The sequence below is a fragment of the Vicugna pacos genome, chromosome 35 (genome assembly GCF_048564905.1).
Source record: "Vicugna pacos chromosome 35, VicPac4, whole genome shotgun sequence".
In the NCBI taxonomy this organism is placed as follows: domain Eukaryota; kingdom Metazoa; phylum Chordata; class Mammalia; order Artiodactyla; family Camelidae; genus Vicugna; species Vicugna pacos.
The window spans coordinates 14,133,632-15,157,037 of record NC_133021.1 but is presented as its reverse complement, the minus strand read 5'-3'; the positions used below and the strand labels follow the sequence as shown (position 1 = coordinate 15,157,037).

At 47.7% G+C, this 1,023,406-nt stretch overlaps 1 protein-coding gene, 4 long non-coding RNA genes and 2 other non-coding genes across 29 annotated transcripts; 4 read left to right on the top strand and 3 right to left on the bottom strand.

The window, feature by feature from the left end:
• Positions 1-92,196: 92,196 nt before the first annotated feature.
• Positions 92,197-622,651, top strand: LOC102526571 (partitioning defective 3 homolog). 22 transcript variants are annotated; one of them, XM_072955246.1, is made up of 25 exons: positions 92,197-92,634; positions 170,693-170,794; positions 284,171-284,351; positions 308,056-308,234; positions 327,273-327,404; positions 362,525-362,616; positions 364,781-364,864; positions 375,238-375,363; positions 376,404-376,798; positions 381,175-381,314; positions 383,778-383,906; positions 386,203-386,241; positions 395,519-395,707; positions 397,141-397,311; positions 405,993-406,143; positions 412,778-412,967; positions 417,115-417,263; positions 418,332-418,376; positions 423,656-423,883; positions 437,517-437,736; positions 464,822-464,932; positions 479,310-479,552; positions 603,680-603,800; positions 614,934-615,061; positions 620,652-622,651. In XM_072955246.1, exons 1-25 carry the CDS (start codon positions 92,515-92,517, stop codon positions 621,043-621,045), a joined length of 4,059 nt encoding a protein of 1,352 aa, XP_072811347.1. In that variant the 5' UTR covers positions 92,197-92,514; the 3' UTR covers positions 621,046-622,651. The 22 variants fall into 22 exon arrangements, with proteins under 22 accessions (XP_072811347.1, XP_072811346.1, XP_072811353.1 ...); XM_072955245.1 differs by having other exon boundaries at positions 417,115-417,266; XM_072955259.1 differs by lacking the exon at positions 92,197-92,634 and adding an exon at positions 108,503-108,626 and having other exon boundaries at positions 417,115-417,266.
• On the bottom strand, positions 177,617-178,798 carry LOC140691556 (uncharacterized). The gene is made up of 3 exons (XR_012067284.1): positions 178,688-178,798; positions 178,037-178,333; positions 177,617-177,804 (listed from the first exon to the last, which is right to left on the bottom strand). It is a non-coding gene; the product is annotated as an uncharacterized lncRNA (long non-coding RNA).
• On the top strand, positions 251,640-254,081 carry LOC140691586 (uncharacterized). Its single transcript, XR_012067340.1, has 3 exons — positions 251,640-251,742; positions 253,229-253,303; positions 253,698-254,081. It is a non-coding gene; the product is annotated as an uncharacterized lncRNA (long non-coding RNA).
• On the top strand, positions 450,760-450,832 carry TRNAP-AGG (transfer RNA proline (anticodon AGG)). The gene has a single exon. It is a non-coding gene; the product is annotated as a tRNA-Pro (tRNA).
• A 68,877-nt stretch (positions 622,652-691,528) lies between the features above and the next one.
• On the bottom strand, positions 691,529-699,306 carry LOC140691419 (uncharacterized). 2 transcript variants are annotated; one of them, XR_012067031.1, is made up of 3 exons: positions 699,090-699,306; positions 696,052-697,110; positions 691,529-694,109 (listed from the first exon to the last, which is right to left on the bottom strand). It is a non-coding gene; the product is annotated as an uncharacterized lncRNA (long non-coding RNA). The 2 variants fall into 2 exon arrangements; XR_012067032.1 differs by lacking the exon at positions 691,529-694,109 and having other exon boundaries at positions 696,000-697,110.
• A 276,894-nt stretch (positions 699,307-976,200) lies between these two features.
• Positions 976,201-992,930, top strand: LOC140691587 (uncharacterized). The gene is made up of 2 exons (XR_012067341.1): positions 976,201-976,359; positions 992,102-992,930. It is a non-coding gene; the product is annotated as an uncharacterized lncRNA (long non-coding RNA).
• On the bottom strand, positions 983,302-983,374 carry TRNAP-AGG (transfer RNA proline (anticodon AGG)). The gene has a single exon. It is a non-coding gene; the product is annotated as a tRNA-Pro (tRNA).
• Positions 992,931-1,023,406: the final 30,476 nt, after the last annotated feature.

The following is a 1,023,406-nucleotide window of genomic DNA, read 5'->3' as shown; positions in this document are numbered from 1 at the left end:
TTCAATTAAGTCTTATCTTGGTATCTAATTGTCAACAAAATATACTGGAAAATGGACAAAAAGCTTGTGCTGAGGCTGGCAGCAGTGACTGACGAGTTTTGCCCCACCTTTCCCCTCTTCACCTGAAAGGAAACAGGAAGAAGAGGCTGGACACGCTCCCTAACATCCCCTTGCGAGATGATTGGAGCGGAGCGGACACACTTGCTGCTGAGACGCCGGGAGGCTGAGCTGTTGGGCCGGGTCAGGTGACGAGTCTCGGCCCAGAACCCTGCCCGGCCCGCGTTCGGCAGCTGCTGGGGCAGGAGGAGGGGTCGGAGCCCCGGCGGGGAGGGCAGTGCGCTCAGCGCTTACTGCAGAAAGCAGGAATGTGACTGAAACTGTCAGGAGTTTAGAAGAAATGGTTGCAAATACTGAGGTTAACGTCTGTTTCACAGCCAGGCAATGTCCGCTTGGCCCTTTTCCTTTGAAACCAGGTGATTCCACGGCTGCTGTGGGTGCAGGTTTCGTCTTGGGTCTCGTCCAGTGTTTCCTGACAGTTTCCTTTAATATTAACAAATGAGTAGACATTCGGGGGATTGTTGTGTTTTTCTTTATTATTATTTTAATTGAAGTGTAGTCAGTTACAATGTATCGGTTTCTGGTATATCAGTTTCTGGTGTTTAGCATAAATGTTTTACTTTATAACTTACTACCTTGAAAGTATTCAGCTTTCTTACTGTAGATGCTACAGTGCTGTCAAATCTATGACCCTTTAAACCTTTTTTGAATGCAGACTGGAGGTGCTTCCATATGGTAGTTGTTCATCTTCAGAAAATCCTGTTAAATGGGAAACGTTCCTCTCTTTTCACGGATGAGGAAACGAAATACGGAGCTTTTCCCAGGAGTCATCACCAGAAAATGTAGAGCCTGAATTTAAAAGCCAGTCAAAACTGGGGACCTCATAGTCCATTTACATAGTATAGCCGGTAAGTTAGGTGGAAATCACTTCACTTTATACATAAAGAATAGTATTTCCTGACTCTTCAGGATAAAAATCGGGGGTGAAGTTCATGGGTTGCTAATTTTATCCTGTGTGGCCAGATTGATCTGCTCCCTGAAAGAACTTTAGTGCTACAGGAAAAAGATGGGAACGCTCTGTGACTTTGATCATCCGCCCTGTGCAGGAGTCCCCGGCACAGCGTGCGGTGCTCCATGCCGAGCACTGCACTTCTCCAAGCGGCTGGGCTTGCTTTGGTAGTTTGTCTTCTGGGGAAGAAAGGATGGGCAGGGTAGGCAGGGACCCACTTTTAGCAGAAATCGGCTGCTCTGGCGTAAACTGCACCTGACAGGCTGACCCAGGAGATCGCTGGTGCAGCAGCAGCAGGTCTCTCAGGAAACGCAAGATGCTGGGGAGAGAGGGGAAAGAAAGCGGTGTTAGCAATTTAGTTTATATACTGCTGAGATGACTCAGTTCAGATCGGCGCTGTGCACAGAGGAAATTTCTGAGACGCCTTGTTTAAACTGCACGTTTTAAAATAACCATCTCCCCCTCTTGGCAGCTGAGGAAGATGCGGCCCTCCAGCCCTCTGGTTGAATGGTGACCTGCAAATACGCGGTAGAGAAGGACCAGGAGTGCCACGCCCTGTCCACCTGCACACTGTGTGCTCCATCCAGTGGGGCCACCTGGGCACCGTTCCATGAAGCAGGGAGAGGCACTCAGGCTGAGGAACAGGCATCGCAGCCTTGCCCCCACCACCTCTGCCCTCTTCCACATGGGCATCCGTCCACACGGGGGGCCGGTTTGCACCCTCTTGGAGCTGTACCTTCAGGAAGCCAGCTTCGCTCCGGAAAATCAGGCTCTCTTCTGACCTTGTAATTTAAATCCCAGCCGATTTGACCCAGATGGACTGAGACCAAGCGGAAGTCCTGGAAGCGATGCCTTGGGATTCTCTGGGAAGCGGAGGTAAAGGAAGGGAAGGACCAGGCAGTAAAAGTGCGTCTCTGCCACAGCCAGACCATCCGTCTGGGCACGAGAGCCTCGGGGCGAGTGCGGGGCCCACCCAGGAAGCTCGGGGCCTCGGGGCCAGCGCTGCGGTTTCTGAACACAGGGGAGACGGCAGGGTGACGTGAGCTTGGGGCTAGGGTGAGTCCTTTTTTGCCCGAAGGGTTTACTTCAGACCTGCTTTGTCTTGCAGGAGGGGGTGTGTGTTCATTTCCATGCGAATCTCCACTGTCCTGTCTTAGTGAGGTGTTGGTGTTGGCCTCTCTTAATTACTGCACTGCGGTGGAGAGGGTCCCCTCCAGAATCGTGTCCGCCCAGGACCTGTGAGTGTGACTCTGCTTGGATACAGGATCTTTGCCATTGTAGTCAAGTTAAGATGAGGTCATCCTGGGTCAGTGTGGCCCTAATGCAGTGATGGGGTCCTTATAAGAAAAGGGAAATTTGGACACAGACATGGAGGAGAGACGGCCATGTGGAGATGGGTGGAGACAGTGAGTGCGCATCAGAAACAGCCAGCAGGGGCCAGGAAGAGGCAAGGAAGCCTCCTCGAGCCTTAGGAGGGAGTGGGGTCCTGCTGACACTTGGTTCTGGACTTCCAGCGTCCAGAGCTGTGAGAGGCTGCGTTCTGTGGCTTCAAGCCACTAAATTATGGTACCTTGTTACGGGCAGTCCTAAAAAACTAATACAGTTCCCTTTATACATTCTTTTTTGTTGTTGTTGTTCTTTTTTATTGACGTGTAGTTGGCTTACCATGTTGTGTCAGTTACACATTTTTAAAATGGGTGGACTTACAATTTTTGTAGGCTTTTATATATTTTATATTTCAATGAGGCGATTACACTTTGGTATAAAAATCAACTAAACACAAAATTTTCTGATTTTTCCTTAAGAGGAATTTGAGAAATGGTCCGCAAAGAATCACCGTTTACCAGCTGAAGAAGCTTCGTGCGGCTGCGCACCAGCAGGCCCGCACGTCCCTGGAGGAAGTGGGGGAGACATGGAGCAAGGCCGGGTCTGCGGGAGGAACTCCTTGAGAAGCCCTGTGCTGGTGGTGAGTGTCTGCACATGGGGTCAGGACACACGGGACAGAAACTCCCATGGAGGAGGGACTCCATGGCCACGCTTACTGATCATCTGCTGATTCTTCCTCTTCTCCCCAGTCTCTTAACGTACGAGTGTCTAGGACTTTTTTTCCCGTCTACGTCAGCTCCTTGGTGACCTCATACAGTGCGAAGGCGTCAATGCCATCCACATGCCAACAGCATTCAAAGTAACAATGCCCAGCCCAGGCCGCTCCCCACAATGCAGGGGGGCCAGTGGCCCCACGGTCTCCACGCCCGGGTGGCCAGTGGGTATCTGTAACCGGGTGCACCCAAGCCTCCTCCAGCGGCCACAGGTGTGCTGTCACAGCCTTGCCCATCTTGGTTGAGGGCAAGTCCTTCCTTCCCATTTCTCAGGTCAAAACCTTTGCATTTTCTTTACTCACCTGTCTTCCACCTCCCGTATGTATGTTGGCTCTACGTTCAGAACCGGTTCGGAGTCTGGCTGGTGAGCCGCACCAGAGGCGGTGACAGCAGGGCAGTGGGGAGCAGGCTGCATTCCAGTTGCCAGGGTGGCTGAAGGAGGGGACACTCAGCAGAGGGATGATCGGGGTGCCATCAGGAGAGGAGTGAGTGGATGTCCGGGCACAGCCAGCGAGCCAGGCACGGCCAGCGTTCCTCGACAGAGATCAGAGTAGGGCCAAAGCCAGACTCATCACCCCGGGTGGAGCCTGGGAGTCTCAGACAGGAGGATGTTCACTCGCCAGAAGTGGGTGCCAGACATGCGTGGACTGCAGAGCTGGACTAGATACCCTCTTCCCACTGCAGGGCCCTGGCTGGAGGCCAGAATGGGGCCACAAAGGAGGGTGGGAGGCCCCAGTGTGGAGAGACAGCAAGTAAGCGGTGGAGGTCAAGCTGGCTGGGCACCATTCCAACGGGGATGCCGTGGGGCTGTTTCTGAAATGTGGACGAGGACAGATGGTGTCACCGAGGGCCTGGAGACAGCAGTTCCCAGGCCTCTTGCCTTAGGGCCCCGGTAGGATCGGTGGTTGGAGTTGGACCAGGCTCTAAAGGTCACGTGGGTGAACCTCTCACACTAAAAGTGTGGAAGGTCATCACCGTGTCCTCCATCGGCCCCTGCTTTGTCTCCTCCCACCCCCCTCCCGGCTTCCTGAGCCTTCCACGTGCTGTGTTCCATCCCCAGACCCCCCACGGCCGGCCCACCGTGGGCCCCAAGAAGCGGCCTCAAACCGCTGATCCTTTTACCGCTCCTTCCTGGTCCACTGGCGAGGCCATCAGGCTGGGCTTCTACCAAGGGCAGGTTCCCCCCACTTACCCCAAGTTCCCCTAAGACGAGGCCTGGTGCAGAGCCCGGGTGGTGATGAGGTGCTGTGCTCGTCCCCCACCCCCACCCCAGCTCTCATGACCCTCTGGGGGAGGGTCATGGAGACGCTGCCTAGCGTCCCTGGCTGTCGGGGCCCCTGTGGGCTGGAGCACCTTGTCCCGGGCTGCCCGCATGGTGTGGAGTTCCTTACTGAGTGCTCCCTGGGGAGGATCTGCCTCTAAAGACTTCAGGCAAAGGAGGAATTTGCTTAAGAGAAAGGTTTGCTATTGAATCCAGCCCCTAGTTATGTTTTGGGGGTGAGTGTATTTCCTTCACGTGCAGCAGCGATGCCCAAGAGACACCTCAGTTCTCTGGTCAGAGTGTTGACAGTGTTCTAGGTGCTCCCTGAGAGCCAAGGGATAGGAACCTCCCAGCACTGAGGGATGGTGAAGGCCAGCTGCTCTTTTTCTGGAAGGAAGGGGACTGAGGGCATCTTCCCTGGGCATACCCACAGCCTGCGGGCCACCCGGCTGCAGTGAAGGGAGGGGTCTGCAAAACTCTCAGACCAAAACCACCTTCCAAACATAACCCTGACCTCAGTGTCTAAAATGTCTCTATCCAGGGCTCCTTTGGGTTTGGTTGTGCAAACTGGTTTTTACATTCTGCACATTTTCCATAAACAGAATCGTAGGCTTTGTTTTCGTGTGTGACCGGCTCCATTCACTTCGCATAATGTTTTCAGGGTTCATCCATGTGGTATGTAGCACGCGTCAGAATTTCATTCCTTTTTGTGGCTGAATAATACTCATTCAGTAATGAATAAGAGTATACCACTTTTTATTTATCCACGCTTCAGCTGAAGGGTATTTGAGTTGTTGCCCCATTTTTTTGGTGTTGTGACTGATGCAGCTGCAAACCTTTGTGTACAGGTTTTTTTATGAGTGTAAGTTTTCACCTCTCCTGGGTGTACAAGCCAGGAAGGAATTGCTGTGTCTTATGGTAATTCTGTGTTTAAATTTTTGAGGACCTGCACTTTCCAGAGCAGCTGCACCATTTTATTATATTCTCACCAGCAAGGGGTTCCCATTTCTCCACATCCTCACTGACACTTACTCTTACTGCCATCTTGGTGGGAAGGAAGCTCGTCGCAGTTTGATTTGCATTTCCCTGGTGACGAATGATACTGACCATCTTTTCCAGGCACTCATGGGCCGTTTGTATTTCTCCTTTGAAGAAATGTCTGTTCAAATACTTTGCGCATTTTGAAGTTGGGCTGATAGCCTTTGTTACTGAGTTGTAAGAGTTCTTTACATGTTCTGGGTAGTAGACTCTTCTCAGATATGTGATTTGCACATATTTCCCCCTATTCTTCATTTTCTTGATAGTGTCCTTTGACACACAAAAGTTTAACATTTTGATGAAATCTAACTTACCCATTTCAAATAACTCAGGATGGAAAACTCCCTCTGAGCCTGATTACAAGTTGAAAAAGGAGAGAGAATCATGGCCACATAGACAGATAGCAAAATAATTTTAAGAGAACATTGCTTACAGTTTGGTGTCTGGTCTGTATTCTGGAGATCCAAGCACCTAGAAGCAGTGTTTGTGGCGACATCTCCCCCGTGGGCGAGGAGGAGACGAGGTGCACCACTGTCAAGTCTCCTGGAGGGGCTGCGCCGGGAGCATGCGGGCCCTTCTCCGATGGGGGCCTTTCCAGGGATGGTTCCCCTTGGACCGGCCTGGGGGGAGGTGGGGCTGGAGCAGGTCGAAGGGCAGCTGATTGAAGAGGGGAAACGCTGCGAACTCTCAGCTGGAAATCCTTACGTCCCCCTTTCCCACCCAGCTCCCCAGACACAGGCCTGAGTGGCTAAAATGGGTGGGGAGAGCCCCCAACCCATCCCGGAGCCACCCCAGTCCAAGCACAGTGACCACTGACCTGTCACCACCTCCAGTTAAGTCCCCAGTTGTCCCCGGAGAGGGGACCTTTCTTCCTCCATTCTTGTCTGCGAATCTGGAGTGAAGTGTAATTTGACGAATTCCCCAGATTTTAACCAGGTCTTAACCACACATCTGTTTCTAACAATGATCAATGGGTGACTTAAGGTATTTTGATGAAAAAAAGTTACTAATTTTAGGTAGTCAAGTTTATCAATATTTTATCATTAGAGATTCTTGGGTCTTTTTTATTTTTATTTTATTTTTTAAATTTTTTTTTTCAAATTGCTTCGAATATTTTTTCTTCACATTTTCTAGGTGACTTGATTGATTGAGTGATTGATTAGTTTTTTGTGTGTGGAGGGAGGTAATTATGTTTATTTATTTTTAGAGGAGGTCCTGGGGATTGAACTCAGGACCTTGTGCATGCTAGGCATGCACTCTAACCACTTGAGCTATACCCTCGCCCCAGGTCTTATTTATTTTTGAAGTAAAGTTTCTCTTTGGGGATAATTTTAGGTTTATGGCCGAGTTGCAAGGAGGGTAAGTCCTCCCCCCCAGTTTCCTTTCCCCTAAAGCTCCCCTGCATTACCACAGGACATTTTTAGAACTAAGACACCAGCACTGGTGCATTTCTGTTGAGGAAACCCCAGACCCGATTGGATTTTGTCGATTTTCCATTCATGTCCTTTTCTGTTCCAGGACCTCCCGCAGGAAACCGCAGTCCGTCTGCTTGTCAGGTCTCCCTAATCTGTTCCAGGACTGTTTCTCCCTCTTTCTTGGCTTTTCATGCCATGACAGTTTTGAGGAGAACTGGCCAAGTATTCTGTAGATTCGGCCTTATTTTAAAATTATTCCTTACTCTCAAGCTGGAAGTCACCTATGTTTTCTTCTAAAAGGTAAAATTTTTTCTTTTGACATCCAAGTTCTTAATCTATTCAGGATTTACTGTTTTTCTTTCTTTTTTGGAGGGTGGGTAATTAGGTTTATTTATTTATTTATTTAATGGAGGTGCTGGGGATTGAACCCAGGACCTCGGGCATGCTAAGCATGCGTTCTACCACTGAGCTACACCCTCTTCTCACGTTTACTTTTATACCGAGGATCCATGTTCATTTTTTTTCCGTAAGGGTAATAATCTGTTTTTCTCATTGAGCAATTTGTCTTTTCCTCAAGGATTTGCCATGACCCTTGGTCATATATTAATGATCCTCATTTGCATAGTCCTGCCTCTGGGCTGTTTCATTCTGTTGGTCACTTTGTCTGTGAGCCAGTAACACAGCTGCCTTAATCACTCCAGCTTCATCCTGTCTTTGCATCTGGCAGAGCTGGTCTCTTCTCCGTAGTCCTTTTTTTCAAAGTATCTTGGATGTTCTTTGTTCTTCCTCATACACGTCTCATGTTTCACAAAAACAAACACAGAAACGCTGTTGAGAACTTGGATGGGAGTTGCATTCGCTCTGTGGAGCAGCATGTGAACTCTGACACTTTGAGGTGACACCTTCCTACCCATCAGCTTACAATGTCCTTCCCTTCATTTGGGGCTTCTTCAACGCTTTTCGGTGAAGGTTTGCACCTTACTATGTATAGGGCTCACATATCTTTTATTAGCTTTATTTCTAGGTTCATTAAGATTTTTGTTTCTATTAAATGGTGTCTTTTAAAAATAAAATTTTCTAATCAGTTGTTGTTAGTGAATAGGGTGAAACTGTCATTTATGTGTTTCTATCTGGCATCTGGCCAAACTATCTCCTTTTTATATCTAGTCATTTGTCTGTTAATTCCTTTTAGTTTCCTGTGAAGGCAATCATACCATCATAAAATGTTATAATTCTGTTTCCTCCCTTTCAGTCCTGACAGCTCGAGTTTCTTTGTCTTGTGTTGCTGTGCTTACTGGGACGTGCTGTTTGGACGTGGTAACAGGGACACTGTCGTCTTTCTGACTTTAAAGGACAGTGTTCCTGCTGCTCTTTAAAAACCAGAGCTACACTTGCATCCTGAAACGAGCCAAGGGCCGGTGTCTCCTCTTTAGCCTCCAGGAAAGGCTTTATGAGATGAGGGTGCTCTGTTCCTCAGCAGGACCGACTTGCCTGCAAAACAAACTGGACTTGTTGTTCTCTTTCTGGGGAAAGAGCCCATTTCTGACATCCGTCATGCTTAGCAAGTCACTGTTTTTCAAAATGAAAACCTGTTTCTGACAGTTATTTTTCTAGTAGAAAGGGCTCTCCTATTGATCGGTCGATCCATCTCGCGAAGCCGTTGTAGGAGCTGGCTCTGCTGTGCGGCTTCTAGGTCACATACTAGCCGACCGCTCTCGGAAGGCAAGTTTCTGATTAAAGAAACTGACTTCTCAAGTGCATTTTAAATGAACACACACGCGCGCACACACATTTACGTCGTCCTGTCCTCGCCAAAACACTTTTGAGAAGATGGCAGCATTTTACAACAAATTAATTCTGTGTGGATTTTTGAAACTCTGTTTTGGGACCTCAGGCTGACTTCTTGTTGACAGCACTTTCATGTCTCTCCGTCACTTCCTGACTTGCTGGAACATGACTGCCTGGAAAGGAGGTTCTCAGTGGAGCAGAGATCAGCTCCATGAGAACGAGGAAACAGACGGCGAGCCTGGGCACGTTCCTTCAGCCTCTCCTTTAAGACTCAGTCCCTGAAGAACAGATTGAACTCTTGCTCCTAAAGACCCACTTTTCACAGGAAATGTCAAAAATCTAAGAAATCAGAACAAAGCTGTTATTAATCGGACATTGACTTATGCAGCTGTCATTGAATGGACCCCACATGCAGGGTCCCATGGTGGACACTAAACACGGAGCAGTTCTCGCCCTCAGGTGACTCACAGTCTGACAGTATCCAGTCGAAGCTGAATATTTACCAGGTATTGTGGGTGGTGACGGTGGGTGTTCAGAGATGGCTTCCTGGGGGCAGTGGTGCTCCAGGGAAGGAGCGAAGCCTGCACATGGTCCACAGTACGGGGTCAAGGCTGTGCTTTCAGTAAAGAATGAACAGCACCTCCCTTCCACTACCTGAAACCCCGGTCCTCTTGCTGAAGCCAACAAAAAAAATCAGACCATGTGTTTTTGAAAAAGTAGTCTTCCTAAAAGCATCAGAGAACTAAAAAGACAGTGAAGAGTTACAAGAAGACCCAGCGGAGACAGGAATCCAGCGAATGGAGACCAGCATGGGGGCTGCTTTTGCCCAGAAAGCATTTGCTGAGTCAGAAGAGGTGGCTGAGTGGCTGGGCAGCGCGGGGGCAGCCTTCCAGGGGGAGTGCAAACGCTGGCCTCCCCTGGCCTCCCACTTCCACAAAAAGCAAAATGTAGGATGTGGTGAGTGTTTCAGCAGATGGAGAAGCAAAAGTGCTGCTGGAGCCTGGAGGAGGAGATTAGCTCCAAATGAGCAGAGGGAAGAAGGGAAGGCAGGGCTGGGAGGGCTTCTTGGAGGAGGTGGCCTTGAGCTGGGCTTGAGGGATGGGGCACGCTTCAGGAAATCCAGGTGGGTGGAGGAGGACCTTGGGCAAAGGGAGGGTGTGCTTGGGGAATTACCAGCATTCCACTGTGGCCAAGTGCAAGGTGAGAGACACAGAGACAGAGAAAGAGAGACTACAGAGGGAGGTTGAAATGATGTCAGTGAGGGTCTTCCGGTCAAGGCCAGAAGCTTGTAAACTTTTGTAGAAAAAGGGGAACCAAGGGAGAATTTTGAGTCAAGAAATGCCCAGGACTCTACCTGGAAGCCATTCTTCCCCCAGCCAGTCACCAAATCTGTATCCAAAATTACTGCTTTAGAATCCAGTTAAGTCTCCATCCATAGGGCCCCCCACGGCCTGTGTTCAGGTCTCCAACCTCTCTCCCGGCTTCACACAGCACTGCCCTGACCGGTTTTCCAGTCCCCAGACTGCCTCCACCACGTCCACCCTCAGGTGTTTCTCCCCCGCTGCCGACCTGGGTCGCTGTCCAAGTGCAAGTCCGCTGTGTCAGTTTCCTGCCTCGGGACCTGTGAGAGTGTCCCTTCTCAGTGTCGAGCCAGCATTCCTTTCACGTGACTCACCTTCCCTTCCTGCCGCCTTGCTGATCCATCTCTCCTCCTACTGCCCTTTCTGCATGGGAATGCCCCCCACTCATCACCTGGCTTGACCTGCAGGTCACCGGGTCAGGGTTCAACTCCGGTGCCACCCTCCCCGGCAGGCTCTGCCTCCTCTGGCATCTGCCCCCAAGGCTTCCTGTTGTTTTAACTCTCATCACACGGTGTTGAAATGGCCTGTTGGTTTCATTATTTTCCCTGTTTTGATTTATCTTCGAATCTGTGTTCCCACAGAGCAGGTGCTTGGGGCTCAAAAAAGTGTTCTCAGAAGGATGAGTCAGTGCACCTGCTCCCTGGACGGATGGAGCTCTCCCGCCCGAACGCCCCGCACCCTCTGGGGCCCTCCACAAACTGTCTGCTCCTGTTCCTCCTCCTCCACGTCTTCCTGTCCAAGGAGCTGCCTGGCACAGGAGGAAGAGGACACACAAGTTGTTCACAGGCATCATCTGCGGGAAGACTCGGGCTGTGCAGCAGTGGCAGCAGTGGCCTCTGGGGAGCAGGGAGGACGTGACCGCGCATTCTTTCCATTCTCTTTAATTTCTTATAGTGCTGTATTTTGTAGTAAGAAAATACTTTCTTTTCTTTTTTGTTTTTTAGTTAGAGCGCTAGACCAAGGCTGAAAGCGCTTGGTTTCAGGCAGAATAGCAAGATGTCATCTGTCTAGAAGAAAAAGAGCAAGAAAAACATGTATTTGTACAAATCTCTCTCCACGGACATGTAACAAATGGACAGTGTCAGTCACCTCCAGGGAGGGGAGCAAGAGGCTGGGGAAGCAGACTCTTCACCGAATTTCCAAGTATGTTTTGGATTTTGAACCTTGTGCAGAAGAGTAGTGATCCAAAAGAGCCGAGCTTGGGAGGTGGGTGGATATAGCTCAGGGATGGCGTGTGTGCTTAGCAGGCGTGAGGTCCTGGTTCAGTCCTCAGTACTTCCATTAAAAGAAAAAAGCTGAGTTTGACCTCTAGCCCTCCGGAGACTGAGGGAGCCTCACTGCTGTGAAGTGGAGAAAGCAGATCGGATGTCGCGAGGTGGGTGCAGGGGTGGGCGGTGCCACCTGGAGGCAGGCCGCCCCGGCCCGCTGTGGCCCAGCGCTCCGGCCCCCGCTCCCCTGCTCGGCCTCCAGCCGTGGCTGCCAGCGCCCCCCAGCCCCGGCGGCCTTGGGAGCACAGCCAACAGCGTGGAGGGGAAGCCGCACCTGGAGGGCCTGGGCATCGTGAAGCAGCCAGCCCTACAGTTTTCAACCACACAGATTGGTTTTGCTTCATGACTGCTTCCTTAGAACAGCGCTGGGAAAAGCTGCGCTGGGCCCGTCCCAAACCACGTTCCTGGCGTGGCCGGCGACATTCAGGATGGTGTCTCTGGGAAAATCAAAAGTCAAAATCTCCGGCAACTTCCTAGGATTTGGTCTGGAAGAAACAACTGTTTGGGTTGAGTTTCTAAAGGGCTGTCATCACCGCGACCTTCGGGCTGTTTGAGGCAGGAAGAGGAGCGTAATTCAACCATGTATTTGCCCCTTCACATCTGCCTGCGTGTCGCTGTGGCCCTGTGGATCTTGCTCATGGGTGTGCGTGTTGGTGAGAAGTCCGATGCTGAGGGAGACACCTGCAGTGTTGCTGCGGACAGGGCTGTCAGATCTGGCAGATAAAAATACAGCTTAAAAAAAAAGACAGATTTAATACCAGTTAAATCAAAATCCCAGATACACAGTGACTGTTTTTACTATAGTACATCCCATGCAGTATCTGGGACACACATGAAAAGTTACTCATTGTTTTTGTCTAAGTATGTTCCACCGTGGCTGTCCGCCCTCTGTCACCTTTCTGTCTCTAGAGCTGGGGGGCAGTCACTTGATCAACACACCCTTGTTCCAGGGCAGCACTGTAGCTTGAATTCCCCTCCTTCGTTTACTCCCAATTTGGATTTTCCTGGTTCAGAACCATCACTTTCTTAATTTTTGAAAAACTTCCACCACTGACACAGCATTTGGCTTTTTAAAGGGCTATTTTCTACAAAGCTACTAGTCTGTCTGTCTGTCTTCCTTCCTTCCTTCCTTCCTTCCTTCCTTTCATGTTTGTGGTTATGTCTTCTTCATTTTTTTTTAATAGACTTCATTTTAAAAAGCAGTTTTAGGTTCAGCAAAGCTGAGGAGGAGAAGGCACAGAGGTTTCCCAAGTACCCCCGTCCCCACAGATGCACGGCTGTCCCCATTACGAACACCCTCCATGGGGCGGTACATCTGCTCCCAGGGAAGAGCCCACGCTGACACGCCACCATCACCCAGAGCCCGTACTTCACATGGGGTTCACTCTTGATGTTGTACATTCTGTGGGTTTGGACAGATGTTTTGGGGTTTTGTTGTTTTGTTTTTTGGTTTGTTTTGGGGAGGGAGTAACTAGGTTTATTTATTTATTAGTTTATTTTTAATGGAGGTACTGGGGATTGAACCCGGGACCTTGTGCATGCTAGGCAAGCACTCTACCCCTGAGCTGCACCCCACCCTGGACTGATGTTTAATGACATACAGTGTACATCACTGTAGTTTCATACTGAGTATTTTCCCTGCCTGTGCCCTCCCTGCCGCCCTGAAGCCCCTGGCAGCCGCTGATCTTCTTACAAAGCTACTTATCTTTTAAAAGTGATCTAAGTCCCGCACATACTCAGGCTAAAGGTTACTTCCCTCCTGAGTGTCGGGATGAGAAGATTGAGCTGGGTTTCAGCTGCTGGGAGGTCAGCAAGGTGGGGGGGGTGTCACTGGGGGCCCCAAGGTTCTGGGTCTGGGTGTGTGACACGCACCCAGACAGCCCTGCGAGGAGGCCCACAGCGCTGTTGTTCCGGGGCTGGAGAGGGGGCGGCCGGGGCCCAGAGCCCACAGTCACTCAGCTACTGAGGGGCTGAGCAAGACCTGGCAGTCAGGTTTCCGAACAATCCTTCCAGCCTCCTGGTGGGGTGACCCGCTGCCACACACCTCCCCCCTCAGGGGAGTCTGGAAGGAAACTCTCCCATGAGGAAGGGGTGGGCAGGCTGGGGAGGGAGTTAAGAGGACACCCCTTTTGCTTTATTTGTTTGTGTATTATTCGACTGTGGTCCAGGGCCAGTATATTACCTTGGTAATTTAAGAAGCAACAAAATATTAAAATCAATCAATACAAATAAATATCTGAGGCCTAAGAGAAAATCAAAGAAATGGAGGCGCACAGGGGCTCCCTTCTCTCCACGTCTCGCCAGCCTTTGTCACTGCTCTTTTCCATGACGGCCGTTCTGACAGGTGTGAGGTGGGGTCTCACTGTGGCTTTGATGTGTGTTTCCCTGACGTCGGTGATGGGTTGAGCAGCTTTCGTGCTCCTGTTGGCCGTCTGCATTTCCTCTTTTCAAGAGATGTCTGTTCAGTTCTTCTGGCCATATTTTAAATGGGCTGTTTGTTTGCTTTTTAATTGAAGTACAGTTGATTTTAAATGTATTAGTTTCTGGTGTACAGCATGGATGAACTTGGAGGGCGTTATGCTGAGTGAAATAGTCAGACAAATATGGTAAGATATCACTTACATGGGGAGTCTAAAAATACACAACAAACTGGTGACTGTAACGGAAAAGAAACAGACTCAGATGCAGAGGAGGGGCTGGTGGTGACCAGTGGGGAGAGGGAAGGGGGGCAAGATGGAGGTGAAGATTAAGAGGTACAAACTATTAGGTATAAAATAAGCTACAAGGATGAACAACATGGGGAACACAGCCAGTATTTTGTAATAACTATTAATGGAGCATAACCTTTAAAAAAAAAGAAATGGAGGCTTAGCAAAATAGCACTATTCTGTGTCATTGACTTTTATAATCTTTCGAGAGCAGTTGTAAATCAGTAGATGTGGAGAGTCTGTGGTGTTGGCTTAGCTGCAGAACCCAGTTCTAGATGTTGCCTCCTGTGTGTGACTTTGAGGGTATATTATATAAATCCACGTCCACGGAGGAGGACTAGCCCCTTCGGAACACGGGCTGTCTTCTACCCTCTCTCTTCTGGGGCGTCTTGGGCGAAGCGCACGAACATTCTCATCCTGGGTCTGTTGGGACATTTGGAAATCAGACCAGTAGATCTTTTTTGGCTTAGAAAACTGAGCAACTGGAAAACAGTTAAGAAATAAATGTTCCCTGAGAAGAGAAACGCATAGCACACTGCTTAACTCAACAGTAAATATTTACATAGTTAATATAAAATGGACGAAGTATAAATATATTTGGAGGATGAAAAAGGGAAAGTAGAAGTAGGTAGTTGTGTTAAGTTCACAAAATCCTGTTAAAACGTTGGCTCTGGGTTAATACGCACCAGAAGCGTCACCTGCAGTGGTTCCAGGCTCGTCGCTGGGAGCGGGGCTTCGGCCGGGCTGCTGTTTCTCATTATGAACCTGTGAGTCTGTGTTGTCGGGGTTCTTAGTTGAGACAATAGAATCCATTCCAGCCTTTTTCTTTTCTTTTTTTAATATATGTAATTTTTTAAAAATTTATTTTTTATTTTCCTTTTTTTTTGGCAGGGGGGTCATTAGGTCTATTTATTTATTTATGATTGTATTTTTTTTTAACGGAGGTACTGGTGGTTGAACCAAGGACCTCATGCATGCTAAGCATGTGCTCTACCACTTGAGCTACACCCTCCCCTAGCTTTTTTTCTTAAGAAGACGGGCATTTAAGGACTAGCTCGAGCTCCAAGAATTATGGGGAGGTGTGATGAGGCCATGCTTCTACAGTGGCTCCCACACTGGACTGCACCGTCCAGGGGCCACCAGGCCACCCACTGCCCCACCGACAGAGCAAACGCAGACTGGCTGGCCCCACTCCTGAGTGCAGATGGGGAGGTCAGGCGGTAGGCAGAACCCATTCACCCGGCCCTGGGCCTTACTGGCACCAGATGCTTCAACGCTGCCGGGAAGGCGGGTTTTCATGACGCAGAAATGTTGAAATGGATTTTCTTGTTCAAAGCCAAGTGTACATATTCCTTTGACGAAAATAAGAAGAATAAAAAAAGAAAAGGGCTTTGTGATCTGTCTGGAGAGCCAGCTTCAACCCGTCAGGTACTCTTGTTTCAGAGAAGGAGTTGCCATTTTCACGTGGGTGGAGAGTTATTTGAAGGTGGGCTTGTCTCTGACTTCACCTTAAGGGATGCAGTGCAGCCCTCTTGCTGGACGGTCAATGAGCCTTGTCTTTACCCAGGGAAGAAGGGCGCTCATAAAGCCAGTGCCTTCACCCCGGGCCTTGCTACGAGACCCTGACCTCCCCCTCTCCCAGGTCCCTGAAGGTCCATATTTGAAACTTGATTGTCCTGAAAGCCATCATCTGAAATCACGTCATGTCTGCTCAGATGGCTGGCTGAGTCTTGCCAGGGACAGGTGTCGATGAAGGAGGGAAGGAGTGGACATGCTAAGGTGAGCATTTATAGCATTTGGAGTTTAGAAAGAGTGTATCTGTGTGTGTGTTTAACTGAATCACTCTGCTGCACGCCTGAATAACACCACAGTGTATTTCAACTATGCTTCAACTTAAAAGATTCCAACCAGCCTAGTCTTAAAGCTTGGGGCAGATGCAGTGGTTGGGGGACCCCTGGGACGGTACCGAGGAGAAAGGCCCCTCCCCATAGAAAGCCCTGGGGTCTGTTACCAGGAGCACGGACCACGAGAGGAAACCGGCCGCCGCAACCCGGGGTCTGTTCCGGGTCCGGTGTCCTCGGAGGTTGCAGCTCAGATGGCGGAATGTCGCGGGGGACCAGAGGGGCTGCAGGATGGCGTCTGTGAAATCTGCAGGCAGGAGAGGCCCTTCCAGAGCAGCCTCACCTGTCATTGCAGTGTCCACCCCCACCCCCCGCCCAGTTTTACCGAGATGCAGCTGACACAGCGCCTGTCTTGGTTTGGGGTGGGCAGCAAGGGATTCGACATGCATGTACGGACTGCGGGATACGCGCTGTGGTCAGCTAGCCACCAGCCCCTCGTGCCTTTTCTTCGTCTGCACACTGACTCATTGCAACTTTGTCACCAATGTCATTTGTGTTTCATCTGTTGACATGCACTTCTGGAAAGAGGTGGAATGTTGGAGAAAACTGCTTTTGTAGTGAAAACACTGTTGCAAATGATCAAAACCACTTTCTGAAGAAAGAGAAAGGCTGGAGAGACTCAGGGCGAGGCCTCTGCCCGCCTGGGTGGGCCCAGCGCGGAGTGGGCCCCCTGCGAGGCCAGGGACGCAGGTGCAGCCCGTGGGGGCCCCATGGCAAGCCTGGACTCGGGGACGCACGCCAGCTCTGGGTACCGCCCACCTCCACCCACCATCCAGGGATTGGGCCTCACCCCGGAAGGCGGGTGGAACCGAGGAGGGCAGACCGCACAGGGATGAGCGCTGACCAAGGGGCGCCCAGGGCGACCCACATGTGAAATCAAAAGAGAGATCTTTTTTTTCAAGAGAGAAAGAGCTGGAAGGAAGCACAGCAACAGGAGACCTGGGTGTGGGTGGACGTGTGCCTGGTTCCCTGTGTCCTGCACAGGCGGCTCGCTTGGTTACTCACCATGGCAGGGCTGTGTGGTCAGGCTTTGCCCAGGAGTTGGGCAATTGCAATTCTGAGCCTTAAAAAAATACAGAAGCTTGATGCCCATGGGTGCCCGTAGGTGCTCAAAGGAAAGAAGGCAACAGGTGCCCCCCTCAGGCTGACCAGAGACCTGACTGGAGGGGCATTTTGTGTGTCAGACCTCCTGTGTCCTCCCCTCTCCCTACCACCCCACCCTCCCAGGCCCCAAAGCAAAAACCAATACAGGAGTGTCTAACTCACAGACAGAGAGCCTTGTGAAAAAATCCAAACTAGATTTTCAAGTCTGCCTGGGTACCCAGCCCTGTTTATATGCTGCTTTCCAAGTGGTTAAATCACTGATTCCCAGCCCTGGTTTTAGGACACCCCCAGGCGTCTCTATTCCAAGGACGATTGTGAAATTCTCAAAATAAAATGATTTTAAGTCCCTGCCCTTTAAAATAAGCTCCCACATTGTGCTCTCTGAAAGCACACACTTTTAGAGGGAAAGAGATTGTGAAATCCAACAACAGTCGGATTCCAGCAGGCCGGCCACAGCAAGCAAAATACCACTTTGGATTCGAGTAGCACTTTGCGGCTTTGAGAGCACTTTCTGATTCCAGGGTTAGTGACTAAATGTGTGAAATAATACAAAAGATGACTGTTGAAGCCTCCACACTGCACTAGAGGTAGAAACAGACAAGTCCTTCCTCTGGCACAAAGGTATCGCTGTGCAGTAGCTCAGCCGTGAAGCTGCAGTTTGTCAGCTGGTGGGGGTGCTGTTTGGATAGAGCCTGGTGGCCCAGGCCACAGGCGGCAGGAGCATGCTCCAGGGCGGCAGACAGAGCAGTGAGGGGCACCGGGTCACCGTCAAAGAGGAGGAAGAGAATGTCCATTGACAGAGGACTTGATAAGGAAGCTGTGGTATATTTATACAATGGAATACTACTCGGCCATCAAAAAGAATGAAATAAGGTCATTTGCAGCAGCATGGATGGACCTGGAGATTGTTGTTCCAAATGAAGTAAGCCAGAATGAGAAAGAGAAATACCATATGATATCACTCATATGTGGAATCTTTAAAAAAAAAAAAAAAGGACACCAATGAACTCTACAAAACAGAAACAGACTTACAGTGAACAATCTTATGGTTAGCAGGGGGGAAGGGGGTAGGAAGGGTTAAGTTGGAAGTTCAAGATTTGCAGATACTAACTACTATATATAAAATAGATAAACAAGTGTATACTGAACAGCACAGGGGACTATATTCAATATCTTGTAGTAACCTCTAATGAAAAGGAAAATGAAAACAAATACATGTACATATATGAATGACTGAAGCATTGTGCTGCACACCAGAAGTGGACACTCTGTAGCTTCTAGACTTCAATAAAACACTCACACGTAGAAGAAAGGGAAGGCAGCTCCAAGCTGACTTTCCTCCTGGGCCAAGTGCCGCTGGACCGAACCACACTGGCTTCTGCCACTTTTCCAGATCAGGTGGGAAGGCCCCCATTCCCAGAGCTGCTGCACTCACTGCTGACAACAACAGTGAAACTGTGCCTTTGGCTCTGTTTCCTGGAAGTGACAAGTCACCTAGGGGCTGAGAGCAGTTCACCCCGGCGGCTACACATTTCCACCCTCGCCAGCTCTCCTTCCTAAACTAGCTCAGAAGGAGATACTGGGCCTTCTGGGGACCTGACGCATTTGAGCTGCGAAGCACCGCTCCCTGAGTTCTCCTGCAAGGCAGCAGGCAAGACTGGGCAGTGATTACCGCCCAGGGAATTGCACAAGGGCTGCCGGGGGCCTGCAGACCTGGTCTGGAGCGTGCAGGTACATGCAGAATGCAGAGACGACAGGGTGGAATCTGCCACTGCCTGCAGGGCCCCGCCACCCCAAGGGGTGATGGGGAGATAACTGGATGGCCATGCCAGAGTCTTGTTTGGCGAGGACACATGGACACATCCCTCAGAGAGTTAGACCCTAAAGATCTTAAAAGACCTTGACATTCACACATCAAACACTGTTTATGTGTTTGCATCATTTGGAATAAAACCGCAGTGGAGCACCAGATTTCATTGTGCTTCCAGGAGAGGACTTGGATGTTAACTAGGACCATGAAACTGAAAGTCCCCTGACAAAGGCCCGGAGGGGAGGGAGTCGGAGGGGGAGGGGGCAGGGAGAGCAAAGCCCCTGGCTCTTCACCGAGCCTTTGCTCCACTGGAACTTTTTAACCGGATGCACGTAGCACTGTGATCATTTTAAGTAATTTATTAAGAATGTGAAACAAATCATTTAAGTCTCCCCAGCGTCCACGGCAAGGGACGGAAGGCAGTCTGGGCCTTCGGAGTCTGGGGGCCGTATTTCAAGACTTGCCCTGGTGTGGAGGGCTTCGTTTCTGAAGACAGATGCTGCACAGACATCCATCCACTGTGCTTACCTAACCCCTTGCACACTGAAGTCACCAGTAACTACAGCCTGCTTCAGGTTTTAAGGGAGGAGCACAGACAATCAACAGGGGAGGTGCTCTGAGGGGGTGAGCCAGGCCGGTGGGGGCCAAGCTCAGAGCCCCCCTGCCTCCCCCCAACCAGCTCCAGGAACACCCGCTGCTTATCACACCCGCTGCCCTGGGCTTCCCGGCTTCCGAGGAGGATAAATTCCTGCACTGGGGCAACCAGGTGTGGGCAGCCCCAGGCTGAGCCCCCTCTGAAGGGTGGGCAGGCCCTGGCTGCTCCTGACCCTTTGTCAGAGAGAATATTTTTTGTGGCTTTGCATGATCCTTCAGTCTGCTTTGGAGAAGGCTTTTCCTGGAAGGGGAGATTTTGAGGCAAACCGTGTCGGTGATCTCTGCAGGAGCTCTCAGGACGTGCTGTTCCAGCATGTTCCAGGGGCTGCTCGAGTGTCAGCCTTCCTCCCGGGGTCGGAGCAGGCTCGGCAGACGGTGAAGGGCCCGAGGACAGGCTGCCTGGGACGCGCATCCCAGGCCCGGGCTCTCAGCGGGCCTGTAACTAGGGAAGAACAAACCTGACTCCACATGGGATCTGTTTCTTTTACTTTAACCTTTGATTCTGTTGCTTTTGCTGCAAGTTAATCACTGAAGGGATGTTGCCTGTAGCTTAAATGATACATCGTGGCCCATCGCTGGGAACCCTGCCTCCGAGGTGAGGAGCGTTCAGCCAAAACCCCCTCGCGTGCTCACAGGAGGCGTCCTGACCAGGCCTGCCTGTGAGGGGCTGACCGGAAGCAGGCAGTGCTTGACGTTCCTCCCTCCCCTTTCAGCATAAAGGAGCCTGAATTCTGACTCAGGCAGGTTCTTGGGAGCACTGGTTCCCCACTTCTTGGTCGCAGGGCTTTCCGAATAAAGTCACTATTCCATGTCCCAACAACTCATCCTTCAATTTATTGGCCTGTCATGCAGCGAGCAGTATGGACTTGGACTTGGCAAGAGGCCCACATGGACGCTGGCGGGAAATCAGACCCACTGCTTTCCTGGGTAATTTCCCTTTTTCCTACAAGGAGACCACTGGGACTGAGCGAACCCTACGTATTGTTAATCCAAGGGTTATTCCAGCCTTAGAAAAATGGAACCCACCTCACCACGTTCCTAAGGAAGAATTTTCAGGTGAATGGTAGAAAGGTTGAGTCTTTTCCACATGAACTAAGTGCCCTGGGTAATTTGTCTTTAAAAGTATCCTTTAAAGCTCAGCCTTTACATTAAAAACAATTCTGCTAGAACATTGTTTTTCTTTCAGGTTTATAAACACAAGGCACCGCAAGGTTCTCTTCCTTTGCCTGCAGTGAAGCACGTAGTAACACCAGGTGACTTGCGACCCCGGCTGCCTGGACTCCCCCGGCTGTGGCGCTCAGTAGCGGTGGGGTTACTCTTTAAAAAGTACAAAATCAGTTATGTAAACCAATGTTAAAGACCGTTTTATTTCAAAAGATTGTGTTTTCTGGGAAAAAAATGGAAAGAAACAGACACTTATTCATCCATCCATTTATTCCAGGCATCTTTGTAGGGTGGGCGGCACTGCATGGCAGGTATGTTCTCAGTCTGGGGCATAGGAATGAACAACACAGAGAACAATTCCTACTGTCCCGGAGAATATTCTAGTGCTATAAACCGACAGTGACCCAGCAAACAAGCAAACAGCACAGTGTGACATGGTGTCAGTGCTGTGGAGAAAACAGAGCCAGGCAAGGGAGGAGTGTGGGAAGGAGGGCTGCACTCCCAGTGAGGAGGCAGGGAAGGCCTCGTGGAGGGAGGGGGGACACAGGCCTGTGCAGACCCCAGTAAGGAAAGGCTGGGAAGCCCAGGACACCAGAGGAGGGACCCTGAGGTCAGAAAGGAAGTGGGGGAGGGGTATGGCTGCAGGGGGTACCGACCTTGTAAGGGCCTGAAGGCTGGTCTTAAAGAGAAAAGCTTTTCTCGGAGCAAGAGGAGAAGCCAGTGGAAGGTGCTGGAACGCAGAAGTGACACACTGTTTTAGCGATGAAAGCATAGTTCTGGTGATAATGTCGTGTGCAGCAACATGGATGAACCTAAGGATGACCATACTGAGTGCAGTGAGTCAGACAAAGACAAGTAGTATGTGATATCACCTGCATGTGGAATCTGGAAACTGATCCTAGTGCATCTATTTATAGAACAAAAACAAACTCACAGACATAGAAAACAAATTGATGGTTACCAAAGGGGTAGGGTGGGGGAGTTTGAGACCAGTAAACGCTAACTACTACATATGAAATAGATGAACAACAAGGTCTGACAGTAGCTATATTCAGTATCTTGTAATAGCCTATAATGAAAAAGAATCTGAAAAGTATGCATATATATGTATAACTGAATCACTAGGCTGTATACCTGAAACTAATGCTACATTGTAAATCAACTACACTTCAATAATTAATTAATAAAAGCATTGCTCTGTCTGCTTTTTTTTTTTCTGGAGAATAGACCGGGGTGGGGTGTGACAATCCAAGGTAGGAAGATGAGCTAAGAGGTTACTGTGATAATCCAGCAGCCTGACCCCGCTGTGATGGGCAGCAGGTGAAGTCTTGATGCATTCAGCATTCCGAAGACAGGACGTGCTGGCGACGTCCCGTGTCTCCTCCTCTTGTAAGGACAGCGGTTCTGTCAGCTCAGGGCTCCACCTTTTCCACTCATTTAACCTTAATGCACCTAAAGGCCCTCTCTCCAGTACAGGTGCATGCGGGTTTAGGGCTTCAGTATATGAATCTGGGGGACACAGTTCAGTCCAAAGCAGCAACGGAAGCATGAAGTTGTCATTTCCTGAACTGAGAAGCCGTGAGTAGGGAGGTCTCACTCATCCTTAGGGCGGGCCTCCTGCTCGTCTTGCCGCGACTGACCAGGACACACCTAGGAGATGGCAGAATCAGCTAAGAGGAGCCTGAGCCCCCGTCCTTTCCCAGGTGAGAGGTGACTGAGCCGAAGCACGGGCAGGGAGGGCGGCCAGCAGCCCCGCAGGCCTGCCCCAGCGCAGCTGTGTTCTGCTGCCCCATTAGGTAGGCTGGGGCCTGATGCTGATGCCGCTGACAGGTACTTACCAAGCACCACCCGAGGGCTGGGTACCATTCCAGAGTTTGGGGGATGCATCAATGAACAGATCAAAGACCCCTGCCTTCAAGGGATAAATATCCAGTAAATATGGAAGGTACGCCTGCAGCTCCTTAAGGTTACACTTACCTTCATAATTTTCTCCCTGTGCTGCAAATGAGTTCTCCCATTCTTAAAAAGACACTATTAACTATCTGCTGTAATGAAAATATGTTATTTAAACAGCCTTCTGTGTTCTCTGTTAAATGTATTTTCTGGCTAATGGCTGAACACTTCACTGTGTCTCCTTTCTTACCTGTGGTCACTAAGTTCTCTGGGGTGGCCAAACATTTTTACTCTTTGCAGCTCAACAGTTTCTTTCTTTGTTTCTTTAATTAAAAAAATAAATAAGAGGAAGGTATTTGGTTTATTTATTTTTGGAGGAGGTACTGGATGGAACCCAGGACCTCGTGCATGCTAAGCATGTGCTCTAGCGCTTGAGCTATACCCTCCCCACCTTCTTTCTTTTCTTTTCTTTTTAATGTCTTTAAAATTGAAGTAGAGTTGATTTACAGTGCTGTGTTAGTTTCTGGTGCACAGCACAGTGATTCAGTTACATTCTTTCTCATAGTCTTCATCCTTATCAGTTACTACGAGATACTGAGTATAGTTCCCTGTGCTCTACAATAGGACTTTGCTGTTTATTTTATATATAGTAGTTTGTATCTGCTGATCCTAAACTCCTACTTTATCCCTCCCCCAGCTTTCCCCCCTGGTAACCGTAAGTTTGTTTTCTATGTCTGTGAGTCTGTTTCTGTTTTGTAAATAAGTTCATTTGTGTCATTTTTTAAAGATCCTACATATAAGTAATATCAATTGATATTTATCTTTCTCTTTCAGACTTACTTCATTTAGAATGACAACCTCCAGTTCCATCCATGTTGCTGCAAATGGCATTATCTTACTCTTTTTGTGGCTGAACAGTATTCCACTGTATAAATGTACCACAACTTCGTTATCCAGTCGTCTGTAGACAACACTTAGGTTGCTTCCAGGTCCTGGTTGTTGTAACCAGTGTGCAGCTCAACGACCTGAGTGGGGCCAGGTCAGATGGAAGAAGCCACCGGAAGACGACTGGGAGGCGTCCCATGACTGTACTGGCGCCCAGCCAGTTCTGTGGCGGTTTAAGCAGAAAGGGGGTTTGGGCGGGGGATTAGATTAGGTGGCTGAAAGGGGCACCAGGAGGAAAGCAGGCACAGACACCCCCGGTCGGCTCTGGTGCTGCGGGTCTCTCCCCCAGCCTGTCCCCCACGTGGCTCCACCCCATGCCCGTCTTGGCCAGTGCATCCTCCCTCATTCCCTGGCTCTGGCGGAGACCCCCAGGTGCTGGGCAGCTGGGGCAAGACCACAGGCCCAGCCACGGGGTGGCGCGCGGAGCTCAGCCGAGCGTCCGTGTTCCTGCGGTCACTGGGTAGTGGCTTCTTGGGGCCCTGAACTGAGACTTGCCAGGTCCAGGACAGAGGAAAGCTGTGACGTATGAGCGATGCCTGCGCCGGCACAGGCCAGGGTGACGCGTGCAGGATGTTCACCATCTTCTCATGACGGTCTCAGGACATCGCGGTTCCTGCTGTGTCTGAGAAGAAAGCTGGGGGGCCGGGGGTCCAGGACCGGAGAGCCGAGGCAGGTAGCGGCGCCCCGGAGAGAGCAGGACACCGGTGTCAGGTCCTCCGCACCGGGCAGAGAGAGGTGGTGCCTGCAGGGTGGCTGGACACTGGCCAAAAAATCCTGTTTTCACAAAGAGCAACATGAATGTAACTCAAAATAATGTGCAACTATTCATCTGGAGGATGCGATGAAGGATTTTTTTTTTTTGGCACTGGGCTAACTGAACTGTTTATTTAAGTGCACACAAAAAGGGGGAGTGGTGGTAACTGTCTAAAATAATGGGGATACCTATCCTGAGGTGACGCCTGGTCTGCAGTGACGTCAGCAGAGGAGAAGCCACACCCCTCCCCCCTCGGACCCTGGTGGCCCCACGTGGTCCCACAGTGCTCGCCCGCCCTCCTGACGGTGGTTCACGTTCAAGGCAGCCAGAGGTCTGCGCAGGCCCACTGTGCTTTTCAGTTCCCTTAAGCAAAAGAACAGTATGAGCTATAAATTTTTTAGGCATGTGCACAAAATGACTAAAACAAAACTAGCCCAGAAGTGGCTTTTTAGAAATTAACTCTTAAGAAAAAAAGAGAGAGAGAAGACACTACATACTTCAATAAAAGCAGAAATAAATTTAATTTCCTTTTTTTCCCTCTTTTTTTTAAACTCTAAATAATTGCCAAGGACAATTAGCAGCTGAATATTTCCAAATTGTTTTAGGATGCTTGAAACGTTGTTCCAACAACCCACTGTCCACCTTATTTTTGCTCCATATTTTCTCTCTTTTCCTCTCACTTCTCTTCCCATTCTGTCTTCCACTGCTGTATGACCACAGCTGACACGAGAGACACACGATGCCATCATCAAAATACCATTTTAATTTCAAAATATACAATGCCATTTTCAAATACTTGCTTGGGGCAAAAAATTCGAACTATAGAATTGTATGGAGAGCCATATAAAGAAAAACATGGAATTTCCTCCATAACTCATCCCCAGAGGTAACCACTGTTAACACAAGCATATTCTTAAAAAGCCTTGTCTGCAATGAGTAAAACTTTGTGTTCCTTCCTGTGGATATAGAATTTACATTTTTTCTCAAATAAAAATGACCTCAATCTATTGGTTATATTAACTCAGAACAAAGCAGTGAGTGAGAACACGATGTTAAAGATCAGATTTACTTTTGTCTGTTGTCTATCTGTACACACACACACACAGAGACATAGAGAGATTTAACACAACCGTTAAGGTGGTCTAACTTAAACGTCTTCATGAAGAGAGAAGCAATTATGAAATCATAGTGTATTACTACAACTGCTGTTACGAGCAGCAGCCGGTGTCCTTCATGCCCAGGTGACCGTCACAGGTTCACCGTCGCTCGCGGCCCTAAGTAAGCCCTCGTCAGCTCAGCTACAGAGAAGTCTTTCCACATCACACTGTTGTTGCTACCCGCTCAAAACCTCTTCATACAGTGTTTATTACTTAAACAAATAATGGTTTAAATTAGATGAGAAATTACTCTCGAATTACATGTTGATAACGACTCCAGGGTGTGAGGGATGGGAAGTAAGTCACGTTTAATGCGTCATCCAGGACAAACCCTAAAGCCCTGGGGAGGACGCTGGGGGTGAGCTCCCGGCGTGGTCTCCCTTGTCGGCAGGAGTCTTGTCTGCTTTCTATAAAATTCTGAGTGCCTTTCCAAAGCCCTGAAAATGAGTAACAGCACATAGCAAGATCTTCGGCAGTGCCTCGGTAGCTCACAGATCTAACTGGAGTCCAGTCAGCCTCGCCTGTCCCCAGATGCCCCGGGTGTCTGGTGTTTCTCTCCCCACTGACGGGGCCTCTGTGTGGCCGCTGACCACCCGGTGCACTGACCTCCCACATCTGCTCCTGTCCTTCCCCAGGGTCATGGTCACCCCTGTGTCTGAATCAGAGGAAGAGCATGTTGAAAGTTTGAGGCCCAGTTTCTTAGAAATAGAAATTGGTCTGCTCGACCTAGTGTTTTATTAAAACATTTGTTCTTACTCATATGTTTTGTGGCCACTGCAGACAGTTGAAGGGAGCTGTGGGCTTCAGCCTCGGTCAGCTGCTTGACCTCCTTCCCCTGATGCCAGGCACTCAGCGGTCAGTATGACCAGAGCAAAGGGCCACAGGGCCGCCACCATGGGGTCCCCTCTGCTGGCTCTGGCTCCACATTTATTTTAATTTAATTTGTTTTAATGATGTATAGTTGATTTACATGTCATGTTAGTTTCAGGTGTACAGCAAGGTGATTAAGTTATAGAAACAAACGTGTATGTACATTCTTTCTCAGTTTCTTTTCCATTATAGGCTATTACAAGATACTAAATACAGTTCCCTGTGCTCTACAGTAGATCCTTGTTGTTTATCTATTTTATATACAGTAGTGTGTGTCTGTTAATCCCCAACCCCTAAGTTATCCCTCCCTACCCTTTCCCCTTTGGTGACCATAGTTTGTTTTCTATGTTCGTGAGTCTGTTTTTGGTCTGTAAATAGAATTTGTATCATTTAAAAATTATTGTAAAAGGACTTTTGCAGTGAAAGTGCCCATCTTCCTGTGGAGGGTGATGCCCCAGGGCCAGCCCAGCTCAGCACTGTCCTGGCAGCTAGCCCTGGGCTTGCGAGGGCTGAGTGGATCCCCATACGTAGCTCCCAGCGGCCATTTTCTCTCATCCACGTGTGCAGTGTCCAGACATGAAAGGACTGCACAGGTGCGCCAGCGGTGTGTGTTCATGGTGGGTGGTTAGGGTGAGGGTCAAGTCTTCTACCTCCTTGGGTAGATTTACTCCTACATAGTTTGTTCTTTCTGATGCTATTGGAAGTGGAATTGTTTTCTTAAATTTTTTTGATTATTCATTGTTAGTGTATAGAAATGCAACTGATTTTTGTGTTTTGATTTTGTATCCTGAAACTTTGCTGAATTCATTTATTGTTCTAACAGGTTGTGTGTGGGGGGTGGGGGTGGACAGAGATAATTTTATTTCGTCCTTTCCAATTTAGATGCTGTTATCTCTTTCTCCTGCCTGATTGCTCTATGACTTCCAGCACCATATTGAATGGAAGTGGTAAAAGTAGAAATCCATGTCTTGTCTCTGATTTTACAGGAAAAAGTTTTGGTCTCTCACTATTAAGTATGATGTCTGCTATGGGCTCTTCATAAATGGCCTTCATTTTTGTTGAGGTCATTTCCTTTTATTGAGTGTTTTTATCATGGGAGGGTGTTGAATTTTGTCAAAGACTTGTTTTGCATCAATTTAGATGATCACATAGTTTTCTCCCTTCATTCTGTTAATACAGTGATTGTTGAACCATCCTTGCATTCCAGGAACAAATTCCACTGGGTCATGGTGTATGGCCCTTTTAGTGTGCTATTGACTTTATTTGTTCATACCTTGTTGAGGATTTTTGCAACTATATTCATGGGAAATTGGTCTGTGTTTTTCTTTTCTTGTGGTGTGTTTGACTTTCAAGGTAGTGCTGACCTCACCGAAAATTTGGAATTGTCTCTTCCTCTTCAGTTTTTTGGAATTAATAATACTTTCTATAAATTAACTTTCAATAATGTTTATTTTTAGAAATCCATTTGCAAAATTCCTGAATACTTAACAATGGGCTCTCCTGAGCACCTCCCTGGGCCTGATCACACCTGAAGTATCTTAAAATGTTTGCTTTTGTTTTTAACAAGATCCTGCATAGAAAAGGGGAAACAGAGTAATTTTAAGTGAGAGAAAGCTATCTCTTATTTTCTCAGAAGAAATGCCTTTCCCAAAGTGTTAATAGGTACTCACCAAAAGCCATGTACAGGTTATTGCAAATGTATTTACATTTATAATGGTTAGAAAGTGGAAACAACCTAAATCTCCATCTGGAGCAGTCGATAACTAAATTGTGGAATATCTGTACAATGGAGTGCTATCCCAGCCGTAAGAGGAACTCCAGCTGCTTGTGGTGACTTGACAAACCTCACAAACATAATCTCCAGTGAAATGAGTAAGACATACAAATAATTACATACTTTTTGATTCCACTTATATGCAGTTCAAGAACAGATAAAACTAACCCATGGTATTAGAGTCAGTACTAATAGTGGTTACCTTTGGGGAGCTGCTGATTGGGAGATGACATGAGGGACTCTTCTGGTTTACCAGAAATAGTCTATTTTTTGACCTGGGTTACTTGAGTGTGTATATTTGTAAAAATTTATTGAGCTAATGATCCAGCAATCCCACTCCTGGGCACATATCCAGAGAAAAATATAATTCAAAAAGATACATACACCCCAGTGTTCACAGCAGCACTGTTCACAATAGCCAGGACATGGAAACAACCCAAATGTCCATCAACAGATGACTGGATAAAGAAGCTGTGGTACATTTACACAATGGAATACTACTCATCCATAAAAAAGAATAAAATAATGACATTTGCAGCAACATGGATGGACCTGGAGATCATCATTCTAAGTGAAATAATCCAGAAAGAAAAAGAAAAATGCCATATGATATTGCTTATATGTGGAATCTAAAAAAAAAAAGAAAAGAAAAAAAGGACACAAACAAACTTATCTACAAAACAAAAACAGACTTACACACATAGAGAACAAACTTATGGTTACCTGGGGGGAAGGGGGTGGAAAGGGATAAATTGGGAGTTTGAAATCTGCACCTCTTGGGGAGTGATGGAAATGTTAGATGTCTTGATTTTGGTAATGGTTTCATAGGTGTATACAACTATCAAAAATCATCAGGTTGTACATTTGAAGTACAGATGGTTCACTGTACAGGAGTCACACCACAATAAAGGTGTTAGTACGTCACTGATCTGTACTGTACACACACTGAAGATTTGTGCATTTCATTGGAAGTATGTTATACTTCAATAAAAAGCTAACAAGATATCTTTATTTCTTAATTATACTTTCAAATTCCAAAATCTACAGTCTATTCTAAGAAGCTAAAAACTGGAGGAGTTCAAAAAGGAACGTCACCATCCCACTGATCCTTTATCCTCTTTCCAGTGTTTGCAGTTTACTGCCTTCCTTCTTTCTGATGCTCATGAAAACTGTGCAAGCACAATTCCATCTCATTCAACCTTCAGAAAAGAGCCCACGCGCAGCTTCCTCACACTTTCCCGAGTCCGACCACGGTCCAGGCGTGGTCTCCCTCACTTCCTGCTGTGGACTAAATTGTATCCTCCCAAAATGCATGAGCCCCAACCCCGTGGGACTGTATTTGGAGACAGGGCTTTTCAAAAGGTTAACTCAAAGTTAAGAGAGGTCACATGGGCAGGACCCTAATCCAGTGACTGGTGACATGGTAGGAAGAGGAACAGATATCGGACACGTGATCATGCTGGAGAAAAGCCCTGGGGACACAGGAGGCAGCTCTCCGCCCGCCAACAAGAGAGGTTCCGGAGAAACCAGGCTTGCCAATCTGATCTCGGACTTCCAGCCTCCGGAACCGTGAGAAGATCGCTTTCTGCTGTGTGAGCCCCCCAGTCCCTCGCAGCCCGAGAAAATGGAAACCCCTGCTGACTGGTGCCCCTGCCCCTGCCCCAGCGGTCTGCTTGCAGCAGTGAGGGCCTGCTGAGACGTGATCATGGCTTGCCTCTCCTCCGCCGGGCACCCCGTCGGTTTCTCATGTGGCTGGAGCCACCGCCCATGTCCCCACGCTGGCCACAGTCTGGTCTTGTCTGGCCCCTACTCGCTCTTGGACCCCCTCTCCTAAGTCTCCCCTTTCCTCCCGTGACTCTGACCACATGGCCTCTTTGCCCTTCCCAGACCTGCCAAGCACGTTCCTGTCTTAGGACCCTTGTGACCATCCTATTGCCCCAAACGCCCTCCCCTCCAGAGGTCAGTGTGGCTCACGCACGTCTCCTGGGGCTCCTCCACGCCACTCTTCCCAGCAGGCCTCCCCCAAAGTAACATGGAACAGCAGATCCCACCCTCAGTCCAGCAGCCTCCATCCCCTCGTTCAGACCTATCGTCTTCATGCTTTTTGGGGGGGGCGGTGATTAGATTTGTTAACTTATTAATTAACTCATTTATTTTTAAGTGGAGGTTCTGGGGATTGAACCCAGGACCTCGTGCATGCTGAGCATGTGCTCTACCCCTGAGCTGTGTCCTCCCCGCTTCATGACTCTCACTTTCTGACATTCTGCACGTTTGCTTCTTTATTGTTTACTGTCCGATCAAACCAAGGAATGAAATTTCATGATGTGCTTTCTACCTGTAAGTCCCCTGCTGTGGCCTAATTTTATTACAAAGCTGCTGCTGTGAGTCTAAGGAGCCTGTTTAGAAAAACATTAGGACCAAACTCAGGTGATCAGGCTCCAGGAGTTGCCGTGGGCTTTAGGAAACTGTGAGGCTCTCGGGACCTGGGAAGCAGCAAAAGTTAACAGATCATGAGCACTGGGCCCTCCCGGAGTGTAGGTCAGAAGGGCATGGCCACTGCTCACCACGCTCCCGGCTCCAGGTGGGAACAAACGCATGCGAGTTGCGTGTCACTGACAAATGTGGGGGCCGTGGACTGGGGTGGCAGCTGCCGCTGGCCGTGACTTAAGTGGGGCACTGTGGCGTACTAATTCTGTTAATGCAAAACCGTCTTGCAGCGAGTGGAACAAATGAAGGGTGAATCTCATTAAATGCATGTACTTACTCAGACCAGTCCATCAAATGCCGGTCACTGTGCGCAGGGGATGTGCAGGTGGAAGGGCCCCCACTCGGAGGTGTGGTACCCAGGGGCAGCTGCGCCAGGTGAAGGGGAGCTCCCACGCGTCCGTCACGTCCGGGACTGACAGGGCAGCGGGGGTACTCGGAGGACACAGCTGTCCCCCAGGCGAGGACGTTCAGTGACATCTAAGGGGACTTCTTGGCCTTTTAAATTCATTAGTCTCTTGATGAGGCTGATTTGCAGTGATTGCAGGCAGACCTGACTTCTCAGGAAGATGGAGAGAGAAGAAAGTGCCGGGGGGGGCAGCTGTGAAGTCCTCTCGGGGGTGAACAACTGCCTGCACAGAAGGCGAGCAGCTGAAAGGGGGCCTCCGGGGTCCCCGCCCCGGAGATCCCCAACCTGGCCGGTGGGTGACAGCTGCGGCCGCAGCCCAGCAGACCCTGCGGGGCCACCATCCAGGCCGGAAGCCGGAGAAGTGGCGTGGAGGCCCGGGTTCAGCTGTTTGGGGGATTCTGAGCATTTGGCGTCACACCTGGTGTTGGTGATTCGGTTACTGTTTTACTTACTTCATTTCACGTTGGGTGTTGGGGGTGAAGCCAGTCAGTGGGAGCAGGAGCCACGTCTGAGCCAGTCCTTGGGTCACAAGGTTAATTTGCTCCTGTGGCTCCTGTAAAATCTGCCAATTGAAGTGTGGTTCAGGTCTGGGGGCACAGGCACCGTCCTTGCCCTGGGAGTCACATCTCCTCGTGGACAGTCACTCAGTGCCTCCTGGGGGGCCGCCCTCACTGGCCGCCTTTCCATGGATGCTGCTTAGGACCTGGACAGCTTTTTCCAGAAATGGCTGTTGGAACATTGTTTTTAGTGTCACTCGCTCATAACTGAGTCGTGGCTGTGTGAGAAGAGACTCTAATGCATAAGTTGCGTGTAAGTGACAGCTGTGCTCATCCGATGCTGTGGGTGTCACTCCTGGATGACACGTGGGGAAGGGCTGCCCTTAACGCAGTGGCTCTCAGTGCACAGAACACAGCATGTGGGGCTGAACCTGGGCTGTGTCCAGATTCTGCCTCTTGCAAACTGTGTGGTTGTGGATGGCCCCAGGCTCAGTGTCCCCACCTACAGACGGGGACAGCACACACCTCAGATGGTCGCTTGAGGTCGAGTGGAAGGGTATGTGAATGAGGCAGGCAAGGCGGGTGAGCTGTTGGTGCAGCACCAACCACAGGCGTCCAGGTGCTGGGGACGCCGGGCTCCCGGGGCGTCCTGCTCCCACCCAGGCCGGCACTCCCGGGCACTCTCCCACCTCCCCCAGACCTTCCTGCCTTCTCTTCCTCTCCCCTCTCCTGGCCACCTTCCAGAGCCGACTCTCGCTGAGTTTCAGCTGCAGCCGTACCTTGGGTAGAGGTGTTGCTGATTTCCTCTGATTTTTACACTCAGGAGTGACAGTGCCCCCATCTCTAACTGCCTGGTGCATCAGTCCACCCCCCTGAGTGGATAAACCACTCCATCTGCTTGTCTGGTCAAAGCAGCCAGTGGGGAGGCTTGGGGTACCAGAGCACCAGCTCTTCTGGTCACAGCATAGGGAAGACGGTGTTGACATCATGTAACAGTTTTGCGCAGTTTCCCGTTAGTCTTACCCAGGTTGGAATTGAAGTGACTCCCTTTGATAAGGTGGTAGGACTGCTGTCCTCTGGACAGACGGGAGGAGGACCCTAGGCTGGCGGATGCAGGGAGCGGGGAACCAGGGGAGGTGGGTCCTTCCGGCACTGGCCAGCCCAGCGCGCGCTCTGCGGCTGGGTGTCTGCAGAGCCCTTCGGGGCTGGGGAGTGGGGCCAGCAGAAGCCAGAGAGCTCTTGTTTCCAGAAACAAAGGACTTATTATGACTTTTCTTCTAATTCTAAAATAGCTATTAAGCTTTCACAATGAGCCAAGTACTATTTATAGGACATCTAATAAGATGGTTCTTGCGCTCAGAGTGAATTTCACAAGCACAGTAATCACAGTTTTTCAGATGGTAAAGAAATTTGTTTTCCTGACTTGGAACAGCTGAGCCCTGCCCAGGCTGCAGTGGGCTTCCAGCTGGGTGGGCCCACAGGGACCTCAGTTGGAAAAGCAGGGGAGTGGGCAGTGCTGGTCTCTTCCACCGAAATCTGGCTCTCAGATGGCCTCCCCCCGGGAGAGAGTGCCTGCTGCTCACCGGAACCCCCGCTGCTGCATGTGCACAAAGCCCTTCCTTCCCTGGGGAGCTGGGCACAGCCATCTCGCTCCAGATCCCCCGTGGTCATACCCTACATGAAGTAGCTTCTCATTCCTAGGATGAGCGTACAGAATTTAGGGCAGCAGTGGTCAAACACCAGCCATCTCACAGAGTTCCCCTGGTAGATGTCAGACTGAAAGATATAGATAAAGTGTTCTCATTAGCCACGGGAGCTTAGAAGTGCTCAGAACCCGGACGCAGGAGGCGGATAGTCCTGAGGTCAAACCCCGGTGCTGCCCCGCTGACTGACCGGCGTGGGTCACTGTCTCCCTCGGTTGTCAGACGGAGATAATAACACCTGCCCGAGGAGTATGGTGTGGTGACTGACATTCACGGCCCAGAACAATGCTCCTGATGCCTGATGGGTATTTACAGATCGGTCCTGAGAATTGATGTGTTAGTAATGGAGCAGATCTTAGGTGGCGTGCCCTCCTCTGTTTGGAAGGCCTGCTGAATGCTCAGTGCACCCCACATGCCCAGCACTGATCAAAGTGGCTGATGTGTGTTAATGTGCACGGCTCTCATCACAACCCTCCCAGGTAGATGCTGTTATGATTATTTCCATTCTACAGATGAGGAAATGGAGGCACAGAGAGGTGAGGTAACTAGCCCAAAGACACACAGCTAGAAAGGGGCAGATCTGGGTTTCAAATCCATACAGTCTGCCTCCAGAGTCCACACAATCTCCCTGCATCTGGCTTCTCTTGGGGCCTATAATCTACTCAGATAAGAACTGGATTTCAAAAGACTGTCTTAGTGAAAAATGGGCCAAGAGCCTGAACAGACGTCTCACCAAAAAGGAGAATCAGCACAGGAAAATGTGCTGAACATCACACCTCAGAGAATCGCAAATGAAAACAACACCGAGATACCACTACACACTGCTTCAGATGGCTAAAACCCCAAACACCAACAGCATCGCAAGCTGTGAGGGTGTGGAGCAACCGGAACCCCCATCCGTTGCTGGTGGGGGTGCAAAATGGTGCAGCCACTTTGGAAGACAGCTTAGCGGTTTCTTACAACAGTAAGCATACTCTTACCCTACCATCCAGCAAATTGCACCCCTTGATGTTTATCCAGATAAACTGAAAACTGTTGTCCACAAAAACCTGCACAAGAATAGGAGCCTTATTCACAGGTGCCGGCTTGGAAGCAGTCACGTTTGTCTGTAGGTGAAAGGGCGCAGACGCTGTGGTACGTTCCCGAAAATGGGGTGCTATTTGGTGCTGGAGAGAAGTGAGTTCGCAAACTGTGAAAAGACACGGAGGCATCCGAAAGTGAAAGCAGCCGGTCTGAAAGGGCTACACACTGTGTGATCCCAACGACTCGGCGCTCACTACGCAGGCGGTGAAGAGACCCGTGGGCCTCTTCCGCACCCGGATGCCGAGGGCCAAGGGTGAACCCATTTGTGTGCTGCGGACCTCGGGCGATGACGGGGTGTCCGTGCAGGGGCGTCAGCTGTGACAGGCGTGCCATCTGGTGCAGGTGCTGCTGGTGGGGGAGGCAGTGCATGGGGGGACGGGGTAAACGGGGAATCTCTGTTTTCCGTTCAGTTTTGCTGTGAATCTAAAACTGCTCTAAATAATAAAGCCTTTCTTTTTTAAAGCACTGGCTTTGGGGGCCAAAGAAGACTTTGGGCTAACCGTCCCCCTAAGCTCCCCAGGACCTAACCTCAGGCCTCAGTAAGAAAAGCACCCCTAACTTCAACTCAGGTTCACCAGGTCATCACAGCACCTTGCCTGCGCCGCTGGCATGTTTGTGAGGGAGGATTCCGTGGCAGCACACCGTCTGGGACCACGAGCTGAGAGGTGAGGAGATTTCTAGACACCGGAGTTGCCGGAGTAGCTTCCTGGTAGTCCAGGCCCAGGGTTTTCAGGACAAGGCTCCGAGCGCGTTAGGTCTTCGACGTGTCTGTGAGCAAACGGAGTGTGAGCTCGTCAGCGCCACGTGCGTGAGTCAGAAACACTGAAAAAGAATCCAAGCTGTTAGTGAGATCAAGAAATTAAACACATACAGAAACATCAACACGGTGTCACTCAGACACTGTGCCATCTTCAGTCACACAAGACGTGCAGCTCGTGAGCTCAGAAGCTCAGTCCACCCGCCCTTGTTTTCTTTCTTACGGAACCATATCAGCACTCAGAAAATTGATTTTGGCTAAAAATTTCAGGGCCTGAACAGAACTGGGCCAAGCTTAACAGAACTCAGATTTGAAGAAAAATTGAAAACGCCACTAGTTCTGTGGATGCGGTGGCTTCCGGGCGGTACCTCCCCTTGCCATCGGCACTACCTCTGTTCTACCTGGGCTGCACGAGGGAGGAGCTGCCGGGCTGACAAGCTGAAGTTCAGGCTCTGTCTGTGGGAATCCCAGCACAGTTCCCAGTCCGTCTGCTGAGTGGGGGCTCTTCTGCTGTCTGTGGGAAGCCTGGCACTCAGCGGGGGCAGAGGAAACTCACTTCTTCGCCTTCTGAATTTCTGTTTTCTTCAAAAGGTATTTCTTCTGGGTCCTTCTCCCCTTGTAGGGGGTCAAACATGGATGTAGAAATAAACTCACCATCCAGGACCCACCTTCGCTTTTCGCTTAGAGCAGATAGAACAGCCTGGAAATTCTGAGGGTTTTTTCTGGCTTTATAATTGCCTTTCATGTGAGTTACTTGGGGCTCAACTTTTGCCTCCATCATTATCCACGTTTTATTAGACAGTTTTCCATGCTGACCTGTTTAGTATTCCCTATGGACCAGTTATATCCTGTTTCCACGAATAGCAATTTTGGGAATGGAAAGGAATGTATAGTCATAATCTTGACTTCTTCAAAAAGTGCCTATGGTCAGTGAGCTTTGCCTTTCTCTGGGACAGAGTCATCTGCACCTCGGGGTTGATGGCGGCAGGAAGAGGACACTCTGTTAGGGCACGAAGGAAACTCTCCTGCTTGTTCTCCAGCAGGAGCAGTGAAACGAGTTTTCGTCTGCCACAAACAGGCAAGGAGACATCACTCAGGTGACTTTCGGAAAATTCAAGAATTATTTTCCTGTGACTCTACTGTAGAGATGCTCGACGAAGCGGTCACTGTTTGAACTGCTTGGTCGTCTACTCAAAGGATAAACAAAGTTGATTTCTTAGGAGGACAGGTCATGTTTTCCGTGCGTGTCAGAGTAACTGGACATACGGAGGCTCACCTGAAGACACATTAAGACGAAACTCCGAGGTGATCATGTTTCATCAGCACGGGGCATGAGGAGCCCTTCCCCACTTCTGGAGCATCCCATGAGCCAGCCCCTTACGTGGAGGCCAGGGGCTCGGCCGTCGGGAGGAGTCTGCCCTGACGTAGCGGCCCAGAGCGCGGACAGTGGTGAGCCGTGAGAGTGCCTGCCACTGCCCCTCTGAGTCCACTCCGAGGAGTTAGTTCATTGTCAGCCACACCGCCTCAGCTGGGAGCTGGAATGAAACTTGGAAGTTGACCCACCAAGACAGTCTTCTCAATGGTCACCTTCCTGGAAGCACCGTTGTGATGCTTCTCGCCAGAGTTCACCTATAGGAACTGTGTGGATCCTACTACCTGGGGGCAGGGGCAGAGCCTGGAGGGTTCCTTCTGGGCTGGGACCGGCCTGGAGAGGGGCTGGCACCTCTGGCAGTGAGAGCAGGGCTGGAGAGGCTGCTGGGCTGGCAGGAGTGGGGGCCGGGGCAGGGGGCTCCTCGCTCTGCCGGGACCAGGAGAGCAGCTCTCACCCCGACTCCACTGCCTCGGCGGTGGGTCCCCACGCTGCCACTCCCCTCTGAACATTCTGCCCGACCCAGACGTCTTCCTCACATTGCATCGTTTGGTGTTATTTTCGAATTAGGCTGTGAATGCTGAGTCAGCAAATGCTGCTTTTTGTTTCATGGAGACGCTGTAAGCCCTCTTCTCCGCTCACTCGTTTTTTACCTCCAGACACCAGGTGTAGAGAGCAGAGTTGGGCACTTGGCGGATGACTGATTGACTGGTTGACTGATCAGGGCTCCCTGCTCCTGGTTTAGGTCATGGCAATGCACCCCCTAAGGAAGGGGTGCTGGGAACATGCATCTGAGACCTGGGCTGGGCTGCAGCTGGCTTAGTCTTGGAAACCTCTTCCTCCAGGATGTCCAGCTCAGAGGCTCACGTGCGCACAACTAAATCAGAGGCGCATCAAAGCCCCCAGGCCTCAGGCCGGCAAAGTTGTGTGTGGGGGGGTTTATCTGGCTGGCAGGGCTGCTTTCCTCTCTGGCTCAGGGCCCTCGGCAACCAAACAAAAGCAAGTTCTGGAGCCTGATGGCTCCTGGCTGAACAAGCGCATCGGAAACACGGTCAGTTTCCTGCTCTGAGCATCAGGGTCCCAGCTGCAAGGGACCAGCAGCGGAGGCCGTCTGGACGCAGCACAGAGAAAGCCTGGCTCCTCTGGGGATTTTGAGACTGCGATGTTTATCTTTGTCTTTAGGTTTCACGTGGGACACTGAGGCTCTGAATTTCCTTGTAAGTCAGGGACATTTTTAGCTGTCACCTTCACGCTTGGAGCTGACTCCGTAAGTGTACGGTTTTTTGATTTTTGAACTGAACTGTGCCTGGCAAAAATAATTATATAGAGGAATGTTCTTTATTATAAACTCCTCTTATATAGCAAAAGACAATGTGGTCAGACGAATTGCTAAATTAAGCTGGCCCCAGTCAAGCTCAGCTGATTAATTTTAAAGGTTTTAGACAACTGACATTTTAGGAGGGTTTAACCAGGCTAATAAGTATTCTTAAAATAGAAACCTTCTGATAATCACGCTCTAAGCCTGATAAGTGGAAATATGCCATGCAGGCCCAGCCATCAGCCACAGAGGGAGAAGTTACAGCCTATTCATGTACACAGATATATGTACACATCTCCTTTTAGCTGAAATCCTATTATTTCTTGTATATGATATAGATTAGGGACAAATAAGGAGTGGTTTAGGCTCTAATGAAATCTTAGCAGTCAGATGTGTTGGAATGGCCTGTATCGTGTGTAAGTCAGTTTTAGAAGAAGCTCTTCCTTGTCCCGGCACATAAGCAGTGCAGACACACACACTCTGTTTTACTCTGTTTCTTTTTATTTTATTTTTTTATTTTACTCTGTTTCTTAACAAGTAAGATTTAGATGCACAGGGCTCCATCTGTAACAGCCAAGACCTTCTTTAGCTATAAAAATATGGCCCTTTCCAGATTTCAAAGTTCACTTCACATGTACCTTAAAACCACGAATTCCCAGTTGGCTGGTTTTCTCTATGTGACAAAATGATCTGTTCTCTAACCTCTCGTTTTTATCGTTGGCAGGAACATGGCTGCACCGTAACCAAAAAGGCATCTGTTAGCAATTTGCAGTCTCTGAGTGGCCCTCAGCTTTATAGGAGCTCTGTCTGAATCTCTGGTTCATCTGTTGAGACGTTGCCTGACACAGGCGGGGTGGGGGCAGCCATCTGGCCCTGGGGTCCGGGGGGGTCTGGGGAGGGTCTGGGCTCTGCCTGGAAGTATCGGGCTGATGGGCCCCGGGTTTCTGGGCCACCCCAGTGCGGGTGGTGGTGGCAGCAGAGCTGCCCTCAGTGGGCCTGAGGTTTGACGCTGAGAATTCGGTCTCTTGTCTTGTCATCGCCTTCCTTCTGTAATGTTCCCTTCCTTTCTCAAGGGGTGCACTCTGACTTGACACAGAATGTTTCTCAAGTCATGAAATCGGAACACTTACGCTGGGACACTGAAACTAATGGAGAAACCCACCCTTGGATTCACACAGACCCAGCTCCAGGTTCAGTGACCCGTAGGGCTGCAACCTTAGGGAAGTAATGAATTATTTACAAGTTTACAAATAAATTCCAGGAGGAAGGGGCATGTTGGGTTCGAAAGGAAATGGAATTATAGCACACTATACGGCTCAGCAGTGAACAGCATTTAAAAGGTTCATTATTTATACAATGAACATAATAATGCCCACCTTGATGGAGACTCTGTGCTGTATGTCACGTTCCTGGGACAGGAAAGAGCGTTAATGACTACGGCCGGTGCCCCCGCCCTCGCCGTCCTGTTGGTCAGAAGACCTGAGGTGTTTGCACCTGCTATTTGCACAGACCCGCCCACAGGACGGAGCCGGACACAGAGCGCTGAGGGTTTGGGTTGTTTCTCTTTCCTGATGCTAGAAGGAAGGCAGACGAAAAGGCTGTTTTACGTTTTGTTCATCGAGAAGCTTCCTCTCCACCTGGGCGTCTGCGCAGGCGTCCGGGGAGGGAGGTGCTCTGGTTGAAGCCGGTGTCCGCGCGCCGGGTTTGAGCGGCTGCGTTTCTCTGGGCTCCCGGTGGCTCAGCCGTGAACTGGGCGGGCTGACGTCTGACTTGCAGAGTCGTTTAGGCTGATGGGTCGTGTACGCACCTCCGCTGGCCGCCGCGGCGCTCACCTCCGCGCTCTTCCTTCAGAGGATGCCGCCCCCAGGGGAGAGGGGACAAACCGACTGTGTGGAACAGGGACGAGGAAACCCATCCAGCTGGGCACGTGGTGGTTCTCCAGGAACAAATCTTCCCAAATTGTGGCGAGGTCGGCCTTCGTTCCCGCCATCTGCTCGGCGGGGGAAGCGGAACCTGACGTTCTGAGCCTGCTGCCTTCCGCGGGGCGCTGCACCCACAGGAGACACGGGCACGTTTTAAGAAGCAGGTGACACAGCAACCAAAAGCGCGCTCCAAGGCCAGGCGCGCGGTGTCGGGGTCGCGCGAGCTTTGCTGCCCGCGGCTCTACCACCGCGGGGCTGTGAGAGCAGGGTGTCCCTCAGATCACGTCTCTCCTCCGGCAAACTGGAGGCAGTTTTCTCCAGTTTCTGCAATTTCCTTGACTTTTCCATCTGCACGTGACCCTGGTAGGAGGAATCCTAAATCCAGCTCCTGCGGAGGGGGATTCACCGGTTCTTAGCATCACGAGAAGGAAATGGTTTCTCAGACACCTGCGTTGCCCCTTAGGGTAAAGCCACAGAAGTTCCGTGTTGCGAACATTCTCTGTCCTTCTTCTCTGTGCTTTCCTACCCCGCCGCCCCCGCCCCCCGGCAGCATCCTTCTTCTCTTCAGTTTCATTTCCTCGTCTCCTTCTGCTCAAATCTCCTCACACCTTTACGAGATAAGACTGCCGGAAACATCCTCCCAGACCTGCCCGCATGCTGCCACCGCCGCACCCCTGTCCTGGTGGCCCTGGCCCCTGCTGCCCCTTCCCCGGGGCAAACCCTTCAGCCTCTTCCAGCTCTTTCTCCTAGTATTTCCCTTCTCATCTCCCAACAGCGCACATGCTCCACCACTTTTCAGTTCATCAAGTTTAGACATTTTCTGTTGAGTTTTTTAAACTGAGAATTTTTTTTCATTGAAGAATAGTCAGTTTACAGTGTTGTGTCGATCTCTGGTGTGCAGCACAATAGTTCAGCCATACATGTACATATGTTTGCTGTATTCTTTTTCATTACAGTTTGCTAAAGGGCATTAAATAGAATTCCCTGTGCTGGACAGTAGGTCCTTGTTGTTTATCTCTTTTATATACAGTAGTGTCTGCAAATCTCAAACTCTCAATTTATCCCTTCCCAACCCCTTCCCCTCCTGGTAATTATAGGTTAGTTCTCTATGTCTGTGAGTCTGTTTCTGTTTTGTAAATAAGTTCATTTATGTCCATTTTTTAGATTCCACATATGAGTGACATCATGTGGTATTCTCCTTTCTTTTTCTGGCTTACTTCACTTAGAATGACGATCTCCAGGTCCATCCACATTATTGCAAATGGCATTATATTATTCTTTTTTATGACTGAGTAATATTCCATTGTGTAAATATACAACAGCGTCTTTATCCTGTCATCTGTCGTGGACATTTAGGCTGTTCCTGTGTCTTGAGTGTTGTAAGTAGAGCTGCTGTTCTGTCACCTTCTGATTCTACTGGCTGAGCATCTCACTGTAATTAGCCCCTCTCCCTGGGCAGTCTCTGTGTCCTATTGGCTGTATTAACAGTGTCAGCATTATTGAGACCTTTTAAATACTCTTCACTGCTGAGCCATACGCTGTGCTATAATTACGTTTCCTTTCTTACACAGTATTGTCCTTTTTCCTGGAATTAATCATCAATGTTTTGCCTGTTTTTGCTTTTTTGTAAACTTAATTTGATCCACAAGCTTCACCTTAGATACTATAAACATTTTAGTATTATTTTCTGAATGGCGAATAAACCCGTGAGTCAGTTAGCTCCGTGCCCCTGCCCTTCCTGCCCCAGCCCACTGGGCCCCTCCAGTTCCATCTGCGCCACCTGGGGCAGGGCTGTGCTGCTGCCCTCTGCCACCGAGTCTGCTTCCTGAGTGGCTTTTCTTCCCTGCTTATGCCCTTGATTTGGAGGGAAGAGCTTTTATTCTTGAGAAAGCATGAGTGGGAGGTAAACCTGAGTTCGTGCAGAGCTTTCCCCAGGGCCACCTGCCCCTCGCCTGGTGTTCGTGTTCCAGAGGGAGGGCTCGGAACGTCCTTTGGAAGCTCTCTCGCCAGCTCAGGGACTTCTGTCTTGGATGGTCAGGTGGCCTTTTCACTGACCCCGAAGTCGGCATGCTCACTGAGGAGAACCCTGTGATCTCTTCCCAGGGGGCCGAGAGCATCCGACTGGAATTCCGGAAGCGGATTAGGAAGGAAGGGAGTCAACTTGAGGAATTCACTTAATAACCCTGCGTTCAGACCCGGGGCTCACCCAGCTTTCTCTCCATCTCCTTCTGTCTCTTGGCATTTGGGGGGAGTGGACTTCCCCCACCTCCCTGTCCTCAGTTCTGAGCCTTTTAGGGTCCCGTGGAAAGAACCAGTGTTTTCTTCAGCATCGCCTCTGCAAACCAAACTGCTCACCCAAGCGTCTTCTTTCACTCCCCAAATTAGCTGGCCCTCCCCCTGTGAGCTCTCGGAGACATGTTCAGCTCTTCTGTCTTCTGATGTCTCCTCTACCAGTCTTTGCCCTGGTGGGTTTGTGTGTTTTCCACTTTGAAGGGTAACGTGATGCATGCATGTGGCTCACTCACCACCTTTACCCAGGAGTCTTAGACCTGGCACTCTTGCTGAAGAAATTTCACCAGCACTGGTGCCGGGAGGGACCGGGCAGGGGAGCTTCTGCTCCTGGGTTGGGAGTCTGCTCAGCCCGGTGGGTTGGATGGCTTATCCTCCCAACTGAGGCAAGACAAAATTTTGCTTCCAGAATTTCTTTTATCTTTTAGGCCTTCCCTTCTTAGTCAGCCACATTCAGGGGTTTTTGGCAAAGATGACACCACAGAAAGGCAGAGGAAACCTTTGACTGACACTTTCTTCACCTGGGGTCCACAGACCGGCTGGACGTCTGGTCAGAACGTGCATGCAGTTGAATGGGAGAAATGTCTCGTCTTTATTTTCAATAGCGTCTAACTGAAATTTAGCATGTCCTTCAATTGCGAATGCTGCAGCCGCAGTGGTGGCGGCCGTGTCTGTGCCCTCATTACCAGTGGAAACCATGTGTTTTCATGTCGCAGGGCAGCAGCTGCAGATAGCCCTGGTTAGCAGAACACACTGGAAATCGTGTGCTCGCTCATTAGGCCTATTGGTTTGATTTTTTATGGGTTAAAAAAGAAGCGTTATGTAACCACTTGAATATTTTGATAAATATATTTGCATGTATTCGGCTCGTGTTTCCGCAGTCACACCGTTCTCTGAGGAGCAGTCCGCAGGCCTCACCAGACCCCAGAGGGTAAGAATCTTGCTTCGGGGTTTCAAATGCTTAGTATTCAGGGTACAGGAGTTCAGGCTCTGGAGGGACCCAGAGCAGAGAGGGTGTCCGGGGGCCCAGGCAGGAATTCACGTTCTAGAATTAAAGAGGCTTAAAAGTGTAACATGAAAAGTGTTGTGTTTCTCATCTACCTGAGTTATCACACGCAGTCCACACCCAATACACGGGACTGTGATTTGGTTAAAACTACGCTGCCTGAGGGCGTCCTTTGGGTGCAGATTTGCACTTTTTTCTTTTCTCTTGTCTCCTCTTCTCCTTTCCTTTCTCTCCCTCCCTCCCTCCCTCCTTCAGTAATAAATGAACAAGTGCACCACGTTGGCCGCGGAAGACCGGGGTCTGGTTTCAGGACAGGAGTCCTGTGGGAACATCCAGCCTCAGTCGGGAAGCTGGACGGGGTGATTTTCAAGGGCTTCCCGTTTCTCTGGACCTGCAACATTTTAAAACAGTTTTCCTCTCTCAGTTTCAGAATCTCCTGGGACACAGCAAGGTCATGCCCCAGTGAGCTGTGGGAGCTCTGTGGACGGCTAAGTCCCTGACTCTTACAAGGAAATAGGCTGGAGCTTCCTGACACTTTTTCAGAGAGAATAAATCTTGATGCGTTTGATACTGCCCGGCGGGCTGTGTGCTGAGTGCTTGGCTGATGGATGTGAAGTGACTCACTGAGAAACAAAATCTTCTGAGAAGACGTTAATTTTATTTATATTAGCTTAGACTCGTTCCTGTAGGAGAGGTCTACCAGCTGAGTGAGGTGGACACCGGGTTCCCACCTCCCGAATTACTGCAAACACTTGCCTTCAGCCGTGCAGACTCTTACCCACAGATGCAGCAAGTGTATCTGTTTCTGGTCCCACCCCGCCGCTCCCTCTCTCTCTCCCCCTCCCTCCCTTCCTTCCTCATATATCAGTTTAGAATGTTTTTGGATGCAGGTAACAGAAAACCCCTACTTAACTGTCTACAACAATCAGGGAATCTGTCACTCAACATAATGAGAGGTCTAGAGAAGGGTGGCTTTGGCACTGGTTCATTCAGTGGCTCTGCATTGTCACCGGGGTCCCCATCCTTTCCCCACTTCCAACCTCAGTGAGAACGCTGGCCGTTCACCTCATGGTCACAGGAAAACTGTGGGAGGCAGGTCCGAGCCTCCCATCCAGAAATAGCAATGTGGGTGGAGGAAAAATGATTGTTCCTTCACTCATGACTCTTGTTGTAAACAAGAAGACATTCCTTGGAATTCCCTCCCCATCCCCAGAAAACCTCCCCTGATGTCACAAGTGTCCATAAGTGGGCACAGCACAGGGACATCCCTAGAGGAACCAGCGCCGAGGGCAGTGGAAGCGTCAGGACTGACGTGTGTAAGAGTCACAGAGGAGAAGCCTCTGAGCACCCTGAGTCCTGCTTTAGCCATAAAAACATCAACTCTAATGTGCAGGCAATCTATTTTTTATTACTGTCATTTTCTAAAAGTTCTGCAATTTAGGTTTATTTATTATTTTTATCCAAGTGTTGAGGGCTTACTGAAAAATTAAACTTTAAGATACATTTAAAATATTTCCAGGTGGAAAAGAATTTTGTTATCTGATTTTTAAAATTAGCTTATACCTTCATTTCATAGTGATCAGAGAATGTCACCTATGCTGTTTCTACTTTGCAAGAATTGAGGTTTTCTTTGTGGCCTAACAACGTGGGTCAGATATTCTCAATGTTCCGTTCTTGAACCTTCCAGAAAATAAGAGTAGTTTCTGTGTGTGGGGAAGAGTTTGACACATGTATTAATCAGAGCAATCGTGGGTGCCGTCTGTTGTGAGAGTTCTACAGTATTGATGTCGTCCTGTCCCCTTGACTTGTCGTGAACCACGCAGGCAGGGATGAAGCCAGCGTGTTTCTGTTTATTTCTCCTTTTATCTCCTATAATTTCAGGTTTATGGGAGTCGTCGCCTTGTTGTTGGGTGCTTCGCTATTTATAAGTGTTGTATCTTCACTGTGAACCACACCCTTTAGCTTTATAAGGTGCTTTTATTGGTCTTGCTTAATCCCTTTTGTGGCCTGAATTCCAACTCACCTAAAACACCAGGACCCGTGCTATCTCTGGCTGTGTTTTCCCCTCATTTGCCTTTACTTACCCTTTTATTTTCAAGATTCTGATTTGTTTTAGCTATGTCCCAGGTATGTACAATTCATTTCTGTTTTATAATTTAATCTGAAAATAATTGTTCTCTAAGTTGGAGCCCTGACCTCGTTTGCATTTGCTGATGTGACTAACGTATGTTTGGTCTTAGTTCTGTGACACTGTTTTATGTTACCATTTACTTACAGAGTTTCTTTTTAAGTTAACACAATTCATTTGTTTGTCTTTGTTTCTTTGTTTCTTTTTTTTCTTTTTTTTCTTTTTTTTTTTTTTGGTGGGGGAGATAATTAAGTTTATTTATTTAATTTTTATTTTTTAATGCAGGTGCTGGAGACTGAACCCGGGACCTTGTGCAGGCTGAGCACCTGCTCCACCCCTGAGCTCCACCCTCCCCCGGCTTTGTTTCCTATATGCAGTCTTTCTGACATTTAGGAAATTAGGATTTTTCTAGTAGATACCTTCGTAGTGATGACTTTATGTAACACCGTGGACCCTCTATTTATGTAGAAGGCGTCCATTAATTCCCTGAGCTAAGCAACGGTAAAATTAATGTTTTCTATTCCTCATTCTCCTGCCACCTCATTTTGGACAATAATCTAATATTTATTACCATTAATCTTGGTTCTTTGAATAAGTGTACAGTTTTATTACTTGTGTTGTCAGCTCTTATGTCAGTGGGGGTCTAGGAAAACAAAAACAAAGTGCCTTTGACTCAACGAAATGGGGAAGCAGGTGGCAGGGCTGCTAAGAAGCCCAGCTGGACTCTGAAGAAGCCCGGCGATCAGCAGCAGTGGAGAGCTGCCACTTCCCTTAGCCGGGCGGGAGGAGGTGGCATCACCGTGTCGGGGACCAGAGTCACCTGCAGGTGGGACCAGAGATGCTACCCAGGCTTATCTGCTCCCAGCCGCCGGCCTCCCACTGGTTCCTTCTCCGGGCTGACCCGGCCGAGGTCTCGGGCCCGGAACTTCCTGGGAGCAGCCTCGCTGTGGTGTTGACCAGAGTAGCAAGGATGGGCCGTGCGAACAAGCAGGCCAAGGACTTGCGGCGTCAAGTGGATGAGCGGAGGCCTCCGGAGGGCTTGTCCCCTCCCCACCTGCTCCTCCATTTCCTTCTCAGTTCCTGTTACAGCATCATTTGTCCTGGTCCAGCACACGGCTCAGGGCCCCATCACCTCGCCCGCTGGTTGCTGTGGTCTTAGTGCCACAGGTCCACCATTCGGTTCTCACTGGGACTTCTGCCAGTTCCCTCGTAGTTGCTCACTGGCTGGCGGCTAACATGCCACTCTTGGGACTTGCATACGACCTCATCATCGTAACCACAGTCAAGATGTGGCCTGACTGCCTCGTCCTGAAAGTTCTCTCCCGCCCCTCTGTGATGGCACCTCCCCCATCCCTGGCCCCAGGCAGCCTGTGATCTGCTGCCGGCACCATGGTTTTGCCTTCTCTGTACCTTCATACAAATGATCAGCGCCACCCACCCCTAAACATTTATGTTTGAGTTTTTATACCAATAACACACTGTTGAGATGCGTCAGTGCTGCTACACGTGTCAAGGCTGCATCCTTGCTGTGTTACCGAGGAGGGCTCCCCGGAACGCGTGCGCCGCTGTCCGCACCTCTGGCCGCCGTCCGACGGGGTCCGGGCTGCCTCAGTGTGGGGCTGCTGTAAACAGCGCGCTCTGAGTACCCCTGCGCCCACCCATCTCCGTGCGGACACGGATTTTCCCGGCTCCCGGGCGAGCACGCGAGTGGAAGCGCTGGCTCTCCTGAAAGCGCGCGCCGAGCTGCGCGGGCCTCAGCCGCACGGTCCTCCACAGCGGCGCTGCGGGCTGGGCTGCCACCGGCGCCATCCAGGGTCCGGTCGCTCCGCGTCCTCCCTGACCCGCGGTGTCAGACCCTCCAACGTTGGTCGTTGCAGCGGGTGTGCAGTTGTTCCGGCGTCTGCGGCCGCTGTAACAAAGGGCCAGCGTCCGGGTGGCTTCAAGCCGCAGACACGTCCTGTCTCACAGCCCGGGGGCCGCAGGTGTGAGCGCAGGGCGCTGGTGACCCCGGAGGCCCCTCGGCGGGGCAGCGCGGCTCCGCGGCCGCCGCCGTCTCCCCACGGCCCTGCCCTCCGGCCTGTGTCTCCGAGTCTCTTCTCCTCTTGTTTTCTTTTCTTTTACTTTATAATTTTTTTTCTTCTTCTCTTCTTGTGAGGACCCAGTCTCACTGGAATAAGGGTCCATCCCACTCCAGCATGACCTCACCTCATCTAATTATGTCTGCAGCACTGTGTTTCTCAAGGAGGCCAAGTCTGAAGTCCTGAGGGTCAGGCCTTTAACCTGTTTCGGGGGGAACACAATTCAGCCCACACAGTTGCGATGTTTCATCGGGGTGTTAGCTCTCATTTCTCTGATGACTAGCGATGCTCAGTGTCTCTCCACGCGCTTATTCACCCCGTGCTTGGCTTCTTCGGCTGTTTTTTTATTGTGTTGCTGCTCTGAATATGGAGCCACAAGAGAACTTCATACACACTGGTTATTAGCCCTTTGTTGGATATATTTTTGTCAAAAATTTATCCAATCTGTGGCCCTGCATTTTTGTTTTCTTAACTTTATCTTTTGCAAAGCAACCTTTTCATCTTGGAGTCCCTTGAGTCAGTTTTCCCTTTCACGGTCTGTGCGTCTGTGTCTCCCTGAGACCCCTCCCCCTGCCCCAGTGCTGCGAGGTCTTTCTTCCAGATACTTAACAGTTTTGGTCAGAATTCAGTGAGGCTTTAGTTGGGTTTAGTGTTAGTCAGTTTCTCACCCTTGGCACTATTGACATTTTGTGCTGAATAATTCTTTTGCACCTCAGAGGATTCATTCTGTGCGTTGTGGGAGGTTCGGCTGCATCCTGGGCACTTGCTCACTGGGTGCCAGTAACATCTGCCCCACTGGGACAACAAAAGATGCCTCCAGACATTGTAAAATATCCTCTGGGGGAAATGTTTCCTCGATGTGAGACTTCAATTCGACTTAGGTCTGTGGTCCGTTTCAAACACACGTCTGTGTATGGAGTGAGGTAGTGGGTGCAGAGAGCCAGCTGTTTCAGAACCATTTGTTGAAAAGATGACCCACTCCACACTGAGTTACCTTGTCCTCTTTGTCAAAAATAAACAGTCAGTCTGGCATGCGATGAGTTTGGAGGCTGGCGTTTCCAGCCTCATAACAAGGAAAAGTCTGGAGAAACTGAAAATCAGCAGCTTTTCTTAGATCCAGCAGGGAACTGACACCTCCACGGTTTCGGGTGAGAGGTCGGTGGTGATGGAATGGATACTCCTCTGGTTGTGATACATGGCTTTTTCTTGCTGCTCCCAGCATACTACTCTTTATGTTGGGTTTCCAGCAGTTTGGCTTGGATGCACCTCATGGGCTTCTCTGTGTTTATTCTGTGTGGTGTTTGCTTATCATTTTGTGTCTGCAAAGTTCTGTGTTTAATCAAGTTTAGGGAAATTTGGGCCTTTGTTTCGTCAAATATTTCTTTGCCCGCTCTGTCTCTCCTCCCTCTGTGGTATTCCCAGGACATAAATGTTAGACCATGTGACATCCTTGGACTGGTGCTTGAGTTTCTGTTCAAATTCCTTAAAATTTTATTTTCTTTTCGTGTTCTTCATTTTGGATAATTTTAAATGAACTATCTCTGTCTTGCATTTCATTTAGTCTCTCCTCCAGTATGTCTGTTCAGCTAAGTCCACTCCTGTGGAATTTTTATTTCAGAAGTTGTGTTTTTTTGATTCTAGAATTTCCACTTTGTTTTTTTTTAAACTTGTGTCTATATCTGTGATGAGATTTCCTGTTTGTCTGCTGAAAGGAAGAAAGACAGTGAAGTAGAATGTTGACTGCAGTTTTGATACCAGAAGGGATGTGATTTTAATACCCAGAAAATAGACTTCCTGTTATTACCTGAAAGTGACTGTGGGCTCTGTGTGACACTGCTCCCTGGGGTTGGGGACAGTACTGCAACGACAGTGTGTTTGAGAAACGGGCATTTGTTTGACAGAAATGGCATTTCTGTGCCAAGTCATTCAAAACCCCAGCTGCACATGGAAGAAAAGGATTGAGTGATCATCCACACCACACACGCATCCCTTCCCACCCCCACCCCCATCTGATCAGTAGGGTGATGTTACAATTTTTGGTTAAATTCATATTAATTGTTTCTATTTTATAATCATGGGTAACATTATTCATAACAGAGTCACCGGCTGGACTGTGAACACGTCTTCTTCCTTGTGCTGTTTTCCTCTAGTGATAACAATTGACTTGGATTTTGTTTGTTTGTTTGTGCTCCTGAGTTTTTGTTCACCAAACTTTGCATTTACCTGCCCCTAATTCACCTTGGACCTTTCACAATAAGTCTCTCAATACAGTCAGAATCATTAGGTAATCTGTGGATTTCGTGTTTATTTTCCCCCCTTGAAGACACATCTTCTGAAATTGTCCACCCTCAGCCCCTCCTCCTTTCTAGCTGCTCTCTGTGCAGCTGTCCTCCTGCGGCATCCCCTCCTCAGTGTCTCCTCCGTGCGTCCTGGGCTGCCTGTCCTCCTCTCCGGCTCCGTCCCTCATTTGGATGAAGTCCGCCCTCCAGGATGTTCCTGAGGACGTGCATCGAAGCAGGTTGCTCTGAGCCATCACATGTGTACGGATGTCATTATTCTGCTTCACAGGTGGTTGACAGGTAACTGACAGTTCTGGGTAGATCCTTAACCACTGAGCCCCACTGCCTTTGTTATAGTTACAATGAACAAAAACAAATAAACGTGTAAAGAAGTAAAGCTATAGAAATAGGAAAGTTCCAGCAGAGTTCTCTGTCCCTTCAAGCAGTGAACTCAGCTTGCTTTTGTTGAGGTGACGGGAGTGTGGTGTCTGGGAGAACCACCTCTCCTTCACTGGGGGGTCTGGTCATCACAGCATCCTCCTCCATTGGAACAGAGAGATGGACGTGGGATCCAGTAAGGCCCGTCACGTTTCTGTCGTGTGGTTAATACTAGTTCTGAGGGAAAGCCCCCTCTGAGCTGGCTGTCTTCTGTTTGCTTCTCCAGACATGTTCTTGCTCTGAGTGCGCCTGCTCACGGTCCTGGGAGGCGCCCTGACCTGTCATTCCTGCCGGACTGAACCAGCCAGGAGATCAGTGAGGGGGCGGGTGGGGGCCAGACTGCATGGGTTCATCAGCCACCCCCCCCCCCCAGTGCCACAACTCCTGTCAGGAAGCCCTCTCCTCCCACCTCTCCCCAGCTCCCAGTAACGGCTTCTCCATCCTGCCTCCTCAGGGCTGGGGTGATAGCAGCGCCCTTGGCTGGTAGCACCAAGGACAGCGCCGGCTGGGCCTGCATCTGCACTCACCACCGCAAGTGGCCCCTTCGCTGAATCACCCTCACATCACCTCATTTTGGATGTGCTAGTTCCTTCCTGCTGGGACTTTGGATACAACTTTACCCCTAAAAGGAGGTGAGGCCAGATTTGCTAGCAGCCACCAGCCAGGTGAGCAGACACAGAGCTGACACATGAGCCTGGCAACATCCTCTCAGCATTTGGACTCACTCGGTCTGCAGCTGGCTGTGTCCCTGTCCTCCAGACATGTCAACAAATTCTCTTTTTTATTGATCTGATTGTTTTGGGGCCCATGGACTTTGGGGGAGCCTGCTGGCCTCCTGTGAAGCACAGGAAGGCAGTTCTCATCTTGACTCGGTGTTGTGCAGCCAACGCCAAGTTACTCCATTCTTTATTTCATTATCTTTATAACAGCTAAGTGTTCACCTACCTGCCCCTGCTAGCCTCTCATAGGGTATATTTAAAGAAAATCTTCAAAGCACAACATAAATTCTTATTTTGCGCCCAAGATATTGGCAATGCAGTTCAAGGTTTAAAAAAGAAAACATTATTGGAAGAGGTGGGTATCGCATCCCCTCAGGAGGTTCACAACATTTCATAGAAATTTCATGTGTGCTTCCTTGTGCTGGTGAGTCTGACCCTAGGAACAGAGGACTTATTGAAAAAAAAAAAAGGAAAACGCTCTTCATTCGAGTACCTGGGGGGGTCTGGGAAGTCGGTGGGTCTCGGCTGTGTGCCGTGGCAGGCTCTGTGATTTACTCGCTCAGTGTCCATCCCCCACTCCGTCCTGGCTGACAGAGCTCTGGTTTTGTTGAGGAGCCAGCGTGCCCAGCTCCAGGTTACGGGCATCGGAGAGCTCACGTAATCACCATAATCAGTGTCTCTAGTCCTCTGACCTTCCCGGAAGTCATGGTGGCCACAGGCTCAGGTCTGGCCGGTGGCACCCAAGGGGAGGGAGTCTGCAAGGTGGTAGAGAGCAGGGCCCCTCTGCCCTGGCACTTGTGATGTGTGTTGTGGGGAGGCTGTCCTGTGCATTGCAGGAGGCTGAGCAGCATCTCTGGTCCCTGCCCACCAGGCGTCAATAGCGCTCCCTTAGCTGTGACAACCACTGTGTCCCTGGACACTGTGAAATGTCTCCTAGGTAGTGAAGTCGCCTCCGGCTGGGAACTGCTGCTTCTGAGGAGAGACCCTGCGTTGCTGGTCTCTGTCCTTCCTCCTGCCTCGGACAAGGGTGTGGGTCACAAACCGCGAGGAAGAGACCCAACAATTCCCCTGAAACCCTGCTGCTTAACAGCAACCACCTGCTCTGTGTTATGTCACTGCAGCTGGGTTCTCTGCACTTTCCCCTGAATACACTCGTAGCTGGCGGGGCACGCAGTGAGCTGGGGCAGGCACACTCCAGGTGCCTGTCTACCAAGCAGGTGCGCAGCACTGGAGGCGGCAGGATACAAGATCAAGATGTAAAACTTGGTTGTATTCCTGTGTACTGGCAGCAAACAATTAGAAACTGAAATGAAAATGCACCATTTGTAATAGTGTGGAAAACTGTTTAACCCTTAAATATAACCCTGACAAAAGATGTGTAAGGTGTGTGCTCTGGAAACAGCAAAACCTTGCTGAGAAAAGACATCAGTAAATGGAGAGATGAACCATGAGTTCAGAAAACTGAGAAATGGTAAGACATCAGTTCTCCTCAGATGGATCGATACGTTCAATGTAATCCCAGTAAATATGCCAACAGGTGTTTTATAAAATATAAATTGACAGATTGATTCTGAAATGATATAAAAATGTAAAAGAGCTAGAATAAGCAAAACAACATCAAAAGGAAGAAAGGGTTGGAGTTCCTACCTCCGTCGAGGCTTACGATCAGGACACAAGGCAAAGTGGTGTTGGTGCAGAGACAGACACGGAACCCCCGCCACACCATATAGGTTACGCCTGGAAGTAGGTCCACACACATGATTAGTTGATTTTTGACAAAGCTGCCGATCTAATGCAACGTGGGATGGACAGTCTTTTCAACAAATGGTGCAGAACAGCTGGACAGCCGTGCAGCAAAAAAAGAACCTCGACCTTAACTTACACCATACACAGAAAGTAAGTTGAAATCCATCATTGTCTTATGTGTAAAAGCTAGCTCTGTTGAGCTTCTAGAAGAAAACATAGAAAATCTTTGCTTAGTTGGGGTGGGCAGATTCCCTAGGCAGGGAAAAACCACAAACACAAAAGGGAAGAATTGATCAATTGTCCTTCAGCATTAAAATCCTGGAAAGTTCCTTGAAAGATATTATTAGAGAATTAAATGGCAATCCACAAAGAGAAGAAAATATTTGCCAGCCAAACGTGAGAAAAAAACCCAAGTATCCAGAGTGTATGAAAGTCTTACAACTCAGTAATGAGGAGGAAAAACACCCCTAATTTTGAAATGGGCAGGAGACTTGAACTGACACTTCGCAAAAAGACATAAGAATGTCAACAAGTACGTGAGGAGGCTCAGCATCGTCGCCGGTTGTCAGAGGAATGTAAGTTCAGCCACGGCGAGACACTTCTGCCCACCCACGGGGAGGGCTGGCCTCGAAGGAACGGATGAAACCGAGCGCTGACGAGGGCTGGAGCGTCTCAAATACAGTACCGCTTTCTTGGAAAACAGTTCAGCAATTTCTTATAAAGTCAAGAATATATTTATCATACGACCCAGCAATTCCAGTCCCAGGCATTTACCAAGAGAAGTAAAAGCATCCATGGAGACTGTTACATGAGCAGTCCCAGACGTTCTGTTCACAATAGTCAAAAACTGGAAACCCCTCTGGTATCTGTCCACCAGTAAGGGGACACGCAGATGATGGCAAAGCCACACAGTGGGGTGACACTCAGCAGCAGGTGTAAAAGCCCTACTGATGCACACAGCAGCTCGGATCAGTCTCACACACACGCTGAGCAGAAGCAGTGAGGCTCAGGGCTCGTGCTGTACAATCTCACTTAACGAGAAATTCTGGAAGACGCAGAACCAATCTCTGGTTGCCATCTGGGAGTGGGGGCCGGGGGATGTTCTGAAAGGGGCATGAGGAAACTTTTTGGAGTGGTGGAGATATTGCATGTCTTGACTGGGGTGGTGACAGATACAGAGATGTATACGTTTGTCAAAACTGGTCTACGTGCACACTTTGGGTGGGTGTGTTTCGGTGTGGTTGGCTTGGGGCGATGACTGGGACTGGTCTTCTTCCTGCCACGTGGGGAGCTGTGTGGGAGGCTGCTCCCGAAGTGGGGTCAGGGCGGGGGCTGTGGTTTCCAGCTCCGTGACTCTGTGACGAGTAGGTCTCCTCATTGTAGACCGCTGGTCTAACCACATTTTCTCACCATCAGTAATAGAAGGCCCCACGAAAGCACGGTGTAACTCACCAATTTAAATATTTGCTGACTTCTGTCCCCATGTCTCACCCCTTCACCCACGTCAGAACTGGGCTGTCACCTGCTTTCCCCGTGGCACCTGCCACTCCGTAGGGATCCGCAGGAGAGAGCAGACGCCCACCTGCCCTCTTCTGTGTCCCATTTCTCAGTCGGTTCCAGACTAGAGGCGAAAGACGGGCTTGTTATTTATTTGCCTCTGAAAACCCCAACAGCCCTCTCCTCCTATTGAAAATAATAGTAACAGTAGCCCAATAAAAAACCATAAATCAGCCAGCGTGTATCGGGCATTTACTATGTGCCAGGTTTACTACACGTGAAAATGGCTATAAAACGGTCTGTCTTCATCTTAACAGTCCTCATAATAACCCAGTGCAATGTGTGCTATGTTATTTGTATTCTGGAGTTGACAAAACTTTGGCAGAGAGAGATTAAGTAACTCGCCCACAGCCACACAGTTAGTAGGAGGCAGAACCGGGTTTTGGATCCAGAATGATGGCCTCACCCACTGCTGTTTCCATGCATGTCTGGCTCTGGTCCATTCTTTGCACAGCAGCCTGAGCAATTTTTCAAGGTAGATTTTATCAGAAATGGATGCACGTGACCCTTAAGGGAAAAAACAAAAAAACAAAAAACAAAACAAAACAAAAAAAGCCTTGGTATGGCTCGTAGGACCCTGCCATATCCTTTTCAGCCTCATTGGAGCTATTTCAACCTCACTTACTCTTCCAGGGCCTCACTCATCAGACACAGCAAATGGCCTCCTGCCTCAGGACCTTTGCACACACTGTGTTCCTTACTGGAAGGATCTCCCCATATCACTGTTTCTTCAGGCTTTGAGAAAATACCACATTTTTATTTTTAAATTTTTTTTAATTGAAGTAGAGTTGATTTAAAATGTTGTGTTAGTTTCGGTGTACAGCACAGTGATTCAGTTACACACACATATACATTCTTTTTTGTTATAGGATGTTATAAGGTATTGAATATAGTTCCCTGTGCCATACAGTAGGGCCTTGTTCTTTATCTATTTTATATATGGTATTTTGTATTTGTTAATCCTAAACTCCTAATTTATCCCTCTCCTCCTTCCCCTTTGTTAACCATAAGTTTGTTTTCTATGTCTGTGAGTCTCTTTCTGTTTTGTAAATAAGTTCATTTGTGTCATATTTTAGATTTCACATACAAGTGATCTCATATGATATTTGTCTTTCTCTGTCTGACTTACTTCACTTAATATGATAATCTCTACGTCCATCCATGTTGCTATAAATGACATTATTTTATTCTTTTTTATGGCTGAGTAGTATTCCGTTGTATAAATACACCACAACTTCTTTATCCTTTCATCTGTCGATGGACATTTAGATGCTTCTATGTCTTGGCTGTTGTAAATAGTGCTGCTGTGAACACTGAGGTGAAGGTGTCTTTTCGAATTAGAGTTTTCTCCAGATACATGCCCAGAAGTGGGCTTGTAGGAGATGAAATACCATGTTTTTAGAGCGACTTCCCTGGGCCCCTCTTTCTCTGTCATTCTGTCTCATTTTTACCTGTGTTTTATAGCCACGGCACGGATCACAATTTGAAGCTACTTTCCTGTTTCTGTGTGTAACTGGTATGACCAGCTCCACCAGCTTGGGGTGAAAATTATGTCACAGTGCTTGACTCTTCAAGTCAGAACTGGCTGTGGTTTGCACGTGCCAGATTTCCAGGAAGCTTACACCCTCTTGGGACTGTAGGCAGGTTCTTTTCCCATGAAGTGGCCCAAGATCTTCAGGGATTTGCTCCCCTCGAAGGTGCCAGTCCTGATCGCAGACACCTCGAGGAGAGTGAGCTGGAGCTGAAGCCTGACCCGTTCCTTAGGTGGCTGTGCTGCCTTGTTGAGAACTGGCCCGGAGCACCATGAGGGCCCGTGTCCCCTGCTCCTGGTCCCCTGCTCCTGGTCCCCTTTTACTGGCCAAGCTCACACTTTGGGGCTCACTGTGTCAGGGGGTGTGTCCAGTGTGGCTCCTCCTACCTCGCTGGGCCAGGATTAGCCCCCCACACCGCAGACACCCACACCTGCCCAGTGGCCACATGGGTCCTGGCTTCATACCTCTTCCCTTCGTGGTGTTGGAGACGGGGTTCTGCTGAGATCCCTGGGGACTCCGCCCACCATAGTGTAGACAACTTACACTCCAGAGTCCCCTGTGGGATCCGGCTCCAGGTCCCCCTCCTTGTGGTCCTGCCTCCCCACTCCCCAGCTCACACCCCGGAACAACGTGCTGAGAATCCTTGCATCTCAGGGTTGGGGGCTGCAGGAGGGGACCTGAGACCCCCCCTCCCTTGTGATGAGTTCTCAGCCCCCTGGACATTCCATCCGCCAGCTGATTGCTGGAGCATCTCACCATCCAGGCTCTCCACCCTGCACCCACCGTCAGCGTCTCCTTCCCTTTTGTCCCAGGAAAGCCTGGGTCCCAGTGCAGCCGCCCTCCTCCTCGCTTGCCTGGAGGGTCAGGAGAAGCAGCTTCCACCAGGTGCACACAGACACGTGCATTTATCCCCCTGGCTCTACAGTAAGGTAGTCACTCACCTCCCATTACCAAGGGGGACCACTCAAGGGGTGCTTTCCAACAGCAGACAACCTGCTCCCGGAAGAGTGAGGATTTCCCTAGGTGGAAATGGTAAGAAACTTGAATGGAAGCTCCTTTAGATTACAACAAAACAAAACAGAGAAGGGACTCCATCCTGTGGTTTCCTCACTGCATGTCTGTCTCCTGTTGAAGCCTCAGGTTCTCAACCTCTTCTGTGGGCCCAGGGCTTCCCACCCCTCGTGGCACTAGGTGGCCAGCCAGCCAGGGTTGCTGGATGAATGACTGTATCACCAGCTACTGAATAAAACCATGTCTACCAGTCAACCAGACAAGAGTTCGAGCCCAAAAGATGAGCAGAGAATTGTCTAATATCCTTCTTAAAAGCTGGTCGTGGGTGGGTATACACGTGTCTGTGTATGCGTGATTTTATTCAAGTTTTCTTCTCCATAATTTCAAGAAGTGCTGCTTTGTTCAATTTTGAGACTTCCAAGAAAGATTTTCAGACATTCAAGATGGTGTGAAAACGAACACACACACCAGGGACCCCACCGCAGAGTTGAAGAAACAAACCCAAACTAAAGTGGTTGCAGCCAGCCCGATGCCCCCCTTCACACCCCCTCCCCCTGGAGGGCACATTGTCCTAATTTAAGGACACTTCCGCAGTCCTGGGAGCCGGAGCCCAGCGCAGGCGTGGTCCTGCCCCTCCCCCTCCAGCCACAGGTGCTGAAACCAGGCGGCTGCCCCGCATACCTGGCCAATCAGCTGCTGCCTCTCGGGAGCTCAGACTTGAGAGCCTGGGCTCATTTGCTGTGATGAGTAAAGCCAATGGCTCATGCGAGATGTAGGGCTTAGACTTATTTTGGGTGTGGCCAGAACGAGCCCCACTGTTACAGCATAAAGGTGCAGTCATACCTGTATGGACACATATTGTGCTCATTATAGGCCACTGCAAGATACTGGGTACAGTTCCCTGTGCTGGACAATAGGACCTTGTTGTTCATCTATTTTATGTATAGTTGTTAGTATCTGCAAGTCTCCAGCTCCCAGTATTACTTTTAACTAAATAATTCTTAAGATAAGCTTTCCCCACCAAAAAAAAAAGTTATTCACTAAACACACCTACAATCATAGACTCTGACTCATTCATTCAACAGACATTTATTAAGCTCCTATTGTAAATCCGGGCTTTGTGCAAATCTTTGGTCCCAACTTCCAACCAGGGCAACAGCTGGCTTGGCTTCCCAGGGTTTTCCTGGTTCTAGTACTGACAGCCCTATGTCCCGGGAGCTGCCTCAGTCTCGCCCAGCTAGGAGCCCCACCACAGTGTCCCACGTCAGTCTTCAGCTTTTCGTCCTGTGCAAGCACTCGGCTGGACTTGAATGGCTGGAGAGTTCTCTGTGCCGAGTTTATCCCCTCTTCATATAGTTTCTCCTGCTGTGCTCTGCTCTGCTTCTTCTCTGCTAGTACACAGTTTTCCACTGTTAAAATGTGTCCCTCTCCGACCAGGCATGAGCTGTAATTTATGCCTGGATCGGCTGTCCCCCGCCCACCCCAGAGCAGGCACAGATGGGTCCTTCCCAGGCTCTGGCAACCCCCTGTGGCTTTGCCTGAGCCAGCCTCTCCCTTGGGAAGAACTTTCGAGAACCCCTTTCTCTGGCCAAGTGTCCCCAAAGAACTGTCCACACCCATGACCCAACCCTTCATCCATCACCAGACACACCCATCGAACCTCTGGTACTGAAACACAAGAAGCAGATGAGTCCTGGATCCCAATGAACATACAACAAGGTCTGGGACGCTGAATTCTCTGAGAGACATGGATCAAATGCTAATGGTTTTGGGAGGAAGGAGGGAAGATGGATTGAAGCCCTGTCTGAAGGAGCAGCCGCTCAGCTGCAGCCTCCTGAACGAGCCCACTTGGCACGCTGGTGTCCGTTTCAGAGGCGTCCGGCTCTGCCGGGTCACACCACTGGCGAGAACACGGAGAGCACTTTTGTCTCATGTTCGAGCCCCAGCACTTAGAGGCTGCGGCCTGAACTGCACTTGCTTGGGGAGACGTACACCCGAAGCTCTAATTCAGGGGGGTGTCTGCTTAAGTGCCTCCTTCCTGGGAGCCTTCGCAGCCAGCCTGTCCCAGCAGTGCCCCGGCCTGTAAGTCGTGTGTGAAGACTCAGTGTGATCGCTCGATTTTGCCCAGGCTGGCCAGGGCCCCCAGGGCTGTCCAGGTAGAAACATTGCTGGGTATTTGCATGTATCTCTGTTTAAAAGACTCAGTGCCCCCACCTCGAATTTATTTTATATTATTTTACCTTATTTTAATATGGGTTTTTAGCAGAACAAATATACTTTTCCATTATTCTATATTGCATATTACAATTCGTTTAGGGAATGCTGTCTGCTTTTGAAAAAATGCCTGGTTTTTCATTATCCTCATCTTTGCTCATATAACTTCTTTGTCCAGGCTGCTGTTTGTAAATGTATAGTTACTTTGGCTTATTTTGACCCCTGTAATCCTTTACTCACCACTATTTGTTTATTCATTCAATCATTTATTCATTCAACAAACATTCGTAAAGTGCCCACTGTGTGCCTGTTGGACTGAGGATAACACAGCAAGCTGAACAGATTTAAGACTGACAGCTGTGAGGAAAGTAAAGCAGGGGAGGAGGGTAAAAGATTGAACTGTCAGGGGTTTCACAATTGACTTGCGATGGCCGGGACGGCTTACTGAGAAGGTGACACTTTGTAAAGACTTGACGAAGTCAGAGGACAGTCCTAGTATCTTGCAGAGTCACAGTCCAAGAAGCAGGAATGGTAAGTGCAAAGGCCCTGGGGTGCATGTTCAGGCAGAGGATGAGCCGGGAAGCAGAATAAGTAGTAAGACATGGGGTCCCATGTGGGGTGGGGCAGGGCCTCAGGGGCACTGTCAAGACTCGTGGGCAGCTGTGGAGGCTTCTGGGAAGAGGACCCACACAGCAGACATCCGCTGTAATGGGGTCACCCGGCTGCTCCATTGGCAACAGTCTGAAGCAGAGTTATTTTTCAGCCAGCAGGCACCGGACCCCGGAGGGCATCCTAGTGTGAGGGAGGCAAGGATGTAGGCAGGGGCACCATCCAGGTGAGAGGTGCAGGTGGCTTAGACCAGAGAGGTGGCAGCAGAAGAGGTGAGAAGGGGTTGGACTCTGGAAATATGTGAACAGCCCTTTACCTAACAGCCTGTAATGGAAAAGAACCTGAAAAATAGTATATAAATACATACATTCATATATATATAACAGAATTACTTTGTTGTACGCCTGAAACTAACATAATATTGTAAATCAACTATACTTCAACAAAAAAAGAAAGAAAAAAGAATAGCTCTTACCACTGCTTAAAAATTGTCAGTAGTCTATACTGGAAATGTGATTTCATGAGTATTGACATGGTTAGTTTAAATAATTCCTTTTCAAGGGGACCCCCCTACACTGCTGGTGGGAATGTAGTTTGCTGCAGCCACTGTGGAGAACAGTATGGAGGTTCCTTAAAACTGAAAATAGGGTTACCCTATGACCCAGCAGTGCCACTCCTGGGCATATATCTGGAGAAAACTCTAATTCAACAGAATCACCCCACTGTTCATAGCAGCACTATTTACAACAGCCAAGACATGGAAGCAACCTAAATGTACATCGACAGGTGACTGGATAAAGAAGCTGTGGTATATTTAAACAATGGAATACTACTCAGCCATAAAGAAGAATGAAATAATGCCATTTGCATCAACATGGATGGACCTGCAGATTGTCATACTAAGTTAAGTAAGCCAGAAAGAGAAAGAAAAATATCATATGACATCACTTATATGTGGAATCTTACAAAATGATACAAATGAATTTATTTACAAAACAGAAACAGACTCACAGACACAGAAAACAAACTTATGGTTACCAGGGGGAAGGGTTAAATTGGGAGTTTAGGATCAGCAGATACAAACTACTATATATAAAATAAACAGCAAGGTCCTACCATATGGTCCAGGGAACTATATTCAATAGCTTGCAATGGCATATAAAGAAATAGAATATGAAAAGGAATAAATATATACGTATGTATAACTGAATCACTATGCTATCCACCAGATATTAACACAACATTGTAAACCAACTGTATGTCAATAAAAATAAATCATTCCTTTTCAGATGAAGGACCTGGGAGGCCAGTACTCCCCATGGACCCTCTGCTCTGACGTTTCATCCCAAATTCCATCCTCTGTTCCAACCACATCGCTCTCCCTCCCGGCTCCCCGCCGGCTCCCCGTCATGCTCTGTGGGCCCGGGGCCGCGGCAGTGGTGCCGCCATCCCTGGAGGCCAGGCAGGGGTGCTGCTTCCTGGGTGGCAGCCCTCCCAGCGTCCCAGCCTCTGGCCCCCCGATGCAGGACTTCATTACCGCTGTGAATGCCTCTGCTTTACTTGAAATGAAGCACAAATACTCTCTTTTCTCTCCAAAATTTCGACTTGCTCTTGTTGGTCACATTTGAAAATGGCATTTAAAAAAGTCACTGACCTAAGTGTGTCACCTAAATTACAGCCTCTGCTCCATGAAGTGTGGTTTGTGTAACCCCGTGCACAGGGTGGAGCCGGGCCTGGGGTGCTGTCCACCCACGATGCTGCCTCCCAGGGCTGTGGGTCCCTGGACCGCACTGGCACTGTGCGCTCAGGAGCTTCAGCTGCCCTGAGAGACGAGTCCAGCACCCTCCCGCAGGAGTGCTGCCCCCTGTTTCCTTTTGTGGTTCTTAGTAATGGGGGTGCTATTTCCCCTAGCAGCAAGCCCGCAACGTCATCTCGTGTGTGCTTCCTGTATTACATGTCTTGATGTTGATGTGTTTCATGTTCTTCTTTTTTCAAACACTTAAAAACAGAGCAGAGATCTACAGATTGTACATGTGCGGTTCTGAAACCATCCGCTACCCTGCATGTGCGTCACACACATTCTCTGAATTATCACATGGATTACATGACAGTGAACTTCGTCAGCTTTCTGAGGCTCCTTGCATTTCACCTCAGCTTGTTCCCTGAATAGAATCAGGACATTTTGAAAATCCAGACTAAACCACACTCATTTTCAGACCAAAATCAAACCAAGCCCACTTTCCCTTTTCCCCAGAGAATATGGTCCGACTGCTGTAGAGTCTGCTTGGTTTTTAAAAGTTTGGGACAGAAAAGAGCAAGCACCACCTTCTTCCCTTTCCGTTTTGTTTTGCTCTCTTTATTTTCTCGTCTTATTTGTTTTGCTTGTGGCAAACAAAAAACATCCCAGAAAAGACAGCACCCACCAGCCACGTTGTGAGGTGGGCTGTGGGGGGCTGGACACTGAGTGCCCCCTCCTATCCCACCTCATCACTTGATAACTTTGACTTTGGCCAAATAACATAAAGTTCCTGAACCTCAGCTTCCTCTTTCATAATATAGTATTGTTCCTCCTTCGCACCGCAAGCCCAGGGAGACCCATGGCCCCAGCAGAGACGGAGAAGGATTCATGCCCCCGCCGCTCACTGGGACCCTCTTCCAATGCCAGGTTCTACCCTGGTGATCCAGCCTCTGCCGACCTCCCCCTCCTGCTCAGGTGGCTCTGTCTTGTTTCAGTCTCCAAACCGCTGTCCTTGCTTCAGAAATGTCATCTCATGGAGGCTCTGTGCAAACTGCAAAGAGAAATAGCAGTGTCAGAGATAAATAACTCCATACTGTTTTTTTCTTTTACTCATTCCTGAATTATGTTAATTTTGTACCATAATCCGTTTTCCAAAATTCAGAGAAATTTTCAGTATTTCTTGGTAAAGAACAACTGCTTGCTAACTACTATGGACATTTTTCTTTCTATCAAATACCACGTTAGTACCTGCCTCTCTGCTACCACGATCACATTGCAAATCAAATGTAACAACCTGTGCAATATAGATAAATAGCACCTGTATGTTGTCAAGGGTTTTAGCAAATGAAGAAGGGGATCCGATCCTCAGAGGTGGCAGTGCTTAGCGTGGGACTCGCTTTAGCTCCCTGGCACTTTAGTTACTGTGATCCTGGGGGATTTTATAGACAAAAAAAATCCCCCTTTTCAAATTCTTCAATCCATGTCTTATCAGTGGCTGTATTTATTAATTTTATTGTCTGTAAATAAGGAATATGGTAAGGGAAAGCATTTGGGACAAGACATATGCTTGTATAGAAAAATAACCAACTTCAAGCTTTTAATGTGAAATGAGGATTAAACACACTTACCTAACTTTAAAAATGAAGTTTTTATTTTTGACTTTTTTTCCAGTTTTATGTAGAATCATTACAGTTCGACTGCACTATACTTTATACTGCATGTAAATACATATATACAGTATACTGCACTTTATTTTAGTTGACATGTATGTACTAATTATCGTTTCTAAGAACAGGTTAGATCTTTAGCTTTTTAAACTTAGTTATCAAAGGAATAAAGCCAACAACAAAATAAGAATCAACAGAGCACAGTAATCCAGTCGTAAAGGACAGTCGGATGTGCTCACACATATTCAAGAAATCAAAAGAATAACTAGTTCATTTGTGTCCTTATTGTTATTATTTTTTAGATTCTTCATATAAATGATGTCATATGGCATTTTTCTTTCTCCTTCTGGCCCACTTTACTTTGAATGACAATCTTCAGGTCCATCCATGTTGCTGCAAATGACATGATTTTATTCTTTTTTATGGCTGAGTAGTATTCTATTGTATATATGTACCACATCTTCTTTATCCAGTCATCTGTTGATGAGCATTTGGGTTGTCTCCATGTCTTGGCTGTTGTATATAGTGCTGCTGTGAACATTGGGGTGCAAGTGTCTTTTTGACTTTTTTTAAAAAATGGAGGTACTGGGGATTGAACTCAAGGCCTCGTGCATGCTAAGCACACGCTTTACCACTGAGCCATTACTCTCCCCTCATTTTATTTTTAAACGTCTTCCTGTCTTACTGCGAACTGAATGTCCTCCCACGACTACTTGTATGAAGCAGAAAAACAAGACCAGACCTGAGTTAATGCTCTGCTCTGAATACCTCCTCTTTCTCTGATCTCTTCAAAATTCAGGGTGCTTCTGAAGCACATAACATTTAGTTTTTTTTTTTAATGTCCAGAAAATCAGTGAATTCTTTGCCATTTAGAGTTAAGCCTTTTGAAAGCAGGTGCTTCCACCAGGTTTTACTCGGCTGCGTGGGGCTTTGCCTGTTGTGTTATCACTGACACACTTGGACTTGACTTTCATGTATGAGCTGATCCCTGTTTCTAAGTTTTACCAAATGCCATTAATGGAAGGTGAGATTTTCATGATACAGGATGTCGCAGAGCACAAGGTTCCTCCGGGACATCGCGTGAACCGCCACCCTCGGGACCCGCAGGGGCGACTGACGTGCTGGTAGCTCCGCACGGGGTTGGACTCGCTTCCAGGTGCAGAGAGCTTCAGAGTCACAACACTCGGCACTTTCACAAATACTTTTTCAGAGAAGTTACTCATTTAGATGACAGTAAACCAGCCACCTTGTCTTTAGTGCCCAAACCGCCCGGTTACAGCATGAGCTTAGGGAGGGGAAGCCCTCGTGAAGCCTTTACTGTGGCTCCTTGTCGCTCACAGGCCTTCAGCTCTTTCTTCCACCTCCAGACTGTCCCAGACTATTTTTATAGTCTGAACCCATCTGTTCTAACCTGTACTCACTGCTGTTTATAATACTGATGCTAATTATCTCTTCGACATCTCCCCACTCCTTGCTAGAAGCCTCGATGCCCCCAGGCCGCCACTGGTTCTCAGCCCTTCTCGCCCAGGCGGCTTGGGTTGGAAGGACCCGGGTTTGCTCTCCAGAGAGAACTTCATCCTTTCTGCACTCCAGTCCCACTCACAGAGGGAGCTCTTCCTCTGAGTCGAGTGAAATAATCTGAATTCTAAACGTCTTAAGCATCTTGTTAACAGGATGAGTTCAAACAAGTCAAAGAGGTTCCCTCCCATCCCACGTCTGTCCAGTTCTCCGTCTGGAAGTTCCCTCTGGGGTGTGGGCCGGTGGTGGGGCTCACTGTCTGTGCAGGGCCCACTCTCAGTGCGGGGCCGCCCGTCCGTGTTTGTTTATCAGGGTTTGTTTTCATCTGTGGGTCCTGCCATCTCTTCCCTCTGATTAGAAATCCCCTAAGGGGCCTAACATTGATTCTACAATTGTTGATTTATCAAATTCTTTTTCTTTTTTAATCAATTTTTCCCCCTTATTTCTTGTTTAAGGTTCAGGAAGTTGCTACTGTAATGAGTGAAACTGCAGCTTCCAACAGGCCCTAAGAGCAAGTGGAAACCCCACTGAGAGTGGAAACGTCATTTTAAATGATGGTTTAGGATGGATCAGTCCTACCCCTTAGAAAGAATTCATTTCAGTAGAAACTGAGTATTTCTAAATTGACGAGTCTCCTAGAACTTTGTGCTGATGGTGGCGCCTCATGGTATTTCCAAAAGCCGTAGAGGAGGTGCTCCTGACGGTTGCAGAGAGAGGGATTTTTTTCAGGTGAGTGAGGTCTTGACCTTTAGGACTTTACTCACGCCTCGTAGCTGATAGTTGAACTGAGAAGGAAGTAAGTCAGGAAGCAGTGGGGACAGAAGGGAACACAGTGCCGGGCAGTGAGGGGTGCTCTGCAAATGCTTGCTGGATAAATGAGTGAAAAGGAGAAGTAGCCCTGAAAACGTAGAGACAGTTGTGATGGGCAGGATCTCAGAGCTTCTGGGATCAAATCCAATGAAAAACATCCAGACCAGCCCACTGTGAGCATGAGTGTGACCTGTCTTGGGGAAAACATGTGTTCCTTTTAGAATAAAATTCTAGAGAATGAAGGAGGGGGAAGGAAGGCTGAATGTCACAAGAAGTTGAATGAGAGGAACAGAAGATGAAGGCAAAGGGGAGACACGGGTGAGGCTGGTAGAAGGAACTGGAACAGAATTGATGCAAATGAGCTCACGTTTCTGCTTTTCTTTCTTATTCCCTTTCCTTCTTTCTGGTACTTACAATCAGAATTCCAAAGGGAGATTTAAGAGCAATTTGGAAAAATGTTAAGTAAGACAACACCAGGTGGCAAATAGCAATTTAATTTTCATTGCCAACGGGGCTGAAGTCTCGGGGTGCTTTTTATTGGAAGGGCTGGGGGAGGGGGGGAGAACCATTAAGTGTGTTGTGATGAAAGCAGCACGGAGGTTGAGGGGGCTCGGATAAGAAATCCTTCCACGCCTGCATCACTTCCTGCTTTCATCTCCCCACTGCTGCAGAGTCGGTTGTACACTGAAGACGTCCTGTCGGCGCCGGTGCTCACAGGGAGCAGTGAGCTGAGGCTGCGAGGCTCAGACTTCGGGGAGCGGGCGCTGCCTCCCAGCCTGTGCTTGCGGAGGGCGGGTCCGCCACGCAGGAGAAGCTGGCCGGTTCCAGGGGCCCCTCTGCCCTCCAGACCCAGCCAGGGCGGTGCTTGCCTCTCTGAACAGAGGGTAGAGGTCTGCTTCTGAACTCTCTCACGTGCTTATGCCCTCTTTGGGTTTTATCCGATGGGAAAATGGGATTTCTGGAACCCTCTGCTGTTTACACGGTGACACACAGGCATCACTGGGGACACACTGGAAGATCTTGGTGTTGCTACGGTTTAAGCCTCTGTGTCTGTCAGTGTCCCCAGCCACACTCCCATGGGGTCCACTGAAGTTCTGTCCCCTGGGTGGTGGAGAATGAGGAAGACCCCACACCATGGCCCCCAGGCTGAATCAGAAGGAAGGAAGGGCCTTTTTTTTTTAAGTCACACGCTTCTTTTTTGCACAGGTCAGTAGGTGTGAATAGGAGAAGCGGGTGGGAAGTTTTGTTTCCCAAGGGAACCGAATGTGAGGAGAGAAACGTGCAGGTGCACTGGGTGAACTTCATGAGATGTGGGCAACATCCTCGGTGTCCTGCCTGGCCAGTCCCTCCATCGCGGACAGGAGGTGGTCTGCAGAGTGGCCGGACACATCCGGAAAGGCTGGCTGTGTTTTCCTCTCCCTCCTGCCCCGGCAGCCGTTTGGTGGTGGGAGGGCGTCCTGGGCTATAAGGACAGGTGTCCGCGGGCTGCTCATCTCCCCGGGTTTTCCTGGGGAGCAGCCTTGTCTGGCTCTCGGCTCCCTAGACTCTGGGTCTGCAGATCATGCACTATTTAGAATTTCCCTCTTAAAAAAGCAGTGCTGTGGTGGGCAACTGAAGGCTGACGGTAAACGCTGTTCTCAGAAGAGAGCTTGGGAGCTCTTTCCCTTGTTTTGGTATCAGGTTAAGGGCTGGGGCATTAACGGGGATCAGAGTGGGTTGTCAGATCCTACCCCAGTTTGTTCTGTTTGCTGGTCTGTTACTGGGGGTGTCCTGACAGTTGTGAGGGCTGAGTTAATGCATCCAAAGTGCCTAAGGGCTGGTCTCCTCACGAGCATCAAATGCGTCTGGCGTTGGTCTGCTATTATTATTGGTGTCCATTTGCTATGAGGTTTGCGACCTCCTGCTCTGACGGCCTGCCTGCTCTCTGCTGAGGAAGGGCCACAGCTAGAAGTTACTGGATATTTCCAGAGAGATTTGTTTCCCTAAAACTCTAAATTGGCTGGACTTTTCGCATTCTGTTGAGTTGGCCCAGAGGTCTAGATCCACACGTATAACCGCCTTCCAGCCCTCCTCTGTGTAGCAGGCCCTTCCTGTCAGATGCCCGAGAATCTGGTCCCCACAGACAGCGCTGAGCAGAGAACTGAGGTCTGGAGGAGGACGACAGTGGAGGACCTGAGGGGGGTCGTCCAACGCCGGAGCTGCTTCTGGATGGGAGCTGGCAGGCTCCTGCGATGCTGGGTGAAGGTGAGGAGGAGGAACGGTTTTGCTGAGGATGGTGCTCCAGTGAAACCTGGTTGGAGTCGACCTGTTGGTGGCAGGGGTCTGGGTGTGGAGCTGGGAGCAGCTGTCGCAGCAGCACGGGGCCGACACTGTGTGGGTTTGGGCCATCGGCACTTCCTGCAGTCCCCGGGGTGGGGGTTATCCCTACATAAGAGGGAGGGGCCGGGACATAGAAGGAGAGGTGGCTGCCCGCGTTCACACACCTGGAAGAGACCGCACAGCATCTGGTACCACGTCCACCTGTCCCCTGCCCGTCACCCCGTGCACGTTCACTGCTCTCCAGAATGAAGAGCTGTAACCCCACCTTGAAAGCCTGAGCCGTTCCCGGATTCTGGAGGGCAGGCTGGGCAGATCCCCGGTAGGCAGATGGCTCATGGGGGGCACCCCTAGGGGAGAGAATAGGCCCAGACAGGAGGGGACGTGTGTCCAGCCCACGCTGACCCTGGGGCTGGTGCCGGAGCACTGAGTCCAGCAGGTTGTGAAAACGAAAGGCCTATAGCCTGGACGTCTCCTTAAGACGCTGCAGGGAAGAGGGTGAGGGGCAGGACACACCGCAGCCTCAGGAGGACAGGAGCCCGAGGCCCAGGGTGGATACGTGTGTGGTGCAGCCCTTGTCAGAGCATTTGGAGATGGGGGAGTCAGCAGGATGGCTGTGGGGCCAGACGGAGGAAAGGAGGTCTCCTTTGTAGCGGCCGAGAGGGTTCACTTCTCAAACAGACCTTTGACAGTCCTGGGCTTCTCTGAACCACCAGGGAGCGGGCGACAAGAGGTTGGTTCTTAATGTCTGCCGGTGGCTGGGTCGTGGCGGTGGGGCCTCGACACCGTGACCCGATTTCCCCCTCGGGCGAGTGCACACGGTCCAGGCCGGGTGGTGAGTAACAATCCTGACGGCGACACCCCTGGAACGTGGGTCCTGCCCCAGCTGCGCAGTCGGTGTTCACACACACTGTCTCACTGACCTCCAGATAACCCCAGAGGCCGGGGCCCCTCCTGTCCCCTCCCCCTCGTGAGAGAGGGGCCAGGAAGAGCTTGCCCTGCACCTGTCCTGAGTTCAAGTTCATGACCAAGCATCCTGCAGGTTTAGTGTGGTCATCGGCCTTTTCTTACTGAACTAAAAAGCCCCGTCTGAACCCATCTCCACAGATCCTCCGGCCGAAGCGGCCTCCTTTTCGTCTTCCATTTCAAGTGTGTTTTCTCAGCTGACTGGGTCGTGGGTGAAGTGACATCACCATCTGATCCACATCTGAAAACATTCTGGCTCAGTGAAAACAGAGCGATCTGGAACAGGCTCCCTTAATTGCATTTGACCATTTCGGCAGCTGCCTGCACACCCGGGGAGCCGGCCGTTCTGCAATTTGTTTTGAAAACAAGCTTTTCAGTCTCTCGGCTGCGAGGATTCTGTGTGAAGGGTGTACACTGTGAATCACAGTTTCAAAGGAAGACAGCAAACACAGATCACAGCCAAGTGATTTGTAAAACTGGATCGCTGACAGAAATCCGGGAAGCAGCAAAAAAACAAGCAAGCACAAAGACACAGTCAAGCACCCGGTGGGAGTCGGCATGCACCCAGGGAGGGGGCCCAGGGTGAGGGGCTGGGAGCCCGGGGTCTGGGCCCAGGGTGCTGGGCTCGCCCGCGCTGGGGACACGAGCCACCTTCCACTGCTCCTAGCAGGTGTTCAGTTCATCCAGGGAACAGGGAACAGAATGTCTCTTCAATTAGATCCAATTAGACTCACTTAATTTTATTCTCTAATTGAAGTGTAGTTGATTTACAGTGTTGTGTTAGTTTCAGGTGTACAGCAGGGTGACTCGGGTACACACACACACGTATATATTCTTCTTCAGGGTCTTTTTCATTGTAGGCTTTTACCAGCTATTGAATAGAGTTCCCTGAGCTGTATAGTAGGACCTTGTTGTTTATCTCTTGTATATCCTGTAGTTAGTGTCTCTTAATCCCAAACTCCTAATTTGTCCCTCTGCCCAACTGCCATTAGCTCAGTCAGTCTAGATCGCGTTGGCGACTCCTTTCACGGATGCTGTGGTCTCTCTTCAATAATGAGGAGAACAGTAGCTAACACTTGTTGAGCCTTTGACCTGCAACACACAGCGAGTCTCTCGGTTCTCGCCGGCATGTGAGCTTGGCCAGGACAGGCACCTCGATTGGCTCTTCATTGCTCGGTGATGTCGCTACACTTCCTGAAACAGCGCCGGGTGCACAGTAGGTGCACCTGAGGCGTTTGGTGGTTAAATGGACGGACAGACAAACCGACACCTGTTGCGCATCGGCAGGTAGTTCTCTCAGTGCCTCACAGGTCCCGCAGTCCCGGGAAGTAGGCATTTGTTATTGCCCTGTTTTACAGGTGAGCCGACTGAGTCCCAGACAAGGGACTCAGCGCACCTGCGGTCACACGGCTGCCAGCGGCAGAGGCAGGGTCGGGCCCAGACAGCTCGAGCCCGGAGTCCGCTTCTGCACACGGGTGGTCTTCAAGCTTCGCACACGCACTTTGGTTTCCCTCCATCTCCCTACGCTGAATTCCCTTGAATGCTCTGCTAACAGGCCAGGCTAGTCTACACCAAAGCCTTCTTTACATGCAAAAGAAAACCTATATTTTGCTCTTTTTAAAGCATTGAATATTCTTTGCTTATGCCAGAGGGCTTTGAATTTGTTTAGATGTAGGGAAAAAAGTAAGACTAGAAAACAGAAATATTACCTTAAGAAGAACCTTAAATTTATATTTTCTAATAGGTGGTATCAGCTATCACTATCTTTTTCGTAAAAACGTATTTATATTCAATTTTGTCTGTAACACAGAATAAAATATGGTTTCTAAGAAGTAATAGGAGGCAAAGCTACCCAGGCCATAAAAAGTGTGAATCTCAGTCTTTAATCCATAATTTTTACACAGCCTTACTGATTCTTGAGGGCAATTTTCTCTCTTTAAGACAGTCAGGTAGATGTAAGTGGTGCTGTGTTTGAGAGGCACAGGCTTACCACTGAAGAGATGGATAAAAAGATACTATTTAACTACAAATTGAAGCCTGTGCCAAGCTGTATCTTTTTCACAATAGAGACTCCTTATAGCACGGATACGTTTAGGTTTACTTCCTCAGGCAGAGGAAAATCAAGGGCAGTGTCTCTCTCACCCCGATGGTCTCCCCGCTGTGTCCTCACCACGGTGGTCTCCCTGCGCTGTGTTCTGCCAAGCTCACCGATGGAAACGCTTCAGCCTGACTTGGCACTCAGGGTTAATGTCCAACCTGAAAACGCCTTGTGGTGGTGAAGCTCCGCCCCCACCTTCGCCACCATGTCCTGGCCTTTCCCAACCCTGGTGCCCATCCCAGTTAACAAAAGTCATGCTCCAGCTATCACCAGCCCCACAGATGTCCTGTCTTTTGTATTTTGGAAGAGGACGGTAAGAGGAGGTAGGAGAACTTTGCTAAGGGTGTGACTGTCTCCTTAACATTTCTTGGGTTTCTGACTCCAATCCAGCAGAACCTGGAGGTGAGGGAGGACGTTGCATTAAACCCAGCCCTTCGTTGGTGGTGATTTTTGTACGTGACACAAGTTCCTCACAAAAAGCTCACTATTTCAGAGCCATAGACTCTTTTTTGTTTTGTTTTGTTGTGGGGAGGTAATTAGGGTTTTTACTAATTTTTTTAACATGGGCACTGGGGATTGAACCCAGGACCCCATGCTAAGCAATCACTCCACCACTGAGCTGTGCCCTCCTCAGCCACAGACTCTTAAGAGAGACCTTAATAACCATTTTGTACAACCTCTCAGGAAATTCAGAAATTGTACATTTGCTATGTCATTACTGAGTTATAAGAGGGGAAAACTGAAGTTACATTTGCATTCTGAAATTTTTTTAAATATTGTTTTTTCTATTGGAAAATGTTTTATGATTAACATGGAAAAATATGGCTTTATAATTTGGGTCCATCTCAAATTTAGCTGAGTTAGTGGAAATGATCTTCATGGAACTGGACGAAGCCTCTTTTCTTTCAGACAACCTCTCCATTTGACTCGGGTTCTCAGACAAGGCAGATGTGAAATCTGAATCACATTTGAACGTGTGGAAAAAAACACCATGAAACTGTCAGATCCCAAAGGCCACTGCTAGCCTACATACTAAATTAGGAGGATCGGTCCCAGGAGAAAGCAGTTCATCTCCTGATTCAATTTTTCAAACAATGAGCGTGAACCCTGGTTGAATATTTATGCCTAACTTTAAGAGACTCTTCAGCTTTTTTCTTTGTGCAATTGTAGAAGGTTCTTCCTTTGTAAGTGTAGACACTTTGGAAAAAAACAAAAACAAACATTTCCTTACCAGTTTCCATAAGCCTTAGTTCTGTCAAGTTTCCTTGCTAAAACCATTAGCTTTTAATCTTTGATTTATTTTATGCTCCTTGATTGGGTCTAAGGATGTCTAAGTCTATGCAGACCTCCGATTTTCTAGTCCAGGTCTCTACGTCTTTAACTTTTATGGGGAAAAACTGTGTTCCTTTTCTGCGTTTCTCCCGATTAATTCAACAAATCACACTCTGCTCTAAGGCACATTTGCAAATATCTGCTAGGATCTCTTCCCCAAGTCCCCAGGGACCTCCCAAAGGCTGTCCTGCCGCCTCCCAGGAGGGGCGCTTCACTGACCTAAGATGACCCCCTCCCCCGCCCACATTCGTCTTTCAGCTTTTCTTGGGAGGAAGGGGATTTTGGATCACTGGAAACAAATACCTCCAAATACATTGGACCTCAAAGGGGTTATATCACAACACCGCAATGCATGGTTTTTAAGTTGACCGGAGTGACTTAGTAAAGTTCTGAGAGGAGACCCGTGATAATGTGGTGACGCTAATACCGCACATTTATTTCCCCAAGTTCCATGGAGAGTGAACCTCTGTGGTTACATTTGATAGGTGTTGTGCTTTGCCATCACATAATGTGGTCTTGGCTGTATCAACACCGTTCCCAAGCGCCGGTGATGATAAAAGCTAAGGACAGGATGCCATCCCATGCAGGCTAAAACAAGCTTAATTTCCTCGTCTGTGTATATTGTTTGTTTTTGTCTTATTTAAGGTGTCTTTCCTTTCATAGACTTTCAGATAAGGACACCACCTGCCAGCATAGAGAGACTCTGGGTGGAGAGATGTCTCAGTTCTCCTCTCACCCTTTTAACCCCACACTTCTCAAGGTTTCTGATTGTAACTCCAAAATGTTTTTCTTCTTGTTCCCCACATGAAGACTAGAAAGGAAGAAGTAAACCTCTTATTATTTATTGATGACATGCTTGTCTGCATAGAAAACCCAGAAGAATATGTAGAAAAATTATGAAAATCAATAAGAGCTTGGCTAGGTGGCTGAATAAAAAAGGCAAAGCACAGATGCCAGTTGCATTTCTCTGTGCCAGCAGAAGTCGTTAGAAAAGGATAATTTTGAAAAATATACCATTTACAGTAGCAGCAGAAGTATAAAGGAGCAAGGGAGAAATCCTGTAAAATGAGCGAGCTCTCTGTGAACACATTTTAAAGCTTTATGGATTGACATTAAAAGGGGCCAAATGGGTGGAAAGCTATGTTGTGCTCATAGCTGGAAAGATTCAGTATCAGCTGTTCCTACACTGATCAGCTCATTTTAAATCAAGGACCCAAAGGCTCTCCCCATCCCCCCTTGCCTGAACTTGACAGAATGGTCCTAAAATGTGTGGAGAGGAGCAAAGAATGGTCAAGAGGCTCTCGCAGACGTGCCTCGGCTGTTGTATCAGACTCCTTATGTGGCGGTGAGGACTGTTGGTGCTGGCATAAGGTTAGACAGACAAAGGGAACAGACTAATGCAGGTGTGGGAACTGTCTGTGACTGGACAGGCACTGAGGATCAGTGACAAAAGGGTGGACAGTTCAATAAATGCTAGTGATCCAACCAGTTGGCTATGCATACAGAACAAAATGAAATTGGATTGCTCCCTACACATTAAAAATTTAATCTGGGTGAATCAAACACTTAAAATCAAAAGGCAAAAAAAAAAAAAGAAAGAAAAAAGAAAGAAAATAATAAAAGCAAAAGGCAAAACTAAGAAAAAAATTAGAAGACAATTGGAATATATTTATAAACTTGGAATAGCTACAGATTTTCAAAATAAGATGTGAAAAGCAGGAAGAGAGTATGGCTCAGTGGTGGAGTGTGTGCTTAGCATACACGCGGTCCTGGGTTCAATCCCCAGTACCTCCATTAAAATAAATAAATAAACAAACCTAAATACCTCCCTCCACAAACAAAGAAACAAACAAAGCAAAACAGAAGACGTCAAAAGCACAAACTATAAAGGAAAATAATGACAACTTCAACTACATTAAAAATAAAAATGTTTGCTCATTACAAGACAATTTATGAGAGTAAAAAAAGTAACAAACTGGGAGAAGACATTTGTAACACACATCGTTGAGAAAGAATTCATATAAAAAAATATACAAAGTAAAGAAACAAGTAAATACAAAGAAGATGAAGGACCCAGTGGGGTAACAGGCAAAGACATGGACAGGCGCCTCCGGACAAGAAAACACGGATGGTTCATAAGTGTATGAGGCAGGAACAGTCCCACTTAGCAGTCAAGGCAAGGGAGATGAAAGCCACTGATTAGATACTGTCCCACACTCACCCCCAAATTAAAAAGTCTAACAGTACTAAGTGCTGGAGGGAATGTGAAGAAATGGAAGTCTCCACTTTGGAAGCTAACTTAGTGCTAATTTAGTGAAGCCGACATGTGCAGACCTACACCCAAGAAGCTGTGTCCTCAGGAGTAGTTCTAGCACGTGTGCACCAGGAGAGTCGTGCAAGAAGCCCACAGCAGCCTCGTTCCTCACTTGTTCCTAACACTGGAAGCAACCCAGATGGTCATAATTGGTCGGGTAGACAGATGAGAATACAGTGGTCTTACACAACACAGGGCATGAAAACAGACTACAGCAGCACGTGTGAATGGATGTGATCCCACAACATAATGTTCACTGAGGAAACGTGTACACCATGCAATTTCATTTCTATGAGATATGAAACAGGCAAAAACTAAATATATTGCTTCAGGATGTGTACTTACTGGGCAAAGCAAAGGAGAAGCAGAAAGTTGACGTGAACTTGAGGAAAGAGGAGTGGGAGCCGTTGAGAAGGGGCTTACCTAGAAACAGTGTTTCTAAGAAGGACCTGTCTCTTAAAGAAGAGTTACGCAGATGGTTACCATTATCAGTCCTTACACTGTATACACAATCACATAAAAGAAAGAGAAGGAGAGGTGGAAGAAACAGAGAGAGGGAGGGAGACAGAGACTTTCACCTGCTCAGCTGCACTCTTGTCCTGTGACGTCCTGGTGTCTTTATAGTAAAATTTCCTTCTTTATTCTTTGTTTGGGCTGAATAGTGTTTCCCCAAATTCCTATATTTTCCTAAAGCCCAGGACCTGGGCGTGTGACTTTATTTGGAGATAGGGTCTCTAGAGAGGTAATTGATGGGTGGGCCCTAGTCCCGTTTGACTGGCGTCCTCATAAGAAGAAGAGACTGGGACACGGACTCACACAGAGGGAAGACCACGGGAAGACACAGGGAGACGATGGCTGTCTATGAGCCAAAGAGGGAGGCACCCGAAGAAACCAACCCTGTCCACACCGTGACCTCAGAATTCCAGCCTCTGGAACCTCAAGACAATAAATTTCTGTCCTTTAAGCCCCTCAGTCTGTGGTCCTTTGTTCAGCAGCCCTAGCAGACTCACACATGTAGTTTGAGCTGTTTCTGTCATCTGCCAAGCCCTGCCGGTGCACCTGCTCTGCACTTTGATCTCCGTTCCCTGCGGGGCCAGCCCCCCACCCCGCCTCCCCCAGCTCATGCCTCCAGCGGCCTTGCTGATCCCCCTCCAGACGTGCTTCCTTAAATGAGGGCTGGGAATCCCTGCTGGGACTCAGGTGTCCTGTGCATTACAAGGACCACTTTTTAAAAATTATTTATTTATTTATTTATTTATTTAATTGAAGTATTTACAATGTTGTGTTGGTTTCTGGTGTACAGCATAGTGATTCAGTTATATGTATATATTCTTTTTCATTATAGGTTATTACAGGGTATTGAATATAGTTCCCTGTGCTCTACAGTAGGACCTTGTTGTTTATCTCTTTTATATGTGGTAGTTTGTATCTGTTAATCCCAAACTCTTAATTTATTCCTCCTCCCCTTTTCCCCCTCTAGTAAGTTTGTTTTCTATGTCTGTGAGTCTCTTCCTGTTTTGTAAATAAGTTCATTTGTCTCATTTTTTTAGATATTTGAGCAGGACCCTGTCTTGGAGTCCTTCTGCTCCCTGGCGTGAGCTCCTGGAGGGCAGGCAGGCTCGCACTCACCTCTGCCTGCTCTGGAGGTGAGAGCCTGGCGCACAGTGGGCCCTCAGAGCTGCTTGTTACATGCTCACAGTCAGGCAGCTCAGCCCCCCTTCCCCCGAGGAGGCTATTTGGGGAAATACTACTGAGTCATCCAAAGCAGTAAACCCCAGCGTTATTCCTTTTATTTGTGTTTTTAAACTTTTTGCTTTGAAATACTATATACATTCTGAGGAGAGGGAGAGGGGTATCTAACACGAAAGCCACTTTGCGGTTTTCAGTGTATTTTCCCTTAGAGTGAAAAGCAAATGTCACCACCCATAACTGCTACTCCACGTCCAGAAAGAAAGTACAGGATTAAACCCTGCAAGTGACAGTGCGTGTGGAGGGTGTCCTTACCCAGAAACGTGACAACTGGCTGCCAGGTGACACTTCCATTCAACGAATCCTTCCTTGGGCCGACTCTATAACAGGCAGTGCAGAGGGTGGTTAGGATGCTTCCCCGATTCTGTGAGAGGAGACCACGAACCAGAGAATATCCGATGGTGACATGTACGTGTGATGCAAATTCTTGACACAGGTAATGGGATGGGGGGTGTTGGGGCAACGTTGGTTGACAGTCAGGGAAGCCCCGTGTGGGGAGCTCATTCGAGCTGACACCTGGTGACAAGAACCAGACTCGCGCAGGCTGCCGGGACGAGCATTCCAGAGGAAGGGAACAGACAGCACAGAAGGCCAACGAAGAACAGAGGGACAGAGGGGAGGCCCCTTCCAGGGCAGCCGGAGGGAGCTGGTGGGAGGGAAAATGTGCAGGGAGGTGAGAGGCAGGGACCAAATCATCTCCTGAGGCTTAGCCGCTAAGTATGGTGGAAAGTCATTTAAGGGTTTTAAAAAGAGGAGTGGCACAATCTGACTCATGCGTTTGAAAAGATCATCTGGCTTCTGCGTGGGAAATAGGTGGGGGCAGGGTGGGGAGGGCAGGAGTGAAGACAGGCAGGTGGCTAGGGGGCTGCAGTAATCCAGGTATGCGATGGTGGGGCCCTGGAGAGAACTGGGCAGATTCCGGGCAGGAGGGGCGTCTCTGAACTGTGGGGGAAGGGGAGGTGGGTGAGGACTCTGGGTGACGGTCAGGTTGGTAGCTGGAGCACCCGGGCAGATGGTGCCACCACTCATGAGATTCAGAAGCCGGGGATGGAAGCAGGTTGGGGATGAGGGGGTGGGGTATCTGGGGTTCTTTTCAGATTTCAGATGCCTTGGCTGCATCCAGGAGGCAAAGTCTTTGGACAGATGGAAAGAGGTGTCGGGAATCAGAGGTGAGGTGGGGGCTGGATGACCATGCCCACCCCTCCAGCTGCCCATCTGTCTGTCTCCCCGTCAGAGTCATGGGTGCTATTTAAGCCCATGGACCAGCCGGGATTATCTAGGCAGCCAGGAGAGATAGAGAAGGTAGTGGGGCTGCCCCTTGCTGTGCCCCACGACTGAGTGACTCCTCAGAGTTGAGACATCCAGCCAAGGGCCAGGAAGGGAGCAGCCAGAGAGGAGGAGAAAGATTGGAGCGTGTGACGCCGTGGCAGCCCCGGGAAGAGAGGCGTCCAGAGGAGCGGAGAGGAGGGTGCTGCCGCCGGGTCAAGTAGGCAAAGAGCAGCCGCTGGATCTGGAAACAAGGAAGGTGGTGTGACCTTGACCAGAGGGGTTTCCCTGGAACTGTGGAGACAGGACCGTGATTCTAGACGGTTCAAGAGACGATGGGAGGGTGGCTGTACCAAACAGTCCTTCACAAAGTCTTGCTCTAAAAGAGCCACAGAAAAAATGGGGCACTTCCTGGAGGGACACGTGGGGACAAAGGAAGGTGTTGGGGTTTTTGGGTTTTGTTTGAGATATGAGGTTCTGGACCTTTTTTGTATGCTAGTGAGAGTGATGTAATAGAGCAATATTGATGAAAACTGGGGACCCGAGTTCTTGAGACAAGAGGGGATAAGGAACACAGACTTTGGGTTATTGTCAACAGGGTGTCACTAAGGATTTATTTTGGGAAGATCAAAGTCGTTCCTCCAACTCTGGACCACGAGATGTGGATTCATCACAACGACAGTGACCACATTTTTGTGACGCGCCTTCTGTAAGTCAGAGACGGCTGCCGTGTTGGCTTTATCACTCTGACAAACCCCAGATGAAAAATTTATTACCATTTTTTTCCACAAATTTTTACCAGTGAAGACGCTGAGGCTCAGAGATTTCACTGGTTGCGATGAACAGGTGGCAGAGCAGGACCCCCATCTCGTCTTGCGAGCGCCCGGCGCCCCGGATGCGCACGTCCAGGTGTGGCAGGCCCCGCCCCGGCCCGCGCGGCCCTCCGCCCTGCGCTCCCCCGGACCCGCAGAGCACGGCGCGGGGCGTGGCCCCAGGATGCGGGAGCCAGCCTCGCTGTCTGCGGGACGCGGCTCCGCTTCCCCCGCTTTGCTCCCCGTGACTGAGCCGGTTACCCCCGCCAGCGTCGGAGCCCGGCTCACACGCCAGCCGCTGCCCGGGAACAGCCAGTCCTGCGGGCGCAGCGCGGCCTGCTCGGGGCCAGCGCCGGCGGGCCGCGCTGCAGGGCACTCCCGCCCTGCGAAGGCTCGCGGTCCGAGCCCGAGTCAGGCAGTGGCGCCCGCGGGCCTCTGGAGACGAGGAGCTGGGCTCTCGGTGCTTCACGTCTCCCTCGTACCTGGAGAATCTGCCGGCCGTCGTGCGCGGGTGGCCTCGTTGTCTGAGCACAAAAAGCTACTCACGTGGAACCCACTTCCAGGGCGGAACAGAATTTCATAGTAATTAAACTTGTTAGATTTGGGGGGTTGGGATTTATCTGGAAAAATGAAACTAGATCCTGTGAAAAAGTAAACTTCTAACGATTTATATTCAGAAGGTTTAGATTAGACCACATTATAGTGAGAACTGTTAGCGTAAAGCAGTGAGCTGTTCACCTGGGGAGGCGGTGAGCTTTTCTGACACGGCCGTGCAATGTGTTTGCTTCGTGGCTGATCTTACAGTCTGATCACGAAAAGGCCTGTTTTTAGAGAAACACCTCCTAGCTTGGTCGGTTTTCCCCAGGGCCCTTCTTGGCCCTTTGACGTTCAAACCGTTCATTCCTGAAGCCCCGTCTTCACCACCCTCAGAATCTCTCTTCTGTTTTCAGCAGTCTAGCCCGGGCAGACCCCCCTCCCTCCCCGGTCCGTGGCACTGCCTGTGACGAGGGCAAATGTCCAACCCGTTTCCATGAAAACCCACGCATCTCGTGAGACTGCAGTTTCTCTTTGTGCACATCTGCACCGGGTATTCCTCCCTCAGACCGTCAGATCGTTGATGACTGACGACCTTGGCGACTTGCTGGGTGACAAAGACGTGGACGTTGAGCAGAAAGAGATGTCGTAATGGGAGTGCACGGAGCTCCGTCCGTGGCCCGTTTTTGCTGCTGTTTCTCTAAGCTACGTAATTCTGGAGCTATGATGAAAACGTGTACTCATCGCTGTTTGAAGTGGTGGGGGGAGGGAGGGGAGGAAAGAGAGAAAAGAACTAGAGTGATCTCAAGGACTTCCTCTCACTCCCTGTTCCGCGTCACCGCGTCCTGGTCTCTTCCTTATTCCTCCAGAGTGACGTCCTCCCTCCTGCTTTAACCCCGGTGCAATCAACCCCATCACTGGAGGTTCCTACTCACCCACTCCTTCCCCCAACTCGAAGCTTTGGGGGGAAAGAAGCGGAGCCAGGAAGGGCCTGGAGGGTCAAAGTGTCATTTGGCCCATTCAACCAGGAGGAGGTGGACTTAGGCCCTGAGAGAAGGTGGTAGGACTGCGTCTTTTGTCCCCATCCCATAATTTAAATTCTCAGCACAGCCCAGGGACCAAGGCGTAGCTCTGTGGGGCAGCTGCTTTACTACAGCCCTTGAGGGAGTGCAGTCGCCCTACCTGCAGTCTCCTGCTCCGGCTCCCCACCCACTGAAGCCCTCACCTCGCTGGCCCAGTGCTGCCACCTCCCTGCCCCGCCCAGGGCCAGGCCCAGGTGATGACCCTGCTCCAGGGGCACCGTCTTAAACCGCAGTGGAATTCCTGTATGTCCACGGGTCACGTGCTCTCTGGACTGTACCAATCTCTGTTAATGAGGTCAGTCTACTGGGACTGACACGAAAAGAGGCCCGAGATATATTAAGTGGATGAAAGTGTGCAAAACTGGATTCACAACATACCATTTTGTTAAGATATTTGCACTCACATATATGTAAATTCATAGAACTAGATGTTAACATAGAGGATTCCATGGAATCGACAGTGTGGACGAAAGGTATCGGGTACCACGTGGAGTGTGGCCCAGGCTGCTCGGTAGGAGCATTGAAAGGAAGTTCTGAAAACTGGTCCCAGGCCCCTTGAACCCTGCTGCCCACCCTGAGGACCTGAGAGCAGGGATGGAGGCTTCGGGGGTGAGGTGTTTGAAAAGTTCTGTGACTGAGGGCCGGTGGTGGGCAAGCCCCAGAGGGTGGGCTTCTGCAGACGCTCACCGAGCTGGGTGTGTGTCCCTCGGGATGGGGCCCCGGGGTTGGCCCTTGATTCTCGCCTGGTGAGGCAAAGCGGCTGTGGCAGGGCAGAGAGTGGGTGCTGCCTTCGGAAAGTAACTACTGTCTGCTGGACCCATGTGTATGACATGGAATGTGTACTGTCCCTCGAGCTCCCGGGCCAGGAGGGAGAGAGACCCGGCCTGTAGCCACTTTAAGTCCATTTTAAGTCCAGAAGGAGGGCTGGGGAGGGCTGACGCCTCCATCACAGAGAGTCTGGGTGAAGAGTGGATCCTGAGCCCTGAGGGCTGACCTGGGCGGGATCCACTGAGGAAGAGGCCTCGCCCCAGCCTGGGGGCCTAGCAGGGGCCCCACGGTGGCCCCGAAACACCCAGAGAGGAGGTGTCACCTCTAAGCCCTTGTCCACCCAGTGGCAGCCAGCTTCTGAGTGAGGAGGTCAGAGTCTCCCCTCCCCCAGCTCCCCCTCCCCCAACTTGGCCAAGCCAGCATATGTGGAAGAGAAGAAATGAAACCAGACCCGCCCCTGCAGGGAAGGGAGCCTCTCCTTTGAACGAAGGCTGAACGGATGAAGAGCAGCTCTGACTGGATACCCTATTTCTGATTTGATACTATGTTTTATGATTGCACAACAGTCTAGTATCCCAAAAATGAGCAAGAATATTGATGAGCCTGCCGAGTTTTCAGCCAGTGGTACAGGATCATTTCCCCACCGAATGAACTTTGAAGGGCTTGAGGGAAACAGAAATACAGCAGCATTTCTCCTACGCCCTGCATTGTGCTTTGTGGAAAGACTGGGCTTGTGGACAGGGTCAGAGGACGCATCAGCTCTGGTTATCTCTTGGGCGGGGGTGGGGAGTTGTTCCGTTTTCTCTTATCTGTTTCCATTAGGGCTGAATCATGGAAGCTGAGCATGGTTACTTCTGTCATCAGCAAAGCCATGATGATGGACGTGCCCGTCTACGACATCGGGGGAAAATATTCCCCGTGAGTAAAATATTAGGGTGAGAAACGTGGCAAGATGGAAAACGGACTAGCAATCGTCCGAGCCAACACTGGGAGACTGCACTCCACTTTAGGAAATATTTCCATTTTCACGAGCTCATTGGATGGTTACAGCAACCCTGGAGATGCGCGTTTGAATTATTCACGTTGTGCAGATGTTGAGAGAGAAAGCGTTGTGATTGCGGTCCCTTCCCTTGGCCAGCAGCACTGCGAGTGACGAGAAAGCTCACATCAAGCCTTCCGGCTGGAAGTCCCGTGTTTCTCCCATTTCCTAACACCAAGTGCTGCCCTGCAGAGACACCCCCCCGCCAGAAGTGTTCTTCTGGCCTCTCCCCGCGGCCGGCATGTGGTGCCCTGGTGGACGTGACACCACGAAGCCACGTGGACACAGCCCGCACCAACAGTACTTTTCCAAACGATATTCCACTTTCCTCTTCGACACTGGAATCCATGCGTTTAACCCTCCACTTTCCCCGCCTTCGGACTGGTAGTCTGGCAGAACTCCTCCGCTGTCGACGACTCCCTCATTTTCCCAGTATCATGGTCTCCAACTTCAATTTTCTCATTTTATTCCATCCTCGGTCACTTTTAAGTCTCTTTGCTTCTCTCCTGGAGGAACTCAGATCTGTCCATGATCCGTTTCCATGGATTGGACCTCCCCCTGGTTTCAGACATTTCATTTCCTCAGCGGCTCATTGCCAATCATCCATTTTTAAAATTACCCTTTTCTAGAAGCTTTGTCTGACCACCTCTGGCCACCGAGACTCCAGCCTTTGTGGTCCTGCAGTAAACTACACCGCATGATATCATGTCCTGTTTACATCAAGCGCCGGTCCTCCCCTCCCAAGAGGGGGACATCCTTGAGGGCAGAGATGACGTCTTAGCTTTTGCCACCATTTAGCCAAGTGCTTGGACAAATAGTGATTTCCCAATAAAAGTAGAAGGAGTGAGTGAAAAGATTTTTCACAGAAGAACATCTCTGGGGCATGGGATGTCAGAAATGGGAGAAGGGATGTCAGGTGTTGGGAGAGGGAGGGAGATGCCCAAGGGAGGCCCCAGGACCCTGGGCTGTGAACCAGATCTGCTGAAAGAGAGGACGGAGTGATGTATAAGCATTGGGGAAACGGAGCTGCCTCTGGGCCCCAGCCTTCACACTCTACCCATCGGATCTGGGCAGCTTTAGAGGAGGGCGGGAGGGAAAAGCTGCGGGATGCGGGGGAGACACTGCAGACACGGCTGGAGGCGTGACCCTGAGTCATGCAGTGGTCGTGCCTGGGAGAGCAGCAGAGTGAGCCCGGCCAGAGCAGCTGATGGTGGTGCAGCCTTGCCCAGGGGAGACCCTCTGCAGCAGGGTGGGGGGCGCTCTCCTAGGTCCTAGCTACAGGGGAGGGCAGCACCCCCCAGAATCACTCCTGTTACCATCCTGCCAAGATGGTCAGGTGGGGGGGCCAGCCAGCTGATCTGAATCCTTTCCTCACCAGACACTCCCCCATCCCACACATGTACCCCAAATCCTTCAAAGACTCCTCACTGGCCGTGGAATAAAAGGGACATTTTAGTATAAAAGGCCCTCCATGACCAGATCCCCCAACACACCTGTTACCTGTCACCTCCAGCAACCCTCACTCCCACAAGGCTTGTCTGCTCATCACTGATTCCCAGAAAGCCTGTGACCTCCTGCCTCTTGCTCTTACTCAGTGGGACCCCTTCCTGAATTGCCCGGGAACCACCCCCAGGATGCAGGCAGGAATGTCCCCACACCTCTGGGCTGAGCAGAGACCCAAGGCAGCAGAGGGAGCCTGTGTGGGCATGTGCATATTCACACGCACACACAACACGTGCATGCATCTGTACACACGTGCACACACATACACAGACATGCACACCACACACGTACACAAATGCACATTCACACGTGCACACCACGCACGCACACGTACACACACAGATGTAACAGCCTCTAGCATGTTCAAAGCAAGAATCTCAAAGGAAAAGCCGAGGGAATCTGTACACTAATTAGCATCCTAAGTGATTTCTTAGCATCAGGCTAAGATCTTCAGAGGAACCTCAAAATTCCAGGGTACTTTAAAACGCAATCTAAAGACCTCCTGGTGTGGACGTATTAGTTTTCTCTTGTTATGTGACATTTGCCTCATGTTTAAGGGCTTACACCACACGCATGTATCCCCTCACAGTTTCTGTGGGTCCGGGGCCCAGGCACGGCTGGGCTGAGTCCTCGGCTCAGGCTGCTCTCATGGTGCCAAGGGCTGTGGTCTCATCTGGAGGTTTGATTAGGGAAGATGCTGCTTTCAAGCTTATTCCTGGGGGCTGGATGGTGGAGGCCTTGGCTCTGGGGCATCAGCGGCTCTCAGCCACGTGGCCTCTCCACATGCGGTTCATGACGTGGCCAGCCAGAGTCCCCTTCAGTCAGTGGGGGCTGGGGGCAGGGAGTCTTAAAGGATGGAATGTCATCGCCGGAGGGCATCCCAGGACGTTGGCCAGAATCTATTGATCAGAAGCAAGTTACAGGTCCCGCCCATGTGAACGGGGCAAGGGTTACACCACTGGCAGTTCACTGGGGGTGCCTTATGGTGCGTCTGCATGACAGAAAAGGACACAGATGCTCTGAGAGGATAGCGTGTCCAGGTCCCAGGAGAATGAGAGGCAGCGTGGACCAGTCGCATTTCTCGTTTCCAGCCCCTGTTCTTTCTGCTTCACATTGTCTCTCACCTGATCATCACATGCCACTTTCAACCATAGTCAGCACACTTTTCCTATAAATAGCCGGACAGTGAATGGTTCAGATCTTCTGGGCCACGTGGTCTCTGTTGCAACTGCTCACCTCTGTGGATGGGGCCCAGAAGCCGCAGATAATACGCAGTGAGTGAGCGTGCCTGAGTTCCAGGAAATCTTTGTTTATGGGCACTGAAATTTGAATTCCATGGAATTATCATTTGCTGCAAAATATTATTTTGGTTTTGATCTTTTCCCTCAAACATGGGAAAAAAAAAGTAAAAACCATTCTTAGGTCACAGGCCACACAAGCAGGTGGTGAGTCAGATTTGGCCTGTGTTTACGTGAGTTCACACCTGCTGTGTGTGGAGAGGCTGGACCACTCAGCAGGTGCCCCCACCCAGCACAGTGCTGGGGACATGGCTGGTATCTACTCTTCCCTTTTTTGTTATTAAAATATAGTCAGTTTACAATGTTGCTTCAATTTCTGGTACACAGCATGTTTCAGTCATACATACACATAATACATTCCTTTCCATGTTATTTTTCATTATAGGTTACTACAAGATATTGGATAGAATGCCCTGTGCTGTACAGAATAAATTTATTGTTTATCTGTTTTATATATGGTAGTTAGTATCTGCAAATCTCAAACTCCCAATTTATCCCTTCCCACCCTCTTCTCCCCTGGTAATCATAAGTTAGTTCTCTATGTCTGTGAGTCTTTTTCTGTTTTATAAATAAGTTCATTTGTGCCCCTTTTTTTCAGATTCCACATATGAGTGATATCATATTGTGCTTTTCTTTCTCTTTCTGGCTTACTTCGCTTAGAATGTTGATCTCCAGGTCCATTCATGTTGCTACAAATGACATTATTTTATTCTTTTTATGGCTGAGTAGTATTCCACTGTATAAATATACCACAGCTTCTTTATCCAGTTACCTGTCGATGGACATTTAGGTTGCTTCCATGTCTTGGAACTGTAAATAGTGCTACTATGAACACTTCAGTGCTGGTGTCTTCTCAGATTACAGTTCCCTCTGGATACCTGCCCAGGAGTGGGATTGGTGGATCATTATAGTAAGTCTGTTTTTAGTTTTTTAAGGAACTTCCATACTGTTTTCCATAATGGCTGCACCCAACTACATTCCCACCAGCAGAGCTCTTTTCAAAATAACAATAACTTAGGAAACATGGTGACATCCATATGCATCTAAAGGCTGCACTCTGAAGTAAAGATGATGCCGCAGAGCCGATAGGTGACCATGTTTCCCCCAAAGTGACAAGTGTCTTGCTGGCCATTGGTGATGGAGATGTACTTAACAAATCTGTACTGAGCCCCTGTGTGGACTAAGCACCACTGCAGACACCCAGGACATGGTGCTAAACAAAAACAGAGAGGTTTCTGCTTGAATGAAGATGACATTCCTTTGGAAGGGCAGGCGGTTAATTAATAAGCAGGCAGGTATGCAGTGTGTCCGATGGTGATACGTGGTGTGGAGAAAAATAAAGCACAGGAGACAGACAGGGACAGGAGAGAACTATTGTTACTCTGTGTCAGGGGGCCAGGAATTGCAACGGTGACACTGGGCAGAGGCCCGAGGAGCCAGGGAGGTGGCCAGCAGACCCTGGGGGAAGGGCATTCTAGCCAAGGGAACAGCGTTTGCGAAGGTGCCCTGGAAGGGCACCTCCAGCCGGTTACGGATCAGCAGGGCTGCAGGGGCAGACAGGACAGAGAGGGTTGTAGAAAGGTTTGGGGGAGGTGAGGGGGGTCACAGAGACCTTGTAAATCACTGTCAGGACTTCGGTTTTGCATCTGAATGAGATGGAGGCACCGTGGGGCTCCCAGCAGGGACATGATGAGGTCTCCCACATGAGAGAAGGGCTGGGAAGGCAGGACACGTGCTGCTGTTCTGTGGGCACAAGGATTTCCTGCTCCTGTAGGTTCTGGGTCCAGGACGGGGCCCAGTGCATCGTGCTCACCTGAGTGAGCGAGCCCCCCATCGGGAGCAAGCTGGCAGCCTCTGTTCAGCTCAGACACAGCAGATCTCATTCCGAAGCTGCAGGGTGAGCTTTTGAAGTTGGACTCCCCGCTTAACAGAGTAACCTGACAGAGGTGGGGAGGATGAGTCTGCGCCTCAGATCAGGGACAGGGTATCAGGGGAGCTGGGTGTGTCCAGGTTGCGTACACCTGAGTTCCTAAAGAGAACTCCGGGGCCTGAGCACTGGACTTCATCACAGCCAGCCTCACTGTCACTCACCTCCTTCTGAACCAGTAGGGTTAGCCCAGGGGCAGGAGGACTTCCCGCCTTCAGCCGGGCTGGGAGGTGGGGCGGCCGGGGTGCAGGGGCCCTGGGAGGGTCTTGGGCTGCTAACCAGGTGGGCATGCAGGTCCAGAAGCACTCTGAGATGGTCTGCACCCTTGGTTAATTCCACCACAGGGACAGCTCTTAAAGCTTCTCCATCACCAATTCTCATTGTTTCAGGATTTGAGATTCAAACATTTAATCCTGACAAGGTCAAGCAAAGGTGGATTATTCCAATTATCAACCTCAATGTGTTTTTTTTTTTCTTCTCTTTCCTGAATGAGACTCCTAGCCACATTTGTGAAAAAGTCTTTAAAAGTTGATTCCTATCCCCCGACCAGAGGTCCTTGTGAGCTGAGGTTTCTCTGACATTGGTGTGAGGCTTTATGTGAATTCATTTCATCCTTTTCCTCTTAATCATCAAAGCTGAAGTGTCCTCTGGGTGAGGAGAATTCCACTTCTCAGGAAATGATTAAAATCGTTTCCTTGATCTGCTCCCATTCCCACCTCATTTTCTCAGTTTTTTAGAGTGAAAATAGAAAACAAAAAAATGACTTTCGGTACTTCAGGTTTCTGGAAGAGCGTGCCCACCTTGGAGAGAAGGCGGATGGTTTGTGCAGCTGGGGGTCCTGATCAGACTCCGACCCACCACCCACACCCGGGCTTCCCCCAACTGAAAGGCCAGCGCTGAAGGCCTCGCTGGAGACCTTGACCCTGAACTTTGCCCTCAGGGCTTCCGCTGAAAGGACGTCTGGTGGAAAGGCCTGTCCACACCAGTGCACTCGGATCTGCCGAATCCGGTGGCCCCAGGGGGTAGGCGGTGTAGATGGCTCTGCTTGAACCTCCTGCAGATTTGCCTCCAGTAGTTGGGTGTTAGTGTCAGCGGTGGGGCCGCCCCCTCCCAGCTCCACCCTGTTGGGACATGGAGGGCTTCCTTCACAAGCTTGCTTGCTCTTAGGTTTTGGAGCCTGGGAAGGAGACAGGCGTTTGGCTGGGGATCTGGGCTCAGAGTGGTGGATCACAGGGTGGTGGTGGATCACTGAAGGATGCAGGCAATGGATTTCTGCTAGGAATCAGGCCTCTCCCGGCACTCCGTGGTTGGGTGACACGGTGCATCCAGAAGTGGTGACCTCAGCCTGGACTCCAGCAGTTTCTGGGACTCCTTCCAGGCGTTTCTGGAAACTGCGGCAGGACAGTAAGAATGTGGGGGACACTGGTGACTGTAGCTGATGACTGGTGGAGGGTGGGCGGCCTGGAATATCTTCAAGGTGAGAACTTGGATGCACGTGGTCGGGCATGAAATTCAACCCTACCCCACGTGAAATCACGAGCGGGTGAGTCAGGTGCCGCTGGGACTGCACCCGCCTCTCGGGTGAAGACGCGGTGCTGGGTGTGCGAGGTCAGGATCTGGGCCCGCCTGGGCTGGGCGGTTTTCTTCTGTTTGGAACCAAGTCACTCCCTGTGCTTTTCAGGCCCGCCGACAGCTTTCAGAAGGTTGCGGGATCATTCAGGCTCCTCCTCTCTTATTCTTTACTTTTTCTGTTTTTTTTCTTTTTCCGTTTCCTTTTCTTTCATTGGCCATTACTCTCACCCATACAATTCATACCAGCTCAAGCTTCGCTGGGAAAACGTTTTCGGACTTATGTGAAATGTCGCACAGCGGGAAGCTCTGCGGAGCCTCGCGCGGTCCTCATTACGCACATTCTGCGTTTTGTCCGAAGCACAGCTGTGCTACGACACGAGTTGCATCTCTGTCGGGAAGCTGTTGTCCCCCCCACCCCCAACATCCAAGGTCATTCACTCATTCATCAGTTACTGAGTGACCAGTGTGCATCCAGCATTGTGAGGACAATTCTGGGTAAGTGCTGAGACCAATACCACCTCTGACCTCGGGGAGCTCGATCCATCTGTAAGCTCCCTGACGTGGCTTCTGTCAGCAGCAGGCCCCTCCCCTAGAGCTGTGCTGCCCAGCACGGTGGCCACCGGCCACGTGTAGCCACTGAGCTCTCACAAGGCCGCACACGTGCTGGTTACTCGGTAAGTCTGACGAGTAACTGAATGCATGGAGGGCGGGCTCATGTTCATGAGACATGCTGTGTCATAAAGAATTCATGGGCAAAAAAGTATGAAAAATTTGGGTTAGTAGACATTTGGTTCTGTCTGAAACATCTGTGAGACATTTGGTCTACACCAGAAGGTTCTTGAGTTGGTCATATTCGGTCCTGTACAAAGCAGCCATGGAGATATTTGGTCCAAGCCAAAAGGTCCTGGATAGTGGGTCCTGCCCAGAGCCATCTGGCATGGACCACACATGCTCATGGATGTTCTGGACAAGACCAAATGTCCTGTAAGGAAAATATTCTTAGTGTTTTAAAAAAGTTGATTATATGTTGAAATGATAATAGGATATATTGTATTGAATAAAATATATTCTGAAAATTAATTTCATCTGAGGCCACTGGAAGATTTAGCCACACACGTGTTTCCCTGGATGTTTCTCTTGGGCGGCTTCTCTCTAGATGGTCTGCTTCCGCCCTGTCTCTCTCCTCTCTCCCGGGAGGGAGCTCTTCCTCTGGTCACCACCGCCATCCCCGCTGGGTCGCACCAGCTGTACTCTAGTGATTGCCTGCTTGCATCTGAAACCTTTACCAGACTGGGCATCTCTTGAGGGAGGAACTCACTCGCATACCCAGCCTGCAGTGCAGTGCTTGGTATGAAGGAGGTGGGCCGTCATTATGTGGTGGATACTGATCCAGTTCTCCTACTGGATTAAACTTGTGTGGGGTGAGGCACGCAGGGTTGGTAACATGATCTTAAGCATCATGTTGAGTAGGCGTCCATCATGTGTGTGAGATATTTCAGAGATAACTTTGCTTTCCAAGGTATGAATTTTTAAAAGTCCTGTTAACATTTAAAAAATTCCTAATTATTAACTTTCCAAGGGTGAGATGCTAGGTGATACAGTACTGTTCCTACACACACAGGGTGTGTATTTATTTCCTGGTGCACACGAATGCTGCTGGACGTAGTTAAAATTACAGTCCATGTGGTCACACCTGCCCATTTGCAAAATAGGCACAGAGCCCAGCTCGATTCTAATTAATTCTCAGAATTCTCTGGTGTTTTCAAACCAATTTAATCAATCAATGGTAAATGAGAAGTATAGAGATGAGGAACATAATTTTTTTTTATCCTGGAAAATGCAGAATTTAAGACAAAAACACACTAGACAATATTTATGTAACACTTGACCATTGCCTTGAATGATTTTGCTCCCACTGGGACCAGGTTTGCCTTTACGCTCACCTCAGCCCTAGCAATTCGGTCAAGGGAACACTTTAGAGATGTGAAAGCAGCTGGCCCTGATAAATAAGTAAAAATAAAGCATCTTTATGGCTCCATGTCCAATGGGCATATCAGTGAAAGTAGATTATTTGTGAGGAAATTTTATGCATTTGAACCAAGACACCAAAGTGTCTGCTGTCTAAAATTAACACAGCATTAGTTTTTCATCACTGACTAATGTAAAGGGAATCGCTGCCTCTAGATAAACTAGGTAGATTTAAATAAAGCTTTAAGGCTTTCTCTGGTTAGTTAAGATGTTAACACAACGACATAATTGTTAACCCTATGATCATATTTTTGAAAACCTGTCTAAACCCTTATTAACTACTGACTAGTGGAAGGGATTGGTGGAGATAAGTGGTACCTATGTGCTCATAAGCAGGTCTCCCCCCAGCACTGCCATAAACTTGTTGCTGACACTTAATGTTTAATGTCTTGAATTGCAGTTATGGAAGTAGCTGTCTTATTCTAAACTCTATATTTTTCTTCCTCATTTCAAAAATTCTGCAATGCTTAGCCAGTGCTTTCCACGTGGAAGGTCTTCTTCAACTGTGGGTGGAACTGGATTAAAGTGAAATAGCTCAGTGGTGGAGTGAGTGCCTGCATAAGGTCCTGGGTTCATTCCCCAGTACCTCCAATAAATAAATAAATAAGTAAAAATAAAACCTAACTACCCCCCACAAAAAAAAAAAAGAAATTTAAGAAAAGGTGCGGAAGGTTTAGCTCAGTTGTGGAGTGTATGCTGAGCATGCAGGAGGTCCTGGGTTCAGTTCCCAGTACTTGCACTAAAACACACACAACATTAAAGCGATATGAGTATAGATCTGAGAGCCATGAGCTGGGTCCCGGCACTGAATGGTGGTTATCACCAGCCCAGCGATTTCCCTGAGCCTTGGGCTCCTCCTCCTCCCTTCTCCACCCCTCCCGCAGCACCATCCTTTGCCTTCCTGTCTTGACTTTGCTGCCCTTCACCTAACTGGGCTCTACCAACTACACACTCCCATGTGGCAGCACATACTAAGTGTCTTAATACATTATTTTATTTTTTAAATTGAAGTATAGTCAGTTACCACGTGCCAATTTCTAGGGTACGACACAATGTTCCAGTCATGCATAGACATACATTTGACCCTTGCCTTGAAAATATATTCATTTTCATATTCTTTTTCTTAACACATTATTTTGTTTAGTCCTCACCAGTTATGAGCTGGAGAGCGTCAGCCCCACTTTTCAGCAGATACAACTGAGGCCGAGAGGCACTGGGCGCCGCGTCCAAGGCACTCTTCAGTGGTAGACTCGGGAGCTGAACCCGGATCCCCGCGATGTCCAGTGTGCTCTGGCTCTTCCTGAACTTGCCTTTCAGCTAGAACTATTTTGAGAAAGCCCCTCCCCAAACAAAGATTAAAACAGAAACGTCTATAATTATCAGTAATTGTTATCCTGGATCCAAGTTCTAATTCAAGGAGCAAGAAGACCTCAGCAAGAGCTGTCCTCATTGTCACAAACTTAATTATTGGGTAGAAATGTTGAGCGTTGCGGCTCAACAGAAGTATGAGATCCTTTCCCGGGAGTGCGTGCAAGGAAAGTGGGCTCTCTTCTGGGTCTGCCTCAAGTTTCCCCTGGGGCCTTGGGCAAGTGCTTTCAACACTGGTTAGTGTCCTGGGGTAAAAGATGACACAAGGAACCTACTTACGGCACTGCTTTGCCAGGACAACTGATTGTGTTTGTCAAGGGCTGTGGATGAGAGGAAGCACAATGTTTTATATGACAAACTGCACCGCACCTGGGGCAGTGGACTTGCGGGGACCTGGGAGGCAGCTGCATCTCTGTCCTGTCTCCTTATTTTAAGGTGGAAGGTGGGCGGCCACCAGCTCTTCCTGCTCTGGCCAGAGGTTCTCCTGGAGCTCACGGAGCGGTTGGTGCTTTCCCACACCCTAAACACGCGGGCAAACACGACGAGGGCCAGGACTCTGTGGATATCTGCCATTCTCTCAACGCAGAGACACAGTGGTAAGGGACACTGAGTCTGAGCGTCACAACCGAGACACGGGGAGCGCCACTTTTCTTGACTTGATCCCAGTCCCTCTGAACTGTTGCTGTCGGGTCACAGGCAGGTAGCTCCCTGCGGAGCTGGGTTCCTCTACGGGTGAGGTGCCGGCGTTCTCAGCGTATTGTTCACAGCTTTGCGTCAAGATTGCTTGGGTTGCAGAATTTTAAGAAATAAAATGATCTGAGTTGCTGATGCTGGAGTTGTGCCCGTTGAGGCGAGCGGGTCACCAACGGGTCACGGGGCTTCAAGGTAAATAGTGGCCTCGGGAGAAGGGCCTCCCCCCAGCAGACCCCTCATTTCTGCCGGTGACGCGTAGCCGCCTCGACTCCGCCTGGCCGCCGGGGTGGGAGGCCCCAGGCGGGAGCACCAGGCCCTCTGGGGCGCGATTCCGCCCCTGCCCAAGCGCCCGGGGAAGGGGGTGCACAGTGACAAAGGAATGGGGGCTGTAGAGAGCACGCGGCAGGCGGGGGGCGGGGGCGCGCGGCCGCGGAAGGTGGCCGTGCGCCCCGCCCCGCACCCCGGCGCCTCGCGTGCTTAGTGTTGTGGGCCCGCCGCGCCCCTCCCCTCCCCCTCCCCCTCCCCGCCCTCCTATCCCCTCCCCTCCCTGTCTGCTGCGCCCCTCCCCTCCTCTCCCCGCCCCTGGGGCCCCGCCTCTCCCTGCCCCTCCCCGCGCCGCCGTCCCCTCCCCCGCGGCCCGGAGCGAGCGCCGCGCCAGCGCCACACGGCCCCGCCGCCGAGCGCGCCGACACGCCGAACAGGTGGCCGGAGGCTGCGGCGCCGCGCGGGCACAGGCGGGCGAGCCCCGGGCCAGGCCAGGAGAGGCGAGGGCGGCGGGCCGGGCATGCGAGCCGAGCGGGCCCCCGGCCCCGGCCCCTAGCCTCCGCCCGCGCCCGCCCCGCGCCCCGCGTGCAGCCGCCCCGGGCCCGGGCGCTCCGCTGCTCCGGCCGCGGTCACCGAGGGGGCGCGGGCCGGCCCGCGGCGGCCGCGGCGGCGGCATGAAAGTGACCGTGTGCTTCGGAAGGACCCGGGTGGTCGTGCCGTGCGGGGACGGCCACATGAAAGTTTTCAGCCTCATCCAGCAAGCGGTGACCCGCTACCGGAAGGCCATCGCCAAGGTGAGGGGCCGGGGGCGGGCGGCGGAGGGGCGGGCGGCGGAGGAGGGAGCGCCGGGATCAATATGGCGCTTCCTGGAAGGGGAGGAGGCGGGAGGCGGGGAGACGGAGCGCGCGGCGCCTGCCCGGCCTGCGCCCCCCGCCCGCCCCCCACCCGCGCTCTGGCCGCCAACTTCCCCGCGCCGGGCCCCGCGCCGCCGCGCCGCCTCCCCCGGGCCGGGCCACGGCGCCTCGAGCCTCCCAGGAGCCGATCCCGAGCCGCGCCCCGGCGCGCGGAGCCCGGCCGGACGCGCTGCCTCCCGGCCGCCGGCTGCGCTCCCGGCTCCCCGCGCAGGCCCGCGGGCGGAGGCCGGGCCCGGGAACTTTTCTGGCGGAGGAGTTCGCTCCCCGCGCCAGGACTGGCTCGCTGGGGCCCCCGGGCGGGGGGCGCCCCTCGGTGCCGGGCGGGGGTCCCACTCCCACTGGCTCGCAGGCTTTGCTGGAGCCCCGCACCTCGGTGCCCGAAGTCCGTCCCTGGGTGACGAGTTTCCCGGCCAGCACCTCTGCTTGGACCCGTCTTGCTCCATGCGGAGCCCGGGCTGCGGCGCCCGGGTCTGGGGTTGAATAGATTTCTCTCTTTCCTCGCGGAGTGATAACATGGTCTGCTCTTAACTGCGTTCCTCTACAACGTGTCAGAAGTGAAAAAGCGTTTTGTTAAATTGTTTCATCGTCTGTGTCTGTTTGACAACAGCCCACGCCTCCCAGATTTCTCCCAAGCACCTGAGGATATTTCCTTTTCCGCAGAGTAATGTCGGGGTGGAAAGCACATTCACTTTTACAGTTTCCTTTTTGTCCCCGACGTTGGAGTGGTTTGGGTCCTGTGGGTTTTGGGGCCGCAAGTGAGGGGGACGGTGGCTTTGTCCGCCTGATTGAGTGTATACAGGGTGCTGGGTGGCGTTCTCTAAAGTCTCTTTGAAATTTAAGAAGAAAAAAACTTTTTACACTATTGTTTTCAGTACAGAGAAAAAAATAGCATAAATTTGGCCTTTTAAGGATAATCTTAGCGATGTTTAATTACTGACAATGGTGGAAGATGTTGACCTTAATTAACTGTTTTAAAATGATACACTTGGTTAAAGTTTTTTTTAGTGAAAATCAAATAAAATTTGTGGAAATTGGGCACCTGTTTATCTTGAACCTCTGTGGAGAGGGGAAACCCCCTGAACCTACATTTAGCATTTTAAAGGATTGGCAATTTGTGATTTGAATGTTCTGTGTCAATAATCGAGTTGCACATGACTCAGGAAACCAGCAAAATAAATCTTGAAAGAGAAATACAATAATGTATACTCTGCAGTGGCTCAAGTTCCTGAGGGGCGGGAATGATCCACATTTCTTTGCTTACATGCTTAATTTAAACTTTACTTGCTTAAAAATTAGTCATTTACATGCTTAAAATTAGTCATACTTTGTTATGCACCCAATGCATGTTGGTTGAACAGCTTGTTTGGGAGACACAAATGTAGTTGTTTGATTGAGTCGTTTGTCCGTTCCACAGGAATTCTCCAGCACTTACTGTGTCCAAGGCACTTCCCCGGGGTGCTGGGCACCCCCGGGACCGGGAGAGTCTGGGAGAGAGGCTCCCTATGGACCTCCAGGTGAAGGTGGCCGGCCGCGCGGCTGGCGTGTGGCGATGCAGTGGGAGCAGATGGCGCGGGGATGCTGGGCAGACGGAGCAGAGAGGCCTCGGGGATAGGGCCGGACCTTGTTCTTAGGTATCAGCGGTGGGGGTTTCACAGTGACCTGGGAGCGTGGTCGGCTCCCCGGGAGAAGAGCTCAGAGCCGCGTGTGGAAGGGTGGGTGTGAGAGTGATGGCCTGCTGCAGAGGGAGGAAGGAAGGGCGAGTCTCAGAGTGACGGTGTTGTGGGGTTGGATATAAACGATTCAGGGATGATTCAGGGGTTTCTAGAATTATTAAAATTCTCTTGAAGTGCAGCTCACAGGTCAGCAGGTACATTTTAAGATGGGTTTTGTGTTCTGCAGAGTAGTCACCGGCTCACAAGACTGCTGCCTCTCAGACGGTCCTCTTGTAATTTTACCTCTGAAAAGATTAGGGAGTGGCTGAGATTAAACAGGAGTCACTCTGCCTTTTCCCACCCCCTTTAACATGAGTATGGAGCAAACACATAGTAACACTTACTCTAACTTTTATTCTCTTATCTCTTCCTTACCCTTTACTGTTGAGTAGAACAAGATAAATTCTGTGTGAGGACCTGGATAGCTGTGGAGTGGCATTTGGTTGCTAGGTGACAGGTGCCATGACGAGCTCCCATCTGGTGGGGAAGATGGGGGAAGAGCATGCTTGTGGCTTTGTGTAAAAAGCGACCAAGGTGAAAAGAGAAAAGAAAAGAAGGAAAGGGGAAAGAAAGATCCCAGGCATCTAAGCCCTTCTCTGCAGAGAGCATTTTGTGGTGTGGTGGGGCTAATTTTTTGACATTGTATTTGAGTGGTTTTCAGGTTAAACAAGTCAGTTCTTCTGGGCCGTGGAGTGGTGTGACTTAATACCAGAAATGTTCTCAGGAAGTAGATATTTGAAGGCTTACACTTACTTGTAGCATTTTTTTCTTCCTCTAGTGAAAAAGGGTCTTCTGTTTGTGATCACTGATGGGTGCAAATGTTTTGGCTGTTGCTTCCCATCCACCCATCCTTGTCCAGACCGTCTCTAAGGAAGGTGACCTGCTAGACTTCAAGGACCCGGGTACACGGACTTCTCTGTGGATGTGTCTGCGGCCCGGCTCCCCTGTGGTCTCTGGTGGACACAGGTGCAGAGTGCCACCTGCCCCGGCTTTGTGGTTTGGTGCATTGCTTTCTCAGGGCTTTGATGGCCCCTTCTTAATTCTGAGGGGATCAGGGCAGGCCTGAGACTTCCCATTTTTCCTGCTGTGCATCCAAACTCTGGCTAGGAGAAAGATAAGAAAATCTCCATGCTTGGTTTTTGGTTTGTTTTTTAAAAGATTGTTGATTTGTTGAATGGCTGCTGTACAAATCTCATGCTTTATGAAGAAATGTAAGACTGAATTCTTACACTCAAGAATGCAATCTAGGAGGCAGGGTGAGTATATTAGACTGTCAGTCACAGGAGAGCAGCATTGATCGGTAACAGGGTGGTGCAGACGAATAGCAGTTGCTTCTGGATTTCAGAGATGGGAGGGGTCATGGTGGCGTTGGTGGGGGAATCTCATGTAATCACTAGGGTTTGCCTTGTGCTTGGTAAGTGGGAAGACTGGCCTTGGTTTAGGGCAGTGCTTCCTAACTGGATGGTGGGGTGACCTCAAAAGGCGCCTGCCTGGCTGAGGTGTTCTGGTTCTGTGGGTCAGCAGTGGGTCCAGGCGTGTGGATATGGAGTGTTCTGACAGGTGGTGGGGAGGCATTGCAGGAAGGGCAGCAGTCTGAACAAAGGTGGTTGGGCCCCAGGGCTCTTTGGCTCCTGTGGTGCCTTCGAGTCCGATGGTGGGGCAGGACCAAGCAGAGGAGGACAAGGAACACTAGGGCAGAGCTGGGGACTCCTGCAGTGTGCTGGTGCAGGAGTACAGGGCATTTGGGCGGGGCAGCAGGTGGACCAGCGCTCCTGCTCTTCAGTACGAGAGAAGTGAGGGAGGGGTGTGGCTCTTAGCTCACTCCCCATCCCCCACAGCCCTCTTCTGCGGGGGTGGGGTGGGGTGCGACCTTTGGATTGGGTTTGAAGACCTAGGTGTTTTTACCATTTGACCTTGGGCAAACCAGCCCTACAGAGCCACATTGTCTCATCTCCTAACCGGGTCGCTCCCTTGCAGAGTTAACGTGAGTCCTGAATGGGGTGATGAACAGGGTCCCCTCAGTACTGCATGTGGATCCCTAATATGCTTTACTCACCACGCGGTTTTACTGCTTCTGAAACTCTCCAGTGGTCTCCTCTTCCTGTTTGGTCTTTGCTTAAGAAGGCACTGTGTAGCTGAACTAAAGAATGTGTAGAAATGCTAATCTTTGCCTAAGCAGCACCACAACCAGAAGAGCAAGTTGTGTGTGTGTGTGTGTGTGTGTGTGAGTGTGTATGTGTGTGAGTGTGTATGTGTGTGGTGGGGGGCAGGGGACATAAAAGTCATGGATTTTGGCTCTAGGTTGATTTCTGGGCCTCTGTTGGGGCCACTGCTTCTGTCCTTCAAGTGTGGAAACCTTGAGTTATTTACTAGCAATTTGTTGTTATTTGAAAAACTTAAATTTATGGACAGTAACTTTTGAAAACGTGCTTTCCTTTTTGGGAGGGAGGGATGTTGATTACTAAAACCATGTAAGTCATGGTTTTTATGGAAAATCTTGTGGTTGGTGTGAGACTTTCTGTGAGCAGATGGATGACTGCATGTTGTTACACATTTACAAGCTTAACTGAAACTTTTAGGGACATAGTTATATTGTTGCAGAGTTTGAATGACAGTATTTTTGAGTAGTGAAACAAAATAAAATTTATTATTTCATTAACATTTTCCTGCCTTCCCTTTCAAAAAGGAAAAATACACGAAACGTGTTTGAAAGTCTGGCCTTTCTAAAATGCACATCTCCACGAACTCTTCTACACCCGCTTTCCCTCAGCAGGGCCTGCCCTCTGCAGGCCTCCCCCTACCCCCAGCCTGTCCCTCCCCAGACCCCACCCCTGCCCGCCTGGACCGCTGGCACTTGCTGCCTTTGCGCAGCATTTTCGGTTTCTTCCGCCTGGAACACGTGCTCCGTGTCTGCTCGAGCCTAAGCCCAGCGCCGCGTGCCCAGACCGCCCGAGGTGCCCCTGCCTGGGGCTTCCCCAGGACACCTCCCCCCAGCCCCAGCGCCTGTGCGACCCCCGGAAACGGGCTCTGCTGTGGGCGCTTCGGGGCGCTGGATTCCGGACAGAACTGCCTCTAGGCCCGCAGGGGAGGTGCGCTCTTGAAGGCGGCGGCCCTGCCCGGCCTGGCGGGTAGTTGTGGGGTGCGCGCGGCGTGGGGGACACACATCACGCGCCTTCCCACGCGAAAAGCGCACTTTCACTTTGGAGACTGTACAGTTTTAAGGACTTTAAGGTCTGGCATGTTCGGCATATTGGCACAAAGAGATTCCAACTCAAACTAGAATTTCGTGTGATTTTGGAGTCCCTGGAAGTTATTCTTTTGTGTCAGCTATTTTCAGGGAGTTCAGGCTGTTTTTCAGACCAGGCAGAGGGATTGCCTAGTGGTTTGCCTTGGGCCTGGTTCAAGGGCAGGTGGCCAGGGCCGTGCGGGAATCTGGCCCTGAGACACCTGTGCTGGGTCTGGCGCTTCTCATCCTGTCAGTTGGGGCCGGTGGGTAAGTGCCAGGAGTGAACAGAGACGTTTAGGACCTGAGAGTCGCAGAGGGGGTGCTCTGGGCTCGTGCTGAACGTGGAGGAACTGGGCACGGAGGTGACATTCAAAGTCCCACTTGTGCAGACGCTCCATCTGTCCTGGGAGGTCTTTCCCTGACTGTAGAGTTGGACGCAGGTGGGTGACAGTGAATACTTGAAAGGCGAGCAGAGCCCTTTGCATTTTTTTCAAGGATGGAAAGAAATGTGTAAAATTGGTCCAGGAAGGTGCTTCCCACGGGTGGGGGTGCTTTTCTGGGGACGAGGCCCACACTGTGCGCTCTCCTGGGCCACCCACACAGCAGTCCTGGCTGCCACCAGGGTCACCGGCAGCAGAGCAGGGGCTCAATAAATTTATACCTTTTGCCTATTTTTGGTATTTTTTCCTGTTTTGCATGGAGAATGGAAAAACCTTTATGAAAAGAAGTGCAAAGTTCTGTGAACATGGTAGAAAGGTGATTGTCTTTTGTCTTTTAGTCGTTATTTTATCCTGTTAAAATTGTTTTCCATTTGAAAGGACTATGTAAAAATGACTTTCCTCTGTAACTGTGTCTTCCTGTGTGAGGCCTGCCGTCTTTATGAGGTTTGTGCAGCTGAATAGTACTTTTGTTTATTCTTTTTTCCTCCATCAACTAATACTGGAAGTTAGAAATAAAATTTCAAGCTTCATTCTAAATGACTTGAAATGTGAATTACTTATTTTTTCCTCTTAAAAATAGCCCCCCATGCATGAGAAATGAAAACACGTGTCTACACAAAAACATGTGGATAAACGTTTGTAGCAACATTGTTCTTAATAGCCAGAAGACAGAACAACCCAAATGTCCATCAACTGAACAGAGCGTGGCCTATCCATACATTAGCATATTATTCAGCCATCCGAAGGATGAAGGTCTGACCCGAGTGTTACCAAAGATGAACCTTGCAAACGTTGTACTACATGAAGGGAGCCAGTCATGAAGTCCATGTGCATGGAAGGTCCAGAACGGGAATAGTGGTCGCCAGGGCTGAGGGTCGGGGGTAATGGTGAGTGACTGCTTATGGGGATGGGGTTGGTTTTCTGGTGATGAAAATGTTCCAAATTTAGACAGTGGTGATGTATTAAACATAATTGCATTGTACACTTTAAATGGGTAAATGTTATAGTACATCATTGCCTCAAGAAAGATGTTAAAAAGATAAACTACATTAGCTATTGTGAACAAAGCCCCATTTTAAGGTGTTTTATGTGCTGAGAGTCCCATAAATCGTGTTTTTCTGTGTCAGAGATGCTCAAAAACATCAGGTGAAGGCTGGCTACTTCTAGGAGTTTTCCATAGTGTGTGGACCTGCTTTCTTAAGCCGCCTGCCCTACCCTGTGCTGTGCAGTAAGCCTCCGAGTCCCCAGTCCTGGCCCCTGTCAAGGCTTCACCAGCTAACCGTTCACCTGTTCTGCCCTGTTCTCCCTCAGCCGAGAGTCCCGCCCGCCCAGTTACCAGCTGCCTTTGCAGTTGACCTGGATGCCCAGAGATGCCCACGGTGGAAGAGCTTTTCCAGCTTTTGGTTTTGGTCTGTAGTTTCAAGCTTTGGCAGATCCCACAAGCTCTGTGAGCATCACTTTTCCCATCTTCATCTTCCCACATTCAGAGGTTCCGGGCTGGGCTCCCGCTGTCCGTCCCCTGAGCCACAGAAGTCCTGAGTCTGCGTGGTTGGTCTTGGTAGCCTGGACCGAGAGGCCTGGGGGTGTGCAGTGCCTTTGCAGACAGGAGGGCTCCCCCACTGTGGAATGTCTCCCTTCACTCACCTCCTGTGCAGTGACGGGCGTGTCCCCGGGACAGGCACACGCTGTCTGAAAGTTAGGCTGTTGTCCGTCAGCATTCCTCGCTGTCTTTTAGGGTAAATTACATGCTCAGAAGTGACTTGTGGCCATTTCCTTTGTAAAGTGTAGCTAAATGTATGTGTGGCACTGCATGATCCGAGATGCATGGTGTGTGCACACACGCACATTCACACCTCCGTGTTCTTACGGCGGTACACATAAAGGGGTTTTAGAGATGACGGTCAAGTCGGGACGTCCCCGCCTGTAAGGCTCTCAGCGCTCAGACACGGCGAGGCGGCCTTCGGGGCTTATTTTCTTACTGGCGGTGGTTCTTCTGGTGGCTTGTGTTGCTTCCCTGCGGATTAGAGAGCGAATCGGTATGACAGAGTTTATGTTTCTGAAAAGTCCTCTTTGGGAAATTCTGTGATAAAAATCAATGTTTTCTTTTCTATGTTTATTTCAGAAAACAACTCACTATCAGAAACCTAAAATTGCTAAACACTTAAATATGTTATATTAACAGATCAAAACCACTGAAGAGAGTACAGGTTCTGTGCAGCTGGCTGGTACGAGACTGAGTGTTTTGATCTAGTTCTTCTAAGTCTAAAGTAAAAAAACTGGGAAGTTTTTTCATGTTTGTGTTTTAATTTTTTTTCTAAATCTAATATTAAAAACCAGAATTAAAAAATATACCATTTTCCAGGGAACACACGAAGGCATTTAAGGTGTGTAGCTTGTGACTCTGAAGTCCAGTGTGCAGAGTCCTGTGTGAAGAGCGGCTGGTCAGGCTCCTGCCCGGCAGGGCTGCGCCGTGAGCTGGGGTTCTCTCACGACAGCCAGCAGCACCTGCAGAGGAGGGAGGTGGTATGTGCTGACTGCCACACGGCATGCAACTCATCACTGAATCCACTGAAGCTGAATGTAGGATTTGGCACCTTTACCACTTTGTTAGAGAGCTGGAAAAAACCTTTCAGACAAACCAAGAGGATCTCTAAGTGAACGTGCGTCACTTGGATTGATGGCTATTTAAGCAGCTGCATCTGGAAAGTGGTGGTTTTTCAGCGTTTGTTCTGTCTGATGAATAGGAAATGGGTCATATTTTAAATCATAAAGCACATACTACTGGGAAATTTTTTTTTTCAAGGAAACCTGGAAAGCTAATAAAACCCTGAAGTTTTTATGGTGGATTCAGGTTTATCTTTTGTATTTTGTGACCCACTTCTTTGCACATAGATGTTTGCAAACACACATTTAGCTGGAGGTGGAGAGTTTGGTGGTGGATCTCTCTCTCCTAGGAGGCAGGCACATCCTGTGACACATTCTGGGCGGGGACGCAGAGGAGGAGGTTGCATCATTTGTCTGAGAGCAGGATTGGTAACCTCTGGAAGCCCAGGATCCTTGGCTTCTAAAACCACATCCTTCGTGGGATTGTTGAGAGTTTGAGGAGAGAAGGTGAAAAAGCATTGCAGGAGGTGAAACGGAGTAGATGTTAGCTGTACTGCTCCCTTGCTTTTTGCTGAGAATGCTTTTTCCAGTGAAGAAGTGCTTCTAAATTGCTTCTTCTCATCCTACTTAGAACTGCTCTAGATGTGGGAAATTGAATGTCTGGTGAAAAAGTTCTCCCTTCAACAATTCTCAGAAAGTCTCTCACAATGTAAGAAACAAAATCCCACTGATGTTGGTTTAATTGCTCCAAGGATGTCCACAGTGGAAGAACTTTTCCAATGTTTGGTTTTGGACACAGTAGTTTTGAATTTTGGCCCATCCCACCAGCTCTGTGAGCCTCAGTTTTCTTGCCTGTAATTTGGGAATGTTTTTGTTTGTTGACAGTAATGGAGATCAAGGGATTTAATGTAGATAGGTCTTCTGTCATATTATAGACTTTTAGTGAGTTTTAGCTTTTTCTTTCAAGTTTTACACGTAGATAAGGCCACTTTTAATGGCTAATTCTTCAAGGCAACTTGATTTTCATGTAAGATACCAATTGTCATTTTTCAAGATGACTTGTTAAAAGGATTACCACTTTATTCTTAAAAGTACTCTAGAAATCCCAGTATTAGTACTTACTAATAAACCAGTTGGAAATAGGGAAGAAGAATGTTCTGATAAGCCAGTAGTTTGATTCTTCTGCAGATCGGGGGTGTGTCTGTCTTCTTAGCTGTGCGCCTTTCTCTGCTATTAGCCCTTGTGATTTTTATAAAACACTTGCAGGTGCTACACTGTTAGATGAATGGAGATTACGTAAAGTTTCTTTGCTCTATTTACCATATTTTAAAAGGCATTGGTTACACATTTTCCATTAAAATCTTTTGAAACTTGGAAAGAGCAGCACTAGAAGTTGTAAATACGATCGATATTTACACAATGCACAGATGTTTTAATTTAAAGACCCTTGGTGTTTATTAACTAGTGGGAGTTCTGAGAATCCCCTGGAGCTCAAAGAGATAATCTGAGTTATAAAATAAAATGAGAAAGCTGGCATTTTTGTGACCTCTCTAAACCCTTATTATATAAACCTCTATAATTCACGTGCCCGTAACACTTCTTTACACCTCTCTAGATCTTCAAGACGGTGATTTTGAGGCAGATAGTCAGCGGTAAGTGAGCACAGAGCATCTTTTGCCTGGGTAGGTACAGTGATTCGACTTTTAATACCTTAGTTCAGCTAAAGACACCCAGTGCCAGTCAGCTGGAAGCTTCACCCAAGAACTGACCTGTTCATCGTCTGAGTGGGGAGTGGTGTCGGGGAGGCTTGCCCGGCTCTGGGTGTGGCTGGGCTGCGGAGTCAGGCCTGCCAGGTCATCACAGCCCACTGGCTTCGTGCTCCAGACCACCATCTCTTATTCGCCTTTTTCCCACCACAGTATTGAGACTTGTTTTCCTCTCTTGGAGGACTTTAAACATCTTACTAATTAAAGCGGTGCTTCCTCCCTCTCAGCATATGTGTTTAGGGAAGTTGCTAAGTGGTGATTAAAATAATAAAGCTTATCTAGTTGTGCAAGACCCTGTTTGACTTTGATCCCTTCCAGTATTTGTTTGTAAACATTGTCTCACATGAGTGCCTTTGAAATCCAAAGCCTTTGTTTCATACAGGACGTGAGAGACATTCAGCGTGGGAGATTGAAATTTATACCCGACTCTCCCATTTGCAGCTTCCTGTGTTTCGTGGTTTGTAATGAAAGTGGTGAGTGGTGCCTTGCAGAACACTCCAGCATTTCATAACAAAACTGAAGAGAAATAACTCTGGGGGAGTTCCCCCCACCCTCCCTTTACTGAGGTGTAATTGACAAATAAAATTGTGAAATGTGCTCCCCCCATCAAGTTAACACAGTCACCGCCTCCCGTATTTATTTGTTTTTGGTGAGAAGATTTAAGTTTTACCCTTTTACCCGGGAGAGTTTTAGACAGAGCTTAGTCTGTTTTGACGGGTGGTTGGGGTGGGATTTTAGTCCAAAGCAGAGGCGTTTTGGGGACCGGGAGGGAAGCTGCTTCCTGTATTGATCTGGGGGAGTGGTACTTTCAGGTCTGTCTTTGCTTTCGGTGCAGAAAAGGTTTTCAGGTCAGGACAGGTGACCGGAAGCTCTTGCACAAGAGGTGCTGTATCAAGGGCATTACTTACCCGCCCTTCAGGTGGGGGAGTTGTTGAGAAAGTACCCTGCACATTGATACCCGTGGTGTCTTCTCGGCCCCAGCTGACCGAGGAGCTTCCGGTGGGGAGGAGGGGCACTGGAACCAGTGGTGTCGGCAGACGCCCTCTGTATCAAGAGTGAAGCATAGCGCCTTGGGGCGCTTTGTCTCGGGCCCTAAGCGCCGGGCTCAGCGCTCCAGGTGTGTTTGTGACTCCCAGGGAGTTGTTGGTGTGCCTGCAACCCCGAGCTTACAGGGGAGGACGCTCGGGCTGAGGAGGGCTAAGGAAGTGGCAGCAAGTTGTGCGTCTGTTGTGACCTCCGGCTGCGGAGCCGGCACTGGGGCTGCGGGCGACTCGCTGCCGTGGCCCCCGCGCTCTAGGCGGTTGCTGCTCCTCAGCGGAGGGAAACGAGGCCGGCCAGGCTCCCTCGCCGCCGGTGGGCAGGTGCGCGGTGACTCAGCAGTGTTGTCCTGCACGCGCGGCCCCCTGAATGGGGCCCGAGGTCGCGCGCTGCGCACGCGCGCCGGCACCCCGTGGGTGCACGTGGTGGGCCTGGGTGATAAGGGGAGGGGCTTCCCGCCGCCGTGCAGCCCGGGTCTTCCTCCGCGAGGGCACAGCGGAGGTACCCACGGCTCTGCCAGTCTTCTCCGGCCTGCCCGAGCCCGTGAGCCTGCTGGGCCTCGAGCCCCTGCAGTACCCTCGGGGTGAGGTGAACGGTGCCCGTCGGAGGAGAGAGCTGGGTTTCCGACGGGCCCCTGGGCTTAGGGAAGAAGTGCCCCTTCGGAGTCGGAGCTGGCCGGGTCACGGAGGCCTGGCGCCTGTGCGCTTGGCTGGACGTCGAAGCCCCTTGCTACTCAAGTGTGGTCTGAGGACTTGCAGCACTGGCCTCGCTCCTTGGAAGCTTGTTGGAGCCTTGGACCCCGCCCCAGACTCTCAGAAGATGCGTTTTAACCAGGTCCCCAGATGACTCCAGAGCAGTCGCTCTCCGCCCTGGCTGCGAGTAGGGGCACCCGATGCTCGGCCTCCCCTCAGGCGCGGGAAGCAGGTCTCTTGGGCGGGGTCGAGGGGTGGGGGGGTTCTGGGCCTGGTCTCAGTCCCGGTCCCGGTCCTTGTTCCAAGCTCCTTGGGCGCGTCCCCGTGCCGCCAGGGTGGAGGACCGCTGGGTTAGCGCAGCCTCCCTCTCCGTGCTTGGGGTGGTTGTGTTGTGTGACGTGGGACCTGCCGCCTTGGAGCTGTGTGCGGAAATTTCCGGAACACGAGTTGAGAGGATCAGCCAGGGCGCTCACAGGTTGGCCACATTCATGACAGTAGCTCAGTCTTACACTTTCATTTCTGACTTTAAGTCACTCATTCCTCCTGCCTGTTCGGTTTGAGCTTTAGTTGTGGAAACACTTGACGGCGCCTGTGGTAGGTATCCTTGGTCTTAGCCGTTAGATTTTCACAATGCCTGGTCTGAGTTCAGTGATGGAAATGAGTGAAAGGTCCAGGAGGAGCAGTAAAAAGACTGCACGGGGGTGGGGGGTGACCGGGAGGAAAGGTCACACCATTGCATCGCCCCAGTTGTGTGAGTGGGAGGAGGTCCTCTGGTGCCTGTGATGTGGAGAAACAGGAGAGCTCAGACTTGCGTTTGGGTAAGGAGGGCCTGTGGGCGGTGGACCGAATGCTCCTTCGGCTGCAGTTTCTTCCCTGGCTCGCTGGTGGCTCAGCCCTGTGTGCTGGGGAAACCGTGGGAGAGGAGGCGTAGGCACACCCACGGGGCAGGGGCTTCCTCTCCTCGCTGCACACTCTGCTGCCTGGGATATTCCCCTCCGACAGCCCGGTCTGCACAGCCCAGAGCCTGAGGCAGAGGGCAGACACGTGCCCCTCAACCCCAGCATGGTTGGAGGCACTGCCTGCTGCACCCCCCTCCCCCGATCAGCTTTATTAACTTGAACGCAGCCTTGGTTTTGTGTTTCCTGGCGTCCTGGCTCCTGTCTCCCAGGTGTTCATACGTTTCCTTTGTTACTTGAAGTCAGGAAGAGGGGACAGATGCCCGAGCTGTCATTCTTCATGTGGGTCGTCATCTGGACCATCTGCACAAGGGCCGGGCTCTTGGCATCCCTGCAGCCCTGGCCCTCCCCGCTCCCAGAGCCCCTGGGGCCGCTACCGTGAGGCTTGGGCACTCATGGTGTGACCGGCGAGAGGTGATCAAGACGGGAAGCCATTTCCTCAAAGGTGCTTGAGAGCGGTAAAGTGCAGGTCTCTGTGAGGACATTTAAAACATTGTCTTCATGTATTCTGCAGCTCCAAGGACTTGCACTGAATCTTGCAGACCTATTAGGAATTGCTTTAGTTAGAGGCGTGATGTGTCTGGGGACAGTGCTCATGTGAGAATTGTTTCTTATTGAGCAGTTTCAAATAGCACTTAACCGTAAGTTGGTTAGTAACAATGTTGTTTAAAAATCCACGTATATTTAGGTGTTGCTGCATAACAAAGCACCCAGGACTTCATGGCTTCTTCAGTCAACGACTGATCACATCCCTTGATTTGGAGGGTTGGGGATCTGGGCGGGGCTCCACCCGGGGTTTCTTGGGGTCATTCCGCTGGCAGGTGACCTGGGCTGGAGGGTCCTGGTTCGCTCCATCACGTGTCTGGCCCTGGTTGGGGTGGTAGAAGCTGGGGTCTCCTGGGCCTGTTGACTGGAGCACCTGGTTGTCATGTCTCCCGCGTGCAGGGCTCAGGGCCTGGAGAGGATGTCCTAAGAGTCAGGAGAGGAGAGACTTCTCCAGAGACCTAGGCCTGGAGGCCAGCACAGAGTCATTACCCCTGTCTTCTCTGGGCCAGACCAGTCACGGAGCGGCCCAGATTCTGGGGTAGGGGACGCTGGCTCCGCTTGTCAAAGCCAGAGTGTCCAGAGGGGCTTGTGACCATCTTTATTCTGCTCTTGGGATGTGTGTGTGTGTGTGTGTGTGTGTGTGTGTTGCATCTAACATCAAACGTTTAGTCTTTTTATTTTGTGTCATGTTTTAAAATTGTCCTTTTCTTGATCTGGGCACAGCAGTAAAATGTGTGTCCTGAACTTTCAAGGCTGACAGACCTCAGAAGTAGTTTGAGTTCCTAACTCATGGTCTGACAGCTTTCCCAGGCTGTGCTGCAGAAGGAGACTGATGAGAACACGTTAGGTTACACGGCAGCTTCTCTGAGAGATTCAGGGCGGCTGCACCACTGTAGATGCCTTTCCTGGAATGGTGAAGTAGCCGTGTGCCCGCGAGTTCGTGTGCCGACGAGGCAGTGAAGTAATTTCATCCACCTGCTGATGAAGGCTGTGTAGAAGGCAACTCCTCCAGTGATTAGACTCCAGCTGATTAGAACTTGAGTATGAGTCTTACTTTTCTAAGTCAGAATTCTGCAAAATGGATTGAGTTTTGAACATCTGATAATATTTTGGATTATATGCCATTTGCCAAAAAAGTGTCATGTTTAAAGAGGTTATTTTTCTCATGTGGGTTTTGTTTGTTTTTTGGTGGAAGCTTATGGGTATTGCATCAGTAGGGTGTTTCATTTTAATCGGCTAAATTCTTTATGCTCAGCAGAGACAGGCAGACATTAGATGGGGTGATGGTGGCCACCCTCTGTGGCGTGGACTGAGGGTGGCGCTGGAGGTGGGAGACCCCTGTCCCTTGTGTGGTGTCTGTCCATCCCTGAGTGCCCCCATTGCGGGGGCATCTCCTTGTGCTTTTGGGTGATTAAATGAAGTTTTCAAGGGCGGTTTGACCATATGTTAAATTCACTTTACTCATGCGGTTGAGCGCCCAGCCTTTGGCCAGGGTGCAGTTCCACTGTAAGGCTCTAAATGTGGTTCATTCAGTTTCGCTTAAAATGAGATACTTGACGTGTAATTGGTAGGTGTCAGGCTTTGGGAATGAAGCTGTCCAGCCACCGCTTGTCGAGAGTGTCTGCTGCTCACGCCCCCTCCCCCTTGTGTGGTGACCCCCACACGTTCCCTGCGGGGAGGCTCCCCCAGGACAGCTGTCATTACCACACTCTCCAGTCCGTGTGGTCCGCTGGCCCTTCCAGGTAAAAGTAACCTGTGTTGGCCTGAAAACTGGCCCTGCCCCCTTCCCCTTTGTCTCCAGCCTGTCTCTCCAGGTCCTGATGGGTCACCTCTCCAGTCTCCCCAGAGTTGTGCTGTTTCCCGGCCACCTTCACTCCCTGCATGGCGGCCCCGGCCCGGAGTCGCTCTCACCTAGGCCCCTCCGTTCCTCCCTCTGTCCTGTGCCCAGAGCTATATGCCTTTTTGCTCAGAGGCAGAGGCTTGCACTGTCCCAGGACAGACGGTCTCCCTTCTGCCCCCCAAGGTGGCGTTCCCTCTGCCTGGCACCACGTGCTGCTGTGCGGCTCCGGGGACGTCTCTGTCACCACCCTCCCCTCCCCCCACCCACAACCCAGGGAGGGCCAAAAATAGACACGTCCAGTTACTGGGATATGAAGCATCACTGTGCACACATGTGCTTCTTGAAAGGAAGTTTATAATTTCTACTGTTATTACATGTTTATTACTTGTAAATAAAATTGGATGCACTTTTAAGAAACACGGCTTGGTGTGTCCCATCAGGAAGGATTTCTGGCGTGTTCCTTTTGCTCGTGGTGCAGGCCCCAGCCCCCACCTCCAGGAGGACTGCCGTCCCCGCTGACAGCTGTGGCTTGACACTCTGGGCTTACTGCGCTGAGATGTCACCATGAAGATTGCGTGGGACATGCAGGTTGCAGGTGGTGGATGGCTTTTCCGTAAAGTGTACAGAAGAGAGTGAAATTTATCCTTTGTGGAAAAACTGCATGACAACTGTGACTAATACTGGAGTTAATTAAGAAATAGTCCTGGTGGTGAGGAGCCAGACTTCTTTGTCTTTTGTAACTGAACCTGAATGGGTATTCAGGTGTGTGTTTGGCATTTGCTGTCCTCTGGGGCGTGGAGTCTGCCTGGCGTCGGTGATAGGGCAGGCGCTGCCGTGCTAATGACAGTGTCTGGATCGAGTGCGGGAAGCGAGCTGGTGGCTTGAGCTGGGTATGTGGGACACTCCTGTTTCCTTACTTCCTTCTAAGGGTTGGCAAGACTGTTCGGGCTCCGTTCTGTCAGGACTGTCCTCGGCCCTGTGCTGGGCACAGTGGGAGGTGCGTCGGAGTGAGAGCAGCAGGGCGCCTTCCACGTGGCTGAGCCTCTGTCCTGGTGGGTCACCGGGGCGGCTGGACGGTGGGTGAGTTGGGGGCAGTTAGACAGCAGACCCGGGCAGTTAGGTGAAGCTGTCAGGCTGAGGCCTCGGAGCCGTCCACGTGTAGCCCCGGACGGTGTCTTGGATCTACCAGCTCGGTCCTGTCCGTGTGTTGGGTCCTGACGGGTGAAGTGTGCTGACCTGTCCCCGGCGCTGCTCTCTCCCCCAGGAGCTAGAGCGGTTCTCCAGAGGATCGTGTCCTCCCACCACAGCCCCACGGTGGCTCCCAGCACACCTTCTGGAGGGAAGTGCGGCGGGCCGTGGGCCCCGTGGCACCATCAGTGCTCGGGGGCACCGGCTGTGGCGGCAGCAGGCTCAGTGTCTTGGGAGCTTTGCAGGGGGTAGGTTTGGAGGTGGAGTCCAGAGGGGATGTGTCTGCCGGGCTGTCAGGGCTGCCCGGGCTCAGCTCAGGGCGCCCTGAACTGGCAGGTGGTCTCCTGCGTGACAGGTGCTCACTCTGAGTGGCGTAGGACCTCATAAAGTGGGCGTGTCTGGCCAGATTTAGGAATGATCTCACAGGAAAAGAGCTGTTTTGTGTTGACCGACTAAATGGAGGAGCAGCATTTTGAAGGAGAATTAGGCCCCCGGTTCCTTCCAGTAGAATGATTTTCTGTTCTGTGATGCTCTCAAACTGTCAGCCAGAGTGTGTGTTGACTGGGTGGCGTGTGTTCCCCTGCGCACATGTGGGTCCGTGTGCACCACATCTGCGTCTGTGGGAGGTGGGGCGGGGGTGGTTCCTGGACTGGGTGAGCTCTCTAGTGAAGACTTGAGATTTATTTTATAATTAGAGGCTGTCTGTTGGTGTCTCAGGTAATAAATGATTCTCTTATGCAATTCAGTGGATGAAAGAAATGCAGTTTCTGTTTGGCTCATTAAATCTTTAAAAATTCATTTATACTAGAGTATGTTGCTGGAATATTTAGAAAAGAGGTTTATAGTAAAACTTCATTTTTTTCCCATTTTGTTTATATTCACTCAGCTATAACTTGATTTTTCCTGTTTCACATACAGACTTCTCATTTACTTAAACTGCTGCATTGCATGAATGCTGACTCTGCCGCAGGGCAGCTCTGGGGACGTGGGGTGGGGCGGGGCGGGGCGGGGGGGGGGCAGAGCCTCCCAGTCCCCACCGCCACTCAGCTGATCCACGTGGGTGCTCTGCTCTTGCCAGGGAAGTAGTTTCAGCCTCTTACCCTCTTGTTTGTGAATCAGCTCCGTTACTGAGCATGGCTCCTTGGGGATCTGACTGGTAAATTAGCGCTGGCGGAGGAAGTGGGAGACAATGCACCAGTGTTTTATTTAAACAAACACATGCTACAGTGTATTTTATTGGATTTTGTCCTTTGAATGAGAACACCACGAGTAATCCTATTACAGCCTAGAAACTGCTTGCTCCGCCAGATTACAGGCTTCAGGCTGTGCGGCCGAGTCTTCGAGAGCACATAAGTCTTTAATAAACAGGGCCGTTTCCAGGTTCATCAATAATTAACCGGGGATATGACAAGTTTATCCCAGCCCAGCGCTGCGGCGTGTGAGCCGCCTGCCCCCGCAGACGAAATCTGCCTGTCGTTAATGTACGGATGATATTGTAGAACATAAGAAGTCACTGAGAGTCCCGCCAACCAGAATAGTCTAAAATCTGAGTACTTCTTCTCAGTCTGAGTTTCTGTAGGTTTGTGTGTATATAAACGTAGATGCCTTTTAAAAATAGTTGAAATCATGTTGCATGATCATTACTACTTATTTCACGTGATAGATTCATGTTTGCCCATGTCCTTCAAAAAACGGTCATAATGTTAAAGGCCATATGGCGTTTCCCTTTGTGGATATGTACATACTTATCTAGATATCTGCCTGTTGTTGGCAATTTGTTACCCTGTTTTTAACCACTTAAAAATATTGTAACCATTTTAGCACATAAAAGTTAGTCCAGCTTGGATTATTCATTTAAATTAGGTGTGTAGTGACTGGGTGGGGAGCCCTGAGCTTCAGTGTACGCGTTTTGCCATGTGCCGCTGCACGCCTGACTGGCCCGGGAGGGTCTTCCTGCCTCCTCCAGGGAGACCTCCCGGGTCGGTGGGTGCACTTGCATCCACAGCTGTGAGTCCCTGGGCCCAGGAATGAGGGCTGCAGCCTCCTTTTGATAGTCTGTCTGCTGGGCTGTAATACCGGTACCCCCTCTTTGGAGATTAAATGAGAGACGTGTGTGAAGGGCGTGGCGTGCAGGCTGCCCAGCGCAGGCGTTTGGTGCTTGGCAGTTGTGGCGCGGGCGACGGAGCTTACGGCCAGGGTGTTGATTCTCCTGTGTTAATAGAGCCGAGCAGTGGCTTTGGAGATGGACAGTAACCACGTCAACTTGTCACCCACTTTCAGAGAGACACACAAAGTGCTTCCTTGAACTAGGATTCTGTGTAAAACAGTTTGGCAGCCAATGTCTCGTATTAAAAAAAACCAAAAAGACCCAACACAACTCCTTTTTTCCTGAGGACGCTGTGTGGGTGGAATGCACCGGTGTCCTCGTGCCTAGATGATGGTCCACCGCGCCTCACGGACCCTGCAGGCGTCAGTCTGCACAGCAGGTGCCCCTCTGCTCTGTGCTTTGGGTGACATTTTGGGGCCACATTTCCCACAGCGTCCCCTCCCGTCTGACAGGGTTATGATGGTGACATCTGTCTTTTCTCCACTTGAGGACGCACGCATGTCCTCTGCCTCTGTCGTCTCCCAGGGTCCCTTCCGTGTTGACTGAGTGCAGGGGTGCTGAGGTCACGCTGAGGTCTGCACCATGGTTCCTCCCGCTGCCTGCGCGCTCCCAGACCTCACGTGGGCCAGTGATGAGGCCCTCTGGCCCTGGCTGTCCCTGACAGCTCTCCTCTGCCCGCTCCCCTTCTCAGGGAGGTGGCTGTGTGAGCAACACGCTGTCTTTTGTTAAGATTCTGCTGTTGGAATCGTAACTGTTTTGTCCTTTTCTTTTGAGTGTCACGTTCCCGTCGTACGTGAAGGCTGTGTCCTTGTTACCTGCTGCGTTTGGGTGAGTCTGTGCTGGTTTAGCACTGGTCTTAGGAGCTAGGTTTTATCTTTGTGTTCTGGATTTGCGTAATGGATTTATAGGCATTTGCGTTAGGTTTCCAGGATTGAAAGAGTTGTGAGAGACCTAGTGGTTTTCAGGTCCGTGACTCCGGGCTGGGTGTGGTGCTGGTTTTCAGACTGCTTGCTTTCGAGAGCGTTTCCCAAGCCTTGCAGCCCCGTGTCCCGGTTTTGGTGTCTGATCCTTCTGAAGTAGGGATGCACAGTAGTCACTTCTTCACTGAAGTCTCATGACAGTCTCGGACTTTTGGAGACAAATCTGTATGTGCATTTCGGGAAACAAGTGTGCACAGGATCCTAGTGTGTGAAGTGGCAGGGAGTGTGAGCAGTGGGTGGATTCTGGGTGGATGTTGGAGCTGAGGGGCGTGGCTCTCCCGCTGTCCCTCTCTCTGGCCAGCACCTCCATTCCTCTCTAATCCCCGGAGGTAACGAGACACCTCTGTCTGTCATTCCTTCCTGTTGCCCGCCCCCCGGGTGGCAGTGGTGTTGCCTGCTTTCGTAATGTCAGGACTTCACCGCCCCTTGGAGCCACTCGCGTCCCCCTCTGAGGCTCTCACCAGTCGGGGTGGGTGTTTGGGCTCGTCCAGCATCAGATGCTCTGTCGTCACTTGGCCACTTTTCGTGAGTGATGGTGGGTCAGCACTTTGGCCAGAAGAAGTGGTCGACAGACGGAGTCAGTTGGGTTGTCCTTAAGCTGCTACGGAAGAATGGATTTCAAAGTGCAAAGTTAAGGAAATAAGGGGCAGACGATTCAAATCAGGGATTTAGATTTCTGGGGTTTCAGAAGCATAACTGTGTGATGCTTGTGCAAGTTTTTGGAGATTGAGGTTGTTTGCGATTTGAAAAACCATTCATTTTTAAAAGGCTAAAATCATTCCTCATTGCTCACTGTGTGTTTAAGTAAAAATGTTCCCGAACATCCCAGGTGGCTGGACTGGAGGATCAGCCGCTCCCCCAAGAGCACTGGCTGGTACTTTCCCCATAAGAGTCTGTAGAACTGCAGTTCCTTGTCTAGCATGAGACAGTTTAGTATTTGTTCCTATAAATTAATTTAAATTCCAATATCCACTGTAACCATTTCCAGCAGTTATAAGGCAGTGAGGAAGCTTGGTGATTCGATTTCTGTAACCAGCTTTCCAAAGAGGACATGAAGCTGAAGTCTGAGGAGTGGGGACCAGTGAAGCTCCTGTTGTGCTGCGTTTATTAGGAGGGTTTCACGCCCATGAACAGTTACGTTCCTACTCGACAGTGCGGGAAGTTCGGGATGCCTCCCCAGTTCCACAAGAGTACGTAGGGGAGACAGGGAAAGAAAAGGGAGGAGAGTCTTTGAAAAGTACGTTTGGAAACACCAGGAGCCGGTTCTCTCCGCCTAGACCTGCTCTTCTGTTAACACCCAGGTCTCTGTCGGGACGTCCTGCAGCACCTGGGCTCTTTTCTCCCGCCGTTCCGCGGCGGGGCGGAGGGTGGGGTAGGGTTTTCTGTGACTTTTAGGTCTTGCTATTTATGTTGTATGGCTTGGGCTACTATTAACTTTTTGGAATCCTTGCTTTAAATATTAAGAGGGTGGTTATAAGAAGTGTAGTACTCTCAGGAACCACTTATGAGTTGCACATTTTACATTCAGTAAATATGCTTCCAAGTGGTTAAAGAATGCACTGAATGATTGGGAAACATACTAAACCAATAACAATACTTGCTTTAGAGTGATGGAGTATGGTGGCTTTCTTTTTTTCCCTTAGATTTTTATAGTGTGATTGGTTATGTTTTTGTGATATAGTAAAGCTCTTTACTCTTATTTTCAGTGTGCAAAAGGATTTATTATAGTCTTAAATAATATACACCCTGAGGCAATATTCCGCATAAAAATTAAAGTCTGTCAAATATCTAAGAGTTCAAATAAATGTACTTTAGAGAGAATATTTAGAAACCAAAATTTTTAGATGAGACTTACATCAGTTAATTTGTTATACTCCCCAAATTAATTCTTTTTGCCTGTTCTCCCTTGGATTAAAATAAGTTCACCTTGATCCATCAAACCTTAAGGTTTAGCACTCTGACAAAGATGGTATCTTAAAAGGTGTTTTAAGCTAACTAATGTTTAGATGCTTACTTTCAGTCCTTCTTGGAATCAGGCTGACATATGGGGCAAACAAGTTGCCCTTTGTGAGCTGTCGTGTGAAGGGACAGTGCTGCCATGCCCGGGGTGGGGGGGTGACTCCTAGTGCTGCAGGGCTTCCGAGCAGCCGGCTGGAGCGGCCAGCTCTGAAATGGTTTGATGTCTTTGTGAGAATTGCAGTTAATTAAAGGAACCAGTGTGGGGCTCATCTCCCCATCTGAGGTTGTGAAAAATGGAACTCCTCAAGGAGACGTCTGAGCCTGGGGGTGGCTGGGCACGCCTGGCTCCCTCGGGGATGCTGGTCCTCCTTCAGGATGTGCGCAGCCCTCAGAAGCTCCCCAGCTCCCCTGCTCCCCCAGCGCCTCTCAGGCCTGCGGGGACAGCAGGTGCTGGTCTCCACGCTGCTGGGCCACACTGCTTCTGGGTTACACACTGGCCTTAAGTCCGGCTGCCGCGATTTGCTGGGGACTCTGCTGTGATGAAGGGGTGGGAGTCCGGAAGCCAGTTAGGAGGATGATTGAAGGGAAATTGTATCCTAATAGTGGAGGCAAGGTGTGTCCCCTTACTTTTGTCTCCTTACAAGTAAGTCAAAAATAGCTAAAAATTGCAGCAGGCGTCACAGTTTCTCAGTAGGTGCCAGGTATAGGCTGCCTTTTAGAATGCTCAAGCACCGTGAAGAGAGATTCCACTAACTATACAGTTTTGTTTCTCTAAAAAGTTCAAAAAACCCCTCTGCACTGCCGTCCTGTAATCAGGCCTGGGTAGTTGGTGTTTGCTGGGTGCACCCCCTCCCTCCCCGCTCAGGCCTTAGCTCCTGCCCCACAGAGCCGTGCACTCCGGCCCCGGGTGACGCCCCGAGTCCTTTACACTCTGTACGCGTGGACGGTGCCCAGTGGTGGTTCTTGTCTGTCCTGCTCCCCTCCCCCGCTTTCCCTCCCAGAAACCGTCATTTATTGGAGAACAAATAACTGAAGGTAAACGTCTTAGAGGAAAGGGCATTGTGCATGTGCACCATGAGACCCCGCCTTGCTCTGACGTTCTGTCACAGCGTCATGCCAACCTTCTCCTAAAAACACCATCAGAATCTTGGTTTTAAAGGTTTTTGCCTGTTAATTTCCCTTTGGAATCAAGCATTAGCTGTGAGGGAAAGCTGAAATCTGGCCGCCTTTTCTGTTTTCTGAATGTGGAGACCACCAGAATCCAGTACAAAGACTGGGAAGTGTTGAAGCGTGGACAGGAAGCACCAGCTGCCCCAGTGAAGCACCGCGGCTCATCGGAGCCCGAGTCCGGGTGGGAGAGGGAGCGCTGCCACAGCCGCCCCGTGGCCAGCCGGCTCCGGGAAACGCCCGGTGTTGTCCGACTCCTGGATGCCCCGTCCTGTGCACGTGCGGGCGTCTGGGGGGCTGGGGGGCTGCCCCGGGCCCCCGAAGGTGTGGAGCGGCTCTTGGGTGCTGAACTGGAACTGGGAAGCGGGAGAGGGGAGAGTGATCGGCCCCAAGTTCAGGAAAAGGACAAAGTGAACGGAAGTATTTCCCTTCAAGTGTCGGAAATCCCGAGTTGCCTGTATGTTTCCCCTCACGGCTGTGTGAAGTGGCGTCTGGCAACCTAGCCCTGACGCGGAGTTTCAGCTCCCTGGCTGCCTGGCGTCCTGAGTGCTGGTTCTCGGTGTTTCCTTACTGCGGTGCATTGTGTCTTGTGTCTGCGCTGGGCATTGGTCTTTGTTAATGTACCCAGAGAAGCAAAGCAGAAACAACAGTAATTTTGAATTACAGCTCTTCCCCTTTTTATTTTCAAAAATACAGCTTCTGTAGGAGCTGTGGCAGGCGAAAAGAAGGGACGTGCTATGTCCCTGGGGATCAGACAGGCGGGAGACCAAAGATTTCAGTAATGGGTCCCAGTGGAGTCTTCACAGCAGAGTAGGATTTCCTCCTATTGTGATTCTCAGCAACCTCCAAGATACGGTTCCTTAGCACAGCCCTCGTGTGACCTCTTTCTTATTGCAGGTCTGTAATAATTAGATGTTTATCTCCAGAAAAAAATGCCATAAAAATGTATTAATAGTGCAAAGGAAATGCTTGTGCACCTTGTCATGTAAATCACTGTCTTGTAGTCTGCATCATTCCAAAAGTGTTTTTTTCTTTTTCTCAGTGGGGAAGGTAGTTTTTTTTTTTTATTTTCTAATTTTTTAAATTTTTAAATTTTTTCAACAGAAGCACTGGGGATTGAGCCCAGGACCTCGTGCTTGCTAAGCATGCGCTCTACCACTGAGCTATACCTTCCCCTCCAAAAAAGTGCACTGAGAAGGCCGTTGACCAGGAGTTCTCCCAAAACCCAGTGCTTGGGCTTGCGGAGAATTGTTGTCCATGTTGGAAACATTAACATCTCAGGGAAGAAATGGAAAACCAGGGAAATATTTGGTGATTGGTTTTTGAGGTTAGGTTGAGGGCAAAGAAATACAAAATATGTATCACCAACTTTTGAAACTGTTCCTGTAGGAGATGCAGAGTCAAAATAAGTGTGACTGTGTTTTTGTGGGGTGACCGTCAGGTACACAGCATCTCCTGCGCACAGAGGAGGCTGGAGGCAAGAGACAGGGGAGAGGGTGATGGGGGCTGGTGCCATGGTGGCATTCATGTCATTGCTCATTTCTAAGCCTTTGGCTCCTCAGCTGCAAGGGATCAGAGAAGTCGGGGACCCAAGGAGACCACCGAGGAGGTTGCCCCTGTGTACGAGTTCCTCTGAAACGGGCATATCTTCCCGAAAACCCCAAGGGGGAGAGCCATGCTGGATTTTTTTCGCACATGAATCTCCTCTGGATGGTATTGGCAGTTTTACACGATATGTGATTGCAATGTTTGTAAATGTCCGTGTGCCTGTCACTCCAGAGAAGCAGTGAGTCCAGTGGGTTCTTGCAGAAAATTCAGAAAGCGGTGATCTCCGCGTGGCCGCTGTGTGTTACTGGGGCAGTGGCTCTGCCTTCACATGGGTCAGTGCTGACTGACGGCACATACTGTGTGTGCTGTAGGGCGCCGGGTTTTCCTGAGTCTGAGCCTGACAGCTTTGTCCATTAGCTGTAATTTGTCCATCCCCGGTGGGCAAAAATGCTGGTGTACTTGCCTCACTGTAAGGAAACATGATGGGTGAGGAGGAGATGCGTTTTAAAGAGGCTGCACTAGGGAGAAAGTCACACTAGGTCTTTTAAACAGCAAAGTCTTTATTAAAAATAGTTTGTCATTTACATCAGCTCAGCATGCATACAGTTCCCCACATAGCTGACAGCAGGTGGTAGAGCCCGCTGATCCGAGGTCGTGTCTAAGCACGGAGCCTTCTGGGTGGCGTGGATGCACTTTCTTCACCAGACGCTCTGGGGAGGGGGGTGCGTGCACTCTGCTCCGGTCCCAGCAGCCAGTTCTGAGGGGTAAAGACTCTTGGTGGAAAGGCTCTGTCGGCCTGATCCTGCTTCATCTCACCCTGGTGCTTGTCACTCAGCCCGAGGGACCGGGCCTCCTCCCCTCCGTCCGAGGCTCCCAGGTGGTGAGACTGAGGCAGCAGAGACACTGCTGGGCAGGTGGGTTTGAACCCACTGCTGTCTTGTGTCTGTCCTTGGCCAAGGAGTGTAGAATCAGCCAGACTGGTAATCAGAACTGGGGGTCACCTGGTGGCTCCCCTCCAACCTGCCCACTTACAGGGATGCCTCAAGACCCTGCAGGCTGTGTGCGCTGCCCAAAGCTGCATGTGCTGGCTGCGAGCTGAGTGAGTTTGGCTTCAGGTCTGGGTTCAGTAATGAAAAGGTACTTTTATCTCCACATTGAAAAGCTGCTGGTTCTTGTTTCTGAGTGTGGTTTTGACCGGCTTGAACACCCGAGGACATTCACCCGTCCATTCAGTTCCCTATCTAATGTAGAAATATAGTAACAGCAATGTGGAAAGTTACAAGCAGTGCTTTGTAGGCATTTGGCAACTGTATTACAAACATGAGGCTGGTTTCATGGTCCCGGCCCGAGTGGTCCCAGGGTAGGTCATGGCATCCCTGTCTCCTGGTGATGCTCCGAGGCCACTGGAATCTGCCACGCCTCCTCCCCTCCCCCAGCTCTGGAGGCACGTGGACCTGGGGTTCAGAACTGCTTCTTAGCTCTGGGACCTCAGACAAGCTACTCAGCCACTGAGTTGCAGCTTTTTCTTTCTTGAAAGGGCTTGGTGCTGCCGACATCTGGAGGGCGCTGGGCAGCAAGATCTAGCTCTGAGCCTCCTCGCGTGCAGCCTCGGGGAGGCAGCCCCGCTCGGCCTAATTTTCTGATCTCTTTCTTGTTCTCATGATCAGGATCTCAGGGAATCAGCCATTAGGTGATTGATTACGGAATCGGCATCTCTTCCTGGGTTCCTGGTGCTAGGGATGTGAAGATGCCCCCTCGGAGCCCCCGGTCCAGTGAGAAACCTTGGCAGCAGGGGTGGAAAGTGGGGCAGAGATGTAAGCACCATGTGCCCTGGGGCCCAGGGAAGGCCGCCTTCCCTGGGCTGGTGGCAAGTGAGAACCCGTCCAGGGAAGTTGCCGTGGAGGTGGATTGGGGCGCGTCCACCGGGAGGAGAGGGACTGACCCGGGAGGGCAGGGGCTTGAGGGAGGGCTGGCTGTCAGGCAGAGGAGTTTGCACCTGCTCCTGTGACAGCTGAAGGCTCCAAAGTGGGAGAAATTACACAAAACTACTGAAAATGCCTTGGAAATGTCCTGATCTTTTGTTTTTTAATTTTTTTTGGAAGGAGAGGGAAGCTACTAATTCTCTGCTCAGTGTTGTTCCTTTTCTAGCTTGAAGTTGTGCTGTGAAAATAGACCAGCAGGAACAGGACCGGTTGTATCAGCCTCTGCCACCCAGGGTGGCCTGCCTCTCCTTGCTCCAAATACAGCCAGAACCTCACTTTCCTCCTCTGCTGGCTGAAAAAACCATCGTTCCTGCACTTCAGCTAATCTGGGGCTTTGTCTTCCTGACAGAGTTCTTTGCGGTTTGCGCCACATTTTTGTTTCCTTCTTGGCTGTGTGCCTGCCCCTCCGGAGTTCAGAGACACTGTTTTATAAACGGAACTACCCGGTTAGTCAGACTCATGGCTTTGGGTGTGCGGTCTTTCTCAGGCTGTTGTGTTTTATTGTCTTCTGTCTTACAAAAGCAGTGGTCTTTTTAAAGTGTAAAATGCACCTTTTCTTGGACTTTTCAAAGTCAGGCCTCTGAGCCGAGAGATGGTACCTGCTGTGCGTGTTATGTCCTTGTCTTGCTGTCCGTAATTTCAAAACTGGGTGCTTCCAGGTTATTGACTGCCTGACTGACTGGTTCTTGTTTAGTCCAGGTTGTGGGTGAATTTGATTTTCTTCGTACTTTTCCAGCATTCGTCCGATGAGCTACATTACTCTTGTTAAAGAACAAGTTGTGAATTGCAGAGAAGGAAGCCGAGGACGGTAGCGCCTCCTTCTGCTCCTTCAGGGCGGGTCAAGGTTCTTACGACGCACGTGTAATTCTAGAGTGATACCCCGAGGTTTCCCTCACTTCTTGATTCTGCACAGGTTTGTGGTTAGAAATAAGAAAGTTCCACGTGCGCATGTTTGGTTTGTCTGGACAGTGAGTGGGGCACTCTCCTAGCAGTGCTCCATTTTGCTTCCCTCTGATTTGCACCCCAGTTTCTTCCTGCTGCCACCAGTACGTGCATTTCCTCTTGTGATGCATTTTCTGAACAAAGGGTCCCTTTGACTGGCAGCCCACATCCCTCGTGTTTGTCCAGTCGTGGTCCTGCAAAGACATTGGTTCCTCTGGCTGCTCAGTCTTGGTCTCAAGGGGCATAAAGGCTGGAGAACTGCTGTGTTTTAAGCAGCTACTCTGCCCCATGACCATGACCTACTGGGTGCCATGCTCCCTTTTTCTAGGTTGTACAAGTCTTCAGAATAAAGGGATTTTGGAGTTAAAAAAGTTCCTCCTCTTTTCCCTCAAAGTACATTTCCTTTCTCTGGTTGGCACTTGTCTCCAGAGTGGTGATTTTCACAGTGTAATTACTGACGAGCCTTCAAGGCCGACGCAGTTCCTTGGGCTCTTCCATTTCATATGCTTTCATTTAAAAAAAAAAAACTGAACTTTTAGCAGTTACTGAAATTTGGCATCTGTTACTGAAAACTTAGTGTGAGAGTTGAGTTCAGTATTTTAAAGCCCAGGTGTCACTTAGTCCTGGACGAGGCCGCACAGCAGTGACGGGTGTGAGCGTGCAGCTGATTTTCCTTCAGGTGGAACTTCAGAGGGATGTTGTATCAGCACAAGGTCAGCGTGGTCGTGGGTGGACGCGGTTTCCAATGGCTGCATCTGTTTTGCTTCTAAATTGTAAATTCGTCCACTTGGCATCATCCTTACCAGTTTACAGTGCATTGTGTCGTGTGCATTTAACTTATGCTAACTTAATTACAAATGCTTGCTTAAAAATAATGAATAGTATGTGTTTTTTCCACGCAGCGTTCCCTTGTACGAGCCAGGCTTCCGGCGTTCAGCCAAGCAGAGGGCGGTCCCTCCAGCAGCACAGGAGGGCCCAGCAGTGCTGGGCTCTGAGAGAACCTGCACGCAGAGCCACGCGCGCTGTGCCGTCTGCTTAAGTGATTTTCAAGGATAATTTTGTCTTAAACTTAGCCTTGCTCTTGGAAGCCTGTAACAGGTGACTCTGCGCGCTTTGCTGTGACTTCTTCAGCCAGATCTATGGGGGGTTGGGTGTGCTTTGCTATCAACAGGAGGGGATGGTGATTTTCCTTTTTTTGAGGGGGGAGGTAATTAGGTTTATTTTGTTATATTATTATTATTATTACTTTAATGGAGGTGCTGGGAATCGAACCCAGGACCTTGTGCATGCTAGGCAGGTGCTCTACCCCTGAGCTACCCAGCCCCCCGCAATGTTCTAATGAGAATTCAAGTTAGGTCTGCTTTGCTGGCCCTGTTCCGTGGGATGTGTGTTTTCACCCTCTGTTTGTACAGGGACTGTCCAGGCTTGTCACTGAGTGTATTCTCTGTCGGGAAGCACCGGTGGTTGGGGAAGGTGGGCTGGGTTACAGACCCTGAGAGCAAAGCCGTCTTTACCCCCGGAGGTGGGAGTCCCCTGAGTTGTTTACCTCTGAGCGTTCATCCAGCGGAGCAGTGATAGAATTAAGTCTCTATCATTCTTCGTCTGCTGCGAAGGCTTCTCATGGAAAACGCAGGGCACTTCTGGGCACTTTGACTCCGTCAAATTAGTGAGAAGACCGTTGCGAGCCCAGCGGGCGCTTGGCCAGAGGTCTCAAATGGGCAGTTTAGAAAGGGAATTAACGAGTAAAAAGCCATGGAAAAATGTTGAATAAGCCAACTATTTAAAGACCCACAAGTTTAAATATTGCCATTTATCTTATTAAATCGACGAAGCAAAAAGTGCACATAACACACACCCAGGGCTGCAAAGTCATGGTGCCTGTGCGTTTGGGCGTGTTTGGGGGCTGTCGTGCTCCTGTGCAAAGTGTGCGTCACCTTTTGAAAAGCAATTTGGCAGGATCATCAGGGCCTGCAGCGCCTGGGATGTTGCCCCGTGTGGTGTCATTCACCCCTCGGAGAGTGAAGTAACGGGTGGCGGTATCCAGCCGGCATTGTCTACATTCTGAAACTGTCAGAATGACTTCAGAGGACTGACAACAGGAAAACCGTTCCATAAGCCACAGCTTATCCATTAGAAGAGATAGTATGTAGCCAGTAAATGGAAAGGCGATAGATAGCAAAGTGAAAAAAGGTTATGCTAGGTTAAGTGAAGAAAGGTACCAAATTAAACGTACCTGCAATTAGAACGATGTCGCACAGGCTGTAACCAGGTGACACCCGAGTGTTGCTTGTTGGAGGGTGGGGAGTCTATAGACGTACTTTCTGTCTTTTGGTTTGTGGTTAAGAGCTTCATCAAGGAAAAGAAGAAATTAAGGACTTAGATGCAGCTATGGTTGAAAATGAGATGCGAGGGTGACTTCATTTGTAATCCGGGGGACTGCGTCAGCCCCTCTGACGTGCCTCCTGGCTCTGCTCGCGGTTCGTCTGCTGCATAAATGGTGCTGCTCTCCTGGCTGCCTCGGTGTGAATAGGAAGCAATTCTGGTGGTTAAATAACATGTTGAGGCCACGTTTTCAAGCTCACATTCCATCTGCTGAGTGTGTCTGTTTTTGAGAAAGTATTTATTGCAGCTTCCCTGCTCTGTTGAGAACACAAGCCACAGAACCATGGAGAAGTAGATTTTCTAAGTATTTTAGAGTAAACCTTTGACTCATCAGATGTTTTGACTCCTACTCCTCATTGTGGGCCATTTTTATTACTTTGTTTGCAAAGATTCTGTCCTTGGAAGCTGTCAAGTTGATACCCACATTTAACAGCTGATCTGTGATTGAGGTACCAATGACTCACGCTTCTGGGGGGACGTATTTAGCACATTTTCCATAGTACACATCTCAGAGATACTCAAATAACTGAGGCCACACATTTTGGGATGAAGGCTGAAATTTGGATGAATGCTTATTCATGCAGTGTGGGTGGATCTTAGCCAAAAAGAGGCGTATCTACTCCAAAAATTAGTGACCTCCAGGTATGTTTGTTGAATGTGTGTGTTTTCCTTACTGTTCTAGAGGAGACTTGAAGTTGATTTACAGAAAACACACTTTGACAAGCATTTATGGAATCTTTCGATAGCTGTTTGTTTCCTGAAGTGAGGAACCATGGGTGCTGTATTTTCTGCACTTTGTTTGTGGTATGTGTTTGGCAGGGCCTTCTTGAGTCAGCAGACAGTGGTCAGTCACAATTTGAGTTTTTTCAGTTAAATTTACATCTACCGAGGAGCCTCCTCGCTGACTGAAATCTGCGTTTTGCAGGAGGAGCTGAGCTCTGCTTCCGGCAGGTTCTTTCCCGCGTCTCTTCAAATCTTCTCTTTTTATTTGGCCTCTTTGGTTCTTTACTTACTGGAGTCTCTTTATGTAATAAGTGAAAAAAGGAAGCCCCGTCTCTTGATTTCACAGGTGTGTGCTGAGCACTTAGCTGCCACCAGGTATTGTGTAAGGTGCTGGGACAGTGTCCAACACCAGAGTACTTTAGAGGGATTTAGAAAGTAAGATTAATCTCTGCTTTTGGGATATAGTAATTGGCGCATTATAAGGCCTGAGTTTGGAAAATTAGTGAGGGGACTGCTATCCTCATATACATAACACTGTTGTGAGGAAAATCTCAGTGAAGGACCTTTCCCTGCCCCCTGCCTCCTTCATCCAGAAATATACTTAGTTGGGTGGGTTTTGGTACCAACTTGGAAGACATTCCTTTTGCTGCGTTTACTTACTCCCTGGTGTATTTCCCCGTCGGACTTGTCATGTTACAGGGTGGACAGTGCCGTCCTCACCCTGAGGAGCTCGCCCACCTGGCAGGAGAGAGGAAGGCGAGCGAGTGCCCCTGACCGTGAGCCCTCTCAGGGCTCGCAAGGACTCAGAAAGCTGGTACTCACCTTCTGTATCCCTGAGACATCGAAAGCATCTCCCCTGCCCTCCTTTCCAGGGCTGGTGCTGTAGAAATATTGCTATTTAGAAAATGTTTTACCTGTGAAACTTGGCATCTGAGTAGTGATACTTCCTAATGCTGAGGAAACCTATGTGGCCCAGTGGCAGCTGCGAGGTCTCGTGTGTCTGCAGGTGGCATTTCCGAGCCGACCCGGAAGAACCGACAGGGTGTGTTTCACTGGTTTCAAGTAAGACGGCTTCCTTTCATTTTGAATCATGACTACATGGTGGAATAAAATGTCCCGTGAAAATACTGGAATTAGAGTGGTGCAGTTTTAAACATCACTTTGTACCTATCACGTTTTGGTGCCAAATGATTGGAAGCAAAAGTGGCTTTAGCTGATTAAGAAGATAATCATGGAGAGAGAATGAAATGTTCTTTCTTCGGGAGGTTGGCTTCTGATTTTATCTCTTCTCGAGAAATACTGTTAACAGGCATTTTAAATAAAGGGAAATACAGAGAGATCAATTTTAAAAGACAGATTAGGAAATCAGTCCAGTTTCCAGCATCCATTTTCATTGAGTTGTCTGTGTGTTTTGGAAAATTTTATCTGTTTATTGCTTCATTGCCAACATTTAAAGTACTATGTATGTGTTTTTTTACATATATATAAAGTGCCTTAAAAAGGTCGACCTTATTAACTAGATATCTGCTTCTTATTATATTCAGAATTCTGAGGATGTGTGTGTCAACCTGAAGTGTGTCCTTGTGTTGTTTCTGAATAGGAAATAAAACATTTTGAAGTTCTGGTAATAAAACCACTTAAAAGATTTCCCATCCATGTTGTTAGTATAATTGGATCTCTCGGGGAACAACTTGGTTTTTGCCAGCGTCGATGCAGTTCCCCTGCTCACCCCACGTGCGGTGAGTGGAGGTGCATCCGTCTGGCTGTGTTTCAGTGTTGCGGGCCCCGTTGTGAGGGTCACTGGCCCACGGTGGCGGCAGCGGAACCACGCATGTCCATCTCTGACTGTCGGTCGTTGGCGCGGTGAGGGGACCGCCCGCACCCCGGTCCTGGCACCCACCCTGCTGCTGGGCTGGCCTGCCTGCCAGCTGCTCTCGCTGCTGCTTCAGCGGGAAATGTGGGAACTGTCGCCCCGACACAGAGGGTTTCAGAGCGATTGGCTGCCTTAGGAGCATGGGCTTCAAACCTGGTAACACTCACTGTGCAAAGTCTGTTTTTATATTTGCGTCCTGTTTCTATCCTGCCGCATTCGCTTGGTTTATATTCAGCTCGGATGGGCCTGCGGGTCTGTTTAAAGCAGACACTGTGACCTGGTGGGTGCGTTCCTGCCGGGGGCTGACCGGGCAACAGCCATGCTGGACGGAGCAGGGACGCTTAGCGGCGCGTCCTGTGCTTCGCTGGTCGGGGTGGAGGTCAGCGGTCCCACCTTCCCGACTGAAGAACATCCTTTGTGATTGGACCTGTGACGTGGTACCGACGTGGTACCGCTGCCCAGGGCTGCCCTGCGCTTGCTTCCAGGTGTGACCTGCCTTCGTGGGCTTATCCTGTGGGCTGTTAGGAAACACTGTCATTTTAATCTGCCCCGTTTCTGTGAGACCATCAGGCAAGGTCTGGGCTTGCCCTGTGGAAATTTTGCCTCTTTGCTTCTACCTAAGAGGACAGGATGCTGGCATCTGTCAGATAGGGTCTTTTCAAACCCCAGAGCATCTTAATCCAAGGAGTGTGAACTTGAAAAAAAAATTAGGAATTTACTTGTGTGGAGTTTCCTGATGAAAATCGTAAATGCGTGCATGCTTTAAAATGAAAGATTTTGATATCAGGTCTTCCTTCCTCCCTCCCTTCTCCTCCTTCCCCACTTCCCCCTGCCCTGTCCTCTCTCCCCTCTCCTGCTGCTCCTCCTCACCTCCCAGAGGGAGCACCCGAACTTCATTCCATGACAACCTCATAGACTTTAGGTTTTTTTTTTTAGAATAACATTCATTTTCTTTTTAAAAAACATTTTTATTTATTTTTGTTTATTTGGGGAGAGGTAATTAGGTTTGTTATTATTAGTTTTTAATTTTAGTGGAGGTACTGGAGATTGAACCCAGGACCTCCTGCATGGTAGGCATGCATTCTACCACTGAGCTGTGCCCTCCTCCCTAGACTTCAGGGTCTTGAGTCCCCAGAAGAACATTGCAAAACCTCCCCAGACCCAGTGATGTGAGACTTGAAGGTCACAGGGCATGGGCAAACCCATGGCCTCACGTTGCCGCCCAGCTGTCCGGTCTTTGGGGAACCTGGGGATGGCCACATGTTCTCTGCCCAGAGCCCCCACGTGACCGCAGCCGTGGCCGGCGCCACCAGGGCCCTGGAATGGGAACTTGACCTGCAGTTTACTCGTCCCCTCTAATTTACGCTCAGAGCAGACATTCTCGGTTAGGTTCCTCTGGTCCAGGGGTGAGTCATCTGCCCACAGTTACATACCTGGTAAGTGGCCGGCGAGTTTTGACTCCCAGGCTAGTGCTTCCAGTCTGGGAGGCCACCCTTCTCCTCCAAGAGTGGGCCCCTGGCCCATGAGGCAACTGCTCAGAAACATCCACGCGCCCTTTCACCCCTGAGCTGAGGGTGCTTTATCAGACCCAGGTAAAGCCGTTCTGTGCCAGCTGCGTGGCAGGGGCGAGGGGAGGAGTCAGATGTCAGAGCTTTGTCCTCAGGGGGTTTACTGCCGGCTGGAGGCAGGAGCTTGGTTCAGGGACACAGAGTGCCAGGCAGACAGGGATGGTTTGAATCAGGAGGAGAAGGTGCTTTTCAGTTCAGAGGCCTGAGAGATGACCATTGATTGAATAACCAGGAAAGGCTCTGGAGGGGATGGCGCCGAGTAGATGTTAGTGGAAGCACAGACACGTGGGTGTGTTGGCCGGGACGCGTAGCGAGGCACAGGGCGGACTGAACAGCTTGTGTCGGGTGCGGGGAGCACTTGGTGGCTAACGCAGCCGCCGGTGGAAGACCCGTTGGGAAGATGGCTTTGTGTAACAGAGGGTCTGGAATGTGAGACCATCGCTGGTGCTTAATTTAGGAAGTAACTGGAAGCAACTGGACATTTTTGAGCAGGGGAGTTAAGTGTTTGGGGCCGCGTTTTAAGAGGATAAAGCCGGTTTTGGTGGTGAGGGTGGATCAGAGCAGGGGACCCTCCCTTCCTCGTTCTGAGTTAGTGTCCCGGGAGGGGAGCCGCGGAGACTCAGCGGCCGAGGGTTCAGGTACCGGGGCTCGCGGGCCTCACAGCAGCCTCAGACGCAAGCGCTGCCGTCAGTCCGGGACGCGGAGGAGCTGAGAAGACCCGTGCTCTGTGGAGACACGGCAGCGGGGGCGGCGCCGACGAGAGCGTCTCCTGGGTTAATCAGACGGCTCGTCGAGGGAACTGTCCTCTCCAGAGAACGGGCGGGGCGGGTGTTGCGTGTACGCGGGTGTCGCGTGTGGGGTGGGTGTGAGTCTGGCTGGTGAGCTGGGGCCGACTCGCGCGCGGAGAAAGCCGGCGCTGAGGCTTTGTCTGCTGCAGGTCTTTGAAGTTCCCCACAGCCCGTCTGCCAGGGTTGATGGCTGTGCTCGTGTGTAACTTTTTATTTTTTTTTTTAATGACCTTTGAGTTATTTGGAGCATTGTGGTTGATTTTTCATGGTATGTGAAGTATTGCTCTGTTTTCCGAACTGAGGACAGTTGAGGCCGGTTCTTTGGTCTAATTCTCTTGGGGCGGAAGTGGCTTCATGCGGACGAGAGCCACCCTGTGTCCTGTCACGGCTGTTTCCCTGCTAATCTGTGTGATTGTTGGGTTAAGAGGGCAATTTTGACAGACTCATCCTCCCTGCTGGCCCCACCTTGGGCACAGTTCTGTCCTCTTGCTGTTGCACACCCGGCCCTCCTGCCCCTGGCCAGCCCGCCGTGTCTCCCACGTGTCACTGCACGTTTCACGCCCTGTGTGCCCCCGACCGCAGCCTCCCTGAGAGCCAGCTCCTGTGCCCGTGCACCCGGCGTGTGCTCAGTGGACCTCAGAGAGAAGGGTGAGCTGATGGACGCCTGCACAGAGGCCGGAGAGGCTTTAGGGAGTAACGTGAGATCTGTTGTAACTGATGGAATACAGGCAGACAGCCTCAGTGTAGGAGAGGCTGGTACTGTTGTCCCCCACCCATTTTATAGGTTAGAAAAGGAGGCTTGGCGGTCACCCAGAGTGTCAGGACCACGGGAAGGGCACTGGTGACCTCCTCATTTTCACACCTTGGTGCTTGTGTGAGGCCTTTGACAGGGCACGTGTGAGCGCTTGCAGGTGCGTCGGAGGGGCCCGACAGAGGCTGTCACGTGATGGCCCGTTGTGCACGTTTACAGGAGTGCGTCCATGGTCCAGCACAGTCTCACGGCAAAGTTGTTGGTGACACTTGGGAGGGTGGGCAGGAGGCAGGCCAGCCCTTGGTCACTTGTATAAAGGTGTCACCGCAGTACAGTGGGGGTGAGGATGGGTGCCGGCCAGACCGTGTTCTCTGATGCCGAATTTGTCATTCAGAGGCTTTCGATTAAGCCAGCTGAAGGCGATACTTGAGGGGAGAAGTTGGAGGTAGAGGTGGTGGGCTGGAGCTGTGGCCGAGGCTGTGGTGCACGGTGTCACTGGGAGGCTGCGCTGTCCTGAGGGCCACACCTGCCATGTGGCTGCAGACTGCGCCTCAGAGCAGTGTGTGGGCAGCTCGGTTCTTCGGGGAGTTGGGGTTTGTGGGGTAGGGGCTTCATTCAGCTCTGAAGGTGGCAGAGTCAAGGGGTTTGGCTGATGGGGGCCTGGGAGGGGAGGCGGTGAGCGTGAGTGTTAGCACAGGGAGGTCTCCATGGAGGGCCGGGCCCTTCCCTGTTAGGACCTGGGGAGCCGCACCCGGCCGAGCTGGGTGTCCCTGCCTGTGCTGCAGTGGGGGCGTGGGCTCAGGGCCTCAGCCAGGCTGGGAGCTGGGGGTCAGGCTGTTTGCCTGCCTCTGCTGTGCAGTGCTCAGAGAGTAAAGGTGAACAAGGGCCAGGTCAGGCCTCCTTTCCCTTTTCCTTCCGAGGTGACATTCTCAGGGTGATGTCGGAGGCCCGGGTGTGGCACACGTGCACCTCGGGAGAGCCTTAGCGCCCTGACCTCCTGTGGCGCCGTGGAGCTGATGGCAGGTGGAGGCCAGGTTGATAACTGACTCAGGAAAACACTTGTACGGGTGTTTTTTCAAATTTTTCAGTTTTATTAGGTAGAATTGTTAGTTTGACTGCACATACACATTGCATGTAAATACATGTATACAATATACAGCACTTTTTTAGCTTACGTATATGTACTGATCGTTGTTTCTAAGGACAGTTTAGAGCTTTGGTTTTTTAAACTTACATAATTATCAAAGGAATAAATCTAACCACAAAATAAGAATCAACAGAATGCGATAATCCAGTCATTAAAGGACAGTCAGATTGCACAGATGTTTTTAAAAAAACAAATTCATGCTTCTTACAGAGATTGGACTCTCATCACTTACATTTTGTATTTTCACCTTTTATTTCTCTCATATTATGAATTGGGAGGTCACACCAAGATGATCAGTTATTACTTTAAAACCTTGTTAATGTTTTCTTCTAGTAATACTATTTTATACGTTCTCAATGGCTTACGTATTTCTTTGTATGGACATAATATTTACATAACTTTTCACCCTAAATATTTAACTTGTTTTTATAAACAAGCCTGCACTGAGCTTGTTTCTATGTAAAGGCTTACCTACGTATCCAACATTAGGCTCCAGAAGAGGAATTACTGGGTGAAAGGAAACAAGCTGTATGTATGGGCATGGCGTCTTTTTTATTTTAGAAAGGCTGTAGTTTTATAGTCTCCTGCATGCCAACAGTTGTGGACTTAATGCTTCATTTTACCTTTATCTCTTTCATTATATAAGTTTTAAAAATTTGCTAACTTTGTTCAAAAATTGTAATTAAAAGTCTGCAGCTGTCCTCAGCTCCCTGGAACTTAGGGAGGCGGGCGTGCCGGCTGCACGCGCCCAGCAGAGCTTGGATTATAGGGGTAGCAGGAGTGGAAGAGCTCTCCCACCAAACCCCCCAGAGAGCTGGAGGCCGTCTTTCAAGACACTCCTTCACTTGTCCCAAAAGGAAGCCCTTGCTGAAGCCACCTCTCTTTAGCTGGTTAATCCAGGTTCAGTTCAGAAGACTTGGAGTCGGCTGACTGCTCAGGTGTGCAAGGGCGCTGTCTGTCCCCACATCTCCGTGCCTGGAGGAACTGTCCGGCCGCTCCGGCCCAGGGCCCCTTCTCCCTGCCCCTCCATCTCGCTACCCGGGCTCGCTTCTCTCCCCTGAAATGGTCTCATGTCTTTGATTCTGTCTTGGCCCCGGGAACCCCAGCTGTTGCTGCAAGCACTCCCGGGACCTGGCCTGGAAGTGGGGCCCAGTGAGCCTCAAGGCCCTCCTCCCCGTTGCCTGTGGAAACAGGTGCGGACTGTCACCCCTCGTCAGTCTGCCCCAGCTGCTCCCCAAGACTGCCCTCCCGAGAGACCCTGCTGGGACCCCTGGGCTGCCCCCTGGGTGCAGGTGCCTGCGGCCCGGGGCCTCCTTCCTCCCTGAGCCGCCAGAAGGCTTGTGGAGTTCTGAGGGCCCAACGCAGTGTTTGGCTTGTCTCCCCAGCAAAACCCTCCCTCTCGTGCAAACTGGCCCCAGTGCTTGGTTTTCTGCACCTCGGAGAGTTATCCTCTGTCTTAATAGAAAGTGCCTTCTAACCACGTGCCTGGTGTCTAGGTGCCTCTGGGTCAGGGACTCCCTGCTCACTCTGGTCCCTGGTCCACGCTGAGCGCCTGCTGAGCCTTTCGCTCCAAGGTCTTTGTTTCCCAAACTGCTTTTTTTTTTTCTCTGCAAAATTTTCAGCATCTCTCATCTCACCTCTTAAGTTGTGTATTTCTTTGTCAGTTAAATACTTAAAATTTCATGGCTGGTGGGAATCCTGGCCAATTCCAGTCTTATTAGAATACATACCTGCGCTGTGGTTTTCCCATTAACTTTTGCTGCAGGAGTTTCTAATCAGCTTTGGGGCTGGTAGCAAATGTGGATAATTGTTTCCTGATCAGAGTCAGATCTGACACTTCCTGTTGAAACATCTTGCTGTCTGGGATACGAGCAGATGGTCGCTTGCCGCTGAGCAGATGTCTGTTCAATCAGAGCATTTTAATCTGCTCTTGTGCCTTCAAGTGTTTCCCTTGGCAAATACCCGCTTCTGACCTGCTTGTCTCGGCTCTGGGGATTTTCCCTGCCGAGGGGCTCCCATAGACGCTTACAGAGAAGTCTGGTGAAGTATGAGGACTGAGACGTAAATAATTCAGTGCTGCTCAGTCCATGTGTTCATTCAGCGCGGGCACCATGTGTGGACTGACTGGGTGAGCGGCTGTTCATGGATAAGCACGCAGTTAATAGGCCCTCCCGACCGTGGCACTGAAACAGCCAAATGCAGTTTGCTTCTTCAGACTGAGTGCAGGCTGCAGGCAGGCTGCCTGGCTTTGAAACCGAGCTCTGTCACTAGGGCCTCGCCGTGCTGTGCTCGGGTTCCTCATCTGTGAAGTGGGAGTGGGGGGCAGTAATGACGTCACCGTAAGGGCTGAGTGCGGGGCACATGAGTTCATGGTGGAAGGTGCTGAGGATGCCTCCTGGCTCGTCCATCATCACTGGAGAAACGCTGGCTCTGTTGCTAATATCATGAGCGTGTGGTCTCCTTGTCCCACCTGAGGGTCAGAGCTCCCGCTGCCCGTGTACCCAGGGCAGAGGCTGGAGGCGCTCCGGGTCTGAATGAGGAGTGTCCGCTGGGACCTCTGCGCGGTCTGCCTGGCATGGCTTTGTCTGTTTCTAAGGAGCTGGCTGTGCGATGTCTGAGCCAGTTTCTTTGAAGGTGTGGGTTTTGGACATCTCGTTGAGGTGGGAGTGCCTGTTACTCATTTTGAGGGTGGAGACGTTGCATGGAGAGATTAGAAGACAGTGTGTTGAGGTTGAACCATACTTTTGGGGGCAGATGTGACTTTTCTCAATGCTCTGTCTGCTTTTGGCCCAGACAGCACCAACCCAGGGAGGACGTGAAAGTCTCACCATCCGCAGGTGCCGTGGTTCCCAGAGCCTGTGAGGCCGAACCCGCGTCCCAGTGTTCAGCCGCGTGGGAAGGTTGGCAGTGTGGCCCTGTGGGGGCGGAGAGGCCTCTTTACCTGGTTTGCTCGGGTTGAGTGCTGTGTGCTGGGCTGATAAAGGCCCAGGAAGCTCGTCTAGAACCGTCCTGTCCCGGGAAGATGGTGCCGAGCCCTGCGGAGGAGGAGACCCCGCCCGCTCCCTCTCTGCCTCCCCTTCGCTTTGTCTCCAGCAGAAATTCCCACTATTTACGTCTTCACAAGCGGCTGTCCACATGGCCCAGCTGTGTATGTGGTGTCTGTGTGTGTGGAGGGGGCGGGGTAGCTTTGCGTCATGGATTGTTGTCAAGCAGGTGGAGGTGAGAACTGACGGAGCCCTGGGACTGTGCCCTGGCGTCAGCCGCTACCAACATGCGGCCCATCTTGTTTCAGCCGCAACTCCTGTCCCTGCTGCCCCTGCTCCTGCCGGATTATTTCAAGGAAAACCCCAGAAAATGGACCTTCCCCCCATAAATTCTGTATGTATCACGCAAAGATAAGGACTCTTACCAAGTTTTTATGCTAAGCTGCGTTTTCCACCCAGCCCCTCACTTAGGGAGAGAGATTGAGTGCACTGGCTGACGCGGGTAGACTTGCCACAACGTGGCCAGTGGCTGCATACTTTGGAGATCCTGTATTTAATGAGCAATCCAGATTTAGATGACATTCCTTGAGGAGTTTCAAAGGAATCCAACATGGCTTATCCTCCTGAAAGCTTGGTGGACGTTTGACCCCTGTTGATAAATTTTTGTGGGCGTCTTGAAAACTCTAAACCTGCGATGATTATGGCCAAAGACTGGGGACGCTCATCCTTCTAATAAGATGGTGTCTTCAGCTTAGGAAGGGGTTCTGAGTGGGGTGAAGATTGCCGCGGCCTTGGGGGAGGGAGGAAGGGGGCAGAGGTGACAGACTCCCTTGAGGCTGGTGTTCTCAGCCCTGAGGACTCAGCATCTCTCCGTTTTGGGGTAACTGTAGACTCGCAGGAAGTGGCAGTGATGGGGCAGGCAGTGCCCCGCTGCTCTTCGCCTGGCTTTCCCCCGCGGTCACAGGAGTGCGATGGCCGGCTGCCGACTGAGGGCGTGGCTCTGGCCACTCAGGGTCACAAACAGCTTTGCTGCAGCCGCAGACTCTTCCGAAATAGTGACCAGCTCTCCAAGTCGCAGGCTGTCTTCCCTCAGTTTGCATGGTCACTGCATTCCTGGAACCTTGAGTGCTGTTAAAACTGGGCGAAGATACTATATGAAGCAAATTTAAGCTCAAGGCCCCGAAATTGATTAGCAGTTTGTTACTTCCTGAGTGTCTGGTGGGACCTTCAGAACGTGAAGGTGATTTCTTCCCTCTGGGAGACTGTCCCACGTTGCAGGGTGTCTGGCTTGCAGTAAATGCCAGCGTTCCCCCACCGTTTCCGCGGGGCTGCCAGGGAGTGGCACCTCCCCTTGGGGAGCTCCTGAGGCGCAGGCAGAAACACGAGTTCCTGACGGGGTCTGTCCCCGGTGCCGGTGTCAGAGAGGACGTGCTCAGAGTGCAAGTGTTGGTTCGGGCCCGTCTGATAACAGCGACGTTCTGACGTCCAGCCTTCCTTTCCATCGCCTGCGGGGCATGTTGTGTTTGCACAGGACAGAGTGCCCCGCTGGGTGTGGGAGCCCCAGGTCCTGGGCACACTCGTGTTCTCAGAGGTGCAGCGCCCCACCTGTCCCGGCACCAGAAGCTCGATTTCTTTATCACTGACAAAATCCCCTTTCCTGACCCCAGTCTCTAATGTATCCAAGCAGTTTTGTGGAGCGTGAGTTTTTGTCATGCATAGAGAAACCACGCAGAAGTCAAATGTTTTGCGAGATGGGTTGTGAACTGTTCTTGGCTCTTGGGACACAGTCTGCTGGGGCTGGGCCGGGTGACTCTCAGGGTGAGAGGCAGAACCCGGGGTTCTGTTTTTGTGATCTTTTTTCAGGATGGACTTGTTTCAATGTCCTCAAAGGTGTAAGTGTAAACTCAGCACCAAAGTAGCCCTCTCCGGGACGCTGCGCTCGCTTTGGGGGGTGTGATGTGAGTCAGTGTCACAGGCTCTCAGGCGGAGCATTCAAGGCCGGCTACCTGTGTGGAAGCAGTTTTCCGAAGCCCCTCCTTGACCCCCTCCCTCCTCCATCATGAGCCCTGACTCCTTCCGTGGTAGCACCTCGTCCCTCTGGGGAGAAGGGCAGTGCCCCAGAGAGCGTGAAGCACTGCGGGGATCCCGTGGAGGGAAGACACTGATCTCTGCCCCTGATGATCCTCCAGGGCACCCACTCACTCGAGCGCCCCGGGAAGAACGCTGGAGTTGTTTTACAGGACTTGGTTGGAGAAATGTGCCATTTTCTGCCTCTGGAAACCTCCTGGGAGTTTTGTGTGTTTCGCTTGATTATTTCTTAGATAAAAAGTAATAAATCCTAATTGTATAGTTCTAGACCACCCTGGATTCTAGAATGTGTGTGTGACTTTTTTTTAATGTTTGAAAAATAATAAATCCAAATCAGGATTCTTTGTGTTTTCAGTGAGGGTAGGTACTTGAATGCGTATGTTTTTAATAGGTTGGTTGAACCTTATGCCCAAGTACTGCTGTGTCTTCTATGCCAGGCTTGCTATAAAAAGGTGTATTAATTATTGTTACCCAGTTTGCAGGATTTATCTACTGCAGTATAGAAATTATCCCCAAGCCGACTGGCTGAAGGCCCCAGACGCTTGTGGTCTCTGCAGGCAGGACAGCGGTGTGGCTCTGGCCCACCTGCTGTGAGGCTGGGTCACCCGAAGGCGTGAGTGGGGACGGGGACCCGCCTCCCTGGCTGTCAGCAGCAGCCTCGCTCAGCTCCTCACCAGGGAGAGAGGCACCTGAAGCAGAAGCCACCTGCTGGTTAGAACCTGCTCTGGGGGTGACACCTCACCACGTCTGTTGTGCTCTGGGCACCAGAAGCAGGTCGGGGACGTGATGACTCCGTGGAAACCGGGCAAGGAGAGGACAGGGTGCTTCATGGGCACCTTCATGCGCTTAACACGCGGCTCCCTCCTGCTTGGGGTGCCAGGGAGCCTGCTGGAACCTGCGTCCCTTGTGCCAGTGCGAAAGTCTTTGATGGGTAAAGTTATGCTTCTGAAAATGAATAAAGAGATCTCCAAGGAAAATGAAGGATTTTTTAAATTCATAAATGTCCTAAGTGGATCCTGACAGCGGGAAAGCAGGAAACTCAGGGGTGCGTGTGGGGTCTCACTGTATTAACCCGTCAACCGCGAGACAGTTTTCTCTTGTTTCCTACGTGAAGTAAGCGACGTGCGAGCTGCCGTGGGGGTGAGCTCGCTTTCGGTAACCTCTAACGCTGGTTTGACCTCGGCGTTAGCGTGCTGGCTGGAACCCGGCTACGCTTAGCGTCGTCTGCTCGAAAGACTCCTGCCTTGGTTTTGGGAGAGGGGTGTTGGATTGTCTGCCCGAAACCCCTCAGTTCTTTTCATCCTGGTGTTCTTTTCCTTCACCCTCTGTGCTTGCTCTAAGTTGGAATGTTTGATTGCTGAGTGCGTTGTCCTTCAGTGAGAGGCTTGAGGCAGAAAGGTCTCGTTTATTTCCCTTTCTGCTGAGGGTCCTTTTCTTGTGGAAATAATCTGGGCGACTCCAGCCAGTGATGCGATGTTTTCCTTGAGCAAGGCCACTTTCGAAACAGCTGTCAAGTGTGCTAAGTGCAGCACTTAATGTTTACTGGCTACGTTTCACTCGCGCACTTGCGCGGTTTCGGTCCTGCGTTCCGAGGTTCGACTGTGTGCCCGAAGTCAGGCCTGTGCTCGTCTTCTTTTCTGTGCACTTGGGCATTTCCTTGGTTTCTTATGAGAGAAAAGAACAGGTGGATCTTAGATTCAGCGCTCACGGCGGTTTCTGTTCTCAGTGCTGAGTCTCGGTTACTGGAAGCAGCGGTGAAGCGTTTCCTCTTCCTTTATTTCAGCCCTCACTCATCTCCAGCGCCTGCGACTCCAGGGCTTGCTTTCTTTCCTTTCCTGTTCTCGGGCAGCAGTGAGTATGAAAAAGCGCCGTCAGTCTGAGCCCTTGCGTAATCTCGGTCTCACGCCACCTTCTGTCTGACTGAGCGGTTTCGGTCACACCCCTCACCGTTGAGGGATTTCCAGCGTTGTTAGCCCTCCTGGTCACTGAGTCCAAGGTGTGCCTTCCAGGGGGCGGGGCTGCGGCTCTCCAGGTCTTGCATTTTAGGTGGGAGGTTTTTTCCTTCTGTGAATGAGCAACAGTGAAATTAATCCGAACACAGTGCTCCCAGGATTAACACACATTTACGAACTACACTGTAGGTGGAAGGTCCACGGTACCTAAGTGCCCCGACTAGAAAGTGATTCATCGTTAGGTGCGGTTCTGCAGAGAGTGTGACATCAGAGAGGAAGAGGAGACAGTGCAGGTGAGGCAGCCCCTCTGACTTAAACTCCCTTGGCTTCTCTCACGTCCTCCGAGTCAGAGCTCATCTCCTGCAGTCCAGCATGAGATGCCGCGCATTGTGCTGGAGCGGCTTTGGGGGATGTGGGGTCATTCCCAGATGCGTGACCTGGAAAAACTACTTGCTCTCTCTGAACCTGGGTTTCCTCATCTGTGAAACGGGGGGAACGCCAGTTTTCTGGGGAGACTTGCTGAGGTCCCTAAGAATGTGTGCACCATGTGCAGCAGCGAGTGGTCATCACTGGCCGTTCTGAGACGCTGGGTGGGATTGTAAAGCCCTTTTTCTTTATTGAGCTGACGTTCTTGAGCCGAGTTCGTCCTGAATCAGCACAGAGACCTGGGTGAGGGAGACTTGGTAACGTGGCCTCGTGGGTGGCAGTGGTGTCTGCAGCACGTCGTGGTCGTGGCAGCCTTAGAGCTCACAGAGGGGCAGCAGCAGGCGAGATTCATGAGTAAAGATCTAGGTGGGCCTGTAACTGATTAGACAGTCAGGAGTGAGCTTAGGAAATTAGATTTCATGCCTAAAACTTCATGTGTGAAAAGGCGGCTTTGCCTTGAAAGGGAATTTAAGGACACGACTGTGCAGCACCCGCAGCCCCGCTTTCCCCCGAAAGCTCCTGTCTTCTGTCCCCTCCACTTATTTTAGGGACTTGGAAAGTGGCAGTGCCTCCTGGTTGACGTGCTCAGTTTGCGCATGAGCTCGGGGGGTTTCTTGCTCGTGGTTCTGCATCTTTGCAGTCAGCCCCTGTCCTCATCGCTGACGACACTGTGTCGTCGCTGCAGCGTCTCTTCCTGCTGTTCACTGCCCACAAATGCCATTCGTTAAAACGAGGGAGGTTATTTCTCTGAAAATCATTTGTGATGAGATGTCTGTACGTGTGCAGTTCAAGTCAGGGGATTGTCTGCAATCTGACACCATCTAAAGTAGCTTTTGGAAGTTGGTGTGTTTTCAGTTTAACTTGGAATTTATAGAAGATGGAATTTATAGAAGTTGCTTGAAGATGGAAAAGGAAAGTCTGCCTGATTTTTGAATCAGTGACTTTTAACAAGGTATGAGATGAAAAGGGCAGATTCTTTGTAACAAAACGTGGCTTATTGCTAATAAAGTGTTTGAGTATGTCCTGTGCAGCCATGTGCGTGCATAGAAGATAGGTAAATATGAGACACAGTCCTTGCTTTCAAGGAACTTGTTTGAAAGTCAAGGAACAAACACAAGTTGTCTCCTAGGGCGGGGGCTCTGTTATGTAGCTGTTTGACTTGGAAGAGTTTTCGTTGGTGCTGTGAACAGTTGCTTATACATTTCTCAATAAATTGGTGATTCAGCAACATTAAGAAAAAAAGTTATATGTTGTCCGACCTGTGACAAGTATTTTTTTGTTTCTTCCACAGTTTCATAAAAACCACTTACCCTGTGTGATTCAGGGGAAGCCGCTCTTGGACGTTTTCGTTGTAAGCGCGCACTCTGCTTGGTTAGCGGGCTGTAGCCTGAGGTGCCCGCCCCCTTTCTGTCTCCAGCTGCCTCTTCTCCCTGGGCCTGCACTTGCACTCTGGTGTGATTCTGTGCCCCCTTTCCCGCAGCACCGCCTTCTGCCTGTGGTTCTCTGCTTCTCCACGGGCTGGGTTTGCTGGTCTAGAGAAGAGACTTTGAAGCTTTTGTTAAGCAAGCGTTTGAACACCCTGAGTTTGTGCCCGTGGGGCTGGGCTGTGGAGGGTGTTCCCTCTTCGCCGGGAGTTAGCTCTCCCGAGTCGGAGTCTCGGGACCTGGGCTGGGACTCTGGCCTGGAAAGCAAGTGGGGGCGTTTTTGGTGAAGACTTCCACCACGTAAGTCAGCCCAGGTCAGTAGGCAGTTCTTTACGTTGGAAACTAAAAATGCCCACATGCTTTAAAAGAATGCTTTATCCATTTCAGTAGGCTTGAATTTTGTGGTGTGAAGTCACTGGTGTATATGCTGCATTCCGGTGGGTTAGCATTTAAGGGAGGGGGAGGGGAGGAAAACTTATCACTAAATTCATGGGAATAAAGCGTTTCCTTTTACTCTTTCCATCTTGGTCTAAAGCTTTGCTTTCAATCCTCTAATAAAGTTATTCCTGCCCAGACTGGTATTCTGTAGGAGAATTGTAAATAGCTGAATGTTTACTTTCATCCCAGGGGTGTTTTGTTAGGCAGCAGTGAAATACAAAATTGCCTCATTTAACCAGAGTGCGACTTATTGTCTGTTACTCTGCAGGCCACGTGGTGGGGCCTTTGGAGCGTTTGCCTGTGCCTTTGATGTTTTAAGTGGCTGCTCTCCGAGGCTTCCCTGGTTGTGACCTGGTCTCCCCGGCGGGGGGCGGGGGGCGGGGAGGGTGTTGAAGGTGACATGGCTGGTGTGTCACCAGATGTGGCACCGGGGCTCACGTTGGCAGCGACACACCTGTTCTTCCAGCTTTGCCCGGAGCTGGGCTGCCGGCTTCTCCATGGATGCCCGGCGCTCTGGGTTTGCTTTTCCATTTGCCAGTCCAGGTGCCCTTGGGTCGGGGGTCCTGTGTCCAGTTCCACCCTCAGCTGGGCGTGTGCGTGGAGGGGGGCTCTGGTGCTGGGGGCTGGTCAGGGGGATGGACCCCTGGGGGGCTGACTGCTGCTCTGACTCTCGCTCCATCCTGACACATCTCCGGATGGGACATGGGGAAGGGCGGGTGGTGGGAGAGGATGGAGTTTCCGCTCTGACTGAGGCCCCTGCTGCGCTGCTGCTTCGGCTCAGGAAGGATGAGCTTCCTTGGAACCGAAGCTTTGGTGGCGGCCGTGTTCTCAGACGGCCCCTGACCGGGCACCCGGGAGAACAGCCACCAGCTGGCTGCGTCTCCCGGGAGTTCCTGAACCCCAGGCCTTTCAGGTTTCGCTGTGTGACAGGTGATAACACCACCCTTCCGAGTGTGGACGGGTGTCTGCTGTGCGTCGGACCTGCCTCTTGCGTTTTGTTTGGATGTTTTGTGAAGAGATTCTCTTGAGAGACAGGAGTGTTTGAGGTCAGTGATTACACTTGACCCCATAAAACACTCTGAAACGGTCTTCTGACCCGTCAGGTTTGACTTAGCCTCAGTATACATACCATATTTATATTCTCAAGCCTTTCTTAGCTTTTGCTGTGGCTCTGGGGACATCTAAATGACTTTTCTTAAGAGCTTATCCCATAAATGATACAAAGGGCTGCTGCACGTTAGCGCAGCGTGCCCCGCGCTCACTGCCCAGCTGGGAGCGCTGTCTGCGCGGCAGGCTGACGTGATCGAGTTACCTTCGCGTTGCCTCGCTGAGGGTTGAGCCGGGGCTGGAGAGGACATGGGCTCCATCAGACGCTCCTGCTGTGATGAGCAGTTCCCTCCTGGTTCAACTCCTCCTCACTAGGACTTTCTCGTTTACGGGCACCTTAGAAGCTGGGTTTTCTTGTCCCACAGAAAGATCTCCCACAAAAATAAGCTGTTATTCGCTAAGAAAATAGGACTAAATTTTAGTTTACTTGGAAAGCGTTGGATTAGCAAATTAGGAGAACTGTGGATCTCAGACTTGTAGCCAGCTTTGCCCCATCTCACGAGCTGCAGGTTGCACGGAGTTCCTGCCGTGAAGACAGCAGAGAGGGTGCCCCCGCGGGTGTCCCCACTTCGCCTGGGCTCCATCCTGCTCTGGGACTGTGTGCTTAGGTGTCCCTGGTCAGGGAACTGTGAGTCCAAGGTGTGAGCTTGTCTGTGCTCACACCGATTCTGTGACGTAGGTGTGTTCTCCCCACTTTGATAGGAGACAGCACGGAAGCCTGGCGAGGTGGAATAATTTGCAGCACCTGTCAGAGCCTGTGGGTGAGAGAGGCAGGCATGGAGCCCGAGAGCCTCCAACTGCAGAGCTCCCTGCTGGGACGTAGGAGGTCAGGTCCCTGGGCTGGGAGGTGATGTGTGCATTCACTTGCAAGCAGTTTGTCGGGGCGGAGGGAGAGCCTGGAGTTTCTCCCTAGTCTGAGATTTTAAGGTTCCGTTTACCTGTTTTTGTAGAGGAGATGCTGTTTGTTAAAGGTAACACTCACGGGAGTTTCTCAGGAATCAGGGCCGACACACGACCACTCACCCTGCACCATGAAAGCAGCTGCAGCAGAGGCTTCTGTGCTGGGGCTTGCACATCCTTGTAAAGTGGGACTATCTCCTAACTTTTAAAGTGATTTTTGAAAACTAATAATGCATTCTGTAGTTACCTCTTATAGTGGGAAACAAAAGGAAGGCACTTTGGCACTTAGAGAAAAACGTACTGGTCACCTGATGGTCACTTTGGGACGGAGGGAGCACCTGGGGGTGTTGGTGAGAAATACCTGACGTTTGCAAACGCTGGGCATTTTGCTGATGTATTTACAGAACTGTAACCTGCTTTCTAAAAAGATGTGATGTTTGATTTCTTTAGTTTTTGAACTAAAAGCATAATATGGAATGGTCATTAAGCATGACTACCAGTGCGTTAAAATATTAGATATGTTTGAAAAAAGTTAAATTTTAAAAAGTTGCAGGTGTCAGTTCCCAGGACTGTCCCTTCTGGGTCAGGGCGGGTAATTCTGTTGGAAGATCTGTTACACGGAGTGCTAGTTTTGTGGCTGCTAGTTTTGACTTTTGAAGAGCAATAGGCAAATGGGAAGAGCTTTTTGGATGGAAACATGTAAGGGTTAGTAACTGTTGTGCAGTCCACGAGGCCGATTCCCCAGGGCTGTGGCCCTGGGCGGGGCCGGGAGGCGATGCTGGTTCCCCGGGACTTCAGCCTGGGCGGGGCCAGGAGGCGTGGTCTCTTGTCCCAGCCTTCCCACTGGCAGTCCTCGGGCCCAGAGTGTGTGCTCTCCTCTCTGGAGGTTGCCTCTTTGAGTCTTGTTTTCTCTTTTGTGCACTGATGTTTGGTGTCTTGGTTTTCAATGTTGATTTTCAGGATGCAGCAGGTGCCAAGGGGGACACAGAGGTCCTTGTCACCTCTGCCTCTTCCGCTGACCCTCACCTGCCCGGAGGTGGGGGCCGAGGCGGGAGGCTGCCCTGGGCAGAAGGTTGAGGTGAAGAGACCGGTTGCAGGAGGGGCCGAGCACTAGCTGAAGCCCACAGCCTCTGTTCTCATCCCTGGGGGGAGCAGTGTGGCCTGCGATGATGATGAGCACTTGGAGAGAAGTTTTTTGAAATCCCCTCTCATCAGCAGGATCCTCAGATGATCTGTTTTTATTTAAAAATTTGACATTTTACTAATCATGAATTTTTAGCATTAATTTTGATTTTTTTCCCTAAAATTGCTTTTCAATCCCCTCTTAAACTGTCTCCTGGACGAATCCCTCCTGTCTCACCTGGCCCTGCTCCAGCCACTGCCTTGCAAAGACTGTAATTCTTTGTTGTGTGTCATAAAGAGTGATTATCAAAGCCAGGTAATTTGGAGGTTTAGATGAGAGATTCCAGAGATTGCCGGTGAACAGGTGCCCGTTCCTGCTGTAGTCAGCGGCTGGGCAGCCTGCTGGAAAGCAGGCGTAGAGGAGGTGCCAGGCTCTCCCCTGGGGGTGGGAAGAAGCCTTTTTGCCTTTCGTCCTGGAAGGTAGATGTAAACAGCCAAATATTGGACTAACTTAAACACATTTTTACTCCTTTTGAGATGGTGAAGGTGATATCCTTGCTCCTGAATTCCTCTTACTGGTGAACGTTTTTTTTAAACTGGGATCTCTCGTGGTAAATATTTCAGGATTTACATGGATAATGCAGAGCTTCCTCCAGCATGGGTGATGTTAGGGGAAGCAGTCCCGTTGTCTGGCCTGCTGCCTTTTGCTGTAAGACTTAGCTGTTGTGCTCTTCATTCTGGTTTCTGAGTGAGACCTGGAGGGTCCTCAGAGCAGAGTGAGATGCAGGACGGATGTGGCCTGTCCGTCCCCAGGGCTGCCTGGCTACTTCCCCAGGACCCGAGTGTCTGGAGGTCTTGGACCAGCAGAGATCTGCTTCTCTCAGTGGTTCTGCTGCGGGTGGCTGAGCGCTGCTTGTGTGGCAGGGATGGCTCCGTGGGAGGGACACGTGGCTCACCAGCCTGCAGCCCAGCTCTGTTTTCTCTTCCCTCCTCTGACTGTAGCCTTGACTTGGGACCACTGACCTGCAGGGTGCATCTTCATGTTATGTGAGACAAGTCACTTCAACTTCAGATGCTCATCTGCCAGCTGGTGGTGCGTGTGGAACCCCTCTAGGCTGGAGGGGTCTTAGGGAGGGGGGTGCGGCTCTGTGCACTGCATTAATGGGTAGATTTCAGGACCTTAAATTGAGAGTCGATTTCAGTCCACTTTGAAAGGCAGGTGTAAGGTGAGGCCTTCCATGTGGCAGGTGCTGGTTAGGTCGGTGTCCTGTGAGGGCCGGTTTGTCCTGCATTCAGTTGTGTGCTCATCTGATCTGCCGCCTGCCGCCTCCTCTCCCAGGGTGACAGAGCTGTCTGTGTTGGGTCATTGGTCCTGAGCGGTCGCACGAGAGCACTGAGGCTTCTGGCACCATGTGGGTCTGGTTCCTTAGGAAACTGCTCACAGTGGTATCACTGGCAGGCCTGCACCCAGGCCTCTGGTCCTGCCGGTGCACGGGCCCGAGGTCTCCTGCTGGGAGAAAGATGTAATGAGAAGATGCTGCTCACAGAGTGCAGCTGATGTCCACTGAGTCCAATGTGCTCTGCGAGGCCTTCAGCGTGAACTGACAGCCCCGTGAGCTAGGTGTCACTTCGTTTCAGACGAGGGGGGACTTTGGTGTGGTGATGTCTGCATAAACAAACTTGTGAAGTCAGGTTTCACATTTGAGACATTTAAAATCAGAGTTAATTGATTTTTATTATTCTGTGAAGCCTGGATCTAATAAAAAAAGACATATGCCAATTTATGTGTTTTTGGTTCAGAATAAAGATTCCATCTTTGACTCACAGGGAGGAGGGAGGGACCAGAACTTGCTCATAGAACATAATGGAGGCTGGGGGGCACTGAAGCCTGGGAACAGAGTGAAGTGGGGCGGGGACAGGTGGGAGGAGCGGGGTGTGGGATGGCGCAAGAGCCGAGGGAACACTCCAGCTCTGAGCACGCTGTCGCGATGGGGTTCCGTTCTGTTGTCGCCACACAGGTGACTGGCAGAGGAGCTATCTGGTGCCACTGCCACCGGTTCACAAGGCTGGTGACTCTGACCTGCTTGGGTCATGAAAGAGCAGGTTTGTTTACGGGAAGACCAGATCCGCTGATCCTGTTTTTTTGTTTTTTTTTTTTAGCTCAGTTTGCCTTCAGAGCGTCCATGTCTGCTTGGTGTATGTGCGTCTCGGAGTCCAGGAGGGCTCTGATGCCTCCCCTGCTGCTCCGCTTGGAGCCTCTCCAATGACGTGTGCCCGCCTCCCAGCGCAGTGCCCTGGGAAGAGGCTCTGCCCCTCTTCCCTCTCCCTGTGGCTTCCTGTTTCCTTCCTCGTCCTCCTGGGCTGAGTGGGGGGTGTGCTGTCCCCAGCTGCCGGCCTTCCGTTTCCTTGTGTCTTTAGCTGGAGTCTTCTGTCATCTTCCGCCCCTCCTTGGCCTCTCGAGCGTGCATGCTGTGTGCAAGGGGGCCCTGGTGGCCATCTGTGCCCCCTACTCCTTCCGCGGCTTACCATGTTACTTACCTGAACTCCAGATTTTACTGGAAATTGGTTTTCACCATTTTCCTTAATATCGTCTTTCTGTTCCATTACAGCTAGTTGTCAACTGTATATAGATAAAACTTGTATGCATTCCAGGGCGCAGTGATTGTAAGGGGTGGAGGTGGGGATGGGCGCAGTGCCTCCCAGCTGTCACCTGTCCTCTCTGCGGTGGGAGGTGTTTCTTCCAGATGCGTCACTCACAGCCTTTCTCCCGACAGCCCACTTGTCCTTGTGCTGGTTTTAGGTTGTGCGGCGGTGTGCTCCTTGCACACCGTGGAAATAGGATTAGTGAGACTTTGTATGAGGGGCAGTAGGCTTCCCTCCCGTCTTAATGGGGTTTGAACACCCAGCAGTTTTGGGGTGCCTGAAGCTGAGCAAAGGTGGCGTCTGCTTGTCCGACCCCACGGGTCTTGTGCCAGCCTTCCCGGGACCAGCGGTGCTCGTGCAGGTGTGGTCATTCCATCCTGGTATCTGAGGAAGGCATCTCCCTTCGAATTACGGATGCGTGTCACTTAGGGCGGTGAGTCCAGCATGCAGGGAGGGGCTGGGGGAGAGGAGGTCGTGTTTCTTAGTACGTTAAATCCAGCATTAAAAAAAAGAAGAAAAAAGGGAAATGGTGGCGTACATTTCACGGAGCCAGACCCACAGCCGTGCGGGGACATTCAGTCTCTGCTTATGGCACTAGACGCCCGCGCCTGGCCCTGCCTCGTCCAGCCCGTCCCTGGCGCAGGTGCGTCCTCAGCCCCGGGTTCTCTGCCTCAGCGGTGGTGTCACCTGCCCCGGCTTCCTGGCCGCGCACCCCCTGCGCGTGTTCCTGTTGTGGTAACTGTGGGTGCTCGCTGAGCAAGGGGAGTAACTCACTTTCCTGGCCTCGGGGTGAGTGCTGCTCTGGGGTGTTGGTGGCAGACTGGGTTGACTGCAGGACTCGGCCGCCGTCCTTGAAGGCGGACGTACCTAGAAGGGCTTTCCGCCTTTGACTGTTGTGGCTGCAGAAATAGGAAATCCTCCTGGCCTAGCCGCGTAATCACAGAATAAACTTTGGCTCCTGTTAAAAAGTGAAAGGCAGATTGTTTGAGTTTGGTACCTTTGGCCTCACAGCTGTTGGCTCAGCCACCTACACACACGGGGCGCAGTGAGTTCTTGGGCCAGGTAAGCCCCCCGCGCCTCCCCTGCACTCTGGCCGCTCGTGTCACCGTGACTGGACCCCGATCTTGCCTGTGGAGACTTGGCTGTGAAATGGGAGGGGTACGTGTCCAGCCTCCTCAACGTCTGCAGCAGCCAGTATCCAGCCCTTCAAGGTGTTCTTAAACTTTACTGTGTACATGTCCCTTTTTAGTGAGCGTAGACAGCACTGCAGAATTACTTATTTCTGTCCCATTTCTTTCATAACAGTGTGTTAATGAGAAAAACCACTCTAAATTGAGTTTAACCAGACACATATAATAAATGATGGGGGGCCATAAACGGTGAATTTCAGTCTTTCAGAGGAAGCCGTTTCTCTGTTCATTTCTTTCGCAGACATTTACAGACCACGTGCTCTGTGCCGAGCCCCGTGCCAGGTGTGGGGCCTGTGGTGGCCGGGGAACCCCAGGCCCCTGACCTGGCGTAGCTGGCTGTGTGCACACGGTGTCTGTCGCCGAGGTTGAGGTGCAGGGAGCAGCGGGTTTGGAGGGACCTGAGGGAGCTGTGCTTGACTGTGTTGAGTTTCAGATGCCAGCAGTATTTAAAAAATTTTATTTTTGTAAGGGCCAAAATTCAATATTCATTTGTCATTACACTCTCTTAATTCTGTACTTTGTAAGTCTTAAATTTTGTTACTTTCCTGCCGTTACAATGTCGTTCACGCATTAATTGTAAATGAATCTTCCTGCACTGGGGAGGGAGGGAGTCCTACACTGGGGATACGGGCCGACCAAACCCAGGACACCTGACACTGGACAGGTGCGCTGGTCGGCAGGTGGTTTATGTATGCCCCCAGGCCAGGGAGGAGGCCCAGCATGCTTGTCAGGGGTCCGCTTGGGAACAGAGGGAACCAACAGGGAGGTGGGAGGCAGTGGGTTCGAGAGGACGGGGTGACCCCTGGTTCCCCCAAGGGGATATGAGGGGCTGGTGGGGAACTGGAGGCTGTTCCCCAGGGATGAGTGGGAGCTGAGCCTGGCCTCACGTGGGGGACGGTTGGGTGGGGGCCTCTTCTGCGGGATCAGAGTGGGCAGGAGATTAGAGCTAGGGTGTTGGAGACGCTCCTGGTTTTCCAGATGTCAAGGCAGAACATACTGTTGAGCCTCGGTTTTAGACCGTACACCACATATTGGGATTAAAACAATGCTTTTACTTACTGACCGCTCTGGAGAATGGGTGCTGCACTTTAGAAGGCAGTGGCGTGTTTGAGAAGACAGGTGCACAGACAGTTACAGCGCCAGGAATGCACATATCGTGGAACGATGTAAACCAGCCACGAGCGATGTGTGGTCGTCCAGCTGCTTCCATCTTGCAGGCCTTGGGCAGGCCCAGAGGACTGGTTGCTGGCAGCTCCGCGTGGCCACAGGGGAGGTCGGGGCTGAGGTGGCCTCTGGGGAGCAACCCCTCAGTGTGCAGGGCTGACTCTAAGTCTGCTTTGGTTTTCCCCGTAGAGAGGGCTTCCTCCCAGTGCGGTGGTGCTGTGACTGGCCCAAAGGCCTTTCTGCGGGCAGTTTTAACCCGTAATCTGTCTGGCTGAGAGAAGGAAAACATGACTGGATAAATAAGTGTTTCAGATACTGATACTGATTAATGATATGCATGCTGATGTGTTTAAGGGGAAAATGCCTGCAACTTACTTTGAAATGCGTCACTAAGTAAAATGGCAAGTGGGTGGGCAGAGGGGTGGGTGGTGGGTGGGTTTGTGATAAAGCAGTCGTGGCAAACCCTTCATTGTGGAATTGAAGCCGTGGACTCTCAGGAGTTCCCGGTACAATTCTTTCAGCTTTCTGTGGGTTTGAGTAGTTTATAGCGCAACGGTGAGAGAAAAGTGTTTAGAAGTAAATGGAATGTGTTCCATTAGTGGGTAAAACTGGCATTGAAAAAGGGTTGGAAATATTTGAGTGCACATGAGGAGGACTGTTCAACAAGGTTTTTGAGCACGCATGTGTAATGCAGGGTTTTCACGTGAAAAATCCACATTTGAGAGTTTGACAGCACTGGTCTCGGGTTTGTGATGGGAGTGTGGCAGTGGTGGGAGGCCCTAGAGGAGTGCTCCACCTTCTGCAGGTCTCCGCCTGAGCTGGAGTAAGTAAAGGGGATTCCAAGTGTTTGACTTTGCAGTGAATTTTTGTTCAAGGGTTTAATGTTGCTGAAGAATTTAGCGTAAGAATTAGAATGTACCATCAGCACTGGCTATTTTTGTCTTGTTCTGTTTTCAGCTTTAGGCAAAGGAAAGGGAAATCTTTCATTGATGAGTCAAAAGAATTGAATGTGTATATTCAGTTGCAAATATTGCATTTCCTTTGCAGAATGTGTGTGTGTGTGTGTGTGTGTTTTAATGGAAGAAAGGAAAAGAAGATGAAAGCAACTCTTGGATTATTTATTTTTTTAGGACTTTCTCCCTTTCAGAACTACTCATTGTGGGGTATGATTTTAAAAAGTGTTAATTGCTTGTGTTAAATATTTGGGGAAAAACACACATGAAGGAAAAAAAAACCTGTAGTTTTTCTCACTCCAAGAAAAGTGTTTATGACACCAATGGGGTGTGTGCCGTAGATCAGCATTTCTGTTAGAAGCAGTGGGATTATCTACATACACTGCCTTGCTGAAAGGATAGCAGGCAAAGTGTACTGAGATCTGCTGCTGACTTTGAAAAGAATAAAAAGTAAGGTGGACTAATTGTTTCCGTTTTTTCTGTTATAGAGGATGTCATGAGAATCTCCCCGATTAAATGATTGCATCCACGGACTTTGTTTTCTCAGGCAGAATCTTTGAAGCCTGTTTGATAAGGTTGGGTTGTATTTTGACACGCATTGCTGATGAAAGTCAGGGACGTGGAATGCTTGACGGAGAAGCCAGATTTGCAGGTGGGCAGGTGCTTTGAGTCGGCGCGGAGCACTGGAGGAGGGGAGTGGGAGGCGGCAGGGGATTTAGACTGTGGTTGGTCACGTGGGGGTGCAGTGCCTGCCTGAGCCTGGATTTTGGGTCCTGGCGTGATCAGCACCCATCCCATGACAGCTTGCAGCGTGGAGGTGGCGCAGCTCAGGTAACCGTGCCGCGGGTGCTGATTCCTGTTTTCCAGGGTTCTGTTGCAGAGAACCCCGGTCCCGTGTCTTTGCAGATCCGTTCTTGGTGTGGGGCTTTCCCATAGAACCTGAATGTGCTGCTTGGAGCAAAGGAAGTGCACACCTTCTGTTTCCTTAGCTATTTGACAAATGGCGCTGAGAAGGTAATCTATGCTCCCTGCCTCTGGCGAGCACCGTGCTGTCTACTTATCATCACTTTTGGCCACTTTGGTGTCAGAAGTTGGAGTGTGATCGTTTCTTCAGCTTCCCTTAGTGCTGGCAGGTCTCAGTATCTCACATGTTTTTGTCTTTTGCTCACAATTTCCTATTTATCTATTTTTCCTTTGGGTCTTTTTTTTTTTATGAGCCCTTTATAATGGTGACTTTGTGATACATGCTGAAAATATATTTTCCATCTATCATTTAACTTTTAAAAAATGATACGTACCATACTCTACAGAAAATTTTAACTTCCTGGCTTTTGAGTTTTGCATCACGAGTCTTGCTTAAAAAGGCCTTACTCATCCCCAATTGCAAAACTGTTCTCTGTTTTTAAATCTGATACTTTAAGCATGATGAAACAAAACACTTAGAATCTAATCTTAAATTAATCTGGCATTGCTCTCCTGTTTGTTAAGGTAGCAACCTGAATCCCTCCCTGCAGTACCCCTGCCTGCCCCGGGGGGGCCAGGTGCTCTAACACAGTATCTGAAGTTGCTGTTTTCTGTCTGTTTCATGTCTAAGGTGCCCACATACTTCTTACACACGGATCGAGCGAATCTCCACTGGGGGGAATCTCACTGATCTTTAGGTACAGGAATGTGTTGTCCTGGGGCTTTTGTGAGTTCTTAGTTGATGTAATATCCTGTGTTTACTCTTTGTATTGGATAACAACTGATGCATTGCATTGTGACCAAAGTTTTTAAGAGAAATTATTTTTTTGAACCTGAGAAATTGTAACTCTATGTCATAAATTATGAGATTAAGAAATGTTTTATTTTGCAGTTCATTCTTTATGATTTTTAAAAACATAGTTTGCTTACATACTCTGTATACTTTTTTTTTTCTGAATACGTGATGGTTTTGCTATTTATGGGGTTCATTTTGTCAGCAAGAAGTAAGTGGAAAACAGCTTTCATTTCACTTTTGCAGAAGGATGATTTACAGTTTTGTGGCTTGCAGTTGATATTCGGGATTTTGAGAAACATGGTTCATATTAAGCTTGAACCTGCTTTACCAGAACAGATACCTGGTAAAAACCCTGATCATGCTCATCAGCAGTTGTACTTCTTATTTGTGACACCGTGGAAATGTGTTTGCATAAAAATCTTAGACAATTAGTATTAAAGGAAAAATTTTTTTCTCCTTAAATTTTGTATTTGCAGAGTGATTGTAAGGGGCGTGCTCAGCACCGCAGGTTGTGGCAGTGCTGGGGTCGGGTTCAGCGCCGCCGTGCAGGGAGGAAGTCACTGGCTAGTGATGGCCGCTTAGTCAGGCTTTCACGCGTGATTAATGGTGTTGTCTTTGAACTTCAGAATGAAGTCTGAGGGAAGCACATGAGTCATTGTGCTGGTGAGACTCAGGCTTGCAGCTGAGAGATGATTGCCCCTGCGCTGCTCTTCGGACACTTCATGTCTCTGATCCCCGCTGGCTCCTTTCTTGCAGTGCCACCTGACTTCCTCCAGAGGGCAGGAGAGAGGGAGATGCAGAGAACCGGTGGTCGGTGGGGCCGGGGTCTTCAGGGAGGGAGGGGTCGGCGTCTGCGAGCTGCTGAAAAGGGGTGGCTCTCTCCCACGCTGACACTGGGAGTGAGTGCTGCTGGGGTCCCTTTATCCAGTGGCTCAGGTGTGTTTTGTTAACACAAATACAGAGATTCAGGCATAAGATGTACACCTTATTTACTTTAAAGATAAAACCAAGAGCCTCCAGAGGAGGCTGCCCAGACCTTTGTGCTGAGGGGGAGAGGAGGGCTGCGCTGGGTGTCTCTGACCTCCCTGACTCTGCTTCCCTTAATGTCACCGGCACCTGGTCACACGTTTCCAGAAGCTTGTCCTGGTGGTGGCTGCCATGTAATGTGTCCGCTAATAGCTCTTTCATGGGGAGCTTTTGTAAGAGACAGGGACACCTCCCTGCTGCCTGTTTTCCAGGGAAGGATTAATAGCTGTGATTAATTTTGCAAAAATCTATTCTTACCGAGATTTAGTCTTGCAAAAATTCTTCCTCTTTTGTTCTTCACCTGTCAGTTCTGAGAACCTAGGAACATGGGGCCTCAGGCTTACAGCCCATTATGCTTGCCTCGTTGAATTTAGTTGGCTGATTTGCTCTGCTCTTGTAAATATTTGCAAATTCATTACAGTATTTACTTTTCCTGTGGTTTAGCTTAAAAAAAAAAAGGTTTTGGCAAAACATGCTGGCATGCTGAAGGAGCACGGACCAGCCGCTGGGGGCTGGAGGTTTTGGCTCTTGTGCTCCAGTTACCTTTGGTTTTGGGCCTTGACTTTCTCAGTGGTTATCTGTGCCCTCCAGAGTCTTTGTTTTCACTTGAAGTTCAGTGGTTTTAATGACAGATAATTGTTTTATATTCTTTAATGGCCTATAAAGTATTATTTTAGGAAGAACTTTAATTTATAGGACATGTGGCTATAGGATTTTCATGTTGCTTCCAGACAGATTGGGGACAGCTGTTGGGGTAAGCGGTATTTGCTTGGCACCTGCTCTGGTCGGCCCTGGAGCAGTGAGTGTACGGGTCACGACTGTGTCAGCCGTCAGTGGAGAACAGCTCCTCAGGGAGATCTTTAGGGGCACTGAGGCTCTCACGAGAATACATTCTCTGTGCATGCAGCCTCAGACTCAGTCCTGCCCTGTTGAAGAGTTCTTAAAAGATGATCAGTCATAATTTTGTATCTTGACATTTTTCTGAATCAGAAAAAAAAAAGGTGCAGAGAAAACAGTTTACAGAAATAGCTCAAAGCCTATTTGATAGATTTGTGATGGTGACCCACTCACGTACACCTTCATGAAGGTCCAGAGGTCGGTCCAGAGGTCTTTGTAACACAGAGACCTGCCCCCGGGGGTCTGTGGCTGCAGAATTCTCAAGTTCGGGGACCAGATTACGGGCTTCTGCCCCTCCCCATTGCTTTTGGCATGAGGGCATTTCCATTTACTTGGGAGACAATGAAATAAGTATTCCTGTGGAGCTCAAGGCTGGATTTGTTAGAGAATGATGCCTAGGGTTTACTGTGCCTCACACAGCAGTCTCCCTGAGAAGCCACAGAGAAATTTCCTCCCGGGAAGTGTGTGCGCCAGGTGAGAGGGGGTCTGGAGACCTCCTGGGGTGCATTTTGAATATCGCCCTTGGCTTCATCTTAGTTTTCTAAATTTAATTTTGATTTCAGGTTATTAAACAATAATCCTGCTGCATTATGCAGATTTGTAGCTTTGTAGTACGGTATAATGTTGGTGAAAAGTTTTCAGTCTGCAAACTCATTAAGTTGCAGACCCAGTTAATTTAACCTTTGGAAAACAAAGGCAGGTTTGGATTTTGGGGAGGGAGAGGCTCTTGAGAGCTGCGGTTGTGGACAACATGCCGACGGCTGCTTTTATATTTTTCTGGGTTTGATCTGCTCATGTTTTGTTAAGGATTTGTGTGCCTGTGTTCGTGACGGAGGTAACACATACTGTAACGTCTTTGTCTGATTGGGTAGCAGGTTGGTGCTGCCCTTGCAGCATGAGTTGAGAAGTGTTCCCTGCTAGTCCTTAGAAGGGTTTGTGTGAAGTCGGCATTGTCTTCCTTAGACGTTCACGAGAGAGTTCGGTCAGGAGGCCTTCTGAGCTTGGAGTTTTCTTTCTGGGAAGGTGTTAAATTGTGAATCTATATTTAAAAACAGGGTTATTCAGATTTTCTGTATCTTTTGGTGTCAGTTCAAGGAATTGGTCATTTTATCTAAGTTGTCAAATTTATCACCATAACGTTGCTCTTAATGTTCTGTTATTTCCTTTTTAATATGTGTTTGATTGGTGGTGTCGCTCTTGCCTTCCTGGTGTCAGCATGTGTGATTTCTCCTTTTCTTTGATTCCGGTAGCCAGGGATTTACCAGTTTTATTAATTTTCTAGGACCCAACTTTTGGTTTGGTTGATTTTCCATATTTGTCCATTTTCTATTTTGTTGATTTCTTGCTTAGTTTATTTCCTTTCTACTTACTTTGGTTTAATTTGTTTGTCTCCTTTCAAGCTTCGTAAGACAAAAACTTAGATAATTGTTTTTAAGCTTTTTTCTCTTTTGTAATATAAACATTTAGAGCTATAAATTCCCCATCGAGCTTTAGCTGCAAGTCACAAATTGTGATATGTTGAGTTTTTATTATTCAGTTCAAAATCTTTCTAATTTCCCTTATGAGTTCATTTGCCCTTGAGTTATTTAGAAGTATGTCTCTTGATTTTCAAATAGATTTGAATTTTTTTATTCAATTTCAATTTTCTATTCTATTTGAATTTTCAAATAGATTGGTTTATAATTTAATTCTGTGGCTAGGGAACATACACTATATTTCAGTCCTTTGAAATTTACCAAGACTTGCTTTGTGACTCAGCCTGGGGTTGAATCTGGGTGAATGTTCCATATGCACTTGAAACCTTTTTTGTTTCTGTTTTGGCCAGAAAAGGAAAGATAGGTTGAATTGAGAACAGAGCAGCATCTCTGTCCAGGTTGAGGTGTGGGAGTGATGTAGGCTGCTGGGTTCACTGTGACTTTCTTGGTGTATTTCATGTGGGAGGGGATCTGGGGTCCCCTCCCCTGTGACTGACCGCAAAGCTATAGTAATGAAACCGGAGGCAATTGTAGGCTGTAGGAGGAAGATTGCATAACTGGTTACTTCCTCAAATTGCTAATTTGCTCACATTCTTCGGGCAACTCAAAATGATGGAAGTATGATGTGTCCTAAGGAAATTCCATTTTTCAGCAGTAGGTTTTTTATGTAACCTACATACAGTTGTCCCTTGGTATCCATGGGGGCTTGATTCCAGGACCCCCTCGGACACCAAAGTCCATGGATGCTCAGGTCTCTTGTGTAAAGTGCGAGAGCATTTGCATATAACCTACACACACCCTCTTACCACACCTAATACACACCTAATACTTACCACACCTAATACAACTTAAATGTTGTGTAAATAATTACTGGCGTGTCGCAAATTCAATTTTTGCTTTTTGGAACTTTCTGGCAGTTTTTTCTGGAATATTTTCGATCTGGTTGCATGAATCCTTGGGGAACTCGTGGATACAGATGGTCAGCTGTATGTGTTTTAAGAATGATAGTCTCACAGGTGGATGAACTCAAACTGTTCTGTTATAAAATGACAATTTAGCCACTGTGCATTTTCCTGCAGAAATAAATACTAAAATTTGATGCCTTGACCCCTTTCCATGTTGACTTAGAGTTTGGCAGCTGGAGGGAGGCAGATTGAATAAAAGACACTGGGATAGATGGGACAGGTTGAATTACCTTCTCTTTCGGAATTTCGACTTTAAGGGACTCTGTCAAATAAATACGACCATTTGGCAACATAAATTCAATTTAGTTTTCTAGGAATATTGACCTAACTGAATTTCTCTGATTCCTAGATAGTGGTTTTTTAAAAAGCATTTTCCTTGTGCTGGATTTTGACAGTTTTAAAATCACGACAAATCGCAGCTGCAGCCTAAAGTTTTACCTCAATACTAATGCTGCTAATATGTTGCTCAGCTCACATCAGGGTGAGAAAGGGCAGAGGAGGCAATTCTGTGAAAGTCTGATTTCAACCAGTTGGTTTATTATCTTGCTGGAAGTTTCGAAATATTTACTGTGTTTTTTGGAAACCCAGGTGATGTAAAATTCTCATTGTGTCCTGATGTAGTTCAGTGTGTTTTCCAGGCTCAGAATCGCCCTCCCGACAGCCGGCGCTCCAGCCTCCGTCCAGGTACTTGTGCAGAGGGTCTAGTTTCTAACGGGAGCTGAAAGGTTAGCAGCCCAGAGCCCCTCACGTTTGACAGGTGAGCCGCAGTGTTTCTGTGAGGTCGTCAGGTGGCGGGGGCGGGGGGCGACGCTCTGCTCTGGTTAGGGTATCGCCCTTGGGAGGCTGTTTCTGTGAGCACTTTAAGAAGCACACTCAAATTCTTTTTTTTTTAATTTATTTTTAATTTTTACTTTTTTGGGGGAGGTAGTTGTTTATTTAGTTATTTTAATGGAGGTACTGGGGCTTGAACCCAGGATCTCCTGCATGCTAATAAGCACGTGCTGTAAACCACTGAGCTATACCCTCCCCCCTCACAAATTCTTTATGAACTGCTCTTTAGTTTTCTGATTCAGACTGTAAGACGTATTAAAATTCTCCAGTGCACATTGAAAAGCCCTGATTTTGCACGAGCGAGGCAAGGGGGATGTTGGAAGTGGTTTTTATCAGAAGGATCTTTCCTTCTTTTCCATCCTTCTAAATTTAATCCGTCCCCAGGGCTGGAGCACAGGTGCGGGCACGGCAGGCGGCCTGAAGTGCGGGCGAGGTGACCTCTGGGCGCCTCTGGGAGGTTGCTCGTTGCACGGGGTTAATTTGCTGTGTGTAACGTCCGTAGGATATTTTGAATTAAGTGGGATTTTTACGTGCCCACATTTATCAGGTTGGTTTATAGTCACAGACCTTCTGTGTTACATCAAGTCACGCTGTTTGAAGATGTTTAGCGCCCATTTCACAGGTAGAATACTTATAAGTCTCTCAGGGGTGTTTTTATTCATAGCACTGTGTCTTATAAAAAGTAGGCTACTTTCAGCCTTCTAAGGGCTTACGTGTGAGGATAGTTTGATGATATTGCCAAATGGGAGGATTCAGAATACTGCACTAGACGTGACAAACGATTTTGAACACTGACGCACCTCCTGAAAATGTGGAGTCTTTGCTGCTTCCAGGTAATGAGAAAGGAAAGGTGGGTGGAGTAGCGTCTGCGTTCCGCTGGGCAGTGACAGCCTTTGCTCCGGTGCAGTGACACCGTGTGAGGAGCACTTAGAAGTAGGCAGCGGTGCGGTGTGACTGCGAGCCGGTCAGGAGCATCAGGATGGGGGGGTGGGTGCGGAGCGCTTTCAGGCGGGGAGGCACTCTGTGGTGTGTATGTTCCCTGCTTCTATTACTCATCTTTTAGGTGCTGATTCTGGATTGAGGAGAACTCTGTTCCTTTTATTTCTGAAGTGCCCTGTGTCGTCACAGTCTGTGGAAGTATTTAAGATTAGGACTAGCTGGCTAGGAACGTGACTTTCAAACCTGTGAAGATGTTCACAAACGACCCTTATTACCAGAGTCTGTTAAGTTTTATTTGTTGTGTTTAATGCACTCATTTCCTGAAGGATGTCTGTATGTTTGAAGCACTGTATAATTTTGTTCAGTATTTGAGAGCTGGAATGTGAGCGCTTTTCCTGAAACCTGTTTATTAATTATGGTAGATTCTTAACTAGGCTGAGGGAAACGGAGAGTGAAGGGCTTTTGCTGTGCGTGCTTGTCACCTGCGGATCCATCAAACACAACACGCTGCTAAGCCTCAGACCTGGACTCCAATCACACAGACGGAATAAACGTGCTCTTTGACCCAGAATGTGTGCAGGGGCCTGGTGTTAACCTGTCTCGCTGCTGACGCTGAATGTGACATGTCCGATGTCAGGTGCCCCCAGGCTGTGCCCAGGGCGCCGAGTGATCACGCCCGAGGTGGTCAGTGGGGCAGGTGGAGTGGCCTGTGCCCACGTAGGGGGTGGCTATTTCCCACACCCCCAGCAGGAAACCCCCTCTTCTCAAAGAAGAGAGTGTTTAACAACAACAGGACTGTAGGAGTTTCATTCTGGCCACAGTGCTGGCCCAGGGACGGAGAAGAAGACCAGAGGCAGAAAGGAAGTCTGAAGGGCTCCGAGCCCACGAGTCACCAGGCTTGTACCTTGGTTGGCTTCTGACAAGGGGGACACGCACAGCGGCGCTCTGGTTGGTGTGCTCAGGCTTGCTTCAGTTAAGTCAGCTTTGAGTCTTCCGAAGCTCCAGGTGAGAGTGCTTTGTGCTTTCAGACTCACTGCCTGGAAGGCCGTCGTGCCCCCTCATCGGGGTGCGGGGCGTGATCTGGGCAGCATTGCCTCCCCGTTGTCTGGCCCGGCCACCTGCGCAGACGAGAAGCTGCCACGTGGACACCGGGCAGGAGCAAGCCCACCCCTGCAGCTGGCCTCCTCTCCACCCGCTTTGCCTGTTCTCTGGGTCCCCCTAGGCACATGAGCTCGGGGCTCCCGCCCACAGCGTTCAGGCCTGGCTTCTCCGAAGGTGGGCCTCCCTCATGCTGTGTGATGTGGGAGTTGGAGGGCCGGTGTTTGCGGCCCCAAGGGTGGGGGTCCTTAGACCTCAGCTGCCCCTTGGTAACTGCAGAGAGGGAAGCGGCTGGTGCTCCCACCTGCCTGAGCGGGGACCAGCGCCGGTTCCCAGTCCGCAGGGACGTGTGGACATGGCCAGCCCACCAGGGCCCAGGGTGCTGGGAGCAGGAGCCCCCCACCCCGTCACCGGGCCTGGGTTGGGTTCAGATGTGGTGCCAGCCTTCCCTGAGCGTCTGAGGGAGAATAGCTTTTGTTTCAGGAAACCACCGACTCCTGGCTATGAAAATCGTTACAGCTGAGAGCTTTAGGAAGTTACATTCCATCTGGCTCGGAGAAGGTTGACCATTGATGGTTAAATTTAGGCAGAAATCCACAAGGCGCAAATTGATCATCAATACCGACCCTTGGAGCTGGGACCAAATCTCAGTAGGAGAAATTTATGCTTAGACACCACGTGTAGCTGCTGCGTGGCCGAGAGCAGGGCTTGTAAACCACGCGCGTGCTCACCGTGATGGGAGAGTCCGTCCATGCCAGGCAGACGCCGCTCCTGGGGGTCGTTCAGGCACGTGGCCCTTGCGGGAGGCGGGCGGGCACTGGCTTCTCTCGACTTGCCTGGGCTGGGTGGTGGGTAGCTGGTTAAAGACGCTCCCCACGTGTTTCTGGTGTCAGGACTGAGAACCACTGTGTACATCCTGGCTCCCTGTTGAGGGAGAGTGACACTAGGCATTGTGCCCCCAGTGTGCAGCACCAGCCTGCGCTGTGGATGAAGGGACTTTTTGGAAGATCCTGCCCCTAATAATAGTAAGTAACCAACTGAGCAGTGACTAAATGCCGTGAGCTTTAACTGCTTTAAAGATTCCGACTCCTTTAGTCTGTTTAACTAGTCTGTGTTTTGGGGACTCTTGTCACCTACGTTTCTCAGGAGGGGACTGAGGCAGGGGGAGAGGCTCAGGACTCGGCTCCAGCGAGGCGCAGGGCTCCCGCTGCTCCTGCTGTGCGGGCCAGCACGACAGAAGCCCCTCGGCTGGTGACCTGATGGACGGCGCTGGCATTGCTCTTGCCCAGGCACTTGCTCCATGCACAGCCGTCCCTTGAACCACGGCATCTGGACCCTGGTGTGACATGTGGGGCAACGCCCACCCGCCGCAGGGCTGCCTGATCCTGGCGCCTCCTTGACCCGACCCCCGGTGCTTCTCAGGATGGATAACGCGGCGAAGAGGTGAAGGGAGAAACGAAAGTGTCTCGTGGTTTGTTTTCAGGTCAACTGAGAGAGATGTGTTTTCACTTAGTACTTCCTGTGGCTCTGTGTGCTGTGTTTACTGTGATGGTCACCAAATTATTTTAAATGGTTTATTGACATTAGGATTAGAGCAGTTTATTATATCCAGTTTAGTTATTTTACAAGCAAATTTAGAAATGTACTAATACACTTGGAAGCATTTTACTTGCAGATATAGAAAAGTGTAAGCTTAAAAAACACTGTTCCTGTTAGAGATTTGAAGAGGGTAACCATCACCATTGCTCTGTTCCCAGGGGCGACTTGTGTGGGTTTCAGCGTGGGCCTGATCTGGGAGGAGGTTTTAATTGCGTGGCCTCAGACAAATGCAGCTTCCAAACACACTGTGTTGGGTTTTTAAATTTTTTTTTTTTGCCTCCTTAAAAAGTGTTTTATTTAGGAAAATATTCTGAACAGTATAGGATTCGTTTTGCAACATCCACAGACTTCCTGTTCACTTTCTGATGAGCACACAGTTTATTCTGATTTCTGACCGTGTTCTGGATGAAAAGCCGCAGTTACTACACGCGCTTTGCCTCGATGGGGATGAGCTCCCTCCCACGCCTGCCGCGGGGATGGGACCTCTGCTCGTGGGTGTCCTCTGCTGGCGGCTCTTGGTCCTCACGGCGGTCCCAGAGCCACCGCCCTGAGTCAGGGAAGCTGGACTGGACCCAGCATCAGAGGCCCCTGGTCCCGACGCCCCGCTGCGGGCCCCACCCTACGCCTGGAGCCAGCCTCCCACATCCCTGCGGGGTCACTGCGCCCGCCGGGCCTCAGTGCCTCTGCTGTGCCGTTGGGATGCTGACGGGAGTGTATCCGAATCACCGTGTACTAGGGGAACACACAGTGTGCGGTGCTGGGGTCTCCCACCCCAGCCCCTGGCCGGAGCGAGCTGTGAACATGGGGAGTTTAAATGGTTTCTTGACGTGATACAGCTGCGATCAATTCCTCTGATCTGACTGATACCTAATACACTTTGGTTTTTAAAGGATTGTGTGAAATAGTGATCTGAGTGGAAAAAAGTAGAGAGATCAGAGGTGGGGAGTCAGGCACCAGGCTCCTTTGAGGGGGAAACACTGCAGAGAGTCGTAGTGGGCACAAGGCTTTGCTGGTGTGTGTGCGTGCACGTGTGTGTGTGCGTGTGGCTTCAGCTGTCCTTGACGGCTTCTCCTCGAGGTTTTGTTGGTACGTGTGAGTGGGGGCACCTTCTGCCCTTCGGTCCGTACGTGCATTTGGCGGGGGGAGCACTGGACTAGCACACCCTGCTCTTGGCTGTGCTTCGTACAGGCGATTCTTTTTTGGAAGAAAGTTTTAAAAATGCTTTGCGACATCCCAGATGCAGAGGCAAACAGTGTGACGTTAGACGTTTTTGAGGTTGAAGCCTTAAGCCTGTGTCCCGACGGGGTTGGGGTTGGGGGACCACGGGGGTGGCCCGTTGAATCCCACGTGTGAGGCCCCCGTTCCCCCTGATGAGCAGTCCCTCCCAGTCCTGACCCCTCTGTGGACGTGTCCTGTGACCACGGTCGACAGTGACCCTGTGCAGAAGCACTGAGCCAGTTTACTCTTGGAACTGGGGTAGTTGTTACAAAACAAACTGTAACTTGTTTTCTGTGGAGGTGATGTCACTGGAAAGTCCAAGGGTGAATAACAGGGTGGCTGCGCATGAAACCTTACTTATTACCATTTGGAAAATAAAGCCAGTGTTTTTCTAGCATTAGAGTTGATACGTTTGCAATCTAATAGACGCTTAATTGAAGGTGTTGGTGGAACCCCAGTACACATCTTTTTCATCTCACTCAGGTTGGTGGTGATACAAATGCCCATTTATTTTTTCCATCAGATATGGAATCAACCTGCTTGTTAGGTCTGTCACTTTCTTCTTTAATCACGTCCTAAGTCGCAGAAGCGTGACTCCTGACAGCTCCCGGAGATGCCGGTCCAGCAGTGTCTGCGATGTGGGGTGTGGAACCACAGCGCCCGGCTCCCTGCTGTCCCTGCGCGGGTGCGGCCCGTCACCTCCCCGGCCCTTGTGCACACCGGGCACTCGCAGGGAGGCCCCCACACCCCCCCTTCCCATCCAGCCCGGCGTGTCTGCACCAGCGGCGGTGAGGGTCTGGGGGAGGGGTCGGCTCCTTCGCTGCCCTGCCCTGCGGTCCCCAGGGGCCTCCATCACTTTCCTCCTTTTCACGTAGTTTGCACTCGGTTCTTCCCACACTTGTTTGACTCTTTCCAAAGACATTGTGGAGATACAGGACAGAAAGAAACGTGGTCTGGAGATGAGCGTTCTGCTGCCTTTAGAACGCAGTCCCCTCTGCTCTGGAGCTGCCTTCTGGTTGCCGCTGGGCTTTGTGCAGGAAGAGGGGACATTGCTCAGGAGTTACACGCCCCACGTCGGGTCTGCTTCAGTGTCACGTCCCTGTCCTGAAGCCTTGTCGCGGGTGCCAGTGTGTCTGGCGTGGACTGAGGACCAGCGAGTTGCCCTCCGCAGGGTGGGCCCTTTGCCTTCCTGGTGTGAGGCGGGTCACAGTTGTGTCAGATGCCCTCCAGTTTTTAGTTCAGAACGCGTGACTTCTCATTAAATGAGACGGACATCCTTAGGGACAAGTTATTCTATGTAAACGGTGATGGATCTCTCTCCCTAAATGACTTGGAACATATGTAGGACTTCAGTGGTATGTGTTTGTTTATCTGTGGGTTTTATTTTAGGTGAGTCGAGAATTCTTGACAGGGTACAAAACGGAATCTTTCTGTCAGAAGGAAAAAAAGACAGGTGAGTGTCAGTAACCCACGGGCTTTTCAGATTCACCTGTGAAGAAACTGCTTCCTAACACACTCTGCACCATGAACTGAAATTTTGGTTCCAATCCTTTTTTTTTTTTAAAACTAAATCTTTTTTGGGAGGAGATAATTAGGTTTTTATTTATTTAAATGGAAGGACTGGGGATTGAACCCAGGACCTCCTGCACGCTAAGCATGCGCTCTGCCCCTGAGCTGTACCCTCCCCCTTCCAACCCTCTTGGTTGTGGGTCCATCCAAAACACAGACAGGTTTTTGCTGGAGTGTCATGTGACTGGGGACGGGCCCACACAGAAGCTTTGCACCAGAGCAAGTGCACACATAGGCCAGACGGTGTCGCAGACTCAGCACGGGCTCCTGTGTCGCAGCTCAGGTACCTGGATGTGCCGACTTTATGCTAATTAAGCCCAGTGTGTGGTGTTGGCTGCTTGGTGGTGCTGCACCCGGGCCGTGGCTCAGTGGCGGGGAGGCCGGCAGGGCTGTGCTGGGCACACATAGAGCCTGGCAGGTGCCTTGAAGAGTGGCTGTTTCTCTTGCGCTCACAGGGGCACATGTCAGACGGGCTTTCTGTTTTCCTGGTGGAGCCTCATTGACCCGCCGTGAGGTCCTTTGACAAACAGGAAGAGCCCGCGTGTGCCCAGAGGGGAGGCTTGAAGGAACCCTTGACGTTGCACACATCTGAGGGCTGGAGTAACCTCAAACAGAGGTGGGATGAGGGGAGCGCGTGGCCCCAAGACAGTCACTCAGTCTCGAAAATTTTGGAATTCTGAAAAGTTGATCTGGGGTCTTTTGAAGTGCTTGTCAGATCTCAGCTTGTGGGTGGAATTTGCTGCCGCTGTTGGTGACGTTACCTTGTTTTACCAGATGCTGAGCTCAGACATGAGGCTTGAGACAACACTGGGGCTAGGACTTGCTCGGGGTTTGGAAGCCGCCTCTCGGCCCGGCCCCGGCGGGGCCTCGAGCGCACGGCTAGGCTGTGCTCAGCTCACCGCGGTCCCGGGAGGGAGGACGCGTCACGTCCGCCTCTGTCCTAAAGTCCCCCTGACTGAGGTCAGAACGTTCCTTCATGAGGTGCTGTCCTCGGTGTTCTCTGAGCGTAGTTTCGGTCACCAGGCGTTGTTACTAGCGAGCTTCCCGTACCTGTGCTGGCCTCGCGGCGTTGACCCTGAAGTCTCGGAGGGCAGGGTCTTACGCAGACTGGCTCTGCCCCCTTCATTCTGAGATGCGAGCGCTGCTCTCTGTCCGTGCGGGAAGGTCTTCGCTGCCTGGTCATGTGTCGCTGCGGCTGGTAAACGTGTGCAAAGCGTCGAGTGTCTCAGTCGTCCGGGGCCTCCCAGTGCACGTCTCCCGCGTCCTCAGTGGCTCCTGCTGGCGAACCCTCGGGAGTCTGGACGGTCCTTGCTCCCGGACTTCGGGGGACAAGGAGCGGGGGGTCTGGCACCACTCCAGGGCTCTGGGTGAGGAGAGCCGTTCCGGTGGGTGGGCCTGCGGAGCACCGCGCTGTGCTTCTGCAGACACGAGTGTGTGTCATGGAGCGTGTGGGGGGAGGTTCGGGAGGCGTAGCTTTGTCTTTCAAGCTGTTTCCAAGGTCGGATCTGGTGGTTGTGGAAATGCTTGTCTCCTTTCTGCCTGGAGCGGGTTGAGTTTTCATGGCTGTGAGCATCTATGAACCTTAGAGATGACCCCCTTATTTGCACACTCGAGGCCTCGGCGCCATGTTGGGATACGCCCGCTGTCCCCTCCCTGCCCCTTTCTGTGGGGTGGACAGGGCGCCCACTCGGAGCCGCTGTCACCAGAGCTGCGCTCTCATCCCGCTGCTCTGTCCGTGCGTCCTCAGCGCCTCACCAGCCAGCCTGGCTGCTGCCTGCTGCCCCTCACCCGCCCGGGGGCGTAGAGTCACACGTGTGCTTCTTGGTAGCCGGTCCATTTCGCGCTTTAATTACGGGCTTTTGTAAGGAAGTTTTGCCCGGGTTCCGGCGCAGCAAAGTTGTTTACTTGCTTCCGTGCAGGATTTTTATCAGAAACTTCACTCCCAGGTTTGCTGTGGAGGGAGGTGGTCCAGACGGGTGGGGTCTCTGCTGGCTGCTCTCTGTCTTCGTGCTTCGCGTGTGCTGCTTAGTGGCTTTCTTTTTTCCTGAGGTGCTTTGTCCCATGGTTTCCCAGAAGCAATGGACTGAAGGCACAGTGACCTGAATTTCAGTTGCCTTGTCAGGGAAGCTTGGTGAGGGTGATGCACCAGCCGTGGGTGGAAGGGACTAAGGTGCCGCACAGTGGGACCTGCACTGGCCGCTTGGCGTGTTTCAGGGAGCACCTTGGAGCACCCTTCCTTCCAAATTCCCCCATTTGAAATGTATTTGAGGTTCAACAGATGGGCCCAGGTAAGGTCTTGAGTCACATAAGGGATTTTCAGGAGAAATCTAAGTGCCAACAGGCTTTGAGACTCACGGGTTAGTAAGGGGCCGCAGGCTGAGCTTGGCCTCGATGCCTGGCAGCTCGCATTGGTGAGCTGAGGGTGTGGGGCTGTGTTGGAGAGTGAGCCCCTCTGGTGCGTGAGCGGGGCTGGAGGCTCCGGGGGAAGGACCCTGCCCGTGGTCAGTGTCCACCGTGCAGCAGGTGCCCCACGTGGGTGGGGTGACCGGGAGGGTCCATGGCTCGTCAGGGCCACCCCGCACAGCAGCGCATCCTTACAACGTAGGCGCCGTGGGGAGACGGGCAGCAGGTACACCAGGGCTGCAGACCCTGTTGTGAAGAGGTGGGCGGTGGCAGGAATTGAAATTTGGGTCCGCTTTCCAGGGGGACACACAAGCCGGAGGAGGGTGCGCAGCAGGGAGACCCCCAGACTGACTGGCTGGACTTGAGGTGTGTGGCGCCTGTGTGCCCTTTGTCTGTCGCTGCCACTCCCTTCCCGCTGAAAACCTCCCCCAAAGCTGACGTGTGTCCCAGAGAGAGATGTTCTGGTGATAAGATGAGGCTGGCCTCGGGCACGTCCTGTGAAGATACCATCAGGGCTCCCTCCCTGGTCCGGTTCGGGTTCTGGGAGGCGGAGGGAGTCCCGCCGCTGGCACCAGCTGTCCTGAGAGACACACAGGGCAGGCCCTCTGCCTCCCGGGTGCCTGTGGTCTGGGCTGCGCTCCGAGGCCACACTTGTGATGCTGTGTTGCTGTGGGGCTCCGAGCCAGACCCCACTCGAGGGGGGTGGCCCTGGATGTGGGCCTGGGGGCCGCAGGGGGCAGCTGCAGAGCCATTTGCCCAGGCTTCTGAAGAGGAGATCCGAGGTAGGTGCAAGTTCTCTGCCAAAACCCACCGTCTCCTGTGGCCTCTTCTGCGTTAGTTTTGGGGGTGTTTCTTCTGATTCAGGGATGCTTGGCATCGCCAGGTGTATGGAACTGAGGGGTTTTACGCAATTTGAGGTACTTTCTTGAAGAAAAATGGGGAGGTGGTGTTTGGATTAAGTGACACGTTGTGGGGAGGTGGACGCTGCTTTGGGGTCAAGGTTTGTTAGTTTGGTTGAGAATTCTGAGCTGTTTAGAGTTTATCATACCTCAGGGAGGTTTTGTCTCCAGGTCAGAGAAACTGCTTTGGGTCTGAGTCAGCCTCTCTTGTTTGCTGGTTGGAGAGTAAATAGGGGAGGGCAGGGTTTTTTATTTTTGTTTTTTGGGTGATGCTGGATGAGAACCTTAAGGGCCTCTCAGGTTGGTTATTTCTTCTGTAAACACTAGGAAAACGGCCCGCATTTCAGCCAGCTTAGAGAGCGCCCCAAGGTGTGGTCCTCAGTGTCTGAACGGCGGGCGGGCGGTGGCTGCGAGGCCGCAGGGCGGGTCTGGACTGCGAGGCGCCGAGGCCCTGTTCACTGGCTGTGAGCTGCTTTCTTGCCGCTCCGGGCCCAGCACTGCCGGGTGCGCCTGAACGAGGCTCTTCCTCGGTCCCTGTGCTTTGAGGGGTGACGTGGTGCACAGCACTGCCTCCTCGTAGCGAAGTTAGTCATGTTTCCAGCTGGTGGCTGGTATGTTTTCATCATTTTTAAAATCATTTTAAGCAAAAAAATAAAGAGAAAGTGCCCTTTCTTGATCCCTTTTTCCTTCCACATTTGTCCCCCTGACAAATCTCTTTGATTCTCCTGCAAGAGGCAGAGAGTCAGACACGAGCACCATGGCTTTAGACGTTGGAGTGAAGCTGAGCTCACACCACTTCCCTCCTCAGCGGCAGCTGCGGGTGCAATGATGTCGGACCAGGTGGGTGTCCTGCCTCTGGTCCCTCCGTCTGCCCGGGAGCCAGGCGGGCACTGGCCGGGATGTGAGTGCCAGGGCGGGGCTGATAGGGTCGTCCTGTTCTGGGGACCCAGGCTCCCCCACCCTGCCCCCATCCCTTCTCTCATCACGGTGGTCCTGGCCTCCCCGGGACCAGAGAGAGCGGGGCCCTGGGGGGGCCGAGCTGAGCTGCCGCCTGGCCCCCCTTCCTGGTTGTTGGCAGGTCCATCCAGGCGTCAGTTCGCTTCTGTCTGGGTCTCCAGGCCGAGGTGCTGGGGACTCGGCTCTGTGAGTGAGAATGAAGGTGTTTATGCCGGAACTTGGGCTCCTGCCGTGGGAGGGGAGCATCTGAAGGTCTCCCCGCAGATCTCTGGCGTTTGGAGTGTCCGTCCGTCCGCATTGTCTCCTGAGCTGGTTCCGGAGTCGGGGAGGGGGGTGAGGGGGATGGGGCCTGCGTGTCCCCCGAGTTTCTTTTTGCAGTGAGGAGAGTGCCAGCCTGTGTCTGTTGCTTCTAGTTTCTGAGGAAGTTGGGTTTAAATTGTTTTCCTTGCCCCGCAGGGTTATGACTTATTATTATGTATGTTTTACGCCTTATTTATGCAACAACTGGGTGCTTTGTTCTTTGTTTTATGCTAAAAAAGCAGGAGAGGGTCCCTGCCTTGAGGGGGCACTGATCTAGAGACTAGCAGAGCAGGGCGGGTGTGCAGGGAGCTGGGCTTCTAAGTGATGGAGGCGGTCGGGGAGAGCGTCTCCGGGCTGGAGTACGCTTCACCAAGGCAGCTGTTTGGGTCGAGGCTGGGAAGCGGCAGGTGGGGGGGGGGGAGTTGAGCTGTTGGGGGAGGTGTCCGGGTGCGTGGGCAGGGGTGACAGTGTCTGCTGAGCATCTGCGCTGGGCGTGGGGTCTCGGGAGAGCTGAGGGCCTGCGATGGGACCTGGGGAGATCCGGGGCAGCAGGCTTGGAGGGAGTATGAGCGCTCGGCCCGGGGTGCTGAGTTCTGACGTTTGGGAGGTAGTGAGTCACTGGAAATGACTCATCGCGGGACAGGGACGAGTGTTCAGTGACGGTGGAGGTGGCAGCAGGGCTGAGAGGCCGGGGGTCTGGAGGCAGTGGGATGAGTCAGAAGGTGGTTGCGTTACTGAGAACACGAGGAGGAAGGGAAAGGAGGAGACGTGGTCACGGTTATGTAAGGGGACAGAATTGTGAAGCTGTACATACGTGTTCATTATGGAAAACCAGCAGGTGTAACGAGGCCTCCGCGTGCGTGCAGTGGTTCTGGCTCTTGTCTGTGGCTCCTTCTGCCTGGCACTGTTTTCCGACTCCAGGCGAGATGACACTCCGTGGTATTCTGTGCACAGCGCTTGAGTTGCTGTATAGTGTTCCCCTGATTGGATGGACTCAGCCAACTGCTAATTGTTGGACACGTAGCCGGTTTCTTGTTCTGTATTATTGTTTATTGAAACATCTGATTGAATGTGTACATCATGAGCATGTAACTGCGCAGGTAAAGTCCTGGGTTAGTGGGTGTGTTCAGTTTTAAGGATTCTGACGCATGGTACCTGGTTCTCCTTCCCGGCACCCCCACCCCCATCAGGATACGCAGGACAGTTTAGGACTCAGAGCTGCATGTGAAGGCGCCGGCTCCCTTCCTCTAGTGAACCCTGGGTCACTGAGGTTGTTTAAAATTGATCTTTTCCCCAATTTGTCGTGAAAACCTCAAAGTACAGCTGTGTCAGCTGACCTCTTGTTGGATTTGGGGAGTGGGAGGTGGGAGGCCCACGGCAGGAGGCCCTGGAGTAGCTCCCCCTACTCTCTGCTTCGGGCTGTGTCTCTGCTGAGGCGAGGTCTCTGTCCAGGTTCCAGCTCCTGCCCAGAGGCGTCCCCCCGGCTCCTGCCAGCTGCTTCCGGTCACTTCTGTGGCCTTCGGGGTGTCAGCTTCCTGCCTGGCTCCGCTCACCTGTGAGGTGTCCCCAGCCACCTCCATCCTGGCTGGGAGTCCCACCTCTTACAGCTTTGTCACCAGTTTGCCTGTTTAAAGCACATGCACACACACGTGTGCACACACACGTGTGCACACGCACATTCACACACACACAATTTTAAAGTAAAAAGCAGACGCCGTGACATCTTAGCCCACATCGTCTAAGAATGAGGGCATTCTCTTACATGTCGACAAGGCTGGTATCAGACTGAGGAAAACTAAGGATGATTTTCTAGTATCATCTAACACTGAGTCCCTGTGAAGTTCCCCCAGCTGTGTCTGTGATGTCTGCAACAGTGGGTTTTTTTGTTTGTTTGTTTTGACCACAAGGAGGATTCAGTGACCCCTCTACCGTGAATCAGGTCTCTTAGATCAGAACGGTCCCCAGTTTTTCAAAATGACAGACTTTTAACATTTTCTCTTGAAAAGTTTCTAAACTGCAGAAGGGTAGGCTGAACCCTTTACCCAAAGTGACCGATTTTCAATGTTTTGGGACTTTGGCCTTCTTCCTGTCTGTGTGCACGTAAATCTACATTAGCAACAGCACTGATTGTTTTCTGAGCAGAACCATTTGAGACCAAACCACAGATATGATGACTAACCCCTGAATAATTCACACATCGCCTAAACATAGGGCTGTTTTATGTAATTCCTGTACACGGATCCCGTCCCGCCCAGGGGGTTTTCCGGTTATCAGCTCTGTCACATCATGTGACAGATTCTTCAGTTGTCCCAGTGCTGGGCTTTTTCGTAAAGTTTTTCTCCCGTTGCTGGATTCGCTCTGGGATCATATGCTGCACCCAGAGATTAGACAGCATGGATTTTTTTTTTTTTGAAGAGAGATCAGTGTAGTTGTGTTGTTAAAAGTCTCACCTTCTGGATTTGTCTGGTTGTTACCTTTGGTGCCACGGGGCTCGTTCTGTATCCCCTCCATTTCCTGGAACGAGGTTAGGTGTGTGGATTGGTTAGGTTCAGTCAGAGGAGGATGGTGCTGTCAGGAGTGAAGATAAGACGTTGGCTTTAGGGGGAAGATAGCGGATATAAGCTTAATATATTTGAATTAATATAGGACCTGATAAAAATATTGTTCAGTTATCAGTTATTCCCAGATGGATGTCCTTTTATTCATTTTGTTAACATTTCCTGGCAAGCGGTCAGAACAACCTTCCTGGGGTATCGGACGGCTTCCAGCATCACGGGCTGCGTGAGGGCCGCTGTCTGAGACGCGAGTGTCGGGAGGGCTCAGGTCTGGAGACGTGCTGTCTGTCCTTCTCTGCAGAGAGCTTAGAGGTGAGGTGACTCTGAGAGATTTTGTCTCTGACCCTGTCTGTGGAATTTGTCTGTATGGTTATCACAGGAGTGTCAAACGTCTGTGTTTTTAAGATGCAGTAACGAATGTCTGTTTGATTTAAAACGTGTTCGTGAAGGCGTTAATCCATAGATTTATGAGCTAGAACATAACACGTAACAACACGTGGAAGGAACACAAAGCGTTTTAGCCTTGAGGCATCTGGGTTCGGCAGGCCCGGGGTAGACCCCGAGACTAGGGGTTCTCACCAGTTGCGAGGCTGATCTCAGGTGGGCTTCTGCTCGGAGAACCATCACTTCAGTTCATGAGGTTAGGACTGTCATGGAATACTCGGGTGAGTGGTTTGTCAGACTTGATTTTTAAGTAGTCAAAACCTTTTTATTAAAATAAATACTTTATGCACACCCCCATTATGCAAAGTATAAGTAGTGACGCTGTCGGGAAGAGGCTGGGAGAAGACGGGCACCTGTGATGCCAGCTGACACCACCGTGGGCGCGAGAGGGGCCGCGGTGAACCCTGGGGCGTCCTGGCTGACAGCGTTTGTTGGTGGTGACTTCCCGTCAGCACCTTACGCTCAGAGCCTCAGTTTTCTCATCTGAGAGGGAAGAGAGACTTCAGGGACATAACTGGGTTCCTTTAATTGAGATTAAATTTTTGTAAATTTGCATGTGGATTACTACTGTTTGTCATTACTGTATTTTGATTTATATTCTTTCCATTTCTGAGATTTTGTTTTTGGCCTATAGATCTATCTGCCCAATGTTTAAGAAACCTTTAAATGCGGAGGATTAACATGTGAAAGGATAATAGAAGTACTTATCCCTTATACGTACTGGCACTTCTGTCATTAGTAGTAACATTATTTTACTTGTGTTTGAAAGCCTGGAATTGCTAGATGAAACGAATAGATTGAGTATTTACATTTTAACCATTACTGTGCAAGAAAATACGAATTTTAAAATTTATTCATTTTTCATAACTACATTGTAAGTTAACACTTCTTTTTTTTCTTATTGGATATATGTATTTAATTAAAATGTAGTTGATTTACAGTGTTGTGTTAGCTTCAGGTGTACAGCCAAGTGATTCAGTTATAGATACAAGTCTAATTTTTTAGATTCTTTTCTGTTATGGGTTATTACAAGATATTGAATATAGTTCCCTGTGCTACACAGTAGGACTCTGTGGTTTATCTATTTTATATACAGTAGTGTGTGTCTGCTCATCCCAAACTCCTAGTTTAGCCCTCCCCCGCCCCCGTCCCCTTTGGTAACCATGAGTTTGTTTTCTGTGTGAGTCTATTTTTTTTGTAGGTAAGTTTTTATTTGTATTTTTTTTAAAGATTCCACATATAAGTGATATTACATGATATTTGTCTTTTTCTGTCTGACTCACATCACTTAGTATGACGATCTCCAGGTCCATCCACGTTGCTGCAAATGGCATTTTATTTTTTATGGCTGAGTTGTATTCCATTGTATAAATATACCAGATCTTTATCCAGTCATCTGTCAGCATTTAGGTTGCTTCCATGTCTTGGCCATTGTGAATAGTGCTGCTGTGAACATTGGGGTGCAGGTGTTTTTTCGAATTAGAATTTTCATTTTTTCTGGATATATGCCCAGGAGTGGGATTGCTGGATTATATGGTAACCTTGTTTTTAGTTTTTTAAGTTTGCCATAGTGGCTGCACCAGTTTACATCCCACCAGCAGTGAGGGAGGATTCTCTCTTGGAGGCTTCATGAGGGTCCGGATTCCCCAGCCCCAGCCCTGGAAGGTCTGAGTCGGCGGATCTGGGGGAGGGTCCAGATCCTGTGTTTTAACTGTCCTTCACCTTTGCCTCCTCAATCCCAGCCTTCCCTTAAAGAAAGAGCTGTACCAAACACAGCTGATCAGGTGGGGAAAATGGAGTGTTGAAACCTGGCTTGAACTTTTTATCAGTAATTCTGTGCTGTGGACAATTCAGGAGCTCATGGTGAAAGACAGTTCAGGGTGTTCTCATTTGGGTATGAATGGGAGAGGTTGTAGAAGCTTGAAAACAACTATGTTCTCTCCTTAGACAATTTTAGGGCCTGGCTTTATGTTCTAGTGTGTGTGTGCATGTGTGCATATGCACATACGTGAGTGTGCACGCACACCCAGACACCCAAGCAGACGTGTGTGACGTTTAGAATGAAGTCCCTTTGCCTTCCTTCCCCCAGCCCCACTCCCCGTTGGGGATATGGGTGCCGGTTTTGGGGTGTATTTGGGGGTATGTCTGTGGGCATATGTCCTCTTGACAGAAACGGACTCAGCGCACTTGTGCTCTTGTCAGCGCTCTTCTGTGTCTGTGTGCTTAGACGTATTTGTAGCGATGGCTTTGCGCCACCACGGCAGGCAGCCTCCTTTTCTTCAGACGGGCGGGACGTGAGGTTTTCAGATGTATCGTATATGCTGCCTGCTTGTTAGAATGTCTCAATAGATTGGATTGGGAGGATTGAGAAGGATTCCATACTGGACAGTGGGGACCCCTGCACACTTCAGAGAGGTCAGTGTTCCGTGCACAGTGAGGGTGCTGGTTTCTGTGGATCATAGCTGTGGATCAGCGTCTGAGCCAAAGGGACGTGCGAGCACCAGTGACCCCGTCCTACAGAGAGGAAACTGGGCCCAGCCAGAGGGGGCCCCTGCATGTTCAGCCCATCGCGCTGTTGCTGATGGGGTCCGGTCTTGTCTGCGGCAGGAAGTCATCCCAGTTTGCTGTTGCGTGCCCTTTGCTGCTGATGCTGACTTGCTGTGTTCGGCGTTTCTGTTCCTTTCACAGGATCCAAACTACTGGATACAGGTGCACCGGCTGGAACACGGGGATGGAGGGATTCTCGACCTCGACGACATCCTGTGTGACGTGGCCGACGACAAAGACAGAGTGAGTCCCAGGGCAGGCGCTGCCCTGAGTGCATTTTGTGCAGACTGGGGAGGGCGCGCGGTGGGTGGGGCACTCTCCCTCCTGTTTCAGACACACGTAGAAGAGCATGTGGGCCACTCACACCAGCGTGTCTGTTACGAGCCTCGTGAATCTTCAGCACCCTGAACCCAGGGCACAATAATTTTTTTGGTGCCTTGGACTTAATTCTAAGTTTTGGAAAGTTAAAATTGCAACGTTTTAAATGGAAATACCTTTAAGAGGTTTCCATGCCGTTCCCCCTTTATTTTAGCCACAGGTAATATCTTTCTTACAACTCGGGCCGTCACGGTGATGACTGTCTCCACAGGCCACATGCGGGGTCTCTGCTCTGAGCCCAGTGCTGGCCTTGGGGGTGCTGCCCGGCTGTACCCCAGTGTCCTCCCGTGGGCAGGGCTCCAGGAAGCTCCCTTTCCTCCGGGGCGCCTCTCAGGCACTGACACACTGCAGCTCCATCTTCACTGGCCCGTAGCAACCTCTGTCTGTCCTCTTGGACGGGGAGGTGGGGGAGCGACCCAGAGCAGGTGGGGGTCTGGGTCCCGGGCTCTGTGGGGAGAGGTCAGCGAATTAGGAGCCCTGGCTGTTGAGGAGCTGCGGCCCTCGAGTTACTCTTGAAGTGAAATGACGCAGCGGGGGGTGTGGGGCTGGTGGCATGTCCTCATCTGTTCATCGCAGCCAGGTGTAGCCCAGGGTGGGCTTCCACCGTGGGGTTGAGGAAGGTAGATCAGCCGGCAGGCACCGTTCGTCCCCCCGGGGGCTCCCGGACCCCTGGGCCGGGGGCCTGTGTTGCTGGGCTCTGTTCATGCCAGCCCTCCCGACGGTCAGCACAAGGCAAGCCTTAGAACTGGCGGGTGTCTTGTGTTTTCTGGAAATCCTATGGAAAAGGAAGGCTCTCAGGTTGCAAGTATTGCGAAGTTCATGGATGTTTGATTTCCATCCCGCTGCTGTGGCCGGGAGCACACAGGTCAGACGTGGGACTCTTGTGCCCTCTGTCCCCTCTGCTCTTTGTCCCTGGCCCTGCGTCCTTGTCCTGCGGTCCCCGGGGAGAGTACCATCCAGAGACTTGAATGGTAGTTTCGTGCGGTTCGGCTCCAAAGCCTGAGCAGCCTGGGAGGTTTCTGAAGCGCTGAGCCGGGTGTCCTTCCCTGGATGTCCTTCCCCGGGTGTCCTCCCCGGCCCTGGCGCCGGAAGAGGCGGGTGAACGTTGTGCTGCTCTTCCCCCTGCCTCCCCCTTTTCTCTTTTTTGGTTGTTTTTTGCTTCTACAAAAATAGCAGGGCCTCCTTGACAGAGAAGGAGGGGTCACCTGCGGCCCCGCAGCCTCGGCCTCGGGTGTCCTGATGATTTCTTACTTTAGACACACATACTCTTCCTCTTAAACACAACGGCCTGCTCTTTGGAGCCGATTGTAAATCTGCTTTCATGTGTCTTGACGGCGGCTGTGCCGACATGGCTGCCCCGAGTCTCGTTCAGGGCCTGACGTGCCCTCGCTGGCCCTGTTTTGGGTTCTCAGGTTTTGTGGCGGAAGCTGAGAGACCCCGGGAGCGTACCCTGCACTCAGCTGTCTCCCCTCCGGTTTCCTTTCTGAGCACAGACTTAGGGGCTCCCCTCCCTTGGCGCGACCCTGCTGTGCTCTGTCTTCTGTCTGAGTAAGTGGAGTGGTTGTAAATGGGCTCTGAGGTGCCTGTGTGCCGCGCCCCCTCACCTGCGGTGTGGTCCTGGGCCTCAGTCGCCGTGGGAGTGGGGTGTCCCCGGCTTGGGAGCTCTGAGCTGAGCGGACCCCTGTGTCCGGCAGCACGTGGCGGGGTGGCAGGTTTATGTGGCACAGGGAACGCTCCCTCTCTTCCCCCTGTCCGCGCCCCACTCCGGACACTGCTCGTGTGGAGATGCGGGTGCTCAGCGATGGGCGTCAGCAGGGCCTTTGAGGCTGGGCGGAGGCTTCCCGACAGCGCAGGTACAGCTGCCCTGGGGGGCATCACGTGCGCTTTGTGGCTGCCGGTTCTGCGAGCCTGTCGGGTCATGGTGGTCGCTGTCCTTGTTTGGATTTGGGGGTGACTTGTTACTCAGCAACTGAGAATAGCACACCCTTTTCCACCAGGGGGACCGTTAGATCACGTAAAAGCCTAGGATGAGGCAGACTGTGCGACCTCAAACAGCTGCCATTAAAACTGTAGAAAACTTACCAAGGTGTGTTTTAGATTTTATATCCTTAAGTGACTTTTGATGATGGTCATCCACACTTTCTGGAATCTTTTGCTGTGTGTCCTGCACAAGGTAAAACATCTTGTAACCTTAATAATCCTTAAAATCTTTTCCAGGAAGGCTTTAAAGATTAGTAAGTGAAATAGGATTTTAGGCAGTTTTGTATCATGTAAATTAAATTCGGTTAAAAAAAAAAGCCAGAGGGTCCACTGGCCACTGACTGAAGCAGCACAGTCAGCCTGCACCTGCTCTCTCTCCCGGTGGGTGGGTCTGTTTCCTCGGCTGACACTCACCAAGTCACGGAGCCCCGCGGTGTTCCCACGGCGCGTCCAGCCCCGGTCACTGCGGCTGTGCTGCGAGACCCCGAGCGCCGGGCTGGGTCTGGTCTCAGTTTCTCCCTGGCTGGTTCTTCCTGATCTGTCATTTGCCGTCAGGGAGCACCCTCAGCTCCCGGGAACTCCCGGCCCTTCTGGGGCCCCTCTGGGCACCACGGCCGACTTAGAGAAGACAGCAAACGCGGGGCTTCACCTCTCCCCGCGGGCCGGCCCTGGGACTGACGGTGAGGCGGTGACCGGGGGTCTCACGTGCACCTGAGCGGCACGTGGAGTCGGGGGATGGTCAGCAGGAAGGGTCCCTTCCCGCTCTCACCACTACCTTCCCTTCTGCCTCTGGTGCTGCAGGTGACAGGCACTTCCTTTGTCACACTTCAGTGTAATTTTGTTTTGACCAAGAGCAGTGTCATGCGCGTTCTGTTCTGGCGCTGGCCTTGTGAGATGCCTTCTTGTCTGTCCCGCCCTGCAGGGGAGGGGCCGGAGGAGGGCAGTGGGCACCACCCAGGGACACACTGTGTCTAGACCGGGGCTAGGCGCAGAGGGGCTGTGTGGAGACAGGCAGCTGCCGCTTGCTGGGCAGAACCTGGATTCTGTGGGGACCGTCTGGCCCGGGTCCTCACGTAGGAGAAAGTTGAGAAAAAGAAACTTGTAAAATGTACTGGGGTTTGGGCAGGTAGCCACCGGCACGTGTCGGTCAGAGCCCAGCCTTCCCGCTCGCCTTCCCTGTCGCCCTCGTGACCGCCGTTGCTTTGTGCCCCTTCTGCGTTAATGACACCACTGCCCGTCAGATGTTTCCTGTTAGTGTTTCCAAATGTGTTGTTACGAATTTTGCTTTTGAAATGCACGCATGGCGGGACTTTCAGGTAAGAGACTTGCGTTGATTTTAAAAATTCAGTGTGATCCTGTCTCAGGTGTTTTTTATTACCTGTGTGTAAAGTGTAGAGCGTTACCGTGCTTCTTTGGCATCAAGTCCTAAACAGTAACCCGTGTCCAGCAGGGCGGTGCTTCCCTGTTGGTAGAAACCACGCCCGAGTGTGCTGTGTCGGGGCTTCTGCGCCCTGGCTCCGGGTGACGGACGACGGGGGAGAAGCCCCGGGGTGCTGGCGCCCGTATTCTTTGTATCTGGAGTAAGGGCCGTTCAGGTGAGCTTACCTGGTGATAATGAAAGGGGTTCTTAAAGCGTGACTAGACCCTGCTCTGTTAAGAAATGGATTGCTGCTTAAATTACAGTGAGCTTATAAGTGACAGAAATCTAATTTTAATTTCTTTTGAGGCTGTCTGTTTCTCCTTATTTAATACATGATCATGTATGTATGTGCCTGATAAGAGAAAGTTCTGAGATTTGAATTCCTTTGTTATCGAAACAAAAGCAGTAAATTGTAGCATCATTTGAATTGTTTGTAGAAAGTCCACATCCCGGAGGGGATGATACAGGTCCGTGGTAGTGTGTGTGCTTAGCATGCGTGAGGTCCTGGGTTCAGTCCCCAGTACCTCCACTAAAAACAAACAAAAAAGTCCATATTCTGAGGGTAGAGGTGGGGGGAGTTCCTGAATAACTTCTTTTTCATGCCTTCCTCCTTTTTCAGGGGAGGAATTAATTTCTTGCTGAGGAATTGGTTCAGAGACAGAATTTGTTGCTATTCTATTTTTTTTTTAAGAGCGTTCTTACTTATGCCCTTAAATGTGAACAGAATTTTCAAAGATGCCAAATTCCCCTTAATCCTGAATACATAAAATCTTAAAATCAAATTGGGTATGTTGTGGGAAAAAAAACAGGAAAGAACTACAGGAAAATTAATGCACTGGGGCCCATTTTGCATGTCGTCAGGGATACCAGTTTGTTGACATTGCATATTGTGCCTTCCTTAAAATTGTCAAATGTAAAAACACACGCACATGGACGGGGGGGAGACCTCTGATACCAAGTAGGTGACAGTTGTGTTTTGCTCCTGACAAATTCAAGCAAGTTACGTGTTAGTGGAAAGTAGTAATAACTGAGATGACTGTGTCCTGATTTCAAGTGGACTCTTTCAGTTGTTACAAAATATCTAAACATGTAAAATTAATTTGAATTCAGTGTTTTACATGCAAAAAAAGGTATGGATTGCAGGCTGGGGCTTCCAGAAGTGTGTGTGGTAGGGTGCAGCACTGGGTGCTTTTTCCAAATTAAAAGTGGTTGCATAAGGTAAGATGGATCACGACGTTGCTGGGGTTTTCACGGCGACCAGCCTGTTGGTGTGAATTTTGCTCCTCAGGCAGGTTAGTCATGGAATCTCTATTCCTTGCCTTCCCTTGAGGTGAATGGGTGCAGCCGTGGGAACTGAGCTTTTAAAGCGGCCGTCCTCGCCTTTCCGTCTTGGGGAAATATGCCTCTTAAACACCGCTTTCTGAAATTATTCCCCACCTGAAGCCTGTCTGTTTACAGAGAAACGTGACAGTGGAATGCTTGTGAGAAATATTTCTCTTGCCTTAATCCAAAGGAATAAGGTATTTGTGTATAAAGACACCACCCACTGTCTTTTGATGAATATTTGAGGTTGAGATTAACGGGAATAGGTGGGTTAAAGCTGCAGTGTTAACTGGAGCTAAGTGCCCGTCCCCTTATTGAGCAGAGACAAGGTGTTCAAGCCAGGGCCCCGGATAGTAATAATAATTTGTACTACAGCACATGCAATAACTTCCTTTGAAAGACAGCAAGGCTTAAGGTCTTTTCAGAACTTTTAGTTAACTTAGGCAACTTGCTGGGCACCTGTGGTGTGCCAGGCCCTGTATTTAGTTTGCTGAGCTGGAGTGGACTTGGTCCCTGCCTTCTTGGGGCTGATGGTCTATTGTGGGAGTCAGAAAGACTGACAGGTAATGGTTCTGCACGGGGGATGGTCCAGTGAAGGTGACCGAGTCCCCTGCCCAGCACAGCCAGCTGAGGACAGGGGTGCTGGGTGATCAGGGTGACATTTGGGAAGCATCCCCAGCCGAGTGTGAAGCATGAAGGGGTCCCCGGAGGCCAGGGCACGGGCTCCGTGGGAGGTGGGGAGTGGGTCTGAGTGGTCTGACTGTGGGGCCATCCCTCGGACGGGGGTGCTGGGGGTTGGGGGGCTCGGTGACTTGGGACCCGATGGGAGATGAGGATTTAGTCCTGACTCCAGTCAGTTAACTGGGAGCCTTGGAAGTGTCAGCTAGGCAGTTGGATATTTGGAACTGAAGTGCAGATAAATGTGTGAATTTGTTTAAAAAAAATCAGGTTGAAACGACATTCAAAATGTCTAATTTTAGTGGAAAGAATTACATTGTAAATGGTTTAAGGGACAGTCTGAAGCAGTTATCTCAGGGAGGCGCCCGTGAGTGGCTGGGGGTTTTGTTGCTGTCTGGGGTTTTGACTTCTCCATAGTTCTCCTTCTGCCTAATTCCAGCGTGAGGCGAGCCCCGGGCAGCCCTACGTGCAGCTTAGAGCAGGAGCATCCCCTTTGTCGTCAGTGTGGACCTGCACAGGGAGGGAGGGAGTCAGAGAGTTTGCTAACTTGGAGTAGTTCGTGTGGACTTCGCTTAACTGGATGGCTTGATGAATTTCCTCCTAAATGGATTTATTTCAGTTACGTTCTAACGAAGAAAACATCTAAATGCCAAGCAGAGCCCTAAATAGCTAATGAATCCGAAGGGGTTATCTCCCAGCACTTTCGCATCTTACGGGCACTGGTTTGCCCTGGTTTGCCCAAGCGCATCAGTGGGGGGGGGGGCGGGGAGCAGGGCTGAGAGTGTCGCAGAGGTGGGGGTGGGGAGGGGTGTCGGAGGGAACAGAAAAGGGGGCTGGCCCCGCACGGCTGCTCTGAAGCAGCAGAACTTGGATGGTGGGGCAGCCTCTCTGGGGGAGCAGGGAGGGCTTGGCTCCCCGGGGCCACTCGGGGAGCCTGAGGGGGGCAGCTGCCACGTTGGCTATGGGCTGGGGCTGCACGCTGCTTCCCTGTTGCTTCCTCAGCAAGGGGCCTCTGCGGGGGAGCTGAGGGGCCAGGCAGCCTGTGTCTGAGTCTGCAGGACTCCTTGCTCTTCTGAGCTCTGGCTTCTCTCTCTTGCCTCGGTTTTCCCATCTCTAATAGAGCATAGTGACTGTGCCCACCTGACAAGAGCGTGTTAAGTTGAAACCTGAGGATTTGTGTTGAGGCCCCAGAAACGGTCATCACTGTCCTCATCCTTGAATTCGGCTAACCATTCTCTGAATACCATTTTCTGCTGATTTAAAAACAAATAATCCAGGCTATCTTAGGCATTTGTTTTATAAAATAAGTTTCTGTAGGTAATTCACTTTCGTTTGCTCGTTTTCACACTGCTGCCAATTTGAAGACAGCTTGGTGCATAGCAGGTGCTCAGGCATAGCTGATGGAAGAAGCAGGTGATTCTCTGCGTCTTGTGAAGCTGAGGCTCCTGGTGCACCGTCGGACTGTGTATATTTTCTGAACCAGAAAGGAAGCAAAGGCCCCAGTTTTGAGTTTTAGTGTTTGGGAGCCAACAAGAACCATATCATTAAACAACAAGCCAAACCAACGTGAAACTAAGCTCTTGGCATTAAAAGCAAAGGCAACAAAAAGCAAAGATAAACCAGCGGGACCACATCGAATCAGGCGGTTCTGCTCAGCAAAGGAGAAGGCGGCTACGGAGCGGGAGGAAATGTTCGGAACCACATACCTGACAAGGGGTGATGTCCAGAGTGTATGAAGGACTCGGAGACTGAAACAGCCAGACAGTCAGATCAAGTAACGGGCTGAGGAACTGAACAGACACTTTTCCAGAGAAGACATACAGAGTGGCCACACAGAAGCACTGTGCTCAGCATCGCTGACCTTCAGGAAAACACAGGCCACACCCACAGCATCACTTCACACCCGTCAGCCCGGCTGTTGTTGGAAGCCAGACGAGTGTTGGCGAGGACGTGGCGGGAGGGAGCCTTGTGACTGTGGCTGGGGGTGTAAGTTGGTGCAGCCTCTGTGGGGAAGAGTATGTAAGCTTCTTGAAAAGTCAAAGCTAGAGCTACCATCGGGTCCAGCAATCCCACTTCTGGGTGTTTATCCAAAGAAAATAGTCACTGTCTTGAAAAGGTGTCTGCACCCCCACGTTCATTGCAGTGTTGCCCACAACAGCCAAGATACGGACACAAGCCAGGTGTCCATCCACGGTGAACGGATAAAGGACACACACAGACACAGGAACATTCAGCCACAAGGAGGAAGGAAACCCTGTCATCTGTGACAACATGGATGACACCTGGCTTGGTAGACAGCATGCGAAGTGAGGTAGGTCAGACAGGAAGACAAAGACGTACTATGCGATCTCACTTACATGTGGAAACTGGAAACGCCAAGCCCACAGAGACAGACGGTGGTGGTGACCAGGGCTGAGCGGTGGGGGAAAAGGGTGGTGTTGGTTAAAGGGTACAAATTTAAGATGATGAAGTTTTGGGGGTGGGATGGACAGCCTGGAGATTATAGGTAGTGATACTGTGTTACAAGTTTGAAAGTTGCTCACAAGAAACATGGTAATTATGTGATGTGTGCAGTGTTAGCTAATACTAAGGTAGTAATCATTTTGCAATATAATTAGTGCATCAGGTAAATACTTTGTACACCTTTAACTTACACAATGTTGTGTGTCTCAAAGCTGCTGGGAAGGGGAGGCCTTGTTTACAGTTTAAGAGTATTTTTTGGTCAACAATGACAATTCTCCAGAAAAAGAGCATGTCTCAGAGCAGGTGCCCCAGAATGAGTGCTGTGCAAGGCTGTTTGTTTCATCATAGTTTTCATCTTTTAAAATGTTTACCCTACGTTTTCCCTTCTCTCATATCTTGAGTGAAGTGTATGAAATACACTTGTTCACATGTAGAACCGACATCATGACAAAAGGGCAAAGGAGGAAGGTAGAGGAGGGTAGATAGTGTCTTCTGAGTAATTTTGGAGAAGTAATTATAAATGATGGACAAGGACATTCTGTTTATTCACTCACAGCATTACTCATAAAGGGTAGAAGCCACGTAGGAAGCGGCAGGTTTTTATTCTCCTGGATTTTACAGTAAAAGAGTGGAAAGGAGGAGTAGTCTGCACTCCTCTGATTCTCCTGTGTTAAGTCAGCCAGTGAGACTGGAGCCTCACGCACTGCACCTCTGTACCCACGGGTGGATGGGAGGGTCCCCATTTTGAAAAGAGGGAGGATGAATGTGCTGTCTGACCCGCACACCTTCTCATTTCTCCAGGCCCCTGCCGGGCCCCAGGTAACCGACACTGCCTATTGGTGGGGGTTGGAGGAAGAAGTTAGTTTGGCCAATAAGATGTGTCGGTTTTGCCTACTGAGTTTCACTTTATTAGATTACTTGTATGTAATCTTCTTGTATGAATATTTGTTAAGATGCTAAGAACTTAGTGTGAAGTGTAATTGCATCACAACCATGTTTATTGGTGCCCCACGTTCATGCAGACTAAAATTACAGCTTCTGTCTAAGCAGGGGCTAGGCAGGTCTTACAGATGCACTCCTTCCTTCCTTCCTCTCATCCCAGTCAGCGATACCCTGGAGAAGCAGCTGGAGGTGCCCAGGGTATGTGGGGGGGGGGTCCTCATCTCTCAGAGCTCTCCTTGCAGCGAGGGAAGCAGATGTGAAGGCAGCGAGTTTGGGATGCGGTGGAGCATCGGCGCGGGGTGGTACTTCCGTCTGGTTGGGAAGGACAGCTCTCCGGAGGAGACAGGGGGCTGGATTTCAGGGCACGAGAAGGAGCCAGACCTGGGAACAGCTGGAGGCAGAGGGAGCAGCTCGCGCAGCAACTGACGTGGAAAAAAGGCTGAGGCTGAGGTGTTCGTGGACCCACAGAGGGCGGGTGTGGCTGGGCTGCGAGGCAGCTGGGAGAGGGGAGGTGGGGGGGCTGTGGAGGAAGGGGATATTGAAGACTGCATCAAAGCTACTTGAGATTTGCTGCTAAATGCGGTAAAAAGCCATTTCCCTGTCAGACTGAGATGTGCCATGATGAGATGTATCTTTAGAAGACTGCGTGGGGAATAATGCCTCGTAGATGGGCGAGGAGGGGAAGGCTGCTGTCCAGTGACGAGATGACGGCGGCCGAGCCTGCAGCCCATGTGGGGGATGTGACTGGGGTGGAGACATGCTTCGGAGCTGGAGCGTCCAGGGTCTCAGGCCGCGAGGAACGAGGGCAGAGAAGGCACTGAGGGTGACTTGCAGTGTCTGCACTGGAGGAGCTGGGGTGAAATGGAGCCTCCTTCTCGTTTGAGTTGAAGACTTGAGGAGTGGAGTAAGGATGTGGGCTGGGAGTCAGGTCCCCTTCCTGTGGAGACATTGGACTGGCTTTGCAATGCCTTTGAGACATCCGAGCAGGTGACGAGTAGGTCCGTGGCCTGTAATTCTGAAGCTCAAGGGAAAACTTAGAGTCGGACGTAGGAATGTGGAAATCACTATGGTAAAGAATAATAGTGTTTAAAAGCATGTGACAAGTAGTGTTTCCACATGGCAGCGATTTGCAGTCATTCTGACCTAATAGTCCTCTTTATCGCTTCCTCCAGCGGTGCACACCCTCGCCTTAATACTTGCCTTGACTGTGGTGGAAAATGCGAGTGCATTTTAGTTAGGAAATTAGTGTAAAACCTGCCAGAGGAACTCCTTAAGTTCTCCTGAATCAGAGCATTTGAATGAGAGTGACATGAGGTTAGATTCCGAGGAGAACAGCCAGGTATAATAGGCTGTAATGAGCCGACTCAGGGGGACCCCTCCCCGACGCGAGGCGGCCATCGCGTTATTTCAGGATCTGCGCGGACAGTCACCCGGGAGGCCTGAGGAATCCAAGTGTGGTTGGCAGGCCCCCGACTGCCCGGAGAGCGTTCGCTCACATAGAGCAGCGAGGGCACCAGTGTGACGTGGGATGCTCACCTGCACGGGGGGTCCGGCCCCCTGGGGGCGCCCGGTGCTGCTGCTCCCCTGCAGAATGCCAAGCAGCCCTTCATTTTTCGGGGGCAAGTGGTGACTGTCCTCAGGCGGCCTTTGCTTGCAGTCACGTGTGGTGTGAGCAGAGGTTTCTGTTCTGGGAACTTGAGACCCCCTAGTGGCGGTTCCTGTTCTGTGTCAGTGTCATTTTCTTTAGCTTGGCCATGTTTATCGGATCTCTAGGTGGAACTGGAGGTACTGCAGAGAGCAGGGAGCGCTTGGCTTAAGGATCCTCCGTGAACCAGGAAGATGACCGTGCCAGCAGAGTCGTTTCATCTGAAACAGTCTTGTTCCGTGTTCTAAAATTTGGTTATCTCTCTCATTCCTTTTTTTCTTAGTGTAATTTAAAGTAATCCCAAGCAAGCAGCATGCCGTCTGCAGGTGGGGTGCCCAGGCTGGGTGGGTGAGGAGGGTGCCCCCTCCCAGGCCAGACGTGCGTGTCCTCCCTGGCAGGTCTGACGGCCCGTCTCCCGGAAAGGCCGTCTAAGTAAAGACGGTCCCCCTGCAGCCGATGAAGCTGAGCCCTGCCTCGTCCAGCGCTGTCCCCTTTGAGGCCCCCGCGTGCATTACTGATCAGCCAGACACTCTGATGTCGGCTGGCGTTGGGTTATGTAGTTTCTGCAGTTACGTGGTTTCTTTAATGATTTATGTGTGCGTTTTGAAAAAATAACAATGATATGCCACTTGTTAAAAAATGAGCAGGACTGTGAGCTAAATTTAAAAATACTGCCTTGACCGGACTACCTGTCAGTCTTGGGTTGGGCGGGTGTGTCCTAAAGCGGTGGGTCTGGTGGGTCTCGTACTGGAAGTGCCGTGGGTGTTAATCGTGCTGTGAGTGTTCTCAGTGCTCAGTACTCACTGGAAACCTAGTTCTCTGATGTCTCCTGGTCCCTCCTCACGCTCAGCCGCGCGCGGTTAGACCTGAGACAAGGGAAGGGCCACACAGCACCTTCTCCTTTCCCGGGCAGAGGACCAGTGGTGCGGACTCCTTTCATTTTTCTTGTGACTGTCTTGTCCTTCACTTTCCTGAGTGAAAGCATTTGAGCTTTGATCTGTCTACGTCTTACTCACTGGAGGGAGAGAATGTTCACAGAGCTTAGCAAACCATCCTGCTAATAAGTAAGCGGGCTCGGCTTTGCAGGAGGGGCTGTGTCTGATCCTGCCCAGAAGCCGGCTGTCTGTTCTGACAAGGGGTGAGTTAGGCGTCTTTGAACCTGGCGTGTTGACTCTCAGCCCACCGACTCCGCGGCATGTGAGTACCCTGCTCACCCCGACAGCCCCCCGGCTGCTGCGCTGGCGAAGGGCGTTTTCCCTTGGTGCCGAGGGGCTGGCCCCTGGCCTCCCTACGCTGCCCGGCGTGCTTGTGTCCAGGGACAGTTACCTACGTGCAAGGGGCTCTGCCCCCAACTTGCCGCCCATTCCCAGTCTCTTGCCCTTCTCTAGAAGACTGAGCCAGACACGGGCTGTGCAGCCTCGTCTGGGGGGCTCTTGACCCGGGGATCACTTGAGAATGTCGTCCGTTTCGGACCCCGAGTCCCCGTGGATGTTGCCTTTCTCCTGGGTCGTGATGGCAAGACAGATGGACCGGGAAATGTGCAAAGAGGTGTTACTCTTTTCTGGAATTTCTCGGAAGGATTCAGTGAAGGCGCTGAGATTTTCAAGGTCATCGAACCTGAAAAGAGCCACTTCAGGAACCAGCAGAAGGCAGGTTGGTGCAGGGTTCTCTGGTGCCTTCAGGGTTCCTATGATGCTGAAAGTAGTTGACATTTTTGGAAAAGTTTCTTGATTAATTTGAACATTCTTTTGAAGTTTCCAAAGCATATAGATTTTTCTGCGCTGTCATTTGCTTTGTGGATGTTTATTCTTTACTTGTGTGTACATGTGTTCCTTTGTTACGTGGATTTAAATTACTCACTGTCACGACACACAGTTGTGATGTTATCAGGAGATTCCGGCTCCTGTGATGAACTCCTGAGTTCTCGGAAGACGTTGTTGTAATGAGGGCCCTCATGTTACTCGAACATCTCACCGAAGAGACTTCATTGACTTCTGTGCTTAAACAAAATGGTAGAATAAAAGCAAATTAGAGTTTCTCATTTCGTAGGAATGCTGTTCCATAGGACTGTGTGGGATTCAAACTTTTTTTTCTAAAAAATACTTGGAGCCCAGTGTATGGAAATACAGGTGACAGGAAGCCGCTCTGGCTGTGTGCTTTCTTGTTGTTTTGTTTTACTATGTGTTGAGTGTGTAACTTGAGGCTGTTCAAATAACATGTCTTTTAATAGCATTGTCTGTTAGAAATGAAAAGATTCCTTTTCTTAGTGTTAATATTTTTGGAGCTAGTTTTCAGTTACCAAGCAACAATAATAATTGGTAACAAGGAAACATCCCAAATAAAATGTGATTTTTCCCCCTTTTATCATTGATCTTTGGACAAGTGCCATGGGTTGTGTGCGCCCCCCAGTGGTCTTTTGGTGGAATGGCTGTTTGGGCTCCACTGAGAAGTAGCCGTGGTCTCTGAGCCACTGATAGGGGACCGGTTGGGTTTTCTGCATCACAGATACGTGCTTCGGAACTGCTTTCTCCATGTAACTCAGCTCCAGCTCAGATACGTGGTGTTTTTCTGGTAGTTGATGAGCGATGTGTGGGAGGGAACGTCTCTCAGTGGTTTGTAAATTGGACACTGTCATCACTGCTCCGCTGTGGTCCTCACATGTCTGCTAAAGCTTGAGCGATTTTGACTTCACCTTTTCCCCCTTCTTTTCCTTATTATCATGGAGAATGTTGACATATCAGAAAAAATCGAATCACTAATCTGTTTCCTCCGGCAGGAATCGCAACCATAATAGATACTTGTTGGTTAAGAATTCTCAGCAGTCCTGAATTTTTCCAATGTGACGGTGTTTATGTGCAGATCAGTGTAATCTGAATCAAGGGCACAGAGTAAAACCCGTTTTTAAGAAATTAAACCTTCTAGAATACACAGAAAATAATGCCAAAATGAACGAGGAAATTAAGGATGCTGATTCAGCAGGCGGAATCTTTTCTCTTCCCCCTGGAAGAAGCGTGGGGTTTAAAATCCTACTCAGAGCTGAGGGTGGGGGCCCCTGTGTTGGCGGCGAGCTTGAGAATTTGAATGTGAGCGCCTGTGTTGTCATTCCAGATTCCGTGGCTTTGTTTATCGAAGTAGGGTGTGTCCCTGGAGTTCTCTGCCAGAATCCAATTGTTTAATTAGATTCTGCTGAGCATTTCTAACTTCCTGCCCTAAACTGCCTGGAATGGCTTGTGGGTCCAGCGGTGGGGGTAACAGTGAAGGTGCACCGCTCCCCTAAACTTGCCCTTTGGTGGCTAAGCTCCGAGCCGTCGGGTGCAGTGAGGTCACTTTCCGCGTTAAGGGGTAGACGTGGTCTCTGGGGGGGTGTGGGGCACGTTGGCTGTGTAGCTGAAGAGCTCAGTTAGGCTCCTGCCCTCAGGTCCTGGGCCATTTTGTGCATAACTGTGTGTGACACTCTTGGCAAAGAAAGGCACTTTTTTTTTCCTTCAAGGAAGACACATCCCTCCTCAGAGCCTCGTCTCTCTGCTGGGAGCCAGCGTGTCACATGTAAGCAGCCTCATAGTTTCGTTTTTATACATCACTGCTTGAGGAAATGTTCCCATAGGAAATACGTTTCAAAATTAAGGTTTTGTTTGCTTTTGTGGGGTAGGGATGATGGTTGGAATAGGAGTGTAACGTCACCCCTGAGAGTTGTCAGGAGAATTAAGATTGTGTATTAAATGGGAAAAAACCAAGAGAAGCAGAAGTGTCACGTGCTGCACAGTTTGCTGGGCTCATGAGGGAAAGCATTCAGTTAAAGTGTGCAGTTGAAGAATCTGCCTCAGCAAAACAGCAGTCTTGGAAGTAGATGGATGGAATTCGTGCGTCAGGGTGTGTGCAGGGCCCAGCGCGTGCATGTCAGCCATTTACCCCAGTACTGCCGCTGTGTCACCCGTGTGTTCCTGTGTCTGTGCGACGCCTGCGTCTTGATTAGATGGGAAGTCACAGTCTAGCTGTGGAAGTCAGCAGAGTGACAGGCACATCCTGACGGTGAAAGGACAGAGACACTAACTCAGAAAGGTAGGCGGTCTTTTAATTCAACAAAGACAAGCCTTAAGACCTGTAAGTTGCACAGACGTCCACGTGCCTGTTCAGCGGCCTTCCTTTTTAAGTGGAGCACGCACAGCTCAAAATCAAGCTGCCTCGGTCCTGCGGGGCCTGAGGGTACTGGTTTTGAACTCTTGTTAATGGTCCTCAGGTACAAAGTAAAGGAAATCGGGTGGGTTTTGTATTCAAACACTAGGAATTTGTAGTATCTGGTGTGCGTGTGTGTGGGTGTGCGTGGGTGTGTACATGTGGGTCTGCACGTGTGTGTGTGCAGGTGGGATGCTAAGGCATCTGTCTTAGGCTTTTCCACGTTCTGACTGAGCTGCATGTGGAAGGACCACCGTGCAGCGAAGCCCAGCCCTGTGCACACACGTGGGTTTTCACCCCTGGAGCCCCGTGCGTGCACACGTGTGTTTTCACACAAGGCGTCCTCTGTTCCGTGGACGGGGCCAGTTCTCGTCAGCGAGAGCCTGCGGCCACGTCCAGGGTGGTTCCAAGCACAGCACTGTTTGTCGTGAGCCGCTGAAGCGCATGTTCTTGTGAAGTGCTTGTTAGGAAGCACCCGAAGAACATGTGACGAGTTAGGGGCCTGTAACACTTCTCCTGTTTCATAAAGTGTAACCTTTTTTTTTCTTCTTGAGAGAGAACGACTTAGCAGGTAGGATGTGTACGTGTGGACCACTTGGGAAAGTATATTTTCCCTTCGTTACCAGAATGGTTTCCTAATCGCAGCAGAAGAGACAGTGTTGCCGCTGACGTCACCGAGATGGGAGGAGCGTGTTCCTGGCAGGTTCTGTGACTTTGCTTTGCTGCGTCTGTTTCACAAAGCGTCATCACATTGTGTTTCCTCTTACTCTTGTGTTGCCAGAGTTGTACGTTCTTGCTTTTTTCACAACCTCAGTTAATGAGATGCTTCTAAACTTAAAAACACTTCATATTTTCAAGAGTAGCTTCTGTATTTTTTAACTTTGAGCCTAGCTTCTCCCTGTGTCACCAGGTGAGCGTGTGCAGAGTGTAGTCCTCTAAGGATCAGTTTAAAAAGTACAAACCCTCAGTATTTGCTCCCCTCAGGTTATTCTAGGGCAAATACAGGTTTCTTCCAAAAACACACCGTCTGCAGATGGAGGGGTTTCTGACTTGGACTGAAGCAAGCTTTCCTTAGTTATTTCTGGGGACATTTTGTTGGGAATTAGGCGTTAACTGCACTCCTCAGTCTCCTCCGACACTGAGTTATAAGATGGTTTGGTCTGACATGGCAGCCAGGTTAAAGTGGGCTGAGATGGTTTTGGCTCTTAAGAATAGGTCCATCCACGTTTTGCTTTCTGTTTTGTGAGCGGGAGGTATTAGGTTGGGTTGTATTTGGAGGCGGTGCTGGGGATGGAGCCCAGGACCTCGTGCCTGCTAAGCTTGCGCCCCACTGCTTGGCTACACCCTCCCCCCGGAACAGGTGAATCCAGAGCTTTCAGTGGTTACCATCAAAGGGGAGTGGGGTGCATGCAGGTGGAGTGCGTGGCAGGAGTGCTGATGACATTTGCCATCCTCAAGGTGACAGAAAGGCTGCTGAACGATTTTTGAGAAAGAATCAAGCGCGGCCAGGGTCTCTGCCTTTACCCTTGTTCTGCACCTTTACTGGAGTCACGGTCTCCCCGCACCAGAGTGACCCCAGCTACAGGTGCCGGCTGCGGAGTGAGGAGGGAGGACAGGTGCAGGGTGCAAGCGGGAGGGTTGGTGCGCGTCCTTCCGGAAGCGGCCGTGCACGTAGGGGGTGCGGTTCACACCGTGGTGTGTTGGTTGCATCTGTTCCCCGTGGGGAACTGGCTCTTTTAGGTTACAGAGGTTGACTGTTGCCACATGGGGCCACACGGCTGCGTGGCCAGAGTGCCTCGGTGCTCAGCTGGTGGCACATTCCTGGTTTACCTTTTTGGGCTGTGAACTAAATGTGCTGTAGTTTGTGTTAATTTGTGCTGTAAACGCCTTCAGTTTTGTGCTTGATCATAAGGGTGGGTGAGAAAGGACGATCCGTGCGTCAGGAACAGCTCTTCTGGTGGAGGCGCAGAGGAGGACCCTGCGAATCAGACGCACGTGAGTAAACCCAGGCTTCTGCTTTCAGTGACGTGTCCATTTTCAGCTTGTAGCTTTAAAGCCACGGAACGTGTTGTTTCTGAAACCCATGGCCTGCGCCCGCGTCCCCCGGGAGGGCTGCGCCGGCTTTCCTGTGACGGCTGGAGCAGTGGACGTTCGCTCCTGAGGAACCGGTTGTCTCTGACGTGGAAACACACACGGTTGTGTTTCGGCAAGCGTGTTCCTTTTCCGTTTCTTCTGGCCCGCGTTTCAGTGTGTCTTGCAGCATTGTGCGGTGACATCAGCCCTTAGTTTTAAATTTTTTCTTGAGTTTACTTTTCATATGGAGTTTGAACTACATATTACTAAGATTTGTGCGGTAAACAGTTTCATTAGTTTTTTAGCACAGTAGTTTAAGCATCAAGCACCAAGCAAGTTTTTATGTTTTAAGGCATTGTTTGAACCTTGTGGAGGAGGTAAGTGCATCGCTGGAGGAAGCTGGTTTTAAATCCGTCTTCTTCAGAGGTTTGACCTACGTGAATCACTTAATTTTTCCTTGCTGAAATTGGCATTTTTGTACAATTCGGATGTCTGTTTTTACATCTGAGTTCCCTGATTCACAACGCACGAGAAGCAGTGGCCTGGTTTTATCACGTGTCTTACCCTTTCAGGGGAGCCGAGACTGTGAGAAAGGAGGTCTGGAGATGGAGCCCAGGCGGCTGTCTGACGCCTGCGAGATGCAGTCTGAACGCTCCTGGGTTGTCCGGTTTATTGCCATATAGCTGCTCATGACGTTCTCTTACTGTTTCTCTGTGCACACTGGGTGCGTCCAGCAGGACTGGCCCGGAAACGGGAGCCCCGGTCTGTCCCACGTCACCGCGTGTCAGCGCTGTCGTGCTTGCAATCATCTACTGCTAATGTTTCTCAAATACGCCAGACACAAAATCATCTTAAGTCATCGTGCATTTTCAGAGTGCTGGTGACCCGCCGCGGGCCTCCCCACTGCCCTTACTCTCGGTGTTGACCGTTGTGTTCTGGGAAACTGGGCTGACACCCAGGGCGCAGCCCATTCTTGAGGCATTAAATTCTAGCTTCTGACCTGTTGGCATCACGTTGACAGAAAGGTTGCTTCCGCCGGCTGGTTGGCTGGATTTTGCTCTTGGGTTTCCAAAGCAATTTCTCAGCCTGTATGTCGAGAGTCCTGGGCTGGCTGTTTGTAACTCAGTGGGGGGAGTTTCTGAGAGTTTGGGAGCAGACATTTACATTGTTGAGGGCGGGGAGTCTGGATGCACATAAGAGTGTGATTTCAGATTAGGTCCAAGCGAGGTCTGCTTCAGAACTTCTGTCTTTAGTTTCCGGAACCCTCAGTCCCCTGCTACGTGTGCGGGTCTGCCTGCCCCGCGTCCTGCCTCGAGGATGAAGGGAAGGCAGGCAGCACACCCAGGGGCGGAAGAACAGGCAAGGAGGCCTCCGCGCACAGACAGCTGGGGCCAGCGACAGGCTGAGACTCCAATGGTCAGTTGTCCTGCAGCGCCACCTAGAGTCTGGCGCCGACGCTGGACTGGCTCCCGAGCATGGCTCTTAGACACGTTGTGTTGTGCTGGGGAGCTGCGGCTTCTTGCTGCTTGAGTGGCTGCGTGGTCAGCATTTACTGCATGAATACACACGCTAGGGTTTTCAGTGATGCACCTTCTGTGCTTGAGCTTGGCTTTTTTGGAGGATTGGCTTTTATTTAGGCATAAATTAGGTTTGTGAGAATCCTTCTTGCAGTATGACTACTGTCTCGCTTATTTGAGTGGCCGTACCTACACTGATGAGCACATGCTAGAAATCTTTACTATAAACAACGTGCACAGATTGTTCTAACACAGGAGACGTCTCCAGGCAGACTTTCCTTGTTACTTGAAGCTGTGCGTTCGCTCACGTTGTCCCTGTTCGGTCGGATGCTGTTCCAGAAAGGTGCTCATTCCCCCCTTTGGGCTGTCATCCAGCTGAAAATAGGCACAAACACTTACCTAATTTATGAAGCAGTTCTGAACTGTCTGCAGATTTGGCATAAGCCATTACAGAGAGGAGGACAGCGTGTGCCTGAGGACCTGGAATGAGGAGAGAAGGTATTTAGCATTTTGCAGGGAAAGACCTGCTTGGGGTGACCCTCTTCGTAGCCTTGTCTGGAATGACGGATGCCGTGGCCGCTAATTTGACTGAGAAAAAGGTTTTGATTCCATTTGCTCTTGGTACAGACTTGACATGAATATATTAAAAGCACTCTTTCTGGGGAAAAAGGGGAAAGTTTTATAGATGAATGGAATGACACAGCGTCTTTAAAATGTACGCCATGCCTCGCACCCTTCATGCGCAGGGGCGGGTGCGGGGTCACACCCCAGAGCCCAACCCCTGTGCTCCGGGTGCTGTTTGTCACATCAGCTTTTGCCCATGGTCAGTACCTGGAGGTCTGGGGAGCGAGGAAGCTGACCGTGGGGCAGAAGGGCCAGCAGCTCTCTCGACCGCTCTGAGATGTCAGTGAGTGTGGACACGTGGGGACGCCGCGCCCTGCCTACTGGTCCCAGGGGCTGCATCTCACGCCCTCCCACCCCCGGGCTGCAGGATCTTTGGAGCAGGGGTGCCGTGGGGAACCTTCGTGCAGCTCCAATAGCCCCAGATGCCCTCCTCCCCGTGGGAAGGGCTGAGCTGAAGCTCAGGGGCTCCTGTCCGGGTGTCTCCTTGCACCACAGCAAAGGCCCCCGTCCCTGACTCTGCTCCGCTGTGGTGTGACGGCTCTCACTGTGCGGTCCCTCCCTCCTGCCGAGAATGCAGTAGGGGCCTGTGGACCGTAACCCAGGCCCAGTTCGGGCTGCAGATGAGTAAGTAGATGCTTCCAGTTTTTTCGTTCTTCTTGATTCTGTGCGAAGATGAGGCATAACAGCTGTGACTTTCTGTCCGAAGCTCCACAGAACATAGGTTTGCCCCCGAGTCTCCGCTCGGACGTAGCTGACCTGGCGGTCCCCTCCTTCTGCAGACGCGAGCAGTTCGGGAAAAGCGGCAGGACCGTCATCAGGCCTGCTCAGTGCAAAAGCTCCCTCTGGTGCCTTGTGGTGGTCCCCGACCTGCTCGCGGGCTTCAGGGTGTTTGTGGTGGGCTGTGCTTCCTAATGCGCTGTTGCTTTGTTAGTTACAGAAGAGTTAGCCTCGTCAGCGTGTCGGGGGCGTGACGTGCGTCTTTTCTGCCCCTCGTTTCTCAGGTGGAGTAATTTCAGCTTCAATTCAAAAGTAGTTTCTGACTTGAGGTTCCCGGTAGGTCCTGAAGGGCTGCGTTCTGTATAAGGATGAAAAGTTCTGTTCTGCAAAATCCCCGCACTGTTTGCACCAGTCCGTGTGGCTGTCATCGGAGCCCTTCTGCCTCATGTAAAAAGTGGCTCCGGTAGGTAATATAATACGTGAAAGGATGCCTGCTGTGGGTTCAGCTTCTAGAAGTTGCCCTTGTTTGCTTATTTATTTTGAAGTGGAGTTGATTTGCAACGTCCTGTTAGTTTCTGGTGTGCAGCATGGTGATTCAGTCGTGCACACGTATTTCACATTCTTTTCCATTTTAGGTTATTCCAACATAGTGAGTGTAGTTCCCTGTGCAGTACAGTGGGACCTTGCTGGTCATCTGCTTTATATACAGTATGTTTTAATTTTATCTTTCAGTTCGAGTGTAGTTGATGAACAGTGTTGTGTTTCTGGGGCACAGCGTCGTGACTCAGTTACACACGGATACGTGTTCTTCTCCTCTGTAGGTTACTGCAAGGTACTGACTGCAGCTCCCAGGGCTGTACAGCGGGGCCTTGCTGTTTAGTTTATATACAGTGGTGTGTCTGCTAAAAGTCACACTTGTTTACATTCCTCTTTCCTGAGGTCAGCAGGGGCTGCCCTTCAGGCCGGCATGGACTGTGAAGGGCGGACTGGGAGGCAGCACAAGAGCGGCTTAGAACTCCGCAGCGGGACGCAGAGCCTCCGTGTCGTGTTGACAGTTCTTCAGCCTGGACGCGGCCAAGTGCAGCTTGTGTGGGTGACACCCACCGTGTACTGTGGTGGCTACACCGGACCTCTGTCTCAGGCGGGTCTTGGGTGGGCCTCAGAGACGTCTGTCCGTACGTTCACTGCTGTGCGTTTGGGGCAGTGAGGGGACAACAGACCTGATCCTCACAGGCAGTCGTTCTGTGCAGCTGGGCTGTGCCTCTCAGCTGCAGTGCCTGGGTGGGGGGACCCCATAACCCCGGTGCCTGTGTGGCCCTGAGCACGGTCGTGACATCTGACAGCTCCTGTGCCTAAAATGTACTTCATGTTCAAAACCTTTATTCTCAACTTAAAATCATCTCTCTTTAGAGAAAAGTAAACAGTGCAGGCATTTATGCAGATACCGTGTGTGGTTCAGCCGGACTTCTGTCCTGTGATAAGCCTTAATTTAAACAAGGACCGCCAGAAATTAGTTTCAGAGTTGGAATTAAACAGAAAAGTTTTTTATAACAGTATGATTTTTAAGCACTGGAAGGAACTTCAGAAATAATTTTTAGCGGGTTCCCTCCTTGGAGGAGGAAGCACAGGCCGGGGTGATGTGTGGCTTCTTGTTGGCAACGAGCCTGTCCCAGGCGCAGGGTCTCCCCGTCCCGGCTCCCTCACATCCATCTCCTTTTCAGACCAAGCCAGTGCTCATGTGTGCTCTTGTTTTGCGTGAAATCTTTCTATTAGAGTGGATTTTGTGGGTAGAGTCTCGCCATAAGGTAGTACACAACTAGATAACAAATACTTTGAAAATAATATCCTATGTAAATTCAGCACTTACGTGTGCCAGGGACGGCCATGAGGACTCCTTGCGTTTCACCAAACGTGACGGTCCCCTCCGCGAGTGGGTTCTGGTACCTTCTCCATTTCACAGATGAGGGAACCGAGGCGTGGGGATGCATCCAGGACAAGCTGTGTCCGCCCGCCCAGCCCGCCCTTCGCCCCACGTGCACTGCTCCCTGTCCCGGTGCTGGGGGAGCCCGGGAGGGCAGGCCGGGGAGGTGGCACCTGCTTGCTCTTGGTGGCTTGTGCTCCTGCCAGCACTGGCCAGCGGGCCCTTCCACGACGGCTGAGTCTAGTTCTCAGCTGTTTTTCTGGCGGCCCCAGAAGCAGCTTCCCAGGCTCCTGGGAGGTGTCCACAGCCCAGCTCCCGGCCCAGGTTCCAGCACCAGCCCTGCCGAGTGCTTCCTCTGCTCCTAGGGACCAGACCCCCGGCCAGGCCCTGCTGGTGCAGGAGGTCCTTCTGCCAAGTGCCCAGTGCGCGCATCCCAGCCCCTGCACGCAGCGCCCTCTGCTCCCGGGGCTGGGTACCCGCTGCCGGGACCCTCCTCCAAGGCTCTGCTCTACCCCTACCCCACCTCCCGTCCCGTGTCCCCAGCTCCACGCCCTCCTGGTTCCCTGGTTCCCCATGTTCTCTGTGGTGATGTCTGTTTTCCTTACTGGACCCTGACTGTACTTTCAGCATGTATCAAGTAATATTCAAGATTAAGCAAATGAGATAATAAAATAATTTTGGTGAGTTTACTGTAAGTAATACTGTAATTTAAACTAATAATCTGATTATGAATTAGTACTAGTGCATATTTGCACATACTTACCAAAGGGTATAAATCCCAAACAGTCTTTTAAAAAATGGAATGATTTCTTTATTAAGCTCCAAAAAAGTTAAAATGAAGCTGGAAGAAGGCAGGAGTTGGCCCCATGAAGTAATTAGTAAAATTTACAACGGTTGGGAACACTGCTTATCCATTTAGAATAAACAAGTGTCAGCTGATTTTCATGCACTTCAAGTGGACTTTTTTTTTTAATAATTTTTTTATCAAATGAATGCCTAAATTCCTTTCTTCTCACCCCAGGTTAAGGAAGCGTGAAACAGTGCATGGAAGTGTGCATGTTCCTCATTCTGGCTTTTCTTATTTGTGCTTCTGCCAAGGATCCAAAAGACCTGGTCGCTGTTGCACAGGTTTAGGGTCAGAGTTTGCATCAAAGCATAAGTCCTTCCAGAGCGTGGCACGTGCTGCTCCCGCAGGCACAGTTGTGAGTGTTTAATGCGAGGCTGTTTCCTCCCCGCGTGTTGACATCGAGCCCATTGCACGCCTCCGCTCGGTGCTTTTGCAGTTTTTATGTGGCACCTGTTCCCCGACCCCAGAGCACTAGCGAGGCCGGAATCCAGATCACAGTCGGGACAGCAGGGAGCTGCCCCTGTCGGCTTCTGACTCCTCCCGCATTTTGAGTTATCGCTCACAACACAGACTTGCTCCCAGTTCCCAGCGTAGTTAGTGGAAGAGACCATCCCAGGAGGCTCGGCAGCTACAGGTAGGTCACCATCACCAGATGCGTAATCACTGTCACTGGGAAGCATTTGGAAGTACCTGGTGAGCATTCTAACAGCGTAACAGCAAGCAAACCCCTCTGGATTTTGATGATTGGTCCTTTTGTGTTGAACGGTGATTAAAGTGACTGCGGGCACAGCTCTGGAACCTTCCTCTGAATGTCTTTATCCAGAAGAGGTGATGGTCACCCTGCACTCGGTATGAAATGCACGCCACCTTTCTTTTTGTGTGTCCTCCACTCCTTCAGCTGTGCCAAGTTTTAATTAACGTGCGTCAGTAGTATGAAAATGTGAGTCTCTATGATTACATCTCTAGTAGCCACATTTCGGTCTTTACTGACAGTATAATCAGATCCCAGCTCCTGGGATCAAGGTCAGTTATCTGGAAAATACTGGAATGAGATGTGTTCCAGATTTTTTTTAAAAAAATTTGAAGGTTAAAAATAAAACACAAAATAGTGGAGGGAGGCTGAGAGAGCTAATGTTACTGTAGAAGAACGGGTTTACCACCACTCTGTTAACATTACTATTTTTTTTTGGTGACACGTGAAGGTGATTGTAGAAACTAAATTTGACAAAGGAAGGGAATTTTAAAGAAAATGCTCTTTTTCCCCTCTTCTGTCTCAAATTTGTATGTCATAACAATTTCTTTTGACTTTTGACTACTATGTGAAAGGGCTGTTTTCAAGTCATCCTTCTCGAATGTTTTGAGCTCATGCTGAAGACGACACTGAAAATGTCCTTTGGTTTTTGAATTCAGTTCTGAGGAGCAGAGGGGATTTCTGTTCTCTTTTCTGCTTTATTTCACTGCTCCTTCTGCTTCTCTTCATATTTGTTCACTCCCTTCATGGTGGCTTGTCTTCGTGGAATTTAAAGTTGAAGCCGTTTCCCAGCCTCCAGGTACCTCAGAGGTGGGCCCATGGGCTCCCCCTGGTGGGCACTGTCCGCGTTGTATCCCCAAGGCCCTCGGGAAAGCGACTGGTCACGTAATGTCACGGCTGTTTTTAAGACTGAGAATGGCTTCAGAGTTCTCCGTCCTTTATCTGCTCCCCTCTGCGTTCTGCCCTCTTGCGCAGGTTTTGTAGTGATGTCATGCCCCCAGGAGCCCCCCAACCGCGGTTCTGTGTGACCAGGAAAAATGCAATGTGAAAGCGTTAACAGGTGGCCCTGGAAGAGACATTCTCATAAAGGCTTTGTGTTCGGTACAGTTCAGCCTCTACTTTTTAGGGGTTTGTAGGGTTTGATAAGAAGCCAAGCTTGCTTTTCTTCTGAACACTGTAATGGAGGCGGGGCTGGAGAGTGAGCAGGTTGGAGTGCAGAAAAGTCACCTTGTTACACGGGGGAAGCGGCTGTTTTTCTAACAACAGGTCTGAATGGCAAATACCTTTCAAAGTTGTGCTTAACAAATGCTGGGCAGGGTGTTGGGCTCTGAAAAGCATGTGTCCTGTGCTTTTATATTTTCATGGTGGGAAAGAATATATGGTGATTTTTTTAAGTGCTTGATTTCATGGTTCTTACTGGAAGCAGGCATGAGCATTTGGGGGTGGACTGTGATTTTAGAGAGAAGAGGCGAGGGTCATGGTGTTTCAGCGTCAGAGTTAGGGAAGGGCAGGTGCGAAGAAGCTCGCAGTGTGTCCATGTAGCAGTGGACCATCCTCACTGGAGAGCAGCCGGCAAGAGCCTGGAACGGAAAACCCTGAGAGCAGACGTCAGAGCCGAGTTTAGGAAAAAGCAGCATGTGCTGGTCCAGAAGGCGATGGAGAAACGAGAGGTGAACAGATTCTGTGATGGTTTGGTGTGTAGTGGACCTGAGTTAGCAGCATGGCAACCACAATGACCTGTCTTTGTTTTTTATCGGTGAAATGTCTGCTGCTCCGTTGAGGGGCACAGATATTTTTCCACAGAAATGCAGGCTGTGCGTCTTGGGTTCTAGAGTGAGTCAGGATTCAAATGGCCTGAGTTCAAGTCAGCTTTCTGGCTGTGTGACCATGGGCAAGTTACTTAACCTTTCAGTGCATCTGCAAAACGGCGGTGATAAAAATAGTGTGTCTTACAAGGGGGTGGAATCAGTGTGCGGTGGGTGACGTGTAAGTCCTTAAACACGTTTGCTGTCGTTCCTTCATTTTTGTGCGTCTGTGTAGCTGTTCCCAGAGGCCAGCAGTGGAGATATCTTTATGATGCTTCTTTGAACTGTTTTTTTCCATAATTTTATTGGCACCAAATGTGTTTATTTTCACATAATCCCTATTAGAACCATGTAGTCACACTCATATTTTTATAAAGCTTGTCAGTTTACTGTTAGAGCAGTTAATAAAGACAAGGTGTGAATTGCTAACTCGCGCCTCTGTTAACGGGAGGCAGCTGTGAGGATGCTGCCGTCAGTGGGCGTGTGTCTGTTGCACCGGCTCGTTTCTCTTCTGGATTTCTCTCCTCCTGCCCTGTAGTCGCACCTCCAGGTAACGTGTCACAGAGAGCAGCTCTTCCTTCGCAGCCGGTGCCCAGTGGGCACGCCTGGGGCTGCGGCAGGTTCCTCTGGGGTGGCCGGGGTCTGAGGTCCCGTCCGCAGCTGCGTTGTGCATGGAGCTGTTCTGCGGGGTGCAGTCTCCCCACTCCCTTCCAGACCCCTCCTCCTGGGCTCATGGGACACGTGCTGTTGTCGTGTGGGAGCCTTTATTTTCAGAGGAGGCGAAGTTTGTCACAACAGAGGAAAACATGAAAAGATATGATTTTTTTTCAGATCTTAAGTGTGACGAACATCTCTGTGGGGACTGCGGGTGATGTAGTGAGGGCCGCGTGAGGGACAGGCTGGCCGGCAGATCGCAGGAAGGAACCTCGGTTTTCCCAGGTTGTACGTCCGACCGCCAGGCTTGCTTGTCAGGTGGCTCTGCTCCCACACTGTCTCCTTTTTCATGCTTGAATGTAAGTTGTTCCATCCTAGACAACGGAGTCCTGTCACTTGCCCACAATGTTAATTTTTCTGAGTATTATGCCTTACATAAGACCCTCCAGATCTTTCTCTTCCTTAAAAGTGATCCAAGCTAACAGATTTCTCTCTCTCGGATGCGTGCTTCGTCTGTTTTATTTTTTGTCCCTGCCCAGAGCCCTAGGGCTTGTCACTTAAATGAGCACTTCTGTTTTAATACTCCCACCTCTTCACTGTCTCTGCCGGAGCCACCAGCTTTTTATTTGAAATGCAAATCTCTGCATCACAAGCCCAGGTCTGACCCACTTATACAGTCGGTTACCTTCCTCTGGGCTCCTTGTTAACAGTGGAGGAGTTGGCACATTTGTGACGTAGGGTTGCCGGAGTCCGGATGTTAATAGTGTGTTTTATTCTCTAGAATTTGTCTGTCTTTCCATGCACCTGACCTCCTGGTGACACTGTGGGCTCAGGGTGTCCCCGCCAGGCGGTGAGACAGGATGTGTCCCCCAAACTGCAGTACTGGTCCCCGTGCGGCTGCCACGTGGGGGTGCCCGCTCCGTCCTGCTGTGTCTCCGCTTTGTTCCCCATCAGCAGGGGTCCCGGGCTTGGTCATTGGAGAGGACTTGGGCTGCAGGGCACTGAGCCCACCCTCTGGCCTGACATGGCAAGTGCTGAAGCCCCTGGCTGCATCGTCCAGAGCCAAGTGGTTGGCTAGGTCACCACGTGTGGTGGTGGCGCTGGCTCTTCCCTTCTCAGTTTTCACTACCTGTTCCCGGGCTTTTCGGCCGCATCTGCATGGAGTTGATGTTGTGGACATTTCCTGAGCTCTCCCTGAAGGCCCTTGTTTTTCTAGGCTTTCCTGGATACTTAGGCAACTTAAAAAGATGCCTTTTCATCCTTGGGGTCCCTCCCCAGCCCAGGCAGCAGCCCCGCTGTGCTCGAGCGAATCCGTCCCCCGAGACGCATGGCCCTCCCGGCCTCCTGGTCACGCTCGGGGACGCAGTGCCTGGTGTTGCCCTTCCTGTGGCCGCACAGGCGAGGGCAGAGGACTCGGGGGACCAGGAGCCCTGGAGGCCCATCTTGGCCCGTTTAGTTTAATGCTGAGTGTCCCATCGCTCCCCTGCCATGTGCAAAACCCGACGACGGTGTCCCATGTCGGAGGAGTCACGGCCAGTGACTGCACCAAGGTCATCCCCATGGGCAGCCCCGCACGTGCCAGCTGGCCCGTGGGAGCCTGTTAGCAGTTTGGTGGGGCCCCTCGGATCCCCAGTGTCACGGGGTCTCATCATGGCCGCCTCCGCAGCCACCTGCAGGAGAGGGGCACACACAGCTCTCGGCGTTTGTTTTCAGATGAAACACGTCAGCGTTAAAGATAAACGGTAAAGCGCTCATGGAAGCTTCTGGCTCCTTGAAGAGTCGCTTTGAAGCTGTCGTCGTTGCGTTCATTACCGTCACTCTGCGGCTCAGCGTGGCTTTACGGGTTTTTAGTCTTGGGTTCCCACATGTGTTTTACGATGACACAGCATTAGGTGAAGTTTCAGCCTGATTACATGCAGTCCTCGGCCCGGGTGCGCGCCCCCTGGCGGTACCGGGAGGGAGGGCGTGTTTCTGTTCATGTATGAACGCGGGGTGGTGTTTTCGGTGAGCTTTGCGTGTCGAGGGTCCACCCAGGGTGGGTCTCTGTGCCGAGAACACTGACGCGGCGCCTGCTCGGTGCCCCTGTTCTTGGGGTCAGCGTGTGTCCCCCTGGCTGGGATCTCAGACGGTGCAAAGCGCGGGTTCCATAGACGTTCATCATTTCTTGATTGAACGTTTTCAAAAGCTGACTTGTCCTGGGGTTTCTCTGGCAGGATGTTTGCAGCTGCTAATGTTGGTTAGAAGACAGTGAAGTGTGTTCTGCTTGCTTGCATTTTAGCTGGAAAATCAGGAGGCAAGGAGGCTACGGCTGCGTGTCAGCCTGGCGCCCCGACTGCATCCGGGCAGGGCTGACCTGCGGCCAGCAGGCTTCAGGTGTCCTGGATTTGACCGCCATGTCCGGATCTGTTCCCGGGGGTTGGGTGGGGGGTTGCTTTAAACATTCCACTGTCGCTGCTTTGAACTAGTACCAGTGATGTCTTAGGAAACAGAGCAGCTGAAGTCAGTGGATTGCAACGATAGGGCCGCAGATGTTCTGAAGTCGCCATCTTTTTTAACTCAGCCACGCTGCCATCCACGGGTGTGTTTGTGGGTGCTTACACCGTTTCCTCCAGGCCCAGCAGCGAGGTGGGTGGTGAGCGGACAGGGCCCTGTCCCCAGAGCTCACAGTGGCCATCGCTGTGGGGAGGGCTGCGTCTGGGTGCCGGTCCACAAGATTCCGCTGCGTGCGGGCAGAACCCGCGTCCACGGGTGGAGGGCCGTCTGGCTCTGTTTACAGTGACTTACCCAGCTGCCCTTCCTCGTCAAGTGCGTGGCAGTATCCAGGCGAAAGGATAATCAGTGAAGCTCTCTGCTTAAATAAGAGCAAATACTTCCCCATTTCCAAAGAATGAGGGAGGCGTGTGGCCCTGGTGCCAGAGGACCGGGAGAGGAGATGAAGCGGGGAGCTGGGGGCAGCAGTGCCATCAGAGGCCTGGGGGCACTGCGTCGGAGCCGCGGTCAGCATTCCATCGAGTCACGGCCAGAGAACTCCTCCTGGGTTCTTAGTGGGCGGTGATCACGCTTGGTTTTATTACCGAATTACTCTTACGCTCTCTGAGGTATGAAGTGGTATTAATGACCATTTCCAGTGAGAAATAACACTTTATAGCCTTGCCATCATTTGCTCGTATTAAAGTACGTCGTAATGTGGAAGAACACCCCGGGGAGAGATGAAAACATAGGAGTTTAATTTGAAATGCAACTGGGAAATTATTTGGACAGGAGAGAAAGCGTTAGGGCAAAATTTCCATAAAAAGGACATTATTTTCTAAACTATTCATGAGGGGTGGGAGTCTGTTTTTCATCTACCTGGACTTAATTATGGTCCCCCCCCCAAAAAAAAAGTTTGGTTAATTGTAGCCACTCATCTGAACTAATCCAGAAACAAAAATGAGAAGTTACTAATGACAGCTGTTTAGGAAAACCAGTTTATTTTTTTTGACTGTAACCACATGCTCGGTGCTTCTAGCTCTTGTGAGCAGGCGTGTTTCTGCTCCGTGTCTTGGAAGGTCACGTCCTGGTGGCTGTGCCACGTGCTTTCATCAGGCTCCAGTATTGTCCCAGCGACTCTCCAGAGAGCCTATCCGTTAAAGCGATTTTCTTTTCCATTTCAGATTTTAGCCTCCAGTTTTACTCATGGTAGTAAAATATTCTCTGAGTAACGGGAGAATTAGAACGTGTCGGCTATAATAACACGTTTGAATAGTTTGCTCTAAAAAACCGTTAATCAGTTTGTAATCTCTTCTCACAGTATGTCTCCCCCTCCTGCCCCATTTCTTAGGGGAGTTTTCATTCATTCATTGTCCCACTTCCAGGAGCTGGAGAGGCCTGGCTGTGCCTGGCCTGTCAGCCTCCTGGCCCCGTCACTGTGCGCAGGTCCGGGTCACCCTCAGGGCCAGGGGCAGAGTCTGTGGGCTGAGTTTGGGGCCCGAGCCCCAGAGACAGCTCTGGGCCTGCCTTGGCATCAGGCCCCCTGGGAACGTGGCGGCCCTGCCGGCTCCCGGCCTGAGTGCCTGTGAAGGCCGGGAGGCTGAGCGGTGCCAGCTCCCTGCCCCCACGGACAGAGGCCCGGAGCCCCGGGGGGCGGGCTGGAGATGCTCTGAGCCCTAGGCTCTGGGACAAGACCAGGCGCCCAGGGCAGGCCTGTCCCCCGGCCACTATTTCTGATTGGTTCCTTCACGTGCTGCCGAGAACACTTGCCTGCAAGAGATTCTCAGTAGCTTTTGGTGGCTGCGCTGTCTGGAATCCCGTTGCCTGGGACCTGCAGTTACTGGCATTTTCTTTACACCCTCCGCACTGCCTGCTGGTCCGATCGTGACAGACGCCCCCTCCCCACATCCCCCAGCCCCAGGCTTGGACAATGGGGTGAATCCCAGCACCGCGAGGAAACGTGGTGCAAGACACAGGGTTTCTTTTACTCATTTAAAATATGTATTTTCACTCGCGCTTATTCAGGAAATGAATCTCTTAGGTTTCATAAACTACGCGAGACATTGGATTCCAGCTTCCCTGTCCCTGAGGAGGCTGTCAGGGCCCCTCGGGCCCAGGGATGCCACTGCCCATCGGTTGGGGGATTCCACACGAGGACCCGACCTTGAGAAAGGTGTCTTTTTTATCCTCATTCTGTAGATCACTGCCTGGAGTGAGCTGCTGTGAGGAATTCCGGGGCCCTAGGTGCACAGGGATGTGTGTCTGGTCTGGGCTCCTGGAGACGGTCCCTCTGTGGCTGCCCTTGGCCCCGTCGGCAGCACTGGCTGCACCTGTCTCGGTGGGCAGACGGGGTCAGGGTGCAGAGCCGGCCCTGGGGGCCTGCTGGTACCCGTGGGAAGGGCTCCCCCTGAGCTGGTGCAGACCCGGTCCTCTGGGTCCTGGCTTGTGTCAGTCTCTGGCTGCGGGGCCTCGGCCCTGGGCGTGTGGCTGGCAGGTTGGACCCTGGAAACCCCAAAGGCACAGAGAGATGGTGTTGGATTTTGCTTGTTTCTGTTCAATATCAGTCCCTGCGGACGGCTTTGCAAGGTTTTGCAGCCTAAAAATGTTATGTCGGCAGTAAATGGAATAAAAATCTGAGACACATATACACATTCTGTACATGTCTCCCCACAGTGGAGTGTTTTTTTTTTTTTTTAACGCTTTGCAATTCTTTTAGATTTACATGAGAAGTGATACTGTTTCATAATGTGGAGCAGGAAATTCGGTAGTGCTGTGTTTGTAAGTACAGTGCCTTCTCCAGGCTGGTCCCAGCGGCCCGCGGACCCGCTTTACTACAGAAGGGACTCGTGTGTGGGGAGAGGGGGTCTTGCCTTGTTCTGAGGGAATCCGTGAGCTCTCCCTGCACTTCTGGTCTCCCCAGGCAGTCACCAGCACTGCAGTGAGTATTCTGTAAAAGCCATTAAATCTGAATACCTTTGGGCGAACTTCTAGAAAAAAATTATATACATTTGCCGCTTAAAATCTTTCTTAAAGCAGTCTAAGTTAAAAAACAGAATTAGAGAAGGCCTTTGTGCCTCTTTCACTTACCCTGTACGTGTCAGTGAGGCCCATTTTAACGCACGCAGACGGTACAGGGCTTGTCGCACAATCTCGTGTTTACGTGCCGTGTGGGTCCGTGCTCACTGCCTCCACCTTTGTTGAGATGTGATTGACATGTAGTGCTGTGAGTTTAAGGTGAACAATGTGACTTTGCATGTTTTATAACGATGGCCAGACTAAGGTTGGTGAACACATCCATCACCTCACAGGATTACCGTGTGTGTGTGTGTGTGTGTGTGTGTGTGTTAGCATTTCAGATCTACTGACTTTGTGACTTTCTAGCGTACAGTACAGCTTTGTTAATCGCAGTCACCATGCTCTGCACTGTGTGCCAGGACCTAGTCATCGCTTCCTGGAAGTTTTTGCTCTCGGACCAGAATCTCCGCATTCCCTGCCTGCTCCATCCTCTGGTGACCACCAGTCTGCTCCCTGTTTCTGAGTTCAGCTTCTTTAGTTTTCACGTATGAGTCGGTATGTAACACCCCCCCCCCAGGTTTGCCCATATTGTCACGAACGGCAGGGAGCTCTTGCTCCTGGCTGAGTCATATTCCACTGCACATGCACACCACGTTGTCTCCATCCCCGGATCCACCCATGGACACTGGGGTGCCTCCACACGGGGCTGCTGTGAACAGTGCTGCAGTGCATGTGGGGGCAGAGGTGTCTGCAAGACAGTGGTTTCATTGTCTCTGGGTCCCACCCAGGAGTGGCATTGCTGGATCCTGTGGTAGTTCTGTTTTAAATTTTTTTGAGGAACCTCCATACCGTGGAGGCTGCACTAGTTTACCTTCTCACCAGCAGAGTGCATGGCTCCCCTTCCTCCACGTCCTGGCCAGCACTAGTTTTCACTGCCTTCTTGGCGATGGACGTTCTGCAGCTGTGAGGTGACATCTCACCACGGTTTGGATCTGCGTTTCTCTGAGGATTAGGGGTGTTGAGCGCCTTTGCAGGTACCTGTTGGCCCTCTGTGTGTCTTCTTTGGGAAAATGACTATTCAGGTCTTTTGCCCATTTTAAAATCAGATTTTTTTTTTCGGTGGCTGTTGAATTGTATGAATTCCTTATATGTCTTGGCCATTAGCCCCTTACCAGATATGGGTTTGCAAATACTGTCTCTCATCCCTTAGGCTGCCTTTTCATTTTGTTGATAGTTTCCTGTGCTGTGCAGAAGCTTTTCAGTTTGACGCAGTCCCGCTTGTTTATCTTTATCTTGCTGCTTGTAGTGTCATATTCCAAAGAAAATCACTGCCAAGACCCACATCGAGAAGCTTTTTTCCCTATTTTCTTTAAAATAGGTTTTAGGTCTTACATTTGAGTCATGAATCCATTTTGAGTTATTTTTGTGTGTGGTGTAGGGTCGGGGTTCAGTTTCATCCTTTGCCTGTGGGCATCTGCTTTCCCAGCATCTCGTATTGAGGAGGCCACCCTTTCCCCACTGAAAAAGGGGAAAATTCCTTGGTGTCTGTATGTGAGGGTTTACTTTTGAACGTTCAGTCCTGTTCTGTTGGCCTTTGTGTCTGTTTGTTTCACTGCAGCTCTGCAGTAGAGCCTGAAACCAGCACATGATGCCATCAGCTTTGCTCTTGTCTCTCAAGATTGCTCCGGCTCTTGGGGGTCCTTTGTGATTCTGCATGAATTTTTTTTTTTTCCGGTGTCTGTGAAAAATGCCATTGGAATTTTGAAAGGGATTGGGTTGAATCTACAGATGGCTTTGGGGGGGGGAGTGGGCATATCCGCCGTATTAATTCTTCTATTTATTTGTGTCTTCAGTTTTTTCATCAATCTCTCACCTCCTTGGGTAAATTTATTCCTAAGGATTTTGCTGTTTTTGATGCTACTGTAAACGGGGTTATTATCTTCATTTCTGTTTCAGGTAGTTTGTTAATGGTGTACAGAAACGCAGCAGATTTTTGTGTATTGATTTGCAGCCTGCAGCTTGATTGAATTTATTAGTTCTCACAGGTTTTCGGTGGTGCCTTTAGGGTTTTCTGTAACATGTCATCTGTGAACAGAGACAGTTTGCTTTTTCCTTTACAGCTTGGGCGCCTTTTATTTCCTTTCCTGCCCCAGTGTCCCACACTCTTTCTGTATATGAGCTGGTTTGGGGGCACGAGGCCCTGCTGCACGGACCCCACGCGGTGCTAATCGCACAGCCAAATCTCACCATCAGGGAGCCGGGGTCGCACCATCAGGACACGTACATGCACACTCGACTCCATCCTGGGGATTGTCCGGAGGCTGTCCCTGAGATGTGATTTTCAAACCAGGCGAGGGTACGTAAGGGAAGCCTGGGCAGTGTGTGTGGGAGGTCCTGTCTGGGGGGGAGGGAAAACAGAGGTGGAGGCACAGGAGGGAACTTGGTGGGGCAGCAAGGGCAATGGGGCCGTCCGTCCACTCGGCAGACATTGGAGTGGCTGCGGGGCCCAGCGCCTGTGCTGGTCATCTTCCTGTTTGGGGGTGGGCATGGATGGTCGCAGAAGCAGCCATGTTGTAGGTCAGAAGGGCAGAGTGACCAGAGGTGGGGTGCTGGTCTGACAGGCTGGTCGAGTCTGTTTTCTATGATGGGGTCAGTGCCAGGTGTGTTAGTTCCTGGATCTGTTTGAAGAGTGTAGGGGGCAGGGAGCAGTGTGCTGGGGGACCAGACGCGTCTTTTATGAAGGTGGCCTGGCTCCTGTGTGGGTCTTAAAGCAGTTATGAGGTGCTTGCAGAATCTGGGACAGGGGGGAGGGTGGCTCCGGCCACAGAAAGAGGGAAGAATGGTGGATTTGAGGGGCCAGCCAGAAAGTGGGCTGACCGGCTGTGGTCTCTGGCCAGTCCAGCAGAAAAGGGATGGAGTTGTGGGTGGTGGTGGTGGGATGAGGAGGGAAATTTTGGCAGTGAGTGGAGGTGCTGTGTGCATGCAGGTTGCTGTGTTGAGGCTCCTAGGAGAAGTCTGGGCCTGGAGTCATGAACTTGGGTGTGGCTGAGGACCAGATGCGATTGTCCAGGGATGATGGGGTCCTGGGCTGAGCCTTGAGGACCCCACCGAGAAGGGCGGCAGGTGAGGATGAGCCCTACTGTAGCAGGGACCCAGGAGAGTGGATGGCAGGTGGGCTGGGCTGAGGGCCAAGGAGCCGGGGAAGGGGTGGGAGGGGAAGAATGGTTCTGAGGAGGACTGGTGAGAGCTCTGCCAGTTCATGGGGTGGCTGGAAGGACCGGGAACGGGGTGGAGGATGTAGAGATGGGCAGGGTGGTGGACGGTGCGAGGCTCCGAGGAGGCAGGAGGGCCCAGGCTGCGAGCCGGGGCACAGGGGTCCTGTGTGGCCCCCTGGGTGCTGTTTTGCTCTTGTGTCTCTATGGGACCTCGTGCCCACGGTGCCTCCGAATCCTTGTCCCAGCCCCGTGCAAAGGTTGTATGTGTGCTTTGCTCGGGGAAGGGGGTGCCTTCCTCCTAGTGGGTGGGGCCTCAGTGCCTCTGCTGGTCCCTCCAAGCCTGTCACCGTGCCCCCTCCCCGCTCTGGCCACACCGCATCCACACACGTCATGCTACGCAGGACGAGGTTCGCTCGGATCCAGGCACTGGCAGGGCCTCCCCAGGAGGCAGCCCCTCCCTGCTGGTGGGTCATCGCCCCAGTTTCCAGACAAGGAGACTGACGCGGCGAGGAGCTGCGTCCGAGCTCGTCAGGCGCTGTCCATGGCCACGCGCCTGCTGGGTGTAACTGCGGCTGAGACCAGGTCTCACTCTCACCCTCCACCACGCGGGCTGGCCCGGTCCTGCTGGTTAAAGCATGTGTCAGATTCTCCCCGTACTCCCTGGGCCTCTCACAAGGCGCAGAGGTCATTGTATACGCCGCGTTTTCCTGCGCACGACACTCGCAAGAAGAGGTTACGTCATCGTTACGTGTCGGCCGTCATGAGTCATGAGGTCTTGTTTTGTAGATTAGAGTGAATTTGAAGCCAGAGAAAGAAAATGAGGTATTATGCTAATGGCACGAGGACCTTAGGCCTGGTAAGAAATATTCTTTGAAATAACCTCTCCTCGCCATATTTTATGTTTCTCTTTTAAGAATTGTGAAAGGATTTAATTTCATTTTCCCTGGAGGGAGAACTATAAATCATATAAATGCTAACAAAAATGTTTGTGGATGATTGAACTCAATTCATAACTCATTTCCAAATCAAAGCGAGCCCTCTGGAGAAGCCGAAGCTTTTCAAGGGCCTCGTAACAGCCAGGCTGAAGGGGCCGTTGTGAGACTGAGTAGTTGTGCCGCTTGGTGGTATTTTTAGTTCAAAACACGCAGGAAGGTGAGGCATCGCTGCCCTGGTTTTCAGGGTGTGGTTCCCGGGCCTGGCAGCAGGGGTCGCCACCCGCGCGTGGTCGTGCCTTCCTGCCGTGCCTGCCGAGCCCCTTCTGCCGAGCCCTGTCTGCGGTTCTTTCCAGAGAAGGTGGGTCTATGCCGCGCGAGAACAGTTAGATTTTCATTTCAGAGTGTTTCCTTGAGAATTGTTACAGGTGTCGTGATAGCACGGGTGAGGCAGCTCAGAGGAGGTGGCTGTTCTGGCTGCCTGGACGCACTGAACGTTTTCGATTCACAGCCGGGCGAGGTCCCACGTGATGTGGGGGCCGTTGCTGGATGAGGTGGGTTCCCTCCTCAGCCTCCCCGACAAGCGTTTTATGAAGGAGATCTTACTAGTTATGAACCAGAGGACACATGTATTTTTGGTGTGATTTTTAACATGGAGCAAAAAAGAAAGCCTGACAGCCCCTTGCTGGTGGCTTTGTGCTTTCCTGTTGACCTTAAATTGTTCTTGAACCCCCAGTATTGACCAGCTCCAGCCCCGGTGATTGCCTTTGAGTGGAGAGTCACGCAGCCTCGTTAGGTCCAGCGTCTGCTGCCTCCGCCCCATGGTGCCCACGGGATCTTTCTGTGGACGCTGCCCATGTGCCTGGGGACCCCAGCTGTCACTGTTTTCTCAGCACAAGGGTGGTGGGCGCGGTAAACGCCCGTGTGTATGTGTGTTTTGTCTGTACGTGCGCATGTGATTCAGGTACATTTTTGCTTAGTTTTTCAGTATGAGGAACCTGTGTTTGGACACGTCCGTTCCTTTCTGAGGTTTGGGTGTTTTTCGTGCCTGCAGACTTGATCACCGATGCTCACAAAATGCCGGTGGATCTTCAGCAGAGGCCGCTTCGCATTCTCTGGGGTCAGGTTGTGCTTCTGCCTTTTCTCCGACTGCTCCATTCCTAGTTCACAAGGCTTTACCCGGCCCCCTCCATGCCCTGGCCCCCTTTCGCAGTGCTGTGCCAGCGGCGTCCACGGGGGGGCAGCATGACCGCACACCCGCCTGGTCTCTCTTTTCAGTTGGCAGGTGCGAGGGGCACTTGTGAGAACAAAGCACATTATAACCGAGCGCAGAAGCCCCAGTGACAGAGCATCACAGTGAATTCAAATGCGCGATCCGGGAAATTCCTGGGGTCCGGGGACTGGTCCCCCTGGCTTGCCCCAGACACCGACCACTTGTAGTTAAAGCCTCCACGTGGAGGCGGGCGGGCTGGGGTAGGGGGCCAGCTCTTATCCCTGGACACTCGTAAGGCATAAATATGAGTGAGCCATGAGAGGGCTTGCCGTCTGGAGTCATCCTTGTTTGTGAAAAGAATGGAAAATACTCGCAAATCAAACACTGGACGGCTCTCCGCTCTGCGGGAACCTGCTCATGGCTCCTGGGGACCCTTGCTGATGGCCATGGCTTGGTTTCTGGAAACTGGACTGTTTGATCACACACCTCTGCACGGCTTTAACAGTTGTAGTATTGGATTGTTTCCTTGTTGTTTACCTCATGTCTTAGCCTGGCACCTTGATTTTAAGTTCCTTTCTTTAGGTTTCATTCCTTATTCTCAACCTGCTTCATGCCGAGCATTGAGTTTTGAATGTGAGACGGCAGCAGATGCTTGTCTGTAGGTTTTACGATGTGAGCAACTGCACCCTCCCTCCCCCTCTTCCCTCCCCGGCTCAGTTTGCCTGTGAACATCCTTTCTCCCACGTGCCCGTCTTCACGCCTCCTTCCTCCGGCTAGTCCATCCCTGCAGTGGCGCCTGCTGGTCCCTGGGCGCCGGCCTTTTGGCTTGGGGACGCAGCCCGGCGTGGCATCTTCAGTCTGTCCTGCTGGTCCCTGGGCGCTGGCCCATTGGCCTGGGGATGCAGCCCGGCGCCGTGTCTTCAGTCTGTCCTGCTGGTTGGTTGACAGCAGCAGGCTGGGACCTGGCGCGCTGTCCTCAGCATCACTGCTGCTCTGACTCTCGGTGAAGTGACTGCAGGTGCATTTCCGGTTTCCTCTGTCCTTCTCCGGCCTTCCTGCAGAGGTACTGGTGCGGTGCCAGCCCAGGTGTTTGTCCTGGGCTTTTCCGAGCCTCTCCCTGCGGCCTCTGCAGGCGGATGTGAGGTCAGGCACCGCCACCGGTGGACAGGACCAAGGTACTGGCCCGGGCCCGACAGGACAGGTAGGGGCACCATGGCCTGGATGCCGGGGGCTGGAGGGACTCGGCGGCTGGAAACCCGGGAGCTTCCCAGGCTGGGAGTGGGGCACAGCAGGGGACGTGCATGTCCAGGGAGCTGCGGTCCTTGTTGGCTTGGCCTGATGGAGGCTTGACACATGGAAAAGCTGTTTGCCACTTCCGGCTGGGTGAGAAAGGCCGTTGGAGTTCTGGGGTTTTGTTTTTTAAGAACAGTAAGTTAAGACAAGTCATCCTCATGCTCAGTAGACCAGACCCCCACCCTGGAAGGTGATGGGCGCTGCTGGCTTGAGGGTCCTGTTTGCCATCACCTCTTTGACCTGGGTGGTTCCAGAACCTTCTCCAACGTGGTCCACCTGTGTGTGTGCCATCTGCCCACACAGCTCATGTGAAGGTGCCCGACGTGTTCAGACAAGCCCAGCACAGTGTCTGGTGCCTCCCAGCAGGTGCTCACGTATCTGTGTCTCCCCACCTCGTTCTTCACGGCTGAACTAAAAGGACAAGTAAGAGTTAAAACAAGTACATTGAGTGCTTCCTACTTGCGGGTTGACCTCGAGTTTAGTGGCCTTGACTGCCGTGTCCGGGATCCAAGGCGATGGGGCTTCAAGCCTTGACTCTGCAGCAGGTCCGGTTCTGAGTGATTTCTTCCCTCACGCAGTCCTTTTAACCTCCTTGTCCAGCTGTTACCCTCGGTGTACCGCGAGGACACTCAGGACGGGTGGGAAGCCTGGGAAAAGAAGTGGGGACTCAGATACCCCCAGTGCGCCCCCGCCTCCCGCCACAGACACAGCTGGCCCCGGCCTGCAGGTCAGCCCGCTCGGCTCTGCCCCAGCCCCTCCCTGCAGGGCCGCCAGCTCCTATGAGGGGACCTCGTGCTGAGTCCTCGACCCTTCGCTCCTGGGGGCCCGTGTCTTCCTGTGTTTGAAGCCGGGCTGCGTGGGGAAGGGGGCAGCCCTGGTGAGCAGTTAGGGCAGCTGGGGTGCTGGCGCCAGGCTTGCCCCTCTCTCACAGGCAGGGGTCTCCTCTTCGCTTGTTGATGCCTTCTGTTCAGGCAGCTTCAGTCTTTTTTGTTTTGTTTTGTTTTGTTTTAATTTTTATTTTTATTGAAGGATAGTCAGTTTACAATGTTGTGTCAGTTCCTGGTGTCCAGCATGGTGACTCACTTGTACATATATATATATTCTTTTTCATAGTCTTTCCCATTTTAGGTTATTACAAGCTGTTGAGTGTAGTTCCCTGTGCTGCACAGTATGAACTTGTGCATCTATTTTACATGCAGTAGTCAGTGTCTACCAATCTCGAACTCCCAGTTTGTCCCTTTCACCTCCTTCCCAAACCCCCAGTAACCATAAGTTTGTTTTCTGTGTCTGTGAGTCTGTTTCTGTTTTGTAGATAAGTTCGTTTGTCCTTTTTTTAGATTCCACCTATAAGTGATATCATGTGGTATTTTACTGGTTTGATGATTCTCTTTTGTGTTATCTTAGTTTCTTTTTGGTTTTTGTGACTCTGCTGTGTGCTTTTGATTTGTGGTTCCCTTGTTTTTCAAGTGTGTTAACCCCTCCCTGTATCTGTTTGCTTCAGACTGGTAGTCATTTAGGCTCAAACACATCCTAAAGCAGATGCAACGTCACAGGGAGGGAAAAAATGCGTGAGGAGCGATCCGTCGTGCACTGGAAACCACAGCAGTATCAGCTCCATCGGACTCAGCCTGAAGGCCGCGCTTCCCAGCGCGCGCTCCCTCTGTCTCAGCAGAAAGCCGCGCCCCCAGACAGCTTCAGTCTTAACTAGGATTCACGCAGCGGATTGGACAGGCTCCCCATTGTGGAGGTGGCACTTTGCAGCTTTCACTCAATCCATTAGATACTTGGAAACACCCAGGGTGGGGTCTGCAGGACACGGAGCTGTCTGTGTTTCACGGGGAGGGCTGCTGCCGGGCCGGGAAGGGGTGTGGGGGCCACGCTGTCCTGTCTTTTCTTATTAAGCGGAACAGCTCCTCAAAACCTTGCTCCTGCCCTGCTGTCAGACCTCTGTTCCTTTAAACCTGACGTCCCCGCCCCCAGTTGTAAAAGTAGTGCATACTCATGGAAAAAGAAAGTGTGCAAAGTGGAAAATAATAAAAAATACCCCAAATACCACACCCCGCACTGCCCCTGCAGGGAGAACATAGTTTACCCCCCCCCATTTTGGCAGTGTGCTTCCAGAAACTTTGCACGTCCATGAGCATTTAATACACACCCACACTCACATGTTTTCCTGCTATGCATGCTCTCTGCCAGCGTCTCTTGAATGTGTTTCCACATCAGCAGATACAGACTGACTTCATCTGTTAGCAGCTCCTTAGTAATTAGGGGATAATTTCTTACAACTCCCCTACTTTTTTTGGTTCCAGAGCAAGATGCTCTGGACCCGGTCCCGCGTCTCCCCCCAAACCACTTCCTGTTTCCAGCGCTCTTCCAGCTCCGCTTCCTCTCGGGAGAGCTTTATCTCCTGACGCCACCCACTCTTACATTTTGTGTCTGTCAGTTAGTTGCCTGGGTGTGTCACCAGTTAGTTACCCTCTAAATAAGGAAGGAGTAGGTCACAGGCTTGAGCTGGAACCCGAGGCGGATGCGGCTGGACGTGGAATTGGGGAGGGAGCAGCAGGAACCCTTTATTCAGAATGTGGGGTGCGGAGCCTCCATCCCGGGAGAACTCGTGCGGATGAGCGCTCCGCCCAGTTACGGGGCCGGCGAGCTGGGGTTCCCTCCGGGGTCCGCGCCTGCCGCCTGTGTTCTCCCGAGTTGGGCTGTGTTCACCAAAAGACACGCGTTAGAAAAAATCCCGATTAAAACGACAGTTGACGCCTTATGTCTGAGCTGATGTAACGCTGTCAGTGTTTCCACTGCAGTGTAGCGTGCTGGTTTATTTTCTAGAGCTCTATGTGACCAACAATTTGTATGCAATCAGCAGAATTAGCTTTTCACTGCATAACATTCTCATTTAAAAAACAGACACTTTTCAGCTAACTCTTATTTCTCTCTAAAAGCAGCGTTTCTGAGTGTTATCTGTGTGGTGTGAATGCTGCAGAAGCTGGTGTTGGTAGCATTATCTACGATGATCTGTGTCAGACTCTTCAAACCCGTATTTACTTTTGTTTTTTGTCTGTTTTGTGTTAGCCCCTGAGAACCAACGTTAATTCCTTCTTTATAGGTAAGCCTGGAGCTCTGAGGGGAAGGCAGCCCGCTTGGTCCCTCCCTGACGGGGTTGTGAGAGTCCTGGGCGTGGCCGGTGGGGCCAGGCGGAGGCCCAGGGAGTGGGCGGTGGGCCTGGGCCCCTGTCTTCTCACGTCGCCCTGATCTGTCCCCCTTCCTGGAAATCAGGCACCTTTCCAGGCCATACGTGATTGTGGTTTTGTACCGAATGTAGAGAGCACAGGTGGGTGGTGGTGGGAGGGTGGCGGCCGAGCAGTTCCTTTGGAAAGTTGACTGCATGGCTCTTTTGCCTCAGTGGTCCCTCAGCCAGTTTTGATGCCTTGAGGATTTGGGATGTTGGAGAATGAAACACTGTGTGTTTACTCCTCCCAGTGAGTCTAAGAGAGAGAGGCTGAGTGGGGTCTCAGCTGCCTGGGCTCTGGCCATGGTTGGCTGTGTTTGGGGTGCCTTCCTCAGTGGGCCGGGGGACTCTTGCCTGATCCGGGCAGGGGGTGTCACTGCGGCTTAACCCTCCACCAAACCGCACAAGACCTCCAGCGTACACAGAAGGAGCCTGCTTCTCCAGTTTTGGTGACCTGGGGACAGCTCAAGGCCCATAGGGAGCTGAAAGGTTTTAAATTCCCGAAGTCCTGGGTTACCACTGCTGTGTCTCGTTTAGATCCCCACCCGCTCCCCCTACAGTGATGGTCATGCATTTTGTCTTAGCAGGATGATCTTGTTTTCCCCAAAGCTTCTTGTTTTTGTAAAAGAAACCAAAAGCAGTGACTAAAGGTTATCTAATGAATTCTTTCAGCCGTAATGTATTCAGTGTTCTTGTGTAGCCTGATGGGACGATTTGTAATTGATACCTTGCTTACGGATACAAAGTCATCTTTGTCCCTGAAATGCCTCCCTCCCACCCCCATGGAAGGGGGAAAACACCTTCCCTTGTGACAAAATTATCTGTCGTTCTTTTGTAACAATTGAAAGGGCTGGCATTTTAGGTGAAAGCTGTAATACAGAGTTATTTTCACAAATTTCAATAAAGGAAACAATTTCCTTTCAAACATACAATTTTCTTATTTGATATCCCTTTATGATTGGTGATAGTCATAATTATCATTAATTCATGATTTCTGGAGGCTTTGGGTTTTAATTTAAAACAGCGTTGGTCTGCACATCCAAAGTTGATATTTATATAAAACTCAAGCAGAAAGTATAAATCAGAAAAAAATGAAGTTTTTCAGAATAAATGATGATAGTGGATTTTGGTCACTGGAGTTTGTCCCAAATTACGTTCTTTAAGTGTATGTTTCTTCCTGCATGTTTCTGACAGATGGGTGATGCTGCCGTGCTTGGAGGAGTTCTTTGTTTTTAGCAAGGTATGTGGTCAGATGTCGTGTGGGTTTTACTTAGGTTAAGCCAGAGTGTCTAACTGGAAACAAGTTATTGGAATGGCCACCTGTAGAAGAACCTGGTTGTTCTACTGAATTTTAAGAAAGGTGTGACAGTTAAATGATTAAATAAAGGACTGAGATTCACGTGTTGCGTGAGGACTGTTTCTCCTCGACTTGCACAGAATGCTGTGTAGACATGAGCATCATGGTCTGGATACTTACTTCATCAGCATACATTTTAAAGGACAGTATGTGTAGGTACACAGTCTTTTTTTCAGTTTAGGTACCGTGAAGTGGGTTTAATAAGACAAAAATCTGACACACACAAAAAAAGAATCTGTGTACAGTATGACCGCATTGGACTCACTGGTCTAGCCTGCCACGGAACCTTCTAGAAAAGAATGCACTGGCCATGCTTCTTTAGAAAGCGTGTGTTTAAGTACAGAGTTCACGTCATGGTTCTTGTAAGGAGGTGTGAAGGCGAGGTGCTGTCTGTCTCAGGCCTTGGTGTAAATCGGGTGTTTTCCAGGGTGCTCTGGTGCTGCAGGAATGAACAGGTAAGTCGTGGTCTGTTGTTCAGCTTTGGAACTATTAATTCTTTAGCGGGTTCTGCCTCATGAAATGCTATTCTGTGCAGCCTCAGGGGGAGGGGGACCCTGCTGTTGCCTGTTGAGAGGTTTGTGCTCCTGGGTCTCTGCGGAGGCAGGGAGGCTGAGGCTCTGCCAGCCCCCTCGGGGTCGAGGACCCCACCCGCCCGCTGGGAAGTGCCAAGAGCGAGGGGGCCTTTTTACCCTGTTCTGAGAGTTGAGTGCTTCTCACCTCCTGTAGCTTCCATCAGGACGGAGAGCTGGTTCACTGTTAGTGATTTAACTTTGAATCAGAAATTTCCCACTTCTCTTTCACACTTTTGAATTAGTTTAATTAAAGAGTGCCCTGAAATTGCAGGATGAGCTTTTATCTGTTTGTCGGTGAGACTTTTAAGCTGAGGACGTGTCAGCAGAACAGAAATGCAGAAGCAGGTTGGAATCTGAGGTGGATGAGACGTGCAGCCCGGTTCCGACTCATCTGTCGTGTCCACCAGACGGCAGCAACGTGTCCTCACTTGTCTTTCTAGTAAGAAGTGACTTCCTTCTGAAGGAAAAGATAAGTGTACGCTGGTCTGGATTTTAGTGTGTGTGAGGCTCCCCTGGAGGGTCTGGTTTGCACAGTGGTTCTCCTGCTGGTTCAGGCTGTGACCAGAGGGAGACAGGTAGGCCCCTCCACCCCGAGACCTCGTGCTTTCCAGCCACAGTGAGCTTGGAGTAAATGCATCTGGAAAAGAAGCGGGAAGCTGTGGCTGGAACCTGAGAGCGCAAATGGGTGTGAGCCCCGGTGCTTTGGGCTGTTGATGGGCAGAGAGTCACAAGCTCTTGGCTTGACTGCCCAGAACACGGGTAGCTGGCCTGGGCTGAGGGTCATAACAGACTACCCCCTCCTCCCCTTCCCACCCAAAAAAAGGAAGAAGGGTGTGTCCACATTGGAACTCAGTCAGTGCAGCAAGATGCAGAAGGAGCTGCGGCCAAGGGAAGGGCAGACTCCAGCCTCCACTGAAGACCCATCCTCAGTCATATCCACTGAGTGGAATGGCAGGTGCATTGGCAGCCCTTTTGTGGTCACTCTCTCTGGGCACCCCTCCTTGCTCTCTCCTCTCTGGGTGGGAGAGTATCTCCTGTGTCTCCCTTGCTCTCTCTCATCTAAGAAAAAGTTGTCTTTTTTAATCTCTTTCTAGGGAGGACAGGGGCAAGGAGGCAGAAACAAAAGGAACAATACAGTTGGGCATGACTGCGATTAACTCACAGCACCATATCTGGCAGTACAGAGTCTCTGAAACCACTCACAGAGTGCGCGTTATATATGTTATGACTAAAATCTAGAATCAGAAAGGAAATTCTGAAAGTCTGAGGGCTGTAACTCATCTGGACACAAGCATCTGAAAATTAGCAAAGGAAATGACAAAACATGAGAACATGGTTACGATCCTCACGTCTGACGTACGCGTGTGTACTGTCCTCTCAGGGCAAACTTTCAAAAACATCCCTTCCTTCCAACCACATCCAAACATATGAAGGATGGAAACTGCACACCCAGGGCAGGCAACACGTCAACCCATTCGGGGCCAGGCACTGGGGCCACGGTGCCTTCTCTCGGCCATGTTTTCATAAGACATCTCTCTTGAAGCCAAACATCCTTTTGAATGATACTGATCTGAGACACCCATCTGTTAGGCACTGAATTGTGTCCCCCAAAATGATATGCTGAAGACCCAGTCCCCGTGCCTCAGGACGTGACCTTATCTGGAGACAGCACATTTACAGGAATCACTAAATTAAAATGGAGTCGTTGCAGTGGGCCCTGGTGCGGTAGGCTGGTGTCCTTACAGAAAGGGGAAATGCCAATAGAGGCAGACACTGAGGGAGGACAACGAAAGACGAGGAACTGGGGAGATGTGTCCACACCCCAAGCCATACCTGCGGCACCACCAGCCAGGAGAGGCATGGAAACCCCTTCTCTGGAGACGTGAGAGGGAGCAGAACCCACCGACACCCTGACCTCAGACTAGCCTCCAGAGCTGCGGGACAGTAAACGCCTGTTGTGTGAGCCACCCTGCTCTCCACCCTTTCTAGAGGTCCCCTGCAAAACTCAGAGCATCTGTAAGCACTCCAGCTGAAAGTTTTTAAAGTTTCACACGGGAAACAAGACTGATGATTTCCGAGTAAACGAGGGGCGCACAGAAGCAGCTTTATGGCTTTCTGCACTGGCAGGGCCACCACACGCTCGCTGGCCAGTCCCTCTGTGGGTGGGGCCTGCCTCTGCACCTCCTCAGTCTGCGGGACGCGTGGCCAAGGCCGGGGGACAGCCGCCTGTGGGTGTGCCACCTGGGGAGGCTTCCCCCCGGGACGTGCTGCACAGAGGCGCACATGGCATCTGGGCTGAGCGGCGATGAGGGGAGCACACACACTGACTGGACTGGCCCCAGCACAAGCTCGGACTCACCTTTTACCGCAGGGCCAGCAGGGACCCGCGCACTGGGGACCCGCGGCTTTGTTTCTATATTAGGTGAGCCCTGATGGGGGAGCCTTTAACGTGTCCATTCGTGAAGCAGTTACTGAACACCTGCCATGACTTACATCAGGGTCGGCAGTCTCTCCTTGTTAAGGACGAGACAGTAGGTGTTTCAGGCTCTGAGGCAACTGCTCAGCGATGCCCCGCACGGGCAGAGTCTGCGGCCCCCTCACCAACTCAGACCACGGGCTGCAGGTGCCGCCCAGCCCGAGAGACAGGGGCCAGCAAGGACGAGGCTTTGACGGCCGTGCCACCCCCACTGCTGGAGGCGGGTGGCCTCCATATCCTAAACACGTAACATTGGCAAGAAAATTGGAAGTCAACAAAAAGGGAGAAAAAGCATAGAATGAAGAGGAAAAATGATGAACCAAAGAGAAAAAAATGCATTATTCATGGGAGGGGTCACAAGACACCATCCATGTTACAGGTGACACTAGTATGATTGCCTACATCCTTTAGATAGGATTTTTAAAACCCCGGTGAAAAGTCAAATGATGTAAGAATAGGTCCTTAAGCCCTCCCCCAGGAGGAGGAGACAGGGTGTTAAATCCCCCTTCACCCCGGTCTCTACCAGCCCCGCAATATCACAGAGTTACGAGGTGACAGTGATGTCCCGGACAGCGCAGTGATGAAGGTCCCAGGTGGGGACCCGTGGCCTGAGCGCCTGCACCCGCGGACACTAATTTAACAAGCCTGGGTGTGATTTACTGCCCCAATTCTCATATTAAACATTTTCAGTATCTTTCAGCAGTTTGATAAAACTTGTTAAAGTTAAATTCCAGCCACAACGCGCTCATCCACACCTTCGGAGGCAAAGGTTACGCTAATGTGGTCTCTCTTTACAGCTCTCACCAAAAACAGAGGAAGCCTGCAGTCTCCATGTACAAAGGCAGTGGTCCAAAAGCAGAAAGGGGGTGGGGGGGTCCCCTAACTTGCACACCGGAGCATGCACGCTCGTGTGCACACGCACACACAGCTGGGGTCAGTGAGCCCAGGACTCACTGCTACCCTAGACAGAAAACCACGCGCAGCGGTCCTGAGCTGAGTGCACAGCATATGCACACCCCGAGCCATCAGCACTAATGCTGCCCTACTCCATTTGGGACCCACTGAGAAGGGACCACCCAGGAGTGCAAATGCTTGAGACAAAACCCTCACACGGTTGTCGCCACCTGCTTAGCGACTCGCCTAAAACACCAAGCACCAAAGTGCTCAGGACTCTCAGCTTTCACCGTGCGAGTCTGACGTTTTATAATGATAAAGGGTCAGTTCAATAGGAAGACAGAACAGTTCTAAATTGATGTGTCCCTAACAGCTAACTTTAAAATATGTAAAGCTAAAATTGACAGGACAAAAAGGAAAAATAGACAAATCATAGTTGGAGAATTTAACAACCTTCTTTAAACCACTAGTACATCACAGGCAGATTTTCAACAGTCATTAAGGTGATAGAACATTTAAACAGTGCTGTTAACCAAGTTGACTTGTTGCTGTTTATAGAACATTTTCCCAACAACTGCAGAATGTACATTCTTTTCAAGCGTGCATGGAACTTTTACCAAAATAGAACATGTGCTAAGCCAAAAAGCAAAATCTCAACAAATTTTAAAGGATTGATATCATATACTGTATGTTCCACAGTGGAATTAACCTAGAAATATGTAACAAAGATTTGAAAAATTCTCAATACGTGTGGAAAGTAAGCAGCATGCTTTTAAATAATCCCTGGGTCAAAGAAGTACTCTCCCGCTGTCTGTCCTAATTCAGGCTTAAGTGTCGATCCCCAGACTGAAACAGGGCTCTGGTAAACTGGAGCATCTTACTTTGAAACTCCTTGGTACTGCTGTTTCCGAAACTCACAGCGAAACACCCCACCCCCACCCCCAGGTTAAGTCAGTGAAAATAACTAAGCTTGGATTTCTCCTGCTGCCCAGTATCCGCGCGGGCGCTAAACCAGGTCACCTGCGTGTGAGTCTGCACCTGCCACGGGCCTTTCCCTGACTTAGTGGCTGAGCCCGGCCAAGGACTGGGGACTCCACGTGAGGTCACCCTCTGTAACTTTCATGGCCCAGAGCTCAGGGCTACTGACCCACAGCCCCGAGGACTGACGTCCCTCGGATGGTGCCCCTGGCCCTGCCCACCCTGACATCAGGGCGGAGTGAGCAGCCCCCGCCTCCCAGAGGGGCTGTGCGGGCGGGGTTTCGGCTTTACACGTCCTGACCATCGTCCTTTGCGGTGGATGCTGGTGGAGGGGTGTCACAGAGCCCTGCCCCCGGCTCCCGGGCCCCTGGGCTGGCCTCCACTGGGTCCCCCCAGGCTCGGCGCCATCCTCGCAGGGGGCGCCTTGCTGACTTTGTGACCTCGCAGGGACCTCCCCGGGCTGAGATGACGTGGCTTACTTGGTTCAGTTTTGTATATACACACCAAGACTGTTTATTCCCGTTTTGTGGCTTTGAGCAGAGAACTCAGCCCTTAGGCACACCACATCCTTTTCTTTGTGGCTTCTACCCAGTTTCTTTTCAAACAGCCCCTCTTTCCCCACACGAGGGGACAAGGTCCACATGTCACGCTTACTAGGTGGAAGCTGCGTCCTCTACCCCACGGGTTCCTGACTCCGACAGGAGGGCACAGACGTCTGCCGGAGGTGCCAGTAGTCATGGGACAGTTTCTCACCAAAGGACTGTCCGTTTCCTGGGGAGGTGACATGAAGCCTGGCAGTGACAGTGGTGGCCCGCAGGCTGATTCGGGGGCGAGGGGCACGTGAATCCAGCCGGCAGCCTGTCCCCAGGGTGGAGAGCGTGGGTTTGCAGAGTGGACGGGGTGCTTCCTTTTGCTGAGACGTGTCCTGCCGAAATGCGTTCTGCTCCTCTGGTTAACGGTGGAGATGTGGCTCTTGGTTTCCCTTCTCCCAGAGGTTTTAAATTCAAATGCCTTGTTCACAATTAAAGTTGAAGATTTAAGTTATTCAAAACTGAACATAATTGTTCAAAGGATAAAGTCTTAAAGGGTGGCAGAAAACTATCTTGGTTTAGCTGCATGGTTACATAGCATGTGTTCAGTGAACGCGGCCCGGAGCGGTCAGGTCTGCTCTGACGGTCGCCGTCTTATCACGCAAGCACTGCGTTCAGGGGAGCTCTGGACACTGAGCGCACGCAGCACGTGGATGTTGAGACAGACACCTGGTGTGAGCGCGCGCGCTTGGGTCCCCTTGGCTTGATTTTTATTTTCCTCTAATAAGCTGGTGGCATTTGAGAAGGAGAAGCCGCAGTGACAGCGGGAGGCAAGACCATGCACCGTGTGCGTGGTGGGTGAACTGGGGCCGTGTCTCGTGTGTGGTCCTCTGAACATTCTTTTCTGCTGGTTTTTGCCCCACAGGAGGGAGGCCCGTGGTCTCGTTGCGGGGTGGTGGGCGTGTTCTGTCGCCTGGTGCCTGGTGTGGGGGTAGGAGCTCATGGCAGGTAGCTGGGAGGTGTTTGATGAATGAATAAATGAAGGCATAAACCCAGCAGTCAGTTGTCTGGCACGCAGAAACAGAGAAATTAGCTCTGCTCGATGCCAGGGAGGAGCTGGGGTCCTGCGTTAGGAAAGTCGTCCTAAGCCAGAGCCCCTGACATTGCTGTGAGCTGCCTGGGGAGGGAGGGACTTCCAGCTGTGAGTGAGGGGTGGAAATGCAGTGGAAGGCACTCAGAGACTTCTAATGGGCAGTTAAACCAGATGATTCTAAAATGCTATTTGTATTCTGAGACTCCGTTAAATATTTGAGCATCTTCTATTTCCATGACAATGTTCAGGTCACCAGAGAGAGAGGCCCCCCCTCCCCACCGGCCTGGGTATTCCCAGCCTTCTCTTGGTAGTGAGATAAAAATTAAAAAATGAAATTTAGCAAATAACAAATTATAAATGTATACAATGAAATTCAGGAAATTTAAGCCATTCGTTCACTCAGTGAATACCTGAGTGCCAGTAGGCGCTGTGGGTGCCGGGGTCGTCCTTGACCTTCTGGGAGGGGCGGTTGGGCCTAACTGTAAGGGGTCTGCAGAAATATGTTGGCGGACGGGGCACCACGGGGGCTGTGGAGCGCGGGGGTGGGGGGCTGGCCCTGGAAGGCGGAGGTGTGCCTGGGACCATGAGGAAACCTTGGAGAAGCAGGGACAAGGAAGGAGGCTGAGGTCACAGTGTGGTTGACCTCAGATGGCACCCAGCACTGGTGTGGCCGTGTGGCCGAGAGTGGAGGGAGACGTGAGTGTGAGGCACACACGTATTAGGAAGGTGTCCCCGCCGGACAGGGCGTGGGGCCCGCGGGAAGGATGGGATCTCAGACATGAGAATTCCACCTTTTGGAGGCCTGGTTGGACAGAGCCCAGCAGGGAGGTATCAGCCAAAAGACATTGGCAGTCTTGCCTGCAGCTCGTGTGTTTGCTGATTTACACATGCATTTGGCTCGTTTGGGGCCCGTCCTCTCCCATTGGACACAGAGGTTTGCGGGGCCCCGTCCCCCATTGCAGAGCGGTCACGTGCCCCCCCCCCCCGGCTCAGTCATGTCACGGCAGTGTTCTCACACACTGGCTTCACTGCTGTAAGATGTCCCGGGGTGTCACCAAGAGCTGAGAAAAGCTATTTTAAGTGGGGTGGGAAAGGAATGTATTTCAGCTTTTGAAGGAGCTGCTGAACCTTCAGACGAGGCTCAGAATGTCTGGAGAGCCTGGCGCTGTGCGTCCTGGGCTGCTGGGCAGGCTTGTCAAAGGGCGTGGATTTCATACAGGGCTTTGTCTGCAGATCATTCAGGGCAGTGCCATCGGCTGCTTACAGACAGAATTGAGGGTTAAGTCCTTAATATTTTAAAACCAAAATTTAAGATTAGGAAGCCTGAAATTTAGAGGAAATAATAGAGGAATTATGCCCTTTTCCCTTCTTTTCGTTATTTAGACCAGGGCTAGGGTTTAAGAAGGTCCTAGTCTTAAGGATCCTCTGTTGTAATAACAGAATTCTGCACCAGGTGTACAGCTGAGCACCGGTGTTTACAGGGAAGCGGTAGCTGATACTGTCAGATGTTTTCCTTTTTAAAATTTTCAAGCTAAGTTGTGTGTGTGTGTTTTTAAACTTTTACCTCTCACAGTTTTACCTAAACTAAGAAGTTAAAGATAAAAACCTGAAGGTCTAAGGGTAATCTGTTGGGCTTTCAGTCCCTGAGGGGAGCCCCGCACTCTGAAGGTGGCTGTCCGTGCCCTGAGCTCAGCGCAGAGCCAGCCCGGGAGGACTGTCCCCCATGTGCTCTGCCTGGCCCGTGAAGCAGAGAGTTGATATGATACGGTTGTGGGCCTCAGTGCTAGGTTATCTGCAGGCGAATCGAAAGGTGCTTTTTTTAAATTTTTATTTTTTAAACATTTTTTATTGATTTATCCTCATTTTACAATGTGTCAAATTCCAATGTTCAGCGCAATTTTTCAGTCATACATGGACACGAAAGTTGCTTTAAAAAGCTTTGAAAATGTGTGTATGTGTGACTGAACCACGATGCTGTGCAGCAGGCACTGACATAGCACTGTGAACTGACTGTGCTCCACCTCGAAAAAAATGAACTTTCTTTTCAAAAAAGGTAACAATATTAACCAGTATTAACTTTGTTTTCAAAACGCATGTTGGGCATTTAGGGCAGGATTTCAAGAGGCGGTCGGAGCCCGCAGAGGACTGAACAGACGGGCTGTCCCTGTGTGGCTTCCTTCTCCCTCAACAGCACACTTCTGAGCGGGGGGCCTCACCCTGATTTTCCTTGAACTGTGTCGTTTTTGCCTCTTTTCTCTCGGGCTTCTGTCGGGGAACCTCCTGCCTGACTCACATTTGCGGTCCCAGGGCTTCAGCTCCCCTGGCTCTTGGTCAGAGGGTAGCGGTCACAGCTGCAGCGCCACCTGCTGGCCGGCCTCAGGTACCACGAGCGCTGCTTCTGGGAAGAAGGAGAAACATTTTTCGTCCTCTTTCCACACTGAGCTGTCAGCCCGTGAAAGCTGGACCCAGTAGAGCAGCTGTGCTCTACTGGATGAGTGTGTGCACGAGTGTGCGTGTGAGTGTGGGTGTTAACACGCTTCTGTCTTGCACACTTGTCCCAGTACAGAACCTTCTGAGGAGTGTGTTCTCAGTGATGGCCCTGGTTTGTGGTGATTTGTACACGCTGGTTCCTGATTAGCCAAGCATCATAAAATGCAGCTTGGGGTGCAGCGTAATTTTAAAAAGCAAATTTAAAATAAGAGTTAACCAAGGTTTTAGGAAAAGATGAAAGATAATGTTTTGCACAGTGACTGACACTCAGTGGTTTCCTCCATAAACTCAGAAACTTGGAAGCTGATCCCCAGAGAGCACTGGGCAGACAACCATTTTTTAAACCTTCTTTTGTTCTCCAGGAAATGAATTTGTTTGCCCTTTTCCTGCGGTGCCATATTGTCTGAGTTTTCTTTCTGTTTCTGTAATGGGCAGAAGAGGGAAGAAGGCCACACACTGGCTCATCCTCCCGGTGCTGTGGCGCTGGATAATTATGATTAATTGTGAGCTGGACTACGTGCATTTCAGAGAGTGGATTGTAATTAGATAAAACTTAATGATTTTAACATTGGCTACTGGTATGTGCTGACGATACATAGCCCTGTTACTCCTGCAAGATATACTTTGTAATTGCACAGATGTTGCTGAGCTCAAATTTCAAGCCATAAAAATGTTTTGGGACCTCCCTCTAATGAAAATAAGGTTTCCTGCATCTTTGGGTTTCACAGATTAGACCTTGGGAAGGTGAACACTGAGCTGCGTCAGAAAGCAAGCGGGTAGCCGGCAGCACACGAGTGCACACACTAGTCACCATGCATGCCGGCTTCCTCGTGTACTGTTCACTTTGCTGTGCTTCATGTGTTTTTATAAGAGTGGAAAAGTAAGCTTCTGTTAATGACTTAGAACACCTGAAGTGCTTGAGCAGTTGTGGGTGGGTTCTGAGCATGCCTTTGCATTCAGAAAAGAAGTTAATTTGTGAGATGGATTTTCTGTGTGAGTATGTATTAATATTTGTACTGTAAGGACCTTGGTTGAATTGTTGTCACCTGTGTGGATTCAGGTTTGATGGCTGCTTGAAGAGTTATGTACGTTAACTTGAAAGATGAATTACGTTGAATTTTTATCTGGGATTCATTGGCACTGTGTCCTCGGTTGGCTGGCCAGGTATGTGGTCACCTCCCGCCAGCTGGTCTCCAGCCCATGGTTGCTCAGCCATTTTGCGGGTCAGAAACTGAGTGTCTCAGGCCCTCACCTCTCCTGTGGGGAGACCACAGGTGCCCACCTTGCCACGTGGCTGTGATGACTGACAGTAGGTAATAGGTTCCGTTCACCGTGCCCAGGGCTCTGCACCAGAACTAGGAAGCTTTCCGCGTCCACTGTGGCATTAAACCCCACTCCTGGCCTCTGGGGTGGGAGCCGTCGCCCCAGTCTTCCTGATAAGGACATTAATCACCCCCCTTTCCCACGGCTGGTCCAAGGGTGCAGGCGGCTCCCGCGCCACCCCACACCATCGCTCTCGCACCATGGATGCTCTCACAGGTCCACGGGGACCATTTGCAAAAAGTGTATGAGGGGCTGAAAACTGTTTACATGTGATGTTGTCTTAGGCCTTTGTGTTCCTATTTAGAAATCATGCTTGTTCTCTTCCTAAGGGATCATTTCTCTCTGACCGATGGGGGAAGAGTCTGTATGTTTAAGGATTTGAGGGTATTTGGAAAAAGATTTTATATGTTTTTAAATTTTATATTTTTGATGCATTTTAAATATAGCTGTAGAACTCTTGGGTGAGTAACACACTTCAATACACGTATATCAGGCTGGTACCTGTGTTTATGTGTAGCTTACACACTGCTGTTTGGTGTGTACTTTATTTGAAATACTTTATTTGAAACATCAGGCATTGAATTTGTTTCCCATCTTCATACACATGGATTAAAATACACGTATCAGTCTTCAGCTGCTGGCGTCTGATCTCATTGTGCACAGTTGTGTAGGGACCTCAGGAGTGGAATTCTCGTGGCTGGGCCAGGGTCTAAATTTTTTGTCTGGACCTCCTGTGATTTTATTATGATTGCCCTGTTTGAAGTTCATAAGGAAGAATTTCTGGAAATGGCATTAATTTTGTGATTTGCCGAGTTAATTTTTCTGGCCGTACTTGAAATTAAATTAGAAAAGTCATCAGGAAAACCTGGAGTTGCCCCCTTGAGCTTTGCCTCAGCCCCTGCAGGAGGCCCGTGTGCCCGGCGACGGCTGGGGTGTCGTCTGCTCTGCCTTCCGCTTGTTCGGACGACGCCTCGGCAAGGGGGGTGCTTCCTCAGTGGGTGTCTGTGTTCCTGGGGCTGCCTCACGTTCTGGCCGGCGTGTTGAGAACTGCAGCTGTTTAACAGTAAGCTGACTTAGTTGTTAGGCCAAATTATGTTAAAATGTCTGTTACAAGGAACAAAATTGTGATGGAAAACATTCATACTAGTGTTACCTCCTGTTTTACAAGTAACTAGTAAACACAAAATACCTGTAAAAGTTATAAATCATTTTCCCAGCCACTGCAGGGTTTTACTTCCAGGTAAGCATTGAGTAATGAGTGTAAGGATAAACTGGTCCTTGTGCCTAATTCTAGATTGATACGTTTCTTTCGTTTTTTAGAGCAAATGTCATGGAAATAGACTGATTCCAGCTCTCCTAAATTGTTCAGGGGCCAGAGTGTTTTCAGCAAGTAGGCCTTTTTAGAAAAAAAAAGAGAACCACTTCTCCCCCCCACCCCATCTCACATGGATGTGTTTCCCTGGGTGCTTCTGACTTGTTTGAATCATGAAGAGATGAAAAATTTTGAAGTTTGCTATCAACACACACACAGCCGAGCCAGTTGGATTTGCAGATACAAAGAAGCCTTGTATGTTTTCAGTAACCAGAAGCTATGGGGACTTTCTGACCCTTCTGTTGGGCAGAGCACTTTATAAAACCTAGAGTCAATCATATACGGAGCTCAGCCCTTTTCGTTTTATAGTCAGTGAAGGTCATGACGTGAAACAAAATAGACCCCCCACCCCCACCCCCACAGCCAAAAAGCCTCCTTCCTGGCGGCTCTCGAGTGTTCTCAGAGCTCCGTGAGGATTCCTGAGTGAGTGAATGCCGTTCAGCCTGAAAGTTCTAGCTCCTTGGAACTTTCCTCCTGTTTGTTCTTGGTGCTGACAAGCCTCCTTTCCTTAGATTAACACACGTCGTCATGTGGTCCATTTGCTGTCCCCGCTGTCCTGGAAGGTGGGGTCTGCTGGTACTGCCTGCATCCGGAGTCCTGTCCCCACAGCGCTGTGCGCTGCTTCTCTCTGTTGTGTGGAACAGGGACACAGCCTAGCCTGGCTGCCGTGTCTGCACACGGAGGGTCCGGGTGGCAGGCAGAGACGGGAGCACCTTCCTGAGAGCAAACAGACTTGCACCCTGGACTGGGCCGGCACTGGGGCAGGGTGAGCGTGCGGGGCGCCCAGCTCAGAGGCCGCTGCGTCAGGCCGAGCCGGCAGAGCCTACACCCAGCCGGGGCCCCTCGGACCCACCAGGGAGGAGCACCTGCAGCTTTCAGAGTCAGGTGCTCGAGGGCCGAGCAGACGGGGTTGGCCTCGCTCCATCCGTCCTAGGTCTCGCAACCGGGTTCCCCTTACTGGTGACCCCCGGCCCCCTGGCTGCAGAATGAGCTCCGAGGGTGCCAGACACACAGGTTCTGGTCTGACAGGGGCCAAAAGATGAATTTACCTTTCCTCCCCTTTCTCTACACATTCAGAACAGAAAAGGGCTGTAAAGGCAGACGTCACCTCGGACATCCGCCGTCCGGGATTGTGTGGTTGTTGGAGTTTGTGTAAAACACTGAGGGTCCCTTTCTTTCATCTGTTCATTTTCCGTCCATCCTCTCTTCCCTCCTGTTGGTCCCAGGAAGCTACTCAGTTATTCACCTGGTCTTCTGGCTGTTCCGCGTTAAGATTCCTCTTGTCGGCACAGAGCCCCTGCCTGAAGCCTCGTCCTGGAGATGCTTTCACACGTGTATTTCGATGCGGCCGAGATATGCTGGTACCTGGCACACCCGTGTACGCCCTGGAGGGTTGTTTGCAAACATGGATTGCATGTGCTGTGAGTTTATCTGTGCAACGATGGAATATTTTTATGGTTTTAATGTGTCTGGAGTAATGCATTTACGGGTGCGAGAGGGTGAGGCGCTGTCAGTTTCAAAATCTGTAAAACGCAGAAAACTCAGTCCTGCCTTTCGAGGAACTTGGGCTCTAGGCCCCCAAAGGCGGACGTTTGTGCTGACGCACACTTACCACGAAATAAGGCATCTGTGCACGAGTCTGGACAGCGCCTCCCACATCCCAGTGGTGCCGGCCAAGCTGGCCCGAGGGCACCACTGACTTCTTTGCCCCCCAGGCCCTGGAGGCCCACCCACCAGCTGTGAGAAGTCTTGCTGGAGCGTGCGGGACTGGGCGTGTTGTCCGCAGCCCCGGCCTCCCTCCTCCCTGGCTCTTGGTGGCTCTGCCCACGTTTGGGGTTCCCATGCCGCCACCCAGCACATGCCCATGGACGCCTGCCCGCCTGCCTATGGGAACTGGCAGGCCCAGCAAGAAGCTACTTTGTGTGTGGACCGGCTGCTCAAAGTTCCGTAGCTCCCCCAGAGGTGCCGTTCGTGGGGTGTTTGCCCTCTGCTTTGGGGCCTGTTTTGTGAAATGAGGGAATCCACTTCTCTGGTAAGATTTCAAAGAAAACAGGTTCTTTGGGGGGTGGGAGGCTAGGTGTTTTTTCTTTTCTTTTTCTTCTTTTCTTTCTCTCTTTCTTTCTCTCTCTCTCTCTCCCCTCCCCTTTCCTTCCTTCCTTCCTTCCTCCTTCCTTTCTCTCTCTTTCTCTCTCTCTCAGGTGGCTGGGACTGAAGGCGCCTTTGGCCACCTGCCCTCCAGGAGGCGGGCACCATGCAATGGGCGGCCTGTCGGCGGTCTTCTCTGTGCCCTTGACCACTGCCTGGAGCCTGTGTGCTTCCTGGTGCACTTTCCTTTGCGCTCTTTCCGCGCTTTCTCTCCCCTCTGCTCCCCTTCCCCGTCTGCCGAGCTCACACACTGTCCCCACTTCTGGTCTGAAGGGAGCGGTGGGCGCCCCCGCTCTTTGCCGAGTGCTGGTTAGAGGTTCCGTTCGCAGTTCTGAGCTCCGGCTCACTTGGGAGCCGCTGTCCCCAAGCGCAGGGAGACTTGTCAGTCCTGAAGTGCCTGTTTCCGGTGCTCCCTTGCTCTTGCCTGCCTTCTTTTCGGTCGTATTTTGGAGGGAATTAAGCAGAAGGCACCGTCTTTGCTGATCAGACCCAGGCAAGTTCATGTTGTCATCAGGCAAAGAGTGGTAACCCCTGGGGTTCTGGAGATGTCGGGTCTCCCCTGCCAAAGGCACGTTGCCACCGAGGGCAGAGATGAGCGTGGACGGAAGCGAGGATGCAACTTCGTTAGCAGAGCGGCAGAGATGGCAGGCAGGCCTCTCTCACTTACACCGTGCCTGTGGAGGTGGGTGGCCTTGCTCCGGGACACCCTGATGAGCTGCCAGCAGAGTGATTGTCACAGCACAACAGTTATTTCTCAGATGCACTCTCGCAGGTCCTGCCGGTTCTGCTGAGTTCTGACACCCGCTTGCTGCTCCGGTTCCTGACTGTTCTTTTTTCTTTCCACGAGTCTCTTTCTACCCAACTGTCTCATTAAAGGATACAACATTTTGAAATGTAAAAGCTAAGGCATTGTCCGCTGCTTTAAACACTTAACAATTTTTTAAGTACTAAGGATCTTGGCTATACATTTTACATTTTTTTTAACCTTTTCCTGTTAATTGTAGGCATAATGTGGGCAGTAGAAAAGGCCTTTAAGCATTGACGCGTGTGTGTGTAGTGAAGGGCTGAGAACTTGTATGTCTTTACGGACCCGGGTGACTGCCACCCAGATTGGGACCTGGCATGGTTCCCGTGCCCCCGGGCTCCTTGGACCCATTTTGCCAACGGACAGTCCCCTGCCCTCTGCTCTGACCAATCACTGTGCGTGTTTTTTCCTGTTCTTGAGCTTCTCAGAAGTGAGATCAGACCTTCCCCTCTGTTGTCTCTGACTTCACTTGCTTGTTGCTAAGTCCGTGAGGTTTTTCCGCGTTGTTGGCTCGGAGCAGTGGTTCCCTTGGGGCCGCGTCCTGTTGCAGGGTTGGGCCCCGGCTTCTTTTATCCATTCTGCTGCTGAGGACATTTGGAGTTTTCCCAGTTTGGGGGTACTCCCTGTTACGGGGGCACCTAACGTCTTTGACACCAGCATGGGTCTTCTTACAGCACCCTGCTATCCAACAGAATTACTTTCATTAGTTACTATGACTTGAGACACAAAATAATAACCTCCAGAGAAGAAATGCAACGAAAGTTTTCCTTTAGTGAATCTCCAATATTTAATCATGTCAGTCAGGAAAATGAGTATTAGAATCTACACACACGCCCAAAAAGGGAAGAAGAAATGGAGGAGTAGTTTTTACTTATGTTGAAATCTTGTTTTCCCAAAAAGTGAGCCGTGTATACCTGCACGTTGGTCTGTCACGGTCATGAGTAACTGTAGTGTGGCTTCTGGTTGTGAGCCTTCTCCAGTTTGATCAGTTGCCTTGTCAAAGTTTGTCTGTTTGTATATTCACATTCAGTAGATGGGATAGCCAGATTTGTCAGCCTGTCTTTATATTTCAACAAAGAGCAACTTCTTTTTTATAATGTTAATTTTGAAAATTTTCTCTCACATAAAGCAACACCCTCTGTAGAAGTAATTGGTTAGGGTGAGTCTTAAACATAAAGATACATCTGGCAGAGAGTCATAAAAATTCCATTTCACAATAAATTCCGAGAAGTGCAGTGTCTCTGTTTCCCTGGAAATCATCCTAGCGGGTTTCAGAGGAAGGCCCCACAGTTGAAGATGTTCCAGCCCAAAGGAAAAGTCCAAGGGCCCACGGGGACTGACAGACTGCAGCGGCTCTGTTGTGTTTCTCTCTCGTTGCAACCACTTGTCTTAGCGTTGCTGCCTGGCAGCTCCTCAGGGACGGCGAGGCCACCTGGGCCCATGCAAGCACGAGGGGCGTCTAAGGGTTAGGACCTTACCCAGACGAGTCTGGTAGCTGAGTTTGCGGTGGCCGTGGGAGACTCTTTCCTGGGTTCTCTGATTACCCTCTGGATGAAAAACAGTGTTTACTAAGGCGTAAGCCACAGAATATGCTCATTTGAACTTTAAAGTTAAAACTTGATAGTAACCGTAACAGTTGTTTAGAACTTCCGCCAAGGAAAGGATTCTCGCGGAGGCGGCTTTGTCCTCGACCCTGCTGACAGTTGCTGGTCATGTGATCACAGAAGGGGTCTGCCTTCTGGTGCTTTCCAGTTTGTTTGTTTCCAGTTCTTGTCCGTCGGCCTCTTGCTGCCTGGGCGGGGAGTTGGGGGGCAACCACGCAGGCCGCCCTCCGGCCCTGGGCTCACACAGCCCTGAGCGCGGCCGCGGGCACTCTGCGCATGTCTGTGGGTGGAGGTGGGGGTGTTCTTGCTCCACACGCCCCCAGCACTTGACCTGTTCTTTTCAGACGGTCCACGTGTTTTCTGTAGGTAACTTTTACTCCTCCTCTGCAGTCCTTGCACCTTTTATTCTTCATGCCTCGTCCCATGGGTGGACCTCAGCACCAGGCTGAGGGAATGGGGTGATGGCAGCCTTGTCTTGCTCACGAGTTCTGGGGACACTGCCCTGTTTCCCACCATTAAAGGTGAAGGCTTTCTTGTAGGTGACTACTCACCCGATTAGACATCCCAGGTGCCCCATGTCTGAGGGGCCGGGGTGAAAGCCGGGTCTGACTTGTTCTAGGGCCGCGTCCTCTTGCTGTCCCCTCTTGCCTTCAGGGGGGCTCTGCGGCTGGGTGGCCTGTCTTTATTGACTGCTGGGATCACTCACTCCTCCTCGTGAGCTCTTCTGGCCTTGAGCAGAGCCGTGTGCGAGGAGTGCGGAGGCCCAGGCTTCCTTCAGTGACGTGTGTGTTTGTGTAGTAGGTCCCAGAGCCTCCCCACACGTACCTCTTCCTGACAGAGGGGACTGTGCACTGTTTCTGGTGCTGGTTGGAAATAGTGGTTTAAATGTAGTCGTCATTAAGTGTAGGTTGTTCTTCCAAATTGATGGCGCCCACCCTGCGTCCCTCACACCCCGAGCTCCGACCACCCAGCCTTCACTGACAGCCCGTGTCCCCCGGCTCTGCGCTGCCCCCCCCCCCCCCCCCGAGCGGAGACTGACTGTCCGAGGAGTAAACCTCCGCTCTGTTCTCCGTGAGCCGGAGAGGAGGCTGTGGTCTGAGTGCCGGGAGAGAGGCGCGAGTCCTGCCTGCAGGCCCCAGTGAACGTAAACCAGCAAGAGGAGGCTTAGTTTTGAGCAGCGGAGTGGCAGAAGCGCGTCCAGCCACGCTGCGGTGTTCCTGCCCGCGGCCGGGCCCCGGGGTCACTCCCCTTCCTCAGCCGTGAGATTGTCCGGCTTCTCCAACCCGCCGGTCTCCTAGCTTACAGCGAGAAAACCGTATCAAGTCTGAAATGAGAGAAATGAATTCCTAAGTAAGTTACTTTTTCAAGTTTTTACTGATCTGAATAATAATAACGCTCTTATGAGTGATAGCTCCTTCCCTTCCTCGGTGGCACGGAGCTGACGTCCTAAATCCGAGGTGGTGTCCTCTCTGCTCCCGTCTGGGCGATCACTGATAAAACATTAATCATCTCAAGGTTCTGTTCACGTCCGTTGATGGAAATGGTGAAATGTAGTTTAGCTCGAGGAACTGAATTAATGTTTTCTAATAGCTCTGAGGCCTTCGGTGACTTACAGGTTTCAGTGCTGGAAGGTGCGCGTGTGTGTTTACGGGCGTGCGCTGGTTCATGTAAATAGGTGGTCACGAGTGAAATGCGTCCTGTGTTACGAAGGTGTGTGTTAACGCTGCACGTGCACGTTTGCGTGGTTTATTGGTGTCTGTCTTCACAGCGTTTGTTGTGTTACACACCGGGTACAAGGAGGTGCTCAGGTAAGAACTATTTGTTGAATTTTGCAAAACCTTTAACTACAGGTGGGTGGCGTGGACGTGGATCTCTGTATCTAGTGCTTATTTTCAGGGAAGTTCGGAGTTTATTGCTTGGTGAGTTACACGGTGGAGCTGTGTCCTGCAGGCTTAGCCCTCCTTCCTTCCCTTCCCTCCTGTGCAGCTCTTCTGCCCACCCCCCCCCCCCGAATATAACTCACACTCATCACACACGTACAACCTTCTCACTACTCATTTCCTTTTGAAAGAACTCCATCTGCTCATTGTGCACCGATAGTCATGCCTCACCCACCTGCATGTCGGCCACGCGGGGGTCGAGCCCACCACATGCGTTTCCAGACTAGGATCTTGTGCTTTCCTGTCTCCCTGCCGGGAGCTCTGTTTCCCCGTCTTAGAGCAGTGGGCTCCTCCTTGTCTCTGACTTGTCCTCAGTCTTGGTGCTCAGGGCTTCTCCCCCCCGATCAGAGTCGTTCTCTGTCCGTCCTGCTGTCTGAGTCGGTCCCTTACTGCCGGATCCTGCCTGCCTGCGTCGTGTGAGCTTGTGAGAGGAGGGCTTCCTGCTCCTGTTAGATTGGGGTCACTCAGGTGCCGTCCGGATAAGAGGATGAGCCAACGGTGGAAGACAGGCAAGCCTCATCTCCTGCGTCGGCTCCCTCCCTGCCCCGTTTGTATTCACTACAAAGCCAGACAGACCCCGCTCGTTAGTGACGGCTAATGCTGATAGTGAGGTCATGGAGCCCCACCGGGCACACGCAGAGATAAAGTAAGATTTACTTAGTCATTGGGAGGAGGCCCAGGCTCAGAAATGGGGGCTCCACTCCTGGAGGTGGATGAGAGATGTGGCGTGTGGCAGGGGCCTGGGGACAAACCGGTCCCTGGGCTGGAGGCACTGGGGTGGGCAGAGGAGTGGTGCAGGTTTGTCTGTCCCCTGTTCCTCCTGGCCTTGTTTTGCAGCCATCCTGCGGACGCGGGCCAGTCTCTGGGCAGAAGCAGCGGTCTTGGGTTGATTGGGTCTCCAGTGGCAGGAGGGCAGGGTTTAATAAACAGCCACATTAGTGACAGAAAGAGGTTTTTTTCGGCATCTGGGTCCTTGGCCTGAAGCGTCTTCTAGATGCAGGGTTTACAAGGTTCACTCACGCGTCTCCACTGGAGAAGCCCGAAGGGGCAGCTGCAGGCCCTGTGGACTCCCACCCGTGGTACCTGCTCTTGGGGATGATTCTCTGCACACCTGGGAGGGTCTGAGCCCCGTCCTCTCCTGCGATTCATGGGAAGATGAGGGCCCTTCTTCACTGGGTTCACGGCTGCCATGCTCCCCCCACGTGGTTTAACATGGTCAGTGGCAGCACTGCGCTCTGAAGCCATGAAGATGTTGTCAGCTGTGGGTTTTGCACTGTGGGCATCTTCAGCTAAATGTGCCTTGTCTTCCTCCTTTCCCCCAGGGTGGAGCGGGGAGGGGAGCAAAGGGCGCAGTCACCCAGGCAGCACCTCGTGGGCTTTGAAACAAGAAGAGGTGCAGAGAGCCGTCTGATTCGTCCCCGCTTCCGGGGCTATTTGAGTCGACCTTCTGAGCCTGGTTCCTCCTTCAGCTCTGATTTCAAGCATGGTTTGGAGGGTGATTGAGGGACAGCCCCGCTCAGGTGCACGCACGCTGGCGCCCGCTGCCTGCCTGCCTGCCTGCGTGGGAGAGACAAGACTGAGGACGCGCTGAGGACCCCCCGCCCCTCACATCGGGCCCGGGGGAGCGCGGCAGTCGGCTTTGCAGGGAAGATGAGGGTAGAAGTTTCATCGGCATATTCGTACATCTCGTAAGCGCATGAGAGGATGCTGGTTTGCGGGATGTTCACAGTGTTTGCATAAATGGCAGAAACGGAGGTCAGCGCTGGGTCACCTTAAGGTGATGACCAGGTCACTTTCTTTCTTCCATCTGCTTGCAAGTTCCTGTGTGTTTAGTCCTAGGAATTAGGAGCCAACACTGTGCATTACTGATCCGTGTTACTGCGGCGAGGACGCACCTTGGTGTTCTCATGTGGGGCCAGCTGGAGAATTTAAAAAAGAAACATGATACCATGTCTCCCTTAATGGAACTGAATTCATGGTTGACCAGAGACAGTCAGTTCATGGATGTTGTCAGAAAGAGGAAGAAGCTGTTTGACACGCTTCAGTTCTTTTCGAAGTTTGCTTGCGGAAGCTTGCTGGGGTGGCTACCACAGGGGACCGCGGACTGGTGGCTGGTGACTTAGACAGCAGAAGCTTCCGTGCGGTCCTGGAGGCTGGGCGCCCGAGGTCAGGGTGTGGGCAGGGTAGTTTGAGGCCTCTCTTCCTGGCTTGTGGTCGGCCGTCTTCTCCCTGCGTCCCAGTCTCCTTTTCTTAAAAGGACACCTGCCCTATTGAATTAGGGCCGCCTGATGGCCCAGGTCAGTCACCTCTTTGGGGCCCTTTCTTTGGAGACTGAAGATGCAGTGGCCTTGTGAAGCCAGGGCTTCAGCGTACACACCTGGGTGGTCGGGTGGGCGAAATGGATGGCCTTTGACAGTGCTACATGTTTTAAATGTGATTTGAAGCTCTCGCTTTTTTGTCTTTGTTTTGTTTTAATTGAAGTATAGTCAGTTACAGTGTGTACTGGTGTCGAGCACAGTGTCCCAGCCATGCGTGTATGTACATATGTTTGTTTTCATATTCTTTTTTCATTAAAAGTTATTACAAGATATTGAACATAGTTCCCTGTGCTTTGCGGAATAAAATTTTAAATGTATTTTTATATATTGTGGCTAACATTTGCAAATATCAACTCCCAAATTTATCCCTTCTCACCCCCTTTCCCCAGTAACCATATGATTGTTTACTGTGTCTGCGAGTCTGTTTTGTAGATGAGTTCATAGTCTCCTCTTTTTTCTTTTTCTTTCTTTCTTTTTTTTTAAGATTCCACACATGCATGAGATCATATGGTATTTTTCTTTCTCTTTCTGGCTTACTTCACTTAGAATGACAATCCCCAGGTCCATCCATGTTGCTGGATGGCATTTTCTCCTTTTTTATGGCTGAGTGGTATTCTGTTGTGTAAATACACTACAGCTTCTTTACCCAGCCCTCTGTCGATGGGCACTTAGCTCTTGCTGGATGAGTTTAAGGGAAGGACTGACCAGCTCTGTTCAGCCAAGCTCTGTGCGTCGATTTCTGTAACACGCTGCTCTGCCCACTGCTGTTTACTCACAGGAGCTTTGTTGGTGTTGGAAGCGTCTGCGTCTTCTGCCTCATGGCACTTCTGCAGGTGCTTTGGTTTTCGGGCAGCATTACCTCCAGCGGAGCGCCGCCCCTCAGACTGTCACATGCACGTCAGTGTTGGCGGCGTCCTGTCCAGGTGCAGGTCTCAGCTGCAGGCTGAGATGCTGCATCTCTCGGTCCCCAGGGGATGCTCATCCTGCTGGCCCCCAGACCGCAGCTTGAGAGGCAGGGCAGCCTGGGCCGCACCATTGGCAGGCCCCAGTGCAGAGTGAAGGTGTGGGCCCCTTGCTCAACAGTGATTATAAATTTGAAACTGCGACAACAGAGCACTGAACCTGGGGCGAGAGGCCCTGTGTGACTCCGCAAGCAGAGCACCCACCCGCCAGCTCCAAGCTGTGGCCAGAGCGCCGGGCAGCTCATCTCAGGGCACGTGTCCACACTGGTCTGCAGAGTGATCACACGGATCATGTGATGAAGTCCTTGTTCTTCTAATTAATCGTGGTTTTACGTGGTGCTTGCACAAAGCTCCTCTGAGGCAGGAGGTGTAGACACGGGGGTGACCCCATCTCTGTGTCTGAATGGAGTGCTGCACCCTCACCACACTGGTCATGATACGTGACCTGGCCTTCCCCGGGGGAGGTTCAGAGGAACCTGGGCCACAACACACGAGTTCCTCTGCCATCATGGCGGCCATTCCTTTGTCCTTGACGCAGCTCTGTGCCAGCTTTTTACCGATTGGATGCAACTCTGTGAGCAAAATCCATTTTTTTTTGAGGTGAAAATCATTATAATAATGATGTAAAGATTGATTTTTAAATGCTTGGGTTACTCCTGGCCAGGGATTTGTTAGTTTTTCTGTGCAGGAAACACGTCCGCCCCTTCCCGAGTCTTACAGCTCAGACCTCCCCCCGCCCCACCGTCTCCCTGCTTCCTTCTCCCCTCCCCGCTCTTCCGCTGAGGGGGACGGTGCAGGTATAGGATTCTGGGAGCCAAGGAAATGGTCTTCATTTAGGATCAGCCCGAGGAGAAACCTGAGGCCTGCCCCCGCTCGTCCGCCCTGCCGGATTGCCTCTTGGTGCATTCCAGACCCTCGATATACTGAGTTTCTTTAGTCAAGTAATTATTTCAAAGAAAATGAGGAAGTTTCCACAGGTCACCACTTCTTTCACGTCCTTGCTTTGTAATGCCTCCTTCCTGTCTCTCAGTCTCCAGGCATCTTATTTCTGTGTCCTTCGGCTGGGGCTGAGAGCTAACCAGCATTCAGGTAATTGTTGCTTGATGTTACTGATCTGTTTTCTTTCCATAGATATTTGAATTATCATGGGATTTGAGGGAAGATAGTTTCTTCAAGAAAAGTTCTGGTAAGCATCCTGTGGGAGATTCTGATTCTCTGGGTTGCGAATGATAGTGTGTATTTTTTGAATAAGTGATACTTGCATACAGCTCAAGATGCCAGAGTTACGAGTGCCACCACCGTTCCGAAGCTGTCAGGCCCTCCCTTGGGGGCCCTCAGGGCTCTGTGTGTGTGTGTGTGTGTGTGTGTGTCCGTCCTTCTGGAGTTAGTTTAGGCTGAAATGAGCAAAGGCAAGCCCCCCCACCCCCCCGCTTTTTACACAAACAACAGACTAATTTCACAGTTTTGTACCTTTTAGAAAGTACATGAACTATAATGTTGTGGGATTTTACAGGAGGCAGTGACTGACCTTCAGGGCTGTCGGCAACAGAGGCAGAACAGTTCGCAGGGCTGCAGGCGCTGTGCTCAGTGGCTGGAGTCACACCTGCGGCCACGGCCACCTCTGCTCAGTGTCAGAGCTGGTGCTGTCTGCAGGCGTTCAGGGCTGTGCACGCCCCCCCCCCCCATATATATATGGAAAAGTGGTGGGCCTCAGTACTAGAAATAATAAAGAATTAGCAAGGGAAATTAAGTCGATTGTTTTAAAAAGAAAAAATTAGCATCCAGTTAGTTTAATTTCAATTCCTAATAGACTGATGAAATAATATTAACAAGAGTGTGTAAACATCTGTGAGATAATGGAGCAGGACCAGAGACTCTGCAGCAGCAATCACCACACACACCTGATTGCTTTCCTTGACAGCCTTGTGGAACTACTTGATTAAAAAAAAGGCCATGGATGTTAAATATCAGCATTTTGAGAACGCAGTCTTTTGAAATCTTATGCACCAAATTAACTGAATTGGGTAAAGAAATGGTAAATGTGTAATAAACTATCCAAAGAGGTAATGATTACTGAAAATACAGCAAGCCGACGAGGACTTACCTGGAAGAACCAGCTAAGCAGTGTGTCCATGACGTCTAGAGACACTGTTGAATGGGCGCGTCCTTGGTTTGTGTTTTGTGAGTGTTGGAGTGAAGCCATGGTCAGACATGCAAGTTCAGTTTAACAGCAAAAGGTGAAACAGACTTCTTTGCAATAAGCTATTGTGTCTGGGGAGAAGTCATCGAATCCATGGGTCAAGGGAAGGAGGAAACCTCGTGACCAGGTGCCTGTTTCAGGAGGTGGCAGTAAGGTGACAGTTGATAATTGTGTGAAATAGGTATGACCTCGATGTCCCACTGCCCCAACGTTTTTTAGTCCACGTGACGAAAACATACCAAGTGGTAATGGAGGAATAAATCCTGTTCTGTGTTTGTCAGGTCTGTCATCCTCCCATCACAAGACTGTTGTGATTGGGAAACTGAGAACTTCTACTGCAGGGAGGGAGACTTTCAAAAAAGGAGTGTCTCCCAACTGAGAAAACAAAGAAAAGGTGGACGCGCACCATAGGGACGCAGGGAGATCCGCTGAGCTGGATGACACTCGCTTAGTTGTGAATTATTAGGAGGCACAGCTTTTTGAGGAGTTGGGTACCAGGTCCTCAAGGTGCTGCCCACAGCTCTTGAGAAGAGATGAAGTCGGACCAAGGAGCCAGCCTCCGATTGCCCTTTGCCATGGGTGTGGTCCTGTCTTCCACATTTAGGCTTTAGTTAGAGAGGCTGCAGGGTCTTAGCAAGTGTGTTACAGATGGCAAATGGGCCTTAAGCACACGGCTTTCCTCCTTGCTGCACCGGCGAGCGTCTGCACTGGCGTGTCCTGAGTCACTGGTGATGGTTCTTCACGGCGGGAAGCAGTAGGGATGTGATGTCCACGTGGACGAGGAGGGTGAGATTTCAGTCTCTACAGCAGGAATGGTGGGTTGACCTTTTGACTTAGTCCCACTTCAACAAATGTGCGTCTGCTCTGGGCCAGGAAGAACAATACTTTGAAAAATAACAGCTTGAAAAGTCAGTGGGACGTGCCGGGCATCTTCTTCATGTCTTCAGGTTTGTGTATCAAACATGGGTTTTCTAACCTGAGTGATTCTGAGAATTTGTCACACTTACTCTGTGCCTCGTGTATACTAAAGGCTTTCCTAAATAAAATATCTAGAAATGGAAGCGTTACTGATACCTGTTAAACAGGTGGAGATGAAGGAATTAAAATTAGCCCTTAATGTGCATAAATTTTTTTTAAAGACATCAATTTTATAGAAACTTTTGAAGAATTAAAGTGATAGAAAATTGCAAAGCACCTTTTCCTCCTGGTGGGAAAGTGTTACGTTTTCCTTTTTTGGTGAATGTAACATAGAATCAGTACTAATGTTGTTTGTACTGTACTTTCGTGTTTACAGAGTGGATTCACAGATCCTCTCATATTTCATCTGTGCAGTGACCTCTGGAAGATAAGATTTCCTGGTTATGCTTTTCAATGTCTATTTCTTAACTGTGTCTAAAAGCAGACTGATTGAGCTCCATTTCCTCAATTTAGAAGGCTGGACTGATTAACTATGTCAGAACATTCCAGGAGGCAGAGGAAAGGAAGAGACAGGGCTTTTACATGATGGAAGCTGCTCCTGCAATGATCTGACCAGCAGTCTCCTCACTTTTCCCAAGGCTGGAAATAAAACACTACCCAAGATGAGGAAAGCAGGGAGCCCGTGTGGCTCCGACCTTGGTACGCAGAGGCACGGCTGTCCTGCTGTGCTTGGGGAGGAGGGTGCTTTGGGTCTCTGTTCTACAAACTCACTTTTGCTTTTTCTCCTCAGTGCCTGGTGTTACTGGCATATGCTGAAACTTGATTTACATTTTATAGCACTAAAGCAAAAATCAAGATCTCTGTGTAATTTTTTAACTATTTGGTAAATACTTTTTGGTGAATCTTTGACTTTATTATTAGAACTAAGCATGGCAGTATACAACCCCTAGTTCCCCAAATCACAGCCGTGGCTTAAATGTGCTAAAAGTGTATTTCCCTCTTATGTAAAGAAGTCAAGCAGTTGGCATCCCAGGGCTGGTGTGTATGACGGCCCCAGCCCATCAACCTGATGGCCCAAAGTGGCTTCCTGGGCGTCAGCCATCAGGTGCACATTCCAGGCAGCAGAAAGCAGGGAAGAAGAGCGCCTCGCTTCCCTTTTGGGATGGCTCTGTGAAGTCCCAGGTGGCTTTCCTGCTTTTATCCTGCTCTCCTGGGAGGGCTGATGAGAGACAGCTTGCTGTGAGGTAAGCTCAGCTCAAGACCAGCCCTCCCCCCAGAGGGGACGCGAGGGCGGGGGCGGGACCGGGGCAGGTACCACTCGTCCTGCACATGCTGTAAGACACCACGACGAGCCGTGATGGGGCCTCTGCAGTCTGTCAGTTGCTTTGGGCTGCACTGATCAGTTGGTAACGGTGGAGGTTTTCACGTAGAGGTGTGTATATGCTGGAATAATTGCTTGGTTCATTTAAACTGGTGGCTGTGAGAGGACGCTGGAGAGCACGTTTGTTCTCAGCTCCTAACCAGTGACGCTCCCGCCAGGCTTCTGCCTGCTGTTCATTTCCATGTTGCTCCCCAAGGCTTCGGGAGGACATGGAAGCAGCTTGGTGCTCAAATGCTTTCCATGTGACTTTCCCCCATGTTCTTTGAAAGAACTGAAAATTGCCTGGGGAAGAGTGGATGAAACTCCATCCCCTCATTCCTTTAAGGGTCTCAGGTTTGGCGTTAGAGAATAGAAGAAAATTTCAGAAACACCCTTAAGAAAGTTATTATTTCTTCCACGTGTGATTTGGAGCAGCGAAGGACAATATGTTTTATAGTACAACTTTTAAGACGACTGAATTGGCAGTAAATTCACATAATAAAACTTCCAGTGAGCCTTTATATTTCTCCTGGGGACTTCCTTGGTTCTCGGTGTAAATTTTTAAGAGTCGATACCAGCTTTCTGTTCCTTCTCCTCCTTCAGTGTAGAGCTAATGTGAAAGCAGCTCGCGTGTCTCCGAGAACGCCTCCCAGTCAGCCAGCACGTCAGCCCACGCATGCTCGGTGGCAGGCGTGCTGGATAGCGGTTTTTAGGCCCTTGAGGGATGCCCATCGTAACAATGTGGTGTGCGTCTGTTTCTCATCCATGACCAGGCGAGACCCTCCTTTCCCCCGCTGCCTCGCCCAGGCCCCTGCATTCTGGTTCTGTCCCACGAGGTTCAGCCCTGCGCCAGCAGAGCAAGTCTGGTTTCTCAAAGACCTGGGTCTTTTTTTCAGTTCTAGGTTTTCTGTTACAGGACAGTGTATAAAGTCAGGCAAATTGATGCGTCTTTTGAAGCTTCAGTATCCCCACGTTTGAAATAAGAACTGGAGTTACTGTACAGTTCTCTTCCATTCTGAAGCTCCACCCAATGGCTTTTTTCTTCTAATTAGCTAAAATTTTTTCTAGAACGTATTTTCCTAAGATTCGCAAATACCCGTTAATTTATATTTAAAGATGCTATATTTAATAAATGCATTAATTATTCACTTTTTAAAAGGAATTTAAGTCAAGAAATGTTTGATATTGAATGTTTATTATTATAAGTTCAAGTATATAGGCTTATTTTCTGTGATACTGTGCATCATAAAATAAAGCCACACAGCGTGAGAGTTGTGGGTTAAGGTTTATTTGGGGCAAAATGAGGACTCTAGCCCGGGAGGCAGCATCCCAGAGAGCTCTGAGGAGCTGCTCTGAGGAGGTGGGGGGGTCTCAGTGTTACACCCGATTTCCGTGGAGGGGGGATGTGCAATCAGGGGCTTGCTGCTGGTCATCCGGAGCAGGTGTCTCTGTTAATGATGTTAGTGCTTTTCTAGATACGAGGAGACTCAAGAATTGGGCTAAAAAAATCTCCTCCTGAATATATCTAACTATCTGAAGGCCTGTTCAGCCAGTTTTCCCAGAGCACAGAGCGCCCCATTCCTGACCTTCACCCTGAACTCCTTTCAGGGGATGTTGGAGGTCGGTGGCTGCAGTGGCTCGGGACTTAATCCAGGCAGAGGCAGATGGTAAGTGCCAATTTTTAGTCGGCAATACGTGTATGTTGTAGGGAAAAAAGTTGAAACAAAAACGTTACTTTCCAACAGCCTAAATGTCCATCAACAGATGACTAGATAAAGAAGATGTCGTATATTTATACAATGGAATACTACTCAGCCATAAAACCCGACAACATAACGCCGTTTGCAGCAACACGGATGTTCCTGGAGAATGTCATTCTAAATGAAGAAAGCCAGGAAGAGAAAGAAAAATACCATATGAGATCGCTCATATGTGGAATCTTAACAAAAAAACAAAAACCATAAATACAAAACAGAAACAGACTCAGAGACATAGAATACAAACTTGTGTTTGCCAAGGGAGCGGGGATTGGGAAGGGACAGACTGGGATTTCAAAATTTATAGATACTGACAGGCATATGCAGAATAGATAAACAAGATTACACTGTATAGCACAGGGAAATATATACAAGATCTTGTGGTAGCTCACAGAGAAAAAAAGTGACAATGAATATATGTATGTTCATGTATAACTGAAAAATTGTGCTCTACGCTGAAATTTGACATAGCATTGTAAAATGACTATAACTCAATAAAAAAGTTTAAAAAAACAAAAACAAACAGAATTTGTTAATAAATATGTTATTAAAAAAACCCACTACTCTGCAGCCCTACCTGTGTTCTGTAGTTTCAGTTAGAAATAAATAACTGTGTTGGATGACTTAAGGCAGACAAGAGGGTGAAGGCATCACCTCATGAGCCCGCCAGACTCCGTGTCAGCCTCCTTGAGGACATTAGATTTTCTTTCTGGTCACACAGCGTGCCTCATTTTATGACGTTTGGAGCCTGTCCTGAGCACACGGGGTCTGGAGGTGGCCCCGTTCCTGTGGGCTGTTTATTCTGTGAATTATGGTGTGAATCTTTATGCACCCAGGCTTCGTCATGACTTCAAGCTTAAAGGATTTAAATATGGGAGATGCCAAGTTCTGGGAATAGACTTTCAGGATAACAGCCAGGCTTAGGAAAAAGTCGGGGGAATGGCTACAGCCTTTAAAAAAGAAGTATTATTTTACAAGTTTTGGCAGACAAATTAAAGTGCTTGTTGGGATTCTATCAGGAATGTTTAATTGGGAGACTTACCTTCCATTTTCACTAAATAATTTTATTATTTGTTTAGCGCCTACTGTCTGGCAATGAAGTAGCCTCTTTGCTTTTTTTAAAAATTATTATTATTTTTTTATTTAATCTCTACGAAAATGCCCAGAACACAGGTGTCACAGATGAGGGAACCAAGGTCGTCAGGGGGCGTGGCAGGAAGGCTGAGGGGCCAGAGGGCTCTCCTGGCTTCGGGCTGAGACAGAGACCCCAGGGGTCATTGACAAGGGTGTCGCTGAAGCGGTTTATGTAATACTTTGCTTCCTTGATTAAGTGGGTCTCTTGAAATTGTTTATGTCTGGCTGATCTTCCCCCCTCTCCTCTGCCTCAGGGCTTCTCCTCGTAAGCAGTATGGATTCAGCCTGAACTGATTCAGGAGAACCAGAAAATAAAAAATTAGCCCACATAAAAATCTGATCAGTCCCTGAAATTGAGTGTTTCCTCAGACTCTTAGAAGTGCAGGGAAGGCGTGTGCATATGAAGAGTTGGAAATGTGGCTGTGACTTGGTAAAGGCGCAGGCTGTGTAGACAGAGATCCGAGTTTGGATCCTGGCTCCACCAAGTACTTGAAATACAACCACCCAGAGCCTCAGTTTTTTCATGTGTTGGACAGGCCGACAGCTCACCTCCGAGCGGTCAGGTCACAATGAGATGCTGCGATGGCTCTCAGGCAGAGAGCTTGGCCAGGTGCTGGGTGCTCTTGCTGTTCACAGTGTCGTCTTTGGTGATTCTGCTGTCCATTGGCGTGATAACACCTCCTCATTTGATTTAAGAAAAATGGCATGTCTTAAGAATTTTTAGAATAAGGAATGAAGATTTACTGATGAATGCTGGGTGTATTTTTATAGGTTATTTTTTTTTAAACTGTAGGAGTTCTCTAAGTAGAATTTCTTCAGTGTGCCTAGAATATGATTCAGTTAAAAATGATTTTCCTTTAAATTCTTTTCAGAAATTTTCTGTGATATTTTTCTTGAATAGTAGTTGAAGTATTCTGAGGAGGTGTTACATTTTTAAACAGTTTATTCTAGTATCAGTTGGCCCATTAACTAAATGATTCATATCCCTGGACAGCATAAAGCTCTGGTTTGAAAATTTAAAAAAATATATAATTTTTTGGGGTAGTTTTATGGCATTTTTATTGGGAAGAAGTATTTCTCATTTCCATTTTACAGGCAGAGAAGATGAGTCATATACTCATTTTGCAAGAGCAGCAGAGGGTGATAAATGTGGGCAGAGAAGGAAAAGGGTGTGGAGAAAAAATCCTTGATGCTCATTCAAATTGGACTCATCCTGCAGTGCTGTGCACGGAGACGGTTTTGATTTTGCTTCTGGGTTGTCCTAGAGTTTGGCGTGTGTGAATGGAAAGGTCTCTCGGGCAAAGATGCTAATTTAAGAATGTTGTCTGTCTGAATGTTCCTGAGAGGATTAAACAAATTCCACAGCAAATAATGGACATGTTTGCAAGGTTTTCCACCCCCACGTAATTTCCAGAAAACACACATGGACCACTTGCTAAGCCGAACGTGCAGGTACATTGAAGAGCCCGGCTCACACGGCTGGACAGTCGTGGAGGGAAGTGCGTCTGCAGGTGTGCGTTCCGCTGCAGGAGCTGCACCCGAAATTTTAATTAGAATTTATTTCCAGCAAGAGCTGCTCCCGTGTTTCTCCCCCCGAAGTCGGTGCGGAAGTGCCCTCCTTGCCCGGCCGTTAGTGTGCAGAGCCCCGCGGCCCGCTCTCTCCCGGCCTGTCAGGAGGGCGACGCAGCCTGGTTGCTTGGAAACACTTAGCCACGCTCGCAGCGGGAGTCATCAGTCTCTTCCATGCCTTCGCTTCCACATGCGGGGGAGAAAATCGAGTTTTGCTGCTGACGAATGCTAATTGATCGCCAGTTGTTGGAGAGAGAGCAGGATGTCCAAAGCTAGAGTGCCTTTCATTTTTAGGTGTTGGATGCAGACAAACTAGGGCGACACAGCCGCTGTAACCCCACCCATTCAGTGGAGGTCTGAATTTGGGTCTGTGTGTTTTAGTATTCAGGTCCCGACACTGGTCAGCCTGCAGGGTTCTCTCTGGGCTTGGGAGACCTTTTCTGTAGTGATTTCTTTGGTTTCCAATAAATTCACACAGCCGCCTCCTTCACTGGAGTTCTGATGAGTGCAGTCGGGAAGGGCCCGTGAAACTGGGGCGGGCAGAGGGGTGGAATGAAAACCAGCCACCATCCGGTTACCTCTCATTCTTTATGGGGCAAAAATGCTTTTGTCTTACTTTCTTTTCTCCTCCATCCACCCCTTCAGATCAGAGAGTCGTCTTCAAGAATTTCTTGCCCTAAAATGTAAAGTGATGAAGGCATCGTGTTTCTGTGGTTGATTTCATTAGACTTGGACTCATTTTTAAAGATTTTCCGGTGGGGCTCTTACAAGCTCTTAAAAGCTGAAACTGCAGCACAGCCAAGGAGAGAATGTCAGGGAGCTAGTCAGCCGCCCCTGCGGGACGAGGGGCCGTGGGGGCAGAGGCAGCGCAGGGCCCCACCCCCTGCAGCCCGAGGTGGCATGTGTACGCCTTCAATGCCAGTGTCTTTTCTCATCGTGTTCTACTTGAGGATGCCCCTGAACGAAGGTGTGGGGATCTGGGGAGGCCTTACCTTTTAGCCTCTTGTCAGACGTCTCTAGTGCTGACTGTTTTTTCAGGACGACGCGGAGATGACCTGCAGAGCTCGAAGGAGCCCTCACGCCAGTATCGCTCTCTGCAGATTCTGATTCAAGCTTCCCAAGCTCATTCCAGCTCACTCCTCAGGCCCTGATTCTTGCAGGCGCTGCCGTGCTGGGGTGGTGGTGGAGCTCTGCTCCTGGTGGGGGAGGGGGAAGCCCTGCTCCTGGTCGGGGGAGGGGGAGCTCTGCTTCTCTGGGGGGGGGGGAGCTCTGCTCTTGGTCGGTGGTGGGGGGGTCTGCTCCTCGGGGGGCTGGACAGGGGAGATCTCACGTCAGAGCTGGTTGCACCAGTGCTGATCCCACTCTGCGTGGTGAGCCCTTCGTGTAAGGAGTGGAGGTGGGATCCAGAATCTTCCTGTGTCTACCGAGTTCTCCGGTAAAGCCAATTTGGAGGAAAGAAAGAAGACGCCCACTGTTCTGTGACTGTGTCCTAAGGGTTTAAAGTCCACTGGGTGGCACGTGTGAGCTCTCACCCAGTAAACACCCTGGGGTCTTGCCTCTGACCTGTCATGAACTTGGCATTCACAGAACGTTGTTCCTCTTAAAATATGCCTAAGCAGTCTTCTTTGTGTGATGGCTATGTGTGTGTGTAAGAGTCTTGCAGAAACTGTTCTGGATGGAGTGTGGCCGTCAGCGGTACCAGAAGGGCTGGTGGCCCCAGGGGGCTGCCTGGGCCCCACCCGTCTGTTAGCAGCAGTCTTTCAGGGTGCACCTTCAGTCTGTCAGAGCTCACCGGGGCTCCCGCCTCTCCCCATGTGTCTTGAAGGACTAATTGTCCAGAGAGGAGGGGATGGAGTGCTTCTGAGTCTGGGTTCTGGGGTCCCCTGTCTAAAGGTGGCGCTGGCACAAATCCTTTATTCGTGGAGTTAATGAAGCCCCCAGTCTGTGGCTAATTGGGCCTCCCTCTCGCTCATCATGTGAGGAGCCAGAGGGCTTGGGTCAGGCCCCCAAGCCTGTTTTTGGTGAGCTTTCAGCCATGTCGCACCACCTGGGTTGTCCCCGTTTTGGAGTCACATGACTTTGATTTTTGCAGGTAGGTATGAATCCTGGAAAGTGCCCGGGACTTCCAGGCTCCCCCCACAGTAGGGACACTGATGGGGGATCACCCCTCACCGTGTGTTGAGGGGCCCTGAGGACAAGTAGGGACTAACAGACAGATGTCTTGATGGGTGGCGATCAGGCCCGAGTCTTGGAAGAACAGAGATTCTGTTACTGTTGTGACAGTGAGTTTGAGGGAGGAATTCGGGAAGGTCTGATGCAGTTGAGATTATTAACAATATTATATGGTTTTTGTTGTTTGCAGTAGTGGTTTTAACCCTTAGACACCCCCCCCCCCTTTTTATAATAAATATTTTGCAACCTTTCTTGTTTGGTGTCTGGAGGTGAATGCCGTAGAAAATGTAACCTAACTATAAATATGGTAAATAAATAGACGGGTTGCTGGAAGGATGGAGTACCTACATTCTTATGCTATGAGATGTTTTGCGTTCTAGGCTAATTAGTGACCTCTCAGAACAAAAGACACATACAAAGGAAGTCACTTATAGCAAACGATTTTTCCAAGCCTCACCTAACTGGGCAACAGGCGTCTTCACAGTGTCAGAGCGCCCCCCAGGTCCCTGGGGGGACTCCTTGTCAGAGTTACACTTGCTGATGGTGCTCTGTGCAAAGCGCAGGCACTGAGCACATGTGCTGACTTCATGAATTCCTTCTCAGCCACAACTTAAAGGGTCCTTGACATTCCTGACTGCAGCTACAGAGGCAATTTTAAATCTCTGACGGCAGTCATACCAGTGTATGATGATGTATAATGTCACGACCTCCACAAGATACGTTGAATAAAATAGAAAACTTTAAGTGCCTCCTTTAGGATAGAAGTATGATATAAAATAAACCATGGTTTAAAAAGTTCTAGTGCCCAGGTAAATTTTACGTTACATTGCATCATTAGATTGGACAACTTCATGACCACTTTTCATACCACATTTTGTAGTTAGATTTTATTTATCTTTTTTTTCCTGCCTAAAGAAAAAAAATCATTTGGTGAGTTCTTGTGTCAGAGGTGAGGAGCAGAGAGCAAGTGTAAAACCAGGAAGTGATGCTGGTCAGTCTGAGGTCAGCTCCGTCACTGCTCAGTTCATCGTAACTCATCTCCCTGCAGTTTTTCAAATCATCTTCTTCCTTGGAAAAATCCCTGTGTCAGATTTGTTAGTAAAACAATTCTTTTTCTTAACCTAGAGCATCAGTGATGTTTTCAAGATGATAAAAAAATTGTTGATGGCATTTAAACAATTGCTTGTTCTCGTAATTCATGGTTCATGGTCTCATACTTGTCACAGTTGGAGAACTGGGGTTTTTGGTGCAGATTGTCATTGCTTTGCTGACGCAGGGACATGCGTTCTTGCTGGATGGAAGCGTGACAGTATTTGTTTGCATTCTCTCCCTAAATCTGAAGTCCTGTGTTATGTTTCCTGTTAAGTTAAAAAATACAAATATTGTTGTTTCCCTAAATAGCTAACCTCGCACCAGTGATGCACGTCAAGTTGGTCCAAATAGGAACTCCTACACTAAATGAGAGGGTAATTTCACAAGCCAGCGTTCCAAAAAGTTGAGTTGATGGTTCCATTAGGCCAGGGACATTAGCCTTCTTAATTGAATCAGTCTCTGCTTTCTTCAGCAGAAGTTTCCATTCCATCTGCTCTTCTGGTTTATTGTTCTTCCGTGTGTCGTTTGCTTTATTTCCCAAATATATGCATTTTTTGCTTTTGTCATTGAAAATCGTTGCTGCTCTTGCGACCTCCTGCTGTAGAGGAAGCCTTGCGACTGTTACAGTCGCCGGTTTCATGGTTGTGCGAGTGCTTGGTGCCACCTCGTAGGTTTGTGAAGCCCGCGTGCAGCGTGTGCATAAAAGGCTTGGTCTGCACTGAGTGCAGCGTTAGTGTCAGTGGCTCACGCCATCACTGTCCTAATTAATCCGTCACTGTCATCCTCTGTGTCAATCAGTGTTCTCCTTCTGACGTCTCCAGGAGAGGAAGTGCAGTATTCCAGATGCAGATCTTTGCCAAACTTTGAGTCAGTTAAACACCTTGAAAACTTTGTCAGCAGGACTGCGTGTGGTTGGTGTCTCTGCTTCTGCTCCTGACGCAGGGCGTGGGCCACAAGGCAGACGATCCACGAGGCCCTGGATGCTCAGTCCTGTGGTTCTAGGTGTGGTTAGAGACACCTGGGGACTTCAGCGCTGTCCTCGGGGCTTTGGGTCCTGGCTCGTCATAGTTCCACTGAGACGCTGTCTGTGTTCACCCTCGTTCTCGAGTGTCCCGTGTGGTTTTCTGGAACCTGCAAGGGCGCGGCGGCAGCACTGCTTTGACTTCGTGCTGGGACAGTGTGTGCTTGTCTGTTCTTGGATTTAACACTTTCTGTTCTAATTTCTTAAGTGGGGGATATTGACAGATACACCCCCATGTAAACAGAAGCTCTGTGGAGTTTTCAGCAACTTGTAAGAGCATAAACATTGCTGAAGCAGCTGCCTTACCCCCAGCAGGTGGGGAGCCGGCCGGCCAGCCCGCGGCCAAGCCTTGCAGCCCCGCTGCTCCCTGAGGCATGAGGAGGAGGAATTAAAAACCTGCTTCCACGTCGCCTGTCATGGAATCCCAGAACTGAACGTTTTCTTATCTATAAAGAGGGGTGCTGATTTTCATTCACATCCATCTAGGTGTGAGAATAATTATTGTGTGCCTCTCACCATTCGGAACTAAATATCCTGTTGGAGTTTTGGGTGGAAACAAATAGTGCGTCTCATCTGAATTTTCCCTGAATAGTCTCTGTGGCTGCCTTCGCCACCGAGAAGGAGAGCATTGCCAAGCGAGGCTGTGAACCAGCCTAGTTTGCTGGGTTGTGTTTACAAAATAACTCAAACAACAGGTAGACACGTGAATATAGTTTTGCGTATTTTGGCTAAACCTAGGAGAGGAAGCAGCTTTTGAATTTTGAAAAAAATCCAAGACTGGAGATTCTTGGAGGATTAGATGCACGTGTGTTATTTCTCTACTTTTAGAAAATTTCTTCTCAGTCTGTTACTTGTCTCCATTCGAGGAAAGTAAAAGTGTTTGTTGGTGGCCTTGGAATCACCTGTTTGTCTTTATTTTAGCAAGATAAAAACCTTGAATAATGATACGGAAACTATTTACACTCTCACCTGTTGTTTCTAGTCTGGGTAGAAAGGAAAGGCTTGCTTAACCAATGGTCGGTTAATCCTCATTCAAACAGGTATGGATGGAGTTTGTTTCATTTTTTTCCTGATAATACAATTTTCCTACAAGTTTTGGTAGCATTTTGTGATGGTGGTGACTGGTGTTGACTTAAAACATCACTGTCATGTATAACACAGTATTACATAGCATTGCGTATTAACTCGAGTCATTTATCCCTCATAATGTAAACATGAAAACCAGTTTAACGTCTGTCAGTTTTCTGTGGTGGTGGGACCAGCCGCTCCCTGAGCCCCATCCTGCTGTAGGACGGCTTCGCATTTCTCTGCAGTTTAGACCTTCATGCAGCGAAGCTTTTCTCATTCTGCACTTGGCTAACATTTTGTTACTGTCTTTCTTGCTCAGAAGAGCTCTAGGAATGTGTTTCTTCCCCAGAGGGAAATATTGTTATACCTTGGATTATTATTTATAAAAAATGTTAATCTGGCATTTAAAAAGTCTTCCTATTTTTCTAGATACTGTGGAAAGTAGTATGATGAGTTTAGATTTGAATATTAATACCTATTAGGATGGCTTTGTTGACATTTTATTTGGAGATAATAATCCTCACCGTAACTGTAACTGCCTTTGTTGGCTGAAGGGTTTCATGTTCAGTCCTGTCAGAAATGAAAGTTAGAAAGGGGTTCAGGCAGCTGACATTTGAGTGCACCCCTCCTACAGGAGGGAATCGAAGTTCAGGAAGGGTAACTGCCCGAGGTTACCCAGCGAGCAAGTTCTGGAGCTGGATGCTGGCGTCTGTGTGACTCAGTGTCTCTGCTCCCTAACTTGGAATTTGCTGCATCTGGGAACAGAGTGGGGCCCCCACCCCGCTCCGGCCCTGCCAGCCCTTGGCCGTGCAGCTCACTCTGTTGCTGTGTTGTGAATGATCATCATCTTCTTCTTAGACCTCAGTTTTATTATGTATGAAAATAATCTCAAAGGTCTTTTAGGAAATCCTTTTTTATTTCTTTAAAAATTTAAAAATATGATTTATTTTTTTGTGTATCAGTGAGAAGTTTTTTTAATTGTATAAAACACTTTCAAATTGAACACAGTTTGGATTCCTAGCAAAAGTATTTAAAATCATAATAAACTGAGGCCTCGTCCAAGGATGTCTTGTTTGCCAGTGATGGAAGCATTGCGGTGACACTGGTTGACTATGAAAGTGTGATCACCATGGTGCAGAACACGGGTTCGTGTCTGTAGTGGGAACTTCAGTGGGGTGAACTTTGATTTCACTGTTGTGACTGGTCCTAGCCAGGGTGAAACGCACTTCTGTGAAGACGGTTGTGGAAACTCCTTCTATTCACGAGGAACCGTGGGTGACAGACGTGAAGGTGCTGGAGGAGGTTACGATGGACCCTGGCAGGAGGGGCGAGGACCATGCCTACCTGATGGCCCCGCGGGAAGAGGCCGCAGAGCGAGTGAGGACTGTTGGTATCCCTCCCTCTTGATCACCTGTCCACCATTCTTGGCAGGCTGTCGTAAAGGCATCGTGCTTCTAGCCGGCTCCTCCCAGAGCTGCACACATCACGCGGTTCTGAGGACGGGTGGCTGGAGCATAAGCCTGGAAATGCTGAGTCAAGTCTGTTGTGCGAGGCTTCTTGGTGAAATGCGGCTTGCTGCGTCCAGCTGTGACTGCTGGTGTCTGCTCTTCCTGGTTTTATCTGATTGTTTAAATGAATGATGCTACCACTACTTTAAAAGCCACTGGAAATTTTAAAATTAGATTAAATCGTCCAAGTGCATGACTGATGTTTGCATCTCTCTGTGTTTGTGTTAATTAATGACTGGAAGCAGCCTCTGTGGATGAATTTAACCCATGACTGTTTGAAATTTTGACCAGACCAGTTGTTTCATGTTAAGTCAAATCAGGGTAAAAAGAAAATACTGCCCAAGGACACAGGTTTCTTAATGTTTAAACCTGTTTCAGAAATGACTTGATGATTTAAGTTTTTATAATACTGGTAACACACATAACACCAAGCAAGCATCACATACATGTGTACACACGCACAGTTAGTTAATATTTTAATTTAAACTGGTCTCAGCTCTTTACCACTGTTTTTGAAATGAGTGCTTGTCTGTACTGACATAGTTTTTCGCATATTTTTTTAGAATGCACTGATCAGCGCCCAGTGCGACAGGAATCTGTTACAGGGGTGGACGTGCACACTCTGGTGAATATCTTTTTTCTCTGTTGCACATGAACCAGCAGCCCTGCTCTCGCGTGAGCTCTCACTGGCCTCGTGTTTTCTTTGCGTGGGCTCTGTGCTAAGAGTTGTGAACTGCATTTCCTGTTACTAGTTTCCTGTGTGGCAGTCCTCCTTAACTACTCAGTAGTACCCTTGATTTCCAAGCTTTTATAGAGGAAGTGACTATAAATAGTCAGAGAAGTTAAATGTTAGCCTAAAATACATCCTTAAAAAACATCCTGAAAGTATATGAATAGTTCTAGAATTAAAAAAAATGTTTTTTACTCCTTAAAATAGTATAGTCAACAAAAGAGATTAATAGTAACATTGAAGGATATGTTCTTCTCTTGAGGCAACATTGGCTTTCCAGCCGTCAGCATCATGTGTGTTGTTTGGCCAGCTGCACAGATGGACGCGCCAATTGTAAAAATTATTGGATTAATTTGTTTAATTAATACCTAGTCAGAGTATATAAATGAGCTACTGTGGGACATTTATGTGCTATTTTCCCCTGCAACAGCGAAGACGCATTTAGGGAAAAGAAAACTACACAACTCATGTTCAAAATCTGCTTTTTCTTTGGGTGGTTTCTTTTTTCAATGATAACACGCAGGTAAATTTTGCATTTTGCTCCAGTTTGCACCTCTTTCTCTACCGTCTGTGGTCAGGGGTCCTCACTGCGCTTCCTGAGTGATGCATTCACCATATGTCTCACTTGTTACCCCCGAGTCTCCACCTTGTTTCCCTCCAGGACAGCTCTGCACTTGCCTGTCAGAAGGGCCAAGGCAGGACCGCGACCTGGTTTTTAAGGATTTTAATCTGTGTTTGGAATTAGTCACAATCTGTGTTTTGCTATAAGATGAAGCCTCTTTGCAGATGGTCATGACGACCTGCGTAGAAGTGTCCCGCAGGGGCGCTTCATCTTGTTTTCACGTCGCTTTCAGGAACGCACGGTTCTGTCAGTCTCTGAAAAAAAAAAGTTCATAACTTTCTGCAAAGTAGAGAATTTCATTTTGTGCCGTGGTGTTGACAGAGCGGGGCACTGTTCCCAGCCCCGCCGCAGGAGTGTGGATTGAGCCTTGTCTCCACCTGCCTCCCTGCCTTGGAGTAAGAGGAGCCCCTCTCTGCTTTGTCCTTGAGGTGACCCCAGGACTGATGGAACGTGAGTTGGATGGTCAGTGGTCAGTGCATTGGACTGTGTGTTTAATCATTGAAAAATCAAGATGGGTATTTTCTTTTTGATAAATAGAAAAAATAGTTGAATCATGACTTTCGGTTTTGTTTTTTGGCCATTTAGGGAATGGGACAAATTAGGAAAAGCCAGTTTTCATGATAATTTGAATCCTGCATTTTTGAAGGGTGGTGTCCTCTGACCAAAGCTGGCGATCTGGTTAGCGCTGTGAGCTCACACAGGCCCCTGCAGGACAGGACCCCTGCTTGCTCTCATTTGAGGATTGAAGTTGACACAGTTACCTGAGACAGGTCCCAGGTGTGCTGTGCACCCGAGTCACTTTTTAAAAACTCAGATTTGAGGAACTAGGGATAAGTGACTTACAACACAGAGTTGATAGAGAGCAAGTTGTTTACTGCGGTAAGGAAGACGGGATGACATCTTTCAGTATGCAGCCTTCCATCTGGCCATATGGTCTTCAGGGGTGACCAGATGAAGAGCTATCTTGATATAATGAAACTAGCTCTCATAATTGGGTATAATTGGACAATAAATTATCTTAGGTTTCTGGCTAGCAATTAATATCACTGATGGTCTAAATTTGTTTTAATGCTATTCATGTGACAGACAGCATTGCTCAGCCATACTGAGTGGGCTTGGGAGCCAGTTTCCTGAACTTCATCTTGGCTCCCCGAGCTAATGGTTCTGTGTTCTTGGACAAGTTGCTTGGATTTTCTGGAACTCAGTTGCTCTATCTCTGAACTGGGGAGAAGAGATGCACCTGCCCCATAAATTTGTTGTGAGAAATAAGTGAATTACAGTGAACATTTGAGACATTATTTTTATTCCATCAATAAATGAAAAATCATCATGTTAACGGCCTGCAGTTACAGACTGAGATGATGAAATATGTTATCTCTTCTCCCAGAACGTGCGCATCCTGAATGTGGACTCGACCTTGCGCGTGTAATAGACCTGCTCAAGAGAGCTTCGGACAGCAGGGGTCCGTACACTGTGTGGTCACATACCCTGGAGGGGGTGTGAGGTTTTGTTATTGTGTTATGGGGGACCCAGCTCTTGGTCACCCTGAGTCTAGGCTGGTCCTTCTCAGAGTTGCGGGAGGACTGGAGAGGCTCCGTCTCACACGCCCCAGCAGAGGGCGTAGGAAAGCCGCCCCCAGAGCCCTTGGGAGACTTCGCCCTACGACCCGTGGGCTGCATTCCAATCCCTGGCTCATCCCTAAGCAAATCCTGAACATGAAATGGAATTACGAGTCCCATTGCTGAGAGACAAATAGATCCTGAAAAAAATGGGGGTTCAGTTAGTGATGAAGGAGGGTGGAAAGGATGTTGCATAACTAACATTGTGGTAACGTTTGTTTTTATATTTTTAAATAGATAAATACCACTTATGTGTGAATAAAGAGGCTAACCTTCTGGAACAGGCAGCCTACCTGCCAGAGGATGAAGTAACTGATACATAATTTCCCCTCATAACACCCCTCGAGGGGGCAACTGTTAACTCCATTTCGTGGACAGAGGGTCAGTCGTCCAAGGGGCGGAGTCACTGGCTGCTGACAGACATGCGCTCTCAAAATTCCAGCTCTTTCCACCATAAAATGCAATTTCTTATTCCTTTGGGGCCTCAGGACATCAGTGATGCTCTGAATCCTACCTTATTGTGACGCTCACTTGCCTTAGTTACTTTCAAAGGCAGGTATGAGTTTTATGTATAAAATAATGATTGTATGTCCAAGTAATGGTGTCCCATGTTCTCAACTAGCAATGTTTTTTCCTGATGAATAAACTGTTTTATTAAATGTAAATTGGGTGTAGAGTTTATGAAATGCTTTGTAGCATCTTACGGGGTAATACGTAAGTACTTATGTTCATCCCCGTGACTCCAGCAGCTCATTCTAAAACGTGTACTTTAAACCCTAATTTTTAAGATGTTTAAAAAAAACCCCAAAAGTGACTTTTATCTATACGTAACATATTATTAAGTTTATAACCCGGGTAACTGAAAGAATGGAGACACAAAACGTGGTTGTATTTAGAAGGGTAAGTGATCGCAGGGCCACAGTTGGCACGGAAGAGAATTAACTGGTGTTTTGAATAACTGAAATTGCAGGCTTCTGTTCAGGCCACACTGGTCTCTAGGATGCAGATAATTAAGGCACGTGACCTACCTCAGCTTCTCATTCAAACTTTTAAAATCCTTTACTTTGTAAGAGGCATTTTGTTAAATAAGAAAACTCTTTTCCTGGCCCTGTTTGGATGCCTGTTTCTGTGCCAGGCAGACGATCTCCGTTCCGTGCCGGGATCGTCCCGTGCGCCTGCCGCGCCCTGCCTCTCGCGGGCGAGAGGCCCTCCAGGCAGCGGCGGCAGCGGCAGCGGCGGCGGCGGCGGCGGCGGCGGCGGCCTGGTCACTCGGGCTCCCGATGAGCCAGTAGGGTCAGGTCACACTGCTGTCCCCGGGGTCGTCCCTCTGGCCGACTGCCGTGTGTCTGTGTTCAGGCTGCGCCCGTGTCACAGTGCGGGGCAGGGATTTACAGAGCGAGTTGCGCAGACGAGTGGCTTTCACCCAAGGCGTCTGGCTTGCTGCGATGTTAACAAGGTGGCACCCTTTCTGTCACTGCTGTCTGTCCATCCTGACTGGTAACGGTTGCAACTTGGGTAGAACGTATGTCTCAGGGTCTCACTATGTGAACCCCCTAGAGGCTTGCAGCTTAAAGCAACATTGGGCTTGAAAAGCACCTCTGGCTAGTTCTCTGGAGTTTATGACCCTTGCCTAAAAATGCAGGGGTGATTCTAGGTGCTTGGCAGTTATAAATAAGAGGCCCAGACGCCTAAGCCATAGGTTATAGGAAATCATAGCAGTTTTGCACCAATTAACCAGCAAGCCTTTTTATCAGTGAAAAATGCTACTTTGCCAATATGATCAATTCAGTCCAATTGACCCCCTGTAAGACGCGCACAGTGAGCTGAAATGTGGGCGGAGAGCGGCCTCAGTGCAGGAAGGACGTGTGACGGAGGGCCGGGGAGTTTGAAGAGGAGGTGCTTCGGCGTAGGGGCGCCAGAAAACCTAAGACTTTGAAAAGAGTCTTAATTCCAGAGGGGCTGTTTATCCCAGGGGGCAGGAATGGCGAACGTGTGGTTTGGAAGCACGTGTAATTAATCAGTGGTTCCTTGTAGCTGGAAGAGGAGGTGAGCGTGCACATCTGGGGGAAGGGGGCAGCCTGTGAGGGGAGCTGGGCCACAGACACCGTCTTTGCGGTAGGTAGCTTTACCCTCCTGCAAGGTTAGCATTCTAGAGTCAAGGGGACCATCAGAAAGGAGCTGGAACTCATTCCCAAATTACTTAGGACTTGACGTTCTGAGAAAATGAGTTAGCAGGCCTAAGTATTCTATCAGTTGTTCTAAAGATCAAAGCAGCCCTGAGAGTTTACTATGTGCTTCTTGCCTGTAATTCCATATGACTAAGAAAATGAAGCAGAGTTTCTATTAAGAACTACCAAGAACTTTGTAAACGCATGCATTTACATTGGTTTTGGAATAAGCAGGTCATCACTGGGCCCGTGGCATGGCGGTGCTGGCTCCCGGGGCTGCAGCGGTGTGGGGTGTGATGCTCACTCGAGACTTTTGAGCAGAGACGTGCAGCCCACGTGCAGAAGTGAGCAGGAGCTGAGAAGGCTTGGCATCCTCTACGTCCTTGGAAGGTCTTGCTTTATCCGCACCTGTTGTGCACGGCCAGTAACACCACAGCTGTCAGCGTCTTTGATGGAGAAGCAGTCTTGACAGAGTAATAGTAATGACTGTCACGCCTTCTGCATTTTCTGGGTGTTCTGACTGGTAATCATTTTTAACGCGTGTGCTGTGTTCTTCGTGACGTGTTGGGCACTGAGAATACAAAACTGCGTAAAGCACAGTCCCTGTTTTCCAGGTGGCTTAGCAGTGCCGACCTGCTTTCCTCCCCAAACCACTCGGAGACAGAAACACAGCCTGGCGGTAACGGTGACCCGCTGTGGAAAGGCTGCTGCTTGGTGACTCAGCCTCCTCTGCCCCGGCCAGCCCCCGGCTCCCTTGACCTTTGCATTGCTGCCGGCTGAGAGGAAATTAAGTCCGCTGTTCTCCCAGCCCTCACCACCCATGCTCGGCGGAGGGGTGGGGTCAGGGCCATGTGTGTGTTCAGAAAGGTTTTGTGTGAGATATAGACAATCTGTGAACCAGAAATAGCCTCTTATAGATATTTCCAGTGTCTTAGAGAAGCGAAGGGCAGTGGGGTAGTGGGAGGGAAAGGGTGTGATGGGGAGGGTTAGTTACAGCCCCTGAAGGTCATGACTGGAACAGCAGTGGACCGAACAAACTCAGACACTGGAACCTTGTTCATCTGAATTATCTGAGACCGGGGATGGGAGTGGCTGCGCAGCTGTGGATCTCACGTCTGTGCTGCCCTTGGGATGTTAGCGCACAGTCAGTTCAGTTTCTTGATGTTCCAGGTAACATCAACCAAGTCAAGGGCGCTTAGGTGAGAGGGGTGCAGCTGTGCGGGCAACAGAGGGGTCTCCACGCCCTCCCCGCCGAGAGGCTGACGGGACGGGGCATGCCCCACCGCCCCTCTGCTCAGGCCGTGCTTTCTCCCTCGCTTGCGGAAGTTTGCTCTGTTCTTCCTGCCCTAGGGCGGCCTCCTTTGCTGCTCTGTTTCCACATCATACTCTGTCTCACGTCCCTGATTTTGCCTCAGGAGAGTCTCGCCTCTGCTGGTCTCTCAGGCCCACTTGCGGGCCCCTGGGGAGTGATGCGGTTGGTCCGCTTTGGATCAGAGGCCCAGCTCTGCTCTCCTCAGCATGGCTGGCGGGGCCGGGGCCAGGGCAGGGGCGGCAGCCGCGGCGGGCAGGGGGCGCAGCTCCGGGGTGCCTGTGTTTGCCAGGCCCGCCCTTGGATGGGCGGCAGGCAGGTGGGTGTGCGGTGGGTGGAGCTGCTTCTCAGGAAACGGGGGATGGCACTGAACTTGGGAAGCCGGGCCTTCTCAGGGGCACCCGATCACAGGAAACCAAACCTTCTTGAGGACGTTAGACAAATAATGACAGTGAACTGATAACACGGGATGAGAAGCCGGGCAGGAGAGTTTCACGTCCACCTCCCTGGCTCCAGGCTCTCTAACCGTTAAAGCAAAGTTGGACATTTTCATTCGTCTGTGATCCTGTAACTTTGTTTTATTCCATGGTTTTTTTCTGATTTAATTTTTTCCCTAGGAATTCATTTTCCCTTACATACAAGATACAAGAGTTTGCCTTCTAACTGAATTTTAAAATAGAAGTAAAACTTCCCAGCATTTTCTTCAAGTAGAGCAGTGGCAGCCTCATTCTGTTTGAATCGATTGGGCCCATAGTCTGTGTCTTAAAAGCTAACGTTTGAATTGCTGTTCTTGAAAGACTGCATCTGACTGTCCATTTTCAACTGATTAATAGATTCTCAAATACTTCATTCAATGTCATCTAAATTTCTTACTATTGGTTTCCTAGATTTTTCCCCACAAGGAATGATTTGGCCTTTTTTCTCATTGTAAAATGTTGGTGTGGTTTAGATAAACATATGTCAATTCCTACTATTAAACATTTTTTATTCCAGTTTTAAAGCTCAATTCTTATAAGGCCCTAGTACTGTGGGATCCTGAGTCCAATTTATACTAAAATTCTTTTCTAACTTTTGGGATTACTCTGCTTAGAAAGGAAAGTCTTTTAAATTATGAGAAATTTACGTTCCTCTTAGATTACTTAAGAATAAAGCTTCACTGTAAGCCATGTGCTAAGCACTGTTTTCCTATTTAAAAAAAATGCAGACACTGAAAAGCTAGTACAAAGAAAGAGCGTGAGCTACCTTTGTCCAGAAGTTTTCACATCCTTAGCTCACTGGAAGCCTTTGTCGACACTTCATCGCTAACTTGGGGTATAAGGTAATGATGCGTGCAGTTTAAACCCTCTTATGTTCAATTAGAGGACCTATTAACTCTGAAGGCAGTAAATAGTAATTGGCATCTCCTGAATTTTAAATAGATTCTACATGTTTTATTTTTGGTCTGGAGCGTACATAGCGTTCTGTGTTATGCTGTGAAACTTGATGTTCTGAGAAGGCAGTTACCTTTTAGCGTTTGACCTAAAGTTGCTTCCTGGTTTTAATGTGGAATGTTTCCTCCCTTTAATTGCTAACTCGTTTTTCAAATATTTACATATGATTTTTAAGGTGCTAATTGGCACTGAAATAACTGATGGACGGCAAACTGTTGGAGTCAGCATAAACTTAAAGCATGTCCATAATGAATGTTTGTATCCTGGCCTGGAACTGCTGGCGTTTGTGTGTTAAGTGCATCGCTGGCCTGGCAGTAAAATACATACAACAGCAGAACGCAGTCTCTGGCTTTGTCTTTCCAGAGCCCTGGATGCCAGCCGCTGCGGCTGCCTGGGCAGAATTTGATGGAGTGCTCTGCGGACCTGTAAGTGCACGGGGTGGGCCTTGCTCTTCTTTTGAACAGAACGTTGCCTGCTTTTGTGCTTTATAGCTCATTTGGTCCAGTGTGGTTTAGGGGAAAAAACACCCCACCGTCCACAACTCAGATATTTGATTAATGTAATCTTTTGTGTTCCTTTTGCTTTTGCTTTGTGGTTTTATTTCCTCCCACGTTTTCCTCCGTTGCAGTTTGTGTGTTCCAGAAAAGCGGGCGCTCCGCTCCGTCCAGCGTGCTCCCCGGAGCCCCCTGCTGCTCATCCTCCTTTGCCTCTCTGTTGCCTCCCTGAGAATCCGCCTTTCACCCCATATACCACTCTGGCAGTGATGCTACTGTTCAAAGATGTTCAAAGGCCTTTCTCCTCTGAGTGCAGAACCTGGTGGGAACCGCAGCCCCAGGCCATATTCTTGTGTGGCTCCTGGGGACCTGCTCCGGGGACTGGGGTTCAGTGACCTGGAGAGAAGCCTGGGGTTCCCTGTCAACCACGTCTGCGGGGTTCTGTCCTGGGAAGCGTCTTGCGGTCAGTCACTTGCCAGCTCTGACCCTGCTGCTCATGAGGACAGAAGGCTGATTCGTGGTGGCTTTGCTGCGTTTCTCAGCCCTCCCTTCCTGGCTGACGTCTGAGTGGGGGTGCCCCACGCAGTGCGGTGGGTCATTTGGGTGATGCAGCATTGTCTCCGGGAGCACCGTGTGTTTCAGCGGCCGCTTCATCTGAGGGCACAGGGTGACGTCTGTTCACTGGGGCTTTCTGTTACATTCTAGTAATGGTTATTCTGACATTTTCAGTCCATTTACTAAAGTTCCCTTAAAGCTTCAAATCGGTCATATGCAATAGTTAAAATATTTAATTCCTGGAAACTGAACTTAGATTTAAATGATAACTTACTTATTTTTTTTAAGATTTGATTTACTTTTTGAAACGTGGAGTGTGAGACGTGGTTACAGGAGCTTCTAGACGCGCTGCTGCCCAGCACGCTATCTGGGACCTGCGCTCAGACGCAAGGCGTCCTTCTGCAGCTCAGGTCCTGGCCAGCCCTTTGCTGCAGCAGGACCGAGGCAGCGGCAGTCCAGGGCGACGGTGCAGGTGTGATGCCGCCCTGCTGTCCTGAGAGGCTCACCGAGTAGCCCAGCGGCCGTCCCGTGAGGTGGCAGCGCCTGCTGTCCGTGGAGTCACACTCTCCTTGGGGACAGCCTCCACAAGCAGACTGTTTTGGGCGCCTCCTTGTTCACAGCCGATGTCCAGGTGCCCGTCGTCCTTGTCCGAGGATGAGTGCGTGCCAGCCCCTCCCTGTGTGGCCCTCCTGCCCGGACTGATCGGTGCCTGCTGTCCGGGTCTCTGTCTGGAGCTGGTGGACACGGCCTTGCCGCCCAGCTCTTCCCTGATGTTCTGCTTCGATGGGAGCACAGAGGTGGTGGAGGGCACTGCCCTCGTCCCTGAGACCTGCTGCAGGTGCCTGGCCCGGGATTCAGGGGCTCTGTGCCCGGGTGCCTGAGCCCACCTGGTGGGTTAAAAAAAGGACTAGTTATCTGTGATGTGTGTGACTTTTAAGGTATCTGGTTAGTTGGCTGTCAGGTCAGGTAAGTCAGCCAGCTCATCCAGTTAGTCTGTCCCCCGGGAGGGGCTCTGATACTGCGGCAGACCTCTTGTCACCCCGAGGCTAGCTGTGCCTCGGAACGAGAAGGTTCCTTCCTCACCCCCGGAGGTGCATGTGGGCAAACCCCTGTGACCTCACGATGTCTGAGCCGAGGATTATAGCCAAGCACCGCAGGCTTCTCCTCCACGGTTCGGGAGACTTAGGGCGCGGGCTTGCACACGCTGTGGAGAGGATGCGGAGTCCGAATGTGTCTGGATAGCAGACTGCGTGGGCATGAGAGAGCACTCCAGAGCTCCCAGCTTTACCCTGACCTGCAGACGTGGGCCTCGCTCGTGATCCAAAGTGGGGGCACCTGCAAACAGCGATGTCTCAGCTGGGTGTGCAGACACTTGTCTTAAAGGATGAAGAACATGTGAATGATCAGTAAATTAAATCCTAAGAACATTGTTTTGAAGTGAAGCCTTTTCATATCCTACACCTGCTGTTTTATTTTTAAACTTACCGTTAGAGCAACACAGAATTTTCTTTTTTCTGAGTTGGAAGAAAATCCTAACTATCTCCTAATATGGAATGACAGTAAAACACAGAAGCCCCAAGTTGAGGCGTTTCTTTTTCCTCACCCTCTGTGGACATGATGTCCTTGAGTTTTTGTAGGTTGTGCTGTAATTTCTTTTAAAGGAAGGATTCGGTTTCTCTGTGATTGAACGTGTTAGGGATGGTGAGTGTTCGGCGGTGGGGGATCCGCCCGCTCCGTGGGGCACGGGGACCGCAGCTCGCGGGCTGTGCCCCTGTGGGTCCAGCCGGAGTGTGTACAGGTGCTCGGACAGCTTGTTTGCAGGTGGATCACGTCCTATTTCGCACAACTGGTGGGGATTTCTTTTAACAAAGTCGGCTTGGACGTGAGACGTCCAGTAGAGTTCTCACCTTATTGTCGGGTCCGTGGCAGCGCGGATTGAAGACGGGCGATTCTAGCTGCCTGGAGGGCACCTGTGTCTGGCGGATGGTGTGGCCCTCCTCCCACTGCTGGACCAGGTCTTTCAGAGGCAGCGAGTGCGCCCTGGCTCAGACGCTGGTGCCGTCCCATCCCTGTCACAGAGAGGTCAGAGTTCACAGCCTGCTTCCCCCCCGCCAGACGGGGTGAGCAGAAGAGCCTGACCCATCGAAAGATGCACACACAGTGATTTCACTTTTTGGGATAAAATTTCTAACCACTGTGTTTCCATGAAATTTATTCCTGTTTGAGGGTCATGGGATGCCTTTTAAAAGAAGACCCTTCTAAGTCTCTAACCAGTGGGGAAACTCAGCGTATCTTAGGGGATGTTGTGAATGTTCTGTTGCTGACCTGGCAGGCAGTGCAGGGAAGAAGCAGGAGTGCACCAGTGGGAAGCGGAGATCAGCCAGATTCAGCGCGACTTGGAAGGCAGCCCCAGCAGCAGCCGCACGCGCCCCATCCGTGCTGGTCTCACCTCACGTCGTGGATTCAGAACAAGATTCTCACCTCTGTAACGTGAAGACGTGGGGCTGTGCTTTGTTATTTTCAACCTTAGAGTATGAGGTGCATCGTAACTCGTATGACCTGAGGAGAGACGGATTCAGCGTAGCCTTCGTTGTCCGCGGTTTACAGAAGGCTTCGTTGTCAGGTGCTCCAAGCCAGAGGCGCCCAGCGCGGATCTGCTGAGACGAGTCCGCGGCGGGTCCCACCGGGGCGTCTGATTCGGGGTCCCTTGTGTGGGAATCAGTGCTGCCATGAGCACTTTCTAAGATACTGGATTTTGAAAGGTGTCACAATCCACGTGTGGTAAACAGGTTGGGCTGATGTTTTGTTGTTGGAAGACATCCGCTAAAACATTAAGAAATGTGTCTGCTGAGATGTGAGTTGTTTCCCTGCCCCTGGGCATCGTCTTGGTGGTCTGCTTGGCTGGACTCAGCAGAAGCAAGGTCCAAGACTGGATGTGCCTGGACCACTCACCTCCTAGGAGTTGGATGTTGACCACTTCTGAGAGTGGTGAACAGGAAGTAGGACCTGGGATGTGATCAAGACCAAAGGAGAACTTGCAGGAGGGGACAGACATTCTGCTGTATTTGCAAAAGTAAAGCCAGTCCAAGCTGCCTCTTCTGTGGCTCTTTACGTCTTACCGTTGGTCTTGGAATCAAGAATGGAGCTCCCTGTCTGGGAGGCTGGAGTGTCGAGGGCCACTGTTCGTGAACCACAATGTTTAGGGTCAGATTTTAATGCTATTTGGGTAGTGAGTTTCATGCTCTTTTAAAAAAATAGTGGAGAAAATTCCATACGAAGTGAGATTTAGAAATGAAAGAGAGAGAGAGATTGTTTTGACATAAAAAAAAAAAAAGAGTTCCCAGGGTGAATTAGTGTTCCTGCTTTCAGGTGAGTGTCAGGTGCAGGCCGGCTGAGTGGAGCAGCCTGAACGCTCGGCGGGGAAGACCGTGTGCTTGATTGGGGAGACGGGGCCGTCCCAGGACGCCAGCCCCTTTGAGTGCCTGGTCTGTCACCATCTCGTTAGCTTTAGTGCCCAGAGAAGTGCCACGGCGTCCGTCAAGTCACGGGGAGCTCTAGCTGAATGCAGGCTGAGTTTTCGGCAGCTGCCAGAGCCAGCGGCCAAGGTTTACTGGTCAGTCAGCTGTTGCCTGAAGTGTCTTCCTGTCTGCAGAGCACATTTTTTCTCTCATCATTAAACAGTGTTTTAATTTGAGTTGCCCCTTAAGCAACAGACGTCCGGTTATGCAGTGAGAAGAAGAAAGCTCTCAGCAGTAACCCGTCCGATTGCAGACTCACCTGGGGGCTCGGTACCCCCTCCCCAGACTTGACGGTCATTTCTAGGCAACGTTAAGGGCCAAACGTGTGATCTCCTTGCAGAGCTTAAGCACCGCGTGTCTCAGTGTGCTAAGTCTCTAGGAGAGTTCTTGGCAGTGAGGCATGGTCTGTGTGTGCTGTGATTGCAGTCATGATGGTTTAATACATGTGGTGTTTGTAACATTCATCTTCCCAGGAGGAAAGTGATGCGTCGTAATTCTGGCAGATTATTTGTGATGTTTATGCTTAAGAAGTACAGTAAAAAAATGCTCTGTCTCTGTCTTTAAACCCCCACTGTTCTATTTTTAAATGGTGCTGTGAAAATGAAGAAGCTAAGAGAGTAAATCACCTTGTTTCTGCGTGTTTCCTCTTGTAAATTCCTGTGAATCGCTAGTGTTCGCTGAGCTGACCTCCAGGGAACGGGCTGACCGCGGGAGCGTCCCGTCACTTTTTGATGAACAGGCTGGTAGTGTGCCCCATTCCACACATTTGCATGTGGATTTGAACATTTTGTTAGCCCTTGTAGACTAGCAACACTCCTGTGTTCTTATGGTCAACTACTGAATACCTGAATTTCATAAAAATAACTTGTTAGAGTAAGTTAAAAATTTTAAAAACTGTTTCTTGCTTTTGTGTGTTTGAAAACTAGACAGCGGGCTAATGACTTCTTGCCTCTTGAGATGATTTCATTTGTGTTCTGATGGTCATGAGTGTTTGGTCTGTCTCTTGGGGGTCCTTCTGGGGTGGTTTCAAATTCTAATGGGCTCATGTGTTGAACCGAAAGGAAACATTAAATGTCTAAAACAGAAAAAGGGGAACGCTGCTTGGTTAAGGCAGTGAAAATAAAAGCTGTGTATTTATTCCCAGGGGAATCCTGAAACCTGTTAATAAAACGGGTGTTGGTAATCACTCTGATCTGCAAAGTTTTTCTTCTTTGTACAAAAATGCACTAATCTAGTGTATTTGGTGTTTCAGTGAATCATACAAAATATTAACTTGAAAACTTAAAACCATTTTCACTATTACTTTAATATCAACATAACGTGTTGATAATTTGCTAGATTCTAGAAGTATAGAACATGTAATTTATTGTGTTTATTTTAAATTTCATTGTATTATAAATAGACTTTTTATATTAAGCCATGCTTATGAGGGAAAGGAATTGAAAAACAAAGGTGTGCAAAGCAGAAATGGTATCGCCTGTAATTCAACAGCACCAGATGTTTAGTGCAACATTTGAATGCTTTGGAGGGTCATTTACTTTTCTTCCCACGCCTCTGGATATGTATTTCGGTAGCTATGTGGGTTTTAAGTACTATGGATGCTCAGTGATGCATTTAATCTGTCTCCTATCGTGAATACTAAGGGTGTTTCCCAGGCTTTAATAGGACTGTTAGCAGTATCTTTTTCCCTCTTGACATCCATTGCCACTGATTCCCGCTGGCCTCTTGTCTGCATGTTTATTACCTATGACAGGCGCCTTCCGGCCAGGCTGGTGTCCGGCCCACAACATCCCTCGTTTCCGTGGGCTGGAGGGGTGCCGCTGTGCGGGCTCCACTGCCATCGTGCCGGTGAAGCTCTGCCTCTCTCTGTGTCCGTTTTGACTGGGGCAGCCAGGCTTCAGGTTCCAGAGGAGCTGGTTGTGGAGGCTTGGCCTCGACTTAGGGGCAGGTGATTGAATTGCAAGGATGGGGAGGTGGGTGACCCAGAAGTTACCCTTCAGTCCAGCAGCGAAATGAAAGTTTGAACTGATGGCAGAGGACTCGAGTGGCTGTCAGAATGACACGGCTGTTTTACAGCCGGGATGGTCTAGAGTTGTGAGGCTCTTAACAGCAGTTATGTCTATACATACCTACTATATGAGCTCGTGACACTATGTAAGTATGTACTGCCGGCTTAACTCCAGTGAAAGTTGTTAATAAAAGTTGCGTTCCTTTGATGTGGACGCTCTGATGGATCTGGTTCATTTAAACATGGGCTCCCCCCCCCGAATTTTAAAGTAGATGCAGAATTTAGAATAATATTTGACTGTGAACTTTAGTTACCTTTTTTTCTCTAGCTCCTCTGTGAAAAGCCTGCAGGGATAAGCTCCTTTCCAGAGCATTATCTGTAGCAGGTGTTCAGAATGACTGGAGTTGTCTGGACCGCCATGAGCTGCCGGTGGTCACCCGTTACCCGAGTCCAAGTGCCACTTGTGATACGGGGCGGACACTGAGTGTACGCTGTTGACGCACCGAGTCTGGCACTCCTTGCGCAGAGCTGGTGAGCTGGCTGCTGACCGGCCTCCTGGTAGAGCTCCTGCTTCGTGCGGATGACGGGACGGGACGCGTCCTCGGGCGCTGGCCGCTGCTCCTGGAGTCGTCTGCATGCCAGGCCTTCCAGGGGCGGCACACAGCCACTTTTCTTTCTAGTGTAATTAGGATTCTTTTGCATAGAATGATTAAAATGTTTCAGACAGTGATTAAAACATTTTAAACAAAATCCTTAGCAGTTACAGTTGGTTCCATTGCCGCACCCCTTCCAGTGGTTGGAGGAACAAGCGGGCGCTGGTCCGAGTCCAGTCCTTCTCCGGCCTGTGCTGTTCCGGCCGTGGCGCTGCCTCCAGGTGCCAAGCTTGCAGCTTCAAAGCAAAGAAACTCCAAGTTACATTGTGGTGTGAAAAGCATGAGTGGTGCGTGGAGGTAGATTTCCGCTTGGGTTCTCCTGGTTTCGTCTTTTTTCTTCTTTGTTTTTCTCTTTCTGGTCCTCCCTTTCTCACCTGCCACCTTATGTTTTAGGATTTTTAGTCAACTCTGTCTCACTCTGGTGTTTTCTGATGCTGTAAGAGTTGTCTGATTTTTAAAGTTCTTGTGTGAAAAATGGTGACGTTTAAATAAACAAAAAACCCATGAAAGCAGTGCTTTATTCACAATGTGTATAGTGTAGGAATTTATCACTTTCTGAGAAAGGATTTACAAATTATGAGACTGTTCTGCCTTGCTCTGTCTTTTTATTAATTTGTCACAAAATGCTTTGTTCTCTTTGATTTTCTCAACTCTCTACAGTGAGCTGCCATCATTTTTATGATTAGGGGAAAAAATGGGAACCAAGTTTTAACGGTTTCCATTGGAAGGCTGTTACATTTGCTTCTTAAATGTCAGCAGAGTCTGCTTAGGACAGCGCACCTGTGTGTCCTGTGGGAGAGACCGCGGGTGGTGTGAAATACAGGGCCAGTTAGTGGCCCTCAAGCTCATGACTGTCTCTCTAACAGGCTTTTCTTCAGGGTTGGAACAGTGACGTTTGGAGCTGGATTGTTTGCTGTGTGGGGCTGTCCTGTACGTTGCAGGCTGTTTAGTGGTTTTCTGTGACCTGTACCGACCTGAGGTCAGTAGTGCCCTCCCCCAGATGTGACACCCAAAAGTGTCTCCAGACGTGGCCACTGTCCCCGGCACAAATACACTGTAGTCAGAGGTGCGTTTGACTGGGTGGCCCAGGGAACAAATACTGTAAATGCGTGTGTCTGTGTACACCCCCCACAACAAACAGCCTCACTGCCTGAAGTGTTCATTGATACTTTCTACTGTTTTGTTCCGTTTTGTTCATTGCATACCATTTTACTTAAAAATTATTGTAAGGGTGTTTTTCTGGTTGGGTGGGTCCCTGCAGCATTCACCTAAAACCGTACATGGGATAACGACTTACTGCGGGTTTTCTGGTAGTGAGGCACACCGGCCTGAGGGGTGGTCTCTGTCGGGCATCTGGTCTAGGCCACGTGCAGAGAGGGTCCTGGGGCAGCAGGGCCACCGCGTGGCATCCCCTCCCCGCCCCACTGAAATCCGACTCCCGACACACGAGGCTGCCTGTCCTGGTCCAGTCTCCTGGCTCCTCGGTTCAGGACTCAGAGGTTATGCCGTCCACCTGAGAGGGTGTGCTGTCCGGGGCCGTGCGGGGTTTCCACAAGATTCCAACCGCAGGCTGCCAGTGAGGCCGGAAATCATCCATGGAGGCTTCGTAGGACGAGAGTGTTGTCATCCCTTCGGGAGCACAAATTAGATCTCGGGGCAGAAGGCTTTCCGAGGCTCGTGCTGCAGGTTAGAAGACTGAGGTCTCCATTTCTCTAAAGGAAGCGTTTACACTGTCAGGTGCTTACGCCTTGGAAGTCCTTCCCTTCTCTTTGCATTTGTGTTTCTTATGCAAATACCGTGTGTGAAATACCAAATTATGCACGGTCACATGCAGGATGAAGGTTCTCTTAGGCAACAAATAAGAAATCTTCAAGGGCCTGATAAGCAATGTGTTAAGATTAGAAAAGAAACATGAACCGTATCTCCTGAAAAATCAGCTTCTGCATTTTCTGTATTATTTTGAATATGTCGTAATGGAATGTGTTGATTGTTTAATTTTTTTTGAATGTTGTTTTCTTTTTTTCCCTTTAAAATTTTACCTGTATCTCAAATTAAAGCTCTGGGAGCTTGAGAGAACGTTGCCATGGTGACTGTGTTTAGGCTTACACCTCCAATTTGGGAATGGCTTTGTGTTGTAAAACCTCATTTTAAAATCAGTTATTTGAAACTCTGTAATTTTTTCCATAGAAACAATATTTCAGGTCATAGTTAGATTTCAGACTCAAGCAAAAAAACTTATTTAAACCAGAAAATGAAGGACGTAGTGTATACTTCTGTCCTTATGAGTTTAGTGGAGGACCCACTTTTTCCCTCACGCTCGGAGTCTCCTGCTAAAGAGGCTCAGTTAATGGTCTGTTGGACGATTTTTCTTCCCTGTGGGGTTTGAAGCACGGTGTGCTCTGAGCCACGAGGTCCTTTGTAGGACTGCTCCTTGCTCCTTGCTCAGTGAATACTTGCTGTATCCCCACTGTATGTGAGGCGCTGGTGGAGGCACTCCCCTCCCCCACGCAAGCTGGCTGTTGGGAGCATTGAGAACGGGGCGCGGGGGGGGGCAGACAGGAAGGAGGTGCCTGCGGGCTTGTCCTCCAATGGCCAACACAGCCCTGGGGAGGGGGTCCTGGGGCTTCTGCTCTGACGACCTGATTCCTGAGTCTCCCTCTTCACTGTCTCTTGTGCATGAAGCCCCTTCTGACCTCCACAGTCCAGAGGTGGTCCTGGTCATCCTTGTCTTCCTAGTGTCAGGAGAACCTAGAGCTCTGATCTGCTTGTAAGTACCCGACAACCCACTGATTTGTGGCGTCTGCTGGTTTCTGTGGCATGAACCCCCCTCAACCCGTCTTAGGGACCAGTGTGACGGCAGTGAGTGTGGGACTGGAAGCACACCGTGTGTACCCTTACATATATATTCACCCTGTGGACATGCCGGCCCCAGGTGTCATCAGACCACGTGGAGCAGGAAAGCGCAGTTATGTAGTTCGGAAGGGGTGCCTTTTCATTTATATGTTACCCCTTTGATTTTAATGTAATTTATTTAACTGTAAGTTTGCATAGTTGAATTTTCATAATGACTATGTTAACAATGGGTCTGCAAAATTCCTGAACATGTAGCGATCAGCACACCACTGGGGGCACCACAGTACCTTGCCTGAAATCCCAATGGCCAGATGTTAGAATCCAGATTTTTCCCGATTTTAGGAAGGGGATAGGGGAGCTCTGTCATAATATGTAACCTCTCCTGTGACGCTGGAGGCAAAACTCTGTAATCAAGACATCGCTCTCTCTGCAGCAAAACATGTGGATAGTCACCATTGTGAGGAAATGCACGTCATAAGTAATTTTGCATCGGTTCAGGTGAGGTTTTGCCAGCAAACGTGCTTCTCAGGAACTTAGGAACATCACGTTTGTTTCCGGAGCCCTTCGGCTTTGGGACTGTGGGTGAGGCCTTGTGAAGCTGTCACTCGTGTGCACGTCCAGGTCTGGGAGAACCTGCGTGTCTGCTTTCTCAGTGTGAGAGGATGGAACCCTGGCAGCTCTGCTGCGGGGCTCTGAGCCGCCCTGCAGTGGGCCCCCCTGGCCACTGACTCTTCTTCCCTGGAGGCCCCCTGCCCTGGGCTCCCTTCCCCTGCAAGCCTTTTCCTGGGCTTCATTCTTTCTGCCCTGCTTCTTGGCCCCACCTTCCAGGGGCTTCACCCCAGGAGATCTGATTCTCGCTTCTTCTACACAACTTTCTCCCTGAATTTGGTGTTCCCTGCAAGCACTGACGATACAGGGGCCAGCACATCTGGAGTCCAGCCCCGGAGCGCGTGGTCCAAGACACAGGGTCAAGCCGACATCTCCCTCTGAGCAGCAGGTTGCAGGTGGACGCGCGTCCCAGAGCACTTGGAATATTGGTGTTCTGTCTTCACAAAGCTGCTTTTCTTTCACGTCCTGTGACCGGAATGGCTTCGGTTAGAGCCTCATTGGTCAGCAGGCCCTTTGCTTTGCACACCTGTTGTGTCGGGGGTCTCCACCTGGGGGGAGCATCCAGAAGTGAGGCCACGTTCGGGAACAGCAGCCAGTCAGCCCTCCTGGATGCCCTGCAGGCTGGGCGCTGGGACCCCTGACTGCCTGGGAGTGTTGGACACCAGGAACTCTGAATCACCAGTTTCAGGGGTTTTCTGTTAATACTGTTTCATGAGGGGAAGCTAATGAGTGAACCTAACATATTTTAATCACATTATGTGGGAGTTTAATTCAGCCTTACTTTCTTGGTGAAGGTATCAGGTATAAAGATTGACAGTCTTGCCGTGAGATATTCTGCTTCATTCGTTTGTTACACTTGGAAACGTCACCATTGGTGAAGTGACTTTCCCCCTCGTAATCTCCCACTTGCCTGAGTGTGTTTCCTGTCTGACAGGAACTGAATCAGGCCAGTGTTCAGGTGACAGCAATTTATAAATAATGTGCTTTTTCCAAAGAAAAAGCAACAGCCTACTAATGGTTTGTTTACATGAAGTTTGCGTTTACTTCTGGCACTTTGATGTTAATTGTCTAATCAGATTTGTGTTTTCAGTAAACACTCATGTGACCATTTTGCGAGCTTGGATGTCCCTTCCCCTGAGGCTGGTGCGTCAGGAGGTCAGAGTGGTTTTAAGTGTCCCGCCGTGGCCTGTCCCACGTTTGCTCCGTGTTGTTTTCAGGCAGACCGTGAAGTCTGGGGGTCTCGTGGGCACGAGAGTGACTTTATTGTCTGAGCAGCTCCCTGCTTCTGGGTTGCTGAGGCATTGCCAGCACCTTCCGTGGTCTCAGAGATGACGCTGCTGGTGAGGGGCGTGGGCCCACAGCCGCCGGGCTGGGCTGTGCTGTGCTGGACCGTGAGCAGGCCAAGTTTCTGACAACTTCACAGTTAGTAGGTGACGGGAGGCTGAGACCCAGAGGGGAGGTGACTCGCCCAGCACCACCCGGCAGGTCGTCGGTGGTGGAGTTTGGATTGGACCAGTGTCTCCTGGACTCCCAACGACTGCCCACCCTCCGGGGCTGGCCTCGGTGCCCTGGTTTGTTCCCCTCTTTGTGTTTACTTCCCTGTGAGGACATCTGTCTGCACCGCCCCCCATGTTAACACCGAGGAGCTGCCCTCTGAGTGACCACCCTCCGGGGCGGCCCCGTGGCTGTGGGCCCTAAAGTGCAGCCTCGCTGGCATCTGGGGACAGCTGCCCAGTGGTTTTGGAGCTGCGTCCCCGGAGGTGGCACAGGGCAGCCTTGTTCTTCGTGTCGGGGGACAAGTTCGGGGGAGGCCGCGCTCAGCAGGAGGGCCGCCCTCGGGGGGGTCGTGTCTACACAGCAAGTTCCCCGCGAGGATGTTGGCTGGCCCGCCTGCGTCTGGCTGGGCCGAGGCTGCGTGCCGGGCAGCGTCCTGCAAGAATCCGGGGCAAACCCGCTGGCTTCGAGGGCATGTGGGCAGCTGGGCTGCTTCCTGGCGCGGGTGGACCATGGCTGGTCAGCAGCCCAGCTGGGTCCTCTGTGTGTGGCCCTGGGTGTGCGGTGGGTGCGGCTGTGTCCCCGGCGTGTCTGAGGTGAGATGTGCTCGCTGCTGCCGTCAGCGTCCCTTGAGGACTTCGCTGCTCCTGGCACCATCGCCACGTTTCACGGCTGTGGGGGTCAGGGGTCCTGTCGACGATTCTCTCTGATCCACGCAAAGTGGTTCCTTACTCCCGGGTTTAATTTGCACATTTCTGTAGCAAAATGGGAAGAGGGAGCAGAAACAGTAGCAGGGACACTTCAAGGTGAAGGTAAAGAGGATTTGAGTTTGTTCAGAAGAGGTTTATGTTTGGGTAACGCAGGATGCGGTGGTTGCCAGTGCTGTGATGGAAGGTAGGAAGTGTGTACTGACAGTTAATGAACATTAGAAAGTGTGTTCTTGATTCTTTGTCTTGGAGGGGAGGTCTGTGAATCTGCTGAAACTGTATCCAGAATTCAGTGCCTCTGTGCACTTTTTTCTATGGAGCGGGTTCATTCGTACCTTTGTTAAAATTAGCAAAGTGGTCCTTAACCTGTGCTCTGCACGTTGCTTGGCACGTGATAGGCACATGGTATGAGCAATGAATAAATAAAGTGAAGCAGGGATGAACTGGAGCCTCAGAAGCTGGGGAAGCGTTGTATAATCAGTTGTGAAAGTTGTGCCACTTCCTGCAGGAAAGGCGGGCCCCCTGGGCTGGTGGTGGGAGGGCCTGCAGGGGCATCCACTGGCACTTTGGTGGCATCAGTCTCTGCTTTCTCGAGATTCTATGCTCAGCCTATGTCAAATGTACTCAGCTTCGGCTTCAGGGAGTGACAAGGTGTGGGTGTTAGAGTGCCAGACAGTGGGACGATGACGTGGGTAACCGGTGCCGGGATCCTGGAACCACGGTAGGTGCCGTGGTGGTCTCCTCGTGGGCTGTGAAGGGAGCGTGGTCTTCCAGGTGTGTGAGCGAAGGGCGGAGGTGAGTGATGCCCAGAGGCCTTGGAGGGGATGAGCTGCTTTTGTCAGCTTGCCTACCCTTTTCAAAGGGGCTGCAAATTAGATGTGAGAAGTGGTATTAACTCTTCATGTATTTATTGGGGCACCTTTTGGGCAGGAGCAGGGTAGGACTCAGAGATGAAAGAAACAGACCCTTTCACAAGAAAACCAAGGGCCGTTGGCAGTGTCCTCATCTGTTGAGACAAGCACGTTGTGAAGACAAATTTATTTACTCAGTGTTATTTGAACAGATATTGGAGTATATATATTTTACACATTAATGAACTAAAAATTAAGCTTTTTCTTATTCTTTTCATATTCATCCCTTATTATTGGAATTATTTTAACCCTGGTGCTGAAATAACTTCAGGTCCCACTTGTTGAAAATGCGTATTGAAGGGACCTTCTTGAGAAATTGCTCACATGCCTCCCTGTGCTGTTTAAACACTGCTTCCCTCTGTGCCGTGATCCTCTCCCTTTCCAGGTTTTTGTGAAACATTTCCAGGCGTTTACTTACATTGTATAGTCAGCTCTCAAATTTATTCCCAAGGGAGATTGGAGGAAGGGGAGAGAAACCTGCAGTCTCAACCTTACATGGGGTTGGTTCTGCTTCCCATATGTGCCCCGCATTCAGCCTTGGTCCCTGCCTAAGCTCGTGGCTTCGCCCGCTGCGGCACCGTCAGATCCGTGTCTTTAGTCCTGAGAGTGCCCCTCCCGCCGCGACCCCGTCTCCAGGTGTCTCCTGGGCATTGGATGCCGGATCTGGTTCTGCTCAAACTGAGTATATAATCTTTGGTCCCAAACTTCTTCTTTTTTTTTTTTAAAACACTTACTTTAACTTTAAGTGTTTTTTTTAAAACACTTACTTTAACTTACTAATGCTAGGGATTGAACCCAGGGCCCGGTTCATGCTAAGCATGTGCCCTACTGCTGAGTTGTATCCCCTGATCCCCACCCTCCTCCTCAGACTTCACTGTCCTTGGACTTGCCCCCGGCCTGCCCCCGAACCACAGACCTGATGGCAGCTCAGATGCATCTCTCTCCTCCATAGTGCCACCCACCCCCTAAGCACCAAAGCCTTTAATTAATTTATTTTATTTTGAGCATGATTGCAGTACATTAGCAAATGTTGTGGTGTAGCTACTTGCAAAAGCATTAAATGTAAAAGCAGTGTGTCTGCACCCCTTGGCGCCCTGAGGACACCACCAGAGAGAATGAGGGTGTGCAGGGCAAGGACCCCACCGCCCCCGCTCCCGCCACTGCTCCCCGAGTTGTCTGGGGAGATCCTGTGCCCAAAGCCTTTTAAGTAAGTCTCACTTCTGCATTTTATGAATTATTTGTCCTAGTTATCCTTTGCCTCCATTGCCGTCCCACGAGCCTAGGCCCACCTGACTTCTTCCTTGTTGAACTGAGGAGCTGCGAGGGTTTGCCCTCCCGTCCTGTCTCCAAACTCAGAACCTCCTGCAGAACCAGTGCAGATGACACTGATGTGCGTCCAGGGCTGCCCCGGGGCTTCAGGACAAGGTTCACATGGCTTAACTGAGTCCACCTCCTCCTCTGGTGGTACCTCAATCTCTTGACGCTCTCTCACATAACAGCAGCTGACCTGAGCAAGGACTTGTGGGCTGCGGGAGCTCCCCCGAGCACAGGCCCCGGGCAGGGGCAGGGCTGAGACCTGGGAGGCAGGGGGCGGCCGCCCAGGGTCCACACTGGGGGCTGCTCTCCGAGCCATCCTTGGGAACGTCCCCCAGTGACATGGTGGACGGCGCTGCACCTGACGGGTGACCTTGACTCGACCCCCACTGTTCCAGGTCAGCTGGGGAGGCTTTCTGTGAGACGAGAACGGAGGGGAAGCAGAGATGTCGGCCTTCTTCAGATTATGTTCTCCTAAAAATTACGGCTTCCAAACTCTTTGTGCTTGGTTGAATCCATTAGGTGGCACTGGATTTCAAAAGATTTGCGTGAAATTTTAGTACAAAGGGATTTGTGGATTGGGGGAAACATTTAACTTCTAAGATATTTCTTTAATCTGTCAAATATGGGGAGAAAGGATTGACACATAATTAGTATTTATTCTGCATTCACTTTTTAAGAAAAACATTGCTAAGCAGGTTGTACTAATGAAGAGTTGTTATAAAGAATTTTATTATTTAGTTACTTTTTGAATAAACCTGCCAGCTGATTAAAACGAGCCTAATTTAACCAGCATTGTGTTACGTACTGAAGATAATTCCTGATAATGTCAAGGACAGGTTCCCGCTCCTTTGTGGGAGGTGAAATAATGAGCGTAGCAGAAAGGAGTCAGAAGACGTTTGAAGTTTTTCATCTCTGCCTCTGGGTGGATATTTAAAAATCGCACTTTTTCTTTTTGCACGTAAATTAAACTGAAAGGCATTTTGTAATGTAATGTGAGCATTATATTTTACAAAACGAATTTGTTGAACTCTGATCTTCGGCTAATCCCGTCTTGTGGCTGGGGGCAGGAAGAGTGACTTTCTTTTATGTGTCAGAGCAGGCTCGGCTTTCCTTCAGAACTTGGAGTGAGTGGAGGTGGTGGGTTTGGTGCGTCTTCAGTGGAGACAAATCGCCGTGAAGCGGGAACTCCTGGTTCTTCTGCTTTCCTCAGACGCTTTTTCCTCCTGGGTCGCCTCCCACTCCCCCAGGTCAATGCAGTAGCATCTTCTGAACGCCCGTCTGCTTTGAAAGCAGTTAAACTCTCTCTTTTTTTCTGATGATGCTTTTAGATGGAAGCTAAGATGTCAGTGGGAGTCTGGTTCAAATTGTGAAGTCAGCAGTTAAGGGATTACGAACTCCCAAGTGAGTCCCCTGTGCAAGTGGCAAGTTGCCTTGGAAACAAGGCTGGTTCTTCGGCTGGAAGCATGATCTTGTCTGTAAGCGCTGGGGATGGCGACTTCTCCCCTTCATCGCGCTGTCTCTAGGTCTGACCTGAGCCGAGAGGTTTCCTGCTTAACGGCTTCTGAGCACCAGTGGGTTCAGTGGAGCCAGAGCCGTTTTCTTTTCTTGGGCTTTTAATTTTAAACGTAGTTTGCAGAATTTAGAACTGAGGAAGTGGTCCTTCAAATTTCTATTTTAGGATGGGAAATTTTCCACTACTGATTGCCAAATATACATACATGTATATGTATATATATATATATATATATATATATATATATGTATATATACACATATATATATATATACGTAATACACCTCACCAGGTTTCACTGGCAAGAGACTTTAGCGATGAGTCATTTGTCGTGTATTCAGCAGTGGCCTCTGTGATGGGCTGACTAGGGGCCCGTGAACTTGGCCACCTTTTGGGGGGCCTTGCTGGATGAGCCTGGGCTGCTGTCCTTCGGGGCCTGGGACGCCCGCCGGGCCCTCGTCCAGTACGAGTCTCCACGCCGAGCTCCACCCCTGCTTCCCTCGCTAGCAGCAGGGTCGGGGAGGAATTATGAAGGCTTTCAGGTCAGGGAACAGGCCCTGGCCACCTAGGAGGGGAAGAAGCCTAGAGGGGCTTCCCCACCAGCGTCGCAGCTCCGCTTCACGGACTCAGCAAAGGGAGCAGACGTCCAGGAGCCGGAGCTGGCAGGGGTGGGCTCTTCCCTCTGAGACTTAGTGGTCCCGCCCCACTGTGTGACCCCGCCCCCAGTGATCCCACCCCCGGTGACCCTGCTCCTTGATCCCGCCCCGGGGATGGAGGTGCTGTTCCTGGGCTGAGCCGTTGGCTTGCAGCTCTTCCTCTCTGAGGTCCATGGAGGGGGGTGCGGTAGATTTGGAGGTGAAGCTGCAGCAGCGGGTGCTCGTGGGCAGAGGGGAGGTGTCACTCATGCCTGCTTGTTCATGGAGGCCCGAGTCAGTGGTTGGGGCCGTGGACTTGGTAGCGTCTTGTAACCACAGTTCAGAGTCAGGCATTGCAAGACTGCGTGTGTGTGTGGTTTTGTTTGGTCTCATTGCACCCTAATTCCTGTGTGAGGCCGGACCTTTGATTAATAACACGTATATTCTTTACCTTAGATCCCCAGTACCCAGAGTGACATTTGTGGAAGGCGTCACTTTTGCAGCAGGGACTCCCGCTTGGGATTCGTCCATGCTCAGCACTGTTCCAAACACTGTTCCTGGAATCAGTACGTAACACATACTGATAGTGAAGCGGAATGTGTACAGATTCAAACACCTTGCTATTGAATCCTGTTTCCACACCTTGCTTGCTCTGGAATAGATGTGTGTTTGAGGGTTGGCAGCGTGGCAGGGTGGGCGGGGGCACCTGTAGGGGAGGACCTGCTGCCTCTCTCATCTCAGGCCCTGCGGCTGGGGGCTGAGGCGGGATAGGGGTCCAGGGGCCTGGTGCTGTGCTGGGGAGGACTCCTGGCTCTTTGCGGGTCGTGTCTTAGCCGGTAGGAAAGATGGCCAGGCCTTTAGTGTGCTCATGGCATTTTGAGTTCTTTCCTAAGCTTTGGTTTTTTGTTTGTTTGTTTGTTTTTGCACATCAGGCTGGATACACTTAATTCTTAAAATGCTGCCGAAGCAGGGAATTAATCTTGCATATGAAACAGTTAAAGCTCAGCTGCAAGCTCGAGGTACTCCTCCTGCAGTGACTTGGCTTTCTCCTGGTGTAGCTGGTGGTGTTGCTGTTATAAAACACTGTTGGCCCAGATACATTCTTCTCCTGTTGTTTTACTTGCTTGTCCAGTAAGATGGTAGCTCTGTTTAGATGAGCCTTTAATGAGCCACGGTAGAAAGGAGGGCTCAGAGAGTGGCTGAGGGGTCGGTGTTGTCACAGATTGATGTAATAGTTTCCCCGCCATGTCTCTGTAATAATCGGTTACTACTTCATTACGTTTGATTCTGAGGGTCAGACTGCTCCTTTCCCAGTGTCCCCGTCATCTGTTTGAGGGAAAGCTGCCTGTGTTCACGATAGAATCACAACAAATGCCACCTCCTCCGGTCTGGAGCTCACCTGTCTGTGTGTGATCAGCCAGTTTCAGAATTGTTCTGCTCTGTCTTACTGTGCAGTCTTGCTTTTTTTATTACCACTTAAACAACTGTGTAGTGTCGTTGTAACCTCATGGATGGGTACAAATGGGGAGGGGCACTTGGAGACGGGGTGGCAGCCAGCTTATGGCCACAGCATTTGCATATGTTGGTTGTGGTCTGCAGTTGACACACTCAAGGCTATTTGTCGAGCATAACTGTTAAATTGGAAATCTAATTAGTCTGAAGGCTCAGTTGGTGACAGAGTGTGTCACCCTGAGGGACAACAGAATTCAGTCCCCGCTCTGAAATGGAAGCTGCAGAGTGTCACAGGTGAATTTCACTGCGATTCCCGGATGACGTGTAACATCTTCATTAGCGTCTGCGACCAAGGAGTGGTACCTTCTTACAGAATGCTCTTGGCTCTTGTGGGACAATGGCCTGTGATCCTCCACAGGCGGCTTCTGGTGGTGTTGGTCTCCTTGCTTGTTCCGTAGCGAGGTGAATGTCTTGCCCTTGTCTCCGTGGTATCTTGTTGGAAATGGCACTGTTAAATGTTTATCTCATTAGGCCCCCTTCTTGGGAGCAGGTAGCACACTGCACTAATCTGCATGGCCATGCTAGTGTCTGTTGGTTTGGCTGTAGTTTGCGTGCCATAGCTCATCAGGTGTGCCTCGTGGAAGAAACTGCAGGTGACTTTTTTTTTCTTGAAGGAATGGATAAAGGGAAATTCAGGAACCCAAATACTTGGTCTACTTCACCGTGTTTTAAAAAGTGCATCCCTGAGTCAAAGGGCGAAAGGAATGTGAAGGTGCTGATATGCGTGATCCTAATTATGGAAACCTCCGATCAACCTGCGGGAAGAGAAAGTCACCAGGAATGTGATCATTTAGAATGGTATGTGGTGGAGCAGCCTTACTGTGTCACAAGATACATGGAACTCCAGCTGCGTGGTTTTGGTTGTTAACTTTGGGAATGTCGCTCTGTGCCGTGGCTCTCACACGTGCGCAGCGTGCTCTCTGTTGCATTTAGTCTTTATGGGCAGACCTGTCTGGGAGACCTCCCTGCCGTTGTCCAGAGACGTGAGGTTCTACATGACGCATTATTGCTGGGGGTTTAAAAGCACCATCACCGTAGCACAGGGTCAGGAGGAGTACTGAAAAACGGGGCCGAGTCGGAGAGCCCCCCTGCAGCACGGCTGACGCACTTCCTCTTCCGGGCTTCTGGCTGGCTCTGGCCTGACTGCGTGCACCAGATGCTCGCTTGGGAAGACCGCTCGCTCTCCTTGAGTGAGGAAAGGGTCTTAAAGACGTCTTCAAGTTCATTGTGGGTTTTTACTGCTTTTCCACATGCTTTGGACCTTCTCCACGGCCAGAAATATGATGCCTTTCTAAATCATAGGTATTTACTTGAAAGAATGATAGGTGTTTCTTTCAAAGTCAAATTTATTTCAGAGTCAGACAACGCAATATGAATGTTGAGTGTGCAGAAGACATTCACAAAGGCCTTACAAACCACCTTTTTCTGGGCGTGTTCAGCCTGCCTGTGATGCCATCAGTGAAGACACCGAGAGAGACAGGAAGGGGGCGAGCTCCAGGGCTGCGGCATCCGAGGGCGTGTGGTGTCTCTGCGCTGTCACTGGGCTGCTTGCCTTCCATCGCCTGCCGTTCCCTGTGTGAGACAGAATCTGGGAGAGCTGTGATTCCTTTACAGGGCTCTTCTGATGAGCCCGAGTGATGCTGTCATTGGCACGATCACCCTCGTGTGTGTTCAGAAACTTCTCGGTCGTGGTATCAAAATTACGCTGCTTTGGTGAAGCAGGTCATTACCTTTGGTAAATTCAGAAAGAGCAGAATTCTGCCCCAAGACTTGCAGGTGGTCGCAGCCTGGAGGTTCCCAGGCTGTGCTGTTGTGCGTCGGATGGTCCGGGGCTGGGAGGTTGGGAGGGAGAGGACAGCTCTGAAGCCCGATGGGTTTGTTTCCAGCTCCAGATTCATTCTGCACTTACTTACAGCCCAACTCTGGTCGCACGGACCTTCCTGGGCCTCTGTTTTCTTTTCCGTGAAGCAAAGCAGAAAAGGCTGCTCCGTCTGTGTGTGAGGAGCTGGTGGGGGGCCGCCGGGGCACTTCCTTCTGTGCTGGCTTCCCCCTCCCCCATCCTGTTGTGTCCCCTCTGGTCTCTGGTCACTGGTGTAGAGCTTGGCCTCAGGCTCTGGTCACCCCTGAACCTGACCCTCAGATGAACAGAGGTAAACATACCACCGTCATGGTCAGCGAGCGCTGTGCTCTGAAGCGCATGCTCCTTGTTGCCTGCTCCTCCAGGAGGGGAGGTGCTGGCACTGGTGGCTTTCTTGTTCTGTGGTGACGTGACTGTAGACCTGACAACGTCGCGGACTCGCTACTGTCCGGCCCTGTGGGATGGACGTCTGGCGTGGGTAAAGCCAAGCTGTGAGCAGAGCTGCCGTCTTCCCTGGAGGCCTTGGGGAGACTTCATTTCCTCTCTTTCCAGAGGTGCCTCCTTCCTTGGCCCAAGACCTCCTTTCTTCACCCCGAAAGCCAGCCATACTGCGTCCCTAACCACTATCATGTCTCCCTCTGGGCATAGCTGGGAAGGGGTCTCCGCCTTCCCATGCTCGAGGGGTTAGGTGGGGCCCCCTGGACAGTTAAGGGCAGTCTCCCTGTTTTAAGGTCCTTGATCTGAATCACACGTTCAGGTGACCTTTGCCGTGGGAGGGTAGCACCCACAGGTTCTGGGGTTTGGGTCTGGAGATCACGGCCGTCACTCTGAACGGCCTTGACCAGCATGCTCTTTGGAGAAGAGGAAAGTCAGACTTGAAGACGGTGGAGAGGCCTGTGGACCAGGCCCGCGCCTGCCTAAGAGGTGGGGTCAGAGCTGTTTTGAATGTTGTCTCTTTGACGGTGAATCCCGTGCTCTTGGCTTCTTGGCTGCGTGAAGTTCTGGGCTTCCAGCTCGTATTTCTACCCAAGAAAGAGACCCCCTCCATCCAAGAGGTTTGTATGTGCATTTACGTGCGACGTTTATAAAACAGGGTTCCTGTTGCAGGGTTCTGACAGTTCAGGCAGCTGCAGTGTTGTGTCCTGAGGGAGGTGGAAGTGTGCAGCCAGGTGTGGGTTTATTTACTGACGAGCCATCCCGGGTGTAACCCCAACTCAGCCCACCCTTCCCCGTGGAGACTTGACAGGTGGAGGGACCAGAGGAGAGATGGAGTACTAGCCGTTGAAAGTAAAAGTGAACCTTCAAAAACGATCTACTTCAGGGACAGCAGTGAAGACTCCATCTGCTGAAACGTGGATTTGAGTCACGTTTCACAAATTTAAAAGCAAGATGTTCCCTTTATGTTTTGAAGGACATGATGGAGATTCTTAATACGTGGTATTTTTGTGAAGGTCTCGTTCTCTTTTGCTGCGCTCCTGTGTATTCTTACAGGGTGAGTTGTCTAAAATTACATACCCTTCCCAGTTTAACACAGAATTGCTTTCTATCTGCACCTGGCACTTAAATTTTGGTGTAAGAGAAAGTTGTAGAATTGTATGTTACTGGCATCACTGCAGACCAACTGTGGTTCTGCTGCTGAAGTTCAAACAGCATTTGGTCGTGACACAGTCCAGATTTCAAATACTTGTGTTTCTAAAAGTGCTGGAGATAATTATTGAAACTAATATACGTGTGTAAGTTCTTCCCTCGTGTGTGGCATTTAAAGACTCGTTCTTTGTAATTTTCAATCTGCATTTTCAGTTTGCAGAAAGGACTCGATTCTTGAGAGAACACATCTTTGTGAAAAGTTAATAACAAAACTTGAATTTCATTTGCTTCAATTAAGTGCCAAAATGTCAAAACTTAATATGTTCAAAGTGCATATTAAGCCACACACCTTGAGAAAAGCCTGATGATCTTAAAATCAAGTACAGAAAATTAAAAATCCTGATGAAGAGCTTGAAATGAATATTGTTAGCTTCTCAGGGTTTACGAGGTAATTTGGCTTTTAGTTTTATTTCCCAAATTGAAATTTTTAAACTGGATGTTACTAGAGGGATGAGCGAGCGAGTGCAGGATCATCAGGGGCCAGGTTTGGCCCCCTGCCTGCTTTGTAAATAAAGTTTTATTTAAACGTAGTTGCGCTTGTTTATTCATGTGTTGTGTTAAGGCTGTTTCCATGCTACAGTGCAGAGCAGAATAGTTGTGAGAGAGGGTGCATGAATTATGTGGCTCCAGAAATACTTAGTACCTGGACCGTTTTAGAAAAGTGTTCGCTGACCCTCGATCTGGAGGGTGTTACCTGTATGAGGACATGCCTGTCAGCCAGGTGGATGGGCTGGTCGATCGTCTTGCTGTACACGGGAGCTTCAGTGTGTATGTGCAAACCCCTTCCCATCCTTCTGCCTGCGTGGGCTTCCCTTCCCATGATGTAGTTTATTATAAGGTTGAGTGGCCCAACTCCTCACCCTTCTGTAATTTCTTCTTACCACTTAACCTTCCTTCAGGTGGTTTAATCAGCTAATTATATAAGATGCCGCAGCGGGGTTCTGAGCTTCCTGTTTGTCTTCGTGTCTCTGTGACCTTAGAGGGGTTTTCCTTTTTATCTTATGAGCTGTTTGATGTAAGTAGCATTTGTTCAAACTGATGACCTGCAGTTACAAACACTTTCCATATTCTGCACAAACATCTTACTGTCCGTAACTGATGGGCGTGTTGGCATTGCTGAGGCCTGGTTCCTTTTGGGTTCGGGCCTGACTCTTCTTCCCCGGTGTCCTCGGCCTGGCTTGCTGGGCGAGGGTGTGCAGGTGGCTGACCGAGGTGCTCTCTGAGATTTGGAGCTGTACTGCCACAGTTTAGTTATAAGAAGAAATAGGATGAGTTTTAATTTTTATGGTGCTTTGTAAATTTTTTAAATTTTGGAATCATTTTATATGTCAGGAAAGTTGCAGAAATAGCACACACAGAGTGTTCCCACGTACCCCTCATCCGTCCCCAGTGCCAACGCCGAGCACAGCGCTGGCGGAGCCGTCAGTCAGGACACAAAGACGTCTGGGTCAGGTCCACTGACCGAGAGGGGGCCCTCATCTGAGTCTGCCGCTTTTACGCTCATGTCCTTTCTGTGGCTTGGACTCCCGTCAGGGACCTCACACGGTGTGTAGTTCTTCCTTCTCCTCAGCCTCCTCCAGTTTATACGGCTTCTTCAGTCTTTTGCTTTCCTCACCTTGATGTTTTTAAAGAGTAGGAGTTACTTTGTAGAATGTTCCTCAGTTTGGGTTTGTCTGGTGTTTCCTCATGGTTAGACCTAGTCGCACATTTTTGGCAGGAAAACCACGGAGGGGACGTCGTATCCTTCCCCGTGCGTTTTTCAGAGGGTGCGCGCTGTGGACACGTCTTGTTACTGGTGGTGTCAACCTTGGCGAAGAGCTGTCGCCACCTTTCTCTCCTGCAAAGATACTGTTTCCTCTTTAATTGAAAAGAATCTCGAGGTGAGACACTCTGAGATGTGCAGGTGTCCCATTTCCATCATGTTCTCGGCGTTCGAGTTACAGTCCCCTGGTGGAGCTTGCCTGCGACGGTTATGACCGTGGAGGTGGCCTGGGGTGGTTTCTCTTTCTGTTATTTCTTCCACGTTTGTTACTTGGGTGGAAAGCTGTCCGTTCTCCGCCATTTATTTACTTCCTTCTTCAGCTGTGCATTTATGGCATCGTGCATGCACAGGTCCGTGGTTTGTCTTGGGTTCTAACCCAGGGCTATCATTCCTTACCTGCACGGTGGCGTCCAGCTTGGCCACTGGGAGCTCCTTCGGGCTGCTGCCTGATGCCCCTGGCCCTTTGTGTGCGTCCTTGCCCTCTGGCTCACGAGGGGCTCCAGGCCCAGCCTGTGTCTCCACTGCCCCCGGCCCTGGAGGTCACACTTCCTCTAGGTTCGTTTACTGGAGAGCGATACCAGAAACCAAGATCTGGGCATTTGCGTTCACTGGTTCTCGAACCAACCATTTGTCCTTGAAGCAACGTCATTGCTTCCTGGGCCTCCCAGTGGGCAGAGCTGGGGGTGTGTGTTTGCACAACATGATCACACCACCGTCTGTCCACACTGGCCACCTGCTTGTGAAACCCGGGTACGCACGCAAACGCCTCTGGTTCTGACCCAGGACCACCACTTACCTCATTGTGGGTAACTTCTGCTGCTGACAGTGAGACTCCTGGCTCTTACTATCCAACGTATTTTCCGTTTCATCCACCCCTGGTGTGTGTGTTGTGTGTGTGTGGTGTGTGCGTGTGTCGCAGTGGTAGTAATAGGAGTTTCTAAGCCGTGCACTTGTGAGAAGCACGCTTGCTGACGCAGTGTTTCTGTGCGGGGTCTCTTTGCTGCAGCCTCACACTGAGCAGTGAAGAGAGTTCTGCGAGGGCACTTGGTCCTGCCCCTGCCGCCCCTCCTGGGGTGGGGGTAGTTGTCATTTGATAGGTTGGTTGGTTTGTGTCCCCTCCCCCCCACCATTGTTATCTTGGTTGCTCTCAATTCTTTATTTCTATTTTAGGTATTTTAATATTATGATGTTTTCTAAGAGTCAGAGTTACAGAAAATATATTCTTTTAAAAAAGTGTCACCACCCTGTTTTCTCCATCATCTGTTCTCATTCTCTCAACCCTGTTCCCACCACCTCCCTGAAGGCGGCTGGCCTCACCAGCTTCTCTCCCCCTCCCTGTGCTTCTCATGCACCATGCATGTTGTCCGCCTCCCCTTCATCCTGCGTGAGGGGCCTCCCACCTTGTGCTGTGCCGACTGGGCATCATTTGTATCACGTAGGGCACATGTGCATTTCCTTTTGCACTTAACGTATCATTCACAAAAAGCTTTCAGTCTACCCCATCCCCTTTAGCATTCTGTGATATGAAACCATTTCATTATTTCTCACCCACGGAATTTTGGATACGAAATGTACAACTTACGAGTGACATTCGGGGCAAGGCGCTGCCCCTTTGATGCTTTGCTTCCCGAAACACAGCGCTCCTAGGTGCGTAGACGCCGACACTTCCCTCTGCAGGTCTGCGTCGCTGTGGTGTGAGTCTGTGGCCGTCACTTGGAGTGCCTCTGCATGTAACCGCACGTGTCCTTTCCCTCCAGCTGATAGCTGTGTTTGAGGAGCAAGACCCGCACCATGGCGGGGACGGCACCAGCGCCAGCTCCACCGGCACCCAGAGTCCAGAGATGTTCGGCAGCGAGCTCGGCACCAACAGCGTCTCCGCCTTCCAGCCTTACCAAGCCACAAGCGAGATCGAGGTCACCCCTTCCGTGCTTCGTGCCAGTAAGTGCACGTTTCGTCTTCATTTATGGGAAGGCCAGCTTTTGTTAGCAGCCATGCTCCTGTGAATGGAGTTCATTATCTGTTTTTTATCAAAACTGATTAATATTAGGACCTGGGCAAATGTCTTTTGCAAGAGAGATAGGCAAGGTGCTTTACACTTTAATAGACTGGGCTGACTTTAGTTTGGACCGGCAGACTTTAATGGCTCACTGAAGGTAAGTGAGGGTAGTAGTCAAATCTGTGTTGCCTGAATTGCTCTGTCCATGCGTTTTGTCTGAATGCTGGAGCAGGTGGAAATCATGCAAGGCCTGCCATCGGAGCAAGACGTGGATGTTTGATTGACAGTCAGCTTGGTCACAACCATCACTTGACCTTAAACTAGAGACCAGGGGTGCAAAGACCTCAGGACCTTCGTTACCTTCCGGGGTCGGGAAGAGCTGCTGTTAGATACCATCTCAAGGGGGGAAAATGCCGCTGTAGTGAGTTCACGTCAGGAATCCCAGGAGGCAGAGGGCCCAGGTTCCAGCTTGAAGAATTCTGCAGCCATTCCTGCCAAGCTTAGTTGGAAAAGGGAAGAACTTTCGCTAAATATAATTTTTAGCGTTTGTAATTGTATAATCTTATAATTGAGCAGTTGTAAAGACTCAGAGGTCTATTTCCAGAAATTTGTAAGTTAAAAATGACTTATCTTTTGGGCAGATCTATTTAGAAACATTTCCATTTTTCAGGTGGGAAATGTAGTCTGCGTGACGTGACTGGTAGTCTTCAGGAGGTCTTCATATATAGACGGGTGATAATTTATAATGATGTCTATACAAAATATAATTAGATAATATTTAGAACATGTAGCTTATTTTTTTAAATTTTATTTTATTGAGTTATAGTCAGTTTACAATGTTGTGTCAATTTCCAGTGTAGAGCACAGTTTTTTAGTTATACATGAACATACATATATTCATTGTCACATTCCTTTTCACTGTGAGCTACCACAAGATCTTGTATATATTTCCTTGTGCTATATAGTATAAACTGATTTATCTATTCTATATATGCCTGTCAGTATCTATAAATTTCAAACTCCCAGTCTGTCCCTTCCCATCCCCCTCCCCCTGGCAACCACAAGTTTGTATTCTATGTCTATGAGTCTGTTTCTGTTTTATATTTATGTTCATTTGTCTTTTTCTTTTCTTTTCTTTTCTTTTTTAGATCCCACATATGAGCAATCTCATATGGTATTTTTCTTTCTCTTTCTGGCTTACTTCACTTAGAATGACATTCTCCAGGAACATCCATGTTGCTGCAAATGGCATTACGTTGTCAGTTTTTATAGCTGAGTAGTATTCCATTGTATAAATATACTACGTCATCTTTATCCAGTCATCTCTTGATGGATATTTAGGCTGTTTCCATGTCTTGGCTATCGTAAATAGTGCTGCTGTGAACATTGGGGTGCAGGTGTCATTTTGAAGTAGGGTTCCTTCTGGATATAAGCCCAGGAGTGGGATTCCTGGGTCATACAGTAAGTCTATTCCTAGTCTTTTGAGGAATCTCCACACTGTTTTCCATAGTGGCTGCACCAAACTGCATTCCCACCAACAGTGTAGGAGGGTTCCCCTTTCTCCACAGCCTCTCTAGCATTTGTCATTTGTGGACTTTAGAATGATGACCATTCTGACTGGTGTGAGGTGATACCTCATTGTAGTTTTGATTTGCATTTCTCTGATAATTAGCAATATGGAGCATTTTTTCATGTGCCTATTGAATAATCCTCCCAGACTAAAGACAATACTATAGAGCTACAGTCATCAAGACAGCATGGCATTGGTACAAAAACAGACATGTGGAAATGGAACAGAATAGAGAGCCCAGAAATGAACCCACAAACTTTTGGACAACTCATCTTCGACAAAGGAAGCAAGAATATACAGTGGAATAAAGACAGTCTCTTCAGCAAACGGTGTTGGGAAAACTGGACAGCAGTATGTAAATCAGTGAAGCTAGAACACTCCCTTACACCATACACAAAAGTAAACTCAGAATGGATCAAAGACTTAAACATAAGACAAGATACAATAAACCTCCTAGAAGAAAACATAGGCAAAACATTATCTGACATACATCTCAAAAATGTTCTCCTAGGGCAGTCTACCCAAGCAATAGAAATAAAAGCAAGAATAAACAAATGGGACCTAGTTAAACTTATAAGCTTCTGCACAGCAAAGGAAACCGTTAAGTAAAACAAAATGACAACCTACAGAATGGGGGAAAATTTTTGCAAACGATGAAACCGACAATATATAAGCAGCTCATAGGACATAATAACAAAAAACAAACAACCTAATCCAAAACTGGGCAGAAGACCTAAACAAGCAGTTCTCCAAGGAGGACATACGAATGATCAACAGGCACATATGGCTTATTCTTCTGAAGTGCATCCCCGTTCCCACTTTCCACACCGGCAGCAGTCCGCAGCACTTTGGTAACTTGCTTATGGAAAACTTCCTGCTTCCCCTGTCCTAGAAGGGCTACAGGGGGAGAACAAGGAGGGAACACCAGCTGAACAGTTAACACATCTGATGATCCGCCGGGACCACAGGGAAAGCAGCTGTACAGGGGTCTGGGGACTGGGAGGCAGGCCGCACGGTGGGGTGTGTGTGGATGAAGAGCAGTGTCAGCCACTTCCCAGGGTCACTTCTGTGCCCTGGACGGGAGCTGTCGCCGCGAGAGCTGCTCATGGTGAGCCGTGCTTCCAGGGAGGCTGCCCAGGTGGCCGCGACGGGGCGTCTTAACGGGACGCGCCCCGGGGTCCAGGAGGCTTGTGCTTGCTTGTGCACGTGTATGAGCACATGTAGTTTAAGCTCATTTTTGTAGAAATACAAATACCTTTGATAAGTACGTAGATAGATGCTTTCAAAATCTTTGTGGGCTTTGCTTCCGGCGATGTCTTCCTGAAGGTGGGGCGGGCACCGCGTGTGGCATGCTTCTGTTGTGCACTGGCTCGTTAGGTCCATGCGTTAGTGATTATCTGCTTGGAATGAGCTGGTGTATGAAAAATGGATTGCCTGATTTTGATTTAAAGAAAATTTTAATTAAGCAGTAGTACCGGTATTCAGGTGCCTGCTGTTTGGAAAACAGCATCTTTCTGTGAGTAATTACACCTTAACGTATATAATTAAAAGCAGAGCTTTTTGTTATGCTGCTGTTACGGGTTTTTTTTTATTTGTGTGTTTTAAAAGCAAGATGCAGCTTTCATTTAGCTGCGTCTTAAAGTGTTGGAGGAGAGGCCAGTTCTGTCGTGGTGTTAAGAAGGTGGGTGGCATGCTGCCCCTCGGTTTGTGTCCTTTGACTTTTCTGACTCAACTGAATTTCTAAACCACCACCACCCACATGTGGCTGGCTCTTATTAAACCTTAAATGCTGTTTTCAACCCGAAATGTCTCTTCTACCTTGTTTTTACTGAGGAAAGGAAGTTGCATTTGAAGCCTACGTGTTGTCTTGCAGGCACCAGTGGGAGGCCGTGCAGACCCTCGGAGCAGGAAGCCCTGAGTCTTACTTGCTGGGCTTACTTAGGTGTTGCGCCCTGGGCAGGCATTGGGTAGGTGCGTGCTGAGGTTCGGAGACCATGTGAAAGTCACCGTCACACACGAGTCACTTTCTGTGGTATCAACACCACTCGGAAATGAAACGAGACTAGTCTGTGCTGGGTGATCAGAGCCCAGAGCTGAGTGGCAAGGCCTGGTCCTTGCTGTCGAAGAATTCATGTTTAGTGGGCTTCCGTGTTTCGAGGCATGAAAATTAAGAAGCCAACGGTATGTAGGGATTTGCTCGGTCTCATAATGATGGACTCCAATTGGGGGCGTGGTTAATAAAGGGCTTCAGATGAAGAAGCTTCGGTGTTTCTCTTGGAGAAAGAACGTGATCACTTTCCTGTGTCTTCCATATTTTCCTGTGAATGGATTCACTAATCTTCATTCCATAAAGAATTGATGGAAGCTAAGAAAACCTTTAAAGTATCATTTTCCTATGATGCGAGAAAAAAAATAAAAACTTTTTGTTTAACTCCCAAAGTTCATTCCCCCCCCTTCTGATTTAAAAAAAAAAACTGAAACATTTGGGCTTTTCAAGGCACTGGACCTCCTCTGCCTTAGACCGTCCGCAGTGGAGAAATGGGGAGGTTTTCAGCCAGTAGGTCGCTTTAGGGAGTGAGGCCACTTGGCATCAAACTCTTTAAACTCTCGGGCAGTTTCTGCATCCCCTTGGACACTGACAGGCGTATGTCGATGTAAAGATAACCAGATATCAGACAACCTGCAGAAATGTTCTTTTTTTTTTCAACCAGACTTTTGATATGTTTGAATGGGAGCGTATTCTACTTCATGCTTTCGCATGTATTTCCCGTGCTCCTTTCTCAGCCCGCGGTTTCCCGTATCTGTGGTTCAGAAGGAGTCTGGCAGCACCACGTCCGTGTGGATGCTCGGGCGGGACTGTCATCCCTCAGCCCCGGTTCCATCGTCTGGGGTGCCCGGCCCAGGACTGTGAACAGGGAGCGGGATGCTAAGCTCAGGATGCGGGGCGGGACACGTGAGAAGCCCTCGGTTGACGGCTGATTGTGGAAAGGTGGTGACGACGATGAGTCTGGAGTGCAGACCCAGTGCTTATGGACGTCTTAGGGGTTGAGAAGTTACGGAACCCAAGTAACGAGGACGCATCTTCCTGAATAGGACACACTCCCTGTCGTGGGTGGGTGGGTGGGGTGGAGCGGGTTCATACAGAGTCAGACTGGAACCGTGCTCTCTCGGCCTCACACTTCTGTGATTGGTGTCCGACTGCCTCGGTTTCAGATGTTCACAAACCCAGGTTTAGGGAGACCTGCTGTGTTCAGGGCACAGCTTGCTGTGCAAATCCTGAGACCAGATCTAGTGATTTTTTTCACCCTGGTTTTTTTTTTTTTTTTTAAATTCTCAGAGGCTTTAACAGAGGCCAGACATTCTGGAGGTTAGCCTGGCCTTAGAATGGTGGCAGGATTCCTTTTCAACCCCGGGATGCTGATTTAATATTCCCTTTAGAAGAGCCAGAGTGAGGATTAGAGGTTCCTTGGCCGCGGCACATGCCCTAGTGATGGAAAAAGTTGTAGAAATAGAATGGCTGTGGAAATTTTGAGAAACAAAGTATCTGATTAGATTGCCTTTTAACATTTTAACCTGTCTGAGCTGTGTTAATTTTACAGTTAATTTTTATCCATTAGCGGCAAAAATTTTCTGAAGTGGTGCTCTTTAATTGGTAAGATTTTGCTAGTTCCCAAACTTTTAGAACTTAAAGACAGATCGGTAACTGCTATAGGAGGGTTACGTTGTAAAGTTAGCACCCCTGCCATCCTCTTCATCTCTAAATTTTTTTTCTTACCCAAGAACGTACAGATTGGTTTCGTCTTGCCAGAAGATCCGAGATCTTTAGTTGAGAGATCTATCCTCTTAACATTAACCGGTATTCGAATACTGTTTTCCGGATGTGATTTAAATGTATATTGAAAATAGAAATAATATTCCTATTGTATTTCCTTTTAACTTGTGAAGTGGAGCATAGCATACAAATGGCATTCTCAGTATTTCAAATAATTACCTTCTTACTGTGCGAGTCCTATTCAGCATAGAAAACCCGTCCAGTTGTGCTGTAGATGCAGTCTGATTATGGCATGTTGACAAGGTCATATATCTATTAATTGGATTGGAGATGGGATACAAAATTGCTGTAATTATTGTAATTTTCTAGCTAATTGCAGGGTTGGTGCTGAATATTTTACTTCTGCAAAATGAAAAGCAGTGTCCCATCAGAAGTTGTTTTATGGGCTTTCAGACATTTTGTTTTGTATCTTTGGTGCTTTTTGCCCACCACGTATCTCTTTTGTATCTTTTTGTGTATCGATCGGCCTCTGGATGTCAGCGTGCTGGGCGGCAGGGATCAGGGGAAGCTGAGAGGCGGGAGCCCGCGGTACTCGGCCTCGCCTTTGTTCTGGTTGCCGTGTTACCTCTATTGTTTGTTTTTGTTTATATTATAAATCGGAGCACTCCTTTCAGACTTGCAGGAAAGGTCGGGTGGGCCAGACCCAGTTGGAGAGGACTCCTCTGCTCTGTCCTCTTGTCACCTGTGCTGCACGCAGGAGAAATGCTCCCCAAGTGAGCACTTGCATTCACCTCGTTCGCGTGTTCTTCTGCGTGAAGAATTAGGTGTGTTGTCTGCCAGCTCACTTGGCACTGCAGCTTATTCTGTCTCTGCTGTGTGTTTTGCTTTATATAAGCTGAGCTAGTTTCTAAGAGCTGGAGCCGAGGTGACATTTCAAAAATAACGCGCCGCACACGAGGTAAGTGTGCTTGGAGGACTGAGGTGGGTGGAGACTGAGCGATGAGGGGCTGCTGGAAGCTCACAGCCAAAGATGGTGCGAGCAGCCTGGTGTCTTTTCCCTGCCGAAATGGGACCCGGGGCGCAGGTGGGCGTTGCCAGCCCTAATGAGCAGTTTGGCAGCCGAGTCGGGCTGCCAGGCGACAGTGGTTCCCAGCAGACGCACTGTCCGTAGGCCAGGTTGCTGGTTCCAGAGTCAGTGTTTAAACACCACCAGGAAAGCCTTCTCACCGAGACTTGGTGTCGCGAAGATGTGTGTTTTATCCTTCAATTTTCCAACTAAGTAACCAGCAACCAGCATCTGCTGGTTTTGGGTTGCAAACTTATTTTCAAACATGTTTTTCACATCATTTAGTCCATTGAAAAAAGGACAAAAATATATTTTCCCCATATCAGAACACAAGAAATGTTAGGTTTTAAAACACCAATAGAATGTAAGCGATCACTTGTTTCAATGGGCTGAAACATTTTGTCTGTGATCTCTGCATTGGAACCCAGTGCCCCACAAGGTGACGTCATAGTCTTTTCAGCACATCGTGTCATTTATGTCTGCCTGCTTTCCCAAGAATCCTCTCCTTCCACGGAGCACGTGAAAACGGAGACCTGTGCATGGCTCCCCCCCGCAGGCGGTCAGTGTGCCGCATTGCAGGGACAACTGGGGGCAGGTGTCCCCACCTTTGGACAATGGAGCAGTTAGGACACTTGCAGGTCCACCTCCCCTGTGTCTACTGTTGGGAAACTGAGGCTCAGTGGAGTGAATCAGCATAGTCTGTGCTTCAGGCCTCACCCCACCTTCAAGACAAGCGGAGTCACTGGCGAAAATGTGTGGCCACGTCCTGTATGTGGGGGTCCCCTGGGGCATTTCAAACACCCACTCAGAGTCAGAGCATCTTTGCACTTCCTGTCTGACATCATTATTTCCGAGTTTGCATTCGGCAGAATAACCGTTTGCTTCCTACATGGAAGCACTTAATTAAAAATAACCTTCCCGCATATGTCTGCAGTATGTGTGCACGCACTTAACAACGGGCACTGTCGGGCCACTGGGCACAGGAGTGTTTTCTAGAAACTCTGCCCCGCGTGACTGGATGGACTTGGGCCTTCGTAGCAGGTGGTCCTCGGTCACTGGAAAGGTCGGTGCAGGCTCTCAGCACCACCTTGGGGCCTCCACGCCGCAGGCTCTGTGAGGCGCAAAGCCCTCGGGTCCGTCAGGCCTGCTGAGGTCGAGGGAAGAGCAGGTTTGCAGACTCCTTTCCCCGCCGCCCCACCGCTTCTTTCTTTCCCACTTCTTTTTGCCCTTGGCTGGTGTGTTTTCCTTGGCCCTGAGGACTTGCCTTTGTGTGGAAACGTAGCTTATGCACTGAGTTTTACTTCCTGTTTATCAGAGGCAGGAATGGTTACCGACACTGTAAAACTGGTAAAGGTAACACAGCTGGGAACACGTTAAGAACACACAGCGTATGTCCAACAAGAAAGCCCATCTTCAGGCGGCAGGAAGGGGCGTGTCACGCGGAGGAGAGACTGTGTGGGGACGTCTGAGCGACGGGTCGGGCTGTGAACACGCCTCCCTCGTCGCCGGGTGTCCAGGTGCTTCTCCAGGGGCGCCTGTCCCAGGGAGGCCCACTGGGTTCCTCATAGATGCGTCCTTGTTAGATGTAGACTTGATGGGATTCTGGCTTGACTTCTGGACGGCAGAGCCCCCAGGTGGTGTGTGGGTCAGTCAGCAGCTGCGTGAAGCCCGGCCGTGTCTGATCGGTGGCGTTGGCGGCGCTGCTGACGCCTGGTGAGCACTGTGTAGATCCAGTCTTACCTTTTCAGTGTTTGCAGCATGTTGATAATCCAGTTCTTCCATTTACTGACCAGACTATTTCTATTAAGATGCTTCTTTTTAACCACTGGTTTGTTTCCCTACGATGCCCTCTGTCCAGGAAGAACAGGCCAGATGCCTCGTTCTGTCTCTTCTCCGCTGGTTTTCAGAGTAATGAGTTTGTTCTCTTGGCTAACATCCTGCTGGTTTAGTCCTTTCTCTCTCTGAGAAAGTCGTTGAGAACTCGTGAGCATTAATGCAGTTACGGCTTCAGTCTGCTGCATCGTTATCTTATTGACGCTCACGTCGCCCGTGTTGGTGGTAGCGTGACCTCTACATCGGCTCCTGAGAGCAGCGTCCTTGCTTTCTGCCACGTGTGTTCCACGCTCACATGTTCTCCACGTGTGCGGTTGGCCATTTCTCTGAGCAGCCTTGTCCTGTTCACGGGAGAGGGCACTCAGGCTGCTCTTTGGGTGCACTGGTTTTATTTTGCTAAGCCTGAAAGTAAGTTAGAATAATTAAGAGCATCTTGGTCCAATTTCCGTTTTCAGAGTGGTGCCTGTAACTGTAGTGAATCTAGTGTGGGTTATTTGGGACAGAAAGTGCCCTTTCTGAGGGCATTAATCAGCGTGGGCTTTTCAAGCCGACTCCACGTTTCCTTTATTTGGACTCTGATGGACCTTGTAGGTGACTAGAAGACTGGAAGACACGTGTTCCCGTGGGCACCGTGGCCCTGTGTAATGTGGTCTCACCTGGCAGGTGCCCGAGGGCGGGCAGGCGTTCCTCTTGGCCCGCAGGACGAGGCCAGGTCCAGAGCTGCCAATGCGCTGATGTTTGCAGGGGTTCCTCACAACCATCACGGGTGCTCTCACAGGGGCTGGCAGCCAGGGCTTCGAGGTCAGGTCTTCTTGTGATTGTTGAAGTCGTGGTCTCAGTTTGTGAGCTTAGCACTTACACGTGCACCTGGTGAAACTGAATGGCCAGAAAACTGTGCCAGGCCACCGTGCTGTCTTTCCAGCCACCACGAGGGACTTTGGTCCCAGCCAGGGCTGCCGGGGTCTGGGGAGGTCTGACTTCATGGGCTTGGCCCAGCTCCCACAGCCTCACCAGGTCCTCTGACTTCACGGCCTGCGTCTCCTGTTCCACGGCCGGCATCCCTGCTGGTCTCCGCGGTGGGGTCACGATCATGGACGTGTGGAAATAATGTTTGAACTTGGCACACATCTTTAGTTCCTTGTCTCACGTTCTGGAGCTTATCATTTCTTGCTCGTGTTTAATAACGTTTCCAGTGGTAGAGTTGAGTGTGCATTTAATGATTAATGGAGGAAAACGTTCCCTGCTGCAAACTCAGAGTCCCTCTCTTGGTGCCGAGTCACCGGAGCACGTGGCCCCGGGCCTGTCTGGCCGGTCTCCCCACGTCCCCTCAGGCAGCCCTTGGTCCCTTCTGCACGTAACAAGAGTGATGGTGGCGAACCCATGACTCTTCCTTCCACCCCAGGGCTTCAGAACTTTCCGTAGCTTCCCAGTGTCTTAACAGACAGTTAATGTTGGCGTGATTTGTTCAGGTGTGCAAGGGCTGTTCTGTGCCTGCCTTCTCTCCCTGTAACTAGCCCCTTGCTTGAGTGTCCCGGGGGTCTCAGCCTGCGTGGCTCTGAGGCCCCTGTTTCCCCAGGTGGTAGAGCATCGTCTCGGCCCTCCTGACCCACCCAGAGAACCTCAGCTCGTCCCTCAGGGCTCTGCTCCGGGGACTGACCTTCTGCTGAGTCTCTCCTGCTTCCGCAGACTTGTCCTGTGGTCCCCTGGTGCGTTGCTTTTGGGTGACTCCAGGGGAGCAGGGAGCCTGTCCGGGCTCCAGACTGGGATCTGCTGGTGGGCTGGTGACGGTTGAACAGCTGAATCTCTGAAAACCAGAGAAGACCTGGTTTCCATGGTGTGAACACTCTCACCGTGGCCAGTTTCAGGTTAGCAAGGCCACGTCACTGAACATGGATTTGGTAATTTTATAGCAGTGAGACACCAGCACACACGATAACAACATGTCATCAAGAGGCTGGGAAGTGATGTGTTTTAAGTATTTATTATCTCTGCTTTTAATGTAATCTATTGAATTATAGATTTATATAATTTAAATTTTAGTATTTAAACAACCATCTCTCAAACATTTCTGAAGCCTTAATCTTATAAGATGTTTTGAGTCAATGCTGGACGTCCCCTGTGTGATGCACAGACAAGTCACTCGTTTTGAACTGATTAAAAACAGTGGAAGAAGGCAGGTGTGCTGAGTACTCACTGCAGACAGCCCAGGTGTGAGGTCCTGGGCGACCGTGTGACGGGTCAGTGCGGGAGGTGAGTCTGTATCAGCAGACCGCTCTGTCGCCCTCAGTGCTCAGACTCGGGGCCGGGCGGGGGAGCGGGGAGGGTTCTTGGCGTGTGCTTCCGTACCGGTGCCTGTGGCCGTGTGACATGTGGAGGTCAGCCTGGCTTTGACGCTGTCCCCGTGCTGGCCGCTCTTGCTGGGTGACGCTTGTGGCCCTGCACGCCAGCCACCCAGCCCTCTGCCGAGGGGTCAGGTGGGGTCTTTTCCCTGCTGGCTCTTCCCCAGGGACGTAGCTGTCCTCTAAACACACTTCCTGTTTATTTCTGATATTTTAATTCAGTAACCGTGTTTTGCCGTAGAGCCAGCCCTCTGAGAGCCAGTGTGTTCTTAGTCTGTGATTGATCTGTGTAGTGCTGATACTGTTCCTTTTCGGCAGGCATTTTTCTCTTTTTTCAGAAATGCAAGCATCGAAAGATTGTGGTTTGTCAAGCCATTGTTTAATCTCTTGTAAAGATCCCATCCTCAGGTCGTGGTCATTTTTACCCATAATTTGTTTTCGCACATACGAAATTTTTGTGAAAATTGAGGTTTCAAAGGGTTGAAAGATTTGATGTTACTTTCTTTTTCCCCCTTCATAAAGGAAGACCAGAGTTCAGTCCCAGGCCTCTTGTGGAATGTGTGTTGTGTAATTGGAACACTGCTGCTTGGGATAAGTAAATGCCCATTAATTTCTTCGACACACACTTTTTTTTTTTTTAGCACTGTTAAGGTCTAGACGTGTTGTAATAAATCAGCGGTGTGTGTCCTGTTAACTTCGATACATTAAAGCCTCCCTTTGTACAAATGCACAGTTGCCCTGTGCAGACCCAGCCGCGTTACAGACGTGCTCTGACGATCTGGTAGACGTGGATTTATGTTTACCCCTAAGATAACAATAAAAACAGTAATTAGAAGGTTAGAGAAATGTGAAAAAGGAAAATAGTTGGAGTTGAAAACTAAAGACAAAGGAAAAGAAAAATGTATATGTACAGTATTTCTGTACCATCTGTCGCATAGCATTTAGGTCCCCAGAACTTTGAGTTTGCTTCCTGGCAGCTAATGTGAAAAGGGAAACAAGATCAATCTTCGAACATTTCCTTCCTTGTCAGACTCTGTGGCCAGATGCCGACTTTGCTGGAATCCTCACAGACATGCACACGATTTCAGCCCTTTTACCTGTGAGACTCTCCTAGGATTTACTCTTCTCACTTTTCTTTCAGTGGCCACACTGCTTACGTTTTCTTTCAGCTGATTCTGTATGTATCACGTGTGAAAGGGCTTATTCCAGTATCCAGTGCTCTGAACAGTAAACAGTGAGAGAATCTGGAGAGTAAGATGAAAAGCCAAAAGGGAAGAAAATGTAAGGGAATTGAAATTAATTGATAAGAACGTACCTACCTACACATTTGCTGCTGTTTCATGGTATGTGTATTTCTTTGTAAATTATCAACTTTTCCTAACTTGCATTTCTTGTGTTATAATAGCCTTTACATGAGACAAGTGCGTCTGTATAGCACAGAGGGGTGCGGGCCTGGGCACCTGGATGCCCAGTGGGTCCAGAGGAGCACGGGGCTCATGTGGGAGTCAGATGGGGAGCTGATAAAACTCACGGACAGACGATTGGTTGGGGGATGAATTAGAACGTACGAGTCTGGCTTTGCTGGGTCGACGAGATAGGAGGGAAAACAGTGGGCGTGCTCCTGTTAGGACGCCCCATTTTGCTCTTCATTCCTTTAATTTGCCAAATCATTGAGGCGAGTTCTCAGAAAAACACGTGTGTGATATCAGCGTGCAGCTACTAGATTGGTGCTTTTGCCCGAATTACTTGATCAATTCAGCCTAAGTTCCTAAATTGACTGATCGTTTGACTGAAAAGGCCCTTTTGGTGAAAATAGAGACTACTTCACAAGCTTGTAGCGACACGTGTGTGAAAACATAGATCGCGGGTGTCTGGCGCATTCTGTTAGCCCAGGCGTGCTCCCCTGATGCCGGTGCCCCAGAAACGCCATCGTGGTTACATGGGCTGGTGTGCACGCGGGATGTTTTAGTAGCCGCGCAGAAGGACACCTCCAGTATTTCTCGAGGTCAACCATCAGAGCGTAGATCCTGCGAAGAAAAAGTTTTAACTGGTGGAGAATACAGAGTTTGTTTTGTACTCAGTGTTTCTAGACAAAACAGCCCTTCTGTACTTTATTTCTAAACCTCAAAAGCTGTTAGAGCCGGAAGGGCTTGTGAGATGGAATGGAAGCCCTTCTTGTTAGAGACGAAGGTCAGAATCCAGGTGGGAGCACGGCCACACTGGTGCTGCTGCCGTCTGTGTCGGGAAGCGTGCAGTTTGCCGGGAAGGGAGACCCGAGCCGGTGTGAGCACGTCTCCATGACCAAGGACGCCCCAACGTGCGGTGCCCTGGGCCTCCCTGACTCCCCAGGTGACTCGTGTCCTGCGTGCTGAGTCGATGTGTGGTCACATTTGCAGAGAGCACTGAGGAGGCACATTAGAAGTCTGTACTAATGTAGATAAATTTTATAAAATCAAACAAGATTGATTACCATCCCCACTTAATTCAGAGCCAGGGAAGGGAACCTAATTTTTCTGTTTTTCCACACCTCATTTGCTGTAATGAAAATGGCATTCTGCTTTGAATCGTTTTCAGTGAAATGATTTTCAGTGTTGTCGTGTTTGTGGCATTTTGACAATTGAAGTGTGTTTCTCGAGCCCACTGGAAACACCGTGATGCGTTTCCTCCTTTGTGTGTTTCCCACTGGTCCGTCGTATCTGCCTGTTGCCTAGGAAACCGCTGTGGGGTTGCATTCTGCTTGCTCGCTTGTCAGGCTGTCAGTGACGGGTGAAGTTCGTGGCTTTATGGTTGTCAAAGTGCTTCTTAAATATTAGAAATGTTTTATCGATATTCGAGTGCTTTATCTCCTCAGTTAAAAAGCAGCCGAGCAGTTTGGTTTTTTATAAAGTAACGCACAGAGGGTTGTTTCCCTTTGATTATTACGGGAATTTTCCATGTTGTATACAAAACTGCAGTAGGATTTGAATTGTCACAGAGGGTTCATTCCAAATATAGCACTTTAATAAAACTCTTATGTAAATATTTATTTCTTTGGGGAGTCATGAGCTTGTAATATGATTCCCCAAATGTGCAAATATAAACATTAAAATACTACATAAAAATGTCCAATGAGATCTTAGAAAATGCGGGTTATTTGCCCTAGATCTAATACGTTGAAAAATTTTCCTTCTATATATTTTCAAATTAAAGTTAGGAAGAAGCAGGGCTGCCTCAGCTCTCATCCTTTCTTAGTGATTAAAAGTAAATAAAACCGAGTGTAAAATGAATGATTCTTTAACTGTATTTTGTGTAGCTGAATTCAGGGTCTGACAGAATTGTTCAGTACATAAAAGTTTAGAGACGTGGGTTTTGTGCCCTGGGGGAGCCCACACAGCTGTTGAGTCCTTGAAATGAGGCCGGGGTGACTGAGGAACCCAACTTGCGTAGCTGGCAAGGCTGCTTGGCTGGCGCACAGGGAGGGACTTGGGGGCTTGTCAGGAATGTGGACTCCCGGGCCCCACCCAGGACCCGCAGAGTCAGAATCTGTGTGTCTGACGAGCTCTCTGAGGGCAGGCGTGGGGGCTCTCAGTCTAGATGGGAGGTTCCCCCGCTGGCGACAAGTAGCCTTGCCTGCAGAGCCTCGGGAAGTGCTGGTGGCCTCAGCCCGGTTTCCAGCCTTTCTGGGCGGGGCCCAGGAACCAGCATTCCACAGAACGGCCCCGGGGCATGTTAACACCAGTGACGATCTGGAGCCACGGACGTAACTCGAAGTGTGAGGTGGAGCGGGGGGATCTCAGGGGTGACCTGTTTCGGCCAGGTGGGCGGCTGTCCCCGAGAGGAAGGGGGCTTTTTACTCCAGGCTTCACTGCCCCAGACTGCCTGTTCAACAGTGAAAATACAGCCTGTTTCACAGGATTGTAGTGACGTGTTGTGTGACAGTGTAGACTGAACCTGTTAGTCCAAGTAAGTGTTCCCTACGTAGATACGAAGTTTTTGGTTTCACACACATGTATGGGCACACACACTCACAGCACACATGACACACAGCACCCACGTGCACTTACAACACACACAACACACACGCACACACAGCAGACATGCGCACACAGCAACACAGAACACAGCACCCATGTGCACACACACACACTCACACTCCATGGAGCCCCCGTTCCGTGTGCTCTGCCCTCCCTTCCCACACATCCCCTAATGATAAAATAAATTGTGATGAAGTTAAAGTCCTGGTTACTTGCCAGTCTTGGCTGGGGGGGGACTTGTCTCAGTCTTATTTAGGTTTTTTCATGACCTTCCTAAGCCTTGGATGAGTCACTGCGTGGTGACTAGGTCGGTGTGAGCGCGTGCAGCTCAGGGGCGTCTGCGGCCCCCTCCTGTGAGAGCTTGAGGGCCATGCTGGTGAGAAGGCTATGGACCAGTCAGAGCTCCGACCTTTGAGTCCCCAATGTGGCAGGATCCCCGCTTACAGAGGGGCGTGTGCTCTCTGCGGCCTGACATTGGAGACTTGGGTTTTGTGGGCTCCACGTTCTGTTAGGTTGACAGCCCTGGGTATCTTGTCCCTGTAGCACCGGTTCCCTGCCTATGACGTGGGAACAGTGACGTAACCTGTCCTGTAGCCTCGATGCAGCGAGGTTCTTGCCGCACGCGTGGCTCTCAGTGACTGCTTGGCAAGTGTTGGTGCTTGCCGGCTTAATTGGCTTGTTGTAAATGATCAGGTGAAAATCCTTTTACATTACTCTTCCCTTAAGGAGAAGGGCGGGTGATTAGCTGTGAGAGAGCTCTGCACTTGGGAGGTGACACAGAGAGACGCCGTCGGTTTCAGAGCCGCCGGGTCTCGTGGCGGCCGGTGCCCGCCAGCGGTACCGACAGCCGCGTTGACTGGGCTGCGTGGTGAGGAGATAATTCGAATCCGGAACCACACCAGACAGGAAGGCGGGCAGTGAGCTGCGTGAGCGCCCTGAAGCTGCCGTCGCAGCCCACGCCTTCTTCAGCCTCGTCTCCCTGCAGGTGCTGGTCACCTGGTGACATGGTCAGAACCTCCTTGTTTGTCCGTTGTCCCCTTTGTCACCACAATGGAACATCCTTGAAGGGCAGCTTACTGGTTGCGGCTAGAGGAGCGCCCAGCACATTGTCGGCGCTCGGTCGGCATTTGTATTGAATGACTGACTCTGGTATATGCTGACGCAGCTTTTAGTACCGTGGAGATTCAAGTTCAAGGTGGAAGGCCTGCACGTGAGCAGGTTAAGTGTGGGGGCTTGCGGAAGTCTCAGAGCCGAGCCTGGGGGCGTGGTGCCTGTGAGGTTAGCATGCAGGTGAGAGCGTTAGACGGCCCAGCAAAGGCGGGACCTTCGGAGGGACATCCTCACGGGGTAGGAAACTGGCTCATGAAATGAGTGACTGGCTGGTCCCTGGTTAGAAGAAAGATATTACACTTGCGTACAGTGTTGTGAAGTAAAGGTTAAAATAATAAAGGACGGGAGAGTAATGCTGATTAAAAGTTAACCTGACAGTTACCGAGGAACTTGAATCCCTAATAAAATGACAGAAGGCAGACGTCAAAGGAGAAAGGGTGCTGAGCCGTGCAGACTGTCTCCAGGGCAGTCGATAATCAGCATCAGTTCTGAAAGACAGATTACTTGTCAGGTGAAGCTGATAATTTCAGAATTTAACTACGTGATCTTTAAGCTAAATCGGTAAAAGTGAAAGTGATCGGGGTTTTGATACAGTTACACATATAAAATTATGTACGAAGAATTCATTTAGATTTGCTCCGATATTCTCATAGGACGGTAAATACTTCACGAAGAGCGTAAGATTAATAATAAAAAAATAGTAACACGTGGCTGGTGCTCTTGGCCAGAGTTTATCACCAGGGTGTCAATTAGCGATTCGATGAGCCTCTCCCAGCAGGAGAGCCTTTTCTGTCCCCTGACCGTCTGGTATCTGTAACTATTTCTTATTTGCTGAAAAGAGTGCCCTTATGATACTTGAGACGGTCGGTGTGAAAAGGATGGAGACAGACAGATGGTCACAGTCGTCCATCTCTCTTGTTCATACACAACATTTTAATACACATTTGCTGGGCTGGGACCTCGGGATGGAATCTCTTGAGATTAATGAAGGGGACAGACTGGAGCGCACCGCTTCTGATAGGTGACATTAACTCTGGCGTGGTGTGACTTACACTTTCGGAACCTCGGGGACTCCTTAGAGAAGGCACTGCTCCAGGCTGACCTTCGGGTGGTCAAGAGAGGGTGGAATGGGGAGGGAAGGACGGCGGTCTGGAGGGGTCTGGGCTGTCTGGTCACTTCATAGCGTTCCCAGCGTTCCTGCTGGTGGGGAACGTAGCGAGCAGAGGTGCCATTGTGTCACGGGGTACATACCAGGGCTTAGTCTGATGCCTGTGACCCGACCGGACCAACCCTTCTGAGTCATGATATCTGACCTGTGCTTTGGCAAAGGTGTGGTGGGTGAAAGGGGGATGGTCTCCCTGGACGCACGGCTCTCCCTGCTCCTCCGGCTGCCTGGGGGCCCCACTGGCCCAGCAGGGGCTCGGGACTCTGGCAGCTCTGACCCTGTCCCTGTCCCTGAGCTTGGTCTTAGCAAAGGTTTTGGGGACACTGGACTTTTGTCAGGGTTCAGTAGCCAGTGCACATTTTTATAAGCCCCTGATCATTTACATAATAGAAATGTCTTCAACCCAGCCTTCCCAAGAAATCACACGTTACCTCCGGTGAACGGTAAGCCTGTTGTGGATTTGACACGTGTTCTTCTGGACAGCAGTGTTGTCAAATCCAGACTGCACAGGAGGGGAGTCAGTCCACAAGCACTCCTGGGACAGCTGGGTCCCCGAGGAGCAGTGTGTCCTTTGACCCAGCCCTTACGTCCTGTGTCCAGGCCTCAGTGCACTGACCTGTAAATGTGATATTTCGGTTTATCTCTGAGGCACCTTCCAACGCAGTGTTCTTCATTTATTGCTTATATGTATGTAGTTAGTAACAGGGTGATAGCCTCATTTTATATCCCTCTCTCTGAGACAGCCACTGGTCTTTAAAGCTAATTTCCTGACCTGCCTTCCCCACGTTTCTTCCAAGGAAGTTTTCTCAGTAAATGGAATACGGGGAAAGGCCTTTATGCAGGGGCTCTTCTGTTAGAAGGTGGGCTTTGCGTTCCTGATGCGAGGTTTTTCTCTCTGTGGCATGTGTTAATAACTTGGTTCTCACTGTGAGATGTGTCTTTAGGAAAGACATAATTGCTCCGAAGATGGGGAAGACGGTCTTCATTTTGCGTGAAGAGTAATTATGCTGTTTGCATCATAAATTCTAATAGACCATGTGTCACTGCGTATTATTTTTAGATTTGATTAAATACCTTGATGGCTTCTGCCTGTCTTCTTGGGAGAGGCTTGTTCATTGCCTTGTGTGGTTAATAATTTAGAAATTGCTAGATTTCTAAAGAAGAAGAGAAGCATTGGGAGAGCTGATCAGGAGGGAGATGTGTAACTGTTAAAAATGTACACATCTGCCCTTTTAATTCATTGCTCTAATTCATTGTAAGGTGTTCCATTTCCCACTTACTTAAAAGGCACCTAGAGAAGCAAGCCAATATTTACAATGCACCAGTGCCACAGAGAATCTGAAATCTTGTGATGAGGGTTTATGGCTGTTTTATCCCCTCTTCAAAGGAATACACGCATCACACAGCCCCCACCTGCGTCCGGGACCCAGTGACATCGCCCCGGTCTTCATCCGGCAGCTTCATTATTGAAGACCCTCATCTTTGAATTTTCTTGTTAATATTTCAGAGGATGTACTTTGGAAAGCTGTAGATTAAATAAGTCAGAAGATCACAGGGAGAGAAAGCTTTATCATCATGGTTTTAAATGCACTGATCTTCCTAAAACGGGCGGTGAGGGATCGTAATAATAGCACCAAATTACCTTAAGTGAGATGCTCCTATTACTTCTAATGGCTCTGAAGAGCACAAATTACACCGGATTATTAGTGATGCTGGAATAGGCCATGTGCCCCAGAAACCTGGAGCAAACTGTAGGCGAGAAGGCTCTGTCTGTGCTTTTTATTTATTTCTCTGAGTCCAGGGCAAAACTGCGTTCTTGATGTGACGTTACACTTTGCATGACAGTGAGAGGTGGGGACTTGCCGGCTGAGCAGGCAGCTTTGTGTCTCGATGCGTCTTGTTGGGGAGGCAGGCATTTGTAGTAAACTCAGGTCCCGCGTGGCCATGGGCCTCTCACCGGCGTGGCGCTTGTGCCCTGCTACTCTGTGTGTGCTCATCCACGTTCATCCTCCCTCGCTGCTGGTGGTGCTTCCGCCTGCTTGGAGGCGCCTGGCAGTGGCTGTTGATGTGGCCACGCGCTGCCACAAGTTTTCTAGTGCGTCTTCTTAAACTGTTTCATGTTCTGTTGGATGAGGTTGGTGGCTGATTACCAGCACAGGAGTGTGTGACCATAGGCAGAATCACGCTGTTTTTAGCGCTAAGAGGACCTTTGACCCCGTGGGGTTACAGATGGACTGAGGCCCGGGGAGGACAGCGGTCCTTGATGGGTGGTCTGTGGAATCGCTGAGGCTGTGAAGCAAAGCCTCTTTTGTAGCATTACTACCCGTGTCCTTCACGGGGTTGACGTCTGCACCCGTGGCACACGCGCTCTGGTGGGTCAGGTGCAGGCCCCTCACAGGGTGAGAGGGTAGCACCACCAAAGGAGTTCTTCCCCCAGCACACCCACAGTTTAAAGAAAAAAGGCCATTTTACCTACTATTCTTAATGAAACTGCAAAAATGATGACTTTTATGTGAGAGTCCTGCCCCTTGAGGACACAGTTTGATGTTTTATGTGACAAAACAGAGGGCTGGCATGAAGTTCCCGGACATATTGAAGGTCAGTAGTTTCTTGAAAACAACTTTGCATGTGATGGTTTGAGTTATAAGCCTGGGTAACCATTTTTAATGGAACAGTATTTTTATTTGAAAGGACGGGAAGACTGTGGTTTTTCAGACTTTGGTGTCTGGCAGGGTTTCTAGGAAATGATTAAGTGGCCAACGACTGAGAGTGTCTGGTGCCAAGGATAACAGTCAAACCTCCTAGTAGAGTTAAATTTTGGAAAACTTGTATCCCACTGTGAGCATGTCAGCTTCCCAGTCCTTAATGCCTCTTCTGATGGAGTTGGAAGTGATACTCACAGATGTGATTTTCCAGGGTGAAGAAACACATCGATGCTTAGAAGACTGGCATAACCCGGTTACTAATATATTCTAAATAACTGGTGTTACCGAATTTCTCATGGGTAAAAGGTCCATTTTAAAGTGGAAGACGGACGAGTAGATTTTAGGGTAACGAAGAATGAGAAGTTTACATTCCCTGTTGCCTCTGACTTTTGAGAAAATCTCATTTGTCAAGCTTTGATATCAAAGTATCAAAGAAGGAGATTTACAATTGTCTGGAGAGATTATTAAAATTCTATTTCCTCTTCCTGCTAAATGTTTGTGGAGTTCTTTTTCTCTTCGTGTGCTTGGTCGCAGTGCAGAGCAGAAGTGAGAGCAGACGTCATCTGTTAAGCAGAATGTACAACAGCACTGCTCTCCTGCTGTATAAGCTTTGTTTTGTAGAACAGAATTTTCATAAAATTGTTTGTGTTGACATGTGATGGATTTATTATTGTTAACATAAAAGTGAATTAATAAATAGATCTTTTTTTCATTTTCATTTCTAATATGGTAAATATTCCTAGCTGTAACCCACGTAAACAGTCGCTCTTTGGGGTCCTCAGTAACTTTTAAAGCGTGAAAGGGTCTTGAGGTCGCAGTCTGAGAAATGCTGGTCTAGGCTGGTCTGCTCGGGGCGTGCTTTATCGGCTTCTGTGCTGCGCTTTCTCTCCTGAACCAGAGGAGGGTTTTTCTCCTTCTCTTATTTTAACATTTCTGAAACTGGGACTCCTGACATCTCAGTCTCTATGTAATAGTTCTTTAACTCCTCCAAATCTAGTGGTGCTATTAGTGAGAATCAGTGTATGACTTCTCAGTGTATCATTCTACTTTGAAAACAACAAAATTCTTCCCTTTGACAAAATTAAGACGAACATTTATATCTGCAAGTAGCTAGAGATGGGATTTGTTTCCCAGTGGACAGCTGAACACTAGAACTAACTTCCCGATTCGGGTGATGACTGGACACTGACCGGGGAGCCTGAAGGTCTGGCCAGGAGACCGTCCATGTGCTCCATGTCACCTCTCTGATCCTCTTCTTGCTCATCTGGGAAGAGTTGCCTGCTCCTCCACTGGGACCAACATTAGAAACAGAGAAAGATTCGTGTCACTTCAGGTTGTCGTTGGTTCTAACGCTGTTTAACTTATGTGTATATAAACTAGATGGAAACGACTTACAATTTTCATGAAACCTTGAAGCCAAGAAGAAATTATAAACCAATAAAAATGTGAATTTTCACCATCACTGTGAGCCACTGAGTCTGAATCTGGCGTGAGGGTGGGTCCGCACGCTGGGGCTGGGATCTCTGCCCAGTTGTGCGCACCCTGAGGACGGGGTTCTCTCAGCTCACTCACTGCAGGCAAACCTCGGCTTCAGCGTCGTCATGCTGTCTCCTGGCGTTCACGTGGTGGGAACATACTGTTCACGTGTTGACTTGAGTTGGTTTCTCGTTTGTCTGGTGATCAGATCAAAGACACGGTCCTGAGGTTGGCCGTGGCTACAGCTGCAACGGTGGGGCCAGAAACTGCGTGGGTGCTGGGTTCCAGGAGGGAGGGAAGGAAAGGTCCAGACTGTGCTAGTGTCTTTCATTACGCTCACGCACGTGGAAACGGGACCTGGGATGTGAGGACCTCATGCGTGTCTCCTGGGCCCGCCTCCCTGTGTGGTTCCTGGGGGCGGGGGCAGCACCTCCCCGGGGGCACAGCCCGAGGGCCCGCCGTCCTGCTTCAACCCCCTGCTCTTGAATCTTCCTGCTCCCTGCCTCTCTGATTGTGCGAGTTACGAGACAGAGAGGTCAGGTGCTAATTACGTGTGCGTGTTTCAGAGGCGCAGATTGACGGTGCACGTCCCTCCCGAAGACAATGGTCCTACTTGTTTACCTAATCTCAGTCCTGTCTGCAGTGGATTTCTCTGGGGGAGGTTTTCAAAAACAAGCAGAGTAAACTGTTTGTATTGTGTCCACGCGAATCCAGTGACACTTAGGCCCCTGAGTTATTTGGGGGCTGAAGTGTACTTTCATGTGGCCGTTTTATTTTTGTGGGCACTGCTTTTAGTCATTACCTCTGTACCATTTTTAAAGACTTTTTGTGAACAAATGGGGCTTCTTTTAGGTTTAAACACAGACACACACAGAGAAATGGAAGTATAGAGAGTTCCTTAAAAACCAGGTGATCGGCGCCCCTGTAACTGGGAAGCGGCAGAACCCAGACCTAAGGAGCAGCGCTGAGATTTCCTGGAAGTGTTGTCTTCTCCCTCATCCCCACTTGCTGTTTCTCTGCTTATATTTTTGAGTTTTGAACCTGGAAACAATTTTGTTAGTTGGGAGAGAACTTTTCTTTAGTAAGAGCATTGTGCTATCAACACACATGGAGCCTTCGATGGATATTTCTGTGAACTTGTATTGAGAGTGACTGTATCATTCTTTGTTTTATTTTTATTTTTTGGTGCAAAATTCTAAGTAGTGAGGGCTGTCCCAGTTTTTACACACACTTAAAAATTGGAAGTTATTCTCTATAATTTTCATGTGTGTGTTTCAATAAATTAAGATAACGAGCAACAATATTAGATGAAACGTTCACCGTGTTTTCCCCGGTGACAGTCCCCAGGCTCCTGCGTGGTCACCACATCCTCGTGATGGAGAGGCACATATCTAAGGCAGCGTTGTTACGATTTGTACGCTTCTGTTTTCCTCTGGCCGCTCCTAATTTGCTTTAACATATTTGAGACCATTGGATTGACAGTGGCTTAAACACAGATTTCAATGTATATAAATAGTCTGTCTTTAGCTTCGCATCCTCAAGGATGTACGTATCCACACTATTGACCAGGTGCATCAATATTCCAAAAACATCTCCCAGAGACTGAATGACAAGTCTGCTCATTCCCTCTAACGCTATTTTGTTGGAGGCTTTTTAGAAATATTTAACTTGCATCCTAGTTTTTGAAAGCAGATGACGCTGAGCACAATGTAATCCAAATTTTTTGGTCTTACATTTATTGTGCTTCTCTCTCAGTTGACAAGTGGGCTTTTGGTTCTGATTCTCAATGTTCCAGGCTCACACACCTTCGTTCTTCTCTCTGGTTTTGTGGGTCTGTTTCTTTTCCATTGTCACAGTGATCAGATCTACAGGGATGTTCTCAGCGCTCCCATACCAAGGTTAGCCTGGGTCTGTTACTGATTTTGCTGGTGTAATTGCACAACAAACAAAAACAAACAAACACTCTCCACTTTTGTACGAATCCAGTTGCTGAAACACTTGTCTTCTGAGTAATTGTGCGGGTGAGTAGGTGGCAGGTACCACCTGTGCGTCAGTGTCCTACCTTTAAGATTTCCGTCATCTTCAGGACACACAACGTGCTTGTGCTCTGTGCTCTCTGATAGTACTTTGTTGTACAAAAGAAGTATTTTGTTCAGCAGAATTCTTTCATAGACAGCCAAACACACACTGGGGGGATGGCAGCCGTGGTGATGGCTTTTGCTCTGTGCTGAGGGCGTGCCCCGTGTCGGGCTCATTTAGCGCACGCGGTACCCTTAGCAGAGAAACACTGATTTATTGCTGTTGTGCGGGAGGGACCACGGGCAGGGGACAGTGAGGCCACTTCATGAAGCCGCCAGGTAACAAGTGTGAAGGGCAGACGCGAGCCTGCCTGTCTCGCCCGGGGCTGGTCACCCTACAGACACTGAGTTTGTTTGCAGCGAAGTGTTTTAAAGGAGCTCAGGGAACATCTGTTTAGGATGCTGACCTAAATAACACTATAGAGTGTTACTCTATTCTTTAATCTTCAATTAAAGAAAATGTGGGATTTTCAGGCGTTAGGTTATCTTTAAAAGCCGTGATGCTCTCTTGTGTTGTAGACATGCCTCTTCACGTCCGCCGGAGCAGTGACCCAGCGCTCATCGGCCTCTCCACCTCCGTCAGCGATAATAACTTCTCCTCCGAAGAGCCTTCGCGGAAAAACCCCACCCGCTGGTCGACCACCGCAGGCTTCCTCAAGCAGAACACGGCCAGCAGCCCTCCGGCCTGCGACAGGAAGGTAACGGTCCCCAGTCTATGTCTCCCTCCCCTCGGTGACACAGGCCCGCATCACTGTGACCTTTGTGGCCTTCACACCAGCATCCAGATCACTTCCTGTGTTATTTTGCTCTCGAATTTTCTCATAAAATCCATGCTAAGTATCGTGTACATTTATTCATGAATCCATTTTTGGAACAGAGAATGTGTTCCTATGAACACTTTCAACATGAAATAGGTACATACGGTCCCTTTTCTCCAATGAGTCCTGTGACCCCACATGTCTTCCCGGCGGCCTCTCGTTAGCGTGTGTGCGTCCCCGGGGATACTTCACACGTGTGTGGCACGTACTCCTGTTGGCTCCCTCATGTGAAGGGTCTCAGCACGTGGACTGGGGAGGGGAACGTGGGTGCCGTAGCCATTTGCTCTGACTGCTCAACTGGTAATTTTATCTCCCTACCAAATGGAAGTGTACTGTCCAGTCCTAATAATATTTTCTTCTTTGACCTAATTTAATTTAGTCCGTGACCTAATTTATTTAGTCTAAGTAAATAAACCCTAGTCTGTTTGGTCTGTTTTTTTCCAGTTTGTGTTAATGGTCTTTGTCATATGTGCCTGCAGACCCCTTATCATCCCGTCTGTCGTGCCTCCCGCCTTCCCCCGTGAGCCTAAGCGTGCCTGCCTGAGCCCACCCTGTACGGCAGCTTTAGCAGACATCTGCTGAGCGAGCTGATAGGCAGTTTTCAGTGCGGCCACTAATTGAGCGCCGAATACATTGAGAAATGCAGAAATACATTGATCACAGGCTAATGTTGAACGTAGCTTGATATTGGCTTGATTTACCATTTGTATCTGTGCAAAAATACATGTCTTAAATATTTCTTTTAACTTGGTTTCCCATTTCAGCAAACTCTTCTTTGTACTAGTTCAAGTAAAGGAAAGAAAAAAGTTGCAGTGGAGCAGAATCTACCAGGGCAGAGCAGTGGGCTGCAGGCTCTGGTTTCCTGGAAGAGGGGGTCTCACTGTTGGGCTCTCTCTTCTGGTGGGTTTTGTTGTGTGTGTGGTGAGCGTCTCTCACTGAGACGAGCCTGATACTTCGGAGCGCTTCACGATGCGGTCGACTTTGCAGAGGAGCAGGATCTGCTCTGTATTGGCCTCATGACCTTTGCTCTGTGTCAGAACAGACCTCATTTACATGCATATTCACAAGTACATGAACAAGTCAAGTTGGTAGTTTAAAAAATTTATTACCTTTTAAAAGGTGTTCAGTTAGGAAGAGAGTGGGTCAGAAGTCACGCTGTGGTCGGGGTTTTTTCCTCACTCATGCAGTACCTTGGGGTGTGAGCCAGCTCAGCTGTGGCAAACAACCACAGCAGCTGTTTTGAACATAAAAGGACTCAATACCGAGAATTTGCTTTTCAGAAAATCTTGGAAGGGCTTGAAGAGTAGGCTGCAGGTAGGCCCTTGGGTGTTCTGGACAGAGTGCTCTGGCCGGCGGGCCTGGGGAGGGGGCAGCGGTGCGAGACCTGGTCTCCCTGCGCCTGCCTGCCAGACCTTGGCCCTGTCTCCACGTTGCCACCTGTCACCTGTGAGGCTGGACCCTGAACCCAGAGATGCCCCAGAAAATGCCAACACCTCCACGACTTGCCATGAACAACAGCCCAAGAAAGTTTCTTATTTCACAATTATCGTTACAATCTCAGGCTGTTGAATCCAAGTGGGCAGAACGCAGTTTGTCCAGATCCTTATCTGCAGGCGAGTCTGGGGAGTGGACTTGGGCTTTCCTGCCTCTGCAGCCCAGGAGGCTGCCTGGAGAGGACGGGGTGCTTGTGGCCAGCTGATGGCAGCCACCTCTCCCAGCTCTTTGTAAATAACATGTATCTATTGTTGTGAGGAAGTAAACGGGCAACTGGGAGAACAGGACAAGTCACATTATCCATGATTCCCGACTTGGCAACAGCCAGTGTTCACACACACACGTGCACACACAAACACACGTCGAGGTCATACAGTGTCTACGTATTTGCATCCTGATTATTTCTACAATTTTTTCATCTCATAGGGATTTCCCCTGGTGTGAATTTTATTGGAAAATATTTCTGAGAATGCAAAATATTCCACAGTGGAGTCACTTTATTATTCTCTAATTGTTGGACATTTATAGTATTACCATTTTTTTCACATTATAGACATCAGTGCCATAAGTCGAACTTTATGTGTTTTAAAAATGGTCCCTTACTCAGCACGCCTTTTCCCCGTAGGGAGTGGTATTTAATGCAGCCAAATGCATACATGCCCCCGTGGCAACGGCCTTGACTCACATGCACATCTCTGGATGAAACTATTCACATGCAACACACATACAGGGTAATGGGCAATGAATTGCCTTTTGAATTACCTTTGGCTTTATTTTTCAAACACCTCTTTACTGAGTTTCCTGTCTAGATTTTTAAACTGTTTCTATTTTGGTCTGAGTGGTTTTTTTTTTTCCTCTTTAATATGTATATGTGTAATAGATGCTATCTTAGTTTAGTTATAAAACAACTTCCCATGTTTTCAACATTCAGAAAGGATGCTTGTATTAAATTTACGTATTTCTCTTGAGGCTACAAGAGCTTACCTATGCTGGGCAGTTTCAAGATGTTATAAATTCTTATCAGTGTCTAGAAGTCTAGGTTTTCTATATAAAAACAAGGAGATAAATTACGTAAGGGCTCAGAGTCTTGTGATTCACTGATCTCCAATGGTTAAAATACTGTGCCTTCTTGAATAACTCACCTGCTTACTTAAGTGGCACCTGTGCTTCCTAGCTAAACAAGCAGAGCAGGTTTAGAGCAACGTCGTCAGTCAGTCAGAATCTCTCATTCCTGAACCGGCGGTTCCTTTCTGGTGGGTGAGAACACTGCCGTGTGGAGCTGGCCCTTGTGGCTCAGAACCACAGGTGAGGGGGAGTCTTCCCGGGCACCAAGGCCATGGTCGCCCATCCCGCTGTTGAGTTCCGAGGGCCGAGTGTGCAGATTTGATGCTGCTTCGCCAGGTGAGGGCTTGGAGAGGCCAAGGGGGCTGTGGTTTCTGGCTTTCTTAAGTTTTGTCGTGGTTTCACCCGGCTGAGACAGAAGGGGAAGAGGGTCTTGGTGGTCTTCAGGGCCCCGCAGAGCACTGTCTCGGTGCTGTCTCCTGGCCTCGTGGGGCCGACTGCCCTTTCCAGCTCTTCCAGGGACCGTTTTGCTCACACTTTGTGTGGATGTGTCTTCATTTGGGTCTCTGTGCATGCGTATTAACATTTCATCTTGGGAAAGGGTATTTCAATCAGTGTGAGAGCGTGAGAGCCACCTCTTCGGCCGTCCTTGTTAGGTCCGTGTCCTTGCGAATGAGAAGCCACCCACGATTCATTCCAGTGTAAAGACGCACCTACCAGGGCAGCCTGCCGGGACGCTTCAGGGATGAGGCTGATGACTGCTTCGTGGTACGGTGGTTATGAGCTGTGTTTCTTTCCCATAAATAATGAGGTGCTGCTTTTCTAGGTTATTTATACCCCCGCCCCTAACGGACACAGATTTAGCATAAAAACCATCAGGGGAGGGGAGGAAAGTGGTAAGAACTTACTTGGCATCATTGGGTTTAAAAAAGTTCTTTTCCATTTCTTAAAGGCAGACCGTGGCGTGTTTCTGACCACCAGGGTTTATTATTTCTTTTTGATTTAGTTGTTTGGAGCATTTGATATCTTTCCAGCACCCCTGCTACGTGCACTCTCAGAAGAGATGCTGTCTTAATTATCCTTATCATCTCTCCTTTTGTTACATCTGAAGAGTTGTGAGATCTTCCTTCTAACTTTAGAAAATGACTTTTACAAGCCTTTCATGTGGTGTATTTTAAGAGTCCCCAAACATTTTTTTTTCCTGATAATAATACTACTTACTCTTTGCACATATGAAGTAATGAAATGTATACAGAAGCAGGTCAGTAATTCGAGGTCTTGACGATGAGGAGTGTTGACATTGGGGGGATTAACTTGAGGGCTTCTGAGGAGCGGAGTGGGGCTCTGCACAGATGGTGGCTGTCCCTGGTACCGATGGGGAGTCACCCAATGCGCACGGTTTAATTTCCTGCCTTTTGCCGTAATTTGTGTTGTACGGGGAGCATTTTTCTGTCTCATAAATATTGATAGCTCGCACAGTGTTCTATTATGTAACGATTTCTGGAGTTGCCGTTTATTCACTTGATTTGGTGATTTTTCTTATTGCTTGACACATTTATACTTTTGCCTTTTTTTTTTCTCTTATAAGTAACCTTTAGAAGTGCCCTTCAGAGAATATCCTTATATATCAACTCGTGTTGACATCTCTGATAGTTTTAGATTCCTTCAGTAGACTTCCTTGACCAAGGAAGTAAACATTTTTTAGCACTGTTGATAATTGTTTCCCATAAATTCATGAACAGAAAAGTGAGAAGTACTCATGATGTATAAAGGACTGTGAGAAGTCCTGGGCGGGTGGCTGGAGGTGCAGGGCAGGATGAGAACACGAAGGAGCAGCGGCAGGTTTCTGAGCTCCAGCAGCTACTGTCTTACTGAACCGTTTAATGGTTCCGTTTGGCTGTACTTCAGAGTTAACTGTGGGCTTTTAGAAAATGAAACACACACCAGTAAGTTAATTTCCCATTTCAGGACATTTGTGTGTTTTTATTTAGAGCCCCTCTGTTGACTCTGGGGCAGTCTTTTTTTCTTTCTTTTTTTTTTTTTTTTCTATTAAGAACTTGAGTCCAGTGGAAAAGGGAGTGTCTTGGCTGTTTGCCCTCTCCTGATAGGCAGTTTGAGTATAATTGTTATTCTGAGATGTCTCCTTTTGAGGTTAGTTTTTCTATCTTAGCGGAGTAGAATCTGGAACATTTAGCATATTTGGTTTTGTGATATTTCACTTCTTTTCACAGTTAGCTCAAATTTATCATTTTTAAATGAAAAGCTATTTAAATTCTTTTTTTTTTGAGTTTTTTTTTTTAAAGAAGTATTACAGCAGCCCATTGAGATACTGGATCCTGTCTTACCAGTGCAGAACTAGAACAGGAGATGTTATTTCTAGATATAAGCCATGATAAGACAACGTTCATGTTTGTTGTTCCTCTGCATAGCCCCCCAGCCCCCACATCTCAGTTCAGAGTGCACTTAAACACAGAGGATCAAGACACCAGCTTCCCAGGATTGCGGCCCCAATGCCAGTCAGACACAAGGAGCCTCCAGAGAACACCTGCCTCCTGTCGTGGCAGCCGTGAGCGCGAGGAGATTTCGCAGGTGACCCGTGGACCGCGCCGTGGCCGCGACGCCGGCTCCCAGGCCGCGTGCTTGCCGGCCCGCCAGCCATTCGTTAATTCACGGAAAGAGAGATTCTAAACCTACCTGCTCGTCTGCTTCCTCGTTCCCTTCTCACACCTTGGGCTTCTTCGTCTCTGCTTACTTGTTCTTCCTGATGTAGAAGGCCGGCCGTCTTGGTAAATCTGAGACTACTGTTTTATTTTTGAGTTAGCCCCTTGACTCGTTGCCTATTTAAAAAAAGGAGGTTGTCTATATTTTGGTTATTTATGGGCCAACCCCAGCTGCCAGCTAGTTACAGTCACCATCTAAAACCTCAGAGGGTGGGCGAGGAAGCTCTTCAAAACCATGCTTCCTCTGTGTGAGCCCCATGGCTGTGTTTAATTTTCTGGGGCATTAGCTTTGAGGGAAATCCAGCCGAGACCTAGATCCTAGACTGTCCTGCTACAGCATTTGTGCTTCCTGTTAGAGGCCTCTAAAACTGTAAATCTCTCCCTTCTACTTTACATATTAAAAGATCTTAATTTGAATGCGCTGCATTTTTGTGCTCTCAGTAAGTGAAGGTTATACTCATTTCTGCAATAGGCCAGCCTTGCGTGCCAAGCTCGTCTGGTCTGAGCTGTTAATAACCTAGTCTCATCCATTTCTGTGCCACATTTAGGAATGTAATCTGCCTTCACACGCTTTAAATATTATAATTTGTGTTCAAAGTTGTAAAATCCTAAGGTGCTATTGAGAAAATGTTTCAGCCGGGTGTGGTATTTTTAACATTCACAAACCATTCTAGGAATATGAATTCAGAGCCGTGTCAGAATCCTCATTGGGTGGCCTCAGAGTTTCACATCGTACAGAGGGGGTGAAGATGGTACACCTGTGTATCTTGACTTGGGGGAGGAGACCAGGAGCCAGCGCTGATTAAATTATATTGAGCAGAAATTCGGGTCGTCTTTAGACACTTAAAAATATTTTGGCCTCATTTCATCTTTTTAAGTTGGTTTCTATTTTTAATTTTTGATCCTTTAGCTTATAAACCCACCCACTTTGAGTCATGAAGTCATGTCTTGTTGTTAAAGAGAAAAGCCCGCACTGGGGACGGGGGCACCAGGTGCTTGTTTTCTGGTTGCTGGCGTAGCCCGGGTTCTATCTGCATGTGCCCCAGGTGCCATCAGGGGCTGGCTGCCTTTGGGAGTTGCCTTCCAGTCAGGGTTTTTCATAACATGGGGGTAGAAATGGTTTCCAGCTATCCCGTCTCCAAACTGCACTGTCTCTGAGGTCCTGGTGTTTTCATGTAACAGTCGCCAGGGTGTCCCTGAGTGCTTGCTCCCTGTCTTCTCCCGTGTCATTGCCTGTGAAGGGTCAGTCTTGTTGCTGCTCCCGATTTACTGAGGGGGCGGAAGAGAGTTTAAATAATTCACCTAATAGTTCAACCAACTGCTGAAAGACAGAGTCATGCTGTGAACCTAGATTGTCCGGTTTCAAATTCTGTGCTCTTAGCAAGGACACCCCCATGCCCCTAGGTGCTCACAGACTTCATATATTGCCCCCTGTTCATTTAGTTGAATACTTTAAACTGTAAAGTATTTCATGGCAACTTTATCTTTATTGCCTCTAAAACTTTGTTATACAATTAAAATATGAATATAACAATAATCAGCATTTACTGTTAAAACTGGCATAATTTTCAAAACCTCACCAAATCTTGTGTCCCAGCTTTGACCAACGTGCCAAGGTTATGGAAGTTGTTAGCGTTGGAAGAGGTTAGGGGAGAGCACACAGGAGCTGTCTTTGCAGCATGTCTGTATATCTAAACTTTTTCCAAAACAAGGAGGCTTTCACATCCTAGCTTTGCAAGGTGGATCGCACCACCCCTGTTTTGTGCTGAGAACTGGATGACAGTTCGTGCACCAGTAACTGGAATTAGCGGAACCAGGCTTTAGCCACAGGTCTCCAGGAGCCCCCTGACACCCCTGGTGTTTCCCTGAAATGTGTTTTCCACTTTGGAAATGAGTTATATTACAAGTTCTTCAACTGATTTTATTAAACACTGGCTTAAGGCTGGTACCTTTCCCCACGACCAGGCTGACTTTGAAAAATGCCGGCAGGTTTTAAACATGCTGCGTCCCCCTGGCCGGGTGATTGACATTGCCTTCAGTTTTTGTCGGGACATCCTAGTACATCGGCTGTTTTGCTTCCACTTTGTTCAGATTGGAAGGTTTTTTTTTGTTGTTTTTTTTTTAAGGTGTAGGTAGAGGGGGGTCGACAGTAAGCAATCATCACTCAAAAATTTCCTGGAATCACGTTTTCTCAAGTTAAAATTTCCGGTTATAACTTAAGGACCAAGATAATATCCTTGAAAATTAATATTCTTCTCGGAGAACATGCCATTTCTGCTGGTGGGCTTGGAGACAAGGACTTAAGTTCCTCAGAGGCTGAGCCGTTGGTTTCTGCACTGGGTGGAGGTGGTGTCCCATGGATATTTATTTTGGTCTATGGGTGAAAATCCAATTATATCATTATTTATTTTGCTGTTGTTAAGCTGTTTTGAGCAACGCACATAAAATATCAAAAAGAGAGTGGAATGTATTATTTCTCAGTCACAATCATATCAACCACAAGGACTGGAGCGAGTAGACAGAAGTTTCCCCCTAAGAAGGGACAGAAGTGGAAGTCAGCTAACATAGCAGGTTGTTAGCAGTGATATTAATGAAGCTGCGTGTTTTTACTCAAGACTGAAGATGTAAAGATACAATATAAACCTGGTGACGTTTTTGAAATTATGTGTTTTAATAACAAATAAATTGTATTGTTTATTGCAGATTATTTCTTATATTCTTATTTTAATTGCTTAACAAAAAGTTTTACAAGAGATAAAAATGATTTTCTAGAGTTTTAAGAATGTATCTGTGAAGATGGCTTACTTGAGGAGGCAGTTTCACAATTAAGGGGAAAATTTTAAGAAAACTAAATTGTAGATGGGACCTTTCGCAGCAGTGACCCAGTGGTTCTGCTGATCCACCCAGCCCGCTGAAGTTAACAACTGCAAACAGAAGAGGGTCAGAAGGAGCTGCTAATGTGTACATTGCCATGTTAGTTATGTGTGGCGCAAATTTTAGTAATTTCTTTTAATATACATACATTGCTTTAAAATTAAGGCACCTTATTTAGCTAGGTAGGTGTGAAAGATCATGTTGCACGTGCAGCTCATGTGTAAGGCAGTGGATATTTCGGAATTCGGCGGCTGCTGGTAGCACCTGTCTCTCCCTCACCCCGTCGCATCTGCTCCCTTCCTCTCGGTTTGTGCAATTTGCTCCTGATGCAGAATATGATTGTTATTTACAGTTTTTGTTTTGAGATACGAACATTTGGAGTTGTGTGTGTTTGAAAGATAATGAAATGTAGACGGGTGTTTTTCACTTAGAAAATAAGAAATGTGCAGCACTCTCTGAAGTGTTTAGAGTTGTTTCAGATTCACGCTAGTTCTGTGGAGTCAGGCAAGTGCTGCTCTTTGTCTCCATTGTGGTTTTTGGAAACTGAGCCGGGCTCCTCAGCGTGTGACCTGACCGGCAGCATGGCAGCATTTGTACCTCGTTCTTCCTCACGCACGTGCCCGCGTAGAGGGAGCCCCGCCCCTTCCCCTGCTCCTGACCCTGCTGGCTGTGGGTGTAGATGGCTGCAGGGCCATTCAGGGATCGTGCTGGTTCCTGTGAAAGAAGGAAAGTGGGAGCTGGGGTTGGTGCTGCCCCCTTTCAGCTCTGCTCCCTAGTCGCTCGGAACCCAGAAGTGAATGACACTTTGGTAGCTTGAAAAAATATTACACTTCCCTCCCTGTTTACCTTCTCACCACGCCTGTATGCATGCTTTCCTGGGACAAAGATCAGCCCAGTTGCAGCAGGCACGCGATCACTGTATTTAAAACGATTTTAAAGCAGACATTTTGCTCACGATTATTCCTAAGACCGTAGTGTTTATCGGTGAACCAGCCACCTCTAGCGTCAGTATAATTTGTGATGCCAGGTTATGTGATGGCTTTGCACCGCATTACAAGCCAGAGCTTGGGAGACGGTTTCCTGTGGTTGAGGAATCATTGTGTAGGAATGGCTGGGTCTCTGGAATCACATCATCACCCAGGGGAACTGCGCTCCCTGGCTGGAGCGAGCGCAGGAGCTTGGGAGTGGCAATCACTCAGAAGTGGGTATCTCTGACCGCGGGACCTGGTTGGTCATCCTGACCTCCACAGAGCGCTTGTCCTAGCTTCTCTGAAGCCCTGTTTCTTCCTTTAGACACTGAGAGGTTAAGCTGGACATCCCCTAGCTTTTTCCTTCCAGCTTTTAAATTTAGGATCTTAAGTTTTCATGGCACTCTGACCTGCTGAGATGGGGTAGGAACCTCTGGAGAAACTGGTTCCAAGGAGGAGCCTGAGTGAGGCTGGGTTTTGCTCATCTTGCTCCTCTTGGTGGATCTCCTGGTCTGCTCAGGTGCAGGTCTGGGGGCTTCCGAGATGTCTGTGCTCTGAAGGTCACCTCTGCAAACATCATGGCCTCCCGAGTGCACGGACTGCTGTGAGAGCTCTGACCAGCCCCTTCTCACATTGGGTCCCGTGTGTTCATGGCCTGAGGCGGGTGCCTGCTGCAGGGCTTACCTGATATCACAACTGTCGGACTGTAGGGGCCAGTTGCAAGTTGTGAGTTAAAACTACAGTGTTAAGCTTCTGGTTTTGATCAAACTTGAAGGATTTGCTGTGAAGGAAACTTATTTGCAAAACTGATTGTAAGTCTCAGATGTGTACTCCTATACTGGAGAGTTCTGCTGTGAGTTTTCCTTTTCTTTCCTTTTTTTTTGGCATGTTTAGCATCTTGACATCCCATTGATCTAAGTGTAACTTTCTGATCTAGAGCTACTGAGCATGTATCATAAAGGCTGGAAGAGACATGGGTGATAGTTCAGGATTTTTGAAGCCAGAATGAGTTTTAAGAACTGTGTTATGGTGCCTTTAACATTTCAAAGGAAAATACCTAATAAAATTTGGTTTGCTTGCTAGGTAATTTCATACATAAACAAAAAATTTGCTTGACATTAACTACTATATATAAAATTAACAAGTTTCTTCTCTATAACACAGGGAACCATATTCAATATGTTGTAGTGACCTATAATGAAAATAACATGAGAAAGAATGTATGTATGTATATGTATGACTGAAATATGCTGGACACCAGAAATTGACACATGTAACTGACTGTACTTCAATAATAAAATTGCTTGAATAAATTAATTTTTTTTTGCTAACTCCTCTTTAAAACAAACTCAATTTAAAAAAAATTACAATGAAGACTGAAAATTAAATATTTATTACTTATGAAATTTGAGCTAACAAGGTGCTATGATAAATGTTTTGGCATTCAAAATCTTTTTTTTTGCCTTTTTAAAAAATTGAAGTATAGTCAGTTTACAGTGCTGTGTGAATTCTGGTGTACAGCATAGTGATTCAATTATATATACATACACACACATACATATATATATAATATACTTTTTCATTATCGGTTATTACAAGTTATTGAATATAGTTCCCTGTGCTATATTGTAGGACCCTATTGTTTGTCTATTTTATATATAGTAGTTTGTCTCTGCAAATCCCAAACTCCTAATTTGTTTCTCCCCATCCCCTTTTCCCCACGGTAACTGTAAGTTTGTTTTCTATGTCTGTGAGTCTGTCTCTGTTTTGTAAATAAGTTCATCTGTGTCATTTTTTAAGATTCCACATATAAATGATATCGTATGATATTTTTCTTTCTCTGTCTGGCTCACTTCACTTAGTGTGATGGTCTCCAGGTCCATCCATGTTGCTGCATTGTTTTATTCTTTTTTTCATGGCTGAGTAGTATTCCACAGCTGCTTTATCCAGTCACCTGTCATTTAGGTTATTCCCATGTCTTGGCTATTGTAAATAGTGCTACTATGAACATTGGGGTGCATGTAGCTTTTCAAATTAGTTTTCTCCAGATGTATGCCCCAGAGTGGGATTGTTGGATCATATGGTAGGTCTGTTCTTAGTTTTTTAAAGAACCTCCATACTGTTCTCCATAATGGCTGCACCAAACTGCATTCACACCCACAGTGTAGGAGCGTTCCCTTTTCTCCACACCCTCTCCAGCATTTGTTATTTGTGGACTTTTGAATGATGGCCATTCTGACTGGTGTGAGGTGATACCTCGTTGTAGTTTTGTTTTGCATTTCTCTGATAATTAGCAATTTGAGCATTTTCCCATGTGCCTGTTGGCCATTTGTATGTCTTCACTGGAGAAATATTTTCTCCCATCCCATTGATTGTCTTTTTGCTTTATTTATTGTTTCCTTTGCTGTGAAGAGCTTGTAAGTTTAATTAGGTCCCATTTGTTTATGTTTGCTTTTCTGTCTATTGCCTGGGTACCTGCCCCTGGAGAACACTGCTGAGATGTAAGTCAGAGAATGCTTCACTTGTGTTCTCTTCTGGGAGGTTTATGGTGTCTTGTCTTATAAACATAAGACATAAGCCTTTAAGCCATTTTGAGTTTATTTTTGTGTATTTCTGTGGGTGGTGTGTTCTAACTTCAGTGATTTACATGCAGCCGTCCAGCTTTCCCAGCACCACTTGCTGAAGAGACCACTTTTCTCCAATGTGTATTCTTACCTCCTTTGCTGAGGATCAATTGACCATAGGTGTGTGGATTTATCTGAGGGCTCTCTGCTCTGTTCCGCTGGTCCCTGTGTCTCTTTTTGTGCCAGTACCATGCTGTTTTGATTGCTGTAGCTCTGTAGTACTGTCTGAAATCTGGGAGGGCTATGCCTCCAGCTTTGTTCTTTTTCTTCAGTATTGCTTTGACAATTCTGCGTCTTCTGTGAGTCCATCTAAATTTTAGGATTATTTATTCTAGTTCTGTGAAAAACGTCCTGGGTGATTTGATAGGGATCACACTGACTCTGTCATTGCTTTGGGTGGTTTGGCTATTTTAACAATATTAATTCTTCCAATCCAAGAGCATGTGATGTATTTCCATTTCTTTAAATTGTCTTTAATTTCTTCTATCAGTGTTTTATACTTATCAGTGTATAAGTCTTCCATCTCCTTGGTCAGGTTTATTCTCAAGTATTTTATTTTTTTTGATTCGATTTTGAAAGCTTTTTTTTTCTTCTTCACTTTTCTGATATTTCATTGTTAGTGTAGAGAAATGCAGCAGATTTCTGTGTGTTAGTCTTGTATCCTGCTACCTTGCCGAATTTGTATCAGCTCTAGTGGTTTTTGGGTGGCGTCCTTAGTTGACCCTTCCATGTTTTAACTTTCAAAAAGTTAGCAGTGTCAGTGTAATCAGTGCCTCTTGTTTCAAAACTGTGCACACTTTAGTAGACGTTATACCATTTCTGTGTAGATATATAGTCTACTATGAGACAAAATTGTTTTGACAAAAATGTATGAACGTTCAGATCTCTCCTTTGTCTTCTCTACCTCTCTCCTTAATACAATGAAGAATGTGGAAGGAAGCAATTATCAAAGAAGAAAGTAAGGCAGGTGCATACATGAGCCAGTGTTCACAGTCGTGCCGGGGCAGGGGTCCCAGCTCGTGCGGCTGCCTGAGCTGCGGTGAGCAGCACAAGGTGGGGCGCCGCAGGCAGGGTGCTGGCCACCATGCCTTGTGGTTCACTACACCTAGCATGGCCATGGCAGCCCGAAACAAGTGATGATAAATGCTGTGCTTGGAATAAAATCCTGTGTTTCCTTATTTTTTTTTTAATACCTTCATAGGCACACAGTTGGTTTAAACTGAGAGGGAATGCCAAGGTTTCTGACTTCATTTACAATTGAGTTTTGAACCTGTGTTTTTCTGTGCATGACTCAATTTGTTTATTTCTCCCCACTCCTCTCCCCTCCCTAGAGTCTCCCTGCCTCATTCCCTTGGTGTCTGGAGGATGCCTGGAAGGTCAGGGAACGATGCGGACAGTAGTGCTGCTTACAGACCGTTCTGTGGTTGTTACCTTTAAGCTTTGGCCTTCGCATTGCTCCTGAGGTCTCTGTTTAGGGTAGCCGTCAGGAGGCACAGAGGATGAACTCCGGCCCCGGGGGAGGAGTGGGTCTGCCACACTGAATCAGTGGTGTGATTCCTGAAGGTTTTAGCAAGCTTCCGGCAGGTTTTTAAAAAGATACTTATCCTAAGCCGTCATTACTAATTTCCCATCAGCTTCATCACTTCAGGTTAGACGTCCTGAAGATAGTTTCTTTGTTTTTTTTTTAATCTTTTCTTGGGGAAATGACAAAGCAGAAAATGGAATTCTCTTTAACCACAATGGTAGAGTTGAAAAATATTGGAAACTTAAAATCTTAAAACCACACAGGAGTATGTGAAACAGTAGACTTCCTGGAAGGTGCAAAAGTGAAATTTATATGCATTCAGTGTTTAGTATTTCAAAATATGGCATGATTCCTAACGATTTTAAAAAGATTTGGAATTTGGGCATTGAAATATAAAGTGGAGTATAGCTGGGTTTCCTGTGTTAATGTAGAAATACCCACTGAGTCTATAATGTTCGTGAAGTACCCCGTGCTTCTGCAGCAGGGGTGTCGGTCTGCCCGGAGACCTGACCGTTGGCTGAGGTGCTGCTTCTGGGAGATGAGGCCTTGGTGCTGTGGTCGGGGCGCCAGGAGGGAGCCTCTCTCCTAGGATGTCGGGTGGGCTCCATGTGGCTTTTTACTGAATTGTAATTGGCTCAGGGAGGGGGAGAGAGGACAGTTACTTCCCTGCCCTGGAGGAGATTTACTCTGTAACCAGGGCGCTGCTACCAGGGACCCGCAGATTCAGGCCTGGGGGGCTTCCCGACACCTGAGGACGCGGCAGTTCGTTTCGATGATCAGGAGAAGTCCCGATCACAGCAGGAGCGGTTGTGTTTTTCTGGCGAGACGGAGAGTTTCCCACCTCGTGCAGAAGATGGAGAGGTTGTTTGGGCCAGTCTCATAAGTGGAGGATTAAAGTTATAATTAAAAAAAAAAGTAGTATCTTATGGAACTTTTCTTATATAATCTCTTAGATATAAAGTAGTGGCTTTGCTCTAATAATTTTTATTATTAGCAAATTTAATAATTATTAGGGGTTTCTATATTGGTTCTTACTGCTAGATTTTTGAGTCTAAAGAAAAAGATTTTTTTTTGTTTACCAGTATATAGGATAGAGGCATTAATTTGATCATAGAATAAAATAGATTGAAAAATCCCATTTTGTAGTTTATTACAAGTACAGCTCTAACTTGTGAAAATATTAATGACAAAAATTTACTGGTTTATTTTTTTTTTTATTCTTTAGGTTATGAAGTACAAGGTTTGCAAACGCATTTAAGAAACATTGTGACTTTTTTGTAGTTGACTCTTCTTTGGTCCATGAAAAATGTAGATGAACTTGCACAGACATAGTTAAAAATACCATCACTTAAAAATCATTTACACTGGGAAAAGAAAATTTTCAAATTGGAAATAGAATGCACCATGTCCACTTCAGATGGAAACAGTGACGATTCGGGTGCACACGTGCAGTGGAAAGCACATCGTGTGTTGCAGAGTTTATGAATGTGCTCCCCTCGTCGATGCGCATCACAGCTCTGTAGGACTCTGCTCCGAGTGCACACGGTCCAGGCTTCAGACGGGACTGTGAGGGGCAGCGCTGTCAAAATGCTAGGAGCACCCGTGTGATGCTGTCTGCAGAATAATGGATATGTTGCATCATGATTAGTGATATATTTTAGAAATTCTTCACCTGCCTGGAGATGACTAAAATGATCTAAGTCAACTTTTCCTATACCTTAAATATATGAATGAAACTGATATATGAATTCGTTATTGAGTTTATCATAACAGCATTGAATTAGGAAAAAAACTTTGTTATGGACTATCAGTTTTATTTTCCTTACCAACTAAATACTCAAAGTTGATTCTATGAATGTAAAATTACAGAATTTTGGGCGGGTCCAGAAAGACAGATCTTTGGATTCTTAGCCTTTCTCTACCTTAATAGGATCACTGTGTGGTGGCATACGAATTGCGTGTCATTATTGGCATAAACGCAGAAATGCCACACTACATTTTAGATACAATGGGAACTAATTATTTTCCACAGACATTGTGTACTGTAGGTGTGACGTTAAATTGAAATAGTCATATATACAGTAGCCTAAATGTCCATCGACAGGACTGGATAAGGAAGCTGTGTTATGTTTATACAGTGGAATACTACTCAGCCATAAAAAGAATAAAATAATGCCATTTGCAGCAACACGGATGGACCTAGAGATCATCATTCTACGTGAACTAAGCCAGAAAGAGAAAGAAAAATACCATATGATAGCACTCATATGTGGAATCTAAAAAAAAAAAAAGGACACTAATGAACTCATCTACAAAACAGAAACAGATTCTCAGACATAGTAAATAGCCTTATGGTTACCAGGGGGGAGAGGATGGGAAGGGATAAATTTGGGAGTTTGAGATTTGCAAGTGTTAGCCACTGTATGTAAAAATAGATTAAAAAACCAAAATTTCTCCTGTAGAGCACAGGGAACTATATTCAATATCTTGTAATAAATAACCTTTAATGAAAAAGAATATGAAAACGAATATATCTATGTGTATGCATGACTGGGACAAGATGCTGGACCCCAGAAATTGACACATTGTAACTGACTGTAATTAAAAAAAAAGTGATAATCTTTTAGTATGAATTTAAAAGTACAGTCATTCTAATGCATTTTCACTGAAGTTTGTCATGATACCTCTTTTAAAGCATTCCCTGATAGATTTTTAAAACAAATTATAGAAATGTTCCTTTAAAATTCTGGGCTGCTGAAACGGTGGGAAAATAGGAGGCACAGCAAATGTTCCAGCGAAAGCCCTCCACGTGGGTGCAGGCCCCCGAGTTCAGTGCTGGAGTTTAAAGGTGACTAGGGATCGTCTGCCTAGGTGTCCCTGTGTTAGTGGAAATAGCAATTTAAGAAGTTAACTAAATTACAAGTTAGAGCTCTAATGAGAAGCAGAATTGGAATGCAGTGGTAGCAGAAAGCATACCGTGGTCAGTCCTGTTGAGAATCGGGATGCTGCCTGGAGAAAGCCTCTTGCGAGCGGGGCGTTGAGGAGTGGCGCGTCCCTTTACCGAAGAGATGTCACCGGGAGTCCGGGCTCAGGAGGACCCTGAGGCGGGCGAGCAGCCCGTGGCCCCCTGTGCGGCTGTCCCAAGGCCCCTGGTCTCCCCCAGTGCTTGTTCCGTGTGGGATGTGGCCTGAGTTGAGCTAGGGTGTCACCGGAGGATGCGATCTTAGGGGTGATGAACAGGACCTGGATGCTGTGGGGATTGGGCGGGGAAGCGGGTGAAGGGGACTGACTGTTTCTCAGAGGCGCCCAGAGTTGACATGGGAGGCAAGCTTCATTGTCATCTGTTGACTCTGAGGTATCTTTGGGACATCCTGTTGGAACTTTCAATCATGAACTCAGAATAAAAACACTTTAGTGCTGGTGACCTGTGCCTGGAAGCGTCAGGGAGGAGATTTGGAAATGGTCTGCTTTCCAGCTTGTTCGGGGAGATGGGGACTGAGTTCTGAGTAAGGGGCCCCCAGGGTGGGGGTGACGGCGGGGGTTCGGAGGGAATGCCCACCTCCCGCACTCTCACACCAGGAAGGGGGAGCTTCGTGGTGTTTGGCCTCTTCACTCTTAAGACTTATTTTTCCCTTTGCAAGTGGCATTTTGTCCCTTGGCATTCACCCGGCTCATTGTCAGCTTTTCACGCAACGGTTTGTCATCCACGGGTTATCGTTGCCTGAATGAATTATTTCATTAGGAGTTGAGAATGGTGGTTTCTCTAATTTGCTTAATTACCCTGCTTCCACTACTGGGCGTTTTTCTGACAAGACAAGCTTCCCCCATCGGCCGGTTTCTCTGAAATCCAGCCTCCCCCTGAGCATCCCCCTGAAAAAGCAGGACAGAGTTTTCATTCTTTTCTGTTTGATTCTTCATGGTGTTACCACCCTTCATGGTGGAAAGTGGATAGAAAGCCAGACCGCTGCCCCGGGGGAGGAGCCTGACCCTGCACGGGAAGACTCTGCTTGGGTGTCTCCCCGCTTCCCACCCTCCTGTCCCCTTGGACCTGAGGCTCAGCCAGTACTGAGCTCTCCCGCCCCTTAGGGCCTGCTTGGGTTTCTGCTCGGTAGATTTACCGACGTCCCTGTGGAACAGGTAGCTTTGCTTTGCTCTGAAGTTTCTGCTCAGCTGTTAGGGAGGGGCCTTAGTGCTTTGAGGCACAGTGAGCTTTAGTTTCTTCGTTTGCGTCTTTCTTTTCTTTAGAATGTGTCTGCGTCCTCAGCTCATTTTCCTGTTTCCACGTTCCTGTAGGCAAGGTCACTACCTCACCCCTGACCGGGGCGGGGCGAGGGGGGGGTCTTCCCAGCATCTTCCTTGTACCTGTGGTTACTCCCCGTCACAGCCCTCCTGAGCTGCAGTGTCCGGAAAAGCACAGCTTTTCTTGTGAAAAGTACTTGCTGCTAATGGTTAATTTTACCGTTGAAATTTTAAAGTTTATTTTCTGTAGCTTGAGTTAAGAAAAAAAAGACTCACAAAGTTTCTCTTTAAAATTTATACTGGTAAATATTTATAGATTAAAAAAAATTCGTATGTCACAGTATCGCCATAGGTCTGGGATGATCAGTTCATTTTTAGGTTTTATTCTCCGGAACAGAAAGGAGCATTCTGGTCCATCGCTAGGTCTTCACAGTGCAGACCTGTGATCTTGCACTTCTGTTTCCGTGTGTGTGTTCACTGCAGAGTCATGAAGAATGAGAGTCAGCATGTGTGGGCGACATTTACAACCAGACTGCCCTTAACAGAGTTGTTCGGGAGAATATTTGGGTTCTTCTCGTAAAGTGGGGCCCTGGCGTAAAAGCGGGGCGAAGTGAGGGTAACGTTTTACATTTCTTCTTCTAGGAGACACCTGGATTTAGTGATTCAGCTAAGACGTTTGGCTGTCTTTCCTGGCGCACCCCAGCCGTCTCATGTCTTTTCAGAACATTGAAATTAAGTTTTACAGCCCTAAAGCCAAAGCAGGTTGCTAGAAATCTTTATTTGAAGGACGTACCTCGGTTGCTCCGGGGTGTGCTAAATAAATATTTATCCCCCAAGTTGGTTTTTGCGTAAAGACATCACTTGTCCGAAGCATGTCAGGGTGAACAGTTTCGTGTGCGTTGCAGACCACGTATTGGGACAGAATAATTCTTTTTCACTACTTGATGTTTGAAGCGCTGTTTACAGCTAGCTCGTGAAGTAGGTAACAGAGCAGCCCAAAGTCTGAAGTACGAGGGTCTAAATACAGGGCACATTCGTCTTCCTCGGTTTAAACGTTTTTGATGAATTATATAAAATAGCTCACAAAGTTATTCTGAGATTGGGAAGAGGAAGGAGTGAGAAAATGCTGTGATTGGGAGACAGTGCGAGGCTGGTATGGAAGTGTCTTCCGTCCTGTGGGGCGTGCGCCTGGCGGGGAGGTGGCCGTTGGGTCCCTCGCGGGCCTGCGCGTGTGGCTGTCCCCGACAGGCCCTGACCTGGTGGGCTGTCCTCAGTCGGCTGTTTTGCATAGGTTTGGGGAAAATCCTTTAAATACAGGGAATCATTTTTCTGCTACTTTTGAAAAGCCAGATGCATCCTTAATTTGCAAGGTCTGGTTTTTACAAGATGACTTTCTGTTTCTTCTTGAATAGAAAGATGAGAACTACAGGAGCCTCCCGCGGGACACGAGTAACTGGTCTAACCAGTTTCAGAGGGACAACGCTCGCTCATCCCTGAGTGCCAGTCACCCGATGGTGGACAAGTGGCTGGAGAAGCAGGAACAGGTAACACAGCTGAGTCCTTCCACCCACCCTCCCCTGATGTCCCTCTGTCCCCCCTCAAGGACAGGGAGCGATTCTGACGACCTGCGGTTGGGGACCGGGCCCTGTGCCAGCGCGTCTGACATAAACGCGGAGTATTTCCATGGTGGTCCCCAATCAGAGGTGTGTCATCAGCAGTTGCTGTAGATTGTGACGTGGCACCGGCGAGCTTGGCAGGTCACTGAGGCACAGACGCTCGGCGCGCATAACGTGGTTCTGGGGACTGCCCAGCTCCTCTGCTGATGGAGGGGCAGCGAGGTCGCATGGTCTGAAAGGCAGGTGGGATTTTCTGTCCTACTGACTCCGCCGTGGGAGAGAAACACGCTTCCTGTGGCTTCAGAGTTCACACTAATGTGTCAGGCCTGGGGACTGTCCTTCTGTGAGTGTCGGGGCCTGCCGCCGCTGTAGGCATGTTTAGACTCGCTCAGCGGACGCCGCAGGGTGGCCACTTACAGGTCGTGAAATCAGAATTGTTTCCCACTCCGTGTACGAATCGGCTCCCTGTTCGCAACGTGCCTGTTAGAGACACCGTCGTTCTCGTGAAGACTGAGAATTTATCTGGTAAGTTTTGATGTATGAAGAATTCTTCCAGTGTTGGTTTTTGTTTTTTAAGTCTTAATTGTTTATTGTCCATCACAGCGTTTTCTCTGTAGTGGAAATCTCAGTGTTTTCTTGGTAGTTTTAATGGTTTTTATATTAAAAGTCCACTTACTTGGTTCCTTCGTCATTTCTCTTCAGAAAGTCCATATGGGTTGAAATCTAGGTGAGGACTCAGCGAGGGGATGTTTTCCTGTTTATCTATTTCAGTAATTTCTAAAATAATTAAACCGTTCACTGGAATAGCTGTTCTTCAGTTTAGATTAGTGGTATCAGTGGAAAGAAATCCAAAGTGTTTTACCTAATTCATCTCAGTCTCTGTTTTACAGCATAAACCTCGTTCAGCAGTTTTGTGTATGTGGGGTGTTTGAATAGGAAACAATAAAAAAAAGGACAGCTTGCCTTTGACACCTGCGATGGTGTGGAAATGTGCTGATTTTTATCATGTAATAAGTAGCATGGAAACACTGTGTGAGGGAGATAATTTTAAGTGATGAAAAAACCCATGGAAGTTCTACTTACTAGACACAAGTGATAAAAACAGTGGAAAGCCAGTGATAAATAACACCAGTCAGTGTAAAGTCTGTGTTATTTTGAGAACACTGTCACTGTGAGGTTGCTTTTTAAAACTTAGATACTTTTGTGTGGGTTGGGGTCAGACGGGCGGCTACCAGCCCTTCACCACATATGGGGTTTGGGCACCTGCTCAAATCGTCCTCAGGTCAGTTTATTCGCAAATCAAACGGTGTCATCCTAGAACCTGCCTCATCTCCCAATGTGATGCCCGCTGAGGGCTGGGCGTCATGCCTGGGGCCCAGGCACTGATCCAGAAGGCGTAGAGTGCTGGTAAGGAAATCTTCCCTGCTCCTTTGACCGTAAGCCGGAAGGAAGGGAGCTGGGGGTCCCATTTGTAGCTCGGGGGCCTCCCTGAGGGTCCGGGTTCCCCAGCTTCCCCGGAAGCTCTGATGGGGTGGCTGGTCCTTGGCTGCTAGGGTCCTGACTGTCACATCCTTGCAGAGGGAGGGGGCTGCGCCCTTTGTGGCGGCTTTGAGAGCAGGTGAGGCTTTCCCGCCAGGACCCACCCCCACTGTGACGCCCTTTGTGGTCTGTTGTCCAGAACCGCAGGGCCTGCCTGCCCATCTCTAAATCAGAGGTGGCGAAAGGACCTGTCTTGGTTTAGACTCGTGGAGCCTGCGTGAGGCTGGGGTTTACCTTCCCGGAAGGTAACCCAGTCGGGGCTCCTTCAAGCTAAATATGCGGAATCTGACCTTTTTATTGGAAAATGAGGAGAAAAACATTGGTGGCCCAGAGTTTCTGAAACATGATACGTTTCATTGTTTCTAAAATACAGTCTTGTCTTGTTGCGGTTGTAGATCTGTTTTTAAGGAAAGTAATGTAGTTTTTCTTTGTAATTTTGGTATAAAATAGTTTCTTTTTAAGCAAAACAGCTGTATTGAGAAGCCGCTCAAGCACCATATTTTTCCCCCCAGAATGAAGCCGTGGTTTGCTTCTGCTGAAGTCATCTGAAGTATCTGTTCCACGGTGAGCAGGTTTTTTTTCATAAGCACCTCCTCAGGTAGGCCACGTAGGTGACATTAGCTCATTGCTTCTGGGCCTGAGATCTTCCTCCTCGGCTTCAGTTTCAGAAATGACAATCTGCTCATTAATTTTAATGATTTCACATCAGCAGGATAATTAGCCAGGCTGAAATCTATTTATCTGGACAAGAACAGCAAAACCAAAACCAAACCCGTATGAAAACTTTGTCTAAAAGTAAGCACAGTCGTCTGGGCGGAGGGGACCAGCCGGTGATGCCGGCCGCGCTGGACGCCAAGTCTGGCCAGTCTCGCTCAGCTGTGGATTCACCCGTTTCACTGTCCCCATGAGTCATCTGATGTTAATAGCCCAGGTGTCTCTTCTCTGGCTTTTTTTTTCACCTTCGTTTTTGCCATTAATAAAGTAGTCACGGTATGTCATCCTGTGGATGACAGAATGTTTCATGTGGTTAAAAACAACCAGCCCTTGCCTTCGCAGTTTGGGATCCGCAGGGGAGACCCAGGTCTCCTTTGAGCTGTGCCAGCTGGACTGCAGGGTCAAGAGAGTTCCTGGTTGATAGGCCTCCAGCGGCTTTGTCTTCGCTCTGGTTCCTCCTGGAGTGCTAGTCTCTCGTTAGCTCTGCATTTCGAAGGTAATCGTGATCACGTTGGCTTTGCCGGGGGCAGGGAGGTGACAAGGACAGAGGAGGGTGTCAGTGCTGGGCGCCTCGGGAGGTATTTCCTTTCCTGTGGGGCTGAGCCTGCATTAGGGGCTGTGGGACCTTCCCTCCCTCTCTCAGAACGTGGCACCAAACACCTGACCCCAGAGGTGGGCGGTGTCTCTGAACCAGGAAGCGCCTGGAGCCAGACTCAGGGCAGGTCGCCTTGCTCGGGTGCCTGTGGCTGCATGCGGCCGACATCAGGGTCCTCCCAGCAGGTGGAGGGTCTCTCAGAGGCATCCTTTTCTTACGTCCGTCTTGGGACTTCCCTATTCTGAGAGGTCTCAGAGGAAGCACAGAGGAGCTGGAAACTAAATGGATTTTTTGGGGGGGTGTGTTGAAAAAGTTCTCCTGCTTTCGAAACATTGAGATCCAAGAAACAAAAAAAGCAACAAAACCCTTAGTTTTGCTGTTGGGCAGTGCTTTAAGAAATCTGAATTCCTTCTAACGACGGCCCTTTCCCTGACTCTGCAGGGACCATAACTTAACGTCAGCAGGTGATAGATCATACGCTGCCTTTATTCTTACATCCCCGCAGTTTCCGCAACTAGTATATTCCCTGTGAGAGGAGGCAGGACCTCGGCGATTCGTGAAGGGGAGAGCTGGGGCCAGCAAGGGGAATGTGAGCTGAGTGGGAGTCTGCCTTTCCTGGCCTCGCCGTGGTGAGCGGCCCTGAAGCCAGTCAGCAGAAGCAGCGAGGAGGTGGAAGGCATGTTCCAGCCACCAGCACGCTCCGCTCCAGGGATGCCTGCCCTGACCTTTAGAGAAAAGCCCGTGCTTTAAGGTTCTTTCCATCAGGCAAAAACCTCATCTAACTGGCAGATTACGATGAGGGAGCGACTCTGAGGGAAAGACCTTAGGGTGTGGCTCTGACAGGTGCAGGTGTGCCGGGGAAGGTGCCCTCCCTTTTGGAGCCCTGCCTGCCCGTCCCCCGTGGGTGCCTCAGGGCCCCGAGCCACGAGTTTGAAAGGCAGGGAGCTGCCTTCTCCCTCCTTATTCTGTGCACTTCTGTCACCACCTCCAGCCACGGTGCTCGCGGTCCGTGCTTTTTCCTGCAGACAGAACATTTCCGACTTTTGATCAGAAGTGAGGGTGGCTAATACAGGGCAGGCCTGCTTGTACGTCGGCCTACTTTGGTGGCGTCCCAGGGAGTGTGCCTGAGAAGAGCTGAGTGTTCAACAGAAATTGGATTTAATAAAATAGCACCAGGGAATAAATGCTTACCCATTGTCTTATCCTCAAAAAGAGGAGTCCAGTGCTGTCTGCTTATTCTGATACTTTTTAAACTTTTGACAATACTTACGCATTATGACTAATAGTCACATGCTGCATACCATGTGTTCACAAATCATGGAAAGGGGAAGTTACTGTGAAAGTGCTTTATTTTCACTCTTTGTTATAATTTGCTTAAGGCAAATTTTTGAAGACCTAGGGCAGAAGTAAATTTTAAAAATTAGAGCGTTGTTTAGATGTGAGTGAGCAGAACAGTGACCCAGAGTTCATATGGGTACAGTTTTAAAAAAGAAAATGAGTGAGTCCTTGTGGTCCCAGGCCTCGCCCGTGTCACTGCAGGATGGACCGTGGGGCCCGGGGGTCGTCTTCCGTCTGCCTGCGTAGGGGAGAGCCTTATCCTTTCCCAAGTGCTTTAAAAGCCTTTTCTTAATGGGAAAAAAAAATCTCATTTCACTGACACTTAGAACCATCTGGATGACCTCTGTGAGCTGTTTTTGAGAAGATGCCCTGAGCACACTTTCTTAATGACAAGGCGAGGAGGTGGCGTGTGCGGATGTCTCATCGTAGCGGCGGGGCGCTGGCCAGGGAGTGGCGGCAGTGCCCCGCTGGGACTTGGGGGCGCCGTGAAGCCCCTGGCCCGGGAGCAGGCGGGCCCCACGCTCCCTCACCGTGAGGGCACGTCGGGTTCGGGGCCGGGGCTCCGAGGACTGACTGCAGTGTGACTGGTTTGCTTGCTTGTCTGTCCTTTAGCGCATAGACACTGAGTAGCCAGGTGGCTATTTGGATTCTTCGGTTAATAATAACCGAACACCCCTGCCTCCAAATTCTAAAGTTCCACCGATTTTTTTGTTAAAAAGGAAGGGGATTTGTTGATATTATTTCCCGGTTGGCAAAGTTCGGCAGACCTTGTGCAGAAGCAGAGGTAATTGCGCTCACCTCCAGCAGGAGCAAGTGTAGAAACTAAAAACATTGATCATTTTACAATGAAATTTAATTTTCATTATAAAATGCCAGAGATGTTCTTTATCGCAGAAACCTGTTGTGTTCACTATAACACTGAGAGTAAAGCCAGCGCAGCCTTGGAAGGGAGATGTCCGGCACCTGAACGTGCCCAGAGTATTTTCTGGTGCTTTGGTGGGTTGGCTGTGCCTCTAATACGTCTCAAAATGATTTGAGTTGCAAAACATGATTAAAGCGTCTTATGTGTTTGTGACACACATTATTTTTTATAAGTTCTACATACTTTTTAATTTTTATCGTGAAAGTGAGGTGGGAAGCCCCATAAAAAGACGGGCAGGACCCCTAGGCAGGGCCGCTGCTCTCCTCCCAGCACCGTCTGGTTCCCTGGCCCAGAAGCTCTGTCTCGCTTTCTGCCTCTAAAGCGGCTAACTTACACCTAAAATTCTATTGGTTCCCTGAGCTCATTTCTGATTGGTTATTTTCTTCACTCCCTGATTGGGTATTACTCTCACTTCTGATTGGTTGTTTCTCTCATTCCTGATTGGTCTATTTCTACAAAGCTTGTTCCTGGTTGATCAACTTCTGCTAAACTTAATTTGCATAGGATGTTGCAAGTGTAAAACTGGCAGCCTATAAAAGGCCTGTGTAAACCCACAGACTGTGTCCAGAGCCGTAAATGTTAACTTTTCTGGGTCTGTTGGCGCAATAAACCTGCGTTCTTCAACTCTCCAGTGCTGCTTGGTTTCTCTCTCGGATCCAGGTTGCTGTCACAACTGAGCTGTAACACCGAGCTGTAACACATTTTTCGGTAACAAAAGAGCTGTGGTCTCAAAGCCTCAAGTGCAACAACAGGACCGGAGTGTGAGAACTGGTGCACATGCTTCTGAGGAGGACAGCCAGATTTCCCTGGGAGCCTTGCCAGCCCCTGCAGGGCCACTTTATTTGCATGTGTTTTCTCATGGGAGCCACAGTAGCACTCTACCCCGACGTGAAGTCAGTGGCACAGTGAGCCTGGGAATCCTAGGCCAGGCCGTGGACACCTGCCCTCCAGTGCGCTGGCGTGGCCTTGTCCGGGTGCTGTAAACTCTGCAAATCTATTTTCACAGTGTATAAAAATGCAGAAAGTAGCAACCGTTTGGCAGACTGGCTGCGTGTGAAGGTGAAGTCGGGTGACACCGCAAAATGCAGATCCAGTTTTCAGTGTATTGCAGGCATTGTGAGGTTCCACATCCAACTTCATTGCAGGAAAGAGTAGGCTGAATATTCCCACCTCGAGAACTCTCTCCACCTGGGGTCGCTGTCCTCTTCCTGCGTCCTTTTCCCCCGGCGGGTTGGAAATGCCTCCTGGTGTGCTGGGCCATCTCGTTTTCCTCCCTGGTATGTTTTTCCTGCCCTCATCTCATCCTACCAGAATTGGAGTCTTGTTTCTGTGGCATCTTATCAGAATTAGAAGAAAATTTAATCACTTTAAATCATCTCTGCTTCTTTTCTGAAGAACATAATCTGACACAAAAATGACATGAGTGTTAATCTCTGGGTCCGTTTTCTACATTCCCTTTTGATTTTGGCAAGCACGCGTGGTTTGGAAAGGATTAAATCCTAAGATGGTAAGTTTCTTGTGGGGGCTCTTGTCTGGCTACTGCTGAGCAAGCATACGGGCCCCTTTGGGATGTGGGGGAGTCGGGGAGGCTCGGTGCGGCTTCTGAGCTTTGCAGCCGGGCGGGCGGGGTGCGGGGCGCCAGCCAGTCCTCCTTTTCCTTGATGCCTGGCCCTATGTATTGCTTCTTTGGCCTGCGGAGCTAAAAGCCCGCCAGCAGCAGGGAAGTGAGTCAAAAATTGTACCGAGTGACATCTTCGGCGGTGCGTGGATTACCCTCCACGGGGAATCCCTCAGTACCCGGCGATCGTCTTGCCCGTGAATACAGCTGCAGGGACGCGCCGCCTAGAGCCGCGCTGCGAATAAAGGTCCACCTTCTTTTTGAGCCATGACCTCGGGCGCCTTTTCATGTGTTCATCGCAGGCAGTCTTAAAGATTTCTGCGGTGAGCCGTGCGATTAACTATGACCGTGAAGCAAATACAGGCTTTCTCTCTCTTTTTTCCCCACCCTTCTGTATGTCGTTCGCTTTTGAAAGTTTGTTCTTTATCTCTGTGTTTAGTCAGCAATGGGACTGCTGTCCTTTCAAACAGCCCTGGTTAAGGAATCACATTAACGTTTTCAGCTCACTGTGTGTTGTCTTCACTGCCGGCTCTGCAGCCTGCCTGCAGACGTTGAACCTCTCAGAAGCTATTTTTAATTTTGGAACGTTAGGATCTAGGTAGGTGTGCCTTTTCAAAATTTATCCTATGTGGACTTTTTCCATCTGCCTTCAACAGGATTCTGAAATGGTCCTGAAAAAGTTGTCCCTTTAAGCCCTGAAGCATTTTGTCCAGTGGTTTTATGTTCTTCCCCCGCCCCCCCCCCCCCAGAGGCCCGGGTACATGCCCTGTGGTGTTCTCACGAGCTCTGTGTATCTGTGAGCCATTCCCCTCCCCTCATTTTTTCCTTGCTTTTTTTTTTTCTTTCTCTGCTCTTAGGGCTGGAAGGAGGTGGTTGACCACCTCTCTTTCATGTGTGAACAGTGGAGTTTAAAGTACTGAAAATAAACAGGCAGTTTCCACAGCATACCCCTGGTGGCGTGGGGCTGGGATCGGCTTGGGGCGGGCTTGGGGGTTTCCCTTCATGTGTCTGCATTATTTACACTCCTCAAGGGTAAGAACATAAGTTTTGAAATACTTTTGTTTCTAGTAAATCAAACTTCGTAAGATTGGAAGATGGAGCAACTTGTTCTCTTTTTCTATAAATATTGTAATTCTCATATTGCAAGATGCAGCTGCAATACTGGGATTCACTGGAGTCAGGCTAACCCTCTGAGAAGCACCATGTCCCCTCCCCCTGTGGTGACTCCTTCTCAGAAGTGGGTTCTGGGTCCTGGGTCCTGTGTTCCCACCACTGCATCCATACACTGCCCCTCGGCACCTGGGAGGAGCACCCCTGACCCCCAGAGGCTGCCGTCGTCACCTCTGCTCAGCTGCTGTCCCGGCTCCGACTTAGGGCTTGGCGTGTGTATTTAATTCCTCCCAACGCAGTCCTGAGAGTGAGAGTGTGCGTGTGTCTGCATGTATGCACGAGGTCTCTCCCGTCAGCACATAGGTGCTCAGTTACCCCCCCCCCCCCGCCGCCCTTTGAACCCCTGGCTCACTGTCCCTCTGCTGGGCTTACTGCCCCTCCCAGCCCAGGTTTGGTTCCTTCTCACCTTTCGTGTGTCAAGTCAGAGGCCGCCCCCCATGGGACCTCACTAGTCCTCACACTCGAGGGAGGGAACATCCCTGCTGCCTTCTCTGCTGTCTCTGCTCTCACCACCTTTTCTTTCCAACACTCGTGAATTTGAGTCTGTCTTGGTTTCTGTCAGTTTCCATGCCCTTCAAGGCACAGGCATCGTCTTGGTGACTGTAGGTAGCTCCTCGTGGTCCGCCGTGTAGTTCTGAGTAAGTGGTTCAGAGGAATTGAAAAGGAAAAGTCTATGATGACTTGACTTTTTCTGGCACTGTGTGTCACGGGTGGATTCTCCGCGGGGTAGACTAGATGGGCCATGGCTGTGGCGTGTGGCTTGAGGCTGGTATTTATGAGTCACGAGCTGGGACCTGCAGACAGTCGGCAGAGGGGAGATCTGTTTTGTGCGATTACGTGTATGTACATCTGTAAACCGCGGGACCACGGTCAGACTTCTGAGTCATCCAGGCTCGCTTGTGCGGCTGCTGTTTAGAAAGTCCTGGTCTGATGGGGGCACAGCCCCCTGTCCCCTAGCTTACTCAGTCATCTCCGGTCTTTCTCCAAGGGCGCCTTGTAGCGCAACGTGGATTCAGTTGCAGGAGGTGAGCACGATCAGTCTGTTGCCAGCAGTGTCGCTGTGTCCCAGCAATTTCCGCTGTGTCGGCCTTGGTGATGGCAGCCCCGGGGGAGGCTGAGGAGCAGGTGCTGGGAGGAGGGGGACACGTGGCGAACAGGCCCCCAGAGTGTTGTCAGAGGCCTGACAAAGTCATTGATTCTGTTAGCTCCAGAAATGTTCATTACTTGCATACTTAAAGTATTTGATTTTCAGAAACTATTTAATTATTCTTTGTGTTTATAACTAAAGTGACAGATAACTTTCCACTTAATTGGAAAAATAATATTTGAACAAACCATTTGATTCTATTTAATATTTATAAGCAATTGAGTTGAAAATAATGTATTCTCTCCTGATATGTCCTATATTTCATTTGCTTGAGAGCTGGGGTTTTTTTTTTCTGTTTAAAAAGAATTTTTTCCCAAAAGTTGTGAATTTTCTTTATTTCATTAGAATGAATATGAATTATACTATTACTTGAGACTCCAAGCTGGCAATTTTATTTTCTTTTGGAAATGATTATTCCTATTCTAGGAACAGCGGAGTTTGGTATTCATATGCTCAGTATGTAAAATGTGGATATTATAAATTCTGACTTACCATTAGCATTTTATACCTAGTATATAGCTTTTTGATGGTATTTTCTTCAATCATCTCTTTTTCTGTGTGGATATTTGATATAAAATTGAGTTTTAGAAATTATTTTCAAGGAGAGGAGTAATATCCTTTGTTTCTTATGGAATTGCACAAAATGTTTTTAGTGAAAGGAATTGATTCTGGACGGAGGATGACCCCACACAAGCTGAGGGGAATTTTATTTTTTTAAGTTGACGGTGATAGGTGTCCCTGTTTGTTCCTGATTGTCCTCCAGGCTCATTAGACAGCTGTTGAAATGAGCGATTAGAATGATGGGGTCTCCTCTGGTACCTTGGAAGACAGTACACTCACTGCATTCTCTGGGGATTAATTTAATAACATGATTTCTTCTTTTTAAATTAAACAAGTTTAGAATATGTTATTTACTTGACTGTTGCAGAGGTAACGCAGTCATAGTTCCAGAATCCAGCGTGGTTACACGTGGTGTACAAAGTCCTGCCTGCCCGCCACCAGCTCGCCTGCCCCATGAATTCCCCGCTCCAGGTGCTCATGGAAGCTTGCTTTCAGCAGCAGATATGAAAGCATGCTCTTTGCACATTTTTACATAAATAGAATCTATCATCTTCTGGGCTTCGTTTTTTTGCTGACAGTGGTTGGGTGGTCTTTGTATATTGAAGCATAAAAAGTGTACATTTGTGAACCGGTTCAGTCATTTTCCTTTGCATAGACGGGTCACTGTCTGCCGATGGGCGTGTGGATTGTGTACTGGGTTTGCTGTTGCAGACAACACTGCAGTGATAACCCTTGTTCTTAAGCCACTTGGCGTTGAGCACCTCCTGGGAAGACCCCTCTGCTCTCCCCCCCAAATGACACTGTACATGTGTGGGTTTGTACGAGAGGGTGCATGTTGGGTACTTTGGTGGGTGTTTCTAGACCGACCTCAGGAGATGCTGGACCAGGTGACAATCCCACAAGCCACGCCCGGGAGACCTGTTCACACATGCGTCTCATCGCAACACGAGGTTCTGTGAGATCTGTTCAGCTGACGAGATGTGCCTGTGAAACGGGGCCTCCTTGCATGTTCCCCGGGGCAAAAGGAAGGCATGGACACAGCTGGCAGCAGGGGAGCCGAAGGTGGCTCCCTTTCCCTTCGGGGAGAAGGGCCACTCTGTTCCCCATCTTCCCTGAGGAAAGGGCGTGCTTGGGGGTGCAGTGGGGTCCTTGCCACTCCTTCAGGGCTGAGTCCAGGTCTTCAGTGTTTGCTTGGATGGTAGTCACTTGGAAGTTTGTTCTTTCTGGTCTCAGTGTTTTCTTCCTTCCCTAACTTTAATTTCTCTGATTCTTCCCTCAAACCCCGAGTTATTTGGGGGCTGAGCGAACTCTTTGAGAGCTTGAATGCAGAGGAGGGTCCAAACCCTCCAAAAAATCCATTTTTAAGTGGCAAATGTTTGCCCCAATAATATTATGGAAGAAAATTAGTTAAGTTTAAAAGAGATTTTTCTTCAGGTGCCTCCCTTGGAAACTTTTAAATAACATTTTTGTTACTGTTAAATATATAAAATTCAAATGAGATTTTCTTTTTTTTTAACATTTTTTATTGATTTATGATCATTTTACAATGTTGTGTCAAATTCCAGTGTAGAGCACAATTTTTCAGTTATACATGACATATATATATTCATTGTCACATTTTTTTCTGTCTGAGCTACCATAAGTTCTTGTGTATATTTCCCCGTGCTATACAGTATAATCTTGTTTATCTATTCTACAATTTTGAAATCCCAGGCTTTCCCTTCCCACCCCCTGCCCCCTTGGCAACCACAAGTTTGTATTCTATGTCTGTGAGTCTATTTGTTTTGTATTTATGCTTTGTTTGTTTGTTTGTTTGTTTTAGATTCCACATATGAGCGATCTCATATTGTATTTTTCTTTCTCTTTCTGGCTTACTTACTTAGAATGACATTCTCCAGGAGCATCCATGTTGCTGCAATTGGCATTATGTTGTCGGTTTTTATGGCTGAGTAGTATTCCATTGTATAAATATACTACATCATCTTTATCCAGTCATCTCTTGATGGACATTTAGGCAGTTTCCATGTCTTGGGTGCTATGAACATTGGGGTGCAGGTGTCATCCTGAAGTAGGGTTCCTTCTGGATATATGCCCAGGAGTGGAATTCCTGGGTCATATGGTAAGTCTATTCCTAGTCTTTTGAGGAATCTCCATACTGTTTTCCACAGTGGCTGCATCTACTCAAGAAATAGAAATAGAAGCAAGAATAAACAAATGGGACCTAATGAAACTTACAAGCTTCTGCACAGAAAAGGAAACCATAAGTAAAACAAAAAGACAACCTACAGAATGGGAGAACATTTTTGCAAATGAAACCGACAAAAGGCTTGATTTCCAGACTATATAAGCAACTTACACGACTTAATAAGAGAAAAATGAACAACCCAATCCAAAAATGGGCAGAAGACCTAAACAAGCAATTCTCCAAGGAAGAAATACAAATGAAAAATAGGCACATGAAAAAAATGCTCAATGTCAGTGATTATTAGAGAAATGCAAATCAAAACTACAATGAGGTATCACCTCACACCAGTCAGAATGGCCATCATTCAAAAATCCAGAAACGATAAATGCTGGAGAGGCTGTGGAGAAAAGGGAACCCTCCTTCACTGCTGGTGGCAAATGAGGTTTTCTGAACAATTATTTCCCCTTTGAAATAACTTTTGTGTTCTTTTCATGTTTTAAATCTCTGGTATTTGATAAGTATTTTTCTCTCATGAATTAGAATTATAATATGCCCACTGTCCCCCACCCCGTCTTGTCAATAATTGTTCTTTATTTGCATAATTTGCTGAAGGCAAATGAGTTGAATGATGAGACAGGAAAAGGACAAGATTTTTAAAAAACAGTGGCTCATTAAATGATTCTTGAAAGATGCGAGTTTTTTGCTGATTCTCAGCAGTAACCTGTGCACACGGATCCCGCCGGAGCGGGATCAGTGGTTCTTCCTCACCCGGAGGTGCCCAAGGGGAGGTGCTGTGTGGTTTATCTCTGCGTTAACATGGGTTTCCCTGTTATGCCTTAGGCTCTATGTAATAGCCTGAAAACTGCCGCTTTGAAAGTCTTCAGCTTCTTCCCGAATGTGAACGTCCCGTGTTGGCCTTGGCGGCTGGGATTTGCCGCTGAGACTCATTTTCTTGAGATACAAGATTTGTGTTGATGTGATTGGTCTGTTTGGAGTTTGAGGATCGCGGCCAGCAGATGTCTCCTTTGTGACCTTTCTCATTCTGCAAAGGATTGTTGGCAACTGAAATCCTCCTGTTCTCTCGTCCCCTCCCTCTTTCTCCTTGTTCCATCACTGGATGCCTGTGCTGACTAGTTTACTGTGCAAAGCAGCTGGTTTAGATGAATTGTTGTTTGCAAACTTCTCCCTTTCTGGCATTTCGAGAGTTGAGCTGGGAAGGTGCTTGCACCTGCAGTTGCAAAAGAAAGTGTCCAGGAGAGCTACAAATGCAGTGACTTCCTTCTGAAATTATTTTCTGTTCTTCACAGCATCAAAATGTAGATGGGAAATGGTTACACACACACACACACACGCACACACACACACACACAGAGTAAAGATAATATCACGTGAATCATAGATACCAAATGTGACATTTCCCAATTGCATTTACGTGTCTAGAAAGACAGAATGTATGTCCCCATCCCCATTTAAATGTCATTTACCATTCTGTGACCCATGGTTTTGGGCACCTCATGTCAGTTTTTCTGTCTCTTGTGCATAGATAAACTTGTTCTAGTTTACTAAATGGTTGACGAGAACTTGTGTAGATGTGTGGGCATCAGGAAGTGGTGGTGAATGTGTCACTTTGAGGCATTTTCACTGAAGAAGACGCAGCCTGGGATCCTGCTGCTTGCATGTTTGACCAAGCAGTGGTAGTTTTTGAGTATTATTCCTCCTGTTCCCTGTTTCTTTTCCTCTCTACCTCCAGTCCTGGAGGGTCTCTTTCTAAATGTCTCTCAGACCTGCCCAGTGCTCTCCACTCCTGTCCCTTCCTCCCTAGGTCAGGCTGCCGTCAGTGCTCACCTGGGTCACTGCATCAGCATCCCCGCCTCCCCTGTGTCTCCACTGAGGTCAGAGTGATAGGCAGCACAGAGCTGGCCCCCGGTAGTGCCTGGAACACCGTCTGGAGCTGTGGGGAGTGGAGTGGTTGGCGGCAGCAGCTTGAAGTCCGAGTGGGTTGGAATTTCATAGCCTGTGTTATGCTGAGCGAATTCCTGAAGTTTCTAAGCCTCAGGTCAAGTTTCATAACTTTCTAAGACACCTTTCAGGGGATTGTAACGATTAGATGAGACAAATCATCTAAAACTTTTAAAATAGCACCCAACAGGGTTGGGGTGGGGCTCAGCGGTAGAGCACATGCTTAGCACGCACGAGGTCCTGGGTTCAATCCCCGGTGCCGACAGAACCCCAGTACGTAACACATAGTAAGACTCAGTAAGCACCAGCTTGGATGCTGGTGTTCCTGTTGTGTGTGGGGGTCTTCTTGCCGGCCCCTCACTGGCTTCTCCCGCCCTGCCAATCCCCTGGACTCCTCCGGGTTCAGATCCCTCCTGCTCTTGCGCTTCTGGCCTTCCAAGCATTCCGGGCAACTGTCCCCTTCCTCTTCCTCAGTCCTCTCCTCCTGGTCACAGCTCGGAAGTCGCCCCTGCTGGAGACGCCCCCACCTGCTCCTGCCAAAACCGAAGTCAGGAGCACGCGGCAATTTCCCAGTCTCTCTCTTTCAGTCCCAGCACTTACCGTGTTTCTTCTGTACTGAGCATGTGGCCCGTTTCTGTTTCTCAGGGCTTTGTCTGTATTGGCTTTTGAGGGAAGCGTGACTAAACTCCTGGTGGCTTTCGTCTCCCTCACAGCGGTTGCATCTGAGTGGACCTTCTGCACCTTGAATCTGTCCTTGTAAAGGGCCCTCTGCTTGTAATTTGTGTACCTAAAACCGTCCTCTTAAAAACGTTTTTATAGCAAACATTCTGATAAAAATATATATTCTTCCGTAGGTAGTATATCTTTTCTCACATTTAATGTTTAGCTTTTCAAAAATCTCTTCTGGATTAAACTGGAGAAAGTTGGAGGGGAGGGCAAGGAAAGCTAGATTCTATCAGCAGAAATCTAGGCTTTCGGAGTCACTCATACTTTACATCCCTGGAGGGACTAATTTTCCTGAGAACTTTGTATTTTAATCATAAACAGACCCAATTCAGCAATACTTTCATAAACCCTTGGCTGAGATTTTGGCATTAATGTCCTGAACTCATAGAAAGAGAAACATATTTTTGTAGACTGGCCAAGGAAAATAGGTCTCAATTCAAATAAAAATAATGTTTGTTATTTTACAAAGATTTTTTTCCACTGAGTTATGTGTTAAACTTTCTGCTAATTTAGTTGTCTGATATTGGACTTGACTTAGGCAGTGATTTGATGTGTTTTCTGTGGCTCAATGTAATGACTGAATTTTTTAAATTTCGCTTTTGAGTAGGGCTCACGTTGTGTTAGTGCACACATGATTATTTAACTAACTTGTGTTGTTTACTTTGTGGATTTTTATAAATAGACCAACCCCATGTCTTATTAAATATATTGGAAATGGTAAAACATGCAGGGGATTTTTATTGGTGGTGGAGATGTCTTCGTGGTACACGCACATTTCCCCTTCTGCTGTTATTCAGTGTGTTTCAGTCTGTTGCATGCTTGGAAAACCTTCCTCTTGCTTCTCTGACATTCTGTCTCTAAGCTCATTGCTCGTATTATTTGCAGAAATCTCTTTCTTCTGCTCTGCCTGTGTGCTCCTCCCTGCTGTGACTTTAAGTTTCTGTTCCCGTCCCTCCAGCCTCGCGTTGCCCACAAATAAACTAGTTGACTTCTTCTGTGTTGACGTCTTTGAACTATTTTGACGCCTTCTCCCAGGCAGAGGCGAAGTGACCCCTCGTTTAAAGGGCAGTGTGGGTTGAAACCCCTTGTTCTGGACTTGACTCTCCATCCAGCTGCGTAACACCTCGCAGCTCTGTGCGCCAGAATGACCTCACCCCCGTGAAATTGTCTATAGTTAATTTCCAAATGTTTCCTAGACCTAAAAACTCAATAATTGTCAACCATGTTCTTACTCCTTGTAGTTTTGCCCTGAGCCTCCCAGGTTTCAAACTTACTTTGTTTCTTTCTCTTCTTCCTGTTGCTTCGTGTTTGCTCTCTGGCCAGGTGCTACGTGTCCCACATTTCTTTGGCACGTGCACGGAGCTTTCTGCCTTCTTAGCACCTGCCCTCATTCCAGCCGCGCTCCCTGTGACTGGACTGATGTCATGCTTGCTTCCCTCTGCCATCTGTGCCTTCTTTGGTCAACTCTGTGTGTTCCTACCTGCTTAATCTTTCAAATCACCCTTTGTATCGCATCAGCTCCAAGTTGAAAAGCATGAAAAAGACTCCCTCCTGCACTGATTTAAAATTAGACTCATTAACTTGGAATTCTGTATACTCTGTAATCCAAAATCCAATTTAGCTTTTTTAGGCTTCATCTCCTGTGCTCTGTCGGACTTCTGTTTCTTCCTTTTAAATAAGTATTCTATTCCTTTGCCTCAGAGGTCCCCCCGGGCTCTGAGTCAGTGTTGTGTCCATTGATTACTTGGTTCAGTCTTTGATCGTCTGTGTTTGTGAAGCTTGCTGTGAGACGTCCCTGGGCTTGATTGAGACTGGAGCGGCGGGAGCTGGGAGAGGACCAAGACTGGGTCCGAGTCCAGGCCTCTTAACTGGAGTCTTGAATAAGCTGCCTAGTCTCTAACTTCCTGCGGGGGCAGAACCTGGATTGAAGCAGTCACTTAATTTAAACTAATGTTCCAGAAGTCCCTCTGGAAAACCGGGAGTCTGATAAAATTTTGAGGAAACCCAAATCATTGATTGCAGTTCACAGTCTTTCCACAAAATACCAACTCATCTTTTTTAACACATAACTTTAGGTGTTAATGTTTCTTGCTTTTGAGTCGGAGATGTTCTCGTGCTGCCCCTGCGGGGGGGGAGGTGGCACGCCCCCACCGTCTGGAGACGCAGATGTGATCCCCGCCCAAGGGACCTACTAGCCTGAACGCTCTGAGTGGCCGTTTCCTTATCTGGACATTCGGGGAAATTACCTCTTTCTTGCTAATACAGTTGTCCAGAAGCTTTAATGTCCTTACCACGGGGGTTAACAACTTATGCTCTTGACCCAGAAAAAGTTAGATTTCTGGCTTTAGCTCTCTGATGTGATCACATTGATTTGTCTCTTAAAAAATGTCCTTTTTTGTAAAATGGTAGATAGTAGAACTCACCTCATGGACTTTAGTAAAATAATGTAGCTCACTATTCAATGAATGTTTTTTAAATGATGTAAGGTGCTATTTATTCAAAATCTAATATAAAATTGACTGTGGCTCTGCCGCCCGGCCCGCCCCAGTGGTTTCTCTAAAGGTTCAGCAGACGTGTTCTGTCGTTAGGAGCCCACCTTGCTGCTTCTCCTTACTCGTGAGACCTAGTGGGACAGAATTGTAAGCAAATTACATTTAGACAACAGACAACAGTCTATTCTACGTTCAGACATTCTAGATTATTATTTTTATTTGAAACAAATTTACAGTATTTAGTCCACGTTCTCTGTGGTTTTCACATGAGGTAGGTGGCTGTTCTTTCATACACGTATGGTTAAAACCCTTTGATAATTAAAAACACTGTAGCCAGGATATACAGCCAGCCTATCTTTCTGGTTGTACTGAAACTGTAAACACTTCCCGTAAGATGTTTCCTAATATCTTACTAAAAAGTACCACCCCCCCGGCTACACATCTTTCCTGTACGTACAACAGATTTTTATTTACTTGTAAGCATTTTTATTCATTTGCGGCTGTAATGCATCTCATCTGGGTTGATCTTTTATTTAAATTTAAAGAGGTATCCAGATGAAGTAAACATAACCAGAGCCTCATTTCATGAATATATTCCAGTTAGCAGCCCATAAGACATAAAAGTTTGCTCTCCCCACTTCTGAGATTTCCTGTTTCTTTTTCTCCTCATTCAAACTCGTGGTCTTTCTCAGGTTCTGTGCTGTAAATACTTTTGGCTCTGAAACACAAAGGACTTAGTTTTATGGTATTTCCTATTTCAAGTCCGCTTAGAATCTTTACTAATTAGGCTCCCTGTAGAGGCATTTTACTCTATTCCAAGATGGTACCTTCTAAAGTAAAGTTTTCATGTATGCCCATTGGTTTCTAGAGAATTCGTTTACTGTGAGCTCTCTCCCTTACCCCTTCCAGCCCGGGCCACCTCTCTTCGCTTTGGTGCAGCATCCGGCTTTGCTAGCAGATTTTCGTTGGCGTTTGCATGGTTACCGTGTGTGGGAAATCATTTAGTTGCAATGTTTCTGCATGGTTTCCCTTGGCTGATAACGTAGAAGGGACCAATTCTTGCTCCCGCTCCCCGACCAGTGGCTTGGATCAGAGCTGCTGCTCTGTCCCCTTGCCTGGTCCTTCGTCCCTCTGACTGGACTCCGGCTCCTGGGCCTTGGGCCCTTCTGCCTGGCGGTCTCCTTCCTCCATCCCCACCCTGAGGGGTCTCTTCGCCTTCATCTTTATTTTGAAGAATTTATTTGTACACATCTGTCCTTCTCTTCCAGACTTAACTGTTTGAAATGAAGGCAATTGTCTCTCATCTTACTAAGCCCTGAGGGCAGTCTTGTAAGTCACACTGATGTAAACATTTCATGTTAATGGGGGCAGGGGAGTGGGAAGAGGTTCCTCCTTAGTCAGGCTTCTGGGCTTGATGCTGGGGAGCCGTGGAGGTACACAGGGGGTGGTGTTGTTGCCTGAGGTTATGTTAGCGGAGTTGCCCACCTTGCGGGGGCCTTGGTCTCTCTCTCTCTCTCTCTCTCTCTCTCTCTCTCGTTTTCTCTGGTTGCAGTAGCACGTTCCAGCCCTGCCCCCTCTCCCGTCTTCCGTGTGTCACTGTGGGGTATTTCCTTGTTGGGTATCTGTTTCTTCCTTCCCGTGCCGAGCCGTTGCCTCCCCACCTCCTAATCTCTATGAGGCCCGATCACTCTCATCCTGCTCCCCAGCATGGCTATGGCTGGGCCTAACCTAGAACTCACTGGGGGCCTCCCACCTTCTTAATTCTGTGGGCAGGGGGTGCATTTGCAAAGAGGGGCATGCATTTGAACAACAGGAATCTTTAAGCCAGGTTTGTTCTGCAACTGAAAATGTAATTTTGGAGGAGAGGGTAGAGTGCATGCTTAGGCTATCCAAGGCACCGAGTACCCCCATTAAAAGAAATAGATAAATAAACCTAACCACACTCTCCACCCACCAGAATAAAGGGATTGTCTCAGTCCCTTTAAAGAAAAGAAAATACAATGCTAAATTTGCCCCTTTGTTTTAGTTCACTTAAATAATTTTGTAGCATTGACTGTAGGCATCGGTGCTCAGTACTGACCAGAGTAATTCCACCCTTGCTCTCGGACACCTTACGAACTCCTGGGTCGGCAGAGGACTGGAACCATCGTGCACCTAGGCTGCAGTGGCAGAGGTGGGGAAAGGCACCACGTGAGTGTTACCGTGGATGTGACAGTTGCACGGATACTCTGGGACGCAACCCCAGAACGCCACGGCTGCTTTGGATAATTAGATGGTGTTCACTTTGGTCTTGAGAGGTTGTGGTGGTTCCCTGGTGGAGACAGCTCACAGAAACGTGACAATTGGGAGAATTTTTGTTGGTAAGAAATCTGGTGATGGGCGTCTAGTGTCCGTGTGTGGACAAGACGGATGTTAGACTTTACATTGGGTTCAAACACATATTATGCAAAGAAAATGTTGGTGATGGAGAAGAGGGGTCTGGTCTGTCACACTGACTCAAACATACATGTTTCTTTCACCATTAAAGAACATAGAACATGGATTTGAGAAGAGAAAGCCCCATTAATAGGAGGATAGAAGGATTTCCTAAACCCGTGCTGTTGCAGGGAAGATAAGAGTAAATTTAATAAATATTAGGAGGTAGAATCCATTGGTCTTGGTAATAATCAAGATGTGATTTTCTGTGATTGAGGCATTAAAAGTGGCTCACAGCAATTCCAGAAGAACGAAGGGACGGGCCCCCGATTTCCAGGGTGTTGAATAAATGGGAGGGATAAAACATGAAAAACTGAGAGAAACAGGAGGAAGGTGCTTTGTTTTTTTTCTTTTTCTTTTTTTTTTTAACATTTTTTATTGATTTATAATCATTTTACAATGTTGTGTCAAATTCCAGTGTTCAGCACAATTTTTCAGTCATTCATGGACATGTACACACTCGTTGTCACATTTTTTTCTCTGTGATTTATCATAACATTTTGTGTATATTTCCCTGTGCTATACAGTGTAATCTTGTTTATCTATTCTACAATTTTGAAATCCCAGTCTATCCCTTCCCACCCTCCACCCCCCTGGTAACCACAAGTCTGTATTCTCTGTCCATGAGTCTATTTCTGTCCTGTATTTATGCTTTGTTTTTATTTGTTTGTTTTTGTTTTTGTTTTTTAGATTCCACATATGAGCGATCTCATATGGTATTTTTCTTTCTCTTTCTGGCTTACTTACTTAGAATGACATTCTCCAGGAGCATCCATATTGCTGCAAATGGCATTACGTTGTCGGTTTTTATGGCTGAGTAGTATTCCATTGTATAAATATACCACCTATTCTTTATCCAGTCACCTGTTGATGGACATTTAGGCTGTTTCTATGTTTTGGCTATTGTAAATAGTGCTGCTGTGAACATTGGGGTGCAGGTGTCATCCTGAAGTAGATTTCCTTCTGGGTACAAGCCCAGGAGTGGGATTCCTGGGTCATATGGTAAGTCTATTCCTAGTCTTTTGAGGCATCTCCACACTGTTTTCCATAGTGGCTGCACCAAACTGCATTCCCACCAGCAGTGTAGGAGGGTTCCCCTTTCTCCACAGCCTCTCCAGCATTTGTCATTTTGGATTTTTGAATGACGGCCATTCTGACTGGTGTGAGGTGATACCTCATTGTAGTTTTGATTTGCATTTCTCTGATAATTAGTGATATTGAACATTTTTTCATGTGCTTTTTGATCATTTCTATGTCTTCCTTGGAGAATTGCTTGTTTAGGTCTTCTGCTCATTTTTGGATTGGTTGTTTATTTTTTTCTCATTGAGTCGTATGAGCTGCTTATATATTTTGGAGATCAAGCCTTTGTCGGTTTCACTTGCAAAAATTTTCTCCCATTCCGTAGGTTTTCTTGTTTCATTTCTGGTTTCCTTTGCTCTGCAGAAGCTTGTAAGTTTCACTAGGTCCCATTTGTTTATTCTTGCTTTTATTTCTTCTAGGAGAAAATTTTTGAAATGTATGTCAGATAATGTTTTGCCTATGTTTTCCTCTAGGAGGTTTATTGTATCTTGTCTTATGTTTAAGTCTTTAATCCATTTTGAGTTGATTTTTGTATATGGTGTAAGGGTGTGTTCTAGCTTCATTGTTTTACATGCTGCTGTCCAGTTTTCCCAACACCATTTGCTGAAGAGACTGTCTTTATTCCATTGTATATTCTTGCCTCCTTTGTCGAAGATGAGTTGACCAAAGGTTTGTGGGTTCATTTCTGGGCTCTCTATTCTGTTCCATTGGTCCATATGTCTGTTTTGGTACCAATACCATGCTGTCTTGATGACTGTAGCTCTATAGTATTGTCTGAAGTCTGGGAGAGTTATTCCTCCAGCCTCTTTCTTTCTCTTCAGTAATGCTTTAGCAATTCTAGGTCTTTGATGGTTCCATATAAATTTTATTATGATTTGTTCTAGTTCTGTGCTTTGTTTTTTTTTTGAATGATGGGCAGGTTGTTGCCTAGGTGTCTTCTGACATGAGGAAGTCACTGCTCGTTGGGAAAGCGCTATTTGCTTAAAATTTAAAGTTAAAGGGAACCCTGATTACCTCGCGTTAATAAGCCAAATTTCATCATCCTTCATATTTGGTTAGTTCCTTCTGGAGACTTTCAAAAGCCCTTCTGGTTTCTACTGACCTAAATGGGTTTGTGTTACTGGAATATATCTAGTTCTATTTCTTCCAGTAGATGACTGTGAATATATTAAATAACACTGGGCCGGATTCTTATTCCCAGGGATTCTAACTATGAAACTCTCAGTTCATGCTAAGGAACTTGCGATGTTTGGTGGAAAGGATGACGTGGCTATTTGTTGTTTGCCCGGCATGCGTCACTCTGCGTAATGAAGCTCTTTGCCATCAAATGTTAGCTTCCTTCTTGTTGTTTTTCCACTTTTAGGGAAGATGTTAATGTGTACGTCACCGCGTCTGATGGTCTGTAACACTTCAGATACAGAAATACATGTGGGCTTCAGTATAAGAGGTAATTTAAGAGTTAATCTTCAGTGTGTGGTGAGCTGCTTTTTGCTAAAATAATATTGCTTAGGGACTTCTTGTGAATAAGAAAATAAAAACTGGGCCAAGAGTTTCATGGTTCTTTTCAGTTTCTCTTGGGATTATAAATTTGCCAGGTTGTTCATATTTGAACTGTAATAATAATTCTGTGAATTAAAAAAATTCATTGGGATTTTAAGGCAGTCTGGAAAACTGTGGTGATTATTACATAATTTAATGTCTTAATACTTCAGTTCTCATAGAAACAATTTTAATAACAAAAACATAGGCCAGCTTTTTTTTTTCTTTTGACCCCAAGAGTCAGTGTGTGTGTGTGTGTGTGTGTGTGTGTGTGTGTGTGTGTGTGTGTATGCGTCTGTGTTGTATTTAGTTAGGGTAATTTTTGTTTAATAATGATTACAAGATACACCATTTCTTGAATTTTACTATGCTAAACTTTTCTTTTTAAACTTAAGAGCGTGTTCATTTTATTTATTTTTCATTGAGAAATAATTGGCATATGACGCTGCATAAGTTTAACTTGTGCAAAGTGCTGACTTGACACATTTATGTTCGGTGGCACGGTTACCACCGTGGTGTTAGTACCTCCATACGTGTCACGCAGTCACCTTTTCTTTTTTTGTGGTGAGAACAATTAAGATATAATTTCTTAGCAACTTTCATGTTTATAATACAGTATTTTTGACTGTACTCAGTCTGTTTTAACCCCCAGGGCTAAGCTCTTCCTATGTTTTCCTTATACAGGACCAATGAGTTTAGTATTATTATCCCCATTTCCTGGATGAGAAACGAGCCTTGAAAGTCCTGTGACTTGCTGAAAGTCCCACAGGGAGCAGGGCAATTTGCATTCAAGTCTAGGTCCTCCTAGATCTGAAGTCCATGCCATGATCTCGTTTACTATAACCACGTGGACAAAGGAAGCTTCTCCGCAGATGGAGGTTACCAGGGCTGGGGCACGCGGCCCTGGGTGAGTTTTGGGAAGTCTGAGATTTGTTCCTCAACCGCACAGGCTTTCTTAAGTCCTTTCCTCTGGTCCTCTGCCTGGAAGGCTCTCCCAGGCTTGCTTAACTGTCTCGGTCCTTCAAATCCGTGCTCAGCTTTCACCTTTTCACCAAGACCTTCCCTAACCCCAGGGACAGCTCTCGGTTGCTCCTTTCCCCACCTCCTTCATTCCCACTTGCCCTGACTGCAGCCTGGTTTTAATAGCACTTTCTTAAATACATATAATTTGCTTATTTATTACATTTATTGTAAATTTTCGGTTCCTGCCTGTTAGCACGTAAGCTTCAGGAGGGCAGCAGTATTGCCTGCTGTGTTCCCTCATTTGTCCCCAGTGCCTGGGACAGTGCCTGGCCCATCAGAGGCATCCAGTCATTGAACAAGTAAGTGGCCAGACGGGTGAGACCTCCCTGGATTCATAAGGAAGAGACTTTAAAAAATGTATGAGCTTGTCCCCAGGAAAAGGACCCATGGTTTTGTCAGGTTCTCACTTGATTAGATCGCACCCAGCATCCACCCCAAGGCGTGGTGATTCGCATGCTCATTAATTGAATTTAAAAAACACAGAAATGAAAACATTAACTTGAAAAGATATCTGCGCCCCCGTGTTCATTGAAGCATCATTTAGAGCAGCTGAGACCATGAAAACAGATGAAGTGTTCATGATAGGTGACTGTATACAGATGTGTGTGTGCACACCACACACACACACGCCCACACACAATGGAGTATTGTTCAGCCATATAAAGAAGGAAATCTCGACATTTGCAACCACATGAATGTACCTTGTGGGTGTTACGCTAAGTGAAATCTGTCGAACAGAGAAAGACCGATACCACTTTCCGAAAGTGAATTTGACAAAATACGTCTTTGATTTCAAAACTGGACTGATGGGAGTGTTACCTACAGAGCAATGTTTGCACAGGGATAAGTATGTTAATCGTGACGGTTGTAAACAATACTAGAAACAAGCTACTGTTGTCTGTTAATGACGGAGTAGCTTTTTCAGTCATTATGTGTTTGTGCTGTGGGAGCCGCTTCAGCCATTAAACTAATTGAGGTAGAAATATCCATGTAAGTATTGGAACATTCCCAAGACATGTTAAGTTTTACGGAGAAAACATAACATGTTTCAGTGAAAACATACTACATGTTTTATTGAACACACAGTATATTCAATAAAAATTATACCTGAGGATACAGGCACACCCTGGATGCACAGTGACAGAGAGGAAATTGGAGGACTCTTTTCCAAAGTCTAAAGAGGGACTTGGACTGCAGAGATGACAGGGGGCCTCCATGTTTTAGTGTGTGCGCTCCAGCACCAGTGTGGTCCTTTATGAGACGACGTGAGGATGGGGAAACACCCCCTATGATGTTGACAGCGACTAAAGAGACAAGCACGCTCCAGAGCGGAGGTGGGTTGGCTTCCCTTGATTCAGGTGACGTTTCTTTCTGCTCCCTCTTCCCAGTTCTTCCCTCAACACTCGACATCTTCTTTAAAATTTACTTGGTGATCAATTTTAAATTAATGTTTCAATATTTAAAAATTACCCTTTTAAAAATACTCAGGTTTATAAATGTACAGTGTCTTTTATTAAAATGTTCAGGACATTCCCAGAGGACAGGATTGGGACCACCTGCCCTCTGCAAATGGAACAGGACCAGATTAAGTGTCCTTGTGTCCAGGGCCGTGATTCGAGGGTCATCGCTCCGTAAACACTGGTAAATTAAAGATTTCTAAACAGATAAATCATGGATGTTTAAATGGACCGCTGATTTATTTGCTCTCATTTATGAGACAAAAGGTTAAGTCCAGGGGAACAGCAGTCACTTCCCGTTCACCCCAGGAACGTGGAGAATGTCCAAATTAAAGCGTGGGTGATCACCAACCGCGGTGCTTTACTGTCTTGAAGATTTCATGATAAACATCTAAAAATTTACTTGTAAAATCTCAAAATTTATCGCTCATTCCATCCAGCACGTAGAGTTACACTTTTTGGGGGAGGGATTAGTGCATTGAGATCTTTGAAAGTGTGCAGTTGTGACATGGGTTTACTTTCATAGACGTGAGAGACACCTTTGTAAGTATGCGTTTACTATGCAGAGTTATACATTCTCTAAATTTGCTTTTAGTCTCACCTTGCTGCTTTCCCCCGACATTTTTGGAAACCAGACCCTTTCTGGGTTGGTCCCTGGTCCTTTCCCTCTGTGGAAACGTTCATAAAACTGCATTGTGATCTGTCAAACCGAGGGTGTTTTCATTTGTACTACATGGGAAAGCACTGGTGAAATCTCACCGCCTACATTTCTCATCTTTTGTAGTTTTACCTTGAGTTCTCCTTCTCCCTCTCCCCTTTTTCTGGGGGTGGGGGGAGGGGAAGTTGAAAACATCAGCAAAGCTGGACAGAAATAAGTGCATCTGGTAACTGAAAACCGTCAAGGTGTACACTCATCATTTTCTTAGGAAAATTTTCTCCAAATTGAAAGTGAGCCTAGACAATTGGATTCCACTTTCTGTTTTTAAGAATAATTCATTATCCTCAGGTCACCTTAAGAATATCTACGGTAACCTCATGTCAGTGGTTTAAAAATGAGATACACGAGAGAAAACACAATGGTAGCAACTAAGTGACTTTCGGGGGTGGGCACGTTGAGTGTTTATTCAGGTTTCTGGAGGTTGGAAATTTTTCCGAAAAACGTGGGGAAAGGGGAGTTGTGTGTAATCCAGATTCTTGTCATTTTCTCTAAGACAGCGGAGTAAGTTCAGTCTTGTCTGAACGTGGTCATTGTGGCTCGGGAAGTAAAAATCGTTTCACAGCCTCAGCCCAGCCACCTTGACATGAGGAGCATAAGGTCGCAGAGCTCCGGTGCGGGTCACCTGCAGCCACTCCAGTTCGTTCATAGCCGCACACTGTTTGCAGTGAGCCACGCACAGCTTCAGATGAGGAGGGTCCTCTGCTGTTGGCGTCATGGGGGCAGTTGTTAGAAATGTGTTGGTTGTTCCCGACTTACGATGGTTCGATGCGCATCCGTGAGGAACCTCACTTGGAACTTTGAAGTTGGGTCGCTTCCTGGGCTGGTGGTGTGGGTCTGAGTCCTCTCTCGTGACGCTGGGCAGGGAGGGGCCGGGAGTCGCAGCCTGCGGTCAGCCCTGCGATCGCAGGCTGAGCAGCCGGTGTCTGACAGCCTCTCTGCTCTTCACTCCAGCACAGTGGTCAGTAAATAACGTGAGATGTCCCGCACTTTATTATAAAACAGGCTTTGTGTTAGCCCCAACTGTGGGCTAATATGAGTGTTCTGAGCTCACTGAAGGCAAGCCAGGCTGAGCTGTGATGTTCGATAGTTTAGGTGTATTAGATGCGTTTTCGACTTACGTTTTTGACTTTCTGTGGATTTATTGGGACATAACCCCATCGTAAGTTGAGGAGATCACTAATTCATTTGTCAGTTGGAATTCCCACCCTCTTTACCCCGGTAACCATAAGTTTGTTCTCTCTGTCTGTAGTCTGTTTCTGTTCCGTAGATAAGTTCATTTGTGTCTTTTTTTTTTTTTTAAGAAATCTTGAATTCAAATAGAATAGCAGTGTGACTTCCCGCTGGTCAGATTAGCTACGGGGCGTGTGTGGTTGTGAGTGTGTGTGTGAATGTGTGAGTGAGTGTGTGTGTGAGTGTGAGTCAGTGTGTTAGTGTGTTTGAGTGTCTGTGTGTGTGAGAGAGAGTGTGACAGGGCAGCCAGTCAAGGACTGAGAGGGTTTAGGATTTCATCCTAGCTGCAGCTAACAAGCCAGCCTGCCGAGGACCCGTGGACTCTGACGGGAAGACAGGGGACCCCTGGGTCAGAGAGGAAAGACCGTTGCTTTAAGCACCACGTCGGCCCGTTCAGCTGCGCAGTTCAGCCCCCGACCCCTGGGCCATGGCAGCGTTGCCCAGGGGCCCAGATGGAGGCTGCGTGATCTGTGGGTTGTTGTGGGAGAGGAGCACCAGGGTAGGAGACCTGGGTCTTTGTGTTGGGTGGTAAGGGTGCCTGCCCTGTGCTTGAGAGAGATCCTGTCTGTCCTCAAGGCAAGTATGGATGGAAGAATCTGATGGAGAGTGTTTCCCGAGACAGAAAAGGAAAACCGTGAAATGGGTGGTTTGATATGAGGCCAGCAGTGATACCGAGTGGTTTGGTCCTTTTAGAAAGTAATCTGGAACTAAGTACCTTCAAAGTGATCATGTCGGGGGGAGGGTATAACTCAAGTGACAGAGTGCATACTTGGCATGCATGAGGTCCTGGGTTCAATCCCCAGTACCTCCTCTAAAAATAAATACATAAATAAGCCTAATTACCTCCCCTTCCCCCCACAAAAAACCTCAAAAAACAAAAAAAAATAAAATGATCATGTCTTTTGAAACATTTTTGTTCTTTCTTCACAGAAAATAATCCTAAATAATGAAGTGTTTTTATTTAGAAACCCATAATTCTGGAGTTTTAAAATGTCCCATGATAAGTGAGTTGATGAAATACTAAATTATTAAAAATGGTTTCTGAAAAATTTGGAATGATACATTCACTAAAATGCATTTTATTAGTTACTGTGTGAAATTGAAAACTTATATGATTAAAACAAAACTGGAGGAAAATATCAAAAGTAAGGTGAAAAAGATAGAAGTCACCTTGCATCGGTGCTCGGCTGTCTCAGAGAGCACAGCGTATTTCAGTCACTCTCACCGAACTTCTGTTCTATGTAAGGTAGAAGACAGAATTATTTTTAAAACCAAATGACATATCACACGTGAAGTTTTAGTTTTATTTATGTAGTAGGCAGTTTTCCAAGTATTTGATGTTAATTAACTCATTTGGTCCTCACAGAAACTCAGTAGATTCCCAGTGTATAAAATGGGTTCACTAAGATGGAGACGTTACGTAACTGGCCGGAACCATTCTGTGCGGCAATTCTGCTTTTAACCACTAGGCTAAGGCACCGCACCAACTATAACGCGTATTTATTAGTTTGAATTAGTGTGTCTGTTTAATCTCTTAATTTTTGTTTGGCACATGTGTCATGTTCCAGGCTAAGGACAATGCAGAACACGGCTAATTAGCTTTATTAATGTTAGCCTCTACATTTATTATAAACTTTCGAACTGCGATTTAAAATTGAGCACACGGACTGATCGTCACTGCCGTGCGTCTAGTGTCAAATGTACAGCAGGCTTCATTTTGTTTGTGAGAATTCAGTCTCTTGATGCCCAGGATATCTGCCCACTTGCTTTTGCTTCATCAAATTTAACTAGAAAATTGAGTGAAAATGAGATTTTTTTTTTTTTTTGGAAGCTACTTACTCCATCCAAGACGTTTACTGGTTTCAAGTAAGTTAATGACTGCGTTGCATTTGTGAAATTACAGGATTGCCCTGGAAAGTCGTAAACTGACACGGGCTCTAATTGGCGTTTACACGAGTGGGTTCCGTTACAGGACCACGTGCTGCTCTGTGCCTGTTTATTAACCATTTGAATAATGAGGTGTAGAACTTTGGGAACTGTAAAAGGGTTTTTAGTAAGCCCTTCAAAATTAATAATGCTGAAATAGTATTTATCATCAAGGAAAAGGGGTAAAAAAAATCTATCCATCTTGGTTCCCGGGGGGAGCCTCGGGGGTCTTGGTTCTGTTTAACTGAAACATCTTCTTGTTTTGTTTTGTTTTGTTTTTTGGTTTGCTTGTTTTTTGTTTTCGGTGGGGGGTGACTAGTTTTATTTATTCATTTTATTTTTGAGTGGAGACACTGGGGTTTGAACCCAGAACCTTGTGCTTGCTAAGCACGCGCTCTGCCCCTGAGCTGCGTCCTCCCCCTGAGCTGTGCCCTCCCCCAGAAATGTCTTCTCACGTGTGTGGTGTGGCATCTTCCCAGCCTTTTTCTCTTCTTGAACTTTTCTGCCATTCAGGTACGACACCGAAACGCTGACTTAAAGAAAAAAATCTCTGCTGAAGTTCTAGGGCTGATTCAGTACAATGTACATCAGGACCAGTGAACGGTCCCATCTTCTGTCCCTCCGTCTAATGTTTATTTTCTTACTAGTTTCTTGATTCTTCAAAAAGTCACTTTTCAGAGAAATTACAATGTTAGGGGTATTATGCAGTACGAAATTAATGAAAGTGTAAGGTTTAAGGAATAAAAAAACCCTTTATTTCTAAAAGGGTTCATGCTCATTATAAAATACTTAACCCTAGAAAGAGACACGGTAAACACCGCTTGTAATCCTGCCACCCGGATTTCCTGACGTCCGTTGTTTGTTTCTCCTGAAGTGAAAATCCACACACAAAAATCGTTTAATAGTGATTCTCAGTCTGCATGAAAGTACATGTATTATATGTTCTGAATTCCGTATTTTTTTTACAACATAAATTTTACATTTCCTTTTCTCACAGACCCTGGCCCTGGCTGACTAGGGTCACGTCCAGTATTTAACAGTTCTGGGTCGCTCTTTCCTGAGTAAAATAGAGTGAAAACGTGGTGGATCGGAAGAGCCCTGGCCACCGTGCAGTTTGCACACTCCCAGACCTGCTTGCTGCAGAGAGATCCGAAATCTTTTCTAAGCTTCGTTTCCTCATAATAAGAAAGACTGCATATGCAGTTAGTGGCGCATTATGGATGTTCAGTAAGATTGGTTCTTTCTCTTTTTTCTGAAAATTTGCCTGTGGTGCCATCCACGGGTCCACCCTTGCAAACTTATGAGGTAGAGAAGGTTGGTTTCCTTCATTCTGATTAAGAAGCGGGGCCGGGGAGGTGAGTAAGACGTGGCGGTCATGCATGACAGCTCTGCACGTGCTTGGGTAGGTCCAGATGCTTTGAGACGCAACTTTAGGCGGTGTGGTTGGTAAACTTCATCTGCAAATATTTTGCTTCTCCAAACTATGTTGAGCTCAAAGAGTTGGGAACTTGTCATGTGGTTGCATATGGAAAAATGACTTGCACAACCTTAATTCATAGAAAAATTCCCTTATGTTTTGTCTGTTGGTCTGTATTTAAGGGTTGCACTGTTAAGGATTAAGTTGAGGCTGTACTGAGGACCGGAGAAGTGGATTCTTTAGTAATTGGCGCATCACAAGTCCTCTATATTCTAGCAATTATTTTGTCTTTTATTATTTTAAAATAGTAAAATTAAAAAATCTTCAGGTTTCTTGCCTTTTTATGAAGTGATTCGCACTTACCGGTAGCAAGAAATACATGTTTAGATTTTTAATTTTTTTATTGAGTTAAATAAAACTTTGAAAGTATTTTAGTTTCTACACTAACAAATCAGTTATTATTTTGAAATTATTTTAAAGCCAAGGAGAAATTGATTTTTTGAAGGAAAATAGTTATCAATTTTTTTTAATATAGGGTCTTCTAATTTACCACTGAGATAAATGTTGTTTCCTTACCCATGTGTTGCTTATTTCACCCCAAAATAAATCATTTAAAAATGTCACCTCAATAAGGATTGAAGTGTTGTTGTTAGAAAGGCAAGACTGCTCAGATTAGAGAATCAGTACATTTCAATAATCCATAAATCAGACTATTTTTTCAGAAATGTTCCAAAGAAAACCAGTGGGTGTCATTCTGGTGAAGAAGCCACACCTGCAACAGATTGATTACGCTGATTAGAATCCTGTCACCTACTGGGTGCCCTCAGCCATGGTGTGTGGGGGGAGCTGAGCCGTGTAGAGGCAGGTTCTCCATGCAGAACAAGCGGCCTCAGTATTGCTGACGTGTAGAGAGGTACTCACGTGGTCCGGCGTCTGGGACCATGTGGGTAGGAGACGTGGGACGCTGGAGTCGGCTGTCGAGTTCAGTGGTCTCAGGACGTTCTCTGTGTCAGGCTTCCTTCGCGTGTCGTGGAGCCTGGGAGAAAGGGAAGCGGGGAGTGAAGGAGATTCCTGCACATGACTGCACGTTGGACTAGATGTCAGACACGAAGGCTCCCCCGTGCCTGACCCTCGAGTGATCCTGGAGACGCCCACTCACGTCTTGGAACATGACTTCGAGGTTCCACTCGGCGTGTCACAGGTGCACGATACTCGGTGTTTGCTGTTCTCTGTGGTTGGAGAGCTTCATAAATCAGACCAGCTGTTCTTCTGAAGACCCGTCTCCTGCCCGGGGTTGTGTGGCGTCATGGTGTGTATGTTTCAAGACAGGAAATGTTTCATTTCTGTGATAAATGGTAATTTCATGGACTGTGTTCAGTGCAGTGTTTGCCGTTCCATTTGATCAGTATTAGCTTGAGATGAAAATGGCAGACGTTTGGCTCAGGGGACTCAGCTCACGGGCACTGTTCGGTATTGCAGGTCCTGAGTGATTCTTCATTTCATCCGGAATTACTCGGCCCTGGCTCTGGGTTCTGGGGAGCCAGCTTATGTTATAGGGAACTGCATTGCCTTTACAAGTGTAACAGCTGTTAGCTTCCCTCTGTAATACAAGAAGATCTTCATATTTTACAAAGTCTTGTTTATTATCTCATGTTGTCTGTCCTTAAGAATACTTGAATTCTTTTTTTATAAATTTTTTTTTTACCATAGAAGAATATAATGACCTTGAAGTAGAGATATATCACACATCTCCTGATTTTATTTCCTTTGAGGTGGCCACAGATTTATCATTTTCAGCTGCCTCTTCCCAGATGTTCTCAGTTGTTTTCCATACACGACGGGAAATGACTTCTCCCTGGCGATTTGGCCAATTAATCAAGCCGTGGCAGCATTAACACAGAGCCTTCTGGAATCCTATTTGAGATACTTTGGGGACTTGGAAAGAGATTCCCCCTGGGATTATTTCCCACCAAATGTGATACCCCCCAAACATGGCTTAATTCATGCTGTCAACATTCAAATAAATATTTTCTCTGAGATACTTTAGCTCACTAATAGTTAGTGTCTCTCATTAGGGTCAGAAAAACTTGGAGACCCTCTGAAAAGGTGAAAAAGATCATTTAGTTGAGCATCGTGTAGCAATATAATTGAACCAATTACATTATTTTAGTGGTAAGAATAATAATAAAAACACTTGAGGAAAAATATTGTAAATTTCTTGAACAGGGTATCATCGGAACTTTCATTTCCTTTCTCGCTTCCTAACCGTAAAAATCAAAGATAGGGGTGCAGATTTATTAAGTTTTTGATAGAAGTGTTTTAGAATGATTAAACTATTTCTGAAAATTGCCGAGTTTGAATGTAGATTTTTACTGATCGCTTTCTGGGCGAAGTGTTATTATGTTCTGTGAAGCAGACAGTGTGCTTTTATTGTCTCTGTTTTGTAAACAAACCAGTTATAAAGTTTGTCCTCTTATATGATGAGTGAAGGACATAGGATCCAATTCAAATTTTAAGTGTTCTAATTACAAATCCTGTACTGGTTTGCAGCGGCATCCATGTAGCTTTTTGGATATAAAAAAATCTGTGAAGGTAGAGAGTTTTCCCTTTCTGCATGAGAATTTAAAACTTGGGTGTTTTTTTTTTTTTTTGAGGTGGGGGGTGTGCCTTTTTCTGGAAACCTGATAAAAGTTTCCGTAAACTGTCTTTGTGTGGTGATTCAATTATTTTGACTGGCAAATTGCATCTGGGCTTGGACAGCTGTGAACGTCTAGCCCGGTGGTGGTTCAGGAGAGGCACTGGCTGACTGGGGCGGGGCAGGGGCTTGTGCACCGGGGGGCACTGGCGGGCAGCCCCCGTGAGTCTTCTTCCCTGCACCTGAGCTGTCGTCTGGGGGACCCATGAGAAGAGACCCCGGGCAGCTTTGGGGAGACTCAGCGTGTTCAAAAGTTTTTTTCAGTTTTCACACTTGATTTTTTTGTTTGGCTGGGCATATTTTTCTGCATTGAAAATTAATTTTTTCCTTGATGTAGAAGGTATGACTCTCTTATCTTGTAGAATTTAATGCTACTATTCAGAAGACATTGTTACCGCAGAACAGTTGCTCACGATGTTCCTAGTTTTAGTTTGCTAGTGAACATATGGATGCTACCACTTGGCGATGCTCTGATTAAACAGTTCTTGGGAGGCAGTTCTCATGGTTCTGCGGCATTTTTGTGCATTTTGAGAACAAAGGCCTTTGTTCTGGGCTCTCCGTTCAGCGGTGGGTGTGCAGCAGCCTTGGCAGGATGGTGTCTCCCTCCAGAGCAGTGAGGGACCTGCTGGCTGACTGTCTACAAGACTTGAGGTCCCTGCACCCCAGGTTCCTGGTGTGGGCTGGTGTTGCCTGGGCCTCTTCACGTCCCCTGTGGGGGTTTTAGCTTAGGAATCAGTGCACGAAAGGGCGGTGCTCTGGCCAGTGCTGCTGCTGTCCTGAACTGTCCCAAGTCTCTGACCCAGGAGTCTTCCTTCCGCCCCTCATGGAAAACATCACTTTGGGGGTTCTTGTTACCCTCTAAGAGTGAATCTGAGGCAGGTTCAGGACGCTGGTTAACTTTTGAAATACATTACTTGCTTCTGCTTAGAAGAGATAGATGACTGCGAGGTGCAGGGTGGGCACTCTGGACGCAGGACCATCAGTCTTCAGGAGCTGGGCCCGTGTGCTGCGCCACCACCGAGGACACACAAAGCCTGTCTGAACCCACAGGAAAACTGGGCGCCTTAGATTCCCAGTAGGAAGGTCAGTTGGGAATCAGCAGCTGCTCTGCTTTGCCTTCCTGCTGCTTCGATAATTTAAAATACAGTTTGATGTTGTGTGTGGAACCTGTACCCTTTGCTTATCACTTTTTGGATTGATGTCTCTGTTGATGCCATATACGTTTCTACTATGAATCTGTCAAATACATGGTTAAAAATATAAAATTTTTCTCTAACGGTGGACTGTTGTGTTGGTAGTTTAGTAAGTTCGCATGTGAACTCACTGTTATCAAATTTATACAGTAGGAGTGGTAAACCTAACAAGCTGTGTGTGTACATAAATCATACATATGAACTTCCAAGATATAGATTAACTAAATTTTATTTAGTTGTATTTGGAAACATATTACCCCAGAGATTCCTGGGGTGATTTTGTTTCCATTCACAAAATATTTGTGGGGTACCTGCTAGGCACCAGGTACCGAGCTGACACACACGTGAGCCTCTTTGCCACTGTCTCTGGAGATTCTGAGGCTTTTCTGCATATTCTCATTAGATTCCCAAGACCATTGATATCATCAGGCATTCAAATGATCCTGCAAAGCCAGCTTTACTAGTGAAAAGACAGTAGCCAGGACTGTAAGGTCAGGCATACTCTTGGGTGATATTTCAGTGACTTTTGTGAACCATCCCGTCTGTTCCACATGCGCCTTTTGAAGCACCAGCATGCCTACCTGATTTCTGTAAAATGCTGGAATATAATTTTACAAAACACTGGCATTCTACGAGGAAGAGTGCAGTCGGGGCGGTGGGGGCAGGTGCTGTGTTGCTCTTTGTTGCCTTCCCTCTGCTCTGCCCTTTGTGTCAGAGTAGACAGAAGGGGTCTTCACGGCTGAGATCTCAGTGCCTTTACCTCTAAATGGTCAGTCGACTGGTTTAGGGTAACTTTGTGTGAAATTTCACAGGAGGAAGTATTTAAGCCTAGGACTGTACTAACTCATGCTCATTTTGACAAGCTGTGTTTCTAGGAACTGGGGACTGAAGATTTTGCTGCTCCTTAAGGTTTCTAATGGTCACGCCTGTTTGGATTCATAAAAATGTTAAACACGCATCCGTAGTAGTGTGCGTCTGTTAACATGTTACAACATTGTGGTCACTTCCTAAAACGTTCATCAAAAAGAGAAATAAAAATGATAGGCTAAGAAGGTTGACCTAAGTACCAGTTCTAATGTTTTCTTTCCTTACTGCATTGGCATCTTGTTCACCCCGGGAGGCACCAGCTCGGGAGACTGTTGCTTTAAACCTGCAGTTTTTCCCATGCGCTCACCCTCCGTCTCATGCAAGCTTGTTCCCGCGGGGGAGAGACCTAGTTAACATGGCCTTGACCCTGCTAGGCTCCAGTTTTACCCAGTCTCCTTCCCTTCACGTCGGAGAGTGAGACCTGACCCAGCGCGTGTTCTCTTTGTGTTGTGCCATCTCCAGGATGAGGACGGGGCGGAGGAGGACAGCAGCCGTGTGGAGCCTGTGGGACATGCTGACACCGGCGTGGAGAACACACCCAGCTTTTCTCTGGAGTAAGTCCTTATGGTTCCAACTAACTCTGTCACATCCCGGTAGCTTCCCTGATGCCAGCAAATATTCCGGAAGCGCATGGCATGCAGAATGTTTGTGCTTAGTGAAAATGTGCCTTGGTTGCTTCCCAAAGAGCATCCTCCATCTCCTGAGTTAATGATCTCTGAGTAGGTAAGAGCCGCAGCATGGAAGTCCACACGCATCTGCCGTGAGCTTCATGCCTTGACAGATATTATTAAATTACAGCACAAAATAGTATTTGATTGAAAATGTTTGTCATGTTCACAGCACTCTAACTATTTTCATATTGCTTTTGTATGTCAGTATTTTGGTCTTTCATTTGTTCTTCAACTTTGTGAAATTATAGACATACTCTACTTAAAAAATCTAGTTGGATCAGGTAGGCATTAGTCAGTATATTTTTTTTGGTTTGGAGAAATAGAATCTCAAGATCTTTGCTGAAAAATTAGAGGTTAGGGAACTTGAACGTGATTTTTAAGTATGAGAGGTCAAAGAAAGGCTTCCATATATTATCACAGCTTTACACTTATCTTAAATAGTGGCATGTTTGCATGGGAGGTGTTCTCAGAACTTTGTCAAAGTTACCTTAGAGCAGGGAGGGCAGTCATTCTAAATTTTTTTGACTTTGGGTAAAAGTTTGGGGTCCAGATGTTAATATTTAAACTCTTAATTCTATCGTCTCTTGGTCTTCAAGGGAGTGCTCTGAGAACTTTGTCAGGTAAACAGGCTCCTGAATCAGGTTATGTTTGGCATCCAGCTGCCAACACTCTGAAGAATTTACATTTAAGAAATGCTTGCCCCGTCATGGTTCTTATTAGAAAGAATGTGAAATAAAATTAATATATTAAAGTTACCATGCTATTCTGAGTTGACAAACCAGTCATTAAATAGATGTTCAGATGATATTAAATAAAGTATCTAAATTTGGATTTTATGAAATCCTCTGAAAATAAATAAAAATTAAATAGCCATTTAAATAATACAATTTTAGTAAATGTTTTGGCAATGTGACAGAATTTTAATTTTGTCCTAGTGTAAGTGATTAAATCTATACATACATTTTCAAATTTGTTATGACTTGTTTGCTATTCTTGTCTTTAATTTTCGTTAGTCTTTGTTTTACACAGTCAGAGCACTCATGCTGTGTAGGAATACCCCAGGTTTTACTTAAGAACTACAGTTGAAGCACTGGCATTTTCCATTGTATGAAAACTGTACCATGACCTTTATCAAGTCCACTGATAATCACTTCACAGTTGTCCAGGTTGCTTCACCTAGACATGTAATTGAAATAATGTTTCCAAACACTGATTTGTAGGTAAGTACTGCTCAGACTTCTGTGTAGTCCTCACACACACAGAAATATCTGCAAAGAAAGTGGAATCTCTTCTAGGTGGTTTAGAAAACATACACTCTCCAACTTACTCCCACCTTTATTACGACTCAGCTGACTGTGCTAATGTTAAAGCACTGTTCTTATGGGGCAGAAGTGATTTTGTGTCACTTCCCATCAGCAGCTTCATGGCTGGGGCTCCACCGCCAGCACCCTCGGGGTGATCACTGGATTGTCAGTGGGCGTCCTGGGTGCTGCGGCGCCCGACGTGCAGGGAGCACGCTCACGGCAGGGGGGACCGTGGGGCAGTGGACGTGAGGCTGGCTGCATCCCATCTGACTGTCATCTCCAGGGGCAGAGCTTTGACCCAGTTGGCTCATTGGAGGGTCAAGGATGTGACCTGTGTGGGACACTGTGTAGAAGTGTCACACAGCCGGGACAGCCGAATCTCCCCTTCCCTGGCTAGGATGTTGGGATGGGAGTTTTCAGTGGATGCCCAGAGGTTTGGGCTGCACACAAGAGGGTGGTCCGAGAGCCTCGGTTCTCAGTCATTTTAATGTAGCATTTCTGCTGATTGCTCCCCCATGCCGTCAGACTAGCGTGCAGGTACGTAGTGCTCAGTGTGCCCGCATCACCACGCTCCCCTCCAGACGCGTCTGTGTGTGTGTGTTGTGTGTGTGTGTGCGCCCGCTGGCATGTCCCCGTGTCCTGTCTCGTCTGCTGTGTGTCTGTGCCGTTGCGGTCTGTGTGTGGCGTGGCTGCGGTTTGGGTTTGTTTCATCTTCATGCTCCTCATTCATCGTTGTCTCACAGTGACATGGTACAGCTGGTGCACGTCCCCAACGATGGAGGGCCCCTGGGGATCCATGTGGTGCCTTTCAGTGCTCGCGGCGGCAGGTAACGTATCACGCAGGTTTTTCATTGAATCGTAACGTGGAGTGTTTGATCTTCGTTTGTGCTTGGCTATCGGGTGGTGTCACTTTAGCATGTGCTACATAGAAACATCTCCATCTGGGGACTCCTGCTCCTTCATCCTCATGGATATACCATAATCCAGAAAGCACTTATGAAGATGAAGAAATACGGCCTTTAAATTATCCTAATAATTTTATCGTTCACCCCATCCATGCAAACATTTCACTTCTTTGCAAATTGGCGATGAAAGTCAGGACTCCAGCCCGACGGGCAAAGTTAAGGGAGGCTTCAAGCAATTTCCTGAAAACATTAATTCAGTAAGAATTATCCTGATAACTTAGGTAATGATTCACTTTAAATTTGTTTTAAATGTTGATTCGTCCTTTAATTTTGTACTGTTTCTTTGATGATGGTTGAAATGTTGACAAGTTACATAAGCTACGGATTTATTCCCCACCTTGTGGCTCATAACCCCTGTTCAACCTGCACACTTGGAAGTCCAAACGCTGTGACTTCTTTATAGAACGTGGATCCTTCAAAACACCCGATGTTAAAGGAGCTTCTTTGATTCTGCTGCTTTTTTTTCTGTGAGAGAATTATTGTTTTTCTAAATAGATATTTAAATACTCTGAACTGATTCTGCAGCTAACGGTTGAGGAGCGCCCACCATCCACATGTGAAATGTTGCCTCCTTCTAGGGGAGGGGGAAGGAGGATGGGGGATGGGACCCACCCGCCCCTCCCCCAGCCGCTCCTTTCACCCATTTGATGAGGCCCCAGTGAGACACATGTATGAACTATTCAGCCTCTAATTTGAACCACTTCTTTTATTGTTACACTTTCATCTGTTTACCTTTTTGGGGGGAGGTAGTTAGATTTGTTTGTTTCTTTTTCTTTCCTGCTCTGGGGATTGAACCCAGGACCTCGTGTATCCTAAGCAGGCACTCAGCTACTGAGCTATACCCTCCGCCTTCTGTTTACCATTTGTTTTAACTTCCTTTACCCCCGGAGAAGGAAGAGGGGTAGCTGGACAGTAGCCTCAGGCCAGTGGATGAGAACCCAGAACAGTTTCCACTCTTGCCAGGGATTTCAAGCATCTTGTGTGTTGTGAGGGACAGATGGGGCCCCAGCGACAAACCTGTGATTAAATTTTCTATTTAATTTTTAAAGTAAGTATTTCAACAGTTGTACCCCCTTCCTGGTACATGTCCTGACCGTGTGAATCCAGGTCTCCTCTCTTTGATAAAGAGCTTTCTGGAAGGTCTGGAGGCTGAAACCTGGCTTATCAAGCTGAATACGGGGCTCAGATGGCGGCCTTACACAACCAGGTGTGAGATCCACCTGGAACTTGGGGGGATGATATTCAGAATTGTGATTGCTTTCACGTTTCTCCTTCTTCTGTGCTTTTTACTATTTTTTTCAACCTGGAGAAGCATTGAAATTTCTTCAAAGAACTTTCAGCTGAAGAAACTTAGTTGCATTCAAAGTGGCCCTTGCCTTTTAATCCTTTAAAAATGATAGTTTTAAATGATTGCAGAAGTTAAGTCTTTTTCCCATTTATTTCATGAGGAGAAAAATAAGAGAGGAACAGGATGCGTGGATTACACCTTCTCAGCGTTAATGTGCCTTGAGCTGCGTGTGGACGGGACTCAGCACCTATGAGACTCTGTTGTGTGTGGCGCCAGCTTTGAACCAGTGTTTCAGTTACAAACATGTTATTTTCTGTCCTGTATTACACAGTTCCCGCCTCGGTGGGAAAGGATGTTAGGATAAAATAGATAAAAAGCCTAAAGCAAAAAAGACAGTAAGGCAGAAAAATAAATCTACTGTGAGTTGGTTGAGTGGAAGGTGTCGCACAAAATCTAGGATGTAATGGTCACCACAGGGTTTAGTTTTGATACACGGGCCGCGGGCAGGCAGACAGGTACCCTGTCAGAGCTGCGAGTTGTTTTAGAGCTGACTCACGTTTAATCCCTGCTGATCTGGCAAGTAATGAAGGAAATCTTGTATAGCTTTCCAGTACGAGGGACAGAGAGATTAAGAAAGTAAGGTTCTGGCTAAACCCTTTTCAGGCATCACCAGTTCTCAAGCTGGGAAGCAGAGCAGAGTTTTTCCCCCACCCTCTGTTTGCATCTTTGAGCTTCCGCTCGGCCTGTATCGTCACGGACCTTCAGAGAGAGGCTGACGGCGGAGAGGAGCCAGGGGGGCTGTTCGAGGATCTCAGACGCCCGTGACCTGGGCTCAGAAACGCTTCCAAGTGGGCTCTTCCCAGTCCGTGGGAAACCTTCTCAAGTGTCTCCTGTGTGACGGGTCCCATGTGTGGTGTTAGATGACCAGGACGAACAGGATGGAGCCTCTCTCCAGGGATTCACAGTTGAGCTGGAGTGTGAGCTGGAAGTCACACAGTTGTAGTTATGTAACAAATGCCCACAAGGTCGTACCACAGGTGCTCCGTGAGCCGACGGGGGAGGAGTCGTCCGAATCAGGTAGCTGACACTGGCTTGTCAGGCAGGCTGATTTTGGATGTGATGACGGCACATCCAGGAGGCTATCCCAGCCCCACGGTGGCTGCAGCAGCAGGTTAGGTGATGCGCTGAGCCGAAGGGAAGAGGTTAAATGGAACTCGTGAAGCACTTGCATGCAGACCTAGTGGGAACACGGGAATGCAGATTCATGGCACGTAAGCTGAAATTTCCAAGAATAAATTTCTTCGTACAAAATTCCAATCACACTTGGGCCAGCTCAGTTTTGGAGATAAAACTAATTGAATAACACTTACTGAAAACTTACTTTTATAAAAGTGACACATACACGTGAGTGTTGCTTTCCAATTTCAATTTCAAAGTCAGAGAGTGTAAGGAACGAGGCAGAATAGGGGTCACACGTCGCCGAGAGAAGGCACACACAGCAGAACATCTCGGATAGCAAGTATAACTCCAGAAAATAGGAAGAGTGTGCAGTCAATGTTAGAGAAACTCACAAAGCCACTTGGGTGTTAGGCATTACTACGGCCCGAGGTGTAAGGATGTTCTTTGAATAAAGACCTGCCGGGGCCAACTTCAAAAGGCTGTTTTCTGGAGGAGGTCGGATGTCATTCCTTGACTGGGGGCGGCGGCTACAGCTGGCTTGTGCCTGCCCGTCCCCACCCGCTACCCGGGACCCCGAACCTGCAGGCAGACTGACGCTGGGGAGACCTGCTCTGTCCCCTCGGTGCTGCCCCTTGTTGGCTTCCTCTTGTATTTTATTCAAAAATAAAGGTAACTGACCCCCATCCAGACCTCCTCATCCAGTTTCATTACCTTGAAATCAGTTTTCACTTCACACGTATAATTTCATTTCCTCCCGATTTAAATGTCAAACATGACCTTATTTAAGTCACGAGGGCGGCGACTTGAGGAAGGCTGTGCCGAGTGACTGCCGCTTCCTCTGGCAGAAAAGCCACGTCTCATCGTATACACTCTGCACACCTCCAGGACCTGGCCCGTCGGGGCTACTCGGCAGAGCTCGCGGGGCGGTGCTGTCCCAGACGTCAGACGGTCAGGACGCACGCAGGCGTGGTGTTGTGAGTTTTCCTGGGCCTGTCCGGTCACACGGGAGTCTGGTTGGGAGACAGTGTGAAGGACTTGGAGGCAACATGCAGAAGTCTGTCCTGAAGTGGGGGCTGAGCTCACGCAATTATAAGATTTCATATTTAATTTTCACCAACTTAAGGTCTAATTGAGAAGTGTGTCTGTAAAAAGACCCCTGCTGTGTGTCCGCGGCTCTGTAACTGTGCCATGGGGCTCAGACGGGGCAGGGCCATTGACTCTTGGATGCCTTGCAGCAGTGGAGCTTGATCTGTTTCTTAAAGGAAACACCGGACTTACGCTGCCGATGCTCTGAAAAGACACTCTTTCCAACATAGATCATGCAAGGAAGACGCTATGTACGAGGGTGAGGAATAATGTCAGAGATTTGAAAGAGTGTACTGGACGGTATCACAGGAGAGACCGTTAGGAAGGACGGTGTGAGTGGCCCGTGAGACTTCATTCAGTAAACAGAGAAGCTGTCGAAGGTTTTTGAGAATACCATACTCTTGTTCTTCTGCTGGAAGCCCGCGGTCTCACCTGCAGTCCATGTCCTTACCCTTCCCCCGGGGATGCACGTATGGCTGAGCGTGTTATTCTCGGTCAAGCGCAGCTGTTCCCCCTTGGTCTTCTCCGTAGTGGTCGTTCCCCACTCACCTCCATGCTGCTTCATTCTTAGCCCCGTGGCTCTTGGCATTCCCATTTTTTGTCTTATGCAAGTAAGAGTTGTATGTTTGTTTATTTCATTAAGCAAGTTTTTGTTTTTTTTTTAAGACTCTGTACTAGGCACCATCCTTGGTTCTGGGCGAACTCTCTGCAAAGAGTCAGACGTTCAGTATTTTTGGCACGGTGGGCCACCAAGCATCTGTTGCAAGGGTTCATTTCTGTCATTGTGGCGTGAAAGCAGCCCCAGACCATGTGTCACGAGATGAGCGTGGCCGTGTTCCCGTCAAGTTCATTTGCATAAACGGGGGTCAGGTCGAATTCTGGCTCAGGGGCTGTAGTTTGCCAGTCCTGCTCCCGAGAACCAGACAGAAGTGCCTGCTATCCTGGGGTTTACACCCTCGTGTTTTTCATATCTAAAATTCCTTCTCTTCTGTTCCCTATTCATATTGTTTGGGGTGAGGGGCAAGAGCCCAAAACTTCAGTTCCACTTACTGGCTGATAAGAAAGCCTCTTTGTTGTAACTGTACATTCTTTCCCACCAACACACACCACTCATTCTAACCAGTTCCCTGGAGGAAGGGAAATAGAAAACAACCACATTTTTTGACATGGTCTCGTTAGTAACAAGACCCACAGAACTCCTCTTCCCGATGTCCATCGTCAATCATGGGACCTGAGGACAAATGTAAAGTCTTTAGTTAGGAAAACCGCCCATGGTGAGAAGGTGTGTGTGGGAGGTGGGGGGGAGGTCTCCGTGTCTTTCAAGCTTTCTGCTCCTGGCTGGTGCTGGTAGCTCCACCTTCACCCCGAGGGAAGGGACACTCCTTTGACTTTGTACGGTTATAGAACATATACATACTTATAAAATACATGTAAAATATAATTACGAGCTGCTTGGCAGTGGCAGCTAATGAGAATGATATTTTGTCTTCCTACAACGTCCCTTTAAAATTCCCTCCAAATGCTTGATGCGCTGGCTGTCTTGGCAGGTGCCCGCTAGTCTGTGTACTAGTGGAAAAGCATCTCTTCTGTCATGCATGCGAGATGAGAATTTGCTCTTATATCCTGAACTTGAGAATCCCAGTACACACATATTTAGTGAGTTGGGCATATTTGTTAAATGAGGAATTGCAATCAATTTGAATTTCTTGGAAACAGCTCAGGTGCTAGGAGCTTTACTTGAGGCTTGTAGATTTCAGTTCCCTGTAGAATTTTAAAGTTGAGTAGTCACTTACAAAGGAACAAATACGCTCTTGACCTCTGAGTTCTCAATTTTATTTTTATTATTTTCCAAAAAAAAAAAAGCGACAGTTTAACTTTATCTACTGAATCTGTAGCCTTTTGTCTGGAAGTGTTCAGCTCTGCATTCTCAGCCACAGATTTGTTCTGTTCTAAAAGCAGGACGTAATAAATGCATTTGTTTTAGAGAGAAAAGTTGTATTTGCATTTAGGTAAATCTTGCTTTCTTTAAATGTAACTGTATGATGCCTATCATTTCTGCCCTAATCTAAAAGAATTCTCTACTTTTTTTTTGCCATTTTTGGTCCACTTGATCTTATCCAATAAAGATTTTTTAAAAAAATCAAGATTTTATATTAACTTGGAATCCTGGCTGTGGTTCTAGGGCTGGAAGGTGGGTTCTGGCCAGCCCTCCACTCGGGGCTCAGCGAGGGGCGAGGGTCTTGCTGGTGGGACCCCATTCCACTCGCTTCTGCTCTGCTTTCCCCGCAGTCGTGGTGTTTAGACGGTGTCAGCTTTTATTAAGATGAATTATGATCATTTCCATACAGCTGGGTGGCAGTTGTGGGAGTTTACATTATCAAAGCAAAACTCAGACTTGCTCAGCCAATTTAGATGTCAATGAAACATTTGTTACTTATTTTCAGTTTTATCATTGGTTGTAATTTATACTTAGAATTGAAAATGTTAACATGTGTGACTGAGTTTGTTTTAATTAAGTGTATAATTAGGCTAATGAACCTTGTGAAAATGTAGTGGTGCAATCCTTAATATAATCTAAGCAGTTAAATTTCTAATTATGCATCAAAATCATGCAAGAGATGCCGCCTTTCAGCAGCTTGCTTTCTGTGGCTCTTCTTCTTGCCCTTTTTTTGGGGAGGGTAAGAAGCCTTGTTCTGAAGCTGTGACAGGAGGCTTAAAAGAAATGTGTGTGTATCTCCTTGTGTTTTATTTTAGGAAGATTATTCAGGAGTGAGATCTGTACATCGTGGTCATAGTAATTTCCCCCTAAGTTTTGGAAAAGTTAGCAGAAACAGAAAGAGTAGATTTGGGGATGTTTCAGGTTGACCAAGAAGAAAGCCATTTGCTCAAAAAGCATCCGTGCCAAGCTGGGCTCACATGAGACTCACGTGGCGGGGACAGAGGTGCAGGGCCAATTCCCCTGAGCCCTGGCGCCCTGTCTTGGCAGACCCGCCCTCCCTGCGGCGAGGGACCCGCCCCGGTCCTCCTCCTGTGGCTGGTCGGCCCTGCCCTCGCTGTCCCCCCAAGCAGAGCTCGCCCGGCTCCTCCTCCTGCTCCCTCTCTGCTGTTTTTGGCCAAGTGGTTTCCTCCTCTGGTGGAAAATGGTTGCCTCTAATAAGGAATCCTGGTACCAGCGGCCAGGAAGGAAGATCGGTCTCCACCCCAGCGCAGCTGCTCGCCCAGGTGCTCGGAGCTTCCTGGCCTTTGTTGACTTTCCCTGAGGAGTGTGTTCCAGGAACACAGAACCATCGGTCCGCGAGCCTTTGTTTCTTCCCAACAAATTCTAGCTGCTGGTTGAATCTGCAGAACAGGTTCCCAGAGTCTGAGTTGAGTTGTGCCGCGTGAGCTGCTGCTGCCCCGGGAGCGGGGCATGGACATGCACCTGCCCGGCCCCACACGACCCCTGGAAGGTGAGCGGGCCTGGTGTTGAAGTCCTGAAGGGGGACTCTGGATCTCAGCCTGGCTGTGTGCTGTCAGCTCGGTTTTCTTGCCTTTCGTTGGATCATCTCCCTCCTTTTGTTGTCATTTTCACTCAGTGAAGCCGATGAGGTAGTTTTGCAGATTGTACCTCTTCCCTTTTGAGTCAGTCTGTTCGTGTGGAGAGCGTGCTTCTGACAGCGTGGTCGGGTGCCTCCATGCCAGCAGGCTTCTGACTCTCCTGATTCTGTCTGTTCCATTCATTCCCTGGTCACTCGGGTCATGGGGGTGCGATGCACTTTGTCGCTCAGGGTGGCATTCTCTCCTCTCCACTCCTCCAGCCCCCCCGCCCCCTCAGTTCTCTGCTCTCTGGTGCTGAGAAAGAGGGTTCTGGGATTTTTTGCGACGACTTCAACAGCTTTGGATTCTAAAACCTCATTTAATAAGCATCCGTGCCATTTCATGAAAGCGTGATAGTGCATTGACGTATGGTTCGTAACGTTTTTACTTTATGGTAGAATTACTCATGCGTCGGGCCACATGTGAGGGCTTGTTTAGAAAGACAAGCCATTCAATAAATGAAGCATGTCACACTTTTTTACTTTGGATCATTATTCTGGAGTGATTCCCAGGGGATCATTCTTTTTTCCCCAGGGGGAGAAAAAAGTAGATTTAAGAAAAGACAAATGATTATCTAGATGAATAGAAATACAAACCAAAATATTGCTGCCACTTGTAGAATTAAATCACGGCTTTCCAAGTTGTATTATTTAAACTGTCATAAATACTGACAGGATCCTTTGGAGGCAAATTTATACGTGTGAACAAATTACTGGTACTGGTTACCTGCTGAGTGATTTCCATTAAACCTAGTCTGTCTGTCTCTCTAAAAATCTTCTGTGGTCTGTTTTAGAAGGCACAGAATATTCCAGAATACATAAAGACATCACCATGGTCAGTCACTTGAGACCACAGATTTTCCCATCCTGGGAAATCACCCGGGACCTCGCTGATTAAGGGCTACCCGGTGAACTGGGGTGACCCTTGGTGGGGCATGTCTTCCCTCAGGGACGGAGCACATAAACCTCAAAGGAGCGTGCTGGTCCGCAGAGGCAGCTCTGAGCAACAGGCGTGGCACCCAGTCTCTGTGGCTCTGCAGGGACTGCCCGTGGGTGGCCGAGTCACCTGTCCTCTCAGCTGTTGTCCCTCGTGGATGCCAAGTGGCCCGGGGTCCCCTCCTGGTTCCACTGTCAGCAGTGAGAGATTTCATTTGATTTCTCTGATTATTTTGTCCCATTCAGCAAAGTCACAGGCAAATCTTAATGATTTGATTCCTTCGATAGAGCACTTTGTTCAGGTGCCCAGGGAAGCAAACAACCAGGAGGGCAGCTCTGGCGGACAGCTGGCGGGCTTGGGGCATTTTGGTTGTCCCTTAACCCTGGCGTGGCCCATGGGAGATTCATGTCCCGCCAGGTAGGGTCTCGGGCCGCTCATGCTCATGCAGGTGTGTCAGCGTCCAGCTTCTTACCTTTGAGCTGAGAGAGTTTCTATTTATTTAGCTCCAATATGTGGTTGCAAGTAACAAGAAATGACCTACGTGGTGGTTTTTTCATCAGTCACTAAGCTCCTTAGACTCTTACACTAGTAGTTGCTCATCCTCAAATAACAACATGACAAAAGGCGATGTAAATGTTATCTCTGATTCTTACAAGGAGGTATGTTAAACTGCAAAATAACAAGCACACATGTACACACACACACACACACACACACACACACACACAAAATCAATGGACCTTTGCTTCAATTCAGTTCATTTCAGTGAAGTCCTGTATTTGGTATAAATGACACTGTCTTGAAAAAATAGGATCCGAATCTAAATCTTGCCTCACTGATTCTATTTTGCAAAAAGCTTATTATAAATTTGAGACTTGTTTGCTTCAGCTAAACTCAGTCCCCCACTCATGCAGCTGTCACTTGTCAAGACCCCATTGCTTGCTGGGGGCTGGGGCAGGTACTGCTGCTGCCCCCCGACCCCCATCTTCCTGGGGCTTCCAGCAGGGGTAGGGATGAGGGGTCCGAATGAGGAACAGTAACGGGGAGTGAGATCTGAAAGAGGAAGGCAGCTTCCTGTTGGAGCATCTTTCTCCTGCAAAGCCCGTCCAGGGAACGGAGTGTATTTCGCTGCATGGGGTACACAGGCAACTGGGAATCGTGTCTTCAGCTTTAACTTAGGCAGCACTCTAAATTCTAATTCTGTCTATGTGGGCATTTTTGTTGATCTGTAAATATTAGGATTATAAAAGAAAATGCAAGCTTTGGACACGCTCATAAAACTTTTAACGTGATTCAGAATACATGCTAACCAGCGAGGAAGTCAGGGCGTTGGCACTAAGGGAAGATCCCCCCTCCTCAGAACGCTGTCGTCATGCGTGGCGTTGGCTGGCTGTCCCGGGGTGAGAGGAGCTTCCTTCCTGTCCGCCAGGGGGTCAGCGTTCTAGGCCAGGACATTTGTGACGTTTGCTTCTTTGTTCCCTCCATCTTGGTCTCTACAAGTCCATTCAGGCTTTTGTCCCCCACTGAGGTTTGAGTGCGTGTTGAAGAGGTGAGTGGTAACTGGCGGTGCCGGCGCTTGTCACCAGCGTCCTCCAGTTTCTTCAGATGGGAATGATGGCTGGCTTTTGGGGACCTGGCTGGTTCTGAAGTTCAGAGCACGAGTCCCTTTCAGACTCAGATGCCAAGGGTGGAGACTTCTACTTTGGAAGTCTTTCCGGTTTTCCTTCTCCTGTCTACCGTGTGGTCAGGTCGGCTCCTCCTCCTTCCCTGTCCTTGCACGGAAAGACGGGGCTGCCGTCCACAGTGTCCCCGCTGGCTTAGAGCAGGACACCGCCACAGCCATCCACTACGACACACCGTCCGTACTGCAGGCCGCGGCAGGCCAGCTCTGCTCGAAGCAGTCTGAAGCAGAGAGAACCGTGCGTTTGTTCCAGAAGCGTAGCACGACCAGACCAGCCAGAGACGATCGCCCACGTGTACCGGGAGGATCCCCTCCTGCACACCACTTACACTGTCGGGGCTTTTGTGTTGGTGTTGTTTTAAAACGTATGAATAGCGCTCTAAGGCACCCCTTCGTTGGGCAGCCTTTGTAAACGTGACACCTGCATTAGAGCAGGGGGGCCTTGTGCAAATACTCCATGTGTAATGACCTGCCTTCTTACTGTTCCAGGACCCTGGGGCTGTTAGTAAAGCGACTGGAGAAAGGTGGCAAAGCTGAGCAAGAAAACCTTTTCCACGAGAATGACTGCATCGTCAGGATTAATGACGGCGACCTTCGGAACAGACGATTTGAGCAGTAAGTGTGTGCTGTGCGCTGGGGCCTCGGACCCCGCATCTGCCGTCTCGCCTTCGTGCTATGGAGGGGCGTCTCCCGCCATTATCTGGCTTTTGACAGTTTAATCAAACTGCAGGTACTCACGGCCATGAGACTTTTTCCAAATGCCCTCTGACTGATGATACAGCACTTCTTAAAATGCCACGGGCCCAGGTTAGGCCTTACGCTTGGGCCACATCCTCGCCTTTGGGAAAATTCACCGGGTTACTGTTTTTTATTAGACTTTTTACTCCCGTTTTCAACTTTTTTGCATATACTGTCTCTCAGGACAAACAGGCAGACAGAGCTCCTCGGAACCATGTTGTCCAGTCGGATTTTCCTCATCCTGGCTCCAGCCCTTACTCAGTCAAAAAGATAAAAATTGTCCAGTTCGTATAAAGCAAGGCAAGAATGAGCAGAAATGATGAGCACACAGTTTAAGACCCGAGCAGGGACCCAGATGAGACGGAACAGCTCCTCAGCTGCTTGTGGGGTGGCCTGGGGACCAACACCCCTTTATGTTTTGAGTCGCTGAGGCTGCACCTGCGCTCCCGAGATGCTTGCGTGCACAGGCGTGGGTGGGTTTTTCTGATAAATAATGGAGAGTCGCTTTCTATAGTTTTCTATTTTTAAATCTAGTTCTTTGAAAACTCATTTGGTCCCCTGATAGGGAAGTATTGTATGATTCTTAGCAGGTGTAGTGGGCAATGTTGTAGAAAGAAGGCTCGGTTTAATTTCTGTTCACACTGGAGTGATAACACCTCTTGTGCTTAAGGGCACAGTGAGGGTTAATGAGTCACAGGTGAGTCACAGGTGAGGGCCCAGTGTTTTCCGTGTGTTCGTGGAGATCTTGTGACCTTTATTTAGAGAGTGAGAGATTTGTATTTGGAGAGGCTGCCCTGCCACCACCAGACCTCGCAGACTTTTATCAGAATTTGTGTCCGGCCTCAGCAGAGCCTGATTGTTGTTCAGGGAGGCCCACTAGCCTTCAGGTGCTGATTCTGCTTCCCTCGCAAACCCAGGGCCCAGCACATGTTCCGCCAAGCCATGCGCACGTCCATCATCTGGTTCCACGTGGTCCCCGCGGCGAATAAGGAGCAGTACGAGCAGCTGTCCCAGAGCGAGAGGGGCGGCGACGGCTGGAGCCACTGCAGCCCCGACAGCCAACGTGCCGAGCCCCGGGGCACGGCCGGCGCCTGCATGGGGCCCCCGGCGGCTGCGCAGAGGACGCCCCGGCCGCACCCCGCGCCCCCTGAGCTCGCCGGCCCGCACCCCCGGCCGCCCGCGCCCGGCGCGCAACATCCCGGCAGGCCGCCTGCCGCCCCCACCCCGGCCCCCACCTCCTTCGGCTCTGGCCTCGGCGGCGGCTACAACACCAAGAAGGTCGGCAAGAAGCTCAGCATCCAGCTGAAGAAAGGTACCACCGTCCTGTGTGCCCTGTCCTCTGTCCTGTGTCCCCTGTCCCGTGTCCCCTGTCCTCTGTCCTGAGTCCTCATCCTCTGTCCTGTGTCTCCTGTCCTCTATCCTGTATCCCCATCCTCTGTCCTGTGTCCCTCCATCCTGTTCTTTGTCCCGTGTCTTGTGTCCTGTGTCCCCTGTCCTGTGTCCCCTGTCCTATGTCCCCTGTCCTCTGTCCTGTGTCCCCTGTCCTGCGTCCTCTGTCCTGTGTCCCGTCCCATGTCCTCTGTTCTGTGTCCCCTGTCCCCTGTCCTGTGTCCTATGTCCTCAGTGTCCTCTGTCCTGTGTCCTATGTCCTCAATGTCCTCTGTCCTGTGTCCCATGTCCTCTCAGGGAGCTTGTCTCAGATGTCAGCCCGCCCTCCCCAGGCGCCCTCAGTCCTCTCATTGTCACGTGAAGGAACTGATAGAACCCCTTCTTTAAAAAGTATTTAAAACTATTTTTTATGCTTTTCAGACTCATTTTGCTGTATGAAAATTGAAATATAGAAGTTCCAGTATTAAGGCTTCAGGGCCTACTGTCCAGCACAGGGAACGATGTTCAATGACTTGTAGTAACCTGTAATGAAAAAGATTGTATACTATGTATAACTGAGTCACTGGGCTGTGCACTGGAAACTTAACACTACACGGTAAATAAAAAAAATCAGAAAAAGTTCAAAAGTATATAAAGAAACAAATAATTATGTTTCTGTGTAAAAGGCAGCAAGTCCTACTGCAGTCCCACTTCTGATCAGTTTCAGGATGTTACCGTCAAGCCCAGAGCCATAGGGAGGCTTCGACTGTGTGGATCCCCCACCTGCCGTGCACAGGCGGCCCTCAAAGAGGACGCAGAGGCTCCCCCGTCACTGCGTCCCTTGGGGATGGGAAGGGTGGCTTCGTGGTGAGACACAGGGAAGCTGGGCCATGGGCCCCTGGCCTCCTGCTCTCCCCGTTGGGCCTTGCTTCCCCTTCTCCAGGTCGGGGGCGTGGTGGGCCTCGCTGATACTTTATTACGAGCACCTCACATCTGTGGGTCTGTTTAAGGGTCCTCTTCCCATAGCCTGTGCTGCCCACCCCTACCCCCCCGGAAACCCAGCAGACCGCTAGCCTTGACCTTCTGACCTCCAGCCCCTGCCCCCCCCCCCCCACTGAGATACCCTGTGGCCATTAGTCGTCCATTTCAGCTGACCATTTTTATGTGTATTTTAAATCATGTCTTTGAAAATAGCATCATTGTGAAGAGTGCTCCTCCTTTACGCGCTCGCCCAGCCCCTCAGGTAGGTGGGGGTGAACCCAAGAGGGGCTGAGTGAGTCCTCAGGTCAGGGCTGCCGGCCCCAGATTCTCACTGGAGTCCTTTCCATCTCCTGGCTTTGAGACCAGCCTTCCTGCCGTCTGGGGTGCGGTTCATCACATTGTCGACTGTCAGATTCCTGTTTCTTCTCTGAATCCTACTTTTTCGAAACTTTATGTGAACCATAGATTCTTTCTGGTTGCTGGCTGTTTGAGCTCCAAACACTTGGCTGACCTGATCAGGACTGGACAGCCTCAGTCCACCCTGGAAACCCCTTACAAATGTGGTCAGGTCAGCTTCAACCCCTTTTAGCTTTGTTAACGCCTGAATCAGAGGAATAGCAGAGCGTCTTTCTTCCCTTTTCTCCGCTCAAATGACAGGACCTAGGTTTTACGCAAAAGCATATCAAGACAGACAAATAGATGTTGTATAAAAAATAAAATTATGCTCAGGATCTCCAACAAAGAGAATATTTTCCATCGTCATGAAGATATTACTTCGTAAATATCTCTGCCTTTTTACTCTGATACAGGCATATTCACTATTGAATTACAGTTTTCCACACAATCGTTACATTTTAGCACCTTATGATATATGAAATTTTAAAATGAAGTGAAATTTTGCCATTAAAAGAATTACTCTTTTTAATACAGAAATTAGTAGTTTTACTTTAATAGCATTTAAAAAGGCATGATTGTGTTTTATAGCAACTAATTTAGAAAGACTGCGCTCAACCAGCATAAGAAAAGTAGAAGTAATGGTTTTCTTTTAAACATTTTTCTGACCTTGAGTGCTCTAAACAATACCGAGCCTCAGAGGTCTGTCTTGATTTTAATTTATTAACTGTGAGAATGTCTGACAAAAGGCAGGAAACTGCCTGTGTTTTCTGCCAATACTCACACAGATTTTATATTAAAAAAATAGTGTTTACTGTAAACAAGAGGGAGGACGATGCTGACTGCCTTTGACTTGTACCAAATATAGATGTTTTAATAGTAATGACTGTATGAAGTTGAACAAGCTTTCACTATAGTTACCAGATAATATTTTTATCAGTTATTATTGTTACATGTAACAGTTTCAGTGAAGGATGTCAGAAACGCAGGGTTTGTCAGTGTGAAACTTTAAATTCAGTGCAAAGTGAATGACATGAGTTGAGTGACAGGTTCTTCGTAAACTGAGATCTATCCTAAAACCAAAAGGAAGCCTTTGTGGTCATGCTTCTTTGGCATAAGTTTGGAACTACGTCAGGTAACCTGTCGGAAGAGAGTGCCCTTATGTACTTGCTTCCATAATTATGACTTCTTAATATTTATTGTCATCTTGGCATTCCCAAATCCCCTGCTCTTTTGTAGAAATTAACTTTTTAATGAAGTCAGAGGAGAAGGTCGATAATATATTTCAGTCAGTGCAGAATGTTCTGTTGGCTTTGCTAAATGAAAATTGATATCTATTTATCTTCCTTTTAAAGGTCACTGCCTGCACTTTTCGCTTACAGATTTAGGGGCTATTGCTGCTGTTTTAATAGTATTGAGGTTCATAGAACAATCAGTCTTTGTAGTTCGTACAAATTAATATTGCAAAAGGAAAGCAATTTAGAATTCTTCCTTAATAAACGTTATTGCAAGTCATTAGAGTTTCATGAAAGCACAGAGACATATGGGAAAGTCCCAGCAGAATAATTAGGAAAATCTCATATAGACAACATGCCATTCAGGTCTTCACGGAAGACTTCAGACAGTAACAGCCCAGGCGCGTTAAAGTGATTTCAGACTTGAAGTAAACGAACGTTGTGTTTGAACTTGAAAATATTTACAGTAGGTTTTGTTACCAGTATAATTATTGTGTTTTCTTCACTTGTGCTTCATGTTTCTTCTTTAACCCACATTTTTATTCATGTTTATTTGCCCATGTGTGTTTACTGATAGAATCATAGCCTTACAGTTTTTTAACTGAGTGCTGCATCAAATTAATGAATTCTTGTGTAGATTTTTCACCTTTACATGTCTTTTTCTTCTAGTCTTGAGCCAGTGTTTGTCCTGATACCATTTTAACTGGCATGGAACCTAGTGTCTTAGAAAGTAACTTTTTACAAAGCTCTGGTAGAAATTAATCATTATTAGAAGCATTATAAAAATTCTGTGGTTCAGTAGAAATTTGTCATTATTGTTGCATTTTTTTTCCTTGGCTCCTTCTGGCTTAGTGTGCGTTGGTTCTAGTGACATAACCTCTTTTCACTGTATTGAGCCTCATAAGAGCACCTGTCAGGAAAGCTGCTGGTGAACCTGGAACTGAAATCATACCCACCAGCACAGTCTGTAAATGCTCCTTAATTTCAAGACCTTTAAACGTCATGTATGATGACCCTCAGACCGAGATGGGGGTCTTCACTGGGCAGTATGCCTCCAGCTCACCTTTTTTTTTGAGAAATAAACATGGTCAGATTTAGGCGAATTAGAAGAAAACTAGGCAAAGAAAATATGATTTATCCTATCAATTAATCGGTAAATTGCTGTGATAATGAGAGTTTGGGGAGACTCTGTATTCTGCATCTGGAAAGGGTCCTTGTATCTCTGTTTCTGTCCCATCTCCCGGCCCGTGTCCTCGCCCCTGGCCCACCTCCTGCCCTTCAGATGTGGGTCCGTTACTGCACTGTAACACTTGTACAGGAGGTACTATGGGTTTTAACAGAAGGTTTTTTTTTTTTGCATATAGAAATTGTGTATTTTCATAATCAAAGTTTTAGACCAACTTAAAAACATTCACGTTGTCTTTTACTTTCTTCTGCTTTTGTCTAGGTTACCATTTCTTCTTAGGCTAATGAATTTCGATATATATGTATACATATATTTATATATACCATTTAAACCTTCCATAATAATTCAGTCTATTTCAAAAGGTTTATTACAGTTTTTAAAGTATTAAAAGCAACGTAGGCCAGTGTGAAAGTTACAAAGCGTCAGGTTGAGGTAGAGAGTATTCATAAATTCTTGATGTCTGGCGCACCTGTGAAATCCGAGACAGCTCATCTTATTTACCTTTTTTTCCTGTGATTAACTCAGGCACAGAAGGCTTGGGGTTCAGCATCACTTCCCGGGACGTCACAATAGGAGGCTTAGCCCCAGTTTACGTGAAGAACATCCTCCCCAGAGGGGCCGCCATCCAGGACGGCAGACTCAAGGCGGGGGACAGGCTCCTAGAGGTGAGCGGCCGCCCTGCATTGGGCTTCTCCCCTGGTCCCGGGAAGGTTCCGTTCCCAAGGGTCAAATGCATTTTAACCTTTGCAGAAAATACTAAATTAAATGATAGATTTTAACAGAAGGATGCATCTGAAAACAGTGTATTCCTGCTTCTCTTTTCTATGTTTCCAACTTACTTGATGAGAAATGGCTTCTCATTTAGTTTACCCATAAATTTTTAGTTACTCGAACATTTGGTTTATGAGATAACATAACACTCTATCGTGATGTAAGTCCAGTGTCTATTAGATTACATTTCTGGATGGCTTTAAATTCATGTCTGGCAATGGAGAAATGTTATCTGCTGGGGAGTCAGAACAGAGACAAATGAAGTTAAAGGAAAACAGTGTGTCTGGGTGAGGGCATGAGGCGATGTTGAAAGGCCAGCGTGGGGAATGGATTGAGAAATAAAAATCAAATGTCAGGAAAAACAAGAAATAGTTCTCCAAAATTGCCTTACCATGCCTCTGTAGACTGGGTCTCGGTCCGTTGGTCTTTGAGGCTCTCTGCTGTACAGAAAGTCACGTGATTTCTGTTGGCATGAATGTTGTACGTATGGAAATATAGAGGAGAAAGGCTGAGAAGGAGTAGACCTTGTTTGTGGTTTTTCTTAGTGTTTTCTTCAGAAAACACAGTCTGCATTCTTACCAGCAGGGACGGTGTCCCCCGTGGTGAGCAGCGTCGGAGACCAGCGTTCCGACGGCATCGGCCTCTTTCCTTAACTTGCAGTTTCACGTGTGGCTTTGATCTTTCCGCCCCGGCTCTCCTACAGGTTTCTTGGAAAGTAATGGAACAAAGGAGTAGCTTCCAGATTTTCTCCATGTCTACATGTTGGGACCTAGATTCCTTAGTTCTTACTCTTTCCTCTTTGTTTTGTTCGTGTGATACTGTGTTTTAAAGGGAAGCCAACCTGGACTGAATGAAAGGAAAGATTTGAGTGCAAAGTGTATTTAGGGTATTGTTTCCAGAAAGGGCCTCTTGTCCTTGGGTGGTAAATGGGGAGCATTGGTCCCAGTTTTCAGCAGCAGCCTGCTGCTTCAGGGAGAGCTGCAGCTGATATGTGAGCCCAGGCATCTTTGCCTGTAAATCCAGGACAAGTCTGGCCTTTTGTCCCCCTCCTCCCCCCTGCATCGCCCCCCCACTTCCTGCATCGCCCCGCATCACCCCCTCCCTGCATCGCGCCCCCCCCCCCACATCACCCCATCCCTCCGAGGGGAGTCACTGTATCTTTCCTTTCTCTTTCATCACAGAATCACATTCCTTGCAACACGTTGACAACTTCTGCTCTGCTCTTTGAGGAAGGGAAGGCCGGTGGCCTGTCCCTCTTCACAGCTAGGCTTTATTTTCTGTCGCTTTCGGGTGTGTTTTAATCCTCCCTTTCCAGTGTCACCTGTGGCTGTATCTGTGCCATGTTCTGTGGGCAGAAAGCTTTCCTGAGTCTCTGGCTATGTGGAAGCCTACATTATAAAAAGTAACAAGTGACTAGTTTTTTTTTTTAATGATCTAGAAAGTTTTGCTCTCTTTTGAGCCTGTTATTATGAACCTTTTCCCTGCAGTCCCTCATAGTAATACATGAAGGGGCTGTATAAGCGGTTGTTAGGAGGGGAAAGGTTTCAGAATACTTTAACTGCAGGAAGATTTTGCTATTACGATGTAAATAATATACTTAGTTGCCTTAGACAAATGTTATTTTTGTGTCAAGGGAGTGACAGAGAATTCTTTTTTGAAATAAATTTCCACTCTCATTTCTCTTACGTATGTAGTGTTTGCTGATCCTGTTGTTACACTTTCTACAAAAGTGACGAGAATCGGTTGTTTCGGATCTCTCATGTCCTGCTAGAATTCTCTTAAAACTCTAACTCCTTAAAAAATCCTCTTAAAATTGAAAAATATTGAGCTGGAATACTGCTAGCCCTCCAGAAATATTATTATTTTGTAGTGATTCTTCTTCAGTATTTGCTCTTTAGGAATGAAAAATTACAATTTTTAAAATTTCAATGAGAGCTAAAATATTTTTACCAAAATATTTTTAGTGTGTTTTTACCACTCCCCATCAAAGGGGGCACTTTTTTAATTTTGTGTGAGAAAACCTTGCATTCACAAGGCCATCAGTGTATCTGAGCTCACGGCCAGTAGGTTTTGCATGAACTTGGGTTTGAGATGCATCAGTATCACGGGTCACTGGTGAGCACTGGTGGCTGTTGAGCTCACAGACAGGCACGAGGACTTGCTGCCGCCCCGGGTGTCTGCGCACCTGGCCTGCATTTGTTCAGTGGCTCCCACAGCCTGGCGGTGACCAGATCAGGGCTGAATTTACCACAAAGTGAGTTCTGACCTGTAGCAGATGCGATCCGTGCCCAGAGGAGTCTTGTCTTCAGTCACCTGTTCGCGTGGCACTGCAGCTGACAACTTTTTCTGTGTTTTAGGTAAATGGAGTCGATCTAGCAGGCAAGTCCCAGGAGGAAGTGGTTTCCCTGTTGAGAAGCACCAAGATGGAAGGGACTGTGAGCCTTCTGGTCTTCCGCCAAGAAGACGCCTTCCACCCGAGGGAACTGGTGAGTACAGTTAGAGCAGTTGAGAGGTTTCTGATGCACAGAAGCCAGGCACCTGGGCTCGCGACCCGATGGCCAGTGTTTCCTGAGACGTTTTCCAGGCAGTTTCTATATTTCCTATATCTTTCCGCCTTAACATAAGACAAGCATGCTTTTCTCATTTTCCCTCCGTTTTGGAAATAGATGTCCACAATGCTGAGTGCGGGAGGGTTTGAAAACCTGATCGCAGGGGTGTCTTCTGGGACAGCAGGTGTTACTCCGAGCACTTTCAGTTGGGCTGATCGAATACAGAGACGTTGGTTATTTCATAAGTGTCACTTCAAAGGCTAATGTTGAAAGCCTGCCATGTTTATTACATACGACACATTTTCCCGTTTCGAGTTTCCGTAGTACGTGCAGCCAAATAAAGATGCTTGCTTACCGTTGTATGAAAAGGAGGGCCTTAATTAAATAACATCATTGGAAATTAAAAGGCCCGAGATTCAGTAAGCCCCAGGGCCACTGATTACTAATACAGACATTATTTGGAACGACATAAATGAGATGAAAATGAAAAAGCATTTGTTTGCAGCCTGTTTCACCTTCTATACATCTGTCAATATATCTGTTCGATGGGGGATTTACATAGTATTGGTGCGAGTGAAATATGTGTATAAAATAGACATAGTTCTCTTGCACACTCTTCTGCAAAAAGCTGTAAGCTTCATTTATACGTAAAAATAATACAATTGGAGGAATCGCCTTTATCTTTTGTTTTGATGTAAGAAAACGGTTTTCCTTCAAGTACAAGTTGTATTTTAATTAGTTCAAAACAGATCTCTACTTGGGTCATTTTTGAACATTTGATGTGTCTTTCAGATAGCTTTTAGTTTTACCTAAATGACAATTGATCTGTATATACTGGAGTGGGTAGGTTTTTGGGACACAGTTCCCAAATTTGTCCAACAGCCCAGTTCTCTTAGGCTAATACTTCAAGTGTGGATGTGTAATGGTTAATAAAAATTGCCTTTTATTATAAAACAGAGAAATTTTAGTCATAGGACTACCCCATCCCTTGGTTACACGCACATTTACAATTTACTGTGATTTCATGGAAATTTCAGTATAGGGCTGAAAAGTGAACACTAGTGTTTTAAGTAGATTTTGAAGAAATACAAAAACTTCTTTATTTCTTTCTATTTAAAAATGTTTAATGCATTATTTCTTCATTTAAATTCCGTTTTCCATTTTCCCCCCACTGTTATCCAATTTTGTGTTTAAAATGCCACCTGATCCTAAATCTGGAATTGTCTCTATTAAATTGTAAATGAGCACTTAAAAAAAAAAAAACACGCAGCCTTCACTGTGATTCGACGAGGCTCAGCCCCTCCCGCGGTCCGGGGCTGGGTGCTGGCTGGCGTCGCTGGGCTGCCAGCACCAGGACGCTGCAGCCTTTCCCCAGCAGCTCTGTGCCAGCATCAAGCCTGCTTAGGGTTATTCAGGTTCTTCTGGTCCAATTTTGATCTTCCAGGCTTCTGTCTTTCCCTTCTGCTGCCTCCTTTTTTTCCCTCTTGGTTCTTTAATTTATTGCTTGTGAGCTTTTCATTAAGGAGTGAGCCAGTAGGCCGTCACTTTATTATTCACGTTGCAGCTGCTAGTCAAGATTTAAAAGAATAAAATTCTGAGAACTTAAAGGGGGGCATTTAAAATGATCCTTAAATCCAGTTAACAGAACTCTTTCCCTCTGTTTCTGGTGTCTGTTTAAATTCTGTGTCTAAAACAAAATACTTTTATCAATAAGTATCTTTTTCTTATAAGTCAGTCTTAGAACTATCTATGTAACAAAAGCAACTCGATAATACATGAAAAAAAAACCATTTATAACCTGTGTGATATTGTACGGTGTGATGCTTGTGGTTCAGACTGTGGTTCAGACCGTTATTATCCGGTCTAGCTATCAAATTATAATATGCCTTATAATTTAGATTTAGTTGGGAAAATTAGACAACAAAATTAGAAACAGTGCCAGGAATAAAAAAACAGTTTGGTGAGATTTGTTTTTCTCTAGATAATAAATTCAGGATGTACTGTGAATGAGCAAGTAAAAATTTACATCTAGAAAAAAATTTTTTAAACACACACACGAGATAATATAACCACATCAGTGAAAGTGTGGAAGGCAGGGTAATACAATCGCCTTCTGTATATTTTGTGGATTTGAAGAACCAACAATTTTCTCTTTAGAGTAAAGCTTTGTGTCCCTGTGTGTTGAAGATGGCTTTGGTCAGTCTGTATTTATGTTTTTCTTCAATTCTTCTAGAATGCAGAGCCAAGGCAGATGCAGATTCCAAAAGAAACGGTAAGAGCTTTGTCTTTTGCAGAATGCAGAGATGTTGGCAAGACACGTGGAACTAACTTCGTACTAATTAATTGTGAAGTTACTCGTCCTCTCTTTTCCTGGCTCACAGTAGATACTACGCAGATTTATTAAATTCCCAAGTGATCTTACCTTAGGGCGACTTATTACTGCTGCCCCAGAGAATACGTTGTGCTTATTTCTGATCAGACAGGGGTAAGGAAGAGACATGAACAGCTTTCCCCAATCACCTGCATAACGAGAGGGACCAAAGGGGATGCACTTAGTGATTTGACATTAAATAGACAAAGGACATCGTGAATTGTGAAGTGCTACGTTATCAGTGGCAATAAAAATGAAAGTAAAGAAGAAAACTCAATTCAAGCATAGAAAAACTAGGGAAGGCCTAAAAGCACAATAAAAATGTATCACAGACAGGAAAGACAAAATGCAGCAGCGATTTGGCTAAACATATTCATTGTCCTAGTAACTTACATCTAGCAAGGGGTTAAGTCTTACTTAACAGAAGTAAGTTCTCAGAGCTTAGATTAAAATGCAGAAAGAGTTGTGTCCTGTTTGGAAGACAGATCCTAATACCGGCTGAGGATAAAGGAGCAGGCTGAGTTCCAGCAGGCAGCACTGACATGGTGACGTGAGGATTGCATCTCTGAACTCACCTCTGGTGTGGACGCACTGCCTGGGGTGAAAAGGGATGGAGCTTCACGTTGATACCTGATGCCGCCCAGTAGAAATTCTAACAGGGTCTTTTTAGGCATTTAAGCCTTCATTAAGCACAGAAACATACAGGTCTCACACCCTTATGAGCAGAATGAAAATTCAACAAACCACATCCACAGTGGGTGATGCTAATATGTATTTTTCCAAAATTTGTCATATTAGGTAGACAAAGGATATGAAGAATTTCAGTAACATAATTAACACTATTAATAACATAATTTGGTTTTTCATTATACAGTCACACACAGACAACTTTGAACCTAATAAACAAACAAAATGTTATTTTCGAATGTTGCGTAATTAACAAAAATGGATGACTAATCAGACCTCAGAGGAAAATCAGTAAACTGCCTTGAGACTATTACACATTTGTAAGGTTAGGTTGTGGGCAATTCATAGCTTTCAGTTTTTCACGCATCAAATCAATAAGTCTGTAATAGTTAAACAAAGTCACAATGCTGTATGTGTGTGTGTGGTAGGGGAAATTAGACAAAGTGATTCTAAAAAATCAAGTGGGGCACAAGAATGACTTATTCTATTTTAAAGGACAGTAATGATGGCAAAATGTACTGTGAAGCCAAAATACTTAAAATAGCATGATGCTGTCACAGGAATAGACAAATAGGTCATTTCAGCACATCGGCAGTGGTGGAAGCAGTCCTGGTGTGTGCGCATGTATGTGCGCGTGTGTTCAGGACGGCATTTCCCAGTTGTGGTAAAGAGCAGTTTGCTCAATGTCTAGAACAGTCAGCCATTCACTTTAGAAGGTCAGATTCCTTTTTCTCACCAGACACCCAAATAAACCCCAGTTGATTATGAAATTAAACCTTAGAAGTTACCAGAAAGTATTGAGAAAAATCTGTGACAACTTCTTGGTTAACTCTGGATGGTGAGCACTTGTCCACTGATGTGACTAAGCCCGAGTGTCGTAAGAGGAAAGGTTGTAGACTTGTTTGCGCACTAACTTATCTACCGTGTACACGGTAACCTCACCGTGGAGCGGCTGCGTATCGAAGGTGTACATGGGAGGTATTTTCCAACGGGATCCTTGGGTGAAGAACTCCTTTGTTGTTTGGCATCTTAACATCATAGAATGTTCTGGAAAAGTGAAGAACTTCACACATAAATTGTATCCGTGCCTGAGACGGCCTGAGATGGAAAATGATGCGTAAGGAGAGGCGTCGGTCCCGGTGAAGAGACGGAGGGTCAGCAGCTTGGGACTCTACCGGGAGGGCCAGAGTCCTCCTCCTGCACTGCTCGCCCCCAAGGGCGTGGGTTCCTGCCGGCTCGCTGGCACCAGTGGCGAGTCTGTTACCTGAGCGGAAGGGACAGTGTCCACACAAGTGTGTCTGGCTTCCAGTTTCAAGGGGGATTTTTTTTTTTTCTGATGAGGGTTTTCCAAGCTAAGTAAGGAAGTCAGGAAGTTTTAATATTTTTCTAGACTTTTTCTTTCCAGTTTCTTGTTCTTTCTTTTGCCTTCTTGCCGCTGTGCCTGTCTGTGCGGCACCATTTCGGGCTGTCAGAGGCTTTGTGTTCAAATTATAATTTAAAAGTTGACTTGGCGGGGTCTCTGCCTCCCTCGATACCTTTTGTTGGCAAGTCATTAAATTCATTCAAGTCACGAAATCCTCTGATACCATGTAAAGATTCTGGTGACTGCAAGCACCTTGGAACAAAAGGGCCTGAGCTCTTGATCATCACAATGAACCCTAATGGGTGAAGTCTGAGGGACTGTTAAAAGGTCACTTAGGTAAATGCGGAGGCCTGTTCCAATGGCTGGTGGACCTTCTAAGTGTCTGACACATAGGTTTCCTGAAAGTCTTCTCAGTGTCACTTTAGTGAATGAGACTGGGTGACCAGAATCCTGAGTTGTAGGTCATCCACTCAAAATTGGACCGAAAGCTGAATTATTTAGCAGAGGCCCAAGGTCTCTTCCTCCAAGTCCTAAACGAACCCCTTTGCCTTTCACAAGGGAACTCACTTGGTAGCTTATCCGTGTGGCTGTCCAGGTTGGACAGGACAGTATATGGGTGTATTATCCGGGTTTTCTGGAGACACAGGACCAGTAGGAGGTGTGTGTATATATACAGACAGGGGTGTATTGTGAGGACCTGGCTTGTGTGCTTATGAAGACGGACAAGTTCCCATCTGCAGGATGGGCCAGCGGGCTGCAGCCAGGAGGGCCCATCGCACAGGGGGCATCTGCCGGAGAACCCCGCCTTGCGGGGGAGGCCTGTCTTCCTTTCCTGTTCTGTTCTTTAACTGACTGGACGAGGCCCCCTCAGTTATGGAGAGCAGTCTGTTCTATTCAGAGCTCACATATTTAAAAGTTAATCTCATCTAGAAAAATACCTTCCCAGTGGACAGAATTACCACCACAGTGGAGCCGTGAATTCAACGGCAGGCTCTCAGGCCTGGACTGACTGAAGTGCCCGTTTCTTGTTTGGACTTCGAAGGCCTCTGCAGGCCTGCCTAGGAGACGCCCCGGTGAGATCCATGTAGGAGTGTAACTGCGTCCTATACGGATTCAGAGCCCCTGGGTGCATGGAGGGTGATCGGAGATGAAAGCAGACCATGTGGGTATGATGTAAAACATGCTTACGTGTCAGGAATTCAACACGCATTCCAAGAAGGATCATGGGATCCCACTATGGGAGCTGCAGGGATGCACTGAGGAGTCTGGGGGAAACTCCCTGAAGGTCAGGAGGCATCTTGATAGGCCAGCGTCAGAAAGGGCGTGGCTGTGACTGGGAAAGGCCATGAGCTGTCAGTCAGCGTGGTCGTCGGTCGGCCCATTTGACGGTGGTGGTGGTGGGTGTGAAGGCTCTACCCGCCGTGTAGACCTCTACGGTCCCGTGTACCAGAGGGTCAACGTGCTTAGGAATGAATTCAGCCAAGGAGATGAACGCCTTGTACACTGAACACTGTGAGACACTGATGAGAGAAGTTGAAAAAGACACAAATAAGTGGAAATATAGTCCATGCTCACAGATGGGAAGAATTAAGATTGTTAAAATATCCATGTTACCCAAAGCTATCCCCAGATTCAGTGCAGTTCCTGTCAAAATGCCAATGGCATTTTCCACAGAATAAAACAAAAAAACAAACACCTAAAATGTACTGGAACCACAAAAGACTGTAATAGCCAAAGCAGTCTTAAGGAAGAGCAGAGCTTGGCGGTGTCACAATTCCTATGTTGTAGTCTATGTCACAAAGCCACTGTAGTCAGAAGTACGATGTCGGCATAAAAACAGACACACAGAACAGAGCAGGAGAGCCCAGAAGTAAGCCACGCACACCCGGCCCGTCAGCCGGGACAGAGGAGCCCAGAACACGCAGGGGGGAAGGAGAGCCTCCTTAGTAAATGGAGATGGGGAGGCTGGGCGGTCACGAGACGGAGGCGGAAGCTTGTCTCCATCTTGCACAGCGGGCTTTGTGCATCACGGAAAATAATGCCTGTTGACAGTAGAACATTCGGAAGAAAATGAAAATCACCTGAATTATGTGATGTCATTGCTGCCGTTTTGATGGATATTCTCCCACGATTTTCTTCTTTACCTTCTAGCTGATCTGTGTCGTGGTGAGGTCAGCGTCAGGCAGCGCGCAGGGGCTGTGCGTCAGGCTCTGGGGAGGCTGGTGTGCCCCCCACCCCTGCGGCGGCCCCTGAACAAGCAGACATGAAACAGTTTGTAAAAACGGTGTCAGGGCTCACGATGGGGGACGTGCTGGGAGTTACGAGAGCCCAGGGGACAAAACCCAGCTTCTTAGTCATAAATATTTTTCTGTCTCACTCAGTGTTGTTAAAGGCACTTTAACAGCTGATGGTATTCCATTGTGTATCTGAATCTTCTCCCTTAATGTCACATGTGAACACTGTTTTCACGTTTTTGCTGAAGTAATTAAAACAGTGAACATCTTCACAGTTTAATCTTTGCTGATGACCAGTTAGGCTTCTAGGATTTATTGCTAGAAGGAACATGTCTTGGTTAAGCAGAAGCAGGGTATGGAGGCATTTGATCAGCGTTATCAAGTTGGCTTTCCTCAGTATTGCGCCTTTTCATGTCTTCACCAGCACTGCAAGAGAGTGCCCGTGTCACCGCCCCTTCTGCATTGCTGAATGTCTTTCCTTAAAATAATTGTTTTTTTAGCAATTCAATAGCTCCTGAGCCTGTTGCATATATTTGGTCCACTGTCTGTTGTGGGAGTGTCTGCCTGTGTGTTTTGATGTTCTGAGGTGCAGTAAAGTTACTTGTGCAGGTGAGGTGTTAACTCCATGGAGGACAGAACACGAGAGAAAGCAGTAGATGACAGATCCCAGGCGTGAGCTTTCCGTACCCGGCAGTTCTGACACTCGCTGCCCGGAGCTAGCGTGGAGCCCACGGGCTAAGGGCTCCATCCCCCAAAACCCTTGCCTCAGGAGCCGGCTCCGGGCTACCCACAACCTCTGCCTGACTTGGCTACAAGTCAGAGGTTCCCATGACCCTCTCCTCTGGTTTGATAACTTGCTAGAGCCAACCACACGCCGTGAAAACAGTTGACTTGCTGTGGCCAACTTCTCACACAGGGTGTTTTAGAGGATGCAGAGAATAGCGAAGGCTGGGGGTCACTGCACGCAGGTGCTGTGGTCTCTTTGTGGGCGTGTCCATCACCCTGGGACTTTTGGGGGTATGGTGGGGGCTGCATCGTGCAGGCAGGGTAATTACAGCATTTCCCGCCCTTCTCACTTCTCTGGGGCAGGGGGGGGGGTGCTGAAAAGTCCAAGCTTCTAATCATGACTTGGCAGCTGTCTGGAGTCCACCCAGACTCACCCCATTAGAACAGAGGACACTCTCGTCGCTCAGGAGATCCAGGGGATTTAGGAGTTCTTGCCGGACGTTTCTGTCACTCAGGGAATCCCAAGGGTTTTAGGAGCTTGTGCTGGGAACCGAGGCCAAAACCAAAACACCAGCAGGATCGGGAGACAGGTGTGTATGTGTGTATGTGTGTGGATGTGTATGCATATGTATGTGTGTGTGTATATGTCTGTGTATATGTATGGATGTGTGTATATGTGTGTTGATGTGTATGCATATATATGTGCATGTGTGTGTTTTGATGATTTCACAAGTGACACATATGTGTTGAATCCTTTATTTCTCTGCCTGCCACAATCATCTCCTGGACCCATACCTGTCATTCTGTGATCTCGTGTGATACGTATACATATTTCTCTTGTGTCTTAATATTTCGTACACTCTTATCAAAATGTCCATATGTTGCGGCCCAGGGATTCCTCTCCTCATGGTTACTTTTTGGCCATGTAGTATAATCACCTCTGACTTTCTTGTTCCCCATTTTGCAGATGAACTGCAGGCTGAGAGTGGCCCGTGGGCCAGCTGTGTCCCCCTCAGGGCCGGGACCGTTGTCTGGGGAGGAAGGACCACTTGCGGCTGGCTTCTGTCTCAGTCCAGGTGCAGGTGCAAGTGTGCAGGCGTCTTTGCTGCTGTTCTGAGGATGGTGGGAAAGTAAATAGCTTTCGTCCTGCCAGGTGGTACCTCCCCTGCTTCTAACACACTTGCACAAATGTCCTGGTTTTCTGGGCACTAGAAGGCAAAGATGCCAGTGACGCAGTGGCCACAGGAAGACATCACGGGCTGTTTTGATGGCAGATCACTTGGGGTGCACACGTGTCTGTGCGTGAGGGACGTGATGTGTGCTTGAGTGACATCCTGTACAGAAGGCTTGAGGAGCAAAGGAAAGAGAAAAAAAATATTTACTGTGTTTCTTTAGAAAGAACTTGACTCAAACAGTTGATATGGTCCAGAATCTGCATGGAATAGCAGTCAAAGGTGACAGAAAATTAGCTCCTTTTGAATCAGAACAGAGAGATGCCCACACGAGTAAGACTTTGGGAAGGTTCTGTATGATGTAGGATTTAAAATGGTTTTTGAAGAGCAGATTTTTAAAAAACATTTTGCTGCCAGTGAATTAGGCCCTAAAAGCTGGCATTAATTTCAGTCATGTCAAGAGCCAAATGGATTAATAATGAAATACCAGAGAAAAAGTACCATCTCTCACTTAAATGTTTTTAGCAATAATAATGACTTAAGACTTGATAAAACAGCTGAGAATGAATATTATTCCCACCTGCAGCTTTCCTAATAAATGAAATGTTCCCGTGGAGAACCCAGCCTCCTTTAAGACAGGTTCAGAGCAGGGCGCGTCAGGAGGTGGGGACTTGAACTTGATTAAAATTTCTTTTCATGGATTCAGTCAGCCCCTTATCTTGATATTCAAGTAGAAGGAAAATGAGAATTTGAAGCCTTAGTAGAACATTGTGGAAATGTTAAAATCGGTAAACATTAAAAAACCAAACTGGAGAGATAAAATCAGTAAGTGACAATTAGGAACCTTCCAGATGGGAGGCAAATAGTCGCCCTGAATGATCTGACCTAAAGTGCCCAGCCAGGAACTGTCTCTGGTTTCTGTGTCTTTTCAAATGCAACTTTCCCAGGAATATGCTTCTGATTCACAAAGTGAACTTCATCTTTCAGTTGCTTCTGAATTAAAAACAGAAGGGCTTGTAGTGGGTTTCGATACCGTGGTATATTTCAGATGTGAAAATTCACCTGTACGGTTTTATAAACAATTATGTTGAGTTAGCGATGTTCATTCACACACAGTCTTCAGTTACTCCTCTTGAATTGTTTTGAATCGTATGGATAAAAATTAAACTTCATAGAGGAAAACAAGTATATTAAGATACTTTCGCATAGAAAATATGACGTTAGTATTTTGGTGAGTATTTGATTTTTTTTCCTCACCAATAACATTGATTTTATTTGCGCTACAGTTATTCTCCAGGAGTATTTTAAATATTAGAAGGCTTTTATAATGAGCACATAAAGGCTTCATTTTGATTTTTGAAGCTGAAATGTATTCACTTTGTGTAGTTAACAGCGCTGTCACCCAGGATCTTCTCAAGTTGTTCTTTTTAACCTTCTTTATTATGTAGTTTTCCTGTTTTTAACATATTAGCAATTTTTGGAAACATACCTTGTCCTGACAACATCGAGGGTATCCTTTGAGATGGCGCAGAGAACGGTAACATTGAAAATTAGTAAATTAGCAGCTTTGTAGATCACAGTGTTACAGATTTGGAGACTTAAATATGACATCTCTTAGGATAACCTTTAAAAAAATCTCTTACTGATAAACTCTGTACTTCCAAAAATTATTTCATCTAATTGAGATATTTGAGATTGTGTGTTAGATCCCAGAATCCTTTCTAAAATTATTTTATCATTATTATGGTAATTCTGACAATTATTAGAAAGTTTTAAAAAATTAGTTGGGATACAAAGAAAAAAATTGAAGTCTGCCCACATTTCCGTTGCTCTGCAGTAGCCTTACACGTGTGTAAGTGGACACTCTTTTCAGTACAGCGTTGGGGTCTGGCCGAATCAGGTACCACTGGCTGTTTGACTGTTCTTCCCCTGTAATTTGGTAAATCCAGCTTGAACGACTGACTGGGTGGATGCTGGAGAAATTTTCCCAAGTTGGGAAAAGTGAGATGAGGGATTTACTTGTGGTTCAAAGAGCTTGTGCCCCTGTGCGTCCCGTGGCTGGAAGCACTGGCTTTGATACGGGATTCTGGCCTTACCTGTGTGGAGATGGCCAGTGTCGAGGTCTGGGGGGTCCCTGAGGAGGGTCACAGAAGGCAGGCGGCTTCCTCTTCAGGTGTCCAGCAGTTTTATCCATCATCTCCTGCATTTCATCAGGTTATACTTTAAACGTTCATTTCTTCCATGCTGTTTTAGGGACGGTGGGGAAAAGTTTGTGTAGTGTCCTGGAACAGTCTCCGGTCACACTTGGTGGCCACGGTTACAGCGTGGAGGCTGGCGTGCACAACTGATTCAGCAGCATTGCTGGGGTGATACCCACCGCTGTGTTAAGCGTGGCACAGCCCTGTGGAAAAATGTCCTCTAATGCTGTTTATCTCCGCTTTGTCTCCCAGATGTTGGAAGATAAAACTCCCTGGGGGCTCTCTGAAAATGAGTACCTTTTCTTCTGCTGACTTTGTCTCATCAGGATTTGTTACTGTTTATGAATAAAGGACACCATTATTGAACACTCAGCTATTGCTAACACTGATGTTCCTAGTGGGGAAGGAGGGACAAATGTGCTGTGCTTGTTTATTTTTATTCCTGCTGTCACTGTTTTTCTCTTGTGGTTTAAGAACATGTAAACAGACAAGAAAACAAACAAACCAGAGCTCGAGGAGCCTGCATGCCTTTTTTCCTCCTGCTGCATCCCCCCCCCCCCCATTTTTCAGAATCTGGTTTGGGTTTGTTTCAGTTTTGAAGCAAGTGCCGCATGAAGCCCCAGCAGTGCTGCCGGGATCGGGCTGGGCGTGGTGCTGCTGTGCCTGGCCCTGGGCCTCGTGGTGGAGCTCCGTGGGCAGTGCTGTGCCTGTTATGGCCAAAGAACCGCTCACTTGCGGGCCTTAGAAAATAACCAAACGAAGTACTGGAGCATAACGTGCCGCTTTGTCTCCTGTCAGAAAGCGGAAGACGAGGATCCTGTTCTCACACCCGACGGCACCAGGGAGTTTCTCACCTTTGAAGTTCCGCTCAATGACTCGGGATCCGCCGGTCTGGGCGTCAGCGTCAAAGGAAACCGGTCGAAAGAGAACCACGCGGACCTGGGGATCTTTGTCAAGTCCATTATTAACGGAGGAGCAGCATCCAAAGTAAGCAGGTGTCGGCTTTACCAAGTGCTCATGCACCAGGATGTTTAATTACAACCCTGTGTTGGAAACATGTAAGCTGAGGGATGAAACCTGGCATCTACTCTCTTAGACTCGGTGTCTGTGGCCTGTGAATTAAACAGACAAAACACAGATTTGCAGGAGGAGAAGTTCACAAATTTTATAGATGTTAATATTTCCAATTTTATGAGCATGGGGGCTCCACAGAGCAGCAGGGAACCCCTAAAGAAGCGCTTAGCCACGGAAGCTCCTGGGCCATTTTAGCAAATGATGATACAGGGTGTAGTGGCGATTAGACAAAGCAAGGGGGTTTGGGCTTCCAGGGCGTGTGCTGTGGGAAGGCAGGTACATGAGGGAAACCGGTGGCAGGAAAGGTCTCCCATGTAAGGTGTGTTTACGTGGCTGCGTCTCAGTGTCATCTCTGGCTCTGCTGGTGAGGGTTTTCCTCCCCCAGCTCTGGGAGAGCGGAGGGGACCCCTCTACCAGGGGGACTGTATGGCCCGTGTTTAGCCAGAAAGGGGAGGAGAGGCTTCCTCCTGTGTTGTGCCGGGTGTCAGTTACCTTCCGCTCAAAATAACCCTAGTGCCAAAGTGGCGTGTTTTGGGGCGATGTGTTCGCCCCCAAACGCTTACGTGTTTTCCGCCCCCAAACGCTTACGTGTTTTCCACCACCAAACGACCAGGGGAATCACAGAGCTCTCTCGCTTGGGCATCGAGCTCATGGCTTCAGCTCATCTTTTTTCTTAACTTTTTTTTTCCCCAAATTGAAGTGTCGTTGATTTGCAGTGTTGTGTCAGTTTCTGGTGTGCAGTGTGGCGATCAGTCACACACACACACGGACACTCTCTCGTGTGCTTTTCCATTATGACCCATGCTGCACAGCAGGGCCTCGTTCATCTGTCTCGTTCGTAGTGTGTGTTTGTGTCTCAGAATTTGCAGCGCTTGGCTATTCTGGGGAAGTGGAGGTTGTCTGTCTGGGCCCAGAGCTGCCCCAGGAAAGCCCTCCTGGGGGGCGCCCCGCCTGTCTCCCAGCCTGGGGAGAATGTCCTGGCTGCTGAGGGGGCACCCCTCCCCAGCTGGCTGGTGGCCTGGAGTGCTGCACGTCCTGGGCTGTAAGTAAGCTCTCTGGGTGTCTCTGGAAGCAGGAGAGTAATCACTTTGTGTCTTTGGAACTAGTGGCTGTTTTGGTCAACAGATTATGATAATGACTTAATTTACAAATGGATGAATGACTGAAGGAGACAGAGGGGCCGCTTACACAGTATTGTGCTGCTGTTCAATTGGCCATAATCCATTCGTATTAAAGCCCTTTTTTCTCCCTTTTTCCTTTGTTTTTATTTTTTTAACTAAAGAGAAAGCAACTTCTTTGATCACAGACGCTTTCACAGCACTGATTGTCCCCTGTCTCCTTCCCAGGATGGGAGGCTGCGGGTCAATGATCAGCTGATCGCAGTGAATGGGGAGTCCCTGCTGGGCAAGACCAACCAGGACGCCATGGAGACCCTCCGCAGGTCCATGTCCACCGAGGGGAACAAGCGGGGCATGATCCAGCTCATCGTGGCCCGGAGGGTCAGCAGGGGTGGCGAGGTAAAGAGGGACCGGGACAGACGGCGCCCCCGGGGGAGCAGGCCCGAGCTCCATCCTGGCGAGGGTGAGGAGGGCCCGGTGCGGGCGCTGCGTGCTGCACAGGCTGCCACCCTGTCAGGGTGCGTGCCTGGCGCACTCGGTTCTCGGGTGCATGTAACCCCGAGTGTGCACTCACAGATGTCGCCCCCTACGCAGACAGCACTGGGGTCTGAAGGCACTGCAGCTGGGCTCCCGTCTTGAAGACAGGGCCGCCCCTTCCTGCTCACGCCGACACCTCTCCTGGTGGGCAGTGCTCTGGGAGGGGGAACGTGGACACAGTGGCCGCCCATTCCCTGCCTTTTCTAGGATGGGTGCCTCCTGCAAGTCTCTCTCATGGAGGGGGAGAGTTGGGGTGTTGTCAGAAGTGTAATTCTCCCCACCCCGGCCCTCCCGTCCCCCTTTCTCCTCCACTGGGGGCCTGAGCCTGCCTTCAGAGGTATCTCCTGCCCGATGCCGCGGTGGGTTCCCTGCGTGTGCTGCGGTCTGGGATGCGGGAGGAGTCGGGAGGGGATGAGCATCCGTGTCCCAGAGAGTAAAACTGTACCAGGTAGAGGTGTGCTTTCTTGTACAGCACAGCGTGTGAAAACTGTGTATGTATTTGTTAATTTATATTAGAACCTGAACAAGTTTTTTCAGAAATCTGTCGTAAAGCCTGTGCCGTTCTTCTGAACCAGGCTTGGACCAGGGACCTGCTTGTTGAAAGTGTAGAGCTTGACTGTGTTTTTACTGATGCTCAACTCCCCACGTTTCTGAATCAGCTCTGGGGAAAGGACCAGCAAACGCTACAAACTGAAAGTTGTATCTAAACTGCTTAGGAGTTTTTCTTAATTTTAAAGTCTGTGTTCAGTAGTGAAAGCAAGCTTTTTTGGCTGTGGTGCTGGCTCACTGACCCTCAGATGCGGGCAGATTTGTGGAGAAAAGTTGCATGTGAGCTCAGTGGGTAATCAGTGGAGAGGCCACCGTTTTTTAAGGTTATTTGACCATTGACTTATTTTTGCATTGTTGTTATTTTCGAAATGGAGAATGAGTTAATGGTAATTCACGAATTAATTTCCACAACAACAAGGGAGCAGTGTAACCTTAACTGCAAACCTCAGAGTAGAAAACGGGGGAATAAAACATCCACTTTCATGTGGTGAGTATAAATGCTGACCTCTGAGCAGGCTGCCCGGTTGGTCGTCTTGAATGATGATTTTCCTGGTTTCCAGATCATTCAGTGCTGTTAACGTCCCACAAAGAGCTCTGTGACCGGTTCTCCCCGGGAGGTTGCAAGACACAATGTCTCTTACTAGGTCTTGTCCCAAAACTAAATACTTCCATGTTCCACAAGATGTTCACTGAGCGTCTTCTGTGTTCAGGGAACATACTGGATCCTGGGGATCCAGAGTGAATAAAGCAGGTGGGGCTCTCTCTCATGATGGTCCGCTGGAAGCGGATCACATCCTCATCTCTAAAAGCCAACTAAAATGTCTAGCACCTTCTCAAAGTTTTCTCTCAGAGAAAACCATTGAATGTGATGGGGTGGGGGGGGGGTCTTAAAATGCGAGGTGTGGACGAGAGGTCGGCATCCCGGCTCCAGACGAGCTTTGTCCTGTCCCCAAACCTGCCCCAGCCTGGACTGATCTGGTTCCCTGTCGCCCTGGGAAACGCCCGGAGTTAGGGTTCCCGGCTGTGTCTGGGCCTCTCGTTCACTTCTGTGTGTGTGTTTGTGTGAATGAAAATGATTTGAGTAAGGGAAGAGCCGTAGCAGGCAGTGATAGGCTTAATATTTAAATCCCCTGATGGTGTCATGTTCATACACTGCTGGTTATTAGCGTTCTCAGGGTGGAGTCAGCTCATAAAGCAATTACATCAAACCAGCCTTACCACGAGCTCTGTGCTTTCTTAGTAATACTCGTGAAAAGCCTTTTGTACTGACAGGGTTTAACGAAGAAGTGGCTGAAGACAGAAGTGCTCAGCTCAGCTTCCCGTAAGTCTTCAGACATGATCTTACAGCTGTTGGACGTATAAACATATATTCCCTTTGGGAAACCGTCTCCCTGAATTACCGGGAGGGGTGTGTGAATTATGTTACCGTAAATATTGACGTAAGTGCAGGGCGTCTTGTCATGAATGGACCTCAGTCCCAAATAATGTGCCAACTTCTCCCCTCCTGGGTCTGTCCCTCAGCCGCACGGTCCAGTCTTTGACGGTATCACGCAATTATATTTCACTAACTCATCTTTTTTATTTTTTATTTTCTTTAAAAATTTTTCAGCAGGGAGGGAGACAATTAGATTCATTTTTTTTTTATTTATCTAATGGAGGTACTGGGGATTGAACCCAAACCTCATGCATGCTAAGCACGCACTCCACCACTGAGCTCTGCCCTCCCCACCACTGACTCATCTTTACATCAAGGGTTTGCATACTTAATTTCAAGCCAGAGAAGATGAAACTTTGCAAAAGAACACCTTCTGTGCTCTGTCACATTTTGCCCCTTATACGTGGGAAGTGCTATGTGTCATTGTAATATGTTTTCTTTAAAACCTGGCAGCTCTGTGCACCAGGCCCGCACTCCCCGCCCTCCCTGTCCCCGCCCCCAGTGGGCACATTTGGGGACGTTCCCTGGGAGGCGATTCTCAGTGTTGTCCGCTCCACCTCTCAGGGCTCTGTGAAGGCTGCTGGTCGTGAATCCTCTCCTGCCGCTCTTTCGTCTCCTCCTTCCCTTGGGCCTCCTGCCTCCCCTACAGTCACTCTTTCCCACCTGTGCTTTTATTGGCTCGTGTTCCTCGAGGCGTCTCCTGGGCTATGTCTCCTGCACATGCTCCTGGGAGATCTTCATCCCTGGTCCGTGTGCTATGCTGCATCCCGGGGTCCTGACTCCAGCCTGGGGCCCTGTTCTGCCTCCAGATCCCTCTGTCTAGCTGCCTGCAGAGATGCCCACTGGCCTGGCTCTCAGGGACCTGTACTTCCTCCTCCAAAACCTGTTCTTCCTTGAGTAACTTGTCCACGCTTGGGCACCTCCTCCACCCAGAAATAGAACCGCCGTTTCTTCTGTTGCGGAGGCCAGACATCAGGGGTGGCCCTGACCTCTCAGGTGCCTTTATTGTCTCTGCAGCCGCCTCCTCTCCTCCTCTCTCCTCCAGCGCCTGCTGTTGCCCGTATTTGGGCCCTATCGTCTCCCTGAGCTCCCTGATGTGGCCCCTGAAGGATTTCTGTCTCAGCCTCTTGTTGCAGCAAAGTGTATTAGAGCTTGGTGTTACAGCTCAGTGATGACAGCAACCTGGATCCCGGCGAGAGACCAAGCAGCACTCTGAGAGTTGGAGAACCCAGTGAGCCCAGAGGTGTTAACATGTCAAGCTTTGGACCCCATCTGTAGGTTTACACAGGCTTTTATAGGCTATCAGTCTAGACTTTGCAACATTTTGTAACATCGTATGCAAATATGGTATAACAAAGGTGACTAATTAGGAACAAGCTTTGTAGAAATGGACCAATCAAGAGGGAGAGAAATGGACCAATCAGGAGTGAAAGAAAGAACCAATCAGGAGTGAGCTCAGGGAACCAATAGAATCTTAGGGGTAAGTTCTACTTTGCTAGAAACAAGCTGTTTCAGAGTTAAAAAGCAAGATAGAGCTTCTGAGCCGGGGAACTGGGTGGTGCTGGCAGGAAAGTAGTGGCCCTGCCTGGGGGTCCTGCTGTCTTTTTCATGGGGCTTCCCACCTCACTCTCACCAGCAGAAGGCCCATCTTCCCACGAGACATACTGCCGAATTCTGTCTCCTCCCGCATGGGTCCCAGTCTTCATCTCGTGGCCCCCAGCACATGCCCAGCCCTGTGCCAGCTCTGCGCTGGCTTCTTGGCCTGATCTGGAATTTCTCAGGTGTCTGATGCTGCCTTTCACCTCCGGGTTTTCTGTGGGTCTGTTCTGCTCCTTGGCCTGGAAAAGACGGCCTTGGGTTTTTAGTTCTCTCCCTACGCATTTCCATGGCCCCGGGTACCTACCCTACGCAGCAGCCGTCCCGTCGTCATGGTTTCTCTTTGGTTTTCTGTGAATTCTGAGCCTCCGGGGCCCTGTCCATCTGCTGTGTTCTGGCTCCCCATCACTGGTCCAGCCCGGGGCTGACGGGTAAACGTGCACTGAAGGGTGAGGGAATCAGTCCCCGAGAGTCCAGAGTCGGGCATTTTTAGGGGAAAAAAAAAAAAGAACTTAGTTACTGTTAGACCCTGAGGTTCTGACAAGACAGGATAACAAAATGATTCTGGATTTCCTGTGCTTTCCTTAGATTGAATGCTCTCACTTAAGAATTTGAAAACATTCCGTGAGCAGTAATTGTTTCTTTAAAAAGAAAGAAGAGGTGGCTTCCCGTTGTCCCATGCTCCTGAGGGTGGGTGAACTTCAGGGCTGCTTCTCCACGGGAAGGAGCTCACAAAGCACGGGGCAGAAACATGGGGCTTGTCGCAAAGGACGAGCTTGTTGAGGCCTTTGGAGGAGAGTGAACACCTGACGCCCCTCCTTGCTTGTGGAAAACAACCTGTGTATGAGAATGACGTTGATCTTAAGTGTCCGAGGAAGTGAGTGTTTGCAGGAATGACTCAGTGTTCCCAGTCATCTCGCTGGGGCCTGTCTTCGCACCAGGAGGGAACAGACCAGACCAGTTTTGTCTTAGACCCCACGCTGAGGACTTTAGTCGCCAAGGGCTGCTTTAAAATGGGTTCTCTGTCTGGGTCTCATCCTGTTAGAATTAGAGAGCGACCTTGGAACAGGAAGGGGCCTGAGGTGCCACGTGTGGTTCCTTTATCTTATGAGTGAAGATACAGATGCAGAGAGGTCAGATGATCTGCTTAATGGCTGCGAGGCCAAGGGAGCACGGAGTAACTTAGAAGCCAGGTATCACCCTTCTTGTGCCGAGAGCGGGTCTCAGTGACCGTGCTGTCCATGCCGTGCCTGTTCTGGGAAGTGTGCGCAGCGACCCGTGAGCCTTGGCACCCGGCAGGCTGTTACCTCTTGGGTCCACCTGTCCAGGCTCCTCTCCCCCGGGTCCTTCCATCAGCCCCGTGGGGACGTGAAGGACACCAGCTGTGGTTCTGCATGGGAACAGAGCTGTGGAGCCGGACCCTGGAAGTGCGGCCACTCTTCCCCGAAGCTCGGCCCCATCCTTCTGTTCCTGGTTCTGTGTCTCCTGGTCCTGGGGGTGGTATGACTTTCTACCATGTGTGACCGTGGTCCATGTCAGATGGCGCTGTACCCTTCTTCCACGTGGCCTCATGGGCGTTAGACCCCTAAACGGTTTTAAGGAAAATCTGAATCATTCGCTCAGAAATGAATTTATTCATCCAATTATTCACCCAGTGCCTGCTCTGTGCCAGGAACTGGGGCTAAAATAGAACAAGCTTATAAAGACTGAAATGCCGAGTAATAAGATCATGGCAGTGACTAACCAGGGCCCAGTTTAAAGCCCGCTGCAGGGTGTTAGGGCCGTGTCCGCACCCACCCGCCTGCGTTCGTAGTCGGGGCGGTGGGATGTGTTTCCTTTACGTGGAAGACATGATTTGACCCTCGAACGCACACTTAAAACAACATGATTTTGCTGAGCCCCACAGGTATTATATTCATTTTAAAAAAGAAACCAACATCTTCCCTTTTCCCAGGAAGACTGGGCCAAGTGTGTAATCTGAAGCAGACTCGCTGGACCGTACCCGGTTTTCTGTTGTTAAAGAGCCCGTCTCATTTTCTGTTTATACAAGAAGATATGATCATTTGAATATCTTTTTTATTTGAGAGTGTGTGATATTTATATTGTTTATAGGTGTGGGGAAATTTCCCATTTTTATACCTTTATAAATGGAGTTCTGATAAATGTTGATCAGCGTGGGTCTTTATTATTCACTGAGCTTATGGTTTCGTGAGGCTGGTGGCCACAGTGACGTAAGAGGCCCGGTTGGGGCACAGGGCGTCGTCAGCCTGCGCTGCACACCCCGTTACTTTGGGAGGAGACGGTCTTGCTTCGTGCTGCCCCCCGCCCCCCAGGGTGAGCTGTCCGGCTGCAACCATGGGGCTGGTTTTTCTCGGTAGGTGGGAGGGCTTTCCCATCTTCCTGGGGATGGAAGTGAGGGGCTCCAATGCAGCTGCCTCTCCTGGGGACAGGGGTACATTGGCTTGAAGACCATTTTTGCAGTTGAAACAACAAAGCAAAAATTTCAGTTCTTTTATTTCAGTGCCTTCCTCTAATTAAGCTTAATTTGAGAAGGTTTTTCTACAAGGGCCTGGGAGCAACCCAGTTTGCAGGAAGGCCTGGACCTCAAGTTTGCTTAGCAGATACATTTAATTGAACACTGTAACGCCACAATTTTCTAGATGGTAAAGCCTTTATAAAGCCCCCTTACGAGAAATCCCTAACTATCCCAAGAGGCTTCCAGGACCACCCTCCTGGGAGCGACCACTGCCCCACTCCCATGCCATGCAGGCCTCTTTCTGAAACTCGTTTGCTTGCAACAAAAAACATCATCAAAAGATTTAAAACAAAACTGTGTACCCCTGTCAGTTTTTTTTTTTTAAGAAATTGAAAGACATTGTGTCGTCTGTTAAATATTTATGTCGGAGGACACTGATGTCTTCATTTAAATCCGTCTTTTGAGATGCAGATCAGCCATGGTTGGGGAGGCGAGGACTCTTTCCCATCACAGTGTCCCAGCGTGAGGGCCCCGGTGAGCAGGCCTCTTCCTGTTCTGCCCCAGAAAGCCTGCATGTGCTGTTTTTTAAATGGAATTTTTATCTGACTTTATAAAATTCTAAAGTAGCCTCTTGGGATAGTTAGGGATTTCTCGTAAGGGGGCTTTATAAAGGCTTTACCATCTAGAAAATTGTGGCGTTACAGGGTTCAATTAAATGTATCTGCTAAGCAAACTTGAGGATGTGCTGTCTGTCTCATGATGACATGAATTACCGTGCAGCAGGCGGCCAGTCCTTGCCGAGCAGGTCTCTTCACCGTGTGTGTATGCTCACTAAACCTCAGGTGTGCCTGTTCCTGAAGGTGCGGGGCTTCTGCTGGGTTGGTTTTGTTTTTATCTCCCCAAAGTACCTCGGGACTCAGGCTCAGTATTCTTTCAGAAAATGTTCTGGTATCTTTTACTTTTAACATCGGAGACCTTGAATATTTAATTTACTTTTCAGTAAAGCTGTCAGTTATAATCTGCAATTAAAAAAAAAACTAATAAAACAAATCCTCATTTCACAATTTAAGCCTTATTGAGTCTAACTCAGTCCCGCAGCCGGACGTGCCTCCAATTGCAATTGTGTTGACCCTTCCGAGCCTTGAGCCTCCCCGTGCTTATCACCCTAGGTGCGATAAGACTACGATTCGGAACTTCATTAAATATTTCATTTATATTAAACAGACGGTAGCTTCTAAGAGAAATGATAATTTGTTCTGAACAGGAGCCACAGCTGTGGTTGCATCTGTTTGGAGCGTACAGCTCCCCCCACGGTCCCCTCCCTCCCTATGGGGTCCCCTCCCCTCCACAGTCCCCTCCCTCCCCCCATGGTCCCCCAGCCCCGCCCCCCACAGCCCCCTCCCCCCCATGGTCCCCCCCAAGATCCCCTCTCTGTGCAGCCCCCTCCCCCCATGTCCCCTCCCTCCCCAAGTGTTCCCCCATGCCCCCCCCACGGCCCCCTTCCTCCCACGGTCCCCTTCCTCCCTGTGCAGCCCCACCACGGTTCCCTCCCCATTGTGTTGTCCCCCACCCCCTGGCTGCGGCCTGCTCCAGAGCCTTGGGGGGTTGACTCGGAGCCCACGTTCGGAGGCTCTGTGTATTTGTTTCTCCTTGAAGCAGGTTTGTTTCGAGGCCTTAACTAGCACAGAGTTCTCCTTCCTCGGAGTGTGTTTATGATGTCGATGACTTACAAGGTGCACCTGTTTTAAGGGAGGCCACAGAGTCTTCATTCTCAGAGGCAGGAATTGCCATGTATGCTGTCTCGCCTGGTAGGTGGTTCATGTTTGTGGGGCAGGCACCGTCGCCTGCTTCACCGGAATATTTGGTCTTGGCCTGTGCTGTCGGTTTGCTGAGGAGGGTCTTGTGTGGAGGGTTAGTGAGAGGGTTGGGGGGGCTTTTTAATTACAGCAGCAGAAATTGAGGCTCAGCGTGTTGTTCAAGCAGCCGAGCTTACAAGTGGTCTTGGGCATCAGAGGGCAGGTGGTCGTTTGGCTAGCACGACCCCGGGCTGTGCTGACTGTCAGGTGTGTCGCACGCCCCGAGTGTAACATGTAGCGTGCAGTCCCAGCTCCGTTCTGCTGGTGGTTAAGCTCATGTTTCCCAGAGCAGCATCTCGGAAAGGATTCTGAATTAGACCATAACTTAAATTGACTTCAACCAGTCCTAACAGGCAAGCTGGAAAAATAAGCAACAAGACATGGTTTGGGAAAAAAAGGCTTTAATATGCATATTTTTCCTCCAGTGGTTGGAACCTGACAGAACGTCACGGGAGGCACAGTGTAAAGTGGCAGAGAAAGCTGGCCATTAGGCGGATCTGTCATCACAAGTGATTTTGGTGCCGGGTGGGAAGTTGTGTCTCATTTGGCGCCCAGTTGGGTGCAGCCCTGGGCAGGCTGTTCCGACCCCTGTGCCACCGGCTCAGACTGTGCCTCTCCCCCTTCTCTCCAGCTGAAGTCACCGGGGAGCCCCTGTGGACCTGAGCTGCCCGTTGAGATGGTGCTGGATGACCGGGAACGGAGGATTTCCCACTCCCTCTACAGCGGGGCCGAGGGGCTGGATGACCCGCCTACGAGAAATGCTGCCCTCAGCAGGATCATGGGTGAGTCGGCTGAGGCCCTGGGTGGCACGTCTCAGTTTCATGTTTTTCCTGGTTCACGGAGAGGTTGTTAATGTGGTATGAATGTGAAGGAGGCCCGTGCTTCCAGGAGGAAAAGGAGCAGCTTCCTTACGATCACTCAGGAAGTGTTAACACCAAGAAAGTAAATCAAAACATTGATTTGGTTAAGTGAGTTTCAGATCCTGTAACGTGTGGGAAGAGGAAAGAAAAAGGTGGGGGAGCTCACATGGAAATGTTGTCCAGTGATCAAGATGTGCTCAGCGTGTTTGAGATGATGAGTGAAGCTGTGATTTAACGAAAGAAAAAAATCAAAACATAGTGGCTTATGGCAAGAAGGATTCAAAAGTTACGTATTCACTGTAGCACCGCTTGCAGGGAGAGGAAAAAACGCGTGTACACGTATGTGCGTGCATGTGAAATAGTCACACTTTGTGCTTTATACTTACTAGGATGTGGCCATCTTTTAATCGCATCTCTGCGTCTTCAAGGCCTCTGTGTGTCTGTGCGCCCTTTGTGTGGGTGCCGCCCGCACTGTCCGTGTGGCCGCCTGCAGCCGCTCGGCCTTCTGCTGGCAGGCCCCCTTGGGGAAGACTTGCTTTGCACCAGCGTGGTCGGGGTTGCACCAGCGTGGTCGGGGTTGCACCAGCGTGGTCGGGGTTACCGAGTTGCTCATCTGGGGGCTAGCCTGTGAGAGTTCTCACATTTAAAATGTAGGAAGCTGTTTTGATTGATGTAGCCCGTGACACAAAACACTTTCATTGCTGGTACATTTTGCAAGCCCCTGATATAAAGTACAGCATGACGTTTAACTCCATTTTGAGCACGTTTCATGGAGATTTAATACAATTCAGGTCTGCATTATGAAGCCTCATTGGAGCAGCAGTGAGTTTCCTTCATCGGGGTGTTTATGGAAACCTGTTGTTGGCAAGACGTTGTGTATGTACTTTGGCTGCGGGTAGAACGAGGGGCGAGAAGCCTGCCTTTAAAGAGCTTTCAACCAGAAAATAGGAAAAACACATGAGTGTGACTGGTAGAATTTTCTGTTGTTCATCCTTTAATCTGTCTAGCTTTCTTATCTGTTAAAAAAAAAAAAGAAAAGAAAAATTTTGCTGAATTCCCAGTTTCTTCTTCTGTCAACGTAGAATGAAGACATGCCAGCTCTGGTTGGGTTTTGCCAGCCTGCTCTGGTCTGCCTGCTTGGCACAGCCCCATGTAGGGGAAGGACGGCGAAGACGTGGTCCCCGTCAGGTGACAGGCATCGCTCGTAGCGTGTCGCATTGACCTTCATGGGCTAATGGTCACCGTCTCCCCTGCTGTTGGGTTTTCCTCTCTTTCCGGGTTGGGTGTGAACATTTACCGCGGTTAAGGACTTTTTAATTGGTGAAAATTCAGACCCCTTGCGAGAGGGAGAGCGCACCTGCGTCCCGGGCCTGTACATACAGTGATTCGCTGTGATCTCCCCTCTGTTATAGGGACGTAGGACTTGCCATTACTGAATCAGACCCGTGGCCCGCCAGCTCCTGTCACCGGCGCCCTGCCTCCAATCCCTGATGCTTCCGAGGAAGGCGAAAAGCTAAAACTAGAAAACCAGCCCCAGACCCCACATTCACCTAGTGACCTTTGGAAACGCTGTGCATCTGGGTTGAGGATTCCTCCTTCTTCTTCAGTCCGTTGCCCCTGCTTTGTCAGTGGCGGCCTCAATCGCCCTCTTCCGTTCGCGCTGTAGTGGGCATGGTTTTCCCTTTCCCCCGCTTGAGACGTGACAGTCCCTAATATTCCAGATGCTTTCCCAGGCCAGCAACCTCCCTCCCTGCTCCCTGCTGTGTGATGAGCTGTGTGGGCCCCTTTGGGCTGGGATGACGGTCCCCTTGCTCTTCGATGGTCGGCCGGATCGATAGTGAATGGTTTGGGTATTTTCTTAAGACAGTTTTTCACATGTTGTGCTGGAAACTAGGGGTCCTGTCTTGTTTTACCCTGAGAAATGTATGTGCTTAATTTGATTTATCTTGAGTTTTACAGCTTTGAGAATTCCTCAGCCTCTGTGAGTCCAGGTTTCGGTGTCATTGGCCCCAAGACACCAACACTGTTTGTAAAGTCATTTCCTTAGAAGTCCTGCAAAAGATGGTACCTGGTACCAAATACCGAAAGAGGGTACCGAGTAGAAGAAATTGGAGCGCTGCATTTCAGTTATCCTTAACAAAGAGCAGCGGTGTGTACCGAGGAGCACGGTGTCCAGGCGCACGGACGCCGCTCAGGCAGGCCCTGGGCGGTCAGGGGCTGTCTCCCGTACCTCCAGGGTAACTCCGGTGCAGACACCAGTGGAGGTGGTGGCATTTGTGTGACTTGCTATGATTCAGGTAGAACTTTGTCCTGAAATACCAGCTGACTACATTAAGAAATTACAAATTTTATGGGGACAGGATGGCTTTTCACGTAGAATATTCCTTCTTTGGGACTCTAGACCCAAAAGGAGCTTTGAGGCTTCCTGACTCATTTCTGTGGGAACATATCCCAGGGGAGTAGTTTCCAAAAAATAGACCGAAATGGAAGAGCTGTTGAGTTGGAAGGACGTCAGCCACATGTTCCCACTAAACAGATAAAAGAGCTGAGTCCCAAGAGCCCTGATGACTTGTGTTCTGTTTTGTTCATGGCTGTTTGCTGTTTGTAAAAGCAGCTCTTTCTGGGGGACACTGGCATCACACCATGAGTGTTGGTGACACTCATTCTTCATTAACATCCGTTTTTAAGTATCCACATTTTTAACCAACTGGCATTAGATAGTCTGCAGGATCAGTCCCACTCTGGTAACCACTGTGATTTAAAATTGAAGTTATCTTTGAAACAGCCTTAGCGGTCAGGTACCCAGGCCGCTTTACCTCTCTTCAGGGGGGGTTAATGGACCAGTGAAAGGAAGTGATGGGGCTGAAGCCTCAAGCTTTCTGTGTTTTGGAGCCATGATTACGATGCACGTTTTTCGGAGTCAGGAGTCCCACGCTACGTGAACCTGGTCAGTCCCCTTAGCTTTTGGTGGGGGTCAGCCAGCGCTGCAGCCCAAGGCGAGCTTTCTCCCAGTGCCATCTGTGCTGGCTGACTTCCCGCTTTCATGGATTTTAAGGGAGTAATCCTGGACGTTCATCAGAAAGAAACCTGTAGAGAGCCTTGTAAGGTTTCTTCCTTTTAAAAGCCTTAAGAACATTTTACAAGCTTCTGGGCTGTCTTGCCCACGACCGACACCAGCAGTGGCAGGAGCAGGCATAGCCAGCTCGACCAGCACGTTCACGTCGTTAACACGCTCCGCGTGCTGGCGTCTGGGAGCGTGGAGTTTCACATTTTTTTTCAACTTTTTTATCAGAAGAATTTTTCTGTCTAAAGCAAAGCTGAAATCTGTTGTGTCTTTCTTAGAATTTAATCTCAGTAATTTCTATATTCATACATTTTTGTCGTATGTTTAAAAAATAATTCTGTTCATAAGACTTTGATCTCGTTAGAAATTCAACATAGGAAAATGGGACATTAATGCTGTTTTCACTGTGAGACAAATCACTGGCAAATTTTTCCTCATTCGGTCCGTTCCTGGTGTTCATGCATGGTGTTGCCTTCTATGTAAATGTACCAATGAATAAATGTTCAGTAAACAGTCATTCTGTATCTCATTGTTTCACTCCGATGCCATGTCAGTCTGAGTTTCTTGCTTAACTAGTTGGGGAAACAGGAAAGTTGATTCATTGAAAAACAGATCAAAGGCTTCTCAAGTCACCTTTGGAAGGTTTTGCATTTTTGATGTGGTGAGAACCAGCAGACGAAGCGAGAGTTACTGTGTAGGTGGCATTTGGTGGGTGTGCAGTCTCATAGTTTAGTTCATCACCCTCAGTGTATTCCCAGAGCCACATCGCAAAATAGTATTCCCAGCAAGTATTTAAGAAGTGGAAAACTGACGGAAACTATGTATTCTCAAGTCTTGTGAAATCCTGGCCTCCACAATCATGAGAGAGAGAGGGAAGCTGGATCGCTGTCTCGCTGTTCACAGGGAAATTTCTTGTCATTGATTGTTGCATAAAAGTTTGAATCACTTACAGAACAGAATTTCTACTCAGAACAACATAAAAAAGGATTGTCACATGAAAAGCTAGCCAGTGTTCTTCCATATTACTTGCTAGTCTGTCTCTCAGAATACATTGCTAAAGAGAGAGGTAGGTTTTGAGTTGCGGAGTGAGTGCCCTGTGATACACCGTAATCGTTTCTTCCAGTACGTTTTGCCTGAGTGAGGACGTGGCATTTAATGCTGTGATGTGTGCCTCGTCAGTGGTGGCCTCTCGGGTAACTCGGGCTTTGTTACCATCTGTACACTTTGAGGGGAAAAAATGTGTCTTGAGAAGGAAATATTTCTCTGGGTATGAGTGCTAGCATGTCCAGCCAGCGATGAATGATATTTTACTCAACGGATCACTGTCTTTCTGTGCAAATATCCTAGAACTCAAGGAGGCATACACGAGGCATTTGGATTCAGGAAAAGGAAACAATGAAGTCTGGTTTACAATTTTATCATGAGCTTTCATAGGAAGTTGCTGGTTTTCACTGCTTGTCAAAATGGATGCATTTCAGGGGGAGGGGAAGTCATTAGGTTTATTTATTTGTTTATTTTTGGAGGTACTGGGGATTGAACCAGGACCTCGTGCGTGCTGAGCACGCGCTCTACCACTGAGCTATACCCTCCCCCCTGAAATGGATGCATTTCAAATCAAAACAGTGTTTGAGGCGGGGAGGGTGTGGCTCAAATGGGAGAGCACATGCTTAGCACACACAGGGTCCTGGGTTCAATCCCCAGCACCCCCTCTAAAAATAAGTAAGTAAAGCTAATTACCTCCCCCCCAAAATAAAAAATAAATACAAATTTTTAAAAAATGTAGTGTTTGCTACCGTGCTGAGTAGAGGGTGCAGTGAGCAAATACTGCTTCTCTAAGAGTGGTTGATGGTGACTCGTGAATGCATTTGAAATTTCTAGCCAGTTTGCTTTTGAGGGTTGTCCTGAAAAGACACATATCAACTTAATTTTTGCTCCTTTGTGGAAGTGTCTAGAATAATATATATGTTTAAAAATCCTATGTATGCCACCCCAGATTTTCCAAAATAGTGGTAAAACAGAAATTATTGTTTACGCATTCTTATGAATGTTTGCTTTCAAAATTAGACCTTAAGACAGATGTGAAAATGTTTGTAAACTGTCTACACCCTACTGTTGTGCTGTTTTCAAAGGTAACTTGTTGTGAAGGAAAGGGGTGCCCTGTTTAAAACAGTGGTGGTTTGGGGCCCGAGCCGCCATCCTTTTTATTTGCATAGGAGTCAGGATAGCTGACTTAACAGCCGTGGACGCAGGACTTGAGCTGAGAGGTTTCCGTCCCCCGTGACGTCAGGTGACGGGGGATTGTGGATCCTCCTCGCTATGTGATGCCCGTTTCTGAGTACAGCCTGTCACCAGGTACTGTGAGAATCACAGCCTTGTCCATGAGTTCTTGCTCAGAGCAGCAATGGCACCAGATCTGGGGAAGAAGCCAGAAGAACTGTAGGCATCTTGTGGAGGGAGGATGGCATCCTTTGGACACCAGCTTTACCTTTAAGGATCCAGGACCTTGAATTATAACTTTGTCCCAAGAAATATAATCGCCTACGATCCATGAATCTGAGCACATTTTCCTGAAAAAAACTGATCAATATAGACAGTCGTGGGTCTTCTCTTCCCAAGAACACTGCATCCTAATTGAGCACATCAGGATGGACAAGCCCCCCTGTCTGGGCGTGAAGACCTCTGGGCGGCAAGATCCTAATCTCTTCTCGTTAAGATCACCGCTGCTGTCTCCCTGGGGGCCCTGGTCCCGCACCTGCTCATCTCCAAAGTGTCGCCCGGATGCATGGGGGCTTTTCTCCATCGTGCATTTGCTGATGTTGCTCGTGTCTGGAATCAGTGTCACCATTTCTTCTAGCAGAAAAGATCACTGTCACCATTAAAAGCCCGTCTCTGACGTTGACTTTTGGGAAGGTTCCCAGCACGCTCTGCGTCCAGCTTCCCAGGCACTTACTACCCTGGAGAAAGCCGGGCATTTCTGATGCATCGCCCACCCACCAGCCAGTGCTGCTCCGTCTGTCTGTCTGTGTCCTGCCCTGGCGTGTGAGCTATCGAGGGGCAGAGGTTGAGTCTGTCTTACAGACCTGCTGTGTGGTAGGCGCCCCTGGGGGGCTGGGTAGATGACGGCTGTAATTCTGCAGGGCTTCCCTCTAAACTTCCTGGCAGAATTTTTCAGAGGGCTTTAACAGCTCCGAGTCTCTGTGGCGTTGTCACACTGGAAGTCTTTCTGGAGATCATCTCTAGCCTTAGGAAACTTAAACCAGAGGAATGGAATACCACACCCAGAGCGCCATGGCTGGAGTGTCAGGAGACGAAACAGACTGGCGGTCTCCACTTGACGTTCATTTATAGAAAATACATTTTCCTGAATTCTATTCTGTTCTGGGCAGATTCTGCAAGTTTAGACGTTTTCTAATGCAGAAGAGATTTACATTCATACACGTGCCCCTTAGATGAATGTCTAGAATTTCTCTTCCTTTTTTCCCCACTGCGCAGGGAAGTACCAGCTGTCCCCCACAGTGAACATGCCCCAAGATGACACTGTCATTATAGAGGATGACAGGTTGCCAGTGCTGCCTCCACACCTCTCGGACCAGTCCTCCTCCAGCTCCCACGATGACGTAGGATTCGTGACGACAGACCCTGGCCCATGGGCCCAGGCGGGCATCGGTGACTCCGCAGACTGGTAAGAGCACCCAGGGCTGGGGGACACTCATTAGTCACGGTCGCACTTGATTTTCTGTGTGAATGGCCCATCGTGTTCTTCTTGTGTCCTGTTTCCACGATCTAATGCTCTCAGTGCTCACTCAGAAGCGTGTGCAGTGGTTTTAGCCTTTCTCGGGCTCTAGTTCATAATTTAACCAAACCAACAAGAAAATGCCCACGAACCAAAAACCCTGCTCAGGTGTTAAGTTTCGCTCTTAACTACTTTAGATCTGTGTTAATTTGGTGAATTGTTTTACTGTTAAATTCTGTGCGACTCCCTGTGGTGACTGAGTGTGTGTGACGGTTGGGTGACTTTGGCCAAGAGAAGAGCTGTTCGGTCCTGGAGGAGGAGGGGCCTGGCTGGCTGTCTTCCCAGCGCTCTGTCGGCTCTGCAGGGTTTGCGCTCACTCCTTGCACAGTGACGTCCGGGGCAGCCTGGTGTGTCTCTCAGAACAGGAGAGAGCATTTGGTGTTGCTGAGCCAGCGTGTGGCACGTGAGTGTGGACGTGTGTCTTCTTTGCGTGCCGGTGATTATACACATCAGTAAGTGAAAGGCAGCCTTCCTCCGGGCCGGCCTTGGAGGCTGCCGCGGTGGTTAGTGCCACGCCCGGGCGGCGCTGCGCCAGGATTTTCTTGTTGCCCTTTCTCTGGGGTCTTTTATGAACACATCAGCAAAAGCATACTGAAATGTTGCCGCATTGAGCTGCTCTCAAGCCTGCATGATAATAGCTTACCTTGGGGTGAGTTTGTGGCTCAGCGAGGCGGGGGAGCTACCCTGGAAGACGCAGAGCCGCCCAGAGCCCCCTGAGGCCGCTGCCTTGACCGCTGCTGGGCAGACCCCTCTCCGACAGTGGGAGCAGTGGCCAGCAGGGTCAGGGGTAGGTGCCGCGGCCTTCATCCCGGGGGCAGAAGCCTCTGAATCTGCCCCGAGACGAGGAATTGCAGGCAGAGATCTGGTGGGGGCCCGAGGAACATAGCGCTGTGTCGGTGCAGGTAAACAAGTAACTCGCAGGGCAGGAGTGTGGCATTGATTTCCCTAAGGAGATTCATAAAACGGTGAGGACTTGGATGAGTTTGCCGTGAGGAATGTGCAGGGGCTGGAAAAGACTATGAATGAACGGTTATCTAAACAAGAGTGGCAGCTGCTCTGAATCACGGCAGAAAATGTAAGCTTTTCCAGCCTGACAATATCTCCCTAATCCTTGATGAAAATGTTACGAAAACAAAAGGGCAATAAGGCGGGATTAATAACTGGAATTTTAATAACGCTGGGGGTCAGGACATGGTTACAGTCCTTAAAGAGTCAGCTGTCAGCCCTGCGGTCTAACGTGCTAAGTGTTCCAGGGCGCTGTTTATTGTGTCTGAAATTAGTTTAATGGGTATATTGATAGGGAAGAATTAATTATGCTATGGTTTAAGAATGTTTAGTTATTTCCAGACTCTTATTAGCTCACAAATTCATTTGACATTTTAAATTGTGGATGTTTGCAGTTCGCTGCCCAACTGTGGAAGGCCCCATCGTGTCTCACGGCTCAACTTGCCATTTGCTAAGTGATAGGATGTACTTTTTTCAACCCATTAATTGGACCTAACAGTGTTTTTAAGGTGAAAAAGGTAAAACAGCAGATTCTAATCTCAGTGACAGTGTAATTTCGGAGAATGTAAAATTAGTTTAAAAAATATGCCAGTATGTGGTTTTCATTAGCAACAACAATTTGTATGTCTTTGGAAAACCTTTTGCAAATGATTTCTATTAAGAATGCATGACTCTGTCCACAAACGTGATGCCTGTTTGGAGTTGAGGTTTTAGTGTATTCCATGTCATGCAGGAAAGGGCTGCAGGGCGTGTACAGAATGGTGGAACAGGGCCACTTTCCGTGTCTGAAAGAATTACTCTTAGAGAAAATACGTTGTTTAGAGTTGCTGTTGGCAAAGCTGGGTCGTAGTCCTCTCCGTAGGGGTTTTAATTTTTCACTTCGAGGACTGCATTTTTGGAATTGGGTGTACGTGCTCTGGAAATTACATGCATAGTGTCGTAAACGTGGTGTACGTGGACACCACTGGGTAAGTGTACTGTGCAAGCACGTGCACATGTAAGACACATGCAGAAGCCGCATGTGTTTATATGCAAATTGCACGCTAGACATGTACGTTGGGTCCGAGCAGAGTCGTATGTGAAGGGGCCCCTAAGGCTTCAGGGTGAACACGACCCTGCTTCTTCCTGGAACATCCAGTGTATCCAGAGTTTTACAGGAGAAATATGACAAATTACAAATGAAAAGAGTTCATTTATTACGACAAATCGTTATGTTTTATACAAAAAATTGTTTTGGAGGGGAGGATGTGGCGCAGGGGGAGAGCGCATGCTTAGGATGCACGAGGTCCTGGGCTCAGTCCCCGGCATCTCCATAAATAATAAATAAAACTGATTCTATCCCCCACCCAAAAAAAAAGTTTAAAAAAATATGTGTCTTTGCTCTGGGCTGAACCCCCCGTGCCTCTGGGCTTCTCTTTTCTTGGTACCCGGGCCAGAGCGTGGTGAGGCCAGTGAGGCGCCCGGGGTGGCACAGGTCAAGAGGACCTCCTTTTCAGGTGTTGCCCTTGAACATGGGGGACCCTGAGATGACAGCGTCCTTAGGCTCTGAGTCCCGGACACCTGCCATGTCTCCTCCTCGGGGCCTGCTCTGGGCATGGTGGGTAAGATGGAGGCGGATTGTTCGATTGCTTCTTAAGGTTGTGGTTGGGGGTTGGTTTCTCGGGACCGTGTTTCTGTTGTCCTAAGTCATGTGACCCCGATGAGCTGAGCTGGGTCTTTGCTGGGTGAGAATGACGTTTCCGGCGTGTAGGTTTGCCGTTTAGCAGGGGCTTTCCCCTCTGGGCGTTGCGTCTTCTCAGCGGCCCTGGCAGGTGGGGGAGCCAGCGAAGCAGCGCAGGCCCCGTCCACTGACAGCGAAGCACCTCCTTGGTCTTTCTCGTCTCGATCTTGGGTTTAGCTCTTCTCGAAGGCATTTCACACACAGTAAATTGCAGCTACATTTCTAGCGTCTGTCCAAACCAGAGCCACCGGTGTTTCACCGGTGTGTGTGCTCGTCTCCGAGGGCCAGGGCAGGGCGCGAGGAGCTGGCCCCTGCAGCAGCGTCAGGAGGCCGTCGCGGCTCCGCTCACACCGCAGAGAGCATCCCGCCCCGTCTGTCCAGTGGCTGTGAGGGACGGTCCCCCCAGGCCACGTTGGGGACGTGGCTGGGCACTGCGGGAGGAAGCTCTTTGTTCACTCAGCGTGCCCAAGAGAGAAGACAGTTCTGTTGTGTGGCCTGTGCCCAGAACACCTGGCCATGCCTTTGAAAGTGCTCACAGGATTTTACAGATGGGTGATGCCCTGTCGTCCCCGCCGCCTCCTCTTGAAAAGCCCCGGGGGCCGTGTGGACCACTCTCCATCTAGTCTGAGTCGTGCTTTCCCAGGCTCCCCTCAGCACCCCATTCTCCCATCTACGTGAGGCAGTATCTGCGTTGCACTCCTGGCTTGGTGTTTTTTAAAGGAACGTGTAGGGAACATTATTTATGATTTTGGCTCTGGTACCCAGCATAATGCCTTAATCAGATTAAGTTTTAATCACAATTTGTTGTGTTGATTTCTTCTCAACTGATTAAGTATTGCAGAGAGAACATTCACCCTCGTGGAACTGCATGCCAGGGTTTTGTTTTGCAACGCAAGATAAAGGATATATAAGAAGACCAGGACATAACCTTTTTAAAACTTGTGTTCAACTGCAGTTCATGCAGTCACTTCATGGGCAGGGGTGAGTGTAGCTCAGGGTGGAGCGCGTGCTCAGCACGCACAGGGTTCTGGGTTCAGTCCCCAGCACCTCCATTTGTATTACGATATGACAGGTTTCCTCAAATATTCATTCTGTGTCACGTGGAGAAAGAACTGCTCTGAATGTGAATTAATGTCATATTTTCCCATCACCTCCTACTCAGCCACCATCTTTTTTAATGGACTATACTGGTATTAGTTAAAGTATTTCTGGAGAACACACACACCCCTCTACACAGGTGTATATGAACTTACCTGAACTGCGTGTCCCCTGTTTTCAGTAAATGTTTCTGTGTCTTTCTCTCCACACCAGCTCTTTGAGTCCAGATGTCGACCCAGTTCTGGCTTTTCAACGGGAAGGATTTGGACGTCAGAGTATGTCAGAAAAACGCACAAAGCAATTTTCAGATGCCAGTCAATTGGATTTCGTTAAAACGCGAAAATCAAAAAGCATGGATTTAGGTAGTGAGTACAATCTCCGTGAACCTCTCTCTAAACAAGGTTTAGACGCTCTCAGATTAAAACTGATGGTCCCAAACACATGGCTGTTTACTTTGAGCGGTAGAGAAAATAACTGTGAAATGAGGCAATTTGGCAAAAATGAGTTTTTCTCTGAGGTCGAGATAAACTATATTTCTCTTAAGTGGCATGTTTACATAGTGCACAATATGTTAATATATATGTTTTCTGATGAGAAAGGAAACAAACACGTGTGTGTATCATGATACACTCATGTATCTACGTTCCGAAAAGAATGACGTGTTTTAACACTTTGGCTGCTGAAAAGCAACGTCCTTGCCCTCTGACGTGGCTGGTGGTGGGGGGGGTCTCGAACCAGAAGAAAAAGTTTGGAGAGAAACCATTATCTCAATCCATGTCTGGAGTTTGGTTCCTTCACGACAGCTTCCTTCCACCGCTGGTCTTTGAGGTTTATTTGATAGAAGTGCTTATGTGTTGATAATTAAGGCATTTAATTGGAGGAATAATTTGAGAGAATATTTATTGTAGGAAGTATTTGGAAGCCAAATGAGAGGGAAATAACCCTAGCTGTTCAATTTAACACCAATCAGGTAGTGTCTTTTTTAAAATCCAAATCCACCAAAACCCGAAACAAAGGAAAAAGTCAATTAATTAATCCAATAGACCTGTAAACCGATTGAATGATTAGGAACCCTTGTTAATCAACCGCAACGTGTTTACGCTGTTCTCTGGTGGCTGTTTGTACTTGAAGACTAAAAGCATTAATTTATCACGTGCATCAAAGAAGAGCTTGGCGATGCCTTGCCCGGCTGGTGACAATGTGCTAACACACCAATAACACACGGGTCCGTGAGGTGGGATGACCGGCGTTGCATGGAGACACGGCTCCTTCCCCCACTTTGATTCTGAATGTTGGCTTGATGTCCCGTATTATTTGCATGAAATGTTACCTAAGAATTATCCCCTAACTGAGAAGACCGGGGGGGTGGTTGAAGCATGTCCGGCCGCGGGGCTAACTGAGCTAACCGGTCTACATTTACCTTTTAACAGTAGCTGACGAGACTAAACTCAGTACAGCGGGTGACCAGAAAGCAGGTAAGAACGGGCAGCCAGACTGTTGCCGTAGAAACCGTGGTCCAAGGAGCTGCCAGTCATACTCACGTAAACATAACCATTCCGGCTTGCTCCGACGTTCCCGTGGTCGGAAATCAAATCGCACAAGCCGAGGAAAATTTTTGGTGAGGAGAAATTTATCAGCCTGATACATACTAAATGGAAATGTGCTTTAGTGCTTCCAAGATGCTAGAGCACCTAGAGTTTCTTAATTATGTTTGTGGGGGGCTGTTTTGTCACACGTAAAACTGATCAAATTACCCAACACGTGGTTTCTTATGGGAGACTTTTTTTTTTGAAGTCCTCTACCCCGTGCCTAGGTTAACACCCAAGAAATGATTCTCAGGGTGGTGATTTGATTTGAAGGACAACAGCACAAAGATAGGTATTTCCCCTGAAGGACAGAGTCCAGCGTTGCTGTTACTGGTCACTCAGAACACCTTAGCTCTCTTTCAGATGAAGCGTTAGTTCCTGGTCACCTGACATTCAGTTCTATCTACAGCACATCCTTATCTTAACTTTGTGACTTTAAAGGTTTTTGGTGTTTTGTTGTGTTTTGTTTCTGAACTACTTAGGGCTGGCTTCTAAAATGCTGCCTGAAAAATTCCATGGAAATAATGAATTATGTTGACCTGGGTTTTACATTATAGTAGATTTTTCTTACTCTGTTATTTTATGAAAATAATCAGACGAAAGTATGTGTGACGAAAGTTAATGTGCTTTGTATAGTTGAGCACGTGTGATTTATTGTTGTAAGTCTGAAGGCGTGTTGTAGTTACTCTAGATCTGATGTGGTGCAGTTGCCCCACTTAGCACTAATGAGCATCAATTCACCTTCGTAACCTGCAGTAGGAATTAGTTTTAGGCTTCTTGCAAAATGTGTATCCCACATGCATATGTACAGATGGCTGTGGGCATGGTTGGAGTTTTCCCATTCTGTAAAGACAGATTATAAAAATTACATCCAATAAATCACTGGATTAACTATAGTGCAGTGCCATTAACAATAGACCCAGCGCTCATTAAGAAGCTATTTCTTTTATCAAACAGAAAATTCATTGAAATTCTGTTAAGAGAGCTAAAGAAAAATGCCATTTGATAGTTCACATATGCAAATTAGTCGTTAGTTTTTAGAGCTAATAGTCTTCAGTACTTTTAAAGAAGTAACCCCAATCCAAGTTGATGTTCATAAAAACCAAGCTGAGCTGCTCAGGTCAAAGAACATGACTTTATATACTGTGCCAATTAGGTAAAGTAAGGAAAGTATTTAATTTAACCCACTCACTATTACTAACAGGAAAAGAACAATTTATTGGGATTTAAAAAAATAATAATGATGCCCAGATTTCAACTGAAGACATGAAGTAACTTTCCTGGTGACGAGGTAGATTTTATAATCTAATTGAGTCATGTGTTTTTATGGTTTTTTTAAAGTGTTAGATCCTAGATAGAAACACCATTTGGGGTACTAGGTGCAATCTGTCCTCCCCAATTAAACTAGAAGGACTCGGGACAAAAATTATTACATGGACGTCAAAGTACTTTTGGGTCTATTGGTTTTAAATCTGCAGTGAATAAAATGTCAAACTCCACCCTTCTCACCCTCCAGGGTTGGACACTGAACACACTGTCGGTTATTTTTCTTTCTTCACTTCACTTGAATTGTTAAGATTGTCATGGTTTTACAGTGTAGGCCGAAGGCTTTTGGTCTCGTCGCAGTGGCCTCTGAGTGCAGATCGTCTGTCCAGCCATAAGCCTTTCAAAATGAAAACTCAATTCCATTTCCGTTTGCCCTTGCAAAAGACTTCCTCTGCTTTTTTTCGATGAGAGAAGTATTACTGGGTAGAAGAAAAATAGACCTAAGGAAAATGGTATGATTACGATTTCTGCCTTTATTCCTGGATTTAGGGATTTTGGGGGTAAATTTACTTCCTACCAGAAGAGAGGACAGGAACGAGAGAATGGGGTTTCTAACCAGGTTAATCCTTGAGTATAAAAAATACACAAAGTATCCTAATGACCTGAAAGGTTGTATATAGAGCCTCAAAATATTATTTTAGAATTAAAAGACATTGATTTGTGTGTGTGTGTGTGTAACTAAAACTAATCTTTTGCCTGTACTTTGTATAGTGAAAGACATTTTCAATTTTTGTAACTGGTAAATGATAAAGTTTATAATGTTAGGAATCTCAGTAACCCTCATTCAGGAATCCTCACAATATATTACTTCACAAAATCTTTGTTCCATTTCTTTGACAAATAGGTTATTTACATGTAGGTGATCCCTGTTAGAGTGAGAGGCAGCAAGCTCTGTATGGGACCAGGTAGTGAATGCTGTGGGTCTCGCAGAGCAGACAGTGTCTGGAGCAATTACTTCATTCTGGTGTCATGTGAAGGCAGCCCTGGTGAACATGTAAACAGGTGGACGTGGCTATGTTCCAGTAAAGTCGTCCAGATTTGGCCCATAGTTTGCTGATCTCTGTTACAGATTCACAAGTTATGGATGTTAGGAATATTTCAGCCATGCGTCAGTATGGACTGTATTTCATTGACCTCCAGCATGCCCAGCGCCCAGCATCTATTGTTTCCCATGTTTTGCCAGAATGTTATAGTACAGAGTTACGAATTTAGAGAAAAGAGTAGATGGGTGAGCTCTCAGCTACATTCACAAAATAGCTACTGCTTATTTAGTTACACTTTCATCATTTTTGTCCCCAGATTTGCGTGGGTTTCTGTGTTTTAATAAGTACACACATGCACTGCTATACACATATATCCATATTTATACACATGTATATGGACATACACATTCATTGCAATAAATACTCATGCCATTTCTGGAATTCGTGATGGAAGTTTTTAGTGCTCCGAGTACATTAAGTCAGATCTCAGCTAACTGCATGTGTAAATAATGCATTTATGATCGTCTTTCCTAGCAGCATCAGATCTTTATTGGAGACACATACATAAATACAGACACACACATGCGTGCATACACAGATAATACACACGCGTCCTTGATGAACCCAAGAAAGCACCAGATATCTGCCTTAAGAGTGTTTCTAGAACCCAGATGGAGCTGGTGAGCTATGAAAATTGAGAGGCACAGTTTATTCAGAAAAAGGTCTTCCCAGTGCTAATTCTAGAAAACGTGAACGTAAATGCCTCTGCCCAGACTCAGCTTCCCCCATTCGCTGTGATTTCTCACTTTTTATTTAGTTCTTTGAAACAAAAACTCATTTTCCTTCCAGTGACATGGCTTTTGTGGGTATTTAAAACATGACCTTGTCAAAAATCGTAGTGCTATCAAGGGAGAAACGTAAGATTGATCTGGAGAGAAATATTGCGTGTGACTTTTTGTCATAAAATAAATAATCGATTATATACAAACCAGCATTAAATAAATCATCTTTTTCTCCCAAGCAGAGTAATTTATGGAATATTAGTTCTTCATTAGAACCACCTGGATGCCTTTCTGCCCATGCTACATTTTTAACATATTTACTCTGACTTAAAACTGCTGCCCCATTTTAAAGATAAGCTGAAAGATGTCATGTAAATGAATCTTAAAAAAGATGGTTCCTGTTTTGACCCTCTCAGTTGAATTTTCATTCTGTTTTACACTCTGAGCCGTGGAAGCCCACGTCATAAGTATCTGTCTTCTAGGCGGTGACGTACCAGGCTGCTCCTTAATTATTGGTCAGCATATGGGCTGACGGCCCCACGTAGAGAAGACCTGCCCAGCCTCACCTGCCCTTCCTTTTTTTGCACCTGCCACTTTAACAGTCTAAGTAGAGAAGTCGTTCTGTAGCCTGGGTTGCCCAGCTGGTGGGTGCTGGTTTTTCACTCATCCCGACGCCAAATTCATCTACCTGTGAGTGCGAGGTCAGCAGTGAGGGACGTGGCTGTCTCACCTGGTTAAAGAAATCCATTTTAAATTTCTTCTGTAGAGCACAGGGAACTATGTTCAGTATCTCGTAGTAACCTTTAATGAAAAAGAATATGAAAACGATTCTATGTATGTATATGCATGACTGGGACGCTGTGCTGCACACTAGAAATGAACACATTGTAACTGACGGTACTTCAGTTTAAAAAAGAGTCATTTTAAAGTCCGGTATAATATTTTAAAATATAATATATATCATTCTACATGTAAATCTTTAATTTGCATATCACCAAAACAAAATCTGCTTGAGAGTATCATATCTTAATTTACATGAGATTAATCTCTGTGGACTACCGATGAATAAATTGGAATTTAAAATTAAAACAAGAAAAAAAAGAAATCCATTTCAATTGCGCCCTGAAGCCTGGTGCGGTCAGGTCCTCCAGGAGCCGAGCCCCGGCTCTGATCCCCCGGAGGTCCCCTGCCGTCCACCCTGCTGCAGTCTTTACGGTCCCTGCTGGTCCTCCTCCTACTCCTCCCCTGTTTCTCAAGCAGACGTTCACAGGCCTCGGGGTCTAATCCTCGTCCAACTCTCCTCTGTCCTCCTGTGCTTCTCCCTGGAGACAGTCCCTACATAGTTTCTGTTTTTCTTTCTTTTTCTTTTCTTTTTTTTTAATTGCAGTACCGTTGATTTACAGTGTCCTGTTAGTTTCTGGTGCGTGGGTCGTGATTCAGATACAAGCTACTCACCCGGTGTCTTCCTAGTCACATCTTGTGTTGCTCTTCCTAGAGAACACGCCCGTTTTCCAGAATTAGGTTCCAGCTGGCGCCAGGGTGCCCTGATTTTGTTGGGGACAGGTGGTTTCTTGTGCTTTTCTCACTTGCTGAGTTGGGTGAACCCCAGCATAGTGAGGAAGATACCCAATGAAGCTTGTTGAGATCAAAGTTTACCTTCTGTTGTCAGTAACTTTAAACTGTCAAAAAACGGTTTTAGCCAATCTTCCCCTGGTCGGTTCCCTCAGCCTTTCTTCCTCTCTGCTCTTTAGACTAGCCTCTGGGTTATTCTGGGTCTTTCAGATTATTGACACAACTCGGAGAAAATGATTTGACAAAGATTTCACCTATTGACCCATAAATGGATGCTAATAGATTTCTTCCTATAGAGAAGATAGACCACATTTAATGAACATTTGGGGAAAATTAAAATGAGAGGCTGTCCCTTCCCTTTGTATGCTTGCCATCCACAGTCCAGAAGTGGACACTGAGCAGACAGTTGGTTTATGTCCGTGGCGTTTCTCACAGCGCGTGGCTTCTTGGACACATCATCTTCACCACTGACTCTAACGACACTCTGTCTTTGCACACCTCCAAGGCTCCCCCAGCCGAGACGTGGGGCCGTCCCTGGGTCTGAAGAAGTCGAGCTCTTTAGAGAGTCTGCAGACGGCGGTCGCCGAGGTGACTCTGAACGGGGACATCCCTTTCCACCGCCCACGGCCGAGGATCATCCGAGGAAGGGGGTGCAACGAGAGCTTCCGAGCTGCCATCGACAAGTCCTACGACAAACCTGCTGTGGACGACGATGACGAAGGCATGGAGACGTGTAAGTGCCCGGTGTCCGAAAGAACGGCCACTGCGTGCAGCTCTGCAGAGCAGCGGCTCTTCAGGTGTGCTCCGGGGAACCCTGTGGGTTCCCGGTGCCCTGCAGAGGGATCTCTGAGGTCGAAACCATCTTCATTAAGAAGACAATGGTATTTACCTTTTTCACTTTTACTCTCTTCCAAGTGTACGGTTGGGTTTTCTAGAGGCGATCTGTCCCGTGATTCCGCAGTGGACTGAATGCAGAGCAGATAGAACCTTCCCAGCTCGATGGTAAAGAGATTTGCTAAAATTTAACACAGGGCCATTATCCTCATGAATTGTTTTTGGAAAATACAAGACTTTTTTTTTGGTAAAGTATGTTTTCTGTCACTATGAAATTTGTTATTTTTTACAAAATAATTCATATTTTTAAACTCAGTTTTAATGCAGTATATATTGTTAGATATAATCCACATAGAAATTTTCTTTTGAGTCTTGAATAAATTTTAGGAGTGTCAAGCATCCTGAGAAGCAGAATGTCTGAAAGCCACTGCTGTGCAGTGTCTGTAATACTGGATCTCAAGCGAACACGTGTTGTCATCTGTGATTTTGAAAACATACATTTGTTTTGTTTCTGTGAATTACTTTTGCTTTCCCTGAACTGAGCTAGCAAGATGTTTGTGTCTGTGTGTGTTTCCAAATTGCAAAATATTTTAAGCCAAAATTATCGAAAGTCAGAGGTTGCAGTGAAGAAGCAGTGTGTTCTCCGTAGTCTGCTGAGAGGAAAGCGACGTTTATAAGAACGTACAAACGTCCGCTTCGGGGAGTTGTCGTTACAGTTAAGCTTTCATGGTGTGAGAGTAGCCATTTGATTTAAATCTAAGGAAGAAACTCCACAGTGTATCTGCTTAGAAGGGAGAGAACTTGAGTCCTGATGGTGAAGATCACGGACTAGCTCATACTGCTCCTTAATGCTAATTCATGTTTCAGTCGTTTGACTTCCGAGTGACTATGCCCTTCCAGCTGTCGGCCCTGAAGCTGGGGCCACCGCCCAGAGTTAAAGCAGAGAGCGTTCCAGTGAGTCATGGTCGACTTTGGGTTTAACTTTGGGGGGACACACATCCCTAAGAAAGATTGTGGGGCGGAAGGAGGGTTTTAAGTGAAAGCCACATTCGCAGGAGACTCACAGCAGGCTGTGTCATCTCGGCCTGGCGCACGGCGTGCTCTTGGCAGGATGAGCATTCCTGCCATAGTGAAACAGGCAAAGCCCAACCTGGGAGAGGGCGGCTCCACCCTCCCCCGTCCCCTCCTCATTCTCTGTCTAAATCTGGACAGGTTTTCACTCCCTCCAGCCTGTGATTTCAAATATATGCAGTCGATTCTTGCCAGATGAAGAACATATTTCCTATTTTTGCTGCCAAGCCTGGTCTCCGAGATCCTGAGTCATATGGGCTCCCAGCCGTTGGGTTTTTCCCAGCGTGTCCGCAGTTCCCTGCCATCCTGACCAGTACCTCCTAGGTGGGGCCCCTCCCATTTCTTGGAGATCTCGCCCCTGTCCTGGGTGCATAGCTAACAAGAGACTTCGTACTTGGGCACCTGAATATTTGTTTTTTTAATCATTTACAAGTTAAGATGCTTCCGAACTTTTTTCTTATTCTGGTTGAAATGTTATTTAAATTCCTGCATAAAATGCAGTTTCCTTACATATATCACTTATCTCCCACGCAGCAGAGGCTGGGGTAGATAGCAGTTCAGGGCATGTTCTTAATTCTGTGGCTTCCAGACCTCCTCACTGGTGTGGATGTCTAAGTCTGTCCCTATATAAACTTAGTGTCCGTTTTTATTTGGAAATAATTAATTTAAGTATTTTATTTGAAAAATTTTGTGTTCAGCAATCATCAAGGCAAAAACAAGTAACTAGACAAACTACAACTGGTGAACTGGAGGGAAAGTTCTGGACAAGAGCTGGGAGAGACGTGACCCAGGTCCCTGCCACCACAAAGTGCTGAGTTTTCCAAAAGTCCTGATTTTGTGATGTCTTTCTTCAGACTGATCTTTGAACTTTGACTATGGTGGAAGAAAGGCAACCCAATTGTACAGTTCAGATGCTGACAGGGCTTTTGCAGCTGGACGAGCAGTGTGGCAGGAGCAGGGGCGCGGTCCGATGACTCCCGTCCAGTTCTTTTCACTAGTTTGTAGGGTTTGGGTGAAGTTGCTTAAAAGCCTTAGGCTTTAATCCCCTCAGTTGTAAAACTGAAGACTCGGATGCCGAGGTCACTGATTCTCAGGTTGCGTGTTGTGCGTCTGGGATGGGGGGGCTCGGGGGCTTGGGGGAGTTGGGGAGCACGTGGGAGGCCAAGCCCAGGGGACTGCAAGGCCACCTGCTCCCTGCTGTCACTCCAGTGGCTGTGTGCGTTTTAAATCACTTTTTGAACATGGTGCTTCTCCGTAAATTTAAATTTTTAAAAAGGGAAGGTCGCAGTTTTTCAGATGGCGTTTGAAAAGCTCGGGTGTGGATGACTTCCTTTCTGCAGTCCCGCACAGGTTTAGCGTCTCCTGGCTCTGCGGCCCGGTCACGGGCCGGCCACAGCCCTGCCTGCTTCTCTGGGAAGCCCGGGAAGAAAGACGCCACCAACCTCGCTCCCGCAGGCCCGGGCTTGGGGCCGGGCGAGTGTGGGAGTCAGGGATGTTGTCACGTCAGTGGGTAGCCCTGCGTAGCCAGCAGCGCTGCGTGCACAGAGACAGGCAGCGAGTCCCTGGGTCTGCAGCGACTCGTCCCTCCTCCTCTGTGTCCCGCACTGGACCTGCGTGGCCGAGACCTCCAGTGCCTCCGCAAACCCTTTGTTTTCTTTAAAAAAAAATCTGTCAAGGCTGATGTCACTGCTGGTGGTCATGGGACCGTCTCCTTTACGTAGGACTAAGCACAGCTGTGAGAAAGGAGCTCCTCCTCCAGTTCCCTCAGCACCATCCTTTCCAGAGACTGACAGTTCTCACCGTGTGGTCCACACGGCCTGTGCCACTGTCCGCCGAGTTCCTGTTTCTGCTTGTGCCCCTGCATCCTCATCTCTGCATCCTCACCTGTGCACCCGCCCCCGCGCACCCCCGCCCCCGCATTCCCACTCCCGCATCCGCGCCATGTGGGCACTGTCCCTGGCGGCATGTCTCAGCCCTGCTGTCCTCATGCTCTGAGGGACCCCGGAGCTGGGGGGCTTTCTCGTATGGAGGTGGGACTCAGTGGTGGCTGCCGGTTGAAGTGAAGATGCGTGTCCCTGTTGAGGGCTGCTCTGCAAAGAGGAGCCTGTCCGAGCAGTCTTTGTTAGACGGCCGTCTGGTGAGGATGCAGTCGGTGCAGCCTAGAAACGTGCGGGGCATGGGGGGGATTACCTGTGCTGTTCCAGCCGCCTGTTTCTGTCCCACACAGCCCTCGGCCCCTTTCCAGGGCAGCCCTGGGGGGAGGTAGGCTGGTGGCTCTTGGCTGTGCTCCTCCCTGTGGCTGGGAACAGGCTTGCCCTCTCGGCAGCTTTGAACTCACGGCACAAGCACAGTGATGTGGCCAAGAGACGGGCGGATCCACATGCGGTCTGGTACCTGTCATCTCCTGTAAGACTGACGGTCCACCCGCGGAGGTGGCAGAAGCCAGCGTTTTTGTCTCTCATTTAATCCATCTGGCCTCTCCATGTTGCGTGTCTGTCTGGATCAAGAGCTTTGTATTCTGGGACCCATTATCTCCGAGGCCCTACCTGTGTTTGACAGGTCAGGGCATCCACAATCTGCTCCCTCTTCTATGCAAATCACACGCCCCGCCTGGCTCCCAGCGAGCAGCGCCTGCTTCCCCCATGATAAATCAGCGTCCGTTGCTGCCAAGACCATGGATGCTGAATAACTTTGCTTTGTTTTGTTTTTGAAAATAGCCCCGTTTTCGTCCCTCAATTAAAAGTTTCCAAATCGTAAGCTTCACTCTCAGTCCAGTAACAGCTTTTGGTTGGGGTCAAGGGGAACGACAGAGCCGAGTGCCATCCTGCTCACGGCACCTCTCAGTGTTAAGATCTGCCCGGTTTACTGCTTTAAATGTGAGAGCTGGACGCCTTGAAAGCAGGGAGGGGTTACTTTTGAGTAGCTTGCCTGCTTTCTTAGAGAACTCTTAACAGGGGCCAGAAAAGAGCATTGCTTTATATTTGTAGTTGCTTTGTGGTTAATTCAGGTTAGCAGTGTGAGGTCTGAGGAAACTGAATGTGTGTTAGTGAAGCAGCTCATCTGAGAGCTTCCAGGGGAAGTTTGGTTTATTTAATGAGCTTCAAGGTAGCACATTGCGTGGATGGCTCAGACTTTGCACTCTCGCATCCTGCACACTTCTCACACCTTTTATGGGTACTGATTTGAGCAAAAATAATGCAAACTAGGTCTAATTGTACCTTAAGAAGCCACATTAGATTTCCTTAAATCTGTAGAGGATGAGTTCAGGATGTGAGTTTCAAAATCACAGAGCACTTTGGAGAAGGTTCCCCATTTGGTTAATCTGTCTTAATGGCTAGTTGGGTGTTGATCTATAAGAAATACTTATTCTGAATTGCTAAGAATTAGAATAACCTGTTGTATTTTTTTTTTAAGGGAGGTACTGGGAATTGAACCCAGGACCTTGTGCATGCTAAGCACGTGCTCTGCCCCTGAACTGCACCCTCCCTCCCTCCCTCCAAGAATAATCTGTCTTATCCTCTTAGGCCAACTTGTATACTTTAGTATCACTTGCAGCTTAGGAAAAGGAGCCTTAATTTTAGGAGGTTTCTGAATGCAGCAGGGGTGGACGCATGGGGAGGGGCCCAGAGTCTGTTCCTGGTACTTCTTTTTCTAGGAGAAATGTAAGTTAAGCTGAAAGTATGATGAAAAGTCACATCTGAAGTGTTTGAATTATAGAGTCCTCATTTTAAGCATTTTTTGATAGGGAAAAAGTGTGTAACAGTAGGACCAAGATCATCCTTGGAAACTGAACCGCAAGTGCGTGCGCTCTGATATGCAGCCCTGTGAGTTTCCTAGGATATTAAACTTACAAATGGGAAAACTCATTACACTAAAACTACTATAAAGTATTCATGAGTTGTGGCACCTAAAATCTGATATTGAGACTGTAAGTTCCTGAGGGGCTGGGGGCGGTTCAGTCCAGTGGATAATCTGACACTTGAGAAGCGATGTGGTTGGTGGCTGAGGGCCACTGTGGTGTGCAGGTTGCCATGGTACCAAAGCCTGGGGGACCCACTCAGCCCTCAAGGAGTTCGAGTGGCGGGGGAGGTGGTGGGGAAGGTGCATCCCAGAAGAGGCCGTGGTTGCAGCAAGTCCTGCTGCTTTGAGTGGTCCTCAGTGGGATGCAGAGGGATGTAGGGGCACGTGGGTGGGGACCGTCTCCAGAGTAAGGGTGATGTGCCCCTGCAGGTGAGAGCGCCCTAAGGAATGGGGTTTAAGACATAGACAGAGCATGGATCACAGGCAGCCTTGTTTAAATGGTTTTTGTTTATAATAAGGACAGTGAAGAGCATTTGAAGAGCCTCGAGCGAAAGAATATGGTTGCTGGGGAGGCAGGTTGGAGAGCAGGAGGTTGGGGACAAGGCGGCAAGCAGTGGGGTTGTTGGCGAGATCAGCTCTCTGATGGTGGCGTGGTGATCTGGGTGAGGGGTGATGCCTGGCAGTGCCAGACAGAAGGCAGAAACTGCGGCTGCGGGCTTAGCTGCTCACACACAAGAAGACGGATGATGAGGATGGAACTTGCTCATTAGCAGCTCCCGCTCAGACACTCAGAATCACCATCTCACCGTGTAATCACCCCATTACCAAGTTTTCTTAATTTTTCCCCAGGAAATCTCCGCATTTCACTCCTCCTGTCCAGTCTAGCCCAAATCCTCAATATTTAATATCTGAAGATGTGAAGGTGTCCTCCCTGGTCCTACTGTCCCTAGATCTGCTGAGTTAACTCGCGGTCCTTCTGTGCCCCTTCTCACCTAGACCATGCGCTGTCTGCCAGGTGCGTCTGTCTCTGCCCCTGGCTCTCTCCTCCCCCCCTCCCATTGGACTGTCATCTTCCTTCTTCAGGAAACTCCCCCCAAGCAATCTGGCTCTCCCTTGACTTTCTAAAGCCTTAACTGAGCATGGACGTTCCCCGATTTACAATGGTTCCACCTACAATTTTTCAACTTTATGATGGTTCAAAAGCGACATGCTTTTGGTTGAAAACATACGTCTGGCTTTGAATTTGGATCTGCTCCCTGGTCAGTGGTGTGCAGATCCTCTTTGGAGATGCTGGGTGGTGAGAGCCAGCTGCCCCTCCCCGGCAGCCCCACCAGTGTGAGGGGACACAACCAGTGCACTGACAGCCAGTCCGATTTTCACTTTCAGTGCAGCAGTCACTGAATTACATGAGACCTTCAACACTGTGTTCTAATGTAGGCTCTGTGTTAGATGACTTAGCCCAACTGTGGGAAAAAAATGTAGCTGTTCTGAGCACATGGAAGGCAACGAGGCTAAGCCCTGATGTTCGGTGATTAGGTGTATTCAGTGTATTTTTGATTTGTGGTATTTTCAATTTATGTTGGGTTTATCGAGCCATTACCACATCATAAGTCAAAGTAAATCTATATATAGAATGTGTCTGAGACTTTTTAGTATAAAGTGTGTTTTTTTTAACATCAAGAAATTTTTGTGGATCTCCCAATATGAATTTATGATGTGAGAGTTAAGAACACTGACTTTGTCATTTTGATTTCTCAATAAATGGCAAAACGGCTTTGCTAGCCACTCACTGTTTCATCACACTTGCATATTTTTGTGTTGTTATTTGTTTTTGCTTTTCCACTTAAGGAGTCAGAGCAGTGACTTGGACTCTTTTCCCTTGACACCATAAATAATATTTTGTAGATTGTTAAAACATCCACTTGACAGCAATTCCGTCCTTGATAAAAATGAAGTTCTTGGTGGCCATTGCAACAGGAGGGTTATGAACGCTGCCGTTTTCCTTGTGCAGCCTGCCCGTTCGGTCTGTTGAATTTAAAGCCTTCAGCTTCTCTGTAGGTAGTCCCCGTGGGCGGGAGACAGTCTCCGCCGTGGACCGTCGTTTGAACGTGAAAATTGGTTGTTCACCGAAAACACATTTGCAGGGTTGGAAAAGGGAGGAGCCAACCCTCCTGTGCTTGCTCCGCAGCGTTCTCTCGGGGACGGGGTGGTGAAGGTGACACCCTGCCTGGAGCTTCAGGAACGTTTTCCCCGTCTGTTTGGAGGGATGCAGTGAGGGAAGTTACGGTGTAAAGCAGAAGTGAAGAATGGTCTTTGGTGGCAGGTCTCTCGGAGTGCAGTTTTATTGTTCTGTCTCTCTACTGCTCACCCCGCTGTAAACTGAGAGGTTTTTTTTTTTAATGAAATAAATTTAATTTTAAAACAGTGTTTTAGGAGTCACCCATATGAACGTCCTGCCGCTCCTGAAGCCCCTTCTCTGAGACCCCTGATCAGTGTCACCTGACTCCTTCCTGTCCTTTTCGCTGTCACGGTCAGACCCTTTGTTCTTCATAACGTCAGTTATTCCCACCCTGCACTTGAGTATAAAAGCTTCTTAATTCTTCGTGTCTCTTGCCAGCTTTGTGTGTGTGTTTTTAATGTTCTGAAAAAGCGAAGTTTCTCCATTGCCAGGAACTCATCATTCTGATGTTAAAAGTCAGGGTCCAGGAAAGCAGATCCAATTATTCGACACCATCTGTATCGCTAGCTGTTCATTTCCCACATCTTTTCCTCCTTTTCGAAAGTCAGATTAGTCAACTAAAATAAGAATCAAAAATAATATGTATTTATATTTATAATAAGAAAGTTCTCGAATCCCACGCAGGACTCTGCAGTGCCTGGGAGCCCAGTCCGCATTTATTTTTATTACACTGTGTTTTATCAAACATTGGTCAGTAGAACTCTGTGGTGATCAGTGGATTCGCTCAGTCTAGTGGACCTTTCCAGTTACTAATGTCTCATTTTAACTCACTCCTTTTAAATTTTGTTTTAAGAAGATAGAGTGAGAAGACTGGGTAATCTTGTGTACAATTACATTCAATCCTTTGTCTTCCAAAGTAAATTGTAAATTACTCAGGAGTATGTGGGTTTTTTTTTAAATTAGATATTTCTAATTCCTAGAGTTGCTCTTTACAAACAGGGGGCAATAAAAGCTGGTTTTCACACGATTACCTGTTTGCTCATGCACCCCACAAACATTCAGTGGCCCCTTTGGCTGAGCCCTCGGAGGAGAGTGCTTGTTTCCTGGTGAATAGCAAGTAATGTTGTCATTTTCATTTTGTCCTTCCTCTGTTTTGTATTTCTCTGGATGTTTGCACCAATTCGTTTAACACTAGTAATAAGTCTGAAGAAATCTTTTAATTCTAGTCAAATTGTCAGCACGGCCTACGATGTCACTCATGGCGACATCTCCCTCCTGAGGTAAGTGGCACTGAGGGGCTCCCAGCTGCTCTAAGGTTTGGCTTATACAATGTACCTCGCAGGATGCGTTCAGCTGCGTTTATTCAAAAATCCACCTCAGACCGGCTCAGTCTGTATGGAAGCGCGCTGTCTTGTATAACTGGGGTCTGGAGCTGGGGCTATTGGTGCCACAGCCTGATGGCGGAATCAGAGACCCACCCCTTCCTGCCCACTCTGTCGCGCCATCCTCAGGTGCCCTTATCTACAGGGGAACTGCAGGGCCTTGTACTTCCTGGCTCGTATCCGACTGAGGGGAGTGAGCCTTCTCCCTGAGCCTGGAATGCGTCCGTGTGGGGTGATGGCGCCTTTCTTGGACTCGTAACATCGGACTAGTAATTCAGCGGGGGCGGGCACCCACAGACTAGGGTGAACTTGGTAATGAACGCACCCCTTAAAGCTGGGTTGCATTCCTGAACACGATCAGGATTGCATTAGGAAGAAGAAAGAAAGGAATGGACTTTGGATAAGCAAGCAACAGAGATCATTTCAGTACCAACAGTAGTGTTGCTTCTCATTGAGGGGTGGGGGGAGATGAATGACCATGTGGCTTAGAGTCAGCTTTTGACAGTGAAATGTTTGTGATGACCAGGTAGAAATATTTCTTGAAGGCAGAAGCTCCAGAACTTTGAGTTTCAGTTGAAACCTAAGTCCGTTTCTCCAGAATCGTTGACAGCTACGTGCCCTGTCTTTTCCAGACTTCTCGGTGACCCCGTCCTCACGTGATACCTTGCAGAACTGAGTAGCTCAATTTGTAACATGAACTAGAATTTTAATTGAGCTGTATTTGCATCTGTTGAAAACATGGTAATTAGGTGCGTCTTAATTGCAGAACATGCTGCATTAGAGAGAATTAAGCAGCTTCATGTTTTACCTTCTTTAGAAAGAGAAACTGGAGAGTCTGTGTTGATGGGACGGTAGCTGGCAGTTCAGCGCGTGTAAAGGCTAAAACAGGCAGAAATGGGAGTCAGAAACAGAAGCTCCCATTTGGCTGGAAGGGAACAAGCATCTTCCTTTGTGCAGAGCATCTGCCAAAGGAAAGCAAATGACCTGGAAAGAGCAAAGTTAAAGAGAAAAAAATGTAAAATTTATACAGCATTTAAAGTGGCGAGTCACCTAAATGTAGGCGTGCGTGCAGGTCTCGCATTGGCATCTACTCTGCGAATACAACGGGTCAAACTCTTCCCTGGTAGTACATTCCCAGTGCTGTTCTGACTTGGAAAAGTGTTTCTATGACTATTTTTTGTTTGTTTTCTTAGTTAAAGGGAATAAAAATATTTTATGCACCGTATTATAAAGCTACTATTAAGTGTGCAAAGACTGGTTTTAAAACTTAAAAACATCTGACTAAGTCTATCAGTGACCTCGACTATATACATTTTTTAAAGAAATTCAACATGTGTAACCAATTTATTTAAACTTTAAAAAACCACAGTGATTCAGCAGAGGGACAGGGTAAAGTGTTTCCTATGTTTTTCTATTGAATGATTTTCGAGTTTGAAGCATATATAGTGCGATGCTCTAAAAGAACATCTTATGTTTGTACATACGAAGCCGCATATTGCTAAATATTTTTAATTAGCTGGCATTCAGAGGGATTCGTTAAATCATACACCCCCGGAAGAGTTTCTGTGAGGGTGCGCTATCTACGTCAGTGTTCACAATAAGCATAAAGAATTCTCAGACGTGCACGCGTCCATGCAACACAGCCCACCTGCTGGGGGTCAGGACAGCAGGCTCGGTGTTTGCATCTTATAAAATGAGGTCACAAAACCTCAAGTTAATAAATGGTTTAATACTAATTTCCCCAGTTTCACCTGGTGCAGAAAATGTTATATTATGTACACGAGGAAAGTATCGTGCACGTGGAAAGCTCTGGCACCCAGTGCGGCTCCAGCCTATGGTGGTGAAGGCACCGCCTTCACTCTGCTCGGAGCCAAGCGCAGACATATGCCCCGTGTGCGGCTGCCAGGACCGTTAGGCAGAAAACGCACAGAATTGCCACGGATCCTTCCATTCATGATTTATGGTAATGGTTGCTGGGGAAGACTAAGTCATTTACATTTATTGAGCTCATTTTTTTGTTTATAGTTTCAGACATTGTGCAGGGCTGTAAAGCCCATTAGACCACGTGAATAGTGCTAACAATAACAGCATAAAAACATACCAGGACCTGATTAGAGCTGCGCCGGGAACAATGGGCTTTCCTGGTGTTGCCGTGGCTGGGGTGTGGCTAGTTTTGTCGGGCTTAATTAGAGGAGCCTGGGTATTGTTCTGAAGCCAGAGGGGTGGTGACACACAGAGACAGGGTGAAAGTTTGTTTGCTTGGGGTAAAGGTTTACCAGTAGTCTGCCAGCGAACAGCCAGTCACGGGCAGCTGCTGTCTGCCCCACAGTCTTCAGTTTGGAAGCTTAGAGAAGGGGAAACAGACCTGCAGTCCTGCCCTAGGAGAGGTGCGGTAATAGAAGTTGGTACAAAGGGCTGTGGACATGCAGGGAAAGGCAGTTTTGCATGCGCGACTTTTAGAAGAGTCACCGGCACCCATTTGTCTAGCTGAGTGGACCAGCAGGCACACCCAGGTCTTACAGCTCCCTAGGACCTTGGAGAACTGTTTTATAACGATTTGATCCATTACATCAAAGTCCAGACCACACCCATTTCCCCAGGTGTTGAGGTTTGCCATCAGGTGGAGGGAGCCAGCCGTGTTCACGGGTGCTGTTCGACGACCCTGCTTAGCTGTACTTACGTTCTCGTGGGGAGTGCTCCTTTGAAAAGACTACACAGAAGGAGGAAGCCCTTGGGGTTGCCATCCTTTCCAGGCTATTCTTTCCCTGCTCTGTGGACCACACAGAAATCAGAGCCTGAACCCAGCATTTACTTGTAAAGCTATGGATTTTCACTAGCAAGGCCCAGCTGAAAGTCATAACTGGCCTCCTTTCACAAGCCCACATGTTTCCTGCTTCCATATGAATTGACAGAGAGGGAAAGAACCATTGACTTAAAAGCTGCCTTGTCCCTTGGAGGGGGACAGTGGCTCTGTCAGGTGTCCCAGCACAGAGGGAGGCCACCCTGTCGGCTCGTCTCCCGGGCTGCGAGTCTGTCCCAGAGTCTCTGGGCACACCTGACTGGGCTTCTGGAGTCAGTTCATCAGTATGAGCTACAGTCGCAGCACAGAGCGGCTGCGCAGGATTGACGCTGGGTTTCTGGGCTGCAGCGCTGGCTGCCGGGATGAGCTTCCAGGCAAACCGAGAAGAGACCGGATGATAAATGACCCACATACATTGCTGTATGAAGCATGGAACTGAGCAGTCCCAAGCCGACTTGATCAGATTGCTGCATGAGGTCTGGCTAGGGACAGCTGGACTGGCCCACCCCAGCAGAGAGAGCCCCAACCCGCAGTGTGCCCGCCCGCACCTCTCTCCCCCAGCAGAAGAGGGGAGAAGTCGGTCTGCGTGACCTTCAGAGTACCTACCGGAGGTAGACACCGTGATATTTTTACTCTTTGGCTATTCCTAGGGCGTGACCTGCTGGGATGGGAAATCTGTTGGCTCCTATTTTTAATCAAACGTGGAAACAAAAGAAATCAACTTTTTTTTTTAGTGTTATGTGAATGGCTGGCATTTTGTGGGGAAAAACAATGTTCCTTGGTCATGGTTCTGCCGTCACCTGACGGCCTCTTCTCAGACTGTGAGGTCTCCCATCAGGACACTGAGGGCTCAGCCGCTCTCCTGTAGTCCTGATTCCGTGTGCTGCTGACGCTGGCACTAGGGACCGGCAAGACCGAGTTTCCCTTGAAGATACACGAACTGGATGTAGAGGTGTGTTCTCTGTGAAGGATTTCCAACTGTCTTACGTGGTTCTGTGTTAGAAGAAGTTCAGAAGCACTGATTCCTCCTTTATTTGTTCATGCAGGGGGGAAGGTGACCTCAGATTTTAAGGGGTGACCTGGAGCCCTGACCATTCTTACTATATTTGGAAGAAAACCTTAGGCAACTCATCTGGAAAAAGATTTATGAAAATGGTTATTAATATGGGCATCGGATGCTTTTTAATAGAGAAATACCTGAAGTTCTTTTGTAGGTGGAAACCCACTCTAGTTGTTTGTCATTCTGTCGAAGGCGAAAAGTTGGGGGGTATGTCCTTGGACCATGTGCTTACTAAGCGTTGGTTCAGAGGATGAGCTATGGTTACCAGTGAGGAGTGCTTTTATCTGCGCAGTTCAAAGGAGTGTGAGGCTGTGAATTTATGCCTTTGTGTCTCCACCCGCCTCTGCCCACTGGCCATGCTGTAGACCAGTGTGCAGACTTACATGGGTTAGAACACATACTGGCAGGCTCTGGTGATGTTGGCCTCATGATGAAAGATAATGACGCTAGAAGGAGGAGGCCAAGTGGCTGTGAAGATCCAGTCTCCTGCGCGCAGGAATCCAGGGATGGGGGGGTGGTGGCTGAGGAAGCAAGCCCACTGCTGGTACTGGGGCCCGCTGCTGACCGGCGCAGCTTAGCAAGTTAACGGTGGCCGGGGTGGGTGCACGGGGTGCTCAGCCAAGAGGAAAGGAGGCTCTTGGCAGGGGCTGCATGTCTTCTTTCTGCAGGGGGAGTGCACAGGAGCCTCAGGGCCCTGCTGTGGATGAGGGTTTGCTGACTCCCCACCGTGTGCGCCCCGCCTCAGCGAGCTGGGCGCTGCCACTGTCGCTGTTACCCTCACAGTGACGGTTGGTGTTAGTGTGTCTGTTGTCAGTGTCACTGTCACTGTTAGGGTTACCGTTGCTACTGCTGTTGCTGTTCCTCCGTGACTGGTGGCCACCCCCTTCCCTGAGGTGCACGCACACAAGGGCCCCCCTCCCCCAAGGCGCACGCACACAAGGGCCCCCTCCCCCCAGGCGCACGCACACAAGGGCCCCCTCCCCCCAGGCGCACGCACACAAGGGCCCCCCTCCCCCCAGGCGCATGCACACAAGGCCCCCCCCTTCCCCAAGGCACATGCACACACGGGCAGCGTCATGCACAACCACACTCCTCCCGATTCTACTCAGAAGTAAACAGCGCTGCCGCCCCTGTTGGGAATGTGGGAAGGAAAATTCTCACGTGACTTTAGCCTTCTTATTTTCGTTCCTTGGGTTCCCTGTGTCCCTTATCTTCTCTGTTCGTTTGTTTCCTTCCAAGTGGAAGAAGACACGGAGGAAAGTTCGAGATCAGGGCGAGAGTCGGTGTCGACGGCCAGTGACCAGCCCTCCCACTCCCTGGAGAGACAGGTGAACGGCAGCCCAGAGAAGACGGACAGGAGAAAGGAGAAAGCGCGCAAGGAGAAGAAAGACAGGGACAAGGAGAAGGAGAAGGCCAAAGCCAAGAAGGGGAAGCTGCGGGGCCTGGGCGAAATGTTCAGGTAGGTGCCGGGGAGGGCCGCAGGTCTGGCGCCTCCTCTGATTCCCCGGCTTCGCCTGGCCTTTTGCTTTCTTGAGGATGTCATCTGAGCTATTTCACACCCCTTCAAAGAGCCTGAAAGATGCCAGCCATGTAGACAGTGGTAGAGAGGAAGGAGGGGGCGGTCTGAGCCCCACCGGGGCGTCGCAGGCGTGGGGACGCAGGGCTGGGTCTCGTTCATTCCTTCGTGCCTGTGAACAGCGGCTGGGTGTTTAGTTGGGTAGCCTGTGAAGGTGAGTCCCTGACAAGCCCAGCAGAACTTCAGTGAAGCTATGCATTCATTTAACACTTATGACTTCAGTCAGTAGAGACGTCATTCTGCGTAGTCACTGCCTGCTCCCTGACGGCTGTTTTTGTGCCCCTAAATTATACTCTCGGATTACTTAGCCGGTCATTTATTTTTCACAAATCCTTGCTGCACAATAAAAGTGACAAGTTACTCAGAAGTTGCTCTGAAACTTCTCCCGTAAACGTTCATCTGAGGTGATTGATAATATTCAGGTATTTAATGTTAAGTATCAAAGATCGCTTGATCGTTCCATAAATTAACCCCCTAAACATATCAAGTTGATGGTTTAAAATGGAAAACATACGGTGTAGGCACGTGAGTCTTCAAAATACTCCATCCGGCACCACGCGTCCCTTCCTTGTAGCTTTTTGTTTTTAATTGCAAAACGTGCAAAAGGGTCTTTATTTTTGTAGAATTCCCTGATTTATGGTCCCGAGTTTGTGCTCCATAACTCAGGGAGCCGCAGACAAGTTGAGGACGTGGGCCCAGCCCACAGGCTGCACACCCAGCAGACGTGCCCTGGGGGTCCGTCTAAGTCACGGGCAGCAGCAGGAGCCATCAGACGTGGGTGACCCTCGCCTGGCTCCCCGACGGCATCCCCCGCAGGCTCAGCACGAGCGCAGGTCCCTCCTCCCTGCTGCAGCATCTGGGAATCTCGTCTTTCCCTTCAGTTCTCCCTGTTTGCGCAGCGCTCCTTCTGAGCGCCCCTCATTAGAGCCCGCCTCCGGGACACTCAAGGTGGACCTGCCCTCACGGCCCCTTTGTCTCAGCCTGTGTGTTAGGCGGAGGGCCCTTTGTTCCACAGATGCAAACTGACAGCTCGTAGCCGGGCACCGCCGTCTGGCACAGAAATAGGGCGGCTGCCCATCCGTCAACATTGAGGGAATGTGCACCACCGTCTTCTTTAAATCGGAGTGTGAAGTGGGGGGGAAGCTGCCCTTGGACTGGCCACCCAGCCTGGAGCACAGTGTCGTCTCCTGGGCCCTGCTGTCCCGGGCGGCGTCCCCTGAAGGCTGACGGTGGCAGCTTCCATACCGTGTGTGCTGGATGTGGTCTGCTCCTCCTGTGGAATGACAGATGAGCCAACTTCTTTTATTTTACAAACTATAATATACATTATTTTAGTTACACAGAATGTTTTCCTGTAACTTGCAGCCCCTGGATAAGAGAGGCTTCACAGTAGCGTTTTCTTTGGGGGCCAGAGGGGTGGAGAGTGTGGGGGCCATGGTGAAATTTATATTGTTTCAAAGGGACCCTGAGCGCAGCCTAACCCAACCCCCTTTTTGTGAAAAGTTGTGTAAAACGCTCTCTGATGTTTTTTCTGGACCGAATTCTCTAGGTTGTACCCACAGCCTAGAGTGAGAGCCAGCCATGACCCACTGTCACTTCGAAGGCCTGCGTATTTTTGAAAATCAGGCTCTGTGTTTAAGTGCAAGGGCTGAAGGTTATTTTTTGAAAACTAAGCTCACATTCTCCCAGTCTTTTAAGAATGGCCACGAAGAAGATCCCGGACATCCACACTTCTTGGGAATGATTTGCTGGAGTCGGTCCACACTGGCTTATGAGAACCAAATGTTCAATTTTTAGAAATTCTGGCAGCTGGTTGTTAAACCCAGACGTTATTAAAAATTAGATCAGTTCTATAAAAAGCAAAGGTAATTAATACGGAAACTCATCACTCCCTTGTTGTTTTACTGCATTTTGCTGCGATCCCTGCCTTTGAGGCTGTTTACACACTGGGTGTGTTTGTGCTGTATTAACACTAAATGCTGGTGGCTGAAAGTCAGCCACGCAGGGAATGCTGTCACCCCGGAAAGTGTATGAATTCCACAGAACAGAGCCTTTTCTCCCAGGAGAGCGCCACACTGCCACATGGGGAACGCAGGTTTATTGTGAGCGGGTTGCAGCATCTTGTCCGGTTCCCTGGAACGTGATTTCCTTTCGGGAAGTGGCTGAAGCTTCCCGAATGCTGCTCCTTGAAAATGAGTTGAGAATACTCTGTTGGACTAAAATGAGCTTTTTGTTTGATTGTCTCTTGGCTCTCAATCCTTCACAGCATTATGCTATGTCCTTAGTATCGGAGAAGATGCTCAAAGCATTGTTAGACTTTTCAAAACATTTTTTTTACTGCTTTCTGTGCCTACTGGATCTAATTATTTGAGACTAACAGACTTTCAGATTGATTCTTTTATGTTTTCCTTTTTTTTATTAAATAACAGGGGAATATAGTAAGATTTTAAAATCAGTCTCTTTATTCTTTTATGGAGAATAGGATGTGATTTCCTTAGCAGTGTTGCCTTGAAATAGCTTAATTGGAATGTGCTTGGGCAAATAACTTCTTAGAACGCCTTGTGAGGAGACTGAAGTGTGGTGCCCAACGGAGGCCTGCAGGTGTCCGGAGCAGGCGCGCGCGCGCGCGTGTGTGTGTGTGTGTGTGTGTGTGTTGTTGCAGTTTGTCTCTGGCCTTTGGCTCACTTAGCCGGGGTGGGGGGGGGGACGACGCTGGCTTTCTGGGCGTGAGCGCTTTCCTCTTTAGTTGCTTGAGGCAGTAACAGTAAGTTTTCCTTCAGAAACAGGCTCACAGGCTCTCCTCCCCACCACGTCCCTCCCTGCAGCCCCCAAACACGCACACCCTGTCCCTACCCCGTACGCTGTCTTGATTTTTGGCTAAATTTGTTGGGTGCCAAATAGATGTATCATGCCTTCAAACCTGTACCCAAGGGAAGCGTGGCTCCTGGGGTAGGTGTGTTAGTCTCTGGTGCAGACAGGCGCCCTGGCTTTCGACTTCACACGCTGAACGGCGGGCACAGGCGTGGTCCGATTGTTGGTAAACAGCTCGGGGAGAGGGTGCTGCGGTTCTGGGGCCGCCCCTCTGTTATCCACAATGGGGCGCGTGGTGTGCTCGGCTGCCGTGGTACAGGCTTTCCTTCCCGCAGTGCAGCCTGTAAGGAATCGAGTCACGAGCGCCAGGCGTTTCATATTTGTCCGTGTTTCTCCTCGGTCTGCCCCATCCTCTCTGCACCTGAGGCGCTGCCATAGCCCTGATGACAGGGCTTTGTACCTGAGAAACTGAGTTTCTCCACAAAACAGGCAGCTGACTGGCTGATGTGAGGACCGCGGGCAGAGGGGAGCTGAAGCGTTGAGCCCTTGTAGGTATCTGATTCTGGGATGCGTGGCTACTCAGATTTAATACATGAAACATGTCTTAGCATTCTGCAACTCCTGAACTGTCACTAAAGAGGGAGCCAAGTCTTTATTTTAGAAGGAGAGATCTGTTGTTTCAGGTCTTAAATGTGTCCATTTTTAAAGGAAGGCAGCTGTGCTTTTACGCACCATGTTTTTGCGTTAGTTTCCATCTCCAGATCAAAATGATCAACAAGATAATAAAGTCCATATTTAGGACAGTATTCTCAGATAGGAAGCAGTTTAAAATTATGTATTCCTTTTTTTTAAGCTCTGAAATAAGTGTAATTTGATACTACTTTGCCCCCAGAATTAAATTGCCCACTTTCAAATGTCCTTGAACCCTGCCCTCTGAACCACGGAGGTTCCTGGACGTGCCCGGCCTATGCCTCCGGTGCACCGTGTGGTGTGCACACAGTCGGGGGGGTGGGGGAGCCAGGGCCATCACCCAGGCTGCTAAAGTGAAGTCATGCATCCTGGCTCCCGTCACAGCTGAATCCTGCAGCCACACCGAAAGTGCTTCCTTGGGCCGGGGTGCACGGTTTTGATTCGGTTCCGCACCAGGAAACGGGTCAGTTAGTCGGAAGCCTTGTTTGGTGGAAGTCAGGTACACTGCCGCCTCTCCCTTTTTAGAAGATGCCCGTTGTCAGGACCCAGGGGCAGGGCCGGGCCGCAGAGCTCGACGCCACGGTCCCGGCACCGCCGCTCAGGCCCCTGCCAGCAGCGCGGCCCGCGCCCTCCTGTGCTCACTAACGTGTGTCTGTCCCGTGTCTCCCGTTTAGCCTGGCCAAACGGAAGCCCGAGAAGAGATGACCTCCAGAGGCACACTGTCTTAAGAAGCACACATTGCACACTTGTCTGTCGGTTTTTTGTTTTTGTTGTTTTTTTTTTTATAAAGAAAACAATAAATGTACTTTTAACGAATTCTTCGTGGCTGTTGACAAGTTTTGTTTACGACGTCAGCAGTTTGGACGTTTGGTGATTTCTGTCATTGTGGATTTGGAACCTCTTTGTTCTGCAGGGCAAGCTGGGGGTTGAAGTCCAGCCGGGCGAAGCAGAGACGTGCTTCTGCCCCTCCTCGTTTCCCTCTCTGCTTTCTTGGCCCTTTTTCTTGGTGGGAACCCCATGCTCCTGGCATGTTTCTGAACCCAGCAGCACTGCGTCAGGTGTGAGGTTGGGGCTCTGGAAGCATGAATGTCCCTGTTCGGTTTCGTTGTGTGACACGTGGCTGGGGACACGGGCAGGTGGAGGAGAGAGTCCGTGGACACTGAGGCATGTGGGTCGGGAGTGGCACCCATCAGGTGATGGACCTGGGGGCCGGTTCGAAAGGGACTTTCTGGCCAGTGGATTACGCAGTTGAGCGGAATATGGGGGCGGGGCTGAGGAAAGGATGTCTGTGCTCGGGTTCTGCTGGACCTTCCAGCTCTTCCAGCGGGAGGAAGCAGAGACTTGGGCAGATGGTAATCCGAGGTTTGCTGGGACCCAGGGCGTGCGAGCACACGCTCTTTTATGAAAATGTTTCTGGGAAGAGCTGCCATCTCCAGGTGTTGCAATCCCAGATGTGAAACCTCCTGCTGTGGATCTTAGACGGTTCTTCCTTTGGAGTGAAGCCTTGGGCCACAAGCCTTTCCTCCTTCATGGCCCCCGCGGGATGTCAGAGAGACGACACAGTGAGCCCTGTTTCCTGAGAATGCTAGAGCCGTGTCCTGTGACAAGAGAAATGTGGGGCTGGTGAGGAAGAGCACCGATAAGTGGTACTGTGGTGCTGGGGCGGGGGCCGGGGAGGAGGACTCACCTCTGCTCTGCTCTGACCTGGTTGCCATTGGCAGCCCCACTCCTGCCCCCTCCCCGGCCAGTTCAGCCCTCCTGCCTGTCATTTCAGGGCGATTTGCTCATGTCAGAGATACCAGGGCTTGTGGATTGGACTGGGGCCCAACTGCCCTGTGGAATAATGGGACCGGTTCTCACTGGTAAAAATTAAACACCACCCATGGCAGCCCTGCTAGTGGTTCAGGGATGCAGTTAAAATAAACGTGTCGAAAATGATGCCCATTTAATGGGACACAGGAGCAGTACTTTGTGCTGGGAAATAAATGCGCTGGAACAGAGCGATTTTGCATCATTTTCTTTTCTTGTCTGTCATCTGGACAGAGAACAGGTCCGTCAGAGAAGTACACGCAATGGGAGGTTTCCCTGGAATAAGCTGCGAATTTGTAAACCCTGTACTTTGTATATGGTTCTTTTAATTTGAATGGAAATAGTGTAAAATGAGTGTGAGACCGACCTGTTGTCAGAGGCAGTTCCAGGGCGGCCCAGAGCATCCTCCGCGCAGATTCTTCTGGTCCTCGTTAGAGTCTGAAGCGGGGAGCCCCTGACACCTCCAGCGTGGAAGCTGACTGCAGCGGGAGCAGCAGGGCTCCGAGCGTGACTGCCGGGCCTGGCCAAGACCTTTTCTGATGTTTTTTTCACGCTGCTTTTCCAGAGACCCGCGGCCTGAATACAGAACTCAGATGTCAAGGATGACACCTACTTTCTAGTCTCTGTAAAGCAAACCTTTTCGTAAAAGAAATTTTTGACAGTTCTGAGATGCTAAGTCAATTTCGATTCCAGACTGTGTAGAAAATGGAATTCCTTTTTCTGCAGTTGATGTGAAAATTGAAGGCTGGTGGCTATTCAGTCCTTGCTAACCCAGGGTAAATAAATACCATCTCTCCACTGAAACGTGCCCTGGAAGACGGGCTTGGCTGATGACATTTACATACATGGGAGGTTGTCTTTCTGAATGTTTTCATTTGTTACCCTTAGAGGCTCTGTATCTTTTACATTAAACGTAATGGATCAAGTACATGTTATTCCCCAGTGCGTTTTTATCAAGCCACAGATTATTATATAAAAGCAATGGTTTGATCCTCTCCAACAGTCTTTTAAAGAATTCACGGGGGAGGTGACCTCTTACATAATTGAATGTTGGATGGTTTTCTTCTGACCTGTGTTTAATAATAGCCAGTTTGGAAACAAAAGATGAAGATTAGCTTAAATTTCATGTCAGAGTGAAATAACCAGGTCTCCTCTTAACCTTTCTACTCACATTTTTTCCTTTAAGACAGACGAGCTCTAAGCTCACCCTTTAAGCTCAGAACTGATGATCCTCGCATGTTCAGCGCCCCGCCCCCTCCTGAATAGGGGCAGCAGCCCCCAGCTCCCCTCCCTGCTCCCTGCTGTGTGTCCCTTACTCCGCAGCTGCAAGTCACCACCTGTCCCTTCTCTCAACCCCCCGGAGCCTTCCAAGTCCTGGAGTGAAAGCAGAAAGGCTCTGTCTCCCAGTGGGTCTGCAGGATCCATCTGCCCCCAGCCTCTCACCTCGTCCCCCCTTCCCTCTGTGGACGTCACTCTGACTTCCCTGCCTCTTCCCTGAGCTGCCGCCGGTCCAGCCTCTGATCCCACTCTGTCCTCCACCCGAATAATCTTTTCTGCAATGGTTAGGGTTCACTCTTGGACCTCCAGTGTCTTTACGCAACTGTCAGCTTCTCAGGGGCCTGCCCAGTACCGCAGATGGCCCCTCCCCCGGGACACGTCCTGCCCCACTTTCTGGCATTATTTTCCTTCTTCACTTACCACGCCCTGACATGCCGCGCCTCCCACTTACTTGGTTTAATAAGATGTTGGCTGTGGCAGGGACCGTCAGCCCTTTCTCCTGGCTGAATCCCTCGTGGGCTGCCTGGTGCATCGCTGGTGCCCAGTGAGTGTGAGGGGTGCTGGGGCGCCGTCCCCCTTCAGTGCCACCCCAGCCTCATTGTGGGATGCCCGGAGAAAGCTGGCGTGAGTGTGCTCCAGGCCCCGCAGCATAGGGCTAGGGTGCTCAGGTGTGAGCCTGCGCCCTTTTCCCTGAGAGTGCACGGCAGGTCCTGGGGGCCTGTCGCAAATGTGGCATTGCGGGCCCCACCCGGCCCTGTGGACATCAGAGCCCACAGTGGATCAGGCCGGGAGCGCCCTGAGCCTGGTGCAGGTGGGAGGCCTTGTCCCTCCTCCCTGCTCCCAGGGTTTGCCCACACATCGCGTGCGCCCGGCCTGCAGCGGGACAGGCTTGGGGACGTCCTTTCGGCTACCTCTCCTGCCCTCATCACTGCCTCCCGACCAGAGTCCCTCCAGACCACCTCCCTGAACCCTTGTCTCTTCTGTTGGAGTCCAGACTGAGACAGTGTGTTTGCTGGGTGAACAGATAAACAAGTGAATAGAATTGCTGGGGACAGTGGTGACTGTGACGTTCTGGGTTTCGGTGCAGTGACCACCCGGGGCGGGGCGCCTGCTTGTCCCCGTCTTGGGGAGGTGATGTAGCTTCCCAAGCCGGCCTGTGGCCGAGGAGCTGGTCCCCAGACGGCAGGCCTTTTGCACTCAGCTACATCGTGTTCTCTGCTGTAGAGGCGCTGTTTTCTCTGCTCTTAGGAGCCGTAAGTGATTTAAGTATTTTCTGTTACATCAGACTTGCAGAAAAGATGAGGTGATATCAGATTAAATGCTTCATGTCAGGCGGGGCCCAACCTTCTGGCTGGGGGTTATGTGGTCAACGGGTCGTGGATTCAAGCAAGGAGTAAATGTTAAAATTGCCTTATTAATGTCTTCCTAAGCCGCAAATGTCAGGCTCCAGGAGACCGTGTAAGATTCCATCCCTAAAGAGGCCAGAAGCTTGGTTTTACTGCTCACAAGCTCTGTGAACACCTGCCTGGAGACAGTGGCCTTGTGTCCGGCCTCCTCCTTGTGTTGGCCACCCCGCGGGGTTCAGCGTGCGGCCTGACCCCCCTGTAGGGGTGCCCCAGAGCTCCCATTTCCCTCCCAGCCCATGGGCAGAGGGGTCCTGACTGTGAAGTGAGGTGGGGCTTGACCGGAGTGGGAGGGGGCAGCCCAGCCCTGTGTCTCCCACAACGTGTGTCGTGTTTACAAGGTAACCGACTTCTCTTCTGCATGGAAAACATCGCGTCTCTAGCTCATGATCTTTTGGTTTATGTAATAATTCTAGTCCCTGAAGAAAGAACAGGAGTTTGCAACGAACGGAACGGACACAAACTGACTGCAGAACACCCCCGCCTGTGCTGGGGTCTCTCTCTTCCTGGTCTTCCGATTAATTCAGAGGATGATCTGTGGTCACCTTCTGGCCCTCGGTTCTGAATCGGGGTGCTGGGCTGGCCATTACGACTTCCTTTAGGAGACGAGCCCCCTCGGGTGGCATGCGTCCGCTGCCGTGTGTGGTCAGTGAGCGCTGCTGCCCAGAGCATTACTCTCCCCGCTAATGCTCCGCATCACCCTGCAGGTGGGTGCTCTTTCTAACCCATTTGATGGTTGAAAAAAATGAAACCCACAGGTGGGGAGAGGAACCAGTCACCGAGGCCACGTGGTGGGCGAAGGAAGAGCCGCTGGATTGGAACGCCAGCCCCATCGAGGGCCGGCCACGTTCCTGCCCCTCTGCCGGGCCCCTGGGCCCCCCTGAGCCTCTTCCCGTGTCCTGCTGCCCCAGACCTGTGTGGGGCTGAGGCTGCTGTGATCATCACATGAAGTGGCTGTGGCTCTGAAAATGCAGGCCCTGCCGCTGGCAGGGGGTGCGGGACTGAGCACCTTGGGACCTGGCTTTTGTTCCGCCTTGATTTCTGCAGCTTCCTTTGTCTTGGTCCCTTCTCTCCTCAAAATAATTCTTAAGGACTCAGAACTTTCATTGTTAATTAAAAATGACCACTGCCCCATCCCTTGTCCACAGCCGCCCCTCGCACCTGTCTGCGCCGCATCTGGATCGCTGGTGATGCCGACAAGACCCCAGTTTCACTCTTGCTCTTCCTTCAGGAGGGCCCTGCAGGCCTGGCAGCGCTCTGACCCCCTCCTGACTCCACGCCTTGTCCTCCCTCCCTGTCTCCACACCATCTTGTGCCTCAGATCTTGCTGCATCTCTGCTGCTTCATTTATTTTCCTCTCTTTTTTTCTCTTTTGCTATTTTAGTGTTTTTTTTAATTGAAGTTCAGTCAGTTACAATGTGTCAGTTTCTGGTGGCCAGCGTCCTGTTTCAGTCACGTATGTGCATACATACATTTGTTTTCATATTTTTCATTACAGGCACCACAAGGCATTGAATAGAACTCCCTGTGTGTTTTTCTCTCTCAAAACAGTTGAGGCCATTCTTTTCCTGAGAATACGTTCTCAGCCTCCGCTTCCTCAACTAATCCTCTGGTGTCTCCTCTGCCCCCGTCTCTCTGGCCCTGGCTGCGTCCTTGCGCCCGTGCGGGCACCTGCCCGTGCTGGGATGCGCTCCGCCCTGGGGCCTTGCCCTGCTGGGCTGTCCCTGTCTCTCCGGCTCCTTTGCTTCGCGCGCCTGTCCAGGATCCTCAGCCCCCGCCTTGGCAGACACCCAGCACTGCTTGCAGGGACTTACCTCATTCCTGCTCTTAGAGCTGATGTTAGCCGTTAGCAAAGCCTCTCAGCTGTGCTCTCCACTTCCGAGAATTTCAGGTTTCTTTTCTTTCCTTTTTAATTCTGTCTCCATTTAGAATAAAGCGCTAAAAACGTTTTGAGTTGAGAGAACGAGTGCATCTACTCCTTCATCGCAGTCTAGGTTGATTCTGGAACAGTTTTAAGAAAGTAAACCGTGGTCACAGGTGCTCTCCCAGGACAGTGGTTTCCCTCTGGTGTCTTTCTGGAGCATCGCCACGCCGTGGGCACAGCACTGGCGGTCATCTGTGTAGCTCGGTGTCTGCTGCACACCTGGCTTGTCCTGAGCACAGCAGGGAAGGGGGAAGGGCGATCGCCGTGGTCAGATGTGTCTCCAGTTCAAGGTGAGTGTGAATGAGCAGGAAGCCTCCCAGTGGGCCGTTGCTATTTCAGCACTCCATGATAAGCGTCCTGTTAAAGATTAACTTTCCCTGCTCCTCTGCAAACTGGCCAGTGAGAGCTGCAGATCTGGGGCCCAGAGGCCTGCAGCCTGTGAAGGGTGGCGGGGCAGTGTGTCCCTGGACAGGTGCTCCAGCAGGAAGGGCAGGTACCTGGCACGGGCCGGCGGTGGCCCCTGGTCCTGGTTGCCTCTCAAGGGAGCCGCTTCCTTCTCCCACCGTGTCCAGTCCTGCCTCTGTGTCCCCATCAGCCGCCCGGTCACGTGACCCCAACGCCAGCGCGTAGTCCTGCAGCTGCATACGGTCCACAGGAGTCACGTGGGCAGTGAAATTAACTGGCTGTTTTACTGGGAAAGAACCAATCCTAACTGGGTGGATTGTTTTGAAGTCTGGTTATGGGGTGTGTATGGGTTTAGAGTAATGGTGAGGTGAAAGCTTTAATTCGTACATTTCACAAATACTTACCGGGGGCCTGCTGGAGCCTAGGCGTGAGGCCAGCTTCGGGGGATTTGGCGGTGGGTGTATTGGAGCACAGATGGGCAGTGAGTGCATCACCTCGGCCGTTGGGGGCCTCGGGAGAGGGCCTGTGGGGCCCCGGGGAGCAGGTCAGGGTGAATGGCTCCAGCCCGGGAGGCAGAGGCAGCCTTCCTCCGAAAATTGAACGCAACCCCGAGCTCTCACTGATGTTGTGAGTTCTGTATCTGAAGGGGGTTCCGGGTTCAGATGCTTTTGACAGGATCCTCCCACCTGCACATCCCACCAGCAACTCGTGTGCTCACCTGCAGAAGTGACTCAGAGGAATACTGTGCAGGTGGCCCGGCCCCTCCTCCACGGGCTGGGCTCTGGCACACGTGGCTGGGAGGCAGCAGAGGGCAGAGGTCAAGGGCCTGGACTCTGAAGTCAGATTGCTCGGGTCCAAATCCCTGCTGGGCCGTCAGCAGCCTTACATCTGGGGCAAGTTAATGAACACCTCTGTGCTTTCCTTTTCTCAACTGTCAAGTGTGGATAATAATGGTACCTGCTTCACAGGGTTGCTTGGAAGCTAAAATGAGTGAATCTGTACAAAAGACCCCCTCCTGGTGCAGAGAACGCCCCGTGTGACTGCCGGATGCCACGTGGGCACTGTTACTGCTCTGTAACTCATTCTTGGAAAATGCTGGGTGAGTCCGGCCAGTTTTACGTCTTTAATGGGTTGCAACACAACTTGAAAAATGCTGCTTAGGTGGTAGGAATCTTCCAGGTTTGCAGAGGTTGGGGGGGCAGGGCGGCCTGTCATGGACTCCTGACGCAGTTAGGACCTTATCCTAACTTTGGGAAGCCATTGAAGGGACTGGCTTGATAAAATTTACATTTTTTTAAGAAAATTAAAATTTTTAATTTTAAAAATTAAAAGGGCTGAACCAGAGAGAATACAGGACCTCTGCTGGGCCGCTGTTGGAAGAATCCTGCTCAGAGAGGGCGGCTGAGGGGACAAAGATGTGGCATCTCTTTCTCAGGAGGAGCCCAGGGGTCTTGCTTATTTGATTGGATGGAAAACAACAGGAGGGAAGGAACCCTGAGAAGTAATTCCCAGGTCGTGGCCCCATCAGCTGGGCGGAGAGTCACCCGGAGGAGGTTCAGATTTGGAGGACGCGGGCCGCGCTGACCCTGGCGTTTACCTGTCTGCAGGTAAACGCGCAGGCGACGCGGGCCAAAGGGGGAGGCCTGGCAGTGCTGAGGTCTGGGAGCTGAAGGTGCAGGAGGTTACTCTTGTGCCCCCACAGTGTCCGTGGACGGGCTGCCTGGGAAACGTGTGTGGGGAAGGGGCGCAGAGGCCGCAGCTGTGAGGACCCTTCGGATGCCGGGGCTCAGCGTGGGGACTCAATCAGCAGGAGGAGATGCTGGCGACCAGGAGAGGCCGCCGCAGGGAGAGGAGGACAGACGAGGGCGGCCATCAAAGCCAGGGCAGGAGTGCGATTCTTTACTTTATTTTGTTTTACTTTTTTCTTTTCTGTTTTGTTGAAGTATATGGTTGCTGTACAGTGTTATGTAAGTTACAGGTGTACAATATAGGGACTCAACCATTTTTAAGGATTCTACTCCCTTCTGTAGTTATTATAAAATACTGTGCCTGATGCCATGTGTTGTACACTATATTTTTGTAGTCTGTCTTACACCCAATAGTTGTACCTCTTAATCCCCTCTCTCTAGCTCACCTCCCCCTCTGGTCACCTCTAGTTTGTTCTCTGTATCTGCTGCTTTAAAGAATGAAATTCTGCCATTTGCAGCAGCGTGGATGGACTCGGAGGCCATTGTTAAGCTGAGTGAAATAAGTCAGGCAGAGAGAGACAAATACTGAGTGCTTTCATTTAAACACGGCATCTGGAAGATACAGCAGACTAGGAGTGTGCGCCTTAGGAATTAGAAGGAAGTGCACAACGGTGCTCCCGCTGAGAGGCCACCAGTGCTCGTGTGCTCACGGCCTTGGCTGCAGGGGACCTGCTGACGTTCGGAGAGGTCCCTGGACCATACGGCACGGTGGCCATTGTTCCGTGCTGTACTTGAGTGTCTCCGTGTGACTTCAGCACAGACAGAACCTCCTGATGCTAATGCTTGTTCCACGTTAAAGAGATCATATATCAGCTCCTGTTTTAAGAGGGGAGGTGGGGGAGGCTGTAGCTCAGGGGTGGAGTGCGTGCTTAGGGTGCACGAGGTCCTGGGTTCAATCCCCAGCACCTCCATTTAAAAAAAACTAAAACCACAAGCACAAAATCCTGTGCCAGATTTCCGTGGTTCAGCAGTAAAAGTGGTGTGTTAAGTGGCATGTGAATTCCAACTTCAGGCTTTCACAAGGGATTGTGGAAATCAGGGTGGGAGGAATTGATTTTTTTAAGCAAGCCATTGCCTGGCTGTCAGCTGGGGGGACGGTGCCTGGAATGGCTGGTCTTGGTGTCTGGGGGTCGCTCTTTCCCTCGGGGGGAGAGTTTACCTCCCTCTATCTCAGCTCGTCCGTGTCCCCCATGGGCAGTGCGGGAACAAGCCAGCGGGTACTGATGACTCCACTGCAAAGTGACAATAGTGCCTCCTCCAGCCTCCTCTCCCACTTACGCAACAAGGACAGTCCTCAGGTCACAGAAGGGGGCGGCTTCATCAAAGCGCCAGCTTTAAAATTACCTTGTGTGGAAGCCTTCTTTTGTTTGTTTTTTTGAACATCGTGACATGGAGCCACTGGGATGCAGCAGCAGCGGCCTGCGCTCCGGACCGCCGCTGTTTCCCCAGGACTCATGAGGGCTTCCATCCCTGTGGCTTCAAAATTTTTTTAGTAAACTGCGATTTGCAGATATCTTTTGTTTTTCAAGGCAACCCTGCTCATGTTTTATGTTCCATCCAAGGGGCTGTGATGTTCCCAGAACGTTCGAACCAGTAATGGGTTTATATGGGCCGTTGAATCAGTTATTGAGCGCGCCCGTGATTTCAGTCCGTTGGGCCCTTCCCGGAGGGGCCCTGGCTGGGCTCTGCCTGTTTGCATCACACTTTAAAACCTTGTTATTATTTTTACATGCATTTTTAATGTCACGAATCATTCTGTGGATTCTCTACTTTATAGTCATGGTTGCATTCAGAAACATTTCAGCTAGATTTCTTTCTGGGAATTTATTTCCCAGGAAAGAGTGGAATTATGTGTATTTCCTGCTGTGACACAGGTTTGACTTCTGTTATGTTTCCGGTAACATCATAAACTAAGTAATTGTTAAAAAGCAGAAAACGTAACTACTTATCTATTGTTTGGTCAGAGTTAGAAACAATAACCAGACTTTAGAAGATTATTACTAAGATTTGAGGTCTATCTTCTCATTTTTAATGAACAAGTAGGAAAAAATATATAAGACGTTTTCCTATGGAACTCATTTTTGGTAAAGTCCCCTGTTTAAATACAGCTTTATCCCTATGGGTCTCGGTGTCTTTATTGTCAGTTTGACGTGTTCACCTGCAGAGTGGACCCCTGTCTGTTTAGTCTGGCAAAACTCCTTTGAACGTTGTTTTCCTTGTGAGCTGGAGGTTGTCTAATTCACTAAGGCAGAGTTTTCATACTATTTCCAGGTAGTCTGGTCAGCAGTGGAAAAGGGTATTTTCTTCCTGAAGGGTCCGCTGTGGTCCTGAGTGCGCGCAGCTGAGAGACAGTGGCTGATTAGAGAGAAACGCTGTTAACAGCCGGGCGACAGGAGGTGTGCGGTGGCGTCCTGCCCCCGGCCGGAGGGATGCCCCCGAAGTGCCAGGAGCAGTGAGGGGAGAGGAAGCTGGCTCTGACTCCAGGCTGTTGTTTCTCCTTGTCTTTCTGCCGACAGCCTCTGCCAGCTGGAACGGCGGTGCTGGCTGAGTAGGGGGCTTCATCTCGGTGGGTGCTCTGGTCATCTCTGTCAGAGCGGCCCTTCCCTTCTTGGGAGGCCGTCAGCCTCCTCCTGCCCTCCAGTGCCCACCGTGGGCTGACCGAGGGGGCGCCTTGAGAGAAAGCTGGCTGCTGGGAGTGGAGGGCTGGAGCGGTCGGGGTGTCGATGTGAACACAGGATCATTTGCAAAGACGCTGCGAAGAACAGTCTCCTTTTGTCAGTGGGGGATCTGAACACATGGGGAGAAGCGCTGCTTCTCGCCTCCTTACCTCCAGGATCTCATCTGTGAGACAGCGCTCTGGTTGTGGCGCAGGCCCACGTGACTGGATTAAACGAGGCATGGTTTGTATCTCTCTAATTTCAAGGAAGTCTCCAGACCGGCCATCCATGGTCATGTGGTGGCCTCATTGTCAGCAGAGTCACTGCCTCCTTTTCTCTCGGCCGTCCTAAACGCAGGTTTCCTTATTTTCTTAATTGTGGCAAAGCATTCATAACATTTACCATTTGAGTCATTTTTAAGTGAACTGTTCAGTGGCGTTAAGTGCGTTCATGTTATTGGGCAACTGTCACCACCGTCTGTCTCCAAAAGTCTTTTCATCTTATGAAATGGAAACTCTCCCCTTTAAACAGCAACTTCAAGTTCTCCACCCCGGCCAGCCCCAGCACCATCCTTCTGACTCCCCACCTTTCTGAACTTGACGACTCCAGGTATTTCATATAGATGGATTCAACCAGTGTTCATCTTTTTGTGACTGTCTTATTTCACTTAGCCTAATGTCCTCAAGGTTCAGACATTATAACCTGTGTCAGAATGTCCTTCCTTTTCAAGGCTGAATAATATTCTACTGTATGTGTGGAATATATTCTTTTGTTTCTCCATTCATCCATCCACAGATTCTGAATTTGCTCCTACCTTTTGGCTTACTGTGAATAATGTGACTGTGAACACGAGAGTCTTAACATGTATTCTGTCCTCACTGTCACTTCATGGTGACACCTCTGTCATCTTGTTAGAATTTAAGCAGGAAGAAGCAGGAAGGGGAAAGAAACCTGCTGGTGGAGTGGCCCCTTTCTAAGGATCTTCCTGGAAGTGCCACCATCAAGGGCCAGAAATTAAGAATAACGTGGTAATAAAATAGTTAATATGCAGTGACTGCCTGTGTGTGCAACACACAGTGAATGTATAATTCATTTAATTCTCAAAATACATCTGTGAAGGTGGTTGCAGCCTATCAAAGAAGCTAAGCAGGTTGTCCAGGCCTGTGAGCCACGTTGCTCTGCATCACGTGGCTGGTGGGAGGCAAGGCTGGGACTTTGACCCAGGATCTGGCTCCAACGTCATGCTCTTAACTACTGTCTTCTGTTCATGTTTTTGAAGGAGGCTGGGGAAAATAGCTTTATCTTAACCAGGCATACTTCCTCTCTTCCCGGATTGGGGCTCTTCTTGGAAGGAGGAGGAGGACGAGAGTGGACACAGGGAGGCAGCTGTCAGAGCCTGCTCAGGGTGCCTGCCCGGGAGCTGCCTCTCCAGCTCACAGTTCCAAAGCCAGGCGGCCTCCAGCCTCTGAAATTGCAGCCGCTTGGTCCTGGGCTGCTAGCCCCTCCCTCGCTGTGCTGGCCCCTCCCTCGCTGTGCTGGCCCCACCCCTGTGCTGGCTCCTCCCCCCATGCTCCCTGGTCGGTTCAGCTTTGCCAGAAAGGCCGAATGGGACAGACCACAACCCCCGGGAAGCCTGCTTGTGTGTCCCAATGGGAGCGGTCATGATCTCCCCGACTTGGGGAGCCTGAGGAGCTCCCTGGGAAGGGGGGGTGAAGACAGCGCTGTTTCTGTTAGTAACTGGGCCTGGTGTTTATGAAGCCATGGTGTCTGCCAGCAGTGCCCAACTGCCTAGAAGCACCATGCTTCGTCTTTGCTGCTGTTCTTTACAGCTGGTGTTTTGGTTGTTAGTTAGCAGTGCTGATGACTACGCATCACACAGCCCAGGTCTCTGGTTTTGGGGAGCAGGGTCTTCGTTGCTGTCCTAATGCTGCCGGCACAACCCTGGTGCTGATCTCTGCGGCTGGGTCCCCCATATATAGTCCTGGGCTCCAGCTAGACCTTGTCCTCCGGGTTAGATGATTGTCTCCATTCAGCCGTAGCCGTCTCAGCAGAAGAAGCCTTCCCCCTTCAGTGCTGAGGAAGGGGTCGCGGGTAGGGGAGCATTTACTGGATGCAGACCAGGCACCCTCTGCAGTCCTTCGAATTGTCTTCTTGGTAAATAATGAGGCTAAACGTTGAGCATAGTTGTTTGTCTTTAGCCCTAGCCCAGTGGTTCTCAGCTTCCAGGAACTTGCCCCACGGGGGCTTGGCTATGTCTGGTGACTTACACCGTTGTCACAGGTTGGGGGGGTGCCACGGGTGGCAGCCCGGGATGCACAAGATTCGCCTCCTCCCCAACACACAGATGGCTCAAAACCTTGATGGTGTCAAGGTCAAGGTGCCCCCCAAGTCTCACTGCCGTGTAAGATGTCACTGAGTTACTGGTCTTCAGATCAGTTACCCAAATGCTTTGGTGTCATGTGTTTGGTTGTCCACAGGTCCATCCATGTCTCAGCCATGATTCTGGGTGGAAGAACCCTGCTTAAGAGTTAACATTTGGGGGAAGGTACAGCTCAGGGGTAGAGCACATGCCTAGCAGGCACTAGATCCTGGGTTCAACCCCCAGCACCGCCATTTAAAAAATAATTGTAATTGCATTGACCACTTTCAAGTATTTTACAGCCTCACTGATGTTGCACCATTTAAGAAGCTTACAGGGTGATGTTTCTTACAGTTTGTTTTGAATATGATTTCAGTGCAGTTAGTAAAGATTTTGCTCTACTTTGTGAGCTCTTAGCATGTGAATGAACATGAAGACCGTGAAGGGCGTCTGAAGAGGTCAAGGTTAGTGTAACGGGGGAGAGGATTCTGCCGTGGAGAGAATTAGGGGTTTGGAGTTGGAAGCCCTTTCTTCCCGCCCCAGCTCAGCCACCTCCGGTCGTTAACCTGCCAGCCTCTGTTTCCTCATCTCCACGTTCTGCACGTTTCATTTTAAGAACGAAGTAGAAGAGTGTATGTGCAAAGCTATTTGAAAGTTCAAGAGGCAAATCTGTCAACTTCTGTTACTTGTTAAGTTCTTTTCTTATGGGCTTTTCTCCCCTTGGGTTAATTACTCCTGCGTTAGTTCCTACGCCAGTCTTCTGAGTGCCTTTGCTAAAAAGAATGTATAGTTTATTTCTATCCAGAAATATGTGTATACGCATATAGTGTGTGTGCAGTGTCCTTGATGATGCAAGGTTTGCTCATGTCCCGTGGTTGTCCTAGTTCAGACCAGAACAGCAGCTCGAGGATGTCCTGTAACAGCAGGTGTAACGGGCAGACCCGGGAATTCAAAGCGATGCCAGTGGGGTTGGCGCCATTCCCTGCAGGGTTTGTTGGGCAAACACTCATGCTCTGACCAAGCATTTGCCCACACAGCAGGCAGTATAGACGTGACAGTTCTCAGAAGGCCGAAGTGAGTTGGGATGAGAGGAATCCAGGCGGGTGCGCAAACCAACAAGTTCTGTATTTGAACAGTTGCTGAACTGTTTAGCCGAATAAAGGAAAATGTGGTTGTTGGCCACTGGTCAGATTTCCTGTTCCCCTTCCGGGATGGGGAGGGGATGTGCTGACTGGAGATGCAAGAATAAACATCCCGCGCTCTGAGCCCCTGTCACTCTACCCCTGAAACCAGCCCAGGATTGTAGATCCTCGGCACCAGCCGGATTCTTAACCACCAGTGAGTCATACATAGCACACAGTGCTGTGCATCCTGGTGGAGGGGAGCCCCGGCACAGAAAATACAGGATCTCTTCTAGAAAGAGCCATTGCCAGTTTTGGGCGTCACAGGATCGTCATCCTCTGTATGTGTTAGACTCGCTGGGACCCAGGTTGCTGTAAGAACACTGACTTGAAACACAGCTGTGCGCTTGGGCGCTGGGTTCTTTAAGAGGGTGGTGTGACCCGGGTAGACGAGGGCGTGGGCAAAGAGCCCCTGCGAATCTGCTCCTCTTCTCAGGTCTGAGAATTAGGCGTGGCGCCCAGCCCTACTGGGCTTTGAAAGAGCAGGTCAGCGCCTCAGCGTTAAATCTGCATATGCAAATCAGCTGAAAGAAACAAAGTGAAAAGTTCTGTCTCCTAATTTACTCTGCAGAGAGCATCCTCGGAAATGTGAGTCAACAGAAATGGTTTCTATCATTGACAGAAAAAGTGCTGACTGACACGTTAACTTCACAGATAATGAGATCTTTGGGGAAGCTTTAATCTTTCGAAATTTCCCGGAGCTACACAAAAAGTCTGTCCCCCCCCCCCCAGCTCAATGACCATGTTATCTGTCTGTCTTTGCCACTGTGATTTGCTGTGTAAACAGGTAAGGGTAAGAATATATTTGAGCGTGTTTCAGCTGCCCCTGTAACTAGGTGTTCATCGATAGCCAAAACGTTGAATTTGAATCACAGTGCCTATTTGAGGATGAATATTTTTGACTCAGAAAAGGTTCCCTGAAGCGTGTGTTTACTTTACCTTCTACGCTTTCACAACCTGGATGCCCGTTTAGGTATCAGACAGGCAGATGGTCACGGAAATTATTAGGATCACCTTTGTTTCTAAATACTCCTGAATCTTTGTCCTAATAGGAAAAAAAAGGTGTGTTGTAAGGTATCATTCTGTCTTTTACTTTTTCTTCTTTCAAGTGCCCTTTTGAATAGATGTGTTTTTTGACTTAGGTCTCATTAGCATGTCTTAGAGGGACTGCCTTCGGGGCAGCACTGCTCACTAAATTGTTCTGATGCTTCTAGAAGAGGGAAACCATGGTAACCAGATGCAGGCTATGATTATTTGCCTCTGACCTGGCAGAGTGTTGGGTTTAACAAAAGAAGCTTAATAGAAATGTTCAAATTGACCCTTCTCATCACTTGGGCTGCCGGGAGCTCAATCAGTCTCTCACTGTTACCAGTTATTCGAGCAAAGGCAGCAGTGATCACATTTTTCATAATCACTCCTTGAGCCAACTGTAATTTGCAATTTGCCGTATTGTGCCATGAAACAATAGTGCATTAAAGCGAACAGCGCGAGAATTAGGAGCATAGTGGTAAAGAAAGGACGCGGAGAAGAGGTCGTGTGGAAGGCGCTCTTGGCATCGCTCGGAGTGGACGTGGCTGACGTCAGCACCAAATTAAGCATTTAGAAAAGTCAGAATTGTGTGTTGTCTTCACTATTTTTCAATGTGTGCATATGTATTTTTTATTTTATGTATAATAGCATATGTATTTTTTATTATAAAGTCAGTGGAGAAGTTGGGGGAAACAGAAAGTTTACTTCGCGTATGACTTGCATTTGCATATTTGGCATTTTGTGTTAGTGCAGTTACTTGTGTTGGTGTGTTTTAAAAAAAATGAAGTATATCAAGCCTTATAAAAATCCTGTATGGAACAGTAATTACATTTTGACCCGTTTTTACACAGAGGGAATTTATTACAGAAAATACGTCATGGGGTCTGAAATAGCTTGATGTTCGAAAAGGTTGTAACTCCAAAATTAAGGTACATTTCCCCATCTTCCGTCATTTGACTTGAATGGCTCTGAGTATAGATTGTAAATACTATTTCAGAATTATTTATGTGTTTATCTTGTGTTTTGAAAGACTACTGGAGTCTTTATATCTGGTCCCATAGTTTTTTGTTTGGGGGGGTGTGTGTATGTTTTTAAGATCTTTGGAGTTTAAGGGGGTCTTGTAAAGTCGAAGTTGCTAATGTGCTGGGTTCAGGTTCTTAACTGCTGCAGTACTTCCTGTCCGCATCCTCCCAGGATGCCTGCCGTGTCGGGCGACTAGGCGTATCAGTGCATACTCGATTCTGTCACACAGGCTACCTGGGGAAGGATGCACTTCTTAGGCCATTTACTGGGGGTCCTGACGAGGCTCTTTTGTCCACTAAGGGCACATCACATGTCTGAAGGCTGCTCTGGCTTCATTAAGTAGAAGCCCGTTTCTCTTTTCTTTTTTTTTTTTAAAAGTCACTTGTTTTTTTCCTGGATGCCAAGCAACACAAATTTAGTTTCTTAAATCTAATCAGACCAGCACTGATGAAACCCGTACACAATCAAATGATGATCTCAAGTCTGTGAATTCCCTTTCAAACAGAGCCCCCCGCTATACAGCACCAACTCAAACTGTGCCCCATTTACAAGAGCGCCAGCAAGTTGTTGCGTCCCCTTTCTAAGGCTCCCGTCTCATCATGCTTGATTACCGAGATTTTTTTTGCCTAAATAGGAGCTTTCTGCTTTTCCTAATCAGCCCTCTCTTCCTGATTCATCCAGCATGGCCACAAATCAGTGCGAAAATCAGTGCACGATCATGGTAGCAATTTCGTACAAATGCCACTGAAAAATGTAAAACCCTGTATGGGAAGGACGTATGAGAAGCGACATTTTTTTTCTTTTTCTCATTTATAAAATGGAGGCTGACATAGAAAAAAGAAGAAAAAGAAACAGAGCCAGAAACCCAGAGTACATCATTATACAGAAGCCATGCACGCACGCCTCCTCGCTGTCCCCCTCTGGTTGGGTTTGGGACTCTTGCTGTCAGGCGGCAGGATTGCATGTCACCCAGACAGCGTTGACTTCTGGAGTGTCTTTGCACCGAGAAGTGTCGGCACTGCCCTGGAAGTGGGTCTCTGGCGGTTGGTACGACCCTTTCCAATGGTCAAGATGAGTCCTTGCGCCCAGACTCCTGGGCTCCATAGAAAGTTTCCTTCAGAAACAGCGTCCCTTGGATTTCATTGCTGCTGGCCACACAAGACTTAACCTCGTTTGTTTCAACAGAGCTGTTTTGACCAGCTGCTCTCAGTCTAAAAGCCTGGAGTGACTGGGGCTGTCTCTGGTCCCTGAAGCTCCTGAGGTGGCTGGAGGTGTAGAGTCGGCACCTGCTTTGCTGGATGACCTGGTAAATCACTAAGCCCCTGTGCTTCCTGAGGTTTCTCCTGAACACGAGGGCGACGACACCAATTTGATGTGTCGGTTTGGGAATCAGTGAGGTAAAGTATATAATAAGATTCCAGCAAGTTCTGGTTAAGTGTAATTAAATGAGCCCAAGAGCCTGCCTGCAGCAGGTGCTCAGTCATAGGTCTCACTCACGATGTCCGCAGGGTGAACTTCGTAGGCCTGGGAATTTCATTTTCTCCAGGAGCATCCAAGTTCAGACCCACCAAGGTCTCCTCAGCTAGCTGCGGGGTGACCGGTACTGTCTTCCTCGCTGGCGCTGTGACTCTGGACAGCTCCACACACACCCCTCTTGGGGCTCAGTTTCCTTGTCTGTCAGAGACAGACGGGACGGGGCAAGTCGCTAGGCTTCAAGTCTCAGACGTATGTGCACACGCGGCTTCAGTGCACTCAGATAGGGGTGCGCTAGAACCATCTGGAGATACGTGGCTCGGTTTTTATTGTCCTCAGCTAAAATTTAGAGCTTTAAGGCAGAAATCAGTTCTGAAGTTCATCACTGGGCTGATGAGTTGAGGGAATTTGCTGTCACATCAAGAATTCAGGGAAAGATTGTACCAGAATCAATTGAAAAAGTTTCTGGAGACACTTGGATCAGAAGCCATTTACAGAAGCAGGGCTCAGAGGACTGCAGATGAATGAGGTTAAGAGCTGGTGAGTTTGCTTTGACTTGAGTGAATGTGCGTCTTCAGGTGGGCAGAGGGCTGGGCCAGGACCAGTGCTGACCCAGAGCACGGTCTTCAATTTTGCCGCACAGGGTCTTGAGTCCGGCCCGTTGGGCAGCTGGCATCTCTCAAGGATCTCGAGGGCCCCAGCAGTAGTCAAAGATGGGGTGGCACAGTGGCTGGACAAACACCTGTGTCCACCTTAAGCCGGAAGGTTCTAGGAATAGATGACGAATTCCTGGGGAAAGGAAGTGAGTGACTCTCGTGATGGTGCAGAAACGGGGGGTGATACACAGCACAGGGGACTGAGTTAGATGAGCATGTGGACCGCCCCAGCACGGAGTCGGTGGTGGGGGTGGATGGGGACAGAAGACTTCTGACAGCTGACACCAATTTCCAATTCCAGCCATTTTCCATTCTCCCCTCGCCAGACAGTATCACTTAACCTACACATTTCTTAGGGTAAATAGTAAGACACGTCTTGTAGCAAAGCCCTCCTTAAACGTGAAGACCTCGGTAATTAGCAGTGAGAAATACCAGGTTTCTGGGTGACATTTCAATGAGGGGTTTTTTTTTTTGAAGAAAATCTTATTTTAAAAATTATACCTCAACGCTTACAAGATAATTGGTTTTAGGTAGTCTGTTCACCTCTTTTTAGCTATGGCGGCAGGTCTTTAAGACTTCCCTTTTACTCTTCTGTGTTTTCAAGCTTATTAGGAAAAGCCCTTTCACGACAAAACCAATTATATATATTTTTTATTTATAGCAGGATGCTGTGTGTTATCATTCAGCCTAATTTTCCCCTAAAGCTCTCTAAGTTTAGTAGCAGTAGAAAATAGAGTGAAATATTTCCGTGTTGTGTCTACCGCAGAGAGAATTAGGTTAATTTGCTGAAAACCGAAATGATGGTTGAAAAGCAGGAAACTCTGAGCAGTGGTTAATTGTTCATGACACGTCTTTCTATGTAGAAGCAACAGAACTTTGTCGCAGTCCTTGTGACTGTTGGCTGGTTTTTTCCTTGCCCTGTTCACCGGCGAGTGCACATCTCGTCCGCCTCCCTTTGGGGAAGTAATGTGTACAGTGGATCCAGCAGACGGCGGTCATCTGATTTGCAGGGCGTCATGGTGGAACCCACTTGGCAGATCACTTGGAGATGACATTGCTGAATGAGAGCATCTCTGTGTCCTTTATGAAGACAGCCACATGGTTAAGCAGTGTTGCAATCAATTCCACCCTGACAAGACGGCTCCCCCGCTGCCCCGCTGTCTTGAGCGGCTTGTTTGCATTTTTTTTCATCACACTTTCTCTCTCCACGCGAGAGAATCTGTAGAGCAGATTTTCTCTACCAATTTTTTCTCCAGCTCTCTATTTTCCTTTTTGATTCTAAAAAAAAAAAAAGCCCATTCCACAGTGTTCATCTGACCTAAGCGTTGACTAGCGAATTCACTAGTGGTGGACACGTCGCTTTGACACGTGTGTGGAGCTGTCATGGGCAGTTGGTGGAACTCATTCTCTGCTGGGACTGGCTGTGCTTCCTGGGTGTCCTGTTACTACAATATTTTTTCAGCTCTCCTGCTCCTTGGAAAAATGACCCATTTGAAAGTCATTGGTGGCTTTTAAAAGATAATAAAATAAATGTAATTGATGTCCTTTAAGTTTTTAAGCACCTTGCCGTTAAGTGATGTCTTCATTGGTTGATTTCAGCTATGAAACCGACTTTGTGAGGACGTGGGGAGCTGGAATTTTTCAATGAGCGCCCCCCGCCCCCCGCCAGTCACCACCCTTTAAGAAGAATTAAGCAGCCGTAAATTAAGAACACTAGAATATGTTGGCAATTAGAGTGGTGGCGCAGTGGCTACTTTTCTTTTTATACTCTGAAATGGTTGGTTTATTTTTTTTCACTTGGAGTCTTTATTTCATTCTGTCAAAAAATTACAGCCGAGGGATCCATTTTTACCCCAATTATAAAGTAATATGCTATGCTGTTACAGTATGCCTTGAAGAAACCGCGTGATTTATTAACTAAAGCAGACATTAAGGGAAACGTCCAAATGCTAACCTGTAAGCACTGTATCTGTGGTTTCTTTACTTTTCCATACCTTAGTCTTGAGGCTACAATTTTAAAAAACAAAAGTATAAAAGTTTGATAATAAATTTACAAATAATGAAATAGTATATTCTGGTGAGAGGCGGCAGCCTAGGATATTGTGACAGCAAATACTGTGAGAAAAAAGGTAGTTCTTAAACATGAGTTGTGATTTACTGTGCTTTTTTTCTTTTTAATCAAGTGTATTTGAGATAAAAAGCTGAAAGCTGATAGGTTGAGATCTAAACCTGAAACTTTCTTCACCAAATAGGACCAAGACCATTTTTAAAATGATTTTAACAATAGCTAATTAAACTCAGGTTTGGAGCTGAAAATATTGAAGCTGCTTTAAAACATGGAGAAATCACTCACTCGATTAATTCCATGTTATTAACTCAAAGGGCAGATTCTTCTTGTAAGACTGATAATACATCTTGTGTCATTTCGCAGTGTTTCTCGGCTTCTGTAGAGGGTGAATGTACATGGTCTAGGATGTGACCCAGCACAGCAAACAAAACGGTTCATTGTGGCAACACTGTGTTGTTTGGAGGATATTTATGAACTGAAAGACTAAGTGGTTAAATGATTTGCCTTTAGGAATACCTGTTGTTAGTGAATGTCATGTGTTAAGATTTGAACTTAACACTTTTCTTAAAGTTAGAATTTAATAATTTTATATTTCCAGGTGCCTCCGTGTTGCAGAATCTTCAGGGTGGAAGTCCCTGGGGCGTTAAGGGCCGTCCACGTGCTGATGACACCCACGCACGTTAATTTATGCAGCCCTGTCTTCTCCCCAGAACCTCTTGCAGATGTTCAGTAAATGTTTGAAAGGGAATGAACATTGTATTTTAGATGTTGGCTTCTTCTGAGATGTGTCTGTTTTTTATGTTTGCTTTTTCATTTCTTTATCAACTCATTCTGTAAAGGCAATCATTATGCTTACCTCTTAAGCATTATTCATATGTTGACAAAAACACAGGAAAGAAAGTTTTAATTTTATTTTTAAAGCTTTGTATTTTTCGTTTTAAAAGCATAGTACGTAGTGTATCCCTTGTCAGAAGTCGTCAGTTCCTGGGCTAAATTTCTTAGGGACTTGTTTTCTTTTCCTTTTTTTCTTTTTTCTCCTTTTTTGCAACTGAAATGATCTTCCAGTTTCCAAAAGGCATTAAAATGTAAGGATAGATTTGCTTTATGGAAGTTTATTTTGTAGGTAATTTTCAACGCTGATGAGTATTGTGCATAATTTTAAAGGAATAGCGGTGGTATTGCTTTGACTGTTTCCTATTTTAACATCTTAAGGATCCTTTCCATACTTACTTTTAGTGCAGTGTGACTTTAGTGGACATAAGCGATGTTTCCGTTCACACTTCCTTGCCTAGACCAGTGCTTGAAATCAGGTTTATATTAAAGAAGAAAGACCTATGCTCCCAACCAAGATGTTAATTGAGACACCTTTTTTCTCTTTTCTTTCACCCTTGGACCTACCTTTTCACTCTTCTTCTTTTCAATGTGATTACTTGTCACCATTAGCCAGATTCCTACTTTGTCCTCAGAAAGAAATCCTCACTATACTGGATATATTATGAATGCCCAGTTGACTAACTGTCTGTAAAAGACTTCTGGTTTGAAACATCTGGTGACCACATCACCACAGACGGATATTATTCAAGGTGGGGGACATACACAGTCCAGGCAGCACAGTCTGGAGAAAAGTCGTGAAAGGTAACAGCAGGAAGAAGCACTGATCTCCTGTCCGAGGCTGCGGAGAGACTGTGGATGCCAGCAGCAGAGGGGAGCATCCTCTTGGACGGCCTGGAGTTCCTGCCCATCTGGGGATGTGTGTGTGGACGGTTTCTGAGGCGCATGCTCAGCCTTCATGCTTTTGATCAGATGCAGATTTCCAGGTCGACTGTTCCACGTTGGGCCATTCCTGCTCATCCGATTGTAGAGGAGGATTTGAAGAGACTTACAGCTTTCCCTTTAGTGCGCCTGCGGTCTGATGGCAGGGTGGATGATCAGGGTGAACGGTCCTTTGTACTCAGGACCTCGCAAACACGGCCTTGGTTGTCAGAGTGTAAACAGTGATGAATGTCTCCAATAAACCTGACTGTGAACATAAAGAAGCATAGTTGTTTAGGGAGAGATGATTGAATAGATGATTGTGGATTATCATTCTTCAGTCCTGAGAGAAACCCACTCTGATACAGATTTTTGTCGTCCAGTGCTGGAAGGATCTGGCACTCAGTTCTATACGTTTATGGGTTGTTAGTGTAATAAGGATGACCCGCAAGGATGGTGGTGGTGGTGTTTTTGTTTTGCCCAAAGAAAAAAATGGATGTTGAGGCCATTTCCCCAAGGGTCTTTTTTTTTTTCCTGGAAATTTCTAATTTAAAATGATGAACGTAATCTGATTGAAAACACTAACACTAGGAAAGCTCGTTTTAAAGAAGCGCCCACTTCATTGGTTACGTGTCTTTATCCCAAAACAATGACAATGCATTTTGTATATACTGACAAGTTAGAATTTTTTGTTGTCAACAGGTTTGGCAAACATCGAAAAGATGACAAGATTGAGAAAACGGGTAGAATCAAAGCGCGGGAGGCCCCCCCGTCAGAGGAGGAGAGAGCCCGGATGGCACGCGAGCAGGAGAGGTAGGCTGCGGGCACTCCCGGAGACCCCGCGGGAGGGAGGTGCTTCCCCCCCGCATTCTTTGTTTTCTTTTTCTAATATAATGAGGTTGCATTCCATTGATATTTATTTTTTTCTGTGTCAGTCCAAATATTGGTGGTTGTGGGATGAATAAAGAAACGTGAAAAGAAAACACCTTATATTTATTTGAGGGAATAAAATGCATTTTATTGGTTTTAGTTAAGATCTTTGCACAGGAGACAGTAGGGCTTATGAGATCAATAAATAAACATTAGTACTGAATTTATGATCACTTTTAAAATCACAAGAAATATGGTAAAATTCAGTCTCACTCATCTACAAGTATGTAGTATATTATAATCATTTTAAAGCAATACTCCTCTGGAAGTAGAACTGTTTGAGTTTATGTATCTCATGTAAAATATTTTGATTTCTAACAGGAATTGGGGAGGCTACTGATTTTTTTACTGTGTTGTTTTCCTATCAAACCTGCCATTTCTTTTTTCTCCTTCTGTTTCACTATCACACTTTGTGAGACGTTTTCTGCTTAAATTTTACTCCGTCACTTCCAGAAAGATTGTTATCTGTTGTTGAATCATTTCATGCTGGGAAACCAAAGACCACTGAAATGAATGAAAAGTCACTTTAAGCAGACACTCGAAGATCATTTTCTAAGTGATTAGCATTTTTCTCATTATAATTCACAGGGGATGAGAGAGCCAGCTCACGCCGGGGTTACTAGAGTTCACAGGTGTGGAGCAAGTCTCCCTGTAGCATCCATTTCATTTTCAGAGTTGCCACAGAAGACTTCCTTCTTTTACTTTTAATAACTGGGGGGTCAGGGAGTTCCTGCTGCCTCGATCAAGGTTGTGAACCTCAACACGGCTGGTAGCCAGGACTCTAGCCCAGCGTCTTAGGACCACGTCTGCTGTGCTGAGTACAGTCCTAGAGCCAAGACACCTGCCGCCTCTCACTTCACAGGGGGCAGAAGAACTAGACGGGGGGTCCTACCACTTTTCTGTAGAAGTGATTCACGTTCAGATATTTCCCATCCATCTTTCCCAGACCCCTGAGGATTGTTCTGCTGGGCCAGTCTGATTCTCTGTGTGTGGCTTTTCAGGGTATAAAATCCGTGTAAGTGGGGAACATGTGGACTTTGTAATGCAAGTTTGGGTTTACTCTTCTGACTCTTCTCCAATTTTGAAAAAGTCATTCCACCTTTCTTGCTTCCTTGACTCTCTCTAATCCTCACCAGTTTGGGAATCCTCACACTTACTTATAAACTCACTGTGTGCAGTGTTCCGTGGTGTGTGGAATACGGCATTTAAGTACTCACGAGTGCAGACGTCTCTCGTAAGAGGCTTTTCTATCCCTTAAGGAAGCATGTGTACCAGGTAAATGGATGGACTCAGCTTTATCCACGGGCAGATGTGTGACTCGGTTAGTGAGCTGAGGGTGAGGAAGAGTCATTAGACTTCTCCTGTCTTGATGCCAGCCAAAGGGAGAGCCCCCCCACCCTGTTTTTCAAATTCTAAATATTCCTTTTATGCAGTTTAAGATGAGCTGCCCTGCTTCCATGCAGAATTCTATCAACTTTTTCCAAAATACTTTTACAATGCAAAGTCAAATTTTTACAGCCAAACAATGGTTTTTACATAATGGCTGCCCTTGTATCATTAATTTGCCTAAGGCATGGTTCACCTCTCAGCTGTGCTTTTCATCTCAATGTCTGTACCTATTATGATGTAATACTTCTGGGAACTAAGTTGATGCTAATGAATTTACAATGTCCAGGAGGCCTAGAATAAAGAATCTTTTAGGGCCAAGTGAATGATCCATTAAAAAAAAAAATCAATTAGCTTCGTAATTGAAGAAAACTGCTCTACTTTGTGTTTCAGTAATAATTTTTACAAATATGTTTTATTTAAACTCATGGATCTTACAACAGCAGTATGAGATGTTGAATTGTGTAAGAGATGCCTGTTTAGTGTTTGCGGTTTTGATAAGCAATCCTGCTCTGGAGTGACCTCGCTCCTAGTATGTCTGTCTGTTGGCATCACTCCTTTTGAGAATGGAAGCTGCAGCTTCCTTGGGAAGAGTCTGATTGGCGGTAATAGATAAAAAGAAATAAACCACAGCTTATATTCTCACCACTGCCTTTACTTCACCACTGACTGGCAGGGAAGCATCTTCCATAGTGTTATTTACTTACTGTAGCTATCTGAGTTCCAAAAACGATTTTGGCTGATTCCAAATGAAAATAGAAAACCTGACATCCCTTCGTGATTAGTTATGACGTGCCCACATACCCAGCTATTTATGGGTCCGTACCAATCCATGAAACATGAATATTACCCAATATAGAATATCAAAAAATCGAAAGGACAGTGAATATCCTTTAAAATGTTTTTCCTCCCACGGTAAGATCTATTTAGATAGTGAAAGTAAATTAGATTCTTCGGAGCAGGGCTCTGAGATTGAATTTGACGTCACCCATGCTAACTTCCTCCCTTTCCTCCCACTCGCTGTAAGGAGGGGTCTTGAATCCGTGCTCTTTGCATAGGAGAACGGGTGAGAAGGGTCCCCACGTGGTCTTCCCTGGCCTCAGACTTGAGTCTTCCCGCCTGAGGTCTCCTCTTGAGAAGTCAGGCGTCACGGGTGACGTTAGTTGGTCCTGTGATGTGCTGTTGGGACCCCTGGCTCGGAGTGCTGAGCCCAGGTACCCCACCCTTTCAGTGATGCTTTGGCCACCGGGAGACACTAAGCCAGGCAATTGGTGTTTGGAGCTGAGGTGTGAATCCAGTGCTTGCCGCCGCCTCCTGGCTTCTCCTTCAGGTGTGCCTCGGGGGAGGGAGCCCTACTGGCTCATGTCCACCACCCGAGAGGCTGGGGCTCCAAGCCCCGCATGGAGTCTGTGCAAGCGCATGACTCTGGTGACTTCAGGGCCACTCAGCTTCTGTCACAACGCCTGGCAGTGGACGTCTCTTTTGGTGCTGTGTCAGAAGTCACGTTTTGGCTCTCGCTCTGGTGGCATCCCCACTGCTGGTTTAAGGGCATGTGAACTGTGGGGCGCGGCTCCCAGACAGCACTCAGTAGCAGAATAGGGCTCCACGTGCAAAGATGTTTGAGAAACACTTGCTTAAACCCACTTACACCTATTTCTTCACTCTGTCATTTGTCAAAACCCTTGTTCTGTTCCTATACATTGTAAGTCGCCAAAATGGGACTAGAGGGTCATCACTCCCTAACTTATTTTTTCACAGAACATCCCCCTTCACTTCTTTTTTTCTATAAAGTACTAACATCTCTTAGAATTTGTGTCATTTGGAAAATACTGATGGCAAGGAAGGACCACTGGTTCCTGGTTCCGCCATGTCCATCCAGCTCCTCCATCTAACTGGCTGTAGAAATCCTCAGAGCTGTTGTTTTTAATGGTGACCACAGTAAGTTTGGTGAACATCCATCATCTCCTGTAGATACAACGTTAAAGAAAAAGAAAAAAAATTTTTTCCTTGTGATGAGAACTCCTAGGATTTTCTTAACGTCCATATATAACGTACAGCAGCGTTACATTTATCACGCAGTACGTTACATCCGGAGGACTTACTTATCTCATAACTGGCAGTTTGTACCTTGTGGCTGCCTTCATCCAGTCCCCCCCCCCCCCCGCTTCCTGCTTCTGGTCACCACAAATCTGATCTGTTTCTGTGAGTTTGTTTTTGAATAATTGACCTACCGCACTGTGTTAGTTTCTGTTACGCAGCCTAGTGATTCAATATTTCTGTACATTTCTGACTGACCACTGTGATGTCTAGTTGCCATCTGTCACCACACAGAGATACTACATGGTTTTTGACTGTACTCCTCACACTATCCATTTCATCCCCGAGGCTCATTTACTTTGTAACTGAAAGCTTGTCCCTTTTAACCTCCCTCACCTGTTTCCTTCCCTCAGCCCTCTCTCCTTGGACAACCACCTGTTCTCTGTACCTGTAACTCTATTTCTGTTTAGGTACGATCGTTTTTTTTTGGATTCTACATGTAAGTGAAATCATGTAGTATTTGTCTTTGTCTGACTTACTTTACTTAGCATAATCCCCTCTAGGGCCATCCATGTTGTTGCCAAAGGCCAGATTTCATTCTTTTCTGTGGCTGAGTAATATCCCATTGTATACAGCACATCTTCTTTGTCCATTCATTTATTGATGGGCTCTTAGGTTGCTTCCATGTCTTGGCTATTGTAAATAATGCTGCAATAAGCATAGAAGTGCCCATGTCTTTGCAAATTAGCGTTTTAATTTTCTTCCAATAAATATCCAGGAGTGTGATGGCTAGATTGCATGGTAGATCTAGTTTTAGCTTCTTAAGGAACCTCCATACTGTTCTCCACAGTGGCTGCACCAGCTTTCATTCCCACCAACAGTACAGGAGGGTTCCCTTTTCTCCACATCCTGTCTGACACGTTATCTTTTCGATAATAGCCATTTTGACAGGTGAGGGGATGTCTCATTGTGGTTTTGATTTGTATTTCCCTGATAATTAGTGATGTTGAGCATCTTTTCATGTCCCTCTTGGCTATCTTGTATGTCTTTTTTGAAAAAATGTCTAATCAGGTCCTCTGCCCATTACTTGATTGGGTTGTTTTTGTTTATATTGAGTTGTATGAATTCTTCGTACATGTTGGATACTAACCCATTATTGGAGATATTGTTTACAAGTATCTTCTCCCATTCAGTAGGTTGTCTTTTAGTTGTATTGATAGTTTCCTTCACTGTGCAGAAGCTTTTTAGTTTGATGTCGTCCTATTTGTTTGTTTTTGCTTTTGTTTCCCTTGCCTGAGGAAACATATCCAAAAAAATATTGCTGAGATCGATGTAAAAGAGCACACTGTCTGTGTTTTCTTCTAGGAGTTTTATGGTTTCAGGTCTTACATTTAAGTCTTTAACCCATTTTGAGTTTATTTTTGTGCATGATGTAAGAAAGTAGTCCAGCCTGATCCTTTTGTTTGTAGCTGTCCAGTGTTCCCAACACTGTTCATTGAAGAGAATATCTTTTCCCCAATGTATATCCTTGCCTCCTTTTTCATAGATTAATTGCCCATATAAGTGTGGGTCCATTTCTGGGCTCTCCACTCTATTCCAGTGATCTGGGTGTCTGTTTTTATGCCAGTACCATACTGTTTAGATTACTATAGCTTTGTAGGTTAGTTTGAAATTGGGGTACATGATACCTCCAGCTTTGTTCTTCTTTCTTAAGATTGTTTGGGCTGTTTGGGGTCTTTGTGTTTACATACAAATTTTAGAATTATTTGTTCCAGTTCTGTGAGAAATACTGTTGGTAAGTTGGTAGGGATTGCATTGTATCTGTAGATTGCCTTGGGTATATGCTTATTTTAATAACATTAATTCTTCCAATCATGAACATGATACATCTGTCTGTCTGTGTTGTCTTCACTTTTCCTTCATCAATGTTTTATAGTTTTCTGAGTTCAGATCTTTGACCACCTGAGTTAGAGTTATTCCCAGTTATTTTTAGTTAAATTTCATTCTCTTTGATGCAGTTGTAAATGGGATTGTCTGAGTTGATTATTTCACAGAACCGTGAGCAAGTTCGGAGCCAGTGCCATGACCTTCCTCTACTGTTATGGCTTCTGTTTGGGGTACTTATGAATCTCATCTCTGACCCATCTTTTCTTTTCTTTCTTTTTTTTTTTTTTCAATTCTCTCTTTTTCACATAATTCTCATCTGTTTAAAACATATCTTTTTAAGATCTAATTCTAAATTTATTCTAATTCTGTACCTATGGAAAATTTGAAAAAATAACATAAAATAGGAAAACAAAAACTGATCTGTAATAAGCTGCTGTTAGCATACTGCTCTACGCTATTCTACTTTTTCCCCTTTGAAATACATACTTCTTCCCATACATATTTTTAAAAAGCTAACATCTATTTTCAAAAGTTAATATCTATTTTCGTTTTGATTTATTTTGCATTTTTAGAAAATCATGTTAAATATTTTCTGGAAGAGGCCAAGTTTGTATGAACAGGATGGATGGGAAGGAAGGAAAGGAGGCGTGAAAGATGAAACCTTAGCTGTGATATTTGACCAGATTTCTTAGCTCACAAATAATACTTACCACATATGTTACTCATTTTATTAAATGAAATTTATAACTTTAACCAGCTTACATTTTGTAGTTACTCAACAAGGGATCCTATTATGACACTATTATCTATAGCTAATCTGTTAAGTTGGAAATATTTTCAGGGAGACTGAATACTTCTCATGGAGTCATTAAAAAGTTAATGAATTTCTTATGAAATCCTCCCAGAATATGAAGGGTATTTATAAATCTACTAAGGATTTATGGATTGAAATGTTCCATTATTCAAAGAGATAACCACCCTTAAATGCCTTGTTTTTTCGGTACCCAGCCATTGAACTATCTTTGTCCCTGAGTGATACACACCCAGCTCTTGGTAGGTCATTTTTCAACTTTTTGTCACACTTCTGCTCCCAATTCCCAATCACTTGCATTTCTCTTTTCAGTTTTACTAACTCTTCCTAATATCTGCTCTCAGTAAGTGCTTGAAAGTTTGATAAAAAAATTTTTGTGATCTTTCTTAGTTGGTTAGATCCTTTTCAGAGGATAATATACATTTATTAGTTTTTGCAGAAAGTGATATTTTAAAAATTATGTTTCATAATGTAGTAAAGTTTGTTTAAAGTGCATGAATAAAAATGAGTGAAATTACAGAAGGAATAATCTGTACAGCAATAATAGTTGTGTTCCCTATGAATCTGAAAAAATAAAGAATTTTCACTCATTTTGGCTTGGAACTTAGTGTTCAGATTCTCCAAATTCTGATATCAGAACCCAGTATCCTGGGTAATCTCTGCATGGAGGTCACATACTGTCATTCAAACAAAGCTTGACTTTCAAAACTTAACCTTTCAGTAGAAAAAATATATTTTTCTATCGTGTAGCAGAATTCTCCCCATTTTCTCTGACCTCTTGAATCCCTCAGAAAAGTCAACTCTAACCAGTGAGATTAGTTCATCAGGCATTTAAAAAAATTTATTGTTCAGGTGGACAAAATTTTTAAAGAATCTGTTAATTTTGTGGAAGTCCACTGCTATGACTAAACTTGGGCAGCGTGGAACAGATGTTTCCGACAGCCTGTAATCGGGGTAGGAAGGGCGTTTTGTTTTGATGAGCGCTGTCTTAGGTGTGTTTGGCATTGTAGCATCTCTTTGAGTTGGAAATAACTGTAAGTGCTTTGACTCTTGTGAAAGTCTGAACATAATGTGAGTGAGTGAATGGCTATTTAGAGGGGTGTGTGTGCTGGTAGTGAAATATTCTAGTGTTTTATTAATGAAAGAGAATTTTTGTTGTTTCACAATATATTAAGTACGTAAAATGATGATAGGGATATTTTATTATTACTATAATTGTTCCTATCTCAGGGATCCCTTACCTTTGTTAAAAGGGAAAAAAGATTTAAACCCTTTAACATTAAAAAATCAGTATGACATAATCAGTTATGAGAGTTGGTGACTACAGAGCTTAGGGAAGGGGAGGGGTTAGTGGGGCTGGAGTTAATGACAAACATTTTAGAGAGACGGTAATGCGGGGTCTAGTTCCCAAGAACTTATGAGAAATTCTGTGTCTCCTTTAGCACAGGGCTCGTGGAGGGCTCGTTCTTGCACCTGCTTAGGCCCTGGACAAGTTGTGGTTGTGCTAATGGTTAGTGTTATTTCTGTGAATGCTTTTCTTTTCTCTCTTTTCAACTTAACCATTTTGTATTTTAAAATTGCTGTTATCTCATTGTAGCTTTGAGGGGTGAAGTTTAATCCCCCTGCCCCCCGCCATGCCTATTACAAAGTACCACTGTGTAAGTCAGCGTCTTAGCCTGTTCCCTTGGATTAGAAATTAAAACGGTTGTTCCTGCTCAAGCATGCATTTATTTATTTATTTGTTTGTTTGTTTGTTTGTTTATTTATTTTTAGGACCCATTCAGAATATGGAAGTCTTTTCTTTTCAAATCAACTTTTACCCTGATATTACACAAATACTAAAACCCCACTTAGATTATGACTCTTTTCAAATTTCGCGGACTCTGGTCCTTCTCTGGGGAATTCAGTGTAGACATCATGTAGACAGCTCACATCTTGGTAGATGGCAGTTGTCGGCTTTGCCCAGCAGGTACACTGAAGACTGAGATTTCTGAAGTCTGCCCTTTTCCTGAAGTGTTTTGAGAGACAAATAAAAAGCAGCCAGTCCATTGACCACAAGCTACTATTAAATTGAATTGTTTTTTCCAGTTGTCTTGTAGCTTAAATTTCATTCTACCATGAACTTAGGTTTGATTTGATGAATTTCTGTAATACTGAGTTTTTTTAGAGAGAGAAAATATTGTTGGGAAAAGAGCCAGGAACTTTGTTCTCAGAATGAGGCTTCTAGATGGCAATACAATAAAGTTGGAGGTAAAATGTTTCCCAAAAGGGTTGATTTAAAGCTCTTAAATATTGTTTTGAAGATAGTTAACAGTTAGCTAACTGTAGCAATCTGAAACTTATTTTATTTTTTGTTGAACCAATATTAGTATATTCTATCTTACGTAGACACTAAAAGTGTTTTTCTTTTCACTGAAATCATTAAAGGTCAATTTCTGTTTCTTGGAATCTTTTTCAAAAAATACACATTGGTCGTTCCACGTATTGAAGCTTCATAGCTTTGGAGGTGGAAGCATTTCGGACACAGCTGAGTGATTTCAGTGCCGCTGATTTTCCATGCTGAGAAATTGGTTCCTCACGGGTGCTTCTCAGACCTGCCTATTATCTTTTCCAGATACATAAAGACTATACTTCATGGTCATAAAAAAGTTATTTTCATTTTACTCTACTCCAATTAGTGCTAAAAGCCATTTATTGTAAAAGCAAAAATTCTAATGAATAGAAATGTTAGCAGAACAAAAGTCTTGTGTGTTTTCTCTTCATCCTGATCATCCATTTTAATTAGAGAAAAGGGCGGCGAACACTGTGACAAGAGTCTGGAATGAAAATCATTAATTGATGTCAAGCTGAAGAGAGACTGTTAGCATGAATTTAGTGACAGCAGGAAAGAAATTAACCTTATTACTTTATTTAGTGTATTACATTATTGTGTGTTATTTTCCATGCAGGTTCAAGGCAATTTCATTATCATAATGGAAAAGACTTTTTTTTTTTTTAACAAAAAGGAAAGGTGTGAATATTTATGTTTGAACATAACAAATTGAAATGACAAATTCTTTACTAACATTTTTTAAAGTCTTAATAAAAAGTTTGAAAAGTTTTAATGGTTGTTTTAATTTTTTTAACATTCCAAGAACAGGGGAGTAGCGCATGGTGCTGTATCCCGTCCACGTCCGCACAGCTGTCCGCCACCATTTAAACCTCAGATCGGTACTCTTTGTTTATGGCTGGGAGGGACTTTCTGGACTGCTTAAAGCAATCGACATTTATTTCTCTGGCTACGTTTTGGGGTAATCTGTTACTTCTGTCATTGCTGAGATCTGGCCTGAGATAAATTGGATGGAAAATGCTAAACAACAACCTGACTGTTCAGAAAAACGGATGACTCTTGCATCTCAGAGATAATTTGTGACCTCAGGGTCACCACAAAGAGCGGAGGGGGGTCCTTTTATAACACTGACCGTCTGGAACCATCACAGGCTGCACTGCAAATTCCCCTCTTTTTGAGACGTTTCCTTCAACAATACTATTTTTATTAGGTCGCCAAAAATATTTTCTCCCCTGAGCCAAGCATTTTTTTTTCAGAAATAAAAATGTTATGAAAGTGAACATGTGAAATGTAATACATGCAACATGTAAAGTATGACATGTAAATATAACTTGGTTGTGTTGCAAAGCCCCCTTTTCTTTATAAAAAACGAGACATTCAAGTGCAAAAGTATGTAATAAACCATTTGCATCTTTGGTTGACTGAGTTGTCACTAAAATGCACAAAAAACACAGTGCTGTCCTCTGTTTAAAACTCTGCTTTTCAGTGCCATTTGCACAGTGAGCGAGCTTTATTAGCACTGATTTCTGGGAGGAGCTTTAAAATACACATTGGTTCTGACCGGTAACCTTTGCTGCCCACAGGTGTGCTGTAATTTTATTCTAAGGTTTCCATCAAAAGTATAAACTGCCATGTGGAAAGGACGAATGCAAACAGCCTCTTTTTTTCTTTTTTGATGGAGGTGCTGGGGATGGAACCCAGGACCTCGTGTGTGCTAAGCACGCGCTCTACCTCTGAGCTCTACCCTCCCCCCGAAACAGCGTTTATAACTTTGGGGATAAATTCGTTGGTGATGATGAGGTAAACAATAAAAATGTAATTTCTTATATTATTGGAGCTTAGGGGAAAAAAATCAGTGTTTTCAGAAGTTACTATTGATGTGATTATCATGTTTTTCGGATTCAGTGATTACTGGTGTTTAGTGATAATGTGCAACCTTAGACAAAAGGAAACAGCTGAGAACCGGAATTTATGGCCAGCACTCCGGCCACTGAGCGCTTCTTCTGAGCCACTGGCTTGTCAGCAGTTGACCCGCAGTGAGCATGAGTTCCTGGGGGGTTTGAGTTTCGGGAATATGGGAGGCTTTTTCGGTTGCCCCACTGGTTGGGGGACACTACTTGGTGATGTGTGGCTGGGACGAGCTGTGCAGAAAGTCCTGCACAGCCACCGATTGCCTTTCTCCAATGTCCCTGAACTCTGCTCAGGAGCGCTGATGAGGTGAATTTAAGTATTTCCACTTTAGAGCTGAGAAATAAGGAAATTAGAGAAATCTGACCTGGTGGGTCCAGCCTGGCACAGTGGTGAGAAGCTAGCTGGAAAAAAACAAGGGAGAACAAAAATGCAAATTTTGCTTGCAGTGTTATGTGACAGTTTTCCAGCTTAAAAAAATCTTTATTTTGAAATAATTTTAGATGTACAGGAAGTCGCAAAGATGGTACAAAGAGGTCTCATGTAGCCACGTCCAGTTTCCCCAACAGGTACCACTTACATGACAGTCATACAACATCAAAACCAGAACGCTGACACTGGTACTGCCTGCAGGGGTAGTTCTATGTCAGCACACATGTGGGTTTGTGGAACCTCCTCTGCAGTCAAGAAACAAGGGTTCCATCACAAAGATCTTCCTTTGTGGTGACACCCACCCCCTACTCATAGATTGCCAACACGTCTGTTCCCTGTGTCTGTGATTTTGTCATTTTGAGAATGTGACATAGATGAAATCTTACCGCATGTGGGCTTTGGAGACTGACTCCCCCCCCCCCACCCATAGCATAGTGCCTTGAGATCGACTCAGGTTGCCGTATGTAGTGGTAGTCTGTTCATTTATGTTACTGAGTTCTGTGATATGGGTAGTTCCTTAACCGTGTACCTATTGTAGGATATTTCGGTTATTTCCCATTTTTTTGATAATAGAAAGTGTCTGTTAACAATTGTGTACAGGTCTTCACATGACTTAAGTTTCCATTTCTTTGAGATAAATGCCCAGGAATGCAGCTGCTGAGTGGTATGATAAGTAACGTCTTGTTTTGTAAGACACTGCCAGGCTGTACTCCAGGCTGGCTGTACAGTTTCACATTTTCAACAGCGTGAGTGAGAATCCAGTTTCGCTGCGTTCTTGATGGCAGCCCTGTTTTCGCTGATCCCACAGGCGGGTGGTTGTCGCTCACTGTGGTCTTACTTTGCGTTTCCCTAGTGGCTGGTGATGTCAAACATCTTTCCATGTCTTTAATTGTCATCTGTGTATTCTTTTCAAAGAAAGATTGCTTCATGTCTTTTGCCCTTTTAAGTGGATTGTTTTCTCATTGTTCTCATTTTGGACATGAGTTCTTTGTCAAATATGTGATTTGCAAATATTTTTTTCTCAGGCTGTACTTACTTTTTCATTCCCGTAGTGTCTTTACAGAGGAAATGCTTTAATTCTGAGGATATCTAGTTTATCTGTGTTTTTCTTTTGTGGGCCATGCTTTTGGTATTTCAAAGAATTCTTCACCATTGCTAGGTCCTAAAGATTTTCTTCTGTGGTTTTCTTCTAAAGCTTTATAGTTTTACATTTTATATTTAAATTTGTCATCCCTCTTGAGTTAATTTTGGGGTAAGGTATGAAGTTTGAATTCAGTGTAGGCTTGTTTTCTTTTGTTCTCACCTATGGGTATCTAATTGCTCCTGCACTATTTGTTGAAAGATCTGCTTTATTCCATTGGCTTGCTTTTGCACAATTATGAGAAATCACTGGGCCATTCTTGCTGGCTATTTCTGGGTTCTTTATTCTGTTCTGTTGATCTAAATGTCTGTCCCTCCATGGAAACTACCTCTTGATTACTCTAGCTGTGTTACAAGTCTTGCAGTCAGGAGGGGTGATTCCTCCCACTTCATTGTTCTTTTCACAATTGTTTAGCTCTTCTATCCTTTGCCTTTTCATACAGATTGATGACTACTCTTGTCTGTACCTACAAGAACCTTGCTGGGATGTTTATAGGAATTACATTAAATCTGTGTATCAGCTTGACCTTACTCTGTTGAGTCTTCCATCCGTGAATGCCATATGTCTCTCCAGTTTTAGCTCTTCCTTGATATCTTTTATCAGCATTGTATAGTTTTCAGCATATAAATCCTGTAATGTTGTGTTAGATTTATGTATCTGTGTATTTCATTTTTTAGTGATTGTAAGTCACCTGGTATTTTTAATTTCTGCATCCCTGTTCACTGTCAGCATGTGGAAATACAATGGATTTTTGTGTCCTGATGTATCCGGTTACCTTGCTGACCTTGCTTTTTAGTTCTAGGAGATTTTTGTAGACTCCTTGGGATTTTCTACACAGACCATCATGTTATCTACAAACAAGAACAGTTGTGTTTCTAATCTGTGTGCCGTTCACTTCCTTTTCTAGACTTACTTCATTGTCTAGACTTCCAGCAATATGTTGAATTACAGATGTGGGAGCAGACATCCCTCCCTTTTTCCTAATCTTAAGAGAAAGCATTCAGTCTTTCTCCCTTATAATAGATTTTGCATAAGTGCTCTTTATCAAGTTTAGGATATTAGTTCTGCCCTATGAGGATTTCTGTCATGATGGGTGTTGAATTTTATCAGATGCTTTGTCTACACCAATTGATACGATCATGTGATTTTTCTTCTTTAGCCTATTAATATATTATGTTGATTGATTTTTGAATATTGAGCCAACCTTGCATTCCTGCAATAAACATCACTTGGTCATGGTGTATAATTTTGTTATGTATTGCCAAATTCTTTTTGCTAGTATGTTGTTAAGGATTTTTGTTTCTGTAGTCATGAGAAATACTGGCCTGTAGTTTTCTTTTTTATAACGGAGTGTATTCATCTGATTTTTTGTCTTTTCTATATTCTTTTGAATGTATTTATGTAATTTATGCAAGCAGTGATCTACTTCAAATATGAAAAAAGTAACTTTGCAATAAAGTATTAAACATTCTAAAATACTGCTTTTTATAAACAAGGCTTCACTTTTAAGTAAACATTTAAATTGGTAAATATGTAATAGAAATATTTTTTCCCATCAAAAATTATCAGAATTCTTTCAAGGGTAGTTTGGGTAATATTTTCAGCTAAGACTGACTTAGGACATACAATATATCAATAGGTTGAAGAGGACTTTTTACCAAGTAGCTTAGTGAAATCTTAGGAAATATTTAAACATATCTTCAGTTCATGTGGTTATTTAAGATCTGTTTCTTAGTTGTAACACAGGCAAGCTTTATTTCAGAATTTGATTAGATACATGCCTTCTTGTCCAGAATCTCCAGACTTGACAGTTATGTAAACATCACATGAAGTCAGTGTCATTAAGCTGAGATCTTCTTTTGCCATTAATAAAGAGTTATGGTGTGAATCCGTGTTTAAGCTTCCACATACCCTGCACGGCTATAATATATTTATATCATATACCAGAAATGTATACATATTTAGTATTTGTGTGTGTAACTTTTTAAAAATGACTTTTTGCCTCAAAAAATTCATGAGTAGAACCCAAGTGGATGCCTCAAACTGTTACTAGTGAATTTTTAAAGCTAGTTAATAAGTGATCACTTAAATGAAGATGTAAATCACGACTCTGTCTTATTGACATGAACAGAGCCATCTGAATTGATCATTTCTGAGCATCTGTGGCGTTACCTTGACCACCTAAAATGACTATAACATCGTTTGTCCCATTCATCTTAGAGTTGCTTGAAATAGTATGTATTTCACGGCGTATTCTGATGAATGTTTCCATACGCAGGTCTTAGGAAAGGCAGAGTTTCTCTTCTTCCAACTTGTTCTAATTTTTCAGGATTCAAGCCAAAACGCGAGAATTTCGGGAGCGACAGGCTCGGGAGCGTGACTATGCTGAAATCCAAGATTTCCATCGGGCGTTTGGCTGTGATGATGAGCTGATGTACGGGGGAGTCTCTTCCTATGAAGGCTCCATGGCTCTCAGCGCCAGACCCCAGAGCCCGAGAGACGGGCATATGATGGATGCTCTGTACGCCCAGGTCAAGAAGCCGCGGAATGCCAAACCTTCACCTGCAGACAGGTAGGCTCCAGGAGCAATCAGGGTATGGCTTCCAAATCGACTTTTACACAGTTTGTGACAATGGTGTCAACTGCTCTCCACTTCTCCCACCAGAACGGCCTTTCTTAATGGACTTTAAAAAGCCATTTTGTCCAAGGGTATTGAGTTTACACAAATCTAAGCTTAATGGAGGGAACCGAAGAGATTTTGATGGCTTTTCTGATGATCCTGACGTATTTCATCTTGCTCTTAAATGGTTTTGGACGGGAAAACGAACCTGTAATATATGACTCAAATCAAAAGCACACTTGAAACTATGACTCTTCTGTCTTAGGTATATTTCCTTTGGTTGGTAGGAGAGCCCCCAGTTGTGGGAGTTAAATACGTGGGCAAAGACATGATTTTTTTCAATTCTGACTTATTCGGGCCATTTTTTTTTAATTTGGTGACGTGATTTGGTGTCATGAAGGAATCAGTGAGTGGGCTGGAAGTCTAGCCAGCCCTCAGGTTGCTTGGTGATGGCTTCCGACCACAGGTCTGACTCTCATACAGATGGGCGCAGCGCTGAGCCTGTGTTAATGGTTACATGTTTATTTCAGGTTTATCTGAGACAGTTTAAAAACCGATCTTTTTCCACCCCTCTATTTAAATATTCAAGCGCCAGATGAAGTTGAGTTCATGAAGAAAATAGCACTCATGTCTTTCTGTACGAAGCACCTGCCTGTGACCGTCACGATAGCACTGATCCCCTCACCTCTGAATCACAGGGTCGTGCGGTCGTTGCTCTGGAGTGGAGCTGGGCTTTGAGTGTTACGAACAGTAGTTTCCCTTATAACTTACGCTTCTCAGGCTTTAGCTTGCATTGGGTGCCTGGAGGGCTGCTGCTGCTGCTGCTGCTGCTTTTTTTTTTTAATTGAAATACCATCAGTTACAATGTGTCAGTTTCTGGTACAGCATCGTGCCCCAGTCATGCATGTACACACATAGATTCGTTTTCATATACTTCTTCGTTAAAGGTTATTACAAGGTATTGAATATAGTTCCCTGTGCTGTACAGAAGAAATTTGGCTTTTATCTATTTTTATATATAGTACTTAACCTTCGCAAATCTCAAACTCCCAAGTTTATCCCTTCCCACCCCCTTTCCCCCCGTAACCGTAAGATTGTTTACTATGTCTGTGAGTCTGTTTCTGTTTTGTAGATGAGTTCATTAGTCCTTTTTTCTTTTTTCTTTTCTTTTTTTGATTCCACATATGAGTGATATCATATGGTATTTTTCTTTTTCTTTCTGGCTTACTTCACTTAGAATGATGATCTCCAGGTCCATCGATGCTTCTGCAAATGGCATTATTTTATTCTTTTTTATGGCTGAGTAGTATTCCATTGTATAAATATACCACAGCTTCTTTATCCAGTCATCTCTCAGCGGACATTTAGGTTGTTTCCTTGTCTTGGCTATTGTAAACGGTGCTGCTATGAACATTGGGGTGCATGTAGCTTTTCAAATTAGAGACCTGGAGGCTGATAAACCCTTCCCCAGAATTTTGATTCCATAGGATGAAATGGAGCCCGAGAATTTGCATTTCTACCAGGCTCCCGGGTCTGATGCTGGTGCTGTAATTTAAGAGCCCCCGCCAGGCCAGACGTGGGTTGGAACGACTCCGTCTGTAGCCCACGTGCTGTGTGGCTGCTGGGTCTTGCAAGCAGGCTGTCTTCCAGTTATTTCCTTCAGGCTGTTTTCAGTAGAGGTTTGCAAACGAAACAGGTAACCCCCCGGCAAACCCAGAGAGAAGCGTCTTAAAGAGGAGCGAAGAGAGAAGCTGGTCTTGGGGAAAACTCTAGGCAGGTTACCGTTCTGTTCTTTCTTTTCAGTTTGTGTCATTTGGTTTTAGGGTCTTTAAGAATTGTTGTATGAAAATCTGTGTGATGTTGGCTGTCACAAGCGAGTCTCCTAAGTGGACACAGGAGGCTTAGGTTTATTTAAACTCCTCTGAGGGCCCCCGAATCTGGCCCGGCAGAGTACCTCTGTGACAACCACACCGTGAGAGACAGTGACAATAAGAGCTAAGCCTCAGCCTGGCGTCCCGTAGCCCCGGGGGTGACCTCCCTGGTCACCAAGGCGGTGCGCACACGTTGCGTTACCTTTACCTTTCCTGTAAGTTGTACCAAAACGTCTTCTTAAGTTCTTTCCTTGGTACCACTCCTTCAAATAAAGTAATTTGGTTCTCCCAAAAGTAAAAACCAGAAAGCAGACCCCTTTGGGACGATCACCTCGGAAGTTCACCGTGCAACTAATGTGGATGTGTCAGGCCTCAGAGAATGAGGCTGTGGTCAGCGACAGGGACATCTTCTTCAAAAGCTCGCACTTGCTTTTTGCTGTACTTGTGGAAGCCGCTTGTCGAAGGTCAGATCGCACCTGAAGGCCATGGATGCGCCTTGAAAGTGCTTTCTTGGGCAGAGGGACAGCGGTGACACTGGCTCTGCCCAGTGGTAACTTCTGGAGGAACGAAAAGAAAATGGTTACTGATGTGTTATTGATCACAGTTAAAAATACGAACCATTCTTGGCACCTTCTACATCTAGTTTGGAAATCTAAAAGATGGTGACTCGTGGTGATTATTCACATCGCCCAGAAGTCCCACCTGACGGAGCGGAGTGGAAGGGACCCCTCCAGCTCCTGGGATCCAGGGCCTGTCGCTTTAAACCCCATTTAAGCCCCAGTGCCTCCAAGAGTCAAAGCTGGTCCTGGAGATTTCTGCAGATTTTCAAAAGGGCTTTTTTCCCCTACGCACATGTCTGTTTTATTATGGCAAAGGTGAAAACACCACTTTCTCCACAATAGAAACCAGTAAACTTTATCCCAACAACAACTTTGTACAAAAGAGGTCTGTTTCAAAAATGTTTTTTTAATTTTTTTTAGAAAAGAAGGAGGAGCAAAGAAAGAAAAAGAACCCTTTATATGAATTTTAAGTCCCATTTTAAAACGTAAAAGAAACAAATCCACCCTTGGCCCCACAGCCCCAGTCTGTCACCCCTCCCGCCAGGGAGCACCGAGGGGACATCTGGGTCCTGGCCCACGCGCAGACCCGCTGGTCTGTTTGACGGGTGTCCATCTGGCCTTGTCAGCATCTGCTCTGGGCCCCAGCATCCCGGCCTGCAGGCCCCGCGCTGTGCCCTGTGACCTCAGCCTGAAACTCAGGCCCTTAGTCCATTTCCATCCTAAACCCCCTCAGCCCCACGTCCCAGAGGAGACTGTTGTCGGGGACGAGTCATGCTGACCAGGGAACAGCTCAGAATCACATCACACACTCTCCAAGTGCAGGGCCCCTCCGGCCTCCCTGGAGCACAGCCCCGCCCACTGTCTGCTGGGGATGCTCCAGTTCTGTGCCTTGTGCCCCAAGGGCAACTGGACTAGAGGATTTCTAAGACACTGCCAACTCGAGAGGGAGAGAATTTTTTTTTTTGAAAAAGATCACAGAAACTGAAGTTCTGTTTGTGTCATTATTATTTATTCAGAGAATAGGATGCCCGTCGAACAATGACACCACTAATCCTAAAAAAGGGACTTACAGCGCCCGTGACGTGTTCCTTCATCAACCCGTAATGAATGAGTCTGGCTGGGTAAGGGCGCCCCTCGGGCATGCTTTTCTGTCGGGGGTGGGGGGGGAGCCGGAGAGCAGTGCGTCTCAGACTTGAGGGCATGGGGACTCTGAGAAGCGCAGCCTCTCGATACTGCAGTGTAGAGTTAAATTGTTTTGATGATAATGTTACTTAAATATGTATAAAAATAAAATAGGACTGAACGCCTTCTGTTTGCAGCCATTATACAACCATAAAACCCAACATCTTTACAAATTAAATACAAACAAAGCAGCAAAACCATTACCTTCAAGTGAACAGCATTAACTTAATGTGGCCGATAACGTGTTTTAAACTCCAGGCCCTCGCACCAGTCATGAGCACGGTGGCGGCTGCTCGGTGGCGGGTTCCCGGGCGTGTCTGTCTGCCCCACAAGCCGAGGGCTGACTCCGCTCACCCGTCGCTCTCCTCAGGTGGATCCTGCGGTTCCTCTGCGTGGATCCAGCGGCCTCTGACCTGTGCACCGCATCGGTTCATCCTTCGTGCACGAGGTCCAGCCCGCTTCTGGAACCATTCAGTGGAGGCAGTGAAAGTAGCATTTCTCAGTGCCTCTGTCTCTGTTAACTTAAACTCAGACATGTCACCTACAAGATGCTCTGGAATCTGTTTATATTAACTTTCTGGAAAGTTAAATGATGGAAACATAAAGAAACTCCTCAGAGAGAGTTTCTACCCAATAAAGAAACTGCCATCAACTAACTGAATTCTGCCCGAGTTTACCGTTGCTGTTGGATGAACTTTACTGTTCAAATTCCTGGATTTCCTGGGAGCGTCTGCCGGCCGTCCCGCGTGCAGCCTGCGTGTGTTCCGGGATCTGCGTCGCTCCGCAGGAAAGCCCTGGTCTGAACTTCACTGCTTACTGTTCTGACCGATCTCGTTGAAGTGTGGGTCCGGGAGCCCCACGTGGAAATAGCAGGGAAAACGTATTAAGTGCTGTGAATTTGATGTCAAGATGGGACAGCATCTCAATTTCCACGTATTAGTTAAAAAAGGCTTTTTATAGGATGGCTGCATAGTCTGTCTAGAAATATGCCCAGGCCTGTTGAATTGGATTGATGCGTGCCCTCTTCTCCGTCTGTGTCCCTTGGTCCCAGGGGTGTCGTTACTACTGTTATCAGTGCCCTCAGTGACGTTCTGAGCTTTCATGCTGGTTGACCCCAGAGAAGCCGCCCCGACCCCTCTGTTTGCTGTGAACAACGAGGCGCAGACTCACAGCAGTGCTGGCACACGCGTTTTTGCCCTGCTTGTCACCAGAGACTTGCAGGATGTAGCTCCTGTGATTCCTAGTCCCGTGCTTCGTCTGTGATGGCTGTGTCTGCAGCCTGAGGCAGCGCCTCGGTGTCTCCACTCCTCCCCAGCGTGGGAGACCCTGCTGTCGCCCACCCAGTACCTTTCTCCCCCTTCTTCCTTCCTTGATAGGATCCCAGTTTTGTTCAGGCTGGCAACGGGCCTGGTTAGAAATCCCATTTTCCCAGCCTCCCTCATTAGTAAGAGGTGACCATGTGGTGTGTTCTGATGAACGAGTCTGGGACTTTCTGCCAGGCCAGTGTTGTCACGATTAGAATGGAGCAGACTCCGCTTTTTCCCTTTTTCCCTTCTCTCTGCCTGATGGAGAGAATGGTGCCCTTAGAAGGGGCGCATCCAACAGCCAGAGGATGAAGGCCACATGGAGGATGAGGGTTGCCACCTGGTCCCCTGGGCTGCAGCTCCGGTCCTGGTGCGCCCGCCCTCTGCTCCGTGCTGCCTGGGAGCTGAACCCGTACTTGCTGAAGGCTCCGTCCGTCAGGTTTCTGTTTCATGGAGCCAAACACCTTTCTGAGGACAGACAATCATGCACACGAAAGTCCAGGGGAACCACCATCTTTAGGTCCAGATTGTCTCCACATTGGAGAACTACCCTCTGGTCAAATCACTTCTGCAATATTTTGTGAATTAAGTAAGAATTGTGAAATGCTGCAGTGTCGCTCAGTTCTCTGTCCTGCCTTTCCTTGGATGAGCCTCTTCTAAAGGAATGTTCTCAGTCAGGTGTCCCCTGGCAGAGACCCTTCTTTTTCTGTTGACGTGTTTGAAGTATCATTGACACACAATATGGCAGTAGTCTCAGGGGTACGACGGACTGATTCAGTGTTTGTTTACATTGTGAAATGTTCCCCACAATTCACTGAGTTACCGCTTGTCATGGTACAAAGTTCCAAGAAAGATCTTTTTTTTCTTGTGATGAGAACTTTCAAGATTTACTCTCTTAGCAACTTCCAAATTTGCGACACAAAATTATTAACAGCCTGTATCCTTCTTAATTCTGCTACATCACTGTCTCCGACCTCTACCAACGATCCTGCTTTAAAGTAGGAGGCAGTGGAGTGTGATGTGCTGACGCATGAAACATGGCCACACTGCCCGAGTTTGCTCTGGGCGCTTCCACCGTCAGCATGTAAGCTCTGTGCCTCTTGGTCCCTCTGAAAAAGGGGGCAAAGGTGGTGCTCGCCGCAGCAGGCTGAGGGTGGACTAAGTTTGGTCATACAGCACTGTGTCTGGTTCACACTATTTATTTATGTATTTATTTTTATTTTTTAATGTTTTTATTGAGTTATAGTCAGTTTACAATGTTGTGTCAATTTCTGGTGCAGAGCACAATTTTTCAGTCATACATGAACATACATATATTCATTGTCAAACACTCTTTTTCACCACGAGTTATTACAAGATCTTGGATATACTTCCCTGTGCTGTACAGTATAAGCATGTTTATGTATTCTATACACACCTGTCAGCATCTACCAATCTCGAGCTCCCAGTCTGTCCCTTCCCACCTCCCCCTGCCCTGGTCCACGCTATTTGGATGTTTGCTGTTGGTGGTGTTAGTGGGGAAATGGGAGTTTCCTCTCAGGAACGCACAGTGCACCCACCTGGATGCAGAAACAGGCAAGGAATGAAAGTGAAATGAACACAGACGGGTCTTGTTCCTTACGCCTAACGTACGTGGGGAAGCGTGCGCTGCAGGTCTGCTGGTGCCACTAAAGTCCTAACGTAGCTTGGTCACTAAATGTTCTCCATAAACCACATCATGTCGTGAACCACTTTGCATTAAATGAGGACCTACTGAGTTCAGTGTGAGGTATTCCAGATTGCTTCTGTAGTAGAAATACTTGGAAGAAAAGTAAGTGCTGGGTCCCGGAAAATGGCTTATTTGGGAATGAGTTGCCGGAGAGTGGTGTCAGGATGTGATGGTCAGTCTCCGTCTCTTCTTTGACAGTTTGGAGGCGTTCCTTTTGTCCTCCTGTGGAATTCTTGGAAATCCTTTGTGTTTTGCTTCCATGAAGGTCTTGCTAATCCCAGGTTTCAGTGTTTCATGGAGATACAGAGGCTTAAAGTTCTCAAACCTTGATGAAGATTTTGACATTTCTCTTTACATCAGATTGTCCCCTGGTGGGACAGGCAGGCAGGGATCCTGCCCTGCAGAACTGTTGAAGCCTGCATCCTAGAACAGTGAGCTTTCCACTTTGGGCATGAATGCCAAGAAATGTGGGGCGCGTCTCACCAGCGCTGCCTGCCAGCCGTCGGCATTCTGATCCAGCAGACCTGGCTGGGGACTAAGAACTCACATTGTCAACAGGCACCTCAGTTGACTCTGTTGCCATTGGTCCATCCACCCTTTGAAAAGCACTGCTCTTGGGCTAATCCGGTAACCAGTTGGAGCGCCAGCACAAGTTGGTTTAAGGAGGTCTGCTTACAGTGCAGCTGTGAGGTAATTTATACTTCCCGTATCGGGCACGCTTCATCTGGGCGTTGATAAACACCCATGCTCACCTATGACCATGTCATCAGTTTATTCAAAAGGTCAGCCTGCAGGTGGGTTATTCGTAAACTTTATCCAGGCTGCCTTGACCCTTATCAGAAAGTTTCTTTTCATGTCAGTTACACAATTTCAAGTCAAACATTTTGTATGCTTTGAATTCTAACAAAGAATTGATGGAATGCCTGTCAATAGTGTTTTTTTATTTACTTGAGGGCGCCGTGCAATTTATATTTTTACATTCAGAGGTCGGAATCTGTAGTTAAAAACTCCACAGAAAGACAGCTCTAATGGACGTTTGCTGACTGTCACCATGCAGTCATTTGCCACCAAGATAGCATTGTCCTCAAATGTAATTGAAATAAAGCAGACCGTGCTGCTGTAAATCTAAGTAGCAGGAAATAGTAGGCTAGACTCCCCCAGCTCGCTGAGGACACCTTAATGGAAACGTAAATGCCATAATCATGTGCTTTTTGCATGCATTTTACGACTTCAGAGAAAATGCCGATTTTAAAAGAAAAGACCTCGGTGAACTTGTTTTTTTCCTCCCATTAAAACTGGAAAATCCCATGGTGTCAAAGGAAGTCTGGCAAACACGGAAAGGCAGTTGTCAAACCTGAGCCCTTTTAAAAATGTCGGGCCCTATGACAAAGCTGTGTTGGCGGCTCAAAAAGCCAAATGCCGATTTATTTGCCTCTGTTTACTTAGTTTTTTTAATCACTGCTCTGGGATGTGAGAAAGTAATTCTCCGCTGGAGTAAGTCTTGTTGTCACACGTGTTTTGCAGGTTGGTGCCCTTGCTGATTTTATTTTGTTTTATTTTTGACGGAGGTCCCCGGGATTGAACCCCCCCCCCCCGTGTGCTAAGCTCGCGCTCTACCCCTGAGCTGTCCCCTCCCTCCCCCTCCCCTGCTGGTGAATGAGCCCCACCCCGGCCCCATCTCAGGGCCCCGGCTGCCCACCTCTGACCTTGGTCAGACCGGTCCCCTCCATTCCCCTCGGCAAAGGTCCCAGACTCTGTCGTCCCGTCAAGAGGCCTCCTCTCCAAACCTGCAGCCCCCTGCGTCCGTGCCTGACTGCCTCTATCCCTGCTTGTTGAGGAGGCCAGCTCTGCGAGCACTGCTCTGGAGCCAGCCCCGCCCCACGGGACGCCTGCCTTGTCCCTCTCTCCTCCTGGTCCCCCTCCACGTGGCTGGTCGACAGGCTCATGTCTTTATTGTGCTGTTAAAAAACACCCCTCCCCCCCAGCTATGTTCTGCCCAATTTTCCCTTTCCCTTCGAATCCAGGCTTGGTGAGGGATTAATCCGGGGGTGAGGTAGACTGCTGTTTCTCCTCCCCACGTCCTGTTCCCTCCATGTGGTCGGCAGAACAATGACCCCACCCCTGCAAGGATGTCCCCGCCCTGGTGCCCGGCACCTGTGACTAAGTCACTTCGCCCAGCGGAAGGGGTGCTGCGGCCCTGACGACGTTAAGGATCTTAAAACCGGGAGATTTTCCCGGATTATCCACATGGGCCCAGTGGATCTCAAGGGTCTTCGTAAGTGAAGGAGGCGGGAGAGTCAAGGATGGAGAGAGACCTGAAGGTGCAGGCTGCTGCTGGGAAGTCCGGGAGTGGCCAGGAGCCAAGGAGGGCAGTGGATTCTAGAAGCTGGTAAGGGCCAGGAGACAGAGTCTCCCCGTGAGCCGCCAGAGGGAACGGGCCCTGCGGACACCTCGACTTAACCCAGTAGAACCCATTTCAGACTTGAGACCTCCAGAACTGAACTGTGATGACATGGAGTTCTCTCAAGGCGGTGGGTGTGTGCAGTTCGGTCACAGCAGCCCAGGTTGCTGGTCTCCCAGCGGCCTCGGGGACACCTGGTTCGGTGACCACGTTGGTTCTCTCCAGGTCACTCCGGCATCCCGGGAGCTCTCTTCTCTGTGGTGCTGTCCCTCGGTGCCTCCTTCCTTCCGACTGCTCCTCAGCTGTCTTTTCAGAAATGCTCTTCTATGCACTCCCTAACGTTGGATTCCCTCAGGAAGGAACCCTGGACCACTGCTATCCACGTGCTCTTTTTGGTCCCAGCTTTACCTGCCACGTGGCGCTGCTGCTGGGAGCTGGGAGCTGACTGCCAGCGTGCGCGCCCTGTGTCTCCCTGGCACCTGAGCCCCCACAACCCAGTTGTTTTTCATCCCAAGCCTCCTGTCGTGTCATCAGCCTAATCTCAGAGAATGCTGTCACCACCCACCCATTTACTCCAGACAAAGCCTTTCTCCTGCAGCCAGCCTCCCTCCCTGGACATGAGTCAGCGACAAAGGGCTGCTGAGTTTACATTGTGGATAATTCCGGGCCCCTTCTCTACATGTGGACGCGGACAGTGGTCTTTCTTCTCCCAGCCCCCGGTCCTACTCCCCTCAAATCCCTGCCTCACCCAGAACGTGAAGTTTTCTACCTAAAATTAAAATCTGACATCGCATTCTCTTGCTTGCAATTATTCTGTGGCCATTTATTGTCCCCAAGATGCAGTCCACACCCTCGGCTCGGTGTCTGCGGTCCCCAAAGACCTCCCGTTTCAGCCTTAACACTCGTTCCATTAGAGTGTGTCTGCTTGGTTTACATCACACTTTCCCGACGGAGGACGGGTCTCAAAGTGAACGTGCAGCTTCGTCTGATGCCTGGCTGAAACAAGTGGCTGTTTGGCATTACGTGTTCTGCAAATGTTACATTTTGTCGAGTAAAAACAAGCAATCACCATTCATTAAGCTCTTCTAATATCGTTAGGGAGGCAGCGATGAAGCGAAAGGCTGAGGTGACACAAACAGCCCAACAAATGAAATCTCGAAAATAATGAAGCCATAAATAAGGTCGCGGCTAATTGCAAAGACTCCTTGTTTAATTCTTTTTGTTGATTAACATTGCCTGAAACCACAATTTGTTTGTAGAAGTAATGGGTAATGGGGGTTCTTTGGTTATACATTTATTTTAGCCGTAGAGAAAGTTTAAATATTCCACAGAAATATGAGGAGAAGTGGGAACTTCTTTAGGCCTTGGCAGCCATCAGGCAGGCAGCCGCCAGCCGGGCGTGCACGTCCTGCGCTGGTGTCTGTCCCTTTGGAGGGCACGGGCTTGTGGGCCTTTGACGGTGAGCTGGCCGCGCTGTGGAGGAGTCCCCTTTGGCTGCCGGGTGTTCTGAGTTTTGCCTTCTGTCCTGCAGACAGTGCAGGCCTGTGGACTTGAGGACCAGTCTCCTCGGCAGTTAGTGGTCTTAGGTCGGTGTGTTTTTCTGTCTTGCTCCTGCGCAAGGATGGAACCTCAGTCGTGAGGACTTAGGTGGAGCCTTGTTGTGAGGTGTGTTTTCAGCTTCTTGGGAGACTTAGCCAGACCTGAATCCCAAATCCATCTTTAAATTAACTTCTCGGCTGTTCCAGAGCTTCTCCTTGGGCAGCATGGCCCTCAGTGTGGATAACGGTTTGATTTTTCTCTATTTGCTGCTTCATCCCTTGTCCTTCCGTTACTGGCCCGTCGGTTGATTTTGTGTAACTTAAGGAGACGCAGCAGTCAATTAGAAATGACGTCTGTGTGGTCACGGCCGTCTGCCAAGGCCTGGCCCGTAGGCGTTCAGATATGTCGAACAGATGCACGGGATGCAGAAGCCTGCCTCCTTGTCAGTGCAGCCGAGGCAGCGGCCGGGCCAAGGGCGTGGTGGGGAGACGCGCGTGTCCGTGGCGAGGGCCTGCGTCAGAGAAGATGGGGACTGGGGTCCGCAGGATGCAGTGAAACGCTTTCACCGTTAGGATTCTTACAGGTTTCCCGGAGCTTATGTGACTTTGAGAGGAAGCGAGGCGGCGCGGTGCGCTCAGCCGGGGCGGAATCCAGGATGGCTGCTCAACGCCTGGAGCCAGCGCTGCCAGGTCACCTCGTGGGCCTCGCTGCTGTGCGTCTGTCAGATGGGCTGCGTGTGTGTGTTAGATGAACGCCCCCGTGTAAGGGCCGTGTACGGCCCTGTGAGTGCTGCCTGACACCCCAGCACCACCAGCACCAGCACCTGCGTTCTATCCTCTTTTTCTAATGGACGGCCTGGGGGTTGATCCCAGGACCTCGTGGACGCTAAGCTCGTGCTCTGCCCCTGAGCCCTACCCCCCTACCCCAGCCCTGTGTTCTTGAGCTCTGAGGACATTTAGAAGCTAGAAGTTGGCTGCACAGATTGTTCTCGCATGAGTCTGCTGTCTCACGATCCTGCAGTCTGTAAGCGTCTTCGGCGGGTGAGGCTGACTTCGGGTCTGTCGGCTTGCAGTCCGCTCGCCGCAGTGGGTGCCCGCGGCGCTTCACGTCTCGTGCCGGCACCCGCGTGCGCCCTGCCCTGGGCCTCGGATGGGTTTGTATAACGGGGAAGCACCTTAACCTGTAGGAGCTCGGTGTAGTATTTAACTTGAGAAGCCGCAGCTTTATTTCCAAAACGTGAGACGAAGGTGAACGAGGGTTATGGTTTTTGAGGAGACGGAGGAGGGTGGTGCGGGCCTGGGTGCTTGCGATGCGACGTGTCCCACCTTGGAGATACTGTCTGTGTGGCGTTCCTCTGGGGTGTGAGCTGGAGTCATAGGGCTGTTTTCAGTAGCTCTGTGATGTATTTAAATCAAAACTACCATGTAATTGCACACTCTTGGTATTGTAAGTGCTTTGTATTCATTATATGATAATTAATTAAAATAAGGTTCAACGTTAGTAAACATGTAGGACGGTACTATTGAGGCTTTATTTACGGTAAACGGGAAATGTCCCACATGATTTTTTTTTTTATTCCAGGCTTAGAAATGATAAATCAAACATGGAAAGGAGCTAGATATTTTCTTTCTTTTATGACAGGTCTCTTTCTGGCACACGTGTCCGGGTACCTGGCGTCAGTTATGCACAGACCTCACCCAGTGAGGTCTCCTCATACCCGAGGACAGCTGAATGCCCATCAAGGAGTAAATGAACGCGTTCGAATTGTTTTAATTAGCTAGGTGTGATTTAAGAGTTGCCGAAATCAAAAAGGCTTATTCATTTTTCATCAATAATCACTTACCGTAATATTTCATTAGAGCCCGCTGATTTGCAGACCTCCTTCTGGGCTTTGATTCATTACTACTGCAGGCATGATTCAACTGTCCCGCTTTCCCTCGTTCTGTATTACACTCTTTCATCTCCGAGACACTGTTAAGATGTTTCCAACATTCATAGGGTTGCTAAATGATCCAACTTTTTTTTTTAACTGTACTTAAAGCTAAGGGAAAGCTCTGTGTGTGTGTGTGTCTGTGTCTGTGTGTGTGTCTGTGTCTGTGTGTGTGCTTAGACAGGTCTCTTTCATCCTTTGAACAGCTGTTAAGAATGTGCACGTTTTCTGTTTCCTACGGTCTGAGAGTAAGGACCAGTTTCTGATATGCAGAAGTCGGGCAGTAAATGGTTTGGGCGCATTCTTAGGCTGTGCCGCCAGCCTGAAAGCCCAGAGCGTCTTCCGTGTGGCAGACCGCTACCTGTGCAAGCACCTGTTTTCAGGACAGTTCCCCAGCAGCGTCAGGTGCAGGCGCCCACCTGGCCTCAGACGCGCAGCACGCAGGTGTGTCCTCAGTGGGTGACTTCTGTGCTGCCCCCAGGGGGCACTGCTTGGACCCAGCAAGGCTGAGGGACCGGTCCTCATGTTAGCATGGTACCATTTTGCTTCTTAAACTGTCCATTGACTGCAGGTGACTGATCACAGCTGGAGACAGCCCATGCAGGGCGTGGGCATCTGACTGGAACCTCTTAAAACCCCCAATTCCAAGCACCTTTCCTCAGATGCATAGAAAGTCCTAGGTGTTTTGGAAGTCACTCATCTTTTTAGAAGGATCCCCAGCACAGGCTGAGATTCTGACAAGCTAATGCTCGCAATGAAAAAAATAAAGAAATAGATGAATAGATAGTTCATTTTTTTTCCAAATTCATCATGGAATCCTCCATGTCTGTCTCCTCCAGCCGTGTTAAACAATTTGTATAAATTACATATTATTAACATTCTCCAGCTGTGCCCATTCGGAGGCTGAGCAAAAATTGCTACATGTTAAGAAATAAAAATTTGTATGCTTCAGAATTTGGTAAATGTCTGTACGTGTTGACAATTATAAACATTTTCATTGGACAGGAAGCTTTCTTACCTTTTTATTATTTCCCAGAAAGCGTAGTGCTGACTTAACCTCATGTCCCAGATTTCTAATGCAGAAAATTGTCTGAAAAAATTAATGAGCCACCAATAGATGTATAAATAACTACTTATGGAGAATTAAAAGAAGGCTTATGTGGCGGGAGGTGTGAGCCACCATTAAAAATTATAAGTCCTTGTTCGCCCAGAACTGCTCTTTACATCTTGCTTAACTCTGGAATGTTTGTTGAAAACCCTTTCCATAGAATAAATACTTTAGTATATTGGAGCTGACGTGACTTGCTTTGGGTGAGTGTGTGGATTTCAGTAATGCTGTTCTTCGCCTGTGACACTCTTCGCGATTCCGGGAAGGAGCTGTGAGCAGAGTGGACAGTGTCTCTCTTCCAGACTTTCCCTCTCCCTCCGTGATCTCCACCTGCCTGCCCTGCTCTTCAGCCCCGGTTCACTCTGCGCAGGAAGGGAGGTCTGAGTGACCACAGCAGGTGACCGTGTCCGCTGGCGTGGTTTTAGATTCAGATCGTGGCTCGGCCGCGAACTTGGGTGTTGGCGAGTTACTTAAGCTCTGCGAGCCTCGTTACACTCATCTGTGTTTTAATTTTTTTTGTCCCATTGTTAGACCATATGTCAGCTGTGTGCTGGTTTTTATATTTAGCAGATTCATTCTCAATACCCATGCCTCCTGATCTGTGTTGGAAACTGTTGGGGTTAAAAGAGAAAATACAGGTTTGACCTCGGATAGTAACGCTCTTCTAGTCTTTTGGGAGAATAACAGACGGACTCAAATAACACAGCCGGTTTTATGGGCCGTGCTGTTTGTTCCCATAGCTAGACCAGGATGGTTTGATTGACTTTTTAAAAATCTGGTATGTTTTTTACCATATGGCCAAGGCCATAGCTTGAGTGCCAAGCTAATGAGCCTCCTTTTCTCTGCCAGTGAACCATGAAAGTTGTTAGCAAAATGTTTTATTTCGAATCGATCCCTTTTCCAAGCTCTTGGTGATATAAACACCCATCTTAAGAGAGAAAGCTCGGATCATCACGCATCAGTCATTGGAAATTTGTGGCACCAGAGCACCGAAGGCAACCAGCATGTGAAATGACCCAGAATGGAACACACACAGTCTGGTGGGGGTGCCTGGAAGTGTCGTAAAACCACTGAAAGTCAGTTGATTGTAGGCACACAGTGTAGGTTATGTTCTTTTGAGTGGTAACACGTGAAAAATGTAGAATAAGAGAGTATGGTAATACTTAGCAATAATACATTTTTAAAAGTATTTTAAAGGTTTAAAATAGGCTGACCTTGCTTTCTTCATTTTTATAAAGGGCTCAGTGTACAGATAATTCCGAATCAGAACTGTAAACTCCTGTGTATAGCAGTGAAATAACATAACCGTGTGAGATTGGCGTCTAATCTAACCAGCCATTCCTTAAAGAATTCACTGCACCCCACCTTCCTCAGGACGTTAGACCGTTGGTATCTGTCATGTCTCTCCCCTCGTGTTTGTGTGTTTGTCTACACCCTTTAGCATATATACTGTATTTAAATTTGCTTTTAAAAACTCCTTTTCTTCTGGTTCCATCATCACTGCTCTTTCTGGATCTGTCCCTACGGACTGATTTTTCTCCTGGCTCTGGGTCACATTTCCCTCCTTCTTGTATCTAATAATTTTTTCATTGGACGGCAGACACTTTGAAGTTTAGGATGCTGAGGACTGGGTTTTGTATTTTTTTTTTAAAAGAGTGTTGGGTCTTCCCTGGCAGGCAGTGAAATTGCTTGCTGACCGTTTCTTGTTTCTAGGTTGTTTCTAATCTCTTTTAGACCAGGTCCAGGGGAGCCCTCGTGCTCAGGCCTCGTTTGGCCCCGTTTCCGAGACGAGGCCCCTCAGGGCCGAGCACTCAGGTGTTCAGCCGGTGCACCCCAGGAGGGCTCTCGGGGAGCGCCCAGCTCATCTGTGCTGTGGGTTCTGGCTGTCTCGGTCTCCTCCAGTTCAGATCCATCTGTGCGACTTCAGCGCTGTCGTTTCCCCTCCCTGCCCTGCAGCCGGAGTTACCCCCGGACAGAGAGCCTGGGGAGGGCGGAGCTCACCTCCCTGTTCCCTGTTCTCGGGGATCACAGTCCCAGTCTTCCTCACCCCCAATTTCTAAAATCCTGTCTTTTTCTGGCCTTCCAGTTGCTTAGAGTAAGAAGGTCTTTCTGGACCACTTCTGCCCTCTTGGCTGGAAGCAGAACTCTCTTAAAACGTATTTAAATAATTGCTTCATGAGGCTTCTTCCTTCGACTCACATCTGTCTTACCCTGAAACCGCTCGCCTTTGGCTTCAGCCGCTCTCTGTTAAGACAGACTCTGTGAAGTGACCGAACTGTGAAATCTGGAGGCCACAGCGCAGTCATCCTCTCTGAAGTATCTCGTATTGATGACTGTGCCTTCCTGAGAGGGATGGGTTACAGGTCCTTGGCCTCCCACACGCTAGTCTCTGCCTTCTTTGCTGACGCCCACTTTTCGGGGAGGGGCGGGGGGTTTGTCCCCAACATGCGGCAAATCGCAAGCACCTGCTGTCTCATCTGGTTTCCTCCCTCTCACGCCTTCAGCTGTCACTTTATAGATGCCCACGGTCATTGTAAGTCAAGCTGGTCAATTGCTGAGCACCAGCCATACTTCCCACCTGTCTCTCTGGGCATCCTGGCAGCATCACAGACTCCACAGGAACGCGTCTGGTGCCATCCTTGTTATCAGAACTGTGGCCACTGTGGTGTCCCCTTCTCCCCGCTGTTTTCACCACCACCCTCTCATCTCCATCTCCTGTCCCTTCCTCCGCCTCCTTCCTTCCTCCCCGTAGTCGTGAGGTGTTGATTCTGCTTCTGTGCCCCTCGTCTATCGGTTCTCCTCCACCTGTGGCCCGTTCCCAATTCAGGGATGTACTGTCCCCGGCCTGGTGTAATGAAGTGGCACTTACATTTCTGCTCCCCCCCAACGCATGCAGCCTTGTCAGCATTACCTTCCTAAAGTCTAGTTCGGGGGGGGAATCACGTCTGCCCCCAAAACCTGACTGCAGAATCAAGTCTAAACTTCTTAGTGTAGCATTCTCCTCCCAGAGAACCATCACAGTCTTAATCCTCTGTCTTTGTCCTCATCAAAACTCTCGTCACTCGAGGCGGTCTCCTATCCCAGAATGAGTCCAGCGTTTCACTACCCCAGTACCCGTTATCCTTGGTTTTTTGTTGTTGTTTTTTTTTTTAAATCAGCCTGGAACTGATGCCTGCAACCCTCTTTGTCTCCATTGTTAAAATCCCAATTCTCCAATTGCCATCTTCTCTGCAGATTTAGCACGTCTGGTTGGACTGAGTCTCTCTTCTTCCTTGGATTCAGAACAGTTTGTGTGCGTACTAATGCCGTCCTTAAGAGCCTGTGCCACATCGTGAGGAGCTCTCTGTCTCCCCTCCAGTTTTTGCATTTCTGTTTCTTCCCCCGTGTTCTTCTGAACGTTGTCTTTGGTGATGATGGGATGTCATGGAGGCGTACCCCGAGAGCTGTTGCTAAGACTGTCACTGCTGCTGACAGAAGTCTCAGGTGTAGGGACGTGATCACACGGTGCCCCGTGCGTGGGTTACTGCTGTAAGGAGGTCCGGACTTACCTGTGAGGAGGTAAAGACGGGGACCATGCCTTTTCACCCTCATTACTCTCCAAGTGCTTTTGTACATTTTTGGAGAATTTAAAGGGTGAACGAATGAGAAAATTTGGCTTAAAATTATTTAGTGATTTGACTTACTTGTTTAAGAAGATTGCTTTACCTCGCATGTGACTTCAGCAGGTAAAGATAACTGAGTTTATAAAAATTGAGAATGATAACTTTCCAGTAGCACGTTAAGAACATGGACTAGAACAGGTTGCTTTACAAATCCATTTTTAACCCTTTTTTTTTTTTGGCTAGGATTTTTCCCCCCAAAATAACTATAATTCAGTATTAATAAAGTTGCATATATATTTTTTTTCTTTGCATACCTCTTAAGCCAGTGATAATGATATATTCCTTTCCTGGTAATGCTGGATTTAAGACCAGGAAACAGCGAGCTGGGGTTATCCGGGGACCCTTTGATACGTCCACCCTGTCTGTTTCCTCCCCGTGCACCCACCCTGGCACCCCCGGGTGCTGGGTCTCTCCTGGCACAGCATTTTGCTGACTTCCTTTAAATGTTTCCTGTGTAAGAAACATGTTATCCCTTAATCAGCTTCTTTTGAGATGTCTGTTTACACTAAACAAAGTCCTATTCCAATTAGTTTCCAGTTCTCAGCAAAAGTCCTGGTAATTAAGCGTTATCTGGAGGCGCGACCTGCTACTGCGGGGCGGTGCCGACGTCCAGGTGTGCCAGAGACAACATCCAGCTTGTTAGCACGTTTATCAGTTTAATTGATCGGCCACATTGAAGGACTGTGTCCTGACATAAGGAATTATTCTCTCTCAAACTTACACACTGTGTGACTTTGGGAAACTTAACTCCTCTCTACCCTTGTCTGTAAAGTGAAGTAACTATATACAAGCAAACAGTGAATCGCTGCCTTGGGGGGCTGTGTGGTGCAGGTGCGACAACACGGGGAAGCCGTCTGGTGTAGTGCCCGTCTGCAGTCTTCTAAATACGTAGATTCCGTTGTGGGGGGCTCAGCTCTCATGTCGGAAATAAAATATGATGAAAAGCTTCCGAGTAAGCAGATCTTGAAAATTCGGTGAGAAGCATAGCTACTTGAAGAAGCATTCTGTTTGAGCACGTTATACATTTTTGGACAGCTTCTTGGACTTAATTGTAAACAGAATTTAATCTGTATAAATGGCTGGCCAAACTCCGGAGTAAATAAAGTGAGGTCATCCCTGACTGTGGCATGGGAGGCAGTGACTTCGTGTCTGCTGCATGCGCATGTTAGCAGTTTTGTATCTGCGCGGCGTTTCCTGGGTCGGTGTTGTGAGTGTGGGCATGAGCTGGAATGAGAGCTTTCCAGACTCGGACTGTCGGTAGATAAACCACTGTAACAGTAATTGGCGAGAGAATTTATTTCATAATGTGTGTGATCTGCTGCAGCAGTAAAATAGATTATTTTTAGATTCCCCTATAAAATTGTTTTCTCACTAGATAATTATAATTGGCTCTGTGTGTAACACAAATTTTAAATATTTTATGTTATTAGTAACACCAGCGTAACACGGGAATTAACAAGATAGAAATGCAAATACATTTTCTTGTTTTTTAAACTGTGTGGCTGCAAATGGAGAATTGGTTCTGTAAATTATTTTTAATGTGCATACTTTTTAACAAGGTTCCTAAAGTGGTAATCATTTCTCGGTTTCCAGCGTCGAGGGGGTAGTGATGGTTTGACAGCCGTAATGTTGCTTTTGTTGGCAATGAAATATTGGTTTTCATTAAATTTTATGTTAAAAACCCTTATTTAGAATCATAGATTTCTACCATTTTAGAGCGGGAAGGAGCTTGATTTCACAGCCTCCTGTTTTGCAGAAGCGAGAACAGAGGGGTGGGACGTGGATGAAGGTGGGGGGTCCGTATCCAGGTCCTTCCAGGGAAGGCAGTCCTGGTGCCCAGGCAGGAATGCCTGGCGTGGTGCCAGGAACCTGTGGGCTGCTCTGTCCCCAAGCAGGGCTGCTGCCCTGGGTGAGTCCTGATCACCTTTTTACAGATTTATAAAACAGGGCTCATCACCCCTGGTTTGCCAGTTACAAAAGAAATACGTAATCCATCAAATAAAGTACATGTGTGAACGCATACTTAGAAACACAAATCCCCACCCGTGTATTGTGTCATTCTGCTAGAGTCACCCCTGCGTATCAGCCTCTTCCTTGGCCTCTAGAATTATGTGGAGGGAGTGCATTAATTCAAGGGGATACGTGATAGCGGCTTTGAACAGTGCAGCGCGCCTCCCAGGCCGCGGGGAATGCACTAGTCCTCCACTTAGATTTTTTTTTAATAAACAATACCCAGGTAAGAGTCTAATTGGAATTCAAGCAAGAAGAGATTTTTATAGAAAGAACTCAAAAGTGCACAGTCCAGGCAGTCTGAACCAGATTTCCTTTAGCCTTAGTGGGAGCAGACACAGCTGTTTGTCAGTCAACAGTGCTGGTGTGATCTGCATGTTCATCGTCCTTTTCTTTGAGAACCTGGAAAGATGCTGCAGCCTGCGACGTCCAGGTCCATTTCCTCTGAAGCTCCTGCGGTCCTGACTCCTCCCGCCGGCCCAGGAGGCGGCCCCGCACTCCGTGGTGTCCTCGCGTTCTCAGTCTGTTAGAGCTGCTCGCTCAGCATCTCGGTGCCCCTTCTCTGCACGGGAGCGAGGCACGTGACCTGCACTACACCAAGGGCCCACCCTGTCCCCCGCCCTCTCCGTCCTTCGTCCGCTGCGAGCTGCCGCCCACTCTTCCGTCTGGTTCTTTTCTTTGTTGCTGCGCTGTTGATCCTGCCCTGCCTTCTCACTTCCCTGGGCTCTGAACCCTTGTCTCCACTTCTAGCCCGGAGGGCCTGGGCACAGGTGCTCCCACCTCGACTTCCCGCCCATCGGCCTCCCCTGGGCGCTGGTGCCCCTGGACTGTCTTTCGTCTGCTGGAGACCCAGCCCGGGTCCTGGCGTGACCAGCTCTTCCCATCATCCATCTCAGCTCTCAGTTTCCTCCGGAGGGGTCTTTCCTGCCACCGGGGCCCCCTCCCCACAGGCCCTCCCTGGCCTGTCCCCTATGTGGGCATGTGTTTCTGTCTCAGATGCTCTACTCATTCGTCTGTTTTGTTGTTTCTAGTTCTGCTTCTGGAGGAGCGCTCTCCAGGAGCAGAGACCCGGCCTCACAGTCCGCTTGTGTCTCTCTAGCTGCTAAACGGTGGCTGGCCGGCAGCAGGTGCTGGCTGACGCTTGTTTTATGTCTGTCTGTCCGCCTGTCTGCATGTGCAGCGTCTGTTTATATGGGCTTATATACTTGTGGGTGTTTGCATTGTGTTTCACGTGTGTATTCTGTATTGTGTGTGTTTTGTGGCTGTATGTGTTTGCCTGCGTGTCTGTACGTAGGTTTACATGTTTGCACGTCTGTCTGTACGTAGGTTTACGTATGTGTATGTCTGTATGTGGGGCATGGCTGTGCACCCCTTGCCAGGGGAGCACCAATGTCTACTCTCAGAAAATCCAGCTGGGTGGCGTGTGGCTGACCTCTCACTGTGCCACCGAGAAGACGGTCCCCACAGGAGCACAGCCAGCCCTCTCTCTTTATGGTACTTCCTGTTTCTGGTTTTCAAAGCACCTGCTTTTCACCAAATCTGGAAATCTGCCCTTGCCTCAGGGCAGCAATATTTATTTATTCATTTTGACCCCCCCCCTTTTTTTTTAATTGAAGTGTAGTCAGTTTACAGTGTTGTGTCAGTTTCTGGTGTACAGCTTCATGTTTCAGTCATACAAGCATGTATGTGTATTTGTTTCCATATTTTTCATCATAAGTTACTACAAGATATTGAATATAGTTCTCTGTGCTATACAGAATAAACTTGTTGTTTATCTATTTTATATGCAGTAGTTAATATTTGCAAATCTCAGATTCCCAATTTATCCCTTCCCACCCCTTTTCCTCCAGTAACCATAAGTTTGTTTACTATGTGAGTCTGTTTCTGTTTTGTGGATGAGTTCATCAGTGTCTTCTTTTTTCTTTTTTTAGATTCCACATATGAATGATATCATATGGTATTTTTCTTTCTCTTTCTGGCTTACTTCACTTAGAATGACAATCTCCAGGTCCCTCCATGCTGCTGCAATTGGCATTATTTTATTCTTTTGTGTGGCTGTATTTGTATATATATTGTATATATACACATCACATATACCCTGTGTATAAATGCACCACATCTTCTTTATCCAGTCGTCTGTTGATGGACATTAGGCTGTTTCCATGTCTTGGCTTTTGCAAACAGTGCTGCTATGAACACTGGTGTAAGGTAGCTACATTTAAAAGGCTACTTATTAAAGATTTTGTTTTTAACCCTTGTATGCCTTCTAAAAATTCTTCTCCCATAGTATGTAATGGGGAGCTTCTAGAAACCGCTAACACTGAGTAACACCCATGAACGGTATGACTCCTTCACCAAACCTGAAAGTTACCTTCCTATTAAAGTAGAGCTGTTCCGTATAAAACTTAGAAAATATACACAAAAAAAGGTCATCTCACCCAAAACCAATAATTATTAACATTTTAGAGTGTATTCTTAACACACACACACACACACACACACACACACACACACACACACACACACACACACACACACACACACACTGATACCTGCACATGTGTACTTCATTCTAAACGTGGAGTCATTTTATACATAAGCCTTTACCCACCTGCCTTTTTACTTAATGTGTCATGACCCATCCGTGCCCATAAGTGTTCTCTTACAACAGCATTTTTTAAGTGACTGCAGCGTTTCATTCCATGGATTTATCTTGGTCAAATTACTGACCTGCCTGAGCCTCCGTTTTTTCGTGTGTGGAAGGGAGAGAGGGCTGCCTTCAGGGTCTCGGGGAGCTCCCCCAGCTGCGCGCAGAAGGCCCCGGGCCCCCGGCATGTAGTAGGTCCTCAGGGGTGGACCCCTGCTTTTGTGCTCATCCACGTCCTGCCATCTTTCCACAACTTAAGAAGCATTGTGATCTGCCTCCATACTGTTTCTCGCAAATCCGAATATGTCGTTGTATTTTATCAAGAAAACATCTTAAACTCTAAACGCTTTCTTCACTTTGAATTAGCATTTTGGAAAGATGGTAGGGCATTTCTATTTAAGGCAAATCCCCAGCTGGAGACCCTTTGGTGCTGCCTTAGGAGTTTCCATCTGCAAGACTAAGTTTCTCCCTCCTCCCCAGCCTGTCCTTGGCCTCTGCCCGCTCTTCCACCTGGCCTTCTGCTGAGGGTTGCTGTTCCCCCGGCTCTTCGAGAAGGACGCCTGGAGTGCCCCTCCCTTGTGTCCGGACACATTCTCCTCCCAACTCTCTTATTTCTTACCCCTCCCAGGGCTCCCTGAGCTGCTGGCCTCAGGGTGGTCTAGACTAAAGAAGCTGTCAGAGTAGAGTTCTCCAGTGTTCTTTAGGAGTGCACGTGACCTTAAATCAAATGTTGTTCGATTAAACTTTCTTACTTTGAGTCTTTGCACTCATTAGGTGAAGCATGTAAGTAAGCAAACTTATTAATGTTGGACTGTTTTTGTTATTTTGGATTTTTTAAAATATACCCATCTCTGCTTCTAATGAAGATATGGTCCCCTCCAAAATATGTCAAAGTTAAATTTCTATTCTGAAGTTACGTATATTAAAAAATCTATTATTTATGGTTGTAGAGTGCAGTTATTAAGAATTGGAAAGAAAATACTGCTTGGACCTTAAGTTAACATTGTGTATCTTCTTTTTTTCCCTCCGTTTCATGAGTTTTTCAGTCTTTCTTCTAGGGGTTGGGTAGGTTAGGAGAGAACATACTTTGAAACAGAGTCAGCTCCAAGGTGAAAATCTCTTCCCCTGACCCCCGTTTCCCGGATAGAGAGGATTTAAAGGATTCAGCACTGAATCATGTTTTAAAAGCTTCTTCTCTGATTTTGAAAGTATTTTTTTATGTTTTCCTTTAAAATCCCGTATCTTTTTTTCCTTTTTTTTTTTTTCTTAGTCTAAACCAACTGTTGGCGGCCATGGTCTTCGTCCCGGGCCCGCAGGTGTGGGAGATGCTGGGGACGGAGGGAGTTCGCCCCCCGACAGCTGGGTTGTGTCAGCGATGTGGCGAGGGGGAAGGCACTAACACAAAGCCGCAGTCGTCCGTGTCCCCGCGGCGGAGCGCTGCGTGCGCAGAGCGACCGGGAGGGCCTTGTGGGGCCGAATCAGTTCTGCTCTGAAGTGCAGCCTGGGTTCTGAGGGAGAAGTAGACGAAGGTCGGGATGTAATTACTCACTGGGGGGCTGGCGTCTGGTGCCAGAGCCGGTTAGCAGCAGCTCTGATTAGGAATCAGGAAAGACAGCTGCTGAAATGCAGAGTGAAAAGAATTGTATTGGACGAGAAAGGCGTCTTTTGAATCCGAAAGAGAAGGGAAGCATCTTTGGGAAACATCTGAATATGCATGTATTTTAATAACCGAATGGCTGGAGGTGAAGTACAGTACGCTGTCGGCTGGAGTGATCTTCATGATTAAATGAAGTGCCTTTGTTCAGTTCATGGAGATTTTCCTGTTGGCTCCTCTAGGCTTTTTCCTCGTTTAGCTCCATTGTGATGCAGTGTTATGTCCCTATTTGTGGGTTAAAATATGTCAATATTCATAAACTAAATTCAGGAACTGTCTTGCCAACCATTTGGGCTGATGAAACACCACTTCCCAGTGTGCCGCCAAGCCAGGAGAGGCACAGAAAAAAGTGCATTCAAATGCTAAGTGTGAAAGGACAGTGTTCTTTATTACACCGAATCCTGAGTCCAGAGGGGAAGAGCTCCTGTGAGTCTTACTATTTCAGCAGTGTAATTTCAGATCAGATTCTATAGCAGAGTAACGTCGTAAGAAAATGCTCACAAGTAAATCAGAACTTCGGAGTCAGATTCACGCGTGTGTGTTCATAGCTTGTAAAATCAAAAGATGTGTCTGGAAGATTTACTTTCCGCCTTCTGAAAGCTGTTTGAGACACTGTGTGGAAAGTTAAATAAGTTTTAATTTTCCCGTCATTAGTTAAACTTTGCTAAGTAGCAGCGTTTCTCCCATTTCTACCAAAGGTGGTCATGGTTGCTTAAGGACATAACAGACAGCGCAGAAGGATGCCTGTCCCTTACGTAACTGTGTGAGCACTAAGTGTAGTTGTATTTATATTCGCATTTGCAGGACAGTAAGCATTTACCCAAATACACTACAGAAAATTATCAGACGCTTCTCCATGTGCCCTGGCTTCAAAGGGAAGCTGAGAACTTTCACCCAATTATTTAACTCTAGGCAGTGTAATGCTTACACAAAACAAAGATAACGTTCTGTACCTACACAGTGGATCACAACAGCTTCCTTCACCCTCACTTTGGACCATCTGTTTAAAAGAAACTCAAAACCCTCGGGAAGCAAGCCTCCAGTCTGCAGTGAGGAGTTTAAAGACACAGGCCAGTTGTGACGACCCCGTGCTCCGCACGCAGCCCTGTCACGGGTCTTGTCTTTGCTGTAAAGGGGGCGAGGTGTGGCCCTGGCATCTGTCACTTATAGCTTCTCTGCTCTTAGCAAGGATTCTGCAGTTCTCTTTCTGCCACCACATCTACATTGTTTTAACATCTGCTGCTAGACATACACTGGCAATAATACTTTCCAGGAGTTAAATGATTCTTAAAGTTTCCAAATGCTTGAAGAATCATAATTCTCGGCCACCCCATCCACCCCGCCGCCAATAACACGTTTGCATGATGGAAGTCACTCAGACTTACTGGAGAGCAGACTCGGTTGGCGCCAAGAGCATTGTGAGAATCGTTACTCCACGTTATTCCTGTTTGAATCCCACCAAAACTTTGGGAAGTTTTCCCTTGGCTCAGGGATTTGGGCCTCTACATTTTCCATCCTTCCACATCAGCGGGCCTGGGGCTCTTCCTTCCTGTGAGCTGGGGTTGCGAGGCAGCCCGCAAGACAGCTTGTGCGTAATGTGAACAGGAGGAACGACAATGAAAACCTCTCTGGAGGCGAGAGGGTCATTTTCATCATTAAAGCTTTTACTTACTCTTCTTGCCATGTGCTCATTATGGGAAAATGCTATTATCTTCAGTCTTACACGTGACACAGTGAGACAGATCTCCTGGTCTTTGTTAGAGTTGTGGGGACGCTCTAGCACGTGTGGTATTGACAGTGTCCTTGTCAGGCAGCCCCGGAAGCCGACGTGGGCGCGGCTGGGGACCGGAAGTGAGGAGGCGGCTAGTGCTTATTCCTCCACGTGGTTTCCTTGGGTTGATGTCAGGTCACTGGACATCAGGCTGCGTAGCTGGTGGACTCTGTCCCTGTCCCCTGCATCTTACACTGTAGGTGACTCGCCCGAAACAGCCATCGCAGACCCCAGCCCTGGCCTCTGACTTTGGTAACGCTGGATCGAGCAGCACCTTCACGGTCTTTTCTGCCTGTGACCCCAGCGTTTACCAACTACCAATGGATGACACTGCCCAAAGGAACCCTTTTCTTGTGCAGGATTTTCTTGGTATCATCTGCTTCTCGTAAAATAAAGACCTTTAAAAATGTATAAATGTTTCTATATGGTTGGACTCTCTCAGAGAGAAATACTGTTCGGAAGCATTTTAGCTGGAAAATGCAGTGAAGTGGTTGTCGTCAGCCATCTTCTTAGATCCCGTGAAAATCATTTCATGCTCTGTCGACTGGAGAAGACATGCAAATGCAAAAGCAGTTATTGTAACCTGGACTCTGGTAAATACACACCCAGGCTCACGTTTAGACCAAGAAGAGCACAGATGAATGTCCTTAGTCAGGACTTGGTGGGATCTGATGTCACGCCAGTCACACACTCACACACACTCACTTCAGTCACACTCTCACACACGCCAGTCACACTCACACATGCCAGTCACTCTCACACACATGCGTCTGTTGATGTCTCATTAGAACTCAGTCTCTGAATGGCAGTGGTAGTGAACATGGCATTTGATAAACCCAGAAATGAATCAGAAAAAAGTGAATTATCCACAGATAGTGATCAGTTGTGAATAATGTCACGTCTGTTGCAGAAATACTTGGGAGCAGGAGAGAACAGGACAGAGACAATGGATTTGAATGGGGTTTTATAAAAAGTCCAGTCGGGGGGCTGGAAGAGAGCCCGCGACCTTTCCCCCCTGCAGGCCGGCTTCATCCTCACCCCGCGGGGGACTGACTGCACACCTCCCTTCTGCTGCCTCGCTGTCTCCCCACACAGTGTTTTCGGGAAAGCTTTTTGTGACATTCCAACCTATGGAATTAAAAGGATTTGTATACTTCTGTAACAGAATAATCTTATTTTTTTTAAATGAATGCAAAAAGCATAGCAAAACTTAACTAAATTCCTGTAAAGTAGGAGAACAAGCTAACGAAGTTAGAGGTCTGAATTATTGAATCTTGAACAAATGTAATAGTTATTTAATTACGTTCAGATTTGTGGCGTTCCTTGGAGAAACTGCTTTGGTAAATAGATACAGAAAAGTTTACAAATAGCACGTCAGGGGGCAAATAAAGCAGCATTTCTGAAGAAGCCACCATGGGCTAGGCCAGTGGTTTCTCCCTGAAGTGTGAGTGTGTTATGAATCTGCCTTGCAAAGTCTTTCTCTGTGGGACATAAGGAGAGATATTCCTTTTTTTCTTTTTATTGAAGTATTGTCAATTTATAATTCTTAACTTCTGGTGTACAGCAAAGTGATTCAGTTTCTTTTCATACTCTTTTTCATCATAGGCCATGACAAAGTATTGACTATAGTCCCCCGTGCTCTACAGCAGGACCTTGTTGTTTATCTGTTTGATGCATAGCGGTGTGTGTCTTCAAATCCCGAACTCCCAGTTTGTTCCTCTCCACCCCTTTTCCCCCTGGTAACCGTAAGTTTGTAGTTTGTCTTCTCTGTGAGTCTGTCTCTGTTTTGTAATTAAGTTCATCTGTGTCGTCTGTTTTTTTGTTTTTGTTTTTGTTTTTGGGGTAGGGGGAATACTTCATTTCATTTCTTTCTTTATTTTTAAGGGGGGCCCTGGGGATGGCACCCAGGACCTTGTGCGTGCTAAGCACGCGCTCTACCCCGAGCTACACCCTCCCCCATGTCTTTTTTTTTTCTTTCAGATTCCACATATAAGTCTTAACATATGATATTTTTCTTTCTCTTTCTGACTTACTTCACTTAGAATGACCATCTCCAGATCCATCTATGTTGCTGCAAATGGTGTTATTTTATTATTTTTATGGCTGAGTAGTATTCCATTGTATAAATATACCACAACTTCTTTATCCAGTCATCTTGATGGACATTTAGGCTGTTTCCATGTCTTGGCTGTTGTAAATAGTGCTGCTGTGAACATTGGGGTGCAGGTGTCTTTTTGAATTAGAGTTCCCTCTGGATATGTGCCCAGGAGCGGGATTGCTGGGTCATAGGGTAGGTCTATTTTCAGTTTTTTTTTTTGTTTTTTTTTAAGGAATCTCCCTTCTGTTTTCCACAGTGGCTGCACCAAACTGCATTCCCACCAGCAGTGTAGGAGGGTCCCCTTTTCTCCACACCCGGGAGAGAGATTTCTGATTTTAAAGTTACTTTTTTTTTTTTTTTTACATTTTTATTGATTCATAATCATTTTACAGTGTTGTGTCAAATTCCAGTGTTCAGTACAATTTTTCAGTCATACATGGACATATACACACTCATTGTCACATTTTTTTCTCTGTGATTTATCATAACATTTTGTGTATATTTCCCTGTGCTATACAGTGTAATCTTGTTTATCGGTTCTACAATTTTGAAATCCAAGTTACTTGTGGCGGCACTCATTGACTCGTTCATTCCTGTGTTCATTCACTGAGCAAATACACGGTGAGGTGGTTGTGCTGGGGATCCAGTGGTGAGCTCACCCAAGTCCCCGCCTTTCACGCCCTGTGGGTTGGAGTTAAGGAAATATGTTTTAATGAATAAATATTTAATTATAAGTTATGCTAAGGATGTGATCAGGGTGCTGAAACACTTTGGGAAGGAGATTTCTTTGAGAAGACGCCATCTGGGCTGCACCCCAAAGGATAGAGAGAGGCCCGCCATGGGAGACAGGACAGCCCAGGCAGAGGGAGCCACGTGATCTGCTGAGAGGCAGGTCAGCGGGTTCCAGAAACGAGAAGGCAGGCAGCATGGTCTGGGGTGAAGTCGGAACCCGAACCTGCTCAGGCAAAGCTGACAAGATGAGCTTCACTCCCAGTGTCGTGGTGGAGCCATGTGGTGTCTTTAGATGGTGAGCAGAGTGTGGTTTATAATTTTTGAACAGCACAACGGCTGCCCGGTGGAAAGTCAATTACAAGGTGGGTGTGTCGGCCATGAAAACAGAAACTACACTAGACATTTCAAACGGGTGGGATTCAGCATGGGCCTCGTTACTCGGCGGGTGGAGTGGAATTAGATGGCAGAGACCGTCCTGCAGGTAACAGGCAGGAAGCGGAGCACGAGGTGGCTTCGGAGCAGAGACGGTGGGTAAGCGCCCAGCACCGTGGGCCGCGGTGGGCGCAGGAAGGCGTTGCCCTGTCCGGAGGGGAAGCAGCGGAGGCTCGGACGAGCTGGTAGGCTGGGAAGTGAGGAGATTTGTGATTTTGGACCAGTAGGACCTGCGGTGATGGCTTGGTTTCACTGAGCAGGGATCGGATGAGCTCCCAAGCTTCTGACTTGACCAGCTGACTGGAGGGGGCGCAGCTGATGGAGGTGGGGCGGTGGGAGGAGGGTAAGTGTGGAGTTTAGAACACATGGCGCTGGGATGCCGGGTGAACGGTTGGGTTTGGGAGGAGGGTGGGCAGAGCTTTGTCAGCCAGAGATACGGCTGAGACACAGATTCGGCTGACGCAGCTCAGAGCACCATCCTCGCCAATGGGAACTGCAGCTTTCAGATGTAAACTCTGGAGATGGTGGTGTCATCCAGGGAGAGCATGGAGGAGGAAGGGCTAATCCTGAGCCCTGAGGGTCCCCAGTGTTGCAAGGTCAGTGCAGGAAGGGGAGAGGGCGGAGGACACAGGCTGGAAGGACTCGTAGGAGGGAGACCAAGAGAGAGCGATGCTGTAGAGATGGAGACTGGAGGGAGGCAGCGGCCACCTGATTGTCGGGGTGGGGAGGCCTGGGACGTGGGCAGACGGATGGGGGGGCCAGGGGGCCACCGGCCTGAGGGGAGACTCCGCAGAAGGCAAGGACACTCGACTCTGACACAAAGAGTCAGACGGGACGGAAGGGCCAGCTTGTCTTCTCAGCTCAGGGTCCCACGCAGAGCTGGGCAGGACAGCGCAAGATGAGTGCCCGTTTGACCTTCCGTGTGCGAGTCCGGGCAGCTCCTCGCGCCGACTCTGCCGGTCGCGAGACAGGGGGCCCGTCTACGCGTCCAGGCCGCTTTCTCCGCAGTGTCCTTTGGGGACTGAGTTCCCGCTGTGCATGTCACCCACATCCAGTGTTTAATCCTGTTCATGACCACTTTCTTCAGTCACACGGCTCCACAAATGGTCGCAGACCGGGAGTCATCTCAGAAATGACGTGGTTGGGACTGGGGAGCTAATGACAGTCCTGCCTTGCCCAAGTGCCGGTGGACCCGCATCACAGCACTTAGCAGGCCTGCTGTGTGACCAGGGCTCAGCAGTGTCGTCGTCCGTGACCTGGTCAGGCCTTGCTTCCTGGCGAAGCCAGCTTTACCGAACCAAAACTGCGGTTGACTGGAGGCTTCAGAAACGGACGTTTTGTCAGCTTTATCGAGCCCTAAGCGTCCCATCTGGGCTGAAAGAATAATTTTAAACAGTTGTTTAAATTGTTTACAGTGTTGCGCTAATTTCAGGCGTACAGCACAGTGATTCAGGTACTTGCACACATGTTCCTTTCCATGGGGTTTTCGTTACAGGCCGTTACAAGGCATGGAATGTGGTTCCCTGTGCTCTACAGCAGCACCTTGTGGTGGTGGTTGTCCGTTTTACACACAGTAGTGTGTGTCTCCATTGTGTGTTTTAAGATGTTTTCTCAAGTAACACCTTCCTCTGCTCTCGGGTCAGGATTGATTAGTATTTGGACCTCTGTTAGATTCTGTGAAATGCCTGACAGCCCTGAGAGTTTCAGATTTTCATCTCTTCTTACAGCAGTTTTCTGCTTGCTGCCGTAATTAGAGGGATAAGAGCAGAAATCCTGCTTCTTGCTCAAAGTGCTATTTTTATAGCCGGACCAAACGCGCCTTGTTGTAATTCGCTTCCCAACGGGCCGCACTACTGTTCACTCAGGTTGTGTTTAACAAGCCCGCTCTCTTGGGCCACGTGTCGGACGTATCCCTAATGAGTTCACTGACATCCCCGGGCGTGCTTCTGTTCCTTGCCAATAGTCGGCATTGTGGGAGCAGACCACATTAGCTGGCATTCGAGCACAGGTGCCGAGGTCAGGACACTAACAAGGGGGAAATGATGAAGATGTAAAGCAAAGTCTGTCTGTGTTAGAGACCGGCAGGCGGCTGTCTGGGGAGAGTGGGGGCGGGGATGGGCTCTGCCCAGAGGAGGACATGTTTGCCTGAGACAAGTTTCTGTGTGTCTCTGCCCCGCGAAAACCGTGCGAGTGAGTGATGGACCTGAGAGATGGTCATTTGCCACTTTGAACGTGGAGTTTAGGACTATTCCACAGACAGCCGTGACCTTCGACAACAGGTCGAAATTTAATGACCTTCAGAGGTAACTCATATATTTCCAGCTAGTGTGACTTCAGGAAATAGTGAAGATCAGCAACCAAAAGTTGAGTCTTCATAGCAAGTAGTTCACAAATAAATTCTCTATTTGTCTTTTAAGATTGTGACGCTAAAGCAGGTGTCAGACAAAAGGGAAGAAAATCTCTTAAGTTTTATATTTTTTTTTTCCTGGAAAAGTAGAGTTTATAATTTCATTTATTTCAAGAAGTGTTGCCGGGCATGTGTATAAGTGGATGTCGGGTCTAAGCTGACGAACTGGCAGCTTTGGGGCCAGGACGAATCTCTCCTTTGGGTGCAGGCAGAGGAACCTAGGAAGGAAAAGCAACCTTAGAAGAGGTTGGTGGGTCTTTTTTTTTTTTTTTTTTTTAATTTACTGCTTATGCACTTTCTTCTCTGCTTTTTCAACTTACCGGCATTTTAGAGGGACTAGCAAAAGGGGGTTTTGTTTTCCACGTGGCTGGTTTGCTTTGAGAAGGTAAAGGGCAAAATCAGGCAAGACATCCAGGATCCAGCTGAGTCAGAGAAACACAGCCTGAAGGAGATAAAGTCGTTCCAGGATCACGTGCCAGTGTCCAGAGGGAGATGCCGGGCGTGGGAGCTTTCAGCGTGTCTCCCCTCAGCAAACACCAAAGTGTCTTTTCACTATTGATTTTTGACAAATGTAAACAAAATGCTTAACTTTACCAACGTGAGTTTAGAGAAATCTGTCTTCATAGAGCAGTCGAGGGTGGAGACCGCGGCGAGATGGGCCCGGGACGCGGCGTGCCGCTGGCGCAGTGGCCTGGGCTGGGCGGCGCCCGACGGGTGGCTTTGCTCTCCGCCCAGCAAGTCGGCAGGTTGGGGCTTTCCTGGTTTCTGTGGCCAGCGTGGTTTACATTCTGTTGTGTGTATTTCTTTATTGGTTGCAGTCTTTGATTTGCGGCCACTCAGTGTATTAAATAGAGCCAAAAGGCCAAGTGGTTTCCTTCGCTCAGGGCCTCCTGGAGCAGGGCAGGGAAGGTTACCCAGAATGGACATGACTGTATTTGAGTTTTCTCTCTCACCTTATTGCTGACCGAATGCCTAATTATGAACTAAAGCCCTGGGGTTTCAAACTGCCCCAATGTACATAGGAATTAATAGGGTAGCCACACAAGAAGTAGGGGTTCACAGGCGAATAGTTCACACTTCCCACTTCTCTTATGAAGCCAGAGGTGCTCAGGTGGGCAAACTGGAATAATCGTTTCAAGTGAAAGAAGTTTCTTTTGGTGCGTGAGCCTTCACTCATCCGTTCTTTGGTCATTTGTCCATTTAATGTCCAACAACAACCAAATAATAAACGTGGTTCAGCTGTGTTGAAAGCCACAGAAGCGAGGTAGAATGTGGTTTGTGATCTTGAGCTTTCAGTCTGATTGCACACACCCAACCAGAGAAGGGTGACAAAGGGACAAATGAATAAGAGCAAAGCAGTCCTATTAAAGAGACGGATCTAGGCTTGACAGTTGTGGGGTGGTTTACAAAGAAGAGTTTGCTAAGCTGCCTTTGGAGAAACAGGCATGAACTGTGGCGAGAAGGGGAGGTGTCCCACGTAGCTGATGTGGAGAAGCTGGGCGTGGGGCCCGCGGCCAGGTGGGCGGTGAGACAGAGCAGCTGTTCAGGGTGATGAGACATTGGACCAAGAGGAATGGGGACGCCAGTTGCTGGAGGTTTTGAGGAGGAGGAAATTGATAAGGAAACACTGGCCTTAACCCTGGGATGCGGTTAATTTGGATCTAGAAGGAAGAAGGCACAATCACAGGCAAGAGAAGCGATGGCAAAAATGAAACAGAAAGGAGAGAGAATGCAGAATAATTCCAGAGTTACCCTCCAGACACAAAAGTACGTTTTAAAAAAATTTAGGTATAGTTGATTTACAACGTCATGGTAATTTCTGGGGTACAGCATAGTGATTCAGTTTTACATACATACATACTCTTTTTCACATTCGTTTTTATTACGGGTATTCATTATAGGTGTAGACGTTGAATATAGTTCCCTCTGCTGTGCAGTAGGACCTTGTTGTTTATCTCTTTTATATACAGTAGTGTGTGTCTGCTGATCCCAAACTCCTTATTTATCCCTCCTCCCTCTTTCCCCTTTGGTAACCGTAAGTTTGTTTTCTGTGTCTGTGAGTCTGTTTTGTAAATAAGTTCATTTGTATCATTTTTTAGATTCCACATATAAGCAGTATCATATGATACTTGTCTTTCTGTGACTTACTTCACTTAGTATGATCATCTCTAGGTCAAAAGTACATGTTTTTAACAAAAAAGAAGGTGAAAGAGATTCACGTGATGGGGAGGGTATTTATCAGTATACACTGGGGACATGGGGTTCATTCTTTTTTATTTTTTTTATTCATCTGTTTACAAATTTTTTTATCACACACCAGACTATTCAACTGTCATGCTACCTAAAAATCTTTATCTTTCCCTCCTGTTTTCATACTAACCATTTTCAATAATTTTATATTGAGCTGTAATTTACATACCATAAAATTCACCTGTTTGAAGTGTACGATTCAGTTATTTTTAATAAATGTATAGAGTTGTGCAGGCATCACTGTAATCTAGTTTTAGGATGTTTCCATCATCCCAAAAGGTCCCTCACTCCTGTCAGCTGTTAGTCTCTATTCTCATCCTGAACCCTAGGTGGCCACTTAATCTGTGTTCCATCTTACAGATTTGCCTTTTCTGGACATTTCATATTTCATCTAAGTGGAACTATAAATTATAATTTTTTAATGTTTGGTTTCTTTAACTTAGCTTAATGTTTTCAGGTTCATCCATATTGTAACACCTATTAATAATGCCTCCCTTTTTATTGCCTCGTAATATTCCATTGTGTGGACGTGCTATATTTGCTTATTCACTCATCAGCAGATGGATATTTGGATTTTTTGCAGTGTGGGGCTATTAGGAAAAACGCCATTAGGAACTTGTGCATACGAGTGTTTGTGTGGACATGTGTTTTCTTTCTCTTGGGCAGATATCCAGGATTGGGGTAGCTGGATTGTATTGAGAAAGTAATGCTTAACTTTTTAAGAAACTGCCACACTGTTGTTCAAAGCGGCTCATTTTACATTCCTACTAGCAATAGATGAGAGCTTCAGTGTAGTCACATCCTTGCCAACACTTGCTACTGTCTAGTTTTTTTTATTATAGCCATCCTCGTGGGTATGAAGCAATATCTTATCGCGATTTTAATTTGCATTTCCCTAGTGGCTCCTGACGTTGAACATCTTTTCAGCTGCTTGTTAACCACTTGTGTATCTTTTTTTTTTTTGTAAACTATTCATATCTTTTGCCTGTTTCAGTGAGGTTGGTTGTCTCATTATTGGGTTATAAGAATTCTCTACATATTCTGGATATACATACTTTTAACAGGTGTATGGTTTGCCAGTATGTCTCACAGTTTGTGGCTTGTCACTTTTCTTAAAGACATCTTTTAAAATGCAGAAGTTCTTGATTTTGATTAATTTATCACTTCCCCCTTTTCTTGATCATGCTTTTCATGTCCTAAGAACTCTGTCTCTAAACCAAAACCTTGAAGATCTTCTCTTACGCTTTCTAGGAACTTCACAGTTTTAGCTCTTGCATTCTGGTCTGTGGTCCATTCTGAGATGATGTTGTGTATGGTGTGACATGAAGAATGGAAGTAATCTTATCTGCATGTGGGTGTCCTAGCCGGCAATTAACTGGAGATAGATAAGAGTCCGCCTAGAAGGCCTCATCCATCCATCCATCCATCCATCCATCCATCCATCCATCCATCCTCGAGGACCCAGCCTGGACAGCTGCGTTCTCTACGATGTGTCAGCATCCTCTCTTCTTGACTGTGGTAGAACTTGCTTCTTCCCATGTCTCTGTCATTTGTCTCTGGTCAAGTGTAAACCCTGTGCAATCAGAACATTTTTATGTCTGTCTCCTGCATAAGAACCTCCACCTCCAGAGCCTCGGAAACCTAGTAGGACCTCAAATATTTGAAGTTGGATTTGATAAAGTATCAAACGATGCTCTACGAACCTGGAAAACCTCTCTCTCTTTTTCAGAATTTGAAACACACTAGCATTTGAAACAACAACGGCGACGAAAATAGTCCAGGGAACCAGCTTGTTCAGGAAAAGGAATCAATCATTCCAGCTGACAGGCCCCAGATCTCTGCAGAGCTGCTTTGTAGCTCTTTGAGATACACGTATAAAAAGGGACAATGATTTGATGCGACTTGAACAGGGTTATGGATAACTGCTCCAGACCTAATGAAACAGCACATCTCAGCAAGCTGGAAACCCCAGACCACTGCAGGCGTGCGGCTGGTCCATCTCTGGCATTGCCTCGTGGTCCTTCTGCGCTGGGCTCTGCCGAGGGCTTCCTTGTCCCACATAAGGAACTGCACCCCTTCCTTTCCCCTGACCTGCACGCTTCCTGCCGTGGCCCCAGACACACAGTTTTTCTCCTCCACACGTTGAGGCAACAACCAGGGCCTTAGGGATTTATTTTAGATCTGCTGCAATAAGGGTGTGTTTATATTTCTTCGTAATCAGTGGAGAGAGACTCCGTCTCACTTTCTGCACGGATATTTACTGAGGCTCTAGCGCTGGGCCCTGGGGAAGGACACACGCACACGTGAGTGAGACCTGGCCCTTCTCCAACAGGGGGTTTCAGTATGTTTGGAACCTTGATGAAAGAAAAAGAAATATCCCCCAATTCCCCCACATGCCTCTGCAAAATCTGGAGAGATTTCCCCAAATCCGACTGAGAAACAATCTTCCCACACTGTTAACGTGAGCAGGATTCAGGGAGCAGTGTATCTGGGTATTGATCATCTTAACGATGTCTTATGAGAAGCTTTTAAGTCAGTCTCTGAAGGTTTGTGGGTTTGAGACCAGGAACATTGGGGCAGCGATGATCCTGGGATCTGATGTGGGTCCTTGGAGCGAGACCTCTCCCCCGGGGGTGGCCTGCTCGGGAAATCTGTCAGACAGCAGGGATCACAGGCGTCCTCACGGTGCGAGAGCGAGCTTCTTAACACCCACCTCTGTGTCGTCACCTTGCCTCTAGGGTAAAACACACAGCGTGGAGGAATGACTTGCAACCACGAGGATCTGGGTTGGGGTCTTGGGGCTGTGGGCCCTGGAGTACATGGCCCGGTCTCTCTGAGCCCCAGGCCCGGTTCTGTGACAGCGGTGTTCACTCCGCTCTCACAGAGAGGCTGTGAGCGTGGGCTCGGAAGTCTAGGCCTGGCGCGTAACAAGCTCTTCATAAATGGCTGTCGTTCTTAATGTGTTTGACGATTTCTGTGCTGACTTGGACGTGGTTAGGTTGTGTTCCTGTAATCTCCCCGGAGCTCCCTGTGCCTCACGTGGTAACCTGGCTTTGATTCTTTTTCGTGCTTGGTTTCTTATTAAAGAAACCCCGTGTTACAGCGTATCTTCCATTCCTTCACCTACCCCCGGAAGACGTGAGCAATCTCCCGAGATTGGTCTTTTTCCCCTGGCCCATTTAAAATTACTTATTTGTTTTAATTTTTTTAATTGAAATCTAGTCAGTTTGCGATGTTGTGTTACTTTCTGGTGTACAGCATAGTGATTCAGTTACACATACACACACTCCTTTTCATATTTTTTTCTCCATCAGCTATTACAAGATACTGAATGTAGTTCCCTGTGCTGCACAGTAGGAGCTTGCTGTTTATCTATTTTATACATACTAGTATCTGCAAATCTCGAACTCCCAATGTATCCCTTTCCTCCTCTTTTGCCCCCCAGTAACCATAAGTTTGTTTTCTATGTCTGTTAGTCTGTTTCTGTTTCATAAATAAGTTTGTCTTTTTTTTTTTAGGTTCCACATGTAAGTGATCTCATATGGTATTTTTCTTTCTCTTTCTGGCTTACTTCAGTTAGAATGACTGTCTCCAGGTCCATCTATGTTGCTGCAGAAGGCATGATTTTATTCTTTTTTATTCTCTAGCCTATTTTTCAAAGCTCACCCTCAGTATACTGGCTCAGTAGCACCTGGTTTGTGATCGTGTTCAGGTCCCCCCCTTTGGCGTAAGTTGTTTCGATCTGGGGTCAGTCAGTTCTGTGTCGCACTGGCTTGTGCTGTTGCTCTCGGGTCCTCCATCTGGAACGTTCTCTCTCCCCGCGTCCCATCTGTGTCTTTTCTGACGGTGCTGTGTGTGCCGTGTGGCTGGTTGTCTTGAATAATGCCCTGCATCGCTAGGTGCCTGTGGTTTCCTCGTGGTCCAGGAGCCCCGGGCGGTGGTGGGAGAGCGCAGCCCAGACTCAGGTGCGTTCAGTCCCGCTCCCTCTGTGACGTCACGGGTGCTGCCCCATCTCTCAGAACCTGTGTCGCATCCAGAACGCGGGGCTTGGATTTACTGTGCTGAGACTCGGGCAGTGGAGCGTTAGAGCAGCAGAGGGCCGCGAGGCAGAAAAGCTCCCTTTAAAAGTGGAAGTTAGGGAAAGGTGTTGCTTGTGGGTTCTGTTCCCTGAGCCAGACTCCTGGTCCAGTCCTGGGCCTCTGGCAGGCCCTTTCTGGACCCCAGGGATGCTCGCGGCCCCAGGGTAGCCCTCAGGTGAGTGAGGACACTCGCTCCGCTCGCTGCCACCAGGTGGATCCCTCCTCTCGACGCACTTCTGTCTGGTTGGGCCAGAAAGCTGCTCCTCTCCTGTTGCTTCTGCTGTCACACCTGAGCAGCAGGGTAGACGGAAGGTTCCTGAATCCTTAAGCTGTGTCCCTTTGGAGCTGATGCTGTCAGTCCCAGGGGGAGGGGCACTGCGCTCTGCTTTCTGCAGGAGGGGCAGCTCCCTGTCCTCCGTGGGCACGTCTCAGCTTTTCCCAGGTCACGCTGAGGACAAAGGCTTGTGCTCAGATCCCTGGGTCACAGTCAGGGCAGCTGCGTGCGGGGGTGGGGGGAGCTCATGCAAAATGAAAACCCGGGGCTCCTTATCCGAAATGTAACAGTGCCGTAAAAGATATGAAAATTAAGAGCTCCTTTCTTCTCTAGTCTCTTTTCTGACTTGTCATGATGTTTTTAATCTGCTAGTGAATTTTCTTCCAAATAAAGAAACACTGACATTTTAACTCATTAGCATAAATTTTACCGTTCGTCTTTATACTGCACAGTGCCTGTCTTTCTATTGTGGTCAGAACCACGTAACATAACATTTACCATCTTAACAATGGCTAAGTGTTCAGCTCAGCTGTGCTCTGTGCACTCACACATTGTTGTCCATGACCCAGGCGAACACAGGGGCATTTAACCCGTGCGCAGCATCACTGAAATTACATGATTTTGTTTCATAAATCATACACACATGTACTGCATTGTCGACAGAACTGTGGAAACACTGTACAAAACCAGCTCAGCTGTTTGTCTACCCTTGAGAAGTGTGCATTCTGCCCACACGCTCTGCCTCTGACTTATTGACGAGTAAGGAAGGAGTAAAAGGAAAAGGAAGCTGTCTTCCCCTTCCCTTCTGAGCCCTCTTTCCATTGTAAGTGTTTGGTTAATGACAGGAATTAACACCGGTAGGGAGGGATACCGTAGGGCTCCTTGGTCATTCCTATTTCTAGAACGCCTCCTTTCTGCATTCGAAGCAAGTCTTGGTTTGAATGGAAAGCGTGGCCTCTGGGGGCTGTCAGCTCCTGTGCTCGGGAGCGCACAGAACAGTGTGGAAAGGGGGCGGGGAGGACCCGGGGCACGCGCACACGTTGCTCAGACGCCCGGTCCTCACATGCACACGCATCAGACTTCACTTCCACAACACAGGCTCAAACATAAATTAGCAGGAATTTCAAGACACTGGAAGCAGAGCCCTTCTGCAGAATGGGCCTTGAGAGCCTGCCTGGGTCTCATACCCCTGGAGCTGGCCCTGCTCCTGGTAGGTAGTTTACACGGCACTGCAGAAGGGAAGGGTCTGGGCACTGCATTGCTCTTGGGAGCCCCTTAAGTCAGACCACCTGGCGTCTTGAGGTCAGTTTCTGGGAGTCTGACCCGCCCCACCCTTGTCCCTTTCCTCACTGTCAATAGCTTCCTCCCTCAGATCCCACATGTCCCATGGCGGTTCCAGGAGGTGGCTTGGATATGTTGTCTTAATCAGAGCACATTTAATTAATTCAAACTGTTCTGTGAATCAGAGAGCTATAATTTTATAAGATGTGTAAAGCACTGGTTACTCCATGAACATTTTACCAAATATGTGCTGGGAGGTGCATACTCAGAACTGTGGCCTAAGAAGATGGTATCATCAGCCCATTTTACAGCTTAGGAAACTGAGGCCCTGGGCAGGTAAGGTGGAACTGGGCCGTCTTCATTTACATCACAGATCTCTACCTTCTGACTTCAGAGCTTTGCCAATAACCCCTTACCACAAGGGCTGAAAGAAAATTTCATTCTCTGTGAGTCACCAGTCCCCTTTGAAGCCGGTCAGTATTTGAGCTTAAAGCCTAGACTTACCCTGTTATCCAGCAATCCCGCTCCTGGGCATATATCTGGAGGGAACTCTTAATTGGAAAAGATATGTGCACCCCAGTGCTCACAGCAGCACTATTTACAATAGCCAAGACATGGAAGCAACCTAAATGTCCACTGAAAGATGACTGAATAAAGAAGCTGTGGTATATTTATGCAATGAAATACTGCTCAGCCATAAAAAGGAATAAAATAATGCCATTTGCAGGAACATGGATGGACCCGGAGATTGTCATTCTAAGTGAAGTAAGTCAGACAGAGAAAGAAAAGTACCATATGATGTCACTTATATGTGGAATCTAAAGAAATGAGACAAATGAACTTACAAAACAGAAACCAACTCACAGACATAAAAAACAAACATATAGTTACCAGAGGGTAAAGGGGGTGGGAAGGGATAAATTAGGAGTTTGAGATTTGGAGATGCTAACTACTATATATGAAATAGATAAATAACAAGTTCATACTGAATAGCACAGGAAACTATATTCAACATCTTGTAGTGACTTAAAATGAAAAAGGATATGAAAACGAATATAGGTATGTATATGGGTGATTGAAACATGATGCTGTGCACCAGAAATCGATGCAACATTGTAACTGACTATACTTCAATTAAAAAAAAAACCCTACAGGTAAAATGCGCGCTAGGTGTGAGGTACCACGTGTGACCCAAGTGGAGAAACGTGCATTATTTTGAAGGTTGCAAATGGATTTTTAAAGTGGGACTGTCCCTTTCGCTTACTTCTGGAGATGAAAGTGCTCAGGGTTCACAACATTTTTTTTCAAAAGCTATCGGCAGCTTCGTATTTTTTTTTTTAAATGCAGCGTGCCACTCTCCGTCACTCTATAGTTCCCCTGCGGTTGAACATTTTAATCAGCTGTTTTTGTGCTTTAAAGATTTTTCATTTGATTTACAACTTGTAGGAGTGGAGTTGCAGTGAGTAATCAGGGAGAATGCCACACAGAGGACAAAAGGAAGGTGAAACACAGCGTTAATAATTTAGTTTCAATAACCTTAAAAGGTTTACTGTTCACTTTTAACCTTGTATCCAAAAAAGCAAGCTCCTGCAGTGAATCATAAAAATGTTTCTTTTAATTTGCAAGTCGTTTATTTAAGTCCATTTCCAGGGATTGATGTGTTCCTTCAACAGAAAGGTCGGGAAGCAGCGGCAGCTCCTCTATGCGAGCATGGCTGGCGGAGGTTGCTTCGCCTTGGGTGGGAAAGATCTTAGGGCTGAACACCTGCAGAGGCTTGCTTTTAAAATGTATGGATTATTAGAGCATCAAATTATTAATTTCATAACATTTTAGTTAGTGTGGCCACATCAAAAGAGACACACTGGCAGAGAGGCGGGATGGGAGTGGAAGGGACTTTGGATAAGGACAGATTGACTTAAGAGGTTTACGGGTGCTATTTAGAATCTGATGTCAAGACGAGGGGCCGGCTGGGGCCAGGCTTGGCGAGGAACTTTAAAACACTTGCCAACTAGAATTTTAACGTCTCTGGAGGACTACTAAATTAGCAGAGAGATTTTTCACCCAGATCTCATTACCAGCCCTATTAAAACAGTCCCCGTTGAACACCGTGCTGTACTATTGCCTGGAAGACGCCGGGTGCAGGAAGGCGCACTTGATTTCGTAATTAGGGGAGATCCATATTCCAGCTACCGTGCAGGAGCCAATGGCCTCTTTCTTGGGGTTCGTCCTTGTCTTTCACTGAGAAACATGCACCGTAATGAACAGATGCGATCTTTTCTAGGCTTCTTGTTTTATTTCCGGTAACAGCATTCATCGGTGCTTTGCTTCCAAGTTTCTTGGGAAGCGTCGTGTGGTACCTCCTCCTCCAGGGTGGGGAGGTTAGGATTGCCGTGTGGGGTTCACCTTGGAGAACAAGAGAGGCTGAGAGCAAAGGTTACTGGATTCATCCATTTTGGTTCGAATGTTGTAAATGGGCAGACCAACCGAAAAGGGGAATTAATCATTCCTAACCCTTCCATGGATTTTGGTTTTCAAAGGTGAATATTGAAAGCAGGTTCTCTGTGCATCACTTGTAATCTGCTTTTGGCCCAAGCCTTGCAGTTTCCGCCCGCGGTGATTTGAACTGCGTGTTCAGGGTTGGTTGACGGACTTTGGAGCATGCGCTTGGGAGATCCGAGGTGTGATGAGAACTCGGGCAGGCGACCAGATCTCCCCTGGGCGTTCCCTGTCCAGTTTTGTTCTTTCACCTTCTGCATTGGATACACCTGCAGTCAGGGCCTCCGGCAGCCAGTGTGACAGCCATGTACCAGGTAGAGAAGGCACCCTTTCCTCCAGACACATCCCTTCCTCTCTGTATGGTGTTTTACTCGAATGGGACACTTTTGTCACCTGCCATAAAATAGTCACCACAGAGGCAGATTGACATTATCTGTGATGTAACAGTGCCCAGCTAGTCATGGCGCACTTATGCAGTGCACAACACAGGCAGCTGTATGAGGGAAACCCTAGGGAATGGTGAGAAGGGCTTCAGAACCATAATCCTGGCTCTGCCACTCCCTGGTGGTGTGGCCTTGAGCAAACTGCAACTTCCGAGACAGTTTCTTTACCTGTTAAAGATGAGACAGCACTTCCCCACCAGGGGGGCCTCTCCTGACTCCACCCAGACACACACACACACACACACACAGACAGACAGACAGACAGACAGACATTCGTTACTGTCTTTTCTGTTGTCAGGCTCCTATCTTGGTTTCCATACTCAAAGCGTGAAAAGAGAATTTCAGGGCTCAGGAATTTTCCTCCTAACATGCTCTTGAAAAGCATCACCTCAGGTCATGATGGGCACCATAATGTTTCTTTCTTGTGTTTTCACTGTTGATTTGTCCAGTTTGGGGGTGTGACTCTGCGTACTTGCTCTAGGACAGAAAACTTAGTCCTTGTTAATCCCGGCTGGCCACCATTATTGGCGTCCATTATTTAACGAGTTATCACCCATGGACTCTCATGTGTCAGCCTGGAGCCTCCTGTGGCCACAGAAGTTACAGAACAGGCGCCGAAGACTAGAACTTGGGAATGGAGGGTTCACGGGCCCCCCTCCCCCCGTCTCCCCAGCAGGTCTGCCTCGTGCGCCCTTTGGCCTCAGTGCGCTCGGCCGAATCAGTCGGTACCGCGGAGCATCCCTGACCCTCATGTCTGTGCACTTGGTCTGGGCACCACCTCGACCTGATTCCTTCCCGCTGGACTCGCAGCTCTTTCCACTGGAACTTGCTTGGACGCTCCAGCTCTTCTGTGAGCCTCCCTCTCACCCCGTGCTTGGCCCAGCTCGCTCACCATCTTGACTTGGAAGATGCTGGCCTGGTTACATTAGTGGAGGAGCCCTCGGTTCATGTTCAAACGCAGACCCGGTCTGAAAAGAGCCCTGCGGCCTCTCATTCCCAGGTGCCGCTGATCACAGATGAACCAGGTTTTCACGCTTCCTCTTCCTCCTTCTGCTTCCCTAGTTCTCCCCTCCCCTGCCCTCCATGCCCCTCCCCCTCCTCCCTGCCCCCCATGCCCTCCACACCCCCTCCCCCACCCTCTGTGCCCTCTTTACCCTTAAGGTGGGATCTCATCACCTGTTACACTCTGTTAAAGGTCACTTTAAGGATGCCCATGAGAATGAATTGTCATTTCCAAAGGCTTACAGGAGGGTGGAGACTTGCACAGGTGGAGCGTTCCCCCTAGTGTGGAGAGCGATCTGTGTGCCCTTCCTGCTCTAAGAGTCAGCAGACAGCTGGGCCAGGACTGGACCGTATCGGGCCTTAGCATTCACCATCAGGTGACGATGGTCGCATCTAGTCTGCCCTCCTGGAAGCATGGCCAACACCCAGGGACAGGACAGCAGCTGGTGGCCCACTCGAGCCCCAGAGGGTGACGTCTCAGGCAGGGCCAGAAGTCACAATTTCAGACTCTCATCCTCTGTGCTGGAAATGTTCCCTTCCTCTGACGCACCAAATCTTCCCACCCACACTGGTCTGGGGAAGAGGAATAATGCTCTGATGAGTAGTCACTAGAGGTTTCATAACTAAAGAAGTCATTTTTCCAAAATATAGTTCAAGAAGAAACATATGTTTAAAATGTAGAGTTTCTTTTTCTCAGAAGAATGCCATTGGGGATAGAGTTTAGCTCAGTCCACGTGAACCAGAGCAATTTCCTCCAAAGTGTCATTGTCTGTGGCATTGATCTTAGCGTCCACGGTCATGGAAATCACTATTATGGTTGTCACATGTGAGGGAAGTTAACCAAGCCCTGTTTACATTACTGCCATTTATAAAACATTTAAAACAGCTCTGCGGCTGAACAAACATTCAAGAGCCCAGAGGATCAGCCCATCACTTAAACTTCTGGAGACGAAACTTTCCAAACCATTTCCTGCCAGAGGGACCCAACAGCAAAACTGCAAACTCTGTGCCCCGAGATGAGATGGACCGAATTAGATTAAGCCGCTTACTGTTGACAAGTCTGTTGATCTGGGTTCAGCGCAGTTTCCTGTCCCTGCCAGCAGTCAGATTGCCGCGTACGATGGCACAGTGGCCTGGCTTATGTGAAACTGGGGACTCCAAGCATCAATTACTCCAGGAAGGCAGTGGCACTGGGAGATAAGGTTAAGCTGCTTGCAGTGTTGAAGACCGCTGAAATCCAAGCAGCATCTTCCCTGTCAAAAATGTTGCTCCTGAATTTGACAGTGTTCCATTTGTAACATTTCCAAAGAGATCATCTGCTGTTACTCTCTGCAGGTGGTGTGCAAAGAGCATTATGGATACTTGTTGCAGAAGCAGTGTAACCCGCATGCCCAGTTTCGTGCATGTTTCTTAAAGATTTGCATAAAGAGATGGAATTGGGTGGCGTCCTCTTAGACCACGGCTGTGCCCACGGGACAGGGCAGACGATGCCAGAAATTTGACATGGATGGTGTTTTTCATTTGGGGGGACTAACTGGACAGACTGAGTCCTCTACCTTCTTTGTGTGATTTTAATAGTTACTCATGTGTTTTCAGAGAGCAGTTACTTTCCTAAATACTGAATACTACATCTTCCATGCAAAAAGCATGAAGAATGCAAAAAACCCCAATGGAAAACACAAACATCACCTCCCAGTGATAATTACTTTGTGGCTTTGGGTAGAGAATTTCAGGTATTTTTTTAAAATACCTCTCTCTCCCTCTCCTCCACACATACACACACACACATGCAAGTATTTCTTTTCCTCCCTAAACTCTCATTGAATGGTGGAGATAATTTATTTTCATTTTCTTTCTTTCTTCCTTCTTTCCTTTCCTATTCTTTTCTTTCTTCTTTGTTTCTTCCTTTCTCTCTTTCTTCTTCTTTCTCTCTTTCTTGTTAAAGGAACTGTGACTTTTCCTTACTTCAGATACTATAGAAAGGGGAGAAGTTGGGCGTGTGTTTATATACTTCTGCAGAGAATGACAGAAAGGCAGTGTATTGTCCGTGGAGTTGGGACTGTTCAAAAATCCTTGATGGGTCAGTTCTCTAACTGTTCACACAAGTTGTTAAGTTTCATACTGAAAATGTGACTCTTTTTTCCTGTAAGAGACGTTCATAGAGTGAGTTCCATGCTTCCTGTTGAGATGTATGTGCTATGAATTGGGTGAAAGGATACAATCTTTGAAAGTGACATTTCAGCTTGCTTAGCATGACATTTTATATATTTTCCAACACACATTATCTCAGAAGTATCTCCCTCACTTTATTACAGGTAGAAACAAAGTTTTATATAAAACTTAGGAAATCCCTTAAATATGGTGCTGATGAAAACCAGACCTGGACACTTGACAAGTCTGGGCACGTTTTTACTAATTTAATTGTATTTTCCAGGCTGACCTCCTGAGATTGACACGGTCCCAGTGAGGCTTTGCAGCATTCACAGCATTCTTTTCCATTTCATACCCTCCAAGAAGGAGGCAAAATGGATGTATTCAAAGTGTATTTAGCATTTATTGGCATGGTTTTAAGTATTATCTTTTAATGAGATTTTAATTGGTTTTAATTGCAGAATTTATGCAAGGTGCCGGGAATGCCCGTGGACGAGGGGGGCCCAGTAAGCGGACGGGCCCCTACAGTTGATGCTGACAGCATGTCGGTCAGCGGCCCGCACGCGGTCGCCCCTGGCTGGGCTCGTCCTCGAAGGAAAGCAGGCCTGCTCGGGTTTGCCAAGGAGCACGGACTCTTTGAAGTGATGAAAACTCATCTCATAGTCTTCCTTTCCTACAAAGTTCTGACTTTGTCCAGTTTTTCATAACTTTCAAAATGTCACTTTCTGACATTAGACTTCTCCGGAGAAAGGGTGGCTCGAGGCCCCTTGGTGTGCGATACTCGCAGGCCTTCCTATGTGACCAGCAGTGTAGACAGTGCTGTTTCCTCTTTGTCTGGTGGCGGCGGCAGCCGGAGGCAGGGCTGGTGGGAGCCCCGCAGGCCGATCTCTCCTGCAGCCTCAGAACAGGCCCCCCGCCCCCCGCCCCCGGCTCGGGCCCGCAGGGGCGTTGTGCTCGGTGCAGCTCACCGCGGAGGAGGGGGCGGCGGCGTTGCTGGGCGCCCTCGTCCACGTCGCACGTTCGGCCAGGTTAATAGGGCAGCGTCTCCATGGGGCTTCTAGAGTCACACACACTCACCCACTCCCAGTTGGTAGACCCCGAGGAGCTGTAAATTAAGGCCCTCTGCTTAATCAAAAGAGCCCACATGCGAAAAATCACCCTGAAAATTTACCCCGTAAGAAAATCACAATAAGTGGAAAAGCAGAAAAAAAAGTCAGCAAAAAGTAAATAGTCTGTCACCATGTAAAGAAAGGGTCCCGGGATGGGGGGCGGTGGTGAGCCTGGGGGTGGCGGACATGGTGGTGGAGGTGCGTCTCTTTCCTGGACCCCTGCGACAGCTTCCTCACTGGTGTCAGTCCCCAGTTCCTCCCCTCTCCAACCCATCCTCGACAGGAGGGTTTTCTTTTTCTTTTCTTTTCTTTTTGTTTTCTTTAATATATTTTTATTGAAGTATAGCCAGTTTACAATGTTGTGTCAATTTCTGGTGTACAGCACAGTACTGCAGTCCTATAGGAACATACATATATTTGTTTTTATATTCTTTTTCACCGTTAGTTACTACAAGATACTGAATATAGTTCCCTGCATTGTACAGAAGAAATTTGTTGTTTATGTATTTTCCATATAGTAGTCAGTATCTGCAAATCTCGAACTCCCAATTTATCCCTTCCCACTGCCTTAACCATAAGTTTGTTTTCTGTGTCATTGCATCTGTTTCTGTTTTGTGAATAAGTTCGTTGGTCTTTTTTTTTAATTAAGATTCCACATGTAAGAGATATCATATGATATTTTTCTTTCTCTTTCTGGCTTACTTCACTTTGTATGATAATCTCCAGGTTCATCCATGTTGCTGCAAATGGCATTGTTTTATTATTTTTATGGCTGAGTAGTATTCCACTGTATAAATATACCACAACTTCTTTACCCAGTCAACTGTCGGTGGACATTTAGGTTGCTTCCATGTCTTGGCTATTGTAAATAAGGCTGCTATGAACTTTGGGGTGCATGTATCTTTTTGAATTAATGTTCCCTCTGGATAGATGCCCAGGAGTGGGATTGCTGGATCATATGGTAAGTCTATTTTTAGTTTTTCAAGGAATCTCCATACTGTTTTCCACAGTGGCTGCACCAAACTGCATTCCCACCAGCAGAACAGGAGGGTTCCCCTTTCTCCACAGCCTCTCCAGCATTTATCGTTTGTGGACTTTTGAATGATGGCCATTCTGACTGGTGTGAGGTGATACCTCATTGTAGTCTTGATTTGCATTTCTCTGATAATTAGTGATATTGAGCATTTTCTCATGTACCTATTGGCCACTGGTATGTCTTCATTGAAGAACTGCTTGTTTAGGGCTCCCGCCCATTTTCGGATTGGGTTGTTTGTTTTTTTTTTCTTATTAAGTCGTATGAGTTGCTTATATATTCTGGAGATCAAGCCCTTGTCAGTCTGATCTTTGGCAAAAATTTTCTCCCATTCCATAGGTTGTCATTTTGTTTTGCTTATGGTTTCTTTGCTGTGCAAAAGCTTGTAAGTTTAATTAGGTCCCATTTGTCAATTTTTGCTATTACTTCTGCTGCCTGGGTAGCTGCCCTGGGAGAATGTTGCTGAGATTTATGTCAGAGCATGCTTTGCCTATGTTTTCTTCTAGGAGGTTTATTGTGTCTTGTCTTATGTTTAAGTCTTCAAGCCGTTTTGAGTTTATTTTTGTATATGGTGTGAGGGAGTGTTCTAGCTTCATGATTGACATGCTGCTGTCCAGTTTTCCCAGCACCATTTGGTGAAGAGACTGTCCTTCCTCCACTGTATGTCTCGCCTCCTTTGTCAAAGACTAACTGACCAAAGGTTTGTGGGTTTTCTGATGCACCAGCAGTGTTTCTCAGTGCCCCTCCCACTCCCCCTTTAGCTAGAGGATCACATCTGGGCCTCTCAGCATCTTACGATGAACCGAGGTCCGTCCATGGTCCACGGTCCTCTCCCAAGGCTGCAGCCTCATCCCCAGCCCCACCGAACTCTCCGCCCACCTTCCTGTCATTCCCTCCTCCACGAGGGGCCAAAGGACATACAAGACATCTTGGTCTTGTTTCCCTTAAATATATTTTGTCTTCCAGTTTTGCTGAGATGTAATTGATGTACAAGTTTGCAGTGGGCAGCATAGTGATGTGACTTTACGTGCAGCATGAAATGATCATCGCAGCAAGTTTAGTGAACATCTATCTTCTCACAGATATCAAATTATGGAAATAGAAAAAGAATTTTTGTAATGAGAACTCTCAGGATCTACTCTCTTAGCAACTTCTCTGTGTAACACACAGCAGTGTTAATTGCATCTGTCATGCTGTACCTGGTGCCCCGAGTACATTTATCTTACAGCTGGATGTTTTTTACCTCTTGACCCCCTTCATCCAGCTCCCCCCCCCAATCCCCACCTCTGATAACCACCAACCTGATCTCTTTTTCTGTGAGTTTGTTTGTTTTTGGTGTACAGTTGACCTGCAACACCACGTTACTTCCTGTTACATAACACAGTGATTCGACATTTCTGTACATTTCAAACTGGTCGCCACAGTAAGCCTGGTTCCCATCTGTCACGTACAGGGGTACTGCATGGTTACTGACTGCGTTCCCCACTCTGCGCATCTCCTACCCATGACTCGTTTATTTTGCATCAGGAAGTTTGTCCCTCTGAATCTCCCTCACCTATTTCTTGCTCCCTTGTATTTTTAACATTTTATGGTTACCCCTGGGAAGAGTTATTTCCCTCCCTCTCAAGCAGGCCCCTTTTCTGAATAGCTTTCCAGCCCTCCCAGCCTAGCAGAGTATTCTGATGTTTAAGGATGGAGACAAAGCTGGAGAAAAGAAAGCAGAGAACAAAATAATGATGCTGATTTGGGCCAGACAAGACATCAGGGGTCAGCTCGAGCCGTGTAGAGGGCGGAAGGCTGCTTAGGGAGGCGCTGGTAGCCACCAGGTCCAGAGAATGGGGCCAGGTAACAGGACTCCACATTCTGACCTGAGATCATCGGGGAGGCCATAAGATACATATCAGCCAAGTTGTGGGACTCCAGGGAGATAAAGGTGTGGAGGGAGGAGCCATCATGAGGCCAGATCCCACAGGGGGGCTCCTCTGATGGTGCCCTGAATTCACCAGGGTGGTAGAGATGGGAGCCGCTTCCGTAAGCAAATACAAGACCGGGAGGAACGGGCAGAAGTGTACGTGGGAGCTAATCTCCAGCCAAAGTGCATGGAAGCAGAAAGGACAGGCCAGAGCAGGGACAGATTGTGAATAAGTAACATCCCCCTACTAAACCAAAAAGCAGCCCTGACTTTGATGGAAAGGAGGAGACGCCGTGTCCCCGATGTCCCGACAGCAGGAGCGGGGGAGGAGGGCTGGGGCCGGGCAGGGGCCCTCGCAGAGAAGGGGGCTCTTGGGAGAGAGAACCCCAGCTCCGTTTTCCCACCGGAACTTTGCTTCCCGCCGTCCCCTTCTTTCTCCCTCTGCCTCTTCCTGCGTTGCCTCGGTCCTCAATCCTCTCTGCTCGACGCCCTCCCCAGTCAGGGGCATTTCTGAGCGGACAGTCATTCCCTGATGTCATGGCTCTGGTCTGAGAGAGGAAACACGGACTTGGCAGGGAGAAAAGGGCCCGCCTAGACTTTGGGTTCAGAAAGGCCCAAACAGGGCACAAATCCTTACTCAGCCACTTCCTGTCTGGGGGACCCTAGACGCGTTTCCGCATCTGTGGGTTGGGGTGATCACACTGACCTCACAGAAGGGTCAGAATTCAGGGTCCAGGGAAGAGAAGGAATGTTTATCGGTGTCCGTGGTGTGCCAGTCACAGACCGAAGGGCTGTGTGCGTCCTCAGGTCCCCCGATGACCCCGCGGAGTAGGCGTTATGTGACGTAACACACTCGCCACCTGACCTGGCAAGTAGGAAACGGGACACTGGGGCGGGGGTCACAGCAGGGGTGACTACCCCTTACACCAGCCTGTGTCGAAAAACTAAGTCAAGAGGAAATTGTCTTTTCGTGAACGGCCCTCGTGGACTGGATTCTACTTCTCTTGGGCACCGGGGGGTTGGCGTCATCCCAGACAGTGCAGGTCCTGGGAAGGGAGTCTGGCTGTGGCTCTGTTGGCACTGAGGCAGGGCACCACCGCGGGTCCCTCCTGCGTCACAGCCATGGCATCTCCACAGGTGGCAAGTTGGTGATGGCTAAGATCTGTCAGGCAAGAAGGAGAAATAATTTCCACTCTGCACCGCTGGGTGGGTCTTTCCTCGCTGGGTGGAAGGCCCAGGACATGCTGAGCTGTTCCAGACGCGGCAGGAGCCCCGGGCGCTGGGCAGAGGCGGGTCCCAGCGGGAACGCTCTCCACGGCATCCAGCATGCACACGCGAGCTACGTGGGGCAGCCCGCCCACGAAAGAGCAGCTCTAGTTTATGAGAACCCGTCACCGAGGAGTCAGGCCACAGCCTGCCTGAACAGAGGAAAGAAGTCAAACCCAGACCCCCCCAGTCCTGTTCCAGTTCTTCCAGCTCCTCTTCCACCACCACCTACAAACACGCGTGCACACGCACACGCGCAGAGCTATGAGAGCTATTTTCTCCTGTCGTGTGTTGGGAAACCCTTAGTCCTGGCCTTGCAGTAAGCACAGGACAGACACAGCATCATGCAGATGGTCACAGTCTGGTATGAGTTCTAGAAAACCTTTCTATCCTTGCAATATGTGAATAAGTTTAGAAAGATACATATTAAACTTCAATAAATCTCTGATCTCCCCGGGGTAGGAGTTTTGGTAACTGATGGATAAAGGTTACAGGCAAATGACCATCAAACTGGGGACCTGTTTGGGATTTCTGTCTGTGAATGTCTGAGTAGTTTTATCATCACCACAACTTTGTGATGAAAATAATAACGGCAGTGGTAACTAGTAACAGCTAGGGCTTATTAAGCACTTGCTCCTGTAAGAATCTGCGCGCCTCTTCTCATTTTGTTTCCGCAGCATCCTGTGAGGTGGGCACTTTTTTGTTTTTTTAACCGTTTTACAGCTCACAGAGTTTGCATCAACTTAGCTGACACTGCCAAGCGCCCCCAGCTACAAGGTGGCGGAACCAGCGTGGGGACCCAGGGCTCTCTGTCTGGTTTCTTTGCTCTTGGTTAAGAAAACTGAGTTGAGAAAGATTTTCCCTACTTACGAAAGGTGTTAAGTTTTTCCTTGCGTGGTAGTCCCTCCCCAGCAGGTTAATACCAAACGGTCAACTCAGTGTCACTTACCTCACAAAGAGCAGCATCGGCCACGCTTTGCTTCCCAGGCCCAGACACCAGTCCTGGCTCTGACGACCTCCCCACGTGACTCCCTCCTTCACCCCTCAGCTCTCTCACAGCATGATGTGAAAGGAAGTAAGATTGAATCCTCTGGGCTTCGGATAACCGGATAATAATCCTCCAGCTAGATATTCTGCTCGACTTTGGATGAGAAGATGTTTCCTGTGAAATGAAGTTTGCTTCTCATTAAAACAACCAGCACATTCATATACTGTTCACCTCTTGACCCAAGAAATGGAATTTATTTATTTTAATTTTTTTTGGAGGAGGATTAGATATTTATTTAGTTATTTATATGGAGGTACTGGGGACTGAACCCAGGACCTCATGCCTGCTAAGCACGCGCTTTACCCCTGAGCTACACCCTCCTTCAAGATACGGAATTTAAAAGAATCAGGGATTCTTCAGTTACCGAAGTAGAAAGAAAATCCAAAGTCATTTTTTTTCTCTTCTAGTAAAATTTGAAATGACAGGATTGAACCATTTTTGCCATTTTTTTCTGGGGAATGGGGGGTGTCAGAATATCACATGTGGACGTCTAGTCTGCATTAGACTGGTCATCCTCGTCTTCAGATGTTACTACTCTTCCGCTTTTGTCAAAATATTCGTGTCAGACAAGTATTTGTATCATTCATATCAAATTCGTATCATGTCATTCATATCAGACAGGATGTTTCTGAAAGGTGGTGGGTGAAGGACCGATGTCTGGGAACACAGCTCCCGCTGGCCGTGCCGTTGTCCAGGGAACTGTTGCGTCCTGCCACCTTAACTGCATCTCTGCTCTGCTTGGTCCGTCATCCACAACCTGGTATAGAAGAGACTCACAAGAAATCAGCCATTGGTGAGCCAGTGTCACGAAGTGTGGTGTATTTGTAAGCAGCCTTGTTAGGGACATGTTGAAAGGCAGGCATTCCCCGATGACGCTGGCAGGGAGTTTGAAGGGCTATCACATCTTTAGCTGTGTTAGAGCAGAACACACACGTACTGCTGTTCTCCCCTTGGGCAGCTGAATAAATAATCACGCAGAACCCCCCCCCCCAATCTGGCCCAGCGCCCCCCACCCGGGCCCTTGCAGGCGACGTCACATCAGCACCATCCTTCTTGCTGGTCACTTGTTTGATGACCTGTCATTTTTGTACTTTAGAGAATGGCTCCTGATTTGACTTGAGTCTGTGACAAAGATTGAAGGTTTTGAAAATGATACAATCTAAGAAAAAAGTAAACTTTATGTTCATGGCTGTGTGTTTTTTTAAAAAAATGCTGTTCTGCTGATTTAGAGCTATAAGTGGCCCATCAACAGCCATGGTCCTTACAGTTGTTTTACACCATAGACGATATTCAAGCTTTGAAAAACTGGGGAAGTGTGTTCTTTGCGTGAGAGTCCCAGGCACATTTTGTCCAGAGAGAGCTCGTTACTTTTTTTCTTCTTATACAAAGTTAGGTTGCTGCCGCTTCTGACATAAAATGTCTATTTTGGGGGGCGAGGGAAAAGGACTTTTAAGAAAAAATCAGGTATTTGAACTTTTCTAATAAACCCTCAGTGTCCACTCTGAAGGGAATTTATATCTTAAGAGCGAAAATCACTCTAGTTATTTTTATTTAAAGTTGGAATTGAAAATTTTTTAATGAAACCCTTTTGATGAGTAACAGTTGGAAATCCCCTTAAGGTTTACTGTGTACCTTTAGTAGTGGGTGCTTGGAGGATTTGTAAAAAGGGGAGAAAATCACCTTTTCTTGGTAAAAGAAAAAATGGTACATGCATGTAGCCCTCCAGTGACTCTCAGCCTTAATGGTGTGACCAGCTGTGTCCTGAGGCTGAAGCTCAACCCTGGTGTCCAGCCCGCAGCGGCCGATCTCCAGCCCTCGCGCGCCCGAGGACGGAGCGCGCCCACCCACGCGGGAGGTGCTTTCAGCAGGCACGCCGGCTTCTCTGCGTGCTCACCGGCTCGCAGATCAGCTTTGTCTCCAGCAGTTAGTGCGAGAGGTGCTTACTGAACACACTGCGACTGTGCTGAGTTTTGTTTATTTTATTTATATTTATTTTTCACCCAAGAGTTGTGACACAAACAACCGTCTGACTGGGAAGTAATCGGACGGCTGAACCGTAATGAGATCAAGTCCCTCCACGAGGCAAAGGGCAGCAGGTTTCAGGAGCGAGTTGCTGGCGGAAGCTTAGAGAGTCTTGTCCCTCCAGTGAAGCTGTGGACAGGGGGGCCTCGCCTGCCCCAGCTCCCCACGCGCAGACCAGCAGCTCACCTGCGGGCCCTCACACACTCGGCAGATGGTGGCTCAGAAGTGGGCTCGGGGCGAGGGACAACCACATGGGTGTCGGTCCCGAAACTGCGTCTGCTCCCTGTACCGGTCTCTGGAATTCCCGGAGAGACCGCAGGTGCTCTCTGCCCGCGTTCGGGAGAGCTTCCTCCAGAAACGGACGGACGGGACAGGCCTGGGCCCCATAGGCCCTCCCAGACCCCAGGTCAGGGGTGGGGGGCGTAACCCGGCGTGGGGGCGCCCTCGAGGCACAGCCCACCTGCCTCCTGTTTACTGGGTTTGCAGGAACTCAGTCACTTCAGCGCTGCCACCTGAGGTTGATAATCTGGTTCCCCACCCCGTCCCGAGGATCTGGGATTAACAGCCGGGCGGTGCAGGGGGCAGCCCTTTACCAGCCAGAGTTCTCTACTCGCCGCCTCTGGGCCGTCCCGAGGGCCCACGTCCCGCTCCTCCTCACCCCCGGCACCCCTCGCACCTGCTTCTGGACCCCCCTTCTCTCTTCCATGAGATGGAAATGAAGGTCCGGTGAGGGGACGTTTGCACTGTCAGGTTGCGTCCTGAGAGTGTGTTCTCCACATCATCCGCCCCCACCCCCACCCTGTGGCCCCCTCCATGTGCAGCACAGCACTCAGCTGCCCAGCCCGGGGAGGGGAGACCTTCAGGGCACGTGCCGCAGGGCGCCGCCTCCTCCCAGTCGAGGTAGCCAGGGCAGAAACCAGCCAGAGGATCCGTAGATCTGCTGTGTTCTCCAGACCTCAGATGAGGTTTACAAAGTGGGGCACCCCAGCAACAGGACCGGGGGGTGAGTCCTCGCAGTTACTTCTTCCTTCACCGCCCGGGCTTCACCTTCTCCGTCACTCTGTCTTCTCCTCCCTCCGCCCTCACCTCCTCCAGGCTCGGCATCCTTCTCCCAAATCCCAGCCTTGGTCGCGTCTGACGTCTCCCCAGAATCCGAAGTGGTGACTGTTCACGGGGCTACTTCTGAAAACCCGTCAAGAGAACAGAGTTGGGAGTGTTTGCTGTTTCCAGAAAGAATTTTATTTAAAAACACTACCAAAAGATTTGAATCCTGTAAGAATTTGTTTTCTAATACATGGAAAAGTTTTTCCTCATTCCTCCTGGCCTGCGTGGCATCTTAAGAGAATTCAGGCCGACCCAGGAATATTTTGCCCCCGAGCTCAGAGCTCAGTACAACAGACTAAACACAGTCCTACTGGGCCGGTTCAGCCAGCTGGCGCTACCGTTCTCACCTCCTGATTCTCGCCTGGAAGCCTCAGCAACTTCAGCATCAGGTGCCTCCTAGTTGAGAAATACGAAATCACAGGTTGTTTTTTTTTTTTCTTTTTCCATTGTTGAATATGCAACCCACCTAAGTGATTTCACTGGAGCCCCGAGGCTGCCGACCAAATGTGCTTATGATGCAAAGATTTGCCGTGTGCTGTTTTCCAGTTTTTTTGGAAGATGGTTGTCCCCAGACTCAAATCAGTCCTTACGTTCACCGTAATGATGCTGGCACCGTCGTTTTGCTTAATTGTGGTCCACTGTCTAAACCTCCCTTTCCCTAGAGTCACTGAAGTTTTATCGGAGTTTTTTAATACGATTGTAAACATTCACCGGCTTGTAATTAGATACAAGGGGAGCAAATCCAGAGTTTGCCAAACAATTTTTCTGCTTACAAAGTTACACATTTCTGACCCTGAAGCCATAATGTTGATGTCACGGTGGGAAAGTCTTAGGCTGGCTAATGTCCACATCAAGAAAGATCATTTGAAAATTAATTTAGATCCTCCTGTAACTTTCACTGAAAAGGTAACATGTTACCACCATTGAAATAAAACACCATCAATGAATGTGGCTAAATCAAGTTTTACCTCCCACACACCTTCCACTTTCCACGTGAGACCTAGGCGTGGTCGACGCATTTACTATTCAGAAACCTCTAATCCAGGGGTAGAAATCTAGTTATGAATAGTCTAACTCCAGTCTAGCTGCCACTGCGTTTTAATCATAACATGAGAGGCATTTTTGACTCATTCAGACACCTCCCCAAATTCTCTCGCATGTGAACACAACATTTTCACATCATCCCTGCTTCATAACTTAAGTGTATTTTCTGCTGTAGCAAAACCAGTCACTGGGAGATGGCAGGACTCCCGTGTGTGGATTCCAGGCGGCGATTTCCCTGGCACTATTTGGGACCGCTGGCTTTGGAAGTTTTGCAGACGATGCTGAAGGCTAGGGGTCAGTGGGACTTACCAGCCTCAGGACCGCCTTCACTGCTCTGAGTCTAGAGGATTTCTCTGTAGGAGCTGAGGGCGATGAGCCCATTTTGTCTTTATTCTTAAGGTGCTTGGTTCATATGTACTGAAGTGTTTTGCTGTTCCATCTCTCAGTAGAGTCAGTGGGGGACAGAGCCCCCTTTTTCTTTATAACCACCTCCAAACAACCTTCAGAATTAAACTGCCCTGATGTCTTGGCACCGGCCGAGGGAGAAGCCGGAGATGTGTCTCCCAGGTTTGCAGCTGGCGGCAAGGCCTGGTGGTGGGGACAATGGCATCAGTGGTCCCTGCCTTGGTTGTCTTCAGATGCGGACCTCGGTGGAGTCCAGCTCTGGCCCCTCTGAATGCCAGACATTCTGTGACAGCTGGCTCAGGATGGCCACTGTCATCGGGAGGATTCACTTCTCTGTTTTTCTCTGAATCTCAGCCACTTGCCTTTCATGTGTGTATCACAGTAAGAGAAGGGGATCCATGTGTTGTGGCTTAAATATTGCCAGCAAAGTGACATGTTACACACACACGTAGACCTATTTTCTTTTTTTCCCCCGTGACGTTGGCAGTAAACTCATGAAAGGAATGGATTCTATGATGTAACTGAATCAATGCGTGTAAGGAAGGCCACCCTGTGCACAAGCATCATTGGAAATAAGAGAAAGAGAATGTTTGTCTTACTGAGTTTCCAGATAATGCGGGGGAAAGGTTTTGGTCGGCTGCCGTGGTTCTGGTTCTGGTTCTGGTTCTGGACCCACTGTGTGGAGTCACTTAGCCTCCCTGCGCCTCTGTTGCGTCCCTCACTTACACAGTGTGATGTGATGTTGGGATGAGAGGTGATGCTTTCTCCTTCCAAAGAGCGGAGGTCTCCATCTTTGCAAGCTCCGTCACACTTCTCTATGAGGCGGCAAAGGCACGTGTAACGGACATTCTTGATAAGTCTTCAAACTACGTTGGAAGCTCTCTGGCACCTTCTCACCAATAGAGCGATGCTCTGGGCTCGGGGGTGGGGCTCCTCGTCCTTCACCTTTGCCTGCCTAGTTGGTGCCCTGCACACCCAGCATGAGCAACCATGCAGGGAAGTCTGCTAAGTGGACCACATTTCTGCCCTTTGGATGTGTAAGGTGATGCGAGCTCTGTACCCTGGCTGTGGGATATTTACACGAGTCTCTCAGTGTATGAAAACTCTTTTTACTTTAAAAATGGATTCATTTTATTTAAAATTTATTTTTAAAGACTTTTTAAAATAACTTTTAAAATTTGTATTTGTTTTTATGAAGGGAGGTAATTTATTTTATGTGTTTATTTTCACGGAGGAACTGCAGATTGAACCCAGGACCTCACGCGTGGTGAGCACGCACTGTACCACTGAGCTGTACCCTCCCCCCCAGATTTATTTTTGAGGTATTAAAATACATTTTCATTTGAAAATGACTTTCATTAATTAATTTTATTTTTAAATTAATTAAAAAAATTATTTTCCCCCACTGGGGCTACTGGGGATTGAGCCCAGGACCTCAAGCCCGCTAATAGCACATGCCTCCCCCATCAAATGTGCTTCAATTTTAATTAGTTCCTTTTCTTCCTTGATTTTATCGTTATTTAATCTCTTGGTGAATAAAAATTAATTTTATTTTCTAAAAGGAGGGCTGATATTTTTGGCATACAGCTCTGTGGATTTTAATACAGAGAACCACAAACAGTCATTTCTACTCTCTGGCGACTTAAAATTAAAGAACAAAGCCTCCCCTTTTGAAAGAGTCCCTGGCAGCCCTCTGAAGCCATAAACCCACAGGTGGACTTTCTCTTTCCAAACAGTGTCAGCCCTCTTGATACATGTGGCTTTCAGTTCTTTTTAATTTTAAACTCTACTTGTCTGTGATTTTCTAATCGTTTACTTATCTAAATAATCTTTTACTTACGCTGAGATAAGCCGCTTCCTTTGTTATGAAATACTGTTTTTAAATAATGAGAGAATACCTATTTCCTTCCCAGAAGTTTCTCACAGTGGAAATAAGATCTGATGTATCAGCATCTCCTGGGAAGTGGGTCCTAACGGTGGGGTTAGTGAGTAGCGTTCCTCAAGTGCACCGTCAAGTGCATTGAACTTTGCCTCATCCCAGGCCTCCCTGCCGCGGATGAGCGCTTCCTTCCTCGCCAGGTGGGACCCGCATCATCCCTGGGGACAGAGACCCGACGGGAGCCCCGTTCTCTGTCTCCAGAGCGCGCCTTTCCCACATCAGGCTGCCTCCTCATGAGTGGATACGGTGATTAGAGAACTTGGCAGGTGCATGTGTTTCTGTTGCACACACACACACACACGCACGGGCGCTCACACATGCACTGGAGGGAGAAAAGGGGAGGTTTGCCAAGAAGCTGCTGAGGAGTTTGATGGCTGTTCTGTCCGTCAAAGGGCAACGGCTGATCCGGGACATCGCATGCCCGTGTGGCCCTCACAGCCAGCTGCAGACCACCTGTGTTGTAGCCGCGGTGTCGGCCTGGGGCCGTGGTTCCAAGACGCAGCGGGAGCCCTGGGGGGACAGAGCAGTAGCCTAGTGACCCATGTTTCGTCTCTCCTTCCCACGGTCACTGCTTGGTGTCTGTTGACCCTCAGCCCCCCAGCTAGCCCGTTCTTTACCGCACATCTGGCCAAGCAGATTGACCAGCCCCTGTGAGCTCTGATACCTTATCAGAATTCAGTAGGTGCCAAGCTGTGTGATGGATGCCCTGAGAGCAGCAAGCAGTTTCCTTTTTCTGATCCGGTCTGAGACTCCTCACCTGGAAATGAGAAACGGCAGGCAGACCCCACGTGCTGACACAGAGTCCTTTCCTGATGGGTTCCTTCTCTCCAGCGCGGTTTCAACTCCTCCATTTGGGGCAGAAGTTCCACAGGTTCTTCTAACCCTCCCTCCCGATCAGCGAAAAAAATCACCCATCCCTGAATAAGTCAACATCTGTGGGCATCTGTGGTGTACTTTTCCTGTGCTTAGAGGTTTGGGGAACCAGCACTCTTGGGGGCTCACTCTTCCTGACCCTAACTGCACTGGGTGATGTCAGTGACTCAGCCTCTCTCGGTTCTCCTCCATGAAGGAAGAATCGTGGACTCCTTGTCTCGTGGGTTGTCTTGGGGATTAAGTGAGACAGTGAATATAAGATGCTTAACACAGCCAGAGATCAAAAAGTTATCACTCTCATCGCTATTTGTAACAAAGATCACTCAATCAGAGCCTCAAAGATATTTCATTTATAAAATTCCACTCTTTGGGAGCAAGTCTTAGGCATGCGCTTGGCATATAGAACTTTTTCACAATTTTGATTACTGCACTGTCTTTAAAGACTTTCTACTATCATTATTGTTAAGAGCTCTTTTATGCATGTCAAGGTCTAAGAGAATTTCTCATTCTTTTCATTAAATAATAATAGATTCACATTCTTCTGTAGTCAGAGCTAAAGTTGGCCCAGGAAACAATAGTAGAGAATTCAAGCAAATAACTAGTTCATTTATGTTTAAAAAAAAAATCTTTGATGTGTTAACCCGGAGTCCTGAGTTTTCCAGTTCACTCCATACACACCTGGTCTAAGCAGGAGAGCAGAGCTGAACCATTTTTATGTCCAAGAGTAATTAAGTGCCTGCTAATGATGTTTACATTGTTGAAGGAATACATGTCAGGAACTGGGAGGCTGGTAGTTTGGGGTTTTTTTGTTTGTTTTTTTGTTTTAAGTTTGGTGGAGGTGGGCAGGCGGTCTGTGTTTTTCCTTAGAGAAAAACAATACATTACATGTGAAGATTGCAGCCTGAACAGGGTGCCAGTGGGACAAGGAACAGGAGGGTGAAGGCTTCATTCCAGCTCTGGTCCCATCAGTCCCTCAGACTGAGTCATTAAAACATGAAGACCATCTGTGAATACTCAGAAGCCAACTGAATCTGAAAAACCAGTGTTTTGCTAAGAACACATAGTGTTTGGTCACTGCAAGACACTGTTCACGGTTATGTGCTAGATGTCCGTGCATCTGCGTGTGTAGACACACTTTAAATTTGGAAAAGAATACATTGTTTCAAGACACTGAAATAATTTTCAAGTTAACTTAGTTTGGAGCTGAGGATTTCCTCATCTGGTGAAGAGAGGTGGGAAAGGACAGGGTGGTGAAGTATGAGGTCTACCTGCTTCCAGACACAGCCAGCCGTTCCCCAAGAGGGACGCGCAGACCTCACACTGCACAGTTACACCACAAGCACAGAAAGCAGCCAAGGGAGGCACCTCCTGGGATGTCCCACAGGTACTGGCTGTCGCACTGGTCTTCCCCTTAATTTCATCAGTCATCCGAGCAGGAAGGGGGCACGATATTTGTAACTTTAATGCAGGCCAAAAGTAAATACCACAGAATGCCACTGTCATGAGAGTCCACGTGACAGGGTGAGCTCCAGGCTTCCCCGGAGAGTGTGTATTTCACACATTGTTGAGTTTCAGACAGGAGGTGAGATAGTCTCTGCATTGTATCCAAGATGGTGCTAAACACAAGAACCATCCACAAGATAAGGAGATTCAGAGATCTGGAAAATAAGGGTGATAAAAAGGGATGTTGCAGCAAAGTGTGTTACAGCTCAGTTGTGGCAGCAACCTGGATGCAGGCGAGAGACCAAGCAGCACTCAGAGAGTTGGAGAACTCAAGTTTATTATGCCAGTGGGCCCAGAGGAGTTAACACTCCAAGCTCTGGACCCCGTCTGTAGGTTTGCACAGGCTTTTATAGGCTACCAGCCTAGCCTTCGCAACATCACATGCAAATAATGTGTAACAAGGTTGACTAATTAGGAATGAGCTTTATAGAAATGGACCAATCAGGAGTGATAGAAATGGACCAGTCACAAGTGAGCTCCATGCAAATGAGGCACTACAAATGGACCAATCATGAGTGAGCTCAGGGAACCAACAGAATCTTAGGGGTCAGTTCCACTTTCCTAGAAGCAAACCGTTTCAGAGGCAAAAAGTGAGATAGAGCCGTGGGGCCAGGGAACCAGATAGTGCTGGCAGGAGAGTAGTGGCCCTGCCTGGGGGTCCTGCTGATCTTTTCCATGGGGCTTCCCACCTCAGGGACCCTCACCTTGGGGTGCTCTTTAATTAGATCTGACAGTGGGTAGACTATCAGACAGCTGGCCAGCCTGTTCCCAGCCACACCCTCTTGTCTACTGTGGCGTGTTCAGAGCCAAGTCATCCTCTGTGACCCCACCAAGCACTCCAGCACCAAGCTCCGCTGGGGTCACTTGTTTCTACAAAGTGCAAGCAAGGGGCTCCCGGGCCAGCTGCAAGACTGATGATGACAACAACTCAGATGACCTGGGAATGACTAATTGGGCTGAGAGGGTGAGGGAAGCCGAATGCAGATCAGTTCTGGGATAGCTAACGGTTCCTGAAAGTGTGGTCCGGGCTCCAGCACCGCGTAAGCACCCTCCGTGGATGCAGTTTTTCTCCACTTCACTTTCACAACAACTCCGTGAGGTGCCTGCCGCTGGGACCACATCTCATAGATGAGCAAACAGGTTTAGGGAGGTGGCTGGTGCACTTGCCCAAGGTGGCGAGCGAGCGGCAGGCTCTCCTGTGTGTGGGAAGGCGCGGGCATGTCTGTGGTGAGTCTGTCCTGCTGTTTGCTGACATCATGCTCCTTTTCCTAAGATTTTTTTTGGGACGCTTGTGTCCACCTGCGGACTCTGAGTACTTTTTGAAGTGCTGCTTCTTATGGTCCCTTCTGTCCATTCCTGTTTGCATGTGACGTATGATGCCTTATGTTCCTAACTGTATGAATATACCTTGTCTCCCAACTGGTTTCTCAAGGGTGGTGATGCGTCTCCTGCCTTGACACATAAACACGCCGTAAGTGTTTGTTTCTGATGTGTAAGCTGACGATTGGTCTGTTTCAAAGAAACCTTCTCTGACAGGCAGGTAGTGAGTTGCTGTGTACTATCTGCTGATAATTAGCACCTTGACAGGGGTGTGTGTGTTCATAGCAGGCTTTCTGGAGATGTGCTTATGACACGTTATAGTCACAGAATGCCTGTTCTAAGTGCCAGACGCTGCTTGAACAGCAGAGGAAAGAGCAGGCACCTTGCTCAGCGTGGTGAAGAATAGCCACCATCAGAACTGATACCTCTGTCTGTCTGAGTCTGAAAACGACACATAAAAAATAAACTTTTAAAGTTGGGATTGCATAGGATGAAAATTGAAGGAAGAAGCCACAAACATTGTCTCCACTGTGTTCCACTCTTTTGCAGCTTATTCCATTTGATTAATTATTGATGTGCTTTTCCTTGCAAGGCATTGTTCGGCTCATTTATTTGTAAAATGAAATAACTCGGAGTCTCCTGTTGCCTTAGTGTGGAGAGATTGCTTTGGTGCATCTTGAAGTATCTGAAGACAGTTCGGGAAGGTACAGAATCAGGACTGGGGACTCTTCTGCTGGGCCAAAAGCAGCAACTCTGGTTTACAAATAAGCGGGTGTGGGCATTTTAATGTAATAGATATGTTTATAAAATTTTACTTTCTCTGATACATGTAATCACACGTGCCATAAAATTCAAGTTTCTAAAGACAAAGTTTTCTTAAGCCCTCAGATAAAAACGGTGTTTCTTTTTCCCTCTGCTGGAAGCCCATGGGTGCCGTGTCTCCAGGAGCCCTGGTGATACCTTCGATGTTTGATTCACCATCCATCTCCCGTCATCCACCTAACAGCACCTTGAGAACGGGAGGGCGAAAGCTTTTTCTTCTTTTCTTTCCTCCAAAGAAAAACAACAACATAGCTTTGGCAAGTTGCAGGGCATTCATAGTGATTTCTTGGGTTATTTTAGGAAACTTCAGTTCTCGCTGATTTCCAGAGACCACAGCTGATGGATAAACACCCTGATGTGTTTACTTTAGAGAGAGCGTCTCCAGCGCAGCACCTGTTTTTGCCTTCTTGGTGAGATCTTGGTTTTCCATCAGGAGGACTGAGGCGCAGGGAGTCACGTGGCCAGCGGCGCCCACACAGGAAGCGGCTGGAGCCTGCCATGCTGGGAGCTGCCTCGCCGGGTGGGGCCGGGTCACCCTTCCTGCTCTGCAGAGGCAGCTTCGACTCTGGCTTCACAACTGTATTCAAGGATAAACTCCACCCGCCAGTTAATGTCATTTTGCTCCTAGAAGATTGTCCAAACTCAAAACTCCCTCCTCTGCTTAGGTACGTCTTCTTTTGGCCGGGCAGTTTCCTTCTGTGAGGCTCTAAGCGGCAACCTAAAATGACTTGCATCCTGTAGAGGGGAGAGCCTTCTAGAAGCGCAGCGGTTCTTTCTGAAGGTTGGGTGGGAGCGCTCCCTGCTCCCACCCAGTGAAGTGAGAGCAAATGTCAGTGTTGATGGCACTTACAGTTTAAGTGTGTTCTGTTGTTTTCCCCTCTCTGCAGCCATGCAGAAATGGCTGCTGCAGGAAACCTATTCACAGAGCCCCATCAGGTCCCCAAGTTCAAGGTCACAGGGAGGGGAGCACCCCTTAGTTTGCAGTGTTAGTGGAAATCCGAGGCATTGAAAATCAGGCAGGTATCAACAGCTCCATCTCTGCAACATAACCCACTGAATTTTCTCCTGTGAAGAGTGGCCCGAACTGCTCCTCCAGCTTCTTGTACCGGAGTTATTGCAGATATAAATTTAAGCTCAAGAGGAGAGGAGGATGTGGAGAAAAATCCAATTAGCTGGAGTGAAAGTCATACAGAATAAACTCCCCATCGCCAAAAGAAAGTCTTTAAACTGGCTGAATCTTCAGAGTTGATCAACTACGTCCTTACTGTATGAGAAGATGCACTTTGCAAATATCTTTCAGGAGGCGTCATCTGATTGAGAACGTTTCATGTTCTTATTAAAGCAGCGATTAGAAGTTTGGAGTCTCTTTCATCGCTGTGATTAACTTGCAGGGGGAAATCTGCCTATCGCAGTATTCATTAAATGAATCTCTTTGTGTGTACAAATATTAAAAGTTGTCTTGAAAGTCCTATAGGTAAGCAAGGGGAAACGCACTGTTTGTTTCCTCGTAGAGTTGACATTTTTATTTAGGGGGAAAAAAATCCATGAATTTACAATCTCTCCCTTTCTAGGTTTTTCAACATTTCTTGCAAATTGTATGCAAATGAATGCAAATCAGCAATCCTCACTAGCAAGCTGCTTCAAAGTGTAAAATGCATAAAATTAAGATGCTGAGAGAAACGTGCATCCCATTAAGGTGGCATGTAAAGAAATGTTTAAATTCAAATTAGATACTTCAGTGGAAGGAATTACTTGTTTAATTCAAAAGATGTTTTGTGTAATTCAGAGAAGACTTGTTCTTTAGCCGTGTTCCCATTGCCTTCAAAAATCAGTTTCAGGAGCTGGCACTGGCTCGGCTAAACTTTAAAATGGAATTTAACTGAAGAGTGAGGATGCTGTAAAAGTGCATTCTAGGTTTAATGCCTTGACCTCCAATAGACTGGAGAGGCAGGCGTGATCATTTGCGAGAGAGGCTGGAGGTGGGAAAATCAGCTTGTCCCCTTCACATGAAGCCCCCACGTACCAGGGGCTGTCATGTACTGGGTTCAGAGAAAGCCTCAAGACACAGACCACAGCCAGCCAGCTCTCCCTGGATGCTAAGGAAGTTCTCCATGAAGACAGGAAGGATGCCAGCCCAAGCCGTCCGCAGGCCCTGCCAGCCATGCCAGGGGCAGGGGAGGAAAGGGGTTTGCTCTCCAGCTGGAAGCCTCTAATTCAGTGAAAGACATTTTCGCAAAGCGTGAAGCAACAGGGAAACTCTTGGAAAATGTGAGCTGTGTTGAGAAGAGACAAACTCTCTTCTGAGAGTGGTCCTGTTTCTGCCCAGGCACGACCACCTAAAGGCAGACAGAGGAGTGGACAGGAAAACGGGTTAGGCTGGTCCTTCAAATGCTTGATTTTGAAGCATTCCACTGAGCTCCACCAAGGTTCCGCTTCACATGGTGAAGCTCTTCCCTTCCACCCAGTTATGCGTTCAGACCGAGATTTCCACGGAGCCATGTGTTAGCCCGGAGTATCTATTTCCTGGCTTCGGAGGTAAAAATAGTTCCTTGTTAGGAAACAGTTTGGATCACACGCCGTGTGCAGAGCTCTCTCTCGGATGTGGTCTCCCTCGTCTGGAATCCCTCCGCGTCTGCGCTGGATGGGTGCTGACGCTGATTCTTCACTGGGGGGCGGGCTCCGTCCCATCTGTTCAGCAGGGGCACAAGTCCTTCTGATTCAGTGCTAGTCTCTGATCTTTCCCTCCCCTTGTCCCCAGACCCCATCCTTTCCCACCACCCCCAGCCCCGGGGCTGAAACATGTACCATACTGTGCCTTTGGGACTGTGAATTGGAAAACCTCTGGTTTGGGACTGATGCCTGTTTTCCATCCAGCAAGTCAGTTAAGGTTTAATCAGAAGGCTCATGGCCGTTGGAACAAATGTTCCCTCGTTGGACCAGCAGATCTTTGTGAGATGGACCTTGGAGTCTGCCTTCCGGTCTGTCAGTCCTCCCGCCTCTCTTGCTCTGATTCCTTAGTGCTTTTGTTGCAGAGGGTGAGGGGCGTGAGAGGATGGTCACGTCCCAGGTTTCAGGCAAGTTCCTGGGACATGCCCTGCCAAGTGAGGGTCCTTGGCATCTCAAAGGAGAGAATTCGTGAATGAACCAAAGTAGTGTGAAGATAGATTTATTCAGGGAGATGCACACTCCGGGGACAACTTCTATGGGCTGGGTGACGTCATGTGCTAACCAGGCGGAGGCTCCTTTGGGGGAGGGGTGGGGGTCCCCAGGAATCAGGCCTCCGCCCGCATTTTGGCCCTTTCAGCCTCAGAACCGTCCTGGCACCCGTGGGAGGGCCGTTTAGCAGCAACATGTATCACAGTGAGCGTATAAGAGGTTCAAGGTCCTCCGGGATTCGACTCTTCTGCCATCTTGGATCTGGTTGGTTCTAGCCAGTTTATGTCCTATCCTGTTTTCATCAATGGCTGTGTCATTCTTGTAATGGTTGTGCCCTGTCCCCTTCTCTCCTGTGTCACTTTCCGGGACTGCCTCACCACGGTCCCGGCACAGAGCACCCCCAGCCGCCCGCCTGGAGTCGCTTTCCTGCAGGCCCCACATTCAGCGCCGTCAACGTTTCCCAGTTCAGCTCGGTGACTTTGCCCCGTCTGGCCTGTTCCCTACCCTGTCTCTTCTGGTTAGTGATGCCTTACTGTGCCCTATTTTTCTGCCACGTTGCCCACGCCATTGTCAAGACCTTCTTTATTTCTTCCCTAAACTCACCTGCCTCTTGTCACCTACCCCGTTGCTCTTTCTCCTACTGACAAAATGGATTTTTCCTTAAACACAAATTGGCACATCCCTGAATAAAGGCTTTCTGAGGCTCTGTCCTCACTTTTGGGTACGGAGTGGTCTGGTTCCACCTGTCCTCGCTCTGTTCCTCCCCGTATGCTGTGCCCAGGACATGCAGAACACCACGTCCTCCCACCTGTCTGCCTTTGCTCAGGCTGGTTCCCCGCTGGAAACGCCCCCTCCCCACCGGTACCTCTACGACCCCCCGGGAACCTCTGCTCATTTCCCTGCTCCTCCGTCATGCCCTCTGCAGTGTCCTGGTCACAGCATTCGTTGCACAGAGCCCAACGCTGCCACTTCCCGGTCTGTCCCCTCGCTGGGCTGTAAGCCCCTTCCTGGTGGGAGGGGCGTATCCACTGAGGCGTGGTGCCTGGGGACAGGCGACAGCAGGGTTCTCAGCAGCATGTTATGCTCCTAAAAATGACTGAGGCTTTCAAAGAGCTTTCTGCTCATTGTGTGAGTAAATATCTATCGATACATATATATATGCTATTTGAAATGTAAACTAAGACATTTAAAGATTATTTATGAATTCATTTAAAATCAACAACAATAAATTCATTACATGGTCCTCCAAAGCAGACTTTTTGATAAGATAACTTTTCTTCAAAACAAGTGTATTGAGAAGACTGACGGAAAGCGCTTTGTTCTGCGAATGTCTGGCTTCTGAAGAGAAGACGGCTGGATTCTCGTAACTGCTTCTGCATTCAGCCCGGTCCCCGGGGGTTTCCATTTGAAGTATGTGAAGACAGTCCACCGCGGCTGTCGGTAGTTTTCTACCAACACTGAGCAGTGCTGGCTTCCTACCTGCTATTGTGATGTGAAACCTGAAGCCACAGGCATGAACTTCTCACTGTTACCTTAAAACTACTGATCTCTCCTGATCTCAAAACCCCTTTTTCATCCCTGCGTGATTTACTTACATCAGGCATTGGTCACTTGGAACATAGAGGTCCTCTGAGTTCTGAAGGTCTTCCATTGGGCGGTACGTTTTATTCTACAGCAAGAGAAAAAGAACAGGAAGCTGTATTAGGAAGCTGCCAAATTTGTGGTGACAAATGTAAGCTTATCAAAGTTTGAATTTTTACTTAAAAGCCCGGATTTTATCAGTGGCATCAAATACTGTCAGTTCGTTTTCCTCAAAGGGGCAAGTCCATGCTTCGTTCATCTTCAAGAAAACACCTCTTTGATACCTGTCTGTATAACAGGTTTTGATCAGTTGCTCTTTTTAAGTAAAAATGGGGGTGGGGAATGCTAGTTCAGCTTGCAACTCAGTCACATGTGTGCTTTTCCTTGAGACAAACATCATGATTCGGTATGTATGTAACAAACTGCTTTATGTATACTTGGCAGTCTTAGCAAAGAGTATTAAAAAGATGTGTCCTTGGGGTCAAGACTTACTAATGTTAATATTGACCGCTTCATCAAGGTTATGCCTCAGTGAAACTGGGCTCCGTTGTCCTTCACGTGCTTGGAGAGGGCACACGACCACTACCCGTGTCGTCTGGTGCCTCGCCTCGATTTGTGCAGATCACCAGCTGTTTACCCTGCCCCTTGCCCTAGTCCCTGGTACCTTCAGTGCCAGGGTTAATCCAGTGAGAAGGCAGATGATGCCTTAGCATCATTATAAAACAGCTCTCACCTTGTGGACCATTCAAAAGGGTCTGGAGACCCAAGAGTCCACAGACCACACTTGGGGCACATGGGGCCAGCGGTTCAGGGCCAGACCCTTGGCCGGGGCTGCCGAGTCAGTGCTGCAACCAAGAACCTGAGGGCCGGAGCCACGGGGTCAGGGTTGTACTCTGGAGTCACCCTGGTGGCCACAGAGGGGAGCATCTTCTGGGGAGTTGGGAGGTTGGACCTGGACATCATTACCCAAAGCAGCCATGTGTTTTTGAGCTGCCGAGTGAATGTGTGAGATTAAGTGACTCCCCTTCCTCCGCTCTTTGGAGTGCTGCCTTCATTCACGTCGCATCCCGTGGCACAAATAACCTCGGCTGGAGGTGCTTCTGGGCGATGCTGCTTCTGCTCTGTGGGTGTTACCTGGTGGGTGAGTCTGAGCAGAGACGCACGTATCCGAGCGTGGAAACCTGGAGGTACCGGCACCGCTGGCCGCCGGCCTCCCAGCCTGTGCCTGCCTGACCCGGGTCGTCTGTGTGTTTTATCATCAGCGATAACTCCTTGGGCTCCGCACGTTCGTCCTGTACCAGACGTGGGGCATGTTTGTTTACCGGGGAGACCTCCCGCCCAGGAGAAGCATGGGAGCCAGCGCTCAGCGACAAGGTCCAGCTCAGTGTATACGCGGGAGTCATCACCAGTCACTCTCTGCGGCCTGCAGCCCTCGCCGAGGGCGCCGTTCAGAAGCTGGTCTCTTTAAAAATTACTAAACAAAAGGCTGTGGATCTTCAAACTCAGCCAGTCCCATTGTGATTGATCTGAACCCATTTTTAAGGTAATTGATGACATTGCCACAGCCGAGTCTGTTAGTGCAAATAATTATTAATCAATATGCTCTCAGCTCTTCCTTCAGGAGATAATTCTAACACATGATTTATTCTGAACGTTTCCACTGAGCTGCTTTACGAGGGGGGGAATCGATGGGCGGGTGGTCTGAGGCACCTTGATGGTCGGCTGCTCTGCACCCTCTCCTAGCCGTGCCTCCTGCTGGGCTGCTGGCCCACCCTAGCCTGGGTTACGGGAAGGTTTCCACTGCGTGGGAGAACGGCAGCTCATCTCTGATTGGCTTTGTTGATTGACCTGATTTAGTTAAAGGCCTTAAACACAAAGTCTGGTGGCTTCACTTTGGGGAGTCTAGTTAGCACTGCCCTAGAAAAGTAGGAGCCTGTTACTGATTTCTGTTGAGTTGGAAAGCAGTTCACTGCTGTGGGTCCTGAATATCGTGTAAGTTTCCAGGGCACCCTGAAAAGCCGGGAGTCCGGCATCACGGAAGGAGATTGCGGCGGGGAGCGTTGGGGGCGGGGCTCCTGTGACTCCCAGAGGACTGCTGTCCTGGAAGATGCTTCATGAGGTCCTTATGCGAAGCCTTCTAACCTGGGACTCCGTGCTTCGTCCTTCTGGGCAGCGTCTTGATGAATGTTGTGGTTTGGTAATTTTCCCTACGAGACGAGGTGCGGAGAAGATGGCCAGCCCCAGGAGCGAGCCTGCCTTCTCTCCTGGCGGGGCGTCTGCGCGTCTGTTTTGGTTGTGCTTGTGGGAGGGACGGGTGTGTGTGGCCTTGGCCTGGGACTCTCAGATGTGACGCTGACAGATGGGGACTCTAAAGGACATCGCAGAAGCATTGAGATGCTCTGGTCTGCTTCCGGCCCAATGCCATGCCTCTTGCGCCTCTAAATGGCCAAATGTGAAGCGTTCAGCAGCCTTCAAGGCCAGTTCTTTGAAGGCCTCCCCTCCCTACCCCTGTTCCCTCCCAGGACACCGAAGCTGGGCCCAAGCCTCCACTTCCCGACACACCGAAACCCAGCTCATCGGTAGCAGCTGGCACAGCAGTGTGTCTCTGGAAGGAGATATTCGTAAGCGTTGAACAGAGGTCATGCTGTCCGTCAGACAGTGGGAGGGAGCAAAGGCAGGCTCTGGAAGGACCTGGGGGATTTCAGGAGCGAATTCAGTGGACAGTTTTGGAGTGTCTGGCTTGCAGTTAGCCCTACGGGGAAGACCAAGAGAAACAAAGCCCAGCTTCTGCCCACAGGAAGTCGCAGTCCTGTTGGGAAGGGCTGGAGAGGGGAGGAGGGACGGCGGACATTTAGGATACAGGAGAGAGGGCTGAGCCCTGGAGGGCTGGGGGAGGCAGACCGCCAGGCTCTGAATGTCCAAGAAGAGGAAGGAGAGGCAGTGGGTCATGGGGGCCCTTGAGGTTGACACTGTCTGTGTCCCCAGCGCCCCCGGCCCCCCAGCAGCTCCTCTGGGGATAGTAACTCACTCCGGGCTGGTCAGAGGGAACACAGGCATAAAATCTGGGGCCAGCCTTGGTCTCTGTGATGACTTCTTCCAGAATGACTCGGAGCTGCTAGTGGTGGCTGAGGGGCTCAGAAGTCATATTTTACCTGTATAAGCAGATCCATGTGGTGAGGTCTCGCTGGCGTGGTGCTGACGGGGGTCTAGGAAAGGTGAGTCTCCTTCCAGAAACACACCCCCGCCACCTGCGTGTCTTCTCTCGTGTGGCCGTGGCCGTGCTTGTCAGTTGAGTTGAGGAGGTGAGAGGCTGACCCTTCTCCGCTTCTGCCGGGGGAGGGGCTCCCCGGCCCAAGTTCAGGACGTGCACCTTGACCGGCGTGTGCCCTTGGGCACATCACCCACCCCTTGGAGGCAGTTTTCCTGTCTGTCAAATGCGTGTCATGCTTTATTGGTGGGCTGTTGGGAGAGTTAAGCGGGGCGAATTTTAAAGCACTTTCTGAACTGTAAAGCCTTGTAATGTAATATAGCAGATGGACACACGTGCGTGTGTGTAAGATAACACGTAAGGTGTGATTTTACGTTCTCTGTCTTACATTCCCCTTACCTTCCCTGGGCCCCATCAGGGTTCCCCGTAGCTGTTCCAGTTCCGAGATGAAGCCCCGACTGGGAGCTGTGGTCACCGCTGGCTTGTCACCTAGGTACCAAAGTTCCTTAAATGTCTCAGAGCTGAGAAGTGGGGGAGAAGAATATCCTGAAATTAATGCTGTGTCTGAGATCCTTAGGGAAGTTGAGCAGATATCCAGCAAGTGAAAGAATTACTTAAGATGGCTCCTTTTTCCCCCTGCGTTGTTTGTCTTTGTTTCTGTTTTTGATACACGAAGACTCATATAAAGCATCTCCTCCTTCCTCCAGCATGTTTGGAGACCCCTAGTAACAGGATACGCAAGAGTGTGTCCCAGTGCAGAGGAATGGGATTCTCGGAGACCAAAACACATTGCGGAAGATGTTTGTGGTCAGGACCAGGGTGCTGCTCACATAACCTCCCGATTGTTTCCCCAGGTCTAGAGTGACAGTCACAGAGATACAGGCAGAAAGTTCAAGTGTAAACATGACACGTTAACGGCTCCTCCAATCTACCTAACAACATAAACCAGGGGTCTGGGCCCTACGAGGGATGGCCGTGGTGTCGCTGGCCGGCTCCCCTTTATTCTGGGGGAGGGGCCCTGCAGGTGGCAGGCAGCCCTATTAAAACAGGACAGAGGAAGACTGCAGAACCTTCAAGGACAGGAAGTGGCCATAAACACTCCCCACAGTGGAAGTAGCTGGAGCCTGTGAGGTGAGCAGAGTGTGATCGCTCAGAGTGGACTCCGGCCGGGGCCTCCCCAGTCCACCGAAGGACACAGCCAACTGTCCAAAGAGCCCAGACCTCTGTCCTATCTCCTCCCAATGGTGAGAAAGCCAGACAGGAACCTCCTTCCAGGAGTGGGGATCTGCCTTAAATGATCATTTCTGATTTCTTCTGTAGGTTTTGAAGTATACGAATCAAAAGTCCCAGGATAGATCTTTGAGAGGAAAAAAAGGAAAAATCCGAAGTCCCACACAGGCTGACGCGCAGGCCTGGGCGATCCGGGTTGTAAATCCACGAGCTATTGTAACAGAGGGAGACCTGGCTAGGGAGGCTTGGTTTTCTTACAAGGCGTGGATGAGTGCCCCGGGCAGTCTGCCCCACTGGGAAGCAGAATCATGCCAGTAATTTGCATTTATACAGTACGCACTGGCTTGTGGACCTGTAAGCACTTTGCAAACGGTAATTAATTCTCTCAGTGCCCTGTGAGCTAGGGGGTGCCTCCCGTGACTCGTCCTGAAGGAAAGCTGGAGGTTCTTGCCAGAGTGGAGATGCAAGTTAGTGGGACGACATCTCTGACTTGGGAGCCGAGGAGGTTGCGTGGAATTTTTATGAGAAAAAGACAGCAGAGGTGGCATGTGAATCAGCCAGTCTGGGAAATGAACCTGGACACTATGACCCAGGCTGGAGTTCTGTCCATGAATAATTCAGTTTCTGTCCTGTGATGGCAGGCCCTTGTCGTGAAGGGTGTGTGTGGCTGTCCGGCCCCTTGCTGGTCCCTCTTCATTGTCGAAGCTCTGGGTGCACTTGGTTTGGAAGCCGAGTTAGGGTCTGGGCGCAGCTCACTGGTGTCCAGTGTGGGAGGACACGCAGCAGCCGGGCTGCACTGGGAACCGGCAGTACCGTAGCTGCGTTAATAGTCAGTTCAGAGGGCCGTCTGTTCATTGGTTTATTCCCTCAGTCGCTGCTTTATCTGATAAACACGGGGTTTTGAATTTCCATGTCCCGTTGGACATTGGGATTAGCCCCAAGGACGGAAGCATGAGAAGAAGCGACTCCTGCCCAGGAGTCCGGGGGGCTCAGCTGCTTTCTTTACTCTCCCAGGTCAGGTGAGCGCGTTCGCGCCCCAGCTTGCTTCTCCGACAGAGACGTTAGGCTCATTGGGATGTTTTGCAATTTGGGTATAATTTACCAATAAACATTGTGGACTTGAATTTCTTGTGAGAAAGACACACTTTGCAAGGAAGAGAGTAACCGTGGAGCCTAGAAGATCCCACTTAACGTATGCGGTTAAATCTCTCTCGTGCTGGCCTCTTAGAAGGCAGGTAGGGGTTTGTGAAAAGTTCAAATTTGAACTTTTTTGTAAAGAAATATATATATATATTTTTTTTTTTTCAAGAACTGTGCTTTGAAGCTAGACCAGCAGCATGACGCTTATCGCTGAGACTGAGTTTGCTTCTACTGGGAAGAGATTTGTCCGTGGCCTCCAGCCCCTGGAGGGCACAGGTGTGCTCTTGAAGTGCTTAGAACTGGGCAGAGCAGTTGTTCCCTATGCTAGATTCTCCTTGTGTCCGATTTTTTTTAATTGGAAGTAATCGCACAACAAGCCTTTATCGCTGATTGCACGAGCCAGCTCCAGGCTGACTCTTCCCAGGTTATGAGGATAGGCGGTGTAGGAACGTTGAGATCTGTCTTGTGTTCACGTGGGGGTTTGTCAGTACCATGGTGCAAGTCAGATGAAATGGCTACATCATGGGAAGGGGGTGTCAAACCGTTTTCCCTTCAAGTTAGCTAGTGTATATAGAGAGATCTACTTGGGGAAAAATGTACATATATAAATTTTTTAAGTGTTTTTGAACGCCAGGAAAAAAAGATGAGATTATGCAGTTGCTCCCAAAGTCTTTGCCGAGCCGGCCGTCAGGACCGGGCCATGGCGTGGGCTGAGGGAGAGGCGAGCTCTGTCCGGTGTGTGCACAGGATCAGACTCGCCCAGCCCGGCGCTGGGCCTCCTCCCAGCAAGACCCACACCCCTTTCAGGCTCTTGCCAGCTGGTTTTGCTGTGCAGCGGTGTTGCGCTTTCCAGATCGAAAACATCTGGCTTCTCACCAGCCGCGTGTCCTCAGAAGGAGAGCAGTGTTGGCCTCAGTAAATTCACCGAGTTCTTCTCTGACGCACGGACTTGCCCCTGATGTGATAAGCTGGGGCAATCGCTGAGGACGATTCTCGTCTCCGACCGCGCGGCTCTTCTCTCGTTGCCCTGCCTGTGGCAGAGTCGGGGTTTGACCATTGCGAGCTGTATCTTTACTGAGGGGCTTTCAGATGCCATGTCAGTTGCCGTCAGTGCAGAGGGTCAAACACGGGGTTTCCTGCAGCAACGTCCTGAGTTACGAAGCTGCGGAGCAGTCCCACGTGACCAGCTGTCAGCAGGTTGCAGAAAGATGGCTTGCTACTGGGGGCAGTTAAGAGCACTAGACTTCGGGTGTTAACTGATTTCTGAGGAAATAAAGTGAAATTGTAAACCGTGGAAACGTTCATATTTACCTACCAGACGCACACTGAGAACCAAGCACGAATGATGCCGGCGGGTCTCTTGGCTGTGTTCACCTCCTGAAGGCATCCTTTATGGCTTGGCGGCTCTTTTCTTGGTGGGGAGATTTGGGGACTGAAGCTTCATCTTCGCCTCGCTCTGAATTTTAGCACGGGAATGTGTTTTTCGCTTGCAAAATGGGCATTATTCGGATTTGCATTTTTGACCGGCAGTATCCACACCAAACGTGGGTTAATTGGATCGCAGCTTCCCACTGAGTGAAGGCTTCAGAGCTGACTGACCCGAGCTGGTAATTGGTCTGCTCTTGTCATTGGTCTTGGCGCTCTCGCTTGAAGTGTCTCAAGAAGTTAATGACCTGTTCAAACAAAACCCACTAGAGAACAAAGGGACGGGTCAAGCCAGGGGTACTGATGCTGTGTCCCTGCTAGTTCTGCAGCACGTGCTGCGTGCCGGGCGTGTGTCCGCGTCCTCATCCCATCAGGATGGCAGTGATCATCCTCCTCCTCCATCGGGGCGCAGGGAAGGGCAGCAGGTGGTCCCAGGTCACACAACGCCTAAGTTCCTGTGTGAGCTGCCTCCCTGGGGGTCAAAACTATGTGGGAGACCGGGTGATGCTGTTGACTTAGATTGTGAAGAGCTCAAAAGGCGGGAAGGAAACTGCCGTCCTTGGGTGTGCAGAGTGAGCGCGGAGCCCTGGGCCGAGCATTCGTCCCCTCGCTAATGAGGCTTTTCTCCACGAGCACCTTTGTTGCTGCCCCAGGGCTTTGTACCCGCTGCGCCCACCGTCTGGGGTTCTGTTTCTGCAGCTCACCATGTGACAGAGGTGTATGTCCTCCCCCTCGGAGAGCCCGTCTGACCACGCCGCCCCGACAAAGCTGCGCGCTCCGGAGGCGGCGCCCCCTGTAGGTGCTGAGAGCTGGCCTCTCTCATTTCTCTGCCTGCCTCGGTGTGTGGCTCTCGGGACTCGGAAGGGGTATTAGCCAAGGGCCGGCCTGAGCGTCCCTGGCCCCCTGCCCGCACGCCCACCCTCCTCCTTGACACGATCCCAGAGGAAGCAGTTGAAAGCTGGGCTCTATTCAGAGTATCGCTTGGTTCTGTCTGACAGCCATTGTGACGGTTTTCATTGATTCTGACCCTGGACTTACTCAGGCTTACGAGAGAGGAAGACTGTGCGTTTTGTGTAGACTTGCTGGGTCAGAATCAAATAGCACGAGGAGATAATTTCCTTTAGGACAGATGTCACCAAGCATATGGCGTTCAGCGTGAGTCATGGGAGGCAAGTCGAGTTACGTTACGAACAAATGGGCTCTGAGGTTCTTTCTGAGTCTGGGGACATTTATTTACCTTGGATCGTTACGGAGTTTTTCTGGACTATTTTTCTAGAGTTACCGTGATTAATATCTAAGTGGTGTGTTTGCATTTTGAGTTGATTTATGTGAAGCTTTGCTATCCGTGCGCGAAGGCCCCCAGGTTTCTCGTGTTACCGCCGTGATGGAAACCATTTCCCGGGCCCGCGCCGGCCACACTCTGAGGCCATCTCCAGTGGGAGGGGGGCCATGTGGCCGTGTATCCGTCACAGCAGCAGCAGTCACCCCGAAATATTCCACCAGAGGCCCATCCTCAGGTCCCCATGCTCCTTGTAGACGCCGCCACTCAGGGCCTCAGTGACCTGCAATAAATTAAAGAGCCCACTGTCTGCACTCAGTGCGCGCACGCTCGCTGTGAGTGAGTCACCTCTGTGCTGCTTCTCTGTTATTTCTGTGGCAGAGGAGACAGTGGCATCTTTTTGCTTTCCTTGCGTTCCTGTCCCTCGGTCCCTGGGGCACTCTGGTTAAAACTGTGGGAGCATGGTACTCGCGGACCACCCTGCAGACTAGGAAGAGGGCAGGTGAGCATCTCCGGGACCACCAGGTTGCTTTTCCCCGTCACTCCATCACCGAGCATTCTTTTTTGGTGTTGGCTGATGCCAAGACCCCCACGTCAATACGACAAGTATTCATCAAGCCAATTTCAAAATGTTGGCTGATGCCAAACTCTGTAAACCCCAACCCCCACGCCTCGAGGTCCAGCGTCGCGGGGAGAGCTTGGACGGGGGCGGGCCGTCTGCCCTTCGCTGTGATTGCAGGTAGTTCAATAGAAGCAACCTAGGAAAGGAGGATCTGAGAGCTTTGCTTCCTTGCCCCTGTTTTTCCTTAGGAGAAATTCTCACGATAAAGGTCAGCGTGTGTGAAGCCATTCTCTCTCATGGGTTTCTTTTTCTTCACAAAGACATTAAAATGCATTATGTTGTCTTAAAAAAACATAATGTTGGCGCCCACATCCCTCTGGTCTGGTGGAAAGTGGGCTGTGGGCGGAGCTGGCTTGCCCACTCCCACCCCCCACCCCCGTGGCACCTTGACTTATGTAACCTCCCCTTTTGCTGCTGAAGTCTTAGGGTCTCTCTCTGCTGAACTTGGATTCATGAATAAAAGGAGCCAGCTTGACTGTAGGTGATTGTGTGAAGGGAAGCTGATGGGCGCCCTGGTATTTTGGTGAAGTCTTGGCGTACCCACAACGCGTCCTTTATCCCTTTGTCTCTCTGGATGCACAGTTTACAGAGACCTGTAGCTAAAAGCTGTGTTGTTCGAATTAGGTCACTTTGGTCAAACATAAAAATTTCATTTCTATTTTCTTTAATAGCAAAGACAGGAAATGCTTCTGCAGACACTGACACACATGCTCCGCGTTACGTTTCATTATGGTGGTTCAGCTCAGGACCAGTGAAGTAATTTGTGCAAACCATTTTCTAGGGTGGGAAGCACTTGAAGAAATGAGAGCGGCCCAGGGCTGGAAGTCCTCATCAGGGAAGAGCGGCCGCAGCAGATTGAGGGGCGAGGGCCAGGGCCTCCCTCTTTCTGGTGTCGCTGAGTTAACTGTGAGGGCGGACGTCGCCAGAGCTCTAAAGCGGCTGTGATGTTCCCCAGCCTGGCGCGGGCTTCCTGCCCTTTCAAGGGAACTCCTTGATCACGCATTCGAGTCAGACGCAGCGGCTGGAGAGCAGCTCCTGTGTTCTAATTGCCCAGTGGGTTGAGGTTTGGGGACAATAAGTGGAGATCAAGAAAGGGTCAAGCTTGAAAGCCGGCAACCCAGTGAGCAGGCCAAATCGGAGAGAATAAAGGATGACAAAGGATGGATGGCTTTTTCTTTCTAATTTATTTTGTCTAAGATACAGGTTTTCTTTCTCAAACATTTTGAAGTCTGCTTGATGAATACTTGCCGTATTGATGTGGGGGGTCTTAGTCTCATCTTTTTTCTTATTCCATCAGATCTTGAATGAAAATCAGAGCTCTCAAAGAGGTTTGGACCGAGTACGCGTCCACAGAAAGAAAAGCAGCTTTGGAAGTGTGCGGGGAGGGGCACGGGGGCGGTGGGGAAGGCGTGGGTCAGAGCGTGCCTGTCGCCTGGTTCCTGCCTGCCCCCGCCTTCCACGCCCGCTGTGCCAGAGCACAGTGTGCAGCGTCTAGTGTGCCTCTCATGTCATTCATTCATTCATTTTTTAAAAGAAATTTTAATGGAGGTGCTGGGGATGGAACCCGGGACCTCCTGCATGCTAAGCATGTGCTCTACCTCTGAGCCGTACCCGCCCCCCAGTTTGGTGTGTTTTTTCAATACTGCATGTTCTTTGGCTACTTTCTTGCCTTCAGTCTGCATATATAGATGTAATGTATATATATATATATGTATGTTTATGCATACAAATATGCATAACGTATGTGTGTGTATATACACACATATGTATCTGTGTAAGTATACACACACATATTTGTATCGATGCTAGCCTTAGATTTTAAGATCAAGACATTTATAATAAAAGCAAATCGTGGCACTGAGGCCTCCAATCCCACTCCTCCTAGGAAGGATTTTGAAAGAAAAACCTTGTTTGTGCATCATTGCAAATCACTGCCCGCAGACAATCATGTAACCAAGGAAAGCCCTAGGAATTCAGTCGCCTTGTCATTTGGGTTTTTATGATCGGCTGACTGTCATCCCTACAGCAGGGCAGATCCCTTGCTAGCTTTTTTTCCCTTAACTGTAGTCATTTCTGGGTCTGATTGCGCCAGCCTTTGCAACTCCAACATCCCTTCCCCCCGAAGTCCAGGCCTCTTCCAAGGCGGCTGCTGGTGGAGAGTGATGGGCCGGCCTGAGATGGGGGGGGCATGTGGGGACGGGCACAGGTGGCAGGAGCAGCCCCAGAGACAGAACACAATGCCGCTGGGCCCATTATTTTGGTTGGAAATACGTAAGAAAACCTGTCCTCAAGGTGGAAACAATAGACAAATTATCTACTTCCACCATCAGCTAATTGAGGCGGTCTTTGTCTCTCCATATACAAGTGGATTTTCTTCTAACGAGCACTTTTACAGATTGAATCTCCAGTGCTCGGTGGCCCTTCTCCCATTTAATTCCAGCTCATGAAAATTTTTCTTAATAACACTTCCTATTCGTGATACTTACAGTCCTTACACTTGCATCCCCATGACTTTAAAGTCTGTGACTGTCATTCAATTGCTGGCCACTTTTTTTTTAATTGGAATTAAAATTAAATGGATTCAACTCTCTTTTTATGTTCTTGCATCTAATAAAGCAAGGACGGGCGGTGGCAGCCCCAGCAGTCCGCAGGCGGACAAGCCCCAGGAGTCCGAGTTGTTTTAGGAGCGTGGCCACCGCCTCCTGTTTTATCATAACCTCTTAATTTAAAATCATGTCAAATAGATGGCTTTTAGTCCCCAAATAGGAAATACTTTCAGAGAAGCGTGTTTGTTGACTATTTGAATTACCTTCTCTTTATCTCTTTGTGGTTTGTGTTTAATCAGCAGATGGAGGATGCTCAGGGATTGAAGTCACTGTTTGAAAATTAACTTAATAAACAATGAGAGGAAGAGAGCAGTGTGCATCTGTGGGCTCCAGCACGAGAACTTAAACACCTGTTTTCTCTTCAGCAATGTAAGGGGATTTAAGTGAACTGACACGTGGGGTTTTAACGCTGACATTGTTAATATAGTTTTACTTTAAAATTCTCACTCATCCCATAAAGTTGCTTGTTTTAAATTCCCTCTGTCACATGCCCAATATTATTCACTCTGCATCACCTTCTAACACAAGGGGAACTGGTAGCTTATTAGGCTTCTTAAAATTCAGCACGTTTGTTTATTATAAATTGTCTGATACTTGAATGTCTGCACGAGAGATCCCATTGCTTGCCTGAGGAGTATTTTTCCCCGAGTGGAAATATATTTCAGTCTATGTGACGGTGACGATGAAATTGCTTAGAAAGCTTTTTGAATCAGAAATTCATCTAGACGGTTGAAACGAGTGAGTTTATGATCACGTCCCTGGGGCCCCTGCCCTGGCATATGGAAGCATATTCAAGTTTATTTTTAAATTCCTTGACGGCTGGCGTGGTTTCTTCTGGTGCAGACATGAGCACGCGTGCGCACACACCAGCAGAAAGTGTAAACGGGGCTCTCCCCCGCGTCAGCCAGGCGGTTTTTTGAATGAGCAGCGAGCCTGAGATTCGCATCTTTCTTTAGAGTCATCAAGGACAAAGCCCCATCGTCCCTCAGCCCTGCAGGCGCCCAGCTCACCGCGAAGTTGATTTGGATTTTGTGTATAGAAGGACCTGGGGAAGCAGGCAGTTCGTTTTGACCACGTGCAGTTAATGGGACACATTCCGACTTAATTAGTTCTCATCACCTTGTGCAGCGCCGCCAGGTTGATATCATTAATAATGATGATGCTGGAATAACATCAGCGTCATAGGTACCCGGAGCTCCAGGGGTCAAGTGAAGCATTTGTGTCTCTTAAGAATACAGCGCATTTTAAACTAATTTTGAAGGGAATTTGTAGGATAAACAAAAGAAAACACTTGAAATCAACTCATGCTGTTCCTTCCTGTGACACCTCCCCCAGTAAGTAGCCATCCTTTATCATTTTTTCCTCAATGAAACTATATATAGAAACTTAGTGTATAAAGTGAATCAAAAGAATCATATTTTATTAGTAAAACTTTAGTGTTAAGGTCAAAGGTGTTACATTTGTTTCTTCTTAACATCAGTCAGTACAAACACCGAGTCACCTCTGTGAAGTCCTAGGATGCTGAGAAATGTTTGCTGGGAGAACATCCACTCTGGCCAACATCCAGACTCTCTGATTTGATGCTTTCTTACTTTCCCCACGGCCTAAATTCCTGCCCACGTGTCCCTTCTGCACCCGCCAGGCAGCTGGGCCCCCTGTACCCTGAGCGTCAGGGCTTCGTGACTACACACCCTCAGCCTGGAACGCTCTTCCCCTCCCCTCGTTTTCCACATTTTTCCTGACCTTTGAGACCCTATTTCTTGTAGTTAATACCATTTCATAGCATCTCTTGCATCAGCGTCCTTGGCTCTGTAAGGCTGCTTAACCGCTTACACCTGTGTGTCTTGTCTTCCCATCTTGTTTGCAAATGTCTGTGGTTAAAAAAGAAAAAAAATCAGCCCAGTTCCCATACTCAGCCTAGCACAGTGCTGTGTGCACGGAGCTGCTGTTCAGTGAATACTTGAATTTATGACGGTCGTGTCTTCAAAACATCCATTCTGAGCAGTGCGACTCCAACAGATAGCTCTTGAGTTTACTCTCTGCGGCCATAGGTGGGCTAGGGCACCTTCTCCTAGAAGGAGAGCATGGTTATGCTCCGTGACACCCGCTTGGCCAGCCATCCGGCCAGCACATGTGCCGTGGCTTCCGCGGCCAGCCGCGCAACGTCCTGGTGGGAGGAGAGGCCTCCTGGCCTTTCCCGAGGGGACCGGCAGACTGGCTGCTCTCTGGCTGATGGGTGCCCTTCATGACTTGCACTGAGAAGAGGACCTTCTGGGTTGGAGCCCAGGTGCTCTCATGTGGAAAATGAAAGGCGGTGACCAGGTGGCTCCTTCAGTGTCAGGGTGGGTGAGTGGATTTTCCAGCATCTGGGATGACCTTGCCCTTGGAGATGCAGTGAGATATGATGGTCTGGAAGTTGGAAGGGTTGTTGCTAAGTGCTTTTCCTAAAATCGCCATCGTGGTGGGGCGTGGGGTGCACGCAAAAGCCAGCTGTGCTCAACTTTAGTTCACCTCCAGGGATGAAGGTAGCATTCGTTATCTTAACAAGTTCCCTGCAAAGCTGCATGCATGAAAGATAGGCCCATCCAGCACCTAGGGGAGGGAAGAAGTTGCACATTTTCCATCCAGGCTTGTGGGTAGGTCGTGAATGTTTTCTCAGAACATGCGTGTTCCCTTCCCAGCTCCGACCCCAGCCCCTGCCCTCAGTCCCGCCCTCCAGGTGACAAAGAGAACCAGCTCCTTATGTCCTGAACAGCATGACTTCTGACCTCGCGGATGGGTCGGATGGGCATGGCTGTTGGTACAGCCTTTAAAATTATCAGCTGAGCTTTGCCGGGACCTTGCGTGGTCACGAGTGTGCAGTGTGTTTCTTGGTCAGCTAAGAAAGCACGCCGAGGGCTGTGGGGAGTTCCAAAAGGAAGAAGACAGCCCACACCCTGCCAGAACGTGACATCTAGTGTGAAAACGAGACCTCCAGGTGTGCAGAACGGGCGTGCGCAGAGGCCAGATGCGGCTGACTCACCAGAGTCACGCGGCAGACAGAAGGTGCTTAAATTCACATCTCTCTGATGTCCGAAGTGATTTGGCGGGTTTTCTGAATGAATTCCCCATCGGATCAGGACGTGAAGCAGCCGCAGAGCTGGTGATGATGAATATTTACCGTTTCCTATTTGTTTTCTCATTGTTCGTGGGCAGTAATGAATACATTACTCGTTACTTCTAATCAGTGCCTATTGTCATGTAAATTTCAGAGCAATTATCTGTACCTTTTCAGCAGGGAATTTTAATTCCCATTTAGGTGATCTTGCTTGGAATTTATTTATTTATTTATCAATTAATCAATCACCAAACAGGCCGGGCTCTCAGGAAGCCCAGAGACCTGTACACACGAGATTAAACGACTCGTGTGGCAGGCGCGGCCTGGGGGATTACGTCCTTGCTGCTCGGGTTGGGTCTGTGGACCAGTGGCATCAGTGCCACCCGGGAGCTGGTTATAAATGCAGACTCCCAGGCCCCACCTGAGACCTGCTGGATCAGAGTCTGAATTTTCACAAGACTGCCAGGTAACACCCGTGCATACACAGCGGTAGGACGCTCTTTTTTGAGTTTTTCACACTAAGCCTGTCACGTTCCGTTCTCACCCGGTTCCGTGCGAGCTCCTTACAGAACTGCGAAGGCGGGTGCTTCTGTGTGTACATATAATCACTGCATAGGTAATTTTCCCTGCGCATGATGCAGCGTGGACTAGAGCAAAGGCTTGTAGTCTTATGGATGACTGATTTCTGGCCGTAGTTAAAAGTTAAGTGAATACCTAAACTATTTTCCCAGCTCTTGGAGTTTTTCAAAAACTCAAACCATCCTCTGGAAAACACGGTTTCCCCTTTTATATCTGAGTCCATCTGAATTCAATTTGGGGGGGAAATGTAAGCCACATGTTCCTGATTCATTTACACTTAACCCTTGAGAAGGTTGTGTTACAACAGCAATTGCCTGTCCAAAAAAATCTCCAGCTTTTGGTAAATCCTTCATAAGGGCAGAGAGATGGGGAAAAGTCATTGGAAAGACCCCAGAGGAGTTGGGCTTTGGGTCCGGGCTCCGGGAGGCTGGTCTGTGCAGCTCTGTGTGTGGACGGCTTCTGTTTTACGCATCTCTGGCGGTTAGTGAGGGGAGGTGTGGTGGTCAGGGTGGCTGGGGGAATTGACTGTACAAACTCGTGCTGAAAAGAAAGGGGATGTGAGCAGGTCAGGCAGTGCAGCCAAAATCCACACTGTCACTGACCATCCATGAACATCTCTCTCCCTTTCTAGAGATTGAATCCGTATCACTTTGTGAGATTTCTGTGTCGTGTTTTCTTTTTAGTGGAGGGACTGGGGATTGAACCCAGGGCCTCGTGCATGCTGAGCAGGGCTCTCCCCCTGAGCCCTGCCCTCCCCACCCCAGATTTCTGTGTTTTGACCCCCGGCAGAGACCTGGTCTGTATTTCCTGTTAGCGACCCCTTAGCCGTGCTGACAAAGTGGACAGCTTGCTGCTGGGGCAGCCTCACTGGGTGATGACCCAAAAAAGCATCCTTGGTCGTCTCTTCGCAGAGTGTTGTGGTCTGAACTGATGTATAACCAGAAAATTCTAAAAACTTCTTAAGCTTCTTTTTACCTCTTGGTAAAGCTTGAGTTCTGGCTTGCCAATTCCTGTAGTCATTGTGACCCCTTTTTTCTCCTGATGGATGGATAGTATGTACAAACACGTGTGTCCACATGTGAGAGTGTACGTCAGGAAGAGAGAGTGCGTGTTCATGGCGGGGGGAGCGAGGAGCAGTGAATCGTGTTTTCTGTTTAGACACCTCCCCCTGCATTTAGGGAGTTTGTTTTCATAAGAGGGCTGGGCTGGGTTACAGTTCTTAGTAGCCAGTGATAAACCTGAGTGCGTTTTAGTTCCACATCTATCACATTGTTCTAGGGAGCCAGCAGACACATATTCATATGACAGACGCTCTGATCCAGGCTGGAGGTCTCACTTAAATATTTGAAATAGCTCCTTGGCTCTGAAGGCAGATAGAAGCTACTGAGGTTGTGGGGTGCGGGCTGCCCGATGTCCCCTCTGCAGGCTTCTGCATGATTGTCTTTGGTGGCGGGGCGTGATGCCTTCAGACATGCCCTACCCTTTATCTGCAAAGAGACCTTTTCTCCTGTGTCGTCAGCTGCCTGACTCTGCCCCCCAGGATTCCCCTGGGTCCGTCTGTGAGCCGTCCCTGTGACCTCTGTCCAGGGTCAGTGTCCACCATCTGTGCTCCCCACCCATTTTGGTCTGCCACGTCCCAGCGTCTGTCACTCTGATGTGTAATTAGCTGTCCCCGTGCTGTCTTCCCCAGGGTGCTGACTCTGGGGAGCTCTGGGCCTTACTACCTGCACCAGGTAAGCACCTGCGTCAGGTAAGCATCCGAGCTGCTGAATGGGCGAAACCGTGACTTACATCGCACTTGTAAACTATCTTATGGCTACCAGAGGGGAAGAGGGCAGGAAGGGATAAATTTGGGAGTTTGAGATTTGCAAATGTTAACCACTATATATAAAAATAGATTAAAAAACAAATTTCTTCTCTACAGCACAGGGACCTACATTCAGTATCTTGTAATAATCTTTAATGAAAAAGAATATGAAAACAAATATATGTCTGTATATGCATGACTGGGACATTGTGCTGCACACCAGAAATTGACACGTTGTAACTGACTGTACTTCAATTTAAAAATATAGTATTTTAAACCAGCTCTTAATTTTTTTTTAATTGAAGTATAGTCGATTTACAACGTGGTGTTAGTTTCTGGTGTACAGTATGTGATTCAGTTAGATATATATATACATATATGTGTGTATATATATATGCACACACACTCATATGTACTCTTTTTCACATTATTTTTCATTATAGGCTATTTATTGTAAGATATTGAATATAGTTTCCTTTGCTGTACAGTAGGGCCTTGTTGTTTATCTGTTTTATATACAGTAATGCATGTCTGCTAATCACAGACTCCCAGTTTAACCCTCTACCACCCATTCCCCCCAACCCCGGGTAACCATAAGTCTGTCTTCTATGTCTGTGAGTCTGTTTCTGTTTTGTGAATAAGTTTGTTTGTATTTTGTGTGGTTTTTGGTTTTTTTTTAGATTCCACATATAAGTGATATCATATGGTATTTTTCTTTTTCTTTCTGGCTTACTTCACTTAGTATGACATTCTCTGAGTCCATCCATGTTGCTGCAGATGGCATTATTTCATTTGCTTTTATGGCTGAGTAGTATTCCATTGTATAAATATACCACATCTTCTTTATCCAGTCAGGGGTGGATGGACATTTAGGTTGTTTCCACGTCTTGGCTGTTGTTAACAGTGCTGCTGTGAACATCAGGGTGCGTGTATCCTTTCAAATTTGAGTTCCCTTTGGATATATGCCCAGGAGTGGGACTGCTGGATCATACGGGAAGTCTGTTTTTGGTTTTTTAAGGAATCTCCATACTGTTTTCCATACTGACTGCACCAAACTACATTCCCACCAGCAGTGAAAGAGGGTAAACCAGTTCTTAAAAGCTAAACGTTGCCTAACAGTGCTGGACTTAAAATGAGTGCATGGGATGTGTTTGTAAGGATGCTGTGAACAAACACAGTGTTGCTGGTTCGTGTCGCACAGAAGGTGAACCTCACTTCACTGCGTCTGGTCGGGGCTCCTCTGGGCTGGCCGCCTCGCAGCTGCCCCCCAGGGTTCGGTCGAGGCCGTGTGGAGGATGCGGTGACTCTCCCTGACCGCTGAGGCTGGCGGAGACGTCGCGCAGAGGCAGCTGAGGAGCTTGGCTCTGTCCTTGGGCGTGAGTGCCACATGGTCGCCATTAGGTCAGCACACTTCGTAGCTCCCTTGCTCTGTTCTTCAGGTCAAAACAAAACTTGAACTTTTAACTCCAAGTTTATCACCAGGCTATCCAGCTTCCCTTGGCGTCTCCTGCAGGTCTCCTCCCAGGCTCTCTCCTGTCTCCTTTTGTCACCATCAAGGGAAGCCAAGCGTCCGCCCATGCCCTGCTCTGTGCTGCCCTCCCCTGCGGTGGTGAGCCTCTGGAAGGCAAAGATGCACGACTCGTCTGTGTGTCTCCTGCAACGCAGAGTACATAGAAACTGAATTTTCAGCAGCTGTTCCTTTCTGTGACCGCCTCGCCCCAGTTGGTCTGAGATTAATTCTGAAACGTAGCTGGTGAACTGAACTCCTACACGTAGGGGCAAGTCTGGGTATGGAAGAGGCTTTTTCCTCAGTGGAGTTCAGCCCCCAAATTCAGTGCGAAAAAGAGCCCGTGGAGCAGAGAAGGCTCCGCGGTGTGCATTTCAGAATTCTTCGTCATCGAGGCAGCAGACATTCAATGCAGGCAGCGTTAAGCCATGATCTGTTAAGTGCATTTCCACGGGGCCACCTTGTAGAGGAATGTGGCTTTGTCGGTGTTGTGATTAGGGTGCCAGCACCACCAGGAATCACTGAGAGAGTTTTCTGTGTGGGTGTCATAATGCTTCAAACTGTTAGAAGTTCTTGGATGAAAGAAAACACAGAAGTGGGAGTTGGGGTGTTGAAATGACAAAAGCAAACCACATTTGAAATATGTTACCGACCGTCACGTCTTAGGCACCCGACTGGCAGAACGACATCAGGACACGGGTGTGGATTATCGATGCCCTTTCAGTAGCCGCCTCGGGGCCAGTGCCCCCACTTGGGGCCCTTCAGGACGGTCGGAGCCACGCACGTCACCTCAAGATGACTTACAAGTCATTGGCCTTTCCCAGAGATGTCCCCCGAGGTCTCAGAAAGGGTTTGGCGGGACGGAACCACGCAGCAACGTGTGGGCTTGAATATTTAACGTCAGAACCAAGCTTTGGCAACTTGTGTTGGCACAGCCCAAAAACATGCCTTCAGGCCTCTGGATTAAAGAAAAAAAATAGGAACTTACTAATACATCTTTTATACTAACCTAACTTCGCAGGGAAACGCCACCATTTTAAAGAAAACTGTGCATCAAGGGGTGATGTACTGCACTTTCAGACCAAATACAAAGGTGCCACTAAATAACCATTCCTGAAACATAGAGTGTCGTCTGTGGTGCATTAAATTATTAACGTTTCTATTGGAGGAGGCATTTTTCATAAAATATTTAAGCTACAGATCTCGGAACGCTATTTCGGCAGCCGAAACCAAAGCTATAAAATGAAGAAAGCTCACATGTTACAGCCTGTCAAACATTCAGCTTTTTCATTAAGGAGAAAGGAAGGGAAGGAAAACCGAACATCAAGCCATTACCAGTGACGTGACCTTTGCCCCAGAAGGTCCATGTTCAACATAATCCTCTTGCGCCCCGGGGAGCAGCGAAGGTCAAAGGGCAGTCCCTTCTGTTGATGGTGGTACATGATTTCAGGACACAGGGTCAGGGGACATTTCAGTTAGTACCAAGAGTCTGTTGTTGGACCAAAGGACACAGATATGTGGCTATTAAACTAATTAAATTAGAAAACAAATTAGAAATCCCTAAGTCTTATACAGCTACCTGCCATTACTGAGGGAGAGGCGTGTCCACCCAGAGACAAGCTGCTCTGTGTGACGGCGGCAGAGCGCATTTAGAATGTACCCCAGATCGACTGCCCTTCGGGAAGACGTGTTTCTCGTTCCCTTGGTTACACTTTCGATGTGCTTGCCGATTTTTTCACTTCTGAAGGTGTTCTTTTTTCCATTGGCCTGAATTTGGCTTTTCCCCCCCCCCCCATTTTCTGCTACTAACCATAAGAGTAATTTCGTGACTTGAGAGTTTTTTAAAAAATACATCTTCAGAGAATGAAGAAGCTTTGTCACTCATGGAGCACCTTTTCATGAAACCACAAACCATTCCGTGCTCTTCTTAAGTGTGGAATGGCTTTCCTGGGAGCCTAACTGTGCGAGGCACCGCGTGCAGCCTGGTGCTTCAGCTCACCACACCCCCACGTGTGGCCGAGGCCAGCAGCGATGGTGGACGTTCTCAGGGACCCCAAGGTGTTCAGTATCATTTGGGGCTAAGGATCCTCTGTCATCAGCAGACCTTCGGGAGGTGAGGTCTGGATGAATAATTGCTAGTGAGCAACATTTACTAAGCTGCTGTGGGGAAGTGGGACCGCGTGGCTCTCGCACGGCTTGGGTGGAGGTGGAACTTGGTATCTGTAACTCAGCTGAACAGGAAGGTCAAGGAGAGCTTATTAAGCTGAGATAAATCAACCAGGAGGCACTCATGATGTGAGAGGAAAACAACGCAGGTGCAGATGCCCCAGGGACTCCCCCAAGCGAACAGGGGCAGAGGGGGCGGCGTGACCGCAGGAGAGTGGCGGAGGGCATGGGACAGAGACGGGAAGGGTGGAGTTATCCTCGTGAAAAAGCAGTTTTCCCTCTTGAGCCACGATGACGTTTGCCCGCATACAGTGCCTCACTGAATGCTGGGTACTCAGTACTGTTTCAGTAAAACACAGTCTGGCTTTTCAAGCATCTCATTTTCCTGACTTTAAGATAACAATGTTCTGGCGTGCTGGAGGTGACAGAAGGCCACCGTGCAGGGTGATGTCCACTTATGGAAAGGGGAGTGGAGGGGCTGGCTGGCTTCAGCTGCAGGCCTGGAGGGGTGGAGGGGGCTTCATTCAGTTAGAGAACGGAGATTCTCTCAGCCTGTAAAGAGAAAGCTGGATGGAGGTCCCATTCTTATTCTCAGAACCACAAAGGGTTTTACGAGGCTGAGTCTGACCTTTTTTTTTTTTTCCTACTCTTCTAGAGGCCAAAATAAGGATGAAATGAGTTTAAATTAAAGGAGGGTTTTTTGTTTGTTTTTTTTTTCTTTTGGTCTATATCTTAGAAAGAACTTGATGAAATGTTAGAATGGGATTCTGATGGGGGCTATAGAATCTTTAAGGGGAGAAAAAGACTTTTATCTGTTTTAAGTAACATATTCAATTGGCTAAGGTCAAGGGTCAAGGCCGGGTGATCTCTTGGAAACTTTCCATTTGGCGACTTGATAACTTCTATGGATGTATTCAGTCCGTTTGTTTCAGAAATCCTACTAAGTGCCCTTTTTGTTTTTAAACCCAAACAAAGGACTATAAAAATGTGTGTGTGTGTCCATCCAACGAGGAGAGAATGAAGAAACAGTACTTTGTGAATTTTGAAAAAGCACCATTCTTTCTGATTAAGTCGTTTTAGGCTGTTTGCACTCAGTGAAACTACAGATCATCTTCAGCAGTGGCTGTAAAATGTCTGTAAAGCTTGTGGCTGGAATTTGCTTTCATGTTTCTCAAAGTTTAAAAAAAAAAAATTCCGGCCTCCAGTTCCGTCTGCCTCAGACTGGGGAGCCCTGTCTCACATGGACCCGCGTCCTGGTGGGAAGAGCTCAGCTGCTTTTGATCGTGGAAAGCTTTGGAATCCTCCTTCCTAGGACATCCAGATAGACTGCAGCGTCTGTGTGCTGTCAGCATATCCTTATGGCCCTGAATGACTTGGAAGTGCCCCTTTGGGGTTAATTCCTGGAACTCACAGACAGAAGTCAACTGTGATCTGTTTCGACGTGCTCAGTGATGTTAACAGCTCCGTGGAAAAAGCTCATGTTTGATAAACGGAAACCTTCCCACTGCTCTCTGACAAGCCCGTCAAAGGCAGAGCGAGCCTTTTCTTCATTGTGTGGGTTCTTTGTTTTGCATACAGAGCCTTCCGCAAGCCCCTACTTCCCTGCTTTAGGGAGAGCCTGCAGTGGCGGCGGGGGCCGTCCAGGGCGTTCCGCAGGCCGGCTGAGGTGTGCAGTATCTGCTGAAACCCTTCCGGTCTCCGTTTGTTTACTCTGTATATATGAGGAAGATAATAACTGTGCAGAGTAACAAATGGAATAATAATCCAGATAATTACTCTGCTCTCGGTTACCTTTCTCTCAGGTATTTATTGTCTGGGGAACCCTGTGGTATGAACAAAGGGAGTCCTTACTGCAGTGTGTTGGCGTCACCCACTGGACCCTCCCGTCCGGATTCTGCCCTGAGCATTCCTGATTCTGACTCCGCCGTCCGGGGGCCCCCACCCCACCCCCCACCAGTGCCTGAGCAGATCTGATCTCTCTGAAAACCTCTAGCGCAGGGTCTGCCAAGCCTGACCCACAGACCGGGTGTCCCATCTTGGGGGACGTTGTCTGCGGTACTTGGTCCCCCACAAAGGCAGGGCTGAGTAGTTGAAATGGACTGTTTGGCTGAACATGTTTAGTCTGTGAGAAAAAGTTTGCTCGGGGCTCTCAGCCCCCGGTGTTGTCTCCTGTGTCTTCCCTGCTCCTCTCTCTTCTTCAGCTGGGCACCATGGGTCTCAGCCTTTTTCACTAACATTTCTTTGTTTGTTTTTCTTCTTTTTTTTTTTTATTGAACTATTGTCAAACTTAAGGTTACCAGGGGAAGAAGGGGTGAGAAGGGATAAACTGGGAGTTGGAGAGTTGCAGATACTAACTACTGTACGTAAAGTAAATAACATTCCTTTTTTTTTTAATTCAACCACATCATCACACCTGTGTTATCTTTTTATTGCATGCCCTTTCCTGATCTTCTCAAAGTCTCCTTCTCTTTTGCCCTGTTCTATCCTGCTCTTTGTGGGACTTCCCATCCCAGCCCATGGAGTGTCCTCCTGAACCCTGTGCCTCTCCCCAAGACGCAGCTTCCAGGATGAGGGCTCAGCCCTTCCGGGGTGTGGCTGCTCTGAGTCCCAGCCTGGGCGCTGGCCTTAAACCCCTGTCATCTGCAGTCTGGTGGGGACAGCTCAGTTGTCTCTGAAGTCAAAAGCAAGATTTTCAATTTGATTACCTGATCATCACAGAAGCATTTGCATGAATCCACAGTGCCGTGAAAAGCTGCCTTTCTTGGGCATCAGGAAGAATCCGGGTTTGGTTCTGCTCAGGTGGAGTCTTACATGGTTCTTAGCTTTATATGCCTGGCTTTCCCTTAGAACTCAACCTGCTGGTTTGAGATGCGTTTCCAGCTCTGGAAGTGATGGGGTCTCAGATCCCCACGTGGCAGTGGCCTCTCCAAGCAGCTCACCCCAGGTTTGAGGGGGGCACAGTCCCGTCTGAAGGGTGTGGCCAGGATGGTCACTTTCAGGGCCATCTGAGGGCACTTTCGTTGCTGTGGGCCCTTCCAGCCTATCAGGTCAGTGTTCTGTGGAGTTTTTCACTAATCATTTCAACCTATTTCATGAAGTCAGAATTCGGGTGAGTGTTGCCTCAATCCGGGTACACCCTGTTTTTCTCCTTCCTGGCCCGTAACACAGTGCCAGCTAAAATGTATCGTACAGTTGCTCTACAGGACAAGAAACGCCTGCTCCGTTCACCTCTGTGTGCCCGGCTCGCGGCTCGTAGGCTCTGTTGGGGGCATGCGAGGACTCGTGTGGGTACCAGCACATGAGTGCCACCGCCTGCTTCTCCTCCTCTGGTGACCATGTCCTACTCATTTTTTTATTCCCCATGGGTGTGACATGGTGCCGTTCCCTCACCGCCCACCGTGGTGAAGTTGGAATGAATCCATCCCTTACCCACCTGGCACTGAATTTCAGTTGAGTGCTCGCCCAGGTCACGCTAACTCAGTTCTCTTTTTCATAACGCGTCTCCCGATTCAGGCCTAAACACGAACCCCATGTGGTGGTTAAGTCTTCCTTCCCCGTGTGCTCCCTCACTCGGCCCCAGAGGCGGGGTCGCTCCTGTTCCGGCGGGCGCTGCAGTGGGCTAGCGGCTCCTCGGCCCTTCCGTCCCGCTGGTCAGCAGCTCCACACGGAGCGGGCACTTTCCACGTCGGCAGGACGTCTGGGGCCCACTCTGTTGTCCTCTTGCTTTCTTGCTCTGTCGGAAAGGAATTGCATCGAACACCAAAAAACAGTGACAGAAGATGATACCTTTTAAAGGCAATCTCTGTGTCTTGTTCAGTGTGAGAACACAGCCCGCAAAATGCAGTGTGACTTACACAGCAGCTCCTCGCCTTGTTAGATCTAATTTCAGAGCCTCAATTGCCCGTGATTTTAGCGCATTTTTTTTAACGTCCCCAACAGCAGTGTTGAATCTGCAGCTCGTGATGACTGTGGTGCTGGTGAGCTGTTTGCACCAAGCCGCAGACTCTTCTTTTCTCAACTCTGACTTTTTATTGAAGTGTAGTTGCATGTGTACAGCAAAGCGATTCAGTTACACGTATACATACACACAAAATATTTTCAGATCCGTTTCCATTACAGCTCATTACCAGAAACTGAATAGAGTTCCCTGTGCTCTACAGTAGGTCCTTGTTGTTTACCTCTTTTATGTATAATAGTGTGTGTCTGCTGATCCCAAACTCCTAATTTAGCCCTGCCCGCCACCCTTTCCCCCAGTAATGACAATTTGTGTTCTGCGTCCTTGAGTCTATTTCTGGGATGTAAATAAAATTTGTCATAGACTCTTTTTTGAATATAAGCAGTTGGGGGATACTGAGCCCAATCGATTTTGTTTTTTGATGAGTTGTTAGTTCAGCATACACTATGTCATGTGCTCAATGTGGTGAATCTTTCCAATAAACAAAGCTTATTCCTTTTAAGAACTAACAGTGTTCCCTGTGTTATCTGGGGATTCTTTTAAAGTAAATCGGATGATCCCCTAACTTCCTCAGCAATTATTCAAATGATAATTGAACCTTACTTAATGGAGCTGGGTCATCTATTTGCATTAATCATTTCATTGGATTGCCAAGATCATAAAGAGTGGATTGCTCCTATATTAAATACTTCACATAGTTAAAGTATGTTTCTATAAAACTTCTGTAGTCAACATTTCTCACTTCTGCCATCATGCCCTTGATGCTTTAAGATACTATCTCATTTTTACTTTTTTTTTTGAAGTATAGTTGGTTTAGAGTGTTGTGTTGATTTCTGGTGTACAGCATAGTGATTCAGTTACACATGTATATATACTTTCCCATCATAGGCTGTAACAAGGCACTGAATGTAGTTCCCTGTGCTCTACGGGAGGACCTTGTTGTTTATCTCTTTTATATGTAGTAACATGTGTCTGCAAATTCCGAGCTCCCAATTTATCCCTCCTCCACCCACTTTCCCCACTGGTAACCAGGAGTTTGTTTCCCATGTCTGTGAGTCTGTGTATCTTATTTTAAACACAAGTTCCTGGGTGAACAGGTTAGGACAACTGCACTCCATATAAAAGCCACTCCTCGTGTTAAGCCCGTGGGCTAGTGGTTAGAAGTGTGCGTGCCACGTTTTAATCCCTGTCCCGCTAGCAGCCAGCTGTTGCCCTTGGGCGGTTACTTGACTTTTCCATTTCTCTCCTCACCGCTTCATCTGTTAAGTGTGCGCCCTCAGCCGCACTTTCTACAACAGTGAGGGCTGGGTGCCTGGGGCGGGTCTTGTGTGTGGATGAAGCTCGACAGCTCCCATTGCTATGTGTGTATACGTATGTCTGTGTCAGCTGTTTTCACTGTGGATATGCAAATGGAAAAGGTAGCATGGAGAATTGACTTGGGCCATCTGTGTTCTAGGTTTGGGGATTGGATAACTGTAGGTTGTAAATTGGGGAATTCCTATTTGGATTATCCTCTGTCCTGCAACTTTCAGCTTACCTGCCTTTTTTCCAGGTGTTACACAGATGTGAAATAAATACAGTCAGCCTTCTTTCTACCTGTGATTTATTCGGTAGTTATCCTGAACTTGACTAAGTCTTTACACACCTGCCTCTGTGCACACACTGTGGAGTTTTGTGAGTAACTACCGCACACACCCACCTCACACCACAGCAACTCTCTCCTAGTCAGAGCAGCCCCTCAGCATAGGGACTAAAAAGAACATTTGGAACTTGCTCAGGGTCTTACAGCCGCTAAGTGACAACAGAATCTAGACTTAGGTCCTTCCAGAAGCTTACAGCAAACTAGATGCTTGGCTCCTCTGTCTCCAGAAGCACATGCCACTGTTTGTGCGAACACCCTTCACCACAGGTGAGGTTGGGAGGAACTGCTTGTTACTGATGACAGATTCCCACCTTTGAAACTCTGTGGTCCTTTGGTTCTGTAACCTCTGTTTCTCTTTCAAGACTAGAGAACGCACACACCACAGTTCAATCCTCAATCTTGGAAATATCTGATGGAACGATACGGTTGGGGTCAGGATCTCCAAATTCTTACCCACCCCTAAGCCTTCTCACCTCATCTCTCAACCCACCTTGAATAGGTTCAAAAGTTGCACTGTCCAGTATGGAAGGCACCAGCCACATTTACTTCTTAAATAGCCAAATAATTAAAATTAAATGAAGTTAAAAACTCAATTGCTCCACTGAATTAGCCACGCGTCAAGGGTTCAGTAGACCCACGCGGCTAGTGGTGACCACGCTGTGTGGATGTTCAGCCCTTCCGTCATGGCGGAGTTCTGCTGGGCGGCGTTGTAGAGGGACACGTGCACACTCCGTCACTGAGGAGGCTCTGGCCCCTGCGCTGCGGCACACAGGACAGGCTCCCTCTGGCCTTTCCAAAAGTAGCCTGGGCTGCCCAGAGTTGGGCCTGGCATGGCTGCTCCTCTGTTTCTTCTGGGCTCACCTCCCTCCTGCTAGTCTTAACCAATGGGCAACATGCAATGGAAGAGAAGAGAGAATCAGACACACAGAAGTTAGCTGAGAACCACGGGAGTGCAGATGCCAAAGGGAGGAGAAATGTGAGACTGTTCTGGAAGATTCTAGGTTCTTTTTCCGTGAAAGCTCTTTCCTACCTGTTGGGTCTTAAAGACTCTCTGTGGCCTTTGAATCATATCAAAACTTCTCTCCTGAGATGAAATGAGAAATGGACAACTTTTAGATTTCAGAACATGAGTCACCTCCCATTGTCAGGCTGTGAGGTCATCTTAGTAGGTTGGCCCTGGCAACTTTTACAGAGAAAGAGGTAGACAAGAATAGGAAATATTAGAATGTATTAGAAGGAGAAATGGTTTTATTTCATAATCTCTATCTCAGTTGTATATTTACGTACATTTATCGTACTAGTCATTATGTAGAGTGTACTTTTTCTTGTGGGTTTTGGTCAGAATCTGAATAATTCTGGGTTAGAATCGTAGCTAACACAATAAAGAGAATTCTTTTTTTCGTTTTCTGATGCCCATTTCTGTGATGGTATTAGACGTGCTTTGTCATGTTTTAGGTCATCCTTTTCTGGGTATCAGAACCATGAAAGATAAGTGCTCCATTTTGGGTGTGTGGTTGGAGTGGGGGGCCCTGTGCAGGAAGCACATGATGGTCTCAGATCTTTTCACATGAGTCACCAGTTTGGAAGTCTTGGAAATACAGGATAGAAAGTTTTACTGTGCAATTTGCAGATTTGAGCAGAGGGGAGCCTTTCTGGTCGGCTTCATGGCGGGAAGTACTGTGTGTGTCCTCGTGATGTTCTGTGTTCAGAGGTGCAGACACAGAACTCTTGGAGAAAGGAGGAACGCATCCTGGGAAAGCCTAGACCAGAAGTTCTTACTGATTCAACGGGCTCAGGGAGCGCTCACTTGTCCGATCCTGGGTCACCGCTAAGGGAATGAAGATGAAAGCGACAAGGTCCCTCCCACGACAAGCTCGCTGCCTCATCCCAGACAGAGCCCGTCCAGCCAGCGGACGCGCGCAGGCAGTGTGACACCGGTGCGGAGGGCTGGGGTGCGGGTGTGACTTGGCCTGCAGAGGGGTGTCTTCCTCCCTGGGGCCTTGGCCGGTCCACACAGGCGCTCTGCGTGGCTTCACCCTCATCATCCCAGCCAGGTCTAAGCATCTCTGTCGTCCACGGTGCCTGTTCCGGAGCGTGACATTCCCCGGGCTCCCGCCCAGCCGCTCCAGGCTGGTCAATAAGTAGCTGTAAAATGAGATTTTAAAATTCAGCGTGAGTCTTTTCATAGCTGAAATCATGATTCAGCACAGAGTTTTCGTGGAGTTTTTTTCATGTTGCATTCATACTCAAGGGCTGGCTTTTTTTTCCCTCCTTTTTTCCGCTGAAAGGATGCTAACAGGCGGAAATTGAGCAGGAGGAGCCCTCATTGTCACCTTTTTTCTTCGCGGAGGTATTTATAGTAAGAAGATTAAAGGTGCAGAAGCATCAGAAAACCAGAGAGACAAGGAACTGAGCCAGCGCAGCGGGTGGGTCTGAGGACCGGGAGCACCCACGTGGCAGCCGGGCGGGGCCGCAGCCCAGCCCAGCTTGGCCACCGAGGCTCCTGGGGCTGCTCCTTCTGAGGGGGAACCGGGCAGTCCAGGCACCCTGCCCTGGGGCTCATGAGGGTAGAAGCAGGGCCTCCTCCTGCGGAATCTTGACCATGACTCACAGGTCCCTCCTGCATCTTCCAGGGGGAGTGCCTGCTCGAGGCCTTCCCCCAGGCTGCCCCGGCTAGCTCCAACTTAGAAATCAGGGCGTGTCGTTTGACCCTGAGCCGTCTGTTTCTGGGCAGAGAGTGTTTGAAATGGTGGCTGTGCCATAAAAACATCAGGACTTATGGCTGTGCCATAAAAACAGGAAGTGGAACCTGGCGGTGTGATACCGACCTCCTGCCTCCGGCCATGTGCCTTGCACCGCCCTGCCCTCTCCCTGCTCAGGCACCATCTCAGCAGCATTGGAGGGAGGCGGCATCGTGGTCAGAAGCGTGAGCCACGGCCCTTTGGCCTGTGCTCGGCAGCGGTCTGTGTTGCCCTGCTTGGGTGGAGCCGTGAGCTGTGTGCGGTGGTGTCGCACCTGCAGACAGTGGGGTCAGATTGTCCCCGTACAGATGCTCCGTTCCCAGACAACCTGTATGTCCACCTGTGGCCACACTACCCCACTGAGTTTCTTTGCTGCCCCATTGCTGCTGCCATGGGAGTCCAAAAATTAATATAAATACATGAATATATTATACATATATATGTATATACACACACACATGCACAGACATCTTTAAAGGGCTTGCGGTTTCTGAGGGTGGAGAAGGGGGAAATTGTCTAAAGGAAAACTGCCCAAAGGGTCATCTTCTGCCCTGGCGGGCCCCCCATCTTCGGAGGTTCCTGGCTTCAGGTCCCGAGCCTTCCTGGGGCCCCACAGCCCCCCAGTGTCTCCGCTGATGAAAGCTGAGTGTCCGCCTCTTCCCACCTACTAAGTCTCATCCCGGAGCTTTCCAGCTTCTAAAATCGGATCATTCATTTATTTTGGGCTCCTCCGTTGTCATTCTTTTTATCCTTGTGGTTTTAAGACTTTTTATTTCTCTGTTGTGACTTTAGTGGAGTTTTAGAAGGTGTGTGTGCTCGCTCCGTCCTGTTGGGTTGGGCTGGGCTGGGCTGGGTGTCTCTGCCTTTCTGAGAATCATCGGCATCCAGTCGGGGAGCCCTGAGCCGCTGCTTCTCAGCCCTGCCTCGCCTCCATGTGGGCCGATCGCACAGCTGGCCAACGCCCGTCCCTCGCTCCAAGCCCATCCCAAGTCCCTGGAGTCTGTAAAATCGCACGTGGCCAAAATTCTCTACCTTTCCTGAAGAATTGGTCACTCCTTCCTGTTATTTTCACAAAAAAGTATACATTTATTTTTTTTTAAGTTTATTTTTATTGAAGTATAGTTGATTTACAGTGTTGTTAGTTTCAAGAATTATAGCAAAGTGATTTAGTCGTGCACACATATATATTTATATATACACGTATTCTTTTTCAGATTCTTTTCCATTATAGGTTATTACAAGATACGGAATACAGTTCCCTGTGCTGTCCAGCAGGTCCATGTTGTTTATCTGTTTTATATACAGTAGTGTGTGTCTGCTAATCCCAGACTCCTGATTTATCCTTCTCCATCCCTGTCCCCTTCGGTTACCACAGTTTGTTTTCTATGTTTGTGAGTCTATTTGTGGTTTGTAAATAAGTTCATTTGTATCATTTTTCTTTAGATTCTACATATAAGTGGTATCACATGGTAATTGTCTTTCTCTAACTTTCTTCACTTAGTATGATCTCTACGTCCATCCATGTTGCTGCGAATGGCATTATTTCATTCTTTCATGGCTGTAGTATTCCATTTTGTGTGTGTGTGTGTGTGTGTACCACAGCTTATTTATCCAGTCATCTGTTGATGGACATTTAGGCTGTTTCCATGTCTTGGCTATCGTAAATAGTGCTGCTAAGAACACTGGGGTGCATGTATCTTTTCAAATTAGAGTTTTCTCTGGATATATGCCCAGTAATGGGATGGCTGGATCATATGAAAGTTCTATTCTTAGTTTTTTAAGGAACCTCCATACTGTCCTCCATACTGGCCGCACCAATTTACATTCCCAGCGACAGTGTAGGAGGGGTCCCTTTTCTCCACACCCTCTCCAGCGCTTATTATTTGTAGACCTTTTAATGATGGCCATTCTGACTGATGTGAGGTAGTACCTCATTGTAGCTTTGATTAGCATTTCTCTGATAATTAGTGATTGTGCTTGTTGGTCATCTGAATGTCTTCTTTGGAGAAATATCTACGTCTTCTACTACATCTACTTTCTGACTTAAGATCTCATCTATAATTTTGTTCCTTGACTGTTGAGTGCAGCAACCATTTTTCACACCTTGATAATCAGCAATTTGGGTGGTACCTGGAACCTAATAGGTGATTTGTAAATGACAATGGTCATTGTCTCTCTGAATTACAAATTCCAGACATACATTAGAGCAAGTTTTCAGTCTCGACTAATCTTCCTCTGTTAACTGGGGGAAAGATTCTCAACCAAAAGCAGTGAGAACCAACACCTGGAGGCGGAGGCTACCCAGCAGGTGTGGTGTTGGGGGAGGGGCGGAGGGGGCACAGCAGGAACCACGTGCTCCTGGCTGCCTCTGCCACATCTCTCTCTCCCTTGTATTGAAAACGAGGGGGTCCTGTGGGGAGAGGCAAACTCCGGATGCTCTAGTTTCCTGCAAGGGGAGGTTGGCCCCGGCAGCCAGTGATTGGAAATCGTTGCAGCTGCTCACCTGCTGCTCTTGCTCTGTATTGATGAGGAAAGTCAGGTGATGCCTGGCTAGGGCTGACTGTGATGTCTTCAGCTCCGAATCCAGGCAGCCTCAGTTCCAGGCATCCCGAAGTCAGTCCACTGCCCGGAGAGCTCCGGCTGGGTGCTGGGGGGTTCACCAAGGGCTAGAAAATTTGCAATATTTCCTTTCCTGCAAACTCACTGAGGAGAGAGCTTCCCTTGTGTTTGCCCAACACATAGTCTTCTTATTTTACGTTTCCTCGGAGAGTTTTCCACGGAAGCCTTGGATTCTGTTTCCCTTCTCCCAGACCATCCCCGTAATGCCTACTGTCACTTAGGTGGCAAGTCTGTTTGTCAGAAAAGTCTAACTGCTTTATGTGTGAGGACATTAAATGGTGATAAATTTATGTATGCAGCTGCTCCATTACTGGAGAACAAGTTTTATCTCCTAATAAATTGATGTTTCTTTTTAGTGTCAACTAAAACCAAAATTTACACCCGAGGAAGTGAACCTTAACATTAAATAATTACTTCACTGCCACTAGTGGTAAGAAAGGGTCTTCACCACCCAGCCCTGGAAAGGCTGGAGCGAGGGAAGTGGTTTTTTCCTCTGTTAATTGTTTCTTGAAAGCAGAATTGCACAGTGGCTTTAATTGAAATAGGAATGGAAGTTATGCCCTTTTAAAGCAGATACTGTAAATAGTGTCATCATTTGGAGTGAGTTACACCATAAGGGAAAAGACTAAAAGGCTTATTTATGTTGAAGGGTTCGGGGAAGAAAAGAGCTTCGCTTTTGGTGGTTTGTCTGGAGTTGCATTTAAGATAATGGAATAGACGCTTGAAATTCTCTGGACTTTGATTAATATTTAATGTGTCTTTTCGACAAGACTTTGAATTCCACTGACTCCTAATAAAAGATAGAGCTTGGACAAAGGGCGTCTATCAGTTTGACTTACTTTTAGAGGATCCGAATGAAAATGGCCAGAGGCTGGGTTTCTTCTTATTTTTGTGTTCATTATACCAGAAATATGGTGCTCCTTTAGGAAAGATTACATTAAAGACTTCACTTGGCTGGTCCCATGTGAGACAAATAAGAAATAGTATTATGTTTACTTTAAATTCATATTATGAACTGAAAGTTTATTATACTTGCACGTGTGTGTATGTATGTGTGTATGTGTTTGCGTATGTGTGAGAGAGAGAGAGAGAGAGAGAGAGAGAGCCCCCCCGGCACAGATTAGAAACCTTTTCCTCCAATTTCTACACATCAGGGAGACGTTGGTAATAGTGTTAGAACACTGGCGAAGTTGGAGCAGCCCTGGGCTAAGAACGTACACATCTGTATCGTCCTAAGTCTTCTGTCTCCCAGTTTGTTGATGACCTTGGTGTGTCATTGTACCTCTCTGCACCTCAGTTTCCTCATTGATACAGCAAAGGAATTGGTCCCAGTGATCTCAAAGCAGCCTTATAATTTGACTGTTCTTTAGTTCTAGAAGCAATGGTCCTGTGATCATGGTAATATATATCCTGGAGTACAGTCCATAGCAAGAGTTATTTGACTGTCAGTTGTTCACGGCGTGCTGTGTAACAAACACTCCTCACAATGTCTTTTTCTTTACTGCTAACCTTCCCAGCTGGTGTCTGAACTAGAAGACAGGAAAGCAAACAGTTCAAGGACAGACTGGATGTGGTTCTATGCCAGTTCCATCAATTATCTGGGAAACGATTGAATATTCCTTTTTCTAAAGCCAGGTTTGTTTTGTCAATTGCATTTGAATAAAATGTTGCATGTCATGATGGAGATCAGTGCACACCCAAACACTTAACTGGGCAATCTGTGATGTCCTGGCTCTAGCACTTTGGAGTAGTTCTGAAGCTGACGGCATGACTTTTTTTTTTTTTTTTTGAAAGTCTCTGTTAGCTGCAGGGAAATTTTTTCAAAGTAATGGAAAGATTCTGTGAAAAATCACATAAAAAGCATGTTGGGTGTACAGGGTAAAATTTACAGGGTTTAACTGGAAGACGTCCTTCTTCCTCTTCCTCTGTAAAACCATTTTAGGTTTAAAAATAAGTGAAAGTATTATGATATTTAGTTGGCATGTTCATTTCTTGTCAAATTTCTAAAAATTTCTTAGTCTATAGAAGTTTGTGTTCCCTTGGATAAGTAATACATAGACTGTATTTAAACTCATTTTATAGTCATTGCAGTCTACTTTTACTATTACTGTAAAGACACAGAATTATTATATCTTCGCTTATGTGATCCATTGTTGCTGTATCATGGTGTTATCTGGCCCCAACTCCTTGGTCAGAAACATAACCTCCAATTATGGCATTGCTCCTATGGGAAAAAATGATTCACTTTACGATGTGGTTTCTAGGAACATGTGGTGAAATGTGGAGAATGCCTGCCTTTTAAAAAATGTAAGCTTTTCAGCCCTTTATACCATCAGTTATGACTTGGCAAGGTGTGAAGAACGTGTCTTAGATTGGAGGTTGTTCACGGATTGGCTGTGAGTGGGGCTCAGAGCCCCTCCCCTCTGTGCACACAGAAGGGACGGCAATGTGCACGTCAAACTTAAGCTTTAGTTGTTTTTGTTTGTTTTGGGGGATAACTAGGTTTGTTTGTGTATTTATTTGTTTAAATGGAAGCACTGGGGCTTGAACCCAGGACCTCCTGCCTGCTAAGCATGCGCTCAGCCCCGAGCTCTCCCCTCCCCTGAACTTAAGCTTTAATTGGAAAGTTGGCTGCATATATATACCCTTACGTTTGGGGGATGAGAATTTTACTTAAAATGTTATCAAATAAAACATCTCTCTTCTCTGTAATGCCAAACGTCTTGATCTGCCAAGCATAGTCTCCAGCTGTATGTTTACTTTAAATTTACTGATAAATCCCCTTTTCCCCTAAACATTGAAAAGCTCATTGTCCTTTTTGCTCTTTTCTGTCATTCACTAGTGTTACATCATTGGTGAACTCTTTTAACTTAGTACTTTAATTACTTCTAAGATCCTGCAGAGATCTTAGTTACAAGGTTCTAAATTACAAGGACAAAAAGTAAAGCTTAAGTTTTACTTAAGTTTTAAGTAATTTATTAAGTTTTGGGGAGATGCTTTTTAGGAAAGTGCTTAAACTAATTTGAGATGTTTTATCAACTTAAGAAAAACCCATCTGTTCCGTAATAATATCCATTGGGACTTAGAAGTTACACAAAGGAAGTAACCCCTCTGCAGAGACACTCAGAGCACAGCCACCCTGGTCAGGGCAGGGCTCATGGTGTGCTCTTCCTTCTGTCCCTGCTATGAGAAGAGGTGAAACAAGGAACATATTTGATAACAGATATTAATCTAACATCAAGAAAATGAGAAGGTTAATTTTAGAGACTTAGAAAGCATGGTCATAGCACAAGCACATCATAGCTGTCATGCTCAGTTCAAGCGAACAAACATTTAATTTACTTTAAGGTTTCTTTCAGTTAGTGAAAGCTTAGCTCTCATGAAAGATGCCAGAGGGACAGCCCTGAGGACCCTCGCCTTTGTCCCGAGCTCAGCAGATGCCACCTGCCAGGAGCCCGGGGCGCACCTGGAGGGGCAGCGGGGCTGGGGCTGGGGCCGCACCTGGCGGGTTGCCCGAGCTGCTGCTCCCACAGGGAGCACGTCTTTGTACCCCGGGGGCCCCCACTTCATAAGCACAGCCCAGTTCTTTTCGCTTCTCTATCGCTGCTACCCAGCCCCAGCCCTTCCCTAACAGTGTGGCTGGGTTTGCCTCATACACTCAGCCCTCTTCCGCCCCCGCGCGCTCTCGGGTCTGCCCCGCTGCCGGGGTTCACGTTACGCCTGTGCGTGCGTCGACGACTGCGGGCCTCTCCCCCGTCTCCCTTCTCTCCTGGGCTGCAGGCCCGGGTGTGTGACGACCTGCCCTGTGCCTCTCTCTAGAAGTCGTTGTCTTCAGTGTTTAGGAAGTACTGGTACTGGTCTGAACTCATTCTGCTCGCTAGTAAATGGGGAGATGAGGTGCTGGGGCAAGGAATGATGGCTTTATTCAGAAACAAGAAGATGGGGGACTAATACCCTAAAGAACCATCTTACCTGAGTCGGAATTCAGGCTCATTTTATACTAAAAAGGGGAGGGGTGTGGTTGGTTGTTGCCAACTTCTTGGTGTCAGAATCCTTTGTTCTTGCAGCTGCCCGCATGGGGCAGGTCATGGTGTCCCTGTAAACATCCAGCAAGACAAATGTTATTCTCTGTTGTGCAACTTTCCACCTCTACATGAATGGGAAGGTGTTATCCCCTTACAGGCCAGAGCCTTGAGACTGGGCTCTCCTGTCTATTTCAGGCTCTAGGCAACATTCTTTTACAAAAGATGCAGAACCAGCATGACGGAGCCCAGGAAACAGAGCCCAGGGTTAGAGCCAAAGGAACAAACCCAGTATGAGGTCAGGTTTGTTCTCCCTTGTGACAGTGCCTGGGTTAGACGATTTCTTAGACACCATCTCACATTATTCACGAACATAAGCCAAATGTTATTTCTGTTAGAAGAGTCAGAAGAAATAACTACTCAAGATAGGAAAAGAAATTCTCGGCTTTCTATTCCATACTCAGTAGACTGGTCATTGTGACCTCTAGGAACCGTGGTTAGTGAAATAATATTTATTCTTGTAGGAGTGTTGACCACCTAATTTCCAAAAGTTGTTGGAAGCAGTTTTTTAAAATAGTTATTAAAATGAAGTTTAAAAGGACACCACAAGGTAAAAGATACATTAGAAAATTGAGTAACTCAGTATAATTAGATATTAAGTTTTTCTGAGTTTCCTGGTAGCCAAGGCAAAAAAGGACAACATAAAATCCCTCTTTTGTGACAAAAGGAAAAGTGTGAGTTTATTTGGAGAAGTGCTCTCATTAGCACTAAATTCCAGGAGTCAGTTTTAGCATACACTCTTGTAAAAAGGGAATCTGCATAACAAAAGGACCATTTTCAAATGTAGGGCTGGATAAGATTCATGAATGTTTTATTATGATCGATTGTGCGATAAATAGAAATATATGACATCATCTGAGAAACACCGTTTCTGGGATTACACATTACATGTACATTTTCTAAAAATAAAAAATGTATAAAAGTTGGATCATGTTTGTAAATATAGGGTTGCAAAAAACACTGAAATCTTCACATTATGAATCATTTTTCACATTGATTCTTGACCAATGTTTCAGGTATAACATTATATTGTAAAGATACTTTCCCGGGAATTTAAGCTAATATAGCCTTGAAGTATTTAGATTTCTGGGTCAATATCCTTGTTCTTATTGTGAACAGTAAAATGTTCACAGGTTTTGTAAATCCAAAAGAAAAGGGAGCCTACCAGGAAACGGATAATCCTGTTTCAGGAAATTCCCCAACAACGAGTACCTAAAACTGCAAAATTAGCTTAAGATTTATGTTTTTATCCCGTGACTTTTAAGAAAAAATGCTCAAACTATCATCAGGGTTTTTTTTAATTGCCATTTTTGGTAATATTGATTCTGTGAAATTCCATACTACTGTGTTTTTCATCAGTTATAAGATTGACACTTTTCACAACTTGAAATCTCTGCTATCAAGGTATTTCTTACCATCAGTGTCAGTTTAATTGGCAGCATTTTCTTTCTCTCTGAGTTACGTAAAATGTGTCAAGATATAATGGTTTCTCAAGTTCTGTGAAATGCAGTTGTAACTGTGTACTTCATATATACTCCTTACATTTTAGTTCAGTTTGCAACACACAAGAAACAGACCTTATTGATTAAAAGAAGAAAAAAACTTGATTCTGGCAACTGAAGGGTCGTGGATTACTTTTCCAAAGTTTTTGACATTGTTATGGGAAAGTTGGAGAATCAACTCCTTAATGGAATCCATGTTGTAATAAACCCTAGTGACTTGATGGAAACAATTTTGCAAAATTTACAGTTAAGTATCACATAAATTTATGTTTATCAAAAACACCCTCAAGTTTATTAAAAGTTCTGCATCTTACTTCTCTGTTATTCCATGGACTCCATACGTCCTCATAAAGTTCTCTAGATAATGTCGCACCAAGACCACGGAGATGACATTTTGATGTCAAAACAAAATAGTGTAGCAGAAACCTATAGAAACAATGTTGCAGTGACAAAATGAAATGTCAGTGGATGTCTATTGTAGCATAATGTCAAAACAGAATGTCAGCCCAACTCCATGGAGACGCTGTTACGGTATCAAAATGAAACAATATCATGCCAGCCTGTAGAGACATTGCAATGTGAGAAAAGACAAAACAGAAGGATACGGTGGAGATCTGTGACGTAGTCTCAATGTAGCTTCACGTCAGGTAATTGGCTTGTGGCAAATACGGGTAATATTTCAGTATATATTTTCTAAATCCTTTTTCAAGTCAAGAAAATATCCCAGATTGTTTTTTGGGTATAAATGCCTGTTAGAAGATTGCTGGTGTTTTCATCCGGATCCGTGCCCGTGTCTGTGTCTGTGTTCATTCTGGGTTCAGCTGCCAGGGCACACACATAATTAGTTCTGTTTGGTCTTGGCTTAGCTTCCCTGCACACTGGTGCTTGGACATCAGTTGAACGTAAAGACACAGGGAAGGCGGTGTTCCAGTCTGCCTGGAAAGGATCATACTGACTCTTCACAGATGCTTTGCTCCATTTCTGTCTCCTCTGTCCTCAGGTATGGCAGATATACAGCTGCCACCACCCCTGCCTTGGGGAGCCTCCAGCCATCAAGGCTGGTTTTGCAGTTTTTACCCGAATTCCCGTGCCCTTGGCCCCTTCTCCTCATGACTCAGTAGCGCCTTGGCTGGGTAGTCACTCTACTGATTTCCCAGCTCTTTGATGTTAATTGAAAAATCAAAAATTCTGTTTATTACAGAAAAACAAACCCTTATTAAAATCTGTAATCATGTTAAATTAGGATTTTTTTTTCTTCCCAGAAGAAAGTTATTTAAATTAGGAAGGTGTCAAAGTAAAATCTTTGGACAACGTTTTAGACATAGAGAAGCGGAAATTTTACCATATGAGTCACCTTATAAAAGTCAAAAGGTTTTTATCCACATTTTAAACAATTTGTGCCTGCAATTCAATATTATTGATTTTTTTTTAGAAACTTAAAAATCTCAGAAATTGAGAGGAAAAAGTCAAACTAGAGAAACGAATCTCTTCTATGTATACTGTGTCCAAAAAAGAAATAAAGAATTTCTCCTTTTATTCAGCTACAAGAATAATTTCAAAATCATACTGAAGCAAAATGACACAGTAAAGTCGTGATTAAGTAGAAGCCAGCCAAGCAGATTCACAGGTACCCAGTGTTTGCAGATCGCATTTTCAGGGGAAAGAGGCAGATACCTACAGGGCTGCTATTGGAAGTTTGTCAAAAAAAAAAAAAAATCAGCGAGAAAAGCGAAGGACTTTGGGGGTAATAGCTGTGGTCAACAGAGTGTGAGTCGTCTCAATTTCTTCCCTTTTTTTCTACTCAGAATAGTCGGTAGGTAGTAAGAACTAAAGGTCATGAGCATCTTCAAACTTCTCTTAAAAGTTAAATGATTCTCCTCATTGCTTCTTCCCAAGATAGGAGAGACTTCAGTGCTTTCTGGAAGAATTTTCTGACACAAGGATTGAAACAAACAAAAAGGGTTTTTGATAAACTTTTAGTTAATCAGAGTATCAGTTGGTTCTTCCAAGATGATGATCATGTGAGATCTTACACTAGGTTGTTTGCTCATATCAGTCCTCACATATGAGCCACACAACTATGCTGTCTCCAGGAAGATGACATCAGCTTTGTGCGTGGTGGGGACGCTGGGACCTGGGGCTGCGTTGTCAGCCACGCCTCTGTGGCTGGGGCAGGACCGCATGGTGGGAACAGTCACGACACATCCTTTCCCCTGAGCACCAGTAGAATCATTGTAAGAGATCCAGATGGGAGCTGGTCACCGTTTGGCAGGAGAATTAAATGCGGAGGCCAGCAAATATTGAAGCAGAGGATTAAAAATTATAAATCACACTCACTACATTGACCAGTGGGAGTAAACGTGTGTAATAAACATCTAAAGCCAAACTGTGCATTTCATCACATGTCAAAGGAAGGAGAACGATTTTTGAGGATTACTGTCAGAAGGTGTGTTCGGGGGGAGAAAGTCTGGGGGACTTGGCTAAGACATTAAAATAGGGTTTACTTATATTTGGAGCTTTGTAGATTACAAATGCAATGCTTCAGAAATTTAGTCTCCATCTTTGTGTGTATATATATTATTATTAATATATATAAAAATATAAAATATAACAGAAAAATATTCTGTAAAAGGTGTGTGTGTGTATATATGTATAAATATAATCTTAAAACGTAAGTAATTCTGAAGTGTCTCAAGGAGTGGCAGGTGTTACCCGGTTACTAAAGACAACAGCCGTGATGCTGCACACCAGAAATGGACACATTGTAAACTGACTATACTTAAGAAAAAAAAAAACTATGTTATCATTTTAGAACATTTATACCCATGCCTTTCATACTCTGGAAAAAATAATGTTAGTATCCGTATACCTGTTTTATTCTTGAAAAGACATTTGATCGACTTGAAAATAATTAAGAATTAAAAATAATACAAACTAGAAAGTCCAAACTTACCGTAGAGAATAAAGATATTTCTTCCCCTTTTCATCTTGAAAATCACTTCAAATCAGCAAAAAGAATAACAGAAATATTATCTCTATCTTTGATGAAAATGAGGATGTCTTCTTATAACCATACATGATGACAGAACAGCCCCCAGGACGTCAGGAACCAAGTTGGTGCCCTCCGGACCACATACTGGCAGCTTCCCCTCTAAAGGAACCAATGGCCTCAGGGAAGGACCCCTCATCTCCTGACACGTAGGACTCCCCTGACACGTAGGACTCCCCAGCCAAGAAAGGGGCTCCCTGCCCAGCCCTCCTGGAGTGACATGTACCATTTCACAAGCCCCATCCAGGCACACAAGGACGAATCTGCTTTTTAGTGCATCGTTCTTAAGTAGAAGGCACAGGCAAGCGTATCAAACACCGAGGAAAGCCTTAATTATGGAAGACAGACCCAAACAATAACAACAAACTTAAGAGAAGGACTTGGAAGAAACAAAAATTACAGGGAAGAGAAGAGAAAATGTTTAAAAGCTGTAATACCCGCCATGAAATGAGAAAAGATACCACAGCCATCAAAACACAATGAGGAGGCTACTGGGGAGGGTTATTAAGAAAATGTGAAAGAACTCTTGGAAAATAATAAATACAACAGCAGCGTTAAGAAAGACAATAGGAACCCTGGTGGGTAAGGTTGAGGAAATTTCCCTAAAAGTAATGAAACATGAGACATAAGACACAGAGCAACTTAGTGGGGAAGAGAAAGTTCACTTTGAGGGAGGGAGGTCCAACAGTTAACATACATGCTTTCCAGACAGAGAGATAATGATGGGGAGGTTCTTCGAGAAACAGCATAAGAAATTTCCCCAGAACTGGACACTTAATGTTCTAGACTGAAGAATCACCTTAGTGCCCAGAAAAATCAGTTTTAAAAAGGGACTTGGCGTGAGGCTTCAGAGTACCAGAACTAAAGAGATGATACCTTTAAAAAGTGTACAGTAGAGCACTGGGAATCTGAAAGTTAGATGTTAACTCAGCAGCAGCTTTGGAAGCTTGAAGTCAGTGGGGCCCTACCTTCAGATACTGCCGTCCATACCTCGCTACACCATCAGTGAGCAGTGGTGGTGGAGTAAATATATCTTAAGAACGCAAAGATACATTTTCTGCTTCTAACACATCCCCTTTAAGAAAGCTACAGAATGTACACGCTCACAAGTGCCAGGGCGAGGATGAGGAGAGGTGCCGGGGCTTCTGTGCAGAGAAGATCACCTTGCAGCCTGGGGCATGCGGGGGAGCCCTGGAGGGTGGAGAGCTGAGAGAAAAACTAGAATTGATAAGCTATGTAGGTTCGATCTTGTGGAAATTTGTAGTAAAAAGCCATAGAGAGGGAGAAAGTATTGGCCAAATGATATCTGGTAAAGGACTGTCACCCAAAGTATACAAAGAACTTTTAAAACTTAACAATAAGAAAACCAACAGCCTAATTTAGACAAAAAACGAGCCAAAAACTATAGCAGGCACCTCATCAAAATGATGCAGATGTCAGACTGGCCTGTGAAAAGATGCGCCATGTCGTATGTCATTAGGGAAGTGCACACTGAGAGAATGATGAGATACCACTTACATACCTATTAAAATTGCTAAAGTCTAAGACACCGACACCACCAAATGCTGGTGAAGATGTGGAGCAATGGGAACTCATTCATGGCTGGTGGGAGGCAAAATGGTACTGGTACTTTGGGAGGCAGTTTAGTGATTTCTTCCAAAACAAAACATTTAACTGGAGTGAATTTTATTTTATTTTTCTAGTTGAAGTGTAGTCAGTTATAATGTGTCAGTTTCTGGTGTACAGCATCATGTCCCAGTCATGCATATACATGCATATATTCGGTTTCATATTCTTTTCATTACAGGCTATTACAAGAGATTGAATATAGTTCCCTGTGCTGTGCAGAAGAATTTTTTTCTATCTATTTTTATATATAGTGGTTAACCTTTGCAAATCTCAAACTGCAAAATTTATTGCTTCCCACCCCTTTTTTCCCGGTAACCATAACATTGTTTACTAAGTCTGCAAGTCTGTTTCTGTTTTGTGAATGAGTTCATAGTGTCCTTTTTTTCTTTTTCTTTTTTTTTTTCTTTTTACATTCCACATATAAATGATATCATATGGTATTTTTCTTTCTCTTTCTGGCTCACTTCACTTAGAATGACAGTCTCCAGGTCCATCCATGTTGCTGCAAATGGCATTATTTTATTCTTTTTATGGCTGAATAGTATTCCATTGTATAAAGATACCACAGCTTCTTTATTCAGTCACCTGTTGATTGACATTTAGGCTGTCTGCATGTCTTGGCTATTGTAAATAATGCTGCTGTGAACACTGAGGTGCAGGTGTCTTTTTGAATTAGAGTTCAATCCAGATATATGCCTAGGAGTGGGCTTGCTGGGTCATAGGGTAACTCTATTTTTGTTTTTTGAGGAATCTCCATACCATTTTCCATAACAGCTGCACCGAACTCCATTCCCACCAGCAGTGTAGGAGGGCTCTTTCCTCCACAGCCTGTCCAACTTTTATCATTCGTGGACTTTCGAATAATGCCCATTCTGACTGGTGTGAGGTGATACCTCATTATAGTTTTGATCTGCATTTCTCTGATAATTAGCGATATTGAGCATTTTTTTCATGTGCCTATTGGCCATTTGTATGTCTTCATTGGAGAATTGCTTGTTTAGTTGGATTGAGTTGTTTGTTTATTTGTTTCTTACTAAGTTACATGAGCTGTTTGTATATTCTGGAAATTAAACCTTAGTCACATCACTTGCAAATATTTTCTCCCATTCTGTAGGTGGTTATTTTGCAAAACAAAACATACTCTTACCATAAAATCTAGCAGTCATGCTCCTTGGTATTTACCTAAAAGAATAAAAAATTTCTGTCCACACAAAAAGCTGCACACAAATGTTTGTAGCAGCTTTATTCGTAATGGCCAAAACTTGGAAGCAACCAAGGTGTCCTTTAGTAGGTGAACGGATAAATAAACTGATACATCCAGACAATGGAATATTATTCAGGACTATAAAGAAATGAGCTATGAAGTCATGAAAAGACGTAGGGGAAACCTACAGGCAGAGTATGTTACTGAGTGAAAGGGCACAATCTGGACGGGCTACATCCTGTATGAGTCCAACTCTAGGAGATTCCGGGAAAGGCAAGACGGTGGAGACATAAAAAGATCAGGGGTTTCCAGAGTGGGGAGTGGAGGAAGGGATGAAGAGGCGGAGCCCAGAGGCCTCTCAGGGCAATGAAACCGCTCCCTAGGATGCTGTAATGATGGACATACGTCATCATCCACCTGCCTAAACCCGCAGGATGTGCAGCACCGAGAACGAACCCCACTGTAAACTACGGATTCTTGGTGATAATGAGGTGTCAGTGCAGGTCCAGGAATTGTAGCAACATCCTGCTCTGGTGGGGGTGTTGACAGTTGGGGGGTACCTAGCATGTGTGTGGGGGGCTCTATGGCATAGCTTCCTCTCAATTTTGTTGTGAACTTAAAACTACTCTTAAAAAAAGTAAAGTCTTTTGAGGGTGGAAAATTTAGAGATGGGCTCTGAGGAAACGAAGGGGGAAAAAAAAACCCATGGATGTCAAGGGAGAAAGGAAACGTACTGGTAACGCTTCACTTGAATTAGCAGTAGACAACATACAGACAATGTAAACATGAAAACATTGTTGCAAGTTGTGCTGGAATTGTATTGGGAGGACTTGGGAGTGGGAATTGAGGTTGCAGTGTTCAAGAGAGCCAAGGCTTCACCTGCCTTCCCAGGGAGTCAGCAGATAGTGTTTTGTTTTGTTTTCTTCCTGTTCTGTTGAGACATAACTGGATACACGCTGTGAGTCTAAGGTGGACAGCGTGAGGCTTTGACTTGCGTGCATCATGAGATGATTGTCACAGTAAGCTTAGTGAGCACCCATTATCTCATATAGACACAAAATTAAAGTGATAGGGAAAAAACAGATGTTTAAAATGAATAAATCAGAAGATGGTGATATAAATGTTTTATTCAGAAATACATAGTTAAATACCAGAGGTATTTGGTTAGATATGGATTTTTGTGAGGTCCTTAGCTTTTGTTTTGTGCAATGGGTCCTAATGATCATTTACTTTAAGTAATATTGAATATGATGTCAGACATCACTAAGGGGAAGAAATGGACCACACAGGGACCATTGAGGAGAGAGCCGCACAAACCAGGGGTGACATCAGGCGACTCTGACCGCCTCGTGTTGAGTTCAAATGATATGTCATAGAAAAGAGCTAAAACTCTTACGAGTGTACTTTGGGGGACAAAATGTGATGAAGTAGGATTTTTTTTTATTTTAAGCCTTTTAGTTGCATCCTAAAATATACACTTACATATGTGAGTGTCACTGTGGAAAAAAATATAATTTACAAAAGGATGATGCAAGCCATTTTCAAAGACTATCAATAGTTCCAAACCCATATAGTCACACTTTTTGTGTTTCTCATAACAATTCACCAAAACGTAAAATGAGATTTTGAGTTGATTGACATCTGTCTTATTTCTCTATCCAGAGAAAGAATTTGTCAGTTGGGTCATGGCCAAATAGTGAATAGAAGAAAAGCCTAGAAAATTATCAACTAATAACTATGAAATTAATTCAGAGCATAAAAAGAAGTAAAAAATTAATCACCAGTCAAGAAAAATATTCCAATGATCTTTAAAAATGATTAAAAATAATATATGCCAACTCTATTTGGACTCATCTAGTATTTTGTTTTGTTTTTTAGAAAATGAATAAATTTGTGTTTCTGCTTTCATTCTAGTTATCAGTGTTTCAGAGTTAGCCACTTACGAAACCCATAGGCACTGTGTCTCCTGTTACATTTCTTTTCCACTTTAACTCATTTCAGAAAACCCATATAGAATGTAGCCACTGTTTAGAATTATGACATGAGTGTTGAGTACTGCATTGCACTGGAATTTTTATCTTAAAAAAAGCTTAGTTTTGTATAGTATTTTGCAATTATTCTGTCATTAAAGACAGAGAACGCAAAAACAAAGGAAATGTTAGCCTTAAATTCTATGTAATCATTTTATGATTAAAGAATTAAAGTAATGGTTCTGTAATTGGTGTCTCTGCTTGTCTGATAAAACCTCTGTCATATGAAGAACACGATAATCGTTTTATTTTGCCATCAAAACCCATCAGGTTTTGTAATTTAATTTCCATTGCTCCTTTATTTCAAATTTCCATAACGCGTTCCTGCTTTTCACTTTTCTTTTAGTTCTTCAGGGTTTTCTCCTGTAATGTTAAAATCCTTCTGCTCTTTATTCAGATGCTCAAATGTGTATTTCAGTTGGAAGCACAGGCTTTAACTCTGGATCTCAACTGACTAACCTATATATCCCCAGCGGTTTTACTGAATGAAGAGTATAATCCATAAACTTTCCTCTGCTCTCTAACCCATTAGAATAACCTTACGTGTCCTTGCCATTTAATAGACAGTTTGAGAAAATCACACAATCTGTAAAAAGCAAGTGCACTTTGGGCATTAACCCCAAATCATAACTGCTGCTTGCATTGTGCAAAGAAAAAAATGACATGTGGTTTCTTATGGACAGTAACATTTTATTATCAAGAGTGCACTTAAATTCATAGGTATACCTGGAAAGCATTTTCTCTCCCATCATTCGTTTGAAGCCATGCAGAGTTGCCTGCTAGGGTGCCAAGACCCTGCTTCTGTCCACAGCTCAGTCCACATGTCTCACGGGGCCCTGGGGAGGGTCCACCTGGATTTACCCACCATTCCTGGGGTTTTATTTTTTATTTATTTTATGGAGGTCCTGGGGATTGAACCCAGGACCTCGTGCGTGCTGAGCACAATACTGTACCACTAAGCTGTACCCTCCACTCCCTCTCAGGGGTTTTAGATTCTAACATTCACCCTCACACTGTTCAAAAGACTGTTTAGAAAGGTTTCTTAGAATATGATCTCTTTGAGAGCTTCATATGGATAGCTTTTTTAATCTTGCTAAATATTACCTTTGTGCCGAGTTTTAAGTGAATGCATCACTGGAGGTATGTCTACAAGACTGAGCAACCCTTTGGGGTAGAAATCAACTTAGATTATTTCCGTGAAATTTACTAGTCGGGGGAGCCACCTCAGGCTCACAGTGGAATGTCTTTTCTCGTATTTTTTGTTGGGTCCTGAAATTATGTCTGTCTGTGCACATGTGTGTTCTTTGTAGCTGGAGGAATTCCCCCTGAAAAAGTAAAGCTAAATTTTGCTCACTCCTGCCTGAGCCCAGTGACAGGCTAATAAGGAAGAGTGATGAGAGTAATAAAATGGGGCGAGGGGGACATTCCTGAGATTTTGCTGTTATAAAATGATAGCCCTGTTACCAAATGACCACAGAGGGGCTCCGAGTGAGACCCAGTCCCGAGTCTGTCTGCTGGCGAGAGGTGACCCTCCCCGTGGCTCATCACAGCCACAACAAATGCAGAATGAACAGCTCTGTGACCACCCTTTTAGCCCAGAGAACATAGCTGTGTGTTTTTAATTTGTTGTGATTTATTACACTAAAATTGGTGTGAAATGGACAACAAATCATGGGTGTCAGAATCTGAAAATGAATTTTACCAGCTGAGGAAAGTAAGTGCCTCTGGGATTTGCATAAGTTCCTCATAATTCTTTTCATATTACAGATGATGAGTAAAACTGTGAAAATAAACTGAAAATGACATGATATTTCCTAAGTAGCTAATTTCACATGTGCATTCAGACATATATAAATATAGACATTGAGTCTCACTTTAGACTTTCTCTATAATTCAAGGTGCATTGTACCTCCCCCTAGAAATATTTGTCTGGAATCCTTATAGGAAATATTAAGACCGTTTGTTACATCTCACAAATATCTGGGATTGTCTACAGAAAAATGCAAACATTATACAAAGTACTCACCAACTTTTATTTTTCCACAGCGCAGACTTGGAAGAGAGAATTTACACTTACACACCAATATGAAAGTGCTAAGATTGAAGAAAGATCTAGCCCCCAATTTCAGACGTTATAAATACCTTTCAGCATTGCAGAAATGCTGCCCTTGTTAGAAACTAACTTTGCATGCATAATTAATTTGAGCACCACACTCCTGCTTCACAACCAGAGGAGAAATTGAATTCAGGTGTTTGGTGAACATATGGGGGATTTACTGTGAATTTATGACCTGTGGTTTGAGTGTAAAACCCCAAGATACTTGCTGATAAAACTTAATGAAGCTTGTGCAGAGGAGCTATTTTTATTTGTAGTTTGGTAATTGATACATTTCTTGGTTTAACCCTCCCACCCTTTCTCCCATTCCTCATAAATCTTCCAGTCTGAGAGGCAGACCACAGCAGAAAGCCCCAGTCTTCTTAGTCAGGCCAGGCGAATGCATACCTAAGCTGAAGTTCAGAGTGTACTTTGTCACAGCATCATAGCCTGTTCCTTCCTTCCCTTATCACCCCCGCCTTTTTAATTGAAGTATGGTTGATTACAAAGTATGGTTGATTTATAGTTTCAGGTGTACAGCAAAGTGATTCAGTTATACATAAATATTCTTTTTTTTAATTGAAGTATATAGTCAGTTACAACATGTCAGTTTCTGGTGTGCAGCACAATGTCCCAGTCGTGCATATGCAGACATATATTCATTTTTATATTCGTTTTCATTAAAGGTTATTACAAGATATTGAATCCAGTTCCCTGTGCTCTACAGAAGAAATTTGTTTTTTTAAATCTATTTTTATATATAGTGGCTAACATTTGCAAATCTTAAACTCCCAAATTATCCCTTCCCACCTCCTTTCCCCTGGGAACCATAAGATTGTTTACTGCGTCTGTGAATCTGTTTCTGTTTTGTAGGTGAGTTCATTAGCGTCCTCGTTTTTTCTTTTTTTAGATTCCACATATGAGTGATATCATATGGTATTTTTCTTTCTCTTTCTGGCTTACTTCACTTAGAATGATGATCTCCAAGTCCATCCATGTTGCTGCAAATGGCATTATTTTCTTTTTATGGCTGAGTAGTATTCCACTGTGTAAATGTACCATAACTTCTCTATCTAGTCATCTGTCAGTGGACATTTAGGTTGTTTCCATGTCTTGGCTATTGTATATAGTGCTGCTGTGAACATTGGCATGCGTGTATCTTTTTGAATTAGAGTTCCCTCCAGATATTACATACATATTCTTTTTCAGGTTCTTTTCCATTATAGGTTATTACAAGATACTGAATACATTTCCCTATGCTCTACAGAAGGTCACTGTTGTTTATCTGTTTTATATACAGTAGTGTGTACATGTTAATCCCAAACTCCTAATTTAACTCCTTCCTTCCCTTTTCATTTAGCAGTTTGAGCTTCCTTGCCTGCACAGGTGACAGGAGGCAAACCATGGGCCATGGGAGGAAGTACTCCAGGTTCCTCTAGGAGGAGCAAAAGTGTTCAGAGATGGGCACAACGTAGTTAAAACCTAGGCAACATTGAGAGGTTTTCTCCCATAAAATAAGCACATCTTCGGGGACGGGAACCTGCCACACACCCACTGGCTGTCTCTCTCTGCTGCTCTGTCCCAAGGATTTCACAAAAAATGCTCTGGATTTTAGTGCCAGGAAAGGCAATACATGATGCATGCTCCATTTTACCATACAGAGTGCAATGGGCTTAATGAGGAATCTATGTTCAGGCGCTAATTTACAGCAATTAAGAACTCAGTTCTGACATCTGTAGATGATGACTACTTCTCTGGCGATTACAAGATCAGGAATATTGTATGGAATTGCTCATCAGTGTAGAAGAATATCTAAGTGAGACAGGCGTTGTTTACCTGCAGCCTCTGAATGGCGCTGGTTCCTGGTCCCTGGGCTACCATCCCTTACTAGTTCAGTGACCTCCTGTGCCCCCAACACTTTGGTCGTCCCTGTTCAAGCACTGGTTTGTATCCGCTTTATCATGCTGACAATCTGTCTGTTTTGAAAGGATTACTACTCTGTACATCCACACAGGACATCACAGTGAGACATTGCTTAATGATCCAAAACGCTTTTGGTCAGTGCTGGCTGCCTGTTTCCAGAGATCTGTGATGGGTCTGCCCTGTAGATGTTTTTTTCGGTGTCACTTTTTGCCTGCTCCAGCCCGGGTGTCTGTTTTAAGTGACATCCATGAAATCACTGAATTTTAGACTTGCCATTGGTACTCATAAAGGAACAAAAAGCTTTTCCGTTCCTAGGATGCAAGAAGAATGAATCCAGAGGGAGGGAAATGTGCTCTAATTTCTCTCCAATGAAAATGTTTCCAAAAAATACCTGTACTTTTGCAGGATGGGTTGTTCCCTTAAGGTGCTGGATCTTTAGTCTTTCTATCTGTGTAACTACCAAGGAAGTCAATAAAAAGATACATTTCCCTTAAATAAGTTGACTAAAACACAGGAACCTCACAGGAAGGTTGAGCTGTTACCTGCGGACATCGCCAAGCCTTGGGGAAGTCGGGTCGGCAAAACAGGATCTCTGAGCATAAATGAATGGCATCTTGGAAACTTTAATTTACTGTCTCCTTTCTAAGTGTGTGCAATGCACACCATAAGATGATTTGGCATCTTGACTATGGAATCCCAGGATCTGGAGAGGATGAGACTTTGAAGTATGTGCTGGCAGATGGAGGAGAAAGAGTTCCTGAAGCAGAGAAGTTGGTAGTTTTCCCTTCTGGTGTGCCCATGGACTACCTGGGGGGAGGTGACAGAAGTCCATCAACAGGAAAAAGCTTCGAGTGTGGCACTGTGCTATTTCCCACAATCTCAGACATGATTTGGAAATTGACTTTCACGTTTTTTTAATTGGGAAAAAGAATAATGTCCTTTGTGCATCCGATGTAATTGGATGCCAGGTGCAGGTGTGAAATTCACTAGCGTTTGGAAAAGAGTTCTGTACTCAGGCCAAAAAGTAAATTGCTGGGGCTGAGAAATACACAGCAAAAATGAAGAGGCCAAAGGTAGGAGCCAACGTGGTTCACCGAAATCTTTATTGTGTACCAGTGCCTTTGCAATTTGGGAGTTTGAAGGAGTTCTGAATCCTTGACAAACTGAGTAAAACCCGCCTTTACTGGGAATATCTCCTTGGGAGTTGTGTGTTGAGCCAGACCCTAGCAGGTCACCAGTCTCCGCCACAAGGAGAAGCTGAGATGAGCCCCTCAGTTTTACCCGACGATGGGGTTGGCAGGTCCCTCCTCAGCACACTCTGGGGAACCCCGCACATTGCTGCCTTGGGCTCATGGGGGCTGAGTTGCCAGGACCACGGAGCCAGAGTAGGGTGTCTGGGGTGATGTGATGGGGAGGTGGACAAAAGACGGCACCTTAAGCATTTGGATAGATTTCCATGGGGCATTCTTGGCCGCACGCTGGCGTCAAGTGGAACGTGCACTCTGTCCGGCTCACATGTCAAGATGAGCAGCGACCATTTTTCAGTGGTGTCTTCTGCGATCGTATTTATTTCGTGCAGTGTTTCTCAGAGACCAGAGCTTCAGAGTGACTGGCCGTATAAACGACTGTGGCAAAACTTGTTCGTGGATTGAGACTCCTCTCTCTTAATCTGTCCTCTAACCAGCAGGCTGTGCAGTGGGCAGTATTTGTTTGGGGGCAGCTGTGGGCAGAGCACAGGTCTGTGTGCCCTTCTGGGCCACTTTCTCTCATTTAATAAGTAGGTACAACCCCGTCCCATTGTTTAAGGTGATGTGATGGTGATATTGGTGGAGGGTGTGTGTGTGTGAAGGAAGGGAGGTTAGGGAGGGAGTTGGTGTGTCATCTTTGGTCGCAGTGAGACACCAGTGAGCAGGCCCACCGTGCGATCACACTCCAGACCCCCATCTGCATCACTCACATCCACCGGCAGAGTCGAGTCACGTGGCTGAGGTGAGCAGCAGAGCGTATGGGTGTTCTGTTGCTGCACGACACACTCACACAGACTCAGCAGCTCAACAACCCTTGTTCATCGTAGCTGTTTCCTGGGGTCGGAGTCTGGCAACAGCCAAGCTGAATCCCCAGCTCAGGGTCTCATCCTGGGGCACTCAAGGTGTCAGCCAGGCTGGGTTGTCACTTCCCTGCTCCTGGACGTGTTGTCAGTGTTCTGTGCTTTGAAGCTGTGATTCGTGGTGTCGTCCTCCTTCAAAGCCAGAAGGGAGAGGGATGGACTAGTGAGACGGACCCTGTGTTCTTCTAGAACCACATCCACGTCATCTTGTGCATTCCTTGGCCTTGGCCACAGTTCACTGGATAGATGCAAGTCACAAGTCCCATGCAAACTCAAGCCTGGGGGTTGCACAAAGGTGTGAATCCCAGAGGCAAGTGTCGGGGGACACCCGACAGTCTGTCCATCACAAACATTTGCTGAATCCACCTGCTGCGGGGAGGTGACATACAAAATATACACATGTTAAACGGTTGGAATGAAGGCAGCAACTGAAGGAAGGGAAACACCTGCCCACAGGAGTAGCAAACACTGTAAAATAGTAGTTGAGGTCAGAGGACAATGATCACTGAGGAACTAAAAGGCACAGATGAACAGGGGCTGCAGCGGTCGGGAAAGGCTAACACAGGAAGTGCACTAGGAAGTGCACTTTGATCTCTTGCTTCCTGGCTGAATTGGAAAGACGGAAAGCAAAGGGGAGGGTGTTACAGAGAGAAAATGCACGTTTATCTCCTCTCTTCCTTGGGGGCATCTCCTCTCTTATCCTGGAGACGAGAATCATCGCCCCTTCTGCGCATGCGACCCCTGCCCTCCCTGTCTGCCCCCTCTCCCCTTTTGGTCTCTCCTTCCTCCTGTGGGAAGGAGCGTGTGTACCACGGTGGCACCTCCTTGCTAAGAAGGGCGAGTGGTCGTGCTCCCTCCCATTGACTTCTAGGTCTTAAAGCTACACCCTCTATTCCAGCTTTTCCAGATTTCCTTTGCATAATTAAACCTACAAATGTTAAAGTATTTTTAGTTCATAAAGAATTAATCAGCTCCTCTCTCTGAGGATATGCTGGTCTGAAAAGGTGGGGCAGACCTCAAGCCTGCAGGCCAGCACGCGTGGGGTCAGGCGGATCAGGAGGAGCAGGCAGTTTAGAAGCAAGACTACATGGGCAAGCCCAGTGGGGTTTCTTTTTTGTTCTAATATTTGCTTCTTGGGTCTGTTTCTAGGGGACCTCTGGCCTTATCTCGGTGCAGGGACAGTCAGTAGCCTGGAAGTGCAGCGTGTCACACAGGCAGCATCTGCAGAATATAAAGCCGGCCGGAAACAGACACGTTTTTGGTCTCACCCTGGATTAAAAAAATAAAATAAGCCAACAGTGAAAATTGTGGGGGGCAGGGGACCTGGAATTCTGACTTCTCTCAAAAAAAAATTAGAAGGCAAGACCAGACCCAGACCCCTTCAGGGCAGCAGTCTGCTGGGAGGGAGGAGCCCCCCCACCCCCGGCCCAGAGCAAGCCAGTTCCTCCCAGCTGCCGCGGGGAGGCCGTGGGCTCCCGGGGCGGCGGGCCCCCTTCACGCGGCCGCCAGCCGTCCGGCAGGGGCTGGGGCCCGGCCCGGCCGTGGCCCCGCGGCGCCGCCTCCGCCTGTGTCCTCGCGGCTCCGAGGGACCAACTCAGACTGCCTCGCGGCGGGGTCGTCGGCCTTTTCTGACGAGCACCGCGTGAGCAGCGCTGACACCCGCCGGGACAGCCGTCGCCGTCAGCACGAACTGGGTGGTGCGACCGGCACCGTGCGCGCGAGCTGGTTAGCGTGCCCGCGCCCGCGCCCGCGGCGGGACCGGCGGCGGCTTCTGCCTGCCCTGCTGGCCGCCGGCGCCCAGGCGGGGGCTGCAAGGCCGCGCGCTGTGCGCCCCCCCCCCCCCGCCCCCGACAAGACCGCGCCTGCGCGTGGTCGCCGGACGGGAAGGCTCGCGTCCCGTGTCGGGCAGAGTCAGGCTGTACGTGTGCGCTGGGAATCCAACCCCCGTGTGATCCAGCATGCGCTTTCTTAACCCAGGCAGAAAAAACCCCAGGTCATTGCTGAACCAAAACCCTCTTTATTTAGCTTAAAATACATACGTGTGTGCACGTGTATGTGTGCGTGTGTGTACACACCGACGTGTAAGGAAGGCTACCTGCTAGTGCTGGACACAGAGTGTGGATTTTTGTTACACAAAAAGCATCTCTGTCCTTCCCTCCTCGTCCTTCCTGCCTGTAGACTCTCAGGAAGTTACATGTTCTGCTGTCTCACTCACCCACCCGGCCAGCTTAGGTGGTACGTCTTTGTTCTCTTTCTCACCAAAAGTGATGAGCAACCTTAAGTTGGCAGTGAACCCAGCTGAAGCAGGATTCAGCCACTAATGCTAATGAATATTTAAAATCTCCTTTGGCCTTCCTGGTGGAAGAGCCAACCAAGAACTCCTCACCAAGCCCGGTAGGAGTTACTGGTCCTGAGGGATTGGCCTGAGAGGCAGAACGAAGTGGTTGCAATGGTTCCATCTCGACGCCAGGGTCTCACCTTCAGACCGCCAGCTGGTCTTCCCCAGGGTTGCTTGGCCGGCTCCCATCTTTGGAAATCACCCTCAGTCCGGAAACCTTGACAGCCCTTCCCCCGGCTTCACCCTCAGGTGCTTGGCTAGTCTTAGGTGGTCAGTCTGCTTCCCTAGAGTGTAAGAAGGAGGGAAGCAAGGAAGAGAGGGTCAAACGTGGTCTCGGCAGCTGCTCAGATTTGGAAATCAGGGCAGAAGTGACTCACAGCACCTGTCTCATCCCTTGAGAGACATGAGGTCACTGGAATTTAAAATTAAGGACCCAGGGTCAACTTCCCTTGCTGGGAGACTGCACGTTCAAGTCATCACAAACAGGAAGAAGAGGTCCGTTTTCATCAGTGGATTGGACTTCATGAGCTTGATGGTGGGCGGGGGGTGAAAACTGCGCTGCATGGAAACAACAGGGAGATGGTTCTACTCAGACGTGTAAATACTTGGTCAGGTGAGCCTCCTACAATCTCCCCGTTAGAAGCTGTGCAGTGTGCCAGGGACAAGAGAGGCTTGGGTCTCTCCTAGAAAGAAGGAAGCATCGAAAGTCACGTTCGCTGACCTGTCCTTTGTCTTAGGAACCTACGCTCAGAGCTGCACCATTCACGGTTTCCCACGGAGAGGGGGGAGGTGGTGGGTTGGGCGCTGCACTGGGAAGACGTCATCGAAACTGTGTCTGTCCGATTGCGTTGAATCTGTAGGTTGCTGTGGGTGGTGTGGTCACTTTAACGATGCTGATTCTTCTAGTCCGAGAACACCGTACATCTTCCCATCAGTGTCTTACAGTTTTCGGAGTCCAGGTCCTTTGCCTCCTTAGGTAGGCTTATTCCTAGGTATTTTATTCTTACTGATGTGATGGCCAGTGGGATTGCTTCCTTAGTTTCTTTCTGCTATTTCATTGTTAGTGTATAGAAATGCAACTGATTTCTGTATGTTAATTTTTTATTTTTTAATTTTTTAAACATTTTATTGAAGTACAGTCAGTTTACAATGTTGTGTCAGTTTCTGGTGTGCAGCACAATGTTTCAGTCATATAGGAACATATGTATTTTTGTTTCCATATGCTTTTTCACCATAGGTTACTCTAAGATATTGAATATATAGTTCCTTGTGCTATACTGTATGCACTTGTTTATCATGGATATTAATTTTGTATATCATATGATATCACTTATATATGGACTCTAAAGAAAAATAATACAAATCCTCAAAAACAGGCTCACAGACATAGAAAATAAACTGTGGTTACCAAAGGGAGAAGGGCAGGGGAGGGATAAATTCGGAGTTTGGGATTAACACTACTACTATGTATAAAGTAGATAAACAACAAGGACCTACTGCACAGCACAGGGACCCATATTCAGTTTCTTATAATAACATATAATGGGAAAGAATCTGAAAACAAAATTTATCCATAACTGAATCACTTTGCTGTAAACCTGAAACTAACATTGTAAATCAACTACACTTCAGTAAATAAAGAAAATTTTAAAAACATGTTATCTGTTCAGACAAGCTAAGATACTGCACATATGATTTAACAGCCAGTAGGAATGACAGCCTCCCCGGCTCAGGACTCTGGAGGGGAGGTTTGAATCTGTCCCCATGTGTGGACAGAAGCCTCACGTGGTCAAGAGGCACGTTTCTCAGACCCCTTAACCTTCCGCGTTCTCAGGCTGATCAGTTCCAGGGACTGGTCAGAAGAAGGACAAAGGAAAGACGAGTGTTTGCTGACCAGGGAAATAGTCAAGTGGGAGGTACTGACAGGACATTCCAGAAGCTCTGGTGAAATGGACAGAAACATGAAGGTGATAGGAAGCCACCCGGGAGACTGAATGATAGAAGACCATCGCGTGCTCTTGGAAGATGTGCCTAACGTGGTCCTGGTTGCGACTGTTTTCAGGCTGAGCTTTTCAGCTCTTCAAAATGTGTGAAATTATACGAAGCAGAGGTGAGTTTGAGAACTGGACGCACTCCTCCCCTGTCAGGCCTCCTCCCCTAGGCTGCCTCTCACTGGTACATCTCCCGAGAATTCAGATGTGTGCTGAATCCCCTCAGCCACTTGTCTTCACTGAAGAGATCCCTCTTCCAGGGGCCGACAGCTTCCCGTCCTGCCAGCAGCTTGCAGGGGCGTAGGTGACAAATAGCAGACTTGGTCCTTGTCCTCGAGAAGTCTGAAGCTGTTAGGAGACTATATACCTAAGGTGCCTGAGTAGCTGTCCCAAGAGGATGTGATCTGGTGCTCGGGGAACGGAAGAGTCCAAAAGTGCCATGACATTTCAGATTGATTTACTCTCGGTCGTACCCATGACTCTTGCGAAATACAGTTTTAAAATGGTGTGTGATTTAATAGGGGAAGGCTCTGGTGTGTGCTTTTTACTAAGTGTTACGACATGGTGGGTGAGATGCAGCTGGACGAGTGGCCAGAAAAATCTGGATTCTGGTCTCACATTCCCCACTGTCCAGGCTCTGATCTCTGAATATCAGTTTCTGCCTTTGTGTGTGTGTGTGAATGTGTGTGCAAGAAATCCTGCCTTCTGCTCCTGTCTTATAAGCTTTCTGTGAGGATAGGACAATTCAGAGCAGTAAAAAAAAGAAGACAACGTTATTATTAACTAACTGGTTCAATCAAACTGCCACCTGAAGTTGTTTTTAAACTGCTTTTCATGTATGCTGTGAGGGTTGGATTTCGTGTATAGCTCTGATAACTCAGAAAGAAGGACTTCATATAATAACATTCTGAAAATAATACTGCACATTCGTGGGGCTGCACTGTGTGGTGTCACCTCACGTGATTGTCACAATGGAAATGATTATCACGTGCACATCACATGCGTAAGAGCCCAGCCCAGCAGCATTGCGGGTTTTCCTCTAAGAAGGTGGAGGAGCTGGGACTGGCCCCGGGTATTTCTGACTTTCAATACAGTGTCCTTTCCAAAAAAGATTTTGCTGCCAACACCTTGCCAGATTACAGAAAGGAAATGAGGCTTTTAAGGAGCTGCTGAAAAATGAAATGTCTAAAAATACTGCTGGGCCTCCTGAGTGTCTGTCGGAAATAACTTCAATAAGTCTTAATCATCAGAACAAAATGAAAACACATTTTAAATGCCGAGGTATTGCCTTAAAAACGCACTCCCTCCCGACCAGCGCCGCGTCACTGCAAGCTCCCCTTTGCACCTGTGTTCATCGCTGTCCATTTTCTCTCTTAGCAGCCGATCAGCTCCTAGCAACCACGACCGGATACAGCGTCTGCGGCAGGAGTTCCAGCAGGCAAAGCAGGACGAAGACGTGGAGGAGCGACGGCGGACCTACAGCTTCGAGCAGCCCTGGGTGAGTGGGTGCTGGGGCTCGGGCAGCCCTGGGTGGGTGTCAGGGCTCGGGCAGCCCTGGGTAAGTGGGTGCCGGGGCTCAGGCAGAGCGCGGGAGGCCCCGTCCCTGCAGCGGGAGCCGCTAGGTGGGACCTGGGGCCTTTGACACAAGGCCAGCCGTGGCCAGGCTGCTCTGACCTGCAGCATCTTGACCTCCTCTTCTCCATCTGGGTTCCGTCGTCGCTAATTTCGTTGCTCATTTCATTTTATATCTCATTGCACCGTCTGTCCATTGCCTGGTAGGTTCCACTTGCCTCGTGACAAGACGTGGCAGGAGTGGTCTTCCAACTACGTGTTTTTTTCAAGCTTAGTATTTTTCTGTATATATTTCTGAGTCAGAGCCCAGGGAAATCAGCCCAACACATCAATAGTGTATCCACTCTCCACGAAGTGCAGTATTTAGAGATTTTTTTTATGGTGGGGGGAGGTAATTAGACTTATTTATTTAGAGGCGGTGCTGGGGATTGAACCCAGGACCTTGTGCATGCTAGGCATGCGCCCTACCGCTGAGCTGTACCCCGCCCCCCGACAGTATTTAGACATCTGGAGTCTTCCCCGTGCCTGCTGTGTGTTTGGCGCCTCCCTGTAGCCCTTTTCCAGCCGTTCCTCCCACAGCCTCCAGCGTCATCTCTACAGCAAAGCTTCGAGTGTCTTGTCGGTGCCCACAGATAAAGCCCAGACTCCACAGCGTGGCGAGCTGACAAGTCCTCCCCGACCTGCCCCAGACTCGGGCTCTGGCCTTGTGTTTTGCTGGAGAGATGATGGCCCTTCTGGGAAGGGAGGCGTTGGAGCACATGTGGGGGTTCGAGATGGACTTTTGAAGACCCTCTTTGGAAACCTGAGCGAGTCTGGTGGAGATGATTTCCTCGGTGCTCGGGGTAGGAAGAGCTAGCTGAGGGTACTAGCAAGTCCGGTCAGCGTGGTCACGTGACCATGGCCAGCAATACTTTGAGGACTGGGAGTAGAAAAAATAATTTTTTAGGGTCATTCCGTGATGAGGATTGGCAAGACAGGCATGGCAGGAAGGCAGGAAGGCGCTCTGGAAGCCTGGTGAGGATGCTGGTGGAGCCCAGCCCAGTCTGGGCCGGGTGGTCAGTACAGCTCAGGGAGGCGTCGCCCTGATGGCCTGGGAGGGTGTGGGGGTGGGGCTCGGCACAGCTGCCTCGTGGGCGTAAAGAAGTCTATTCCAGGAATCCAGGATCTTGTGGGTGGCACAGTTCTGGGCGATGTTGGAATCAAAAGGCGCCATCCATGCAGGTGAGCTCCTGAGCTGAGGAGGAACTAGGGTCCAAAAAGGTGAGTTCAGTTCAAAATGCGATTACACATGAGCGTTGGGAGGGGCGGAAGGGAGTGGTGTGAGAAGAGGCGGAAGCAGAGAAATATCCTGGTTTATTTGGGAAAGGGGACCAACGACGTGGCTGGCGGTGGGACGAGTACCCGCTTATCCTCCAGGGAAGGAGAGGTGGTGGGGGTGGGGGGAGAAGGAGCCTTCGATGCGCGATTGAAAGTCTGAACAAGGATGGTGTCAGGATAGGATGCCCACCCACCGGCCAGGACAGAAGAAATAGTTTATTTTTTCCCCCGGGCCTCAGTTTTCTTATTTGTAAACCAAGAGGGTTAGAGCAGCTGATTGTCAGTGACTAAACCTTTGGCTAGAGTGAACATTTAAGAGGATGTGGAGCGTGTCAAGTGAAGAAGGCGTCAGCAGGTCTCTTCCCGGTGAACAGAGGCCTCCACGGACCCGGGTGACTGCTGCTGGGGGCAGAGCTGCGCCAGGTGCAGCCCGCGGACCGGATCCCCTGCTCCTCCCAGGAGCCTGTTACGCCACCCACTCCTGGGCCCCGCCTCAGGCCCGCTGGGTCTGAACCTCCAAGTCATCCTGTAAGATGCTGAGGAGCCCTGCTCCAGGGTTTAGAGCATCACGAGGTCCTTTTTGGTCCTAAAATCCAGCACCCTCAGAGCACTCCTTAAGAAGCCAGAAACCCATAAAGGTTCTGATCTGGGACGTGGTGAGCAAGTCGGAGGTTGTGAAAGGTTAATTTTGCAAATCAAAGAAGAAGGAAGCATTGGAGAAGCCATGCCACTTGGAAGGCCCTCACCTTGGGTCAGGTGAGGAAGATGGGGCCGTAGCACAGGCAGCCGGCAGTTTGAGTCCAGCATCGGAGCAGAATCTCAGGAAACCAGCCTGGCTGACCCGGGAGGCTGTAAAACAGGTGCCGCAGGTTTACGGGCCAAGAGAATCCAGCTGTCCTCTGCCACAGCGTCACGGCTAATAACATCGCTTTCAAATGTTTCTTTTCCTAGATGACAAGTAAACTGAGTCATTCCCGTAGGGCGCGACAGAATTCTGTTACTCTACTTACATTGTTTATCGTAACGACTCAACCCATTCCTGCTGGGTTTCTTAAAGCGGGCTTCTTCTGTCATGCGTAGTAGACAGCCTTTTTTAAAAAAATTGAGGTATATAGTCAGCTACAAAGTGTGAGTTTCTGGTGTTCAGCACAATGTCCCTGTCACGCATATACATACACATACTTGTTTTCATATTCTTTTTCATGAAAGGTTATTACAAGGTATTGAACATAGTTCCCTGTGCTGTACATAAGAAATTTATTTATTTTTATATATAGTGGTTAACCTTTGCAGATCTCAAACTCGCAAACTTACCCCTCCCCCACCGTCCCCAGTAACCATGGACTGTTTACTATGTCTGCGAGTCTGTTTCTGCTCGGTCGATGACTTACACTCCCTTAACTATGTATATTTGCACAAAGGACCTGAAAGCAGGAGTGAGGACAGCGGCGACCTGAGGGACGAAGAGGCACCGCGTGTGGGAGTGGTCCCCCCACACACCCAGCTCCGAGCTGCCCAGCCCCCGCGGGCCGCTCACGCCCCCTGCGGCCCAGGAGGGCCAGTGTCGCTCCGTGTTGCTTTCCCTGGGAATGTGGGTTTCAGACCAGCATGTTCGCACGTTTATTCTGGAATTCATTCTCTCACTCATCACATTTCTTGAGTGTTTCCCATCTTCCGGTCCCTGTGTCTGGTTCTGGAGAACAAAGAAAGGAACGCTCTGTAGAGTCGTGGTCACAGGTGCTGGTGGGGGTGTGGACAGTTGAACTCAGAGGAACCACATCCACATCAGGGTAGGTGGGCAGGAGAGGCTTGAAAGACCACCTCTTTGAAGTCGGAATATTTTCTAAGTATGTAACTTTGAGAAATGGAAACTGACCTTTGGGAAAGATTGACTGGGGTTATTTCTGGTCAGTGAGAACATCCACACGTGTGCTCTCCAGCTTCTCTGGGGGCTAGATGAGCCTTTCCTACTTCTTAGCGCAAGTTCTGCACTGGGAGGTGTGGCAGTGATTTGTTATCTACTTTGGTTTCTTTATAAGTTTGCATTTTTTTTAATGCAGGGCATGAACATGTTGGCATGTGTTTCTATGTTACCTGCTTAATAGGAACAATCATATTGGGAAAAAAATGTTTGAGAATGTCTTGTGCATGAGGAAACCCCACTGCCAAAGGTCACGGGCCAAATTACCATGTATCAAAATGCCGTAGGAACTTCTGGACAACAGCAAGGCTTGTACTGTCATTTCCCGTGATGAGTGAGTAGGGAATTATTTGGATGACAGGCTGATTACCTTAGGGATGGAATAATTTCCTAAATTGTCGGCCAGAAGTTGACCTCTTCATTTATTTATTTTTTTTCATTTTCAAAACAATTGGCATCTTGCTGTGTCCCCTCCACTCTACGGATCCTGTAAATGAGCTGAAAGTGACTGTAATTCTACTTAGTCTGTTAATTTTCATACCAGTTCACACTGTTGCCTTATTAAGAGCTGCTCCATTGTTCAAAATGGAGCTTGGGCTATGGTTTTTATTATCTGTTTTGCACCACGAGCTTTGAGTTTCTTGGGATCTTTCTTTTCCCCAATGTAGTCTGACCTTGAAAGGTCACTGTCTTTTGGAAGGGAAGAGACCATGATCTCACCCATTGGAATCATTTGTAATCATTTTTGTTTTAAGGAACCACAAACTCGTCTGCGAGCTGTGTGTACAGCTTAGACCCTATCAGTTGAAATTGTCATGCTTTTTAGAATTATTGGGGTAGGGTGGGGAGGGATAAATTGGGAGTTTGGAATTAGCAGATACTACTATATATAAAATAGACAAACAACAAGGTCCTACTGTACAGCACAGGAAACTATATTCAGTATCTTATAATAGCCTATGATGAATAAGAATATGAAAAGGAATATATATATATGTATAACTGAATCACTATGCTATGCACCAGAAAATAACATTTTTAAAAACTGAACTACAGTCAGTTACAATGTGTCAGTCTCTGGTGTACAGCACAAGGTCCCAGTCACGCATATACATACATATATTCGTTTTCATATTCTTTTTCATGAAAGGTTATTATAGGATATTGAATGTATTTCCCTGTACTATACAGAAGAAATTTGGCTTTTTGAAATCTATTTTTATATATACTGGCTAACATTTGCAAATCTCAACTCCCAAATTTATTCCTTCCCACTCACTTTCCCCAGTAACCATAAAATTGTTTACTATATCTGTGAGTCTTTTTCTGTTTTGTAGATGCGTTCATTAGTGTCCTCTTTTTTCTCTTTTTTTAAGATTCCACATATGAGTGCTATCATATGGTATTTTTCTTTCTCTTTCTGGCTTACTTCACTTAGAATGACAATCTCCAGGTCCATCCATGTTGCTGCAAATGGCATTATTTTATTCTTTTTATGGCTGAGTAGTATTCCATTGTTTAAATATAATACAGCTTCCTTATCCAGTTAGCTGTTGATGGACTTTTAGATTGTTTCCACATCTTGGCTACTGTATATAGTGCTGCTATGAACATTGGTGTGCTTGTATGTTTTTGAATTAGAGTTTCCTCCAGATGTATGCCCAGGAGTGGGATTGCTGGGTCATATGGTAAGTTTATTTTTAGTTTTTTGAGGAATCTCCATACTGTTTTCCATAATAGCTACACCAGAGTACATTCCCACCAACAGTGTAGGAGGGTCCCCTTTTCTCCACACCCTCTCCAGCATTTATCATTTGTGGACTTTTGAATGATGGCATTCTGATTGGTGTGAGGTGATACCTTGTAGTTTTGACTGGCATTTCTCTGATAATTAGTGATATTGAGCATTTTTTCATGTGCATGTCTTCATTGAAGAATTGCTTCTTTAGGTCTTCTGCCCGTTTTTGGATTGCGTTGTTTGTTTTTTTCTTACTAGGTTGTATGAGCTATTTATACATTCTGGAGATTAAGCCCTCATCAATCTCATCATTTGCAAATACTTTCTCCCATTCTGTAGGTTGTCTTTTTGTTTTTCGTATGGTTTCCTTTGCTGTGCAAAAGCTTATAAGTTTAATTAGGTCCTGTTTGTTAATTTTTGCTTTTATTTCTACTGCCTGGATAGTCTGCCCTAGGAGAACATTGCTGAGATTTATGTCAGAGAATGTTTTGCCTATGTCCCAAAATGAACACATTGTAAACCAACTATACATCATTAAAGAAACAATGCTCACACAGGAAGGACAATTAGATACATCACATAGGAAAATATCCAAGCCAATGACTTTACATACAGAGAGAAGCTGCAGAGAAGTTATCCAAGTGGCTCTTTTCAACTCATCCATTTTCAAACTGTTCCCTCTCAACTGCAGCAGAACAGAAGGCACCTGTCCTTGGGCTTTTGTTCAAAATAATGCTTGGGCCCAAGGGACTGATTTGTGACATAAGAGGTCTTGAGATGAGCAGAGGCCCAGAAAATGTCCTGAGCCCCATCACTGGAGTGAATTCTCCCCCAAGCTGAAGGGAGAAAGAGAAGAAAGAGAAGAGAGGAAAAAGCGACTTTCCCCCACGTAGTGCCCGGTGCGGCATAAATAAAGCAGCAAGCTTCTTCAAGTCTCTCTGAAGATAATGGAGCAACAGCTGAGGTTAGGTTATTATCACAGAGCTCAGAGATGGACAGGACTTAGTGTTGCTTTTAAAAAGAATTAAATTGCAGGCTGCAGACGTAAGTATAGTTTGCTGTTAAAACTTTACACGTACCTGAGCGTTGCCCACGAGCAGTCTTGCTGGCTGACACGGCTGAAGGATGGGATAATGGAGCTTTTAATAGCTGTGTTGCTCAGTCCTTTCCAGCCCGGCTGGTAGTGACTGAAAGTGGTTTGGTCCCCCAGATGGGAAATTGATCGCCTGCCATGTGAGTACCTTCTTCTCCCCCCAGCTTCCTTCCCAGCTGTCTGTCCTTAACTGTGGATCGTGTGCCCCTTAGGAAACAGATTTGGGTGATGTGGCAGTCAGCGTGTTAGGCACAGATGTTTCTGTTTTTGCTTTGTTTTTCTCCATTTTCCTGCCTTGGACTTTGAACGGCTCTTCTGACCGCTTTTGGGTCTGGCCTGGACGGCCCTCCGCGGACCCGGGGAAGCTGGAGACACGATGTCCTCTTTTTGTCATCTTCTTTCTTAAGACTCAAGAGGGCCTTGCTGTCACTTCCTCGTGTTGGGCTCTGGCCTCGACTCAGGAAATGCCTCCTCAGCGGACAGCCTCGCCGTGCGCAGTGTGACTGCGTTTCAGGTCGGGTGGATGTCGCCTCCCTGGGAAATCGACCTGGAGGGAAAGCCCCTCTTGCAGCGAAGGCGCGCCCCTCGGGCATGACAGGGGGTTTCTGCGCTGCTGCAGAGCGGCCCCGACCCACCCTCCTGCCGAGGTCCCACCCCGGAGCCCGCAGGGGTGCAGTTCACGGGGCCGCCTTCCACCATCGGCCACTCTAGAGGGGTCCTTGATTTTCAGCCTACCTGCTGATAAGACGGAAAATAGATCCAAACCCCTGGTTGGGAAAGATGAGACGAAGACAAATGATGTGTTAAGACCAAAACACATATTTATAAAATCTTGATGAGGGAAATTGGTAGGCGCTGCAGTTTTTCAACCATTACTCACATCATTAGTGGCAATTAAGCTTTTCAACATTCAGAGCCCATGGAGTTCAATCGATCGCTATGTAAGCACAGTGTGTGGCGGGTGGAGGGGAGGGCTCGGAGGACAGGACCCGGAGACAAAAGTTAACTTTGTTGATCAGAAGTTGCCGGCAAGTCCACTGCAGAAAATCGTTACCAGTATTGGCAGCGGCCACTTTTAAACAGAGTAAACCACTTAACACTCTTTGCATGATTTATGGCATAAAAACTATTTCTTCCCCCTCCCAGATCTTTAAATTACCATCTTTATCAGAGTATGGAGTCCCTACTCGGGTTCTAGCGCATTAAATTGCCACAGGACAGCACTGTTTTTTGTGTTACTGCCCTCTTTGTCATTTTCATCCTAGGTTTTCGTCCAAAGCACACAAACTTTGTGTATTTTATTTTTGTTTTCTCTACCTGCCCTGGACATAGGTAACATTTTGAAAATTTTTATTATTCATAATTTAAGTAGAAAACCCACCCCAAATGATCATTTATAAGACTATATAATGCATGTGTGTATGTGAGTACATATAAGTGCACATACACACATGCATAGTGCTCTTTTTCTTATCTGTGTGAAGAAAAATTAAAGTATTTAAAAATTATTGAATGTTTTCTGTAAATGTTAATAAAATGAATGAGTTTTATTTTGTAAGACACATCTGCTTTTTACATGGAGCTCTGAAAGTCTGATAATATCACCCAGTTCTAATTAGAACCAAAACTTTGTACAGTGTATATTTGTTCTTTCTTTAGTCCATTAACAGTTTTGGTTTTGTTTTGTTTTTTGTATTATCTTTTTCGGAAAAATAAGAATGACTTCACTTGACGGAGAAAAGTGCTTAATGACTTAATTTAGTGAAACATTCTATGGAAGGTATTTTCCAGTATTTTGTCCTCCACTAGTAAGAATGCCAATGGTGGGCACCTTTCCCAAGCTTTGTATGATTTTTATACACTATAAATAGTATCTCTCTATAATCATGGCACAGACTAGTACTTTGCCATTTATTTACAAAGGCAACCTGCGTAGTTTTCACTTGTGATTTTATTTTTTTTAATTTACCTTAAAAAAATTGGGGGGGTCATTAGGTTTACTTATCTATTTATTTTAATGGAAGTGCTGGGGATTGAACCCAGGACCTCACAGATGCGAGGCCGGCGCCCTGCCGCTGAGTCGTGCCCGCCCCCCGACTTTTGCTTTTAAACGTAAGCCATGAAAAGAGTCGCGTACCATAGTTCTCTGGGGTCCTGCAAAAGAGATAACTACGTATTTATTTCTGTTTTACAACCTCTATCATTATTATGGCCTTGGCCATCTTGGCAATTTTTTTTACTTGAAAGCTCATTGCTCATCACCAGTTTCATCCAAAACAAGGCCAGGGTTATTTACACTCTGTACTCTTAGAACAAAGCCAGCGCCTTGTCATCCCGTGACTCCCAGGTCCATTACAGTCCGGCGTCACCTGTGTTCGTCCCTGTAGAGGGGGCGCCTTGTTGCCATCTTGCCCTTCTCTCTGGGGTTGCAAATGAGCTCTTTCTTCATCTCCACCTTTGTGTGATTCTGGACTCTGGACACTGTCTCTGCTGCGGGGATGGAGACCACAAAACCACAGCGCCTGAAGCTCGGGGTTGTTGGTTGTACCACTGTTCCCACAATTTACATTTTGAGGAGATCTTCACTGAAGTCATGCATCAGGTTATTTTTGATTCAGGCCAAGTAGAAAACTTGCCAGAACAACCTTCTTTAGTGGTTGCTCCGGGCCCGTCGTGAACACACTCTTCCTCGAAAACTGGCCCAGTTTCATCCCAAAGACGAGAGTGCCTCTAACACCCTGCCCGTTCGCCTGCTCTGCAGAGAGAACGAGGAAGTACCAGTAGTGAGGCTGCGGCCTGTACTTCATCAGAGTGAGTGAACAGAGCGAAGTGTGGCAGTTTGCCGAGGTCCAAACCCATTTAAGTTTCCAGATCCCGTCTGATGATAATTTCATTACTGGAGTTCACCCAGAGCCAGCTCGCACCGCTGAGAAGGTGAACAGTGTCAGAAAACACACCGTTGTGGAAACAAAGTCCCCTCAACTCCCCCCCCAACCCCCCACCATCAGAATCAAATTTTCAGGCCTCTGGGAGCAACACGTTAAAAATACAGCTGCAGTTTCTACCAGACCTTGCATTTCCTTTTCCCTGCTCCACCAGCAGCGTGTCACAGAGCAGCACGTGCTTTAAAGCTGGTTGTTACGTTCTACAGCTGAATGCCAGGTCTCTCAAGACCTTGACAGGTAGCTGTCGCTTAGCCCGGATGGGAAGGAAAGGAAAACGGGGTGCTTTATGAAGGTGTGTGCCCTCACTTTGCCTTCCCTGACCAGGGTCTCCTCGCAAGTTTCCTGGGCGCACCGTGAACAACAGACCAGTCCCACGCTCCCCTGGGCCGGCGTCCCTGAGAGGGATGGAAGGAACTGTCTCCTGTCACCTGAGGAGCACCGGCCTCCTGCTTTGTTTGCATGAGTGTTCGGCGAAGTCTTTTCTTCGCCGAAGCCACCGCTGGTGGGCTGTTTGACGGCACTGCGGAGTGGGTCTCTGAACACACATTTGTTCTGATGCGTGTGGTTATAAACACGCGCTAGTAGAGGCCGGGGTGTTGTAAACCCTAATCGCTTCTCGCGGAGTTTTTGTGTTGGGATATTTTTAATACGCTCGCCGGCGATGCCCACATGCTCTGAAATTTTGTCCTGTCTGTTGCCTTACTGTTGCCTACCAGCCAGTGAGACGCAGTTGGCCAGGCCACTTCCAGGGCGACAGAAGTTGCTGTCTTTCTCTTCACACAAAAGCCCACCAGCGGGGCTGCTCTTAAGTACCAAGCACACATGTTCCCCGGCGATGCCCCAGACAGATGCAGAGGCTCATATTATTTTAGAAAAGTATTATCAGGTCCAAGTCCACCGTTGACTGTAAGAGATGCGGGGGGATGGGGGGCGCAGCTCAGCGGTAGAGCAGGTGCTCAGCATGCACGAGGTCCTGGGTTGAGTCCCCAGGACCTCCATTAAAAAAATTAAAAATTTATTTTAAAAAATCAATAACTTGTATGTAACAGACATTCTTTTCTCAGAAGACGTCTATTGCCCAACACAGAGAGGGCGGAGCTCGACAAGCACCAGAAAGGGTTACTTAGGAGCGCATGCCACTGATGCTAGGTGAACCACTGTGGGGTGTTCTGTAAAATTAGAGGTATCGGTGTCTATTTTGAGCAGAGCCACTTTCGTTTCAAAAGGCCAGCTCTCAGAGGCGAGCTTAAAGCCATCAGTGAGAGACTAGAGCGTCCGCAGGGCACAGCCCGGCCGCACAGCGGGTCTCTGGCTGCGGTCGGTCAGCAGAGGGCCGGCTGCCCCAGGCACTCAGCCAGGAGGAGTGAAAGTTTCTCTGCAGCATGTAATTAACCCAGGTAAAAACGCCCCTTCCTAGTAACTCAGGCAGAAGGTACTAGCTCACAGCCCAGTACAGGATCCGTGGGCGCGCAGGTTTATTCTTTGGATCAGCATTTCCGTTTGTGTGTGGCCACCATCCGTGGACCAGAGGACCCGTGTGCATGCCAAATGGGGCCTGGCTTCTCAACTAATCTTGGTTCATAATGTAATTGTTCTTTCCTAAGAGACAAATCAGCGACCTTGTATCCTGCTGCTAGGCTAGAACACGGAACAGCCGTGGCTCCCCAGCACGGCCAGCTTGTGCCTGCACCCGCGGACTGTCCCGCTTGCATGAATTGTCGCGAACTTTTCTATCTTTTGGCATCTACGTGTAGCCTTCTGAGCAGCCATACTCTCTTCCAGCTGCTGTATAAACAAGGGACGTAAACTGAGTCTAGCGTCAGTATTTACCAAACCTCACTAAGGAAACTGGAAAGGTGACCTCTGCGCTGTAACCCATCCTGAAGCCGTAATCAGAATTTAAGATGACGGGGTTTGTGGGGCTCACAAGGCCAGTTAGACGCCTCTTGAGAAAACTGCACGTGCTTTTTCAGAATTTGTAGGATGTGTCCGGGCTGGTCCCGCACGCTGGCCCGCCCCTGCTGACTGTGCTCTCCCCCCCGCAGCCCAGCCCCCGGCCGGCGGCGCAGAGCGGCAGGCACTCGGTGTCCGTGGAGGTGCAGATGCAGCGCCAGCGGCAGGAGGAGCGCGACAGCTTCCAGCAGGCCCAGCGTCAGTACAGCTCGCTGCCCCGGTACGCCCCCCACCCCCACCGCCGGGAAGCCCCTCTGCGCAGCCCGCCGGCCTCCCAGCCCAGGGGCCAGGACAGGCCCTGCGCGGCGTGGCCACGCGGCTCAGGATGGGAGGGCGGTGTTTGTGGAGATGCCAGCGTTGTCCGACCCCCCACCCCCACCCCCGCTTCCTCTTCCATCCCCTCCCCCACTCTCCCCCCTACCCCCAGCCCACGCCTGCCCACGCCCCCCCCCCCGCCCAGCTCCCTCCCCAGATGTGATGCGACCTGACACCCGAGGGCTGGGCTTAGGGGTCAGACCTGGTTCTGATGTGGGCTTGGCTCCTTCCCCTATGGCCAAGGGCCGGACAGACTCCTCATCAGGAAAATGGAAACCCAGCTTCCCAGCCGCCCAGCTCCGGGGTAACTGTGGGTCTAGAACTCTCTAAAAGGTAAATGCACCGCATCTGGGCAGGGCCAGTGGTCCTGAGCCTCCCCCTCCTGTCGCCCTCCCGTCCCTGCTTTTTGCTCAGTGTGAACTCCCCAAAGTCCCGGGATGCGGCCTCACTAGCTGACAGCCAAGCCAGAAGGGCTTCCACGCTGGGCTCCCCACGGGGGGGGGGCACCTCTGCTCCCGCATCCTCTGCCAGAGGCCTGGAAAGCCCTCTGGTACCTGGACCCGAACTCACTGAAGTAACAGCTGCTTTCCGCCTAAGTGTTTCCTCCACACACGGTGCACAAGGACGGTGCGGAAGAGCATTCAGCTTCCCAGACGTCCCCAAACAAGCCTCTCCTAGAATCACAATTCTTACCGGCATTTGTTCTATTTCAAAACCAGGGGCAGAAACCAACTGGGCGGAAACAGTCCACTTACCGTGTTTACATCACGTAGATCATCTGGGGCAAATGCTTACCTGAATACCTGACTGAGATAAAAGTGATCTTGATTCAATTTCTGGTAACGGGGAGTCCCGTTTAAATGTGGGATCATTGCTCCGTCAACCCTGAGGGACAGACCCCGCCGACCCGGGTCGGCCCCAGCCTCGGGGTGTGGATGAAGGTCTTATTACCAGGGCCATCCCGCCCGTGGTGACAGCGCCGTCCTCACTCAGCTGTTCTTTCTCAGTCCGTAAAGCTGTGTCTCCTCTGAGCACTGGAGCATTCTTTCCTTTAAATAGAAGGATAAGTTATTTAGCCCAGTCTAGGGAAGAGTCACGGAAGTGCAGGCCTGGACAGGACTTCGGAGACGTCTTACAAGAAAACGGCTCAGGGACACTGAGGCACTTCCCTGAGGTCACACACTAGCACAGAATGCTGCCAGCCTGCCCCACCCTCAACCACTGCTCTTCAAGGCTCACTGCTCCCAAGGGCTTTGTGCCCGAGTGTGGCACACGATCAGGTGGAGACGTCGGGTCCACTATGCTCTCCTGCCCTTCGCACTGGGTTGGGGGGCGGTGGATGAGGATGAAGAGGGAGGAGGGAAAGGAAGAGAAGGTGGAGGAGGAGGAGGGAAGAGGACAAGGAAAGAGGAAGAGGTAGAGGAGTGGAGAGGGAAGAGGAGGAAGAGGGAGGAGGTAGGGAAGGAGGAGGGAAGAGGAAAAGGAGGAGGGGGAGGAGAAAGGATGGAGGAGGAAGAGGAGGTGCAGGGAGGGGAATGGGAGGAGGAGGGCAGGGAAGAGGACGTGGAGGGGGAGGTGGGAAGAGGAGAGGGACCGGAGGGAGGAGGAGTGGCCACCCTAAGCATCACCTGTGCATCAAATGCGCGACACTGGGTACTCCTGTGGGAGACCAGTGGAAGACCCCTCTGCCCAGCCCGTCGGCTTGGTTCATCCATCCAGGGGTGTGGATGAACCGACACACGTGGCGGCCCTGGTGCCACCGCCAGGCAGGGGTGGCAGCACATCACGGCCCACGGGAGCGGAGATGTCTGGATGGGGCTGCGACCTCTTGTTGGCCAGTGTCTGGCTCCCTGCGTTCAGGCTGTGTTGAGAGTACCTGTGAGAAGTGGCGAGGGCTGGCCGAGCTCTTCGTGTGGGAGGAGATGGCGGGGGCGGGGGTGGAGGGGCCACCCCCGAGGTCTGCAGACAAGACGGAGGCAGGGCTTCCCTTGGGTTTCTCCTGCTCCGCCCCACAGTGGACCAGGAGCTCCAAGCTGCAGGTGCGGCTCCTTCCCCTCTGGTCAGTGCTAGCTCCCTCAGGCTCGCCATTTCATTCCGGGTGGACAGAAGAGGGGAATCCCTGAAAGAGCTGTGTGAGTTGAGGGAAGCAGGGCCGGCCGGCCTCTACATCACAGTCACCTCTCAGAGAGGGCAGGTGACCTTACCTGCGGGGCTTGATCACACATCACTTCTGGCCTGCCCTCCGCATCCGCACAGCCAGCTGCAGGCCACGGACTGAAGAATGCATGTGTCCAAGCGGACCCATGCGGCTCAGCCTCGTGCATTTCTGGGGTCACCTGTGACTCCTCAGCCCCCATCTCTGAGTGGGGACAGTCAGGGGCCGGGCACCCAGGGGGCTCCTTGCGGAGCCAGGAGCTGGAGTCTGAGGAGGGCCATGAGGACCCGCATGCGTGGTAGGCCGCGCTGAGTTTCTGCCACATGAGAGCCTTCAGAGACATTTGCCCTCAGCTCTTCAGATGTGGACAGTTAGTGGAGTTTTGTCCAAAGAAGTTGCTGTGGCATTCGATGCCAGAAAGATCTCACACACACACAAAGCTCGGCTGCAAAGCAGAGCATCAGAGAAACGGTCAGGACTCTGTATGAGGCACGCTGGACAAGGTGGTTTGAATTAGGGTGCGTATCCGCGCTGGGCAGGGGCGGGGGACGGTGAATTCTCGCCCTGATTGAGGAGATGTACAGGCAAAACTCAAGTTTCATTTTGAAATGTCGGTGAGAAACACGAGATCACCACACAGTTCTCAGTCAGATGAGGATTTGGTTTTTTTAATTCCTAAATTATTTTTTTTAAATCCGTTTTTTAGTTCCTACCTCAGTTCCTTTGTAGCCAGGAGGCAGCTCTGAATGTGAGCGCAGCACGCCCCACCGTGAGGGTGGGCTTCACGCAGGGCCGCTAAGGGAGCAGTCATTGCCAAACCAGGCTGTGCGCTTTGCGGGGACTCAGGACTCTCCGGTGAGCTCGCTGCAGGGCCAGACAAGCCTGGGCGATGGCTGTAAAGAAAGTCACGGAGAGGAGAGAAGCTTCGTTGCCGCCGTGCTGCCCCGTGGCCCCCGCGTGGTCGTGGGACCGTGGGAAGCTCGCTTCTCGGTCACCGAGGGAGGGTTCCCCTGTCACTCCTGCGCCTCTCTGCTCCTTGAACTCTGCTGATCCTTCTGACTGAGGATGGAAACGTTTTAATTTTTTGCCATTGGCTAGAAGGACACTCCCCCTCCTTCCAAACCCAGAGCCTAATTGTTGGAGGCAAAGTTAAAGTCGCCCATTAGTTACCCCTGTGCTAGGTGGCACTTTCCCGAGCACTTTGCAGGTGTTACTTCATTCCTTTCTCCCCGTAACCCGCCGAGGTTACAGACTCTGCCTGTTTCCCAGAGGAGGCGCCTCGAGCCCCGGGAGGATGACCTCTGGGCGGGCGCGGCCGGCGGGCGCGAGGCCGGAGCAGTGTCTGCGGGCCGCCAGCCCCCGCGCCCCGAGCCCGCGCGGCTGCCTTCCGTAGGGGGAGCGCATAGCCGTGTGCTGCTTCCGCGCATGCCTCTACCACCTGCCCACTTCTTGTTCTCTTCCTTAATCAAGAGCTTGCTGAGACGCTGGCTTCCTTTCTGAGGAGATACATACACTTTCCCCACACATCTTACTTCGAACCTCAGGGGCGGGGTGGGGGGGTCTGTCTCTCCTTCTCTCTAAACTGCCTCATTTGAAGAAAATTTTCCCTACAAGAAATTCTTTCATAATTCCCATCCTGAGCAGACCTTTAGTGAATTCTCAGTGTGTTTGACTACAAAAAGACTGTCTTCCTAGACTGACTCAAAATGCATCTTCTGGTGCAGGACCTCGTGGGGATGGAGGTAGGGATGGAGAAGGCCAGCGGACCTCTGTCGTCCAAGGATGTAAAGCCTGTCTCTTGTTATCCTTAAATTGATAGCTAACCCAGGAAGGAATCCCACTTTGTTGCTGTAACATCAGTAACATGTTTGTTGTTTTAAGTAAAGTTTCATGATTCACGTCGAATCCCTTGGCTCCATGTGGGAACCTTCCATCAGTCATGGCTCGAGGCAGAGTAATTTATGACTTTTTAAGAGAAGATAATCAGCGCGTTTTGCAAATAAAGCCTCCACCAAACCTAAGGGTTCTTGCTCGGGCTGATGGTACCAGGGGTCTGATTCCTAAAAGGGAACAGAGACCCTGTAGACACTTCAGTTAATCAGTCATACCGAGGAGCGATACTGGCCATTAGTTATCTTCCTTATTGAAAATACTCTTGACTACATCGTAGGCCATATGGAAAATGGGCAGACTTCATCCTAAACCACGTTCATGCCTCTTCTGAATGTTCAAAAAATGCAAATTGCTTTATTCTTGTGGGAGACCCAGTGCTTCACGGACCTTATTTTCTGTCTGCCAGAGTCTTTCTGTCGTGTTGTGTGTGATGTGAAAGGCTGAGCAATGCCTACTGTCACCAAATGATTTTCTTATTGATAAATGGAGCAATATATTTTGTTTTATTACTCTGTTCTCGTTCGCGCTCTTCCATTCTCAAGGCAAAAAAATTAGGGCATGTCTTCCTTTCTGTCCCAGAATTGTTTTACTTTATCATAGCCAATCTTATTGTAAATTCATAAAAGCATCTAGAGACTTGATAGTAAATTAAAGATGTTTCAAAACAATAATGTTTCCCGAAAATGATGTGCAACTTTATTGCCAAAGCGCTAAGCATTCGAAATTTCTATAGGACTCTGATTTATTTCCCCATCCTAGGATGACAGAAAGTGAGCTAAGTTCTCCTGGCCTTTGGTGATGATACCGTGGGCAGGAAAATAGTGCTCACTCCACACACGTCCAGGGTCCACAGTCCTGATGGGCATGTAGTCTGAAGTGTGTCAGTTGCTGACATGTACAACTTGAAAGCCGGAGCTTTGAGGGGCTGCCTGTTGCATTTTTAATCACGAAGGCACGTAGACTTAAATCTTTCATAACTGAACTCATGCTGTGATCCGTAGCAGGGACTATTAGCCACCATCTCTGGCAATATGGTGGCAATGGTGTGAAATACTCGTTTGGCTTGTTGTTTAGAATTGACTTGTGATGTTCTAAAGCGAGCAGTTACTGCTGTCGAAGCTACCAGATCTCTCGCGCTCTGACACAGCATCTTGCCGATGAGTCTAAACTGCAGGAGCTATCATTACCCTGAGCAGCCCCCAGGGTAGCTGCTGCCTGTTACTCTCCTCCCGGTCAGCGTTGCTGGTGAGCTGGTCTCAGACTTGAGCTGCGCGAGGACACTCGCGTTTGACCCCTGCAGCCCCATCCCCGTGTCTGGCACGTGACTGGCAGGCAGTGCCGTTTGCTGGGCTAGGACGCGCCACTCGGGCTCGCCCACCCCCTCGCGCCTTTCCCCCCATCTCCCCCGGCCCCAGCCCCGCACTGACCTCTGGGCTTTGCTTTCCAGGCAGAGCAGGAAGAACGCCAGCTCCGTCTCCCAGGATTCTTGGGAGCAGAACTACTCCCCGGGGGAAGGCTTCCAGAGTGCCAAGGAGAACCCCCGGTACTCCAGCTACCAGGGCTCCCGCAACGGCTACCTGGGCGGCCACGGCTTCAACGCCAGGGTGATGCTGGAGACGCAGGAGCTCCTGCGCCAGGAGCAGCGGCGCAAGGAGCAGCAGGTGAAGAAGCAGCCCCCTCCCGAGGGGCTCGGCAGCTATGACTCGTATAAGAAAGCCCAGGACCCCAGTCACGTCCCCCCCAAGGGGCCCTTCCGGCAGGACGTGCCGCCCTCCCCGTCACAAGTCGCCAGGCTGAACAGACTCCAGACTCCCGAGAAGGGGCGGCCCTTCTATTCCTGAGCCGGAGGAGAGCGGATGCTGCGTGTCATGCAATAAAGGACATTTTCCTACGGAGACTTGTCCTGGGGGAGTTTTTTTAAAACCTCGGTGGTACTACGGAATATTTCTCTTGTTGGAATCAGTGCCTTTAAGCAGCGTGGGCAATTCAATGGAAGGCCTTAATGTCTTTGCCACTCTGTCTCAAGTGTCTACGTCATGGAAGGATTTCCCGCCGTCTGACAATCACCTGTTCGAGGCATTCATATGCTCTGCATCTCTTGGGTACCCAGGATCCTGGCCCAGCCCATGAGACGCCTAGGGCTTTGGGTACCTCCCTGTACAACTCATGGTGACAGGTAACCCTGAAGCCGAGGGTGATGCTGTTCCCTCTTTCCCCTTTAAGTTCCTAGGATGAGGTGACGTCTCAGTCTCTGGTGGATGACAGTGGGTGGCATTCACCAGACACTGGGGCTCCACAGTACTTCCTGGCACAGTGTTTATAATCCTTTGTTACCAGTGTGGTTTCCCTTTTCTTTCTCAGCTCCTTGTAACAGGAAAGGTCCTTCATCTACAAGAAACGAAGCCATATTCCAACACTGTCTGGTTATCAGGGGGGTCCTTTTGTAACTGCCTTATAACTCAGTGTTACCAATAAAGTGACCATTCTGTTTGTGTTTATAAACACCCTTGCTCAGTCCTGTTCCTCACACACGGGTTGAGTTCCCCACATCTCTACGTGGGGAACGTGGGAGGCGGGTGTGAGCCCTGGGAGGGAAGGGCCACCTGCCCGTGGGCCATGTGTGGTGTCACGCCGTGGGGGGTGGTAGTAAGGACAGGAGTCTCCCAGGATGAGCATCTGGCCCAGCACACCCAGTGTGTGTTTGACGAGTCAGCAGGAGGTGCACAGCACAGGACAGGGACAGATACTCCTTTTGGGATTCCAAAAACACACATGCTTTCTCTGGTTTTTAAAGTCGCTTGGAATTGATGTTTGTCTATTCAACCACCTGCTGTATCTCTGCCTGGTGATGCCATCCATGCTTCTAAATAATTCTGCCAGGAAACAGAAAAGATAAGAGGAAAGCCGTTCCACCCCACACAGAACTTTCTGGTGTCCCCAGACAATGGTAGCAAAAGCTAGCCCTCCTGTCGACACGTTAACGCGCATACGGGTCAGGAGGAGCCGGGTTGCCAAGGGCTCCCATGTTCTCATCTGCTGTCTGAACATCATATTGTACACCCTGGCTGGACTGCTCAAGTGCCTGCCCATCCCGATGTGAAAAAAGCTTGAGATGAAAGCTCAGCATCCTGTGAACAAAAAAGAGAAGGAAAAAAAAGAGACATGTACTGATATGCCTAATTTTTTTTACTGGCACGCTATTTTTGTGTCCATTTGTTTGTAGAACCCGTGTGAGGTGTCTGTCCCCTACCTGCATCTGTCTCTTTTGCTCCTCTGTGTGACGGTTCCATTTGTTTGTAGAGCGTGGTAATGTTTAAGCGACGTGACCGGTGTCAGCACGGTGACCTCGGATGACAGTGGCTCTTCCTCACAGCCTCCCCTGTGCTGTGAGAAACAGCTTTCCCTGTACATGTGAGACGTCCAATAAAAGGCATATTCCTTCCTGTTCTCTGTGGTGTCTGTAGTTTTCCTGCGGGAACTCTCCTAGCTGTTTTTTGTTTTTTGTTTTTTTTGTCTATTAGCAGATGTGATTTTTTTTGGTCCATATTTAGAGAAGTTGAAAGAGTCCTCGTTTCTGTGTACCAACACGGAAATGGGCGATTGTTTACTGGAGCACCTGAGGAGAGAGGGGACAGAAAGGAGAGAAGGGCCTGACTGAGGGGCCTACTGGGAGCCCCAGGCCGCCCGCGGCAGCCGGGAAATGCTGAACGAAGGAGCCGATACACTAGAATAAATGAAGGAACAATCACACAGGGAGTGATGTGGCATTTCCATGGCTGCCCGTTGCTCCCTGTGGACTATTTCATAAGCCGAACATCCCGGCTGAGTCCTAGCCATGTGCACCTTGAGCCCAAAGAAAAGCCCAAGTTCAAATCCGCTTCCAAACTAGCCTGGCTCTGACTTGCTCATTGATATTTGCACACTATCATCACTTGGCTCTTCCCAGATTATACACTGAAGCTTTGCTCTTTCCCCCAGAGGGACACTCGTTAACATCTGTGCGGTGCTTTGAAGGCATAAAGGGTACTGCATCCCTGGGTGGGTCTGGTGCACAGTTATGGTCATGGTCCCCACCCAGAGGGCAGTCTTTGCCAAGACGTGTCCAAAATGCCCTCCTGTGGAGGGCCGAGCGTCACTGATTGTCATAGCAACCCTCATCCTGCCACTAAATCCAGATTCTGTCACCTCAGGATTAGTAACGAGACGTGTACGGCAAGCCAAGGAGATAACACGTCTTCAGCTCTTACATGCCTACAGGGTGTGGGGAGGCAGAGAAGCGAAGGTGGACAGATTTGTTAATTTTCTCACTGACCAGGAGGCCCGTCGCAAATGCCGAGACTCACAGGCTGTTTATCCCAGCTGACAGTGAGAAGCAGAGCAGGGGAGGCAAGAGTGAGTGTCACGGGGGCTCAGATCACAGAGGATTTGTAGATTCAAACTGACAGTCTGAGCCGCCCGGAGGGGTAGAAATAGATGGGGTCAGCAGAGAAGTGAGAAGATAGCCAACCAAGCAATCCTGTCACATGGACTGGCCTCTGCTCCAGAACATTCCACCAGGACCTGCCGGGACCACTGGAAGAGCACGTCTATGGGGAGAAGTCCCAGGTCACGAAAGGGGGCAGGTGGCAACCCCAAGGCCCTCGCAGAGCTGAGTTGAATGGAGTAACTCAACTGCCCCTCGGAAAAGGCGGTCCCCCTGTTACATTACTGCCCCCCTTAGCCCATTAGGACTATGCGGAGTCTGAGAAATATTTACATGGAACTACAAATTACAAAGATAGCGTTATGTAATGTAGGTGTCTTAATATTATATATATTTATTATATAATTTATGTTTAATGTATTTATTATTATATATTAATTTATATTAATATAATGTATTAAATTATTCTACATAATTTAAGCACCACACCCACCTCCCCACCTCGTGGTCCTTTAGACCAAGGACAGCTCCGAGGGGACAGCATCCTGTGGTTCACAGGCTGTGTCACTAAAAGGAAGGAGAGAGGGACCTGGGATTCTCAGGTTTTCTGCCAAGGAAGTCAAATCTATTGACTCAGACAGTAAACCAAATGAATTTTGTTTTTGTTTTTGTTTTTTTGAGAATTAGAAGTCCTTTTTTAAATTTACTTATTTTTTACATTTTTTATTGAGTTATAGTCAGTTTACAATGTTGTGTCAAATTCCCGTGTAGAGCACAACTTTTCAGTTACACATGACAAATGAACTTTGTTTATAGTCAAGTGGGTGCAGTTGGTTTTATTGCAGAGCCTTTTTGAAAGGGGGCAGAAAATAGGCCCAGAGAGCTGACCACTTGGTCGGCAATGTGCTTCAGCACAGTCCACCAGCACCGTGAGTCTGCACACGAGGCCAGGGGAGAGCAGGGGCCCCGAGGCGTCTCAGTCCGCATGATTTACCCCAAAAGGATAGTCATCTACTGACTGCTCCCCGTCCTCCATTTTCATGAGAAGGTAGATGTGTTTGCACACGCGCACCACAGGTGCACGGAGCACATGTGAAATGTACACACAGCTCTGCACCTGTCTGGTCGTTTTCACGTGTCTCTCATTTCATCCTTTGAGTCCTTAAAACCCAGGTCTTGCCTCCAGTGTAAACCAACCCAGGATGAAGCAGGTGGGGGTTGGTTTCTGGGTTTGTTTGCTAGTCATGGCCAAGGAGGTCAAGTCCCTCCAAGCCTGTCCCATCAGGGACGTCCTCCTGGGATACGGCATATCATAAATTCAGGTGTCTGTTAACGGGGCTTTTTTTTTTTTAAACAAGATTACTCTGACAATGACATGTCAGGTAAGGAGATAATCTTCTTTTCTTACTTCAGAGACAGGATATCATCTTAATAAGGCAGCTAATAAGAATGTTCACAGGTCAGAAACTGAGAGTGATGGAGATATTTTAATGGAAAACCACTGTCAGCTCTGAGTAATGATTAGATCAAAGCTGGTTGAATTAAATTGACTTTTTTTTAATGTGTGGAGGATGAGGGTTGTGATTCTGAGCATAAGCTTTTTTTTTTTTTAAATAAGAAACTGACATTTTACTTAAGATTTCACGGGGAAAAGCAGGGACAATTATCTTGCACTCCTCATAGAAGGAACTTATTTTCCCATTAGATGGCTTGTTCCCTCCAAAATTCATCATCTTCCCAGCCCACATACATCTTCCCCTGCCTCCTTGTCCGACAGCTTTCACATTCTGTTCAGCAAAGTAAAAAATCTGCCAGGGTCCCCTGTCCATAAATTTAGTGTTTTTATGTCAAACCCCATAGTGGAGAATTTCATTTTTATAAAACAGTCCATCATGGATCAAATAAGATGAAACATCTTTGCTAAAGAGGAGAATCACCTTTCCTTGTGAGTTTTTTTTTTTCCTTTCTGAGTTTTAATTTACATGAGTTTTTATTTTCTCATTTTTAACTTTCTAAAGCGAGTTATCCATGCATTAGCCTGTCCCTCCCCAGACGTGTCTATTTAACACTGGACCCAGGAGAAAAGTGCAAGAAACAAGGACAAAGGCGTCCCACGGCGAGGGGAAAACATTACTCATCTTTCATCTCTAACAACTTATTTGCTCACAGGATCAATTAAATGTGTGAAAAACAGGCTTTTTTGCTCAACTAACTGCCGAATCACCCGACACTGTTGTTGGCTTGGGAAAGTCATTTGGCGTGTGTCCCCACCCCTGCACAGCCCCGATGTCTGTGATGGCCTGAGTCTCCTGCAGGGTGTCACCCACGTGGTGACAGCGCGGCGGCTGGAAGGTGATGCTGGGCTGGGAGCCCCTCTCCCATCTCTGAACGCACATTGCTGCATTGCTGGGAGGCGCCTTCTGAAACTGGAGTTTGGCTTCTACAGGGGATTTCATGATGGAAATATTTTAAGCACAACTTTGAAGATTTTGCCATTAAAAACAATCTCACGTGGCTCAGGGCCCAGCCAACTGCACGCACCATGGGGGAAGAGCCAAAAATTGCTGGCAAGGCGGGGGAAGAAGCAGTCCGAAGTTCTCAACCCGTCGTGACCTTGGCTAATGACCTGGTTCCAGGGCTCGGTTCATATCTGACTTGGTTTTACTTGGCCCTCGTTGTCTGGGGTTGTTTCTGTTGGGGTGAGATGGGAGAGGAAACATTAGCTTGACAACCCAAGGCGGGGGCAGAGGAGGGCTGGCCTGCATGCTGGGTATTTTGAAATAACACAAACCTTTGAGCTTGCCTTGTGGGGCCTCACGGTGAATTTGTCCTGCTCGTGTCCTGACTTGAAACTCTGTTTCCAAGTCTTCCTTGATGTGATCTGCATAGGTTGCCTCCCATCAGGGTCCAAGGAGCTCACCCTCTGAGCAAGCAAAGCGTCTCTGCAAGATCTAAACCAGCGACCAGCGTGCCTGGCGGCCCAGCTCCCACGTTACTTGGGTGACTTACACATGCAGGGCTTTACAACATCTTCTTCTGCATCTCCAAACCCTGTGAGGCAGGCTAGAGAAATGAGCGTCCGATTTTACACATGAGGGAACTGGGATTCCCAGAGTTTGTGTCTTGCTGGTTGGTGAACAGCCCGACTGGAACACAACACCCACTGTCCTGAACCTTTGGGGTTTTAAGGGTGTCACCAAAAGGAAAGGGTTTTGTTTTTAACAGTTTAAAATTCCTTACTTGATGGCAATTCACTGATTGGGAAAATAAACACACTGTAATGCACAAAGAGTTATGAAATCAGCTTTGCCCTCAAAATAAATTTTCTTAACCATAATACTATTGGCGTACATTTAAAAATTCCATATGTATACATATATACATTGTGTGATATAATGCTTATATAATGGTTTACCTTAGTCCAAAAGTGCACTTTGAAACAGACACCGCCAGGGATCCAAGCGGATCTGCAGCCCCCACCGGGTCCCTTGTTGGTAACCGCTGTTCTGCGCTTTGGATCCTTTACTTCACTATTTAAATCTCTTAGACCAGAAGGTATTCATTCCTAAGCCAGGTTTTAATGTTGAGAAGAGCAAGAGTCCTATGAGATTAAAGATATTGACTTTTAAAAAAAATATGAGTAGTGTCGGCAGCCTGGTAAAAGCAGGAGGTCAGAGGGGCCCCGGCAGAAATCCAGTCCTGGCAGGCGAGTTTCTGAAGCAGATGCAAAAAAGACCCCAAATGCTGATCCCAAATAGAAAAGATCTCTGGGAGATTGTGCAAAAACACAATAACAATTTGCATTAAATCATGGGCTGTTTTCAGCACAGATGGGAAAAGCCTGTTACAAAATGTTGTAAGACATTTGCGGCGGGCTTCAAGGTGGACAGGCATTAAAAACATTCTTAAGCTGTTCACGTTGGAATAAAAATGTAAATCCTTTTTAGGGAGAAGTCTCTCTTTACCTATCATTTTTCTTTGTGTTTTATTTCCCTTTTGGTAAAGAGATGACATACTCATAGCCAAGGAGGACCGATCCATTTCCAGGGTTGGATAGATAACGTTTATCTCCAAAGAGGCAGAATATTAATTACGCATAGAAAGAAACTTTTAGCTCTGGGACATTCCCAACGAAAGGAGTGGCTTATTTCACTCAAGATCCTAATCAAACATGGTCACAGAATCTTGGAGAGAAATGCGGGTGGTTACTAGGGGTGCTACAGGGCGGCGGGCAGAGTCAGGCGGCTCAGGAGGATGGACGCCTCTCCGGGAGGCCCTCTGGGGTTTGCCCGCAGCTTCACTGGCCCGGCGGCTCCTCTAAACCGGCTGCAGGCTGGGAGGCAGGAGCCAGCAGCTGGCACTCCGGGGCCTGCTCCTCCCCCACCGAGCCCCTGGAGGAGAAGCATAGCCAGCCACAGACTCGCGTCTGGAAGAGCCGGCTGGCCAAGGAGACGAGTTTCCAACAGCTAATCCAGCTGAGCGAGCACTTCCCTTGGCTCCAGCCCTCCTTCCCGTAAGCCAGGAAGTGCCCTGCCTGCTCGTCAGGGACGGCGCAGCAGGGACTGCCGAGCTCCGCCTGGTTGCTGTGCACACTGTGTGAGTCTCTTCTGCGGCCTCTCTCAAGTCCTTTTAGAGTTCCCTCTGGATTAATTGAAAGGCCTGGGTATCCTGTTTGTGTGTTCTGTTTGAGGTAATTGTCAGACTGTGAAGATGGCCAATATTGATTTTTTAAGAGAAGATGCCACTTTACACGGCCTGAAATGGACAATGTGGAATGTGGAGTTGGTTTAGGAAAAATTACCATCATATTCATTCATTCGCTCACTGGTCTGTAGCCCCCGCTGTGTGCCAAGTGCTGTGCTGGGGACATGCCAGCAAGGGACACAGCCCTATATTCCAACAGCAGACAGCTTGTAACAGTCAGAGGGCGGTAGCTGGCATGAAGAAAATGAAGGAACACTGGTACCAAACTCAGGTTTGTTTGCCCAAGGCACAACGAGGCCAGACAGACACAAACATTGGGATGTGGAGCAGAGAAACAATGGGGGCTGGGCAGAGCATGGAGAATGGTGGCTCGTGCCCCCAAAACCCCAAACTCCCTGAAGGGTTTCAGCTGAGCCTTTTTAAAGGCCGGTTGAGGCAGGGGCGTCCCAGGGTCTGTGACCAGCTGTGCACTGTTCTGGTTGGTTGATGGTGATCACTCCTTAGGCTTCAGAAGGTCAGGAGCCACGTGCTCATGATCATTAAGTAGTTTATTTCTTCCATTGGGCAGTGGATTTAGCATCTGAGAAACTCAGGAAATCTGCATAAGATACTATTATCTGGGTCCTACAGAGAGGAGCTACCAGAGAGGACCTGGTGGGGGGGCTGTCCTGGGAAGGCCCCACAGGGTCCTGCTGGGTCACAATCCCCCCCTTTCTCTGATGCTCCTCAGTCTGGAGGAGAACAGGTACAGGACAAGGAGGGGCTAATATTTTGGGTAGAGAGGTGCATCATGACTTGGCAGAGGAACCCGGTTTCAACCTCCAGTCCTGTTTCATCCTCCCCACGTCTTTCAGGGAACAGGGTGATGACCACTCTGGCTGCTTCCTGCGGACACAGGGTGCGGTCCTGCGTCAGTTTGCAGGACACCTAGGTGGACATATTCCCGAGTTCCAAGTCCTGGATGCGAGCACTGTCTGATTAAGGTCTCACTCCCTGAGGAATTCAGGAGAACAAGCCGGAAAACCAGTCTGGACCTGGCACGTGGTGGTGGTGGTGGGGGACTTGTAGCCAGGCAGCCAGCTGTCGGCTTTTATCTGAGTAGGTTTTAACTTTTGATGTGGTATCAAACATATACAACAGGAGCTTTTGGCCACTACATATGTTTCCTCTTCTCTGCTAACATCTGATCTAAAGCAATTTTATTTTCTAAACATTTGATAGTTGTCATCTGATCTAAAGCAATTTTATTTTCTAAACATTTGATAGTTGTAAGAGGAGACCTTGAGGTCATAAGGTTGCAGCTACCCTCTGCCAGTAGACACTGTTCTGAGAAAGGCTGGGGGCCTCCCGAGTATGACGCAGCTCAGAAAATTGGAGTTCTCAACAATACAAGGATGTGCCTGAAATCACGTCCACCATGGCCACTCAGGTTTACCTTGATGTCTGAACCACAGCTCCTCCGTTCTGACTCTCAAATGCATTCTCCTCCTCAAGGCCAAAGCAGATGGACAATGCATGACCAAAAGGCCATAAAACAGGCTGCTCTGGTCAGTAAAGTTTAAGTCAAAAAACGCATAAGCCAGAATGACTTCTCCATACCTTAATGCATGCAGATTTTTCCATAATTTCCCCCTTTTGATTGCAAGTCTTTCAACAGAAAGCACTGACGATCAAAATATCGATGCTGGGAAGATGGCTTCTGCCCCAGGAGGTCATGACCCTCCATGCGAGGCCTCCTTTGTATTTGCCACGTAATCCATGTTTGGGGAAAACTAATCAGATATCACGGCTGGCTCAGAGGTATGTTACTTGGGAACCACATTATTGGCCATACATTTTATCACTTGTACCCAGTTGTGTGTCACAAGTGTCACACATGTGCTTTAAGCAACAGACCCAGAGCAAGCGTCATTGTACATCATGAGTAGTTATGCTCTGTGACAATTCCAACAGAGGCTTCTCTTCCTAACCAACATTAGGGGCAACAGTGTGGTTACAAGCAAAAGGATAACTTCCTATACTGATAGGAAGACAAACATTTGGTAAACAGTTGAATTAAAAAAACAGAGAGAGTGTCACAGTAGGAAGAAGGAGGCCAGGAGCCAAGAAATTTAGGCAGCCTGTAGGAGCTGGGGAAGAGCCACTTTCACATGCAGTGTTGAAAAATTTATCATCATATCGTACACTGTTTTCTCATCCTTCAAGAGTTCAGCTCAAGGATTGGCTTGAGAAGGTGGAGTAGAAGGACCCTGAGCTCCCCTCTTCTCACAAACACAACAAAATCACAACCAAGTGCTGAACAACCATCGACTGAAAAGCCAGGAACCTGCCAAAAAAGGTCTTCTACATCTAAAGATATGAAGGAGGGACCACAATGAGACGACAGGAGGGGCACACTCATGGTATCATCAAATTCCACACCCTCCGTGGGAGCGACCCACTCACAAACCGGAGACTCATCATATTGGAGAGGTCCTTGGTGGGAGTCCTGATCCCTGTGTCAAGCTCCCCCGCCTGGGGAACTGACACCAGGAAGACAAGCCCCAGAGCATTTGGCTTCAATGGCCCACGGGGCTACCCTGCAGGAGCCCCACAGGACGAGGGGAAACAGTGACTTCACTCTTGAAGGGTGCACCCCAAAATCTCACATGCACTGAGTCCAAAGGCAAAAGCAGTAACTTCCTAGGAACCTGGGACAAGCCTGCCTACTGGTCTTGGAGGGTCTCCTGGGGAGGTGGGGGCAGCTGTGGCTCAGCCTGAGGACATAAAAGCTAGGGTGTTCATCTGCAGGAGCTCCCCTGGAGGCTGAAATCTTGCTTGTGTCATTAGCACCAAGATGTGGTCCCACCCAGGAGTATACGGGCTGCAGTGCCGGGACACCTCAGGGCAGACACGCACTGCGCGGGAGCACAGCCCCACCCATCAGCCGACGGGCTGCCTAAGGACCCGCGCCCACAGTCACCTCTAGACGTGCCCCTAGACAGGACTCTGCCCACCAGAGGGGCAGGATCCAGCTCCGCCCACCAGTGGGCAGGCAGCGGCCCCTCCTGCCAGGAAGCCTGCACAATCTTCTAGACCAGCCTCACCCATCCGAGGGTAGACACCAGAAGCAAGAAAACTACGACACCACAGCCTGTGTGACCGAATCCAGGTAAATGCAAGCCAGGCCCGCTACCCTGGGACCAGCTGGCCCCCTGGCTCTTGAGTGATGAGAGGTGCATGCCATGCTGGGATGCGTAGGATGTCTCCTACAGAGGACCACGTCTCCAAGGATGAGAAACATAACTAACCTACTATGTGCTTAAAAATACAAATAGAGATGTAGATAAAATGAGGCAGCAAAGGAGTATGTTCCAGACAAAGGAACAAGATAAAATCCAAGAAGAGCTAAGTGATGTGAAGACAGGCAGTCTACCCAGGAAAGACTTCAGAGTCATGACTGTAAAGCTGATCAGAGAACTTGGGAGGAGAATGGATGCACCGAGTGAGAACTTAGAAGTCTTTAACAAAAAATTAGAAAACATAAAGAACAATGAAACGGAGTTGAAGACTACAATACCTGAAATGAAAACTACACTAGAAATAACCAATAGTAGACTAAATGGGAAGAACAGATCAGTGACCTAGAAGACACAGTAGCGGGAATCACTACCACAGAACAGAAAAAAGAAGAATGAATGAAAAGAAATGAGGAGATTACGAGGCCTCTGGGCCAACATCAGGTGCACCAATATTCACACTGTAGGGGCCCCAGAGGCGAAGAGAGAGGGGGCCTGAGAAAATATTCGAGAAGAAAAGAAATCATAAAGATTGAAGCAGAAATAAATGAAATTGGCTTAAAAAAAATAGAAAAGATCAGTTAAACTAAAAGCTGGTTCTCTGAATGGAGAAACAAAATTGATGAGCTGTTAGCCAGACTTATCCAGAAAGAAAGGGAGAGAGCCCAAATCAGTAAAATCAGAAACAAAAAAGAAGTTACAACTGACACTAGAGAAATGCAAAGGATCATAGGAGGCTGCTATGAGCAACTGTATGCCAAGAAAGTGGACAAGCTGGAAGAAATGAAAAAATTCTTAGGCACAACCGCCCAAGACTGAACCAGGAAGAAATAGAAAATATGAACAGACCGATTACCAGCACTGAAATTGAATCGTTAATTTAAAAACTCAGAAAACCCAAAAGTCCAGGACCAGCTGGCTTCGCAGGTGAATTCTACCAAACGTTTACAGAGGAGTTAAAACCTATCCTTCTGAAACTATTCCAAAAAACTGCAGAGGAAGGAACACTTCCAAACTCATTCTATGAGGCCACCATCACCCTGATACTAAAACCAGACAAAGATATCTCACACACACACAATCACAGTCCAATATCACTGATGAACACAGATGCAAAATCAACAAAATACTAGCAAACCAACTCCAACAATATGTTAAAAGGATTATACACCATATAAAGTGGGATTTATCCCAAGGATGCAACAATTTTTTAATATCCACAAATCAATGTGATATACACATTAACAAACTGAAAAATAAAGACCGTATGATCATCTCAATAGATGCAGAAAAAGCTTTTGATAAAATTCAACATCCATTTATGGTAAAAACTCTCCAGAAAGTGGGCCTAGAGGGAATACACCTTAATATAACAAAGGCTGTATATGACGAACCCACAGCTAACATCATACTCAGCAGTGAATAGTTGAAAGCATTTCATTTAAGATCAGAAGGATGACAAGGATGCCCACTCTCACCACTTTGATTGAACATAGTATTGGAAGTCCTAGCCACAACACCAAAGAAAAGGAAATAAAAGGGATCTAAATTGGAAAAGAGGAAGTAAAATGGTCACTGTGGATGACATGATACTGTACATAGAAAATTCAAAAGGTGCTACCAGAAAGCTACTAGACTTCAACAACAAATTTGGAAAAGTTGCAGGATACAAAATTAAGGTATAGAAATCTGTTGCATTTCTATACACTATCAACAAAATATCAAAAAGAGAATTAAGGAAACAATCCCATTTACCATTGCATGAAAAAGAATAAAATACCTAGGAATAAACCTCCCTATGAAGGCAAAAGACCTGTACTCTGAAAACTATAAGACACTGATGAGAGAAATTGAAGACAACATGAACAGATGGAAAGGTATACCATGTTCTTGGATTGGAAGAATCAATATTGTTAAAATGGCCATACTACCCACAGCAATATACAGGTTCAATGCAATCTCTATTAAATAACTAATGGCATTTGTCAAACAACTGGAACAGAAAGTTTTAAAATTTGTATGGAAACACAAAAGACCCTGAGTAGCCAAAATAATCTTGAGAAAGAATAGAGCTAGAGGCATCATGTTCCCTGACCTCAGACTGTACTGCAAAGCTACAGTAATCAGAACAGTATGGTACTGGCACAAACCCAGACACAATGGAACAGGCTAGAAAGTCCGGAGGGAAATAAACCCACACACTTATGGTCAATTAGTCTACAACAAAGGAGGTAAGCATATACAATGGAGAAAAGACAGTCTCTTCAATAATTGGTGCTCAGAAAACTGGACAGCTACATGTAAAAAAAATGAAATTAGAACATTCTCTAATACCATCTACAAAAATCAACTCAAAATGGATTAAAGATCTAGATTTAAGACTGGACACTCTAAAACCCCCAAAGGAAAACGCAGGCAGGACACTCTGTGACGTAAATTGCAGCAATATGTTTTCTTCAATCCATCTCTTAGGGTAATGGAAATAAAAGGAAAAATAAGAAAATGGGACCTAATTAAACTTAAACACTTTTGGACAGCAAAGGAAACCATAAATAAAATGAAAAGACAACCTTCAAAATGATAAAAAAAAAAAATCTGCCTGATGGGCTCAACAAGGGATTAATATCCAAAATATACAAACAGCTCAAACAACTGAATTAGTTCAAAAAATAACTGAATTAAAAATGGACAGAAGACCTAAATAAACATTTCTCCAAAGAAGACATACAGATGGCCTACAGGCACATAAAAACAAGTTCAATGTCACTAATTATCAGAGAAATGCAAATCAAAACTACACTTAGGTACCACCTCACACCAGTCAGAATGGCCATCATTCAAAAGTCCACAAACGATAAATGCTGCAGAGGGTGTGGAGAAAAGGGAACCCTCCTACACTGTTGGTGGGAATGTAAATTGGTGCAGCCACTATGGAAAACAGTATGGAAATTCCTTAAAAAACTAAAAGTTGGGTAGAGGGTCTAGCTCAGTGGTAGAGTGCATGCTTAGCATGCACGAGGTCCTGGATTCAGTCCCCAGTACCTTCATAAAAATAAATAAATAAATAAATAAATAAATAAATAAATAAATAAATAAATAAATAAATACATAAACCTAATTACCACCCCTCCAAAAATCCCCTTAAATAGAGTTACCAGCAATCCCATTCCTGGGCATATATCTAGAGAAAACTCTAACTTGAAAAAAATGCATGCACCCCAATGTTCATAGCAGCACTATTTACAACAGCCAAGACATGGAAGCAACCTAAATGTCCCTCCACAGATGACTGGATAAGAAAGATGTGGTATATATACACATTGGAATATTACTCAGCCACAAAAAAGAATAAAATAATGCCATTTGCAGCAACATGGATGGACTAGAGGGTATTAAGTGAATTGAGTCAAAGAAGGACAAATATCATATGATATTACTTATATGTGGAGTCTCAAGAAATGACACAAATGAACTTATTTACAATCTGGGAATAGACTCACAAACATAGAAAGCAAACTATGGTTACCAAAGGGGAGAGGGATGGGAGGAGGGATAAATCAGGATTTTGGAATTAACATATACACACTATTATATACAAAATAGACAAACTACAAGGGCCCACTGCATAACACAGGCAATTATATTCAGTATCTTGTAATGACATATAATGGAAAAGAATCTGAAAAAGAACATATATATTCACATATAACTGAATCACTTTGCTGTACATCTAAAACTAGCACAACATTGTAAATCAACTATATTTCAATAAAAAAATGAATACATTTAAAAAGCATAGATTAAAGCCAGCAATATTTCTGACAAAACCACAAACCCACAATCTCATTCATCAGCCCGCCCAGTCCCACACGATCAAACCCCTTCTGCCCGGAGCTCCACGAGGTCAGTTTTCACTGGTCTTCAAACACCCCACCCAGCTCAGCTGCACGATGGAAAAGAAAACTGCCCTTGCCGCCAAGTCCCTTCCATGAGTTCTGTGGGAGACGAAGCAGCCCTGTGAGCATCAGCTTAGCTGTCTATGATGACTAAAGACCCCAAAGGCAAGCAAAAGATCTGACCCCCAAAAAAGCTTTAAAAAGTTGCTGTGACAGATGACACTTCAGGATAAGAACCAGTCACCTTGCTGTGACTGACAGCATCACACCAGGACACAGCCAAACTTCAGGCCCCACACAATTTCCAGAATGTCCACACCGATAACCTCTCTCCATACCACACAGTCCAAGGAGGCTTATTCCTCATTTATCAATGCTTCCCACGCAGTTTAACATACCAGCCAGTGCTGGTTAAATATTTCTGAGATGCCTCCAGGGCCATCTGAAGCACCCCGAAGTTAGCCGAAGTCAGAAAGAACATTATTAATTCAAATTTGATAGGAAGTTTGTCAAGAATATCAAAAAGTTTCACACAATCTGTTATCAGAAACACAGATCTAGTCCTTTTAATAACAAAACCCATTCACCTCATGAAGTTTAACCTAATCTTAGCCCCACCATGCACAGAACTCCTTTTTTAGGGCCCCCTTTCCACTAAATTTCTATATTCATATTAGTTTGTCCTTTATTATTTCCCATCCAGATACAACCAGCTCTAGGGCCAAATCACTTTCTTTTCCATTAGCAAACTGCAGTTCCATTCCTTATGCCTTCTTATTACTCAGAACATACATCCCATTTTCCTACTGTATACTTCATTATTCTTAGTAGTTTTAATTACATATTTAAATTATAATCCTCAGCTCCTAACCACTCCTCACATTAGCATTCTGTAGACTGGCATACACAAACAGCAACAATAATCTCTAAAAACGTGCTTTCTACAGAAAATATCTCAATGTGGCACCAAACACATTTAATAATAGTTCTAAAACACCTTTGGCTTCTCTGTTAAGGAAGTCAGTAAATAAGGCTTCAGTGTCTCATTTCGTTTGGGAATGACCTAGCTGTTCAGCTATTCAATAAACTCCCATCATTTAACTTAATTCACAATTATAAAAATTCAAGTTACAAAATACCTGGAGAAATCATTTTTAAGTAGACATTCCTAAAACATAATTATCTGTAAAGCATTCACCCAAAAGCTCTTATCTCATTTGCATTTAATTTACTTACAAGAATTTCATCATACCAAATTAATTCTTTTTCCTTCTGCTGACAAACTCGGCAACAGGAGTAACAAACTTACTGACTTTCAGGAAGCCTATGTACAAAGAAAGACATGTCTGTATTGATTATACCAACAAGCTTAAGCTGGATTTAACATCAGATATTTAATGTTGAATAGTTCCTAGATTTGTAAACCTGAAATTTGTTCTGTCTAGCTTCTTTTATACTTAGAAGTATTTTATTTGTAAGCACTTACTTTTAAGCCAATTAAATAGAGCTCATTTATAAGTTAATTTTTACATAAAGACAGAACCAGAGGTCTCACAGTTTTTCCACTTGAGTTTTTAAAAACCTCTTTTATCCCCTCCTCCCTGAACACCCAGATAGATCATCTTACATCTTAAACGCACAGGAAGAGAAGTGCAAATTCTTTCTCTAACTGCTTTTACAAAACCCAATCATCTTGGCTATTTTCAGGGATTTTTTTTTTCTAATTCCCAAATATCCACTTAAGTTTAAAGAAATTACAGCAGTAGGCAACAATATATATATTATTATACATTATATAATTATATATTAATTGTTATTAGTTGTGTGTGTGTGTGTGTGTGTGTGTGTGTGTGTGTGTAAAAAATCAACTCACATTTAGATGCCTCACTTTCAGCAAAACCAGGAAGAGAGAACAGGGTTTGGACTCAGGTACCAAGACACTCACACACCCACACCCCTCCCCCAGATAAAAATCAATCATTTTCTTTCATTTATGGGATCATAGCTAAAGATCTCCCAGTTTTGCAAAGTTGCCCCAGGGGATGATAATGTGGAATAGAGCTCTGAATACTCATAATAATTATTCACGGCTGGTGTTGTCAAATATCAAGCAAATGCGATGCAAAATGGTCCGTCAGGTCACAGTTCTCCAGCCCCACAAAGGAGGTTCCCAACCGGCGACCCGTCATCCAAAAGGGGAGAAACAGCAACCCGTGCCCCGTCAGAGTGAAGCTGAGTGAAGGACCAGCACTAGGAAGGGAACATCCAACCGAGCTCCACCCCGAGCCAAGTCAGCACAACTCGGGGGGACGCCCTGGTGTTGGCACGCGTGAGCCCGGTTACTCACTAAAGACGTCGCAACCGGCCAGTGCAAGTGCTGACACACACACACACACACACACAGCCCCACATTAGATGAGATGGAGCCCCAGACTTCCACTTCCAGTCCCAGATAGAGGCCTGCAGCGTGGCCTGGCTCCTGAAAGAGAAAGGATCCCAGAGTGGCTCCCAGTGAGTGACTCACCTCCCGGGCGGGAAGGGTCCCAGGAGGAGCACTTAGACTCCTCCGTCCTGCGCAGGCCGAAGTGGCTCATCCCGAAACCGCACACACAGGAACACAGTAAGTAAGATGCATCGGCACAGACAACCAGAGGAAGTGTCGTCTAAACCACCCGTCCACTCCCAGACGGAGGCCTCCGGACAGACGCGCCCAGAGAACAGACCCAGAGCAGCCTCCTTCCCGGGGGACGAGCCCAGATGGAGGCAGAGGATTCCCAGCCCGCGCGAGCTGGAGCCACTCACCCGCAGCGACGCCGAGCGTGGACGCAGCTCCCGACGGCTCTCGGCTCCAGACAGCCTGGTGCCGGGGTGGCCGGGCCTGTCGGGGCGAGTCCCCTGGGGTCCTGGAGCGGAGTGAGCTCCGGCCGCTGCTGGGACCCAGGAAGGGGTGGCCCTGGCCGGGTCGCCCTCCCATGGGCACAGGCTCCTGTGCTGGCTTTGCCGAAATCGTGACTGAAGGCAAGTTCACGTGCCCGATGCACCGTGAAGCCAAACAGACTGAACCGGGGGAGTTTGGAGCAGAGAAAGGTTTACTGTGGGCAGAGCATCGAGAACATGTGGCTCCAGCCCCAAACCTCCAGCTCCTGGGAGGGTTTCAGCTGAGCCTGTTTAAAGGCCAGTTGAGGGCAGGGCATCCCAGGATCTGGGACCAGCTGTGCACAGTTCAGATTGGTTGATGGTGATCAATCCTTAGGCCCTGAATGTCTGGGCGCCACATGCTCATGACCGTCAAGCAGGGAATTTCCTCCACTGGGTGGTGGTTTTGGAAGCTCAGGACATCTGTGTGAGATACTGTTACCTGATCCTTCAGAGAGGACCTAAAACAGAGGATATGGAGAGGCGTGTGTCTGGGGAAGGCCCCTAGGGTCCTGCTTGTTTACAGGGTTAGGAAATAGGAAATGGCAGAACGGAGGGGTCTGCTACTTTGGCAGAGCGGACCGCGGTCAGCAATCACAGATGAGCGGAGGTCTGAAAGGCCGAGGGGCTGAGTGAAGGAAGAGCCTGCCTGGGAGAAGCATCCTCGTGTGCAGACGCGAAGCTGCCCTGTGCCCGGTGTGTCCCAGGGCAGTCAGGAGGCCAGGCTCACGTCTGGTCGGGTGAGTGGCTGCAGACGGCGGACAATGACCGAGCTGGGTGGGGAGGAAGTGAGGCGGGAGCCAGGCGAGGACAGGAAGCAACACAGGTCCTGGATCAGGGATCGGAGCTGATGGGCAGGCTGTGCCAAGGGGAAGTTGCGGAGGGAGTATTGAGTATGCGGCAGGGGAGAAGGTGGCAGATGTGAGAGGTGGGGAATGGAGAGACCGCGTCAGAAGGATCTTCTTCGTGGGCGCTGAAATCAACAACAGCAGCAAACACGGTTGCAGGACAGCGGTCCAGGCGCTGACACCCCCTGAGGATGGAGACCTTGCAGAAGACGGGCACAGAGAAGAGCTGTAGGAATTCACAGCAGCAAGGCGTGGGGTGGGGGGGAGTGGGGAGAAGGGAGGGCAATGACGGGGAGTCTCAGCAGGAGAGAGGGGGACCCCTCGCCCACTTCTAAGCTGGAAACAGGCATCACATGAGCAGAAAACAGCTGTGGGGCCACAGGAGGAAGCGGGGCGGGGGGGCAGGGAGAGTGTAGCTCAGGGGTGGTGCATGTGCTTGGCATGCGGGCGGTCCTGGCTTCAATCCCCAGTCCCTCCTCTAAAACTAAATAAACCTAATTATTCCTCTGCCAAAAGAAAAAAAAAAAAGTAGTGGGGATGGAGAGCGCCCTGTAGGGATGTCAGACCACGTTGTGAGCAAAGTCTAGACATCCTGGCATCTCCTGAGGGCTGAAGTGAAAGGGGACGCAGAGCGAAATAAAGCTCTGTGTCCTCTGAGGGGGAAGGCAGCAGTTCGGCTCTAACCATTGCCCACTCAGATGCTGGGAGGCAGGACTCTTCCGAAACGGGATGGTCCCCCTGCCTAGGGCTGGGCCACTCCGACCAGAATCACAGCAGCCACAAGGCCCAAACCCGCTCCGTGATGATGGAATAGTCATCCATCCACCCATCCCGGGGCTGACATATACCAGACTGTGCCATCCCTGCGCCTTCAGGGATAACCAGAGAGACAGGCATGTTCCCGTCAAAGTTACAGTCCCCAGGCAGACGCAAACGCGGATTAAACAAACACTAACAGAGGTGGTACGTTAAGCTGTGACAAAAGCTCTCAAAACCAAGTTGCTGTGAGAGACCAGCAGGAGGAGGGGACATAGGACGGGGACAGTGACAGGTGGTGAGGACTGACTGTGAGCTGAGCTGAGCTGAGAAGAATCCTGAAAACCTAACAATTTGGCAAAATATCAAGAACCTGGAAACTTTGTACCCTATGGCGTGGTGGTTTCATTTTCTAAAATGCAACTAATGAAACAGCCCAAAAGGTGGATGGATTTATACCCAAAGCTGTTTAAAAAAAAAACATTATTTAGAAAAATTGGACTTAACCATGCAAAATTCAGGGAATGGCTAAGTACACTACAGTATAAGATGTACCAGTATGTTATGAACTATTAAAATTAATGTTTAAGAATAAATTTCACCAACATGGAAATATAATCACAATATATTGTTCAATGAAAGGCAGCAGGGTATCTGATTGTGCCCACGTCACAACTGACTGCATACACGGGTGTACGTGTGTGTATGTACACACGTGTTAAGAAAGAGATACCACCAATATTGAGTTATCGCTGAGTGTTTGGACAAGGATGTGTATTTATTTCTTTATCTGTGTCTCCATTAAAGATAGTCATGTTATTTTTAAAAGATTAAGAACTTTCTAGTCACCCTTGGTCCTTTCACCCACTGCTGGGCACTGGGTGTCCCCCGTGGTGACAAGTGCTCACTGCCCACTGAGCGACCGTGACTTCTGGCTGCTGCGGGAGGACACCCAGGCCAGAGCAGGTTTTTCTCTTGAAATATCTATAGAGTATTATAAATGCTACCATATAACAATACCTCATCAATCCAAGAAATGAACTTTAAATGTAGTGTGCGTGTATATAAGGTTATTTTTTTTCTCAATAAGATCACTCCATGTGGGTCATGAAAGTCCTTAGATGTGACGACCCCTTCTCTGGTACACTTTACTGTGTCTCTGACTAAGAGGAATAACCGAATTTGGAGATTTTGTTGATGTGGGTGGTAAACGTGTACCATGCTTTCATCAGTCCCTTTTTTTTAATTGAGTTACAGTCAGTTTACAATGTTGTGTCAATTTCTGGTGTACAGCACAATTTTTCAGTCATACATGAAAATACAGATATTCATTTTTATATTTTCACCATGAGCTACTATAAGATCTTGAATATATTTCCCTGTACTGTACAGTATAAACTTGTTTATCTATTCTGTATATACCTGTCAGTATCTACAAATCTCAAACTCCCAGTCTGTCCCTTCCCACTCCTCTCCACGCTGACAAACACAAGTTTCTATTCTATGTCTGTGAGTCTGTTTCTGTTTTAAGTTCATTTGTCTTTTTTTTTTTTAGGATTCCACATACAAGTGCTATCATATGGTATTTTTCTTTCTTTCTGGCTTACTTCACTTAGAATGCCATTCTCCAGGGACATCCATGTTGCTGCAAATGGCGCTATTTTATTCTTTTCATGGCTGAGTAATATTCCACTGTATAAATATACCACAGCTTCCTTATCCTGTTATCTGTTGATGGATGTTTAGGTTGCTTCCATGTCTTGGCTATTGTAAATAGTGCTGCTGTGAACATTGGGGTGCAGGTGTCTTTTTGAATTAGGGTTCCTTCTGGATACATGCCCAGGAGTGGGGTTGCTGGGTCATAGAGTAAGTCTATTTTTAGTCTTTTGAGGAATCTCCATACTGTTTTCCACAGTGGCTGCACCAAACTGCATTCCCACCAGCAGTGTAGGAGGTTCCACTTCCCCACACCCTCTCTAGCTTTCATCACTCCCTTTTCTTTGCAGGATGGTCTTACTGTGCCATAATATGTTACAAGAAGCCCCAGAGAGAGGAGTTCTCATACCCTCTTCCAGCTGGGTGGGCTTTGACCAGACTTGGTGTCCCTTCCTTGCTGTGGACTGAGAGCAGTAGACAGTCTTGTCTATTCTGTACCGGGAACAGCTCCCTAACTTACTGCCAGTTTAAAGCCCTTGAATGTCTCCACTGGCTCCTGTCTAGGAATAACCCGATTTCCCAACTAGTAACCACCCCATGTCCTGTGGGTGAGTGTCATTGGTCAAAACTGTGTTGACGGCTCCCCAAACCTGCTGGCTCCATGGGAGTTTGCTAATGTTGACACAGACTTCAGCTGAAGAAGTTAACAGAGAAACTCCCTTCCATCGAGCATGTGAAAGAGGTTTGGGAGAGTTTTACTTCTCCTTTCAAAGAAAAGCTGGGTGTAATAAAGTGGAGCCCGGGAAGTTTTCTGAGCCCTCAGGTTGGTTCGGAAACAAAAGCCTTCCATCCTGTTTGCCTGTTTTCTTCGTCAGCGATTCAGTAGCTGGGAAAAGCCTACATCTCTTATGATGAACTCCTGGGATGATCTTTTCTGGTTTGCCTTTATCAAAGGATTTTAAAGCTTCATCAAAAAAAAAAAAAAAGAATGATTTAAAAGCTTAGCTTTTACAAACACGGAAAACAAGAGCTCCCACTTAGCTGCCGACTAAGCCCCAGGATGGAGGGGCGGACTCGACGGGGGCAAGAACGCTGGCTGTTCTCTGCATGGTAGAGACCTCCCCAGATCCTTCTCCCCTCATTTATGGCCCAAATCACAGCTTTTCCAGAAACGCAGCCACAAGATAACTATTCCTCACTCGAGCTCAAACTGAGGGTGAGCCAGAGACCCAGAGAACTCAGGTCACACACTGGGAAGTCAGGGTACAAGTCTTCCAGCTTCTCCTTGGGACAGTTGCCAGGCCCTTCTGAGGTCCTTTGAATCCTGAGATGACAAGATGCTGAGGCATCTGGAACCATCTGATTACTATTTAATAATGTTGGCCATTAAGAGACGGTCAGAGATTCATGCCTTGCTCAGGAGAGCCAAATTTCCTCTTGAGACCTGGGGAGACGGGGAATGCCGGCTTGGGTAGACGGACTCTTGGCACAGGTGGGAGTGCTGATCACCCTCGAGGGATAGGAAGTGCTGTGTGCTCTCTGATTAAGTTTCCTACAAAGGAGAACACGAGCCTAGGGTGGGTGGCGTGGTTAACAGCCACATTAAAGAATTCTCTGCATTAAGGGGTGCCTGCTGCCACAGTGTGACTGTAACAGGCCAGCGGCCTCCTTTCTCTCTTCAGTCTGACTCCATCATCCTGCATCTTCTCTTAGCCCGTTTCTTTATAAACTTTTCTTTGCTAAGAGCTATGGTTTTTCATGTGAAAATAAATGGGACCATCTGTTGTAAAAAACAAAAAACAAAAACCACAAATACTCAGATTTTTTAGGAACACGCATGTTGTATCCCATCTTGGTGAGCCAGAAGGTAGGGTCCCCAAGAGATGCCGCAGCACCATGCAGTGACCCCCACGTGCTGCAGGGCTCGGGTCCATTCAGATCCAGGTGAGACTTCGGCCCACGGATGTAGACAGAGGCAGCACCCTTCCACAGCGCACAGCCTGCAGCCCTGAATCCTTGATCTCGGGCCTGCTCTGAGGCCTGATTCTGACACTTACATCTCCATATTGATCTCACCCAGTTAACCTCAACGATTTGTTTCATCCCAATGTTGTGTTTTAGGCTTCTTTCTTTTCTTTGGGGGGGTGGTGGTGGTATAATTACGGTTATTTATTTATTTTTAATGGAGGTGCTGGGGATTGAACCCAGGACCTCATGCATGCTAAGCTCTTCCACTGAGCTCTACCCTCCCCTTTCTGGCTTATTTCTGACTTTGGTTTTGCCTCTGCCCTAAGCAAGTCCTTCTCTGGTGACCCAGCCTCCACTCTCCTTAGGTTTCACCAACCAGTTCAGCAGCATCTCTCCAAATATGCCCCAGGCTCGGGTCACACTCTGTGGTGCCCAGGTGGCACCCAGGGCACTGCGTCCATCACCTCTGATAGGTTCACTTTGTGTAAGCGATGGGCCACGGAGTTAACCTGGCTCTTCCCGGCCGCTTTCTCATAGTAGGCGTCTAGTACATGTTTGTTGAGTGAATGCTTTGCCTAAAACTTTGTTTCAAGGACGTTAAAAGTTTTTCTGGAGTATCTTTCTAGTTTTCCTTTTTGCACTTAAAGCAAGTGTGTAAAATGACACAAATGAACTTACTTACAAAACAGAAGCAGACTCGCAGACATAGAAAACAAACTTATGGTTACCAAGGTGGAAAGGGATGGGGGGTGGAGGGATAAGTTGGGAGTTTGGGCTTTGAAGATACAAACTACTAAATACAAAATGTTACCAAATCCAAACTCGTTCTGCTCGCCACACGACAGGCCAATAAATCAGAAGATGAGGGGGTGGGGCAAGGAATAGCGACATTATTCAGAAAAGCAGCAGAACGAGAAGATGGAGGACAGATGTCTTGGAGAACCATCCTGCTCCAGTCAGAATGCAGGCTTCTTTTATACAAAAAACAAAAACAAAAACAAAAAAAAAAAAAACAGGGGAGGGGTTGTGGTTAGTTGCTGCAAACTTCTCAGTGTAGAAATTCTTTGTTCTTGCAGCTGTCCATGTGGGCCAGGTCACACAGCGCTCCTGCAAAACCTCCAACAAAACAAAGGTTATTCTCTATTCTGCAACTTGTTATCTTTATGTGAGTGCAGAGCCAGCAAGGCTAATCCTAAAAAGCAGGGCACAGTGGTTAAAGCTAAAGGAACAGATTTAATAGAGTCAGATTTGTTCTTTTCTATTAAAAAAAAATAGATAAACAAGGTCCTACTGTATAAAACAGGGAACTACATTCAATACCTTGTAATGGCCTATAATGAAAAAGAATATGGAAAGGAATATATATACATGTATAAATGTATCACTATGCTGTGCACCAGAAATTAACAAAACGTTGTAGACCGACTATACTTCAATAACAACAAAAAAAGCAAGCATGTAGTGTTTCTGGAAACAATGAGAGAAAGAGACAGAGCAAGGCATAAGAAAGAGATGTAGGTACGTCTGAAGCAGAAAGACTTTAAAAAGGCAAATACTCCTAGACTCTTGGGTTATCCCTAATGTAACTTGATGTGTTTTAATAAAATTCTGTGCGTGGGATTCCGACCCTCTCCTTCATTCCTGAGATGCTGGTGTTCATCTGGAATCTGTCCTGGACCCTCATCTCTGATCTCGTCTGTCCCCTCCCTGCTCAGTCCCTTCCACTACCATCTACAGGTTGATGCCACCAGCCCCAATATCTCTGAGACTCTCAGTTTGCCCGTGGTCTTCACTCTGGTTGCCTTTGTTCCCTCTGCTGCTGGTGCCCTCTGTGGATTCACCAGTGCCTGTGCCTGAGGCCCTGGTTTCTGGGGACCCTCACTGCCCCACTGGGGCTCACTGTTCCCCCCCACCCCATTGCCCCCTGTTCTGGGTCATATTGTCCTCAGCCTTGCTTGTGGCACAATTTAGTGCAGTGTCAAGGGGCATGAGCTTGAGTCAGCCAACCTGGGTTTGAATCCCAGCGCTGGGTAACCTTCGATTTTAACCCCTCCAAGCCTCCATGTTCCCATCTGTGAAATGGGTGTTACTGAGTCCAAACTTGTTCTGCTCATTGCATGACAGGCCAATAAATCTGGAGTCAAGGCCTTGGGTCAAGGAATAGTGACTTTATTCACAAAGCCAGCAGACTGAGAAGATGGCAGACTGATGCCCTGGAGAACCATCTTCCCCAAGTCAGAATTCAGGCTGCTTTTACACTAAAAAGGGGAGGGAGTGTTTTTGGTTGCGGCAAATTTCTTGGAGTCAGAATCCTTTGTTCTTGCAGCTGACCACGTGGGACAGGTCATGGTGCCCCTGTAAACCTCCAACAAGACACACATTATTTTCTATTCTGCAACTTACTATCTTTATGAGTGTAAAAGTGTTCATATCCTTAAAGGTCAGAGCCTTGAGAATGTTCTCCCCTGCGTATTTCAGGCTCTAGACAACAATCTTTTACAAAAGGTGCAGAACCAGCGTGACTGAGCCCAGGCAACAGAGCCCAGGGTTGGAGCCAAAGGCGCAGGTCCAGTGTGGGGTCAGGTGTGTCCCCCCGTGATGCTCTCACAAAGGAATCAGTGAAGGGGAATGACTAACACAGCGGGGGCTCATGTTCTGAGCGTGGGACTAAGAACTACACTATCGGCTGATGCTCTTACCAACACTGTGAGGCAGGTACTGAAAGGGGAAGTGTCCCCACGTGATAGAAAAGGACAGATCTTGTCTTGCTGGAGGTTTACAGGGACTTCATGAGCTGACCCAGGTGGGCAGCTGCAGGAAGTTTGCAGCAACCAACCACACCCCCTTCCCTTTTAGTATAAAAGCAGCTTGAATTCTGACTCGGGCAAGATGGGTCTCCAGGACATTAGTCCGCCTGCAGTCTTCTGCTTTCTGAATAAAGTCACTATTCCTTGCCCCAACACCTCGACTCCTGATTTATTGGCCTGTTGTGCGGCAAGCAGAATGCATCTGGACTCAGTAACACATTAAACCGCATCCTGCCCTTCGTGTCTGATTTGGGTCCAGGGCGTTCCCTGGACTGAAAGCTCTCCCTCCTCCCTTCCATTCCACCTGCCCTCATCCTCCTTTCCCTTCAAAGTCCAGCCCAGTTTCCATCTCCTGCTTCTAAAACTCCCCACGGCTGCTCCAGCCTCGTGATTTCTCTCCGTGCACAGCTCTTCCATTACACGGTCGGCCCACCGAGCACGTCTCACGTTTGGCGGTTCACTGTTGGTCCTGCCTTTGTGTGCTCACGTCCTGTGGGCCTCCCTGCTCTGTCAGCTTCCTGGAGCCCCAGCCTGGACTTTGTGTTTCATGGTGTTCTCCACAGCCCTTCCCTCACAGCAGCTTCCCCGCCACGTTCTTGATTCATTGATTAACTTAAAGCACATCCAGACTCTTAGGGAAGCTGTCAGCTTGTCAATCCTGTGACTCCCTGCCGACCAGCAGTGCAGGGAAGGGAGACGTTAGAATCCATTTCATCCTGATCCAGGAGAAGAGTGAGTTCAAATCAACTCAGCAGGGACTGCTCACGGGCTGTGCACGGTGCCAGATGAGTGTTTTAAAAGATACATTGGTCACAGCTTCTGCCTTCAAAAAGCCCACTGTTTGGGAGACATCATTTCCAACATGAAAGAATCAGGAAACACTGGCCCCCTATAAGAGGTCATATCCATTAAAGGGCTAAACTGATTGAACTCCCAAGTCGATTTGCGTGGAACAGGTAGTCAGTGGGTGGGTGCCGAGATGAGGGGGCAGGGGGTGGGGTGCCTCAGAGGAACGTCTCAGGGTCTTAGGGCCTGGAGGAGCCAGAAGTCTTGGGGAAGAGTGTTACCGGACACAAGTTCCCGTGGCCACGTATCTACCCAGCGATATCAAATACCAAGCGAACAGCAATTTAGAACAGTCTCTCAGGTCACAGCCCCCTGGCCGCAAAAGGGAGGTTCCCAGCCAACACCCCGTCAGAGATGGTGCTGAACAGAGGACCAAGGCTGGGAAGGGCCGTTCTGACAACGCTCCACCCCGGGCACTGCTAACAGGACACCGCGATGTCATCACAAGTGAGCCTCGTGACTCCCAGAGACATGTCAGCTGATCAGTGCGTTACTGATACACACACACAAACAACAAACACGGTCCCACAAACAAAACAGCTCCCGAGAGAGAACAGACCCCAGAATGACTCACCTCCCGGGCGGGAAGGGGCCCAGGAGGAGCGGGTAGACTCCTCCGTCCTGCGCAGGCTGGCGCGGCTCACCCTGAAACCACACACACAGGAACACAGTAAGTAAGGTGCATCGGCACAGACAACCAGAGGAAGTGTCATCTAAACCCCCCTCCACTCCCAGACGGAGGCCTCCGGACAGACGCGCCCAGAGAACAGAGCCAGAGCAGCCTCCTTCCCGGGGGACGAGCCCAGATGGAGGCAGAGGATTCCCAGCCCGCGCGAGCTGGAGCCACTCACCCGCAGCGGCGCTGAGTGTGGACGCAGCTCCCGACGGCTCTCAGCTCCAGACAGCCTGGTGCCGGGGTGGCCAGGCCTGTCGGGGCGAGTTCCCCAGGGTTCCAGAGCGGAGTGAGCTCTGGCCACCGCTGGGACCAAGGATGGGGTGGCCCTGGTCGGGTCGCCCTCCTATGCTCACAGACTCCTGTGCTGGCTTTGCCGAAATTGTAACTGAAGGCAAGTTCATGCGCCCAACACACTGTGAGGCCAAACAGACTGCACTGCCAGAGTTTGGAGCAGAGAAAGGTTTACTGTGGGCAGAGCATCGGGAACACGTGGCTCCAGCCCCAAACCTTCAGCTCCCGGGAGGGTTTCAGCTGAGCCTGTTTAAAGGCCAGTTGAGGGCAGGGCATCCCAGGATCTGGGACCAGCTGTGCACAGGTCAGATTGGTTGATGGTGATCAATCCTTAGGCCCTGAACATGTGGGGGCCACGTGCTCATGACCATCAAGCAGGTAGTTTCCTCCACTGGGTGGTGGGTTTGAGCATCTGAGAAGTGCAGAACATCTGTGTGAGGTACTGTTACCTGGGTCCTTCAGAGGAGCTGCAGTGGAGGGTGTGGGGAGGGGTCTCGGGAAGGCCCCGAGGGTCCTGCTGGGTCACAAGAGTACAGGATGGGCGATGCTGTTTCCAATTCAATGACCGAGTGCTAGTTGTGAATCAGGCCTTACGTAGATGTAACTCATTTATCCCCACAGTCCCTGCTGGGCTCACCTTACCTACCCATCCCGGAGGAGGATGCGCTCAGGTTCAGTGACTTGACCAGCACACAGGCAGCACCTGGCAGGCAGCATCCAGCCCGGCCCCTGCTCCCTCCGTCACCAGGGAGCGGGCGCTGAGTGAGGGGCTGAGCTGACGGAGGGAATGCCTCACTGGGGCAGCGCTCCGCGTCCAGGACTCTCCTCTGCCCCTGAGATGCGGCTCAGACGGGAGGAAGTGCTCAGCTTAGGGAAGAGATCCATTCCCGGCAGCTCCTACAACGGCGTCTGCGATCTCCACCTCCAGATATTCACTCCCTGTGTGACGCCCGCCCGTCTGCAGGGCGCACCTGCTGCCCTGTGTCTAGTGAATAAACCACAACAAAAGGGGTGGGCTGTCTCTTCTGTGATCAGGTTACATCCAGACGGTTCTGGCCTGGATGGGAGAGACTTCATGAAAACGCATTCAGCTGCACGGTTAGGCTTTGTGTGCTTTTCTATATGCACCTTACATTTCAATAACGTTTACTTTAAAAAGTGTTGCCTGCTGATGCTCAGGTGCCCACGTGCGAGATCATCAATCTGTGTAATTGTCTTTTAAAAGGAGCAGGGCATCATCATAGCATATATTTGTCATTAGACTGTTTAGGTGCTTTAAACACATTGCTGCACAACAACCCTCTGAGGTTACGTAAGTGCTACTGTGTAAGTGATACCCACTTTACAGATGGGAAAGACTGAGCACAGAGAGGTTTCTTATTTGTCCAAGGTCACACAGCCAGCGAGTGGTAGAGCCAGGATTCAGACCTAGAGCCCACACGCTCAGCCATGACCAAATTAGAGACTGAACCACGTCGGTCTGAAAACTAGCGAAGTGAGGGGGCGGGCACGGCCAGGCAGGCTCTGCCCTGGGTTTCACTTTTCCTAGGTTGAGAGTGAGACCTAGGTCCCAAATTCCCTTTTCCATCTGGACTAGAACAGGTAAGGCCCGCCTAGCCCCAGTTCCCAGAACACAGCCAGGTCCTTCTGCTGGATCAAGGAGACCTGACACCAGATTTTGCCTCCCTCCCCCTTACTCCCTCCCCTACCCCTCAACGGCATCCCCAGCCTCCCAGGGGCCACGTGCTAAGGATACTCCTAAAGATGCAGCCCACATACAGTGCATTATAATGCAGGAGACCAGCAATTACCTTGCAGCTGATTTAAGCTTCCAGGTTACCCACAAAATGATGGGAGCTTGGAGGAAGGGACCATACTGTTGTTACCTGGAACACTAATAGGGGTGGAATTTTGTGATAAAGGTATGAAGAAAAATCATTTTTTCTGCCCTGGACTCTGGCCAGGAGAACTGTCAAGAAATTCTTTTCTGAATAACCATTCACAGATTTCAACAATTGTTCATTCTTGATTCTAATGTCTCTTTGCATGAACGATTTTCTCATCTTTATGCAGAATTTTTCCACATTTTTGTTGACTAAAATATTACTAATCTAATTTCCTATTAAAAAACTCATTTCCAGCATTGCAGAGCTGAAAGGTGCTACCAACCATTTAGTCTTCAATTTACATACAACAAATCCTGTAATCTGATGGGGCTTTTACACAAGGGTGGCTGCAAGCAATTACATGGGCAAAGAAATATTTCAGTCCAGAGCTGTGTGCTGTGCTAATTTCATCTGTTGAACTCCCATTGAGACTTCTCCTATTGTTAAATTGCCTGCTGATGTAGATTTAGAGAGGCAACTCCACCAAATACAGCAATTCAATGTTATCATGTTGTTTGTGCTCTAATATTTTCCTTTTAATCATAATTTGGGAAATTGGGGTTTATTAGAAAGAAAGGAAGGCATCAGACTAGAATAATTTATTCCATTTTTTTCCACTCAGCACCATGACAAAGTAGAATATTTTCTAGGTGAAGTATTGATTTGGAAAGGCCTGGAAAAAGTCCCGGTGTCACGATAGGGCTCTGGGGCAGACACCATCTCGCAAAGCCTGGTATGGAGGGGGTGTGGGGTATGGGCTGCTGGTCTGGGGGCACTGCGGTCATGAGGAAGAATTCAAGGGGAGATTTCAGAAGCTAACAACAGGTCACAGGGAATTATAGTTTCAGATGCTGCAGGCTCAGGTGTGGTCAGGCCAGGGGGTCCCATCCATCCATCAACCCATCCATCCACCCATCCATTCATCCATCCCCCAGACCCCCATGCACCCTTCCATTCACCCACCCCCCAACCATCCATCCACCCAACCCCATCCACCCACTCATCCATCCACCCTTCCACCCGTTATCAGCCATCCACCCACCCATCCATCCCTCCAGGCCCCCATCCACCCCCCCATCCACCCACTCATCCATCCACCCACTCATCCATCCACCCACCCATCCACCCATCCATCCATCCATTCCATCCCATCCTTTATTGAATGGTAAGCATATATTATGTCCCTGCTTGGATATCTTGTGTTTTAGAAGCTGCAAAGTAAATATTTAAAATTCTTTCATTTATTCATTTGTTCAAAACACACTCCCTGAGCTTCTATGTTCCTAGTGCCACGGCAGGTGTCAAGGACATAAAAATAAAGACGGAGCCCTGCCAATCAGTCCTTACAAAACACCCTAATGATGTTATTACAGAGGGACGATGAGCATGGCATGGGCCTAGCAGAGTATGTGTGAGAGGCGTGGGGCGGTGGCCAAGAAACCTTCCTGGAGAAGGTGCTGGATGCTCAGAGGATAAAGAGAAGGCAGTTCCCGGAAGAGTGTAAAAGACATAATAGGCTTTTAAAACAGCTTTATTGGGGTGTAATTGACATACAATAAATTGCTCCTATTGAAAGGACATAATTGGTAAGTTTTGTCCTATGTGTACACCTGTGAAGTCACCATCACTATTAAGATAAGGAACATATCCATTAGCCTGAAGTTTCCTCGTGCCCCTTTGTAACCCCCTCCTGCCATCTACTTCATTCCCTGGAAACCACTGATACTTTCTGTCGATATATATTAATGTGAATTTTCTGGACTTTCACATAAGTGGAATTATGTAGTATGTATTCTTTTTTGTCTGGCTTCCTTCACTCGGCATAATTATTTTGAGATTCATCCTTACTTGTACACATGAGTGGTTCAGTCCTTTCATTTTGGCTGAGTGTCATTCCATGGATTGGATTTAGCATCTTTTGTTCATTCACCTGTGGATGGACACTGACAGGTCTCCAGGTTTGGTTATTATAAATAAAGCTGCTGTGAACATTCACATACAAGCCTTTGCATGGTAGCTTTCTCTTCCTTTGGGAAAAGACCTGGGAGTATAATGGCTGGATCTTATGGTAGATTTGTGTTTAAATTTTTAAGAAACTGCCAAGCTCTCAGTGCTCATAGCTGCATCATTTACAATAGTGAAGATATGGAAGAAGCCTAAGTGTTCATAACAGATAAAGAAGATGTGAGATATATAAAAAGAATAAAATTCTGCCTTTTGCAACAGTGTGGATGGACCTGGAGGGTACTGTGCTTAGTGATATGTCAGACAAAGAAAGAAAAGTACAAACTACTGTGTATAATACACAGAAATACAAAGAAAGAAAGATACAAACTATCATGTATAAAATAAATAAGCTACAAGGATGTATCGTACAGCACAGGGAAAATAACCAAGATTTTATATTAACTTCAAATGGAGTGTAATCTATAAAAATATTGAATCACTATGTTGTACACCTGAAACTAATATAATATTGTCAATCAGCTAAACTTTAGCTAAAAAAAAACCTGCCAGGCTGTTTCCAACGTGTCGATGTGATTTTACACCTGCACAAACAGTGCCGGGAGCTCCATTTCTCCTCTATCCTCATAAAAGGCATATACTTTTTTATCTGCCACTGAGCGTGAAAGGTCCTGCAGTTCTGAGACCTGCGTGCCTGGAGCCGTCGGTCACAGCGGCGCCCCCATCCTCCCCTGCTCGTCCGCCAGGGCACCCAGCTCTCCTCTCGGTTCAGCTCAGAGCAAGAACAGCCTTGGTGGCTGGTGCTGGAAGCCTGGCTGGGAGCTCTGACCATGATGCCGGCACAGAAAGTGGAGTCCTGGCTGGTGCTTCTGTTAAACAGCCCTTCCTAGAAAAGCTGGTGAGCTACGGACACTACTCCTTTGTGTTTTTTCCTCATGAGAGGTTTCAATGCTATATCTACCTCGCAGGACCCAAATCCTTCCCACATGAATGCGGCTGTCAGTGAGGAGGATTATGGAAACCAGCCCCGTGCTGTCCGAGCGCATCCCTGTACACAGGCCAGCCCCCCACCTTGCTTGGTCCCCGATCCGCTGCATAATCCCGCCCCGGGCCCTGGCGGAGCCGACGGGCAAAGAAAGGGCTCCTGCTATTTCCCTGTGACCAGCCTTTACTTCAGAAGCCCTTTTAAGCTAATGTTCCCTGACATTTCCTATAGGCTTTTGAAAATGTGGTGATTGAGAGAGCAGACGTGGGCTCCACAACACGCCCCCAGAGCAGGGGGTTAGCGTACCCCGCCCCTGCCCTCCGCCTCGAGCCTGAACCACAGGGGCAGCAAGCGCCCAGGAAGCCCAAGGTGCAAGCCCTGGAGACTGGCCGCGCGTGTCCGGAAAGCGCGGAAGGCCGAGCTGCCCGCCGACCGCGCGTGAGCTCTCCAGGCGTTGAGTCAGGAGCAGTATTCCACGTCCTCTCTAACCCCCGCCCAGAGCAACGCGGGTCTCTGCCTTTGGTCTTCTTTCTCATTCGGTGGGCCGGTGGGCCGGTTGTCTCCTGATGATCCAGCAGGATGTGGCTGTGGAGAGGGGCCGTGGTATCTAAAATGTGGTTGTTTCAGGTGCTGCAGGAGGGGCAGCCTCTGGGACCGATATCCCCAGCACTGCCATGTGGGAACAGCAGGGCAGTATATCTCAGGTCTTCCTCAAATTTACAAAACCCTCAACCTGTTTGCAAAGAAAAAGTATGGTCACTTCTAGGCAGAGGGACCAATAAAGTTTGTTCGTATTCATTGCTGAGGGGTGACACCTAATGATTCAATCTGTCGGCTGGCTTTGATGGGTTCTATTTGGTTGGTTCCCAAACGTTGCTCAGATTTTCATTCAATTTTTCCTTTTTCTCATAAAACAGAGATTTTTGAAGTAACCAGGAATCTCCATTCCACTACTGAGCACCAACTACGGAATGTGGCGCCAAGCACTGCCCGGATGATCCTGACCAGATGACAAAGATCATTTTGCCATGTGACTTCAAAGGACACATTTTGAGTAGTTCTTTTTTTTTTTTTTTTTGTAGAAGCTCCATCTTTCTTTACAAATAAGATTGGATTTCAAAAGGTCAATGACTGTTGGTCTCTACACAAATGAAATAGACCTACACACTTGAAGAGCTTGAAAGGGACATACAGTGTCATACTACGTAACACTGTGATTCACTGTCCATACTCGAGGTCTTCCTCTCTTGCTGTCCCCCAGGTAGGAGTGGTAGCAACTGAGAAGCAGAGAGACATTCTGCTGGGGGCTGTGCCGTGACCGTGGGTGCTCATGTCCCCGCATCCACCCCATCTCAGCTGACGCATTTAATCCAAACATGGCCGTTCCAGTCCTCTTGCCAGGTTGACCAGGAAGCGGTCTTGAGACCTGGTTCTGGCCCGTGAGACATGAAGCAGTGTCTGTGAAGGCAGAATCCCAAGGAGGAGAGTGTGTGTGTCCTATGTTTCTGGCTGCAGCCATGTACGTGTTAGGTAGGGCTACCATTACAAAGTACCAGACTGCATGGCTTAACCAGTAGAGATGTGCTGTCGCATGATTCTGGAGGCCAGAATTCCAAGATCAAGGTGTCAGCAAGGCTGGTTTCTTCTGCGTCTTTGGCTTGTAGATGGCGGTCTTTTCTCTGTGTCTTCACGTGGTCGACCTTCTGTGTGCCTGTTTCCCAGTCTCTTCTTATAAGAACACTAATCTGATTAAGACCAATCCCGATGACTTTGTTTTGCCTGAATGACTTTTTAAAGACTCAATCTCCAAACACAGTCATATTCTGAAGTGCTAGGGGTTAGGGCTTCAGCACATGAATCTGGGGACACAATTCAGCCCGTGCTCCGCATCTGGCATGATGCTCGGACCTGCTGTGGCCCAGGAGCAGGGGCCGCAGGAGCACAGCCCGCCAGGGACTGGGGCGGGGAGGGCCAGCGGGTGAGAGCAGAGCCTGAGAGCCCGCCTGCACTGGCCCCCCTCCCACCACGTGCAATGACAGATTCCCTTCCCGTTAACCCCGGTGGAGTTGGGGTTTTCAAAGGCATCCTAAGGAAGGGACATAAACCCCCCAAAGTGAGAATTTGAGCAACCGGTGTTTGCAGGGCTCCTTGGAGGGGAGAGGGGTGCCCACTTTGTTTCTTCCTCTTTTGGAGGCTTGACTCCTTGGCCCAGCTTGCAAGCACATGCACACACTGCTGAATACCTCTGCCCACCCCTGTCCCCCCAGTCATTCATCCCTGGGCCCCCACCTCCCTCCTCAGCCACACCCCCCATCCTCCTCCAGTCTGGGTTCCGGGCAGGCAAGAGCACCGCCGTGTCCCATGCAGCACACCTTCACCGCACTGCGCCAGGCAGGTGAGCTCTGCCTCCTCCTCCTCCTCCTGCCAGGAACCGTCTACACGGAGGGACAAGCAGAGACTAAGAGCTGTTCTCATCCCCACAAAGCAGAGACTCTGGGCGTTTCCGCCACACAGAGACGGGGCTCCGTGGTGAGAAGTAACAGAAGTGCGCGTGGGCCGTTCTGAAAGCACAGGGGAGGGACGGTGTAGGAAACCCGGTTTCAGGGAAGGATCCTAGTGCAAGCGCCTGTCCTGTCCTGCCCCCCAGAGTCTAGGGTGGCTGAAGGGGGTGGGGGGATCAGGGCTCCTTTCCATTCCTCGGCCACATCCAGAATCCCATCTACTCTGCCCCTCCTCCCACACACTCATTCCCGAGTTCATTCCAGGCCAGCTTCCATCAGAGTGAGGGTGGAGGCCAGCTCCCCATTTGGGAGGGATTCCAGCCGTGGGAAGAGCAGGGCTCTGAGGACATCGTGTTACACCCACTCCAGCGATGTCAGGAAGCGCAGGAAGGAGGGGCTCCAGGCACAGAGAATGTACGAGGAGGCCTGGGCTGGTGCCGGACCATCTGCCTTGCAGACGCCCTGCGACAGTGAGCGCACTGAGGTCCTGCTGGGAAGATGCCCCCTACCACGCGCGGTCCTGGGGGCGCTGCTCTGCCTGGCACCCACCCCCCTGAGGGCCGGGAGGGGATCCCCGCGGCCTTGCTGGCCTTGGACACCCCTTCGCCTCCAGGGTGGGACGTGTGTTTGGGGAGATGTCCTGATTGGAGTTTGGATTTCCTGCTCCCCTTATGCTTTTCCTGTGGCTGCATCAGAGTTGGTTTTGGTTGCTAAGAAATGCTCTATTGATTAAACACCGGATTGAGCAGTGACAGTATGACACTAAGCACACAGGTGTGCAGAGAACAGCTCAATGCCCAAGCAATGGTCAGGCCACTTCTCACGACAGGCACCTCACACCGCACAAGGGTCTCCCCAGATTTCCCTCCCAGGGCACCGAGGCGTCGATCTGTGATTGCAAACGCAGAGCTCCCTCCCCAGGTCTGAGGCATGGTCCCTCAGCGAGCTCCTACCACCAACTCAGCTTTATTTCATAGGCTGCTATTTTGCAGGCTATTAGTCGGTGTGAAGCACTATACTAATGATCAGATGGTTATGTAATGGAAAAGAACAAATCTGACTCCATATTAGATCTGTTCCGTTGGCTTTAACTCTGTGCCCTGTTTCCTGGGCTTAGTCTTGCTCTGCACCTTTTGTAAAAGAATGTTGCCTTTAGCCTGAGGTATTCAGGAGAGCCCATTCTCAAGGCTCTGATCTTTAAGGATATTAACACTTTTGCACTCATATAAACATAACAAGTTGCAGAATAGAAAGTAATGTTTGTTTTGTTAGAGGTTTTACAGGGGCACCATGACCTCACCCACATGAACAGCTGCAAGAACAAAGGATTCCAAGAACAAAGAATTCCTACACCAAGAAGTTTGCACCATCAACCACACCCCTCCTCTTTTTAATATGAAAGGAGCCTGAATTCTGACTTGGGGAAGATGGTTCCCCAGGACATTAGTCCCTCATCTTCTTGGTCTGCTGGATTTCCAAATAAAGTCACTATTCCTTGCTCCAACACCTCATCTCCTGATTTATTGGCCTGTCGTGTGGCGAACAGAACGAGTTTGGACTTGATAACAATTATAACAGTGTATTAATTCGACATGGGTAATGAAATATTGTCACCTCCATTGGGCGGGCTGGCTGTTGCACATCTGATCTCCTAATCCCTGCTTACCAGAGGCCTCCTTGCTTTCTTTTGTAGGACCAAGTGGGTACTCGATGGAAGACCTCTTTGGAGAAAGGGCTTCAGTGTCATTTAAAAAGCAAAGATGAAAGTTTAATATTCCTAATTGCTTTCTATTTTGTTTTTCACAACTAAGAAACATGCTTGGGCTGGATCTCTAGGGGGAGGTGAGAGGAACTGGCAGACAATCCCAGCTCGGAAAGCCCTGATAAAGTTAATGTGTTCTTTTACTTCAGAGGCATTGTTTGCCAGGCAATTTTCTAGCACACGGACACCGTGGGCCACAGGGTGGGGCTCACATCTGTTCACGAGGAAGTCGGATGCCAGCCCGGTGGAACTGAGGATGCTGCTCAGCATGAGGCCCCAAGGAGACGTTTTCTTTCTCACCTTGATGGGCTGATCTTAGTGTGAACATCGTGGCCTGCATAACAGCAAAGTAGTTCAAAAGTTGGCTTTTAAAGATTTCAGGGCATGGAATTCAAGTTGTTTCTGTAAAAAAGGAGTTATTTCCCTTCCCTGTTCCCCTGCTAGCAGGTGGTACCCCATCTGTGGCAACTAGGGTTCTTCAAGTGCAAGCAACAGCAACTCTGAGGACTTTGCTCTGAAAGGAGTTTATTAAAAGCATACTGAGTGGCAAATACCCAAATCTGAACAACCTGGGATCCAGAGCAGCCTGTATGAGGGTATGAAAAGGACGCCAAAGTCTGGACACAGGGCTTCAAACATTTCCTGTGTTTTTATTACTTTGTGATTCAAATGTCAGAAAAGAATAATCTGCTCAATTGCTCTAAGTGACACTTGAGAATTCTGATGTGGGAGGGACTTCTGTCCTGTAACGAGCACACTGCTTGTGCTGAGTTTGTAAAGGAGCTTGCGAGGGGGCTGGTGGGAGATCTCTGAGCGCCTTGCAGCATCTGAGTTACTTCCTCGCGCCAACACTACACATCCACCCCTGGCCAACGAGAGCAGAGTGCACTGGCCTGAGAGTCCGTCAAGACCGGGGAAAAGAAAGCAACGGATTCTTTCCACCCTTCCTCCTTTAAGCATGTTTTTGGTAAATTCTCCTGACTTGGGTCTCCAGACCTTTTCTAGGGTCTAAAATTACAGTTGCTCCTTCTTCCTAGAGCAGCGCCTGCTGTCCCCCTGGCAATGCCATGGACCGTCTACTCAACATCCATTTCTAGCCCCCTTCTTCGCTGGTAGAGGCCACTTCTTGCAAAAGACTTGAAAAAATGCTGTATGTTTATTTTGACATTCTTTCCTGCAGCAGGGTCATGTGACCTAATTCTGGCCTATTAGACACAAGGGGAAGTCTGAGAAAGGCTTGACTTGGATACAGATTTGATGCTGTGAGCTGTGGCAGCCATTCTGGGATGATGGGGACAAGGCTGAGGTGGAGTCAGTGAGCCGGGCAGATTTCAGTGCTCACAGGTCACATACAGGAGGACCACACAGATACTCAGATGGGTATGTAATAGCAAAGAACAAACCTGATTCCATGCTGGATTGTTCCTTTGGCTCTAACCCTGGGCTCTGTTTCCTGGGCTCAGTCCTGCTGGTTCTGCACCTTTTGTAAAGGAATGTTGTCTAGAGCCTGAAAATAGACAGGACAGCCGTTCTCAAGGCTCTGACCTTTAAGGGGATAACACTTTCCCATTCATACAGAGATAAAAAGTTGCAGAACAGAGAGTAACATGTGTCTTCTTGGAGGTTTATAGAAACATTGTGACCTGCCCCACGTGGGCAGCTGCAAGAACAAAGGAGCTCAACACCAAGAAGTTTGCAACAACCAACCACACCCCTCCCTGTTTTTGTATAAAAGGAGCCTGAGTTCTGACTGGGGGAAGATGGTTCTCCAGGACCTTAGTCCCCCATCTTCTCGGTCTGCTGGCTCTCCCAATAAAGATGTTATTCCTGCCCCATCACCTCATCTATCAATTTACTGGCCTGTCGTGCAGCGAGCAGAACGAGTCTGGCCTCGGTAACAGCATGACTGGCAGCCCAGTTCCCTGGGAACCTGGGGGTGGTGACCCTGCCTTGCACACGGGGCAGTGGCAGAAGCCCTGCTCCTTGCTGCCCCTTTTCTCTGGCAGTTGCACCTGCTCCCCAGCATGAGCTTCTGAATTTCCCTCTGCGCCTTCTATCCGTAGTACCAGTGGGTACTGATGGGTTGAGAGACCCAAAAGCGTAGCATAAAAAGGTAAGTGTCCATTCGCTCACATGGAAACAGCTCGGGGGCAAGCACTCCGGGACTCGAGCTCCTCCTGTCTTTCTGTTGAGCTCTAGGATGAGTCAGACCTTCAGCTGCAGGAACTCCAGCCAATTCATCCATATTCTAACCAGGCAGAAAGGAGACGACACGCAGCTACTGTGAGGCTCTCCCAGAAACCTGCTGGCACCTCCCTTGCCAGCTTCTAGTCGCAAGAGCTGGGGGACGCGCAGGCCCCACCCGGGCACATCGCTGCCCCGAGTAGGCTGTTGCCACGGAAGAGGGGAGACTGGGTGCTGACGGCGCCCCAGCACTCTGCAGCATCTTTTTCTTCTCTCCTGTCCACACGGATGCCGACCGCTGGCGGAGGGCTCCCTGTGCTCTCTGGCTGTCCCTACGTGGACCCCGTGCCGGCTTCCTTTCCCCCCTCCCCTCCACTTCCAGTGGACAATGCGGCCCCCGACCTGCTGTGCCACGGTGGGAAGACCCATGCCAGGGCTCCGTCCTCTCCTAAGCCACCTCTCCAGGGGCCGCTCCCTGGCTGCCCACTGGCAGTGTGACCAGGACCCAGCCCTGAGCATCTCTGGCCTTCACACATCCACCTCTGTGAATGGTGGTGTTTCTGTGTGTCTCCTCAAAAGCGAAGTTTAACTACGCAGGATGGCTGGAAGACCTGACCTCCCTAGAAATGACTTACCTGCCTAGGAAAAGGCCACATAAAAGGTCTAAAGTGACAATAGGTCTGCAGGTGGGTCCAGCTGGAAAAGCAAACTTGATGAAAGGAAGCATCTTTGCAATGGATGTGTCTGTGTTATTGACCCCCTCCCCACACTCCCTGAGGGTCTGGTATCCATCAGCACAAGGGGCGCACGAGCCGCAGTCCCCATTCCCACCCAGGGGCCGATACTGCCTGTGTGTTAACCATCAAATATTCGTAATTGCGTTAAGTTCTTTTTTGAGGAAATTAACATGTTTCCAACAAACCGCAGGGCTGTCACTTTCCCTCCATCGCCAAGAATCCTGACTGAGGTGGTTTTCACAAGGTCTCCAAAATGCATCTTCCATCGCCGGGCTGGGAGAGGCAGCCCTACATGGAAGAGAACGAGTTAACTCCCTGACAACTCTAGTGCATGTCTGTTCTGACCAGAGTCCAGCTTTCCAGTCGTGGCAGGTCTGGTGGGAGGTGGGGTCTCCCTTCTGACTGAGAAAGCTTCAGGGGCTAATTATTCCCTCGCCCCTACTTTCTGGCAAGTGGGTGTAGATAGGACTTAGGCGGGGATTCAAATACTCTCACTCGGGCTCTAAACTTTGAGGAAGCGAGTCAACGATGGGGTGAGAGAGGAGCAGGCAGCCATGCCGCAGGAGTCCAGGTCCTGGAGCCTCACGCAGGCACTGGCGCTGGTACCTCCCGGTGGTGGGGACATGGTGGCAGGGGCGGACGGGGGGGTGTCCCACCAGGTGATTTCGTGGCACCTGGCTCTGTTCCCACCCTCTGCCTTCCAGTCCAGTTGCCAGACCGCATTCCCTGGCTTTGATCACCGGTTCTGTGAGCTCCTTGGTAGCCTTACACAAGCCTCCTTTTTCGCCTCAGATGAACCAGGGGTGTCATCAGCTCCCTGCCACAAAGAGCAGTCATGAGCTCGTATGACATTGGCTCCTATATTGGGACTATGTCCCCTCAACCTTTTCCTCCATGGACCTTGTCCCATGTGTGTGTCTGTGGCACTTGGTGGAGGAAGTGGTAGTTGCCCTGGGTCTTGGAGGAGAGAGAGGAAGACGTGTCAGGAGAAAAAAGCAGTGTGAACAAAGTCAGGGCCGCTGGGACCAGCAAGGCGCACAGGGGAGCCAGGACAGGCCCCTGTTGTTGCTCGGGTGCACAGGGGCAGGCGCCAAGGAGGGACCGGCAGGTAAGGGGCCGGGAGAGCGCTGACACCGCAGTGCAGCAGCAACCCCGGGCCAAGGAAAGTTCCCGAAGAGGGAAATGGCCTGAGGGAAGCAAAGCTAATAGAGACAAGTCAGGCAGAAGGTCTTAAAAACTCCAATTCCTACGTCTCAAGCTGGGAACCTGTATGGGAGAGTGGTACCTGGTGAGGCAGCCGCTGTGTCACGAGGCCATCGTGGGTCCTGGTGCAGAGATACGTCAATGGGCAGCACTTAGGTTAAGGTGTTAGCGAGGAGCGGGAATTCGACCATCGCCATGGAATTGGCCCCTTACCAGGCTGAGATTCCATTACTTGCAGTGTTTAAGCCAATGAACATCCAGCCTGTTGTGCTGTGGACCTTGGGAGGAAGGATGGATTTGACTTCAAAAGTCAATTTAACTTCTGTGAATCTATGAGTCAAAGAAATAAGGAGCCATTCAGATTTTTAAAAAATACAACACAGCACCACTTGCACGTAATAAAGATACTTGCACACAAAATGACAGTATACATTTTGTAAGAATATACACTTTGTAAGATTATATACACACGAACACAATTGGATGGCTTTCAGGGAGGAGCAGAGAATGAGGAATGGCATATGAGTTTAAAGGGAATCAATCAATCAATTAGTTGAGATGAGAAAGAAAAAGATGAGATCCAAATATATATATTTTGAGGGGGAGGGGATGGGTCAGTGGCAGAGCGTGTGCCTAGCAAATATATATATATTTGTCCTATAAAAGACGTGAAACCGTGGGATGCCAGTTTCTGATTTAGCTGGTAGGATCAACGTCTCAGTAATCAGCAGTTGGAATCTTATTTTTTAGCTCTCATTATCTTGAGGAATGCTAGACTCGGGTTGTAAATGTTACTTTTATGCTGGGGCATTATTATTTATTAAAGCAATCAAAAGAGAAGCATTTCTCTTTATATTGCCATATTCCAGCCGGATCTCTTCCTGAGAACTTCATAACTCACATCGCCACAGTGCAGGAGGTTTTAGCCTGCTCTTCATGAGAATATGAGAGAGAAAATGGAGTTGATTTCTAAATTTGTTTTAGTAGGTTTTTCTGGGGCAATTTTCTCAAGTGGTTTTTCACAATTACCTATATCATCAGGGAAATGTAATAATCCTTAAAAGACTGTGCATCATTATCCAATGTATTCGATTTTGGAAATAGGAGGAAAAGTCTCTGTCTCTCCACAGTGAGATTCACTCTTGTCTGCCATATATCAAAAGCTGGGTTGCAAAACTGCTTTAATGAGCCACCACAGCTAACTCAGCTTCATTTAATTTAAAAAGAGATGTGAAATTGCTTCTGTGTAAAACTTGACATTCAGATTCCTTACCACTGTGTCCTTACCAGATCAGTCACTTTCTTGGCTCTGTATTCTTTCTTGCATCCCAGACAGCCCATATGGGATAACTCTCCTTCTGTCTAAAGTGCATTCTTTACAGCTGAGCTACTGAAAGCGTGGTCCACAGAGAGGTTGCCAGTCTGCAAACTGTCAGTTACTACCACAAAGCACAGAAAGGGAGGATCTAAGATGTGTAAAGCAGTTCCGCATTGCTGTGTACCCAGGGGATGAGCAGTGTACTTGACTTGTTGAGCAAGGAATCGACCAGAGATCCAAGTGCATGACAGATTGGACTTAAAAAAAAATACAAAATTAAAACCTGGTTCTTCCCCACAGAAAGTTTGAGAAACACTGCTTTAGAATTTCCTCTAATGAAGGTGTGATCTTGACAAGCTCATCATTTGTATCTTACCCTCATGTGCGGAGGAATCCTGCACTGGCCGTAGGATTCTATGTTGACAGTCATTTTCCTCAGTACGTGAGAGACCTTTTCCACTGGCTTTCAGCTTTTATTATTACTTCTGAGAACTCAGCCATCAGCCTAACTGCACCCTTTTTTATTTTCTTGTTTTTAGATTGTTTGCGCTTAGTTTCCTGCAGTTTCACTGTGACTTGTGGAGGTGTGAGTCTTTTTACCTGCTCTGTGTGGGATTTGGTGTGCTCCTTAAACCTGTATTCTGGCATCTTGTATCATTCTGGAAACTTTTCCATGATTATTTCTTCTAATACTGGTTCTTTCTCCCTTCTCTTTCTTCTCCCCTTTAGAAATACCAAATGAAATGTGCATCAGGTATTGTCAGCCTGTTCTCCGTGCCTCGTACCCTTACTTCTGTATTTCACATGTTTTCATTTCCCTGTGCTGCCTTCTGGATCATGTTTTTGGATTTTTTAAGATGGTGAGTGTTATGTTGGCAATGACTGTCTGATAAGCCACTGTCTGAAGTCTCTTTCCAACGCTTTTTGCCTCTGCTGGTTGCCACTCATGGTGTCTTGCTTCCCTGTTGGCCTGATTGTCCTTGATGGCAACCCTTCCTCATAAAGGAGTTTATGTTTGCTTCTGCCAAGTGCTAGGGGGCCTTACCCATCTCAGACCCTTAAACCAAGTGTCAGGCTTTAGGTGGGCTGAACTGAGATGCCAGTCTTTAGGTTTTGGTGACTTCTGGTTCACTTTTACCCTAGGACTGCCCACTTTTTGGGCACCAGCTTATCTGAGGGCCTTCACATCTTTTGTAAACTCTGGACTGTGATTTGTGTCCACCTCTGTCATGAATTTATCAGGATGAAAATTCATATTTGCCCAGACTGGCAAAGCTCTCAGGACAAAAGTTGTACAGATTCCTTTCTATCTCATCACCTCTTTAAGAAGGCAGTTTCTTTATTTTAATCAGAAAATTTTGATTTTTTTTCAGAAGGGTGATTGGTCCAAATAGCCCACATCATCATTCCTCGAAACGGGAATCTACCTCTCATCCTGATTCGGAGTAGGGAAGTGACTGATGCAAGAAGTACTTTAGACATGGTCAACAGGAGAGAATGACCATTAGAGTAAGAGGTTAGGGGAGTCATGTGGGAGAGGAATTTCGCTAACCCTTGTTTCTCCAAGACACAAAACAAAGTCCCCGCTTTGACTCTTGGGTCACTTGGCATAATGGCACAAGTGCAAGAGAGGCTGAGTCAGATTCAGCTCATCAGCTATGAACCACTTGGTAGATTTGTGGACATTTTTCAATCTGTCCTAGAAAATATTTTCAAAGACAGTTTAGACTGTTCATGCCCATTAAAGCAAAACTCTCCTTTTCTTTAGAAGAATCTACCTGAAAGAGGGGACCTGGGTCTTATTTCCCACATTGGAGACCGTGGGCTAGAATTGCAAGCTGTGTGGGCAGTTCATTTGTATTTCCAGGACTGGTTCCTCAGCAAACAAATTGGCCTCAAATGAGAGTTACCAAAATGCTGCATTATGTAAATACTAGAATTCTACAGCAGTGTTTCTCAAACATTAATGTATTTATAGATCACATGAAAATCTTGTTAAACAGATCTCAGTTCAGTTGGTCTGGGGTGGGGCCAGAGTTTCTGCATTTTAAACAAGTTCCCAGGTGATCCCAGCGATCCCCACACTTTGAGAACATTTCCCAGTGAATTTGGATCTGTGTTTTTAACTCATACCAGGCTTCCCCATACATGGGGAACAACTGAATTTAATGAGGACTGGAATGTCAAGAGAGGAGCTATGTCAATCAGCAATGCCCTGAAGTGCTTGCGCTTGTGGAGCAAGCCCATCTCCTCCTTGGGGCCCAGAAATGTGGGCAAAGCAGGATGCCTCATGATCCTCTATGGAAGCAGAACCCCAGGCCAAACTCAGTCAGCAGGTCCACATCTTACTGTCATTGAACATACTAATGAATGGTTGATTTTTTTTAAATTATTTTTCTTTTCTTGTTTTCTTTTCCCTCAGATCAATCATTTTGTTTTTATTGTAATCAGCTCTCTCCATCTTAATCCTTGCTTGCTCTAAGAAAACACACTTATTTGAAAAGCTCCATCTTTTAGGTGAATAATTAGATGGGAGGAGCTTGAAGGGCAGAGTTGAAGAATAGTTCCTTCCTGTAAAAGTCAGATCTGCTCTTTGCAGAGTTGGCCAGGCAGCCACCTGCAGGTCAGGGCCACGTGGAGAGCAGAAAATATACTGGAAATCTCAGAATCACAGCTACCAGCAGCCTCAAGTCTTAGGTGAGGCCCTGCTAAACTGGGGACAGGTGGGATCCCTTCCTCAATGGTCAGCTCAGATGGGCAGGAAGGAAGGTCATCCAGTTCATACCAGTGAAGAAAATCCCCAAAGTAAGACTCTAAACAGTAAAGCTAAGCCACACCTGGAATTCTCCATCCTCCAGCAGCATAGGACTTGAGCATCCCTGGTTGGGTGTGGGAAAAAGACTTTGGAAGTGTTTTACTGGGGACCAGGTGCCAAGTTGATGGAGGACATCGAGGTTGGATGAGGCCACCCATGGGCTAAGTGCTCCAGGAACCAAAGTACATCCCTGCTCCAGGCTCTGCTCTCCAGCACTGCATCCTCCCTCTAACTCCTTGAGAACCATTTCTGCATAAGGTGGTACTAAGTTCTCACACTCAGTCATCACCCAGACCCTGCTACTCAAATTGTGGTCCACGGACCAGTATCATCAGCATCACTTGGGGGTTTCTTAGGTATGTAGGTTTCAAGGGCTCACCCCTGACCTCCTGAATCAAAACTTTACCTTTTTACAAGCTCCCCTGCTGGTTCACATGCACATTAATGTTTGAGAAATCCTTACCTAGTTAAGTTGTTTTAACTGAAGATGCCCTTCCTCAACCAAGTTTGGAGAACTGACCCTGTGTCCTGGCCAGGAAAGCAGATGAGGGCTCTTGGTAAACTCCTTCCTGAGATGGAAGGATCTCTCCAGGAAACTCAAGGTCTTAGATTGTGTGTATAGACTCATTCTCATGCTCCAACTTGTGAGTACAGAGTTGCCTAAGTTTTTTTTTTTATGTTGATACAATGAGATAAAAATATACGGTGTTGGATCATCTTCCTCCTTCTCTAGACTGTTCCAGAAATGGTCATCCGAAAGCCTTAGGGGAGTTGAGATGGGAACATGAAATTTTGGTCCAAATGGGATTTTTGCTGGTGTCACTAATTAAGATTCTTGTCAAAACTAGGCCAGCACCATGTGAGCCAGCTGGCAGCGTGCTTAGAGTCCCTCCGTAAACACGCAGCGGCCTGTGCAAATTGGGAGGCTTTTCTGTCCCAGCACGAGGGGGCCTGAAATAAATCCCAGACAACTCCAGAGGTTTGCCTCTGCCATCAAGATAGCGGAATTTATTGAAAGCTAAGTCACGGGACCCAGGCGGGCTGTGGGCTGGCCAGTTAATTGGCCCTGGGAACCAGTGGGTGGCAGGTTTCACTCTTTTCGAACTGCGGGAAGGAGGCCAGTCCTAGCTCTGCTTTCCAGGGCAGTTAAATCTATGCATTTAGGTGATGCTGGTCTCCAGACAGAGTGCACGAGATGTCTGAGTTTCTCAATGACCCCACAGAACGCCTCTGTTGTTGCTCTCCTTCAGAAAGTTTCCAGTGCTTGATGTGGCTGCTGGCTGGTACCACTCTGCTCCGCTGTGAGGTAGAAATCGTGATTGTCAACTCCTGACTTCCGTACGGTTCTCTGAGAGAAAGGAAGGGAGGAGTTTCACACTTTCTTCTCTAATAGACGGGAGGGGTGATCCAACAGCCTGAAGAGCTAAGTAGTTGGATGGAGCTGGGGCTTGAAGAGCCAGAATTGAGCAAAAGACACCAGCTGAGGGCTTTGCATATTTATGAGCAAATAACCATTTGTTGAGTGGATGAGCAATCGATTCTCCACAGGGACAGAAGTTTTGTTTGCCATGTTCATCTCTGTGCACTCAGAGGCAAGAACGGTGCCTGATAAGTAGCAGATTCTCGATAAATATTTGTTGAATGTGTGAACGGACTGGACCATCGCCTTTGGGAGGTACCTCTTAAAACTGAAGACATTTTGCATCACTGAACCCTCTGCGTTTCTGCCCACCTTCTGCTGCCTACAAAGTCCCCATACTTATTTCCCCTGCTTACTTGATGGGCTCTTCCAGGATCTGAGCTGATCCAAGAACTACTGCATGTGTTAAGGGGAACTGCTCGTTCATCAAATCAGGACACGAAGACAGGGGCCGAAATCCAGTGTCCAGCTTACAGACTTTTGAAAAACAACAGCTGTGGGGATTTTCCTTTGGAAACTGGCTAAGAGCTGATGTACATCTTAATGTAAGATCTGAGCACATCTTGCAAGATTGCAAACAATTGCCCTAATTCCCGAGCCTGCTGAGGTGCTAGGTAAAGATGCGGCGTGTTTGGGCTCTAGAATTGTTTGCACAGAGAAGCCATGTGAGGGTGAGGTCCTAGAATGCGGCCAGGATACACTTACCCTGAAGCTGAGGCGGTGAGTGGGGCTGATGCGGGAGTCAGAGAAAGTGGAGCACATCTGGCGTGGGCAGTGGGATGAGCCTGCCCCCTCCAACGGCACTCAGGCTGGGAGGCAGGGAGGACCGGGGCTCCCACCTGGAGCTGCAGTGTGATTCCATCAGCAGGAGAGGGAAGAGCTGCCCGCAGTCTCCTTCCCAGGCTGGGACAACGATGGGGTGTCTTGACACCCAAGTGACTTTGCTCAAGTCAAAGGTGCTCTCATGGGAGAGAGGGTTTATTTTTGAAAATCTCTTCCTATTTTTTCCTCTAGGTCTTTCCTACCAAGGGAGTGGGTTTCGTCCAACTGAGTCAAGTGTAGCTGGGAGGGAGGGCGGTCTGACCTCCATCCAGGGTCAGGAAGAGAAAGCCCTAACGACATTTCTAGCTGGGTGACCCTGAGTAAACCTCTCTTGGCCTCAGGAGGACAGGTTACTGCCACTTAGGTGGTAATTACATTTCCCTTGGTAAACACCTTGCTGGCACATGGTAATCACACTTGTGGGTACTTGCTATTATTCTGACCTAGACTTTGAGAACTAACCATACAGTTCACAAGAGGAGGTATCATCCTTGTGTGCCAATCTGGGCACCACACCAACAAGAGGAGAGATGGCGAATGCTTCTTTGCACTAACCCACCTTTCTCTTGATCCCTTCATTTGCGTTCAGCATCGGTATCTCCTTAGTAGAACACACTTGCTCAGATTAGTGGCTAAATTTGGATCCTTCTCTGTAAGTTTGTGTGTGCCTGTGTCTATGTGTATGTCTGTGTGTGTTTTGAAAAGTTCCCTAGACAATCCTGTTACTCTCGTTGGCCTCACATCACTATTCAGAAAGATGCCCTGCTGTATTAATTTATGCAAAATCCTTATAGATTACCTTCTGTACATGATTAAAAAAATTTTTTTGGAAGGACTCTGAGACTTAAAGATAAGTTGCAAATACACTATTTTTTAATGAAACTATTTGAGATCAGGTTGCCAACCTGATAGTTCATCATTTCTGAGCACTTAAGTGTGTGTTTCCCGTGAGCAAGGATGTCCTTCTGGAGGACCACAATGCGACCGTCAAAATTAGGGTACGAAATATGATGCGTTTCTACAGTCTAATCCTTGACCTCATCCCAGTTTCACCAGTTTTCCCCATAATGGCTGTCACAGCATAAGGATCCCACCCCAAATCGTGCACTGCCTTTAGGTACCACGCCACGTTAGCCTCTCCTCCTGGAAATTCTCTGTCTCTCCTTGGTGAGCAGGAACTTGAAGATAATTTTGAAGATCACAACCTAGTAACAGGTAGACTGTCCCCCAATCTGAGTTTGTCTGATGTGTCCAGTCCCCACTGAAGTCAGCTCAGCACCACACTAGGGCTCCCATCCCCTGGGCTGGACCACTCCCTTCCATGCAGATGTCCCCCTTATCCTCTGTGGCTTCTTCATCCCACTCTGGGCCACTGTGGCCCCTCCCTTCCTCCCTTGCTTCGCCTCACCTAATAGCTGTAGGACTGGGTCGTTCAGGAAAGGGACAGGACAGGATGGTTGGTCCATACCAGGATTGTATGATTTGGAATACAAGCCTTGGCTTAGTTTGAAAGATGGTCCTAGTTAATTTGAATCACCCTGAAACCTGAGCTGGCTTCCACCCCATCCCTTGGATGAGACAGAAACCCCAGTGCCACCGCGGATGGTGTCACTGTGACACCTGCAGGTAAGCAGAGTCTGCATTTTCTCCGTTTGTCATCAGGAGCAAGGATTCCTTCCTCAGCCTCCCCGCTGTGCAGTGGGATGAGTCTGCCCCCTCCGATGGCACAGAGGCTGGGAAGCAGGGGGGACCGGGGCTCCCACCTGGAGCGGCGGTGTGATTCCATCAGCAGCAGAGGGAAGAGCCACCCCCAGTCCTTACAGCATAAGCAGTGTTCACCTGTGTTCCTAGTTACTGTTCTCTGCTCATTGCTCCCCACACCCAGCAAACAAACAACACTTTCACAACCATAATGCCTTCTGCTGTTGCTGCAGCATTACGGTTTTAGGCGAGGGAAGAACAAAGCAAACGGAAGTCCTTCTCTGTCTAAGTGGTACCTGAAGACCAGGGTTTCACCCGCCCTCACTTTCATCTCCAGGGCTCTCTGTGGCTCACTGCAGCCACCCTCTCCTGCGAGAACTCCCGGCCCCCACGGCCACTAGGAGCTTTGCCCCGTGGGGTGGGGTGGCCCCCAGGCTGGCCCCATGTCACATGTGACACTGGAGCGAGGACGGCCTCCTGCAGAGTCACCGTCCCGGGTCACACCTGTGCTCTGCTGCCCGCCAGCTCCCTGTCTCACAGCAACACCGCTCATCCATTTCAGAGCAGGCTTCTACTTAAACGCACGCTCGTGGCTCCTCGCGTTCGGAAGTGTGAAATCAGAGTTGATGTTTTGGAAAAAGCTTCCTGAAATAATAAGAACTTTGGACTGCTGTTTTCACATAATTTCTTTCAAAGGCATTACTGACGTATGGCTAAGTGTTGATGGAGGCAATGCCACTCGGAGTGGGAGGAACGGCATTTAAAAAACTCTCTTAGCTGTTGGCACGAGCTTCCTGGAATGTTTTTTTTTCTTCTTCTTTTAAATAAATCTTAATGGAACAAATGACATGACAAAATACTCTGCAAGCATCTGCAGCATGGGCCCCACCCACACACCCCCCAGACACTGTCTCGATGAGCCCGGCTGCCTGTTTCGGGTGGGCGTCCCGGGGCTGAGTCCCGGCTCCGGCCCCGGGCCCAGGTCTCCGAGCTCGCTGCCCACACGCTGGCCTCTCTTTCCTTGGTGTGGCCGGGCCAGGCAGGGCCAGCGCCCCCTCAGCTGAGCCGGAGCCCCGCAGCTTCTCTCAGATGAGTTTGGCTTTCGGAAGGCACCTGGGGGGAGAATTTCCCAGCACTAGATTAGCATTATGTCCCTGCTCTGCCTTGGACATCATTTTAAAATTCCATTCACGCTATCTGAGGAAATAGTTTCAAGAAAATAAAGGGGTTGAAAATCCATCTCCTCTGCCAACCCATAATTCCCGCTCTGCCCCACTGTCAATGAATCAAAGAATCAGGCTGGCACACACTAGCTACAGTGACCTTCTCAGAAGGGTCAAAGATGATTTTTAAAAAACACAGTAGGAAGGGATATGGAGCCTTCAGATTGCTTCATTCCTCTCCCTGTGTGGACAGAGTTGGATGGTGTGTCAGCATTTGGTTCTGGGAGTCCCTCTCTCAGCCGCTGCTGGTCAGGGAGAGAAAATGGGGTGGCCAGATGGCGTGGCTGCCGGTGCGAGGCAGGTGCTGGGCGTGCCAGTTCACCTGGAAATGAGGGGCAGGCGTGCCCAGTCCTTCCTCACTCTGGGGAAATACAAGACGTCCAGGGCACCGGGGCCCAGCTCTCCTTGAGGAAGCCAGAGCCGAGGTGTCATAATGTTCACAGAGCTATCCTGATAGACTCTGGATAGCAAAGAGCTTATATTAAATCCCGCTCAGCCAAGTGTGTCCAGAGAATTCCATGGAGAGATGCTTAGAGAAGTGATCGATATGGTCTGATCATGATTCTTAGTGGGGCTGATTTTCAGACCGGGTGTGGACAGCAAACTCCTGCAGTTTTGAAATTGGGCAGCTCATGGCCAAGCGTTCATTCTGTGTGAGGACCTGCTCCTGCTAGGGGACATGGCCGGTGGCTCAGCTGCTCAAGTGAGCTGGTCCAGCAGGAAGGACTTGTCCTTGGCTAAGTGACATGCCCACCTTGCCAGCCTGAGAGGGTGGAGGGTCTGGGGACATTTTCTTATACCTGTGGTCTGTGTATCTGATGTACCTCCTGAGCCTCATCTGTGATGGGAAGATAACATAATGGGAAGACTGTGGAAAATTAAGTTACTATTGTTGACTCTGTTGCTCAAGCATAAACACAGGAACCCACCGAGAAGCTGACAGTCGTCTGCCATCACTAGTTTGGGTTCATAAATATTTCTCATACTGGCCAGCTCTCCAAGCCCAACTTTTCTGTCATTAGGCAATATTTTAGTGTTAAGATATTGAAGATAACTGAATCTTGATTCTTTAATCCTGTAAAGCCAGTCAAGGCAGACCCCCAAAAAACAGGACAGGAGGCAGGTACTTTTTGGTCCAGAGGAAGGCAGGAAGGCTTATACCTGGCTCACAGGAGGCCAGCCTCCAAGACAGATGCTCTGAAATACTGACCTCTCTGGAACAGTTGGCTTCCTGCTGGCCCGCGGTGGGCTGGGCACTGCAGCTCCCAAGGTCGCACGGTGGCACAGACAGGACAAAGCTTCGTGGAGTGCACCTGCCCCTCCGGCTCCTGCCCATCCATCTCCCTGCGTGCTTCTTGGCTTGGGGTATGCTCTGCACATTAGTGATGGATACTGTTTGCCATGAGAGTGCTTAGAAACGTACATGAACTCGAGGCAGCATATCCTGAGCAGGAAATGAGAGGCGAGAGAGAGGTGAAAGCTCTTTTGGAAGGAGCACGCGTCCCCGCAGCCGGCTGGTACTGCCAAGCCCAGCGCCGCTCTCCCGGGCGGGACTCAGGAATCGCGTGTGGCTCCTGCTCAGGCCCGACTCCCAGCAGGAGAGTCTCGTGGATCTAAGGGTGGGAGGTGGGTAGCACCGTGCCCTTGGGGTTTGCGTGAAGGCAAAAACCAGTCAAGGTCTTTTCTAGCTTCGCCTTCTGTGATTCTATGGAAACGAGGCAGCCTTGTTGAGATTCCAGGGAAAGAAAGAACAGCTAAGACAGCGAAGCTTGGAGGTGGGGCTGCGAGAGCGGGAGGGGGCACAGGAGATGGTCTGCGACTGCCTGGCTCTGCGCTTCTGAAGGAGGAACTTGGCAACAGGCTGGCGGTCTGGATCCGGGCGGGAGAGTTATTGGCTGTGTTTAGAGGACATTTTTGGACAAGAGGGGAGGGTGTCCTGTTGTCGGGTACTTTCACCCCTGTCTTGTTAAGAACATGCCTTGGTGTCTCCCGCCCAATGGAACAAGAAGACAACATTTCATCGAATCATATCCTCTATTTATTGTAATAATGGGATGGGAAAGTCTCAAAGGCTCAGCAAGGCAGCTCTGGGATTGTCTGTGGGCCTGAGACCGGGCTGGAGACGCCCAGGGCTCACCCCGTCTCCATCTGGGACGCTGACTGTACAGCTGAGACGCATGCTGCATTTGTGGCAGATGGCCAGACTGCTCTCAGAGTTCAGAGCGAGTATGTGGATATTTACATGTACACAGACATGCCTGGAGCAGCTGTCTGTCCCCGTGCCCCCCTGGCAAACCCCCAGCCAGGGCCCCCCAGGTCAGCAGCCCTGGGCCATTGTCATCGCTCCCCCGCAGCCCCTCTGACAGCACATTCACGCAGAAGTCCCACGAGGACCGTCCCCTGAGGGTCCGGGAAGCTGTCCTTCACTCTTTGATCCCACAACGTGGTGCAGTTGGAGACAGAGGCTGGAGATGAGGAGGGCAGGTGAGAAAGCACCGTGACTGATTTGAGCTTCTGAAGACCCGCTGGAATTAGCCCGGGGTCCCTTCCAGCCCTCTGCTTTCTTCCACACCAGTGCCGCTTGATGCTCAATTATCCGATTAAAAAATATGTGACAGGAAGCTGTGGGGGGAAGTGACTTTCATCTGGGGTTGGATGTAAATGGGACAAGTTGACAAGGACTTTACTTACGCATTTAATATAATCTACAGGCAACCTGTTACAGGAAAGGTTTTTAAGATGTTTAACAAGCACTTGCTCATCCATGTCCTCATCAAAAAGCCTCCCAGGGCCGGGTGACTGCCGCCCTCTGTGCTGGACGTGTGCGCTTCACAGCCGAATGCCTGCTAGGACTTCACCGCGCGGAAGTGACCGCACGGACGCGGGTACTCACATCGGTGTCGCCACCACATCAGTGACGGCATCACGTCAGCATCGGTGTCACCACCATGTCAGTGACGGCATCACTCAGTATCAGCAGCCTGAACTCCCCGTTGAACAAAGGACCCGTGGAAATGGTGGGACCCCCTGGCCAGCTGGTGCCAAGGTGATAGACACTCTTCTCTTTCTCCAAGTTGCTGAGCATGAAGTGGCTGTCACCACAGGAGTGGTCCTGTGCTGACGGGCAGATGCATCTCTGCTGGGGCGGGGGGTCCTGGCTGCCCTGATGGTGGCCAGCGGTAGGCCCCACATTGGCTGGGCTCTGAGATCCCGGCCCCTTAGCTCCTGCTCACACCCCCAGGCGTGTGGTCCCGAGCACTGCACTGCACTAGCCTCGAGGGTCTGGGGGGCCTTGAGCACTCGGACCCCACCTTGCTGGGACCAGTCCGTGCCACGACCCTCGCCCTTGCCTGGGCTTCGGTCACCAGCCCAGACCTCTCCCCTCTTACGAACTTCCCACTGGGGCCCTTGGCTTCTTTTTTGCCACAGACCAGAGCCTGAGTGAGCTGGCCTGTCTGAGTCTCAGACTCAGGGTGCAAGAGCCCGGGCTGCCCCGGCCCGAGCACGCCCCCACCACAGGCCCCTCCACCAAGGGGTCCTGGGCTGGCCCTCTGCGTCTCCCTCCTGCTGCTGGCGCCTGCTGGCTCGACAGTTGTGTAGCTGAGAAAAGTGCCCAAGTCGGTGCTCTGATGACAGTGAAGATCAGCTCCAAATGGACTCACTGGCATCTCTTTCTCGGGCAAGAGCTGTGCTGAGCATTGGTTCCAACCTCCGCCCTTCTCTGGACCCTGTGTCAACCACAAAGAACCGAGCAGAAGCCTCCTGACTGAGGGGTGGCGTTTGCACTTGGAGCGAGTGGATCTGAGCATGTCCACTGAATGCTGCCCAGGGTGGAGGCTCGCCTTGTGCAAGCAGCCCCAGGTGCTCCCTCTCCCCCCATCCCTCTGCCATCTGTCACAGCCTGCCGGTCTCCAGGGCACACGGGAATCACGGCCTCTTTGGGGAGCTGCACTGAAGCCTTCCATCTGCCCGGGAACTGGCCGAGGCACCTCGTCCTGCCCCCACCCAGGGCCGTCTCCACCTCCATGAGTGTATTTCTGTTCTTGTCTACCCACTGCTTGTCTGGAACATAACTTCCTTGAGAAAGGGCCACAGTTTGGCTCATCCACTTGCCTCCCTCCCGTGGTGCAGCCCGAATCATCCTACATGTCACACAGCTGGTGTCACGTAAACGTCAACTCAGTGCCCAGAGGGCTGTCCAGGCAGCTGTCATGGGCACCCGGAAAGATAGATGGAAAGTGCTGTGCATAGGAGCTGGGATTCCTGAAGTGGGGTCCCGTTTGGTGAGCTGGAGGGTCATGGGAGACAGTCCTCTCCCCGACGGTAACCCTCTCTAGGCCTCGGGACAGCCCCCTCTTGTAATTTTTTTCCATTTTATTTTTTAATTAAAATAGAATTGACATGTAACATTGTATTAGTTTTAGGCACACACCATAATGGTTTGATCTAAAAAGACAAATGAACTTATTTACAAAACAGAAACAGACTCACAGACACAGAAGGCAAATTTACGGTCACCAGCGGGGAAAGAGTGGGGTGGGGATAAATGAAGAGTCTGGGACTAGCAGGGACAAACCACTTCCTGTTGCTAACAGTCATTAGGAGCTACCGTGCTAGGGTCTCTCCTTCTGCAATCCGGTCTCTTCCACACAGAGAGCTGGAGGGGTTATTATTTCTCATTTTCAGGGGAGCGGAAGCTCAGAATTTAGCGCTGGGCACTGTGTAGCTAGGGTTCGAATGCTTGTGCGTCCGTTACATTCCTGTTACATCAAACTGCCTCCACGGGGCTTTTCGCGACCCTGCTGTGGACCAGCCTGGGTGTCCCCAGGTCCAGCACCCTCATGTCCTGAGGGGTGTGGTCAGACGGGAGCCTGAGGAAGCACTGCTGTCGAAATGGTACCACGTTGTCTCCGCAGAAGCTGGGCTTTGACCTCCTCTCGCCTCCTCATGCCCGCTTCTGCCTTGGTGGCTTCAGTGGGCGGGGTTTATACACTCTGATGACTGGTTCCTGATAGAGTTTGGTAATGCAAAATTTCATGAAGACACAAAAATGGGAGTTACTGGGAAGTTCTGAATGTACACGGAAGTGGGAAAGGCCAGTAGGTCTCAGCTAACTTGGCATAACCACATATGATGAACGTTTACGGGATGGGTGTCTCAGTTCCCTGTGGCCACGGTAGCAAACTACCACAGACTTAGGGCCCTAAAGCAACACAAATATATTCTCCTACAGCTCTGGAGTCTAAAATCCAGGTGTGGGGGGAGGGTAATAGCTCAGGGGTAGAGCGCGTGCTTAGCATGCACAAGGTCCTGGGTTCAAACCCCTGTACATCCATTAAAAAAAAAAGTAAAACAGCTAACTAACTAAATAAAATCCAGGTGCGAGCCGGGCTGGTTTCTTTTTGGAGGCTCCAGGGGAGAGTCTGCTCCTGGCCAATTCTGGTTCGTGGAGGTGCCTCCCCTCCTTGGCCGTGGCTGGTGGCCTCAGTGCCCCAATCCTCGTCTCCATCCTCTCATGGTCTCTTTCACAGTGATTACATTTGGGGCCCACCTAGATAATCCAGGATATTCTATCCCATCCCAAGATCCTGAATCAGGTCACCTCTTTGAAGTCTCTTTTGCCACGTAGGGCGACGGTCCTAGGGCCTGGGGAGCAGGACTGGGATGTCTCTGGGGGGCAGTCACTCGGTCTGCCGCAGTTGATGTCCGGTTTTTATTTCTAATTTCCTCTGACTAAGGGATCAGGACGTACCACCAGCCCGGTCACTGAGAGGAGTGTCTGCTCCTCTCAGGTCCAGCAAGCATCTCTGTTAGGTTTTTGTGTTTCATCTTAATTCTTGCTTCCCATCCTCAGGTGGGGGATTCCAGCCTCCCCCTCCCCTGACCCAGCCTCTCCAATGAGGTTCCGCAAAGTGTTGTTTCTGGTACCTCACACACCATAGAGTGCGCCTGACCACAAGGACATTTGTCATGGTATTGCTAATGAGCCTTGGCTTGCCTCCAATGAGCTCTACACAGTGCCAGCTGCCGGCCTTACCCAGCACCCCTGGGTGGCTCCTGGCTGCGGCACCTCACTTTCCCCTCGAGTTTGAGGGCTCTGAGCCTGTTGTCCCTGACTCTCTAACGTGCGTCAATCACATGGAGGTTGGGACCCCAATGACAGATGCAAATGACAGGACACTTCCCAGAGTGTCATTAAACCCCTGGCCATTCTGGCTGAGTCTGCTCAGCCGCGTCGCACGGAGGGAGCTGTGAGCGCGTCTGGAACCAGACAGCAGTGGGTAGGGGAGGAGGAATTTCAGTGATGATTAGATTTAGCGGTAGATGACAGATAATTGTTCTCATGGCCCATCAGGTCCAGAGAGGCCAGCGCCCTCTACACATCCTCCTAAAAATGGAATCAGACCCACAAGTGCCTGGACTACCTGCCGGCTCCTATTTCTCCAGCCCTCAGGGCTGCAACACACCCTAGGGTTTTCAGTTACCTGTTCACTGGGAGCTGAGTGATGAGCACACCCCTACATTACAAGGTGAAGACTTTTTATGGTGGGATTTATTGAAAGAAGATTAGAACGAGAGCAGCAGACAGCTTTCTAGCTGCTCCCAAGGCTTGCAAGGGAAGCCAGGAAGCAGGGTGGCCTGGGGTTTGAGGTGGTCACTTCCAGCCAGAGGGTGGGCAGGGTGTGCTGGGGCGTGGGAGGCAGGGGGAGGGCAGCAGGAGAACACAGCGGGATTTGTTCCTCTCCAACCAAAATCTACGCAAGAGTTAGAGGACAATAGACACCCTAGAGTTACCATCACCGTCACCACACATCTCCCTTCCTTCACTCCCATCACACACGTGCATGTGTACATGCGTGCACCTGTATCTGTGTGTCTGTTACACAGATACCAGTGCTTTTTTCTGAAACATTTGGTAGTCAGTTGAAGCTGTCATGACACCTCACCCCTAAATACTTCAGAATTCGTCCCCTGAGACGAAGGACGTTCGATTACATAAACACCCTATCATCATCACACCCAAGCAAACCAGTCATTCCAGGATAAGGTTAGCACATAGCTTGCTTTCACATGTCTCCAACCTTCCAAAGGTTTCTTTTGTGGCTTGTGTTTTTCAGTGCATAAAAGGGAAAGAATTTTAATAGACAGATATGTTTTTGAGAATAGAGAAATTGCAGGGGTGGGAGTGATGCCTGAAAAGGACCGTTGGGGATGTTTTTGGTGTAAATTATTCTGAGAGTCGTGCCCTGCCATCATCACGATATCTGCTGAAACAGGGTTTGTCACGGACTGTGCTGTCAGACTTTTCTCTGCATGCAAGTCCACAAAGAATAAGTGTTGATGGACCCCAGTATTTTTTTTGAGGCAGATTTCGTTTTTTTTTTTTTTTTTTCGGTGAAGAGGTTGCATAGGTTAGAATAATAAGAGCTATTGTTAATATTTAGTCTAGTGGTTCTCAGACTTCAGGCTTTTTTTCCTCATTTGGATATTTTATCGGCCCCCTTTCCAGCTCACTAATTCTTTCTCCTCCTCTGTCTATTCTGAGACACAACTCAGCTACCAAATTTTTAATTTCAGATAATTTCTTCTCTTTTTTAAGTTGAAATGTTGCAGCAAAGTGTGTCACAGCTCAGTGTTACAGCTCAGTTGTGACAGTAACCTGGATCCGGGTGAGAGACCAAGCAGCACTTGGAGAGTTGGAGAACTCTGGTTTATTACGCCAGCGGACCCAGAGGAGTTAACACTCCAAGCTCTGGATCCTGTCTGTAGGTTTACACAGGATTTTATAGGCAGCCAGTCTAGACTTTGCAACTTCATATGCAAATAAAGTATAACAAAGTGGACCAATCAGGAATGAACTTTTAAGAAATGGACCAATCAGGAGTGAGTTTTATGCAAATGAGGTGTTACAAATGGACCAATCAGGAGTGAGCTCAGGGAACTGATAGCACCTTAAGGGTGAGTTTCACTTTCCTAGAAGCAAGCTGTTTTATAGAGGCAAAAAGAGAGGTAATACCGCTGGGCCAGGGAACGAGATGGCCCTGGCAGGAGAGTAGTGGCCTTGCCTGGGGGTCCTGCCGGTCTTTTTCATGGGGCTTCCCACCTCAGAAGTATCATTGACTTACGATATTATATTAGTTTCTGGTGTATAGCATAGTGATTCAATATTTTTATAGATTATACTCCATTTAAAAGAATTACAAAATAATAGCTATATTTCCTTGTGCTGTACAATATATTCTTGTAGCTTATTTATTTTATAGTAGTTTGTACCTCTTAATCCCCTGCTGGTATCTTGCCTCCCACCTCCTCCCTCTTTCCACTGGTAATTACTAGTTTGTTCTGTATGTCTGTGGGTCAGTTTCTGTTTTGTTATATTCACGATATGTTTTATTTTTTAGATTCTACATATAAGTGGTGAAGTATTTGTCTATTTCTGTCTGACTTATTTCACTAAACATAATATCCTTTAGGTACATCCCTGTTGTTTCAAATGGCAAAATTCCACTCTGTCTCTGGCTGAGTAGTATTCCATCATATATACGTATATATACAACACCTTCTTTATCCAGTCATCTGTTGAAGGGCACTTAGTTGCTTCTGTATCTTGACTATTGTAAATAGTGCTGCTGTGAACATTGGTTGCATGTATCTTTTCAGATTAGTGTTTTTGTTTTCCTTAGATACATATCTAGGAGTGGAACTGCTGGATCATATGATAATTCTATTTTTAGTTTTTTGAGGAAACTCCATATTGTTTTCTATAGTGGCTGCACCACTTTACAAAGGTTCCCTTTTCTCCACATCCTCTCTAACATTTGGTTTTTGTAGATACTTTGATGATGGCCACTCTGACAGGTGTGAGATGATATCTCATAGTTTTGATTTGCATTTCTCTGTTGATTAGTGATGTTGAGCATCTTTTCATGTGCTCGTTGGCCATCTGTATGTCTTCTTTGTAAAAATGTCTATTCAGGTCTTCTGCTCAATTAAAAAATTTTTTTAAAAAATTGAGTTGTACAAGTTGTTTATATATTTTGGTAACACCTTATTGGTTGTTTCATTTGCAAGTATTTTCTCCCATTCAGTAGGTTGTCTCTGCATTTTGTGGATGGTTGCAGACTTCAGGTTCTTAAGAATCCCTCAGAGTGTTTGTTGAAAGCATAGATCCTTGGCCTCTCCCACCCAAGATTCTGACTTCACTGGGGGCAGGGTTAGGAAGCTGGAGTTTTAAAGAACATTCCAGGGGACAACGATACTTGAAGAAAGAATGATCGAATCAGTTAGGCCTGTTGGAGGTTTACTAAAACAATTCCTTCATGGTCAAGAATATACATTATTTAGTTCCCAGTGAGCTTCTAGGCAAAAAAAAAAAAAATCGCTTACACACACACACACACAGACACACAGACACACACACACACAGACACACACGCAGGCGCTCCCTCAGCTGTGCACGGACAGTGTTGTGAAGTGATGAAGGGCCTTCCTGCCCGTCACCACGCCACGTGAGTACCTCCTCCACTTACATATAAATTTGGAAAGGGCGCTGTAAGAGGAAAATCAGGTGTCCTATCAGTAGCGAGGAGCAGGGCACTCTGTAATCTCACTTAATGAAAAGGAGGGTGTGAGGAGCCCAAGTCAAGGGCATCATCCCCAGACTGTGCTCTCCTGATGGCCAGAAAGAAGCCTGGGTCGGATGACCCAGAAGAAGGAAGAAAGAGTTCAAAACTCTACGCGCTACGTCCGGAGAAAATAAACCAGGGCAAGCGTCTTGAACAGACGGCTTCAGCGGCTCCAAACTTCTCCTTCGTCCAGGCCGAACGGGGCCCCGTGGTCCATCTAACCATGATCTGTCTGAAGGCAGAAAGTGCCCCGTCACTCTGCGGGTGCGTCTTGAGACACAGCAGCCTTGGTGACACAGGGACGCTCCTGGGTGGCCCACAGCGCGGGTGATCCAGTTCAGACGTTTGAGGCCATGTTATCCAGCACAACAGGAATAAAACCTCCTGGCACTTTTCATCGGGTGAAATATGGTGCAAGAATAGAGTTGTGGCACCTGGAGACGCTACCAACAGATTGGGGACCTCAGGGATGTCGCTTCGGTGGTGGGGACTCCAGGGTTGGTCAGAGTCCAAGGCAGACTTCGCGGAACCAGATATTATGCCAGAAGGCATATTTTCCAGAATGGAGCAATTTTCAAAAAGAGATCAGAGGGCTTAAGGAGCCTGAAGAGACTATTTGAGAGCGAGATGAACATGACCAGAGTAGAGTTTACAGATGGGGGACGGACTGAATTCTCTCCGTGCCTTCAGTTCCTCTTTCATGAAGGAAAAAGGGATTGGCTAAAATAGTTTCTGTACACAGTTACTCAGAGTAGTGATGCTATGGGGGGGGGGAACCAGCCAGCTGGTTAAATGATTGCAATAAGCACTCAAGTTTTGTCTGTGTGGAAACATAACTGTATTAATTAAGACCCAGATGGATTTGCTGGTATCTGCCGGTCTAGAAATACCTGTGCTCTGGTGACTTGGAGATGTTTAAAATGCCTGTAGGAGAAAATTTGATGAATTTCAAGAATTTTGCATTTCATGCATATAATGCATATGCATTATGACTCTGAAAGAATAACACCGAAAGAGTCCCTTTGCCACAGGATATTTTTGAGATATGAAAACAACTTTCCTTGAATCTTCCTTTTTTTGTGAGAAAACACCAGACTTTTTTTTTACTGAAGTGTAGCTGATGTAACAGTAAGTTACAGGTGTACACTGCCGTGATTCACAGCTTTTAAAGGTTCTGCTCCATTTGAAGTTATTATCAAGTATTGGCAATTCTTCCTGTGCCCCAGTCTTTCCTTGTTTTCAATTTTGTCTTGTTCCCCATTCAAGCATTAGACTATCCAGTGACTCTTAGTTCTTAAAGGGGAAATGAAAGTAGAAAAACAGAGAAGAAACCTCTTCTTGGATTTTTTTTCCCTTTCAATGGGAAAGGCAAGGACTCAACCCAGCAAGATGGGAGAGAGAAACCTCATGAGTGAAGACAAGGCTCCCACCTGCTCCTCCCTCCCACCTGCTCCCTCCTCCCCTCAGGCCCTGCACTGGGACAGACGTCCAGCCGTGAGAGGATGGAGAGCCCGGGCAGGCAGGAGAGACACGGGGTCACGCCGCCCAGCCTCCCTGGGGCGCGCCACAGCCAGCACCCGGTCCGGCTGCTCAGCTGGTAGGACCGTATCCTCACTGGTGCCTTTTGGTCTGATTTACCCCTGTTACGGAGCTTCCGCGAAAATATCCCTGAAAACGTTCAAGAGAAATATGCGGCACTCTGGACATCCAGCGGGGCAAAGGAAGGGAAAAGAACATGGCTCTCTCTGCACGTGGCTGAGCCATGCGTTGACGGCGCCCTACTTTTCCTTGTCGTGGTGCCACTTTTGTTATCAACACATCGGTGTTGGAGGTGAGAAAGGGGACGCTCAGGCTCTTGCAGTTCATTAGCAGGTGAGAGCCACCGCTCTGCTAGGGCTGGCTTTCCTAAAACACAGAGGCAATCAGCTCCTTTCCCAAAGCACGGAGGGCAGCGCCCTTCACAGTCAGACCCCAGCGTCCCTCGTCCCTGTGGCCTCCTCACCCCCACACCCTCTCCACGGAAGGCTCGCTGGGCCAGCCAGGACCCCCGGAGCTCACGTGTCTTCATCCTTCCGTGCCTCTGCTCCTGACCGCCCTCTGCCGGGAACACTGACTCTCCCTCAATCTCACTTATCCCATGCAGCCCCCCCAAGCCCCCCATGCACATCCCTGGAATTTAGGACAATCCTGGTCCTCACTCAGAGCCCAGGGGAACATCACATTCCAGATGCCTTGCGGCCGCCCGCCAGCCCCCCAGACGAAGAACCATGCTAGCGCACGGCACGGTACTTGGTCTCAGCACGTCTTTATGAACTGTGAGCCCACCCTTCTCACGGCAGGGTTGTGCTCCCTGAGCGCCGACGCCAACGTCCCTAACAGACTTTCAGTGACACTTGAGAAGCCGTCACACTTTGTGTTTCTGCACCAAGTATTTCAACGCCATTTATAGAACACACTCTGCGTACCAGACACTTTTTCCCCTTTGCTACTTGCTCGGAGCCTGGGGAGGCTGGGTGGTACCCAGGACTGGAGGAGGGGGCGGACGGAGCTCAGCTGCTCTGAGTCCCTCCTGTTGCCAGTCCTATCTGGCTCCAGTGCCCCAAACATTCCAAGGTGAGAGGACGTTTGGGATGCTCTCCAGGGAAAGAGAGGCGACACCATGGTGCGGAAATCTGTGACTGTTGGCAGAGCAGAGCCCAGAGTGAGCTGGTGCCTTTGTGCTTCCGCAAGTAAGGTCATTGGAGAGTGGAGGGAGATTGATGCTGCGGAGGAAGAAGTGGGCTCTCACATCCTGCGCTTGGCCCGAGGCCCCTGCAGGGGCTGGCCTTTCCAGGTCTTTTGCTTCAGAGCCGAATGAGTCATCTTTGGCCGGAGAAGAGCTTTGCAGAGGGGAAAATTTTGGCAAACGTTTACGCTCCTTTGCCACAGATGGAAGTCATATTTCCACAGATAGAGGACACTTGGGATGGGGAACGAGGATGAGGAGCAGAGCCTCGAAGTCTACGTGTCCACCTCCAATGCTCCATCCCGGTACGCAGCCGGCCCCGCGCCTCGCTGTGCGGAGAGTCACCATGACTGGGGTGCCATCCTCATCCTCAAAGGGCCTGTAGGACCAAGGCAGAGGATGAGGCTGATGTGGGCCAGCCATCCGTCAGCCACGACAGCCAGGGAGTTCAGCGCCAAAGTAAACGGCTGTCCCTCTGGCTTGTGCAATATGGTGTCCCCCACTCTACGAAAGTCTACTTTACACCGCTCTGCTTTTATGAAAACCTACCTTGGTACCTGTTTCCCAGCCAGAAGAGGCCTGAAGAGGACTTTCACTTTTATGCCATCTCAGCCTAGGACAGGCTTCCCTGGACTGCTCTGTTTTCAGACAGAGGGAGAAGCCTGTACCCCGAAAGGTGCACACCTGGGCCTAAGGTGCACAAAGCCCCAGGGAGGCCTGGATCCCTTCACTGCATCTAATGTCCTGTCTGCCCAGAAGCCATGCCTGCCCTCTAGGCCAGACCACCAGGGCCACGCTGGACACAGTCCCACGGAAGCATCTGCCCTGCCCAGCACACCACCCGGTGGATGGAGGCCATGGTGGGGGTGGGGGTGGGCGGGGTGGGGGGACACACAGGGGCAGGGCGTCCACAGCAATGTCTGCAGCCCAGCAGCCTGATGGGTCAGAACCTCCCGTGGGCACAGCTGGGCTTGTACCACTGATGCGATGGGATGGGCCGTGCGAGGGAAGTCGTCAAATATTCTGATGGCCCTTCTGGCTCTGCCATGAGGTCCTCAAACCCTCAGTCATGGGTGTCTCCTGCGGGCCTGCAGATGGGTGGGTTCTTGCAACCGTAAGCCCCACGGAGTCCTTGGCCCATGTGTGCCTGGCTGTGCACAACCACCGGTGGCTCCTCCAGGACCGATTCTCGCCGATCTCCCTCCCATCCTCACCTCCACGCTGCTGTCCAGTCCTCCACTGCTTGTCCTTTGCTACCCTAGCCCTTCCCAGCGTCATTGTCATCCCCGCCCTTTCTAAGATGATGCAAATCCTGCACTCAGAGAACAGAGGGCAAGGGATGGTTCTTACCTAGGTGAACAGGTCCCCAGAGTAAGGTTGAGAAAATCCCTGGGGCAAAGCCACATGGACACTGTTCTCTGTTCTCAACCCGAGGGCAGTGCTCAGAGGTGAGGCTCTGGGCTGACGGAGGGGACCCCTGTTCATGGAACAGGTGGCGTATTTGTAAGTCAAACAGGGAAGTTTTCCCCGTCTGACAATTTTTCACTGTTACTGGTATCGGAGGCCAGCACTGTTCCCAGGGTGGGAGCAGCTGCTCCCAGGTTCTGTGCCAGGGCCTGGAAATTCCTTCCCAGTGGGACTCCTGGTGGCACTCACATCCTTGTCACCTCCCTCCTCCCATGCTGACTGACTCCGCAGCAGGGTGGTCCCACCGCAGGAGAGGGAGCACAGATTGCCTTGACTGACTCATGTCCACACCAAGGCGAGCGGAATGCTGGAGCTGGGTTAATTCCAGGAACTCAGAAACAAATCCGAACTCCCTTTGTGGTATGCTCTTCCTGTAAGTTCTAGAAAGTTCTCAGGAGCATGGAGATGAAGGGATGATGTGCCAGCTGGCGCACGCTGTCCTTCGTCCTTTCCAGCCATGACCCTGAAGGACAGAGGATGGACCTCTGGGGGAGGACCACCACGCTCATCCCTGCAGCAGTTCAGCAGCTTCTGGCTTACAGAGCTGCAGATGTCGGCACGATATTTAATTTCTGTGCTCACTCTCATGGCTTCTGTAAGCACGCGTAAGGCTGTCATGCTTTGGGTGGGACGGAGCACCCTCAGCAGGGGGTCGGCATCACTGGCAGGTGGAACGAGACAGAAGCTAGGACCGGATGTGTTGGGAAGAAGAGCTCAGAGGTGGAGGCTGGTGCTGAGAGGCAGCGCGATGGCCCGAGTCATGGCCGGGCAGGTGGCGAGCTCAGCGCAAGGGCACACATCAGCTGGGTTCCTCGCCTCCTGATTACGCACAATTCGATCTTCATAATGAGACTGTGAGGTCAGTGCTATGCTTATCGTTTTGAAGATGAAGTTGCCAATGCTTTGAAAGGTTAACTTTCCCAAGGCCACATCCAGGATTTTAAGTGATGGAGCGAGGATCTGAACCAGGTGTTCTGGGTCCAGAGCTTTAAATGACAGTACCCCTGAGTGTGTAGTTAGGTAGATGTCAGTGATGCATGACATCTGTCTATCTGTCTAATCTATCTTGTCTTGTCTTTTCTGTCCATCCATTCACCTACCCACCCATCTATCTGTTGTAGGATGGGCTGTGTGTGGCCATCGGAGTCAAGAGGGCAGGGAAATGACATTGAGTCTTTTCCATTCATGGCAGGACCCAACTATTGCCAATGAGGAAGGGAATTTGCAAGAACACGGCAGTGTATCAGGACACAGGCTCCAGTCCAGTGGCAATAATAAGGAATGATAGGAGGGGAGTGGTGAAAATGCATTTGAATGGCCTGAACAGGCAGGCAGATGGAAAAGCACAGCCTGGCACCTACTGGCAAGGCTGATTCCGAGAATTTAATTGTTCACATACTTGGGGCCCGATAAGTCCGAATGGACACCAGACTTAGTCTTGAAGCAAGGTCCTGGTGAGCCTTGCTAACCAGGTGAGTCGGACGCTAGCCCTTCAGCTGCCGGACAGTGAGCATCTGGGGGCAGGTGGGGGTGTTGGGGCAGAGGGTCAGTGACGCTCCTAGCCCTGCCCCAGGCTCTGCCCTGTGGCCATGGGTCCTGACATTTGCTGTGTCCCCGCAGCCATGCCTGTGTCCTGCATAACACCAGCTCCGTGGGAGGCAGCGCCTCTTGAGTTCTGCCAGCCCCAGTGAGACCGAGCCAGGCCTTCCATCGCCTGGCAAGACTGAGGGGGACGAGGGCAGAGGCGGGCTTCTGGGAGGAAGGCAGGCACACAGTTGCCCCCAGGACCTGGGGAAGGAGTGGGGAAGGAAGGCCAGACAAAGGCAGGGTCACCTCTCTTAATTGCCTTAAACTTTTGTCTCCAGCATATATTAGAGGTTCACATTCGCACAGGAAACTGAGTTTCCTAATTCTGAGATGAGTAGCTACTTGGATGTGTACTTGGCAGTGCTTGTGAGAGTAGAAATAATGCCCAGCTGCCCTATCAGGACCAATGTCCACCAATATACACCAGTGTCCACGAATATACACCAATGTCCACCAGTGTCCACCAATGTCCACCAATGTCCACCAATATACACCAATGTCTAGGCTTAAGGAGTCAGACATCTTCTCTCTCCTGTGTCATGGTCCCAGCTGACATGGGGGCTTCACTGTGTTGGGGACCTGGGTGCCATACCTCAGGTTTTGGTCTCATCCGCATCACTCATGATGGTCAGGAGGGAGGAGGAGGGCGGGGAGGTCGTGACCCGTAGGTGAACACGTCACCTCCGTGATGTCCCATTAACCGGAGCTTGGTCGTGTGACCGCGCCTAGCTGCAGGAGGCTGGGATATGTATCCTTTATTATACACTGGTCCACCCAGCTAAAACCTGGGCATTCTATTAACAGGGAGATTTGGGGGGATCATCGGCAGTCTTTGTCAGAGTCCCCTTTCTGGCCAATCAAACAACCACATGCCTTCTCTGCTCACAGACCACACCCAGCCCTTCCCCAAGAGACCACCCTGAAGTCCCACAGTCACTGTCCCCACGTCGGGGATCTCTGGGTGATTCCTGCCACACTGCCACGTCCACGGAGGCTCCTCCACACAGTGAAAGGAGTCATCGCTCTTCACACTCAACACGCAACATCTGACGGGCGAGCTGAGTGACAGTCAGCAGGAAGCGCTCCCATTCGGAGAAGGAAGAGTGGGAAACACACAGTGGTCGTTGGTCCGTATCAGTGACCAGACCCCACCAGGTGGAAGGAGCTTCGAACCCCCGCCCTGGCCGAGCAGTCATTTCCTTGGTGGGCGCCTGGGTACCCTCGGGGGAGAAGGAGCTTGAGCCCCTGACAAATTCACAAGGCAGAGCGTCAAACCAGCTTTGAAGTTTTACCCGTGAGTAAGAAAGTGTTATTTCAGGGCCCTTTGACAGCAGAGAAACACCCCCCTCCCAGCAATACAGTGCTTTTGAAGTTTTTTTGACAACATGGAGGCCCAGAGAGATGAATTCCTAGCATTCTTGTCACCAGGCCTTTCTGCTTTTATGGGAGAGAACCCACAGCACGCAAGCCCAGGGGCGAGCAGGATGGAGCGGCCCGCAGACCCACGCTCTGGGAGGGCACAGTCGGATCTCGGCCTCGGAGTGACGGAATTGGAGCAGGCGGTCTCTGATGTCCCGGGTGCTCTGACCCCCGTCTCTGCAGCTCCACATGTGTCCGCATCCTCTTCTCCTTCCACAGACATACTGCTTCTAATTGGTGGCAAACATGATCACTGGTGGCTGCCAGATTCTCCCACAAGGCACAGGGGCCGTCTTCTCTTAGTTCAAAGTCAGAAATTCAAAGTCAGGACAGCTGGGTCACGTGCAGCGAGCACTCCGACCCACATCCCCAGCAGCAGCGGTGGCACCGGGTGGCGTGGGGAGAACAGCTCCCAGAAGAAGCAGGGGAGGAGGCTGAGCAAACACGGGGCAGGTGCCTGGTGCAGACCCGGGGAGCTGTGGAGGACTGAAGTCAAGCCTCTGATTCCCCATCCAGTGTATATCCCATGTTCCATCTTTTTTTTTTTCCTGGTTTTTTGTTTTTTGAGGGGGGCAGTAATTTGTTTTTATTTATTATCATGGGGGAACTGGGGATTGAACCCGGGACCTCGGGCACGTGCAGCTCTGCCACTGGGCTACACCCACCCCGCATCTTGTCTTCTGCTGTTTGGCTCTGTTGAATTTTATTTCCCTGTCGGTGATAGGTGACCTGGTCGGTGGTGGTTGGGTTTTGAGGCGTCACATCGCAAGTTCAGCAAGGATACACCAGTGTCAGGCTATAATCCTCCTCGTCTCGTGATCCAGTGAGCACTAACGGGAAGAGGCATCAATGTGCTTACTTTCCTCACAGAATAATCCTCTGGCAGCCGGAGCGTCACTGATTGAGAGTCAGCCCTAATGAAGCTGGCTTGGATAAGCTTTCTTGGTCTCCAAGGACGTTATTCTAACTGTGGGGAGGAAATTGTGTGTGTGTGTTAAAGTAGGTTTAATATCTTTACAGAAATGCACACTTCCCAACCTCCTTGCTGGACCTGACTCACAGGGACACAATCCAAAGACCGAGGACCCTCTCTGACCATCTGCCAGTAGCTTCACGGCCAAGGGCTGCTGGCCCGTCCCCCTGCCGCGGAGCCCCCTCCTCTTCCCCAGCGTGGAAGGATTCGGTGGATTGATTCAAGCGTCCAGGAGACTAACGAGGAAAAAAGTCATAAAACTGCAGACAGAGGGAAGGAAGCTAGCAGACAATAAACATGGCGGGAAGGGTCCCAGCCCATCTGCAACCCATTAGAACGTCGGGCACCCTTCTCCAGGATGCTTTTCCGGTGTTGTTTTCAGCTTCTGTGCTCATCAGGAAGAGCCCACTTGGGAACAAGGATAGGGCGCCCGAGGAAACGAACCCCTTTGAGGCACGACAGTCCCCGGGAGCTTCTTTGAAGGGTCTTGTTGGCATTGGTAGTAAAATCACAAATAAGAACGACCCACTGTTCATGTGGACCTGCCCCTAAACCAGCTTCCACGAAACCGGTTTTCAAAAGACACAGAGTGTTTAGAATTCAAACCAGCGCCTTCAGATGAACTAGTGAAATACGCTTGTGTTTGTCACGGGAACTGCTCTAATTCTTGTCCTGCCCATAAACCCGAAGCGCTAAACACACGTCTCAGCTAACAGCACGGGCAAATGTCTTTAAACCTGCTCTTGTGCAGAGGCTGCCTGCGTTTTGGCTTGTCGATCCCACAGCTCCTGGTCTAAAGGGAGGTGTTAAATGTGCCGGCTGGGAGCAGGTCCGTGGATTTGACCCAAGCTTCTTAGCTATCTATAGAATTCAGCCAGAATAATGAAGAAACGTTGGGTGAAGGAAACTGGATCTAGGAAGTTTCAATAATATGGTCTAAACTTCCCAAAAATTCTTTTGAAGTGAAAAAAAAATGATTTCCATTTTGAAAAAAGTTAAATTTGGGGAAAAGATTAATAAGCAAATTGCTCTTAAGAGGGATGTGAAAAGACAAATATTGTGCTCCTGTTTAAATGTATTTTAAGATGTGTCTTCTGGGAGGAAAAGGGATGCATGTGGTCATTTTAAAAATAAAAAGGTTTGGGAATGTCTTTGAGACCGGCCAAGTTTGATACAGGAAGCCTGTGTGTGTGTTAGTGTGTGTGTTAGTGTGTGTGTGTGTGTTAATGTGTCTATATGAGTATGTCTGTGTGTGTCTGTGTTAGTGTGCCTGTGTGTGGGTCTGTGTGTCTGTGTGTGTCCCTTCACTGGGGACCCCATCCTGCCCCAGGCTGGGGCACCCCTGGGGGAGGGTGCAGACCCTGGGGTCTGACTCTGCCTGGACCGTGGACGTTCTTCACAAGGAGCGTGTGCTTCTTGATGTGGGCAACTCCCTCAGCCCTGGGGATCCCAGGTCCTCGCTGGGGAAATGGGGGCCCCAGGATGGCCGAGTGATACACAGGGAGCCGTGTCGGGTGTTCGGCCATGACGCGTTCTCCATGAGTGTTGCTGTTACCGTGACCACGCCGGTCACCATGGTTTAGGGTCTCCTCGGGTCTGGACTCCGCTGGTCCTCTGCTGGGAAGGCTTCCCGTCCCCCACCAGGTCCAGCCGGCCGCCGCTCCCGCTGCCCGCGGGGGCTTTGGAGGGATGGCATCACAGTCGCTTTTCATCCTAGCTTCCGCATCCAACTCGGCTTGACTAGGAACAGGCTCCCCTCCTGCCACCTGTCAGGGGAACGCCTCTGCCAGAGAAGAGGGTCTGCCCCCTGCTCCCAGGTGCACTGGCCGTCAGATGTTCCCCATCTTCCTCACCTGCAGGGCTTCAGGCCAGACCCGCCGAGGACCAGCAGAGCCAAGGCCAGCAGCCTCTGGCTCTGTGCCCTGTGCGCTGCGTGCCCGGTTCCCCGCCAGTCCTGCCCTGCTCCCTCGTAGGATGTGAGCTGCGGCGCGCGGCCTGGTTCTCCACCTGGGCCATCGCCCACCGTCTTTGCGTGGACTCTGGACGTCTTGCCTGGACTTGAATTTCCGAGCGGTCTCAGGACACGTTGCTGTCTGGCTCTCCTTTCTCCTTTGAGGGTTCTTACTCAGCCCTTCCTGGCTCAGAGAGAGCGAGTTGGAGCCAGTCAGGGAGAGGGAGGAGGGTCACGTGCAGAGCGAGCTTTGCAGCCACCAGACCCGAGTTGGAATTCTAGTTCAGCCACTTTCTTGTCGCGGGGCACCCAGTGGGCTACTCCACTCCTCTGAGCGGCTGTTTCATAGGGAAAGTCCCCCAAAACCCCGCTCCTGTTACAGGGGTCATAGGGCCCTTTGAGTGTGTGAGCAACACACCCGTGCCTCTCCATCAGGGGAAACTGGTCACAGGGTGTCAGAGCAGGCCCCAGTCTGCAACCCAATAGTGAAAAGAGAAGCAATTTGTCCAAACTAAATCAAGATGTCCATTAAACCAAAATAGCCACTTGCTGTTTGGATGGAAAATGCCACCGTCTCCTACATGTCCCATTCAGGGAAAGGGTCTGTGTCCTGTGTCTCCATAAGGCTGTGGCCCAGGGATCTGGATTGAGCGACATGGCCATCAGTGCGGTGACCACTAGAGAGTGTGGTCAGGCCTCCTGGACATCCCATGAGCCACAGCGCCCAGGAAGAGCAGAGGGACACTAATGCCAAGTGTTGAGAAGGTGTCAGACACACCTGACTCTCCTTTCCTTTTGAGTTCTTCTTTGAAAACTGTATCTTGTTTCCTGGTGTTGCAGAAGAAAGTGTCACAGCTCAGTGTTACAGCTCAGTTGTGATAAAAACCTGGATCTGGGCAAAGCAGCACTCGGAGAGTTGGAAAACTCAGGTTTTATATGCCAGCGGGCCCAGAGGAGTTAACATTTCAAGCAGTAGACCCGTCTGTAGGTTTACACAGGCTTTTACAGGCTGCCAGTTTACACTTTCCAACATCATATGCAAATAAGGTACGACAAAAGTTGACTAATTAAGAACAAGCTTTGTAGAAATGGACCAATCAGAAATGAAGGAAATAACCAATCAGAATGAGCTCAGGGAACCAACAGAATTATAGGGGTCAGTTCCACTTTCCTAGAAGTAAGCCACTTCAGAGGCAAAAAGTGGGATAGAGCCTCTGGGCCAGGGAACCGGGTGGTGCTGGGAGGCAGTAGCGGCCCTGCCTGGGGGCCCTGCCGGTCTTTTTATGGGGCTTCCCGCCTCACTGGAACTTCCTCACAGGCTGTAAGTGGTTCAGTGGCTCTCAGCTGAACATTTTATTCAATAAGATTACTTGTATCAGAGAGGTTGAATTGTGGTGTACCCAAACCTCCATCACTTTAGCAGACATTCAGAAAGAAGATCATGATTTCCAGCTTCACCTCCTAGCTGTTTCCCCAAATGACGACAGAGCATCGTTAGAGGGACAGAGCCCCAGGCCCACGCCGAGCTAATCTGGCCACATCATTAACGGCAGACCTCATGTCCTTTTTTGGGGGGCCCTGTGCTTTTTTTCTGCCTCTGTTTTCCTACAAAGAGGAGTTAGATTATATAGTGCAGGGGATTAGAAGAACCTCATTCAGTCAAGCATTTAATACTGAGTTATTACCCGAGCCTGATTCTTAGAAATAGACATTGATCCTGCCCATGAACGTGGCACTGGAAGAAACCGTGGTTTTCTGTTCAGAGGGGAGCAGGCAGTGTTTCCAGGCCCCCCACACTGTGGTGGCAGAGAGGTGGCACTGTCACTAAGCTCCAGGCTGCACCCCTGGAGAGCCTACCACCCAGCCCTAAGAGATGAAAGATGACGTCTCAACGCATACTTCTCATGATAATCTCTTTCAAAATTAACACAGATAAAGGTCTCCAAAAGCGATCAAGACAACTTCTGACAGAGATGGATGTAAGCAACACCCTGTTAAGTATATCCATTAATCACTAGTTTTAGAATTTTTTATGAGCAAATTTTTTTTTCTTTTCTATTTTACTTTTTGTTTGCTGTTGACCAAAGCTGCTTGGTTCAGTATTTAAAAGCAAGGCTAGATGCCATTAACTCCCTCTCCCCCATGGAGCTAGCCGAGAGAGCCAAGGGAGCTCAGCACATCCCAGCACACGGTCCAGAGAAGCCTGCTACCTCCACACTGATCGCATCAGCCTTGGTCCCTCCCCAGGATCATTCAAAGGCATTTAATAGGCGGCCACCTGTGCACGGTGCTTCGTATGACACGGCCCCATAGGAGGCAGAGAAGCTTTGCTCTCTGGGAAGGTGTGCTTGGTTCTTACCACGTTTGAAAACCCAGCAGAAGGTGAGGCTTCTACTCCACCAGGGAGTTAGATGGCGGTAAGGCTAGTGTTGCCAGATCGTGACGCACAGGAATATTCTGTTTCTATTTTCCCCCATTTGTGTTCTTGTCAAGCTAAGTAGATGAGCTGTATCTTGGCTCAGGAAGCGAGGAAGTAAAATATGTGTGTGTGTGTGTGTATGCACGTGCACACATGCTGCATACCTGGGGGTCCCCGAGAACATGTACATAACGTGCTTCCTACTTCTCGGCTCTGAAAAGGTAGAAGGTAACAGCCGTTCTCCCAACTTGCTTCTGGAGATCCCAGGCAACACATGGTGTGACTGCATATCTGCAGGGAAGGTCCCTGAATCGGAGAGATGGCTCCCATTGTGATGGGATAGAAGTGCCCTTGAGCTGTCACATTTTCTCCTTGCTTGGCAGGCGTGTTCTCTCACTGCCCCCTTTAAACTTTGGGCTGCAATAATTCCAGACCCCATGGGAAGCCCCCTGAAGCTCCCGGCCGGCTCAGAGCTCCTCCTCCACACGCAGGTCGTCTCAGCCTCCTCTGGGCGCTGGTGCCTTGGAAAGACTGTCAGAGCTGTCTGCTGCCCGGGCCCCCGGCCGCACTGTGCCCTCCGAAAACTCTACGCCCGTGACCAGCCCCTTACCCACCCATGCTCACAGAAAGGCTGTGACTCCCAGTGTTTTCTTCCCTGGTGACTACGCCTTGCTGCACTGAGCCCTCCTCCCTCGTGTCCAGGCTGCGTTCCCTTTGGACTACAGCTGCCTTGTCTTTGTGGAGTATCTTTTGCTGTGAGGCCTTCCTGAGGGGCCCGTCCCATTATTTCATGGAGTATCACGCCAGGCTGCGGGTGGCAGCCTAACACCAGTCCATTCTGAAGGCCCTGGGAGCCTCCCAGGGCCCCGGGTCATCATTTACATCCCATCGTGTGCCTTGGCTGTGAGGAAGGACCGGGCAACGCAAGGTCAGAGGAGGACAGCCAGGGGCAACTCAAATGACGTGATTTTAAGAGAATAATTTTCTTTCTCTGTGATATCAAAGTGACTTTAGGACCACGGTGTCCAAAATATAGCCGTGGGTTCTGGTCCAAGACGGCGGCACAGGAAGTCCTGATCTCCCCTCCTTCCATGCACACGGACTCTGCAGCTGCACACGGAACAGTTTCCTCTTAGGAGATCCGGAAGCTGCTGAGGGAAATGAACAATAAAGCCTACATCTAAATGGGGAGGAAAGGCCAAGACATGCTCTCACCACCCACTACCCCTTTCCTGGCTCGGCAACACAGAGTCAGGAGTAAACTCACAACCCCCAGCTTCTCCCCGAGGAGTGAAGGGCTCGGACCCAAATCCAGTTTCACCATCTTTAAGACCTCTGCCTGAAGGATGGGCCTCCAACACACTTAGCTCTGAAAGCCAATGGAGCTTGTGTTCCAGAGACCCTCCCCGTCCCCCAAGACTACAGCAAACAAAGAGATGGTTCTTGACAGGCTTGCAAGGCCATGCCACGCTGTCCTTTCAGGAGTCAGTGCAGAGGGAGCAGAGAGAAACCGCCACCTCCCAGCCTCTCCCTGAGAAAGGCCTATTTGCGTAGCTTAAAAGCTGCAGCCTGAGGGTCAGGGTCTTATTTTAGCAAACTTCTAGGGGCCACCAGATCCCCCAGGGAGGCCAGTGGGAGCCGTCTCCCTGTTTCTCTCTGCCTGGCTCCAGGTTGCCAATATCTCACTGAAAGGAGCTTGTGAACACAAGGATAATAGAAAACTCTAGGCTTAATGAAATGCAGACAGGTAATTTACCTGATAAAGAGTTCAAAATAACGGTTATCAAGATGATCACTGAGGTTGGAACAATGCATGAACAAAGCGAGGCTTTCAACAAAGAGTGGAAATATAAGAAAGTATCAAAGAGAAATCACAGAGCTGAAGAATTCAATAACTGAACTGAGAATTCAACAGCGGGGTTCAACAGTGGACTAGATCAAACAGAAGAACGAATCAGTGAACTCAAAGACAGGGCAGTGGAATTCACCCAATCAGAGCAGCAAGAAGAAAAAAGAATGAAAAAGAGTGAACATAGCGTTAGGGACTCAGGGGACACCATCCGTGGAGCAGTATTTGCATCATACGGGTCCCAGAAGGAGAAGAGTGAGAAGGCATCAGAAAACTTATTTGAAGAAATAATGGCTAAAAACATCCCTGACTTGGGGAAAGGAAGAGACATCCAGATCTGCAAAGCCCAGAGAATTCAAAATAAGATGAACCCATAGCCCCAAAATGAGACACATTATAATTGAACGGCCAAAAGGTAAAGACATGGATAGAATCTTAAAAGCAGCAAGAGAAAAACAACTGCTGTGTACAAGGAAACTCCCTAAGATGATCAGCAGAGGCTTCTCAGGCCAGAAGGAAGTGGCATGATGTATTCAAAGTCCCGAAAGGCAGAAACTGCCGGCCAAGAGTACTCCACCCGGCAAAACTGTTCTTCAAAACTGAAAGAAAAATAAGGACCTTCCAGACAGATAAGCGGGGTGAGTTTATCAGCCCTAGACCAACCTTGTAAGAAAATTTAAACAAATTTTTCCAAGTTGAAATAAAAGGATGCTAGTTCATTACAGGAAAACATATGAGAGTACGAATCTCACCAGTAAAGGTAAATATATAGTCAAATTCAGAATTCTCTAATGCTGCATGAACACCTCGTAATAGTCTACAGTGACAAAGACCGTGGACAGGAATACTGTCCCACGTCCGCAAGCTGCTCAGAGAGGTGATCCCGGCAACGTACACGCGTATCAAAATAGGCTGCAGGCCCTAAACTTGTGCCATGTTGTATGTCCATCATAGCTCAGCACAACAGCCAACTGGAAAGACAGTCAGACGAACGGACAGAAGACTGCCCTGTGGCTTCGTTCTGGCTGTGCTCTTTTCAGATCAGGGTTACCCATCTGGGGGAGGGCCTTGGCTGCTTCTCTGCCCGTGGGCTCTGTCTCATATTTCCTGTTACCTGATCCCCCTCCCCGTACCCCCAGCACAGCCTCCAGTCCCCGATTCCAAATCCCGGCACCACAGAGTGCAGCAGAGCCCCAGTGCTGGGTTGTTTATTGACAAAAACACTCAAAGGTTGCCGCGCTTACCAATTATTAGCGTATTAGCTAGGCTGGCCCTGTTCCTTTGTGATCCTTCTGGAAGTCGAACCTCCCTGGGCACTTTACAGCATTGGGCTGGCAGGACTGAGCTCACGTCTGGGTTAAGAGGGCAACAGAACGGGGCTGAGTGATCACCCCCGCACGCGAGGGGCACACGGGGGCCGTGTTCAGTCACCACATTAGATGCTCCTTCGCTCTAAGGCACTGACTCTGCTGACATGCAGGTGGACTAGCGGAGCGGGTAAGTGGACAGCCAGGCACCTGCACAGTTGGCCCCCGCCCTTCCCAGCTCAGTGTCAGCTGTCTGCAAGCACAGGCTACCAGCCACGAAAGGAGCGCAAGAGGCGTGGAGTGAGACTCCCTCCCCGGGGTGTGAACCTCCCCTAAACCTCCTCCTTCTTTCCTCTGTCGGGATGGATCACACAGGGAGCGACATCGCTCGTTGAAAGGTCTTCCTTTCTGGAGTCCCGCTCCACTCTCCTGGTGCCGAGCCCGTGACCCCCGCCTCTTCTCTCCTCCAGCCAGGTACCCCCTTGTTCTCACGCTGCGCTCTGGCCCTGGCGTGTCTGTCTCTGATGCGTTCAGGAGCGCACCCTCAGCGCCCTAGGAAGCCCGCAGAGGAGGGGGCGCCGCGCTCGCGATCGCTGAGGGCCACGTGTGCACTGACTTTCCAGGAGCCACATCATATTTTCATTTCTTTTCAGTTAAAATCAACTAAAGCTTCGACGTCTCTTCCTGGTGAGCTGTCAAGTCACTCCTCTCCCTTCCCGCGGGGGAGTGGGTGCTGGCCCCGACCGCGGGATTTTACATTTATCTCAGGTAACTTTATCTTGCTTAATGTTGAGCAAGTGACAGATTTTTTCGGAATCCACTTTCCCATCTCCAAGATGATAACGATGCTACCTCTGCTGTCCACCATTCCCTCCTGCTGCGTGAATAAAGAGGTGATGCACGTGAGGGAGGCAGGGCGCCTGCTCTAGTGCCAGCTCCAGGCCCTCGGTGGTGGCTTCCTGAGGGGCTGTCTTGAAATGAATTCTGAGGACCTAGCTGGAAAGAGAACTGTGATCAGTTGGTGATGTCTGCCATGACATGTGTCCGTGTGTGTGTCTGTGTGTCGGTGTGTGTTCACACTACATTGTTCTTGACACAGATTTGTCATACTATACCCATGCAGGAAATATTAACATTATTAATTCATTAACACTTGAACACACATTAATCATCCCACTTGCATTAGAGGCAGGTGCACTGCGATGAGAGCGGAGCACAGCACATGACGTGGAGGCCCCAGGGCACTGCAGGCAAGAGCGGGGCTGAGGGAGGGGAGGGGAAGCCATGACCCGACGCAGGTACTAGTGCGTGGGTCAACATAGGCTCTTGCAAGGACTTCAGGGAGAGCTTGCAACCTCTGATGCCCACAGGGTTCGCATTGGGGGGGTGACCCAGGCAGTCTGTATAGGGCGCTGGGGAGTGGGGTGAACTGAGGAGCAGATGTTCCACCCAGAGGGAGCAGGCTGGTCCCCACTTCCCGCGTTTACCATCACACGTGACTCTAGGCTCAGTGTTGCCAGAAAGCTCTCCTTTTAGAGAAGCTGAAAATCTGGCATTTTCTGTAAAATATTCCATTTTAAAATGTTGACTCAATTAAAAAAATAACTGTGGATTCAACAGAACACATCTGTGGGCCAGATCTAGCTTCTAACTGCCAATTTGGGACCTCTGTTCTAGATGGCACTAGAAAAGGAAAAATTAACTCTTATTAGCAAATGCTTACGCATGTGCAATGGCATCTCATTTATTCAGGCTGACAGATAATTACTGCCCACCGAAAGCTCGGGGTGAGCAGATGTGGTTTTGGATGAGAGGCATCTTAGGTTGAGAGGTGATAACTCTGAGACACAACTGATTGTAATTAAGATGAAAAGCAGTGAGTGTCATGAGAGAAGTGCAGTAAGAGTGCTGAGAGGGATCTGGGGCTGGGGGCTTCTAGGAGCGGAGTTGGTACTGGCGGGGATGGCACTGGAGGTGGGCCGCACGGGATGGAGGGATTTCCTGGGAGGAAACACACATGATGGACAGCAGCCGGGTGAGAAATGCGGGTTTAATCCATTGAAGGGAGGGCCCCTGCTTTGCTTGGGACTTGGCGAGAGCAGGTAGAGGGACTGTGAACTGGAGAGGCAGGCTGTAAAATGTGATGGAGAGCTTTGGAGGAGCATCCAAGAAGTGTGTACTTGACGCATCAGGCAACGGAGAGGCCCTGGAGCTTTTAAGTTAAAAAAGCATGGGTGGAGCTGGACCTCAGGCCAAAATGTACAGCCTGTTGAAGAGGCCGAACGGAAGGAGCCTGGCTGGGGAGCTGTACCGTATGCTGGGACCAGAAGAGGAGCGAACCCACTCTCCCTGTTTGGGGAAATGGGGGAACTGGAAGGTGGGGAGGGCGTCAGGGCAGGGTTCAGTGGGGTGATCTTGAGTTTAAGATGTTAACGTCAGTTTATGACGGTATAGAGCAGAGCGCCCAGGTACGCGTGGGACTGTGGGGTGAGGCACAGAAGTCACTGTCCCACATCAAGAGGGAGGGACGAGGAAGGAAGAGAGAGACAGAGAGACAGAGAGACAGAGAGACAAGAGACAGAGGGAGCCGGAGACTTGGGGAAGCAGCTGCGGGAGATGAGGTTCAGCCACGGAAGCGATGAGAGCGAGAGGGTAGGGCTCTCGTCAGGGGCTGGGGGGGGAGAGAGTTGGGGGAGCAAAGCTGTGTGGGGGCTGGACCTGCTCAGTGGGTGCGAGCGAGAGGAAGAGCATCCAGGAAATGAACTGTCTAGGATGGAAGAGGGGAGCCGGCAGAAAACTAGAACCAAGAAGCCAGTGAAAACTCGTGGGCGAGACGGTGAGTGGCTGCTGCTGGCCCGGCAGGGAGTCTGGAAGGCGAGCGCTACAATTCGGCTTTCATGCACCCCTTTACCAAGCGGTTCTCAGCCAGACCTCCAGGGCCACCTGTGCCCTCAAGCCCGACGGCTGTGTCCTACCCTCCGTCTCTCAGGGGCACTGGGCACTGCCCACCTCTTCTCTCTCCGTGGTCCATTCTTCCTCTGTGTTCATCAGACTCACTTGGTTTTCCTTCGGCTGCCCCAGCTCTTCCCGCTCGGCTGCATCTCCGACTTCCTCTCCCCCAGCCGCTGTTAAATGTTACTTTTAATTTGGTTTTTGTCCTCATTCTCGTCTCCTCTTAATTTCCCGTTTCCGTCCTCCAGTGACTTCAGTCGCCGTTTGTATGTTAATGATTCCCAGATCTCATCTCCAAGCCAGAGCTCTTGTCTGATCTGCAGACCCACACCGCCCATGGCCGACCAGGCGTCTCCAGCTGGACGTGTCACGAGGATGTGGAAATCAACACCACAGAAACTCAACTTCGTGTCCCCTCGCCCTCCCCACGCCCCGTCCTGTGTTCCCGGTCCCAGTAAATGATTCCATTTACCCAGGGACCTGCGTCAGAACTCATCCTTCACTGCTACACCTGCTGACCCCATATGGGACCAGTTAGCGGTCCCATCCTCTAGATGCTTCCTCGGTGTCAGGAAGGACCGAGCACTTCTCCCTCCCTCCACAGCAACTGTCCTTGCCCAGGGCACACCGTCTTCTCAAGCTCCTGACTGTTCTCCTTGTGCAAGTCTTGGCCATCTTTCATTCATTCTGCTTGTACAGTACATTTATTCATTCTCTCACTAGAGCTGCATACCAATTTGATCATTTTACTCCTGTGTCTTAGGACACTTCTTTGGGTTTTCCCATCGCCCAGAAGGTAAAGTCTAAACTTCTTAACATGGCTCACCAGATCCTGGCTTGTCTTGCCACCGCTCATTTCTCCAGTTTCTTCTCCCTCCCTCCCCACCTCCCTTCCTTCCACCACTCCCCACTCTACACCCTGGACTCCAGCTCAGCTTGAAACTGTTCCCCTAACAGTATATACTTTCCTACCTCCTCACTTTTACATGCCCAGTTCCTTCTGACGAGAGAGCAACCCTTAACAAAACCATCAGTCTCGCTAGATGCTACGAATCCTTCAGACTTCGGTTGGGGTAGATCTTCCTTTGGGGAATATTCCCGAGGCAGGAGACTGTTCGGCTCTCTTCCATCATGTCACCAAGCAGTGGTGGCCGCTTGTATATTTCTGCCTGCCTCTCCTGGACTGTAACCTGGTTTATCATTTTCCTTGACTCTTGTGTGGAGTACATTGCCTGAAATATAATGGCCTCTTGGTAAATATCTATTGAATTGGCTATGAATGAGCTATTCGATTTGGCAGAGAAGAGACAGATGGTGACTTGAATACTCAATTCAGTAGGATGCCTTGGATATTTTCTACCTTGGAATATTTGTAAAAAGTTGTGGGTCTTGGGGAAATAAGTCAATGACTGAATCCTGCCTTTGCCCCTAATTAGATGGGGTGAAGTCCATTTCAGTGATCTGGGGCACAGAACCACAGATTATCTTTTAAAAATATAGTTTTGTTTTAGAGCACCAAAGAAAACAGAGTTATCAAAATGCCTAAGACAGATTTATAATTAACTTGTCAATTTGAATCAAATAGATGTGCACAAAGTACAAAAAAAAAAAAAAAGAAAGCTTTTGCTCAGTCATTTTTCCCTGAGTCTTATTTGTCAAACTCTATTAATTTGTCAACACTTTTTTTTTCCTAGAGGCCATGCAAAGATAAACCTTAGTATAATATTTGATTGCAAATGAGTGACTATAAGAGTCACAGATCATTAAAGCTCAGAAGGAATTTAAAGATCACCTAATTTAAATCCCTGACTTTGTGGCTGAGAAAAGAAGTTTTGCCTAGCTAATGAAATACCTTACAGACATCTATTTAATCAACAGGTGTATCGATTACTTACTGTACAAGCTGTTGTGTACAGCGAAGTTGGGGGAGTTACAGAAATATTCGACATTAATCACTTATCTCATGTGAATGGCTACCGTGTACTTGGACAGCATGATAAGTTTACATAAACAGACAAGTAGCTCTACGAGTCAGGGCAAGTGCCAAGTGAGTGCGCGAGATAAGAGTGTGTAGGAAGGAAGGAAAGAGCGGTGACTTGGGCGGGGCTGGCCAGGAAGGGGCCTGAAAATCAGAGACCTCATTGTGTAGCCTGTCAGCTCCAGAACCAACCCTTCTGCTCTTATCTGTTTCCCTTGAATATCAAGTTGACAATCTCGTGCTCCCAGGAGGGGCTGGAGTCAGGCTGGGCTGGAGTCAGGCTGATCTGGAGTCGCAAGAGGGCCTTGACGGACAGGATGGGCTTGTGTGAACGGACAGGGGGCTTCCCCAGGCTGAGTCCTTGGTGGAAGCTGCACTGTGTCCAGGTGTGGCACAGGCAGTGATTAGGATGCTGAGAGAGTAAGTCATTCTTCTGTTTATAATAGAGCAGAAAGAGCTTAATTACATTTCTCATTTTCCTTATTAAACCCAGGGTTTTTTTTGAAGTTGATTATTTGGAGCCTCTGACATGTCAGCATTATCTCTCTGGCAGGTGACCTTTACTCCTAATTTTTCCTCATCAGTTAGCACTAGAAATAGGTTCTCAAGGAAAACAATTTGAAGAAGAGTCATCAAGTCATAATTTCAATTTATAAGTGTGTCTGTCACAGACATTGGAAACAAACTTACAGTTCCTGAAGGGAACACAGAGGGTGGAGGGACAAATTAGGAGAATGAGATTCACAGATACAAACTATTATACATAAAAGAGGTAAGCAACAAGGACCTGCCACACAGCACAGGGGATTGTAGGCAGTATGTTGTAATAACCTAGAATGAAAAATAATCTGAAAAAAATCCCTTGGCTGCACACCTGAATCTAACACAATATTGTAAATCAGCTACACTTCAATGCTAAAAAAAAGGTGTAAGTGTAAGTGTCTGGACTTTTCTGTTGGTGTTGCTTTCTGGGATGATGCCCTAAGGGTCTGTGTAATCTGGAAGTGGTGTTCCCCCAGCCTGCTTCTGATGGTGGTACCATTAAATGGCCCAGGATTGAGAGAAGTGATGGTGTTCTTTCCAACAGTCATGGACCTTGATCATAGAAGCTATGAAAAACATCAGAGAGCTTCTTTGTAGGTCTGAAGATAGGGGAATCTTTTAGGGAAACTAAGGTCTGAATTAGTGAATTTTTCGCAGGCATAATTAACAGATTTTTCGTGCTTAGCTGTCAAATCTCAATCCTGAGATCTTACAGTTTGTTTTCTCATTTCTCCACTGGTCGGTTGCATCTTACATTTTGTTTCTGTTTTTGTTTTTCTACTGAAGTTCAGTCAGCTACAATGTGCCAGTGTCTGGTGTCCAGCACAATGTCCCAGTCATGTGTATACAGACATATATTCATTTTCATATTCTGCAGCCTAAGTTTTTTAGAATGGCCTTCTGCTGGTAAATGTTTATTGGAGAAATGCTTAGCATTCAAGATCCAACCTAACTTTTTAAATGATTGGTCAGTCAATCATTCAAAAAAGATGGTCCCCTTCCATCTTCTCTTTTTTTAAGTGGAGTTGAGGACTGTGTTTGGCACACATAACAGCCTAGCGGGCAGGTTCTAAACGTATCTACAGAAAAGGGTTGAATTCTAAGCTGGTGGTGATTCCTATCTGTCAGCTCTTTGCTGCTGCTGCTGTAGAAATAATTTATTTCCCAGGAGCTGACTCTCCAACTCCTTTTTAGAAGGGGTAGTTAGTCTTTACTTAGCGGTGGTGCAAAACGAAACTGAAAAACACGACACACGCATTGCTTCAGAATGGCGTGAGTATTCATAACTGTCCACGCACCTGCTGAACAGCAGGTGTGCTGTATACATAAACGCAGATCAAAGAGGAAAGAGCCTTGTCTCCTAAATCTGTTTCACCCTGAGAAGTGGTGATGCAGTTCAACGGTGGAATGAGGCGGCTGTGGTAGGTTTTGGGGTCGGGGAAAGGCCCCCAGGGTGAGCGTTTTAGTGGGTGCCGGGAGCAGTGGTGAGAGACGCCTTCCTTCAGAGGTCCTTGTTCCGTCACACTTATTCTCCCTTTGGGGTTATTTGCGAATGTTTCATCAGATTTTACATGGGGGAGACCACTCTCTCTTCCTGAAGCAATCATACTTTTGGGCCCTGACTTCCCAAATTTCTTTCCTCTGATCTTGACAGCAGAAGGCGAAATCAGATCATGGCCCTGTCCTTCTGTATTGCTGGCCGACAAGATACCATAACCTTGCGTCTTCCTTTCAGGGATCATACTTACGGGCCATAACTAGGTAGAGAAGTTCTGCTTGTGCAGAAGTACCGATGGGTTTTGGTGAAGCCTTGGGGCTGGGACCCCATTTGACCTGAAGTCTCCCTGGCCATTGCACCGTCTCTCCCTCTGCCAAGACAAGGAGCCCATATGGGACCTGACTCTGCAACCCTAACTCCATTAGCATTGTTTTTGAAACAACCAAGCTCCCCCAGTCACGTCATCCGTGGTCTTGTCATGCTAGTTCAGGTGCCCCAGAGAGGAAATCACTTCCACTCAGCTGCTTGTGAATTGCGACTCCTCTGTCCAGCAGAAGGGATCCTGGTGTCTGCTGGGGTCACTGACCTGCTCCAAGGTCATCTGTAACGTTACAGCTTTTTGGTTGGTTTTGCACCTGGTCTCCAGGCGCTTGCCTGATATGATTAGGAAGTCTTCTGAATGATGTCACTTCATCTCCTTTAGGGTCAAATTCTACATTCATTATTAGAATCGAATCCCTGTTCTCACAGACTGAGTTTATGCCTTTTTACTTTATTAATTGGAGAATGCTTTGGGGTCTTAACATCAGAAATGAGAATGTGTGTGTCCTGTTATATTTGGTGGAATCTCATTCCTTTGTGTTACAGTCTTTCTTAACCAGATGCCTCCCATAATTTGGCTTAAAAATCCTATTTTCCAGTACACTTGAAAATTAGTAAAGCAGCTGAAGGTTTGAATGCTTGTTTGTTCAAGCCAGCTGCGTGTTTGCGCCCCCACACCCCATCCCAGGGCAAGTTTTCAACACAAGACACAAATGATCCATTTCAGAATGGAAACCACGGAGACAGGGCAGGGAGAAGGGAGTGGTGGAGACATCGAGGGCACTGGCGGGGACTCCGTCCTTTCAGGATTCCCTGTGTGATTTACAAAGTGCTGAGGAGCAGAAACAGTCTATGTTTCAACGTCATGGTGGGACGAGCCCGCTCAATCCTTAAGAGGCTGGTGGATGTAGCTCAGTGCAATTAAAACGCTCTGGTCCTGGCCCCTATAAAACATGACTTTGGGAGAGGACAATTTACTGGTGAGCCTCCCTCGCCTCTCAAGGGCAGTAAGCGCAGGCAGCCTGGGCATCCTGACCTTGGGCTTCTGGTCCCCTTCATGTCTGGAGGGTCCTGGGGCTCAGGGCTGCATCACTCCTGCCGCATCACAGGTGATCTTGGCGCTTCAGCCGAGCCCAGCTGATGGTTCCACCGGCCACTTGATCTCGCCCGCAGATCCGAGCGGTGGCAACGTTCCCGTCTATCCTGTGCTGTTCTGTGCTGTCAGTTAGAAATACACCCGCGCTCGCCCCACTGAATATTGATAAGATACCTCTGGAATGAGATCAAACGTGGTAAAGGAAGCATATCTTTCCAACGCGATAAAGAACTTCAGAATGCGCGGTCAAAGCTGCTACCAGGCCTCTGTGGGAAGAGCGCTGTGCTGCACCCTCGCTGTGCTGCGCTCGGGGTGGGCAGGCGGCGCGGCGCGGGCAGCGGGGCTTACTGTTTGCATGTGCTCTTTCCAAAGGTTTGGGGCCTTTCATTTGTGTTTCTGAGGGAAAAGCTCTTTGAAGGTCATGTTGGAATTAAAAGCCGTATTTATTATCTGTTTTTCCATGTTATCTATATTACAATTGCACATCGAATTTGGAAGGTAGCTATTTTCTGATTCCCCTCTTATCCCACCCTCTGGTGCAGTATTTGTCAGCGCGTGTTTGCATCTGCTGGGGCTGATAAGAGGGAAACGGCTACCTGACTAACATTATTATAGTTCTCCGGTCCTCCCTCTTCTGGCTAGTTTGAAATGATTATCGCTTCTGGACTCCAGTCACCTGCTAAAAGATAACGTGTCTCCTGGCTGCAGCCACTCCCCTATCACTTTGAAGTAACAGTGGCCCACATATTACCAGCCAGTAGGACATCCTGCACAGGCAAGGAAGGAAAAGGGTGTGAGGGAGGGGTCAGAGCAGGACTAACACGGGCAGAGTGGCTGCTGCTTTTAGAACCCAAAGCCAGGAGCTCACTCCCTGCTCAGATTTCAGAGAAGCAATTAATCTCTCTCATTGGAGAGCAGCGCTGAGTGTCTACCATGGACTGCCCTGGTGGCCAGGGAAGGGCAGGCTGGGGCTGAGAGCAGCGTTCTTGAGCTGACCTCGTTACAGACACATTTTCTCAGTCTATCTTTCTTAATTTTGGAGAGAAGCAGTAATATTAATGAACAACAGCTAATCTTTATGTTAAGCCCCCCACTTGTCAAGCATTAGCGTTTGCATGATTCTTTGAAGCACCAGTGAAGCTGAGCCTGCTGAAATCACCACGTTACAGACAATGAAAGCAGACACTTGCTTAAAAAGATTAAGTGACACGTCCAAGGTCGCAGAGACGTGTGAGAGAGAAGAGCTGAGTGATGCAATCCTGACACTTTCCTCAGTGGAGTTTCTCTTGTGGTCCCTTCCCTGTCTAAAAGGGAGAATGTCACTTCTGAATGTAGCCCTCAGAGCACAGGAGGAATCTGAGGGATGGATTCACAGGTCCCCCCCCCCACCTTTCTTGATATAACACTGTATATGTTTAAGGTGTGCAACAATTGATTGATACATGTATACATAACAAAATGGTGACCCCCATAGCTTAGCCAACACCTGCATCACGTAACTGCCATTTCTTTCAAGTATATAATAAAGCATTACAAATTATAATCACCATGCTCTACACTAGACATCCCCCCCCACACAAATTTACTCACCTCATAACTGGAAGCTCTAACTTGGATGACATCTCTGCCCTCTGCCGCCCCCTCCCTGTCCTCAGTGGTCACCACTTGACTCTCTGCTTCTGTGACTTTGGCTTTTTCAGAGCCTCCCTGTACATGAGATCCTACAGTGCTTGTCTCTGTCTGTCTGACATCTTTCCCTTAGCACAATGCCCTCGAGGTCCTTGCATGTTGTATTAAATGACAGGATTTCATTCTTTTTACTGACTGAATAATATTCCATTGTATAAAAACCCCACATCTTTTATCCATTCATCCATGGGCAGATACGAGGGTGTCTCCATATCTCAGCCGCTGTGCACAGGGCTGCAGTGAACATGAGGGGCGTGTACCTCTGACATCCTGTTTCCATTTTCTTTCTCTGTACCTAGGAGTGGGGTTGCTGGGTCGTAGGGTGGTTCTACTTTTAATTTTTTGAGGAATCTCCAAACCGTCTTCCACAGTGGCTGCACCAGTCTACATGCCCATCAACAGTGACCCAACCGTGTCCTCAGATCTCCTTCTACCTGAGCCTGCAGCAGGATGGTTACAGTCAGCTCCCCTTCGAGCTCGGGGATATCAACTGCTCATTATAAACCTCGAGTGTGTTGTGAACTCAAAATTGTTTCTAAAACGGACTTGCCTCTTTATTGCTAATAGGCCCCTCTTTTGTTCCATTTTCCTTAACGATCACTGGCTAGAGTTTGCACTTAATAGGGAACAGTCACTGCTCACTGACTACACGCCAGCCCTCATTATCTAATTTAACTCCCACTTTACAGATGAAGGAATTTAAGCCCAGGGAAGTGAAGGGACTTTTCCAAGCCTGGCTGTGGGATCCGGTCTTACGTCAGACACAGTGCCCGGCACAGGCCCCCTGAGCAGGTCTCTGTCATTGGGGGGAGGGGGGGAGGCAAAGCCAGGCGGCGTGTGCGCTCTGCCGCGGCCGCTGGGCAGGGGTCGTGCGCGGGCAGCAGGCTCAGGAACAGCACTGCCTTTTGTTCCGAGGGCTGTTTTCTTTCAGGCATTTCCCTTTCCCTGGAAGGTGCAGAAACCCAGGAGGACAGACACAGTTCCTATAACCTTGGTGAGAATTTTGAGATTTTTAAAAAACAGATTCCTGCTTTTTTAAAATTAAGCTGCAATTACGATTTTTCCAGAATTTTCTAGCTTGTGGGAAAAAGCAAGGCCACAGGTTCCTCTGGGAAGAAAGGTGCTTCTGGCAAGTGCTGCACGAAGACTGAGTTATCACAGAGCCGCCCCTTCGCACAACCAGCAAGGGCTGGACTTCCCCGGCTGCCCATCCATTTTCAGCTGAGCCTGGTGTGGGTTTAAGTTACCCACCTGAGGTTTTTCCAGGGGCCTCGGAGCTGGACTGAAGGGGCTTTAATTCCTGCACCTGTCTTTGCCCTCCACTCAGAAACCCCATAGAAGGAGGGAAAATGAAGCAGAATGAGAAAGGTGTGCATTCCTTCCAAGACACACACGCACCGTCGTCTCAGCTCCAACACACCAAGCCCAGCAGCCTCCACTAGCAGGGAGACCCGCGGAGGATGGAGAACTCACAGGAGAAAAACAGCGTCAAGGGAAACTCATTTCCCCAGAAGGATGTAACAAGGTGAAGAGTGAGGCAGAAAAAAGTTCCTTGAATTTTTGTTTTTCTTTTTGCTAAAGGTTGAAGAGAACCCCATCTTCTGTCTTTCTTCCTTTGCATCTTAGTTATCTGTTTATTTGCCTTTAGTTCGTAGGTTTCTAGATAGAAGGTAATTTGGAAAGGCAAAGCATTTGCTTTTTTTTTTTTTTTTTTGCAGGAGAGGTAATTACGTTTATTTATTTGTTTAATGGAGGCACAGGGATGGAAGCCAGGACCTTGGGTGTGCTAAGCAGGCGCTCTGCCGCTGCGCTGTCCCTCCCCCTCAGAGTATTTGCTATTAATGTTTATCCTTAATTGCTTTTTTAAAATTTCCAAAAATATTCATATTCATCTTGTTTATGTATTTTATTCCATTAGCTTATTTCTGCTTTAATGGCAATTTTATTTCATAATGTAAATTTTCTCTAATCTTTCCTACTGAATGGGTTACTTCAATGAAAAATGAAAATAATTAGTGCTTCTACTCAAGAAAACATCTTTCTTTCACTCAGAGCTGTCAATTTCACTTGCAAGATAAGATTATTTTAAATGGAATGAAATTCTGTAAGGCAGACTGCACGATGAATTACTGACGTGCAGTGACGAGGGGAAACTTCTATTTCTGATTGAAATCAAAACATTGCGCATATATTTTACTAGCCTTGTAAATAGTTTTAAAAGAATAACAGCACAAAACTCCTGCAAAATTCTCATTCTTTCTTCTCTTCCCTGGAGCTTCTGTAGTCATTTTAACTGATATTATTTACAACCCTGAAATAGATAATAGAGAACGTTAACAGAATGGTATTCTACACTCACAGTCACATAAAGAATAAAAAGTATCATTCCAGAGACCTGGGGAATCTAGATCTAAAAGTACCCTAAGCTAACTGGTGTTGCTGTGATGACATTAAAACAGTAACTTCCCTAGATTTTGATTTGCCTATTTATTATTGCTTACAATGTTTATAGCCAGATCCCAGGCTAGGAGATGTAAGACCTGTAAGATACAGTGCACAGAGTTTTCAGTTGTGGAGAAAAGTCATTCCAAATCTTTGCAGTGGTTTGTAATACAACTTGCGAGATGTGTTGAGAGTGTGTTAATGGTCCAAAGCATCCATTCAAACACTTTTAGGGCGGAGTGACTCTGCTCAAGTTATTGCGAGGCCAGATGGAATGGAAAATACACCTTTGGTGACGAAGCGCTTCCCTCCAGACCTTTCAGAGGCCCAGCTGATGAGTAATGATGTTTATTTTCAAGGGAAAAGTAAAGATTCGTTGGCTATCTCCGTACTGGGTGGGGAGACAGACTGATTTCCTAGATCTTTCGGATATTTGGTAGTTGAATTTGGCACATTTTATACCTTTAACTAAACTGAATCTGGTTGGAGGAGTGCGTACAGTTAATTAACATCCAAAGGTCCAAATGGGAGACAGGGATCTTGGTTTGGACAACCAAGTTCTAAATAGATGGGTGGTGGGAGACCAGGGGGTGCAGACCTCTGAAGACTTGTTTCCAAAGGTCACTCCATCCAGTTATTGAGAATCTACTGACTACGTATAGTGATAATAACCATGTGACACTTACCACGTGTTCCATTGTCTTCCACAGCCAGACATCCTGTTACACATCCCCTTACTGAGTTCTCCTAACAGTGCTCGGGGGAAGGACTCTCACTGTAAGAAAGCTTAGCTGGTGCTCCAAACCTGCCCCCAGGCCCAAACCTGCTCTGTGTGACTCCAAGCCGTGCTCTGAGTCATCAGACGCCCTGACTTTGTCTCAGTTAAGCAGCCAAGGAACAAGGATGAATCTGACTAGTAAGTGGTTGAGGGTGGGCTCTCTCCGCACTCATCACCCATTTCAGATCATTTAGGAATATTCTGGGCAACATGTGCCGTGATATGATTAGCCCTTTAAATTTCCCCCCTAAGTAACGGCATCCTAAAGTATCCTTTTGTCTCAGGTGTTTGAAAATCCAATTCACTCCATAGATTGACTCTAAACGCAAATCAGAGCATTGATTTCCCCATTTCATCACCTCGAGAGAACAATTCATAAAGCACGGAAGTTCTAACTAGTCAATCAATAGTCACTACTTAAATCAGAGGCTCAGAGCAGTCTATTATTAAAAAGTGTTCCTCCAAAGATGACATTAAATGAAAACACAGGAACCAATCTGGGCTGTGTGCTGCATTCAGCTTCAGGAAATAGTCTGGAGGAAAGGGTTCTGTTAGCTGTATTTAGAGCTTTTCCTGTTTCTGGTTCCTGCCCGAGGAGAAGTGGGGAAAATCCAATTTCTTCAAAGCCACTTAAGTGTTATTAAGCAATTCATGGAAACAAGCAGGGCGACTGGGAGGGCTTCCCCCCGACTCTGATGGACAAGCCAAACTCGGTTCTCTGCCATCTCCTTCTGGCCTATATCTGACCACAGGATAAATACAAATCTGCATGAAACGTTCACTGCGGGGACCAAGACAACCAGGCTCATTAACTACTGGAAATGCCATTATCTTATCCATTCTGTAATCCTATTTCTGGAGTCAGTTACGTAATTTTGCCCTGACACACAAAAGGAAACTTTGACCTGAATTACATTTCGCATGAGCTTTTCACTGAATCAGGAAGAAAGGGTTTATTTTTTTCATCCTAAATGAATCATTGGAAGGCTGTAAGGGGTGCAAGTGTGGCTACCAGGAAGAGGAAGTAAGAGCTCCGTTCATTATTCCAAATAGTTCGAATACTTAAAGCCACACACACCCCACCCCTCCGAGCTGGGCTTTTAACTGGGCAGCTAGTCACGTTTGTCTACTTCTGTGTTCTTAAATTCGAGATGCTATGCGTGCTGGCAAGGATTTTTTGAAATCTAGGTCTCCATCTGGATGAGAACGATGGGTCCCAGCCCAGGAAGATGTACTTTGCTCAAGATCTCACAGCAGGAGGTCTGAGACTGTGTAAGCTGATGGGGTGGAGGGTCCCTGCGGAAAGAGGCCCAGGCAGGGCTTTCCTGACTTTGAGAGAAGCCATTTATTGGCCTCAGCCATTGGGGGGGTCTAAGCCCGGCCCCAGTGCTTGTCCTTGAACAGGTCTCAGTAATTAATGATCTCAAGGGATAAAAGAATGAAGGAACAAACTGTTACCAAGCAAGAGAAGCAACAGTGGCAAAGACAGCAATCAGCTGCAGACTCCCAGCCCTGTTTCGGTAGGAAAGAGAAACCTGAAGCCTCGACCAGCACATCACCTGTGACCTGAGCTGACCTTCTCCGACCCTCATGACTTTAATCAGCTTAAGCTTGGACTCTGTGCACCATCCAAGCCCCTTTATGAATATGCATGAACCCTTTGCTTAAAACTTCTCCAATTTTGCTGCTCAGGGAGACCCTGCTTTGGGAAGATTCCCAGTGTTCTCCTTGCTGCAAGTGACAAATCTTCCTTCTCCCGGTTTTTGGCTTGTTTGTGTCTTGGCTTGACACCCACCAAGAGGCAAATCCAGTTTTTCAGGTAAAAACTTGAATGTGGAACTTTGAATCTTTGTCATTTCACCCTGCTCTCTTCTTTCTCCAGGAATGACTCTGAAAACGCAAACTTGATTCGGCCGTCAGGTCCATGGACGCTCTCTTGTTCTTTCCCGGCAATCCGACACCTGCAGACGAGGACACCAGTGAGACTGCCTGCAGCTCTACACAGTGTCTTCTCTTCCTCCGCTCAGGGAAATCTTCTTTAGATACACAAAGGACAAAATGTGCTAAGTGTCTTGCTTTCTGTATTTTGTAGAAGCACGGAGGCTAGGAATGCTGCATTTGTCATCAGATATACTAGGCTAAATGTTTCAGTTCAACATTACAGATCAACACTGCACAAAACACATGGTCTATTATATACTTACAAGTAGTAGCTAGGTTTACATTTAAAATTGAGTGCTTTGTCATTTAGACAAGAGTAAGCCTCCACTTTGACAGAGGCATGGAAGACCAGGAAGGGCGTTGCTTGGCACTCCTGGACCAAATACTCCTTCCAGGCTGGCTGTTAGGACCCCATATCTCAAATTTAGAGACTTAACTGTTTTCTGGAATGTTACAGATCCCTTATTAGTGTGCAAGTACCGTGGTAGAGGTAACACTGAACGTTTTGCTGTATTCACTATAAACACCTTCGTAGGTATGAGTCTGGATTCCCAACCAGGGGAGAGTCCTACCAAAGGGGAGAGCGCCCGGGCTAAGTTTTGCCTACGTAACAATTTTGCCCAGAGCTAAAACTGAGTCCTACTAGGAATAATAAGTGAAAATAGCTCAAATTCCATTAGTGATACGATTCTAGCCAATAGATTCTACCCTAGGAGGGGATGCTATTATAAATCATTATTATTTTATGTTCAGAAAATGAATACACCGATGTTTCCAGCAAGGGAAAATGCAAGCCAGCTTTTAGCTTTCCTCCTGAGAAAAGTGTTGAACTGTTTGCATTTAGAAAATGCTGAATGTCTTCTGAGTCTAACCAACTCCGTCCCTCCTAAAATGTCCATATGCGAATTAGGCACTCTGCAGATTTTTTTTTTAACTCAGCATTTACTGATCTTAAAAAGAATTGCTAGTGTAAAAATATACCTTACCTTTGAAAGAAACCTGTCGTAAGAAAAGGTGTGAACAACATAAAATGCGCTCTGTTTGACATATTGGAAGTGGCTTATTGCATTCAAAGGTATTTTTTCCTCCTCTCTCTCTTTCCTTTAAGTTCAAGTGCAGTGCAATTTAGCAGGTAGATGGCCAGATAGCCTTCCTGGCCTTGCCCACTGTCTGTGACGTCTTTCTCAATGTTTTCTTTCCTGAAAGGACCCAGCATTAGGGAACCAGATAATGGAAGATAGTCAGTCTTCAGCCATTTGTAGTCAGGAAACTTCGTGAAACAAAGACCATAGTTTTTCTCCTTGTTTTCTTACTTTTTCATGCCTAGTAGGTGGTAGGTCTTTAACATTTTTGAAATGAATAATTATTCTGATCATCTGGTTCTCAAAAACCCAATATGTGACAAATTTCCAAGGGTTTTTTGGAAAAAAAAAAGTCAGTCTATTAGAATCAGGAAGGAAAAATTTAGTGTTATTTTGCTATTCAATGCGTATTATAAAACACATCAATTTCCAAAGGATACAGAAAATCTGTGAAGCGGCATGAATAAGGTTTTCCTGAGATCTATTTGCCAAAATACATTAAACCACAAATAATTGTCCCCGGGCTCGTGGACCACTGTGGGAGTGGAAAGTAACCAGATGTTTTGTCCTTTACACAGTAAATCAGCTTTACATGGTAATATTAAGACAGAAATCGTGATCCAAAGGAACATTTTGTGAAGTATTTTTTAAATGTCCTAAATATTTAGGAAGCAGATTGCTTTCTTTTCTTCCGAATGGCTCTACCAATTAGTCTTTGTGTCACTGAGACCCTTCCTACATTGCACATAATGGATGCATAATGTATGGTACGCCTCAGCGATTCACGTGGAAATTCAGGTCAACATGTGATATGAAGATTTGAGTTTTTGTTTTTTTAAATTTAATGGAGTCAAAGTAGATGGGGGAGAAAATTCTTTAGATGGGTGTTTTGGAAGACATTTTACACAAAGACGTAAGTGCACTGGAGTTGCCTTAGACCAGTACAAATTAGACTAGATGCCCCCTCTCCCCTTCTGTGTTGAAGGCAAGGTGTGAGCAGGGGGATGCTAATGCTGTAAATTCATGGGCCAGATAGCCAGACGGGGGAGGTGCCAACTGGGAGAGCTGTTGGTTCCAGATTCAAATAGCTGGTAAGTCAGTTCATTTTGTAAGTGCTCCGTGGACCCAGGACCAGACTCCATTCTCCTTGAAAATCCTCATCATTGTCCCACAGATATGGGAACATCTCACGATGAGTGAAGCAGGGTAGCATTCTCTGATGAACATTTTTCTGCGACGTCGGGGTAAATGGAGCCGAGAAGAGACAATGTATCCCTTACAAGAGATTTCATTCCAAAGTGAACATGACTCATGGTCTGGAAGGGGAAGGCAGAAGTTTCTTACCGGAGAAATATTTACTCAGCTGATGGGAGCTGAAACGGTCTGACATCAGCTGCCGTCAGAAGCCAGTTTGTGGGGAAGGGGCGTGGTTCGTATCCCTCTGAAGCTCCTGCCAGAGTGAGGCCGAGTAAGGCAGCTTTGAAACCAAGACCACTGATCCAGCCGGGATTTGGCTGCGGTCTCCCTGCAAGGGCTTCTCTGGGTCGCAGATGAGATGCTGTGGCTTTTCCCACCTCTGCAGGCGCTGACTGGCAGGGGGAGGCAGCATGGGGCTGTCGCCTCCAGGGCGGGCCAGCTGTCACTGTCCAGGATGGCTCTATTTCAGAGGGACTGTGCAGTGGCCAGGCAGGTGGCAGGGCCGCCGGCTGTGGCCTGCTGTGGCCTGCTGTCTGGGGGCGACAAGACCCCGTGCCCTTGGCCAGGCACTGACCTGACGCCCTGTGCTACGGCCATGGTCCCCAGGCCAGGGTGACTGGATCTTGCTTTGTCCTATTTCACATTGAAGTTGTCCCCTGCTAAGCAGGAGGCGATCACAGGAGAAAGAAGAGCACTGGCATCATGTTCAAAAAGTGAGGGACAAAGATGGGTGCACATTTTTTTCGTCCAATAATTTCCGATTTTGTTTATTTCTCAGACTGTTTGGCTTCATGTTGCTTTTCTTTTTCCTTTTCTTTTTTTTAACATTTTCTTAAAAAAATTTTTTTGTTGGTATGCTTACTTGTAAAAAAAGTTCTTTCTTTCTTTCTTTTTAAAATTGTATTTATTTGGGAGGATTAGGTTTATTTATTTATTTACTGATTTCAGTGGAGGTGCTGGGGATGGAACCCAGGACCTCATGCATGCTAAGCACGTGCTCTACCACTGAGCTCTGCTCCCACCGCATGGCTTTTCAAGTCACTGCTTTTTCTTTCTGCAGGTGCTCTTCAAAACCTACAGATGTGTGCCTGTGAACACACACACACACACACACAAATTTAAATTAATTTTATCCAGAGAAATTTGAGATAATCACAAAATTAGCATAGGGCCAGTGATGTTTCCATGCAGTTCATGCATCTCTAAGAAAGTTTGTGTTGTCGTTTCATTGATTGATTTAAAAGAATATTTTTCTACCGCCAAGTAAATATCAATAGATAGGTTTTCCTTTCTTCCTGGGATTTTAACACCAAATTCGCTTTGACTGGTTCCCTTCAGTTTGAACACGTGCGTCCTACAGCGAATGAAGTGTCAGTCGGCGGCGTCTTCCTGGAAGCTGTGACTGCTGCTGACAGTGAGCTGCTCGGAAGGAGGTGGCCGCATGTCCCGTGATGAGACGGTGAACAACCACAGTAAGGGGACAGTGACGCTTGCTGGGACCCAGGCTTTGAAGGCTTGGGTTGAGAAATAAAAGTGCCCACACCAGTTTTTAAATTAAAAAAACACCATCTTCCAGTGAAGAGAAGGAAATGGGATAGTTTTGCAGAGCGGAGCCAAATTAAAAGGTTTTGGGGAAAAAGTCTCTTTGGCCTGAGAAAGATAAAAAGACATTTATTTTACTACTAACAACACAGATTTCATTCCATTTTTGAGTTCATTACAGGCTCTGCCCTTTAGCAAAATGGACTGCACTGTAACGTTAAGCAAAGCAAGTTGCATTTCGGTCACTGCTGGGGTGCTGAAGAGGGCCCGGATAGTTAACTGCAGGCCAGCAGAGGGCTAACAACACTCAACACGATTTAAGATGGGTTGATTTCATTGCTTTTAATCAGACATCAGGAATTAGAAATAAAGAGAAAAATAAAATTACCAGGAAAAGGAAATCTGCCAGTTAAACTCAGGGAGGTGAACATGGCCATCACTCAAAGCCACCTTCGCGCAGCCGCACATCACGCTCACCAAATGGCTCAGGGAGGATCAGTCCGCAGACTGCTCTGCGCCATATTGTAATCATCAGTCCTTAACCCCAGACTTCTTCATTGCGCCATCGGCCTTCTGGAACTGGTTAAGCTAATGCGTGTTTACTCGTTCTGGTCCCCCTGGATTCCTAGACACCATCTCCAAAAGCCCCTTCCCTTCTGTGTTTTATCTGCATCTTTCCCAGCTGGTCTCACACACACGCAGCCAGCCAGTGCGTCTTTTTTTTTTTTTTTAACCTTAGAAAACAAAACACTTTTATTTGGTCCTTTGTAGCCTGAGTCTGGGAACACCTGTGGAGTCACCCTACAGGGCTGGTACTGACAACTGATAAAACAGTGTCTGTGTCAGAAGAGCTGCCATATGTACAGGGTTAAAAATGCTCACAGCCCAGGGAAAAGGAGAAAGTATAAAGGAAGCCCAAGGGGGTAGTCTGGTGCTTCTGGGTGCTTCTGCAGGTGTAAACCCACCCCCTGCGAGCCCCACGGGAAGTGAGGGAGTGGGCAGGGCCCCCTGCTACCTGGAGACGCAGGGCAGTGGGGCCGGGCGCGCCTTGGGGAAGCTGGTCTCAGACGTCCCTGGGCAGACACAGAACTCAGGGCAGAGTAGCCGTGGGGAGGATGCTGGGCTTCTGAGGTGGGGAGAGGCTGGGAGGGGCCGCACCCTGTGTGTGCCTGGACAGGGCTGGCCAAGGAGTCCTGCTGGGCTGTGGTCCTCCCGGCAGAGGTCAGGTGGTGCCGAGGACAAACTGCCTCTCCCAGCAGCAGAGCCGGGCCCAGGCCCACCTGACGGCCGCCCCCACCCCAGCCCGGGACACCGCTTCAATCCTGGCTGGCGCTCCCTCCCCACCCCTGCTTCCCCCGGCAAACAGCCGGACTCCGGGGACTCACACGTGCCTCATGGGGGCTGAGTGGGGAGATGGGTACCAGGGCCAAACTGGGGAGAAAAGGCTCCTGACCTCATGCCCCACTAGGGGAGTGGTCCCTGCTCTCACCCTGGGGTCCTGGCCTTTAAACCACCCAGATTTGGTTCTGTGAATGGAGCTCTTGGCTGCCCGCCTCAAGCAAGAGGCCCTAGTGGTCTGAGCCCGACCTCAAGGTGGGCTGGTCAGAGGGGCTGCCGCACAGCCCCTCTGAGCTACAGGCCAGTTCGAGGGATTCTTCCTGGTGGCTGGGGGGCCCTGGACAGGAGGAAGGCCCAGGGGAAGCTGCACCCCACGGCTGGCACTCCCTACATCAGGTCCTGGGATTCTGGTTCAAGCGTCCTGTGTTGGGGTCTCCCTCATAAAGTGCATGTGGGGGCAGGCGTGTAGGCGTGGGGCGGTCACGAGGCCGGGGCCCATGCAGGCCAGTGAACTTGGGCATGACTGGGGGGCTGTGGCTGCCCCTGGAGGCTGCCTAGTTGCTGAGGTGCCAGGAGGTAGGTGATGGAGAAGCCGGTGCTGCCCTCTAGCTGGATCACCAGGACCTGCCTGTGCAGGGGCAGGACGTGGTCCTGGGTGTGAAGGCTACCGCACGTGGACATCAGGTTGAAGCTGTCTGAGCAGGTACACTGTGCATGCAGGTAGGAATGGGGGTGCCGTTCCCCACTACCACGATGAGCCCCGCCCAGCTGCGCATCAGGCAGTAGCAGGTCAGGCCCTCGCGTCCCTCGGGCCACGTGCCCCTGCTCTCTGTGAGCAGGATGATGGCATCGGCTAGTGTGGTCCAGCCAGAGCATCTTAGTGGAAGAAAGTGTCTTTAGGACATTCCTTGTGCATTCAGCAGATGAACAGGACTGTGCCTATTAGCTGTCTCTAACAGCCCCTGCGGTTGGTGAGGGGGATGCATTGCTGAAGGAGCAAGGGTAGACTGGTGGGGAGAAGGTTCTAGAACCATCAGCAACAATGCTGGGACACCTGGAGGTGGGGGAAGGGGAGGAGGAGGCAGAGTGGAGAGACAAGGGGTGGATTAATCTGTATTTAATTAGGCATTTTCTGTTTTACGCAACACTCGCTCAGGATAGATGTTGGCAGCATGGACACTGTGGAAACAGATCAGGTGCTCTCTTAAGATCTGCACGATTTCCTGTCATGCTGTGTCTCCTTCCCTTTGATCCACTCTCCTATCGATACCCACTGACCGTTGCCTGCAAGTCCAGCCCAAGTCCCCAAACCAGTCTGGCAAGCTACTTACTGATGCTGTTGGGCAGGTCCATTTGTGACCCAAAGCTGGGTCCCGGTGCCTGTGGGATGCCCCCGCCTGTCCTGTCTGGCCATCTCCAAGGAGAAGGTCATCTCCAGAGAGATGGCCAGCCCCAGGGGGCAGCGCAGTCAGCTGCAGGCGGAGCATGGCTGTGACTGGCTCTCCCGACCGCTCAGTGCTCTTCAGTTCAGTGTGCGTGCGCTCCGAACAACACAGAGCAGAGAGTGGGGAGAAGACAGGCATTGTGGCATTTCTGTCCAAGTTGCAAATGGAACTCTTGGCAGTGAAAGAGGGGAGGAATTCCCTTGAGGCATATCTTGGAAAAGGTAAAGATGGGCGGACAGAATGGCTGTATCACATTCTAAGTTAATGGAGAGGGGAGTTCAGACCACACAGCGAGAGGATATTTGAGGTTGGTTTTAGAGGTCAAACAAAGGGAGGCACTTGGAAGGAGAAAGGCGTGGGGGTCAGGAGCAAAGATGGAGGAACAATTTTCCAGCTCCCCTTTGGAGAACCCGGTCTCTGCCTCAGCGAGTTCCTACGAGGGTGGGTGATCTCTTGCCCTACAATCATTTCCCACAGAGACATTGGACACAGGATATTTTCCCTTCCAGGTATCTGGAGGGCCCGGGCTGCATCCCATAAAGGACATTGGGAAAGAGACAGGAGGAATGCTCCTGGCTGGGCCATTTTTACCATTTTCCTTTGATTTGCAGATTGAGTCATTCCCCTGACCTTTCACGGTGCGGGGGGACCCATCTCTAGGTTGGGGTTTTGCTCTCAGATGAGGAAAGATCTTTGAAGATGAAGCTCGAGCAATTCCACCAACCCGTCACGGGTAACTGGAGGCATTCCTGCCCACAGAGCCAGTTTATTAGCAGAAAGCACGACAACCTTAATATAAAAAAGCAAGTTGAACTGAGGAAAAAAAATGAGTGTGTCTGGATGCTACCTGTCTGCTTGCCTCTTCAGAATATTCTAGGAATGACATTTTGGTAGAGAATAGTAAAATATCTCATTAAAAATTTAGTCTGCACATGAAAACTGCATTTTGTGAACAAATGATCGTCTTTCATGGTACATTCTGTGCAGGTAGACATTTCAGCCTCCTCAGACAGAGGTGAGCTCTGCTCAGCCCTCAGTTCAGCCGCGTGTGCTGGCGGGTTCTTAATAGATGTTCTTAGGTGAGGGACTCATGCTAAATGTGCGACTACACGAGCTGGCTTTCCTGATGTTAAAACGCAGAGTTGTAATGTAGGTAATCTTCCTTCCTCCAGGCCGGATGACAAGCTGCCTAATATGGTCACGGGTGTGATAATTCTCTGGGCACCTTCAAAGGAAAGGTGTGTAGCCGGGCTCCAACCACACACACGTTGGGGAGACCGTGGACTAGAGCCAGCACATTTGAATACACGAGCCTGCCTCATTTAATTTTTCTGTTTTGCACTTGAAAAATTCAGTACCACTGTTCTAAGACCTACTTTTACCTCCTAGGAAGCCAATTAAATTTTAGGCTGGACCAATTCAAGACAAATGAATTTGGAAAATATGATAGACACAGAAAAAGGAAGCCAAGCGTGCCTTCAGTTCCCCCAAATCACACACCCCTCGCTCAGCTGGGAGGAGCATCTGCTCGTTTAAAGAGAGGGACAGCTCCCTTCCAGCGGCCCTGCAAGTGGGAGGCAGTGAGAATTTCATCGAAGGCTGTGTGACTCCGTGTTCTTGGGAGTCGTACACAATCCCCCCACCGCGTTTTGCATGTGGACGGGGCTCCTGCTTCGTCTTGGATGAATGATGTCCTTTTCTAATTAGGCAGATGCTTCCGTGTGAGAGGAGGCCCGGAAGACAATGTCTAACTGAGCTTTCTTTTGTGCGTGTGGGGGGGTGGGGCTAGTTTTGGACCTGCTAGACTTGGAATTTAGTCTCCTGATTGACTCATGTCCTAATTAAAGCCCAATTTCATCGATCCTGCCTGTGCCTTTCCGAAGGGGACACAGAACAGTGTCCCATGTTGACAGCTTGTTGGATTTGCTGGCTGTTCCTGATTCCCTGAGACGTCGTGATGTTCAAACCCCCCGCCCCCGCCCAGAAGCCCAGCCCGCCGCAGAGTGTGTGTCTTCAGCAGCCCACCTTACTCTTCAGCCTTCCCTGTGCTGTCATATACACTCGGATACAGCTACAAAGCAGGGTCTTATGGACTGAATGCAGCGATATTGGTAGTTTCCATTATCTTAATAGTTTACATAAGGCAGAAAATCACTTCCAGCATCCAAGTGCGCCTACGTTGGTCTCACCCCCACCCTTTTCTCTGACTTCAGCTTTGAAGGCTTGGAAAGTCCTATTATCCTAAAAATTAAATTGGCTTAGTCTAATGCATACAGATGGCACTGCCTTGTGCTGGGGCCAGCTGTCACTCTCTTCCTCAAAAGAGAAAAGGGGAAAGTACGTCCTATCAGCTCACCTGCAGCATAAAACTGACGGTGGAAAGGTGAGCGCGCTGCGGAGCGTGGGAGGGGCCGTCTGGTGTCAGGTGTCTGCACGAAGTAAGACCTTGTTGTGGGGAAAAAGGAGCTTTCAGGGTAACTCGTCACCCAGGTTCTTCCAAACATACTTTCAATCTTAGGAGAAAAACAATAGATTTTGTATCTCTGCTAAGGATACTATCGTTTGAAAGCTCTCACGTTTGGATAAGAGAGGCATGGTGTTTACTGAGTCACCTGGGGAGATGCTCTCCTAACATTTTACATTAAATGCGCACAGAGTCTATCCGTCCTCTGGCCCCAGAGTCAACCTCTCTCCGGAGGGTCCACCCGTTTCTCCCAGAGAGTGTCGAATCCAGTCCTCCCTTCTACCTCAAGTTTCTCTCTTTCTACCCAAAGGGTAAGTTTCTTCTTACCTTGTCGTCTTAGTGTTTGCTAAGTGTTTGTTAAATAAATGCATGGACTTTTATACACAGACAAAGCGTTTCCTCAACATATTCAAATAGTGTGTGCACCATCCTGCATCCTTTATCGTTATGTAACGTCGTGTAATGTGAGCTCAGTGAAGACACCCGTCCTGGGTCTGGCTTCTCATGGAAAAAGTCTTAACACGATCATAGCTTCAAACGTCACCCAAGGCTGTGCATTTTTGACTAGATAACACAAATGAGGTGAACAGAGAAATGATCACACTTCAGCTCGCGGAGGGGAGGGATGGTCACTTAGTAGGTGCCACCCCCAGCAGCTTGCTGAACAGTCTCCGAGTTTATTTTACACGTGTGCGTGGGCCCACTTTGCTGGAACAAACTTGGCCAGAAATCTGGAGTTAGGCTTATGTTGATGCCATGGAGGAAAACTCTGTGGGCATCACAGAAATCTGTTTTGGCTATTTTTCAAGGCTGCATTGATGCCTGGGTCAATAACAGGAAAAAAAATCTGTTATTAATTACAGTCATTTGAAAGGAAGTTTTAATTGACCTCCAGCAATCTGGCTTGGCAGAGCAAAGCCTTTTACCACGCGGAATTTTGGAACCTGCCTTGGCACAATCATGATCTGCTGACCGCGGTGGGAAGGGTTTTTTGGTGGAGGCATATTCGGCTCCATGGACGTGCTCTGCTCCAGGAAAGGTGGTGAAAAAGGATTTTTATTTTTCATGAATGAAATCCTATTTTAGAGAGTGTCCCTCTGTAAGGGAGCTGCTCCTATGGTACAGCCACAAGTCACCCGTGCGTAAACTTGGATTTCCAAATATCAAGTTTAGCTGAAGTGACATGCTTCTGTACTTGAAGATAAATAACCATTTGGTTACAGACGGCAGGATTATGTCATTTCAGGAAATGAATTACCATCCGACCTCGCGTAGACCTGGGACGACAGCGTGCCAAGACGGGGCCGTTGCCAAGTTCCCGTCTTGTGTATGTGATTTGGACGGCATCTATCCCTCTGATTTATGATCAACCTGCTTTGATAAAACAGATTGTCTAAGTTATATTTAATTGAATGTTCGTTCCTCCTACTTTTCCTTGAAATGTGGGTAACTTCAAAAATCCAAGGGTCTCCTGGAGGGTGGATTTGAAAGACGCTGGTCCTTGAATGTGGACACAGGCTCATGGGTGGAAGAACCAAAGAACTGAACAAATAATGAAGCGCCAATTGGGAGGCTGGACTAGTTGGTCCTCAGGATCCCCTCCTGCCCAGTGGTGCTGGTCTCACCTGTTCTAGAAGAAAAGGAAAACCCACTACACTCAGAGCCCATCCAGCACATCCACGGGAGCATTCAGAGACGACTCCCAGAGTCACCATCTTCCCAGCGGTGTGGGCCGGGAGGTGGGCACACAGACTCTCCGATCTCTTTGCAAAGCTGTCCCAGCCTAGGTGGCCAGACGGGCAGGTGTGAGCAGAGCCTCCCTGAGATAACGAGATGTGCTCCTTATAACCCTGCCCTACTCCGAACTCGCTCTGCACTTTGTTCAAGCCCCGCTTCCAATGTTCCTCGCAGCCTGCCTTTGGTCAGAAGTATCTGTGTCTGTCTAGCCCCCTCTCAACTAGCCTCTGTCCTTTCCCAGGGCGGGAGCCAGTCTCACTCATCATTGGGCTCCTGGAGGGCTCCTGGCGGACTCCTGGGCAGTTCTCTTAGGAGTAGAGACCCTCCAGCTACTGACGAGGCTTTGGTTTGGCTAATGTTTCCTTAGTTTTTCTCCACCTTTCTTTGAAATTGAAATATATTCTATTGTCATCATAAGTGAATTTTTGAAATGACAACATGTCACTAGCACAAGCAGATTTGATTTTGCGCCACATGAACCTATTCCAAACCTCTTCCCTGTTTCAGCTGCACCAGAGGTCCTGATGGCAGGTGTTTTCTGTGTTCTCGGGTGCCACGCGTGGTCTGGCCCAGGGGAGCAGCTCAAGATGTGTTCATTTAATACACAAAAGAATTCAGATGTGCTGTATGCCAGGCATTGTGCGGGCGCTGGAGACACACATGAAACGGGACCTTCCCTGGAGGAACTCAGTTTACGAGATGCTGACGAGGGCATTGTCTGCTGAGGTCTGTGTAGAGCTTTGCCCTGCATTTGTACAGCACTTTTAATAAAAGTTGCTTTCAATTACATGCTGTCATGTGATCTCACAGTCCAGTGAGTTTGTCAGTGCAGTGACTTATTCCCCTTGTCAAAATTTTACCTCTTTTCCTTAAATACAGATATTTTCCTATTATTTCCATGTATCTTTACTGTAAAAAATACAAGTAGGAAAAAGGCAAAATCTACCTATCTCGCTCTATATATCTGTGTGTACAACCCCCCACCCCCACACAAAGACACACATGTAAACACATTCTATAGTTTACTTTCAGGCCTTTTTCTGATGCCATCTTAGTTTTGGTGTAAACATGGATTAATGCCCAGAGTTCCAGGCTGTGTCAGAGGCTTTGATGAACATAAAGTCAGAGGAAGCTTCCATTCTCAAACTTACAATCAAGTGAGGGAGTCAAAATTGAATCAATAATTACAATGGAGACCCGCAGAAAAGGAAGCAACACTTTTTTTAGAAACAGAAGGAATTTGAAGTGAGATCGGATGAGAACTGGAGGGTGGCTGGCGTTGAAGGCCATGAGAAGAGAGGGTTTCCAGGACTGGGAGGATCAAGACTGACCCTGTCTCACACCACACACAAAAATCGACACTGAATGCTCACACTGCTTCTGTCACCTGTCTATTTTGTTTTCCCATGATTACAAATGCTTTCCTTGCTACTGTCCACTTTATAAACATAACTTTATAACTGATGGTTCTGTCTATGGTTGTAACACAACTCATGCATCTCTTGCTACATTTAAGTTGTTTCCAATTTTTCAGTATTAAAACAAATGCTATGGTGAATACAATTTATCCCCCTTTTCATTGCATATACATTTGCAGGCAAAATTGAATTTTGAATTCAAACAGTTGTTTTGCTTTTTAATTTAACAACTGGTCCAATTTGATCAAATCGTCATGTTGATTGATTACCTGAATTTCATTCCAACCATTCAAGAAGTAGGCGCTGCCCTGGTCATAGTCTCAGACTCCCAGTCCACCAAGAGAACGTAGTCGAGTGATAGGTAGAGGGGTCCTCAGTACTTCAGACGGGCAGTTAGGTATTTTTCTGTTTCCCAAATTGAGAATAAAGTTTTCTGACTCTCTCTGGACCAGGGAATTTGCCAGATCTGATCTGTGAGGTTATTCACACTGTAAATTAGAACTTTAGGTACAAGAATGTTTGAGTGTGTCTTGGCTATTGGGAGCTATTTGAGTGATTAATGATTATGCCTTGACGAGAAATGGAAAGTAAATTTCTGGGTTAATTGTTGGAAAATCAAGATTGGTTCTGCATCCCTAAGAGGGGCACATGGGTCCAGAAATCCCAGTAAATCAGTAGAGAGGTTTCAAGGATGGAAGCAGAAAATGGTGCAAGGAGGGGAAATTTATGTCAGAAGATAGACGGCTCTGATTACCAGGAAGAAATTCTCCACCGGAAGTGAGAGGAGGAGGCCCTCTTGTGGTTTCATACTGAGAGGAAAAGGGGAAAAGGAGCAAGGGTCAGCAGGAGGTTAGCGTGTACTGGGAATAAAAGCTGGTTGCAGCTAGAACAGACTGAACCTTTCCTGAGAGCCTGCGAGATGCCAGACATGTTAACACATTATTTCACCCTCACGATGACTATTCAAGAGAGGTGTTCTCATCAAGTAGGATTAGGCTGGGCTTCCTATAAGAGAAAATTCAAAACAAGGCTAGCTTAGCCAAGAAGTGCTTCTTGTCTCAGTTCGAGCAGTGTGAGTGAGTCAGTCCAGGGCAGATGTGGCAGCTCTGTGGTATCACAAGGGACTCGGGCACCAGCAGTTCATTTCCAATACTAGAGTGTGGCTTCATTCTTGAGATCCCAGGATGACTGCTGGAGCTCCAGCCATCACATCTGAGTTCCAAGCATCAGGAAGGAGGGAACGTGAAAGAGTTTTTTTCTTCAACTACTCCTGCTTTTAAGAAGTCTTCCCCGAATGTAAGTTGGTCCAGACACTATGGAAAACAGTATGGAGATTTCTCCAAAAAATAAAAACAGAACTACCACATGATTCAGCAATCCCCCTTCTGGACATATAGCTGAAGGAACTAAAATGACTATTTCAAAGAAGTATCTGGGGTGGGGGTGGGGGTGGGGGCAAAATGGGTGAAGGGAATCAAAGGGTACAAGCTTCCACTAATGAAATAAGTGAGTCTTAAAGATATCCTTTCCAGTATGGCAATTATGGTTAATAATACTGTATTGCATATTTGAAAGTTACTAAGAAGGTAACTCTTATAAGTTCTTATCACAAGAAAAAGATTCTGCACCTATTTGTGGCGACGGACGTTAACTAGACTTACTGTGGAGATCATTTCACAGTGTGTACAACACTGAATCATTATGCTGCACACCTGAAACTGATAGAATATAATCAATTATACCTTGATTAAAAAAAAAATCCACACTCCCAGGATTCACAACAGGCAAGGCATGGAAATAGCTTAAGAGTATATCCATGGGTAATGGATAAAGAAAATGACATTTATATTATATTTTTATATTACACATTATACAGATATTATATAAATGCCACACACACATGCAGGAATATTATTAAGTCATAAAGAAGAAGAAAACCCTGCTGTTTGCAACAACCTGGATGGACCCTGAGGGCATTAGGCTAAGTCAGAAGTAAGTCAGGCAGAGAAAGACAAACACCATATGAGCTCACTTATGTGTGGACCCTAAAAACAAAAAATCATAGAAACAGAACAGACTGGTGGTCGCACCAAAGTGCCAGGGGTGGGGGTGGAAGGTGGGGGGGAAATGGATGTTAATTAAAAGTACAAGCTTCACGTATAAGATGAGTAAGTCCTGGGAAACAAATACACAGATGGTGACTATAGTTAATAACATTGTCTCGTGTGCCTGAAAATTTCTAAGGGAGCAGATCTTAAATGTTCTCACCACACATACAAAAAAAAGGTAAGTATACGAGGTGATGGATGAGTTAACTGATCTCACTGGGGTGATCATTTTGCAGTATGTGTGTCACGTCATGATGCTGTACACCTTAAACTTTTATAATGTTGTATGGCAGGTATATCTTGATAAAGCTGGGGAAAAAAGTCTTCCCAGGAGTCCCACATCAGTTCCCTTACATCTTAGGGTCAAGTTCTAACACCTCAGGCCACCCCTAGCTGCCAAGAGAAAGTGACTTTGTCATAAATTCCCTAGGGACGGTGCTTCCCCAAATGAAAGACAGGGTTCTGATAATAAGGAGGAGTGGAGAGTGCTGGGCGGCTACCTGGCATTCCCGGACACTTCCTTCTCTTATTTTCACTGTGTCTTTGTCGAAAGCAGTGCTCAGTGCACTAGCCAAGGTCACGGTCAGGGTCAGAACACTGGCCTGGTGGCTTCAGAGCCCAGCCTCCTTTCACTGCGTGGCACCAGATCTCAACGCCTGCGGGAAGATGGCAGATCCACGAACCGCAACAGTCAGGGTTGTGCTTTGAGGCCAAGAGACTGTTACCTGGTCCTCCTCTCCCTAAAAGGATGAAGTTACACTCTGGCCTGAGTGTCATTTTTCATCTTCAAAACACTCTTGCTTTTCAATCTTTGGGCAACTCCACTTCTAGGAATTTCACATATGGAAATAATTAAAATGGGTGCAAAGATTTATGTGCTAGGATGTTCACTGATGCTTTATTTATAATAGTGGAAAATTAAAAACAACCAAAATACCCAACAAAGGAAATTGGTTAAATTGCAGAATGCAGGGACATCCATATGGTAGAACACATTGCAACCATTAGAAATCACGTTCTTGGAGAATATTTAAGGCCACTCATGATAAAGCTCGTAAGTTATGTTAAAACGATTAAAAATAGTTATCCCACCATCCCAGTTTTGTAATAGATGTGAACAGAGGCCAGAAAGCAGAACAAGCATCGAAATGTTTGCTGGGGCTCTTTTGTAGGCGATGGGAGGATTCATTATTTTACTTTTTATTTATGCTTTTCTGAATTTTCCAAATTTCTACCATGAATATGTATTACCTTTGTAATCAGAGAAAGCTCACAAGTGTCATTTGGAAATATGCGTCTTCCTTAGGAAATCAGTTTTGTTATTCTCAAGTCGACTGGCTTAGACGTTTAGCATCGTCAAAGCGCTAGCACGAAGGTTACAGCAGATTGACTCCAATAAATATTTATTGAGCGCCGGTGGTGTGTGAGCCGACGCGAGGGGAGCTGTGGGAGTGGCAGGGGCAGGGTTTGAGGTACAAAGAGGAAGAAGCTTTGCCCCAGAGTGGTGTCTCTTTGAGGACTCTGCCTGGAGGTCATAGTAAAGGGCCTCAGGCTGTTGTGGGCAGACGGCCATGACCTGAGACTGTGTTTAAGAACGCGGTGAACGGGAAATACAGTTATTAAAGCGCACGTCTCTCCGTCCTCCACGTCAGGTGTAGGGCATCAGCAGAAGTACTGCCTGGTCTCCCCATGGGGGGCCCGAGACCCTGTCTGAGTCAGCCCAGCACCCCTCCCAAGGAAGCTGCCATCCTGACTCAGAAGCACAGCAACACAATAAGACGCCAGTGAGTGAGCCCACAAAAGGGATGCAGTCAATAAAGCATCGCTATGCAGCAAGCGAACTGGTCTGTATTCCAATCCTGGTCCCACCATTTTTCAGGATTTTAGTCCTCACCCCCCCCCCAAAATCAGTTTCTTCTTGGTTTGAATTGGCAGCAACGCTGAGCCCACCCTGGGTGTGAGCGCAGGGTCTGAGGACCCAGGCAGCATCTGTCCTGCGTTGAGCTCCCCCAGAATTGTTTCTTCATGGGCCTCTCTCTGCTGCATTCAGCCCTGGGATGCGAGCTTCGTGTGGCAGGTCCCCAGAACAGCTGCAGGAGAGCCTTCTCCTCCACCTGGACTTTGCCCCAGGTTCACCTGAAGGAGCAAATGATAACAATCACACCCTCTGTGCTACTGAAGGCAAGTTCACGTGCCCGCCATACCCTGAGGCCATCAGACTGAGAGGCTGGAGCTTGGAGCAGAGAAAGCTTTACTGGGGGGCTGAGCAAGGAGGATGGCCTGGCTCTTGCCCAAGAAAACCCCTGAGCGCCCCTGAGGGTTTCAGCAAAGCCCATCTAAGGGCCAGGTGAGGGAGGGGGCGGTGCGTTGCAGGGCAGGTGACCAGCTGTGCGCAGTTCTCTGACTGGCTGATGTTGAGGGAACAGGGCAGTCAACACCATCAACCCCCAGACACCACGTCTGGGGGCCTCGTGCTGGCCATCATCAAGTTCATTTCTTCCCTTTGGTGGTGGTTTTGAGCATCTGAAACTCTCAGGAAATATATGTGACATACTATTACCTGGGGCCTTCAGAGACGAGCTGCAGCAGAGGACACGGGGAGGGGTCCGACCCTGGACGGCCCCACAGGGTCCCCTTGGTTACAATTCCCTCCTCTTCTTTGATCTGCTCAATGTGGAGAACACGTGATGGACGTGGAAGGGAATGATGTTTCGGTCAGAGACGTTAACCACCAACTCGGCCGAGGAACCCGGTTTTGGGGGGTTTCAGTCTCCAGTCCTGTTTCCTCCTTCCCAAATCTTTCAGGGAATGGGGCGATGACCGCTCCGGCTACTTCCTGCTGAAATGGGGTACAGTCCTTTCTCAGTTTGGGGACGGACACCAACCTGAAAATATTCCCTGTTTCAAGTCCTGGATCCGAGTCCTGTCGGGTTAAGACCCCAGTCCTTCAGTCTCCACTTTTGGTGCCAACAGACCCAACTAGAAGTAGCTGGAGTGACAACCAGAACTTTAATAGGTAAAATAGGTCTCAGTCCCCACTTCCAAAGGAATTCAGGAGACTAAGCCTGAAACCAGCCTGGACCTGGCACTTCAGGGGAGACTTGCAGCCAGGCAGCCAGCTGTCTGCTTTTATCTGAGGTTTTAACTTCTGAGGTGGTGTTAACAGGAGCTATTGGCCATTACACATCTCCTTTTTCCTACTAACATCTAATCTAAAATGATTTTATTGTCTAAAAATTTAGTAGTTACAAGAGGAGACCCTGAGGTCATAAGGTTGCAGCTGCCCTCTGCCAGCAGACCTTGCTCTGAGAAGGGCTGGTGTCACCCCAAGTATGACGCAGCTCAGAAAATTCGAGTTCTCAACAATACACATATGTGCCTGAAATCATGTCCACCACGGCCACCCAGGTTTACCCTGGATGTCTGAGCCACAGCTGCTCCCTTTGACTTTCAAATGCATTCCCCTCCTCAAGACCAAAGCAGATGGACGATGCATGACCAAAAGGCCATAAAACAGGCTGCTCTGGTCAGGAAAGTTGAAGTTGAACTGTGTATAAGCCGGTACCTCAGTATGTGCAGGTTTTCCCACCATTTCCCCTTTTGATTTCAAATCTTTCAGCATAAAGCATTGATGATCAAAATATTCGTCCCTCGATGCTGGGGTGGTGGCTGCTGCCCCAGGTTCCGATCATGGCCCTCGGTGCCAGGCCTCCTTTATTTACATTTGCCTCATTTTCCACGTTGGGGGAAGCTTTTCAGCTGTGGTGAACAGGCTCAGAGTTGTGCTAATGAGGAGACACTTCATAGGCCGTGCACTTTATCACCTACACACAGTTGTGACACAAGCATCAGGCATGTGCTTTTAGCAAGAGACTTAGAGCAAGCGTTGTCGCACATCATGAGTAGTTACGCTCTGTGACGACTCCATCGGAGAGCTCTTCTGTCCTAAACACTGGGGGCAACAGTGTGGTTGGAAGAAAAACAATAACTTTCAATGATGACAGGGAGACAAACATCTGATAAACAACTCAATGCAAAAATGCAGATTAAAAGCCAGTCATAGTCCAGACAAAACCAAAAAAGTATAACCACACCCAGCAGTTTACTCAGTCCTATGTAATTAATCCTTTTTACTAACAGTTTTACAAAATCAGAGTTTCCATTAGACCTTTTAAACATCCTATCCAGCTCGGCAGTATGATTTAAAAGAATTGTGTACTTGTCAGAGAGTCCTTTGTACGAATCTTACTGAAGATGAGGCAGTTATACAAAGCGTCAGCTTAACTGTGCGAATGGCAGAAGACTTAAAAAGGCAAGGTTAAAGATCTGCTTACAACGTTTCTGACAAGGAACCTTCTCACACTGCTGTGGCAGACAGCATTTTAAGATAGCCAGACCAGAACTAGAATTATGCCTAGAACAACTAGAATTATGACAGATCGCATTCTGCCAGGGTGTGTCTAAATTTCAGAACCCTTGTAATTTCCAGAAAGTCTATATTAACGACATTTATCTGTACCATACAGTCAGAGGAGGCTTCTCACTCATTTGACAACGCTCTGTAATTTAACAACCCAGCCAACCAGAGTCAGTTTAATATTTTCCTCTGAGATGACTCAGGGGTCTTCTGAAACATCCCAGTTAGCTGAAGTCAAAGGCACTTTGATTAGAATTTGATAGGAAGTTTGTCAACCACATCAAAAAGGTTCACACAATCTGTTATCACAAGCGTCTGTTATCCGATCTAGTCCTGCACCAGGATTTTACTAACGAAATCTATTTACCTACTTTATTGTAATCTAATCTCAGCCCGACCATGCACAAGACCCCTTTCTTAGGGCTACCTCCCCACAGACGTCCCGCAACTTTCTGTACCCATATTAGTTTGTCCTTTACTATTTCCCATCTAGACACAACCAACTTTAGGACAAAATTTTTTTTTAAACTCAAAACATATAACCTTCTTTCCCACTGTATACTGAAATGTTTCCTTTAGTATTTTTAGTAGCTTGAATAACATATGTGAACAAAAATACTGCAACCATATCAGCAAACAGAGAATGCTGAAACCAAGTCATCAGCGGCTGCCCCCCTCCCAGTGAAGACAAGCCTGCAGCCCGGCTCCTGCAGCCACTCACAGTGGTGCCCTCTGAGCGGAATCAGAATAAATAAAGGACAAAATACTGGCCCTAGATAGCTAAATGCTTGTCAAAGGAATGAATTCAGTGAGCCCGAATGTTTGCTTCCTCCCATACATAGAAAAGCACTACATTCTTGAACTTGAGATGCCTGGTTTTCTTTAGATAACAAGTAATCCTTCATTGTTCCAGCTACCTGGTCTCTGTTGTAAAGCTCCTATATATCCCAGCTCCTCCCCTACCTCTTCAGAGCAGTCCCTCAGAGCGATCAGAGGGGCTGTCATCCTGGCTCACGTCCTCCCGCCAAATAGAACGTAACTCTCAAATTTTAGTCTGTGTATTTATTTCAGTCAACACATATATAAATTAGAATTCTCAACTCTTACAAACTTTAATTTCTAATCAAAACACAGAAGTAAGCAGACATGAGCTGTCTTTCACACGAGCATGCTGCAGTCCGGCAAACAGACACACCAACAATAACTTCTAGAAAACATGTGCTTTTCATAGGAAATACCTCAGTGTGACACCAGATTTAATAACAGTCCTAAACACCTTTAGTTCCTCTGTAAAGGGAAGCTGACATTCAGTAAATACTGTTTCAGGATCTTTTTTTGTGTGGGAATGACCCAGCTATTCAACATGCTTCCATCTTTTAACTCCAGTTAGCACAGCTCTGAACTTTCAAGTTACCAAGTAGCTGGAGAGATTATTTTTAAGTAGACATTCCTAAAACAGAGTTATTTCCAATGCGTTTACCCAAAAACTCTCATTTAATTTACTTGTAAGAATTTTGTTATACCAAGTTAATTGAATTTTTTTCTTCCTGACAAACTCTGCAACAGAAACATGAACTTACTGACCCTCAGTAAACCCAGGTACAATAAAAGACATGTCTGTGTGGATTACAGCAACAAGCTTAAGCTAGCTTTAATATCAGATATCAATTTCACGTTGCATATTTCCTAGATCACGTGAGCCTGAGATTTGTTGTCTAGTTTCCCTTAGAAGTATTTAACTTGTAAGTACTTACTTTTAAGTCAATTAAAATACAGCTCTTTTACATGTTAATTTTTACCTAAAGACAGAAACAGAGGTCTCACAGTTTTCTGCTTGAGTTTTAGAAAACTTTTCTCCTTGAGAGCCCAGGTAGCTCATTTACAACTCAAAGGCACAGGAAGAAAAGTGCAATCTCCTCCGCTAAAGGTTTATACAAAACCCAATCATCTTGGCTACTTTCAGGGATTTTTTCCCCCAGTTCCCAAATAGCCACTTCAGCTTAAAGAAATAACAGCAATAGACAATTTTATATATATATATATATACATATATATATATATATGTATGTATCATTCACTCACATTCAGACCCCTCCCTTACAGCAAAACTAGGAAGCGAGAACAGGATTTGGACTCAGGTGCCGAGACGCTCACCCACCCTCCCACCAAGATAAAAGCCAAATTGCGAAAGCCCCACTTTGAAATAACAGCAGGGCCATGAGGGCCACTGGTCTCCAGATCTCAGGGAGCACAGAGGTCACACAGTGTCACAGTAAAAATATCTTCTTTCATTTATGGGAGCAAAGTGGAAAAACTCCCCGTTTTGCAAAATACACTGAGGAGGATTACATGTAAGACGGAACACAGCTCTGATCGTCCGCAATTATTCACAGCCGATGCCATCAAACAGTAACCAAACGACAATTCAGAAGGGTCTCTCAGGGTCACAGTTCCCCAGCCCCAGAAGAGAGGTGCCTAACCAAAGCCCCGTCAGCCCATGAGGGGAGAAACCCCAACCAGTGCCCCATCAGAGATGAAGCTGAATGAAGGACCGAGGCTAGAATGCAGAAGTCCCGCCCACCGCTCTGCCAACTACAGGCGTCTCAGCCGGCCGGTGCAAGTGCTGATGCACACCCCCCCACCACCAAACACGGTCCCACAAACAGAACATTAGACAGGGTGGAGCCCCAAGCTTCCACTTCCAGTCCCAGACGGAGGCCTGCAGCGTGGCCTGGCTCCCGAAAGAGAACGGACCCAGAGTGGCTCCCAGTGAGGCCAGAATGACTCGCTTTCCGGGTGGGAACAAGCCCAGGTGGGGCGGGTAAAATCCTCCATCCTGCACAAGCTGGAGCGGCTCACCCCACAGTGATGCACACGACAACACAAACAACAAACAAGCTGCCGTCGCACAGACAGACAACCAGAGGAGGTGGCGCCTGACTCCCCCCTCCGCTCCCAGGCAGAGGCCTCCAGACAGACGGGCCCAGAGAACAGACCCAGAGCAGCTGACCCCTCAGAGAACGAGCCCAGATGGAGGCAGAGGATTCCCAGCCCGCGTGAGCTGGAGCCACTTACCCACAGCGACGCCGAGTGTGGACGCAGCTCTGGACGGCTCTTGTCTCCAAAGAGCTTCGTGCTGGGGTGGCCGGGCCTGTCGGGGAGAGTACGCCCAGGGTCCCTGAGTGGAGTGAGCTCCGGCTGCTGCTGGGGCCCAGGAAGGGGCGGCCCCCGCCGGGTCGCCCTCCCACGGGCACAGACTCCTAAACTGGCTTAGCCAATCATTACCGAAGGCAAGTTCCTGTGCCTGATGCTCAATGAAGCCAAACTGAAACATCAGAGGTTAGAGCAGGGGAAGGCTTACTGGGGGGCTGGGCAAGGAGAACAGGGTGGCTCATGCCCAAGAAAACCCAAACTCCCCGAAGGGTTTCAGCAAAGCACATTAAAGGCCGGGCTGGGTGTGGGGTTGGTCGCAGGGTAGGTGATCACCTGTGCACAGTTCTCTGATGGGTTGGCATGGAGGGAACAGGGTGGTCAGAACTGTCAACCCCCAGGCGCCAGAAGGTCTGGGGCCACGTGCTCTCCATCATCAAGCAGTTAATGCCTTCCCTTTGGTGGTGGTTTTTGGCATCTGAGAAACTCAGGACCTAGGTCTGAGATCCTATGAGCTGGGTCCTTCAGAGAGGAGCCTCAGCAGAGGACCTGGGGTGGGGTCTGCCCCTGGACGGCCCCACAGGGTCCTGCTGGGTGACACCTGGGGTCTCTGCTTCTCCCGGGCACTCTTCAATCCCAGCCAGCTGTGGTCGTGACCTGGGAATGCCCCTTCCCTCCTGGCGTGGTCATGCGGTTTCTCTTTCTGAGCCTTTTCTAGATTTTTGCCCACAGCGATGGTGTTTTTATTGCTGTACTTTGGTAACGGGAGGGGTTTGAAAGCTCATTGCTTTGGGTAGATGATTAAATCCTGACTCAGTTAGAGACGGACGGGTCCTGCCCATGGAGAGGAGTCCTGTGGACAATGTCCTCCGTCCCACTGGGCTGCACAGCCGGGGCTGGCAGCCGGTGGGGACAGGGAAGTGGTGGGGTGGGCGCCTGCGTTGTTGCTTCTGATGTTAAGGGAATTACACGTGGACACACATTTCCTTCTTTAAGGTTTTTTTTTTTTTTAACATGATCTGGTTTCAAGAAACACCACACCTGGTCCAGGACACCCGTCTTTTAAAATTATTCTTTAAAACAATTCAGCCAACTCTACCCTGCTCAATACCTTTTTTCCTCTAAAAATAGAGCTGTTTGAGAACCCTTTCCTTCCATTCTTTCTTCCAGGAAGTTAGACCGCATGTTTTCTTGACTGGAGCATCTCTCCCTGAGTTCTCTTTCACAGCAGAAGAGCAGCTTCTAAATTGAAGTGCCTCGACGTGCAGGAAAGGTCCGGGCATTCACAGGAGGCCAGGGGGCAGGGAGGCGACATTGGAGGCTCGAATGTGGAGCATGTGCAGTGGACGGGCTGGCTGAGGGCATCCACGAACCTGCGATGATTTGTGATCCGCACTCACGAGCTGCAGGCAAGGGCACCATCGTACGAGCTGCCCTTTGGAGCAAATACTACACGGAGCATTCAAACGGGTGTCCTGGTTACCGAGACCATCCTCTCTTCCACTCCACGGGGAAAGTACCCCACCCAGCTGTCGCGGTGCTCCACAGAGTGGCACTTAGAAGGCACTGCTGCAAGGAAGCAGACCCTGATGCTTTGTTCAAGGCAAGGAGAAAGCAAAGTTTTATTGTTTTGTTTTGTTTTTTTAAGGCAGACTCTGCTTCGGAACAGTACTAAATATTGCAAATTAAATCTTCAATGAGATAAATGTCTTCCTGTATTGTGATTGCAACAGGCTATCTTCTTATGCTCAAGGGAAGCGTTGCTGCCAGGGGTCCCCAGGATGCAAAAGGAGGGGCAGGCCCAGTCGGGCTTTGGCGTCTGTTACCTTCACTCACTCTCAGGAGCTATGGGATCTTGGAAAAGCGAGAGGAACTTCCCATGTCAGTTTCTTCTTCTGTAAAATGCGTTTTCATCATCTCAGCCATTTCCCCCCCGGGGGCCGGGGCTGCGCTCTACCAGACAGGGTTTCCACCGAGAGTGCAGACCCCAGTGTCCACACCACGGGCTACAGCTCAGGTGGGCAAACGGTCCTCCTGAAAATTAACTGTCTACTGACCATGGCTGGTGGCTGGGTGGATCTTTATTGGAGCAGGTAAAATGTTGCCTTGGTAGCTCAGGGATGAAAAATAAACAGCTCTCTCTATTTGACCATACTCATTTCGCTTTGTCCTTTCTCCTTGGGTCAGGGGAAATGAGCACTCAAGTCTTGTGTCGTGTGTCCTAAGTCAGAGTTGGGGGAAGTGGGGGGGGGCCCCCAGGAGGAAATGTTCCCAGTTCACTTGGGTGGAAAAGGCAGCACATGGCAGCCCAGCCTCCCAGTGGCTCCAGTCAGAGCACAGTGGCTGTTAGCACTTTGTTTTTTAAGCTGAGTTGCCTCTGTTTGTGTGGGTACGTTTGGCATGACGCCGTTCCAAAGCACTTGTTGGAGATATGGCAAACACAGCAACTGAATGAGTGGCAATAAAAAATTATCTTTCCCCGAGCAGTGTCTTAGGTTATTTGTAGAGGATATATGTGCATTCGCGTTTTGCAGCTTTCTGGATGTGAAACAATCTGCGTCTGAGCGAGCCTGCAGGAGCACGCCCCGCGGGGAGAGCCGGGCAGCTCTGCTACAGATGTTTAGCGTCCTCGTGGGCAGGCTGCGCCCCTTGTGGCTCCGCGGCGCTGGCCACACAGCGCACCTGCCGGTTTCCTCATCAGGCAGCAGGGGAGGGTGTGTTTTCCCGCAACACACCCATCCAAGCTGTGTTATACTTTGTGCCATGAATGGATTGCTTTGATATGAGTTGTTTTTTTTTTTAAAGCCATGTTACACGAAGGGTGATAGAGCATTTTTGTTTAATTCTAAAGGAGTGGGTTGAATTACTGGAAAACTGTTGGGTGGGGACAGAACAACACTGGAATTGTGCCTCACTAAAAAGACTAATATTTATTATACCCCGGACGTGGGTCAGGTGGTTAGATGACACTGGCACCACGATCATTGGGTAAAATGGAGGGTAAATTACTTAATCCTTAGTATTTAAGTGAGTGTAATGTTTTGGCACTAACAAGGGATGCATCAGGAAATCCACAGGGGACTTTTCTAGGCACCTGTTGAACAACACTCCTCTCTCCACGTTGGGAGCACACAGATGTTTTGCCTGGTGGCCTGACTTCACAGAATTTGGAGAACTGGGAATTGTCCCCTCTTAATCTTGGCATGGCCCCAGGGGACGTGAGTGTAGGACCTGTCCCAGACCTGGGGGTGAAGTGAACCCCTGGCCTTGGCTGAGGGTCAACAGAGCCCTCATCCCAGGAATCTGGACTGACACTGGGAAAACCAGTTACCCTGGGTAGTCCTCGCCTACAACCAAGGCGATTTAGGGAAAAAAAACAACAGTGGTGAAATATTTGGGCAGCATTTTCCAAATTTGTGTCCCATAAACTGTGAGACCTAAAAAAGCAGAGGAGAGAAAAGGAGAGGGGTGTGTAGGTTCAAGTCAGTTTGGGAAATTCCGTATCCCGGGCTCGCTCACTTTTTTTGCATTCAAAATGAACACAAACAAATAAAAGCTTCCAAGAATCAAGTGTAATCAAGAAGTCAGTTTTACTTTCCTCAAGGTGGTATGTTCCAACCTCGTTTGGCCTTGAAATCCTTCACGTGTGTAACAACCGTGTGTCAGAATCCTAGGGCACGTTCCTTAAAAAGGACTGCACTTTGTACTTTCCCTGAAAGGCAGGAGTAACACAAGAATATTTGCTTTCCTCTCTCGAACTCTTTGCCAATGCAGTAAGTTAGAGAAGGAACCTGGTAGAGGGAGGTGTAGCCACTGGAAAGGAGGAATTAAGTAATCATCATGTCCAGAAACCCCAAGGTAATCAACTGGAAAAAAATTAGATGGAAAAGTTAATACTATTTTAATGTAATGAGTCACAAAATAATTACCGAAGCCAGAAGCTTTCTCGTACGCCATACAAAGCGGCCATCAGGTAAAAAATACTTTTGGAAAAAAAGATTCTACTTCATAACAGCAATAAGGAAACACAACTCCTAAAAGCTCGCCTTGCAAGAAGTATCTGTGACTTGCACGAGGAAGGCAAGCAAATATTGCTGCCGAGGGTAAGGCGGGTGTGACTGACGTAAGGCTGAGCCTCGTTGCTGGTCAGAGGGAGTAAACGTGGCACAAAACACCAACTGGCCACGGGCCTCTTCATAGACTGAACTCAATTCCAAATGAATCACAATGGGTTTTGGATTCCAAAGTGACTTGGGAAAATCCCATAAATTATCAAGTCCATTTGATTTTTCCCTCGAAATATTTTTCCCGTCTCTCTACATCCCATCGTCCCTTCCACCATCCAGGCAACTATCATTTCTTGGATTTGCCTCCCTTTCAGCCACTGCCCACGGCAGCCTCCATTCTTTACTTCCTCTTACACAATAATGATAAGGGAGGTATCTGATTTGTAACAACACCGCTTCAGATCCTCCCACTGCTTCTTATTATGGTTCAAATACAAGCTGCCTCCTCCCAGGGGCCACAGGGTCCTGTCCCACACGGCTCCCGCTGACTTCGCCAGCCATGGCGCGGCCCCTTCCCTGAGCCGTGCCCTCCTCCCGGCGCGGCAGCTTTAGCTCGCACTTCACGAGTAGGTCTGCAGCCCCAGGTCTTTCCTGTTCCTTCTGCTTGAACCTCTCCCTCCTCCCCCGGTTATGTCTCCCCTGCCCTCCGAGAACCAGCGCCGCACCATGGACTGCAGGCAGGACTTCAGGACCTCCCCCCTTGTTTACCTGCAAAGCCCCGCACTTCTTCATAGACTGTAGGGACATTCTCATGAATAGTTGGTGTCATTACTGTTTAATGACTGCATCTCCTGCTAGAATATGAGCCTCCCGTGGGCAGATTCTGGTGTAGGATTCACCTGCACACTCGCTTGCCTGTCACAATTCCTTGCATGAGCAGGCACTCTAGTTTTGTGGAATACTGAATGGAAACAAGGAAGGAAAACACGACAGAGTAGCCGAGGACCTGCACTAACAGATAAATAAACACAACACAGATGTGGTGACTTAAAACAAGTGTTGCTTCTATCTGAATGACCACTGGGGGTGGGGGGGGCGGGTAGAGCTGAGCTGTAGAGCGTGTGCTCAGCCCGCCCGAGGTCTGGGTTCCATCCCCAGTCCCTCCATTTAAAAAAAGCTCATTGAAACAGAATTCAGTCATCCATGGGTATTCACGGGAGACTGCCTCCAGGACCCCAGGACCCCCAGGTCCCTGGTTCTCAAGTCCCCCATAGAAACGGTGCAGTACCGCAGGGTCCCCCGGCCTCGGGTCCTGTATCCATGGATATGGAGGAGCGACATATAAGCCTCAGAGAGGAACCCTAGTTTAGATAAAGTTGGTGTCTGATAAAGAATATATGACTGGATAAGGTAAAAATCTATCTCACATCTGGCATCAGAATAATTCATCGACTCTTTGGATTACGGATGTGGAACTCTGCCTCCTGGGTAACAGCATAAATCCCAAATAAGAGAAAGCAGCATTTCCTAAATGTGTTCAAAAGACCATTAGCTTGTGGGCTGCTAATAGGGTTAACATGAAAAACTAGTTCTATGGCTGCATGAGCTTGGAAAGTGCCAAATTAAACTGAATTAAACTGGTTTCTTTACTGCAAAAACTCTAAGAATGATGGTAATGTGCACTGGGAATCCACAAGCTGCATCAGAGTGCAGCGTTAGGCATAATTATGTAGAGCTATTTTTATTTTCAAAGTATAATACCAATTTGGGAAATCTGGATTAAAAACTAAAAAAAGAAAACTAGGGGACAATTCCAAGAAACATTTTTTATAATTTGGGTATTAGGAAGGGCTTTCTAAACATGGCATCAAAGGTAGAACTCCAAAAGGAAAGTTGTGTTATTAAACATTACAGGTCCTTTGGTTCTAAGCAACAGGAAACGTCTCCGATTAACTGAGAACAGTTGGCTGTTCACAGGGATCCCCCCTCTCTTCTTGCGGAAGGACTGGCCTGGTCATGTGACATGCTCTGACCAATGAAAATGAAAAGTAAGCAGAGAGGCTGACTTACTCCTGCCCCAAAAGCCATGGGAATGTGGACTAACGTGAAAGCTTTGACAGCTGGGGTCCTAAGTGATTTTGAGGGGCAGGACCTTCTCGCCAGCACAGCACTTGAGTGAGAAATGGACTCTGGTGATGTTTCTGGGTTCTTTGCTAACCTGGCCCAGCGTTGCTTACAGGGCTGGTTCCTTAAGGAAAAAGGCAGTCGTTGGATTAATACCAGGAGCTCAGACAGCGGACGCTTGCAGCCAGGCAGGCTGGGGAACGGTAGTTATCCTAAGGGCTTCGGAGACTAGGAAATCAAAACTGTGGGAATCATTTAGTAGCGGGAACTGGACACTGCGGCTGGAGTTGGAGGTGCTCTGACCCTTTTCACTTTCTTTGTTCCTCAGCTAAAATTTTAAATTTCAAAGAGGGTACATCCTAAGGGCCTCAAAAAAAAAAAAATCACATATGCACCCTCTCGCTAAGGTAGGTAAGGCTCCTAATCACGGCCCCTCCAGACGATGTCCAGTGGATGTGCAGAGAGGAACTGGAATCCTATTAAGGAGAGGGAAAAAGTGCTGAGAAACTGCCGTACGAATACCCACTACCTAAAAACCAACAGATTTAACCACGAAGAAAAGATTCAGGACCTTAAAAACACCTTTTCATACAATTAAAGAGAAAATGAACAAAATATTTATAACGTGAGAGCAAAAGGCTGATATCCTGCATACGTAAATATGCCGATGGAAAGTAAGAGAAGGCGACATTCAGTAGAAGAAGTACAACCTAATGCGAAAGACATAAACAAAAATGCCCAAAATGTAAACTATAAATAGCCAGAAAATTTGAAAAACAGTTCAGTTCACCAGCATTCAATGAAATACAAATTAAAACAATGAGATTTTTTTCCCATCTGTCAACATTTTCCAAATTGATACCACTCTTTTATTTTTTTTAAAGTCCGAGGAAATGTCCCCAGACTGATATCAGATCACAGAGAAAACAGTGTTTTTCTCACGCTCTGTGGTGAGTGTAAATTACTCAGTCTCTCTGTAGAACCATTGGGCAGTATATGTTCAAAATCTTAATAATGCCTACAACCTTGGACCAAATCATTCCAGTCTGATGAAATTAACCTAAGGAAATAGCCTCAGATTTGGGAAATCTATTCGCAGGAATGTTTATTTCAGCATCATTTACAATAATGAAAAATTTGAAATAACATGAATGTCCAATGATAGAGAATTTATAAACTAAATTATGATGTATCTGTATACCATTGCAGACATTAAAAATGATGTTTTAGAAAACTATTAATGACATGGAAGACCATTTATGTTATATTATTTATTATGTCAAAAAAACATGCTATAAAACAAGTGCTAAAAAATGCCAACTAGATAGAAAAATATTTATGTCAGGGAATTTATTTGGGACGTGGTCTTGGAATGATAGTATAAAATTTGTTCTATGTGTTTTTCTTCTTCCTTGTGTTTTTCTGTATTTCTTAATTGTTCTATAATGAACTGTAACATTCGCCAACAAAGCCTAATTAATAAATGTTAACAAAATGTATCACTTTCAGCACATTTTAAGAAGCTATTAATTAACGTAGTAATTTGCACTTTATAATTTCTTAATACAAAGAACACGTGCCAGAATTTTGCTTTAACATGCATTCACCAGTAATTAGAAACTGCGATTTGCAGAAATATTTGTCATCACTGGGAGATTTCTCTGTGAAAATTAAATTTAACAAGTAAATGTCCAGTGCTTTTATGTGCCTGACACCATGGTATAGGATGGTATGAGATGTTCCCTTGGGAAACCTACAGCCGGTAGGTAAGACCTACCTACAGAAGAGGGTCAGCGTCAGACGGGAAGAGGCACACAGGTCTCACTTGACGTGGGACACTGCTGGAGACCTTCGGGGTGCCAGCTCCCAATGGGGGCTGCATTTCACCTTCTCTATGGGGGGTTTATACGAAAGATCTATAGTTCTAGCAATTTTACTTTCAGATACCCTCTTTCTCAGGAAATTGGGTTTTTTGCCCAATTTTTAAAAGGAAGATACTTTTTTTAAAAAAAAATTAGTGCCCTGATATTAGTCTTGGGAAGTTTCCTTCTTTGAAGAAGGCACGTAGGCTTGTGTGTTGTTTCTAGCAGCCCAGGAGACTTGTTTCTCCTTAGACTCACGGCTGTATTTATTCTCTGCTTCTTGTTTTATGACTATACAACAATGGATGTTTCTCCAGAAGTTCCCTGGTTTTGCTTGTGTTTAGGTCACTGCTTTAGTCATCATCAGTGATGCAGAGATACAAGCAAATGTGGTCCATATTCTGCAATCCGTTGTGATATTAGGTTTATTGACCTGTGTGCACACACTCACAGGTGTGTCATGTACATGAAATAAACAATACAAGGTTCCACTGATAACGTGTTAAATAAGTGACATATATGACAGGGACTATTAGCATAGCATGGAGAGTCATCAAAAGGGATTTTAAAGACTATGGCTTCATAATATAGAAAGATAATTCATGTGAAATATTATTACTGATAGCTGTTATACGGAGATAATAAGCAATGTGGTAAATCTAAATTTAAACATCTTTTCTCAAAAATCACTGTTCCACGTCTGGTTGCAGAAGTGAACTATACTGTCTAGGAGTAATTTACTTCAGGCAAGAGAGGCATTCCTGAAAAGTCAGGGGAAACCATTACTTGCTAAATTAAAATTATTTCCATAACATCTGCACTTTGGAATAATAACTCCAGGGCTGTTCTGGGAGTCATATGTGAATTTAAGAAAGAAGCCAGTCTATTTTCATCATTAGAAAAGGATCATTGGACTCGCCCATCTCCACTTCATCTTCTCTGCTGAAAATGATGGAGGAACTGTCCCTGAGCTTTTGCTAAAGCCAACTGCTCCTGTTGTTCACGACATCTTACCTTCTCTCAGAGGAGAAAACTGTTAAACAATGTTCATAATTTTTCCCTTTCCGGTGGATTATTCCCATCAGCACACAGTATGTGAGTTCTCTCATCTTAGAAAAAACAGAACAAAAAACCCTTCTCTAGAGAACACTTCCCCTACAGCTACGCGTCTCCGTTTCTCTCCTTTTCTTTTTATCAAAACTGAGAGTTTCCCAAGCAGTCCCTCTAACTTCCCTCCATTTGTCCTCTCCTGCGTCCTCTCCATCAGGCTTTTGCCCCACCACGTCCTCAGACCTCCATCCGCAAGGTCGTCCATGACCTCCACGCTGCTCATCCCAGTGGCCAGTTCTTGGTCGTCGTTGCAACTGACCTACAGGCAGCATCCAACTCGGCTGTCTATGCTCTCTCCCTTGGTGTCTTTTGTGGCTTGAATTCCACGCGCCACACTTTCCTGGTTTTCTTCCTTCCTTCATAGCCAGTCCTTCTCGGACTTCTGCTGGTTTCTCGTTCTATATCACCTCTAAACATTCAAGCGTGCTCCAGCCTTGGACCGTCCTCCTTCCTATGTCTACACAGCTCCTTTGTAGTCTCACTCAGCTCTGTAGCTTTAGACGCCATCTGTCCGCTGGGCATTCCCAGCCGATGTCTTGGCTGCGGTCCGGACCTTGGACTCCAGACTCCACATCTAACTTTCTGCTTGGCCCCCTGCTTAGATGTCTGCTGTGCACTCAGACCAAACAAGTGAAAAGCTGAGATCGTAACGTCTCCGTTCAAACCTGCTCCCCGCCCCCACCCAGTGTCAACACCCCAGCCCACAGACCCCGCTTCCTTCCGGGCGCACATCTTTGATTCTTCTCCTTCCCTCTGACTCCGAGCCTTACTTGTTAGTCCTGCACATCCAAACCCGGCAGTGCTGCTGTCACCACTTGTCCTGGTGGTGACTGGTTTTTACGTTCTACTGCAACGGTCCAACCCACTGTCACCTCCTTTCCATCTAAGAAGCAACAGCCTCCGACCTGCTGCCCTTGATTCCGCCCCGCTTCCCCACCCCAGCTGCACCCAACTCAGCCACCACAGTAACCCACGGATCTCTCCAAGTCACCTCTGCTCAAACTCCACTCAGAGTAAAAGCCAAAGACTCCAACGGGCCCCGTGAGACCCCGCATGACCCGCTCCTCCTCTGGATTAGCTCTGTGACCGTGGCTCTCCCTCCAGCCTGGGCACACCTGCCTCTTCCTGCACCACCGACAGGGGATCAGCCCCCCATCCGGGCCTCTGCCCCCTGCTTTCCCTCCAGAGAGCAAAGGGGCTGGCTCACTCCCTCACATTTTCCTCTTTACTCATACGTCACAGTCTCAGCGAGGCTGCTACCATTCTAACTGAAGTTACAAATGTCAGCACGAGGTTTCTTTTAGCCCTCCTGTCCCTTTCTTTTTTTAAATTGAAGGATAGTTGATTTACAGTGTCGTGTTAGTTTCATGTGTACAGCAGAGTGATTCTGATATGCACACACATATGTATAGTCTTTTTCAGGTTCTTTTCCATTATAGATTATTACAAGCTACTGAATATAGTTCCCTGTGCGGTACTGTTGGACGTTGTTTATTTTATATAGAATAGCATGTATCTGTTAATCCTAAAGTCCTGATTTATCCCTCACCCTCATCTTTCCCCTTTGGTAACTGGAAGTTTATTTTCTAGGTCTGTGAGTCTATTTCTGTTTTGTAAATAAGTTCATTTGTATCATTCAAAAAAATCCACATGTCAGTGATATCATATAATATTTGTCTTTGTCTGGCTTATTTCACTTAGTATGATGATTTCCAAGTCCATCCACGTTGCTGCAAATGGCATTGTTTTATTATTTTTTATGGCCGACTAATATTCCATTATATAAATATACCACAGCTTCTTTACCCAGTCATCTGTTGGTGGACATTTAGGTTGCTTCCATGTCTTGGCTATTGTAAATAGTGCTTCTGTGAACACTGGGGAGCACGTATCTTTTTGAATTGGAGCTTTTGTCTTTTCTAGATATGTGCTCAGGAGTCAGGTTGCTGGGTCATATGGTAAATCTATTTTTAGTCTTTTAAGAAACCCCCATACTGTTTTTCATAGTGGCTGCACCAAACAACATTCCTACCAACAGTGTAGGAGGGTTCCCTTCCTTCCACACCCTCTCCAGCATTTATCATTTGTACACTTTTTGAAGGTGGCCGTTCTGACCAGTGTGAGGTGATACCTCACTGTAGTTTTGATTTGCATTTCTCTAATAATTAACAATACCAAGTATTCTTTTTTAAAAATATGTAACACTTGACTATATTCTCCACAAAGGCAGAGATTTTAGGCTGAGTGTTCCCATCAGTAAGTCATTCATTCATTTACATATTTGCTTTAAATCACTCCATGAGCTGAACATTGGGATTCCAAAGGTAAATAAGACATCATTCCTGCCTCCATAACCTTTACATCTGCTGGGGAGACAAACAAACACAGACAAGCATGATCTTGGTTCCCACACACTCTCCTTAGCATCATATCTCTACATCATGTAAGACTTCTAAAATAGAGGCTAATGTTTTTGTCAACTTTATTATTGCTATTGTTATTATAATTGACGTTATTGTCATTTGAATCACCTTGTGAGGAATTCTCTTGTAAAGTGTAGTCCTTCTCTGCTTCACTCAGAGACTGTTATACCCAGAGGAACCCTTGGGTACGGTCTCATCCTCTGTGTGATGGGGCTGAAGAATTTGCTGCCCAGAAATAATGTCTTATGGTCACAATGACACCTGCTATTCTTTGGATGTTATTAGCTGCCAGATGCTGTGCTAAACGCTTCACACGGATTATTGCGTGTAGTATTTACAACCACCTCGTAAGTCGGGCACTGTTATTGTTTCACTTTTATAGATGAAGAAAACTGAGGCTCAGGGGATAATTTGCTGAAAGTCACACAGACGCACATGGCAGAGCTTCCGTTCAAACCAAGGTCTGTCTCTTTATCAATCCCAGGCTCTGGTCAAACGAACATGGTTCCTGTGCCCGCAGAGTTTCATGAGTAAGTGACAGATTGGGCTCTGACACTCTTCTTCTGGTTCCCAGTCCAGTGGTTTTTCCGTACAAAATTACTAATTTTGTTTCCAAAGTGTTTTCTATGATTTTATCTTATTTCTTTTTGTAATTGACATGTCCAGATAAAGTAAATCTTAATGCAAACAACTATGTTACCAGTTAGTTCTATGGCCATCATTCCCCATCCACTTTCCAATGATTTAGGAGTAAAGGAGAACATTGAGAAGGAGTCACATCTTTATAACAATGTTAACAGCCTCTTTGGTTTACGTGCTGTTCCACCAGCGTTCTACAGGGGAGCCAGACATCGTGAACAGGTCAACAGTAAAAGGGCAAGGAGGCGGCTCTACCGCGTGGACGGACCTATGCTGCACACAACTGTTTACAGAGGAACACACGCTGCAACCGTGGAACAGTTTGCTGTCATCAGAGAAAATGACCACAAAAGTTCTTCCCGGTCCTCGCATCGTTCAAAGAATTGTTTACTCTTGTTAACGACGGAACAGTCTGATTCGTCCATCGCAGGAAGCCTGGCGGTGACACTGGAAGCACAGGATGGTAAAATGTACAATTAACGCACGACACGGAAATCTCCTTCGTAGGCAGGTCATAGTCTGTATCATGACGCATGCTCCCCTCTAGTCTGTCCTCAGGAACCAGGCAACGTGGGTGTTGCAGTGGAGCACCTGAAGGTCCAGGGACTAAGGGAGGTGGCTGACTTGTATTTGGTAAAATAAATAATGAAGCAACATAAACAGACAGGTGAATGCCACCTCAAGCTTTCCAGAATGACGTAAGATGGGCGATTGGCAAAATGCACAGAGATAGCCTCGCTCAGCTCAGTAACTCCTGACGTCGTCACCGCGTCTGGGATGCCGGCTTCCCTGCCTGCTGCCACGATCCAAACCTCTCAATAAATCCTGCACCGGCATTTGAATGAGGAGGGCTGTGGTGTGCTTTCAGAGTCTCTGTTCAGAGGGGGTGGAATCGCAGAAAAGCAAAGGAGATCACGAGGACTGTTTAGAAAGTAAAGGTTTGATAAACGCTGTGCAAATTGTGTTGCCTCAAAGTAATTCAGGAGGTGTGATCTGACGGAAGCCCACAGAGAAGGGAGATGCGGTGTTCCACTCAGAGCCGCTGCGGTTCCAAGCGAAGAAAGCGTGGCTCTGTAGGGCTTGTTTTAATTGCCACTTACTTTTCTTCTCTAAATTATGGTTTCTTTTGATATGCTTGTGGGCTGGTGGAGGAAGATGCTGAAATTGTCTGTGGATGTAGTCAACTACTTTACAATGTTTATTGTTTAAAAGACTTTTATATGCCAATTGCAGGCAATGGGAAAAATGTAAATATAATAGAAAATTATTTTTAATGTTACTGCCCAGAGAAGAGCAGTCTTGTTATTTTGGTATACAGTCAGCCCTCCATACCTGCAGGATCCGCATCCATGGATTCAACCGATGGTGGACTGAAAACACTCAGAAGGAAAATCCAAAAAGTTCCCAAAAGCAAAACTTGCGTTTGCCACACACCGGCAGCCTTTTACTTAGTGTTTCTGTTGTAACAGCTATTGTAAGAATCTCTCTCTCTCTGTCTGCTCCCCTGGCAGATTTGGGGAACCTCCTTCGTGTCTTTCCATCACATGGAACAGGCCTCTGTTAGGCTCCCACCTCGTGCTAAATGCTACTTTTCATGTCAGTCTCTGGGCCTCAGAGGAGAGCTGCTGGAGGGTCATGCCTTGTCCATCTTTTTCTTCCTAAAACTCAACACAGTGCCTGACAACTGTCAACTGGACTGAGAGCTAGCACGGTGCCACGGACACCAGCAGCATGTGGATCTGCCGAAGAGCTGGGATGGCGCTGCCCGCGCTGCTATGCTGAACGTCAGGTGACCGCGCTGGTCTCCTGGACCTCTGGGTCTTAGACGTGTGGAGACGCACTGGCAATTTGAACAGAGCTGCTCTGATGGCAGACAGATGGCTCTTTACTCACAGAGCACAAGCAGCATCTCATAAAATCTTTCAGATGGGTGTCAGCACAATGGCTGTGCTTCCTGCTTTGGAGACAGGAAACTAGTCATTTCTCAGCTCGCAAGACCTCCCTTATCAGTATGCTACAGTGAAAACAGTAAATCTTACATGAGCATTTATTAGAAATGATCGTGGAGGTCTTGTCTCATTTATATTTCATGTGTTGTTGTATGTATTGTTTTGTCTGGACTTAAGTTGGCATTTTAAACCTAGTGGTCGTAGAATAATTTTGTACCAGGGAAGTTTGCATCTAGCAACGACGGGCTAGGAGCTTGCACATGAAACTACCCTGTAGCTACTTGTAGATTCATTTATCTGAGGAAAACCTTGCTTTCCCCCATGCTACCTAAGTACTGATCTCACCCCCCCCCCGCAAAAAACCCCAAACCAAAAAACACTGTGCACTCACCATTGACAGTAACTAATATTAATTAAAGCGTGGGCCACATCTCATTTTTATTTTGTTATGTACAGAAATCTTTTGAAACCAAATTACTTGCCTCCCTCAAGGACTATTGAGAGCAAAATTTATAGCTGTTTAAGAAAGGATAAGTTTATTATTAGCAAGGCTGTTGCTAGGGAAGATTTATTCATTCATTAATTTAGTTAGCTGATGAAAACTTTTCAAGTGCCTCCTCCGTAGGAGATACTATATTTAATATAATGATGTTCACAAAGAAGTGTTAGTCAGACCTCCGGGAAGTGAGCCGGTGGAAGAGATGAGCTCTGAGCAAAATGACAGTGCAAATATGGTGATTATAATCCTTTGGGCACAAGACACCATATCCACTTGATACACAGCCTCAGAAAATACACAGACAGGAAGAGACTGCGTACTTCTGATTGGAACTGGGAGGAGCTTAGGCAGTAAAGACGTATTTGGTTGGGTCTTTGAGAAGCACAGAATCTTGATAACTGGAAATGGCAGAAGGTCTTCAACCCAGAGAGGCGGACGGTGCAGAGTTGGACTGAGTGAAATATCTTGGTGGTCAGGGACCATGAGGGAAATGTAAGTAGGTGGAACGTTTGTTGGAGAAGAGAACTTACAGATACTTTGGAGGCTTTAACTGTGAGGCTTAAGATTTCAGACTCTATTTAATGAGTGAAGGGAAGTCACAGCCTTTCTGAGTAGGAAATGAACACAAACAAATAAATGTCCTCTGAAGATTAACCCAGTATCAGTGTACATAGTGGATAAAGGTTTTTAGAGACTGGAAGCCAGTTGCAGGTCCTAAGAATGAGATTAAGATTCTGGACAGAGATTGTGTGAAAATGAACCTGATGGAGACTCTGAGGCTTCCAAGTACAAGGAAAGACATTCTTCATTCTTGAGGGAAGGGAGGTTGGCTCTGGTTAAGTGTGCGGAAAGCCTGGGGTGGTGAGGAAAGATGGACACTGAGGATTTTGAGGGTGGGGAGTGGGAGTAAATTTATCCAAGCAGACTCTCTGCAGGGCTGGAAGACTTCACAGACTCACCAGCAGTGGTGAGTCCTCCATCCTCTCTGAAGACAGAGGACCAAGGAGAGGCTGCGAGCTCACCTTCCTTCCTGCTTTCATTCCTCATTCTTTCTCCTCCTCCCTTATCTGTCAGACTCTCTCCTCTGAATCTTCACTTGCTGATGAGAAAATTGCTACTGCGATTCTGGCTCTCGAGTCATCCCAGATTCAGCACAAAGACAAAAGTTTCGTCAGCTTAATTTTGCTGCCCTTTGAACTTGGGGGTAATGAGCATGGAGAGGAGGGGAGCTCTAACAGAGCTGAGTAGGAGAACCACTAGAATTTAGTGACAATTTTATATGGAAGGAAAAGAAAAGCAAGATAATGCTGACCCTGTGATTTTGAGTCTGGGACACAAAGAAAATTTCCAAAGGAGGAATGGGTGGTGGGGGGAGGGGGAGGAATAAACTATAGAATCTCATTGTTGATTCACTGAGCCCAGCATTCAGATCTTCTCTACATCAGTTTGCAAAGGGAACGTGCAACCTAAGGATAGACGTCTCCCATAAGAGGCACAAACAGCTTAGCCTACCTTTGGAGTTTCATTTCAGATTTCCTGAGTTCATGAGGAAGAGAGGCTGCTCAGATTATTGGAAGTGAAGGGTTTTAAATCAGTAGAGAGACCAGAGTTGGAGCTAAAGGTCTGGAGCCAAGGAGATGAGGTGACTTTGTGACAAGTAGCTTGGAGAATCAGTTGCAGGTAAGAGAGAGAAGAGATGAGGAAAGAACCATGGCTGGCTTTTGGAGGATGAGGCAGCAGAAGAAGAATCACAAAGGAGAAAGACACCAAGGGAGGAAAATTAATTATATATAATACAGTGTCGTGGAGGTCAGGAACAGAGGCACTTCAACAGAGGGCAAATCATGGCCAGTACTGCAGAGGCTAAGCATCCAGAACAAGACCAGGAAGGCAGTCTCTTCAGCAAGTGGTGCTGGGAAAACTGGACAGCAGCACGTAAATCAGTGACGTTAGAACACTCCCTCACACCATACACAAAAATAAACTCAAAACGGCTTAAAGACTTAAACATAAGACAAGACATGATAAATCTCCTAGAAGAAAACATAGGCAAATCATTCTCTGATATAAATCTTAGCAATGTTCTCCAAGGGCAGTCTACCCAGGCAGTAGAAATGAAAGCAAAAGTAAACAAATAGAGTGTAATTAAACTAATAAGCTTTTACACAGCAAAGGAAGCCATAAACAAAACAAAATGACAACCTATGGAATGGGAGAAAATATTTGCAAAAGATGAGACTGACAAGAGATTAATTTCCAGAATATATAAATAGCTCATACAACTTACTAACATAAAAACAAACAACTCAATCCAAAAATGGGCAGAAGACCTATACAAGCAATTCTCTAGTAAAGACATACAAATGGCCAATATGCACATGAAAAAATGCTCACTATCACTAATTATCAGAGAAATGCAAATCAAAACTATAGTGAAGTATCATCTCACACCAGTCAGAATGGCCATCATTTAAAAGTCCACAAACAATAAATACTGGAGAGGGTGTGGAGGAAAGGGAACCCTCCTACACTGCTGGTGGGATTATAGTTTGGTGCAGACATTATGGAAACCAGTATGGATATTCCCCAAAAAACTAAAAATAGACTTACCATATGATCCAGCAATCCCATCCCTGGGCATATATCCAGAGGGAACCTTAATTCAAAAAGATACATGCACTCCAATGTTCACAGCAGCACTATTTACAATAGCCAAGACATGGAAGCAACCTAAATGTCCACTGACAGTTGACTGGGTAAAAAAGTTGTAGTATATTTATACAATGGAATACTACTCAGCCATAAAAAGAATAAAATAATGTCTTTTGCAGTGACATGGATAGACCTGGAGAATGTCATTCTAAGTGAAGTAAGCTACAAAGAGAATGAAAAATGCCATATGATATCACTTATATGTGGAATCTAAAAAAAAAAAAAGACAAATGAACTTATTTAGAAAACAGAAACAGATTCACAGACAGAAAACAAATTTATGGTTACCAGAGGGGGAATTGGGTGGGAAGGGATAAATTGGGAGTTCAAGATTTGCAGATACTAACTACTATATAAAAAACAGATAAATAACAAGTTCATGCTGTATAGCACAGGGAACTATATTCAATATCTTATAGTAATTTATGGTGAAAAAGAATATGAAAAAGAATATATGTATGTTCACGTATGACTGAAGAATTATGCTGTACAACAGAAGTTGACACAACATTGTAAACTGACTATACTTCAGTAAAAATACATTAAAAAAAAAAAAAAAAAGAACAAGACCAGGAAACACTCCTCGATTGTTTTGGAGCAGATCCTCATGAGGTGTGATTTGGTTATTTTGTTAGAAGTCATTTCCTAGAATATAAGACACAATGAAGTTTAAATTCCAGGGTAACATCATATTCCAAATCCAAATATAAACGTTTTTTTTCCTTTCAAATTGAAATGTGTGCATCGAGCAGGTCCAACAGTGTCTCATACAGTAATAGTGTCTTGTAGTGGAACCAACAGCGTAAATTCTATCTTGTCAACAACGAACACTTGAATATTGAAATCAGGGAACCCTGAGATAGTACATGGTATCCAGGAAGAACAATACTGAGGATTTGCATATCCTGTGCACGTCTTTATATAAATGCACCCCCAGATTCTTTTATACTGCTTTACATTGTGGACTCCATGGTGAAGTGGTTTGAGTAATGAATGTACTTTTAGGAGAGATGGTTCAAGTCTGTCCTAGGTTGTCAGTGTGGGGCCTGTGAGGATTTCATTTTAATCCATACTGGACCTTTTTTCCATATCATAGAATCACTGACCATGAAACTTGGCAGAAGTGGCATTTTTGTTCACCGCAGGACTAGCAGGAACACGGGATATTACAGATCAGACGTGAAGTGTTTTATTGCTCTTCCCCAGGAGAGTCCTCTGGTACCTAAGGCTGGTTTCCACAACCTGTAACCTAGCCTATAAGCCCGATAATCGCAACTAAATCATTTATTTTGTTTTTTATGGATAAAGACACTGTTGAACCAGAGGCCTAATCTGACGAGGAGGAATAATTTGTGGGGTTCAGAAAAGCATCCCTCAGGAAAAAAGTTCACCAAAATGACCTTGCTATAAAAAAGCTTTGACATTCACACGTTATTTACATTTTAGGGAGGTCGAGTTAAGGTCCCGGCTCATGAGTGTGTTGACCTGATTAGTTATCCTGGCAGGCAACACTCCCCACCAGGGGTGGGTGAAGGATGGGGACATTTTGATGGAAAGAAAGTTTGGGAAAGAGCTACGATATGGGGTGTTGTGAGGAAGGTGTGCGGGGAGCACTGGGGTGAAGCGATGAGGACTAGAAGGCAGCAAGGACACAGGGCCCCTGGAGCAAAGTGAGCCCCCAGACCTGAGGGGAGCCTGCGGTGCGCTGGTTCAGTCCACGCACTTACCACTCGCCAGTCCTCCTCTCTCACTCAGCTGCATGGGTTTGTCTCTAGTGCTCAGAACGGACGCTAAGAAGAGATTTTTCCGCACCTACAGAAGACAACAGTGGGGACAGGCTCTGGGGGAAGCCAGGTTGGGATTCAAATCCAATCTCCATCACTTTTCTTAAATTAAAGTATTGTCGATTTACTGTGTTGTGTTAATTTCGGGTGTGCAGCATAGTGGTTCAGTTGTATGCATGTGTATATATATTTGCTTTCACATTATTTTCATTATAGGTTATTACAAGGTATTGAATACAGTTCCCTGAGCTTCACATAGGACCTTGTTGTTCATCTATTTTACATATAGTAGTTAGTATCTGCAAATCTTGAACTTCCAATGTTTCCCTTCCCACCTCCTACCCCCACATAACCACATAAATTTTTTTCTATGTCTGTCTCCATTTTGTATATGTGTTTATTTGTGTCCTTTTTTTTTTTTTAGATTTCATATATAAGAGATACCATATGGTATTTTTCTTTCTCTTTCCGGCTTACTTCACTTAGAATGACAACTTCCAGGTCCATCCATGTTGCTGCAAATGGCATTATTTCATTCCTTTTTATGGCTGAGTTATATATATACACAGACACACACACACAATGGAATATATGCATATCCCAACTTTTGTCCAATCATCTGTCGATGGACATTTAGGTTGTCTCCATGTCTTGGCTGTTGTAAATAGTGCTGCTATGAACATTGGGGTGCATGTATCTTTTCAAATTAGAGTCTATTCCAGATGTATACCCAGGAGTGGGACTGCTGGATCATAGGGTAAATCTGTTTTCACCTATGGAGTAAATTCAACCTCCATCACGTGTAAGTTGTAGAAGTTGGGAACGGTGCTCAGTTCTTTGAGCTTCTGTCGTCTGTTAAGTTGCTGTCCCTTCCTCAGAACGTCATTTCAGGAGCTGAATACAATGGCAGGCGTTCAGCACGACCTTCCCGCGACATGTGTGACGCTGGCTGGTGCTCTTGTCCGGTTCTTTCTCTCCCTCTACACCCAGACTGCCTTTCCTACTAACAGAGCAGGACATGAGACGGAGGGAGGGCAGCAGCCCCGCAATTCTCTCGCCTGTTCCCGCTGACACCCTCTCCTGGGCTGCGTGTTCCAGCCCGTGTGTGTGTGTGTGTGTGTGTGTGTGTGTGTGCGTGCGCGCGCGTGCGTGTGTACCTTTGCCGGGAGCGAGGTGGGCGTCAGGTGTGTGGGGCTGGAGCTGAGGGAGGCCCTGGGCTTGGTTAATGCTCCACTGGTGCCACCTGGAAATTCCCAATCTGCTTTGAAATAGGGGGTGGTATTCCATTTGGGCTGGAACCCCGCCAGCTACAGCCTGGCGGATGCTGTGCCCTCGGAGTATGGGCGGGTCCCCTGTGGACGCACACACACTTTCCCTCCGCTGCCTGGACCAGTCCGAGGCGATGACTAGGCCAGCCTCCTGCTGCGGGGAAGTGCGGGCTGAGGATGAGAAGGGCTCTCGTGAAGTCCTTTTTCTGATGCGAAGGAATGAAGAAAAAAAAAAAAGAACGAGGGAAGCATAACTTCTGCTAAGGTTAACTTGGTCAGTGAAAGCATTGTGGGATGTCAGGATGAATATTTAAGTATATTTCTTCTCTCTCTCTCTCTCTTTTTTTTTTTACACATTACATATTCAGAGCTTTAAAATATACATAGTCACATATCCTAAAACATATAACCAAATAATACAGCTGCCAAAGGATTTAGATATTTTAGGACACATTTGTTTCTCTTACATTGTGTTGATGTCTAAACACAGCCCTCCGAAGTGAAAAATTCCCTCATCTAATTTATTCACATCTTTACATTGACTCTCCGGGCGGCTTTGAGACAGTGTTGTGCTGAAGCTCTGTTTCCAACCTCTGAAAGCGCAGACCAAAGCCCTTTAGAGTATTTTTACTGAAGAGATGAGACATGGGTGGTTTTAATAAACTTGCCTGCTTATTTTGCTGACCTCCCAGGAAACTGCCCCCTTGACTGAATTAACAAAGACTAGAAATCACCCTCCCTTGGCAGCTGGCGACCCTGAACACTAGCCCACGATTTGGGAGTCAAATAGGACCTGGTGTGAAGTGAGATGCAAAGAAGCAGCAGTGTGGAAATGAAGGCTCATGAACCACTAAACCCAGCTGACAAGGTGCATCGCGGCGCTGACAGCGATCCAACCCTGAAATATAAGGAGATTCTTTGTCAGAGCCTCTCTACTGTCTGTCTGGAGAAAAATTCAAAGGCCCTGAATAGCCAGAAAAAGGCATCAACATAAGTGTGTGCACAGGTGACTCGTCAGCCTGGCTGCTGTGCCCGTGGCTCTGAGACGTACGTGGCTTCAGTCGAAGACCCAGAGGGCCAGGAGCTGGGGTGGGGAGGGGAGCGGGGCTCCTCCCTGGTCCGCCACCCAGGACCACGGCTTGTCCCCTCTCAAATGGAGCTCAGTGTGGGAGGGAGAGAAAAAGGAGCCGATGAAAGATTTTATTTTGATTTTCCTCTAGGTTTCTGACCAGACTGAGAACTGAAATGCCAGGATTACCATATGAAAGCCCAGTCACCGAATCCTGCCTCCTAACTGAAGGCCAGGTGGCAGAAGCCGCCCGGACCTCTTGACCATAGTTCAGAAATCTTCTGAGCATGGCGTCATAAGCCAGAGAAGTTCGGTAAGCATCTGAAAGTTGAATTATCTCCAGTGAAGACATACAAATGGCCACCAGGCACAGGAAAAAAGGCTCAATGTCGTGAATTATCAGAGAAATGCAAATCAAAACGACAGTGAAATATCACCTCACAGCAGTCAGAATGGCCATCATTCAAAAGTCCACAAACAATAAATGCTGGAGAGGGTGTGGAGAAAAGGGAGCCCTCCTACACTGCTGGTGGGAATGTAGTTTGGTGCAGCTATTATGGAAAACAGTATAAAGGTTCCTCAAAAAACTAAAAATAGACTTACCATATGATCCAGCAATCCCATGCCTGGGCATATATCTGGAGGGAACTCTAACTCAAAAGACAATTCACCCCAATGTTCACAGCAGCACTATTTACAATAGCAAAGACATGGAAACAACCTAAATGTCCATCAACAGATGACTGGATAAAGAAGTTGTGGTATATTTATACAATGGAATACTACTTAGCCATAAAAAAGAATAAAATAATGCTATTTGCAGCAGTATGGATGGACCTGGAGATTGTCATACTAAGTGAAGTAAGCTAGAAAGAGAAAGACAAATACTATATGATATCATTTACATGTGGAATCTAAAAAAAATGATACAAATGAACTTACTTAGAAAACAGAAACAGACTCACAGACATCAAAGACAAACTAATGGTTATCATGGGAAAAGGGGGTGGGAAGGGATAAATTGGGAGTTTGGGATTTGCAGATATAAACTATGTATAAAACAGATAAAGAACAAGGTCCTACTGTACAGCACAGGGAACTATATTCAATACCTTGTAATGGCCTGTAACACAAAAGACTATGAAAAGAAATATATTTATATTTTATATGTATATAAAAAACTGAATCACTGTGTTGTACACCAGAAATTAACACAACATTGTAAACCGACTATACTTCAATAAAATGGGAAAAAAAGAAACTTGAATTAAATGAATTAGTGGACATAAAAGGACTTTGCAAAGTATAAAGTGCCTTTTCATTGCCTGGTGTTTTGATTATGAATTAAAATCAGTTAAACTTTTATTTGAGTCTGTATCCTTTCATGAGAAATAGGCAGATTGTTGTTAGACACAGTACTTAATCTGAGGATAAGAACAGTTTTTATCAGGGGAGGAAAACAAACTGGGCCCTGCTGAGAACAAGGGAACGAGGATTCTTGGGAAATGCAGAAAAAAAGTGGTATGGTTAAAGTCAATTCTCTGAAACATTCATTCCTAATTTTAAAAAGGAGGGGAAAGTTTTGCATTGGAATGTGGACAAACCGACAGGAGGCTAGGGATGGGTCTGGAAAATGGAGGGAAAGTGAGTACTGCGTTGCTAGGCAACAGGTTCCCAAGCTGAGTTCTCTTCATTTCTTAAAGGGCCGGTGCAGTGTTTTGGTTTTGCAAATGCCAGCTATTTATTTACTTATTCACTGTGCATTAGAAGGACTAATCTCAGAACAAGACTGGCAAAGCCAGAAAGAGCCCAAATGCAGGCGATTAGAATATGATTAGGAAGCCAGCATCAGGCAGGGAACAAGGCATTTGCTACGCAGGGTGCAGGGCTGGCTACCTAATGCTACTCTGATGAAACACAAATTTTATATGACTGAAGTGATTCCTAATTAGAGCTTCAAGTCGAGAAGAATTATAGATGACCAAAAAAATTTATTGCAAAAGACGAAATGATTCACGGAAGACAACTGCCTGAGTGGCGGACAGAGAAGAAAGTGAAGAGTTGTCCTTTGGAAAAGGATCCCGGATGTGTGTTCAGGGGTCAGGTCCCACAGGGGGCTGTCCCTGGTAGGTCATCACTTCACAAACACGCAAGACTGGTTGCTGCCAGTTCTCAGGTGTTGACTCTGACCCCACAGCGCAGGGGCTCCAAGGGGCCAGATAAACGAGAGATGGAATTTGTGGTCTTGGAGATGAAAGCCCCTCGGGGTCTCCCTCACAACAGAGCCACTCCATCAACTTTCCTAATATGGAATCGGACTTAGAGCTTGAGGGAGGAAAGGAAAACACTTCTGGTGCTTGAGGCAAAGGGGAGGATTTGATTAATGCCCAGATAGGGAGTGAACCAGTTCTCAGGGAAAAGAATCTTTGATCAATGGGATGGAGAAGCATCTTTCACCCCGCCCGCCCCCCAGATTCCAGCCACTTTAGAAGGAGCAAAAGGAGCTGATTCAGAGCCCAGCTGTTGTTATTAAAACCAAACAAGAAAAGGAAAAGGGAGACTCTGCAAAATATCATCTCCAACGGGTTACCTGAAACAGCAACACGTGCTGGTGTCTCTCATCAGAATTCACTCCAAACCCGGACTGGGGACTTTGGGGCCACTGTGTTGGAATAAATACAGGTCTTCTGGAAGAGCTAGAGGAGAGTTTACTGGTCTTTTTCCTACAGAACACGGCCTGTGTCTGTGTAGAGGGGCATTCTCTAAAAAAAGCAAGTTGACCTGTCAGAAAATAAGAACAAGACATTATTAACAAATAGGAAGATCAATTGCCTACTGTGTGCAGGACACTCTCATACAGGTCATCTGATTTACACAATAGTTTCCTTCTTGTACTAGAGGAGAACACACCTACCTCCACAGTAGACCTGTGCCTTTGGCTCTGGTCCTGTGCCCTGTTTCCTGGCCTCAGTCATGCTGGTTCTGTACCTTTTTTAAAAGAATGTCGCCTAGAGCCTGAAATAGACAGGGGAGCCCATTCTCCAGGCTCTGACCTTTAAGGGGGTAACATCCATTCATTTGGAGATAAAAGTTGCAGAATTGAAAATAGCATTTGTCTTGTTGGAGGTTTACAGGGACATCATGACCTACCCCACATGGATGGCTGCAAGAACAAAGCATCCTGACAACAGGAAGTTTGCAGCAACCACCACACCGTCTCCCCTTTTAGTATAAAAGGAGCCTGAATTTTAACTTGGGGAAGATGGTTCTCCGGGACATTAGTCTGCCTTCTTCTTGGTCTGTTGGCTTTCCAAATAAAGTCCTTGCCCCAACACCTCATCTCCCGGCTTACTGGCCTGTCGTGTGGCAAGCAGAACGAGTTTGGACTGGGGACCCCTCTGAGCCCTGATACTGTATGAAGTTGCTGACAGAAAACACAGATTCTCCGTGCTCACACTAGCAACTGTCGGCCAGGTGCATTCGTGGTCGTGAGTAATCACCTCACCTCCTGGCTTGGTGTGTGAGTTTGTCCAAAAGGATCCTTTTGAACTCAAATGTCAGCTTTTGATGTTAGCTCTTTTCTGGAAACCTGTTTTGCCCTTTAATTATTTTCTTTCTGTTTAACAGCCAAGCCTTCATTTAAAGGTTTAGGATGTTTGACTTTTCTGATCCAAACATCCCTATGAAGTATTGCACATACATGCAGATATTTAAAAAAAAACTATCTGTGGTTTCTGTTTAGAAGATATAAAAACATAAACCCAGAAAGACTCCTTCCCCCGCGGTCTGCGCAGGTCAGCCCCGACTAGATGCCGGGCTGTTACTACTGATGGCTACGTGTCTCTTACTCTTTCATCATTGCTGTGGTTGCTGCAGGCCTGGTTGCTCTGATACTGCTACTCTCAAAACTTTTAATGACTCTGAAAGTGCTCTAGCAAAGCTACACAATATTTGTAAAGCCTGCTTTCTTTCCCATTCAGGAGAAAGAACCATTTCTGCACTTTTACATACCTGCCCATCGAAATCAAGCTGCGTCTGAACCGGCGGAACTGTCACCTTGGAAAGCTGTGATACGGACTCTGCCATCCGTGATTTTCTGTTGCCACGCGTCCCACGAGGTGTTTGATCTGCAGGGGGCTTACTTTGTGCCCCGATACTTGGGACGCTGTAACTGCAGTGATGTTTCCCTCCCAGCTGCCAGTCCAAGCAAGCTGGAGGGAGCGAGCACATAGGAGCAAGGGCAGCAGTGCATGTGGTTAGTGCCCAGGACCCCACCTCAGGGGCGGGCTCCCCGGGCTGAGCCAAAGAGTGCCCTGCGGTTGCAAACCTGCTTTTGAGGCAGGCTGGGACCTGGGACCCTGGGCTGTAGGGCTCGCACCTGGACAAATGGCTCCTCCAGCAACAAAATACAAAGAAACTCTAAGGGACTGAAGATAACTGCTTGCATGAGCAGTTGGAGCAATTAGGAACAAGAAGATAGAAAAAGTCACAAACCAACTGCCACTTCAGTGTGGGGGTGGGGTGGGGCAGGGGCAAAAGCAAAATCCTGCACGTGGTCCCGGCACACAGCGCGGCCAAGGGGGTGGGCGCACCACCTAAGCCACACACGCACAGACCCAGCCCCCCGCCCCCGCCGCCACTTTCTCGGTTCAGGGAGCAGCACACCTGGGAAGCGAGCAAGCGCTGCAGAAACTGAGAGGCCAGGCGACACTCGACACTCGGAGGGTTGGGGAACGCAGGTTTATTGCACCGGCGGGCACAGAGGAGTTAACACTTCAAGCTCTGGAACCTGCCTGTATGTTTACACAGGTTTTTATAGGGCTTTAGGTTTCTATTAAGTTTGCACCGTATGCAAATGAGGTGTTAGAAATGGACCAGTCAGGAGTGAGCTTTTGGGAACCAATGGAATTTTAGGGGTAAGTTTCGTTTTCCTAGAAGCAAGCCATTTTTCAGAAGTGCAAAAGCGGGAAGGCAATGGCCCTGACCGGGAGGTGTTGCTGGTCCCTTTGTGGCTTTTGCCCCTTCACAAGTACACCTGTTCCTTGTTCTCACTTCCTCCTGCTGGAGCGTGAGTCCCAGTAAAGTCTGCCCTTTTGTCTATTTCTCCTGACTAAAGAGTCCAAGGACAGGGTGGCTAGCACTGTGACCACGTGCGGAGTCCAGGGTTCCCACGAAGCACGGGTGGCACCAGGGCTGCGCTCTGTTGGCTTTGGGTGTGATCCTGGGTCTGGGCTGGTCAGCATTTCCCCAGGACCCTTTGGTTGTTGTCATCTGGCTTTCCACACTGCTTCTCGGGGCCGGGCCTGTCAGAGAGCTGCTTGGGGCGGGGTGTCATTCAGGGCAGCTCTCCATCCCTCCTCTGCAGTGGGGAGCTTGGGCGCGGGCAGGGCCTCTGGCTCATAACCAGATGTGTGGAGCGGGGCCTGCTGGAGTCTGGGCCTCAGGCGTATGTGGAAGTGGAGTCTGCCGTTGTGTGTGGAGCTGAACAGTCCATCTTTCTACTGCGGGACAGAAGGACATCACTCAAAGAAGCCACGGGATGGGCGATCAAGGAGCTGAAAAGCTATGGAAGGAAAAAAAATCAGTTTTTCAGAATTGATTGCAATATTTCTAAAGAGATTCTTTATCTCTTCACAAAATCAAACTTTCCATTTAGACTTGTCAGAGTCAGCTTTTAGTGAAACCCATTTTTACGGTTCCTTTTGATTAATGGAAAGGAGCCGTTTTATTTTTCTTCGCTGTAATAAAAATCAAGCTATCGGATGGTGCCCTTCAAAATAGAAAATCAAGGGGTGATTTGAACAGAATATTAATCTCTTTCCAACATCTGTTTTTGTCCCCTGGCTTAATAAACTAAATTTCCACCGATCTCTTCTCTCGGAATGCCATCTACATTTTGTGAAAATATGAGCGTTTGCAACAGAAGTTGATCACAATCTCTCATCCATTCTTTCCTATTTACAGATAGCGGCGAGGAGAAAGGCGGGGACGCTGTGCCTGAACAGGCCAGACAGAATGTGTGATGAGAGGAATTAGGGCATCTCAATCATGATATTGTAGCTTTTGTAATCATTCAGAATTCATGGGGCTTAAGTTTTAATTCAAGAATACAGAGCAGATTTTTCTCTTTGAAAAAATGATTTCTCCCTTTCCAGTGATAAGGCTGTTTAGAATCAGGCCATGATCTGACAGCCCAGTGGAGGCACTTCACTAAGTCCTGGCTTAATTTAACCCCATCCTACAGGTCGCCTTAAAACTTCTGCCAATTACAATGCCTTCCAGACGCGCCGAGGCCCCCTCCGAGTCGGCATCAGGGATTGGGATTGTTTTAATGGTTCGGCCTTAAAATCTCTTTCATCTGAGCAGCCTGAGTTTTTCTGCCAACAACTTCGCATCAGCCTCGTCCACTGAAACAGTATGTCTCAACCTTTTTTTCATTAACATCCTCCTGCACCACCTTGCCAAGATTTTTGAGACTTTTTTTCCTAATTGCTCCCTTTCCCCATGAAATTTTAATACATCAAATATACTGTGTGTCTGTTTACGTACTGTGGCCTCCCTATGGCCATAAACCATTGTAATGGCTGAGATTCTTCTGCCCCCGAGAACCAAATTTCAACACTGTGGGGGCAAAACTCCCCCCTCACCCACCATCTGCCCAAACACACTTACTGAAATATTACAGACAATACTGCCAAGCAAGCATTACATTTTGTTTGCAGAAGGCACTGTGTGTGACTAACACTTTTTGAACCGACTGGCTACTGATCGAAATGTACTTCTTACACTCGATGTGTAACTAAAAGGCGATGCAGTTAGAGCACGTGCCTCGTTCCTCCTCCTGGTCAAGTCAGGGCTGTTGGCAGCAGCAAGGCCACAGCTGGACTCAAGCCGGACATCGGAAACTTGGCGCGCCACCAGATGCAGCCCAACCCAGTGAGGAGGGGAAAGCACCCTCGGTCAAGCCTCGTCTGCACGCGGAAACTTACTCTGTGTGGTTTCCACCATAACAAAGATTCTCTCCCTCCCAACCTCCTCCTAGTCTTTTCAGCCTGGTCCTGACAGCTTCAACCACAGAAAGGCACTTTCTCTTCATCCATCTCAGTCCAAAATGTTGAGTTTTGATATCAATGAGGCAGAAGAATAGGAAAGACCTAGGAAAGGGGGGAGGGAGGGTAGGAGGAGACACTGAGAAAGGCTTTAAGAAGTGCCCGACCGGAGGGGAGGGAAGAGGAAGCGTGCATGGGAAGTGTTCTAGAAGCTTACAGACACTCACAAAATCTTCCCAGCAAGCCTTTGCCTATCAACATCCTGTTTTTGTTTGTTTGTTTGTTTTCATTTTTTTTAGTGGAGGTTCTGGGGATTGAACTCAGGAAGAAGAAATTCGTTTTTTTAATCTATTTATATATGTAGTGGTTAACCTTTGTATATCTCAAACTTCCAGATTTATCCCTTCCCACCCCTTTCCCCTGGGAACCACAAAATTGTTTACTATGTCTACAAGTCTGTTTCTGTTTTGTAGATGAGTGTCCCCTTTTCCCTCTTTTCTGAACAAATTGGCCAGTGAGCTTTCCCACAGTTAAAGTAAAGAGGGAACACTATCAGTGTTCTCCGTGATAAAACACTTGCCCAGGAGTAAACCATTCCTCTGGTCGGGACTCCAGAGAGATCCCCCCCCCCATCAAATGGCACTGTGTGACGCTCTGCATGGCATCTCTCAGTAAACTCAGTTGTGACGTTCACCTACTATTTCTACACATCCATTTGTGTAGTTTGATGGAAACTCGGCAAAGCCAATTCAGTAGATGTGATCTAGGTAAAGGTGTGATGAGGGAGTCAGGTACTCCGTCCTCCAATGATCAAGGATGCATTTTATTTTATTTAAATTTTTTTAAAACAAGCTTTTAATTTTGAGATGATAGTAGATTTGCATTTGATAGAAATATCAATACGGAGAGATCTCATGACCCCTTTGCTCTCAGGGATGACATCTTACAAAGCTATACTACAGTGTCACAGCCCAGATGTTGACATAGATACGGAACATTTCCACCACCACAGGAATCCCGAAGCTGTCCTTTAATAGTCACACCCACTTCTTTTCACCTCCAGCCTTCACTTCTAGCGACCATGAATGGCGTCTCCATTTCTGTAATTTGTCATTTTGACATGTGTTACGTTGTTAACGTAAATGGAATCATAACGATAAGGAAGGATGCATTTTAAAGCAGCTAGACCCGAGGATAAGTTGGCCAACTATGGCCTGGCGGTCAAATGTGATTTTTTTTTTTTTTGATATTTATAAGTGGTTGAGAAAAAGAAGCATATTTCATGGCACGAAAGTTATCTAAAATTCAGATTTCAGTATCAATTGTGAAACCTTTATCGGAACACCTAATGCTCATTTATTCACGTCTCTTCTCTGCCTGCTTTTGTACTAGGATGGCAGTTACACGTGCTGCTCACAAAGCCTGAACAATCTCCCAGCTGGGCTTTCGCAGAGAAAGTCCGGCCGCGGCTCTAGGTGAGCGAGCGCGGGGTGGACGGCGCCTCCTTCAGGCCTGTTTCGCTCACTGCCTTTGCAGAGAGGCGGTCGGTCAGAAGAGATCGTCGCTGGTGAGTCGTAGGTGGCGGTGCGCTCGTTCCCTCCTGTGAAGGTAAGACACCCATTTTGAAACAGTCAGTTGAACTGGGAGTAGAGACACCCCACCTGTCTGTGAAACTTGAAAAGCTGAATGGAAACATGTGACATGTTGGTGATTTAAAACCACCACCAGGAGCACACGTGGACGTGGGAAAGGAACAAGCGGATGAACCAGCAGGATTGGCGGGGACCGAGTTTCCCCAACTGTTTGCTGTCTGTTCATCCACGTGGTCATCTGCCAACACGCTGTCACACACACGTGCGGAGCAAGCTCCGAGGGTTTAGGAAAATCTGTATCAGAAAACCTACGGGACCATCATTAACTCCAACTTTTTCCCAGTGACGATTATTGCTGTCTGACATTCGTGGATGCTACATGTGCAATATTTTGGCCCAGCTTCTGGAATCGCTGTTATTTCAAGGAAACAGTTGGAGAATGACTCGTAGAAAACAGAAGTGGACTCTGAAGTCCTCTAGTGCAAGATTGGTGTCTGAGGTTTTACAGAGAGAGAATCTAGAACTGACTCCATTATCAACAAACGTCTATGGAATTTTATCACAACAGTATTTTTATCCCGTCTGGGGGCCTGGATATATAGGTTCCTAAAAGTGCAGAGTGTAAACGTCAGTAACGAGCCCCAAACAGGCTCGTTAGAGTAAGCACGTGCCAGTCTCCTGAGCATGCGTCAGTGTGGCAACAGAATTCTTAGGATGTGCTTTTTTTTTTTTTTTTTTTTAGTGGAGATGAGAAAAGTTGAGTAGGCTAATCTAATTTGCTCCCTAATCATGTTCCAAAGGTGAGGAGAAGGCTGCCCTGGCTCCAGCTGTCAATCTGCGTCTAGAAATGTCGCCCGTAATTTGTAGCCTAGAAGTGCTTGACGTAGGGACCCCCGGAGCTACCTGGACCCACTGATTTCTGTGAAATCCTGCCTGTCAGCAGCTCAGCAGTTGGTGTGATACTGAGGCGCTCACGAAGCCAGGGATCACTTTAAAGAGTCAGTCTGATTTCTTCTGATTTTGTTATTGGGCAAAAGTTTGGATTTTTAGGGAGGAAGCTTCTTTCTTTTATTGAAGTTTAGTCGGTTTACAATGCTGTATTAATTTCCGGTGTGCAGCATGGTGAATCAGTTATGCATAAAGACATATATATGTATTTCTTCTCATTATAGGCCATTACAAGGGATTGAATGTAGTTCCCCGTGTTTTACAGTAGGACCTTGTTGTTTACCTCTTTCATATATTGAAGGTTGTATATGTTAATCCTGAATTCCTGGTTTGTCACTCCCTACTTTCCCCCTTTGATAATTATGTCTGTTTTCTATGTCTGTGAATCTGTTTCTGTTTTGTAAATAAGTTCATTTGTGTCATTTTTTTTAAGATTCCACATATACCTGATATCATCTGGTATTTTTCTTTCTTTTTCTGGCTTATTTCACTTAGTTTGACAGCCTCCAGCTCCATCCATGTTGCTGCAAATGGCAAAATTTTATTCTTTTTTATGGCTGAGTCATATTCCATTGTATAAATATACCACAGCTTCTTTATCCAGTCATCTGTCGATGGACATTTAGGTTGTTTCCGTGTCTTGGCTGTTGTACATAGTGCTGCTATGAACACTGCAGAGCAGGTGTCTTCTCAGATTAGAGTTCCCTCTGGATACCTGCCCAGGAGTGGGGTTGCTGGATCATATGGTAACTCTATTTTTAGTTTTTAAGGGACTCTCCATACTGTTCTCCATAGTGGCTGCACCAGTTTACATTTCCACCAGCAGTGCAGGAGGGCTTAGGGAAGAAACACCTTTTACTGTCTCATAACCGTGCATTAGGATCCAAGCTGGCTAGAGGTGGTCAGGTTTTATTCCAGAAGATACCCCATTCTGGTAGAAAGCTTAGTTCAATGTCGGGACTCGATCAGGCGGAGACTGGTGAGAACCTGCAAGGAAGATGAATCTGGAATTCGTGTTAACTGGGAACCGACTTGTTTCATGACCACAGCAGAAAAGTCCATTCCAGGAAGAGGGGGCGGGGGCTCTGGGGTGCTGCCTGATTGATTCGCTTGGTAGCGATTTTCTTTGGCGCTTCAGTGTCAGAGCAGAATCCACTGGCAGATCTGTCTTACCTCGCTGTGGGAGTTCCCCGTCTAAAAGCAGAGACTGTCCTGTCGCAGGGGACTGTCCTCCGGGAAAAGCAGGAACACATCTGGTGGGTCCAGCATGCCTGGCTGTCTTTAGATACCACAAATGAGGCCACCGGTGTCCTTTTCTTAGCAGGGCGCTCACAGGAGCTGTTTGCAATGAAGGAGGCGTGGGCTGCTCTGTCCACAGACTGTCACCAATATTCTCCTTGTGTTATCTGGGTTAGAGAAATATGTGGTTACATTCTTTCTAGCTAGATGGATTGAATGCAAAATGCCTGCCTTCCCCAAACACACCTCTCAACCCACCTGAACATCCCATAAGGATCCATGTTCTTCAGAAATTTGTGTTTACTGTTAAGAAGCATTTGCTTTCCTGGTGATGGAGAACTTGAGTGCCAGCTGGGTAAACACACTGGAATCTGCTATACCGTTTGCCCAAACTGGCAATCTGTTACCCTGTCCCCATCAACCAAGATCTAATTGCTATCAACTGAATGATTGCACTGATCTTGTTCTTGTTCAGGGAGCCCTTGGGGTCTCGCCGCGGGTCTCATCCAGGCATCAAAACAGAGCATGAGGAGAGACATGTCGGTTCACACAGCTGGTCCTTGGACCCCGGTGGTGTGTCTTGCTGATGCCTGGACTCATCTGGATTTGCGTGACATCAGCAACAGGACTTTGGTGTCTTCCCCTGGGAGTTGATAATGATGCCTCCTCTTGATTGGGGCATTTTTTCATTTCTTGATCTCTTCAGTTGTTCCTGGGGGACAGGCTCTCTGCTTTCGGCTCTCTCCCTTCCCCTCTGGGTATTTTCTGAGATTTCCCCTTCAGGGGATGAGGGGCATCTCACACCTCTGCTTCTCCTCATCCTTTGGCCAAACTCTTTGGCACATTCCTTTGCGGCGCGGGCTCTTCCTCCCCTCCCCTGTGTTGCTGCTGCCTGTCTGCACTTTCCCTTCATTTTTCTCGGCTCCTCGCTCTTCGTGCTGTTCATGGGGTTGGTACCAGTGAAGGGGAGGGTGGGAGGAGAGACACGTGTGGAACCGGGGGCTGGGGGTGCCCCTCGCTAAGGACCCCACGACAGAGTGCTCGGGTTCAGGGCTGATTTGGAGTCAGAGACACCAAAATAGCAAAAAGACTAGAGATGCTGGCTTCCAAGATCTGAAATGGAAACTGTGAAACTGGAAGCCAGACTCTTGCCATCGGCCACCTGCCATTTTTTTGGATTAAATTTCTGGCCTGGATTTTCAGCCTGAACTACTTTCCTTCCAGGCCACTGTCTCTCCTCTTTGTTCACAGTTCTCCCAAGGACTGCGCCTTTTTCCTGTAACCATAGATGGTATTAGGGGTGGGGGGCCTTTGAGACCATCCCCTGCGGCCCCCTCCAATTAGATGTGAAGACTCAGGCCCCAGAGAGGCAATGACTTCTTTCAAAGTCATGCCACAAGCTGGTGGAGGAGCCGGGACCACACACCCAGCTCCCAAATCCCAGACCAAAGCTGTCTTCTTTAATGGATCGTTGCTTCAATCTATGGAACTCTGCAAAAGGTAACTTCTGCTGAAGCAGCTGCCTCCAAGTGTGCTCAGAAAGTGGCGGTGTGCGTCAGTTTGCCAGAGAGAAATGGCGAGGAAAGGCACCCACAGCACCGAGAGAAGCACCTTCACTCAGCCTTACTCTGCAGCAGGGAAAACGGAAATCAACAGAGCACGTGACCCAAACGAAGCGCGTCGACTTGGAAGCCTGTCATTAACATCTTCTGGGGTTTCTCCCCTTCAAAGTTTTAAAGTTTTTTTCTCTCTCTTTTTAAAACAATAAAGGGTAGATTTTGAGACAGATGTTCTAGGCATTATCTCTTCATCCAGAGTTCTTTACCTGCAATCCCTGAGCAAGGTGATGTATAATTGGATAATTGCAGTTTGGAATTTGGAGTAACGCATTTAAGTAGACCCTCTGGTAGGCGGCAACATGCATAATGGTGGCAGCCCCAGGCTGTAAGTCACCATGTCTCTGATCCTGTTTGTAACATGCCCTCGTGCTGCCTGTGGTCTGTTACACAGTCACCGGTTTTCACTGACAGGTGGATGTGAGAATGGCTTGTTAATAATGTGCCGTTCCATATGTGGAGCCTCCTCTCGACCATGAAAGAGCTTTTCTAGGGTATTCATTATATAATTTCTCAATTCTTAGACCTAAAGTATTATCCACTAAGCAACGTCTCAAAATAAAGGTGGAAAAAAGATCCTTATCCTCTCCTTTGGTTCTGAATACTTGAAACTGAGAATCTAATCTATTTCTCATGTTATAAGATGTAAAAAGGAAGAAAAAAGTCAACTAAAAATTTCCCCAAAGATCTATAGGGCTTCATACTCTAGCTCTGTTCCCTGTAATACCAAAGTACCATTTCTAAAGTGATGGAATATTGTCAGTGTCTTCTGTCTAAGAAGTCAGAGAACTATAAAGCAGATTGAATCGAGTACCCGGACAAGAAACATCTACAATTTTGGGGCGGGGGGGTGTGAAGGAGCAATAGGCTAGCACGGAGATTTCCCCGCAGACGAGGAAGGGCTTCCTAGAGACGTCACAGGATTGGGTGTCAGCAGATGTGTGTCATTTCTCCCCTTTCACGTGTCTCGGTGCCTAAACAGCTACGCGTGCACTCACGTACCCTTGGCTTTTATATCCTTCCTCCAGAAGCCAGCTTTAGTTGGAATCGTGTCCTTGTCACTGGGCGTAGCCTCTCTGAGTTCCTGGGGGGTGTGGACAGTGCCCAGTGTGGACCCCCTCTCCAGAGCACGCATCCTGTCTAGCCTCCTCAATGCAGCGCTACAGAGTTTTATTAAACAAAGGTGTGTGTAGTGATCAGTCTGTGGATTGGGTCTGGAAATGCAGAACCTTGGCAAGCAGCCTCAGTCTTTAAAGTCTGTCTCCCTCGGGCACTCTGTTCGTTGGGGGTTTTCCTACTTGGGGTCTCCCTATGTGATGTTTCCTGTTCTTGGATCCCCACGTGGGGAGTTGAGCAGCTCAGCCCTGGCAAGGCTGCCCTCGAATAGACACCCAGACACACAGATTCCCAGCTCATCAGGTTCATTTTACACCATCTCACTCTGTTGTTGTCCCCGAACAGCTCTGGTAACTCCCCACCTCACCCCCTCCCAGAATGATGCACCAAGCCACTGCTTTCCCGCCTGGACACCCGTCCCACTTCCTGATACTGATCTGATTCTCATTCGCAGTGACCCCATGACAGTGGTTTGAGGACTACCTCCTGCCTCACAGTGGTCGAACCACCCTCACCTGTGAGCTGCCCTCGCGAGAAGCCCAGAGACTCACGGGGGCGACCAGCAGAGTCGAGCTGCTGGTCTGGACACATTCCCATCGCAAGATATACTCAGTCGCTTCCTTGAAATTAGCCCCCAGGGACTTTCATTCCCAGACTGAGAGGACGAACCTTCTTTTCCTTCCTCACCTGCTCTGGGCTCTCGTTTCTGTTCTGAGAACCTCCATCTTACTCCCCTGCCGAGTTCTCCACCAGGAGGATCTGACTTGCAAATTCTGTGCAGCAAACCCCTGAATACCCCAGGGCCACCTGGATTATCTACAAAGGACAAGTTTTGCAGAGCGTTAGATGCATTTAATTTAGTAGAACCACACATGCGTGCTTCTGGATCCTGAAACAACAGCTTGGTATTCTGGGACATTTCCCCCAGCAATGACTGAACAGGCTCTGATGCCAGACAGCTCTGAAACTAAAAATCCGGCTTTGCCACGTGAGTGATCACAGACAGCATTTAGCCTTGTACGTCACTCACCTCATCTGTAAAATGAGAATGATTTGCAGTAGAATTTACCACAATGGGCGGTGAAGATTAAATGAGACAATTCACATAGAGCTGTAGTGCGTGGTGGTCACATGCTGTCAGACCACCACCACAGTTACCAAGTCGAGAAGTACGAGACGCAGCAGCAGACTCTGCCCCCTTGCAGTGCAGTCTGGGGCCCTAATTTAGGCTGACTCTGAAGAGGGGAGCTGGGAGGGAAACACACAGAAAGGCATGGCACCCCCCAAGGCAGTCACTGTCATTAAATTGTCCTCATTTCCCCCCAGGGCCAGAATGTATGCCTCCTGCTCAGAAAAGCCACCATTCCTGGGTCTCTGTGCTCCCCTACCTCCTGCAGGGTGGACGGCTCTCCACCTGGGCCAGTTCCCGGGGTTGTGTTTGAGGCTGGCAACTTTTAGATGTAAGGTTGCACTTCTCCCCAAAGAGCAGGCTTGCTGACTGCTTAAAAGCAGGGCGTTCTCCATGATCGGAGTCCCTCAGCTGTAATTCAAACCAGCCGTGGGCGCAGGATCCATCGGGCTGCCCACAGCTTTACACCCATGGGACCTTGCGGGGCAAGGAAACCATGACAACAGGTGGTACCAACGCTGTGCTGTGCTGGGAGTAATAAGTCTATTGTCTCTGACCCTGAAATCTTGTGTTTTCTGTGAACATCCATGACACAGTCATCAGCTACTTTATTAGCTGGCACATAGAGTAAAACCCCAAGACCCCACAGCTCCCCTTCCCGAGGAGTTAGGGTTGTGTTAAGAATATGTCTGTACTCACCCCACAGGATCTGGTCTTCATCCTTCTGAACTCCCTCCTGGAAAGGTCCCATCAAAGAAGGATGCACTGGTACAGTCATGCTCCAAGGATGTATCCAGGTGCTGTCACACCTCTTGAGGACCAAGGCAGGAACAGGCACTGACACGTGGCATTTAACTCCAGGGAAAAATGATGATGGAGTTTTCCATGTCCGTTTCTGGAGATAATTCTTCACTGCTTCTTGTTACCAGTAGAATAAGCTGCAAACTCCTTTCCGACAAACACGTACGACTCTTTATGACCTTCCTGCTCCTGAAAGCTCATTCTTTGACATTCCCTTCCCCCAACTCTGTGTTACAGATGTACAGAACGATCCCATTAGTCATCAATATTTATTCATTCAACACATAACCGCTGATAAGGCAGACCTGTGTTAGAATTGGGGCAAAGCAGAGGACAAGTGGGTCCCATCGGTCTGTTCTCTCCAGAGCATACATGCCTCTTCTGGATGCAGCGTTACCTGCTCTCCCTTCTCTGATCGGCTTGCGTACGTCCCAGTGACTTCCCTTGTGATCCACCTGCTACCAGAGATCTCCTCTGACCCTGAGTCTTAGGTCTCCTTTCTTGGTGCTGCTCCACCATTACAGATGTATCTCTCACAGAAAAGGTCATCCTTAATTGTTTTCTTCTGGGACCTGCTTCCTTCTGTTCCACACTCCACTCATGTTCAATGTTCTTTTCAGTTTTAAACCAGGGTCTATATCTTGTCCACATTTTTAACTTTAGGGTCTTGTGCAGCCTAAACATTCAGTAAATATATTGTGGGATCAATGAGTGATTAATTCACTGAGGTTACCCTGATATCTGGTTCCCCAATGTAGAGTCATAGATTTCCATAACTGTAGGCAGGAGAGAATTTTGTAAGACCATTTCTACACCTGCCATGCCCTAGATGAGGCATTTCCTAGTCGAATCACAGGAAACAATACAAATGCCGAATACTGAGCGTTTGGAACTGCAGAAAATCTGTGAATAGAATTAGTAATGATGGAAGTTGGAGGAGACACTTCAGTTCCACAGCTGCTCTAAGCGCTGGTTAGTACAGCAGGTAGGGCCTGTGTGTAACAACAGGTTGTGTTGAATGAAGTCTGTTCCACTTTGCTGGGCTCAAGCTTCAGAGTCAAGAGCCATAAAACACTCGCTCAGCTGTGGGCGCATTACTCATCCACCATCGGGCAGCTGCACGCATGCAGGGATGGCCAGTGAATGGCCACAAGGCGGGGGAGAGGAACTGACCAAGGTTGCGGTAGAATGCTTGAGACGGATTCAAGCAGAGAGGGGAGGGGTGGAAATGGTTTTTATTAGGTAAATGGAAGGAGACTTGAGTCTGTGGTGTAGAGGGAACTGTTCTGGTCGGAGCTGTGAGGCAGGAAGGAAGAGGAGGAGTTTGCTCCTCTAGAGGAAATTGACTTTTTTTTTTTAATCCTCTGATGTTTCCTCTCTTTTCATTATCTCTTGCTTTTTCTTTTCTTCTCTCCTTGTGTTTCTCCCATAGAAAATGCCATTTGTCTTTGGCAACAATTCAGTTCTTTAAACTGCAGCCACCTGTGCGTGTTAGGGAGCACATGCTTTTAATCTTCTCCTAAGTTGCATTTAGAGTCAGTTAAGTTCTACCAGAGTGGAATCTGCCTGAGAAAACATCTACAAATTTGTGGAACAGGATTAAACTTTGATGAAAGCAATTCTTTTTTTTTTATTGAAGTATACTTGATGTATAATATATGAATTACAGGTATACAATATAGTGATTCTTGAGTTTTAAAGGTTATACACCATTTATAGTTATTATAAAATATTTGCTGTATTTCCTGTGTTGTTCATCCTTGTAGCTAATTTTATACCTAATAGCTTGTACCTCTTAATCTCTTATGCTTATCTTGCCCCTCCCTCTCCCCTCCCCCCACTGGTAACCACTAGCTTGTTCTCTGTATCTGTGAGTCTGCTTCTGTTTTGTTATATTCACTAGTTTGCTGTATTTTTTAGATTGCACATAGAGGTGATACCCTCCAGTATTTGTCTTTCTGTCTGCCTTATTTCACTTAACATAGTGCCCTCCAAATCCATCCATATTGCTGCATATGGCAGAATTTCATTCTTTTTTATGGCTGAGTAGTACTCCATTGTGTATATATACCACATCTTCTTTATCCATTCATCTGTTGATGGACACTTAGATTTCTTCCAAATCTTGGCAATTGTAATGCTGCTATGAACATTGGGGTGCAAATATCTTTTCGAATTAGTGTTTTTCTTTTTGTTTTGTTTTTCAGACATATACCCAGGAGTGGGATTGCTGGATCATATGGTAGTTCTATTTTTAGTTTTTGGAGGAACCTCCATACTGTTTTTCAAAGTGACTGCACATGTAGATTCCCACCAACAGTGTGCGAGGTTTCCCTTTTCTCCACATCCCTGTCGACATTGGTATCTGTGTTCTTTTAATGATGGCCATTCTGACAGGTGTGAGGCGATAACTCACTGTGGCTTTGATTTGCATTTCCTTGATGATTTTCAGTGCTGAGCGTCTTTTCCTGAGTGGTGAAGGCTCTCTCACTGGCAGTCATGACCAGGCCAGCAGGACGTTTGACGTCCGTCCTCCACATGGTGATTTCCTTCTTTAGCTGGTGGCTACTGTCCTCGTCAAGCCTTTTAGCCCATCAGCTTATGATTGTTAAAACTGGCCAGAACAGGACAACAAAACACCAGTTTTTAAATGTCTACTTGAAACAAAAGACTCCCTTAATGCATTAAGGTCTTGAACCAGGACTATTAAAGGAAAATACTTTTTAAGATAGAAAGAGAAGTGTTAACAAAGCTTCTGATATCTATAAATGCAGAGCAATGGCTAAAAGTTTAGATTCTATATCTTCAAGTGACCTTTACAAGGAAGAACTGACCGTAACCCGATGCTCCTCTGGGTTACAGTGCTTCGTAGGGCTGCTCAGGGCGTGGCTCCACCCCCAACCTATTTTATTGTGTAAGCTTGTTTATACCGATATTCTTCCACAAACTTAAAGTAATGCAATTGAGGGTCATTTTGATAGGTAGATATTTACAAATCTTTACCTAGAAGTTTGACCAATAAAATATTTCTCTTCTTGTATTTTCAGTCTGGTAAAAGGTTTTGTCCTAGTAAACATGCTCTTTGATTCCTGTACAATTCTATTTCAAATGGTTTCTTTTACCATTTTCCTGATTCACCTTCTCTTGTTTCTATATTTCTACATTTCTGACTTTGTTTTAATAATCATTAGTTTTTAAAACTTAATTTAAAAATTATGTATATATTTATTTTTTTAAAGGAACTAGGTGCATGCTGAGCTGCACCCTCCCCCCAATAATCATTAGTTTTATCAGAAACTTCTCATTTCCTTTAAATGTGCAATTTTAACAAGATTTCGTACATTCTTAAGTACGTCTACTCCATCTCCTAGCAAGTATTTTTTTCCTGAAGCCATGTCAAAATGTGTAATGGAGTTTGATGTAATTTTAAATATTTGATGGATTTTTAATTTTTCATATTTGAATGGCTTATATATTACACAGTAAAATATTCAAAGCATATGAAGGATGTATATGAAAAGCAAACCTTTGCCCATTGCCTGCCCTCGGTTTCCTATTTCCAGTTCCCTTCTCCTGAAACATCCAAGATTACTCATTTTTATGTACTTTTCAAACATACACTTATATACATATAGTATTTATACCTGCTCCTCCCCCTCTGTACAAATGTCCGAGTGTATCACACACTGTCATGAATTTTGTTTTCCGCACATATCTACATATCCCAGAAAATGTTCCAAATTGTGTTTATGGAAGGACTATCTCATTATTTTTATAGCTGCACGTTATCCCAGTGTATGGAAAATACTGCAAGTTATCCAGCCCGTTCCCTACTGATGAACATTCAAGCTGTTTCCAAGATTTCGCTCTGACCCTCCACTCTGCGATGACGGCGCCTGTCCGTATGTCTCTGTGCACACATGTCTGTAGGATAGAGTCTTAGATTCAAACTGCCTGATTGAAGGGCATATAGGCACGTTTCAATTTTGAGAGCTATTGCCAAATGGCCCTCCAGAGATGTTTCCCCAATTTACACTCACAGTAACGTGGCTTGAGAATATGGGTTTCTTTTTAAAATGTGTCCCAGCTATAGAGGTAACCTGCTCAGTATGTGCCACTACGTCTTGCAATCAGCAACTAAATGAACCTACCAGACACTACATATAATTAAGAGTCCATTACAGTTGCTACTGAAATTAGTCAGCGTAAGGTGCCTTCTCACCTTCCCCAACTGATTAACCGCGCTCTTAGCATCCACGCCTCAGCTTGCAGGCTTGCGGTGTTCAGCGGCTGCGCCCAGAGCGCTTGACGGGAGAGAGAGTTCTGTGTGTTTTAGGCAGATGAAGGTCAATGTCTTCGGCCTTTGTTAGACAAGTATTTAGAGTGTGATCTTATATCTCAAAATTCAGCACAGTATTAAACATGACGGGAAGTTCAGCAGGCGTTTGCTCTCACTGCCGAAAACTGTCTACACATTTGACGTTGGCTCATAATCAGGTCGTTCAGACTCAGCCTGAAACAATTCTGTCTGCTTTTAACATGTCAATAAAAAATAGAAGTGGTTCCGTTTCAACCTCTGATTTTAGAATCAGGAATGTTAGTTTTTTTTTTTATTATTATCATTAGTGGAGTAAATATTGTATAATGGAACTCCTTATAAGTAATTATTTTTTCTTATTGGAAGTTCTCAGTTGACACCATGAAGCTCCTTTTTTCCCTCTGATGCGTTACAAGCAAGCCCACGACCTTGTCGGAAAGCTGAGGTGAATCCCTGGACCTTGACTTGTCAGTCTCACTGAGTGCTCGGACCTCTCTGGACACCAGTCGGCCGCCTACACTTGGGGTCAGTGTTTTTCTGATAGGATGTTAGCAGCTTATAACATGAAAGCCTGATGGTGCAAAGTAAGACTTCACATATATGTGAAAATGTAACAGCTTTTACGGAATTCATTCTGAAATGTCTACTCCATTAATATGAAACTTTCACATTGCTAGTCCTAAAATCAGAAGTTGAAGCCCTTTTGTTTTTTATTGACGTGTTTAAGTAGTCAGTATCGGCCAGTGAGACTTCTGTTTCTAAGTCTTAGATAAATGCCTCTTACTAAGGAGAGTGTTAACAATCCATAAACTACTACAGAAAGGCAGCACTGTAACTCTTGTCCTCTGCTTCTAGTCTTTATAAACGACTTTCTTTCTCACTTTTTCTTCTTGTCTTACCTTTTAGTGTTACTCCTCACTCCGTGAACATGCTGCTCATCCAAATCAAGCCAGACCTACCCCACTTTAAACTCATGTCACCCCAGATCAGGTCCTCCTCACATCCCCTGCCTTAGTGAGTAGGGTCACCACCATCCAGTGCCACATGCTGACTCTCCTTCTCCCCCTATCCTTGCTGCACAGCCCACCAGTCCCCACTGCCGCTGACTCTGCCCTCCAAATACCTCTGAATACGTCTCTCCATTCTTAGTCTTACCCAGACAGAGCCTCTTAAGTGGCATCCCCACATTGACTCTTTTTTAAAAAAAAAATTATTTACTTTTAAAAGACTTTTTGGGGAAGCGGTAGTTAGGTTTATTCATTTATTTACTTTTGATGGCAATATGGGGAATGAACCCAGGACCTCCTGCATGCTAGGCGCAGACTCTACCACTGAGCCGTACCCTCCCCCATCCCACACTGGCCCGTGTTTATTCCAGACACGTTTGTATCTGGGGGGTCCCAGAAGGAGAAGAAAGGGACTCAAGCAGAAGCGAGATTTCTGCACTGGAAGCGGTAATATGCAGACGTGAATAGATGAGCAAAAGGTAGACATGTCTTACGGGCACAGCAAGGCAGATGCACGCACGGGCATACAGGGTGTTACTGTCATGCTGTGTACGTATGTGTGTAGACTCAGAGCAACTGACAGGAAACTACACATAAAGCACTCAAGCTCACTGTCAGCCAGTCAACAGGGAATCCTGAAGTCAATTTGAATTGGAATCCAGGAGAACCTTCCATGACGTAGCTCCTCATGAAGCCATCTGCCCAGTTCAAACGCTCAGAGAATTTTATGGCTGGAAGCTCACTTAGCTCAGTGTTTCTCCATCATCAGCATGTATTGATCTAACTGTAATGCAAATTCTGACCCACTGGATGTGGGGTGGGACCTGAGATTCCGATTCCAAATAAGCTGCTGATCCCAGGACCACACTTTACCAGCAAGGATGTATTTCAGTCCCTCTCTGTAACAGATGTGGAATAGACAGCTCTTCTTCCTGGCTTTTTGGAGCATCACTGAGGTTGGGGGACCCAGCACCATTGGACCTGAGTTTTATTAATAGCAATTTCTCACAATCTTATCTTGGAATTGAGCCTGGCCTTGGATGCTGCCCTTCCTGGGTCATGGTTTTCAATATTCCTTCAGTTCTGTGGCCACATTAAAACATTCCTTTCAATTAATTTCTCCCTTTTTTTACTTTAGCCATCCGGAGTCAGTTCCTGTTGCATGGGATCAAAAGAAGCCTCACGGATACACTACAGGCTGGGTGTGGGACTTGGGGTGCCCAGAATCATAGCGTGTATGTCTCAGAATAAAAGGAATTCTTCTTTGTTTGGGCCATCGCAATGGAAATGTTTTCTTAAGAGTTTCTTAGAAGCTTACACAGCCCCGTGGTGACTCTGAAATCTCCCTCCACAGCACGACCTTTCCTCTCATATTCCAGGCTCCTGTGGAACAGTCTCACCGATCTCTCCATCTGAGGAGCTCACAGACGTTTCAAAGGGAGCGTGGCACAAAACACAGCCCAATCTTCGGCAGCAAATGGCACCAGCTTTCATGCCGTTGCTCAGAGGAAAACCTGGAAATCACCCCTGATTGCGCTTTCTCTTTCCTAAATCCAATCGACCTTAAAAACACAGCCAGACTCCCACCACTCCACATCCGAGTGGCTGCCTCCTGCCCCGCGCAGCACTCTCCAGCGCACTTCTGCTTCTAGTCTAGCCTTGCCAAGCGGCAGCCAGAGTCATTCTTTTAAAATATAGGCCAGATCACGTTACGTTCATGCTCAAAACCTGTCCGTGGCCTCCCATCACACTGAGCCAAAGTCCAAATGCCCTACCACGGACTACAAGGCCTCGTGGGATCCGACCCTTGGCCGAATGTCTCACTTCCACTTCCTCCAGGCCCCTCCTTGCACACCCCGCTCCAGCCAGGCCGGCCCCTCGTTCTCCCTCCGAGGAGAGCTGAAGTCTCCGAAGGCAAGTGTCTGCCTGTTCTACTCACAGCTGTATTCCCAGCGCCCAGAGCGATGCCTGCCGCAGAGGGGATGTCAATGAGCAGCTCTTAAATAAGCAAATTTTTAAGATACTGAATCCAAAAGAAAGCGGAGAAAAAGGAGAAAGGGAGCAACTAGACAGGACAAACGCAAGTAAACAGTGAGGAGAGAGATATAATCCAACCATTTAACAAGGAATAGGCGGGCCCGATAAAAACAAGCAGTGAGACGGTAGGTGTAAGCCAGGCAGCCCTACAATAACATTAAATCACAAGGGCTTCACCCTCCAGTCAGAAGGCAGAACTTGTCAGATGGGGCAAGAAAGCGAAGGCACCACATGCTGTCTACAAGAGGTGCGGGTTACCTGTAGTTGACTTCTAGGCACAACTGGGTTACAAGGAAGAGTACGGAAAAATACGTATCATGCTAACACCAATCCTAAGAGAACTCCAGCAGCTATATTAACATCAGACAAAACAGTTTGCAGGGCAAAAGACATTAGCAGTGGTAAAGAAGGCCATTTCATAATGACAACCACGCCAATTCATCCCAGAACACGCCCTTCGTAAGGGTTACCCAACCTGATAACAGAACTTCAAAATATAGGAAACAAAACCTGATAGATCTGTGAGGAAAAGTAGACAAATCTTGAAGAACGCGCATAAACAAAGCCACACATAAATGGTCGATGAAGTTTTGACAAAGCTGCAAAGGCAATTCAGTGGGAAAAAAAAGAGATAGACTTTCCAACTAATTTTCCTGGAACAACTGGATGATTATACTTACAAAACAAGTTCAGTTCACATCTTGTGCTGTGTATAAAAATCCATTCAAAATGGATCATAGACCTAAATATAAACCATAAAACTATAAAACTTCTGGAAGAATACTTCTATCCGCATAGGAGAAAATCTTCACGATGTTTGGTTAGGCAAAGACTTCTTACATTCAGTGGCAAAAGTACAACCCAGAACAGAAAGAAGTCTGATAACTTAGATTTCATCAAGTTAAGAAGTCTGTTCTCTGAAAGCACTGTGAGGAAAGTGAAAAGACAGCCACTGATGGGGAGAAAATATCTACAAATCACATACTAGCTGAGGGACTTGTATTCAGGCTACATAAAGAAGTTTCAAGACTCGGCAGTAAGAAGGTAAATAAACCAAAACAAAATGAGCAAATTATTTGAATAGACATTTCACCAAAGAAGATATCTGGATAGCAGACAGACTTACGGAAATGTGCTGAAGCCAGGGAAATGCAAATTAAAACCACAGTCACACGTGGTCACACACGTGGTCACACACCAATTAGAACGTGCAAAACTGAAAAGACCGATGACACCAGTGTTGACAAAGATGTGGAGCAACTGGAACTCCCACGTACTTCCGGTGGGACTAGACAGGCACAGAACCTCCGTGGAAACAAGCTGTCAGTTTCTTAAGAGCTTGAAGTTACACTTACGATACGATCCAGCCACTCTGTTCCTAGAAATGAAAACACCCGTCCAGATAAAGATTTATACACAAATGTTTCTAGCAGCTTTATTTGTAATAATCCTAAACTGGAAACAACCCTGGTGTCCATCAACGGGTTAATGGATAAACAAACAACTGAATAAAAAAGGAAGAGATGATCTATATTGGCAAGAACATGAATGAATCTCAAAAGCCAGATCAAAACCCAATTCATGCTATGTATTTGTACTTCTATAAAATGCTAGAAAATACAGACTAATCTGTAGTGAATAAAGCAGATCAGGGGTGGCCTGGGGATTGGAATGGGGTGGAAGGGGGCAGGGAGGGGGGTTTCAAAGGAACATGAGGACTTAGGGCGATGGAAATGGTCATTATTCTGATTGCAGTGATGATGGGTATGTACATAAGTCAAACCTTATCCAATTGTACACTTTAATTACATTCCATTTGCCATATGCCATTTCTACCCCAATATATGCTTTTCAGAAAAGGATAGAGAAGGTGATCTGTTTGAATGCCTCATACGTAGTCATCTGACCTACAAGGTCGTGCTTTAAGGCCTTGCCTCTTTGACTACCATGCACTCATGCGTTCTTGAAAGCCTCTGTGGATCAGATTCATAATCTGATAAGATATACAATCAAAGGACCTCAGGGATTCTTCACTAACATTTTTTAGGTGAAGAAACTTGCCTGCACGGGGTAAAGTGATGTCCCTGGATCATATGAGAATGCAGCGTAGCTCATGAAAATGAAAGATCCTTGGTTTCCTGCCACCCGTAAAGCTAAGTCACAGTGACATTTTAACAAATGGTCAAAATGTTGTGTTCATGGGGTCTCAAGTCTGACTTCCTGATGGGGAATTCCACTCACTGAAAAAATTCAAGCAATCTTTTTAATCGTGGTTGAGTGCAGCACAAAATATCCAATAATTTCATCTGACCACAAATCTCAATCAGAATATTTTGGTGTCTTCTGTAGACCATGTGGATGGCTTTAAATGGACTGCATTTCATATATTTAGTTTAGTATTTGCTTCTGGGAAAATTAGAAAAAGGCACACTTTCCCGAGGGTACTTTGCTTTCTACTCTCAGAAGATCATCACAATACGCTGTTTTGGGTTTCTGGAAGATCATAAGGCTTTAATTCCATTTGCTGGAGAGTGGTCATAATAAATACACGAATCTATGACTCTTTCAACGTCAGTGCCGCCCTGTAGAGTCTGGCCACGATGGGGACCATAGAGGTAAATTTATTTCAAAAGAGAATGTGCCGCTAAGTTATTAGAAATATCACTGTTATAATTTCAACCAAGGCATTTAAGGATCATTGACTCTGAAACTTTAATCTCCCCCAACTAGTGAGCAGAAGTGTATTTTCATACCAATGTATGTAAGTAACTTTTAAACGAATTTCATTCACATTGAAGTTTTTTGAGCATTAGGGAGTTAGAGACAAGATTTTCTCCATCTTTAGGAAGAAATGCTTTAAACTGTGCCATTTACGAGTTGAATGTATGTAAATAAGCAAGCTCAATTATGCTCTGGGAAAGTTTTTTCTGCAGTCTTCATCTTTCTAGTTTAAGATGACTAAGGATGAGGTAATCCTGGCCCAGCAGTGCTGTAGTTATGGCTGCACTCAAGAGAATTTGATTTGCTTCCCAGCTCCACAGTTGGGCCAAGAAAAGTAATTACCATGATTAATAATAATATTTGATTTTCTAGTCCCCAAGCCCACTCCTCAGAGCTGGTATTCTCTGGGGGCAGAGAAGCAAACTGCAGGAAGGAAATGAGAAGTCTGTCCCAGCACCTGAACCTGTGCACGTTAGACGGTCCCAGAGCTGTCATTCCAAGCCCCGCCTGTGCCACCCACGAACTTTTACCCGGGGTTTTCAATATCTTGTTTTCCTGGTCACCTGGGAACTAAGGGCAAATCAGAGGTGATTGTCCGTCTTTAGGGACAAACTTTGATTGGCTCCCGCGACGGAGCATCTCCTTGTGTTTGTTAAGTGCTGTTAAGGAACTGATAAGTGGTGATGGAGAGTGCAGATTTACATGAATCAGAGCCTCTGCTTGGAAACCCCCAAATGAAACAAAACAAAAATAACACATCTCTTGTCCTTAAAAGGATCTCATGTTCTCATCTCTGGCAGGATTTTGATGACCCATGCAAGGAGAGTTCTAAAATACCCAGGGTTTAATATAAACAAATAAGTGAAAGCAGAGAGAGAGAGTGAAATCTGCCCAGGGCAGGGCTGAGTTTCAAGACTCCAGTAGCCTTCAGCGCTGCCACTACCAGGAGGAGTTGCTATGGAAACCACTGCGAAAGATTAAGTATATCAAGAGTACATGATTGTGAGAAATGGGTGGGAAAGAGAATTATATTCATATCAAAGTGATGGTTCTTCTATTTGTGGGGTTTTCACATTTTTTTTCTTTCTAAATCACATACAAAAACTCCTTCGCAAACACCAAACTCATTAACAAAGAAGTCTTAGCTGTAGGTTAAACAGAGAGGAAATGAAATGTCCCTATCTCATGGTAAAAATTACAGGGTGATGATTTTTTACAGCGCTTGCTGACCCCAGCATCACTTTTGGAGTCAATTCGGCCATCTCCCCTTAACTGGCAAAATGACCTTGGAGGGTTGTCGGCAGAGGGCTCTGGAGCCAGCCAGCACGAGGGTCCCCTTCCTTTCCACCTGCTGTAGTCACATTTGCCATGTTTATTTTGTCTCCAGGTGAAGAAAAACATTTCTTAACTCTGTTGCTTATTGTGATGCTCCTTAGAAAAAATTTTCCAGGGGAGTCAAACTGGAAGGATGAGTCCCCCAAAGAAATTTCTTGAAATAATGGAAATGCTGTGGTTTGAATTAAGTATTTTACCAAGTTCAGAAGTTTTCAACAGAAGCTGCCTTCCTATTATTCTTCTGATGATAATGATGATTTTTTTTTGAAATACAAAAACGATGAGAAGTCAGTTGTTGAACGTCACCTTTCTGATGGGGAAAACTGGATCAGAAAGATTCAGTAACTGACTCCTGGAGTCCTCATCCCCCAGAGGCAGAACTGAAACCCTGCATTGCTGGGCCATTGCGTGGTCCTTCACCACATTGGCCCTTTGCCCTATTGAAAGAATTTATTTATTTTAAGAAGTAAGATTAAAATCTGGAAAGTTCGTCGTTCCTTCATTTTCAATCAACTTGTTCAGACGAAGTAGGTTCCTAAAAAAACTATGGGAAAGCATTTCCCTCTTTGGCCATTATTATGGGTCACGTTTCAAAGTAAATCTCTGCAAGCAACACACTGCACTTTTTTGTTTACTTTGTCTTTTCTCACGGCACAGATCTGCGCCCTTTATGGCTGCTGTCACAGTTGGCTGCGGAGGAGCAGCACATCCAATCAGATGACGCTCTCCAAAGATTTATCCTCTTACATACATTCTGTTCTAGAGAAACAGTCTCAAAACAAGAAATGTATCTTTAAAGACTGTAATATCTACCGCATAGAGGCATGTCTAAGTTGAAGTGTTTAAAATTAAGAAGTAGACCACATAACGTGTCCATGCTCTTGAAAACATGGCCTCACATTATTTCAAAAGTAATCCATTCTTCAGGTTGGAAAAAACGAACAACGAGGAGCAGGAAGAAGAGGCGTTGTAGTCAGGAGGTGCGGCGGAGCCCGCCCCTTCGTGGAGCTGGCCCCTCCAGGCCGGGTCCCCAGGACAGGTGAGGCCCCTCCTTCCTTTGCCCAGAGCTGCTCTTTGTCTGTTCTAGAAATGTGGTGAGGGTGGGGAGGGACACCAAAGGCTGGGGATAAAAGGCCGGAGATGGTCCTGTGGAGGGTAATACCTTGGGACAATCGGTAGGGAGGTCGTGAATAAAGCTATTATTGTTGGGGAGAAAAAAAGGATCACCGCGTTTTCTTCTGTTAATCAATAAGTGACACTAGACCCCACTGCCACCAAACCTGACGTGGGAGAGAGACAAGCGTGATGATCGCCTTCCATCCATGTGAACAAGGGCTGTGCACACGTGCCGATGGCGTGACTCACTAGCTGTAAATGACACCTCCATCCCACCCACAATTTTGGGAGGTGGCCAAAAGCAAGGGTGAGTAATCGACATTCACTTCATCTGATGGAGAAGGGTCTTTGAGGACCAGGCTGGTGACAGTGGTCATCTCCAAGTCAGGCATCACTGGTTCTTCTCCTCCATCCCTTTCCTGAGCACTTTTGGTCTTTTCAGCCCTAGAAACAAGCCCACACTTATTTCAAGACCATGAGAGTTTGGTAATTGCCTGAATCCCTCCACCGCGCTTTGCTGGAGGGCTCTGACGAGAGCATGTTAAGCGCACACACCTTGTTTCTTTTATAGATTTGTTCCGAATGATCTCACCGTAGAAGCAAATCAAATGCAAAGTTGTACTGGAATGCGTGTAAGACTGGAGGTTGACACTCAACCTGCTTCTGTTTCACGTGTGGGTATTTTCCTCCTAAAACGCCGCCAGTTGCCACTTGGTTTGCTTCTTCTCAAATGCAGCTTGGCAGTTAATGCTGGCCACATCAACTGCACGTTCGCCTTTGTCTGACTCAATGATATCAGACACTGCTTCACCCTAATGAGGTCTAGTTCCACTCCTATCACCAGGCGATTTTCCTCTGATAAATCACAGTGTCCCGTGGTGTCACACACCCGTAATAGTGGGCAGGTGAACAGTAACCCCCACGCTCCTTTCCTGACTGAGTGATTGCTTTTCTGTCTCAAGGTCTCCAGCCGTTCCCCGCCCTGTGGGTTTCCCCGGGTCATGACGGGGCTGGCCCCTCCCAGGTGCTCTGGTTCACGGTGTGAAACAAGGTCTCCTTGAGAGGATACGATGTGCAGCTCAGTTGAAAGGTTTCCGCTCCCTGCAAAGGGTCTCTTTTTGGTTTTTAAGGAATGCCAAAGCAGGCCCCAGACTGTTTCTCCTCCCCTCCCCAAGGACTGTGTTAAATAAATTAAAAATATTGGAAAAATTCTTATTTTCCTGCATAATGCAGCCCAGAGAAAATTCTGAGATGAACATTTATGCAATCACTTATCTGCTCAATATTAACTGAACTCCAGCCTTGGGAAAGACACTGTCCTAACGGATGTGTGGGGTACACAGCTGACAGGCTTGGAACGCTGGGTGGGATCTGGGCCTCACTTTGGTCAGAGAAGTATTCCCAAAGGAGGAAGCAGTGTGAGCGCTGGCAAAAGGAAGGACCTTTCCATTCTGCAAGTGGCAGAACTGGTACGGGATAAGGATGCTTGGAAAGGCAGGTTGAGATCCAAAGGTGATGCAGCTTATTCTCGTACATAAAGACAATGGGAATTGTGGAATCAGGGCTGTGCTTTAAAGATCTAACACTTAATGGGATCTAAACTATTTCAACTCTTCCCGAAGCATCCAGACTGGAGATTAAAGCTCGGTGATTCCAGGTAGGATGCAGTGAGGACCTGGCCTAGGGCAGGGGCAGAGAGAAGACGGAGAAGGCCGGGACGAGGGCTGAGGCCTCAGAGTGCCATGACGAGGACTGCAGTTATCTTTTACTGAAGTGCAGCTGGCTTACAGCGTGGTGGTAGTTTCAGGTGTACAGCATAGTGATTCAGTTATACACATACATCTATATTCTTTTTCAGATTTTTTTCCATTATAAGATAATTGTATTTTTCCATTATAAGGTAATTATAAGATATTGAATCTGGTCGCCTGTGCTAGACAGGAGGTCCTTGTTGTTTGTCTATTTTATATACAGTAGTGAATATGTGTTAATCCTAAATTCCTAATTTATCCCTCTCCCTTCTTTCCCCTTTGGTAACCATAAGGTTGTTTTCTATGCTTGTGAGTCTCCTTCTGTTTCGTAAATATGTTCATTTGTATCATTTTTTTAAGATTCCACATATAAGTGATATCATACAGTCTTTCTCTGTCTGGCTTACTTCACTTAGTATGACAGTCACCAGGTCCATCCATGTTGCTGCAAATGGCATTATTTCATTCTTTTTCTGGCTGAGTAGTATTCCATTGCATAAATATACCACAACTTTATCCAGTCATCTGTCAGTGGACATTTAGGTTGTTTCCATGTCTTGGCTATTGTAAATAGTGCTGCTGTGAACATTACGGTGTACGTGTTTTTTTTTTCCACAAAGGCTTGTTTTCAAGATAATATCTGGGGACAGTTGTGTAAGGATGTGCAGTCCATCCATCCTTCTAGGTAGACCACATTATCTTGGATGAAGCCGGGTGAAGGTGCAGCTGAGTCTCTGGAATGCTCTGGAATTCTCTGGGCTGCCTCATGACATTCTCTGATTGAGCTCTCCTCTGGGGCTGGCACATGTTCAGGGATGTATGGAGCTCAAGTCTTTTAAAAGCTGTTACTGCGTCATGTAGGAGAGCCGCTGTGAATACAGAGAATTCTCTCCAGATCGACCAGATTAAACATTTTCCCTCGGGTCTTTGCACCAGGATCAGTTGTGCTTCTCTTGAGCAATTGATTTTTTTTCCCCTAATAGTTTCAAAAAGAGTGTTTCCTTCTCTGGGTCAGCTGCTAAAAAGTGTAGATTCCAATATACAGCGGATTTCTAGTGAAGTATACTTAGAGCAAGTATTTTTTCTTTTTCCTCATTTTCTTGGGTTGCTTTTTAAAGTACTGTGTGTACTTATGTAAGTCACATCAAATCATTTTAGGAGAAAGAACTGACACAAATAATAACTAAAATGTGAGTTACAGAAAACACTTAATCTTTCAAATATATTCTAGGCTAAGACTTGAACATTCTCCCCCTTCCTTTTTCCCCCCAAGGATTGAAGCTGTGAGTCATAGCATCATTCATTTACTGGAATCTGGAGTCGAAAAACAAGATTTGAGAAAACTTCGACTTGTAGAGGGCCAGACATGTCCTCAATTCATATTGTCTTTTGGCATTGTCTTATGGGACCAGCTTCCAAATAGTTATTTAAAGAAAGTTCTCAAACATAAATATGAACCAGGAAAGAAATGATTTGGCAACTTTGGAACTCAGGAATTCCAAACAAAAATGAGGACAGAACATTAAGTTCTTAAACTTTCTGATGCAGAATTTCTGATATCAAGAGCCATACAACAATACAAACTTGAGAGAAAAAAAAGAGATGTTTCTCTCTTCTCATATACACAAAGGGACAGACACCACATCCAGGATAATAGTTCTGCTTTATGCAGATTTCAACTAATTTTCCTTTTTCAGGCAATTTTGGTCAGAACTTTGCCTACACGATTTCTCCTGCAAAATATATGCATTAATCCTAGAGTCAGATACATCTGTAAATAGTTGAAAATCAAACAGCTCATGCCACTTACACTGCCAAAGTGACACCCCATTTAAATTTTTCACAAATGTTTTCCAGATTCGCAAATCCTCTTTGATGTTTTAAAGTTAGTGAACAAGTGATGAAATGGTTTAACCGCGCAAGTGAGGCTTTTGAACCAACAGCTTAAAGTGCCTGTCTCCCCCAGATCACCTGGGGACACAATTTCTAGGGGGTCAAACCGAAGATACCTGTCTGGGAGTCACAGACTTTTTCAGTTCTAAGTATCGTGTGTGTTACCATAATTTCCCTTGGAGAGCGCTGGGCTGGTCCTCACCAAATCACATTCAACACAGTCAGTGGGTTGCATAATATCACGTGATTCTTGGCTCTCTGGAGCTAACGTGATTCTCGGCTCTCTGAACAGGTGTTCAGACGTCTCCAAGGACTTTAAATAGGGCTAGCTATAAACCGTTGCTCAAGAAGAAGGGGAGAAACAAATCCCAGTATAATATGCAGGGATATCTTGAGTTGTCTTTTTAAAAAAATTTATTACTGAAGTGTAGTTGATTTACAATGTTAGTTTCAGGTGTACAGCAAAGTGATCCAGTTACACATATACATACATACATATAATTTTAGATTCTTTCCATTATATGTTATTATAAGAAATTGAATATAGTTCCCTGTGCTATACAGTAGGTCCTTGTTTTTTTAAAATCTATTTTATAAATAGTAATGTGTATCTGTTATTCCTAAATGCCTAATTTATCCCTCCCCCCCTTTCCACTTTAGTATAACCATAGTTTGTTTTCTGTGTCCATGAATCTGACTTTGGTTTGTAAATAGAATTTCTATCTTTTTTTTTTAAGATTCCACATATAAATGATATTGTTTGATATTTGTCCTTCTCTGTCTGACTTACTTCACTCAGCGTGATAATCTCTAGGTCCATCCATGTTTCTGCAAATGGCATTATTTCATTCTTTTTTATCGCTCAGTAATATTCTATTGTGTACATATACCACATCTTCTTTATTTAGTCATCTGTTAATGGACACAGGCTTTTTTTTTTCTGTGTCTTGGCTATTGTAAATAGTGTTGTGAACACTGGGGTGCATGTATCTTTTCAAATTAGGGGTTTCTCTAGATATATGCCTGGGAGCAGGATTCCTGGGTCATACGGTAAGTCTATTCCTAGCCTTTTGAGGAATCTCCATACTGTTTTCCACAGTGGCTGTACCAAACTACATTCCCACCAGCAGTGTAGGAGGGTTCCCCTTTCTCCACAGCCTCTCCAGCATTTGTCATTTGTGGACTTTTTTATCATGGCCATTTTGACTGGCATGAGATGATACCTCCCTGTAGTTTTCATTTGCATTTTTCTGATAATTAGTGATACTGAGCATCTTTTCTTGTGCCCGTTGAGCATCTGGATGTCATGAAGACTGAGAATGCCAAGAAGTGGAGACACAGAGCTGTGCGGCTTCCCGCTGGTGTAGAGAAGGGCTCAAAAAACTGCCTGGAATATCTGAACCAAACTCTTCCCTGTGCCACCCCTGGGGTAGAAATGGCTGTTGGAAAGAAACAGCACTTAGCAATGAGTCCTCTCCCTGCTTCCTGGGGACTTGGGCCCCGCTGGACACTCTGTTGCATCTCAGCCGCAAGTAAGTTCACATCATCCTCTGCTAAGAGGCCTAACAGAACACACCTGCGCACCACTTGCTAGAGAAACATGGACGCCGGGTTTCCTGCGATAGCCCACGCTGGCAGCGTAGTACCCAAGCTCTCCTGCAGAAATGCATCCATCAACAGGGCCTGCAGTGTCGGTGCTCCTGGGAGTCTGTCAGACATACAGGTGTACTGGCCCCATCCCAGACCTGCTAGATCAGAGCCTCCGGGGTTTGAGGCCCTGCCCCACCCCCATTGCCCCCACCGCCCCATAAGTAGTACCCAATGATTCTGTGGACACTCAGCCTGTCTTGAGACCACCTTCGGCTCCCTGGGCTCTTCATGCCTTTGCTATTGGATTCTACCAGTGTCTTGCTCTGAGCTGTCCTCAGTGTGAAACCTTCATTCAGACTCCCTGGCGATCCCCTTCAGGTGTCTCCTCCCAGCCTCCCCGCTGGCGTATTCCCCTGCCCCTGCCCCTGCCCCACCAACAGTGCAAAGCATCCTCCATTGTTTCTCCTTAACACCACGGCCACTTTAAGCTTCTCTTCTCTCTATTGAGGGAAGAGAAGAACCCTTGACTATTTCTAGAAGCAGACATTACTCTCCCTTCCAAAAAAAGCAAAATACTTTTGTCTTTCCACTTCTTACTCTACAATACCATATACTTCAGTGGCTTTTCTCGCCTATTTTGTTCTTAGTCATCATGTTGTAGAAAAGCGTGGGACAGCTCAGTGGGACAGCTCACTTGTGACAGCAACCTGGATCCAGGTGAGAGACCCAGCAGCACTGGGGGAGTTGGAGAAGTCAGACTTATTGCACCAGCGGGCCCAGGACAGTTGGCACTCCTAGCTCTGGGCCCCGGCTGCAGGTGTACACAGGCTTTTATAGGCGGCCAGTTTACACTTTCAAAATCATATGCAAATAAAGTATAACAAAGGTGACTGATTAGGAACAAGTTTTGTAGAAATGGACCGATCAGGAGTGAAAGAAATAACCAATCGAGAGTGAGCTCCATGCAAATGAAGCACTACAAAGGGACCAGTCAAGAGTGAGCTCAGGGAACCAATAGAATCTTAGGGGTCAGTTCCACTTTCCTCGAAGTGAACCATTTCAGAGACAAAAAGTGAGATAAAGCTGCTAGGCCTGGAAACAGGATGGGGCTGGCAGGAGAGTAGTGGCCTTGCTTGGAGGTCCTGCTGGTCTTTTTTTTATGGAGCTTCCCACCTCAATAAAACTTGAATAACTTTCGCAGAAGGGGAGACAGGGCCTCATCCAGTTTAAAAATTGCGTGAGACCATCAAATCATCATCCACGGTCGGCGTGACTGCTAGTGGCTCTTTTGACAGGGACTGGGGGCATCCTACCTCTGGCATCCATGTGGATCTGTTTGTAGTGGGACTGGTTGCCCACTCCTGGTGGCGCTTGTGTGTGTGTACATGGGTGCCTGAAACCATACCTGGAGGAAGAACTAGAAAAACCAGAGACACGGTCAGACGCCCTGACATTAACTAAGGCTAGGAGCTGAGTTTTCAAAGGCAAGCTTTGGGGTTTGTGGAGGATGTGACTGCATGTAGGGAAGTGAAGATTATTTCCTGGTCCTTTTCATTAGGACCTCAAATTCATCACGGTTCTAGAGAATGCTTCCAAACATGTTTTTTAGGATCTTAAAGAATTTACCCCACCTCCCGGAGAAAGTCTGGGGTAAGGTCAAAGGGCTAACTGCATTCCCCCTTTTGAATATACAAATTAAAGACTCCATTTCCCAAGAGCTGGCTTTAATTATTCGTCATATGGAAGACTTGGAACCCTAAGTCGGCAATCAGGATATTACGTCGTCTTCCTATCAGACTGTTTTGAGCCGTAACAGACTGATCCAATTGATTGCCCCTCCCACTTATCTCTGTCTTTTGTGAACCATCATTCCACCTCTTTTGAACTCCACTTCCTGCTCAAGACTCTCTCTGCACAGTCACGCACAGATCCTCATCCCCCGCCCCTTTCCCCTTTATCTTGAACTCATTGGGCTTACATATCTTTCCAAACCCTGGAGGAAACAATTGGATTGCATAAGGATGTCACCTGTATGCTATGTTTGCTAGAAAAAAACACATGGTTCGTTGCAACGCCAGAGCTGGCTGTCTCTGACCGTCATTAGCCCACCCGCCACGTTTAAAGCTGCTGTCTTGGTGGATTCACAGAGCAGCTTAGTAGCCGATCCTATTTACCTTTTCTTGCAAACTTTGAAACATGCTTGACTCTGTTTCAATACAATCTTCCCATCCAGCCTGAGGACAAGAAAGTGCTTCCAGGTAACTCCCAACCAGTCGGCTTTGACCTGACACCTCTCCCTGGAAGCTGGACCCACAGGAGCTGTGCTCCTTATATTCATGAATAGAGGATGACAAAGAGACAGGCTTGCTGTTCTAGGGCCGTTGTCTTAGTCTGTTTGGGCTGTTACACCAAAATATCGTCGACTGGGTAGTTTCTAAACAGCAGACATTTTTGTGTCACAGCTCTGGGGGGTAGAAAGTCCACGATCAGATGCTGGCAGATTCCGTGGCGGGAGCCCACTCCCTGCTCAGGGAGGGCTGCCTTTGTCTGGTGTTCTCGTTTTGTGAAAGGGGAGAGGGGACTCCCTGAGGCCACTTTCATGACAGTGCCGTAGGGAGAACGGAGTCAGGCAGGCGCGGGCGGCAGGTGCCTGTGATCCCGCATGAGCAGCAGCGCTGCGTGGGTACAAGGACGTGCGCTGCGCACGCGCACCGGTCAGCCACGTGGCGCGCGGAGCGGCTGGGCCGAGCTGCTGGCCTTGCTATGTAGGGCCGAGGGGCTTTCCGCCCATGGAAGCCCCCTGTACTCCTGCCCGCAGTGAGGGCCCGTCAGAGGTACCCACGGCTTCGTGATCTTCTCCGGTCTGCCCGGATCCCTGAGCCTGCCAGGCCTCCTGCCTACAACACACCCACTAATGCCCTCCGAGAGGGCTCCACCCTCAGGACCTGATGACCTCCCAGAGGCCCCCCTCCCGACACCGGGGTTAGGTTTTAACACATGCATTTTGGAGGGACACAAATTTTCTATAGCAATTGTGTATTCACTTGTGAATTTTAGAGGATTGATGGGTATTCTAATTGGTGCTCCTTTGGGGAAAATGTCTGAGTATTTAGGGAAACAATGGACAAACCTAAGGGAAAGATGCTTGAAACTGGCCAACGCTGATCCTCCCTGCCTCTCCCCCTCCCCTTCAGTTTCTTTAATACCATCCATACCCCATTTCTTGAGGTGGCATTTCTTGTCCAGGGACTGACCTCAGACCCTTTCGTGAGAGGCAGGAGGGAGCTGTGAGCCAGAGGACGGTGTGTCTGAAATGGCCAGTGAGGGGGAAGGGAAGAGAAAAGCGTGGGACCGAGACAAACTAAATAACTCACGCCTTCACCCCGTCCCTTCCCCTGAGCGGTGAAGAGTGGGCAGTGGGAAGGTTGCAAATAGCCCAGGGCGCCTAGAGCAAAGGTCCTTTGGCCCGGCCATCTCCAACGGTGGCAACAGATGGGGACTGTCATAGTTTCACCCTTGCGAGGGTAGGATTTATTTTTGAATCCCTCACGAGACTAGCTCTGTACCTGAGGACTGGGTGGAAGGGTATTTCCACCTTTGCTAACCCCTCTCTCATAAGCCAGCACAGCCTCCGCTCCCCACTGCCCGCGGGGAGACCACCTGATGGACCAGGAAGGCAGAATCCTTGCGACCCGTCTCCTCCTTGGAGGGTTTGTGGCAGTGGGAGAAGGACAGGGGCTGAGAGGAATTTTAAATGCCTCAGCTGCCAATTTGTTTGAGGACCACGCAAAAGGATGCCAAAGTTGAAAGATGCCCGGGGCTTTTACAAAATGATTTATGAATTCTGTTAGCTGGAACTCATTTTACCTGGTCCTGGGTAGCTGGCTTGAGAACAGGCAAGAAGTAACTCAGACATTTCTGGACTCCACTGACAGAACTGGGATGTCTGCTTTTCGATTGCTTGGTCAAAGCAAAATGTTGCATGTGATGGTTTCCCTGTACAACCCCCGTCTCCCAGCTCACACCCTTCTGTCTGCCACTATCCTCCACCATCACTCCTGTGGTAAAAGTATTTTCTTTTTAAAAAAAATTTTTTTTTTGCGGGGATGTAACTAGGTTTATTTATTTATTTATTTTTAATGGAGGTACTAGGTAGGGATTGAACCCAGGACCTCATGCGTGCTGAGCACACTCTCTACCACTGAGCTATACCTTCCCTCCCACAAAGTATTTTCTTTCAAAATGAAAATCCATGATTCTTCAAATTATGAATTCTGCCTAGTCCTGTAGCCAAGGGAATTTCAGTGAAAATCATTTCAGATGAGATATTCACCATGGAGGTTTGGAAAGCACTGACCATTTGTGTAAAGAGGACTCAGATTTAAGAGTTGACATCTTAATAATACTCCTCATTGGTAGAGTACAGAAAATTCTATTGATCAAACTAAAAAAATCTATCACATGAATACCATCAATATTTTCCATCCACTCTAGTGCCATGAAATAGTTCTAAAGCCATCCTTAGTTCTTTCTACTGAGGATGCAGTATGAATATCAATCATTAACATTATTACAGTTCTCCATTTCTGTCTGCCCCTGACAGTTTTTTGGACAAGTGCACACACTTATCTTCCACTAACACCCAGATTCTCAAGAAATGAGAAAAAAAAATCGAGTGCTCGGAGAAATAACCATTGTCTATAACTTCAAGGCTGTATCATGCTGCTAAGCTTCAGGAGGGAAAAAAAAAACCCTAGCAAATCTGTGTACAGTAGCTGATGCACTAAAACATTGTTCTCAGAGACTCAAAGGACTGAACAGCCTGTGAAATGGGCTGGTCTTGGCAGCCGGGTGCCTGGATTCTCGGATGCAGAAATACCACTATTTTGGAAGAATGCCACAGGTCCATTCTGATTACATGACTTATTGAGCAGAGCAAGTCCTCTTGGTACTTGAAAAAATATTCTTGGGTTTTGTGAGTGTTTGTTATAGTGCATTAACGCCAGTTCCGCTCTGTGACATAATTACCTCGTGTTATGTCTGTCCAAGTGCTGTGTGCTTCTCCACGCAGCTCCTCTCGCCTTTCCTATAACACATAACATTGCCTATGCTGACATTTATTGAATGGAAATATTATTATTTGATGGAGACCTCATGACGCTGTGTTGTTTGCAAACCAGCGCGCCCTCACTCTGTCTAGAACCCAGTATCACTTTGCGTTTCCCTCCGATGTCCCCTGGTAGGTGGATTTGGCAAGGACCGGCGTCATGCCTTGGTTTCCTCCATGGTGCCACAGAGGTGATGCTCACTTTGTTGTGATGACCCACTACTTCAAGGCAACACACTTTCGCCATCAGTAGTTAGGAGATGACCACTGTCTGGCACGTTCCCGGGAGCCTCATGTGCAGAGCAGACCGCGGGGCTGGGCAGGGCAGGGGATCAGAGCCAGAGGGGGCAGAACCGGGAGGAAGTGGTGTCTGCAAGGCTTTAAGCAGAAATGAAAAGGGAGAGCAGACAAGGATGAGACAAGTCAGGTGCCACAGAGAAGATGTCTTCTGGGCAGGAGAGCCTTGGGGCTACATTGACAGAAACAATGCCCCCTACTTGATGGGATGACCCAAATCTTCCCTTATAGCCCCGTCCAGGGGCTGAGAGACCACGGCCAGGAAAAGGAGATGCAGCCCTTTAATGAGGAACATATTTGCAGTGTGCACGTCCTCGTCGACCAGTTAACAATGAATAATGAGGTAAAACACATCTTGAAATGACTGACTCCAGTGCATGGAAAGATGCCCTAGTAATCAGGAAAAGTGATCATGTCCCATAAGTGACCTGTGTGAGAAATCACACGGGGTGACGTGACCACTTAGTCATTTACACAGATAAGGACACAAACCCTGGAATTATGGATTTCATCTTAGCAACAATAGGTCAAAATAGAATGGTTCCCATATTCTTTTGTCTTTGGATATTAACTTGAACTAAGGAAATTTACTAAAGAGAGCCCCAGACACTGTCCTTGTGAAGGGCCACCGTGCTTTACTGACGGATTGTTTATTTCTATGAAACTATTCTTTCAATTTCTGTCAGCCCTCCTCCCACGAAAGACATTAGTAACTTCCACAGATGTGACGGCTGTGTTTTTCAGCTGTCTGCCAAGTGGAAATAGCCTCTTCTTTGGCTTCTTAGCATCCCATGTGCAACTCATTTTGCTGCAGAAATTTCTTAATATATTTATATGCTGGCCTTAAAGAAAACTTTTCTAAATCTGGGAAGATTTGAGGTGAGGAAACCATGTGCTAAGCGGTCCACTTTTATGAGTGTGAACTGGGCTAAGTTCTCTTTAAAAAGAGTAAGCTTTTGGGCACCTCCACCCTCATCCAGTGTATTTGATCCTAGACATCATCTAGGCTTGTTTTGAACAGGAAGATGTCAAAGGCTGGAGAACTGAGACTCGGAGAGTGTTTTCACTCATCAGGGGGCTGATTAAGCTTATTATTTGCTGTCCAAAAAGTTCCAAGTGTTTATTGACCCGAATCAAACTTGAAAACAGTAAAGGGGGAAAAGGAATGTTCTCCTAGTTGAAAGCCCCAAGGAAGCCAGGCCAACAAAGTAGAGATGGTCACTTCTGAGTGCAAGGGGAGGAGCTGAGTTTTTCTGCCACCGAGAGTCTGAGGTCCCATCCCCTCCAGAGACCAGCGACATCTGACACCACCTTTACAGAAGCTCAACGTGTTTTCACACCTGGTGAAGTCTCTGTGTTTCTTTGCATCCAAGCAAGGAGTGAGTTACACGTATCTTTTCACTGAAGGTTTGAATTCTCAGGAGAACTGTCAAGCAGTCTGGTTCTAGAGCTGATCGGCCCCGAAGGTCAGATGTATTCAGTGTCCACAGAGGAGCTCGCGCTTGCCAAGGAAAACAGCAGGGCAACTGCAACCTCGCTCACGCCGTGCAAACTTTAAAAGATTATTTTCAAGTCACCACTTACGGGACGGCCATGTTGCTATTTTCAGTGAGGGCTAATCAGTTAAATACCTCTCCCCAGATTGTTGCTTTTTCTCCAGTTTTGTTCCATTGGCTATAGTTCTCTCAATTGATTAAACCGCTCAAACATTCTCCTACATAAATCATTTCACTTTTCCTACAGAAATTACAGAGATCCTGTATTTACAAGAAAAAGATGTCGATGAGAGAATTATTTGAAAGCCTCCTGTGTTATTTTTATTACTTTATACACAAGTGGATATTGGTGGTGGAAATTCAAACTCAGTGTTGTGATTGCACAAAAAATTCTGCTTTAAGGAAAAAAAATGGGGTCATAGCCTGAATGGTCTGAGGCTGGTATAAATTCCCCTCGCTCAGTCTTAGCAAAGCCTGTTTTCATAAGTTTGGGGAAGGCAACAGATGGTGGGGGGACATTTAAAGACCATACATGTCTTCACTCTTCCTATGAAGTATCTGAGGCCTCCAAATGTATTTATTTTATTCTGAAGGGCAAGTTTTCTTATCTCTTCTGTGAATTCAGTGTTTTTCAACCCAAGAGAAGGTCGGAGATGACATGTGAAATCTTAGCAGCCAAGATAAACAATCTTCCATTAAACCAAAATATGCTGTGTCACTGCCCAGCTCCTCAGCGCCCTGGGAGGTTTGCTTTGCGGAGGGGCCACAGAAACGCAGAGTTAAATCCACCAGGGATTTAGAATTGAGCTTTTTCCAGAGTTTCTTTTGTGGTAAACAATCACAGGGGTTTGGCCAAGGACGGTATCCTCACTTAATCTGCTCCATTGTTTAACCTTACTCACACACTCGCGTGATTCGCCGTGTATTTTTTCCTGTGTTGGTCCCGTAGTAACGTCTCTTGATGGAAAGAAAGTTGCCCAGAAACTACCCTTTTGCTCACGTCCGCGGAGGTGCTGGACTTTGGCTCTTGTCCCTCTGATATTCCCTTTCATTTTTTCTCTGCCCTTTCACTCCAGTGCTGAAAGCTCCTGCAGAAACCAGAAGTTTTGGGCATGATGGGGGCTTCTGTGGGGGAACTTACATCTCTAGTATATGCACAAATAAATCAGCTGGAGAGCCCTGAAGGCAAGGGAGACATACAGAAGAGCAGAACTCTCACCAGCAGCCAAAATTCCACTTCTCTCTGCAGGTGGATTCTGCCGAATTGAGGGGGAAAGAGGGAAAGATGCAGGAATGGAAATTGATGCTTTCTTCAGAAATTTGAGCCAATGGGGGAATTGCCAAGAATTCATATTCCAGGCAAAGAAAGGATGTTGGCTTGTCCAGGTTAGGAAGTGGGGCAGCCACCCTCACTTTTCTCTACTTGTGTCCTCGGGATAGATGTGGGGTCTTCAGGGGCCTCCATATGGCCAAGCTGCCCGCTTCCCCCACGTCCCCAGGTCAGAGAAGCTTCTGGGCTCTCATTCCTCGGGTTTGGGTCCACGAATTCTTCCTCAACTGCTTGTGTGTGGAATTGTTGGCAATGTTCTGAGAAGCCATTGTTTGTTCTTGTCTCCTTTGTTATTTCTCCCCGCACGGAGCCTGCTCCCTGAGGAGCTCAGGACCACATGCTACAATTAAGGGACTCCGTCGGAAGGTCAGTCATGCCTCGCAGGGTCAGTGAGCCGAATTACTGAGACCTGCTGATGACCCGACAAGGAGAAAGCTGACCAGGGCAATTGGAACCAGTAAGAAGTGAAGAAAGTTGGAAATTCTAAGATGGGTTTGTGAGAGAGACTTGCCTGGGGCAGAGGGTCACTGGGAGGTCAAAATGTAGTCAGGGACTGGAGGAAAGGAACCCAGAAAGTTTTGGGAAAGCCACTGAAAAGGTGCACTTTAGCTGGGAGGGAAGAGAAAGAATTTTCTACCACTGGGCTGTTCAGAGCCAGGGTGAGACACACAAAATATTCCAAGTTCTGACTTTTCACCAACAACACTTATTTTTTAAACACAGTGGCCAGAGGACATGTGCAATGGTTATTTAATAGCAATTTTTTTTATTGAAGTATAGTTGGTTTATAATATTGTGTCGGTTTCAGGTGCACAGCATAGTGATTCAGTTATGCATGTATATAAATTCCTTTCCAGGTTCTTTTTCATTATAGGTTATTACAAGCTATTGGATAGAGTTCCCTGTGCTCTACAGTAGAACCTAGTTGTTTATCTATTTTGTATATAGTAGTAGTTTGTAATGTTAACTAATAATGTTATTATGCATTAGTAATGATAAAAATAGTAAAATATTGACCATTATTCAATGCTGAGGTGGGCTGAGCATGCATGGTTGGTTGTATTCCCTGACAAGTGCTTCAAAGCTGACAGTAAATAATTTTAAAAGGTTGAAGACCAAAGGACAGACAGACTGAGGGGGGGCATGAAGTGGGCGAGAAGCATCAGTGAAATTTCCGAGGGATGAAAAGCAGAGAGGGAACTGGAGAGAGACTTACCTGAAATCTCTGGGATTGAGTTTTAGAACTGCACCGGACTTCTTTGTAAAAACAGTGGAAGCTGGAAAAACAATATTGCAATGCCTTTAAAATGGCAAAGGAAATGTTATCTGACCTGAAATTCTTGACCAAGTCAAACTAGCAAGTGACAGTGAGGATTTTTAAAGACAGATTAACGTCTCAAAACAATGACCTTCCCTGTTTCTTTTCTGTGGAAGTTACCTGAAGATAGTTCTAGTAAGACAAAGGAGTAAAGAGAAACGGAATCAGGAAACTGTGCATCAGGTGCACAAGAGGGAAAAAATGAAGCTCCCAGATTGATGGTCAAGAGAAGGTATAAAACTGCAGCTGCGCACAGTGAACCCAGATCAGATCAGAGCAGGAGACAGAAGGTTCCAGGAGACATGAATCCAAAAAGAGTTAATATTCTTTTTCAAAATTTAATTTTTAAAAATTGAAGTATAGTTGACTTACAATGTTGTGTTAGTTTCAGGTGAACAGCATGCGATTCAGTTACACACGTATACACATATATATCTGTTCTTTTTCAGACTCTTTTCCACTGTATGTTATTGAAAGATAGTGAATATAGTTCCCTGTGCTGTACAGAAGGTCCTTGTTGCTTATCTATTTTATATACAGTGTTGTGCATCTGTTAATCCCAAACTCTGAATTTATCCCTCCCCTTGCTTTCCCCTTTGGTAACCATAAGTTTGTTTTCTATGTTTGTGACTCTCTTTCTCATTTGTAAATATGTTCATTTGTATAATTTTTTAGAAGGGTTAGTATTCTTGATGTCTGTGGCCGTATTAGGGGGTCCCATCTCTATTAAAGAACGATTTAGTGAAAACCAAACACAAAAACCAAACTAAGGCTGTTATTAACTGGAAAGCAATTACATGGAGAAAGACGTGTCACAGCATACTGTACAGTTCAGCTGGGAATAATAATTGTACATGGAGACAAAGCTGTTATGTAACACCATGGGAGGGTGGCGGGGAGCTGAAAGAGACTCGTGTGTCTGTGTGTGTCTGTGTGTTTCTTGGTATAAGAGAGTTAATACCCCCCATTTTATAGGGAATTGATACATCAGGTCTGAATTTAATCGTAGTATTTAGAGAAACGGAAGCAAGTATGGAAGAATCATCTACAAAGCTGAAGCTGTTGCCCCTGGGCAATAGGAAGGACTCAGCCGGAGGAAAGAGGCGAGGGGAAGGGAGTAATCCCTGTTATTCATGACAAACTTCGTAGTACATCTTCCTGTGTAAATTATGTACGGATATTGATTTCGTAGAAGCAGCCCATCTGACGCGCCGCTGTGTGAGCCGCCGTGGGAGCCTGCTGGCAGGCCGCCTCTGCGATGCTTGGGTGGCTTGCAGTTGTGTTCTTTGGCATATCAGTGTTTCACAAGAGCATGGTTCTCACGATCGCAGTGAAAACGTTTCATGGCCAAAGTTAAAGAACTTCAGAACAGAAATGATGGGCATCTGGTGTTAAAGGGGGCAGACGTCCAAGTCCAAAGGAGGCCTTGCTGGAAGTCAGTCTAATGCCACTGGGCTGGGGGAGGGTGAAGCTAGGGCCCCAGGGTCCACAGGAAAGGGCTCATCCCTGCCACAGGGTCACCCAGTGGGGGCCCCTGCCAAGCAGTGAACTAGAAATAGGCAGTTCTGTGATTTTGTCATTCACATTGTTGGGTGAATCTCAGAAAGTAACATGACTTCTTTGAAGTCAGGACTATGAAATTGTGGTAGGAATCATTCAATGCCCCTCTGGTTGATGTTGAATAATTATGGATAAAATAAATGAAAAAAAGCACTGTGCTCATGCTGAGTGGGCCTCAAGTACAGAGTCGGAATGAAGACCTCATTTATTTATTTACGGCAGCAGATCCATCCTTTTGGGGGTGGTCGCTAGTGAAGATGACATTTTTATTTCAGTTGCGTTTACTTAATCTGCTTTTAGAGCCCAGCCTTGATGTTGCAGACTGTTTGCTGTAAGGGAAGGGATGGCTGACACAAATCTGTCCATCCTTTGATTTCACAGGAAAACGTCCCGAGGTCCCACAGCACGGAAGTGTTGGAGGCCAGGCAATCCCTGCGTCCACCTCCCTAGCGCCCTGAGTTATCCCCTTAGAACCAGCCACGGTTTCGATACTGAATTTTCCAGGCTTAGGGCCTAAGTAATTACCGGTACAAACGTCTTCACCCTGGGCCCTGAGTAGGTCTAGACCGGCCCTCTCATTCGCTGTCTTCCCTTCTGCACTCTCAGCAGGATGAGCGTTTACATAGCGAGGACCATGCTGTAGAAATCAGATTATAAAACTTTATATACTGCCGGTACCTTTGAAGCTATAAAAATCGGTTTTCATGCCCTGCTTGGGTTTGGCACCAGACTCGGGAAAGCTGAACTGTGGGTCCCCATGAGTCCTCCGCACTTCTCAGCCACAAACGCGTGGCAGCTGGGATAGTAGACATCGCCACCAGCCGTCTGCTTGTGACACCGGCCAGCATTTTCCTCCCGCAAGCCCTTACCCACGTGCATAGTTTACTTTTCAAACTCTGCAGTCCCGGTAAGTCAATGAGACTAAACAGTGTCAGCTGCTGGCTTCTGGGTTGTTTCTCAGACGGCATGTTAATATTTCTGTGTTCTCACCTCCTTACCCCGGGGGCATCAGTGTGTGTGACCAGAGCTATCGGTCCCCCTCGAGACCACAGTCTAAGGCAAACCATGGGTGGATGATTGAGACAGACGTTCCTGAATCCCTAGTCACTAGCTTTAGACTATGTCAAACACCCAAGGAAAGAATTATTATTCTATCTCACTTAAACATTCAGAATAAGCATGTTCTTATTTCAACTGAAACCAGATAAGTGGGTTCAACTGAAGCGTGAGACCCAGATCAGCTACCTGCCAGTGGAAAACAGAACGCTCTGACTTCCTCCTCCCGTTTCTCTCTGTTCTGTTTATTGCTTCATTCTTCTTTCCCTCTCCTGGGAAGAATAGCTCTAAACTGGGATGCTTTTGTTGTGAAAGTTTTTGTCTTTTTTTAGAGAGTTCAGCTCTGAGCTCATCTTTTACATTTGTATTTTAAATAGCTTTTCTTTTAATCTGGGATCTTGGCTTCATTCAACAAATTAAACCATAGGCTAGAATAGTAACTTAATTTACAATTTAAGGGGCTTTTTTTTCTTTCTTTCCAAAATAAGAATCTCAAGCAAAGACACTTCCAAAGCTAAAACTAAAAACAAACTAACAAATTAAAAATAAAAATAGAGTCACCATATGATCCAGCAATCCTACTCCTCAGCATGTATCTGGACGAACTCCAATTTGAAAAGAAACATACACCCCAATGTTCACAGCAGCACTATTTACAACAGCCACGACATGGAAGCAACCTAAGTGTCCATTGACAGATGACTGGATAAAGAAGATGTGGTATATTTATACAACGGAATACTACTCAGCCATAAAAAGAATGAAATCATGCCATTTGCAGCAACATGGGTGGACCTAGAGATTATCATATTAAGTGAAGTAAATCAGTAGGAGAAAGACAAATATCATATGATATCACTTATATGTGGAATCTTAAAAAATGATACAAATGAACTTATTACAAAACAGAGACAGACTCACAGATATCGAAAAAAAACTATGGTGACCAAAGGGGAAAGGGATTGAGGAAGAGATAAATTAAGAGTCTGGGATTAACAGATAACAAAATTACTATATATAAAATAGACAGGCAACATGGATCTACCAGATGGCACAGGGAATTATTTACAATTTTTTGTAGTAGTCTATAATGAAAAAGAATATGTATGTATAAATCACAATGCTGTAAACCTGAAACCAACACAACATTGTAAATCAGCTACACTTCAATAAACAATTATTTTTTAAACAAAATAAAAAAAAAAGACACTTCTCCCTTCTCCATAAAATCAGTTGTTGTGTTAAAGCCTTCTCTCACCAAAATTAATTTCTGGCTCTTAATTGTGACTTTTATCAGACGATTTCAGCCTCTGACTTCTCTTCCCCACATACTGATACAGCTTTAAGAGAAACAATTTCTAAGAAGCAGAGACGGAGATTTCTGGACTTTCTTTTGTTTGGGGGTTCAAATCGTTTGTTTGGGTTGAGCTCAGAGTGGAAAACAAAGTTTGGGGTCAGTTCTTCTTCATCATGGCCCCCAAATCTCCCCACAGCCACAGATGGGGGCTTAAAGTGGGGAGCCTCCGAACAGAGCCACGGGAAGCCTCGCGGAGGAGGCTGGTGGGGAAGCGTGTGCGGTTGTGCTGAGCTGAGGTTCTGCACACGGGCTGGTGCTTCCCACACGGCGCTGTTCCCAGAGCCGCTGGGTGGAGGAGGCCGCCTTTAAGTCCTGCCCATACAGTTTATTTTCTGTGTGGTTCTTGGTAAGGATGAAAACCTCTGCTACTGAGAGTGGTGTTCTCCTCACTTACCTCTCACTTCCTCTGCGGGGGGAATCCTCACTTCTTACGGTACAGCCCGCCACTTACGCACGGGCTCGGGGAGGAATCTGCGGTTTGCACAGACCCACCTCTTGACCTGTTACCACTGAATGTTTCTATTAAATCTTCCCACTGACGTCGGTTCCTGACTCCAGGGTTGGGGGTTGAGCGCGCGCTGATGCACCTGCCGGGACAGGTGAGGCCGGCTGTCACAGGAGGATGGAGACGTGACCTTTCCTCTGTGATAGAACCGTTCCTCTCTGTGGGTCCACTCAGCTTCTTAGGATATCACGACTCTGTATGGAAGCTGGGGGTGGGGTGGGAGATCTGCACCCTGAGGACATGGTCGTCTGACCGGAGGACAGTGTGTGTATCATCCGACGGCACCTTTCAGGGCCAAGCACCAGCGTCAGAGGGAGAGACTCAGACACCCCGTGATATTCATTTACAAGTGAGACCAGTTAGATGAGCGTCTACAGTAGCCTTGGGGAGAGGAAGAAGTCGCAGGGGCAGCCGGGAGGGGCGTGGTGGGAGGACTGGGGGCCGCAGCCTTCCTCCTTTGGCGAAGCCGTGTACACGTCTGTCTGTGCAGGGGTACCAGCTGACCATAAACGTGTGTGTTTCCACCTGGTCTTGTCTCCCTGACGGTGGGTCATGTGGGTTGTAGACCGAACGGGACGGAGTCGGGGGTAAGAAATGTAATGAGGGCAGAGGAACCGGTTCTTGGCTGCTTCCAGCCCCTGGGAAGGGCGTGCTTCTGGAATGACTCCTGATACCCGGACCCAGCCCCAGGTCCCCCTGCTCTTGTCCTCACAGTCATCCAGCTGGATGGTCGTGGGGTGAAGTCCAACCCCACCCCCGGTAGCACACACCAAGCCTTTCCCGATCTGGTCCCTTCTGTTCTCCAGTTTGATCAGCCAACTACACCCACGCTGCTCCCTAAGGGCCTGGCACCCCCAGCCGGCTCTCAGCTCTGCCTCCCATGTGCTCTGTCGCCTCCACGCCTTCATCCGCCTCCTCCCAGACCCCAGGGTCAGGCCACTGCCTCCCCTTCACCTGGGGAGACTTTAAACATGCACGGCTCTCTTAGAGGTTCTGATTCCGACATCCAGAGAGAGGTCCAGGAGTACACAGCATCAAAGGCTCCCCTGAAAATTCCAAGAGCTCTGGGATCCCACGCAGACATCACTCCTCTGGGAAGCTCCCCCCATCTGTCCCAACACTGAACGGCGGTGTCTCTGACTGCCTGTCTCTCCTATAAACGTCCACCTCAGGAGGGCAGGGACTCTAGCCGAGAAGTGGTTCCAAAATATTTGTTGAGTTGAACTGAATCAAAACCAGGGAATGTTTCCTTTCTGCCTCTTCTGCTCTTGCTAAAAGAAAAGCAAACTTCTTTTTGGCTAGTTTTTGAGTTTGTTTGCTATTTTTTTTTAAGAGAAACAGGAGTTAAAAAATGACACAAGGAAAATTACAACTCTAACATCAAGAACAAAATTCTTATAAAGGCTGGTAATATTGGTCTTTGGTTGGGGTCTAAGTGTGAATGACACCGAGCCCACGCTGGCTTAAACTTTTTTTTTTTTTTGAAAAATTGACTCCTGTGAGATTCCTGCTTCTCATTTTTTCAGTCTCTCATACCACGATGTGGAAGATGTCATTATGTTTTTGCAGGAAGAAGACTCAGGTGCTTGGTGTGTTTCCATCTCCCCCAATGTGTCTCCCCGCTCTTTCTCTCTCTCTCTCTCTCACACACGCACGCACGCACACACACGCGGCATGCTTGTAGGCAGTTTCCCGATGGCTGGTGCCAGGACTGAGACACCCAAGCTGAGCCTGCCATAATCTTCCTTTGCTCACCCACGGCCCGTTCTCGGCACACCCTCGCGTCTAGAGGTCTCCTGAGGTAAATGCGCTTCAAGGATGCTGAGATAAGCAGTGCCTGGTCCTCAGTCTTGATTCTCAGCGGACCTGGAGGACCTGCTGTTTGTATTGATGCAGACGCTGTTACCGGATTTAAACACAGAAGGGGTCATTTTATTTTGTTTGTGCCCTGGAGGCTTAAAAAAAAAAGAAGAAGAAGAAAGAAAAAAGCCAGCACCCTTTTGAAAAGGAAAGCGTCCAACAGTTAAATATACTTTCCCAGGGAGCTGGGGAGCAGATGTCCTGTCTCTTCGCAGAGTGGGAGGGTGTGGACACTGGGGGGTTATACCCAGAGCATGTTTCACAATTTTAAAAAGTCAAGGGGTTTGAAGAAGGTCTCTAAACATGGGAGGTCTGGTTGGGGTAGATTCTTACTTATGCAGCAAAACAAAAGGGAATTTACCACAGATTTTTGGCAATCATATATTTTTGCATTTTTTCCCCTTGGACTCTCAAGATGAGAAAGATTTTTATCACCACCAATTAATAGAGTTTTTGAAATTGAGGGGGAAAAAAAGAACCTTTTATCCTTGGCTCAGAGAGTTGGACTGAGTAGATGGTTACAGCAATTTCTCTAACCGCCTACCCTGCAGAAGGGAAGTCGGGACACAAGAAAAGGGAAACCAGCTTTGGAGGAAACCTCGTGAACCAATGGATGTAAAAGAAGGAAAATTCTTTGTTTTCTCTTTCCTGTAAAGTGATTCTGAAGCACATAAGACTAATAGAGTCACATGAGGCTCTTTTCAAATTCGCTCCTGCCTGATCACCCCCCCCACTCGCCTCCCACAAAGAATGGAATTTAGAAAGACTCCCAAGTTAATTCCAATATGCTCTCTCCACCCCACCCAGCACCCTCATCCTTAATTTTATTAAATTTTTTTTTTATTGAAGTATAGTTGATTTACAATGTTGGGTTAGTTTCTGGTGTACAGCACAGTGATTCAGTTATACATACATACATTCTTTTACATAATCATATGAATATGATTTCATATTCACTTCACTGTAGGTTGTTATAAGAAATTGAATAGAGTTCCCTGTGCTGTACAGTGGGGCCTTGTTGTTTATCTCTTTTATATACAATAGTTTGTATTTGCAAATCCTCAACTCCCAATTTATCCCTCACCCTCAATATTAAAACCAGTGCTACAGAATATAAATCCTTGAAGACAATACAATTTCTTTAGGCTCTTTTAGATGGAGGGTGGCTTGATTCGTTTGATACCCTGTTCCATAGCCACCCTCGGAAATCACTCATTGGCCCCACTCCAATTTGGACCCATCACCCTCAGAAGGTGGAACAGTCACTCCTGATTTCCTCCGACACTTGCTTCAGAGTACCAGCTGCTCATTTTCTGTCCTGTGTGCATGATGAAATTCCTTCTGTATCATTTATAATGTTATTCTTTGCTGATCTCTCTTGCAATGAACTTGAAATACCTGCATATCTGAAATCTTCTGGGACTGAAATATATCTCTCAAGTTATACAATTTTCAGAGTTGGAGGTAGTGTGAGAGATTGTCTCCCACAATTTGGCAGGAATTCACGGTATAGTATTCTAGTTGGTTGCTGGTTGTGTATTTTCAAAAATTAGGCACCTGTTACCTCCCGTGGAAGTGTGTTTTATTTCTGGAGAGTGCATAATTGAGTTAAATGAGATGTGTTTCTCTTAAGGTCTTCTCACTGTATGAACTAGGTCATGTCTCCCAAGCCCCAGATCAAGCTGGTGGTTGGCTTAGGAACGGAGCACACTCACATTTGGTAATCAGCGACTTAATGCCCTCTACTGAATTTGACTTTGCAGCAGACCCCAGATCTCCTGGTAATGGAGCCGTTCTCTTGGTGGTGTTCACGGGACCCTCCTCTGGCAGGCGGGCAGGGCAGGGAAACGGGGAAATTTCTGCAACCCACAGCCTCCTGGGTGTGCTGGAGGAGATGGTCCTGCTGCCCCTGGACCACCCAGGGGGCGTGGCTACGAGCCTAACTTCTCACGCACTCCCTGCCAGGCCAGGTCAGACCCTTAGTTCTGCGGACCACCACCAACAGCGACGTGACAGTTGCGGATTTGGTATCACATACAACAAATATCTGTTCACAGAATCTGTCCACAGCCACCTGGGTGGTTTGGGCATCACTGCAAAGCTGGTCTCGCTTTTGTGTAGAGAACAGCATTTGAGTCTGGGTCTCTGGGGTCATTTCTCATGTTTCTTTTTCAGAAATTTGTGCACTTGAGACATATTTTTATTGCTGCGACTAAACTTGCTTGCATTTCTATTAAAATTTTGGACCCATCTCCATCCCAAAATACTAGGCTTCCTAAAAACACTGGTGAGGTTCCCTTTCCTTACTAATGTTTACGACTGTCTGTCACCTCCCTGTTTGCTCTGCGTTCTGCTTAGCCTCTTCCCTAACACTTAATAAGGATTTCAGAAACTCTCTACTGCAGCTGCTTCCAAAATCCCGTGTGTTTGAAATTGATGAGCATCTTGATAAAAAAATGCCATGTGGAGGCTTCTTTGCCTGTGTCCCAGGAGACACTGTGTGGCCTGCATTCGAGACCAGATGGGAAGACTGGTTGATTCTTCAACTGGCTCCCATGTGCTCCATGTGACTAATGGAATCAATACTTTGGGGTTTGAATTTCTTCCCCAAAAAGAGACATTGAAGGCCTAACTCCAGTGCCTGTGAATGAACCTTATTAGGAACTAGGTAAATTTATAGATGTAATCAAATTAGGATGAGGGTATCTTGGCCCTATTGGATTACAGGATGGGCTCTAATCCAATGACTGGTACCCTGATAAGAAGAGAAGAGACACACGGACATACGTGGGGAGAACACCACAAGAAGATGCAGACAAGACTGGAGGGGTGCAGGTACTAACTGAGGAGCACCGAGGATGCTGGCAACCAGAGCTGGGACGGAGAGTAACAGGGGAAGACGAGTGATTTGGAAAGGCTCTCTCTGAGGAAGTAGGAGACTGTGGGGAAGGAGGGAGCCATGCAAAGTTCTAGAGGAAGAGCATGCCAGGCAGAAGGAACATCGTGCTGGAAAAGCCCCAGCTGGGGGATTTATTTGTTCTGAGCAGAGGGTGCAGAGAGAATGAGCTGGAATGGAAGGAGCTGGAACAGCCAGAACAAAAGTGGGGAGTGGGGAGGGAGGGGGTGGGAGGATGGGTCCAGAGAGCCAGGCCCACAGGCTCAGACCACCAGGCCTCAGCAGGCATAAGACGGGGTTTGGAGATTTGGAAATCTGAAGGGAAGGCTTCGATAAGCAGCGTGTGTGTGTGTGTGTGTGTGTTTGTGTGTGTACGCGTGTGTGTGTGTTTAAGGTTGTAATCTGCCTGATGCAGAATCAAAGTTTGCCTCATTCTTCATAGAAGTCAAGCTTCAAGATAAAGGACCGCAGCTCCCCAGGATAACGACAGACCTTTAAGCTGTGCGGCAGATAGGCCGTTCTCCTGACTTTCCCCTGAGCCGGGAGAAGCCTGAGCTGGGTGGGGGGAAGTCTTCCTCCACATTCCTTCCTGAGCTGCCCCTTCCTGGGAGGAGAGCTCTGGAAGGGACCCCCGCCCACCCCCAACTCCTGTCCTGGCAGGAGCGGGTCTCTGATGCTCGAAAGTGGCATCATTAAAAAGCCCTAACCTTTCAGTATTTATCACATGTCTGTTCTGTGCCAGACGTGATGCTCACTGCCAAGGGTGCAGAGAATAAATCAGACGTGGTTCCCCCCTTTAGGGAAGCAGGGTCTGATATGGCGTCAGGTGGGCCCCCGACAGCGTGAACAGCAGCGGAGAGCCGGGTGCAGAAAGGACGTACTTGGGAGCATGAAGAGGGGGCCCCCAACCCGGGGAGAGGCCTTGCTCTTCCTAAACAGGAATGTCTTCAGAGCTGTGTGGCTTAATCGGATCCACTTTATGGATGTCTCGGCAGAGAGGACTCTGATGTGAGCTGAAAAGCTCAGTTACATGGGCTGGAAAGAGGGACCGGTTGTCCAGGGTGTGTTCGGCGTCTCTTGCTGCCTTTGTTCTGGAGATGAGCGAAAAGCTTTCCACCCATCTTCTGAACTTCTGGGTTTACTCTAAATATGGTTTGCTCTCGCTGTACAAGCGATTGTAAGGCTCTGCGATCATTTGCGGGTAGAATGGCGAGAATGTAATCTATCCCCTCATTATCATGTAAATCCCAGGTTTGAATATTTCAGTGTCACTATATTTTTTCCCCTTAAGTTTCCTTTCTTTCAGGCCTGTGGGAGAGGGTGGGTTCTGCTTTTATCACTTGAAATTTGTTTGAATTTCAGGCTAAGGAACCTAAAGTTTGCAGAAAGCTCTGCTTGTGGATTCTGTCTTTATCATTTGGGCGCTGATGGGAGGCGAGAATCCTCGGGCGGCCCCCGTGGAGGGGCTCCTGGGAGAGACCGAGGCAGCAAAATGAGCACTCTGAGGCAGGCTGCTTCCCCGAGTCGGTTTGTATTTCAAATTGCCTTATTATGGGCCGAGAGACGGCGGAGCCAGGGAAGACTGGGGGATGGAGAATGAATACTGCTGGGCTCGACAGAAATAATTCCTGGAAGTGGGGGCTGATGAGCACTTAGGTAGAGAACGGATGACTAAGTGTGTGTTTCCCAAAACGGATAGGCGACCCTCCGTCTTCATTAACGTCTGATGGGCTGGTTATCTTGTTAGAATTTATGAGAGAGTAAGTTCAGGTGGGGAAGGGGAGAAGACTAAGAGCTGGTTTCAGAGACAAAAGGCACGGACTTTTAGAGTGACCTCTTTCTCTTTGCAGAAGTGTGCAGCCCAGCCCTGCGGGCGAGAGCGCTGGGGGCCGACAGGAGTCCCCGCGGTCCCAGCAGGATGGGCGGCCATCCGTCTTCTTCAGAGAAAGGACACAGATAAAGTGCTTCTGGGACTGCATCTGTGTAGACATGAAAATTTCTCAGCTGCCCGGGGAGATTTTCGAAGCTAGGTGCTCAGCCATGGAGGCCAGGCTCCCTGTGCTTCCTGGCGACTGCTAAGTCCCAGTGGAGTGAAAAACCTGGGTGTATTTTCTGTCTTTGCACTTGTCCATCTTCTGCCCCGACCCACCTCGAGGACCCTGTCTGAGAGAACAACACCAGCTAAAAAATTGCCGGTCGACATGGCCGAGGGAAGGAGGGAGAGTGGGCGTCGCGTGCTGGTCTTCAAGCTTCCCCTGGATGGAAGGTGTGTCACCCCTTCCCTTTGCAGCCGGGGCGAATCCCAGGCCCACACCCAGCTAGGAGGGTGAGGAACTGCAGCCTGACCAGGTGCTCCGAAGAAAAGCAGGAAGGATGCTGGGCAGCATGAATGTGGCTCACAGTGATGAACAGTGCCCGCAGGGGAGCTCTGGACAGCCTGTCAGGGGTGCAGACTCCAGAGAGACCTTCCCAAGTTCTTGTGAGTGCCTGTGTGTGTGGTGTGTGTGCACGTGCGTGTGCGTGTGCATGTGCAAAAGTGAGCTGAACTGAATATAAACAACCCTATGGAAAGACAAAGAGTACCCTCCCCACCCCAGATGCCCCCAGTAAACCTCTCAATGAACATCCAGGTGCTTAGCTACAGTGGATCCGCTCAGCTGATGTTCTAGGAGCCCCTGTCCGCTGGGCTGAAAACAAGCGGGTACAGCTTCCTCCGGGTGCAGCCTTTCTGCCCAGGGAGAAGGAGAGAGAAATCGAAGGGTCTCATTCAGGAGGCAGGAAGGCAGCCGTCCGCTCAGGACACCAGCGGGAAACGGGGTGGCTTGGAGAGAAAGGAAAGGCTTTTCTGGTGGGGAAGCAGTTCCCACCCTCCAGGCTTCCAATCTTGCGTAATGGTTTTATCTGGCACAGAAGGAACTGGGGGAAATGGGCATCTTTTCTTGCCCCTTCCCCTGCAGGGTAACCCTGAAGAAGAGAGTCATCATTTCGGATACATCTTTTCAGAGCTAACTCATCTTTTGCATGATTGGTGCTTTATGGAACTTGCAAACTGCCCTGGAATCTGGGCCAATCAGTCAGCTGCTGCCTCCCCTCCCCCCAGAGCAGCCGGGAAGGAGAGGACAGTCCGCACACCCTGGGGTCAGAGCCATGTTAATTACAGCTTCGCACCACACGGTCCACATCTTCTGTTACTCTCGGGGGAGGGTTTTGTGAATCAGGCTGTTAACAAATCAGGCCGAATCCAGATGCCACACTTGCATCTGGATGTTGACCCAGGCCCATCCTGAATTGCGGTGAGAGGGTCTAACGGGGCGGAAGAACCATACAATTCAGTTTCTGGTAAAATAACTTCAAGAGCGATATAAACTTCCCTGTGCTGATGGAAGTTTCTGGAAGCCAAATGTCTGAGCTGTATTAACTCTGAGTTTGCCTGTGTTCATAGCTCTTTTCCTCAAATTTAAGATTTCACTTCCAGGATGTCTGCGTAAGCAGCTCATTTTGTGTAAAATCCGAGATTTATTACTTGGGTGTACGAACATGGGGACAAATAAAGAAACAACCAAAAACTAAAAAAATATTTCTAAGCTTGAGGCTGACAGAATCTTACCAATCTGCCTGTCAGATGGTGTTCTGTCCAGAGTGCACGGCTCTGTGCTCCATCTCACCCACACACATCCTCCACGAAGGCTGGAATGGGTCTGTGCTGTCTGCTTATATCAAATTTTAATGATTATTCATTAAACATGTCTGAATGAGATGAATGCCAATTTCAAATATACATGAATCACCCCAGGTAATTCCCCACTAATTAGGGACATGTTTCAGAGTTCCTGGCTCGAACTGGAGCTGTTCGGATCAGTGAAAACTTCAAGGCAACTGCGTATGGTGACACTCACAAATCTGCCATCGAGTTTGTCATTTTTTCCTAGCTTGCGGACGGGCGGAGCTGGGTAGAAGACACCACTGTGAGGAAGGCTTGAGTGCCGGGCCGGTGAGGCTGGGAGCTGGCCCGTGGGGAGCCTGCTGTGGTCCCAGGGTGAGGCCTCCGACTCTGGGCGTGAACTTCACACGGGCGTGCTGGCTCCGCCCCGGCCCGTAGATGGGCTGCAGCTGGCCGTCTCCTGCCCCCGCCCACACCCGCTCACCCAGGTCTGATGGAAGCCCAGCAGGGGCGGCTCAGGTGAGCTGGTCTCTCCTGAAGGCAGCCCTTGTTCGTAGACCAGAGCATCCGGAATATTCCCCGATGGTTCCTTTTCCCTCCCTGGCTGAAGCGCACGGGGACAGTTCCCTGCTCTGCACCGTGAGAACCGGCCGAGCTCCCGGGGGCAAAACCCACCAAAGTGTGCGAGCTCCCTGTGACTGCCCCTCCCTGGGGTTTTAACTCTCCCCAGTCCACACGCAGCCTGCAGCGATTCAATCCAAGTGCGGTCCACCAAAGTTTGCCGGCCCCAGTGCTGGTCCCCCCGGGATGGCGGCTTGTGGGTTTCTGCTCCAGCAAGTCGTGATTTTCTGTGTTCGCCTCTCAGTGTCTCCAGTTTGCAGGGCGGTGGTTTGTCTGTGACCTCACTTCTCTGCTGGCTCTGAGAACTGTCGCTGATTTTCAGTCTGTTCAGCTTTCACTTGTCATTAGATGGAGTGATGCGTCCAATGGACTGGAAACTGGACGTTTGTCAGCAAACTGGGAACCCCGTTATGTGCCTGTCCTGCATGGCGAACCCGTGTCAAAGTCCACATCCATAGACCATTGCAGCTCTCGGTGACTCTTCCTCCGGGAGGTTCTTGGTGCTCAGCACTGCCCGGCGCACAACAGTGGTTCAGTCAGCGCGAGTCGACAGCCCAGCCGGCAGATCTGAAAGGGTGACTTTCCAGCAGTCAGAAGAGGTTCCGACTGGCAGAGCAGATGGTGTAAGGAATAGCCATCCAGCAACTGGTGACTCTGGGATGGAGGGAAAAACAGAGGTTGGGAAATGGAAAAAAAAAAAAGGAGATACAAGAATGGAAAGAAGCTAAGATCATGGCGCACAGGAGGGCTCTGCGCTCTGCTGTCCCAGGCGGCGTGGGGACCACCGCCAGCACCGCCTGACCAGCATCACCAGGGACGCAGCGCCCAGGCCCCCGGCTCTGAACCTTGCCAGCACATCAGCGTCCTCCACATCCCACTATTCTGTCCTCACTCATTGGTGTCCCGCAACTAAAACAGATTTTGACATCTGCCTTGCCAAAGTGTAGTTCACTGGCTGGGCAGGGTCACTTCAAAGAGTGGAAGGGGTGCTCTTCATAATTACTACTGGACATTGGGTGCAACTGGGACCTCCCGGGAATCTTGGGAGGGAGGGAGACCCCTCTGACAGCCCATTCTGCCTGTGAGTCATTTCCCTTTTTTGGCTTGAAATCTGGGTAGTACCAACAGGACCAATACACGTGTGTATCCCTAACGATCAGAAAATTTGGGTGGTTAAGTTTTTAATTTTTTACTTTCAGGACTTGAGAGCCTGTACACAAGCTATTCACACGTCTTCCTCAACACTCCAGAGCTCGATGCCCTCTCTCCCCTCCCTGCTCCCTTTTTCCTCCCACTTTGTCCTAAGTTATCTGTGGGCCCATCTTTCTTCCCCGTTAGATACTATACTGTTTGAGGGCAAAAACCACACTTCTTAAAAAAAAAACTTTATCTCTATTAGAGGTACCAATGAGAATGTGATTTTGATAAACATGAAAAGCCATAGACGTGTCTTTACATCCAAGGAATCGTGATTGGGGTATAAGAAATCTGATTTGCATTGATGTTAACAGCAAGGTCGGGGAAGGCATTTTGAAAGGCTTTCTCTTCTGATGAACCTTTGAAAGCCAATTTTTGTTAAATGAGTTTACATCTAAATTTTCGTTCTGTTGACAGTTAACTCCCGGGTCTTTTATCTACACGTCATGTCACGAGCTATATCCTGCCATTGATCTGGGGGAAAAAGCCCCTGTGCGATCAATGGGGAGGTCCCTGCGAAAATCAATGGCAGGATGTGGGCTGTGAGAACGGTGGTTACTATTGGCTTTTGGCTGGGAGGCCACCATCTGTGGTACCGCAGGGTGACCCTTGTGACCGCGCTCAGACGCAACAATGAAAACACCTGCTGTTCTTTAGAAGCAGGAGAACATGGCAGGAAGGAAATGGCATACGTCTGTCTGGACAATCTACCTGTTCTCACCGTTTAACAGCAGCGCTGCCTGCCTTCTTACTGTTCTCAAGGAAAACTCCATAGAGAAAGACAAATGCTTGAAAAAACAGGCTGTATCCTTGAATGGAAAATCAGGGCATATTACTGGACCTTACAGCACCCACCAGCCCACTTGAGGGGAACCAATCACCCCTCCTTGTTTGTACAGCAGCCCCGGCTCGACCTCAGAGGCAAGGGGGGCAGATGCAGGAGGAGAGAAAGAAGGAATAAAAGGTACCAGGATGCTCACTCTCTATATGAAAGATCTCGTGTTCTCCGGGCAGGAGAAATGTCTGAAAACTAGAGTCTAGAACAGTTGGAGGAAAAGTCTGGGTCACAGAGAGCGAAGGATGGCAAACTTGTCACTGCTCTTTGGTCATCTGGCAAAAACGCATCCATGAATGTGTGTGGAATCTCTCTGTGCAAACGGAGCATGGTGATTAGTCCCATCTACCACCTTTACCAACAGAGGACCTCCCCACATCCCGCTCTCGTGGGACTTTGGAGACAAAGAAGATGTGAGGGTGAGTGGCCCCGGCTGCACGCTGCCCTGTCACCCACAGAGACGGGCGGTCAGCACACCCAGTGTGTGGCCAATCCTGTACCTGCTGGGAAGAGCAGGTCCTGTTGGTACCAGGAGGCCTCAGGAGAGGAGCTGCCCACCCCTGCCCACGTGGATTCAGTTCCCCAGGCTGGACAGGTACCCTCTGCCCCCTCAGTTCATCATGAGCAATGCTGTCAGTTCTCATTCAATTTTTTCACACAGGATATAATTATAGTCTATTGGGTGTAGGGGAAATGGGGAACTCCCTGCTCCCCCCGCCCAGGTAACACGCCCCTTCCTGTGTGAAGACCTACAGTCAAATATCACATGATATCACTTCCGTGTGGAATCTAATAGAAAATGATACAAATGATCTTATTCACAAACTGGAAATAGACTCACAGAAAAAACAAACTATGGTTACCAAAGGGGAAAGGGGTGGGGGAGATAAATTAGGATTTGGGGATTAATATACACACACTACTGTATATAAACCACAAGGATCTGCTGCAGAGCACAGGGAATTACATTCAGTAGCTTGTAATAACCTATAATGGAAATGAATCTGAAAAAGACTATGTACATGTATAACTGAATCACTTTGCTGCACACCTGAAACTAACACAACACTGTAAATCAACTGTACTTAAAAAAAAAGGCAATGGGGAGTCACGTGACCCTACCTTCATTGCTTGTGTTATTCATCTGGAGATGAAGGGGCAGTTCTGAGAGGTATTCAAGAGAAATCTCTTGAAAGAGATCAATTTAACCAAACACTGCAATTGATTCCATGGAAGGCCGTGAAAGCCAGGATCTTGAAGGACTAGTTTTTGGCCGGGGTAATGCAAGCAGTGTCACTACGTCATTATGGCACCAGTGCCCTGCAGAGAGGGTGGTGCCCACAGTTCCGGGGGGGGCAGGAGAAGTGTGTGCTGTGACAGAGGTGTTTGCAGGACGTAAGGAGTTTAGGGGTTTGTGTCTGGTGGCCTCTCCCTCCTGTCACTGAGGGGGCTGAGCCCAGAGCCAGGGGTGAGAGGGCAGGTGGGGGTGTGGATGCTCTAAGCATGGGACCCCTGCTTTGGGAACAGCATGCTGGATGGAGGAGGGAGGAGTGGGTGGGGGCGACTCAGCTTGACCTGGAGGTGGGCTGGGGAGAGGCCACACTGGCTGTCTCGGGAATGGCCCTGGGTCACTGCAGCCCCAAGGCACCTGTTCACACCTCCTTGGATTGCAGTGGACGTTTTTCTCATCTTTTCTGTGCTGGATGGTGCGACTTCTGAAGACCGGCCCAGTGGTCTCTCATTTCCATAGCCTCCCTCCCTGGCACGCCAGCCCAGCGTCCCTCCCTAGCACCCCGCCCAGCATTAGGAGATCCTCAGAGCTTTGCAGAATGAGTGACTGTTAATACAGAGGCATTCAGAGAGACAGCAGAAAGATGGGGAGGCGGGTCGGCACGGGGGCCGTCTGTGGGATTATTAGGAAGGCGGTCTGCTGACGACGGTGGGCCGCCGAAGCGCACGCCGGTGGGGGTGACAGTCAAGCACCTGGGGGGCTTACGTCTGTCATCATCCGCTCCTCACATCTTGAGGACTGAGCTGGCGAGGGACGGAGAGGAGGCTGGGAACCAGACGGCTCGATCTTGACGCCATTTCAGCTTTGATTGATGAAACACTTCTCATAATCTGTACAGTCACCGCATCAAAGCGCAGGGCTGCCCGCGGTGGGCTGTCTGTGAAGCGCACAGGCCTTGGGGCTGCCTTCCTCTCGGTCCGCGGCCCACCTCCCTGGGGAGCAGCAGGAGATCCATGCCGTGAGGGACAGGGAAGCTGGCATTCAGGTCCCCAGGGCCAGCACCGCAGCAGTCGGATTATTCTCTGGAGTCGCTTGGGGCCTGACTGGATGGGTCACATCCTTGGTCTGTGTGCCCTGGATGGAGCCGCAGGCCACCGTTTGAGTGTTTTGTTTTATTCACAAATAACGAAAATGATAAACTCCGACAGTGAGCTCTCCTCACGGCCTCTCCTGGAACTGGGGGTAGAAAGTCACGGGACATGAGTAAGAATTCAAGATCGGCCCAGGGTGTGGATGCCGGGGCAGAGCGCGGCGATGCCGGGCGAGTCTCCCGACTCCTGCCTGCGGCCTGAGGCCCGGGCCGCACTGCCGTCCACGCAGGGTCAGCGCGCTGAGCAAGCCCATCCTTGCGGGCCTGCGGGGCAGCCCCGGCGGCCGCCTGTGCCTGCTGCGGGCGGCGGCTGGACGACGGAGCGAGGGGACCGCTGTGTGGAGCGTTTCCTCCTATTGGCCTGAGAAAATGCCTCCTTTGCAAAGTGCTGTTTAGACGACAGACTGGAATTTAATGCTGTACTATTTGCCAACAGGCCCACTTCCCTATTTTAATTTATTTTTAATAAAATACAGCAGTAGCGATGAAGAGGTACCAACCCAAACTAGGGCAGGGCCTCGCTGGGCGCCATTCTACCATGTGTATGTAAAGCGACTTATCAGGGAGGGTCCAGCTCAGTGGGGGAGCGCGCGTTCAGCATGTACGAGGTCCCCGGTACCTCCATTAAATAAGTAAATATAACCCTAATTACCTGCCCCTCCCCCAGATAAAAATAAAGCGACTTAAAACCGGGGATTTATTGCTTGGTGATTCTCCTTCTATGGCTGGAGCATGTGACTGATGGTTCGTTGTCTCCTCACTTAAGGTCCAACTGAATTTTGTTCTGGTTCAAAGTTGCGCAGAGCCAGGGGGACTCTCCACTGTCGCAGGAAGCGTGCTTCTGCAGCCGGGTCATATCAGCCACGCGGAACTGCGTGACTGGGCTGATGGGCTGGTGTGTCAGTAAGGAGGGCAGTTCCCATCTGGGTGGAACTGTTGTGTCCCCGTGGCACTTTCAGGTACATTCGTGGATTAGATCTGATGCCTAATGGGTTGTTTATTGTTTTAGTTTACGCCTTGAATTAATGGTGTTATGTTTACAGAGGCCCACAACTCCTCCTCTTCAAACACTGTTTTCGTGTTGGAGGGTTTTTAAGAGCAAATTATAACCTCAGGCTGTCTTTGTGATGTTGCCTCCGGAACCTTCAGGGGAAGTAGGCAGGGCGTGCCTGAGTGCGTAAATACATGCTGTCAGACGTCCAGATTAAAACGGGAAATATTCAATTTAAAAACGAGGATTTTATAATCTATACAGCGCCAGGACACCCAGATTTTTGGCTGTCTTTGAATACGGGTGGGCGTTGAGAGTCAAGAGACAGAGCCTCAGCTGGCTTGGTATCTCTCACTTTTTTCCCTGGATTTGGAAAACAATCCAGAGCTCTGTCCTGCAAGCACGTGGCAGCCTTTGGGGGGAGGGTAGCCATACCTACTGGTTCTTCTGCCCAGTGACTTTGATGTGCTCCAGGGCTCCCAGCAATTTCTCTCCCCGGGGAAACTGGCCCTCTTGCCGCCAAAGCCCAGGAGGGCTTCCTGAAGGCACATTCTTATGTGTCACTTGTGGCCGGTTTGGCGGTAGGTTGAGTCTCTGGTGACTTGACTCTCGCAGTGGATATGGGCAAATGTCACTTGCATTTCACACTCAAATAAACACGCACAGTTTCAGGATCTCTGATTTCTTTAAGAAAAGGGAGAGTTTAGGGAACAATTATGGAATCAAAAGATGGTTTAAGATGTTCAGGACGGTTATAATGATAACAGCTGTCACTGAGCTCGGGTCCGGCAGTTCACTGCTCGAAAATCAATCCTCGGGAGAGGCAAAGGTTGGTAGAAGAGAAAGTTGTTTTTAATCCAAAAAGCTGGCGATCTGGGGACATGGCGGTCTCGTGTCACCAAAAACCATCTCTGAAGATTCTGCTTGGCCATGAAAGTTTTAAAGGGAAAAGGGGAAGTGGTCTCAGAGAATGGATCAGATAGAGGGTCAGAGTCATCACTGTCCCCACCGCGTGTGGGCTTGTCCCCCTTGTGATCTCTCTTAGATGCTGTCTCATTCACACAGTTTGTTCCCAAGATCACTGAGGGGGACGCTGGGGGAGGGGTCTGGTCATCTGCTACTTGTTCTTCATTCCTACTTCTCTGATCTAGGAAAGAACCAACAGGTCAGGCAGGGTAGTGTGTGATCAAAAGGTATGAAAAATGTGCTTGGGCCAGAGGTGAGTGCAGCGCGGGGTCACCTGATTTAATAGTCCGTTGTAGTGGGGCTTTGCTAAAGCGACAAAACCAAGGAGTTTCCTGCTGAGGGCAGTTTCTTGCAAAGAGCTGTTTGCACACCCACCATCCAGTGAGTGCTTCCTGGGACTTGCTTTTTATGGGCATTATTTTTTTCATAGCATTTTTCCTTTGAGATAATGACGAGGAGTAAGTAGTGATAAGTATCGCCAGTTTATGGCGATAAAACAGAGGCTCAGAGAGGTTAAGTAATTTGTCTAAGACCACACAGCTAAAGGATGGCAGAGCCAAGGGTCTGTCTGATTGCAGGTCTGCTTTTATTTCTGTGTTCTGATAGCATCTCAGCACGTTTGCACATCTGACCTCTAGTCATTCTAGAGGTTCATCTACTTTCAGTAGTTTACAGAGTGTTCCTTTTGTAACTTGTGCTCCATTTTGCTTTTTTCCCCCCAATCATTGTTCCTAAGAATTCCACTATGTTCCCTGAAGAAGTACATCCCACCTGCCTGAGAATCACCGGTTTATCACCCCAGGGAAGATTTTGTCAACTTTTGCTTTCTACAGATGATGTTAATCATTTCTCCCAAATATAAAAAAGCTATTTATGTTTTTTTTGAAATCACACATAATTCCCCATCCTACACAGAATTCTGATAAGCCTCTCCTGAGCTCAGAGACCTCGTCCCTACCTACTTACAGGTCATACTACTTGAGACACATTGACTTACTTTAATTTATTTTTAGTTATTATAAAACATTGGCTTTATTCCCTGTGCTGCATAATATATCCTTGTGGCTTGTTTATTTTTCATGTAGGAAAATCCCCTACCCCTGCTTTCCCCACTCCCCATCCTTCTCCCCACTGGTGACCACCATGTCTTCTCTGCCCCTATAAGATATCCCACACCCTTCACTCTGTCCTTGAATGAACTGGTAAGTGTACCTTTATGTCTCCCTGAGTTCTGTGAGCTACCCCGGTAAGTTAGCAGACCCGCAGGAGGGGGTTGTGGGAAACTCCGATTTGTACCCAAATCAGACAGAAGTTGCAGGTGACTTGCGGTTGGCATCTTAAGTGGGACCAAGCCTTTAACCTGTGGGTTCTGGCGCTACCTCCAGGCAGATAGTGTCAGAATTAAGTTCAGTTGTAGGACATGCAGCTGGTGTCACTGTGTTGTTCAGTGTGGAGCAAACACCACCCCCCATGGAGTGTCAGGAGTGGTGTGAGTGTGGAGATGTAAGCATCAAGGAGAGATTCATGTGGGAGGATGGGGCTCCTTCAGTACAACAGGAATGTGCCCTCTTGGAGGAATAACCTATTCACTCACTCATTTCTCTAGGATTAGAGAAAGTTCATGATAACAGAAGCTGGGAACAAGTTAATTTTGCTTTAGAAGGAGGTAAAATCAAACTGAGAAGTGCAGAAAGACCTAAACCTGGCTCCGTGGATGGAGGAGACAATGGCTGAATCAGATCAAGTTAGGGGCCAGGAGAAGTTAAAGGAGAGGGAAGGTGCATTTAGATTGCCAGGATCTGCCTTCCTTCTTCTAGAAGTTGCCTTGGGTCGTGCCAGTCAGCCGTGTCCGGCTCATTCTTCTTTACTCTTTCGAAAGGACTGGACCTCATTAGGGTTCTTCTGATGGAATGTTGATATGGCTAGAAGTTTCATAAACTGGAAAGGGCAAATCTCTTGGGCTTCAAAAGTCTATGAAGTGGAAATTATTAAAATCATTCTGGGGTCCCTCCCACGTGACAGGCCTGGGAGATATAAATAAAACTGGCAGAGCCCTGATATCAGCGAGGGATGGCTGGTGCCCGTCACAGTGTTTCTATATTTCGTGTTTTATTTCCCGTGTTGGATCTCCATAAATGTAAGAGGTAGCTCACGTAATCAGGACGTCAGAACAGCTCTAAATTAGAATAAAGGGATGAGAAGTCAACCTTGTCAAATCTAAATGAAATTATCATCAAAAGCAATGAATACTGATTGAAAGATTCTTGCCAAAGGTAGATGGATAGAAAGGATATGGTAGCCAGTGTGTAAGCCAAAAAATAGCAGGAGTCGAGTGTGCTGAGAGGTGAGAACAGAAACCACCTCCCCCGTCATGGTCCACATGAACTTGAGTTTAATGTTCCATCATATTCATCACCATGACCTTACTATTCTGGAACACTCATTCTCCAGCAAATAACTTAACTGTTCACCATAGGAACAATTTATGGGAACTATCAGGTCTTCTGTAGAAAATAATTTTCATACAAAGTTTGATTCCTTTGCCTAAAATTCCTGTCCTTGTCTTTCCCACCAATCCTAAAGCATTACATCATGGTATTTACTCAGTCCTAGTCAAGCATTCCTCTCCTCTGCTCCTTCATAGAAAGACCTACTTTAAACCTTAGACCCAAAAGGATTTAGAATATACCACTCCTCACAAAGATATTTTTTTCCTGATATCTCCTTACCTGTCAAAAATCAGAGCCTCCTCAAAGGATTCAACCATCATAAATTCCCTCTTTGGGAGTTTTGCAACCAGAGGAGACTGACTCCTATCACTCAACATGAGAAATTGGTACTGGTATAAGAAATCACCTTAACAGATCGGTGTCCTTTCTTCCCCTCCTCTTCCCCTATTTAGGTGGTATATAAGCTCCAAATCCTAACTGCATTCTGAGTCACAATTTTGCTGTAAACTCCCACACTCTTAAGTGAATAAAAATCTTCCTTTTCTCTTGCTAATCTATCTTTGCCAGTTTAATTTGCAGACCTGCAGAACCAAACATAAGAGTGTAGAAGAAAAGTGTTTCCTCCCAGACAAACTAAACTGAAAAGTCTCAATGAAATCCAATCTTGTCCTCCCACTCCAAGTTGTTATCAAAACTCTGTGGAAGCGGTGTTCTCCCTCCAAAGCAATAAACTCGGCTTTGTCTTGTCAACTTGGAGTTGGTGATATTCAGAGAGCCAGCTCTTGGCTTTGCATTTCAAAAAGTGGTGAGAAACCTCTTCTTATATCACAGAAAGGCTTCCACCCAGTCATAATATTACTACTTCCCTGGAAATCCCAGAGAGAGTATTCCTTTTTGTTAGGAAACAAGTCTTAAGACTATATGAAGCAGATCTGTTCCAGAAATAAGAAAGTTAATTTGCATATTGGCAGAAAGGGGCAGAATTTTTCACTGGATCCCAGATAGAGACACAGTGCTGTGCTTTGATTTGCAAGGCACTAAACACCCTATTAGATATTAATTCTGCTACTAAAAAATTAGTTTGAAGACTTGGCATAGCTCATCCCTCACAAGCCCAGATCACAACGTATCGCCTGAGTTGAATGCGTGAAACCCTCATAGCAATGGCAGAATTCACTAGATAATCTGCCGTTAGCTCATTGGGTCACTTCATTGGCTCCCGGGATGCTGATACCACGGCTGCTAACAGAGGCCGTCCACTCGTAGTCATGGGGTCCTGCCCCTTCCTCTTCCCAGGGGCTCAAGGGCTCTTAGCAAAAGGTAAAGAGCCAGCCTGAGGAAAAGATGTGCACCTTGGTTTCCTGGAAACTAGTGCAAGGTGGTATAATCTTCTTCAATTCTGCGACAACCATTTGTAGAACATTTTCCTGCCTCTTAGTCTGAGTTAAAAAATGACAGCCCAGATTCAGTTCTTCCTTGTCATAATAAGACTGCTATTTCCACGTGCAGCCAAGAAGGTCAGACTGGTCCCAGGGTCACTGATTGCTGTTTCCATGAAAGGAATAGTACAATTAAAATAATTATTATTTTTCCATTAAAATGGAAATTGGTTCCCTAGAAGAAAAGAGAGACTGATCTCTCAACTTGGAGGCCTACGACAAGGGTGAGCGCAGAAGAGATGTGGAAAACTTGGCTGCTGGTCCTCTTAGATTCAGCGGAAATGCAGAGAGCAGGGAGCGAGACTGATCAGGAGACTGTAATGAATAAGAAGAATATGAAGAATCACTGTGATGCTCTGGGTGGCAGGGCAACGGCATTGTTTGGAAGAGGTAAGTGAACACCAGTGGGCATGCTAAAATTATTTTACCAAAAGGATTTTAGAGTCCTTCCGAGTATTTTAAATGGCATAATTTTTAGTAACTTCATTCACAGATATAATAAAGACAGTACAAACAATGTTAAGAGCTATTGTGTGGCAAGAAATGATATAATACAGATAAGGAAAATGAAATTATGGTCTTGTACGATTCGATGTCAGGTACCTCAGAGAATTGGCTCTCGGACTGGTGATCAGGTCTACGAAGTGAAATTGCTCTTAAAGGGTTGTACTGCATGGAAACTGAAATGACATCAAGCTTCCGTAACTCAGTTACAGGAAAGGCTGAGGAGGACGGGTCTGCTTCCAATCGAGCACAAAAGAGTTCTGGTGGGTGTCTTAATTGCTGTGCTAAAATAATGAAGAGAACGAAAACATTTCTAACAGCCTCTGCAAGATATTTGTCCGAAAAGCAAAGCCGAACATAAGCATTTGACAGTTGACACAAAGGATGCTTTGTTTGGAAAACCATCAGAAGGGAGGCTATTAAAAGCTGAAAAAATACCAAAGGGCTTCAGGGAAAGAAAGAGAAAGCATGAGAAATAAATAGGAGGGACTGGGCAGAGATGAGAAAGCGCCAAGGTGTGTCGACACAATGGCCCTTTTCTTCTTCCAGGACGTTTGGGATCGTAATGAGGGAACAGGTCCACCCAGCTCACAGCCCGAGTGTGACTTCCAGGGACAATACACAATGGCATGAAATCGTCCTCAGAGAAGTCCAACGGGCGGTCCTCTGCCTCCTGCTGAAATTCTCAAGATCTACCGTGAGGTCTGCTTCAGAAACCCCCCAGCTCCTGCTTGCAATGGTAATTTTAAGGTCTCCCCACCCCAACTCTTTCCACAGATGGAAGGAAAGAAAGCAAATCTTGAAGGCATGTCTCCCAAAGCCGTAGGCATTGTCTCCCCAGTTAAAGACATCTGGACTGATTCGATTTTAGACTGGATTGGACTAAATTGTCTAAATGTCAAGCAGATACAGCTCCGCCAAGTCCTTGGAAACACGGCATCTTCTGAGCCAAGGCTCCACCCTCTGTCTGGGAATAAAGAGGTCGGGGGGACCCAGGAGAATTCTGTCCTGATCAACAGCTATTTCGTTCTTTAAAAATAAGCTATTTTAATTTACTTTTAAAGTCTGGTAATATCAAGCACGTACGGTAATGTGGGAAAACGGGCACTTCCACCTCTGTTTTTTTTGGTGGAGGTGCTGGGGATTGAACCCGGCGCACTGCCAGCAAGCTGTCCCCCAGCCCCAGCAACTCTTTCTGGAGCGCAGGCCATGTATTTGGCTGCAGGGCGCAGACCACGAGACAAGCATCATGCCCATTTTCGAGAAGCTTGTCGCAGGGTAGAATGAGCATTACTTTACCCTCTGGGGAGTCTCTTGCCCAGCAATGGTCGGAATGTTCATTTCAGAAATTTTACCAGCAAGGTCCATCACCCCACAATGAGGGGGTATCAACAGTTTGTGCCCTAAAATGCTTTGAATCCTTGAAAACCCTCACTTCACTCTTTCCACTAATTCTGGATGGTCATACTGTTGCCCTAACTTGATTCTAACCAAGGCTGAGCTTTGAAAAATCCACCTTTTTTGGGGGAGGGTAATTGGGTTTATCTGGTTTATCAGATTCAAATACTCTCTTAACAGCTACCTGGAGTGCGTCCCCTGAGTGGGACTGGGACTGAGATTTCTCTGGGATAGCTTTGAGCAAAATTAAAACTTTGTGACCAAAAAGCAAACACGAAACCCCTAGAGCCAAACCAACACCTGAAAGCGATCCCACCCAGGCAATTTTCTGTTGCATTAGACGCAAGTCTATGTGATTATGTAACAGAAAATTGAGTCTGCAAAATAACTGTAATTGTACCATCTGACAACTAAACTGCATGAGAGAATAGAGCATTCCTTTTAAATGAATACCTTGTAAAGGAGTCGAGCGAAGAATGAAATACATAGAGACCCTACTTCTATGTTTTTGCTGACAAGTACCCTTTGTGAACATTCTCTCACCAGCTATTCATTTTATGAGGCGGAGCCGCTCCCTTTGTTTGTGCCCTGTTCGCTGACCGGTGCGATTACAGAGCGCGTTAAGTGGGACACCACGACGTGCATTGCGCCGTTCACTCTTGTGGAAGCTGCAGTTGGTTTCGTAAGAAATTTCTGTTGTAACCCCAAGTTTTGCTCCATTGAAACTTTCCAAAACATTATCCTTTGGGGTTAAATTTTTCCTTGCTTCTTCTGCGGCCAATTTTTTTTTTTTCTTTTTGGAACAGAAGAAAAAGATTGCCTGCAGCTGCTTCTGAGTTATTGGTGAATTAAATCAAAAAGGCTATTTCCACTGTAAAATACTTTGTTTTCTAATCTCTTCAAAACCCAACAAATAAAATTATCCCAAGAGAAATCCTTATGACATGTTTGAGCTGTGTAAAAGGCAGATTTATTAGTCTTCTCTGGTTGATCTTGTGTCCAGGTGAAAAGAAAATAAAGCACCCCATCTCATGGATATAATAAAGCAAATGGCTAACTCAGTAAATTCAGGCCCTGAGCTTATGTGATAGAGGCAACATTTCACTTACTAACGAAGATCAACTAAGTGCCTGTTTTGTGTCGGATGCATTAATCTCTCAATCATCCTGTGGACTAGGCACTGTTTTGCAGATGAAAATACTGAAATATAAAGTGGGACAAATTAGACAAGCCAGATAAAATCAACACTTTTGGTAAATTAATAGAAACTGTCTAATGTTCTTCATTCAATGAACATTTCTTGAACACCTACTATGTGCTATTGGGACCACAAAGGTGAGGAAGATAGACATGGCCCCTCCCGCACAGACTTTACAGACATTTCAGCTGTAAGGAGCAGCCATCTCTAAACTGAGACACATGTAATGGGTCTTGTTCGGGGCTTGGCTCTGTGGATGACACAGTTGGGCTGGGGGAGTTCAGGGAATAGCACACCTCACACGACAGTGAAAGACCAGCTAACGTTGTGAGGGAACGGTCATTCTAATCTGCACGAAAATTCAGATTCCAAGTCTCTTGAAATAGCCACCTGGGAGAAACACGGTGAGAACAAAGCGGAGGCTGACCTAGGAATCGTGACGTTGACTTCAGCGCTGGACGCGACTGCAGGGGTAGATAACCTAGATTAGACATTTTCAAACTCTGCTTCGAAATGTCCACACAGGCCCTTCTCAAAGTCCCTCATGATGGGGGACAGAGGACAAGAAATCAGGGACAAGACAGAAGAGGGCTTTGTGCTCCACTTTGATGAGAAAAATTCTATGATCTTTTAATATATTGATTTCTATATTATATTAATTTTCTATATTAATTTCATCCATAATTTCTATATTTTATAATTCATCTATAATTTCTATATTAATTTCATCCATAATTTCTATATTTTATAATTCATCTATAATTTCTATATTAATTTTGTATATAATTTCTATATGATGCTGATGTATACAATGTTAATTTTTATAAATAATATTACCGGAAGAGAGGACTTTACCACAGAAAAAAAAGAAAGTAAAAAGAGGATACCGTTTCAAAATCATTTATCTAGTCTAAGTACTCCCACGCAAGCCCTTCTATCTACTCCATCATTTTCTTCTGCTTGAGGTTGAAGACAAAAATGGCAATAATTAGATTAGTAAATGGTCAAGACAGGAATTTCAGATGTGACCATAATTAATGCAAATTGTCCTCCTTCAGCTCTTACTCAAGAATTAACTTCAATGTTGAGGAAGCCAAGAGGATCACACAGTTCAGGAGTCAAAGGTTTATTTACATCATTCGCAAGGAATTTCAAATTAGAGGTGGGTCTGTAAGATAAAACCTCATTCAGGGAAGACCCAGGGAGAAGGCCGCTCCCTGCTACAAAGGAGGGCCTCCCACACGTGCGAGTCATGGACCCCGGAGCATCAGCCGTCTTGTTCAGAAGCATCAGAGGAAACCAACCAGATCACCCTTCTTCACTTTCCAGAGAAGACCATCCACCATGTGAGCCAAAGCCATTCTGGATCCGAAGCGTCTCTACTGTTGGATAAAAAGGTGTTATCAAAGCTGTGGAGAGGCTATCCAAGACCAAGGGGCAGTTTATCAAGATCAGGAAAGTCCTTTAATCATCTCAGCCCAGAAGCTTGAAGAAACCACACCCTTCGAGAGAGACACTGGCCCTTCTGGCAACAGGGAAATGAGTACCTCCCGCAGCACTTTGCTCTGGAGACGCCCACACATATTGTCACTGTTGTTATCAACTCATTGTCTTGAGCTGTGATAACAATTTGATTCCCAAAGGCCACTGTTGAAAGGTTGGTGAGACTCAGTGCTTGAATCTTGGTAGCACCTTCGCCAAGATAAGAATCAGAAACTAGAAAGAGGATGGACTGTGGAACCAAGGGTGGGGCCCAGGAGCCCAGAAAGACCTTTCTGTCTGCTGCCTCAGGGTTTCTTTTGTCATTTTCTTCTGCTTCGCAGGAGCCAGCCCCTTCTCTAGGCAAACGTGCTTCCTTCCAGGCGGCAAGGGATTGCACAGAGCGCGTGAGAAGCCACTGCCGATGGCGCTCAGGCTGCCCTCCCTTCTGCCTGGTGTGCTGCCATGAAAATGGGGTCCCCTGGGTTTGTGCAGATCCCAGGGGCCGCAGTTCTGGTCCATGGGAACCCTTTGCATGTGAGTGGACCTCCTGGACCCAGTGGACTCCACTTCCCTTTTCAGTATTCGTAAAGCCTAGTAGAAATTCTTACCTATCTGGTAGTTTCTCTAGGGGAACTAGACTACATGAAGGCTTTTAAAGTCTTTGTTAATAAGATGGAGTAAATAAAAAGAGTTGTCATGTGCCCCCGTTGCACTAATCACAGGAAAAACCCGTTTTGTTCTTTATGCCTCTAATACCAGTACCTTATCAAGACTTCCTCTGCTGTGAGATCGGGATATGAACTCTGCAGACTCCTCAGGAGTGACTTGAGGACTGTGAACACAGTCCGAGAGCAAATTCCCCCAAGAGCGCTGCTCTGCAGAAGTCAGTCGATGGAACTCTTGGAAAAGTTGGTCAGAATGTGTCCGTAGTTTCATGCGATGTCCGTGAGAGCTGCGATGCCATCCCCGGTGCCAACTCAGGAGTCTTCTGTTAATAATTAAAAACAGAATGAATCAAGTGCTACAGACAGTGATTTTGCTTACAGGGTCTACATCAGAAAAAAAAACTGCAATAAAATAAATACCAATTTTCATGCGTGGACTCTGTCCAGAGAATTTTGATTCTGTTTTGAGAAATATTTGAAATATGATCTGATCATCACACTTAAGGAGGAGCTGAAATCAATCTTAGTATCTTAAATGCAAGTTACAGCTTTCTCTTATGTAAAAATAACATAAAATAGGGTAATCTTAGAGTGACAGTGTTTTGAATAGCTATTGGAGAATGAAATTTGAGGAACTGTGTCTAAATAACATCCCAGATAACCCATATCTTTGTTGAGTTTTTGAATTCATAAAAGTGAATGACATTTACAAAATTCCATAGGAATGATACACAAAAAAATAGATAGCCCACTCTCCCGTTGAACTTTGGAAACACTGTAAATGAAGATTATTTCAACAAGGCAAATCTCTGGAAAATTTTCAGTTGCTGGTTTGATATTTGCATGTGTGCTTTTATTATGCCTTGTGCACCAGGTGAAAATATGAGTAAATTTATGAATATCTTCATTTTAATGGCGTTCATATCTGTTTATATTTTCACCTGAAAATTGCTTTGCTAAGAATGATGGTGATTAATTGAGGCTGGAAGTGAAAATGACCACGTGGTTGTCTATAGTCTGTTTCATCATTATATTACATAAATATTCATTATTTTGTTACAGGCATACCGAGAGTATTGACGTGTGATTTTATTGTGTGGCTTTTTAAAATTTATATTTGTTTGACTTCAGATATGATCTTCTCTACATGGCTATTCTTTGAGCAGGTGTTCATTTAAGTGGGCTTCATTGTTTTTTGGGTTTTTTTTTTTGCATAAAATTAAACTGCTAAAGCAAAAGACTCTAAAAACATTTGGCCTCAACATCCTATCTATGTTAATTATAGGCTTTTCAATAGGTTTAAATGCCGCTAACTCACATTTAACCAAAACAAATCTTTCAAGAATAAACATTAACCCAAACGCCAAACGTCTCCACACCAATTGCTTCTGGAAATTAAAATGCCCCCAAAGCACAAATAAGACACATGTATGTGAATAAAGAAACATTTCCCACTATTTATGGGGGGAAATGATTTCTTTTAAAAAGTAGTGGCTAGCTATTGTCTGCTTCTCTGGAGAGCTTACTCATTTGATATTTTCATTAAATTTCAAAAAATAAATACTCATTAAATTTATTTTACAAGGACTTTGTAAAGGATTCTTTGTTTTGGTCTTTGAATCCAAATTACATATTCACAGAACCTAACTACAGTGTATCTGGAGCCATGTCATGGTGACGTCTTTACAATATTCACAGTGAAATAAGACATTCGGAATGTTTGATTAATCCTTGTGGACTTTCACAATCCATTTTTCCTACCCATTTTCTCTCCTGTATGGGCTCCCAGAGTCCATTCCATTCAATTCAATTCCTTGAATTAATCAGTCCAATTCAACACTTTGAATTAATCCATTTATTTGACTTGCCTCTAACTATGAAGCTTGGGTCTCAGTGAGGTCTGATTATTTTAAGAGGTCACTGGGTATTTGCCTCTTGACCTGAGAAGCGAGCTTGCTTTTTGCGTTGGGTGACATGTAGCTCCTTCATCTCAGGCTACATGGCTTCTAGGAATTTGCTTGATCTGTTTTTGAGAAACGGTCCAATTTAGAAGTTGATCTTTGTCTCAAACTGGTAAGAGAACCAGAGGATTTATTGTGATACCACTTGTCATATTATGAAAATGTTCCTGAATTTCCATGGTGAACGTGAAAAGCAAACAGGCAGCTGGAAGTCATTTGGAGCCCGATGCCGGGCCCTGCTGGTGTTACTGAGTCCAAACTCCTGCTTACTGTACGACAGGCCAATAAATCGGAAGACAAGGTGTTGGGGCAAGGAAGAACAACAGCAGACAGAGAAGATGGGGAACTAATGTCCTGGAGACCCATCTTGCCCAAGTCAGAACTCAGGCTCCTTTTATACTGAAAGGAGAGGAGATGTGGTTGGTTGTTGCAAACTTCTTGGTGTCGGAATCCTTTGTTCTTGCAGATGCCCACGTGGGGCAGGTCATGGCATCCTTGTAAAGCTCCAACAAGACAAATGTTATTTTCTAGTCTGCAACTTTTTATCTCTGTATGAATGGGAAAGTGTTATCCCCTTGAAGGTTAGAGCCTGGAGACTGGGCTCTCCTGTCTATTTTAGGCTCTAGGAAACATCCTTTTACAAAAGGTGCAGAACCAGCATGAATGAGCCCAGGAAACAGAGCGCAGGGTTAGAGCCAAAGGCACGGATCCGGTGTGGGGTCAGGTTGGTTCTTCCCTGTCACACCAGGATGCTCTGAAGGAGTTTTCTACAATCAGTATAGAGATGAGAGTATCAGAACCAGGCCACTGATAAATCACAATGTCACAGAAGTTGCAAAGCTGAGTGCCCCTCATCTGTGCTGAGAAGCCAATTACAAGGGCACACTCCCTGTCTGTTCAGTCTAGGAACCTGTAGTTCATGTGAACAAAGAGGATGGAGGCACCCTTGCTAGCTTTCAGGAAGACAGTTTCAGGAGTACCTTGGTTGTTGCCACTTATTTTGACGCTCATTGTTTTTAGGCAGGTGTCTAGCCCCTTCTTGCCAGACAGCCTGGCATTTTGTCTTATTTTTTATTGGGAAACACATTTTAACATCTGCAAGTCGTTTGTAACCAAGCGATCAGCATTGGGTTTTCCTGTATCTTCTGCCATTCTTCAACCCGTGACAAATACATTGATTTACCATGACACACTTCCAAAAACTTTCTCCCCTTGGAGACTTACAGCAAGTTCTACTAACAAACGCATTCTTGCTGCTCTCAATATGCTGTCCCATAGAATACTGTTCAAGTTGGGGCCCAAAGAGTTATTTTAACTGGAATAGACACTAACAATTTGCCTCACTAGAGAAATCACTTTTCAGTGGTTTCCAGTTTAGGGTTTATTATGGTCTTACTTATAGCTTTCATGACTCTGTAAAATAAAAAAATAAACTTTTTTTTTTCATTCTAATAACTTTAAAAATTTCTCTTCAGTGTGCATCTAACTGGCTTTGTGGTTTGGGACTGAGAATAACCCATCAGGTCAGGAAAAGTTACAGGAACAAGATGCCTCTTTCAAAACAGCCAATCGGGAAGAGCAAACGTGGAGGCTGGAGCTCATGCCATGCGGTGGGGCAACTTTCTTCTCAGCATCTCTCTTCACACAACCTGTATCCAAGTGTGTCCTGGTTTTCAATGTAGTTACAGAGTTCAGGGTCACAGGAGATGAGGGAAAAAATACACAGAAAATAGGTATCAGAGAAAGACAACACTGACATGCAAATAATTACAGCTGAAACTGGGCCAAAAAGGCAAGAAAAGAACCGTGAACTAGGAAGGGTCAGATACTGGAGGTGATGTGTCTTTTTATACAGGGTCTGGAAAAGGTCAAGCATAAAGCAGTAAGAAAAACAAAAAAGGGCATAAAGAGAACACATCAGAGATGAGGTTTGGTCAAAGAAATCAATGGCTAATGTCCAGAACCATGAGAAGGAACTCATCAGGCTATGAATGTGGGAGGGAAAGGACTGGTGCTGGGGTGGGAGGGGCTGGCGTCCAAGCTGAGACATGGGGACCATGTGCTTGCAGCTTAGAGGCCTCAGGAAGTTGGGGGTCTACAGGGGGGTTAGATGAAGGAAGCCTAGAAGCCCAAGTTCTTCAGTTTGTGTATTTAGTTGCACCCCAATACTCCACTTTTTCTAAGCGGTTTCATCCATCGCTTGCAGAACCTCTAAACTGGATTAGTGTTGACTCCCTCTATCTCCCCTTTCCATTTGGGTTTAGATCAGGAGAAAACAAGGACAGTAAAAAAAAAAAAAGTGCAGATCATGAATCTTCTTTGGTGTTCCCCCATGAAAAAGAACACAATTAGACCTACGACCAGCCAGCTTAATCCCTTGAATGTTTGGCTGCGCTATACTGAATTTGCCACGCACTGAAAGAGTGCAGTTAATATCTCACTGCAGTTTTCCTGGTCAACGCGACTACGGATTGGCAGAGTGACACTGCTGACGTCAGCTTCAGAGCTCTACCTCAGAGGGCTCTAAGAACACGATGTCCAAGAGTCCCAAACTAAACTGGAACTTGGCAGATATTTCTGATAAGAAACTGTCTTTTTTAATTATTCCAAGTATATAATGGCAAAATGAATAATCATGTGGACGTAAAGTTAAATTATAAAACTTACAATTAAATTATAAAATGAGTTAAATGATAAAGACTTCTCTCTCCCTCTCTCACTGTGTAAATGTCTAGATCTATCTATCTATATAATTAAACTCGACTTCTTTTTCTCCCAGTCGGGAGCAGACCAACAGGATTATAAAAAATTCCAGCCAAGAAAGAGTCAGTCACAGCATTTTTGTTAATAATGCCAAACGCACTTGCCCAAAGGACAGGAGAATGCTTTCCAGCCATAAATCTTTCTACCATACAGTGAAGTTGAAATTGTTCCTTCTGTCATGGTGGCACCAAATGCAAGGAGGAGTCTGATTGCATCCATCTTGACAACATAAAGGTGCTGCTTCTACTTCTTTTGTGTTTTTGAAGCAATCTATTTTGGTTGGTCAGAGCTATCTGTAGGGCTGTGAAAAAAAATCATATCAAGGCGCCTTGAATTCTACTGGTCACATCTACTATTGAAAAATGTGTGGACCCCCCCACCCCAAAAGCTCTTAGAACAGAACGAACAAAGGCCCTTTGGATTTGCCACTGACACTTATTGCTTCTCTGTGGTTTCTGGAAGAGAGGAAGTGTGAGGATCAGAGAGGTTTTGTAAACTCTATATTACAGGAATCCACTTGCAGTGTCCTATCTAAACTTGATATATCTAATGCTACATTTTTCTATGGGTCAAATTTTTGTAGCATTAAAGCTCATACATCAAGAATTACTCTGCCCATCTCTGCCTCCTCAGCTCATTTCCAGGGTCTCTGTTGAGGTACAAGGGAAGATAGCAGATAGTGTTCCCATTCGGTGTGTGAAAACTTCTGCAACCAAACCAGTCAAGAACCACCTTCTGTCAATTCCATCAAAAGATCATTAACCAAATTTCACTCTTACCTGAGCCAGGGTTTGCTTATCTTTGCTTATGATTCTGGCCAAACTGAAACCTGGATTGCCCTGCCCAGGCTCATTAGAAATCAAAGCTAAATTCCAATTCTTATGTTGTTGATTGAATAATTAGGCACGAACTCACCCCCGTGAACACGCCGGGAGATGAACTAAGAGGAAAGGTGAGCATAGGAGGGAACAATAGAAGAGAAATGATTATGAAACTTCATTTCAACTTGAAACCATCAACACCTGGTGCTGGGAGAAATATTGAGGAAATGATGTGCACGTGCCTTTGTAGTAAGAGGTAGTAATGGGTTCATCAGGGCTGCCCAGGAGCAGGGGAGATCAGATGCCTGGGGATGGCTTTTCACCATCCTCTCCCCTACTAGTCCCTCTTCTCAACACTCAGCAGGGCCTCGGACTTGGATGCTCTTATCGGATTTTGTATCATCTTTAGGTTTCATGTTGACTATGAGTTGACTATGAGAGGGCCTGTCTGCCCTGTAAAACTGTAAGCTCACTGAGTAGGAAACACGGTTTGTTCAATGCAGTGTTGCCTGCAGTGCCAAGCACAGGACTCTGCACATACTAAATACAAAAAAAAAAAAAAGGAAGAAGGGAAAAAAATGAATCAGGCATATACATGTAAATATTGATGACAAATATAATCCACCAATGAAATTTTAAATGAAAAAAATTTGAAACTTTACATGAAAAAAGATAAATTGTTACATGAGTTCCATTTCTCTTTAGTGCAAATACTGATCCAAGGTTACAGTAAAAATTTTGGCCTTCCATGTTCACTTTTTAGTGAGTTTTCAAACATTTGCTTAAATAAAATGTTCAGCTGGCCTTGCCATTTTATTTGAGGAAAATGATGAGTGATGGGTGGAAACTGTTCTGAGGAGTCTGTTGGGTGGGCTCTTTACCCATAGTTCCCGTGGGCCAGACTGTACCCATGGGCGGTGGGTGCCCATATGTGTCCCACCAGCTGAGAAGCTTCTCAGTGCAAGAATGAATGGGTCCTTGCAACAGGAACTTTTCCTTTTAGGTCGATATGTGAGCATTTTATAGTAGCTCAAAGATTTCTGGGGATGAAAAGAACTCAAGAGATCTGAAGTGTGCTGCCATTTCTTAGGTAAGAATCATACAAAAATCATCTCAGGAAGACTTTAGCTTATTAAAATACAAGTGTAGTGAAATCTGGAATTATCCGCCATCCTTCTGTTGTCAGTAACTGAGTCAACACGAACTGGATTACTTCTTCAGACTTCTTTCTGGGCAATGAGAGGGGAGCCATGAGCAGGGACACAGAGCAGGGCCCAGCCTTGCCACTAACTGTTCAGGGATGGAGTTTCTCTTGAGCACATCCTTTCTGTAGGAAGGTATTTTCTGAGACCATTCAGGGGGTTCTAGAGCTGAGGCAATGCAGGGCAGTATCTGATTTTGTAATCTGAGTTCAGACTCCCCTCATGGGCATTTTGGTCTTTACCAAGACTTGGATCATCTTGCTGGACCAGTGAAGTAATGAAGTGAACATTCTTGATCTGCCATCTGTGAAAACTGAGTGGTGGTCTGGAATAGAGAGAGATTTCTCTAGCTCTTTTATGGAGGAAAGGAAAAGAGAAGGCATTGAATACCTACTCTGTGCCAGCAACAGTCATCTCATTTAATTCTTAACTCAAGCTTGGGAAGTAATTTCTTCAATTCCTTCATTCATCCATTTATTAAACAAGTGTTTAGTGAGTTCCTACTATGTGCTGGGCATCGTGCAAAGTGCTTGAACTCAGTGCTTCTTGTTTTCTCAGACCTCATAGTCTTGTGTATTTCATTGTTCACAGAACTTTAATCAAATTTTAATTAATTTGGCACATAGAATATTTTCCAATTATTAATACATGGGAAGATAATTAATAAAATTTCTAGCATGTAGGGTGGAAGAAAGATCAAATGTTCTGTTTTCTCCACATTTCTACATAGATTATGAGACAGGCTCTTCAGCAAATGGTGTTGGGAAAACTGGACAGCAGCATGTAAAACAATGAAGCTAGAGCACTCCCTTACACCATATACAAAAATCAACTCAAAATGGATTAAAGACTTAAACATAAGACAAGATACAATAAACCTCCTAGAGGAAAACATAGGCAAAACATTATCTGACATACATTTCAAAAATTTTCTCCTAGAAGAAATAAAAGCAAGAATAAACAAATGGGACCTAATGAAACTTACAAGCTTCTGCAGAGCAAAGGAAACCAGAAGTAAAACAAGAAGAAAACCTATGGAATGGGAGAAAATTTTTGCAAGTGAAACCGACAAAGGCTTGATCTCCAGAATATATAAGCAGCTCATACGACTCAATAAGAAAAAAAATAAACAACCCAATCCAAAAATGGGCAGAAGACCTAAACAAGCAATTCTCCAAGGAAGACATACAAATGATCAAAAAGCACATGAAAAAATGCTCAATATCACTAACTGTCAGAGAAATGCAAATCAAAACTACAATGAGATATCACCTCACACCAGTCAGAATGGCCATCATTCAAAAATCCACAAATGACAAATGCTGGAGAGGCTGTGGAGAAAGGGGAACACTCCTACACTGCTGGTGGGAATGCAGTTTGATGCAGCCACTATGGAAAAGAGTGTGGAGATGCCTCAAAAGACTAGGAATAGACTTACCATATGACCCAGGAATCCCACTCCTGGGCTTGTATCCAGAAGGAACCCTACTCCAGGATGACACCTGCACCCCAATGTTTACAGCAGCACTATTTACAATAGCCAAAACATGGAAACAGCCTAAATGTCCATCAACAGGTGACTGGATAAAGAAGAGGTGGTATATTTATACAATGGAATACTACTCAGCCATAAAAACCGACAACATAATGCCTTTTGCAGCAACATGGATGCTCCTGGAGAATGTCATTCTAAGTGAAGTAAGCCAGAAAGAGAAAGAAAAATACCCTATGAGCTCGCTCATATGTGGAATCTAAAAAACAAAAACAAAAACAAACAAACAAACAAAAACAAAGTGTAAATACAGGACAGAAATAGACTCACAGACAGAGAATACAGACTTGTGGTTACCAGGGGGGTGGAGGGTGGGAAGGGATAGACTGGGATTTCAAATTTGTAGAATAGATAAACAAGATTACACTGTATAGCACAGGGAAATATACACAAAATGTTATGATAACTCATAGAGAAAAAAATATGACAATGAGTGTGTACATGTCCATGAATGACTGAAAAATTGTGCTGAACACTGGAATTTGACACAACATTGTAAAATGATTATAAATCAATAAAAAATGTTAAAAAAAAGAAAAGAAAGCACAAAAACCAACTTCTCTGTTTTTTTATTTTTAAAATTTTACTTTCTATTTTGAAATGAAATCTATTTTACAGAGATAGCAAATTCTCTAATTTTTTTAACTGCCCGTAGTGGGCCTGGCTGTCACCACCGTTACCCGAGAATCACTGGCTTCTGAGAACTGCCCTTCGTCGTTCTCCAGTGAACTTTATTTCCAGATCAGCCTATCTGTTTCACGGGACTGATCTCCTTCCAGACTTCAGATGGGAAATGTCAGCCCTCCTGTCAACATCCTTGACATTTAAATTCCTGGGATACCAGAGATAGTCAGAGAGAGCAGTCGGAGTTGGCCGTGTGCACACATTACCCCCAAACGCCACGGGGAAGAGGCGGAGGGGGTACTTCTCACCCACTGGTGAATAGCAAGAGCGGCCAATAAAAAGGTTCTACAAATCAGGACTCGTTTCCTTGCTGAAGAGTTTAGTGGCCACATATAAAACAGAAAGAGGTAGGATGGATCATTTATTTGGTAATATTTTTGATCATTTATCAAAACTTGGTAAAATATCTGTAGCAACATTCAGTTGATGTTTTTCAATCCAGAAGCTTGAGAGGGGCATTTCCGTGATCCTAGATGGAGGGCCTGGCCAGACATTTTGGGCTTCGGAGCTCCCGGGCTTCTTCAACAAAAGGACATCAAATTTACTGATATGACAAAGGCCACATTTGCCCTTTGTGGTGTCCTAGATGTGTCACTCTCCGAAGAGGTGTCTCTGCAGAGTGAGCCCTTCAGCCCGGCCCTGGGGCCGCCAGCACCGAAGTGTGACTTTCGTGTCTTATGATCCTCCCCGATCATCATATCGCAACGTGCGAAGCTGTCTGTGGCTTCGTGTGCCTGAGCACCCCTCTGCTGACTCAGAAGGAATGTTCGAGGGGGTTGGCTATGTCATGAAGAATCAGCCCCATTCTGGCCAGCGAGCAGGGGCGAATGCTTTGATCTGATTAGCGAGGACTGACTATAATTTGCCGAGGGCTAAAATTAAGCTTGGCAACAGCCTACAGGGGCAGAAGGATTTGTCCCGCTGACCAAGGGGCCGCCCGGAGACACGCAGACAGGCAGGAAACAGGTGAAGCAGAACTGGGAAACATGCCATGAGGGAACTGATATGAAAAATGTCGCCGATGAGCGTGTGAAGGGCTTCCGAGGCGAGGGCGGTGATCTCAGCGTGCAGTATTATGAAAAGGCTCCGAGGGGAGGGAGCGGTTTTCCCAGGAGACCGGGCTCTGAAGAGGCTGTCGAAGAGATACTGAATTTGTCACAGCAAGAGTAATCAGTCTGTTGGCATTTGGACTCTAGTGACAGGGATGAAAATGGGATTCTGTGAAAGATGTATCAGAGTCAGCAGGCAGGGGCTGGGCTGTAACCAAACTGAGACCATTTGCTGCAGAAAATGAAATGGCCAATAATTGTTCCAAACTGATCCTGCAGCTCTGTGGGGAATGTGGGGTGCTCATCGGAAAGTGGGGTGCACTTGGATGCCACCGTGTCACCTCTGAGTGGCTGGTGGGGGCCCTGGTGAGAATGCTGGGGAACGGCTGCATGATTAGTGGCCAGAGGGAGACAGTGACTTTTGTGTCTGTGTGGCCGTTGGACCCTGCACACAGCTTGCTTTTTCTTTTCCAACTTAGTGTGACCTCCTTGTGCTGCACAGAGATTGGAGGTGATTCAGATGAACCATGGGTGAGAAGGTTTGTACTTGGTGACAGAACTCAGCAGAGCTCTGTTGGCTAAAAATAGAGTGTGAGCAGCAGTTAAGCTGAGGCCAGCCTGTGTGTGACTTCAGGACTCCTATGTATCAACAGGGTGTGACTTGGTCTAGTGGGGACAAATCTGATCCATCCTTGTTGGCGTGTCAGCCAGAGAAGGCCCACCTCACATGGGGCACTGGATCGCGGTAACACCAACAGTTCCTGCGGTCCCCAGGCAGGTGCCGGAGCAGTCCAGGGACATCGTGAAACCAGGCAGTGCTCTGGTGAGGAAGGAAGGGGGCAGGAGTCGGTGGTGATGACACAGGCTCCCTGAGCTGCCCCAGGTCAGACACGAACGACAGCTCGACTCCTTCTCACCTATCACCGGAACTGGATTTCCTCAGCCCTGATCTCATTTTCCATATGAATAATGTGTTTGGAAACTGGCATTCTGAGACCACCTGCTCAATCCAATCTCAGGGAGCTTCTAACAGGCACTCAGTGGGAATGGAGCCTCTTTCAGGGGCAGAGAGATCACATCTTAGAGGGAAATAAATGCTTAATGGGAAACATAGCCTGAGGCTGCTGGGGTCTGGGGAATACAAGGTCTGGCGAGGATGCTTGAATGAGTCCACACACACACACACACACACACACACACACACACACACGTCTTTCTCCAAAGCTGTTTAAGAGTTCACACAGACCTCTGGGAGCTGGCGGTCACGTGGAGAGCACCCAGATCTGATCTGGGGAGCTACCTTAAAGATCATTTAAAGATCAAATCAATGAAAGAAAGCTCGCCAAAGACAGGGCACATCCGTGGCCCAAGTAGAGAAAAAGGAGAAGGCCATCTGCAGACAGACACGCGGGTCTGTGAGAGAAGAGAGGGCCAAGAGCCAGCACTTAAGAGAACAAATGACGCCTTTCAGGCAGCGGAAGCCCAGGGCAGAGTCAGCGGCTGACGGCGAGGCCGCGTGGCCAGGCCAGGCGGCCGTCAGCCCGGGGCTGCGCTCGGCGGGAGCGCGGTCACTGAGCGCCGTGGTCGTTTCTGAGCGTAAACCCTACACACACGCGAGGACAAGGGCATTGTCCCGAGACCTATTTAGAAAACAGTGCTGCCTGATTATCAATGAAGGAAGACGGTGTTTTTAGTAAGTGTGTGTAGTATTTTTAATCAGTGTTTGGATACTGCGTAGGCCTCTCTGTTCGAATAGCTCCTTTCATCCTTTCCAAGGTGCACCCTGGCCGCAATCCTACGTGAACAACGGTGCAGAGACACTTACGAGCTGACTGCCTTCTTGACTCATCCCAGAAAACCTGTCATAGACGTTCGAGGGCAATGCTGTGTCTTTAAAGTGACAGGAGCTCATTTTTCTAGGAAAATAGATCCTTAGTAAAAAAAAAAAAACCCAGCAACAAAAACCCCTGTCCCTCACAGCTGGTATTTCCAGTCCTTATTTTCTGGGGAGAAGATTGCTGGTTGGTTCCCGCAGAAATATGCCAGAGAGAACAGAAATCTTGCATGTGCTAAATCCAGTTCTCAGAGAGAAACATTACCACCATTCATTAGTTTTCGTCTTTTTCTTTTATTCCCTTTTAATTGTTCTTGGGTTGTTTTTTGTTTAGGCTATTTATGACAAACAGGAATTCCATTGTCTACAAGCTGAGTGTGTTAAGAGCTCTTTGCTGTAAAATGCCACACAGGGGAAAGAAAAATGAAAAATTAGATCTTCCAGAAGTTGCCCCACCTTTCCTGGGCACATGGTCATGCAGAGGCGGGCCGTTTGCTGCCCTGGCTTTATACCTCTGTCCTGCCCCCACTACAGGAGGGCTGTCTGCCCCCCACCCCCTCCACCACAACCCCTGAGAGATGACTTGGTGCAGATGTGCCCTGTGCCACTCGGATCTCAAGAGGGTGGGGACACAGGGCCAGCTGCCGGGTGTGTCCTGCCTCCAACTCAATGTGTGACCAAGGACAGTTTAGTCTTCCTGGACCTGGTGTCTCCATCCACGGCCAGGGGACGGCATTAGCACTGACCTCCTACGGCCACTGCTGGGAGAGCTCTCAGGGTTAATGAGCACCCGCAGGTGTGTGGCTGGGTTCCCTGCTGCCTCTACCATCGTTTTACCACTGGTCGGTGTCTCCCTTAACTGCCGATTTGTATTTATGGCATCCCTTCCGTTAATTTCCCAGAGCTCGGGGGTAGCTTTTTGGCCCACGCTGTTTCTTTTCCTTGGGAGTGTGTGTTGTGCAGAACAGGAGTGCTGCTACTGAAATAAAACAGAACGTCAAAGCCGACAAACAGCCGCTCGTTTGTTGAAGATGTAGCATTAACCACCTCAGCAAATAGCTGGTCAAAGTTCCCCGGTCGGGACCAGATTTCGCTCTCCAGTATCATGAGTGAGGGTTTTGCTGATAAACCACAGCTAAGTCAGAATGCGGGTATTTGCATAAACACACTCAGCCCCTCTCACGTGTGGAAGACGGCTTCTAAGAGCTGGAAGAGCATCTAAGTAAACTTTCTAGAGCAAGTGGACCCCAAGCCACCGAGACGCACCTGTGCCCTCTGAACTCAGCCCTCATGTAGGTGCTGCGGTGGCCACAGTTCTTTCTTCTTGGCAAAGAATCGGCTGAACAGAGAAAGGATTATAAAGTCCCAACCAAGTCTGTAAAGCCAGCACTGTTAAGTCAGAGCGTGGGTGACCAGCGCATCCTCGGAGGCTGCTCTGGCAGAGGCTGGGAGGCGGTCCCGCTGGCTCTGGCCTCTCCGGACACCCGGGGTCAGTTTTCCCTGCTGGAAGAGGTACCAGGTCTCCTGCCCACTACTCCATCTCTGGTTAAGAACTACCCACCGAGACCAACTGGTGTTCAGCCTTAGTTATGTCCCTCACCAGCTGAGGGGGTGTGGGTCGGTTATTTACCCCCTCTTAGGTTCCTAAATCCGTGAAACAGTGCTGTCTAATGCACAGTGTTGTTGAGATGAGTCGAGGTAATGCAGGTAAACAGCCAAGTGCCTTGCAGGGACGCCTACAATGCAAGTTTCACTTCCCATGTAGTCAGTTTCCTCCTGGCAGAAATGAGGCTTTGATTTATTCCAGATTTGCCCCAGATCAACGTCGATATTTCTTTATCTCAACTGACAGAATTTTACCAATTAGGGCTGGTTGACTAAGTTAATACTCCGCGAAGTCTGTTTACCACCCCTGCGTTTTCTGGAAAGTCAGAGGGCAGGATTCTCAGTATCAGGGTAGATGTGAGCATTCAGGCCATCAGCTTGTAACAAATTATGTCCGACACAAGTATGGTAATTTTGTGACAATTGTTACTCTGCTGGAAGTTGAGATGAGACAACCAAGTATGTAATTTTCGTGTTTCAACTTTTGTGCACCACCTTATTACCTTTAAATAGAAAATAATGTACCAGCAAAATGGCGAGGTGCTCTTTTTTTAATCTCCACTTTTTTCTGTGCGGTCTCTTCAAACCTCTCCGCCTTCAAGCTGTCTGCCAAGTGCTGCTTTCAAATATTAAGGGCCAAAGTTTCGACTGGCCTTCTTTCCCTCGCCTCCTGTTACTTACAGGTGCTGTTTCTAAAGGCAAAAATTCCAATTTATTAGTGTAATCACCCAATTTATATGCACAAAGGTGGGTGCCACTCACAAAAATTAATGTCACAGGGGAGGCCAGTTCCCATGTGATTCTCACTTGTCAAATTCAGGCCTGGCTGGAACCCCCACTGGCTAGATCATTCTACCTCTGCCATATTTCTTCATTTTACAGCAGCACCACGATGGGGTCCTGATCTGGTGCCCACAGAGGGACCGAGTTTGATATGTAGGCAGTGGCGATCTTTGGTGGGTTCTTGCAGAGGGAGAGACGATGGAACTGGAATTTTTGTAAAATGAATTTGTTCCCTGTGCAGGGTGACTGGTGGATCCTGTGGCCTGGAGGCACCCGAGGAGGCTGTCATCAGTGCAGCCATGTGGGCTGGAGCCGTGGCCTGGGGATCTGGAGAGGGGTGCCTCTGGGAGGTGGGGGTGGGTAAATGAGGTTGGTGATGGCTTAATATTCACGTGACTAAGATGACTCTAAGAGTCTCAAGTTGCCCAAGAAAATAACACAGGTCTTTGACTGGAGGGGAGGTGATTTAGTAAACAGTAAACTTGATAAGGACATGATCTTTGGGCAGGGACCACCTCTCCTCCATTCCTGTGTTTGCTGTAGGGTTGTTTTTTTTTTTTTTTTGATAATTGATTATTTTATTTTTCTTTTCAAGATAGCGAACATTTCCATCACTCCCCAAGAGGTGCAAATTTCCAATTTCCAATTTATCCCTTCCTATCCTCTTTACCCCCTGGTAACCATAAGTTTGTTTTCTATGTCAGTGAGTCTGTTTCTGTTTTGCAAATAAGTTAGTCTTTTTTTTTTTCAGATTCCACATATAAGTGATATCATATGGTATTTTTCTTTCTCTTTCTGGCTTACTTCAGTTAGAATGACAAACTCCAGGTCATTCCATGTTGCTGCAAATGGCATTATTTTATCCTTTTTTATGACTGAGTAGTATTCCATCATATATACACACCACATCTTCCTTATCCAGTCATCTGTCTATGGCCATACCATACTGAATATGCCCCATCTCACCTACAGCATTTAAACGGTGTTCTGACCCGAGTACATAGATGCTCAATAAAATTTCAGATGGCTAATTGACTGAGTGACCTGGGAACATTAGAATAATATAATCATAAGACAAAGCGGGGCCAGGATGGCTGGTTCCAGGTTTTGCTACTGAAGGTTTACACAACTGACAAATGTTAACAATAGAAGATTGTCAGTTAACAGAATATATGCCAGATAAGCCCGTTCCAAAAACCTGAAGGACTTCTGTTTCTCTTTCTTCCTTGATCTGCTGTCTGTGTGTATCTGGGTTGCTGGCTCCCTGCCCCCCATGCTGCTGTTCCAGGAACAGCAAGAGAAAGCAGGAGTCAGGGTCTCTGAACCCGGGTTGGTTCAGCTGACGTAGGAGGCTGGAGGGAACCCATGACACCGGGAGCCACTTAGACTGAACATTGTAAAGTCACACTCATGAAGCCCCGTGAGAGCAGAGGCACCGTGTCCCCCGAGCACGGCTCTGCGTCTGGTCTAGGCTCGCTGGTGCCCAGGGATGGCAGAGAACCTGGAAGCTCATCCAATGACATCCAAGTGGACACCACAAGCCCTGAAGTTATGCAACACTCACCTCTGCCCTGTGTTCACATCTATTAAAAGCTGCCTGATATGAGAGTAAGTTCTATCTTTGGACCCGGCTGGCTTTTTTAAGCTCTTAAAATGACTTGCTGTTTAGGTAGGCAAGTACCCAAAGACTGAGCCTGGAAGTGACCACAAAGCCCGGACTTGCTTTTTCCGTGGCCTGCAGAGAGGAAATCTCTTTTTTTCTTCCCTCTCCTCTCTCCCTCCTCCCTCTCTCTTTTTCCTTTCATTTCAGCACCATGTGGGCCTAGGGCTGCTCATTTATTCCTCCATCTGTGTACATCCAACATCAAACGATCCATGGTTTCCCTGCCGGCTTTCAGGAGACAATTCCACTAAGACCCCCCTGACATCCATAGCATATTTAACAGGCTAACTGAACACTAACTTCCTTGGCTTCTGGATTCCTTTTGATTTGCTTCATCTTTCTTCATCAACTTAGGAGATTTTTCAGCCACGGTCTTTTCTGATTCTTCCTGACGCTCAAAGTCCGTGGGCGCCCTGGGCACCTTTAGGAGGGAGCTCGGGAGTGAGAGAGGTAGTGTTCCAAGGTCAGAATGTGCCCTTTCTGCTCTGGCGAGACACAGATGTCCGCATGACTGGCGCTGCGGCAAGCAGGCCCCTCTGCTGGCCTGTGTATCTTCACGGGTCACGTTTGAGGAATTCTTTCTTCCCTGACCCTGTCTCCTGATAGGGAAAGTGAATTCCAAACCCGAGGCCAAAGCTTTGAAAGGTTGTTGGAAAAATAAATACTTGAGTGTCCACAAAGAATCCTTTCTTGCTACAAGACAAATAAATCTATTAATAAAATAAAAATTGTCGTGCAAAGATTTCTTCGAAGAAAGACAATAAAAATGACAAGGTGCTTTGCACAGAGGCCGCCAGCCCCTGGTAAATGTCCTGAGTCGCTGACAATGCTGTGTTAACCCCAGGGCAAATGGCCTGTGGGACACGAGACTGTCAGTCGTGGACTCCGGGGAGGAGGGTTTGGGCTGAGGGGTTCGCAGCTCACGCAAAAGCCAGGGGCTCTCAGTGCACCTGCCTCAGGGCTCCCTCCTTTGCTTCCGGAAGGAAGGGATTGGATTGAAATGATTGGCGGGCCCTGGTGGCACCTGATCTGTAAACAAAATCTAGGGTCGCCAGTACCTCTGGCATCTTCTTTTGGCTCTACCAGCCAGAAAGCTTATTTTTTACACTGGGAACTCTAGATCGGTGAGACACGAGATGTTTAATACCTGCTCTTCCCTTTTCCCCTCTCATCGCTTCCTTTACCTCCCCCTCCCCTTCAGGTAGAGGGATGTTTGAAACGTAAATGTTTCAAAGGTGGTGTTAAGGGATTCATAACCTGGAATCTTAAATTCCATAGGTCTGGAAATATCTCCAGATACTTCTACACCTGTAGAAAGGCGTAGGCTCGTTTGAGACAGCAGGGGTTTGCACTTTTTAAAATCATACAATTAGGACTCGAGGAAATGTCTTCACTGAGTGATTACAAACGAACCTTCCTCTGTGAAACTGAAATCTTTTAGATGCATATTTATTTTCTAACTGTAATATATGTTCATTGTAGAAATGGCAAATGCAGATGATTATAGAGAAGAACCTTTCAATAGAACCATTCATAATCCTACCACCTTTGACTATTTCGGTGGTCTGGCAAAAAAATGCACATCTTTATCCACAAGGTAACTACATTGGCACCACATTCAATATACAATTACGTGCCCACCTCTTTCCATGCAACATTTTTTATCTTGAGTGTTTACCATTAACATTAACTGTATATCGGAAATGTGGTTTTTGAAGACTGAACAGATTCGTATCTTATGGATCTCCAAAAATTTATTAATAATACTTATTCATTTAAGTAATTAATTTAATACTAATACTTCATTGTACTCCACTTAGAGCTTCCAAGTTTTGTTCGTTGTAAGTAACCCTTAGTGAACAACCGTGTGTGTTTGTGTGTCAACAGCTAGATAAATAGATGATTTTCTTGGAATAAAGTCTAGTAGGAGAATTTCTAGGTCAAAGATTGGGAGCCCTTCGCCATCCCAGTCTGGATCCTAGGTCAGACTTTCAAAGCCGCCCCTGAAGGGAGTTGCTGATTAGAAGCCAGTTTCCTTTGGCGAGGGTGGACCATCCTAGTGGACAACTCTAGTGTATGGCGGGTACCATCTCGACTGGCAGACTCTGGTCTCTGTGAGCTTGGCAGCCATGGGCTCCATCCTGGGCTCATTTTACCTCCACCTGCCCAGCGTTCATCATGCACCCTGGATGATGGCCCAGGCATCCTCAGTGAGCCCTCGCAGCAGAGGGAACAGTGCTGGCCACTGAGATGCTGCCTGGAGACACCAGCTCCGTGCAGACGGCTGTGTGCTTGCCCGGCACACCAGCTGCCCCCGGAGAGCCAAGTGAACTGCTCACCCCTCAAACGGCCTTCCTATCTGTGTGAGGGAGTGTGATAACGAATGTCTCCTAGATGAAGCTATTAATCTTTAGAAAAATAAGAACTAACGTGGGAAGAGAGTCTGTAGAAGAGGCTGTCTTCTATTTTTGGCAAAACGTGAGCATCTACAGATAAATTGCTGTCTCCAGCACATTCAGATTTTACCACCTGTGAATTTAATTGAGTCGGTACCTAAGTACCAATTTAGGTAATATGCTCATTTATAAAGTTGGTGCCTGCGATTTATCTTACAACAAAGAGCAGTTGGTTTTCTTTGGATTTTCAAAGCTAAAAACATGGTTATCTTATTTTAGGCTCATTGAAAGTTTAAAAGAAGACAAGTGACCCAGGGTCATTGGTCACTTTGTGCAAACATCTGTTTTCCTCTGGGTCACAAAGAGAAGTAGCCTCCCTGTTTTCAATTATGACATTAATCTCAGGGCTGCAGGAAGTCCCCACTCCAGCGGCTGTCAGTCCCCCGGCTGCCCTCCAACAGCAGCTCTGAAATGGCAGCCTGTGGGGAGCCCAGGTTTATCAACAACACAGACGAGGAGAAGGATGTGTTTGGGAGTGAGGCAGTTGGCAACGTCCGTGTAAAGAAGGTACAGGAGTTTAATGGTTCCAATTGCACTCCGCACGCACACAGGGGGCACCCACATGGGGCAGAGAGCTCTGTTCCGCTTTGGCAAACTGACTCCGCCATGTCCCTCTGCAGTTTGAGTTGGAGGGTGATGGATTCTGGCTGGCCCCCTGTGAAGCCAGCATCTCCTTCATCCCCTCCTCAGAGCCTAGCACTTGGCCAAGCCCACGGGGAACCCATGGAAAGGACCTTAACATAGCAGATATTTCCCACAGCATTCAGATTCATACTAGGACAAAAAACCTGGGAAGAGGGGCTTCCACCCATCCTGTAGCCAAGTTTGTTCCCTTTAGTAAGTATATGTATTAAAATTGGGGGGAGGAGGGTACAGTTCAGTGGTATAGAGCACATGCTTAGCATGCACAAGGTCCTGGGTTCAATCAATAGGTAAATAAATAAATGTAATTACCCCCCCCAAAACTAAAACAAAACAAAACAAAAATAAAAAATAAATAAAATAGAATTGAAGTGAGAACACACTTTATAAAAAATACGTGCATTACAAGTTATCTTTCTGTAAAACGTCACATAGAATCCTCTTACTTATCGTCACTGAATCAAAGAGCTGTAGTGGAACTGGAGAGATATTCTCTGCTCTTCTGCCTTTTTCAGTAAGTGAAGGACCAAGTCACCCAGGACAGACTGTTGCAAAAAAGCATGTGACAGCTCAGTGTTACAGCTCAGTGTTACAGCTCAGTTGTGACAGCAACCTGGATCCAGGCGAGAGACCAAGCAGCACTCGGAGAGTTGGAGAACTCAGGTTTATTACACCAGTGGGCCCAGAGGAGTTAACACTCCAAGCTCTGGACCCCGTCTGTAGGTTTACACAGGCTTCTTTAGGCTGCCAGTCTAGACTTTGCAACATTTTGTAACATCATATGCAAATAAGGTATAACAAAGGTGACTAATTAGGAACAAGCTTTGTAGAAATGGACAAATGGAGTGAGAGAAATAACCAATCAGGAGTGAGCTCCATGCAAATGAGGCACTACAAATGGACCAAACAGGAGTGAGCTCAGGGAACCAATAGAATCTTAGGGGTCAGTTCCACTTTCCTCGAAGTAAGCCTTTTCAGAGGCAAAAAATGAGATAGAGCCTCTTGGCCAGGGAACCAGATGGTGCTGGCAGGAGAGTAGTGGCCCTGCCTGGGGGTCCTGCCGGTCTTTTTTAACGGGGCTTCCCACCTCAAGACCAGGCTTCTATTTTGTCCTTAAAGACCCCCTCAATGATACCAAATATGGCCAAGTGTGGGAGGAAATGGGCTCTCTGTATCCTGCGGTTGTAAGTCGGGACTTCCAGCACTGTCAGTAATAGAAAAAAATGAAAAACAGCTGAAACACCTACCATAAGGGAATAAACTCTTGAGATCCATATCATGGACCACTTTGCCAAGGGTGGCTCAATACATACGACTTGGAAAGATAAGCAAGATGAACATTTTTGAAATGAAAAATGATAAATACAGAAAAAGGTGTACAGTAGGGTAGTATCCAACATATATAAACAGAATGCTACCCACCAGCTTACGCACCGTGTGTGTGTGCATGCATGCATGGCAGTGAAAGGCCTGGGAGAGCACAGAGGAAATCAGCCATTGTGTTACATACTGTTGTGAAATAGAAATGAGGTGTGGTGGGGGGAGTGTGGTCTAGGGGAATCTTGGCTTTGTTTTCAATGTTTAGAATCTGGATGACTAGTGTTTGTTTATTGCTTGTATATTGAATTCATTTATTTATTGCTTTTAATTTATTTTCAGTATTGCACTGTTGCTTCATTATAGGATTTGCATATTATGTTTTTATTTCTTCATTACTTATGTATTTTAAAAAGGTAGAAGAAAATCTCTTCAGAGCCGGGTACACAGCAAGCGCTCCCCAGGGGCTGTCACAGAGATCGCCAAATGTTGGTACGCCATTTCAGAGTCTTGTACCCTGACCTTCTTCCTTCTGTCCAGTTGGAATCTTTCCCATTTTTAACTTGAGTTTATTCTTATATTTTCCGGGTTTTGCCCTCCTGTTGGGCATTTTGAAAAATCAGAGAATGTGTCAGCGTTTCCTGTAGGTTGCCAGACACTCTCCTCCTCTGCCTCCCGCCCAGGCCTCTTGCCTTAAATGTGAGCCCCACTTCCCCTTCTCCCTGGAGGGAGGAAAGTTCTGGAACACAGCACGGGTCCCTGCCCTGTCTTAGCATCAAGACTCCTGGACCAGGTTTGTCCACATCATCCCTGGCACCCGGGAGTGGTCTCCATTGGCTGAGAGGAAGACAGTACAATTTGTTTTTCTTTTTGAAGGGAATTGACCCTGGGAAAGAGGATTGTCCTGTGGACGGTTAGTCCTCTGTATGTCGATACAGACGTGCAAGTTCAGAGATTTAACAACTCAAGCCAAACATGCTTATCTGCCCGCAGTGGGGAAAAGTGTTCACAGTGGATCATGTGAGCTGTCGATCTAAGTTCTTTTTACACATGAAAACAGCTGCCTCACTTTTCTCACAAGTCAGCAGCCTGAAGAATTCTATTGCCTGAGTTAAATTTAACACAATTTTTTTAAAAAGTGATGAGCTTTGTGATGAGCACTAAATGGAAGATTTCATCTCCGGTTGGTGGCAAGAGGGTCAGGGGCACTGGAAGAATGTCTGGGACACCACACATAGAGAAAGGGGGACGCCCTAGTCTTTACTCTCACTCACTCTTTGGCCCTGCTGAGGTCCTCACATCAAATAATGATGTTAGCCTCACCCCGTCCCAGCCAATTGAACCCCAGCGTGACATTAACATGATAGCCAGCACCGACAAGTTCTAGAAGCTTTCCTTTCTTGAGTTATTTCCTAATATTTAAAAAATGTCTTTCTTAGGTGGTTTCCAGCCACACAAGTTGATGAAAAGCATATGCTGAACAGAACATAGCAGCAGAGGATGACGGAGGAGACAGGAGTTCTTGTGAATGAAGCATCACTCGCTTAGCCCTCCTGCCTCTCACCTGCCAGGTGGACTTCCAACCCATTGACCCCTCTGCCAGCCACAGCCCCTTGTCCCCATGGGAGCTCCACCTCCCACCCCAAGTGCCTGGCCGGACGCTGTTCCCTCTCTCCTGTGGGGGGAGCAGGGCCTCCCCCAGACTGGGATCTGCCCTTGATCCTGCTCTCTCAGGTCCGGGTGGAGGGATTCCCAGGGGGGGTCGGTTCCCTTTCTCCTGTCTGTGCCTTTCGCCATCCCAAGGGACCCTTGAGAAGACACACAGCCACCTCTTCCCAAGTGAAAGCCATCTGAACCCTGAAGGACCCGTTTTGCCGGTGAGTTCTTCAGGGTCCTGGACTTACTACAAGTCAGATTCCTCCCCCAGTCAATTGGAAATATCCCCACTATCTCGTCTGTGTCTTTTAAGATACTGCATCGTAAACATGGAGCCAGTCGTAGGTTTGACACGTCGCGTGACAGGAGCAGACTGTGACGCGGCCTCCAGCGAGGTTCCAGGCGTCTCCTCTCTTGCTTCCTTTCCCGTGTCTTTCCTCAGTTCCCTTAATAACACTAAAGGGACGCCTAATTTTAGCATACAGAGGCCCTTCACTGCAGTATGCCTTTTGCCACCCATTGGGGGCTGAACTGTGTGCCCCGAAGAGATTCAAGTCCTATTTCTGACACCTCCGAATGCGACCTTATTAGAAACAGGGGTAATCAGTTGAGATGATGTCTTACTGGAGAGTAGGGTGGTCCCTCACCCAGCCTGAGTGGTGGCCTCCCAGGAAGAGAAGAGAGACAGAGACAATCACCTAGAGGGAGCAAGGTCATGTGACTACAAGACAGTGACGTTGCTACAAGCCCAGGGATGCCAGAGACGGCCAGGAGCCACCGGGATTCAAGAGACAAGCATGGAACCGGCTCTTCCGCAGAGCATCCTGAAGGAACCAACCCTGCCAAACACCTTGATTAGGACTTCTGACTTCCAGAACCATGAGACAATGAATGCCTGTTGTTTTAAGTCTCCCCGTTTGCAGTCATTTGTTACAGCCCTCCCTGACTTCTCATCCTCTGCCCAGCACTGCAAATGCTCCACTGCTCCCTGCACACGCCCCTCTCCTCGGGCCCCCATCTCTCAGCAGGAGCTTTTGCATCTTCAGGGTGTTGCTAGAGACCACAGAGAAGGTAAGCTCAGAACAAGAGCCAGTCAAATTCTCTCAGACCATAACGACCTCGAACTCTGAGATGTCCGCTTCCCAGGTGAAGAAACTCAGATGGTCGGGGAAGAGGGTCATACTTTAATTGCAAATACAGTAGACAGGTGCAGATTTTCCACCATAACATCTGCATAGCCTGTCCTCATGGCATTTGAGTATGGGGTCAATGTCGAATGCAGGGGAATCAGAGGGTATGATTGTAACAAGACGGGTGCCCCAGAGGAAGGGTGTCCTCGGACGAAGCCTGTCCCTGGTCATGTTACCTAGGCATGGAATCCTGGACACCCAGGCCATAGGAAGCCCACACAATAGGTAACGGTTCATGGTTCTACCATATGTGCTGTGACCAAGTCCATGGTCAAACGTGGCTTCAGTCTCGAAGGTCAGACTCCTCCAGCTGCTCCAGGGAACTACAGGACCTTGGAATACATTTCCATCCCTTTCATCTTTCTTTTGCCTTCTTTGTCCATAGGTACTTCCTGGTTTCAGCTCAAAGAAATGCTGTCAATTTTCTCAAGTCTTTTCTTTGCCATATTTACAGCCCTAGTGGCATTGAGGGGGCATCTGTGGGCATGTGTATAGAGAGAAAGAGCTAATCTACAATTGATGAATGAATGAATGAGTGAACGGAAAGCTTTCAAACCCTAAATAAATACATTGGAGCTTCTCATCCTGATATCTTCCCAAGGGCAAAGGAGCAAGAGAAGAAGATGCCGGGATGGGCGGTGCTCCCAGGGAGCAGGTGTGCCCTCCGGGGTCCGAGGAGGACAGCAACTCTCCCTCACTCAGAACGGCTGGTACCTCTTCCACCGTTTGGTTAGGGAGAAATTCTTTCCAGAAATCATGAAAGGTTTTGTCTTTATTAAGTTACGGATTTTTTTTACATTTACATATTTGTTTTATTTTGTTTACCTCTAGGCTAGATCCATGGGATTTGTGGAACTAATTGGAAACCAAATTTCTGATATTCAATCCGGTCAGCTTTTCCCCACATGCTTGCTTCTTTAGAGGGATTAGAACATTCTCCGGCTCATGGAGAGTGCAAACTGCAAATCCACTTCAAGGTCAGAACCAAACACGGGGTTCCACTCAGCTAGGTCAGCCCTGGATGAAACTGGGTACACACTCTGCCTTTGCCTCCACCCTGTCACGATGGTCTCAGCTATTTCTGAGCTATGTGGCAACAGCGGTCTGCGTGTGTCACACTCACACACAGAGGTGGGCAAAGACATCCACGCTTATTTCCTAGGGGGAAATCATTTACTTCACTCAATGCGGAGTCTACCTGTTCCACTGGCTCGAGCCATCAGTGAAAAGACTGAACCCCGTTTCAGCCCAAGGCAGCAGACAAGGCTACCCAACTGAGCAGCCCAAGTATTTACTATTGCATTTGTTGCTGATTTTGAAAACAAACAAATGTATATTGACATAAAGCCATCTAAAAATTCCATCCAGGCATACTGACTTTTTCACACTTAGGCATCAGAGAGTAGCTGAGAAACGAGAGATTCAACCAGTGATGGACGCGTGCCAGCCGTGGCAGTAAAGCACGTATGAGGGCTCCTGTCCCACGTGTCTACCGCAGCGTTCAGCACAAAGCCAGCGCTCTGGCTGGTGCACTGAACGTCTCACGGGGAGTGGATGAGCACAGGACAGCTCTCCCTCCTCAACCCTTGGCTCTTTCAGGATGCACACGGGGGGATTGCCACGTGAAATCCATCCCCACCACTTCTGTGCTTCACCAGACACCCAGCGGAGACAAATGAACGGTGTTCCCTGACCCAGGACAGCCCCAAACTCAGGGTAAGTGGGAAACGAAAGAGAATCCGAGGAGCCGCCGTTTGGGGCAGGCCCCCAAACCCAGGTGCTCCTTTCTGATGAGGTGTCCTGGGGATCCCCAGTCTGTGGGGAATTGCTGCAACTTATCACCCAGGTCCTGCTGTCCTCAACTCTCCCTGGCATCTAAAAGCTTATACTTTATTTTTAAAAATTTTTTAATTTTTAATTTTTTTTTGATTTACCATGCTGTAGTAGTTTCTGGTGCACAGCACAGTGATTCAGTTATACATATATATGCATATTCTTTTTCATTATAGGTCATTACAAAGCCATTGAATACAGTTTCCTGTGCTCTACAACAGGACCTTGTCATTTATCTCTTTTATATACAGTAGTGTATATCTGCAAATCCCCAACTCCCGATTTATCCCTCCAGCCCCCTCCCTCACATGACCGTAAGTTTATTTTCTATGTCTGTGAGTCTCTCTTTTTTCGTTTTGTAAATAAGTTCGTTTGTGTCATTTTTTCAGATTCCACACACATATAAGGGATGACACATGACGTACCTTCAACCCATGAGCTAGAAAGTCAAAAGAATTAAAATTATTGTCATCTCTCGAGGTAGTTTATCATAATGTGTGAGTTTCCTATTATGGTCACTGCAGTCCTCCCATCCTGGGACCACATCAAGGTGGCCAAGTGCTGACTGTCATCTTTCTATTGTGTGGGAAAAGTTGTCATCCCGGAAAAGTGGGTATTGCCTCACACAAGTGCTTCTTTGTACACCCCCCAAACAGTATGGTCCCCAAATCCCAGGCGACCGTCATTTCATGCACCACGTAGAGGGAGTAATGATAGGTTCTGAGGAGACAGGCAGTGTGGATTGAAGCTGCTTCAGTTTGGGCTTTCTTTTCCTGGAAGTGTTTTAATTACATCTTTAATGGCCTAGAATTCACAAGAAACTGAAAAGGCGATACATTGATATCCTTTCTGGGGAGTGGAGTGGCTGATTGTGTCTGTTTTGTAAAGTGATCCAAGGAAATGGTGAAAAGGCTGTAAATACTTCAGAGAAGTTGCTTATCTCTGTCTGAAACTGACAGATCTCTAACCTCAGGATGAACCCAGACATGTAACATTTTAGGTTGTTTATGGTGGGGTGGGGGGAACAGCGCGCTTTTTCGGTTGCCAGGGCCTGAACGATGGCTTTCTCCTGTTGCTCACAAACATTGGTGGGAGTCTTCTTGTTAGCCTCAGTAAGCCTAAGCTAGAAAACCAAACAGGAAGGTTTGTCCTGTTGGCATTTTCGTAATGGGAAGTAGTTTAAAATCATTATCTTTTACCCAGATTTGAACTTTTAAAACTAAGTTCAGAAGAAGCTTGTTTAAAATTTAGAAGAATATGGTATTTGTTGAAAGGTTATCAACATGCTTATTGTTCGAGCCATATGGGATGCGTGATTAAACGAACTGAGAAAACATATAACAGTGCCTACAAAATTATTTTTATTGTATTTGATGCCTTAGAAGAGAGGATATTTTAAAACGGAGGCTAGTGATGACTTCCTCCTGGAGTTTACTGTTAGTGTGTTTATCAAATGTCAACCAATCAAGCAAATCTATGAATCAGTCATGTGAGTGGGGAAAAAGTGGGTCAAGCCAGTTGCCTGGGCTTATAGCTAAAAGGATTGGTTAAATGACCTAATTTTTTGCTGGCCAGTGGGTTGGTGTGATGTCTTGTAGCTAGAGTCCAAATTAGTTTTGGGGTCAGGGTAGACAAAAGATGGAAAAGACTCGCTGACTAGCTTCTTTGCTTTTTCAATGTTTAGTATTGTTTTACTTACTTTTCTCTTTGTTGAGGACCATGTGATTCCCTCAAGCTGAGGAGGAAGGAGACACTTCCCAGCGCCCTCCCATAGTCTCACCCACAACAAGAGAACAGATTAAAGAGGAAATAGCTCCATGGATTCTCTTTTTACTTGCAGTATGATTAAGGAATGCCTACTGGCCTTCCTCACGGGAGATTCAGTGTTGGTTTACATACAGTTGCAATTCAAGGAAGTAGACGAATCCTATTCTGTTCAGGTCTTAACACTGTGACACATGGCACAGTTTGGCCACGCTGGTGACCCTGTCCTGAGCATCCTGTGTGACCCTGCTAGGTGCCTAGTTGCATGATGGGTGGGGATCCTCCTGGGGAAAGTCTCAGCCTCAGTAGAGCAGGTGTTGAGGTTGGTGGAAGAACACTGTTAAGGACGCTGTAACATCCGTCCCTCTAATTTCATTCACTCCATTCCCCCAGGGCTCGAACAGTGGTCCTAGGAAGAGAGAGCTGCAGTAAAGACCTGGATGACACGGAAACGAGCGGGGTCCCTCAGAGCCCCGCAGGGCACAGCGCCGGTGTGGGTGGAGGGCGCGCTCGCCCTGCCGGTTTGCTGCTGGGACGTGGAGCGGCACCTTTGCCATCGCGCCGCGGCGGCGGTGCTTCCAGGGAGACGCGTCCCCCGGCCACTGCGAGCTCCGGCAGCATCTCAGAAGTACCACGGTGGCACTAATGCCTGTAAGCGCCGGTGGGGGGAGCAGCCCACTAACATCGCTCTTGTGCCTGCAGCAACTGGAGGCGTCTCAACAACAGCCAGAGAGCCTCCAGAGCCCGGGAGGGCACGGGTACTTGAGGGGACAGGCCGTTCTGCAGTTGTGTGGTCAGAGGAGAGTAGATGGAGAAATACCGCTTTGTCACAAGGAGAGAGACCCTGTTGTTTCTCCTAGGCTGGGGTGGTGTCACCAAACATGGGCTGTGTTTCAAAAGCTCAGACTTAATTGCTCAGAAAGGCTGTAGGTTCTTGTATCCTGACCTGTTGGTTGGATTTTTTGAAAATCCAAAGAGAAACTCTTTTAGTGCAGAGTTGCTGTCAAAGCTGTGTTATCTTGTCACCCAGGGTGTCAGTTGAGCTGGGCTTGGAGAAGCACGTTTGTAGCTCCCCATCATGTATGGTCTCGTGGAGTTTCAGGCAGCAACCCTCTGCACCCAGTGCAAGCCGCGTTCCTGTCATAATGTGAGAATGAGAATCATATGCTCTTGCCTTCCTGAGGGGGAGAGAAATATTCTCTAATGTTTTCCAGAGATGACACTGTTTTCCATTATCTGTGCATTTTGTGTCTGTCCTCCAGCTCAGGACATTGGCTTTGCATCCCAGGGGTCTCCAGAGGCTGCAGGGGGCCCCAGCATTCTCCTCTGCCATGAGTTTGGCAAGTGCCCAGCCATTTCCCTGGAGAAACAAGTCTAAATTCCCTTCTGTCTTTCTACCTTGCCCTCCGCCACCTCATTTACTCTTTGACAACCGTGCTATCTCTATCTTGAAAACTTGTCCCCAGAAATAAAAACTGACATCGAAGTAATGGACATGGCCAAGGCATCTTAAGCATTTTCTTTGTTATAATTTACTGTTTAGAAATCAACTTGGTTCTTGAAGGGATTTTGCAAAATATATTCTCATAATACATTTCAAGACAGAAGGGGGCCATATGGTCCATGCAAAGCCATCCACCTGTCTGTCTAATGTTTGTCCCACGGAATCCTTTTCTTCCTTGTCTGACTCTTCTTGTATGTTTCCCCGTTGCCTTTGGTGGATGACTGCCCCTTAATTATTCTTTGCATAAAGAAGGGGGGTACTTTTTTTCTTCTTCCCTAAGGCTGAGGAGGAACAGGCTGACCATGACGAACTTGAATCTTATAATAGCAGGTGGGCAGCTCATTGGGGAAGGAAAGCAACCTCACACCGATTTGCAAGCGTGTTCAGATTTCGTGAGGAACTGCCATGTAAAAGGTAAGTTGGGGGCGGTCCCAGCAGAGCTGAGCAACAGACACATCTAAATCTGTCTGTGGCATTTGTGACATATGTTCTTCGCCTGGGGGTGTAAGTGAAAGAGAAGGGTTGTTCCTGGAGGTAAATTGGGAGATGGAGGACATTTTTCAAAGGGAGGTAGAAGCACATGGGGCTGCGGGTCTTTGGGAGAGTTGGGTGCTCTCCCCATGCTGAACAGGCTGGGGTGCGGGGCGTGGCTGAGCATGGGTACTGGTGCCTGAGGCTGCCTTTCTCTCTCCTAAGCCGAGTGAAGACCTGTGCCCGAGAGCTTGATGGCAGAGCCTGCATTTTAAGCTCTAGGAGCTGATGCAAGACCTATGACCGTGGCTTGTGTCTAACAGGCTCTCAACAAACAGGAGGTTTGATGGAAACATGGAAGGTATGAGCCTCCAAGGCCACCCTGAAGGATGCGTCCTTACTGAAACCTTCGAGAGACCCAGTGATCCAACCCGGCACTGGCTTGTGAATGAGGCATGCTCCTGCCATAGCATTAAACAAGCCATGTTGTGACCATCCAGCCATCACACTGCGGCTGTTCCGATGGTGCCCCAGGAGGGAACTCAGGCTGTGGAAGAATAGGTCACTGGCCCTAGAGAGCTAGGTGCCTGTCCAAGGAATGATGTCAGTGAGCCCAGAACTTGCACCTTCCCATACACAGAAAAGCACTAAATTCCTTAGCTTGAGATAGCTGGTTCTCTTTAATTAACAGTAATCTTTTGATGTTCCAACTACCTTGTCTTTGTGGCAAACTCTCCTATGTATTCTGACCCCTCCCTTACTTCTTTGGAGCCGTCCCGCAGAGCACTGTGGGAGGCTGTCTCCCGGGCTTGAGGTCCTCAGAAAGTTCACTGAATAAAACAATTCTCAACTTTTCGGTTGTGCATTTTTTTTTTTCATTCTACAGGCTGCCAGGATGAAGGGCAAATAATGTGTTTACCTGTTGAATCCCTTCTCCCATGTGTCTCTTCCCGTCTTACTCTCGACCCTCCCACTCCAATCTGAATCCTGGATATTTAGGGGCTCTCACCCAAAATGAAACTGCATAATTAACTCACATTCCTGAGTAAAACCAGGAACCAAGAAGAGTTTTGCTGGATTCTTGGCCAAAGGCTGTGTCGTGTGTGGAAGAGCCTACAATATCAGCCCAAAGACCTGGGATTGTGGACCCAGGAAGGGACTCTTTAGATGGGATGTCTACTTGAATGCAACGTGTGCCAGAAGCCTACAGCTTTGGGGGCCGTATTGTCAGAAACATGCCAGGGCCATCTTTTATATCCAGAGATGTGTCCCTGAGGGTGGAGAGTCTATAGCTGGCCAGACCCTAAAAACAACTGTTGTGTTTGGCTGGTGACACAGCCCTGAATTCTGCCACACAGTGTCAGGGGCTCTGACCATGTCATAGCCGAGAGGAGACACAGTAGCTTCCAGAAAAGGTTCTCTTTTGTGAGGCAGGGAGGTGGTCACTAAGACCTACAGAATGTGTAGGAAACTCAGGAAACTGACTGTCAGGGGAGTATTTAAGGCATATGGGGAAGCATTTGGAAGGATCACAATTTCCATACTGGCTCCCCAAGTCCCAAAGAAAAAATTCAGGAGAGGTCTCTTTACCATTTGTGAATTGTGAAATAAACACATCTCGGGGGCGGGCGGTGGGGGGCGGTGCGTGGGAGTGTGTGCGTATTAATATTCCAGGGGTGTGGGCAATACTGTCGCCAATGATTTTCTAAGTATTTTCCATTTCTCCCCAAACGACTCATCTGAAATCAGTGTGCATCCTTCAAGGCAGCCAGATTCCTTTTGAAAGGAAACATTTCTTCCTGTTACCTTTCAAATCGGCTCTCCCGGGCTTAGCCAAGCGCTGTATTTGAGCATGGAAAGGAAAGGAAAAGGAAGCTTGCCTCTCGGAGAGGGGGAGACAAGGCCAGGAGAGTAACTGCAGCCACATTAGGGGGGAGATGTGCCTGGTGACTTGGCTGGGCTTCTGCGTCCTCACCATTTACCAGCAATTTACTAACCGCCTCCGCTGAACTCCATCTTCCTCTGCTTGCATTGTTCTCCGTGAGTGAAACAAGCCAGCATGGCACTGTTGTCTGTGTCAAGAACGGTCACAAAATGGCTTTTTCTCCTCCTGCAGCAGACTGCCTGCAGAACATAAAAGAGCGTGGTGGCGATGCACCCAAGCAAATTGCCCTCCCAAGCTCATTTAAATAACGTTCCCCCCTCATATATGCAAAATGCAGATGAATATTTACAGCATCCAGGAATAGGTACCACAGGAAGAAAAAAACGAGCGACACACGACCAACATCCCCCAACCCTGCGAGCGTAGTCGGTCTCAAAATGCTCCCCAAACAAATCGTTCTGAGTGCTGTTGCTGGGCAACTGTCCCCGGGCTGTGTTCTGCCCAGCACAGCGCGGGGACAGCCGCTGTCCTTTCCGCTCAGAGCGGGTGCAGTCGTCGCCACAGCAGAGACGGAGAGTGCGATGTGAGGGGGTGAGGGTCAGGGTCAGAGGTGCAGGTGGCCGTGACCCCAAAATCAATCTGAAGCACTATTTGTGACACTTCCCTGTGTTCCATTGCTCGCTGTGAGTCTTGCAATGAACCACCTAATCAGACTTTGGGGATCTGGGGACCTTGGGGCTCCCGTGGTGTCAGGTCAATTTCCACCCACCAAGGTGCTGCCCCCAATGAGGCAGAACGTTACCTTGGCTTTGGACGGTCTCAAAGCTGTGAAGGTGCGGGCAGACAGGGAGGCTGCCCTGGCTGGGCTCCCCAGGCCCTGCTGGAACATGCCCGGGGCTTCAGCTGGACCCCCCAGCCCAGGGCAAGCCATTCACACAACAGCAACTCCCTTAGAGAGAGTCCAGCCTGTGCGCTAGGCATCTCCCCGAGGCCTTTCCTAAGTGTTCATTCACCTTTCTAACAGGTGTGCATGGAAAGAAGAGAAAGAGGCAAAGCAAGGGTCACAGAAAATAGTGTGCCACCGTACACACGACACTAACCACCCGTCTTAGTGGTTCTGGAGGAAGTCCCTACGTGTGGGCCGTGTGTGCTCAGGTCCAACCAGGCCCGGCCCCGAGGCCTGGAGTGGCTCCAAACATCACTGGACCTTTCACTGTATTTCTAGACTTTTTTTTAGGTGGTAAGATAGGTCTGAGCAATACGTGACAATTTTTCATTGAGATTTTACTCCTTTGTTAGTTATTAATTTCTGATATAATTAAGGAGTTTTATTCAATAAAACTTACAATTATTTTGGGAAGCAATTAATTCATAATTGTTTCATCTGTGACTGATCTGAGCAAAATACTGACAATGCGTCTGAGAACTATTGCATGAAATTCCCCCCATACCTCTTTGACTATGAGCCTCCTCCGCTCAAAGCTCCTTAAGGGTCCCCCATTGCTGAGAACAGCATTTAAACCCCGACTTCAGCTTCTCTCCAGCATAGCCTGGACTTATCTTGCTGAGCCTGGTCTCCCACCACTCCCCTTGGTGGAAGCTGGGCGCCACCAAAGCAAAGGTGCGGAGAGACAGGGCAAGCCGGCGTAGCAAGGCGTGGGGCCTCTGAGTCCGAGTCCTGGCTCCCTCCCAGCTAGCCGTGTGCTTCGCAAGTGCAGTAGCTTCCCCTGGCCTTTGTTTCCTTACGTGTGCGCTGCAGGTGTGAGGCCACATGGTTTCTCAGGCCCCGCCCATTCGAGTGGGCCTGCCCCCCAGAGTGACCCACACCTTCACTGCAGGTGTCACTTTCTCTTGTCCTTCATGGCCTTACTCCTTCCTCGTTTTCTTTCCTTGAATGTTCCTTTTTCATCTGTTTCTCACAGAATACTTCCTCTATTCCACCCTTCAATCTTGAAGGTAACTGTCCTCAGCAATTCCCTCCTTCGGTTGCCTGAATGAACTCAAGGCCAACCAGGACTTCCTTCAATGCCCCAAACCCACCTCTGCAATCTCCATCTCCAGCCCAGAAGGCCTGCTGGGCTTCCGTTACACGCCTCCAATTCCACCAGCTTCTCCACTGGGGAGACTCAGACCCCCCTCCCAACATTTCCAAACTCAAACTCATCATCTTCCTCCTCAAACCACTTCCTCCTTGACTTTGTACACAATATTCAAATTTGAAGACCTCATTGTTTCCTTCTCTAAGTCTTTTCTGATGATCTAACCTAGAGAAGCAAATCCACTTTCAGAAAGAACTTATGATACATTATTTCCTAATTAACACTCCCTGTGTTCTTCTCTCTTTCTCCCCATGGAAGTTATTAGAAGTATTTATTTTGTGTTGCTCACAACTGATACAGGAAAATGGGACATGAGAGGATGGCCAAGTCCGAGGTCCCAAGTGAGTCTCTGGGATGTGCCCCATCAAGTGAGGGTCCTTGGCTTCATGCAGGAAGGAATTCCAGAGCCAACCATAGTAGAGTGAAGGGAGATTTAATCAGAGAGATAACACACTCCATGGACAGAGTGCAGGATGTCTTAAAAGCCAGGAAAGAGAGAGAGACCACGGGGTGTGGGGTGGTTAGTTTTTATGGGCTCAGTAGCTTCATACGCTAACAAGTGGGAAGATTATTCCAATTACTTTGGAGAAGGGGTGAGGATTCCCTGGAGTGGGGCCCCACCCACTTTTTGACCTTTTATGGTCAGCCTCGGCACTGTCATGGCGCCTGTGGGGGTGCCAGTTAGCATGCTCCAGTTACACTGAGTGTGTAATGACGCCCAATGTGTGTTCAGTCTTCTGCCATCTTGGTGGTAGTTGCTCTGTCATTCTTTTAATGGTTGTGCCCTGCCCCCTTCTTTCTTGTCTTGCAATGATTTGCCAAACACTGGCCTTCAGAAAGCAGTTTTCTCTGTATTGATTATTACTGATTTTACTTATTTTATTAATATGGAAAGAAATAAAGCAAGATGTCATAATGACATTATAGCAAATGTTGTCATGAAAGGCAGTTATAGTAAAGAAATGCTAGTCTTACAAATGAACTTATTTACAAAACAGAAACAGACTCAGACATAGAAAACAGACTTATGGTTACCAGAGAATAAAGAGTGGGGGAATGATAAATTAGGAGTTTGGGATTAGCAGATACAAATTACTGTATGTAAAAGAGATAAATGACAAGGTCCTACAGTACAGCATAGGGATCTATATTCAGTAACTTGTGATAACCTATAATGAAAAAGAATATATATTTGTGTGTATCTGTAACCGAAGCAGTATGCTACACACCAGAAACTAACACAACATTGTAAATCAATTAAAAAAAAAACTAAAAAAACCCCCAAGAAATTCTAGTCTTGTTTGTGCTTCCACAGTATGTCCACTGTAATTAATCTTGCAAGAGGAACTCAGACAAATTTTGGTTCTCCAAGCAACAGTAGTGAAACACAGGCTCCAAACGCCGTGGGATGGTTTTGGAAAGCTGATGGGGGGGATGTGTTCTTAAGATGAACCGGTTGCTTAAAAGCTATTACACTTCGTGATTCTGCTTCAGATGCCTAATATTTTCTGCAGAGACTCAGGCAAAGATTATTGTAACATTTCTGTGGTCAGTGGAAAAGCCCGGTGTGAAACTTGAAACTGGGAATAAATGAATCTTTTTCAAAAATAAGATTGGGTTGGGGTAAATATCCTGCAGTACCCTGGAAATTTCATTGTCTGTACCTAACCGGCTCCTGGGAGACCTTCAGAGCTACCTGCCAGGTTGCAAATACCAAGAGGATGGACTTTCTGGGGAATATTTCTGTGTTTCACTTGTGCCCTGACAAAAAGAAAAAGTAAAAAGTCGTGCAGATGAAAAGTTGTTAATCAGGTTCCTCTGGGCCAGGACAGAACCGAGACTAGAATTTAGGATATACTGTCTATTTAGAATTTAAATTTATAGAATAAAATCTCAGTCTTTGAATGAAAATTATGATTATAGAAGCCCACTGAAAGGCAAATAGCTGCTCATCGCTTTAAGAATTAGCCATTCCTTTTTTTTTAATTAAAAAAAATTTTTTAGCCATTTCTTGATATGCTTTTAGCATGGTGAGCAGTATTCTATACCAGCCTTAAGTTTTCAGTGAATAAGACCCAATTGGTCCAATATATTCAGCCATCACTCTTAAAAGTACCTCTTGGTCTCCAATTCCCAGGCTAAGAAAGTTTACCAGCAGGGTTCAAAGGACATATTGCGAGACTTCATCGAATGGAAGATGCCGTAGGAACAAACTTAGCAAAGGATGCATACTGCATTCTGACTTCCCGGACTTGTGAAACGTACTAACTCAGTTCATGAAAACTGGAACCTGGGACTAAGTTTTTTTTTTAAACACATTGTTCTGAGGCAGAGAGCCTCAGCCAGGCTGGGACCTGAGCAGGGGCCATACAGCTTAATTTGGGAACACCTGTAGAAATGGAATATGACTTTATGAAGCCTCAGACCAAAGAAAAAACATACACCCTTAAATTTCACCTAAGGTTCTGGCCGGCCTCCTCCCTCACTGTTACCTTCTCTTGAACGTTGGCATGGATTCTACGTTTCCTCTGGCTACGGAGCTCTGCTCCTCACTCCCAATTGACTCTATGCTGTATTTCCCACGTCACTTACCCCCCGCTCCTTCCCTGGGGTTGCAGTTTTTGCTCTATTGTACTGTGAAAGTGTTTCTTCCTATATCCAACTTTGCATATTTATTTTCTTTCCAGTTTCAGCCCACTTAGCTCTGGCTACACTGATTTTTAGAGACGTCCATCGGCACCTCCGAATCATTTTAAGTTTCCTTTGGTTGCATATAATAGAAACCACCTCTGAGTGACTCAAGCAAGAGAAAGAACTCATCGGCAGGGTAGCGGAGTATCTCATAGGCTGAGAAGACGTCCCAAGAATAGTAAGTTCTTAGTATGGCTAGATCTCAGTAGCACTTTTTCGGTATCTGCTTTGTGTAGGAGACGTTAAAAAAAAAATACAGATGTTTCTTTCCCGGGCGGAGTGTTGAGCTCTTCCGCGGGGAAGTGGACTGTGTCCTTGGTCTTGTCCTACCCAGCAGGTGCGCTTCCAGTAGGGTCTGACTGGCCAAGTTAGTGAACGTGATGCCAGCTCATGAATGGTGACTTTCCCTTGGCTAATGTTTCATCTGTAAATCTAACACTTAAGAGATACCCACCATACGCTAAGATATATGCACACCAATGAGCATTTGAAGATAAATTGGACATGACCATTGTGGTCAAGACAGAGAATCGAGTAGATTTTCTGCATGATGAATATTTAGGAAGGTATTTAATTAATGAATACTTTAAACAAATCATTATTAGGCCCATTAAGGGGTCCTCAGAAGCTGGGCAGTTTCTACTTGGGTTAGATGCCACCTCAGGCATGCAATTAGGGAACTGCCATAAAGTGCAAGATTCTGGTTAAATATCTTCTCCAGCTTCTGCCCTAAACATAGTGTTTCTGCTTTCATCCACTAAGCCTACCATTTGGAGGTAAAAAGTACATATAAAAATTTTTTTTCTTTTGTTTCTAACTATCCAAGATACGGTTGGGAGACCGCGTGCAAATTTCTCCGCTTCGTTATCCGCATTTCACATTGTACTTCTTGGTGTGATCTCGGAGTCGTTTTGCTGCTCTGGTGCTATGTATATGAATGCTTTTCTACAACTCAGAGATCTGACTGAGTTGACATGAAAACTGTCAGAGTAGAAAGAGACTCTGGAGTGTGCCAGACTTAGGCTTCCAGCCTGGTCTCATCGCTTGCTGGCTGTCTGACCTTGGCCGTGTTCCTCTCTGATCCTTGCTTTCTTCATCAGCAGAGTTGGGTAATAACTACTCGGTACACTTGTGGGAAATGAAATAATTTGTGAGAAAGGGCCTGTGTGCCTTCTCAAGAGAAAACTCAATGTGCATTTCTTGACCTCCCGCAAGGTGAAACCATGAGCCTTCTTCCCTAGACCAGTTTCCTACCACAGGGGCTTCTTCCGTGCCCCATCGCCGCCACGGACCGGCAGCCCTGGATGGGTGGGCAGGGGGGCGTCTACCATTTCCAAGACAGCCCTGCTTGATTCCTGAGGGTGATGGACACCGGTGTCAAACTCTGAGCATCTCAGACAAAAGGCTAAAACTGCAGAACAGTGTCCCTGCCGCTGTTGGCACAGCTTTGGGCGTTCTTCAGAGGCTTACCATACATGTTGTTTTGACGTGCAGACGGAGGTGCTAATGTGAGGAACCGCCGCAGGTTCATCAACTGATGGCTCCTCTAGGGTTTTTGTTTCCTTAAACAAGTGGCTGAATGAACAAATTTGGCCTTGGGATGCCATTCAGCTCAAAGTTGGTGGCAATCGCAGATGGGCTTTAATAAATGAAAGAGATATTTTGGCAGAACCCACTGACGCAAATACAGATGAAGGTCCTTGCCAGCATCAGAGAGTGCATTAGGTCCTCTACTTTAATTGCTTCTTATGAATGGATGGGATGCACGAAATGGAATTTTAATTTGGCATCTAAGCTACACTATTGAAGGAGAAGGTCTTTGTGACCTCATGGATTTGAGCAAAAAACTTTGTAGGGCACAACTGAAATTGGCATGAAAGTTACGTCCCATGGCTGACCTTGCTGCCGTTTGATGCTTGCTGTCAAGGGCTAGGAAAGAAAGACACAAATCCCTGGTGGGTTTTTCTGTGCGGGCATCTGTGACAGATAAGGCCGGGTTTAGCTGGAACTGTGCGGTGTTCAGAAACAGCAGACACACACCCTGTTTGGGTTTTGTCCCTCGTTGTGAGCTCTAGGGCTGGTGGTAGCGTCAACTATTCCCCCATCGCTTCCTTGATGATCAGACACGGACTATGTGTTCTGTAGCCATCCTGAAATACTCTCTGTCAAGCCCTGGGGGCTGCCAGGATGAATGAAGAAAGCCCTGGAATGGCATTGGCATTTCATTCTCAGAAAAGCAGGGGGGAGGCGTGAAGCCATGGCTGGGGTGCAGGCCAGGGTAGCTCCCTCACTTCTGCCCCATTATCCTCTCCCACCGCCATGTTTGCTGCCAGGCCCTCAGCTGTGACCTTTGATGATAGAGCTTCCTCTTCATTTCCACTCTGGGTGCTCATGGCTTATTCTGTGGATGCCCTCTGTTCATTGTTCCTTTGGAACCACAGCTGTGGTGCCTCCGCTCACATAATTCTCAGACCATCTTGTCGACCCAAAGATAAGCAGCTTGATTTGAGTCTCAAGCCATCTAATCTTCTCTGTTTGCATCCCTAGTTTCCCAAAATGAGTTCGCGCTTCACAGTCTATAAATAGATGTTTGATATGTATCTGACATATCGTATGCCTGAAAAACCTGATACATATACACACAGCACATGAGAAGCCACATGGTGCAATGAAAAAAGCACGAGACAAAAACAGAAAGAAAAAGACAAAAGACAAAGGACTTTGCTTCTAACAATGTGGTCTTGAGTCAATAAATAACGTATCCTCTTTGAAACTCTCATTTCTCATCATGAAAATTCATACAGAAGATATAAAGATCGAATGAGATGATCTATGGAAAGTATTTGAAAACAATTAAGACCTGTGTAAATGGGAGGCAGTAGTTCCTGCTTTAACCTGAGACATGGGTGGTCCAGAAATGGAAGACATGGTACCTGCCTTTACGGGATTTACAACCTGCATGGGAAGCACTTGTATCCACACGTAAGATAATGAGTCACACAAGTCATTATAAATTGATGCGTACGATGTAGACAGATGGCATACTGCATGGTAACAGTTCAACACAGCTGACGTCTTACAAACATCGAGTTACTACACAAGCATCATGTTGCTATTAGTGAGAAGCACGGTCAGCATCTTGACCTCTTCCCGCCAGGAGGTTAGTTTACGGATTATCTCTGTCCTTCCTCACGCCCCAGCTTAAGTTCAAGAGAAGGCTACACGCGGATCTGCCGTTGCCTCAGTGCCTTTAGCGTCTTGTGCACCACTGTATCCCAATGCCTAAAACAACGTCTCAGTAAATGTCTTTGAATACACAGAAGAATCAGTTAATCAATCCACGAGAAAAGAAGCGGTTCTTCATCTGGATCCATGCATGTAGTCTGTAATTCTGGAGAACAAAGAATAAAAACAGTGGAAGAACTGGCACCGCTCACGCAATCTGATCACATGGAGACATGTCAGATGGAGGAGGGCAAGTGTGCGGCTGGTAGGAAGCCTGGAAAAGCCACCCAGGTGACTCTGCTAACCGTACATCCACTGAGAACCACAGGTCTGACACCCTGAGGGCGCTCTCTCCCTAACGTGGGACGCCGCCCCAGGGAGGCCCTTCTTGGACAGTGTCCTGCCTCCAGACGGCTCCTAATTCCCTTCAGCTGCCTACAACTTCCTGCGATCAACCCACTTCTGTACTGTTAGCGTGTGCCTTTAGGTCTGATTGGATAATCAATTCTTTGACCCTGGATATTGTTCTGAGAGTGGTCGGAGGTCTGTAAAGCAAGCTCTTCACCCACTGACATTTACCTCTTGCTGGTGATGATCAGTTTTCTGTGCATTTCAGCTACTGAACTCAGCTTCAGCGTGAGAGTTAACCCCTCAGGCCAGAGCATATGGTTGTCATTGGGAAGCTGTGCTGACAGAATAGCTTGGCCCTTCTGAGTGTTTGTTCCATTTTTCTGTAATTGCCGACCACCCATTATCTGTAAAGGACAATCATTTTTCTTCTGTCCTTCTTAGTGTCGAAGGAACCAAAGCTGCTCTCCCTTCCTTGTTGCAAATAGTTTGAGAAAAAGCAAAGAGGTAAAGCATAAAGAATCTCCCATTGTCCTACACCTACCCCCCTGCTCCCCACACTGGACTGCTTTCAAATATTTCTGCAAAAAAAAAAAAACAAACGGCTTTTTTTTTTTTAAACCAAGAGTTTACACATGAAACCCAAACAAATCACAATCTTCAAGGATAAGGCATTGTAAAATGGCTGGCATCCCTAAATAAGAACAGATAAAGTTGGAAATTAAAACAATCTTTATTTTAAATGGAAACACCAGCAGATGTCCCAAGAAACATATGAAACTCACCAAAGACAAATAAAGAGCACTTTGAGGGTGTGGAGAAGGGCAGGGGGACCATCCACCCCGGACTGTGAGGGGAAAGACGGGCCAGGGGTTCAGCAAGGAGTTTGCTGTGTCTGGACTGTGTCCTGATGAAACAGTATAATGGTTAAGGTGGTTCTTGACTCAGTAAGTTAAACATTTCTTGTCAGGCACTTTCAGGATACTATCCACAATTATATTTATTTCACAATAGATTGATCCCAGACATCTTTCCGGATGTGCTCACCATCAGATTTGCACATTGTTTTATGTTCCCTCTTGGAATCTCAGAATGAAACAAGATAGACCAGCAGCGAAACTGGGAAACGGACATGTTGTCCACAGGCATTTTCCACCCCAGAGGTCTCCCAACCCTGTGCTAGCTTGTTAATTTGTTGCTGTCACCTGTCTGTCAAAAGAACAGTGACATGATTTGACAGCCATATATTTTCCTACAGCCATATTTTTATACATCTCCCTGATTCCCAAAAACACGACCAATGTTCTTCTGGTAGAGATATTTTTTTCTCCCTGAAAATGGCAGCAGTATAGTAAATGTTCTCCTGGCCATGTGCTACGGGGAATAATTCAATCACGAGACAGCGCGGAGGCAACGCCACGTCATCTTTCCTTAAGTGGTATTTATCCATCCCAAATAGTTTATTGGGGGCTGTGACAGGAATGAAATGCTTTTTATAGACACAAGGATTGTTTCTAAGGATGAAAGAGCCCCGAAACCCAGACTGACACTCAACTTTGCGGTACTGTGAATACGTGGAAAAACAGGATTTTACACAGTGACACCGCCAATAAACGGTCTGAAAGGCAGGCTTGTAATGAAAGCGTTCCATTTGGAGCAGCCCAGATTGTGGACTAAAACGGTTTCCATGTGGCAGAGTGTATTTGTGAATGAAGTGCCTTTCAATGAGGAGAAATCAATTTTAACAGCTCATTTATTGATGAAACCAAGTCTAGCCTCAGCAGTTAGAGAGCTTTCTTGGAACACGGGCTGGAGGATTCATCCGTCGCACCTTAATGGATGAAAGAAAAGCTCCTCATAAAAAATGTTTATGTCTCCTTTGCTACTGGAGCTTGGATGAGCTAATATTTGCTAATTAGTTAGCAGGGGATTTGGGTAACTGGAACGCCTACTAACGTTTCCCACGTCTGTTGGATTCTGTGGAGTTAAGATTATTCAAATATGCCCAAAAATGAACACTCTAATGGCCGAATTGTGGATTCATTTAATGTCTTAATTCCACTCCGCTGCCTAGCTGCTGCCCTTCGCCTTGGCTGTTTATTTACTACCCCGACACTGCCTGCTGCTTCTCATCTCCAAGTCCCTGTGACGGTGGCCCTGGAGGTGTGCGGTGCACACGGGACGCGGTGGCCGGGTACCCGCCCCTCCTTCCTGGGGCCAGGTGCCTACGCCCCATCCTTCTCAGTTGAAGTCCTCTTCATCCCCCAGCTTCAGCTTTAAAAATCTTTTTTAAATAGAAGTATAGTCCATTTATGATGTGTTAGTTTCTGGCGTATAGTATGTGTTTCCATAATACACATATATTTATTCTTTCTCCTATTTTTTCCATTATAGGTTATTACAAGATATTGAATATGCTTCCCTGTGCTCTACAGTAGGTCCTTATTGTTTATCTATTTCATATATAATATTTTGTTTTTTATTTTATTCTTTAGTTGAAGTATAGTTGATTTACAATGTTGTGTTAGTTTTAGGTGCATAGCATAATGGTTCAGTTATACATATATATTCTTTTTCATTATAGGTTATTACAAGATATTGAATATAGATACTTGTGTTATATTGTAAGTCCTTGGTGTTTATCCATTTTATATATAGTAGTGTGTATCTGTTAATCCCAAACTCCTAATTTATCCCTCCCCCACTTTCCCTTTCCACTTTGGTAACCATAAATTTGTTTTCTATGTCTTTGACTCTGTTTGTTTTGTGAATAAATTCATTTGTATCATTTTTTGATTCTGCATATAAGTGATGTCAGATGATATTTGTCTTTGACTTACTTCACTTAATATGATAATCTCTAGGTCCATCCGTGTTACTGCAAATTTTATTATTTTATTCTTTTTTATGGCTAAATAGTATTCCATTGTATATATACCACATCTTCTTTATCCAGTCATCTACTGGTGGACATTTAGGTTGCTTCCATATTTTGGCTATTGTAAATAATGCTGCAATGAACATTGGGGTGCATGGATCTTTTCGAATTAGAGTTTTCTCCAGCTATGTGCCCAGGAGTGGGATTCAGCATTTTTGTGAAGTCCATCCTAATAAATTTATGTGCACCTCCTCTCCTGTATCTGGCTACCTCAGTCCCTGCTGTGGCACAGACAGTTCTGTTAGTCAGGTACCTGTGACTGTTGAGAGTCACAAGCTGATCGGAAGGACCATGGCATCAGAACCCCTTCACTTCCCATTCTCCTCCTTCCTCCTTCACTTCCCATTTTCCTTTTAGTTCTTCTTCCTGGTTTTTTTTCCCACTGTACTTTCAGGTATTTATTCCAGAGAAATAACAATTTGTGTTCACACAAAAATTGTATACAAATGTCGTAGCAGCTTTATTCATAATAACCCCAAACTGGAAACAACCCAGATATCCTTAAACGGGTGAATGGGGAAACAAACTTTGGTACATCTATACCATGGAATACTACTTGGCAATGTCCAAACGGGGCTATGGAGCTGGACAATACGCAAGCACAGGGGGAGTTCAAGCATATATGCTTGCATGCATGCACTCATACATAGAAAAAGGGAGAGAGGCGAGTACCAATCACAGAGCCCTGGACCACTGCCCTTGGCGATTAGAGACCTGAGGGAGAAGGAGAAGTCATCAAAGGAGGATAAAAAACAGTGGGTCAGGTGATAAATTGAATTTTGACCCAAGACTGCCTCCTCCTGCATGATTCATTAGGACCCTAAACCTGTCCCTTGTATTTGCCCCAGTGCAACCGTATCGAGTTAACAGGTCACATCAACAAGTGACAGAAACCATGTGCACGGGCTCCCTGCTCTGTGAACAGAGGACCCAGTCATCTTCCCTGGATGTCCCCTCTGCACCAACATGGTATGGCAAGAGCAATTCCACATCATTAGCTGCTTGAAAAGCGCACAGGTAAGGTGATTTTCATTAGCTCCCCATTTCATGTTCTCCTGTGGCTTGTTGCTGGGTCTTGGAGACTAACAATATATTATTATTACAACAGTGGAACCAAGAGTGGCTTCAGTTTTACCTGCTGTTTCAGATGCATTTTCTGGACTGAAGTAAATGATTGCATTTGTGCAATTTCATAACTCAGTATGGTATTGAGCTAAAGAATATTTTTCTCTTGGTCTCATTTGACAGAGAACACCAGAATTCATTTGCTTTCATCTGGTAGAGCTTACACTGCGTCCTCACAAATTTGCCTCAGATTGCTCTGACTCCGGGCCACATATGGTCCAGAAACATATTGATCCCAACCCACACAGTATCATGCTGGTCCATAAAATGTATAGTGTTTTGGTACCAATGCCTAGAAAACTGAAAAAAGTAGTTCTAGATGAATCAGTAAGACATGTGCAAACCAAGAAAAATCCTTGGAAAACACAGGGCACTACCATGTTGGTGACATTATGGGGACTGCTGGCTCACAAGTGCTCCTGACAAAACTGTACCTTGGGCTTCATATCACTAAGAAGAGACCTCTCTGGGCTTGGGAGGTAATAAACACAATATTTGCATGTACTGCTCTGACCCATTTACAAGACGAATTGAAAGACTTGGATGGAAACTTAGAACAAAAGTTTGATCTCTTATCAATGCAAGCTGGAGACACTGGGGACATGTAGTCTAACTATTCAGTCCTTGTGGCTCAGTGTGAGCCCAGAATCCTGGCGCTGTAAGTGTCTTGGAAGCTAGGAATACCACACAAAACACTGGCAACACCCAGTGGGAAATGATTAGAATTTTTGAGCAAAACCATGAGTTCTTTAGAAAATACTCTTCTTTTGAAAGAAAGCTTTTTTATACTGAGCTTTGGCATCACAAACACCCGGGCACCATGGAATTCATGTTACCCATGATGAGGAAGGATTATCTGATTCCCGTTGCTAGAAAATCAGGCATCCCCCAGTGAGCTTCCATCATGTGGAAATGGAGCCAGTGGGGCGGTGACCCAGCAGGCTGTGAGAACACAGCCGATCACATGGCACCAGGGTGACAGCTCCCTTCCTCGGCCCCGCTCTCTCTCACCTGCCTTATAACTTCAACTGAGGTCCCTGTGAAAAGATGGCCCCCAAGGAATCATTTTAAGCCTGGTTTCCAGATGGCTCTGCTAAGCGTGAGTGTGCTGGTCCCACTGGAAAGGGACGGCTGTGTTATTACAGCTGCATTTATCACAGGTGGTCCTGAGGCAAGTAGAGAAAGGACATTTTTCCTGCACAAATAACTGAATAGAATATCTCATCGCCACACTGTCAGAAAGGAGAGAGAAGCCGAGATCAGAATCTATACCAACGTACACACAGGGGTTGGTTAATGATGTCACTCTATAGTCGGAAACGTGGAAGGGAAAATGTTGGCAGACTCGTGATGTTGGTCCAGGGGTTGAAATGAAGCCAGTGGACTTGAAATAGGCCCATGGCAGAGGACATGAAGTAAAGAGGCTGGCTGCAGGATTTGACCATCTGTTACGTATTGATAGATTGAGAGAAAGCACGGTGTAAAATAACTTGTGTAGTTCCAGTTGGGGTGATTTGGAGGATGGAGGAGATATTAAGTGATGGGAATACAGAGTGAATTATGGATCTGGTAGAAGGTAAACTTCATTTGGCTACGTCGAGTCTGAAGATAAATGGTGTATCTAGCTTCATATGCCAAGCTTGCTTTTGAAAATTTGGAACGAAAGCTCAGAATGGAAGTCTCCTGTGGTGATGCAGGTTTAAAGTGATATTGGAGTCAAAGAGAGAAGAATGTCAACACCTAACAACAAACAGGAAATGAGGAAGCAGATAAAGAGAATGAACAGATTTGCTCCAACCAACATGGCAAAGTAGAAACACGTGTCATCGATGTTCCGGGTCCTGCTGTTGACCTTCTTTCCCATCATTCTTCCTCATTTTTTCCTTTTCTTGTTTCTATTACAGCTCTCTTATCTTTTCTATGGGGAGAAAAGGAATTCAACCTTACCAACTTGAACTTACAACTTTGATTAATGTAGTTTCCTACTCAGAAACCATTCATGGATCATGACTGTCCTTACAGCAAAGTCTGACTCTTTCTGGAGCATTCAGAGTTTCCCCTGTTATGGCTCCCCCCTCACCTTACACCCTAGGACAGTCACATGCCTCATGCTCCATGCTGACTTTCCGATTTTGGGGTCTTTGCTCCAGCTGCTCCCTGAGCCTGGCATTCCATGTTCAACCACTGGGGTCCCCACATGTCAAGGTTTCAATGCCCTCCCAGCTTTCTCCCACTCAGAATTCTCTTGCTTGATTGGCACTTACAGAATCCTCTCTGCACTTCCTTTTCTTTTTTTAAATACTTTTTTTTAAGTGGAGGTCCTGGGGCCTGGGGATTAAACCCAGGATCTTGCGCATGCTAAGCACGTGCTCTACCACTGAGCCATCCACCACCCCCTCCCCGCACTTTCATCATGGCATTTGCCTCAGTGTTCTCTGCTTTTACACGCCTTTGTCCCTCCACAGACTGTAACTCTAAAGGACTGAAACTTAACATTTTGTGCTTTATACTGGCTTTCTTGAGGCTCTGAGCCCAGCAGTGATGAAATGGATGTTTTGAAATGAGAGAGAAGAGAGAAAAATAATTGAAGCAAGCCCCTCTCTGGTTCTGTGTGTTCCCTTCTTAGCCTGACTGATCTGATTTGATGACGGGACTGTTACTGAACTCTCATAAACAGGTGGAAATGTCCCCGGTGTTGCTTCATTCACTCAGCCGATTACTTTCAGAAAAAGAAAGAAAGAAACCCACAAAATGTATGAGGTCTGGACTGGAGGGGACTTCATTATTTTTAATGTCTCAGTAAAAGATCTTTTTTTCTCTCTGCATTTACCAGACTAATCCCAATAATGTCTTTAAACAATTAATTCTAGTTTCAAAAGCATTCTACTCTGCAGTTTGTCCAGAATTAAGTGACCATTAGGAGGCATTAGCTTAGAAATGAGCGCCCTAATTACTTCTGAAAGTTAGCAATAAAAGACACAAACACAGTCTAAATTTCAGAGACATCAGCACCCTTGCAGTCCAGGCTGCTTTCTGTCTACCTTTCTGTCTCCCTACTGAGCGAAATGTCAGGCAGAGGACAGCGCTTGAGTGTTTCGACAACTGCCAGTTGAACTTTGTGTTAGGCAAACATTTCCTAATCTTGCCCCAGTTCTGGAAAATAAACCTTACGGAAAGACATTAAAATGTGGACCACATACTCTAGAGGGAGTTTCGGGAACGCCGTGAAACGTGATGGTATAGATGGGTCCAAACATGGTGGTGTAGATGGGTCCAGATGTCCAGCTGTGCAGCCGCGGGGTCGTCACGGCGTAAAAGGAGGCTCATAGGCACAGTATATCTCTGTGGTGAGCGTGCTTGTCTCAGCAGCAATGTCGTGTCAACGTGCTGACTTGTGTTCAGACTTCACAGCTATTTGTGCAGACCTGGTGGCTATTCTGTTCCTAAGTCTGGATGTAGCAGAGGTCCTAAGTTTCTAGCACATTCTCTTTTCAAGGCAGGGGTGGTTTTTGCCATCAACCCCGCTCTGGGGAGATGTTCTGTACCGCATGGCTGATGGGTCGGATTTCTCTTGGTGGAGTAGTTCCACGCATCCTACGTGTGACCCGTTAGCATGCGTTGGATGGGGGTGTTGGCAGAGCTCACAGCCTTAATGTCTATTTTATAGGCAATTCCTTTCAGCTTCCACGTCTGCCTGTGGAAACACAGGTGTTCTCAGAAAGAGTTCTTGCACTGGGACTGAGGGGGTGGGGAGCAGTGTGGAAGCTTCTTGTACTTACTGCTTCCCCCTTCCCCTCCGCTGGGGTGGAAGGTTTTAGTTGTTGTGACCCTTAGGGGACCATGGGGGAATGATGGATGCTTTAGAGGGTAAGGTGTCTCTTGGGCTCACTTAGATTGCTTTGCAAAGATTTAGAGGTTTAAGAACAGAAAGGAGCAAACTGGTGATTTTTTCCCCCCTAGCTTTTGCTCTAAACCGCAGCAGCCACCATTTCTCAAGTGAACCTGGCTTTTCCATGACTCCTCACCGATAAGGGGTCTGTGAGGCCCTCCTTGAATGAACTCACTGGCCAGTCCAGTCTGGGATGTTTTCTCACCTCGCCGAGTGGCCAGTGGGAAGTTGAGACAAGGAGGCAGTCTAGCCAGGTGGGGCCCCCGCCCCACACTCCCGCCTGGGGGCCCTGGCTGCGCTGCTCCCTTGCCGTGCGATGTTAGGCTCCCTGCCTGTAAACCCGTCTCACGGTCTCATGTGAAGATTCAATGAGATCACGTGCCTGGAGGACAGAGCACAGCGCTGAGCACAGAGTCACCGATGTTGGCCGTTAACACGGTACGGACCACAGCCACAAGGCAGTGTTGTGGTCCAGTATTTGCTCACAGCTTCACACAGGACAGAAGACCACCCGGAGGAGGAGGCAGGGAGAAACGGCATCGCTGTTTCCACAGCGCTGTTTGGTCAGGGGTCTGGACTTTCATCAAATGAAAGCTTATTAACTTGAGAGCATCACTGTAGGCAGAAGCGAGGCACTGCACCTGCCGGCCTAATGAAGGCTTTGATGTGGTCTGTCCAGGTTGCATAGGTGCCCTACCTTTAATCATGGGATGCCAATGACAGACAGTAACTCACGGACTCTCTTTCATCTCAAAGGATTCTTACAGCGCGATTTTAGAAGTAAATACGCAGGCATATTATTTTGGCCTTTCCACCAAATTAGAAGCAGGTGAAAGGATGCTATTCTGTGGCCTTTGCCATGAGAAGATGAGTTGCTCAGAGAAAAGAAATATGTATTCTTCTTCAAAAATGTATGTATTTCTCTGAGCCCCAGGGGTTTATTAGAGAGCTCAGGGCTGGGAAACGTAAAAGTTCTGGAAACCGCAGGCATCGCATCCTGGAAACTGGTTCCCACTCCTTCCAGAGAAGTCATCAAGTGTAGGAAGGTTGTGAAATGCATCAGGCGTCAATCACATAGCCCTACGGGGCCAGGGTGGAAGTCTGCTCTTCGTCTTATGCGTCATCGACAGAAGTTCTCAAGACCTACATTATTCCATTTATTTGATGGTTATAAATAATCAAATACCATTTGCAACTCTGTGGTTTGTAATGCGTTCAGACTGACTTAGAACACGATGGGAAAGAGCAGGCTTGGTTTGGACTTGGGGTTTGCTAAGCCCTGGGTTCCCCGGGGAGTTCCCTCTCATTCTGGAGGGCACAGTTCTGTTGCAGGGGTGGCTCTGGAAGCCCAGAGATGGGCCTCCTCTGTCCAGGCACATCCCAGGGGCACCGCTGTGGGATGCTCTGCAGGGCTGCAGGCTGAGGGAAGAGTGATCACGATTTCAGAAATGGAAATCTTTTGAGTCATCTTGGCTGGAGATTTCTTTCCATCTCCAAATCCTTCAAGGCAAAAAAGAAAGAGAGGGTGAGAATTCCACGCTGAAGATTGTTGCTGTGAATTGGGAGTGACAACAATATGGTCCAGGTCTGTTTTTCACAGTTCGGTTCACACTTATTTCAGGGCTGGGGGGAAAAATGTGTTCTGGAAATAAATCTGAACTCATTCAGAGATTGCAAGCAGGAGAGCTTAATGGAGACTTTTTTTTCCCTTTTGCAATTGTGAGCTTCATTCAGGGGCCAGCCTCCCTGCCTGCTGCCTAAGATCCTCTCGCAAGCCAGCGATGGACACATTCTCTCTGGCTTTTCCCAAGACCAGCTTCCAAGCATCCTCCCATCTGCCCCGTTGGCTGGAGTGCCAGATTCTAATTAAGTCATTGCACACTCCGGCTGTCTCCTTTGGTGACAGAGCCGTGCCCAGGGAGATTTCCAGTCGATGACACAGTATTTTGCCGAAGCCCATCCCTGGCACCGGGCTGCTCTGCTTCTGGCTCTCAGCCCCTACAGTGAGCTCATGGGCTTTGTTCAGATGGTGATCATGTGAACAGGTGACAGAGCCAAGGGACCTGTCACCCTCGTTAAAGCGTCACTGCAGTTTAAGGGTCCCGACCCCTGAATTCTGCCAGGGTGTGGGCACAGCAGCTAACTCCTTGGCAGGTGCTAAGCACCCCGCGCAGAGTCAAAAGGCCAAGGTCAGAGCAGCTGCTCTGACTCTGCAGACTGTGCGAAGCGAGAAGAGAGCCTTGGGTGGTGGGTCCTTTATCTGGCTACAACCCTTGGACTGGCGATGCCCTCAGGACCTGGTGTGTTGGCTAGTTTCTGCGGGCACCCTGTCCTAGGAGATGTGGGGCCAGGAATGACCTCCTCAAAACCATCTCTATTAACACCTGTGGGATTCACCTTTGCCCGTCCCAGGGAGGCAACGCTATGTCCCCTTCAGAATTCCTCCTCTCGGCTGTTTCTCATCCCTTTCCGCAGTCTGTGCCCTGAAATCCAGTGGCACGAGCATTTCCGAGCACGTGGCCAAACAGTTCCCACCCTGCACCTGTCCACGCGGCCCCTCAGCCTGGGACCCTGTGTGAAGGTGCACTGATGCTCCAGGCTGCCTCGCTGCAGGTCCGAGAAGTACCAGGAGTGGTGGGCTCTAAGCCCCCATTCAGCCTCTTGCGCTAAACTTTCCCACAGAGACTCAAAGCCAACCGTCAGGTGTGGCTTGGGGGCCGACAGCACCCTGTCCTGGTCTCTGGTAGTCCGTCCAAATCGAAGAAGCAACAAGGACAGTAACCAAAGGCATGGCGCCTTCCTGCAGACTGGCTGATGCTCGTGGGTACTGGCTGGCCACCGGTCTCCTGATCTAGAAGCAGCCAAAACAGAATCGCCGGGTCTCGGCGAGACCCCGTGTTACAGACAATGGCTGCTGTACAGGGTGGAGGTTGCCCGGCTGCTGACAAAGACTCTCCCAGCCCTCTCCTTTCTCCGAGTGTCTGTTATACATTGAATTGGGTCCCTGCAGGATTCATATCTGAAGCCCTAACCCCTAATGTGACTGTCTTCAGAGATGGAGCCTTTGAGGAGACAATGAAGGCTACTTGGGGCTGTGAGGGTGGGGCCTGATCTGATTGGATCATTCTGCGAGTCCCCCATCACCGGGACCAGGGATGGCCCTTTAAACATCCTTGAAGGCCTGATGGTCTTACCTACAGACTCCCGGAAGTGACCCCTCAGTGTGCTTTCCCCAGCATCGCAGGACCACTGATCCTCTCGCCTCAGTCTCCCTAAACCGTCTGCAGACAGGGTGCTTCCTGCCCACACGTGCCTGACAGCAGGGGGACCCCCCCGGGAGTACATTTTCAAACGAGCTTTTACGAACACGGCCAGAGTTGCTGAGAAGCACCCTCCAAGGTTGCCCGGCCTCTTCTCCATCCTCAGAAGGAAACCGCCCAGGTGTGCCGTGTTCTCCCTCCAATAATCCAGGGCCTTCGGGGCTAACCTGCGATCCTGCTAATACGTGCATCATATACCTTCACTTTTTGAGGCTAGTTGCGACTACAACCTGCTAATACAGTGGTTGGAATCAGAGAATCCAGAGCCCGACTACCCGGGTTTGAATCTGACTCTGATGCTTACTGGCTGTGTGAGCTTGAGCAAGTTTACGTAGGGACTCCCGACTCTTCCACACCTGTGAAATGGGGATCGAAGTAGCACTTCTTAGGGTTTGTGTAATGACTACATAGTCTAACCCGTAAAGCGCTCAGAGCAGGGCGTGGTGTGTGGCAGGTGCTGGCTACTGTTACCAGCACCAGTATTATCTATCCAGTAGTTACCACGAAGTTGAATCTTGCTCGATGTATGTAGAACATTCCATTGTAAAACGAATTCTCCTCAATCTGTTAGTCAACAACATGCATTGGGATTATTTTCAAGCTTACAGGGTCTTGTTCTTGGTCCTTCCGGTTTTAATTTTGTTATCTTCCTTCTTAGCTATCTTTCAATTTATATAATTTTTAAATGACTCTCTTTCTATTCTTTCCTCCAATATTATTTCCAAAATACCAAATCAGCGAGATTTATTCCCGTGACAACCCCTCTCCACCTTGCCCTCCCCGCGCAGCTCACCTCCTCTGCCAAGACTCACCCCTGATGAATTCTGGGAAGCCTTCCTGGATCCCCTGGTGCAGAGGTGAAGCCCCGCCCCGCTCCTCCCCACAGCCACACACTACGCTGGTCGCCCGATCATTGGCTGGTTTCTTCATCTCACCCCGACTACGTTCTGAGCATCTTGTGGTCAAGACTTGGTCCAGCCCATCTTGGTATCACCTGTGTCCAGCTGAGAACACGCCAAGGGCATGCCAGTCACTTTTTGACTTGAATTGGAGTAAACTGAATTGAAAAAAAAGAATAGGAAGAAACACCTGCAGCAATTTCTGATGCAAACAGGTTTGTCATAAGCGTTGTCTCTTGGTCGGGATCCTGGGAACCCAGGAAATGAACCAAACATCCAAATGAACCAAATGAACCAAAACTCCCCTGCAGGTGAGGGCTGAGAGGTAGACACTGAGCAGAGAAAGAAAAACGGGTAGGCTGGGGCAGCAGATGCAGAGGGTGACGGAGCCCAGAATAATCCTATGCCCGTCACTCTCTCTTTTTCTGTTCTCATTCAGACCATCAAAACATTTTCTCAAATTAACGGCTACTCGTTAAAGCTTAATTATGTTCATTTCATCCTCTTTTTAACTTGAGAATTTAGAGACAGGTCTATGGGGCACTGAAATTGCAGCATCTCCTAAGGACTGCAAGTCCTTGACTCATGGTGAGACCAGGACATTTATTATGCTTTTGCATAGGGTTTCCTCCATCCCCATTTAGAAAATTACCTTCTGCTTCTGATATGTCTCTCCAGCTTCCTTTGTGAACTAAAGAGCAAAGCTTTGACTCAGTAAATTTAGCAGGGTCCACCTCCCCTGCTGGTGAGTGAGTCTCTTTCTGCTTTCTTTTGGGAACTCCCGATCACCTGCGGTCACGTGTGGCCTTCCAGGAACTGTCTCAGGGATGTCATTTGGGTTTACCTTGGAAGGAGAGTTGTACCTTGAGTCCGGAAAGGTGGTTCCCCAGGGAGGATCCTGTAGGTCAAATCCTCCCCCAGTGTTTATTCCAGTGGACAAACAGACTCTTCCTCACGCCTCCATTGCCCTTGTAAGAGGGAAATGGGCCATTCCTTGTGGGGAAGGACGAGCACCCAGTGACTGGGAAACTCGAGTGAGATTCATTCATTTGCACTCCACCCCACGTGGCAACTGACCACGCTCCCTTCCGCAGCTCCTGTAAGCTGGATAAACCGAGGTATCTGACGGTGACTGTTTTTCTAATTGATAGGTTTAAGAAAACTATCCGTTCCCTTTGGCTGGGTCACCACGGCTGAACTCAGAAAGTATAATTAGAAGAGGATATTTACACAGAAACATTTGCACTGGTGCCCGATAAAGAATGCTATAGCTGATAGGAGGTGGAAGAGGCCACAGGTCATGATGTCTTTGCGTTTGCTGCGTGGGACGTAGTTTATCTCCGGGGCCTATGCACAGAGGTAGCTGGCTGGCGGGGATGCAGCTAAGGAGGTCTGTGGGACGCCCAGGAACCCTGTGTCCCTCAGCAGTTTGACATCTTTAGGAAAGCTACATCCACACACTTCAGTTTCTTTAACACTTTGCAAAAGAGTCTTTACCAGTTTCCTTTGGTGAATTGGATCCCGGATAGCAGGGAAAAAAATAAAAGAGAGGAAGACACAGGGGTGACAAATGGCTGTCATGTGCTTTAGCTCCCAAGCATGAAATTGGGGCTTGGGCCAGAGGAGTGAGTTTTCTTTGGGTCCAGGCCAGCAAAACGAAACCCCAAGAAGCCAGTCTTTGGATATGTCATTATTGAACAAGCCAAAGGAAACGGATGACATGATGCTGACTAAATGAGATGAATTCTGGCCTGTAATTTATGGGAACAGCAACTGACAGTTAAAATACCGATTAGTATCAGTATCAAACTGTCCAGTCACGTGGACAGTGACACCAGAGACGTGATGCACACAGGCCTCGGGCAGGAATCAGGAGTCGGGTCTCGATACCCCAGCGGTGATCATTAATTGCGCCGTGTTTTGATTTAGTGTTTGTGTGAACGTATTCTCATATGTCTGAGAATATGAAAGTAACACCTGGTGTGCTGTGTGAACGCTTCTCTGCTTCAGGAGGAAAGCCAGAGGGGACACATAGCTGAACTCGAAGCATCATTGTGAACAGGCTCCAGGGAATCAACTCTGCAGATTTCCACGCATCAAACAAAGTCAGAGAAAATGCACAAACACAGGAGCCTCCCTGCAGGCAAGACGTACCTTTAAGGAAATACTATGCTCAGAAGTTGGTTTGGGGGCAGTTTGTAAACCAAGCTAGGTTTTTACAGCACAGTTTTGTTTGCACAGAGATGCCCTTATGTTACCAAGTCCGCACTGATTCTGCTCACCACATGACAGGCAATAAATCAGGAGACGAGGTGTTGGGGCAAGAAAGGACAACTTTACTCAGAAAGCCAGCAGAACGAGAAGATGGGGGACTAATATCCCAGAGAACCATCTTCCCCAAGTCAGAATTCAGGCTCCTTTTATACTAAAAGGGGAGGGGCGTGGTTGGTTGTTGCAAACTTCCTGGTGTTGTAATCCTTTGTTCTCGCAGCTGCCCAAGTGGGTCAGGTCATGGTGTCTCTCGAACAAGACAAATGTTATTTTCTATTCTGCAGCTTTCTATTCTTCTACGAATGGGAAAGTGTTCTCCCCTTCAAGGTCAGATCCTTGAGACTGGGCTCTCCTGTCTATTTCAGACTCTAGGCAACATTCTTTTACAAAAGTTGCAGAACCAGCGTGACTGAGCCCAGGAAACAGAGCCCAGGGTTAGAGCCAAAGGAACAGATCCAGTGTGGGGCCAGGTTGGTTCTTCCCTGTTAACTTACACACACTCACAGGCACACACATGATTCGCAAGCAGAGGCAATGAGCCAATTACAAAAATGCTCACGTCCAGAGGTTTAATTCTGCCGATATGTCAAAACTGTCAAGAGGTAGACGTGCCTTCTAGAATTAAACCTGCCAGCACGGGGCACACTGTCGACTTCACACTCCTAAAGCAACGGCTTCGGCTCCCAGTGCCTCTGAGCTCAGCGCGCCTTCCTCCTGTGTCGTTGAGAGCTGGCCACTCGCACGCCCAGCCCGTTACATAAGGAGCCTCCGAGAAGGACAGGCAGGCCGGGAGGCAGCTCTCACTCCGGGAGACGTAGGAACAGCGTCTTCGCAGTGAGGAAAGCTGCTGGATTATTTTAAACGTATGATATTTCCTAGATCTGCACAAATCTAATAAAGGAAGATAAGTTGACTTTTTGGATTTTCTTGTATAAAAGTATCCAAAATCCATTTCATCCTTTTATTCCATTTTTAAGTTGAAATCTTAGCATCTCAGTTTCATTCAAGTCTAGCTGGCCGCCGCCGCCCCTGTGGACTCCATCACCGGTGAGAAGATGACTGATCACGTCGGAGCACTTGCACAGCTCTGCTCGTCCCACACACCTGCTGGCAATTCTGGCGGACGTTTCTAAGGCGTGCTATGAATAAGGGAGAACTTACCATTTTTCCTTCTGACGTCTAGAGGGGCAAATGGTTCCTATTTGCCCTAGTCCCAGGGCGAGGAGGTCCCGCTCACAATCTCTTTTCACCTGGGAGGGAAAGGTGAGAGATGCAGCCCATGAATTCACTGGACACTGAAAATGCATTTTCGGCTCAACGAGAGAGCTGAGCATTCAGCTGGAGCTCTCAGGTGCAGCAGGAAAATGCAGTGGTCTGTTGAGCTCATGTTCTGGCTGATTAATACACTGCTAAATGCTCTCTGGAGCGGTGCCAGGAGAAATATAAACAGCAAAAGAACTTACTCTATAAGTATCTGTCTTTTTGCCAAATCGTACAAGGAAAATGTGTTTAAGGAAGAAAAAAATGAGAAGAGGATGTATTTTTATTACATGTATGCTCATCAGACCCCAGTGCTGTAAAACCCATTAAAAACAACATGAGGTATTTAAAATCAGCAGCAATCACCTTAGTTGGTTACTGATTTACAAGATTAAACACATTCTGAACCGAAGATGAAGGTGCATTAATAAACACCGATTCCTGAAAGAATCCTCGGTGGCCGCTCGCCGATCTGTTCAGAGACGGGGGCTCAGCATCTCAAGGGAAGATGTCAGCACGTAAGCGAGGAGGCGGTGTTGAGGCTCCACAGTGACCTGGGAAGTTGGGCGGGTTGTGCAACAGTCACTGTGTGCACCCCGAAAGACAATCAGTGTTTGTTTTAAAGTCTCTGGCATGCCTTGGTCCAGGAGTAGGGCAAGTTTTCAAGCTAAATATGCATTAGGAGGGCCTTCCCGGGGTGAGCAGAGCGCCCCCTTCCCTCCCCACCTGCTGGGTTTGGTGACCCAGCTCCTGGGGCTCAGGGAAGCCCCCCTGTCCACATGGAGGACACTCGCTGTCATCCCACAGCCAGCGCATCCTCTGTGCCACGCTCCACCCTGCGCATTTACAGGTGCGCATGACGTTCATCTTCCCAACGATCTCGGCGACATCCTCTCGTAGGACCTGCCGCTTTGGAGAGAGGCAGAAACCGAGGCTGGAGAGGCCCAGGAACTTGTGGAAGACACTCTGGCAGCCAGTCACGGTGGAGATGGGACGCGCAGCCAGGTGGTCGGCTTTCAACACCAGACCCTGCTTCCTGAGAGCGGGGGAAGGTGTCTGGTGCTCTTTGAACGCATCGAGGTCTTGTCCTTCGGGGAGCGCAACCTGACCTTATCTCCTGCTGTTGTCCTCTTCCCAAATGAATCATTTTGGAGTTTAAAAAACCTCAAATCAATAGAATCTCTTTAATTGATACTGGAAGGAAACAGCATGGCAGCTGCATGATAAATCCACACAAAAATAGGAAGAGCAAGATGCCCAGTTGTGGTCAGGGTTGAGGGCTTGATGCCCGAGTGCCTCCACGTTTCTGTGTGTGAAGCCCCCAGGGCCAGCCGGTGTCCATGTGCTCCACTGGAGGGTGTGATTGGGGGGACGGACAAAGGTGGGGGAACCGTGAGAACCACTTTCTAAAGCCAGGCGCTCTGTCTCTGGGGCAGCCCCTCCGTTAACCCTCCTGGGTGCTGCGCCCCAGTGGCTCGGGTGTTCCCTCCAGATGCCACCGGTCCCTGTTACAACCCCTTTCACTCAAGCTTTGGGTCCGGCCCCTTTGCACCGGGACCCGCCTTCAGCACCTGCATCATTCTGGCACTTCCCTCTTCTGGATGGTTCCCCCGGCCCTGGGGCGTAACTCTCTCCTGGACGCTGCCTCTGGCTCAACTTGGTGACTACCCACTGACCCCCAGGCCCTGAGACCCCGGCCTGGCGGCTGCTGCTCTGGGAGGAAAGTTGGGAAAATGCACACCAAGGTCAGGTTTCATTTTCTTTTCGTGAACCAAGACGCCAGCGTTCAACAGCAGGAAGAAGCTTCTGGAAGCCGTCCTGGAACTGTAGACGAAAGCCGGGGGCATCGTTCCCGAGCTCTGCCCGGGCATTCGCTGGCCTCTGCCCTGCCCTTGGTCGCTCCCGGGCCCCCCCTGTCATGGGGCACTTTCCTGGTTTTCCCCTCCTCTGGTCTCGCCTTTCTTACTCATTCCACCAGGTGTCTGTGCGCATCAGCGACAGTGACCGCATCGTCCCTCAGGGACCCTGCCCAGACCTCCATCCAATACTAATGTCCAGCCCAAAGGGAAGATGTTTTCCAGAACTGAGGGATCGGTAGAAATAGTCTGTTATATAAACAGATTACGTTTTAAATTTTGGTTTAAAGTAAGTTCAGCCAAATGTGTCCAAAATACACTGGCGTGTGAGGACCCACCTGGTGTAGCTGCTGGGAGAAGGTGAGCCCCCGGTGTCCTATGTGGAGGGAACTGGGGAGTGCGGGGAGGGGACGATCAGCAGGGGTAAGTGCTTCTAGACTTAGTGGATGATGCCAGAGGTGGGGATCTGGGGTCAGCTGGGTGAGAGGACCAGCTGGTGGTGACCTGGCTGGCAGGAAGCAAGACCAGCAGACCAGCTGTTTCCTCTTGCTTCGAAGTCCGAGCTCCCTCTGTGCCTCCCATTCAAGTGGGAGATCCACTCACACTCCTCTTCTCCTTTGGCATGTTGGAGGGTTGGGAATTCTCACGTGAGACAAAAGAAAACGTCATGGAAAGACCTCCTTGACGGTGTGCCTCGGCAGGGAAACCGGGACACTCGTGCTGGTCCCTCGGAAGAAGAGGGGTTGGTCATTTTGGTTTGGCTGGCCTGCCCGCAGGAGCCCTCTGTCGTGTGCACTCGGCCTCCCTCCACAGAAAGCAGAGGGAAGGTGGGGGAACGTCCCTCTCCCTGCCCCAAGGCCAAGCTTTGAGTCTGTGTGTGGCCTTGTTCTCTTCAAGTAGGGTTCCCTGCCTGGGATGCTGAAATAAAGCTCGTGTCACATGGTGAAGGTGGATGGATGGGGCCCTCATGGCAGTGGGAGGGTGGCCCGGGGCAGCAGCAGCTTCCTGGACAGACTGCTTCTGCCAGGAGGCACTTCTGGTGTGTCCTGGTGAGCTGGGAAACCCCATAAAAAGACCGGCAGGACCTCCAGGCAGGGCCACTTCTCTCCGGCCAGCACCATCTGGTTCCCTGGCCCAGAGGCTCTATCTCACTTTTTGCCTCTGAAACTGCTTATTTCTAAGAAAGTGGAACTTACCCCTAAAAGTCTATTGGTTCCTTGAGCTAACTGCTGATCTGTCCATTTGTAGTACTTCATTTGCATGGAGCTCACTCCTGATTGGTTATTTCTCTCCTTCCTGATTGGTCCATTTCTACAAAGTTGTTCCTAATTAGTCAACGTTTGTTATACCTTATTTGCATATGATGTTGCAAAGTGTAAACTGGCAGCCTACAAAAGCCTGTGTAAACCTACAGCCAGGGTCCAGGGCTTGGAGTGTTACCTCCTTTGGGGCTGCTGGTGTAATGAACCTGAGTTCCCCAGCTGTCCGAGTGCTGCTTGGTCTCTCCCCTGGATCCAGGTTGCTGTCACAACTGAGCTGTAACACACTTTTCTACAACACTGGTCATGGCCTTCTGGAGCTGCCTGAGTCCCTGGCCTCCAAGCCTTTCCAGCCGCCTCTACTCCAGGAGCCTCCAGACCCTTCTAGTGAATCCACTCCTGGCTTTTTTTCTTAAGAGCCACTCTTTCGTTGTCAAACCAAGTGTCAGCTGTGCTGGGGGCTGTGCTACATCCTCCAGGTCCCCAAAGATGAGAGGCAGCCCAGGAGGGACACTCACTCCTCAACCCTCAGGGTTTGGATTTCCAGGAGGCAGAGTTTTGGTTTAGCTAAAGTCCTGGGTTTTGAAGTACAGTATTGCTTTGTAGACACCACCCAGCCGTTTAAACTTGATTTTGTCCAAATTAAAAAATTACATCAAAATGGAAAAAGTTTGCTTGTGACGGTCACAAGTGACAAAATGAAACTTCAAATTCATAAAAATCACCTGATAACAGAATTTGAATAAAAAGTCAAAGTACCTATGACAAGGCTTTGGTGACCCCAATCCTCCTGGTTTTGCCTGAATTTCAGTGTCCTGGCGTTGCTTAGGTCCCTTTTTGCCCTCAGTTTAAGAAATGACTCTTCTTACTTTTCTGTAAGTTAATGCCTGTTAAGAAAATGTGATTTGATAGGTTATTTGTCTATTGACTATCCAGGTCTCTCCTCAGAGTTTGAAAGTCTTTCATGAGTCCCAAAATGTTCATGCTAAACCAGCCATGAAGGAAGGAGCATGCTAAGAAAGGAACATTCACACATACATCACATGCACACACACACACGGATATACACGCTTACATGCACATATGGGCAAATATAATACATACACATGAAAAAAAGTCCTCTTCATTTGCATGCTTTTTTGGATGAGTTTTAATGGAACTCTACATTGGAAGCCAGTTGCTACCATTTCTGCATTCAGCAAATGAAATATCTTAAATGTTTAAAAAACCCCTGATGGAAGTCTGGCTCTTGAAATTTTAAGGAGTAGCTGTCTTCTTCTAGAACTCACCAGACTGGAAATGAAAAAACTGGTTCCCAGACCAGGCTGTCTGAAACATCTTTGCTTAATGGCTTCATAGAACTCGGCTCATTTCCCTACTAGGGAAGTGAAAGGTTGGGGTCTTTAATGAACTTTCTGGCTCAAAAAATTGTGAGTCTGTCATTCAGAAAAGTACACTGGATGTAAATTCTCCTGCCTCTGCTGTTCGTGCACCTGACTGGTTCTTTCTTGGATGTCAGAGGAGCTGTGCACACTAATGAGACTTTCCCTGCCACCCACTCCCCACGCACCTGCTGCTAGGGGCATGTGGGAGGGCAGGGGGCCATGGGTGGGCATTCTGGGTGGTGGATGATGCCATCAGGGTCTGGGCCGGGGAACCCAAAGTCCATGCCTCCCACGCCATTGAAGTATTTCTGCCATGAGGTCATCCAGTCACCACTTAAAATGTTAACATTCCATACATGTGCAAGGAAAAGCGCAAACACTAAAAGCTGAAACAAAGTGCGTCATTCAGGGTACCAACAAGGAACAGATGGCTCACTCAAATTAGGAAATTTCAAAGGTTAGTTCACAAAGGGACTCTTTATGAAAATGTAGGGGAGCACAAAGGAATATTGCAGTAACCTGGGGTTAACAGCAGCAGAGAAGCCACCATGACGAGGGCTGAGGAGACAAGGGGAGGGAGTGGTGTCTGGAGTTCTTAAGCCACTTACAGAGGGATCTTCCAGAGAGGGACAGGGACATTTGCTTGAGCAATGCGAATAAGCCCGGGCAGTATCTCAGAAGGGGGGCCAAGGGCAGTAAATACCCTGATTGCCTCTGCTCCCTCCCTGCCTTCTGTCAAGGCTGGAGTCCAGGAGTCTAGTGATGGAATCCATATCCATCAACCTTCTGAGGCAGGAAGGAGGGTGGAGAAGATGGAGAGTGGGTCTGGAGGATCAAAGGGAAGACATCCAGCACACAAAGAAAACAAACAAACACACCCTCGGGACAGAATGGCTTCAGACTCTTTCATGAGGTAACTATAACCTTAAATCACTAGCTACACAAAAACAATCCCATATTTGTTTTAGTCTTTTGTTATGTGAACTTGGGAAGCAGTCCCTGAGAACTGGGGTGGTGGGGGGAGCTGACCCCGTGAGCATCCAACAATGATGTCAACGTCTACAGGATGAGCATGGAGACAAGGAAACAGGGACCGGATGACTTCCTGGTCGCTGGACCAAAAGATGACCAGTGAGCACGTGTCTCACTAGGAAGCAGCATTCTGGGCAGCATCAGTGTGGGGGCGGGGGGCATCTTGGAGGCAAGACTTTGGTGATGTTTATTCCATCCCCAAGTGGGTGAGAGTGCTCAGGCAGGAGGAAGGACCCAGTGGAGGATCCCTGGCTTGGATCCTCAGCTGTCTGAAGAGAGGGACACACCTGAGGTCACCTTCTGCGCCCTCGAGCCCCTTTGTCTGGAGTGTGTGACCTTCGTTTTGAGCAGCTCTCGTCTTGCTCTGGCGTTACCTGTGGTGTGGGTACAAAGTGAAAATGCTCTGAGGTACCTCGTCAGCCTCAGATGCTGGTTGTGTTTCTCAGGACAGGTGAGGAAATGGGCGTTCAGCTCATTCTGCCTGTGTTTTTCAGCCCCGCCAGCCTGGCTGTGGTCAGTCCACCCCACTGGATGCCCATCAGACTTTGAGTCTGCAGAGCGGAGGATCAGCGTGCAGACCTGGACCCCCCTGAGGTTCTGGCAGAGCCTGGCCGCCGTCTCCCTTGAACCTTGGGGAACATCCAGCTGCTTCTGTTCCCAAGTTCAAACTCGTACTGTTCCCTGCATGACAGGCCAATAAACTGGGAGGTGAGTTGTTGAGTTGTCGGGGCAAAAAATAGCAAATTTATTCAGAAAGTCAGCTCACTGAGAAGACTAGTGTCCCAAAGAACCATCTTCCCCAAGTAAGAGTTCAAGCTCTTTTTATACTAAAAGGGGAAGGGGTGTGGTTGGTTGTTGCAAACGTGTCGGTGTAGGAATCCTTTGTTCTTGCAGGTGTCCATGTAGGTCGGCCTGGTCACGATGTCCCTGTAAATCTCCAACAGGACAAATGTTATTCTCTGTTCTGCAACTTTCTATCTCTATACGAATGGAACGGGAAGCGTTCTCCCCTTCAAGGTCAGAGCCTTAGAATGGGCTCTCCTGTATATTCCAGGCTCTGGGCGACGTTCTTACTTTGCAGCAAAAGCAACAGAACACAAAGGTTAGAGTGGAAGAAAGAGATCCAACGTGGAGCCAGGTGTGTCCGCCCTCTTTTCACTTCCTGTCTCACGTCACCTCCATAAGTGGCCTCTCCTTCGCTCTTCGCAGCAGCCCTCTGACGACAACTGCGTTGTCCTTTTTCAGTGGAGACAAGGCACACGTCCTAGAAGAGAAGCAGGTGGACGAAGGTTGCACAGCCAGTGAGCGGCGGGATAAACATTTGTCACTGCTCGCAATGACTTAAATGAATTAAGAAATGAGCATGTACTGGGCAGTTTTTTCTAGGTGTTTTATAAGCATTAACTCAGCTGTTTCTCAGACAGCTCTGTGACTGAGATTATTATTATCCTGTTTAGCATGTGAGGAGCTAAGCCAGAGAATTAAGCAGCTTGCCCGAGGTCACGCGGTGACTGAGGTGAGCTTTCTACCCCAGGCAGCCTGAGTCCCCAGGCCAGGCTCTTCAGCATTTCTGCGCGGCGCCCGCCCCCGAGGGGCCAGGCCGAGGGGGGAGGCCGCTGGGGGGGGGGGCAAGTCAATTGAGGTCAAGGCAACTGTTAAGGGCTTAATGAGCTCAGATGTTAACGGCAGATCTTAACTCCTCCTCTACTTTCTAACTCTCTGAGTCAAATGCTGTTTCCCTTGCCTTTCAGATTATCTGAGAATCTAAATCCGGCCCTTGTTACCCATTTGAATGAACACAACAAGGCGGTTCATAAGGTTAAGTTACTAAAAACAAAACCTTGGTGTTTGGCTTTGTTTGGTTTGGGGGTCCCGAACGTCTCTTTGCAGTGTTTATGGAACCAGGAAGTGCTCATGTAACAGGAATGCGACGGCAGAGAAACCTGATTCCAACGAGAGCAGGACGGGCTGGGCAACGCAGAGAAGCGCGGGGCTGCAGCGTTCCTGCATGGCTCTCCCCCCAGTCCTAATAAAGTGCGGGCTTGTCAGGGGCTTCTCTCGGTGATGGAAACAGCAACGCGTTTACCTTTCACCTGGGTCGTGGCTGGGCCGGGTGCCAGGGCCTCTGGCTTCTGTTGAGGTCATGGGCTCTGTTTCCCTGTCTTTCTTTCTGAAGGAACTCCTCTATAGGGCGCCGTGTTGTCCCATTTTGAGAACGAAGAACTCGCTTTTATGTGAGTCAGGCTGTAAGATGTTGAAGAATAGAATATTTCTTAGTCATGGAAGCAACCTAAATGTCCATCAGTAGAGACTGGATAAAGAAGTTGGAATATTAGCCATAAAAGGAAATGAAATAATGCCATTTGCCACAACATGGATGGACCTGGACGTTGTCACACTAAGTGAAGTAAGTCAGGCAGAGAAAGACAGATATCATGTGATATCACTTCTACGTGGAATCTAAAAGAAAATGATACAAATGATCTTATTTACAAACTGAAAATAGTCTCACAAACAGAGAAATCAAACTGTGGTTACCAAGAGGGGGAAGGTTGGGGGGAGGGATAAATTAGGAGTTTGGGATTAGCGGATACACACTACTGTATATAAAATAGATAAACAACAAGGTCCTACTGTACAGCACAGGGAACTGTATTCAGTATTCCATAATAACTATAATGAAAAAGATTATATACATGTGTACATGTATAACTGAGTCACTTTGCTGTACACCTGACTCTAACACAACACTGTAAATCAACTACACTTCAATAAAAAAATAAATTTTAAAAATAAGTCTTCAATAGCATCCTCGTGTGGCATCATCTACCACATTGGCCACTGGCCACATATGACTGTTTAAACATAAACTGATTAAAATTAAATACAACAAGAATTCAGTTCATCGGCTGGACCAGGCGCCTTTGAAATGCCCAGTGGCTCCTGTGGCTGAAGTTGGCCAGAACTGCTGCGATGGACAGGACCACACAGGACTTTTCCATTGTCATAGAAGGCGCAGCTGGAGAGCCCTGCCTACAGCCTGATTTTCAACTGGGACAAGTGTTAAGACGGGGGTGAGAGGAGTTTCCCTGGAAGGGGCCCCTTTCCTGGACTCGTGACTTGAATGGCAAGGTGTCTGCCTGTCTCAGGGAGCAAGGTAGACTACAGATGTTGGACTTGGGAAGCCAGGATACGGATATCCCCTGGGCTATCCGTCCCTCCATCTTCAGCCTCTGCTTTAGGACAGGTTGTAGAGCCTTTATCAGTCACACAACAGGAGCCAAGGAAAGGGCTTTGGTCTAAGCTGTGATCTGAACATCTAATGGTGACGGTGGCGGTGGCGGTGGCAGCAGGACACTTGGCAGCACATTCATCGTAGTCACAGTGGTGAAGGGGACCCCCCGGGGGCAATGACTCTTGGTGGAGGGGGGAGGGGTGGAGCAGCCTGGGTCTATCTGCCCTTTCCCTTGCCTGGAAACCCCCTTCCCAGTCAGACCAGGAGATTCTGGATTTCATTCCTATGTTGGGATGTGTGATCTGCTTGTAGGAGGCCACACCTCTGGCATCTCTGAAGTTCTCTGCCCCTGTGAAGTCAGACAGGGAGGTTCCTACAGAGCAGTGATTCTCTCTGCTTTGAGCGTCCACTGGTGTGTATCTTTTTGAGTTAATTCTTATTTTGTGGTTGGCTTTATTCCTTTGATAACTATGTAAGTTTAAAAAGCTAAAGCTCTAAATGTTCTTAGAAACAATGAACAGTACATATATGTAAATTAAAAAATATATGTGCAATTAAAAAAAATAGCTATCAAGCCATGAAAGACATGGAAGAAACTTAAAAGACACATTACTAAATGAAAGAAGCCAGTCTGAAAAGGCTACAAACTGCACGATTCCAACCAAATGACATTCTGGAAAAGGCACAGCTACAGAAACAATAAAAAGATCATGGTTTCCAGGGGTTTGGGGAGAGGGAGGGAGGGAGGGATAAACAGATGGAACACAAGGGATTTTTAGGGCGATGAAATTATTCTGTATGATACTATAGTGGTGGCTGCATGTCATTATGCATTTGTCAAAATCCATAGAATGTACAACATCAAGAGTGAACCCTAATGTAAACTATGGACTTTGGTTGCTAATAATGTGCCCATGTTGGTTCATCGATTGTACCAAATATGCCACACTGATGAGGGGTGTTGAGGGTAGGGGAGTGTATATGTGTGGGTGGGGAGAGCTGTGTGCAAACTCTGTATTTTCTGCTCAATTCTGTTGTGAACCTGAAGCTGTTCTAAAGGAATAAAGTCTATTAAGAAAACAAAAAGAGTCATCTGGCATCTTTTGAAGGCCCCCGGTGCTCAGGCTGTACCGGGCTGAGCACAGACCTCTGGGGTGGATGCAGCTGAGGTGGAGAAATCGAGCTGCTATGGAGAATCCTTTTTGTTCACAGAGCAGCATGACCTAAACACATATTCCACCACCTTTCCTCCTTCCCTCGGTTTGACAATAGTAGGAAGGCCTTAAATTATATTAAGACAATCTATCTTGATGGCAGTGCAGTGAAGTAGGAAGAACTCTGAACCAGGAGCCGGGACATTGGAGCTTAGTCTAAGCTCGTCACTGAAGAGTGATTCTGTCTGGTACCAAGCTTCACCTGGAGGCAGCAGACCTGAGGGGTCTAACTGCTTTCATGTTGCACACTCGGTGCCAAAGACGACGATCCTGAGCACTCTGTTCTGTGGTGTGGAGATGATGGACCTTCAACGACACAGCTGTAGACCCACTAAGCACCTGGGGGTAAGGCACCCTTTCCTCCTCTGCTGCCACCGGGTGTCCAGGGCAACGCCCCCTTGTGTGCTGCTGGCACTTTCTGGTACTGGACGGCTGGCTCTGGGCTCTGTTCTTCCCCAGGGAAGGGATGAGTCCATTTCACACATGGCATGAGCAGTCTTGTCATAGGGCAGTTAGAGGCAGTGCTTCTCGGGGACAGCCAGTCAGCCACCTCTCCGTCACTGCTGCCCTGTCCGAGTGGCCGGTTGGCATATGGGACAAAGCTTGGGACTAGGACCAAGGATGCTGTGCCTCCGTTGGACTTGGGCACGATGCACACGGGCTCCCAATATGTGCCGGTCCTCATCGACCTGGCAGGTAGAGCTGAGCCCGCCAGGGACAAGTGGCAGAGGCCGCAGCTGCCTCAGGAAAGACCCAGGGGACCAAGACCCTCGCCTTCTTCTGCCGCATGACCTTGGGCGCGGACGAGTAACTTTATACTTCAGTGTTCTTATCTTTAAAGTAAGCTGCGGGGGCGTGTGTGACGCTAAGATCCTTTCCAAGTCTGAAACTGTGTGAAAGGACGTTCCCTTTGGAAGCAGTCCTGGTTGTTACTCATTGCCCTCTTCTTTCCAAGGGGCTTGACCACAGATTTTGTGATAATTTCCTCTCTTTTTCCCTGACTTCCCTCGCAGAGAAGCCAGAAGTCCAGGCTTTTTCAGGGCCATTTCTTTCTCTGTTTAGAAGAGGAATCTGAATTGTTCCATCCCGGCTTTGGTCATATCGTTTACCCTTCAAAAACTCTTTAAAATGAAAGCTGATGATCCTGAAATTACTCTGGGCATGTGCTCCAGTGTTTGTAGTTCAAGTTGTCAGGGCCTGGGGGGGATTTTAACTGCTTCTGTTGTTTTTTTTTGTTTTTTTGTTTTTTGCCTCATTTTCCTTTCTTTTGCCCCCAGGTTTCCCTGCATATAGACTGAAACAGAATAGAGGGACTTTTTAGAAATTCACCAGCCATTTCCCCCATCCTTTAACCCAGAGGTTCTCCGTGTGCGGCCGGTCCCCTGAACAGGTGCACTGGCATTACCTGGGAAGTGGTCAGAATTGCAAATGATGAGATGGTCCTGACCACAGAATAACCAGCCTGCATCCCAGCCAGCCTTGAGGCGATTCTGCCGTGTGCTCAATTTGAGAACCTGAGAACTTCTGCTCCAATAAAAGACAACATTTTCTCTTGCCCTGCTCATTCTTAACATGGTTCCCTATTTCCTTCTATAATATATTAAAAGACTATGAGATGATTTCTCTAAATCTTTTGAAGATGGAGTTCTAGTTCTTCATTGGCTTTTCTTATTCTGGCCCTGAAAGACCTATTAATTTCTCTTCATCTTTATTGAGTGCCTTAGTTTTCTTTTTTTCTGGATTTTGCAAAGGATAAGTTTATCACCTGTCATGAATTAAATGAAATGCAATCACACTGGTGGCTGATAAATATTTTTAAAAAGCTCTAGATTCTCGCTACTCCAAGCTGGTTGGTTCTGCAAAATCTCTTGTCTCCACCCCAGCTCCACTGAATCAGATCGTATATTCCAACAAGATCTCCAGGTGATTAGTCTAGAAATTCAAGTTGGGGATGCACTGGAAATGGAATACTGTTACTTAAAAATTTTGGCCAAGCGGACAAATTTTATCTCCAAGGTAACACAGTTGGCCCTCCAGAACTGTGGGTTCCGAACCCAGGGATTCAACCAACCGTGGGTTGAAAATACTCAGAAAAGATATTCTAGAAATTTCCAAAGAGCAAAACTTGAATTTGCCACATGCTGGCAAATATTTGCATTGCCATTTGCATCGTATTAGGTGTTACAAGCATCTAGAGGTGATTTGCAGTGTCCTGGCACGTGTACATTGGTCACATGGAAATACTAGGCCCTTTTATATGAAGAATTTGAGCACCCCTGGATTTTGGTACCCATGACGGTCCTGGAACCAACCCCCAGGCACGCTGAGGGACGTCTATATACCATTATATTTGGTAACGTGAGTTTTATGATGATGGCAAAGAAGGAAAAGTGTATTTTATCTGAAATGAATGTATGACATGCATAGTAATCAGTAAAAAGGGGTTTTTAAAAATTCTTCTATATAGAATTGTGCTAACCTAAGGGTGGACCCGAAGAGAAGAACACGTAGGTGTAGGGAAGGGAAAGGTAATTAGAAAGAATGTGCCAAAGAGCACAGCCCACCCAGACAAGACCACAGCCGAGATAAAGTCACTGCAGAGAAATTACAAAGTAGCTGTAGGGGCGGACCCGCCCGTGGATGTGAGAGGCAGCGACAACGTCAGCCCCGCAGTGTGCTGGGCAGGGCCTGGACGCGGGCGCCGCGCGTCGCCAAGCCCCTCCCGGCCGTATCTCACGTGGTGCCCACTGAGGTGGTCCTGCCACTATCCCTGTTTTATGGGGGAGGAACCTCAGGACTAGGGGTTAAACTAAATCTGAACTTTCATTCCAGAGAGTTTTAATTGCTGTTTTAGTTATGGTAACATTGGCAGCCGTAGCAGGTAACATCTCAAGTCTCAGTGGCTTATGGAAAATTCATTCTTCCGTCTTGTTCAAGAAAGGTATTGCAGATTAATGGGAGGCCCTCTGTCTAACGCGGCCTCCGTGACCCGACTTCCTTCATTCTTGTAGCTCGGCCGCATTCCACATTTGGCTTCCAGGACCCGCCTGCAGCTGCATCACACCAGCGGAGGAGGAAGGAAGCGCCTGGGGCTTGGGCGAGGGGGAGTTCTTCCTGGGTCAGACTAGGATGGCGTGAATGGTTTCCATTCACACTCCATTGGCTTGAACTTCAAGGGAGGCTGGGGAGTGGGTCAGTCCTTGGAAGACGCAGAAGCAGGTTTGGTGGGCAGGTCTCCACTGAGCTGCCTGCCTGGATGCACGCAAGGAACTTCTTGACAATTTCCATTTCTCCACCAGGAAAGGGGGGGGACTACACCTGCCCCATCAGGAGGGTGTTAGGGTTGAATTCCCTAGCCAGTGGGGCTACTGAAACTTTGATTTCCCTAGCTGATAATTCCCTGGCTCAGAGGATCCAGCCTCTCAAAGACTTGTTCTGAGTGTATGGATGATGAAGTGAAGACAGAGACATTGGAATTAAGGGAAAAGTATCGTCCAGGAATCCAGAGGAGCAAGGAACCGGACCGTTCAGCAGTTAGGCATAAACACTGGATTTCAGGGAAGCAGATTTCATAGACTTCAGAGAATATACGGTACAGCTTCCTGGTTACAGACTATTAATGTGAACGTGGTTCATTAAGGAGGGAAGGATGTAAGAGAAAAGTGCGCTCTGACCACACAGGCATTCGTGATTACTCTGAGGAAGGAAAGGAGGGATTCAGGGTCCAGAGGTAGCCTTGCTGCTGGTTACGGTGACCTATGAGAAATATGGGATACCCTCCACGAAATTATCCAAGAGCGTCCTGCATCAGGAAAAGCTGAAAACAAAGGCAACAGAAAGAACTTTTCCTTCCATTCAGAGCAAAAGCAGAAAGAAACCAAGCTCTGATTGGAGCATGTGGTGTGCAGTTCCCAGCGGTCAGAGGGAACAGCACCTCCCAGCTCCCTTTGCCGCCACGTTCAAGACCTAGGAAGGATGGAAAGCTCGGTGGGCAAGGAGATCATCCACCATTAAAATGGGTCCAGATCCCTAGGCTTTGGTGAATTTCATTCCAGAGTTTATGAGAATTTACGGGACAGTGGATATGGGAAAACACTCTGATTTTAAAAAAACAGAGAAAAGGAGGTAATGGCCACCCCAGTTTGGTCGGCTGGGTGGAGACTCACAGCCACTCCTGGAATCGATGATTTACCTGAAAGCTTGTGAGCGCTCTGAGGATGGGTGGAGTATCTGAGGAACGGCATGCCTTTGCCACATCAGACCCAGCTCATTTCTCCCTGGAGTGGCAGACGTGCCACAGTCTTCACATACATTGGTTTCAGTGAAGAATTTAGCACAGTGTTTGGCACAGAGTCAGCGCTCAGTTAGTCCTTGTTGAATTGATGCACGCACAAGACCGTTAGGAAGACGGTAGATACACAAAGCTTTAGATAACAAAGTTGGGTGGGATTGTGTTGTTTGGACAATGGATCTAGATTTGCGCGGTGGAAGGTCTTTATCAGCATTTCTGTCTTAGCTCTGTGTGGGCCTGGACTTGGCCTTGGAATGGGCACGAAATAAATACAGAGACGATAAATATGTCAAATTGAGGAAGGATGTGCCCAATTTAAGGAAGCGGTAACTGCACAGTTCCCTTAAGAGGTTAACTCAGCTGCAGGCTTGTATCAAAGTCCGGAAACCACAAGAAGAGGAAAACAAACTTATGGTTACCAAGGGGGAAAGGAGGTGGGAAGGGACAAATTGAAAGTTTAAGATTTAGAGATACTAACTACTGTATATAAAATAGGTAAATAACAAGTTTCTTCTGTACAGCACAGGGAACTATATTCAATATCTTGCAGTAACCTATAAGTAAGAACATGCAAAGAAATATATATATGTACACGTATGACTGAAACATGATGCTGGACACCAGAAATTGGCACGACATTGTCAACTGACTACACTTCAATAATTAAAAAATGGTTAAAAAAAAGAGGAACATTAGCAAATTAGAAAGTGTCCAAGTCGGCAGTGGTGAGGATGAGGAGATGGAAATCAGGCCACAGAAGAAGTGATAAGAGGGACGAGGGTCACTTAGTCCGGATGGCAAAGGCTGGAGGACATGCCAGCTACTTGCCATGCTCTAGAGACGGTGCAGGGCAGAGCCATGACTGACACGCCAGCTCCTGGAGGGATTCCAGTCTTATTTCAATACGCCGAGAACGTATTCATCCGAAGAGTGAGTTGTCGCCCCAAAGCAGTGCTCTCCTGCTGTTCTGAGTGGCCATTTTTCAGTGATGTTTAATAGATGATTCCAACAGTGGATGACAAGTGGAACTGAATAACCCTCATATTTCTCAACCCGAAAGCCAGGATAGCGCTGGATCCCTCTCTCACTCTTTGTTCTCCTCTCTGGTGAGGAGCTGAGGTGCTCAGTGTGCAGCAGCTGGTTGTACGGGGAAGCCAGGGCTGCCGGCTCACAGCTCTGCCTGCCTTGGCGGCTGTGCACATATATGTCATTTCCATCATGCGTGCCGCCTCCAGGGGAGAGACACCTCTGACAGCTGGCCAAGGAAGAGCCCTGATGTCAACTGTCAAAGCACCCAGGAGTCTGTGCTTGTGAGGAGGGGGAATGAGATTTCACTGCAGCAATAAGAGAGCAGACGATATGTTCAAAATCAAACCAACCTTAAGAAGTCCTTTAAATTTATAGGATACTGAGGGCTCTCCCGGGCCAGCCAGTATCATTATCATTAAGGTGATAGTTACACTTAACAGCACATTATGAGCACAGTGGTAAATGTTGTAACCTTTGTGTTTGCTTTGAACGTCCCAATATCTCCTTCTTTTCTAGTCATTTCTCTTTAACCACAATAAATAACCTTCCTAATTCATCACTGCCTCCTACTGCTAAGGTCTCTTTTGGGGAGGATCAAAATTAGGAAACTGGGGGATTCGGGAACTCTGGACACGTGCTTCTGAAACAAAACGTCAGCACAGGTTTCTTGTATTTCTTCAGCAGAACCCCAACACTGAGCCTGAAGCTGCTGCAAATAAGATAGCGATGTGAGATTCTTACTTACGCCGTGTGCTGGGGTCCAGCTCAGCATAACATCAAAATGCAGCGGGGAGAAATTTCAGGATCACTGCACTGCACTTTACCTGGGATTAGCAGCAGCTTGACTCTCCTTCTTTGCAGGTTTTTCGGTTGTACTTTCCACTCTAATATTTGCCTCAAGCCCCTGACCATACCACGGGATCCTGGAGGGTAGGGTTGAATTTTCAGTCCTCCTTCCCTCCGTTATCTGCCTGGAACAGAGCCTGGCTCATAGGCACTTAATAAGCATTTGTTGACTGAATGGACAAAAGAGGGGATAACTGACATTTTATTCACACAGGTTGAACTAGAAATGATCTCCAAAAGAATCCAGGAGACTCAACGCTTAAATGACGTTTTTGGTCCTTTAATCTCCTCTGGGCCGTCCCTACCAAGTACTTCTTACTTTGCGGTACTGACGGCGTCTCTCAGCACTTAGCTCCGGCCTTGGGTGGAGTGGACGACTTGGGATGACTTGGTGTGAAATTCTTCTCTATGTTGACTTCATGTCGCTCCGTGGGGTCCCCCTCGGGGTGTTCACGGCTCCCTCCTTGGGGCTGTATACACGGATGCTCGTCCCATCCAACTTGACTCGCCTCCGTAAAGTTGAAGACAGTTATTACGAAACCCACAAACTTCCCTTTCCTGAGTAAAGCCTCCTGCTCCCCGTGTCCTCCCCCTGAGGGATGCTCTCCGAGCCCCTCCGCACCACGCTGCGTGCTTCAGTTGGTTCTGAAGAGAAATGTCCATGACGAACCCCCAGAACGCCCAGACTCCAGAGAGCAGAGGCCGGCCATCCACGACCCGCTCCAAGCCCTGATTCTGGAGACTTGCTTCCTTTCAGTCTGGCTCAGACCACTTTATTTCTCAAGGCCGCCTCCCTGGGCTCTTGGTCTCCGTGAAGACTGCTCTCAACATCTAAACCTTTTATGGTGTTGCCGGGAGTTAGGTCATACCATGTTGTTTGGGTGACTTATTTTTTAGCACAGATGGAACATTTTATATTCATCTCTGTTACATTTCATCTTGTGAGATTTGGTTTATCCTATCAGTCCGACAAGAATTTATTGAGCCATTTCCATAATCCCACCTCTTTCTGTCCTAAACCTTGTGTGAACTGCAGAGCAAATAAAGCCACCAATGCGTCTTCATCTAAGTCTACGTCTCTCATCCAGGGCGTGAGCATGGCTTTTGAGTGTCCTTTCCCGTTTCAGACCTGGCTGGACTATAGGAAGCCATCTTTATTTCAATTACGGCCTCGCCTTTCTTGTCCTCTGTTATTTCGTACGTCCCATTTATCTGTAGACGTTGTGACCCGGAACAATCACCGTTTTATCGCTGCTTGCCGATGATGGCTCAGGAATTTGGACAGGGCCCAGCAGGGTGGCTTGTCTCTGCACTGTGATGTTTAGGGCCTCAGCTGGGAAGAGGCAAATGGCCGCCGGTGGCTCAAAAAGCCGGGGGCCAAAATCATTTGGAGGCTTCCTCACTCGCACCCCAGCCACAAGGGCTCAGCTGGCACTGTCCCCTGATCCCTGACAGGCGGCAGCTCCACGGAGCTCAGGCTTCTCACAGCGTGGGGCTGGGTGCATGAAGAGGCGTCCGGGGAAAGGATGGAGAGGGTGCTCCGCGGGGCCGGAGAGGGAGCTGCATTGTCTTAGCTGACCCACACTCAGAAGCCACAAAGCACCCTTCACTCCTTTGGTCGAAGCCGTGACAAGCCTGCCTAGAGTTCAGGGAAGAGATTGCATGCCCCGCCTCTCAATGGAATAGTGTCAAATAAGTTGAGGCCATTTTTTTTTAAAACATGTCTGGCCAGCATCTGGCTGACAGCTTTCCAACCCTATCAAGGCTTAGGAGAATACATTTTTGGTAAGGCTTTCTTCAGAGAGGGGAAGCAAGACTGAGCACAGAGAATAGCTATGGATTTGTAATGCTCGGCCCATAGGGAGTTTCTGTTCGTCCCAGTGTGGCAGCTTTGGGGGCAGATCTAAAGCTCGGCAGAGGACCTAAAAGTCCTGTATTTGGGAGGTTGAATGTATTATAGTGACATGTGACAGGCCAGGCCTTAATGAACCATGCACTTGCTCTCTGGGCTTCGTTAATGCCTTCTTCATGAGTGGTCTGGTGCCCAAGCTTGAGCTTGGCCACGGGGCCGAGCTGCTGGGGAAGCCAGAAGCTCCAGCCACGGAGCCCGGCGGGGGGAGCTGTGTAGCTCTGTCCCGGGAGAGCTGAGGGCTCCTGGCACCAGGCTCTCTCTGAAACGTCCCCAACTCTTGGGATTGATTCTGTGGGAAGGAAGACACCGAGAGCAACAGGTGTTTTTGCCACTTTAGGGGTAGCTCTTAGGGCAACAAGGAAAGGAAAATACAAGGGGAAAAGATTAAGAATTATGGGGAAGGTTTCCAAATGATTCTTCTAGGAAACCGTAGCATTGGGACAGTAACGTGATAAAGACACTGGAAAATCTTTAAAACTAAATTTTGGCCTAGAGTCAAAGCCAGATTTCTTTTTTTTTTTAAATAATCACATAATATTACCATTCAGGAGCCATGTTCTCAAAGGAGCCTGTGGATATCGGTGACGGTGAGACGGTTTTAGAAGACGAGGTCCGAGTAGCGATGGGGTGTGCTTGTCGGCACAGGGAACAGACAGCATCCTCTTAAACTGACCTCTTCTCTGAGATCAAACAAGGATCAGGGTAGACCGTGGGCTGGCCGCTCGACTGGCCAGACCTTGGAGACGTGCCTGATGAAATGTCTGGATGCAAAAATCACTGTCGTTCCCGCCCAGAGTCTGTTACGTTTCACTCCTCGGTGCCACCTAGTCGCTTCTAGACAAACATTCCCCTTAGAGCATATGCTTGAGGGGGAAGGCGTCTGCTCCTTGGAATTCTGCAATGAAAGCGCAGTTTGGGGTTCCAGGCCCTCCCTTTGAGAGATTCAAGCTTCAGCAGACCATTTTAATTAAAGTTCTCTTGACAGGAGGCAGGAAAGCAAGATTGAGTGGGATGAATGCAACCTGCATGGAGCAGTGCAAACAAGCCCATGTGGAGGGGGAGAGCTCTACCGCGCGGTTTTGGAAAGCAAATCAATATGTAGTCCACAAACAAAGCGCGAGCTGCCCGAAGAGGACGTTGAAAGTATCGCGTCAAACGGCGTGCGCCACAGGTTTATTTGAAAAAAAAAAATCTTCATGGCTTTACAAATTCACTTTAAACAAGAGATGTGTTTTTTTCTTTTTCCCTCTGAAGGACATGCTGATTATTGTCCTGTGGTTTTCAATTAATAAGTTCACAGTTAACAGTTTTTAAGTACACTGCCTCATGTAAATTTCCATATTGCAGTGGCTAATTTATTTGTTCATTGTGATAGAGCCGGCACCACATGAATCTACTTTTGAAATCAATTCCAAGTAAAGCAGATGAGTTTTGCAGGACAGACAATGTGTCATGAAGCCCCTCCAACCTCAAGCCCTGTGCCACTGCATTGAGGGTGGGTCTCACGCCACCTCGGCGAGCTGAGGGGAACAGAACTGGGGGTTAATACACCCCCAGGAGACAGGGAGGATTGAGACCTGTTTCTCTGTGATTCACTGCTATCTTTTATTTATGATGACACAGTCTTTTTTTCTTTGAGAGCTCAGAATGTATTCACAAACACACAAACACAAGGATCATTAAGTTACAAGCTGGATTTATTTACCGTTTGCAGCTTGCTCAGATGGGGTGGCTCTCCTGAACTGCATTTGAATTTTAAGATTATACACCAGCATTTCCACTTCTCCCGCACCTAATCCCAGACCCAGGCATGTACAGGGAATTTCACTCTGACATCGGGAAGCCGACTGTCCACAGAATGCGTGAGGATTAAGGAGAGATCCTTTTCAAAGACCAGATGCTGAAAAAGTTTCCTATAGAATTAAAAGGAAATGACTTAGGGGAAAGTGTATGGGGATAAAGCGAGGGATGGGCTATGAAGAGGGAAAGCAAATGGAGAGAAGACACAGAAAGGAATGTTAAAAAGTTCTGACACTATTCTTTCAAAAAAGAAAAAAGAAAAAACCACCTCACAATGATGATCTGTCTGTCCCTTTGAAATGAATAAATGTTTGAGCATTTCAATCAGTGAAACGCACAGACCGTGAAGAAAAAGTGACACAAAATCATTGAGAGATAAAATTGAGTAAAACGGCCCCAGTTAATTTGAAAATTTCAATCCGCTCTCGAAATTGCTGGCAACCCAAAGACACCTCACAGCCATGCAAATTGGAATCTTCTTTTCCTGTGAGTTCATGCGGATGGTGTAATTGCATATTTGAATGTATATGCTGGGGTTTATACTGGCCTTGGGTCTGTTGATCTTGGACACTTTTCTTAGGTAAGTTATTAATGTTAACATTTTTTCCCAATGCAATATGAGCTACCATAAGCGTTTTAGCCCTAAATCAGCTAGACCCCTTCGTATTTAGTGGTCCATGGATGTACTGAGGACAGCTCACTTTTGTTCTTCCCCAGAGCTGTCACTTAAAGCAGCCCCCACCTTGCACATGGTCGCCCCATCTGTCTCCCTTTAAGTCTGCCTTTGTTCTGCAGCAGGAAAAACTTGGGCCACATGGAGATGAAAAGTAGGGAAACCACCATAGACTGAAAAATATTTGAATAATGCCCTTACAAGTGGTTTAATTTGAGATCCCCCCCCAAAATAAAATTCAGATATAAATAAGCTAAGCACGAGTGGATCTCATTTCAAGACAGGGATTAGTTTTTCCAGCAAGTGGGACACTGTCCCTGTCATTCCCAACCCAGCCCTTGGGTCTGTGACGCAGTAGAGTTAATGCCTCTCAGAAAATGAGCCCTGGGGTGGTGGTCATCCTTCTCCCAGGCCCCAGGGCTCTAGGACACAAAGTTCGCATCGTGGTTTGCGTATTAGGGCACTGCCTTCTGTCTTCCAGGCAGAGAACATCTAATCTGCAATAAGACTTCGTATTTCTTCAATTAAAACACATCAGAGCCCGCACGAAATCCACCATGGCATGTGCTAGTTGCCTCTAGCCAAGTCCAGCTGTCGGCATGAAAAAAGACTGCTGAATAGAACACTTGGGTTCAGCAGACCGGTATCGCCAAGGCCTCTGGGAGGCAGAAGGAACGCCGGTCAGATTCTCTGCCTTTCGTGCTCAAGAAATGGAAATTCACTGAGCACGTGGGTTGTGGTCATTCTCGATTCCCTCGGCACAGGTCACGATCTGACATGGGAATCGTGGGACAGCGGCCCCTCTGTGCTGACCCGCGCGGGAAGGCGCTTAGCTGGGCTCACGGGGCTTTGCTCATTGCGGTCAGTGCCCACTTTTCACGGTTACCTGCTCATCTTACGTAAGCCGAGACCCAGCTGCCTACGGGCAGAGTGCTGGCAGGGAGAAGTCCACCTGGATCACATTAAACTCACCATCTAGGACTGCCAACTCCGTGTGTGTTAAGAGACTCACAGGTCTGTTCTCAGCAAACATTTGTGATGTGAAATTACAAGTTCTTTTTTCTGACGTTAGTTATTAGATTACTTAACCGTCTGGAGGAGATTCTGAGCCTAGATCTGGGGTACCTTCATGGGGTGCACTTTTCAATGCCATCACTTACTCTTCGATGAGTGGCTGGATTATCGCCGACCCTGTTCAGGGAGAGATGGGTGGAGTGGACTGTGCACTTTCCAGGCACTCAAACGTGATGTCCAGGTAGACAGAAGAGGGTCCTCGTACAACTACACAAGGTTGTTTTTAATTCAAAGCAACCTGTGGGAATCCTTGGCTCTTTGGGTAACTGCAGAATAAAGGAGTGGTTTCTGGTACATACTGCATGAGTTAATGGGGATAAGTGAATTAATGGGAATAAATTAATGTTTTCTTGTAGACAGAAAGGGCTCAGAGTCTTCCGGGCTTCAGGGTGCAGGATTGGGCACCCTTTGGCTGTTGAGGTCATGGAGATTGTGACAGAGACTCTAGGAGAAAAAGGATCCACGATATAACCAATGGGGTGGTTTAAGAAGTCTAGAAAGAGTGGAAATCAGACGGGCCTCTTCTCGGAGAACATGGCAGCCAGGGTCATGGTTGGGTCTGGCCTGGATGGTCTCAAAACAGCTCTCCCTTCCGGGAGTCCAGGATTCCAAAATAGTCAACAAAATGGGGATTGAAAAGCAAACCTAATGAAAAGAGTTATGCAAAAGTGTGAGGGTTAAATTTGATGGCTGTAAAGTGTGTGGCATAGTGCCTGTCACATAATGCGTATGATGATGGCTATTGCTGGATTACCATTATTAAGCTATAACGATTACATTATTGTTGATATATCATTACACTATGTGTATAATAGAATATAGAATATAGAATCTTATTACTTTACAATAATACTTTTACAAGGAGGAAGAATAATAGGTTTGGGCGTCCTGGGGGCATTTCTGACTCAAGGGACGGTCTTTAAAAATGACAGTCAAGAGAAAGGCTCCCTAGTGCCCCTCTGGCTAGGAGCACCTGTTCAGTCCTTGCTGCTTCCCACTACACTGAGGACCTGCTCTCAGGACACTCCAGTGGCCTAGAGGGGAGAATGGGCCAAACGGGGCCTCTGGACACGTCGTCTGAGAGCCTCTGGGAGCCTGACTCATGCTGCCTATGGCAATATGCCCAGCCCGTGGACACTTCCAGGTTGTTTGGAGGCTCCAGTGTGGGAAAGGAGTCTCCTTCCCTTCCCACAGTGTCTAGAACTCTTTTCTTTCCCAGCTGAGCCTAACGTGATAGCCCCTGCAATGCCAACCGCGGAGAGACATCAGCTGACTGCAGCCACCTGTCCTCGGCTTTCCTTTCTCAACTGCGAGGGGGTAGAGAAAAGCCTGCAGGTGGGCCCTGTAGCCACACTCAGTATCTAAACTGAAAAGGGACACATCCTCCCCCAAATAAAGGCAATGCTCTTGAACGACAGGTGACTCTTTTCTAGTGCTGAGAACAAAGGGACCACAGCACATACGCTTTGCTAGATCAGTCAACCAAAGCTTGCTCAAAGCCCATGACGTGAAGTCACAGAACAATCTAGGGCACTGAGAATGGTGTTGGCATTGGGGCTGGATGGTAGGAGGGGGCATGTAAGAGGGGGTACAAATACCTAATAGTCATAATTCCTGCCCCCAAGAAAATTTCCACCTAGGTGTCCTAAGTATTTACAATGCCCCTGAAAACGCCACAAAATTGTATTATCCTAACTAATCCTGCAATGTTAGGTGCTAAATCGGCATCTTCTTTCGGACTTGCTTGAGCTTTAAAGTCCCCATGTTCCAATCTAAATGCACCTCGTGCTGTCAGTGGCTACTCCCCTAAAATGGAATCGCTTGTCTTTTCATCACTAGACTGAAAGCCCCCCAGATCTGTCATTCCTCCTTCTCCCTTCTCCTCGGGGCAGGCAGCTGCTGGTCAGGCAGGCTGTTCGTCTGCAGGGTCTGCTTGGTTTCAGTATCTCTTTTCTATTTCCAGTTCCGTTATTCTAGTTCTTGTGCTTATTACTTTTCCATAAAATTACTCATTTCTTTATTTTTTTGTGGGGGGAGGTAATTAGGTTTGCTGATTTATTTGTTTAGAGGAGGTGCTGAGGATGGAACCCAGGACCCTGTGGATGCTAAGCACGCACTCTACCACGTGAGCTATAACCCCCTCTTGACCTTACTACTTTTATTGCAAACTGTCCTCCCCCTCTTCCTCTGTTTGTTCCAAGCCTACCTCCTCCAAGTGCTGGTAAATCTTTCTAAGGACTTGATCTAAATATGCTCAGAAGGGAGAAGTCAACCTGCTAAGACTGGGTAGTCAGTCTACTGGTACAAAGACAAGCTATCAACGAGACGACTGCAGATCAGCTCACCGTTGCTTCCCCCCCACCTTGGATGAATTCATGCAAATAAGTTTCCAAACTCTCAATGTCTGAAATAAATGGTGACCACACTGGGGTGCAGTAACCATCTGTGCCTCAGCCCAGGGCATCAGCCCCGACAGCGTCATTTCAGATAATAAGCATTTTGATCACAGCACTGAAAATGGGAACATTTGCCAAAGACTATGGTCTGGGGACCCAAAAAGAATTAATTCCACACTCTGTTTATGCTCTTTACAAACTTTAGGCCTGGGGCAAGTCATTTCGCCTTGCTGAGCTGGAGCAATTATTTCTGTGGTTTTTGTTTGTTTGTTTTAATCTGTAAAAGAGGAACATTCATGCTTTATGATTTGTATATATATACACATATATACAAATGTATATATTTTGATATGGTAGAGGACCTAGTACATAATAGCTGCTTTAATAATAATTATCCTTACAAATATTATTGTTGCTACTGCGACTGTTGCCGAAGAATAGGGTCTTGTCTCACGCAGGAAAGAATTCAAGAACGAGTCATAGTAGGTGAATGTAAAGTGAAAGTAGGTTTATTCGGGGAGATACACAGTCCACAGACAGAGTGCAGGCTGTCTCAGAAGGCTGGAGAGGGGGCCGCGAGGTGCGGAGGGGTTAGTTTTCATGGGCTGGGTGATTTCATATGCTAAGAAGTGGGAGGATTATTCCAACTGTTTTGGGGAAGGGGAGGGGATTTCCAGGAATTGGGCCCAACCCACTTTTGGCCTTTTGTGGTCAGCCTGGGTACTTTCATGGCACCCATGGGCACGTCATCTAGCAGCCAATGTAGTACAGTGAGTGTACGATGAGGCTCAAGATCTACTGGAAGTTGACTCTTCTGCCATCTTGGATCTAGTTGGTTCTAACTAGTTTATGTCCCGTCCTGTTTTTATCAATGGCTGTGTCATTCTTTTAATGGTTGTGCCCTGCCTTCTTCCCTCCTGTCTCAGGATCTCCTTGCTGTTTATGTCTTTAATCCTGAAACTTTAATATTAACTGGGCCTCTCCCCAAATATTATTCTTCCCATGTCAGTTTTAAACATCAATTTCCTTTTTCTCCTCTGCTCCAAAAACAAGTGGAGTTGCTGCAAAAATCTCCCTCAAAGTAAGTGAGAAGGCGGCTGTCAGTCATTGACCTCGGAGTCACCTTTGGCATTTTCTCACTGGAGCAAATAAAGCGTTTCGCTGAGCACTTTCCTGCAGGACATGCTTGGACTTGCTCCTCTGTCACCTCTTTCTTCCTACTAATAATCACCCTTTTCCCCTCGAGAGAAACAGTTTTCACCAAGTGCTTGAAAATGCATTAGGATAAAAGAAGCTTTAGCTCCTTTCTCTTGAGCAAGGGGTACCAGCGCCGATGGAAATCCAAGTCAGTACAAAAGCAATAGGAGAGCATTCCTTTCCCCAAGGGGGAAGCTGTTTTGCATCCCAGTGGTAGCATCTCCGGATGAGCTCCAGGAGATGCACTCAACAGGCAGAAGACAGCTGAGAAGCAGGAGAGAGGATATTAAACCACAGAGGAGCAGCTTTCCTGCAGGAGAAGCAGCTAGGCTAACGGGGAACGGAGAGCTAAGGCCAAGGCTGTAACTCCTGATCTCTCTGGGCTGGAGGAGCCTGGGGGCTGGGAGCCAGTCCCAAGCGGTGGGAGACACACCTTCAGTCAGGAGGGACCTTCAATCGACTCTTCACTTCCTTCTGGGCAATTAGGACGTGTCCTTGAATTGGCTTCCTCTCAGTCCACTGATGTCAGTGCTGCCCTGTCTTCTGTCCAAACTCTGTTCCTGTCCTGCCTTCCCACTGACTCACTATAATTTAAGAGCATGTGGGGGTGGAGAGAGGGCTGGGCCAGGAAGCAGGATCCAGCACTCTGTTTTCTGCTTCACAGCTGACCTTCTGTGGGACCTTGGGCCCAGGGCTTAGCCCCAAATTGTCCTTGTCTCTTCATTTGCTGCAACAGCGTCACAGCTAGTAACTCACCCAGCCAGGAGGGTCTCTGTGAAAACCGAAGGGGAGGATGCATGCGGAGGTGTAGCGTGGTGTGCAGAGAGGAGGCATTTTCATGATATCCTTTCACTGAAACGCCTTCCTTTCCCCTCAGATGGGACCAATAATACAAACAAACTTCGGGGTGTGCACTTCAACTAATGAACACATGATTCACTACTTAATGAAAAAAATAGGAAATGTGTCCGGTAATCAGATCCAAGCAAGCCCAGCTGCTGGTCTGGTGGCTGCTGCTTAGAAAACAATAGCTTGAATCTGGACACTGCAGACGTCTTGAATAAATGTCTCCTTAGTTGTCTGAGCCACTGAGGACCTTAGGCAGAGGAAGAAGCCTGGGGACCAGTGTTTGAGGGGAGAGGATGGTCTGGGCTTCTGAAGGTACATCTACATTCAGCATCTTGTTCTCATGGCCAAATTATAGACACCCAGAGCTCATGCTGAGAAGCGTGAGCTGAAACCAGTGGGACCCTAACGTCATCCCACACCGGCCAGCCAATAGGAAGGGAGGATGAGCCGGGAGCCAGAGATGAGCATCCCTGGGCCTGAAATGTAGAGTTTCTCCAAAGGGCAGGAGAGGTTAGAAAAGCCCAACAACAACAACAAATAAATAAAAAACAAAGGAAAGATGAGCCCGACAAAAGCGCTGACTCTATAGATCACTTTGGCGAGTATAGACATTTTAACAATATAAATTCTACATTCCATGAACATGGAATCATTTCCATTTCTTTGTGTCTTCCTCAGTTACTTTTATCAATCGTTTGCAGTTTTCAATATACTGGTCTTTCACTTCCCACGTTAAGTCTATTTCTAAGTATTTTATTGTTTCTGATGCTATTGTAAATGGAATTGCTTTATTTCTATTTCAACTAGTTCATTGTTACTGCATAGAAATGCAACTAATTTTTGTTCACTGATTTTGTATCTTGCAGCTTTACATTTGTTTATTGTTCTAACACTTCTTTGGTGGAGTCTTAAAGATATTCTGTATATGAGATCACGTCTTCTGCAAACAGACAGTTTTACCTCTTTCTGATCTGCGTACCTTTTATCTCTTTTTCTCGCCTAATTGCACTGGCAATGATACCTACTCCTGGGTTGGATAGATATAGTGAGAGTGAACACCCTTGACTGTTCCTGATCTTATAGGAAACACTTTCACCATAGAGTATGATGTTAACTTTGGGTTTGTCATATGTGACCTTTAATAAGCTGAGGAACATCTCTTCCATGCAGAATTGTTGAGAATTTTTTAATAAGAAAGGATGCTGAATTTTGTCAAATGCTTTTTCTGTATCTATTGATACGATCGTATGATTTTTATTCTTAATTCTTTTAATGAGGTGTATCACGTTTATTGATTTGCACGCATTGAACTATCCTTGCATCCAACAGATAAATCCAACTTGATCATGGTATATGATCCTTTTAATGGGAAGAAGTGTCTTTTTGACAAATTCCACCTGTACTTGCATAATGTAATGATAACATGATAAACAATCAAACTTAAAAGTGGGCAAAGACTTGGAACAGACACTTCAACAAATAAGATAATTGAATGGCTACCAAATGTGTGAAAGCTACTCAACATTGTTAGTCACCAGTAAATGAAAATTAAAACACAGTGAGACACCACTATACACCCACTAAAAATGCTAAAATTAAACTGACAGTGCCAAATGTCAACAAGGATGTGGAGCAAACGTGGAGCTCATATACTGATAGTGGAGATGCATCTAAAATGGTCTGACCACTTTGAAAAACAGTTGAACACTTTCTCACAAAACTACAAGTAAACTTACGAATCCCTCAGCAGTTGTATCCCTAGGTAATTATCCAAGAGAAATAGAGCAAAGACTTGGACACAAATGTTCATGATGGCTTTATTCTTTTTTTTTTCTGATTTATTATTTTATTTTATTGAGTTATAGTCAGTTTACAATGTTGTGTCAAGACACCAGCACCCCAGTGTTCACAGCAGCTCTATATACAGTAGTCAATTCATGGAACCAGCCTAAATGTCCATTAACAGATGACTGGATAAAGAAGTTGTGATATATTTACACAATGGAATGCTATTCAGCCATAAGAAATGACAACATAATGCCATTTGCAGCAACATGGATGTCCCTGGAGAATGGCTTTATTCTTAATAGACAAAAACTAACTGTGAACCGATAAACAATGTGTGGTGCTTCCCTACAAAGGTTACTACGCAGCTTTAAAAGGGAACTAACTACTGCAACCTACAAAGATAAGGATGAACCTCAGAAACATTGTGCTGAATGAAAGAAGACACACAGAAACAGCGTGTGCTATATGATTCAATTCACATGAAATTCTCGATAAGGCAGACTAGTCTACGGTGGCAGAAGGCACGTCAGTGGTTGCCTGCTGTGGGAAGAAGGCGGTGCACTAGAATTGACTGCAGAAGAAGAGCAGGGGCCATTTGGGGATCTGAAAATATTCTGTATCTTAACTGGGGTCTTGGATACATGAATGTATACTTTCGTCCAAAGTTACTGAACCCACTTTAAATGGGTAAATTTTATTGTATGTATGTCCATTTTGTTGTAAAGCAACCTCAGTAATGTTGCTTTATAAACAAACTCTTCGGCTGTATTTATTTTCCAAGCATTTTATTGGTCCCTTCATTCTACTACCCTGTGATTTAGGTAGGTTTATATCAAAGAGTCGGGAGCATCCTCCTACCCACCCGAGAAGCTTTCAGTTGATACCCCATTAGTCGCCAGCATCCCATGGGACCAGGCATTGCTATTTGCACCATCCATGATTGCAGAACTCTTTTGCATACATTCCGTTTCTGACTGAAGGAACGTCTCCTGCTTGGATTCATGTCAGAGTCCTTTTGTTTAGGATCCTGTGGACATTAAAAATGGCTCCATTTTCTTTAAATAGAATCTGGTCAGCTTGAGAACAATAGTTTGATCATTTCTCTGAGGTCAAGTGAACCAGTATTTACTAAGTCACTGTGTCCAGTATTCTGGGTTCTCTGCAGCCCCGAGAGCAGGGAGCCATCACCCCTGAACTTGCAAAGATGGTCCTCTGTAGGGGAGACTAAGTTTTAATCCAATGGCAACCAGAAAAAGTACTTAGGGATCTAATCTAAGAAATCAGAGTATACAATGTATTCTGAGGGTTTTAGGAATTCAGAGACTTGGAAAAGCATCCTCAGTTGGGTAGTCAGATAAATTTTTATGAAGGAGATGAAATTTAAGTAAGCTTGGAGCAACCTCAATCCCGTTAAATGCTCTTCCTGGGACCACTAGTCTCTCCCTTGAGCCATTTCAGGCTCTTTCTTCCGTAACGCACAGGGAAACATAGGATCCTTTCATAACAAAGCTGGTGGTGGGAGGGCACACCTGAGAGGGTTTGCTGAGGAAATATGCGAAGTGGGCGTCTCTGCGGATCACAGCTGCAAGGTTTTGCAGGGATCCAGAGAATAGAGTTTTCTACTTGGGAGTTTGTTTTTGTCATCCTAATTTCCATTTGCTTGCTCTGCAGCTCAGTTTGCTTGGGAATACCAAGACCCCGGGAGCTACAAAAGCCAGCTCTCAGGAGGCAAGCTTTCTTGCTGGATTTGGTGGAAAGAAAAGGACAAGTGTGAACCGAGAAAGACGGCAAGATCTGCAAGTCGGCATCATCATTAGCTGACATACAGCAAGTGGAACTATCAAGGCAAAAGTGCAGAGAAGTATTTCCCAGGTGGAGGAGATTATCAAGATTAGCCCACTCTCTCAGCACACACAGGGTGAACTGTGCATCACGATAACTACACAACCTACTTTACGGGGCAGCTGGGGTAGTCCTGTGAAAGAAAGATATAGATGTGTTTCCTAATAGATTGGGGAAAGGCTTTAATTTTCAAGTTGGAAAACAGCATAGACTGCAGACATCCTCTTCACACCCCAAATCCATCACAGCCGTGGAACTGAATGCACATGCATTGTCTTACTTGGAAAGAAGAGAGAACCAGAAATCTTAAGAGACTGCACATGGAAAACTGCAGAGGGTACATCAGCCAAGGAGAGAGGCTGGAGGCCAGGACACACCTAGGAGGAGGCTGTGACACATAGATGGGAGGGGCAGTGGACAAGCTTCCTGCCCGGAGGTGGTGGGAGCTGCAGAAAAATGAGACCGAGAACCATCAGGAGGGTGATTCATTGTGGTACCTCAGAAGGAGGGGCCAGGTGGGTTCATCCTTGCGCTCTGCTCTCCCGACTCCACAAGCAACGGTAGCGGATGCCTCTGACTCATACAAGAGAAGGGGCTGTCAGAGCTTAGGAGAGAGCACATTGGCTGGCTTGCAACTCTCGGTGAGTACAGGGTGGCACTTTATGGAAGATTAAATGCTGAGGTGCCCGATGCCACAGCAGCCCCCCACCACCCGCCCAAGTCACTCCCTCAGATTACCCCAAAAGGTCAAGTCGAGCAGCAGCACAATAGAAGCAGCCGGCAGGCTAGCCTGGAATCTCAACTACAGAAACATGCTCGAGTGAGAATTCTCCAATGCTTGATGCTAGCCGACATCCGGAAAGAGAAGCAATAGTGTCAACAAATGAAAGAATTTACACCAAGTCTACAGAATCAGTGGACTAGTTAGAAGAGGACTTGAAGAAAAAGACCAATGTTAGATTTCCCATCCACTAGAGTAAAACAAACATAGAGCAGCTTCTTGTACAGAAAGGAGATAATTATGAACCGGTGTGGCAAACACATCTAGTTTTCTACACAATACCTATTTGATCCTCCTTGGTTGCTAACAAAACTATTATGACTGGGACCGGCAATGTACCCACTTAAAAATATTCACTTCCCCAAACTCCTTTGTCACTAGGACTGCCCATGTGACCCAGACATTAAAGCAGGAAGGCATCTGAGTCATGGTCCCCAGAAATCTGTTATTTTCTTAATAAAAAGGACGGGACAGACACAGCTACCTTGTACATGTTGTCCTCATACTGGTCTTCCTTCCTGCCTGAAACACTGACAGTAGATACAGACACGTGAACTGTGTGTGACACTGAGAACTAAAACCACATGGGGAGGGTTGCAGCCTCGGAAGGCAGAAGGAGCCTTTGATGGCTCCTCTGAGCAGCTGCAGCAGCCTGAGACTTCCAGTCTCCAAATTCTCACTACATTGGAAAAAAAATCTCTATTTTGACAAGCCTCTCAAACCGCCTCATCGATCAAATTGCTAGTTATGCAGCACAATGCAATTCCTAACTTATGAAAGCTAGATTTGTATACCTAGCTAAACTATCATTCAAGAGGCAGAACACAATAAGCATATTTTCAGGGAAAAAGATGCAAGAAGCCATGGAGAATGCGGTTGCGTTACTTGCATAATGGTAAAAATGTTATAATACTATGAAATGATATTAAAATGCAAGGTAATTCATACTTCTATTTGTCAGAATTGGTCACGAAAACATTAAATGATTTTTCAATCGTAGACACCAAGAGAGTGAAAATGTGTCATTCAAAAGTGTGTGATCTCGTACAGTCATACACCAGTTCAAAATATTGAATGCATCCTTCTTCCCAAAAGTAAATTAGAGAGGGAGAGAGAGAGAGACTCTGGAGCTGCTAAACCCTGAGCTGCTTCCCAAACTCACTCTACTTCTTCATCCAAGGCCCTGCAGACATTTGAAAGACCATAATAAAGTTTAATATTCATTCATTCACTCTCAGTAGCAAAACTGGAAGGCAAAAATATGAGCTAACAGCCAGATTGCTGCTTGGAAACAATAACAGAGATGATGAGGACGGGGGCAAGTGGAAGAGGAGGAAGAGGATAGGAATCACGACAGGAGTGGCTGCAACACGCTCACTGCCTGCCAGGCCCTGTGCTCACTGCTCCACGCGCATCACCTTCTTGACCTGTTTGGAGCCCTCTCTGTGCTCCTTAGCTGAGGGTCTGTGTCATTCACGGGTCACTGAAAGCAGCAGGCAAAACCAGCAGGTCAGTAATGGGGCTAAGGCGGGGTGGGAAATTCTGCGGCAATCCCTCTGCTGGGAGGAGCTGGAAGACACGGAGCCCCCAGCTGCTGGGGCCGTGCATTTGAGCCCTTTCCTCCTCCGCTTCCCAGTCGCTTTTATGGTATATGATAAATGAGCCTCTTTAAAACTCTGCCTCACATGGATCTTTAACATCTAGATTCTGTTTACTTTGGCTGACTGGGGAAGAAGAGCGAGGAGGGAAACGCACAACAGGAGGAAGACGGGTAACACTGACTCCCCACATCTGGTTAGAGGACTATTTCTCTCTGGACTTTTTCCCCCAGAAAAGCACCTGCCTAATTAACTTGCTATATGTTTCCCTGTCGCGTAGAACACGAATGGAAGGAGGCATGACATACAGCCGGGGGGCAGGCGGAGCGCAGGCGAGAGGGGCGAGAGGGCGTTCGTTCGCTCTCCGGTGCTGTGTCTACAGCTGGGTACTGGCTCACTGTTCTCCTGGAAGGTCATTCATACCTTTGTCAGAGTTCCGTACCTCGTCCCCTACATCATCACCCGCCTTTGAGTGGGGTGCCGGGGCCTCTCGTGGCCGTGTTCTCTGGCTCGGCTCCCAGGTGCCAGCACCAGCGCCAGCTGCAATCTCACATTTGGAGGCTCGGGAACCCCTAGAGCGGGAAGCGATCCTGCACGAACTGAGAAGAGACTCACAGCGTGGCTGTGGACCCTGCTTTCCCCCGGGTGAAAGTTAAGCTGGGTTTAGTGATTTCATAGTCAGAATAACTGTTTCCTAGGGTTTTCAAGTCCACTCCTTATTAACCTAACTCCTTCTCTGCTCAGCTCTTCAAGTTGGTCTTATCTCCTGGTTGCCTCTACTTTTACTTCTCTCCTCGGCTAGGATCCCCTTTCCTTGCCCTCCGGGCATCCAGCCTGACTTTCTAGCCACCTGTCCACTCGGGGTGGCATGACTTCTTGAGCCCTGATCGAGGACTTGAACTCGAGGTGCTCTGCTCTGTCCACAGAGAGCTCCCCCCAGACTCTCCTTTTTTTCTTTCTGTCAATGAAATTACCATGGTGATCGCAGGAGAAACACTGGGTTTTGAGGGCATCTGGGTTTGAAACATGCTTGTGCCGGGCACGAGCTGTATGACTTTTGGAAAGTCACTTCACCAACCTGGGCAAGTCCCTTTTCTGATCAGTGAGAGTTTGGCCTGGCTGCATGGCATTTAAGATTCCTTCCAGTCGCAGCGCTGGTCTTCACCTTGTCTTAGCCGAGTGGCTTCCACAGACAGGGGTTGTGCAGTGAACACTGTGGTGGAAACGATGTGCCCCCAAGCCTATTTTGGTTGGAGCAGGGTGGGTAGAAATAGGTCTATAAACACATAGATAACTGAGAAGTCTTTCTTGAGAAAACACGGTACAGTTTTCAAATAATTTGGCGTGTTGTTAACGCTGTGGAAAAATAAGGGGAAATCTGGTTCTCTATGTCCTCTGCTCTCCACACACAGCAGCTCAGACCTTGTATAACCTGGCCCCTGACATGGGGCGTCTGCCCCCCGATACCCGCTGCACCTTGGATTCTGTTACATCTTTTTGTTCTCTGGTCTATGCACAACAGATGTTTTGTTGGTGTTTTTACATTAAAAGTAGAGAGAAAGAATGGGACCTTTGTCAGGCTTGGTGGTGACAACAGCGTCGGCCAATTGATGGTTTGCCCGAGAGCCACTTCCCCATGTACCGGGGTCCCCGCCTGATGGGTGGGCTCCCTGAGTACATGCGCACCCCACCGCGATGCTCAGGCCCAGGTCCCGCTGGGGTCACAGGCAGTCATTGTGCCCGAGAGCACTGTGCCCTGGGGGAGGGATCCCTGCCGTTCCGCCTCGGCGAGGAGTCTGGCTTTTCACAGCGCTCTGCTGGCCTGCTAACTCGGGCTGACTCCACGCCATTTTTCAGGAGGTGCTTTTCCCTGGACAGTGTCTGCGGCAGTGGGCACTGGAGTCACGGCAGAAGCCCCGGTGCAGCTGGGGTCCCGGCAGGCCCTTCAGGCCTAATGAGTGTGAATACATTGAGGCTGGGAGGCCTGGGGGCGCGGGTGGCCGTTGATGCCCCCCCCCCGCATTTCCCTTTCCGTCACGTCTTAGGGCTGTGTTTCAGACAAGCTGCCTGTGGGAGTGGGCTGGGAAGATGACTCCAAAGGGGCTTCTGCCCACATGGGGACACGTGTGACAAATTATCCTGGCAGGGCTGCCACTGCAGTATTGGCACCTCTTTAGAAGAGACGGGGGAAGTTCACCTCTGCTTTGGTCAATTTTCTGCTGGCATTCAGGGCTTTAAAAGAACCCCGTCTCCCCCACCCCTTCCCACCGCCACCACTAATTTCTCCTAAGTTTTTGTTGCTGGGGCCCCGCTTGGCAGGACTTCCCAAGGGTTCAGAGAATCTGGCATCAGTTCGAGCACGTCTTGCGAGAGTTTATGCCCAGAGTCAGGAGGAAGAAAGGAAATGGGAGCCCGCGGTTTCACATTTGTGCCCGAAGAAATAAAGAAACAAAGAGTGTGGATGATATAATCTTGAAGGTTCCATCCAAATCTCACACGCCATGACTCTACGAGATGGATTGGAAGCAAGGGGCAGGGGGAGGTCTTCGCTCAAACCAGCTCCTCTGCCTGGGGAGTCGGGGAGCTGGGAAGGCCCATGGAGAATGTCCAGGCCAACCAGCGGTATGGACACAGAAGAGACAGAGGTCAGCCTTCCAGACCCCCAATCCAGTGTCCTTCCCGCTTGACTGCATCAGTGCAAGAGAGGAAATAATCAAAAGTGAGTTTATCAGTTAGGGTTCTCCAGAGAGAACCAACGGGAGATGTGTGTGTGTGTGTGTGTGTGTGTGTGTGTGTGTGAGAGAGAGAGAGAGAGAGAGAGAGAGAGATTTGTTTGCTGTAAAGGACAGGTGACTATGGGGCGTGGAAACCTAGACAGGACTCAATGCTGCAGGCTTAGGGGCAGAATATTTTTTTCTCCAGGAAACCTTAGTATTTGTTCTTAGAGCCTTCAACTGATTGGATGAGGCCCACCTGCATTATTAAGGGTGATCTTCTTTACTTTTTTTATAGTCACCTAATTGTAGGTGTTAATCACATCCTACAAAGTATCGTTACATCAGCATTTGGGCTGCTATTTGATTAAATAGCTGAATGTTACAGCCTAGCCAACTTGACTTATAAAATTAACCATCACAGCAAGGAAATGAGCCACCAAACATGTATTAAAAATATATATAGTATAATAATGTATTAATAATAATATATATTGTATAATAATAACAAACACATTTGAGACTTACCTTATGCTAAAAAGTGTCCTTAGATCTTAAGAATAAACATTTGATCCTCATTATTTGTGGGTTTTGCATATGTAAATTCATATACACACTAAAATGTATTTGTAACCCCCAGATCAATGTGTGTGGTCACTTCATGGTCATTTGTGGACACTGATGAAAACTGTTGTCGCCCCATGTGCACGTTTCCATCTGAGGTTGATCAAGGCAACGGTCTGCCTTCTCCTTTCATTTACGACTGTAAACAGGAGTGCTCTTTGCTGTCTATTTAGCGCCATTGTTTTTGCATTTTGGGGCCTTTTGGTGGTAGTTTTGCTGTTTAAGGTGGCCCCCAGGCACGGTGCTGAAGTGCTGTCCAGTGTCCTCAGCTGAAGATGCTGTGATGTGCTTTCTGAAGAAAATACATACATCAGATAAGCTTCATTCAGGCATGAGTTATGTGATGCTGTTGGCTGTGAATGTGAGTCCAGTGTTAATGAGTCAACAATATACATGAAATAAAGTGTCTAATGAAACACACATACTTGGGCATATATCCAGAAAAGACGAAAACACTAATTCAAAAAGACGCGTGCACCCTAATGTTCACAGCAACACTATCTACAACAGCCAAGACATGGAAGCAACCTAAATGTCCAGTGACAGAAGACTAGATAAAGAAGATGTGGTATACTTACAAAGGAATACTACTCAGCCATAAAAAAGAATGAAATAGTGCCATTTGCAGCAACATGGGTGGACCTAGAGATTATCATGCTAAGTGAAGTAAGCTAGACAGAGAGACAAATATCATATGAGATCACTTGTATGTGGAATCTAAAAAATGACACAAATGAACTTATTTACAAACCAGAAATGGACTCATTGACATAGAAAACAAATTATGGTCACTAAAGGGGAAAGGGCAGGGAGGGATAAATTAGGGGTTGGGATAGTAGACGCACACTACAGTATATAAAAGAGATAAACAACAAGGTCCTACTGGAGAGCACAGGGAACTGTATTCAATAGCTTATAATAGCCTGTAATGGAACAGAATCTCAAAAAGAATATGTGTCACTCACCATGCTGGACTCCAGAAAGTAACATCAATTATACCTCAATACAAAAAAAGCAACCCACATAAAGCAAGGTCACACGTTGATTGATGAAAATGTGACCAGAGGCTGCAGGTGCGCTAACCTGTGTTTAGGAGCCCTGGTTCAGTGCTCGCTAATTCAGGGCTCTTGGCAGCTTAGAGACCACAAACACCGCACGCGACCACAGGGGGCAAGAATCAGCTGTACGTCAACGCGTGGAAACCTAGGACAGCCCTGTCTTCCCACTTTACGGGTGAGAACTCCGAGGTACAGAGAAGTTAACCAAGTGCTGGAGCTGTGATTCAGCCTGGATGGCTCAGGGCCCAGTGTCCACACCCCCAGCCGCTGCCCGGTCCTGTGCCCCTGCAGTGGTGCTAACATTACAGCTCCAGCTATGCCTTCTATCTCGGGTGACCCCTTTACATGTGATGTTTTATCCCACCCTCCTGCATTTTTTTTAACATTTTTTATTGATTCATAATCATTTTACAATGTTGTGTCAAATTCCAGTGTTCTGCACAATTTTTCAGTCATTCATGGACATATACACACTCATTGTCATTTTTTTCTCTGTGATTTATCATAACATTTTGTGTATATTTCCCTGTGCTATACAGTGTAATCTTGTTTATCTATTCTACAATTTTGAAATCCCAGTCTATCCCTTCCCACCCTCCGCCCCCCTGGTAACCACAAGTCTGTATTCTCTGTCCATGAGTCTTTAGATTCCACATATGAGCAATCTCATATGGTATTTTTCTTTCTCTTTCTGGCTTACTTCACTTAGGATGACATTCTCTAGGAGCATCCATGTTGCTGCAAATGGCGTTATGTTGTCAGTTTTTATGGCTGAGTAGTATTCCATTGTATAAATATACCACCTCTTCTTTATCCAGTCACCTATTGATGGACATTTAGGCTGTTTCCATGTTTTGGCTATTGTAAATAGTGCTGCTATGAACATTGGGGTGCAGGTGTCATCCTGAAGTAGATTTCCTTCTGGATACAAGCCCAGGAGTGGGATTCCTGGGTCATATGGTAAGTCTATTCCTAGTCTTTTGAGGAATCTCCACACTGTTTTCCATAGTGGCTGCACCAAACTGCATTCCCACCAGCAGTGTAGGCCACCCTCCTGCATTTTAATCTTCTGTGGGCCTTCTTTTATATCACTTCTCTTTTGGCATTACAATGCAGGTAAAAATGGAAGTTTGCAGAATAACGGAAGAAAGATTAAACTGAAAGAAATGCGGACACTTGTTGTTGCCCCTTGTGGGATGTTCTGGGAGTTAGAAGCCTGGATGACAAGCCAATACAGAGAAAGACAATGAAGGGAGAGACCCTGACCGACTGGGGGACGTTAGGTCCGAAGCAAGAGGAGGCAGGTTAAAACTGGTTTGTGTAGAACCCCACAAGGCATTTGTAATTGTATGTCACTTAAAATTTAATATTTAATCTCTCCCTTTCCTGATTAGCTGTATTTCTGGAAAATGTAAACGGGGCAAAACACAGCAAGACCGCTTGCTTTCCGTAGACTTTTATTTACCCGTGCTGGCAGGCGTGACGCAGGGATGCGGAGCTCCCGCCTGTGAGGATGTGACTGCGTCTGAGGAAGTAGGACTAAAAGCAATCATTTTAATGCAGCGGTGAAGGCGTTTCAGGCAGAGGAAACTTGTAGACAAAGATATAGGGCAGAAAAGTATATGACTTATTTCTGGAAAGGTTAGTAGCCGTTGTGACTAGAACAGAAGGGGTGAGGGTCAAGGCCTTTGCACTGCATGGTTCAAAAAGACATCTTCTCCTTGTCTCCCAGGTGAACAGAATCTCTGGCGTTGTCTGGTGCACAGCCTGAGAGGCTGGACGGGGAGGACCCAGGCAAGGTTGGGAAGGGGGATCCCTTTTCTCTTTGTCTCTTATTTTGTAGGGGAAGATTTGAAGGGAGAAGTGGCATCCGATTTTTAAAAGGCCAAAAGCTCTATATTGTCCTGAATCAGCAAAACTGTCAACTGGAGATAATGTTTGTGTAACTAATTCCCGTGGTACCTGCTTGGAGTACTGCTATTGGTGGTAAAGTGAAGATGCCTGGGTATAGAGTCTTCACGGATGGGAAGTGCTCTGACCTGAGGTCAAGAACTGGGTCAGAACAACAGCCTTTCCAAGTACTCAGCATTCTCAGAAGGGGATGCACAGCCCCTCGGAACATGGGAAGGGCTGTGGGAGACATCCCAGCCTCCTTTGCAGACGAGGCCTTAGCAGCAGCAGAGCGAGAGCCGGAGCTCAGAGCCCTGGCGTCCCGCACGGCGCGCTTCCCCCTCCACGGACCAGCCACCGAAATAAACAATAACAAACTTTCGCGCTCTCTTAGCGGGGACGGGGGTGCCGGGCCAATCTTTATCTCAACAGTTTTTCCTCTTCTGTTTTCCGTGGCTTCAACCTGATCTCAGGTTCATACTGGAACGGAGTCCAAACAGGATGAAATACCCTGAGAAGCTTTGTTCGGATTCCTGCAGCCTGGCCAGAGACAGGAAATAGTAGAAACCATGAGAGAGCCTGTGCTGCGGAGAATTCCAGTGGAGCCAGGTTCCACTCGAGCTGTTCCCAAACAAAAGAAGAACCCTTACATGGTCCGCCAACAGTTTGAAGAGACTCCTCCAAAACAAACAGACATTTACATCTTGAGAGAGTCCTCCTGTCCAGAAATTTACATCTTGAGAGGGTCCCCGCGTCTGGAGCCCGTCCACTGCCCCGGTTTCCCTGGCAACCCCTCCCCGTGTTATCGGGAGAGGGCGGGCGATGGGCAGTCAGCGGTGAGGACCTGGGGAGAGGCTGCTGCTTCAAGGCTGACTGACAGCGAGCCCTCTCCTGAGGCTGGAACACAGAAAACGACAGAGCTTCATTTTCCGTGTGCCCACATTCACTGATAGGAGGCTGTCATTCTCCCACCCTGCAAAAGAAAATTGCTCTAAGTTCATGGCTTAATCTCTGCTCATGGGAGACGTAATAAAAGCCATAACTCCAAAAAAATGAGAGGGGAGCATTGTTAATCACACTGTCAGTGCAGAAGGAACACTTTCTGCTGCACGGTTGTTCACTGACCTAAGACAAATTTGAAGAGGAGGGCCCACGCTCGTCTATGCTCCAGGGGCCATGTTGTTCTGCAGATGGTGGAATAAATAAAATAGTTCCTGAAGAGGGAACACGTGCAGGAAAGAGCAGAGTTGGGGGCCCTGCTGCAGGCAGACGGGCCAGCCAGATGTGAGCGCTGACCTCCACTCACTGGAATCTGATTGACACCAGGGTTGGGTTTCTCCAGCTGTTTGGAAGAGCTACATGGGAAGTCAACCCTTTCCCAAGACGAAAGGGGGCCACCTGCAAAATATCCCCTTCATGGCCATCAGGATTTCCATTGTGTGGATTTCTGGGATCTTGGGTCCCTGTTTTTCAACGTACAGAAATGTTATAAAATGGATTACAGATTTCTCAGCAACCGGATCTCTGAAAGAGACCTCTGTGTTGTTTCTGCCACGATGTGCTCAGAGTGCCAGCAGAACCCTGCAAGTCCATGCTTCCTCTTTAGTTTCAGGATAATTTGAACTATAGATGGCACATCACGAAGCCAACAAGCTAACAAAAAGCACACACGCGTGTGTATGTGTGTGTCTATGAAAGTAGATGCGTGTTGTGAACAAGTGACTGCAAATGGAAACCATCTATAAACCTGTCCGCTGGAGCCAAAGGAGCACTAATTAGAATCGTTTCTGGAAACTATTGTTTCAGGAAAGTGGTAGTTCCAGGAAGCCTCGCAGATTTTATTTATTTATGTATTTATTTATGTAGATTTTTATAACTGCAGCCTTGGCTAAAATTAGCATCATGAAGCAAGGACAGCAACTATTGTATATTTTAAATGTGCCTTAAAACTGGGCGTGAGTTGTAATAAAACACCAGATACCCCAGGATTCAAAACCAGTGATTCTGGTAAAAACCACAGAAATGTGGACCCCGTGTATGGATTAATTAGATGAAATTTACCTTTGCAGGAGCTACAAAGTAAAGAGTTTGCAAGGAAACTGCAAATGCAAATTAATTTGCAGGCCAAGGTTTAAAGAGAACAAACTGGTTTCAAACAGACCCTTAAGGATTTCAGAAGAAGCTATTTACATACAAGCAATTAATGCTGGAATTACAAATCATTCTTATCAGTTCATTAAAACAAGCTCCCCAAGGACCTCTACTAGACTTTAAAAAAAAAATCGAGATCCATATATTGTACACATTTGAAAAGAAGAACACATTCCACTTTGAAAATAGTTTCACCCTCTGTGAATTCAGATTGTCCTTTTCGACAATCTGCGTGAGGAAGATCTCTGTTTGCTCTTGGAGCGAGGACAGCTCTTAGTGATGACACTGACGTGCATCTCTGACGTCTTGGGGACATACAAATGACCTCCTCAGAGTGTAAGAGCAGGTCACACTTACGTGTGACAGAAGAGAGAGTCATTTACATGATGTGATTTAAGGAGCCCGTCTGCCCCCAGATACGTCCCCACTCGGGTCTCCAGCATTTAACGTTTCTGTGATTGGATTCATTTGGATGACGGCAAATAGCTTTTTCAAGGGGCCCCTGTTTAAATGAACATATCTTCTGAGTGGAGGGCAGCCCATGGGCCTAGAAAGAACCCCTGACACCAGGGCAGCCCGGGTTCAGAGCAGAGGCTCAGAACGACACGGTTGTGGAGGGAAGGTCTGGACCTCAGAGCCTTCGTTCTCAGACACAAATCTCGAGAGCATCGTGGCATCGCGTGGAGGAAGGAGGTGTGAAGCGCAACTTCTACCTGCTTCATCCTGTGCTCAAGGCCAGCCGTGGTTCCAAGATGCTCCTGTCCTCGCGGCTCTGGGGACAATTTCTAAACCCTCAGCCTTTGTCCTCTCAAGGCTGAAGCCCCACTCTGCCTTGTGCCCGATGGGGTTTTTTCTAGTTCATGGCAAGCTCTTCAAAATCCTGAGAGCTTCCCTTTAAACATCTGTGTGCTCTCTAGAGGGAACTTTATCAGCCCTGATCAAGCGAGGCTCTCACTTCTGCATAAATCTCCCGGCTTCTGTGAGAAAGCTTTCCAAAATTAGAATTCAAGCCTGAGCAAAGTATTTCTGGGATCCTGGGATGGACAGTCAGCAACCGTAGCATTCCACATGCTGAGGAGTCAAATTCATAAGAAGTCCAGGCAGTTATAGGACCAGATGAACATTCACACGTTGTCCTTGTCCAAAGGTTTTCTTTTAAATGTTATTCTAACCTGAGGGGATGTATCTACAAAAAACCATACGAAAATGCATCCAAACAGATGTTTCAAAACATAGTTGCCTATTGACCACTTTTTTTTAATCTGCTTAAAAGTAAAAGTCAGAACTTCTTTTAAAGGAAACTCTCTTTTCCCTTGGAGAAGGCAGATGAGAACCCTGTTTTACGTCCATCACAGATGTCATTGCTCAGTCCGGGGAGGGCCCTGTGTCCTAGCAGGCTGCTGTATGTCTGGCCGGGGACAGGTGACTCCCAGCCTTCCTTCCGGGGCCATCTCTATGAAGGACCAACCCCTAGAAACTGGTCACAATCTGTATAACTGCCACTTCCGTTCTGCTTCCTCTCCCCTAAAACCAAGCTGCTGAGTTTTATTCCTGAGAGATTTCTAGTAGGTGCCTGAGGGTCTGCATTTGTTCTGAGGGTCATGTTAGATGTGTGGGTTGGGGTGTCACTGAGCTCAGGTCCGGCTGCTCGCTGCTCAAAAATCAATACTTGAAAATCGAAATCAAAGCTCTAAGGGGGTGTTACCTCCCACCAGTCGGAATGGCCGCCATTCAAAAGTCCACAAATGACAAATGCTGGAGAGGCTGTGGAGAAGAGGGAACCTCCTGCACTGCTGCTGGGAATGCAGTTTGGTGCAGCTGTCATGGAGAATGGTATGGAGGTTCCTCAAAAAACTAAAAATAGACTTACCATATGACCCAGCAATCCCACTCCTGGGCATACATCTGGAGGAAACGCTAATTCGAAAAGACACCTGCACCCCAATGTTCACCGCAGCACTATTTACAATAGCCAAGACATGGAAGCAACCCCAGTGTCCATCAACAGATGACTGGATAAAGAAGATATAGTACACACACAATCACACACACACACACACACACACACACACACACACACACACACAGTGGAATACTACTAAGCCTGAAAAAGAATAAAATAACGCCATTTGCAGCAACATGGGTGGACCTAGAGATTATCATACGAACTGAAGTAAATCAGACAGAGAAAGACAAATATCATATGATATCACTTACATGCGGAGTCTAAAAACGGATACATATTTTATTTACAAACCAGAAATAGACTCATGGACGTAGAAAACAAACTATGGTTATCAAAGGGGAAAGGGTGGGAGAAGGATAAATGAGGAGTTCGGGATTAACAGATATACACGACTATTTATAAAATAGATGAACAAGAGGGACCTCCTGAAAGCATAGGGAACTATACTCAATTTCTCGTAATAAGCTATAATGGAAAAGATCCTAAAATATATGTAATATATATGTATGTCTATGTATAACTGCATCTCTTTGCTGTATACCTGAAACTAACATTGTACATCAACTACACTTCAAAGAAAAAAAAAATCAGTACCTGAGAGAGACAAACGTTGGTAGAAAGGAAGGTGGCTTTTAATCAGGATGCCGGCAATCTGAGGGGGTGGTGGGCTCAGTGTCCCCCAAAGACCATTGCTGAAGATTCTGCGATCTGAAAGTTGTGCTAAGGGCCAGAGATGAGTAAAGGGGGAGGTGGGATGGAAGTGGGGTGCCTGATTTAACGTCAGTGACAGACAAAAGGGGCCTCCTGCAGAGAGCTCCTTCCTGCAAATGGCTCTTTCCTGCCAAAAGCTGCTTACAGGGATGGGTAACCTTTATCTGATAACTCTGGTGTATTAAGGCAGATTTTTCTATGCATAACATCCTTGCAATTCCCACCCACCCATCCCTGTCCACCTGGGAGGTGCTTCTGCTGAGACTGGCATCTGGAGAGAAATGGTGAAAGGAATTTTGAGACTGCTAATCAGGTCCTCAGGCCGTTCAACGAAGACTCTTAAGACTCTTAAACAAAGAGAGAAGCCCAGAAGGGTCCAACCAGATGGGAGTAAGGGAGGTGAATCATTGTCCCTAGAAAGTCAGGAACTTGTCCTGCGTAGAGAGATTTGAATTGCATACACCCCTATTGAGAATGTTAGTGGGTGATTAGTGGGGACACTTTGGAGTGTGATTCTGTGTGTGAATGAAACATTGCCCGTCACATCTGTAAACAAAGGATGTTGCAGCCATCAAGCCATCAGCCACAGAAGACACCCCCAACGGCGCCCTCTGAGGGGACCCGGGATGGGAAAGCGCAGAACACTGGCTCTGGACAGCTAAGGGGCAGATCGAAGGAAGGATTTCAGTGAGCCCAGGCTCTTGCATCTTCCCCGACATAGAAAAGCACTAAACTCCTTCATGTGAGATGCCTGGTTTTCTTTAATTAACAGTAATCTTTTGATGTTCCGACAACCTGGTCTTCATTGCAAAGCCTCATATATCCTGGCTCCTCTTCTGCCTCTTTGGGGCGGTCCCTCAGAGCTATTCTGGAGGCTGTCTCCTGGGCTTAAAGTCCTCAGAAAGTCCACTAAATAAAACCTGACTCTCAACATTTAGGTCATGCATTTTTCTTTTCAGTCGACAAGCATGATGCCAGTCTCAGCAGCAGAAGCACCTGCCAGGTGGACAGGGGAACAGGAGGACCGACCACCTGGGGAAACAAAGCCGGCCGGGCTTGGAATTCAGTCCGGAAGCAGGGCGGGGCAGGGACTGGATGATCCCCTGGGGGACAGAGCCTGGGAAACCAGGAGTTTGGTGTTGTACAACGTTGCCTAAATCCAGGCATAAATATAACACGTTAGACTTAAGCCACACGTTACAGCGGATCTCAACACCTGTTACTGCTGATCCCCTAAACCAGGCAAACCCAGGGGGCCAGCGGGAAACAAAATGCCACTATCCCCAAGGGGAGCTGTGCTTTTCAGTGTCTGCTCAAAACTTTAAAGTCGGCTTAATCCTTTATCACTTAACCCACCCACCGTGCTTGGCACTGATAAACTGCTAATCTGATTTGATTCCTAATGGAAAGGTGTTGAAATCAGAAGGTCAAGTGCGGATCCAGCAGTTGGTGTAAAATATGCCTTTACAAACCTGTGCAGCTTTGTCTCCCAAACGACTTCTGTCTTTGGGCTCATGAGCTAATGCTGTGTGAGTGCTGAAATTCAGTCTGAAACAGGGGTGGCCCCTCAGCTCAGCAGCGCCCCCTCCCCACATGTCACCTGCTGTCCCCAGCCCTCCCTGTGGACAGGGTCTCTTAAATTTTGAGTAGATCTTAAAGAAGCCCAGTCATTAAAACAACTGTCCTATCACCTTTAGGAATGAAATTCAACATTAAGATCAAGAACCTTAATAATTTTGCAAAGTTACTGACTTTTTCAACCCATCCCCACAACATCCACCAAAAAGGAAAAAAAAACTAGGTGACAACCTGAACAAAAGACAAATGCACTAATTTCACCCACACTGAAGAGATGTTCAAGCCAATATATGCATTTTGAAATAAGCATCGTTTGTAGCCAAAGTCATCTTTAAATCTTTCCTAGCAGAATGTTCTTCCTTGCCCTCCATCTTTTCCCTAAGAAGTTACTGGTCTTCATTTCTAGGTTATGTCACTTTGCCCACAAGAAAATTTTGCATAGAAATTATCCTATGTTGAGTTAGAAGAATGTCTTCATCTGATTCTGGGGCAAAGTCCAAACATAATTCATGAAGAAAACATCTTGACTTAAAGACATTTCTGCCGGATTTCTCAAAAAGTTTGCAAGTTGGGGGTTCAGGCAGCCTGATCACAAATATCAAATTAGCCACAGCTTCTCGAATCAAGTTTGGCAAGAGAAACAGCACGGTTGTGAGTTCAATGTGGTCCGCACTTAAAGAAGGGTGTTCGCCTCTAACCAGGACCCAGACTGACCCTCAGTGATGCTGAACAGAAATGTTTAAAGCCAGTGTCTTCTGCCAAAACCATTGGTCTTTGTTGTCAGCCGCCCACATGTAGGTACCAGACAAATGAACAAGACCCAGGCCTGGCTCCCATCCTGGGAGGTGTCGGAGAACATGCTAACCTGAGAGAAAAATCACTGGACTAGGGCATAAAATAGTGTGTTTATCTGTCAATGTGGTCATGTTTTTATTGAGGAAATAGATTATCCAGAGAAAAGCGTACTGTTTATAGTTCTGTCAGATGGAGGGGTGGTTTCCAGATCACATAACTTCTTTACTGTTGGATTCCAGGCCCTGCAGTCCTCCCCGAGGAGATGGCCCAGGTTCCAAAGCCCCAGCTTTCAACCCAATCCTTCACCCGTCAGCCAGTGACTGGGACCAGTGACGCACCAGGACATATTAAAGTCGGATTATACAAGCAGAAAACCAAACAAGTCCTTCCCCATGGTCTGGCTGAGGCTATAGACACAGAGACAGATAATTACTCATTTGAACCGTATGAAATGGACTTCTTTATGTCCAAAATGATCGATATCGGCCATTTCACATGGTGTAACCTTTACGATGTAATTTTTGACACTCAGTGATGGAAATATGAGTGGTTTTGCTGTTTGCTTGCATTTAGCGTCAGAAACGCAGGTCGGCTGGGGAGCCTGGATTGGAGCAGGGGCAGAGGGTGGCTGGGTGGGGGAGTCCTGGTCACAAAAGATGACGACGTGGGCTGTGCATGTGAGGAGAGCTTTCCAGAACAGACGGCCTTCAGAAAATGATCCTGAAGAGGCCCTGAAGGGTAGCAAATGTATGGTCACTGGGGAGAAAGGGGTACAGAGGGATAAACTGGGAGCTTGGGATCTGCAGGCGCACACTATTATATATAAAATAGATAAACAACAAGGCTCTACTGGACAGCACAGGGAACTATATTCAATATCTTGTAATAACTTATAATGGAAAAGAATATGAAAAAGAATATATGTATGTAGAAATGAATCACTATGCTGTACACCAGAAATTAACACAACATTGTAAATCAACTATACTTCAATTTAAGAAAAAGAAAACAAAATTATCCTGAAGGGGCTCTCAGTTGTGTAATCAGGGAAGTTGCTTAAAAAGGGAAAAAAAGTTTGAATTGAAATGCTGATGAGCAAGGACGCTGACGTGGAAGGCAGCACGCGTCTGGCTGACCCTTGACTTCTTTGTTCTCACTGTCACAGGGGAGCACAAACCTGACCCCATATTAGACCTGTGCCTTTGGCTCTAACCCTGGGCTCTGTTTCCTGAGCTCAGTCCTGCTGGTTCTGCACCTTTTGTAAAAGGATGTTGCCTAGAGCCTGAAATAGACAGGAGAGCCCATTCTCAAGGCTCTGACCTTGAAGGGGAGAACACTTTTCCATTCATATAAAGATAAAAAGTTGCAGAATAGAAAATAACATTTATCTTGTTGGAAGTTTGCAGGGACACCATGTCCCGCCCTACTGGGCAGCTGCAAGAACAAAGGATCCCAACACCAAGAAGTTTGCAACAACCAACCACACCCCTCCCCTTTTAGTATAAAAGGAGCCTGAATTCTGACTTGGGGAAGATGGTTCTCCAGAACATTAGTCCCCCATCTTCTCAGTCTGCTGGCTCTCCAAATAAAGCCTTTATTCCTTGCCCCAACACCTCCTCTCCCGATTTATTGGCCTGTCGTGCAATAAGCAGAATGCATTTGGACCTGGGAACGTTACTGGCATGGAGTGTCCCACATCCTCTGTCTACTTGCCTCCCCCCTCAGCCCCTGGAGCAGGCTTCCTGAGAGCAACCCCTATAACAGAAGGGTCTCCTATACCAGTCCTTGAGCATCTTATTGGTTCATGGTCATCTCCTTTGAAGGGCCCTCCTGCTTCCTGAGAATGGTGGATGTTGTCTCTTGCTTTGGGAAATGGCTCTGATGCCCAGTGTCTGGATGCTAAGCCCCGCCCTGCAGATTCAATGTCAGTGACTCCCAGCCCATGAGCACTGATCTTGGCTGGGTTTCTTATTGGCCTCATCCTTGCAAAATCTTTGGGTTTTCATTTCCTGATGTTCAGAACATCCCCTACCCATCCAGCTAGCTCCTGCCATGTATTAACAGGGCTCCATTCCCTGGTTCCACTTTTTATTCTGAGCGAGCAGTCTCAAGTCCTGAAAAAAAGGCGTTTTGAAGATCTAACACAAAAGCACAGGGGACTAGAGCATATTGAGTTAGACTCCAATAAACCTTTGCAGCCATTCAGGCTGCTCCGAAAGTTCACTGAAAGTGTGTTACCACATCCCTGTCTGGGAAGCTCTCGATGATTTGGGCTGCCAAGGGTTTCACTTTACGCTCTGCGGCTTACCACACAGACAGTGTCAGGGGGAGAAGAACAGGCTTGCAGCCTAATAATTCATTAGGCCTGGGAAGCGTGGGGCTCATGAAGATAAAAGGTTGTGTACGGACACGTGCTGGAGCTGCATCGCCACCGAAGGATGAGAATGGAACTGTGACAGCCAGGAGGAACTGCATCCCTCAGGGATGACGGTGGCGGCTCCCTGCATCAGAGAGAGCTGGGACTGAAATGCGCTCAATGCCTCTTCAGGTGCCACCCTATTCTGTGATCCTGTGACTTGCAAAAGCTTTTTATTTCTTTTTCCAAACGTGAAATAGGACTTCTCCTACCTAACATCACTAAGGTCACATGACAAATGGGTGCCATTGCTGTATGTTCTCTGAAGCACGTCCGCCATTCCTGGGGACATTTTAACACACACACTTGCCCCAGCTTTTCCTCGTTCCAGGAAAGGCCTGTGACCCATCAGCCACAGAAGCGGGGTGTGTTTGCCCAGGGAGGCCCAGAGCCCTGGGTGTAGATGTGCTTTGAGACCCGGCTGGAGACGGTGTCATTTGGGGCTATTCCCGCCTTCCAGGAATAGTCAGTTTCCAGGCGGGCAAACACATTCTGATTCCCCTTTGGTTCCTTTTTAGTAAAGTCTACCAGGAACTTGCTTTCCATGGTGACAAGATGCATCCCAAATTCCTCCAAAGATGATATCGATTTTCTTGCAAACAGTAAGTCCAGCCGCAGGAGAACTATCCGACTTCTGGTGGGCGCTTCAGTGAGTATTACCGTGTAATGTCAGTAGCTTTGGTTTTTATTTAATTTTGTGATTAAAGTTTTTATTGATTTCCCTGCAGGGTAGAATATATCAATACCTTTGGTTCCAAAGGAGCATTCAGTAACCAGAAAAGGACTCAACTACAGAAAGCCGGGGCTTTATTTTAAAATTTAGGAAACCGCCATGAGGAATCCCCAAGGTGTATCTTTGGAACTAGTCCCGGACGGGGCCGCTCAGCCGGCGCATGGAGCTAATCCCTTGGGTGGGGCCGGCGCACAGGCCTGCGACGACGTTTAGTCGAGACGGGCTTCGCTAGGAGCTGTCACAGCAAATGCTCTTTCGCCGGAAGCAGCTGCACCAGCAGGTGAATCACACCCCACGTTCCCACAAACCACATGGCTCCTCTCTCTCCACCAGAGGAGGGGTGGCCTGATGGTGCCCTCCGTATGGAGGCTGTGCGTGTGCAGAAGAGTTTGTTCTTTATAGAGCTGCTGCATCACCAAGACACACAGACCACATCTTTGCCGCAGGGTGGACCCGTCATGATTCTTGAGCATCGAGGAAACCGTGCAGGAAATGCGCGGTTTCCTGTAGAGTTAGAAAGGGCCATGTGACTCTCCAAGTCACCCAGTTTCATGTGCCACCTCCTCCCCTTCAGGCCTGGGGGCCGACAGCATGCCTTCCCATTGGTGGGATGGGCATGGGGGACATTCTCTTAAGACTGAAAAGTACTTCCTATTACACAGGTCAACTGGTTATGTATCCTTAACACTCACAATTAAGATTAGTGTTTCACTGATGACATTTGGCCCCATCCTCCTGGCAGCTCCAATGGGGAAGGTTGTCCCTAACCCTGTTCCACTGACTGGCAGACTAAGACTTTCTGGGATGCTAACAATATGATTCCTACCTACGGTTAGCAAGTGGCAGGGCTAGACACTAAACCTAGTTCTCCTGGCTTACTGATCCGTTCCACTACACGGCGATCACGTGAATCAACCAGCCTTCTTGCCTTATTGACACTTGGCAGATTGGCTTGACTCCTTTATCAGTTCAAGTTGACTGGCTGTTTGGGTGCAGAAGCACCATGGGGGCCTGGTCGGCCCAGCACACGGATGCACCTGCAGCCTCTGTCTCTCCAGTAACTGAGGGGAAGGTGGGGGCAATCCTCAGAGCAGGGCCTTCCAGCAGAGAGTCGGGGCATCCTTTGGAGCTGAAGGAATGAGCACAGGGACAAAAAGAGCAGCCTAGCAGATTTCCCAGGCGCACCAAGTAGTCATCTGTCTGCAGCCAGAAAGACAGAGCGGTTTTCCACCCCCTCCCTTTCCTCCTTAAAAACACATTCCCCTTTGTTTGAAATGCCACCCAATTTCTAAAAGAATAAGGCAGAATGATCTCTGTAGCACACAATCTGAAAATATAATTGAGTGCACTGCAGCCGGGGAGAGAGCCAGGAAATGGAGTTAGATGGCTGTTCATCAATAAAAACAATATTAGAAAGAAGCCCTGTCCTCTGGCCTCATGACAGTCCCTCCCTTGCTGCTTTGTCCTGCTTTGAGAAAAACAGAGAGAAAGGAAAACCTCAATGCTAAGTCAAAGAATAAGGAGGACTTCCACGTTTGATCCTCACTATCCATATTCACATTTTCATCTGATCCCTTCGTGGAACATTCGAGTTCCTGGGGAGAGATCTGTGGTGAGCAGAGCAGCCCTGAGTAGCTGCAGGGTTTTGCTTCCAAGAACACGCCCTGCACAGGTGCAAGGTCAGAGCCACCTTCACGGGGAGGCACTGCCCAGTGGTCGGGAGTCTCAAGAAAGAGGCCCAGTTAACAGATACACACTCCTGCACATAAAAGCGACAAACGACAAAGAACGACTGTATAGTTCAGGGAACTCTATTCAATATCTTGCAATGACCTATAACGAAAAGAATCTGAAGAATAATGTGTGTGTGTGTGTGTGTGTGTGTGTGTGTGTGTGTGTGTATAAATATATATAACTGAATCACTATGCTGTACACCTGAAACCAACACAACATTGTAAGTCAACTATACTTCAATAAAAAAAAGAAGCCCCAAACAGACCAGACTGAGAAGTAGGGTGAGTAAAGATATGTGCCCACTCTGTTGGGTTGAGATTCCCATCTTAACTACTCCTTTAGCTGAAGACTTTGTTCACACTTGGGTCAAATGTTCAGTGCGTGGGAGATTGTCCAAAGCTGTCACTGCCCAACAACTCTGGATGCCAGTTTAATTAACTGATCACATTACTTCTTTATCTTCCCCAGAAAAGCTCCAAGGAGTTGACACTCAAGACAGGTAAAGGAGAAAATGGTCTGGGAAGTTTGCTTGTAATAAGGGGTCTGGGGACAGTGGGAGGGGAGGGACTGAAAGGAGCAAGGAAAGGGGTCCAAAGTCCAAGAGAAACAGCCACAATTCGGCTCCAGTGAATCTTCTGTTGGGTAAGTCTGAGTTTCCCTAACTGGATCAAGCTGTTGTGAACTCAGCACTGCAAGAACCCTTGGGCTTTTCTCAAAATACCCTAAGAAGAGGCCAAATAAAAGGGCAGAGGGTGGTGTTGCTGGGACAATTGCCAAGACAAAGACACTTTCAGATTTCTGGGGACAAGAGGCCATGTGAAAGGAATTTTCCCTTTTACACACCCACATGCACGCACACACACACACACACTCACAGACACTGAAATGCAACAGAGAGCGTCTCTGTGCCTGGGGCTGGCAGAAATTTGATTCATTAGCTGAGCAGCCTCGGCTTTAAATGAAAACAATTTCCCATATAGCAGGAGAAAACATGGAACGGGGACACGGTCTTAAAACGAGCCCAGGAAGGAGAGGCAGAGCCATTTGGGAAAGTGAATCTCGACCGTCTGTGGCTGAGGAAGGGGCGTCACCAGAGCCGCCAGCCTCTGGGGCTGGGGTCTGCTGGCGAGGAAAGGGGCGGGGTGTGGTGCAGATCGGGGCAGAAACCGGCCCACCTACGGGTCTGGGGGCGAGCCAGGGGCCCCCACCCGGGGCTTGGCTCCTCCCGAGGGCTCCTCGAGGACAATGAGCAGGAACAGACCCCGGGGCTGCTGGCTCCTGGGCCTGCTCCTGGCCCACCGATCGGATGCCAAGGCTCCTCGGACAGGAAATGAGAGAGACTCCACGGAGAGCAGTCCGGGGATTCAGAGGAAACCGTGGGCCCTGGCCACAGGAGGAAGAAGAGGGGGCGGGGAGAGGAAAGAGTTTGTTGCTGAATGTTGATCCTCTGAAGGTCAGTGATATATGCTGGCAGAGTCCCCGGGCTGCACACAACGAGCTTCGGCAGACATGGAGGGGTTAGGTTCCCTGTGCACAGCCCTGGGGGGCTGGGAATGTTCAGAGCCCAAGGGGCCCCCGAGATCCTGGTTTATTATTTCTTAGCTCAGGCTGAGCAGCAAGAACTTTGAGTCCCAGTTCTTCCCAAAGCCCACAAATGATGCTTTGGGGCAAGTAACCTCTGTGTCCTCATCTGCAGACGGGATACAAATGTTTCCAGGACATTTAAGGCACTTTTCACTTAATAACCACTCAGCCAGGGGAGCCCTTCTGTTTTGTGCCTAGTATTACTGTTTATCCCAATCTTTTCCATGTTTCACGGTTGTAAATAACACTGTAGTTAATATCATCACATATAAACTTTTGTCTGGATCTCTGATTATTTCCCTACAGTAAATTTCTAAAAGTGGTAAAGGGAGTCAAAGGGTTTAAACTTCTCAGGGGTGTCTGGTAACGTGGTCAGATGCTTCCCATCCCGATGGTCCCCACGTCTCTCCCCAATGTCCTGGAATGAGGACATGGGGGAACAGCCTGGATGATCCCGGTCGTTCCCTTTAAATCCACCTCATGGTGCTTATTCACTGTGTGTTAGGAATGATTCTGGGCACTTGAGATAACAGTCCGGAACAACAACAAGAAGAGCTTCCTGTCCTCAAGGCACTCAGATCCTGTGGGAAGACGGACCAAAATAAATACATATATGCACAGTGTGCTGCGGTGCAGCCACACATCTACAAAGAAAGTAAGACAGGGTAAGGTCTGGTGGGCTCTTTGGGGTGGGGTCCATCTGTCTAATTTAGAGAGGAAAGGGCCCAGAACAGGATGAAATGAAGCCTCATGAAGACGCGAGGAAACGCATCCCAGGCAGTGGAAGGGCTGGTACCAGGGCCCGGAGGTGGGCACTGCCCATGGTTTCGAGGCCTGGCTGGGAGGCTGGCGTGAGCAGAGCAGCTGGGGGTCGGGGGTGGGTGCAAGGTTGATGATCTGAACAGCCCGTGGGCAGCAGCTGATGGAGGGGTGTTCCCCGTGGGAAGGGAGCCGGAAGGTCCTGACCAGGGGAGAGACTCTGCGTGCCTCGGGCTTGTCAGCATCCCTCAGGCGTGCATCTTAGATGAGACCGAAGGAGCAAGCGTTGGGGGCAAACCGGTTAAGGGGCCGCCTGCCTGCAGCTAATTTGACAGACTGTAAAGTATTTCTCCTTTTAGTCCGAGTTACTCACGAGGCTGCCTTCGCCGAGTTCGTCTTGGGTATCTGCATTTAGCCTTCCTGAACTTCACTCACCCTCATGCAGGACCTCCCCTGCTCATCCCAGACCTCTCAGCTCGCCCTTGAGAGGGGCTTAACAGGCAACACCTGGCGCGCTCCATCCAGTTCCGAGTCTGTGGGGTCTCCATCTTGGAGGCATTTGGGGGAGTTTTGTGGTTCTGTTTCTGGCTTCTCTCACTGTTTCCTAACAGCCTACGTTTTAAAATATGTCCTTTATTAAGCCGTGATTGTGCAAATTGTGGGATGGGATGGATTTGGATGTATTAAGCCAAAAATTCAGGCTGGATAGATATTACACTGGGATTTACTCTTTTATTATGCTTTTAATCATTCTGTGAATGCTTTTTCAAGAACTGCTGGCATCTCAGGAATGGAGACTCATTCAGTATCATGCTCTTTAATGCAAAAAAACCACCAGATAAACGGAATCTTTAAACTAACTAAACGCAAGCGTGCCTTTGTCATGCAACAGCACATAGCCGTTCCATTGGCACACCTTCCTAATGGCTTCTTTATGCAAACATTCTCGTCTTTGTGCCATTTTCCACTTCTGCTGTTTCCAGTACATTTATTTCAATGAAGACGGCTGAAAAACCTCTAAAGGAATTGGAGAGGCTGGCCCTCTTCCTCATGCTTCAGGATGTGCACTTACTTGAAGAACTCGCTTAAATGACTGAGTGAGACCAGGGAGGGGCACCTCCGAGCTTCAAGTGTGCTCTCCATAGACCGGCAGGAATGCCAAGTGCACTCAGTCCATTCTGGAACTTCAGATTCTCACAGGGAGAGTTAATTAGATGCATGGAACTGGGGCTTAGATTGAATCTGGTCTTGGGAAGAGCTTGCCTTCAGACTCATCTACAGATTTAGTAAGTTGGTTGATGGTGAAGGTGCTTTACTGGCCCATCCCCACAGTGGGGGCTGGAGAACTTCCTCTGCCAGATTCCGTTTTCATTTCCTCCGTGATGATGAGCTCAAAGAAGCCGCACTGGCTGATTAGAGCTGTTCTTCCGGGATTTGTCACCTTCGGCCACGTAAACCTTGTATGTTACAGACCTCCTGTCTTGATGCCTCTGGCCTCAATGCCCTCACTAAAGTCTGGCGCAGGGAAGCGCATTGCACATGAGCAGGGTGCTTACAACGTGCTCTTTCTGCACAATCCGCATGAAGACCTGACCACTGGGACCTTGTGTGGTGACCAGAGGGCCACCGGACCCAACTGTGCTGAGGCTGAACTGCCCTGAGAAACCGAAGCCCCGCACAAGTCAACCATTATCACAAAGCGCAGGAAGTGATTGCTTTCCTGTAGAAAGCATGTTTTTTTCATGCCTGACACCATTTCCCCAGGCACCAGGATCCCATTAAGAAGGTCTCTCACTTCAGGGAGGCAGTGTCCCGGGCAGGGTCGGAGCCATGGAGACAAAGATGCAGAAGACTGCTCAGACCATCAAACCCTAACGGACTGCGTTTTGTCCTGTGCGCAGCTTCTCCACAAAGAGCTAAGGAGGGATATGGAGAGATACACATGTCCTAATAGATAAATTTGCATTATTCCATCATTATACATATTACACATACTTTTAGTTAATTTTGTAAATATTAGCTGCAATTCCTTCTATATCATAAATATGCTAAATCAAGTAAAACGTGGATAAACCTGAATGTTACAGGAATATAAGTCCTTATATATTTACGTATATATTCCTATAGTATTCAGATTTATTCATATTTTATTTATGATTGAACATATTTATAACATAGAAGGAATTGCAGCTCATAGTTTTATTTGGAAAAATTCATTAAAATGTATTGATTGGACGTGTTTATTTGTCACAGCTGTCTTTATTTGTTGAGTTGTTTAGATAAGCAAAGACCTTTGTCCGAGAATGAAAAACCACCTAACTTGTCCTGTGAAAGGTGCCACAGTTCGTGTAGAAGGCAAAGGATCTCCGTTAATCACATCTTTAATGGAGGTATGCCCTCTTCCTCCAGCAGTAAGATGATTTTGGATGCAGAGAAGTAAATAGAGAGTTTATTCCTGCATTCAGCAAGGTTTTCTTCCTGAGCCTCAGTGATCTTTCATTTCTAGTGAGACCCTTATGGCTTTGAGTGGGCGTGGAAGGAGTTTATGGGGATGCTCCCTGCTTGTAATGAATATTGTAACTTTTTTAAGTTTAAAAAATGCACTGACAACATCAGTCTAAACCACAGGTTGGCAACTATGTCCCCAAGCCAAATTTGGCCCAGCGCTTGTTTTTGTAAATAAAGTTTTACTGGACCATGGCCACACCCATCATTTACACAAACAGGACCTTCAAAGGCTAAAATATTTACTAACAATTCTTTTAGGAAAAACGTTTACTGACACCTGACCTAAACCGCACTGGGTAAAGTAAGATAAAGGTTAACCAAGGAGGATAAAAAGGTAAATAAATCACATTTATCTGGGGACTTGGAATGGAAATGGAGTTAAAAAATTCCTAGTTTCCACCACATCCAGACCTCTACCCATCAACCGTCAGACAACTGCCCCCTTCTCATGACGACACTCACGTGCCACCCGGATCAGCCCCACGGGCCTGCGTCACCTCTCTAAGGATGCCCTGGAGAGATCCATGCAGCCCGGGCGGTGCGCACAGCCCGCAGGACCCCAGTGTGTGGGGAGCGAGTTGTCAGGAACCGAGAACGAGGAGCAGCGTGGGTTCTGCTGGGGGTGGAATTACCTCCTGTGTTTTCTGAAAACCTTCACTTGCAGCCTAAAGAACCAGTTCCATTTTGTGAAATTGGACTCAAGCTCAAAGTATTCTTTAGCCGGTGGAGCATGGAGATCAGTGTGTCGTGCTCTCCCAGGGGAACAATCTCGAGATTAAAATCGACCTTGACAAACAATGAGAGAAGCCTGGCACTGTGACAAGAAGCTGAGTGAAGATGTGGGGACAAAAGGCAGGAGACCTAAGTTCCCAGCTCCACCACTGGTTGGCCGTGTGACTCTGAGTAGGTCACGCGGGACCCGTCTGCTTACCTGGAACTGTGTCTCACCTACACCTAGCTTACCTGCCTCACTCAAATTGCTGCAAGGATAAACACGAGATGGCAGTCATACGTTCGGGGGTAACGACTGGCATTTCGCCTAGGGACCAACCATATTTGACTTGAGGAACCATATTGAAAAATCTTGTTTGATATTAATTGGGGAAGATTCAAGATCCAGGATATGTTGGGACATCCTGGGACCTACGTGGAACAGGAATACATTGGGATAGACAGTACCGGGGCCGGGAAGTTAGCCGGGATGCAGGCTGGATCGTCTAGGGAAGCCTGACAGTCTCATGCTTGTGAACACGGCCCCCCCAACCCAGTGGATCAGGGTCTGGGAGGGAGCAGAACCATCCCCTCCGAGAGGATCCCGGTTGGCAGGGTGTATTATGGAGCAGAGAACTCTACCTTCAGAGACAGGGTGGAGCAAAGAATTCTAACTGAGGCTCCAAACTCCAGGCAGTGGAAGAGGATGGACCAGTATGGTGGGAAGCAGAGGAAAGAGGGAGAAGCTGGAGCTGGAGCGTCACCCTGGTGCCCGGGGGGCGGTAAGCAGTGTCACCCAGCAGGACCCTGTGTGGCGGAGCAGAGTCAGACCCCTCCCCACGTCCTCGCTGCAGCTGCTCTCTGAAGGACCCAGATAACAGTATCTCATGTATATTTCCTGAGGTTTTCAGATGCTCAAACCCACCACCAAAGGGAAGAAATTAACTACTTGATGATGGAGAACACGTGGCCCCCAGACCTCATGGCGCCTCAGGGTTGACAGTGTTGACAGCCCTGTTACCTCAGCACCAATCAGAGAATTGTGCATGAGCTGCACCTCGCCCTTTAAATACACTTTGCTGAAACCCTTTGGGGAGTTAGGAGTTTTCTTGAGCCACCCTGTCGTCCTTGCTCTGCCCTGTAGTAAACCCTTCTCTGCTCCAAACTCCCGCGTTTTAGTTTGTTTGACCTCACAGTGCGTCGGGCACACGAACTTGCCTTTGGCAATAGCAGCAAAGCCAGTCCTGAATCCCCCAACCCCTGGTGAGTGGAGACCCCTGAGTGTCCCTGCCTTGACTGGAGGGCCCAGAGCTGTGGCCTGAAGGGACCCAGTTGAAATTCCTCCCACCCAAACTCAGTTCCCTCACTGGCTAACCCTCATATGCAATATTTCAACCTTTTCAATCTTTTTTTTTCTTTGGGTCAGAAACATTTGACTGTTTCTGGAAGTTTCTCAATAAAAGGTCAACCTCCTGGGAGAGTAATAGCCATTCTTGCTTTCATGTGAATTTGCTTCGTTGAGTGAATCCCTGCCACCATGTAGCCATGAGGAAATGAAACAGCACAGGGCGCTTCTAAAGCTCTCCTGACAAACTTCACCTGTTTGCATCTCATGACTTGTGCTCATGGGAAAGGCCACTGGGAACAGGTGTGTGTGTTGTGGGCCACACAAGCCTTCAGTAGACAGGTCACAGCTGCCTACCGGGGGCTGTAACACACAGGGGGTGGCTAATTGCGGTTGCTCTGCCTGGAGGAGCATCTTTTTCTGAGCCCCACGGAGGCGTCCTATGGGTTAGGATAACATCAGGGAAGCAAAATGGCCACGGGCCCTATTGAATGGCTCAGGCCAGCTGCCTTCTGGACCACAAGGTCAGAAAGTGCGGAGGAATACTGGTTCTTACAGAGCTGGGGCCCCCCTGCCCAGAGTCAGGCGGGGGGTGCGGGTGAGAGGCCGTGCGTTTCTGCCGCCTGGCGTCGATGGGGAGAGGAGACCAAGGCTGTCCGAGGTGAGACCAATCGGCCGTTTTCAGAGATGTTCTTGTTTCCCATGAAAGTTTCCAAGTGATAATAACGTCTCTCGGAGAGGAGACTGTGAGAATGAATTTGCAGCTCCCCCGGGACAGATAAAACACCATCAAAACGTGTGACAGTCCCCTGCGCACCCAGCTCTGTCAGAGGGAGATGGATCACACTCCCGCAGAAGAAAAGTCACAAAGCAGGCATCCCAGAGCGTGCTGCCGTCACAGCCCGCAAACACTGACCCCCGCGTTTCTGTCATCTGCGAACGGTGCTGGGCTGATTTTCTGCTGAAGGACAGCAAGCCTGTACTAAACCGGCTTTATTAACTCAATTGGAAAAATGATTTTGCAATTTGCATGGGGCTTAAGAGTGTAATTAATACAACTCATAAAAGGCCAGTGGCGCTCTGCAGATATTAGCTCCACAGGGGCCTGGGGGTTAGTCTGCACTGGAGAGCGCTCACATGTCTGCAGGTCCAGTGGCTGATGTGGCCCTGCCTTCTGTAAAACTGGACCTGCCTTTCCCCAGTCACCCTCCTGTCCATGGTGGATGCTTTTGTTTGGATGAAAATAAAAGAATGATTTAAGATTAGCATTCAGGGTGAACCTAGAGATTTTCATACTAAACGAAGTAAGTCAGAGAAAGACAAATATATAATATTGCTTATATGTGGAAGCCAAAAGCAATGACACAAATGAACTTACGAAACAGAAGTAGATTCACATACATAGGAAGCAAACTTACGGTTACCAAATGGGGGAGGGGTAAATTAGGAGTTTGGAATTAACATGTTCACACGACTACATATAAAATAACCATCTATATCTAAAATAACTATATATAAGATAACCATCAAGGCCCTACTGTGCAGCACAGGGAACTATACTCAGTATCTTGTAATAACATATACTGGAAAAGAATCTGAAAAAGAATATATACATATATATATATACACACACACCCCCACACAAAAAGACAGGTAGATGTATAAATGAATCACTTTGCTATACACCTGAAACTAACACAACATTGTGCATCAACTATACTTCAATAAAAAGAAAGAAATTAAAGAAAGAAAGAAAGAACTTAAAAACAAACAAACAAAAGATGGGGGTTCAGGGTGGAGTCAGGACGGGGTGATTTCTCAGGGCACGGCACTCAGAACCCAGTTTCCTTGTGTGTGTCCGCATCTTGAGGTTCGCTAAATACTGAAAGCCCCAGTTTCCCACAGGGAACCGACCTTTTAACAATGTAGGCCCAACCAGGGACTACCTGGGGCCTGGGGAGGGGAAAGGAAGCCCATTAGATGGAGGATTTGGGGTTTGAGAGTGAAAGGAGAGGTGGCGACCGCCTGCAGGTGCGGAGAGGGGAGGTTGGAGGGGGTCCTTTTGGCTGAGAAGTCTCGCCGCGATGAGAGGCAAACACGAATCTGCGTCTCTCTTTAAAAAATGTGTTGGCTTTAACCGTGTGCTGTCAAAAATCTCTTTCCTGTTCCTTAAGTTTGGGGCAGACACCGTATTTTCCGTATACTTTTGGATATTAGAAGCCCTTTCAGCTGCTCATCAGTAACCATCAGGGGAAAGCAAATCAAAACCCCAGTGAGATACCACTTCACACCAGTTGTTAGAGAAAAAATTCTTCTGGATTTGTTAAAATGGGAAGGAAGACTTCATTCAGGTCTTTGGAGGTAGGTGTCAAGACACCTGCGACAGGGGACAGATCCTGCACACGGAGATACAAAACCTGTAAGCTCCTTTTTCTCCAAAGGCTTTGGAGACTTGGGGTGAGAGTGCCACCCCCCAAGGTCCGCCACCCTGCGATCCTTCCTTGAGTCCTTTCCTTGGTGTGCTCCAACAAGCCTGGTGCCTTTGGAAATCTTCAGATGTTTTGGCGGTCTGTCTGTCAACAGACCCAAAATGGAGTCGCTTATGCTAAGCCTCACATTGTCAGAGATTTAACTGAAAGTTTTAGCTCTCTGAGGAGTGGAATGTTAAACCAGTTTATCGGGAATCACCCGATCAGCTCTAGTTAGACCCCTGCCGTCTCCTAAAGGAAGGTCATCTTGCAATAACCGACCTACCTTTTTGGCTGGTACGCCTTCCTTTTCCACACTGCCTTCTCCCTAGGAAAGTCTTTCACTTTGTTCAGCAACTCAGAGGTCCTTTCTATCTGCAACATTGCTGCCTGATTCAAATTGATTGTTGCTCCAATAAACTCTTAAACAGTTCAATATGCCTTAGTTTATCTTTTAACACTGTTCGCCTGCGTATCCAAATGCCAGAGGACCCAGGCCAAGCTCTCTCAGGAAATTTCTCACCCAATCCCTCTTCATGGCCCTGGCAGTGGCGAAATGCGTCTCAGGCTTAATAGCTTCTTTCCAGAAAGGAAAGATGGTGTCTGTCTCTCCTTCTTGCTGACAATCCCAGTCTTTAATAGATATGGTTGGATTTTTTAAGCTGTGGAGCACTTATAGTACACTTCCTGGTGGGTTTTGCTCTCCAATTCCCAGGCAAAAGGAAAAAAACCCACCCAGAAGCCTCAGACCCCATTTGACTGCAGCTCCCAGAGGTGTTCTGCATGAGAACCAGGGAGAATTGGCTATTTACTGCCCAGAAAATGTCCAACTGGCAAAGCCTTTGGTCAGGAGAGAAGACCGAAGCCTCTCCTGCAGTCTAAGGATCATGGAGAAATTCCTCTTTGTTGTGCAGGCGTGTTTTCATTCAAAACTCACAACAAGTGGGTTTTATGTCATTTAATAGATGAGGGAATGGAGACTTAAAAGAAATGTACTCCAGATCACACAGATGCATTCCTGATGGACCTGAGATGCCAACCAAGTTCTGAGTGACTCCTGAGACTGCAGGCTTCACAGTCATGTATGTTGGGATAAGGACTGTTTGGTGCTGAAGGCAATTAAGAAGCAGCAAACTCAGAAAGAGCACTCTGGCCTCCACCAACTGCCTAAAACTGGGGACATAAATTTCTTTGTAAATAGCTCCTCCCTCCTCAACACTCCCCCCTCCCCCAATACCAGGAGAAGGAAAAACTACCACTATCACGAGAGACATAAAGTCAGCACGAAGATGGGTCTACACAGAAGAACCGACCAACAGAATCCTTATCTCCCCGTAGCTCCCCATATATTTACTTTCCTACAATTTACTGCCTCTGGAAGCCAATGCCCTTTTCCTTTTTGTTGTCACTTCTCCACGAATTTATCGCCCTTTGTTCAGATGATTTGTGGGCCCCCAGGCTAAGTCTTTCTTTGGGACTTCACTTCTTTTCTGTGAAGGTTTCCATGCATATAACATTAAAATATTAACATCAAGTAAGATGTTTATGCCTCTTCTCCTGTGAACCTATCCTTCGTTAGTTTAATTTGCAGGCCTCCAGCACTCAATATAAGAGGATAGAGGAAAAGGGTTTGGTTTTCTCTCCAACACTTATAAGACTGACACACTGTTGGTCAGTACTAAAGAATTTTTCAACAGAGGAAATACCCTATTTTCTTTATGTTTCTACGTATTGGCTGGTTTAAATAGCCTTCTCTTTTGTATTTAAAATTTAATATTTCCTATGTGTTGAAAGAGAAATAAAACTCAAGATTCTAATAATTTATTACTAATGGCTGTGGATTATCACAGGATTATAAAGCATCTGGAGCCTGAAGGAAACAAAAACTTTAACCTAATTTCATTTTTGTGGCTGGGTTGGTAATAATTAGCCATGTAACTAATTCATGACCATTTAATCATCTTCACTAAAATTTTCTAACACCTTCTGGAATAAGTCTGTGAGCTCAAGCGCCCCCAGTGCTTCCAGTTTCATGAATTACATGTTTATGAGCTACCCTCTGGTTTTAGCCACCCCTGGGTGCACAGGCAGTCAGGGCTCTCACTCCCTGCTAGCAGCCTTCCCCTCCTTTCTGTTCCCTGGGCTCCTCCAGTGCCTGCTGGGTACCACGCTCCCTGGCGCACATGTACATTCCGGAGTTAACACCCCTGGCGCCACCCTCAACCAAAGGGGCATAGGCACTGATGCATGACCGCCCTTGCCTGCTGTCCTTTGGGCGGACAATTCTGGGAGATGAGTTCTCAAGGATTTGCCCGCACCCCTATCACCTGCAGAAGTGACCTCAACAACATACTAGTAGATGAAAATGTCACCCGCCACATCGGTAGACAAAGGATGTTGCTGCCATCAAGCCATCAGCCACTGCAGCTGCCCCTGCCGGTGCCCCCGAGGGGATTTAGGATTGAGAAAAACAGGACACTGGCCCTAGACAGTTAAGATGCACATCAAAGGGATGGGCTCAATGGGCCCACTCTTGCATCTTCCCTTACATAGAAAAGCGCTAACTTCATTAACTTGACATGCCTGGTTTTCTTTAATTAACAGTAATCTTTTGATGTTCTGACTACTTGGTCTTTGTTGCAAAACATATATATCCTGGCTTCTCCCTTACCTTGGGAGCGGTCCCTCAGAGCTATCCGAGAGGCTGCCTCCCGGGCTCGATTCCTCAGAAAATCCGCCTAATGCAGCACAATTCTCAGCTTTTAGCCTGTGCATTTTTCCCGCTGACACACTCCAACTGCATCTCGTTCCCCTTGCACCTTTAATCCCACTCCGTGATGAGACGACCTCCCAGATAAACTACCCGGACAGTCTCTGTCGCACGCAGACTGCTCTCAGGAAGCCAAGCTGACTCATGCTGCAAAAAGACTCACGTTCAGCAAAACTGGGTTCCAACTACTCTGTCACTGTCATAGGTAAATCATGGAGCCTTTGTTTCCAGTTTTGTAAAATGAGGGCATTAGACTAATCTCTTTGATTCTCATTGTTTCACAAATTCACTTACCCACTTCTTTTCCATTTACAATCATGTGTTGTCTTATTCACTCATTTTATTCTTCTTTCATTTATCCACCTAATCATTCTGTCATTTACTCCTTTTTATTAATCCACTCATCCATCCATTTTTCATTCATTTCTTTCTTTTCTTATATATTTTCTTTATTCATTTACTCATTTACCCATTGATTTTAAAGCATCACTAATTCTTTCATTCATCTATTCTCTTTTCATCCATCCATCCATTTTTTCATCCATTCCTTTATTTAGTGCTTCAGGTGTTGATTCCTTACACTTACCTCTACCTTACAGTTCTTTTCCCCTTCCTACCCTTCTTTCTTTTCTTTTCTGCCTTCTTTATCTCTTCCTTCTTCTTTTTCCTTTCTTTTTTTCAACTCCTGGTCACTGAGCATCTACTAAAGAACCAGCCAGTAATCTATCATCATCTGAAATAACTCTACTGAGCACATCATAGTGTCTGTGAATCGGAGATACATCGTAAGAGGTATGTGAGGGTGTGAAGCGTGTGGTTCCCACACACTATAAATGAGGAAAATAAATGTTCCAAATTCAGGTAGCAGCATGTATTTCTAATAGAGATCCACTCTGTTTAATCTATTTTGTGTTTAATCTCTTTTTTTTTGTTGTTATTTATGAAGATCATATGAAGTCTTATTTTAGCCACTGAGGAAATGAAATTATTTCTGATGGTTCCCAAGCCATATAAAAGTTATCCAACACATGGATGGGAGACATATGGGAGAGGATACTCATATTACCTAAATGTTGATAAATTCAAAAACCAGATGAGTACCCAACTGAATATGCAAAATAGAATGTAACTGAACACATGCTTTCTCCCAGGAGACAGTTTCATTATCAAAAGTACCTATTTACTGACCTTCAGGCAGAAGGTATGAATCCTTAAATATTTTTATGGGCATATATTTATCATTAAACACATGTCAATATATAATATGGTGCTGAAAACAAATTTCTCCAACAGGTTCACATCATAAAGGCTATTCAAGGTATTGAGTTGGTAAATCACCGCTTGAAGATTTGAAATACTAACGTGCACATGATCCCCATGTGGCGTTGCACTCCCACAGATGTGATCCACCAACTCTAAAGAATCAGGTATGATGTGTGTGTGTGTGTTTCCTAAGTTTTAAAAATTAAATGGCAAAAAGCTGATTTTTTGTCAGTATTTTGTAATATGGTCACCTGCAGAAAATTACAAAAACAGAAGTATATTTCTTACTCAATTATTATAGAATCAACACTGTTGTAACCATCACCCAGTTCAGAGAAAGCTCATCACCTAGTAGCCCGGAAGCCCTGTTCTCCTTCCCTCACGTGTCCCCTATGCCTCCAGACTGACTTCTGTGGCCATTAGCACCTTTATGCTGTTTGCCTGTTTTTAAATTCGATATAAACGTGATGTAAATGGAGCCATGCAATATTTATTACTTTCTGTCTGGCTGTTAGGATCAACACCACGTTTGTGAGACGTACCTCGGTTTTACGTGTAATCATGCGTTGTTCATTTTAATTCTGGTGTGCTAGTCCGTTGGATGGCTTTATCACAGTTCATGCGGCATTCTTCTGCCCGTAGACATCTGAGTCCTTTCCAGCCTCTGGTTGTCTTAGAGAGCGTGCCTGTGACCCCTCCTGTATACATATTGTGGAGGACAAGGACACACGGCTCTCTGGTACGTTCTCCAGGGCAGGATTACTTGGTCACAGGGCAGAAGTATCATCAACTTTAGTAAAAAGGACTAAACTTTTTCCCAAACTGTTTTTCACCCCTACCTGAAGTGTGTGAAAGTTCTCCTTTGCTTCACATCCTTGTCAACATTTGCTATTGTCAGTCTCAGTAATTTTAGCGGTTTGGGGGTGTTGGGACGGTAATTCATCATGGTTTTGCTTTGCCTTTCCTGGTGACAGTCGAGATGGGGGGCCTTCTGCGATTTTACCCACCACGTGGGTATCCTCTCCTGTGAAGTGCACTTCAGATGTCTTGCCTACTTTTCTACTGAGATTTTTGAACCTTTGATTTTAAGTTTTTGAGAGAAATATATCCTGAATATGTAACATATATTTTTCTGTGTATGTGCTGCTTTTATAATAGGATCAAAAATTATCCAGAAATTATCTAAGACACAGGACTATATCTAACCAAAAAAAATGTACTGTAACTCTCTCTGGAAAACCATAACACATAATTGAGAAAAATTAGAGAAAACCTAAATAAATGGACACAGAGTATTCATGTATTAGAAGAAGAATATTGCAAAGACCTGAATTCTTCCTCAAATTGTTCTACGGTGTAATGCAGTTCCAGTTAGAATATCAACCATTTTTTTCCTTTTTTGGTAAAATTTGACAAACATGATAAAATAAATATGAAAAAGCAAAAGCAAACATATATAGCCAAGATATTCTTGAAAAAGAAGATGATGATGATGGAGGAGGAAGAGGAGGAAGAGGATAAAGATGTAGGAGGAGATAGAAGGACTTGCTCTACTGGATAGCAAGGCTCCTTGGAAACTAAAGCACAGGGTATTGGTGCAGGGATAAGCATTTGTATCAGTGGAACAGAATGGAAAATCCAGACACAGAACCAAATACAGACAGAGACTTGCTGTAGAGCAGAGGTGACCCTGCAGAGCTATGAGAAAAGGACTGTCCTCTTAATAAAAAGCCCCGGGACGAGTGGATCTTCATACTGGAAAAAATCAGTACCAAGTGGAGTCTTGACCAAAGTATAAAAGCCAAAACAGTAGCTTTCAGACGTTATCTTGGAAAGCTGTATAGAAGGATATTTTCATGACCCTAAGGTCTGGAAATATTTTTTAACTAGGACAGAAAAAGCACTGACTGAAAAGAAAAGATGAATAAATGACTCATCAAAGGGCACCTTGAAGAGCATGAAAAAGCACAAAATAGGAAAAAATTGTAACTACTCTGACTGTAAATCTTTCTGAAAACCATGACATTTTTTCTTATGTTTTTTTAAGTAAATGCCCTGAATAAAACATTTTAGCCCTCTATGAAAGTAGGACTCATTGGTAATTCATTGACTTCTGAGAGGCAGACAAGTCCCTGTAAGTGTTTTTTGGAAGTGCTTTCCTCCTTGGAAGAGTCTAGAAGCTGCAAGTCATACCTCAATCCACATTTCCTTCCTGTCTTGGATGTATCTCTTTCTTCTTCTACAGAGCAGAATTTGTGGAGGATTTCAAGTTCTTCGGCAGCTGTGAACCCCCTTAGAGAGGCACGGACATGCACACAGCCTTTTGATTTCAACAAAGGACCTGCCAGATTATTCTTGCTTTGTTTTCTCATCAAGCTTGCAAGGTCTGGGTCAGTTAGTCAGCAGAGGGGAAGTCTACGGACTATTCCTTTGATGATGTAATTTTTATGAAAGCTAGTAGACCTGAGGGCTCATCAGACACCCAGGCCCCCATGTTCACAAACAGATGGGGGGAGACGCCTTCCCCCAATTTTGTTTTTATAAAGCTAGACTGCAAAGCCACCATCTTTTCTTTCTGCACATCTGCACGTGATAAATTATTTCTATTCCCTTTAATCCATTTTTTATTATTCTTCAAAAACATCTCATGCTTTTTGTCCCTGGTGCTGGAGATAAATCCCTGCCGAGACTCAGCTCTGCTGCTGGGAAGCCAGCACCGAACAGGAGGGCCGTTTCCTCGAGTTAGTGAGTTAGTAAATTAGCAAGTGGTGAGCTGGAATTAGATAATTGCCTTAACTTAAAAATCTCCGTATTCATGAAGCCCATTAGCTGAAAAAAAAATTTACTGTCACTGACATCCTCACCCACTGGATGTTTCTGGGCTTTTGTGCTGACCACTTACAGGGAAATGGGGGAGGGAAGTGAGGGTCTAGTTTTCTGCTCAAGCCAGCCGTGGATGTATCAGCAACAGCCCCACTTAGGGGCTTCAGATCACCTTCCCCTTGCAGCTGACACAGTCCTGTTTCATCTCCACGTGGCGGCTGTTAGAGTGAAGACTGCTAATTTCCTGCTCTCTAGTCAGCGTTTTCCTCCTTCATATACCCCGAGGAATGAAATGGATGGTTGTAATTTTTGCCCATCGTGGAGAGAAACTTCTCACATTGCATTACAAATAGGAATATTGAATGTGGAGACAAAACTTCTCCAGGCACTCACTCTCCAAGCCTTAATTCATTAAACCCTACAAATGTCGCAATCCCTGAAAAGTTGAGGGGGGGTCATCTGGATGAACGGTAAACAGTGGGGTGTATTTTCAAAAAGGTCAGAGGAGGGACACCATCCGGCTTTGTGATCTAAGAGATTGGATGGTGAATGTCTGGGAGGACGCAGTGTTTCTCTGAGGACACCACTTTTCTCCAGAAAATGGATCTGTTCTTCCATCTAGAACGACGTTCTCTTGATGCCAGGAAGTAGGTGTCCTCCAACTCCAGTAACTGAACAAACCTCCTGGAAAACTTCCTATAAATCCAGCCTCCAGGCCTCCACCTCTGGAGATGCCACCTGGAGAGTCCAGGCTGGAGCCTAAGATTTCACGTTTTTTAAACCAACATCCGGGGGGTCTACTACAGATGATCCTGAGATGTTCCTAAAACTAGGCAAATGTGATTGTCCCTTGGACGTTTTAAGGTCTTCTGCCTTTGTGACCAAGAACTAGAGCCTTCATCCCATGGTGTATGTGATGTTGGTCAGCCCTGCCCACCAACAGGCCATCTCAGGTGAGTTACCTACAAGTTGTTCCCTCAGGTCGCCTAAGTGGGCTGGTCTTCTGGAAGCAACTGTCCAGAGCTTTGGAAAAAGTCTTCCAGAAACAGCAATTTCAGTGTAGCTGAAATGATATTAGGTGACCGTCCGTCTTAAGCTCACCAAGCATGAGGTTTTAGGCTGCAGACCTGAGGTCAGCTGGCCGGGTGGTGAAGCCGTGGGGCTGACATGTGCTGAGATGCCACCCAGATCCAGGCTCAGAGCTGGTGGTCTGGCTGGTGACACGGAAGACGCATGTCTGAAAGAGACAAAGGGGGCATTTTAAAAAAGGAGATGCAAGAGGGTGCACATCCCAAGAAATCTGGGGACGTGGGTCTGAAACACCCTTTCTGAGGCCCGGGGAGGAAGCCAAGTACAACAAAATGCCAAATCAAATCAGAGTGACTTTTCATGGCCCTCCTGCGAGATGCATTTTTATGGTATAGACCGAGACTCGATGTTTCAAGTACAGGTGGAGATGGAAACACCCAACGTGATGCTGGGTGCAGCTGTGTCATCAAATGTGTGTGTGTGTGTATGTGAGTACGTGTGTGTATGTATGTGTTATGTGTGTATATGTGTACATATGTGCATACACGTGTGCATCTCTGTGTATGTGCACCATGTACGTATGTGTGTGTTGTGTTTATGTGTGTACAAGTGTGTGTGCATGCATATATTTATATGTGTATGTGTTATTTGTGTGTATGTATGTGTTTTGTGTGTGTGTTGTGTGTATATGTGTTATGTGTGTGTATGTGTGTGAGTGTGTGTTGGGGATGGGGCTTCACGTGCTCCTTATGAGTGTGACATGTAAATAAAGCTTTGCCTGACTCATCTTTGATCCAAGACTTCTTGCTGTAAACTGGAATTGGATGAGGTGGCCTGCCTGTCTCGTCAGCATTGGGAGCGTTATGAGTCTTGAAAGGAGGAGGGTGAGCGTAAGGGCAGACTGGCGAGTGCGCACACACTGCACTCTGGCTCACAGGGGTCCTGGGACTTCACCTCCTTCTGTTTGCTCTTCCGTGCACACTGACTGCTGCTCTTCATTTCCACATTCAGAAAGTATTTTCTATATGACTTGTTGCAGGATAATCACCCCCTAATTTTTAAAAAATCCATGTTGATTTGGTAAATTACAATAAACACTCATTTGCAGAATAAAGCTGTTAGGTCAATTTTTGAAAATTATAGCATTTTTATTTTAGCAATTTCTTGAAATTCTCCAAAGTAGTCAGTCGATCAACCGTAGAATCACTTTAAATATCAGCCTCTGAGTCTCGGGTCCTCCATGCTGCCTCCTCAGTCTTTCGTGGTTTTTACAAATCCTCCAGAAAGGCAGGCTTGGATTACAGCCTGGGTAAAGGAGTCCCTAGCTTTGTAGCAAAAAGGAACTTCCACGGACAAGACTCGCCCCGCCCCCCATTATTACCTGGTGGATCTCACCCACTCTGGACCCAGTACTTGACCTTTGCAGGACAAGGGCTCCCTGTTTCCCAAGCTCCCCAGGCTGTGCCTTCACATGTCTGTGCCTGGTTCCCACCATCTCCCTCACCCGTGATGGCTTTCTCCTTTCTCACCCTACGTGTCTGCTTGTCATTCAAACTCAGCACAAGACTTAAAGAGTCTGAGTCTTCCACAATTGTCCTGGCCCTTCTTCCCTGGGGCCCCACTGGGCTCGGGCTCTCCCAGCACCTACAACAGTTTGTGCAGAGAAGCGTCTCTCTTGTCATCCTCTGTGTGGTAAACTCCTTCAGAGGAATGAATCCATCTCATTCTATCTTTGTATCTCCAGCACCAAGAATTTTCCAGTATTTGGCAGATGAAGGACATACATGGGTACAGAAATGATGGGTGCAGAAATGAATGAATCAAAGGTGAGGTCACATGAGGAAGCCAAAACCATGCTTATCTGACCGACCAAAAGGAACAGCACAGTGAAACGTGATCATCTCGTGTTCGTTCCATGAAGAGTCGCTGTGTCCTGTCAGCAAGCTCTGCCTTCAGCTACATGGCAAACTGAGTGAACTGAATTTTACAGTAGGCCAATATTAATGGGGTAAATTAAGGTGGGAAGGCAGGAGACTACCCAATTCCTGGCCACTTTCGTCACACACTGCAAAATATGACACACAATGCTTCCTTGATTTTTTCTGGATTTTGGATTTCTGTACTTCCGTGTGTTGCACACTATAAATGGTTAACACTTATTTGTCTTAGGACAGATGGATGGATGGATGAACGGATGGATGAACGGATGGATGGATGGATGGATGGATGGATGGATGGATGGATGGACGAATGGAAGAACAGATGGATGGATGGATGGATGGGTGAACAGATGGATGGATGGATGGATGAACAGATGGATGGATGGATAGATAGATGAATGGATGGATGAACGGATGGATGGATGAATGGATGGATGGATGAACGGATGAACGGATGAACAGATGGATGAATGGATGGATGGATGGATGGATGAACGGATGAACAGATGGATGAATGAATGGATGGGTGAACAGATGGATGGATGGATGGATGAACAGATGGATGGATGGATAGATAGATGAATGGATGGATGAACGGATGGATGGATGAATGGATGGATGGATGAACGGATGAACAGATGGATGAATGGATGGATGGATGGATGGATGAACGGATGAACAGATGGATGAATGAATGGATGGGTGAACAGATGGATGGATGGATGGATGAACAGATGGATGGATGGATAGATAGATGAATGGATGGATGAACGGATGGATGGATGGATGGATGGATGAATGGATGGATGAACGGATGAATGGATGAACAGATGGATGAATGAATGGATGGGTGAACAGATGGATGGATGAACGGATGAACAGATGGATGGATGAATGGATGGATGAACGGATGAACGGATGAACAGATGGATGAATGAATGGATGGGTGAACAGATGGATGGATGGATGGATGAACGGATGAACAGATGGGTGGATGAATGGATGGATGAACGGATGAACAGATGAACAGATGGATGAATGGATGGATGGGTGAACAGATGAAGGTGCTGATGTTGTAGCCCTGCATCTCTCAGAAGGCAATGGATTCAATTTACCAAACATGAGCATTTGCATTACATTGAATTAAATTAAGATTCCTCAACTATTTGTACCTTTCCTGGGACCCCCTGAGTGCATAATCTTCAGGTAATACAAGGGTTTCTCCTATTGGAGCACCATGGATATAGCTTCATGTTTACAATTTGCAGTCCGCTGGGAATAATGTAATGGTGAAAGCGATTTTTTCTTTTTCTTTTTAGTGTTCTCAGGCAGAGAGCAGAGATGTGGGTTTAATAGCACATTATTTATTCCTACCTCTCAGGGCGGAGGGGGATGCTGTGTTTGTGAATGTAATGTGGCTCGGATTAAGGCAGGAGAAGTTTTCATCACGGAAAGTCTGGTCACAGATGCTCCTGGCACCTGTGGAGGACAAGCTGCTTTAGAGAAACCTCTCCCTAGCTCGCCCATTCGGGGCTTCTCTTTGCATGACTCTCTGAAACACCATCTCTCAAAGGTTCCCCTTCAGAGCGAAGCTTTGCTCTTTGCTGAAACTTGGCAAACAAAACCTCAGCTTGGGAACAGTCTCTTCCCTCTGCCTCCTCATCGCTCCCACCCCCTGTTTATTAATTTCCTACCAGAAACTGCCCAACTGCGTTTAACTGGGTACACATTTTGCAAAACAAATATATATACGACAGTTAAATTCTGATCTTCTTCCTTGAATTTAGATTTCTTCTAATTAAAAAAATGTTTTGATTACTTCCCCCACCAACCCCTCAAAGGGAAAAAGAAAGTTTAAAAATAAGTGGTGACACCCAAAGACTCTGGAATAAATACTTCTTTGCGAGCTCAGAGTGGAGAGATGGTCAAACTGTGTCCTTAGTGTCAGGCGGAAGTCTTTTTTTTGGAGTACTTTTCCCCCAGATTGAAGTCATTAAGCAGCGTCTGAGACCCGCTCAGGCGCAGCTTGAAGGACCTTCCCGCGCCCGGGAGTCAGCACCCCACATTCACAGGCGCAGGCAGCGGACCAGGGTCACCTCCCTCCTTGCCTGGCTCTTTGCAGCATCTGCTTCTGGGGAGTCCGAAGTGCGGCGCTGGGCATGTTCCATGTGGCCGCTGTAAGTGATGGCCCCTGGCTGAAATTCCTTCCTCCTGAAGGGGTTTCAGCAGGATTGGTGCCTCCCCAACACCCCCATAAATCTGCATCCCTTCTCTCCCTCCGCTCCCGCCGTGACCACCGCTCAGCCCCTGTGAGATGCCCCGCGCGCTCCGCTAAGTTTGCGGGCTGAGCCCTGTGGGCCCAGGGCCAACTCCAGACCATGGTGCCTGGGAGGGAGGTGCCCTGCCATGCCGTCCCCCGACCCCACCTCTCAAATGCCCCACGCTGGCATCTTCCCATTGATCTTCACCCACAACCTTAATAAGCTGTGGAAAATGGATTAAAATAAACAGGATAAGTAACTCATGGCCACACCCTAGAAGTCATCATCACTTCACACATCAAATTCTAATGCCCCATCTTCTCCTCGAGGACTCTGCCCTTCCCCCATCTCTGGACCACACTCTGGTCACACATGTTCTTCCGTCTCCCAGCTTTCCAGCACATCTTACTTGTTTCCCCTAAACAGCCTCCATCTACCCCCACCATTCAGCCTGGAATCCAGCACTTATCTCTTACACCACTTCTCACCGCCAGCCTCCGTTTTTTGGGCCTCATTATCCGCTGCCCCAGCCTGAGAAACTCCAGGCCAGCTCTCTGCCTCCCCCTCTCCCATGTCCAGGCTGCACGTTCCCTGGAGGAAGCACACGGCCACAACTCCAGGTTCCTGCAATTCCATCTTCTACCTGAGCCAGGTCGTTCCCTGATTGATTGTGATCAACTCCTTCTCCTGTTTCTCCTGAGATGCCCTCACACACTCCCCACCTCCCCCATACCCTCTCTGCAATGCAGTCCCCCTGGGTACCAGGGGGGACTTCATTCCCAGTTTCATAGCGGAAACAAACTGATGTCACTAACAGCTCCTCTGGTTCCCGGGAGAACACATCTGTCCTCATTCATGTGGACCCCTTTCTCAGGCCCTCATTCCTTCCCACTTCCCTGGAAGAGGGTCCTGATCCTGGCTCCTGCCGCTTCCCAAGGACCTTGCTCCACTATCTGTACTGACCACCCCCCCTCCTCCCTCCCCCTCCCCCATTTGATCTCTCTCCTTGAAAACAGTCTCTTCCCTTTACTGTTCAGCTCACGTCCCCTGGCTTCTCTAGCCCTCCACGTCTCCACTGGAAAATGCCCCCAACAGACTCACCAGTAGTGTCAGACTTGCCAGATCCAGCGGTGAACCTTTGGTCCTGCTTCAGCGTGGCCCTTCTGAGTCTCTGCTGCCCATCTTCCACCAGGTCCTTTGTATTCTGTCCTCTTCTGTGTCTGCACGCGCTCTGCAGCCTGGAAGATGAACTGTACCTGTTGCTTCAATGGACTCCCTTGTCCTCTGGCCGCCAGTTGGGTTTGGCCAATGGGAAGCCCAGGAGACAGTGGGTGAGGGAGAAAGGTCATGGCTGGGCATATATATCCCGCTCGCCAAAGGCAGGCTGCTATCCTGGACGGAAGTCACAGCTCCTCCCAAGGGATCCTCTCCAGACCGCTCTCTCTCTTTCTCTTTCTCTCTCTCATTCCGTCTCTCTCCGGGTTCCAGTAGTCACCCTCTCTTCTCGGCCATCCAGACCTAGAGGTGCTGGCCCCACTCTCTGTGGTCACCCACCACTGGGTATTCTACAGTTCCTTCTGGGTTCCCTACACCTGCCCACCCCTTTGTAAACAGTCTCTTTACTAAACGCTCCTTGAGTGTCCCAGTTCCAGACATGTCACCTCTTCCGCCCCAGGACCAGGACCCAGATGAGGTCATGGAGCACCAGCAACCGCTGCTCCCTCCTTGGTCTTGTGATGTGTCTCCTGTTCTCCTCCTAACCCTCCACCTCTTCTGATCGCTCCCCTTTGGACCACAGAGTTTGATGCTTAAGGAAAACAGGCTCCCTTGGGAAGTTTCTGCACCTCAAGACTTCTGCGCCTCGGTCTTCTCATTGATGAGTGGTGAGTGCAGAGCTCCCCTGCCTCCCTCAGAGCGTGGCTGTGAAGATGAGGTGGGCTGACACATGGGCTGTGCCCCGCCCCTGCCTGGGGGTGCAGGACACAAACCACAAGGGCTGCTTTGCTGTGTTCCAATGACTGATGACTCTCTCTGCTGTTTTTCTACCTGCCCCTAACTCTTGGTGTTCCCAGAGCCCTACCTGTAGCCACTTCCCTGTTCATGTTGTAAAATGTCACCGGGATGACGTGAATGATTATGACAAGAGTTAACACGCCTCATGCCCTTCCTCTGTCATCAAGTTCATTTACCCTCATAAAGGCTCTGTCTTGACTGGCTCTCTTCCCTCCCTGAGCTGGATTTCCTCCTCTGGCCACGGAGATGATGTTTGTACCTAGCCGGGAAAGGCTCTTCTCATGAATTTGATGACCTAATACAAAAAAAGACCTTCTCAGATAAGTAGTGGGAGTAACCCAGATTGTGCAAGAAGCAAGGAGCTGTAGGGAGGTGAAGTCTCTTCCCAGGGTCCCAGGAGAGGCCGAGAGAACACTCAGAGCCAGCCAGGCTGACCCCAGGCAGCAAGGGGTGACTTTGGTAGCATCCACACCCCAGAGGCAGGGAAAAAACTCAAGAAGTGGTCAATAGATGAGCTTCTGAAACCAGCCCCATGATTTCCGAAAATGCTAAGAAAAACACTTTCCTGGCCCTAATGGGTGAGCGCCCAGGTGGGAGCAGGCAAGTGGCTCTGGGCGGGCAGCGTGTGACAGACAGCGAGGCTGTTCCATCATTTTCTAACCCAGCAGAATGAGGACAAGAAGCCAATAGGCCAGGTCCCCTCCGCATGTGTCCTCTCTGGGTGTCAGGGTCACACTGACTTCAAAGGAAGCAATGGCTGAACCGGAGTTAAGGGGAACTGGACCCAGAAGAACTGGACCAGGAGAGCATACGTGGCAAGGGACGGAGTCGGGGAAATGGGCTTGAATGCTCTGCAGCGTGTTCCGGCAGCGGCAGTGATGGAGTTTCCCCCGCAAAGTGGGATTTTCTTGTATCTCACGAGTATCTCCTTAAACAGTATTTTTAATTAGGCCCCTCGTTTTCTTTTATTTCTTTATTAGGGAAGCTTCACACTTACCCTGATGTGAGAAGGTTCTTAGAAATAAACAGTTTCCATAAAAGCAAAATTTCTTCCCAAGATCATTACGCCTATGTGGCAGGGAAACGGAATAGCACCTCTGGGAATTTAACGCTGTCAAGAGTCTATTTCCACGCCGTGTGACGCTCGCCCGTGAGATCAGCTCTGTCTCCATTTGCTGCTCCTTCTCGAGAAACAAGAGGAGGTCGTCAAACCTCCCTGATGATAAACCATCAAAGACCTTTTCTTACATAAACAGAGAAATTATCTTTAAAAAATGGGGCCCTTTTTTTAAACATGAGGATCCCCTGGTGCTTGTGCTGGCTGAACCTGGTGGTGACAAGGGGTCATCATGGTGGAGGGACAGTGACCGCTGCCAGATAACATGCTCTCACTCTTTAAAACGGGATTCCAGATTTGCCTTTTTGTTTTCACTCAAAGATTTGGAAGCACGAGAAGAGAACCTGTCAAGATGAGACGCCCTTTCCACTGCACAGAATTTCAAATCTCTGTGGCATTGGGTAGACTCCCTCAGTTCACAGGTTTCCAGAAAAGCCCATGACTTCCTGCCAGGGCCGTCGTGGGCCTGGGGGCTGACCCGCTCCCCTCCTCCCTCAATGACTCATGTGTAATATAACATCTGAGTGTGAATGTAAGCATTTTCATATGAAAAGGATTGATTTTTGCCACTGACATGGGATTCTAATGATTGGAAACAATATATTGATTTTCTTTTTTTAATTAAAGCCATCATCCCACTCATAATGGAAGGTCTTGCCCTTTGTGAAATTTATATCCATAGTCCTTGGGTGATGTCTGCAATTACAACTCCCAGGGGTGAGCATCACATTTGGGAAGGAGGAAGGACTCATAGGAGAGAAACAAGTCTCATGGCCTTCTTGGTAACAGGCTTTTAGTGTTGGTCAAAGGGGGCTGATGGAAGGCTGGATGGATGTTGAAGTATCTTGGCCCCGGGATACAGCCCCAGACGGACAAATTCCCCAGGGCGCCAAGGCTGCTCCTAATTCATGTTCTCAGAATTTCCTTTATCCTTGTCTTGCTCCCTGTGGCATCTGGAAGAGACCCATAAAGACTCTCCACTTTGAGAAAATGGTGTAAATTGAGCCCTGTTTGGTTAAAATGTCCTTTCGCCTCACAAGTATCATTCACGAACTGTCACTGGGATCCGATCCCCAGACCCTGAAGCCCAGAGTCTAGTTCCGCCCAGGCTGGCTCAAAACAGGCCAGGAAATAAGGAACCGATGTAGATTGATTTGGGGCCAGTGTTAACCCTTGTGAATGAAAAAGATTGGCTGCTGTATCAATGAATGAAGGATGCTGCGGCCATCGAGCCATCACACTGCAGCCGCCCTGACGGTGAGCCCTGGACTCAGGATGGAAACAGGATGCCGGGCCATTATGCAGTCAGCCACCCCCAGCGTACTCCCTGAAGAGACTCAGGATGGAAAGCACAGGAGAGCAGGTCACTGGCCCTAGAGACTCAGGTGCACATCCAAGGAATGATGTCAATGAGCCCAGGTTTTGCATCTTCCCATACAGAGAAAAACGCTAAATTCCTTCACTTGAGATGTGTGGGGTTTTTTTATTTACCAGAAACCCTTTGATATTCCAACCACCTGATCTCTGTTGTGAAAACTCCTGTATAACTTGGCTCCTCCCTTGCCTCTTCTGAGCGGTCCTTTAGAGGCTGTCTCCCGGGCTTGAAGTACTCAGAAAGTCTGCCAAATAAAACACAATTCTCAGCTTTTAGGTTGTGCATAATTTTTTTCAGTTGACACTCTGCGCTGCTCTCAGCACCCAGCTCCCTCCTCCCCTCCCATGGGCATCGGGATCACAGCTGAGTGAGGCCTCACAGGACATTGAGGGGATCTGAATTAACTCTTTTGTTTCACACCTGAAGACATGAAGCTGCTGGTTAAGTCATGTGCCCGTCTTGTTCCCGGCAAAGCCTGGCGAGCATGACTTCTCTTATGCCCAGTCCAGCGCCCTCTTTCTGATACAACAGTCCTTCAAGCCCCAAATACCACAGAAGATTCCCCCAGATTCTCCTGGTGACTGACAAACACTGCGGTCTATGCAGTCTTCCATGTGGTCCACGAGGACCTCATGATGTCCTTCCCTCACCTGCAGGCTCACCTCCAAGACCCCTCCATCCTGCCCCGCCCCTTCCCCAGCATCCCGGCTGGTCTTTCTCCCCTCCCCCATGGACCCCTGGCTTTTTCCTCTTTCCTCCATCTTGGTCAGCACTTCGCTTGGGCCTAGTGCTCACCCTGGCTGCCACATTCTGACTTTATTTCCCTTTGCGTATTTGATTTTTCATCAGCAAAGAGAAATCATATCCACTTATCTCTTGGGTGGTTGTGAAGATCAGCTCAAATAACGTCTATGAAAATATGTGTAAACTAAGAAACTAAGTCATGCCTCCAACATAGCCTTGCCAACTGATGTGGGAGCCCCAGGGAGGCACGCATGGATAATAGGTGTGGGAGGACTGGGATCTGCCCCTCCCACTGACAGGTTGGCCCCGGCAGCGTCTTCTGAAGGCAAAGTGACTGCCAGTGGGAGACTCTGATGGGGGTGTGGCAGGCACTAGTGCCAGACCCGAGGGGATAATTTTCCCTGCAATCTTTCCAAGCTCTAGAAAGTCCCATTTTGAGCACTTTTCTTCTCCTGTACTTGAGGCAGGCATTGCCTTAAGAGAACCAGAAAGGGAGAAAGACATTAGCTTGAAGATTCACATTCCAGAAGAGAGGAAGGCTTTCCTAAAATAAAAGTGTAGCCACTGCACAGGACAGAGGCAGGCTCAATCTCAGTCACACGGCCCACCGGCTGTGGGACCAGGCACCCCCTTCCTCTCCAGGCTTGGCGGTTACAGGCGGTGGAAACCATCATTGCTCTAACCGAGTCGTTGCCGCCAGTACAGACCCCTCACTAGCCGGGAACGTGGCCAGCGTCCTGAGAGGCTCTTCTGAGATCAGAAATACACCTAAGAGTTAAAACACTTGTCAGGCATTTATTCTTTGGTGCAGCTGGGTTTGCTATTTTATTTCTTTGCTCAGTTTGACATGAGAGATGGGTTGAGAGAGCAATGAGTCTTTTGGGTCAAAAACCACGATGGGCAGGGAACTGAGAGGTATGAGCTATTATTATAAAATAAGCCATGAGGACATGCTGTACAACACAGAGACTAGAGCCAGTGTTTTCTAGTAACTATAAATAAAGTATAACCCTTAAATATCGTGAACTACTATGCTGTACACATAAGTTGTATAAAATGGTACACCAACTATATCTCAATGAAGAGTTAAAAATTTTAAAAAAAATCCAAGGATGGGTCACACTGCCGACGCCTTCCCAGGCGAGGCAAGCTCCGAGCCTCTGTGTGAAGGAAGGGAAGGGACAAGAGCCAGCCAGGTAGCAGCTGCCCTCTCTGGCTTTTCGTGGATTCAGGCCATCTCTGGAGGCTTCCCGGGACTGAGCTTTGCTGTCCCTCACTCAGAGGCTCATCAGACAGACAGCTGACTCACGGAAGGTCTTCAGAGATGTGGTTTATTTCCAAGAGGGGCAAACACGCGCTCAAGGACCACTTGAGAGGTAGCAGGCCAACCTGCCTTCTCGCAGGCAGGCTCAGTGGGTCCTAAAATCTCACAGTTCACACCTGCCCCCATGACTCCACTCTGTGCCCACTGCACAAATTCCCTCCCCAACCCCACGGCGGTTCCTCTTTGCAAAGCACGCAATCTCTGCTGTTCCTTCCTCTTTACTCTGCCTGTGACTCTGAGTGTCTTGCTGAGTGAGACATGTATTTTTTTGCTGACAAGAATGTGCTTGCCCAATTTTACTTATTCAATAAATTCTTTTTCTACTAACAAAGCATAAAAAATGGCTTTCTGTGTACCCAAGTTTTGCTGCAATAATTACAGACAACAGTGGGAAAGCTGGACGCTCATTCCAGAATCGAGAGTGACATTTTCACTTGGTCACCACTACGAAGACGGTCTGTTAACAAGAAATTTGGATTCTGATCACATATCCACACTGAAAAATGTGTTCATGCCGAGAAGGAATTACGAATGGTTTTCAAAGGGCTGTAGCTGAAGTGTGATGCGAGCCCTGGAGGGGCCCAGTGATGGGAGAGGGTTGGTAACCATGGGAGGGGAGGCTCACCTGTACCCTGTGAGCATGGGGACCTCTACAGAAAGCTCGTAGCTTTCGGAGAGCCACAGAGGCCATCATTAGTGTCCACTGCATTCCTGCTAACGGCTGACGGGGAGGCAGGATCTTTTGATGTTTAACTCAAGCCTTTAGCTTGCATATCTTCTGCTTATCTGAAAATGGCATAGGGTAATGATTTAAAAGAGCCAGACAGGTGGGGGTGATGGATGTCCCAGGTTGAAGGAAAGTCACTTGGAACAAAGCACTTCGGAAGGGAAACTGCTTTGATTAGGTTTTCAATGACTGGGTAATCTTTTGCTTAAATCCATGACTCTCTTCCTGATAGAAACCTGACTTTACGGATTGAAATAGTGTTCCCAGGAGTCAGGCTTTGATGACCTGTGATGCTGGGGAAAAAACTTGTTTCTGCGTGAATGGACCAGAAGAGGTAAACAAAAAGCGGTTGTTTGTGGACGGAAGGGCTCTGTTCTGGGGGAGTGCTTTCTGAGGCTCTCAGAACAAGTGGCCACACATCCCATCACTTCCACCAGGGCCTTTTCCTCAGGCAGAACCTAGCCTTGGGAGGAGATGTCAGAGAATTATGCAACAACTTAACAATGACTTTTCTCCTTGCATCTATTTTAGGATCTCAGTTTACTAGCCTGAAAAGTGACGAACTTGGACTAGATCATTTCAGTGCAAATGAGCGTGTTTTTCTACCAGTGAAGAAAATGAGGGAAGCATGACTTGGAACTCACAAGATCTTTCTAAACCCACAAATCCGAGGTGCTGCCATCAAAACCAATGTGGGTTTGAGATTTGCAAACGTTAGCCACTGTATATAAAAATAGATTTAAAAACTGCAAATTTCTTCTGTACAGTACAGGGAACTATATTCAATAACCTTTAATGAAAAAGAATATGAAAATGAATATATGTATACATATGCATGGCTGGGACACTGCGCTGCACACCAGAGAGTGCCGCATTGTAACTGACTGTATTTCAATTTAAAAAAAAAAAGCATTCTGGGTAGGAAAGAACCATTCACTTAGGAATAGTGAATGTGTTGTTCTTTTGGCCAAGAGACAGGACTTGAGAGGGACTGATATTTATGAAAAGGACTGAAATAAAGGGACCTGAGTTTTATTTCTGCACTGAGTGTTTTTCCTTTACAGTCGTTCTAAAATTAGGTTTCTCCCCAAAGGTGGCCCTTCTAGAACCTAGGGAAGGCATCCTATTTGAATGGTGGATGATGCTAAATAATGATTAAGTGATTACATTCTGGCCGTGGTTTCTTCTCAGTTTCTGGTGGGCTTATCTTCAAGTGAGAGCCACCCCCCTCTGCTGTGCTGAGCAGCAGGAACACAGGCATGAAATTAGGAAAAACCTCCCAAGTAAACCCATTCTAAGCTCACCTAATCTCTCCATCACTAGACAAAATGAAGACCGTTATCAGAAGGAGGAAGAAAGGCACCGTCCCCAGGCTGGATGCACCGTCTCCGTGGGCATCTCTTCTGCAGAGATTCCAAGAAGCTTAGAAAGCAACGGAGTTGGAGACCCCATTTTCTCCTCCCTGTCAGGGTCATCAGCACATCCTGAGAGGTGAAAATGAGATGTGGCTGGTGGACCCAGCAAGGGGGGCAACCAGCGCAGCCCAGACCACAGCCGCTCACGGCTTACGCATGAGACAACGCGGTCCTGCCCAGCAGAGCTGCGACCCAAACAGACAAGACAGAACATGGTAGGCAGGCAAGAAAATTGTCTTCAGGGCCCTTCTAGAAGCTTCTGTGGAAGCCGGAATTTGGAATTTAAACAGAAAATGCGTTAACAATGTGGCCCTTCCGTCTTGCCTTTGAGCTGGTACCGCCATCATCATTCCCACCTCGCCGCTGTCAGTCGTGCAGTGCTTTTCTGCACTCGGAATTTCCGCCTTCCCAACTTCTGACCGTTCGTATTAATGCCTTGTCTTTGCTTCCAGGCTGGGCCACAGATGTCTCGAGGGAAATGGCGGTCTTCCCCTCCGCCCCGTCCTTGAAGCGTGGAGACAGTGTTCCCGGGCACACTCCACACGCACTCAGCGACCGCGCGGCAGCGAGCCGTGCCCTCTGCTGCCAGCTGTCTCCAGCGGTGGCGCCGAGATGCCGGTCACCTGGCTGCAGCCGTTCTGAATGAGGTTTCCAGTGGTCTTCAACGAAACGAGAAAAACGAAGGCAGTGTGGATAGCTTCTCGTAAAACCTAATGCGTTCTATTTAGAGGACGACTGTCTTCTGAAATGACGCCTTGCTCCTGCTTTGGTATTGAAATGACTTTTCTTTTACCAAAATAATGGCAATGGTAGATGATGATGACCTTTTTTAATTTCATATTCTTAGTGTACAAAATAAAAATCTCAACGATCCTACGCATCAGGAATAAGGGGAGTACCCTCATTCTTTCTTAAATGTTACTAGGTCCACAGAACTCAGAGGTCTGGGAAGCCCTACTTTAAAGGGCAGGACACCTGGTTTTTGTTTCTTTGTTTAAAACCATGTATATTCAATATCTTGTAATAACCTGTAATGAAAAAGAGTATGAAAAGAATTTATGTATGTAAAACTGCTTTAATTTTTTTAAATGTATATATGTAATATGTAGCTTGGGTTGATTTTTCCAGTAATGGTCCCTCTTGACTGTCAGATTCCTTCCTTCTGAGCATTATCTGAGTTCAAAGAGCAGAAATTCACAGGTGCCTTTGACTCTGGGTCGACCCCTCTGATGATGGGTGGGGCTGGGCCGTGTGTCGGCTCGGCCGGGGGGGTGGCAGAGAAGCTGATGCAAGCAGATGTTGGACAAGTGTCTGCACGTTGGACTTGGCCCTCAGCTGCCCGTGGGCCCTGCCTCTGCCTGATGGACAGAAAGAGACATGTGACCCAGTCCCCTACTTCACCCCAGTCAACATCCAGCCAGCCGCCAGCTGTGTGGGTGAGGCCACTGGGACAAGCCAGCCTCCCACCAGCGCACTGAGTACAGACACGTGACAGAGCCCAGCAGAGACCGCCGGGACCGCACAAAGATGACTCAGCAGAATAATGAGCTAATTAAGGGGTTGTTTCATCCACTGTGGTTTGGGGTGGCTTGTTATGCAGCAGGAGATAACTGATACAGGGGCACAGCGCCAAGTCTTCAAAACACAGTGAGGAATGTCTGGGATTATCTCAGACATACAGGATATAACAAAATTCATTGGCTAAAAGCAAATTTGAACTCTCAGATCTTTCTGCCCTTCAAGACACACACATCTCTTTCTCTCCATCTCATATAAGATCTTCCCCAGGTCAGGAACCTACTATAATGCCTGGTTTTTAGAATCAACATCTTTTGAACAAATCTAATGCCTGGGATTGGGGCCAGCCTGGTGGCCAGAATGACCCAGAGCCTGAGGTTTGGAGGTTATAGAAAAGGCTGCTTCTCTCTGCATGTCTCCTAGATTAATGCCTGAAATTTCAGCATCAGCAATTTGTTCTCCCTGCTGAAGTCGTGCTCCCCATGAGGCCTTTAAAAAATGCAAACATCCCTGGCTTGCTTTGCAGATTGTCATCCCCTTCCCAGGAATGCACTTATCAGATCACTTGGTCACCAAGGGGTCAAAGTCGGGGTGAGAGTAAACAGCAAAAAAGAGCAGCAACGCTGAAAGAGATGAGGCCCCAGCGACCAACGTGGTGATGCGTGGGCTCTGCTTCCTGCGACGAGCTCCAGCCTGGAGAGGAACAGCCCCCACAAGGAGAGGCGCGAGGAATCTGTCTGGCCCTGGACCCTTGCCCCAGGGACAGGGATGGTTGAATGTGAGGAAAGATTCATCACCTCCCAGGAGCAGCATTTCCCCTCCGAAGGCCTCTCTGCTCCTTTGTACCCCGAAGCCACATTTTTTCAATGCCTTTGTGGGATGCACATGAGCTCTGGATGTCTCCCTCTATTTTTCTTACACTCTTTGGATGTCAAGTGGTTTTGCCAACATGCAGAACTCCGGGGACAAAAGCCGCAAAGGGGACCGGCCGGTGGGATGCATGACTGGCAGCTGCCAGACTCCTCTTTCTGAGCATTATCCGAGTTTAATGAGTTGAAACTCGCAAGTATAATTAGCATGAGGCTTAAGATACTACTCTCTGTACATAATTGCATTTAATTTACAGCTTGAACAATTGCATTTACATGTTCAGCCAAATGTTTGTCTTTGTGGGTTCTAAAAGTCTCCCCCATATTTGTCTAAGAAACCTTGGCGAGGCCAAGGATCATTTGTGAAGAGCGAGGGTATTAGGGCTTCTCTTTGCTTGAATTGGAAAGTGAGTTTGTAAAATACAGTCCTTGGAAATTACCTGCAGGACTGCAGGCTTTCAGATGTGAGACACTCACCAGCTTCTAAACGTCTAGCCTCAAGCCTTAAAGGAATGCTGTTCTGTTGTTTAACACAGCGACCTGAAGCCTCCTGGGGTGAGAAGTACTTAGCATAATTAAACTGCTGACTGTTCCTGAAGAGGGAAGGTGGCTTTTGTGTTAGGATTACAAGTGGCTTTTCCAAGCACTTGGAGTGGAGGCCATCTTGATAGGATATGGTCCCCAGGGTAGCCCCAGACGTGGATGAAAGTACCTCTTCCTTCCCTCCCCCCCCCCCCTTTAGTAAGCGAAAGCAGTGCATGAACAAGACAATATTTGCAAAACTGAATTCTTCTTTCCCAGGCACTGGGAGCAAAGACTCCAAGACTTATGATCTCATCCTCCAGCCTCATGGGCAAACGCGGAGGCCCCGCCAGGCGTGGCCCCGGGCAGCGGCTATCATCGGGCTTCAGCTGAGACTTCTGTGTTGCTGGGCTTCTTTGTGTCACTATTTCTCAACATAGAGTGACGGACAGAAAGACCCTCCTTCCAGAAGAATCATCAATAGATTCCAGTGTTGATGTGCAATGTTATTGAAATGTGTACAAACATTAAAATACTTATGCCTCAAAAAAATGCAGATATAACAGAAGCAAATGTATAAAACCAATGACATTCCAGTGGGCAACTTTAAAGAGATGCCTGATCCTGTTTTGCAGAAACCACGTCACCTGCGTAAGCGTCAGCCGCGTGTTCCGCTCGGGTGGCCCTGAGCTACCGGGGGAGCTTGTGAGGACGTGGTCTTCGCCTCACTTTCCTGTGTCAGAATCAAAGTGAAGTTTTATTTCGGGAGCACTCAGCCGTTGGTGTCTCCCGACAGGAATGTCGTTTACATGTGAAGTCGGCCCCTGTCCTTCCCGCACTGGCCCACGGGAGTGAATGCCACAGTGCTGGAGCAGGGAATGAGAACGGTAGCTGGGAGAAGCTGCGGGCTGCCCAGGCAAGGGGGCCGTGCCCCGTGGAGGTCACCCTGCCTGAGTGAGCAAGCCTGGGGGCGCCGGGGCATCCTCAGAAGTGGGAGGGGCTTGGGGGGAGTGACGGCAGACATGCTCCCTCTTGGTCAGGGAGCCATCACACGCACACATCTGTGAACAGCCCATCTATTCCCCGTGACGTCAGCAGGAGGCAGATGACACCATCAGGAATAGCTTCTCTTTACTGAAGATGACACGTGGTTTGCCCCCGAAGATTCTTATTGCCTGTGGCCCCCATAAAGGAATGGTGCTCTCTGACCCACGGTCACTCCAGGGACCACATTCTTGGAAGATGGAATCCTCATCCGCTTCCAGCACTGCACGGGTCCTTGCCCCCACACCTCGGAAGTCCTGCCCCGTTCACGCCAACGCACATTTGCTCTTGACTTCTCAGAAGGTCGCAAGCCTTCCTGCAAAGAATCAGATTAGCTCTGGCCTCGCCTGTGTGCCTTTGCCTGGGTGGATGTGTGCAAGGTTGCCAGGGTACCACGCTGAAGCCATTCCCCTGCAGATTGCAGACCTGTGCATCCAGCTTTCTACCTGAAATTGCTCTGGGGTACTTGACGGGCCCTTCAAAGTCAATGTTTTCAAATATGGATGTCAGTCTCCAAACTCCCAAAGCCACACCTCTTCTAGTCTGCCCTACGTCAACTGCCAAATCCAGAAAGTGAGATGTGACGTTTAATATCCGGGTCTCTATCCGACCCCCTATTCTTGCACTGTTGTTATCTGTGTGAGCGGCATCAGCTCTCTCCTAGTCGTGGAAACCAGGAACCCAAGTCATCTTTTGCGTTTTTGTATCCAGCCCAGATCACCAAGATCTTTAGAGGTTTACCTCCTAAAAACCCTGTGGATGCGTCCAATTCTCTTCCTTCCCTCCCACCACCCAGGCTTCCTGTCCGCCATGTTGCTTCCTGTCAGGACTTTGCACAAACTGTCTCTTCTAACCAGAACGACCTTCCCTCTTCGACACGACTCTTCCAGATTCTCAGCCCAAGTCACTTCCTCAAGGAAGCCTTTCTGTGATCTCCAGTTTTTCCAATTCTAGGTTCATGTAAATATATTTGGTTATTTACTGTCATACAGCCGCACCCTTGCAGCTCTGCAGCTTTATGTTTCCTTGTATTATATTTGATTAGAACTTAAGTTTCACGAAGGCACAGAATATGCTATTTTTGTCACCTGTTGCATTTATAGGACCAAGTGGAGCACTTAGGACATAGGTGCCTAATATACAATTACTGGCCAGATAAATGAATAGCGATCACATTTCTGTGTAATTGGCTGTGTAGTGTCTGCCTTCTCTCCAGAAGGGCAGGTAACACTAGTCTTTTCAACCAACACATCCTCAGGGCAGAGTGCTAAGCAAAGAGACTGCCACATATCTGTGCTGAATGGACAGACCAAAGTGACTGGTGAGTCACTGGTAGGGAAAAGACAGGGAGCTGAGCCGAGAAAGGGCAAAGCACACACTGATGGGAGGGGTGGTCCGGGGGCACGTGGGAGAGGCAGCACTGCCCCCCACGCCCCGTTTATACTGACTAGGTTTTCAGAGGTCCAGTTGTATATGAATCTCTGTGTTTGTTTCTGATTTGTTGGGTTTTGTTCTTATTGTTTTTTGTTTTGTTTTGTTTTGTCTTGTTATTCGAAGTGCCATTTTCTTGTCCCAGATGTGAGGCAGTGGAGCTAGTCCTTTGTGGATTTAGCGGCATTCTCAAGGATTTTGTTATTGTTCTTGTATAAATACACACACTCATTTGGGGTGACTATCACCTCCCCCACTTGCTGCCCAATTCTGATAGATCTTTCTGGAAGGTTGTGTCTCCCCGTTTCATACATTTTCAGTGTTGTGTTTTTAGGTTTTGTAAATTGTGTTCATACGTTACAAATATTAATTTTCCTCTTCCCTTTCTCAGTATAGTCCAGGCTTTTTCCAGCTGGATAAAAGAAAGGCAAAAGGCAGGTTCAAGCTTGTGCCTGAGGAAGGGAGGCAGATCCAGCCCTCAGGGGAAGGTGAAACTCCAGGGGGTGGCCAGGGCCACTGGACTCCCACCCCTCCCCACCTCACGACTCGCCCGCCAGGTGTCTATGCTTTGCTACCTTTAGGGGTGACTTGGGTGCTGAATAGAAGCATGAACATTTACGAATTTGTCTGTTTGTTTGTTTGAATGTCTGTTAGCCACCAGGAGAAACAACGAGGGGAGAGAATAATGCAAAAATAGCCCATGAGGAGGCAACCCAGGGATTTCCCACATGCAGTTCTCAGGGGTCTGCTGGTGCCTGCTCCCCGGGCTTGGCTTGTGTTTCTGAGAATCTCCCCGTCTTCCCCACCGAGAGAAAACCATGCAGAGTCCCTCCTCCGGGGCTGCCAAGGTGCCTCTGGGCAACGTTCCTTTCTGAGCCGGGACTGGATTCATCTGCTCAGGATGATCCCCTTGGGGTTTCCTCACCACCAGTTGAGTCATCACCCTCCATTAACATCTCCCTTTGAATGAGTTTATCAAATTAGTTTTAGTCTCCTAATGGGCTGGAACTCAGAATCGGTCAGCTTCTGTAGAGGAAGGGTCAGAACATAAGGATGACATAATATGATGTTCCTCGGGCCAAGGGAGAGACCCAGACCCACAGTACAGGTGCCCGGTGGTGTTCGAGTGATTTGGTGTCAAACAACACTGAGCCGCCCCTGAGGAAGCCTCTTTTAAATTCTCTTTCAATCCTTTTAATTAATCAAAGAGGTTTCTCATTTGAGTTCCAAAGACTCCTCAGCACCTCTAAGAAAGTCAAATTAGGCTCCAGGCAGAATTACCAATATTCTTTCATTTTTCATTCTTCTTGCTATTGTGGCCATGGATTCGTGGCCAATGGTACTAGTTTCTCACTTAATCATCTAACCAAAGTAGGATTTCCACTTTGTGGCTTTCAGGCCATTCTCAGGCATTGGATTCTTTCTCCTGGGAGATGTTGAGGAAGCACCATGAGATTTTATTATTATTTTAAATTGAAATTTAGTCATTTTGCAATGTTGTGTTAGTTTCTGGTGTATAGCATAGTGGTTCAGTTATATCTGTGTGTGTATATATATATATGTATATATAGTGAAGAAGAACATATATATTTTATATATATATATATATCTGAAAATATTTTCCTTTTCATATTCTTTTTCACTGTAGGTCATTACGAGGTATTGAATATAGTTCCCTGTGATCTGCAGTAGGACCTTGTTGTTTATCTCTTTTATAGTTTATAGTAGTTAGTACCCACTGTGAGATTTTAAACAGAGGAATAATGTCACCAGATGTCCGCTTCGAAAAATGACTCTAGCTGCTTCTCTTTGAACTTTTCACTTAAAAGACAGCAGCCGAGTCTGTTGAAGTGTTCTGCAATTGATGAGAACCGAAGCAAACCAGAAATCTCTTTCCCCACCCTTCTGCTACCCTCCCATAGAGCACAATTCTCCATCCTCTACTTTCTGCCCTTAGAGAGTCTTCCACAAAAGACAGCCCAGGCAGTGAAAAGTCAGAGTCGCTTGACTGCACCTTCAGGCACCTGGACACTCTCTACCTGCAGCCTCTGTGAAGCTGACTCAGCTCCTCCATCTCCTCGGAGGCTGGTGCCATCTTCTAAGACAGCTGGGGCAGGTCTACCTCCTCTCATTCTCCAAGTGAGGGAACAGACTGCCTCCAGGTGAGGCAGCCCAGGCTCAGGACAATGGGTTGTCATTTTAGTGTCTCATTCCATGACTCCACAGGGTCACTAAAGAGAAAGGAAGTGTTGCCCACCTGGGACTCCAGAGCGTCTTTCTTCACTGCAGGTCTTCCACAGTGTCCCATGACCGGGATCTCACCTCTTTGGGGGTGTCACCTATTGGCCTCCCTTAATGACAGCATTTTATCCATCCACACCTTGTCCACATTAAAGAATGACTTTCACTTCACTTTTACACATCCAGCGAGTTCTGACAGTGATTTTTCCTCCCCCTTTGCAGTCGGGTTCATTGATCATGTCAGATGTGGCCATCAGAGACCTGCCTCGGTCAGGAAGTGCTTTTCTCTCAGTAGCTTTAGATTTCATTGTAAGGTAGATGCTCTTTGCTAATTTTTTTCTCCTTTTCATTTCCCCTCCTCTGAGAAGCAGATTATCACTAAACCAAATGCCGTGAGCAAAACCTAATTCATTCCGTGAATTCACATCTGTAAAACAAGCCCTGATGGGGAGAGCTGTTTGAAATGAAATAAGAGCTGAAGCTTACACAGTGAAAAAAAAATAAAGAAAGAAGAAGAAAAACTGGCTGACATTCCTCTCTCAGTATGAAGGGATTAAGATGGGTTTAATTATCTCACCTGGCTGGTGTTATTCCATTTATTCTTACTCCCTATTGTTATTCTTTTATAGCTAATATGATAGCATAAGGTCTGATGGAATCATCTGGATTTCTCCCTTTAGGAAAGTTGAAGAGCCCCAGGTTAAAAAGTAAAAATCATGGTTCAAAATGTTCATAAATGTGTGATGACTAGGCAGAGGCTACAGTTATGGGGCTCAGTCACGTACGGATGCCCGTGATAGCCAGAGACTCAGGACTGAATCAGGGGCACTTTTTTGAAATAAAGTAAATGGGTCTTTAATGTGATCTGGATGTGAAAAAAAGATATGGTGAGTTTAAAAAAAATTTTTTTATTTATTTTATTTTTTATCAAAGTGTAGTTAATTTATAATGTTGGTTTCAAATGTACAGTGATACATACATATATCTACTTTCTTTTCAGTTTATTTTCCACTATAGGCTATTACAAGAAATTTAATATAGTTCCCTGTGCTATACAGTATGTCCTTGTTGTTTATCTATTTTATATATAGTAATTTATACTATATAAATATAGTAATATATATATATATATATACATTGGTGTGACACCACAGAACATCCTCTCAGCTCAATCCTCCTGTCCAGGCCAGCCACATACACACAAAAGTAGGGTGTTCCTTTACCAACTAAAATACACACATGCACTGACACAAAGAAACCATTTCTGCCTCTTGGCCTTTATGGTAAGAGCATGGCTGGCATCAGCGATGATATTTGCTGTTTTCTCCTCTCAAGAGCTCTGAGCTGACTGGGAACAGGGGAAGGAATTTCCCATAGTTCCTTCTTCTAATTGCCAACCCCCTAGAAATTCTCCTGCAATAAAGATTTAAACAGCAGCCTTTAGCGTGAACTATATTAGGGGAAAACTTGAAGGAGAAGAGACTGAATAATATAATGCAAATGGGAGTCAATCCAGAGAACCAGAAATTAGGATTCCAAAGCCTGCGAGCGGAGGAGTAAAGGGATGCAGGAAAATGGAGGCACTGTGCATATGCCTTGGGGCTGTCTAGCCAGCAAGGAGAGTGAGGAAAGATGACATGGGCCGAGCAGAGCCAGGCAGACCTCCTGGGGGAGGAGGCGCAGGGCGCATGGCCCTGCTGTTCAGCTCTTGGTCACTTCAGCTGGGAGGAGGCTCTCAGTGGCTGCTTCTGTTCAGGGTCTATGAGCCAGTGAAAAAACTAAGGAGCAGAAAGTGACGACCTATCAGCCTGTGATAGGGGTGGACCAGGGAGGTGGGAATGGGCATCTTAACCTGATCCTGACTCCAGAGATCCTGGACAGCCAGGAAACAGAATGGCATTCTGGAGGGGTAAACCACACGCCTCCTGGCTGAGACACATCAGAAGTCTGGCCACTCAGTGAGTGATTAGTGGGTTGCAAACAGGACACTCCCATCCCAGCTGTGCCAGGGCTCACCGCACCATCAGGGAACACACAGAGGGATGCAGAGAATCTCTCCTCCCTTTGGAAACATCAAAGGAAAACCCAAGAAATGACTTCTAACTCGGTCCTTATCACTGAATGCTCTGTGGATGCGGGTAAGGGAGGGACAAACACTAGTTCCCCCATGTAAATGGCTTTTGGGAAAGTAAGACCCACTGAGCTGAATGAGCATGACGATCTGTATTCAGTGAAACTGAGGCGGGAAGCCCCATAAAAAGACCGGCAGGACCCCCAGGCAGGGCCAGTATTCTCCTGCCAGCACCATCTGGTTCCCCGGCCCAGAGGCTCTATCTCACTTTTTGCTTCTGAATCGGCTTACTTCTAGGAAAGTGGAACTGACCCCTAAGATTCTATTGGTTCCCTGAGCTCACTCCTGATTGGTTATTTCTCTCCCTCTTGATCAGTCCATTTCTACAAAGCTTGTTCCTAATTAGTCAACTTTTGTTATACCTTATTTGCATAAGATGCTGCAAAGTGTAAACCGGCAGCCTATAAAGGCCTGTGTAAACCTACAGCTGGGGTCCAGTGTTTGAAGTGTTAACTCTTGTGGGCCCGCTGGCGTAATAAACCTGAGTTCTTCAACTCTCTGAGTGCTGTCTTGTCTCTTCCCTGGATCCAGGTTGCTGTCACAACTGAGCTGTAACACGTTTTTCTGCAACAAAACCCGATTTCACAGCAAATGGGACATTCTCCTTGCCCAGCTCGGGGACTGGGGGCGCTGTGTGTGAACATGGCCTGGAAGGAAGGGGACAATTACTGCATCTCATCCTGTGCAGCCTCGAGGCGGGGTAGGTTTTATATCTCAGGCATTGTTCGTCCTGGGGTCCTATGTGTCGGGATGAGCCAGCTGAGCTGGTGTGTGGGATGTGGGCTGCAGCCCTGGCTTCCAGCTTAAGTCAGAGCCATGCAATTTGGCCACCTTTGAGAGCAGTTCTTTGGGCGGCTCTGTCATCAAGGTGAACACAGGTAAGCGCCGTGAACCAAGAAAGTGCAGATGAGGGAGGCGGTCCTGATCAGATTATCCTCCAGAGTCAATTTCCAGCAAATTCAGCCCTTTGAAATCCCAGTGCTGAACATCTAAAGAACTCCAGGATTCTGCCCAGAAGAAGGAAATCCAGCTGGGTTAGTGGGCCATTGGCGGCAAGAAAGTCATTTGTCTTTATGAGACTCAGCTATGGAGTTTCAGGATTCAACACAGGCTTCTTAAGAACATTGTATCATTTCTCTCAAAATCTTTTCTCAATGGCAATTTTTTTTCAAGTAGAACAAAAGGAACCTCCCTGTTTTTCAGTAGAATTCCCCTGCTTTTGGTCTCTAAATGTCGGCATGTGGAATAAAACCCAGAGCGTCCCCAGTACAGCATCCAGCAGAGCCAGGTTACGACACCCTGGCCCAGCGGGGATGCCCAGCTCCGGTCCTGGCTGCGTCGCTGGGAGGGAGCAAACCTGGGGAGATGTTCTGGATTGGCAGGTCCCTCCTTGGAGGGTGCCTCTCGGGTCAAAGCCCCCCCTGCCCCCGACAGCCCCCCGTCACAGTCCTCAGTGGCCATCAGCCTTGTTTGACAGCTCTCATCATTGGGAAGTTTTCCTGTTTGTTGAGCCCTCATCACCTTTACTGTGTCTCCTACCTCCTCACAAAGGAGACATGAATTTTAAAATGTCTTTAAAATCTCTTTGCCCTGGAGCCAAAAGCATTCAGGTATAATAAATACTGGATTTGCCAAATTCAGATGAGAAGTTGCTGCGTTTTCTTGAGCGGCAGTAGGGACAAGCACGTCCCGTGTGTGGGGACTCGGATGAACACAGCTGGAGTCCAGCTCAGCATTCCGTTAGGCGGAAACACACGCAATTGCTAATTTTGTGGGTAACAAATGATTAATAATTGGCCACTTGGTAAGGTTGAACCTCTACCAGGATGGTCGAGAGTGTGGGCTTCGGAGGCTTCAGTGTAAATTTTTGACATCTCCAAATGAGGTCAACATGCAGTCGCACAGACGCACGGACCAGACGGACGAGCTACTATTAACTCATAGTAAGGCCTCAGTTCCTAACATTATATTTATTACAATACTGAGAGATTTATTTTGGCATACCTTCGTTCTTTTATATACTTGAATCTCATAAAAACGTACGATTGACTCAAATTCCTTAGTCTCTGATAGGCTGCAGAGAAGGTCACAGCTAAAAGCTATTAACCCCTGTGTGTTTCTCCTGTGAAAATATAAAAGAATATTGCTTAAAGAATAAAGGTGCAGAGTCACCCCCTGTCAGAGCTCTTGACTTCAACCCACAGGTCACTTCTCCTTCCAGCTCAGTGGTGCGTCCCATTGTCTGGTGGAGGTGGACGAGGGGGGCTGGTGGCACCACAGAATAGCTTATGTCACTGTCCATGCCAAGAAATGCAACCTTGAGCTTGTTGCCAATGCTCATCAAATGCCCTACTGAGAGAAATTACATTTAGGAAAAAAATAATTGAAGATTGCACTGTATTCCACAACCTCATAATACGCTGAAATTTCACCATGGATTAAGATAGCTCAGTGAAGAACTGCTAATTTACACAGGATTTTAAGGACTATCTCCCGAAACTGCTTCACCGAGTTGCTCGTACGATGGGTCAATATGTGAGACAGTTCAGTGAACGTCACTGTCTCCTGTCCATTGTAATTATATTGTTCTGATTTCAAATGGTGCTCACTTTATGCAGAGTGGAATTCCTATTCCAGCTCACAACCAAGAACAGCACATTTTCTAAATGGCCAGGTTATCATTTTCAGGATAGCGATTAGAAATCTTAGAATCAAAATGGTCCTTTATTCTTAATCTTATTCCAGGTGCATTTTATGTCCCTGCCATTACTGTATCTTCTCTTAATTTGTAAAATCAGCCTATTGAGCTATGATTTATATGCAGTGAAGTTCACCAACTGTAAGTGTAAAATTCAATGAGTTCTGACGAATGTGTAGGGTTGTGTAACTACCTCTTCTCTGATGGGACACAGAACATTTCCATCACCCAGACAAAGCTCCCTCGTGCTCACTTTCCATCCGTCTTCATCTTCATCTCCAGGTTTTAGAAGCCACTGACCTACTACTATAGTTTTGCCTTTTCTAGAATTTTATACAAATAGAATTACGCCACCTTTGATCTCTGGCCCTTTTCACGTAGCATGATCCTTTGGCGATTGCTCTATGCTGTTGCGCAATCAGCAGGTTCTTCCCTACTATCGCTAAGTGGTTATTCCATTGTGTGACTCCACGGATGTGCTCAGATGGAGACTGATTCCACTCTGGGGCCAGTCTAAACAACACTGCTGTGAACACTAATTTACAAGTAGGAACATATATTTCCCATTATCTTGGGTAAATATGTGGTAAAAGAATCATTGGACTATATGTTAAGTGCGTGTTTAACTGTATCAGAAACTGCCAAGGTGGTTGCCAGATCGGTTGGACCATTTTGCCTTTCACCAGCAATATATGAGCATTCTAGGGTTTAGATCCTTAGCAACCGACGGTATTGTCAGTCTTTCTCGTTTGCTATATTCCAGTGCATATGTAGTGGTATGTTATCGTGGTTTTAATTTGCATTTTCCAATGCTCAGTGATGTTAAGCATATCTTTATGTTGTTTGTCATTCATGTATCTCCTTTTTTAAAGTGGGAGGCAAACAGCTCATATAACTTAGTAACAAAAAACAAATTACCCCATCAAAACACAGACAGAAGACCTAAAGAAACATTTCTCCAAAGAAGACATCCAGGTGGCCTATCAGCACGTGAAAAAATGCTCAACACCACTAATCATTAGAGAAATGCAAATGAAAATTACAAAGAGGTAGCACCTAGCAGCAGTCAGGATGGCCATTGTTAAAAAGTCTACAACTAATAAATGCTGGAGAGGGTGTGGGGAGGAGGGAGCCCGCACACACTGTGGGCGGGAGTGCAAATTAGTGCAGACACTATGGAGAACGGTATGGAGGGTCCTTAAAAAACTAAAACCCGCCATGTCACTAGCCCTGCTGGAGTCGGAGTGCTGGGCGATGGAGCACCAAGTGACCATGAATCCAGAACTTGCTGTTACGAGCTGAGTTCTCTTGGACCCTCCACATCCTAAAGTCAATAAGCCCAGAAAACCATTACAAGATGGAAGCAGGGCAGCCAAGGCCGAGTCCGAACAGAACCAGAGGGCACAGGTCAGACGCATTAGCAGGTAGCGCCAGGCCCCCTCACCAGCTGTGGTCTCACCAGCGCACCCAGTCCATCCCTAAGGAAGTGAAAAGTCAAGGCTGATGTGCAGACAGGTTGGCTCTGTATGTGCGTGCAAGCCAAAAAAGGATGGGGGCTGCAGTAAGGCCACATTCGCAGGTGACTGAAAGGCAGGAGAAAGGGAAAGTTTTCCTAACGGGCAAAGCATTGACCCTCACATTGCCTGAGATGCAAAAACAGACAGGCTACCGGGCAGTGGCCTGGAAGGGAAAGGAAGGGGAGGTTGAGACCAGGAGTTCTGGGAGAGGGGCATGGGGATGGACAATCTGAGTGGGCACAGAGTGTACGATGTTTACATCACATGTTCAGGCCCACCTGAGCGCATCACAGAGGTGGCACTGAGTGACTAAGCAGACACAGTGACTTGGCCAGTTGACATTGGTCCGTTTCATCATCAGCCATGCAGAAGTCACACAACAGTCCCAAGGACAGGACGGCCACGGTGGCAGAGACAGGCTACGACCAAGTCCAGCAGCATGAAGTCCACTCCCCAAGGCCTGTCTCACCACTGCTGGCTTTGAATGTCCAACTTGTCTGCCGCAGACCCCAACAGTGAGCCCCTGAGCTGGTGCCAAGGGACCAACAGGTCCTATAGTGGTGAGTTGACTGTGGGAGCCCTTCCCATCTTGGGAGACCTGAAGGGCTGCCATTGTAGATAGCTGCTCCAGGAGTGGGTTGCCCTTCCTGCCCGGGAGCCTCAGCTGGGTAAGAAGCTCTCGAAGGCTCGTGCTGGCTGTTGCATAGAAGATGGACTGTGCTGGGCAAGACTGAAGCCTAGGAGACATACAGGGGCTATTGCCGAATCTTAGACGTTAGTTGATAAGAAGTGATGGTTGTGGGCAGTAGAGACAGTAAGATGGTAGGACTCAAGTTTAAATAAATAACTGAAAGGTCAACAGTATGTTCAGATGAAAGCTAATGTCCTTCTAAGGAACCCCAGGCCATCATTCTAGGTTCTAACAGCTGCTATCCCTGATTATGCCCTGAGTCACTGCAATGAATCCTTTGATAAAATTGCAGACCGTGTTTCAGGGTTCCATAGTCACCAAGAAAGCGGCACAACTGCTTGGTGGCTACGTGCCCAGAAAGGGTGTTCCTTTTGGCAGAATGAACCAGAGCAATTTCCTAAGTGGTATTTATTCTTTTTAAAATTATGCACACAACCGATGTCTGGGTGACCTGACATCTCTAACCCATGTGCTAATGTGGAGGTAGGCTTATAATTTGGAGCACTCACTCAGGAAATCCTGAAATTAAGGTTCTTTCAGAAGTGTTGACTCATCCCCTCGGCACTCTCTCCGCACATCCATTTAACACACCAATTACTAATTCTAAATTGCGCACTGAATTCTGTAGGTGATTTTCCGGTGAAATGTTGCTTGGCTAATTCTACTGGGTGTTGTTTAGAATTTGGTTTTGTACCGAAAATAGCTTTGATTTTGCTTTTGATCAAAAAGAAAAAAAAGAAAAAGAAAACAATTAGAAAAGGTCCAACCAACCAAGTATTTCCTGGCTCTGCCGCTGTGCGTCAGCATGGTCTGCTAGTCCCTGAGGTCCACATTCAAATACGGCATTCACCCGGGCACACCCTTCACGTCTGTGCAAAGCAAGACCTTGGCACAGGAGAATTTATGGGAAAACCATTGCTTTTCACCACCTAGGTACAATTCCCAGGAAACATGCCTGAGATGCATTAGATAATACACAGGACACACCATATGGTATGTATTTATCTCACCAGATAATATTTTCCCAAGACATTAATTTCCTGCCACGAACGCCTACTACTCCGTGTCACATATTAATTCTAAAGTAAAATGAATGATTTAAACCTTTCAACCAAGCAGATACTCTGGAAGCTGGAATGAACACTTCCGGTGGAGGAGAGGGTAGAGGCAGGGAAAGATGTGGGCAGAAGGAAGGCCTTTTTCATAAAGCTGGCTTCTCAAAGAGCATGCAGCCTCCCTGGGTTGGCCAAGGGGGTGTCAATTCTTCAATAACTGTAACATGAAGTTGTTTAAAAACGAAAATATCCACGGCCCCTAAAGGATTGAGTGCTACCATTCACTCTGCAGGGAACATTTGTTTGCAGCCCTTCAGTGCTGAGGATGTAAATGAACGTGGACCCTCAAATCTTGAAGAAAAGCCTGTCTCATCTTTGTGAGGGAGGAAGACGGTGGAAGGAAAACTCCAAGTGACAGACTCTCGCGGGACCGAGGGTCCTGTCACGTGTGTGTGAATTTATCCGGCTTGTAACTTACTCTGTTTCTGCGCCGTGACTCTTCCAGTGGGAAGATGCCTACAGATCCCTCCCCCGGGGACCCCCTCTGGGTCTTCACTGTGCAGCGTGTTTGTTTCCCTGGTCACAGCAAGTTCGGCTCTGACTCTCGGCTCCTGAATCAGGTCCAGGAAATTCCATTTCTCGGTTTTAAGCCATCTGCATGGACCCTGAAGCCATCTCTGTACCACAGAAGCCCTCTTGGAGGGTTTGCTAAAAACACGCATTCCTGGGCCTCATCCCTGGAGTTTCGGATTCAGTAGATGTGAATGAGCGGCCAAGAGTCTGCGTTTGTAGCGAGTTCTCAGGAGATGCTGCAGCAGCTGGCCAGAGATCCCTGTGCAACTTGCTGGTCTACACCCTTGCTGCTCAAAGTGCAGCTCTTGGACCAGCTGCACAGGAACAACCTGGGAGTTTGTTCAGATACGCAGAATCTGGGAGCCTGTCCTGGGCATAGAGTCTGAATCCGAATCTTCACAGGGTTTCCAAGCACTTTGTATGGGTCAAACTATGTTCTCCACTTGCTGCTTGTTAAGTCGAGACACTTAAACCCTGTAGGGGCCTGGGACGCACAAATGGCCATTTACAACATTATTTTTATATTAAAATGGAAATGAGAATATTAGGGAATAGAATGCACAATCCACAGAGAGCTTTCTAAAGTGAAAATGAGAAATCATAAGTAAATTTCTGGTTTACAGCAGGTAATTTCAAACTCTACCCCCAAGGGTCTTGGGTGCACCCCATATTTACCACCCTCCTTTGTGAATACTGACATGAGCAGGTTTGGGAAGCTGTGCCTCTTCACTTCTTTATGAAAGTGAGTGAGCCTGGTTCTATTTATCCTGGTGTGGCTTACTTTTTCTTTTTTTAATGATGTGGCTTTAACAGTGGCTGTATCTTCTCAAAGGACAGCACATGCAATTTTCTTGTCGTAACTAGTGGAAGGCTTCTATTTGGAAGCTTGGTAATCATACTGGACTAGCCCTGTTCCCTATTTCTAGCCTGAGTTTCCAGTCTAGCATCTTCTGTGTAGAGAGAAAAATTACGTTTGAGTAGAAATGAAAACACACATTTATGGATATTAGATTCTAGTTCTGGTCATGGTCTTTGAGGTTTTGCTTTCTACCTGTAAATCGAATGGGATCCTGCCTTCTTCCAGACTCCTCCGACATTTGGCTACAACTCTCCAAACTCATGCTTCCAATTTTTCCTCACCCTTCTGACTTGGCATCACTGAGAACTCAAATCACCTCTTCCCAAAGCCACGTAAGCTAAAAGCTGGGCCACTGGATGTAAACTTGGGCGCGTTCACCACCACGGCGCGTGTTTGGGCCATCTTCGTGCCTCTTGCTGTGTGAGCCACTCAGAAAGACCACCAGAGATGTTCCGTCCGCAAACCAGGAAAATCTGTCAGGACGCCCCCACCTGCTTCCCTTCACCTGAAGATGCTGCAAGCCCGACATCGAGAGATTGTCCCGCCTCGCTGCCTTCGAGACCCAGAAGCCGGGCTTGTGGTCTGCCCTGCCCATTAGCCATTGCTTTTCTTCCGCTTCCATAGAAATATCTCTTATTAAATACCTGACGCGCCACGTGGGACTGGCTGTGGGGGCCCACCCTCAGCACCGCTGCCTAAAATGAGACGCAGCTGTTGACCCGCACTGATTCGTGTTCAAGACTAAGACACTAGTTCGACAGAGCAATTTACCGACTCAGTTTCAAAGGCAGAACTGGAGGGGAGTGAAATAAGCCACCTCAAAAGCACAGGTGCCGAAAGAGGACCCTGCCCTGTCCCCTGAAAGCAGTCAAGGAACCTCCCATGTGAAGCTGCCCTTCCCTTACCGCCAGGAACGGGGAATTCAGTGCCAAGGGGGCTGGGTAAACAAACCCTGGGACTTCTTCCCAAATTTACCGCCTCAGGACAAACCCCTTTGTTTTGTCAATTCTTCACAAGTTTATTGTTTCCTTGGCCAAAAGGTATTAAAGCTGCCTGCTCTGGTCAGAGAGTCTCATATTGTATAGGTTCCCGTACACCCGAAATTAAATTTGTTTTTCTCCTGATAATCTGTCTTCTGTCAATGTAATTATTAGACCAGCCAGAGAACCCAGAGGCGCAGGAGAGGCTTTCCTCCCCAGCGTCTGCCAGGGCGGATGCGCTGCTTCCCTCACGCCCCCGCCCCGCACCCCTCACCGGAGGACTGACTGTCCTCGAAGTCCTGCTTTACGCAGAGGTACCGTGTTAAGCACTTTTACGCGTGCTTAACAACTGATGATAATAAACAACGCTCTGAGAAAGGCTGTCCTCTGTTCTCACAGTGACTCTGACTCGTCTCCTTAGAGGATCCGGTTGATTCTGCTTTGTTGCACATCTGAAGAGATATTGTAACTAGAAAGGAGACCTTGGAGTTGGTGCCAGAAGCGAGAGGCTTATCAATTCCTTAGAAGACAATAAAGGATGCAGAGAGTTAGGGAGTTACATATTTGGAGAAGGAGGGGCACAAACACACAGGAAATGTGAAAGGGTGCATCTGAACTCTGATGGTGAAATCGTGCCCAGTAAAAGCGCCTTGCCAGCTGCCACCGAGGCTTTTGAATGTCTGACTCCACAAGAGCGACCCCAGTGTCCACCCTGGAATTCCCGCACGCAGACAGAGAGCAGACTTACTGTCACTTTCCTGGTAGATCAGGCTGCACGGGAACTTTTGTCTGAGCGTAGCTCATACTGGTGGTGAAGCAGAGGTCACAAAAAAATACTCATAACGGACTCTGGCTGAAAACCTTGCACTTGCTCACTTTATTTGGTCTCCTTACAAAACAGCCCAAGTGGTAAAAGTTCTCAGTCACCAGGGGAGCGTAGCTGTGGGTCAGGAGCTGCGAATGTGAGAAGGAAATGTTTTATAAAGAAGGAGGCTTTTCAGGGTGCTCTGGGTGACGGCTGTCTTTGGGCTCACTTCGTGACCCAGACTCCGGGAGGGGCGCCTACACGCCAGGCTAAGCCACGCTTCATTGGAAGGGCTGGAACCCCAGAATTTCCTTCCTTGTCAGAGTGCCCGCCTTCTCCCTGCCTAGATTGCACCCCCTAAACACTTCCAGCCCTTTTATTCTGATGTATATGAATTAAATTGGAATTTTATGGTAGCTTACAAAGTACCACATCTTAAAAATTGTTGAAGAAACAGATGGTGGTCATTTATAAGGAACAGAGTGGAAATATATTCTCTACTGGAATTTTCTCTACTCCAGAGCTAAGGAAATGGACGGTGTCCTGAATAGGGTGATGGCTTTCCAAGGCTGGGATTTTTCTCCATCAGAGCAGCATTGGCCAGATTTGGGAAGTCAAGAAATGCTCGTACAATGTGATGCCAGTTTGCCTCAAACAGCAGGTTTGATAGTCTTTCGCTTTGCATCTTGCTGAGCAATTCTGGAACTGCCCTCCTGGTGCCCCTCCTCAAAGTCCGGTGTGATTCCAGAGGGCAAATCATGCCCAGGCCAATGCTAGACGCGTGGAAGCCGCCATCCTCGGGATTTTCACGTGACAGTCAGAAGCCAAAATACAGAAGATGGTGTCAGTATAGTGGTTACGAATTTTTAGTCTATTTTCAATGTCCTCACTAATACAGCAACTGTGATAGCTTCACTGTACTCTGCAGGTAATACTTAGTAACAAAGAAGCAGAGAAAAGCTGTTAGAAGGAAAACTGTTTCTTTTGAGTAACCGGGTTACAGCTCAGAGGACGCAACTGTGTTTCTCCTCTGCTCACACATGGTCCTGAGGGGACCAAGACCCCTGCAGGGGGTGAGGCTGGGAAGCGTTGCACTGGGTGGAGAAGTCACCTGGAGTCCTGGAGGCTGGGGCTGGGGGTGCAGGGAAAACCTTCCTTTCATGGAGGGGTGGCTTTATCAAAAGGCATCCGAGGACTTTGAGAACCATCTATTTATTAAAATAGTGGCGTCAGGGTCCCCGTGTTTCTTGGGGAAAGACAACAGGTCAGATCCAGGGGGTCCTCCCCAGGAAATTAGGGAAATACAAAAACCGGCTGCCCTCTGGCTTCCTGCACGGGTGGTTTCTCCTCCCAGGAAGTCCGGATCAAAAAGGCTGAGCACAAACAAAAGGGGGGGGGGTCCAGCTTCCTGGCGGCTTTCAGGTCTTTGTCTTTCTTTCCTTTAAGAAAAAGGTGGGGGCTGGTGTGTATGTGTGTGTGTGTGTGAGTAAGCTTAGGTGAAGGACCTTGACCGACTCCTCTCAAATGCCTAGGAAAGAATCTGTAAGTCTAATGAAGAGTCACATTTATATCATACAACATTACAAAAAAGAGTAACAAAATAATACTACATTCAATGCAACCAGGGTGAATGTATCCTAGAGACACTGACAACAAAAGTATTTGAGTGAGAAAGTAGATGAAAAAAATACATGTCATGTGAAACCCAGACCCCACTCAGCCCTTTTGATCTAATTACAAACCTTTCAGTCTGGCTCTGCTGGGTGGGCTTTGCCATGCTTTCTGTGGAGGACGCCCACCAGGATGCTGGCGTCCTGGGCAGCCCGCCGCTGAGTGCGATGTGCCGTGCGACACGGAGCCGGCGGACGCGGTTCCGGGAAGAAGCAACCGCCATTCTCCCCGCGCTCCATCTGCTCCCGCACATCTCTCACCCCTCAGCATCCTCGGTGCAGGTCTTGGTTAAAAGCCACTTCCCAGCCCCTGCCGTGCCCCTTCACTCACGAGACTGGTATGAGACGGTGCGAGACCATCGTGTATTGGACAGAGAGACCTTAGATTTCATTTGTGAGCACTTTTTCCTCAAAAATGAGCCATAACAATGTGAAAAAGACATTGGAAAACACCCTACTCATGTCATCCCCTCACAATTGCTACTACTTTCACTTACTGTTCATGTTTTCCAAGGTGGCCATCCCAGGATCACTTTTAACTCTGCTTCTTTAAAAACAAAAATAACGCTCCCTCACATTTTTCACATTGCCCGTACTTTTCTCAGCTATTTCTCTCGGTGACTGCATGTTAATTTATTGCATAGCATATCCACAGTGTCTGGTTACTGGACATTCAGAATGTATCCTTTTTTCCCCTCATGTTGACAACTTTATAGAGAATACTTTTCCTTCATAGAAATTTTGCTTCTACTGAATAATTTTCTTAGGATAAAATCTTTATTATTTTTTTTTACTTTATTACTTTTTTGGTTTGATTCAGGTTTTTTTTTTTTTGAGAGGGGGATAATTAGATTTATTTTATTTTTTAACGGAGGCGCTGGGGATTGAACCCAGGACCTTGTGCTTCCTAAGCATGTGCTCTACCACTGGGCTACACCCTCCCCCCAGAATGAGGCCTTAGGAATGAAACTACTAAACCCAAATTTATGACCATCTTTGTTCCTCTGTCTACTCAGTCATACTGCTTTCCCCCCAAAGTTTATCCAGTTTACAATGCCGACAATAACACACCACAGTCAATGTATACAGTTGTTTTTAGTAAGTTTCTGACAGAATATGTTTGCTGACGCAGATGGAAGCAGCCCCCGAGTTCGCTGTGGTGTGCACCTCTTCGGGTCTGCTTGTCAAAATGTAAGATATTCCCTGTGTTTGCTGTTTGTTTCTTCTCTTGTCCCAATTAGCAGAGTGACATATTTGTAATTCCTCCTAGGCGTCGGACCCATCAGTTTCATCATGGGGTCTGGAAACCCCGCACAGCTGTTCAAGTCTCCATAATCTACCTGTTTCTTCCATTACCTTGAGGAATGGCTGCGTAATGACTTTTTTGACTCACAGACGTTACTAAAGGAATATTCAGGCCAACTCTTGGTTGGACTCACTGTCTCCTTGGGGTCCACGTTCCGTCCTATGGCAGAGAAAGTGGTCAGGGGTAATAGCCTCAAACCAGCAATTCTAAGGGGAATGAAAACAGTCTCGGGGGAGGCAGAGCTATAGAAGGATGAGCTATTCAAGGGGCACACCTAGGCAGTCGAGCATATCTTTCCCAGCACAGGAGAGAATCCTGTTTAAATACGTCTTTATTGTGATGAAACACTAAGCAGCCAGTGTTTCTTTCCCCCGGACCAGGAAATCCGTCATCTCTCCCAAGTCCAGTGTGCCTCCTGAGTGCTCAGGCCCATTCTCAGCATACAGCAGGTGTTTAATAACGATCTGTTGAATAACTAAATGGAAGGATGAAAGAATGTGATCGCAAAATTCCTCTCACTGCAAGGGGAATGTGTCCTGTCGATCTCAGGCTGCTGTAAAAGGTGGTTGGAATCTCCTGAGCCTGTGTCCATGGGGCGGAGGGGAAGTGGCAGTGAGCCTGGAGGTGACAGATGGGGCTACCCGGGTCCCCACCCGCCGGGGTGGGCCCTCCCGCAGTGGGCCGGCAGTTGCAGATTTCCCTCCGGCTGTTGAAGAAGGCAACCGAGGTGTCTGGCTCCCAGAGAGCCACATGCCCTTTGGACCTTAGATGTAGCCTCTGAAAGCAAAACCAGGGCTCAGGAAAATGCTTCTGAATAAACTTCCATACAGTGAAACGTGAGCAGTGAACCTGGATGGTTTCCAAGGGGCGGACATCCACCGGGGTGGCCATGTGCGGCTGACTGTCCAGGCTCACGTCGGAGAGAGTGCTGTGTCCCAGACAGAGCCGGGAAAACGGAGGCCGTTCCCTGGCGTCTGGGAGAAAGGGTGCAGGCCACTTCCCTTCCCGTGCGCAACGCGTCCCCTCCCGACGTGATCCACCCCCACCCCCACCCCCCCCAGCCCGCACCACAGGCAGCGCGGTGCTGGAGAGGCCGTCCTTGTCTGCGCGGCGTGCTCGGCAAAGCCTTCTCTTCTCCCCCGGCGGCTGTGACTGGTCTTGAGCGCTCGATGGTGGGAGGTCAGGGATGGGTCACTCGGTTTCCTGCCTCCTACTCGTCCTCTTGTCTCATCAAGGAATGATCACTGTGATTCTCATGTTCTACATTCACTCGGGGCTGATTTGCCACACTTGCCACTTATCCGACCAATTTGGCAGCAAGGCGCTCTTGGGACCTAATTTCGGGTTTGAATCGTGTTTCATCCGCATCTTAAGAATGAAGGAGGACGGATCTGATGAGCCTGCAGGGTTAGCTGTTGTGTGGCCGCGTAGAGACAGGTAGGGGGTGGATGGCAGGTGGGGATGTCAGGGGACGGCATGACCTGTGACCCTTCTTGGCCCACTTTCCAATGAAGTGCCCACTGGCCGGTAGCAGTGCTGGGACGTGCAGCGGAAACAGCGCTGCGGGAGGCCAAGGCGGCTGCCCCTGCTCTGCAGACCAGGAGGGAGCTGGGTCCCAGAGAGCTGACTGTCCCTTACAGACTGGGGGGATGGTCTCTGCCCACTGCCATTCTCATGCCGGAAGCTGCGTGGGGCTTGCGTGATAGACCCCAGGCTGCCCATTCAAGGAGCCATGACCAGGGGTCAGTGTCACGCTTTCAGGAACTCGCCAGCAGGGTTTGTCCTCAGCCCCTGGTCTCCTGTCTTAGACCTTCTCTCCTTGCTCAGGCCCTGTACCCTGAACGTTTGGTACCACGTCACCCGCCAACCACCCAAACTCTTCACAAAGCTTTCCTAAAAGCACCTTAGCCAGCAAGACAATCATTACCTTTTTTTTTCCTGGCAAATCCTGGTCCTCCAATGTTTACCTACCTCAACCCAAAGTGCCTTGTTGGACACTGATCTGAACGACTGGCTGTTATCATGCAGTCGGTTCCTCTGCCTTGATTTTGTCCTGAATCTGCTGCTTACACTGAAATCCACCTACACTGTATCCCACCCCTTCACCCCACCTCGTCCCAGTCCTCGGGCCGTCTGTTTCAATGCAGTGAAGTAAGATACTTAGAAGCAATAAACAACAGCATGGATCTATTTTAATTGGTGATAGGACACCTTCACCCAAACAAGTGACTCCAGTGCCAGGAACTGCAGACTCTCAGGAGGACATCAGCTCAGTCTTTTTAGGGCCCCTCAGCTCCCTCTTGCTGCCTCGGTGCCACCTACTCTGATCAGGCTGAGGGTAGCTTGCTCATCCACCCCACGCACTCTGGTCCCAAACCCATACATGGGGCAACTCTTCAGAGAGGTCTTGTTCTCCAGCCAGAAGTTAAGATACACGATTCAAAGAAAGGGACTTCATTGTGAATTATCAATTGGACAAAGAGAAATCTATAAAAATGCATTATTTGGGTGAAGAACAGGAAGCCTTCTTATTAGAAAATAAAAGAAATGATAGGAAATTGGAAGTTTCTGAGAATCTCAAAGGTTTGTGGCTGTCACAATGGCAGGTCACAATATGGCAGGGCCCGAGCAGAATGAAACCCTGGGGTCCGGAGGCCTTTCTTTTATCACCGCAATGCCAGCACCGTGACACGGCGTAGCCCAAGCCCCTCAGTACCTGTGGACGCCCCCCGCCCCCACATCCTGCAGAGAAGAGAAGAAACGCCGAGTAAGAGCGCACAGCGCTGTCTTTGGGTCAGACAGACCCCGGGTTGATCCTGGCTCTGCTATGTTTCAAGCAGTGTGACCCCAAGCAGGTAACTTGCGCTGTCTCTGAGCCGCGGTTCCCTCAGCTGTAAAACAGAGGTGACGGCAGCACTCAGCTCAGCAGGGTACACACAGTATGTGTTCAGTGGATGGTAGCTCCAATTACAAAATTAATACAATATTGTGGCTTGAATCTTGAATTCCAAGTTCCTTTCTAACTCAATCTATTCATCCAGAAAGGAGATGAAATAAGGGGAAGCGTTTATAGGCTATGACCACGCTCTTATTTTCTTCCCTCTGTTTTTCTCAAGCATTCTAGAAGCATCTTGGCACAACGTCCAGATCTGGATGACTCAGCCTTTCCACCCCACTTCTAGCCACGAACATTTCTGGAGATGCAGCCGACAGTACATTTTAAGCACAACCCCTCAGTTTCATTTCCCACGTGAGCTCTGTCAGGACCCAGAGTCTCCTTCTCTAATAATGACCTTCCCCAGCGAGAAGCAGAGACTCGTTAATCTGGAGACAGCCGGACGTAAAAGTGTGCTTGTGAAGTAGCACCCGCTAAATCACCCTCCTTCAACTTGTGGCAAATAGGAAGCTTTTAACGTCAGAACACTTAAGAATTTGGGTTTTAAGAAGCCATAACCCACAGGTAATACATGAATCTTTTGCAAAGAAACTTCCTGCCACGCTATTTTGCTGCGGTTTTCTTCCCACCCACCTAAACCTCATGAAAGTGAAAATGATGATCAATCACCCAAAGCAGCACGTGTCTAAAATGACTGAAATTCGATAGAAGACGAGGCCTGGAACGCAGAGCAGTCGGTACTGGCTGTGAGGGCGGGAGACAACGCCTTCGTATTTGGTGCAGGTTGACAGAGGGTCATTCCCAGAGCCTCTGCCCTGTGTCCGGACAGCCTGGTGTCCACTTTTCTTCTTCAGCAACCACGTCAGCTTGAGCAGACCGATTGCCAAGGCAGACCAGAAGCTACAGCCGGCAAGGCCAGTGAGCCCAGCTCCGTGCACAAGGGCCCAGGGAAATCAGGGTAATGAGCCTTAGAAAAGTTAGCTCATTCTTTAAAGATCATTTTCATCTTTTATCTTAAACACAAATTCTATTAGAAAAAACCCCACGTCCTCTCCCGATTCCCTTTGAAAACAGTCTTTCAAGCTTATTGGCTGAAGGGTGGCACTTTCGTACAAAAACAGGATGAAGCAGGGATGACCTTGAGGGTGAGGGAGTCATTTTAACCACTTAGATTCTGGCAAATATAGTCATCTGAATGGGCACCAAGGAGTCACTGTGTGACATGCAGTCCAGGAACGTGTTCAGGTATATGGCCTCTCCTCTCTAGGCTGCTTGGATTAATTCATTAAACTTGCTGACTTTTTCTAAAAATATTTTCACCAGGTGCGTCTGAAATAGCAAGATAAGCGATCGCAGTCCTTGCCTTCAAGAAGCTTGTAGTCTTCGGGGGGGGGGGTCACAGAGAACACAGCTGATGGTGCCCCTGCAGTGGGGTGGCTCTGAGGGGCCACGGGAGCCCCAGGAAGAGCAACCAACCTGGAGAAGGCCACAGACTCCCCGAAGAAGGGACATCTGAGAACAAAGAGAACAGCGACCCAGAATGGGCGGGCTGGTACTGATGGAGTAGAAATCAGACTGGAAATTTAATCTGAAACTCAAGGGACGGTTGGCAAAGTCCATTTACTTTCAGAAGTTTAAGCTCTGTAGTCAGAGACGGAAGACGCAAGGACTCAACTCCTGAGTCTGAGCGATGGTGTTGGGTCTCCCAGGAAAAAGAGACAGCACCCCTGTGGGCTTTCTGGACTGATGCTGAAAGTGGGCTTCTGTGCTGTGTCGCTGAGCTTGGACACACCTGGCGAGTGGGTTCTCACAGTGGGAGGCAGAGAGCAGGACAGGTGGGCAGGGGTGAGGCCAACCTGGAGTAGAGGGGATAAAGCTGGATTGTTCCCAGCCTCTCCAGAGGACTCATGGTCCAGAAAGCTCCACCAGTCCCAGCCTCACTCCTTGGGTCCCTCAGATGGTTGGGAAGCCAAAACACTGAGGCTGGGATATGCATTGGCCACTGACAGGGGACTCCAGCCATCCTCCCGTCCAGGTACACGGCCACACCTCGTCTCCACTGCTAACAGTTACACCGCCAGCAAGCGCAGCGCCTGGCCAGTTGTGACGTGATCTCTCAACCCTCGGCTATGGGTAGAGTCTCATATTGCCCATCTCACTGGGCCATTGTGAGGATTAAGTGGAAGTGCTTTCTCTATAAACTGAACAGCACCATATAAACACAGAGTATTTGTGTTATTTTATTATCATCAATCCGCACAGAAGATCCCGAGAGGCAAGCATTATTAACTCCCATTTTCGAGTCGAAGGAACGCAAGATGGGGAAGAAGATGTGGTATGTGGACTCAGAAGAGCTGCGGATGGTTATTGTTCTGGAAGAATCCAAATAAAACAATAGATTTCATAAACTCTCTTCTTATCCAACAATTTTGCTCTAAATAATATGATTTGATTTCATTTGACTTTCTCTAAGTCTCTAAGGGTTTCTCTGGAGAAAGAGTCAGAGGAGGTTTTTTTCCTTTTCCTCTTCTCTTTATAAACAGTCCATTTGGTCTGGCCATCACTGAGAACAAAGATGAATCAAATCAAACTACAGGGTTTTTTATTTTTCCAATGAAGATCAACTTTGGAAAAAAAAAAAAAGGGATGTGTCTTCAGAAGGGGCAGGTGGGGCCACTTCCAAAAGCAAAACGTTGGCTCACCTTTCCCTGGAGAGCAAGGCAGCATCTGAGCCCCCAAGCATCTTTGTTCCTGCCTGCACTTGAGTGGCTGCGCTCTTACCGGCCATCTGATCCTCTCCGTGAAGTGTCTTTGTCCTTTGCAGTGTTAAGTGCTGCAGCGGCTGCAGGCTGATGGAGTGGGGCTGGCGTGTTTGGGCGGCCAGAAGTGCTACCAGGGCTAGAATTCCCCACTGGAGAGGGCCTTATCTTGATGAAAGGAGCCAGTGGCCAGACACCATGAACAGGTTTTGCCCTTTGCATTAGCTCTAGGACATTGCGGCAGGAGAGACCTGGACCTGCCAGCATTGCTGGGCTTGCTTAGTTGGGGTCCAGGAGAGAGGGATGGGGAGGGATGGGGAGGGATGCGGAGGGATGGGGAGGGATGGGGAGGGATGGGAAGGGATGCAGAGGGATAGGGAGGGATGCAGAGGGATGGGGAGGGATGGGGAGGGATGGAGAGCGGATGGATTTCCATCAGGCTCGTCTGAGCCAAGAGAGGGGAGGCCGTGCTGGAAGCAGCCCTCATTCCCAAAGCGGGGACTCTTCCTTCAGGCAAGACCTCTGCTGAGCAAGCAGTGAGGCTGACCTAAGCTTGGCATTGTCGCAGCTCCTGCCTTCGTCCTCGTGTAATTATGAGTAGCACTGCCTTTCATGCTCCTGCGTGTCACTCTTACCTCAAGTACGTGCCTAAGACGCTAACTCAGGTCGCCCCAGGGTACAGGGCAGGCTCACGCTTACCCATCACTTACCACGTGCCAGGCGTGATTCTAAGTGACCAGATCACACTTTCATCCCCATACCAGCTCAGCCATGCTGGGGTGCTCGCCCCGTGACCCTGCTTAGACACAGGCTCAGAGAGGTCATGTCACTGGCCCAGAGCCCCCCGCCCACCAGGGAAGCGGTCATGTTAGAACTGCAACCCAGTCCCTCTGCGGCTGGGATGTGATATGGCTTTTCACAGGGTTCTTTCGTGTAAGACGGAATCTGGGGTCTGCTATCACTCTCAGCTTGTTTGCTGACTTTCCCAGAAACAAAAATTTCCCAGGGTTTTCACATGATGATGCTTAAAGATCTATCTGTCTTCCCATCTAGTTTGGAAGGAGATACAGTGACCAGAAATGCCTTCAGTGAGTGGGATCCTGGGCTGGACAGCAAAAGGCAAAGCCATCTAACTCTGAGTTAGGTAAAGGCGTTGAGCGACACTCGTATTTAGAGACTCAAGTTTCTCACAATGCCATGGACCTGTGTCTTGGAGCGTAGGTACCCAACATGTGTGACAACGAGTGAGTTCTTAACAATTCCAGGGAATTTAAAAAGAATAATAGTTTCTTGCCAGTTCTAAGCAACTGTGACATAAGTAGGTCTTTAAATGTATCAGAGAACTGAGCTGGGAGGAGATACCGAGACTTGATGCCAGGAGTGGTTTGGATTGGGTGTCGGTCATTGAATGTGACCTCAGCAAGGACGTGTGTTGCCGTCAGGGATTGGTGTGGGGGACTTTGCTCGTATCCGAAAGACCCTTGCTTCGGGGATTTCGTGTTGGGGCCCCTTCATCCTCTGTGAGGCGGTGTGAGTGTGGGTCTGCACCTGCGCCAGAGGGACCCCTCCCACTTGGGGCTGTAATTCCCCTCCTGGAGTAGAAATGTGGGAGCACTCAGGGAGGAGAGGGACTGGGATGGAAAACCCAGAGTGGACATGTTGCCAACACACCTCTTTCTGCCACTTGAGGTCATTCTGAAAGGCTTCCCATCCCAGCTGTGGGGAGATGGTTCTTCACTCCCAAGTTCTCCACAGTGGAGCCCAGCCTCCCCTAGAGCTCACAGCAGATTCAGGGCCAAGGTCGTGAGCAGTTTCTCAAGAAAACTACTGTGACCTCCAAAATGGCGGCAGGAAACCCCTGGCACTTGAGGGGCTGTGACTTGTCCCTGGGGCTTGGGGCAGGGGCAGGACTGGGGCTGAAGAGCCCAGGACAGGAGCTCAATGAGGACGAAAAGCAACACTTGTTTGGAATTTTGACTCTTTGAGGAAAGAGGAATATTCACCTACCATGGTACCATACTTAGTGTTTTATACCAAGCAATTGTGTAACAGTACATTTAGGGTTGTAATTAAAACACCATTTTAATGGTAGAAAAGGTTAAAATGGTAATTCTCTCTAAAAACAAAAATAACTTCCTTTTTTTGGTATCACCATGGTGGATTCACCTACCTATTGATGCTAAAAGTCTATCCTGACTCTTTTAAAGTCTATATCAAGGACTTGGTCCTTCAGTTTTTTATCCCAAACTCCCCAAAGGGTAGGCACTTTTCTTTTCTTGTTTTTTTTGTTTTACTCTTTTTCATTCACTTTTTATTTTGACATAATTACAAATTCACAAGAAAATTGCCAAGACCGGACAGAGAGATCCTGTGGACGCTTCCCGCAGTCTCCCCCAGTGGTTATATCGTCTATAATTATAGCAGTGTAAACCCCAGCGAACTGCCACTGGGACGTGTGTGTGTAGTTGTACGTCATTTTATCACAGGATGCACGTAACCACTGAAGTCAGCGCAGAGAACAGCTCCAGCGCCGCGGAGCTCCTCCAGGCTGCCTCTTTACAGCCGCCCCCTCCCCTCCCCCCACCATTGCCAACCCCCAGGTAGGCGCTTTCTTCTGACACTTGATTATTCCACCTGCCATCAGCAAAATAGATGGTATTTAGAATTTCCTAAGGTGGCTATTATCAATTTTCCTTTACATTTCTCAGGTTGAATTTTTTTGGATTGTTTTCCCCGCTGAGTCTCTGAAATCAGGACGTGAACTGCGTGGTCCTCAAGGCGCCTTCGGTGTTTCTGACTCGAGCGAGCTCTTCGGATACCCTGACTGTGGGGCAATTCGATTCGGTGAAACGAGGAAGGAGAAGCAAGCACACGCAGCCCTCTCGATGGCTTACTGGGAAGTTATCTGGTCTGCGATTCTTTAGCCAATCTCTGCTTCTTTATTCCAAGACCATGAAATTTAGAGGACTGCCTTCAACAACAGCAAAAACCTCCACCTCCACCAGCAATTAACATCAACTCCCTCTAACAGTCGCTCCACGTTCCCTCCCACTGTCCTAGGCAAATCCGAACTAAAAAGCCTGGTCCTGCTCAAGGGCAATTAACAGCACTGGGATGACAAAAGATCTTAGAACAGCTGACAAAGTGGCCCTGGGAGGGCCCTGGGCCCTGGCTCAAAGTCGCCGTGGGGAGCGCAGGCCCCTGCAGCACGAGCTTTTCTGCATGAAGATTGAAAAGGTTTTCATCACCCAGGATAATACAATTAAAAAGGACACCACCAGAACCCACCCCATGCCAACTTGTTCAAAATTGGGCCTCAGACCCTGGGGCCGAATTGAAATCTGAAGCTTAAACATCTCCATTGGCAGGAGAGGGTGGCGGGAGGATCTGCTCGCTGGTGCTGACAGGTGCCTGTTAGAACCGAGGGACATATGTTCATTGCCCGTGGTAAGAAATGATTACAGGACTCGGGATGGGTGGGCAGAGGGAGACCCGACTCGTGCCAGAGGAGAAGCTAATTAAAGTGGGATGGCCGGCTGCTTTTTTGTTCTTCCTATGGTGTTTCTGCCCTACGCCTTCCGCATGCAGGGACAAAGGAGAGGAAGCATCTCTAATCGCCAGAAAATGACATCATGTTTGTGGCCCTGGACACTGCGTCGCCCAGGAGGACCCTGTTTTCCTGATGAGTGTGCTCACGCAGACCCTGTGAGGTCCACCATGCGGGGTGGGGGGGGCCTCATCTCACAGAGATGAGCACAGTTCAGGCTGCTGATCACCGACCCACCGGAGTAAGCGGTCCAGGCAATTGCTCTGCCCCTGGATGGGCAGGGGCACAGAGGAGAAGGGAAGGGCCCCCGAGATGAACCAGGGGACAGTCAGATGGCCCGCTTCTGGTCACGGGGCTGAAAGGGCCCCAGCAGCAAGCTGGAAGCCACACTCGGCTGCACGGCACTCACTCTGCAGCAGTCACACCTCTTACTCTGACCCTGATGTGTGTCCTGTCCCCAGGGGTACTCCCAACGGCACACACATTCCATGAGCAAGCCAGGCTCCCAGAGCTGAGCTTAAATCAGCAGATGATGAGTGACTGTTGGCTGTGAAGGACCCACATCGGCTTGTTCCCATGAAGGCTTCAATGTAAAGGGACAATTTCTCAGCATTCTTCTGTCCAGTCACCAGTTTCTCTACGAAATATGCACTGGGAAAGAGTGGAGGGACGTGAGGGAGCTGGGGAAAATATATCCATACGCACAGCAGTGAAGGCAGACCAGGAGGTTTCGGCTGCTGTAAGAATGAGTTAACTTTTTTCTTTTTTTGATTTTTGATTGAAGTGTAATTGATTTACAATGTCAGTTTCATGTGTACAGCAAAGCAATTCAGTTATACACACACATACAGTTTTTTTTTCTTTTCAGATTCTTTTCCATCATAGGTTATAACAAAAAATTAAATATAGTTCCCTGTGCTCTACAGCAGGACCTTGTTGTTTATCTATTTTATATATAGTAATGTGTATCTGTTAATCTCAAACTCCTAATTTATCCCTCCCTGCCCTTTCCCCTTTGGTAACCATAGTTTGTTTTCTATGTCCATGAGTCTGTTTTTGGTTTGTAAATAGAATTTGTATCATTTTTTTTTAGATTCCACCTATAAGTGATATCATGTGATATTTGTCTTTGTCTGACTTACTTCACATAATAAGATAATCTCTAGGTCCATCCATGTTGCTGCAAATGACAAAATTTATTCTTTTTATAGCTGAGTAGTATTCCATTGTATAAATATACCACAACTTCCTTATCCAGTCATCTGTCCATGGACACTTAGGTTGTTTCCACATCTTGGCTATTGTAAACTGTGCTGCTGTGAACACTGGGGTGCAGGTATCTTTTTTAATTAGAGTTTTGTTTGGATCTATGTCCAGGAGTGGGATTACTGGATCGTACAGCTAAGTCTATTTTTAGTTTCTTAAGGAACCTCCACACTGTTCTCCAATTTCAAGAAAGAGTTAAAGTTCACTGAGTGCTGCCTCCATCGCAGGACTGTACTGAGCCCTCCTGGGCGTGCTCTTTTTTACTGTTCACACGAAGCCTAATGGGCAAGTCCTTTTACGATGTCCATTTTACAGATGAGAAAGCTGAGGCTTAAAGACACATAGAAAGCAGAAGGGCCAGAATTCAAATTGGTCAGGCAGCCTTCAGATTTGACCCAAACTCCTGACCAAGCTGAGTGTCCAGGGGCCACAGAGAGAACCACAGACATTCATCCACAGACCTGTTTCCCATTAACCAAACTAGATGAAAAATGGTAACTTATCCAACTTGTTATAAATGAGTTGTGTAGTCAAACCAAACACTGGGCACTCCTAACCAGTCACCATCTGTGTCTGCACCTCCCTCTGGGATAATCTCATATGAAGTGGCAGCTGGGGGGCCTCTGGGCTGACAAAGGTTCACCTCTGGCATTTCTCGGGAAAGGCAGAGTCGTAGCCCACCCGAAGCCTGGGGCACAGGGAGGGCACTGTCCCCATGATGCACCACGCAGAGGGTGCCTGGGCAGGTGGACAGGGCTGGGAGGGCTGGGAGGAGGCGGGTGCAGAGTGTTTCTTAAAAGGTGCGATTCCTTTGGGGAGAGTTTGTGCCCTGTGTGAAGGGGGCGCAGGTGTAGTCAGAAGGGCCACTCTAGAAGCTAAAACCTCACTCTGCTCAGAAGGAATGGTCTCCTCTTCTGCACTCTAACAGTAATTAATACTACATCGTCACAGAATATCTTCTTCACAACTGTCTTGTATTATTGTCTTCCACCTTCATCGTTTAATTTCTCGTGTATTATTGACCTGACTTCAAGATTCTGTGATAAGCTCTTTGGGAAATGAAGTTTGAAAATGACTTTTCACCCCTGTCATATCCAACAGAAAACCTCGTCCACATCTATCTGCTGAGAAAACCAGATGCTTGTGTTTATTTTCCGTCCCAGCTTGAAGTAACAAAAAGAATTTAATCTAAGATGTACTGGAGGGACTTAGAGAGTAGTAGAAACAGCATTTTTGGCAGATGGCTGGATAAAGAAGTCATGGTATACACACACACACACACACACACACACACACACACACACACACACACACACAATGGAATACTACTCAGTCATAAAAAAGAATAAAATAATGCCAGTTGCTGCAACATGAATAGACCTGGGGATCGTCATTCTAAAGTGAAGTAAGCCAGAAAGAGAAAGAAAAATACCATATGATACCATTCATATGTGGAATCTAAAAAAAAAAAAGACACAAATGAATTTATTTACAAAACAGAAACAGACTCACAGACATAGAAAATAAATTTATGGTTACCAGGATGGGAAAGGGTGAGAAAGGATAAATTGGGAGGTCAAGATTTGCAGATACTAATATATATGAAATAGATAAACAATAAGTTTCTTCTGTAGAGCCCAGGGAACTATATTCAGTATCTTGTAATGGCCTATAATGAAAAGGAATGTACATATGTGCATGCACGGCTGAAGCATTATGCTGTACACCAGAAATGGACACAACATTGTAAACTGACTATACTCCAATTTAAGAAACAGTTTTTAAAAAGAAAGAGCTTTTACACTGTAACTCCAGATACTTCATTCATGCATCCGTTCATCCATCTGTTGCTCCATTTATTCAATGTTCCTAGAATTATGCCAGCAAGAGGGGTACAAGGAGGAATGAGTGTGTGGTCAGGTTGATTAGGATCTCACAGCGCTGCAGGCTGGACGAGGGGCTGTGGCTGCCAGCATCCAGGGAACACGGACATGCCTGAGGGCCGCAGGTTGCTGGTAATCGCATCCTCACACGCTTGTCTATTGACATTTTAAGTCACCCAATAGATATTTATTGAGCGTCTACTGGAAACTGGGATACATCGTGAATAAGATAAAGACGTTACCCTCACAACGCGTGTAGTCTAGTGAGTGGGACAGACATTTACAAAATAATGCCAGTGATGATTTAATTATAAGTGCAATTTTAAATAAAAGTGCACGTTTGTGTGTAAGTCTACAATGGGGGCAGGAGGTCTAGTCTAGATCCGATCAAAGGTGGGGGCCACAAAAGTATTTCCCATAGAAGTGTCGCTGAATCTGAAACTTACAGGCCCGGGAGGGGCTCACCCAAGGAGAAGGCAGAAAATGGGGAGTTCCAGGGGGAGGCCTGGAGGTGGATAGGGCTTGGCACAAAAGAGATAGTGAAGTAACCCTAGTCAGGAGAGCATGGGTTGGCAGTGAGGGCAGGCCCAGGTGAGGCTGCTGAATGAGACAGGGCTATGGGTCACAGAGGACCTGCTGGGTTTTGCTTTGATTTCCCCTCCAGCATCCAAGCCCTCCTGTCTGGGGCATCTCCCACTCTGCGTGACGTCAGGGTCCCCACAGCTACAGCCTCCTGTCCTGGAGGATGAAGGAGGCAGACCCTCCTTCTCCCACCCCTTGACATCCAAAGCATCATCATGGGACCCACTCACTCGCCCTGCATCACCCTGGTCTCTGGATCTGCAGCGAGGAATGTGAAGTCAAAGGGAGAGTGTGGCGTTTATTCATGGCAGTGGCGTCCTGTGGCATTAAGCATGGTGGCAGTGCTCTCTGGTGCCCTGTCCTTCCCTCTGGCCTCCAGAGACCCCTCTCCAGTCTGCTCACTTCCCAAGCCATCCAGGGACCCTGTGAGTCTGTTCTCATCTTCCCCAAACCTCCCTCTGTCTGCCTCAGTTCATCAGAACTAATTTCTGTTGCTTCTAATCCAGAATCTTGACCAGTGAACGGTGATTAGGAGGTTGGTTTTTAGCTTACGGACGACAGGATTTGAGGGGTTTCGTCGGAGAATGAACTTGAATGTGAACATCACTGACAGTCCTTTCGTTTCCAAGCTACTTCCACACGACTCATTTGGTTTTTATAGAAACCAGAGGGGGAGGTACTATCCTCTCTCCTTTTTGCATCAAAAAGAGAGTGTCATTGGAAGGATCCCATGGGAAACCGTTAATTAAACAATGGCGGAAAAGGCGTCAGAGATGAAGTCCTCTGACCTCGCGTACATCACGTCTCTATTACCCCGGGCAGCGCGGGGAGAGCTGGGGACGTGGGACGCGGGACGTGGGAGAGACTTCATGGGAGAGACTTTCCGTGTCAGAAGCAGTAGGAAACTGTCTAAGTAAACTCACTGTAGACGTCTGGTAGACCCCGGGCTCATCCTCAGCACATTTATGTCAGAGAACAGATCCACGCGAGAAAGAAGGTGGCCCTCCCAGAACCAAGTCTGCCTGGAAACACTTCTAAACCACAAAGGGGCTGCTAGGAATTCACAGGCTCACTAATTCGTGTCGCTTAAGAGACACACACTCGCATTAAAGAAAAGTTTGAAGCCTGGACTCATGAGATGCCAGACAGCAGCAGAAAAGGTACATTCACACAGGGATGGAGCAAGGGGTTCTGTAGCCTGCTGGGAGGCAGCAGAGATTCAGAGATTCAGAGATTCAGAGGCTTTGACTTGAGATGAGGAGATAACACCTCTCTTGCAGGACAGTTGCAAGGATTAAACAATGTAGCCCATGGAATGTTCTCAGCACAAGCCCCGTGTAGAGAAGGTACCCTGTGAGGTTTTTATTACCTTCCTTTGTTCCCAGCGGCACTAGAAGGCAAGTGAGGATTTGTTCCCTGCATCCCGGGATGGATGCGATGGATCAGAGAGGTTAGCACAGAGGATCATGGTCAGATCCAAATCTTTTAGGCAGGGTCTATGGTGAGAGGCTGGAGGAGCACCCAGAGGACATGGAGCAGTCTCTCCCCTCCTTTTCAAGTCCAACCAGGTGGCTGGAATTTTCTTTCTAATCCATTCCCTGGAACCTCAATGACCCATTCAACCTTCAGGGATGTTAGAAGAAAGAGCTTGATGTGTAGCTTGATATAAAACATACAAATGTGAATCCAATTCTTTTATCTTTATTTTTTTTGTAAAAACCAATTGATAAGAGAAGGGTGTTTTGTTTTTTCTTTTTCAGGAAAAGAAACGAATTGTTTGATACATAAAGAGTATTTTTCTTTTCGATGAAAAGCAAATATTTTTCTGAAAGCAAATTTTATTTTCCCAAATATTTGACAAGAGCAAGCTGTAAAATTCTGAAGGAGATTAGTCGGCTGTGCAGATTGACTTTTGAAGTGTAAAATAAACCTTTACTTAACAGATGTCAGGACTGTGACTTTGAGAGATAATGACAGTTTTTATAGTAGGTTGGTGACAGAATTTCTATGGAAAATGAATAAAGTTTTGGTGCCAAGCCTGGGAAAAAATGACAACATGATTATTAACAATTGACTGAATTGAGGAAAGCAAAAAATAAGTGTTTTAATTTGTTTGAGGAGACAGCACAAATTGCTCCGTAAATATCAGTAAAATACTTTTAACAAAAGGATGGGCTGTTCCTTCAGGTGAGAATGAGCGTGACTCAAAGGCCCCACCCCCTCCAAAGTCACTGTGAATGAAGTTAATGGGAAATCATTTCAAAGGCCTCAGACAGGGATCAGACCGCCACAGATCACTTTTTAATAACTCTGTGCAGACACTGCCCCTCGAATAGCAAGGCTGACAAACACATTCCAACCAGACGATGTAGGGTCATTCAGTAGAACTGAAATTTTAGGCAGAATCAAATAGCCCTGGGCCCCATGCTAGTCTCCTGCAAGCTTCCCCTCCATTCAACTTGCCCTCCACTGAGCAACTTAAGTCCTCCTCATCTGCAAAGCCCTCTTGGATTCCGTGCTCCCCAGGCAGCTGGCTCTTCCTGCATATGGGGCCCCTGGTATCACCTGCAGCACTGGGCACTGGTCCACTGCAGCCTGGTTGAGCTAGAATCCCCAGGCCTTGAGTTCCACTCTTGGTGACTCTCCCATCACTCTGTGGTGCTTCCCGGGAGATGACACACAGGGGATACCTACTTCACGAAGCCATCTTGTTCTTTTCTGGAAAGGTGAGCTTGGGGAACAAAACAGATGATTCCAGAATATTCACCCTGCAGGCCAGCATCAAGACCGAAGGTCCAGCGCCTCCCTTCACGTTCAGGGACTGAATTGAAGGTTGAAATGTTTGGCTTAAAATCAACCAGCTTGCAATCTGATTGCTATTTGTTCCTTTTGTTCTTTGTTTATTTCTCTTCCTTTCCTGAAATCTCTAGGTTTAATTAGGCTATTATAATTCAGTTTCACCTCCTCTATTGAATTATTTCACCTCTTTAAACTAATTGCTAGTGCTTGTCTTAGGATTTATGATGTAAATTTTAAGGAATTTGTGTCCAATTTGAAATCAGTTTTACTGCTTTACGTGTTGACTACACATCTTATAATGATATATTTCAATTCCTCACTCCCATCCCATGTCAAAGCACTCTTTTCCCCATATTTTCTTCTAGGAGTTTTATGGTTTCAGATCTCACACTAAATATTTAATACATTTCAGGTTAATTCTTGTGAGTGGTGTAAGATGGGGGCCAATTTCACTCTTTTGCCTGTGATTATCCGGTCTTCCCAGCACCACTTATTGAAATCACGATGTTTCCCCACTGGGTGTTCTTGGCTCCCTTGTCGAGTGTTAGCTGACCACAAACACACAGGCTCATTTCTGAGTGCTCTGTCTGTCCCTTTGGCTTACATGTCTGTTGTCACGCCAGCACCATGTTGTTCCGATTTCTATGGCTTTGTAAAGTTGGGAATCAGAAAGTGCAATGCCCCCGGCTTTGTTCCTCTTTCTCCAGATTGCTTTGGTTATTTGGTGTCTTTTGTGATTCTTTAAGAATTATAGGATTGTTTTTTTCTATTTCTGTGAAAAATGCCACTAGAATTTTGATAGGAACTTCACTGAATCTATAGATGGCTATGAGTCATATGGATATTTTAACAATAATGATTCCTTTGATCCACAAACTTGGGATATCTCCATTTATTTATGTCTTCTTCAGTTTCTTTCATCAATGTTCTGTGTACACTGATTTTTCACCTCCTTGGCTAAATTTATTCCTAGGTACTTTGTTTTTGATGTTACTGTAAATAGGATTGTTTTTTAAATTTCTCTTTCAGATATTTACCTTTAGTATATTTTTGTATGTTGATTTCGTATTCTGCAACTTTACTGAATTCATCCATCCATTCTAACAGCTTTTTGGTGGAGACTTTAGGGTTTTCTGCATATAAAATGATGTCATCTGCAAACAGAGACAGTTTTACTTCCTGTCCAACTCGTATGCCTTTTGCATTTTTTCTTGTCTGATTGCTCTGGCTAAGACTATCAGCACTGTGTTGAATAGGAGTGGTGAGAGTGGGCACTCTTGTCCCTGATCGCAGAGGAAAAGCTTCCCATTTTTCACTGTTGAGCGTGATGTTGATGATGAGTTTGTCACATACGGTCTTTATTATGTTAAGGTGTGTTAATTCTGTACTATTCATTGAGACCTTTTGTCATGAAAGTGTGTTGAATTTTGTCAAGTTCTTTTCCCGTATTACTGAGACAATCAAATAATTTTCACCCTTTATTCTGTTAATATGATGTGTCACATTCATTGATTTGTGTATGTTGAAGAAATCTCGCATCCCAGGGATGAACCGCACTTGATCATGGTGTATCATTGTTTTCACGTCTGCTTAACTTGGTTTCCTAGAACTTTGTTGAGAATTTTTGCGTCTATATCCATCAAGGATATTTGCCTATTATTTCTTTCCTTGTAATGTCCTTATCTGGCTTTGATATCAGAATAATGCTGGCCTGATAAAATGAGCTTGGGAGTAATCTGTCATCTTCAATTTTGGGGAAGCATTTGAGAAAGACTGGCACTAATTCTCCTTTTCGTGTTTTATGAAATTCATTAGTGAAACCACCTAGTCCCAGGCTTTTCTGGGAGGGTTTTGATTTCTGATTCAATCTCCCTGTTCACCAGTCTGTTCAAATTCTGTTTCTTCATGATTCAGTCTTGGTTGGTTGTATATTTCTAAGAACTTGTCCATATCTCCCAGATTATCCAATTTGTTAGAGTATATAATTGATCATTCTAGGCATTTAGTATAAGGCTTTGTGTTAATATAGTCAGGAGGCGGGCTGGGTGGGAAGTTCATTGTCGTGTAATTATCCTCAGGGCACCGTGGTCTCAAATTCCTTTAGTAATACCTCGTGTGCAGGGTAGGGCTAATTTGCCTGTGATTTTTTTTCCCTCAATGTCTAGTCCCCACTTGGCTTTGAGTCTTTTTTTTTAACTCTTCCTCGGAGAGACTCTGGCTCAGCTCTATATTACTTTTTCTCAGCACTTGTTGGCGTGGCGGTGGAGCCCGGGGTGGGGGAGGGCGTGGCGGGGGAGCAGGGGGCGGGAGGGGGGCGTGGCTTTAAGATTCTCAGCACTTGTTGGCCTGGCGGCGGAGCAGGGGGGAAGGGCAGGGCTCTAAGATTCAAAAGCAGGACAGGTTAGGGGCAAAAACAGAAAACCGCTCAGCCTCAGCGTTCCCCGAGGCTCCTGCCTGCCCCATGCGAGCATTTGGTTTTTCATCTCTCTGTGTTGCATCATTTACGTTTATTGATACCCTTTGGGTTCTTCCTTGGGAACGCGTGCTTAGGATATAGAATAAAGAACCTGCCCGGGAGAACTTCTCACTTGGGGGTGGTAATAAGGCCGCTTCTCAATTGTCATTTCCATCCAAAGTAATTAGTGTAAAGACTGGTACCCGTCAGCCTGCCTCCCTCGCTCCGGCCCTCCCTCCCTCTGCTTTCCTTTCTTCCTCCTTCCTTCTTTTCTGCATCCCTCTTTTCTATTCCTTCTTCAACAAAGATTTACGAACAGATGACTAGGTTCTTGGGAGCCCCAAAGACTAATACCATTTGGGGGTATCCTAGTCTTCTAAACTCTCAGCTTTATCTTCACCACCACAGCAGGGATAAACTTTCCCCAGAATCTATCATCTTTCAAGGAGCAAAAATAATAACAGATGTATAATTGTATGTCTTCTGGTCTGTGGCCTAACCGATCAAAAGAAAGCATTTTGATGACTTGCCAAGGAATCTCAGTGAACAACCAGATAAACAGTTTGTATCACTGAAGAGGACTCTTGAGGGGGGGGTCTACCCAAGAGGAACGAAGAGTTCAGAGATTTTCTACTGGGTCAGGGACGCCCCCTTGTTTAGATACACTCTGTGGCTCTATTTTACCTTTTTCCTGGCAGAGATTTCCAGTTTTCATGTGTTTGAAAACATCTCAGGATGAATCTAATTGACTAAGACATGGTGTAAAATTTGTAAGAACAATATTAATTTGTAGGCTTGGGGAAACACATGGGATGGCATTCCTTTTCTTTATTCTGCTTCTGTAGTTTTTGCACTGATTATTATCTCAAAGTAATGTACAGTGTAGAGGCAGAGGTGTAGAAACATTCTGGTACTTTCTCGTGTAAGAGATTCCTTTCTTCATTTTAATAGTGCTTTTTACTCTACTAATTATACTTGAATACAGGCTCACTGTAAAAAAACAAAAAACAAAAAACAAAAAACCCCACACACTCCATGCGTAGAGTAAAAAGTTTATCTTGGTTTCCTCTCTCAGTTCCAATGGATTCCTTTAAGATATACATATTTTATTTGAGTCCAGTTAATTGTTTTTTAATGTGTTGAAAACACCTCTAGGTACATGAAGGACTTCTAAAAATGAAATAACAACGAGGTTTACAACTTCCAGGAACTTGGAGATCCCTGCCCCGTACTCTCCGAGTTTGGTCCTGTTGAATACTCATTTTAAGGTGTCATCTTGACATTCAAGAAAATGATATATAAAATCATATAAGCCACCATGAAACTTTCCTTGTTCATAAAACATTGATCTGCCTGGATCTTCTGATTCCAAATTCAGTGTTTTCACTTTGTACCAAAGCAACTTATCTCCACTCCTGTACTTTTTTCAAGATCTCTAACATTCTTTTTTACTTTAAAATTCTATGATTACTGGCTGATGGAGTATAAAACTTAGGGTTTTGTTTTGTTTTTTTTTTGAAGATACAGACTTTATTATTTTCTGTCCATTTGGGGGCTATGTTCTCATTAGTGTAGTAATCTGTACCATTCTGGGGACAAGTTATTGTATTGTGCACACACCAGGTAGGTAAAGGGTGGGTGAGTAATTTCTTTACATCTAAACTCCACCGTGTGAGCAAGAGATTGTGCTGAGTCGGTGCATGGGGCACACAGAGGAGTATTTCCAGCTGTCTCTCCACAAACGAGGCATGAGAAGGAAAACAGACTCACGCTGGCCTTTGGGAGTTAATTCCTGGCTGCGTAGGAATATGAGGTAGAGGCGGCCCCAACCCTTTCCCTCTAGTTCATGCATGTATGTGCAGATGAGAGAGAACAGGGCCAGGCTCTAAGACCAAACCCGCGAGAGCCGCTGCTCATCCTCCCAGCCACATCCCTTTGCAATCTCACGATCATGAAGTGTTTCCTAACGACTCCTCCTCGTTGCTGTCTTCTGAGGGACTCACTGTGGGCAGGGGGTGCGGGCTGCCCTGTAGGTGCCAGGGTGGTGTCTCTCCTGATCTGGTCTCTGCTTGCTGCAGTGCTAGGGCTTCTGAGATCATTCAAGTGACAGCAGATAGTAAATAAAATGATAGTAATTTTTTTAAAGTTCTGCTCAACTGAGGATTCTACGCCATAATCCTTTCAGTGGATTTAGAATCCAGGTTATGAGCAGGGATGTGGGGTTTGTCACTGATGAAATTTTCCTGTAAAATGAAATATGTAATTGGAGGTCAAGCACGTTATAGTTTATTACTGATTTTACTCTTAAATTGACAACACTGTCAATAACTAATGACCCGATTTGCATTCTTTTGTGGGAGTAAGCAGAGAGTCAAGATGGAGGAGACAGAGACATTGTCTTTCTCAGTCCTGTATTTCATGGAAAGTATAAAACTGCTGTTGGTGAAACAGGTGACTCTTTTAGACACTGGTCCTACATACACAAACCCACGGCAAATGTTTCAATTCAATAAGGCCACTTATTAGATGTCATGAAAATAATGAAAGGAAAAAGATGAGCTGGTTTAAATCATAAGTAATGAAAGGTAAAACGTCAGCTGACTTAAAATTTTTTTCCTTAACGAGTTTGTGTGATTAGAAGCAGACATGGTCTCTCTCTCTACTAACTTTTTCAAAAGTCAAAGTGTCGCATCTTCTATTTTTTTTTAAATTTTGAGGAGTGAAAATCTATACAATTTCAACTTTGTAATTGGTCAAATAAAGACCAGAAAATCCACTTAGTTTAAACTAAAAATACACATTGATTAAAATATGAAGTTAGGGATTAACTTTGCTTTGATACGTGTGAGTTAATTTATCCCTTTGTCAGGGATTTTGTTTTTAAACCATCTTCATTGTGGAAATATACCAAAAGATCCTGGGGACTATGTATTTAGATATCAAATAGATGGTTATTCCCACAACTTCCTAAGATTTTTTTTTTAACTTGGAGAAATATGAAAGCTAAGATATAAGGTGTGGGCATATGTGAGAGAAAGGAGGCCTAGAATAAAAGGGAAAAGAAAAAAGAAATAAAAACAGAAGCAGAAATAAGAAAAAGTATTTAATACTGTACATGTAAAAAAGAAATAAGGTTGATAACTGGGGAAAAAATCACCAAGTTACACCAGAATTAGAATACACTCGTGCCATTAATGGCAACAACGTAAAAGCTTTCTGAGATGCTAATGTTGTCAAGTTGGAGGTTAAATTCTACTCAGAAACAAACATAAGAAGGCAGCATTTTCAAGAAGTTCTGTGCAACCTAGTTCTGGCACTGTAGCCTTAGAAAGAAATGTGAAATTAGCAGCGCCTGCCGTGGCTTCCAGCCTTGCAAATGGTTAAAAATGTTTCTGAAGGAAAACCACCCGGGGAACCAACAGGGTCACCAGCCTGAGGCGCTGTGCTGGCTCCGCCCCCGCGGCCCACCCGTTCCCCGGCTCTGTCACCTCCACAAATGAGCACCACGGTTCTCCAGCCCCCAGTACATCTGTTGTACACGCTTTGGATCAGAGCGTGGAGATGGGGACACGTGCCACCCGCTCTGTGCCCTCGCTGCTCCGCCAACTGTTCGCAGCCGCGTGGCATGCTGTCTCCTCTCCCAGTGTTCGAGTGCCTGCGTTTCTGGCAGGGAGCTGACAGGTAAAGAGGATCATCTTCCTGCCAGAATCCTCCCCACAGGGCAAGAAGCTACTTGCCATTCTTTAGAGATAAACAGAGAACATAAAGAAAAACACGGGAATAGGGAAAATGTGTCATCGCCCTAGACGCCTGGAAACGAACCAGGGCCACCTCATCTGCCCAGACAGAAAGAGCACCAGCCATCCCTCCATCCACTCAGCAGACGTGCACTGACCCGGCCATGCAGAGCTGATGCTGAGGCAGACAGGTATCAACAGAAAGAAAGGATATTAGGGTCCAATGAATAGGCAGCAAGTAAATGATGAGTTTCATTATGTTACATTGTTGTACTGAAGTGCCTAAACCACATGCCTCATTTTCACAAATCTGATATTCCCCTGTTGCTCCCAGGGATGAGTATTTCAGCATAAACATGACAGAACATTTTACTCACGACATAGGGAACAGAGGAGAAATGGGGATAGGAAAAAAGTTCACATTTCTTAGGCCATGGCACCAAGTCGGGGTGAAGGGCAGCAGCAGGTGGGCTGAGATGAGGGGAGGGCTTTGGCAGAAGTGGGGACACAGCCTTGAAGAAAGCAGACCTGCCCCTACCTGTTCGCAGGGTCAGTAAAACAGCTTCTCTCGGGGCGAGATCAAGGTCCTACCTGGCACTGATCGCTCATGGTGCAGGTCCTACTTGCCTACTGACACCCAGTTTGATGATCTGCACCTGAGCTGAGTTTGGACTAACTTGGAGCAACGGAAGTGGAAGAGAACATATACCTTCCCATAGGCAATCTGTTTATTTGATGGATGACACCCAGATGGAATGACTTGCTCTCGGTGACAAAGCAGATGAGGGGGACGAACAGCTGATATTTAGAATGTAGATTTCCTGAAGACCAGCCTCTTCCCAAAGGGCTCCTTCAGAGGCGTCTTCAGAAAACGTGACCCAACACCCTCTGCCAGTCTGGGATGAAGGCTGGCAAAGATATAAGCATTTAGGTGTGTTGTCTAAGAAATGATTGTCTTGGAATCCCAATAACATGAAGGCCCTTCTTTTCCTTGTTTGTTAGCTTAGCTCGCATCCAGAATGGGCTGGAGCTGTTGTCCCACTCGCTCAAGCCGATTATTGGCTTTCCAGCAGGTGTGCAAGTCAGATGGCATCACATGGAAGCCGGTATCAGCCCGCCCTGCGGGGAGGGTCTACGCCCCGGTCTACACTGTGAAATCCACGTTGAGGAGCTGGTTGTCCAATATTTGCCAGCGCAGCACAGATGACATCAGTTGCTGAGTTTATAATTGGATGAACTATGCATTTGCATCCATTTCGAACATTCACTCGATAGACCAACTCTCTCCAGCAGCAGCACAATCAGAACAGAATAATCACACTTAATAAACACTAAACAACACGAGCTGTGGTATTCTTTTCTCTCCGTGACTCACTGCAAACATCCTGTGACTTGCCCACTTGCCTAACAAAAAAATGACACAAGTCAGCACTACGTGGAGGGCTTGGTCTTTGAGGCTTACGTGCCTTCTCAGTATCTGGATGCTGTAAACAGCTAGAGTTAGGACATTTAGGGTCATAAATGTTCATCTCAGTGTTAGCTCCTTGCCTTCCCACAAGTCTGAACCTACAGACCATTCCAGGATTGAAAACATAATTCCTTATGGGAAGAAAAAATCCACAAACTCCTTCCCGCATGCACCTGCCCCAGTGCTGGGAAATAAGCCACCCCAGAGAGGCTCACACCCTGCTTACACGGAAAGTTTCTAGTCTTCCCTGCTTTCTTAAAATCGCTCTGTGGTGTAATTTTTGGTTTATAGTCACAGATGCCAACTGCATCTGCTAAGTCAGACGATCTGGTCATTTTCTTCTTCACAGAAGGAACAAACAAGTTGAATTCACCATGAAATAGTAGCTCGAAGGCAAATACTAGGTAGTGGTGGGTGGGTTTTTAAGTCTCAATGCTTTTTCCTATTTGATTTACTTAATTGAGCTAATGGGTTCTATGATCGGCTGAATAGCCCGGTAGCTAAAGTCATCATTAGCTATTTTCTTGGCTAACCCAATAATGACCCTTAAATTGTCTCCAGTATTTCCAATTACCTTTGAAAACATGTGGAATGTTAGAAGCCCTAATAGGAAACATATATGATATGATGTTTATAGGAAATCTGCTAGGAACACTAGTAGTTTTCACAAAATCCTCTTACGTGTCAAGAGGAGATGGTGAAACAATTGATGAAACAAAAACAAAGAAGGATCTGAAGAGAGGATTTTTGTCTTGAGAAATACTGGAATCAAAGGGTACTGGAATGGTTTAGAAATCCTTTAGTCCAATCGTTTCATTTTATGGTTGAGAAAACCAAAGCTGGAGATGATAATTACCTTACAAAGATAACATAGCTCAAGAGTGGCAGCCAAAATTGGGGCCCATTTTTTTTTCTTTTAAAAGGTCTATTTCTTGTAATAGTCTATTAAAAATATGCTTTACCTCCCAGGCATTTAAACTTCAAATTCCAAATGGTTTAAGCTTCTCTTTCTTTCTTCTTTCTCTCTTTTCCTCCCTCCCTCCCCTCTTTCACATAAATATTAATTACAACTCACCTGCAATATTACTTTCAAACACTGAGCTAGCTGCTAGGGACGGAGTGGAACAACAGAACATGCGCATGAGCAGAACATGGTTTCCGGCCTCAGTGTGCAGCTGCTACAGCTGCTGCGCTGCATCACGGGTGACACAAAGTGGGCAGTTCTGCACTGGAGTCACCAGTCTGGGGTCCTCATCTTGGGGTTTTATCATTTTTTCTGAGTGTAGTAAAATTCGAGGAAAACGATTTTTGTTAAGCGAATTCACAAGGGAACATCTGACTGCACCTCACCTTACCTTGTTAAATCACAGTGTGGAAAATCACTGCCACGGGGCCTGGAATACCTGTCAGCCGGCCATCACACTCGCTACCCTGCAGCAAGAGCTCGGAGCGGCTCGGAGCAGTGGGCATGCATTATTCATTGTTGTGTGCCCAGCGCCCAGTGTAATGTGTGTCACGTTGAAGGTGCTCGAGAAATGAGTGGGGAACGAATGAATAAATGAGTGAACCACCTGCAGGCTGCTTGCCGAGTGTGAATCTGGCAGAGGGAACTGGTTGATTCTAAGGAGTGTCAGCTCGCAATTGGAAGTGTACATAGAGGTTATGAAAGGTCTTCGCCACCCACTCTGCATCTGGTCAGCTCGGAGCCATGGCAAGATCAAATCTCTGACCTCAGAAGTGTGAGGGTCCATACTCTGTACTCTTAATGCTGCTCAAGGATGACCCCCTCTTGCTGGGCACTTGGAAACTTGGAGGCTGGTCCTCCTTGACAACGCCCCACCCCCATCACCTACCTCCACTGGAAACAGCTCAGCCTCCCTAACCTGAGGAAGCCCTCTCTTCTGCAGGGACCCATGTCCCAAGCCAGCAGAACACCCATGACAGCAGGGCAGGACAGCTTCCTCCTTCACAAGGTGCTGGGAGGACAGCTTCCAGCAGGAGCCTGGGTGGCAGTGGCCGTGACTGGATTCCAAACTGACTGAATCTTGTTGGTGGATGTTTTTCTCCAAACTGCCCAATGCCGCATGACAACAAAGTGGATCATGTCCATGTCATAGCAGCCGATCCTGAGTCAGTGATTTATGAATGTTCTCTTTCCACTTAGGAGCTAAATTTATTCTTAAGTAAGTGATAGTTGATTTTTAAGTTTTAATTTAATTTTTAAATACATACAGTAAAACTGACTTTTTTTTGTGTACAGTTCTATGACTTTGAGCACATGTAAGAATCATATAAGCCCCAGTATGGAGGTTCCTTAAAAAACTAAAAACAAGAGTTACCATATGATCCAGCCATCTCATTCTTGGGCATATATCCAGAAAAGACAAAAACTCTTAATTCAGAAAGACACATGCACCCCACTGTTCATAGCAGCACTATTTACAACAGCCAAGACAGGGAAGCAACCTAAATGTCCATCGACAGATGACTGGATAAGGAAGATGTGGTGTATATATACAATGGAATGCTATGCAGCCATAAAAAAGAATGAAACCATGCCATTTGCAGCAACATGGATGGACCTGGAGGTGATCATACTAAGCAAAGTAAGTCAGACAGAGAATGACAGGCATCATATGACATGGCCAGTATCTTCCAGAGTTACTGGGTCACCTTTGCACCAGCAGAGTATGAACATTCCAGTAGCTCAAAAACTTTGTCAGCACTTGGTAGTATTTCAGACATTCTAATAGTTATGGAAAACTAGCTTATGTGTTTTGAGTTTGCCTTTCCCTAACGATTACTGATGTCGAGCATCTTTTTATATGTTTACTTGTTTTTCTTGTATCCTCTTTGGTCAAGTGTCAAGTCTCTTCTGATTCTCATGTTGGGTTGTTTGTTTCCTTATAGTTGAATTTTGTGCACAGAGCAAATATATTTGACAAAGTCCAATTATCAGATGTTTAACCCAGTTTTGTTGTCATGTGCAAAAGCTCTTTGCTTAACTCCAGATCTTAAAAATTTTCTCCTGTGTTTTCTTCTAAATGTTTTCACGTTTTACATTTTACTTTTAGATCTATGAGTCATTTTGGACTAATTTTTAGACAGTCTAAGACTTAGGTCAAAGTTCATTTCTATTTTTTTGCAAGTGAAAATCTAGTTGTTCTAAAGACATTTATTGAAAAGACAATCCTTTTCCCATTGAATTGTCTTTGCACCTTTGTCAAAGATCATATTCACTTGTGTCTATTGTGAACCTTTGATTCTGAAATCTTGATTCTGTTCCATCAATCAATGTGTTTATCCTTTCGTCAGTACCACGCTGTCTTGATTACTACAGCTTTATAAAATCTATCTTAAACCAGGTAGTATGATTCTTTCAACTTTGATTTTTTTTTAATTAATGACTTGACTATCCTAGTTTCTTTTAATTTCTCTATAAATTTTAGGATCAGCTCGTTCACTTCTAGAAAATTTCCTGCTGGGATCTTGATAGGAATTGCATTAAATCTGTACATCAATTTATCATTACTGTGTTGGCCCCGCCAATTGCTGGTCTATCCCTTCATTTATTTAGGTCTTTGACTTCCTTCCCTGGTATTTTATGTTTTCTGCAGACAGATTCTGCACATACCGTAGATTCTATACCCAATACAACTCTTTTTAGAGCTATTTTAAATGGTATCTTTTGTTTATTTCAATTTCTAATTGTTGATTTCATGTAGAAATATGATTAATTTCTGTGTGTTGACCTTGTATCCTGAAATCTTGTCAAACTTATTTATTAGTTCTAGGAATAGTTTTATGAAACCCTTGGAATTAATTGTCTACAAAGAAAATCACATCATCTGGAGTGAAAACAGTTTTCTTTCTTTCTTTCTAATCTGGCCTCCGAGGTTTCTGATGATAAATCTACAGTCATTTGCATTGTAGTCTTCCTACGAGTAATTTATTGCTTTTCTCTGGTTGCTTTCCTGTTCTTTGTCTTTAGTTCTCAGCAGTTTGAATGATGCATGTGAGTGTAGAATTCTTTTGCTATATTTTATCTGGGGTTCAGTGAGTTTCTTGAATCTCTATGTTTATTTTTCACCAAATTTGGGAATTTTTTAGACATTATTTCTTCAAATATTCTTTCTGAATGTTACTTTTCTTCTTCTGAAATTCTGACGACATGCATGTTAGAACTTTTGGAATTGTTTTATGGCCTCTGATCCTTTTTCAATTTTTTGTCTCTTTTCTCTCTGTTGTTCAGGTTGGATAATATCTATTCTTACATCGGCTTCACTGAATCTTTACTCTGTCGGGTCCACTCTGTTGCTGAGCTCACCGAGTGAAGTTTTTATCTAGTTACTGCATTTGACAGTTCTAACCCTCCCATGTGGTCCTTTCTAGCTTCTCTTTCTGTGATAATACTTTCGGTTTTAACTTTGTTTCAAAAATATTTGTGATATATCAAAAATTAAAATTTTCAAAAAAGAGTCCCTAATATTGAATCTGTCAGATTCCAGGCTGTCATTATCGGCTTTTCCTTCAAGAATAAGACTTAAAAATCTGCCAGCAAGATTCCAGCTACCATCTGCTAGTTCTCCTATTTCTCTCATCTCTCTTTTCTTCTCTCTAGATGGACAGATAATTTTTTTCCCCTGAATCATTGAAAACTAAGTTGGAGACATCATGCTTGTTCTGTAACTTCTTCATTGTGTGTTTCCTAAGAACAGACAACATACTGCGTCACCACAGTACAATTACCAAAGCAATTTAATATTGATACAATGCCATTGTCTGAATCCACAGTCCATATTCAAATTACAAGTTCAAGATCATGCATTTCATTTCATTTTTGTGTCTCTTTAGTGTCTCTGATCAGTAATGGCTTCTTAGCCCTGGTTTCTTTGTCTTCCTGGACCTTGACCTTCCGAAGAATGCAAGACCGTCATTTTGCAGAGCATCCTTCAATTTGGGTTTGCTGATATTTCCTCATCTTGGACTCTGGTTATGAATTTTTGGCAGGACATCACGAAAGCCATGTTGTATGCTTCTTAATGAGTCATACCAGTAGTCTCTTGATAGCAATTTGTCCAAATACTGGTTTTTATAACTTGGTTAAGGTGGCATCCACCAGGCTAACCCGTACAGAACTAACAGAGTTTCTGCCCAGGAACAAGAGAGGGGCTCAGTGGCTCCTTGCTCCTGTTTGTTTAGGTTGGTGGTTGTTTTGACCTCACATGTCAGGAATGCGTCATTTGCATTCTGCCTGGAATCAAAACAAGCCTTAGTGATGCCTTTGCTGCTTGCTTTGCTGTTCCGGGCTGGGCGCTGCGTGGATGCCTGGGTGGCAGCAGGCCCCTCCCGGCCACCGCTGTCTGGGCAGGCACCGCCATCCAGCATGCCTGTGGTGCCCTAGTGAGTGGGGGCTGACCAGCTCCGTGGGTGGGAAGGAAAAGATTTGCAAGATGGTAGGGTTGAATTTTCATGAGAAAAAGTCTACCCTAAGCCTTACTTCTGGTCCTCAAAATAGCCTAGGGAGAAAACGCTTTTTGAAAATGAATTTCAGCCAAAGAGCCATTCAAGAGAGCTTAGTTCCTGAAAGCTCTGGCATCCCACCCCCTCACCCGCCGCCCCCCCTTGGCTCTGCAGTGTGTGATCTCGCACAAGTTGTGGTTGAGACAAGTCATCAATATTTCATTTCTATATTTATATCTGCACCATAATGCAAGTCTGACAAAGCAAATGTCCATTAAGGAAAAAGGAAAAAAGAAAAAAGAAAGAAAGGAATTTGCACCAGGCTGTTTCCTGGATGCATTCACACTAATGAATGGAGGCCATTTCCTCGAAGAGTTCATTCTGTGTTAGCTGGGTCCTGGTGGACGCGCACTGCGCACCCAGCCATCAGGACTCGACTTGCAGACTGACTAGAGGGAGATGAGGAAACAAATGTAGTCCTGAGCCCACAAAGAACTGTTGTCTTGGGTTTCATTTGCCTCAGCAGTTTAAGACATTTAGAGGATAAATTATGGATTAGTTCTTTTCTGTGATTCCTTATTCTCAATATTTTGATCCACCCTTTTCAGAGACTTGAGCGCTCCGTCTCAGCACCGTGAGAGCAGGAGCCTTGAACAGCTTGCTTTCTTGGACTTTTCTAGGTTTCCTTCTCTGTAGAATCCAGACATTTCAAAGAGAGCAAGATATTGGACACACGACAAGTGGAGTGGAAAGTGACCCAGGGCTACAGAGCAAATCCTGTGGTTCTTGTGGCTGGAGTGACCAGAAGCTCCTCAGGACACGTGTACAGATTCCACGCAGACACGCAAGCTCATCTCCAGCCCTGCCTGAGAAGCGTGAGGACTCCCCTTTCAGGGGGAGCAGAGGGCTCTGTCACTTTGTGTCGGCCTCCCCAAGCCTTACGCCCGGCTCTCACGTCCGCCTCTCCCCGCTTGGTAATTTTTGACGCGTTTACAGAAGTTTACAGACGTATCCCTTTCTGCCGTTTTACGCCGTGTCTGGTACTCCCGAGATGCCTTCTTTCCTGCAGCCCTCTTCTCGTTGTATGTTCAAGACTCACACTTCGCTCTCCGCCTCGCACCTTTCTGTCCTCAGTATGTCTCTCATTCGATGTCTCGTTCTTTCCATCCATCAGCTTGGGAGTGAGCTGTGCTGGAAACAAGGCCTCTGTGACTCCCACCCATGTCTGTTGGGAAGGCCATTCGGTCCCACGGGTTCTGGGAGGCCGTGAGGTGGACGTTGGCAGCAGACCGGGCGGGCAAAGGTCTTCCTCTTGAGGCGATCCTGAGAAGTTGACCCCACTCATTTCTGTGTGAACCTTTATGGTTGATGAGTGCGGGCACCTCCGGGTACCTCTCTCCGAGACAGTCCTGCCTGGCCTGGGCTTCTCAGCCCCTACTTCAACTAGGACAAGGAAGCTGGTAAGGAAGAGGGTCTGAATGGTTGACTCTGAGTCAGAATTCCTCAGCGGCAGCATCTCCCAGACCTCCACGCAGCTCTCGAGCCGCCCGCTTTTTCCTGGAGTAACGTTGCTGCTGTGTTCGCTTCTCTGTGGATTTGGAATGGTGCCCACTGTCCTGTAACGCTGAAGTGCACCTCAGAGCCTTTCTAGCCTAGTCCCTCATCTTGCCAGGCGATGAAACTGCATCCAGAGAAGATACAGGAGCGTGGAGGAGAATGGTAGAAAAAGCATGGGGTTTGAAGTCGGAAGAACTGGGTTTCAATTCTGACTCCATTTACTTAATGCCTCTGAGCCCTCATGTCTCTTGGGTAAAATGGGAGCACTGATGTTGGTCCTATGAACTTTCCGAGAATTAAAAGGGGTAAGAGAGCGGCGAGCACAGTGACTGAAATACAGTAGGTGCTTAATAACTACTCTTCTCTTTTCTCGGCACCCTCTCCAGTGCCATCTCTGAATCCCTCCTTAGTCTCTCGCCAGCACCTTCCCCTAAGTGACTCTCCCAAGAAACCACCTGGCTGTTCTCTTGCTTCCACCTGCTTCGGTCCCTCCGCTGCTCCTCTTCCTGGCGAGTCTGCCGTCCTGCTTACAATTCTCTGCAGGCTTTCGCTGTCATCCAGCTACCAGAATCGTCTTTCAAAGACAACTTCTGGAAGCATTTCTTGATTCCTACAACCCTCAGGCTCTTTGCCCCTTTGAGCCCCCAGCCCGTCTTCCTGACCCCCTCACTCCCACTGACTTGCCGCACTTTGCCTTGCGTGCATGTCCCACCTCCTGAGCTAGGTCGGAAGATTCCTTTTGTTTTTACTGCGGTATAATTGACATACAACATTACATTAGTTCCAGATGTACAAAATAATGATTCAACGTCTGTATATATTGAGAAATGATCACCACAATAAGTCTTGTTAACATCCATCACTGTGCAGAGTTACAGAGTTTTTTTCCTTATGAGAACGTTTAAGATTTACTTAGCAACTTCCAAATGTGCAATACAGTATTATTAACTACAGTCACCATGCGTAGCATTGTATCCTCATAACATTTATTTTATAGCTAGAAGTTTGTACCTCTTGACCCCCTTCATCCATTTCACTCAACCCCTGCTCCTGCCTCTGGCAACCACCAGTCTGTTTGCTGAATCTATGAGCTTATGTTTTTGTTCTTCCTTTTTTTTTTTTTAAGATTCCACATATAAGGGAGATCTTATGGCATTTGTCTTTCTCTGTCCAACTTATTTCACTGAGCATAATGCCCTCAGAGCCCATGGTGTTGTCACAAATGACAAGGTTTCGTTCTTTTTATGGCTGAATAATATTCCATTGTATATTAATGCCATATTTTCTTTATCCATTCATCCATTAGTGGGCACTTAGCTTATTTCCCTATCTTGGCTATTGTAAATAATGCTGCAGTGAACATGGGCGTGTATCTGTCTTTTCAAATTAGTGTTTTCATTTTCTTTGGGTAAATACCCTGAAGTGGAAATTCTGGATTATACAGTGGTTTTATTTTTAGTTTTTTGAGGAAACTCCATCCTGTCTTCCTCAGTGGCTGCGTCATTTCACAGTCCTGCCAACAGCACACAAAGGTTCCCTTTCCTCCATGTCCTCACCAACACCTGTTATTTCCTGACTTTTTGATGACAGCCATTCTGACAGGTGGGAGGTGGTATTTTGCTGTGGTTTTGATATGTGTTGCCCTGATGATTAGTGATGTTGAGCATCTTTTCACGTACCTGTGGGCTATCTGCATGTCTTCTTTGAAAAAGTGTTCGGATCCTCCACCTATTTTTAATAGGAATGCTTGGTTTTTGTTATTAAGTTGTATGAGTTCTTTATATATTTTGGAAATCAACTATCAGATATATAATTTTCAAATATTTTCCCCATTCAGTAGGTTGCCTTTTCATCTTGTTGATGGTTTCCTTTGCTGTGCAAACACTTTCTCTCTCTCTCTCTCTCTCTTTATTTTTTTTTATTTATTTATTTTTTTTGCTGAAGTAGAGTCAAAAGAGTTTTAGTTTGACATTGTCCCACTTGCTTATTTTTCCTTTCATTGTTTTTGTTTTGGTGTTGAATCCAAAAAGTCATCATCAAACCAACATCAAGGCGCTTACTGCCTATGTTTTCTTCTAGGTGTTTTATGCTTGCAGGTCTTACATTCAAGTCTTTAATCCATTGCGAGTGAGTGTCTGTGTATGGTGTAAGATTGTAGTCCAGTTTCTTTCTTTTGCATGTGGCTTTCCAGTTTTCCCAGTGTCATTTGTTATACAGAATGTCGTTTCCTCGTTGTGTATTCTTGGCTGCTTTGTCATGAATTAGTTGACCATACAAGCATGGGCTTATTTCTGAGCTCTCCAATCTGTTCCATTCATCTCCGTGCCCATTTTAATGCCAACACCATACTGCTTTGACTATCATGGCTTTGTAATATAATTTGGAATCAAGGAGAGTGATGTTTCCAGCTTTGTGCTTCTTTCACAGGATTGCTTTGGGCATTTGGGGCCTCTTTTGGGTTCCATACAAATTTTAGAATTGTTGTTCTATTCCTATGAAAAAATTGGAAGATTTTTGAGAGCTAGAACTACTCTCCATATTATTTAATTATTCTTTCTTTCCAGGGTCATAATAACCTGTCACAGGGCTCCACAATAAATATCTATTGGTAGGTTGATGGATTCCTATTGCCCTTTCCCCAGGATGCCTTCTGCTACAGTTTCTTTATGAGAAGGGGCAAACGTACCATGGGTTGAATATTAGGTTGCAATTTTATAGCTAATGGAATGTCCTTGCATAATGGCACACTAAGTAAAGGGTTCAGCCTTTGCCCTTGTTGGCCTGCAAACTCTCATTGTCACAGTGAGGAGTTACAGGGACGCCATGCCTCTGCACATTGATGTTTTTCTGTTTGCATCAGGGAAGCAAAAACGCTTGTGTCTGTGGTGATGTTTTCCTCTTGGAACACAAAATCATTTCGTATTTACCTATGGGCCATCTCAGAGATCCATCCGTCAGGGCTGGAGAGACCCTATTAAGCCATCCAGGCCATCGTGTGGAGGGACCACCTGCTCCCCACCCTGCATTCCCAACCCTTCATCCTTTTCACTTGAAGCCCTTCAGACTGAATTTACAAATGGGTTTTAAACTGGATCAGCTCAAGATGAATTTCTGTGCTCAGTCAGATGTTAGCAGTGTATTATTTGGGTTGTGTAAAATGGGAGTTTAGTGAGGTTAATTTCACCCTCCTCCCCACCTTAGGCTAATTATTGAAGAAACTGTTTGCAGACCTGGAACTTCTCATAATTCATCCTGCCTTCTGTTTCTTTTGAGTTGGTGCTCATAAATCTCTGTTTGTGATGACATAATCAGTTACGAGAGGAATGAGGTGGTACTGCCAGCTGAGAATTACAGCTCCAGACTCCAAGCAAACCAAATGAGACTCATCCAAAGAGATCTACCCCCACCCTTGTCTTCCCTGACTTGCAAGAGTTGATGTGTTGAAATACTCGTGATCATGGGTAGCCACAACATATTAAAATAAGGGAACTTGATGCTTATTTGAAAATACAGACTCCCAAAACCTTATGAAGAAAACAGGAAATAAACATACCCTAAGAGGAACCAGTCACTTCAGAATTTATTGTCTACCGGAAAGTGCAACATTAAAAAATATCGAATCAACATCTTTCTCTTTAGAGATCACTTAGCTTTGAAATACAGTCAAATATAATGTGATCTTCCATTTTTAATTTCTGCTTGCCTCCTCTCTTTATAGCATCTATGAATTTGCATCTTTTTGACATAAGTATATATTATGCATTCAAAAAATTATATAAAGAAAGTGAGAATTGTGGCACATTAGAATTTTAAGAACATTTAAAAGATTTAATCCAACCCCTAATTTTAGAGATAAAGACACTGAGGTCCAAACACATGTCTGAGAGCTGTTTACTGAAAGCAGGTTCAGTGTCATAGAAGGGGTAGGGCCCAGGCTCCTAGCCCCAGGCCAGCATTCTGGGTGCCACACTGCCCACGTACCCATCAGCGAGATGTCAGACAGATGGACAGTTCCATTCATCTTGGCTCATTCCCATTAATGGTTACGAGAATCCTATTATTAGAAAAAAGCTAGTGTAAGTGTTCTCATTTCAAACTCAGAGAATGGAAATGAAAGTGAAAAGTATTGAAGTTCACTATATAGAACATTGAAGTGGTCCTACTCTCACTGCCCTCATCTTTCAAATGAGAGGGTTAAGGAGTTGATCCTTGAGTCTTCTCCAACTGAAAGACACAAGAATTCTCAATCTTGCTGAATATTCTCTGTATGGTTTGCCCTTTTCCTCTCCTGAAATATTGCTCCTTAACAACCCTAAACCTTCATTTTCCCCAGATACAAAATAACGGTAATCATGTTTACTAGGGCAGTGGTGGCAGTAAGCAAGGTGATACACACAAAACTCATGTAATGCCTTGAAGGAAAAGCCGTGAACAGTAAGCCGCTTGGTGCAGCCCCAAATAGCAGTAACTGTGGAATATAATCATTTACAGATTAAGCATGTATGGATTATTATTCGTTTGGTGGATTTCTTCTAGCAAATGTTCAATTTCAGGTTGACACCCCTGCCATTGCAGACGCATCAGGACTAGTCGAAATGAACTCAAGAAACACTAGCCATTAATATTTAATACAACCATCCATTACTAGAAAGTAATTTGCCATTGCTTTGAAAATGTAAATTCCAGCGCACCCAGAACCATGATTTAATGGCATTTTGCTTGCTGTCTTGGGTTATTTATACAGGTTTCCTCACCTCACAGAGTTAAGTGAGGGCCAACTGTGATGCTTTTGGTAAAATCTGGAAAAAACTGATTTTCATGTATTATGATTATTTTCTCCTTTGTCGTCGGACTTGCAAGTATAACTGTCAAGATGCTTAAAATTGCTTCATGCTGCTCAGTGAACTTGCCGTGGCTTGACCTCGGTATCTCTTATGTAGACAGGGTAGCTCCCATCTTGCATGTGGTTTAAGTACAGTGGCAGAAATCCACCTCCACACAACCTCAGAGTCCACTGATTATTTGTTTCAAATGTACAAGTCCTTCTGCATGTAGCTAATGGCGAAGAGTAATGGCTTGCTTTAGGAAAGAACTCTCACTGCCTGTGCACTGGGGTGACTCTGGCGTCGGGAATTCCTTTTAAGAAATGAATCTGTCCGTGTGGGCGAACCCAGCCTGTAGGTAATAGCTTCTTCACTTTGTTTCTCTTGCTTATCAACTCTTGCCCAGCATGAGGGGGTTATGATGATGTTGTGTGAAGAGGGAAAGTTTAAAAGAAGACTTAACGAATGAATTAAAACGTTATTGAAGTGTTATGTTCAATTCTGCACTTGACTCTTTAAAGGGGATGTAAACAAACTGACACTTTTTGAAGTGGGGTCAACCAGACTTGAAGGAGTCCACGTTGTCTGAGGAATGGCTACAGACATGAAGATGCTGTCCTGGGAGATGACAGACCTAGTGGGGACGTGTGAGGTGTCTGCAGATACCTGAAGTGTTGCCATGTGGGCAAATGACTCATTCTTCTACTTGGTTCCCTGGGATATGGAAGGCCAGATTTTAGCTTATTATAAGGAAATGTTTTCTAAGAACCAGAAAGATGGGGAGATTCAGTAGACCATGAGCTCTCAGTAGCAGGGGATGTGGGGTCCGGTGTGGGTGCACAAACAGAGGTCAAGGAGGCCAACATGGGCAGAAGGTTGGACTGGACGACCCTCAAGAGTGTCCGTCTCAGAGATGCTGTGATTTTAAGAGAATGGCCTTGACTAAACTGCTGTTCAGTTTTCAGTTTTTGCATCTGTAAAATGAAAGATCGTCATAATCACTAGCTCAGTGTTTGTCACTCTTTTTTTTTCCAGAATGGTAACCTTTACTTCTGCCCTGAATGGAATCTTATGTAGAACTCCAATGTGAAAAAAGTAGATTGAAGCTGTCATCTTTGGAAAAGGGGACTGAAACTCTGGAGCTCTGGCCCAGGCCCTCCCGTCCCCTCCGCCTCTGCCGCCCTGGGCCACCTCTGCGCACCTCTAAGCAAACTGAGAACTAGTTTGAAACCACAAGATTAAGCACTTTCTAATATTCCTAGCAGGGCTGCAATTTTATGAGTGTCATAGAATTCTACAACCACTCTTTCACTAGATTAATAAACACTAAAATTAATTTTTCAACCTGTTTCAGGCTGGAGGCTTACAGAAGGGAAAGTCTGGAACCAAGTGGTTCAGAGGATCAGCTTCAGAACCAGAAAAGCTCAGGTTAAAATCTCAGCCCTGTTCAGCGTTCCCAGCCTCCTGAGTGTAATTGACCGGAGCCCTACGAGGCCTGCCCAGAATAGACACCCCTCCACCCCCACTTCCTCTGCCCACCTTTCATCTGTAGCAAAAGTTTAGCCCCCTCGGCCTTCCCCGAGTTCCAAAGAGTAAACTTAATCAGGGAAGTGAGAAAATGCAGAAAGAAAGGAAGAGTCAAGCAACACAAAATAGTAATAGTTTAGCCATTAAACAGAGTCAAGGACTTTTAGCTCTTCCTCAGAGGCTAGGGGTAACATTCTGAGCCATGTCCTCTGAGATGTTTTGTAGATACTGCTACCCCACCAGGGGGAAGGAGGTGACTGAACGCTGCCCACCAGCACGGAGACCCCAGACAGGTGGGAACCAGAAGGTTGATGGTGTGGAGTCCTGATGACCTCACCACCGACCCATCAGAAGCATGCCCACAAGCTGGTCACACCACCACAGCCCTCCTCCACCCTGTCTTTAAAAGCCTTTCCCTGAAAGCCTTCGGGGAGTGTGGGCCCTTTGAGCACCAGCCACCTGGACTCCTTGCCTGCCGTAAACACCGGACTTTGCTTCACCACAACCCGCTGTCCGTAGATTGGCTTTGCTGTGGGCACGCAAGCGGACCCAAGTTTGGTTCGGTAACATCAGGAGTTTTCCCCACGAATAAAATGAAGTTTACATTTGCAATGTAAAGAGATGCCTTTAAAGATTGAGGTTTGGTTTATCTCAGAGAGCCTAACTTTTTGTTTTCACTTATTATGTACTTATTTATTGAGCTATAGTTGATGAACAACATTTATATGGTATATATAAAACATTTACATTTAGTTGCAGGTGTACACTACAGCGATGCACAATCTTTAAAGGTTATATTCCATTTACACTTATTATAAAACACTGGCTACATTTCCTCTCTGTGTGTCCTTGCAGCTTATTGACAAAAGAGCCTAACTTTGGGGACAACTTTTCCAAAAGCCAAAAGCTTTCCTGGTAAAATCCCAGAGCTGCCTCTAATAACCCTGCCAAACATTCTTCATAGTCCTTTTTTTTTTTTTTAAACTATCTGAGGATTGCCTATTCTTTTTGCCTAAAGTGGAAATATATTTGCTAGGCAAGCATTTCCTGCACACTTACTCCGCATAGAGTTTTGGAAGAAAACAAGGAACCAGAATAAATCAGACCTTTAGAGCTGGTGGTTTAAATCAGAGACTTGTAACTACCTGTCAGAGGTTCTTCTGAGGTGATCTGCAGCGGTCCTTTCAGTCTCTGCCAGTCATCTTTCCTTCCCACTCCTTTCCCTGTATCTCCCTCCTTTGCTGGTTCCTGGAGCTCTCTTGCTGCTTACATCAGCTTACACAGCACGTTTTCTGGGGCGTCAGGCTTCACCACTAACTCTGGTTCCTCCATATCCCCGAGGACTCCCACCCTGGATGCTTGGAGCCAGCGGTCTAACAGATGAAGATGGTTAATAGGCTTAATCCCTGCCCCCGCCCCAAACATTTTTTACCTCTCATTTAGGGAGAGCTGATGTTTGAAATAATCTTAACAAAGGTCCACCTTTAGCTGATGGGATGCAAAAGAAAAGTCCTTTTCTGCAGCTTCCTAGTCTGAAAAGTTGCCAGTTTCTTCCGAATGGCGGAACCACATATCAGTACGAACTGGTTTAACAGTTATGTAGAGAAACATACTTCTAAGTGAAAGACAATATATAGTAAACCCTGCGTCATAACAGAACATAACAAGCAACACACAGAAAAGTGAAGCAAGGGCGAGGGCTCGCTGGGAGGACTCCCTGCGTAGCTGTGCTGCGTTCGGGTTCTGAAGGAGGTTGTAGGCATATGCAAACCACATCCCATTTTCTCTATTCTTGGAAGTTTTGAAAGAAGGATGAGGGCACAGATATAGATTAGGACAGCCTGTCTAGAGATGATAGCAAATGGAAGCGTGCTTGGGGGTTTGACATACTTGCTGGAAGCTCTTTGCAGACTGGTTACTAGGAGACAGCATGACTCGTGGCTTCCTTCCCCTCTGTGGCCAACTTTCAGTCATTTATCACCCAGCGCACTGGATCAAGACAGACAGAATCTTTAGAAAAAATTATGGAGTGCTCTCTTCTAGTAAGGAGGCACTAAACTGTGGAAATAAAATGATCCCCAAAGATGAGGTCTGCTCAGAAAGCATCCCTGGAGGCACTGACAGTCCAGGGATTTCCTCATGGTGGAGGGATAAACACAAGATCAAACATAATGTATTTTTTAAAAACCCACAGTTGGCAATACTGAAACCAGTGTAGATAGTAAATACTACATCTTCCCCAGAGATTTTCCTCCAACTTTCTGAATAAACACATTTAATTGCAACCCAGTGTTACAATTTTCATGAAATGAGACACTTAAATATTCCTTTAATAACCTTTCTAAAGATTCGAACAACAGGAATAGATTAGTATGAATTCCAAACAATCAGATCTTCCAAGATAATTATAAATTAAAACATAAATTATAAGGCTTATTAAGAAGTACTGTGGGTATGAAATGACATATAAAAAAAGTCGGTCACCCAACCACCACCCATGACCTCGTGGGCATCAGCTCTAATGTATGATTTGTTGGGGATTTTAATAAAGGAATTTTCAATGTTTTTGCATCCCAGCATCAGTCTTGCCAGAGACAAAGCCGAGATAATATAAGCTTTACCTGATAGGATGTGAAAGTCTTATTCAAGATCAAAAGAATGGGAACCATGTTGGCGTAGGAATGATCACGTGTGCATGCAATGGCGGTGAGGCCAACACACGGGTGTGGAAATTCCGCAAGGGAGATGCGGCAGAAGCTTACTTTGCAATATTTGCTGAAATTTTCACTCCGTATTCTGCCTTTGCTTCTTCACCTGTTCAAGCAGCTAGCGGGGATTCGCAGCAGGGAAGTGAGCAGACATCGTCAACATTCTAAGACCATCAGGAAGGGCAGCAGCGACTCAGG

Bases quoted from the DNA above. Each gene is read 5' to 3' on its own strand.
- LOC102526571 (XM_072955242.1), top strand. From the start codon at position 163,506: ATGCTGTGTTGCTGTGGGGCTCCGAGCCAGACCCCACTCGAGGGGGGT. The intron at 327,405-362,524 runs GTAACACAGCTG...TGCCATCTCCAG, and splicing joins GGCTGGAGAAGCAGGAACAG to GATGAGGACGGGGCGGAGGA. The intron at 464,933-479,309 runs GTAGGCTGCGGG...CTAATTTTTCAG, and splicing joins ATGGCACGCGAGCAGGAGAG to GATTCAAGCCAAAACGCGAG.